The sequence below is a fragment of the Marmota flaviventris genome, chromosome 1 (genome assembly GCF_047511675.1).
Source record: "Marmota flaviventris isolate mMarFla1 chromosome 1, mMarFla1.hap1, whole genome shotgun sequence".
Classification (NCBI taxonomy): domain Eukaryota; kingdom Metazoa; phylum Chordata; class Mammalia; order Rodentia; family Sciuridae; genus Marmota; species Marmota flaviventris.
The window spans coordinates 3,265,105-4,418,537 of record NC_092498.1 but is presented as its reverse complement, the minus strand read 5'-3'; the positions used below and the strand labels follow the sequence as shown (position 1 = coordinate 4,418,537).

Here is a 1,153,433-nt window from a genome sequence, read left to right as displayed (position 1 = left end):
AAAGACAGAAGCTGAACACTGTCACTTAGCCAGATGTCACCTGTAAAATAAACGCAGGTAATATTCAAACTTCAGTCGGCTGAGGCTTCGAGCACCGCTGGAAAAGGAAAAGCATGAGATTCCTCAGTGGCTAGGACACAGCTTCATCCTCCATCCTGGCCTCCTGCCCCGGTGGCCGAGGTGCCACGCCCGAGCCATCGCGTCCTCACCAGCAGTCGTCAAGAAGCAGGCAGACACGCAATCCTTGGCTCTCTGAGGATGATTAAACGACTCCATCTGTAAACTGTTTGAGGATCAAGTATTTTATCACTGTTTTGGAAAAGAGGATAGATATACTGAAAACTTAAGCAACTTCCATCAAATTCCACAGCTCTGCATTGCCAAAGACGGTCACCCAGGATGCCCATGGGACCCCGGGACCATTCACAATGCAGCCTCACTTTGGTAAAAATCCCCTTTCAGTGCTGAGATCTGTTTAAACATGAGGGTTTTAAGTGGATTCACTTTATATAAAAATGGCATTTCAAGGTGTATTCACTAAACGTACAACATTCCACTCCAGCAGGCATTCTGATGGTCCCAGGCACCCAGAAAAAAAAAGACCCCACCACCACAGGGACGGTGATAAACTGGCGCCGTGCCATGCTCTGGGGCAAGGGCCCCCTCAGAGGTCACAGAAGTGGTGGACATGCACAGGAGGGACACTGGGCTCTCCTGAGAACTCTGTCGCACTCCGGAGGCAGTGAGGATCTGTGAAGGATTTCAAACAGGCAGGTGAAGCCACTAGCTGGCGCTCTAGGAAGGCGGTTCGTGGGTTAGAAGGGTCAGACTTGGGGACAAAGAGTGATCTCAGAGGCTTTTCAATCAACCCAGGCAGGAGCTGATTAAGAGTGAGCTGAAGCCGCAGGTGGGAAGGTGGAATCAGGGATTGTAGGGGTGGGACAGGCCAGGCTCTCTGCCCTGTCACTTCTTATTTCCCGAGGGGTCTACTTGTCACCTCCTGAGACTCCTTCCCACAACCCCCTAGGGTCAGCTCTTCACGTCCTGCCAGCTACGCCCCGTCACAATCCCCTGTCCATTATGTTGGTTGACGGGCGGCCTGTGCCGCATGTGATGGCCTGTGCCGCATGTGACGGCCTGTGCCACCCCTGACGGGGGGCGTCCTGGGCGGGCCAGGAAGACAGAGCTCCCCCACGAGTGTGCAGAACACGTTAGGGAGGAGGGAAGCTTCGACAGAGTTAGCATGAAGGGAGTCGCTGAGGGCCTGGACGACAGATTTGACGACAGAGTCGAGTTGGAAATGGGAGAGCAGTGAGTGGTGAGGGGATGACGGAGGGCACATGAAGGGAGTGGACCATGAACCTCCCAGGGCTGCCCGGTGGCCGGAGGTGATGCGAGGCGAGAGGGCTTTTGAAGAGGGAGAGGATAAGCCCTTTCTACTCAACTGAGTTTTAAGACAGCCAGTAGTTACTGGACGCTGACGCTGGCCGACCATTAAACCTCCCACACACCACGTCCTGTCCTCGCGGACTTTACGCCCTCTCTGGGGCAGGGCTGGCGATAAACACACCGAACAGAGAACACTTGAAGTGTTTGGGTGGAGGTGGGTGCCATGGACAGCAGCGCAGAAGGTTTCCATGGCCCCAAAGGCCGCAGGGAGATCCGAGGACATTTCAGGAGGGAGAGAGCAGAACATTCCAGAAGGAGGAAGGACAGGCGTGGTTCAGACACAGCCCCCCAGAGGGGCTGGCGGGAGGCCGGGGTGGAGAGGTCACAGGGCCAGGGCGGGGCTCAGTCCAGGTGGAAGTGCTAGACTTAGTCTGAAGGGGGCGGTGACGTATTTTAACCGGGCACCATGGACCTGTGCTGAGGACAGACTGAAGGGGACGAGGACCTCAGCAGGGAGACCAGTCGGGCCTCAAGCAGGACCTGAGTGGGGCGGAAGGCGAGCTGCCAGGATCCCCAGAGAGCCTGGATGTCACCTCCCATCCCATCGGGTTCCCCAGGAAACAGGCCCTGAGCCCTGAGGGGAGGTGGAGATGGGCGTTGTGGGGCTGGACTGGTCAGAGGGAGCTGCAGCCCCGACAGAGACCTCAGGTGATGAGGAGGGGAGCGCTGGTGCCTGAGGGCCGGCAGAGAGGGGCAGGAGGAGGCCAGGTAGGAGGCCTCACAGCCTGCTCCAGTCGGCTTTGGAGCCACCGCCCCGAGGAGGAGCACCACGGGCAGGCGGCCTTCTGTGGCCACACTCAGGTGCTCAGAGGTCTCTGCCTCTTCACTTCTGGAAAAATACTCCCGGCAGCTGCCTGGGGGCTGGGGTCTGTGCAGCAGCTGCAGCCACGGCGGCCGGGACTGCTCAGGGCTTGTCCTGCGTGGTTGGCGCACTGTGGTTGCTCTATCCCTGACCACCCTGGGCTGGGGACCCTGTCATTAGCTCGCGGGTGAAGAAGCTGACGTGCTGGCAGCGTTAGTAACTGGTTCCAGGTCACAGAGCTGGGAGGGAGGCCCCAGTGCCCACCCCAGGCCTGCCCAGGTCTGCTCTGGGACAGAGTGCAGCGCCTCCCTTTGGCCGGTTATTAAGTCCATCCAGCAAAGCCATTGCACACAACAACTCTGCCACAGAAGGTCCTCCAGGGCTGTCCCCAAGGCCTGGCCTCTGTGCATCCTGCAGCTTCTACCTGGGTGTGCACCTGAGAGTTCACTCCTTGAAAACTTAGGACACTCTCAGTATTGCTAGTTAATCTGAACTATCCGGGCATAAAATTTCCTTTTTGAGAAGATAATTGGTCAATAAAATTATTTTATTGAAACTGTTTTATTGAAATTATTTCGTTAAAACATAATCGATCTTTCAAATTTCGAAATTAGTCATATGTAGAATTGTGGACTTTCCAGACAGTGTAAGAGATGCCAAGCAATTGAACACCCACTAGTAGGACAAAAAACTAAAAGAATGATTAATTCCAAAATAAGACCATGGAACAATTGGAATTCTTAAATATTTCTGGTGAGGATAGGAATGGTGTAGTCATTTTGAAAGATTCAGCAGTTTCTTATGCACTTAAATATATTCCTATTCAACGATACAGAACTTTCATCCTCGTGTTTACCCAAGAACAAGGAAAACGTGTGTCTACTAAAAGACTTGCAGAAGAATGTTCAGTGCACCTGTGTCAAACAGAGTCCTGTCCATTGGCAGGAGAATGGACAAGCAAGTAGAGCCCTGTCACACATGGGATGGTACGCGACAATAAAGAGAAACTGGTGGCAGGTGCACAGAGAGGCCACCGAACCCAGACACCCTGTGCCGAGGACAGGAACCCTGCCTGCAGAGAACACAAGGCAGGGGTTCTCCCCCAGTGGACCAGACTAGTCCATGGTGGGCAAAATAATCAGAGCAGTGGATGCCCTTGGGTTGGCAAGCATCGCCTGGGAAGGGCAAGGTCGTAGCAAGGTTCTGTATTTGTTAGGGGCACTCTATTTCATATGGGCTTGTACTTCTGAAAACAGAGAGTGAATCAATACCAGGTTTATATGCTCACTTTGCCCTAATGGGAAAAATAAACAAATACTGAATTCTACTTAGTAATAAGTAGATCCTTGAGGAGGTTTGCTTATATCTGACATCTATTTTTAAATGCAGCAATAAATTAAGATGAAGGGCTGAATGGACCAGGGAATAACTGAGTGGATAAGGGTCAGACAAGACGACAACATGGGAGTGGTGGCATCTGGGAGGCACAGGAACGGCTGGTCAATGTGGAATTCTGTCGACTTTAGACCTCAGAAACCTTTAAGTAAAATAGAGAGAACACAACTGAAGACACTGATGACTTGGGTACCCACACGCCCAATTTTGAAAGACTTTTCTGTGTAAAGCGTGGTCTTGGCTTCACTTTGTCACCATCTGGATGTGACCACAGAGCCAGCTTGCACTGTTTGTCTCGGGTTCTGACATCAGGCCTGCAGCTCAGGAGGTCACAGGGTGGTGGATGGGTACCGTCCCGGCCTCGGGGGGGCTCACCCTCCTGCATACCATCCACAGCAATGGAAATTCACGGCTGGTCTTACAGATGTGTGGACAGGGTGCCCTGGTAACAGAGGGTGGCGTTGTAACCAAACTCGTCAGTTTACTCTGGACGGAGGCTGGAAGAATGAAGAAACACTCACTGGACAGGAGAGTCAGGGGGAGGTGGGGGGCCAGGAAACATCACCCCAGGGCCACAGAACCGAGGAGCCTGTGCTGTCGGGCCAGGGTACCGTCCAAGTGCAGCCAGACCCAAGACTTCAGGATGGTTCTGAGCAGGGGCTGCAGGCCAGGGGAGGACGATATTGTGAAGGACAGACAGATAAACAATGGCATTGGGACTCGCAGTTGGGTAGACGTGGGGACAGAGCATGTGAAGAAGGTCATTAACCTACGGGTCACCGGTTACTCCCTAGAGCAAGGGGGACGACCTCTTTCTTTGATAGACAGGCAAGGGAACACCTCATCTGTATGGAAAGAGAAAAGAATCACGAAGAAAAAGGAATGCTTCCCCGATGAAGTTCATGGTCTTGGCTTGCAAGGAGAGTTGGTTGTGCTGTAGGCAGAAGACCTCCTTGGATGTAGGCGCGTGGATTCGTAGATGGAGAATCACTGGCTTGGAGAAGCGAGATATTAGCTAAGCAGTGGTCACAGGTGGGGCTGCTTTGCCGAGGTCCCAAAGATCCCAGCCTCCCGTCTGAAAAGCAGGTGTTTGTGGCAGGGTCAGGCAACTAGGATTTACTCGGGTGCACACTCCAGTAATGCATATTGATAATCAGTTTTAAATAAAAATCAGGACCAAGAAAAAGCACTCAACCCTAGGGCTGCAAGGAGATGCTCCCCCTCATCATTCTAGTGTGAACGCCAAGGTTCCTGAGGACGCTGGCCGTGAAATCCAAGTCTCACGTGTGTGTGCTCTGCTTCAATTGCTGCGGGGACTACAGAGCAATAAACTGCCTGCATGTGGCTTCCGTTTCACAGAATGCCCCCTAAAGGAGGGTTTAGCACATTTGGAGAACATGAATAAAACCACAGCAAGCGAGTGCGGTTACAGAACCTAACACTCTTCCATGTTCCTGGAGAGAGTGCAGCAGACTGTGGCACACCGGCCCCTCCCTGCAACGATGCCTTTGCTTCTTTAATGCAAGGATAGAAGACGTCCTGAGAAATGCATGAGCAGACGTGGCGTTCTGCATATTTTAAAAGAAGTTGCTCCATCACCAAGATCCTTTCCCGAGGAGGACAGCTTGGCAGGGACGCCAGCATAGTGCTGGGCCGGGACTCATCTTCTGAGTCACCTCTCAGGAAGGAAGTTTGGAGGGTTCCCTTTGGCGACCTTGAGACTTCCCACCGCAGGGTCCTCTGCCGTTCCCCACACCCAGAGCCTCCACCCCAATCCCTGCTCGTGACCAGGGACATACCCCATCAGTACAGAAGGCTTTGGTGGCCGTCCCTTCCAAATACCGTGTTGGCGCTTTCCAGACTTTTCTCACCTCCACATTGCTGGAATGTCAGCTGTTGAGCCATTGTGACAGTGACGTAGGTGACCTACTGGTAATTTACCTCCCCCCATCTAAATAGAAACCGATTTCCATTTTGAAACAAAACTTTCAAATGAAAACACCAAGGCATTCAGGGCGTTTTCTAAACCTCTAATACTCTTTTATCTGCCACCGTGTGTGGTGTTCCTCCTGAGACGGGAATGGGGGACATGGGTGTCGGCATTGGACTGACTACCAGAAACCCCAGGACGGCTCTGAAGTATCTCAGAAGGGAGGGAAGTGGAGGACAGCAGACAGGAGCTGCGCACAGATGACAGGAGCCACCTTGCAAGAGCCCCTAGTGACCACTCAGGGAACCTGAGAAAGAAAGAAACCAGCTCTCCTGGCAGGCCAAGACCACGACTCATCATGGACACCTTCATTCGCTTTGTGATTCTTTCCTCTTCCCAGACAGACGAGGCCTTCCCTTACCTGTCTACCAAAGAAAGAGGTCGTCCCCCTTGACCGTGCTCCATTGTGACTCCAGGTGTCAATAAACACGGGTGACTCCGCTGTCAAATCCAAGTGACTGAATAAATAAGCGACTGGAGGAGAAAGGAAAAGGCTTCCTTGTAGAATCACAATGAACAAGGAGGGAGTGGCAGGGACACAGAATCCACACTAGAACCCTGGAGTGATAATTGCTGCAAGCAAGGTCCTCTGAGGATGGCTGAACTTAGTGAGCAGAAGATTAAGGTGAAAAGGATATCTGCATAGCTTTGAAGTAACTCCCATAAAATATTCATCAATTGCAGAGGGGAAAATAATACCTCCATAGGAGAGTGACCTTGAAGGTAGCCCCTTAACCAAGAGATGGCTTTGGTCTCTGACTTAGTAATGAGACACCTCAGGATCTTGAATCCCTAATACGATGCACAATTCAAGCACGTGATGTTAATAGTGTATCATCTTGCAACAATTCCTTCCAAGATCTATAACCTCAATATAATCATGAAAAAAAAATCAGAAAAATCCAAATTGAAGGGCGTTCTATAAAACACTTGATGATGATTATTAAAAAGAGTCAAGGACAGGAAGGACCAGGAAAGGTTGAGGAACTGTCCCAGGTTGGAGGAGGCCATGGAGAGGAATGATTGCTACCTAAAACCCCAGAGTCCATTCTAGAAACATTCAGCAGAAAATAGGCAACACCTGAATGAAGCCTGTAGCTGACTTAATGAGGTGAGTGCTGGTTTCCCGTCTAGACAATTGTACCTTAGTGAGGGGGCACTTTGGCAGGGGAGGCTGAGGGAAGCATGTCCAGGACATTTGTACTGCCTTGGAGATTTGTCTGTTTAAAATTATTGCAAGACTTTTAAAAAAAATATATCTTTGTTTTATTTATTTATTTACTTATTTATTTTTATGTGGTGCTGAGAATCAAATCCAGTGCCTCATGCATGTGTGTGTGCTCATTGTGTGCTCAAACACTGAGCCACCAGCCCTATTGCAAGACTTGTTAAAATTTTTTTTAATTTGTTTTAATTAGTTGTACATGAAAGCAGAATGCATTTATACACTTTGATATATCACACATAAATGGGATATAATTTCTCATTTCTCTTAGTGTACATGTTGCAGAATCATATTGGTCATGCAGTCACATATATACATACAGTAATAAAGTCTGTTTCATTCTATTATCTTTCCTATTCTACCTGATCTAAGGTAATGCTATTCTTCTCTGGTGCTCCTGCCTTATTGTGAATTAGCATCTGCATATTAGAGAAAACATTCAGCCTCTGGCGTTTTGGGATTGGCTTATTTCACTTAGCATGATATTCTCCAGCTCCATCCATTTACCAGGAAATGCCATAATTTCACTCTTCTTTAAAGCTGAGTAATATTCCATTGAGTATATACACCACATTTTCTTTATGCATTTATCTATTGAGGGACACCTAGGTTGGTTCCATAATCTAGCTATTGTGAATTGAGCTGCTATAAACATTGATGTGGCTGCATTACTGTAGTACGCTGATTTTAAGTTCTTTGGGTATAAACCTAGGAGTGGGATAGCTGGGTCAAATGGTGGTTCCATTCCATGTTTTCTGAGGAATCTTGATACTGCTTTCCATAGTGGTTGCACCAATTTGCAGTTCCACCAGCAATGTATGAGTGTAGCATTTTCTCCACATCCTCACCAACATTTATTGTTGCCTGTGTTCTTGATGATTGCCATTCTGACTGGAGTGAGAGGATATATTAGTGTAGTTTTGATTTGCATTTCTTTAATTACTAGAGATGTTGAACACTTTTTAAATATATTTGTTGATCAATTGTATTTCTTCTACTGTGAAGTATCTGTTCAGTTTCTTAGCCCATTTATTGATGTGTTATTTGTTTTTTTGGTGTTAAGGATTTTTTTTAGTTCTTTATATATCCTAGAGATTAATGCTTTATCAGAGGTTCATGTGGTAAGTATTTTCTCCCAATCTGTAGGTGCTCTCCTCATGGTATTGATTGTTTCCCTTGCTGAGGAGAACCTTTTTAATTTGAATCCTTCCCATTTGTTGATTCTTGATTTTACTTCTTGCACTTTAGGAGGAGGAAGTCAGATCCTAGGCCAACATGGTGAAGATTTGGGCCTATTTTTTCTTTTGTTAGGTGCAGGGTCTCTGTTCTAGTGCCTGAGTCTTTGATCCACTTTGAGTTGATTTTTGTGCAGAGTGAGAGATAGAAGCTTAATTTCATTTTGCTACATACAGATTTCCAGTTTTGCCAGCACCATTTGTAGAATAGGCTGTCTTTTCTCCAGTGAATGTTTTTGGCACCTTTCTCTAGTATGACATAACTGTATTTATGTAGGTTTGTCTCTGTGTCCTCTATTTTGTACCATTGGTCTACAAGCCTATGTTGGTGCCAATACCATACAATTTTTGTTACTCTAGCTCTGTAGTATAGTTTAAAGTCTGGTATTGTGATGCCTCCTGCTTCACTTTTCTTGCTAAGGACTGCTTTGGCTATTCTAAGTCTCTTATTTTTCCAAATAAATTTCATGATTGCTTTTTCTATTTCTATGAAGAATGTCATTGGGATTTTATTAGGAATTGCATTAAGTCTGTATAATGCTTTTGGTAGTATGGCCATTTTGATAATATTAATTCTACCTATCCAGGAGCATGGGAGATCTTTCCATATTCTGAGGTTTTCTTCAATTTCTTTCTTTAGTGTTCTATAGTCTTCATTGTAGAGAACTTTCACCTCTTCTGTTAGATTGATTCCCAGATATTTTATTTTATTTGAGGCTATTGTGAAGGGGCTAGTTTTCCTAATTCCTCTTTCAGTGGATTCATCACTGATGTATAGGAATGCATTTGAATTATGGGTGTTGATTTTATATCCTGCTACTTTGCTGAATTCATTTATTAGTTCTAGAAATTTTCTGGTGGAGTTTTTTGAATCTTCTAGATATAGAATCATGTCATCAGCAAATACTGATAGCTTGAGTTCTTCTGTACCTATTTTATCCCTTTAATTTCTTTCTTTTGTCTAATTGCTCTGGCTAGAGTTTTAAGGATGATGTTTAATAGAAGTGGTGAAAGAAGACATCTTTATCTTGTTCCAGTTTTTAGCAGGAATTCTTTTAATTTTTCTCCATTTAGAAGGATGCTGGCCTTGGGTTTAGCATGGATAGCTTTTACAATGTTGAGGTATGTTCCTACTATCCCTAGTTTTTCTAGTGTTTTGAATATGAATTTGTGCTGTATTTTGTCAAGTGCTTTTTCTGCATCTATTGATATGATCATATGATTCTTGTTTTAAGTCTATTAATATGATGAATTATGATTATTGATTTCCATGTATTGAACCAATCCTGCATCCCTGGGATGAACCCCATTTGATCATGATGCACTATCTTTTTAATGTTTTTGTATGCGATTTGCCAGAATTTTTTTGAGGATTTTGCATCTATGTTAATCAGGGATATTGTTCTGAAGTTTTCTTTCCTTGATGTATTTTTGTTTGGTTTTGGTATCAGGGTGATACTAGCCTCATAGAATGAGTTTGGAAGGGTTCCCTCCTTTTCTATTTCATGGAATACTTTGAGGAGTGTTAATTCTACTTTGAGAGTGCAAGACTTCGTTGTTTGTTTAATTTAAAGGTCTGCATGAGATCAGAACCCTGTTTCTAACATCCATGTAACATGGCTGGGTCTACTAAGCCCACAGTTAGCCTCAGGAGTCAGGTCTCTGCACAGAAACCAGCCTAATTCTACTTGTCGGCAATTGAACGTATGTGACATAAGTGCAAAAGGTTTCATTGATCACTATTAAAGATCACCTCTGCAGGGAGTGAATAGATGGAGTACACAGGATTTTTAGGCTAATGAAACTTTTCTGTATGATGAAGTGGATACATGTCCTTACATATTTGTCAAAAACACAGGACATTTGACACAGAGAGTGAAGTCCAGGTGAGGGTGATGCACTATGTCGTAGGTGCCCTGCGGGACACCAGCACCTCTATGAGTAGTGCTGAGGTGTGGGAGGCTGTGCACGTGGGGTCAAGATGCAGGTGCTCTCTGCACTCTCCCCCACAACCTGGTCCGAATCTAAAACTACCTTTGAAACCTCTGGCATGACAAACTTTCCTAAAATCACTATTGCTTTAGATTAGTGATTACCAAATAAGCAAAATCATGAAAAGTTCGAATTTCATAAATGAATTTTTATGTTATATAATGTATATTATAATTTTATATCACATTATCTCATAATTATTTAATTAATTTATAACTGATTTCATGTAACAATGCATTACAATTTTATAATTACTTAATTAGAAGTTTATAATTGTTTTGTTACAATCATACAGGGTATAATCTCATAACTTTTATATTGCATGTTGTGTATGTCGTGTTCAGATGTTGAGCTCTGCGCTCTGAGAAGGCGGCTTTAGAAGAGGGACGGAGGGAACCACATGTCCCTGTGCCTGTGAAGGCTTTGTGATTTGCCCCGTGTTCACATAGACTGGGTCCCGTGATTTTCACACCCACAGAAACTGCGGCACCACACTTGAAATACAGAACGAGGACGCTGCCCGGGAAGCCTGATGCGGATGGGTGGCCTTGAGCTTCGCCAGGTCGTTGCCCGCTCTCTGCTCTCAGGGGAGCCTGGCCACTTTTATCAGGCTTAGCCACCCATCCCCACAGCACTCCCGGTTTTGCTTTCCTTTGTTTTCCTTTCTGGGGCGCAGAACAGGGTTGATTCATGTCTGCGTTTGGACGTTAAGAGATGAAGACTGCTATTACTTCCCTCGTTGTCACGAGTTTCTGTGGTAGATTAAATATCTCTAGATTCATCCACCACACCCAGCGTGGTGTGACATCTGGACACACTGGCAGAAGTGCACAGTGCTTCTGGCGGAGGGGGACTGGAAGGGACAATCCCGAGCTCCATCTGCACTCCTGTGAGTCAGGCGTTGCCCCCCGGGCTGCAGAATGTTTGTCTGTGACCATCATGTCGCAGTATTGGGTGAGACTGCACTGGGATTGGCTTTGTCCGCAATGTGAGCTGGGTCTTCTCCCTTTTACACTAGGCAGGTCCCTTTCCCACTTTAATCGGTAAGTCGAAGTCTACTTCCATGAATGCTCACTGGGGAGTCAGTTCCCCGGGTATCACTTGCCCTATAACAAAACTTAGTGGCTTAAAGCCCATTGTGTTTCATTACACTTGTTACCCCAGGTTGGGTGACTCAGGATTGGAGCAGCAGCTCCGCTAGTTTGTGGCTGAGGCTTTTCAGAAATTGTGGTCCAGTTGTTGGCTGGTGTGGGGGAACTGGAGGTCACTCAAAGCAATGAAAAGTCTTTCTTCTAAATCTCTGGCTTCCTGAGTGTTTAAGACTCTCATGCTCTTCTAGAAAAATAGATGAGGATGATGTACACTAAGGGTAATTTGGATTTGCAATGCCCACCTCGAGGAAAGTAACTCAGCTAAATATCAGAGCTGCCCTTGGAAAGGAGGTCCTATAACCTCTCAGAAACACTGGAAGGCATCTCTGGATTGGCAGGCAGGGGCTTCTGAAGGATGGAATGGCCTGAGATGGCTTCTCTGCAGGATTCTGGAAGCCTGCCAGTGAGAGAGCAAAGCTAAACTTCTCAAAGGCCTGGCTTGACCTGACAGGATCAGCCCCTGATAACTGGCGCCCTCTTCTCACTGGCTAACCACCCTGAACCTGAGCCACTGATCCCCTTGATCCTTGGTCCTTTCTTCCTGAACCCCCCTCAACATCAGATTTTCTTTAAGAAAGTATCTTCCAGTGATCCAAGGACCTCGCCTCAGGAACTAAACCTGCATCAAGTTGAGCCACTGTCAAACAGTTTCCAGCCCCCAAAGCCCAAACCAAATCTATAGGAGAATTAAAAAGTCCTCTCGGTGCCTATGATCCTGGACTCCCTGATTTATAACGATTTATACAGCCGGGGCCCCAAATGGTTTTACGTAGTACACTGGGGGACCATGAAAAAGATCTCGAGCTCCAAATACGCCTCAGAGATGGAATGAAACAGAGAATCAGCCAAAGTTGTGCCTAGGGAAGTCAATTAGGCCTGCACAGTCTTGTGAAAAGCAAAAGCATGAAGCGGAGGCAGACCCCGATGTCATTCAGAAGGCAGGCAGACCCCGATGTCATGCAGAAGGCAGGCAGACCCCGATGTCATTCAGAAGGCAGGAAGACCCCCTGATGTCATTCAGAAGGCAGGCAGACCCCGATGTCATTCAGAAGGCAGGCAGACCCCCGATGTCATTCAGAAGGCAGGCAGACCCCCGATGTCATTCAGAAGGCAGGCAGACCCCCGATGTCATTCAGAAGGCAGGCAGACCCCCGATGTCATTCAGAAGGCAGGCAGACCCCCGATGTCATGCAGAAGGCAGGCAGACCCCGATGTCATGCAGAAGGCAGGCAGACCCCGATGTCATTCAGAAGGCAGGAAGACCCCCTGATGTCATTCAGAAGGCAGGCAGACCCCGATGTCATTCAGAAGGCAGGCAGACCCCGATGTCATTCAGAAGGCAGGCAGACCCCCTGATGTCATTCAGAAGGCAGGCAGACCCCCGATGTCATTCAGAAGGCAGGCAGACCCCCGATGTCATTCAGAAGGCAGGCAGACCCCGATGTCATTCAGAAGGCAGGAAGACCCCCTGATGTCATTCAGAAGGCAGGCAGACCCCGATGTCATTCAGAAGGCAGGCAGACCCCCGATGTCATTCAGAAGGCAGGCAGACCCCGATGTCATTCAGAAGGCAGGCAGACCCCGATGTCATTCAGAAGGCAGGCAGACCCCCTGATGTCATTCAGAAGGCAGGCAGACCCCCGATGTCATTCAGAAGGCAGGCAGACCCCCGATGTCATTCAGAAGGCAGGCAGACCCCCGATGTCATTCAGAAGGCAGGCAGACCCCCGATGTCATTCAGAAGGCAGGCAGACCCCCTGATGTCATTCAGAAGGCAGGCAGACCCCGATGTCATTCAGAAGGCAGGCAGACCCCGATGTCATGCAGAAGGCAGGCAGACAGCACGCTGGCCCCACGGATCTGGGAGGCACGTTTCCCTTCTGCCAGTTTTGTTGATGAGCTTCACCCAGAAAACTGACTTACTAAATAAACTATAAATCAGAATGGAAACTCACCCCTCTTCCAGAGTTTCAACATCTCTCTGAACATTTGAACAGAATAATAGAGGAGGAAAAAAACTGTTTAGCAAATAAAGTCCTGGCCCTACAACAGTTACTGGGGCCCATTCTTTATCTTTTTCTTTTTTCTTTTTATTTATTTATTTATTTTTTTGGTATCAGGGATTTTGAACCCAGGGGCACTTAACCACTGAGCCACATCCCTGGCCCCAGCCCTTTTTCATGTTTAATTTTGAGACAGGGTCTCGCTAAGTTTTTTAGGCCTCACTAAGTTGTTGAGGCTGACTTTGAATTCGTGATCCTCCTGCCTCAGCCTCCTGAGTCATTGGAATTACAGGCGTACATCACTGTGCCCAGCTCCAGTTAATCTTTAAAGATCTTTCTTCACTCCAAATTTTACCCCTCATGAGACAGATGACCGTAGAACTCTAAGCAAAGGAGAAATTGGATAAATGACTATTTTCTTTTAAGTCATGGGCCTGTCAAGCCTCTAGTTCCCCTGTAAGAGGAAGGCCTTAGTTCCTGCGTTCCTGTGATGATAGACAACACTGATGGTGCTCAGAGGAATTGCCCAGGAAGCCACCTCCAAACACTCCTTTCAATCAACAAAGAGAAATTAAATTTGAAATAAATGGGGAAATTTGTACTGTTCCGTAGATATCAGAAACCAGAGTAACCGTTTCTACACCAACCCATCATACACCAAAATGTTTCTTAGGCAATAAAAATATCTCAATGTTGTGAGTTTTCAGTCAAGTTCAAAGATTTCCTTATGAGAACCTTAGGAGCTTCAGTCCTCTTGGAAGATAAGGTGGCATGTCATTTGAAGGCTTCTGAGTCATCATGGCTTTGATGAGACCTGGGCACAGTTACGCTCACCAATCTCACAGTTACGCTCACCAGACTCTCCTACTTTGTAAATCCAGACTGGATCTCTGCATTTTCTGATTTACAAAGTCGGAGAGTCTCTGGGCTCACTTCTTGCCCCTAAGAGAGTCCCATAGCTTGGACTTGTCCTCAGAGACAGTGCTAAGTGTGTCCGTTCTAAGAGGTAAAATACACAAAGCCAAACACTGTGTAGACCTGCTGGCCTCTCCCACCCCAGCCCCAGGGGGAGGTCACCTGAGAGTTTAGAGTCTCTTTTCTCATCTGTACTCTTTTGCCAAGTTAGCAGTGCCTGCGCCCACCCACCCCTCTCCACTGCTATCACCAGGTGAAACCAGCAGTCAGTCTGGAAGTGACTGCCCCCTGCACAGCCCCCCACGCAGGCCTCCTGAAGGGTCTCTTGAGTTTCTGCACCTCCAGATCCTACGCTGGGTGACAGCAAAGTGTAAGGCAGCCTGAGAGAGGCCAGTGCCTGTGCAGCTGGAGGAGGGGAGAGTACGTCACGCTTGGTGAGGCCCCTCTGATCCAAGGGGCTCAGCCCACTCACTTCCACTCTGGCTGTCACTGCTTATCACTGGGCAGGTCCCCAGCACATTGCCCCGTAGCTAAAGGCGAGACAGCTCTACAGTACTCTCGGCCCCAGCACAGTGGCTGTTCAGTAAATACTCTGGATGATCGACTGTTTGCACAGTGGTCAGAAACTCATGTTTTAAAGCTGTTTTTGAGATCAGAAATTCCAAGGCTCTGTGAATTCAAAATGCCTACCATACACGGTGACTAGGGTGGGGGAGTGTAGTGCAGAGGCATGGGTCGGTGATCACTAAATGCTCTGTTTCAGATCCTCCTTGTCAGATGCGATGTCACCAGCTGGGGTGTCACCAAAGTGAGGGGCAGTTTAAGCGCAGCAGACCACCGTCCGGTCCACTGCAGATCCTCAGCTGCCCTTCAGCCCAGCAGACCTATAGACTCCTCCCATCCCCTTCCCCCTCTCTATCAGCACCCCACTTCACCAGCCTCTGTCCCCACTGAGTCCTATGCCTGCCTTCCCGGGAGTGTGTTGCCGGTGACTAGGATGCCATCCTTTCAAAGGAAGGTGTGATGGATGGCTCATGAACAGTGCTTTCTGGAAAATGGCTGCACTTTCCTGTGGTCTCTGTCTTGCATTTAGGAGCGAGTGAGGACCTCCCAGTCCTTGACTCACAGCCTCCCTTAAACTTTCCACCAAAGATGTTAGCAGTCAAGTGACGCAGCTCTTGCTGGCAAGAGGAGCTGTGAGCCTGGCCCCTGGGGAGTGACCACAACAAGCCAGGGCGGAGCCCCCCTAAGTGTAACCTGACCTGTTGTCCAAGGAGAACTGTGCTTTGTACCCCGGAGACATGTCTGCCCCTCCAGGGTTTCTTGGCAAGCCATGCCTCAGGAAGCCATAGGCCAGAGCGGGAGGTCATTTCTAACATCAAGTCTGAATTTTCAAAGCTGAACAGAGAATGGACAGGAGCATCCAACTCAATGTCCTTTGGCACCTGGATCTGAGTGTGCCCCAGGTCATCTTTGCCCTACAGATGCAGTTGGAGTGGTCCCCACTTCCTGACGCCCTGTGCCCACATTCCCTGGGCTCAAATCCAGACATGTCTGGAGAGGGACTTCCATGCCCCTCTAGCCCCAGTTTCTTCCCGGAAGAGCACAGGCTCCAGGCCCTTTGGAGAGCAGTGAACAGGAGGAGCAGCCCCTGCCAGGAACGTGCACAATGTCCCAGAGTCCACAGACGACGGAGAGAAGGGGGCCTGGCCAAGGGGCTAGAAACCGGCCACCAGGCCCCATCCAAGGGGAGGCCAGGACTCAGTGCAGCCTCCAGTCACAGCCCACCCCAGCAACGGTGAGGTCGCTTCCCTGGTGCACCCGGGCCACAGACCCCGAGAAGCCCACAGCACCCGGGGGTGGGGGGCAGGCGGGGCTCAGTGGCTCACCTTCTCTGGGCTGCTTTCTTCTGATGTCTTATTTACTCCTATTTTAATTCAGCGGTTTCAGTGCCAGCAGCAGCCGCTGTCCAGCACCCTCCTGCATCAGAGTCGTCCCAAGGCTTCTTCCAACCCGATTTCAGACTCTGCCCACGGAAGCTGTGCTTCTGGGGAGAAGTCCAGGATCTGGCCCCTCAGAGGTCCTCAGGTGTGCCGCAGGCCCCGGGCACCACATTTCACAAACCTTCTTCTATAGTGAGAGTCCCACGTGCGGGCAGGAGGCAGGTGCCGCTGAGTGGGGGAAATGTGAGGCAGATGGGAGACCTGGGCGGGGGAGACGGTCAGTCCCACGGCACTGGCTGGGGCATTCACTCCTTCTCATCTACAGGCCAGGCTGACCCCAGAGCCACGAAGCACCCCAGTGGAAAGCAAGCGATTCCGGGTCCCCCGGGTGCTCATGGAGGGGGTGGCGCTTCGCCCTGGGCAGCCCCTGCCTTCCCTGGGGGTTGGCACAGCAGCCGGGGACCCTGGCTTCCCAGCAGGAGGTGGCCTCGTGCCCGCAGGGTGGAAGCAGGAGCTGTTGAGGGCTTCCCAGGGTCAAAGACTGGGAAGCCCAGGGAGCTGCACACGCTGCTCACTGCTGTCCCTGTCCCCTGGGAAGAGTCCCTGTGGGGGCATTTAAAATGGAACAGCGAGGCTGGAGGACAAGGGCAAGAGGGGAGTGGGCCGGGTGCTGGGCTGTTCCCCCTGTCCTCGCACCGGCACTGAGGGGTCCTCCTCCTGGGGAGGGCGGGGGGCTGCGTCCACCCAGGCCAGCTCCCCAGGCCACCCCTCAGACATCGCCGGAGCCCTGGGCAGGAGGTGGTGCTGGAGCAGGTGGCATTTGAGAAGCTCGTTCTAAAATCGCAGCTCAGAAGCACATGGAGGAGATTGCCCTGTGCTGTACCAAGACGAGGGGGATGATTCAAAGCCCTCAGCCACTTCTGAAGAGCTGAGCACAGCCTTGATTGGTATTCCAAGAAAATTTCAGGAAAGAAAAAGTAATCTGGTGTTGATATCAAAGTGTGTTTTATGGGGGGGGAGGGGGTGTTGATTTTTTATTTTAATTAATCCCTTTAAAAGGTCCTGGAGGGAGAGATGAGAAAGTTTGAGTGAACTGAAACAAACCGTGCACTTTTCCTCCATTCTGATATCGTGAACTTCTAGACTTTGTTAAGATTAAATTTTCACTCACTCATGTCACAGTCTTGGTTGGGGCCTCCAGGTGCTGGGGCTGTGGTAAGGACCCGGGGTGCCGAGTGGAGAAAGGCAGCTCGACCCTGTGTCACGCAGCTCAGGGCCTCTCGGTGGCAAAATTGACTTCTAGGAGAACCCATTTAAAAGTGAAAAATGAGTAAGTAAGTAGAAGAGGTAACGTGTATCTCAAAAGGGGTTTACTCATGACAGAAATTCCAGAGAGCCCACACCGGAGGGACAGAAGACCCGGGACCATCCCGAACGTGCAGGCGAGAATTTGCACAGGTGTTCACGTGAGGTGCTGGTGGAGTGCTCGCGTGTGCATAAGGAATGTTTCAGAGAGGGCACGGCATCAGCACAGGCCATGGTAAAAGAAAGGAGGATCCTGAGGCACAGGAAGGGGGCAGAGGATTTGGCAGGAGAAGACTGGATGCGAGCCCCAGGGTGGGTCTCCGAGCTCTGCAGAAGAGGAAGCCGCTGACCATGTGCTGGTTCTCCATCTCGTCCGCTCTTGAGAGCTGCCAGGATGACGCGTGGCTCGGGCAGAGGTGCGTCCAGACCCCTGCTTCAGGGAGGCCCACGGGGCCAGCGTCACTTCATCAGACACCGATGTCACTGGCTTTCTTTCTTCTCATTGTCGATTTCCGCTCCCACTTTACGGAATTACCACTTTCTTCGTGTTGGTGCTGAGTCAAGGAGGAGTGTTCACAGTTTTCTTAATAAGAGCTTGTTAAACTCCGCTTCCCTCTCTCATTTCACATCTCTGTGAAGCTGCCTCCCTCCCCGGTCGCCGTTAAACCAGGCATTACTGGGGCGAGCACAGAAGCAGAGGTGAGGCCCAGCTGTCTCCTCTTAGTCCAGATGCTGAGAGATTTGAAAAACTGTCAACAACCCCAACCCCTGCACTGTTTTCTTCTGTTTTATAAATATAGCTACTTGTCATAAGATAATTCATCTGTATCAACATGGAATGGCTAATCAGCTTTTATAGTATACAAAGAGCTCAAAAAATTAGACAATAAGAGAACAAACAACCCAATCAACAAATGGGCCAAGGACCTGAACAGACACTTCTCAGAGGAGGACATACAGTCAATCAACAAGTACATGAAAAAATGCTCACCATCTCTAGCAGTCAGAGAAATGCAAATCAAAACCACCCTAAGATACCATCTCACTCCAGTTAGATTGGCAGCCATTATGAAGTCAAACAACAACAAGTGCTGGCGAGGATGTGGGGAAAAGGGTACACTTGTACATTGCTGGTGGGACTGCAAATTGGTGCAGCCAATCTGGAAAGCAGTATGGAGATTTCTTGGAAAGCTGGGAATGGAGCCACCATTTGACCCAGCTATTCCCCTTCTCGGTCTATTCCCTAAAGACCTAAAAAGAGCATGCTACAGGGACACTGCTACATCGATGTTCATAGCAGCACAATTCACAATAGCTAGACTGTGGAACCAACCTAGATGCCCTTCAATGGATGAATGGATAAAAAAAATGTGGCATTTATACACAATGGAGTATTACTCTGCATTAAAAAATGACAAAATCATAGAATTTACAGGGAAATGGATGGCATTAGAGCAGATTATGCTAAGTGAAGCTAGCCAATCCCTAAAAAACAAATGTCAAATGTCTTCTTTGATATAAGGAGAGTAACTAAGAACAGAGTAGGGTCGAAGAGCATGAGAAAAAGATTAACATTAAACAGGGATGAGAGGTGGGAGGGAAAGGGAGAGAGAAGGGAAAATGCATGGAAATGGAAGGAGACCCTCAGAGTTATACAAAAGTACATACAAGAGGAAGTGAGGGGAAGGGGAAAAATAATACAAGGGGGACAAACGAATGTCAGTAAAGGGGGCAGAGAGAGAAGAGGGGAGGGGAGGGGAGGGGAGGGGAGGGGAGGGGGGATAGTAGAGGATAGGAAAGACAGCAGAATACAACAGACACTAGTATGGCAATATGTAAATCAATGGATGTGTAACTGATGTGATTCTGCAATCTGTATATGGGGTAAAAATGGGAGCTCATAACCCACTTGAATCAAATTGTGAAATATGATATATCAAGAACTATGTAATGTTTTGAACAGCCAACAATAAAAAATTAAAAAAAAAAAAAAGAAAAAAATAAAATAAAATAAATACAGCAGAGTTCAAGCCTAAAAAAAAAAAAATAAATGAACTAATAAAGACCTGCTTTTAAATGCACTTATTTTAATTCTGATCTGGTGACTAGCAAACTCTTTTTTGTCCTCAGTCATCTTAATATAAGAGTACAGAGGGGTCATGGGACAAAAAGTTTGAGAATTACTGAAAAAAGAGAATTGCAAAGCAGGCAAGTGTCTGGGCCCAGGGGAGTAGGTACCGAGGTGCTCTGGGGTGTGCAGATGCCCCAGAAGCACACGCACCAGACTCCCTTCAGGAGGGAGTTGTGGTTTTGAACCCCACCTGGATCAGCAGTGTCTGGTGGCAGGCAGACTGGCTCCTTTGTTAGAATCACGTCCTACCGGGTCAGCAACACAGCCCTTCCCCCTCCTCAGCTCTTTGCTTTTCCAGCTCAATGTACATAAATGCATGAATTGTTCCCCCAAATGAAAATCGCCTGTGAATTCCTTGTATAGTGAAGTAGAGGTCCAAGTGGTCTCTCCACAACAATAGTGACGGCTGGAAAGACGAAGGGCAGGACAATGAGCACAGGTGGGGACATCTCGTTGGCCTCTATGCTGCATGTGACCTTGGTGCTTAGAGGGCTCCAGATCACACGTAGAAGGCCCTGAGAAATGTGAATTTTAGACAGATGACAAATATCTTATTTTATGTAACTATGTGACATTGCATGTGCTACACTTATGTTGAAAACACAACTTGTTATTCTTCTGAAATATAGTTTTGACTGAGTGTCCTATATCTTTATTCACTAAATCTGGAAACCCTAATTGTTTAAGAATAGACTTTTGGTAGCACAACAAGCAATTTTTGCTTTGTTCGTTGCTCTTCAAACTGTCACTTCTGCTCAGGGCTTCATACCTTGTACAGAAATGCAGAAACCAGCTCAATTTAAGAAATTGTGCAAAATATTCTGTCACACTGAAATTGGGCAGTATTGGATATGTACTTTCATAAACATGTCATGGAAGAAAAGTTTTTACCTTAGTGAATTTTTCTTCAGGTGACTTGTTTAATACACTGTATGTATATAAGCTCTGCACTTAAGAATATAGTTTGTAGTCTTGCTTGTCCATCTACCTGTTTTTATCTTTCATTTTTTGCAAGTTGCCCCTTTCCTTTGGTTTAATTTAAGCAGACAGCACCATCTTCTAGCTCAACCATTCCATTCAGTGCAGGGCAACCAGTGTGGACCCGGCTGCGACTGGTGCTGTCCAAGGTGCTGGAAAGGCAGCATTAGTGGGTGTAAGAAGCTCTGAGCCCAGGCAACACTGCAGCGTGGGGAGACAGCTGATATGAACATGGGAGACGTGGTGGTGGGAATGCCGCTGAGAACGATGTAACTGGGTGCAGTGTAGGCAGGGCTGAGGTGTACGTGGATTTGGTATTCAGCCATGGTGACTGGGAAGAAGAGGATTCTTTAGCAACACCTAAAGGAAATACAGGAAGGAACAGCAGGAACTTGGGGAAACAGGATGCAGGTGGCAGGCAAAGCAGGTGCTGGGAGCTCAGAGGAGTGTGGCTGGTCTGTGGAGCCCAGGGAGCGGGGAGAGGGCGGAGGAGACAGGTCTGTCTATAGGGAGGGAGAGCGAGGGCAGGCGAAATAGAGTCCTAGGACCCTAAGAAAGACTGCACTCTAGACTGGGGCTGGGGCTCAGTGGCAGAGCACTTGCCTCGCATGTGTGAGGCACTGGGTTGGGTTCTCAGCACCGCATGTAATAAATGAATAAAAATAAAGGTCCATCGGGCTCTTTCTCTGGGCCCAAAAGGAAGCAGCTAGTTGTCCATAAAGGGTCACCTGCAGTTAAGAAGAGAACACCCCTTGGTGCCCCGAGTGGGAACTGGGGAGGCAGAGGAGAAGCTATTTGAACAGGAGCTGAGAAGACCCAACGCAAGGTCAGCATGGGACGCAGCAGTGGAGTGAGAAGCTGCCCGCCGCTGGGGGACACCAGAAGGCTGAACCAGGGTGTGGCACTGGGCTGGACGCAGCTGCGAGCGAGGAGTGAAGGGAGGCTGCCGGCTGTTGGCCTCGTGGCTGGAGGGGCGAGCTGCCCTTCCTGAGCAGTGGGAGCAAGACATGAGCCTTGCAGCCACACGGAGGGCTGGAGCTGTGGGGCTCTCAGCTGTGCCCACAAGCCACAGAGCAAGACAGGCCGGCCGCAGAGAGGCACAGCCGCAGAGGCCACGGGAGAAGCAAGAGAAAGTGGCCCCTCGGCCACCGTGAAGAAGGCATTTCAAGAAAGATGGACAGTCCCACGATACTGTGCCATGTGCTCATTAAACTGAATGACACGAGGAAAGAATTTACTGTTGGGTTTGGCCGTGGGAGACATGATGTCCTTGATGAGAGCAGTTTCAGGCATGGAGAAAGTTCTAGAAGGAAGGGAAGGGAAGGAAGTGGGAAGAGGACCAGTGACATTATGTTTTAAAGGGTTGCCCTCTTAAAGGAGACCACTCTTAAAGGAGACCCTTCTCCCTAAGCCAAGAACATGTGAGAGCCTGTTTACCTGAGGACCAAAAAGTGGGAAACAGATGGCACAGGACGGTGCAATGGCAGCCCTGAAGCTGTGTCCTGAGACACTTAACTCCACTGAGGGCCCAGCAACAAACAAAATGTACTGATCATTCAGAGATCTGGAATCATTTAATCAGATTGAGGAACATTATACATTTACATAATCAGTAAGCCATATTTTTTAGCAAAAGGGCCAAATTAGCAAATTAACAATGTGTGCAAGCTGCTCTTTTCCTTCGAAATAAAAGCAGCTCCATTGAGATCAGAGTGAAAATTACTGCCTAGAACAACTTAGATCAAATATTTTACTGGCTGAAAAAACATCATTGAGAAAATGACATTCTTTTTAACCATTATATTGCTAATATCTGAGGTGCAAACATGTAGAAGCATCATTGTAGTACTTCATACTTGAATGTGAGCACATTTTTGAGCATTGTAGAGCATTGGCCGTGGGTCGGGGCAGAGACTGGGACATGCCACTTGGAGCGTCTGCACACAAGAAGCCCAGCTGCTGCACCCTGAGATCCTTCCCTGAAGCCACGCTTCCTGTGGGCTGCTTCTTATCGTCGGCTGAACACACAGGGATGCCATGGCAAGCGCCTTCCCGGAGACATGGGAGCTCCCCATGGCTGGCTCTCACAAGGCTTGTCGTTGTTGATGTTCTTCTTAAATACACACGACAGCAGACTGTATTTTGACATATCACACATACATGGAGTAGAACTTCCCATCCTTGTGGTTGTACAGGATGTGGAGTTACACTGGTCGTGTATTCATACATGAACATACAAAAGTCATGTCCAGTTCATTCTACTATCTTTCCTATTCCCATACCCCTCCCTCCCTTCATTCCCCTTTGTCTAATCCACTGCACTTCTTATCCCCGCCCCCAATGTGTGTTAGCATCTCATACCAGAGAGAACATTCAGCCTTTGGTTTGGGGGGATTAGCTTATTTCACTTAGCATTATGGTCTCCAGTTCCATCCATGTACTGGCAAATGCCATAATTTCATTCTTCTTTTTGGCAGAGTAGTATTTCATTGTGTATATACAGCACATTCTCTTTATCCATTCATCTGTTAAGGGGCACCTGAGTTGGTTCCATAGCTTAGCTATTGTGAAGTGAGGTGCTGTTAACATCGATGTGGCTGCATCCCTGTAGTGTGCTGATTTTAAGTCCTTTGGGTAGAAACCGAGGAGTGGGATAGCTGGGTTAAATGGAGGTTCCATTCCAAGTTTTGTAGGAATATCCATAATGTTATCCATAGTGGTGGCACCAATTTGCAGTCCCACCAGCAATGTATAAGTGTGCCTTTTTCCCCACATCCTCACCAACACTTACTGTTACTTGTATCCTTGATAGCTGCTATTCTAACTGAAGTGAGATGGAATCTTAGTGTCGTTTTAATTTGCATTTCTCTAATTGCTAGAGATGTTGAACTTTTTTCATAAATTTCTTGACCATTCATATTTCTTCTTTTGTGAACTGCCTGTTCAGTTCCTTTGCCCATTTGTTGATTGGGTTATTATTATTGTTATTATTATTATTTTTTGGGTGTTAAATTTTGGGGTTTGTTATATATCCTGGAGATTAATGCCCTATCTGACGTTCAGGTGGCAAAGATTTTCTCCCATGCTGTAGGTGCTCTCTTCATGTTCTTGGTTGCTTCTGCTGCTGTGAAGAAACTTTTTAGTTTGATACCATCCCATTTAGTGATTCTTGATTTTACTTCCTACGCTTTAGGAGTCTTGTTGAGGAAGTCAGTTCCTAGGCCTGTCTGATGGAGATTTGGGCCTATATTTTCTTCTAGTAGGTGCAGGGTGTCTGGTTTAATGCTTAGCTCCTTGGTCCACTTTGAGTTGAGTTTTGTGCCAGGTGAGAGACGGGGCTTAAAGTTAATTCTGCTACAAATGGATTTCCAGTTTTCCCAGCACCATTTGTGGAAGAGGCTATCTTTTCTCCAACATATGTTTATGGTGCCTTTGTCTAGTATGGGATAAATGTATTTATGTGGGTTTGTCTCTGTGTCTTCTATTCTGTTCTATGGTCTTCATGTCTGTTTTGGTGTCAATACCATGCTGTTTTGTTACTATTGCTCTGTAATATAATTCAAGTTCTGGTATCGTAATGCATCCTGCTTCACTTTTCTCACTAAGGATTGCTTTGGCTATGCTGAGCCTTTTATTTTTCCAAATGAATTTCATGACTGCTTTTTCTAGTTCCATGAAAAAACGTCATTGGAATTTAATGGGAATTGAATTCAATCTGTATAGAACTTTGGATAGTATGGCCATTTTGACAATATTAATTCTGCTTATCCAAGAACACAGGAGATCTTTCCATCTTCAAAGGTTTTCTTCAATAGCTTTCTTTAGTGTTCTATAGTTTTCATTGTAGAGGTCTTTCACCTTTTTTGTTAGATTGATTTCCAAGTATTTTATTTTTTGGAGGCTATTGTGACTGGGGTAGTCCTCCTAATTTCTCTTTTAGTTGATTTGTCATTGGTCTTCGGGAATGCAATTGACTCATGGGTGTTAATTTTATATCCTGCTACTTTGCTGAATTTGTTTCTGAGTTATAGAAGTTTTCTGGTGGATTTTTTTGGGTCTTCTAAATACAAAAACCGTGTCATCTGCAAATAGGGATAGTTTGGGCTCTTCTTTTCCTATTCATATCTCTTTTTTCTCTCTTTCGCCTCATTGTTCTGGCTAGAGTTCCAAGGACTCTGTTGAATACAATGGTGTCTTTTTACAGTTTTTAGAGTAGATGCTATCAGTGCTTCTCCACTGAGGACCAGGGGGCCTGGGGTGGATAGCTTTCACGGGATTTCCTTGAGCTCGGACTTCCCTGCTCCGTGGTCTCCTATGCCACCTCCATCCTCCCTCCCTCTCTTCACCGGGGGCCAGACCTGCCCCGAGTCTGTTGCCCTCCCGCCTCTCGCTGGCTTCTTCCTCTTGTATCCTGGGTGTTTTCTCTCATAAAATATCAGAAGGCTTGTTCCCATTTTTGCATTTGCATCTTGGAGGAGCCCGACTTATGCATGTGGTATCAAGAGTGGCCTGAGATGGTGAGAGAGGGTTGGGGAGGGTGGTGTGGTTCAGATCTGAGGTGTCCCCCAAAAGCTCAAGTGTGAGACAACACGAGGAAGTTCAGAGTGAGATGACTGAGTTAGGAGCCCTGATCTAATCGGTGCATTAATCACGGATAGGGGTTAACTGGATGGCAACCGTGGGCAGCGAGGGTGTGGCTGGAGGAGGTGGGCCCCTCGGTGTGCTTTGACGGTGTGTGTTTTGTCCCCAGTAGCCGAGCTTAGTCTCTCTCTCTCTCTCTCTCTCTCTCTCTCTCTCTCTCTCTCTCCCCTCTCTTTCTAAGTCTCTGTCCTTCCCTCCCTCTCTCTCTCTCTGCTTTCTGGTAGCCATGTCCAGACCCACTTCCCTCCACTACACTCCTCTGCCGTGATGCTCGGCCTCACCTGAGCCCAGAACAACGGAGCTGGCTGTCTATGGGCTGAGACCTCTGAATCCATGAGCACTGCATAAATTTTCCTCCTAAAATCGTTCTTCTCGGGTCTGTGGGTCACGGTGGTGAAAACCTGTGGAGGACAGGAGGCCTCCTCTCTTGGCAAACAGAACATCACCTGGCTTGTGTACATGTCAGGGAGAGTCTCTGGCACAGGTTGCAGACAAAGTTTCTAAACATGTCATTGGCTGTGACCTGGAAAAATGTCCTGGTGGAGGAAAAAGCCCCAGCAGGGCACATGCAATTGAAAACATGCCCACGAGACAGAGGCGTTGGCTGGTCTCGCAGTCATCCTGGCCTGCTGCAGAAGGATGATGAGAGGCTGGGATATTAGCAAGAAGTCAATGGCTCAGTGGAAAGTCATTTAAAAAGAGAGGAAGGAAGGACAAACAGCAGGCCAGAGATCGTAAGAGTTTATGAGTCACAGGTCACATGAACCCATGGCCAGGACCCTGGTAGGGAAAACCCGGAAGCCAGGGGCAGGACCTGTGGATGCACGTGGTAGTGCTGACTCTGCAATTCCCCTGGGCTCCTCTGGGCTTGCAAAGGACCCACCTGTCCCTAGCAAGAGTCGGTCCTCCCACCCCTGAGGGAGTTGGCAGAAGCTCCTCTCCCTCAAGACCACAGGAATCCCAGAGGCTGGCTGCCTGACTCTTCAGGCCGAGGGGACGACAGGCAGGTTAACTCTCAGCATAACTGAGCTGGACAGGGTCATTCCTGATGGAAGAAAAAGAGACTGTGCACTTATGGAACCGCCAACCTTAGGAGGCATTTGTCAGGGGGAGCCAGGGAAACACCCGGGATTGGATCTGACGGTGTTTGCTCTTGATAGCACTTTACCAGGACACAGGACCCAACTCCCCAGCAAGGACCCTGGGAATGGGGCAAGCTTGAAGCCGAAATGACCTTTCAAGGTCAGGGGGACAGTGGTAGGCAACTCTCAGGGAAGTAAAATGACTCTGTCAGGACGAAGGTAGAGGAGAGTGTGAAGAGGTGGGCGGAAGCAGCCAGGCCGGGATCCGAGGATGCGTGAGGGCAGAAGGTGCACCCCAGCCACCAGGAGTGTGCGATGAGAGGGCTCCTAGCTGCACCAAGAAACATGTTGGAGTCTCTCCTTTGAAAGCCAGGAGTGGGTGCAGGGGTGGCAGGCACAGAGCTGGGGACGTGGGGGGTGAAAGCCCTGTACACCATGTCCAGATGGTGTGCTCACCCAGGGCAGCAGGAAGCAGCAAACACGGAAGTGCCCCCAAGGCTGATTCACTGCAGCATCCGGATTTGCAAACCCACAGCTCTGGACTCTGGGCTGTGTGTCCTGGTGCCTGTGGGGCTCAAACATACCAGGGGCCACAGCCAGCGTCCACCTGTGTGGCCGGCGTGGGCTGCCTGGCTGCCTCCAGGGACTCGCCTTCCTGGTGTCCAGCAAACACAGCATGAGGTCACCGAGCTCACAACAGCTGACCCTGAGCCCCAGGAGAAAGCCAGGCGGCTCCACCAAATGCAGGCAGGGAGGGCTACAAGAAGAGCCCGGACAGCCACCTCAGCCCCTGCCCTGTCCCACTACATGAGTGGACTCGTGGGGCATTTCTGGACTGAAGGGTGTGACTCCTAAGTGTCAGGACCCTCAGGACTGAAACTGGATCATAAAAGCCAGGCAGAGCCACCAATGCCTGCTGGAGTGATTTCTGAGGGTGAGGAAGGACAATCAGTAGCACAGACGGCTGAGGGCAGAGATGTCCCTGTGGCTGCAACCTCTGCTCCTGGGGTCCCCTACTAATCTCCTTCTGAGCTCCTCAGGAAGAGAAGGCCTGGGGAGAACCGAGGCCACTCCTGCTTAGCGATGTGGATCTGCTCGGGGCAAGGGCTGGACAGTGGTGGCCATGAGAAGCCAGCTGACCAGGGAGTGGAGGTGCTTGACCTCCTGCAGCACAGGGAAGCAGACACCCCGCACTTGAGGGCTCCCCCAGTGACTGACTGGCTGGCTCGCTGGGCCTGGCTCCTTCATGGGAGACCTAGGAGTCCCAAGGATGAGGTGGCCCATGGACTCCCTAGGGCCTCGCATGGTGATCTAGGGCTCCTCCCTCCACTCCGCCTGCAGTCAGACTTGCCCTGGGGTCTGGCCACTTCCTCTGGTCACCTTCCTGTGAGGTTTCCACGGCAGAAGTGCTTAATTTTAGCCCTTTTCCTCAGAGGACAGCAAGACTGCCCAGTCCAGTCCAAAGGAAGGGGCTGTGCTCCAGGTAGGACCAGAGCCACCAGCTACCGAGAAGGACTGGCCACCGTGGCACTGTGACCCTTAGCTGGAGGGGCTTCACTGTGTCCGGCAGACCGGTCCTATGAGCATCGCAGTTGGGGACACAGCGCTGCAGGGCTGCACCCTTGCCAGGCCCAGCTGTGTCTTCATGGTTCCCGGCAGGCCCCGCCCACCCACAGTGGTGAGGAGTAAGGCCCTGTCCAGCACGAGCTGAGACGCAGGGCAGAGGGGGGCAGGACGTGAGTCCACGCTCCCATCTGCCTTTACAGCACCGTTGTCCTCTGGTCACATCTGCCACCCTTTGGCATCTCTAGGGAAGACCCATCTTTCCCAGAACAAAGAAAACTGAGGACGACGAGGCTCCTTGGAACATGAATGATGCTGGCTCTGTGTTTCAGAGTGTCCTGGCCAGTGGAACCTTATTCTGGTGTCCTCCATTCTGGCCTATGCCTCTGTTGGGGACAAATTGGTGACAACGGCATAACTGTCCTCGTAGAGAAGCAGAAGCTCCATTAAGGGGCACGTCACACTCCCAGGAAGCTTGCAGGAGTCTCCTGAGGCTGCCACAACCAGGCACCATGGATGGTTACCTAGCCACAGAAGTGGACGTCCTCGCAGTCCTGGAGCCAGAGGTCAGGATCGAGGGTTCACACCCCATCTCTTCAGACCTCCTTGGCTTGTGTCCTCACGTGGCTGTCCCTCTGTGTGTACCTGTGTCTTAACCTCTTCCCTTTCAAGGACACCTGTCAGATTGGATTAGGATCCATCCTAAGGACCTCAGTTTAATTCCATGGCTTCTCTGAAGACCCACCTCCAAGGGCAGCTCCATCCTGAGGCCCAGGGTTAGGACTTCAAAACATGCTTTTTGAGAGGGTATGATTCTGTCTATAATTTTTTCACTGACTTTGAGAAGAAGCAAGTCAAATACAAATATATTTATTTTATTTTTAAGTATACATGAACTCTTTAATTTTTAAAACTTTGCATGTTATTGTGTCAAGACAGAATAAACTCAGTACTTGACACTTAGGTAAGGTGCTTCCAAGGGTTGAGAAAAGATAGGGTGGCGTCCTGTAGAGCAGCTTCGGTGAGCTGCAGGGGAGCGAGCTACTGTATCCTGAGGGGAGTGTGTTGAGCCAGATCTCAAATGGAGCAGCTCCTAGAGACCAGGCCAGCTCAAGAGAGGGAGGGGCAGGGCAGACCCCTGCGTCCCAGCCCTGGCAGCCACCAGCTTGCTCTCTAGTATCCTGTTTTGGGAACAAATACCCAGATGTTCTAAATAGCCACCTCTTCCCTTGCTCCCACCCTCCATGCCTGCAAAACACTGAAGACATTAGTTGAGTTATTCTATCAGGAAAAAAAAAATTTAAAACTTCAAAGATCCTTTAACAAAAAAGCTTTTTTTTTCAAGAAGTCAGGAATGCATCAGAGCATTTCAATTCTTATATTAAATCTATATGTCCTTTTCAGTATTCAGCTGAATTCTCTAGAGAACTGTTCCATCCATGAACAATGAGAAGGCAGTAGTATATTAGTCAGCTTTCTGTTACCATAACAAAATATGAGAGATAATCAACTTATAAAGAGAAAAGGTGGATTTGGCTCAGAGTTTGGGAGGTTCCAGTCCATGTGGGTTGGCCCTATTGCTTTGGCCTGTAGTGAGGCTTCACAGGAGATCCAACAGAGCAAAACTGCTCACTGTGTTCAGGAAAAGGAAAGAGCTGGGGTCCCAAATTCCCTTCAAGGGCACGCCCCTTGACCTTAAGGACCTGCCATTGACCCTGCCTCTCAAAGGTTCCGCCACTTCCCTGTAGCACCACACCAGTGAGCAGGCCTTTGGCCTTTGGCCCGTGGGGGACATTCTAGATGAAGACCGGAGCAGACCATCATGTAAGGAAGGGGGGAACAGCCAGGCCACCTTGGAGTGGAAGCCAGTTTTTCCAAGGACAACCTTGCAATGGCTCTAAGAAGTGGACAGTGAGCCTGTCACCTACTGTGGTGGGTAGCATCTGCCACGTCGGCTGTTCTCACCATGGGGCTGAGGATCGGGGAAAGTGGAATCACAGCTACGAAGGGTTCAAAGGCAAACAGGTCACCAGCTGCTCTACCCTCTGATAATCACAACCAAAACTAGAACTGTAGGTATCTTCTCCCAAAGGCAAGTCCAATTAAAAACAGCATCCCGTGACTAATTAAGGGGATTTCCTCAATATGTTTTTTTGTGTATAAATTCATAGTTCATAAATGTTTGTTGAGTCCTTGACAACCATAAGGCCTTGGAACTCTGCAAAATTCAGATAATTTTCATGCCTGACAGAATAGACAATATTAAAAAGTTAAGCTTCTATCTGCACAAACTAACTGATGCTGTTTTTTCCATGTTTACGAATGTCAATTTAGTACTGAAGGAATTGGTTCCATGCTACATATTCTTCTGGCAATTAAGAGTAAGTTGCTGGCAAGTTATCAGATGTCTCATATGCGTAGTTAAACTAAGAGGGGGCACACTTAATGAAGGCCAGCTGGATACAGGTACATTGCTGAGGACCCTTCCCAGAATCCATGACCAAGTATTTGCCATGCACCTTCCACCATGACGGTCACTCTGGCAGACGCCACAGAAGTGTATAAATTGGCTGCTGCGATGTTGTGAGCATCAGTGACAGGAGATGGACAAGTTCTAGAGCCTCTGCAAACAGAGCCTATAGTTAGCTCTAGGTGCACATAGAGCTTAATTAGGTGGATAGATCTGGGGTAAGCATTCTCACTACACAGACATACAAAATCCCAAGAGAGCATGAGGAGACCCCGGGAGGTGCCAGTTAGGTCTGCTGCTTTGATTAGGGTGAAGCTATTACAGGGGTTGGCACATGTCCAAACTCATCAAACCACACATGCTAATACATGCCGTTCTTTGTTTATCAATTGTACATCAAAAAGGATTCTGACAAAGGAAACTTGAAACGTAGTTCACGCGAACACAGGTACTCAGACACAACACACACCATCTTCTGTATAATCTAAGACCTTCACTGGGAAATCATTAATTAAATATGTTGGGGGTTTCAAACGAGGCAGACTGTGACTAGGCAGCCCTGAAATTGACAGCTGTTCTGTCGGAGACAGGATTCCCTGGGATGCATTGCCAGCCAGAATGTTCTCTGCAGGAGGGCTTCAACGGGAGCACTGGGGTGCGGATTTGCCCGTGAGGAGCTGGCTCTCTGCTCTGGGCTCCAGGCTGGGTCTGGCTCCTTCCTTTAGCCTTTCTGCAGGAAACTCTGTGTGCCCAGAGTGGGCTGTCCATCCTGAGGACCAGGCAGAAGTTCCTCGTGCCGATACTTTTAGCCCAGAAGTCCTTAGGCAAAGAAATGCAACCCTTGGCCCACGCCCACATGTGAAAAGGTGGTTTGGATTTGTGGTTAAAAAAGAAAAAAAAGGTCAGAGAAAAGAATCAAGCCAGAGAGGCAGAGGCAGGAGGCAAAGCAGAAAAGAAAACTGAGAGGCACCTCCTTAGGCGCTCCCCTACCTGCTGTCCTCTAAACCCAGGTCAGCCTTGGACGGCTTCCAGAACCAACCGCAACGGCGCCTGTGGTGGACGACTCTGTCCTGGCCCTGTGGGTTCTAGATTTGCCTATCCATCGGTGTCCCTCACAGGGTCCTGTGGTCAAGGCTGGTCCCCACTGTGGTGCTGGTGGAAGGGGCGGAGCCCTCAGGTTGTTGGGGTACACCCTGGGAGGGGTGTCGGCACCCAGGCCCCCTTTCCTCTCTGCTTCCTGGCCACGAGGGGACCGGTGCTGCTCAGCTGAGACGTGCTGCCTGACCACAGGCCCAAGCACAGCGGGGCCAACCAGCTCGGGGAGAAACCTCGAAAACCGTGGGCCAAAGAGCTTTTCTCTTCCTGAGCTGACCGCCTCCGGTGTTTGTAGGAGTGATGGGAACCGGACTCACACGGTGGCCCATAAAGGTTCAGGTTTACATAATAAATGAAAGTCTCGGCAGACTGCAAGTTTCCATGGTGGGCAGTGGGCCAGGCAGGAGGCCCGACCCCTCGGTTCTGCCTTTGACTACAGAACCAAGAACAATGAGGAAGAAAACACACTCATCTTGTCTTTAAAACTTGGACATGAACCTTCTTTGTTTTTATGAGAAGAACATTCAGAGACGTCAGAGCACCTCTTGGTGATGCTGGGCTTCACCCGTCTACCACATGCTTCTTGGCGTTCCTGTACTCTTCCCGAATGTCCAGGGAGCTCACAGACGGACGTTGCACAAACTTGTCCCTCTGCAGGGCCTCAGTCTCTAGGCATCTCTTCCTCCCCCAATCACATCCCTGAGAAGCACAAAGAACACCTGGGCTGGCCTAACTATGGCCACCTTCCTTTCCCCACCCCACTTTATGAAGACTGTTCTTATTCTCAAGAAACAGAAACTTTCCCGAGATAAAAACCTAGCCGTCCCTGAGATGGAGACCGGCCGGTCTCTCTGTTCTCTCCTAGAGAGATAAGAGGCTGTCGGTCTCCATTCTCTCCTTGATTCTCCTTGAGAGATGAGAAGACTTGCCCGTCTCTGTTTCCAAGAACAGAAACTTGCCTTCTGTTAAATCAGGGATGCTGGCTATGCCAGTCACAAGGGCTAGAACCACCCCTCATGGGCAGCCATGGGTCTGGCCTATAAAGATAATGCTCAACGGGGAGCTGCCGCCGCCACCCCTCTCCCGCTGCCCCCCTCACTTGCTTCTCCCCCCGCAACCCCTTCTCTCTCCCCGTCTCTACGCAGAGCAGCCTGTCAGGGTCCTGACGACAAATCTTCTTATGCCTCTGTCCTTGGAGCATGCCTGTGTGATCAGTCCTGCGCCAGTTTTCTTTCAACCTGCTTTTGGTCCAACAGCTAAACAAGGACTTTCAGCAGATTAAAACTTGGAGAGCAGACGGAGTTCATATAGCTGCTACTTACCAAAATACTGAGAAGTTAACAATAAGGTCGATGAGCTTGGGGCTGGGGTTGTGGCTCGGCAGTAGAGCACTCGCCTAGCACATGCGAGGCCCTGGGTTCAATCCTCGGGATCACATATAAATAAAAGTGTGTTTCCAACTATAACTAGGAAATAAAGTATTAAAATAAAAGAATGAGGAATTTACTATGAAGGCTTTATCCCACACCAGGCGCTGTGCTGGTCACCGTCCATACACCATCTTCACAGGCATGAAAGAGTGACCCATGTAGGTACCAGTTTAATTGTTTTACAGATGGAGGAGACCGAGGCACAATTAAATACTGAAGTGGATATTCTGCCTCAGTCAGGTACTTCAAACACATTTCACCAGGGAAATATCTGCTCATTAGAGAAAGCTGGAATCAAGAGCTAAGGGAAGCGATTAAGCACATCTCTCTGGAAGGAAAAGCTGTCCTTTTGTCCCTCATCAAAAGTTTTCTTAGATGACTGGCATGAGCTGTTAAAGCAATTCACAGGGAGATTGCAGTGGAGGACACGGAGTTTGGGAGCAAGTGCTCTCTGGAAAGATAACACTTAAGGCAAGATCTCAAGCAACTATTTCAATATTAGCTATTGGCATGAACTAAGACCCTGGCCAGAGCTAGTTAACACTGTTTTTAAACCCGTTGGTATCAAAACCCAAACCTTGTACCCACCCAGATATTGTTATAGTTAAAGCTTCGTCCCAGGGTTTCATAAACTGACTTCCAGACCACTCACGTATAATCGAATCAAGCCTTTATTGAAGCACACGGGTGGCGGCTGACAAGGACATAAAGCTTGTTCCCTCTCCTGATCAGCCCTGAACAATTGCAAGGGCACTCCTTATAAGCCTGAAAACCGCAAAAGGGATGTTCAGGGGGTCCAGCCAATGCAAGCCAGCCAGGTTACAGAAGTGGGACAGTGCAGTCAAGCAGAGGGAAGCCTAACCCATCACAGTTAGCCCAGTCACCCCAGTTACAGAAACAGAGCCCCGTGACCCTAGTTACAGAAACAATACCCCGTTAGGTAGTTCCGTGTTCTTAAAGGATTCTATAGCAAAAGGAAGAAGAGAACATCTTGCCCCAGTCATGACTCTTCTACTTGGCATGGTTGTTTTACAGGATGAAGTCACAAAACAAAATGGAGTCACATTTGCTCCTACTATCACAATATGACACCCCATGACCTTAGAACCTGCCATTGACCCTGCCTCTCCAAGGTCCCGTTACTTCCCTCACTTTGAAAGTGAGGGCCTGTGTCTTCAGGGAGCCCCGAGGGTGCAAAGGCCAACTTTGTGCCAAAGCCTATCGGGGGATCCGCTCCCTCTCTCACCCACCCACTTAGCGAATGTTCGTATGGGAGGAGCGTTTCTACCCCCTTTCATTAAAACCAAGGTGGTGAAAGCCAGCGGGGAAGGGACCCAGCCTGCTTGTGTGGAGACATGATTCAGATTTTAACAACAGAATGTGACAAGGTCACAGAGAAGCCTGGCTCCAGCAGGAGGGCCGAGAAGAAGGAAGCCAGTGGAGGTCTGCGCGGGAGTTAGCGGGACCCCAGGGGCTTCCTGCCCTTCTGCGTCAGGTGCACAAGAGGAGGCCTGCTGTCCCCAGAGCAGAGCCTGCACAGCAAGCACCTTTGCCTGCACCCTCCTTCAGAGTTGTGCGGCTAAGGGAGACGTGCTCTGGGCGTGCAAGGCTACAACAGGTTCAAAACCTTTGCCACTTGGTTGTCATGGATCTTGGTGGCTCCTTGGCTTCCTCGTGTATCAAGTGAGAATGGTAATAATAATTATGCTAATAGTTGCTGTGAGAATTAAACTAGTTAATACATCTTTGAACAGTGCCTGGCCCATAATGAGTGCTATAGATTTTTAGCAATTATTACAACTTTGTTAATATGTAACATTAATTAATGCACTATAATCAACTTTCTATAATTATATAATGTCATTTTAATTAATCATTGTAATATATTTAATTGTAACTAATATAAAATATATGTGAAATATGTTAAGGCAGTTCTAGCAACTGCTAAATTCTATAGCACTAATTACGTGCCATGTATTTAAGAAACACACACACACACACACAAGCAGAGACTTTTAAAGGGTAAGATAAACTTAATGTAAACAAAATTTACGTTTTCCTCTAGCCCCACAATACATGGCTTGTGAACTCCCTGGGGTGCATGCACTAGTCGGAACATCATCTTTCCGTATCAGGGACCAGCAGCTTTTCCCATAAAGGGTCAGACAGGCAGCATCTTCAGGCTTGGGCCATCACAGCCTCCTTAGCAGATACTCAACACAGAAGTAGCACAGACAATTTTTAAGTGAAGGATGTGCACCAATAATAAGTTTGTTTTGAGTTGTTTTACAAACCCAGGGGGCAGGAAGTCCAGGTCTGCATAAGGGCCACAGTTTTCCCACCCTTTCCCTTGAGAAAAGAACTGGAACAAGCATGGGGTAATGACAAGGAGTGGGACCAGCTCATCCTAGTTGTGAACGTCCCAGCAAGCTGGCTGTCTTGTGAACTTCCCAGCACCGGGGTTAGAAAGCAGACTCCAGAGGAGTCCCTCCATGCACCACTCTGTAGGGATTCTGAGATCCGAGGGTGCGGCTAGACATAGAGTTTCACAGACCTTTCTGAAGCTCAGACTTAATTTCGTAATTAATGCTGAATGTAGATCATCATAGGTATTTTGGGGGTCCAGAAGTGAAATATAAAATGATTGCTATGTCTAAGCAGTTGTAGAAGAAGAAACAAGAGGCAGGTTTAGCCTTCCTTTCCAAAGTTCTGAGGATAGCCAAGTCCTCCCATAATCAGATGTGAGTTTGAAGCAGCATCAAGTGTTCTAAATGCTGCCGTCACAGGGCAGGAGGTGTACCAGGAGGCACGCTCTTTATCCTTTTTGGTGATAGGCACAAGTGGCAGCAGCCTGTCTTTCAAATTGGAAGTCACCAAAATGCCCAGAATCATCCCTGAGGGGGGAGGCCCTGACCTTTCTGGGGGACAGAGAAGCTCTGTCCCCCACTCTCCAGGTTGCATGTGTCACATGAAAGTACCTGCCGCTCATCAGAACTAGGCAGGCTGGTTTGTGGACACAGTGACATTCTGTGGAATGTCAAGACAAAGCCAGTATCAGGAACGACTTCACAACCGTCATAGTCCTGAAGATTGTGAAGTCGAGCTCCCCTGGAAGGTGAGAGCAGACGGCTTCTCATTGCCCTCGAAAAATAACATGGAGGGAAAAGAATCAGCCACGTCCACAGGTGCACACCAGATGCTGGGGAGTGTGCTGACGTCTCCCAGGAAAGGTCTACATCAGGAGCAGCAGGGGGAGTGGAATCACCACGCCATTCCACCGGGATGATCCGGAGATATTCCCAAGGGCCTCCAACCTCCCCACACGTGCACAGGGGAGTAGGGGAGGTGAGACAGGATCAGCCGCTGTGTCTGTGGTGGTGGGACTGCTGGTGGACCAGCGTGGCAGGGAGGGAAGCTTCATGAGGCTGCTCCGTGGCCCTTCCTAGCACAGTGGCCCTCACCCCAGGTCGGAGGTCTAATGTGGGGATTCTGCCAGTTGCTGAGCACATTAATTCCAGATGGACATTCGGGACCTGGGGAAACAGCCACAGATGGAGCTTGGGCTCTGCACCCACCTCACTGATCAGCTCATACTCCACGTGTCCCCTGACCACCATGCCACCCATGCCGGGAGCCCGTGGCTCCTCAAGCCATTCAGAGGCACCTGTGCTTGCTCTCCTGAGGAGAGAGCCCGCCCTGGGAGCAGCTCCCCTGCCTTCTTTACACCCGGAATCCAGACTCAGCACAAAAGCAATGGCAGGAGAGGCTGCACCTTCTTAGTGATCACTGTGTCACCCTTTAACTTTTATTTTTTTTTAAACTTTCCAATTAATTTACTTAAATTCATTGATATTGCAAAAATATTTTACCAAATCAGGACACAAGCCTGCTCCCCTGTGCACGTGTGGGGTGGTTGGAGGCCCTTGGGAATATCTCCGGATCATCCCGGTGGAATGGCGTGGTGATTCCACTCCCCCTGCTGCTCCTGATGTAGACCTTTCCTGGGAGACGCCAGCACACTCCCCAGCATCTGCTGTGCACCTGTGGACGTGGCTGATTCTTTTCCCTCCATGTTATTTTTCGAGGGCAATGAGAAGCAGTCTGCTCTCACCTTCCAGAAAAGACCAGAGACTTCCTTTTGGTCACCTCCCAAATTTTATGTTGTAAGCCCCAGGAGAAAAGATTAGATTCACTTACCCGAAAAAAAAAATGTCCTTTGTCAACCCAGCCCATCTGTAATCCTATTACTGGTCGGTGGAGAAGCAGCATTACAGTGAATGGGACACCAGGGGCCTGCTGGGAGTTTATGATGATTTCCGGAACCCACCCAGTCTTTACTGAGCACTTTATCCTCATCACGCCAGGTGCCTGATGGTCCCTTGGCACAGCAGACCGTGACAGGTATTCTAAATTATCAGAGAGCAGAACCAAGTGCTAACTGCGAGTTTCCCATTTGTCCTGTCCTTCTGACTTGGTGGGTATCTGAGATCACATATTTCAGAAGAGCGGCCAGAGCTTTTTTGCTTCTCCCAAGAGAGAGAGCTTTCCCTAACATGGGGGTCTCAGCGAGTGGCACTTCCCATCTCTGTGCCATCAGATGTCCCCGCACTCTGTCCATAATGTCAGCTTTGGCTGTCTTCCTTCTGTCTTTTCCTTTAGCGTCGACCCTGGGGCCAGAGAACCGACGTTGGGATGTAACTACGAATCGTGGACACTGAGTAGGCAAGTTGCTGCTCTATGATCATGGACATGTTCTTGAGGAAGAGATGACACAGACATCCTTGATGGACACCGACTGCAGACTGCCACTTCACCTCCCCTGACGACATCACTTGCAGTTTACTAATTGATCAAAAGTCTGCCAGACATGCATTGTTTTTTGTCTGCTCTGTAATATTTCAGAAATTGCTTCAGTCCCTGATTTAATGGGGAGGAAATTGAGGTTTAGGAAATCAAATGATTTCTCCAAGGTTACATGGCTGGTAAAGGGCAGAGCTGCAATTTCTACTACGATGCCTAAAAGCACTGTCTTATTAAATCTGTAGTCTGGAGACGAGGAAGCAAGGCAAGAGCCGGGCACGCAGAGGAAATCCATTTTCCGTGGCAGGGAGTGAAGCCAAGGTGTTAGGGCGTGAGACAACTCTCTCCCCTCCCTGGTTCAGCTCCCCTGCTGTGGACCCTGGAGCGCGAAGCCGCCATGACAAACAGTGATACTTGGTTCTGCTCTCTGATAAATCTGACAACTGCGGCTCTGCTGTTACCATTAGGGAAGCAGAGTTTGGAAGAGATGAGGCGTCCCCAATTACAGCACTTCTGAATCCTGGTGTAGGGTTAGAAACTCAAGGTGTAGCCCTAGGCAACCTCAATGGGTCTCCATTGCTTCAACCATGATTCATTAAAGGATCTCTTATGAGCTTATGGACAGAAACCTAAGCCCTGGGAAGATTATGATATGCCGTCCCTCACCAAGATCAATTCAACATGAAAACAGCAATAAATATAGGCAGACCAATAAAGTTGTGACTCTGACACTTTCTTGAGTCATCAAATGTCAAGTTGTTTTAAATACTTTTTGTTCCTTCTTTGCTCTGCTAATCCCTTCTGTTTGGGACACTCACTCATCCATTCCACCCCTGAAATCCTACACCTGGTCACCTGTGCTGCCCACTCTGGGAAGATCCACTGGGGCCAGGTTGGAGAGTCAATCCCATGGACAGTGGCTGACATCTCACTGACACTGACTAGGACCTGCCACAGACTGGCCTTCTGCTCAGAGATGCTGTCTCCACGTGGTGCTGCCCTGTGTGTGTCCCGGTGCTGTGGCCTCTGCTGCCTAAGTGTGTCCAGGTGCCGTGGCCCTGTGGCCTCTGCGTCCCTGTCTTTGGCCCTCATCTTCTTGTCACTTTCTGCCCAATCCCCACCCACCAGGCTGACTCTCCCCAACCCACCTGATCCGCGTCACGCCCTTTGCGGTCTGTGCATAAGGCCTGTTTGTCCTCCCGTCCTCTCTGTCCGCTCTGCATCCTGCAGTCCTCTGCCCCAGGCCCACCGACTCACTACAGCACCACGGATCGCACAGTCCACGGGCAACCCCCTCTGTGCTCTCTGTGCCCGCAGGGCCAGGCCCATGTGGGCCTCCCAGCCCTTTCCAACACTGAGTGCATGACCACACTGCATCTTGCCTGGGCATATTTTTTTTCCAGTTTGTGTAAAGCAATCAATACTGACCATGGCTTGGCAGTGTTTATCGTCCATTGTGTCTGCCTGGTGCCATCTCCTGATCTGCCGAGCATGCAGGCAGGAACCAGTGACAGGTGATGTGAACAGAGAGTTCAGCTCTTCTTTTCAAAATCCCCGTTTTTATAGATGACAGAAATACAAGTGACTTGTTCACACGTATGCACTTGAACACTGACATCCTGCATTTCCATCTCCTATGGTTTGTATAAATAGCACAGCCTGCATGTCCTTGGTGAAGTAGTGATAGGTTTCTTCAGTTCAGTGTCCACCCTTCTTTGCAGCTTTGGAAACAGTTTTAGCTCCCTGTGGCCCCACTTCCTCCAGACCCTGTTCCCAGTCCACGTACCAGGCTACGTTGAAACTGAAAATATGGCAGAACTGTTACTCAGCTGTGGGTTCCAGGATAAGCCGTCGGCCAGCTCCTTTGTTCTCCATTCCAGGAAAATCGTGCCTTGGTGCCCTTCACTGTAGAAATGTCGGCGCCTGAGCCAGGCTGTGAAGACAGATCCTTTGGCAGGGCAGTCCTCCATCCATGATGCATCATCAACTGCACCATCCACCTGTCCCATGAACACAGGTATCTTGTGCATGGGATATGCCCAAATATGCCGCAGGAATGGACAGAAGAGAAACCAGGTGGAGCGTGTCAAACCTTCCTGTCATGCACGGGGGCGCCATGCTGTTCTGACTGGAGACCGTATTAATAAGAACCCGTATTGCTCAGGTCTTCCCGGGTGCTCCACCCACAATTATGAGCATGCCAGGTAAGCCCCCGGGTAAATATACCTCCAAAGAGACCTTGAGGCAATTAACTGAAATAACCCGGGAAAAGAGCAACTTGCCTTTTATTTAGATCCTTTTTGGGGGAAACACTTCTCTTTGGCTCGAGATGGTATAGAGATGAGGGTGGACAGATAAGCTCTACATTTTCTTAGCCTTTATATTGAAGCAGAATTTGGTACGATTTATTAATCAGTCTGTGGAGAGTTGAAAATGAATTCTAGACACTTCAGTGCAATAACCAGTGTGATTTCATGAGGAAAGGGTTATGCTTCACCAGCTTGTTAAGGATTCTCTGAATTTTACTTCACTTAATCAAAGCAACTGCAATGTGCCCACACCACAGCAGTGGGCCATCCATACTGTTTTATCACAAAGTTTCCTTGTGTTGAGTTAAACTTCATTCAGGGGACAGGGCAAGCAATATTAACCAAGAGCAAGAAATTCAGTAATGCTGCCAACGGCACAGAACCAGCCACAGACCCAGAAGCAGGGTGTCCCAGATCTGGAAAGGTCGTCAAGACTACTGGCCACTCCCCAGATTTTACAGTAAAGAGTTCCCCAAAATGTGATTCTCGTCCTCCCAAGGAACAGCCAGACTAGAGAAGACGTCTGCCCCTGGGTGATTTTTCTTCTTTCTCAATAACACAGATTTTCTCACAGTTTCTGCAGGAGTCTGTGCACGATGGCATGCTGTTTTTGTTGATGTTAAGGAGGTGAAGAATGATATGGAAAGCGCAGCTTTTCAGCCCCGTAAATGATACTAACTAGTGTTACGTCAACCAAGAGGTAGCAATCAGGTCCTGATGAGCAAGACTGGAAGGAGATCGAGATACGACTTCAGGGAGCAGACATGATGAAGTACAGCTGTGTGTGCAACGACTCCTTCCTGAACAAGGACAAAAACACAATAAAATAAACTCTTATAGCATTCCCAGAAAAAAAAAATGTCTGATCAAAATCTCTTATTTTATAGATGAAAACTGAGGCCTCAACTGGCTGGGATTTACGCAAAGTCTCATGGTGATTACCGACTGTTTTGGTTTCAATGTGAAGTGTCCCCCAAAAGGTCATGTGTGAGACAATGCAAGAAAGTTCAGAGATGAAATAATTGGGTTATGAGAGCCTCAACCTAGTCAGTGCACTAATCCTCTGATAGGGACTAACCAGGTGGTGACTGTAGACACGTGGGGAGTGGCTAGAAGAGGTAGGTCACTAGGGTATGGCCTTGGGGTTCATATTTTGTCCCTCGTGAGTGGAGCTCTCTCTGCTCTCTGGTGATCACTCTCTGGCATGCTTTTCTCCTCCACACTCTTCTGCCATGATGTCCTGCCTCCTCTAGGGCCCAGAGCAGTGGAGTTGGCTGGCAATGGACTGAGACCTCTGAAACCATAAGCCCCAAATAAATGTTCCTCCTCTAAAATTGATCTTGTTGGGTCTTTGGTCACAGTGACAGAAGAGCAGACTAAAACACCAAGTATGGCTAAGCCGGTGACAATTTCAGATTTGACAAAACTTGGACAAATAGACCCAGAGATGGGCTTTTCTGAGAATCCCCCGCTTCTCTGGGGCTGGTGTTACACCCAGCTCAGACAAACCCAGGTCCTCATCTCACGGGGAATTATCACTACATCACTCAATGGACCACTCTGAATCTCTCAATCCCCCAACACCTCTTCTCAAATCTTCAAACAACCAGTACTGACAGAGCCAGTCTTTCTATAATGTCAAAAAAGCCTTTTCTCCCATTGTTCTGGTAGATACAATGACCACATATGGGAGATTAGCTAAACTGGATCTCAGAAACTCTATCCCTAGTGTGTCTGTAGATAAATACATACATAGATACATAGACAGATACATAGATACACAGGTAGATATGACAGATACATACACAGACAGACAGACAGATAAATAGATAATTAGTGGAATTTGGTTGAAAAGGTAACTGGAACATTTCGTATTTTCTCACCCTCGCCATCCTCATCCCTCTCTGCTTTCTTTGCTGATGGGCACTGACTGTGGCTGTGCAGCCCGTGAGGAAGTCAGACCCCATTCCGTATCGCTCGTCCTCTCCCCCTGTTCCTTGTGGTGCAGGCGAGGTGACCTGCTTTCTTCCTTCTCCCCGCGGTGAGCATTGGCTCCCATGGGTGGCACGCGGCTGACCCACGGCACGCCCAGGGCTGCAGAACAGGGAGACGGCTTCCGGGTGGCTGCTGAAATGGCGAGTGGGAGCACGAGTGTGTTAGATCCCATTGAAGCAAAACTTCAGTCAACAGGAGGGAGCAGGCAGGTTGCACGCCCTCTCCCTCCTTCCAAGGGGTTTCTGGAGAGACTGGTTCTCCTGCCTTAAGAGATGCACTTGCTTTCAGTGGGACCTGCTGCAGAACAACTGGCTGCATCTGCCTCTTCCTGGGCGCTGCAGATGGCGGTGAGCTTGGGGAAGCATCGCATACGTGGCTTCATGTCCTTTCCTGTCTCCCTTTTCTCTCACTCTTGGATTCCATAAAAACAAAGCTTTGCTAGTTAGTTTTGCCTCTGGGTCTGGTTTCTGGGAAAACTATGTTAACGCAATCTGTATCATGCAGTTCAAGTTATGCACCGGGAGAGAAGGGAATAAAAAAATGACTGGGTTTCTCTCAATACTAGTGGCAAATATCTGGTCTTATAAGTAAGATGCAGCTTAATTTCCAAGAGCCACTTCAACCCATTCCTGTGGAAAAAGCATCTCTCTTCTCTAATATAAGAAAACCCAGAATGGCAATCATCAAGAATACAGGTAATAATAAATGTTGACAAGGATGTGGTGAAAAAGGTCCATTCCTACATTGCTGGTGGGACTGCAAATTGGTGCAACCACTACAGAAAACAGTATAGAGATTCCTCAGGAAATTTGGAATGAAACCACCATTTGACCCAGCTATCCCACTCCTTGGTTTATACCCAAAGGATTTAAAATCAGTTCACTATAGTGACACAGCCACATCAATGTTTATAGCAGCTCAATTCACAATAGCTAAACTATGGAACCAACCTAGGTGTCCCTCAATAGATGAATGGATAAAGAAAATGTGGTGTATATACTCAGTGGAATATTAATCAGCTGTAAAGAAGAGTGACACTATGGCATTCACTAGTAAATAGTTGGAGTTGGAGACTATCAAGTGAAATAAGCAAATCAAACAAAACCAAAGGCTGAATGTTTTCTCTAATATGCAGGTGCTAATTCACAATAAGGCAAGGGGGAGCACTAGGGAAGAATAGCGTTACCTTAGATTAGAGAGAGGGAAGTGATGGGAGGGAGGTGAGGGAATGTGGGGATAGGAAAGATAGAGGAATGACACAGACATTGTTACTGTATGTATGTATGTGACTGCAAGACCAATATGATTCTGCAACACGAACACTCATAAAAATGAGAAAAGCTATGTTACCACAATCTGTATCATGCAGTTCAAGTTATGCACTGGAAGAGAAGGGAATAAAAAATGACTGGGTTACTATCAATACCATGGCAAATATCTGGTCTTATAAGTAAGATGCATAAAAATGAGAAGTTGTATGCCATCTATGTATGATATATCAAAGTACATAAATGCATTCCACTGTCATGTATAACTAATTAAAACAAATAAAAATAAATAAAATAAAAATTGCCAAACAAACAAACAAAAAAAGAAAAGCAGTGCACTTGTTGATCCTCCCTTGCGAGGTCCAGAAGGATCACAGTATGGGAAAATCCAAACAGTGTTCTTCCAGGGAGTGGAACTGTTTCTCTTGTTATTTCTTTCTCTTTTCCCTGCTCTATTGACTGTCTGAGCCTCTACCTCCATTCACCCAACAGTAAGCCAGGAGTGACAGGAAGGTGTCCTAACAGCTGATTCCAGAAGAAAGCCTTTGCATTGGGAAGCTCCACTGAGGATCTGCTGGATGTGGCTTTGCACGGCATCCGAAGCCTCACCTTCCCAGTCGGAGCCAATAAGGGTTGGAGAACGGCCGCGGGTTCACCTAGTGTGCGCTGGGCGCGTCATGAGCACTTGGCAGTGCCAGCGTAGCCTGAATCTCTGGGTTTATTCAAACAAATGGCTTTCGTTTACATAGCTCTTGAAAGAAGTCCTATTCCACCTCTGGATGCTAATTGCCTCTTCAGATTAGGAATCTCATTAAGCTCTGTGTATCTTCATTTTCTAGCCTCAGTGGTAATTGAGTGCTCCGTCATTGTTATGTTCACTATCCTGACAACATTTATTAAAATAAAGCAATTAACTATTGTCTTAAATGGAGTTTAGAGGTAAGGCTCATTAGACTCAGGCGCAATACAATTAACTTAAATGATAAATGCAAAATTATTTTATCCAAAGCTTTACCCTGAAAATTAGTTCAACTGGATTTCTCTAGAGCTGTCTTTCCTTCCTCACAGAAGAGCAGAACTGCTTAGGAATGTCTTGGTGAAACACAGTCTTCATTAAAAACATATTATTAGAAATGTAAAGCCCTGAACTGGCTCACAGGGGACCTGCACTGCTAACCCCTGACCCAGAGCACAGCTGGCTTCACGGGCCGCCTTGGAATTGGACTCCCAGGCCTCTTGATTGGAGGCACAGGAGGAAAGAGGCCAGACTAAAATGGCTCAGCCTCGCCCTGAGCTCAGCCTCACGCAGATGTGTGCCCTGTGCTGGGCCATGTGAGGGCGACGGGCAGGGAGGGGTTCTTCTTGCCACCGGTTTGCTCTGGGGAGGCCCTCAGAGCTGAGTGGTTTTCTACGGGGGTAATCAGTAGTGGTGGAAAACTGTGCTTTCCCTGGCTCTCTTGCCAGACTGCATGCATTCAAATTTTATTTTTGTTCCAATAGACTTAAGAAAAGGCAATAGAAGTAGGGGAAATCTTGTCTAGCTGCATCCGATCCCTTCCGTATCATGTCTCAACAGAAAGGAAGTTGCTGGAAAAGCATTGTCTCAGGGCTGTGCCCAAGCATGGGCTCTGGAAAAGGGCAGGGCATAGTCCTCTCCCGAGGGTACCATGAGTCCCCGTTGAAGCCCAGATGCACGTGGCCTCCCCAGATCTCACTTCTGTGGCCTGAAATAACCTTGGATCCTCCAGTTGTGGGACCAGATGAGAAACGAAGGAAAGCCCCTCACAGGGTCTCAGGTGCAAGGAACATGCAAGGGTATGTGCTCTTCCACCCTGGGCTTCTGTGGGCATCCTCACCACTTATTTATTTTTGTTTTTTTTTTAAATAAATGACAGTGGAATGCATGACAATTCTTATTACATGTATACAGCACAATTTTTCATATCTCTGATTGTATATAAAGTGTGTTGACACCAATTCGAGTCTTCATACATGTACTTTGGATAATGATGTCCATCACATTCCACCATCCTTGCTAATCCCCTGCCCCCTCCATTTCCCTCCCACCCCTCTGCCCTATCTAGAATTCATCTATTCCTCCCATGCTCCCCCTCCCTATCCCACTATGAGTCAGCCTCATTACATCAGAGAAAACATTCGGCATTTGTTTTTTCGGGGATTGGCTGACTTCACTTAGCATTATCTTCTCCAATAAATATTGGTGAGGATGTGGGGGAAAAGGCACACTCACACATTGTTGGTGGAACTGCAAATTGGTGCAGCCATTATGGAAAGCGGTATGGAGATTCCTTGAAAATCTGGGAATGGAACCACCATTTGACCCAGCTATCCCTCTCTTTGGTTTATACACCAAAGAATTAAAAACAGCATACTACAGGGACACAGACATACAGCACAATTCACAATAGCTAAACTGTGGAGCCAACCTAGATGCCCTTCAGTGGATGAATGATAAAAGAAATGTGGCATGTATACACAATGGAATTTTACTCAGCAATAAAAGAGAATAAAATCATGGCATTTGCAGGTAAATGAATGGAGTGGGAGAAGATAATGCTAAGTGAAGCCAACCACATGTTTTGATAGAGAGCTTTGATATGGATGTGAAGCTCTCTCCTAGAATGTCCAGCAGATGTTAACTGTGCATAGAGTTCTGAGTTTTCCCCTCTCATGCCAATGATTATTATGTATTCTAGTTTTTGATTCAGAGGATAAGACCTCTTCAATATGATCCTTAGAATCACGAATAATCAGATGACAACTTGAAATATTTAAAACAGTCCTCTCTCAGTGACCATAACTTGATGTGACCTAATGAAAGGAATGTAAGAAAAGGGGGGAAATGCATTGTGACCTCAAAGCTGAACGTGAACAGACTGGGGAGCTGTGGGGCAGGCAGTGATGGGGAAAGATGGGGAAATGAATAAATCAGGTAACAAAAACCAGATACATGGTTGCTTAAATAATCAGATTTTGTACTTTTTTTAACCTTACAAAAATCTAGGAAAGATGTCATCAAGAGGCCAGAACAGGAAGCTGCAGACCTGCCTGCCCCTCATGGACGCAGTAATTAAGCAGCAATACCCAGATGGATCCCCTTTGTAAGAAAGGCAGAAAGTAACTGAGAGGCGTCTGTCCCTGGCAGGTGGGAAGCCAGCCACACTGACACTGATGGGAATTTGGACCCACTGTTTGAATCAACACACACAGTCCTCTGCAGGCTCAGCTGAAGGCCAGCAGTCAAAATCTTCCGCTACCCCTTTCTGGCTGCCATGGGAAAGAGTGAGATCATGCATCCAGTGCTCTGATTTCTCCAGGCTATCCAAGGAATTAGCTCCTGCCTCCTGTCTGGAAGTGCTGACAGGTCCTGGCATACTCTAGGCTCTTGGGAGCCACTGAGAACAAAGATGGTGGTCTGGACTAGCATGAAAGTTTCAAAAACTCTAGAAGCTGCAGCCAGAATAATTAAGGTTTTCTCCTGAATGGGTGAAATGCATGAAGAGGGGGATACGACTTTTTCCTTAGTATATAGATAGATACCCTAGGATCAAAGAAAATGAAGAGATGGGGAAACAATTTAAATGAAGGAACAAGAAAAAACCCTAAAATCGACCACAATGAAACAAAGATGTGAGTTACTGACAGCTAGCCATTGTAAAAGAGGAAATGACCCCAGGATAGTAATGTAACAAAGTGAGAATTCACCATCAGAAAATCTTAAAAATAGAAATCGTAGCATCAAAGAAATACAATCACTGAATTGCAAAATCAATAAAAGGGTTTGAAAGAGACTAGAGAAAACAGAATTAAGAATCAGTAAGCTGGAAGACAGGCCACTGGAAATTATTATAATCAGAGAAGCATAACAACAACCAAAAATTGCAAAGGAGTGAAGAAAATCTAGGGGGTCTAAAGTACACCACCAAGCACAGCAATCCACACATTGTGGGAGTCTGAGAGGGATGAGAGAGAGGACCCCAAAGGTTGTCCAAACCAGAGTGGCAGAAAGCTTCTTAGATCTTGGGGGGAAATGGGCAGCCAGATCCAGGAAGCCTAAAGGATCCTAAATCAGGTGCACTCAAAGAAATCCATCCCAAGGTACATCACAACCAAATTTTCAAAAGTCGATGACAGAAGCATGGTTGGCCAATACTTTGTCCCACTCTGCAGCTGCTACGGTCACTCTGTTGTTGCTTTTACTGTGCAGAACGGTTTTGGTTTGATGTGATCCCATTTGTCAATTTTTGCTTTTGTTCCCCATGGTTTGGGGTCCTATCCAGAAAATCACTGCCTGCATCCATCTCTTGAAGGGTTCCCCCATGTTCTTTTCTACTTGTTTCAGGATTTCGGGTCTTACAATGATTTTTTTTTACACCTCTTGGATTTATTTTATTACAGGGTGAGAAATAGGAGTCAAGTTTCAATCATCCGATAGAGAATTAAGATCCAGAATATATGAGAAACTCAAAAAACCTAACAACAACAACAACAAATGCAATCCAACTAAAACTGGGCAAATGACCTAAATAGATAATTCTCAAAATGAGAAATATAAATGACCAAGAAATATATGGAATATACCTGTCAGGGAAATGCAAATCAAAACTACACTAACATTTTAACAAATGCTGGCCAGGATGTGGAGGTAAGGCAAGTCTCAGTCACTGTTGGTGGCAACATAAATTAGTGTAGTCATTACGGAGAACAGTTGAAGGTTCCAGTCTACCAGATGATCCAGATCTCACACTTCTAGGTATATATCAAAACAAAATGAAATCAACATACCAAATGCAAACCTGTGTACACATATTTATTGCAGCACAATTCACAATAGCCAAAATATGAATTCAGCATAGATACACATCAACAGACAAATGGACCTAGGGCCACTCATTTTTGAATGTTTATTAGTGCAATATAATTATGCATAATAGCCGGGTTATTCTGAATTATTCATAAATGCAGTGTGTTCCATTTCAATCCTCAGTACTTCCTCTTTTCCTCCCCTCCTTCCTTCCCTGGGTTCCCTTCCTCTACTCTTCCTTCTGCTTATGTTTTGAATTGGTGCATATAGTTTTATATGAAGTTGGAATTATGTATAAAATAGAAATGCATTACGACAATCCTTACATGCACAGAGTATATTTTGGTCAACTTAATTCCTTGGATCTACCCATTTCCCTTCTCTCCTCGCGCATTTCGTCCCCCACTTCTGCACTACTGATTTCCCTTCTATTTTCACAAGATCCCATTTTTTAAATTACTTTTCCGTCTCTAACTTCTGCATTAGAAAGAGCAGTCAACTCTCGATTTTCTGAGTCTGTCTTATTTCACTTACCATGATATTCTCTGATCACATCCACTTAACAGCAAAGGATATGGTTTCTTTCTTTTTTATTATTGAGTAGAACTCTGTTGGGTAAATGTCCCACATTTCCTTTATCCATTTATCTATTCAGTGGGCACCTAGGCTGGTTCCCACAACTTGGCTATTGTGAATTATGCTGCTATAAACATTGATATGCATGTATCACGACACATGTATTTGGATAAATACAATGAATGGGATAATTGGGTCATGTGGGGTTCCATTCCTAGTTTTTTGAGGAATCTCCATACTTATTTCCAAAATGATTGTACTAATTTTCAGTCCCACCCACAAAATATGTGTGTACGGTTTTCTCTCCTCATCTTTGCCAGCAATTATTGTTTCTTGTATTCTTGATGATTTGTCATCCTATGGGATGAGATGAACTCTCAGTGTAATTTTGATTAGCATCTTTCTAATTGCTAAAAATGTTGAACGTTCTTCATATATTTGTTAGAATTTTGTATTCCTTCTTTTCAGAAATATCTTTTTAGGTTTTTTGCCTGTAGTGAGTGGGTTGATAATTTTTTGGTGTTATACTTTTGAGTTCTTTATGTAATCTGGTTTTTAATCCCCTGTTGGAAGAGTAGCAGGCAAACATTTTCTTTAATTCTATAGGCTTTCTCATCTTGCACTTAATTGTTTCCCTTTCTGTGTAGAAGCCTTTTAATTTAATGCCATCCCACTTATTGATTCTTGGCTTTATTTTTTAAACTTTTGGAGTCTTATTAAGGAATATGGGGTCTACACCAAAGCATTTTCAGTGTTTCTGGTATAATTCCTAGATCTTTGATCCACTTTGAGTTGATTTTTGTGCAGAGTGAAAGACAGGGATCTAGTTCCAGTTTTCTATATATGCAAATCAAGTTTCCCAGACATCATTTGTCTAAAAGGCTACCTTTTCTCCATTGTGTGCTCTTGGAAACTTTGTGAAGAATCATATGACTGTATTTATGTGAATTTGTCTCTGTGTCTTCTTGTCTATTCTGTTGGTCTTCATATCTATTTTGATGCCAATAACATGCTGCTTTTATTACTATAGCTCTGCAGTTAACTTGAAATCAGATAGTGTGATGTCTCCAGTCACACTCTTGCTGATCAGGATTGCTTTGGCTATTCTGGGTCTTTTATTCTTCCACATAAATTTCATAACTTTTTTCCTAGTTATGTGTAAAATGTCTTTGGTATTTTGATGGGGTTTGCATTGAAACTGTAGATCACTTGGGTATTATGGCCATTTTGACAATATTTATTCTAACTATCCATGAACATGGTACATCTTTTTATTTTCAAAGTTATTCTTCAATTTCTTTCTTCAGTGTTTTATAATTTTCATTTTAGAGGTCTTTCACCTTTCTAATTAAATCTATTCAGACCTTATTTGAAGCTATCATGAATGGAGTAGTTTTCTTGATTTCTTTCTCAGCAGATTTGTTACCAGAGTATAAGAAAGCTATTGATTTTTATATGTTTATCCTGTATCCTGTTACTTTGCTTGGGATTTGTTTATCAGTTTTCAAAGTCTTCTAGTGGAGTACTTGGGTCCTCTAGTATAGAATAATATCTTCATCAAACAGAGGTAGTTGGACTTCTTCTTTTCCTGCATGGATCCCTTTAATTTTATTCTCTTGCTTGATTGCTTTGGTTGAAGTTTCAAGAACTACATTGAATAGAGCAGTGAGAATGGACATACTTGTCTTTTTCCTGATTTTAGGGGGAATGTTTTTTTGTTTATTTTTTCCCAATTCAGTATGATGCTGGTTTGGCTTTGTCACAGGTAGCCTTTCTGATGTTAATTTCCTCAATTCATAGTTCCTTCAGTGTTTTTAACATAAATGGGTGATAAATTTTGTCAAAGACTTTTTCTACATCAATTGAGATGATCATGTGATTTTTGTCCTTGATTTGATTTTGTGATGATTTACATTCATTGCTTTATGTATATCGAACCAATCTCACATCCTGAGTGTGAATCCAACTCGATTATGGTGTACAATTTTCTTAAAGTGCTCTAAAATATGGTTTGCTAATATTTTATAAGTTTTTTCACATCTATGTTCATCAGAGATATCTGTCTGTAGTGTTCATTCCTTGGTGTGTCTTTATATGGTTTTGTATCGAGGTGATAGAGATTCATATTATGAGTTTGTGAGTGTTCCCTCCCTTTCTAGTTCATGAAATAATTTGGGGAGGATTGGCATTAGGTCTTATTTAAAGGTCTGTTACAACTCTGCTGAGAATCCATCTGGTCCTGGGCTTTTCTTTGTTGGAAGCCTTTTTATTACTGCTTCAGTCTCATTGTTTGATATTTGTCTGTTTAGATTTTCTATATCTGTTTGGTTCAAATTTAGAATCATATATGTCTAGCAATTTGTCAATATCATGTAGACTTTCCAATTTATTGCAATGTAAATTTTTGAAATAGTCCCTAATGATCCTCTGGATTTCAGAAATGTCTTGGATAATAACAATAAAATGTTCCAATTATTGAGGTTCTATTAAACAAACATTGCTATACTGGTTGCTGTAAATCTTGTTTTATTAGTTACTACAATGATTCAAATTCTAGGCAGAAGTCATTATCACTTCCACATTCTGCAACAGCCACCAAAACATTAACTAGATTACCAAGGTCAAGGAACAGGTTAGTGGCAGAACTGATTGGTGAGCAGTTGGGTCTGTCTCACACCTGCACACTCTATGAAATATTGAGCATGACACCTACATGGAGCGGTAGAAGTAAAAATGAATGAAGACAAGCTGCAGCTCTCCCGGTTTCCACGTGCCAGCTTCCCCATACTATCAACAACCTGCGGCTGACAGGTTTTGATTTGGCATTTGCTCAGTGGTTGAGGAGGAGCAAGGATATTCCCTGAGAGATAGAGCAAGAGATTGCCCGGTGCAGCCCTGGGTCCCTTGAAGGCCAGATGGTCCTTGCTGTGTGTTTTCTGCTTGTACAACTCAGCAAATAAATTTTCTCTGACTTTAATTGCACTTGACACACAAGGACAAACACATTTGCTTTTGCTTGTAGCAATCCTTCAGTGGTATCTGGAACATACACAAGCATGGCATTTACATGATCTCCTGGCTGCTGCTCTGAAAGTGGCCCCCCAGCTTGACTGCTTTGGCATCTCTTCTCCTCCTCTTTCTCTCTTTGCTGTTACTTCTATTGTTTTATAGATTTAGGTTTTATTCAGGAACATGACACTCTTTGAATTACTGTTATATATGATGTGAAGCACTCAATTCGATTTTTGCATTTGTTTATCCACTTGTTTTAGGCTGATTGTTGAGAATGCAATATATGTAAAAATTTCTTTTCACCTTTGTCAAAAATCAATTCTCCATATATGAGTGGCTCTATTTTTAACTCATTTTTTGTGATTTTTTTCTATTTCTCTGTCTTTAAAATAATTCTAGAGTACAATAGCTTTATAATAAATCTAAAAATAAGGTAGTCTTGGTCTTACAACTGTTCTATTTTGAAGATATGTTAAATATTCTTGGTCATTCGAATTTCCATATGAATTTAAAAACAGCTTGCCAATTTCTGCAGGACTTCTGCTGGAATATCAATTGAGTTTGCAATGGATCCATAGAACAGTTTGAGAAGAATTGTCATCTAAGCCATTGGGTTTTACAAACCACAAACATGGCATAACTCAGTCTATTTAAGTCTCTACTTCCTATCAGTGAGGTTTATGGTTGTCAATGCAGTGTTCTCAGAGAGCCTGAACATCGTTTGGGAGATGTGAGTACCTGCCTGCCTACGTAGTTCATGCTTTTCTGGCATTGTAGGCAGTATTTTTAATATGAGCTTTTTATTTTAGAACAACTTTAGATTTGCAAAAAGACTGAACAGGTAGCATTGGGGGTTCTAATACACTCCTCAGCAGGTACCTATCGGTACCTCACATTGGTAAGGAACCCCCACTAGAACTGGGGTTCTGCTTAAGTTCACACTTCATTTAGATTTCCTTAGATGCCCCCTGTCTTTTTTCTGTTCTAGACTCCCATCCAGGATGACACATGCCATTTAGTGGTCATATCTCCTGGGAGTCCTCTTGGCTGTGACAGCTTCTCACACTTTCCTTGATTGTTGATGCCCTTGGGAGTGTCGAGGTATACTGATTATGTATTTTGTAGAATGTCCCTCTCTTGGGATTTGTCTGACATTTTCCTCATGATTTGACCAAAGCAATGTGTTTGGAGGAGGCACAGAGGTAAAGTGCCCTTCTCTTACTGTCACACCAAGGGTGCTTCTATCATCAGGTCACCATGGATGACGCTGACCTTGGCCACCTGACTTGAGATAGTGCCTATCCATTTTCTCCACTGTAAAGTTACTGGTTTTCCCCCTTTTTCATATTTACACTCTTCAGAAGGAAGTCAGTATGAGCTGTTGGCACCTGAGGTGTGGGAATTCCACCCCTTTTCCTTGAGGGTGAAGTGTCCGTGGGAATCATTTAGAATTCTTCTGCAAGGTAGATTTGTTTCTTTTTCCGTACTTATTTATTTGTGTATTTATTTAAGCATGGGCTCATGCATACTTATTTTTTTTATTTTTTATTGTTGGCTGTTCAAAACATTACATAGTTCTTGATATATCATATTTCACACTTTGATTCAAGTGGGTTATGAGCTCCCATTTTTACCCCATATACAGATTGCAGAATCACATCAGTTACACATCCATTGATTTACATATTGCCATACTAGTGTCTGTTGTATTCTGCTGCCTTTCCTATCCTCTACTATCCCCCCTCCCCTCCCCTCCCCTCCCCTCCCCTCTTCTCTCTCTGCCCCCTCTACTGACATTCGTTTGTCCCCCTTGTATTATTTTCCCCCTTCCCCTCACTTCCTCTTGTATGTACTTTTGTATAACTCTGAGGGTCTCCTTCCATTTATGCATACTTATTTTAAATTTTGAGTTATAATCACATATTACTTTATGCATTGCTTGTTCACAATTGGCCATCTGTTGAGATGTCTTTCAGTTGATTGGTTCCTATGTCCCTGTGACCTACCCCCAAGCCTTGTGGAGTTATTGCTACTGTTTTGTGGTTTTTTGTTTTTTGGGTTTTTTTTTTTTTTTTTTTTTTGGTCCATTTCCTTACTTTCTGGAACTGCAAGATGCTTCAGTATCCTCTTGGATACTTTCTGCCCCGACCTAAACTCAGCATTTCTCCCAGGATCCTGGTTTCTGTTATTGCAGAGGTGTTGGACCTTGAGAGCCAGGCATCAGGGGTACTTACTGCTGCTGGGTGGGGAGACAGTGGTTCTTAGGCTCTTTGGTTTACAGAGCAAGGAGATACTTGTGCATTTTCATACATATGCAGATAAATGTTTCTACGTGTAACAGTCATTCTACAGTAAGCTAAGCAGGAGTTTGTACTGATGTCTCCAATTCTAATACATTTCCACATGGATCACTCTAGCCTGAGGGGGCTTTTCAAATGGGAAATTATTCTCTTGATTACTGTCATGATTAGTCTGTGACACAAATCTGTCAACGTCTGGCATAATATGCTTTTCTCTACATCATAATGGCTTCACTTGGTCAGGGCAGGCTAGGCCTATTGTGAAAGGCTATCCTACAAATCTCCGTAGCTTGACAGATTGTGCGTTGCTTTATTACTCCTGTTACGTGTCCAGTGAGGGCCATGCTCACAGAAGGCTGCATTTCCACCTGTGTCACACAATCAAACAGAGGAACATGGAAATTTAATCACCGACACCTAGAGTTTGCACTGGGAGTGAGTGACACATCACTTCCACTCGGGTGTTACTGGCCAAAAGAATCAACATCAGATGCATCACTTGTCCTTAAAATCCTAACTTTAAAATGCCTAACTCATCATCCAACTATTGGATGAACGAATAAATATATGAATAGATTCATCAACTGAGTAATTAAAAAAAAAAAAAGAATCAACGTTGGCTTGACTGATTGGAAGCAGAGCTGGGAAACTCAATTCTATTGTAAAAATGCCCAGAAAAATCAAAGCCAGAATTTTTATAGACACCTGTAATATTTACCAATAAAAGTCAGGGCTGTGTTTGGCTTTCTGTTCCACATCTGCTCATTCAAGTGTGTTAGTTTTCTTTTTTCTTTTGTTAGTTGAGGTTGACATACAAAAAGTCATACATAATTGAAAATATACAGCTCGATGAATTTGGAGATGAATACACATCCATAAACCCCAAAACAACAATCCATGCATATACGTCACCTCCAAAAGTCTCTTCCCCTCCCTCTCTCCATTCATTATTATTATTGGGATGAGAAAGGTCAACATAAAGTCTACTCTTACCACTTTTAAAATCAGGGTCTTGAGGAGTTTCCTGCCTGCCCATGTTCATTGCCACACCATTCACAGCAGCCAAGACAAGAACAGAGCAAGTGCCACCAGCTGATGAGGGTCAAGTAGAACGGGGTGCCTGCATGTGGTGGAGTGCGATTCAGCCTTTAAAAGAAAAGAGAAAGAAAGCGTTCCCATTTACACCCACACGATGAACCTGGAGAAGGTTATGCTGTCAACGGAGCCAGACGCAGAAGGACCAACCATACATGATCCGCTCATGGGATGAATCTAACAGGAAACTCAGAGGGGGTGTGGTTTCCAGGGGCTGGGGAAGCAGAGATGGGAGGGAGCTGACTTTGAGCACTTTGAGAGACCGCCAGCCCTGTCATGACACTGAACAGCGAGACGTGGGCAGAGAGAGGTTCACCTCACTGACTTGAGTGAGTAAAAAACAAATAAAACAAACGTCCCTTCTTGCTCTCTTGCTGCTTCCTGGACAACATTAAAAATGCAAAGTGAAGTGGCTGGAGGGCTGGCGTCCTCTTAACGGTTCTCACTAAGTGGGCCCAGGATGAGAAGATATGGAGCGTTGATCTCCTGGCAAGTGCTCGAGGCATTTCCCCTCCCACTCTCCCCTTTCCACCCTGTGGTGCGCGTGATGGGAGAGGCCCACTGTCTTCCACGCTGCGCACTCTGGGGGTCCTTCCACAGTAGAGCGCAGCCTCGGGTCCTGACACGGCAGAGCATGAGCAGGGGAAACAGGAAGGAGGCTCCCTGAGGCCTGCTGTGTCCTTGCTGGTGCTCAGGGGCCAAGCTTCCTCTAGTCCACTGTCCCAGGCCTGAGTGATGGCTGTCTGCCCACTCTCGAGTTCCCAGAAGGCTTTGCACATTATAAAGGAGAGCCAAGAGGACTGAGATAAGTGATAGTCATTCCCCAGCAGCCTGATCCGGACCCACGAGGAGGGGCTTGCGTGTACTGTGACGAAGGGCAGCTCTGAGGGGGCTGTGCCCAGGGTCCCACAGGGCAGAGAGGTGGAGCATGATGAGGAGGCTCCAGGAAGAATGTGCCCTAGGGTTTTATGACCCCAATTAAGCTTGATCACGGAATTGTAGGTGACCTCAAAAATCCAAACAAGGTGGATGCAGATAATGCAGAAAAGTATCTTGTTAGGTTACGAGGGGTCAAGCAGAGCTAGCTTTCCACCTGCACTGATCAGGGCCTGTGCCTTGTTGGCAAATCTACACAGGGACCGAGCCCTAACCCTCCCAGAGGAGAAGGGAAATGTGAATGGCTGGCATCATCTCATGAAGGTTGACAAGGACACTCCTCCCCCGAGTGTGCTCAGGGCGCTCAGCCTTCAGCAGTATCTGCATGGGCCCCTAGTGGCTGCTTTGGTGTGTGACACTTTTATATTTGCATTAGTGATTCCTTTAGAAATACAGCTACTAACTAAAGAAAAAGATGTGTCTGTTGCAATTGTGGCAGTAGTAAATAGAGTTTGTGTGTGTTGAGCACTTACTATGTGCTGTGCTAAGTGCTCTACAAATATAAACTCATGGAATCATCACAACCTGTGAGAGAACAGTGTGCAGAGAAACATCTTTCCCACGTCTCAACATGAGCCAGGATTGAAACCCAGGAAGTCTGTCTCCAGAGCCGCCACTCGGGCTCACTCAGATCACAGTTCAAATCTTAGCCAAGGGCTTTCAAGGTGGCCCGGCCTTTTTCTGTTTGATCACAAAACAATTTTCTTGTCCAGCTCCCAGGAGCTGCTCCTAGCCTCCCCATGAGGAGGAATCTACAATTGTCATCGTCCATCCGAGACCTCGTGTGTGGATCTCATCGTCAACAGCTGGTGCTGACCCTGTGGCGTCTTCCTACCTCCAGGCTGGGGCACTTGCTCTCACTTCAGTATCACTCTGTGTCCACCGAGGATCGAGCCCTTCTGGGTCCCCTCCACCTGGCAAAGGCTCCCAGGAACATTCCCAGGGGTCGGAGGCACAACTGGAAGAATAAGCTGGCCCCCACAGGAGCGGGGAGCAGGGCCTGCCGGAGAGTCGGGGCAGATGTGTCTTAAGAGACGACCTGTTTTCAGGGAAGCAGAACCCTGGGCTTCCTCGAGGAAGCTTCATGGCCCTCGGGCCCTGCTTGGTTCACAAGGTTCTCTCTTTTGGAATCTGTGCAGAGGCCTTGTTACCCATGTCGGCTGGAAAAGGGCTGGAAGAAGTCCCGCCTGAGTCTAACTTCTTCCTAGGGCTGCTCCAGGTAGGAGCATTGATGATGGATGATTGGGGACATGGTCTGCCCCACGTGGGATGTCCCCCACACCAGTCCCGGCACGTTTTCTGAATTGTTCCCATTCAATACTGAGTTCTTTACACTTTTTAGGATGATGATTCCCGTGAGTATCTGGTGAAAGTTGCAGATTGTCTCTTTAAAATTTCCGTGTTTGAATGCACACATGAACACCCAGAGCTCCAGGGGCTACCCACAAGGCCAAGACCCCGCGATCAAGCTGTTCCTCTTGGATAAAAACCACGCTGTTCTAGAAGCATACCTTGAGGATGGAGCCCCCTGTAGGGTGTGGTACCCAAACAAAGACTCGGCCTTCCAGACGTGGCTCTAGGCAGAAATCAGCAAACCAGACACGGCTTAATTCCGACAGAGAACGGTTTCCTTAGCAGAGAGAAAAGGCCTTTTAGAAGGAAGAAAAGATCCTTCAAAAGAGGCCTCGATCCAGACGGAGCCCCTGGCTGGGCTTCGGGGATGGTATCAGCAGACACCTCAGGCAGAGGCATCTATTCCAGACTCTCTTGCCCCCCTCCCTCCTTCCCATTCACCATGAAGCCACCAAGGTCAAGCTGTGTGTGGTTCCAAGGACCACAGCCGCCTTCTACACCCCAGACACTAGCTCTGACAGCACTTACACCATTTTACAGATTAATAAACCAAGGCCCCGAAGTTCAAGTGGCTCAGGCAGGTCACCTAAGGAGTGAGTCACAAGCTGCAATTCAACCTTGGTCCTTCTTGGAATCAGCCTGAAGGTGTGTGCTACACATGTGCAAGACTCAAGAACTGTCCACATAACTGAGGTGAGATCGCGAGCAGAACATGCCTAGTACCTGCCCTTTTGAGGGAACTGCACTAATCCTACATGTGAAATAACTAAGAAATAAAACAGGTGGTAGAGTAGCTCTCCTTGAGCTATTTTCCATCTAATTAGGAAAACAAGATTAACCCACATGCACTTAGAATAGTGATTCACATCTGTGGCTTCTGTGATGGGCCTTGGATTTTTCAAAACTGTGCAAATATTATCTGGATTTACCCATGGAAATAAGTAATTCCATACAGTTCCGTTTTTACACAGGACTGAAGAGAATTTTCGTGCATTACCTGGTAAGTGGACCGTGCAGGATTATTAAAGTCAACGTACCTGAGTGCAAGTTCTCACAGTGGTGGGGCTTCCTGAGGCCCTGTGGGCATTCAGTACAGGAGTCTGGTGACAGTGAAATGTTGTCTAGAACCTTGACGCTCCTCGCAAGCGTGCTCACCTGTGGGCAGGAGGACTCCAGTCATGTGACACCAGCCTGGAGTTAAGATTCCGAGTACTGCTATTTATTTTTTCTTTTTACTTTCAAGCCATAAATAGCACTTGATCAACCTAAAATGAGGAGAAGGGAATGTGCACCTTAGGAGTGTTTATGCCTGCAGTTCTACAATAACCAACCCTTATGGGCATCCGAATTGTACCTGAAAACTGATGATAAGTGACCCATGAATCATTCGGGTACAGTGGTATGTCACTGTATTTTCTCACATAAAGTTGGCTCTAGACTTGTTCTTCTGTGAAGTCCTCCTATTCCTGCTAACCATCAACTAGCCGTGAATAAAAGTTGTTTGACAATTTTTGCACTAAAAATATAAGATGACGCACATGAACTCGTGCAATGGTGGCCTTGGATGTCGATGAGATTAAGGAGGATCATCTTCACCTGAGCCAGCTGCACTGAGGGGGTGAAACTGGAGTGCTGTGCGTTTACATATGAACTGATTGATGATTGATTGGTTGACTGGCTTGAACCGGACCTTGCTAGAGGGCCAGAAGTGGCCACAGTCTAGTGGGGAGAGAAGGCACTTTAAGCTAAGGGGCTCAAGCCAGGATTTGGTAGAACAAGTGAGTCCTCTGCAAAGCGGTGAGAGGATGAAAGCCGTTTACCAGGAGCCACAGCCTGCAAGGAGCAGGGTGGGTGGTGCCCAGTGCGCGCGTGCATCGTCCTGGCAACCGTCCATCTGAAGCCATGGGACTCGTTAACTGTCAACTCTACCTCAACAAGGTAATGGGGGGAGGGACTTGTCCACAGGTGACCAGCAGTGGCCTTCTTTCCAGAAGAGTTAAAATAACACACCAACCAGATGTAGCATTTGAGGGACAGTAGCAGGCCAGTCCCCTCCAACTGGAATCTCACACTGTCTCTGGGCTTTTCCCTTTGGGAACGCAGCCCCTGAGCCCCTGGGAGCCGGGCGGGCGCTGAGTGACAGGCACTGAACAATGTGTGAGTTCTCCTCAGGGAGAAGATTCTCAGGGGCAGAGAGCATCTCCCAGCCAAGACAGCACGGGAGAGTGTTTGAGGCTGAGTAGAGAGTGAAAGGGAGGCAGTCTCCACAACTGCCCTTGAGTTTCCATCCCGAGCCCCCCCGCCTCCCTAGAGACTTCTTGGATACTGGAGGGGAGAGGGGAGAAAGACTTGAGACGCTCTGAAGAGGAGTTTGGACTTGGACAGACTCTGAAAGGTTCAAATTAGGGAGTGATAGGACACGGTCTCTGTTTTAGAAGGAAATTCTGATTCTGGCATGTGATAAAACTAAATATCTTAATATTTAAGACCTAATAATCAATTTCAGTAATTTTAGAGATAAGTTCTAAATTTGGTTTTGTTTTGCAGATCAGAATGCTGGTGAAATTCTGTACTTTGCATCTTTTTTGTTCAATACAGTAACCAGCAACTTCATATTCTGGACCACTTCACAAATGGACTACTGTGGGGGCTGTCTCCACGGCCTGCCCCTCTGTCTCTCTCTCTCTCTCTCTCTCTCTCTCTCTCTCTCTCTCTTTCCCCCCACCCCCACCATGTCCTAGTTAGTATCCCTGCATGCCAGACTTTGATGGAAAATTCCAGATGGTCTGAGAGGACTTCCTTCCAGCAGGCATTAATAGCAGGTCTACTTGATCCAATAATGCACTTAGAGTCTCGAGCTTGATTTCCACCTCTGGGGGGATGATTTGTCCTTCCTGCTGGGTCCTCGCCTCCTGGTGTGATGGAGTCTAGGCTGTCTCCAGCACCCTGACTTCAGGGCCCCTCGCCAGAGGTGTAAGCCAGACCCCTAGGAGTCAGCCCTACCTCAGCAACCTCCTCTCTAGCATCGACCCCGAGACCTTGCTGCCGCAACTCATCTCCAACATCTTCAATGGCTGGCTGTTTCTTTTATCTTTAATTGAGAGTTTGTGAATATTCTTGGTCAGAGATTTGGTCTGATATGACCGACTACATCACAGCCAGATACGAGAGTTCCTGGTGCCTCTTCTGCCCCCCTGGGGGTTTCTCTTCAGCTTGTTCCCATTTCATAGGGGCATTGCCCTTCTCTTATAATCCCAGATACATTTAAATTTGCATAACAGTATTTGTGTTTTGTATTGGAAAAGTCTTCTAAGGATAGATGGACAGTGGAAAGCAGTGGAATGTGTCACTTTTATACATTTTTATATGTCATATATTTCATAACTCACAAAATATTTTTATGATGGTGACTAGAGTATCATCAGGCAGTGGAAAAAACCTCAAGCAGAAAGTTTTTGGAATAATGCAGACACCTTAAAGGGAATGAATGAAGGTCATGATCATTAAAATGGAGTGCTTTAAATAATGAAGATTTTCAAAGGAGATCAGTAGAGGAAAGGAACCGGGGGTGGAAGTCAGAGGTGCAGGGGGGAGATATTGGCCAGATTGTACTGTCATATTGTGTGCATGGGTGACTATGTAACAACAAATCCCATCATTATGTATAACTGTAATGCACCAATGGAATATGTAGAAAGAGAAAAGGTAATGAAGAATTTAGAGAGAAATCTTCTCTTAAGGTTAAAGGAATTAACCTTAAGAGGTTAAATTAAATGTGATGGTTGGACTACTTAGGTCTCTAGAGGAAGAAGAGTATGGGTGCTAGTAGCCCACGGGAAATGGAAGGTCTTTTTCCAAGATAAGGGTAGTTCAGGAGGAGTAAACGGCATAGAGGAGGGGTCAGGTGTGGGTTCACACTGCCTTGGAGTCACCTGCGGTGACCTTGCTGGCGTCCAGTGAGTGGTAACACCCCAGGTCTGGATGGTTGACAGAAGCCTGCCTTCTAGTGGTGCTGAGTCAGGTTGCACAGAACCGCAGAAGACAGGCTCGGGCTGTGGGAGTCAGGGGACCTGGGAGGGGAAGAAGAAGGTGGGGACTTCAGCAGCAATTCACCCAAATGGGCAGCCATCCACGTTGGGGTTTTGCAAGATGGTTCCATGTGGTGTGTTAAGACCTCCCGACATCAGAGGAGGAGTTGTGTGTTTGACACTTCTTGGTCATTGCATGTTTGGGGTGACATGTGAACTGAAGGGACGCTAATTCTGGTCTTCTCATCTCCAGTTTCATATGGGCAGTTCCGCCCTTGCCTCCAGGCCAAGTCTTGGCTGTGCCATCACCCACCCTGGGAGCCCGCCACCAGCCACTTCCCACAAGCAGCCATGGCCACGGCCCTCCTGTCCCTGTCTCCTCCCTGTCCTTCAACTTTTCCCTCTTGCCCCCCGCATTGCTGAGTGCTGGACCTCAGTGCTGCCCACATGTCAGCTGCACAATACACGTTTGTTGGACAAATACACGGATTTTAAGCCTGGCTAGGAGTCCTACTGTGAAACGGTCACTGTCCTGGATCCAAGTTGAACTTGTGTGTTTTTACCCAAACATGGAGATCAGAGTGCAGGAAGGAGTGGGAAAGGAGGGCTTCTCTGCCTTCCAGAGAGGTGCGGACCATCACGCCACACTGTACCCGTGCTCAGACGAAGCCCTTGTAAAATTCAGCTCAGTCGGCATCAGGTCCATAAAGAGGACTCTGTTCTCTTCCAGTTACTCGGAAAGAATGTAGATACTAATGGGGACACGAATCAAAGTTGCAAGTAAGTACACAAAATACACTGCCAAGAGGCTCGCGCTGAAGAACATTAGCCATATCATTAGGAAGCCTGCTTAAATATTTATGTAGCTTCTTATTTTTATCTGAGGCAAAAGAATTCACAATAAATAAGACTCTTTTCTTTCTTTCCTATGAAAAAAAATGTGGGTGTCCATATTAGAATAACATAATAAGCCCTTTTATAAATATTTTATTCATGCAACTCTGGTGTTTATCCATATTTGCCTGGATTCTAGATATTATTTGTGCATGTCTTTTGAATTGATGGGTTTTATTAATATTACTAGTTCTGATATGACCCTGCCTGATGCCCAGAGGTGGTCTTTTCCCAGGGCCAGGTCTTCTGAATGAACCAGGGCGGGGACTGCCTATGTCGTCCTACACAGACAATGGCCAGAACATCACTCCACCGGGAAAGACCTTTCCTTGAGCCTTTGCAGTTTGCCGTGGGTGAGACCTGCTGACGGTGGCAGGTAACTTCAGGCTGAAACGATCTACATACCTGGTGTAGGTCAGTAATGCTTAAGGAACGAAAGGAGATGAAACCAGAGAGCTGGGCTGGAGCCGTGCTGGGAATGGCTTTACAAGTTACACCACAGAGCTTGCATTTCACCTTGCAGGTGTTTCAGAAGCCTTGAAGATGTTCGAGAAGCTCAGCTTTGCAGAAACGTGACTCTTTTTGCAATGTGAAGAATAAGAACACAGGGAAGGTCTCCGGAAGGAATGGCGAGGCACTCAGTCAAGTCCGGGAGAGCGGAAACTGGGTGGATGTAATCCACCCAAGACATTCATGAATCCACAGCAGTAGATAAGGGTGAGGAAGCTGTGGAGAAAGACTTGGCACTTCCTAAGGTGACCAGGCAGGTAGGCGGTGGTGTCATAAAAGGAGACGGAGAAGAAGATGGAGAATATCGGAAAGGGGCTCTTGGATTTAGGAGCTCCTGATGGTACCAATATAAGAAAAAAACAATCTTAAGCTCCTTACATTAATCATTTAATGTATGATTCAAAAACATTTAAACAGTTCGGTTGACATATAAGTGACATAATTGTTTTGTGCAGCTCCGCAAATGTTGCTGTAGCTCTGCTCCCGTGACTCTGTGTCCACAAGCCACACAGGAACAGCGCTGCCCTCCCCAGCCCTGCTCCCCTTCCCCTGGCCCACCCCAGCTGCCGAGGTGACCTCCCTCCGCTCTCTGTCATTGCAAGCTAGTGCCTGGCTTCCAGAGCTTCAGGCAGGTGCGAGCACAGGCTGTGCACTCTCCTTTTGCACAGATTTCTTCATTTGTGAGCTTCAAAAGACATTCCCTTCTTTTCCTAGTTCACTGTAATTCTCCTTTCCATCAGGAATAGGCGTTTTTTTTTTTTTAATGTTATCATTAAAACGTCCAGTCGCATCAGTTGGTTTTTGAATGCTGAATCAGCTTTGCCTTCCTGGGCTGAGATGCACTTGGTCACGGCACACTGGCCTGCTGTACACGGTGGGCTCTCTTTGCCGAAGCTCAGGGACAAGGCCTTGCTCTGTGTATGAGGGACGCTGAGCAGGAGTTTTCTTATTTCCCAGTGTCTTTATCTAATTCCGGAACCTGGGAAGTGGATCTTACATCTTCCTTAAATGTTTGCAAAATTTTGAAGCCATCCGTGTCTGGGATTTCCACTGTAGAAGGTTTCCTAAACAGCAGGTGTGATTTCTTGAACAGATCTAGAGCTATTCAGATGGCCTGTTCTTTTGAAGCGACGTTTAATGGATTCATCCATACAGCTGTCCATCATGTGCCCTGGCTCTCCTTTCTAATGACCACAGATCGTCCACGTGACTGTTTCATTCCTGACTTTGGCAATCTGCATTTTCTCCATCTTTTTTTTCTATTCAGTCTAAGTAGAGATTTATCAATTTCACAATCTTCCCAAAGAATGAGCTCTTGATTTCATGGATTGTTTTGTTGATTTCCATTCTATATTTCCTTTTCTACTTTTATCCCGTTGCTAAAGTAATTGAATTAAAGTCTAGTTAACATAGGTGGTTATCACCAACATTTTCTAAGCACCTTTTCCAGTGTAGCCCCCAAATTTGATAGATTATGAAAACACAATAGTTTAATTCGTTTTTGCCAGTACACCTTTCGATTTCTTCTTACACCACTTGTTATTTAGGAGTGTGTTGTTTGCTTTAAAATACTTATGAATTGCCCCAAAGTTTATTCCTTATTAATTTCTAATTTAATTCTATGTGGTCATGGATCTCATTTCAATGGCTTGAATCCTTCAATTCAGATTAAGGATTATTGAATCCTTCAATACAGATTAATAAGACCTATCATGGTCAACATTCTGCGTGACTTGAAGGTAACGTCTATGCTGCGTAATTTCAGTGCTGGCATGACCAACGTCTTCCATACCTCCCTGCTTTAGTGACTACATCTGTTAGCTTTCTGCTCCTGATGGGAAACCTGTAAGGAGAAAAGATTCAACATGGCTCAGGGTTTCAGAGGTTTCTGTCCATACTCCCTTGGCCCCTGGCTTTGGCCTGTGGCACAGGAGAGCATCATATGGGAAGAACAGGGGAGAAAGAGCTGCCGAGCACACAGCAGTTAGGAAGCAAGGAGAGAAGAGGGCTGGGATCCCGGAGTCCCTTCACGGTCCCCAGTGACCTGGCCTCCTCCACCAGACTCATGGCCTGAGGCCTCCACCTTGCCTTTGGCATGTGCCTTCTGGGGGCCACTGCAGGTCCAGGCCACAGCACTCTGTCTCCTTTGTCTTATTTAAAGATGAATGTTTAAATCCTCTTGACCTGTATTTGTGGATAAGGCTTTTAATTCTTGAATTGTTCTAGTTTGTGTTTCATATATATTGAAATTATGTTTTTTTTAATTTTTTTTCAGTTGTTTATTCATTTATTTGTATGTGATGCTAAGAATTGAACCCAGTGCCTCACACAGGCTAGGTCAGCCTTCTACCACTGAGCCACAACCCCAGCCCTGAAATTATGCTCTTTGGTACAGAAAGGCTTAGAATGTCCTCTTGACCCCCTTTATCAATAAGGCATGACTCACTTCCCCTCATCACATTCTTTGATCTGAAATCTATTCCAACGGATATTAATATGGCCACTGCACCTTTCTTTTGATTTCATAATTTCAACCATTGAATATTTTCCATCTTTTTACTTTTAGTCAATTTTTATTTTTATATTTAATGTGGCTTTACAATAAGTAGATTGTAGTTGGGGCTTGCTTATCTCTGCCTTGTAGTGAGGTCATTTAGGACATTTACAGTTAATGAGATGGTTTCTATTGTTAAATTTGAACACATTGTTTTACTTTTTAAAACATTTTTCCCATTTGCTCTTTGTCTCATTTCCCCTCTCTGTTTGCCTTCTTTTGGATTAGGTATATTTCGTAGCTTCACTGATTCTCCGTGGTTGGGTTAGTGTAGTAGTTACCACAAGGTGTATAGCACACATTTGTACCACCACAGTCTGTTTCTTTATTTGTGTTTTGTACCAGGGATTGAACCTGGTGGTGCTCAACCACTGAGCCACATCCCCAGCGCTTTTTACTTTTTTATTTAGAGACAGGGCCTTGCAAAGTTTCTCAGGGCCTCACTTACTTGCTGAGGCTGGCTTTGAACTTGTGATCCTCCTGCCTCAGGCTCCTGAACTGCTTAGATTACAGGTGTGTGCCACTGGGCTGGGCTCTTGGCTTCGTTTTCACTGATAGTGTGCTACTCAGAGCACAGGGCATTTCTATCAGCACATTGCCACTTCCCAACCACGTTGCCGCTCTTGTCCTCTGTTTTACTTCTGCTATGACATAATAAATCCCTACATACATTGAGGCAGGGGAGTGGGGGGGAGGCTGGAGGCAGAGGAAGTGGGGGACACTGGAGGCAGGGGAGGTGGGGGAGGCTGGCCCTGGGTGCTAGGCACAGTTAGAGGAGGGAGGAACTCTGGGGCACGAGCGCACAGCAAACTGGAGCAGACAGCAATGACGGACTAGGTTTCAAAAAGCCAGAAGAAAAGAGTTTGGATGTTTTCCCATGAAGACATAATGAATGAGGAGCAAACATTACATAATATATAAATGTATTAGAATATCACGTGGTCTCTCATACATAGGTCTAATTTTCACATTTTTATATATCAGTTAAGATAAATTTAAATCTAAGGTTTTTAAAGAGTATGAATGCGCCAAAATTATGATTAAGCTAGACGTTTCTAAGGATCCAGATTTTAATTGCCTATGATAAATATCCATTTTTATCGGAATATTTGGACATTGACTTCCAGCTAGGATACACAGAGAAGGAAACACCGTATAATTCTTTAGGGATAACAGGGGAGAATCCATGGGAGACTTGGAAAGCTCTGGCTGACGAGGGAGCCCGTGGCTGTCGGAGCCGAGAGCATCGGAAGGTTCCTCCGGAGGAGCCATGACAGAGAGCTTCCTTCGGACGCTGGCTCCTTCCGGGCAGTCCTGTGCAGCTTAATTAACCCCCGTCCCTGGCTCTGACAGCTGTACAGGAGCCAGACCTCCTCGGCCCCTTTCCAGCTCTGGCACCTCAGCTGCAGGGGGCTCCCTGTGGTGGCAGTGGGTCAGAAGGAGCTGCCCACTCAGGTTCCGGTCTGTACAGGTCGAGTCCCACACCCTGATGGGCCCAGCAGAGAAGGGAACGCAGTGTGCGTCAGGAGGGGCTTGGGGCCACACCTCAGGGTCCACATCAGCCCTGTGGCGAGGGGGTGGGGGTGGTCAGAGGGGAAGGCAGTGTCGCTCTCTTTCCAGAAGGTGCATCCACGTGGGGACCATTATGTAGCTGTTTTAAGTAGACATTCTTTTATATATATATATTATTTTTTTTCCAGTTGTTGGTGGAACTGTATTTCTATCTGTTCATGTGGTGCTGAGAATTAAATCCAGTGCCTCCCTGTGCTAGGCAAGCGCTCCACCACTGAGCTACATCCCCAGCCCCAGGAAACCTTCTGTTTACCTCTAAGGAGCTAACAGTGTGAATGTCCTGAGTTTGTCCACATTTGTCTCTTTGGGCCCCACTTTCCTCCACGGCAGCCTCCCTTAGGCCTGGGCTTTGGGAGGATATGCTCCATATACATTCTGAAAACAGAAGGAGAGACATGAGCTGCAGCCATGAGAAGAGCCGTCACCTAAGGGCCGATGAGCCCCTGCGGTCACCCCGACTGATGCCCAGAGCCAGGTGGGAGGGGAGTGTGCCCAGGGGAGCAGGAATCTGGCCTCGCAGTGGGCTGACCAGTGTCAGCTTATCAGAGGAGAGAGGCTTCAAGGCCACCCTTTGTCTCCCACCCAGAGAGCACTGTTCTGGGGACATGGGGACAGTGTCTGGACTCCCATGCTCCAAGAGGAAACTTGGATACACAATCTGTCTTCGGCATCTCCTCTCGGTATTTTCTTTTGAGGAGTTTGATATGTGTGAACACATGCTGTACTTATTGTTTTTGATATGTCAAAACAAAATACGTTTCCTTTCATCTGAGTTGCTTGTCTTTACTGCAAAATCATTCTAATTTAATGTAGAAAAGAAAAATATCGGAGTGAATACAATCAGGTCGCATTGTCTGCGCCGTTCTGTGTGATGGTTCCTCATGCTGCCTCCTGTTTGGCATCACACATCTCAGCCAAAAAACAACCACTAGTTTTTCTTTGTGACTTCCTGCAGATCACCCTGCTTCCTGGGGGTGTGATGTTTTGAGGTGAAGTGACTGATGACCTCTGGTTGTCTAGGGCCTGAGCTCCCTTCCCCATGGGAGTTGTTCTGGGAGAGTCTGAGACTGAGTGGCCACATTGAGAGGACTGGGCTTTGTGTCAAGGTCAAGTGAAGTCCTGGAGGACAGAGCCCCCATCCAGTGTAGGGCTGGTGGCCCTGGCACTCAGCCTGGCCGAGCATCCTTTCTGGGAGCTGTGGGGCCGGGCTGATTTCAGCACGAAGAGGAGGATGGCACCTCACACAGACTTCATCAGGTGTGTCACGGGCACCACACTGTCCAAACAAACCTCAGAATGCTGTTGTGGATGGGTAGGTGGAAAGATCCACCCTTATGCAAGGGCCAGATAACTAGCAGATATTCTGCAAACCAAATAAATTGATGTGCAAAAGAAAGGAAAGAAGGAAGTAAGAGAGAGAAAGAATATGGTGTTTTCAAGCTTCAGAATATATCAAATGTTCAACGGAAGGCTTGTTAGACACCGATAGCTAGGTCCTGCTCCTGAGTTCTGGCTATGCTGCAGTGGGACTCTTAAGAAGTTAGGCCTCAGCTGGGTGCACTGGTACAAACCTTGAATCCTAATGATTCAGGAGGCTGAGGTAGGAGGATGAAAATTTTGAGGCCCACCTCAGCAACTCAGAGTTCAATCAGCACCCAAAAAATAAAGACAAAAAAGTTAGCTCCAACAAGGTTCAGTGACACTAATACTGCTATCCACACTTTAAGAGCCCAGCCCTGCAGGTTTTAAACAGAAAGGTTTGACTCAGATCACAGGGGACTCCAAGTCTCCAGCTAGGTCAGGTCTGAGGATGTGAAATGACGTCACCTTGGCCCTGGAAGCCCCACTCAGCATTCCCATTTTGCTCTCCCCTGGGTCCTGGTTTTATCCTCAGCCCTCTTCCACCCATGTCACCACCCTGATGACAAAACCAGTGGGAGCTGCAGCCCTCGCGTCTCCTCAGCTTCACCTCCACTAAGAAAGATCAACTTTCTCTCTCCTAACATTAAACTAACATTTATTGGCTTAAACTGGAAAACATATCCATTTTCCCCTAAAAGCCTCCAGAACCAAGGGATGCTGGCTACAACCCACGGGGCCAATCCTTGCTGCTGACGGAGGGAGGTCAGCTTTATTTCATCCCAAGAACAGAGCTGAGGGAAGGACGGTCACTGCGGAAACTCCAGCACAGTGTTTTCCAGGACAAAGTGAAATGGATGGCAGCCACCTGGGCTGAAGGGACCACAACACCTCTCCTCTGGAAGGCTCAGCTGCTTGCAGTAAAAGAGCAAGTGAACCAATGTCAGAACCCGAGAGTTCTGCAAAGACAGCTTGCTGGGTAAGGACGGGAGGAGCAGCGTCTTCCAGTCAGGGCTGGCTCTGGACACTGTGGGGCCCGGCAGATTGGGCTTTCTGGGAATTACTGGGCCTAAAGACTGTGGGTCAGTTGTGGTCCCCAGGCATGAGTTCTGGGCCTTGGCCCTGATAGAGTTGTGCCCAATGCCTTCCCTGCCTTGGGGGAAGAAGAGGCCGTGGTCCGTTAGGATTCTCTAGGATTCTCTATCTGTCACTGACACTGGAGCCACTATTAATATTCACCTAGGAGGTAGATCTCCACCCTCCCAAGCACAAGCGGAGGCTTGCAGTTTTCAAACGCCAAAGCCTTTTGGTGTGGATAACAAAATTCCTGACTCTAGAGGACAAAAACGAGACATTCTGTGGGGGCAGCGGGGTGGGGAGTTGGCTGTCAGGACTTAGGTCCTTCCTGGCACTGGGGGCAGTGTCCCCACGTCCATCTTGCTGTCAGCCCTCCAGATACCCTTCACAGACCCCCGTTTCCCCTAGGTGTGCCTAAGAAGAGAAGGAGTACCATGTGACCCCCATAGTAGAAATTACCTCACCACATACACACAGACACCCACCAAGCCCCATTGTCACCAGAATGCACATCCAAGTGTAAAGCAGGTCTCAAATGAGCACGCGTGGCGTGTTCCTGGCAGCGAGCTGGCTCCTGGGGGCCCTTCTCTCATCCCACAGGATTGCCACAGCCTTCATCTCTGTCTGTCACAGACACGGTGGCTCTGTCAGCCGCAGCCAAGCCACCGTTAGGAAGCGGAAGAGCAGCCTCTTCCACAACCTCCAGCCGGCTCCAGGCACCTCTCCCTCAAAGACCGGGGTGGAGGGGCCGGCTCTGCAAGGCTGCGGGGGTAAAGCCAGGGGTCTCCCCTTCTCTGTTTCCCAGGGAGCTCTCCCTGTGTGAACTCCTGAGTTGGAGCCCTGGGGGAAACAATGGTCACCGAGGATCAGCCGGGAGGGGCCTAGGCATTGTGGGTGCCGGGCATGGAAGAGAACCTGAGATGCCAATGGATGGGAAGCGGGAGGCAGGCAAAGGTGGCCGCAGATGACAGGGCTGAGCAGCCGCGTGGGCAGGAGGGAGATCACAGGCTCTGCAGTGAGGCTGCAGGGCGCTTCTCTGCCGTCAGGTGGAATTTTTTTCTTCACTAAACCGAAAAATACATCTACCCACTGTGGCAATTTTACAGCTGTTAGATTTGAGCCAGGAATTTCTACCTTGCAGAGATGATGCCGTAATAGGGCCAGGAAATAAAAACGGAGAGTGGGAAGATCAGGTCCTATATGGAGCCTAGAATTTCACAAGGGGCTCACATACACGTTAGTATCTGTAGCAGACTACACGCTATTGTCCCAGTAGTGCATGCTAACTGCACACACCCAGGAAACAGAACAGAGAGTGAGGAGGAAAAACATCACTTCTATCACCAAATAATATCTATTTGTTCGTTTGTTCATTCGTTTTTCAATTCTGGGGATAGACTGAGGGCCTCATGCATGCCAGGCAAATTCTCCACCACTGAGCCCATCCCTCAGCCTGATAATTATTATATTTTATTATATTTCCCTCTGGCCCTTATACTATTCAAAAGTTGTTAATTTTTTTGTGGTTGTTTTTCCACATGTTTAAGATCACATTTTTTGAGACCTAGAAAAGCAGGATATGAAATTGCAATTTATCACAATTTATGATTAGTTCAGAGAAGAAAATGTACTTCCTTCACTCTGACGTTAGCCAGCGTCTTGGTTTGTGGTGTTGTGACTTGTCCAGGGGAAAACATCCAGCGGACCCTTCACACTCAAGAAGAGATTGTCTCGATTATTCACTATCCAAATTAGTAAGATACTCACAAATTTTAGCAATTGCTCCATTAGGCATGCTTTAGTCTTAAGATAATTATCACTTAAGCAATCCATTTTGTATTTGCCAAATCTGGGAATAAAATTTAAAAAATTAAGCATTGCTCCTGCCTCACTGAGCCCTGTGCAGTGAAGACCCCTGAGAACTTCAGCGCTGTGAACCTGCAGAGATTCTGTAAGAACCTTCTCAGAAATGAGAACAGCCACCACTCCCAACCCTGGCCTCAAGGTACTCCTCAAAGCCTGTCGCCCCCTGGCTCTGTGTGATCTGCTGCCACGTGGCATATTCGGCTCCTACACCACCGGGTCCTTCCTGGTCACCTCAGTCTGTAGTCCAGCACTGGAAGAGTCTAGCATACAAAATTGCCTCAAAAAATATTTGTTGAATAAAGACTGAATTTTTAAAGGATTTGATCTCCTTCAAGAATATTGCAGAGGTGGGTGGGAAAGGAGACTCAGAATTTTAGTCTAATCTGGTAAATTTACTTGGATGCAATGATTTAAGCAATGTCTTTAGGCAAACTCTGGCTCTTCAGATAAGCTGTTGTGGTCGGGATGTGAGGTGTCCCCCAAAAATCACACAAGAGGGTTCAGAGGAGAAATGATTGGGTGGCGAGAGCCTTAACCCAGTGAATTATCCCCCTGATGAGATTAACTGAGTGATAACTGCAGGAGGCAGGTGGCGTGAGGCTGAAGAAGGTGGGGTATTGGGACGTGGCTTTGGGGTACATATTTGTATCTGGCTAGTAAAGATCTCTCTGTCTGGGCTTCCTGATCATCACGTGAGCTCCCTCCCTCCGCCACACTCTTCTGCCATGATATTTGGCTTCACCTCCAGCCCCGAGGAATGGAGCCTGCTGTCGATGGACTGAGTCCTCTGAAACTGTGAGCCCCCAAATAAACTTCTCCTCCTCTAAAGTTGTTCTGATTGGGTTTGTAAGTCACAGCAGGGAAAAAGCCGACCAAAACATGAGCGAACCTTGCAGCGTACTTCTGTCCCTCTTTTCCTCTGAAATGGCGTCTGAATCAAGGGGGACACGTCAGATATTCTCTTTTTAGTCCCCAAACCAGATCTATCCTCCATCCTTTTCTGGAATGCTCTCCAGGAGGACCCCTGAAGGGCTCTGCTGGGCTCCCCTGCATGCTGGCTTCTGGGTTTGACCAGTGGACGTCGCTGCCAGGGGAAGGAAGACAGGAGAGGTCACGCAAGGGGCACCTTCCTCCCACCCCCTGCTTCTGACAGCGGCTGAGTCACTTCACCCCACCTTGGGCAGGCCTTCCTCGGGGGCTCTCACCTCTGAGGGCCATATCCCCTTCAGCTCTCTGCTGGTTCCCGAAGGCTGCTCACCCATCTGAAGCAGCCACAGCCTCAAGTCCTCTTCAAGTTCCGACTCGCTCTACCTTCTGTTTCCTCCTGGAACCTGAAGGGCACGAGGAGCCAGGGGTCCTCATGGTCACGTTGCCTCCTGCCTTGGTTCCAGTAAACTGAGAAGCAGACACCAAGATGAGACTGGGGGTGCTTGTGGGGAGGGTGCAGAAGGGGGTGCAGAGGAGGTGGGCACGTCTGTGGGGGAGAGGGAAAGAAACACTGGACACTGGGTCTTAGACGGCAGTGCAGCTCCAAGGGCAGCTGTGCCGGGCTGAGGAGTCCTCAAGCCCAGGTCCTCCTCCAGAAGAATCCCACCCTTTGCTAAAACGGGCCTGCCCTTCCTGCCCACATGTGCTCAGCCAATGTCTGGGGCAGCCTATAGAAGACATGGCTTCAGTGCTCAGGGTGATGGACAAGGGCAGCAGCTGAGCCATTGGTCATCTGCCCCACAGCAGAGGTCTGAGGGGCTGGTTTTGCTGCTGTCGCATGGCCCATCAGTGCACCATCTCCACGAGAACGCAGCTTCACCCACGTACCCACCATGTCCCCCACTGTCCCAGTGCATGCCTCCAGAGCCCTTCTCTACACAGAGAGCTGAAAAGTCCTGACCACGCTGGGCTCTATAGAGGCTTTTTTTTTTTTTTAAGTTGGGAAGACAGTTTTTAAAAGTTAAAAGAAGAGAAATAACTTTCAAAGTGATGTTTGTAGCTGTGTGTATAAGGAATTCCCAACTGTGAAATACCAAAGGGCAAACTGGAAGGAAAAGTGTTACATTGTTGGATTTTGCTGTATATTTTCTTACAGGTTACATTTACACTATTAATGTATGTAAAGAGGTGGCAATTTTCTTTTTCACTGGTGAAGATGGGGGCTATCTGAATGGACAGGTGAGAGGAGAAAGCGTTTACTGTTACAAAGGGGTGAAATTCAGCTATGGATATAACCCTTGACTGGGATTTCACTTTGGAATTATCTGATTGCTATAAAGAAATTGCACCGGGGTTATTGAGAAGAATGAATTTGTCAGAATGTGCATCTGTTTATAGAAACCGTAAGTCCATGTTCTTACAGAAGTTGAGAGTTTTAGTTTGGTGAGCAGTTGTGTAATAGAGTCTGGGCTACATAGATTTATTTGTTTTTACTTTCCAAAACATTTTTAAAGGTTACAGTATGATCCAACATTTTATTATAGTAACCTCTTATGAGCATTGGAAACCACAACATGAAGCCTGTTTAGAATATCCAGAACACGTCCACGCTGCCGATTCCCCAGACATATAAGAAGCACAAGTCTCATGGAACCGATTCCACTGTCATTTCCTCCACTCCTGAAGGAGGAGAGTGTTTGGGACCCAGGAAGGTCCTACTCTCAGGGACCCGGGAAGGCCTGTAACAGTGTAGCTCCACATTTTGTGTGTGTGTGCACACGATGATTCACTGAACTCCACAAACCAGCCCTGCACCAGCTCCTAGACAGTCCGGATGTGGGGACCTGGGTCCTGCCTGGTATTGGGAAGGTGGCACCACATTGAGTTGTGTAACAACAACAACAATCCTAACAGTGGGAAACGTCTTCCACACAGATCACTCAAGAAATGGGTCACTCAAGGAATGAGCCTCACACCTCACTTATTTAGGTTCTCTACTTCTATGGGGAAACTCCTAGGAAGTTAAATATGAGCCTGTAGCTAAGGGAGTGAAAATAGCCTCTTTATGTGATTTTCCAGCAGATGGGCCACGAAGTGGTATCCACTTTGTAAACACAACCAATGTGGTGGGGAAACTGGGAATCCTTACCATGCAGGTTATGTGACCGTCATTACAATGACCCAACAGTGTTTCACGAAATATATATTCCATTACCACTGAGTCTACTATCAAAGAACAGCTGTCAGTGAAGCACCTGTTTATCACACTCCATTTATGTTGCACACTGAACTTGCCCATGGCTGTGCCATACATGCAAACCTATGGATTGTTATCAGATTTAGAATTAGTAGAAATTTAACACTAACAGGAAATTCATAAAGAATTTGACCTTCCATTCTTTCCCACCTTGACTTCTGCCTTTGTTTCCCTAAATCTCTGTAGTCAATACTACCCTTCTGGGGAAAGTATTGGTGAGTCACATTTGTCTTTGACTTTGAGTCCAATTTATGTTCCCAAACCTTTGAATATTTTTGTCACTCTCATCTCCCCCACACATGCTCCCCATGGCTCCCAAGGTCCATCCATTTGGCCTCATTCTCCCCCTTTTTAATTAAAATTGATAGTTAGCTCCTGTATCATGCATATCATGCTCCTGATATCATGCATTTCAAAAAAGTATCATCCAACAACTATTGAGCATTTACTATTGGAGCAAATGTCACCCTCCTGGAAGAAACAGAGAAGAACAAATTCATCAGACCATAAAGCACTCTCTCTTTGCTTACTGGATCCAATACAGTCTCCAGAGGCCTCCTGGGACCTCACAAGAGTGAAGGGTCCTAGACCCACCCGTCACCATTTTGAGGAGAAATGCCCAGGAAGATGCTCAGACAGGAAGACTGTCTGATGGGACATCTGCACTGGAATATGCAAGAACAAGAAATTGTTATCAGGGATTGAGCTCAGGGACACTTGACCACTGAGCCACCTCCCCAGCCCTATTTTGTATTTTATTTAGAGACAGGGTCTCACTGAGTTGCTTAGTGCCTCACCATTGATGAGGCTGGCTTTGAACTCCTATCTCAGCCTCCCAAGCCACAGGGATTACAGGCGTGCATCACTGCACCCGGCCAGCCTTTCACTCTTCTAAGCCACTGAGCCTGGGGGCCAGCAGTCCCAGAAATCATGCTATCATGACCAATATAGAAATTAGAACCAGGAGTGGGGTTTGGCAAGAAGAAGGGAGAAAATATCTAAAATATAGGACAATATCTTCATGATTGAGCCCAAGGGGAAACCTGGCATAAGAATTATTGTATAGTAATAAACATTTACTAAAGGTGCTTGCCACAGATCGGGGAGCAGACCGTGTGTCTACTGAGTCAGCAACCTCAGCCGACATGATTGGGAAAGATGAAAGTCCTGGTATGGGGACGTTTATTGGATGCATTTATCAAAGTGTCGTCAGAAAAACTTATTTCAAAAACCTATAACATGAGAAAGAGTTCAGAACACCGAGGCTAAGTGGCTGGCCTGCTCCTGAACTCAGAGAGGAGGGGAGTCTAGGAGCAACACCGGGAGTCAAGCCCCAGCCTTCCCGCAAAGACCATAACCACTTTTCCATCCTTCCCTGATGACCAAACTTGCATGAGGCCCCTTTAGGCCCTGTGAGAACTATGCTCCTATTGCCTCCTTGCATCTGGTTCCCCAGCTGAAGTGGATCCCTGTATGTCAAAGGCAGCCTCTGATGCTCTCCGAATCCCAAGACTGTGTAAGAGTCCGTCTGCCCATGAAGCCCTACCCTGCATGGACGAGCACTTCTAGATAAAACGCTGCTGTGTCTCGCCCCCTCCTTCCTGCACTCTAGCCAATAGGAATGCCTGGAGAGAGCCCTTTTCACTCAGAGAAGGAGCTGATAGACACTGATCCTTTGTGACCGGTGTGAAAGGCACTGCATTTTACATTCTCCCACTTACTGATGGCCAGACACCCACCCTACTGGAGGCCCCTCTGCACATCAGCGATTCTGCAGTTCACCTCTAAATAAGAGCAAAGCATGTGGACAACGTCTGCATTGAGTACTGGGAAACACCCCGTAGAAGGAAATTGCCAGGTCCAGAGCCTAGAATAAGAGTTGCACATGTTATTTGAGCAACTAAGTGATAGTCAATATAAGAGATGCCAAAAGAAGCCACAAAGATGAGGGACAAAGCATTGTCATATCTAGAAATAATTTTCAGTTCAACCTGGGACTCTTCCCCTCACTGGTGGCCCCCCACCCTCCCGTTGAAGGAAGCCGGTCTCTGACCTACCCCTCTCCTCTAGCTTGGTAGCATGGGCTGTGCATATTATGTTACCCCAGAGGATCTGGATGAGAGTTTGTATTTCCAGGCCATAATTTACTATTTCAATATCAAAGTGAATATGTAGGTGTAAAAGTTAATCCTGCTTTGTACCTGGGAGAGGTTCCTCAGAACTTGGAGTGTCTAGTTAGGCATCACCTCCATAGGAGCATGTTCTGCCAGTGGCTGAGATGGGTCAGACCTGGGCTTCCCCCCACTCTATAGCTTTGGCTTACAGTAACTCAACAGTCTGGTTGTCAGACAGAATGTGCAAAAAACAGAGCTTTGTGATTCTGAGTTATCCTCTTTTTCTCTCTCCATATATTCTCACTTTTGAAACTCTTTCTCCACTATGGATTAAACAAGTCAGATTTGAGACTCTAAAATTCCATTCTGCATGCCAAAAGCTTAACAGCATAGATATATAGATATATGGATGATGGCTATATAGATAGATGATAGGTATATAGATAGATGATAGATAGATATTCTGTCTTTGCGTGTAGGTGTGACAATCCTAAAACTGCCAGAGGCAACTGAATTTCTCTAATGGAACAGGAGAGATCACAAACAAGGAAATGCAAAGGGGAATCTCTCAAAGTCATTTAGAGAAATGCTGTTCTTATTAAACTGTGGTAATGTAAAATGCATACAATTTATCTTCTAAAACACATTGAAGATGGTAAAAAGCTACGTGAAAGAGCTTCTCACAAATGAAACAGTAAAACAAAGCCTAGTAGTTTATCACTGAGAAACTTTCAAGAGGAAAAAGCGAGGCCTTCGGAGATAAGAAACTGACCTGGGTTTCCTCTTCCTTCTGATCCTCAGGACTGAGCAAAAGATAGAAAAATTTCCCTGCTCCCCCAAATCCTAATTTAAGCTTTTGTTTGCATTCCTGGTACTGATTTCCTTATGGACTAAAGGGTCACAGGGTCAGGCTGACAACTTCTCAGAGCCGTGTCCCTGGAGTTGGTGGGAAGTGGCAACTTCACCTTCAAGGGTGGTTCTGTTTGCAGCATCTGCTTCTCCATGGCCTGACTGCCCTGGCTCTTCGCCCCCTCCCTTCTGCTCTCTGGGCACAGATCCCGCCCTGCCCCAGGTCACAGGAAGCAAGCACATCGCATGCCATCCTGAGTGTGGTTGAGACTTAGGGAGTTTCAGAAATCATGGTGGAATCTCTTACCCACAAACCAAGCAGCCATAGGGATCAGATGGCAAAAAAAAAGGGGGGGGGGACGATTAAAAAACTGGAACTTACGTATCCAAAGGAGTAATTTTTTAAATTGATGCTATGTTCCTTAACAGCATTGCTTGAGGCTCTGGGCACACTGCAGCATGCCTGGTTTGCCTCCCACTTGGAATCAATAGCAAAATGCAGTAGAGCTGTGGGGACTCTTGCCCAGGAGGCTGGAGCAAGTGACTTTGCTTGACAAAGGGGATCCCTAACGTTGGCGCCCTGGTCCGGCTGCCTCTCTCCCCTTTCCACTTTGCCATGAGACCACAGAGCAAAGACAGGAGGGGGAGGATCCAGGGCTTATCGGATTCTATGCATCATCAGCTCCCACATTCTGAGCCTGACCTCCTCAGCTCTTGTGTGTTGCTGAGTGATGAGAGGAAGAAAAAGAGAGGGAGTGGGGAAGAGAGACGGAAGGAGGGAGAAGGGGGGCAACAGAAGTGGAGAATGGACAGGGGAAGAAAGAGAAAGTTTTCCAAGGAAGTTTTGGGTTTTTTAAGTTTTGATGCACTTAAAGTTGATGAACAAGTTAAAATCTCCCTATTTCCTGTAAAAATTGGCCAGACAATAAAGAAAATCAAAATCTAGATCAAAGCACCAAGAATATATTGAAGTCAACTCAAACGCTATTTGAAATGTAATATTTCCATCCGTGAACCAAAAATATCTTCTTGGGAACAAGAACTGTGACAGGGAAGAGTCTGGCAGCCGACAAGCAGCCAAGGGGACAGTGAGCCCAGAGTGCCCTTGGCTGTGCCACTCCCCTGGATGTGGTGTTAGGGCGCCGAGTCCACAGGGACCCAGGAGACAAAGTGGAAAAAAATAAATGGTTTCCCAAGGACAGGACCATTGTACCCCCTTCTTCCCTGCCCATCAGTTCTAGAAGGTCACACTCCACTCCCACTCCTCACTCCCCTCTCCTCCCGCACTCACCTCAGGCACAGCCCGCATCCCCAGCAGGCAAAGCCCGCTGCACTGTCACCCCACCCCAGACATCTCCGGGAGTCACTAGGAACACTGCTACAGATGTGCCTCCAGGACATGGCGTCCAGCCAGGAAGGTGAGGAAGGAGGCCGAGGCTGTGAGCACTAAGCTGGTGTCTAAGGTTGGGAACACGACCCCACGCTGGCGGCTTGTTCCAGCAACACGTCGACAAATCACAACAGCAAGAACGGCTGCTTGCAGGAGAGAGGAAGGGACTCTGTGCATAGGAAGGGGGGATAAAACAAGACTTCAAAGATACCCAGGTTTGTAGAGATGACTTTGAAACCAAGGATGATCATTTATAAAAACATAAAAACACAATGAAGATTTTGAAAGTTGTGAAATACTTACAAATTAATGGTGAAAAGCAACAAATGAATTCACGTGTGGACCCAACTGACCCATGATCCCAGAGGCTCTCTGCCAGCAACCCTAGATCACAGTAGTTCCCGAGGACGAGATGAAGTGTGGGAAACGCTGAACTCTTTTCTGTCATCATGTTGGTGGCCTGGGTGGTGATGGTGCTGTGGTTCCTGCTGTGGGACAAAACAAAGCATTCCTTTGTTCACGTCACTCGGACTAGGATTTTTCAGTAAGGGAAAAAAGAAGTAAAGATGTAAAATTAATAAAACAAACAGAAAGAAAACCATGTATAGTCCCGAATTTTAACTGGAAATACTAATGTGAACTCATGATGTGTTGTACCTTTGAATGATTCCCTAACTCCATCTGCAGAAAATGTCTGCACGTTTTTAGACACTGGCAAACCCCAGAGCACAGAGCTCCCCTAGTGCCCGGAGTGTGACCTCCAACAATTGCCTACTAAAAACCAGGGCTCTTTGGAGAAAAACAGATTCCATGTTTGTAGCAGAAAATATACCGGGTGAGCCTGCAACTTCTTGAAACACCAGAAAGCGAGGAGGATGACCAAGACCCCCGGGTCCTGGCCAAGGACTCAGGAGCCATCTCACAGGGGCTCCCATGGACCAAAGGTGGAGCAGCTGAGCATCAGCGGATAGCAATGACAATGGCCTGAGACGCACAGTGTTGAGGTCTAAGATTCGTACTGCTGCTAACCAGGCGAAGACGTCATCTGTCACCTGTGGAGGGTGTCACCATCTCCTTCCCACTGTCACTTTCTCTGGTTGATTCTAATTTCCTTCCTCAGGAGGCTTTCTCCCCCCACCCAGGGCTGGTTTGTGCCCTGCATAAGCATATCCTGTGATCACTGAGTCAGTCAGTTTCACAACTGTGACTGAAATACCTGACAAGCAACGAGAGGAGGAAAGGTTTAGGTGGCTCGTGGTGACAGAGGTCTCACTCTGGCTGGCCAACTTCATTGCAGAAACATCATGGCGGAAGGAAGCGCACGTGGAGGAAAGCTGTCAGCTCATGGCAGCTGTGAGGCAGAGAGAGGAGAGGCCGGGACAGAGTAAAAGCCACACCCCAGGGCCCACTTGCTCCAGTAGGCCCGCCGGCAAGTCCTTTCAGCTCTCCACAGCTTCATGCAGCAAGTGGGTTAACGCTCAGTGAGGTCTGAGGCCTGGTCGTTTCTAAAAGCCCCACTTCTGAACCTTGCTGCCTTGGGGATCATGCTCTCAGCACATGAGCTCTGGGGGGACACCTAGATCCAAACCAGACACGCAGGACATGGTGGGTACTTAACAGAGCTCAATTTCAATTAATGACGAAGTGAATTAATTACAGGAAGGAGCAGGGGAGGAGGAAGAAGGGCAGGAAGGAGGGAGGAAAGGCAGGCGCATTCAGGTGTTTAATAATGTGAGACAAACTCTGGTCTGGTAAATCCTGATTATACTAAAAACCAACATAATCCTGAACTACAAATCCTCCAGTAAGGAAATTTACAAATAAATTATGTGTAATTAGCATTAAATAATGTTGCCATATAATCAGGAGAATATTCTTAAAGTGTATCAAAGCTCTATATTCATTATTTCTGGATTATCTTTAAATGAAAAGACCCTCAAAAATCTAAGAACAAACCATGTAATAACGGCTGTACCAAGTTGATGTTTAACTTTACCACTGGAACCGATTTCCTAACCCGTGGTTACTTAATGCATTAGTTTCTCACCAGCAGATATTCTTTATCCTGGTGCTGGCCACAGTAAGCACAGGCAATATATTTCAATCCTAAGGAACAATCCAGACCAAAACCAAACTTGTTTTCTTTTTTATCAGTGTCAGCGGCCTGGCTTTTGCGTCTGCGCTCACTCTGTGTGGTATCCTGCATTGCCAGAGGAAGGTCAGGGATACAGCTGCCCGTTCATCTCCAAATCAGTATCGGCAATAAACAGCTTCAGGCTGCTCCGTTATTGTCCCATGCATGATCAGCAGGAAGAGAGAAATCTTTCTAGTGAGTAAAATGAACAGTATCACAATTATTATTGCCATCGATCCTCACCCACTGTGTGGGCAACAGCGAACCCTAGCCCAGCGAGTCACAAGCACTCAGAGAAACAGACCCCAGCAAGTACCACTTAGGGTGCGAGAGGGGCCCGTGGAGCAAAACTGGGCACTAGTGCTGGGCATCAGGGAGGCAACAAGTGGGGTGAGTGCAGAGTCTGGGCCTGCGGTGTGCAGGTGACAAAAGGACCTGCCTGTGTGGGAGTGAATGGGAGACACAGACACAGGGGAGTCAGTCACAGGAAGCAAGGCTCCTTCCTGGCTGGGGGGGCTGAGGCTCCCTATGAAGGCTTTCCCGGGAGGGCTCTGTGTCTCACCTCCCAGGATGCAAGGGCCCATCCCAAGAGCAGTTTAGCATAGAACCCTGTGACTTAGAGCAGTGATTGTGAGCCCCATTCTGCAGATGAGAAAACTAATAATGAAGGAAGATAAAAGTGACTTTATTTTTTGATGATATTCATAGTCAAGCCTGGAGCCCAGGGATTTGGGCGTCTTCCCTGAGATTTCACAATACAAGGGCGCGAGACTTAGGCATATGCAGAAAGACCCAGTGCTCATCTATAGGGTATCGTTTGAGAGAAATGTAGGAAAGGCTCCATCGCCTACCCCAAAGCACCTCCATCAGTTAAGAACCATTATGTAAAGCTGAGAGGATCGTCGGGTGGAGGGGCCAAACTCCCTCAGTGTGCTTGTCAGCCAGTTGTCTCTTCCTAGGTTTGTTATGGGAGAAGATGGGAACCTTTTCCCCCAGAGTGAGTGGCATAATAGTAGGGAAGGCCCTGCACAGAGAAATATATGTGCCAGGATGCTTGCAATTCAGATAGATGACTGGATCCTGGACAGACAGACAGATATAGATAGACAGACAGACCAGTGCATGGATCAAGGACAGATGGATAGACTGGATGGATGGATGGATGGATGGATAGATAGATAGACAGACAGACAGACAGACAGACAGGTGTAGGGGGACACCCTAAATAGAAAAAGAAAAATAGATGATGGGTAGATGGACAGACTGGATGGTTGAATGGATAGCTAGATGATAGGTTAATAAATAGATAGACAGATAATGTATAAGGATTGAGCTGGGCCCTGGAATAGCTGTTTGTAGCTGAACAAAAGATCATGTTAATCCATAATCAGGGATTGGGTATCTATGGAGACAGGGCTACTGAGGACATTAGCACTTGGAAGTAGCAAAGAGAAAGTAAGGACATTAAAATGACTTGGGCACATTTTTGTAGTGCTTCCCTGTGCTCCTACGGGGCTGAATTATGCTCTAGACCCTTTTCCTCCAGGTGTCTTCATTTTAACAAGATTCCAGGGCAGCTGGGTGTTGATATTGTTCCACATGTCCATAGCTCCTGATGGGTTCATTTATATTTTACTGCAGTGATACCTGTGAAGCATTATTGGGCTGCAGCTAAGAGACATTTTTCTTATTGTTTCTTCCTTCCGTTCATCTAATTGACATCTCGTGTTTTGTTCTGTATTATCTCTTGGTATTTCATGGCAAAATATTCACATTTCTCAAGCAGTTACCCCAAGGTGTTTCTTGCAAGCAAAGATGATTCTTAAGAGACACGGTTTCCCAGTTCCTTCCAATTCTGTGCTTATTTCAATAGCTTGGATTGTTTGACAGAAGAGACTTCAAAGTCGATTGCAACAATAATCTACAAAACTAAATAATGACTTGGGAGGCCTGGGAACAGATCTATTCTTATAAAGTTAGTACTGGTTCTTACCTGGTACAAATGCACAAATACACTATTTTTACATATAACTCAGTGGGTATAATGAAGTTTTAAAAACAGCTATAGAATTAAATTATTCCAAAATCAATTGCAAAATTCACCTTTTTGAAATTCAGATCCTTCATCATAAGATCATTGAATTTCTAAGCTACAAGGATCTAAGAGGTATGATCTAATTCATTTTGGGGTCTCCATCAATCCGAAAGTGAATCAATCAACCACAATTTTTCCCTGTGACTGATGTAAGTGAAGCAACAATGAACCCTGCCCAGCAACTTGGACCCAAGACTTAAGCTGAGGAGTCCAGGAGGAGATCCTAGCACAATGTGTGCCTGTGAGTGGTTTTCAGATTCCACGAAGGGAGAAATCGGAGCCAGACATCCGTATGGAAGAAGTGGAATTTGAAACTGACTTTGAAATCGCACAACACTGAAACTGGAGAGAGGAAGGTGGTGAGGACTGGTGCCTATTGGAGCACGCCAGCACAGTTCTCCGCCCAGGGAGGATGCAGGGTGGCCACACATGGGTGGAGTCTTCAGGACTCTACACATGGGTGCAGCAGACTTCAAGTACTCAAAGATGGGTAAGTCCTGATTACTTTAAGGCAGAGTCCAAGGAGGAAAACCAACTCCAGAGATAGCTTATAAAATGGGAGGATCACCTCAATGGCTCTGTGTGGCTCCCCGACTTCAAGAGCTGAGTTTTCTCTGGCTCCTTCTCTGGACTGCTGCAATTCCACGCCCTGAACACGATCCTCATTATGTTACTCATTTGTGTCCATCAGTGATTTCTGAGACCCTCCTGATATATACCACTCCCAGCAGTGCCTGAAATTGCATTTGGAATGCTGCTTTAGAAATTCAGATACGACCAGGCATGGTGGTGCATGCTTGTAATCCCAGCAGCTAGAAGACTGAAGCAGGAGGATTGCAAGTTCAAAGCCAATTTCAGCAACTTAGCAAGACCATGTCTCAAAATAAAAAAATGAAAAGGGCTGGGGATGTGGCTCAGTGGTTGAATGCTCTTGTTTCAATTCCTGCCCCTCTCAAAAAAGAAAGAAAGAAAGGAATTCAGACCCAAGCCCACCAGTGCCGGGGCTCCCTTTCCAGGCCTACTGTGCCCCTGCAAGAGGTGACCACTCCTACACCAGCCCTGTGACCACAGGAGCAGGGCCTTCCTTTCTCTACCCCAGTTCTGTACTTGCCCCTTCAGAACAGGGAAGACCGCCTGCTTCTCTTCTCTCCATTGCTGTAATCTTCCCGGCGTTTCTTTTCTCGGGGAGACTCTGTTGGGTTTGATGTGCACAGGTAGCTGGTGTACCAGCACCAGAGACTCAGGCCTTGCCTCTCCAGCACCAGTTGTTAGACGCTCTCCATTCAACGGTGGGCCTGTCATTGAACATGTTCTACATGTTCTACATGTTAATGTTACAGAATTAGGTGGCTACATTTAAAATTGCTTATTAGCAAAGCAATCCATCAATGTGTAATTAATTTCATTATTTTAAAAATACTTTCCCCATTATATTTTCTCTATGTTCAGTTTAGCTTATAGCTTACTATGTATTACTATTTCCATAATTTTTCCTAAAAAACAAATCGATATTTGTTTGATGTATATTTTTAAAATATTTCAAATTTTTTCAATTTTTTTGAGGTATAATTGACAAAATGTTTACATCCACAGTGTATAGTTTAAGGTTTTCCCATTCATTGATTCTCAAGTTTCCTGCGTTCTTATGTTTTATGTCTTCAGTTGGAGAAGTCTGGCCAATTCTGTGATTAATAGTTTGTTTGGATTGTTTCTTCCACATATTTTTTTCTTTTCGTTTGTCCTACTTTTTCTGTACTTTTCCATCTTGCTCCCGTTTTTCCTAATTTGAGGTCTATTTTTGTTGTTTACATTTTTCATTTCATTTTCCCTGCACTAGTTTGGATGACATTCTCTTTTTGTGTTGTTGTTGTTCTTTTTAATTATACATATTTTGGCATCCTTAAGGGTTTCAGCAATCCTGATTACCTTTCACCAGTTTAAAGGACAGCCTAGGCTTGGAATGCAAGTGGGTTACATCGCTGTAGCTGGGGCCAGCCTTTCTTGACCACTGAACTATTGTTTCTAACTTCAGGAGGTCAGTTTGTGCGAGCGTATTTCTTGCCATTTTTGTTTATTTCTTTGTAGGCTTCACTCCATATTATTTTTACATCTCAAACTTTTCTGTACTTTTTTTCCCTTGAAGTATGTCACTCTGAACACTGATATCCAATATGTGGTCTGCAGATTGGCATTAGCCTGCAAACTGCTAGTTACTGCTCATCCCACAAGGAGCTTGATCCAGAACACAAATGAACCACGTCATTAGGAACTGCACTTATTTCCCCTGACAGGTTCCTCACAGCAAGCTTTGTTAAAGAACGAAGCGATCTGTCCATTTATATTCTGAAGCAAACTCTTTGCTTGTCCTGGACCTACCTATGCCCTGAAGTACACAGAATTCTGTTAGTGTTAATTCCCTCCGATTTTTTAAGCAAAATGTTATTATTTTGTGTTTATTATGAAAAAACAGTTAATGAGTAATTATCAATTGAGAAATTCTATTTGCTGGTTGCACTGTTGAGAACGTAGTGCTCAGTCTAGTTATCATTCCGTTGCAGCTAAACTTTTTCTAAGAGAGATTTCATCTTTACTGTCATCCCTCTGGGTAGAGATTCCTTCTGATTTCTCCTGCATGGGATTTATTTGCTTCCTATATCTGAAGATGGGGTTTTCACCAACCACAGAGAATTCTTTTCCATTATCTCTTCAGTGACTCTTGTTGGTAGTCTGATGGGATCAATTTCAGACCTTCTTAATTAACCCTCTCTGTCCCTTTAGTTGTCTGGCATTTTGATATAGCTCTCTATGTGCTAACTTAGCACTTTCTCTAGATCTGTCTTCTGGGTCAATAATCTTCTTTCAGCATCATCTAGCATGAATCATGTGAAGTTCAGAGACAGATATGATAGTTGATAGGTAAAAAGGTGATAGGTAGATAAACAATAGATAAATAGGTGAAATTGATAGACAACAGAAAGACTATAGAGAAATAGGTGATAGGTAATAGGTAGATGCTAGACAACAGTCAGCTTTCTGTCACTATAATAAATGCCGGAGTCAATCAACTTATGAAGAGAAAATGTTTATTTTGGCTCAAAGTTATGGAGGCTTGGTCCTCTAAAAACTGAAACAGCTCATTTCAGTCCCTGAGCGGTCCCATTACTCTGGATCTCCGTTTGTGCATCGTGGTGGGAGTGTGGGATGGAGCTAAACCACTCACCTCCTCAAAAGCAAAGGAGGGGAAAAGAGAGGGCTGGGTTCCGTGCTCCTCTGGGGGACACCTCCACAGTGACCTCAAGACCTCCACGAGGCCTCACCTCTTAAGGGTTCCACAGCCTCCTGAGAATCCCAGCCGGAGACCAGATCTCTAACACGTGGCCTTTGGGGGACACCCAAGATCCAAGCCACAACAGATGGAGGATAGAGAGGTGACAGATAGGTGACGGCTGGCTTGCTTCTGACAGAAGACAGGAGGTCTCCGGACCAGAAAGCAACCTTAAATACCCACAGAGCTTCTCAGCCTGGACAGCCAGGGGCAGCGCCATGGAGTCAGGTGTTCACGGCACAGTTTTCAGGTTCTGCCGACCACGTCATCTGTTCCCTGTGCCTCTCTCAGGCACTTCCTGTCCTCCTCCCTGCACAGAGAGCTCCGAGCCTCTGTTCCTGCAGACAGTGCTTCCAGTCCTAGCCCTCCTTGGGCACTGGGTCCTCCAAGAGCCTGCGTGGAGCCCCCCCCGGCCTTCGCACCTGGCCTCACCCTGCGTGGCGCACTCAGGGCGGTTTTCTACCTCGGGGTGTGTCTGTGTGCCACACTCGAAGCCATCAGGAAGCCTGGCGCACCGTAGCTCTCAGTGTCCACGTCTGTCATCAAACAACCATTGCTCTGGGGAGTTCTGTTTCTCATGATATTTTGAAAGTTACCTTAGCATGAAATGTTAGATGTAGGAAAAAAGTCTAGAGAATAACTGTTGCCTCCTATACAATTGTTCTATTTAGAGTGCATTTTGTCTTGGTGCTAAGGATTGATCTCAGTCAGGAAATTCAGTCCCACCTTCTCTTACATCTCATGAACCAGTAAGTTTGTGGGCCTAAAATATCAAATCATGGGCAGAAGGAAAAGTGGGTACCTGCTGCAAGAAAGGAAGAAGAGGGCAGGTCGGGTTGGCGAAGTCCCAGCAACTCGGAAGGCAGAGGGAGGAGGATCAGCAACTTAGTGAGGCCCTGTCTTAAAATATAAATAAAAAACAAAGAGGGCTGGGGAGGTGGCTCAGTGGTTTAGCACCCTGGGTTCCATCCCCAGTACAAAAATAAGAAGCTGAGGAAGTGGCCATTGGGCAGTGAAACACTTCAATAAATGTGTAAATCTATTAGTAATTCCTCTCCCCCAGCAAATAGCTTGGTTTAGAGAAGGAAAGGATCGTAGACATTTCTATCCTTACATTGTAGACATTTTCCCACCTCCACGCTGAGTTCCATCAGCCATGCGTGAGTTGACAGAGCAGTAGCTCTCCCCGAGCTGTTCAGGAGTTCTGAGACCTGCAAAGCTTCAGAACCCTTTGCATCTGCTGATTAGGAATTCTGAGCCTGTGTTTCCCTGCTGATTTTTTCACCGCAGAGGTGGAAAAGCACTAACTGGCAATTTGTCCCTTTAATTTCCCTGTGCAAACAAAGTCAGGGAACAAGGAAAGATGCATAGTGAAATGTCATTATTATTTTATCAAGAATAATAGTACAATGCTCCATTAGTAGAACTTCCTAGTAATAAATGCACACAGAGGCAAGAGAGTGCAGGCAAAAGTGAAATCCCATAATGCTACATCAATTTTTGCATCCCACCAACTATAGCCTCTCATTACTAAGAGATTATTGCAAACCTCACACTCTGTGTCTGACTCACCAGCTTTCTGACCGTTGGCCAGCTATGGCTAAACCATGTGATGGCTACCCAGCCAATGCCATCCATAAGCAGGACCCTCGTCCACCGTACAGGATGCAGGGCTACTTCTGAGGTGTGTGATGTCAGAGGCTAGTGATAGAGATTTCTTTAAAAGGAAAACGATATCTCCCAGGTTCTTGAAAGCCACAGTTTAAAGGGTTCCTCTCTGGGGGGTGATAAAGGTCATGAAGTGAAACTTACCCTACAGTTGAACTGATGAAGGTGAGGTATAATTTAGGTAGAAAGCACCAGATAAATGTAATGCTTGATGTAGAAAAAAGGGAGCCCATGAAAGAATATGGGGAGCATATTACATATTTCATTTAATCACTAAAACGGTGAATATAAACAACAACCCCATTTCATTAGCAAAACCTATGACTCTGTTTCCATCAGAAATAAAAATTTTTTGCTATTACTTTACAGTAGTTACAAACATCTTGAAATGTTTATTCTCAGCATGACTTTGAAATCATAATTGTCCTTATAACTGCCACATTTAGTAAGCACAAGTGTTACATATCAAAATCTGGCTTTTAACAAAGTTTGAATTATGAATTATCGGTAGGATTCATTTCTTCCATCATCCTATGTTCTTCTTTTGCTATATCTTCTTCTCTTTGCCATGAAGAGCTCCTTTCTGAGAAGCATATCCAGACTTTGCCGCTTGGCTCAGGGGTCCAAATCTCAAACAAGGTCAAGTGCCTCTGCCTCAAAGGTCAGAGGAGGAAGGAACAGTCAGGGCTCTGTGAATAAAGATCTCCAACCTCACGTCGTTGCCCTTGGCCAGAAAGCAAGGGTCCCTTATGAATACACTAATGGACAATTCAAAAATCAGTTCCAGGGTGATGACAGCGAGCACAGCTTCCCAACAGAATTCCTGTCAGTGCTGCCAGATGTTCACGCAGACCCAGAACACTAGTGGGGACCCCCTGGGCCTGGAGACTCACCTTTGACTCAGCAACACAAGGGCCCCATTTCCTGAGGGGGAGACTGTTTTGACTGGTGTTAGTTGAGGTTTACTAGCAAGCGAAGAGATTAAGTGGGTGGCAAAAGGACCAGGCAAGGAAACCTCCCTTTTCCCCAAAAAAGAAAAAAGAAAGGGAGAAACCACACACCCCTTTCCTCCTGCAATCATAGCTCATCAGGATCCATTTGTACAAACATTCTTCTGGGTAAATTTGTAGGAATTGGATTCTCTGATTGGGCCATACTGCTAATCAAATGAGACAAAAAAAAAAAAAAAAAATCACCACTTTTGAGGGCTACTTTTGAGCTGGCTTCATTAAATGAATGGATATTTATTGAGCACCTACTACATGCCAGGTACTTTTCTTGTGTTTTTAAAATTTCTCTAGTTGTAGATGGACATAATACCTTTTATTTATTTTCTATGTGGTGCTGAGGGTTGAACCTAGTGCCTCCCATATGCTAGGTAAGAGCTCTGCCACTGAGCCACAACCCCAGCCCCGGCAGGTACTTTTCTATACCAAGGGTTGGCGGCTCTTTCTGTAAAGGACCAGGTCGTAAATACCAAGTGCAGTATGAAAGCTGACATGAACATACCCCGAATGGGGTGACTGTTCCCATGAAACTGTGTCTATAAACAGGAATGGGGCCATATTTATCCCATGGACTGTAGCCTGCTGACATCACAGCAGTGAACAGAAGCTTCAACGCTCCTACTAGGTGGAGCCGACCTCCTAGCCAAGGGGGCTGCAGGGTGAGCACTCACTGCACAGATGGGTCCTGAGGTGCAGCTGGCCCTGGTGAGGAATCCACAGGCTCCCGGGTGGGCAGGGGTCATGAGAGAGGTCACGGCAGTAGCTCTCACTTTAGAAGGAAATGTTGGAGGACGTTTTGGAGAAAACGAGGGACCAAGCCCCGGGCAAGAGTCTCCCAGTTTCCAGACTCATCATGATGACAGTGCAGGAAGGCAGAGCAGCATCCGTCTCTGGGAGAAGGAACACCGGGAATTAATTTGCACGTCAAGACCCCGATAGCAAAGCCCACTCAGACCAGCAACCCTAGAGGCTGGGTGATGTTAATCCATGTAGTCATTGTCATCACTCGGCCTGATGACAATTTATTTTAAAGAAAACCACCTCACTCCAACAGGAACACTTGTCAGACATGCCACAGAGTCTGAGCTACTGTCCTGCTGGGCAGGGTCTTCTGGGAAGCAGACGCCAGCTCAGGAGTGAACATGAGAAGTTCATGGGGGAAATCAGGGGACAGAAAACGGGATAGGACCCTGGGAAGCAAGGAGAGCCAGGAGCCTTGACAGAAGAGTGAATGAACGCCACGGCTCATCCCGCGGTCGGTGACCCTTCCTGGCCGGCCTTGCTAACTGGAAAGGAAGACACTTTCAGGGGGAGGGCTGCGGACAGTGGGGACAGTGCCGCTGCTGCAGCGACCACACCAGGCCCAGCTAGCTCCCCTGGTCCCTGGGAGCCAGCAGCCACTCCCAGCACCTGCCCTGTCTCTGGAGAGGCACCTCTGGAGAGGCCATGGAGAGTTAATGGGAGAACAACAGAGACGCCTTTCCTGGTGTTCCTGGGGTCCCTCATGGTGGGGTAAGCCCTTGCCATCTCTTCTGGGACATGACCCGGCTTGGTTGGTACTTGGTGTCACTGTATTTGTCAGCTTGGTGTCACTCACTGTACTTGGTGTCACTCACTGTATTTGTCAGCTTTTTTGTCACTGTGACCAAAATCACCAAAAGAACAAGTGAGAGGAGGCAAAGGAGATTTGGAGCTCACATGTGCTGAGACCCAGTCCGTCATCAGCCGACTGTGCAGCTCTGGGCGCGAGGTGAGGTGCAGAGGAGTGGCGAGGAAGCTGAGAGGGAGCACGAGGAGCCAGGGACAAACCCCCAGGCCCACCATGGTGACCTACTTCTTCCAGCCAGGTCCCACTGCCCGCAGCCAACACCAGGAGGTCGTTGGAAGTATTAATCCATCAAGTGGATTAACCACTGACGAGGGCGGCGCTGTCATCGCCTACTCGCGTCACCTCTGAACACCTCTGCATTGTCTCACACGTGAGCTTTCAGGGGACACTTACATCCAGATCACAGCACCCTCTGGGACAGTCCCTATCCCTCATACAAGCCCAGAGTGTTCAGGGGCCTGAACGTCAACGTTCTCTAAGGTGTAGAGCCATCCACCCCTGCACTGTGTCCCTTGGTCTCAGGCCTCTTTTTGAGAGTGAGCTTGGCCATGGGCCAACCATGCATCCACTTGCCCCTGGAGCTTTGTACACTAATAACCAGGTCTTCTGTGTGTCCTTCAGCTTTGGGCCCCCTCCCACAGATGAAGACATGAGTCACCATGAAAGCCAGCAGAGGTTCTCTGGCTCCCACCCTTAGTCACTGGCCCTTCCACAGCCCTCAGCCTCTGCTCACCTTGGTGCAGGTGTTTAGACATCTCCCCATGGCCAGCCCACTCCAGTTTTTATCCACCCCCTTCTCTAGATGTAGGAATTCATGAATGCACGACAGCTCTCTTGCTTGCAGAAACCACGGAAACGTCTGTTTCAAACACTTTCAGTGAGCTTCTAAAATCCCTTTCCCACTCAAACTTTGTGATGGCCCAGGATGGCCAAGTTCCAAGTGACCTACCACAGTCCTTGAAGGGCAAGTGGACCACACTCACGCACACTTGTGCCCTGGGTGAGAAAAGAGGGAGCTGGGTCTGGGGATGATCCTTCCCTAGAGAGGGAGTGCCAGCTACGGGTGGGGAGGGACCAACCATCTCAGCCTCAAGTCCCTGCAGTGGCCCCTCTGGTCTCCCGCAGCACTGCAGGCACATGCCTTCTCTTCATGGTCATTTTCAAGGGGCCTGAGGGTCCCTCAGACTGACCAGTGAGTGTATCGAGCCCAGGAATACACAGCCAACCCCACAGAGGGTGGTGAGCGGCACAGAAGCTTGCCAGTGCTCAGGGCAAACCCTGACTAGGTTGAAAGAAATGGCACCACTCAGCTGTGAGCAGAGATCCACCTGATCTGATAACAGGGCTGATCCGGCTACTGATTTCATAAGCTCAGAGAATAAAGCAAAAGCAAGGGATCACCCCATGCAGCTCTGGGCAGATTTCTAGGTCCCCTGGGAAGCACGTCACCCTAGCAAGGAGCATTTTGCTCCCATGGAACACACACAATCTGCAGAGAATTCCAATGTTTGTGGGCTGTGACTTTTGGAGCATTTACATTTCTTTTATCTAGTTCAAATTAATTCTTGGAAAACGATGGGGTGAAACCCAGAAACCTGGATACCACACACCCTGTGAGCAATTGGATTCAAAGTGCGTTTATTTCAATGCCATGTAAGTCAACCCATCAAAGCCGCAGGGCTACTTTCAAACTTGATGCCATGTTCCCAGAAGATGAGCTGTGAAGAAGACACCTGTGTTCTCTGGGGAATGGTTTCATCTCAAAACCCTCCTTTATACTTGATTCTGAAATTTACGTGTTTATCTTTCTAATTATAACTCAGGACCAGGTTGCGAGTGCAGAAGTAGACTAAGATGCCAGTCAGACACACCACCAGTTCTGCAAGCCATCCTTCAGCACGTCACTCTCACTATGAAGGGCACTCCTAAGCAGGGGTGACCCATCCTCTGCCCAATACTCAACTCTCCACATGTCCTCCCAGGCCTGGGTGGGACCGGAACTGCAGCTCCTCATCACAAACCACCAGTTACTTATGGCATATCTGTGCTATACGCCATGTAAACGTGGGAGTGGGGGGTATCAAGTGGGGAGGTATTTAAGGGTCTGTTAAAATTAATTCTCAAGTTTTCAAGCTCAGATTTCTAGGCACCCTACTAACTCTGGGTCTGTGACAAAGGCGTAGAGGAAACCCTGTGCTAGCAAGTCCAGGTTCAGTATATTGCAACTTCCCCTGGCAGAGGTGTGCCTCATTATGCCTGTGGAGTCAGCGGGGATTGCGTATTGTCTCAATTAGTACTAATATGCTGATTGGCAGCTTGCCTCTAAAAAGCATGGACACATAATTTAGAAAATGGCACAAACTGGGCCAGGGCTGTGGCTCAGTGGCAGAGCGCCTGCCTAGCATGTGTGAGGCACTGGGTTCAACCCTTAGCACCACATAAAAATAAGCAAGTAAAATAAGGGCATGATATCCTTCTACAACTGAAAAAAAAATTAAAAAAAGGAAAATGGACAAACTGTAAGTAAAACTGCACTATTTACTATAACCCCAAAGTATTCAGTTCCACATCTGGACATTAGGCTGGTATTTGGTGGTTCCAAGCTTCTCCGAAATAAGACGAGGCCCTGACAGTCCCACTAAGACCAACCCACAAAGGACCAAAGCCACATTATGCACAATCACCAGAGAGGGATCAGAGATCACGGGTGAGAGCCAGATGTGACCCAACCAGACCCAAGTGTGTGTGTCGAGAAGGCAAAGGCTGGAGCTGGGCTTGGGCCACTGACAAAGTCCTGGAACACAGTCAGCAAGCACAACTCTGGTTCCGTGGGACTTGGAAGACAGGCAGGTCAGTCTTGCCTGAGATGAAGAAGCTCTGAGACTTAGAGAGGCAACTTCACGTGTTAGAGGTCAAAGAGGTCAAAGAGAATTCACTCTGTCCCGAGAAAGGACAGTGTTGCTCTATTTCAGGAGTGGTCTCAGGACAATACCCAGCAGGCCTCCACCTCCCACACAGGCTCTGCCACCACCTTTACACACCCAGCCAGTGACACACTCACTGTGCTCTGCGCTCTTCAGCTGTGAGCAGAGATCCACCTGGTCTGTTAACATGGCTCATCTGTTAACCCGTGACTCAACTGAGTGGGCACCTCTGTAAATGGCCTAGCCCTGGGGCAGATGCTCCGCCCCTAACACAGGATAGTCCAGAGGGCCCAGGGTCACACCTGCCATCCCAGTAACTCAGGATGCTGAAGCAGGAGGATCACAAGTTCTATGCCAACCCGACCCTGCTCAAAAAAAAAAAAAAAAAAATTAAAAGGGCTTGGGATGTAGCTAGTGGTAGAGCATCCCTGAGTTCAGAACCCAGTACCACAAAAAATAAAATAAATATTACCCATAATTGCCACAGCTGCCAGACCTGGATACCACTCATGTCATATTAATAAAGACAATAAATATGCCGGCATTATTTTACCTAAGTGTAATTTGATACCAATTTAATTCTAGAGCACGTCTTGCTTCTGGTATTTTATTTTTTAAAATGCTGTTAGATGTCCATAGAAGGTTTAACATAAAGGCATTTCAAATTAAATATTAACTCTGAAGATTTCAAATATTATTTCATTCAAAGCTTTTAAATCACAATAAAAAAGTTATGAAACAGCAATAACTTAGCAGTCTTTCTCCATTAGCTTTAAATTGCAAGGTATTATGCTAAAATACTCCATAAGTCGACTTTCTCTTTACTGACTTTCCTTAATGTCTATGGTACACTTTCATCTCGTGCTCTTCCTGAGATGAACTGCTCTTGCTGACCGAATCCTGACCATTTTAGCTTCTGCATCCTCCATTGTTTGACACTCCTGGTGATAACCTCACATGTTGAAGTATAACTTTGAGGCAAGCATATAAAGCAAGGTTCATTTAAAAAGGGGTAACACAAACTACTTCTGGGAGGGGGAAGTGGGCCAGAGCTGGATCCTGGTATCCCAAGAAGGGAGAGTGTTTTGCCTTTTTATATATCCCAGACTTCCTTTGTTCTCCTGCTCTCTTCCCCTTATCTCTCCTGTCTGCATATGGGACTGGGCCCAGGCCATATGGACCTGGCCACCAGACCAGATGTTTCTGACCCCAGGGTAAATGATGTCACTGAGAAATCCAGTGGTAGCTGATAAGGATTGAAAGGGGAGTCAAAAGTCCCCAAATTTAGTATAAATAATAGAGCAAATGAATAGATATGCAGCCAGCACACAAGCTGGAGAGCCTGATGAAGACCTGGACTGACATCCCACCACTTGTCATCATTTGCTGATCCTGTGCACCTTCCTCACCACTCTCCAACTCTACAGCCACATGTTGACCCTGGTGAGAACTGCAACTTCTCCCTAGGATCACCTCCTCAGCCAGCGTCAGCTCCACCCCAGGAGAAACCTGCCTTGGTTCCGGATCTGATCATTGCGGTCAGAGTGCGTGTGCATCTGCTGGACTTAAAGCTTAAGGCTTGAGACTTTTTGACCTGACACTTGAACTTAGCCACAGAGGGAACCTCTATCATGAGCCTGTCATGATTGTGTTTGCAGTGCTCAGAACTGATTAACCTAGAACTGCTTGCTGTGAATTAATTAATCTAGAATTGTCTGCTGTGAATTAATTAATCTAGAATTGTTTGCTGTGAATTGATTATGTCTATTGCAGTGCCCAGTATTAAGGATTGTCGTTTTCTTGATTAAGAACCTATAGAGTGAAATTTTTTGAGTGATTTGAGTGAATAAAGCATTGAAAAAGGCAGAAGCATGTAGACATCCTTTATTTCTCCCCCTTGACTGCATAAGTCGCACCTTTTGCCCATTGCAATAATGATGAACCCCAGTAGCCCTTATTAGCTTCATTACAATATTTCTTGGATTTTTGTTCTCAATGTGCGCTGTATCGGATTGCACTTCTAGTAGCCACATTAATAAATGTTTTGTGACTGTGTTTCCCAAAGAACTTAAGAAACTGCTGACACAGTGTAGGAGCTTTAGAAATGCTTGTTGATACACAGGAATTTGGGAGAGTGAGTATATTCATTTTCTTTCATTGAGAACACATACATACACACAGTTACACTGTGGTTAAAATTTTAAGCCAAATTGAAATGTTGAATTTAAAACTCTCAAAAAGAGGTATAGCGTCACTGGGATCAGTAGTGCTGGACTCCTGTCCCTGTGGAGAGCACAGGGTCGGGTTTCTGTGGGTCTGGCCTCAGCACACCTTTGCCGAGCAAGCTTGTTCTAGATGTGTTGATATTGACTCACTAACACCCAACTGCCCAGAGCACCGTGGCTCACCCTGAATGAAGCCTGTCTCTGTCAGGCACGTCCCGATGGCCTTTTGGACTCAGACGGCACTTTGCTATAACGCAGCAAAATCACTGGCAAAAAGCACAGCTCTGAAAGATGTGGCACCACACAGGAGGAAAAGGACGCTGGCCTCCAGTGTGAGCTGAAACAGGAAGGCCGGGCTGCTGGGGATGGCTGGGCTAACACCCGGGGACTCCCAGGACACAGGACCGACTCTGGTACCCTGACCCACCAGATCGGAACCACGAAGGTCTAGAAAATCTGAGCAGATCAATAATGGATAATAGGATTGAATCAGTAACAAAAAATGTCCCACCAGGAGAATCTCAGCATTGGATACTTCACTGTTAGATTTTGCCAATTTTTTAAAAGAAATACTAGCACCAATTCTTATACTATTCCAACAAACTGAAAGAGAGGGAAGTCTTCCAAACTCATTCTATGAGGCCACCATTACCCTGATACCAAAGCCAGACAGAGACACAACAACAAAAGAAAACCAGAGACCCTTACCCCTGAAGGACATGGATGCAAAATTTTTAACAAAATTCTAGCAAATTGAATACAAGAGTTAATCAAAAAGTTTACATACCATGAGCAAGTGGGATTTATCCCAAAGATGCAAGGAAGTTTTTAACATGCAAAAATTAATAAATGTCATATATCAATTAATGCAATCAAGGGCCCAAACTGTATGATCATCTCAGTAGTCACAGAAGAAAATTCAATAAAATTCAACAATCTTTATGATAAAAACCTTAGAAAAATTAGGTGTAGAAGGAACGTAGCTCAACACAATACAGGCTGTGTATGTCAACATTCTATAGAGTGGGGAAATGCTGACATCATGCTCACTAAGATCAGGAAGATCAAGGACAAGACAAGGATGTCCATTTTACCACTCTTATTTCACATAGCATCGGAAGTCACAGCAAGAACGATTAGGCAAGAGACCAAAAGGACATCCAAATGGGAAAGGTGGAAGTTGAATTATCCCTTTTTACACATGACATGATTTTATACACAGAATTACCTAAAGAATCCATCAAAAAAAAACATTATAACTGAAAAAAAAACATGTTAGTTAAGTTACAGGATACAGAGTCAACATATAAAAATCAGTAGAAGTTTTATACATCAATAGTGAGCTTTCAGAGAAAGAAATCAAGAAAGCAATCCCATTTACAACACACACACACACACACACACACTACTTAGGAATAAACTGAATCTCATGAAGAGATGTCTCTCCAAGGGGGTTAGGGTTCCAGCAGAGGGCCCCAGCCCTTTGTACCTCCCCTTCACAGGAAGCTGCTGAATCACCTATCACCAGACCCTTCCTTCTCTCCGCAGATGCCCTATTCCATTGCTCACTGGGCACATTTCCACAACAAAACTTATCACGTTGGTGTCTTCTGTTAGGGAGGGAACTAGTTCACAGGTCTACGGGCTTCACAGAAGTTTCTGCATTCTCCAAGGCACATGTAAGTAGGACCATAGGGCTGCTTTAGAGAAAAAAGTCCCGTCTTTGTGGAAAACAGTGGAAATTCCAAGGCTCTTGGGCACAGAGTAATATTGAATATGCAATGTAACTCACACTATGGAGAAAAGTATTCAAGATAGCTCTAACAAAAGGTTCATCTGGAATGAATACAATTCTAACTCTAATTTAATATATATTCAAGAAATTGCATGTTGTATTATAATTCCATTCTTTAAACTCATTTCCCTTTTATTTTAAAATGTATCTGACATACACCACCATGAATCTTTGTTTTTAAGCCTTTTACATCAAATACAGCTTTTAATTCCTTATGATGTAGAGAGAATCTGTAACAACCACATTTGAAAGGGTTGAATATTGTTATAATTCAATAAAATGAATAAAAAGCATTTTTATTAAATTAAAAAGTCCTTCATCTCTTCTTAAATTTTATTCATCAATAAATTATTCTATGTCTTCATTTTCTCTTAAATCAGGAGGAAAATGCAGTCGGTTTTAGTTTTAAAAGCATCATAAATTTAAGAAAAACTTAGGAAAAATTACTTAACCCAACTTTGATTTAATAAAGGAATTAGAAATAAAATGTAAAGTACACTGGTGTTTATCTTGAGTAAGATAATGTAACTGCACGCGGCAGGAGAGCAAGGACTGGTGAAGACCGCTGGGCAAGTCCCAGGAATCACTGCTCAGGTCGCTGGGCGCCTAGGGGCCAGCCCGTGGGCACAGTCAGGGTAGCCAGCCGACACGGAGATGCACCAGACTCCAGGTGCTACCTCCTGACCAGCCTCTCAGCCTTGACCCACCCACTGCAGTCCAGCCTGGCTGCCCCTTGCTCTTCTCGGCCATACCAGGCAGCGCACATGGGGTCAATGGTAATGCATCGACAACACAGACTGAACGATTTGTTTTAAATAGGAACAAGCATCAAGTGGGCACTCTATTGATTGTTGATGACAATACTGACCAGAGGCTCTGGGCAACCTCGCCCTTTGGGAACACTGGTCTATGATGATAAAATTCAGTGTTCACAGGGCTGTATAGAATATACTACCATGGACAGCAAGGATCCACTTGGAGACCTGGCCTTGCCTGCAGTGGGGAGGCGATGCACACAGCGGCCAAGGGATGCGGGGCAGAAGGGGACACACTCAAGTGCACTGGTCTGCTCATGAAAATGTCATTCCTGCATACCGTTCAGCCATCTGGATGGTGAGATAAGGCAGAAGTAGATTCCTTTGCTGCTCACTGAGTGGATGAGACCCTAGCGCTCTATACACATGCTCAATATGGGTTCTGCATTTTAAAACTGGAACATGGTTATTTCTAGCAACCAAGTTGATTAAAAGAACAAAAAGTGAATTATGAACTGCACCTGGACTTAATTTAAGATTAAGTCTCTATGGGACTGATTTTAAAAAATTTAGAGTACATATATCATTTTCAATGTATGTGCCTTGAGCTTACATTTTTTTCTATGCAGCTGCTTAAAAGTATAATTCCTAACTACAGACAACCTCCTGATAGGGTTCAGGATATGCTACTCCCCAAACAGCACCGTGGCCCTGGAGAACGCAGGAGCAGGAAGCTCACTCTCCCCTTCCACCTGCTCCCTGCAGCAGCTCCTGAGACCCGCATTCAAGAGGCACCTCCTCAACAGGGGGAGGAAAGGGACCAGCCAGGAGACTGAGCTGGAGGCCTTGCCGGGTCCCTCCCACCTGGCCACCATCCAGGCACATCCAGCTTCTGTGCACCTGTCCTTCTCCCCAGCCATTGTCTGTCCACCAAACCCAGCATCAAAAATGCACAACTTTTCCTTCTTCTTTGGGACTTTATACCTGAAGGCTCCACATCAGGTAAAACTTATGTTAAATAAATGTGTAGGCTTTTCTCTTGACAATCTGGTTTTTGTTATGGGGCATTGGCCGTGAGCCTAGCTCTGGGTAAGGAAAAGATAAATATCTTCATCTCCTGCATGATTTCTATGGTTTGGATCTTAAATGTTGCCCAAAGTCCATATTCTAGAGGTCGCCAGCCTGTGGTGCTGGTTGGTGGATCTTTAGGAGGTGTGTCCTGTTGGGAGGAAGTCATGACATGTGGGTGTGAACTTGAAGGGGATTCTGGGACCCAAGCTCCTTCCCATCTCTCTCTTTCCTTCCTGGCAGCCATGAGGTCAAGTCTTCTTCACCATGCACTCTTGCCACCATGATGTCCTGTGCGATCACAGGCCCAGATCAACAGGGCTAAGTAACAGAGACTGAAACCTCTGAAACTATGAACCATAATAAACCTTTCCTCCTTGTAGGTTCCTTTTCTCAGGTATTTTGTCATAGTGACAGAAAGCTAACACAATTGCTGTCCTTAGAACCATACTATCCCCTGCTCTTTCAAATGTATTTAAGTTGTATCCCATAAGTATGCTAAGAGCCAAGTATATGATGCATGGCATTTTTGGTCGAAAGGTGACGCCAGCTAGCCATTGAGATGATATGATTATGTTAAGATTTGCATTCATATGGATATTGGACTCCTGCTGTTCACCTAGGCCGGCTATGGGACTCCTGGAGAGTTCCCATTGGTTGGGGAAGTACAGTAGGAGGGAGTTCCGGGGGAGGAGCGCTCTCTGCGGGTCCGGGAGGAGGCCGCGTGGGTGGATCGAAAATCTTCCCGGGCGCGTACCGGACATTGGCGGAAGTTTCAAAAAATAAAGTTTGTTCCTGCTTGAGTGGCTCGTGATTTTGTGCCCAGCCAGACTGTGGCAACTGGCGGCCTGTACGGGGAACGCCTGAAGCTTGGAGGTGAGTAAAATTGCTCGCCCCTGAGGGAAGGCAACAAAATGGGTGACCATTTCAAAAAACAATGTGTTCTCGTTTTGATTTATCTTGTTTTTGTTTCAAGCTGCCTATCCCTAGAATTTTCTCAGGCAAACTGGGAAAAATGGTTGGCTCAAGGTTTGAAGTTGTTCGGCCCTGAGAAAGAAAAAATTGATACAACTATTCTTTGTTCGGTTTTTGTTTCATTCTGTTTCGGTTTTGTTTTATGCTATCTTATTGGGTTGCGTTACCTTTATAGTAGATTAGAAACTAGTAAAAAACAAACCGAAAGACTGTTAAGTAAATTGTTAGAGGTCCAGACTATGGTAGAAAACATGTTAGGTCAAGCGAAAGAGAAGGTCTCTCAAGCTAGTCAGACAGAGGAAGATTTGAAGAAAGAAAGCTTAGAGGAAAAACAACCATCAGGCGGGGAATTACAACAGGAGGCTGCTACTAACCCCGTTCTATCACCAGAGGGCGTAATTCAACCAACAGCTCCATCTACAGCTGAGCGGCCCTCAACTCCCATAGTTGATGGACGGAATCCTGAGGCAGGACCCCAAAGATTAGCATGCCCTGTACTTGAGCAGGCAGGAGGGCAACGAATTCACTGTGCTTTAGATTTCAAAACAGTGAAGCAATTAAAGGAGGCTGTAACAACCTACGGGCCACAAGCACCCTTCACTGTGAGCATGGTCGAATCCATTACCAACTTAGACATGACGCCAGCAGACTGGGCTAACATGTGTCAATCTGTGCTAAATGGAGGACAATATTTGTTATGGAAGGTTGCCAATGAGGAATTTTGCATGGAGACAGCTAGGCGAAATGCAGCAGCCGGTTACCCTCAAAGAAATCTAGATATGTTATTAGGAAAAGGACCTTATGAGGGTCAACGGCAACAAATTGAATATGATCCTGGCGTATACGCACAAATTGCTGTAGATGCAGTTAGGGCATGGAAAACTTTACAGGGGCATGGAGATTTACAAGGACAATTATCTAAGGTAATACAAGGAGCTAATGAACCTTACGCTGAATTTGTAGATAGGCTTATTCAGACAGCTTCTAGAGTATTTGGTGATACAGAATAGGCAATGCCATTTATAAAACAACTGGCTTATGACCAAGCAAATCGTTGCTGCAGAGAGGTCATCAGATCATGGAAACATGAAGATTTAAACACATATATTAAATTATGTAGAGACATTAATGAACAAGAGCAAGTCTTAGCAGCAGTACAACAGGCTTTAGATGCCAGGCCAAAAACATGCTATAATTGTGATCAAACAGGACATTTTAAAAGGAGTTGCCCCATAGGAGGAGGGTTTAACAAAGCTAGGTATCAAAGGAATAGAATACCGGGTATTTGCCCACGATGCTGTAGAGGGAAACATTGGGCTAATGAATGCCGTTCTCAAACCACCATAGAGGGTATTCCGTTATCAAAAAACAGGCAAGGACCAAGTGTTTACCCACGATATCGTGGAGAAAGTCATCAGGCTCCATTGCCAAAAAACGGACTGGAGGGCCCAATGCTCCGGGGCCCAAACCCACAAATATACGGGGCAATGGAGGAACCCAGCAGCACCATCAGGGTAGTGCCCAGGACACATTGTCCATTAAATCCCTCATCAGACAAACTAGAGGGAGCACAGGGTTGGACATCTGCGCCTCTGCCAGAGCAGTACTAACTCCAGAGATGGGAGTTCAAATCATTCCCACAGGAGTAAAAGGACCTATTCCCCAAGGAACAGTAGGCTTATTATTGGGACGCAGTTCTTCAACACTAAAAGGACTTATGATAAGTCCTGGGGTAATTGATCCCGATTATGAGGGTAAAATAAAAATTATAGCTAGTTCTCCAAGAGGTATATCAGTAATTTCACCAGGAGATAAAATAGCACAGTTATTAATAATACCCAGCCTACATGATAAATTTTCCAGTCGTACTGTAGAAAGAGGCTCCAAGGGATTAGGCTCCACAGGTGTAGATTGGGCTATGCTGTCTTTAAATCTAGATTCTCGCCCCATGCTAAAACTAAATATTCAAGGACATGACTTTAATGGGCTACTTGATACAGGTGCAGACCTTAGCATCATATCTCATCAAGAATGGCCGAAACATTGGCCGTTACAACAAGCCACTCAAACACTTCGAGGCCTAGGAATGGCAACTAATCCCCATAGAAGTGCAATGGTATTAGATTGGAAGGATCCTAAAGGATGTGAAGGAACTATACAGCCCTATGTATTGGATCATCTTCCTATAGATTTATGGGGACGAGATGTCCTAGATCAATTAGGTTTGACATTAACAAATAACATCAATCCTAATGCGCCCACTACTAGGGCTAGACAAGGCTTTAGGAAAGAAGAAAGATTAAGAAAACAAGAACAAGGTATGACAGCACCAATTCAAATAGATCAAAAAACAAATAGACATGGATTGGGTTTTCAGAAAGGGCCACTGAGACAATCAAAATTACTTGGAAATCAGAAAGACCAGTGTGGGTTCCTCAGTGGCCCCTGACTAAAGAAAAGATACAAATAGCCCATGACCTGGTCAAACAACAATTAGCGGAGGGACATATACAACCTTCCGTATCTCCCCATAATACTCCCATTTTTGTCATTAAAAAGAAATCTGGTAAATGGAGATTATTGCAAGATTTAAGAGCCATTAATAATGAGATGGTTATTATGGGACCTGCTCAATCAGAGATTCCCCAATTGTCTGCTTTACCAAAAACCTGGTATGTTTTAGCTATAGATATTAAAGATTGTTTTTTTTCAATTCCAATTCATCCCGAGGATAGTCCACATTTTACATTTACTATCCCTACACTAAATCATGAAGGTCCTGATCAGAGATATGAATGGAAAGTACTCCCTCAAGGGATGGCTAATAGTCCAACTATGTGTCAAATTTATGTTAACAAAGCAATCCAGCCACTTAAAAATCAAAATCCTGAACTACAAATATTTCACTATATGGATGATGTGTTATTGGCACATAAAGATAAAAACACATTGCTAGAATGTTATGCCACACTTACAAACTTATTAAAAAATTATAATCTAGAGATAGCAATAGATAAAGTACAATTAAATCTTCCAATTAATTATTTAGGGGTTTTATTATCCTCAACCATGGTCCGTCCACCCAAAATTCAAATACGAGTAGATCAACTCAAATCACTTAACGACTTTCAAAAGTTATTAGGAGACATAAATTGGATAAGGCCTTATCTAGGCATACCAACAGGAGAGTTGGGACCTTTATTTGATATTCTAAAAGGTCCATCAGATCCAAATTCACCCTGCATGTTGACGCCTGAAGCAAGAAAGGCATTAAAAATCATTGAAACATATATATATCAATATATATGTTTCAATATATCAAATATCTATATCTATATCTATATCTATATCTATATAGATATAGATACAGATAGATAGATAGATAGATAGATATAGATATATAAACATATATCAATTTGATCCATAGTATATGGAGTAATAATTTTATTGGGAGAAATCCCAAACACTCCCTTGGCTGCTTTTATTATTATTAGTCAATGAAAAATATAAAAAATAAAATAATTCAAAGCTCCTAATACTGGTGTATAAGACTACAAATGATTTAGTCATTGCTTTGTTTAAAACCTTTTTACTTAATTACAAATTATTTCAAACAAGGGAAGCAGTTTGGGTGTTCCCAGAAGTGTCCCAGGAGACATTTATCCTACATTTTGCCTATAGCTGCAGGTTCTGTTTAGGAAGCTACATCAAAGATCTGAGCTCCGGTCTCTGTCCACTTGCTTCTCCCACCCTCCTCTCCCAGGAGTGTCCTGGAGCTGTAGGTGGCTTCCATATCTTGCTTGGCACACTCACTGCTCCTGTGCAGAATCATGGAACGCAGTCTGGTTCTGGTGTCTCCTCTCCACGTACAAAATATCATCCTTACATTTCCTCTGTACTTCTCATGGTTAGCTGTTTTCCTTCCACTCCGCCAATCTCTTCCTTCTAATCATTAGCCAACCACTTACCTGTAAGGCAGTCATTGATGTATTAGGACTTAAGTCTGCCGTTTTATGATTATTTGATTGATTGTTGTCTGTTTTACTCTTTCATTTTACTCTTGCTTACCTTCCTATGGGTTCTATGAACATGGTTTTAAGGGTCCAGCTTGGTTTTTACAGCATATTTGAGTACATTTCTTCATCTAGTTTTCCAGTGGTTGTTCTAGGTGTTAGAATATACAAATGTCACTTATTGCAGTCCCTAGAGCGGGCGCCTTACCACTTTGAGGCATGTGCAGGAATCTCCCTCTGTCCGATCTCTTGACCCTCCTGTGTTTTTAGATGTCTCAGGTCTCTCCTCCATGGGCTTTGAGCATCGCATCAGATGACATCATAATTTTTGCTTCGACCATTAAATGCGATTTTTAGAGACTCTTGAGAAGTAAGATGGTCTATTGTGTTCAGCAATGTTTTTATCCATCCTAGATTCCTTCTTTCTGAAGTTAGTAGTTTTCCTCTATTATCATGTTATTTTTATTTATAGAACTTTCCTCTCCCATTCATTAAGGGTAGATCTATGCCAGCAATGGATTCCTCTTGCTTCCTTCTATCTGGCAACATCTTCGTTGCTCTCCGGTTCCTGGAGGATAACTTCTGTGGATGTGGAATTGCAGCTGACAGTTACTCTCTTTCAGCACTTGGAAAGGGCTTGCTTCCTTCGGCCTCCGTGGTCTGTGATGAGAACTCCGCTGCCATCTGAATGGGTGTTCCTCTGTGAGCAATGTGTCACTTCTCTGCCTGCTTTAGAGGTCTCCTTTTTCTTGGAAGGCGAGGATACACCTTAGCTCTTTCGTTACCTTGTTCAGACAGGGTAACCTGTATCCATCTGCCCTCAAGTCCACTGATGCCACCCTGGGTCCTCTCCATTCTCCTACTGAGGCCACCCAGAGTTTTACATTTGGTGCTACTAATTCCACTTCATATTTTATTCTAACTTCTTTTTCTTTGTGTGGTTTTCTTGTTTGTTTCAAGAGAATCCATAACTGCTTCCTGAAGCATTTTTATAGTCATTGTTTTAAAATTCTTGTTAGGTTCTTCCAACGTCTGAGCCATCTTGGCATTGGAATCCGTTGTTTTTTCCCACTTATGTTGTAATTTTCTTGGTTCTTGGTATAATGAGTGGTTTTCAGGTCACTTTGGATAATGTACTAAGAGATTCAGACCTTTTTATTGTGGGTGGGCTCTCCCCCTGTGAGAAGTGGCACGAGGACAGGTGGCTTTGTGAGGATGGTTCCTGTTGCTTTCCTCCCAAGGTCTACTATACAAATGAAAAGTCCTGGACGTAGAACAACAGACAGTGTAGAAGACTTTAAGGGAGACGAAGAAGGTAGACCGCCTAGGACACCAGGACCCGGGGGGAGGATGGCAGGACAGTGAGCTCCCTGGATATCTGTTTTGCTGCCCAAGACAGGGCACTGCAGAATGCAACCCGGAGCTCCACAATCCTCCTGCTCATCCCTGGCAAAGAGCCTGGAGTAATGTGGCCTGATAATAGGAACATTCTGCGGTCATACCTGTTCTCTTCCAGCCAAACGACATGGTACTGTCCCTGCCCTGGTTTGGGGAGAGCAAAGCAGGAAGCTGGTATTGCACCCCACCCTCTGCCCCAGGAAAGCAAATGCTGGACTCTGGTGCCAGCAGAACACACTGTGAGCACCACCTGGCATCTGTAGGACAGGGAAAGATTGCATTCAGTGGATTTTCAGCTTCACATATTGTTATGGACAGTTGTTACTGGAGATGATGGTGCACCCTTGCAAATCAAAGTGATGTCTATCCGTCCCTTGGGCCACACGAGAATAGCCTGGGTGGCTCTGGTGCAGGCATTGCCGTCCCCATGCCATGCCCTGACACGCTGCCTTTGCCCTTCTGTGTCTTCCACCCAGGAGCCTCATTAACAGGGAATTGCAGAATTCACTGGGTGGTTAGCGTTACAAAACCCAAGGCAGAAAGACACAGCCAGCCACCTCTAGAGCACTGGCTTCTCAACTTTTAGAACTTAAGAAAATGGTTTTACAGCTGAATCTGCAGTTACAAATGGAGAGTGAAATTTGTCCTGCCAAATCCAAAGAGCACACTCCTTTGCTGTTAAGTACAAGGGGCGATCAAACTCATTCCTGCCTCTTCACCGTGAGAGAGAAAGGCCAGGCTTCACGGCCTGCTTCTCCTTTCCTAGGGCGAGGCTGACCTGCCTGGTTTACCCAGACAGGCTGTGGGAGGTCTTCCCTCCTCTCTGAGCTGACAGGGACAGTCTGGAGGAACATAAACCCTTCTCCTTATCTCCCCAGATCCTCCTGTGTCCTCTGGGTCACCACTGCTCCACAGGGTCATTGGAGCCCCCTGGCCTGCAGCTCCTGCCTCCCTGTCACTAATACCACACGCCTGGGGACACAGAACCTGCAGGCAGCATTAGGAAGCAGGAAGAGCCCAGAGAGGAATCCAAGCTTTCTATGGGGGAGCCCTGGTGTATCGATGATGCTAAGGTCACTTCTAAACTCTTGTCTTTTATTTAAAAACTCTATAGGGTTTTCTTTACTTCACATCCTCCATAAATAACAAGTATTACTTCATTTTAATCTTTTAGCTTCTTAATTCTTTTGCTTGCCTTAGTAACCTGACCAGGATATAAAGTATCATACTTGATAGAAATGACAATAGCCATAAAAGCACCTTCTTTTTTTACACGTTCAGTCCTTTTTTTTTTTTTTTTTTTTTGGTGGTAGGGAGTACCTGAGATTGCACTCAGGGGCACTCAACCTTTGAGCCACATCCCCAGCCCTATTTTGTATTATTTACAGACAGGGTCTCACTGAGTTGCTTAGCACCTCACTGTTGCTGAGGCTGGCTTTGAACTCATGATCCTCCTGCCTCAGCCTCTGGAGCCTCTGGGATTACAGGTGAGCACCACCACATCTGGACTGTTCAGAAGTTTTTATAGCCACTCTATATTACTATTCCTTTCCCCCTTCCACAGACAAATATTTTATCGTGTAAAATGGACTCCTTAAATATATACTAGAAAATCTACATCATTGCTTTGGTGCATATATTTTTAATATTGGTAAGTTATGTTATATGTTACATATTTTTCTTTTTTTCCTAGGGGTTAACAAATTCTGACTCACTGGCTAACTCCAGTCTACCACCTGTTTTCATATAGACTGTGAGATTAGAGTGTTGTTCACATTTTTAATTCATTTTAAAATTATCAAAAGAATATTTCACGATGTGTAAACATGATGAAATTCAAATTTCAATCCATACAAATAAAGTTTTATTGGAACACACCTGCTCCCCTTGTTTTACATAGGGTCAATGCTGTTTTTACACAACAGCAGAGCTGAATTGTTGCAGCAGAAATCATCTGCATAGCCTGAGTACTGAGTGCTGGACCCCCCACAGAAGCTTGCAGACACCTGTCTGGCCAAGTTGCCTGGACGCATTCCATTCCCCTGCATTGGTCGACCTAGCACACAGCACTCCATGGGCATTCTGCACATTTTCCTTTTCTACTCTCCTAGTAAAGAACACAGGAGCTATTACCAGCCCCATCATTGCACACAATGCTGTAATAGGCTTTCAAATAAGGGTCATTACAATTAGAGAGATGGAGTTTGCATTTGGTATGATAAAGAACTCTGGGACTAGTTAATGGGCTGTTTACACAACAGTGTGAGTGTACTTTCATGCCACTGAATCCTACATTTTGAAATGGCTAAAATGGTAAACTTTATGTTGATAGGTAATTGATAGTTTAAATTGTTTAAAGACCATTTTTCCCTTAAGTGGTTGAGATTTATTTACACTATTGATCCACTTAGTCAACCCCTCTTCATAGAGAATATAAAAGCAAAGCAGCAGATTCTCAAATAAATATGGTTCTGTGTAATAAACCTCCCTCCAAATATAGTAATCCACTTAATTTTCCTAAAGTGCATGTATATATATTAAATATATGTAGTACACAATGTAGAATCTTTTCATGTTTCTTCATTAAAATATTCCAGATCTTCCAACTGCATAGTGGCAATGACTTTAAGAGAAGCAGACAATAACTCTGAAGAGTATATTTGACAGAGGTATGTATATTGACCATCAATATCAATTCCAAGGAAGTTAGTCCATGGGAGTTGGTGGAACTGACTCTGCCACAGCATGCAGTTCTCATGGAGGAACTGGACAAGCGACTGAGATTCAGAGGACAGGGGCAGAGTGCAGGTTTGCTGAATGGATGAAGGAGGAGGCCCCATGTGCAGGAAGGAGGTACCTGAGACACAGCCTAGGATGGGAGGGGTGCAGGCCAGGCACAGGAACACCTGAGTGGGTGTAGATTAGGGGCACGGGGGAGGGGGGGCGATGGCAGACAGGACAAATCACGAGGAAAAAGGCTGCAATTCTTCCTGTCACTTGCTGAGTTCTGCCAGGATGATTTTAACATCTAATTAAAATAGGAAGAGAACAAACAGTGGACTTTGCCTTATCAGCATTTGTGGGGTGTGAGAAGTGATAATTCGGCCCACTTCATTGACCTAGAGTGGGTTCAGCAGCACCTGCCTGCTTTCAGGAGTGCCCTGGAATCTGGCTGCTAGGGCTGAAGGCTGAGTGGGATTTTATTAGCTAGGAAAAGGGCAGCAGGGAGGGACCCACCTACTCAGGTGGCATCACTGAGAGGTAGGACAGGTCATTTTCTAGAATTTCTTGATATGATGCTCTTTCTGCAAATATCGAAGCAATTCTCGTAACTTAAGAACGAGAGGGCAACCTTGCAGGCTCTGCTGAGAACGCAGACTGAATTATAGATGTTTGTTAATAAAATGCTACCTCCTGGGCAAGTCTGTCTGCAGCGTGATCACACCCTGAACAGGTTGTGCGCAGGTGAACAAAGGAGCCCAGGGCACCGGCAGGTCCCAGGCGCTGTGCAGGGTTCACACAGCGCTACCGCTGCGGGCGCGGCCTTGGGACCGCTCTGTACTAGTCGTCTGGAGGGAGTTCTGTCAAAATGCAGGTCATCGCAGTGTCACTGTCTTCACCTCAAGTGCGCTGCTCCAGCGGGACCCGGACGAAGAGGCCAGCAGATTGCTTTCTCCTCTCTTATGAGACGTGAGCGCGCCCTGCCACCTCACCACGTGAGACGTGAGCGCGCCGTGCGGCCTCCCCTGTGAGACGTGAGCGCGCCCTGCCACCTCACCCTGTGAGACGTGAGCGCGCCGTGTGCCTCTCCTGTGAGACGTGAGCGCGCCCTGCGCTTCCCCTGTGAGACGTGAGCGCGCTCTGCCACCTCACCCTGGGAGACGTGAGCGCGCCCTGCGCCTCCCCTGTGAGACGTGAGCGCGCCCTGCCCCTCCCCTGTGAGACGTGAGCGCGCCCTGCGCCTCCCCTGTGAGACGTGAGCGCGCCCTGCGCCTCCCCTGTGAGACGTGAGCGCGCCCTGCCACCTCACCCTGTGAGACGTGAGCGCGCCCTGCCACCTCACCCTGTGAGACGTGAGCGCGCCCTGCCACCTCACCCTGTGAGACGTGAGCGCGCCCTGCCACCTCACCCTGTGAGACGTGAGCGTGCCCTAAGCCTCCCCTGTGAGACGTGAGCGCGCCCTGCCACCTCACCCTGTGAGACGTGAGCGTGCCCTGCGCCTCACCTGTGAGACGTGAGCGTGCCCTGCGCCTCCCCTGTGAGACGTGAGCGCGCCCTAAGCCTCCCCTGTGAGACGTGAGCGCGCCCTGCCCCTCCCCTGTGAGACGTGAGCGCGCCCTGCCCCTCCCCTGTGAGACGTGAGCGCGTGTGGGCTCCCCCGTGAGACCACGCGAGCGCGTCCTGTCGCCATCAAGTGAGGCTACGCCGGGGCGGTGGCCGTGAGGCTGTGCCTCCTCACAGGCCTTGGTGGGGGGCTCTCCCCAGAAACGGACTCCAGGTTAAGAATTGTGGCCTAGGGCTGACCAGGAGGCCACTGGACAGCGGGAACGAGGTGCTTGTCTTCCTCCATCGGGAAACAGACGCCACGTGGGATTCATATTAATGGTCAATTGAAAGGAGCGAATAGAGCCCCGTGAGGGAAAAGGGAGCAGCCGCCCGCCAGGAGGTCACGGGCCGAGAAGGAGCCCGAGGAGGAAGGCCGGTCCTGCGGGGCGGGAGGAAGCTCTGCGGAGGGTCAGCGGCCAGCAAGGCCCGCAGCCCCAGGAAAGCCCGGGGCGGCAGGGGCAGGGCGCCAGCGGGCAGCAGCAGGCGAGGTCCCACTGCACAGCTGGCGTCTGGCTCCCTCAGTGACCCCAAGGAAGGAGGCCAAGCCAGGCTGCGGCTCATCAGCTCCTGGCCCGGACGGGGAGCTCAGAAGGACAGTGGGATCGCGCACCTCGAGGAGTCCCCTTCCCTGGTTGGAGGGCTGCGCTTCTTCTGGTCACCATCTACCACAAGGTTCTAATGGCACTTTTTTCTTCATGGGAGGCTTTGAGAAAATTACCTAAAAGTTAAATAGTCGGGTCGTCAATTGAGAAGACTAAACAGACCTGAGGGAAGGACACAGGTGCTGGACGGTCAGCTCCAGAGAGCAGAGCTGCAGTGCAGTGGGGAGCCCAGGGAGGCGAGGAGCACCAGGGCCTGGTGGGGGTGCCACGGCTCGGGGCGGGAAGAACCGATTCTGGAGAAGAGGGTGCTTAGGGCAGCTTCTGACTTCAGGGTCTGTTTGCCAAGGGCAATTTGGACTACTTCACAGTTGGCCTGGAGCAATGTAATCAACTGGGCTCTAACAATGGCAGAGAGTGACAAAGCATCAAAGCCATACACATGCAACAGTCACAGGTCCTGGGAACACAAAGCCTTCAGATTATATGTCTAGCCAGTTGCTAGTAATTTTCTCATGACCTTATTGGATTTAGGAGTATTCCAGAATTTACCTAGATGCCAGTGTGACAGATACATATTGGAAATGAATGTTCTGCAGGAACAGGAGCTCCATGAAGCACCCATCGAATGCTTAGCAGGTGCGGTGCTCAATAAATGTGAACACATTCCAGTGATACATTAATCATGGGAGTGGTAGGTGCTCCTCCTAAGACAACCTTCTCTACCCTGGGTGCATTTCTTTGTCCTCTTCTAGAATGAGGAGCAAGAATGATGGCAACAAATTTGGTTCACTGTTCTCTCAGATTCAGGGCTAAAGGTGAAATGCACAGTATTTTAGTAAGCCCCACCCCCCCAAAAAAAATGTCCATGGTCATTGCTTGTGCCTCTGTCTTCCTCTGCTGCAAAGGCCAGATGTGAGTTTGCAAAGCACATGGTTAAAGTACAACTATCTCACTCTTCTGATCGAGACCAGAAAGAATATAATGTGTGGCACATAACCTCACCTTTTAGTGTTCTGCTACTGCTCAGCCCAGTGTGGAAGGTGGACTACTGAAAGAATGAGAAGTCAACAGACCTTAAACTTACTATCAGAAACATGGAATTGCCCCCCCAAAATTGGATCCAAAAGCTCCCAGCACTGGTGGTATAACGGTGACCACATAGCTTATTCGCTGGAGCAAGCGCTATTCCCAGATATTCATTCTTTCCTCTGATGCTCACTATCAGCACTTGAGCTTGCCTACATTCCTGATGAAATTTTGTGAAATGCAAAGTATACAATTATGAAGCAAGAAAATGGAGCCAAATGAAGCCAATGATATGTGGCTGCATTTTACTTTGAAAAACCAATGTTCGACCTGCTTTAAATCCTGCTTTCTCATTCTTGGTAGGAAAGGGAGCTGGCAGGTAGGTGTAGGGTACTTTCCAGAGCTCAGGATTCCTCTGTCATGCTCATCCTGGGGTGGTCTGTGTGTGCTCTAATTTAAGAGTCATTAAAAGATACTTCGGTGATTTGAAAGACAGGACCTACAGGATGCAGGAACGATTACATAGCTCACCAGTGTCCCAAGAAAGAGCTGTGTGGAGGGGAAGGGAAAGCAGGAGGACGTTTCTGCTCAGCTCCCTCGAATTGGACCCTTCAAATCTGATATAGTGCAACCTATTGTGTGGAGGGTTGAATAGTGGGCCTCTAATGAATATTACCACATGTATAAGTTCCAAATTTTACTATTAAAAAGTACAATTTATCATTGTAGCTGGCCACCCTACTCTGAATGCTTTAACCCTCATTAATTACTAAAATATGTATTGCGGTTAGAGTAGGCTGCTTCTAGAACGGCTCCCAACAACCCCACCAGAAGGGAGATGTTTTTCATGAAATGACAAAATCTTGGTGATAGTGTGGTCTGGAACTGTACTGAAAACAGGGCTACCCAACTGTCTTGGTTCCAGCTGAGCTTCCCTGGAAGTGAGGAAGGTGGCACCTGGGTTTCTCTTGTTGCTGATGGCATAACATGAGACAAGACACTTAAATTGGGGGAGAAAATACTAAACAAAAGTACAACAGGAGAAGCTAAGATCAAAAAAAAAAAAAAAAAAAAAAGACACCAACTGACACTGTTTTAGCTTTGAGAGGATGGCTTGGAAGTCACACCTCCACACCTTCAGGAAAAGCCTGGGTAAGCTGGAAGTCAACAGCATTTGCTGGACAGTCAAGAATTAAGTTTCCAGACAGGCAAAAACAGGAGAATTCAGGAAGTCACAGCTGTGCTCTGCTCATTGGGAGACAAAGCCTTGGAATCACTTCAGAGGCAATGGGGTGACCTGCCTGAGACTGAGTGGAGGGGTGTGAGAGTGGGGCCTCCTGGGTCACATTCTTAGGGCCCGCACACTGTGGATTTCACCTCCAGAGACCACGCCAAGTTCTCACAGCAAGGAGCAAGAAAGACACCACCATGGCCTCTGCAGAGGGTGAGGAAGAGTAATCACTGCAACCTGACCAGAGCATCCTCCAAAGACCAGCTCTCCAGAGGAACACCTGCCATTTTTCACACTCTGACTACACTGCCCTTCCTATCCCTCCTAAGCGGGGGAAATAAAATTAAGAGACACTTGTGAAGACTACATCCAAGGGACACAAGCTCTCTGAAAGACTGAGATGCGATTGTGATGTTCTAGAATGCTTCCCCCCTCCACACCTCACCACCACACCTTCAGGGCTGCCAACTGTAACAGGGTGCTACAGCGTGTTAGGATTGGGATCCGAGGTGTCCCCCAACAAGCTCTGTGGGAGACAACGCGGAGACGGTCAGGGGTGAAATGAGCAGATGTCGAGAGCTGCCATCTATGCAGTGGATTAATCCACCTCATGAATTCCTAATTTGAATGGGACAATGGGTAGAACTGTAGGTGGGGTGTGGCTGGAGGAGATAGGGGTGTGCTCTTGGGGATTATATCTTGCTCTTTCTCTGCTTCCTGGGTCCTTGGAGAAGTGGAGGATTCTAGTGGCAGAAAATGTAAAGATAAGTCTGAAACACTTCATATTGCCACAGAGTCAGGAAGGACCCACCACACACACGTGCACACACATGCTGATGGAAGTAGGACGAAGGTGCCCAGGAGCGACTGAAGGTCACCAATGACCAATGCCAGAATCATTTTTAGCCCCAAACAAAACGGTCATGTTATTATATATCGCAGTGTGAAATATAAACATCCACAAGTCCATGGCCATATTATTAAATTACTGAATAAATGGGTGAGAAGACACAGCCTCCCATGGAGAGGAACACCAAAGACTCATACCTGCCCTCCGGAGGCACACCTCACTCCCCTCTCTTGAAGCCTGGGCTGCACACAAGCTTCCCAGTGCCCACAGAAGACAGCCTGAAAATCAGTAAAGTCAGTAGTAACTCTACTGTGAAGAACCTGAGGAACACACTCAGGCCAGGACTCTCCCCCTGTGCAGGCTGGTTCAGAATTCCCACCTTCCTCCCCCTGAACAGGCATCCCTGCCACTAGTGCCCATGCCCGTCCCACTGCTGTGCTGGATGAATGGGTGGAGAAGCCACCTTACCCCACCCCTTTCAGTACTAGGGATGGAAACCAGGGTTCACCTGTGCCAGTCCAGTGCTCCACCTCTGAGCCACACCTCAGCTGGCCACCTTGCCTCCTTACCTTCACAGGTCTAACAATGGAGAGCGGCTGTGCTCCAAGGGCGCCACCCGGGAACCTCATTCACACCTGGATCTGATCCAGGTATGGAATCTGACTCTGAGCTGCTGATGAGCGGGGTGACTTTGGCGGAACTTGAAAGGGAGTGAACTGACTTCCTGTGGGAAGGGACACAGACCTGTGGGGGCTGGAGGGCAGACTGACAGACTGCTTCTCCCAGGGCTCTCAGTGATCCTTCCTCCTGCTGCTCACACCCTGTGGGTGTGGATGGACCTAATGACTTGCTCCTAATTTAAGGAATGTAGTGCAGGGAAGGCTGTCACACCAAGATGCGGCTATCAGACTGTGACCTCCATCTTGCCTGCACTGTCTCTGGCTCCTCTTGAGTACTTGCCTGATGAAGCCTACCCATGTAGAAAGGGAAAGTAGGGAGCATCACAGAACTGAGGCTCCATGCAAAGTCTTGTTGGAACTGAATCCTGCCCTCAGCCATACTTCCCGGCACAGCCCTCTGATGAGACCACAGTCCCAGCTGCCCACTTCATTGCCACCGAGGGGGAGAGCCTGAAGCAGAAGACAGGGCCAAGCTGTGCCTGGATCCCAGATCCTGAGAGACTCAGAAAGGAAACGTGTTTTGTCTGGAACTTCTTGTTTTCAGATTATTTGCTAAATATTAATAAGTAGTTTAAAATGGTACATTTTGGAAAATGATAATTTCCTTAAAATGCTACACCTGCATCTACCTCAGGATCCCCGATTTCCACTCTTAGATATTAATGAGAAATGAAAGCACATGTTCACAAGCAAAACTTGTACACAAATATTCATTTTGATTCCTAAGAGTCAAAAACTAGGATCAGCACATATACTCATTAGTAAGAGAATAGATAAATAATGGTACATCTATGGAAGGAACTAGTGAAATATGCAAAAACATGATGGAACTCATCAATGCTGTTCAGTGAAGGAGTTCAAATTGTATGATTTAATTTATATGAAATTCTAGAGTAAGCAAAACTGGGTGATAAAATCAGAAGTTACTGCTTGTGAGGCAGCTTTCCAAGTGGCAGGAAGCACCCCTCTGAGGATGGTGAGGTTGAATCCCACAGGGTGAGGGCTAATTAACATATGCATCTGTCCAGACAGACCCAATAAAACACAATAAAAAAGCAGACGGGATTCAAAAATGAAAGAAAAATAGTGAAACCCAAAGTCTTGGAATCTTTTGGAATAAAACTGTTCACGGCATGGAGAAAAAAACCTCGTCTTTCTAAAGCACAATCGACTATGTCAAAGTCAAACATACCTTATGCAAGTGACACAAAATCAATTAGGCATCAATGGCTTTCCTGTCTTTTTCTTTGTAATTTTTCAAGCTTGATTAATAAAATATGTTTTCTATACAAGGTGAACCATCCAGCTTGGAGGTCATAGGAAGTCTCTCTGGACCACTGACAACTGCTCCCTTGAATCATTCTCCAGGACTGGTTTCCTCCACCACATCAGAGCCTGGTCTAGAAGAGGAGTGGGAAATGCACACGTGACCACACGGGTCCTTGCACAGGAGCAGACACGGCCAGAGAGAGAGAGTGGAGTCAAGTGATAGTGTCTGTGGATTAACATGAAGTGGGTGGAATCCAGACGGTGGGCAATAACAATGTCTGCCATTTATGAGCACCTGCTACTATGCCAGCGGCCCTCCATACATCCACATTTCTGAGCCTTGGTTTTCTTACTTGGAAAACACAGCTATAACACCTGCCTCAGAGATGTTAAGAATCATTGAGAGAAATAATTTGCACAAAGATACACATTAGCAGGAGCCAAGCCAGGGTTCTAACCAACATCTGCCCACCCCCAGCAGAAATGTGGAGCTGCTTTTGACTTCAGTAGGCAGAAGCAAGCAAACGCAAAAATGTGTCTCACAAAGTGGGGATTATTCCAACTTGGAAATGGGAACATCAAGAAATGATGAACAGCAGCAAATAACTTAAGAATTAAAATTAATCTCCTCTTATTGTTAAAGAGGCATCCCATGGGGCGCTTATGTTGCCAAGTCAATGTGCCTGAAGCACGGTGAGTGAGTCTGGGGTCCTCATCCAGGAGCCCAACTTCTTCCTGCACTTTTCACATGATAAAATTGAGGAATCAGGTCTGGCAAGTAGACGTTGAATTACATGCCTTGATTTTCCATCCAGAATATTTAAACTCAGCTCTCTCTGCCTGAAAAAAAAATCTAAAAAAAAATAACCTTATGCTCATTAATATGGCTGTATCTTAATGTGCTGCTGATCACCATTCAGACTCATTCTGCAATGTTGCAATGCAGTCTTCATGAAGCGGTTGCTCTTTCCTGATTTTGCTTTCTTCTTCCTCACAGGTCAATATTCCTTCCACCTGTGTCCAAATGCTGCCTGATTAGATCATAACTTCACAGTTGCCAGAAGAAAGACCAGGCAAAACACCAACCCACCAACCGCAGGGCCGGCAGCGGGGGGAGGCAGGGTAAGCCTTGGGGACCAGCAAAGACTTCTCTTGCACAAGGAGGAGATTTACCCTGCTGCCTTCCACTAAATAATAATAAGGCCCGAGTCCAGCAGGTGGGGCCGCCCCAAAGGAGACCTGGTTCCTGGCGCACAGCGTCCGCCCGCGGACAGGGTGCTTATATCCCTCAGCAGTAGCTTGAAGGGACTGTGCCAAGGATCCCGGGTAGGATCCCTGCTCCTCCTCCGCCCCCTCCACTTTCTCGCCTTCGCCTGTGCGGTGGCTCTGGCAGGGCCTCGCGTGCCACCTCCCGACCATCCCGAGAAGGTTTAGCGACTGAAGCCCTGAGCAGGCGCTGCAAGCCAGAGTGGGCGCCCGCGCCTCGGAGTTGCCGGTCTCAATTAACCCCTACGGTGGAGGGGTGTGCCGGGATCCGCTCTGATTACTCTCCGCTGGAGCCTTTGGGGGTGTGGAGGGTTGGCAAAGGTCCGTGCGGGAGCGGAGGGCCAGCCCCGGAGTCCCTCGCAGCGGCGGCGGCGCTGCCCCGCAGCGTGGCGCGAGCGCGTGAGGGCGCGCGGCTCTTTCTGGGCTTTCGCGGGTTACCCCTCCCTTTGCGCAGGGAAGAGCTCAGCCCTACACACCCGGCTCCCGAACACACCTCCTCGCCCCTCCTCTGAGCTCCTTTGGGTTTGCTCGGGCCTCTGGTCTTGAGTCCTGGACTGTTTCCCAGGAAGGCAGTCCTGGGCAGAGCGCCCTTGGAGCCGCTGGCGCCGGCCCGGGCTCCCTCCGGGGTCCAGGCAGCTGCTTCTCCTCCAGCGCGGGGCTGCGGATTTTGTCGTCCCTAGGCGAGGAGCCTAACAGAAACCCGCAGCGTGAAGACTCCCCTCGCCCTCGCCCTCGCCGCGACCACCTGGAGAGGGAGGACTCACCTTGCACCTCACCAGAGGTGCGCACCTGTGCCGCCAGCCCACGAGCCGAGAAGTTCTCAAGGTAGCGAATCCGGAACCCCCAACTTCCTCTGGACATGAATCAAACAGCTGGAGCCTCCAATAACATCAGGTGTCCCCCCGGGAAAGGCCACAAGGTAAGGGATCCGCGACGGAGGGGGCTTGTGCTCGTCTGGAGAGCGGGGCGGGGGTCCAGTTTGCTGGCGAGGAGAGACGCCAGCTAGCCTGCAGGTGAGAGCAGACGCGGGTCTGCCGTTGGGTCCCAGCCGAGTCCCAGCCTAGGCGCGCTCCTTCAGCTCGGCCGCCGGGGTTTGCGAGATGTGAGATGTGTAATGGACCCACAGCCAGCCGCCCTGCTCTGCCTGGGCACCTGCCTGTGGCTAACCTGGGCAGGTCTGGAAGACAGCTGTTTCCCCGTTGAGGAGTTGCGGGGGAGAAGTCTGGTGAGGGTCGCGGATGCAAATCCCTTGGGGGCGAGCTTGCAGAGGAGGCGTACCTGAAGCACGCGCGGGGCTCCCCCCAGGAGGCAGCTCTTTTCCGCACCGCGGACACGTGCTTCATTAACTTTAATGGACCAACTTGTGCATGGAATTATTTCCAGGAAATTATTGAGGTCCAGAGAAAGTAGGACGGGCAATGCCTGAGGAACCCTTGCGGCACCTCCAGTGCCAGAGTGTGCAGGGAACGTGAATACTGGACACGTCTACTTCCAGGCGGGAAAAAAAGAGCTCACGATTCGCCCACGCGCCTTGCGCACCGTGCGCCCAGCCTTCCCGGGCCTTGCCCACCATCCCCCTGTCTTCTAGCTTTTCTCGGCTTTGATTTAGGTCGTAATTGTAAGGAAATTCCTTACCTGGGTTTTTACATAGGAAAGTCACACAGCAATACATGGATCAACGTCCTTTTAAAATATTTTAGAGTGTTTGTATTTTCTTTTTAAATCTGAAAGGCAGAAAGTGGAACCTGAATCTGTGCTCTAGTATTTTGTCTTACATTACACCTATTTCTGCGTATGCATTCTAGTTGCATGTTTATTAGCATATTGAAATGTTCTCATTAATATCTACTTGTTAGGGTTGGGGCTTGTGTGGAGTTGGAGTGATGATGTTGTATCCATTCGAGGGATAAAGGAACTTGTGGTCTGGTACAGTTATGTAAGATGAGGATTTAGGGCTGAATACTTTCAGCTGAGTAATATCCAGCATTTCCTTCTGCTATTAGATTTGGATGAAATATTTGAATCAGGAAGTCATATCTCTGATCTCTGTTCTCATTAACTATGATTCTAGTAGTTACATGTTTCACATTTACTTTATTTAATATCCATAGGAAATGTCTTTTTAATACATAGTAGCTGACATTATCCGATTTTAAATGAAAAATAATAAAGTTTCACACATCAGTGATTATGTAGTGTAGATATCTGTGCAGTTCAGCAGATCATCCAGTAATTTCTTTTAAAAACTGCCTTTGGCTCCTGTGTTAAAGTGGCTTCTTGGCAGAATTGGACTGTAGGGTATTGACACCAATAAACCTTTCTGGAAAGTGTTGGAACACACACCAACAACTGAGAAGGTACTGGAGAACCTGTTCATCAAGAGTCGGTGATTGCCCTGTGCATCCGTGAAGTGTCCAACCAAAACTTGGCCCATGGACTCACGTTAATTCAATATACAGTCACCATTAATATTCATTTAGCAAACAGAAGCCTCTATGAAGTTCCAAGAACTGAGAACCCAAATGAAAAGTTGGTCGTTACTTTCGTTCTAACCCACTTCTAGCCACTGCCCCTTTGCTGTGCTTTAAGATCTATGGTGACTGACCATTGCTGACTGTGAGACCATGGCTGTTTGTTAGCTAAGAGAACAAAGGCCAATTCCTTTTCTCAAAGAAAAATCCACACAATGTGTAGTTAGCTTTCAAAGTTTGTAGTTTGTGTTGAAGGTTATTGTGGTTCATTGGCATTGTTGGAGATGGAAATGATGGGGGACAGACGTCCCTGGGTGCTCTGGGGAATGACGGACACAAAGGCAGCAGCCGGTGGACAATTTACATTGGAGAATACTGGAAAGATCATGTGGGATTTAGGATGCAACATTTTAAATTAAAATATCAACCTCAATAATGCCGGTTTATTTCATTAGGAGTTTGAAACAAGTTTGCTGGGAGCTGGTGTTTGGATTGGAGCCTTCCCTGGGGGAAGGCTGGGACCTCTTGGGAACTTGTGCTGGCTGGGCTCGCTTTGACTTGTCTCATCCTCCGCTGATTACTGCTGAAGCATTTGAAACTGGCCATGTCATTGTGATTTGTTCTTGTGCTGACGTTTCTTGAGAAGCACTTTTTGTCTTTCTCTTTCCACTGGTTACACGATGGTTGACCTTAGCTGCACTTAGATGTGTTACCGCTCAGCCCATCCTTGAACACCGAGCCTCAGAAATGAGAAGCAAAAGGCCTTTGTTGTAGCTTCCTAGTTTCTGCCTGTGGGGCAGTCTGCTAAGGACCACAGAGGGTAACTGCCCACACTGTCACCCTGGTATAGGCAGGAGTCACTGCTCCTGAGAAGAAAACTCCACATGGGGTGGGTAAGTTCAGATAGCCCACGAGATGCGAGCTCTTACCCCAGCTGTGTTTTATGCTGGGCACGGGGGCTGGTGTTCATCACGTCCTGGCCAACCACCAGGGCTGTACTCCAAAGAGCTGAGGCTAGACTGACAGTGGGTACTGCCCACAGCCTGATGGATAACTTTCCTACGTCGTAGTTGGAAACTTAAAAGGGGGCATCCATTTTTGAGCAAAGGATACCAAATTGAGTTTTATGAAAAATGTGAAGTTTGAACATATGACTGGAACTTTAGTGCTGGAAGCCTGCACTTACCTCCCGGACAGAGCAAAGGCACCCAGGTAAAGATAATGGCAGCCCGAGCAGAGGCTCTTCCTTCAGTCTCAGGTTTCAAGAGGAAACTTCTGTGGCAGCTTGTGGTCCGCATTACCTTAGGCAATAAGTCAGGTTGTCTCTCCAGCCTCTGGACACCTAGAGCTAGCTGTCTAGAATTCGGACTTTGGAACCCAACTGACCTGGTGTTGTCGTGGATAAATTAGCCTCAGTGTCCAAGTTTCATGGGGCCTTCACTGTAGACGTATTGTGAAGTTCAGGTAACAATCCACGTGTGGGGCTGACAGCAGGACCTGCCACACAGGGAGAGGCATCATGCTCCTCTGGAACTCCCCAAATCAGGGATGGGAGGACTTCACTTTATCCCTTCCATTTACTGAGGCACATAGTGCACAGGTTTGGATACCAGCTACTTTTTATACCGTCACCCCCTTTCCTAGACAGTCCGCTCCTGAGGAGCAGGTCCCGGAGAACATGGGCAGGGTGGTATGCTCCTTAGAATGTGGGCTTTGTAGAGAGACACATGGTTATAAGCTAGAGATCCTGCAAGGAGCAAGTGACAAAGGACCTGATTTAATTTCTCTTTATAGATCTGGAAGAAGTGACTGGAGTATGGCCTCATCTTACCCAACCCTTGGGAGAACCTATGCAGCACTGCATTATTGTTTAGCAGGCAGAGTCTAGGTCACTATGGGATAGAGCTTGATGCCCAGCATGGACAAGGTTGTCGAGATATGGGAAAAGTTCAATATATATATTTGTAACACAAAAAGGTCTTTACATCACGTATAATCAGAGGCCTCATTTTATCTCAGTTCTTCAAAACTGATATTTTATGCCTGTTTGCTCTTTTCTCTGTCTTTTAAGATCTCCTCCTTCCTTTAGTTTTCCACATTTGACTAGGATGTGCCTAGCCATGGGTTTATTTATTCTGCTGGAGGTAAAATTCTTGAGACCTTAAATTCTTTTGCCATATTTGGAGGTTTGGCATCCTTATTTCTTTAAATATTTTTCTTCCCCATTCTTCATCTCTTGGGAAAACAGTTGCACACATATCACACAATTTTACTGTCTACTGATTTATAAATTTGTAATACCCACTGGTGGATCCCTCATTTAAACCATCCGACAGTGATGGTCACCAGAACAGGTCTCTCAGCACCTTCTCCCTTTTGAGGTTCCTTTGCTGGCCAGCTTTTCAAGCGACAACTCCCTCTGAGCCGGCAAAGACCCTGTCAGTTTAACGCACAGCCAGGCACAGCAGCCTGAGGGTAAAGATCAAAGACTGTTCTTTCTGTTGGTGAAAGCGAATGTTTAACATGGCACCTTTAGTTCTCACCCTAGCCTTCCCCTGTCTCAACAGACCAGTCTGTGCTGGTTTGCCGCGGGGCCTTTGCTGTTGTCACCACCCGTGAGACGGCAAGCTGGGTTTTGTCTTGACTGAGCTGCTGCAGTCCTGGGAGGGTGGAGGAGTCCCCAGGTGCTCCTCTATAAATGGCGAGATTGGTAATCACTGTGTCTTGGTGATCCACGTGGGAGCCTCGCATGGGCAAGGAGGTGGGACAGTGCTCAGCACCTGGCACTGTTTTGGGGACAGCATGACTTTCTGCCCGTGAATTGCCAGAACACTGGCGCTTCACAGGTTCATGTGGTGAAAAAGCCCCCCGGTGTTGGCTTAAAGCTGACCACAACCACCAAGGGCATTTTCCACAGCGCCAGGCTTGGTGCCCAGGCCTGCTGACTCTTGCCAGCTCTGGGGTATTCTTTCCGAGAACTTTCTGAGTCTCTCACTTTGTACTTCTAGAGTGACTTCACCCCAGGACAGGGCAGCAGAGGGGGGCCTGCGGGCCATGTACCTTTCCTGTCTGCCATTTCCCTTGAGGGCATGAAGGGAAAAACTGTACCATTGGAAGTCATTTTGCCAGTAGAAAGGCACTTCATGAAACAGTATGAGCAAGCCCCCCTGCATCCCCCCACCCCCATAACAGTTCGGAGTGGTCAGGATTTTGTTCCTCTTTCCGCCTTCAGGGATGGGGTTCCTTTAGTCTTAGGTGTCAGGTTTTCCTGTGAGAGGGAGGGAAGTGGTTTGCTGTGTCGTTCCCTATCTGCACTGTGCCATTTTTCTCAGTCTGTTTTCAGTACCCTCTCATTGTCTTTGGTTTCCAGTCATTGACTGCTATGTGCCTGGACGTGGTTTTCTTATTATTTATATTGTTAGGAGTTCAGAGATCATCTTGAGTCTTTAAGTGTACCTTATTTGAGGATTTGCAGCCATTGCCTATTTTTTGATCCGATTCTTAATCTGTTGGGATGACAATTATACATCTGTTATAAAGTTCCTATTGTTCTATTGGCCTCCGAGACTCCTCATTTTTTGCAAATTATTTTTCAGTCTTTGGATACAATTTCTGATCCTTAATCTTCACATTCAGTGACCTTCCTGTCTCCTCCATTCTGCTGTTTGCACATTATTGGGTTTATTTCAGATATTGCTTTTTTAATTCTAGAATTTCCACTTTTTATTATACTTTTTGTTTTCCTGCTTGAATTTGCTAGTTTTTATTCATCATGAGATCTTTTAGTATTTTTCGGTATCAGGGATTGAACCCAGGATACTTTACCACTGGCTACATACCCAGCCCTAAAGTATTTAAGCCACAACCCCAGCCCTTTAGGTTTATGTTTTAAAAATTTGAGGCAGGGTCTCCCTAAGTTTCTGAGGATCTCATTAAGAGATCCTGAGATCCTGAGGCTGGCCTTGAATTTTTGATCCTCTTGCCTCAGCCTCCCGAGTCTCTGGATTACAGTTCTTTTTCCTTTAATTAAGGGACCCAATTATGATGCCACTTTAAAATCTTTGCGTGACAATTCTAACATCTGAGTCATCTTGGAGTTGTTCTATGTCAACTGTATTTTCTTTTTCAGTACTGGCCACATTTTAGTATTTCTTTGTGGGCTGGATAATTTTACATATTCTGGACATGATGACTGTGGTTGTGCAAACTCTGGATCCTTTTACTAGTTTTGCTGGTTGCTTGCCTTAGGGAGTAATTGGCAACTCAGATGTCAGTTTGTTCTTTTGCCCCTATTGAGGTGGTTGGAGTCTCCCAGCTCCGTGTGACTCTGGGTGCAACCAGGACCTTGGGAGCCTTGCACATAGACTGGGAGGCTGTCTTGCAGTTTCTCGATTTCAGAGCTCCTGTCCCTTCCTCGCCTTGCTGCTCTTCTCCCCAGAATATGCCACCCTTGGGCTCCTCTCGGGGACTTCCACATGTGTCGCTCGCCTGTGTGAGTGTTCAACAGGAGCTTGACCCAGGCCTCCCTGGCCTGCAGCTCCCTGCTTCCTTCCCTAGTGAGTCCAGCGCCGAGTCAGACCGTTGTGCGGGCTCTCTCCTTGGTCTAGAGGCAGGTGGTGGGGTTTCTAACATAGCTCTGCAGCTGGCTGTTTTGACCCCAAGTGTTTCAGCCAAGAGTACTGCTCTCCTCCGCCTTGTCCCACGTCCAGGAGAGAACGGTTCAGCCGTTTCCCTCCTCCAACATTGCTGTCATCTCCTGTGTTCCCGTCAAGACTTTGTCCTCATGTTGGGGGGCCTTTCTTTCTTTGGATAGAAACTCGGTCTCTGTTTCGTCTCCTCTTCTGCTCCTGCCCCCCTTCATTTTCCTGAGGTGTCATAGTCTCCAAATCACATTTTTCAATCAATTGGATCATCTGATGGTTTTCATTTGTTCCTTTTTTCCCTCTTATTAAAAGCAACATCTGTGCTGGGGCTGGGGCTCAGAGACAGACCACTTGCCTGCGACATGTGAGGCACTGGGTCTGATCCTCAGCACCACATGAAAATAGATAAAATAAAGTGTCCCTCTACAACTAAAAAATACTTTAAAAAAGCAACATCTGATTCACGGTTCTCCCTCTCTCCAGATGGCCTCTGTCACCCTTTTCTACAACCCTGCTCCCTGCTTCCTCCTCACACGCAGCCCTTCGCCTTCCTGGGGCGTTGCGTCCCCGTCCACGCTTTTCCTTGGTCCACACTGGTGGTCAAGCTCCTGTCGATCACTTACACAGGCACCCCTCTGATGTCCACAGTGTCTCAATGTTCAGACATAGCTCGGCACGGGATCCCTTCTGTGGAAGTCCCTCCCACACATGACCAAGTGGGCCACTGGCCCCCAGGCCACCCTGGCCAGGACAAGCTCTCTGAGGCTTCTGACTGTAATGGTGGTGGCATGCCATAGCAGGGCTCCTTTCTGTCTCCTTTCTCACACACGCAGCTCCAGAACCAGTGCCCCTTGGCCACAGGATGTCACGGAGCCAGAGTTCCCTTAGGAGGGTTCCCCCACACCCCAGGGGCACAGGATCGTTCTTGGGGGGGTGGTTGGTTTTAAGTTGAGACCTGCTCTGATGCCTCTGCGCACCGTCTCTGAGCTGCCTTCTCTTCTGAGCGCCAGGATTCCTATTCTGCCCGCCCCACGTCGGTGTCATCTTCTGGGGTAGTGTCCAGTTCCTCCTGTGCTACAGAATCCTCCATCCCTAAAGGCCACATTTAGAACCAGTGTCTAACCTCAGGGGTCATTTCTTTCAACCCCCTCATTTTCTTAAAAACTGGGATCCAAAAAAATGGAGCTGGTTAGTGAGAGAATCCTCATCCTCTGACACCCAGTTCTTGGCCCTTGCTGTTACGCCAGGCTGCTTCCTGGCTCTCTTCTCCATGTGAGCCTGGTGTCAAGGGCCACTTCTGACGTACTCTGGGCTTCGTGCAGGCTGGTGAACCAGCCCGAAGGTCACTGCACCAATTCTTCATACGGGAAGGATGTGTCCAATTCAGTTTTTCTCACCCACTGTTGTTCTGCATAGTAAATGAGAACCTCACTTTTTTGGTTGGTTATTTCCAAAAGAAGTAGGAAAAGGCACCCATATAAATAAAAAATGTAAATTCATTTTACTACCCAGAACTTAAATCATCATGAAGGTTTTTAGAAAGTTTAATGCAATGCATAAAACATAAATTGCTTTAATGACTTCCAGGATATTAGTGAAAATCTATTTATGATATTTTGGCTTTACATTTTATTGGTTTTAAAGTTTTTAATTGTCCTTGTTTTTTGAGTAAAATACATAAAATGAATATAAACTCCTGCATAAGTTAATTTCCAGGAATAGAAAGCAGTAAATGAGTAGTAATTGTTTTTCTGGTTTTATTTCTTGGATTACTTTTTGTAAGTAACAAGCTGTACCTCCAGTGCACCACAGTTGGTCTTCCCTATTCATTGGCCCTATATCCATTTAACTGATTTAACTGACTGTGGATCAAAAATTATTTGGAAAAAAATTGCAGCTAATCTGAACATTTACAGATTTTTTTTTCCTGTCATTGTTCCCTGAACCGAGGACTTCAAAACAACTAATTCCATAGTATTTGCACTATGTTATGTAAGTCATCTAGACACAATTTAAAGTGTGTGAGAGGATGTGTGTAGAATCTATGCAGATACTGTACCACTGTAGTATGGGTACAGAAGGGACATGGCATCTGAGGGTTTTTATATTTGCAGGGCTTCTGCGTCAGATCTCCTGTGGGTTTCAAGGAGTGGTCTCATACCTACTCTGTGGTGGAGATAGACTGTCTGGGATTTTGCAGGACCACCAGATCAGATGCTGTCTGATCCTGGCCCTGGAAATCTGTGGTTAGTCAACAGGCAGAGACAGGAAGTCATGCTACTCCTCCCTCATCTTTGTCCCATCATTTTGAGGCTTTCAAAAGTTTTATCATTTTCATCCCATAGAGATACAGTGTGCAGAATGTGTAGGTTCTGTCTGTATCTGGGTCTTCCTTTTCTAATGAAAGATGTAAATATGGTATTAAGAGATCACAAGGCGTTTAGATATCACAGCACCTTGCAATTACGTCTGACAACACATGCCCGCACCAGAGCAGCTGTGTATTTTTCTTAAGTAAAAGGGTTCAGAAGCCTGGACCCTTGCAAGGCCTCATAACTGTACACGTTCAGATGGGGAAAAGCTCCCCAGGAGGGTTACCCATGGAAGTCAAGACAGGGAAGGAAGAAATAGTGCACTAGACCCAGCGTTCACTGAGCTGGGCCTCCTGATGGCCAGCCATTGCCTCTCTGAGCCTTTGCACACCTGAAAGCTGAGGACATGCACTGGGCTCTACTTCATGGTGCTCTAACCCTAGGAAGAGCCATAAGCAGCGCAGTTGACACCATTAAGGGTGCCAGGGCATAGACAGCAAAGACAGTTAAATGGTAGAATATTCTTCACATAGAGCCAAAGCTGGGGATCCTTCAGAGGTGGTGTAACAGCAGTGACCTTAGGAAACCCTTCAGGAAAGGGTGCATCCAGCAGCTGGGCTATTCTTTTCAGGCACTCTTGCTTACTGTTTTTCACTTCTAATGAGTGAAAAAAACTCATTGCATAATTTTATAAGTTAATCAAACTCATTGCGTAATTTTATAAGTTAATTAAATTCACAATTTGTGGCTTCAAAATGAGACTCCCCCTAAAAGACTCCCCCAGCTTGGCTTATGAAACACATGTTTAAGATACTGGAAAATCATGTGTAAGAACTGCATTGAGTTGTGATTGTGCGTGCAGACTGTATGGTTTGCCACGTCTTTTCACGTGTGTGTGCGTGTGTGTGTGTGTGCGCACTGTGAGTGGTCAGCATGATGAACCTAGGGATCCTTCCCAGCAGCTCCTCCTGCTTCTGCGTGTGGCTCCCCTCTCCATTCCCTGGCTGCTCCTTTCCCAGGCAAAGGCTCCGCTGTTTCCTTATCACTCTATGCTCTTTCCATTTTCTCACAGTTTATGAATGGCAATAGGAAAGAGTGTGTTCATTTTTGTCTGACAGCTTTCACTGTCGTCATCTTGAGACTCACCCACATTGTGACGTGTATCCATAGTTCACTCATTTTGTTGTGAAGTCATCTGTGATCCCGTTCTTCTCCCACCTGGTGTCTAGCTGTTAATGGAGGTTTGGGCACTTCAACCTCTTGGCTGCTGTCAGTAATTCTGTGGTGAGCATCCATGTACGAGTCTTTCATGGACACAGCTTACATCTCACGTAAGGCAGGTAGATACCTAGGAGTGGGATATCTGGGTCATGTGGTAGGTATGGTTAACTTTTTAACATTTAATCTGTCAAACTATTTCCCACGAGGTGTTAGAATTTTCCATGTCGCCCACAGTGTATAAGGCTACTGGTTCCTCCAAGTCCTTGCCAACACTCAAAAGGCTCAGTCTCAAGTAGGGGCCACTTTGGCAGGCTTGGGCTTGCCTGTTGCAGTGTAGCCTTGGACTCTTCTAGTGGCTAATGAGGTTTGCATCTTTGCACCTGCCTCATGCTTTTTGCTGAAGAGTCCATAAAAAAAGTGACAAATTAAGTGGCTTGCTCGTATTCTATGGAGTTGAGGGTTCTGCGTAAATTCCTTTGTCATATTTGTGATTTACAAGAGCTTTCTTCTCATCTGTGGCTTGATCTCTTAGTTCTCTTCATAGTTTCTTTTAGAGAGCAGAATGGTACACTGTGGCTATCTGCATGCAGGAAAAATAAACAAGTTTGCTCCACCCTGGCCACTGGGTGAGAATAGTGTCTCAAGTGGATCATTACTACAAATGTTAAACCAGACTGTAAGAATTCTAGAAGGGGCTGGGCTGTGGCTCAGTGGCAGAGTGCTTGCCTAGCATGGGCTCCATCCTTCGCACCACATAAAAATAAACAAATAGAGGTATTCTATCCATTTACAACTACAAAAAAAAAAAAATTAAAAAAAAAAAAAAAAGACTTCCCGAAGGGAGCCTGGACAGTGCTGGTCTGACCAGAATCAGCAGTTTCATGGGTGTTCTGAGATAATTAACTTGTGACTTCACTCTTCTCTATGCTTCTTTTTCTTCCTATTTTATTGATTTCTGCTCTGATTTTAATGTTTCTGTTACTTTACTTTGAGTTTAATTTACTGCTCTTTCCTACTTTTAAAGTAAGAGCAAAAGTCATTAATTTAAGCTTTTCCTTTCTAATATGGATATTTAGCATGATAAATTCCACAGTAAGTGGGTTGCTTTAGTGATAAATTTTCCTTTTGTGACAAATTCTGCATGTTGTGTTTTCACTTGAAGTCAGTTCAAAATAATTTCTGATTTTCCTTTGTATTACTTTTTTGACCCACAAGTGTGTATTATTTTTTGACCTATGAGTCACATAAAGTATTTAGTGGTTTCCACATCATTGGAAATATCCAGAAATCTTGCTACTTTTTTATGGCTGATTTAATTTCCTTGTAATCAGAAAACAAGCTGAACAACTTGCATATTTTTAAATTTATTAAGACTTGTTTTGTGGCTCAGAATATGGTCTATCTTGGTAAATATTCCACTGCACTTGAAAACCGTGTGTTCTACTGGTGTTCATTAGCATGCCTCAAAATGTTAATCCCATCTAGACGAGCGGTAGCATTGTTCAAGTCTCTTACAGTTATATGAGTTTTCTTCCTATTTATTTGGTAAATTGAAAGAGAACTATTGAAATCTGTAATTGGAATTGTGAATTTGTCTTTCTCCTGCACCTTTATTAGTTTATGTTTTAAGGATTTTTTCTTTTGTTTTTGGTGAGGCCACATCAATATTTGTATAAATGTCTAGAATATTTCTACCTTTTAGTAAATTGATTACTTTGTTATTATAAAATGACTTTATTGTGGTGATATCATTTGCATTGAGACTGAACTTGTGTGATATTAACGTAGACATTCAGCTGTTTTTGATTGATATTAACATGGTAATATCTTTCTATCCTTAGACTTTCAACTCATTTGTATCTGTTTATTTATAGGGCATTTAGTTGTTTTTTTCTCAATCTGACAATCTCTGCCTTTGTTTGGGATTTTAGATCATTTACATTTAATGTTATTATTGATACAGTTCTGTTCTTAAAAAAAATTCTTTTTGTTTTCTGTTGTTCTCATCTGTTATTTAACCCCCTTTCCTTTTTATCTACTGCATGTGTATGAAGAACTTTTTCTGATTTTATTTCCATCATTTGCTTGTTAACTATAATCCTGTTTTTGCTAATTTAGTAGTAGTTTTAGGTGGTGTAGGATACTCTCTCCACATTGTTTGTCTGGAATCTTTCGCTTTCATTTTTGGAAGACATCTTTACTTGCTGTAAAATTCTAGGTCAACAGACTTATCTTTCAGCACTTTAAAGATGTGGTTCCACTGATTTTGCGGCTCGTGTTCTTAATAACAATAAGTGTTCTGCCATCTTTATCTTTCTTTTTTTGTACAAGCAATTTTCTTTTCTCTGGGGGCTTTTGAGATTTTCTCTTTATCACTGGTTTTAGATAATCTGGTTGCTGGGTGCCTTGTGAGTGATTTTCTTTCTTTTTCCTGTGCATGAGCTTTAATGAGATTTTTATAACTAACTGTAGGTCTATCTTTTTCATCAAATTTGGAAATTTGAGGGCACTTCTTCAAATATTTTTCCACATAGTCATCTTCCTCTCCTCCCAGGGCTCCAAGTGCTTATATATTAAGCTGCTGGAATTTCACAAATGTCACCGATGTTTTGTTGTTTTTTTGCAATTCCATTTCCTCTGTTTTGTCTTAAATTATTTATCTTCTTATTTCTTCAAGTTCACTAGCATTTTCCTCTGCAATGACTGATTTGTTGTTGATCCCAGCCAGCGTCTTTTTTTATCTTGCATGTAATTCTTTTTCTGTGTAGAATTTCAATTTGGATCTTAGTATGGTTCATGTTTTCACTTAGTCTGTCTGTATGAAGGACAGCTCTCGTGACTCTTATGTTCATATTTGCTGATTTTAAAAGCTGGGTCAGTTTTGGCTCAGCTTCAATAGATAGTTTCCCCCTTGACTAACTCTGTGCGCCCCTCCTCCTCTCAGGCCTGGTGATGTTTGCTCAGATGCCAGTTTGGTGGTGAATTTTACCTTGCAAATGCTGGATATTTCTCTTCCTCTGCATATTCCAAGGAATGGTTTCTGGAACTCAGTTAAGTCACTTGAAAATACAGGTTGAATGCCCCTAATCTAAAAAAATCTGAAATCTAAAATGTTCCAAAATCTGGAATGTGTTTAGCACAGATATAATAATCAAAATGTTTAGATGTCAGGACATTTAGGGTTCAAATCTACACATTAGGATGCTCAACTGGTAAAGTCTGTGCAAATATTGCACAATCCAAAACCCCAAATCTGAAACACTTGTGGTCCTAAACACTTTAAATCAGGCACACTCGGCCTTCACATCTTACTTTTAATATTTATTACATGGAACCAATAATGTGCTCTCTCTAGGACCCATTGTCCCCCTACAGGACGTAGGCCCCTTCTGTGCACCCCGTGTCTCTGGGTCCTACCGTTGTGTAGACCAGCTGTGTGTGGAAGGCACTGTTCCCTGCCTGCAGGTCAGGGTCCTTGCTCTCTAGTTCCTTCCCTCTCTTCCACAGTTTCCCACAGGTGTGGCTTTGTGAATGGAGCAAAGGGGACCCCTGGCAGGTCTCCAGAGCGCCTGTCCTTCCTGCTGTGTCCCTTCCTGCACCCCCTCGCTGTGAGCTGAGGACTGTAAACTGCATCCTTCTGCCCACACTCCTGCTCCTTCTCTTCAGTTCAGGAATCACCTGGGTCCCTCTGGGTTCCCGTCATTCACGTGGCCTGGAGACTTCACGGCAGCAAGCTGAGGCTGGCTCGGGCCCTGCTCTTTCATTTCCTGTCTGTCAGAAACCCGGAGCCTTCTTTCCTGGAGGCTGTGTCTCGACGTGTTTCCGGATTTGCAGGACACTTTTCAGGAGGGAGAATCAGTCTGTCCCCACTTAGCCATTTTGGCCAGAAATGGAAGTCACTAAGGCAATCTTTTCTATCTCCCTTTCCATTCGGAAGTCCTGATGTAACTCACAGTAGGCATAGGAGAGAAGGTGCGTGGTAAGGAAGCCTGCCCTGCTGAGCGGCCTGGCCCCAGCACGCGGTGCTTGGCGCTGAGATGGGAGGCTGAGGTGGGAGAGGCAGCCTGAGTCCCCTCTCCAGCCTCCAGCCTCCAGCCTCCCACTGTTTGTGACTTTTCTTTAACGTTGTCTTCCTTGGTCCTCACAGTGACCCCTGAGACAGATGAGCTCTTATCTCTCCTGTCCTTTTTCTCTTTGACTAAGGAAATGGGATGATCCTGTGCAGGTCTCTATGGCTCTAACTGAAAATGTGTAAATCATGATCTTTATCAGCAGCTTCTGGGATCGAAGGATCTAAAAAATCATTGCCCAGACCAATGTTAGGTTGAATTCTCTCCTATGTTTTCTCCAAATAGTTTATGTACACCTGCAGCTCTTTGAGTTTTAAGTCTTTAATCCATTTGAGTTGGGCTTTTTGTTCTCTTGCATATGGATGTTCAACAATTACTGACATTGTTTATTGAAGAGACGGTCCTTTTACCATTGTAGAAAATCAGTTGGCTGCAAGTGTGGGGGTTCATTTCTGAGCTCTCTTTTATCTTCCATTGGTGATGTGTCTATTTTTATGTCATTACCATGCTGTTTTAATTACTGTTGCTTTGCAGTATAATTTAAAATTAGGTAGTGTGATGCCTGCAGTGTTCTTCTTTCTGCTCATGATTGCCTTGGCTATTCAGGGTTTTTCCTGGTCCTGTAGGATTGTTTAGCATGGAATGAGAGTCAGGACACAAAATCTGGACACAACACTTTATCAGCAGTACCAAGGCCCAGAGGGATAATCCCCAAAGTCTGAGCCCCGAGGGTAGCAGGCTTTTACTTTAATACCTGAGCCAGTTTGGGGCCCATCAAGGCCAGGGAATTGGTGCAGTTCCGCTGGAGGGTGCATCTTACATTCCTTACACAGGTACAAGCTTGTCAACAGCTGAGGGACTTCCACTGCACCAAGCCGAAAGGGGGCTCTTCTGACCCTGGTGCTTTGTTTCAGCTTCTGCTCCCGTGGTTATCTGTCACAGTGCCCGCGGCTGCTGCAGGACTCTGGGGTGAAGTGTCAGTGAGCAGAGCTGCTGTGTGGTAGCCTGCAGAGCCATGGCCTGTCAGCTCCTGAGTGCCAAGGGTTCCTTTGTTCTGCCACAGTTTTACTGTATCTATGAAAAATAACACTGGGATTTTGATAGGGGTGCCTTGACTCTAGGTTATTTTGAGTAGCACAGACACCTGAACAGTGAATTCTGCCAGTCCTTGAACGCAGGTTGTCTTTCCATCTCCTTGTGTCTTCTTCCGTTTCTTTCATTAGAGTTTTACAGTTTACAGGGCACAGGCCTCACCTCCTGGGTTGAGTGTATTTCTAAGTGGTTTCTTTTTTTCTAGCTGCTGTCAATGGGGTTGTTTTCTTGGTCTTCTTTGCAGAAAGTTCTTAAAAGTGTAGAGAAGTTATCCTGGTTTGTGCAGGTTGACTTTGTATCCTGCAACTCTGTTGAATTTTAAAAATCAATTGTAACTGTTTGGGGGACTCTTTGGGGCTTTGTGTATTTGAGGCCCTGTTGCCATCCAGCAGCAGAAGTTTCATGTCTTCTTTTTTGTTTGTTTCCTTTCCTTTCTTTCTTTTGCTTTCTATCAAGGACCCCCTAACCCTAACCCTAACCCTAACCCTAACCCAGCACTGTGTTAACACACCATCATTTGCGCCAGCGCAGATGGAACTGGGGGTCCTTGAGTTTTGGGAGATAAGCCAGGCACAGAAAGACTGTGCAGTCACACTCACGTGAAACCTGAGAAATCTGATCCTACGGAAGTGGAGAGTAGGAGGGTGGGTATCACAGGCTCCAGAGGGGTGGAGACAGGTCCTTCAGTGAGAGCTGAGTCAGATTAGAGCAAGACGCTCTGCCTGTTGCCCCCGGGAGACTCCAGGCGAGGATTTCGCCCTGTGTGTCTCAGAAAGAAGAAAAGGTGGGAATGTTTGCACCCTAAAAGTGCATATTTGAGTAAATAGATGTGCATAATTTGTCTTAATCTTTACACGGTGTATACATTTTAAAACATCACATGGCAATTTCATGTATTAGTTAAATTTAATTTAGATTTAAGAAATGAGAGTGACATCCTTGTCTTATTACTGATCTCAGAAGAAAGGAGTATAACGTGAGCTGTAGGCTTATTATATGTGATTTTTTTGTTAAGTTACATTCATTTATATGTGATTTTGTTGTATTTTTTCATTAACGGATGTTGATTTGGTCATATGCTTTTTTTGCAGTTGATAAAACATTCGTGGGATTCTTTGTCCATGTCCTGCAGATGCAATGAGTGACGTTTATTGGGATGTGAATGTTGAGCCATCACAGGGTCAGATCCCTTGAGGTGAAGCAGACATTATGGTGGAAGAATGTGCTGAAGGAAGGTGGCTCAAGACATCACATCAGGAAGCAGAGAGCGAGTTCTGCTCATTAGCGACCCCGGGGATGTGACTGTGGGCAGGGAGGGATGGCTGGAGGAGGTGGGTCACGGGGGGGGGGGGGGGGGGGGGGGGGGGGCACGTATCTGAAAGCGGACTCTCGCTGCTTCCTGGGTGCCGCGCCCCCTGCTCGTCCCCAGCTCACTCACCCCCCGTGATGTTCTGCCCACCTTGAGCCCCAAGGAATGGAACCAGCCTTCTGTGGACTGAGAAGTCTGAAACAGCCCCCAAATAAACCTTTTCTCCTCTAATTGTTCTTTTCGGGTCCTTTGGTCAGAGTGGGTTGTCCTGGCTGACTTTTATATGGGGGGAGTGGTGGCCTGATTAAAAGATTTTAAAAGCAGGCCCTCCTGCTTAGTTCTTGGAATAGTGTGTGGAGCATTGGTGCTAGTCCCTCTCGACGTCAGCTGGAGAGCCATCAAGCCCTGGGCTTCCTCCTCACTCGTTCTTGGTTTGTTCCAATTTATGTTTTCCTGATTCAGTCTTTGTAGGTTGTATGTGTCTAAGAATCAATGCTCTTCTTCTAGGTTATGTGGTTTTGTGTGCATTATTTTACACAGTAGTCTCCTGATTTTTTTTGTAATTCCACTGTCTGTTGTGTCAGTTGTAACATGCTACTTAACATTTTATTTTTTGGAATCTTTTTCTTGGTTAGTGTAACTAAAGGCTTTGGTTCTATCGTTTTAAACTCTCAGTTTTGTTAGACTTTTGCATTGTTTTTCTAGTGTCAATTTCCTAATTTCTGACATTGGCCTTAATTTGTTTCTCTTTTTCTGTTGCCTCGAGGGGCATGTTATTTGTGATTTTTCTTCTTTTTTTTGATGCAGGCGTTTATTGCGAAAAGCTTTCCTCTTGGACTGCCTCTTGCTGCAGCCCATAAATTGTGTTGTGCATCTATTTTCATTGGTCTCCACATGTTTTAAATTTCTCTTTTAGTTTTTTTAATATTTATTTTTTAGTTATAGGTGGACACAACATCTTTATATTATATTTATGTGGTGCTGAGGATCGAACCCAGTGCCTCACACATGTTAAGTGAACGCTCTACCACTGAGCCCCAACCCCAGACCCTTCTCTTTTAGTTTTTAATTAGCCAACTAATTGCCCCGAAAACCTGTGCCTTGTAAGTTCTCAGAAGTACCTCCTCTTACTGAATTCTAGTTTCATGCCGTTGCAATGTGCTTGATATGATTTTAGTCTTAAATTTGCTAAGGCTGATCTTGCCTGACATGGGCTCTGTCCTGAGGAATGTTCTGTATGCATTTGAGAACGTGTTGCTGTCAGACTTTTTTTTTTTTTAATGTCTGTGAGGCCTGCTTTGTTCAACGTACTGTTCATATCCAGTGTTCCATGATTGATTATCGTCTCCATGACCTGTGTTAGTGAAGCTGGTGAATAAATTCCCCTCCAGTTGCCTCACTGCAGTCCCTCCTCCTTCAGATCCTGTGTATACTGAGGTTCGTCCCCCATTGCATATGTATTCACAGCTGTCATATCTTCTTGCTGAGTGCACTCCTTTATCATCACACCATAGCATTCTTTGTTGCTTTCTACAGTTTTGACCTAAGTCTATTTTGCCTGGTGAAGTCACAGCTGCCCCCTCTGTTTTGGTCTCCATTTCCATGGAATAACTTTTCCAGCCCTTCACTTTTGCTCTCTGTTTGTCCTGAATGGTAAAGTGAGTCTCTTCCAGGCAACATATAGTTGGATCTTTATTTAAATCCATTGATCTACTTTGTCTTTCATTCAATAATTTAACCCATTTACATTTAATGTAATTTTTAAAATGTTATTGTATTTTTTATATCTTTATTTTGTTTATTTTTATACGGTGCTGAGGATCGAACCCAGGGCCTCACACATGTTAGGCAAGTGTTCCACCACTGAGCTGTAACCACAGCCCGCTAATGTGATTTTTTGACAGGTAAAGACTTCACTACTGCCATTTAAAAAATTTCTCTTTGTAGATTCTTTCTTTCTGTTTTGCTGGATTCCTTCATGGTTAGTGATTTCTTACATTGTTATATTTTGAATCTTTTTGCTGTTGTTTTGTGTATCTACTATAGATTTTTGGTTTTGATCACTATGAGGCTAAAATAGAACATATTATGCTTGTAATATACTTACTGTGGCCTTTTTCAAGATAATAAGAACTTTTTATACAATAACTGGACACTTGACTTTCCCTCCATGTTTTATCTTTGTAATGCCTGAATTGACATCATTTTATGGTATGTCTCTCTTGATGATTTGCTTTAGCTGTAGAGTTCACTAATAATTTTGATTTTTTAACCTCATGCTATGCATAAAACAACATATTACTTTTGTAGTCCTGCAATGTTCTGAATATTGATTGTTATTACTTGTACCATTGTGTTTTGTGCTTTTCTGAGTTTCATGTTTATTAACTAGAAGCCTTTTCTTTTAGTTTAAAGAACTCTCTGGAGCAGTTTCTATAATACAAGTCTAGTGGTGATGAGCTCATGTGGCTTTTGTGTTTCTCCCTCATTTCTGAGACTCAGCTTTGATGGTCAGGTGCATTCGGCAGTGATTTCTTCAGTGCTCTGAATGTATTATTGCGCTGTCTCCCAGTCTGCAGGGTCTCTGCCAAGGAACCTGTTCATGGCTGTAATGGGACTCTATGTGGTATATTTCCTTTCTCATGATGCTCTCAGAAGGTTTTCCTTTGATTTTTGAATATTATGTGTTGTGAAGGATTTGATGGGATTTTGAATTTGATGGGATATTGTCCTGTTCCTAGATAGTACATTTTTTCTTCAGGCCAAGAAAGTTTTCATCCATTATTTCTTTAAATGCTACTTCTGGACCTTTTTTCTGATTTTTTTCTCCTTGAGTTACTGTTATGCATAACATGAGTCTTTTAATGATGTACCTTGATTCCTGTAGATGTCCCTAATTATTAGTCATTCAAATGCTCTATCTTTGATCATAAAAAAGTCACTGAAGCTTTCTATTGCATTTTATCATTTAGTCATTATATTGTTTGCCTCTAGGATTTTGATTGTTTATTTAACTAGTTGTTTATCACACATCTTGTGTGTGTGTGTGTTTTGTGGTTTTATGTGGTACTTAGGATTGAACCAAGGGGCTGTTTACCACTGAGCTACCTCCTTAGCCCTTCTACTTCTTATTGTTGTTATTATTTTGAGGCAAGGTCTCCCTAAGTTGCCCAGCCTGGGCTTAAACTTGTGATCTTCCTGCCTTAGCCTCCCATGTCTCTGAGATTATAGGTGTGTACCATTACACCCAGTTTAAACTTCACAAAAAATTTTTAAGAGGATTGTTCTGAATCATTTTTCTGTCATTTTGTTGGCTTCTCTTTCTTTAGGGTCCACTGTTGGAGACTTCATAGTTTCTTTGATTTCCTGCGTCTTTGCAGTCCCAGGGTCCTTGCACTAGTGTTTGTGTGTGTATGGAAAAGGCCACATTTTTGGCTTTTGCAGGTATTCTTTGGCAGCACACAGTCACTGTTGAGTCTGGCCTGTGATCCTGGACAGGCTAGTAGATATTGACCCTCAGCAGACAGAGCTTATTTTCGGGTTCTATAGATGACTGAGCATTTGTCTGGGCCCTGCTACCCAGTGACACCACTGACCGAGCTCTGCAGCCAGGCTGAGCTCAGGAAAGACTCTGCCATCTCTTGGGACCCAGCTGGCTACAGATGTGTTCCCTGACCACAAGGTACTGCTTGTTGAGTGCAGCAGTTGGACAGGTGCAGGAGCCATTAGATTAAGTGGTTCAAAGTGGACAGCCAGATACTCTCAGGAGGAATGCACGGTTGGGATGTGTCTCCTCTGTGGGTAGGGCCTGAGGGTGTGCTGTGGGGCCACAGGGAGCACTAAATGAATTCCCAGGTAAGGCAGAACCAGCGCCTGATTTTTGTCCAGAAAAACAAGTAAATAAATTACTGAATTATGAATCGCTTTCTAAGCAGGAATGGAGATGACGGTTGCTTTACTGGTTATTATTGCACAGAGCTCACCGAAACTGAAATTATCAGGCAAGTGGAGGGTGTCTGTAGCCTTCATGGCATGACACAACAAAAAGCTGCCGGCACCCTGGAAATGCACTTGGGAGCAGAATAGAAAGGTTGCTGTGTTATAGCTTGTTTTTCAGAAAAGCGTCCGTAGAAATCTTTTGGATTCACTAATGTGGTTTACATCTGGACCTGGGGCTTTTGTGACAAGTAGGTTTGGCAGTTTTCTGTGACATTAAGTAGAGGTCCAGGGTGGGAGTATGGCAAGAGCCTAGACTGCCCAGAGGGGCTCGGAAAATCCAGGTCACCTCCACAATGCGTCTGTCTGGTGTTTGCTTTCTTGCTTGCTTTTTAACTTTCACTTTTTCTTTGAGCTACTTTGTATGGGTATCGATTTTTTTCTTTTGCAATCAAACGAGCTCTAACAAAAGTGATGTATTATGTACAGAGCACCTTGAAGGCTTCAGTAAGCACTGGACACGACCTGCACCCTTCAGCAGATTCATCAGTGTTATACCGACTGCGGTGGCCTCGGGGACAATCATGAAACAACTTGATTTTTCTTTCTCCAGCTCTCTCTTCAAAACAAGCCTTTGACTAGTTTTAGCCAGAACTACCTTGGCTTTTTAAGACATTATAGCGTTTCCTGGTGCTTTTGCATTACAAATTGGTAATGCCCAGTCCCGCCCAGTGCAGTGTCCCTAACTCCAGGTTCTTTCCAGGAGGAGGCTGTGCTGGGCCTGCACCCCTGTCCTGCAGAAGGACAGAGGCTTCTCCTGGGCCTTCCCAGTGCTCGCCTCAGTTCCTCACTTCTCCAAGTCTGCGGTCAGCGGGAGCAGGAGTCCAGGAGCTAGTGTTACGTGACTTACCGTTTACTCTGGTGGTGGGTCTCAGTGGACGGGATGAGTGCTCTCAGCTGACACTTTCCTCATGGGGACCTTGGGGGACTTTTCAGATGCTCAGACCAGACACTGAGATGGCATAGCCGCTGCTCCTGCTGCGTTACCACTGCCACTCGTCCTCTGCTCCCTGTTGTCGCTTCTGCTTGTCGCTGCCTTGGTGGAATGCTTTCCAGAGTGGCCTTGTCCTCTCGGGGTCCGTGAGAACAGCCCGTGTCCCGCCGTCACCAGAGCAACAGACACATCTTGCTCCCAGCTCCCCCTCAGCTCCCCCATGGGCACTTTCCAGGGGTCAAGATGCTGCTGTTCATGCTCGCAAGGCACCCTGTCCCCCAGAGCGCAGGAGGACGCTGCAAGCCCTGTGAGTAGTCCTGTGACACCCGCCTCCTGGCTTGTGCCCAGAGATATGGTGCCTTTCCCTGTCCTGATTGGTTGCCCATCCCCTCCTCTGCCAGAGACGGGGAGGCCAGAGAAGCCCACCCCTCACCCTGCTGGAAGCTCCCTCTCCGGTGGGTGCTGTAATGTGTGCTGACCAATTTGTACCTGTTGGCCGTTTCCCTTATTGATAGTCCTAGAGGCCACTCAGGCTGTAGGACACCTGGCAGCCATTTCTACAGTGCTTCACCGTTGTGCCTTGGCTGAAGCTGAGATAGGAAGATGTGGTGAGCAATGTCAGCCGGTTGTGTGTGCAGAGGGCTAGAGCTAAGTCCAGTGTCTGTGTGTTCAGACTCAAGTGATGGAAAAGGATTCATGGCAGGAGTGGGGCTTCTGCTGGGTGGTGGAGGACCCCGCGTTATACCTGAGACTCACCAGGCTTTACCTGGAAAACACTTGCAGCCCCTCCAAAGTGGAAGCTTTCCATTTTCTTTACACACTGAGGACAGTGGTCCACCCTGACCTGTGGTTTCACCTTCCACAATCCTAGTGACTCACAGTCAACCATGAAACAAAAATATGAAATGGAAAATTCCAGAAATAAACAATTCTTGAGTTTTAGGTTGCCTTCCAGTCTAGTAGCAGGGTGCAGTCTCCTGCAGTTCCACTCCCGCTCGCCCAGGTGTGAGTCATCCCTTAATGAGTGCGGTGCGCTCATTGCCCACCCACTAGTCCTCTGTGCTCCTCTTGGCTGTCACGGTGCTCCTGCCCGAGTGACAGCTGCTTTCCCTCATAGTGTGACTTTATCATGGTCTATTGTTAATCTCTTATTGTTTCTACTCTATAAACAAATTTCATAGGAAAAATGTAACTCATGGGAGTCCCCCCTGCCCTTGGTTCCAGGATGTGCCGCAGCCTTGGAGCTGTCCCGATGGAGAAGGGCTGACTGTGTGCCGTTGCCCCGTGCCCAGGCACGGGGGAAGGGAGCTTCTGGATGGCTGGCTTCCCTGCTGCCGACCCCCCATCTGCTTCCCAGATGTCTTTGTTCACACAAGTCACCTGGGTCTTCTTGTTCAGAGGCGCATGAGTTGGTCCAGCGGGGAGCCCCAGAGTCTGCATTTCTTAAAAAGCTCTCTCATCTGTGGCTGCTGCTGGCCTCTGTCCACTCTTGGAGTGTAGGGTCCCACTGCTTTTCTGAGTACTATACACTGCACTGGGTCATATACGAAGGACAAACTGGTAGAATTTTTTATTTTGTGGAAATGACCCTTGTGTTAGTTTGTTAAGATGGCTTTTATTTCCGTGAACGATCAGGTGGCATTTATGAGGAAAGGAAGACTGAAGTAGGGAGAAGCAGCTTAGGTTTCCCATCAGCTGGGCTGACTACTGGCTTTTGGGCCGTGGACAAGCACCTGCATCCCCCGCCTCTCCCAGTGGACCAAGCGTTTGTGTCCGAGGTGTCTCCAGAGGTCTGCCAACACGAGCATCCTATTTCCAAATACGCTTTCTGCTCATCCGCCCAGCGACATCATTAAAACCTTGGCAGCTAAGTCTGTAGTTTTATGTATATATATTTCTTCCTGGAACAAAAGAGAGAACTTTGCCATTAGAGGCTGCTCATCAGACATTCACGGATGTTGATGCAGAAGAACTTTGAACACTGGAGCCCTGAGAGCAAATCTAGGCAATGAGGAACCCACAGGCTTTTAGAAACTTCTCTTTAGAAATCTTTATTGCTTAATGACGTCAACTTACTAAAATGAAAAGAATAAATCTCATCATGTTCATGTATGGTGAGTTTCTCTTTTCTAAGTTTGACTTGGGTCAATAGAGGCAGCTCCTCCAAAATCTACTAGTAACAGTAGAGTTAAAACAATATCAAAACAATAACTTGTTGAAGGAAAAGACTAAAAAAGCTGTATTTCCTAGCCCACACGTTTCAGTGATTCTTCCTCAGTGAGATCTCTAGCTTTAGAACATGATTCACCAAGACATCATGACAACCACTTAATCTTTCTGGGTGGCTACTATAGCCTAAGACTGTTTTAATGCATCTATTTTGATCCAATCCGCATCAGATTCCACACAATAATTTTAAAAGTCAGTGATGGAGCTATGAACTGTCACTGTGATCTATTGGGTGTGGGATCCATAACTCCAGGAGACTTGAGAGACAGATGGGTGGGGAAGGCCAAATGGCCTGTTGTGGTCTTGGAACCATGTGTTATTACAAATGAGGAGATGTCACTATGACATTTACCAGCTCGGGAAGGAGGAGGAGAAGGGGAGAGGAGCAGGAAATGGGTGATGTTCAGAAGTGCCTACTTGATAAGTCTAAGCGATGCCAAAGAGGTGACTGTTCCCATTTATTGAGCAGAGCAGGAAAAGAACACTCACTTTTCTTCTACCTGTAAAATTATAGCTATTGCTTTAAAGAATAAATTTTGTACTTAATGCACTTTGAAGATAGGGACAGAACATTCAAGTGTTGAACTTACAGATTACCCAACTTCCAGAAACATCAGTTGGCATTTAAATATCTGTATTTGATGTTAGGGAAACTTCAAGATCTTGTTCTGGACAAACATGCCATGAGTTTTTAACTTGAAGTCACTCTAAATCGCAATTCCTTGGCAGCACTGTTGTTTGGAGAGCCCCCCATGTTTGTGTTTGTTGTTCACGTTATGAAGTGAATACTAAACAGGTGCACGGAGGATGCGTGGGAAGGCCACGTTGAGGAGCGTGGGGCTGAGGAGATTGGGACCAACACAGCTCTTTGCACAGCGGCAAACCTACCTCAGTGCCTGAGCAGGAGGCTCGGCATTGGAAGGGTGAGGGTTGTAGGAGGAAAGCGTTACTTGGATGTGTGTCTGGTATTATGGGGAATGAGCTAGAAGCTTAATACAGGATCACTAACGCAGTATTTAGACAATAGGAGAATGGAGTTTAAAATAAATAATGTGTAAGTCTGTGGAAAAGGAATTTTAACTGTCTTTGGTTAAGTGCGATGACCTGGGAGAGGACAATGCAGTCCTTGTCAGTAATCGGGGAAGAAAAGGGCGAGAGAAAGATGGGGCCCTGTGTGCCAGGACACGTGTGCTTTCACTTAGCCTCTGGGTCCCCATGAGACTGTGCTGTGTCAAGAGCACTTGGGGTCCCAAGTCAGTTGCCTGCAGTTAACCGTCTGTGGAGGTGCAGATCCTGGCTTCACGCCCAGATTCTGAGACTAACAGCTTCATCGTAGCACTAGGTGCCTGATAAATGGTAGAAAAAGTAAATCAATTAACACGACAGAGTCGCATGGGTGTTAGTTAAAGTGGCTTCTGTGTGAAAGTTCCTCCCACCCTGTTGGAGCAGCCCTGGCCAGCCTCATGGTCCTGCTAGAAATCCTGGCTCTCCTCTGTTGGCTGAAAAGTCGCTGGTTTTCATTAGCTGATCTTGTACCTTAATCTCATAACTCTCTCATTCGCTCTAGCAATTAATTTTGCTGATTCTGCATAGTTGATCAGACTACCCACAAACTATGATAGTTGCATATCTTAATTCCCATGCCTATCGTTCCCGTTTCTCTTTTCTTAATGTCTTTGTTGTTGTATATATTTAAGTTGCCCTGGGTAAGATATGTAGGCATCAGAATGGTTAAAACAGGCTGATTACTGTATCTCTTGTCCCATGCAGTCTTGGTCAGCCTCTGGTGCTTGTGAAGCAGTAGTGCATCTCGAGAGAGTCGCTCACATTCTGTCATGATCAGAGTCACTGTGGCTTCATTTACTACAGGGAAGACCAGAGAGGACAGTCTAGAGGCAGATATTGTCATCCCTGGATGTGTCCATGGAGACTTGGCCATGGAGGTCTGTCTCTCGCTCTGGAAGGAGGTAATCTTAGGACATTTAGACATCATCAGCTTCCAAGTATTAAGCTGTGAGGTCGCTTTGCAGTTTTTCTCAGGGGATTGAGAGACGGGGAAATCAACATAACCTTATGACAAGGTAGAAAGAGAGAAGAAGTCATAGGTCAGCTAGCTAACCCATCCACAGGCTGACATGGGACATGGACACTTCTGGCAGACCTGACTCATGTATCATCAGACCTTAGCCAGGAAATTTGAGTTGAAAGAGTAGGTGATTGGAGGCGGTCAGGCGCAGGCCCTTGGGCCTGCTTGTGTGGGGGAAGGACAGGGCTCATGTTCTCTGGAAGTCCTGGTCTTTCTGTAATTCCGCCATTCGCAGGAAAGACTGGGAAGAGTGCAGAGGAACTTCCTTGCAGGCTTGAGGGAGGGGAAGGCAGCTGTGGGAGAGGCATGGAATCCCTGAATCCTGCCTGGACTCTTCTCCCTCAGACCTACCAAGGGAACTGCTGCCCTTTGCCCTGCTGCCTGCCTTTGCAACTGGGCATGGGCATGGGAAAGACACCTACTGCAGGGAGTGGACAGGAGTGCATGCAGGGTAGCAAGCTGCAGCTGAGAGGGGAGGAGCACTTACTACTGAGCTGAGAGGGGGTAGCCATACTGCCAGGACCAAAGGACACAGGACCCAGGTCAAGCCATCAAGCTGAGGCAGGTTAGACCAAAGAAGAATATCCTGAACATGCCGTGTTGATGCGTGAATTCGAAGCTGGCAGTTTGATAAAGGTAGAATAGCAACTGAAAAGGCCTAATTAAATTACACTTCTCCTTCCTAATTTCACTGCTCCTTGCTATATAATAAATCTCAAAACCCAGTGCAAGTCCTCACTACCCAAAGGCCTGGGAGAAGGAAAGAAATGCCAATTTCTAAGGAAAACACTAATAACCCAGCTCTGAACAAGGAGAGAGTGTGAGGAACAAGAAGACAAGAGACAGAGCCATGCGAAGAACCAGGCTCAGATAAAATGCACGTAGAGCCATCCAGCAGAGCCTCAGGAACATTACACTGAGGCGTGAGTAGAAAAGGTGACCAGGTCTGGTCACCTGGGTAACTCTCAGTGAAGAAGAGTCAAATGGATGTCCTGAAATTAAACCCAGGTCACCTTCATAGGATGTAGTTGGTTCTCCTCAGTTGCTCATAACCAAGGTAGCCATCACTAGATATGAAGGTAGAATAATAGCAGTTACAAAAAGTGAAACACAAGAGTCAAGAAAAACAAAATAGAGTCAGCATCAGTGAGAAGTGGAGTAGCACAGAGTGGTCTAACACGGGCATTATTGGAACCCTGAACGGGAAAGAGAGAGAGAGAGAGAGGAGAAGAAATGTTGGAAAAAAATGTTAGCTGAGAATCGCCCTCTCCAAGACAGCCCATCCAGGACAAGAACGAATATCTGATAAATGGTACCACCTGTACAAGGGCACAGACAAACCCTCTAGCACCATGTACCAATGCTGGAGACAAGGGAGGAAGGAAGCCCCAGGCATCCAGGGAAAAGAAAGGCACCCGAGGACACAAGTGAGATGACGGCAGACTTCTTGACTTTTTGTGAGAACGTGCAAGGCAGAAGACCACAAGGTATCGTTTTTTTAAATGCTGAAAAAAGTCAACAAACTGGGAATATCATCAGACAAACTAAAAGAGGGAGAAAAATTTTTTGCCAGTTGACCTACATTGAAAGAGTTTTTTTTTTTTTTTTTTTTTTTTTAAGAGGATATTAAAGGGATCTCTTCCGACAGAAGGAAAAAGAAACCTGGTTCAGTGAAATAAGAAATGTTTGAGAAAGAGTAAAATACTTCTTACATTTAATTGCTCAAAAAGATAACTGACCTCTCCAGAGCAAAAATTATTAGCATTTACTAAATATAAAATGGTTTCTACAGAGGACAAAGATGTTCAATTTGGATTAAAATGAAAACCACATTATAACTTTCTTCAAGAAATCCAATTGAAATATAAAGATTCAAATAGGTCAAAAGAAAAATAGTGTAAAACGTGTCATGCAATCATTAACTAAAAGAAAAATGGAGTATCTAGATGAATTTTAAGATAATTTTAATATCAGAGGTGATAAGGGACATTGCACAATGGTACGGGGGAGTTCTCCAGGTTGGCATTGTCCTAGGTATCCATGCACCCGACAACAGAGCCTCATAACACATAAGGCAGAGTGATTGCATAATGAATTTGCTTTCTCACAATAATACACATGCTCACAACATATAGATTTTAAATAATATATATGTGCATATATAGGCATGAAATTAGTAAGAATTTATAGGAACTGAACATTATTCATGCAGTTTAACTAATGACATTTATAGAACATCACACACACTAGAGCAAATTAAACATCATGTTTTAAGGGCACCTGGAACATGTCCTGGACCATAAAATGAACTTTATCAAATTTAAAAGAATAGAAAACATGTAAAATATGATGTCAAACTATTAGGGATTTGAACTAGAAATTAATAACAAGTATTTGGAAAATCCTCAAAGAGTTGTGGAAATTAAATAACACATTTCTAAATTGCCCATGCATCAGTAAGAAAGCTTCAAAGAAATATTTTAAAAATTTGAAATATGTGGTGACACTAGCCTGTAATGCCAGCCTCTCAAGAGGCTGAGGCAGAGGGGACACGACTTGGAGGCCAGCCTTAGCAATTTAGCAAGACCCAGTCTCCAAAAAAGAAAGGGGGAGGAGGTGAGGAGGGTGTAGGTCAGTGGTCTTCAACCCCTTGTACTGAAAAAAATGAAGTAAATGAAAATACAGTATGTGAAAATTTTTGTGTAAAACCATGCTCAGAGTCAAAGGTAATCTATTGAAGGCTTTTGTTGGGAAAAAAAAACCGACAGAAACCAGGCAAAGAAAAGACAGAATGGCAATTATCAAGAATACAAGCAACAATAAATGTTGGCGAGGATGTGGGGAAAAGGGCACACTCATACATTGCTGGTGAGACTGCAAATTAGCACAGCCAACATGGAAAGCAGTTTGGAGATTCCTTGGAAAACTGGGAATGGAACCACCATTTGACCCAGCTATCCCTCTCCTCACTTTATAACCAAAGGACTTAAAATCGGCATACTGCAATGACACAACCACATCAATGTTTGTAGCAGCTCAATTCACAACAGCTAAATTATGGAACCAACCTAGGATGAAGGGATGAATGGATAAAGAAAATGTGGTGTGTATGTATATGTATATATATATATATATATATATATATACACATACACACACACACACACACACACACACACACACACGGTGATATTACTCAGCCTTAAAGAGAAATGAAATTATGGCATTTACTGGTAAATGGATGGAGCTGGAGAATATCATGCTAAGTGAGATAAGCCAATCCCAAAAACCAAAGGCAGAATGTTTTCTCAGATATGTAGATACTAATTCACAAAAAGGGGCGGGGCTAAAGAAGAATACAGGTACTTTGGATTAGGTAGAGGGGAGTGATGGGAGGGGAGGGGTATGGGGGTAAGGAGGATAGTAGAGTGAATCCGACATTACCCTGTGTACATATGTGATTACATGACAGTGTGGTTCTACATTATGTGCAACTAGAAGAATGAGACATTAGACTCCATTTATGTGCAGTGTGTGAAAATGCATTCTATTGTCATGTACAACTAATTAGAACAAATAAAATATTTTAAAAAGATGAAAGGGAACTTATATAAAAAGGAAAGAAATAATAAAGAACAGAAGCAAATAATTACATAGAAACAAATAAATCAAAAATTTTAAAAAAGCAGTGTTATCAGGAACATAAGAAGTAACAAGTTCTAATGAGGATATGGAGAAAGGGGGATATAAGTTAATAAAGCCATTGTGAAGAACCGTATGGAGATTCTCAAAAAATAAGAAATATTCAGAACTCTTTAATATAGCTAAAATTATTTCAAAATAGAGTTAAATGAAAGGATAGTATGTTAATGGCTTACAGCATATAACAAGTTAGTTCATTAGTTCCCCTAATGAACTTGGTGGCATTAGGGGAAGAGCAGAGGAAGGTGCCCTCCTGGAGACAGAGGGAAGGCTCAGGGCAGGAGCAGAGCCCCAGGAGGGGTGTGTCTCATGCACACGGAGGCTAGGATCGCTCGAGGAGCCTTCTTGCAGAGCCTTCTCCTGTTAATGCAGAAATGGGTCCAGGGTCAGCCAGTCTTCTGAGGTCGGCAAACTCCACAGCTCCAGCAGGCCCTAGGATGGGCAGAGTATTGTGACTGAGAGGCAACGGTGGCCTTGGAAAATAACTCTGAGGCTGTGGAGGTAGTAAGGAGCAGTTCTCTCCTCAGCTGCTCTTGAGAAAAATAGAGAGTTCGGGTGAGTTTTTGAGAAAGAGTTGTTGGGGTGGCCAGGACATGATTTTTCTGGTTCAAGTTTCCACCTGGATTAGGAAGCAATGGCTATAGGCTTTGAACAGGTTGTCTTCCTGTGAGGGGGATCAACCCTTGCTGTCTTCTCATAACCCTGGACTTGGAAGAAAGCAAATAAATATCACTTCTAACTGCTAAAGAAGGAATAAAAAAGAAAACTGAAAAATGATTGCCATGATAAATTTCCCTGGCATATTTAGTATCATTCTTTCCTGAAACATTTGTCAAGGAGACGTTGATGAGGACCGGACCATTTCACACACTTAGGTGTGCTCCCTGAATCATTTTAAAAGAGGGAGTTTCAAATGCAGATTAATAAATCACCCATGCAAGTCAGGATAAGGAAGCTCCATGATTTTTTCTGGGTCCATTGCTCATCTTGCCTGGGCACACTGAAGTCTTTCACCGGCTCCCAGTTAGCTGCCCATTGTATTCCTTTCCTGTTGTTTTAGTCCAAGATGAGAAATAGCCCAGCAGTTTGCTTAAATCCCTTATTAATCCTGGATCAGAATCCCTGGGGGCTGCAGGGGAAGCCATTCCTGCAGAGAGGCAGGCTTGGCAGGGAGTGACTGGCAGGGAAGATGTTCTGGAGGGGGCACACTGGCCTTTTATCTGGCTGGGTGCAGTGAGGAAGCATCTCCTGTGGTTCTCCTCGGGGCACGGGGAGCGGTTGGGGGTGTGTGCTGCTCACACACACACCCATATACACACACACTCCTTGCTGCTCGTCAGCCCCCTTGAGGGAAGACAGGCACAGTTTGTCCATGAAAGCCTCTGCGATCTTCCCTGGGAATCTCCTAGGGAAGAGGGAGGAAGGCCGATGGGTTTCTTGTCACTCTGCGTTCCTCACATAAGCCACCCCTCATGACGCTGAGATGCATGGAGGTGTGAAGCAGTTTCCAGGCACCATAAAAGGCCTTGGCGGGGTTAAGTCATTTCCCTGTGAATCTGCCTCAGCATCACAGTCTGTCACTCCTTTATGGAGAGATAGATGACACCTGGCGAAAATAACAAATTCAACCATCGTAAGGATGATTGAAACTTAGCCTATTATGAGATGTTACTGAAGATTTTTTTTTGTATATTGAATCCGTCAAGTCATAAAGCAGTAATCATCAACTCTTTTAATTATTAGAAAACTCCCATAATAATCTGGAGAAAGTTATAGGCCCTTCCCCCAGAGGATGTGCACACCTGTTGGATATGAGCGTCTTACACTTCTCATGACTGTTCCATCTAGAGGGAACAGTTCACCACTGGATACTGCACCTTCTGTATGGGCTCCAGGCTGTTTGGGAGGGTTTCATCCAGTCCCATCTTTGGGCTGGACTCCAGACCAATAACATCTTCCCTTACCCACACCACAGTGACCCATTAGTTCCAGGAAGTTAGGCAGTTAGATCTGACATTCCCCAAGCATGGCTCAGGCAGGGCCAAAGATCTTGAACAGCAGGCTATTTACTGGATATCCAAGGCACAGCCGCTGTCCCTCCCGTGGCTGGTGGGAAGCTGAGAATAACAGAGTTCAGGTGTTTGCTACGGAGGAGGCTCACCCTGGTGCATGGTGATGGAGCCGTCAACCAGAGGCAGGCACAGTGAAGGGGGTCACAGAGGATGAGACTGCAGGCCCCTGGATTGGGAACACAGCCAGTTCCTTATGTGAGCTCACCGCCTTCAGCCTATGGGTGCTTGTGTGTGCTGGTGTCTGTTCCTGGAAACGCAGAGTCCTAAGTGACAGTTACAGAAGTGCTAGTTTGGTAGTGAGGCAGGGTGGGGAACTGAAGGAAGGGCTGGCCGTGGCTCTGTGGCAGGCTGTCCTGGGCGTGCACAGAGCTGTCACACACCCAGAGCCTTGCCATGTTTCTCAGGAAGGCAGCCAGCCCCAGGCCCTGCTCCCCTCTCGTCATCATCCTTAGTGAGTGAGTGCCCAGGATCTGGTCACATCCAGCAGCCCAGGAGAGAGGGACTGGCTGAGTGAGGGACCAGGCCACCTGCAGCCTGGCTGCACCAATACCAGCTGCTGCACCTGAACAGACGTCCAGCTGTCCCCGGCTCTGCGGCATCCCCTGGGAGGTTGACCACTCCTGCAGGGCTGGCAGCCCTGTGAGGCATCACCTGCTTCACTTCATGAAGGAGAAGCGGGGAACCAGCAAACCTTCAGCGCCAGCTTGGAGTGCTGTGCCAGGCACATCCCAGACACATCGCAGGACATGGCCAGGCGTGCAGGCACTGGGTCAGATGTCCCTGACCATCACTGTCACCTCTCATTTGGGGCATGTCCTAAAATCTGTATTAGTTATAAAGATATGGAAGCTGAAAATACATGTGTTTGATACCTTTTCCTCCCAGCTCTCGTAAAATGAGGGAAGGAGCTTGATACCCGGTGCTGGAGAGCATGCCCACACGCTCCTCCCCAGGGCTCCACAGAGTGTTCACAGAACCATTGTCCCAGGAGCCCCCACTGAAAACAACTTCCATGTCCATAAAGGCGGGTGGGATGAATACACTGTGGTATTTTTAATATACTAGAATATGGTTCATCTCACTTTTTTTAGTAATTTTTAAATTTGCTTCAATTAGTTATACATGACAGTAGAATGCATTTATGCACTTTGATATATCATACACAGATGGGGTATAATTTCTCATTTTTATGAGTGTACATGTTGCAGAATCATTAAAAGAGTAATGTCTGCTTCATTCTACTATCTTTCCTATCCCAACTTCCCCTCCCTTCCCTCCCATTCACTTTCCTCTACCTGATCTAAGGTAACACTATTCTTCCCTAGTGCCTCCCACCTTATTATGAATTAGGATCCACATATTAGAGAAAACATTTGGCCTTTGGTTTTGTGGGATTGGCTTATTTCGTTTAGCATGATATTCTCCAACTCTATCCATTTACTGGCAAATGCCATAATTTCACTCTTCTTTAAAGCTGAGTAATATTCCATTGAGTATATATACCACATTTTCTTTATTCATTAAGCTATTGAGGGACACCTAAGTTGGTTCCATCATCTCACATTTTTAAGGGAACAAATTCATAACTTCTATGTAACACCTCCTATGGTGCCCGGAACAACAGTCACTCTATAGATGTAGTTTGTGCTCAGTGCAGTTAATGCTCAGTGAATAAACTAAATGACTCCCTCCTTCTCGCCATGTGGAACGTGGCACATGTAATCAAGGTGCACCAACAAACATGGTGAACCTGTCATCAGCAACTTGGGAGGAACACTGATGTCATTTAGCCCATCTTGTAAATCCTAACTCATCAACCTGGAAGCAAAATATGTGTTTGATGTACTTAGCACAAACTTAATTGTAGCACACAGAGTTTCTGAATTGCAATTATGTGATGGAAAAAATGATAGAGAACATTGTCTGCTGATGGATTCTATCTTGCTTATTAATATTTAGCTGGCATTCAGCCTGTAATAACTTATATCACTGAGAAGAACCAAATTGTTTGAAAGATAGACATTTGATAATCCTGAAGGTTTCAGTTCTTGTTTTTGAAGAATTATCTTTGCAGGATATATTGTGATAAAAACGGCTTCATCTCAGATGAAGGCATGAGTATGACTTCCGTTTTAAATCTTCACCTCCCACAGAGTGAAATTGCAGTGAAGCTCATAAAAATCGTTATCTGTAATTGATGGGACATTGGACTTTTAATGACATACTGTAGGAGTCAGAAAGGACCTAGTGGTCCATTACTAATAGGTCACCAAAATAAGGTCAGTGTTTCTGTTACTTTTTCCCCCAAATCCTAAATTTTATAGGGAACAGGCACGTGGATAAAGTTATGAAGTAGATATCGATTTTATTCGTGTTTACTAGATTTGAATAAAATAATTTAAGGAAACTCTTAAATCCTTAAATATCAGATCAAAATTGAAGACTGAGTAAGCACCTTAATCGTTGCGAGGTAAAATCTTCTGTAGCATCTAACAGATTCCCAGGTAGCCAGGGTACTGGAGGGAAAGGAGGCTGAAACTGCCTCCAGCTCGTGGGTCACCCGTACGCCTGGGTAGTGGGCCCGCCGAGTGGACAGTGGACCGCAGCTTTTCTTGTCGCATCATTCTTGTTTTGTTTGTTGGTTTTAATGTGTGGATAATGACAACTGGGACCCAGACTCAGTTCAGATCCTCAGGGGTGTCAGAGAGAAGCCTGAGAGACAGGAGCTGGCCGCTGTGGACTCTCAGAGACCCACCTGTCCACTCCAGTGTCCTGTTCCTGCACCCTCTGCTCTGCCCCTTCGTGGTGTCCACTCTCCCCAAACAGCAAGCAGTGCTGTCTGCAGACTGAGCTCCCGAGGGAGTCTCCTGCTTTCCTCATGGTGCAGCCAGATTGTCACAAGGCCTGGCAGGTAGGGCTTAGTGCGCGTTTGTTGACTGAATTAATGACACACAGTTTATATTTGGGAGGACCAGTTTTGTCCCCCTCCCACCTTTTCCCTTTATGAATCTCTTCACACATTTCCCAGGTCTCCTCATTTTTTCTTTTCTTTTCAAATTTTAATATGCTCCATTTTTAAATTTGTGAAATGTTTCCTTTTTAATGTTATGGCAGTGTCTTGCAAATTAACTTAAAATTCTAAATAACTTCATTTTGAGTTCTCTCACTGACAAGTGGATGCTGTATTTATTTTTACAAGTGTTCTTTTGTATCTTTAGCTTATCTTCTTCCTATAGGAATGAAAAACAAATGTGTAGAATTCGAGAACTTCAGAGCTTATGCTTTATGAGTGTAAGTTTTATCCATTGGGGACCCTAACTGAATGTATTTTCCAAGACAGCATTGACTTGGTGCATGTATTTTGTACTTGGCCATGTGCTGAACTTGGACCAACAGGTGGCTACTTAGGTCTTGAGTACTCTTGCCAGACATTCACAGCCCTTTCCCTTCTCATTTGCAATATTATACTTCAGTATTCTCATATTAACCCTTTAGTGTTATTAATGATCCATGACTAGAAATATCTGTTCAAAGTAGTGATCTCATTAGCAAATAAGGGATTACATCATCAATATAGGTGTGAGCACAGTGAAAATAGTGTGAACTGTCACACAGCATGTCTCAGATGACAAACACCATAAACATGCTCACAGCCATAATAGTTAAAACAATAGAAATTAAAATGAAAGTGCTACATCGGTCTGTCCACTTGGGCAAATCGTTGCTTTAATCCTCTCCAGTCTGTCAGTGTGGCAAACACTTGCTGGCAGCAGCAAGGGGTGGGCGCAGTCCAGGCCTGCATTGGCACTGGGTGTAAAACTCCGGGGGTGTGGGTGTGGGTGCAAATCTCCTTTAAGAAATAGGTCTTGAAAAAGTAATTGGAAAAATACACAAAAAACATTTGTAGAGAGATATTTATTAGAATAGAGTGCAAAGGAAGTGATGTAATATCCAAACTGAAGAACATCTCTGAAGTCTTGTTTCTTGCACATGCAGCATCACTGAGGAAAGCACTCTTTTTAAAGATCAGGTATTAGTATGTAAAGTTTTAAAAGCAGGAGTGCTGTGGTTGGTTGAGCCCTTGCGTTTGAGTGATTTGCACTTGTTAGCCTTGAACTTATCGGCCTTGTCTGTTGTCTCTCATGAGCTGTGAGCTGGAAGTGCCCTCTTCGTGGGACCCAGCGGTGCATGTTGGGAGCAGGCGTGAGGAAGGAGAAACCTGGGTCCTCCTGTCTTGGTGGCTCAGCACCAGTGCCCTCAGGCTGGCTAGCTGAGGGCACCAGTGCTGAGCCACCCACCTCTACTTGCCCCAGTTTTTCCTCTAATGACAGGGGAAAGGAATTTGAATTCTTTAAGACTTGGAGAAAAATGTATTTGCAGACATTAACTCTGAGAACCTCAAAGCTATCTGAATGCATTAGTTTTGGGTCATGGCTTTGAGGGTATTCTTTTTCTCCCTTACGTTTTGTGACATGCCCAACCACTTGTCAGAACTGTCCCTGGGAGAACCTGTCTGAATCTGGAAGTGTGGATCCACTGGCATTTGTAGCATTTGATGAGCTATAATTTGTGCTGCCAGTTAATGACTTGTTCACGATTAGGTGATCTGAGGAGTTCCTGGGTAAAGGTCTGTAGTCATGCTGAAGCTTCCTGGGAGAAAGAGCCAGATGACATGGTGCCATTAGCTCATTGGTTCTGAGCTCATCAGCTCAGGGCCCACTCTGGCACTGCCATAGCTGACATTTCAGTCCCCGGGAACCACATGTGATTTCCAGTGGATGCGCCACAGTGGGCGCTGGCCAGCATGGCTCAGCTGTCGTTGCCAGCACCTGCGAGCACCAGCTCAGAGTTCCACTATCAACACTGAGTGCTGTGACATTCAGTTCACACCTCCTGTAACACCAAGAAATTGTTAACATCACTGCTGTTCCTTGGGAAAAAAATCCAGGTGTCAATAGCAGCCTGTATGAGAGGCCGTTGCTCAAGGTCTTCATGGCCCACAAGTGAACATGAGGGTTAGGCTATGGTTTAACTGCACTGTGTTTTCTCTAAATTTCTTAATATACAATAGGTTGTGTCTTACAACCGATGAAGTCTTGGAGTCAGTCCAATAAAGAACATAATTGTGATTTGCCCTTTGAACCCGAAATAAAATTCACAAATAGTAAAACTACCTACTTATGTAATTTTTGAGAATCGATGTAATTGCCTCCTTCCACAATACAGATGAATGAAAGGATATCAGTGTGTATTCACCATGAAAAGGACTTGGCAGTGCCATACCTGAATACAGAATGAAGCTGTCAGGTGTCTTATCTACCTGTGGTGAATAGCATCAGATTTAGGAGAAACGAGACAATCAGAAGCTATTCTCAAAGGAGAAGCCCAGGAAAAGGGAAGGCACAGGCACAGACGGATGCCGGAGTGAAAAAGGAAAGCTGTGATAAAGAATGGCAGGTGAGAATTATTTGTATTGATCAGCAAAAGAATAAAATAACCTTAATTGAAGTGAAGATAATACATTTGGAAAATTATAAACTGTTGAAGGGGAAATAATGAAGAAGTGCTTTCACAGAGGAGCTGGGACTCATTTACAAATATAATATCAACATAATTGCCTTTGTTCTGACACGGGATGGGTTAGTGACAAACAGCATGGAAAACATGTTTTTCGATAGGGGGTCCTGATAGAAGTCCAGGTGTGCATTCTGCTCCCGAGACCTTAGACTTCGGAAATAATACGCAGCGTTCTCCAGAGGTCCACCAGGAGCACCGTAAAATCGGAGCGTGCAGAGAATTTGCGTCTACCTCTGGGGATGTTATCTGAGTGCAGAGATGGGCATCACAGTTCACTGCAAGTGAATAAATAATTTCAGCAGCTAACTTTCATAAAATGAAGTTGTATCATTGTGCTATATAATTATTTAAATGTAGGAACTGGCAATAATACGAAATATTTTAAAGAAGCCATCTTTATTAGTGATATTCAAAAAGATCCCTGAGTCTCATGTGGCTGCTCATGTAATTGTGTTTGGTTTGAGTCTCCTAAAAGGAGTCTCCAGTCTCCTCTATCACATCATTGCCGTTGGATCCATATGCTCCTGCAGAGCTTTCGTGATCGCTCGTTTCTGCTGAAAGTGAAATTGGAAGCTTCGTCATACATTGAGTGGATGTATGAAGTGGCCAAATTATTCCATTATTCAAGACAGTATCTTTAATTCATGTGAGCACTCTTCTCCATAACAATATTTTGAAACACTTGTACTTTTATGAAGGTTCTGGTAAGGCATTTCCAGGGTGATTGTGTCCCCATATGTTAGTAAGATAGCTTACCCACCAGGTTTCATCAACTGAGACATTCGAAGCTCATGAAATGAGGGGCAGTTTTGTTCTGCAGCATTGACCTGTTCACTGAAGAATAGTTAAAACACCCCCTGATCTGCAGAGTGCCAGCAGCACCCTGACCAAGAACACTCAAGTTTTTAAAACACTCCCCTCTGGGCTGGTGTTGCGCCCATGAGAGTGGATGCAATCCCTAGCCTTGAAGCTTGGAGTAGAAAGCAAGTAAAAGAAGAAACCTAAGTCCACTCCCCGGGGAACTAGTTGAAAACTACTGTCATACAGGGTGTTACTAACGTACTGTAGTGGGCCAAGAGTTTGTTCCCCAGGTTGGATCCTTCCATAAGTCAGCTCAGGAGATTAGGAAACCAGATTTTAACTTGGGAAATCCCTCACTGCAAATTAGGACCTGATGTTTAGCCAGAGACACAGTTTCTTCACAATGATGAGCAGCTATTCTGCAGAAAGGAGCCCACAGGCTTGTCCACCTGTCCTCATTACTGCACCCCCAACACCTTAAGATGCTCTTCAGCCACCTCCTCCACCATCTTCCTCTACGAAGGATTCCTCCAATAGACTGCAGCTGAGACTTGTCAAATTATCAGAGAAAACAGCCAGCCTCCTGCCTTCCACAGAAATGGACAAACGGGTCGCGTTCTTGGCCTCCCTGGCTCACTCACTCCACATTCTTGAGACTGCCCTCCAACTTCCCTAACGAGGCTCCCAAGTCCCAGGAAGGCTCAGTGCCCATGTTCTGCTTGAACAGAGATGGGAGACAACAGGCCCAAGACACCTGCTGACCTGGGTGACAGGGTGGCAGTCCCCAGCCCTAGCACAGGGTTAGCAGGGAGATGGAAGGCCTTTGTGAGGACCCTGGAAATCCCTGTGCTCCTGGTGACATGCCTGAGACTTGTGCTCTTCATGTGTGTTCACTGTGCCTGGAACGTCACACTTAAAAATATCTATATTAACCCTCGCCAGTTCTAAGTTGGTTTGCAATATTTGTGCTTGAATGTAATTTCACTTCACATTTTATGTTAGCTTAAACTTTTGAAAGAGATCTTCCTGTTTTTGTCCCTGTGCCCTCACAGTGAAAAGTCGGAGGAACCATCAAATGATGACATACCCCGTTTCGGTGACTCTTGGATGCTTGCCTTGCCAAGGCTTATTGGGAGAGAGTCTTTCCCTCACCACGTCACATCCAGCTTCTTCCTCCCTCCAGGTGTGAGCTCTGGGGCCTGGTCAGCGTGCTCCTAGGACTAGGGAAGTGAAGACAGGGTGAGGGTGGTGTGTCTTCAAGAACCTGGCTAGCCACCTTGGGGAAGCTTAAGGGGCATCATGTGATCTTCCATTTGGTGATGCAGCTAAGTGTAGATCTGTTAATTATAGTCATTCTCTTGTTTAAATCTGGGCTAAATTAATTTGATATAAAAGTCTCAGAAACATTTGGAAAAATGTGTTTTACCACCAATTTGGGGGTTTCATCGATATTCTTAACCAAGGGTCCTCATCAGTAAGCTAGACAGGCCTAAGGTGCCTGTGCTATGTTTCAGTGTCCCTGAGGGTGAAGCAGTATCACTTAAACACAGGTTTGTGACAAGGGTACTCAGGATTACAGAATTTGCAGCTCAGTGTACAGGTTCTGCCCACTCATACCTCCAGATGAGTCCAAAAGCCAGTTTTCAAGTAGTCTAAATAATGATCAGGTTCTTACGATGGCAGCAACCTGCCTGAACCCATAACGTAAGTGAGAGCATGATAGAGGGCTGGGGTGTGGCCCATGGTGGAGCACGTGTGGGCCTGGGTTTCACCCCAGTGCCAGGTGGGCACACACCCCACGGCGGACGACGAGGGCTCATGCGCTGCAGGATTGACTGTGCGTCAGGCAGGGTGCTGTTCCATCTCTCCTCAGAGAGGGACTCACCTCGACTTCCTGGTAACGAGTTCCTCCTGTTTGTAAGGCACATTCCCTTTCCTTGTTCATCAGCTTCATTTTGCTGGAATCGTTCAGTGTGAATTCTTTCATTACTTTTCCTTCCCTCTTTGTGAGGTACAAGTGTGCTGATGTATTCTGTTTTCCTATATCCTTTGCATTTTCATTTCTGTATGAATTTTAGAATCAACTTGTGAATATCTACAAACACTATTTTGGGATTTAGATTGAAAGGTTGAATCTGTAGAAATTCGGAGAGAATCAATACCTTATCAGTATCCCGAACCATTCATACTTATATGGCCCATTAATTTCAGAAGAGTCTGGTCTGGGAGACTGTGAAATTGGTAATATTCACTTCTTGAATGCTTGCTAGATTCACCCTAGAGGTCCTTTGGGCCTGTAGTTTTCCTGGTGAAAAGGTGCTCAGGAACAAATTCAGTTCCTCTGGTAGACGTAAGACTGGTTAGACTGCAGATTTCTTCTTGGGTGGATTTTTGTAATGTATGTTCTTTCCAGTAATGAGACCATTTCATTAACTTTGTCACACAGTGTTTCCTGCAGTTACTCTTGATATTCATATGATCCTCACGTATCTACCGTGATGCCACCACTTTCATTTGTTTTGTTTGTAGGTGGTGTCTTTTGTATTTTTTTCCTGATTATTTTGGCTAGAACTTTATTTTTATTGATCTTCTCAAAGAACGAGCTCTGGTCTTATCTATTTTGTGCACTGTTTTCCCAGTTTCTATTTCATTGATTTCTACTCTGAACTTTTATTATTATTCCTGTTCTTCTGTTTCCTTTGATTTTATTTACTTTTCTTTTTCTAGCTTCTTAAGATAGAAACCAAGTTGTTAATTGGAAACATTTGTTCTATTCTAACATAGACTTCTTAAAAATTCTTTGGATCCTTTTATTAAGGGGAGAGAGATAATGGAAACCCCCTCTGTTCTTTCTTTTGAGGCCTTCCTTTCCCAGCAGCAGCGTGTTTTCAGGCATATTTACTACCTAAATGGGAGTCATTTAGATATTTATATCTCAGATGGCATTAACAGTCAATTCTTTCATGATTTCATCATATTTTGAAACAGACTTTGAAGGCAATAACTTTCCTTTTTAAAAATATATGTGTGTGTGTGTGTGTACACACACACACACACACACACACACATTTTAGTTGTGGGTGGACACAGTTCCTTTATTTTATTTTTATGTGGTGCTGAGGATCAAACCCAGTGCCTCACGCATGCCTGGTAAGAACTCTACCACTGAGCCCTAACCCCAGCCCCAATAAATTTCCTTTTAAGAATTTCTCTAAAAGAATAACACAAATATCGTTTTCATTCCTTTCAAAATCATTCATAATTTTTTCACTTCTTTTGTGATTTCTGTATTATTTGAAGAAGTTTAGTTTACTTTCTTTTTTTTTCTTTTTGGTACCGGAGATTGAACTCAGGGGCACTCAACCACTGAGCCACATCCCCAGCCCTATTTTGTACTGTATTTAGAGACAGGGTCTCCCTGAGCTGCTTAGTGCCTCACCACTGCCGTGGCTTTGAACTCATGATCCTCCTGTCTCCACATCCCAAGCTGCTGGGATCACAGGCCTGCGCCACTACACCCAGCATCGGGTTTACTTTCCAAATATCAAGACCTTTCCTGGAGACCTTGCTGTCACTGGGTTCTGATTTATTCCACTGGAGCCAGATCACATGCCTCTGTGATGGACTTCTTTTAAATAAGTTACAAGACTGGTTTGATGGCCCAGAGTAGGGTCTGTCCCGGGGAGTGTTCTAGGTGCAGTTGACCAGGTGGCACATTCTCCTGTGGTGGGGGCTCTTCATGAAGGAGCCGGTGTTGGGTGACGCCGGAGCTCCAGGGCTCCACATCCCCATTTACTTGTTCTCACCATGGTTGAGAGGGAGGTTCTGTAGCTACTGTTACGATTTGCCAGGTTCTCTCTGTGGGCCTAACAGCTCGAGGTATTTGAAACTGTGCTATCAATTGCATAAATGTTTAGGGTTGTGGACTCCTGAAAACTTTGTCATCACAACATGACCTGTTTTGTTTTGTAATCTACTTTATCTGATGTTGGTGCAGCTGCTCCAGCATTTCTTTGACCAATGTTAATGTGGTATTTGGGGAAGCATATGATTTTATCCCAATGGAGGGCTGGCCTTTGTCTCTGGGAACCTCAAGATCCCTGAGATTTCCTGAGTCCTGGAGGATCTTTGTCATTTACACTGGGTCTGGGGGCCACAGCTGATCTTCCATGCTGACTGTGTGAGCTATGCTGAGAATGTCACATGTGGCCTCTGGGTAAGCTGGAGATGATGGCTCAGGGAGCCGGGAGTGAAAGGGGAGTCTCCTGGCCCACACCGTGAAGCCTCATGAAAATCCTGCTGAGCCTCCTGGTTGGCAGGAGCTGCGTGAGCTGCCACATGTCCACACAGGAGGTTACGAGGGGCAGGAAAGAGGGAAGGGAGACTGGTAGAAAGACCACGGAGTGGAAGGGAAAAGACACCGTAGCTGCAGATCTAGAACCCTCATCAGACTTATCTGTGTTTTCCTCCAGGCCCGTCACTTTCAAATTTCTGAGAAAACTACAAATCTTAGGACTTACTCTACCCACCCATCTATGAAAATTCTCTCATTTTGATTAAAGTTTTAGAGAACTGTGAGGATGTATTTTCAGATGAGATAAAGCAAAGATGTGCTTTAAGAAACCTGTAATCGAGGCACATTCCAAAGCCTATCTAGACGGAGGAGGTGGTGTCAACCTGAAGACCCTGGAGGGGACCGGAGCTCCCTCAGTGCCCATGATCAGAGAGCTGGGCTCACCAGGCCGACCTCGTGCCCACGTGCCTTCCCAGTGCCCCCTCACAAAGTTGCCTTTAAAGGAAGATCCTGAGACCCCAGGAGCCCTTCTCCCCCTCCAGATGGCCCCTGTTCTCTGAGGAGGCATTTCGTCACCTCTCATTTTCTAATAAAGCCCTTCCTCTTTGCTAAGACCTGATGCCCTGCTGTTCTTTTCTGTGGCTGGCCTATTGAACCTATCAGTGGACAATGATGGTGCCCTCAGCCAGTGGTTCTTGTGATGCTTTGACAGCTGTTAGTCTTCCTGGTATTCCATTGTCTTCTGACTTCCAAGTGGCTCCTGCAAAGGGTTCTGCTGATCAGATTTTCAGTGCTTGGTTATCTGACTTCTTTCTTCTGGGAGTTTGTTTTTGTCCTTTAATTTTGAATTTCTACAGTTTAGGTGTGAATTGTCACCTGGCTAATTTTTCTTTTGCTGTGACTTGAGTAGAGTTCATATTGCTTCCTGAATATGAGGACTCTTGGCAATAGCCAGTTCCTGAAAAACCCCACCTTCCTGTTCTAATGCTTCTGCACGCCCTCCCCGTTGCCTCCCTCAAGAAGTCTTTTATATCTTCGCAGTCTTCTCCATGTTTCTTCCTCTGCTTTATAACCTACATTTTTTATGGGTCTGAATTTTAGTATTTATATTCTTTTTTAAAACTCACAATCAGTTCTGTTTAATCTATTGGTTTATTTGAATCACTTTTCCATTTCTAGAAGTTGTCTTTGAGCTTTTTCCAAACTGTTCATTTTGGGTCTAATCATATGTTAGAGTCATTTTCATCATTTGAGCTTGTTAGAAAGCTCTGTGTGTGTTCTGTGTCTGCTCGTTCAGACCTGGCCTGCTCGGGGTCTGACTCCTCCTGTTCTGCAGGCGCCTCTTGCCTCCGGTATTCGGAGTCTTGTCAGTTGGTCGCAATCACCTTATGCAATTCTGTGCTCCTTCATTGTCCTTCTGACCTGCTGCAGGCTCCATCAAAGGGAGACCCTCTGTGCTTTGCTCATCTCTGCACACCCCTCTCTACAGTTGGAGCTCAAAGACACTTCTATCTGAATGGATGGCACTGCTCAGGGCTGTCAGGAGGGAGGAACTGACCTGGGGCACCTTTCCCACGAGGGAGAGACTTAGGGGCAAAACCACAGCGTTCAGAATTTTCTTCTTGTCTCATCACACGTTTCTAGGTCAGATGCAGCAGCCATCACTGGCAAAGGCACGGGGTTGTTAAGACTTTTGTGGGGCTGGGTGGAGCCCCTTCCTCTGAGGTCCTTCCTAGGCTGTGAGATATGGAGGGGACCTAAGTAACATTGGGATAGGTGTTGGAAGCTGGCTCTTGTTTTCCATTTTTCTTTGAAGGAACATTTCTTAAGTGTGTATATGTGCTGCACTGGCTTCTGTGCTGGACATAGTGGGCGCAACCTGGCCCTCGGGGCTCACACACGTCCCTATGCAGTACACTGAACATTTCTGTCCCTTCCTGGATTTCCAAGAAGTGATTTTCAGATTCCACATTTTATAGCCCCTAAAATTTCCTCGTGAATCCACTGAAGCCTGTCTTCCATACTCATCTGAGTATGGCAAGCTCCTCCTTGTAGAAATGTTTGAAATTTGCCCATTCCATTAAAAGGACATTTTCTTCAGTGATCATTAATTATATATTAAGATGGATTTGCACCATTGAGACTGGATTAACTGTCTCTATTCTTGTAATGATGGTGCATTTGTAATTTTAGATAAGAAGGGAATTATCAATTCAATTTGACCATAAACTGTATCCCAGAGACTAAAAGTGATAGTAGCAAGTCATCTTGTATGAATACTGTAGAATATTCTTTTTATCGTTAAAGTTGTTTGTGATACTTTGCTTGTGTGGCAAGCAGTTGGTGGTGGGAGGAGAGTGTGCAGCACCTCTGAACTAGAGCCCTGATGCTTCTTCATATCACCTTAATGTCTGGGTGGAAAACTATATTCTTTTAAAGAGCATTTTCTTTTCAAATTGCAAAAACAAAGCATATTTTATTTTTCAGTTTCAACATTAAGAGAGATATCTAGTACTGACAAAGAGCAACCAAGAAAGCCAAGTTTGAAAACTCAGAATGGCTCAAGACAATGCTGGGCATAAGCCACCCATCAAATCTCTTTCTAAGTGCTCTGTCTAGCACTGGTCCCTCCAGTCCCCTCTGGTCACCACACCATACACCAAAGGCAGCAGGCTTGCAGTTGTAGAGGAAAGGAACAGTACTGGGTCATGAGTTCTGTGTCCTGCATGAAGGATTCCTCGGAGTAGGACCAGGGGGAGGGTGGCAGGAAAGGGCTGCAGCACCCGCCGTGCAGGGGCACTGCTGAAGCTGACGCATCCCTGGGCTGTTGAGGGCAGCGCAGGAGCCTGGGGACCCCATGCTGGGAACAAAGAAAGGGAAAGAAAGAAACTGAAAGTGGTCTCATGGCAGAGTTTGGAAACTCTGTTGGAGGACTTAGAAAACTGTGGGAACGCTCCCCAGCAGGTACGTAAACAGAAAACCATGCATTAAAATTCAGAGGTTCCTTGAGGCCCCTTCTGCCCTCTGTCTGGTGGGTGGTGGTTCATTAAGCCTGGCTCTCCTTTTCCACCCTCACTTGGCTCTCTGAAGTCTTCACACATCTAGCATGTCACTGTATTTTCAAACAAGTTCTGTTCAGGAAGAAGGGCAGATATGGATCTTATCTCTACCACAGTGACTCCTCCAGGACCATGGTTAGGGGGCCGCAAGGCTGAGTCCTTGAATTGCTCAGAGTTGGAGCTCGGAAAGCTTCCACCTGCTGCTGGAATTCTGTGCAGCCCTGTTAGCCGGCTTTGGAGAGCGCAGACCTAACTCCAAATGACACTGCCACACCTTCTCTAACCCCAGCTGCTCTGCTTCCTCGCCTGTGACATGGGAACAAAGATCCCCAGCACTGAGGTAGGTTCCTGTGAGGGCTCAGTGAGGTTGAAAGAACAGAAGCTCCAGCCCCAGGTCCAGGGCTCGCCTGTGCCTGCCGGTGGAGAATTGGTCCCATCATGAGTGGCCTCGAGCTTTCCTGAGGGGCTTTTGCTGCTGAAATGTGAAACTCACACTGAGGCTCTGATCCAGTTGGTATTTCCAAACAAAAATTCTACCTGTATTGCAGAAATTTGACAGAAGATAAGAAAGTAAAGACAAAAATATTGGCTTCTTGATGATATCTGAAATTGGCTCATGCACTGCCTGAAGCATGGCATCTGATTACCCCTCTTTCAGTACAAGTTATTACACTCCTTCACTAAATTATTGATGCTTCAAGTGCACTGAATTTTCATCTCTGTGATGGTGCTGCCTCCCATTTCCAGGCCTGTTCAGAAAAATCCATGGGAAAAGGAGATCTTAATTCTTGTTTCTGAAGATAAAACTAGGTTCCAAAGTTATAAAATTGCATTAATCATAGATCAAGCTCCCTTATTCTTATAAATACTCTGGAAAGAAGTGCATCAGGAAGTCCTGCTGGCTCTGCTTCAGGTGTAACAGAATCTGACCATTTGCATTACCCCGCTTATCACAGTTCTGAGCCACCACGGTCCCTTGCCTGGACAGCTGTCAGGGCCTCATCACGGCCTCCTTCCTTCCTCCTTCGCCTCCCCTGAGTGCACAGACACATGGTCGTGGAAAAGCATGCATGGGATCCTGTCACTCCCCTCTCCAAGTCCTACACAGGTACCTCGCACATGGGGGATAAAGCCATCCCCACCCATAGCCTGTCAGCCTCAGGGACCCCCTTGGCCACATCTCCTACCTGTCCCCACCAGCCTGCGTGTTCCACACCCCTGGACTCCTCTCCAATGCTGGACTGCCCAGCCCACAGTGTTTGTTCCCAGCCCAGATAAGACTGATGGTTAACTTAATTTGTCAGCTTAACTGGGCCCTGGAGCACCCAGGTTGAACCCCACGTCTGAGTGTGTTTGAGTGTTTCTAGATGAGATGACCATTTGCATCTCGGGATGCAGTCAAGTGTGAGTGGGCACCCCCAGTCCACCGAGGGCCTAAGTGGAACAAAAGGTAGAGGAAGAGGAACATGGCCCTTCACTGCCTGCTGGCCTCAGCTAGGATGAGTCTTATCTTCTCTGGACCCCAGACTAGGATTTTAACCAATGGCCACCTAGTGCTCAGGTCTTTGAACTTGCACTGAATTACACCTCCAGAGGTTTTAGGTCTTCAGCTTGCAGACAGCAGGTCATGGGACCTGACAGCCTCCGTGATCATACCATCCAGTTCCTCACAACAAATCTCACATGCATAAGTGAAAGATTAATGTGTGTGCACATATGTAGATGAAGATACCTATCTAGAGAGAGAGAAGTACCTCCTTTTCTATATTATACATTACATAAAATAATCTCCTTTCCTATAAATTAATATATATACATAAATATATGTAATTCATGTACAAGCAGATTCTTATAATTAAGAAGATAGTTTATGTATAAACTTATATGAATTTATTAATACATAAACTTATTAATATGTTTATGTATAAACTTATATTAATTTATTATATATTTCATACATAAAGTATATAATTATATATGTATGTAAAAAGAGTTTATATACCTTTAAAAGGCTGTATGTGTATAAAGCATATATGTGAATGTACATTTAATGTATATGTATATATGTATGTAAAGCTATGTCTATACTAATTTAGACATAAACCTATGCACATGTGTGTGATAAAGGGACATATGTGTAACTCCTTTGGCTCTTTTTCTCTCGAGAACCAGGCTGACAGACCCTCCCTTCCTTCAAGAGCCTGCTTGCCTTTTTCCCAGCAAGGTCAGTTCTTTGCTCAGATGTTTTCTCTTAAAGATCTTTCCTGCACCTGCTCACAGTTGCTCCATGCTCCCTAACGCTCTTGAGAACTCTTATCTGTCTCCACTTGTGTTCTTTGTTACAACACCACAGTTCATTAATTGTAATGCAAAGATTTTTTTCCAAATTTTAGTCTCTCTGAAATTGGGATGCATCAGGGGAAGTGGCGACACTGTTGCTGTTGTTGTAGATTTGCATCAACACCTGCAGCATGGGTGTCAGAGGCTGGTGGGAACACCCCACAGCGGTGATGCTGCTGAAGTTGGCGTGTACTCTCCTTGGTCTACAGGGAGGAGTGATTTGGAAGAGGCGGCCCTGAGGGTGAAGGTGTTCTAGACATGCAGCAACAAACCCGTCTTGTTTATGTTTTCCTTTCTAATTATCGACAAGGATGATATGTGACAATAAAATACAGATGTGCTCCTCTAATAAATATTTACATGAATTTAAAGTGTCAAGATGGAGCCTCTTTCCCATGGTGCACAGAGTAGGAGTCTAGCACAACCAGAGGCCTCTGGGACTTGGTAAAATGCAGCATCCAGTGCGCTCAGGTCTTGCCCATGCTATCCATGTCGGAAGCCTCGGGGAGGACCAGCAGCACCACTGCTGTGGGTCACGGGACTCGCCCATTGTGGTCCTGACCGCCCTCCGTCTGGCTGAGGGCAGGCTGACGTTGACATAGAGGAAGGACGGGTGTACATAGAGGCTCACAGTGTGGCTTTCTGTCAGCACACGTTCCTGGTCCATGTTAATGGTGTGGTGCCTCCACATGGGCCCTTCCTGCGCTGTCTCTGTCACCAGGCCAGCAGCCTTCCACACCCTGCTAATCCCCTCCTACCTTCAGGTCGACCCTTTTTACTTTCCACGTGTTCAAGAGCACATGTGGTTCTTGGTCGCGTCTGGCTTGTTCTTCCAGACGTCCAGGCTGCTTTATTCAGTAGTTTCAGAGTTTCCAGTCTTGTATTGAGGTCTTCACCTTAGGTTGATTTTTTTTTTAATAGGGTGAGATGTGGCAGGTTGGACTCTTCTGCACGTGGAGACCCAGTTTTCCCAGCACCACTTGTTGGAAAGGCTTTTTCTGGTGTGTGTGCTGTCCATTGGTCTGTGTGTCACTGTAGCTTGTTAGTGTGTCCGGAAGTCAGGTGCTGCGGTGCTCCAGCTTTGCCCTCCTCTCTCAGGATGGCCTTGGCTGTGGTGCTCCTCCGCGGGTCTTAGGATCGCTTCCTGCAGTTGCCATTCCAGGGGTGCAAGAGTGCTTTAACGAGGCAGCGTGTATATGATCCTAATTTCTCCACGGCTTTTACCATGAAGGCATGATGGACTTCATCACATGCTTTGCGGCATCTGTTACAGTTTAGATATTGTTGTCCCCCAAAAGGTCATGTGAGAGACAGTGAAGAAGTGAAGACAGTTTAGAGGTGACGCTGTTGGGTTATGAGCGCCTTAGCCTAATCAGCACATTAATTCCCTGATGGGGACTAGCTGGGTGGTAACTGTAGGCAGGGAGGGTGTGGCCAGAGGAGGGGGTAGTTGGTGGTGTGCCTTCGGGGTATATGTTTTGTCAGTGGTGATGGAAGTCTCTTTCTGCATCATGGGCCATGTCCTAAACTATTTTCCTTCACCACACTCTTCCACCCTGATGTTCTGCCTCACCTTGGGCCCAGAATGGAAGCCTCTGAAACTGTGAGCCCCAAATAAGCTTTTCCTCTTCTAAAACTGTGCCTCTCAGATCTTTTGGTTGTAGCAATGAAAAAAATGAATAAAACAGATGACCACATTGTTTTTCTCTTTCATTCTGTTGCTTTGTGTCACATTTATTGATTTACGCTTCATGACCCATCCTTTCATCCCTGGAGGTACACCAACTAGATGACAGTGTTTGCTTTGTTTGATGTGCTGTTGAATTTGATTTACTGGAGTTTTATTATTTTTGTACCTGTGTTCATCAGGGATATTAACCTGTAGTTTTCAGTTTTTATTGTGTCCTCCTTGGTGTCACAAGCCACCTGTGGGCTGTGTGTGGATTGTGATGCACATAGTAGCCTTTTGAGGGGACAGGCCTAGCTCTGTGAACTCCCTGTTAGGGATCGAACACATGGTGCAGGTGCGTATTCACCTCTAGCTCTGCCCAAGAGCCTACCCAGCACCTGAGATGGGTGTGACTCACCAAGATGTCAAAGGTCTGTTGACCGGAGACATCACAGAGCAAGACTCCACCCTTGAAAAACCTTATCCCCCCCTGATGCTTCTGCTGTAAAATAAAGGGATTCCGAGCTCATGCTCCCTTTTCCAGTGCTCTTTCCAGCGTGGAAGCCGTAAGGTCACAGAGCCATCCTTCCGTCGCTTTAAAAACTACTCTCTGTGTTGCGTGACTTTTCACCACTTTCTTAGTTCAGTGTTGCAGCTAAGAGCTGTCCAGCTCTTTTAAACCCAGTCTCGTCTACATGGGTCGTGGGCATGACCTTGGGATTTGGTAACCGAGTGATGCTGGTCATGCATAGACTGAGTTTGGAAGGGGTCCCTCTCTTTCAATTTGTGGGAATAGTTGAGAAGCATTGGTGTTAGTTCTGATTTAAAGTTTGGTAAGATTCAGCCGTGGATCCATCCATCCCTGGGCTTTTCTCATTTGGAGACTTTTTATTAATGATTCAATCTCATTACTTGATATTGGTCTGTTCTGACTTTTTATATCTTCTTGGTTCAGTTTTGCTAAGTCATTTGTATCCAGAAATGTTTCCATTTCTTCTAGATTTTCTAATTTGTTAGCATTTAAAACATTTTTTTTAAACTCTCTGTACTCCTTTGTATTTCTGTGGAAGCAGTTGTAACATCTCCGTTTTATCAGTGTGGGTCTTCTCTCTGTTTTCTTGATGGGTGAAGTCAAAGGTTTGTCAAGTTTGTTTATCTGCATTTATTGCTGTTCTGTTCTTCGTTTCTTTCCTTAAACTACTTTGAGTTTGGTTTCTTCTTGCTTCTCTCAGTTTTGGTGAGTATCATCAGTTTGTTTATTTGAAATCTCACCTTCGTCCTTCTGGCCCCCAGCTAGAACCCCGCCCTGGCTCCACTCCTTGCCCACCCGCTTTGCCCTTTTTGATCCTTCAGATTTAAATGTCCCTGGGGAGACCTTCCTGGAAGTGCCCTTCTCAAACCTAATCTCTGTCTTCTCTGAATTCCCAGCCCTTTAAACTCTTGCCACTGAATGTGTAAGTCACTTTTTTCCCTCATCCATTTATTTATTTGACAAATACTGGTTGATATTTACGCATCAGGCACTGTTCGCCACCTGAGAACACAGGTGACTGCAGAGGAGTCTATGGATGTCGCTCGCTTTCCAGCCACAACCTGACCTGAACTCCAAGACAAGGAGGTCACACTTCACCCCTGTGCAGTGCCTTCAGTGACGCCTGTGAGGGTGACGATGGCCCGGTTTTTGTTGCCTGTCTCATCAGGCTCTGTTCTATAGCAAGAATAAAACCCAAGTGCCACTGAATCCCCTTTTTTGCTTATGAAGTGTGATTCCTAATTCTGGCTCGTTTGTGAACTGTCATGCATTTGACCCTTGAGGGCCTTTAGGAATGAGCATTTCTCTTTGTTACCGTAGTGGGGGTGCCAGGTGGATGGAAACTGACCTAGTTCTAGGGAGCAGGGGTAGGAAGAAGCAGGGGAAAACAGAATAGAGAATGGAGAATGTTTCTTATGAATATACGTGAACACTAGCATGGAAATCTGATTCACCAAAACGAACTGGGAATTAGACTTTGGACTATTAAAAATGATTTATCGGGAGACTGCTAGTGCCCTCTCAGTTCCCTCTGTCTTACCAGAAGCCTGTGTCCCAGTGTAAAATCTCTGTCCCCTGTCCTGGCATGTAAATGTCAAGTCATAAGTCAACATTTATAAATTTAAAAAATTATTAGAAATTAGAATGTATGGAAATATCTTGACTTAAAGACGCCAAGTGGGTTCAAAGTCCAGGGGATTTGGCAGGACATGCACTGGCTGTGAGGTAGACAGTGTCCAGGTTAAGATCCTGAAAGCAGCCTGCTTCCTGTGAGCTCGCCACTCTCTCCTCAGGTTCAAAGTGCAGGAAGCATTGTTAGGTGGGGTTTTGGCTGGGTGTGGGTGGAGTTGTGTGATGAATTATTCCTTAAATGCTCTGAGACCCGGTGCGTGCTCTAATCTGGCTGCTGCCAGCTTGGTCGCAGGAGGAAAGGGAAATCCAGATGGAGACTTTGTTGTGCATCAAAGCTAAACACCTTCTGTCCCTGCCCACGTTTCATTTCCAAATACCCATATTGATTCCACCCACGACTCCAGTCCACACTGCGGCTTGGAAGAAGAAGCCTGTGCCTGGAAGCTGTGGGGGAGATGAGAGAGAGCAGAAGGTCAGCTGACCTGCCCAGCAGCAGGGAGGCCTGGAACAGAAACACGGAGCACCTCGGAGTGAGGAATGCCTGCGGGCGCAGCACCTAGGACGCCAGCAGCGGCCCAACAGGCCTCTCCTGCGCTTCCTCCTGCTGCCCGCTGGGTACTTCTTCCAGCGGTATCGAGAAACAGTGGACAAATAAGAACTACCTGTGTTGAGGTGTACCAGGAGATATTTTGATGTGTGTATGCGCTGTCAAGTGTCACCTCAATTGAGCTGAGGTGTATGTCCCTTCCTTGCTGTCATTCTGTGTGTGGGGGTGGGGACAAAATGCTCCGAGGGTCTCTCAGCACATTCAAGCACACCGCGTGTCCTTGGCTGTGGTTCCCTGCTGTGCTTTATTTCTCCAGAGCTTATTTCTCCTGCCTCTTCAAGTTTGTAGCCTCCCACCAAGATTGTATCCTGCCCGTGTCCTGGGCCTCTACTCTGTTCCTAAGAGTTGGGCTTTTATGTTCCACGTACCTGGAAATCTTGATGTGTTCTTCTCTCTGTGTCTGGGTTTCCTTGCATGTCCCCAGGCTTGTGCCTGCTTCCTGCGCACGGGGGCTCCACCTCTCTCTCCAGGCTGAAGCACATTTCATGCCCATGATTGGATACTGACTCATGGGTCAGTGGACACTGACATGGCTTGACTTGTGATTAGTGACCATCAGCACCTCTTCATATGACTGTGGGCCATGCTGATGTCGTCTTTGGAGAGCTTTGTATCCAAGCCCTTCACTTGTTTGCCAATCGGTAGTTTGCAGTTGAGTTGTACAAGTTCCTTATTCCTTTTGGGTGCTCTGTGCTTCCTGGTGGACCCGGTGTCTCTCTGTCCCTCCCCTGCACCTTGCCCTGCACCACGCTCTGCACACTTCAGTTCATCCCTGAGCCCACAAGAAGACGGGTGACTGGAGGGTCAGTCATGGGCCTTGATCCTGCCCCTGGGATGCCCCGAGCTTGCAGGCTCCCTGTGGTGCCACCTTCCTGGAATTCCTGTCCTTTCTCTGCTCTTCTGTGGACCCCACTTAGACTGTCCAGTTGGAAGGGTCTGGCAGCCCCTCACTGAAGGTAGGGGTGGTGACTTGCTTTTCTGCCCAGGAATTACAGTTCCAGAGACAGTGGGAGAAGCCCTATGAATGATGTGCTGCTGGGTGGGAGCAGCTGGGAGGGAGCAGCAGACGGCACCGGAAAACCTGCCCTGTGGTCTGGGGTCTGCTCCCTCCGGGTTGCAGCGGGGCCCACTCACCCCGGCCCTCGACTGGACTGCGTTCTCCTGTCTGACGGAGCGGTGGCTCTTCCTGTCTGCCTCCCCCAGGGCTGTTATAAGGGTCACCAAGTTGCCTGACTTGAAAGCATCCACATGAGCTCTAGCAGTATTCATGTGTCAGGGGTCGTCACTGTTGAGCTCTTCTGTCCCAGGGAACATGTGTGCAGAGATCCCCAGGGCCTTAGTGGGGCTCGCATTAGAAGAGCAGGCACACTACTGAGGAAGACGCTTGGGTGTCCTGCCCAGGCCCCAGGGCACCTGTGTGGTCACCCCAGGCTGATACTTCAGGCAGGTGCTCTGACGAGGTGCTGGGAAAGTGGCTCTGATTCCGCTGGGCAGGTGCTGGGTGGCTTCTCAGAGCTGCGAGGCTTCCGCCCTTGACTGGCTGCACAGTCATCGTTGCATTACAGCAGCTCATTTCTGAGACCAGTGCATGGCTCCTGGGACTTCAGAGTGGCAAGAGAAGTCCGAGGTGGTAAGACTGCAAGAGGGACAGTAAACCAAGCCGCCATGAGCTGGGAAGTTTCCATGTCACATAAGACACATCGGCAGGGATGTGCCTATTGTCCTGCACTTTTATTTCAGTATCAACAGAAATACTGCTACATTCTAGAGAAGAACCCAAACACCTGACCCAAATGCCGGGGCTGAAGGGAAGGCGGTGCCATTGGTGTCAGAGTGACAGGGGGAGGCAGTAGAGAAGGTGAGTCGGGGGAAGGAAGGGCGTTCGTCTCTCTAGAGCTTTTCTCAGAAACAACAGAAATTTAAATGGAACGGCCTGTCTTTTCCACAATATCCCTTTTCTCCCATCTATTTTCTCTCCAAATTAACCCTGATACCTCCCCCTCAACAAACATCAGATGTCCTTGGGCTGCAATGGGCACTTTTTTTGGTACCAGGGATTGAACCCAAGGGCACATAACCACTGAGCCACATCCCAGCCCTTTTTGTATTTTATTTAGAGACAGGGTCTCTCTGAGTTGCTTAGGGCCTTGTTAAGATGCTGAGGCTGGCTTTGAACTCACAATCCTCCTGCCTCAGCCTTTGGAGCCACTGGGATTACAGGCGTGCGCCACCGCACCCAGCTGCACTGGATACTTTTGACGGAAAGTCTGAAAGCTGGAGTTCTAATTCACTCTCTTATCACTTCATTGAGAGCTTAAAAATTATGTTAGTGATAAGGACATCAGGGTAGGAAATAGGCCCTGCAGCCCCAGAACGAAGCCCCGACCTAATGTTCCCACGGCCCCCAAGGTGATCTTTCCTGGAATGCATCTCTGTGTGTGGCTGGGGCCCATCGTCCGCCTGGCTTCCACCAGGCTAGGACTTAACACTCAGCTTGAACAGATATTGTGCTTCCCGTAGTCCAGACTGTTGCCAGGATGTAACAGGCTGCTTCCCCTGCAGAGAGGAAGCACTGACTCAGAGGGAGAGGCCTTCAGGTGCAGGTAGCTCCTGCTGCCGAATCTGGGATGCTGGCTGGATTGTCTTAGCCAGCACCACAGGAAAGTGCCCTGCCAGGGTCCCCTGGCCCAGGACCTTCTTCAAGGTCGGTTGAAGGAGGCTTAGCAGGCTCATCAGCGCATGAGCTTCTGTTCTTCAGTGCCGTCTTGGTGGGTAGACTTCCCTCCAGTACCTGTTTAGAACTCCAGCTCTTCTGGGGTGTGGCACAGGGTGTGAGTTACGGGAAGAGACATTCCTCCATCAATTAGGAAGCCAGGCAGCCCAGAAGGAACTGGTGCCAGGAGAATGCTGAGAGTGCTCCACCCCCCGAAACCTGCCACCTGCTGCATGGTTGTTCATCTGGGGTTTGCCCATCATTTCTTTGGGACCCTCTACTAGTGGAAGGCAGGGTTTCCATCCTCTAGAAGCTGCCCTGAGCCATGGTGGGAGTGTCACCCCCAAGACAGAGAGGCCGAGTCAGGTGAGGCAGCTGTAGATTTCACAGCTGGTCTCTTAAAATCGCACCACGGTCGTGTGCGTGCCCGCGTTCTGCTGAGGAGCGGGACGCATTCTGTTGTGTGTGAGTGCCGTGTCCTGGTGGGTCTTCCTCATCCCAGCCTTGGACTCTGCTGCTGGTGGTATTTTGGCGAGCATGCTACCTATGGAAAGCAGGAGGCAGAGCAGGCCACTGGGGTCAGGGCCAAGTGTCCCTGCACTGCTTCGTGGTTCTCAGCTGTCCCCAGTGCCCTCCTCATCCACAGGCCTCAAACCCGGCCCTCTGGGGCACTGGGTCCTGGGGAAAAGAGGATCCTTCAAACGCGCCACCTGTTTCCACACCTGAGAAAGTTTGAGTGGGCCTTCATAGACCTAAGTATTCCTTTGACACCTTTCCTCACCCAGCCAGGCTCTAGAGTGGGGGGTCTGGGCCTCTGCAGCCCAGGCTGCTGGAGGCTGTTACTGGGAGGGGCTGCTGGGGACATGAGCGCAGCCTGAGGGGTGATGTTAACAGGCTCTGCAGGAGCGAGAAGAGCCACGCAAAGTGTGGTTTTTAGAATAAAAAGAGTCACAGCTCTGTGATTCTTTGCCTCCTGGACCCAAAACCAAGAGGTGTGACTCTCAGAGAGAAGGACTGAAATCAGGGCTTGGAGGCCGGGGGATGGCGATTCCTGCCCTTGACCTGGGCGTCTGGCAGCTTGACTCAGGACCCCTCAGCCATCTTCCCAGCCTGCATGTGTCTCAAGAAAGCCTGGTACCTGTGGAGGGCACAGAATACTGCAGCCAGAACAAAGACCTGCTCCAAGCAGAGAGGGACAGACCCTCCTGTGTGTCACCAAGCATTAATGCTAATGAAGATGAGTCCTGGAGACTCTTAAATGCTGGATTCCAGATCACATGCTGAATGAACACCATTTTAAATCAGAATTACCCCAGCAATACTGCAGCAACAAAGGCTACATAAACCCAGGGAGCTGAGCCTCAGTCAGAGAAGGTGGAACTCTGCTCCTCTCCTGAGGCAGAGCCAGTCAGTGGAGTCTTCTGCGTCAGCCTGCTCATCTCTCATCTCCGCACTGACTTACTTCCCACTTGTAACTCAAGCTGACGTTCATAAACTGGCATCCTCAATTACTGCTCAGTATTCCACATATTTTAATACAAGATGCCTACTGAAAGAAATTAACATGAGTTAAGACAGTATCATAAATTAGAAGACTAAGGAATGGCCAGTATTTTTTGAAAGCCTAGCTAAGTTTTCAGTGTCAGTGTCAATTATTATATAAATTAATATTCTCATAAAATATCATACCCCAAACTTAATTTCAGATATATTTAAGTAAATCAATATAAAATAGAAAAAAAGATACTATAAAGACAAAAACGAAAGTAAATATTATTTCATTTTACTCTCAGAATAAAATGATCACAAACAAAAGTATTCTTAGAATTTTACTAATAGACATGGCCTGTGTTTAAATCATCAAGCAGAAGTTTTTCAAAAATCTAATGAGATATTTTGCAACAAATTCCAAATGTCACCATATTACAAATACCAAATGTCTTCATTGATATAATGAGAGCAACTAAGAACAGAGCAGGGAGGAAGAGCAGGAAGAAAAGATTAACATTAAACAGATAGATGAGGTGGGATGGAAAGGGAGAGAAAAGGGAAATTGCATGGTAATGGAGGGAGACCCTCATTGTTATACAAAATTACATATAAGAGGTTGTGAGGGGAATGGGAAAATAAACAAGGAGAGATATGAATTACAGTGGAAGGGGTAGAGAGAGAAGATGGGAGGGGAGGGAGGGGGGATGGTAGAGGATAGGAAAGGTAGCAGAATACAACAGTTACTAATAGGGCATTATGTAAAAATGTGGATGTGTAACCGATGTGATTCTGCAATCTGTATTTGGGGTAAAATTGGGAGTTCATAACCAACTTGAATCTAATGTATGAAATATGATATGTCTAGAGCTTTATAATGTTTTTAACAACCAATAAAAAAAAAATTAAAAAAAAAAAAAGAGATCAAACATTTATTAGAAAAATCAGGTAAGATAGCAAAGATATTCTAAAAAAATAAAAAGAAACAAATTTGAACTCAATAATTATTATTGCTGCTTATAGCAGTGAAAAATTGTAAATAAACCATTCCCCTAAGGTGAAATATTCACAACAGCATGCAAATTATGATACATTTACATAATATTTAAATTGGAAAATAAAACTTACATTATGAAATCCTGACTCTTCCCAAAGCTATTGAAAGAAGACTAAATAGTTGTGAAAGAGCCTTTGTTTATGAGATACTGAAAAGCAAAAGAGGATGTAGCTGGCCAAGATTTTGACAAGTTTCTGTAAGAAAGGACAGTCGATGGGGTCAATTAACACAGGCATGCTAGTGAAGGAAACCAGGCTCAGTGCAGACAGAGGGGTTCCAACAGGTGAGACCCATTCCCTGGGAGGCTCTCTGTCCCCTAGCCACCCTCCCAGTGGAGCACAGAGAGACCAGGTGAAACTTAGGCCACTGGTTTGGCCTAGATGCAGAACTATGTGTCATGCACACACAGGTGTAGATCACACACTCAGGTTCATCTGTCCAGCTTATCTGAAATATACCTACAATTCCTTGAGTAAAAAAAGAACTAAATAGAAAAACAGATGAGTGACACAATCCAGTAATTCAAAGAGAAAGATGCAAAAGGCTAATGAAGATGGGTATGTGATTCCAGACTTTATTCATAATCAGGAACTTGCCAACTAAGCTGGCCTCAGACATCACTTCACACCATCCTCACGGCAGAAGTAGCTGCCCTGACACCATGACGTGCTGGAGCAAAGGGCTGGGCTGCTGCCCTGCAGGACAGCAGGGAGCTGTGGAGGGAGCAGTTCCAGCCCTGGGTATGAACTCTGCCAGAGCTAATGTCCATCCAGAAACGGGCTGGAGAAGGTTCACAGCATCACTGTGTGAGAGAGGAGGGGCAGCGACTGGAGCATGGGGAGTGGGGAGGGGTGAGTGGAAAGGCTGCTCCCTGGTATTAAAACAGGAGCAAGAAGTTTGGGTGCCGGTGCAGCAGGGCGACAATAGACAACAGCTATGAACTCTGCTGCAAAAACTAGCAGAAAGCATATTGAAGGTTTTTACCAGCAAGAAATGATAGGTGTTTGCAGAGATAGTTTAACCTGATTTAAACATTTCACAATGTATGCAATATGCAAATATTACATCTCAATATGTGCAGCTTTTCAATTAGTACTAAAGGCAATGAAAAATTTGAGAAGATTGTGCATGAAAAGTTGGTAAGAAATGGAGGAAAGAATTGAATTGTGGAAAAAAGTTTTATTCTTCATTTCTAGAGGTGGTAGTCAGTAGATTCTACTTGAGGTTAATGAATCAAGAAGTGGACGTGTGTGTGTTCCCCAGGTGTGTGGAGGGAGTCACCAGAAGAACTTGAGTCGACATCATGTGAAGTGGTTTTCTTTGAGAATGTGAGCTGAGAACAGTGGTCGTGTTGGCTTTGGGGCTCACGAGTGATAATTTACCATTACTTTTTAGTAATGTTTTGAATTTTGACTTTCTTGTGCATGGTTAACTTTTATGATTACTTGATTGATGATAGAAATAGTGATAAATATAAGCTATAAAATTAAATCCAAGAGCAGATCCACTTTGATAATAAGCATCCATACTCAAGGATTGAGAAATGATATTTTTTCATAATTTTATTATTATATTAACAAATCGCACTATTAAGGGGGAGATGTAGGTAGAAATTGTAAATAAATATTTTTACATAAATGTGCATGTAAAAGACTAGGAGGGAACCACTGTTATTTTTCTGTATTTGCTTATAATAGATTATATTGCCATCTTTATTTTTGTTTATATTTTGCTCATATTTTGTCTTGAATTGCTATCTTTATGATAAATTATATTAATATCTATACTTTTGCATCTAGAAAATTGATATCAACTTTGTTGTCAAAAGATGGGCTTTGAGGGGGACCCTAGGGATTGAGGGAAGCAGGACGGAGGTGGTGGGGTGAGGATGTCCAGTGCTGGAATGGTAGGTGGCTAGCTGAGCGCATCGCCCCATCCACGTCACTTTATCAGGTCCTCAGGTTTTTATTTGCCAAGTAACGTTTGTATTTTCATCACCCACCTACAACCTGGACAATTTAATGCGGCTGTAATACACAGCAGATTAAAGATCACAAGGCCCTGCGGTAGGAGAGCACTGTTTCATTCCATCTCAGGTGATAAGAAAGCTTTTGTAATTCAGCAGGAATCTGCTGCCTGTGGCTTTCATCCATGGGCTGTACTCACAGAAAACCAGCCTCTCCGGGGGGAGCACTCCAGCCCAGCTCTTCTCCAGACATTCCAATGTCTCCTCCCTGTGGGACTCCCCATCCTCATTTCATCTCTGAACTGGGGCTTATGGCCCAGTTAGTGCCCTTGAAATGTTCTGTTTTATATGTCCCCCAAACTCTGGTCTTCCCCTTGGTGATTTGTCCAGGTAAGCTGTTTGCAGGAGAAAATTAGAAAAAAAAAAAGTAATGTCTTTTATTTTTTAAAATTAAAAACGATAAAACCCAGGTGGAAGATGCCATAGTGCTCCTTTTCCATGTACAAGCAGGTGACAGTCTCTACATGCCATGGAGATGGTGCGATTTTTAAACATCTAATAATTAGAAAGTATTGCAGAAATAAAATCAGTACATCGATACCCAGCAGCACGAGAATGATTCAGCTTCCTACCATGGAGGACAGAAATGGTAGTCATTTTTGTTTGTATGCGTTTAGCTGATCTAACAAAAATTACATTTGTAGGAGCCCAGCCAGGGATATTTCCAAGTAGTAAAGTATAAATTATAATGCTATGGAGAGACTACATCCTTTTCTCCTCTTAACATTTCAAAGAAATTACCTCTTATGTATCACTTAAATAACATCAGGCTTTCTAAGGACTTTAACACCATCTTAGCAGTACTGACTTAAATATATCTTCAGCATGATATTTTTCCTGGTCTTTAGGGGAGCTTCATTCAAGTGCTTTTTCAAAGGTTTTTCAAAGTGAAATATTCAGAGAGGGCCTCATGTATTATTGCTGAATTTAATAATTCTTAGCAATCAACTGAAATCCATTCCTTTTCCACTCAGCTGCCTTTCCTAATTCTGTCATAACCACTCTCTTCCTCGAAGGCTACTTGCCACCCTTGCAGAAATGACAACTTGTATTTCAGCAAAGAGGTATGCATCAATTTGTAAACTCTGGCTTTTGCCTTGCTCTGCGTGATCCTTGATGAACACCAGAAGCCGGACGGCATCTGTGAATCTTGCCCAGTGAAGAGCTCGATTCCCGTCTCAACCAGCAGCTCTCCCAGCTTCATCCCACCTACACCCTCACAGGGGACTTCTGGCCTGAGTCCAGTCAGTGGGAGCCATGGTGGGAGACCCCAGGGGAGGGGTGAAGAGGCTGGGTCAGGGAGGTGAGCCTGTGGTGACTGCTCTTCTCAGTGCTCCCGTGAGGTGGCCTTTCCTGCAGCAACAGGACAACCAACGCAGGACAAAATCCCCGACCCAGAGCCCACTGATTTGCCTACTGCTCCTCTAGTTCCACCTTTTCCAGGATGACATACAGATGGAATCAGGAGATTCCACTCCGGGGATGGAGTCAGGACTTACAAGGGAACAGGAGGGACCTCCTGGGAGAGATGAGGATGTCCAGGACCTTGACCACATCCTCAAACAGTAGACCAAATAGAGTGGAATTTATTGCATGTGAATTGTACTTCAAGAAAGCCAGCCACGGTGAGAAGAGCGGAAGTGGTGATTGTGTATTTCACTGCAGTCCGTCGACCTCTCCGCAGAGAGAACCCAGGAGCCTGGCTGTGTATCCGGTGTTTCTGTCAGGATACTAGTGTTTCCACAGGTGTCTCCATCCCTCCTTATCTCGATTGTGCAGGGAGAGACTGGACCACATGTGTTCGTGGAGAAGGTCATGCGGTGGCCAGTGTCTTCCAGTTTCCTACTTGACCATATCTAGGGTGGGTGTTGGGGTTTGTGTCTTCCTTGGTAAGTGGGCAGCTTCACTACCAAATTCCTACTTGTGGAGTCTGAAGGCTCAACTATTCAGGATACAGATTTCTTTTTACAGTGAGCCCCCAAAACTTAAGCTAATGTCCCCTCAATTCTAGTGACAGCACCTGCATCTCAAGATTGCCATTCCCTGGCTCTCGGTCACTCTACAGCAGCTGGCCTGAGACAGTCAAGAACAGTGCGGGTGAGGCAGCCCCTTTGGTCAGGCCCATGGCCCAGGGCACACTGCAGACCTCCACGGGTCCTTCCTGGTGAAGCTTTCCGCACTCCAGCTCTCCATGCTTGTGTTCAGGGAGCAGCCAGCTTTTCCTGACCTCCAGGTCCCACTCTGCCCTTCCTGCATCTCATCAGCACACTGTCTTCCTTTCCCCAGGACCCACCTACGTCCTGTTCTGTTTTGTGGTAGGAAAATGGTCCTGCTTTCTCATAGGAGAGGGACCCCTTTGAAGGGGACTGTTCATGGGCAATGTCCAGAAGACTCTGCTATGATCTAAACACCATTTCCTTCCTGCATCCACTTCCTGCTGTCTTCCAGGTCTTCTCTGACTTCTCCAGATGTTCTCGGGAATCTGGAGGAGCCCAGCTGCCAGAGTATTAGCACAGCATTTGTATCACATCCGGTTGATTCTGCTATCCTCCCCTGGTGCCACCACACAATGCCCCTTAGGGACATGCACAGTGTATCTTGCTCATTTTCTTGTCTCCTCTAGTTTACTATTAGGGTCAGAGTAGACCCCCAGTACTTGTTTGCCACATGAAATTGCCTTCATTTAAAAAAAAAAAAAAAGAAAGGAAAACTTGGCCACTGTGTGTGGATTGCTGAGCATGCATGCCTGCTCCTGTGGAGACCTGGGGTGTAACCCTGCACAGTGTTTATTTATAAAGACGTAAGCCCGTGAAGGAGCCAGGACACAGCAGCACACATCTGCCTCACTACGTGCCTCACACAGCCCATCTGAAAACAGTAACTCCTGGGAATCGAGCAGCAGGGTTGTCTTCACTGAAGAACAGAGCTTCAAAGTGTGTGGGGTTTGCATAGATGGGAGCTGGATGCTAGACGTGTCAAACTAGAGGAAAAGTAGAAGAGATGGCTTTAGGAATGAGCCCTGTAGGTTGGGAGATAGTAAAGCAACCTGCCCGCCAAAGTGATCTTACATTCTGGCATGGAATTAGGTTGCCTGAATTGCTGTGGATTTTTCTAGACATGGAAAATAAGGCTACCTTTTCTGTGATTCTGTGTATGCAGCCTCCGGTCTCAGTGAACTACAACCACTCATCTCTGTGTCCTTGGACTTCTTTGGTTTGCTCAGTTGGGTCTCAGACATTTTTAAAGGCTTTCAGTTTCCTTTGCTTACAATAGAGATTCTGAAAAATTGGATTGCTATTAATAGTTAGATATAAAACATTTCTGCTACTATACTTCACCTGCTACAAATTAATTTTTGTATTTTTCTTCAAGGGTCCAAGTATCATCACCCTCATTAAAAATTTGCCTCCAAGCTCTTATGTCCCTATTCTGCATACAAAATATCTATTTGGCTCCCAGGAAGATAAAGAGGTTAAGAAGCCAAGATGTGAACCTGAGGCATGCAATTTGTGATCTGTGTTGACCTTTGCTTAAACATTATTTTCAACATATATAAGCATAACCATATAATATATGCATAAAGATGATGTACAAATATGGATTTTGATAAAAATATAACATTGTTCAAATGTTTAAATGTAATAGAAAGCTAAAAATAAAACTAAAATAAACAACTTTCATGATGTTTACTGGGAAATTTATGACCATCAACTGTTAAAGATTGAGTTTGAAAATAAAAAAAAAATTAGGATTCATAGACAAAAGCATTAAATCATTTAATGATCAAATATTATGAAGACATTTTCATGATAAGTTGATAATATGTAAATATGAAGACTTTCTCATGTTTTAGAAGATAACAACAATGAGGTATAAGTTACATCTAGTTATAATTTTAGCAATCTTCTGAAGAACATTTAATCTGTGGAAATATCCATAAAGAAATCAGAGATGATGTTATGATTGTTATTGTTATTATTAATGTATATTATTCCCTGTTCTTCCTGTCAGTTGGCTCCTCTCCAGCTTCCCTTGGGTGTTTTCTAAGTGTTAGGGTCTGGATATGAGGTGTCCCCAGAAGCTCATATATGAGATAATGCAAAATGTTCAGAGATGAAATGTTCAGATTATGAAAGCTATAACCCAGTCAGTGGATTGATCCACTCATATGTGTATATATGTGTGTGTACTATATATATATATATATGTTGTATAATATATATTATATGTATAATATATAACATATGTCATTATCAATAATAGTATGTATAGATAATGATATATATTATTATTATACATCATTATCAATAATATATATTGTTCTTATATACCATTATCAGTATATATTATTATTTATATATAATTATGATATATTGTATCAAGTAGGAAAGGAATTACATTCAATTTGAGAGTACATTTATGTGCAAAAATGAGTATGAATGGATACTTGCATATGCATGAGAAGCTTCCAAAAGGTTACACAGAGACTCTGGGTACTAGGGTTGACACCTGAGACAAAGCTGGGAATTCACTTTTCATTTCTGCCTTTCTGTGTTATTTGCAAATTTTACTATGAGAATTTATCACTTCCATAATTGAAATGCACTACCTTAAGGCTATAAAGGAAGATGATCTTGAAAACATATAATATTTAAAAGACCTTGTTGGAAATAATATTAAAACTAAATTGAATTTAAACCATAGAAATCTGGATTTGGGATAATTCCAACACAAGGTCCCTGGAACCCTTGAATGTATTTATGTCAAAATTTTACAGTTTCTTTCCAGTCATCCCCGGGGTGAGGTGCAGTTAGAGAGATACATTATGGTGGTGCGTTTGTCTTGTGTCTGTGTTATCTCCATGGCCACATGGCTGGTGAAGCAAAAATGCAGGACTGTGAACAGTAGTGGAAGCAAGAGTTGGCAACTTTGGTGGCAGGGGGTTCCTCACAGCAGAGCATTATAAAAAGCCCTCAGTCTTTTAGAGACCATGTTTTCTCTTGTTTTCCCCTAGTGTATATAATTGCCTGTCCTCCTTTTTATCCCTCTCTCCCTTGCTGACCCCCAGCCTCTTCTCTGATATTTGTTATGTCCGGATTTCTGTCCACACTGTTTCCGCCAATCATGGAGTGAGCATCTTCTCTGTGTCAACCTAAGTTACATCTAGTTATAATTTTAGCAGTTTTCACGTAGAGTACAGCTGTGCAGAAACCAGCATCACTGCTAGCATGGAGCAGAACGGAGCAGCTCGAGGACACTGACAGAGTTCGGGGTGCCTGTCGTGTGCAGGCTTAGACACAGACAGTGAAGCCACCTCTCGGGGTTGAGGAGCACCCTTCCTCCTCCAGTAGAACCAAATGTAAGGGGCACCACTGTGTGCTTCACTGTAGGTATCCAAGGCAGGGAGGCAGATACTTCATCCGAGATGGTGATTCAGGCACAGAGTTGTCTTGGAACTTGGGATTCACTTCATTATGTGTTTATAGGAAACTGAAATAGAATAAGGCAAATAGATTTGGGCTTGACAATAATGCACTCGCCTCCTGGTTATGGCTTCAATCATGTGTTAAATTGTATAAGCCCTTTCCAATTATATGAATTTAGCTCTCCATCAGAGGCAGGGGACTGGTGTGGGGAATTTGGTCGGTTTTAGCAGTTCACCAGGATCCTGCAGTGAAGTAAACAGCTCAGGAAGAAGTTTCTCACTCTTCTCAGATGAGCTTGGAAGGGTTCCAAAATAACATCTTCCATTCAACTTGCTAAAGGAACTTCTCATGCCAAATTGTTTGCTATGATAACATGAATCTGTGTTCATTTTAAGAAATGAAACTGTGATTGGCATGGGCTCACACTGGTCTCTGACGATCTTGAGAATCTCACAAGTCTTCTGGACTTGCTCAGAGCTAGCCTATGTCAGGCAGCCTCTGGTAGACTGTTTTTCTTAGTGTGATAGTCAGCCTTTCATCTCTGTGACCAGCAGACCTCCCAAAACATAACTTAGAGAAGGCAAAGTTTATTTGGCTCCTGTTTCAGAGGTGCCTTTATGACTCCATAGCTCTGGGCCCCAGGGGAGACAGAACATCATGGTGGGAGGGCTTGGTAGAGGAAGGCTGTTCAGGACCTGGTGACCAGGAAGCAGAGAGCTCTGCTCACCAGGGACAAAATACAAACCCCAAAGGTACACCGCGTAGTGAGCACCTCCTCTAGCCACGCCGTACCTGCCTGCCATTACCACACAGCCGATCCATATGAGTGGATGCATCCACTGATTGGGTTACAGCTCTCATAATCTAACCATTTCATCTCTGAACATTTTGCATTCTCATATATGAGCTTCTGGGGACCCTCAAATCCACTCCCTGACACTTAGGAAACACCCAAGGGAAGCTGGCGAGGAGCCAACTGACAGGAGGAGCAGGGAAGAGCAGGCCACACTGAGTGTTGGCAGGGGCTCGCTCTTCTCCCTGTGTCCATTTCACAGTTGGCCACCGGTGGTCATTCTTGTGTTTGTGTTCAGGGGCACCAGCTTGGGGACCTGGAGGATGTCCTATTAAACATCTCCATCATGGCTAGCATTTTAGCTCCTTCCTAGCCTAATGTCCTGACGACTTAAACAGCATCAGGCCTGGAGAGAACAATATTTCAGGATGTATTTCAGGTATTTTGGCCCAAAAGCTTAATTAGGCAAGAGAGAAAATGAAAGTCACTTTATTAAATATCAACTTTCACTTTCAGGAAATAAAAGGTTGATGAGCATTTTGTAAGCAAGCTGTTCGGCATTTGTTTGACTCACCAAGCGTCCATACACATTTTTATTTAGATGTAATATTCTCTTTACATTTTTACAAGTCATATTAGAGAAGAGGAAAATTTTCCAGGAATGAATTAACTTTAAAGTGAGAAACATTAACACAATCAGTATTTATGAACCTTTTGACCAGTGTTCTCACATATTGCCTCCTGTGTATCACGTGACTAATTTCACACACGGGGTGTCCAGCAGATGGCCCTGGAGCCCAGCTACATGCGCAGCACTGCGTGAATTCAAGGCGGACCCCAAACAGTGTCAAACAAGCCCTCCTCCTGGAGATGGCAGAGCCACGCACACGGCTGAGTGGAGGGCGGCTGGCAGAGGCCTCCTGAAGTGGCATGAAGAAGCCGAGGTAGGGCGAGGAACGAGGGGCTGCCAGTTAGGGCAGAGCAGGGTGCACAGGTGTTCTCTGTAAAGGTCAGCACGGGAGAGGTTTTATCTCTGTGACCCACACGTCATGACTTCATCAAGTGGCTTTGTCAAGGCCAGAGTACCCAGAGGCAGCGTGTAAACCAGCAAGTGTGGCCTGTACCAGTAAGACTCTTCCATGGACTTCAGGATGAACATTTCACATACTTTTCATGGGTCACAAAATAGTGTTCTTTGAATTTTTTTTCAACCATTGAAAAATGTAAATACCAATCTTAGCTCAGAGACTATTCAAAGCAGGCAGAGTTCTGGGCTCGGCCCATGTGATGGGTTTTTCCCAACCCTTGGGCCCAAAACTAGAGAGAGACCTGAGGTGGGCAGGAGGAATTTCAGCAGAGGAGGCAGCGTGGGTTGATTCATGGCGTCACAAAGGTCCTCCTGGTTACTGTTTGGCTAAGGGTTACAGTGGGCAATGTGGAAGCAAGAAGGCTAGTTAGGGGGCTGCAGGTGCAGGCTGGTGGGGGTTTTAACTGACTCGAGAGAAGTGCAGGTGTGTGCACAAACACCAGTACATGAAGCTGTGCGGCCTCTGCAGTCTCCAGGTTGCATCTGCCAGCAGCTCAGACTCACAGATGTTCCAGTACAACTAGCCAGCTCTGCTCTCTCCTCTGTTACCCACCCACAAATGCTGACCCTCTACTGGTAACGGAGGAGCAGACAGAAGCACTTGCTCTGTGTTGGGAGGCCTGCACGAGAGGCCTCAGCCTCCCTTGTGACCACATCTGATTTTGATGTGTCATCAGCACGTTAGATGCTTCATGGCCGCTCTCTTTTGCTGTGGAAGTGAATCTGATGGCGAGGGTGTTTGCATTTTGTAAGAACAAACTCCTAGGGACAGTGACCCCTTTTCAGAAGGTGCTCACGTAGGCTAGGTTTCCCTGTGCAGTTTTCCTGATCCTATGCACTTGGTTGTACCACTTGCAATGGGGAGAATTTGAGCAGGGCCTGGGGTTACATAAATACGTCAAGAATCCATGGCCTGAGTGCAATATTAATGTTGGCCAATGAGATGCCATAAAAAGATATGGGGTACACGTAGTTAGATATTGCACAGTTGAATATTTAGAGAGATTGTGCTTTTTCTATATGCATATGGCTATAAACGTAAGTTTCTGAGAATAAGTGACTTGATTTCAGTCTGTTGTCTTTTTGAATGATTTACAGTCTTCACATGACATGGGGCAAGGATGGTGATCCCTGCACTGTTGTCACATCCCAAAGCACCTCCTGACATTCCTGGATGCAGGATGACTTTCGAGGGAGGTATTTGCTCACTTCTCAGTGAGATACAGCTAAGAGGCCTTTCGTCTTCCTCTGTCTGGGACACTTGGGACTTGCCTTTGGCACTTGGTGAAGGCTTTGGGCTGTGTGGTTCCTTTGGCTGAGACGTGGCATCTGTTGGAGTGGGTTAGGGTTGATATCCGGGTCTCCTGAAGTTCTCACAGGTGCTTCAGTGGGAGTGCACCGCATTGCAACAGGGGTTCACAGGAGTTTGCCAGAGCTGTTGATGTGAATAGTCCCCAGTTAGTTCCTGTCTCCAGACCTTTGTCACCTGACTCTACTCCTGTTGCTCTAAATCCCTGTGTAGGCACAAGCACAGGGTGTAGACAGATACTCAGGACTTAGACGTCCAGGAGGAAGGGTGAGCGGCACTTGCTGGCCTGGCTTTGGGTGCTGCCTGCTTGGGGTTCCACTCCTGTCGCCGTGCACACAGTCCCAGATGGTCTCCCTAAGGCTGAAATGCCTGCTCACCGAAGAGTCCACCTGCAGAGTCCACCTCACATCTGGGCTACTGTGTTTCTTGCAGTTGGACCGCGGGGCCCGTTCTTTCCCGTGGCATCCCTAGGACACAGTTGACCCTGCTCGTCGCAGACCTGTGAGCCACTTGTTCTTGGCACAGCTGTTGTACTTTGCCGTGTGCTTCAAACTCCTGACTGTTGGTTAGTAATGGGCGTGTGATCAACCCAGAAAGACTAGAGGTATTCAGGAAATAGCTGTGCCCTCCTTTCCTCTGGGATTATAATGCAGCAGCATCACAGATCTCCACCAACGCACTTAACCCTTCTGGGCTGGGCTTCCCGAGCCCCAGTTCCCTGAGTCATGGTTTATTCACATAGAATTTGAGGATAAGAGCATCTGCTTTGTTTAATGCCCCTAAATAAGAAAACCAAAGGGGAGCCGCGTTTCTCCCGGAATAAGTCGGTGTGGGTGCAGATCACCCTTGGGTTGAGGTGGTGCTTCACCAATACTCTTTCCCTCGAGTCTAGAAACCTTCATGTTTTCACCTTTGTCTCTCAGTTGAGTAAACGGAAGCTCAGCAGGATGAAAACTGTTCATGGGATGACCTGCTAGCGAGCTGCTTGTACTGGAACATCAGGATTTTAATCATACTTCAGCATCTTGCCTATTAAATAATTGTTGAATAAATAGTCAATCGAGACAAGACAAAAGAGTGTATCTGTTCATACCGGGAGACAATGTGGCAAACAAACATAATCCAGGTAGAGTAAGTAAGTACATTGTAATGCTAGATTTCACTTTGGAGGGGCTAGGGCTGTGGCTCAGTGTAGAGCGCTTGCCTACCACGTGTGAGGCACTGGGTTCCATCCTCAGCACCACATAAAAATAAATAGATAAAATAAAGGTATCATGTTCATCTACAACTAAAAATATTTAAAAATTTCCAGGCTTGATTGTTTAGGTAGGTTTGTGTTTCCGTACTGCAGTGACCCCCAGTGAGCACTCTGCAGTGTCCAGGCAGCCGGCCGCAGGGCAGGGCCACACTTGGGCAATGGCATTAGGATTGAGAGAAAAGCAAGCAAAACTGATAAGGCAAGGGTTTGCTTCTCTTGGCCCAGGTGACACAAGGTGCCTTCATTCTTAGGCAGGCAGGAAACAATGTCAGTCAGCATGATGGTCATGAGTCCAGAGGTGACCTAATGCAAGGAAGCCTAATTGATTTTTAACACTGGGATGCTTGTCAGTTTCATTCCTTTGAAATATAATTTTTAAACAAAATGCCTGACAAGTAATTTGGTGACAGGTGTGATTGCTGCTGATATGGCTTCTAAGTAGCGGTGAGCTGTTGGAGGAACACTCTAACGGGCCATGTTCCTGGTGGAGTTAAAATACCTAGAAACTAAAAGACTAAGTTTGCCCTCTGCTGGAGTTCAGAATTACACCACTGGGGTTTCATACGTATGGCGAGGAAAGGATCTGTATAATTTTTCTTCACACATTAAAAATGTCAGGCTCCTTTTACCATATTACTTGTTACACTTTTGTGTTGGTTCTAGACATAGATCAGATTCAAGAACCAAATGCTTCCATGGAAGGTGGCTTTGAGGAGTGAGGGTCAGGTGTTCTCCAATAGAATCATAGCGGGTGATTTGTATCTTCTTGTTCATTTTGCAAAATGTGAGGAATCAACTAATATACTCTTGGGAGCCCTGGTCATTTGGGGTTGTTGTTAGGTACTTAGTCTACCCAGAAACAAAACCATGCCAGAGTGTAGGACACCATCACATAGTGCTCTGAGTGGAGACCTAAGTGACAGAGGGAAGGCGATGGCGAGGCAGAAAGTTGCTCATAACCTTGTATAAACTGTGTTCCCAGTGCCTGGGTTCTGGGCATTCCTGGCACAACTGACTGGGTGGAGGTACTGGGGACACAGCCTCTGGACCAGTGCCAGTGAGGGATGCAGGCTTGGAGACGCTGGGGAAGATAAAAAATGGATCACAAGAACCATCAGCTGCAAAGCACTGTCCCTAAACTTGGCTCTAGGCACAGGGAGCGTAGCCCTGAGTTGTCCTGTCCTTCCAGCTAGACAACTTGCAGGTCCCTCTTCTCTCTCTCTAAAACCACCAGCTAGCTGGAGCCTCATTCTGTCATGGCATGAACATTGGTATGCACACCCTCACTGGTGCAGAGACTCCAGAAACTGGAAACTAGAAAGGAGGCTAATGAAATCATGGCCCATGAAATCATCTGTGCATCTTCCTGGCTACAATCATTTTCACATTTTATTGCATTTGGCCAAAGGTTCAGAGGGAAAATAGAATCAATAATTATCTACCTAATATAGAGTAAGTGTTTGAAGGGGGTGAAGAATAGCATATTCTAGACCTAGTCATCACCATGCTGTGTAGACTTCAGTATCCAAAATAGTAGTTTGCTCCGATTTTGAAACAGAGCAAAGCGGGTTTGAACCATTCACATGTGTTTCCATAAAGAACATTATACAACATGTCTTTCTGGTTTTCTACATTGCTAGAAACCTTTTGCTGTTTGGTACACCAAGGTGGTCCATGGCAAAAGTGGAATAGTAGCTTTTTTCCAAGTTTGCAGAAAAAATAGTGGATCAAATTTTATAAACATTTGAGTTTTTTCTCAATAATTTTTTCATAACTTATGTGTTGGCTATGACTTCAGCACCTGCCAGAACTCAAGGAAATGAGACTATCTGAGGTGTTTTCACTCTGAGTTTAGCGTCTGTCCAGGTCAGTGAGATGGTACACATTTATCTCTAAAAGGAAGTGGGGGATTCTTGTTATTAATCCAGGCTACTCAATGTCTGTCAGTCATTGACCATCAACTGTGTGCCACATGCATTAATTAACTAAGTTAGTGTTGCCACCAACCCCACGGCACATATTATTAACTCAAGGTTTGGTCAAAGAAATAGAGGCTGAGACCACTGAAGTGGCTTTACCAAACTCACTTGGCTCACACACAGCAGTCCCTGGAGTTGGACTCGGGTTTGTCTGGTCTCCAGCTCTCCAGGAAGCCTATTGACTTAAAGCCCCTTGTCTACCCAGAAGGAATACATCTTAGCACTGATGCAGGACCCGTTTTCTGGTACCTTCTTGGGCATAAAATGGTCAGGAATACTCTCTTCAAATAACTATAGCTTTGATAGCTCTGGAGTCCTCTTGAGGTCCTAATACTGTGTCCTGGGGGCTATCATGAAAGCTAGTATTGGGGAAGAAGCTACTCAGGGAAAGAAAGGCTGGAGCCATCATTGGAAGAGAATAAACAGGGTGGTGGCAGTTCCCAAGAGGGTAGGCATGGAGAGGTGTCCCCATGCTGATCTACAGCCCTCATTCTGGGCTTCCAGGGGCTGCTCATAGGTGTTGAGGGTGAACGGGTGAGAAACCCTGACGTCACGACCCAGCGGAACCTCAACTGGAGAGTGGAGCATTTAGGGTGCAGGATCCAGGGTCCAAACTCACCAGACCAGAGAACCTGGCCAACACTGTCACACAGGAAACCTGGTGAGCCGTGACAAGCTTGCCTTGCTGCCTGACTGCTTTTCCGTGTCCCCCGTGGAGGTGACGGACCAAGAGAAAGAGTTGGGTTCTCTCTCTGGTGCCACTGACGAGCGAGAGCAGATAATGTGGATCCCGCAGTCAGGCTGTTGACCTGGCAGGTTGAAGCATAGCGCAGAGCCCTTGTGGGGAGGCCCCTCTCTGAGGGGGGCAGAGTGCACCATCTCCCTCTGTGGAGCCCTGAGCACGCTCACTTGCCAGAGGATCAGCAAGGGAGTGAAGAGGAACGGAACGCAGGGTGTCGGGCTCAGTGGGTGGAGCCTGGGGACCAGCCCCAAGGCGAGCTTGCACCCACCTGCCAGCGCCTCTCCACCGATGGTCCGATCCCGGAGGAGCCCAGCAGTGAGGACACTTCCCGCTGGTGCAGGCTCTTCCTCTCTGTGATCACAGCTGCTCCTGCAGATTTCTGCCCTGCACGCTCCACCCTCCACGGGGTAGAAACCCCACGGCCCCTACAGTGACACAAGTGGAGTCTTTACACTCAGTGGTCGGGAGGGACCAGTGGGTCTCCACCCGCAGCAAGCACCCGAACCCCTTGGAGCAGATTGCGGTGCCCGCTGCCGCCTTCTGATGGGGAGAGAGGCCCAGCACCGGTTCTGGACCTCGTGTTTGCACTTCTGTTTTGCAGCTCAGGTGGTTCCTGCTGGTCCTGCAGTCGTACTGTGAGAACTAAGGGTTTTTATCAAAGATGCATCCAGCCAGGCATGGTGGTGCACGCCTGTAATCCCAGTGGCTCAGGAGGCTGAGGCAGGAGGATGCTAGTTCAAAGGCAGCCTCGGCAACTTAGCAAGGCCCTAAGCAACTCGGTGAGACCCCATCTCTAAATGAAATATACAAAAGGCCTGGGGATGTGGCTCAATGGCTGAGCATCCCTGGTACCAAAACAAAAACAAAAACACAAAAACAATAGCAAAAAAAAAAAGTTTAAAAATTTCCATTGACAAAGTGAAGAGAACTCTGCGGCACCACCGGGGTGTGTGCTTGTCTTGGACCAACGACGACAGCTCTCTTACACAACCATCATGTCCCGAGTCTTCTGGGAAAGCAGTATCATCAAATGCAGAAATGTATACTACTTAAACTCTGTACAAGGACAAAACCTACACGGGATGCCAGTTTCAACGAAGACCAGCTCTAGACCTCAGCATGTATTTCATCCCAGCTTGCTCACTTCTTGCAAAACAGATAGGATTTCAGTAATGTCACTAATCCCAAGTACTAATTGCATAAAAATATCTGAGAAGAGTGTGCTGCCCCGAAAAGCCCAGCTCAGGCAAGAGTGCAGGTGTATACAGCTCTTCCTATCTTGTCAGTTTGTAAGTTCAATCTTAGAAATTAGAGCATCAAATTAAAGGTTTTGAGCCGTCTAGTACAAATTATTATACTTTTCTTAAAACAACTTACATGTTCTGACCTGTGCCAATTGTAACAGTATTTATTCATTAAGTCAGAGTTTTAGCCCTGTCCCTTTGTATAAGGAAGTGGCTTGGAGATGAGCATGCAGAACTGCAGATGGGAGACTCTGAGGCCGTGTAGAGAAACCTGGTGCTGAGAGTTCAGCAGGCTCTGGGAATGGCCGGCGGGAGAACCAGCCCCATCTGTGGCTGTAGAACTTGAATCCTCATACCCAGCTGCTCATGGAAAAAGAGCAGACATTTGTGCCAAGGACTCGGTGCATGATTACCGAAGGCTGGGGTGGGATCATGTTTGCCTCTAGCCATGATGGACCCTGCCCTCCGTTCTTACTTCGTGGGACAGGAAGCTCTGGGCAGCTTTTCTCATAAAACAAGAGGCCAAAGGCTTTCCTGGGGACAGTAAACATGAACAGTGCCGACCATTGGTGAAATAACCATGGAGACAGCAAAACAAGGACTTGTTCTTGGGAGGGAAACCATAGCTCCAGAGAGAGCCAAGAGCCCCACCCTGAGCTTCCTCAGTGGGCTGCAGGCTGAGCCACAAAGAGGGTGGGGGGTCCCTCATGATATAATGAGGTACACGGAGCCGATTGCCTCCTCGCCAATAACATTAACTGTTGCCCTGATGATACATAATGGTGGGAGTGCTTGGGCATGGCACCAGGATTCTGGAGAATGAATTGTCAGTCTTCAGACATATTACATTGCTCTTACACAGAGATGCACTCTGAGAGTCAGGATATCACTTGGTTGAGTAACATGGAGGTCTCTACTCCCCGGAGACTAATAGCGTGAACACCCAGGCCCCCTTCAGCCATCTCGCCTGCTGACAGCCCACTTTTCATCCCATCCCAAGGGCTGCGTTTGGGCTGCTGAAATTCATTTTTCTTGTGCTGAATGAGGCATCGAATTAAATTCTCTAAATACAAATTAAGGGTATCTGCATTACCAGGAAGATTTGTATCTTGTTACACAATAAGATGGTTGGAGTCGAATGAGTTTGCAACAACTACTCAAACCAAATTGTCTTTGCCCATGTTTTAAAATCTTTTCACATTTCACTTATATATTCCACACAAATGCATAAATATTAAAGCAACTAGAGTCAGCTGAAAAAAGAAACATTCTAAGCATTTACCACGAACAAAAGATATTTGAGAAAGTAGGCTGAGGAAGATTGGGGAGAGTACTGAAATGAGTAGCAAGAGCTGATAAGCTGTGCCTCTAACACCTGGAGAAAAGAGCAGGCTGCAATCAGCTGGCACCATACTTTTTCCTCCTGTGCAACACGTTTGTCTTGCCTTATGTATACGCTTCCCAGTACAACTTGTTGGTAGCTACATGATCCTGTATGAGTTTAATATGTATCTGTGTTCCTCTGGGCTTGTCATCGACAACTGATGGACAGGAGGACAATGAGACCCGGATGGAACCAGCTGTAGGACATGGGCAGACTAAACAGGAGCTCCTCACATTAAGTGCGTGGCTCCTGGAGGTGAGAGAGACGTAGAGTCAGCGCCTCTCATCAGTGTGCACATTTGCCCCCAGGAAGGTGCAGAAGTGCCACCAAACCTGACCCCACACGGCCCACTGGGTTCTGCTCTAAGAAGTGCCTCCTGTTGGGTCAGTCTGCATGTGCCTTCATTTTCAGTATGTATTGTCTGGTTATATGTTTTTTCTTCTAATTTACCATTCTTTGTTCTTGCCAATCATTTTGCCTAAGAAAATGGATCAGTAATGAATATGTTACTTTTATGGTTGGATATTCTGGGGTTCATATTCTCATTTTTTACCTGATAGCTTCTCCTTTCCCTCACTCTCGTTCCCCTTCCCTCCCTCCTCCTCTTTTTGAGACACACAGGTCTTTATTTTTCTGTTTTGCATTCATATTTTCCTTTATGGTGTTTGCCTATTAAATCCTGTTTAAAACTACATCAATATTCCCAAATTATGTGTTTACCTTAATTGTCTTATCATCCTTTCATGAATTTTCTCTTTTACATTTAAATCTTTAAATCATCTATTTTATTTTACACTAGTCAGTAAGGAAGGGATAGGCCTTAATTTTCTTTCCAAATAATTAACAAGCTGTCACAAAACCTTTTGAAGTAATGATTTTTTCTCTCTGGTTGACAGGAAATCCACATTTATCATGCAGTAAGTTTTTCTTAATATTTGTAGCTGTGATTGAGAAATGGACCTGAATATTGGAAGAGACTCTGGGGCACAAGAGGCACTCTCACATGGCTCAGATGGCGTCTTGGTCAGAACCACACAGGTCCGCTCACTCTTGCACAACCGTGACAGTGACAGGGAAGAGGACCCCCGCACCCCCCCACCCCCCGTCCCAAGAGACTTTCTGGATGGATGAGATTAGAATCGTGCATGATTTTTCACATGTCAGAAGAATATTCTTTTCCGATTCTTATTTCAACACTTTGAAAATGTAGTAGATACTCTTATCTCACGGATCATACAAGAGATGGACCAAATAGGGCCCACGGGACACAGTTTTCCACCCTTCTGTGTGTGGTAGCACTTCAAATACTTCTCATTAGTAATTTATACACTTTATAATGCTTTGAATTGACATAGGTATATATTATTTGAGGTGAATTTCCATGAAATTATATAAGCAAATATAAACTTGTATGTATGATCAAAACGAAAAAAATAAGAATTTATGTCCCAGATTTAGATGAATTAGCACATCATTAAATTTTGCTATGAAGTTTCTGGAAGTCAAGACATAATTAGCAATATAATGAAGTGTTTAGCTTTCATTTTTGAATTAAAGAAGTAGGCAATTCATCAGAAGAAATACAATTTAGTACCAGGAAATTTTTAAGACAAATTTGGTTCTAGCAGATGGATTCTCTTTAGGAGATATTTATCTATGTAATAGATAATGTATCACAATTTTTTTTTTTAGAGAGAGAGAGAGAATTTAATATTTTAGTTTTGGGTGGGCACAACATCTTTATTTTATTTTTATGTGGTGCTGAGGATCGAATCCAGTGCCCCATGCATGCCAGGTGAGCGCGCTACCACTTGAGCCACATCCCCAGCCCCTATCACAAATTTTTTATTGTACAACTTGGTTTCTTTTTTTTAAAATAAGCTAAATTTGAGACCCTGTATTAGGAATCTATGTAGTTAAACCTCATTTTTCCATAGCGGAAATCCATTCCTTAGTGACTACAGTAGTTTCCTCCATTCTTCTTTTGAGTAATATATTTTAAGTTATGCTATTAGGTTTAAAGAAGTGCATTCCTTTAACCTTTGTGACTTTAATAAGGCTTGTGGTCTTAATGCCTGCCTTGTCTGTTGCTGACACATTGCTGCAGATCTCTGTTGACGTGTGTATCCCATACTTTTGTACCTTCAGTCTCCATCTATCTGGATTGTGGATCTAGCACAAACCAGGACTTTAGTTTTCTGTTTGGCGATCTCACTCTTTCCATTTTAGCCTTAACTCTGATGATAATTATGGATACACTGGAACTCCCCTGTTCTTCTGCTTTCCATTTATCTGCCATACTTGGCTAGGTTGTTCTTAGACTTGCTTTATTTGGAATAAAAAAAAACAAAAAAAAACAAAAAAACATTTTTTTGCTCCAGAATTATGAAAGTGAAACACTGTATTTCTGTTCTTTGGTGGTGTTTGGACATGCACATTCAATATGGAAAGCTGAAACTTAATTTCTTATTCTAAACAAAGACTTTAAGGCAATTTAACTTGAATCTGCCTCTCCTTCCCCATTGCCCTGATTATATTCCTCTTACTGCCCAGGTTTTGTGGTACTTTCTTTTACTCACACCTTTGTTCATTTTAATTGTCTTAATTATTTTGATTGTTTAAATTTTTTATCCAGTGATTTGCTGTTTTCTTTCTCTTGGATAAATATGTAAGAGTAGAATACTTGCACCTATGGTAGTGAATGTCTTACTCTATAATGCCCTGCCAAGCATCTTTCCGCGTTAGTCAACGTTTCACCCCCGTAGCTGTAGCTCAACAATACAAGTTTCCATTGCTCCAGGTCCTCATCAACATTTTTCGTTGTCTGTTTTAATTTGAGCAATTCTATCAGGTTTTAATTTTTTTCCCTGATAACTTACAATGTTGAGCAACTTCTTTTTCTCCTATTCTTATTGGTGTCTCAAATTAATTCTTCTCTGAAGTATGTATTCAAGCCCTTTTATTGTTTTAGCATTGGGTGGTTTGTCTTTTGGCTGTTGATTGGCAGGAACTCTTTACGTGTTCTGGATATATGTCTGATGTCAGATGTAAGCACAGGTATTCTCCCAGTATGGCCCTTGCCTTTGAACGCTGAATGTTGCTCTCGATGAACAAAAGTTTTTCTCATCGATGAAGCTCAGTTTATCAGCTTTTTCCTTTGTGTTTACTTCTGAGAAAGATATTTGAATCTATTTTGTGGTCCAGCCTATGCTTCAACCTAGTGAAAGTTCACGTGCATTCCCTTTTCTGCCGTCCAGTCTCTCTCCTTATGGACTTCCCATTGTCTGCATCATACCACTTGATATTGCCCCAGAGAGCCACATGCCCTGTTCCCTTTCTGTTTTCCAGATTGGACAGTTACTGTTGACCTAGTTTAAGGCCATGTCAAAACTGGTGTTAAGAACATTCTGCAATTCTTTTTTAAATTTCAGATGATTTTCAGTCTTAGAATTTCCAGTTGTTTTTACCTCCTCCCCTGTCATTTTCTCTGACAGCATTACCCATTTTTTCACACACAATAACCCTTTTTCCCTTGAAGCTCCCCACCTTGTTTATAGTTGCTATTGGAACCTTTGCTAATCCTATGTTGATCATCTCAGATGTCTCTGTTGCACCTATATCTGGACTGTGCATGACCTTCCTGTTTCCTTGCTGCGCAGTGGTTTTGGAGGGGATACGCTGTGAACGCTGCAGTGAAGATCCTGGGCCTTTGTTCCGGCAGGAAGTTACATGCAGGCATCTGCTTGGCCGGATGGAGGTTTGGTTCAGTGCTTCATGAGTGTAGGCCTCGGGTATGAATTGTGCCATTTTAATAGACTCTCTGAAGTGTTTGCCGAGCCTCTCTAATTTGGAGGGAGTTGAACTTTGTACTCTGTCTTCCCCCAGAGCAGCGCCTGCACTCCACGCTCCTACAGGGCTCCTCCTTGGTGTCTTTCATGCACACCTGCCATTCACAGTGCAGCCCCTCCTCGCGGAGCTCTTCACGGGTGGGATTTCTCACCTCCGTTTAGCTACTCTGGCGGTCTCACACTGTCACCCAGAGACATGAGCCTGTGGCTGTCAGCTTTCTGGCTGACCCTCCTGGGTGACTGGTGTTGGTGGGACTCCTGGGGGCTACTGACTGCAGTGGGGTCTCACACAGTGCAGTTCTTTCTTGGTTCACCTTATCTACTTTAAGGAACTCTCTAGAACCATCAATTTATCTACTTTGTCACTACTGGATCAGAACTATCCAGGTGGACACTGAGCTCGTGGATCTCTGGAGCTGTTCTGTGTCATCCTACCTTCCCTTAGTCTTGGTTTGCCTTTCATCATTTTACTTCTACCCACCACTCAGTTGTTTTTCTAAAGGGTGTGTCAGTCTTGATTGGTTCTCGCTCTAGTGTCCTTTCAATTGTCTCTTTTCTCTTTAAACACATTTAAATACTCATTTCATTCAATAACCTGTCCTCCTCCTTATCGTAGGAGTAGGTATGTGGGAGGGGAGGTTGTCCCTTCTGGCTTTAATTTACGATGGCTCATTTCCTTATGCTTACTGAGGTATTTTTATCACAAGTTTTCCCTGTAGTATATTAACTGTGGCAATCCATTGAGCATGGACATTAAAATGCATTTCTACAGAGAAGAGTTTGTTTTATTCTCTTCTACCAAAATATGGAGACATAACCACTACCGGATTGCCTTAATGTTTGACTTGATATTTTATAAGCCATATTGTTATACCATTAGTACAGTGAATGGGGGCCCTGAACCCAGAGGTGGTTACAATTATTAGAACACACACACACACACACACACACACACATACACACACACACACAGACATACTCATTTTTTTTTTCTTATTTTCTTCTAACACTCTGTAGAGCATTAAGACTGAGACAGTCATCCCCACAACTGCCCCTGCAGCAGCCGTGTCCCCAGCCCACCACTACACCTGCTCCTGGCTGCGTCTTACGCTCTTGACCTCAATCCAACTTTGCCTATTGCTTGGGCCCAGGACTAGGCTCCTTTCAATGCTCCATAAAACCCTAAAAAGAATTTTCATTTTAACCCCCATTAATCCATGTGATTTTCTTTTTTTTTTTTTTTGAAGAACTGTTTAACATCTTAGCCATCACTTTGGAATGCCATAAAAGCCAATTTCCCCCAAAAAAGTCTTTTTAAAAATTTCATTGGAAGTAGAGATTTTCCTATATTGTATTTCATGTATTTTGGCAATATTGTTAAGTACACTAAGGGTCCTAACTTTTCTTAGGGGTCTTTGAGAATCGGTCCCATCGCCAGCACGAGACGTCCTTTCTTGTGTATGGCGATGCTGTTGGTTTTGTGAATTCTCCTCTGTCTCATGTGAATCTTCCACATCTCCTTTTCTTTGTTGTTAGCATTCATTTTCTTGATAAACCTTAATTTTCATCCCTCATTCAATTTTAAGTATCTTTTTCATTCGCTGAAAAATAAAAATAAATTTGCATTGTTTACAGGACTCCCTCAGGTGCCCAGTGGATAAATTGGGACCCATTAGTCATTCCTGAGAACATTAACAGGACATCCTCGTGCTGTGGTTTGTGCTTTCTTCTTTGTGGCCTTCCAGTTGCTGCCCGCTCCGGCACTGTGGTCTGTTGCTGTGTAACCACAGTACTGTCCCCAGGGTCTCAGGACCTTATGCTGATTGTCAGGGGGCACAGGTGCTGGCACTGCACAGCTGGTCCTTGGCTTGGGACTCTTGCTGCCATCTCCAGGATGTCAGCAGGCCCTGGTCTCACCGGAGGCTCAGCTGGGGGGGTCTGCTTCCAGGACCCCATGGCTGTTGGCAGCATGGCATTCCTGTCTGGAGGTCACGCTGAAGGCTTTTGTGGCCGTCAGCTGGAGGCCACCTTCCTGGCTTATAGGCCTCTCTGGTGACAGCTCAAAGTGTGGCAGATGCTTCCTTAAAACCAACAAGGGAACGAGTCTGTTACCCAGATAGAGGGACACGTCGTGCAGGGTGCCGCAGACATGCAGGTGCAGACACCACAGGCTCCTGCCCATGGGGTGGGTCAGAAGGTGACCTCAGTCCTGTCCCCATCCAGAGAGCGTTCAGAGCACAGGAATACCAGGAGGCCTCAGCTTTTCCCCGTGCTGCCTGGGTTGTCCTCGCTGTCCGTCACCTTCTCTGGCAGCTGGAAGGGTGTCTGCACTGTAGCTTCCCCAGCAGGGCCCATGTGGTCAGCCTGGTACAGGCAATCTTGGGCTTCCTCCCATGCCTCTCGCTGTGGCAGCTCACCTCCTGACCAGCCAGAATTCAACTTGAGATTTAAAAATTACACAAGTATGAATGTTCAGCAGTCATTTAGCTTAGTAGCACACTATTAAAGTAGACAGTGTGGTTGTTTTTGCACACTCTTTCATTATTAAACCATTTCTCCACTTTTCTTTAGGCCCATTTCTTCCTCTGGGGTTTCTGGGACATTTCTAATTATCGTCTTCCTCCCGCTCTTGACTTGCACCTTGGCTCCTCCATGCTTGGTTCAAGGCTGGTTTTCCTCCAGATTGTTCAAGTTGCTGCTTGGTTCTCCCTTTGTCTCCAGTGTTATGAGTGAGACTTCTGGTGTCAATTGGATGTTTGTTTCTCTGTACATAATCAGATTATTTTCCTTTAGTGGCTTTTAAGAGTTTCCTCTTTGTCTTTGGTTTCCTAAATCCTGACAGCAGTGTTATCAATTTTGGTTCACTTGCTCGTATCTTTGTGGCCCTCTCGTTTACGGAGGATGATTCAATGTGATTTTTTCCAGGTCTAAGAAGATTTCTATGGTTATGCTTCATTTGTCTCCTACATTATTTTTATTTCCCTTTTCCGGAAATTCTAGATCCTGTACGCCCCTGAGCCAGCTTCTAGGTCTTTTCTTTCTTTGGCTAAGTTCTTGAAGAATTCCCAAGAGTGAGTTCATGGCTGTGCACTTTACATTTTAGAGAGCTCTGCCAGTATTTGGTGATGTCCCACGTTGTCATTCCAGTGATGCGGTTTCTATTCTGCAGGATTTCTATTTGATTTGCACATGTTGTGTTCTCTCTCACTTTACATTTTCCTCTTCCTTGGCTACCAGTGATTTGGTCTTTGGACTTTGTGTTTCATGGAGGTTTCTCCCTTCTGACAGCAGACTAGTCTTGGTCATGCTCCTGGCCTTCTCTGTTGGATCCACACCTGGGCAGCCTTGTTGGGAGGAGTGGCAGACCTGCTGGAGTGACCACAGCACGCACCAAGACGTGCAGTGTGTGCTGTGCGATGTGGGGAACACACCTGAATGAGTGTGTGTTTGCACATGGAACAACTGGTTCACAAGCCGTTGATGACTGATCTTCCTAGGAAACTTAGTGTTTGTCCTCTTGGAAATGAACTCTGGTGTTGTATGTTCTTAATGCCACTTTTATCACTAGTTGAGCACTTTATTGATTTCAGTGCACCAAAATGCATCTTAGTTATGTTGATGAACACTGTTTTAAGCCATTTTCCATAAAATGATGGATTCTATTAGTATTTTCTAACTTTTAAAAAATTAGTTTTCAGGCTGGGATGTAGCTTAGTAGGTAGAGTGCTTGCCTTATGATCACAAGGCCCTGGATTCAATCCCCAGCACCATTAAAAAAAAAAAAAGAGGTTTCCCTTTTTAAGATGATGGCAACTATTCTGTATTCCTTGCGTTTCCATGAGGACTTTGAGATTGTCCTTTCCGGTTTTCCTTTCTGTTCATGAAAATTGGACATCGGGAATAGTAAAATGCGGCAACTCTGAGTTCAGAACACCCCTTCTTAGTGCTTTGTTGTTGTGATTTTCTTAATTAGTTTTTAAAAGTCTCTGTTTTAGGTATGGACCTCAATAGCTTTGCTCAGGCAGCTTAGTGGTCAGTTAATGATTGGACAGGTAACCCCCCTACCCCTGACATTGGTCTGGAGTCAGTAAGTCTCTAGTCTTGCCCAGTGTGTTTTGTGTATGTGGGGCACACCTAAAGATCCAGCCAGGCATTGGAAAACCCTGCCTTAGTGCTCACTGCCTGTTTAGGTCGTGCCTCAAGGTCAGCCAAGGTGACAGCATCGGCACCGTCTCCTCTGTCCATGCCTGTGTCTGAGGGTATGTGTCTGGCCTTCCATATTCTCAGGAGTGTGTCGAGGCTTTCCTTCCCAGCCTCAGCTCTTGAGCTCTTTGGTTGCCTGCTGTTTCTCCCAGTGGCTGTGTTGTCCCCATGGACACCCGAGAAGGTGAATAATTGATTCAGTCATTTCTATAATTTTCCCAAGATCATAGTTTTCTGGACAGAGCAAGCACCAAGTCTCAACAAATAAAATGGCCTGAGCCACCTTCCAGGGCACCACAGGCAGGGCAGATAATGACAGTTCTCTGGAAATGAGGCCGTGCAGAAGCCTCGAGCCTGCCTTCCTGCAGTGCTGCCAGGCCGCGGTTGCCCTGCAGCTGGGAAGAGCTGGTGAGGAGTGGGCATGGGACAGGAGAAGGGGAAGAGTTCACCATCAGTGGCCACTCTCCATGATAAGTGCTCCCAGATTTATAGGAAGCTCCTTTCTAATTTCTATAGTTCTGAAAAATTGTTCTGGCAATTTTTGTTTGTTTTCTCATTGCTTTAATAGAAAAGAAAATGTTTAGAGGGTCTTATTCTGCAATTTTCATTGATATCCTACTAAATTTTATTTCACTCGCAATATCATATATGAAAAGTATTAGTATCAATCTGAGACTTTGGATATGACCGAGGGAAAGCTAGTCCTAAGCAGGATTATGTCTTAGGTGCAGCCTTTCCTGTAGACTCGAGTTGGACCCTGCACCAGGAGTTGACCATGGTCCTGACGTTTGTTCCCCTCTGCAAACACACATGCCTTGTGTCCCGTTCCCAAGGTCTCTGCTAGCTCATGAGGATAATTAGTGTTAAATGTTAATGACTATAGTGGTGCTTTCTGTGATCATTCAAGTCACATTTTCAAGGTCACCCAGTGCTTTTGTGTTTTCATCCAAGGGAGGAAGCATGTGCACAGTGTCTGCTGTGTGAGAGGGTCAGTCTGTCCTGCACAGAGGAGCTCCAAGCAGGACAACGTTCCCAGACAGGTCAGGTAGTGTGTGTGCAGTTAGATCTTCTTTTATTGAAAATGCCCAAACATAATCTTATTCAAAGCCTATGAACACCACTGCACCTCCTGTTACCTCATTTATTGTCTATTTATATTTGCAAAATATTGATGGAAATTATTAGATACATGATTATGGTTTGGATGTGAGGTGTCCCCCAAGAGCATTGCTTAGAGGTGGAATGATTGGGTCATGAGAGCTTGACCCAGTCAGAGAATTGATCCCCTGACAGGATTAAACGGAGTGTGACTGAGGGCAGGTGGGTATGGCTGGAGGAGGTGGGCATTGGGGATGTGGCCCTGGGGTATATATTGTGCATCTGACAAGTGGAGACTCTTATCTACTCCCTGATGGTCATGTGAGCCACTTCCCTCCACCACACTCTCTGCCAAGATGCTCTGCCTCACCTCCAGCTCTGAGGCATGGAACCCCCTGTCTATGGACTGAGATCTCTGACACTGTGAGCCCCCAAATAAACTTTTCCTCCTCTTAAGTTGCTCTTGTCAGGTCTTTTAGTCACAGCAGTGGAAAAGCTGACTACAACAATGCTCCAAATCAATTCCTTTTTCTGCTACGCAGAAGCCTTAAAAATGGAAATAATTTATTTCTTTACAAGGTCACATTTTTAGTTCACAAAATAAAAGAAAACCTTCATCTAAAAATTTTGAGCATCTCCCATTTCAAATAAGTTGATAAAAATTCTTAGTAGTTATTTAGAAAGTATTGGGTGTAATTCTAATTTATTACTGTTTCCTGAGAACTCAGACACCCTCTGTGTGTGTGTAAAATTGCAGCTGCTGGCTGCTGTAGTCAATATTTAAAGTGCTAAGCTCAACACAAAATCTCAGATTCTGTCAGAAAGGAACTATTTCTACTGCTTGGAAAATGTCCTCTCATCCCAGCCCCTGCACTAGTTTTCTAGCATGAGATTTTGGAACAAAGCCACGATTCTCCTTCCAGCCAGTGCTGGGGATACCCTTTGAATGTTAAACCGTTCAGGATGATTATTCCCCTCCATGCTGCATCCATTGTCCCTGCGGTATTGAGACCTCCCTTCAGCCACACGGATGCTAAACAGACGGCACCTACGCTGCGGGTGGCGCTTGTCTGAGGGCTTACCTTGGCACACTGGCTTCCACAAAGAGGTGGCTGCCGAGATGCCGAGATGTCGAGATGTCAGTAGCATTTGACTTATCTGATGCAATTCACATCAGATTTGCATGGTTATGAAACCTCATTAAGGGCAATGGCACATATTTGGATTTTTTGACAGCTTGACTTGGTTGTGGCCAGGTGACCTTTATATTAGTGAAGATTAGGTTGAAGCAGTGAATTAATTGTACACAAATGTTACAAGTTGGGTTCTCAGTAGACTCCAAAGTTCTCTCTAGCTCCAAAATCGTGCTGTTGGGACTTTCGTCAACACCATTTACCTACTGATGTGCTTGTTACATTTCATTCTAATTAGTCCTTAGCATGTGTCAGGAGCGTGTTAGCCAAACTTAAATTATGTGGTTTTCCCCTTTATTGTTCCTCTTCCCTGTTTACTTGAAAATGACAAGATAATTTCCCTTACAATCAGTTGAAAGAGGCTCAGCTGAGTTAGAATGAGCTGATTAGTTGAACATTTATGGTGAACTGTGGTGAGTCTTTGAGGAAGATGTGTCACTGATGATTTTCCCACCAGAAGTGAGATTTTGCTCCTGCCTTGGGGAAGGTCAGCCCAGGGCACTGGTTTTGCTGCAGTGCAGGTGATGGACAAAAGTTTTCCAGGTGTAAAAGAAAACAGAGCAAAAGTAACAAAGTCAACGTTGTCTTCCTCCAGGGGAAGGGCTGGACCTGCCTCCAGCCTGGACACTGGCCCATAGTTGCCCTGGACCCATAGATTCTGTGATTCCTGGCCCAGTGGTGATGGCGTCCTCCTCCCCCCACCCTGTTGTGTCAGCTCTTCCCAGGAACCCTTGCTCCCTTTGAAAGCTCTGCAGGGTCCCTGTCAGCCAGCTGTGTGGGAAGAAAGCCAGGCCCCTGCACAGGGACTCCACACACGGCTGGGCCTTTCCGGTGTCCCTAGCCAGGGATGTTTATTGAAGGTTAGAGTTCATGTTCTTTTCCATTTTTAGGACTTGCTGAATCGAGGGGCAGAGGGTGGCTGGACACTCTGGTGGAGGCAGCGTTAACGACCACTGTCTGCCAGGATCAGGGTGGCGTCAGGCCTTGTTGTGACAGCGTGCTGTGGTCCACGACATGCCGGGAAGTGGACACACAGCCCACCACTGCGGCACCGTTCAGAACTCTGCCACGACAGGAGCGCGTGTCTCCGCGTGGCCCTGCTGGGCTGCTCTTTAAATTGAGACTGGTCCCCAGTGAGAATGAATCCGAAGATACATCAGAAAGCCAACGTGACGACAGTGAACGGAGCCGTCGCCTGTGCACTTAGTGTCGGGGTCCGTGGGCAAGAGGCCTGAGGCTGGGGGGTGATGGGCCAGAACCCAGAGGCAGGCCCGGCAGAGGCAGAGGTGGACAGGCCCCGGCCCCAGGCTCGAGAGGGCCGTCTGAGGCAGGGATGGAGACCGGGCCGACTGTGCACCCAGAGGCAAGGCTCACACTCCACCTCTGCTCCAGCTGGAGACAGCTGACCCCCGCGGGGGACCAAAGAGCACCGCCCACTGTCCGAGGGCGATGACAGCCAGGGACGGGCACTCCCTCTGGGCAGCCGTCTAGACTTCATCACACGGGACAGCCTGGGTGAGAAGTAAGGACTGAAGTCCGCGTCCGTCCCAGCGACGTCTGTCGTGTGGGGACACGGTGATCCCCACCCACGCTGTGGTTTGAGTGTCCCCTGCAGAGTGTAGGAATTCGACTGCTGTCGTAGCAGTGTTGTGTGTGGTTGAAGAGCGGAAAGTCGTGAGGCCATGGCAGCCTTCTTATACGGCAGGACAGACCCCCCGGCAGGACTGGGTGAGCTGCTGTGAGAGCGTTTTGTTTAACGTGAGGCGCCTCTGACTGCCACCTCCGCCTGTGCCCGCTCCCACCTGGTCTCCACATGCGATGACCCAGCAGGAGGCCCTCACCAGATGTGGCTGTCCAATCTCGAACTTTAGTTTCTAGAACAGTAAGAAATCAATTTCTTTTCCTTATAAGTTATCCAGTCTCAGGTATTGCGTTATAGTAGCAAACGATGGACTAGGATGGACAGGGTTGTTGCCAAAGTTACGTTGGCTACTGTCTGTCAAGTGCTCAGGGTGGCATCCGACACAGTTACCGCTGAAGAAAGGCTGTCCTTATGGTTGTTTTAATGATAAAAATTGGTATTGTTTTTGCAGGACAGATGGTCGTACCATCTATTCTAGTGTATTTACTGTTTCATCCCAAAGTCTACGTTCTGTCACCCGAGGGAATCTCCCTGTGTCTTGTGTGTGTGCAGCACCTCCTTTTGCCTTGGGGGGCCTCTCCCTCCTGCCCATTCCCCCAAGGAGCCTGACTGGCCCTGGCAGAAGAGCGTGAGGTCAGCGGGCTCTTTTCCTGACCCCTGGGTTCCCCAGGCTGGAGACAGGGGTTCATCAGGTGGCCGCACACCCTCTCAGGGTTCTGGCTTCTCTTGCTGCTGTGGCTCCTTTAAGCCCAGGACTGGGCTGGCTGTGCCGTGACCGGTCCACACACTGCGCTGCCTTTGGGTGGTTCTCCCAAATCTTGCTCCTGCCTTAAACCAATGCCCGTCTGCCTAACGGTCCTCCACTTTTCAATGTGAGTGGCCTTTGTCTTCCTGCCACGGGCACACACAGTCACACTGCGCCCTCACAATCACACCCACGTCGTGGCTTCTGTGGCTCCAAAGCTGTTGAGAGCCCACTTCGCCTCCTCTCTGCCGTGCCCACCAACTAATGCGACTCCTGTTACTGCCTCTGTCACAAAGAGCCACAAGCACCGAGTGCGCAAACCTGGCAGAGGAGAGAGGAAGCAGGTCTGGGCCTGCATCCCCCGTTTTAATTATGTAGGATGTGTTAATGTTTAAAGCATCACTGAGATACTTAGGATGGAGCAGGTGTTTTGAAATTGCATTTTTATCACACTTCCCCGTATCAGGCATGGAAATTACGATCTCTCCTGCAATTTCACCATTTGCTAAATGTTCCTAGGTAGTTATCATGGATAATGCTTCTTTTAACATCGTATTTAGACATTTAGAACTTTTAGGTTAATTAATTTTATATATTAGAAGAAAGGCCTTTTATGCCTTTAAGGCAATGAGATTAATATTATTAACAATAATATTTATTGTGAGCTACGGACATATTTAGAATTCATTTGTATTAAAAAAAAAAATAGTCCCTCCTTGCAAAAATACTTGCCTATTATCAACACTATTTGCAGTTCCCAAATGCAATCTTTGTGAGTAGCTGCACTTTCTGAGTAAAACCTATTTGGCCACAGGCTCTGTATAAATAAGTGGTAATCATTTATTCATGCATAACAGGATCTGAACAGACATCTCTCAAAAGAAGACAAACGAATGGCCAGCCGATAAGTGAGCTAGTGCCCAAGATCTCTCCTCAGAGAAATGCAAATTAAAACCAAAATGAGATAGGAGCTCACGTTTGTTAGATCGACTTTATCAAAAACGTGAAAGATAACAAGTGTTGGTGAGGATGTGGAGAGAAGGGGACGTTGCTGATGGGAATGTCAGTCAGTGTGGCCATTTGGAAAACGGTGTGGAGGCGCATCCAGGAACAACAAAAAAGAAAGAATCAGAATTCCCATATAATCCAGCATCCCCGCTCCTGGGGGGCTATCCAGAGGGGTTGGGATCAGCGTGCTGCGAGACTCCTAACAGCCAAGACGTGGAAACAACCCGAGGGCGAACTGGTGATTTGGGGTTCCGCAGCTCAGGCAAGTACTGCACCCGGAGTGTATCACTCACCAAGCAGAAAAGTCAGGTTGGACACGAGGCTCCCCTCCAAAGACTCTACTTTTTGATTACCGAGTCCTCTTCCAGAGCATCTTCTGCCACGTCAGTGATGGTCACCTTCACCCAGAGTGTGGAGGTCCCACCTGTAGCCCAGGTAACCCTCACCCTAAATGCTGGGTTTAGTTTCGTGGTGTGGTTTTTCTTCTGTTTTTATCTTAGGCATCGTATCTAAATAGTTACTAAAACATATTCTCCTAACATGCAGACCTTTTGGTAAGTAAAATGGCAGACACAAATTCACACTGTGCTGACGTTTTCAAAGGGAAAACAAGCTAGGTTTGGTGGCTCCAGTGCTGTTTTCTTATACTTTGTTTTTCTGCATTTGTCAACAACAATCAGTACATTGAGTATTTGGAATACATTTATAAAAATTGTACAATTAAAGAAGTCTAGAGCCAAACAATAAATGAGTAATACATTACTAAAAGTACGCATCATCAAAGGTCAATTTTCTTAATGCAAAAAGAAATCATGCAAATCAATATGCAAAAAGAGAAATAGACCAATGGGGAAAAAACTGGCAAATATCACAAACAGTTTACAGGAAAAAAGATACATAAGAAGATGTAATTATTGTAAGTAATATTAGTTGAGTAATATTCTGTTTTAAATGTTTTATTTCTGCTTAAAGCACATAGATGTGCATTCATTAGGTGTCTTTGGATGTAATTGGCGTCTTGCTTTCTTTGTTATTGAATCTCTCCATCCTGCAGTGCTCAAGTTTCCAGTCTTAGTTTCTTTGAAGCCCAGGACTTTAAACCATCTAACTGCACGGGGCTTCCAGGTTTCCTTCAGTCTATTTTCTAACAGTTTTATTGAGGTAGAATTATCACATCATAGTGTTCACCCATTTAAAATGTGTGACTCAGTGATTTGTAGGATGCTTGCAGAGTTGTGCAGCTGTCAACTGAATCTAATTGTAGAACATGTTGTAAGTCAAAAAGAAAAAAAGATCACCCTCAAACCCATCCCAGGCATCTTCATCCTGATCCCCACTCTTCCCAGTCCTAGGCAGCCACTTCTCTGAGCCTGTCTGGACTTCCCTGTTCTGGGCATTTCATATCCATGGGATCCTATAGTATTTAGTCTCTTGTGACCAACCTCTTTCTCTTAGGGTAAAGCATTTCCACAGTTAATCTGTGTTGTAACATGTATCAGTACTTTATTCCTTTTCGTGGCTGATACTATTCCATTGTAAAATTTACACACTAAACACATTTTGTTAGACACAATTTTATCTCTTGTTAGTCTGTGGAAACTCAACAGTGCTGCCATAGTATTTGCATACAGATTTGTGCGAGGTGTAAGTTTCTATTTCTCTTGGATGTGTGCTCAGGATTGGAATTGCCAGGTCAAATCGGAACCCTGTGGCCAAGGTCTGTGTAACCAACAAGCTGTTCTCCACAGAATCTGTACCATTTTCCTTTCCCACCAGAGATGGATGAGGGCTCAGGTTTCTCTGAATTCTTTGTGGTGCTTATTGTTAGGTGACTGTTTTATCATAGCAATTCTAGGGGGCCGTGAAATGGCAACCCACTGTGTCTTTGAGTTTAAAATTCTTTTTGTAGAAAAGCAAAAGGGTCAAACTTGTGACTTTAACGTTGGGGCATTTTTAATAGGGAAGAAATGACATATGCAGTACATACACTCCCCCTTAGCCCTACAGAGAGCTTGCAACCCCAGAACTTGTAAGATCAGCTCTTCTTCATAACTGAGATGGATAACGGTCGACTGTGCGAGTCCCCAGAACACAGCGCCTGACTCGTGTTCGTGGGGAGGACCTGATGTGTGTGAGAGCACAGAGGCACAGAGGTCCAGCCCTCGGGACGCAGCACACTCTTCACCACGGGCCTGAGAACCTGCACACGCGCCCAGCTGAGGATCGGAATTGCTTTTGCTCCTTCAGGCTTGTGCTCCTTTCTGTGTGTACAGAATCTCAGGATCAGTGGGAAAAAAGTGACCAAGTCGGGAGACCCAGGTAGCTCTGTTGCTCCGCTGGCCCAACCTCGTCTGCAGTGGAGAGGAACTTGTCTCTGGTACTTGATGGGCGTGGTGTGAAGATGAAGCACACTGATGGGAGGCTAGAGCTGTGGCCCACTTGGTGTTCTGATGATGTGATGTGTCCACACCCCCTGCTCCCTCGAGCACCTTGGGCCACTTGCATTGTGCAGAAGGAGCAGGGGAAACCCTTCTCTGCGTCAGTGGCAGACAGTGGGGATGGCAGAGCATCCGGTAAAGCCGGCTGCGTACTCAGAGCCGCACCAGGGCTTGTGCTGCTGCTGCTGAACTTGTTTTTGCTTCTTTTTTAAATCCTGGGGAGGGTGATTGATTTATGGATACCCTCTTTTGTCAGGGAACCCTAAACTAAACCTTCAAAATGTGAAAGGGAGGACTCTTAAGTTATTACCCCTTTTATAATACAGCTGTCACCTAATAACTACAGCCTGGGGGACACCTGGGGGACACCTGGGGGACAGAGGACGTTTTAGAGGATAAAATATGGCTGTAAGTAAGTAATGCGAATCATTGGTACATCTTATTTAACTCACTTTTTTGCTAATAATATGATCAATATGATTTTCACCCAGGAATCTCTCATCTACTACTTCTTGTTCAGTTCTGTGGCCTGTCTTGTCGCAGTGGGCACCTCTTCCCATGGTGGCTGCCCCTGCAGTGGGCATCCCTCAGTGACGCAGTCCTCCTCTTGAGCCTTCTGCGTTTCCCTTCCCTTGTCCACACTAGGAGGCCAGTGCCTGCTGGTCTCCATACACTGTGCTGTTGACCTGCCCAACTCGCCCTTCGCTCTCTTCCCAATAGATCCCATGATGTCTGTCGGGGATGTTTTGCCCTGAAGAACAGTTTTCCTCCCGGGTCTCTGGGAGCCCATTTGCTGAGCCTCAGCCGGGCGCGTGTGCAGGTTCTCAGGCCAGCGGTGAAGAGCCGTGCTGCGTCCCCTGAGCTGGACCTCTGTGCTCTCACACACATCAGGTCCTCCACAGGAACACGAGTCAGGTGCTGTGTTCTGGGGACTCGCACAGGCACGCCACAACAGCTCCAAGCCCAAGCATGGATGCTCTCCACTGTGGCCGCAGAAGCCCACTCCGTCTCCTCCAGACCCACGTTGATGAGGGTGGGAATTGGCACACGTGGTGTTTATTTAGGCCCTTTTAAATTGTTAGTAAAATATACAGTGTTCAAATGTAGCTAGTTCTCCACTGGTGGCCAGATTTAACTAATTCTCACTAATTTAGCAAATCTCATATTTATTTCTAGTTTAAAAACAATAATGTATGTTGAGTGCTTGCTATTAGCCTGGCACTGTTTCCATGAATTAATTCATCTATATGAGTATTTTACAGTTACTCACATGATGAGCCCGGCGGGTACTCCCTTTTGCCATTTTAGATGAGAAAAATGCAGCTTGGTCTCTTGCAGCTGAGGAGAGGCAGAGCTTTGGTGGTGCCGGTGACCCACACTGGAGCCCTGTTCCTGAGCACTTGTTATCTGTAAAGAACAGTTCTTAACAGGAAGAACCCGTTTTTCTTCCACCCTTCATTTGAATAGTGTTTCAAAGACCTGTGAGTGATTAGCTATAACTGAACTTGTATCATGCCTTATCAGAACTCTGTAAATAGATAACTGTGGCATTTAAAACTACATTCATTTAAAACTATATTTGAGGCACACATAATTTTAAATAAAGAATAAAAACACTGATCCCACTCATAAGGTTTAAAATTTAGTTTCAGAGATTTAAAATATCATAATCATAAAATAAACAGATATGCAACTTGGCAAATGATACGAAGTAGGATTGCACAGGATTATGGGAGCCTTTTGGGGGGGCTTATTTCAGATCAAGTATTGAGGAGGGTCTCCCCAGGGTGTGGATGGGAGGACCAGGGACGGCCCTGGCCCTGAAGTGGCAGGTGGGTGGCTGAACAAGCCCCCCTCAAGACCAGTCAGGAGAGGTGGGCATTGCCCGGCTGTCATGGAAGGGAGGCTGTGAGCAGCTAAGTCTAAAAGAAATGGGAGGACAGACTGGGGAGGAAAGCAGGGCTGACACTTGCTGTTTCCTCTTCTGCGGAATCAGGGCTGGCCAGTGAGGAGAGCCCTGGGCTCCACACAGCGTGGAGATGGACACCAGGATCTGGGGTGGGTTGTCCCTCAAGACTGAACCCTGAGCGCAGAACTGAGAACACTGCTCCTGCCTAGCCGCCTGCGGGGGGCAAGGCCAGATGCGCTCGCTCTAGAGGAAGAGAGAGCGTCCGGAGCCCCAGAGTGTCTTCACAAATGGCACTGAAAACCAAACCCCAGTCAGAGATCACCGGGGGAGATCAAAGTTAATGAAAAAGCACACACACGAAGGCTGTGGTACACCAGAAAGAAACCATCAAATGTGGACTTCAGTAAACACATCATTAGCACATTTTAAGAAGTAAATTGTAAGATGGAGATGTAGGCCACACGTTGGAATCTGTTGAGAAACATGAAATGGAAATATTAGAAATGCAAAAAAAGGTAAGGTATGAAATTATGAACTCACTGGATGAGTTTAACAGCAGATTCAACACAGATGGAGAGAATAAGTGAGCAAAAAAAAGTTTGTGGTCAGAGAAAAATATAGAAAAGAGCATAATATACCCGACACATGTTGAAACCTCTAACATGGCTGTAGCTGAAGTTCCAGAAGGAGAGGAGGGAGGAAATAGAAGAGAAACTGGATGATAGATGAGAACATCTCCAGGGCAGCAGAATGAGCCCACAGATCAAGAAGCACTAGGAAATCCAGTTTAATTTATAATTACATAAATAAATTTACAAAGACAAGACAGCCAAGGACATGACGATCAAGTTCCCAGGAGCTGAAGACGAGAGAGGATCTCGAAGCCTGAAGAGATGAAGTGTGCACCCCCCACCCCGGGATGATGGTGCAGTCGGAGGTCAGAGGTGCCTCACTACCACCGGAGTAAGGGAACAGGTGCCAACCTGGGAATCTGTGCACGCTGCACTTCTCTTCAAAAACAGGCAAATTAGGGCAGTTTCTGAAAAATGAAAACCTAGAAAACTTGTCACCAGCAAACTTCCAGTAGAGGGAAAACTAAGGCATTTCTTTGAACCACAGAAACATGATCACAGATAAAAATGGGGAAGCTATAAAAAAAAGAATGGAAAGGATAAATATATAGATAAATCCAAATAAATATTGGGTGTGCAGCAAAATAATTAGAAAAACCCTATGTAAATAATTCATGAAAAAACAGGATTTTGTTAAATGCCATTTGATTATTCATAGTTCCTTATTACTTGGAAAATTGTAAATTTATGTAATTATAAATTAAACAATATTAATCATTTAAATTAATGTAATATTCAATATATTATACTACTTATATTTACTAATAATATATGTTGAACCTCCTGGATAGACATTGAAAGAATGGTGATAATTAGTTTGTAACAAGAGGGAAGGAGAGTCATCAACAAAGATAATTAAGAAAAGGAGAACAAATATAAAACTAATAAGATGATTGATCAAAATGCTAATACATCTGTAATTGTGCCAATGCAAATGGATTGAATGCCCAGATTCAAGGAGAAAATTTGGCAGATTGGATTAGCAAATACATGTAGCTCACAGGAAAAAAAACATAACCTGTGTAAAATATGCAGACAAAAAGTGGCTGAAAATAAAATGAGAGTAAATTAAATTCAGTACAAGTAAACAGTAGGCAAAATAAAGTTGATATATATGGTCTTGCATATAACACTAAAAGGCAAGAAATGATAAATTAGTAAACATAAGTAGGGTTGTTTCATACTGAAGAGACTATCTGACAAGAATGTGTTATTTTAAATCACTATGCACCTAATAAAAAAGCTTCAAAACATATAAAGCAAAAATGGACAGAACTTATTAAAAGGGCAATAGATATATCTATAATCTTAGGTTTTACCATACTACTTTGAGTAACTAAAAGAACATCCAAACCAAAGTTAAAAAGGATATAGAATATTGGAAAAGCAAATGTGAACAACTGTGACCTAGCTGAAATTTACAGATGCTGCATATAATCTCAGAACATATATTGCATTCTCTCTAATATATTCTTTGCCAAATTGAAAATAAGCATGCACACACACAGTTTCTCTCTCAACCACAAATTATTATTATTGAAATTCTTAGCATAATTTTTCTCTTAGTAAAATTAGTTTATTCTTAGCATGAATTTTCTCTTGATAAGATTAAGCTAGAAATCAATACCTAAAATATCCCTAAATGTTTAAAATCACTTCTAACAACATGTTGGCAAAAGAAATTACAAAGGAAATTAAAATATCAATTATGTAACTTAACATCTCAATAATTTAGACAACAGAACAGCAAATAAAAATCCAAAGAAATTAAAATAATAAAATAGTACACATAAACATCTTTATTATTTAAGTGGGAAACAAATGTGTGATACACTTCAGCAAACTAAAAGTTGTTTTCTAAGCAACTAATGAAATTGATAAACTTAACATTGATGGAAATTGATTAGATTTAAGATTGATTTGTTTAGAAATCAAGTCTTACTACATTCTTGATGAAAAAGGAACATCATGTTAATATGATTCAAAGAGTAGTAGAATATATTTCCAATTCTTATTAACTGTCAAATGATTTATATCCTAGGTATATTAAAAGATTTTACAACATAAATTTAAAAAAAAAAAAAGTCTCAGACACTAGAGTTAACAAATGGGTAAAAACACTGACAAGTCCTCCAAAAGGAAAATGGCACACTACAGGGCCACACCACATCAGTGTTCACAGCAGCAGGATTGTGGAAGGAGAGACTTGGACTACAAGTCACAGCATCGTTCCATATCTGAGCAGCTAATGATGACGGGGATTGATGAGGGCATGCTCACAGCAGGGAGCCAGATCACAGTGAAGACTAGCACAGGCCTGAGTCCAACGGCCAGGCTCAAGGGTCTAATCCCCTTTACATGAAGTTCAGACTCACCAGTGTTGGAGGGCAGGACGGCAGTGTTTCAGAGGAGAAGGGGGTGGCCTGGTCAGTGGGGGAGAGCACCGGGAGAGCGGCTGACCCAGCTCGGGTGCCGTGTGCTTGGAGTGGTGCTATGCAGGCCTGTGCTCCCTTCCAGATGGCTCACGCAGATGTGGACTTGGGACTTAACACACATCTCTGAATATGCTGTACTTGGACAAAATGTTTGGTTTGTTTTTATTTTTAAACAGCGGGAGAGCATTTAAGGTAAAGGAAATAGCAAGTAAAGGCCTTGTGCAGCAAGTGAGAGAGCCGGGTTCAAGGACGGAATAGAGCCCCTGTGCCTGGAGTACAGAGATGGAGACATGCAGGGGTGCAGGGGTGCAGGGGTGGGGGAGAGAGAAAGCAGGGGGACAGGAGGAGAGAGTGAGGGCAGGAAGGAGAAAGAGAAGACCAGAAAGAAAAGAGTGGTCAGGCAGGCCGAAGAAGGGCGTCCACTGCCTCTGTCCAGGGTGCTGGAACTTGGGAGCCTTCCCTCACAGCACGGGAAAGCCAGCCAGGGGTTGGCAAGTTTCCAGCTGAATGCAATGGAAAGGAGCAAGTCGGTGAGGGTGGGTGAGCCAAGAGCTGGCAGCCATGGCCAGGAGAGCGAGGATGTGATACCTGGGTGTGAGCTGCACAGTGACTAGGAAAAGGGCCAGCACAGACGGATGCCGGTGAGGACCCGGGGAGCAGAGCTGGGGGACCGGGGTGACACTGTGCTTCAGATCCCAGGCTGAGCTCCCCGACTCCAAAATGCTTAAACATCATGGAAGCATGTATTTCTCTTGTTTCATAACCCTTTTATCTTAATTGCCTGTATCCGGTTATTAAGAGCTTTTGTGTTCTAGCCTAGTAATACTATTTTGTGGATGAACCATTCCAACAGGGGTTTCCTATTCCATCCAGTTTTATTTATAATCTCATTCGAAGCAGAGTTTTATTATATGTTTGATAGTGGTGGGCCTAACAGTCCCTGCCCAATAGCTGGGCATAAGTAATAAATTTTTCAAAATTTACTACCCGCTGTTAATTTCTCATCTTTTTTGGGAAAAAAAAAAAAGACTGAGAATTTTGACATATTTATTAATTATTGTGCCACTTTTTGGAAAATAACAAGGCATATTTATGAATGTGCCTCTCAGCTTCTTTCCTGAAACTATTTATGCCTGAAAATTATAATTTAAGCTGTCTAATTTGATTGTGGCATATAAGTTTTATTATAAGCAAATGAAAACCCCTCCTTTTGAATAAATATATTTTCTCTGCATTAGCTTCAGTTTATAATTGTTTGGCCATTTTTGCCCTATAAAAGATTCCATAGGAACTCTATAATAGAGAGTCTGCCCTGCTGTTTCTGTAAAATAGACATATAATGTGAAGGAATTTCACATTACCTAAAGAGGATTCTCAAACTCTCAACTGCTTCTATTTTCCAAAATGTGCTTATTTACAAAGCTTCTTTATGATGTCTTCTTTCATATAAAAGAACCCATCAATAGTCAGCATTTTCATATTTATCACACTTCCTTGTGAGTATCTAATATTGACATCTTACTGCTTGAGTCGAGAGTCCTTATCCAACCTGTTGGAGTCAGGAGACTGAGTGGCTGAAGTAGCTGTGGCCTTGGGCTGACATGGGGCACCACTAGGGATATGGAGCCCAAACGGCCTGCAATTTGTTCTTCCACTTGAAATGTGGGTATGTAGCAGGACACACTTGTTGATATTCAGAGGTAAGCAAGGGGAGGGAGACAGGGAGCTGGATCCCCATGTATTTTGGTTCACTGAAGCCTCTTACCCAATATAGAAAACCCCTAGGTCCAACCCAGTCCAGAGGATTTGGTCAGAATCATCTCATTCTGAAAGTTTATGATTTCAGTGAACTTAGGAAAAACTGTGTCATGTTAAGCAAGGCCTGAGATGGAGGTTGACTTAAACAATGTCTGTGATGCTTGCTTTACTCTGGCAAAGTGAGATCGGGTCAAGGTGGAAGGTCTTTTAAAAACTGAAACGTTGATGTAAACACTTGTGGTTTCTTCGATCAATTTTTATCAATAGGGCAACATGCCCAGGTTTTAAAAGGATATTTATTTTTAAATATTATAAATGTCGATTAGTGATTGACAGTGTCACAGGAGAGAGATGGTGGCACATGTGCCCCTTCATTCATCGTAGAAACACCAATTGTTCGCTCCCTGCTTGTCGGTCAGATTTTGGAGCTGGAGGGTGCAAATGTGGGACAGTGTGTGTGGTGCTTCTGTGGAAGGTTGGGACACGTGTGCAAATACACGTGAAGTTGATAAGAGTGCTGTGTAGCTCAGGAGATGTGTGGCCTGAGCTGTATGGCCAAGGACATGGCCAGCTCAGCTGTTTTAATGTCATGCTGTCCTGGGGAGACAGGAAGTTTCGTTTCCACCTCTCCATAGGGTCCCCACGTGTGGCTGGACAGGAGGATGGAGAACCATGACAGCGTGGGAGAGGTGGCGCTGCACAGCTGGTTCTGTGGGTGAGACAAGGTTGCCTCCACTCTCGTCCCAGAATCTCCATGGACGTACCCTTCATACTCAGAATTAGTGTAGGAGCTCTCCAGTTGCCCCGCCTGGCTCCTGCCTCTCTGTCCTTGGAGGGGAGATTAGAGGAGAAGCCATTGCATTTCCAGAAGGCTGGCTCTGGCTGCACCACTCTCCACCTAGGAGGCCTTGGCTGCGGCAGTCCAGTTCCCACACGGAACGGCTCACGGAACTCCTTCTGGGGTCCTTTCACCCTCTTTTACATCACTCACCTGGTGTCCCTGTGTGAGTGTTGTGAGCAACCCGAGAAGCTCTGCAGGCACTGCCCTGCTCTGGCTCCACGTCCCTAATGACCGCATTGCTAATGGTCCCACTGATGCATTGTCTGTCACGACTCTCGCCCAAACACCCCACCAGCACTGTCCTCTGTGTTCCTCTGTCACGTTTAGACTATTATTGTTACCATTGTTAACTTTGATGTCTCCCATCAGACACTGTGAAATCCTCAGAGGCTGGGACTGTATTCAGTAAACTAACCCATCACCTATCATTTGTGCCACAACAGATTCTATTTGTCTAATTTCTGAGTGGATTGAGAGAAGGTAAAAATGATTTGTTATGTGCTGCCTCCAAACCATTTTCATCCTACCTTGTGCATTTGGTAAAATAAATGCTGACCAATCTCATTTTTTCCAATAGATCTCTTCCTGAAATTTGATGAGTAAATTAAATTATATAGAGTGAATGATGTTTACAGAGCAGTGGGATTTTAAAGAATGCCAGCAAAGAATGAATCTGGGTCAAAGAGTAATCTGTGATGAGAATAACTGCTCTGTTTTTCTATGCCACCTGGACTTTCATGTTGACAAACTGGGAATTTCACACATTGAGTTTCCTTACCTTGGTGTTCACCTAGGTAGATATCCATGCAGATAAACTTCAAGGACTAAGTAACAAGAAGAGAACAGAGATAAGGGCTGTGAGGAACCTGTTCTTGTGTTGAAAGTATTACCTGATCGCAAACGTGAAACTGAACATTTTGCGGGAAGTCTCAAGTCAAAGCTATGTAATCAAAGAAGAGCTGATGCCAGCAACTCATAAATCAAGTATGGAGCCAAACTTAGGCAAAACCAGTGGCTGCATTACAGCAGGTCTGGAGGGATCCTGCCAGGGTGAGATGGATGCCCATGAGTCAACGAGAAGCCAAGTAAATGGAGGTTGGGGCAGGTCCCCATGCCCCAACCTCCAGAAACACCATCGTGCAAATTATAGTACAAACATACTCTTCTTGTAGATACCTGCCCGTAAATGTCAGAACCACATTTGTGTCTGCTAAGGTTTTTCTTAACTTTTCTATTGATGCATTATAATTTAACAAAATAGTGGGAATTACATATAGTTGTATAACAGTTGTTACATATTTGCACATGCACACAACAGAACAATATAATTTGCTTGTGTCTGCTACAGTCTGAATGTCCCCAGCAAATACTGAAATGCATTCCCCCTTATGAAATATTAAGAGGTAGGGCCAGTTGAGCCTTCAGGAGGTAATCAGGATTAGAGCAGGTCGTGAGGTGAGGCCCCCATTGCTGCGGCAGTGGGTCTGTAAGAAGGGGAAGAGGCCAAGTCAGCATGCTGCTGTGTCTCACCATGTGACATCCTCTGGAGGTCCCAGTCAGACCCAGCTACTCAGTCTTGGACTTCCCAGCCTTTAGAACCATAAGCTGAACAAACCTTGGGCTTTATAAGCTATTCTCTCTGTGCAATTCAGGTTGAGCAATGGAAAATGGACTAGCACAGTGTCCCTATTTATGGAGGCAACAGCTCAGGAGAGTTACTCAGGGTGAGAGGGAGAGAGAGATGCCATTTTCATGTAGTTCCTACTCTAATTTTCTCATAGGATAATTTATTATCCACAGTCAGTATAGAGAAGGAGACTCACCTGTTTTAAGCCTTCCCCCCTTAAATTCCTATTCTCCTCCTTTCTCACAGAGATCTCTTTTCCATCATTCTTGCCTCCCCAGCATTCCACCTGGTGATAGCTAAAGCCAATGAGTTGCAAAGAATGAAAAGGAACATACTTGAATTTCTTTCCTCTTTGAGCTTCTTAGTCCTATCTTTCCTGAGGCTTTTTGCCATCAGGTGGCCATGGGATGGGAGAAGACCCCTTCTTTGAAGATACTTGAAAACTGTGTGCTCTTTGGAGTCTTTTTCCTAATTCTGGGTGGGAAAGAGGAAGACTCCAGATTAATTAATGTTACTTCAAAGAAAGCAGAAAAACCATCATTTTAATGCTGCTTAAACAGACTGTACTGGGTTAGACTGAAATTCAACTGTGCACAGATGATTGGTGCTCCAGAGTTCATTCTAGAGAACAGTGGTGATGAGAAGCCTGTGGTCTGAATGTTTTGTATGCCCCCCACTCATGAACTGAAGTCCTGACACCCCAGGTGACAGTATTTGGAAGTGGGGCCTTTAGGGGGTGGTAAGGTCATGAGGGAGGAAACCTCAAGTATGGGGTCAATATCCTTATAAGAGACCCCCAAAAGAGGCCTCTCCTCCAGTGGTTTGAGGACACAGCCAGAGCTGTAAGTGTGAACCAGCCAGACAGGAAATCTGCTGGTGCCTGCATCTTGGACTTGTAGCCTCCACCACTGTGAGGAATAAGTTTCTGTTGTTTATAAGCCACCCACTGTGAGATTTTGCTACAGCATCCAACAGAAACCAAGATAATCCTAACCAGGGAAGAGCACTTCTAGAACCTAACATATGCCTACTAGGTAGGCAAAACATAATCCCCATTCCTTTAAAAGCTACTTTTCAACCACGGGACTTTGGATTAAAGTCTTCTTTATTAAAGTCTGCTTATTTCTCAAGCCCAAATCATTAGTTTATACCTGTATTGCTTATGTGCTTATATATATTTGTGTATATATAAAATACATATGTAATGTATAATATATGCAGGCTTAATTGACATGTAACTGCTGTTGAAGTTACTTCAAATTTTCTGCTTCTGTGAGTTAAAACTGGCCTGATTCCTTTTTACACAGAAGAATTTTTATGAATGTAAAAAAAAGGAAAGGCTTCTCAAATCTCTACCAGACTGTCACTCCCGCCACTGCCCCTCCCTCCCAGACGCGGGCGTGCTCCCCCGCCCTCCCCTCCCCTCGGGCTGCGAGTTCCAGCCTGAATGCCTGTTGGATTGGAGCGGCCTGGGCGATTCTGCACGGGAATTTGGCCACCATCCGCTTGCGCGCTCTCGAGAGCGCGTGTCAGTGAGGTCCAGGCAACAAAATCGCGTTTGTGAAAGATTTGTCCGAGTGCCCAGGGGTGGCGATAGGGGAACCCAGGGCGTGGCCACTGGGCAACCCGCCTCTTCCGGCAGATAACAGAGAAATGGGCACTGGAGTCTGAGCCCCGGAGGGTGGTTACAGCATCCCGCAGAGCCCTAGGTGCTGGGCTGGGCTGTGGGAAGCGGACCGGATCAGATCTTGCTGGCAGGGGAGAGGGAGCCGAGAAAACGGCGGGGCTTGAGGGGCCTGCAGGGTGGAGGCCCCGAGGGAGGCGCAGCCTGGAAAACTAGGTGCGCGGCGGGGATGCGGCGGTTCCAGGCGGCCGGGAGCGGGTGGCTGTGGCCCCCAGCAAGGTGCTGTGCGCTAGGGAGCGGGCTGCTGCCGGAAGAGTGCAACCGTGGATACCCAACGTGTGTCCTCCAGTAACCTGAAACATTTTTCATAATCCGCCATCCCAGCCTCCCACGTCTTCCCCTGCGCTAAGCTAGACTTGTGACCGGCGCACCACCGCGCCTGGCCTCCCAGGCTCTCCCTCCCCTCGCGGGCGCCGCCGAGAGGTAGTCGCAGCGGATCAATAGTTAACACCGGGCAGCGGGAGGCGGCTCCACCCGCGGCAATCGCCCTAGTGCCTGTTTGTAAAAGCCGCGCGCCTGCGCCGCGGAGGGGGCGTCTACCGAGGAGGGGTGTTTGGGGAGGGGCTCCCATCGCTACCCAAACAATTTGGGCTCCTTAACCTTGCTGCAGCCGGAGGCTTCCTGGTCCTGCTCGGTTCAGGCAGAACACCCGGCGCGCGCGTGCACGCGTGTACACACACACACACACACACACACACACACAGCCGTGGCGTCGCCGCCTGGCTGGCCCCCGCCCTTAGGGACTAGTGCAGCGACCGCTGCGCCCAGCGCTGCCAACCAAGAAGCCCCGCCAGCCGGGGCTGCGCCGCCCAGTGTCCCCGAGTGAGCCCCGCGCGCGTGCCGCGCCGCTGTCGCTCGCTCTGTGTTGACGGCGAGCGCGGCGGACACGCACGCTGTCTGCTCCCTGGGCTCCCAGCCCCTTCCCCGCCTCGGCTCCGGCTTTTTGTTGAAAGCAGCACTTCCACCATCCGGCTTTTTTGATTTTCTCCCTTCGTTGGCGGCTACTGAAAAGAGTTGATTGGTATTGGATCCGCTGGGGAGCGGAGTGAAGGTGGGGAAACGGAAGACCTGGAAGAATCTCGTCTTCAGAAAGGCATCTCCGCCCAGTCGCCAGCCAGCCCAGCCTCTACTTTAATCCTCGCCAGGACAATGGATTAAGTTACTCTTCCTGGGCAGAAGTCGGTTTCAGATTCCGGGCAAAATGAAGGAAAAGGCGATGATCAAGACTGCTAAAATGCAGGGGAACGTGATGGTGAGTGTGGACGGCGGGCGCGCGGGATCTGGGGACCCGCAGTGAGGGGCATGGAGGGGTGTCTCTCCTCGTCGGTCCCTAATTCCACGGAATGACGTCCACCTGGTACCCGTGCAGCAGCGCTTCCACCGCTTGCCTGTGGCGCCCCGGGTGGGTGCCGAGGATCACGCGTTTATTTGCAAATACCAACTTGATGGCTTCGCGATCGCTCTCCTTTGGGCATGTGGCTTTGTGTCTTTGAGCACAGACTGCGATGGAGCCCTTGCTGGCCTCGTGTCTGTCAGAGTTCCAAGCAGATCCCAGGGACTATTCTGGGGGAAACGCAGAGAGAGGAGGTCATTTCAGCCAGGATCAGGGCCACTCGGCTCTTATGCTTGCGCTGGCCTCGGGGTTGAGTCCCCAGAGCTCAAGACCTGTTGGGGTTTGCTGAGGCTTTGGTACTGTCAGGCCAGTCACTGTGCCTGAAGGCTGCCACTGCGCCCAGGGCTGCTTCCCCAGCCAGGCCCGACTCCCCAGGTTTAGGAAAGATGACTCCCAAAAGGTTGATGGTGCCAGAGAGGGTAATAATGGCACATCACTGCCAGCGATGACCTAGCACGAGGGGATCACCCCTTGTCCCGGGGAGGCCCAGGGTTGCAGGCCCAGGGGCCTCTCAGCATGGACAACTTTGCTGACTTGAGGACCTGGAGTCTCACCTTCTCAGCAAGTGAGACACCCCCTGCCTGCTCCCAGCTGGTGCACTTGACCTAAGCACACCTGCTCCCTCATTTCCTGTAGAGAGGGTTGGGGGTGGGGCATGGGACACCTGGGTAGGGTGCTGGAATCACCTGGTGGGGACCAGAAGGTTGCCATCTTGCTCTGGTGTGCCTGCCGTGTGTTTATTTGGGCCATGTTTTAACCTTTCAAGTTGGTGAGAGATGAGGGTCCCTGGTGTTGTATTGCTAGCTGGTACTTTCTGTGTGAGGCTGGGACAAGGAGATAGGATGGCTGTGTTCCTTTGGAAGGTCCAGCAGGAAATGCAAGAATTGTTTCAGCTGCAAGATCTAGAATTGTTTACAAAAGTGGGCATGGGCAGTGGGCCTGGGCAGTGTCCAGAGCAGAAGTGTGGGGAGACGTGTTTGGAAGACCCAGATAGTGGGCCATTTGGAGGTCTTCCTTCAAGCAAAGAGAGGAAGGAAATGAGAGTTGATTTAATTGAACAAATACAGACTGGCTTAACCACACCCACAAGCAGCAAGGCACCTGTTGCCTGGCACAGAGCAGCAGGGTGGGTTGGTCCAGAACTTGACTTTTGATGAAGTATGCCCTGCTCCACTCAAGACCCTAGGGTGTGACACCTGCTCAGAGGCCACCCCATGGCCACAGGCCCTCAGTCAAGGGCTGTCTTCAGCCCGGGTTCTGCTGCTGGCTGGCCTAATTGCTCATTAGTGAAAGCAAACTGTTTTCCTGATTTTTCCACCCTCGTTTTAGTCATTGTGTTATTTGGCATGATTCCTATATAAATAGAGCAGAAACGTGTTGAGTAATATTTTCTAATTAAATGTCCACCCACATCTATAAGTTCTTTTTCATATAAGTTCATTGAGGACTGAGGGTAAAGATAAGGGTACAGATTAGTTACATTGATATTGTGATTACATATCTCTGTCAGTGATTATCACCAAATAAATCATAACTTACATGGAATGTTCTAGTGTAGCATCATCTTAATTGTATCTTCTTTGAAAACTTTTAGAGTGTTCTTTCCCATCCTCCCCTTTCTGCCTTTTACTTCAGAAAATGAAGAATTAGAGGACTGCTAGCCACTTGCTGAGGAAGGCTAGCCCATTCTCACATGTGTTCTCCCAAGCCTGAGGCTAGTAAGTATAATTAGAGCAAGTTACAGTGCTCCTGCAGAATTCTACAGCAACCAGTGTGTTAAGAGCCATCCATTGGACCAAGAGCAAAAGGAGAGGTGAACTGGCTCAACTTTTAAATGTCCTATCCATTCTTTGATTGATAATCATGACTTTGCAGTCTGATTTGTAACTTATTTGAAACTTGCTTTTCCAACTAAATGTGTGTAGCTTCAATCTAGTGATGGTTCCAGGCTTAAATCATAAATTCGGGACTTCATTTTTTATCATTTGCTTTGGAAGTTAATCATAGCCTGTCTTGAATTAGGTGACTGGCACTTGTGTGTACTCCCAACTTGATTGAAATTCGGGTGATATTTAACATTCACAATGTGGATTAGATTATTTACTCCTGTTTCTTGACAGTTGAGTTGCTGCACATTCAACAGCTATAAAAACTGACAGTGTTTTCTGCTGTGCTGTTTACTGTGTCCACGCACATGGCTGTCAGAGCCAAGGCTGGGTTCAGAGTGTGTGGCGCTTCTTGAGGTACCTGGACTCACAGGAGCCTTGACGTTGAAGGAGGGTCGGGACAGAGAGGCAGATGTGGCCTTGGTACTGCCCTTGTGACTGGGGAGATGCTGTGGACGTTCACCCAGTGTCACCTCTGAAGCGTTCACACTGTGTGGTGGTCCTGGGCTTGCAGACTTGCTCTTCATGCCAGCCCTGCTAGGCTGGGGCAGCAACCTCCTGGCTGGCACTGGCTGTGCCATGTTGCTTGGTTGAAATTCATTATAAAGTCTTACTCCGTCTTTTATTCTCCAGACATTGCTTTTGGAAACTTTTTCCTGATTACAATTGGATGATTAAGAGAAGACAAATTATTTGTACACTCCGTGCTCTCGTTTGGTGTTAATCAATGAGTAAAAGAAATACTACCAGTGGATAGTTCACAACTGCTGTTTTAATTCTCAGGATGAGTCTATTTCATAAATATTGTGAGAATTCACAGACTAATCATTCAATCTGCCATTTACTATACTGAAAAAGAAACAGGATTTTCTAATCTCTTGGAACAAAAAATGATTTTGAAAAGTAACTGTATTTTCATGAAATATGTTTGAAAATTCATGGGGTGGGGGCTGTCAGTATGTTAAGATCCTGTGTATTGAATAGAGGCGAAGCCTATTGCAGTCATTCCTGAGATCAGTGGAAAATTTTGTTATCCCAAGGATATCACTTCCTGCTAAATTCCCCTGCTCTGTGCATATGAACTTCTTCCAGAAACTGAATTGGTGAGTAAAGGTTGGTTAAAAATGAAAGTTTTTGGGGACTGCACTATGATCAGTGGTGACTCTCCCTCTCCTGGGGGATTGGTGAGGGTTGGACATGCCTTTCTGACCAGAGTGGTATCAGAGGTACTTAGAAGGATCAGAGGTCTGCAAGCCATTTACCTTGAGAATCCTGTAATTGATGGGTGTTGGATTTAAATGAAGGTTGCAGTCTGGGAATTCCCTGTATAGGAAAAGCAACTTTTTCCTCTTACTGGAATTGACTTAGGCCTTTGGTCATTGATTGGATGTTTCTGTGATACCATGAACCTGGAAACTTTTCAGAATTATAATCTTCCCCATCCTATGTCGGATAAACACCTGGATCTGCACTGTCCACAGTAAGAGTTTTCTTTTCAACCATTTGAACACAGTCTGACATCCGCCATGAAGCTCTCCCTGTAATGACGCAGGTCAGCAGAGGCTCTTTTAGGAAAGTTAGTGGGCTCATGGGGACACGGCCTCCTGTTGGGGAGCCCTTCCTTGGATCATCAGCCTATGCTCATGAGATGATTTTTAGGGGGTAGCCTTTGGTACTGCAGTATTTCCCCTATCTGGGGTACTTGGGACACCATTCTTGCTGCTTCTTACACACTGGTGGTCTGGAGCTGGTTCTAACCGTGGTCATCGCAACGTGGATTTTGAAGAGAATGTGCCTTCTAATAACGGGTTGCAGAAATGACTTCAAGGCCTCGGGTTCTGAGAGTTCTCACCATGTGTCCCAGTGATGGATGCTCAGCATGCATTTTCTCTTTCCTGGTTGTTCAGCATCCCTTCCTGGAATCACCAACCCTGTAACTAGTCTCCTTTGGGAAATATAGATTAACCCTGTTTGTGCAGAGAAAAGGTCTAAGCCTTAGTCCATTTCCCACAACTTTCTAGGTGTGGGAAGACCTTAGCATGTCAGCAGTCTGTAAAAAATCAAATAGCAGGAAAAAAATCCCCAAATGATGAACAGACAGTCAGCTCAGGACGTTTTGTACAATGTCTTAAATAAATAAAACTTGGGTGGAGAGGGCTGTCCTAGTTTTCTGCAGAGCCCCAAGCAGGTCTTCAGGGCCTGTGTCCTCTGGGTCTGGGTGTTTGTTCTCCTCTTTCTATAACCCACCCTGGTTACTGATTGCTTTGGTTTAAACCTGTGCATCATTTGCTCTTTGAACCCTCTGTGTTATTACCAAGAGATGTGGTGCATTTTACATTATTAGCATTGATTAATGACAACAGTTTTGCCTGGTAAGCCCTCAAGTGGATGAATCTGTTAAACGAATGGATGGAGGGTCTTTCCCAGGACTGTGTGACCTGGGCCTGGCCTTTGTGAGAAAGGCCCAAGGCTTCAGTTGTACATTACGATCTTTCATTTCAAGAACACCTTCATGTCTGAATCAGGTAACAGGAGAGAGAATTCCATGCGTACAGTTTTTTTTCCCCCACTTTTGTAATAACATTGAACCATATGCCCAGTTTACTATTAGGTAACTGTTGCCTTCATGCAGTTTTTATTTGGGGAGGTAAATACATTTACTCCAGGCCAATGTTTTTCTTTTCCATTTATTAGTTTAAAGTAAATGCAACCATATGGGAGAATTGTGTGAACTGCTTTGGGAGCCAATTATATCTAACAAGACCATGTGTTAGAACTCAAGAGCATGCCCCCAGACTTCGAAGGTGTTGTGTGCTAAGAACACAGGAGTAGATAGAACCAACCAGAAGTCCCCTTTGGTTGTGTGTGGCTTGCTGGCAGGGTGGGAGAAAGGTTTCCACTGAGTCAGTGGCTCTTAGCAATGACTGGGTGGTTTTGAGAAATGCAGGGGCGTCCACGGTCATAGTGTTGACCAGTGGTTGGGGATGGAGGTCTGCTGCCCTGCCTTGTGCTGTCCACATTCTCCTCTGCCTGGCCTCCCTACTGTCCCCAACCCCACACTCTGGAGATGCCAGTTAGCTGCCCTGGGCTGCCGCTGGGCAGTAACAGGTTTAATGGTGGTTCTGTGGTGCGCCGAGGTCCAGAACCACAGGATGAGACGTGAACTTTCAAACGCTGCCATCAAGGACTCGGGGAGTAATGGAGAGACTGCAGGAGGCCTTTAGAAAGTGCGCAGAGGGGCCTGGTCTCAGCCGTTGTGGAGGAAGCAAGATCCAAGGAGAGACTGGGAGGACAGGCAGTGAGGGGAGTGGGGAGGGAAGCGGCCACTTCAGGAACACACAGAGCCAAGGTGCAGGTCTTCTAAACATCGATCTTAAGTGGACACCTAAAAACATAGAGCACTCGTTGATGGGGTCACAGGAGCATCTCGCTGCTCTTGAACTCTCAGTGAAATCCGTTCCTTAACGAAGACAGATGGGTGGACGCATTGCGTAATATCTACGCCAGGTGAATGTGTCTGTCTCAAACATTCACCAGTTTTTATGGTGAAAACTTTCGAAATCCTTTCTTCTAGCTTGAGTTTTTCCTTTAGGTTTTCTGGGCTCCGTTGTAACCCATGGAGGGGGAAAAGCAAGACTGTTTGAAGAAGCAAAGCTGTGCCTCTTTCTCTCTTTTTCATGCCCTGAAAAGAGTGATTGTTTTCTTTGAAGGATGTCGTTGTTTGTCTGTGATTCACCTGAACATTTATTTCACAAGAAACACAGTGGGAGCAAGGAGGTGACGCCTAGCTGGAGAACGCGGGCCAGCAGAGAGGTTCTGGGATTGGCCAGGATGGGAGCAGCCTCTGGGCAGCTCTGGGGCCTGTTTTTCTCCCCTGGGAAATGTGGGCATTTGAATAGATTGTTCCTGGAGTCCTGTTTGATGTCCCCTCCCTGTCCAGGTAGTCTTATTGCCGTCTCTCAGTCTTACTCCTACAGCATGCTGTGGAAGTCACCTTCCCTGCCACAACAAATAATCTGCTGGCGTTGTGGTCTGTTCTGCACTGACCTACATGGCGTCTCCCAGCTCATCATCAGTCTGTCTCCCACATGTCACCATCTCCCGGTAAAATGAAATAGGTGGCATAAATTTATGAGCCTCTAAGTTGCAAGATCTGGAGTGCTCCCACCACAGCGGCAGAAGACCAGGGCAGAGGTGTGAACAGCGTGTGCGAGAGTGCAGTCAGCACACGGCACACATGCAGGATGCACACACAGGTGTCATAGGAGCGGCTACCCCCTTCCTGGTCACAGCTGCGGATCTGCAGAGAGCAGTCATGGGCACAGCGGCCTTGACTGCTTGACTTTCTTGACTGTTAAATAAAAATCACGGTGCTCTGATAAGGCAGGAGCGAGGGCCTGGTGTCGAGCTCACTGCTGCTCATCTGTGCAGATGGAAGGGAATTGCTGGCTGGCCAGGCTGGCCATAGGGGCTGGCCATAGGGGCGCCTGGAAGAAGCCTGGCGGATCACCCTGTCCTCACTGATTTGTAAGGTCTTCCTTTCTGTCATTTCCCCCTCCTGCTATAGTAGTGACCCTCTGAATGCAGCATTTAATTTTACTTCAACTAATTCTCATTTTATGATTTTGGTTATATATGACTAACATGTAGTCAAACTTCTGCGAATAGGCACCCAACCGTAAACTTGAGCAAAGCAAACTAACAACCTCAGTTGATCTACAAATGGAACATGTAGGATTGGTCCCGCCTCAGATCAACCAGCTCCATTTGCTGTACCTTTGTCTTCCGTATTTTGGGGAAATAAGTATTGATGATCTTCAAGCTGAAAGATCAGAATTATTTGATCATAGGCTGGCTTCTCTCTGCTAAGGCAAAAGAAACACGTTTTAAATATACTAGCTATAATTATCTGTAAGAGACAAAGTTTTATAGTTAAATACTAATTTTTTTCCCCAGATATTTCTGTTCACCAGACCAAATCAAGTCTTGAGTAAACATTTTACAACAGGAATTTTTTTCTTTTGCTGTTCTTCTTCCTGTGACTCAGTAAACTGTGACTGCATTCACAAGGTGCCACCCTTTCATTTCAACATTATTTAATAGCTCACAGCGGCATAGAGCCTTTTATAGCTCACAATATAGTTTTTTGTACACGGTGTCGTTTTCTTAGGGCAGCGCATTGTGTTGGCAGGACAGACAGTGTTTGGGTTTTGTGTTGAAAGGGCGAGACTTGGAGCGATTACATGACCACAGGGAGGAACCCAGGTGCACGCCATGTCCGGCCAGGTCCTTGCAGTCTACAGCATCTCAGTCGGAAGTTCTCCACTCTCCAGTCACTCCTAGAAGGACCAGAGTCTGAGAGATGGGGATGTGGAAGCTTCTAGAGCAATGCCTCTTCTGCTCTGTCTTCATGGCATCTCTAGCCTCTTCTGCAATACATCTGGGCCCTGGAAACTTCACCGTGGCTGAATGTTCCATTTGTTAGGATCTTCTGCAGGGAAGAAAAAGGAACTTGATCAGTTAATGGCAGTATCAGGAAACGAGAACCCCCTGCACTCGTGAGCCACTTCAACCATAGGAGGAAGTTCTCCTGGGAACCCCTACCTCCACATGGTGGAAAACACCTGCATTTCCTGAGAGCCCTGGGCTGGAGTATCCCATGCCCACTGCAGCAGCAGCAGAGTCTCCACCCCGGATTTGTAGAGCAGTATTTCTCTGGGTCAGGGGAATTTTACAGAAATGCATTAGCATAACCAGAAAAACACAACTTAAAATCACAGTGAGAAAACACCCAATGAATGCTAAGACTTTAATATGTTTTCTAGCACTAAATTTTTCACCAATGTGGAGAAATGGAAACCCTGGACATGGGTGGAAGGCACTAAACTTTGAAAACCTTTTCATCCTAACTGCTGAAGTTGTCTATCTACATAGCTTATGACTCAGCCATTTTACTCCTGGGTATTTCCCAAAAGAAATGTTTAGCTGTGTGCCCCCTAGAGACATGTGCAAGAAGGCTTGTTGTGCAGTGTCAAACTGGAGCCAACCCAATCTCCATTGGCAGTGCAATGCACAGATACCTTGGTGTATTTGGACAGTGGGTACAAGTACAGTACCAGGCAACAGTGAGGTCATTCCACTTCACACTCAAAACCGTGAGACTTCCTCAACTGTGACATTGAGTAAAGGACATCAGACCTGGAAGAATGTCTAATGTGATTAGTTACATAAAGTTAAAAAATTAGTCAAAACCAAAATATTGTGCTAATGGATATTGACACGTAGTGCCCTTAACAGAAGTGATAACATTTTCAGAAAAATTAGGGGAATTATGACCGTCTATTTTACAGTAGGCGGGCCATGGTGGAGGGAGGCTGGGGTGTGGGGACTGTGGCTGGGAGGCACATCCAGGGGCTTCTGCAGCGAGGGTGGCGCCTGCCCAGGCTGCTTCCTATGATCTGGTTTTCTGTCTTTGCGCACAAGTTTGGAGAACTGTGTACCTCTGTTGCATTCACAATGTGTAAAGATCTTGAAATGTGTTCATATTTACTGAATGAATGTCCTGTGCCACTCATAGGTGGACATAAGTCCCTCATTCCTGTGGAGGGAGACTGCAAGTGTCGGGGTGGCCGAGGCCATGATGTTCAGTGTGCCTCCATGTCTAAAGGCATGGCTGTGTGCCCACAGGCAGTGGCCATTTAGAAGTTGCTGGGTGGAGCTGTGAGTGGACTCAGAGGACAGCAGTGGGGGGGGGGGTCTCCAAAGGCAGGGGCCATGGAGCACCCAGAGGGGACAATACCAAGGCAGGAACCTGGAGGACACGTCACGGAGGCTGGGACAGGCGGCAAGCTGCCACTGGAGTCTTCGGGCTGAAGGAGGAGGGTGGACAGCTGCTCTCTCCACGCGGGCTCAGTGGCCTTCCAAAGTAAGCTGTGTTGGCGGGAGGACAGGGTGAGAGAAAGCAGAAGTGACGGGAAACCTCCTTACCTCTCTGAGAGCAGGGGTCATGCCCAGCCCTGCCAGGCACGTGCTGAAGCAGGGTCACAGTGAGCCTGCTGGACCGACGGGTGTGGAAACGTGAAGTTTGTCAATCCGTTCAGGTCTGTCGCTCTAATAAAGTAGCTTCCTGCATTCTGAGTAGTTGGTTTTATGAATTATTGCTGATGATTTGCTATTATATAAGAAGGGAGATGGCAGAATGCAGGCTCTGGACATTTATTAGTGTGTAGAATCACAGCTGTGTACGAAATCAAGGACAAATGGAAAGAAATGCCGCTTTTCCCTCCTTCGCTCCCTCCCTCGTGCTCTTCCCTCCCCGGTTCCTCCCTGGAACATCGATGTACCCTAGACTAAACTTACACTGCCGCCCAGCATCGTGGACCGCCCACATCCATTTTCATAATGGGAAATTGCATGCCACAGTTGGGGACAATTTGATCACCTCAGATCTACCATCCAACCATGATCCCAGACTAAGAGAAACAGTGACTTGGCACAAAAGAGCCCAGGAGGTGGCTGGCAAAGAGATAGGTGGGTCTTCTCTCTTACTCGTGTTTCCTTGTTTGTTTGTTTCGTTTTCTTGTGTGACATGTTTGTCCCTGATCAACCTGGCCATGTGGTGACCTAAGTGATTTTTATAGGTAGGTTTCCTTGAGAAACGGACCTATCTTAGTCTTGGATTTTGAATATCATTGAAGTTCTCCTGGTGCCTTGCAAGTCATTTTTCGCAGAACACTTCAGCGTGATCCGGTCTCTTGCTGCTGCTTAGCTCTGGAGAAATGTGTCGCGCTCCGAGTGCCCGAGGCTTTATTAAAGGTGAAGGTGCTGAAACCAGCAGAGCCCAGGGCCTGTGTGTGTCAAGTGTGAACGTGAGTGGACAGGAACGTGCCTGTGTGTGTTCATGTGCTTATTCACGCTCAAGAAGATGGATTTTGCTTCCCTCCTATTATGGTCTGGATGCCAAGGGTCCCCAAAAAGCTCACGTGTGAGACAGTGCAAGAAGGTTCAGAGGAGAAATGATTGGGTTGTACGGGGCTTCATCGATCAGTGAATTAATCCCCTGATAGGGATTAACGGAGTGGTGACTGAAGTGGTGGGTGTGGCTGGAGGGGGCATGGGGGCTTTGGAGTAGACATTCTGTGTCTGGTGAGTGGAGTCTCTCTCTGCTTCCTGATGGTCATGTGAGCTGCTTCCCGCGGCCGCACTCTTCTGCCATGATATTGAGCCTCACCTTGAGCCCTGAGGAATGGAGCTGGCTGTTGATGGATGGAGACCTCTGAAACTGTGAGCCCCAAATAAACTTCTCCTTCTCTAAAATTGTTCTGGTTTGGTCTTGTAATCACAGCAGCAAAAACAAAACAAAAACAAACAACAGCAACAACAACAAAAACTGATTAAAACACCTTCTTACGGTGGTTGAAGACCATCATTATCCAATCTGGGTCAACTTGATGTGGACCCCAGTCTGGTTCTGATGGTAAGTGGAGTCGTGACTTCTCTGCTGTCACTGGAGGTCAGTCTCATCAGCATGCGGTGCTTGGATCAGAAGTGTCAGCATCACCTGACATTGAGGTTTGGGGGAGTGTCCACCAAAGGCCATGTGGTGAAGGCACTGTCCTCCGCCTGGAGCACCCTGGGAGGTGGTGGACCTGTGAGAAGTTGAGTTGTTGGTATGGCCTTGTGGACCAGGGTCTCATCCTCTTCCTCTCTGTTTCCTGGCTGTTGTGAGGTAAGGCCACCTTGCACTCCCACCATGATGTGCCACCTCACAGGCCTGAAAGTAACCAACCTCCAGAACTGTGATCCACAGTGAACCTTTCCTCTTTTTAGGTTGATAATTTCTAGTATTTTGTTATAGTAATGGAAAGCACGTGATACACCTGGGAACATCAAAGACGCACGTTCTTGGGCTCCATCTGGAGCTACTGCAGAAACTCAGAAGCTGGGAGGTTATTCTGAAATGGGCTAAAATTTTGTTCTAAGCTAATCAGTTATCAAACTGTGGTGATAGGGTTGGTTTTTGTTCTTGTTTTTCACATTTTCCCTCTATCATAGATCATAGAATATTATCGGAAAGAAATAATTTTTAAAAAAAAGGTGTACAAAGTACAAACACATGTTCTGTATTGTTAGATCCAGAAATGTAAAATTAGTCTTCAAATTTCTCTAAACTGTTATAAATAACATACTCTTGATTTTCCTATTTGACCCTTAGAGAACCATCCAGTGGCCAGCAGTACGTGGACAGGCTGGTTGCAGGTGATGCTCAGAGCAGCTGTCCCCTGGAGGACCTCTTTAGCCCTTTCTGTTATGTGTCAAAGCTGTTGATGAGGATCTGTCATCAAGAAGGGGGTCCTTCCACCCAGTAAACCTCCCCATGAGAAGAGAAGGCAAGGTTGTGTTGCTCAGCACTACGCGGGCATGCGATGGCCATCCCATCCCTGAGAGGTCACAAGGGCAGATTGAAGTCCCATGCTTCTAAATAGCATGTTGCTCATTCTGCTAGCTGAGTTCTGCAGTTCGGAGTCTGGTGACATGTTAGGCCATCTTCTTCAGGAAACTGGGAGACGGTTGGTCTCCCTTTCCCAAAGATCTGGTGCCACAGTCCTTGATGTGCACATTCGTAAAGGACAGAGAGATGCTTGGAAAGCAGGGTTGTGTGTCTGTGTGTGGTGTCTCTTTCCTTGCTTTAAACTGAGAGGAATCACCTGTTATTTTTAACCCTGAGGGTGCCGTGACTTTGCTTGGCTTTTCAGCCTCATCTTACTTAGCTAATTTTTGGTGGCAGGAAGGCCTGTGAGCCATGACCCCCCAAATTTTATGTTCTCAGTATAACTATTCCATTTTAAATTCAGTTCACTATAAAGTGCTTACATAGTAGAACTAGGGTCAAAGAGATGTCTTTCCTTTCAGAGTCTTGTTGTTAAGGAAGAACTGGGTATTTTCTCTATAAAGTTTATTTTTGGCTATGATTATTTAAACAGGTTCAATTTTTAGACATCTAGGAAATGTTAATTACTGCAGATAAAACTCCCAATTCTAAAGCCAACCACAAAAGCTTTTCTTCTTCTTCTTCTTCAATACATGGAAAGGAGATAATGTTAAGATACTCTTATGCAAATTTTAAAATTCCCTATTACATTAACAATGCTAATGACAGTTAATGCATTCCTAAAGCTTCCGTGAGATCCAGAACATTCAAAGTGCTTAGAAATGTTTCAGGACCACCCTGCAAATATATGGGAATGGGATTTTCCATGGCGATTGGCTCTTTGGAAATGGTGGATATAAGAGATGAGGAAGAGTAGAAGGTCAGTGTGATGCACCCAGAGACTCTTCCAGTCAGGGGTGAGACCTTCCTCCCAGGCCACTGCCAGGGTGGGCACAGCACTGACTGAGCTGGCCTCTGCAGTTTGGTCAGAAGGGGAAGCTGTCCTTCATAAAGCACAGTAGAAGACAGTGAGGAGCAAGGTGTTAGGATGGGTCAGCCGATGGTCCTGAAGAGGGAAGCTCCCTTGCTTCCAGCAGGACCACTGAGCAGCTGCAGGAATGGCATGGTTGTTTAGTATGTGTGTCAGTTTTCTGTTGCTGTGACAAAATACCTGACATAAATGAGGTGAAGGAGGAAAGGTTCATTTTAGCTCATGGTTTCAGTCTATGGTCATTTGGCTGCTTCTTTGGGCAGTTGGTGGTGTAGTGTATCATGGTGGAACCTGTGGAACAGGAAGCTTCTCAGCTCATGGCAGCCTGAAAGCAAACGGGAAGGGGCTGAGTCCCCTCTAAGGGCACGGCCCCAGTGACCTGACTCCTTTCCAGGCTGCCTCATAAAGGTGCCAAAGGCTACAGGTGAACCCTTCAACACGTGGCCTTGGGGGACGTTTAAGATTCAAACTGTAATAGTAGGAGCGTGTCTGTAAATCCAGTATCAGAAGAGAAGTCCTAATGTTTCCATAATGACTCAGGAAGTTCTTCCTGCAGCCAGGTTTTAAGAATAAACAAAATATATATTTTAAGAATAAATATCCTTTGCAGATAAATTTTTTCTCTTTGAGATTAATTTAGGGTTCCCTAGAGTCTTTTGTACTGCCTGTTTTCTAGAAGCTATCTTGACAGCATCAATCTGTACTTTTTTCCTCCCTTCTTCCTTGAATTCCTTAATATTAAGCACAACAAGGGGACTTGTGTAACTTAGATTAGGGTTTCGTTGTAGCAAACAAGGCCATGTGCATGTTTGGGGGAGTTCAAGTTTCCAGGAAGGGTTGGCATTTGAGTGGAATCTGCTGAAACAAACTGGCAATAGATTAACAGGAGTTAAACATGCAAATTTGTTAATGTGCAGGTGCACGGGAGCCGCGCAAAATAGGGAACTTGAAGAAGGTCCAGATGGTTGACAGGAAAATGGGAGCTGTAGACAGTTTTAAAGGGGAAGAACATGATTTTTAAGGAAATGCGTGGCCCCTGGGACAGAGTGCCTTGGAGCCCTAGGTGTGCTTGACTTTCAGGCTCTTCCTTGGTGCTGTGAGTTCAGTCTTCCTTGGTTGACGACCTTCAGGAAGAGGATGAAGGTGACTGTGTTCTCTTTGCTCCTTCCTATCTTTAAGCCTTCTTCTGCCTTTGCTGCTCACAGGGGCTTTCGTCTGAAGTCCAAGGCAGACATGTGGGGATGCTGCTCTCAGCCCCAAAGGTGCCTTCTGGAATGTCCTCCTTGCTAGGGTTTGGACGTGAGGTGTCCCCCATAAGCTCACATGTGAGACAGTGCAAGCAGGTTCAGAGGAGAAGTGACTGGGTTGTAAGAGTCTTAACCCAATCAGTGAAATAATCCTCTGATAGGATTAATGGGTGGTAACTGAAGTGGTGGGGTGTGGTTGGAGGATATGGGAATTGGGGGTGTGGCTTTGGGGCATATATTTGTATCTGGCAAGTGGAGACCTCTCTCTCTGCTTCCTGATCATCATGTGAGCTGTTTCCCTCTACCACACTCTTCCGCCATGATGCCCTGCCTCGCCCTGAGCCTTATGGAAGGAGCTGGCTATGTATGGATTGAGACCTCTGAAACTGTGACCCTCCAAATAAACCTTTCCTCCAGAAATTGTTCTGGTCAGATCTTTTAGTCATAGCAGTGAAAAAGCTGACTGAAACAGAAATTGGTACCAAGAATTAGAGTCGTTGCTGTGGCTAACCTGACCATGTGGTTCAGAAGCTTTTTGAGCTTTCTGGAATAGATGGGAGGAATTTTGAGATGCTTAGCAGTGGCTGCTGCAGATGCTTTAAGTTTTTGTGAGCAAAGCTTACTGACTGATTCTGGAGGGAGCTCAGAAGACCAGAATGCCAGTAGGACCATGGACAATGACGAAAGGGCTCAAGAGAGTTCAGAGGATGACTCTGTTGGAATTTGGAGTAGAGGCTATTCATATTGTGTTCTGGCTGAAAACTTGTCTGCATTTTGCCTGTATCCTGAGACTTTCTGTGAGGCTGATTTTTCAAAGCGATGGACTTCTTAATCTGGTGGAAGAAATGTCTAGGTAGTATAACATTCAGGAAGTGTCATGGGTACTGCTGGTGGCTCTTAGCCAAGTTTACTGTGATATTCAGAAGCAGAAAGCAGAGCAAAAAGATTTGAAAACTTGGACTTGAAAGGCAGGAGTAAAACTGGCTCTAAGGAAGTTGCAGTTGTTAAAGGCATTATTGCCACTAGAGAAATCTTGAAGACTTTGCCCAGAGACAATAAGGCCATCTCGGGAGCTGGCAACCACCCCCATTTCAGACTCAGGCAAGTAAAAGTAAAAATTCTTCTGAGACCAATGGGGCACCCTTGTTGCACATGGGGGCCTAGGAAGGTTTTTCAACATACTCAGCCACCCTGGGACTCAGAGGCTGCTGCAGCCAGGGTTTTTGGAGGTTTGACTACTGCTTGAGACGGTGGCAGACCTTGGCATCAACCACATGGTGCTGGTTCTGTGGGATTGCAGGATCCTGGGGTTAGAGGGTCATGGAGACTTCCACCAAGATTTCAAAGGAAGGCACTGGAGGCCAGGCAAAGTGCCCCAGGGTCAGAGTCCCTGTGGGCAGACCCTGAGAGGGCAGTGCATGGAGATGTGAGGAGGAAGCCAAAGCTACAGTGGAGACCCCCAAGATTAAGAAATGCCAGCAGTGTGGGACATCGTCCTAGGAAAGCGGCAGGAATCGACCAGAGACAACAAGCCAGTAGAAAGGCCACCTGGGCCCAATCTGCTAGGCCACAGGAGTGAAGCTACATAAGCCCTCCGGAGAGGACATGATGCCATGTGCTCCAGAGGCTGACCGCACCTCAGGACTGGTTTGCCCAGCTGGATTCCTGTCTTGTTTTGGTCCCATCCCTTTTTTCTATGCCCCTATTTTTGTGAATGGAAATGTTTATTCTGTACTTTATATATTAGGTATTTGTAAATTGCTTTTAACTTTACAGGAGCTCACAATGCAAGATTGCCTTGAGTCTCAGAGAAGACTTTGGACTTGGAAATTTGAGCAATCTTGGAACTGTTGAGACTACGGGGACTCTTGGAAATGGATGAAATATACTTTGCATTGTGAGCTTTTGGGGGCCAGGGGCAGAATTTTATGGTTTGGATGTGAGGTGTCCCCCTAGAGCTCACATGAGACAATGCAAGAAGGTTCAGAGAAGAAATGACTGGGTTGTGAGAGTCCTACCCCAGTCAGTGAATTCATCCCCTGATAGTGGTTAAATGAGTGGTGACTGAAGTGTTGGGGTATGGCTGGAGGAGGTGGGAATTTGGGGACATGGCTTTCGGGTATATATTTGTATGTGGCAGGTAGAGACCTTTTTCTCTGCTTTCTGATCATCATGTGAACCACTTCCCTCTGCCACACTTTTCCACCATGATGTCCTCCTCCCTCATATCAAACCCCGAGGAATGGAGCCTGCTGTGTATAGACTGAGACCGCCGAAACCGTGAGCTCCTAAATAAAACTTTCAATCGTTCAGGTCAGGTCTTACTTATGAATTGGGCACCCCCTTTCTCCACAGAAACGCCCTCTTCACCATGGCTGATTTTGGGACTGTCAGCAAAAGAGTCTCTGTGAAGGAGTCCAATGTAGATAAACTTCCTATTTTCGTGTTGCCCTGTTTACTTGGCCACTGGCCAAGAAGATTCCAGCACTCCAGGTGCTGGACACCCCTTACTACTTTTTCACAAACGTATCCAGTATAGTACTTTGAAGAAATGTGCAAACAAGGCCTCTGGCCTTGAGCTGGGCTTCACAGAGATGTCTACATTTTAAGATAAGTTACAAATGGGCCCATGGTAACAGCCGGCAGGGGGAGGAAAGAAAGGGGAGAAGAAGCTCTCCCCTTCTCGGGTGTTGTCCTTGAAGAGTTAACTTGCCCAGAACAGTGAGAGAAAAAGCTGCTTTTATGTGAACCTCTGCAGACTGGGAACTTCTGAGCCCCTCCCCTTATACGCTGGGTATAAAACTCTGAAACTCCCTGAACTCGGGGTTCAGGGGATTGATTGATCACAGCAAAAGCTGTGCCCTCTGAACCTGGCTGCAGCCAAATAAAACTGTTTCCTGCTGTCTTCGGTGCCTGGCCTCGTCTGACCCTACAATACTTATAGTCTGAGGCAAAAAAAGCTGACTAAAACACTTATGGAATCTTTTTGGTAGAGGCCTGTTGGGGGAATATAATTAAAAGCAGAATCCATTCCCACACTAGAAATCCTGTCCGTGAAGAGAAAGAAGAGAAAGAACACAGTCATTATTTGAACAGGCACTGGGCGAGGGCGTGCACCCCAGACTGCAGCCGGAAGACTGCAAGGAGAGAGGAAGCTCTTGCCCTTCTCAGCCAGGCAGAGGCAGCCCATTAAATAGGTGTTTTCCAGACAACGCCAACTAGTTCTTCAGGAGGAGGACTGGCGGCATCGTGGGTCACGCACAGTCCATCCTCGGTCTACCTGGTAGTTGGGTGGCAGCTGTGTTAGCTGATCACTGAATTTTTCCAGAGAGACATCTTTTCCCTTACTATTTTTCTTCCTCTTCCTCCTCCTTTTTCTTCTTCTTCTTTTTAGTTGTAGATGGACACAATACCTTTATTTTATTTATTTTATGTACCCAGTGCCCCCACATGCTAAGCCAGTGCTCTACACTGAGCTACAACACTTCTCCCTTATTTTCAATGAGAAAAATTAAGCCTCTTATTTAAATTTGAACTCATTCATATAAGCCACTGTATTCATATGAGTGACCTTTATAGTGGCCAGTGACCCCACAGACACCCAGGCTTGTGGTTGCTGAGGTCTGAGGGGTCCGCAGGGTGCAGCCTAACCCAAGGCTCAGAAGGCAGCTTGCAGCTGTGCCGAAAGGGCCGTTCCCCTCCCACAGGTGCGAGAGCAAGGAGAGCTCAGGGGAGTCCTTGGGGCCCGGGGCCCAGGCTTTCCTGTCCTGGGCTGGAGTGTGAGGTGTCGCGCGGGACAGGGAGGGCAGGCAAAGGGAGCAGGCGCCTCTCTCCCAGCATGGCTGTTTCTTCAGCGCTGTCTGACGTCTGGCAAGCAGGGAGGTGTGCATGTTCCCTGCTGTACCTCCCTAAGTCCCTGCACCCGTGACAGCCCTGCATGCAAGGGGTATTGTCTTCAGTTTTCACATGGAACTCTAACAAGTTCAATCAGCAGGTGGCCCAAGATCACCTTGGTAGCAGGGAGAAGGCCAGTCTCCAACCCATAAGTATAGAACCCAGTCATGTTAAGAGAAGGGATCAAGTGTTGAATGTCCCTGACTAGGGTGACACTCTTCAAGAAAGCAAGCTATATGTTATTAGGAGATGAAGTCATACTTTGGAAGCCCACCCCACACCTTGGGTCCCACTCTCCTGCCAGGGCTTTGAGTTTACTTCGCCATCTACCTTTCCTCCACTGCTGCCTTGGCTGGGTGTTGAAGTCAGGTGCTGGATGGATTAAGCTACTGCCGCATTCGGTATTCTGCTCTTTCTCTCTCATGGAGATCAGCAGCCACGCCAGCCCTCACCATGCAGGGGGAGGACTCTGGGTAGTGGGGCTTCTCGCTGTTTTTTGAAATTTTCAGTCATCCTGTCTGACAGGTGGAGGGTGTCTAGGGTCTCGGCTGCTGGTGCAGGTGTTTTGCTCACTGAAGAGCTAAAATGAGGTTATCCTTGGCTTCTCCTCCATGGTCTTTCAGTTTCTTACACTTGGGTCAGTTTGCTTGTGCTCAGCAGCCTCAACGTGGTATGCTGGGCCCGGGAGAGGTAGAAGCAGGGTTCCTCCAGGGCTGATGATCCATTAACGAGTTTGAGAGATGGCAGAGGGGGGTGGTGGTAACAGTGAGCACTTGAATCTCACTCTGATAATTTCTCGAAAGACTGAGTGAGTTATAGGCGTACGTGTACTGTTTATCAAGGGTTCTGGTGTGGGTCCTGAGATATCTCAGCAATAGACAGCCCTACCCTTCTTGGGGCTAATACTCTAGTGACACAAATAGCATATAACTAATTATGCAACTACTCATTTAATTGCGAGTTCTGATGTATCCATTGCAAAAGTAGATTAAGAGAATTATTATTTCAACATAGACACTTAAATCTACATTTAGATGATCGTACACATAAGAAAAGTGTCTGGAAGCTAATATCTATGAGAAAGACATGATAGACAAGAAGATGTTTCCCCTAAATTATCAATCTAAGGCAAAACAAAACTGTCATGATTAAGACTATTTCTTGAAGAAGATGAAATAACTGTAAATTGGCAATTTATTACTACAGTGAGGATTTTAAAAAGAGACTAATTTAAATGAAATTTAGTGGAACTTGGGTATCTATAATTTTCACTGAGGAGAGGCATGGGATGTGCTGGACCAGCGGGAGACCTGCGTGTCAGATGTGGGAAACAGCCTGTGGGCAGCATCAGGTTTGGAAAGTGGAGAGGAGTTTCTGTTCAGTCCTGCGACAAATCACCAACAACTTAGAAGAGCTGATAAGGACAAAGCAATAGAAAGAGAGGCCACAGAGAGAGGCCCGTGGTAGGATTCGTGGTACAAGAGAGAGGGGCCCATGGTAGGATTTGTGGTACGAGAGAGGGGCCTGTGGTAGGATTCGTGGTACATGACAGCTGGGGAAGAGAAGCTCTTTTAGTCAGTTTTTCCATCATTGTTACCAAAAGACCTGACAAGAATGATTTTTGGAGGAAAAATTTATTTGGGGGCTCACGGTTTCAGAAGTCTCAGTCCACAGATGGCTGCTGAATCTGTTGTTCTGGGTCCAAGGTGAGGAAGAATATGGCAATTTATACCCCAAAGGCATGCCACCAGGGACCCACCTCCTCCAGCCACCCCCCCCCCACCTGCCTACAGTTACCACCCAGCTATTGCCTGTCAGGGAATTAATGGTTAAGGCTCTCAAAACCCAGTCATTTCCCTCTGAACTTCCTTGCATTGTCTCACATGTGAGCTTTGGGGGCCACCTCATATCGCAACCATAACAGAAACTAAGGAGACGAGTGCAGTGTTAGACATGTGTTGTTCCTTACCCAAGGGATGGGATAGCTTAAGGGCACTAAAGGCCCTTTGAACTTAGCTTTTAGGCAGAGATTCATGTCTAGGTAGAGGAAAAAATTTGTAGGCTTCTGTTAAGTTAATATCAAACCCCATTAGCTAAAAGAAAACCTAATAGTCAAGAGCTGAGCATTCTGGTCCTTTGGGTGCTGATCAAATTGCAACTGGATTCATAGATTGGGGTACTGTATATGAAGAGGAACGCACAGATTGGCGTACATCCAGGAGAGAGTCCTCAGAGTCATGAGAGATTGGGAAATGTGTTGTACAGCAAATTTGAAGACAGCAACGAGCCCTCACCTAGGTGTGATGGCTAGTTTTATGTGTCTGGGCCTCTGTGCCAGGGGGCTGTCAGACCCTGTTCTGGGGTTTATGCCAGGGTGTTTGCAGATAAGGCTAATGTTTGAATCAGTGGGTTGTGAGCAAAGCAGAAGGCCCTCCCTAAGGTGGGTGGGGCTTAAGGGTTGAAGGCTGGCATCCCAAGCAGGGGGGGCTCCTGCAGGAGGTAGCTTTGGAGTTGAGCTTCGGTAGGTCTCCAACCTGCCATCCCTCCCGGTGGGTTTTGTACCTGGCATCTCCCGTAGTCTCATGAGTTGACTCCTTAATGTAAATCCCTTTCTGTGCCCACACACATCCTCCTCGTTCTGCTCCTCTCAAGAGCCTAACACACCAGGAAGCAGAGGCACCGCATGGTGTGTGCCCAGCATTTATAAACGTCTGGAAGGCTTTCAAGGAAATAGAATCAGGTGTGATTTCGAGAGCTCTGCATCCCTAGGTTAAAATCAGAGGCTGGCAGCTTTTAGCTTAAGAGGAAAAAGGCAGCAAAGATCCATGCCTTGATAGAAAAATGAAGGATCGACATGTGAGACAGCAAAATTCAAAACAGGGGCCCTTTTTATAAAGTTAGTGGAACACTTGTGCAAAAAGTACTGTCAATAGATAGGCTCAGTGTGTCCATTGGGAGTTGGAATTTGAAAGGATTCTAGAAGGTTCTAATCTAACAGTTCCTGTTTCTGGTAATACAAGCTAAGAAATATTTGTTTATTCCACGGAGGATGAAATCAGATGTAATCCAAAAGAGACAGTTATGGGTTTTAAATGGAAAAATTCAGACCACAGCTGGATAAGAGCAAAACAATTACAGACTCAGAGTCTGGTTGTTATTTTAATACTATTATTTTTGGGGAAATATGGGTAGAAAAATACAGATAATAGGGTATCAATAAATGGCTGACGTATAAAGGAAGTGGTGGTCAGACAGTTTCTACAGGCACACAAAGAACAGAGCTTATTACAGAAAGAGCTCTTTGTCTATAGCTTTCTTACTAAGATTGTGAGGTGTATTTTTCACTTTTTACCTTTTGATTTTTTACTGGGCATCATGATTACATGTAATCAGGATGTAATTGTGAGGAGTTGTACAGGAACTTAACATAGTTGGGTCCATCTCATTCCCAGGCTTTCTCTGTCCCTCCCTGATTCCTTTCCTAACGCTGCTGGCCTCCCTTCTATTTTCATGTGGTTCCTTGTTAAAATTTTCTTCTCTCTGGCCTCTGTGTACCAGAGCGAACACATGACCCTTGACCTTCTGAGGTCAGCTTAGTTTTCCTAGCATGATGTTCCCTGCTTCCACCTATTTTTCTGCAAACGATGTGTTTTCTTTCTTTATTGGCTGAATAGAATTCTGCCACGTGGAGGTGCCACGTTTCTTTATCCATCCGTCCGTCGACACACTCCTCGGCTGATTCCATAGTTCGGCTGTTGTGAACTGTGCTGCTGTAAACATGGTGTGCACGTGTCACTGTAGTAAGATGACTTTAATTGTTCAGGACAATTCAGAGGAGTGGTACAGCTGGTCCTAGACGATGCCCTCCCTAAGGTCTGAGGAACCATGGCTGAGTTCCACGGTGACTGTAACATCATCCACCCAGGGCTCATGCTCTCAGCTCTGAGTGGTCTTTGGTTCCTTTCTTCCCTCCCAGCTCACAGCCACTCAGCCAGCAGCTCCAGCCTCACGTGCCTCCCAAACTGAGCACTTTCCCCTGCCGAGGGTTTCACCCCTGCTGGTGCCATCATCCTCTCCTGCCTGGACCATAAATCGCCTCCCATGCGGCCTCCCTGTCTCTCTCTACTTGGGGTCAGAGAGTGCTTGCCCCTCAGAGCCTCCAGAGTGATCTTTTAGACACACATCAGGCTGCTTCCCTTGGCTTCCCGCGGAGCTGGGATGACACCAGGATGATTCCTGGCAGCTGTGGGGCTGTGGCCTCACCCCCTGCTGTGGTGTGTCTCTGAAACCCATGAGGTCCTCTTCAGCGTTGTCCCTCCCTCATCCTGGATCTCCATCCTGGATCTCCCTTACCCCAGATGTCAGCTACTGCTTTCTGGAATGTTCCTCCTTTAGACCTTCAAGCTCAGACCATTGTCCACACACTGCACTCTTAGCCCAGTATCAGGCACCTCTTAGCCTTTGTTGACCAGAACTGCTGACGTTTTTGTAATGATACTCTCCACTGGCTGGTTAGTTCTCCACAGCTAGGAGGTGAGGCGACTGGTGCAAGGCTCGGGTGTACTTTCTGTGTCCCCATTGTCTGCACACAGCAGATGCTTGCAAAAATCCAGAAGGAATCCAGTTGAGCAGTTGTTCAGATTATGATTTGTTTATTTAGAGAAAGGTTTTGGGGCATGCCCCTCCTTCCATTTGCAGTTGAAAGAGATTTCAAGGCAAGCATAACAAATTGGTAGTGCAGGTGAGCAGTGCACCTTCATCGTGTAAAAAGTCCTGTGCTGATTGCTACCATGTAAACAGAATCATTCCTCTGATGGTCCTGCTCTCAGCAGCAGCAATAGAGCAGGAAGACTCCTACATGGGGGTCAGAAGGAATTCCTTCTGCATGCACAGGACGCACAAAGAGAAACATACGTGGTGTTTCATTATCATCACCATTTCTGTTTCCGTTTCTTTGTGTTTTGCTTTGATGCCTATTTTTAAACTTTTCCTGTCACATCTTCTCCTCTTTCAATAAGATGACACTTTAGGACACTTGGTGAAGCAAGGACCCACTAAGCACTTCTTGGGGTGACAATAGCAGGCTCCATGCTGTATAGCCAGTAGTGCTGCCAGTCCAGACCACCTAGCTGAAAACCTGGCTGGAATTAGGGATTCAGAACTTTTCAGTTTCAAAACTAAGTGCTTTTATTGAATATTAGGTAACTCCTTCAGTGGCATGCGAGGCACCACCCCCAAAGCATAGTTTCTTCTGCAAAAAAATAATAACTATTCTAGATAGAACAGATGTGATTTTTAATGTCTTTATATCAGTTCCTATAAGTTTTACCATCCAAGGAATTAAGGGCATAAATGTTTGGTTGCCAAATATATTACAAGGAGCTTCATGAATCTTGAAATATGGTCTACCTAGGATATAAACGCAGCTTTTCCAGAGCTGCAACACAACTTTGTACATGCTCAGTTAAAAGGAGCAAGTGTCCCTCCGGTATGGGTGCAGGGACAAGCTGGAGAGTCTGGGAGAGGGAGCTGAGCGGGGCTGGCAGTGAGCGCCCTCCTGGCGCAGGTGCATCTGAGAGCCTCTTCAGTTGAAGGCCCCTCTGCCAAGAGCTGAACCCTTCCCAGCCCGGATCCTCATTCTCTTTCCTATTACATTTCAGCTGCCAAAATAGCTCTTTGAATTTGGTGCTTAGAAGGATTTAGAGATACTAAAAATTGCAGCATTTCCTACAGTGCTATTTGTTAGAGGAAAGCAGTGGAGGTAGAGAAGTGGGTTGTTGAGAATAATAGGGCGAAATTGAAAAGAGGGGAACAGGATTAAAATAAGGACTATCTTTCTGCATATTAGTTTCCCAAACTCGGCTTTCTCCCAGAGGTCTTACTCTGATTTTTCTTATAGGGTGGGGATTAGACTTTTCAAAGTTCTCTCTCTTTTCTCTCTCTCTCTCTCTCTCTCTCTCTCATGCACACGCACACACACACGCGCGCGCGCATACACTGTTTGGGGGGGGGTCACTGAGTTGTGAGGACTCCACTCAGGATCTCTGGGCCTCTGCATTAACACCCATCAGCCCCGTGACATCATCTAATTGAAGGAAACAGAAACTCTCTGGAATAGTCTGGGAAAAGTTGCCCAGCTACTTGACCATCATGGTCATCCTGTTAGCTGGTCACAGGGACCAAAGGCTCCCCCTCCCCATGGTGACTGTGCAGACTGTCCTACCTCGACGAGGTTTCTGGATGCACAATCCACTCTCCTCTCCTCCTCCTCTTCTCCGTGTTCCAGTTAAGACACGCTGGTTCTCTCTAGTCCTAACATGTCCCTTCTTTGGTTTGAAGGAGGATATAACAAAATAATTCTTAAGGAAGATTGTTTCTTCTGGTGTCTATCAGCTACAGAAAAGGAGTCTCAAGGTGGCTGCGGCTGCTTCCCCAGACTGTGACGCCATCTCGCAGACCTTGACTCCACCCCCGAGGCTCACTGGTCTGGAGGTGGTCTGCACCAGCACCATGAGCATCTTCTTTTACCTGACACATACTGAGTGTTTGAAGAATTCCATCTCAACCTGGTCAGTGTTTTTTTGAACTGTAAAAGGCTACAAAGTCCAATTTGGGGAAGTATTGTTACCTTTTTCTTTTTTAGACCTTAGAAACATTTTAAAGCTTTGCAAAGGAGCCCTTTGTTCCTGCACGACTGGGTGTGCTCTGGGAATGCTCTGCGTAGGCTCCTGTGAGTAATGATGGGGAGAGTGTCGGCCACTTCTGGAGGGTGCTCTTGCAATGCATTACCCAATTTTCACAGTGGACAGTTGTACACTAGGAACATGTCCCTGGTTCTGAATGTCCAGAAACCACTTGCTTCTCTTACTATGGCCGGAGTGCAAGCATTCCTTGATATTTACTTACCACTCACTTGTTTGCTGAAGTTAGCTCCTGAGCCCAGGAATTCCCTGGTTCCCTTGCAGTACCAACAGGTGAATGTTGATTAGAATCTGCTCTGCAGGGGGCCCTTCTGAACATAGGCACATTTATTTTAACAAATCTATTGGGATATAATTTACCTAGCATATTCAAGTGCACAATTCACTAAATTTAGTATATTTACTAGTTGTACTTCTACCACTACCATCCAATTTTATAACATCTCCCTCTCCTCATCCCATTTTGTAGGCTTATTTTGGAAAAGCCACTTGTTCCTTTCTTTCCAGATGAGGACACTCAGGTTCAGAGATTAACTGTCTTTGTTCCTTATTCCCAGGGTCAGCAAGGTCAAGGCATCCTCTGAGAAACTAATGACATGTGGTCAATGGCTGAGCATCATACAAAGCAGAGGTGCTTGCTATTAGATGATTTTTGTCTTTCTCCTTGGCTTTTCAGTAATTGGGTCTGAACTCATGATTGAACATTTCAAATTGTTTTTTATATGGTTTAGCAAAAGTTACCAATGCTGCTTTTTAGCTTTAATAAAGTGATTGTTCACAGTGATACTTTTTGTTTGGCAAGTGCGTTCTCTTAGAATGAATTTGTTCTTATAACCTGGCTGGTAAATGTGTCAAGGATCAAAGCTTGGGATCAAGCCCTGTAGTTTCAGTTCCAGAGAGGGAAAAATATATTCCCTTCTCCCAGAAAAGTTGTAGGAATCTTCTAAGTATTCTCTAAGCTTGCCCAAAGTGACTACTCTGTAAAGTCTTAGAGAAGGTCATGTTTCTGACTCATGTCCTGGTATCCTGGGGACATCAGGTGCTGGCTGATGACACTTCAGCCCCATCTCTGATTCTGAACCTATTTCTTGCCATCTGTCCCCAAACTGCCTCTTGCCGGGGATCAAGTTCTGGAGGTGCGGCTTGCTCTCTGGGAATTCCTTCCCTTATGAGACTTCCTGCCTGAGTTCAAGTCAAACAAGACCTTCTTTTCAAGAATAGTTTTCTTCCTTCTATCACCAAAGTGAGGTTGGTGGGAACTGGGAGGCTCACAATCAGCGGAGGATGGAGAGGACCCTGAGGAGGGCCATGCCAGGTATCAGGCTCAAGGGTGAGGTGAGGACTAGGCAAAGGTGGCTGTGACCACTGGGGCTGGGGACAGAGCTGCTGGGTGGTGGGATGTGCCAGGGGACATGGGAGGTTGCCCCCGCCCCCTGGGAGCTGATGATCCTGGGCTGTGTGGCAGGAAGGGTTCTAGTCTGCTGCTTGTATTTTTGGTGAAGTGACATTAAAGCTACAAGACAATCATATCTTTAGACATACCTTGGGGGACAAAGACGTTGAAATTTTAGGAAGTAAACCTAGTAAGCACTGAGAGCCCCTCGCCTGTGCCAGTAGCTGAGCCCCTAGGATGAATAGTTCTTTCGCTTGACTTCCAAACAACGTGTTTGGGGACAAGTGGGCCCTTCAGCGGAGTCTTGTTCCCCTCTGTCCCGTCTCCTGCATTTTTGTGCATTGACTGAGAAATAGCTTTCAGTTTATCTGGCTCTTACTAACAGACCTAGAAGAAGGTGATTTTTTTTAACCTTTTACTTTAGAAATATTATTACTTGGCATGTGTGTGTGTGCTAAAGAAAAACTTGTGTTTCTTTTGTTGTGGTTGTTGTTCCAATTAGTTATACATGACAGTAGAATGCACTTGGACATATCATACATAAATGGGGTATAACTTCTCATTCTTCTGTTCTTATTTGTCTCTAAAACCAGTGCCTTGTTCCGACAGGATTGTCATCTCTGAAATACCACCCTTCTGTGTTTATAGGTTCTTCATCCACAGATTCAGGGAGCCAACTTTGCATAAAAGTACTTTTTTAAAAAAAATTTTAGTTTAGATGGATACAATATCTTTATTTTGTTTATTTTTATGTGGTGCTGAGGATCAAACCCAGTGCCTCACATGTGCGAGGAAAGTGCTTTGCCACTGAGCCACAACCCTAGCCCCAACATAGAAAGTACTTTTAAAACGTAGTTACTGACGTGTACTATGTGGTTAGACCCACAAAGACTGCACCTGTGCCGGGTTTGCAGGAATAGTGTCCCTCTTCCCTGAACCGTGCAGCGTGAGAACGACTTCAGCAGCGTTTTCTTCATATTAGATATTCTAAGTAACCCAGAGATGACTTAAGGCATCCTGGATGGTGTGCGTGGGCCCTACGCAGTTACCATACCCTTTGGTATAAGGGTCAGCTGCTCACTGGTACTGGTATCCAAGGGTCCAGGAGCCAGACCCATGGGTGCCAAGAGAGTGCCAATTCACAGGTGCACTGTCAGTGACTGTCACCATCACAGCTGAGCTCCTGGTACTGTGGCTTTGCTTTTCAAACTGGGAATGTGCACATGGGTCCCGGACAATCCTTTTAAAAGTGTAACTGTGCTCAGGGGTCTGCACAGGGCTGGGTTCTGCATTTCTAACAAACCCCAGCGAGGCTGATGGTGCCTCTGGGAGCCACACTTGATGAAGTGAGTTCTCGTAGGGTCTGTAGGTGACCATCCAGGCAGGGCCGAGTCATGCGCTTTCCCCTGGTCTGGCTGCCCTGCACCTCCATCCGCGAGGCTTGGGGCACAGGGCCATGTGAGTTGGATGGGGACCATGTTGTTGAAGGGAAGGCCTGCTGGGGAGAAGGCATCCTCTTTCCTGTGGGTTGGCACATGTGGTCAGCTCTGTGTGTAGTGTGGGCTTCCTGCAGTGGGTGGTCAGGCCCGTGCTGGGGCAGCTGCTCACTTGTGCTGCCCCTTCCTCCTGCCTTGGGTGCCGCGGGCCTGGGCAGGTGTGGAGGTATTCAGGAGTGGACTGCCTCACTTCTCTACCTGCCCAGGCTTGGCTTTCCTTCCCATGACCTAAAGTGACCCAAGGCTCTGGGAAATGGAAAACCTCCATAGAACATGGAATTGCTGACGGAGCGTCCTTCAGGTTCAGGTGCATCTGTGGGTTCCACAGGCTGCTCTGACTCAGTGAGGGAGGAGCCGGTCAGGCCTTCTGCTGACCCATGTTTGTTTTGGCAACATTTCTATCAATTCAGATTGCATCAGGACTAGGTCCTAGCAAAAGCACATCCCTTTGACCTTCTGTTGGGGGGAAAGGGAGAGGAGATGTCTCAAAGACTTCCCTAAAATGGTTTGATCTTCTCAGTATTAAAATCTGTTGCCCCAATATTTAGAAAACCCAAAAATCCTTTAGATGGGTTCACTTGGGATGTGTGCCTCTTGTGTTGACTTAGAGACGGCCTCTGGCACACTCGGGCCTCCTGGCCTGGCCTGGCATGCTGACCACCCTTCACTCCCAAAGCTGTCGCATCAGACGACATTTTCTGGAAAACACTATCATAAATTGTGGTGTCTTCTTGTCTCCACAGCATGACCCGAGAGTTCTTTGCTGTGGGACTGACACTTAAAATTGAGTGAGAAATAATTTAAATTGCCTGTTGAAGATTTCTTCGTCACTCCTTATTAAAGCTGTGGAAATGATGTTCCAGCAAAGACTCCTTCCAGCCGAATCTCTTTTGGTATCTTAAAATGATTGACCACATTAATCCATGTGGCTATTTCTACTAAGGCAGGGGAAGAGGTAAATTTTTAATAAACAGTATTGAGTGATGTCACCTTCTTGCAGCCAGATGGGTGCTACAGGTCTTTGGCCTCTCCGGGAAGTTTGGAGTGAAACCCAGTTTTACCATTCTGTACCTCTCGGCTGCAGCAGAGGGTGAGGGGAGGCAGGTCTCCTGCCATTCTCCATTGCGGACAGCAGTCTGAATTCCTGGGTAGATAATAAGTTCCGAACCACAGGTGGATCTCCTTGGTCTTGCTCCTGAACTGTTTGTACCAGGAAGAACGCCGGGAGCCCGGGAGCCTGGAACGCAGGAGATGCGGACACTGCTCAGTTGCCAGGGGAGCTGGTCTTGCCGCCCCTCCTCCACCAGGGATGCTGGGTTATGCTTTCCTCTTAGCAGCTGCTCACGCAGGCTCCCAAGGCATTCGTTGCCAGGATTCCTGGCTGGGGTGGCAAGACAAGGGGACGTTATAGGAAGCTGGCTCTGTAGGAGCCCCAGGTTCCTTCAGCTGAGCATCTAACATTTTCTATGCCTATAATTCCATGGTAGATTCCAGCTCTGCCTAAGTTGAATAGTTGTCTACAGTGATGGGAAAATGATCTTAACATAAGATTTCCTTATTAGCAAATTATAAGTGATGACTTACAGAGGCTTAGAAATCTGAAATATATTTAGACAAAGAAATACAAACCCTGATGAATGTGTTTCATTTACAAAAGGAAACAGTCATTCTCCAGGGGAGGGGACATGTTTCCCAAGGTTGAGCTCATAAGTGACCCCAATCCAGCGCTCTTCTTACTGTGCTGCATCAAAAGCAAGAGGGAAAAAAAAGAAAAACGTCATTCAGTGCTTACTCAGTGTGACTAAGGACTTGGGGAGTAGGGCCGAGCCTGTTCCCTGGGGCAAGTCTCTGCTTGCTGTGACCTGGCTGTGAAGAAGTGCTGGGGAGACGGGCCACACTGTCACTGTGCTCAGGCTCTCTGGAGCTTCGCGGGCCCCTCCGGAGCCCTCTGCCGCCGGCATCCAAGCACCGTCTCAGTGCACCACAGATAGGCTTCCCTTCCCACCCAGCACTCCCTGGGACCCAGCCGACCAGCGGGCCTGCCAAGTGTGGCACTCCGGGTGTGGCTAGCAGGCCGCTCTGTTGTCACTGATGGTCAGCTTCTCTGAGAGGGCTGAGGGGTGAGCAGCTGAAAAGCTGCCACTGAGTGCCCTGGTTTGGTGGTGAAGTCCCCAGGCCTGGGCGTTGGAGCGCCGCCCCAGGACAGTGCTGTTGGGAGTGGGTGGAGCCCTTAAGGGGCGGGCACTGGTGAGGGGTTTTAGGTGACTGGGGTGTACCCTGGAAATGGGTGGCATTCCCAGTCCCTTCCTCATCTCTCTATGCTTCCTGGCCATGGGGTAAGTAGGTTTGCTCCACCATGTACCCCTGCCATGATGTCCTGTCTTGCCACAGGCCCAAGGCAACAGGGCCAGTTACTCATGGCCTGGAAATTCCATCTGAGTCCAGATGAACCTTCTCTGCTCAGAAGTTTATTATCTCCAGTATTTTGTCATAGTGAAGAAAACTGACTAAAACACTGGTTGACAGTTTTGCTTTTGCTTTTTCCAATTCCTTTGAAGGAGAGCTGCTTTGTATGTCTGGTTGGCCCAGAAGTGGTTGAGAAAACGGGTTTGCAATTCCCAGTGTTAAGAATGTTGTGATGCAACTTGGGAACAATCCTGTCTTGATTTAGTCACTAATAGAACTAATTTAAAATGGAAAAGAGGAGGAAAGAATGAGGGAGAAGGAAGGAGACAAAGGGAGATGAGAGTATCTCCAGTATAGGGACAGAGCTCCTTGCGGTGGGATCTGGTCCGTGGCTCATTTCCTGTTCAGATAGTCAGCCTCTTTATTGTGATTAATATTGTTACAAATGATGCCATTAATTTCACCACCAGCATGTACTAATTAAGTCACTTCATTGAGGAAAAATGCTAAAGCTGAGAAGGCTTCAATCCCGACATCAACCCACGTGATCCTGAGGGCGTGTGGGAGAGCGTGTCTGTCTGTCACACTCACTCAATTTGGCTGTAGGTTTGTATCAGCCAACAAAATGTAGGAAGATGTGGCGGGTGAGTGTTGGGATCTGCTCAAGGCTCCCTGTGTCTCTCTCTCCTGTTAGGAGGTCAGCAGATACCCCAGGTGGAGCTGTGACTCCAGCCGGGGTCAGAGCAAGGAAGACAGCAGAACTCGGTGACATGATGGATGTTTTGCAGGATCAGACGGCTGTCCCTGTGAGCCACTGGGCTCTGGAGCTGTGTTAGCACAACCCAGCCCACCCTGCCCGGTGACAGGCACCTGCAGCGTGTCCATGCGGGGATCCTTTGTTTCTGTTATTTAAAAATTTATGCTGTCACATTGTTCCAGAAAAAGATTGAATCCTGCCTGAAAGATCCACCCCACTCGGTGGAATCAAAGTGCACAAATTACATAACTCGTCCAAGCTGGCCACTAACTGATCCGACGAGCATGAGAGGGGCCTCCCCATGGCAGCCGCGGTGCCATTATAAAGAGAGAACACATTGTTCGCGACTTAAATGGACCAGTTGTTTTCAGGCCCATGACCACTGCACACGTGAGCAACTGAGAGGAACTGAAGTTCACTACTTCATCAGTAGCTGGGCACTGCAGAGCCCCTGAAGTACAGCACCGGGTGAGGGCATGTCCCTGGGGTCTGCAGACACAGTAGGACATCCAGCCTCCCCCTGCTCCTTGTCCACCCCCAGGTCCAAGTCTTCATTCCGGCAGCTTCCATCATATCTGGAGACGGCTGGCCCTGAGGAGCAGGCTCTGGCCAAGCTCACACTCCCTGCTGCATCATGAAGTGCACCAGGCGAAGTCAGGCCTCTGCTGGGCCTGGAGGAAGGGCTGAGCCGGCTCTTGGCCTGTCGGGCCCGGCAGCTCCTGGCTCTGTCAGTCTGGTTCTACTGACCTCTTGGTCCTGAGTGGGCTCAAGACGTAGGAAAGGAATGCAGCCCTCAGAATTAGGGAGGAGCGCTTCCCACTCCACACAATCTGCACACCCAGATGGGTTTACTGGCTTCATTTAATATAAAAGCAATAATCCCAGCCACCCCACACTGGTGTAGCTCTGTATTTCTTCGGATCTAAAAGGCTAATTCTTTCTTTCTTTTTAATATTTTTCATATCATGGCATATCTAAAAATGGCATGTCATATTTTAGTTGGAAGTCATTTTTCCTTCCTAGTGGCCCATAAAGTAATGTTGTATTGGGCAATCAGTGGCCCCTTAGATTTGATGAAATATTATACAAGGACGTTTGCCTTGACAGAAGCATCAGCTTGCCTCAGCATGAATAAAGAGATCAGGCTGGGTTGAGGAGGCCCCTGAGCCAGCCCCTGGTACTCAGGCTGTGGCTGGCATCCAGTCTGTAGTGTACAACCAGGAATGGGAATTCAAAGATGGTACATTTCTGGAGAGGCAGCATAGAAATAGGCAGTCTCTTGGTTAGTTAGCTTTCTGTTGCTACAATAAATACCTGAGGTAGATCAACTTAAAAAGAGGAAAAGTTGATTGTGGCTCAGGGTTTTGAGGTTTCAGTCTATGGTTGGTTGGCTTGTTGATTTTGGACCTGTGGTAAATCGGTTCATCATGGTGGGAGCACATGGTAGAGGAAGCTGGGCACCTCAGACCAGCTGAGAAGCTGAGAGAGAACGGGGCAAGACTCCCAATATCCCCTTGAAGGCACGTCCCCATGACCTAGCTCCCCCTACCCCACCCACCTCCTGAAGATTGCACCTAAACACTGCAGTAGTACCAGGGGCTGGCAACCACGGGGCTTTGATGGACATGCTTCCAAACCACCCCAGTCCTGATAGCAGGGGTTCTGGACAGTCTGCACCTCTTATTCTTTGCTCCTTGCTGAAGGCTCGGAAGTCTAGGGAGGCCGTGCTCCTGCCTAGGGAGCCTGTCACCCGGCTGCAGGAGTGCCAACACAGAATTCTCACCGAGTCATGGGTACATCTCCTTAAATAGTAGAATTGGACTGTGAAAGATTGGAAAATAAGTCCCAGCTTGGATGTGCTATTGTTCAGATTGCAGCAAGCACACAGGACTCAGTGTGGTCTGTTCAGTTTGTAAGTAAAGGCGTACACTGTCAGTCACCAGATGGATAACCTCAGGCTGCCTAGTAACCTCTGTGCCTTGCTTTCCTCCCATGTGCAATGTGGGATAACAATATCTGCCACTTAGGGTGTACAACAAGTTCAAATGAGTACATTCATTGGTGACAGTGACAACAGTTAGTATTAAAGTTGTTAGGAAGCTGTCCCTCCTGGTGATAGCTCACCTTCCTTCTTGGTGATTTTATTAAAACTCTTAGCTCTGGGCTCTTCTCACAGCTTTCTCTGCTCTCTGCAGATCCCAGCATTGGGCATGTGCTCTTATTTCAGGTCAGTGCTTTGAGAAGGGAGAGGAGACTGTAGCCATGACAGGCTGATCTCTGACGCCGATGAGCAACAGACCATCTGCCCAGATTTTTGTCTGAGTCACCAAGGACCAGATTCAAAGATCAGAGGGCTCCTGGGCCAGATGTTCCTGCTGTGGTGGGTGCCCAGAGCCTGACTGGGTGGCAAAGACAGAGCAGTGCTGTGTGCACTCTGCTGGCCAAGGAGCGCCAGGGCCCCTTAGAGCAGCCAGGGATCCGGGCATCGGGCTTGGTGGATGGCTTGTGCTTTGTTCTGGACTTGAGGGACACTGCCTGGCTTAGGTGGTCTAGCCACAAGCCTGCACTTTCATGGCTGTGGGTTTTCTGAAGCCTGGGCTGTTGAAGCTGTGGAGCACAGCTGAGCAGGGGGAGAGACGAGCCCGTAATCGGGACCTCGGGGAGGGCTGGTGTTCCCAGGAAGGCTGGTCCAGGACCCTGCTGAGCGTATCCTAGGCTCTGCTGAGGGATGGAAGGAATAACTCCCCTGGAAGCTCGTCTCAGGCAGGTTCTTGATCTTTCTGAATCTGTTTTCTAACACTCTAAACTGCCCCCCTCAGTAGGGTAACCGGATGTTTACAGTGGCCACATAACCTAAGAGCCTGGCGGGTCTGCAGGCATACTGTAGGTCCTCCTGCATGATGTGAAGATGATGACCTCCTGAGATGGGCAGCTGCCGTCACTGGTTTCTTGGGGACTCACACTCATCCAAAGGAGGACTTTACTACATCCGCCACCACATAGTCTCTCCTGCTAAACTCGGAAGTCTGTTCATTCAACAGAAATTTATGGAGCCCCCGCAGAGTTCCAGCCATTCTTCTAAGGCCTTTGACATTCATAGTCCCAATTCACAGCTGCTCGGCCCTTACGTAATCTGTACCTGTCACCAATCACGTACTTGTTTCTGTCTCCCAGTCTCTAGTGCTTGCATGTACAAATAAATCACATCAGATCAGGAGTCGCCTAATTAATTTGTGGAGTTCTATTACAGATTGCCTGAAATCACATTTCTATCCTCTTTGAAAAGAGAAAGAGAGAGCAGCAGTCCCTAGTCCAGGTGCTATGTGAGATCATTGACATGCCAAGGGGGGAGGGAGCCAGGGGGTCCTTAGGGAGGGAGAACGTCCATTCTTGTGTCTTACACTCAAAGGGTCAGAGTTTTTCCTCTATCTGGTTTGTAGAATATTTTTGGAAGATGGCGTATTTTATTTAGGTGGTTCAGATATTTGAGGCAGGCAGCTTTTATGGAAGTTGATAGGTAATCGTTACTTGGTTGAAGGACAAATGAAGTGTAGAAAAGTTAGCTCTGCATTTTACCTCCAGATCTGCTCCCCGAGGATGCTGCAAGGGACCAAGAAGCTAGTTCCTGGTGGGGTTGAGGAGGGAGGAGATTACTGGTCACTTAGAATTCCTCCTTATTCTTTCCAGGTCCACTGGAAACATGCATATTTTTTTTAAAAAATAGCATTTGTTGCAAAAATGTGTTCTGGGTGTGTGTTTTTATTTTATAGAAAAAAAGATGGTTTATTTTACCTAAACTCTTACTATGAAAAATGAATGCACCCATATATTCATTGTAAGAAATTTCAAAGTAAAAATGTTCCTGAAATTATATCATGCAGAGATGTCGCCTTTAAAACATGGATGGACCTGTTGTTCATCTCTGGTGTACATGTGCCCATGAGGTGTGGAATTTTGCATGCCATGAGTGAGATCCTGAGCTCCATTTCAATTATGTCCATTATAATACCCACAGGAAATGGTGCCATGGAGAGGGGCCAACCAGTTGCTGAGAGTGAGAGCAAGAAGTATCTCATGTGTTGTAAAAGTGGCTGAGTTCTCACACATTTGTGTAATGGATGAGTTAAAAATGTGGAGCATAGAAAGAGAAAATATCCTAACACTGATCTAGACATACTGGAGACAAAGAGAACACAGAAAAACTCCTAACACTGACCCAGCGCCTGGAGGAAGCCTTGCTCCATCTGGGCTGCTATAACGACAGATCTGGTGGCTTGTTAGGCAAGGGAAGTGTATTTCTCATAGTTCTGTAGGCTGCAAGTCCAAGATCAAGGTGCCAGCAGGCTCAGTGTCTGGAAAGCCACTTCCTGGTTCAGAGATGCACCTTTCTCCCTGGTGGGAGGGGTGCTCGAGCCCCCTCAGACCTCTTCATAATGGCACTGATCCATTCTCCAGAGCTTCACCCTCGTGACCTACTCGCCTCCCAGAGGCCCACCTCTAAATTGTCACTTTAGTGAGTTAGCATCTCAATCTGTGAATTTTTCTTACAGGGAACATAAAAACCCAGTCCCTAGCCGACTTGCACAGGCAGTGTTGGGAGGATAGGTCAGAGAGCGACTGAGGGGCCAGCCTGCTGGGGCCCCCTGGCATGGTGAAGATGTGGGCTCTGCCTTCAGGCATGGGTGAGATTGGGAGGTTTTTAGACACAGTCGTGTGGTGATTGCACTGAGCTTTGACAGGACAGGGCTCCTGGCTGGGTTGAGACGCAGGGGATGGCTGACAGGAACCCCACACAGCCAGGAAACAACAGTGGTGGTTGCAGAGCAGGGAGGTGGCGCAGGTGTGGAAGAAAGGATGCCAGGTTGGGTCAGACAGGGACTGGGACAGAGACAGGTGGGGGAGGACCCCGGGAGGGGAGCCTGGGCAACCTGAATGGCGCTGTGTGGTATTTACATGTGGAAAGCTGTGGCTCCTGAGGCAGGCTGGGGCTGAGGTTTTCTGTTGGGTGTACTTTGAGTTTGACGTTGTAGGAGGTCGAATGAGTGAGTCTGGATCTGGACACTGGCTGAGGTTGGGGTGTCCTCTCAGGGGACATCAGCAAACATGTGGCATTTGCAGCCTAATGATGGGTGAGCTGAGAGGGCAGTGGATGTGGATGGAGAAGAGAAGGCCCTGGGGAAAGACGAGCCTGAGAGGCTGTTCATGACTGATTTGCAGATAGATTTGGATAAGGGCTCCGAGGTCCTTCCCGTCATCAAAGGATGGAGTGATCGACTCGCTGAACCTACATCTGTTCTCTGTGTTGTAGCGTTTTAATCATGGACAACATGAAAGAAGGCATACCTACTGTTTGATTTGTAATTTATTTGTCAGGAAGAATGAATTTTCATAAACAATATTGGTCATTTGCATGATTTACAGTGAAGTGAATTTTCTGGTTTTTCCTCATGATTCTAAGTCAGAGGAGGTTCCTCTTGTCACAGTGGAAGCCGTGGAGCATTTCTAAAGAGCACAGCATGATGCTGGTGGTTTTGGGGGATATTAATAGGAAAGCTCCTAAATGTACATCCTCTTTTTAAATCACTGATTCAGTCCTAGAACCTCAGCTTCCTGGAAAGTTTGGAGTAACTGGTCTTGGGTAGCTGCTAGTTAAGTATAATTGAGATAACTGGGTATTACTGGAAGGAAAATACTGCAATTATTACTGGCCTCAGGATGGAGATCCACTTAGGACCCTGTCAACGTGGAGAGCCTTTGGGATCACCTGTCAACATGGAGATTCACTTACGGACACCTGTAAATATGGAGCCAGACCACTTGGGCTCACCTGCCAACATTGAGACCACTTGGAATCACCTGTCACTATGGAGGCTACTTAGGGACACCTGTCAACATGGAGACTACTTGGGTTCACCTGTCACTATGGAGACCATCTGGGCTCACCCATTGGCCTTGAATCAAGATGCAAGATGCAGGAGACAGATTCCCATTCTCTTGTTTGCCCTCTTCCTGAAGCTAACTGCCAGGGCAATCCCCTGCTCCACCCCTCCTTATGGCTAAGTGAAGGGGTTGGTCACTTTTCTGTCCACACTACACAATAGTGTGGACAGAAAACGGTCCCTGGTGGTCATTGTCTTCAGGGTAGGTGACATGACTTCCTGCTTAGCAACCAGTGACCCTGATGGTCCAGGCAGAATGTGGTCCCCAAAGACATTTTATTTTATTTTTTTATGGCAAAAACCTCACATGCATTTATCCTGTACAGCATATTTCAAACTGGGTATATATTGGGGGTAACAGTTCCATCAAGCTGGTTGACATTTTGTATAACATGGTGACTGTAGTTAATAACAAAGTATTGTATACTGAAAATCACTAAATAGATTTTTAATGTTCTCACCAAACATTTTATAAGTGTTTAAAACATCAGGGGTCCTGCTGGCTCTCACCAAACCCCTCTGATGTGGTCACTCAGAATAGCCAGTGGTGGTTGAGGGAGGCAGGGCCCAGGTCTTGGGATTGCCTTCAGAACCTGGGCTATGACCTGGGGGTACCTTCTCTTGAATATCATGAATCTGCAGAACTCAAGGGTCACTCAGTTGTGACAACTGGGGCGAGCTGGACTTGGGGCAGCATTTACTAGGCTTGGCTTGGAGCAAGCTGGTGAATGCCAGCTCTACTCCCTAGGCACTCCTCATTTTGGAACAATGTGACTAAATTTCTTTTTATGGTTCTGAGAACAATTCTCAAAAAGGAATTCCAAAAATATTTTGAATAGCAGCAGCATTATTAGGATTGGCTGTGTTCCACCCCAAGGTGACTCCTGTATGGGAAAGGATGGTCCCTTGCCTGAGTAGTCTTGGTTGGCCTTTAAAAAGCAATCTTGGAAGATGAGTGTCACAGCCCAGTACTTAGCATTCCCACTGAGTTAAAAACACTGACTAATTACTGGAAGGTATCATTTAATATCACCTGGGAAGTCAAGCTAGTGCTCCAGGATCTTTCTTTAGGAAAGTAAATTCAGTGATCACATTCAGAATAAAGGTGCTTAAAAGCTGTGCCATTTTATTTTTTTAAAAGTCTCACACTTACCAGCACATTTGCCCACAGAATGAGGCAGCAACCGTCCTGCAGCTCCAGGCTCAGCCTGACTACCCCACTCTGCAGCTCCAGGCTCAGCCTGACGACCCCACTCTGCAGCTCCAGGCTCAGCCTGACGACCCCACTCTGCAGCTCCAGGCTCAGCCTGACGACCCCACTCTGCAGCTCCAGGCTCAGCCTGACTACCACAGAAAAGGAGACAGGTTTTGCCATCATATCAGGTTCCTTGCTATAAATGTAACTTTTCTTTCTTCAGGTAAATCTCCCAGAAAGAAAAATATTGTTCTTTGCAGGAAAAAAAAAAATTCATTGGAGTTAAACACACACACACACACACACACACACACACACACACGCAGCTATTTGAATTAATTATTTCATCAGCTCAACTGAGGTCCACCGAGGCTGTCAGAAGCAGCCACTCTCTGAGCATTGTTTCTGTTGTGCCCTGAGCACACATTCTTTCCACAAAGGATTTTCCTTAGACAACAATTGAATTCTAATGTTTATTTGGGACTTATATGATGGCTGGCAGCCTAAGCTTTGTGTTTCAATAGCCTCTTAAAAATGTCGATAATGGAAGTGGAGAATCCAGGTGCCATATATCTAGTTGTTTTGAGCTTTTTGTGAGTTAATTTGCATCACCTGATCAGCTGATCAGCTGCTAAATGCGGAAAGCAATCTTCATGTGCCGTTTAATTTATGACATTGCAGAATAGTGCGACTCCAAACCACCTGGAAGAGTCACTGCTTGTTCTTGATCAGAAAAACCCTCCTTCGCTTAGGAATGGCAGACACGGGAGCAAACCTTCTCTTTTACTTTGGGTTTGGCTGCTGGCCTTAGGTGTATCATTTTGTTCACATGGATTCTAGGCCCCGGCACACACAGGGCACACACACGGCTCCCTTTCCTTTTTCAAAAAACAAAGAAATCGCAACAGCCAGAGGACAAGAGGCCCTTTCGGCTTCTCTCAGAGATGACAAGAGCAGGAGATGGGCGAAGCATAGAGAAGAACCTCAGGAGGAAGGCCACCTGCCCCTCGAAGACACGGAGACTCTCAAACCACGGTGGCTTCAGGAAACACACAGGGCGCCTGGAGCCCCGTTTCTCCTCCAAGACTGCCCCCACCATCTTTGTCCTCTGTGTGATTATCCCTGGTTCCATGGACTGTGAGGGAGCCTTTCTTTCTGACCTGGTGACTTCCCCAACCCCAGGCTTCAGTGTTCGACGATCCGTGACAACCGCCACGGTGATCCTTCCTCCGGTTCAGATGCAGCTGTGGTCTGGAGGAACAGAGGAGTGGCCTGTGGGTCCTCCCACCCTCTGCCTGTCCAGCTTAGGTAAACCCTTGTCTATGTCGAAGATACAGCCAACTTCTGACAACTAGGGTCAGTCCAGGAGCGTCCTGTGTCTGTCAGCACTGGGCGCACGACCACCTTCCATTAGTAGTTTCTTCTGATGATTCCCTAGTATCCGGCTCTGTGCAGCCACTCATGGCGCATCTAACAGGCAGGGAGGAAATGAGAGTGTGCTTCTTTGAGATTGCACACACGATGGTTTTGCCCAATCACCTGGTTATTTCTCGTTGGTTAACATGTTTCCAGTGTCCTGTGTTGCTTTGTCTTTCTCACACACAGGTGGGCACACGCACAGTTGCACACCTATGTAGAAATATACGACCCAGAACCAGGCCCTCTGCCGATTGGTTCCTCCCAGGCACACACCTTTGTCCACCTAACCATGCGCTGCATAGCCTGCCAGGGTCAGGCCTGGGTTTCAGATCTCCATGGGGCAGGTGGGCAGACCACAGCCTGGGGCCACGTTAGCCTGCCCGGGTCTGAGCTGGTGCCACTACGGCAGCGCTGAACAGCTGTGACAGAGCACCCCATGCCTCCCTCAGAGCCTGTGCTGGGTACCGTGGGGACCTTTACAGGGGGAAGATTGCTGAGCCAGTCCTGGGGTGGCACATCCACCTCCACACACCTTTGTCACCTCCAGTTCCTGCTCTAAGAGGTGCCATCCCTGGAACCTGTGGAGTTGATTTTCCCTGTGGGCCTGGTGGCCTGCGCTTTGCCCCGCTGGCTGGGCAAGTGAAGAGGGTGAGTGGGGAGCTGGAAGAGCCTGTGGTCCTGCTGCCCCCCTGTTGCCCCGTAGCTCAGGAGCAACACACACCAAGGGTTCGGAGGCTGTGTCCTTCCTTTTTCCCATTAAGGCTATTCTTGGGTTCATTTTGACTAGACTCCATCTGCACTAAAATAATGGTGGGAAGAGAGGATAGTTGAGGTTCCAGGGTCAGCATCTCAGGTTCTTTGCCACATATTTGGGATCCCCCATCAAAATCGAGTGAAGCGTCTCCTGGAAACAGATTGCCCTGAATTTGGCCTGTTTGCTCCAACTCATAGCCGTAGACTAAGGGGAGAGTGTTCTCCAAGGTATGGGGACACGCCCGTGAGCCTCCACTCCCCATCGCCACGCATCTGCATCACGCTCTCAGGCACCCACAGCTACTGACTGGAGCTGGAGACGTTCCAGGACCACACAGTAGTGGGGAGACCTTGGTTTGCTGTGCACCCATTTGTAGGGGGGGAAGCGGAGCACATGCCAGGTGCTTCAGTGAGCCAGGGCAGTAAGGAACCATCTGTGAGCTGGACGCTGCTGGCTCATGGTGCCCTGTGGATGGACACGGGTCAGCTGCTCACTGGAGCCAGGGCTCTCAGCCCCAGGGGTGGGAAGCATGGTGGCAGCGTCTGCCCGCACAGCCAGCCTTTGTGGATGAATGTGAGAACAAGCTCTGGCTCTGAGGTGGCCGCAGCTCGCCATGTCCTCGCACTGTCCTCGCAGGCCAAGGGTGTGAGTGAGTGCCAGGGATGGTGAGCCCCAGCAGACCACTGAGCCAGTCACTCCAGTGGACATGCAGGAACTCGATGGCAGGACTGACCCAGGTGGAGACAGGCAGAGACACTTGTTGTCACTGGCTCTGCAAGCTGGTGACCAGCAGATGGTGAAGGGGGTGCTGGTTAGACATGGAGGGACCAGGTATCCTGGGCCTGGGGAAGGAGGGGCTCTGTCTGGATGAAGGATAGAGGAAGGGGTAAGGACGAAGTGTCCAGAGAGGGACACCATTGCCATGTGGGCTACCCTGACTCTGGCTGTAGTCACGTGATCCTTAAGCTCAGGAATAGACCACTGCCTCTGATGTCACCGTTAACAGCCCAGCATTAAAATCTTTCCTGCACTGGCCTCTCCTCCTGCCCAGCCTTCTCTCCCAGCCCCCTGCACAGAGTTTGTCCTGTACCTGGCTGGGCTGGCCCTGTGCTGGGCATCCAGTGGATGGCACAGCGTGGCACATGGTGCAGGGGCCTCATGCTTGGCACAGATTATCTTGTCCCCTGTTTAGGGCAGCCCTGGGAGTTCTGTGATTTGGGCCCTGCTCTGCAAACCAGGAACTGAGGCCCAGGTGGGAGGGTGCAGGTGGCTCTGGGCTCCCCACCTGGCTCTGGTGCTTAGCCATTGCTTTACCTGGAAGCATCTCACTCCAGGCTTCCTGAGGAGGGCAGCCCCAGGAAGACTTGGGTCCCAGCTCACACCTGCTCCCTCTTGGTTTTGGGCTCATCACCTGCAGCCGTCCTGGAGCTGGATCGTGTGCCACATGCTCAGGGTGCAGCGCTGAGCCTCACTGGTCACCATCAGTGTGCGTGTGAGGACCCGTGGACCAGTGGTCTGAGGGGTTCTTGTTTTCCTTTTATTTCCAGAGATCGGATGTCACATGGAGCCCCTGGTTCAGCCCTGGGCTGGATGCAGTTGTCTTAGGGGAGGGGAGAACCACTCTGCCCGTGCCAGCTTCTGGGCTCTGACTTCTCGACAGCATGTGGGTATTGTAATGAAGTGCGACAGAGGGTCAGTTTGTCTCCCAGGGAGCTTATGAACTGGGCCTTAGAGACAGGTATAGATGTCCAGGTGAGATAAGCAGGGGAACAGGTTAGGAGAAGCCACTCGTAACCTGCAGGCTGCGTGCAGTGGTCCATCAGGTGAACGTGGCTGACAGCATGGCTGCCATGGCCAGGGCAGGCTCAGGGTGGGACCAGGGCAGGTGCTGTTAGGGTGACCAGGGGCTGATCACCCGGCGCCTCCGCCTCCTTAGGTGCATGAACGAGGCGTCCTGTGGCCTGTGGCTAGACAAGAGCCTGGGAGGGAGTGCTGCCCTGGGCTGTGGGGGCCGGGGTGGCCCCTGCTCCGCAGGGCTGTGAGGGCACTCTTCCCTCTGCAGTGACCACTCATGCCACTCTGTGGGCTCTAGAGGACTGATACACTACCAAGGGGTCTGTTTCCTCAGGCGACAGAAATGTGGGGTCAGGACTCGGAAATCTTGAGAAAGGGGCTGACCTGAAATCGGCTCCCATGTGTATGGCCGGGGGGATGTGGAGTTGTGGCAGGGGGCCCGTGGGGCAGCTGGTTGTACCATGGGGCTGGGGACAGGACCCTGACTAAGCATCCTGTGGTCTCAAATTCTCGGGCCTCCCTAGGATAGACAGGGAGGTCTGGAAAGCGCCTGAGCTCTGGCTGCGCGCCCTCAACCCAGGAGACGGGGATATGAGATCCGCGGGCCAACCGCTCTCCAAAAGCGAGGTTGATTACATAAAAGTGGCTCCAGTCCTCCTGTCTCTAGAACAAAGGAGCTGTGCTGCCTGGGGTGCTCAGGGCACCTTGCTCAAGTTCCTTTGTGTTTCGTCCCCCTTCAGAACTGCCTTTGAGTCTGATCCCACCCGTGGGAGAGACTTCCTAGGAGGTCTGTGCCCAGGGCCGGCCTGGGACGGCGGGTTCCTGAGCTGCCCTTCAGAGCTGCCCATGGCAGGCAGCAGGTGGAGTAAGCCCACCCTTGGTTAAAACAAGTCGAATTTCTCGTGCAGGTCTCATTCTGCTCAGAGAGAGGGACACAGGCTCAAAAACAAACAAAAATGCTGGTCTGGCAAGAGCTGTCTTGGTTCCTGTTAATAAGGAGAACCTGGGAGCAAGGGAGACAGTTCTCAGGCCCAGCCTCCAACCAGGGTCCCTTTCCCTCTCAAGCACATGGGAGCTCTTCACAGACTCACCCGAGATGTGTGCTTCTCCTGAGCCTGGCGTCTCACGTCTCTTCCTTTTCTCTCCTACATTCATTCCCTTCATACATTTGCCCCAGACAAGCAGGTCAGCTTTCTGGATCCCAGGGATTAGGGACTTCTCCTTTTGTACTGAAGCCTGCCCTTGGGTCAGCTAACAGATGCAGAAGGATTCAGCCAGACCGGTCATCTGGAAGTCCAGGACAGAATTTCAAATACTTGTAGGATAAATCCATTTCCAGGATGGAGAGCAAACCTCCAATTCTTAGAGCAAAGCAAAGGACATGTGATCTTTCAGGACCTTCGAGGCTTCTCTGCCTGTAGGTGACTAGATGCTAGAGAGAGCCCAGTGGATGAGTGGAGAAAAAGCAGCATTGAAGGAGTCAGCACTGCTAATGTGTGCGCCTCCTGCAGGCCCGCGCCCTGCAGAGCCGGAGTGCTGGTGTTCAGCCCTGAGGCCCCTGCGACTATCACCTCCTCTCCCTGCCCGCCAGCTTCTCTCCTCCTCCCTGTCTCTTGAAGAGCAAAGGCAAAGAATGGAAACCCACAAACACGAAAACAAGTGTCCCTGGGCGAGATCTGAGGGGTCATGGGTTGTCACTCTGCAGAGCACGCAGCAGGCCTGGTGGAACCCCCTCAGTGCAGTGGTGGTTAGTCACACAATGTCCCCAACCAAATTTTCTAATTAAAAATTCTCAGACTGTTGACAAAAAGGCACTTTTTCAATATCCATCAATGCCAACACAAATGTAGATTTTAATCCATTCGTGTGCCCTCAGCATACAAAGGTTTTCTTCCCCCAAATGAAGTGAATTTCTTTCCCAGGCCCTCACTGCAGTTCTCTACAACCAGAATAAAAACACTCAGTGAAAGGTTGAATGATGTCACTTTTGGTCATGTTATTTTTATTTTTCAATGCCTCAAGAATGCGCATCAAGATCATCATCCATTACTTCAGACATACTGCCATTAGTCACGACTTTAAATATAGTACAAACTCGTAATTACCAGCTAGTATCGGCTCAGTGTTCACGGTGTCCTGAAGGCTCTGCAGAGTCCGTGAACTGCAGGCCCTGAGTTACAGCAGTGTGTGATTTTCCTCCTGACTGCCACGAAGTGCTCTTATTTTACTCAACAAATACTTATTAAGTCCCTGCCCTGTGACATGGCCATGAGCAAATTGCACGGGGTCCCGGACTCCCAGAGTGCGTGGCTTCGCAGCCCCACAGCGAGCACAGACAGTGGGCAATCACTGGAAGTAGTCTTCAATTGCAGTTGTGACAGGGACTCAGAGGTGAGTGAGGGACACCGTGAGGAGCCTGGCACAGTGACCTGACTCGTGCTGGGCTCTGACAATGCTTCCCAGAGGCGGGTTTTCTTAAAAGTCCCCAGACACCGACTGGGCAGTTATTTGAGTGCATCAAGCCCTGTGCTGGGTTCAAGGAGGTGAAGAGGGCAGCTTCCTGCTCTCAAGGGACCGCACACCCCTGTGTGGAAGACAGAGATGAAGGTGGAAAGTCGTACAGGCTTCGGTTACATCACTTCCTGCGTTTGCTGGGAAGGATCATGTGCTGATGTGTCTCCCAGAAACAGGACCTGGGTGACAGCTGCTCTGAGGACCAGAAGAACCAGCGGATCCCATGGGACTTTGTGCAGAATTCTCCGTCCACACTGCAGGGAAGAAACACCACTGGCCATCACGTGATGAGCGTCATCAGAGAGCAGAGAGTGAAGAAGGCTGGCTGATACTGTGCATGTGACAGGGACTTAGCCAGGATAAGAGTTGGAATGGTTTCTTCAGATAAAGCCACGCTAATAATGACTTTGGGCCTCCAGCTCCTCCCACCTCTCTGACTCAGTGCCTAGTTCCTGCTCCTGGAACACAGAAAGAAATGGGGATGCCTCTCCATGGCTCCCTTTAAAATCCCCTGCTTAGGCACTCTGTCCTTCCACTGGAGGCTCCAGTCAGTGTGGGCAGGGGACAAGATGTGCAGCTCTCCTCCATGTGGCTTTGGTAGGACTGATGCAGAGTAAATGGCAGTGACTCAGGACTTTGCAGTGCGGTGGTGTGATCTCAGCCACAGACTGGGGACTCACTGGTGATGTGCGCTGGGGCAGCCCTTCTGAGGCTGTGCTAGATGACCCCTAGGCTGTGCGTTTCCTAGTCGGGGACCCAAGGTCTCAGAGGTGTGGCAGTTGGCTCCATGTTTCACTATGTGTTAGAGCAGGGGTGGGGACCACAGCCTGGCCGCTTCAGTATCTGCTACACTAAACAAACCATTCCCTACAGCCCCCTGTGGGCTCTGATGATGACGCGTGCTAAAACCTGGTCAGTGCCACAGGTCACACTTTGTCTAGAGCTCATCTCTCCACCTCTGAGAAGAGAGCCTGCCTGGTGACGGCCAGAGGTTTGTCACCACCCAGGGACAGTCTCCATGGTCTTGCTTTCCAAACCTCAGTGCACATAAGACCTCCCTGTGTTCCCAAAGCAGTGTAGCTTCAGGACACCAGTTTGCTGCTTGTAAATCCAGACTCCCAGGCACTGTGTCAGGTCTGCAGGCAGAGGGGAGTGTGCCCAGGGTACATTCGCTCTCCAGGAATGATGGGATTCCCTCAGGAGCTTTCCCGCTGTGGAGCAGGGAACAAGCTTGGGCAGGTAACTGCAGCAAGGGTTTGGTGTCACCGTGGAGGGGCACACGCTCTGCCAGGGTTTCCTCAGGACTGAATGAGCACCTGCCGCTCAGCACAGAGCACCCGCTCGGTCAGCCCAGAGGCCAGCAATGCTACCTTCCAACCTCTGTGGGGCAGGGTGCCACTCCTGTGACCCATGGCTGTCGCCACGGTGACTTTGGCCTTTTATCTACAGGGAGCATGTCACCCATAGGTTCCCTGACCTTGATGTGGGCTGTGGGGAGCTGCTGGGTGACTTCAGTAGGAGGGGAGGGCTCCACTCCCCAAAGGCTAGGAAGAGTCTCCCATAGCCCAGGCCTGGACCCACTGCCGCAGAGGGTCCTCTCCGAGTGAATCACTGGAAGGTCACAGCTGGACAGAAAGAGCCCCAGGGAAGCCTTCACACGATGACCCAAGGAGAGAGGAAAGGTGAATCTGCTGTCCTGGCTGATGGCTCCCGAGGTCCCTGCCAGCCTCTGGCCTGTACATGCAGCCATGAAGTGAGAGTGAGCGGATCAGATCACCACAGAATTTAAAGGAGGACCACGTCCCAGTGTGGTCAGGGAGGGTGCCTTGATGCTGGAGCTTCCGGGTGAACGATCAGAGAGGTCTCCCGATGGGCTAAACGAGAACCAGGCTCTCTCCATCTCTGCCTCCCTCCCTTTCTCCGCCTCTCTCTTTTCCTTCCTCTTTCCCACTCCTCCCCTCCAGGAAAGCTCCAACTCCACCATTTCACATATGCCTGGGAAGGAGGCTCTCTTCTGAGAGCCTCTGCAGAATGGTTGCAGGGTAGCTTGAAATCTTCTGAGGAAAGATGTTGGACAGAGAGTTGGACCAGTCAGTATCCCTCCAAACTTCCCTTCTTCCCAGGGTTGGGGATTTCATTTTGGGTTTTGCATTTCTTTAAAAGTACACACCTCACCTGTTGGTTGATGCCGGGAATTCTCCCGAGTCAGAGGAATCTTTCTTGTGACGCCATGTATGTTAGCCAGCATTTTGTTGCTGTTACAAAATATCTGAGAAAAACAACTTAAAGGAGAAAAGATTTATTTTAGCTCATGGCTGCAGCCAACTTCATGGCTTTGGGCCTGAGATGAGCAGAACATCATGACACCAGAGTGTGGCAGAGGAAAGCTACGTCCAGAGCCAGAAAGGAGAGGGAGACAGGGAGGGAAGGAGGGAGGGAGGGGAGAAGGGGTCAGGAAGGTCCCCAGTGACCTCCTTCCTCCGACTAAGACCCGCTTCCTGCAGTTTCCACCACCTCCCTGAGTCCATTCAATCATGAGCCCATCGATGGATTAACCCACTGTGGGGGGGTCAGAGGCCTCTTGATCCCCTCGCTTCCCAGAAGCCCAGCCTCTGACCACTGCTGCACTGGGGACCAGCCCTCCACACACTGGGCCATGGCAGATCCACTGTGACACTGTGTTTGAAATTTAGACCTGCTCCCTGAGAGAACCCCTGGGCTGGGCAGTTGACCCCCGGGGCCCCAGCAGCAGTTGTCCCTATTCTGACTGCCGCCTGTTTTAGGAGTGGACTGACAAGTTGCCAGAGGTGGAGAGGAGAGTGACGGGGGACGCTAGGAGTGCGGGAAGGGAGGCCCAGAATCGGTGGCCCTCATGCCACCCGAAGCACAGAGTCAGGAGACACCTGCTCCGGCATCTCTGACCTGCAGCTCTTGAGGGCCGCTGGCCTCCTGTGCTGGGACACCTGGGAGGTGGGCCCCTGGGTGCTCTGGAGACCCCCCCGTGCTCAGCTCAGGTCACCAGCTGCGATTGTCCGTGAGTCTGCCTCTTTCCTGCTGCCGTCCCCGAAGCCTTTCCTGTCAGCCTGGTATTTAGGCTCCTGATCAGTAGCTGTGGCCACCTGATGGACGGGCCCATGCCAACTGTTGAGGGGCCTCTACGCGGAGCTGACCTTTAAATGGTGTCCACAATGGTGTCCACGAGGACTTCACTCAGGCAGGCCCCAAGGCTGAACTGCCGCTGACCTGGTGAGGCGTGGGTTTTGTTTCAACTTCTTTGTTTTTATCTCTTTTCCCCGATATTTGCTCTATCTTGACTTTCAGACTGTTCCAATTTTGGAAGAGCCTGTTCCTCACTAAATATCTACACGTCCCTAATAAAGTTTTATTAAGAAGTGGTTTAAAGGGGACTCTCAGGTTTGGGAGACCTTAAATACAAACCTCTTAAGATCCAAAGGGATGAATCTCTGAAGGCCCATTCACCACGGCCTGGTGGGTGGGGAGCTATCTTGAGGAAAGAGATCCCCTGTTCTCAGAACCCTCAGATGACACCTGCTGATTCTGTCAGCACAGTCTGTCCCAGAGAGGGACTAGTTGTGGAAATTAAGGCATCAGGTGGGTTCAGCACCTGAGGCCCGTGTTGGGGACCTGAGGGACTTTGGTGGGGTCACATCACCTCCGACACCGGGAGGCCACACAGCTGTGTTGGGCTCCGCGGTGGTGGGAAGGAGCAGGCAGCCAGGAGACTTTCACAGATCTTGTCAGAAGCCCTCCGCCGGCGCCAGTGTTGGTGGAGAGCTGCTGTGCTGGGCCGTCGGGCCATGCTTCTTCGGCTGCAGTAGAGACTTCGCGTTTAACATGGAAGCCTCCCTGTGCCCCGGTGAAGGGTCTGAGGCTGCCTTTTCTGATAAAGGGAATTTAAAGCGCGAGGGCTGCAGCCTGGAGTGTAGCCCACTGCAGGGAGCCCACAGGGTGCTCTCTCCTGCCTCCCTCGCTCCTCGGGGGCAGCTCCGCGGCCTCCCTGCTTGGGCACCTGAGCATGTGCTGTGCCCGAGGGGACGGTGCCAGTGAACTGGCAGAGGAGGCTGCTGCTGAGGGGGCCCAGGTTGCTGTGGGCCTGTGCTGCACAGAGGAGCCCGCTCCCGGAGCCCTCCTGCTGTTCCCCAGGCACCTGCAGCTCCACTGCTGGTGTCCCCTGGCCTCTGTGTGCCCTCCCTCTCCACCGCAGGGAGGCCTTTACAGCACTTTGCCTGAACCTGTAGAGGAAGGAGCAGTTCCCGCAGGACAGCCAGCGGGCGGTTCCTGGGGGGAGGGATGGCGGAGGACGAGAGCGTGCTGGGGTCTCTGTGGGGGGAGGTCTCTGAGCAGCTTAGAGGCAAGGCCAGTCTCGCAGGGACAGGGAGGCAGCAGTGGCACTCAAGGCTGAGGGGGGACCCGGCCTCACTCCATCAGGGCATATGGAATGGGAGTGACCCTCAGGTCCTGTTTGTTCCGGATCACTCACCCAGATCCCAGAACAAACCGAGTGGCTCCCGGCCTCAAGCCCTTGGGCCCACTGTGCCCGCTCTCATGCCCTGGGGCACAGCTCCTCGGAAGGTGTCCTCTGTCGCAGTGGCTGAGGGGCCTCCCTGCGGTGGCGGAGGTTCGTTCTGAACCAGCGGCTCTGTCGCCCACCCTGCATGCTCCTCTCAGATGGCGCCCGGCTCATGACCACCTCATCGCTTAATTTGCAATAAGACTCCGAGTCCATCTGTTCCTTCTTTTGTAACTTGATGGGAGCAGAGACCCATCTCCCCAGTCCACCCCAAGCCCAGGACTTGCCCTGGCCCAGAGGCCGATGGTGAGCCTGTGTTGGGTGGAGGGATGGAAGGGGGACTGACGTCCCATGGAGGGCTGCCCAGGGCTCACGGGATGAGGCAGGTGGTGGGGTGCTGGGAGCCATTAGCCAAGTAGGTCTGACAATTTCCTTGCCAGCGTACCCCATGTTGCTGACAATTTGCAGTGACATTGAATGTAGGTGACCTTGCTCAAGGACCAGGGCGGATTAGGGTGTTCCCGGTTTAAGATAATCGGGTTTAGGGCGTTCCCAGTTTAGGTTCCAGGTTTAAGGTTTAAGATTATTCCTGCTGGGAATAGGGCGTATCCTGCTGCCTGAGTTCCCCTTGAGTTCTCACGGGATTCAGACAGTATATTTTGGGAGAGAGAAGCCCAGTGGATGTGGATTTGGGCAGAGAACGTGGATTTCCCCAGAACGTGTTTGAAGACGGCTGGTGTGAGTTCGGGAATAAAGAGTTGCTGTTTGAATCTACAAGCTGTGTGGTGGCTCGTGATTGTGTGCCCAGCCAGACTGCGGCATTTGTGCCCAGCCAGACTGCAGCAGTGGGGCTGGAGTGAGTGGGGGGAACTTGAGAGAAAAGGCTGCAGGTGAAACCAGGAAGTTAGGAAAGTAGAGGAAGGGTCTCTGGAGATCCGAGGACTCAGACGCAGGCCTGATGGTGGGAGCCCAGGGGCCCTTCCTCTCTCTTCTTACCCACTGTGACTCTCTTCTGACCTTTGGCTGAGGGTCTGGTTCATCCCAGTGAAGCTGTCAGATCTTACCTTCCTCCAAAGGTGGCTCTAGGAGTGGCTTCCAGTGACTCTTGGCCCCACGTAGCACTTGTGTTTCTCCATCCCCCGTGCACTGATGACCCAGGGTGGACTTTTCTCCAAATCTTTGTTCTTATGGAAGAAGACGAGTATTGATTTTCAGTCAGTTGATCAAAGTCCTGAATGGAGCCGAGTGAGCAGTTTGAACTTGTAGGGCTTCTTCTGCGGGGTCATGAGAAGGTCAAGACCAGGTGTCTGCCTTCACGGCATCGCAGCCTCTCTGGTGAGGGCATGCTGACCTGGCAGAAGACACAGAAGTCACAGAAGTGGCTGTGCCCAGCGTCACAGGGGTTTAGGTAAGTAGGAAACGGTCGGCATGGGTGCCCGATGGGAGGCTCTCAGAGCGAGTGCAAGTCAAGTGCTTTCAGTCTCTGAATACGACTGGGCAATGCCAAGAAGGGATGGAGAATCCAGGCAGAAAAGAGGAGCAGTTTGGGCACATCTGGGGAGAGACCACCCTGGAGCAGGTCAGTGCTTCCTGGTGTGAAGTCTGTTCCAGATGGACACGACGTTCCTACAGCAGCAGGAGACTCACTGGGTGAAGGTGGTTCCCCTCACAGAAGCAGCTTCTAAAATAAGCTCTCTCGAGCGCTTTCCTCCTCGGGCATCCCTAGAAAGCCATCCTGGGCATCACTAGAAGCCGGGGCTTATGTTGGGCAGATCATGCCTTCCAAGCTGAGACGGCAGGTTTCAGGGTGTGGGGCTGCCGTAACTAAGCACCCCAGGCTGGGCGGCTTAAGCAGCAGGCACTAAAGGTCTCGGGGTTCTCCAGGCTACAAGGCTGAGATCAGGGCATGGGCGGGGTGGGCTTCAGGGGAGCGAGGGCTCTGCCCCGGCCTCTCTGGCTTCTTCCCCTGTGATGGTCCCTCTTGTGGGAGGGATGACCTTTTCATCTTGTCACCTGGTATCTCTGCCAGGACCCTGTAAATTTAGACTGCCAAAGACAAACAAGAGAAGGCAGACGGCTCACCTGATCCATCACAGGACGGGAGAGCCTTCGCGAGGAAACCAACAGTGAGAAGCAGCCGGCCTGAGTGCTCTGGGCTCCGCCGATGGTGGGCAGTCCTGGAGCAGCGAGGCGGACAGAGCTGGGAGCTAGGGGAGGAAAAGCCAGGCCTGACCTCGGCCTTCTCTGAACACTGAGTGGGCAGGAATGGCCGTCCCTGCAGTGCAGGAGGCCCCTCTCACGAGGGTCTCCCAGCTGCCTCGGGAAGGGGAGCGGGGTCCCTCCGTTCCTGTCATGTCTCAGACTTCTTCAGGTCAGGATACCCCTTCCTTACAGTCTTCAGGTGCCCTATTTGGGGTAACATGGCCATAACCCTGTCACCCTTCATTTCTGTCCCTATGCCCAGATTTCCCCTTTGTATAAAGACACACATCATACTGGGTTAGGACCACTCCCGTGACCTCTGTAACCAGATTGCCCCGTAAAGACCCTGCCTCCAAATAAGGTCACGTTCTGAGGTGTAAGGTTGGGATGCAGCCTAGGAGTGCAGCCTAGAGTGTCTGCTATGCTTTAAGCTGCTGTTTACTAAGGAAAAAGAAGATCATTCTAATATTGTGGCCATTCCTTTTCTTGTCACTAGCAGATGGCACTTCTGTAGTCCAGGGAAGGAGCAGCCACCTGGTTGCCTCCTGCTTTATTGTGAAGAGAAGCATTGGTATGTACGGGAACACAGGGGAGACGAGGGGAGGGCACGTTCACTGGGTACCTGCAGGAAGAGGTGGGAAATGAAGGCCCAGTGTGTGCTGAGACTCCGAGACAGCCACATGTTCAGGATGTGTGGTGAGAGCCCAGCATGTCCTAGCAGTTGGTCTGTGTAGGATGGAGGTGAGGACTCACGGTGGACACCAGCCCCGGCTCCCTTGATACTGAGCTGCGTGGCTCTGGGAAGGTCACTCTGAAAACTGTGAATGTTTTGGGGGCGGGCAACTGTGACCTAGGGAGACTTTTTTTTATATATATATTTTTAGTTGTAGATGGACACAATGGCTTATTTATTTTTTATTTAGTTTTATGTGGTGCTGAGAATCGAACCCAAGGCCTCACACATGCTAGGCAAGTGCTCTACCACTGAGCCACAACTCCAGCCCCTAGGGAGACTTTACACTTCATCCTCCAGGCACTTTTTCTAATCAAATGAGGTAAAACATGAACTTATTAACATATTTATTAAGTGCATCACAAACTGAGTGAAGCTCTCATGTCCCTGTCCTCCGTGACGCAGATACCCGCCCTAGAAAGTCACCTGGGGTGGGAGGGAAGGCCATTTTCCCCCCAGCACAGTGGGGCTGTGCACTGTGACAGGTGTTAGGGAACAGGCACAGCAGAGACCACTGGGAGAGTTATGCCTGGGTAGGGGGTGATAGGACGCCCAGCCAAGTTAGGAAACAACACAACATGGTGGTCTGTGATCCTCAAAAGCTCTTGTTTCATTTTTGCCAAGTTTTAAAAGGTAATCACAAAATGCATGCTCAGAAAGGAGAGTAATACTTGATTATGTCACTGACAACACAGTGTGCCTCTGAGGCTGCTCCCCACCACGGAGAGCTATGTGCTGGGCACTTGCTCAGGGTGCATAGAGCATGTCCTGCCAGCTCACGCCCAGCACATGCTGATGGGGATTGGAACACAGCTGTGAGGTGCAGCTGAGGGCACAGACCCTGGCCTCTTACTTCTGAAGATGGGGAGCAGTCCAAATGCCAGGGAGCCTGGACCCTTTGTCCACTGTCCCTGCTGCTTCTAGGACCTCCCTTGTGGCTCCAGCCCCATGTGCCTGCCTTAGCACTCAGTCAGGGAGCTGCTGGCTCTGTGGTTGCCAGCGCCAATTTCAAAAACTGCTTAAGGAAGATGTTTTCCAGATCTTCTGCTAGGTTCTCATGCCTTGTGCATCTTAGTGAAGGTATTTACAGGTAAAAGGAAAAGGATACCAGGGTATACTCTAGTCCACTAAATAATGGAATTGATGTGTGTATCTTTTGAAAAGTGAAAAAACTGATTTTTTGACCCATATAAACCTTGTGATGTAGCTTCTGGTCTGGGGCACTGGGAACTAGGTGTACACCTGATAAGCCTCTTTTCCTCTGGTCATTGGGAAGGGTTCACTTGACTGTGCTACGTGGAGGCCACTCAGGCATCCGTGAATAGAAGGTAAGAAGTCCTCCTTGTGCTGAGTGAAACTAACTGTCGCAGCATGGTGGCCTCCTGGTGAGAGGCCCTGAGTCTCAGTATTTAGACCTTAGGCCGGCTCCCAAGGGTGAGCACCTGCTCTAATGTAGGGGATCCCCAGGGTTAGGGGATCCATCCATCAAGTCAGTGGTCTCTCTGCCCTGGGCCAGCACCGTAATGCTCCTGCTGAGAATGAAGGAAGCTTACCGTCCAGCGTGGGGACAGGTAGAGAAGCAATCGTTACTCTAAAAATGCCACAAAAACTGACAGCAGTGTCCAGGCTCAAGGTAGAATAGGCACCTGCTGGAAATAGCTAAGCTCACCTGAGGACAGGGGAAGCAAGGTCTCAGGGAGGAGGAGCACTCAGGGAATTGTAAATGAACCCCGATACTTGCGGGTTGAACAGGAGTGTCAAGCAGGCATGGTGGGGAGGATTCCAGAAGTCCCGAGGCGCAGAGCTTGGCCTCTGAGACGTGCTGGGTGAGGTCTGGAACTTGGGGAGAGGTGGAGCCTGAGGTCACAGTGCACAGTGACAGTGGAAGCACAGGCACACGGGGGTTCCCTAGGGCAAGTAGAAGGGAAGGAGCTGGAGATGGCTGGCTAAGGAGGCGAGCAGGCCCCTGGGCCCCGCTAGCACGGCTGGGAGCGGGGGCCAGGATGGCGGGAGGGGAAGCGAGGAAAGGGAGATTTTCAAGGAGCAGCGAAAGACCGAAGGTGCCACAGGCTGGTGGAGATGCCATCGCATGCCCTCTGCCCTTTGGTGACCCTGGTGAGAGCCATCTGGGAGCAGTGGGGCCGAGGGCCAGAGCTCCTCAGGTTGGCGAGCCAAGAGCCTGAGATGGTGGGAGGGAGCAGAGTGCTGCCCCAGAAGCAGAACTGCAAACTGAAGGCCGGGCATGGCTGGGCACAGCGAGGAGGGAGGCTGCCGCACCCTGGGGAGGATGGGAGCAGGCTCCTGTGGAAGGCACGTGCTTACGGTGAGGACAGACATCAGACAGGGGATGAGAATCAGATTTTTGCCTGGGAGATTTCAGCAAGAAGGGCTTGGTGTTCCTCAAGCAGACTGTGCTGGGCCATCTCACAGAGAGCTTCCACCCCAGAGCAGGTCAGGACAGAGAACCAGGGGCTTCCAGTGTCTCTGGAGGGCGTTTCGACCCTACCCAGCAGAGAAAGGACTTATCTGAAGATTTGTTTATTCTTTTTTGCCTTCTATTTATTTTATGAATAGTTGATGAGTCTCAGCTAACTCTAGGTCCTAACAAATCGCCTCCTTTGCCATGACGACTTGACGTGGAAACAAGCATTCGGTGGTGACAATTGATTATCAGTGCTTAAAATGAGGAGAGCCACAGTCTTTCAGAGTCGTCTCGGATACAGATGTTGGTCAGCTGCGGTTTTCAAAGGCTTTCAGAGACAGCTCTAAATCTGTGCATAGTCAAGAGTATCTTAACACAGGAGAAAATTTTTAAATCTTTCCTGAAAATTTTTCATGTTCTTTTGTGTAATCTTGCGGTGTGGTTGGGGGCAGCAGAGAGGAAGGGGAATAAAAGCTGTGCTTATCTCCAGCCTGCCTCCATGAAATGAGATGGCCCAGGTGGGCATTGCCGGAAAACCAGGGAACATAAGCATTATCTTTCTCCTGAAAATGTGTTTTTATCTTATTTAAGTTTCAAGGGTACCCTCAGAGATCTATTTCTTATTTTATCTGCAAAACCACAAGAATTAAATGAGGCTCGGTATTATCATTGCCATTTACAGATAAGCTGAAGCCAAAGAGATTTGGAAAATTTGCCCAAGATCACAGAGCTAGTCAGAGGTGGAACTAGAGGGTGACGCAGATCTCCCTGCACTTCCTTTTTCTAAAAAAAAATATATTTCCCCCACTTAACCCTAAAATGTTATACACTGTCCTTGAAACTGTCACAAATTGCTGAGTTTCAGGATAGAGACAGTGTCCAGGAGATAAGGGATAATTCAGGGCAGGGGCCAGCCTTTGGTGACTTATTACACAGACTTTCAGTATTCAGTGTCCTAATTTCCTCTTCAGAAACCTGTGGATGGGTTTTGCTCTTATTTCTTTCTGGGGCTGGGAGTGGAATTCAGGATCTTGAACTTGGTAGATGGGCACTGTTCCCCTGAGCTACACCCTAGCCCAAGCCATGGAGCTGGTCAGAAATGGTAAACGTTATCTGAGCACCACACTAAACCGGGTTTGATACACTATTGTGGAACCAACTGATGTGTGTGTGCATGCACACAAAGAATATGACTCCTGGGAACTGGTCACGTGGTGTTGGGACTGGCAGTGTGGCAGGTTGGAAGCTTAGACGTGAGTTCTGTGTTCCAGACCTGAAAGGCAGAATTCCCTCTGTCCCAGGAATCCTCAGTCTGCCCTTATAAGACCTTCAACAATCATATTCTCGAGAGTAATCTTCTTTAAAAGTCAACTGATTACAGATGTTAATAACTTCTCTGAAGGCCCCTTTGACCAATCATCTGGGCACCGTAGCCTTGCCAGGTTGACCCAGGGAGTTAACTGTCACAGCATGATGGGCCTTGTACTGTGGTCATGTATGCCTCTAACACTAACCACTACAACTGTGACGCGTCTCCCTGGACAAGATGCATTTGTATCTTACCACTGTGGCCAAGCATGCTCAGTCCCATAGGATTTCCTTTCTTGAACAGAGTGCAGAACTGACAAAATTCAAATTTCTAATAAATGTAGCTATGTTTTCCCATATTCATCTGAAAATGCTTCTATGTTAAAGTCCATGGTTCTAAGCTGGATAGAAGATGGATATCGATGGTTTTGAAGAAGGTTGGTACATTATGGAAATGGAATCAGTCTCTGATGCTTAATTTTATGTGTCAATTGGCTGGGCCATGGTGCCCCGATATTTGTTTAATCATTATCTGGGTGCTTCCTTGTATTTTTGGAAGAGATTAACATTTTAACTTTGAGAAGAGCAGATTACCCTCTACAGTGCAAGGGTCTCATGAGTCTCCAACCTTCTGGCCGCCCCTGTTCAGTTTTGCACCATCATAGAAATAGATTCCTTGAAATAAGTGTCTTCTGCAAACACATGTACGCGTGCGCACACACACCCCATTGGTACTGTTCCTTGGGACTGCTCTAATTCTCCAACAAAGTCAGGGGGTCATACAAGTGAGAAACATGAGAGCAAGGGGTTGGCTCTGAGATTCTGCACGCATGCAGCCTGGTGTATAGCCTGGGGCCCTGGCAGCCTGCAGATCCCAGTCCTAATGGAGAAAGTTCTCACAGTCCCAATCTCAGAATCATCAGATTTCGGGGCTGGGGATATGGCTCAAGTGGTGGCTTGTTCGCCTAACATGTGTGAGGCACTGGGTTCGATTCTCAGCACCATGTAAAAGTAAAATAAAGATATTGTGTCCAACTAAAAAATAAATATTAAAGAAAATAAAGTAGATTCCTAAGTATTTTTTAAAAAAAGAATCATCAGATTTCCTCATTTTAAAAGATAAGCTGTAAAAATGGACTTTATGTGAAGTTTTAAAAAATCTGAGTGTTGGCAACTAACACTTAAAAATTGAACTCCAGCTTTCCTGAAGACTTCAGCTTAGAAGCTGCACGAGGGAGACATCTGTGGATTTCAGGGGGCGTTATCAAGTTCTGTCGTAATGTCATATGGACGAGATGGAGAAAAATAAAACAGCAACCTACAGGGAAAGTCCTGCTGGCTTTGAGGGACCCCATCTTCACCCTGTTATAGTGAGTATTTGAATAAATGACTTGGTAGAGAAATAGTCATCCTGGGGGCGAGGTCATCACCATCACCATCACCATCACTGATTCATGTGCCTGGTGACTGGGCCGGTTTTGTACTACCCTGTGTCACTGGACCTTGGTGACGCTATGAGGCAGTATGACCCTCACTATTATTTTAGAGCTAAGAATCTGAGGCGGAGAGGTAAAGTCACATGACAGGGCACATGATGGCAGATGTGGGTGCAGGACTTGAGTGTGACCTCAGAGCCCACATACGTGGCCAGCGTATGCTCTAGACAGTGGTTAAACCTGTGGAGAGCGTGAGAAGGAAGACATAGTGAGTATGTGAAACCCCGCATTTGGCCCTTGTTGGCAGGATGCGTTTGTCCCATCACACCCGTAAAGGGCAGGGAGAGCTCTGCCCTGTAGCACCTGTTCACACCTGTGAAATCTCAGGATGGGGCAGATGTTGGCTGCGAGTGATGTTCCCGAGCCCAGGGCAGAGCCCACGTGATTAGAGAACCCCATGACCCCTCCAGCTGCATCGGTGGAGAAGCAGGACTCGGACCTGGTCTCTGGGCTTAGCCCCTACCTGGTCTCTGAGCTCAGGGTAGAGCCGTGGTTCTGGGGGCCTGGGCCTGCCTGGCCTTGGCTTGGCTGCACTTGCTGGGCTGGCCAGGAGCCCAGGGTTGTGACATGCAAGGCACGTCTGGTTTTTTTCCTGATTTCTTTTTAAATCTAGAATTGCTGGGTGGGGTTTTCATCCTGGGTACAATCACTGTCTCTCTCCTGTATATGCAAAGCTCCTCTCCCTCCCCTTATTCTGCCTCTGTCTCTGGGGGTGGAGGACAGCAGGAGCAGATACTGCAACTAAAATCAGCTCTCCTGGCATGGTTCCCTGAAAGCCTGTTGCCATTTCTCCCTGAACATCTGGCTCATTTCCTGGGGTGTGTGGGGAGAGGCCTCTTTTCCTTCAGGGCCTGGGTTCAGCACCTGTGAACACGGATGTTAGCTGTCCAGTGACTTGGAGCAATCTGCTGGGCTTGCAGGCTGTGCACCCCCTGCCTGTGGTAATAACATTTACCTGCTTGGCAGAGAGGGCCGTCGTGGGGAGCTGGGTTGACCAGCTGCGAGGAGCTGATAGCTTCTCTAACGAGAGGCATTTGTAGGCAGAAATCAATTCCGGCATATTTCAAAGGTGGCCAGGAACTTGGCCCCCTCTCTGTTTTGTTCGTGGGCTGCTCCCATGCTGATGGTCACTAAGGGGATGGCAGTAACAGTAATTCATGACTTTTAGTGTTTTTCTGTGGTAGAATTAGCAGGGTTGGCCTGGGCTCCCGACTTAAGCTCCACAGCCTTTTGTCCTGGTACTTGTGACCCTTGGAGCAACAGACCATGCTTGTTATTAATGGGTCCAGGATGAACCTAGAGTGTCCTGGTGTTCATTGGTGGGTCGAACGGCAGGTGCCCGGTGAGTGTGACCCCCTTAGTGACACCACATTATGGGGGGACTCCAGTTGTTTCCATATTTCACAAGAGCACCCTGAGGAGAAGAGTGATTGATGGAGTGAGCGGGTTACCTGCACTCACCCCACGTGGAGGCCAAACTGTTATGTTTTCTATTAATTAATTCCCGCTATGAAAGAATACAGAGAGTTCATTTTCGGCTCCGTTTTGGTCAGGAGACCTAATTACAATGAGAATTATGCCCACGTCCACCAGAGATCACACTTCTGGGTGTAATTGCCGTGCAATGCCGTGTTTATTCCTTTACCCATCCCTGTTCCGCTTCCCCACCACCCTCCCCCATAAACATGTTAAGGCCTAAGCTGCGGTTTGCTCAGGAACCTGGCACTGTCCATGTTGGCTGAACCTCACAGGGGCCTGCTTGAAGGTTGTCAGGGACCCCAGGCTGCACAGAAGAGCTGGATCCCCCTGAGGGTTGCCAAAGCCCTGTGTGCTGACGAGTGTGTGCTTACGAGTGTGTGCCTGGGTGTCTGTCTGTCTGTGTTGTATGTAGGCACTGAACTTTTTAAATATGACTCATTTATTTTTGGCCCCTCTTTTTTTTTCTCTGAGTAACTTTTCCTAGGAGTGAGCTCTAATAAGCTTGTGAGACAGAGTTCTTTTTATGATGGTATTGAAACTCCTCAGAGCTCTGAGTTCAGATGGTGTAGATTAGAAAGACACTACTGTGCATCCTAACAACTTGTTAATGAATTTCAGTGAAACCCACGTTCAGTCTCAGCGTCGTTGAGCCCGTAGCTGCTGAAGAGCACTGCTCTGGTGTGTAAGCTGCTGTGTGTGTGTTCATGTGTGTACACAGATACACACACGTGTCTGTGTTTGTGCACACAGATATACACATTCGTATACCTGGGAAGATATGTAGAGGCAGATACATTTTATATATGCGTGCATTATGCTCTTTTCTACAAATGACATGCTGAAGTGGTGTTTACCTGTGAGTACGGCTCAACAACGGGATTTGGCATTGCCCACTCATCAACCTACACTTAAACATACCCCCTCACCTCTCATCTGTTCAAACCGCTGCCGGGGTTCTGTGGTGGGGCGTACACAGTGTAAAGCCACACCTCTGTTCTGCGCACGTGCGCCTGTGACTTCTGAGCTCTGCTTTGGCTGCAGCACCGCGGCGACTGACCTAAAGTGCTTCTCCTCGTGCTAGAGTGCTGGTGTTCCTCCAGCAGAGACTCAGGTGGAGTGGCTGTGAGGTAAGCTACGTATTTTTTCTCTTCTTTCTTTTTTGGGGTGTGGGAATTAAACCCAGCGTCTCTGCCACTGGAGCACACCCCAGCTTTTTGTTTTCTTATTTGGAGCCAGGGCTCCCTAAGTTGCTAAGGGTCTGAGTTTCCCAGGCTGGCCTCGAACTCGGGATCCTGCTTCAGTCTCCCTCATCACTGGAATCAAGGCCTGCACCACAGGGCCTGGCAAGTGACACACATTTAGTTGAAATTGAAAGTGACAAGTCATATGCCCAAGTGGTGGCCCCATTTGTAGCCCCGAGAAGTGTCTGCAGAGCCACACCCCCCCCTCACCTGTCCTGTGTGACTTCTCAAGCACCCACGTGTGGAGGTGGAGTCCAGAGCGCATGGCAGCTCTGGGCACGCTCCCTCCAGCGTTCCTTAGGACTTCCTACAGAGACCAACCAACTCCCCTTATGCAAAATGCTTGGGACCGGAAGTGTTTCAGATATTTTTTTTTTTTCTTTGGATTTTGGAATATTTGGACATATACAGCAAGATGTCCCCAGCGATGGCTCAAGTCTAAACACGAAATTCATTTATGCATCACAGACGCCTTAAATAAACAGCCCGAGGGGATTCGCAGCTGTCTTCAGGGACTCTGTGCATGAAGCAGGAGCTCAGGGTGCAGTCTCCACTTGTGGGCTCGGGTCTGCACTGGGAGCCTTCAGATTCTGCAGCATTTCAGAGCTCTGGAGTCGTGGTGCTCAGCCTGTGTCATCCTTCGCAACACACGGGAGGTGGGAATATATAGTAGCACAACCGAAGGCCCCTCCCACAGTGACTACAGAGCATCCGCCTGAGTACTGTCCCTTAGCAGACACCGTCGTCGTGCAGCTCCTGTGGGGGCAGTTTGGTGATCTCCTTTGAAATTCTGTGACAGGCTCTCTCGGATCTCATCAGAAATTGAGGGCAGAGGTTGATCCCTTCAAGATAGGTTTTTTGGATTTTGAAGAGCCGAAGCCATTTGGAGCCAAATTTAGCAAATGGGGCATGTGAGGGACCCTCATTGCTTAGCTTTCCAGTGTCATGGGGAGCAGGGTTGCCTACCTTACGCAGACGTCACTGTGCCAAAAACATGGTTTTCACTTGTCAAAAAACAAAATTAGTCACGTGCTTTATAATCACACTCCACTCGAGCTAGGAAAAATTCTCGTCGGGAAAGCTGTAGAAATTCGCCCTTTCCATCCTCATGACGGATCAGTGGTGCCGGGTAAGGGGGGGCAGCGAAGGCCGAGGGGGTGAGCAGCCCTGGCCTTGACCTCCTCCAGGACATACATGCAGGGTGTTCTTCACGGTGCTCCAGCACTTGTGGGACCACAGCCCAGCTGAGCATTCGTCCCTAGGGACAGGTGTGTGTGCTCTTCAGGTGCCACAGGGGAGACTCGGAGGCTAGGTGCCAGCAGACCCACCTGGGGTGTCTAAGACAGCTCCCCTGCCCAGGCACAGGCTCCTTCAGTGTCACAGAGGGCTGGTGTCACAGAGGGCCCGTGTCCAGAGGACCTGCTCCCTGGACTCCTCCCTGGGCATGGCTAGCACGATAATGAGAGCTGGAAATCGTGCTGTGCTTTGAGTTTCTTGGATGTGATTATTCGTAACACCTCCTTTTATGACTATTTAGTCTTTGAAAATTGCTTTGAGCTATTTTTAAGGAGTCTTGGAATAAAAAGAGATTATCGGGGAAGGTGAGAGAAGCAGATGCCGTGCTCTGTGGAGAACAATGCTGTGTGGTGTTTATCTAGGTCTCTGTGTCCTCAGGGCTGGACACGGCCTCAGCTCCCAGGCCAGGTCGAGTCGGGGATCTGACAGCAGAGAGCTCAGGCCGCATTGCAGCTGCCTGTCCTCCAGGGAGGAGTTGGAGATGGCCGACTCCTGCTTCCTCTCCATTTGCTGGGTCAGGCCTGCCTTCTGGTGGTCAGAGGGCTGAGGCATGGCAGGCTGAGCCATGGGATTCAGGGTTCATGGAGAACGCCCCCTTCCAGGAGTCACCCCACTGGTGTTTGTGCGCAGCTGTGACCATCACGAAGGGCTTTGAATGTGGCTTGCCGGTTGTTCCCAGATTAGACTCTTGTCTCTTTTTCTGCAAGTTTTTAGGATTCTCTTTTTTGTGCTTCTCTACCTCTGCCCAGACTTTGAATATTGCTGTGTCTGCCCTTCCGTCCTGGACATGTTAATTACCTAAGGTCACATGGTCACCATGGGATATTGCCATCAGCACCACCTCATGCCATGTGTTCAGCCAATCCCTTCTGTGAGTTTGATTTTTATTCTGGGACTTGCTAGCAAGTGTTTCTAAATGGAAGCCCCACAGAGACCACAAGCCCAACCCCGGGGAGTAAACACATCATTTTCCCCTCCAAACCTTCTCTGCTTCCCTATTTGCTGTCTTGGTTAATGGTGCTCTCTCATGCCCAGATGGAACAATCTAGAATAACCTTCAAACACCGCATCCCCCGCTGTAGGAACTACCCACAGCTCCTAGAATGCAACACGACCTTCTCGTCCCACGCTGCTGCTCACGTTGCTCCTCGTGGGTGCCCTTCCCTCTTTCCTGTACTCCACACCCTCCCGCACACCCTTCAAGGCCCATCTCAGATGGACTTCTATCTGGGGCACTGTTTGGACTTTCTACCCAGACCGCTCTATCTGCCCCTCCATTTGTTTCCTCTAAAGGGTTGGCACTGTTTTTTTAATCAAGCTCATCAAAGGCCCATGAGCTAGGAAAGTAATTTTGCAAGTGCTGATGTGATGTTTAGGAATACGCCATTTTCAAGGGTGGGAGAAGGGAGCATGACCATAAGAGAGGGAGAGAAGGCGAAGGTCAAGAGCAGAGTGTTGGGGGGGTCATGACCACACCACGGAGGAGCTGGCCCTGGAGCACCCTGTGGGGCCTTGGCGTAGACCCCTGAAGACGTGCTGCTCCAGCAGGAGCAAGCCGCAGCCTGCAGAACACCTGGAGGAGGGGCCGACACCCTCCCTGGGCCAGCTGGAGAAGGCTCCTGTGTCGGGGCTACATGCTGAGAGACGCTGAGTGCTCCCTCACTTACAGCATGCATGGCAGGACCCTGCTGGGCTGGGGGCTGAGGCCCGGGGAGCTCCTGTTGTGAGGCTGCTGCTGCACGGTGGGCTTGTCCAGCCTCCACCGTCCACAGATGCTTGTCTGCCCCAGGGTTGTGGGAATGCAACGGATTCTTCTGGAAAAGGAATTAACGACAGGCCATCTCCTGTGGAGTCTCTGGTACTGCCTCTGTCCTCGAGCAGCACCCACCCTCCTGGGCACACCGGGCTCCGTGATGGTGGCCTTCCATCAGGCGCCAGGGTTCCATCTAGGAGGACTGGCTGCCTCCTGAGTGAACCAGCTTTCCAGAGGTTGGGGCCAGTGGCTGACTAGGTTGGGAGTCCCCAGTTGTGATTTCTTCCTCATCAGAGGGACTCGCGGCTGGCAGGGGCCTGCAGCAGGATGTGAGAGCAGCTCTGCTCTGGTGCTTCAGGTTACTGTTGCTTTTCTGTGTTTTAATGCAGACAGTTAGGGTTTGGTTAATCATGACAAGCTATTAATAATTCCTGCTCTATTAATTTTCTCATGTAATATAACGTTTTAACAGCTAGAATTTCTCCTGTCCCCCTTATCTCATCAAATTTATTTTCTACAGCAGTCTGGGATGACATGCAGTGATTTCCCCGGCTCACATTTTGGGGCAGTTGCCAGTTTGCGGTCTTGATAACATCGTGGTGTCTCAGCATCTGCATCTCAGATACATTCTCTATTTAATATTCGGCCATTTCTCTGGTTTTCCTTCATTGGCCCTTACAGTCCCTCTTTGGGGCACATCCACATGGCCACTAGGAATGAGGTCGAGTCCCCTGCGTAGACGGGACATGACCACGTGTTTTCATACGTGTGTTGGACCTACAGGCACCGATTCTGCAACATCCGTGTGCCATGAGTGGTGGGGGAACTGCGCTGCCCCACAAGCCTGGGGGCTGTTGGGGACTGTGGGTCTCTCGCTGCAGCATCCCACTTCCAGATTGAACTGCTGGCGATTTAATTTTTTTGATCGTACAAACTCGTTGCTGGTTAAATTCCCCATGAAGAAACTCACAGCCGAGCGTCACGTGTTTGGACCCATGGGGTGGGGAGAGCTTTAAAGAAGAGGTGGACAGGGAGGACCTTTCAAAGGGAACCCCTGACTTTGCGACAGATTGGATGCAGAGGGTGAAGGAGCAAAGTCAAAGCCGAATCTGACAGCGTGCGCTCGGGCAGCGGGGCTTCTCCGTGGTGGGGATTGTTGCGTTGTGAGTGGTCAGATTGGAGAGAGCGCACATGGGATTCTGACAGAGGACCGACTGTGTTAGAGAATGGCGTCACACGTGGGCAGGGTGTGGCCAGGTGTGTCGTGACTGGCCTGGTGTTGGGGACGTACATTTGCCACGAGGCTCCTGATAGGAAATGCTCCTGCCTGCCCAGGGCCCTCCTGGTGGGGAGAGTGCTGTCCTCTCCCTGCCCTCAGCCCTCAGCACTCAGCTTCCACCCACACCCATGTCCACCGTGGTCTTCCTGACCTCCTGCCCAGAGAAGGAGCAGAAGGACACGCTGTTGAGCTGGCTTTGTAGGCTTGTGTACCTCGTAATATTATAGGTACCCTCGGCAGAAGAACCAGAGCACATGAACAGAGCGTTGTTTATCACAAAAGAAACCTCTGGGCCAGAAGTGGACTCTGAGGAGACCAGCCTCCAAAGGGAGGCAGCAATGGCAGATAGGGTCATGCCACCTGCCTGGTGCTGCCCCTCTGAGGCTGTGTGTGCACTGGGGGCTTCACACTGTCTCTGGGCTTGTGCTGCAGGGGTGATGGTTCCCATCACCCCTGATAAACTCAGCCTGTTAGGTTATTCAGCTCTTAGCTCTCCTATGGAGATGTCCCCACATCTCCTATGGAGATGCCAGATGTTTCCTGGGAGACACATTGGGATGAGGCCCAGGCATCTGACCCTGGGGAGGTGGGCCAGTGGCCCACTTGAGACTTTCCAGCATGTCTTGCAGTGACTGGTGGTGAGTAGGGACAGTAGTCTTCATTGTCACCTTTTTTCTGTGACGAGTTCCCCTGCTGACCCTGGGGTCTGTTTCCTTGGTGGGTGGGATGCAGGGCTGTCCTCCAGCCATCTGGCCAGGCTCGTGCATTTTAGTGCTCAGTGTCTCTTGGCTTCCTGCTGTGAGCTGTGGGGGGCTGTGATGTGATTTACGGAGTGTGGAGGGTGAGAGGTTTTAACTTTCCCCATTAACAAACCACGGCACAAGTCCAGGGGTCAGAGCTTGGGAACAGGAATCCGGATGAGCCCGTGGTTGGTGGCCCAGGGGATTGAGTCAACTTCTGGTTTTCTCCAGGTCTGTGAAGAGGGGTGTCTGCCTGTGTGCCTGGGCTTACAGACAGTCCCCAGGGTCTTAATAGACACCTGCAGCTGGAACTTGCCTGACTGTGCCCCTGTCTTTTTCCCGGAGCCCCAATAACCTGCACGGTGCTCAGTGCCCAGTGCTGTGTTATTTGGGGCCTGGGACACGCTGCAGAGCAGGGCGCCCATCCTCAGCATGCCCCTGAGGCAGAGTAGAGAGAGGGCAGAGGGCTTCGGGGAGGCACCTGAGTCAGGGCTTCTTGCTTCACATTTCCTAAACACGCGTGCAGAGTTCTGACTCAGAGATGCCTGTGGTACGGCACAGTCTCCCTCTGTCCTCCTCCTTCCCCAGAGCCATCCATCTAACCTTTCCCATGTGTGTTCCTTTATTTAAATAGTTTACTGTAGATGCCACATTATTGTTCTCATGGGTATTAGATTATGTTATGACAGATGTTTTCTTGGAACTTAATTCACAAACTGTAACATTGATATTTTTAAAGTCTCCAGTTCCTTGGCTTGTCATGTACGCACAGGATCATACAACCTACTTCTTCATCTGAGCTTAGAACAGTTTCATCACTTCTAACAGGAAGCCCGGGTCTGCTAGCCTTGGTCCACCATTCCCTCCTGCACCCTGGAAGCCGTGACCGCCTGCTTCTGCGGCTGTGCTCTACGTTTCTGTAAGTGGGCTTCGTGGCGGTTCCTTCCATGTGGCGTGGTGGTCTCAGGGTTCATCGGTGCCATAGCTCGGGTCAGTATTTCCCTGCCTTGTGTGACCCAGTCGTCCCAGGGTGTGGCAATACCTTGTCTGTCCACGCGTCACTGGTGCGCACCCCTGGCGTCAGTTCCCCCAAGGTCTGCTGTCTTGTGCAGTTCTGTGATGAGCACTCGTGTCCAGGTGTTTGCATGGATTGCTTTCATTTCCCTTGGGCGGACACCCAGGAGTGCCATTGCTGGGTCCGAGGGTAACTCTTTTCCCTGCCCAGCTGCAGGAGAGGTTTGGTAATAGGGGCAAGTTATGGCATGAAACCTGTCCTAGCCAGTGTCCACCTGTTTCTCTTGATGGAACTGTCCTCAAATAGTTTTGGTTCACTTCCAGGGTTCTGAAGGAACTGATTCGGTTGTTGTTATTTTCTTCTGAAGCTCTGCTAATGTGCTTGAACTTTGCTTCAAACACATGCATCATGGTGGTCAACCAGCCCATTAGAAAACGCTCTTCTCCCCACACTTTGACAGAAAGACACTCTAAGAAGGGCATGTTGGTGTCTAAGGTCCCCTGCGATAGTTTTCTTACACCACACAGTAGTACATAGGTTGCTACTCTACTTCTCTTTCATTTTCCTTCATCCACTATTTTGATTTCTTTATTGAGCTGCATTTTGCATTCATCAAGTTCTCCAATTGAAGACTGCAGTTTGATGAGCTTTGAAGAACGTACGGTCGTGCAAGCTCCATCACAGTTACGAGGTGACATGTTTCCATCCCTGAGAGCAGTCCCTTCCCCTCTCACAGCCAGTCTCTTCTTGACGTTCTGGCCCCTGGAAATCACAGGTCCACTTTCCGTTGCTACAGTTGAGTCATTTCTAGTACCTGCAGTGTGTGGAGGTGGCTGTGTTGCTTGTGCCCTCTGCGTCTCTCTGGCTTCTTTCTTCTCTCAGTGCAACACTGTCAGGGTTCGTACCCTGTGTCCATCAGCAGGGTCCTGTGTGTGGATGTGATTTAATGTGTTCTCCCATTTGGCAGTCCATGGGCATTTGTGCTGTTTCCTTTTGGACCATTTTTGTATAAAGCTATGAGTGTTCATGTACAGGTAACGCAGTGATCCCAGTTTTCATTTCTTCTATGAAAATGCCCAGGAGAAGGATTACTGCTCCTGTGATCTATTTTAACTTTGGTAAGTTGTAACTAATGGTGTTGAGTATGTTTTTGTGTGCTTATTTGCTGTTTGTAACTTCTTTTGCAAAAAGACTGTGCAGATCCTTTGCAAATTTATTATTAGGCTGTTACCAAATTTCAAATTTCTAAAAAAATAAAATTCAATAAAAATTTTGTACATAGTTGATTCCAACATAGGACTTAGCATAATCTTTTTAACATCCTTAATGGTGTCCTTTGAAGAACACTCTTTTAATCTTGATGAAGTCTAACTTATCAATTTTTTTCCTTTGATAATTTTGCTTTTTATGCCCTATTTAAGAAGTTTTTGTCTCACCCAAAGTCATAATGTTTTCTTCTTTGTTTCTAGAAATTGTATAGTCTTAATTTGTGCATTTAGTTCTGTAATGTACTTCACTTCAATTTCATAAACAGCAAAAAGTGAAGTTCAGGTTCTCTCTTGCTTTGTGGAGACCCAGCTGTCTCAGTGGGAGATGTGGAAAAGTGACCATTTCCACTGAGCTGCCTTGCCACTTCTCTGTCCAGTGAATTGGCTGCTAGCATGTGGCTTTATTCTGGATTCCACTCTGTTCCATCTACCAATTTGACCACCTTTACATTATTATACTGTCTTGATTATTGTCACTTTATAAAAGTTTTAAAATTACGTATTTTGGGTAGATTTTCTTACTCTTTAAAATTGTTTTGGTCACTCTAAGTTTACACACTTTACCAAAAATTTTATAATAAGTTTGCCAAATTCTAGAAAATCTACCTGGGGTATTAATTAGGGTTGCACTAATTCTTTAGATGAAGTTTAGGGGAATTTACATATTAGTAGTGTTGAATGTATTTTTACATATCTCTCTTTGGTCCTTTTAAAATTAGTTTCTACAGTGTTTTATAGCTTTTGCTGTACCAATAGTACACATTTCAAAAAGCTTACCTCTTATTTAATATTTTTAATAGTTTTGTTAAGAAACTTTTAAACTTTCTATTTCCAATTGTTCACTCTCTGTATACACACATATAATTTGTTTGCACATTGACCTTTGTATCCTATGACTTTGCTCACCTGGTTTGTTAATTTTCGTAGTTTTCCATAGATGGTTAGGATTTTCTACAGAGATGATCATTTTACCATTTTACCAATAAAGCCAGCTCAGCTTTGCCCTTTTCATTTTATTTCTTTTTCCTATCTTATTGCACTGTCTACGCTGCCAGAACACCAGTGAACAGACAGGTGGAATCCTACCTGTCTCTTGATCTCATGGGGAAAATGTTCAGTCTTAAACCACTCGGTGTAATCTGACTTGTGAGCTTTTCATGGACACCTGTTTGTGCATTATGGAAGACCCTGGAGTTTTGGAGATGGCCTTACATTTCTTCTTAGCAGCCCACAAGTTTTGATATGTAATGATTTAGTTTTTTTCTGCTCATAAACACGCTTGTGCACAGATACGTCCTCATCTGGAGACTCTGTAGTCATGATGTAGATCTCTAGGGCTCCTCTCCAGCATTCTGCTCTACAGATTTGCTAGCATCATTGACCTCCTTGACCTCTAGACCCTGTCCTTCACCCATGAGGCAGCCAGGTTGTATGTCACATCTTGTCTTCCACCTGGCCTGGGGCCCAGGAAGGCCGAGCTGTTTGTTCCCTTTTCTCAGGGGTCACTCTCTTGTACTGCCTACTTTCCCAAGTCTGAAGACCATCACTTTGTGTGGTTTTCAATGTACATATTGTGGACAGAAAGTAAGTCCAGTCCCTGTTACTCCTTTATGGCCAGGAGCAGAAGTCCACTTTGAACTCCCTTGAAACCTGAACTTGGTCTGTGGCTACGACTTAAGAAGGAAGCACAATGAGATGTAGACTTTCAGAAGCTGACCTCCTCTAAAAGAGGAAAGGTAAGAAATGTCAAACCGTGGTGGGACAGGAGGCCTGGGACAACCACTTTGGTGTTTATGGCTTTTCATCATACATTAGCTTGACCAAGGGAAGATCCAGGAAAGTGGTGATGTTCCGTCCACCTCAGACAAACCAGATTGGAATCTGCACATCAGCATTTTGTACGCACTGTCCTCCTGAGCCTAACGTGCACCTGAGTCACTGTGAGCTCCAGAAGGTGACTCTGGCCTCTTACATGAGGTAGTTCTGTGACAACTACCAGGACTAAAGGATACACAAAGTACGGTGACGCAGGCGACATGATCTGGGAACGTGCAACTCCTAACATCTTCAGACAGGCTGGGATTATTCTGTGGAGCTGAGGAGCAGTAGGGTGTGACCTCTGTCTGTACTACAGTGGCAGCTGGGAAGTCCCCATGAATATTCGCTGCTTGTGTTCAGCTTTGTGATCAGGTATTTGGATGCTTATCCTGGAACCTGCCAATCAATGATGTTTTTGCCATGATGAAAATTGGAACAGACTTCTTACAGGAGGAATTTGATCAAGGCATTTAATATCTCTTGAGTCTCCTTATTGTTTTTAGCATTCTCATGTGTGAAATGGTCAACTTCTGTTATCTTTTAAGATTTAGTGACACTCAAGTAAATTGACCATATGGAAGCATTTAGTAATTTATTAAAAAGATGAAGGGGACTGCAAAAACATTTTGTGTGTAGTATGTCATAGGATAGTGTGATTTATTTCTAAGCCCAAAATGGCTTAGATGTAATGGTGCCTTTATAAATTAGGCTGTATAAATATAAGTATTGCTTTAATTTGAGTTGGCTCATAGAGGAAAGTAGGCTTACTTTTAGAAGAAATTAGAAACACATAAGTTTTCAATAGAAATGATTTTAATGAACAGGCTGGAAAAAAATACAATAGAATAGTTTTTTTTCTCTCTTTTATAATTATTTGCACTTTTTAAATATTTACTCTTTATGTAGAACTGAGTCTCTTTGAATTTCTCTTTCATGCAATAAACAGTGGCATTAGTCACATGCAGAATTGAACTCAGCTGTGGGATTTTAGGGTGTGGCATGAGACATTTGCAACTCCTGGGGGGTCTTAGAAAGATGAAGCCACTGCTCTGGCCTGCATGAGGCAGTACTTTTCCAGAATTCCATACCATTTGGAAAAGGGCTCTGGAGGTGGTATGGGCAGCGTTGGAAAGGACTTCCTTGGGTCTGGGTGCATCTTCTGCTCCTCATTACGTTGTAGAAAACCTATGTCTACTCCAAGGTTATATAAGTGTGTGAGTCCATCCCTACTCATGAGTTGAATGATAGGCCTGGGCATCTGGTGGTGAGGCTGGCATTTGTATTCATGTCCTTGTGGTAGCGCTGACAAGGGTGAAAGATGGCCTTCGTATGGTGCATCATGATTTAGACATGAAGTGTCCCCCAGAAGCTCATGTGTGAGACAATGTAAGAACAGGTAGAGATGAAATGAGTGGATCATGAGCTTTAACCCGATCAGCAGTTAAATCTGCATGGATGGGTTGACTGAGCAGTAACTGTAGGCAGGTAGGATGTGGCTGGAGGAAGCAGGTCCCTGGGGATGTGCCCTTGGGTTTAGTTTGTTCCTGGTGAGTGGAGCCCTCTCTCTGCTTCCTGGTGGCCATGATCTGAGCTGCTTTCCTCTTCGACCATGCCCTTCTGCCCCATGTCCTGCCCCCCGTGGGGCCCAGAGCTCTAGAGTCAGGTGACCATAGATGGAATCTCTGAAGTCATGAGTCAGCATAAACTCTTCTTGTTCTGAGTTGTTCAGGTCTTTTGGTCACAGTGACACAAAGCCGACTGAAACACTGTGCTTCAGTGCTGCTCTCTGGGGCTTGCAGGGAAGCGTGACCCTGGGCTTGGTGTTAGAGACTCGGCTCCCTCACAGGGAGGCATTTTGGACTTCCTGTTTCCTCATCCATGAACAAAATGAAACAAAAACAAAGGGGTTTGGTGGAGATGGTGGGTTTTGGCCCTCCGAGTCTACTTCCCACTTTCCGATGCGTGGACTGTGTGAATGTGGAGAAGGAAGAGGGAGGGGCTCAGAAAAAGCCAGACTCAAGCACACACAGAGAGGCCAGGTCCACATCAGTGACAAGCACCCTCTTCTTCCAGCTGCTGCTGCCTGCAAGCTCTGGATCTTGCTCCTGCCCCGAGGGGCGAGGCAGAGTCTGAACATTCTGTCCCATGTTCTCCATCCAGGCTCATTTCAGGGCCTTTGTTGACACTTGAAACCAAGGACCCTGTGGTCAGAGAGACCCTGGTCCAAGGTGCTCCGTGTGCTGAGACTCCCAGCTCAACCAGCAGAAAATGCACTCAGTACACCAAAGCAGAACGCAGCCCTGCGTGGCTCAGCCAGGTGGCCCCTGAGTGCCAGCTGGCCTTGCTTGGCTTGCTGGCCCTTCTACCACATCCACCTGAGTGTCACATTAGGGTTCGACTTTTGATTACGTTTCAGGGAATTCAGTTCAACTCATTCAGTGTCCCTGGTTCAGTGGATTCAGTGTCCCCTTTATTTAGCAAACATTTAATGTGTACTGGGCACCAGGCTGGGTAGTGGGCACTGGGGTAACCATGCACCACTCAATCTTGGCACACAGTGAGAATCTGGAACTCAGGAGTACCTCCAAATTTAAAAGATGTAGTAAAGAAATGTCAAATACAAAAAAAAAAAAAAAGAATAGAATTCCTAGTTTTACAAAAAATGTATTCACACACGAAAGGAGTTCTCTGTGATACCACCTCTAGGTCCACGTTTTGAGGATAGATCTTTGGAAAGAGGATGCACAGAAAGCCCCACAAGGCATCTGCAAACCTGAGCCTGTAGAGACTTTTAGATTCTCTATTAGAAAAATTCTGCCGAAAGATTATGTTTCAGGAAAATGGGGATCATTCTACCCACAGGCCTTGCAAGTTTCAGAGCTGAGACTTGTTGTTATGGGTCTCTAGAGAATCAAGGCGACTCAAACTAAGAAAGAGAATATGGTACATTTTCTTAACACACACTGCAGTGACAATTCTGTTTCTTTACTTGGCAAAGTACAGCAGACGTCAGACTTCCCTGTCAGGCCTTGGTCAGAACGTTTTCTTATTACTTTGGCTCCATATCAAAATGGCGAAACATGAAGTACTAGTCAAGGTAGTAATTTTCTTTAAATCTTCATTGTTAAGTCTTTTAAAAGGAGAACGTGGTGAGAACACTGTGGCATAGAGGCTGAGATGGGGCTTCTGTAGTGGAAATGCCTGGAATCCAGTGGCAGCTCTGCTCCTCATCGGTGTAGTCTGGGGCTGTTTCTGCAAACCTCTCTTCCCATCTAAAAAACGGGGAGAAGAAAGGTCCCCACAACACAGAGTCGCTATGACCAGTCGGTGGGTAGGTATTTGAGAGCTCTTTAGTAGTGCCCAGCACAGAGAAGATATCTGTGAGCTTCTGCTATGCTCCTCTTGCTCTGTGATTGTGATGATCATCTGAGCACCCAAGACATTGCATACCCTTGGGTGTGGGCGTGCACAGAGTTCTGTGGTCCTAACCGTGAGGTGCCTGGGTCGGCTTCGTAATCTCTTGGGGTGCCTCACTAATGTATGAGGGTGAGGAAACCTGATCCAACTAACAACAAGAGCAACACTGAGAACCAGCTGCATTTGTGCCAGGAGTCCACCAGGGTTTAAAGGAAAGATTCCTGCTCTCATGTTCCTCTGTAACTCCTCCTGGGGACCTTTGCAAGTCCTCCCGGGGACATTCCTGTGACAGAGAACAATGAAGATATCTGGTCCAGCTTGCAACAATGACTGCGTCCAGAACTGACCGCACACTGTCCATCCTCTGCAGACCACACCCAGGGTCTGACGTCAGATTCCTGTGATGGTTCAGTCCCGTCTTCCCTTAGGGACCCGGACGTCATCCTGGAGCTATTTCAATAAAAGAGCACTCTTACGGTTAAGCACTAAAAATGGAAAATGTATTGTATGAAAAAACAACATGAACTTCAACTTCCATTGAAGTGTACTTCGTAAGTAATTTTAACAAAAGTAAAGATGAGCTTTTTTGTAATCAGGTTGGGAAGGCAAGAAACAGTTTTCATTAAAAAGGAAGCAATGTGTGGATTTTAAAAGCTCAGCTGCCTGGGAATCTTGGAACAGCATCACAGAATACGAAGGAAGTGCTCGTCCAGCAAGAGGCTGTCCCCGGAAGAGCTTAATCCAGTAAGAGGCTGTCGGGGGCAGGTGCTGCTGGACGTGGAAGTAGAGGGTCAGGTGAGGCTTGCTCAGAAGCACATGAGGAGGAGGAAGGGATGTTAGAGGCTGCGTGCTGGTGTTGTGTCTGCACAGGAGGCCCCCGGAACCTCCTGCTCCCTGGGACAGTACCTCTGTCCCAGTGCTCACCACACCTGGGCTCCTCAGTTACCCACACTCCTCAGCTGAGGTGGCTTCAGGTTCTTATTCATGTCACCAAAGCACATTAACTGGACTAATTCTGCGTTTCCTTCCTTTTGTACCCTCTGTGTCCTACTGCCCTCCTACCTGAAGCCTGGCAGGGGAGCCCTTGCACGGACCTGACAGTAGGTGTGTGTTTCTCCTGGCTGCAGTCAGCTGTCATCACGAAGGTGTGCACGGCCATGCCTGCAGGCTCAGGTGCTGCTGGGAGGCAGGGGCCTAGGCTTGGAACTGCGCACTCGGGTCAGAGGAGGCCATGCTGTGGCCGACAATGGCTCACCTGCCACAGTTAGCACGGTGCTTCAAGTCTTCCTCCTACCTGTTCTCAGGTCATGAGATGTGAAAGCTCCCTGTGCGCCTGCCTCTGGTCTCCATTCCTCAAGGGGACATCAGGACTAGGACACCTCTACTCCCCAGACCCCAGCAGCATCATCACACCTACCCCTTCCTCTGACAGTCCATCTCCCTTACGCACACACACAACCCACAGGTGAAGTTTCGGGCAGGACGTTAGATCTCCCGGAACACCGTCCTGCAGTGAGTTTGTGCCCATCCAGGGATCAGTAAGCAGGTGTGCTCATTCTCAGATCAGACCTAGGCCTCGTTGTGTCTGTGGGTTCTGCCTGTGTTACAAGTCCATTTAAGAATTAAAGATGTTACATAGTAACATTAAAATTCAAGAAAGCTTCATTGTCAAAGGGCTTCCTGCTGCATTTCATAAGAAAGTTTATGAAAAACTCTTCATGGAAGACTTATGCAGATTAATGCTTCCTGAAACCAGCTCAAGCCCCTATCTGCTGGGCAGAACAAGGCCTGCCCAGCCTACTGAGTCTGCCCCTGGGATCCCGGGGTCCTGGCATGGGCTGCCTCTGAGCAGGGCCCCCGTTGGAACTGCTCCCATCCTCAGGCTGCAGCAGCTGCACGGGACACAGACTCTGTGCCACGGGCTTTGCATAGTTGAGTCAGGACAGGAACCTGTGGGCAAAGGCAGGTCCTGGTGCCACTCACAGTGTCCACTGTGCTCTTTCTTGCATGGGTCCCCATAAAGGTTTTAAAATCGTTCAACCTCTTTTAATATACGCTTTCTAGGTACAGAGCACCCAGCAGGGTGCCTCCTCGTGGCTTCTGTGGCTCTGTGCTCCTGGAAGAGCTGCCTGGGTGGGGTGGATAGGGAGCGGGCAGCCTGGTGGTGTTTCTGTCTCCCAGCCTCCGACTCCACTCTGGAAAGCCAACGTGTCACCTGATAGTATATCACCTGGGTGGCTTTGCCCATGCTGGCTCCCTGTGTCCCACCAGGTAGAAATCCTGCAAGAGACCCCAGGCATTGCAGCGGAACAGGGCAACCAACTGTGAGGACCAGCACTCCGACCATCCACAGCTCCCAGGTCAGCCAGGACAGTTGGCCTTTTCACCCTGGTGCTGTCCATGGTGCTGAGGACAGGAAGGGCCGGAATTACAGAAAATACCTACCATTTGTCACTCTGAAGAAAAGAAAGAAAAATTGTTTTTAAATCATTGGTGTCCTCTAATTTCTTCAATTTGCTTTTGTATCAAGAGGTTCTGTTGAATGCTGTCAACAGAATAGTGGAGAAGGGCTTTCCATCTTCCAGTGAGACCACACAGCCCAGCAGAGTAGCACAGGACAGAAGAGGACCGTATAACACCACAGGGAACAAGTTATTACATTTGGGGTTGAGGGAAAAAATGAACTTTCCTTCTCTAAAACGGTGACAGTGGGATCCTGAAGACATATATGGTATCCTAAGAACCTGTCTGTGAGAAGGGAATCTATTTCAAGTCCATAGTCATCTTTTGAGGAACAAACTGTTGGGAAGGAAAAGTAAAAGACCTTATCAGGAAACCTAGACATTTGAGCAAGCACAAAGGGAATTCACACTTCTCTTTCAAAACAGGAAAAACGGCCAGTACAGGTTGGGGATCCCTTATCTGAAACAACTGGGACCACAAGTGATTCAGAATGAAGGGGATTTTGTTGTCGTTGTTGTTGTTTTTTGGACACTGGAGTGTTTGTATGCATGTAGTGAAGTTCCTTGGCCAAGGGACTCACGTCTACACATGAATTCATTGGTGATTCATATATACCTTATACACATAGCCTAAAGGTATTTTTCTGTACTACTTTAAATAATTTTGTATCTGAAATAAAATTTCATGGTGTGGAAATTTCCACATGGGGCATTATGTCAGTGCTCAAAAGGTCTGAGATTTTTGGAATTTTTCAGTTTTCAAAATTTCAGATTAGGAATGTTCCACCCAGGTGACACAGAGCTCTCCAAAGAGAAAGAAGAGGGGAACGCACCCCTGGATGGGCACTCTGATGTCTCACCTACCTCCTGTCTGCTGAAATGCAAACAAGACCCTTTTCTTTCTCCATTCTCATTGAAAATAGAAAATACCTACCCATTTGTCACTCCTTGAAGAATAGAGTGAAAAATTGCTTTTAAATTCATTCGATGCAAACATGTTTTCCCCAGAAATGCTCAGTGTCTTTTCTCTGTTTGTCTAAATAGAGAAATAAGTTATCTTACTAATTTTTTATGGCTTCCTCTGAACTGCTTCCAAGAACTGTACATTTTTATGTGGTGCTGGGGATCGAACTCAGTGCCTCACATATGCAGGGCAAGCCCTCTGTCACTGAGCCACAATCTAGACCAACACATTCATTTTTAATTAAGATGTGCTCCAGCCAGGCAATTGCCTACATCTTGCAGATCTGAAACAAAAATGCCACAAAGAAAAGATTGAGCAAACAGAACAGATACCAGCTCCTTGACCCAGTCCAAAAGTGACAGGACTTGTGGGTGGGCAGCAGAGCAGGGAGCCGGGAACCCTGAGAACTGTGTGGAATGAAGGGTCATTTTTGTCAAGATCAATGAGATTCCATGACATTGAATTCAGGATGTAGCAGGAACCGTTGGTGAAATTTCCTTGTAAATCCTGCAGATATTTTATTTTTTAGACATAGAGGAATTTATACTAAAGACTTTCTTAGGCAATTTAAATTTCAGCAAGAAATACCACTGCTGGCTAACGAGGAGTGCCCAAAGGGTCCACGTTGAATCATTTCATGTGAATGAAGCTTTGTGGGGAAAAACTACTTATAAAAGGAGTTTGCAGAAAAGTCTCACTATGCCAGAGATGAGGTTTGTTTGGCCAGGCTTGATCTGTTTAATTTTTAGGCAGGTGCAGATTATTTAGAAAACGAACATATGTCTTGATTTGTCGAGATGCTTTTTATTCTTTGCTAGATTTTGATGCACCGAGACGCAGGACCTTGTGCCTCCGAGTTCCACATTACCAACCCTGCTGGTCTCCATGATTAGTCAAGAAAACCCCTGATAAGGAGAAGAAGATGGCAGGATGAGTTCCTGTTGTTTTTAAAGCCCTCTATGAGTACCCCTCCAGCAAGGGCAGGTCCTGGCTGACTGTAGCTTCAGTGTCTCCTCACTGTTCAGTGTCAATGGCTGTCAAGTCCCTTTGTAAATTGAGCAGGTTTTAAAAATCATCCCAACATAACTACTGCCCCCCAGCCTTAGAACAAACTCCTCTTGCCAGCTGACCCCCTCATGGGGAGGGCCTGGGGTCTCCCGTCGTATCTGGGGATGAGCACCTGCCTGGTAAATCCCACATCTGCAACAGACTGGGGAAGGAACAAAGTCAGACCATCCAATTTTTTCTACCCTCAGAAAACTAAACTAAATGCCAGACCCAATCCATTTCCTTAGGACCTCCCTGGTAATCTCCCCAATACGGAAACAGGGGCAGCAGCTTGGGAGGGGGGCAGGTGCTGGCCCTAGCCAGGGGATTCGTCACCCCAGGGCCAGCGGTGAGTGGCGGAGTGCTGTGCTGGGAGGACGTGCAGGGCCTCCTCCATGGCTCCCCTTGCCAGCCCTGATTTGTCGCCTGGTTGAAATGTGGGGTTCAGCGTGCAGGTGTGTGAGCACAGCATAGATAGAGCAGCGCCTCCTTCAGAGCGAAGGGCCTTCATCGGGGCTGTAATTTATGAGGAGCGAGGCAGCAGCAGAAGCACGCGGTGCTGTGTCACCCGCCAACATGGAGCTGGTCAGAGAGGAGCTTGGAGGAGGGGCTGGAGGGAGGGAGGACAAGGTGCCACCAGGACCTGAAGTGGGGCATGAACCGGAAGCCAGTCCCCAAGCACGTGCAGAGGGCTCCACAGACACTTCTATTACTCTCTGTCCCGGGGAGTTCTGGAGAGAGGGGATGGGAGTTTTGGTGAACTTGACCTTAGGTGGGTGGTTCCCCCCTTGGTTTCTCCCCGGGATGGCAGAGGAGGAGGGCATGGAAGGGCCATGCATCACACCCAGAGTGACAGGACACTGGCGCTGGTGCTCCACTTCCCAGCCAGGGAGGCCGACAGTGCTGATGTGGATGAGCCGGGAGAGCCCAGGCTGGACACTGGTGAGGTGTGTGGATGGGGCTGGCCGCCATGACCCTCCTGGTGGCCGCCCATCAGAAGATGGAAAACCACTGTGTCCTCCGGCTTCCCTGCCCTGCTGGTAAGGGCTGTGGGTGCATGTGTGGGCAGGAGGGTGGAATGGTCAGCTTTATTCATTAGGGATGAGATTATTGAGGTTGGCACTGCTTTTGGTCTCCAAGTTCCAGTCACACCCACCCCTTCGTTCAAGCATCAGCCCTACCCAGATTTCTGAGGAAGGATGAAGGAGATTTGGCAGCGGGTCTCCCCAGTCCACCAGGCGAGAAGGGCTGGAGCATGCTCACAGCCAGGAGGCCAGGTGCTGAGTGCAGGGAAGGGGGAGAAGGGCCAGCTGGGTCCGGCTCATGGGCACATGGCGGGGGCATGAGGGGCGTCAGAGCCTCCCAGCCTGGATGGGAAGCTGGGGAATGAGGAGTTGTGGGACTCCAGCCGTACATTGGAGGGATTAAGGAATCCTGGAAATGTGGTTCCTGTGAACTCCAAATTAGCATGGAGACGTGGAACCCAGGAGTCGGCGAAAGGTTCTGGGTGGGGCATGTGGAAGTGAGTCAGGACGTCGCAGAGGTGGGGGACAGGGCCGGATGAGCTCCTCTGGCACTGAACAGGATTTCTGCACGGAAAACCTAAACCGGCGCTTTGCCCGGGTGGAGAATTGATGTGTGTTTCTGAGTGTGTGTGGATGGGAAGGGCCACAGGGCCTCTCCTGGTGGCAGCCATCAGAGAGAGGGCACCTGGGTGTCCTCCGGTCGTTGCCATGCAGGTAAGGGGTGCATGTGGAGGGGCAGAGCAGACAGCTTGACCTTCACAGGTTTGGACTGAGACTCATCGAGGTTTGCACTTGCTCTCTTTAGCCTTCCGAGTTCTCATGATACCAACCCTGTCTTTCCAGTGTGAATCCTACAGATGGGGACATGGCCAACTGGGGCAGAAAGCTGGTGGGGGCGAATAGCTGCAGGGCCAGTGGGTGAGGAGGGCAGCAGGTGTGCAGCCCTGGGTGTGCGTGTGTGTGTGTGTGTGTGTATGTGCACACACTGCTTGTTGGGCCCCAGCAGGTATTTAAGCAGATCCTCTGGGGCTTGCTGCCACTCCATGACCACAGCACCATGCCTGCCTTCCCCTGGTGCAGGTGGGCAGAAGCAGAACTGGGCTGAGGGCCAGTCCGGGAAGGTGTGGCTCATAGCAGGGGGTGGGGGTTCCCAGGAGGAGGCTGAGGAGTGACTCCCCACAGGGTGAGCTCAGGACAGCCTCGAGTCAGAGAACATGGGGACACTTGGTGCAGTGCAGTGGCAGGAGGACGTGGATGCTGGGTGGCCCTGCCCCCAGGAGAGCCTCATTTTGCCACCAGCTTACTTCCCGGTCGTGTCCCTGAGTGACCCCCCTAGACCTGGGTGACTGTCCAGAATGAATCAGAAGAGCAGACAGGAGAATAATTTATTAAAAGCTCATAAAGGGCCACTCTTTTTAGTTATTTTTTCCTTGCCCAAGGAATTGCAATCACTTCTGATATGCAGTTAATAATACAGGTGTCCTTGGTGCAGGACCTGCTACTCTCAGATCTTGTGTTTGGGAAACAGGTGGCTTCCCAGAACAGGCTCCTTGGGTCCTGCCTTTGAGCTGGAACTCCCCCCGGGAAGCTGGCTTGCTTGGCAGGGGAGCAGGAGAGCCCCCTCCAGTGGAGGTTTGCTGTATTGCCTACTGTCCCGCGCTGGCGGGGATCTCAGGGAGGGGGGTGACCTGACCATATTTAACACACATTTAAAGCTCATTGAAGAAAAGGGCTCTGAGGAATGGTTTCAAGTTTATTAAGCTTCAGAGAGACACTGGCTGGGTCCTATTTAGGGATGTTCCCTCATTTGCTGAAAATCAATTCAAATTTTATCTCCCCTCTGCGTTGTTAAACTGTTGATGTTTGAAGGCATTAAGTGTGAGGATACTGCCCCTGAAATGCGCAGTGACACCCCATCTTCACAGTGAGAGCATACAGGGTACCCTGCATGTCTGGAGAAGGAAGGTCAAGGGGTTTTGAAACTAGAAGCAGAGAGCTGGCCGCAGTGTCCCAGGCAGAGTGGATGGATGGGTGGCAGGCGGAGCAGGAGTGCCCATGCGGGTGGAAGAAGGTGACCTGTGGCTTTTGCAAAAGGCATTGTGAAGACACCTGCCTCTTCCCCTAGGGAATCAGCTATTTTAAAATGTCCACCTTCCATTTAGAAAGATCTTTCTGATGTTATTTTTATAAAATGGAAAATAGGGATTTCTTTTTCATTTTCTACTTACATTTTTCTGCATTAAGGGGTTTTATATTCTTAAAAGAAAATAAACATTCAGGCAAAGCTACAGTAATTCCTCTGTTAGATTTTGATAGCTATTCTAATAAAATAGAATATACTTGTGGTTAAAAAGGAGAATGGGGGTTTCCTGTGACAGGGGAGTTAGTGTGCATTTCCCCCAACCCCCAGGCTCTGCCACACCTGCCTGGGCATCCTTACCCCACTCAGTCCTGCATGTGCTCCCTCCCTGCCATCAGGCGCAGCCTGTGAGGGACAAGCCGAGCCCACCAGGAGATGCCCCTGCCAACCCGAAGTGTTTCTCCAGCCCCTCACCCTGGGTCCTGTTACTGTCCTCTCTTCTCCCCTCCCTGTTTCCTCTCCCTCTCTTCCTTCGCTCCCTCTCCCTCACTGGGCTGCTCTCCTCCTCCCCTCCCCTGCCCTCTCAGGCCCTCCCCACCTTCGCTGGCTCCTGGTCTTCCAGGCTGCCCTGGTTTGCACGTCCAGTCCAGTCTTGCCAGAGCTCCCTTCCTGGCGCCCCGACACAGGCCAGTTCCCGTGGTCAGCCTCTGGTTCCCTCACCTGCCCCTTCTCCCTCTGGCTTGCCTGCACCTCCTCAGTGGCCACACCTTGCCATTCTTTCTCCAGCGTGAGGGCGGTGCCCATAACCAGCCCCTTCTCTTCTGGAACCTGGCTGGCACCCCTTCCTGTTTGGGTCCTGGGTGTCCCAGCCTGCTGCTCTCCTCTCCAGGGTCCAGTCCACCTCCCACTGGCGCAGGTGGGTGCACAGGAGCCCAGCCCAGTGCCCACCATGCTCAGCCCAGCTGCACCAAGGTCCACTGTCGTCTTAGCCTCAGAATTTGCCCCTCCTGCTGTACCTCCCTTTTCTTCCTCTCACCAGGGGGTTCCCTGCTGTGCCCCAGAGCTCCCCACCTTCCTGCCCCTTGCTTCTGCAAGGCAGCTTCTTTGCCTGCAAGGTCCCACTCTGTCGTTGAAGTTCTCGTCCCTTGAGTTTGTCTCTTGAGGTGTCATCCGTTATTTTAAATACAGATCACACCCACACACATGCACATGAATGTTTAAAATAATTTTACATAAAATGGATATGACAACATACATGTCTTATGTGATGTGTTACCATATATGTTTTTATGTAAAGTACTTCAGATGTATGTGCCGACATTTTTCTTAGCCCTCTGCTAAATGGGAAGCGCTGTGAGTAGCGGCCACTTCTGCTCCCCTGTCTCGGTCGGTCCCCTGCCTGCCCCAGGCTTTGTGCTCCTCTAGAGTTCAGGCTCTGTTTCGTAGCACCACGTCCGGACCACTGTCAGACCCGTGCCTGGCATGTGGCTGGTGTTTCAGGAGCATTCACCCAGGGAGTGGGTGAAGGGACATTTGCTGAGACCCAGGTCGAGCACCACGCCTGCTCCTATCACCTCCCAGATAGGCGTGTGAGCTGTCCCTCCGTGCCTTCTTCAGGGTTGACACCAATGTCATTTAAACCTTATTTTACTTGAATTATAAAACAATGTTGTGGGGGAATGTATGCTTTTGACCTGGACCTGCAGCCTCAGCAGGACGCCATAGCCAGCCACAGCCAGGTGCTGCTCAGACCCAACATGGTCAGTCTGAAGAGTGCGTGTGTCCCCTGCTCCCCCCACCCCTGCCCATGGCCGTCTTCACCTCCTACACGTGTGGACCACAGGGCAGCTGGGGCTGAGGACAAGAATGGGGGCTTGGTCCTGCGCCACCTCGCCGCAGTGGCTTTGCCTTTTCTCTCTCTGCCTTGCTGGAGCGAGGCTGATGAGTGCCTTACCTTCCCAAGAGCCCCTGGGGCTGGTTCTAAACCAAACTGAAAAGTAGACCCCCAGTGAAGACCCTGTCTTCCAGGCACCCGCTGCCTCTCCTGCCCACACGGGGGGAAGCCCGGCCCGTGTTTGCTGAGTGCTATCTGTGCCTGTTCAGTAGCTGTTGGCTTAGTGTGATGTCCAGCCAGAGAGGTTCTTGACCAACTTGTGTCTGAACCGTTGGGTGAGTGACCTCACACTGGAGAATCGTCCGGGAGACTGGTCCCCTGTCCATGCAGCGCTCACCCGAGGCCCCATGGCGTCCCGGAGGCACTCACAGCACTGAGCCCTAATACACCCTATTTTCTCCTGTACGTGCACCCCTGTGATAGAACTTAGTGTTTAAATCAGGCACAGGAAGAGATCGGCAGCCATAACTCTAAAGCAAGGGGCTCGTGTTTTGAGCTGGGGGTGTTTCTCCTGCCACACCGCCTCTGCCTACCAGGAAATTGCAGCTGTGACCTCCAGGAAGGAGGTGTGGGACAGCCCACTACACCTGAAGTTACCCGGGACTGGTTTTAAAAGTCATTTTTGTGTCCGACATTAAATTCATCACTGGCTACCCTCACTACATGTGAGTCGGGTAGTCTGGAGAGAGCTGCATCTGAGTGGTGGTGGCGGCCAGTGCTGACTTGTGGGCACACGCGGCTCCAGCCACTTGACATCATCTTTAGTGGATCCTGAGCACCTGCCAGGGTTACTCATGCTAAGTCAGAGATTTTGACATTTTTCTGGTGTTCTGTTTCTTTTTGCTAAACAGTCTTCTAAGATTCTGATTTCATGAAAGTTCTGATTAGTTGGAAAGCAAGACTTATTCTAGCTGAAATGCAAGTCAATAGTGATGCTGAGTTCAGCTTTCCTTCTTGTAGCGCCTCTGAAAGACTAAGATTGTCCCATTCACAAATGTTCCCACAGATAGGCCCCACTTAACTGGTTTTAGAAAGAGGGTTAGGAGTGCTTTGGTTTGGTTGGTTGTTTATTTATTTATTTGTTTATTTTTTCCTCACAGTACTTTACCACTGAGCTATGTCCTCAGCCCTTATTTTGAGACAGGGCTAAATAAGTTGCTGAGGCTGTTCTCAAACTTGAGATCCTCCTGCCTCAGCCTCCCCAGTCACTGGGATGATAGGCCTGTACCACTGCACCTGGAGGATTTGGAGCTTTTGATTTGCCCTGCACAGACAGCATCTGGCCTCTCTCAGGTGAAGTTCTGGCGTCGACCACCCTTAGATCCCCATGTTTACTTTGAGTCAGCTTTCTCCATTCGAGATTTTCAGAAGCTTCAAAAGTGTATCATCCTTTAAATTTACAAGTAAATGCCTGAATGGAAGACAGGGATCGGGGGACCACCTTACGGAAGACTGGACAGTGGGGGCCGTATTCCAGTGCAGTGGCCACAGGTGAGCCCCAGCAGGGAGGGAGAGCCATTGAGAAGCCACTAACTGCAGCCACCTGGTCACAGCGAAGCCGCCACTCACTGTCATTTCCTGCTAGTGAGACCCAAGGACAGTCTCTCAGGGGTTCTTTAAAGAAAAGAGGAAGAATGCGGATGCCCTGTGATGTGGGACTCTGCGGGTGATGTGCTGGAGAAGCTCCTCTAACAGAAACGTTTTGTCCAGATGTAGAGGCATACGCTAAAGGGCTCAGGAGCGGTCATTCCTAGGCATAGAGCACAGCCGTCCCACTCACCTTCAAAACCCTCGGGAAGCACCACTTCCTCCCGGAGACCTTGACAGGCTCAGGCCCCAGCCAGGGGCTGCCTCTGACCCTCTGGGACACGGTTCACCCACCTGTCACTTAAGAGTGTGGGGAGCGTCTGCAGGAGCCCTGACTCTCCATGTCTGCATGGACACATCCTGCCAGGGCTGGGGTTGTGTCATGTGCCACTGGAAACCCAATGTCTGGCTTATTTCCTGGCACCCACAGGCCCTTGGACTTGGTGCCATTGTGAATTCACATGAAGCCCTGTTCCATGTGGCATTCGGGACCACAGCCATCGGATCCGGGTTCAGAAGAACCTGTGACTATGTCATGAGGAGAGGAGAATCAACCCCATTGGGAAGTAGCAAGGGTCTCTCTTTATTTCACTTTGTATCGGCTCAAAAAGATCCATGGTTTACTTAAGGGTGAAAAAAATAGTCTCTATGTTTGAGTATTTCTTTTTAAATTACCATTTCTTAAACCATGAGTCACCAGTCCTCCTGCCTAAGCCTGGTGGAGGGTTGGAGTAAGATGCACTTACTCTGGGAACGGTGACGCTTTTAGGGTAGTAACTGCCTCTTGGGTCATTTGCTCTTGAGACTTTTGAATAATTTTTAGGTTCTCAAGTTTTTAAATCACTCCGACAGACATATTTCCTCAAATAATCTTCAATTGATAAAGGTAACTTGGTGCCAAGAGTAATCCATAAAATAGGTATGAAAATGGATAATAAATTATATGAAGTTTGGCTTCCAAAAGATAGTCATCCTAAAGGCAAGCAGCTGGTTGTCCCCCTAGAGTTCATAGAGGCTGAGCTTCTTCTGTGATTACCCACAGAGCGAGCGTGCCCTCTGCCAGGGCAGGGCCACTGAAGTGGACGACAGGTGGCTTCTGGAAAGCAGCGTTCCCTCCCTTTGAGTTGAAAAGCCGTCATCCGCATGCCTCTGTCCTCCTCCTGCCTGTAACCACACCACAGTCTGTTCCGCTCAGGTTTGGATACCACAGCGCTGTCCAGGTGCCGGGCACACCATTTACGTTTTAATAGGAGAAGAGGAACTGGAAACAAGGAAGTGCTTGTCAGGGGGTGAGGGGTGCCTGGGAGAACCATCAGGGAAGGGACAGCGGTGATGAAGACGTCTGTTTCAGAAAGTGAGGCTGCGGAGGCCTCTCTGACAGAGGGACTGAGTGGACAAGGGCTGGCGCCCGGAGGACGACTCAGCAGGGACGGCAGTGTCTGGTGGCCTTCCACCCTCCTGAGCCTCAGCATGTGTGGTCAGGGGGAGCAAGGAGCGTCAGCACCCCTCATCTAGTGTCCTCTGACTCACTGCTTACCAACGTGAGACCAAGAAGCAGTTACAGGCCCCAGTCCAGCCTCTCAAAGGCACCCCTCTCTCTAGGAGGGAGAAAAGGGGAGAGAGAAAGCATTCAAAGTTGACTGCAGAGAATTTGCCAGAAACGTTTAACAAAATGTGCAGGAACTAGCTGAAAGATAAGTCTCTGAACATTCAGCCACATGTTCTATATTTAATTTCATGCTGTATGAATGAAGTAATGTGGTAAATATTTGGTCTCTTAGTAAACAGATACTTTTAAAGTTGATCCACATCAGATTCTTAGATTACAGGAAAGTATTCTAGAAATCCTTACAGGCAGTTAAGCCATTGGCACCAGGACTCAGAGAAATGTCTGAACATGTGCTTTGACCACCTAATTCCAGACCTCTGTGTCAGGGAGATGACTGCAAGCCCTGGGCTTGGGTCTGAGGAAAGGTACTGGAGAGAGTATTGTAGCCAGCTATCAGATCACCGGTGGTAGAGATGGGAAGCAGTTATGTCATTTCTCTTAGTGGTGGTTGGAGTTGGACCCCCACCTCCGTGGATTCTGTGTTCCTGCTGCCCTGGAGCCTCCTCCTAAGGCTGTCATTAGGATTGCTGTTGGCAAAATTGCCTGGCCTTTCTCTTCCTGTTAGCATGAAAACATGGAGGCTACCTTACTTCTCATCACACCTCAGCCTGATCAAGTGTGTAGTACTTTATGATAAATAAGGTTCCATCCATGGGGTCACCTGTGCCTCTGTGTTAGCAAAGGTGATCTTTTGTCCATTAGCTTAGTCACTGCAAGGAGGTGGCAGGGTTGGAGCTGAGGAGCATCTGGGAGATGCTACATTGCCAAAGGAGGTCAATGGTGGACTGCATCCCCAGAGCTCAGCTGCTCCCTACCATGGAAGCTAGGAGAGTGTCCATCTTGTGGTCCAGCACAGTGTGTGCTTCCCATTCCTCCCTGGGAGGAGAACTGGGCCATTGGGTCTTGTTCTCCCAGGGTCTGAGCTGCAGGGATTTGCGGTGTGGGGCCACCTTCTCCTGTGGTATCAGTGCTTTTGTCACGTGGGAAGGATGGCGTCCCTTACCTTGGGCTGTGGCTTGCTGAGTGGTACAACTTCCCTGTAGAGAGCTAGTTCCCCGAGGTTGTCGGCGGGCACCTTGCCATCAGAACAGAAGCCTGCTGTCCCTCACACTGCTGACTACCCACAAAGCTTATTTCTGTATCTCTCTGCTCTGCTCAGGCCTCGCTTGACCTTCGGGGTGCTCACTGACCTCAGGCTTTTCTGAATTTGTGTGGCATTTTCCATTTTAATCTGCAGGTTCCTTCAGCTTACATTCACCGTGTGCAGGCTGCATTCTGTGGGATGGAGAGAAGGTTTTGATGAAGGACAGCTCCAGAGAGGCAGAGGCCACTTTAGGTCTGGTTCTTTCCTACTTCAATAATATTCATGAATTCCAGCAAGGTGGGGAAGCAAGACTAAGACACACTGACAAACCCAGGCCCCTCGAGGGAGAACGTGGACAGGGAATAATGGGGAAAACAAGACTAAGGAAGTCTGCCTTGTGAGGTTTAGAGTCATTGTGCATTTAGGGCTTATAGCTCACCTGGCCTGTGAGGCTGGTTGCTAAAGAAGCTGAACATTGTCCCACAGACACAAAATAGTTTGACATTTTCATTTTGAATGAAGATGCTGAATACAGTTTTATTTCAAAAGCCAGAAAACTTAGAGCAGAGACCAGCAAATAAATGGAGCTGTTTCCTGATCACTCCATGCTGACCCTGAGCCACCTACATCTAGAATGGGGACCACTCCTGGGGCTGCAGGGGAGGGAGGGGTGGCATCAGAGACTGATCCTGTGCTTTTTAATAGGAAAGGTTTGCAGTAACAGGAGAAATACCTAATGTCACCAGCATTTCCCGGGTGCATATTTGGGTCAGTGCTCTTCTACAGGTGTTCCTGCAATGCGAAGACCACTGGCTCCACCTGCCGTCCCCTGTCATGGAGGAGCACCTGAGTGTGTTGCCCCGGGTTGCAGAGGAGAAACCATGTTAGTGGAGGAGGAGCTCAGGCACCGACCCATGCTGCCATATTGTGCTCATGTGACCTGTGACATCAGGGCCCACCCAGAGATCCAACCCGAGGGAGAAGACAGGCAGAGTATGGGGTGGGGGACCTCCAAGCCCTTTTCCATCTCTAGGTAAGGTTTTACTGTCCTTAATTGGTAATGATGACGAGACAGAAACTCCCAAAGATTGGTTCTTATTTGAAATTTCACCTCAGACAATTAATAAGCAGAAGTCCCATGGTTGACATTGCCAGGTGAATGAAGGAGGAGTCCATGCGGTCTCTGTTCACTCTCCTGGTACAGTGACAGTGGACCCTGGGGATGCTGCTGCTTTCAGGTGGCAGTTGGGGACTGTGTGACCCACCGAGCTGCACAGGGGTTTGCACCTTCCTGAACAACATGGGCTGTGGTGTCTCTGCTGCTCTCTAGAACTGAGCCTTTACATGTTTGTACTGTGAATCATTCACAGGCATGTGATTTCAAAGTCGCTGCTGTGCCAACCTTTTTTTATATTTTTTGAGTCTAAAAAACACTTTGAAGTTTCAAAATGCAGTTTATGAAGTTTGATTTTTTAAAAGGAGCAGCAGGTAAATAGATGGTGTGTGGCTTGGATGAAAAGCCATATTTAGTGCCCTACATGATCCGACCTTCTCGAGTCCTGGGTGTTTGTGGATCCTGGCTGCCCTCTCCAGCCTTTGGCCAGCTCACCCCTAAGAGGGGTAAGTAGCTGCCCCTGTGAGGGCATTTGTAGGTCACTAGGCCCAGCCCACATACCTCTTTGTAGAGCTGCTGTGGTACAAGGAAGGTCTGCAGCACCAGCCCTAGGCCTCCGGGCTCAAAGCCCTCCAGCATGCACAGGCTCCCGGGGGTGTGGCCAGGCCTCACAGTTTTGGATGTCCCTCTCTGGCACAGTGCTTAGAAGGTAGTAGGTATCCCCAAAGTATTATCCGACCTCTCAAAGTGGTATGTCATTTTTGAGGGAGCCTCCGGTAGGAGATGGGGTATGGATGGATGTAAGTGAATAGTCAGCTCGTGTGATGAAAAGCACCTCTGGGAGCCGTGTTAGGAAGGATTCTGAAGGAGGAAGGGCTGCAGAATTGTTGGCAGTGTCTGCCCTGGGCGGGACGAGGAGTGACGGGGAGCGACGGGGAGCGATCAGACCTGTGTCTGATTCTCTTCTCTGCTTTGAGTTCAAGTGCAGGAGGTGGGTTGGACCGAAAGAGCTGGTATCTGCTGTGGTTTGACGTTGTTTCCCCCAGGGGCTCACGTACTGGAGACATGGTCCTTGGCATAGCCACGTGATAGGTGGTGGGGTGTGTACGAGGTGGGATCATGTGGGAGGAGATGTGGCATTGAGGGCTCTGCCCTTGGAAAAGACTAAGGTCATTCTCTTGGGACCCCCACCAGCCAAGGTGAGTTGTTATGAAAGTGTAAGCGTTAGCCCTGTATCACTCTTTGGCTTCCTGTGTCATCATGTGACCTCTGTCTCTTTCATATACTCTCTCCATAATGTCATCTGACAAGAAGTAACACAACCATGGGGACCTCCAATGGGCCCCTGATCCATGGAGCTGCCTGATCTTGGATTTTTTCCGCCTCCATAACTGTGAGCTAAATAAACCTCTTTATAAACTACCGAGCCTCAGGAATGTTGTTATAGCCATGGAAAGCAGACTAATACAATAAAGAACCTTCAGAGGGAGAAATATGGCTGACCAGAAAACCCTACTCCTGCCTGTGTCCCAGCTCTTCTGACAGAGAATCCTGGATTCCGTACTGGGTATTTCAGTTAGCTGTTGCTACGTGAGCACCCCAAACTCAGTGGCCTAGCACCACAAGTCCTCCACTAGGAAAATCTCTGAGCCAGACACATCTGGGCTGGCGAAGCTGAGGCAGCCCTGCTCCGTGTGCCTCCCCACCCCTCCCCTCCCTCCTGGGGAGTCTTGGCCCCTCCATGGCAGAAAAGAGAGCAGCTGGGCGTGTGTAAGGTCCCTGGAGACACAGGCTCGGATCAGGCCTGCCCTGCCCTCTCTGTGTGATGTTGGTCCAAGCAAGTCCATGCCAAGGTCTGGGAGATAAGCTCCATCCTTCTGCAGGAGGGATTGCAGGGCTACGTGAACTGTGGTGTTGAGCTCTTATTGATGGCACTGATGATCCTTCTGGGCTCCGGGCCTGCCCAGCTAGGATGGTGACAGTTGGAATCCCATGTGGGTTACCATGGCTGGCTCTCCACTCACTGTCAGTGTTGGTTTTCACAGGCTTGTTGAGGTTAAGATTCTTGGATTGGCAGAGAAGTTTACTTCTTGGAATTTTCTTCTGTCATTGGTTAGTAAATGAATCAACCTTCACTGTGTAGCTACCAGATGAGAAGAACTTGCTACCTCCTGCGCTCATGGGGACGTAGGGCTGAGGAGGAGTCAGTCTCATGTACTGGGCGGCCATCTGGTGTCAGCAAGTGTGCAAAGAACCTGTAAACTCAACGGAGGCAGACAGTGCAGTGGGAGATGCTTCGTGGACTCTGATTGTTAGTTAGTTCCAGCACACATCTAAAGTGTGGAGGGATTTTAGAGCCAGTGGTGATGGAGGAAATGGACCCCATTTTCAAGGTTTGATCTTGAATGCAGAAAATAAAGTTGGTAAGTCGGAGTGTTCTGTGGCTTTGATCATGGCTGTACTTTTGATGTGTAGGAAACAATGATGAATTGTCCTCCTCCAAACTGAATTGTTTTTAAGTAATGTCTGCCAAGGCTTGAAGCCTCAGAGAGCTGGAGCCTTTTATCCATCCTCCGTGACATCACCAGACTCCTGCCCATGGGCTCTGGAGGGACACAGGGAGGACGACTCCTACAGCTTTACACTTGTGCACAAGGTGGTTTGTTCTCTGACACACCCGCCTAGAACGGACGCACCCATGGGTTCATCTCTCTTGCCAGCTGCCCCTGCACACCTGTCTCCCATGATGGCTTTAGTGGCTTTGAAGAGGCTCATGATAGTCTCTTATGCCAGGAAGTGACACTGCCTTCTGCTTTTCCTGTGTGCTTGTGGTTTTGAAAATGAGGATACAGTCAGACCTGAACACAAACACCTTCATTTCATGACCTGCTAAAAGAAGTGTCAGGTGTGATGCAAATTCTTACTCTGAGTGCACACAACTGCAGGCCACTGGAAGAACCGGAGGTTATCAGAAAAGGCCTGTTTTTCAGATTTCATCTTGGAGATCATTAATCCTAACAATCATGATATGATAATTCCTTCCACAAGAAGATAGCTAATTTGGTTAGACTCTGCTGGGATTCTGATCCTTATGGAACAGTCTGGAACAGCTGCCTGGGCCATCTGAGAAGTAGACCAGCTCTGCTCAGGGCTTCGTGCGCTGCCTGCTGCCCCCCCCAGGGTGTGCTCACTTCAGCGGACTCTGCTGGTTCTGATGGGAACACAACAGACAAGGCAGAGTACTTGGAGGTTAGTCTGTGGTCAGACCCCAGGGCCTGATTTGCAAGAGCAGGAAGGCACTACCTGGGAAGGATGCATACAGAGTCGGCTCATCAGGAGGGGTGTCTAGGCTGGCAGAGGGTGGAAAGGTGGAAGAGGGTGCCCAGGAGGAAAGCCGGAGCGGCCCTGGAGAGGGAGCAGGTGGGTGCTGGCATGGAGCTGCTGGCTACCCTTAGTGTGGAGAAGTGGGCGAGGCTTTCCTTGGACTCGCATTTCACTTCTCAGGGGACAGATAGCTGTCCCTGTGTGCTTTGGAGGAGGAGCCAGGTGCCCTCCTTGCCATTCAGATGCTGGCCACAGTTGTCCACACCACGCTCATTCAACCTGCACTTCACAGGCGCCATGTGGAGTGAGAGCCGGCTTTCTGTCCACCTAGTGATGGGTCTGGCAGACAGGATGCTGCTAAGTCTTGGGGCTGGGCTGCTCCTGGGGCCGGGGGTGGGGGTGGGGGGGCATGAGCAGCAGCCTGGACTGGAGGAAGCCAGACTTCGGAGTAGCTTCTAATCAGAGACCTGGCTGAAGGTCAGTGCTTCTGGGTACTGATGGGGTGGCCAGCACCACGGAGATGGAAATGACCCCTCTGCCCTGGGCCCTGTGATGGCTCCAGGGTGACGAGGGCAAAGAAATGGTAGCTGATGGTGGGCTCGCCTTCTGCTACATGCACCCCAGAAAATTAGGGTTAAGGATTCTGTGACACTCAGGGCCAGAGCCGGCCCTGCCTGAGGCCTCAGGATGGCCTCGTATCAGAGGGGGATGAGGTGGCTGGAGGCTGAGCCAGGTCACTCTGGGTTCTGTCATCCAAGGACCTTTCCAGACATTCTTTCTGAATGTCCAGAGGTGAGCTCAAGTGCTAAATTCAGCTGCCTTTGAAATCATAAAACAGGGTCAACAAGCACTGGTGTCTTCCGCCAGCAAAGCAAGCCAAGGCACCATGCAGTCAGTGCCGGGTTCTGAGTCTGCAGCGCCTGAGTTCCACCCCAGCTCCACCCTCACCACTCTGGGCATCTGAAAACCAAGGCTGTGGTTGTGCTGTGCCCTGGGGTTCCTGTGAAAATTGCCTGAGTTACAGCTGTCCCTCAGTATCCCTGGGGGTGTCTCAGGATGTTCAAGTCCCTCCCATAAAATGATGCCACATCTTCCTGTGTACTGGAAGCCATCTGGAGTTCTTCTTCTGCGTGTAATGTGAGTGTTGTCTGCGCAGTTGTTACACTGTGTCATATGTTTAGGGAATAATGTAAAAAGTGGTCTGTACGTATTCAGTGTGGACACAGCATTGTCCCAAGGTTTGGGGTCTGCAGCTGGTTGAATCTGTGGATGTGGCTGATATTTGGCTCAGGTAACAGAAGTGTCGAGTGGCTTGGCTGTTTTCCAAGGGTAGTCACCTCTCCCTTCAGTCTCATGCTTGGAGCTTACTTGACAGGATATTGGGCTCTTTCCGAACTTTGTGCAAAGCCCAGGTATTCCACCTGCAGACCCCTGGACACACCACTCTGGGAGAATGCCCTGAGAAGGATCGTGTGGCACCCCTTGGTGCTGTGAGGTGGGGTTAAGGACTCCCGAGAGACCAGAGGTCTCATTTGTGTACCTGCCCCAGCTCTTCAGCCTTCCACCCCAAGTCATGTCTGCTCAGGTGTGCCACCCCACATGGCCCACTTAGACAGAGTGGGCCTGGGCCAGGTCATCATCCTGTAGGTTCCCAAGAAGTGTCCCAGTTTGCTGAGCACCTCACCTGCCATAGGTTTTGCACTATGAATGACCTTACAACAATAGAAGGTAAGCGGTTCGCTACCGGATCCTGGCTTCTCACTGACGTTCCTTCACAGCAGTGATCTGGTCAGGTAGGTTTTCACCTTCCTGTTTTACAAAGGTGAAAAACTGAGCTTCAGAGACTTTAGGTGACTGGCCCTAGGCCACACTCATTTGTAGAGATATAGGTTCAAGGCCAAATGTGGACAATATGGTCAGCTGCCTCGGCTGCCTGTGGAACTGGAGCTAGGACCAAGCTAGGACCAGGTTTCCTGACTGCTGCTTGCTGTCACTTCTCCTAGTCCAGGCTAGTTCTCTGTCACCAGGCGGAGGTGGGCAGGCTAGAGCAGGCTTTCCAGCCATGGTGCTGGTGGGGAGAACACAATTTTAGTTAAAGTTGCCAGAAGATTTTCCTGTTGCCACATAGAAATATGGAGGTTTTTCGCTTACTGAGATCTGTTCATCCCTCTTCTGAGGGCCTTGTCCCTGAGGGACTCAGAGACCAGCAACTTCAGCAGTTGCAGTGGTCAGGAATAGTATTTGCAGCTTGCGGGGGACTCCTGCACGTTAGCTGCTCCTGGCATCCTCCCCGGCACACACCCGCATGTCTTCAGACAGGTCTCAGCGCCTCTGTAAGTTGACAGGGCTCTGGGGAAGCCCGCGGCTCTGGCAGCATTAGCCTCAGCAGACTGCACTTCTTCTCAAGTTAGCTTCCTCTCTCTAATGGTGCTGTTTACTCCAACTCTGCTGAGTCCAGTTCCTCTGGGACTTGAGAGCCCCCGGCACCCCCAGGGAGCCACCAACTGCCAGCAGCAGATGGCACGGGCCATCTCTGCAGCTCCAGCCTGACCAGCAGGCCGAGGCTTCCAACTGTGAGCTCATCTCCTTGGAAGACAAACAGGGTTTAGCCAACGCTGACCTTGGCCTGTTGACCTTCAAAGACGGCGGCTTCAGGAGGATGTTGTGGGCTTCCAGACCCCACGTGAATCATTCCTGACCCTTTGCCCTGGCTCATGGGAAGGAATCCAGAGTCCTGCCCGGCTGACCTCCTGCTGGTAAGATGGGAAGCAGGGGTCCTGACCAGGACCTGAGATGATGTTGTGTCCCAGCCGTGGCCCACGTTCAAGACTTGCCTGCCAGCTCATTAATTCTCGCTGTCCTTTCAGAAGGAAGAGGACTGTGTCCTCTCTGCTGGGCCCTGAGCCCTTGCCACATGAAGCAACTACCCTCCCTCACCCCAGAATCAGTCGGCACTGTGAGAAGATTTAGGGATGTTATAAAACCAAGCATGCAAACACCTGGGGAACATGAAGCCATGTACCCTGACTCATAGAAAGCTGGAACTTTGGACTAAGCATTGCGTCCTGCTTAGAGCAGGGTTCTCCTGCCTGGAGTCACCTGGGCCATTCACAAGGTTGGGTGGGTATCTGTGGTGGGAGGCGCTGTGGTGGGAGGCGCTGTGCTGCTGTGCCTAGGTTCAGGGGCATTCCCCAAAGAGGGACCACCTCTTCTTTCTTGGGTTTGTTTGGTTTTTGACTTTTCCTGCCCTGCGACAGGCTGGCCTCTGAGGAGGCCGATCCAACTTAGCTTGAACAATGCTGGATTTTTGCCTTCATTCAAAAGCCTCTAAAAAGAATACCAATCAGCTTAACTTCCCCCTCCAAGGTCTGGCTGTGCTTCATACACCTTTCAGTGACAGAATGCAGCAAATCTGTCCCAGCAAACGTGCGTAGGGCTTTGATCTGAGCAGGCAGTTTATGGACAGCTACAGCTGATGCCCAGAGGGGCCCAGCATGTTGCAAAATCAAACACAGCCTAGAAAACAAACTGCCCCAGACTGCCGTTCAGGTGGTATCTGAAGTAGTGGCAGTCAGAGCAAAACTTGTCAGTTAAACCAGAATCATTTTTTCATCATAATACCCACTGCCTGGTGCTTCAGTAATTTCTCACAATATAATGAGCCCATATACTTATATATCAATATTTTATTTTAAACCAGAGAATAAAATACAAGATGATTTTTTTTTTGTATTTACTGTCTACTTTTCTGTTATATCGATTTGATAGCAACTAAAGATTGAGTCACAGAATGGTTGTTTTTTTAATTCATTTTTAAAAATGGCTTTTATTTTAATTGGTGACAAATGAGGAAGGGTGCATGGCTTGGGGAAATTCAGACTGAGGTCATCAAAGTGGCCCAGAATTTGGAAATTTTTATAAAACCCAACTGTTCAATTGGATTGGAACTGTGCTAAGGACAGGTTTTCAAGCCAGACTTGTGCCCAATTCCATTTGGTTCCTGGCAAAAAAAAAAAAAAAAAAGCTTGAAGAATGGTATTTGGTTTTGTTTACTTGGCATTTTGAAAGCTGGTTCATCTGGCTCCCATCCTGGTTCAGGAATAAAGAGACCTGGACATGGGAACAGCAGTGTTGAGGGGGCTGCGGGGGGCTGGTGCTGGGCTTCTAGGTCTCCAGGGTGCCACCAAGGGTGAACAAGGTGCAAGATGACCTTGACCGTAGCACCTGTGCCCCCAAGTTGCTTTGCAGGCTGATCTGACCATCTTCCCTGGGGCCAAAGCACTCTCTTCCTCCCTATCCCAAGGAGGAAGGCCTTCCACATAAGCCCTGGGTCCAGCACTGTTCCTGAGCCCTGCAGCTGCGTCAGGGCGTCTCCTTGGTGGGAGAGAGGCCTGCCCTACTTGCCTGCAGGGAGAAGTGAATGCTGAAGCCTTCACCCCAGTGCTAATGAAAACTTGTCTCATTGGCTGGTGTTCTCATTGGGACACCCACAGCTTGATCTGTGGTGTTTGGGACTAGACTCTGAGCTCTGCCTTTGGATCACTCCATAGCACAGTAGGCAGCCGAAATCTAAGCTTATCTCCATAGGAAGTAAAAATGAGTCGTTTTTAAGTGGGCTAGAAAAATAAACCTCAGTTCATGAAACTTTAAAAACTCAGAAATGATCAGAATTTTGTCTTTTCACTTAAAGTATAATTTCCAAGGTGTGAGATGCCCATTTTATACATTAGTTTTTCCATGCACAGTTTTCTTCCTCACTGAAGGCATTCATTGAAGCAGTGTTAGAACTGGCGACCAGGCCCACCAAGAAAAAAAAACAACAACATGTTTTTAAACAAAACACTATTCCCTAAGGTGAATTTCAAAAATTTGACAAATTCATACTTAGCATCAGTGATGGAAAGTTCAGAATTGGAAGGGACCTGAGTGAAGGTGAAACCCAGCCCTTGCTTCCCAGGAGAGGACATGCAGAAGCAGGAGGTGGAAGAGCTCACTCTCCAACCTGTGCGTGGGGACCCCCACCTTAATGTCCTGATGCGGAAACCATATACAGCGATGGAATGAGAGCTGACCATGCAAGACGGCCATGACCGTACTTCACCTACAGCATCTCTCTAACTCGCAGCAGGACAAAGCAGATGTCTCATTCACATGCAGGTGGAGAAACTCAGGCTCAGGAACATTAAGTAACTTTCCTGGGGTCACAAAAGGAGAGGGTGTTGGAGCCAGGCCAGTACATGGAATGACCTAAAAAGAGACAGTTTTAGTTAGTAGGAAATAAACTTTCAAAATTTTAAGAAAAAAGCAAAGGCATACATCTAATATACAACAGAAACAAATGGAAATTTTAGAATCAAAAAAACACAATATATGAATAGAAAAGAAACAAATCTGACTATGGGTAAGGATATTGTTTCTTACAATGACGACAAAAACACAAAGAACGAGGAAAAGATAGATAAATTGGCTTCATCAAAATCAAAAACTTTTGTGCATCCAAGGATACCACTGAGGAAGTGAGAACACACAGATTGTGAAAAAATTTATGAATTCATATCTGACCATAGACTTGCATTTAGAATATATAAAAATACAATAAATAAAGAATTCAATAACAGAAGAGACAACCCAGATGACAGTGAGAGGTATTGTGTATACCTTTTCATTTAAATCATCAAGCAGTTCGTACAGCTGTTGTGAAGCCCTCGTCTTTGTGGTCTACCCACCCTCTCTGAGTCTAGCTCTCTGGAAGGGTGTTCATCGGGCTACAGTTGGTCTCCTGGTCCTTTGTCTCATAGCTTTGAACGTAGGACATCATAGGTTCTATCTTAATCTGAATTTAAGACGTTCTTTTAAAGAGTTGGAGATTCAGTCTGGGCTGCATTTCATCTGCTGGATGTGGGGCTTGGTCCTCTGTGCTTTCTTTCCTGGCTTTGTCAGAGGGGGTCCACAGCAGAGGTCTGGTCACTGTCCCAGCACATACTGCCGCCTCAGCAGAGTCCGACTTGTGTTTCCTCCACATCCTGACTGCTGCTCCCCGTGTCTCCACGGCCCCGTGCTGCAGTGGGAAGCGGCCCTGGCAGGAAGCTGTGAGTGACATGCTGGTGCTCCCTTCTCCCAAGGGCAGCCTGCAGTGTCTGTAGTCCAGTTCCTGAAGCTCAGCTTCATGTGTACTCCAGCTCTGGAGGCAGGCCCACCACCCATTCCCCTGTCGTGACCAGTCACAAGTCCCTCCTTCTTGATATTTAATCCTTCTCTTTTCAGTATACTTAATTAAGCATTCTGCCATGTTTAAATTCTTTTATGGGGAGAAGTTGAAGATCAATAATAAACCAGCCAAACTTTTAGTCTATGATGTATTATTTAAAGAAGCATCAAGTTTAAAAAAAATCGAGGCTTTGTTTGTTTTATAAGTTAAAATAAGTACAGCCAAGTATGGTTAAAACAGGAAACTGAGTGGACCTTACTTACTCCATGCTACTGGGTCACATGGTAACCCTTAGAAAATTTCGCAGAATCCTCACTTTGCAAGTGTGGACATGCTGCAGTCAGCACTGTACAGGAAGGCTGCACAGCGAGAGGTGGAGGCGTGGTCCATTGCCTGGGTCTGCTTACTTCTGGATCACTGCTCTCTGTTCTCGTCTTGGTCTCCTGCCTTGATTGACATGTAATTTCCCTGTTACCTCCCGCTTCCATTCATTTAGAAAATGCACTGGGACCATAAAAGGTATATAATATGTAAGCTGTCTTCTGGTCCCCTTCAGGTTACCCCGCTATCCTTTGACTTTAGCAAGGGCAGTCTGAGCTTTGATGCTCCCCTAGTCACCAGAGAGGGAGAAGCCAGCAGTCCTGGGGTCCTCTTCCCCACTCCCTTCCAGCATCCCACCACCCCTGGCCCCGGCTCATCTGGCTCTCCCTCCGGCTCCAGCACTGGTACTAACAGGAAGGAGCAGGCTTGGTGTTCTGGAAAGCACAGCGAGGATGCGGGGTCCTAACACACAGGGGCCTTCCCCAGTTCTCCTGAGTCAGAACTCCACCCAAAGTGGGGGCTTCTGAGCCAGCCCAAAAGGCATTGGAGGTTGGAGTGCGTATTTCCCCACTCTGTTTCTGTCATGTCTCAAATTTACCCCATTGTAAGGCTGGCCTGGCTGTGGCCCTGTAGGCACTTGGCCACTTCCTCGTTCTGGGTGTGATAGCAGATGAGCTAGCTGCTCTGCCTGTATTTTCCAATTCCTCTTCTCCTACTTGACATCCCTCAATGTTCTGCAAGTGAAACCTCCCGTCTGGGTCCTAGTGTGCCTCCTAAGGATAATGAAGCAACAGTCTGGTCTGGAAGAACCTGGGTAAAATGGTCATGGAGGATCCCAACAAAGGTCAAGTCTCAGGATACCTGCAGGAGGGTGATGGATTCTTATTAACCTTATTTTTTTTGGGTCTCAGAACTGTGCTTTTAAGAATGGTCCCACTTTTCACTCAGATGCCTGAACTTCATTAAATGAACGGTTGGAAAAGCTATTTTCCATGGACAGACTGTTCCTAGTGGAACAGAACGTTAAGAAGGGCCAGTGTCATCTGGGGGTTGTGGAGGTCCACAGTCTACCCTCGCTGTTTTCTGCCTTCAGCTCGACTCTCTTTGTTTGGGCAGAGCTGGCCCCATCTCACGTGCTCGCTCCCGACTGCCCCTTCTGCTCTGGCCCTCCTGCTCCGTGTCCTTGGCTGATTCTGTGTCCTCTACTTGACCTCTTGGAGCCCAGCCTGGAGCCCTCCCTTCTCTAGCTGTGGCTTCTTCCAGGGTGGGATCACCAGCACCATGGGCTGCATGTGCCATACTTCTCTGCCCTCGTCCCCTGAGTGAGCTACACTCAGTTTTCAAAGTGCCACCGACCACTCCTGAGGTTGGACGTGTCTTCGCTGAGCACTTGGCTGGAAGAGAACTCCTCACCCAGGAGGCCCTGTGAGTGGCCTCTGTCATGGTTTTCCATCTCAGTGAACATCTCCACTGCCCACCCCGTTGCTCAGACAAGAAGCCCTGGTCTCACTCGAGTTCCCTCATGGCCATCTGTCCATCAGTGAGTCCTGTTAACCCCATCATCAAAGTATGACCTCAGGGATTCATTTCACCACAGTCCCCAAACCAGTTGTAGCCTCTGTCCTCTGGGGGATCACTGAAGTCACTCCACAAAGGCCTCTGCTGCCACTCTCCCCGCTGCAAGCCAATCTTCATAAGGAGGCCAGATGAGTGTTAAAATGTGAATCAGACCAGGGCACTGCCTTGCTTGGTTTGGCCTCCCTTCTGGTGTCCTTACGGTGTCCACAGCTGGTCTGATGGGCTGGCCTGGTGAGGACACTTTTCCTCATAGCACATGCGCTGGCCACATTGGCTCCCCGCCTACTCACACCTGTGGGCTCCCCTGCGTTAGGGCCTCGTCCTGGCTGTTTCTACCCAGAGGTTCTGCCCTGGATCTTCCCTGGGCTCTCTCCTTCCTGTCACTGCAGTCGACCCCACGTCAAAGAGGTTCTGCAGCCCCTGCCCAAGTCCCTCCAGGCTCGTCATGCCATCTGCTCATCCAGCTTACCCTAAGCATGCGTTGTGTTAAGACATTGAATGCAGAAATGCTGAGAGGTTAGCATTCCAGTTTTCTCCCAAGAGAAGAGAAGGACCTGGTTTATTGGTTTTGTTACATCCCCAATGTGCTTAATGAATGTTTATGTATTATACAAAAATTTTAAAAATGAAAACATTCGAGTTTGAAAGTAGATTTGTTTCTTTCAGGATGCCAAGTAGGTGGCGTGCACAGTAATGAAACATCTGACTTGGGGGACCTGAAACCTAGCCAGAATTTACCCTTGCATAGGGTGACGCCGAGCTTCCGTTCACTCATTTACAGCAGTTTTGCCACTTTGTCATCTTTATAAGACTAGTGAGGAGACTGGTGAGAGAAGGCCTCAGCCCAGGAGGATCAGGAAGCCTGCCTAAGAATCATTGTTTTGTTTATTTTACATTGAGATAGCCAATGGGATTTTCTTTGGCAGTGTAAAGACGGTGAAATTCACATCAACCAGGCTGTGGTCAGAAGTGCCCGGTCTTCAGGACTGGCTGTGCGTCCAGGGCTGTGTGCGGTAGTCAGAGCAAGGCCATGTCCACATCCCCCAAGGCAACACCACCCAGAGCTTCCCCTGCAGCTATGGAGGACCTGAAAGGCGCTGTCCCCTGGGAGGCTGCTTGCCTTGCGCTGACCCTGGACAACTGTCGAGTTCCTTGCAGGACCCTCGGCACCAGCCCAGTGCCTGGTACAGGCTAGATGCTTAATGAGGCCATTCAGGAGGGAGATGAAGAACAGCTGCTAGTGTAAAAAATAGAAGAAGGATGCAGAAAGGGGATGAAAAGGAGAGTTGGAGAGACCATTTTTTGCTCATTTAGTAGAATTTCATGCACTCTGCAACTGGTTTCACAGTCACAGCTTTATTTTTCTCTTGAATGAGGAAGCCAACTCCTCAAGGAGTCTAGAACAGGCAGCTGTCCCTATGCTGGGACACAGCTTTCTGAGCTCACAGCCCAGCTCGTCTGGCTTTCTAGGAGATGGTTGCCATGACATTACGCAGGAGAACCTTCCCAGCGGTTCCCATGCTGAGGGCGCAGGGTGACTGTGATGTTAAAAGAAGCATTTGTTGCTCTTTGTACTCAGAGGAAATCAAGGTGGACTTAAACTCATTAAAAGCAGGGCTGGGAACACATTTGCATGAGCAGACTGTGAATTCCAGCAGCTTCTCAAAACCTCTCTTCTCCCTTAGAAGAGAGCCAGAACTCCTCCTGAGCCTGTTTGTTCTTAATTAAGAGGAATCCTTTTGGGATAAAAAGGGTCCATAATGGCATTTTTACCCCACAACACAGCTTCTCAAATTTCACTTTCCCCCTAGTCCCCAAAGCTTCAAGGACAGCCCTTAAAGAAAATTTGAAGCGGGAATATGGAAAAACACAAAACAAATACAATAAATAGAGATAACAGTTTTAGAAGACTCTATGCCCAGATGAATAATGTGCAGCTCTGCCATGTGTGCTGTCTATGGTGCAACCATGAATATGAATAATCTGCAAAGCAAAGTGACAGTCACCATTTTCTAGCAAGCCTAGTGCTCTCTTCTCTGTACCTGAAGCCCAGCCATTCCTAACATAGATCTTATTAACAGTTTGTTATCGGTTTTAAAATTCTACTTTGTGAATACTGTTTCTAAGAGGAAAACAGATACGCTGTCCAAAGCCAGGTGCGCCTCGTTCAAAAATCCCCCTGGCTCCAACATTCTCCTTCTTTCTTTGGGCACTTAATTTTCAGCACAGGCTCGGGAGTCGGTGCACATGGCGTAACCGGCTTCGGTAGCTGATCATTCTGTCTCTGGGGAGGTTTTAGTGCAAGGCAAGGAGCACATGCCAAGCAGTCGCCTTGTCTTTCAGATTTCCTCTCAGTGAACACAGTCATTAAAGAATCGTAGCAGAGGAAACACTTTTGTAATGGGGCTCTCTCCAAATTCTGAGGATGGTGGCGTTATTGATTTAGTAATAGCTTCCAAATAATGACACAAAATGAGTTCTTCTACACTCCTGCTCTCCCCCTCCATAAAACCTTTATAGAACAACCGTGGCCAATAATAATAATAGATGATACTCTTTAAATTCAGTCTCCCACAGGTCACATAAAGTCTTTTGTGGGAGCTCATATATGGGTCCTTGAAGCCTTTGTTCTCTTTGCTGTCTGTAGGAACTGCTTTCGTTGTGGAGTCTGGGTGACCATGTGGAATCTCACACCAACAAGGGCACAAATGTCTATCTTAGTCCATCTTGCTGACCATACCCTGGGTGTGTAGCTGACCAGACATCCTAGATTTCAAACTAGACATCATGACATTTCACACACAGATGCACACACACACGCACACACGTACACACGCACCAGCTCTACTCTCTAATATGTCCTAGGTGCAGGGTTTGTTCTTTGGTTTGGTCTGTGTACATTCTGAATTCTGTGTACATACTTTTTAATTTTTTTTCTTCCAATCAAATGTGGTGGAGCTTCTCCATAGAGATCTAGCGTGCAGAACCTGCAGGGCTGACTGTGGTATGGGTGGAGTTGGGAGAAAGGGATGAGGTAAAGGAGGGAGGTGGACAGAAGAGAGAGTAAGTAACCCGGCAGCTAGCCGGTGACCGGAGTCCTTACTATGGCAAGGTTTAAACCTCCCATTTTGCAGGTAGTTTGGAAAACATTGAAGGATCGGCCTGGAGTCTTGGGTAGTCAGAGTTGGGGCCGGGTTCTCCGGTTCGATCCAGAGCCTTTTCTTCCATGTGGCCTTCAGTTCCAGGCCATTCATTTTGTGTTTTAGGCATTTCAGCCGGTGTTCTTTTAATGCTGACTTTTCTCCAGCGTGGTGGAGCCTTTGAACATTGCAAGGGACTTTAAATAGTCTCTGGCCTCAATGAGCTCAAATTCTCACTGTGGAGATGGTTCCAGCCACCAGCGGATCAGCAGTCAGCCACGGAGTGCACTGGGCAAGAGCCAGGCACAGACAGAGGCGTGTGTTAGGACAGAGGAGTCCATGGAGAGGAGTGGCAGGAGGTGAAAGAGAAGGCTCCGAGATGGGGGTACACACGGAGGAGGCAAAGATGGAGCTGGGAAAACAGACAGGGTCACGGTGACTCAAAGGCAGACATGACCCTGCCCTGACGGTGGGGTCTGCAGAGTGACAGAGCCCCCAGTCCCTCCACCCAGTAGCTTATGTCCATCCAGAAGCAGCTGGTATATGTGGAAGGAGCCAGGCACAGAGGAGGAGAGACATCTCTCAGGGAATAGCACCGTTCCACCAACCGAGGAGACAGGAGTCTCCTGGAGCCAACAGATCCGTCAGAGGATGACCCTCCCTACCGCCAGTTGTGCTGACCCCCCTCAGCCACCTCATCACGCAGGGGAAGGGCTCAGCACTCACTACTGGAACTCGATTGCCCACATGCCTGGCCCCATGGCTCTGACATTGATGGGCGGTTGTCATTTTCTCCTCCAGGAGATGGGCCCAAGATCCCAGTGGAGTATTCATTCAGCCATAAGTAAGATTCCCAGGGTTTGCTCCCTCTCAGTCACCACTCATCCCCACAGAATGGAAAACACTAGGGCTCAGGAGCACATTCCTGATACTGGGCTGCTGCAGAGCTGCCCCCACAGGCGGGCATGCTCCCCTGACCCTGGAGCTGTGCGGTGCCCCCCGGAGAGGTCTGTGTGCCCTGCTGTTGAGCAGAAGCACCTTCAGGTCACTGGGAAGAAGCAAGTACTTCCAGATGTCTCCACCCTGCCCCCTTTTTCACATAAAGATGGAGAAAAGTTGAGATAGGAAAAGCCCTGTGTCCCAAACCAGGGCTGGCCATGCTTGTCCCTGTGGGCCAGCGGCTCATGATACCATGCAGGGCTGATGCTCCCTTCCTTCCAGTGTGTGGAAAGAGGCTGGAGGTGACCTGGCTCCATTGGCCTGCTTATTTTTCAGTGGAAGTGATTCAGCTTGGCATGTTCATATATGAAGGGATGGACATTCGGCCCCTGACTCCTCTGCTGCACCAGGCCACGGACCCTAAGCCTCTCTGTTCCATTCACTGAGGCCTCTATGGTGGCCACCCACTTTGAGCGCATGGGTCTCCTTTACGTAGCCTGCCAATCAATGATGTTCTTTCAGAAACTCCTCACAGACACAAACTAGGAAGGTTGTTTTACCAGCTCTCTGGGCGTCCTGTGGCCCAGTCAGGTGCACACACACAACTAACCATCACAGTCACTAAGGTGAGCTCAGGTGTAAGGGGAGCGGGTTGAACTCCACCACTCAATGGGAGAAATCCTAGAGCCACTGGAGTTTCTTCATCTATTTTTACCAAGTGAATAAATCCAGAATGACCTCTGCAGACCGCTGTGGCGGGGCGGGGGGGGGGGGGGCGAGACAGAGCAGGAAGCTCCAGGATGATGCTTAAATCCACTTAGATTATTTGATATGAAAACAAAAAAAAATAATTTATGTCAGTTGCCACCAAAAGGAATTCTCCTTTTCTTGAGAATTTGAAGAGAATCCTCTTTCTTGAGAAAAATGGTTTTGAAAGTTGCTTGAATATGGAAAGTGAGATGCTGAGAACCCAAGTAATAAAACGTTATTTGTGGGAAGGGGGATGTTTGCATTTGGGAGGGCAGGCAAGAGAGTAAGCAGAGAGAGGCGAGGGGAGAGGCTAGAGAACTGGGGAGGCGTGAGCACCACGAGAAAGTGCAGACCAGGGCAGATTTGAGCCATGGCTAGAAGGGAAGATTTTTATCACTTAAAAGAACCATATCCCACTTCCTGCCACGAACCCTTCCTTCTCATGTTCTAAGGCAAGTCCCGTACACTGTCCTGTGCTTTGTGTGTGTGTTGTCTTGTGTATGCACGTGGAGCATAATGTTAGGAAGAAGCTGGACCAAACCGTCAGACTCAGCACGAGTCAGTGTCTCACTGAATATGATGGGAAGGAGGCCGGAGAAGAAAGGAGCTGGCCTGCAGAGGCGGCCAGAGCAGCCTCCCTCTCCGAAGAGTCGAGGAGTCTCTGTGAGCATTCTGGACTTCCCTCCACCAGGACGAGCCACAGGCTACAGCTAATCTCCACCATGCCCCACGGGGCAGAGAGAGCCCTCCTGCCGCCTTGTCTTCGTGTGGATGGTGGCATGGACAGCTTTTCCTTCTCAGCTTCTAGCCCAAGAGTCAGTAAGGACCATTTCCTCTACTTCTCCCAGGGAGGAGCCTCCTAAAGCTCAAGTCTCCATCCCCTCGTCCTCATCGCAAGCTGGGATCACCTCTGGCTCCATGCTCTGCTGACCTCTGTGCTTTGCTTAATGCTCACCAGTGCATGAATGGTCACTGAGTGGAGAATGCAGTGTGGCCTGTCCACGTCTTGCCTGGGAGGAGGCCCAGTTCCGGCTCAGCCTCGGGGTCGCCTGCACTGTACCCAGCATTCCCAAGGACTGGTGGCTCCGGTTCTGGCCTCGGCTAGTGTTTGGTGCGACGCTGGAGTGTGCTAGAGGTGTTTCTGCACATGTGCACCCACACACACGTACACACAGAGCTGTGTTCCCCAAATAGTAATGCACATTCCAAAAGCTTACAGAGTTTTGTAGTTAATTTTAATGGCACTGGTACCTTTGAAATGTTACCTTCATATCTTTAAATAGTAGACTATAGTATTACAAAGGCCTAAGCTCCCCCAAAATATTTTATGAATTTTTAAACTTACTCCAAAATGGAGAAAATAATTACAGAAGGTTTATCTGTCCAGGCAGTAATTAGAAAGGAGGACTATCAAAACACCTTCCTGGATTTTTTTAGGGTGATCACCACTTTTAATGCTCCCCTGTGGCCTTCAGTGTTCTTACCATTTGGGGAACTTCCTGGTACTTATTTCATACCATCTGCCATGAGAGAGAGTTCTGCTTCCAGCTGCATGATTTCCTTCTTGCCTGTAAAATATCTCCTTTAAAAAAGTGTGGGTGAGACGGAATTATGGGAGCAAATATGGTATTTATCACTTGAACTAAAAGACTAAACCTGGCAAATAGTCCAGCTATCAATCCACAAATAGCATCTGTTGTTAGCAGTGTGATTCAAAGAGTCTGGTGAGTAGATATCTTTATATGTGAGCATCATAAGCATCAAAACCACTTTTATGTGTATTATTTTTCTTGTCACCCACAAATCATGCTGCAGGAAGATTGATGGTAATTGAATAAATTGCCATGTGTACTTAAAGACTGGGCTTGTTGCAGGCATAACAGATTTATTAGAGGATCAATTTCATTTTTTCTTTCATGCCAGTGCTCTTGGAACACTTCTTTTCAGACATAGGAAAACCAAGCTCTTTAGGTTTAGAAAAGTGGCTTCTATTTCAAGAATGACTTTGAAAGGTGGAGAACAGTGAACCGGACGTCTGACTCCCAGCACAGATTCCAGTCATTCATGGTCTCTCTGACTGAGATGGTCTGTGAAATCAGTTTGAACTTGAATGTGTCATGATTTCACCATGTAAGGCTCATTTGGGGGGTCACAGGGCTGACTCTTACCTAAGTAATTGCACTGTCATTGATGGAGATGGGCTTCTCTCCCCATGAATGCAGGGTCTTCTTCATGCCGCCATCTTAACCCTCTTGCTCTCCTTTCCAGGCACCAAAGTCTTTGTAAGATACCCTGGACTGATATTCTGTAACCCAGAGTTTTAAACTCTTATTTCTGTGGCATGCACTGAAGCCCTGCGGGGTCATATGAAGTGTTCTTCATAGATTAAGCCACATGGTGGAACTTGAGGAATCTTGAGCATACCATATCTGGCTGGTTTCCAGAAATTGTGATGTTCTGAGAAAGAAGAGGGTGTTAAGCTTTTGACTTCTAGAACTCCTTCCTTAAACCTTAATATGGGGTGCAGTAACTACTGACTTATTGGGAATGAACACTTTGTGCTCACTGTGTTGTCTGATTATTTTCCTCCTTTGTGGTTTCCATCTGAGAAGGGATCAGAACAGGAATTAATATAGCATTGAAGCCACTGTCTTGAGGGAGAAGGCTAGATGAGGGAGTGGGTATGTTGGACTCACGAGAGGAGAAGGGATGAGAGGGTAGCCAGGAGGTCAGAGGGAGCACCCAGAGGAAGAATTTGGAGGGAGATGGAGAGATGGTTGCCTTTGCCTGAAGTTGGACCATTGCCGGCCACGCTCATGTGGCTCAACAAGATCCTCCTCTCTTCCTGGTGCCATTTGTTAGATATACAGCTGTTGTGATGGATGATCCCAGGTCCAACATAGTTACCAATGCAGCTGCCCTTTCTTAAAATAATGGCTTTGAGCTCCTTAGCACTTTAAATGTATCAGCTCTCTTGTGCATTTGGTTTTTTTCGTAATATGGGCTGTGACATGATAGAAGGTCATGAAATTAATTTAGTGGGTCATGATCAGCTTACAAAAATAAAATGCAATAAAAACAGTGCCCCATGGAGAGTCACTAGCAGAATGAGTGATTGCACTTTGGAATCGTGTCTGTTACTTATGTGCAGATAGTTTGTTTACTGAGTTGTTATGTAAAATCAATTTCTTGCAGCAGAATGCGGTCACAATAGTTTGAAAGCCCTTGAATTCTCTCTTAACCGTGGAAGGGAAGTGGACACTTAAGGAAGGCTTCACTCCATAGACCTGGCTGCCCAAACCCACACATTCCCATGGGAGACCTGCGTCAGGACTGGCCCTGGAGTATTAGCTGACACTGGTTGGAATGTCTTGCCCCCTGGGAATGTTCTATCTTATTTGTATGCCCAAGGCCTTGGGCCACATGGATCTAGTTTGATTGTAGTTTACTATAACAGTATGATTTATGGGGAATACCTGCTTTGCTCTGTGGTGGTGTGAGTAGCTGAGGTCATGTGCATGCTACATGACCGCGTGACCCACCTCAATCAGCACCCTTGGCACGGAAGCATGGGTGAGCTTCTTTGGTTGGTACGTAGTTTCTCTGGGCGAATTAATTGTGCCCACGAGATTCCATTAGCATGGAACTCTGGGAGCATACACCAGTTCACGTTTACTCTGCCGACTTTACGCTGTGTCCTTTTACTGTGGTGCACCACAGCTGTGAGGACAACTTGGCCAAGTGAGCTTTCTGAGTCCTCTGGGTGCTGGTGAATCACTGAGCCCTCGGGCATCTCCAGGACCCCAGTGTGGTGCCGAGACTGGACCTGACCTGGAGAAGCTGAGGGACTTGCCGGACACAGACGCAGCCTGAGCCTGGAGTCTGCCTAGGGTATGGGGCTTGGGCTGGAGTAAGGGCCTAACCTGAGTGAGCCCTTTATGGTGAAAGGCCTCATTCTTTTCTCCATCAGGGATGACAGTGATCCTTGGACACTCTTGGGCAAGTGTCATTTGTGAATTTAACTGCATGAGAGCCAAGGAAACAAACATTGTATTTCTTTCTTGGTCCCCATCAAGGGAATTAACAGCAGGAACCTGGTATAAGATGACAAGGTGTGTAGTCCATTTTCCATAACCATAATGGGACTTGTGGTGCTAGGCACTTCATCAAGAAATGAGGTTTATGTAGCTCACAGTTGTGGGGCTCAAGGGCATGGCTCCAGCCCTGGCTTGGCTCTGGTAAAGACCCTATGAGAGTGGCACATGGTGGGGAACCACATGAGACAGAGGGGTCACATGGCAAGGTGGGAAGCCAGAGGGACTCAGGGGTTGGACCTGTTCTTCTAGCACCACTTTGAGAACTAACCAAAGACCCAGAGAATCACGCCCATTTCTTTCAGTGATCAACACGCCTCCTGCAAGGTCCCACCTCTTTAAAGTCCCACCACCTCTCACCTTGAACCCCAAGAACCCGGTGCCCCACACATCAGCCCTTGGTAAACGTAGTCAAACCAGATCCAGACCTGAGCCAAGGCTTCCCGTGAACTTCTCTCCAGAGGCCCTCTGGCCCTTCTGATGTCTGTCTTCTATCTACCGGTCAATGAATCCCAGTGATATTTCATATTCAAGTTTACATTTAATCATGGCATATTGTAAGCCAACGAGCTGCCCCTTCAGAGCCCACAGGACTGTGGATCGGTGGGAGATGAGAATGGAAGGCAGGGGACAGCAGAGGCTGGGCCTCTCTCCTTGGCCCACGGCAGCTTTGTTCTCAGGCCTCCTCGTGTGGCTCGGGAAAGTAACACAAAGGAGATTAGTCACAAAAGCTTTGAAATTTAATTATGACGAGAGAGTTCTAAAGGAAATTAAACATAGCATGTTACTTTTTAAAAACATAAATTCAATAAAGCATCTTAGCAAATAATTCTTCTCATACTGTTAGCTCATACTTTCTACCATCAGGAGGTAGAAAAGAATTTTTGAGAACTCTTATTAACTAATGATGGTGTCTGAATTTTTAGAGCACTTTTACTGTTTCTGAACTTGGTTTTTCTACATATTGTTAAACTTATTGATTCTTTTTTATGACACAGGTCTGATTCATGACACAGTCACTTGCAAATAATGTGTATTCAAATGACTGTACGTCCCCATCTTCTGAGATCTAAGAGCGCTAGGCTTTCCGTGCAAGGTCCGGGACTGTGGTGGGATTGAGGCTGGGAGGAGGAGGAGACATTGCACGGTCAGCACTGAGGCCTCCTCCCTCCTGCCCACCTGGAGTAGCCCTGCAGTTCAGGCAAGAGCGTGGCAAGCTCGGGTGTGCGGAGGGCATCCTGGGTGCCGCGGTGTCAGCTTCCTGGAGTCACTCCTGAAGACTGTCTTGCTCTGGAAAGCCTTTGCCTTTTTCCTGTCCACGTCCCTTTTCTATGCCATCTGGATTTTTCTTTAATCTCCCACTGTGACAAATCCCTCAGAATTCAATCAGTTGATTTTGGCTCTTAACATGGAAGGATCAGAAAAGATGACGTCTCTGGGGCTGGGGATGTGGCTCAGTGGTAGCGCGCTTGCCTAGCATGCGTGAGGCACTGGGTTCAATTCTCAGCACCACGTAAAAATACAGATATAAAGATATAAAACAAAAACGAAAAGATGAGGCCTCTGTCTTTACACAGGACCTCTGTTCCTTCGTGGCCGTACGTCTGGTGGGCTCTCTGGCCTCCCTCCTTCAGACTTGCTTTCGGCACATTGCACTTTTGAGTCTTAACAAGTGTCTCCTAATCCTGCATTTGGTAGACCTTGGTCTCAACACTGGGCTTCACAGTTTACTTTTTACTCATTTCTTAACCCTTCACCTTTTTCTGAAACCCAATTAAATTTCTTCTCCGTCACCATCTTCTTATTGGAAAGGCTCTATGCCTTCTGAACAGTTCTGTCCTTTGCCATTCATTTAGAATACAAATACCTTTTACATGGTGACTTTCGCTCCTCTGACCATGTACCTTTCAATCTGAGGACGCATAGCTTCTGTATTTCTTTTATTAAACACAGATCCTGTCCAGTCCACCATATTGTCCTTTCTAAAGTGTCCTAATCTCAAGCTCTGTCCTTTAGATGGTTTGTCTTCCTGTGCAGCCTGGTCACTTGCTCTGAGGTTAGTCCAGGTCTTGTTTCCACCAGGCTGACCTGCTCAGCCTGGCACCCGTCATGCCGTTCACACCTGGCTTCCAGTGGGCTCGTGCTTTCCCTCCGCAGTGGTGTCCACTCTCCCCAGGGCTGCTTCTGAGTCTCCTACCCTCTCCATCTGGGCTTCCTGTCCTCTCTCCCTTCCTTCTGCCCCGCCTCTCTGCAGTAGGCCTTCCCAGTGGATACGGGCTCCGCCGAGTGCCTTTCCTTCCCACCCTGGCTGCACCAGTTCCTTGGACTGCCCTTGCTGCTTGCCTCGGTCCATTCAGGGTGCTCACGGATCCTTCTCTAAAATAGGCTGTTATCTTAGGCCACAAAGCAACTCAGAAAATATACCCTGCATTCTATCAGATCATAATGGGATTACATTAGAAATCATGATAAAATAAAAAAAATTGAAGCTGCTCTAACACCTGGAGACTAAATAATACACTGCTGAATGAGCAATGGATAGCAGAAGAAATCAGGGATGAAGGAAAAAATCCTTAGGGGTAAATGCGAATAGCCACACAACACATCAAATCTCTGGGGCACTGTGAAGGCAGTGCTAAGAGGAAGTTCGTTGCACTGAACGTATTCTTTAAAAGCATAGAAAGTCACCAAATGAATAAAGAAGAACAAATCAACACTAAAAGCAGTAGAAGACAGGAAATAATTAACCCCGTATTTCCTGGGCTTGGAATCTGTGCGTGCACACACGTGCAAGACCTAAGGATGCCTCTCAGCTTCTCTCTTCACGGAAAGCCTCCTTGGCAAGCCTCCTTCCCTCCCCACAGGGTCACAGTCAGTCTTTGTTCTTTCTTCTTCCTTTTGACTTCGCCTTAAAGAAGGTGAGGAAACCTGGTTCTGCTGCCAGGGCCTCTGCTCCGCCCGACCCCTTCACTCTGTCCCCACCATCCTACAGCTGTCCTCTGCCTTCCTTTGTGAACTCCTCACTGCGAGGCTTGACCATGACACCAGGCAAATGCGTTCCAGAGTGCCACGCCCTGGCCTGGAGCCTCCCTCTGTGGGCCTCCCTCTGTGGGCTCTGAGCTCAGCTCAGCTCCCCCTACCGGCCCCCCGCTCCACACACTGGGACCGGAGGGTGCCCTGTGGCCTGGAGGGTGCCCTTTGGGGGTCTGGCGCTGGGCAGACATCAGGAGGTGGGGCCCTATCTGACCCGGTTTCACTCTGAAACACTCCCAAATACTTCCCAGAAATTCACAGATTAGAAATTTGTTAACAAATACTCACTTTGGCCTCCAGCTGTTTCTCTGCCACCTACACATTTTTCTGAAGATCCTTGGCATCTTCCCAATGGAATCAAACAAGATATCAGAAGTCACCTGTTACTTTTCCTTTGTCCACACTTGTCCTGGTAGATGTGGTGGGATACAGTGTGGGGCAGTGGATGTGTTGTCCTGGGGCCAAGCTGATGCTTCAAGTCATGAAACCGAGGGTCAGTTCAGGAGTCCCTCCCAGAGACAGCTGTCCAGCAATAGGCCACCTGAGGTACACCCAGTCCCGGCCTGGGAGGCGCCAGCACTTCAAAAGATGCTTCTCACCTCAAACACACACCTGGGCCAGGTGGGGCAGGCCTCGACCTCAGTTCTGAGCTTTCTCCTGGATCTGATCCTCTCCTTTTGTGATGCTCTTCATCTGGTACCTGGAAATGCCCCCAGAGTCCCATCCCGCCTCTGACTGCCCTGTAGAAAAACGTCCTCTCCACAAACCCCTGGTGACCCCTCACAGCCTGACCTGTCACTCAGGTTTCCCCCCTGGAAACAGCTGTCCCTGTCGCTGACACCAGCTCTGCAGTGTCCTGGGAATTGACTGTCCCCACAGAGCTAATGCACAACCCCAGCCCCCCGCTGGCCTCCCCGATGTCTGGGGACACCTTATAGTGCACACGTCTAGTCGCTGCTGGAGGCCCGAGTCGGCCGCAGGTCAGAACGGCCCCACGTGCCTTGCTGGTGCTGCTGTCACTGCTGCCCTGTGCGTCCCACCCCCAGGGTGGATGCCATCCCTTCTTCCCCCCAGAGCCATCCCAATGGTGATGTGCGTGTTTAATGGTTTCACCTAAGAAGCTTCAGAGAGGCTAAGTTTAAACCAGAGAATCCTAAATCAAATGCTGGGCTTCTCTGTTCCTGACCCTTCTGGGTCTTACCCGAGGAGGTGCTCTCCAATTCCTCAGGCCCCGTCCTCCTCATCTCTCACGTGAAAGTGAGACTTCTTATCGTGGGCCCTCGGGGTTCACGAACTGGGGTGAAAGCAAAACCGTCGTAGTGGTCTTTGCCAAAGTCTAACCAGAGCTGGCTACTCTTTGGCATGGCTTAGGCAAAACCTGTGACCTGTAGAAGTCACAGGTGTTTTCACATCACAGTGGCATTTGTGATTTCTGAAATGTAGTCAGTCACTGTTGTGAACCTGAGCAGTGTTCAGCCCCACCCATCGGGACCAGGCAGGCACCAGAGAGGCTCCATCTCAGGCAATCCCAGGCCCATGGAACAGCCACTTCCAGCACACCCTCGGACAGGGACCCCACTCAGAGCCTTTGGAAAGTCCAGGGTCTGGTCTTGTGTCTCTGTGGAGCTCTCTTGTGTTTTGTGTATTATATTATGAATCATGAACAAATCAATGTCAATGTATTTTATTTTTGGAGATTTGTGATCATGTTTCAAAATAATACATGACTTAGTTTGTATAATTAAACAACACACGTGATTTCGAGAAAAGAAATGCAGTCTTCACTGGGGGACCCTGGGGATTCGTTTGTTGTGTCATTTTTATCTAAAGAGAAGAAAAAGGTCTAGACTATTTCTCTAAAAATAAATTAAATTGTCTCTAAATTTTAGGGACTCAATTCCTTTTCTCTTCAAAACTCGTCTCTGCCCTTGCCCAAGCACATCTTAGCTCTGTGGGACAGCTGAGCACTTTTAGTCCCGTCTCTGGGGCTTTCCTAACGAGGCAACAGCACTGCTAACCACAGGTGACTTGACAGAGTCCTGTGTGGCAAGTGATTTCTCTGCGTACCCCACGATGTTCAGTCATTCGCCTAAGACCCCACAAGTGGTGGAGATGGGATCCGAATCCAGGGGTTCTGCCTCTGGGGCTCCAGCCTGTGGTGTTAGCCACTGTGCAATACGCTGTGGATTCATTATAATGTCTTTCTACATGAATACTTCTATCCCTGTCACCCGCTTTGTCCCTAGAATGCACACACTTCTGCAGTCAAGCAAATTCATCCCCTCCCCTCATTTTTTCTGTCCCTCTGCTTTGGGATTCGAGTCCAGAAAGAAATCTCTTGCATTCTGTGACTGTGTTCTTGTTTCTGCCTGAGAGAGGCCACACTGAGTCATCTCCACAGCCTCCTGAAGCATCAGTATTTTTATTTAAATTCAGCATATGCTGAGACTCCTGACTACGATGGCCTCATAACCTGGTTGGGGACTGATCATTCTTTATATTGACTGTGGTGTCACAGAATTTGCTGCAAGGCTGTAAATTTTTTCCATGAAGAGGTGACCTTGTGCCTGGAGCCCCTTCATCTCCATGTGTCTTTGGGCAGTTGTGTTTGTCACCTTGAATGTGTTCACACACTAAGCCAACAGTCCCTTAGAACAGAAATGGCTCATTCATGCCCATGGTTCCTTTGTGAAGACTCAGCAGGATTGTGCGTGTATCTGAAGTACTAGGACAGAACACCTCTTCTTACGTGCTCTGGTTCCCATGCAAACAAGAACAAATGGTAGTTCTGACAGTCAACCCCTTTTCAATTCACGTTAGCCTGATGTGGTTTCTAGGCCCTGTTGCAGGGTGAATGGAATTGATAAGTCAGTTCATTTATAGGCACCAAGTGGCGTGTTTATAGGGACACTAGCAGAGTACTTATGCCACGGTGACAGGGGTAGGAAATTCGTTGAGGTGATTTCTGTGAATGATGTGAACTCTGTGATTCTAGTAGCTGTTTCCATTAGGGCCTATGAGATCATTGAAGAGCCCAGGCCTTTCCACTAGCCTGCTGTCAAGCTGAATTGGTTCCTTCCCCCAGATCGCACAATGTATTATTTTTGTCTGAAGCGGGAGATGTACCTGGTCAAATCCTTTCATAACAAGGGGGTTGTTCTGTTGGTGATAAATGTTTCATGAAGCTTAGAGTGTGAAAGAATTTCAAATGCTCTGTTGATCCAATCTGTTGAATTTATTTCTGAGGACATTGCAATCCAAGGAGAGCATGAGACTCTCTCTCTCAAGTTCATTTGGGGAGGGGAAGAAGGATCCAAATGATTGTCACCATGCCTTTGTCCCACCTCTGCTCACCACAGCTGGTGTCATGATACAGCTTTCTGCAGCCATGGTACCCTAAAAATTCATGAACCCTTTTCCTCCTCTCCCTCCCTCCCTCCCTTCCTTTTTACGTGTATTTGTGTGTGCTGCGTTTGGGGGTGCACATGTGTGCGTGTGTGTTTTGCTGTTGATATTAGTGGTTCATCTTGCAGCCAACTCTTGACTTGAATCAAGAAATGGTTTGCTTCAGAGCTCTACCCGCATGGCTCAGCTGTACAACACTCCTGACCTTTATTCTTACTGTTATTTGTGGCAAAATATGCGTAACATAAAATTTACTCTCTTAACCTCCCTTCCCAATTTTATTTGCACAAATTATCAATCTATTCTTACACTGCTCATCAGCACAACCCAACACCATCTTCAAACGGTGTGGAGTCATTACCCAGCCAGGTGTCGTTACTCAGTAAGGTGTCCTTGCATATGTCTGGTACAGAGCCTCCCTTCCCTGCACCTCAGCACACGGAATTCATTTCAATTCTGCTTTGCCTCCATCTCCTTTCCCTTCTGTTACCGACTTCATCAAAGGTTTCTGTCTCATAAAGGATTAACCAGTGGGAAGTTGAGAAAGTTAATCCATCACCTTATTTGGCCAGTTTTAGTCACTGAATTCAGAGATTCACACCATCCATTCCTGATGGATGGAGCCGGGCCTCCACAAAATGGGCAGCAGCCCTGGTTCTCATGGGCTCTGGAACTGGGTATTGACTTCTGCATGTGGAATCCCTCCCATCTGGTTCTGAACCCCACCAAACTCAGCAACCTCTGCACCCTGAGATTTTTCAGACATAGGGCTCTTTCGTGGGGCGTGCTTTCTTTGGGTAGTTTTACCCTTCCTTTGTGGAAAATTTGCTCACTAGCTGATCACTGGGTTCAACAGGCAACATATCCTTTTCTTCCACCTCTGAGTGACAGAGTGAAAGTCCTCATTGGGAAAGGATGATGGCGTGGTCGGGAGTGGATTCACTGCAGGACCTGAAAATAAAGTGAGTAAGTTCCACTCTATAATTCATCACCTTTCATATGTAGCAATAATACTGTATCACAACAATTACTTTAGCTTTCAATGTTAAATTATGGGAAGCATTTCATTCATTACAGATAATGAACCAGTAGTACAGCCGGCGGTAATGTCTTCCTTACACTACGAATTGACTTCATTTCCTTCCTGTCCACATCAGAGTACAGCATTTGGTTGGTTGGTTTTATTTCCTTGCAGGAATCACTTGTAATGGTGGTGGTAGAACCAGGGAATTAAGACTTCCAGATTCTGTTGTGGGAATTCCACCTGGCTGTACTGACAATAATCTAGTATTATGCTTTTACCCAGAGAGACGTTTACCTCTTTACACACACCTGGAGAAACTGCAAGAAAACACAGAAGAGTCCAGAAGCACAGAATTACTGCAGAGACACAGACTGGTAGATTTTAAGTCTTGTCTCTTCCACAGATATCTGCAGAGACTATGTCCGTACCTCATTGCTGTGGACCAAGGGCATCGTCATACCATTTGCCCTTTCTACATCCTGTGTACAATATATTTATTAGCTATAATGAATAAAATAGGAGATCAGTTGTCCTCAATGTTAGAGACCTTGGCAAACCTAAACTATTTTAAAAATAAATTGTCTTATAAATGGGAACTCACTGGCTGAGTCTTATAAAAAAGATAATAATGGCATGGCAGCAGAGACGACCAGTGCGCAGCAGATGTGCCTGAGTGTGCCTGTGTGTGTGTCTGTCTGTGTGTGTCGAAACAAATGACACGTAATGAGTGTGCTTGTTCTTTTTAGCGTCCTCTGAAATACCTTTGTATCTCTCAGTGGGAAAGCCACGGGAGCTGACCTCAGATGACTTCTTACAGCAATTCTGAGGCCCCGAGTGGGGTTTTTACTCTGTCCTTCTTGAAATCGTCCAGTTGGTGCATCTTTTCATGCACAACTGAGATGTAGAAAGAGCCTCAGCTCAGATAGTGCTTGTGCCTATCACACCCTAGCCATCATTTTTACTCTTCTTCAAAAGGAAGACCAGAAATGGACAGCAGATGGCCACTCTATAGAAAGTGTTCTACCATTCAGGGAGGGGAGGTATCTTTCCACTAGAAAATAGTGTTTCTGAACAGAACTCTGTCTCAGTAGTCAGTTGCTACACTTCAGTGCCCAAGGAAGACCTTTGTGTGTGGTAAGACAGCAGGTGATAGACATGTACCAACTCTAACATCAACACTGTACCATCTACCACGAGGTAGGTCCCAGCGGGAGGTAATCCTTGGGATCTGGTGAGTGCTTGGTCATCTGCAGTTCCAGCAGAGGTTATGTACTGAGGCTAAAGGAAACCAAGAAGTGGTTTATTTGTGGATTATATTCAAAATTACATTATCGTTTTGTTGCATCTTTGTTGGCCTTTCTAGTTCAAGGTTGATTTGAGATGCATGAACCTTGATACAGACATTTGAAAATTCCGAGACTCGATGAAACGTGGTGATCCAGAATCAGCAGGAAAGCCCTACAGGAGCAGCTTTGAGCTTGGTAGAAAGAGCCTTCTCAGGAGGCCAAGAGGAGACAGCCAGCTTTGGCCTGGACGACACTTTGAGAGATTTCTGTCTGCTCCTATTCTGTGGATGTGTTGTCTCTGCTGCCCTTTCCAGGTGTCCACCGGAGAAGTCATGGCTTGGAGTCATGTCATAAGTGCCCAGGGACAATGGCAGGCTCACCCCGGGACTAGGGCCTGAGCCACACGTGTTTTTCAGGGTTTCACAGGTGGCTCTTGGAGCAAATATTCATAGAGTAGCTTTTAAAGAATCATGGCTGCTGGGATTAAAAACAATACTTGGTCATTAAAAATGACTAAATAAATGAATAAATAATTAAAACATTTGGTATCGCTAAAGAGGCATCAGCAAAAGAGCCCACTGTGTGCCTGAGTGACACATACAGCATAGTGGGTCTTCCAGATTTTTCTCTGTAATCAAACACTGATCTCATAATGAATTCGACCTACCAGCCACATATACATGTAAATACACATACACATATAAAGGCATGAATGAAATGAGTTAATTACAAACTGTGGGAAAATTACTGGACTGGCTTATCAATGCTATTAAACTATTTGAGGGCATTTTATATCTGTTATACGTGCTGATGAGCAATGGTCTTTTTCTAGGGTACGTTGCTGCTATTAGCCTCTTGGTGATAAATGGCCTTGCCAGTAAAATATTTTTTAAAATCCCCAATTAAAGCCCTTTCCTTTCTCACCCTGTTTGGTTCACGCCAGGTGGAGGATTGGTTCATCCCCGAGAGCTGCTGGAGGCTCGGGGGCCCATGAGCACTGAGTAACTTCCCTGATGAATCGGAGTCCTGTGGCAAGATCCTCCCTTGATAGCACACATACTCAGATGTTTTGCTTGACGGATGTAAAAATGATTTGTCTCTCTATTTTCACCTTGGGAATCCAGGGTGTTAGAATCCACAGATCCCTCCCTGTGTGGAATGCACAGTGACACTTTCAGGGGAAGGACCTTACTCAGCTGCTCAGCTCTGTCATGTGGTGAGACGCGGACTCGCTGGCCACGGGTTTATGGTTGTTGTTACAGCATCATTTGTTCTTTTAAGAAGTGTCTACTGCTCACCTCCAGGGTCCCAGGCACTGTGACCGCAACTGGTCACAAGCACCGAGAGATATGGCAGCAGTCCCTGCTCATGGGGAACTTGTGACTCAGGTTTTTCTTTAAAGAAAATGTGCTTTCCATTTAGAAAAAGATATCTCCCATGCTTGTAGAATTAGATCAAAATGGATTCTGCCATCATATATAACTAAAAATAACCAATAAAAAATGTTAGCTCCAAAAAATAAAAATTCAAATAACTTAAAAAAAAAATATATATATATATTATATATATATATATATATATATATATATATATATATATATATATATATATACACACACACACACACACACACACATTAATTTTGTAACTGACATGGCCTGAGCGGGGGGAAAAAAAAAACCTTAAGAACATTCAGAACCTTGGAGAGCAGCCTCATGGTCACCGCTAGTCTTCTTACAGAACATGCACTTTTGATTCCTGAAAAGCTATTGATTCATTTGGGGAAAAAATACATTTATGATTTGTTTCTGAAAGGCACCATTATTAATAAAATAGCATTTTCATATCACTAGTGTAGTTGCTTGTCCGAGCCGTTCCTATCAACTCTATAGTACTGTCTTCCATCAGATCACCTTATGAAGGCTGCAGATGTTTGGTTTGTAATGAACTTCCTTCCAGTTTGAATTCCTGCTCTATCTGCCACAGAGCTCCTTGCGTGAACCTCAACTGAATACATCTCATTTTCTTGGAACTTAGAAGACATGGCCAGTGTGGTCAAAGATGCGTAATGTGTTTTCCATGGTGAAATGAACAGATAACACAGGGTAGGCAGGTGTGTTTGATAAGACAGGTGCAGTGAAGAGTCACCGAGACTGCTAGGACTCCTAAAATGTTACAATGTGTTGGAGGAGCTCTTGGAGGAAGGAGATTTTGAGCTGGGCTCTGCGGTTAAGGCTGTGATTGAGCCGTTTGGAAATTTAGTTTCACAGCTTCCTGGAATATGCTTCCAGGGAGGGACTTGTCACAATGACAAAAGTGGGTGAGTCAAAGACTTCTGGGATTTTCCTGGTGATGTAGCTTGCAGACAGACCCAGGATATAAACACCATCCCCTACTGCCTGTAACACAGGACCTTTGAAATTATTAAATGGGGTAGTGTGCATAGGTCACATGACTGAAACAAATTTTATTCATCAGTAAAACCCAACATGGGTTGACAGTGTCTACGTATAAATTCAGACTCAATGAAGAGGCAGGCACCGGATGGACCTGTGGAGAGCCTTGCTTCCAGACCACTGCCAGTTTCTAGGAGAGTATGCATTTTTAAAACACATAGCTGAAAACAAATTATCATGTTTTTCCAAATGAATCAATAACTTTTCAGGAATCAGAAAATGTGTATCCTCTAAGACCAGTGCTAATGGACCATGGAGGTCCTGAATTCATTGACTCTTCTCAGAGAGTGTCCTCTGTCACCGCACAGCTCCCCCCCCACCACCGGGGGTTTCTTTTTATTCTGTAAGAAGAGGAAAGTGATAGCTGGAATGAGCCCTTCCAGGCTCAGTGGTGTTTGATTTAGATCCAGGACAGCCACCACCTACAGCAGTGCCTCACTGTCCCTTCCCTTCTTCAGTGCCAGTTCTGTATCCAACACACCAAATCAAGTATTTGTTGTGGACAGAAATAAATAAGATAAAATAATTCTTAAAATGGCTGAAGGCATTCCAGGGTCCCTTCTGAGCCCATCCATTGATATGTCTGTTCTCCATGATGAATGGAAATTACACTCATTATCAGCCCTCCCCTGCCCCCTGAAACATCTGACTCTTCACTAATGAGGAAACAGTTACGGTTCACCTACTGACTTGACTTTACTGTTTCTGAGAGTATTGCAAACATTTGGAGAGCAGCAGTCTTCCTTTTCATAGGAAGCAAAAGTCTTCTAAGGCTGTTTCCTTGCCCCTGGGATGAGCTGAGTACAGAAGCCGTGTGATCAGAATGCAGGACTGTCCTCAGGCAGAGCGGAGGCTGTGCGGAGCGTGACTGCTGAACTCCCACAGCACCCTCCAGCGGCAGCCTCCAGCCCTGAGCTGCTCTCCTGCCGGGGACCTCCGCAGGCTCTGCTGCTGCTGCTGCTGGCTTGTTTGGCCTTGGCTTTTCTGTGCTCTTGTTCTGCAGCTGGCTGAAGTCAGCAGGGGGCCATCAGCGTGCAAAGCTGTAAAGCTGGAGGAACAGGATCTGCACCTCGTTTTGCAGCAATGGGGAGGCTGTTGGTGTGGAGGAGAAGCAGTTAGAAGAAAGAGTAGAAGAGAAATCCCAGAGACTGAGAAATATGTGTTGCTGTCTTGGCCTGATCAAGGCAGAGAACAGACAGCACACCATGTCCAAAGTCAAACAGGCTGCGGGGAGAGGGAGCACACTCTGGGGGCCTTTGCTGCAGGACTTTCCCAATCTCCAGTTCTGCGTAAGAGCTCCTGCACCATGGACTGTCCCTGTTGACTCTGCTTCATGGCCGGCCCCTGCTGGGGTCATGTGAAATATGGGGTGGAACTCATCTTTCACTCAAAGGCCCTAAAGATCGGATTGTGTTCCCTGTGTGCAATTCCAAAGTGAGGCATCATCTTGGGAAATGATGAAAACATGCCCAGTTCTGAAAAGGAGGCTCTTCTCAGAGGGTCTGAGTGCCGAATTCTGCATGTGCTCATCTGGCTGGAGTCTTTCTTATTGCTTTGATCCTGTTCTGAGTAGGAGCCCCAGAAGGCACTCTTGTCCCACCTGCCGCCCACTGGGGAGCCTTTCAAGCCTGCCACCTTGCGGCTCAGGCAGCCTGGTGGAGTGGGCTCTGAGCCTGCTCTTCTGGCAACAGGTCAAGGTCAGCTTCACAGGGCCCTCAAGGGGAACCGGGTTGCATATCTGAAAGCACTTCCTGTATGATGGGTGATGAACGCCAGGATCTTGTTTTTAAATAATGCATTCTCTTCTCCAACCCGCTGGATTCCTCCCCTCTCTGCCCTGTTTGGGGCCAGTACTTCTTTGTGGCTTCTCTGTTCTCATCACCTCTTGTATGTAAGAGACCTTTGAGCCTGAAAAACATTTTCCTCCAAATATTCTAGGTGAAGAAATGTGAAAAGTTAACAACAACAACAAAAATACAGCGGAGTTCCCCCTCCCCCAGAATTAGGGACATTGGCCAACAAAATTCAGGTGTAAAAGCTTAATGATTCATGTTTTAGATTATTAACTACAGGCAGCATAGCATTTTCTAGAGATTAGGAACTCATGAGAAGTTTCTGATTCCCCATGTAACCGTTTATATGAGCCTCTCAGGAGCCCTGTGTTGGGAAAGCCGATAGGATTAGCCTCCCTAACATCCTCATGCCCTCAATGAGAAAACCGAGGCTTAGTGACTTATTTAAAAAGCCAGGCATCTAGCTGTGTAATAGGGGTGCTTTTGTCTTGTAACAATTCCTGAATGAAGAGGGCTGAAGCCGGTCTTAACGGGGTGGCAGGGCTCTGGTTTCAGTTCAACTCCATGCTATTAGGGCTGTAGGTTTGCATCGTTGCCAACACCTGCCCCATTTCCCATGGCCACAGAGAGGCTGCAGTGGCTCTGAGCATCAAGTCCTCACACAACTGTGTTAAAAGACAGGAAACAGAAGAAGATGTTGGGGAGGGAAGAGAGTCCTCACCCCATTACCACTCACTGTCTTTCAATGGGGAAGGAAAAAAAAAACATCTTTACAGTAGTCACCTGGGAAACTTTTCATTTTTTTTTCTTTAGTGGGAGCGATAAAATAAAATAGTTCTTAAATGTCCTTCCCTTGAGGACAGATGTTCTGTATTGGGTGGCAAACAAATGAGAGGGATATGGAGGAGCACCCAGATAGCCCAGGAGCGGGTGGGTCATACCAGCAGTGGTGGGTGCTGAGGGAGGAATGTGTGGACCATGTTTGCAGAGGCCTTTTGCAGAGCTGCCTCTCTCCTCTGCAGAGCCACGCAAACCTTGGGTAATCTTGAAGGCGCTGCTTCAGGGACACCCTGCTTGGTCCCAGCAGGCGGCACAGTGCAGAGTCAGGGTTATTTTTAAATGGATGAGCGGTTGGAGCCATCCCTGTAGAGCACTTCCGTCAAGCCTGAGAAGTTAGGTCCCACCAGACCGTGAAGGGCGATGGAGAGAAGATGTGCTCCCTGAGCTGAGAGTCCCAGAGTCCCTTGGTCTCCATGTCTGAGCTCTTTCCAGGAGCCCAGGGCCTTCTGCAGCCTCTGCTCAAGGAGGACGTTTGAACAAAACTAGAATTGCATTGAACTTGGTGATCTCTTCCTTTCTGCTCAAAGTTCAGTGACATCAGCTGCACATTGAAGAGTGCGAATCACTTCCTTCGAGTCTCCTCAGAGCTGCGGAAATTGGTTTAAGGAATTACATCTTTCCATTTTAATCAGGAATAGAATCTAATGGCTGGGTGTGGCTTGCCCGTGGGATGCTCTGCACCTCGGAGATGTCAGCCAGCATTTCTGATGGCCGTTTTCGTCACATGGACACATCCAAGCAGGCTGCCTTCCAGGAAACCAGTAGCTGTGAGGGGGTTGGATGCCAGACCAGCACCCGTCCGAGTGTCTGTGGAAAAGCCCCTCACAGCGTGAGCAGACACCTGAAGGACTGCGGTGAGCTCGGTAGCTTGCTTGAAGTCTCATGTTTCCTCTTAGAATACTCATGATTTCTGTATTCTATCCCAGAGTCTAATCTGGATTTGATAATTTTATGTTATTTGAGCAAATTGTCTACTCAAGAAAGATGCTTAGGGATTTGAATATCTCAGTGGAGAAGCTCGGCATTCATGGAGGTCACAGTCAGCCATTTGCATCTCATTTTGAATTGAACTCAGGCTGTGGATGAAATCAGCATCCTGAGAGAGAGAAAGGAAGGAATCCTGAAAGGCAGGCATAAATAGGGCCTGTACTACTTCATCTTCTACCCTGAGATGGCTGAGACATCCTTCAAAGTCCTTTGAAAGCATTAATTTATCCAACTTTCCCTGTGAAGATTGAAAAGGCTGTGTGTAAAGGATGTGATTTGGGTATTGTTGGGTTATAAAGAGACGTAATGGCCGTGATTGTGGGTGCAGTGCAGAGGATTGAGCTAATAGGCCCTAACAGGGACTCAAAGCACAATCCAGGGAACAAATGGGACCCACCTCATCCTACTGTAGCTGAGAGTCAATTTTGTTGTTGCTGTGGTTGAGGAGAAAGGCTGTTCAAATTGCAGGCTTATATGACTAATGGATTTATTTAGCCAACAGGCAATTTCTGTTTACCTGTCAAGCAAAATATAAATATAAGTAATTGTTAAGGGAATTACTTTTTTTGAGTTCCAAATTACTATGATTTGAAATGCAATTAGTGGTATAGACAAACCTATTTTCCCCTTTACAAGAAGGAAATTGTTCAGAAATGAGTGGAGTGGAGCTGATAGAGTTGCAGTCCTCGGTGAATTGAATTACCCAGAAGACACAAATGGGTGGCTTCGTTTCAATTTTATTGCTCCTAATATAATCTGTTTCCATCAATGAGAACCTACTGCTTCTCATATCTGATGCACCCACGTACACAGGAGTTGGTCTAGCATTGACGTCTGTATTGGGTCATGAGGAAGTCAACATACAGCACATTTGGTCTACCAAGGTCAGGTCTGATACTCCGTATCGAACTATGATGTGCACATTGATGTACAGCTATAAATAGTAAATATGCACTGTGGTCTAGAGAACATGTTGAAATTCAAGGAAAGCTATCAAGATATCCAAAGTAGTATTGAACCATTGTTAAATTTACAGGAATATTCCATGGAAATTTGGAGACTATCTTAAGGGATGGTGAAAAATTTTAAAAAATGGATTTTGTAATGAGCATTTTAACGTACTTTAAAGAGTAGACTTGGGAAAATTAGGTTCATAAAAGCCAGCTTTCAACTTAAATATGTTTATTAACTTCATTGATTTTTAATTAAGGACAGTTCTTTTTTTTATTGCATGAAGCAATGATTCCAAAGCAGAAGCACTGAGGGTTTTTTAATGAAATCAATTTTTGAAACTAAGCCTTTTTCCCCTTGCAGCTCTGAAGAGCTTTTCTGCCAAATTGCAGACATTCCGGGAAGATGGAAAGGCTCTTTGCTAAGGCACAATATCAGAGTATCTCTGAGATAAGTGCCACGATTGTGATATCTTAGCTCTCACCGTTTCTGTTTCTGCATTGACAGATCCCTTTTGGCCACTGCTGCTTCCTGAGGAGCCTTGAGCAGAACTCGGTGGTGGAGCAGAGACAGCTGCACCCCTCTCTATTGTGGCCTTGAGTGAGCAGCTTCCACAGCCCTATGTCAGTGAGGCAAAGGCAGGGGGACTTCTTTTAGCATTTTTAGAAAGCCGTCCCCCTGAGAAGGAGCCTTGTTAGGTACTCGACTATGTAAGCTGTTTCCTGAGAGGAGCAGGCATCTTCCAGGCGCCAGGAAATGGTGTAGAAAGTTGTTCTAGTGCATTATTCTAGTACAGTGATGTGCCTCAGGATCACCTCAAAGTCTTGTTAAATACAGACCACCTGACCCCAGATGTGGTTCAGTGGGTGTGGGATGGAGCCCTGAAATATGCTAAGTCCCCAGCTGAAGCTTAGGCTGCTGGTCCAGAAACAGCCCTGTGAAAGCCACAGCCTTGGTGGACTGAAAATGCTACCCAGTGCTCCTGCAATAGAAGGCCGGGCGTGTACTGAATGCAGTTGTGATCCAGAGGTTTCTAGTTTTTTGGGTTGTTTTTTTTTTTTTTTTGTAATAAAATTGGCAGTGCTGCAAATGTTCTAAACTGAGTAAGAAATTGAAAAGACTGCATCTGTTCACAAAAGGAAAGCATTATCAGTCAGATCATTTATAACACCATCCTGGCTCACTGTGAGGAGTGCTGACTTTAAGCTGTGTGAATATGAGTTCATTTTAGTCCATCATTTCACCCTTGGAACATAGCACAGTAACTGGCACATTTTTTGGCATTCAGGTATTTACTGAATATGCAAGTGAAGTGCTTATGGTAAACTCTGGCGATACCTATACCATCTTTCATACCTGGATTCGCTTTTGTTCTAGTGAGTAATGCTACCCACACAGAGTAAGACATCAGCCCCAAACACAAACGCCTGTACAATAAACATTTATTCCAAGACTTGTGTCCACTGTGGCTAGCTGGTCTGTACTGGGCTCAGCTAGTTGGCTGTGCTCTGTGTTTCCCAGCTGCAAGAGATGGGTAGGGTCCATGTCTGCTTCAGACATGTTGATTTGTAGGCTGGGCCACAGTGGCAGCAGCCAGCTGGACTTGTTCTCTTTGAATGAATCAGAGATAGCCAGGCTCCACACATATCTGCAAGGCCTCTGCTGGGTCATGTCCATGCATGTGTCATTGGCCAAAGTCAACTACAAGGTCAAGTTCAAAGTCCGTGTGTCAGGTCAGGACTCCTCTGAAGTGGGTGTGGGGTGAGTAAAGATTTGTTGAAAAATTGTCCCATCTGTCGTGGTTTTGAACATGGGAATTATAGCTTGCCTCAGAGATGGATCACAGAACCTAGATGCGTGCAGCTTGGGGGCAGAGTCAGTTGCTGCATCCTGCTCCTGGCAGAGGCCGCTGCCCAGACCCCCTCTTACACACCTGAAGAGGTGGCTTCTGTGTGCCCCAGTCAGCACAGTCACCCCCGCTTGCTTGTTTGGCTTCCCTGAAGGCGGATTGTTGGCCAATCACTGTTCACCCACACTATTCCAGCAGTACCTTAACTCAAAGGAGGGGCCATCCTTCTGACAATTCTTACAAGGGGTGAGAGGGCGGGAAGGCCCTTTTCAAGAGGCCTTTTCAAATGTGGCCAAGTGAATGACCCGGAAGCCGTCTATGCTTCTCCCACCCTGGCAGGCCTCAGAGGTGGCTTCAGATCCTGATGCTATGCCATCTCAGCGTCACTATGAGAGTGTAAAGGAAGCCGGCCTCCTCCACCCTCCTCACACCACACAGCCAGGGAGTTTCTGGGAGGAGACACAAGAACCACCCGGATGGGGGAGGCCGGGCCTCATCTCACTTCATTTTGCTGTTTCTGGCAGGCCTCTCTTAGCAGGGTGGATGACCTCAGGCTCACACTCAGTCCTCCCTGGACCCTTGTCCCCAGGCACACTCTGTGCACACCATATCCCTTCCCTTTCTTGTAACTGGTTTTTAATGAGGCTGGCTTCTCTGCAGGTAAGTGGGGATGAGCTGGCACAGCTGTTTCCTACTGTCCAGAGGACACCTGGCACCCGACCAGGCCCCACTAGTCCACTGCTCCTTCCAAATGAAAACTTGAGAATCCCATGGGTGACATGATGCAGGTGCACCCTGAGGGCTGTCTGGGCCCTCACCGAGCCTCCGCCTCCTTGCCCTTCCTCCTGCCTGCCGCTGACCACGCTCAACCAGGAGTGCTGCCAAGGGTGCCAGAGAGAAGAAACACTCTCTCCTTCTGGGCACAGCCACTGCCTCTGTTGAATAAAAAATTAGAGCCACAAAGTGTAGAGCCTCATTAATATGACTTTAACATCAAAGGAAACATATTTAACTTAATCCACAGAAAGTGCATGGTCCGTAAAGGGCAAGGAGCTCTTGGGGCATCTCAGAGCAGACGTCAGGTCCCTTTGAATGTAATCATGTCAGGGCTGCAAATTAAGACATTCAGAGAATGACAGGGTCACGTGCAGACGGTCCCAGGAACACACAGATATGCGGGCTCTGCTGCACCCGGAGGCCTGCAGCTCCTGAGAGCCCCAGAAGGCACCGTGGGAGCCCTCTTTGTGTACACAGAAAATGGGAAAACACAGAGCTTGCTCCTCCTCCATTATTTGGATCATTTCTGAGGCATCTTGGGTTGTAAAAAGTAGGATTTTATAGTTATTTTGACAGAAGCAAAGAATTTTTAGAGAAAAGAAAATGTCTAGCCTCCTGACACTGATCCCGAGAAAACAGGAAGGAAAAGCAAGAAGGGGAAGAGGAAAGCAAAGCAAGAGGTGGAGGGGGGGGGACGCGGGGTCCCAGGGCAAGAAAAGCACCCTCAGGGGAGTCGACATGGCCACGGGCTGAGGCAGTGGGTGGTCTGACCCACCTGGAATGAGCTTGGACACCTGGGTTGATTTCCCGCCTGTGTCAGTGCACAAGCAGGGAGCACTGCACTAGTAAATGCAGAAAAACACACTCCTGGGAGATGAAAGTTCACTGATTTTGAAGAAAGACTTTTTATTGAGTTAAAAGAAATGTTTTTCCTTAAAACTTATATTTAAGTAGCAAGTTAAAAAGCTCCAAATTAAGTCAGTTCATACTTTGTCTTTTTTTTTTAAAGCCCATAATAATAATAATAATAATAATAATAATAATAATTCTGTGTGCACATGCGTGTGTGCTGGACTCTTCCTGTTTGAACATTTGTAAAGAGGTCACATAACCCAGTCTCAAATTGGCAGTCACAAGATAAAGAACAAAACAAACAACAAACAAAAAACATTTGTTGAGAGTTACAGATTTTCAACATTGAGAATCTGCTTTGAGTATTTTCTCAAGCCACCCCAATACTTGCTTTCTCCCCATTCATACAAGGTCAAGGTGATAATATCTACAAGATTTTGGAGCTGGTGTTTTAGGGAAGACCCTTCTTTGGAGTATGCTGCATTGGCCATTTATTTCTTCAAATATTAGTGTTAGGAAGACTAAAAATCTACACAGTCTGCTCTCTTTCCTCACCACTGAGAGAAAAAGAGAGTGAACTATAGCCGACAGCTCTCCCAGCCACAAGAAAACTCTTACCTAATACAAATCATGCTTGGGTTGCTGAAATCAGCCTTTGGTCCCCTGCATTGCTTAGCCAGCATGCAGGCCCAATGGCTCCCTGTGCTGTCATTTTTAAAATGACTACCTACCACATTTTGCAACATCTGCCTAATTTCGATGACTTATCATATTTGTTTTGTAAATTGGTTCCAGGGAAAGTAAACACAGTCACATCTTTACCTAAGAAACTGGGAACTGAATCAAAAAATGGGTCAGTGGGCCTTGTGTTTTGAACAGTATTGAGGAATTAAAGTCTTGACACGAAGTAGTCCACAAAACAATTTCAAACACACTTTCTTAATACTAGTCCAATAAGCAGGAGTGAAAATCTGCTTCAGTACAGTAAATGATCAGGGACAAGTTGAGAGGTAGGAAATAGCGACTGTTTCCTTCTGGGCCTGCACCCACACTGACAAGGGGCAAGAGTTAAGTGACTTGTGTCTCCTAAACATGAATGGCACACCTTGCCTTTCTCTGCCTCCCTTCCCTCATTCTAAAGCATGAAACACAGTCTCTAAAGATGCTCTGGGATCTGTTTCAGTGTTTGAGACAAATTGGGATGTGCTGCTGCATAAATAGGATGCACATTCTCACACACAATCTAGAACATTCCCTAGAATGGCCCGGGAGCTTTGAGTTCACTGTGCAAGGTGAAAGAAGGTCTCTGAATTCTCAAGTCAGCTCAGGGCCCTGGTCCAGAGTGTACCAAGGACCACCCTCGCCCTCCTGCTGCTCTGCTCTCCCTGGTGCTTTGTCTCTGCACACCTGCCCCGGCCTGCCTCTTGCCCTTCCTGCCCACCTCTCCTGGCCTCCGTTTCTCCTCTTTAATTTTCAGATTCACTCCTCTACACAAATTTTGGTCTCAGCTCTTTCCCCAATTGTTTATGGGTTTTATGGTCTTTTTATTTTATAGATAATTTTAAATAAAAATCACACCTTCAGAATAACTGAATCAGGATTTTTAACTTTGGCCAGACTGTAATTTGCATACCTACAAGCTCAGTTGAGAAAATAATTTTTAAAAGTGAGGCACATGCGCCTTCTTTATCAATTTATTCAATTTGTTATTGCACAAAAGATTCAAACTATATTCTGCACATACCTTTAAAGTGTGTGTACTATATTTACTATATTTGTATAAAACATATTACTATGATGTGTATATGTATATAAATATATACTTCTCATAGTTTGTGTAAAAACATACATGCATATTTTTTTCTATCGTGAGCAAGACCCCAACAGCACCTATATATAGTGAAATGTCAGGATCTGAAGGCTGCAGTCAACAGCATGAACTTTTCTCTTTGAAGTCTGCTAGGAAGGAGCTTCCTCCTATCAAAAGCACAGCTGGTGTGAAAGGGGAATGAGAGCCTGGGTTTCCACTTATTAAATGGGATGACTTTTAAAGTTTAGTTTCGTGGCTCTTGTAATCGTTGCAAGTTTCTTCAAAGTGAAGCAGGAGAGGAAGCTCTCCCTACCCCAGACCCTTCTGGGTGGTGTTTCCCATGCAGTGAGCCACATAGTGATTGAAATATTGGTTTTAATATTTGCTACAAAGGCAAAGTGCTTTTATGTACTTTTAGTGATTGCACTTTTTTTTTTTTTTTTATCCATAGTTCACAGAAACCATAGGAACGCAGGATGGGTGTGTTCTAATTTTGACCAAAACTAAGAGCCACCCACTGGGCTGGCTTGGAGAAGGGCAGCAGGGCAGAGGCATGGAAGGGTGCCGGTCCCAGCATATGCTCACTGGCCAGCAGCCCATGTCTTCCTCCAAGCTGAGGGTACAGGGAGGCCATTGCAGTGCCAGACAGGCCTGGCCCTGGGCTTTCTGGCTGGGGCAGAGATGCAGGAGGTGGCTGGTGGGCTGGGGGCCTGTGGGCCTGCCGCCTGCCTATGGTTTTGAAAACTTGAAACAGGGAAACTGGAGCACCGTTTAGCCCGGGGAGAGGCGAGGATGCCCCGGACTCCCTCCGTGTGTGGAAGGGCGCAGCGGAGTCGCTGGGCCGGGGCTAATACTCCCTACCACTCTCACAAGCTTCGGGTCCTGGCCCAGCTGGAGCCCATGGCAGCCAGGAGGGACCGCAGGAAGAGGTTATGGGGACCAGATGAGAAGCAAGAGCGATAGAACCCTTAAGAAATACCATGGCGAGAGCTCTAGAGAGAAGGCAGGGGGCCAGGTTACAGGAGAGGAAGGTGGCCGGACTGCAGGAGAGGAGGCACAGCGCCGGCTGGAGCTCGCGGGCGGCACACTATGCCGTCTCTCCACACAGGGGCGCTGAAGCACGTTTTAATGCAGCAAAACCGGTTAATGCGAATCCCTGAGTGATGCACATCATTTGGGGTCAATGCGCCCGCCCCTCTCAGTTCCTTACCGTGGGAGGTGGGGTTTCGAGGGGTGGTGGAACAAGCTTTGGAAAAGTTGCTGGATCCCAAATGCTTCAGCCTCTCCCTAGATTTACGGAAAATGAAAATGGAGTTCGTGATACACACAAATAGGCTGGCACACTGGGGAGGAGCGTGCGATGGGACTGCTCCCGGGGCTCCCACTAGGCCTCCACTAGCTCTCCTCCAACAACCTTCGCCTTCTTTCCGAGAGTGAGTGAGGGATATGAAGTTGTTTTCCAAGACTTCGGTTTTGGAAAGAAGGTGGGCTCCTTAGAAGCCCGCATCACCCGACCGCCTTGGGCGCAGGCCTGCCTCCCTCCCTCCCTGCCCGCGCCTCCGCGCCCCCCGTCGACCCAGGCCCTCAGGATCTGTGCTGTTGTTCCGAGTTGGGCAAGAACTGGAAGAGACTAGAGGGGAGCTGCTCCGAGGCGGCCGGGCGCTGCGGTCGGGAGCCCACGGAGCGGTGGCCGCGAAGCCGAGCCACGCGCGTGGACGGGGCACCCCTGGGGGTTGTCCTCTCCGCCAGCCGCCTCGGGAGTCTCCGAGCCTGCCACCTGCCCTGGAGCGCCCGAGCTGCGCCGCACGGGCAGCGCTCGCCCCCAGACCCCTGCTCCGCGCCCTGTGCGTCCCGCCCCGCCCCGCCCTTCGTGCGACCCGCGCTGCCGGCCCCCGGCCCCCGGCCACCCCGGCGCCAATCGCCGCCCAGCGGGCGCGGGCCGGGCTGGGCGGGCCGAGGAGGAGCCGCGGGGCCGGGTGGCGGGGCGCGGAGGCGCCCTGGGTGTGCGCCGGTCTCTAGGTGGTGCCAAATAATGGGGCCTAGGCTTCCCCTCCCTGCGTGTTTGGTTCTTTCCTCCCTCCGATCTGTGATTAGGCCGTACGTGGCCGTGGCAAGGAGTTGAAAAAATAAAAAGCAGCAGAAAAGAAAGCGAGCACACAGCCCGACCCTGCTTCGCGGAGCGCCGGGGGAGGGGGCGGAGGAGGCTGAGCCAGGCAGAGTCGCCAGCGGCGACTTGAGAGTGGCGCGCGGAGGGGCGGCCGCCTGCTCGCCCTCTTCGGGCGATTCTTCCCCGCCGCCGCCTTTCTCTTCCTTTCTTTTCCTTTTCCTTTTTTCTTTTTTGCCTGGAGGGGGTGGGGAGCGGGAGCCGAGAGAGTGAAAGCAAAATATTAAAAAGCACCCAAGACAGCCAGCGAGAGCGCGCGCGGTGACCGATGGCTTCGCTGTACCAGAGGTTCACCGGCAAGATCAACACCTCGCGCTCCTTCCCGGCGCCCCCGGAGGCCAGCCGCCTCCTGGGCGGCCAGGGGGCCGAGGAGGACGGCGGCGCCGGGACGAAGCCCCTCGGCCCGCAGGCGCAGGCGGCGGCGCCCCGGGAGCGCGGCGGCGGCGGCGGCGCGGGTGGCCGGCCCCGGTTCCAGTACCAGGCGCGGAGCGACTGTGACGAGGAGGACGTAAGAGCATCGCGGTGGGTGGGGGGCGGCGGCGGGCTGTGGCCTAGCGCACCTGCGAGGCGCAGAGGCCTGGAGGCTCCGCGGGTCTTAGGGCGCCCTCCTCGCCTCCCCTCCCCCGCTCCCAAGCGCCCAGACACTCTGCTTAGCGCCGGATCTCGGTCACCGAGGTCCGGAGCGGGGCTCTGTCTGCGGTGGCGGCAGCCAGGAGTTGGTGGCTGCGGCCAGCAGGATTTTGGAGCTGCTCCTGCTGGGATCTGGAATAAGCTTGGGGTTCAGTAGATGCACGGATCTGTTTGTAACCGCAGGCTGCTGTAGATCCCAAGGAGGAAATTAGATCTGTCTGTGCCTACAAGTTGATAGTGTTTATCATTTATTTATTTATTTATTTTCCTGCTTTAAGGCTCAGGGAACATCAATTTTGGGCTCTTTCTTCCCCTTCCACCTGTCACGGGAATCTACCCAGGGTGCCTCTCCTCCCTTCCCCTCTCTGCCCCTCCAGGCAAGTGCCATCACATCCCCTTCTTATTTCCCCCAGCCTCTCCCCTCCCTCCCCAGCTGGTGGTGGTAGTGGTGGTGATCTTTTCGAAAAAATGTTGAAGTACTGCCTTGGAGGACACCCCTGTCCCAGGTCCAGCACAATTTTTGCTGATGGATGCCAGGCCCTGTCCATCTCCTGGCTCCTATCCTTGGGCCAACAGCTCTACCTTAGACTGTGTTCCTTCTCTGCAAACTTCTCCCAGACCCTTTCCTACTCTTCTCAGAGCTGGAAGCCTGGGTTTCAAAGGTTGAATTTGCATATCACCTTAGTAACGCTGACTCCTGCAGAGAACCCGGTTCCAGGGGTGGATGGGTGGAACCACCTCCTATTGATCCCTTCCAGATGTTCAGAGCACTGAAGACCCAGAAGAGAGGAAACTGTCCTTTTTCTTTGAGATAAAATCCCAGACTAGCTCCCAGGCAGGCAGGTCTGCCTTGGGTGGTACAGCCCATAAGGACAGAAATCACTGTGTGGGCCTTTTGAGCAAAGTTGAGCAGCACCTGGGGTCCTGCACAAGCTACTCGGGTGGTCTTGCCCACCACTCCCTGCACCGAGTGGCCATTGAATGTGTCCTGTCAGGTCACACTGCTTCAGCTTCAGCATGTTGTATTTCTTTAGCTGTATGTATGTGTGTGGGGGGGTGAGTGCTTCCATAGGGACAGTTCTCAGGTGCCAGTGAGACTGTGCTGTTTTATGATACGGGACAGATGTGACCAAAGTTTGTGGGGGTGTGACTTGTACATAGGTGGGCACACAAATGCATGACGCATGACCCTGCATCATCCTTGCGGGAGATTTTCTTATTCTCTCTTGGGTCATTTCCAGACTCTCCTGGTTAGATAGAGAAATACCAGAGGTCCCTTCACTGCGGTGGGCCAGGTCTTGAGAAAAATGGACAATCTCAATCTCTTGGGAGGGTGAAGAATTCCTACAAAATAGCATATATATAGTTTTAACGAGTCTGACAACACATTTCTAGGGTTATATTGCTGGGGGGGGGGGTCTTGGGAAGGCTGTTAAGCTGCAATGCAAACAGTAAAGATTTGTTTTTTTGCCTCAAAGGTGACTTAACAACTAACTCTCACATTGTGGATGTTTGGAGTGAGAACAGTGGCATTTCTCCTCAATAGGCGCTAGGTGTCGCTAGGGGAAAGGAAAGGCAAAAGCTGAATACTGTGCTGCCTGCCTCCACCCATCCTTTCCAAAAATCTTAGCTTGAAGCATGTATTTCTTTTTAGCATGTACAGAACTGGTTCTCAGATAAAACGAAAGTGTTAAACTGAGGAACAAATCAGAATTTCACAGGTGCAAGTGATTTCCATTGATAGAGCTCTGAACAGCATTTCTTAACAGCACCTCTTAACAGCACCCCTTATGATTTATTAAGTCCTGATCTCAATGTTCGTTTTCTGGAAAATACAGAGTTGTGTTGTGTGTATGTGTGTGTGTATGCCCATGCACATGTATGTTGGTATTGGGTGGGGTGTGCATAGTTAGTATACTATGGTATGTATTTCTGATTTTCTGTATATGTTTGGACATAATCAGTACACTTTGGAAAAGATGCATCACATATATTTTCTACAAATAACAGAGGTGTAGGTTGAACAGGCCTAGAGCTCTAATGTACAGCAGAAAGATTGTAGGTAATAAAATTGTACCATATGTGGAACTCACACTAATGAGAGATTTCAGCTGCTGTGTTGCAACAGCGTGGCTGTGTGAGGTGGTAAATCTGTTCATTTGCTTCACATAGTAACCTACACACACACACACACACACGTGTTCCATAACACCATGTTGAGTACCATATATATATATATATATATATACCATGACATTAATTAGTATTTTTAAGTGTATAGGCAAACCCATGATACTGGGCTAAAGGTAGCATCAGTTTCTTAAAAACTTTAATGAACTTTTCTCAGAAAAATAATCCAAATTGGTATATTTATGTATAAAAACCCTACCAAAAGATGATTGAATATAGCAAACCACTTTTCTTGCAGAAAAAAAAAAATGCATTTGCCTTAGACTCACTAGTTAAGGAAAAGACATTTGATCTGAAAACTTTTAGATGCCAGCTCTTCTCAAGATTGAAGGATCTCAGGTGATCAAACTGAAAGCCAAAGATGTGCAACCAATTGGGAGCACACTGAGCCTCACTGTGTGTGTCTTGGCTTGGCTGAGAAACTGCAGGGCACTGGCGCAGGCTTTTGTTCTCTGTTGACCCCCAGGGAGCTGTCCAGGGTGCTGAAGCGTTCTCTGGGCACTTTCATCTGAGCAGTGCCCATCCAGAGCTGATGTCCTCAAGGCCCCTCTGAGGCTTGTTAGTCTGGGAGAGCTGTTCCAACACACAGAAACAACCTCGCTGTGGTCAGTGAGGTGATGGGAAGTGGAATACCTTTGGGCTTTCTTCATCTTATCCTTCAATCCAAAAAGGGAGAAATAAAATGTAGTTCCTGGCCTCTGAGCATGTGTACGCAGAAGCATGCCTGTGTGTGATTGAGAATAAGGAATTTGACCTAAAAGAGAGTTTAAGCTAGTCTTCTAGGACTCACACAGAAAAGACCTAGCGGTCTACCCAGATCAAATGCAAGTTTGAATGGCCTGCAATTAACTATTAACATACTGCCTGAATGTAAGCACTTCACTTAGGACAGGGCCCTGTCAGCCGGGCAGTTCCATGGAAGACCCTCTTTGGGTGGGTCAGTTCTAAGTGGCAGGCTCTGACTGTGAAATAGAAACAAAGCCCAAGTGTCTTTTCTATCAGTTTCTTTATAAATCAGATTCAGTTAAATATAAAGCCAATTGCTTGGGCAACTCCTCTGAAGGATCCATAACCACTTTGATTTAAAATTCATTGTGTAGGTTTGAAAATAAGTTGACTCCTAAAGAAAATGTCGCTGGAAGTGACTTTCAATGGGATTTAGTGACTTCCAATTGGAATTAACTGACTCATTTTAAAATACTGAGTTTGTCATCCTCTTGAGCATTTCTTTTCAATTTCTTAAAGGGCATTGCAGGCCTTATGTACTGCCTGGGCATAGTTTTGTTAGGGTCATGTATTGTGTCCCTGTAGTCTTTCTTCTTGATGACATATGACTTCCCAACAATATGAATGTGATGACAACAGGATTTTAAAACAGCAAATTGGCCAAAATTGGGATTGGATGACCAATTACTGCCCACGATGTCTGTTGGCATGAGGGGCCATCTTGACATCTGTATGTCTTGGGCAGCAGCCCATCTGCTTTCTCTCTGCCTTGGTCTTTCGCTGGTATGATGTCAACATCCTGTTACTGTGTCCTTGGGATTTATCAGTTTGGCAAATGATTTCATACATAGCCTGCCTGCACAGATGACGTCGATACATGCTGTCACTGTCTTCACAGTTTTATAAAAATGTAGTTTCTCATTATTTTCCTAACATGTGGGGAAAGGACTAAGCCTTCTCTGTTCTCCATCCCCGGCTCCCATCATTAATCAACTCCAGAAGGGGCCTGGGATGTCACAGGGTCCTTGGACCTTTAAACAAGGGGGCTGCAGGTTGCAGTGTCACTGGTTCCTCCTTCCAACAGGAGCGTGGAGCTGTGAAGTGCCAGGGACGTGCTCAGGGAGGATGGTCTGCTGCCATGATGCATGCCTTCCTCTCTCCACCAGCTCTTTCTTCTCTGCCTGCAGGCAGAACAAAGATGGCCTTCCCTGGTCCCTCCCACCATCCGGCCACGCTTCTTCCTTTTATTTTGCAGCTTCTCAGGCAAGTGGGGGACCACTGCTCCACTTCTTCCCCATCAGCAATCCTTTCCTCTTCTGGCTCGGATGTGGCCCTGCGTTCTGCCTTCATTACAGACCTGCCCATGGCATGGTACCAGTGTCCCCTGACTTGGGATAACGGCGCGTCTGACTCCTCCCCCACCTTGATGCGATGGCCGCTCTGCTCTTGGTGGCCACCACTCTGCTCCTCACACTTTTCATCTCGTGCCTTTCATGGTGCTGCCTGGATTCAGGCCCTGCCTCTCTCAGCTCAGCCTTTGAGCTCTTTAGAAAATCATTCCCTTCTCTCCCCTTTAAGGTCTTTATCTCCAGGATCCTGTTCTCCCCTTTTCATGTTTTCTTTGTGAGATAAATTGTCCATCTTTGTCCTTCTTTGTCCAAGGCAGCCCCACACATTGCAGCTTCTGCATTAGAAGGTGGTTAAAATGGCTTGATCACTCTGATATACTTTTACCAATTGTTGTGAAGATAATTTGCTCTTTCATTTTACATAAGTGGAGTATTCTAGCAATGCAGGGCCCTTGGGGGCCTCCACCTTGGTCCATTTTGTAAATTGTACCACATGCCAAGTGTCCTTCCAGGTCATTTCTGTGGTCCTGGCGGGACACACTCCTAGAGTAAGTCCCTGACATCACCTGTCTGAGTTTTCAGCTCAGCCCCTATTTCTGCTGCTGGTTTGGTTGGTCTTTGCAGTTGCCAGCATGGCCCACAGTGTGAGGGTGAACAAATCCCAGTCTCTGTGTCTTGGTTTCTTTCTCACAACATGATTTCATTAGATAAGTGCTAAAGCCCCTTGTGGCCCTAGAACACTACATTGAATGCTGGATGTGATAGTTTAGTAGATTTTGTACTCCAGAGCATACTCAGCACACAGGAAGTGTTTATTACCTACAGTAGCGCCACAGTAAATGCGTAGGTAAAGTGAGTAATCACTTTTTCATAGAATTCTGTAACAACAAAGAGTTTGTGAAGCTATACCATGACAATGTTAAACAAAACTCTGCTTACCATTTCGGCACAGAGAAAGTAATCATAATTAGGAAGTTGTCTCTGTTAGAAGAAGGTAATGTTGAGGTACACAAAGAGGCAGTTTTACTTGAGTGGTGGTTAAAGCCAAAAATAGCACCTGACTTCTGCATTCCAGACCTGTTTAGAGTGTTATTTCATGCATCTCATTTTACCTTCACCGTTACCTTGACTGCAGTGGAAAACTATGACCAAGAGCTTCTCTTTTGGCTTGGAACATTAATCAGGGTGAGCTTAATTGGCTTTCTGTTGGTGGTTCAGTGGTCAGCTGTGGACTATAGTAATCAAATTTCACTGTGTTAACATGATTTTGCTCTCTAAAGCCAGCCCCAAAAGGTGTGTCAGTCATATCTTCCCAGGGGATTCAAGCTCTGCTGGCAGCCAGGGATCTGGAGACAGCATGAAACCCACCTTTGTACGACACGCTTCCTGCTGCCAGTGCACAGGTTTCCAAAATTTATTCATATGTTACCTGAGGAGGTATGAATTATCAAAGGTACATCATATTATAGTTTTGACAATGGAATCAGCTCATTTTCCCACCTTAATATTCTGTCATCACTGGGTAGGCAGGGGTGTTTCTAGATGTTGACTTTGGACACTTTTTCCTTCATCAAATAGAACTTTTTATTTCTTACCCAAAGCTTTTTATCCTTTAGAGTCAGAATGATTAATGAGTTTAATTTTTGCAAGCAGCTGTCAGGAGTTGCTGAGTAAGATGTACATGCTGATTGGATATGACCCTGTTCCTTTTAATTACTCAGATGATAACAATGCATTAATCAAGTGGGTGAGGAAAGCTTCTCCGCAATGTGCAGTATTGATCCTTTCATGGAGCATTGCCTATAAAAACAATAATCACCATAATCCTTTTAAAATTAGATTCGGTAATAAATTTAGTGTTAAGGGCATTGAGGACCTGTGGGCCACGTTCTGATTTGCTTCCATTTCAAGCACATTGATTTGACTTTATATACAGATAAAAGTATATTCATTGTTTCTCATGAACAACTTTGGGAACTCTCTCATTCAAATGATCTAGCATTCTGAACTTATCCTAAGTAGACAATTTTAAAACTTTGGCCTCAACCTGATTTTACATATGAGAGGCCTGCAGATAATTACATGGACGCAGGGCATTGGTGTTCTCTGGGGCTTCTGTTCCTAGTCTCATGTTCTTCTTGGTGTACTCTGCTGTGCCATAATCAAGTTGGGAGCTTAATTATACCACTGAGTTAAAAGTGTACATTATAGGGGGCTGGGGATGTAGCTCAGTTGGTAGAGTGCTTGCCTTGCATGCACAAGACCCTGGGTTCAATTCCCAGCACCACCAAGAAAAGAAAAGAAAAGAAAAAGTGTACATTATAGAACGTAACGGTCTGATATTTTGTTCCAGATTTGTATATTTGCCGAAGGGAGAGAAAACCACACTTGTGCCATAGCCACATAACAGGCTCTGACTTATTTTCTTCACTAGTTGGACCTTTTTCCAGTGGACATCACTTTGTTTTCCAGCTGCTTCCATATCCTTTTCAAGCACAGGGATATCCAGTTCTTCCCCTGCTGGTGATGCACACGTCACAAATATTACAGGAAAATTAGAAGCCCAGAGGCCTGAGTGGCCCAGTGGTGGAGGTCCAGGTGGTGGCAGGCGCCTGGATGTCCACTGCCCAGAGGTGAGTCTAGTGACAGGATAGAGCATGCAGAAGCCTGGGGGGCGGGGAGAGGCAGGTGCAGAGGACCTGGGAGGGATGTGCCAGAGAGGGAGAGCCTGTGTCTGCAACAGAATGGCTGGCAGGTCCTGAAATAGTCTTTGTCTTTAAGAAGAACATCAGCAAACTCACGTTCAGCCAGTCCTGCATGTATATAAACAACTCACAGACACTTAGAATGCATGAAAATCATCCAGGCACAAGCCCAGGGGAAAGGGGAGGAAGCACGCACACACACACACACACACACACACACACACACACTTATTGTAATTCCAAAAAAAACTAACAGTTTTCCAGATCATCAGCATCATTGTAAAAATCAATTTTTTAATTTTTCATAGTGGTCAGATTTTACTTTGGCATCAGATTTCACCTTAGATAATTTGGGGTCAATTCTAACATAATACTTATGTTAAAAACAACAACAACATTGGGATGAAGGATCAAGCATCCACCCCAACTCTGATCTGAGGAACTGATTGATTTTTTCCATCTTCTTTTAGTTTTTACTGCAGGAGGATTTGGTTTAAAGGAAGAACTAGTCAAATTAATGCAGCAGCTTCTGTATAGCAGTGGCCTCTGGGTTATATAACCCATAATATCCGTATGTAATCTTCCCCCCGCCCCAGTTCTGGGGATTGAGCCTGGGGCCTTGCACATGTTAGACCAGCAGTCTACTGCTGAGCTACCTCCCAGCCCGCCATCTGATTTTAGTCACGTCTGTTATGGACATAAGATGTGCACACAGTGTACTTAAAGGTGCCATTAACTGGAAGGAGAGTGGGAGTGGAACTGGGGGCCCTGGGAGAACTAGGAATCTAGGACCTCATCCAGGGGCAGGTTAGAGGAGGGAGCAGAAATTAAAGGTGAAGAAACGCCAGAGAAAAATCAGTGGACTCCAACTCTTGAGTCATTTCCTCCAAAACACTCAGTTTTCTAAATTGTATTCAAACTCTTCTTATGCAATGGAAAATCTTATCTAATGTTTTTTTAACGATTAAAATCAAGAAACTGCTATAAAAGTCTTGAGAGGTGACATTCTCTGTCTTTGAAAGTGTTTGGTATTCAGGGGCTCGTACCCCGTCTGGAGTAGCCCCACCCCAGAGTCCCAGCTCTGATGACTAGAGAGTAGCTAGAGACTTATTCCTATTCTGGGCTTCTCGCTGGCTCCGTCTGTAGGTCCCCACTTCCCTGGCCTCTGAGATGGGCCGTCTGCCCACCCCGCAGATGAGGCTGTCTGGTCTCAGGTCTTCCCTTCCCATTATCTTCAGGCTGCCTTGGGGGTCTGCGGTGACCCTCGCCACCCCTATGGGTCTTCTCAGGAATGTTTGAGGGGGGAATTGATGCCATCTTCTAAGATCCTGGAGCTGAGCTATGGGATGCCTAGCTGCTTCCGTAGTGAGCTTTGGGTCTTCCTCATAGTCCCCCTGTCCTGTCCAGTGCTGCTCTGCAGGTGTTTCCAGGGTGTGCACACCCAGAAGGACTGTGCTCCTCTGTCCACTTGAGTCGACTGATGAGACAGGAGCAGATAGAGGCCATCAGAGCCGATGAATGACCTGCTGTGCTCTCTCCATCTGCTGTGGTGACCAGCAGTATTCCGGTGGCGCTGCACGGTGAGCAGGGCATTCGCTGGATCCGTGAACCAGAGACTGTTGGTGCAGTGTAACCTAGCTGTGCTGGCTGCTGCGTAGGACAGATGACAGGGTGCGCCTGTGGCCCTCCATTGTTGAGCCTCGATTGCATCATCTGGGGGCAGAGTTTACACTCTGCCTAGAGGACGTGCAGCCCTCTCCTGCAGCTCACAGAAAGCTTTCCAGTTCTCAAAGAGACCAAGGGGGAACTGCCCCAGGGAGGACTCAGACTCTGCAGCAGCGCGTGGTCTTACCAGCTCCTCTGGGCAGTTTGTGTTGTGGGTTGTCAGGGCAAGAACAGTTTCCCAAAGGCCAGTGCGTGGGGTGTGGCTGGGTGGGCAGGTGGGTTGTGAGAAGCCAGGAAGAGCCAGCATTTCTGCCTTCAGAACGTCCACGAGTGTCATCTGTGCAAATGAGGCCTCTGGCCTTGGACTGCGGGCCTTGGGGTGGGAGCAGCAGAGGATCTCACAGAAGCTCTCACAGTGGAAGGTTCCCCGTCTGTGTCCCTGGTGTGGGCTGCGCCCTTCCGGTTTACGTGGATTCAGGATGGGGCTGTCTGTGGTCGAGAAGCTGAAGGCTGCAGGTCGTCAGCCAATAGTGGGAAGGGTGGCAGAAGCGTTCAGCTTTAGCAGGACCCTCCCTGTTCCCACTGTCCCCCTGACTAGCATTCCAAATCCGTTTCATACATGGAAAGGGCATCATGGATCTGTCCTTCTCCTTTCCAGGTTTTTAAATCTTTCAAACAGGGGGAAATCTGCCCCTGATGTTTCCTATGACTGGTTATCTGTTGGAAGGAGAGGGGTTGCTGGAGAGGGGAGGCACTGTTTCTATAGAAACAGGAGCTGCTGCGTGACAGCAGGCCTCTGGGTTCCGTGGCAGGCGGCTGGCCTCACTGAACACCAGATCATCACCGATCCGCTTCCTCATCGCTGTCTCGGCTCCAGTGAGATCGGATCAGCAAGCCTTTTGCTTCTCAGCTCCACAACGGCACCTGTGCAGAGACCCCTGATCTGTGCCTCCCTCCCTCTCCAGGCCTGCTGTGATTTCACCACAGCCACCAGAACGGCACAGCCTTCCTCCAAGGGCTGTTATGTGACTGGTGTGATCTTGGCGTCCCTGAAATGGGGAAGGACCTTGCGTGCCAGCCAGCCTCTCTCTGCACCCGCCACCACGTTCCCGACGATCATTTCCCTGCTTGAACAGGGGAAGGGTTTTCATCACGGCTCAGGAAGTGCGTCCTCCTGCGCCAATCCAGTCCAAAGTGCACTTCCTTGGGTCCCGAACTTGCACAAGACACTTGCTCTCTGGGATGCCCCCAGCATGCTCCGTCCCCCTCTGACCTTTCTCAGGTTGGGACCATGGGAGGCCACTCCACTTCACTCAGAGGGAAGAAAGCCAGAGTTCCTCTCATGGCCTGAAGGCCTGGGTGGCCCTTGCTCCTGCGGAACCCCTCCCCCCACACCCACTCACACAGCACCCACCTGCCCAGTCCCCTCCTGCCCCTGCTCAAGTCTTCACTGCAAGGTCACTTTCTCAGGGAAGTCTTGCCACCACCCTATTTAAACCCAAGTTCATGCCACCTCTCACTCTCAGCGCTCCCCCACCCTGCTCTTCCCTCCCCACAGGGTTTACCACTTGCCAGTATGTTGTGTAATGTGATTGTGACGCCTGCTTTGTCTTGGTCGTCCTGTGTCAGAACGTTAGGTGAACTGAAGCTAATAAGGGTCTTGGCTGTCTGATGAGAGCAAGTGCCTTGTACGGTGCCTGGTGGGTGGGATGTCTCAGTAAGTGCTGGATGAATCGATGATGACTGGCACCATATGAAAGCGTCTCTGGTCATCCCTGTATCCATAATCCCAATTCCTTAAATTCACTTTTCTTTTCTTTTTTTTTTTTTTTTTGGTGGTGCTGGGGATGAACCCAGGATCCCTTGTGTGCCAGGCCAAATCTCTACCACGGTGCCACACCCCCAGCAAACATTTGCTTAAATTATATGAGCTCTGAAGTGAGAACTTGGAGCCTTGTAAGTGGCTGCTTCCCAGTGTCCACAGGTGGATTCTCATCTTTTCGGGATTTCACTTTGTTTCACTCTGCACAGGCTTTGCTGACTGTCCAACCTAGGAATACAGTTGAGTAAACACAGTAGTTGTTAGGAAAACAGCAGAATTTTATTTTTTTAGAATTTGCTTCATGAGTAGTATTTAACATCTGGAATATTTTATATTTCTTTGCTGAATTAAAAATGTCTGAGTTAAATTAAAATTATGTATGACTGCCATGAGTGTCTTCTTGATTTGTTTGTGTGTATGTATGTGTGTGTTTGAGAGAGAGAGAGAGAGAGAGAGAGAAATGAAGCAGTAGAAAAGAACTACTTAGGGAGAATGTGAATCATTGCAAAGGAGAGGCACCTGGGATCCAGCAGTGCAAACGGTGCTTTTGATTAGAACTTTACATCACCCAATCCTCAAGTGAACTGGAAGAAAAGGATCGGTCTCTTTTTCTGTGATACTGTGATCATTTCCTTAGTTAGCAGGTAGGAAGTCAAATCAGAGCATTTTGGAACATGTACCATTAGAGGAAAGCTAAAGTTCCCAGACCAAGGTGCTTGATTTCTGCCGGGCGGAAAAAACAATAAAGACGTTCCTGGGTTCTGTGATCTATTTGGAGCTGCCCACGTCTCTCTGGCTGTCTCCAGCCTCCATTTCTGTGATAATGTGATCAAAACAGTCTGGTATCAGTGCGGAGCTGGAGCAGGGAGCTACATCTTGACTTTGACTCTGGCCTCTGCAGTGACCTGGACAGCTGCCTCCTTGGGCGCTGTGGAGGCTGCAGCAGCACTCTGTGGTTCAAGTCTCTGTAAACCAAATGTGCAGAGTAAAATGCACAGTTTTCATTTCCTGTTGTCACATGGGGTAGGAGTGCAGCCTGGGTGGTTGCTTTTCCGTCCACACCAAACCGCACTGAACTGATGAGCAACCCTGAGGGACCAGCCAGACCCTGCCACTGTGAACTTGGGTCTCAGGCAGCATGTGGGTGGGTGAGCAGAGGCCTGCAGGCGGCTCCATCCTCCATCTGAAGACACAGTCATAAGCCCAGTGATCCTGGAGTTATCAAATAGTGCCAAAGTGTGCACAATTAGATAAAGATAAGGTGACAGATAACAGCAGGATGCATAGCCGTCCATGCTGTCCTCTGACCACTGGCTGTAAGTAGCCAAAGGGTCTCAGAACAGCACTATGAGTCAGTAATCAGAGTTCAGAGCTCAACAACCAGTTTCAGTCCAGGCAAGAGAAGGGTCATGGTGCATCTGAAAAGCCACTCATAACACTGACCACATGTTAGGGCCAGCTCTGCACCTGAGAGGACCTGGGAGCCTGTGGGCACCTGCCAGACATCAGCAGAACTGCCCGGCAGGGGCTCCATGGAGTTGGACCTCCGCAGTTCCTCCTCTGTGTCTCCGGGGGAACCCAGGCTTAGCAGCAACTAAGGAAATTGGGGTGTCAGCACATCAGGATCCCCCGAGCCTCTGCCTTCAGCCCTCACTCTGGGTCAAGGCACAAGCAGTGCTGGGAACGGCAGGTGACCTGAAGGGAGGTTTGGATGGGGCTGGGGAGGCCAAGGAGGAAGGAGGAGGGTGGGGGGCATTTGGGACAGGAGCCTAAAGGGGAACCACGGAGGAGATGGCTGGGCAGGGTTCTGAAGCAGGTGGCCTTGGTGGCCTGGGGGAGTCAGTGAATCTTCACGGTTGGAATTCAACCTGGGCTGCAGGGAAGGTCCAGCGTGCCCACGTTGGACAGACCCGCTCAGTGCCGTGTGAGCCGTGAAGGCTGCTGAGCCAGATCCCAGGCTCTGACGTGGCGTCCTGATTTTCACTTCTCAGAGTCGTGGGGTCCTTGCAGGAGCTGCCTAGGAGAGGAAGGGAGACGGAGCTGATGGAACGTTGGCCTCCTTAAAGCAATTGTGCTTCTTAAATATTTTACTTGTATATACAGTTTCAATGAAAAAAAAAAAAAACGGATTTTGGTATTAAATGAGCTCTGCTGGAGTAAGAACCAGATTGTTCAATAAACTCATAGATATCCAACAGGGTCGCGTGATGAGATGTTCTTATTACAGTCCATAAAAGCCCTGCACATAGAATTCAATCAAGCCAGTGCCCAATACCATTATTTTCGTAAGCAAGGCTGGGGCTGCGTAAGCCGTTACCTGGTGGCTGACCCAAGCCCATGGAGAGGTCCACTTTGGAAGACAGGGCAGCCCAGTGTTGGACTGCTGGCCCCAGGTTCAGACCGCCTGAGCTTGAATACTGATCATTCAGTGGTAGATTCAGCAAATCTACCACCTGCTGGTTATTTTACTGTGAAATATCACTTAACTCTTTGGGGGGATTTAGCTTCCTCATTTATAAAATAGGGGAAATGATCGTGGCATTGTTCCTGGTGGTTTATCAGAAGGTTTTATTGACACATGGGAAACACTCAGTGCGCGGGGGCCGCAGGTTGACCTGGTCTTGTCATCAGACCCTTCCAAGCTGACCCAGTTTGCTAGGAACAGCAGAAGACAGATGTGGCTGCAGGGCAGAGCCAGCTTGGGTCTGGAAGCAGGAGGAGAAGGGAGGCTCCTGTGGTCACATGTGCAATTGGGCCATAGTTGTACGTCTTTAGAATCAGCTACGATTCCAGCGTACGGGCTGCTTGAGTGGTTTGGTGATGCAGAAGCTGGTACGAGGCAGTCCAGGTCTCCCTGGGCATGGTCCCATGCCCATGGCCTCTCTGCTGACCACAGTGTCTTTTCTCCCACGTAAGTCACGCCTTGGAGTGCCAGCCCCAGGACTGTGTATTTGGAGGTGCACCGTTGGAGGAAATTAGAACACCAGGTGGAGTTCTCTGGTTGTAGTAGAGCCTTATACAACACCCACCAGAGCTCTCTAGCACTTTCTCTGCCTAAAGGAGGCTGTTATTAGAAGTCAGCAGTCTGAGCTCCAGAGAAGGACCTCACGGGAGCTGACCACATGGCTCCTTGACCTTGGCTTCCAGCCTGCAGAACTCTTGAGTTTCCAAGCCACCTGGGCAGGGCACTTTGTTCCAGCAGCCCAAGCTGACCAAGACACAGAGACTTGAAACAAACCTGAGCCCAGCTGCCCCCATGAGGAGGGAGAAGTGAGGAAGCCCAGCCTGACCCGAGGTCCTCCAGGACCCGCAGGGCAGCTCAAGAGAGGACACAAGCCGCTTGCCAAGTCATTCACCGAAGACCTTCCTGAGCTGGATGCCTTGTCATTGAGCTGGAGAAGGCTGTTGAGAAACTGTCACTTCTCTTGGAGTCCAATGCGTCATTCTCATGATTGAGAATTTGAGATATAGCCTGTAACTGCTCAATAAATAGCATTTCCCTAGCAGTGGCCAGAAGAGCCCAGCTAAAACACACTGGGTATGTCACGGAGGAGCTTGCAGCTGGGCGACGGGGGGCTCCGCTTGAGAACCTGTTCCGGGCCCACCCCAGGCACAGCATTGCAGAACAGAGGGCAGGAAGGTGGAGTCAGTGTGCTATTTAGGAAAACAAAGTGTAAGATTTGACTGCAGATAAGAATTTGACTGCAGGAGTTTAAAAAAAAAAAAGTCACTCTAACTATAAATAATGATCTGGAACCTGCTTCTCATTTTGCTTCTGTCGTGAGTGTGCTATGTCACTAACAGACCAAGCACGCCTGTGTCTCTCCACAATGTCAGAGTTTATTGAATAACAGTCAATTCACAGGCTACCTACCCGACTTTCCGAGCAGTGGGTCACCTGGTGGTCATAAGCCGGCAAACACAGTTTCTTCTTTCTCATCCCTTCATTTCTAATATCTAGACAGTGGAGCCACACACTTCACTCAGTGATCTGTAAATAGGTCACAGAAAGACTAACAAAGGGTCAAAGTGTCCATAGGGTTTTGGGGTGCTAAGCCAGGAGCACAGGAAGAGATGTGAGTGCAAAGAGTCACTGTAAGTGGTCAGACAAGGATTTTTAAGGAACGAGTTCTGCAGAGTGTTAAAACCGAGGACCCGGTCAGCTTGGAACAGGCAGTGGGTGGTCTCTCAGGCAGGAGAATTCACTTGACTGAAGCCCAAGAGGAACAGGAAATCGAAGACTCATTGCTATGGTGATTTTTCTGGACAAGACCTGGGTTGAGTGACCAGGATGGTATGGTCAAGGTGCCACCTCATCCAGCTTTGAGGGGCTCCTCCTTTTATGGGCCTCAAATGAGGAGTCCTTGTCTGGTAAGATTGAGAAGTTCCCGGGTCTGGCGTTCCTGATGTGATTTGGGATGTCCGTGTGTCCAGGTGCCCCTTGGTTTAGTTTGATAAGTTGGCACATATAGGTTATTTATCAACCTGTGCCTTATGGTGGTGCTGGCAGATGGTAGTGGTTTACTTAAAGACAAGGTGTGATGTCGTGCCACTTGGCACATGTACTTAAGATGGAGTAGCTCGTGGCAAACTAGGCTTTGCAGAACGGGGCTCAGGGTCAGGCACAGCCTGAGAACTGCTCTTCTGACTACACATTAGGGGACAGAGCAGGGCATGGCCTGCTCACCACAGCTTCTCTTAAAATGGCACTTTCAGCTACGCCTGCCGTTCAGTGGCCTGCCTGTCATCGATGACGCCAGCAGCTTTTCTTTTGGTTCAGCACATCCCAGAGGTCTCCTCCCTCGGGCTTCAGGACCAGGCAGAGACCTGGGTTTCTCTGGGTGCCCATCGGGAGGCTAACTGGGTGAAGTGCCAGGAACTCTGCAAGGCTGGGGACCCTCCCCAGTGCAGGAGCCAGGGCGCGTGGACTCGGGAGAGGATGCTCCAGGGCTCAGAGCCGCAGCGCGGTGCTGACCTGCCTCGTCAGAGAGATCCAGGTGTCCTGTCACACTCGTCCCATGGAGACACCACATTCACACGCACCACCCATCATACACATGTAGCACGCACATTCACGCCATGTGTAACACATGGACAGACACACGGAAGGCCAGGATTCCAGAGCCCTGGCCAGCTCACAGGTGCAGTGAGGAGCTCAGAGCAGTGTGACGTGCTGCCGGTCACGGGCTCTGCAGGTGTCAGCCAAGGGTCTCTGGGGGGGTGAGGAAGGCTGTCCTCTTCCTGTCCTCCTCCAGAAAGACTGGTCTGGCCCCGGCCATGATCCCAGAGGGCATGGAACCTCCTGGTGGCCCAAGGTGCTACCCAGGGAGTGCAGACAGAGCAGTCGAGTGCCAGGTCGCCTTGGGCCAGCACCCCCGACAGTGTACTGGTGGACGCAGCACTGTTAGGGCAAAAGAAGAGGAGGCCAGCTCAGCCTTCACCAAAGTGAAACAAACAGGACGAGATGGTATGTGAGGAGAGTTTGGAGGGGTTTCTGAGAATTCAGAAATCACCAGGGTCAGAAGCATCCGGTGGATCAGTCAAGCCTTGGAAAGGTGGCCCAAAGTCCAGCCCCCGGGAGCCCAAGGTATGCACCTGGGACTCCCAGTCCACCTCCCAAGTGCGGCCCCCAGAGCCCAGGTGTGGCTGAGGTGACATGGGGAGACACACAGGGGCCCTGTGAAGACTCTGTGGACCCTGCTGGCTGACTCTGGGTATCCCTCAGCCACTCAACACTTAGGAGGGGGGTGTCCCCAAGGAGGCAGTCAAAAGACATCAGGGGAAAGCACGTCCAGGGAGATGGTGAAGAGTAAGCTCCTCAACTGGCCAGCTCAGCCACAAGGCACCACGTGGATTTCAGCTGTGCCAGGCCAGAGTGACCGGGGAGAAGCTGACCACCATGGGAGAAGCTGACCCCCACGGGAGAAGCTGACTGTGGTGGGAGAAGCTGACTGTGGTGGGAGAAGCTGACTGAGGCGGGAGGAGCTGCGGGTAGCTCTGAGTGTCTCATGCTCAGGTCTGGGCATGCCCACCCTCCCTGTGATGCTGAGCTGCCAGCTCCACGTCCAAAAGTCAGAGCACATCTGATTTTTCTGAAACACGAGCAGCCACTGGCCCTCTTCCTAGTCTCTATGGCTCGGGGACTGGCCTGTTCTCACAGCCTGGAGTTCAAATGCATCTGTTGACTAGGAGAATAGAAATTCCACTTACAAATACAGTTATGCAGAACCTGATTTGATGCAGCTCTTGAAACATCAGTGGCACGCGTATGTCCTTAACTGTCGGCTCTTTAGTTCCTTGGAAACAGGCCCCCGTGCTTGTTAACAGAGAGCTTGGAGAAGGCTTCAGGGGCATTTTCCACGCTGTCCTTTGACAACCTCTGTGCAGAGTGGCTTCTGTGGTCAAAAAGTTGGGGAACATCGAATCTTAAAGGTTGTCTTGTTGCCCCTGAGTGAGAGTTCACGATGCAGATCAGAATATTAAGTAGAGCTATTCGTGGCAAGGTTTCTCACTTCTGTCACTTGGGGATGAGGACAGTATTTGGGGGCAAATACTCTGTCTTCCTGCTTTGTCGGGGAGAGGACGTCTTCACGTCCGACCCCCACACCCATTCTGGTTGGATTGCGCCCTCCCTGGTTCACAGTCCCCCTCTGACTCCACTCGTCTCCAGAGCAAATCCCCGCAGCAGGCCGGCCTGGTTCGGCTCTTAGGCCTGGAGTCTGAACCTGGGACAGCTTTTCCTTGTCTCGCCCAGCGGCTGGCAGCCCCAGGCCCTCCTCGGCTGTGTGTGCACCTCTTCAGCCTCAGTCGCCCTCTCCTCATGGCCACGTCTCCCTGTGTCGCTCGCCTTCCTACGAGGACACTCATTATATGGGAGGAAAAGCCCCCAGTACCGCAGACTGGCCTCGTCTAGGCTCCTTACAGCTGCAAGGCCCTGTTGCCAAATGAGGTCACTTTCTCAGGGACTGGGGGTTACAACAGCATAGCTTTTGGGGGGAGAGGGGTCACAGTTCAACTGGGACATTGACATCGTGACATTCTTTCTCAAGGCACGTAACTCTGGTTACCAAGGGTATTCTGGAGGTATTGATTGCCAGTAAGCTGGGCTCATCTGCTCCGCGCAGTGGATCAATTATTCAACCATGCGATCTCCTTTTTGGTTGTTGTTTTGCTGTTTTCAGTTCTTGGTGACCTTTTTTCATGCTTTGAACAAAGTAATTGCAGGAGGAAGAGAAGGAACCGATTTTGATATAATTGGGCTGTTTCACCTGGTGAGACGTTGGCATCACACTTGTGCATTCACAGGTGCAGTCAATCAGGGACACATCTCAGTGAAGGCAGGGAGGGCCAAGGGCAGTGAGTGCCCCCGCGGCCGGAGAACGCAGCAAGTGTTTGCAGACCGGAGGTGCCCTTCTCCTGTGTGGGTGGCTCACTCCACACTGCAGACTCGTGGCAGGTGCTGTGCTCAGGTGATGGGGGCTGTGATCTGGGAAACCAGGGAAACAAGGCATAGCTAAGAACTAAGAGTGTTCTGGAAACCCCAGAACATACACCTGCTTTTATGGCCCAAGAACTGTAAGCCTCTGTCCAGGCAGGAAAGCACGACTTGGCTTGTAGTGCTTATCTTTCTTCCTACCCAAAGCAGGTTGCAGACATAGTGGAGAAGTTAGAAAACAAAGTCTAGGTAGATGGCTGTCAGCTGCACCCAGAACACCCATGTGAATCTTGGCTGCTTTGACATAAAGATGTCTAATCTGGGGCTGTGAAGGTGTCCAAACAGGACCCCGTGGATGCCTGGGCTGGGTGGCATCCTCAGTGAGCCAGCATGGTGGCCTCAGGATTTCTCTGTGCCCCGCAGGAGTGGGGCTGGAACCAGATGGGGTAGAGCAGAGGTGCTCAGGTGTGGGGAGGCTCTGGACAAGCCACAGCTAACCTGCTTGTCCCAAACCTGTGTGTCACATGCCACCTCTAGTCTGGGCTTCCTGTGGCACTGGAGCACAGGAGAACTGAGGTGAGGACCAGCAGAGAGCAGAGGGTCTTAGGGTGTGGGTGGACTCTGAGCTCCCTCCACAGCACCCCCACACCTCCCCAGGGTCCTGGCTGGACACTGGTCTTGTCCTTGAGAGCAGGTGCCAGCCCTCGACTCCGTTGCTGCCAGGTTTCTTTCTTCCATAGTTAAATGCGTGAGACATTTAATGGACACATAACAAGTTGACATATCTGTAGGGCACCGTGTGATATCTGGACACACCCGTGCTCTGAGATGACACACTCAGGTGATGGCGTTTTCGTCTCCTACACGTTTTTCATTTTGGGGGCTGGGAACGTTTGCCGTCCTCTCTCCTAGTGGGAGATCTGTATAAATTGTTCTGTGTTCCCCCTCCTGCTCCGTCGCCCACTCTAACTCTTCCTCCTCTAACGGTTCTGGCTCGCTGTACCTCTTCGCTCTGTCCTGCTCCCCTCTCCCTGGCCACTGACCACTCTTGACCACTGTGACCAGCCTTGTCAGGGAGTCACCTGCATCCGTGTTCACCGCAGCCCCGTTCGCAACGGCCAAGACACAACCTACCAGCCCACCAAGGGGCGTGCGTAGAGAAACGTGGCACACAGGCGTAAGAGCATGAATTCTGTCGTCGGCAGCAGGCTGGGGTTCCTGGAAGACATTCTGCTAAGTGGAATGGGCCAGGCTTTCCCTCCCTGGTGGACCCTCAGTGTGCGAGCGTCACAAGGGAGCGGTGGCACGTGTGGCCTTGCTGAGCAACATTTGCCCTCCCTGTGTGCTGGGCTCAAGCTTTAAGTTAAGCTCTGGTGGAGCTTGGAGAGGAAGGGGTCCCACTTAAGGCCCTTCTTCCTGGACCCCCGAAGCCCCAGTCTGAGTTCAGTGTCACTCTGACACGCCTGGAGCCCCTGTGTTCTGTCACGTTTGCTGGGAACTGCCTTCTCCTCCGCTCTCCTCCACCAGGACCCGAGCTCCTGTGCCTGGTTCCTGGGGTCCCTCTGACCCTAAGCCTGTGCTGACAGCTGCGCTCCCCAAGCTCTTCATCCCTGAGTCCCCTAACACCTGCCTCTCGGCTGGAAGAGAGGGCATCAATAATAAATCCCAGGCCAACGCGGGAGGGCGCCTGGGCCGCGGCATTTCTCCATTATTCATTATTTCCTTCCCGGCTGCTGCGTGTCATGCTGTGTCCGACTTAACAGGAAGGAGGTTATTTTTAAGTGTGTCCTTTCAGAAAGCCACAGCACATCTCTCTTGGGGTTTCTGGCTCCTTCCGAGGCAGGAGATCGCACCTGCGTTTGAGCAACGAGAGGGAAGAGTCTCGCTGGGAGGGAGGGGCACGTGGGCTGTCACAGCAGCGTGGCGGTGGCCGTTCCTGTCCAGCCTGTCACCTGGCTGAGTGCACACCTCCAGGATCTGTGTCTGCACTCACTTGCTTTCCACAGTGACCCATTTCTGCCCTCTGCTGGGCCTCATGGCCAGCATGCAGCACCATGGCTCCAAGGTCCAGGCCCCGCGGCCTCTCTGCAGAGCACCTCCCCACACAGCCCTGGCCTTCCCTCCTGCGCACCGGCTCTTCCCGGCCTCCCCACGTGTGCTCATGCTTCTCCACTGCCCCTTGGCACCTTCCCATTTCCGCAAAACGCCTAATCATCCTTTGAGGCTAGCACAAGGGCCACTTTCTCCATGAGGTACAGTTGGAGATGGGGTGGGACGAACCCCCTCTGCTCCGTGGCCACCAGGTCTGCAGCAAGTGTCACACGAGGACTGTGCTCACTGAGGTGACCCTCACTCGGCCAGAGCTCTGTGGTGTAAGGATGAGTCTGAATGCATTTTTGGAGCCCCTGGTGCTTGAAGGTGAAGCGTATTGGGGTGAGGGCGGAACTGGTGAAAGGCAGGTTCTTGGATTACTCCTTGAATATCTATCTGCATCCTGATTTATGAAGCTGAAAGTCATCAATAAAACCAGCAGGAGCTGGCTGTGGTGGGACAGCCCTGTAATCCAGTGGCTCAGGAGGCTGAGGCAGGAGGGCTGCAAGTTCAAAGCCAGCCGCAGCAACTTAGCAAGGCACTAAGCAACTTAGTGAGACCCTGTCTCAAAATTGAAAATAAAAAGGGCTGGGGATGTGGCTCGGTGGTTAAGTACCCGGATTAAATCCCTAGTACCCCTAACCCCCCAAAAAAGTAAAAACAAAAAAATTAACCCAGCAAGGAGACAGATCAAACCCACTTCTGGAGCTTTGGCTTGGCCTGAGGACTTACCTTCTCTTTATGGGAAGAGCCAAGCAGTGAGTGCATGCTTTGGGCCACACGGGCTGCATGGTCTCTGCCATGACTTTCCCACTGTATTTCCGTAACACTGAAGCCCCCAAGGGAGATGTGGACACATCGGCATGCTGTGGCCCAGGGGAACTTCCTTCATGAAGGCAGGCGGCAGGCTGGAATTAGCCCACGGGACGGAGTCTGCAGTCCCTCGAGTTGAGGACTGAGAACTGGACACGGAGCGTCAGCAGGGACGTGGGGTGAGCTGTCTGCAGGCCAGGTGTGAGTCGGAACCCTGTGGGTGGGGAAGACACACTGACAAGGAAGGGGAGGTCCCCGCTTGGGGCTGAGGCGAAGGATCTCAGGTGGCCGGGCGCAGGTGGAGGCCAGTCAGCCTCGAGCCCGGGTGGCAGGGCAGCTCTGAAGGTCTTTGAAGTTTTCTCTGAGGCTGGGGGAGAAGGAAGTTCATGTGAAACACTGATGGGGTGACAGTGAGGGACAGTCATGCCAGCATGGGACAACAAGTCCAGGTGGCACTTGGGGACAGAGTCTAGAGCCAGAGAGTCCGAGAGCAATGGGGAGAGCCGGAGAGCCAGAGGAGGTGGGGACGGGGGGCTTTGAGAGGAAGGCCCAAGCGCTGTCCCCTGGACCGCAGGGTGGGGAAGGGTGGTTTCAAGAGGGGGTGGCGCCGGGGAGAACACGGCAGTGCACTCGCACTTGACGTCAGTTTGGGGGAGTCAGATCCTGATCTTATTTCTGTCCCTCAAAAGGCGTCCACTGGAGGAGACAGGCAGGGTCTGCCACACGGGGCCTGACTTCGCAGTGGCACGTTAAGTCAGAGCTAATAAGGCAGGCTTGAAGCCCCTCCAAACGGGAACCTCAGACACTCCCATTTGGCCTCATTAGGCGGCTCTGTGAGGACAGACGGGCAGCGTCTTGGCTGGGCAGTGCCGCTGCTGCTGGGCCTCTGCCATGCTGGTAACTAGACGTGGCTTCTGTCCAGCCTGCTTTGAAGTCACACAGGTCTTTCGAGACCAGAGCGCCTTGCTCCCTCACAGACGCCGTCCCCTCTGGCTCCCTCGAGGATGCCTGTCCCCTCTGGCCCTGGGTGAGTCTGTCGGGTGTCCTGCTGTGCTGGGATATGTGAGGCACTGCTGGCCCTTGGCCCTTGGCCTCCCCCTGGGTGCCACCCCCTGCTCTGCTGCAGTCCTCCAGCTCCCGTGGATCTGCACACGGCACGGGGCTGAGCCACTGCTGATGGCAAGTGCACACTCTGGGCTGTGTGGGGCCTGTCTGGGTGGGGACAGCCGTGTGCCCCAGTGCCCCCGTCACCCGCACAGTTCCTCAGGCCTGCCATGCAGCCCCCGCAGCCATCTCCCCTGCACGGCTGCTGTTATTACCTCAGCACCTCCCTGACCTCCCATGACTCTCCAATCCCCTGTCCCCGACGGCAAGTTGTCAGCCTGGCGTTCGTGAACCCCTTGGATGTCGTGGCTCTGGGCCATTTCTGTTGCACTTGGACCCGTTGCTTCTCCTCCGGCTGTCAGTGACAGACATATCCCAAAGTGACTGACAGGGAGCTGTCCACCAGGGGGTGAAGCTCTGTCAGAATATGATGGTCCTCCGGGTCGCACAGAGCCACCTCCAGCTTCCTCCCGAATCCCCCTCGCTTTCGGGTCTTGTCTAGTGCTGTCAACCCATCCCTGCTGCTGTCTAAAGACCGGCTCGCTTTCCTGTCCTGAGGCCTCCTGTGCCGCTGTCCTGCGTTGGGTTCCTGTGGGACGTGGGCTCGCCATTCTTCCCTTCTGCCTTCAGTCCAGCTCCTGTTGTGATGGCCACAGTCAGAGTTCCTGGCCATTAGGAACAAGCTCTGATAAGGCAGAGGAGAAGGAATGAGCTGAGAAGGGGGGACGGTGTGAACACACGGGCAGGCCGGAGCCTCCTCTTGGCCACCAGACAGAAGTCCAGTCTGAGTTCCAGACGCCCTCTGTGATATCCCTGCACGAGGCCCAGGTCCTGCAGTAGCACCGTGGAGCCCCGGCCTCTTCACACCCTCACTGGCTTGGGACACACAGGTGGGCCCCTGCTGTATGCCCCCGAGCATGGTCACACTGTTGGCCGTGGTCCCAGAACAATTTCCATAGGCAAATTAGCACTCGAGGAGGGTTGAGCAAGGGCACACGTAGTGGTCAGGCCGACAGCGCAAGCACACCTGCCTGTCACTCAGCCCGAGCTCTGCAGAGGCCAGTTGGCTGCCTGTGGACTTCAGATGGGCTGAGGCTCTGGGACAGGCAGGTTCGCCTCAGAGGAAGCCTGAGCTGAGGTCCCTTCTGACCCACCGGCATGGTGGCCTCAGACCTGAAACATGAACTGTGCTTCATCCTCCCTGAATGCCTGTGACTTGGGCAGTGCTGGTGTGCCCGTTTGTAGTGTGGGGACACCTGCTTTCCCCCAAATCTTCTTTCATACTTCTGTGTTGAAATAAATATCAGCTAAACTGAGTTGTGGTTCCCTCTACTCACGCCAACAGGCGAGCGTCAGTGGACTGTGGCTTCAGAACAGAGCCCCCGCAGGTCAGCTGTGGGGCCAAGCTGACAGGCTCCTGCTCAGTGCTGAGGGGACGCCAGCAAAGTTTAGGGTGATGTGCTTCTGACCCACCCCTCCACCCAGATGAGGAGCAGCCATTCTGGAGCCAAGAGGCAGGAGAGCTCAGGGTCCTGGGGGGACGTGGAAGAGGGGGCTCTGGAGAGGTGCGGGTAGGAGCAGGGACTGGGGTGTAACCTGCGGGTGGTGGGGACGCCTCCCTGTGAGAGCAGGATCATGCAGGAGAGGAGTTTCCTGCGGGCTCATGCAGCCGCCTCCCCTGAGCACCTGTGGCCCGTGCAGGGGGCTGCCTTGGGCCAGGAAGACGCCTGAGAACCTCAGTCTGGCGGGGAGGCCGACCCCGGAGAACGGTGTGGAATCGGGCCTGTCCCGTGAAGGGACTGGAATCGTGCAGTCCAGCAGAGCGGCTTTGTCCACAGCAATGCGGAGGGTCCACTCCGTCCAGTTCAGTCTCCACAGACCACATGTGGCTGCTGAGCACTTGAAGTGTGGCAGGCGCAATCGAGGAGCTGAACTTCAAATTGCATTTCATGCTCTTCTCCCCCAAGTAGCCACATGCACCAGTGAGTGGTATTGGACAGCACGGGGCTGGGAGCAAGATGAGGAATTCACATTCAAGTCACTGAGAGGAGGCAGGTCGATTCGTTCATTTGCTTGAAGCTCCGGAGAGTCTCTTCAGAAGTGCTTGGGCCCGAGTGCAGGACCCAGGGCCCAGACGGCCCTGCCTCCGGCGAGCCCGAGTCTTGTCTTCTCCCCTGCGGCCTGTCGGGGTGTGCACAGGGCCCTGCGGGAGCAAGAGGAGAGGCTCTCCATGCAGCCTCAAGGGTGCCGGGAGAGTTTCCCGGGAGACAGGAGTGCTCTGATGGCTCTTGAGGGATTAGAGGAGACGGGGAGGAGGAGAAGGACTCGCAGGGCAGGTTTCCGCCCCTTCAGAGGCTCAGGGACACGAGGAGTGTGCCGGCCAAGTGCGTCCCAGGCCTGGGCTGCTGCAGGGTCTCACACCTCAGAGGACCGCTTTCAGAGGGAGGACAGGGCACTGGGAAGCTTGAGGCCGGTGACGAGGTCCGCCGCAGGTCTCCTGTCTGTCTTAACCTTTCTGACCTCAGGCTGAAGGGAGGGCCGGGGTGTTTGGCTGAGGGAGGGGGAGCCTGGGAAGCAGTGGAGCATCTTGCTGTCCAGCCACCTCCCAACAGAGGCCACGCAGAGGCCGGGTGGCTGGAAGGGGTCCCACGTGCCGAGCACACGTGCCCCGGGCTGGCCCTGCTGGCTTCGTGTCTCAGCGTTTCCCAGAGCGCAGTCGTGATGCTGGGGTGGGGGAGTGAGGGGTCTCTGAGGGCTGAATGAGCCTGCTGGACCGGATGTGGAGGGCGCTGGTGGGGAAGGGAGGTTCCAGGCTGAGGGATACAGACGGGTGTGCGGGACAGTGTCATCCTGCGGGGACTGGGTCCAGGACCACCATGCTCAGGTGCTCACCTGTTGGTGTCTTTACTGGTGATTCTGGAAGCTGCAGGACAGTGGGCAGTGTGGCGGAGCGGATGCCTGGGGAACACGGGGAGCACACCTGTGGACAGGGTTCAGGCAGCTGGCGAGCCTGAGACAGAACACAAGGAGCCGTGCTGCTGTGGAACCCATGAAAGAGAGCATGTGTTCACAGTGGACCCCTGCCCCACACGCAGGAGAGCACCCGGGGATTGAGGGCAGCTGGTGTGGACAGCTCAGATGGCCACAGCTGGAGAGAAGAGATGTCCATAGTGGGAAAGTTAAGGAGATTCTTGAGAATCGAGGGCACTGGGCAAATTAAGGCTGCAAACGGTGGTCCAAACTCAGGAGGTCCTCGTGTGCACCGGGAGGGGCCCACAGCAGCCCCCGCTGGAGTGTGCATGTGGGAGTGTAAGTGCCAGGATGAGAAGCCACCGCTAAGTAACAGAAAACGGCCAGTCGGAAGCGTGGTACGGAGCGTGTCCCAGGTCACACCAGGCTTTCTGAGGCTTGGAGGCTCACTGCTGGGGACTTAGTGCTAAGCCACCAGGGGTATCCCCCACTTTACATTCTCTTAGTCAGAAGCTAACCAGTGAGAATTGTGAAATAGCAATGATTTGGGTTCTTTTTTTGGGGGGGGGGTCATCTATCATGCACTGACACAAAGGAACACACACACACACACACACACACACACCTCTCAAGAGACCAAAAAACAAAACAAAACAACCCAAAAAGCTCGGCCACGGAACTGTGTCGCCTCTCCACATCTGCGGGTCCATCCTGGAGGTGAGACGTGCTGCCTCAGGGCCTTGGAGCCGGTCATGAAGTCCTGAGAGGTGGTGGCTGTGTGTAGGGACAGACCCTACAAACAAATTCTAGATCATCTCTAAATTTCTCTTGGCGCACACGTGTAGCTATTGTTCTTTCACTGTCTCAACTCAGAAATAAAACCTTAAGGAGAAAACTCAATGAAGGGGGCTGATTTACCTAGGTTCCCCGTGGCTTATGGGAGTCCCAGAATCTGAGAAAACAGTGCGTTTGGAGATGTTCAAATGACATTTACAAAAGTGGCTCATGTTTTTATGTTTGGTACTTATTCAGGGTTTTATTTTACTTCTCAAAAATTTCAAGCTGCTCAAGGTTGTCGGGGTTCATTGGTTATTTCTGTTTTTCTTTTAGTGATGCTTCATTTAATCATAAATCAGTGTCTTGTGTTTAATAGAGTTAGGGAAGTTAATGTCCTCAAAGTGACATTTTCTTTTTATATTTCTTTTGCAAAATGCAAAACAGTGATTTTCTCAAATGCAAAGCTTTGTATCTGCCTCTGAGTGCTCCAGCTAGCTGGTATCAGGGATGTAGGTGGAGCAGGAAAGTGCCTTCCCCTGCCCGGGTGGTGGGCAAAGGCCCTCTGCCTCTCGGTAGGGTCCTGCTTTCCTCCCCAGAAGGGTGTGGCACAAGAGAGCCCTGCTCGGGCAGGAGGACCCGTCCACATCTGGCTGTCACAGATAATCACTTGGAAGAAAATCTTCACACCTCAGTTCACGTCTCTCCTTTCTAAGATGAAACAAAAGACACATCTATTTCTCGGAAGGCACTTGTAATTATCTATCACTATGAAATTCCTGTTCATTCACTGAAAGGGTCCTAGAAAAACATGAGGTGCTCTGGGATTGGTGGCAGGGCGGGCCAGTGAGGACACGCCGTGGACCCTAGACGTCCTCACCTTTCCTTCACCGTCTCTGTCCGCTTCTCTAGATTTGCTTTTCTAGAGTGACGTAATTAACGAGTGAGGTGATGCTTACAGAAAATTGCCAGATGGGTTTCCTCCAATCAAGTCTACCCCTGCTCAACCCTCGCGTCACAGAAAACTACAGAGAGCACGAGAGCATTCTCCCAGTACATTGATCCATCAAGGGTCTGGGAACCAACCGTAGTGGTCATCCAGACAATTCCCAATAAATAGATGGTCCCTGGACCAAGCTCATCAAAGCGACGAGTGAGCCGTGTTTCTGGAGTAGTGGGGTATCAGCAGTCACCCGCTCTGGATCTTCAGCCTGATGCCTAGGTGCCGTGATCACCAGGGCCGGTCGCCCTGCCCAGAGCCTGCAGCAGCAGCTCATCCCCCTGCCCATGCACACATTCTTACTCTTTCACTAAATGGTTTCAGAGAGGATTTCGCCTTGAGAGGGTGAACGAAGGGAAGCGTCCTGTCGCCAGGGCTTCGGGGTGATCCCTGAGAAGCCGCCTGCTCACACTGCTGCCTGTGAACCCCTGGAGTCTCTCTGAGGGTGTTGGAGGAAGCAGGCAGGACAGCTGTGTCCTTGGCCTCCTGGGCATGGCCTCCCAACCCTTTGTCTCTCTTTATTCCCATGGTTAACCCTGGGCATGGTTTGATTGTCCTCATACCACAAATAAGCAGAGGTGCTAACTGAGGCTGGGAGAGATGAGGCCCCACAGTCAGGGCCAGGAGGAGTCCAAACCCTGCTGAGTTGAAGCCAGGCCTTCCCCTCCTCTGCTTCCTGCACCAGGTGGCTTCCTTGTCCTCTAGCTGTGGCTGCTCCGTCTTTGCCAGATGGCAGGAGCTTCTTTACAGACTTCCAAACACAGGAAGGTGGTGGGGATCTATCCATGAGACGTGGGAGTCCCGTCAGACCATTTCCCTCCCACATCACTCATTTCCTTCCACTAGAAACATTTCTTGATGTTGGCCCGGGTCCTGACTGGGTCTCATGCTATGCAGAGTCTCACACAGGCCACACTCCAGGATGTCTCCAGGTGCGCTGTAAGGGGGTATTCCCTCCTTAACCCAAACCACACGGCTGGGGAAAGGGAAGGGTACAACTCTCTTCCACTCCCTGTGTATGGCCAGGAAAAATCCAGCCAGCCCAATGAGCCCAAGATCTTGAAAAGAGAGGGGTCCGGGCTTGTGCTTCCCGCCTGCTGACAGCAGAGGGCAGAGCGCGCCGGCTGCATCCTGCCTCCTGGCCCCGCCACAGTGCAGTGAGGCGGGAGGAGGAGGAGCAGCTTAGGGGAAATGCTCCTTAGGTCTGCAGAAGGCTGGCCGCCCGCCTTCTATTGGTTCCCTTGGATTCTGTGGCTCGTCCTGGGATTTCCACGGGCGGGGAGCTGTCTTTCGGAGAACTACGGCTTCCCCTGTGATGTTGCTGATGTTCTGTGAAAGGCCTGCCCAGAGGCCTGGCCCCCAGGCCTTGCTAAGTGCCCTGGGCTGCGCTGCACCCTAAAGGCATGCACAGCAGAAGCAGGCGGGACTGGACCCCTTGGGTCAGTGCCCTGGTGTCCCGGCCTCCCCTGCAGGAGGCACACACAGCAGCAGTGGATCCTTAGTCATCCTCCACCCTGACGGTGGTATTGTGGGCCATCAGTGGGCCCCTGCTCACAGCCGCAGCGTTTGCTTTTGTATTGTGCACCCAGGGTTGTCTCACGTGTAAGCATAAACCGCCTGTGGCCAGCGTGTGGACGTGACAGCCTGGTGACCTGTCTGTGCACCCTGGTCATGCTCAGGGCCCGACCTTGACTTCTGGTTTGACCCACACAGCACGGAGAGAACGCCTGTCAGAAGACACGGAGCAGCCCCTGCCCCTGGTCTGTGCATGGTCAGCGGTGCTGTCCCCGTGGGGATGCTTGGCTGGCATAAGAGAGCCATCGGGCCTACTTGCCCACTGGGACAGTGAGGCAGGATGACCAGGGAGGACGCAGGGAGTCTGCCATCGTGAGTCCTTCTGCCCCAGCATTTCTGCAGGTGCAGGGACCTGGAGGCAGCCCCACCTCAGCTTCAGGGCCTCCATTGCCCCTCACTGCCTGAAAGTTAAATGCCGTTCCTCCAGACCTTTCATGGCGTGGCCAGCCTCGACCTCCCCTCTGCTCTTCCACACCCCAGGCTCCTCTTCCCGCATGTCCTGCGTCCCTCCTGTCCCCTGCCCGATGCGTGCCCCTCTGCAGTGCCCGACTAAGTGAGCTCCTCCAGGGGTCACCTTCCCCTGGATTGGTGCCCTGAGCAAGGCTTCCCAGACCCTCCCCAGCTCCCGCTCCTGTGGTCCAGTCCCCAGACTGGCCTCCTAGGTAACAGGTCGTGCTGTGTGCGGTCGCATCTATGCTTGTGTCTTGGCCCTGCCCACCAGACGTGGACAAGGACCCTTACATGTTTCTCTTTGCACAAAATAGGTGCTACTTGGTCATCATCCTTTCAGAGAAAGAATATGTAATATGTAACAGCATCGGGAACACAACCTTTAGTTTTTCTGCTAGAAATTAGATTTAAGTCTTTGGTAGTAAATAAAGATCTGGAGGGGAAACTGGTATTCATGGGGCAGGGGAGGGTCTTGCTATTATTTAATTTATTTAAAAACATGTGGCCATTTTTTAAATACAGCCATTCTATAGAAGTTATGTGATAAAGTTGTTTTATCATTAAAAGGTAACAAACTGGTCCCAGGTAAAGGTAGCCGTCAGGATTGTGTGATGCATTAGAAAGTATCCAGGTGCCCGGGCTTTGATGAGCACACACAGGAGGAGGCCTGGGGGCTTCACAGACCCCAGGGACACACACTGACTGTGGTGGCAGTTAGGGGAGGGGAGGAGGAGGACAGTGTCCTGTGTGAGCTGTGCTGTGTGGATTGTGACGTCATCATGCAGTAATTAACTATTAACTGAGGTAGGCACAAGCTAGGGAAGGCCAGGCCAGCCCTGTCTTCCAGGAGATCAGGCCCGTTGTGAGGCCTGGTCAGCTGGCTGCTGTCCCTTTAGTGGAGAGGACCGGGGAAGCAGACCAAGGACGGTGGAGATGAGGATGCTCAGCCTGGCGCCGGGCTTTCGGGGAGCCAGGCACTGTTTACACAATCTTCAAACACAGATTCCTCCCTGGCACAACCATGAAGAGAACAGAGCTGTTCAACGCTTCAGGGAGCGGGGGGACAGGGCGGACCACCAAACCCAGCTTGGGTCCAAGACATCGGCCCAAGAGACCGTGTTCCCACAGATCAGTGGAGAAACTAGTATTTAGTAAATAGAAACTGCCTACTTAGAAAAATATAAAATTAGTTTTCTCTCTCTTACCTGAAGAAGATTCATAGAGATGAAAGACTAAACCTCTGAAATCGTCAAGAGAAAATATAGGACATTTGTGCAGAGTTGGGGAGTGGCCGAGGTAGGGGATGTTCCCAAACAGTAGGCACATGGTAAAGGGGACCCATAGGCATCTTTCTGTTAGATAGAAGACAGAAGAGAGATCAGTAAGCAACAGAAGCCACCCTGGAGGGCCCCTCGTCCCCTGCCTAGGGTCCCGGCTGCCTCTGCCACCCTCCAGGTAGGACGCCGGCACCCCTGGCCCCCACCTCCAGCCTTCTTGGTTTTTCCAGGTCCAACTCCTTCTCCCCACAAGAGCTCAGACTCTTCATTGGCTCAGGGTTTAATTTTTCCCAGGGCTCCCAGGGTAACCACGTGAGAGCAAGGCCGGCCTGGTGATGCTAACCATCGCTGAGCAGATAACAGGTGCTCCACAAAGCATCTGTGGCTGGCAATCAGGGTGGGTGCACCTTAAGTAGCACCCTGAGAATCCCGAGAAGGTGGCAGTGGTGTCCCATGGAGGGAGGCGGGCACTTTTAACAGGAACAACCCAGTTTCCTTACCTTCAGAGTCTCCTTCAATGTTTTTGAATTTTATAAAAGGAAGAAATTTTTTTTTTTTTTTAGTCTACAATCATTTGGAAGGAAAATGAAATTGGCTTTGTTTTATGAGTCATTTTAGGTGAATTTTTTTCTCCCAAATTAAATTCTAAAACCAGGTGGCTTTCTTTGATTCCAATCCTTTTCATGTTCTTTCGTCATGTGAAAGTACAGTTGCTATGGCAACCACTCATTATTTTTCAGGAGTTGGCTAGATATTTTAATACCACCACCAACAACAAATCCCTAAGTCTTTCTAGCCTCCAGATACTCTTGATTTATGTCTTAGACTGGCTTCTAATTTTTTACAATTCCTTAACTAAGCACTTTGCTACAGCTTTAACAAGCCTAACCAACCCACGTCTCTGCCACTAAATGAGCTCTGGGGAAATCCAGATTAGCGATTTCTCCTCCTATTGCCCCGAATGTGAGAGACTTTCAGAAATTTCTGACATTCTGGAGCCTTGCTGTGTCTTCAGGTGGAAATGCACGTAGGTTTAATGACACTTAAGAATGGTGCACGTGTGTGTGCATGTGTGAGTGTGTGTGCACATACATGCTCAAGAGGAGGAAAGAGATTCTTCTTTCATCATTTGTCTGTAAACTGTCTTGGAGTGTGCAGGCCATGTTCTTAGCACCAGGGGCTAGAATTCCTGCAGGGTTCAAGGAGAGCCCGTGATGTCTGTGGACCTAGCACACTGAGGGTCTGCAGTAATTAATATGCCAGTCAGAGCCATGCTACATAAAGAGAGGAGATGTAAGAAATGATTTCCAAGGGAACGTCGGTAGGCAAACAAGGGAAAGAGTGGAGACGGGAAGGAAGGGGGGCGTCACACCTCCCAAACCACACTGTAGATTTCATCCTCCTGTCGTTCACTCTTTCACAAAACGCTGGCTGTGAAAGCACCCTCCCCAGGCTCAGCTATCTCCATGGCAGACGACTTCTCTGGCAAGTGGGGTGAGGTGCCTCGCCTCTCTGAACCGGCTGCCTGCCCCTGCCCATCCTCAGTGCTCCGGGACCCCTGTGCCACTGTCACACCCTCTGCCCTGCATTTACAGGCCTGCACGGTTCCATGCTCATATGGCAGACCCCTCAGAGTTGGCCATTGAGTTGTAACACAAGAGCTGGGGAAGAGCCCCGTGAGAGACGGTGTCCTGGGGAGACAGACTGCACCCAAATTGGGATAATTTAGGGAAAGTTTTTAAAGGGCTCCACATAGTTGGGAGTTGGGAAGCCAAGGGATCAAACAAGTGTGTGGGACCACTGAAACCTGAAGCCAGAAGCACCGTGTGCCAGGAGAAGGCCCTTTGTAGAGAGGAACATGGGCACCCAGGGTGGCCGTGAGGGGGGAGCAGGTGTGAGCCCCCCTGCGGGCTCTGCTCAGCCTGATCCCTGGTGCGAGGTCTGGCTGAAGCTGACCGTGTGGGGAGCCCTCTTCCCGTGTCCCCATGTCTTCTCAGTGCCTTTGGTTGAGGAACACCATGGACACCCCTGTGCCAGTCTTGGTGGATGAGGCTGACTGGCCCATTGATGTCGTGAGTCCCAGGAATGAGCTGAGGGGTGGCGTGGAAGCTGGCACCGGCCAACCCCCCTCAGGGCTCTGACAGAAAAATGCCTTCCTTCTTTTATACCCTGGTGCTGAGACCAAATTCGGAGTACCACGTGTCTTCAGTGTTTCTCAGACCCGAGCAGAGGCGGACGCGGGGCATCTCAAGGGATTTAGCTTCCGAAGGCTTAACTGGAGGAAGAAGGGAGGTGGCCTCAGCGTCTCACCTGCGCTGCCAGCCCAAGCCTCCTCCTGTCAGAGCCCTGCCGTGGGGCCTGGTGCTGGCCTGCCGTGGGGCCTGGCCAGCGCCAGGCTCCATGCCCCCCTCCAGCTCGCCCGAGACTGGCTCCGTCCGCTGGCCAGGCGGCCTGATCCGTCAGGACTGGCACAGGTATTTCCACAGTGTTCTTCAGTCACAGGTGCCGAGAGGCTGGGATCTGGGGGGAGAGCACCTCACACAGAGTGAGGTGGACCTGAACCTGGTGGTCAGAATCGAGAAGGAGCTGTGTCCTGAGGGGCCCAAGAAATGAGTGTGGAGCCTTGGAGATCCCACTGAGCCTTAGTACCTTGTGTGGATCACATCAGCTGATTCTCCCTTTTGAAGTTGAGGCGACAGAATTTGTCATTCAGCTAAAACACACCAGAGCTGAGACTTTGACCTGGGCCTCAGAACAAAGTTCAGGGCTTTTTCAAGCACCTGAGGATACCCAAAGGAGCAAGCATGTGGGCTGTGCCCTTGGATGAGAATGGAGAGGCATGCTGGTCTCCTTCTAGCAGGAGGAGAGGGTAAGAGGAGCCAAAAAGGCGCCAACTACATGCTACTTAGCTCATTCACGTTGAGGATCGACAAGACTCATCTGAAACCCGTGTCTCCTGGGCCGCCAGCCGTGTCTCCTGTGTTCCTCGTCACCCTGCTCTCAGAAGCGCTCTGTAACCCTGGAGTGAAAGGGAACCTGGGTCTGAACCTCCAGGCTGGCCTCCACTTCCTCCTACCACCTTCCAGCCTCACCGGCCAACACCACCTCCATGAAGGCCCGGCCCCCGCCAGCTGCATGTCTCCCAGCAGTGCTTAGATGCCAGGCTTTTTCCTAAGTGGGGACATGGACAGAGGTGACCTCATCACCACCTTGTTCCCAAATGAGCTAACCTGGAAAAAATACCAGGTGCCATTTTCTATCACCTTAATTTTACCAAAGGGTGGACATTTTAACACCAACAAGAATAAATATCTTCCTTTAATTGAAAGAAAAACTCATCTTCACGAAACACTCAGTGTTTTTCTCTTTCTGTTTTAATTTCACCACGAGCTGAGAGGTGCTCCATTAAGGATGGGCGATCCTGGAGGCACGGAGAGTCACCCATTCGTGCATGCCGGGCTGATTCCGTTCTCTGTCTGGAGGGCCTTCCTCTCTCTATCCAGCGCTCAGCACTGCTTCCCGCCCCGAGGAATGCACCCTCCAGAAGCCTCCCTGGACCCTCCACAGCCTTTGCGGCCTCGTCTAAGTGGGCAGCTCTTCTCGCTGCTCTCCTGGCTGGCCTCTCGTACTCCCTGTCTCCCTACGTCCTCCACGGTGGCTGGTCACTAGTGTCTTGCCAACTAGACAACAAGACGTCATGCGCTCCTTTAGCTCCCAGCGTTTATCAAATGTGTATTTATGGAATCCACAGCACCGTCATCATTGGTATCCGTGTCCCAGGGGACTGGTTGTATGACCCTGGTGGTCCCTGAACTCCCGGATGCTCAAGTCTCTTCTGTGAAGTGGCACAGCGTCCCTATAGAACCTACGTACATCCTCCCGTGTACTTTGAGTCATCTCTGCATTGATACCTAATACAATGTAAAATCTATGTCAATCGTTTAGAGAGAAATGACGAAGAAAACGTCTGGACGTGCTCAGAAAGCTTTGCGATTTCTTCCAGGTATTTTCCACCCGCAGCTGGTTGAATCTGCAGGTGCAGAACCTATAGAGGCAGAGGGCCAGCCATACTTAACAGGTGACCCCTGAGAATTTGCTGAATGAAGAGAGTAGACTCTAGCTGTGCTCCTGGTTTTCATGAACTATGTCTGAACCAGTTTTGAAGCTACAGCTGTGAGAAATTGAGAAACTGCACCCCAAGTATGTCAGAGTTACAAATCAGAAAGTTTAAAAAAAGATTTGGCTTTCTAGTCTAACATTTGAGTTATATTTAGTGTTTCGTTTCTAAGCCAAATCAAAATATGGACCTTTGATGACAGCTTTGAGGGCATGGCATCCGACTAGTTATTTAAAAATAGATGGATTAAGTTCTCCATGATTTCTTCTCCCAAAGAACTTGGGAGCTGGTTGATAGGAGACAGCCGAGGCTGCTGCAGATGTAGACATGGCCCTCACAGCCCATCGGGACTCCACCGACGCAGCAGTGAGCAGGGCGGGACACTGGGGAGGCTTTCTGGACAAAGCAGACATCAGACCCTCACGGAAGAGGGAAGAGCGCGTGGCATGGTGCAGAGGGTAGACAGGTTGGGGCGTGTTTCCTGTCTTTGATCCTGCTCTGGCCCTCACGTAGGATCAACCCCCCACACAGCCAGCACAGGGTGGCCCTTGTGAGCGCCTGTGGATCAACCCGCTAGCCACATTTCCTTTCTCGTTCTGTCGTATCTGCTGCCTCCGGGATTCCCGGAGGGTTCTGGTTCAGGACTCAGTGCTAAGCTGTCAGCCTGCCACTCAGCTGAGCAAAGACACATGGGGCCTGCCTGACACAGGCCAGGCCAGTGAAGGTGGCAGGTGCTACTAAGTAATCAGACAAGTAAAGGTGACCGTCCAGACCAGATGAGGTCCAGAGGCTGTGGGTGGGACCTGGACTACCTGCTCTGGGAAGAGGTGCACGGTTATGTGGCGTCAATTCCCCGGAGAAGGGGACATAGGAGCCAACAGCTACCGCATGAGTCAGTGCCCCCTGGTGTCAGGGCCACCCCCAGCTGTGTGGCCAGGAGTTTGCCTTATTCTAAGAGAGGCAGGAAGGCTCTGCAGAGTTTCAACAGGCAGGTGGTGGGATCTGACCTGTGCCCCTGAAAGACTGGTCCAGCTGCTGTGGAGAGTGGACACGGCAGGGTGGGAGGGAGGCTGGGGAGAGCCACGCGGTGGGAGTGAACATGGAGGGAGGGAGAGGGGAGGCCTTGGGAGCACTGCCCAGCTCGGCACAGGAGCAGGGCGGAGAGCCTTCCTGAAAGGGGGTGACCGTTCTCCGTCCATCCCTAACCCAGACCTGGAGAGACCCAAGGCTCTGCAGTGACCAGTCTCCTTGTCGGCTGCTGTCCTTTAGTGCTCTCTGGTTCTGGTTCTCCGAGAACTGACTGTTGGAATTTGAGTTCGGTGGTCAAGTTTAAATGGGCAGTCCACGGCCCAGAGAGGCTGAGGTTGGGGATTATTAAATCCATTGGCATTGTCACACACGCACACAAGGCACTGGGGTGGCATCCAGACTGGTGCACAGCGAGCTTCTCCTATGAATGCTGAGGGTCTTGCACACCTGGCACAGTGTTCGAAGATCTGGTGGGGCGTCCACTGATGTGTGGACTCACCGTGAAGCTGGCCTCGCCCCTCTTCTTGTCCTCTTGCTTGTTCTAGCGTGGAGGACAGAACCACTTGTCCTCTGTTGGAATCCGCCCCCTCTGCTGGTCTTGTGGCCACTCTGTTGGAGTGATGCAGCCTGCCACTGCCTGGTTGGCTGACCTGGAGCACCACACGGCCCTGGCTGTCCCTTGAGCTGTGCTCTGAGAAGGTGTGTGTGGCCCACCTGCCCAGCACCAGCACTGCTCCAGCCCCTGGAATCCTGGCCTTAGGCTGCCTCTCAGTCTGACCGGTCGCCTAGCGACCCGGGAGACAGTGACTACTGTTCTCCCCGACTCGTCACGCGCTGTGTCTCAGAGAGGACTTGCCTGCCAAGGGCTGCTGCCTGGCAGGCTCCATCCTTCCAGGGCTGTTGGCTTAGGAACAGGCTGAGCTGTGGGGCCGTGCATCCCCCAGGTGGCAAGTTACCTCCTGCAGCCAGGCCCCGGGTGGAAGCCCTGGAGGAGCTTCCTGAGGCATGAGGGGAAATGGGGAGGCAGGACTTCAAGCAGCAGATGTGACAGTCTTAGTTTTAATTGATTCTCAGTGCAGATGAGTCAGCCGGGCCACATGGCCACCAAGGACACTAATGTCATGTGTCTGCCAGTAGGAACATGGTGAGACCTGCCACCTGTGCAGCCACTCAGCTCCCTGAGACATGTTTTCAGAGAAACCTGTGCTTTCCCGGGGAGACCCAGATCTGCACTGATACGAGAGCCATCAGCCACATGTGGGTATTTAAACCTTAAGTAATTAAAAGGTAGTCAAGTTTAAAGCAGATCCTGGCATCGCCGTGTTCCGAGTGTTTGAAGGTCTCATGTGGTCACCAGATGGAGGACTGGGCAGCATGATGCACGGGCCGCTGCTCCAGAGAGAGAGCACGTGCAGGGTGGCTCAGGAGTGGGAAAGGGCGGCTGGCCTGAGCCCAAGTCCAGTGTTTCCGTTGGCATGTGTCGTCTACGGGGATTGTGATTTCTCTTTTATTCAAGGTGTTCAGGTGGAGACTGGTGTGCAGGTACTGGAGAGGTCACGGAGGGGAGAGGCAGGGCAGGCCCTGCACACATGAACTTAGTACCAGAAAAATTTAGCCCAAGATCAAGTTTATTATTTTGTAAATAAGTAACCATTTCAAGTCACCAGAGCCCTCAAGAGTCTGCTCAATAATGGGGGAACGGTGACGAGAATCATCTCATAAAGTGCTTTGGGTCCTAAAGGGACAGAGAGATAGAAAGAATCGAGGGCAGTGTCTGGCTGCTCTGGGCAGCTGATCCCAGGGCAAGCCTCCTGCCCTCCCTAAACCCAGCCCCTCCAGAAACTGAACTGAGGTGCCAGGAAGTGAGAAAGGTGCTATCATAGGGACCAACTTTAGTCCTTTGTGGTTTGTTTTTTCAGTAAGTTATTTACCGGGCAAACCTTCACCATTATTAATAGCAGGTTGCTTTAGCACAGTTATCAAGTGTCAGTGTCACACTTGGGAAGCACCTGCTGGTGAATCCTAAGCCCTACCCAGCTTTGGTTGCTGCTGGACTAGCCTCGAGGTTCAGGACACTGTGCTTTGTTCACATGGAATGTGAGACCAGAGAGGCTGGGGGAAGTCCCACAGGGCAGGCAACACCTGTCCTCCCCTCATTCTAGGCCCAAGGACATGTCACAAGCAAGACTTGGAAGACTCCTCTAGGCTTGGGACCTGGGGCTTAGCATAGGTGGGTGTGTGTGGATTGTGCCACTGGACCGAGGCGTGGGTGGACAGCGGCAGGAGCCCCGTATCCCCCAGTCTTCCCCTGCCAGGACCCTCTGTGGGTGGCAGGGCTGCCTGCCCAGGAGCTGCAGACTCACAGAGTGAACAGCCTGCTGCAGCCCCACAAGACAGAGCCACGTCCTCTGGTCCAGGAAGGGGACTGAAGGATCCAGACAACCTTTAGGATCCAGATGTTAATCGGCTAGAAACATTCCATCCTCTTGCACTTGATTGAATTGTGAAATGTTCCCAGTGAAAAATGTTATGAAATCTGAAGTTTGTGTTCACACCCATGACCTTGGAAGCTTGGGGCACTGAAAAATGTTTCATTTGAAGTATGGATCCCTTGTGTATCAAAGAGTTTATTTTTCCAGTAATTTAAAACAAAATCCACCCCCAGGAGTCCATGAAGGTTCCTTCCCGTGGAGGCTGGACAGGTTGTTTCAGCTTCTCTAGGAAGTAAAGAGATTAAGCAAGCTCCCGAGGCCACCGGAGCCAGATGGAGCCAGCCAGGAGGAAAGCTAAATCCAACACTTGGCTTTTGTTCATCTTCTCTTTAAACTGCAATCCTTAAACTTTTCCCCTATTACTGGGGAGGCTTAAATACTTGGAGCGGTGCTTCTCCAGTTCACTTCTTTGCAATTCCATGATATTTATTGGGAAGCTTGCCAGTGCCCGGGAAAACTGAGGCCAGAGGCTGTCCTGCAGGAAATAAGAAAGAATTGAAAAAAAAGAAAATAATGGAGCAGATGACCAGGGGACCACACCATACCCAATCACACACCACACCCAGTCACACACCACAGCTGCACACACATCACACTTGCACACGCACACCACACTCACACCCTGTCTGTTGGGTCCTCCTCTACAGACTGTGGCACACGCTATCGGTCACTCCCCCTCCCTGTATCACCAATTCTTCATTTCTGCTGGTCATTTTCTCTCCCAAGCTAGTGTGCCCAAAGGTGAGGCAGATGAGAACTTTGTCACCTCAGTGGGACTTTGGGCCAGGCAAAGTGTGAGGCCGGCTGGTGACTGTGCACTGAGGACACAGCATCGCCAGTGTGGTGACAGTCTCCCACGTCCTCCCACCCCTGCGTCCCGTCTGTGTCCTGTGACCTCCCGTTCTGTGCTGATGCACCCTTCTCGTTGGTGTGGATGGTTTCCTCTAATCCTTGTTGGCACAGGTAAGAGGGCTTTCTTCCTAACCCATTTCTGAGCCTGGAGGGCCGATCGGGAATGCGGACAGACGTTAGAATGAGTGCAAAGAACACAACTCTCAGCCCCTGTACCACGCTCCTGGCCTGCACCCCGGACGCCTCCCTGAGCAGCCCATTGGCTCTGTGGGTGCACAGTCGCTCTTGGTGCCCGTTCGCGTGTGGCTTCCTGGGGTGCTTCGGGACACAAACCCACACACTGGTTGGAGGAATGGGGGTTTCAGCTCTGTGGGGCTGTCGAGGGGAAGTGGGGCTGTTGCAGGCAGGCAGGTGCCCTGGCCTGGGAGAGAAGTCAGCCGGGTGGAGCCTCATGCAGCTTGTGGGTGTCTTCTGTGGTCTGTGGGGCTCAGCTCAGCACCTGGAAGAGCTGCCTGTTTCCTCTCCTGCCGGCTGTGCCCAGGGCCTGGGTCTGCCCTAGATCCCGAGCTGAGGATTCACTGTCCACTCTGAAGCTTTCAGGTACCGTCCTAGCAGGGCTGATGGCCACAGGTGCTCTGGAGAAGGTGTCCTGGGGGAAGGCTCACTGATCACCCCTCCAGGAAGTACCTCTGCCGCGTGGGATCACCGCACAGAACACCCTTCTTGTCCTTAAGTAGTAGGTCAGAGTCTGTCCTAATTTAACAGAGTGGAAAGAGTAGGAAGGAGACTGCCACACCCTGTGTTCACTAAAGAGGCAGCCGCTGGGCTCCTGGGCAGCAGTGGGGTTCGGGCCGTGTCCTCACCGGGCCATCTGTGCACACAGGGAGTCGTCCACCGTGAGACCTCTCCAGGGCGTGCATGAATTGTTTATGATTCCTTCCCCCTTTTTACAAGTAAGAATGATCCCTCGGAGAGTTTGAGCGACTTGATCACGTTCTGCACTTGTCAACCCAGTAACCCCAGGTATAGAAAACGATGCCCAGTGGGTGTGCCTACAAGAAAAGTCATGGTTCCGTGGAGCAAGTTGGTGACCTGGAATCACTGACGCGGGTGAGATGCCCTCAGGCTGCCTTCTTGTACCCGGTGCTGGGTCACGTCAAACACTGTGCCTCTTGGAATTTGTGCTTGTGTCTGCTAGTAGACTATCACACCACTAAAATCAGATTTCAGAAGAGTTTTTCTTTATGTTAGAAAATCTATGTTGCAACACTAAGTGAAAACTGTGGGACTCAGTAAAATCTAAAACTAGAAATAAAAACCAAATCTTATAAATAATATATTAACAATACTAGCAACAAACAACGTAGTGATTAAATTCTATCGGTGAGCTCCTGTGTGTGAAATTATGATTAAATAGGGGTTTTCACTTAATTCTTTCTGTTTTTCCAGATATTCTGTAATTAGCATCAACTATATTTATAGCTACAACAGATCAACGGGTTTATATTTTTACAAAGCAGGTGTTAGTCGTCATGGTCATCAGCAGGACTGGCTCTGAAAGCAGGCCAGAGTGTGAGGGGCAAACTGACACTTGGATCTCCTTTTGATGGGTCGCTGCCCTTCCTGGGTCAAGGGGCGGTGGGCTGGAGCTCACTGATCTGTCACAGCAGCGTCCATGTGGCTGGCACATGTGGTGGACTGTAGATGACCCGCACCTTCCTCATGGCCTCTCAGCTGTAGGACCAGGCTTCCCCATTGTGTGACCCCCCACATGGCCTCTCTTGCCTGGCTGCAGGTCAGCTCACCCACACCTGCTCTTCCCTGTAGCCTGCAGTGCCCAGCACCAACCAGCTACTTATCTCCTCAGGGTCAGGAGCTGTGCACTCCCCTGCCGGCCCTCACCAAGCCTCCAGTACTACAGCACCCTCAGGCTGGACTGAGCTTGGCTGCCCCAGGAGGGGACTGTGTCTGACATGGCAGAATCAGCAGCCACCTCACATGTTCAGGGCTCTCTGTGCACAGCCCGGCTCCCCCTCCTGCTGCACTGCAGGCCCCTGGAGGGGCAGGACCCGTGCTGCCCAGCTCGGTAGCTCCTGCGCCCAGCATGGAGCTCCAGGCACAGGACATGCTCACTAAACACCAAATATAAAATCATGATGGACAGATCCATCAAATTCATCTGTACTCTGGATGATTTAAATCATTATATATTTAAAATATAGCATTATCCCTATTTAAGGATAGGATTGGACGTCTATTATATAACAGATTATCCCAACATTTTGTGGCTTGAAAGACAAAACAGTGATTACCACAGTGTTTGGGGAAAGGGACTGGGGCTGCTTAGCTGGGGGTTCTGATGCAGGCAGCAGGCAGGGTCCTGTCTGGAGCACAGGGTCTGTGTATAGTGTCCTCACCTGGCACAGCAGGAGGCCTGAGTGGCTGGCCACCTGGCCCTTCTTCTTACCTGGGACCTGGCTTCTTCCAAATGAGTGATGGGAGAGGGGTGGAGAGGGGAGTGGGCTGAGAAGCTGGAGCAGGTCACAGAGTCCAGCCCACACACTGGGCCCTACCGCCAGAAGTTGGGGAAGCAAGGGATTGTGGTCCTGTCTTCAATCGCCACCAAGTCTCCGGGATTGAATTCAGTGAGGTTCAGGTTTAGGCAGATAACACAGGGGCCTGCAAGAAGCCAACACACGAAGGCCTGTCCACATGCTGTGTTTGGAGCAGGTCTCGGAGGGGACGCTCCTGCCCCCTGCTCAAAGCACCCTCTGTGGAGGGGTTGGCTGAGCCTGCAGCAGTGGGAGCTGCCCTCCCTCCTCAGGGTGCTGAGGATCCAGGTGCAGGGGACAGGAGGAGCCAGGGGACCTCCCTGCTGAGGGGCAGTAGCCCTGCAGACTTACAGAGGTGAAGTGTCCTGACAGCTCCTGTGTGAGACAGGCAGGAATGCCCGGTGAAATGCTCAGATCACGAGAGCTATAACCTGATCAGAGGTTTAATCTACGGGAGTGGATTAGCCGGGTGGTGACTGTAGGCAGGTAGGATGGGCTGGAGGAGGTGGTCACTGGGGGTGTGCCTTTGGGGTTTGGTTTGGGTTCTCGTGGGCAGAGCTCTTTGTTTCCTGGCGGCCATGTCCTGAGCTGCTTCCCTTTACCGCTCGCTTCCGTCGTGAGGTTCTGCGGCACTTGGGCCCCGAGCTCTGGGAGTCAGCCAGCCATGGACTGAACCTCTGAAATCATGAGCCAAAATAACCTCTCCTTCTCTGTGTTGTCCTTGTAGATCTTTAGGTCACAGCAATGTAAAGTTGATTGAACCCGTGAGTGTCCATCCACTTCTGAGTATCTATAAATAAAACAAGCAGCAAGACTTATTCCTGCCCCACGAAACCCCTACACCCTCCCAGTAAGTCACGCTGAGCTGGTTGTCCAGGCAGGAACGGTAAACAGCCTCTAGATTTGTTTTGTGAACAATCATTCGGTGCTTGTTCTAATATACTGATACAGTTGACAGATTTATGAATTTTAGGAGAATGGCAAAGCATAACATACTCTGCACAGGGTAAAAATGTAAATCCAGTGAAATAAAATGGGAGTTAGCTCCATTAGGAACAAAGGCCGTTTAACTTGGGAAGATGGGGGACATCCCTCCATTGCTCTGCCTTCCCACAGAAGCATAGTAACCGCCAGGCATTGTTAGACATAAAATTGAAGATGTTGTTCAACAGCCACTCATTCATCAATAAAAATCAAGTAAGCACCAAATATGTACCAGGTCCCAGATACTAGCTTAAGTACTTTAGATACAGCATTGGACAGTAAAAATCCTTGCCTTCATTCATTTCATGTTCTTATCATAGAAACTGAATATAAATAAATCAGTAAATGGTATCATACCCTATGTGGTGATGGAGGGGAAAGGCAAGGATGAAGATTGAGGTCTTCGGGGATGGCTTAAAATTTTAAAAATTGTGGCCAAGAAGTCACATTGGTACGTTCACATCCACTCAAATAGCTAAAAAAGCAGGAGAGCGACCCAAGGGCTAGCTGGGAAGAGCATCCTAAACAGAGTGGTTGTGCAAAGGTCCTGGGCAGGTGGTGCCCAGATGCCCGGGAGCATACAGGAGGCCACAGTGGCCAGAGAGGGGTTGGGGCAGGAGGAGCAGCCTGACCACGTTGTACCTGTTGACCGTTGTGTGAGGATGCTGCTGTTTTCCAAAGTGAGGAATGTGGCTGCTGGAGGTCGGAAGGAGAGGTGGTGTGCTGCGTGGACTGGCCGCGGCGTCTGCTGCTCGGACCTCTGCACTGTCCTCCTTCAAGCCTGGCTGTCCTCCCATCTTTCCAAGGAACTGCCCCTAGGGCAGACTCTCCACCCGGAAGTGCTCCCCAGCTGCTGGCAGAGTGGCTCCATGCTCCCCTGGCCGGTCTCCCTGTCCAGCCTCATCACAGACCACACCCCGCAGTAACTGAGCATCCTTTGGTGCTCTGCAAATGGTTGGCCCCGCCTCCTGCCCCTCTTGCTGATGGACAGAGAGCCTGCTGGTCTTCAAGTCGCACCTCAGGCCACCTGTGCAGTGCAGCCCCAGAGCCAGCACCCCGAGGTCCCTTCTCCACTCTGCAGCCCCCTCAGAGTGGCCTGGGCATGTCTCACTGTGCGAGGTGGGTTGAGTGCATGCCTGGCCCCTCCTTTGCCACCTGTCTCTGGACCTCGATCTTCTGTTAGCTCACAGCTGTCCTCTGGGAAGCTTCTGTGGCATTTCAAATTTTAACCAGCTGGAAACATGTGCTCTGAGGTGCCTCGGGATTCGGGTGTCCTTTGGAGCTTTCCATCGGGGCTTCCAACACTTCTATTCCTGCTCTTCTCCTGCCACTTGCCTGCCCTGGCCAAACTTGGCTTCCTGTTTCCTGCCTCCCCTGTGTTCTCCTGAGCCCTAGGGCCCCACAGATGAAGTACAGATGTCAGGAATGCAGGGCTCCTAGACCTGGTCCCTCACTCGGGGCACGGTTCCCATAAAGCCTCCTGTTCCCACCTCTTTTCCCAGGAAGCCCTCGTTCAGCCACATTCGACCTCTGATGGCTCTACCTCCCCAGGTGCATGTGCTCCTCTGTCCTTGAGTTCTCTCCTCAGCTAGAGTGTGAAGAATGGTTCACACATTTTAGGATCTTCCTTAGGACAAACCTTAGGTCTATGCACGTTCACACGTACAAAAAATACCCAGAGGATGGAGGCACGGGGGCGGGGTGCTCCTCCTGTCTCTGTCCCGTGTCGGATGCCCTCACTCCCCATCTTTCCTCCAACTTCCTTTTTCCTAGTGTTTTGATCGTTGCTATTCCTCTGTTAATACACACATGCACGGCTTATCTCTAAGATCAACCATCACAGGACATGTACAGAACTGGAGATGTCTTCAATCAGCATGGGACCAAATTACGAGAACAATAAACAGGCGTAGCACACCATTCAGAATCAGAGTCCGGCCCCGAAGGAGCCATTGCTGACCTGATTAGCCTTGTCAGCTGAGTTCTCCAACCAGATGTTTAATTTCAGTCCCCAAGAGGTCACATGCGCAAGATACTATGCTCCAAAGAGACTGAAAATTGCAAAAGGGCCATTCCACCTGTGAGCCCAAGTGACAGTCCCCTAGTACGCTGATTCCAAGAGAGGCGCCACCCACTCAGCTGGCCCTTCCTGTGTCCTGTCCCTTCTGCACTCTTGGTCCTTGCAGTAAACTGCTCCATCACCTCACCCATACGTAGATCTGATGTCCCCACGGTGCGTTTGAATGCGGTGGACCTGACTCAGCCCAGGAGGAAAGGCCAGCGCTTGAAATGTGCACCCTTTCTTGGGTTTGCAGAGCTCCCACGGTGAAGGCTCCTTCCTCTCTGACTTTCAAGGTGTTGCTCTTCAGGTGGACCCTTTATTTGATCCACTTTGCCACCTCCATGCCCACATGGAGTCATGGATTGCGCATTTCCTTACCTTTTGGAATCTCAGTCTCCTCGTCACCCCTAAGCAGGAGACACATCACCTGTAGATCCATCCGAGAATCTTAGAAAATGCCCCTCCCCTGGTCCAGAGGGCAAGGTCTTGACTCCCCTGATTTTTTTTTTTGTTTGTTTTTTGTCTAGACCTTGAGAAATTTTGCTCCTTGGACAATTTAGTCATATTTTATGAAGACCATTTGTCAGTGGCTAGGAAATTGGACGTGTGTGATGTATGGCTGGGCAGGACTAATGAGCTCTTCCTGCTACACTTTGTCAAAGTCAGGTGCGCTGCCCGTGTGGAGCTTGCTCTAGGAACACCAGTGAGTGTGTTCTGATGAGGACGAAGGCACCCCGTTCACAGTTCACAGCTCCTGTGACTTCTCCAAACAGCTCGATATCTTGGATTTATTGGGTGGTGTGGACGTGGGACACATTTGGTATTTTCTCAGAGGTCCTTTGGCTTTCGTAGACACCTCTGGATTGGTGCTGAATGTGTACCTGCTGGCACATGTTGAAGCTCTTAACCTGTGAATAATTCATTCAGAACACAACACAAGAATAGGGATGAGCATTCAAAGTAAGATTGAATTCTGCTCCACCCTCTGTCTCTGTCAGTCAGTCAAAGATGTCAGACGGGTTTGTGGAGGGAAGGCTCATGGAAGGGGCGGGACCTGCCTTGGGGGTGGTGCCCTGTCTCTTTCTTGTTTGATGACATCATTCACAGGGGGAGGGACGGAAGAGAATCCAAAATGGAAGTGCAGCGACGGCGAACTCGTCAAAGCAGGCTTCCAGAGCCTGACCATCTGCTTCCTGCAGCTCTTGAGTCTGAGTCAGTGAGCGCTGAGGCTTAGCTGTGGGGAGCACATGGCCTGTCTGTCTACCTCCCACGGCCAGCCTGAGGCCCTCTGCACCTCTGTCTCCAAGAGTTGCTTGTGAAGCCTGCACTGCTCATAAGGGCTCAGCTGGTGCCCCCACAGGCAGCCCTGACTCCCCTTCCTGCTCTACCTTCTGCCTGTTCCCCACGTGTACCCTGGGCCCAGCCGCGACCCCTGGATCATAAAATCCCCCTGGATATACATAGATTCTGCTCCTTTGCACATTCTGTCTCCACTGCCCCCTGGGGAAGAGAGCACAGGCATCAGACTGCGCTGAGCGCCCCTGTCTCTTCTGCTTCTTTTGCTGTACAAGGGATTGAACCAGGGTGCTGCATCCTTGAGCTACACGTACCCCAGCCCTTCTTAGTTTTCGTTTTGGGACGGGACCTCAATAAGTTGCTGAGGCTGGTCTGGGACTTGCCATCCTCCTGCCTCAGCCTCCTGAGTCGCTGGGATTACGGGTGTGCAGCACCGCACCACACCCAACTGCACCCTTGCGTCTTACTCAGAGACAATTTCATTCAGAAACATGAGGAGCTCCCCAGGATCAGCGGCTTCCTTCTTTGCTCCTTCAGATTGCCACCTTGTGCAGTAGGCCTGTGTGTCTGTTGTCTTCCCCACGGGGCTGTGTTCCCCACCACAGGACCAGAGGGACCACCTGCTCCGTCCGTCTCTCCAGCGGCTCAGGAAACATCGGACCCTTGGTGTGTTACTGAACGTCAGGGTAGACACCGAGCTGTCAGGTGAACCATCCCGATGGGAGTTATGTTCTTGTGAAAGGGCGACACAAGCACGCCATTTGCTGGTGTGTCCCCTGCTCCCGGTGAGTGCTGGACACACTCCTGCAGGGAAGAGGCCCTTGGAGAACAAGCTCGGACAGGAATCAAGGGGTCTGGCTTCGTGGAAGTGGGAGATGGGGAAGAGAGTGGGTGGGACGCTGTCTGCTGGGCCAGGAGGGTGTCCTCTGAGAAGGTGGCACCTGAGCTGAGGCCCCGGGGGTGGGTGGGAGCACCTGCCAAGCCACCTGGGGGGAGGCTGGAGTGCAGGAAGATGGCCGCCTGGACCAGGGTGTGGCCGTGCACAGGCGTCACACTCTGAAGCAGGAGCTCTGGCAGAGGACATCACCTGGCTGTGGGGAGAAGCAGCGCTGGCGAGGATGTGTGGGCAGGGGGCCTTGCACACAGGTAGCGGGAATGCGAGTTAGCGCAGCCACTGTGTAAAGTGGTGTGCAGGCGCCTCACTGAAAACAGAACTCGGGTGACCTGGCACTCCCACGCGGGGTACGTTCCCGAGGGAAACGGAAGCAGCGTTCGCGAAGGTGTCCCTCCATGCTCACCGCAGCACTGTCCGCAGCGGTGGGTGTGGAAGCCACCTTGTGTCCAGCACAGTGAAATGGTAGAAGACATGTGTAGACGAGCCATGGGATGTGATGTCATCTGTCACAGCACGGGTGAACCTGGAGGACAGGGTGTTAAGGGACATAAGCCAGGTCCAGCTGGAACATGCTGCATGACCTCGCCCCTGCCTAGAGACTAAAACAGTTCAACTCTTAGCAGCGGCCATTAGACTGAGAGGCCGGAGGGGTGGGTGCATGGTGGACCGGAAGGCGGCGGTGTTGGTAAAGGTTACAATGTTTCAGCTAGAAGGAGGGCGTTTTAGTGACCTACTGCACAGCCTGGTGACTGCGGTTAATAGTACTGTGTGTTTCAGATGGCTAATGGGGTAGATTTTAAATGTTTGTGCCACACATAAAATGATAAGCATTTGAGCTTGATGAGCTTGATTTAATTATTCCAAATGTCTCCCTATATCAGAACATCATATTATGTTTCCTAAATATGGACATTTATTATTTGTTAATTAAAAATCTTACAAAATGAACGAAGGGCTGAACATGGTGGTGCCCGCTTGTAATCGCAGCTACTCAGCCAGATGAGGCAGGAGGCTTGTGAGTCTGAGGCCAGCTGGGCAGCTCAGTGAGATTCTGACTTAATACAAGTGCTGGATGCAGCTCAGGGGCAGAATGCTCGCCTAGCTGGTGTGAGGGCTGGGTACGATCCCCACCATGGGGAGGAAAAGGGGCTCCATCTCTGGGTGGATCTGGGACAGAGGCCCTGGTGAGGCTGCTGTGCTCCTGGCATGGGGCTCCCTCTGTGGTTCCCTGGGTGGCATAGAGGCTGCTTGGGGATTCTCTGTGCCTGGTGACATCACAGACTCAGTGAAGGCACCCTGGGGCCCTTCACAAAAGTGGGCCGAGTGTTGGGGCCACCAGGGGTCCGTAGTGGTGGTTTTAGTTTCATTGTCTTTGAGATCTCATTCAGTTAATTTAATAACAAATCACTTGTGGGCTCTGGAGAATGAAAGGGAGTGGAAAATAAGGGCATGTGCCCATCGCAATTCACAAAGGAGGCCCTCGGGGCTCAGCCTGTTCCCCACCTCTGAGTCAGCAGGCCCCCTGTTCCCGAGCAGAGTTGCAGCAGCAGAGGACAGTGTGTGGGCCCTTGGGCACTGCAGGTTCTCATCAGGAGATCTCTGGGGCCAAAGTCTGGGCCAGAGCTGGGCAGGACCACCCCTGGCGGCCCAGCCACTTGGCCCCCAGCTCACTAAGTGGCCTAGGCTCATCTCAGGGCCCTGTTTCCTGGCCTGCCAGTGGTCAGTTTGGGAAATGCCCTGCGTGGACATAAGCAGGTCACAGTGTTTCCAGGATGCTAGCTCACCCCTCCAGGGACCACTTCGAGGCTACAAGGGAAGACTGGAAGTGGAGAGTGCCTGCCATTGTCACCTTCAGCTGGCCACCCATCTTCCCATCCCTAACCATGGGACAGCCATTATTCTGTGAAGTGTCGGGCATCACCTGGAATCATGCCAAAATAGCATCAGGAGAGCGTGTCCACGCTCCGAGGTTGAACTTCAGTCTTAGAAAATTCAGGATGTTAGTGGACGCCAGGAAAAAAAAAAAAAAACCCAGACAAATCCCAAAGGTGGGACCTTGGAAGGGACAGCTGGCTCACTCTGTTCAGCAGCCAGCGTTGTGTGGTGGTCCTGAGGCTGCTGGGCAGACATGTCCCAGGTCACACCCAGGGCCCCAGAAGCAGGGCCTGGTGTTGGGCTGATGCTTCTCTGTGCCTGCCGCCTCCACAAGGCTTTTTAATAACTAGGGAAATTACCAGATGATATGAGAAAATCACATTCGTTTTAAGTGTGAAAAACGTTCTTAAATAGGCTAAGAAAATGTCTAGAACTTGGGGTATCCACTCTTAAGAGCTGTCCACCACCCAGGTTTGCTTTTTAAGATACATGATGAATTCTTTAGAGGAAAAACATCATAATGTCTGTATTTATTTGAAACAATTTTAAAATAGATGCAGAGGAAATGTGGAAAATGAGTAACAATCGTTAAGATTCAGATGACCGGTGTGTGGAAACTGACCATGCTCCCCCCTGGGGTCTGCTTTTCACATGGTTGAGAAGGTCCTGTTTAAAGTTGCCCACTAAGATTGTACTGAGAAGCATGCTCTTCACCCCTATTAGCACACCATTCTCCCTGGGAGGAAACTGATAGACAGTCACTGGCCATCCACCAACACCCGTCAGAGGGTCTACACCCCTAAGCAGGGGGCCTGGAGGTACATGCTTTGGGGGACCATACATAATACTGGGGACCACTCTAAACTAATGTCTTTGTGGGGGATGAGAGGTTCCCAGGCCAGTAGCCTCAGACACCTGGGGTTCTCCCCAGCGAGGGTGGGAGAGATTGAGTGAAACTCTGGGGTGCAGGACGAGGCATACCACGAAATATAGACATAGCTCAACACGTGGCTTAAATGGCTGCTGCTACTCTTTAAAAAAAAAAATCAACTGGAGAGTTCCCATGGGGCTAAACACAGGAGGGTGGTCAAGCTGGCCAGGTAGGAGGGACAGAGCCATGGTGTGGCTGGCCTGTCTAATATCCTGCACTTGTCACCTTGGTTTTCAGCTGCAGGGGCAAGCTATATGGGACCAGGGGCCAGGTTTGCATCCTGAGGTCCTGGGAACACGGCTGTAGATGCAGGAACTGTCAGGATGGCGAGTCTGTTCAGTTCTGCCCCCTCGGCTGTTTTTGCTATTGATGCTGCTACATGGGCAAAACGTACCGGGGAGGAGTCAGGGACACACGGCGCCCACACTGGCTTCACCGAGGGTCAAGTGGATCAAAAGAAGCCCCGACTCTCAACCATACTTGGGTCATCAAGGCAGAGTCTCGATTCCCCTCGAATCTCAAGGTGGATGCACAGTAACAGCCAGAGTCTGTAAAATAATCAAGAAGGACAGAAAGCTGGAGAAAAAGGCAGAAAGCATCTCAGACCCCATCACGCAGGTGCACGGAATCCAGCAGGAGAGAGAGCAGGGCCATCGAGCAGGAGGCTGGGAGCAGGAGTGGGTGCAGGCGTTGGCAGTGTTGGGTGGCCGCGCCACACAGCAGCCTGGGCGGTGTGCAGGGCTCCTCAGGAGCCACCCACAGAGAAGAAACGTCGTGAGTCTTGGAGCATGCCCTCCTCGCACCCAGGACGGGTCAGGAAGCTGCTCTTCCATGCCCACAGTCTGGGGCATCAGACTGTCTGGAGACAGAAGAAACCAGAGAAAGTGAGATGGGCGTGGGCTGAGGGCTTGGGGCAAGAGTTCAGGCTAGAGCATAGAGAGGCGTGGACAGGAGTGGAGAGAAGCGTGGCCTCCAGACAGAAAAGATGAAGAGCCAGAGCAGACCTGGGTGTGGGACTGAGCAGGTCCAGCCCACCCAGAATGGGCTCCACTTGAAGGGGGAACACAGATGCCTTTGAAGGGTCACAGAAAGAAGGGCTTGGCCCGTGCCCTGCACTGGGTAATGGGGAGGCAGACAGACGTTCCTTGGTTGCTCTTTTTTATAATCACGGGCTCCATCGCTGGTGGTGGGGAACAGGGTGTTTTGATCACGGTGCTCCCACCTGGCTGCCAGTTCCAGGATCAGAGTGGCCACCGGGAGCAGAGCCAAGTCCAGCTGAGTTGGTAGAACAAGCAGCTGGCTCAGTGGCTCAGCTCTGCTGTGCCCGAGTCTCCTGGTCTGTAGCACAGGGATAGTGATCAAGTCCGTCATAAGAGTGTGTGAGAATCACACGGGAAAGTCGTGTCAAGCACTCCAGCGGTTTCTGGCCATCGATGAGCACTCGGTAAACATTGCCATTATCCTCCTCACAGGTGCGCGCCGTTGGGGTACCTGTCAGAGTGAATCATGATTTATGCCAGAGGGTAATGGAAAATATTTATTTCAGTTATCTTCTTGTCTAGGTGGTGCCGGAGGGGATAATAAAAATAAAAACAGGCAGGCATTTTTTCCCCTTTGTTTGCAAGCATGATTTAGTTGATGAAATTAGATGTCTCTTCTGATCTATTTTCTCTGTCTTCCGACTGGAACACAAAAATCCCATCTAAATACAACCAAGGAAGGAGTCCCCATGGCTCACATGACCAGGCTCTAGATTCCTGTTGTGTTGATGGGAAGATGAGTTCAATGATTTTAAGGGTGAAATTCCCACATTACTAATGAATTTTTAGACATACGACAGGATCCTTACCCTTGGCGGAAACACTAACACATATATTTCTACTTTTTAAAATTTGAAGTGAGCAACATTGAGCAACGTGTACCCAGTGCCTCCTCAGTCCGTGCAGTCACCATTCCACTCTGTCTGAGTGACCACTTGAGGTGCATGCCTCACGTAAGTGGAGTTAGGGAATGTGTGTCCTTTCATGATGGGTTCCAGGTAATGTGTCACGGCGGGCAAGTGCAACCTTGTGATCTGTTTATCCGGTCATCTGCTGATGGGCATTTGGGCTGTCCTCATGGGTATTTGGGCTATTCCTGGGTCTTGGCTATAGTGAAGAAGGCTTCGGGGGACACAGGAGTGCAGTTGTTGACTTCAGTTCTTCTGGATGACCGTAGGCTGTGGGACTGCAGACCCTGCGGCAGTCCTGAGCCAAGGCTTGAGCAGCCTCTGCCTGCTTTCCTGCTGGCTGCACCCACGGGCACATTCCTGCCAACAGTGTAGGAGGCTGCTTTCTGTGTCTCGCCAACCTTTGTCACCTTTTTAAAATAATGACCATCCTAACTAGCTGAGGCGATACCTGCTGTGGATTTAATTTTCACTTCTCTGAACCTGTTGGCCATTTGTCTATCTTTGGAAAAAAGCCTTGGCCCACGTTTCAGTGGAATCATCTGTTCTTTTTTTTATTTTTTATTGTTGGCTGTTCAAAACATTACATAGTTCTTGATATATCATATTTCACAATTTGATTCAAGTGGGTTATGAGCTCCCATTTTTACCCCATATACAGATTGCAGAATCACATCAGTTACACATCCATTGATTTACATATTGCCATACTAGTGTCTGTTGTATTCTGCTGTCTTTCCTATCCTCTACTATCCCCCCTCCCCTCCCCTCCCCTCCCCTCCCCTCCCCTCTTCTCTCTCTGCCCCCTTTACTGACATTCGTTTGTCCCCCTTGTATTATTTTTCCCCTTCCCCTCACTTCCTCTTGTATGTACTTTTGTATACCTCTGAGGGTCTCCTTCCATTTCCATGCATTTTCCCTTCTCTCTCCCTTTCCCTCCCACCTCTCATCCCTGTTTAATGTTAATCTTCTTCTCATGCTCTTCGACCCTACTCTGTTCTTAGCTACTCTCCTTATATCAAAGAAGACATTTGGCATTTGTTTTTTAGGGATTGGCTAGCTTCACTTAGCATAATCTGCTCTAATGCCATCCATTTCCCTGTAAATTCTATGATTTTGTCATTTTTTAATGCAGAGTAATACTCCATTGTGTATAAATGCCACATTTTTTTTATCCATTCATCCATTGAAGGGCATCTAGGTTGGTTCCACAGTCTAGCTATTGTGAATTGTGCTGCTAGAATCATCTGTTCTTTTGCCGACAAGTTGCAGTTCTTCCGTTTCTCGGAGATTAACCCCTTGCCAGACGCATGCTCTGCAATTGCTTTCTCTCATCCAGAGGCTGGTGTTTCGCTGTTGACGTTTCCTCTGTTATACTGAAGTTCTCGCCTGTCCATTTTTGCTTTTGTTGCTTGTGCTTTGGGGGTCACATCCAAGAAACTATTTCCTAGACCAGTGTCATGCACCTCCTAGGAGTTTCACAGTTTCCGTCTTTATCCTAAGTCCCTAATCCATTCTGAGATGTTTTGTGTGTGGTGACGGGAGAGTCCTCTTTCATTATTTTGCATTAGTTTTCCCAACACCATGTTTCGAAGAGACTGTCCTTTCCCCATTGTGAGGCCTTGGCAGCACTCACTGGTAAAAGTTGGAAGATCAGGATGGAGACCAAAGCGGCAGCTCTTGCTGGACTGTGGAGCCTTTGTCAATCCGTCAGCCAAGAGAAGACATGAAAGTCCCCCAGAGGAAGAGAAGTGAAAGCACCTTTATTTGCTGACAGCATCATCTTCTATGCAGAAAACGGAAACTTTCTTATCCCCACATAATATTCTGCAGAGTTGAGCTCAGGGTAGAGGTCATTTGCCCACCAGGTAACAAGGTGGCCCTACCAGAGCTCTGGGTCCCTCCAAAGCCCCATAACTGCCTATTTCTGATTTGATGGTGAATTTTCACTTGTCCACAGCGGAAGCGTCCTTTTCTGGATGCCATCTTACAGTAGCCGAGTTACCTTGAACAAGCTACTTGAACTTTCTGAATCTTGGTTTCGTCATCTCAAAATCAGGATTACAGGACCTGTACCCCAGGGATACTCAAAGGTTAAATGAGATCTTCCAAAGTGGCTTATCCAAGTCCTGAGTCTAACATGGTAACAAAAGCTGAGCCTTATTCAACTGGAGATGGAGGAGGGAAGAGAAAGAGCAAGACTGAGGAAAGAGGTTCTTTCTGGTGAACTACAGGATTTGCTGCGTGTTCTCCTCCTGAGGAGGGCTTTTGACGCATGTCTTCACGGCTTCTCCCTGTGGGAGGTGGGAGCCCGGGCACACCCAGCCCCGTGCTCCACTCCCAGGTGCCCCGCAGCAGGTGCAAAACCTAGGGACTCACTTTCAGTGCCAGTGCCACTGTTAATCTTCCATCTTGGTAACCCCCACCCCAAGCTCTGCCTTTGAGATGTTCCCACCTGTGCCGGGGAGGCTTCTGCAGTTGTCTTTGCTGCCGGGATGTCTGCCTGACTTGCACTGCCCTCCACGACATCTGGGTGTTCAGCTTTGTGCCGCACACTGGCTCTGGCCACGGGTGGAGGTCCAGTATCCTGTGTCCGCCAGCTTGAGGGACAAGGCAGGAATGGCGGGTGGGCAAAGAGGCAGGACCTGCTCGTCACTATGGCTCTGCCTGCTGCCTCTGCAGCCCACGGGTGTCGTATGAGATGCAAACCTGGATACCAGTCCTGGTTCTCCTACAGGTGAGGGTACCGGAGTGCAGAGAAAACCTGAGGACTGGCCAGGGCCATGGCTACACGCAGTGCTTCTGCCGCCATCTGATGGGGCTCCACTCAAGTGCGTCTGTGCTTCAGAGGCCGCTCACCAGCACTGGTGGACACGGGGGCGACTCTGCCCTGCTCACGGAATCTCCCATCCAGAGCCCAGTGCTAGTTCCTCTAGAACCACCATACACCTCAGAGCCAGTCGACAGTGAACTTCAACAAAAAGTAGAGCAGAGTAATTGGAAGAGCAAACCATCAGGATGCATCCGAGGCCCTCGTGAGAATCAAGAGCTCGTCCTCTTCCTCTTGCTCCCCTCTGCCAGAGATGATATGCAGCTCAGAGCCCAGGCAGAGCAGGCCACCTGCTGTCACATCCTGATGGCCAAAGGCAAGGTCTACTCTTGAGGTCTGATGGACAGCTTAACTACCAAGTCAATTTAAAACATCAAATGTGAGTTCCTATGGCAAACGTCTACCTTTTACGAAACATTTAACAATCATACCGTATCACTGCACATACCCACTCCTTCCCTATCGTATTTAAATATGGTGCATATGGTAAGATGTACACAGTGTAATTACTCAAATAGAACATAAAGTTGTTAAGTCTTTGGCTTAACTTAAACTTTCTTATCCAAAGAATTTAATAAAGAACAGTTGAATGAGGGAATGAACATGTATTCCCTGGAATAAAACCTTTGTTTCTGACTTTGTTTTGCAAAATCATCATATATTACCTTTAACTTCCTTACTTACGTCTGTTCTTTAGAACTCTTTTGAACTCACCCCTTGCTGAAGAGTCAGGAAACAGTTGTTCTCTGGCCTTGACTGCTGAACCAGGCTCTCCTGAATTCGCTTTGTTGCGACTCATTGTTGATCAGATTTTCTGATTCTCCAAGAAAACCTTCAGGTAGTCAGGTGACCTGATTAGCACGTGCTTTTCCTAGTCAGGCAGAACCTAAGGTGCTGTTCTGTGGTCACTTCTGAAGTCTTCTCTGTCTGCCCAGGATTCTGGCATCTCTCACCTCTGCCTCCCTTTAAAAACATAGCCAGTCGACGCATGGAACAGCAGCCTGGAAATGGTGACATTTCCATCTCTCTGGACTTGGCATAGTTTTTAATCCAGCTGAACCTCTGTTTAACCAGGTTCTTCAAGTATTACTGTCTTTCCCAGAAGGTGACCTTGGAGGACAACTCTGAGAAAACAAGATAGTCGGGATTGAAAAAGATAAACATAACCCAACTCCAACTCCGACTGGGCCAAGGGCACATTCACTCTCCATTCTCAACCCTCCCCCCGTTCCTGGTCAGGGCAGAGCTCAGTGTGCAGCCCTGGGACTCTCCAAGGTCCTCCAGCTCCAATGGCCCTTCACCACTGGCCTTTACTACCTGTCGCACCAAGGTGAATCCACAGAATCAGTGCAGGGTCAACCAAAAATGTGGATTAAAAGGATTTCTTGCTTGGACTGTCAGAAACCTCACCAGTCCAAGCATTCCCAAACATTTCATTTACTAGATCTATTAAGATATTTTGTTACTGATGCAAGACCACATATTTGTAAATCGTATCACAAATTAGTATTTCAAAGTAATTCCTAGGAGAGGTCTTCACATAAGATCTGCCTTTGCCTTTGAAGTTGTTAGAGATGTCCTTTTATGTTTTCTCCATCAAGGTTGTATTAAATACCAAATACTGAAGTCTCTGTCTTTTTCTCCTGCTATTTTATATTCCTAGTCAACACCTCAGTGTCTCCGTCTGTCCTGTAGGGTGAAGGGATCTGGGTCTGAGACTGGAGGTCAGAAGCCTTGCCATCCCACCTGACTGCATATTTCTGTAAAGAAGCTTCAACGTGTGGGCTGAGACGTGGTTCAGTGGTGGAGCACTTGCTTAGCATGTGCAGGGCCCTGGGTTCAGTCCCCTGTATCACAAAAAATCAAATAAAAAATCAAAAAGTTTATTTCTGTAAGAGAGGCAGATTGCTCTCTTCCTCTACCTTCTCTTGCAAAGCTTTCTTCCCCCATTATTCAGCCTGACTTGAAACCTGCCAGCTCACTAATACATGCTTTTTGCAAAATGTGTGTCAAACGTCTCCATCTTGGAGCCACTCATGTTAGAGACGCCCGCTTCATGAACTTGCGTTAGCAGGCCCTTTGGTGAGTCCAGACTGCCAGTGTGGGGGCTGGGAGCGTGCTGGGTGGATGGAGGAGGTCCAGGTGAGCAGACACGTAGCGGACCACACGCAGGGTTCCGCCGGAGGAAGAGAACCTGGCCAGGATTCTGCCCTGATAGTAGGATTTCCCAGCATGGTGGAGCCCCACCCTGGGTCCTGGGGCTGAGACGTGAAGGTGGCGTAATGTCTCTGGCAGATGGAGTCAGGGGCTAAGGCTGCTGTGATCTCTCCTCTTGAGAAACAGCAGTTTGGTTGAAGTTCAATTGGACAGAGAGGGGACACCCGCGTGCACATGTGGGGGAATCACGTGGAAGCCAGGGGAGGAGGAGACAAAAACCTGCATGGGACAGTAAGGCCAGTGTGTCTAGTGTCACACGTCACAGGTGGCCAGCTCTGCTCAGAACGAGTCACAGGAAGGCAAGGCCTTTGGTCAAGCAGCCAGAGTCCCTCTCTCCATCCTACCTGAGATGGCCGTGGAACAGCCCCCTGGAGGGGATTCCCTAGCTGTGTAAGGAGGTGAGGCTCCTGAAGGTGCTTCCTCAGGGCTCCCATGGAGATCCCTCATGAGGGGAGGAGCCTTCCTGCCACCCAAGTGGGGCACACACTCTGCTTCAGCCTCTGCCCATCTCCTAATGCACCCCCCGAGGCACGCACAGCTGCTTCTGCGTAAAAACTGCCCGCCTGTGGGGATAGTGACAAACTTCACAGCAGACAGTGACAATGAGGCCGGCCCCATGTGACCTGGCGATGGCCTGGTCACCAGGTGATTGTGGTAGAAACTCAGAAGCACCAGGTCTCCAGCTGTGCTGCAGCCTTCTGTCACCAACCTGGGGTGCGTGGGGCCTCAGGATCTCCTTGTAGCTGTGTTCTGGGCTGGAGTTGGCCTAAGTGAGGTCCTGAGAGACTGGGAGGGGCAGTGAGTGGCAGCCGCTCTGCTCTGGAAGTCTCCTCGGTTACAGGTGCAGAGACACACGGTGGGCAGAGGGTCCCTGGACAGCTCCCTTTCCCTATGGCGGTCAGCCCTGCCAACCCACTGTGACCCCAGGGCCACTGATATTCACACTTGTCTCCAAGGCAGAACGGCCCCTCAGCAGACCTTCGCGGCCCACTGAGGAGGGCCCTTCCTGTAACGGGAATGTTCCCTAACACCCAGAGCTTCCCCCAGATCCAGCTCTGTGTAACACCTGAGGGCTCCAGGTGAGAGGTCAACATTGTCCTTCCCCTCAAAGGAGAGGTACTGGATCCCTGCAGGGGCACTGTAAGCCTATAGTGTAAAAACAGTAACACCTCAGATCCACAGCGCTAGAGGGGGAGACACACAAGCAACATGAAAAGACCAGGGGAGAAAGTGCCCCAAACAAACCAAGACACCACATTATTAGGATCCATGGCCAGCACAGCAGAAGGAGTGACAGAGAAGGAGTTCAGGAAGTACACAATTGAAATGTTCTGTGAATTAAAGGACGATATAAGAGAGCAGATACAGGCAGGAAAAGATCATTTTGATGAAGAGCTACATAAGCAAATACAGGAAGCAAAAGATTACTTCAGTAGGGAGCTAGAGGTTCTTAAACAAACAGAAATTCTTGAAATGAAAGAAACAAACAGATTAAAAGTTCAGTTGAAGCCATCACCAACAGATTAGACCTCTTGGAAGACAGGACTTCAGACAATGAAGACAAAATATATAATCTTGAAAAGAATGTGGACCACACAGTGAAAATGGTAACAACCATGAGCAGAACATTCAAGAAATATGGGACAGCCTAAAAAGACCAAATTTAAGAGTTATTGGGGTAGAGGGAGGCATAGAGTTCAACACCAAAGAAATGAATAATCTATTCAGCAAAATAATATCAGAAAATTTTCCAAACATGAAGAACAAATTGGAAAACCAGATTCAAGAGGCTTACAAGACACCAAATGTTCAAAATTACAAAGATCCACACCAAGTCACATTGTAATGAAAACACCTAACATACAGAATAAGGAGAGAATATTAAAAGCCATGAGGGAAGGAATCAGATTACATATAGGGGAAACTAACTAGGTTATGTACAGATTTTTGAACCCAGACTCTGAAAGCTAGAAGATCCTGCAACAACATATACCAGGCTCTGAAAGAAAATGGATGTCAACCAAGAATCTTGTATTCAGCACAACTAAGCTTTAGATTTCATGATGAAATAAAAACCTTCCATGATAAACAAAAGTTAAAAGAATTTGCAGCTAGAAAGCCTGCACTACAGAACATCCTCAGCAAAATATTCTATGAAGAGGAAATGAAAAACAAGAATGAAAATCAGCAGAGGGAGGTATTACACTAAAGGAAAAGCTAATCAAAGGAAAAACCGAGTCAAGTTAAATAACAAAAATAAACAAAAATGGCTGGAAATACAAATCATGTCTCAATAATAATCCTGAATGTTAATGGCCTAAACTCACCAATCAAAAGACAGAGAGTAGCAGATCGGATTAAAAAAAAAAAAAAAAAAGACCTAACAATATGCTGCCTCCAGGAGACTCATCTGATAGGAAAAGACATCCTCAGACTGAAGGTGAAAGGTTGGGAAAAAATCATACTACTCACATGGACTGTGGAAGCAAGCAGGGGTGTCCATCCTTGTATCACATAAAGTAGACTTTAAGCTAAAGTTAATCAAAAGGGACAAAGAAGGACATTTCATACTCCTTAAGGGAACCATTCATCAACAATTATAAATATATATGCCCCAAACAATGGAGCATCTATTTTCATCAAACAAACTCTTCTCAAGTTCAGGAGTTAAATTGACCACAACACAATAATTCTGGGTGACTTTAACACACCTCTTTCACCACTGAATGGATCTTCCAAACAAAAGCTTAACAAAGAAACTATAGAACTCAAAAATACAATCAATAACTTAGACTTAACTGGTATATATAGAGTATTTAATCCATCAACAAGCAGATACACTTTCTTCTTAGCAGCACATGGATCCTTCTCAAAAATAGACCATATATTATGCTACAAAGCAACTCTTAACAAATATAAAAAAGTAGAGATACTAACCTGCATTCTATCAGATCATAATGGAATGAAATTAGAAATCAATGAGAAAATAAAAAACATGAACTACTCCAACACATGGAGACTAAATAATATGCTACTGAATGAACAATGGGTTACAAAAGACATCAGGGAAGAGATTAAAAAATTCTTAGAGGTAAATGAGAACACTGATACAACATATCAAAATCTCTGAGACACTATGAAGGCAGTACTAAGAGGAAAGTTCATTGTATGGAGTTCATTTCTTAAAAGAAAAGGTCAACAAATAAATGACCTAATACCAAATCTGAAAGCCCTAGAAAAAGAAGAACATTAGTAGAAGATAATTAAAACAATTAAATCAGAGCTGAAATCAATGAAATTGAAGCAAAAGAAACAATTGGAAAAAATTGACAAAACAAAAAGTTGGTCCTTTGAAAAAATAAATAAAATGGCAATCCCTTAGCCATGCTAACAAAGAGAAGGAGAGAGAAAACTCAAATCACTAACATACATGGTGAAAAAGGAAATATCACAACAGACACTATAGAAATACAGAAGATAACTAGAAATTATTTTGAAAACTTGTACTCTAATAAAATAGAGAATATCAAAGTCATTGACAAATTTCTAGAGGCATCTGAGTTGCCTAGATTGAATCAGGATGATATACATAATTTAAACAGATCAATTTCAAGCAAGGAAATAGAAGACACCATCAGAAGCCTACCAACCAAGAAAAGCCCAGAATCAGATGGAGACACAGCCGAGTTCTACAAGACCTATAAGGAAGAACTAATACCTATCCTCTACAAATTATTTGATGAAATAGAAAAAGAGGAAGTACTTCCAAACTCATTCTATGAGGCCAATATCACCCTGATTCCAAAACCAGGCAAAGACACATCAAAGAAAGAAAACTTCAGACCAATATCTCTAATGAACATAGATGCAAAAATTTTCGATAAAATTCTGGCAAATTGAATTCAAAACATCAAAAAGATAGTGCACCAGGATCAAACAGGGTTCATTCCAGGGATGCAAGGTTGGTTCAATATACAGAAATCAAAAAATGTAATTCATCACATCAATAGACTTAAAGATAAGAACCCTTTGATCATCTCAACTGATGCAGAAAATGCATTTGACAAAAATACAGCACCCTTTCATGTCCAAAACACTAGAAAAACTAGGGATAACAGGAACATATCTCAATGTCATAAAACCTCTCTATGCTAAACCCCAGGCAAACATTCTAAATGGAGTAAAATTGAAAGCATTCCCTCTAAACACCGGAACTAGACAGGGATGCCCCCTCTCACCACTTCTATTTACCCTAGTTCTTGAAACACTGGCCAGAGCAATTAGACAGACGAAAGAAATTAAACTGGTATGGATAAGAAAACAGGAACTTAAATTAGCACTATTTGCCAATGATATGATTCCATACCTAAAAGATGCAAAAAATTCCACCAGAAAATTTCTAGAACTAGTAAAAAATGAATTCAGCAAAGTAGCAGGATACAAAATCAACACCTATAAATCAAAGGCATTTCTGTGTATCAGTGACAAATCCTCTGAAAGGGAAACAAGGAAAACTACTCTATTTTTAATAGCCTCAAAAAAAATAAATAAAATACTTGGGAATCATCCTAATGAAAGAGGTAAAAGACCTCTACAGTGAAAACTACAGCATGCTAAAGAAAGAAATTAAAGAAGAACTTAGAAGATGGAAAGATCTCTCTTGTTATTGGGTAGGCAGAATTAATATTATCAATATGACCATACTACCAAAGACACTGTATAGATTTAATGTAATTCCAATCAAAATCCCAATGACATTCTTCTTAGAAAAAGTAGTCATGAAATTCATCTGGAAAAATAAGAGACCCAGAACAGCTAAAGCAATCCTTAGCAGGAAGAGTGAAGCAGATGGCATCACTATACCACACCTCAAACTATATTACAGAGCAATAGTAACAAAAACAGCATGGTATTGGCACCAACATGGACTGGTAGACCAATGGTACAGAATAGAAGACACAGAGACTAACCCACATAATTATAGTTATCTTATATTAAAGTGTGCCCAAAACATACATTGGAGAAAAGACAGCCTCTTCAACAAATGGTGCTAGAAAACTGGAACTCCATATACAACAAAATGAAATCAAACCCCTATTTCTTGCCATGCACAAAACTTAAAGTGGATCAAAGACCTGGAAATTAAACCAGAGACACTGTGCCTATTAGAAGAATAAGTAGGCCCGAATATTTATCATGTGGGATTAGGCCCCAACTTCCTTAATAAGACTCCTATAGTACAAGAATTAAAATCAAGAATCAATAAATGGGATGGAATCAAACTAAAAAGCTTCTTCTCACCAAAAGAAACAATCTGTGAGGTGAACAGAGAGCCTACAGAATGGGAGCAAATTTTTACCACACACACATCAGATAGAGAGCTAAACACCAAAAATACAAATAGCCCAATCAATAAATGGGACCTCTCAGAAGATTATATACAATCAGTCAACAAATATATGAAAAAATGCTCAACATCTCTAGCAATTAGAGAAATGCAAATCAAAACTATTCTAAGATTTCATGTCACTCTAGTCAGAATGGCAGTTATTAAGAATATAAACAATAGTAAGTGTTGGTGAGGATGTGGGAAGAAAGGCACACTCATACACTGCTGGTGCAAACACTCTGGAAAGCAGTATGGAGGTTCCTTAAAAAGCTTGGAATGGATCCTCCATTTGACCCAGCTATCCCACTACTCAGTTTATACCAAAACAGCATACTACAGGGACAGCCACATCAATGTTTATAGCAGCACAATTCACAACAGCTAAACTGTGGAACCAACCTAGATGCCCTGCAGTAGATGAATGGATAAAGAAAATGTGAGATATATATATAATGGGATATTACTCAGAAATAAAAGAGAATAAAATCATGGCATTTGTAGGTGAATGGATGGTGTTGGAGAATATTATGCTAAGTGAAGTTAGCCAATCCCCCCAAAACAAATGACGAATGTTTCCTCTGGTATAAGGAGGCTGATTCATAGTGGGGTTGGGAGGGGGAGCATGGGAGGATTAGATGAACTCCAGATAGGGCAAAGGGGAGGGAAGGGAAGGGAGGAGCATGGGGGTAGGAAATACGGTGGAATGAGATGGACACCATTACCCTAAGTACATGTATGAAGACACAAATGGTTTAAATATACTTTAAATACAATGAGAGATATGAAAAATTGTGCTCTCTATGTAATGCGAATTGTCATGCATTCTACTGTCATATATAACAAATTAGAATTAAAAATAAATTTTACAAAAGACTGTGCCTTGAACTAAAAATTAAAGGGTTACTTATAATAGTGGAAGATCATCAGGTATAAAAAATCTCCTGGCTTATAAGTTCAACATACCAATAAAATATGTTTTATGTTATAAATACATCTATAAAATAAATGTTTCATATTGCAAAGTAGCTTTCTGAGCACTGAATACAGTTGGTGGCAGGTGGTGTGTATGAGGAACACTGGGATCCTGGGGACTGCAAGGAAGTCATCCTGGATTCCCGGAAAGCTCCACAGGGGCCATCCAGCAAAGGGCCATCACCTCATTGCTGTCAAGAACCGACTTGGGGTGTTTGGGATTTCTCTGCTAATTCCCTGTTCCCTGTTGCCTTTAGTTTATTTCTTATTGTTTCTTCCCTCTCCTTGGTTGGGGCTCATTGTCGTCCTGCTAGTTGATTAAGGTGATTGGCTCCAGATCTTTCTCCTTTCCTCATAGGAGTGAGCACCTGCGTAGTTCTCCCTCTGGGCTGCGTCCACTGCATCCCGTAGTCTCGGCATTTCTGTTCCCTTGTGTCTTCCTCTGTGCCCTTGGCTGTTTCTAAGGGTGTTTGTTATTTAACATCCGCATCTTCCAGTCTCCATCTGTTACTGACGCCCAGAACCTTCCACAGAAGGTTCTGTGATCACAGAAGATGCGCTGGGTGATTCGACTCTGCTCTACGATGACTGGGATGGGTTTTGTGGCCTGATGTGTGGCGTGTCCTGGGGAGTGGTCCATGAACGGTGGGGGTTGTGCAGTGTGTTGGTGTCTGTCAGGTCCACAGCACACCTGGGTTGTCACTTAGGCGTCCTGGCCAGGGCGGGCTGCCGCTGTGCCAACAGTGACACCAGAAACGCACCTGGTCCTCTTCTGTCCTGACACCACACTGTCGGTTCCCATTTCAGAAACAAGCGCGTAGTACCTGAGCATCCCTTAAAATGGCCGCCACACGGAGACCTTCCACCTGACGCTCTTCTCCCAATTCTGGTAACTGCTGAAAATACACAGGAGGCGCAATGACCATTTCATCTTATTTTCTGTTTAATGTGATCTACACACATGCACCTAGAGCTAAGGAAGGACACAGCTTCAGAACAATGAGCTCCCTTCTCTAGGACCATGTGGATGTGGTCTGAAGGTGATCATCCAGGGCCCAAAGGCTTATGGCATGATTGGGAAAGACTTCCCGTCCCAGGACCCCCATTCACCACCCCTGGGATACTGAGCGTGCACCTGCCTGTGCACGTTGGTGCAGTGATCAGAGGCAGTAGGGGTGGGGGCTGGAGCTGTGAGGTGGAAGATCAAGCACCCCCTGGCCTAGATCCAGAGCTCACGGAGGAGCAAACACAAGAGCCAGACATGATCAGGGAAGAGAAGAGGCGGCTCACAAGCTTGTGGCGGGATCTCAGAACGGCTCATTTTAGCAAATACAACTTCCATCTATTCTATAAAATGAGCACAGGCCATTGGAAGGAGATGGGAATTAAAAGCATGTCACTGACTGGGGGGGTGACCTTGGGCTTGTTTCTCAGCCCCCTTGAACCTGTTTCTCCATCTGTGGATGATAGTGTTCCCTGGAATGTGTTTAATGACTGATTGGCACAGTATCATAAAGCGTCCATTGTGGGACCTGGACCTCTGTGATAACGGCACCCTAGCCCAGTGGAGTCCCCTAACAGTGGGGCCCTATGCTGTGGTTGTGTTTCACCCTACTGTCTATCAGACTCCTCCCTCTGCCCATCAGACCTGCCCTGCTCTCTCGACCATCACTGTCCATCTCTGACCCTCTGGCCCACCTTGATTCCCCCCAGTGCTGCTGAGTGGGCCTGGGGCTAGCACCACAGCAGCAGGCACAGATGCCCCTGCTCTCCTGTCCAGCAATCAGAAGTGTATCAGAGGGTGAAACCTGGACCCAGGGACACCTTGGGGTCATTGGTGATGGAGAATGGAGCTGAGGGAAGCAGAGTGTGGGCTCCAGCTCACAGGTGGCCCTCAAGATCCGTAGACTTGTGCTCAGCCTGTGTCCAGTGAGGACATCAGGACATAACCGTCTGCTCCTGTGCCCTGGTCCCCGAGGCCTGAGTGCTTCTTCCTTGAAGACCAATTTTGGGGCTTCCTTGGAAACAGTCCTATAAATTACCATATTTAGTCTAAATTCGATGAACACTCAGTCTTAAAGCTCCTTTGTAAGCATTTGATTCGCATTTACAGAGAGGTATTTGATCTTAAAATGGCCAGGGACCTAGCTCATTTCCAGTAATAGTGGATGGGGTTTTGTAAGCGGGGATCGTGGCCATTTCCTGTCTAATGGACATTATTCGGCTCCCTGACCGGGCCCTGGTCCTCCACTATGGCTGCTCGGATTGCTCATCAAAATGCGGTGGGTGTGCTGGACGCATGGCAGGGTGAGGGGTGTCCTGCCTTGGAGGGTGCCTCCCTCAGCAAGCAGGGCTGGTGCCCAAGGGGCTCAGGAGCCAGCAGGGGCCAGGGACCAGGACGGTGGTACTGGCCTCCAGGGATGGCCCCGCAGTGAGCTTCTTGCTCCCTCGTCTCCCGTGCCCCACCAGGTTCAGTTTCCTTGTCCTCAGGAGGAGCACGCAGGTGTGAGGTGGAGGGAGGGCCGGGAGACATGCTCTTCCACAGGGTAGCGGAGCTGCCTCCCGCACAGAGGCTCACGCTGGAGTAGAGGATGAGGAACCAGTTTGGGGGCCAGCTGGGAACAGGGGGAGGAGGCAGAGAGGGAGGATGAGAGGGAGGCTGAGTCTTCTGAGAGGACATCGCTAAAGTAGCCAAGGTGGGAGAGTGTGTGGCTCTTCTCGGGATGGTGAGAGGACCTCTGGCCGAGGCAGCAGCTGGAGGCATGAGCCGGTCAGAACTGGAGAGGGACCAACTGCTTTATCCTAATGGCCCTGGGAGACAATGATGTATTTTAAGCCATGAAGGTAGAACACAGTTGTCCCAGAACATATTCAAAGCAAAATGGCAAGTGGCATTTCCCATTGGATTTGGTTAACAAGTTGGGGAAGGATCCTGAGAGCATCAGTGCTGTGGCCTTCCTTCCTTCCTTCCTTCCTTCCTTCCTTCCTTCCTTCCTTCCTTCCTCCCTCCCTCCCTCCCTCCCTTCCCTCCCTCCCTCCCTCCCTCCCTCCCTCCCTCCCTCCCTCCCTCCCTCCCTCCCTCCCTAGGGATTGAACCCAGGGGCACTTTTTAAGTTTTTATTTAGAGACAGGGTCTTGCTGAGTTGCTTAGGGCCTTGCTAACTTGCTGAGGCTGGTTTTGAACTCATGATCCTCCTGCCTCAGCCTCTGGAGCAGTTTGGATAGCAGGTGTGTGCCACGGCTCCCGGCAGTGCTGTGGCTTTTGGAGCATGTTGCTGAATATTGGTTGCGATTTCTGTAACTGAGGCGCTCAGTGAAGAACACAGCTCAAGGTGAGCGCTCGGGCCTGTGGAGCTGGGGTGCCTGGGAAATGCCTAAGTAGCAAAGCCAGCCGCATGGATGTGGAGCACGAGGAAAGACCTAGACGAGAAGTGAAACCGAGAGCGGTTAGCAGGCAAATAAGGTTGGTTGGAGCCAAGTCACGAATAATTAATTACATCAGGAAGGAAATGCAGATCAAGAAGAGGGGGCCCCTAGGCAATCTGGGGAGAAGGCTGAGGGGTGCAGAGAGGCCGGAGGACCTGCAGGGGGGTATGTTATGCCCCAGCAGCAGCTGAAGTGGGGACGCCTCGCTGGTCATGCAACACGGGGTTCAGAGCCATTGCTGGGAGCAGTTCACTAGTCGTGGGCCAGGAAGCCAGTTAGCGTGGACCCCACGGTGCATGGAGTGAGGGAGTGAGGCCCTCAACTGCAGAGTGAGGACTCCTGCTGTGGAGAGAAGCCAGGATCATGGCAGGACGCCCTAAGGGACCAACCAGGGCAGGAAATCCTCACCCTAAAGTCTTCAGATTCTGCTTTCTTCTCTCTGTGGCCTGCCTGCATGGCTGACATTTCCAGTGAATAGCGAACCTTGCGTGCATGTCTGCTAAGTGCGACGTGGTCACACAAAGAACCTCGCTGTGAAACATGAGCACACAGTGAGCAGGGGCTTAGCATGACCGCTGCAGAGCAGCCTTTCCCCGGAAGGCTCTGGGGTACAAATGTCAAATGGACAATCAGTTCCCGTAACAGGGCCACTTCCACTGAGGTCCTGCTTCTGACCCACGGCAGGGGAGCGCACGCGCTGGTCCTTTTACCAGTGGACCGGTGTGGCTTTGTGCTGTCCTGGCTTTCTTCTGTTGGGCGTGCTAGGTGAGGGGGCTCCTTGGGTTTCAGCTGGAAGAAGGAACAGGTCACGGACTTGCTTTACAGAGGAGAACGCGGGGCCTGGAATCGGCGGGACCCCTCAGCAGAGCCACAGGTTGCCAGGGGCGTCTCCCTGCTGGTTCATTTCCACTCTGACACCAGTGTGGCTGGCTTTGTGGGACTCAGCTGTCAGTGTCCGGTTGGTTTTGCTCTAGGAATCCAGTGAACCCTGCCACCGGGAGACCTGAACGGTGGTTCTCACACAGGAACAGCCAGGCTCCCGACTCCAACTTTTATTCCACTCACAGAATGCTCACGGGGAACAGAATTCCCACCTGGAACACCAAACCCGGAGTGTGTTAGAGGAAGGGCTGTTGAGATCAAGACAAGCACTTGGCCCTGGTCATTGAACTTGGTGAAATTTCCAACTTCTTGAGAACCATTTTGGTTTGGAGAGACGTAGCAAACCTGTCTAGAAACCCTCAGTTTACAACCATGTGGGTCAATAGGACTTACCAGACTCACCGAGCAAATGTCCAGCCGTAAAAGGGCTGTATATGATACTAAACTGAGTTAGTGTGAGGAGAAAAGGGCCTGTAAATGGAGTGACCACATAGCTTATCATCCAAATGGGCGAAGGAGAGAGGGAAGGTGGACATTAATATTTATGTCAAACTACAAGCGATCTGTCCAAGCTGTAGCCTAGGTCAGCCCTGGGACAAGCCAGGGTGTACTGTCACCTTATCAGGGTTTCACATTTGCTAGGAACATTTGAGAAATGCTAACCTTCCTTGATGTGACAGGAGGGACCAGGATACTGTCCTCTCGGTAGATCAGTGAAACTCGTCAGGGTTTTGTGTTTAAGGTCAACAGGAGTGTCATGTTCAGGACTGTCCAACACTGTGACATTATACATAAAATTTGGGGAGCTCTCCTGCCTTGTATCACCTTTCTGGTCCAGGTGCTCCTCTTGGAATCCACACATGGAAATGGGCTTGTGTCCTGCTCAGAGCAGAGGGATGGTCTTCCAGCATAGGTGAAGAGCATGCAGGTGTGAAATGGAGAGCGGCCCTGGCTACGAGCCTGACCCAGTTAGCTGCTGAGGTGCTGATGTCACCCACAAAGACCAGTTCACAGGTCCCTGGTTCCCACTCACCTTCACGGACGGTCATCACCTCTCAAGCTAATAAATGATTTTTCCTAAATTCATCTGCTCTTCTCATCCCTCTGCCTTGGAGAATTTGAAGACTTGGGTCCTGGAGTTAGAGTTAAAATCATTACCTCTTCCTCTTTTTCTTTGGAATTTCACTGCTTTCAAAAAATCCTGTGTGTATCGCTGCACACTGATGTGATGCTAATCTCACAGTCACATTAACTATGATTGATGTGATTTGGGCACTTGGTCCTGAGTTATGTTGTTTCAAAGCACTTAGATTAAAACCACAAAGTCAAAAACAAGCTAATTCCAATGACTGCTGTGGATATTTTAGGAAAATACTCACCAAGAGAAAAGTGATGTCAAAACATACCAGGTTTTTCTCCTGCCAGGAAGATATCACATTTATTTTGGGCGCAGAAAAAATAGAGTTAAAGTCTTTGAAGAGGAAATGGAGTTGCCAGAAAGGTTTTGCTCACACTGGAGGAGAGCACGCTTCCACACAAGATGTGGACATGGGTGACCCCTGCTTTGAGGACTCCTGTTGGCCACTGCCTCTGCCCTCCTGGCTGTCCCTGGGTACAAGGACCGTGTCACGAGGAGAGCTCTTGCCAGGTTAGAGAATGGTCCTTCCCATTGACTCACGTGCCTAATGAGGGCCAGATTGTGACCTGTTCCTCTCCAAGTTTGAAGGCGATGCTCCCTCTCTGAAGCTCTTCTTTGTGGGTCCCTCATTTTGTGGTTTCTCTGGCAGCAGGCTGAGCCACATCTGCAGCCCCCTACGGTTTGTTTAAGTGCATGAGTTTGAACTCCAGCAGAGGCTGAAATGAGCCATGGGCACTCTAGACCAAGGATGTTGGCTGTTCAATTGAAAGGAACTCAGCACCTCCGCCAGCAGCTGGCTCTCGGGACTCTGGGCCAAAGGCAACCTCAGCAGGGACCCCACCCTGATTTTTACTGTGGGTCTCCTCCCTGAACCTGGGACGTATAACTCAGAATCCTTCATCAGCATTAAGCAATTAGCCAAGGGAGAATCTCCCACAGTACTTAGCTCAGTTGCTCCTTGGTGACTCACCTGGGGTGTCCACCGTGATCAGCAGGAAAGGGCAAAGCCGAGCCCCTGAGCCATGCCTCTTCTCTGGCTCCTTGAGGACATTGTGTTGCATCGTGACACCCTCACCACCCCCAGACACAGCCAGCAGGGCAGCCCTTTCTGGCAGCGTGCGTCTCAGACTCCTCCCCACACACGGTGGACGCCTTCCCAGCCTGGAAACCGCAAGACCAGGAAGATGATGGAGGCTGGGAGGGGGCCTCATGGCCACCCCTCCAGTCCCTTCCCTGGAGTCAGAGTGTCCCACCTTAACAGGGGACTTCATCAGCGCCCTCCTGCGGCTGGGTTGGAGAGCCCTCCATGGCGCCACTCTCCGGCGGGGCGCCACAGGGCCAGGGTTAGTGCCACAGTTGGCTGATTCACTTCTCCAGACAAAGCTGCTGGGCAGAAAGTGCAGGTGGCCCAGCGGGTCCCTCCTCTTGGAGCTCGCTCCCCCAGGCTTCCCCTCTGAAAGCATAAGCCGTGTTCTAAGAGGACACTGAGGCAGCTGGGGCTGGGGCTGGACACGCCTCCCACTTCCTGAGGTCATTCCACAGCCACCGCCCAAAATGATCCTGATGGAACTTGGGAGGAAACAAGGCTGGGCCTCTCGGGATAGCCATTTCCTCATCTGTAGAGTCTGCTGCAATGTCTACCCCAGGGTCATTACACACGTCACATGAAAGGGGTGCGCGTGTGTCCTGGAAGCGTGTCTGCGGGTCTCCTTTGAAGTCATCTGTGAGCGCTGGATGCCGTGAGGCAAGCTCCGTCCAGGTCGCCCTCGTCTTCTCCTGGAGCTCACCTGGGCGCCGACGGATGCGTCATCTCCTGTGTTGGCCTGAGCTCCAGCTGCAGGTGTGACAGCTGTGTACCCCCGGGTCTCACACCACGGGTGGAGGGTGCAGTGTCCCAGGACTGTCCTCTGGGGTGAGCAGCAGAATGAGCCTCTGTCCCCTGTGCCTGCAAGACTGACCAGTCTGGACACCAAGTCTGAGGGCGGCTTCTCAGCGTGGATGAGGTCAAGCACGGAGGGGCTGTGTGAGAGGGGTGGACAGGACGGGCCAGGTGCCGCAGACGAGGTCGCGCTCAGTGGCTTCGCCCCCTGGAACACGCTGCCTGAAGAGAACTGTTTGTCAGATGTAGCAAGAGTCAGCGTGAGCCTGAAGGGCAGCAAGTGTTGCAGACGGAGCCAGGGTGCTGGCCCCATGAGGGGCCGTCAGGAGTGGGTCGGGGAGACTAGGGGAAGCGTGACGTTCCCAGGTCTCACCTTCAAGGGCGACGGGGCTGCGTGGTGAGATCCGTTTCCCATCAGTTCCACAGAATGTTTGAAGATGCGGCGGGGAAACCGTGATCAAGCAGTGCTGTGAACTCTGGGTTCTGTGCAGGTGGATTCACTTGCTTATCATAAGACTTAGAGGCCATTTCAGGCTGACTTGGACTCTCCAATGGCCCCAGAGGGGATGTGACATGCAAGGTGGCCCAAACTGATGTGGCCATGACATCTCATGTCTGAGGAAGGAAGTTCTGTTCTGACTGGTCACACACAGGACCTGTGCTGACAGCTCAAAGGCCTTTAGCCCTGGACATTCTCTGCATAGGGGACATAGGGGACCTGTCAAAGGTGCTTATTGCTAAATCCCATGCTCAGCATGATTAGGAAGGCCGCTCGGAACAGGTCCTCTCCTCAGCTTCCTCCTACCTTTTGTTCTGTAATGATAATGTGGATCAAAAAAAGTTATCAAAATTCTGTTTGGAGAATACTGGATTAACAGAGTGTTGGATAAAATCAATAATTGGAAGAGTAAGGGACTTTTACTAATGTTGGCTATAGGGATAAAACATGGAGCGCTGTTGCTTATGTAAATGAGGACAGTTTGAAGAACTGTCCTGGGGGCCCTTTGGACTCTGGTTCCTGTGTGTCTAGTGCAAAGTCTAAAGGAAAGTAGGACAGTCTCCTGAAACTTTACTCAAATTCTAATTATGAAAGAAATTAGTTAAATTCATAAATTGTGTACTCCTCTGCAAAGTTAAATATTAGCTTGAAAATATAGAAAGAAATTGGATTTTTTCATTTTTGCATTTTTATATGCACACATTTTTCCTCCCAAGTAAAATTTATTCTTAAATGACAAATTTGGCGGGTGGTGCAGCGTGGGGTCCAGCCGGGCTCCCCTGCCCTGAGTCTCTCCCAGGCAGGAGAAGCGTCTCCGTTGCCCTGTGCTCTGCCCCTCCCAGAGCTCTTGAGACAGGAGCGCTGGGCTGGCCTCCCCACAGCCATCTTTGTCTTTGACCCGCTGTGGACAGTGGCCTGACCCGCTGGGTTGGTGCTGGCTGAACACTGAGTTCTGCGTCCCCTGGGCCTGCTAAATGTACTCTGTGGAATTCGAGTGAAGGTTTTGATGTCTTAAGGGACCCGAGTAACCCACTGAGGTCATTCCCAGCACTCAGCCTGGCTGAGCCCTGGGGACAGCCCGTGACCAGCCCACCACAGGCCCTCCACTCCGCCCTGCCCCGGGCTGCAGCCTGCAGCTGGACTTCCAGCTCCTTCCTGTCCTTCCCGATGCCCCCACTCTCGAAGGCCGCCCCATACCCTGGCCACCCCTCCCGCAGGCCCTCCTTCTGCTTCGAGTCTTGCTGAGCTCCTGTGCCCGCATCTCCTGGTTGGCTTCCCACTCCCCATGCAGGAACAGAGACCCCTCCGCCCGGGGCCCCACCTGGCCTCCCTCCCTCTGCTGCCCACCACTCCACACAGGTGCACAGCAGGCTCTGCCCGCCCCCCCCCAGCGAGTCACTGTGACTTTGTCCTGCGCTGTCACCACTTGCTCTTCCCAGAGGGCCTTTCCCACACTTCTGCGCCCTCCCAGACCTGCCCGTCTTGCCCTCTGCCCCGTCTCCCTGCTCTGTGGGGAGGGATGCTCTTCTGCAGCCACACTGCGCTGTTCACGTCCCTGTGTTGGAACGTGTCTCCCTGGTCTGCAAACTTAGGTGGGACAGGAGGGTCCTCATGATAGTCGTCCTCACTGGGACTGATGTGGACACACAACGAAAGTTAGCTCTGGGCTGGGGTTCTGTTCCTTTCCTTATTTCATCTTTAAGTCTTTTTTATCATTCCTCAGAGAAACAGGTTCAGAGAAGTCCAATACTACCCCCAAGGTCACACAGCCACTCACCAGCAGGGCGGAGACGGTACTTCTCCTTCCTCTTCTCCCCCCAGCTGTCGTGTCCAGTCCTGAGTGACAGCTGAGCAATGTGCAGGGGAGCTCCAGGGGTGTCTCTGGGTAGATCTGAAGGGCTTTCTGCCATGACCAGCATCCTTCATCGGGAGATCTAAAGACACGGCAAGGAAGTGGCCACAGGATGCTCTTCCTCAGGGGCTATGAACCAGGGAGGGGAGACGACGAGAAAGTTCCTTGAAATCCTATACGGGGTGACTGCAGTCAGGCACCATGCCCAGAAGTGCCCGGGGAACACAGGAAGGCCACTCTCCTGCAACTTCCTAACTTCAGAGTGTTTGAACAACCTGGAGTTAATCAAAGAATAGATAAAAATGCCAAGGTGGGGCTGTTCCAAACTGGCAGCAGGCTCCCCACTGCACCTGGGATGGAGGAGGTTATTTTGGGGAGGGCACACTCTCATGAACTCAGTGACTCATTCTCCTGGCACAGACCTGGCATGATCCCAGGGAGGCAGGAGGCCAACACAGTGGCACCACGGGGCCATATGAGTCTCCACAGGCTGCATCAGCCTCCTGTGGCCTCTACTAATTAGGTTCACACCTCTGCCCAGCATCCTGTTACTGCAGTGAGACTCACACACGGGAAGACCTTCCAAGCCGGTTTGTAAAGTCAAGCCCAAAAGTTCAAAAAAGCTAATTCAGTTTGACACTGCCGTGCTGCCACTCAGTGTGCTCTTTGAATTTAGAAACACTTCCTCCCCCAGCAGGCAGTCCACCTGTGAATCAGTGAGACACGCAGCTTTCCCATGTCACTTGGGACACCAAACGTGCAAAGAAAGAACGGCTGCTCCCCCACTGTGTGTCCACCAGACATTCTTTTCTTCTTTGGGCTGAAACTTTCTAGCATAGTCACCGTGAGGAGTCATCATAATCTTAGTCTAGAATTGTCCAGAAGTATGACATCATGGGCACTCCTGGCCCTTCCTTTACCACGTCCTCACATTCATCTGTGGATCCTTGCTCTGGGAGGTAGTGAGTGGGGAGAGCACCAGCCTGTGGTGTGTTGTTGCCCAAGGAGAAAGAGACACTGTGATACAATGCCTGACCCCAGAAGTACTCCTTCCTGCTGGGCCCCTTCACACAGCTAGGTTCTGATCCGTCCTAGCACAGGTTCTGGCTCCGCGGTCCTGATAGCTCCATGAGGTCAAATATGCTGGGAATCCAGTGGTGTGTGGCTCTGATCTCTTCCTCAGGAAGTCTTGACTGTTCTGGCCTCTGCATCAGCCCTGGCTTCCTGTTACATGATTACTATATGCACACACTTCCTGTGCGTGCCACTTACATGAATACTTACATGGGTTCACACTTCCTGTGAGTGGACACTTCCTATAAATGCATGCTTCTATGAGCCCACATTTCCTGTGAGCACACACTTCCTGTAAATCCATGCTTCCCTGTGCCCACACTTCCTGTGAGTGACACTTCCTTTGATCTCACATTTCCTGTGAGTACCCCTTCCTGTGAGTGCCACTTCCTTGAGCCCACACTTCCTGTGATCTCACATTTCCTGTGAGTACCTCTTCCTGTGCGTGCATACTTCCTGTAAATGCATGTGTTCTTGAGTCCACACTTCCTGTGAGTGCATCTACTTCCTGTGGGTGCACACTTCTCTGAGTGCACACTTCCTATAAACGCATACATCAGGAGCCCGCACTTCTGTGAGCTCACATTTCATCTGAGTACTTCTTCCTGTGAGTGCATGCTTCTTGTAAATGCGTGCTTCCCTGAGCCCACACTTCTGTGAGTGCTACTTCTGTGATGGTACAGTCCCTGGGCGTCCTGGTGGTCTGTGAGCACTTCTTCACTTCTTCCTTATTACTCATACACTGCAGACCTAGTGAACTGCTTTTGGAAATCTCCATCATAATTATTCAAAGGCAGTTTTCTGGAGGAAGGTAAAAAACACTAAAATGTTAATACTAGAACTTTGAAACTTTATGAAAAGAAAATCTGCATCAAACCAATAATTTAGGTTAAGAGTCCTGGAAAATTAATCTACAAACATATCCTAATGGTAAGTGACTTGAAAAATAATATTACTCCAATTGGTATGGTCTATAAAAATCCACCCCCCTCAGCATAGTCCACTTGCAAAACTGCTCAGTGAAAATGTGTTGCACCTGTAAACAGAGCTTGAAGAAACGCCGTCTTGGCACAGTGAGAGTCCACTCAGAACCCTGCAAGGACCTGGGAAGAGAACCTTAGGGAGCCATCCTGTGAACCTCAAGTCCCTCCTTACAGCTTCCTGAGAGTATCTTATCATCCCCCACATTGTCTATCAGAATGAGGAGATGACCAGGAAATTGCCTTCATTCCTCCGAGAGGGTCTCCTAGGCCCTCTTATGTGACCCTCTGAACTCCTCAAGTCTGCCTCTGACCTGGAGAATTCTCTGCTGGAAGCCAGCCCTCTTCCCAGCCAGAATCTGTCCCTCTCCACTGCCTGTAAGCACCTTCCTCCCTAAAATGCAGCCAGACCACGTGAGGCCTGCTCCAGGGATGTCATATGGAACCTGGGAACATGAAGGGACCTCGGAGATGGCCAGTCAAGTCAGTGCCCCCCACCCCCACACCTGATGAAAAGTGGCATTTCTGTTCAGGAGTAAAATCAGTGAAGATGGGGTTGCAGTGAGAAGCACACACCACAGAGCTGACATCGTTACTGGGTCAGGAGTTCTTCTATCTGAGCCCAGGGTGTCCCAGAGAAAAAGACCAATATTCTGAACCGCCAGCCTGGCTTCTGCTCCCAGCCAGTGTCTTTGAATCCTTACCTCTTCCTTGCAAATAATTTTTTTTTTTTTTATGAACAGAGAATATGTGGACTTGACTGTTTTCCTTACTCTCTCAGAAGTTCATTAACAGCCTATGCGCACACCAGTCAGAGCTTTTTATGGGACACAGCCAAGATGTTTCACGCATATGGTGCCAATAAACATGCATCTCCAGAAGGGACCAGTGCTATTTATGTAAAGTAGACACTTAGTTCAGCTGAATGGAAATAGCAAATTAGGGATGCTTGATTGTGACTTTGAAGATGCTTTCTAGGGGGAGACATTATTTGGAAAATCTCAGAGTGCTCAAAGTTGAGAAACATTAGCATCACATTGGGCAGGTAACTCTTACATAGATTTGAATGGAAACTATAATTCTATTTGAGTAGAGCTCCACTGGAAACTCAGATCCCCAGGGACAACCCACTCCTTCAACCTGACAACGTGGAGCAAGATTGTCCCTTGAGCTCTGTGCTTGTGAGACTCCATACTGATTGTCTGTGGGAAGAGCTTATTGCATCAATTGTGAAACTGGTACTAGCAAACCCAGACCTGTGACCTCATAGGTAAAACATCAAGACTAGAACAGAGTGCCCCCTGGGCTTGGGGGACTTCTGATCTCAGACAATGAGTTTGAGCAATTTTTCTAAATTGATTTTTTTAATATGAACTGGCCAAGGCACCCATCAAAGTGAACCCCGACAAACACAGAAAGCATTGAGGCTGTCAGATGGCTGACACCAGGTCCCTTGCTCGTGGGAAGTGAGGGAACACCGTCGTTTATCAACATAGGCCTTACAAGGAAACATGCCCGTTATCCTGAACACCTGAGCCCAATTAGAGGCTCCCACATTTATGTGGCTTCCTCTCTTTTCCTCCTCCTGAGAGCAGAGGAAGTTGACGTGGCCAGGCTGCGATGGGCTCTCAGCCCAGACATGTGCCAATCAATCAAGGATCTCCAGAGAAGCAGAACCAGAGGATTGTGTTGACACTGGTATAGGTACAGATAATGGGAGGGGAGTTAATGGGGGAATTGCTTTAGGCAATTAAGGAGGTTGAGAAGTCCCACGACAGGCCGTCTGTAGGCTAAAGGCAGTGGGGTGTTGGCAGTGCGGCTCAGTCCATGACAGAAGGCCTCAGAACCAGGGAGGCTGGTGGTGTAACTTGCAATCTGAGGCCTTCAGCCTCAGAACCTGGTCCACTAAAGTCCTGGAGTCCCAAGGCTGGAGAACCTGGCCTCTGGGGTCCCAGGGCAGGGGAAGAAGGGAGTCCAGCTCCAGGAGGGGAGAGAATTTGCCCTTCCAGGGCCCTTTTGCTCTATCCAGATCCTAAGCTGAATGGGTGGTGCTCTGCCACCCCGAGTGAGGGCAGATTCCTTTACTCAGCCCAAGGATTCAAAAGTGAATCTCTTCCAGAGACCCTCAGAGACACGCCCAGAAGCAAAGCTTCACCAGCCCTCTGTATCCCTTAGTGCACTCAAGTTGGCACCTGCAATTAACCATGGCAGAGGGGCAGGGTGCGAGTGGCTGAGTGCTTTCCTGATGGGGAGGACATCAGCCCTCTTGAGTGACTTCGTGGGCCCCTCCTGGTCTAAGAAGTCCAGCATAAGGAGCTGATGCTGTGGCCATTTCATCCTTGCTGACGTGCAGGCCTCCTTCCTGCAGTGTCCCATGCCCATCATTCCATGAACTCTTTATTTTGGGCCACACCCCTCTGCACCCTGCTTCCCTCACACACCCCTGGCCCCGGCAGCAACTGCAGCTGGTTTGTGTGAGAGGATGGAGGACTGCCCTGGGCGAGGGGATGCAGTGAAGGCACTCCTTTATTCTCACAGCGAGGTGGCCTTCAAGCCCACCTCCCTTCTCAGGGTGTAACACCACCCTGCTGGTTCCCAGGTCCGGCTTCCGCTCAGCTCTTCTTATCCACAGATCCCTTCATGCTTCTGGATCTAGAATGACAAAGAGCCCACAGGGTTTAAAGTGTCGAGGAGTAGCTCATGGGAAGGCGTCCGTCAGCCTTCCAACACGTGGATTGATATGATGGGAGGAGCCCGACGACGGGTCTGGACGTTTTGCAATCTGTCCACCTGGTCTTGCCCTCTACACAACTCTTACAAAATCTTTTTTTTTTTTTTTAATTTTTTATTATTGGCTGTTCAAAACATTACATAGTTCTTGATATATCATATTTCACAATTTGATTCAAGTGGGTTATGAGCTCCCATTTTTACCCCATATACAGATTGCAGAATCACATCAGTTACACATCCATTGATTTACATATTGCCATACTAGTGTCTGTTGTATTCTGCTGCCTTTCCTATCCTCTACTATCACCCCTCCCCTCCCCTCCCCTCCCCTCTTCTCTCTCTGCCCCCTCTACTGACATTCGTTTGTCCCCCTTGTATTATTTTTCCCCTTCCCCTCACTTCCTCTTGTATGTACTTTTGTATAACTCTGAGGGTCTCCTTCCGTTTCCATGCTTTTTCCCTTCTCTCTCCCTTTCCCTCCCACCTCTCATCCCTGTTTAATGTTAATCTTCTTCTCATGCTCTTCGACCCTACTCTGTTCTTAATTACTCTCCTTATATCAAAGAAGACATTTGGCATTTGTTTTTTAGGGATTGGCTAGCTTCACTCAGCATAATCTGCTCTAATGCCATCCATTTCCCTGTAAATTCTATGATTTTGTCATTTTTTAATGCAGAGTAATACTCCATTGTGTATAAATGCCACATTTTTTTTATCCATTCATCCATTGAAGGGCATCTAGGTTGGTTCCACAGTCTAGCTATTGTGAATTGTGCTGCTATGAACATCGATGTAGCAGTGTCCCTGTAGCATGCTCTTTTTAGGTCTTTAGGGAATAGACCGAGAAGGGGAATAGCTGGGTCAAATGGTGGCTCCATTCCCAGCTTTCCAAGAAATCTCCATACTGCTTTCCAAATTGGCTGCACCAATTTGCAGTCCCACCAGCAATGTACAAGTGTACCCTTTTCCCCACATCCTCGCCAGCACTTGTTGTTGTTTGACTTCCTAATGGCTGCCAATCTAACTGGAGTGAGATGGTATCTTAGGGTGGTTTTGATTTGCATTTCTCTGACAGCTAGAGATGGTGAGCATTTTTTCATGTACTTGTTGATTGATTGTATGTCCTCCTCTGAGAAGTGTCTGTTCAGGTCCTTGGCCCATTTGTTGATTGGGTTGTTTGTTCTCTTATTGTCTAATTTTTTGAGTTCTTTGTATACTCTGGATATTAGGGCTCTATCTGAAGTGTGAGGAGTAAAGATTTGTTCCCAGGATGTAGGCTCTCTATTTACCTCTCTTATTGTATCTTTTGCTGAGAAAAAACTTTTTAGTTTGAGTAAGTCCCATTTGTTGATTCTAGTTATTAACTTTTGTGCTATGGGTGTCCTATTGAGGAATTTGGAGCCCGACCCCACAGTATGTAGATCGTAGCCAACTTTTTCTTCTATCAGACGGCGTGTCTCTGATTTGATATCAAGCTCCTTGATCCATTTTGAATTCACTTTTGTGCATGGCGAGAGAAAGGGATTCAGTTTCATTTTGTTGCATATGGATTTCCAGTTTTCCCAGCACCATTTGTTGAAGATGCTATCCTTCCTCCATTGCATGCTTTTAGACCCTTTATCAAATATAAGATAGTTGTAGTTTTGTGGATTGGTTTCTGTGTCCTCTATTCTGTACCATTGGTCCACCCGCCTGTTTTGGTACCAGTACCATGCTGTTTTTGTTACAATTGCTCTGTAATATAGTTTGAAGTCTGGTATCGCTATACCGCCTGATTCACATTTCCTGCTTAGCATTGTTTTTGCTATTCTGGGTCTTTTATTTTTCCATATGAATTTCATGATTGCTTTCTCTATTTCTACAAGAAATGCTGTTGGGATTTTGATTGGCATTGCATTAAACCTATAGAGAACTTTTGGTAATATCGCCATTTTGATGATGTTAGTTCTGCCTATCCATGAACAGGGTATATTTTTCCATCTTCTAAGATCTTCTTCTATTTCTCTCTTTAGGGTTCTGTAGTTTTCATTGTATAAGTCTTTCACCTCTTTTGTTAGGTTGATTCCCAAGTATTTTATTTTTTTTGAAGATATTGTGAATGGAGTGGTTGTCCTCATTTCCATTTCAGAGGATTTGTCGCTGATATACAGGAATGCCTTTGATTTATGCGTGTTGATTTTATATCCTGCCACTTTGCTGAATTCATTTATTAGCTCTAATAGTTTCTTTGTAGAGCCTTTTGGGTCTGCTAGGTATAGAATCATATCATCTGCAAATAGTGATAATTTAAGTTCTTCTTTTCCTATTTTGATGCCTTTAATTTCTTTCGTCTGTCTAATTGCTCTGGCCAGTGTTTCGAGAACTATGTTGAACAGAAGTGGTGAGAGAGGGCATCCCTGTCTTGTTCCAGATTTTAGAGGGAATGCCTTCGATTTTTCTCCATTCAGAATGATGCTAGCCTGAGGCTTAGCATAGATTGCTTTTACAATATTGAGGTATGTTCCTGTTATCCCTAGTTTTTCTAGAGTTTTGAACATAAAGGGATGCTGTACTTTGTCTAATGCTTTTTCCGCATCTATCGAGATGATCATATGGTTCTTATTTTTAAGTCTATTGATGTGGTGAATAACATTTATTGATTTCCGTATATTGAACCAGCCTTGCATCCCAGGGATGAATCCTACTTGATCATGGTGCACAATTTTTTTGATATGTTTTTGTATCCGATTCGCCAGAATTTTATTGAGGATTTTTGCATCTAGGTTCATTAGAGATATTGGTCTGTAGTTTTCTTTCTTTGAAGTGTCTTTGTCTGGTTTAGGTATCAGGGTGATGTTGGCCTCGTAGAATGAATTTGGAAGTTCTCCCTCTTTTTCTATTTCCCGAAGTAGCTTGAAAAGTATTGGTATTAGTTCCTCTTTAAAGGTTTTGTAAAACTCTGCTGTATACCCATCCGGTCCTGGGCTTTTCTTAGTTGGTAGTCTTTTGATGGTTTCTTCTATTTCCTCAATTGATATTGGTCTGTTTAGGTTGTCTATATCCTCCTGACTCAATCTGGGCAGATCATATGACTTAAGAAATTTATCTATGCCTTCACTATCTTCTAATTTATTGGAGTATAAGGATTCAAAATAATTTTTGATTATCTTCTGTATTTCTGAAGTGTCTGTTGTGATATTGCCTCTTTCATCCCGTATGTTAGTGATTTGAGTTCTCTCTCTTCTTCTCTTCGCTAGCATGGCTAAGGGTCTGTCGATTTTGTTTATTTTTTCAAAGAACCAACTTTTAGTTTTGTCAATTTTTTCAATTGTTTCTTTTGTTTCGATTTCATTAATTTCAGCTCTGATTTTAATTATTTCTTGCCTTCTACTTCTTTTGCTGTTGTTTTGCTCTTCTTTTTCTAGGATTTTGAGATGAAGTATGAGATCATTTATTTGTTGGTTTTTTCTTTTTTTAAGGAATGAACTCCAAGCAATGAATTTTCCTCTTAGAACTGCTTTCAATGTGTCCCATAGATTCCGATATGTTGTGTCTGTGTTTTCATTAATCTCTAAGAATTTTTTAATTTCCTCCTTGATGTCTTCTATAACCCATTGATCATTCAGTAACCTATTGTTCATTCTCCAAGTGATGTATTCTTTTTCCTTCCTTCTTTTATCGTTGATTTTCAGTTCCATTCCATTATGATCAGATAGGATGCATGGTATTATCTCTACTCCTTTGTATTGTCTAAGGGTTTCCCTGTGACATAATATATGATCTATTTTTGAGAAGGATCCATGTGCTGCTGAGAAAAAAGTGTAACTGCTTGATGTTGGGTGGTATATTCTATATATGTCAATTAAGTCTAGGTTATTAATTGTGTTATTGAGTTCTATAGTTTCCTTATTCAACTTTTGTTTGGAAGATCTGTCCAGTGGTGATAGAGGTGTGTTGAAGTCTCCCATGATTATTGTATGGTGGTCTATTAGACTCTTGAACTTGAGAAGAGTTTGTTTGATGAACATAGCTGCACCATTGTTTGGGGCATATATATTTATGATTGTTATGTCTTGTTGGTGTATGGTTCCCTTGAGCAGTATGTAGTGTCCCTCTTTATCCCTTTTGATTAACTTTGGCTTAAAATCTATTTTATTTGATATGAGTATGGATACTCCTGCTTGTTTCCGAAGTCCATATGAGTGATATGATTTTTCCCAACCTTTCACCTTCAGCCTATGTATGTCTTTTCCTATCAAATGCGTCTCCTGTAGGCAGCATATTGTTGGGTCTTGTTTTGTGATCCATTCTACTAGCCTGTGTCTCTTGATTGGTGAGTTTAAGCCATTAACATTTAGGGTTATTATTGAGATATGGGTTGTTCTTCCAGCCATATTTGTTTATTTATGTTACTAAACATGGTTTGTTTTCCACTTTGATTATTTTCCCCCCTTTAGTGTCCTACCTCCCACTGTTGGTTTTCATTGTTGTTTTCCATTTCCTCTTCCTGTAATGTTTTGCCAAGGATGTTTTGAAGAGATGGTTTTCTAGCTGCAAATTCTTTTAACTTTTGTTTATCGTGGAAGGTTTTAATTTCATCTTCCATCCTGAAGCTTAATTTCGCTGGAAACACAATTCTTGGTTGGAACCCATTTTCTTTCAGTATTTGAAATATGTTATTCCAGGATCTTCTAGCTTTCAGAGTCTGTGTTGAAAGATCAGCTGTTATCCTGATTGGCTTACCCCTAAATGTGATCTGCTTCCTTTCTCTTGTAGCTTTTAAAATTCTCTCCTTATTCTGTATGTTGGGCATCTTCATTATAATGTGTCTAGGTGTGGGTCTCTTATGATTTTGCACATTCGGCGTCCTGTAGGCTTCTAGGATTTGGGGTTCTGTCTCATTCTTCAAGTCTGGGAAGTTTTCTTGAATTATTTCATTGAATAGATTGCTCATTCCTTTGGTTTGAAACTCTGCCAGGTAGGCGGAACTGTGACCACCGACAGAAAAGGCCCAGTGGCCCGTGGCGGGACAGAGCTTCCAATCACTCCTGCAAGGTAGGCGGGCCTGCGACCCACCGGCAGAAGAGGAGCAGCGGCCTGCTGAGAAGCAGAGCCGCCCACTCCCCCCCGCGCCTGCAAGGTAGTCGGAACTGAGACCACCATCAGAACAGGTCAGACCTGCAACCGAGAGACAGAACAGGCCCAGTGGCCTGAGGAAGGGTAGAGCCGCCCCCCCCCCACGCCTGCAAAGTAGGCGGACCTGCGACCTACTGGCACTACAGCCCCAGAGGCCTGCAGAGGGGCAGTGCCGCTGCCTGCGCCTGCAAAGTAGGCAGAACTGCGACCACCGACAGAACAAGCCTAGCGGCCCGCAGAGGGACAGAGCCGCCGCCCGCGCCTGCAAGGTAGGCGGACCTGCTACCGACTGGCAGAGCAGGCCCAGCGGCCTGCCGGCGTGGTAGGCACATTGCCCCAATTGGAGGAGGGGCAGAGCCGCCGCCCGCGCCTGCGAGGGAGACTTTGCAACTATACAAGACCAATATAAATACATAGGGGGAAAATTCAATAGCACAACAGTTTCACCAAGAAGAAAGGAAAGCGAACAGTATGAAGAGACAAGGAAAGAAAGGACCACAAGCATTGCAGGTCAACTCAACGTTAGAAGAGGTAATAGCTGCAGCAGATGGAATGTCAGATAAAGAATTCAGGATATACATGCTTCAGATGATCTGGAGTCTCAAGCAAGACATCAGACAGCAAAATCAGACAATGAAAGATCACTTCAACAATGAATTACATAAACAAATCCAAGAAGCAAAAGATCAACTATACAGGGAAATAGAGGTTATAAAAAACAAACAAACAGAAATCCTAGAAATGCAGGAAGCAATAAGCCAACTTAAAAACTCAATTGAGAATACTACCAGCAGAGTAGAACACTTAGAAGACAGAACATCAGACAATGAAGATAAAGTATTTCAACTTGAAAAGAACATAGACATCTCAGCAAGACTGTTAAGAAACCATGAGCAGAACATCCAAGAAATATGGGATAACATCAAGAGACCAAATTTAAGAGTCATTGGGATACAGGAAGGAACAGAGTTTCTTACAAGATCTTAAACGTGCCCCCGAGGAACTCTGGAGCTCACGTGTGTACTTAATCCACCCCAACTGAGGAACTCTTCATTATGTGCATTTTTAAGGGCCACATTTGATCCAACACCCATCATTCTGCTTGCAGATACCAATCCATATATTTTAAAAGAGATACCAAGTGCTCCAAAATATTTAGTTTGCTGTGAAGTTTGCTGTGAAGGATTATAGAAAACAGCGATGTGACATGGTAGCCCTCACTCCAGTGTAGGTGGTCCACGCCACTTGTCCTGTAGGAGCCTATGGAGCTGAGCCTGGGGATCCTTGGAAAATCCAGGAGGTTTCGTGTGCTAATGTTTCGTTCAGAATGTCATTATGTGCTTAATAATCTGAATCCTTTGCCTGATATAACCTAAATCCATGGAGTTTTAGAATCTTTCATAGTTTCGAACACAAACTCACTTCTACTAATAGCACAGTGACTGACTACAGTGATTGGAGAATCGCCTCAAAACCTTTTTGGAAGTAGGCAGAGTACAAATAAATCAGTTCATACATGACATTGCTTCAAGCTGTATGACCTTCTGGTCCTCAGGTTTCCGTATCAGGGAAATCAGGGTTTGACCCGCTAAGTCAGTCCTAAAGTCCCCTCCTGTGTAGGAGGCTTTCATCCTGTTTATCCCAGCTGAACCGGAGGCCCTGTGTCTCTGGTCTTGGTTGACCGTCTTTGAGAGAAGTTGAGTCCAGGCACCTGCTGAGTTCACTGAACCGGAGGAGCACACCACATCTGGGTGTCAAAGGGTCATCCTCAGATGGGTGCCCCTGTTTCAGGGAGTGTGGATGTGAGGGTTCTTGCTGGCTGAGGCTTCTGTGTGAAAAGTGCTGAGGTTTAAGGAGCCATGATTAAGGTCATTCCCTCGCCTCCTGAGGGCTCCGCCCATTGCCCTCTGGCCCCCTAGAATCCACTGAGTTGCTGTCCAGATAGCGCTGCTGGTTATAGGAGCCCCTTCTGTGTGTTGGGACTTTCTTCCTTGTCCCTGCCCAGCGTGGGTCCAGTCATCCCACAGGTGGAGACAGCAAGGGCTTCACCTTGCTCACGCTGAGCCACGATGCCAGGGTTCAGTTCTGTTGGTTTATGACTCTAGCCCCTTCACCTCACATGGTGCTTGGCATGAGGTGGCCACTCAGTGGACACTGTTTGGATGCCCACTCCTATGTCCCACTGATCTCTGCATAGGCTTTGCCCTCTTCCCCTTCTTCTGCTTCTCCTCGGGGACCTTTGTCACCTGAGGTAGAGACCCACACAGCCACTGTCAGCCCCACTGCTAACTTGAGGAGCAGCCGGAGCACACCTAACGCATGCTTCAGTGGGAGCCCATTTAGAGTGAACGGCTTATGCTTCTGTCAGGAAGATAAATCCTCGACAGGTTATTTCTCAGAGTCCTCAGCAAAGGGACCCACATTCTTGGCAGTCTTAGAATCAGCACCATCAGGGGCAGAAGTAAGGAGCTAAGGACTAACAAGGAATCAGAGAAGTTAGTAGATATTCTGATCTGAGTCATCAGTCGGCTCATGCTGCAGGTGGATCTGGGGGTTCACTGCCCTGCGGTTCATGCCCAGGGCGTGGCTACATCAGGACTAGGCCAAAGGCTCTAGCCCCAAAGTCCCAGAAGGAGTGTGTGTAATTAATAAAGCACCTCCCGTCCAGAACGCTTCTTATTTGTGGCTTAGAATTGAAAGACAGGACACTCCCAGGAAAGGAGCAAAGATCACCACAAGATAAATTGATAATGACCTCATTGTTAATTCATTGCACAAGCACTGTGTTAAGTGGCCAAGATAAGTGATAGAGGTCATAATTTAAATACGGTGTATTGGTAGAAAAGTATTTGAATTGAAGTGACATCAACACCACATGCTGGATATTGGATAAGGATGGGAGTTTGGCTGGCATTGAATAACTGACGTTGAAATTTGGTTTTAATGACAGATAAACCGTGAACACAAATGTAAATAAAAACAGTCTGTGGTTATTATATAGCCTCCTCCCCAAAATATGTAAGGATGTGGAATGTGGAGGTGATGAGCAGAGACTGTGTCACCTGACGGGGACCAGGGCTGTGACCCACAGGCCCTGTTGGTAATCCTTGTTGCACTTCCTGAGTAAGACGGGGTGTCATCTGCATATCTGCTGTTTATCTGCTGTTCCTACACGTCGCTCACTGGTCCCTTCCTGCCCAGGGGGGCATCAGATGGACCATCAATGTGATCCTTCACTTTAGTGCTCCCTGCTCATGTCATCGACGTGACCTCATGTGACCTCAACCCTTTATCTTTGCAATCACCACCTTCATTTTGTAATTTTCTACTCATTTTAAAAAAATGAACAAAATGCACATAAGCAAAAAATCATCAAACACCCGAGTATGGTGGGTAAACAGACGCTGCTGAGGGTGATCTCTCATTGCCAGCTCTCAGGGAGCGACGTGGGGACTTGGCCATCTTCACAGTCCTCCACGTGCTGCGCAGTGTCCACAGTGTGCATTGATCCCAGGTCAAATGACCCCAAACGCATCTCTCTTTAGTAACCTATGCTAAGCAGCAGGAAGATGCCAGAGGGGGCTAGGAATCTCTGGGGACATTGCCTGGGACTTGGGATTACCCTAGGTGCAACATCTGCAGGTCATGGGTGGGGACAGTTCCAAGACTGCTCCTGTAGGTGCACTCTGAGGAGGCAGAGGAGCAGGCAGCCCCACCCACAGGCACAAAGGTGTGGCCACCACAGTGCTTTATGGGTGGCCAGGCAGGTGCTCCCAGGTCGGCTGTTTGGTTCTGAGTACTGTCTGTCACAGGCTGACCTTGGTACTAAGTGTTGGAGGGAGACGCATCCCAGGGCACATGACCAATTACCCTTCTGTCGGTAGACCTGAAACTCTAGCCATGGACGTGTGGACGTGAGCTTAGCTCTCAAATAAGCTTCAACACAGCCTGACATTGTTTCTTGAATAAGCAAAAGGTATTTGATGAAAAAAAAATGGAAATAGGCAGTGATACATGTCTGCAATCCCAGCAGCTCAGGAGGCTGAGGGGGGAGGATCACAAGTTCAAAGCCAGCCTCAGCAACTTAATGAGACCCTAAGCAACTTAGCGAGGCCCTGTCTCAAAATAAAGATGAATAAATAAAGAGTAAAAAAATCAACTGGAGATATGGCTCATATCACCCCTGGGTTCAATCCCTGGTACAAAAAAAAATAGAAACTTCAGGTTAATTTCAGGTTAAGTAAATTAAATGCAAACAAACCCACGGATACAGAGTTCACCATGAGCCCACCGTCACCCACAGGTGGTCACCCTTAGCAGTTGGCAGACGTCTTCCTTTTCAGGCATCTCTAGTTGTGTTTACGTGCACTCACTCATTCCTTGTCTGTTTATGTCGACAGATACTCTTTCTTTACACAACGGGGTCTCTTTTCCTGCAACTGCCATTCTGTGTAGAAGCCGTGACAAGCCAACTTTCACGGGGCAGCTGTATCTGTCTCCCTCATGGCCGTGTGGCTCAGATCCCGGACCACACCAGGATGATTTCACCCTAGACGTGTCCACTGACGAGCCCCGTGTCACTGCCTCTCACATACATTTCGCACATTCCTTAAATAATTTCCTGAGGATGGGATGTTTTTTCAGAAATAGAATTGATAAGTAGGTCAGAATTATGTTTCTCTAGCATAACTGGACACTGGACGTGTGCTGGAAAGTCGTCCTCTGGGGAGCTGGGGTCCTCTCTCCCTGGCAGGGTGAGCACCCCCAGACACGCCTCACATTGGCCCTGGCAGTGATGCCAGCCTCGGGGTTGGTAGACCCTACTGCTCTGCAGTTTGCTGATTCCTAAGTGAGGCTGCATTTTTAGTGTTTATTGATCAGTTTTTCTTGCCCCTTCACGCTCACTCAGCCCAGCCGCTCGGTGGCATTTCCCCTGCTGCTCTGTATATCGTTTATTCATTTCTTTATTTATATCTCGTGTTTCATGTGCGTGGCACCCACTCCCGGTTTATGGTGTGTGTGTAAACTTGATGCATCACACTCTGTGCCATACGGAAACCTCATTTTATGTGGCCAGTCTTGCCCGTCTTTTCCGCTGTGGTTTCTGCTATTTGGGTCTCTGTGAGTTCAGTTGTTCACCTGCGTACTCGAGCTGAAGTACAGCAGGGGCTTGTACCTGAAGCTACAGTGTCATTTGCAGTGAGTGTCAGTGAAGTGGGTCTAGGGTCTCAGTGTGCACGACAGAGGGTCCAGACAGAAAGCAAGGTAGACCTGCTGTCGGTAGACCTGAAACTCTAGCCACCAGTTGAGCACACACTAGTGGTAGCCCAAATCCTGTCTGCTACCATCCACGGGTTTCAACCCTAACCTCCAATGATGTAGTTGGAGACAGAGCCTTTAGGAGGGTATTAGGGGTTAAATATTGTCACAGGCAATGAATTCTGCTAATGACCAGTGAGTCGGAGGGAGACTCCAAGACCCAGAGAGAAACAGCCTTGCCAGTGCCTGCCTTTCAGCCTCCTGAGCCCCCGAGCCGCGAACCCTTCTGAGCACAGACTTGTGACCCGCAGGAGCTGGGAGAAGAGCAACTTGCTTTGTCTTGTGCTGTTGATTTTGTGGTGATTTTAAACTTGACCTAGGAAGGTGTGCCAGCACCTACACCCCCGCCGAGGGCAGAGAGAGGGTGTCAGGGGACAAGGTCCTGCTTCTCCAGCTGGGGCTCTGTGCCTCCAGGGCTTGGCTAATGGTGCAGCTGTTCTGGGGCAATGACCCCCTGCTCCCAGGTGGAAATTCACTGGATGACATTTGCTAGAACATTCATGAAAAGCAAGTGGCAGGAAAACAGCAGGATTCAGGGTCCTCTGACAAGATCATTGTCTTTCAGCCAAGTCAAGTCTGTGGGTGTTTGGGGGGTGTCCTACTAAGTGATAAGAGGAACCCAGTATAAAGTGCATTCTGTCTTGAGGTTTCAGTGTTGTTGAGCACCCGAGATCTTCAGCCATGGAGCCAGGGGCAGGGGCAGCACCAAGCAGTGTGCACCCGGGCGTTTCTGAGAGGAAGGTTCTGAGCAAGCCACCGCCTCTGGGCACTGCTTTGTCATCCCTCTGCACCAGTCCGTCCTGGTTCCCCGTCCACCCCTCTTTCCTGGTCCACACCTCTTCCCTGTGTACCCCTCTTCCCTGTCCACCCCTTTTCCCTGGTCCACCCCTCTTCCCTGTGTACCCCTCTTCCCTGTCCACCCCTCTCCCCTGTCCACCCCTCTCCCCTGTCCACCCCTCTTCCCTGGCCCACCCCTTTTCCCTTCCTAGCCTTCAGTCTCATGCATCTCCATTTCCTCTGCAGTCGCCATCTTCCAAAGCTGCCATGGGTTTTCTGGCTCTGTGTGTCAGTGGACTTGCTCTCATGGTACCTGGACCAGGCTCATGGCCCAAGGTCTAGCAGCAGTACCACCTACTGCAGGAAGCCACCCACCTGCCCTGGAACCAGACTAAACCCCATCCTATTACCCACCTGTTAACCCACACCTCACAGGGTGTTTGGAACGTCGCAGTGCAGGGTTCTGACACCTGGGCACCCTCCTGAGAGAGAAAAGCCCAGTGGCACTCTTACCCGCACCCCAGCACCTGCCCTGGGGCCTCTCCTGGCTCAAAGGAGTTCTGGGGAACAGGATGGGGGAGGATCCCCTGGCTCAGATTGGGGTTGCCGTAGCTGAACCACCGGTTGGAGAAGTTCACCGGAGCCTGCATTTGGCCTGCGTTCTTCCTGTGGATAATTCAAGGTGGCCCTACAGAGCAGCTGCGCTGGAGAGAGCCTGCTTAACAGGGCAGCCCCTGCCATGAGCGTGACAATCCATGGCCTGGGGTGGGGGAGCAGACCCCACTCTGCAGGCTTCCTCCTCCCCACTCTGAGGCAGTCCCCTCCCCGAGGAGCTGGGCTGGCCGTCTGGTCCAGTGCCCTCTTGGCCTTGTCTTGCTCCCGGTGGCTGCTCCTGTCTCCACACAGCTGAAGCCTCTCAGGTAAGGAAGAGGGGAAACCCTCAGACTGGAGCAGGTGTACTTCCTCGCCCTACCGTCTGCCGTAACTGCCCCTGTGTGGAAAGCTGGGGACCCAGGGACAGCTGCCTGGCTCTCCCCTGCCCCCCTGTCAGCTGCACCCGTCCATCTCTTTGACCAGCAATGGCCTGGAACCAGACCAACAGGCCATTTCCAACCCACTGTACACATTACTGAAGGAAGTTCCAGCCACAGGCCTGCACTAGAGGGAATGGCAGTGGCAAAGGGAGGCAGGATATCCCTAGAAGGACACTGAGGTGTCTGGGGCCAGGCTCTGGGACACAGGCCTGTCCCACACCAGGCTTGCTTCACTTGGAAGAGGAGTAACTACATCAGCAGCCGTGGAAGTCACAGGAGAGAGTCGCTGGGTTTCAGCTGGTGGCCTCCGTGTGCCGGTGCTGTGGTGAGCGCTCTGGGCTGCACTTCACTGGCCACCAGGGATGATGAGCTGCCTTATTTTACTATAAAGTTTCTGATTTCTTTGAAGCAATGATATTTAACTTATTTTGAAATCTCAAATGTCATTAAAGGACATGTGCTATTTTTAGGGTATGAATTTGAAATGCTTCCAAAATGCAACAGACCCATTATCCTTATCAAAAGCATAGTTGTGCCCATGGTGTCTGTAAGAGCCTCCCGGAGGGTCCTCTACTCCGGGGAGCATGCAGAGGGGTCTGCACCGTTATCCCAGCCCCTGTGCTGGTTGGTGTGTGTCGTGCTGCTGTGAGGAACTGGGCCAACACATGGCGGGGGATTTGGGCAGGAGTGAGAGAGTCCAGGTTCCTTCCCTGAGAAAAGTGGCAGAACCCTTCAGGGTGGGACTAGCACAGTGGGGTCCTGTCCATGGACATGTGGCCTCCACCCCTCCTGGCCACTCCCCTGTTGTCTGTCCGTCCCCGTGTGGAGAGAATATACACACACCTTCACTAGCAGGCGCCGTGACCTCCAGAGGTCCCTTTGTCTGGAAGCCACATGTCCCTGCACTCCCTGCTGGCTCCAGCTCCCGTCCAGGGCAGAGTCCTTCAGCCAGGCTCTCTGAAGGCCACTGAAGTCCCCAGCAGAAGCCACCAGGATGCTGCGTGTCCCTGCTGAGGGTTCAAGCCCTAGCCTGCCTTCTGGCTGTCGGGTGGGGAATTGCAGTACGATCCCTTCCTGTGGAGCTCTGTCTGCAGGCCACCTGCAGCTGGCCCCGCATCAAGAGGACGTGTGTGGAGTTATTAATGATCCTCAGGGCTGCGATGTCAGGAGGCCGACCTGTCTACAGACATGCACATCCTAAACAGCTCCGGGGACTCTTTGCTCTTAGAGCCCCACCCCCACTCCCGACCTCGAGAGCTTCCAGGCCCAGTGCATAGCAGGATCAGCCTAAAGATTCATTCACATCTGGATATCGAGGGAATTCTTGGATGAAGAGGAGCCAGAATAGGGTGAAGGTTGCCTCTAGACAGCAGGCCACAGTTATTGATGCCCCCTTCCAGGGCAGCTCAGGCTACCTGGAAATTCCAGTCAGGCACATACCTCTACCTTCTGGCGGAACAAGTTGGAGAAAGACAGGTTAGATCAGTGTTGCTACAATATTAGTGTTGAATTGATTTATAACTAGTAAACATGTCCATAACTAGTAAACATGTTTTAAAGATGTAGGTCTCTTCCTTGCATCTCTTGGATCTGTAGTGAAATTGCAGAGCAGTTGTCGCCATGGAATTCTGATGCCGTATTGAGACATAACCCCCAGCTGGAGGTCTTTGGTTTTGCTTTTCTTTTTCTGTTGTAAGGGGAAGTGTGTTTCTGGTCCTTTGGACATTTCAGTTTAGTTTGGAACTCTAGAAAAGTTTAGTTCATGAACGAGGATCAATGGAATTCCCAAGAACTCCCTCCTGGGTGACAAGACCCACTTCTCTTGCCCTTGGCACACCGGCAACCCCGACCTTGGTTACAGAGGAAACGTGGAAGGAGTGGGATGGGGAAGCCGTCCTTGGAAATGCAGCGCATGCGTGGTCACCTCCAGATCTGACCAGGTCCCAAGGGATCGTTGAGACCTGGCTTTTTCTGGAAGGATATACTGAGAAGAAAGCAAAATGGGAGAGCACTGTGGTGTGAGACTTCGGGGACAGTCCTAGGAGAGGTGACGCCACACTCATTGGCAGAAGCCCTGTAGGACCAGCTATGCTCACATCATTAAATCACAAAGGAATGGAGGCGCACCCAGGTGGAGGCATCCTGTGTTCTCAGCCTGGGAGAGAAGAGGGGTTGCCGAGTCTGAGACGGGGCCGGGTGGCCCACGCCCTCCACTGACACACCATGGACCTCCACAGGCACAGAGCTCCCGCTGGCCTTAGTCTCTTCCCCGGGCTTCCTGCTCATCCGACGTGTCATCTGAAACGGCCTCCGGGGGGCGCCCTGCACTCACGGGGGCCTCCCCCTTCCCTCAACACCCTGATTCCTGGAAGTCTGGCCAAGGCCAGGTCTCCAAGATGCTCATGTCAAGGTTTCCATATAGTCCTGCAGGAGACGGAAACTGGGGGCAAGTGTCAGGAACGTGGTGATGAAGTTGGGAGAATCTGGTGAAGAGCTTTCCCTGCAGATCCCTTCCTGGGACGCCCGCGGTGCTTCCTCTTCTCCCCCACCCCCTCCTGGCCAGAAGAGACCTGGCCAGGCGTGATTAGAGACCCCACTTTCCAGCCAGAACTCCGCCCCCACAGGCCCAGCTTGAGTCAAACGCAGCCTCCTTCCATCCTTCCCAGTGGTGCTGGGGTCTCAGGCTCTGCTCGCCCCCCTAGCCTGGAGCCTGGACACGGCCTGGATCCTGCTGCCTGCTCACCCACACGGGAGCCCCCTCGTCTCTCCCAGACCTCCCCTCCCCGGGCAGCTGCCTGCTGTGGCCCAGGCCCTGGTCAGTTCCTGTGAGGACTTTGCAATAACCACTGGGTGGTCTGGCTTGGGGCTTTCTGGCCCTGGATGACCCTGCTGTGTCCCACAGTGTCCTCAGAACCAGGCTTCCTCTGCCACCACACTCAGTCAGCCGCCATGTCTTTAGGAACAAGTGTTGGTCTTGACACGGCTCACGTTTTCCACGTCCCACCGTGCTCACTTCCCCTTGTGCACAGGTTGTCCTAAACCCCACAGCCTGTCCCTGACGATGCAGGTTCCACGGGAAGCGGCTGGGAAGCGCCCCCTGTGTGAAGAGCTGGCGAGTGCACATCCCTGCCCCCTCCTCTCCTGGAGCACCCAGGTCCCTGCCCCCTCCTCTGTTGGAGCATGCCCCAGGGATCCGGGACCCAGACCTCCACCCAGCCTCTGCTGATGGGGGACCTGGTGGCAGATGAGAGCGACATTTTGTGAGGCTGAGGAAGGAGGAGGGTGGTTTCATAAAGGCATTTCCGCCTGCCCTGAGTCCCTGCCCAGGGGATGAGGCCCAGGCATTCTGGGTGGGCATCGGGTCATCGTGCAGCCTCAGTCTGTACCCCCATATAGTCCTCATGCTTCAGACTCAACTGGGATCCTCCAAAGACACCAGGCCCCTGATTTTCACGCTTTTGTGCATGTGAAATTCCACACACTTCAGTCTCAGGAGTCGTCTCCCTGGTGTACGGGAGAGAGTGAGGGATGCCTGGTTTACAGGGGGCCAGAGAAAGAGGGGGAGGGGCTCCACGGGGAAGGGGGAGGGGAAGAAGGGGTCCTTCATGCACAGGAGTCCACGGCCCCCTGCTCAGCACAGGGAACAGGGCACAGGAAGAGGGAAGATGGTGGGACTGCTGCTCAGGAGCCCAGGGCGTCTTCACAGGGCACGTGCGGCAGCCGGGCAGGGGCGGTGCACACACCATCTCCTTCAGACCTCGGAACACCTCGGGGGCAGGCTGCGCTCGGGCCTTGGTGTTCTGCAAGTGAAGTGTTGTTGGCCGGGGACACCTCCAGGAGTTTAGTGACCAGGGCATGACTTCATGTGTGGCTGACATTTCAGGCCCATCCACTTTGGGGATTAGAAAGTTATTAGGAAGTAGCCTTGGAGTTCATGTAGCTCGGCCTAAACCTCTTAACTTCAGTTCCCTCGAGGATTTGTCTGGGATCACGTAGCTCAGGGTAATCCAGGGCAGAGAGCTGGTGGCCTAAGGCCTAAGGCCAAGCTTCCCAGGAGCGCTGGTCTGTGTGTGTGAGGAGGTCAGCTGGTGGGCTTTGGGAGGGAAGACCAAGGGCACCGCTCAGCCCGAGGCAGGTGCTCCCTTGGCCTGGCACTGGTGATCCTGATGTGGCTGTAAGGACAGGATCAAGCGCAGTCTCCCTCAAAGCCGGAGAGGTCTGAGACCCTGCAGTGCACAGGAACAGAAAGAAGGCCTGGCACACGGAGGCCCTTCATAGACACATTAGGTAGATATGTCTTTGTCACCCGCACCGTGTTCTGTTGCACCTGTCCCTTCTGCCCTAGACAGCACCCTGCCCTTCGCCAGTGTGGAACACGGCCACACATGTGGTCCCGCTCTGCAGTCCCAGTGGGCCCAGGGGTGCCCTCGCCTGAGGTCTGGGGGTAGAAAGCACCACCTTTTCCTCACCCAGTGCAAAGGTCAGGACTTTGTCCTCTACGACAGACAGGTGAATGAGAAGAAAGTGCGGCAAGTCTACCGGGAGGCTTGCCAAACGGAGACCCCAAGAACCAGGGAAACTGTCACTCTCCTAAACCTGGAGCAGGCGAGGGCTGAGGTTGGGCTTGATGGACAAGGGGGCGTGACCTCCGAGTGTTAATGGGGGCTTCAGCCGCCTCCTGCTTCCTGTGTCTTTCCTGTATCTCTCTGTGACTCCCTGGAATGAGACCCTGTGACCTGCTTCCAGGGAGGTGGCTGGAGAACTCCATTAGGACCATGCTCAGGGGAGGAGGGCAGGGAAGGTCAGAGATACCAATTTGCTTCTTCTCCTTTCCCAGGTGCCATATTTTAGGGTGTTGTGTCCTGAGCCCCAGTAGGTCCTCACATGGGCGAAGTCCTCTGGAGGCTGAAATGGGACTGTCCCCCCTCTAAGAGGGGGACATCAAGGGAAAAATGCTACCTGGTACCATGCCTTCTCTTCAGGAGGGTCCAAGAGCCAGGGACCCAAGAAGACAAGCCCAGTATGTGCCCGGGCTTTTGCCGTCACCACTGAACCACCCTTCCTTTCCCATGGGAATGCACCGTGTGCACAGCTGAGTAGCTCTCCCAGCCTGCTTCCTGCTCATGCACACCCAGGAGGTCGCAGGCCTCTTTATTCTAAACTCAGTCTCTTTCAGTCCCAGTTGGGAAATGCTTCTAGTACCTTGTGCACTTCCTATGTATCAAATTGTCTTCTCCAATAGCAAAAGTGCCCCCCACACATCTCTGCAGGGCAGCCTCACCCTTTTTGGTCTGTGAGTAGCTGTGTGGTGGGACACTTCCCTTAGTGGCTAGGCATCCTCTGTCCAGCTAAGAGCATGCAGGAGGAATCACCTTAAACTATCCTAAGTTGTGACAAAGGATCTTGGAGCCACGCTGTTGACTTGCTGCTGACGCTGAGGCCCAGTTTACTGGCAGGGCCTGGGGCTTGGTATCTACCCTGAGATTATTTCTTAATTTGGACTCTTATTGCAGACAGGGCTGAGCATTCAAATCTGCTCCATGTCCAGGCCCTGAAGGTTGTGGTTGGAAATTCTCCTCTGAATTCTTGGGAACTGAATAGGTCTTCTTTAGTCCATCTGTCCCTTCCTCTGTGTCATCACAGACGCAAACAAGCCAGGCAGCCCTGCCCACCGGGCCGAGAGGGCCTGCAGCCAGCCCCTGGCTTCTCGGGCTCAGGTCCTCTCTCCCACTTCCCAGCAGGTGGTCTCGCTCACTGTACCCAGGGCATGTGTGGGACCCTTCTCCAGTTCCCAGAGGGCTTGTCCCCCTGCTCCCCTGGCCTCCAGGCGTCTTTCAGGTCACTGCCTGACACCTGGTTCAGAAGTCAGCGTACGGCGTTCGAGGTTCGTCTAGTGGCTGTCCCCCCGATTGATTTTTGCTGTGTAACAGCCCGTGTCCGAGGTCCCCATCACTCACTGGGTCACAGTTCCGTAGTCCTGACTCCTTCGACAGGTTTGCTGTCCTGATCTGAGTCACTCAGGTGTCTGCCGTGTCGGGAGTCTCCGGGAGGGCAGGCTGTCCTAATATGTCTGCCCTTCAGCAGGGAGGTGCCGTCCAGGCCTCGGCCTCCCCACGAGGTCTCCTCAGGGAGACTCCCTCCCAGCACGACAGCCGGGCTCCAAGAGAGTGCACCATGGAGGGAGGGCACCACCGTGTGGCTGCCCATCCGTCCCCGTGTCACGCTCACTGGTGTTCCATTGCCCACGGCAAGCCACGTGGCCAGGCCCAGAGCTCTGCAAAGGGCCTGCACTGCCGGGAAGGGAGAGCCACGTCAGGGCCGAGCAGGCTCCTCCTGCTGCAGCCTGCACTGTGTAGACGGCTGCCGGCCACCTCTGCCAGGCACCCAAGATGTCACCTCTACCTCCCTTCTTAGGGCCTGTGACTCGGTGGGAGGACTCACGCTGATCTGATCTGAAGAAGAAACTGGCCTACAGATCAGATCCGTAGTGAGTCCTCCCACCGAGTCACCGTCCCCAAACGTCTGGCAGTCGGCCTTTGAGTTGCTGCCTCTAGAGAGCCTGCTGCTTGGCCCCTGCAGATATTCTGTTTAACCACCTCATTTTTAAAGAATATTTATTTTTTAATTGTAGTTGACACAATACCTTTATTTTATTTATGTATTTTATGTGGTGCAGAGGATCGAACCCAGGGCCTCGCACATGCTAGGGGAGTGCTCTACCACTGAGCCCCAGCCCCAGCCCCAGCCCTGGTCACCTCAATTTTCAGGATATTTCCTCTCAGATTTTTGATAAATGTCCTTCAAGCCCCACATTTGATTATTTTAGACTCTCGAATGGGCACACTTTTCCCCCCCTATTTCTCTTGAAAATCAGAGTGCTTCTGGAGTCTGTCAGAAGTTGGGGTTCCTGGAGAACCTGACCCTGGGCAGTGGGTTGGCGTGTAGGAATTTTATTAAGGAGTACCTTGGGCCAGCCCCTCTGGGAAGGGCTGGATGCTGGGCCAGGCAGGACCCACAGAGGCCTGGGAGGACCTGTGGGGAGCCCTGTACCAGCGCTGCAAAGGGCCTCCCAGTTGCCCGGCCTTGAAGCAGGGAGTCCAGTGGTCACCTGCACCCCACACTCTGCCCGCACCCTGCACCTTAGCCTGTGGGAGGTGGGCTGCCGGCAGAGAGAAGCACCATGCTGCACAGCTCCCCCCAGGGGCTGCAAGCTGGCTGAGGGTCATCCGTGCCCAGTGGCCTAGACTGGAGACGGCTAAACAAGCAGAGACCATCTTACTGGACCTGACTGGCCCTCTCTGGGGGGACATGATAAGAGGAAACATCGTGGTGGGACAGACAACCTTCACAGAACATGATTCACATATGTGCTGCACAAACAACCAATAAGCACAGACAGTCTCTTCCTTATTTAGTGAAATTTCTTTCCTGATCAATTCTTTTTAACAAGTTGGCCAAACCAGGTACAGTTTGGCTTCTCGATTGGAATTTACACCTCGAATTCAGTAAGGCTTAGACTCAGCAAGGCTGATAGATTCCATCCGCGTCACACTTAGCCAACGCGGCCAGAGTGAGCTAAGCCCGCTCCCGTGGGGCTGTGCTTTAAGCACACCTTTGCTCCCTGGTGGCCGGGAGGAGCCTGTCGGTGCTCTTCCTTATATAGCCGCAGGTTGTTTCCCTGGTGGGGAAGAGCAGGTTACCTTTGTGATTGTGTGAGAGGAATTTAATTTAAAAGATATAGCCTCACTGGGATAATTAAATCCTGATGCGTGAGGCTCATTCTGTCTCAGGTAGAAGATCCGCTCGCGGTACTCACATTTGGTTATTCTGAACATTCTCCTTCCTACATCACAATTCCCAGTGCTTCGGTGTGCACATATTTCTGCAACTCATATATATGAGTACCTTCATCTAAAATTTTGGAAACAAGAGAAAAGAAAGAATCAGATCATGGTGACTCAGCAAGTTGCCGCTGCATCTCCTGCATCTCCAGCTCGGGCTAGGAAACCTGGGGACTTGAGGTTCTGTTTCTACAGAGTCTCCGAAAAACACAGAGGAGCGACACCCGCTAAGAGTGGGAATTCATCCTGTAGAGGCTCTCTGCTTTGTTTGTTTTTTCAGGTAAAGTAATTTTTATTTTTTTAAATTAAGACACAAATAAACATGGTTGGGTTTAGCGACAGAGCCAGCGGTCCTGCACCTCTCTGTCCCTGACCCAGGGCTGTTCCCCAGTCGCTGAGGTCTCCCAGCAGTCGCTGAGGTCTTCTCCAATCCTCTGGTTCCATTTACTGGTTTCGACTCTGCTCTTTGCTTTCAAACACCCCCTTTCGCCTTCCTGGTACTCCAGGTACCCCAGCCCGTGCGCTTGGGTGACATTGTGCCTAAGCCAGCGTGAGGTGTGTGACTGCTGCACTCCCTGTCACCGACTCGTCTTCCCTGGACCACCAGTACTCACCTACCCCAGGGACCAGCCCCTGCAGCCTCTCCCCGAGTCACTCAGGAGCCTGCACAGCCCCGTGGGGACCGTCCTCTCTGCAGGGTCTGGGCCTCTCTCCTGTGTCTGCAGAATTCCACTCTCGTGTGGTAATATCTTATCTTTGAGGACAGCCGTCCAACCTCGACTCACCCAGAAAAGGTCCAGGATGGTACACTTCAGGGACCTTGAGTATGTGGACTTGTCTTCTTCTGCCTAACACTTGCTCCATCATCTGTCTGGGGAAGGCGTTCTGGGATGGACATGATGGCCCCTGGGCCTCGAGGGCATCCTCACGTTGCCGTCTGGCAACACCATCCTGACTTCCACCTATTATGGCCAGGCCTCTTGCCTCACTGGGAATTTCTGGGATTTTAGTATGATGGGCCTTAGCGGGTGTCACAGAGTAACCCCTCCAGTCTGGAGAAATGATCCTTCAGATCTGAGGGGACCCCTCCTTGCTCCCCATTCAGAGTCCCTGGAGTGGAGCCCTGGTGATGTGCTAATTCAGACAGACTGGGTCTCCTTTCCATATTTAGGAGAGGCTGCGCCTTTATTTTCCAACCCATGGATCATCTCTGCGTTTGGCTCCCGTTCATGCTGGTGCCAAGCCCCTGTCTTTGTTCTCTTTCTTTCCTTTCTATAATATCCACCTCTTAATTGTGAATGTAAGAATAGTTTCTGAATGGGACCATATTTTCTGAAACTCTTAATAAAATACACATAAGATCCATTTGCTCTTTTTGCATTTTTCTGCACCCCCCGCGCCCCCGTATTATGTACCTTCAATGGCTTATTCCCTTGGTCTCTGGCATGTGAATTGACTTCTCTCAAAAGTCTGGAGGTGTCTGTCTGTGTAGTCGGGATCGGAGAGGGTTTGGAACGGGGTGAGCTGGAGATCGGCGGAAGTCCCTGTGCGCGAGGAGGCGCAGCTAGCCTTCAGCCGAGGCTCCCCGACTGAGGGGTTTTCTCTGGAGCCCTGTTGTCACTTCCCTGGGGAGATCCCCCACCCCTTGCCCAGGGAGTGTGAGCCTGCCTGCTGGTGTCAGGGCCGGGGCACTGAGGCCCACTGTGCGTCCAGCATGGGATTCCTCCTCAGCAGCCCCAGCCCACTCTCCACTGGGTCTGAGAGGTGAACTTCATAGGTACCCTTTTCCCAGAGACCCCACCTGCAGCCTTGTACTGTCAGGGTGGGTTTGGGCTGGCTGCATGGCCGAGAAGGGATCAGATGCCCTGAACCAGGCTTTGGACCCCTGTGCTTTGCTCACCTCCTCACCTAACTTGCCCCACCCCCAGATGGGCCCTCCCCCTCCCCGTGCCTGGCCTCTCCTGCACACTCCCCCCCCCCTGCCCCCCTCCCCCACCCCGGGCCTTTCCTAGGCCTTCAGCTCCCTGATGTGCAGGCTCCATGGCTTCAGTTCTTCCAAACCAACATTCCCTGGCTTCCTGTCTTCTGTACGGGTTGAAGTCATTCCCCCTACCACTGGATAGGGGACCAGGGACAGAGAGGACTGCCTGTATTCTAATTTCCAGCTCTTCCAAGAAGGTGGAGTGAGAGAGGTTTGTGCAGCAGGGTCGACTGATAGCTCCGAGGAAGCTCGTGTGGCAGCAGGAAGCTCCCCTCTTGGCCTGGGCCTGCAGCCCAGCCTTCCAGGGGACACTGTGGTCTTGAGCCCAGACTGCACTGCAGATGACCCCACTGGCTTGTGGGCTGGAGTGTCTTGTCAGTGGGCAGCCAGTGAATCCAAGGATGAAGCTCAGCTCCCAGGTTCTTGGGAAATAGATGCCTGCAGTTCCACAACACAATTTTCATCTAAGGCGTAGCTGAGGGAGTTATTTAACTCTTGAATATATAAACCAAAATGTGTATGCTGGTGGCTGCCACAGGGTCCAGGGTTCATCCAGGGTCCACTCTGATTACCAAGTCCACCTCCCACCTCCCTGGCCAGGTGAAGAGCTTCCCCAGGCAGTAGCAGAGTCTGCACCTGACCTCTGACATCAAGCTGGCCAGTTGCAATTACTTCTGATTTTACCATTGCTTGTTTTCAATGTAAAGTTATCCTTTGGCCTGTTCGGTTTTGAGCATTGGCCTACCCAGATAGCCCATAATTACGTGTTAGAGATGCACATCTATTCCAAAATATTTTTGCACTTGAAATCCCCAAACCTAATTCATAAGATTTGTTTGCATTGACTTGACACATACATCCTAAGCATCCCGATTGCCCGGGTGGAGCCAGCTGCGGTGGTATGGTAACGACCTTCCCTGATTCAGTATCACGAATCACCTTCCAATGGGAGTGGCAGGCAGGGGGTGGGGAGGTCCTCTGTCTGAGAACAGCAGAGGCCAGAAGGCCTGTGGACTTCAGAGGTGCTGTGGGGGTACAGGTAGGGAACAGGAGTTGGTGGGCAGGCAGGGCTTGGCCTCTTCTTCCTGCCTCCTCTGGCCCTGCTGGACCCTGTGGACTAGGGCCTCCTTCTTCTTTCCAGCTGTCCTCAGAGGAAAGGGTCTCCCTTGGCTCCAGCTCAGGCCCTTCACCCTCCAAAGGCTGCCGGTGATGCTGCTGAGACCCTGCACTTGGACTTCCCAGTAGAAGTGCCCCAAAGCTCCTCATCACACCCCAGCCCCAGCATCTGTGCTCAGGCCACGCTGGACCTCCTCCTGGCACCTGGCAATATTTTGAAGGAGCTACTACTCCACATCTCCAGCTCTGGCTTGTCAAACCTCAACAGGGTGCCACTTACAGCTGAGAGCCTCTCATCTTGGGTGTAGGGATCTCTTAGGATCATGACTGGCAATATTTTAAAGGAGCTTTATTTCCTAACTGGTGCAGCGTTTCTTCCCCCTTTTAATCACACTTCAAGTCTAGAGCATGTTAAACTCCAGATTGACACTTCCTTTCAGTCCAGGTTTTATATTTGTCAATCAAAGGAGCTCCACAAAGCAGCCACTCTGTGCAGAGTCCCTGCTAGATGCCGAGGGAGCCCTGTGGAGCTCCCTGGGCTTGGAGGGAGGGCTGTGAGAAGACTCACTGTGGAGGGACCACCGGGCTCTCACCACAGGACAGGTCCCGGTCCCCTGTCCGAGGATTGGTCAGTAACTAGGTGGGAGCCAAGAAGTGGAATTGGAACTTAGGAGCCGAGAGGGGGATCTCAGGATCCAGGACGGGAAGGGAAACAAGCAGAGATGGCCCATGGCAGGGAGTTCTGCCACCAGGCCTGGGCCATCTGAATAGTTACGGAGAATGTGGACCAGCTGCTACTCCTGAGCTACTGGGCCCCAGCCCCACTCTGCTTGTCAAACTCAACAGGCTGCCACGAAAACTGGGAGCCTCTCATCCTGGCTGTAGGGATCTCTTAGGATCACGACTGTGAAGTTGGGAATCTGCCACTTGTTCCCAGCCTTGGCACGGTCCCCCCACTAGAGGACAAAGGTGTTTACATGCAAGAGGGCATCAGAGCCTAGACATTCAGTTCTGCAGGAGACTCCAGGGCCGGGCTGCCTGGGGGCCGGGGTCCAGAAGTCCTAGGCTCTGAGCTGGCCCCTGAAGAGCTATTCTCGCTGATGAAGACCCTGGGTATCGTGCTCTTTCTTTCACACCTTCCTTCTTGTGAACTGATTGATCTATTTGCCCAGTAAGCAAACAAATATGGAGCCCTACGTCCTCGGCTGCCACTGTCCCAGGTCCCAGCGATGCTTGATCTTCTAGACTCACAGTCTGACGAGGGCCGTGTGGGAGGTGTCCCAGCTGTCCCTGTGCTTCCCTCCTGGCAGCTTGGGTGCGGATCTCAACAATGGCTAGCGTCCACCCCCCACGCCTCGCCTCTCTGACTTTTCTCTTCATGCCTTGCCCTTCGCGCGTCTGCCTGGCCCGTCAGCTGCTGGGTTCTTTCTGTGGGTCAACTCTTGCACATTGAACTCTGGTCACTAAAGATGGTAAAATGGTTTCTGGTCTCCTGGAAGGAGGATGACCTGCCATTTATCCTCAAGGACACTTCTTCCCCTGCCACCAACCATCTGAGGGTCTGTCTCCCTCCCAACCCCTGACCTGGGCACCACCAGGCTATTGTGCCTCAGGTTCCAACCCAGTGACCTAAAGGGAAGAAGGTGGGGGTCCTAGAAGAAGGTCACTTCCTGCAAGAGCCTGCAGTGTTCCCCAGGACCCACTCCCATGGGGCCAGCAGCCCAACTGCACACAGTCTCCAAATTTGTATAAGATGCAAACCTCTTTATCAAATAATTGAAAGTAAGGGACTCACCTGCTTGTCTTCCAGAGCAGCAAAGCTCCAGCCTGTTCCAGGCGTGTGGCTCCTAGATGTAAAAGAGAAGCCCTTTTCTGTCCAAGAGTTTATAGGTCCTTTGCAGATTAGGGGGAGGAGTGTCCCGGCCCATGCACCCCAAGTCTGCCTACACTTGGAAACGTCTTCAGGTAAACCACCGGCCCCGAGGCCACCCTCTTGCCCACAGCTAGGTGTGCCACACGGTGGTTCAAAGGGACAGGAGTGTATATGATGCAAATATTCCATATAGTCACTGAGGAGAGGCTGGGCAGGTAAATGACAACTGTCCCAAAGAAGCCCTCCCAGACTTGGGGCTGAGCGGCACAGAAATCTAGCGACTGGCTGAGCAGTGGTGTTTTCTGGGAAGCTACTCCGTTTAATGCCAAGTTTCTGCATAACTGCAGAGCTATAAGTGTCCTGGTCTTGAGCAAAGCTGTGTTCAGAATACGTTAAGTCCCGGCTCCCTTTCTGAACACAGCTTGTTTGCTGAGGCAGTGTGTTTTGCCCTAGGCAAATGATTGCTTGAATATGCTTTCCTATTCTAAGCCAGACCTTGAAAGTCAGGAGCTAAACTCTTTGCATAAGCATCTGACAGCTCCAAAGGGCACCCTTGTCGGGGTGCTCGCACCACCTCCTCATGCCTGGTGCTTCCCAGGGGGTCTCTTTTCCGATTGCAGTCTACTCAGTCCAGTCATGTAGGAGACTCCAAGGACCTGCAAGGGCTTGGTGGCTGTTTTCAAGGGGTTTCTGAGCCCCCTGTGCAGGTCCCATAGCATTAGCTGCACGTGGACTTGGCAAGAAGAGCCTAGATTTTCCATTAATTTAGTGACTTTGTTAATTTTAGTTAAGTCTCAGTTAATGGGGTGACTCTGTCATTTGTTAAACCCTGTAAACTGCTCTCCATAAACGATTTCTTTGATCCCCACACAATGCCTGTAAGATCGTTATCATTCTTACTGTTAGAGGAGTAAGCTGGAACCCACCTGGGGATAAGCGTCTGGGATTTGGGAGGTCTGTAGCTAGATGCTCACAGCCGCGCCCACAGCCGCCTTGGGTCGAGGTGCAGTGCAGATCCACCTGGGGCAAGTGCTGCTGTGCCTCACAGGGACAGAGTGGCCTCTCGCACCTGCCGGGCACCTTTCCTCCTGAGCTGTTTGCCAGGCCACACCAGCCTCGCTGGGAGCTCCCTCAGTGAGCAAATCTGTTTCTTTCTGTTACGTCAGGAGAGAAGCAGGTGCTGGGAGCAGGCAGTGGCTGAAGGGAACCCAGGGAGACCAGCCGCCAAGCGAGGAGCAGCCGCTCTAATTAAAACACCCCCACTCCAGAGGTCTCAGTATCCACCAGAATGGTCAGGGCCCAGGACTGAGACCCTGCAGCCCCGGCAGAGGAAGAGAGGAGCCCGGAAGGCCTCATTATTCCTGTCCAGGCAGAGGCTCAGATCAATACAGTAAACGAGCTGTTTCCTCCAGGCCGGCCAGACTAATCCAGGGATGTGGAGGCAGACAGACACATCAACACTTGATCACCCCACGGAGCCTGCTGGCCCGGCCTCCTGGAAAGTGCAGGTGGACACAAGGCAAAGAGGTGGCACTAGATTCATTTCTGGCCACAGTTCTGGCCATAGGCCACCTCTGCCTTCTGTGCAGGGGCAGTGGCACTGGGTCTCTCAAAGCACAGGGAGGCAGAGAGGGTAGCAGGCAGATATGTCACCAGCACACGGCAGGTGGGCGGGGACCTTCCTGCAGAGCTGATTGACATAAGCGTCTGTGAGGAGTCTCTTCTCACTGTATCTAACTGAACCCAGGTCCCCTGTGACCTCAGGATTGGCAACGTGAAGGGTTAATGGCACTGGCCGGAGGCGCGGGAAATGCATTTCTCATGAACAGGACAAGAGCAATCGCCACTGTCACAGAGCTCCCTCCCTGAGCCAGGACCTTTTAAGCACCCGGGTAGGACACGTGTGTGCTCCTGAAGCCGCACCGCTGCCTGGTCACGGAGTTCCTCTTCTGCCAGGAGGAAAAGAGCAAGTGAATATGAACAGGAAAGATCAAGGAGGGGTGGCGTTTTTGAGGCGTGAGATGGCAGACGACTGGCACTGCCAGTGAGCAGCCACTGAGGGTGGGGAAGGGAAGGGACCCGGGAGGGTGTTCTTCCTGCTGCAGCCCATGTGCTGCTACCCACTCTACAGCTGCTCAGGACAGTAGGACCCCAGCCCTCAGGGAGCTCTCGGCTGGAAGAGGTCCTGGACCCGGCCTAGGGAATAGCGAGGGGCGGGCTCCTGCTGCTGTGGTTGGAGGCTTTAATGGAAAACGCCATCTACAGGGTTTCCTCACCAAGAAATCTATTTCGTTTGTTGAACATCTGAACCTGAAAGGAACTTATAGCAAGAGCACACCATTTTACATTTGAAATCCACACGAGCAGCGATTGAGTTTCCGGGTGGGATATGTTAAAGGGGATCTCAGACTGTGACTACCCTCATTTCTTTTGGGGGGATTTTTGTCAAATAGATTTTGTTTCCTGGCCTGATTGAAGTCCCGGTGGTTTTATCCCAATAACAGTAATGGTCCAAGTATTTGTGAGCTCAAGTAGTTTCCGTGCATGCTGGGGTGGACGGGATGGAAGTCGCCATCACTGAATGGAGAGTTAGGAAATTCTGAAGAAAGTATGTGGACAGGGACTTTATTCTGAGTTCTCTTGTGAGAAGCAAAATCAAGGTAGCAGTTTGGGGCATGCGCTGGCTCCCGAGGAGCTGAGGCTAGTGAGCCGCAGGCTGCTGTTGGTCACCCCTCCCAGAAGGCCCCGGTCTCAGGCTGGCACACCCTCGGCCCCTCCTGAGCTCTCCCTGGCTCTCTGCCTGTCTCTCCCCTGGTCCATCCTCCTGGCCCTCTGCTTTCCACGCCCTGCCTGCCTCTTTTTCTTTTGCCACAGACAAGCTGACTCTGAGCAAAGAACTGACCTCTCTCGAGTTCCACAGTTCATCTTTGCAGTTGTGCACTGTTACCGGAAGGAGCCAGGAGAGCATTCCCGTGCCAGTGAACTCTGGCTCCACCTGCCCCTGGGCTCGCCCAGGAAGCGGGAGTGAGCTGTTGGCCATCCAGGACGGGTGGCAGCAGAGGTCAGGGCTCTGCTGCCCACATGTCTGTAAACAGGTGTGCTGTGGACCCGTGCACATCTAGTCCTGACGCTTTCCACGATGGCCCTCTGGGCTGCTTTCCTAGGGATCTCGGCTGGTTGTCTCAGGTGTCTGGTTTCCCACCAGTGCCCGGCGGCAGTCCTTCTGGCCACTTAAGTCTGCCCTGGTTTCCTGTCTGTTTCCATGCTCTCTGGGTGAGAGGAGGGTGAAGCTGTGTGACCAGGCCTTTAATCACATTGTTCTGGATGGATGCCAAACGAGGTGGTGGCTCTGGACGGGTTCCCTACTTTCCCGAGGTTCCGTTTCCCCCACACCAGGAGTGGTGAGAACCCGTGAGGTGGCCGGGAGAAGTAAACACACTGGTCGCTCACAGTGCGCGGCTCATCTTATTTTAATTGTGCTAAAGGACAGGTAGGGTAAGCTGCGCCATCTTGCCTATTTCCAGGCATCCAGTCGACAGGCGCGGCTGGTCTCTGTCCTGGAGAAGCAGGCCTGTGGCTCTGGCAGGCTTATAACAGAGTGGGGAGGTAGTGCTTGGGAGGTCCACCTGCCGAGAAGCAGCCCCTTGCCTCTGGTTATGAACCTGGGAGGCCCAGGCCTGCTGTCCTGGGAGCGAGCTGCCCGCCCACAGCCGGCTTGCACATCTTTTGTATTATTAGAATCTTTTTCTGAGCACCGTTTCTTTACTCTGCAAGCCTGGCTCTTTGCAGGAGGATCAGTATTCCCAAGATGAAGCCACTTATTTTTGCCTGTCTCAATGGAGACACTGGGTCCCTGTACAAAGGCTTTGTTCCCTTCCCACTGCTCAGGTTCCGTCCTCCCAGCCTCCCACCCCGCCTTCTCCTAAGTTCTTCTCCCGTTTCTCTTGTTCTTCCTCCCCTCTCCTCCCCTCTCCTCCAGAGTTGTCAATCCACTGCTTCGTGGTCGATTCAGTGGGTTTGAAGTTGGTGACTGAGCCAGGACGGCGCCTGGGGCAGCGCAGCCACGGGGCTGGGGAGCGAGGGGGTTGACATCGGTGGCTAAGGAGTGCTTTGTTCTCATAATGACATCGCTGCACTTCCTGTTGGCAAAACAACTCTGGAAATGAATTATTCATGAAAGGTTTGGAGGATTCTTCTGGCTCCCAGTTTCTGAAATTTTAACTGAACACCATGTCTGGGTCATTCCCTTGCCTGTAGAAAGACTCTTGGATGAATTGATGTTCAATAGGGCAAAACCTCATTAATTTAATTGCTATTTATTTTTAATATTACATAGCATGGAGTCATTTCCCAGCTACAATGCCTCACTGCTGAATTATTCTTAGCACTTAATATATCCCATCACACAAAGTGACTTCAGTGGCCCATTGTCACAGGCAAAGTTTTGGCTCCTGGGCTCTTTGTCCTCAGTGTTATGCCCATGAGTAGGAATGTCCCCAAGGAGAAGGAGTCAAAGCTAGAAAATAATCTTGAATTATATGGTGGATCCATAATTATAGAAACCTTAAGGGCAAAGAGGAGGTCTTGTACCCTGAAGCAGAGGATACCTCAGTGAAGGAAGGAGAGGCCTGAGAAGGTTCTGGACCCTGCCACCAGATAAGTGGTGAGCAGAAGTACAGCCCTGCTCACACGCTGCCCTCCTCAGACTCTGGACAAGCAATCCAGCCATGCTACGCTGACCGTACTACAGATCAGCACCACGGCAAGTGGTCACTGTCTTCATCAACTGAACTGTGGCCATTCGTCATAGCAACAGGGAAGTAACCCACCAGCCGTTCACTGGTGGGTGGACGGCTGACTGACAGCTGAGGCTGACTTTCCCTACAGGAAGATAGATCCTCTGAACTCACCACAGTTCTTTGCCTCAACTACCGTCTGACCAGCAGGTGCACATGCAGGGTCCCTAGCCGGGTCAGCATGGATTCTGTGTCCATGTACTAGGATGAAGTGATCAGCCTTCCAGAAACAGGGACCAGATTCCATCCCAGAACTCTGCTCCACCAAGTGAACTGAGCGGAAGGGCAGAACATGCTGGCACACCCCACAGTCAGGACGGAGTATCACCTTAGCTGTTTGACAGGGAGAAGAGTTACTCAGGAGGTAAGGAGTGCGCACCCTGAGGTTCGCCGTCAGAGCCAAGGGGAATGTGTGGCCCCAAGTCACAGGCCAGACCCTTTCCTGTCCTGGAGGGGTCCATTCCCATTCACCAGCCCCACCCAGTGCATCAGAAAGTACAGAGCTTCAAACAAACCCAGGGCCAGATCCGTAGTCTCCACCACACTTAGTGCCGGAGGAAGGTGGAATTTCTGTTCAAGGTCGTTGCTACCTTGAAGGTGAAACCTTTATATAGACAACATCCTGCAATTACTACCTAGAGCTCAATTTCCTCCATTTGTCAGGAAGCAGAGAAGTCGTTGACCAGATCTGAAAGAGCCGGGCCTCAAGGACCACCACACCTCTGTTAAAGTGCTGCCACGCTGACCACCTTTTATTTATTTATTTATTTTGGGCTCCCGTCTTCAGTCCCTGACCGCGAAGCCAAAAACCACAGGAAGGCAGGAAAGTACGACAAATGGGCCTTCTCTACCCTGCCCAGCAATCACATCCTCCCTCTAATAAGTCATGCGAAAGGAGAACCTTGCAGAACGCCGGTTCTGGTTGAGGATCTCTACTTAACGGTCTGCACGAGAGGCTGAGGAGGGAGAGGGAGTCCCGGAGCCCAGGACTTTGGACGGGGATGTCTGTCTGAAGGAACTCACAGCTGGGGCGGTGCCCCTGACATGACGGCCTGGGTCACACAGGGCTTCCAGGTGTGAGGGGCTCCCTGCTCGTTGACCCTCCTGCCTTGTCCTGGAACAGACCTTCGCTCGCACCTTAAGTTAGGGATGCACGAGTGGGAAGCAGAGGGGGAGACCCTTTGGAAGCCACCAGAGGAACATCCTGGGAAGAGAGGGGGAGGGGCTGGCCCCAGGGATCTGTGTGCTGCTCCGAGACAGAATCCTAGCATGTGGCAGGCACCCGGGGAAGCTGGGTGGTGACAGAGTTTGGGACCAGCCTTCCAAAGCTTTCTGGGTGTCAGGCTGGCATAGAAGCAGCAGGGCTGACACACTCCTGCAGCCTGTGGCAGGTGACCAGAAGCCTCCTTCCCGGTGTGCTGTCTCTGCACAGACCACAGGACCTCTGAGCAGGCCTGGCACGGATGCCCTCGCAGAGATGAAGTTACTTCCTGCCAGCCTGTTAACAGAGCGCTGGATTCAAGTTCTGTTTGCTCTAAAGGAAAATAAAGGAGAGGGACTTTTCTTGCACCCCTGAGTTTCACATTAAGATGACCAAGAGAGAGGTCCAAGGTGGCAGCGCCCTGTGCTTGCGTGATGGTGGAGTGAGTGGAACCAGGGCACCCGCGGGGAGTCAGGTTCGAAGGCCTCGGTCTTGAAGTGGTGATTTACATTAGAGGACCTGGGGACGTGTCCTGACACTCCAGATCTAAATCCCTGACAACCCAACACTCAGCCCTTGTGCCTACCCAGTGACTGTAATGTTGTCCCTGAAATGCAAACGTTACTCCCGACTGCTCCTCTCCTGGGCCACCAGTGGGCAGCAGCAGTGGCGGTCACTCCCTTCCCCCTGGGTGGAAGCCCGGTTCCCTCAGGCTTGCGGAGTCTCATTCACCCCAGGAGCCCAGGAGCCTAGACTTTCCGTGGGGGGCTGGAGGCTGCATGACTCTTTTTTCTCTTTAAGGTATACAAACTGCCCTGGCGGCCGTCAGCGTGCCGCGAGAGCGCCATCCTACAGTGTCCCTGACACTTCAGGATTGCCTGAGCATGTACACTGACACCGTCCAGCAGAGGCCAGAACAGCATGGGCAGCCTCCACCATTCATTTACAAACCAAAAAGTTACCAATGTTTTAAAAATAATCTAAGCTAAAGATGACATTATGGTCCTTGGGTTTATAATAACCTCTTAAAAAGACGTGGACCCTCACAGGAGGATTTGGGGTTAAAAGGTTGGAAAGGGACATTTTGCCTTGACATATGGGGAGGCACAGGATGTACTAAATTACGGCTCAGTCACAAAACCTTTGAGTTCATGTTTATGTTTTTAAAATTTCAAAAGCTTCCCCTTAAACACTGAGATCCATGAATGTGCCACTTTCTGAGTGACAAGGCTGATAAAACCACAAATGACTTAGAAAAAAGGTGTTATAAAAACACAGAGCTTTTTAAAGGAAAATCTTGCATAATCAAGTGTCAGAAACCTGTGTCTTCTTGCTCACATTTTCGGTGATTAAAAGTTTTCTTCGATGCTAAGTTTATGTTGTTTTCAGGGTTATAAATCTGTGGTGCCTGCCTTCCCCAAATCATATAAATTCAATTTCACTTTATTTTTATCAGCCATCAATTAAATATTTATCAGCTGATCTTGATCTTTAGCCCATGTGTCTTGCTTACAAGACTCTTTCGGGGGAGCTACTAGAAACCTGGCCCGTTCAAATCCCTTGGCCTGGAACAGTTTTGCAGCCGTGCTGATTCCTGTAGCTCTCAGTGTTGCTTAACTTGCGATTCTCTTAAGTGGAAGGCTGAAGAGCCCTGAGAGGATTCGCTTGCTGTTTCCATATTGACGTGATCGATAGGCTACGAACACATCTGATGTGTTTCGATTCCCAAACATGGGCCACGGCCCTGGACACTGCTGTGAATGGCTCTAATTCCAGTAAGCCTGCAACTCGTGAGGTCATCACCATTTCTCCGTCTTGGTTTTCCACTCACAAACTCATGTCTGTCTTTTGGATGAGGAGGGAAGGCTACTGTCCAGGTGGTGGGCAGGGCATCATTTGAGGGGCACAAACCACCTCCCCACCCCACTCCCCACCCTGCAGCTGCCTGCTCTGGAGCCAGAATGTCCCAGAGTTCTATGGGTTTGTGCCAGACCTCCCTGTCTCCAGGGTGAATGGCCTGTCAGTGGGGGCCTGGAATAAAGACCCTGAGTCCCCTGTTTTCATTCAGCTGAGGAGGGGCAGAGCCCACGGAGCCCAGGCTGTTCATTGGTACCAATGGCGGAAAATGAGTGGCTTGTTTCATGGAGACCTGCTCTATGGCAAGTGGGCTAGGGCTGGATCATAAACGCTCTTTGGATCCCCATGTCTCTTTACGGACTTCGATTGCATCTGGGCTGGTGACATGTCTGCCTGGATTTAGGAGGATGAACAGGATCGTCTTCTCACTGAGGAAATCACAGACTGCCATCACGCATGCCAGCCTTCGGGGAACTAGTTATTGATTGCTTATGGAGACCGAAACTTAACATAATTTCACAAACCCTAACCTCCAAGGACAGGAGAAATTCTCTCCCCCTGGCCACATGTCCACGGCTGCTCTACACCTCCCACTGCACAGCCTGGCAGAGAGCACCGGCGCTCTGGAGGGCTTTACACAGGCGATTCTAGGTGCTAAAATCGGGTGGCATGCCACTTCCTGCCAGGGCTCCGGGACCAGAACTGTCACATGGGTCCTTCCAACCATAAGAGGCTGGATGATCTCACCACATGTGCCTGAGGAAGCGAGCCAAAGTGATTGGCAGCTCGTGTGGCTTACACACCCAGGACAACCATGTGATTTCTGTGGAAAGTTAAGCCCACAGTCCCTTCCAAAGGGAGCATCTCCACACTCCATGATCGCCCAGAGGTGCAGGTGGTGTCTGGGGCACTCTGTGACCCAGTGTATCACCAGCACTGTCAACAGACTCTGCTTCCCCATAGAGAAAACTCACAGCCTCGTGCTCAGGTCAGCAGGGTGCAGGGGAAGGCCTGGCTCTCCACCAGCTCAGCATCGCCCCAGAAACAGGTTCTCGGTTCTCATTCTTCTTTGCTCGGGATCCCCTTCCTCCTGTCTCCTTCTTGTGGCCTCGGTGCACCTTTCCTGTGATTCAAAGACAGTGTCTTCCTGGCATTTTCTCTTCCTGAGTTGAGATGAGACCAGTGGAAAGGTGACCCCACCCCCAATTTCTGAACCCATGTCCCAAGCACAGACTCTTAATAGATGTGTGAAGGTGTTGCCATTCGTCCCCTGGGTCTTTGGGCACCCACCTCTTCTGTTCCTCCACCCTTCCTGCCTTGCCCATTTGGATTAATTAAGCCAGTTTTCCCCAAGCCCTCTGGCTGGCTCGTTGTACCCCAGCTCTGCACCACCGTCTGGGTGTATGACCACCAGTGACTATGGTTATGAAGGGCCCAGAAGATGGCTGTCCACTCTGTGCTCCTGTCCCTGCCACCACCCTGCTATGGCTCATTACAGAAAGGAGCAGGCCATGTGTGGGTGAGCCAGGGGCGCGTTTACAGGAGCTCCGGGCCTTGCAGGGAGTGAATGTGAATTCAGTTACCTAAACCTGCCCGATCCCTCCTGCTAAACTTCTGTAAGGCAGAAGCACGTGGGGGCGTGGTCCTTCCAGGGGGTGATGTGAACGCCCTGGGCACAGGTGGCCTCAGCCTCGGTTCTGTCTCCTGCTCCCTTCTCCCCGCATTCCTCATTACTGGGTGCCTGAGTGGCTTCCTCGCTGTGCCAGATGCTGTGTCAGGGACTAAGATCACAGCCTGGCCTCTGCCCCTGAGGGTCTCAGGGCACGTGGGAAGAAGGGCAGTTACTTAAACCTCCACAGCACGGTTCTGGGGCCCCTGTGAGTGCAGAATTGACATGTCTCCATTTCTCACCCAGAACCTGCCACAGGGCCTGGCATAGACTCGGGGCCAACACCTGTGTGTTGGATGGGCCACTGACACTGGGGCTGTCCCAGAAGTGGTGTAAAGAGCGGTGGTCTGTGCTTCCACGCCTAGCTATTGCCTGATGGGACACTGAGCTGGGGGAGGAGGGCATGTGGTGAAACCCTCCCTATCCTAGGTGCCGTCCAGGGTTGCTCTGAAACCCTCTCCAATCTCCTAGCGCAAGGTTAGGGGAGCATGGCCAGAGCCCCTCCTCTGAGCAGCTGAACTCAGCAGTCAGCGTTTAGTCTTTACCAGGAATAACAGAAAGTCCTGTCCCCGGCACACCTGCGGGTAGAAGCAAGAACTAGCCCTGGCGCTCTGGGGACCCTGGGCAGCAGGCTGCTGGTTTTGAGCTGAGACAAACACTAATGTGTGTCTGTCTCAGAGCGGAATATGATCCTCACTCCAGGATATAAAAGACCATCCGAGTAAGAACAGGAAGACGGGCCATTTAGAAAACACCGCCTTTCCCTGAGAGGGTCGGAGCTGAGCTTGCAGTGGGGCACTCGGCTCCCGGATCTCCAGAGGCTGAGGCCGTCCTGTGTGGCTATTGGCTGCTCCCTGCTGCACAGCGAACTCTGTGGTTGTCGGTAAGCAGCATTAGGAGCCAGGCAGGGAGTGTCCCTGCTCTGAGAATCCCGGGGCATCTTGCTGCTTCACCAAGGAGTGCTGGCAGTCACGAAGGCGCACCTCCACCTAGGACTCGGGATGAGCCCTTCCAAGCTGCTCAGGGTGGACAGACTCAAGCAATTTTGGAGGGTGAGTGGAAGGACACAATTTACTGGGTGGGGGGAGATGAGTTTAATTTCTGGGAAAAAAAAAAAATCGCTAACCTGCAGGGTGAGATGCACTGGGATGCTTGAATAATCTTACAAAACTCCCACGGGGAGGTTCAGTCGGGCAGGCTTGATGTGTTGCCAAAGGTTTAGAATTTAATTTTAACTAATCTACAGCAGATGCAATCAGCAGCCAGCTCAGTCTGGGTATTTACTCAGGGCAAAAGTTTTTTGGAAAAGGCAGTTTGGTACACAAGCCACAGAAGGATGTTTCGTCATATTTACAGCCACCGGGTGTCGAGCAGCATATCTGATGGCTATCTCGGGGGACAGATGTAAGTGTTGATGAGTTGGCTAATAGAATCCTGAAAATCAAGGGTATAGGTGTTTTCTTTCAGGTTGGCTCGTCTCTGTCCTCTGCCCTGTCTGACTCGGAGCAGGAAAGCTAAGGAAACCCTAACCCTTGTATTGCGCCCTCAAAGCATTAGAAAGCACTAAGGCAGTTGTAATCGCAGACCATTCAGACGTGGGACACACACTGTGGACCCTTGTGTCAGGATACCCGGCACCAAACTGGTCTGATAGCAGAGCTTCTGGGATCTCTGTTTGCCTTCCTCACAGAGTTTGCAAAACTCGGTGCAAACCACGGCTCGTTTCCAGTTGTCAGGAGCTGGATTCAGAGCAACAAGTAAAGACTTCTTTCTTTTTTTTTTCTTTTTAAATTAATTTATTTACTTTAATTAGGTATCTATGAAAGAATTCTTTCTTGAGTAGTTAGTTACTTGAGACTCAGGGTGGTCGTAAATGTCCCTGACACCTGTCCAAATCAGAGTCAAATTCCACGAGTGGTTAAGGACCTGGGAAGGAAAGGACAGCCTGAGACTGGCTTTCAGAGACCCCTTCACATGTGATGCAGAGCTGGAAGGGAACGGCAGGTGCTTGTCGTTCACTCTAAGGTTATGGGATTCTGTGATTTTTTAGTGCCAGGAATGGCACCCTGCTCATTAGAAATCACCTTGTTGGATGAATAAGTAACCAGCGGTTAGTGCGTTTGATACGTGTCTGACAAGAGGTGAACAGCTTTCTCTCTGAAGTTCAAAGAAGGGCCTGGAGTGATGGAGGTGCTCTGTCAATTGCTTATCGACTGTAACATCTCTTTATTCATATGCATAATGGTGATAGTGTAAGTTTGCCAGTCGTGTTGCCGTGACCTGGGAAGTGGGTTTGCATTCAGCTGGGTAGCACCAAGAGGAGCTCTCCCCAAGGTGCAGAGTATGTGGACTCTATACTCATTTCCTCTCAGCAAACAGGATGCTAAGAACATTTAAATGAAGGTGCCCTTTAGTGGATGCATGGTGCCGATCACAAGACTCTGACCGGAGGTGGGACCGTGATTGTGTGTGGGTCCTGGGATTGTCCTCTTGATCATAGCAGGTGCTTCTCGCCCTTCATTTCCCACCCATCTAAAGTGGGCGGCTCCTCTCAGCTCTGAGATTTAATCTGAACAACATGGAAAACAGATTAGTCTCTGCTCTAAATTGACCAACATCTGTCTAGATAGTGATGGGAAAAGTCTGATTAAATTTCTTGTGTCACTTTCTGGTTGTCAGAGGGCTCTTGCAAAGTCTTGTTGGAGTCATGCTCAGATCTGGCTCTAGGCTTTACAGCGTTCCTCTTTGGTGTCACTAGGTGGGATGGATCAGCCACTGGGAGGTGAACTAGAGGACAGTCTGTGTCTGCGTCCTTCATTTCAGCCATTCCCATCTCCACATGCTCTGAGAGTGGGCTGCATACAGGCAGCATGGCATGTGTCAGAAGGCCCCATGCGCTGCGCCTTGGGCACCCTTGGGGAGATGCACAGAGCATGCAATTGCAAAGATAGGACTCAGGCCTTTGAACTAATGGCCCCCAGGTCTGGCCTTGTGCACTGGGAGGAGGAGTCAGGGATTTCACCAGCCAACTACACAATCCAGATAATGGAGCAGATTCTAAATAAGCTGAGGAATCCCTTAATTATTTAGGGGATGCAAATTGGTGATACAGTTACCCTGTCTCAATTCTGAATTATTCATTCCCTTTTCAATGGTAGTTTTAGGCTGATGACTTCAGCCTATTATTAATATTTTTTTTTAAATCGAAGCTAGATTAGAAAACAATTTCACAGAAGAGATCTAAATGCCTTTCCTGCAGGACTAGCAATGTAGCAGCCCCTTCAGGGGGTGGAAGCAGAGCCTCGAGTGTCCTCCTCAGTAGATCTGTCCACTTCCTGAGCCGGTCCGCACCCCACCTCTGGGCTGCATGGAGCTCCCTGGTACTGGGGATCAGTCAGTGAAACTGCCGCAGGGGCCAAGGGCAGTAGGAGAGAAAGCAGGTCTCTGGGGTCAGCAGCCAGTGGTCCCATCAAGATGTGCAGCAGAACTTTCTCAAGAGGGCTCCGGGTACTGACATGAAATGACCTTTATTACATTGTAATTTGTTCTTGAAAGCAGTGAGAGTCTTCCTGTGATTTTGGTAGCTTCTATCTATTTACATTATTTTTTTATGGATAGCAAGTAGGAAGAGAGCTATGTCTTTTAAGCAAACCCAGAACCATTCTGCCTGCGTGAGTTGGAAACAGGGAGGCTTTGGAATCCCTGCCATCAATGCTTCATGTTCAGATGCTCGTAGGCAATGGTCAAGTCTGAATGACAGATTTCACCAGGAAGTCTGTCATTCCAGCCTGGATCAGACGAGGTCATTGGATTCAGCACACATTTGACAACAGAAATCTGTGGACGGGCAAAGCAGATCCAGATTTATAAGAAGCAGCAAAACAGTCTTTTTTCTCTATTTTGGTTTATGACGAGAGGAAACAACCTAAACTTGGGCATTTAATATGGGCACAGCCCTGAAAGGCGGTGTGACACAACAGAGCCCTGAGCAGGATGCAGGACCCTGGCTCGGCCGTCTTCCCCTCCCTGGATTTCAGTTTTCCCATCTGCACAGCTGGGGAGGAAGGCGCAGATCACAGGGTGTGGCTGTGAGTTAGACTGTGGTAACCTCTTCCCCCTCACTTTTGGTGCCCTGCTTTACGTAAGCCTGACTGCGGGTGGGAGAGGCCTGACACCAATCCCAGCCCCCAGGTCATTCTGATGGGCAGCCGGTGGGGAGCAGGCGTGCCATCTGAAGGTCCCCTCCGCTGTGTGCTAAGGTTCCAGCGCTGTCTAAGCACTCTGCAGACTGTGCTGTGGTTGGGTTGTTCCTCTGACTGTTCTGGTCACCTCAGAAGAGGACAAGAGGACAGTGACAGTGAAGGTATGAAGGACTTAACCCCAAAGTGACTTCTCAGGCTGGAGGCTTGAACGTGGTTGATGTGTACAGAGCGCTGGTGGCTGCCCGGAGTTCCAGTCCCTCGTGGGGTATTTTAGTCACCTTTTTCCCTGCTGGGACTTGAGGATCCGACCAGAACAACTACAGAGGAGGAAGAGTTTATTTGAGGGCTCACGGTTTCAGAGGTCTCAGTCCCCAGAAGGTTGGCTCCATTCCTCGGGGCTCAAGGTGAGGCAGAACAGGAGAGGGTGGCAGAGGGAAGCAGCTCACAGCATCGTGGCCAGGAGGCAGCGAGAAAGACTCCACTCTCCAGATACTAAACATACTCCCCATTCACCCCCAGACTCCACTCTCCAGATCCAAAACATACTCCCCACTTCCCACCTCCTCCAGCCACATCCTGCCCCTTCAAAATTAATCCTGATAGGACTAAAACTCTTACAATCCAATCATTTTTCCTCCTAACCTTCCTGCATTGTCTCACACGTGAGCTTTTGGGGGACACCTCACATCCAAACCCTGACACAGAGTTCTGTTCTTAAGGGTGGTGCACTCTGGCTTCAGGGGCATAAAGCAAGTGAAAACAACCCTTTCCCATATCCAGGTCTGCCTTGGTTGCACTGAGATGTGATCAGATGCCAAGTGGGTGAAGCCTGACAAGACAGTCCTTGGGTGTGATGGATTTGCCATCCAGTGGGGGTGAGAGTCAAGCAGGACCCTGTGCTTTGGGGATGTGTCCATCTGGTTTGTTGTGCTGGGCGACTCTCCAGTCTTAAGGACTTGGCTAATGAATTCCCAGCTGGAAGAAGCCCCCAGCCCACTAAGTGGCCACTCAAAGGCCCCCAGGCTGTGTGGCGTGCCTCCTGTTACACTTTCCACCTTTTTATGAGATATGAGATGTCTAAGAAGCACACCCTCCCACACCTGCACACGTGGACACTCCGACAGTGCAAAGCATTCTTATCTAGCAAGTGTCTGAGTCTTTAAATCTGCAAACCTACATTTACACATTTTGATAAAAGAAGGAAGTGCAGTGGGATATTTCATAAGTAATGGCAGCATCTGCTGCCCCCGGGCGGTTGGAGGCAGTTCCTGTCCCTAAAGTGTTCAATCTCCCTGTCCCAGGTCGGCCTCAGTGCCCCACAAGCCCAGTCCAGCCTTGTCAGGGAGGAGGTGAGCCAGCAGTCTGGACACTGCCTTCTCAGTACTGGGCGGGAGGGGGCGAGTCACCTCCTAAGAACCTTTGTCCCTTCCTTTAAAGTGACGGGTTAGACTGCGGTTCTCTGTCTCCTCCTCATGTGCTCTGATCCTGCCTGAAACCACTTCCTTCAGGTAGGCAGGAGGTAGGAAGCCCATTTTAGAACTTTAATCCACAGAGGAGTAAGGCAGGGAGTGGGTCCTTCTCCTCCAGCCCACCAGCCTGCCTGCGTCCCTCAGCCAAGGGGTTGGTGCTGCAACAGGTCAGATTTGAATTTGGATTCTTTTGGCCTGTTTGAGCCCATATTCCCTCCTGTGTAAGGAGAGGCTGGTGATGCTGCCAGGTGGTGCAGCCTGGCTCTGGGAGTGGACAGCTCTCCCCGGCACACAGCAGGGCTCGGTGGGTGGTGAGAGGCTGTGGCCTGCCAGGACAGGCTGAACACGGGGCTCCAAGCACATTTGCCCCTTTAGCTGAGTCTTTGCCTCTGTCTGATGCTGACAGGTTCTGGGGTTGCAGAGGTGCCTTTGAAGAAGGAGACACTGCCCATCAGCCTTCTGGGACAGCCATTCCCTACGTGCACTCTGACCAGGACTTCCTGCAGGTATCCGGTCGAGCCGAGCCAGGCTGATTGGCAGTGGAGTCTCCTCCTGGTTTGTTTTTTCTCTAGTGTGTATCTTTCCACACCAAGCAGATCAACTGCTTTCAGCTCTGGGAGGAAAATAAAGAAACAAAATATAATACCTTCCAACAGTTTTATTTCCCAAAGCCTCCATGGATCAAGCTGCCAATGACATTTTGCAGTCAGTCATTTTGAGGTCTGATAATCAGTTCTCTATTTGGCCTTGAATACCATCCCTTTGGAGAAAGTTTCTAGTTTCTTTTTAACTGACCCTGAAAAATTATTAATTAGCCTCTTTATTCATGAACATTAAAAGCTGGAGATTAATAAATATTTTATGATTCTAAAGCTGCAATGCATATCTCATTGATACTGAGGGATAAAGAAATGAGGGAAGAGAAGAGCCCTCCTCTTTCCAGAATTTGCAAAATCAATGTCAAGTGGGCTTTTGCTAACCTACCAGGAACAAGGGCTGGGGCAGGCGGCTCTGAGGGCACAGGCTGCGGGATCCTGGAGCTGCTCCAGGGGGCCTCCGGAGCCAGAGCTTGACACCCTTCCCAGGCTTGCAGGGAGGCTGGCTGGGATTCCCGGGAGGACGACGGTGAGGGAGGTAACACCACCAGCTCATTTAGCCAAGTCGAGACTTCAGAGAAATAGGTAGAGTAGCTCTTGAAAGTATTTTTGAAAATCAAAAGTTGGTTTTGGCATAATAAGCAGGCAAGTCCCCGGGCCAGTTAGAGAGGACATGCACACGTTTGGTTCACTCTAATTTCTCCTGCAGATGTGCTTGGGAGCGCAGGTGCCGCAGGATTTTTCGAGAGGATTCTTCTGCCTCCCCTGGTGAGCCAGAACCGCGCACTGGGTTGCTGCTGATCCTGCACTTGCGGGGCCGCTCTCATAGAAGACAGAGCAGGATAAGAAGTGTCCATTTTTTCCGGAAGTCTAAAACCCCATGAATTTACCTTGTCATCCCCGGCAAGAGCTGTCTTTCCTTAAAGAGAAGGCAGCACTGCGACTCTTCACGGGTGGCCTCTAGCAACTCTCTGGCCAACGAGATCTCTCAGAAGCCTGCTTGGCTGGGGGCTCCTGTGAGAACCTCGAAAGTTTCTGTTATCAGACATTTTACAAGAAAAAACGCTACATATTTTATAAAGGGGAAATTAATATGTGTAATATAAGTTCTCAGGTGATTTGCTTGGAAGCTAGTAACCAAAGAGCTATTGATTGCAGAGAAGCTCAGTGAATACGTTTGAGAATCAGGGTCTGTTGACGCTTCATTGTTAGGGAAGTAACTTTCTAGGTTGAGACCTGTAGTTAGTAGATTGCTGGTGCCTTTTTCTGCAAGTGTTGCCTAACCAAGGCTCTAATTAGAAAGGGGTGTGTGTGTGTGTGTGTGTAATACAACACACCTGTGAGATTTTTTAAATATGACAACTTGATTATGATATTTAATTATAATCCCGTGGTTACTGGGATCGTGGTGAGGAAGACTGAGAGCTGCCCTAGAGTCTTGCAGGCAGGCAGACTATTACAGTATCTGGGCGAGTCCTTTAATCTCCCATCTCACTTGCCTTCTCTGTATAGGAGTGACAAGGTGGCTTAGCTTGTCAGGCTTCCTGGGGAATAAATGAGATCACACGTGTCATGTGCAAGTCCAGAGCCTGTTGCTCCTCAGGGAATATTAGAGCCCCCTCTCTCCTCCATGGGCTCTACTTCAGCTACTGCGCGTGGACAGAGAGGGCAGGCAGCTCGTGAACACTGACGAGGGAGGAAGGGGTGGCTGGGTGGAAAGAATGAATGAGAGCTGCTTACGTCCCCTTCATCTCTACAGCCACATTTAGACAGAATCTTGAATCACTGAGGAGCGTTTGAAGTCTAATTTTAGGGAGTCTGCCTCGTGGCTGGGTTGGCGCTGTCTCGTTAGCTGGAGCACCAGAAGGAGAGCCCTGCTCCCCCGTCTCTCTGTTCCTGCCTGGCCCTCTCTGAACATCAGCACTGGGTAGTCCTGGCTGTTAGCCACTGCAGACAGGCAGGACGTGCGCCCTGTGGTCCACCTTTGAATCTATAACCTCTCTTTGACTTAGGAAGTACGGCATTTCTACTCTTCAGTTTATTGACTGAAAAAGGAGGTGTTAAGACCAATCACTTGGCCTAAGCCCTTTAGGTGACCCCTGTTGCTGGACTGCTGTCTCTGTGTTTGGTTCACTCCTTGCTGTCTTCACCTGCGGAGATGCCCACATGGAGGTGGACTGAGTTAGGGGTCCTCCTAGCTCAGGATGCCTTGTCTTGGCAAAGACTTTAAAGGTGAAAGTCTCCAGCTGAACAGTTATCACTGAATTTTATTTACCATCGACTGAGGGGATATAAGCAAGCAGATGGAGGGAGGAGCCCAGACCAGAAGGCCAGGTCTCAGGATGGCAGGGCTCACGCAGAGCAGCACGCTACGCATGGGCAAAGCATGGCCAACAGCGTGAAGAGTGAGCTGTGGCATGAATATAGGATTCTTCAAGACTGGGATCTGCTCACGCATGTGGTGTCTCCCCCAGTGACAGGTGTACTCAGGGCTCTGAAGGAAGGGGGATGGGGGATGTCACTATAGTAACAGTCTCAAGTTCAAACAGCAATATGAAATGAGAGGAAACGCAATGGTTTCTTTCTCCCTGCCAAGTAGGTGTGAGAATTTGGTTGTCTTCCAAGGCCCTGCCCTGTGACCACCACAGAGGGTGGGCGGACCTCAAGGACAAGACAGAGGGTCAGCCCTGGCTTCTGCAGGGTGATTGTCGCCATGCATGTCAAACAGCTTCTCTTTTACAAGGGAAGACATCAAACCCAATTTGAATGAAGTCTAGCAAAACAAAAAGGGTTAACCGTCCGAGGAGCTGCGGCACTTCAGGGAACACGGTCCGTAGCCTCAATACATCTATGATTCTTTCTTCTTAAATGTCGGTCTTAGGACACCCCCGCCCCCATTCCCAGAAGCTATCGCTGTTAGTATCCCATGAAGAATCAGCGTGTCATTTTCTGATGATAAGGACAGCACAGGGATGTTTGTAAGACGAAGAGAAAATTCTAGATGTCAGAAGATACCGCCAGAGGTGAGATAGAAGGGAGCGAGCCTAAGAATGCAGAGAGAGCATCACAGGTCATGGGCACGGGATTATCCTTCCCTCTCTGGAGAGCCTCACTGAGATGTAAGTGGCACACAATAAATGGCTCGGACTTCAGCGTGTGCCGATGGAAAGCCTCTTCCTGTGGGCGTCCGGAGAGCAGGGCCCACTGCACAATGTGCCTCGCAGGGGCTCCTGCCACTCTGGGCTACTCCAGCCTCTCCCAGACAACCAGCAGTCTTTCCACCCTGCCTGTCAGCACTTCCAGAAAGTTCCTCACCTGGAATCATGTGGAACGCACCTGTTTCTATTGGGCTTCTTTCTTTCGTCCCTCTAATGCGGTCTGCAGCGATATTTCATCATGGTTGGGTCTGCACTTCCTTAATGAGAAAGGTTGTGAACGTCCTGTCATGGCCTACCTGTCTTCTTTGTTGAAACGTCTGGTTAGATCTTTTGTTCCTTGTACAACTCAGGTTTTGTTTGGTTTTATGGAGTGATTGAATTTGGAAGGTTCTGTATATATTCTGGTACAAGTCCTGTGACAACCGTGACTGGCACACATTCCCCCCGACTGCAGCTTCTCTTACCAATCCCTTAAACGTGTCTTTTGACAAATGCAAGTCTTTCATTTTGATGACGTCTAATTTATCAAGTGGGTCTCTTATAGACCATCCTTTTGATGACATCTTTCTGATTACATATTTAAGAAATCTTTACCGAAAACAAGATCACAAAGGTTTTCTTCTACCACTTCTAGCAGTCTCATAATTTTAGATTTTACATATAGGTCTATGATTTGTGTTGAATTATTTTTGTATATTTTATGAGGTGTGCTTCAAAATTCTTTTGTGGTGTGTGTGTGTGTGTGTGTGTGTGTGTGTATAGATAGCCAATTGTTCTGAAACGATTTCTTGGAGAAAAAATCTACACTTTCTCCATGAAATATGGCTCTAGTGATAACACGCTTGATGCAAACAGCTTCCAAAATCACACTTCCAATGTCTATTAGGATCATGTAGCTTTTTGAGCGTGCAGACAGCTGCAGTCAGCAGACGGACTGTTGGGCAAACAGTGCCAGCTCTCCGCCAGGGTACCTCCTGCTCCCTGCCAAGCTCTGCTCTTGGGCTTGGAGCATGAGGCCCCACGGGTGCATGTGGGCGGGTCTGGCTAAACTACTAAGTGTGGAGGAAGAGAGCACTGGATACCGGGGATGTCACCACAGGTTCTTCACCCAGGGGCTAGAGCACATTCAGGCGACCTCCCCATCTCTGATCACCACAATTGATTGCCTGCGTTGTTGCTAGGTGATGTTTCTGAAAAAAGAAAAAAAAAAATTCTCTTCTATGGCTCCTCTTATTTACGAGAATCCTACAGCAGGCCCTGCTCCTTCAGGAGTCCAGAGAACAACGCCCCCCACCCCATCTGTGTTCCCTGCCCTGTTCCCACAGGACCCTGAGCTCCCGTCTCCCATCATTCCCTGCACATGCCACATCCTTCCTGCTTTGTGCTGGGGTGAGGCCCTCCTGGTACTGCCCCGCTCTGCTTGGCAGACACCTGTGGCTTTTGCAGAGCCTTCATGTAGGCATCTCAAGTGACCCCAGCAGCATGGGTGCCTCCCCACCGTGTGCACCCTGATCAGCGTCTGCGTCTGAGTATGTTCACCACGCAGTAGGTCAGCTGACTTCCTCCCCGGGCTCCAGTCCCCAGATAGCAGGGACAGAGACCTGTTCCTTCCCAGATCTGCCCTGGCCAGAACCCTGTCTCTGGGAGCAGGAACTCACGAGGGCTCGGTAATGCGTGTGCACACCAGGGTGAATTCTTATCTGCCCTGTTTGTCTGATTGTCACGGAGGCCCCTGACTCCACACTGAGCCTTGTTCTGGGGACCAGGGGAGGAGCCGGCAGGTGTGTCTGCTGGAGAGGACAGCTGTCTGGTCTCAGGCCTGGTTAGCGGCCCAGGCAGCCTGTGGTTGGAAGGCGAGGTCGACCCTTCTCTGCCTCCTCTGCTTCTCTTCTGCCTCCACCACAGAGCCACCCCGGAAGCAGAGCAGATGCCAGCACTGCGCTCCTGGACTCCCAGGACCTGAGCCAAATTAACCCTCCTTCCTTGGTAAATTACCTGCTGTCTCTCAGGTGCTGTGTCACAGTCACAGACAGCAGGAGACTGGGGCCCTGCTGGGCCACCCCCCACTCAGTCTCCCTCTCTGCCGGGACAGCCTCCCTCATTCAGCGTCTCAGAGACAGACGCTGCTTCCTGTTCCAGAGCTCAGGGCTCCGCCTAGGTCACGGTATTCCTGTGACCCCTGGAAAAGCCTCCCGCACTGCCGGATGTGTTCATTGACATGATGAGGCTGTGAGTGAACTTGGGCACCAGGAACGTGTGCACTGAAGGCCAAGCACAGGCTATAACCACAGACCCTGATTATTTATTCAAAGAAGTAAGAGAAGCCCCAGAAGTAAGCAGTCCATAGCTCCCTGTGGGTGCTCCCTGCTCCTCCCTGGGCCCTTCCCAGCCCCAGCTCAGAGTCTTGAACACAGAACATGGTGCCGAGGGAACAGCTGAAGAAAAGCTTCCCTCCCTTCTTGCCCGGGGAAGGGCCTCCTTCCGAACACTGCTCCTCGGAGAACATTCCTGACCGTGCGTTTGCAAAACAGACGCAGCACAGCGTGGGGAAAGGGGCGCGTCCCCTGAAATACGCCCACGTTCCACGTTCAGCTCTTAGATATCATAACAAGGGGCGGCTCTAGGGGACCTGAACCGGTCCAGTCAGCTCTGTCTATTGGCAATGAGCCCCTTGACTTATCAATATTTCCATGCCAAGACGCCCATTTGTTCTGAATCAGAATCAATGATGTTCAATTAATATAGATTATGTCACTGAGCAGTTAATTTAGAATGTCACTGCTCTGCAGTTCACACCTTGACCTGATCGAGTCTCACCACACATGCCGGCACACCACACCATTAGGATAGAGCAAGGCAGAGACCCTGGTGGCCCACAGTGACAGACACCCAGCCGTGGCCTCCATCCCCGGGGCCACTCTCTGATGATGCCTCTGGCTCTGGGGCCAGGCAGCAAGTCCACTGGGGTTTCCTCACCGCGGGCTTAGATCAGAGACCAGGCAGCCGCGGGCGCCTGCCCTGGGCCCTGTGACACAGTGGTGTTCACGTGTGCACCTTGACTGATTTCTTCCAGAGCTCTTTCCGTCCCTTGTGTGTGGGCAGGACTCCTTCCTGCGGGGCACCCTGGCCACTGCTGCTGCTCATATACAGAGGTGGAGAGTGGGCAATGGAGTCCCCGTGCGGTTTTCTTTCACTTCTTGCGTTTTAAATGACCACAGCAGCGTGAGCCTCGGCAGCTGCCGGTGGGAGGGCAAGCGTGAGTGGCCTAGAGTGGCAGATCTTACCGATCAGCTGCTGTGGGAACGTCGGGTGAGTGTGGCCATCGAGGATTACCAGGGCCTTCTCCTCTGTGTTGTCAGTGGACCTTCGGTTCCTGTGCTCAGCAGGGGTCTTGGAATGGACAGAGACCGAGGAGCGTGGGTCAGCTAGTGACCTGGCCACTGGTTTACTTTCCTGTCCTCTGAACCCACAGCCACTTCTCTGGCTTTCCCAGGCATTGGGGCATGTAACAGCCTCGGCTTCTCAGGTCACCATTAGGGTCCTCAGAGACCCTCCTTGGGTACATCCACTCACCTGGGCGTTGGCGCTCCTGGGAGTCTGCGTAGCTGTGCCCAGTCGGGGCCTGATGCAGACAGCAGCGAGGCTCCTGGAGGCTGCTGGGCCTCCTGCCTGAGTCAGGTTCCTCTCACCCCACCTCCCTCGGCCCAGGGTGCAGACGCTCAGCAGGCTCAGGTGTCCAAGAACGTTTACAGGAGGCTTGTCAACTGCGTGTGTCTCTTCAGCCCAAGAGACGGCACTTGGGTGGCATGGAGTTTCACGTGCTGTGACTGTGTAGGGCGGAGTCCCTGCATGCCCTCTGTCCTGGTAGGCGGGAAGTCTCCGTGTGTCCATGTCACGACCTGGATCACCCTCTGCCCTTCGAGGGGCTATTGGTGACGGAGCTGTTACTCAGTCCAGGGGGCAGTCTTCTCCTTGCACAGTGACTTACTGGATCCCTCTGGAGCATCCTGGTGACGGGGCACTTGCTGTTTGGATGAACAGCTGACCCTTCTGAGGGACTTTGACAGAGCTGAGGCCTGGGTTGGAGCCTCCCCTTTACCCCCGGCTCATCCCCCCTTTGGGCACTTATGAAGAATGAGTGTCTGGGTGTTGCACTGAGTGAGTGATGGCGTCCCTGCGCCTGTCACCTCTTGTGAGCAGCTGTCCTGACTCTGCCTGCAGAGGCCCTGTCGTCATGCCTGGCCCTCTGCAGACTGGTGTTCCTGGAAAGTTCTCCCCCACTGGCTGGCACAATTCAACCTCCAGGGCTTCTAATGAAAAAAGCACCTTAACATCTCAGAATCGGAGGAGCACACACACTTGCAGGTCGCACTGTGGGTTCTTGTTTAATCAGCCAGGCTGTGGCCTGTCCTTGGGTTTTAAAAGGCCCAGGTGACCCTGCTGGTCAATCAGGACTGAGAGGCCCTGGGGTTAGACAAGACCTGGACCTTTAATAACCCTGGAGCCTGGGTGTGGAAGGGCCGAGAGGTGCTAAGGTGCTAAGGGGTCGGTACCCCAAACTACCCGGGCTGTTCTGGGGCATCTTTGTCCCCATAAACGGTGGTGCCAGCAGTGCTGCCTGCTGTGGAAGCTCTCAGGAGGCACTGGTTGCTCTCCTGAATTAGGTTGTAAATCACCTGCTTTTTTTTTTTCTCTCCCGAGTTTTCTCTGGAAGAAGACCCAGGGTCCTGTCATTTCAGTACCTGAATGAAAGACGTAGTGTTGTGCGCCCGGAGCACCGGGTCTGCTTTGAGGCCAGCTGTGGAGCTCTGGGTTACCTGAGCAGATGTGGTGGGAGGAAGGCCCCCAACCTTCAGGGGTCCTCAGGGAAAGAGGACTTGGCTTCTAGTTTTAAACATGAGCTGTGAGCGCCCTGTCCCCTAACAATGCCGTGCTTTTGAGAATAAGAAATAAGCCTCAGATGTGGCCCAGCCTCTCTGCAGATCCCCTGGCACGGCCAGACTTCATGATCAGCAGTGAAAAGACACACGTCAACTGCAGTGATGGTGGTGGGGGACAGTTTCCCTCCCAGGGTTAACGGGCAGCTGAAGGCTGGTCCAGGCTCCTGCACCTAAAATGTCCGCGCATCCACGCTGGATTGCCGGTGCTGGAATCTCTTTGAAACCCCAATGGGACAACTCCTTTCTGCAGGAAGGTACTGGGCAGGGCATAATGGTGCGCGCTGAGCTGGCTCCAGACAGCTGTGGCCAGGCACCTCCCTTCCCTGGAGATGAAGCACAGGATGAGACTGGCGGTGGATCAATAGGGAATGGCTGCAGCAGGAATGCAATTAGCAAATCCAGGTGTCACAGTTGTCTTGGAAAGGGAAGTCTAAGTGAGGTGAATGGGGCCGCACACCACCGAGAGAGCTTTTAAAACCAGGAAAATCTAGACTCAAGTCCAGGGTCAGCACTGAGCAACTCTGAATATTGTTATCTCATTAAACTTCCCGGATCTGTTTTCTGCTAAAGCACATCGATAACCCTTGTGTCCCAGCATCACCCGACCATAAAAAAGGCGATGCATAGCAAACTCAGTAAATGCCGTTTTGGTTTTTTTTTTGCTAAATTAGAACATTTTTCATTATTATCGTTAGTGTTATCTGAAAGTGAAGCCTGACTGGTTTTCCTGGAGTGAAGTTGGAGGAGTTTAAGTAAGCTGATAGTTGGATGGAGTGTGGAAATCATGGGACACTTCATACAGAGTCCAAACATTCTTCAGATGTGCACAGTCAGTCCTGTGTGGCAGATGCCCAGCGTGTTCTGGAACTGAGAGGTCAAGGGGCATTGTCCCTGTCCTTGTGATCTGCCTTCAGTTAAGGGCAGCACTGCACAAGCGGACTTACTGAAGTAGCATCATGGGAGAAGCAGGGATGCAGCAATGGCAGGGGACGTGGAGGAAGGAACTGCAGCAGAGTCTCACCGGAATGGTGGTGACGTCCCTGAGCACCTTCGTGGTCCGTGGAGATGTGAGCTCTTCAAGGTCACTGCGGCTTCTGCTAGTCCCACGTTTGGCCAGCCTTCCCCGCCAGCTCCCTGCCACCCCGGCTCCACGCTCACTGAAGTGCGGTGGTGTCTGCACACCGTTCGCAAGTTCCCCCAACACTCCTTTCTGTGCCAGTCCCTCTGGGCAGCCGCTCACTCCAAGTTCTGTACCAGTTGTCACATTTCAGCGTGGGCTGGAGGGACCCAGCCCCTCTGCCACCACAGGCTGTGTGGGCTGAGTCCCATCCGTGAACACCCCCCTGTTCTCCGGAACATTTCTGTGCTCCCACACGCCTCCTACAGGGGGGCAGGACAGGGATCTGGTACAGGCCCCACACCCCCTCCAGCACTGGGCTTCTTGAAAGCAGTTAACTGGACCAATTTGATCCCTGTGTCCCCAGCAGAGCACAGTGACATTTTCCCTACTGGGGACACAAGCCAGCGTTGGATGTAGCAGTAGACAATAAGGCTTGGCTGTAAGGAAAATAAAGTCAGGTAAATCGGGGTTCAAGTTGTGAATTTGCTACTCACTAGGTGGTGGCCTTTGATAAACTTATTAAATCAAGATTTCCTCTCTCACTTGGGAACAAGATCCATTATCACATAATGCATTTTTGAAAGTATTAAATATGGAAATGAGTTAAATCAAGCTTATGCTCAGCCTATGAAATCTGTAGCTAGGCCCAGTGTCGTGTAATCCCAGTGGTTTGGAAGGCTGAGGCAGGAGGATCACAAGTTCAAGGCCAGCCTCAGCAAATTAGCAAGGCCTGGGGATGTGACTCAGTAGTTAGGCACCCCTGGGTTCAATCCCTGGTACCAAAAAGAGAAAAGAAAAGTCTGCAGCTAGTGTTGAGTGTGTGCCTGGTACCTCTGCCTGGTTCTGAAACTGTGTGAATCCAAGCAGACGGTGGGACACAGAGGTCATTGTCAGATACCCTTAGCCTGAAGCTCCATTGCTGAGGGAATGGTTTCCTTGATCTGAATTCTCTGGGGCCTCTCCCTGCCAGGAGCAGAATCTCAGCCAGAGCTGAGGCTGAACAGGGTTGGTGGGCAGCAGCTTCATCGCCAGGGCTCATTCTGGGGCTCCCTGACCCTGCACACCAGTGGGTCAGTGCTTGTGCTCAGTGCTGTGGCCACATGGGCATCACTGCCCTCCTGGTTTGCCGTCAAATTCTGCAGGAGAGAGAGGCCGCATGCAGGATGGACACACCCAGCTGAGGGGACAGTCAGCAGGTCCACATAAGTACGCACAGTGCCTACACAGAGGGGGGACTGGAGTCCAGGGCCACAGAGTGAGGCCTCAGGAGGGCTCCAGCCTCCTGTGCCCTGAGGGCACCTGCAGTGGGAAGCAGCCCCTACCTTGGGCACATGTGGACTGACCTCTTCCAGAGCACAGCCCCACCCTGGCGACCAGGAGGCCACTCATCCAGACTTGCTTTGCCTCAGTTTCTCATAGTGTAAGAAGACAGAGGTACGTGTCGCTCCTTTCATGTGATTTATAAAAAAATGACACCATATTCAGAAGGTGTCCTTTATCTATCTAGAAGTGCTTGGTGAGCCGTTGCTGTTGGGAGCCCTCTGAAGTCAGTGGCGCTGCGGTGTTCAGGGGCAGCCTCCCTCCTGAGCTGGGGTCCCAGGAAACGAGCCCTGGAAGGTGCCCGCTTTCCTCAGACATCTTGTTCCCGCTCCACCCAGCTCTGCTGGCTCTGAGTGCATCTGCCTGCCCCACCACCCCGCAGGGCTGGGCCACCGGGCACTTGTGTGTCACATCCAGGAGCAGCGTCATATCACCAGTGTCCACCCTGGAGGGCTGGCAGCACAGCACTGCCATCTGACCGTGTGATGGTGCTAAATGCGGATTGCTTTGAATGGGCAAGCAGCGTCTCCAGGAACTCACTGCCTCCCGCTCCCGAGTCGCCGTGGTGGGGAGCGGGATGGAGTCCCGGGGCCTGAATCTGGTCTTGACTCCACTGCTCACGGCTCCAGGGACCTGGGGTGTGTGCCCACCATACATATGTGTATTCTCGTCCCCCATCTTTTAACATGTGCAGGGATAACCATCATGAAATCCACACGGAACGTGTGGGAGTCTGTCCTGTGCTGAGCTCCAGTCTGTCTGTCACAGAGCCTGCCTGAGCGGCACATCTTCTCAGCACCCTTTCCCACGGCCACCTGCAGCTATCCCTGTCCTTCCTTGACATCTCAGGTGCTACTTTTCTCTAAATGTTGACTCCTCCCATTTAAAGAACAACCCCAGTGACGTTTCTTCACCTTCTGTATCATCAAGCCTTTTGACATAATTTGAAGACATCCTGCAGAGCTCCCATGTCCCCTTGGCCTGGTTCTCTCTGCGGTAACATCCTGCAGAACTAGAGCTCAGCACCAGGACGTTGACATTGACGCGTCGAGGCACAGGACATCCCGTACCTGCCAGGATCCCCAGGTTGCCCTTGACAGCCACCCCCTCCCCCAGCCCCCAGCCCCCACTCTGGTCTGAACTGTCTCTTCAGGTGGTTATGTGGGTGGGTGGGAGCCTTCCGTTCAGCACATTTCTTAGAACTGGTGGCAGGGACTCTGGTGGCCTCAGTCTTAGAGGACTGAGCCTGGAACCCTAGAGTGAGAAATGTCTCCGGATGATTCTGCCTTTGAGTGATGAGCAGGAGAGGCTTGTGGGGCTCACGGTGCCTGGGGTCCACTCATCCCTGGAGACAGGGCCATGGCTGAGGGGGAGGGCTCCTGTCTGCAGGCCTGGGGCACTGTCCTCCTCATCGAAGTCCATGCAGCTGCAACAATGCAAACCTGTTGTTCGTTTTACTGTCAAGATGCCCTATCCCTGCCAGCCCCACAGGGGGCTTGTGGTCACCCCAGGCTTCCCGGCCACCAGCACAGTGGTGGCACTGTCGTGGGGCATGCAGCAGCCTGTGAATGCGGCCGCCCTGTGGCACCAACCATGCTGTGCCTTCCAGCCTGACCCAGTGCAAGGGTGTAGTGCGGGGGCTGCTTCCCTCAGTGCCTGGTGCATCTGGAATGTAATCTCATCTGCATGCAGGTCCTCAGCCTCCTCTGGCCTCTCTGACACAGTCCCTTCTGGCATCTGCAGGTCCTCAGCCTCCTCTGGCCTCTCTGACACAGTCCCTTCTGGCGTCTGCCCTCTCAGAGGAGACCCCCCTGCCTACGCCCCTGACCCTTTTGGACCAGGATGGCCAGCCTCTTTCTGTTCCTGTTCTCTGAGTGCTACTCTTCCCAACATAAATAGCCACCTCCTCAGGGCCCTCAGCGGTGGCCCTTCCCATCCCTGGTCCAGCAGCACAGGGGATCATCTGCCCACTCATCCTCCAGTACACTTTCCAGTGTGTTCAAAGATCCAGGTCCACTGCCCTGTCCATTCACTCATCAACCCGAGGCCCACGAGTCCAGACAGACACGAAGGGACTCACATGCACAATTAACCACTCCTTCAAGACACTCTCGTCTCCTTTCAACGTATCCAGACCACTGGCACACCCCAGGAAAAAAATGTATGTGGCCTGGATTTACTTTAGATGATGGACATGTTCTAGAACTAGGGAGCAGTGGGGGCTGCACAACCCTGTGAGTGAACAAATGACACAGACCTGTGCCCTTCAGAATGCTCAAGGTCATGCCACGTGACTCAGCCATATTTACTATGTTTTAAGTGCATTTGGAGTCACTTCAAGGTGAAGTACCCAGATTGCTCCAGACAAGAGGTGTAGACGAATGTTCTGGAATGACTTCAAGCAGAGCTTAGATGGGTCACAGAGGAGAGGCAAGCAGGGAGGCACCTGTCTTCCTCCTGCTCCCTGAACTGGCACCGCAAGACTGCAGGGGAGCTCCGGTGTCCAGGTCTGGAGAGCTGTGGGGGTGCTCATGAGGGAACACTCAGGTCTGCTGTGGGCACCTGTGTGGAGGTCACACCCCTCTCGCGCCTGGAGATCCCGGGCTTGACAGGAGCTCAGGTCAATCAACACAAGGGTGAGGAGGCCTCCTGTGCATTTCCTGACATTTAGAATTTGCAGGTGCCTTGTCATTTGTTTCCAAGTTGTGAAACGGTGCACTATCTCGAGGGTTTGCATTTTACCTGTAGATTTTATGTAGTCTGTTTATCAATTTGCATGGTTTACATAGCAACATGTTGCATTAACACCAAATAGCAGTATAGGATGTTGAATTTAATATTGACGCTACTAAGTCAGACCACTTCATCTGCTGGGCTCCCTGAGCCTGTCACACTGTAGGGTGCTGTCAAAGGCACCTGAGGGTGAGGCCATGCCCACTAAGGCTGCAGTGTTGATGTCCTCCTCCCAAGACTGGAACCTCCACACTCAGGATTGCTGTGATTCATAGTTTGCAATAAATCAGTTACGGTTGGAGTTAAGACAACATTCACACTAACCACAAACATGTCTCTTCCCAGGCAATCCCAGTTAGACCCAGAGGAGGCCTTCAAATAACATACTTTCAGTTTAAAAATAAAGACACAGAGCCCAGAGAATTTTTAAGTAGGAATTTAAAACAAAAATACCCTTTTTAAAGTGGCATCTATTTCTAAGAACATTTATTTTCCTGTTTTTTACATGTAAAACTTCCAGTTACAAATCATTTTTATTTTTTATTCCAGTGGCATGACCCAGAAAATAGGCATTGGTTCATGGTGTCTCATTATTTTAAAAAAGAAAAGAAAAAGAATCCATCAACTTCCTAGGTGCTTACTAACATGCTGAAGCAAGCCACAGTTTCTGATTGTCACATCAGGGTGGCGGAAGAGGCCCAAGTACATAGAGCCCCATAACATCTATCAAACACTGTGATACTATGACTGCTCTTGGCATTTACAGGGGTCCTGGAACAAAAGTTCAGCAATTATTCTTTGGTAAGAGTTGGCTAGAGAAATTAAACATTTCCGGTCCAAAAATAGAGCTGACTTCTGCTCCTTATAGGCTCCAGCCTTCCTGGGTTTATTAATCCCCCACCTCCATTTCAAGAGCCCCTGCCTGATAAGCCAAGGTACACAGAGCTTCCAGTGTCCAGCCAGCCTGCTGATTCATCCCATCTGCAATGTGTGATGTGCCATTTATCACTCACCTAGTCATCCTCCTCTCTGCCCAACATAATAAATATTAAGTGAGGGCTATGTACTTACATAATTTGCAGAATTGATCGGCTGACTTAAAAGCTTGATTCTCCAACAAAAGAAAATGCAGTGCCTTGTGCAGAGGTTAAATGCACAGTTGAATTGGCAATTGTGCATCAGGAACCTATTGTAAAACGATCACAGTTTGAGGGGACGCTCCAGAAAGCACAGTCAGGGAAATAAGTTTTCATCTTTGGCCATTAAAAGTCAGGTCCTGAAATTGAAGTGAAGAAATGGGGCAGCCTCGGTCTGGGTTTCTGTCTCACCAGAATGTCATTTTCTTCCTCCTACGCTCTACCTCCTAACTCAGATTTTAGAACATATTAAATATGCAGACTTTAAAGATTCCTTCCTTGCCTAAATAATTTATCCCAATCTAGCCAACTGTTAAATATCAGAGAAGCACATGCACACACACAGCGGAGGATATTTTGGGTATTTACCATTTAAGGTGAAGGATGTGGAAATCCAGCAGTCTAATGAAATTAGTTTCAACTGAATAAGAGCATTTTACACCAGTGATTTCCAAAAATACTCGAGAAAGTGCCTCACAGGGAGTGAAGGTTGTCAAGTCTCCTCCGATGGGAGCTGGGTGAAGGTCCTGCCTTTTGCTTCAGAGAGGACCTGGAGGGGAGGTGGACATCTGACTTCAGGTGCTGGGAAGAGGTTGGAGATCCGTGTGTTCCCCAAAGGAAGCAGGGACTGCAGAGGCCCAGTCCCCTGTGTGCACACGCTGTCTCCGGGTGGAGAAGGCTTGTCCTGTCTGTGTGTCTGTGTGTCCAGGCCTCCTGGACCTCCCCTTCTCTCCTCCTCGGTGCTGCATTTACGGAGGCTGTCCCAGGGTTCCACGTCAGCATCACGTTACTCTACAGATCTCAACCTCAGGGGGTGTGTCTCTGTGGCTTTCCTTTCTGCCTCTGATGTCATCCGAGAGTTTATCAAATGGTTGGTGGTCTCTCTGGTAGAAGATGAAACCCCTAGTAATTCCCAGGTATTGTGAGCAAGTCAAAGTTCAGCAAGGAACCCCTTCTTCAGGGCTGATTGGAAAGGACACAGAGACATAACCTGTACTCCATCCTCATAAAACATCCCTAAGAGTGGAGTGGCCCGGGGCAGGGCACATGAGTGGTGGCCCTCCTCCCTACGGTGAGTTCAGAGGGGCTCTTCAGCTGCTGTGATAGAGCGAGTCTGGAGTCCAGTGGGTGTGGGCACACTTGTGCTGCTGCCGGTTGCCCTGGCCCTAGAACAGGAACACTAAGGCTGCGTTTCTCGCTCCCTCCTGCCACAGAGAGGGCGAGACACTCGAAGGGTGTCGATTCTCGTCCAGTTACTGAGAACAACAACAGAGGTGCATTTCAACCCCAGCAAGTGTGTCTCTAAGGCAGTGGGACTTCCTGGAGGGAGTGGGACACTGCCTGGAATATACCTCCAACTTCAAACCTTGCTCTCTCCGGCTTGGTCAAGAGAAGGTCATAGCAAGAAATATTATTTTCAATCCTGAGCCAGTGTCAGTGAAGAAGAGGTGTTCCTTGCAAGGAGGAGACTCCTAGAGCCAAGGGGATCCAACATTCCTAATGTCCCCACATGTTCCTATTGTTGCCTCTTCTCATTCGAACCAGGGTGTCTTAGGAAAGCAGGACCCCAAAGAAGCCTGCTTCTGCAGAACCAGCCTGCAGTGGAATGAGGCTGTCACCGTGTGACCAAGTGGCTAGTGGGGGGTGGCTGGGGGAGGGAATGCACCACTGAACAGGTCCTGCCTGGGCACAGGTAGGGGAGGAGGAGAACCTGCACTTGTGTTTCATCCTGGAGCAGGGCCTCACTGGGCCTTCCTGCTCAGGGACCCTCAGCCCCCCTCTGTGCGTCTGCTGAGACCCCTTTGCCCAGAAGCGAGGAGAGGGTGGTTCACCACTTGATGTAGTCTGCAGAATATTAGCAGCCGCCACAGTAGAAACTGCCCTCTACCATCTCCTCCCTGAGCTCTGGGGGCTCCTGCAGACTTCCTCCCAGTGCCGGGAGGAGATGGTCAGGGCCCTGTGTTAGGCTGCGTCTCGCAGAGAGTTCCAGGGCTGGTTTATCCTCTTCCTATCTGTATTAGCAAAAGGGAGGCTGGGCTGCTGTGACCCTTCAGCAGGTCATGGCGCTCTCTGAAGGCTGCAGTCACCCTCCACACACTCCCTCCTGTGTTTGCCCAGTGCCAAGAGAACCTGAGCGCCCCACCGCCTCCCCTAGGGTCCAGGCTGGGTGACTAGGCAGACGTGTCCCAGGGCCTTTCAGGCTGGCGCTGACTCCCTCCAATGGTGAAGCCCGTGGGGTCGGCGGGAAGGAGCGCAGCCTCCTGATCTCCTGCAGGGGCTTGGCTCATCGCAACTCCTCCTCAAGGGGCATCTCCCGGGGGTCATTCTGCACCTCAGACAGGAAGGAGCAAGGCACAGCCAGGCCGTGGCTATCACACGGCAGTAACCGGTGGACGTCTGGACACAACGTTGTGCTGCTTCAGCCACAGCCTTTTCTGCACAGAGATGACCTGGCCTCCTGCAGCTGCACGTTCAAGACGCTGACTTCCCAGTCTCAGGATGGTCTCCCTAAGTCTCGTCTTTGTTTCTATCCTCTTTTTTGCACTTGTGCCTTGGAGGAAATGCCAGACCCTTCAGCTGCATCGTTGCAATAGTCCTTCAGAAAATGAAGACACTCAGCTTACAGGAATTCTGGGGAAATCCTTGGAAACTGAACAAATGAACGGGGCTTCAGGAGGCACACAAACAAGGCCTCCATGTGCCTTCAGCCACTGAGGGTGAACTCCCACCTGACCAACTTTGCCTCCATCGTGAAAGCCACTCAGGAAACCAGCCGATGGTTCTAGTGCCTCAGGAACCCTCAGCCCTCGACACACGGCCTGGTTAGGCCGGAGCTGGAGAGAGGTCAAGGCCTCAGAGCTGGGATATCAATCAAGACCTGTTGTGGGGACAGAAGTGAAGGTTCCAGTCCCCCATTTGTTGAAGAGATCGATTACTGAGGACTTACTTTGTAATCACACGCAGGTGGGGTAAAGTTCCAGCAATGAGAAGAGGACCCAGCTGCTACAATGCAGGATGGCAAGCGCTGGGACAGAGGGACAGAGGAAGCTGCAAGAACAAAGTGTTCCCAGTGCAGTGAAGGTTCCGAGGATTCGGAACGCTGGACTTCAAATGTGCCCGTGGCGCTATGTGAGAGACGCCACCCTTGACAGCCGGAAGGGTTATCTGAGGCCCTGTCTTGTGACCCTGCGTACCTTTGCTCAAGCGTGAAATGCTGTCGCTCCCCTCTCTGAAGCCTTCTTATCTCTTCCTCCAGACTGTGAGGCTGGAGGGCAGGAGTGGGCATGGGCACCAAGCCTCCAACCAAGACTCCGAGTCAGACCCGCTGCATTACCGTCAGGACCCACCCACAGGAGATGCCCCTGTGTGCCTTGCCTGCTGGGCGTGCCACAGGACCCCTCAGCTGGGAAGATCTGACACCCTGTGATTGACGTCCACGCCCCTCCTCGGGTCAGACGGCGTTTGTGGAAATCATAGAGGGCAGCTGCTGTGGCCCCCACACACTCTAGGGAGACCATAGGGGCCGTCGTTGATCCAAGAGGACCTGATGCAGGCTGTGGAGGCTCCTCAGGAGGGCAAAGCAGAGCACTGGAGGTTCCCGGGGTCCAGCCTCCGGCTGAGGCTCTAGACAGAAGCCCCCTGCCCCCTCCGCAGGAGCACGGTGGTAGGGGCCAACTGGAAGGAGTCTCAATTCCAGCACTGAACTGTGCCTTTAGTGGCAGTTCTTAGGAAACACAGAGGCCCTGAGGACAGGTGGCTGGAAACCCTGAGCAGGCACAGTCACTAACGAGGGACAGAGTCACGGTTGACTTGTAGTGGTGACACGGCCCTCAGGTGCTCCCGACACACCTACCACATTTCAAATACGTGTTTAGGTGCAAAATGACAGGGATTTCAAGGCCAAAGTCTTCCTGAAAATCCCAGCGACCCAATTTATCCCCAAAGCACGAAGCCAGCGTCCACTCTCCATCAGAGTGTTTGGGACGGACATTGAGACGTGTGCTCGGTGGCAAGTGCCTCCAGAAAGAACACGTTGGTGGCTCCATGACCTCTGGGCACTTTCCAGTCCTAGCCCAGCCAGGCACACCACAGCGAATCGCCGGAGGGGCCACCTGGAATGCTGATGTGATTGAAGGGACAAATGGCCACTTGCATGTGTGGAAGAAAGAGCCAGACACACCTAGGTTCAAACTCCACCTGTCCACTTCTGATTGGCATCATCAGCAAGTTATTTAAACCCCCGAGTCTCCGTTTCTGTAAACTCGGGGTATGTGTGTGTGTGTGTCCTGATGCTGCGTGGCTCAGCGATGTTACCTGGTGTGCAGAGCAGCTGATGAATGTTAGTCCCCCCAAGGACCCCAGCATTTGAAGGGAGACATGGCATCCAGTACCCATGCAGGACTGGGGGAGGTTGGGAACATTCTGGAAGTAAGCAGAACAAAGAGGACTGGCTCCAGAGTTCCTTCTGGGGGTCCATCGAGGTCTGGTCTTCACAGCCAGAGGAAAGAAGCAGACTTGCTCCTATAACGGCTGGTGAGAGATACCCTCCCCATTTAACCCACAGCCTTGCTACTCAAAAGTGTGGTCTGTGGACCAGCCCTGGGGTCACTGGGGGGCCTCTGGTAGCACAGCCTCCCTGCCCACCCCAGGCGCTCAGCCTTGGAATCCATACTCTAAGGAGGTCCCCAGGTGGTTCATTTGCACTCAGAAAAGAAACATCGGTCAGCAGCACCTGCCTGTCTCTGGTCACCCCGTTCACTGACCCGAGCCTGCCCAGCGAGCCAGAGCAGAGCATGGGCGCTGGTGGAGCTTTCCGAATACCGACTGCGTTCTTCAGCCAGCCAGCACGTGACAGCAGGGCTGTCCTAGGACAGGTGACTGCTGCTTCTCAAGGGTTCACCAAGGGAGCAGTCCTGGGTCAACAGATGTGCTTCCTGGCCCTCTCATCCCTCCCTCGGCCAGGAACCACAGTTTTGAGGTTCTGTCAGGACAAGGCCAGTTGGCAGCCAGTTCCACCCTGAGTGTTTGACCAGCAGAAAAAACTCAAAGCAGCCTGACTCCAGGGACCCCACGGGAACCATCAGGCATCCAACCAAGTCCAAGAGAGGGAGGACTCAAAAGGAGGAGCTCTGGGAAGTGGGGGGAAGGACACGCTTCTTGGGATTGGTCCTCCATGGTGGGCCCTCACTGGGCGGCCCACGGCATCCACGGCTGCAGGTCTTTCTGCACCGTGCCCTCAAGGTCCCACTAGAGCAGCACTGGACGGGGTACTTACTGGAGGATGCGTAAGCAGGGCTGCTGCTGTATGAGGGAATGAGGGAGGTCTCAGGACGCCCGAGACGCGCAGGAGGCCCAGGGCCTGCCCCGTCCTGCGGCCAGAGCCTGCAGGAGCTTGCTGCTCGGGGGAGGGCTGAGGAGAGGGGCCAGGGAAGAACAGGGAGATGTCTGCAAGCCCATTTTCATGGATCCGGAGGAGGAAGTGGCCCTCTCTTTAAAAGGGGCACATGCTCACAGTCCAGAGCAGCAGAAATTCTTGTGTTTCCCAGGGAGTCGGGAGAGGCTTGCCCCAGGGGCCAAGGCCAGGAGGGGTGGCTGTCCTGGGTCTCGGGAGCTGTCTCATGCATGGTCGTGACTGTGGGTGAAAACGACTTTGCTGTTTGGCAGAGTTTTTTTGTGTAGTTGTCGTTTCCAAATCACAGAAGGGCTCAAGCCTCACACATGAGCTCGTGACTTTGTGGCAGGAAACAGATGGGTCAAGAAGCAGCAAGCAGCACTCAGAGAGGAGGAGACGTCCACAGTTCACTTTACGCCAGCGGGCCCAGAGGAGACACACTCCAAGTCCTGAGCCCTGAGTCACGGTTTCTCACACATTTCTAGGTTATTTGGCATCATCTTAGACCCATCCTATCATTGGGGATTTTTTTCTCCAAATGAAATACAAAATAGTGCTGGGGATGTGGCTCCGTGGCCAAGTGCACCTGAGCTTAATCCCCGTACCAGAAAAAAAATCCTGATCTATGCATCTGGGCTGAGGGCCTTGGGCAGCGTCTGTCTCTAACACAAAGCGTGCTCACAGGTGCAGGTAAGAAGGAAGGCTCTTTCCGCAGGCGTCTGTTAGATCTCTAGTCTGGCACCGGGTGTTTATATCAAGAGGGAGGGTCAGAGTCCCAGGGCAGTTACTATGATCCAACAGGTAGGGACCCCTGGCTACTCAGGCTGCCTGGGGAAGGCTGGGGGAGGGACTGGCCCCTTCCCCAGGCCTTAGTTTCTGACCATCACATTTTTGTAATTTCATCTCACAGCCAGGTCTGGTTCTGCCCCCACGACCTGCCATCCCTGGACGTGCAGCCGCTCTGCAGGAGGGGAAGGGAAAGGGAAGGATGGGAAATGCAAGTGCCCTCCACACTTAGGCAAGAGCCAGACACAGACCTGTCTCAGGAAGCTGAGATCAAAACACACTGAGCCTCCCACTGGTCAACAGTCCACTTAGATGCCTTTGGGCACTGGCAAAAAGGTGAGCAGAAGGAGGGTGTCTGGCAGTCACCCATGACAGGGAGCGTCCCAGGCCACACTTGTTCTCAGGGCAGGAGCGTCTGGCAGGGTAGCATCCAGCACATATCACTGTGTCCAGCTTCTGGGGAGTAGCAGGGTGAGCCTTGGGACTTCCAAATGCCTGTTTGCATGAAATACACACACACACACACACACACACACACACTGGAATGGGAGGGAACAGAGTCTCAAATTTAAATAAGAAATTCTGTGAACTGTCTCTGAGGTGGTGCTGTGTGCCCTGGACAGCAGGAGTCAGTGCCTGAGTGCTGTTAGACGGTACTCAGTCATTGAGGAAACAGGGAGGGCCTTTTCTTACAACACCACGCTGTTGAAAAGAGTAGAAGCCCATGAGCATTAACGGACACATCCCTTTTTCCTTGTAGATGTGCATCTGTTGCCTGCTTTCTCACCTAGACTCAGGAAAGTAGAAGGCACTCCTAAGGAATAAGAGAGGTGCGGGCGTCCCTGAGGTCACCGCCCACCGCCCCTCCCTCACTGCCACAGGGTGACAACGGAGCCCCTTGTCCTTTCCATTTCCCTCTGCTCAGCACAGGGCAGGCAAGCTGAAGAGGGAAGAAGAAAGAGGAGGGGGTCCGTGGCCTGCACACAGTGCCCTGGAGGGCCCATGGTGGGTGGGGCTGAGGGACAGAATGCACGCGGGCGAGATGGGACTCATTCTGCGTCTCACTCTCCGGGGGAGCCCGCTGGGTAGTTGAGTTTGTTTCCCTTAGCATCCTCAAGTAATTAATATTAAACAAATCCACGTAAATCAAGGGGAGTGAAGCACTTCACATGTAAAATCCAGCCTCCATTTTCTCTGGTCTATCAGTAGTCCCAGCACCGAGCCAGACTTCACTGTAGAGAGCAGGTCGAGTGCTGGGGAACAGCCCCCCGTCTCTCAGAGACAGCAGAACTTGGCTTCCTGTTCCCACACTGGGGGTCCTCACAGTCTTACCACAATTACTGTCACCCTAAACTGCCTAGATGTACAGATTACCTTCAAAGAGATGCAGGAGCACAATTTTATCTTTCAAGATAACTGAAATATCGTATTGGTATTAAATCATATTATTCAGTTAATTTATCAGCTCTCTTCAGAATTAAGTACGCAGCATGTGGACTCACCTTTAGATGGCCTAATATGTGGAAATGTGCATTATTCATGGGCTTTTCTAAAGTTGCAGGAAACCTTAATATAGCCTTTGTTTCCTAGAGTGTCTGATGGGCTCTTTGTGTATGATCACACTATGTGGATATTAGTGGCAGTAAATTTTAAATTATATAGTCTGCAGTTTTGCACAGGAGATGGCAGGAGGTGATTCATCATTTCCCTCATCTTCCTGTTTACATGCGGACATATAATTCATGCTCACAATCCACCTTTCAGCTCATCTGGAAGGGTTCCAGGCACTACCACAAAATCTGTCTCTGCCAGTCCAGAACTGTAAATCATTTTTCTATTAAACAGCAGGGTTAAAAATACAAACATCTGTACTTTAAATATATCTAGACATTTCTCATTTCCAACAGTTTAGCCAGAATTAAAGAAATGTCAGAAAAGCAAGTTTGAGAATTTAATGAATGAATTATTTGACTTAGGTGCATCTTGGCACCTACCGAGGAGATGTGAGCGTATAGATTCCCACAATGGATTCATACTGGGAACTGAGTATTTTGCAGAATTCTTGGTACACTGAGTTTTGACAATCACGAAGGTTGGCTTTATAAAATCATCTGTTCATGCAGAGTATTACGACAGACTTCACCGAGGAGAGATCAAAGGGCTGACTTTAAATTCTCAGTTTCACACAGGGGAAGCCATTGTCTGGTTCCTCCCTGACCTTAGGTCCAGGCCAGCACAGTGGACAGAACCCCTTGCTCAGAACGAGGGCTCCAGGCTCTGCCGTGGCCCTGATCTCCGAGGTGAAACACCCTCACCCAACTTACTTGAAAAGGCAGAGGCAGGATTTAGACTTGGCAGAAAGACGTTCGGTAGTGACCACTTTTTTTTTGCCAGAGAAACAAAGGCCACCCCAGTTCTCCACTCACTGAGCCTGATTTAACTGTGGCGTGTGCACACTCACAACAGGGCTGTGCTCACACGTGTGTGGGAACGCTCCGTGTACCTGGTGTTCTTGGCAGGGAGAGGGCTTCCAGGCCCCTGAAGCTGGGCCATTCTGGGGCTTTCCATTTCACTCTGCGGAGGTGTTACCAGCTCACTTCAAGCCAGATGGCTTACTCCCTTGCTTTCTTCAGCAAGGGTCCCTAATAGTTGGCGTCATTCTTTCAGTCTCTGGGTTATGACTGCATGGGTGTCACATAGACTGTTGGGTGCCTGACTTGGAGGTCAGGCTTCTGTGGCTTCTGTCACATTTCGAGAACTAAGGTCACAGATCCTAAACTCACGTGATAGTTGGGTGTGTATGTCCCTCCAAAATTCATAGGATGGGACTTAAACCCCGATGTGAGAGCATTAAGAGGTAGGGCCTGTGAGGAAGAAGTCAGGAGGGCTCAGCCCTGTGGGGTGAAGGCTTTTACAAGAGAGGCTGCAGAGAGCTCCTGCCTCTGGCTACCCGTCCACCTCCCACCTCAGGAGGATATGCTGAGAAAGCCCCAGCCAGAAAGCAGAGAGCAGCTCTCACCAGACACCAAATCCTCAGGGGCCTAGATCTCGGGCTTCCAGCCTCCAGAAGAGGAAGAACATGTTTCTGTTCTTGATAAATTTCCCAGTGTCAGGTATTTTGTTATAGCAGCACAATGGCTTATATTATAAGTCTAGAGTTGATAAGTCCTACAGAATTCCCTGTGTACCCTTCCTACAGAGTTAAGCATGAGCACAGTTTGAAGTAGCGTTTTTAGAGACCCCAGGGCTCTTCTTGTGGGGCGAGTTTGGGTGCTCTGATCTCCTATAATCTCATGTTTGGTTTTGATCTAGTGATCTCCAGATAAAGAGGGTTTTACTTAGATGTGTGGAGAACATGTAGTGATTTCAAAAGGAGCTCACGTTCAGAAAGCATTTGACAGATTCCCAGCAGGAAAACAGGGTCCCTGCTTGTCTTCATCTATTTTAACTGCTATAATAAAATAATTGAGACTGGATAAAGAGTAGGAATGTATTTCTCACCCTTCTGGAAGTCCAAGATCAAGGCACCAGCAGGTTCAGTGTCTGGTGAGGGCCACTCTCTACTTCAAGATGGCGCCCTGTGGCTGCACCCTTGGGAGGCAAGAAGCTGTGTCCTCACATGGTCGACAGCAGGTGGGCAAGACAGGGCCTAGATATTTCCCTGCAGCACTTTCATAAAGTCAGCGAGCACTTTTTAAAGGCCTCACCTGTGAGTACCATCACAGTGACAGTTAAGTTTCAGCATGGATTTGGGGAAGCAGGCCCCAGAGCTGCCAGCCACACAGGCTCCCTCCTCCACCCATCCTCTTTCTTCCTTTATTACTTTTGTGAAAGTGCAGCCTGGTCGATGACCTTTTCAGTTCTCTGACTCAGTGGCTTAGTTTTTTTTTTTTTTTATAATAAATCATAAGAAGGTGGTTTAACTACAGAAAATTTTATTAAAATGGTGATGGTAATGACTTCATTGCTCCCTGAGGATTCTAGGTCTTGTCTGCATTCCAGGGAAGCCGGCATGTGGCGGCATCTGAGAATTGCTATTAACCTGCGCTGCATCCGAAACAGGGTGGATGAATAATGTTGGAAGGGGGCCAAACCCTTCTCAGAGATAATGGCCACATCATAGCATCCCCAGATTAAATATAACATGTTTGCATCATTAACAAGGCATATTAATTCATGGTAAACTGAGAATTTAATTTTCCCTAGATTAGTTAGGGGAAAAAATGAAGAATTTTTACTACTGCTGAATTGGTGACCACAGGGACAGCAGAGCTCTACAGAAGAGCCTCTGAGACAAGGCCCACGCCCTCTGCATGCGACCTTGAAGCCCAGCTCGGCTCCCACTTGCTCTTCTCTATCATTTGCTGCAAACTTCAGATAACCAGACCCACACAGTCTGCCCACGTTTTCATCTCTTGGCCTCTGCTCCTAGTCTGCCACCCTTCATTCTTCCAGCGATTCCATTGAGTGCATCTTCCAAAGCACACCCCACATCCCCACATTTCCACACCTTCTCTGCCTGCCCAGGCCAATGGGCAGCGTTAGTTGAGTTGGGGGTTAGAGAAATGCCTTGCAATAGAGGTGAGTCTCTCAGTGAGTTCTCCAGGTCAGGATCATCATTCCTGCACTTCTGTACCTGCTTGTAGTCTGTCACATCCCTTAGCTTTGCCTCTGAGCTGACAGGGGTCAGGTCTGTGCTGAGAACCGCACCTGCCGAGTTGGCAGTCTCCGATGATCTGGTGGCGAGGACTGTGAGTGCAGGAGCTCCCAGCTCTGCAGGAGTTTTGGTGGTGATTGCTACGCTTCCCACCATCTAGGATCCGGGTACCCCATCCATAAACACCACACTGGATAATTATTTTAAAAATGATGGTCCTTGAGAAAGTCAAAAGCAACTCAGTGGGATCGTGGAGCTCGGGTTTAAAATTGTTGAGCTAGACTAGATCTCCAGCAGGAAGAGAGGCGTGGCTTCCGTATATGCATCAGGCATATCAGCATATACCTGTCCCCTCCCATGACAAACTCCTGGCCCCAAGATAACCATTAAAGTGATGCTTCTATTAACCAGGACGATAGGACCAAGGACAGCAAGGCACAGGGCACTGTGCTGACCAGCAGACGTGGCTCACTGACTGCAGATGATAAACAGCTGTGCTGACTGCCAGTTCGTCTCTTTGTTCACCATCATAAACATATTTGCCAGTATGTCTTATGAACCCACTATGTGATAGGTACCAGGGGTTCAAAGTGAGCAGATAAAGAACTAGTGATGGTCAGGAGATGGGTAATAATCAGATTCAACCACTAAGCACATGCAACTAGGCCAATGTTCTGAAACCACAAGCAAGGACGGAGATGCTGGAAATGGCCCAAGGTGGGAGAGTAGGCCAGAAAGACCAGTCTTCTCTGAGGATCTGGGTGGAAGCCGAGTCCTGCGGGGTGCGTGAGAGCTGAGTGAGGGTGGTGGGCAGACCGCTGTGGAGCAGAGGCAGAGCCCTGAGGGGCGGGCTGGGGAGCATGTTGCTCCAGGTGGAACAGAAGGGAGAGGGCAGGTTTGTGCCGCCCTGTGAGGCCCGAGGCTTGCACAGGGAAGTTGAGCCATCATGCTCTTGAGGGATGGGGACCCCATTTGCACACAGAACACCCCTCTGTCTCAGAGTGGAGAGCATCTGGGAGGACAGTGAGCGTGGAGGTGATATCCCCAGGTCTCTGCCACCAGAACAGCGCGGAGGGCACCAAGCATATGTGAGTACACAGGTAGCCTGACCCCAGGCAGCACGCAACCTGGGCTGGCAGTGATGGTGAAGTAGAAAGAGACACCATGTTAACATGGTGATGTGGCATCCAGGTGACGGGGTGGCCCACTGGGTAGCACCTTCTGAGGAGGGGTGGATGGAGCACCATCTCCTGGGCTCCAGACGGGAACAGGACTCAACCTGGAGGGAGCTGCACACTTCCTGTACTTGTGAATTTGTTCCCAAGTCCCTGCTGTCAAATGCAAAGCTTTGCCTTTGGTGAAGTGTGACAATGATCAAGATCTGTCCTTTCAAAATTGCCACGTGCATTAAACAACACAAGGAATAATCAGAAAGTGGATACTTCCAAACCCTTCGTTTGCCTGTGGCGGCTTGAAGAGTTTTGTTTTCAAAATGGAAATCACAACTGTCCAGTGTGCAGTTAGATTTCAAACAGAGGAAATGGACATCCGCAGCACAATGGGAAGACAGAAGGGGCCTCCCGCAGCTGTGTTCACTTCCCTAATTAGGAGCATTTCAAAAGCAATGGTTTTGGAGTGAGCATGTCATGGACAAGAAGTCGCCCTATACCTGTAGTCCCTTTTGAGTTTTAGAAAAACGTGTTCAGACAACGTGCAGTTTTGTGATGATGGTCTACAAAGCATTAAGAAAATTGAAGTGCCAGGTGCAGGGGCACACACCTCTAATCCCAGCGGCTCTGGAGGCTAAGGGAGGAGGAGTGTGAGTTCAGAGCCAGCCTCAGCAAAAGTGAAGCGCTAGGCAACTCAGTGAGACCCTGTGTCTAAATAAATACAAAATAGGGCTGGGGATGGGGCTCAGTGGTCCAGGGCCCCTGGGTTCAATCCCCAGTACCAAAAAAGGAAGGGAGGGAGGGAGGGAGGGAGGGGAGTGCTTCTCTTCAGATGACATTATGGATACATATAGATGCACAGACACAGATATCTAGATGGAGATGGAGATACAGACACATGTGTGTGCTTTATGAATTCACATGATTTCTCACCCCCGAGGCACTGAAGTACTGAGGTTGTCTATCTCAGAGAAGCGGATGGGATGGTAGTTGTCAGGGGCTGGGGGAAGTTCTTCCTTTTGCATAACTGAAACCTTACACCTGCTGTGCAGTGGGCATCAGGTTCCAGTTATACGAGTGGAAAATTCTAGAGATCTGCTGTACCACACGTGCTGGTTAAGAATATCCTCCTGGACACTTTAGATCATGTTGGCAGGGGGCACATCCTTGCTATCTGATCCCACCACAGTAATAATAGTAAAAGAAGCTTGAAGCACCATCATGGGTGTACTCGGGAAGTTCTTCCTCCCCGCCAGCTCCTCCTGAGTCCCTCTGCACCTCCTGCACTCTGCCACCCAGGGGGTCTCGGGTGAGGGGGCCCGCGGCCAGGCTCTGTCACTGGGGTCTGTGGCCGAAGCCCCTGCTATGTGCTGGGAGGAAACACGGGCAGAAGTATCGAGGTCCGGGGCTGCTGCGGGCCACAGCACTCTCACTCTCATGGTTACAATTTATTTAAGCTGCTTGGACACTTCAGGGGGAGAATAAGTGGATGCAAAATCAATACTAATGAACAATCTCCCTTTTGGAATCATCATAGTGGTTATTTTTCCTTATTCCACTAGAAACAGGAGATTTAAAAGATACCTTAATAAACTCCTTGGCCCAAGCTTAATAGAATTAATCATCGAATGAGATATTCAGATCAATAATTCTCAAATTGACTTTGTGGTCTGGTAATTCCCAGTGTGTATTCCAGACTGAATCTGACACTTCATTTTTAAAACAACTTGGAGTGACTCTTGTGCCTGTGAAAGATGCCAAGCTGATAGTATAAAGCTAGAGCTTAGAGTCACACCAAAGAGGTGACACACAGCAAGAGCCAGTTCTTCCCTCTGTGAGTCGCTGGGCCGGGCTCATCAAACTACCTTGGCATCTTGATTCAATTGATTCAGGTATTTGTACCTTGTCTCCTCATCTCCACCACAAAGGAGAAGAGTATGTCCTTCATTTTAAGGCAGGACAAGCAATTGACACAAATTCTGTTTCAAGTAAGACATCATTTTGTTTTGATACTTACTTATCGGAGGAGCCTCCTGGTATAAAGAGCTGGAGGAGAGACAGCCTGCCAGGGGTGAGGGTCCAGGAGCATCCATCTCCGTCCACTTAGTGAGACCCCCAAGACACTGCCCTTGCTTCAGATTATGGCCACTGAATTAGCACTGAAGATGAGCCTGGATAACAGCATATGAGGTACGAGTCAGTCGGCCTGTATGTTCTAAACCTGTCTTAGTCTGTAAAGAGCTGAGAGGAACATACTTCTGGTCTGGGAATTGAAGGTCAGAAGGAGGTTGGGGAGCTACCAGGTCTGAACTGGGAACCGGAGGCCCAGCTGTTGACATTCCTGCCTGTGCCCTGTCCCTTTGCATCCAAGCCACAGATTCTGGGCTGATGACCCCCACCAAGACAGGAAAAGTCCCAGGGAAAAGCAAGAGGGCAAGACACCATCCCCACCTTTCCCAAGAAGCAGGTGCAGACCTGCCCTGCCAGATGCCTGTCGGGAGGCTGTTTCTCACTCCCTGTCCAGGTAGAGTGGGTAAGATGGACCTTCTGGATGCAAAGAATGACGTGGGCGTGGGTTCCTGGGCCTTCTCTCTCCCCAGGGCTGTGACCCCCTCATCCTCAAGGGGCCAGCGCAGCCCTACCTGAGGCCAGGGCCTTGGGATCCTGGCCAACAGCTCCTCCCTGGTTGTGAGCCAGGATGCATCCAGCCCAAACCGCCCCACTTTACCTAGAGGGGCTGCAGCTCTGGGCCCAGGTCACCAGCCCCTCCCTGAGCTGGATGCTGGGGCTGGGGACAGCAGGAGCTCTCTGGCCTCTCAGGTACATCTCTGAACTCCTTCATGAAGGTCAGAGGCCATGGTGTACTGAGAAGACCTCACAGATGTTCAGGCTCGTGTCACTTTGTCACTTAGTAACCTTTACTAAGTAGTAAGTGCCACACATTGCACCAACCTGAAGGGCAGAACCAAGGAACGGCTGGTTATAATAAATCAGTCCACACCGTGTGTGGATTAAATAATTACACGCATTTTCACATTAGTGTGAAGGAAGAGCTCACCTTGCCTGCTCAGTTCAGAGCATGATAAGGGGCAACTACTTATTTTTGACATTTGTAAGATGTCTTGAAGGACAGAGTCTGAATACTACGTCCAGCCATCATCGACTCTTCCTGTACCTCGGGCTCTTTCATTATTTTCTACCCTGCTTTAAACTTGAGAGTGGGTAGGAATCGTTTTGGACAGGGTCTTCTGTCCTCTGGTCTCAGCATCTCAGGTTAATGCAGATCACAGGGAACCTACCTTGGGAGCAGCACTGCTGGCACAGTGTCTTATCAGCTTTGTGTCACTGTGACCAAGAGGCCTGACAAGAACAACTTAGAGAAGGAAAAGTGTATTTTGGCTCAGGGTTTTCAAAAGTTCAGTCCACGGCCCATCGACTCCATAGCTCTGGGCCCGAGGGGAGGCAGCACATCATGGCAGAAGGGCATGGTGCAGGGCATGGTAGAGGGCATGGCGGAGGGCATGGTGGAGAGCATGGTGGGGGGCATGGCAGGAGGGCATGGTGGAGGGCATGGTAGAGGGCATGGCAGGATGGCATGGCGGAGGGCATGGTGGGGGGCATGGCAGGAGGGCATGGTGGAGGGCATGATGCAGTGTATGGTGGACGGCATGGTGGAAGGGCATGGTGTAGGGTATGGTGGAGGGCATGGTGGAGGGTATGGCAGAAGGGCATGGTGGGGGGCATGGCAGGAGGGCATGGTGGAGGGCATGATGCAATGTATGGTGGACGGCATGGTGGAAGGGCATGGTGCAGGGTATGGTGGAGGGCATGGTGCAGGGCATGGCAGAAGGGCATGGTGAAGGGCATGGTGCAGGGTATCGTGGAGGGCATGGTGCAGGGCATAGCAGAAGGGCATGGTGGGGGGGCATGGCAGGATGGCATGGCGGAGGGCATGGTGGAGGGTATGGCAGAAGGGCATGGTGAAGGGCATGGCAGAAGGGCATGGTGCAGGGCATGGCAGGAGAGCATGGAGGGGGCATGGTGGAGGGCATGGAGGGGGCAAGGTGCAGGGCATGGTGCAGGGCATGGTGGAGGGTATGGCAGAAGGGCATGGTGGGGGGCATGGCAGAAGGGCATGGTGCAGGGCATGGTGGAGGGTATGGCAGAAGGGCATGGTGGGGGGCATGGCTAAGGGCATGGTGGAGGGCATGGCAGGAGGGCATGGTGGGGGGGCATGGTGGAGGGCATGGCAGGAGGGCATGGTGGGGGGCATGGTGGAGGGTGTGGCAGGAGGGTGTGACAGAATGGCATGGTGCAGGGCATGGCAGAAGGGCATGGTGGAGGCCATGGTGAAGGGCACGGTGCGGGGCATGGCAAGAGGGCATTGTGGAGTGTATGGCAGGAGGGCATGACAGAATGGCATGGTGCAGGGCATGGTGCCGGTCATAGCAGGAGGGCATGGTGGGGGGCATGGTGGAGGGTGTGGCAGAATGTCACGGTGCAGGGCATGGCAGAAGGGCATGTGGAGGAAAGCAGCTCAGACATGGCAGTCAAAAAGCAGAGAGAGCTCTGTTCACCAGGGACAAAATATAAACCCCAAAGTCACATCCCCAGTGACCTACCTCCTCCCGCCACGCCCTGCCTACAGTACTACCCAGTTAAATCCTTATTGGTAGATTAATACACTGATGAGGTCACAGCTCTCCTGATCCAGTAGTTTCCCCTCCGGACGTCCCTGCATTGTATCACACATGCACTTGTGGGGATGCCTCATATCCAGATGATCACACACACACACACACACACACACACACACACAGCTGCCATGATCCTCGTCTGTTGTCTCTGTCCTTCCACGTGGCACAACTCTTGGTCCAGAAACACTGGGCTTGGGCTTGGGAAAGGAGGGTTCTCACAAGATCAGGTTGCAGACCTGCTGAGCCTCACAGTTCGGGGCACTTAGAGTCGTTTCCGTCAGGGGTATCCCTAGGGTGACACGTGCCTCTTTTCTGACAGCAGGTGGGGTGGGTAGCACTAAGATGCACGTGTCAGGACAAAGCTGGACCCAGAATTCCTCTCCATCTGAAGGCACAAAGCAGGAAGGGGTCTCAGCCACTGTAAACACTGGGGTTGTCAACATGAAGTAATAGCACCTGCGCTAGCGATGGGCGTATGCCCTTCCTGGGGAGTCGGAGCCAGCAGCACTCAAATCAGGCAAGTGGCAGTGTCTGAGAGCCTGGGGATAGGACGCAGGGGCCATGATGGCACCCAGCCCTTGCTCCGAAGCTGAGCTGGAGTCGTCATCGGCACAGGGATGCAGGTCGGAGAGCCAGCTGTGATGGCCACTGCCCATCACAGGCAGGACCTGTCTGGGATCTGCTGGGGAGAAGAGGCAAGAAGTGGATGGCTCAAGTGAGCAGGGGCCTCCACAGAGGGTGAATGGCGTAGGGGTGACATCAGCCTGTGGGAAGACGAAGCTCAGCCTGCCCATCCGCCTGTGCGGCGCCTCCTCCCTCTATTCCCGTCCTTGGCGTGGGAATCTGACCCACCTGCTCCGAGCTGTCCGACGGCTCCCTCATCACAGTGCCACCCCTCTGCAGGCCATCCTCATCTCTTTGCATCTCTTACCTTCACCCAGGACCTCCTGAGGTTAGCCGGCCAGCACAGTCCACATGGAGCTGCCCCTGTGTGCCCGTAAAAGCTGGTCAACGCCTTATTTATGAGTCCCAAATACCTGAGCAGATTCGTGGTCTTTGAGGTCAACTGCATCCTTGAATATACCCATGTTCCTACTCCACCCCAGGGCGGGAACTGTCCACGGTCACTGCCCAGCATCAGGCAGCCGCAGGGTTGCTATGTGACGGGACTTCCTTAAAGACCCTAAAGACGTGACTTCTCTGGTCTGCTGACGCTGTGTCTCCGGCTGTATGTCCTAGGCACACGGAGAGGCAGGCAGAAGCCAGAAGTCACAGAGGGAATGCACATGGAGTAGATGGCGTATGAGTGCAGAAGCAAGGAGCGCAGGGTGCTCAAGCCTGTCGGGAGGCGCTCAGCTCGTCTCCTGTGCATGTTGCAGATCACTAGAGTTGCTGCTAGTGGCAAAAACAAAGGCGTTGCAGTTGCTGTTTTGAAGAGAGAAGCTTGGCTCACGTGATCTCACCTAGAAGTCCAAGCGTGAGACTGTTGAATAAGAGGGCATCTGTGGAGAGTGGGTCAGTCCAGCTGTGGACCAAGAAGCCTGGAAGAGTTGAACTCAGAAGTGATCTTTTGAGAAAAGCTAGAGTAGAGAGGCAGCACTTTGGCTGGCAAGCCTGGGAATAGGGTGCGGTTAGAAGTCACACGTAGGTGTGAGGGAAGAGGCTCGTGGCACGTCCCTCATCTGTGTGTCCACCACTCACTGACACAAAACAGTCGGAAACCAGAGCGCCCGTGGCTGAGGGGCTCACACGAGTTTCCACCCAAAGGTCACAGGGTAAAGTCCTGACCCTGGACCTCAGCATGCAGCCTGGTTGGGAGGTAGAGTCACTGCTGAAGTGGTCCGTTCTGGTGAGGTTGTACTCACACAGCATGGGCCCAACACCTTGGACAGCATCCTTACAAACCCGGAAATACACAGCGTGACATAAAGGTAGTGGTAGGATCAGCTCCTACAATCCAACCAGCACCAGGCCACAGAGGATGGGAAAGAAGCTGGCATTGACCGCCTCACCCTCTGCAGGTCCAGCCCGGCTGCCCCTGGATCTGAGACTCACGGTCTTCCAGACTCTGAGATGAGAGCCTCCTGAGAGTCAGGCTGCTGGTTGTGGGGCTGAGCTAAGCCACCCTAGGAAGGACTTTGGAAAAAGTAGAAAGCAAGGCGGAGCAGACGCTTGTGTTCAGAGCAGGTGTTTGATGGTCATAAATACACGGGGTAAGAAAGATTTGGGTACTGGGGGTGTAACTCAGAGGCAGAGCACTCACCTAGCATATGCAAGGGCCCAGGTCCCACCCCAGGAATGCAACATAAATAAATGAACATTATACACTGATTTTTTTTTTTTAAAGAAAGATTTGGGGCTGGAGGTACTCTGGAAATTCCTCATAGGAAAATAAGTGAACTAACCTGGAGGGCGTGTCAGAATGGTCTAGAAAGAGGGGAGAGAAGGGGGATGATTCTTACATTTAGTCAGCTATTCATAGCACCTCTCGGTGGTGGCAGAGTGTGCCAGGAACCCGGCCAGGTAACGAGGCTCTGGTTCTGTTTGACAGTGTGACAGTGGCCTTTCCGCAGGAAGCAGGTTGGGGACAGAGCGAGCCACAGGGTAAAGGTGGCAGTGTGGAGATGGCTCCTCTGGAGGTCTCCTGGAGCCGGGAGCACGGTGCCCTGCCGCTGGCCGGCGGGCGGCCCAGGAGACCTGCTGCAGCCTTGGCTGCGCGGCTGTGGCAGGGTTGGGTTTCAGGGGTGCTGAAGCTGCACCTCTGAGTGGGAGAAGCACAGGAAGCTCCAGAGGCAACTGCTGACCTTTAATATCTCCATTTTTAACTCGGCAGACAGACGTTAGTCTCAGAAATAGCACTTCCTTCTGGATCCCCAGTGGGGCTCTTTCTTGGTCGGTTTTCCTTCAGTTTCTGGGTTGGAGCCACCTTTGGCTTTGAGGCCTTTGTCGGTTTCCCAGTTAAATGGACAAACATTCAGATTTGCCACCTGCCACCATGCACAAAGGACAAAGCCAGTTCCCTGGCATGAGCTCTCCTGGGCGGGGGCCTGTCCGCTTTCTCTCTCGTCGTTCCTGGTGATGAAGTCCGGTAGAGTCAAACTGAATCACTTACCAAATCTAGAGGATTCACCCTGTGGACCCATACAGCCCTTGGGAATGTCTTGTCCATCTCTTGTTCTAGATGAGAAGTTGGAAGCCCTTATGGACCACTGACCTCCCAGGTGGGAGACTACCCTGAGTGGAAGTGCAGTCAGTCTTTGAAGTCAAACTGCCTGAGCGGACATTCTCCCAAGCTACTGCCGAGGTGTGTGACCTGGGCACCCACCAGCTCCTCTCTCACCTCTCTGGGCTTCAAATGCGATCGGTAATACCCAAACTCATAGGGATGTTGTTAAACCGAATGATCCAGCCAGCCGTTAGATCACAAGAGACCGTGTCCGGCACACGGCAAACACCCTTAAAAGTTAATTCTGTGTGTGTTTTCTGCTTTTCATCATAACTAAGTCATGCCACGAGTCATCTCAGCAGGTTCAGGCACTTTTTCCTTACTGATATTTAAGATTTTACTGTATTATGATCAAGTGGCCAGGAAATAATAAATAGTTTCTCTTACAATTTTATGCAGGAAATAATTGAGATTTAAAGCAAGGATCCCAAAGTAGTTTGAATTTTGAGGATAATGTCTCAGTCCTTGATGAAAGACTTACATTCTTCTTTTGAAAGATCAGCGGGTTCCACTGCTACTGCCCTTGACTCCCAGCAACCTCTGTGCCCGCCACTTACTCCCAGCAGGGGCTCAGCCTTGCTCATGTGTTCAGCTGACCGCTGGTGGCCTGTGGGGGAGTCACGAAAGCCCCAGCTTGAACCCAGGCTTCCCGACTTCTCCTCTGCTGGGCAGAAGGGGCAGGCTTTCCTCACGGAGACCCTAGTTTCACTTTGTTATCACTCTCCTCACCCTGGAGGGCCCAGGCAGAGCTGGGGGAAGGCACGCGAGAAGGTGAGGGGACAGGAGGTTCCTCCCTGGAGAGTCCCTCAGCCCCTCCCCAGCTCCATCTGGGTGTCTCTGTCGCTCACCTGAACCCCACCCCAGTGAGTCCCCTCTGCTCCCCCCCCTGCCTGCGCCTGGAAGCTCTCCAGCACTTTCCCATTTGACCCGGGAATCATCAGTCCTGCAGCTGGACATGAGGGGCGGACAGCAGGATGGGACCCCGTGACATTAACCGAATCCCAAGCTGGAGGCGGGGGCAGAGTTTCCTCGCACCACCCTAAGGCCACCCTGTGCTGGTGGCCCTGATACTCCGGGAGGGAGGGTTCCCAGCCATCCCGAGCTCTCCCCGCACCTCGCTGTTCTTGGTGTGTGCACCACGGCACGGCCTCATTGGGAAGCAGAGGGCCGGGGAGTGAACCAGACCACCTTAAGGCGGCCACTGTCAGCTGTGGTGGCCACTGTCAGTTGTTTCCATGGTCATTCACTCCAATCCTAGGGTGTGGGGAGCCTCATTTCTGCCTGAAGTGGTCCCTCTCACCGGGCGTCAGACTCACCCCGAGGCGTGCCTCAGCTCCACTGGGCTGCAAAGGGGCTGAGCTGGTGATGGCAGCCGCTCAGCCAGGGGCCTGCCTGTGACAAAGCCCCGTCCGCCCAGAGCCTCACGGCCTGGAACCTCATGTCCACCCTTTTTCCTTACAGCTCCTGAAGCCCTGCCCACGTAGGCCTGCCCCGTCAACCTGCCGCCCTAAGTGCAGACTCAATGCCCGTGAACGTCATGGCCACCGCAATGGCAGTGTTGGGGGCACAGTGGCGGTCCCTTTATGTACACTGCAAGATCACCTCATTGGGAAGGAGAGGCCACGCCAGCTTAGGAGAACTCAGCTCCTGGGTTCGCTTCAGAGCAAGGACGCTGACCACAGGGACAGCCATTGAGAGGGAGAGAGGTGGGGCGTCTGGGCATCCGGCTGCCGGAGGCTCCTGTCCGAGAAAGAATCCCAGGACCATTCTCATAGACGCCCCTCAGCAGAAGGAAGCCCTCGGATTTCTTGAGGACTGTGCTGATGTCTAAGACCTTTTCCCTCACCAAAGAGATGTGTTATTTGGTATTTTTAATAGGATCGTCTGGCAGGAAGGGAGAAGCTGTGAGTTGCAATATTGATCTTGTCACTTTGGGGAAGGGTTTGCAATTTGGGATTATAAATAGTATTTTCATCTGTCCTGTTATTGTGCTCAAGCTGTGTTTGATGGCTGAGCCCCCAAATATCGTCGTCTTATCAAATATGAAGATGTACACTATTCTTGGGGCCTGAAATTAGGATTTGGAAATAATATTGACACATATTAAAGAGAGAGATTTGCTGTGAACCCTTAAGAATTCAAAAGCAGTGTTAAATTTCTCTCCTTTAAAATGAAATAGAGCACAGGATATTGAAAATAACTGTCACTGGCAAACATTTCTTAAGCCCTGACTGTGATTGGGGCTGGTGTTCTGCACTGAGCCTTGTAACAGTGCAATCAGGAAACACCACCATCACTGCCAAATGAGGTGGCCACCAGCATGTGGCTGGGTAGGAGCAGAGCTGGACGGGAATTTCTGGGATTTCTCCAGTGCCACCAGGGTAATTAACAGCAGATCAGGGCCCAAATACAGATGCTCTTTCAGATTCTCTTATCTCTTTGATTGGAGCAGCAGAAAATTATTACCATTATTGGAAGCAGGTATCTCCACATTCAGAAGACGAGCTAGCCTGCATGTGTCTGGGTGTTGGGCTGGTGCAGGGAATGCCGGCAGGAAGCTCAGCAGCTCTTTACCACAAAGCTCTGGAATGCTTCAGGTGATTCTTGGTGGGGCGGTGGGAGCCTGTCCTTGCCCAGGATTGAGCTTGAGGCCATTCCCTGTAGACCAGTTGTCAGAGTGTCTCATTTTCTGAGGGAGACCACAAGGCTCCCCCGTGGCTCTTTAGGGCCACAGCACCGTATTTTCTCTGTATGTGCTTTGGGGCTGAGGTGAAGAATATCCCAGAATTCCCTCTACCCTCACCTTGCCGTACGTTTTAAGAGGAAGAGCTTTCCCTCTGGAGGTTCCCACTTCTGCACGCGGCTGTTGGTTCCCAGGTGTGTGACTCTAGCGGTGTTTTAAGATGCTGCCTGCACAGATTCCCAGGGTTAGCACCGGTTGCCACTGTCGAGAAGACGTTTGTCCCCCACATCACAGGGTGAGACGAAGCATCTGCCCTTTCCTTCACTGGCCAGTCCTGCCTGCCTGAACATGCTGACTTCCTCTGGACAGGGTCCACAGGCTTTCGCCTTTTCTTCTGTACAAAGAATATGAATAGAAAATGGCCACCAGGATCTGCAGCTCCATCCCGTGCCTCACCAAGGCAAGGTGGCAGAGGGAGGGGTAATTCCCAGTGTGTTAGAAACAACCATCTTCTGCAACATCACGACCATGGAAGCGCATGGTGTGAGGTTTGAGGACCAGTGGTGGATGGTCTTTCCTGTGCACGCTCCCCCAGCATCCCTCATTTAAAGATGGAGCCCAAGCTCAAAGCCTTGCTAACTTGCATGGTGATTATTCTAGTATTCTCTTAGTAGGAAATAAACGATGACAGTTGCTTAATTTCATTCAATATATTTTATGCATGATGAACAGTGGGGTCTGACCCTCCCATTCATTTGAAATGAGCAATATTTAAGCCTTGAAATGATGTCATATTAGGATTTACGTGATGTGTGGGCTTGGCCAAATACACCCTTGGGCTGAGGCTGTGACCTTAAGGAATTCAAACCAAGAACCCCAGGTCAGCTCATTCTCCCTCTGTTGCTGGAACATCGAGAGTGCGTAGAGGAAGATGTCGGTCAAGACCTTCTTTCTCATAGTGAAGCACGTCATTCTGTGCATCAGTTGCAGGCAAGCGATGAACAAAATGCAGAGCAGCAGTGATTCCTACCTTGGGGAAACCGTGAGCTGACTTTGGTGCACTTGGGACGGTGTTCAGACTCGGGAGTGTGCCTTCCTGACTGTCCCTCTTTCCCCCAATCACCGTCGTTCTAGAAGACCCTGCTGCATTCCTGCCACTCCAGGAAGCACCTCAAGGCATCCGTTGATTCAGTGACTCTTTCTTTTTCGTGTGTGTGAGAGAGTGTGTATGTGTGTAAGTGTATGAGTGTGAGTGAGTGTGTGAGAGTGAGTGTGTATGCGCACATGTGAGTATGAGTGTGTGTGAGTGTGTGTGAGTGTGAGTGTGTGTGCACGTGTGAGTGTGAGTGTGAGTGTGTGTGCGTGTGTGAGTGTGTGAGTGAGTGTGTGAGAGTGTGAGTGTGTATGCGCACATATGAGTATGAGTGTGTGTGAGTGTGAGTGTGTGTGCATGTGTGAGTGTGAGTGTGAGTGTGTGAGAGTGTGAGTGTGTATGTGCACATGTGAGTGTGAGTGTGTGTGTGCACACATGTGTGAGTGTGTGCATGTGTGTGAGTGTGTGTGTGTGACAATGTATGTGTGTGTGTGAGAGAGAGAGAGAGTGTGTGTGTGTAAGTGTATGAGTGTGAGTGAGTGTGTGAGAGTGTGAGTGTGTATATGCACATGTGAGTATGAGTGTGTGTGTGAGTGTGAGAGTGTGAGTGTGTGTGCGTGTGTGAGTGTGTGTGTGAGTGTGTGTGAGTGTGTGAGAGTGCGAGTGTGTATGTGCACATGTGAGTGTGAGTGTGTGTGTGCACACATGTGTGAGTGTGTGAGAGTGTGAGTGTGTGCATGTGTGTGAGTGTGTGTGTATGAGAATGTATGTGTGTGTGTGTGTGAGAGAGAGAGAGAGTGTGTGTGTGTGTGTGTGTGTGTGTGTGTGTGGTCCTGGGATTGAACCCGGGCCTTGTGCATGTGAGGCAAGCCCTCTACTGGCTGAGCTATACCCCAGCCCTCGCTGACTCAGACTGCCTCAAGATCTTGCCATATCACTAGATACCATGCTACCCAACACTCGGTTTTCACATATTTCACTGTATTTTCCCCCAAATGGAACGCACATCACAAGTTAGACTGTAAGCTTACAAAAATTATCTGTTGCCTGGAAAAACCAAAGAAAGTGGTCTCTGTGTCCCTTTCCCTGAAATCCTCAGGTCTCCGATGGTGGCCGTGGCTCCTCTCTGCTGCCCCCTCACACTACGTTCTGCTCCGTTGGTAAGCAGCTGAGTTCCTGGTGGGTGTTAGTTGGATTTTTATGTGTGATCACCTGATCTCGCGTGCACAGGGGGCAGGGAAACCAGAATGCACTCTGAAGTTTTTGGCACTTGTGTCCATCCTTGGAATGGACTGCCATGTCCCTCACTGAAAATCCCTCTGAGTGGGCGGAGGGGCCTGCTATTTCTGCATCCCCCCGACTGGCACCTCTGGAGTCTCCTCCAGCCTGGTTCCTCCTGCTTGTGCCTGGCGTGGGCATACCCCAGAGCAGGGAGCCTGGCCTCACGTGGCCTTGGAAGAGCTGCCTGTTCACATGCTGCATGGACAGCCAGGAGTGAGAAGCAGAGGCCAGGTCTGACGGCTGACGTCAGTGCTCTGAACCTGGTGACACTTCAGAGGCAAGGTGTGCGTGCACACACACTCACAGAAGCTGGTCGCGTTAGTCAGCTTTTTGTCATTGTGACCAAAACACCGGATGGATGAGAATAACTCAGAGGAGGAAGTTTATTTTGGGTCACAGGTTCAGAGGTTTCAGTGCGTGGTCGGCCTGAGGCGAGGCAGAGCATGGTGGAAGAACGTGGCAGAGGGCAGCAATTCAGGACATGGCAGGCAGGAAGCAGGGAGGGAGAAGGAAGGGCTGCAGGGGAGGTGCACCCAGTGACCCCTCCGCCAGCCACACCCAGTATGCCAGAGGTACCAGCCAGTCAGTCCATTCAAACTAGGACGGACGGATTAGGTCACAGCTCTCACAATCCTGTCATTTCACCTCTGAACATTCCTGCATTGACACAGGAGTCTGGGGGAGCGCCTCACAGCCAGCCCACAGCACTGGTGGGGCCCGGAAGCACACAGGAACTTCCCTACTGGCTTGCTCGAGTAGGTGGCGCTGTGTATCCCCTCCAGGCACAAACAACATGTAACCAACATCTGACATAATCAACTTATAAAGACGAAGGTTTATTCTGATTCATGGATTAGAGGTTTCAGTCCATCTTCAGCTGGCCTGCTGCTCCTGGGCCTCTGGCAAGGGAGAGAGTGTGGCAGAGGGAACTGCTTCCCTTGTGGCCAAGAGGAAGAGGAAGAGACCAGGGCCCAGCAGTTCCCTTTGAGGACACACTGCCAATGACCTGAAGCCTCCACGTCTCACCTCTTGAAACGTCTACCATCTCCCAACAGCATCCAGCTGGGGACCAAGCCATGACATATGGGCCTTGGGGACATTCTAGATGCAGACTGTAGCACGCCTCTAAAACTGGGGGTGCGTGTGAGACACCAGGTGGTCAGCTCTCTCCCTGTGTGACTACAAGACTGACAAGAACAACTTTAGAGGAGGAAAACTTATTTGAGGGCCCGTGATTTCAGAAGTCTCAGTCCACAGCCAGCCAGCTCCGTTCCCTGGGCTCCAGGTGAGGCTCCGGGTGAGGCAGAAAGTCATTCTGGAAGGGTGTGGCAGAGGGAAGCAGCTCTCATGGTGATCGGAAAGCAGAGACTCCACTAGCTAGAAACAGAGGCTGCCAGAGGTCCTGGGGGGACCCACCGCCGGCTCTGGCTGAAGGCTTCCCACACATGTGGCCACAGACAAGGGCTGGGAGTGCTCACCTGCTCAGGGCTGGGAATGAGCCCCTGGCCATGCACTGCTGGAGATGCTGGGGTTCCCGCAGCCAGGTGGGGAGAGGCAGTCAGCTGAAACCTCGGGAAGTCCACACCTTAGGGGTAAAAGCTGTCCCTCAGGATAAGGGCCTCACCTTCTGCCACAGCTGGACAAAGTCTAACAAAGGAAGAAATCAAATCTTTTTTTAAAATATTTTTTTAGTTGTAGATGAACACAATACCTTTATTTTACTTATATTTATTTTTATGTAGTGCTGATGATCGAACCCAGTGCCTCACATGTGCTAGGCAAACACTCTACCACTGAGCCACCACCCAGCCCTGAAATCAAAACTCGACATGACCAAAAGATCCATTTGTAATTAGAACAAAACTAAAACCCTAAATTTTACAATTACTAGAGTTGCAAATAAACACAAATATGTGACCCAGCTTCAAAAAAAATCAGTTGATAGGAACAAACCCTGAGATGAAGATGGTTTTGATGTTGCGCTTTTCAGACAAGGGTTTAAAGTAACCATCATCAATATGTCCAAGGAATTGTGGCCAAACATGATCATACTGATGAACAGAGGGAGATTCGCAGCAGACAAAACTATAACAAATAAAATTCCAGTACTGAAGATGTATTAAATAAAAATACAGCAGATGGCTTAATAGACTGAGAGTACAGAAAAAATGTCAGTCAGACTAGGAAGATGCAGAGAAGGAAATGGGAAGAGGTGACAGACTGCATTCCATGAACAGTGGGACTGTATCTGAGTGACGAACACTGAATCTCCAAGGGAGGAAGGAGAATGAATCGCAACAACAGGAAGAATGATAAATAGCTTAGACTTTCCAGAATTTGCTGAGTAGTTAAAATTTTGCATTAAGAAGTTCAAGAAACCCCAAGTGGTATATAAACATGGAGAACACCTACTTCTATGATGACCCCATTTCTGAAAATCAGACCTTCCTAGGAGTTAGGGAGAAAAGCCATTTTTTCAAACAAGAGAACAAGGCTTTAGTTCACACTTGATTTCTTGCTAGAAAATAATAGAATACTTTTTTAGGATGCTGAAAAATGGGAAAATATAAGCAAAAATGCCCTTCTTAAATATGGGTAAAATAAAAACTATTTCAAATGAGTGAAAACTGAGAAAATCAAGAGCCAGTGAGCTTACACTACAGGACCTGTTAAGAAAGATTTCAGGTGGAAGAGAAAGACCAGAAAATTTTGTTCCTAGGATAAAATAAAGGACCCAGTAACAGTGAATATATGACTAGATTGAAAATACTACGTTTGTTTGTCTCTTAATTTCCTTGACCTGACTATACAACGTGTGATAATGGTATAGAAAGTATGGAGCTGAATGGAATTAGATTGTTATAAATTTCTTGCATTTATGTGAATTAGCATAGTATTGACTTTTTATCAACCATAAGAGAGTGTGGATGCCCTCTGCAGCTGTTACATGGACAAATAAAAATCCAATACCATATACATAAAAAGCCTATAAAGGAACTGAAAATGGAATGCTAAAAATACTTGACTAGCCCTGTAGAAAGTGGAAAGGAGGAATAGAGAAACAGCCATGGGAGGTACCAGGACACAGGGTTACCCAAAATGTCAAAATCAAGGCTACACTATCCATGATCACACAAAGTAAAGTGGATTGAATGAGCGAAAAGATAAAGAGAAGCAGACTGATGTTTAAAAAACCAAAGGCCTGACTGCATACTGTTCACAAGGACTCACACTAAACGCAGACCAAGACTGGAAAGGAAAGAGTCATTGAAGATACATCGTGAAGCCAGGAAGCGTAAGAGAGCATCCTTGGCTGAATTAGTGTCACATGGGGTGGCCTTCAAGGCAAGGAGTGCTTTCAAAGACAAAGAGAGATAGACTTGTGATTATAAGAAGGTGGCTAATTTATTAGAAATACATAAAATAATGAACATATATGCATACTATTACAGTACTTTGAAATATATGATAACACCAGGCTTGGTGGTACATGTCTGTGATCCCAGAGGCTCAGGAGGCTGGGGCAAGAGGATCACAAGTTCAAAGCCAGCCTCAGCCAAAGCGAGGCACTAAGAAACTCAGCAAAACCCTGTCTCTAAATAAAATACAAAATAGGACTGGGATGTGTCTCAGTGGTTGAGTGCACCTGAGTTCAATCCCCAGTACCTTCCCAAAAAGAAGAAAGAGAGAGAGAGAGAGAGAGAGAGAGAGAGAGAGAGAAAGAGGAAGAAAGAGAGACATGATATGAAAAATTGACAGAACTAGATTCCTCAAATAGTTGGAGATTGTAACATCCTTCATTCAGTAATTAATAGAACAATGAGGTATAATTTCAGTAAGTAAGTATATAGATTTAAAGTGCACATTTAATCATCTTGACCCGATGGACATAAATGATGGAGATAGACACAATAATTTAAGAAAATACATGCTTTTAAAATATGAGTGGAATGCATAATATGCCTTAAAGTTAAGATGATATGCTGACAGTAAGTTCTTTAGCCATAAGACAGTTAAATCACAAACCATCAACAATAGAATGTTTAGAAAAAGCTAACAGTACCCTCAAAATACTCTGTTAACCCATGGATTGAAGAAAGTGCAGGACAAGTTAACGCTTATCTTTAGCTAAATGATGGTACAACCTGGAGTAGTATATCTTTGAGGAGGCAGGTAGTGTAGTGTTTAGTGAGAATTCTGAAGTTTTAAAGTTTACTTAAGGGGAAAGACAGGATAAAATCAATGATCTAAACTTATTTTTTGAGAAGTCAAAAAAAGAAATGCAAAACGAATCCCAAATAAGCAGGAAGAAGAATTGAAGAAAAAGTGAAATATAAAACTAGCAAGCAACAAATGAGAAGAATTCAGGTTGCTAAGACACCATTTCTCTTGAAATTGATGGAAGGGTTTAGTGCAAGCCCAGTGAAATTCCATCAAGACAGTGGAAACTGGCAAATAGATTCTAAAATATGCACAGGATCTCAATGCTCCTAGAATGGCTAAAACAAGCTTGACAAAGAAGCACAAGTTTTAAGGACTTCCAGAGCCTGTTTTCAAGGTTTTCCACAAAGCTGCTATGATGCAGCGTGGTGTCAGCATGAGGGAGACAGGCAGTCAATGGCACCTGTTACTGTGGTGTGGAAATGGGGGGTCAGGACACCACGATCTGGAAGCAAAGCTTTATTCGGGGCACCGTGACCCTGAGGGATAATTTCCAAAGTCTGAGCCCCAAGCACAGCAGGCTTTTACTTTTATACATAAGCAAGTTTGGGATCGAGCAAGGGAGTTGGTGCAGTTCTGTTGAGGGTGCGTTCTACATTCCTTATCTGGGTACACGCTTGTCAACGCCCAGGGACTTTTAGGGCACTAAGCCTAAGGGCGATTCTTCTGTCCCAGCTACTTTGTTTCCTGCTTCTGCTACTGCATGCATTTAGTTACAAGTTCCTGTAGGTGCTGCCAGCCCTGTGGTAAGTGTAAGTGAACAGGGCTGTGTGTCAGCCTGCAGAGCCACCGCCTATCAGCTCTTAAGCTGCCAAAGTTCCCATTTTGCTCTACCACAACTGGAGAATCCGGAGTTAGGCACACATGTGTACATGGTTGATTTGTAAAAGGAGAGGGTCTGGATAAAATTAAGAGAAACTTCAAGTTCTACCTCTTATTATCAATAATTGTTTGTTTTTGATGAATCATATGCCTAAACCTAAAAACTAAAGCTATGAAGCATCTAGAAGAAAATAATGGAAGAAGTTGCAACTACAGACTTCTTAGGTGGCATCCAGAAAGTTCCCACCATAAAAATTAACTAATCAATTATACTTTATCAGAATAAAAATCTGTGCTCATCAAAGGACATTGTTCAGAAAATGAGTTGTCAGGTAATCCAATGGGAAATCATATGTCTGACAGAGAACTTATATCCAAAAGATGTGTGTACACGCCTGCAGACCAATACTTTAAAATGGATAAAAGGCTTGCAGTCCATAAAAGGAGATATATAAATGGTCAACACGCTTGTGAAATGATCCTTGGTTTTATTAGTAGTGAATGCCAGATAAAACTCTATTGAATCCCATAAATACGTAGAATGCTTTTATGTATCAGAGTAAAAATAAATTTATTTTAAATTAAAAATAAGTATACTGGATGGCATTTCACAACCCACTAGAATGGCAATCACCAAAGAGGCCACCAAGCGCTGGTGGGAAGAGGAGGCGATGGGAAGTCCGGCACGCTGCGGGCGTGTCCAGGAGGTGCGAGGACTTGCAGGTCTCTATACAGCTGAGCTGTGCTGCCCGTGACTCTGTGGCACTCCCGAGTGTTACCCAACAGCGATGACAGCCTGCCTCTGTACAAGACAGGTCCCAGCTGCCCTACCCACCATGCCCCAAGCTCCACCGACCCTAGCGCCTTTCAACGAGATGCTGGCTCCATACTCGAGGTGTGTGCATGCAGCAGTCTACTAGTGAGCTTCTCGGCCCACGAGGGCTGCTGTATCAGCACCGTGGACTGGGTCAACACAAGCCCTTTGTTCATGTGTGGAAGTCCTGTCTCTGTGCCAGCGTGGGCATTCTGGTGAGGGCTGCCCTCTTCTGCGTCCTCACAGAGCGTGAAGAGGGTCAGAGAGCCCTCGGGGGTTCCCCCTTATAAGGACACTAACTCTGTTCCTGAGGGCTCTGTCCTTGTGACCCAACCACCTCCTAACTGTCACATTAGGGTTTGGGATTCTAACGTGTGAATGGTGGACCCAAACTTTTAGACCATATAGTGAGCAATAAGAAGACTGTCCTTCTACCATGTGAGGCCCACAGGTGGACTCCAACCATGTCTCTCATGCCTGGTGAATAAAGCCAGACAGAAAAGGGTGTGCGGTTCAACTTTTAACAAGTTCTAGACCAGTGCAAGAATCAAAATAGTGCTGCCTATGGAAAGGCGGGGATGCTGATCCCTGTGGAAGGAAATCGAGGAACTTGGGGGCTGATAGGGTGGTCTCATGTTTCAACTGGTGCATGTACATTTGGGTAGGTGCACCTCGATAACGGCATGTGTCTGCCAGAAACCTCTGAGTTGTTCGCCTGAGATGGCTGTGTTTCACTGTCTCTGAAACAAGGAGGCATGTCTTGGCATGTGCTACACCTGCTAATTCTAAAACTGGGCTACCCAGAGCCCACAGTGTAGCCATAAAGTGGGTGAGACTGGTAGAGAGGAATCTGGGGACCCACGTGTGTAGACCCACTGTGAAGCTGGCCATGATAATAAGCCAGTGCTGTTGCATCTTAGATGGTGACAAAAGTTTTTGGTGTTCATCAAGTAAACCAGGAGTAAGTGGTAAAGAGGAAAAGCAGAGGTGGGGAGAGGGCAGAGCTGGAGAGAAGGCAGACGTGGAGGGAGGCAGAGCCGGGGGAGAAGCAGAGGTGGGGTGGAGGCCGAGGTGGGTGGAGGCAGAGCCAGGGGAGAGGCTGAAGTCGGGCAGAGGCTGAGGTTAGGGGAGGCAGAGCCAGGGGAGAGGCAGCCTCCTCTCTCTGGACATGCTAGCAAGAGGCAGTTTACTGGCTTAATGCATCAATCACAAGCATACAACCCACTTTCAGAAACCAAATCTAACTTTCTCTAGAAAAGAACCTTTAATTTGACAGAGAATGAAACATATCAATTAGCCTATTAATTAGCCCAGAGAAAGTGTGAGCCAGGGAGATAGTCCAATTGCTTTTTGAAGGTTACTTGGCAACAGAGAAACGGCATAGTTACTTCTGCACACACTGGTGTTGCTGCTTTCCCTCTAAGATAAGGCCGGGATTTCCACGTCGGAGGATCTCGACTCTTTCGGGAGTACGCCCTCCAGCTTCCCTGAATACCAGCCCTCAGTCTTTCCGGGGTCTGTCTTGGCAGTGGGGAGCGGGGAGCCTTGGGGATTCCAGCGCTGGCCTGCAGCTCATAACCTGTTGGGTCTTTGTGCCCTGAGCACGTTCAGGACCACCTGCAAACAGAGTCCTGCCTGTGGCCCCTGGGCTCACGACTCCTGGTTTGCCCCAGCCCTTAGCCCTGGCACCAGAAGCCCTAGTTCTCAGCTGTCCTTCAGTTTGCCCACTGGGGGCACAGGCCGCTCTGCAGGCCGACTTGGGCAGAGTGCACTTGGGGGACCAGTGCAGTTGCCCCAGAGCTAGTCTTGGTCAGTGCCTTCAGAAAGCCGCAGCCGGCTTCATTCATTCACTAACTGTGAAACCACCCGGGAGACGGATGAGTTTCCTTCCTTCTTGTGGCTCTGTGTGGGGACTGGAGAAAAGGTGATTCCACCTGGTCAGGAAGAATGCTTTCCCAGAGGTGAACTCGGACAGCTTTATTTAATGGGGAAAAAGTGGCTTTCCTGTCTCTAAATACAGTCTTCCCCAGCGGCATTCACCTGGCAAGAAGAAAAACTAGACTCTCGACTTAAAGAAGCCACATCAGGACCAAGAAGGGAGGGCGGGTGAGAGGGCAGGGCCAGGAGGGGCAGGACGTGAAGCCCTTGTAGGGTGAGGGGACTCATGTCTTAGAGGCACATCAGCCAGCCGCTCAGATTGCGGGCATTTGGAGAACAAGGGCGGGGGAGCGTTCTGTTGGGAGGTGCTGAGAGTCACTTGGAAGTCCAGAGACAGGCCTGGCCAAGTGGGAGGTGGGCAGGAGCTGCGTGGCCAGGCGGAGGCTCAGCTTCCCCATTTTCAGATGGGAATAACTAGACAGGTGCAGGGCAGGTAACAGGTGGTCACAGATCCTGGCTTCCCCAGGGGTGCTGTCACCTGTCTGTTTCTCGACAAGGTGGAAACAGAGCCCAGAGCAGCTTAGGAGGTCGGCCAGTGCCCACTCGGCTTGCAGAGGCCTGCTGCCCAGCACATGAGCTACCCCTGGTTTGGGAGATGATGCTCTGGGAATGTGGGACCAAGGGCGAGTGAGAGACCAGCAAGGGCAAGAGGCCATTAGAGAGCCACCACCTTCCAGAGTCAGTCCAGAGGCTGCAGTTGTGTGGGGAGATTGGACTGAGATGGCGGGGTTCAGGCAAGAACGAGAGGCTGGGAGATAAACTGTGTCTATGTCCCGGGCTCAGATGCACAGCCTGCTGCAGGCCTGAGTGGCAGAGGGATGTGCTCTTGGATAAGATGAAGATGCCCAGTACTGGGTCCTCATGGCCATAGGCTATAACAGGCGGACCACATCTACCTGGAAACAATATTCAGTTAAACTGGAAATCACAGCCCCAGTGTGTGCGTGTGTGTGTGTGTGTGTGTGTGCATGGGTGCGCACACACAGTGGAAATGGAGGAAGCACAATGACATAAGTATGTTACAGCTTCCCTTTCTCTCACTGAATGGTGAACCATGTCTGGGGATGGAGCAGGGCTCTTCCAGGCCCCGGGAGTGCTGATTGCTCACACTGTTCCAATGTCAGGCCCTGGCCTCACAAAGCAGACTGCCCAGCAGACCGCCCCTTGTCAGATCTGTTATCATTTGAAACTCTCTGCAGACAAGGTCCTACCTAGTCACAGCGTTTCCTGCCCCCAGCAGCCTCATTCCTGAGACTCTCCTTTCGACTCCCCACTGTCCCTGTTGAAAGCATCTGAGCAAATTTCATTGAAACTGTTCCTGAGCAAAGCAGAGGTATTGACATTTATGGATTTTGACTGATTAAAAACCAAAAACAAATCCCATGAAAGATCTAGAGTCATGCCTGAAGAATGTCCCAGGTGGTTGGAGACGTAAGAGTCGTCCGTCTGCAATGACTGTGAGTGGTCTTTGCCCGTCTTGCAGCCAGGCAGCCAAGGGAGCTGCTACTGGAATGGCGCTGGAGACCCTCTGCCCCTGATGCGATTCTAAAATATCCACCTCCGAGAAGGGGCCACCTGGGGCTCTCTGGAAGCCCCTCCCTGTTGTTTATAAGGCTTTCGATGGGCTAGGAGTCCTGCGGGTAAAGGGCCGACTGTGAAACAGTCTTAAACAGCGGGTGCCACGTAACCCACAGTGAGCGTGAATTTCAGGGCAGAGGGAGTGAGGAAGCACCACCCTCACCCTCTCTGACGTCCCCTCTGCCAGTTTCTTTGTAGTGAGGGTGATGACAAGGAAAGGGGCAGGGCATGGGGCAGAGAAGACTTGAGACAAGACTCTGGGCCTTGGTGCCCCTGAGCCACGCCACTCCTTGCCCTGCAGTAGCTGGTGGACTGGAGTGGGCAGGCGAGGGCAGGTGTAGGCCAGAGGACCCTCGTCACCTACAGGGGAAGCAAGCAAAGAGAGCCCTGCAGCAGGAGGGGCTGGGTCCCCAGCGCCCACCAGGCAACTAGCACAGGAGCCTCCCATGTGATACTTAACTCTTGCCTGCCCATACTGTGTGAAAGTTACAAACCATTTCACCAGCATTGGCTTGGGGCATTGTTACATTTAAGGAAAACGTGAAGTCTTGTAGGAATATACATGAGTGGATGTATGTGCCGTGAACCGTGGTGATAAAAATATCAATGATGATGATGACGATGTGCTCTCTAGAAACAGGAACAGTGTTCCAGGGGTTCCAATACGTTGTCACGTTTATTCATTACAATTATGCAGTGCAGTGATCCTATGGATGAGGACATGGGGACTCCAAAGGCTAAGCAAATGGCTGCAATGACAGCCTTTGCCATTAGGTCCTCCCGCCCTCCCCGGGTGCCACCAAGGCCATCTCTGTCTGCCCTGACTTCCTCAAGACTTCCTATAAAGCATTCTTTGCTTTTTGCCACCAGGAAGCCAAACCTAAAGAATCCCACAGTAACTGTATGAATTGCAGGTGTAATCAGGGGTCGGTTTATCTTGTTTATTTTAAGTTTAGTTTAGGATTTAAAATCCATGTGGTATTGGCACGTTTCGCATTGCCCAAATTTTGTGGAAAAAAACCCAAAAACTGGCTGAACTGAGCTTCCAGGAGAAAGCTGCAGTGGGGAGGGGTCCTGGGTGAGCATGACGCTCTGCCTCACGCGGCTGCTTCTGTCGGTCATTGTGTGCAGGGGGCAGTAGGCAGGGCAGTAGGCAGGGGATACGTGACTTAGTGATGATGCCTCTAAGGACAGAGGCAGGGCTTCCCTTGATGTGCGTTCCTGTTGAGACGTGGTGAGAGGCTGAGAGCTTCAGGGAGCAGGGTCACGTGTCAAACGGGTCAGGAATTCAGACAAGCCAAAGCTTCAGTGAAGGATCAGAAGTCACGGGGTACAGTGAGTGCAGGGTGTGGGGTGTGAGGTGAGTTTCCACCGGAGACCAGTCTAGAAGACAGGAGGTCGAGAGCTAAGGAGGTCGAGGAGTGAGTGGAGGAGGATTGAGGTACTGAGGAAAGAAACCAGCGATTGCAAATCCAAAGAAAGGGAGAGAGACCGCCTGACCTCTGTGAGCCAGAACATCAGGATCTCGACTGTTCCAGAGGGTGCCGGCCGGTGAGTGAAGCGCTCCTTCAGGAGACTGCTGCTCCGGGCAGGACGCCTCCTCAGAGGGGCCGAGGGGCCAGGAGCAGGAGAGACCCCGGAGAGCTGCCGCCCCCCACCCCGGGTTAGGCAGGAGGCGTTGACGGTCACATCCTAGAAACAGGCATCCATTTTCCTGGGGGCAGTGGGAAATGTTAAAAGGTCTCTGATCCCGCCAGAGCCATGGTTAGACAATTAGAGCCATTCGAAGGTTGACAAGGCAGCGGCTTAGATGCTTTATGCCCCAGCAGAGGAGGGAAGAGCCAGCCAAAAGGTACCTGCAGGGTGCGAGCCGCTCTGGCTGTGCCGGGAGGCCCCTGGTAGGCAGGCCAGGCACATGGAGAGCAGGTGTCCGGCCTGATCCAGGCACTGTGCATGGAAGCCACGAGGTCCCCGTCCTCGCCTCCTTCCTGACAAGAACAGCGTCCCGTCCCCTCCTGCTGTCTTCAGCCCTCCCTGGCTCTCGGTCTAGTCACAGAACACGGTGCTTCCGGAATCTTTGTGCCATGGCTCTTGACTGTCCTTTGGCTTTGTAGTGCTTTTACTCTTTAAAGACAACATGACATGGTAAATACTTAACGTCATGTGAGAGAAGAGTGGGATACTGGAAAGACCTGGTTCTGTGTGCAGGGCTCTTGCTCTACTACTGAATTCGTCCCTCCAACCTTCTCCCTTATCCTAGGAAAGCTTTTCCTGCTAACCAGGGACAGTCGTGTCTGCCCTGTTTACCAATTTTCCCAAGGACCACATGAGATGAATATCTGGAATCACACAGTGGAAACCATGAAATACTGTCCAACCTGCAGGGTTATTTTTGCAAGAATCAAGCAAAACTGTAATTGTGTCTGAAATCTAAGAACTGGTGAAGAAAAGATGTATTCTGCTGTAGACTCCAACATGGTATGATTAAAGTCTGACTCCAAGAAGAAAAATCACTTCCTGATGAATTATGAGACCCAATTTATGGAATAAATTATTGGACTGGCTTTTTAAAAAGTCCAACAGTGGTTATAATTTATCTTGATTAGTAGAAAGGTCTGTGAACTATGGCATACAAAGTATCGACCTGCTTAACCAGAGCAAGCGCAGGACCCTGTGTAGCTCTGGCACCTCTTGCTGCTCAGGGGCAGTACCAGGGTGCCGCCAGTCCTGGTGGTGCTGAGCAGCGCAAGGGCGGGAAGTTATAACGGAAAACCCACCCCTCTGCATGGCTGCTGTGCAGAAAGGGAGCAGGGCATTGGAGAACACATTTCCTCCCAAGGTCTTGAACCATTTTTGAGTGAAAGCTCCTTGGTACATCCATATCCTCCCTACTGCAAGCCGAGTCGTTACAGAATTTTGATTTGTGCCTTTTCTGACTCTTACATACTTTTTCTATCTGCTCAGGCCACAACCAAATAAAAGAGAAAGAAATCATGTTAGTGGAGGTAGTGAGCCCCCTTTTAGAGTGGAAAGAGAGCAGTGAGGATCTGGATCATTCTCAGTGGGTCATTCTTTTTTTTCTTAATTTCTTTTTCTTTTGAGATATACGTGACAATAGAGTGTATTGGGGCACACTACATACATGGAGCGTAACATTCTAATTAGGATCCTATTTGCGGTTGTGCGTGATGTGGAGGTCATTTTTGATGGGCACTTGCTGACCACACACTGGCCAGGCACTCAGCAGTCATTTGGGCTTCTGTGCTTCAGTGTCAGCCTGAGGCTCCAGGGCGGCATGGGGTGTGTTCCGGTCAGGAGTTGCCACTTGCTGCTCAGCCTCGCAGGGAAAGGCCGCTTGCATTTGGAAAAGCCAGGCCTCGGCATGAAGCCTGCTGTATTCCCCGGGTTCTGCTGCAGCAGTTCTTCTCCACTGAGCCCTTCCAGGGAGCACCTTCCCATCCACCCTCAGAGGGCTCACGCCTCCAGGGGCCTTGCTCTGTCCACAGAGGGTGAGTTTCCCACTTGGAATCCTCAAGTTCAATGTCCAGACACATGGGGGAAGGCCACTGAGTGAGACACGGGCAGTGGTCCCAACTGCTTGAGTGCAGGGACCTGCATGGGCCACTGGCTGGTGTAATGTCATGGAGAAGGCTATCGGCAAAGCTGCAATGACCCTGCTCGGCTGCCCGCTGTCAGAGGAGATCCTGACATCAGCCTGGGCCACCTGTCAGCCTGGGCCACTTTGCTGGATCGCGGCTCTTGGCTCTCCTTTGTTCCTGAGAGCCAACATCAAGGGCGAAGCACTTGACCTCATTTCCAGTTGTCCTGTCCTAGTGCAGTGTTTAAAAGCTGAAGAGCCAAAGACGTTGCTGGAAATGACATCTATTATAGGGCAGCAGAAGGAACGTAGAACAAGGGCAAGCTGGGAAGGGTCAGCAGGAGGGGAGATTTCCAGCAGCTGCCCCACCCTTCCACCTGTCCACGTGGCCCCTGGGCTTCCAATACATGCAGACGGAGTTTGAGTGAAATGCATCAGGACAGGAAGTTAGATGTGCCTCTGCTTTAATACATAACTCGTTTTATCCTCCAACAATGTGGTTTCTGCTTTCGTCAAATCCATTTCAGAGATGACTTTCAGTCAGGCAAATGCCACATCCCAAGTCACGAAGCAGATGCCTCCTAGAACCTGAATGGCCATGGACAGCCAGCGGAGGGGGCACAGGTGGGAGGTCAGTGTTGCAGGAATGTGTGCCCCACAGCGACAGGACGGCCTGCTGGGTCCAGAGCAGCAGCAGAATCGTGGACGCAGGGATGGGACAGTGCCATGGAGAGGACCAGGTGCGAGTGCTTCTTGATCTCATCAGCAGATCAGCAGCGAACGCGCCCGATGGCGCTGGGCCCCCGAGCACCTCGGTCAGGGGCACGGAGTCTGAACATGCGCACCCTGAAAAATCAAAGTCACACAAAATTCCTGCGTTTAGAGGGGAATGGGGGTCATGGACAACCAAATACTCTGTCAGTGACACAGAAAGAAAAGACAGGAACCTGGTAAAAAATGCGAGTGAGGTTCCCACATGTTCAATGGCTGAGAAATGCACGGAACTGTGATACGCGTGGCCCTCTGCCTGCAGAAGCCCTGGAGTCTGCTGGGTGGGCTGGCTCTGGGGGCCGGAGTGGGGAGCGTGGGGTGCTGGGGGGCCTGTGTCTGCAGTCAGGTGGACGGTGTGAGCCCCACTGCGGTGCCAGGGCAGCACCTGCTGGGGTCTGTGTGCCTCGGGGGCCTCCATGCGGGCACCAGTGCCCAGCCCCGTGACACTTTCTGCATTTACTTGATGTTTCTCCCAGACAAAAATCACATATTAGAAGCACAGAATTAAAGTCATGCTCAAATTGTTCTCAATATATCAATCACATTGGAGCGAGGCCAGCTCTTCAGAGCAGCATCTAACAGACCCGATAGCAGCCAGCTCCCGCTCCAGAGAGTTCACAGTTGTGTTCGGAGCAGAAGACCAGCAGACACCAAACCCTGGATTGGCAAATGCCCAGGTGAACACACGGGAGGTTTGGAAAAGGAGTGTTGGCTCAGAGAGCAGTTAAGAGGCATTTTCGTAAAGGAGGTGATTCTAGAAGAAATGATGTGGGCCAAGTTAGAGAAGTGAGATCACTGTGCTGGGAAGGAGGAGGAGAGGGTGGGACAGAGGGGACCCGGCCCAGGGTGCGTGAGAAACAGAGGTGAGCAGAAGCCAGGTGACCGTCATGAATACCGAGGGGCCTCACAGCGACAGAGTGACCGTTGTGAACACTGAGGGGCCTCACAGCGACAGGGTGACCATCATGAACACTGAGTGGCCTCACAGTGACAGGGTGACCGTCATGAACACCAAGGGGCCTCACAGTGACAGGATGACCGTCATGAACACTGAGGAGCTCACAGTGACAGGGTGTCTTTTGGGGTCTGGGCCTGAATCCCTCTGCAGCGTGGACGAGGGGAAGAACACCCACAGAACCCGACCCTCCTCTGTCCCCTGCAGCCAGCCTGCTACCTTCTCCCTGAGCAGTGCCTGCTGAGGTCACAGTGGCCGAGACAGCTGTGAGCAGGAGGGCTGGACGCCGCCCCAGGGAGTCCACATCCCAGTAGAGGAGCCAGAGGAAGGCGGGACAGGATGATTCCGAGTAGATCCCAGGACTCAGGGCAGTGGAGCAGCGTAAGGGGAGAGGGAAGGTGGGTTTGTGTGGGAGGCGGCTGTTTCAGAGAGCGTGGCCAGAGAAATCCTCTCTAAGGGCTCCCCTTTGAATACCAAAGGCCAAGCAGGGGTGGGAGCAGGTCTGCCCAAGTGGATCCCAGACAGAGGAAGCAACCAATGGAAAGGTCTCTCCAGAGGCAGCCCATGGATCTGTGTGGGGGGAGAGAAGGGCATAGCGGGAGAGCACACTGGGCCAGCAGGCGCCACGTCCAGGGCGCTAGGTCCATGATAGGGAGTCAGGGCTCCAGCCTGCTTCCTTGGGAAGCCACTGGATCAGCAGCCGAGTGGACAGAGACCTGGCTTAGATGTGCAAACACCTTCCACTTATGCTGAGATGCTGGTTCTGTACCTCAGAATGCCACTGTGTCTGCAAATATGACCTAGAAAGTCAAAGAGCCAGTCGGAGAGCAAACAGGGATAAAGTGGTCTTTGTAGGCGAGGAGTCAGCGTTTTTGATTTGGGATAAAATAGCTTCCGGTGATTTTCTGGGAGCCCAGCTAACCTCGACAGTTATTCCTGAGGTTTAACTTTCACCACGGACACTGGCTAAAGTCAGTGTAGCAAAGAGAAGAATGGTTTCTGCAAGTTTCTGTTTGATCAGGTAACAGTGGGGAAGCATGTCCCTTAGTGTCACCAAGGAGCTGCTCAACATCGAGCAGGAATATCCAGGAAGCACAGCATGTGGCTGCCACAATACTTGAGTTCAAGAAAAGCCTCCATTTCCACCTTGGGGAGAAGCCAGGCAAAGACCTGGAGTTGTCAATGAAGATGGCGCAGAAAGCCTACCCCTGCCTGCTAGCAGTCCCAGGAGCAAGCAGGTCAGAGGGACCACGGGGGCAGTCGACAGAAGCTGTGACGTGTGCAGGGTTCTCTACTGAGGGGAGTGAAGCCCAGCTCAGGAATAAATGGGGTGTTTCCTCTTGTCAGGACAGATTCTTCCTCTTTAAGATCAAGATTAGAAGGCGGATTAGAACAGGGTATATTCTGCTTATGTAGGAGCAGCTTTTAACTCCCTAGCATTTGTGATCATTGCTTACATAGCAGAAGCTAGACCCACCTCCCACGAGCTTGTGGTTTCAGGGTATTTGATGGAAAGAAATAGATACGGAGATGTGAGACCCACCACATTTTGACTAACAGGCTTCCATGATAAGTGGGTGCTTTCTTATCTCCTGTCTGAACATCTGTTCCTTTCAGTTTGGCAACGGTGACAATGGTGACAGTGAAGACGACAATGATGATAATAGAGATGATCATGGTCATGGTGATGAGGGTGATGCTGATGACGATGATGGTGAAGGTGATGGTGATGATGATGATGGTGATAATGAGGAGGGTGGTGATGATAGTGATGGTGATGGTGATGACGATGGTGATGATGGTGGTAGTGATGATGCCGATGATGATGACGGTGATGATGGCGATGACGATGGTAGAGGAGATGTGATGCTAGGATGGCGGTGTGGTTATGGTGATGATGAGAGAGTTGATAGTGATGATGATGATGATGGTGATGATGCCGATGACATTAAACTGAACAAATTCTCAGATATGACCTGTGGTGTTACCCTCTCTGATCACTGTGCAAAAGAAGAACTCTCAGGACATGTTTCTGCTTTAGCTTATGCCACCCAAGTCCTCGGTATTCATTCTAATAAAAAAAAATAGGTTCATTGAAAGTATTTTACAGAAACACACCATTTAATATTCCCTTGTATAATTCAAGATCAGGAAACACAGTGGTAAACTGTTGTGTTATAACCTTCATTAAGTTGGTTCAATCTTAATATTAAGTAAAGTATTACTGTATCATAGCTTGTAGTAGCAAGTATCAGTAAACGCTTAGGTGATAATGTAGCTGACAAAAATACACTTAAAATAACTGTTTTGACCAAGGAGTTTCTTGAATCAGGAGAAGAATGGTAGGGAAGGAAAAAGACGTCGGATTCTATTACAGTGTATCCAATGGGTTTTGCTGGATTTTCCATGCTTGTTCTTCACTGTCTTTGATTATTTGTCTTTTATTTTGGTTGTGTTTTAAACTAACAAGAGATAAGACAAGACAAAGGGAATAAACAAAGACAGATACCTGAAGGTCAGCATGTTCCATGCGCAGTCTAGAAATCACATGCTGGCAACGTGACAGGCAGGTGCCCACAACTGCCGAGTCGTGCTCCTACCCCAGGCTCCCCGGGAGCTGGTGCCTGGCAAGGTTTCAGAGAGGTGGCATGCCACTTCTCCTGCCCACAGGTGGTGCCCATGGGTCAGAGCTGCTCAAGAGCACACTCAGGGCAGGCTGGTGAATACACAGATGTACGCAGAACACATGAAACAATCCCAGCATGCTCCCAGCCTGGAATCTGGCCACTGATCCATCCTGTGGAGGAGCTCAGAAGAATGTCACTCACCAAGACGTGGCTCGGGCTCTGAAAGAAGGCCTGGGAAAGACTTTGTCCTTTCTGGACCATTGGTCAAAGATGTCCGACTCCAAGTTCACTGGTCAACCAACGGTCTTACTGAGTTTTGTTTTTAGAATGGGTCATGCTGAATATGCTCAATAGGTTACTCCACAGCGATGAGCCTGATGATAAATTCACTTAATGAAATGATTCAAGCAGAAGTTTCCAAGTAAGTCTGAAGACCCTGTGGGTAACCACGCCTGCTTAGGAAATGCGGAAAAGTTGAAGCTATTTTCACAATAATACCAAGATGTTATCTGCTTTTGACACTTTCATCCTCTCATGAGGATAAAACATTAATTAATTTGGTTTTAGAGTTCACATTGCAACTAACCTTGTCAAGTTTGGATATAGTGTCAAAGAAGAATGTTTGCCGTTATCTTATGAGGCAATTAAAATATCCCTTCCCCTCCAACAACATGTACATGTGAAGCCAGATTGCTTTTATCTCCTTAAATCAAAAGAACGCCTTGCAACAGCCTGAAGTCAAAGCAGGTGTCAGAATCCAGCTGTCTTCTCCAGTCCTCCTTCTATCAAGCTAGAGGTGAATGAGACTTGCAAAAATGTAAAGAGATGCCACTGAAAGTATTTTGGGGGAGAAATATAGTTATTTTGCATAAATATAGTAGTTATATTAATATATTATTTTAAAAAATAATTCCATGAATAAATACTTTTAGTTTTCTTTTTTCATTTTAATTTTCACTATAGACCAGCTCCCCATATAAGCAAAAGCTTTTGGGATTCCCAGTAACTTCTGAAAGTGTAAAGCATTCCTGAGAGCAAAGTGTTCAAAAGCCACTTGAATACCTTGGCAACTCTCAAATTTGAAAGTTTACAGTTTCTTGAAAATTCACAGCCTTTATTCTGTGAAGAATGCGTGGCTGTCCTTGTCCTCAGCGGATGTCACATCATCCAGGAAGACAAGGCCGATCTACACCAAGATGGCCAATTAACTTTTGTGTTTGGTTTGAGCTGCGACAACAGACTACCACAAAGCAGATGGCTTATAAAGAACAGAAGATTGTTTCTCCTGGTTCTGGAAATCAAGGTGCTAGCAGAGTTGGTGTCTTGGGGAAAGCCTGCTTCCAGGATCAAAGATGGTCCTCTCCTTGCTGTGTCCTCATGTGCTGGGAGGGAGGAGGGCCTTAATCTGGCACCTCTTTGATAAGGGGACCAATCCCATTCATCGCAGACACTCATGAGCTAATGCCCGTGACTTCACATGGGGCTTAGGGATTCGACATAAGAATTCAGGGTAAGACTTGCTCTGATAAGTTGTTTTTTTGGCAAGCAGTCTATATAAGGGACATAGGGTGTGGGTCACTTTAGGCTCATGGGAAAGGGGGATCCCAGCCTGCAGGTGAGAAATGCCCCAAGTTCTGAACTCTGGATAATCCAGAACCACTTAGGGAAGTGCCAGGGTGACAGAGACCGCTTCTGGTATAGAAAGTCAAGCTTGTGTTTGAAATGAGCGGCAGGCAGAGCAGAATCACAGGACTGCACGGCCCGGCTTTCCTGGCACCTAGGCTGGGCCTGGGGTAGGCTGCTCAACCTCTCTGATCGTAAACGTTCTTTTCTATAAACTGTAAGTTTGGGCAAGGCTGCCTTAAGATCCCTTAGATCTTACCCCTGTAGATACTGCTGCTCGAGATAGTTTACAAGCACAGGAGACCCCAGATTCAGAATTTACTTAAATGGTAGTAAAGTTCTGCTTTCCCCAGACCCCGGGGATCGGCACCATGAGACTGCATTGCAATGAAGGAAATGAGAGGTGAGGAAAGAGCAGACCGTCTTGCTGCCACTCTTAGGCACCTGCATGACAGTGTGCTATAGAAGTACCCTAAACAATGAGCGATACTAACCTTCCAGACTAGCCAACGGGAAGAGCATCGCCCACCCACAGACCTCATTGGGGCACCTTTGAGCTGTGGGCCAGCCACAGAGATCTTCGGTTCATGCGTCCTTTCATGGTTAGCTAGGTCTCACGTTAAATTCTAATTAAAGAAAGAAGATTAAACCCAGCCGTGTGGAAAGGGGCTGGGGCTTGGTTCTTCTTTGTGAGTCTTCCATATTCTCTGATATGTGGCCACTGATTGGTCGATAGCACTGTCACTGAGTGAGGACCAGGCATCACAGTGTGTGCTGCAGCCGTCAGTGTGGCCACAGCAGGTCACTGTGCATGAACAGTGCCTTACGTCAGCTTAGGGAATCTGGTCATGACCTTCGTGAACATATTTTATGGGAAACACTTTTAAGTGAATTGGGTGGGGGGGAACCACTTTACTGAAGGAGGAGAAAACAAAATCTAAGTCAGATGTGGAGTGCCAACTTGGCGTCCAAGAATCCTGTTGAGGGCCTTAGAAATCATCAGCCTGGACCCTGCCAAACAGCTGGCCATGAAGCAACATGTGCAGGGGACCCAGTGCCCTGAAGCCACGGTGGACTCAGGCTGAAATGACTACTTCTATCAGGCCAGACACATTGGTGGTGGGGTTCCCTGAGAGCACAAGACGCGAAACCCCAGCTTTCAGGGGCAAGGCTGGCCCTGAGCCCTCCAGAGGGGAGTCTGGGACTGGCGCTCCCCAGAGCATGGCTGACCCTGCCCTAGAAGGCAAAAGGCAGGTATCTGCGCTCCGGGCCTGCCTGAGCGGGAGGGCCATCCTGGCAGCTGGAACTCGGCTGGTACTGAACTTGGATCTGAGCAGGTGTTAAGGGTCAGCGTGGTTTGCTCTTAGCCAGATACAGAACGGCCATCAATGTAGAGGTCAGCATGGGACCAGGAAGGCTGGGAGACGGTCCCAGTGGCCAGAGCCCTCCTCATTATCCACTGGTACCATGGCCTCATCTTATCCTCGGGGCTGCATAACATCAGGCAGAATCTCCACTTGCAAGGAGCGCTCATCCCGAGATGTGACCCTCATCCAGAGAGACCACACCTTCCCCTGCAGTCCTCTGAGTCACAGAGGAAGCAAGAAGGTCAAGGCTAGACACAGGACATCAGGCCGCTGCCTCATACAGTGACACAACATCTTCTCTCAAGCCCGGAGCCTTCAGCGTCTACTCCAGCCTCGGTGTCTCCTACAGAAGGAGCTGGTGTCTCACTGCCCTCACAGGGTGCCTGCCAACCCGTGCTCTTAACTAGGTGGGTATCGTCCAAGCGAAACACAGGCACACCTCGTGCATTACTGCAGACCACCAGAACACACCTCTGTCACCGTGTATGGCCCTTTTGGGACGGCTGTGAATTGAGTTTCATGTAGTTTATTAACGTAATTGAAAAAGACATTAATCCAGAGGGAGGAATTCTGCAGATGCCTGGGTGGAGATGACGGAGGTGGAGCCACCTGCTCTACCGGCTGCCCAGCTTCCACCAGGGTCATTGCCAGATGCATAGGCGGCTCTTCCTTTTCCCATTTGGAATTTGATTTCAAAAACTTGAAGAATCAAATTTTAAAATAATTTTAGGGAAAATTATTTCAAAAGCCATAAGAAGAGTGAAATCATGTCATTTGTGGCAGCATGGATGAGCCCTGGGGACTCTGAGTGAGATAAGCCAGGCACAGCAAGGCAAGTGGAATCCAAAAGAGGACCCGGTGGTGGGTGAGTGGGACAGTGGTCACCAGAGGCTGAGGGGTGGGGCTGGGAGGGGCTGGTCACTGGACACAGTGACAGTCAGGAGAAACATGCTCTGGTGGAGAGTATTAGGTTGAGTACTGCAGCATAGATAGAAGTGAGGATGCTGAATGTTCTCACCAAAGGAAACCAGGTGTCTGAGGAGAGGGACGTGCCCAGCACTCTGACTTGACTTGTCGGGGTGCTGCAGCCAGCCCACTCGGCTCGCGAGCTCCTCACCATGCCGGACCTGAACCCATCCTGCCCTTGGGCTGAGGGGTGTTCCTGTTGCTGGGAAGTCTTTTCCCCAAAAGCAGGATTGCAGGGAGATTCCCGAGCTCTCGAGCAAGCATGCCCAATTCACCTTGTTCTCACCAGACGCTCTGGTACCGTTTCCATCACGACTGACGCGAGGCACCTTGAACCTCGTGTTTTAGAATACAGAGAAGTTCTGTGCAGCACGGTCTTGCTCCCGTTTGTCCCCAGGGTCTTCTGATCTGTTGAGTCTGATCCATTTGAAATTCCCCAAGATCCAGGGACCCATCTCGTTGTCCCAGCCCCTCTTCCACCAGCTGGGTGAAGCCCAGTGATGTGGTCCAGGAAGCAGGAGAGAGGGAGAGCTCTCAAGGCCAGGGAAAGGTCTAGAGGGAGAGTCAGGACCAGAGCCACACAGGCCTCTGAGGACCGTGGACGTTAATGGCAGCATGTGGTTTGTGTCACATGATCTGCATGCCCACACACATGACTTTTGCCACCGTGACGATCATTGGCTTAGAAGTTGTCAAGTGGCAATCGCCAGGTTTTAGACCAGTGCACTTTTCACACTAAAGCAAAGGTGGTCCTGTTGGTGGACAATGACCTCTGTCTCAATGTTCCTCATCATATACAGTGATAGAGAAGGGGAAGCAGCTCGTGTGCTGTGCGTTTCTGATTATGTCTAGTTGTATTAGTAAATGACACGTTTTAAACTATAATTTCTAAGTGCACTTCTGTTGTTTACGTGTAGTTTGGGAAAAAAAAAATTTCATTCCTTAAATTGGGTTTTCTTGAGTTCAGCCAGGATGTGGCAGTCAGACTGGCATAAGCAGAGAGACGTGGGCACAGTGGCTCAGGAAGAGGAAGTCACAAAGCCACGCAGTTCTAGGTACCCCACCGTAAATGCTGTCCACATTTTGCCTCAGACACACACGCAGTGCCAAAGCAGTCATTCACAACAGGCATCCACAGAGCAGACCTGTGCCTCTCCTGCTTCTGCTCATGAAGCTGGGGCCAGATGGCAGTGTCCTATTGAGAGTTAGCTGACCACATGGTGAGACAGAGCCTCACCAGGAGCAGCCGTGTTTGGAGCTGATTTATCACTGATTGGGAGCAGTGCCAAGGACTTGGGCCCTCAGCAGAAGGCGTGCACGTGGCTTTCGTTCTCTCTGCAGAATCCCACAGTCCTGCCCAGTCCCCTTCTCTACCCAGCATTCTCTGGGTGCACTGGAAACCTCATTGCCAGGTTCAAGGTTCAGATCAGCATTGCGATGGGACTCCACAGTTCCCAAGGTGGACGTGGGGCTGAAGTCGCTGTGACACCAGGAGGACGTCTACAAATGCACACACAGCAGCCACTTTCTGTGGAGCCAAGTGTGCAGGAGCCACAGCAGAAGGTGCTTGGTCCATGTGTTTCAGCTGCCCCTCTCACCCTGACCGTCCACTTGGCCTCCGGCAGATTTAGAAGGCTGACAAGGCCAGCGCTTGACCTCTTGGCAACTCGGACTGTCACACCCTAAATTTCAGCACTTGCTGGTTGGGCTACGTCCATACCCTTTAGAAGATTTAATTCTCCAGTAGTTGAGTCCAAACATGCAAATTAAGACTTTTCTTCTTGCCCTTGGGCTCTGGTTACCAGAGTCAGTGAATCTGTCTCTGTGATGTCTCTTCCTGGACAGTGTCTACACGCAGGCTGGGTTCCCAGCTGGCCCTGGGAAAGCAGGAGTAGAATTTTAAACCCTGTGGGTTCACTGCTTCTCTTGTATTTCAAAGCAAAACGTCAGGAATGATTTTTTAAATTACAGCTGAACCTTTCCAAACTACACAGCCCTTCATCCTTCCCCACCATGCAGTAGAGAACTGCCTGGCAATGGGTCCTTCCACAGTCGGGGCCCAAGGCTGCAGTCAACATGAACATGCTCTGCCCACACCCACACCTGACCCAGGGGTGCTCCAGGCCCAAGGCCAGCACCTGGGTCTTCCTTGGAGGGACCCTCCTATGTGACTGTGGCCCCTTGTGTGCGGGACAGATGCTTGAAATCCCTGGGATTGCTCCCACTGGGGCAGCCTGGCCCAGAGCCTGTCAGGTGCGGAGGGACCTCTGAGGGCTGCCCCGAGGGTCCTCTGCAGGGTGGAGGCAGAGCCCCACCTGCCTGACGCCTGCCTTTCCTGCCCCACTTCTTGCGTTTCCTTGGAAATCGTCCTGGGAAGCCACTTCCAAGAGAAAGCCAACTGCAGTCACTTTGGGCACCACAGCCTTTGGGCATTCGCGAGGCCGCAGTGGAGTCATAGACACGTCGTGGCCTCCGGCCAGCGGGCCTTATGACCTCTTCTCTAAGGACACCTTTCCCCAAGCTGAGTTTAAGGATACCCTTGTTCCAAGTTGGGGTGACCAAAGTGAGCTATTTTTCAGATTTTCAAAATCATTTCAGGCCAGATCTACCACGGGTCAGACTCAGGAGGGTACTGAGCCTCTCGGGAGGCCTGGTGCCCTGGTCACCCACCACCCGTGCACCAGTCTCAGAGTCCAACCTTGGGTGCTGTGCTCTGCGAGACTTGGGGGAGGAAAGCAATCTGGAGAGTAGGGCTGCACTTGGAGGAGCTGGGGTGTGAGACCTTGCTGTTCCTCAGAGCTGCCCGCTCCAGTGGAACAGTGGTCACTGCTCGGTCCCTTCAGAGGCCCAAGGAGCTCTGAGCTCCTCCTGCTAGAGGGTGGGTGCCCATGAGGGTGGTTCCACTAAAGCACAAAAACGCCTCATTCCATCTAGGCTCCTATGTCACCCTCAAAATGCGCATGCAGCCCGTGAGTGGTCAGTGGGCCTGCTGCAGAAACAAGGCACGTTGGCTTTGAAGTGCTCACTGATTTTCCCCAGGATCCCCCGGCCAAAAGAGGCAAATCCTACATCAAGATCTGGGTCTGCTGATTGGAGGTCACAGGTGCCTCTCAATAATTAAATGGTTTTCAGGGCCACAGTAGAGATGGCGTAGGTGAGAGTGGGGAGAAAGAGAATTCCCTGTGCCGGCCAGAAGAGCGTCGATTGGGAACTAGCACTGGTAAGGTCGGGGACTGAGGCTGAGGACCTCTCGGGGTGAAGACGGCTGCTGGAGCAGAGCCTCCACTCACCTTGGGGGAGGAGGGCAGCGTCGGGCAAGCCCTGGAGACAGGGTCCATTCCTGCTGTTCTCCATGGTGCGACTGTTCAAGTGGCCATGACCACTGAGTGAGCGGGCACTGAGCCATTGCTCCCAGCAGAGATGCCGTTCCCTGGGACCTCCGGTCACAACACTCCTGTCAACAGATGAGAGCCTCTCTAAGTGTGGGTATGTGATGGAAGAGGCCCTTCCCATGTTCGTTGTTGATTCATTGACCCTGAACCCCCAGAGTCCACTCTGTAACTCACCCTGGCACGAACCTGGTCTGAAATACATGTTTTCTCCACGCCGTGGCCTCTGTGCTGAAGAACACCAGACAGTGCTTCAGCGCTGCAGTCAGGGGCTGCTTCAACTACAGAACCACAAAATGCAAAAAAAAATGTGGCCCTAAATAGACTATGAAAAGGACGCCTGTTTACAGTGTGAGCAGAAATGAGAAGACAGAGCCGCACTTGTACCCTGTGTGTCCTCAGCTGGGACAGGCCTCGGGGTGACTCCGAATGTTTTCCACTCCATGTGTGTCTCTGAGTGACCTCAGAAGCACCCTGAGTACTGACAGTGACCTCAGAAGCACCCTGAGTACTGATTTGGGGTTGCAAACAAGTTTCAGCAGTAGGCAAGTTTTCCAGGGTGGGATCCTTAATGATGAGGGTCACCTGTTTCTGCATTCGTCCTCCACCTTCCCGCCAGTCTTCAGGGTGTTAGGATGCAGCCTGACCATCAGACCAAGGCTAGTGACCTGCAACTACACATTGGTGGGAACAGCCATTAGCTCAGGAAGCTCAACTTGCTCCTCTAGTTAAAATGTTAAAGATACAGAAGAGGAAGGCTGTCATCTCTGTCCTCGCTGGGCAGTTCCGACTCGTCCTGTCCAGGCAGTGTGCTGATATATTTGCTGTCCTTGTGCCTGTGATGGCCTCTCAGCATGTCAGGGTGGAACCCTCATCCACTAGCACTTCAGCATTTTCTGAGCCATGCTGAACAGTGTGTCAGGGGCGATGTCCACCCAGCAACAGGAGGGAGGTGAGAGTGACCCTTCCCAGAGCAGTTCAGCCACCCAGAAGCTAAAAGCCAGGTCTGTGTACCTGTGAATTCAATGGCACTTTGTTTCACTAATGGGAGATTCATGGACTCTGAGTTCTCTGACATGGAGGGGAGGCTCCGTGAGCAGACTTGACCAGCAGCTGAAACTGCAAGATGGACACCAGGAGCCCACTCCAAGCCACTCGAAGCCCAGTGCAGAAGTGCCATGGCCTCTGACCAGCTTGCTGAACTAGGGAAAAGAACGGAGCTTAAAACGCTCTGAGAGAGAGTTCTCACACTTCAGAAAATCCAATTCACTCTCATTTGCTGTTAAATCAGATGTCTTCTTTGAAGAATTTGCTTACAACCTTGTTTTCAAAGACGCTCAAAGAGGGCTCAGGCAGGAATCAGGGCTCCAACGGCTGCTCCAGCCTGTGTCTCCCTGATGCAGATAGATGGGGTTTCTCACTTCCCCACAGGGACAGGCACACACGGAAGAACCTCTGGCTGTAAAGTGGTGTGTCTTCCTAGAAGTCATCACAGCCCATGTCCAGGCACACACTTCTGCCTTTCTCTGTGTCCCCCACGAGGCACATGTGTCTAGAAATGGTTGGACATATTCACCATACAGTTGGAATATGTTTAATAACATTAAGACACAGTCCTTCAAGGAAGGACATGGATGCGCACACTGTGTGTGTGTGTGCATAAGTGTGTATGGACGTGTGCGAGTGTGTGTGTATCTATGTGCATACCCATGCTTGTGAGGCAGCTGTTGGAAGAACACGTCAGTTGAGGCAGGTTACGGTGAATGCCATGGGTGGCCTTGTTTTGTGTATCACTGAAAAAACGAGGTGTGTGATTTTCACGTTCTGTGATTGATTGTGTGTGGTGCAGAGACTCCAGCCAGGGTACCACCTTCTGTGTAGCATCACGGGACAGAGAACACGGCTAAGGCCTCATCTGCCTCACTTCCTAGGAAAACCTGCAAACAGGGCGGTGTGCAGAGCAGCGTGTGGGTAGGGACTCCTTTCAAAGGGCCATGTGGCCAGGTGTCTGTCCTACTGTGACACTGAGCTCAGTGGCATTTAGATCATGGCCTCAGCCTTTTGATTTTTAATCCATGGTAAACCCTTCAGCATGATGGATGTGCCCACTGAGAGTGGAGGACCAGTGGGAGCCAGCTTTGCCTGGCCTTGGTGTTGGGCCGCTGCGTAGAGTGTGCCTGAGTGCTCGCGAGTTCCGGAGACCCTCGGCTCTTTCTACTTTCCGCCTCCTGACTTTGGGCCTTGGTTCCTTTACTGGGGAAACAGGGACAATACTGTGGGCTGCTGCAGGGATGGGGGACAGTGTATCCAGCAGGGTTTGGTGTTGCTGTAGCTCTTGAGTAGACAATGGCCACGATTATGACTATTAACAATTAATCAGCTACGAATTCAGTTTGCACTCGGATTTAATTAACAATAATGAGGAGCTTCCTTACCATTCCAGTCACAGTATGTCTTCAGACTGAAAAAAAAAAGTCATTCCTAGGAAATTCCCAACATTGACATCTTTCTGTCTCCTCCCACGCCTGGTTGCTGGATGCAGTGAGAGTTGACCTTAATGGATGGATCACTCTGTGCAGACACAGAGATACAGATGGCTCCCTGCATAACAGGGTTTCGCTTAAGATTCTGTGACTTCACAGTGGTGCCCAATGATCTGTATTCAGTAGGTGCTGTTCTTGGAACTTGGATACTTTCCTGGGTCATTGATACATAGTATGCTTCTTACTCATCATTGAGCACAGCAGGTAGCACACTGTGGCTTCCAGGCAGCCCATGTCACAGGGTGACACCAGGTATTCTAAGCTAGGATATGCATAGTGCAGTTGTATGAAATGCAGTTCTGACTCCTGATATCCTCCACCGGGGGTGAGTTTATGGGAACCTAACCCCACCGTAAGTCACAGGTCATTGGTGTTAATGGGTGTTGTCCTCATGGCCTTCCCCGGGTAGTTACACTTGCTAACTCACTTGAACAGGTGAGGAAACTTGACTAAACTAGTAAGTGATAGAGACAAATAGCCGCTGATAACAGCAGTACAACTTTGAGTGCCAAGATCTGGGCCTCCGGACAGAGACCTGGGCTCTCCCTGAATTTCTGTCAGCATCGTTTATGAGCCACACTCCTGCCTCCCAGGTGTGGAACCTACTCATGAGAGTAGAACTGAAACCATGTTACATGATTTAACAGCAGTGTGTTCATGGTGAATTTCATAACCTCTGGCTAAGACTTTAGAAATCAAGTGCATCACCAAGTACAAAGAAATATAATGTAAGCAATATGAGACCTTATGATGTTATGCTAAGTGGTTTATTTCAAATGCATTTTGTGCCTCCATATACAATTTCTGCAAACTTAAGTGAGCAATTTGGACAGGCCCTGCTGTTAAGTGGATGGATTCTGACCTCAGAACTTATTTCTGTCAGTGGCGTCTGTTTTATATCCCCACGCCACATTTAGGAATTTGAACTCCTAAGGTACAGGAGGCTGCATCCTGCTACCTGAGAAACCTGCAGACATCCTCGTCCTGCCTGGAAGACCCCTCCTCAGCCTGAGCTAGCACAGGGAGGTCTGTGGGGGTGGGTTTCAGAGTCACAGACTGACTTGAGACATGGGGGACTTCATCTCAGTCACCTGACCTTTTAAGCCTTCACTTCCTCACCTGCCAAATGAAGAGGCTGACCCCACCTGAGAGGGTCCTCAGGCGGATTATGTTTGCTGGTGTTGCTGGGAGCCGGGGCGGGGCGGGCAGAGTGTCTGGCAAATCCTGAGCATTTAGAATATCACTTCTCGTCTCTCTGCATCCCGCTTTGTGGGTGGCCCCATAAAGAAGGTTCAATCTGTGGTTTTCCCTAGGTGGTGGCCACTTTCGCCAGGTAATTGTTCCTCCGTTGTCCAATCCAATAACTGTGCCTTCACTGACATCTTCTCAGGGCTGTCCCCCGCATGCATGTCCTCAGAGGTCTACATAAAGACGTTCTTTAACAGCACTCGGCCACCAGGCAGCACCGCCATGGCTGGGGTATTGATTGGCATCCCTGCATGGTGTTTTAGAAGTCTGTTTCCTCCTTGCTGGGCCTCCCCTTTCCTGTGTTCTGCACAGCCCACGAGAGGTGCAGCCCACTGTGAAAGTGTGGACCTTCCCTTGAGCACACTCTTGCCCTAGACTCGAAAGCAGGACCAAGGCGCAGCCCAGCATCACCCTGCCAGGGCCCTTTCTCAGGAGTGGTGTCTTTTGAGTCTCCAGTTGCAAGCTTGAGTTGCATGCTCGTTTGAAAGAGTTTACACAAAGTGGTTTATTTATGCTAGTTAGGCAGCAAAGAGAAACCAAACAGAAAGCAAGAGCTGGGCAGATAAAAACAGAGTGGTTTCCAGAGGGCTTAGAAGTCATCCACAATGACTGATGGGTAACAAGAGCCTAAATGAGAGATGCCACAAGTTCTCAGTCTCCTAGATTAGGGAACGCATCTGTCCAGGATCAGAACAGGCATGACGTCCCCCTCTGGCCTCAGGCAATGCACACACGGTGCAGGCTCTTGACCTCTCGCATCCTGCCTCCACCTCCAGTATTCAATCACCTTGGTGGATTAGGACCAGGCTCGCCTCTGTGCAGTACACATCAGCCCTAGAGACAGAATGAGCTCACCTGTGCATGGGCCCCTGTTGTCTAACCCTGGATCCTGCCTTTGAGAGGCAGATAGGGGAGAGCATGAAGCAGGAGTTCTGCAGCTGCACCTGTTTCCCACTCAGCTGGGAAACTTAAGTGAGGTATTTCAACTTTCTCTGTCTCAGTTAACCCATATGTAAAATGAGGATTACAGGTACCTACTCAGCAGGATTATTTTAAGAATAAATAAGTTAATACATATATAAATAAGTATTGGTTAATGAGGGTTAGACATCATCACCATCACCATCATCATCACCAGCATCATCACCATCATCACCATCACCATCATCATCATCACCATCACCACCAGCATCATCATTATCACCATCACCACCATCACCATCATCATCATCACCAGCATCATCATATCATCATCACCATCACCAGCACCATCATCATAATCACCATCACCATCACCATCACCATCACCATCATCACTATCACCATCACCATCATCATCACCATCACCATCACCATCACCATCACCATCACCATCATCACCATCACCATCACCTCACCACCATCATCATCATATCATCATCACCATCACCAGCACCATCATCATAATCACCATCATCATCACCATCATCACCATCACCATCAGCATCATCATCACCATCACCATCAGCATCACCATCATCATAATCACCATCATCATCACCATCACCACCATCACCATCACCATCCCATCACCATCAACATCATCATCACCATCACCATCACCATCACCATCATCATATCATCATCACCATCACCAGCACCATCATCATAATCACCAGTATCATCACCATCATCACCATCACCATCACCATCATCATCACCATCACCATCACCATCATCATCATCACCATCACCACCATCACCATCATCACCATCACCATCATCATCACCATCACCATCACCATCACCATCATCACTATCACCATCACCATCACCATCCCATCACCATCCCATCACCATCACCATCCCATCACCATCACCACCACCACCACCATCACCATCATCACTATCACCATCACCATCACCATCATCATCACCATCCCATCACCATCACCATCCCATTACCATCATCATCACCATCTCATCACCATTACCATCACCTCACCATCATCATCATCATATCATCATCACCATCACCAGCACCATCATCACTATCACCATCACCATCATCATCACCATCACCATCATCATCACCATCACCATCACTATCCCATCACCACCACCATCCCATTACCATCATCATCACCATCCCATCACCATTACCATCACCTCACCATCATCATCATCATCACCATCACCATCACCATCACCATCACCATCATCACCATCACCAGCATCATCATATCATCATCACCATCACCAGCATCATCATATCATCATCACCATCACCAGCACCATCCCATCACCATGACCAGCATCATCATTATCACCATCACCATCACCATCACCTCACCATCATCATCATCACCATCACCATCATCACTATTACCATCACCATCACCATCATCATCACCATCACCATCACCATCCCATCACCATCACCAGCATCACCATCATCACCATCACCATCATCATCATCACCATCACCATCACCATCATCATCACCATCACCATCACCATCCCATCACCATCACCAGCATCACCATCATCACCATCACCATCATCACCATCATCACCTCACCATCACCATTATCATCATCAGCACCAGCATCATCATTATCACCATCACCTCACCATCATCATCAGAACAGAATAAATCACTATTATTTTTGGGATTATTTGGGGGCCCCTTTAGCACAAGGTGTGAGAATTCCATAAACAAGTAGGACCTGGGCAGCAGGTCTGTGTGGACAGGACTTGAACATTGTAGATGGTCCTGGTGATGGTGCTGACGTGAGGGTGGGTGGCCAAGTGTCATGGACATTACTCCTGGGCATTTCCTGAGAACAGGACGAGCAGATCTTTGGTCTGTGTAGTGTGTGGACATAACACACCTGTCCCTTACCTGATCTGATCACAGCAGTCTTCTGCAGGTCCACAGCCCAAAATGGCTCTTGCATAATCAAAAGCTCTGCATCTTGCTACCTATGGCTTTGTGCACTAGGGGTTGCTTCCAACCTGGCTTCATTCCACCCTCACCTCCTCTGTGTCGGGTAAGCATGACAAGAACCATCCTCTGTCCTACAGATGAGGAAGCTGGACCAAGAGGAGGCACCTCACCTTGGTTGTTAGACTGTGGAGGGCGAGTCCAGGAACCCACTGGGTCTTTGTCCCTCTGGGCCAGCTCTCAATCCACGGGTTGTGGGCATCAGTGTCGTAGAGTCTTCACTAACACAGAATTCCAAGGCGGGGGGCGGTCATTGTTACTGGATTCTCCTGGAACTTTGGAATAATTTACAGAAGTAGACGAGTCATGGAAATTTCAACTAATTGTATTTCTAAAATTAAAAGTCACTAAAGAATCCAAAAGAATTGAAAACAGAGGCTTTGATAACTACAAGCCAATGTCCATGCAGCATCATTAACTGTCAAAAGGTGTCCATCTGTTGATGATTGGTAAACCAAAAGTGCCACATACATACCAGAGACTGTAACTCAGCTGTGAAAAAGGAAGGAAGTTCTGATAGAGGGTCCAGTGTGGGCGAGCCACGGGAAATAAGCCAGACAGAAAGGGAGAAAGACTACACGGCTCCACCTCTGGGAATCCCTAGGACAGGAGACTCAGGAGGATGCAAGCCGAGCAGAGGCTGCCCGGGGCCCTGGGAGGGACTTGGGGGGACACTGCTTAAGGACTAGGAAGCTCTTTTTTGGGGTGATGACAAAGTTTTGAGATTGTCTAGTTGTTCATGTGTTCACTGGAGCTGAATGACACTGTGAAGTGGGAAATTTTTGTCACATTATCAAGCCAGCCTTGGTTGAGTTTCTGAGAGAAATGGTTAAAAATACATGAGGTCTCAACATGATACTGGAAGGAATATTATAAATTGGAAGAGAAATGATTGGATCTTGTGTTTTCCCTGGAAGAAGTGTTGATACCACAGTGCGGAGGTGATCCTGTTTTAATCTCAGAACGGTTTCCATTGCTGTGCATGTTGGACCGGCAGGTCGTGGTGTGGGTGGACCAGGGGAAGGGCAGACTGTAAAGAGATGACCTTTCACCCTTTTGTAAGATGGCATGCCTTCCCCCAGACAGACTGGTGGTAAGAATGACCAGGGGCCCTTTTGTAACCTGTGTGTCCTTGGATTCTCAAGACCCACGTGGTATCTATTTTTCCTTCGCACTGAAATATACCTCTAAGAAAACAGAGCTGGGTCCAGGTCTAGGTCAGCCTCCTGCTCAGCCACATGAAGTCCTTTGTGAGGCCTGATTCACGGGTGCCACTCACGCACACCGGGGACAGACACTTGGGGTCAGGTGACAAGGATCACGGGCCATGAGGGACCATTCAGAGGGCAGCACTGCTCTGCTCTCTTGTCCCATTCCCGAGTCAGCCATGTGATATTGAGTAGCATGGTGCCAGGAGACAGGGCATCATGGAGAAGACCTGAACTCAAAGGAAAGGCTCCCCATGGCTGAGTGGTGGCCTCTGACCTCAGGCCAGTCCTCTGATGGCTCCATCTCTCCCAGGCCCTGGGCCTTCACTGCAGCCTTGGGGGACTGGCCAGTGGCTCCCACAGTTTTGGGGAGCAGCTCTCCCCTGACCGTTACTCCCCTTGTTGACCACAGCCGAGCCCCACTCCCAGGCTCTCTGACTGCTGGGAAGGGAACGCAGAGTGCTGTCCTCTGAGAGCACCTGAGGCTAACAGCGAGACCCATGTGCAGGTGCTTGAAACGACCACGGAGGGAAGGAGAGCAAAGGCCGCGCCTGCTGACCCTCGGGCAGTTGGTGTTAGGAGCCCCATCCTGCCTGTGCGCGTGCCGGGAGGGCTGCGGAATTCCTGGCTGGGTCGGCTACGGAGGGTCCCATCCTGCTCCGTGCTGAAGGCCACCCCAGTGGATGGCTGCCTTGGGCCCCTCAGGTCACCGCCCATCTCAGCCAGCCCCGCCTCTGCGGGCGTCATCTGTTTCCTGCCCAGGAGCCCAGGGCGGCTAGGAGCTGGAGCAGGGAGGGACAACACGCGGTGTCTGTCTCCCACCATGTCCATCTGCTCTGCTGGCGGAGGCCACGGCTTGGCCATACGAGAGCCGGACTCCCCCGTGGGCCAGCAGGGGGGCGCTTGTCACTTCCCACCTCCCTGATTAGCAGGAGTGACGGCAGGCAGAGTGGGACAGGCAGACCAGCCAGCTCAGGCAGGAGGGTGAGGCCCGCATCCTGTGGGAGGGTCGCCCCAGAAGTCCTGCACTCAGGTCCCATGACATGGAGGCTATTGAAGGTGGCGGGGCCTCTCTGGAGGTCTTGGCCATCACCACAATAGCTTTCCTTCTACAAAAGAGAAGTCTGGACAGATCACCCAGTGACCCTGCTGAGTGGAGCCCAGCCACCCACCAGCAGAGCTGAGAGGCACGTGCTCCTCTGAGCCCCCGCTCTGGAGCCTGGGCAACCCGCCTCCCTCCTCCTCCCTCTTCCTGTCTCCCTCCCTCCTCCTCCCTCTTCCTGTCTCCCTCCCTCTCTCCCTCCCTCCCCCTCCCTCTTCCTGTCTCCCTCCCTCCCTCCTCCTCCCTCTTCCTGTCTCCCTCCCTCCTCCTCCCTCTTCCTGTCTCCCTCCCTCCTCCTCCCTCTTCCTGTCTCCCTACCTCCTCCTCCCTCTTCCTGTCTCCCTCCCTCTTCCTGTCTCCCTCCCTCTCTCCCTCCCTCCTCCTCTCTCTTCCTGTCTCCCTCCCTCTCTCCCTCCCTCCTCCTCCCTCTTCCTGTCTCCCTCCCTCCCTCCTCCTCCCTCTTCCTGTCTCCCTCCCTCTTCCTGTCTCCCTCCCTCTCTCCCTCCCTCCTCCTCCCTCTTCCTGTCTCCCTCCCTCCCTCCTCCTCCCTCTTCCTGTCTCCCTCCCTCTTCCTGTATCCCTCCCTCTCTCCCTCCCTCCTCCTCCCTCTTCCTGTCTCCCTCCCTCCCTCCCTCCTTCCTCCTCCCTCTTCCTTTCTCCCTCCCTCCCTCCTCCTCTCTCTTCCTGTCTCCCTCCCTCCCTCCCTCCTCCTCCTCTCTCTTCCTGTCTCCCTCCCTCTCTCCCTCCCTCCTCCTCTCTCTTCCTGTCTCCCTCCCTCTCTCCCTCCCTCCTCCTCTCTCTTCCTGTCTCCCTCCCTCCCTCCCTCCCTCCTCCTCCCTCTTCCTGTCTCCCTCCCTCCCTCCTCCTCTCTCTTCCTGTCTCCCTTCCTCCCTCCTCCTCTCTCTTCCTCTCTCCCTCCCTCCCTCCCTCCCTCCTCCTCTCTCTTCCTGTCTCCCTTCCTCCCTCCTCCTCTCTCTTCCTGTCTCCCTCCCTCCCTCCTCCTCTCTCTTCCTGTCTCCCTTCCTCCCTCCTCCTCTCTCTTCCTCTCTCCCTCCCTCCCTCCCTCCCTCCTCCTCTCTCTTCCTGTCTCCCTTCCTCCCTCCTCCTCTCTCTTCCTCTCTCCCTCCCTCCCTCCCTCCCTCCTCCTCTCTCTTCCTGTCTCCCTTCCTCCCTCCTCCTCTCTCTTCCTGTCTCCCTCCCTCCCTCCTCCTCTCTCTTCCTCTCTCCCTCCCTCCCTCCCTCCTCCTCTCTCTTCCTGTCTCCCTTCCTCCCTCCTCCTCTCTCTTCCTCTCTCCCTCCCTCCCTCCCTCCCTCCTCCTCTCTCTTCCTGTCTCCCTTCCTCCCTCCTCCTCTCTCTTCCTCTCTTCCTCCCTCCCTCCCTCCTCCTCCTCTCTCTTCCTGTCTCCCTCCCTCCCTCTCCCCTCCCTCCCTCCCTCCTCTCTCTTCCTGTCTCCCTCCCTCCCCCCTCCCTCCCTCCTTCTTTCCTTCCACTGGCCTACTCAGTCATCCATCCTCCTTCTATTCACCAACTCCTGCTCATCCATCCATGTCCCTCTCTCCTCACCAAGTCCCCCTCCTCCCCTGCCCTGCCCCTTACTGTATGGCGGCCATTGTTTGGGGCACTGCAATGTGTTTGTGAAAAAAACAGATGCAAATTCCTGTCCTGGGAGAGGGAGACCCTGGCAGAGACCTAGTTGACAGACAGGGCAAGATGACAGGGAAAGTCACACCCGGGCACTGAAACCAGAGCAAGTGGGTGACACAGTTATCCACTCGGATGGCTTATTTTTGGAATTAGGGTGCACTGGCAGGCTCGGCCACTCTGAGATGGACTCATTGTTGGTTCCTTTGTCCCTGCTAAGTTCAAAGACGTAAAGGAACGGAGAGTGCAGACCCATTTGAAAAGGGAGACCTGCAGAGGGATGGGAAGGGGCGCTCAGGGCTGCTGAACAAAAGCAGCTGGTGGAGGAAGGGACCCGGTGCAGCAGAGGGGGAGCAGAGGAGGGCAGCAGGTGTGGCCTCCGCATGGAGCAGACAGCAGCAAGCCACTGGGCAGGGAGCTGTTTCCTGGACTCGGCAAACCACCCAGGCCTGGCCAGCCCCTCTGTGGGTCGACAGACCTAAGGGGACCCGGGTGGTCATGGAGGTCCTTCCATGGAGCCTACTGTGGCCTGTGACGTGTGGGGCAGGGCAGCCGATCCAGGTGCACCAGGCCAGTTCAGCCCCTCCATCTTCACCCACCACTGCACTGAGAGGGCACCCGTGTGCGCAGGTCAAGGCAGGAAATACAGCAGCCAACAGGGCCCGTGGTCCCTGCCCTGGGGACAATAAAACAAGAGCCAGAGGGTAGAAGTGACAAACCACGAAGGCAGGGAGCAGACCCCACCCCACCTAAAGCTCAGGTGGGCCACCTCGTCCACATCCCCAGAGAGCACCAGTGACCTGGAACTCTTAGGGTTTACTCAGGTTTGCCCAAGCCCCACCCAGGGCCTGATGTGAACGTGGACCCTGAATGTACATGTCTGCTCCTGACCAGGTCCTGGGCGTGGACCTGGCTGACTGGGTTCATCAGAGTAAGGGACCAAGCAGCCCCAGGCTGCAGTGGTCAGGAAACACGCTGGGGGACAGGGTGTGAGGAGGGCGGGGCCTGGTGTGAGGGGCGGGGCCTGGTGTGAGGAGGGCGGGGCCTGGTTGAGGGGCGGGGCCTGGTGTGAGGGGCGGGGCCTGGTGTGAGGAGGGCGGGGCCTGGTTGAGGGGCGGGGCCTGGTGTGAGGGGCGGGGCCTGCCCCCTCAGCCTCGCCCACAGCCTCACCCACGGCACAGCGGGGTGCACACGAAGGCCCAGGCCCAGCCACCTTGTTCTGGGCCTCCAAGTGCTGCTGTAACCAGGGAAAATGCACATTCTTCGCGGGTCACCCTGTTGTCGCAGCTGTCCCCTGACGCGGTTTTGATCTTTTTGTGCCATCCTTACTGTTTTACTTCAGGCACTTATCGTTTCCCCTTTGGGCGACTCTAAAGCTTCCTAAATTGTTCTCCCTCCCCCAGTCTGTCTCCTGCTCTCTGAAAAGAGACGGTGACATTTATTGCCTAAAATTTTCAGTCATCTGCGGGGAAGGGGCTGTCCCTTGAGGGACAAGGGCCTTCTCAGTCAGCCCAGCGCTGTCCCTGCCACTTCACCCGGGGGCATTCCCTGTGGACATTCCTGAGGGCTCCTCCTGTCCACGCCTCTCTTCCTGTGTGAGGTTCCACTTGACAGCCCTTCTCCCCAGGCCAGGCCCTTGTGGTCGCAGCACGACTTCTGACACAGGCCCTTCTAGAAGCCCAGCTCACTGCTCCGCCTCAGGTACCTCGAGGCTGCTGACCACCGGTCTGTCTCCCCACTAACCTGGGAGCCCTTCAAGGCCAGGGGTGCACTGTGTGCGTCTGTGTTTCCCCAGTGTCCAAACATGAACTGGCAGGTAACCGAGACTCACTAAGTGTGAATCAGAAAGAAAAATACAGGATCCAGTAATAACCTCTTCTGTCTGGATGGAGTCAGAGCTCTCGGCAAGTTGGGAAATGACGTTGGCTCGGAACCTGGATGAGTTTGCAGCCCCCACCTCCAACACACACATGCATGAGCTCTGCCTGAGCCCAGTGCGGCTCTCTGAGCTGGAGGGGCCTTGCAGTCCTTAAGCACTGGTTGGCTCTGGGACCTTTCACTTGCCCATCAGTGCCCAGCATTAAACAGGGCCAGTGTGGGTCTGAGAAGGAGGCCTGTAAGCCTGCATCTGCCCCCAAGCACTGGCCAGAGGCAGCTTAGCCAGGTTCTTTTTATTGCAAAAAAGAAAAATGTCTTCAAGTTGTTTGGATAAAACACTGTGTTAAGGATACAGCCCCCTGGAAATGAGAACTGGGAAGCCGCCAGGCCCCAAGGCCCCTGAGTCCAGCTGGCCGCTCACCGTCTCCCTCACAGGCAGAGCTCCCTCCCTTCCTTGCTTCTTCCTCTTACCAGTGGGTTTCATTCACACTTTCTTCTTTCTGAGTCTGTCATGCACATGGCCTCATTGGAGCTGCCTGGGCTTCTCCCAGCCGGGACTCTCCCGTGGTCCTTTTCTTTGTGGCTTCCTTCTGCTCCCCATAGACTCTGGGTTTCCGAAGCTCAAGGTCTTGGAGGAGAGGGAGACTGGCGTGATCTGTGTCTTCAGACTGTCTGCACACTGCCTCAACCACCCGGGGCCTTGCTCTTGTCCTAACAGGGGGTGGTGAAGGTGGGTTACCATCCAGATCAGCCCAGTGATGGACAGGTGAGGCATTTCGGTGGACACCCCAGGGAAGACTCCAATGCTCCAGTGAGGATGAGACTCCAATGCCCCCTTGCGGATGAGACTCCAATGCCCCCTTGCGGATGAGACTCCAATGCCCCAGTGCATTTGAGACTCCAATGCCCCAGTGCGGATGGGACTCCAATGCCCCAGTGCATTTGAGACTCCAATGCCCCAGTGCGGATGGGACTCCAATGCCCCAGTGCAGATGGGACTCCAATGCCCCCTTGAAGATGAGACTCCAATGCCCCAGTGCATTTGAGACTCCAATGCCCCAGTGAGGATGAGACTCCGATGCCCCAGTGCGGATGAGACTCCGATGCCCCAGTGTGGATGAGTGCTTGGCTGCAGGCCTTTCAGAGGAAGAGCAGGGTCCATCCGCATCAGGAGACAGGGCTTCTCCTAAAGGCAGATGAGCAGAGTGCTGAAAGGGAGCAGTCCCGAATCTAGAAAGGGCTTCCTGAAAGGGTCCAGCAAGTGCCCTGGCAGCTCTGCGGATTTGGTCCATTGAGGGATCCGTATGCTGACTGCATTTCTTATCATGGCTTTATGAAGGGCACCAACCACAGATGATAACGACCTAAGTGTTACTTTAAAGCCTCCATGAAGATACTCAACACTGGAGCCTTACTGGCCGCTCACACGTTGTACAATATCGACTGCCCTTCTCTGCCGGTCATCCTACTCAGGGTGGGCTTTCCGGAGTGTCCAAAGGCCCAGGTGTGGAAGATTTGATCCCCAGTGCAGCAGAGTTTAGAGGTGGGGCTGTTGGTCACTGGGTGAGTCATAAGGATCTGACGCCATCGGTGGCCGAATCCATGGGAAGATTCCTAATTTGATGGCGTTACTGGAAGGAGGTGGAAACCACAGGAGGTGGAGCCCAGTTGCAGGAGGTGGGTCACTGGGGGCACACCATGCATATCTACCCTCAGTCCCTTCCCCCTTCTGTCTCTTCTGCTTAGTGGCTACTCAGCTTTCCTCTGCCCAGCCCCTCTGCCATGATGTTCTGCCTCCCCTCAGTCAGTGGAGCTGTAGAGCCACCTAAGAACCCAAACCTCTGAAATTGCCAGCCAAGATAAATCTTTCCTCCAGTAAGCTGTTTTTCTCAGGTGTTTTGTCACAGCAATGAAACCTGACTAACACACTAATTCTCTATGGGCTTCCATCTCACATCTTTCTGAGATGTGGCTCAAGCCAGGCTAGCTCCCCTGCAGTGCCAATTTCAACACAAGTGTGGTCCTTGTTGGCATTTGTCTGAGCCTCTGTATAAAGTGATGTACCTAACTGTGGTACTTATGTTGCTCCTCCATTGCATGAGAACCCTAGGCTGCCTAGGGTTGGTAGCATATTTTATAAATGGATTTGTTCCAAGGGATGTTGGTGAGTGTTGGAACCAGAGGCTATGGAAGGTGTTGTCTCTGATATCAGCTCAAGCTCTGGTGGAGAAGCCGAGGAATTGGAGAACAAAAGGCTTCTTGGGCCTGTGGTCAGGTGCCATGTCTTTTGACTTCCTGGGGAACTTAGCATGGGGCTTCCTAGCGTTTCACTGGTGCACTTGTTTTACAAAAGTTCCACAAAGTGGTGCGTTAGGGAGGGCTATAGAACATCGATATTTGTTATTTTATTTTACTTCCTTAATGCTAAGTGATACAAGTGAAAGGAAAACTTAATTTGCAAGGTAATTCTCATTTTGTTTATTAGAATGGCAGCTCTCCCCGCTGGTTGTGTGTGTCCCCTACTAAGCAGTCATCTTTTCTGGTTCTTGGGGGGCTGGTGGAGGTTCTGCCTTCTCATTCCATATCTCACTCATTATTTCATATAGGATATATTCTTTTTAATCACCAGGCTGGCTCCAGCCATTGGGACTTACACCCCATTCTAATTTTTAGCAAATGAGACTTTTAAAAAGTGTAAGTCGTATGTAACTCACGCCAGCCTGTGGCTGATGGTGTGTCTTCCTGTGGGTTTCACCCGGGCTTTCCAACATGGGAGACGGCTGCCTCTTTTTCTTCTTTTTTACTCTTTCTCCTTTGGAAGTGGCCGTCTTGGTGCCGGCCCTGTGATCCCAGGGGTCTGAGGCTGTGAAGCCCTGGGTTCTAAAGATCCAGAGCTCATGCAAAGGAGAGCAGAGTGGGGGTCGCGGGCTGAGCTGAAACAGGGCTGGGGGATGGAACCCCAGGTTCTTGTGGGGCCGCACCTCCCGACGACTTCACGTTGGCCATAGCAGGGGCCTCTCCCAGCACAGCCTGAGAACACCTGGCTGAGCTGGTCTAGCCAACATCCTCCTTCTGTTGATTTTATTGCTATTCTCCCAGGTGGCTGCATGAGTGTCTCTGGCTCCCCGTGGCCTCTCTCAGTCATTCGTGAACTGTGGCCGTTCGGCGCTGTGCCGCGGGTCTGATTCCCTTCCCTGGTATGTGCTGTCTGGCCTCAGTCCAGCGACCCCGAGTCCCCTCCCGTTGTTGCTGGGTTATTCTCTGTGTGCTGAGCCCTGGGGATGAGGAGATGAAAAGGCGCCCAAGGAGAGCTCCGCGTGGTGGTGAGCAGGGCCAGGCTGGTGCTCGCGACATGTTCCCCGGGAGACCTCATTTCTGTCGTTTAATCCTGACAGCGCTCTCCAGGCTGTCCACTGCCGTGCCCCTTAACGGGGTCTGAAAACCAGACCCCGAAGCTGGCACTAGCCAGCCACTGAGCGGACCTGGGACTTGCCAACAAGAAGTTCCTCTGACTGCCAAGCTCTCTCCTTCCTGGAGGGTCTCACCATGGGTCCAGGAAGCCAGCCAGAGACCCACAGGGCCGAGGGTAGGAGCTGACCTTTGAACTGGGCATTAAACATGGGAAGGAGCTCTCCAGAGAGGAGGGGCTGAGCCTGGAGCTGGAGCTAGTGCCTGGCAGGGAAGACCCGGTCTCTGGGTCACCCTGGTGAAGTGCTTTTGCTTAATGCCTTCTTGAAGAAAACGCTAAGTGCTTTAGATTTCCATTGCTTTTATGTGTCTCCAATTTTAAGTGGCCCATTTGAACATCATTTAAACATTCACTTACACTAATTTCCCAAACCAAATCAGATGCACTTTGCAAAGCTGGACAGCAGGAACTGTTGACTGATTGTTCTCAGAGAATGTCCTGCCCGTGCCCGTTTATTGATTTATTCGGAGGTTTGGAGACGTTGGACGTTCAGTGTTCTCTGTGTGGGGAGTGAACCCCTTCCTGACCCCCACTCCTACTGTCCAAAAATCAGGGGGCTGAGGCCCAGACCAGAGGAGGCTTCAGAGGGCTTCTCTGGAACCTTGTTCCCAAAATGCCGTGGGACCCAGAGAGGCAGTGGGAACCTCTGGGCCTCCCCCATGACATTTGTCCCAGACAAAGTGACAGTCTGTTCTGCAGCTGGCACCAAATAGGGCTGAGCGAACGGTCCCAGAAATCTCAACTGGAGTCATTAAAAATAATAAGCAAGGCACCGTCACGCTACTGTCACCAATGACATCTGGCAGCAGGAGGTGCCGAGGAGGAGCGTGTAGGGCAGCCACGAGCAGGCTGCCTGGGAGCCCGTCGCCCTGGTCTGCCCAGGTGTGCAAGGTTTGATTGTTCGGGGTGGACATGCAAAGCAGGAACGTGAAGGAAGTAGTGCTGTTTTGGGTTAAAACATGAGAATTTTAAAATGTTCAGCTACTCTTCATCCCTCCCGCCATCAGCACAGGTCATGTTATGTTTTCAGGGCACTTTCTGTTTGCATTTTTGTGAAACACATTTTATATGATTATATATTTGTACTTGCCAAGTGGCTGGGTTGATGACGGTATGCATATACCCTTCCCTAGATCCACTTAGCTCCTCCTTGGGTCCTTGAGCTGAGATCCACCAGGATCTGCGTGTGCACATAATCTGTCCCTTCCACCCTCTGCTAGGAGCTGCTTGGGGTGTCGCCAATCTGTCCTCCCGTGACTCCAGTGGGGATGGCACCCGGCAGCCTCACCCCATGTCCCATGGACTACTCCTGGGACTTCCTCAGGCAGGACTGGAAGGCGTCACGGTTCCGTTTCCCTCTCCTGTTAGCTGAGGCTGAGAGCAGGCTCCCCGGCGTGGCTTGCGGAGCTGCTGACGCCCTGCAGTTTCTCAGTAAGGGCAGGGTGACGGGTCTCAGCAGTGGCTGTACCGCCCACACCGAGGCCAGCAGGAGCGCCAGCCCCAGCTGCAGGACCACGAAGACATACTCTGTGGCTTCCAGCCACAGGGGACTCTTTCCCTGTGAAGGCTTGAGGTCAGGAGAGAGAGGCGGCGTGCTGGAGAGTACCTTTGAGGCCTGAAGTCCCCACACATGTACTTGTTGATAGGAACATTTTGAAGCCCTTACTCTCAGCGGTAGGTGTTATGGACTGGCAAACCATCTGAATGCTTCACTATTTTCCCAATCGTTGTTGGTATTCTCCAAATCCACAGGAGATTCCCGCTTCCTAGGCACCAACCCTGTTCCCTGAGACGTCAGGGTGTTTGGAGGGGATGCTGCGGGCTTGCACTTAGCCACGGAAGAAGGCTTATCAATCTGGTTGCAGCCCAACGTAGACACGAGCTGCCTGCTGACAGGCAGTGGTCAAGGGACTGTCTTCGTTAGTATAGATGGTTTCGCACCCGAGGGGCTTGTCTGCTGAGTTGTTAGAAAAATGCCTTAAGTTTTTTTTTGTTTTGTTTTGTTTTGTTTTTGTTTTCTCTGTGGTCTTTCCTTTTGGAGGTCTGAGGGAGAACACTCTGCCTTGATACTGGAAGTTTCTTTTCCTGTTGAATTTGCAGTCCCGAAGGCGCTGACACACTTTAGCTGTAACAGAGCCCCTCTGGCCCAGGATGGGTAACTTTGTCTGCAAGGAGCCAGGTGGTGAATATTTCGCACTCTATGGGCCTCACATCCTTTGTCTCTGTCCCACCTCTGCCTTGGAGTCGTGCAAAAGCAGCCGCGGACGGCAGCTCTGTGAATGGCCATGGCTGCCTTCCAGAACAACGTCAGCTACCAACAGGACCGGGGCTGGTCTGGGCCAAGGCCGTGGTCTAATGATGCACGCCCACTGGCTACGTCGGGAACACAGCATGAATTTGGCAGGTCACATAAGGCAGCCCAGCTCCGTTTCTTCCCAGAATGACCCGCCATCCTTTCAGAACCCCTGAACACGCCTGCTGGGAAAGTGGGGGGAAGGCAAGGAACTGAACTGCAGAGCACCAGCTCCGTCGAGCCTTCCAGGACCTGAAGCAGCAGCCACCTCCACGGGACTCAAGCTTGTGTCTCCTTCCTGTAAATGACATCCAGAGGGGACAGGTCCAGGGATGCTGTGGCTGCGCTTCCTCAAGGTGCTCAGGCGCCTTCTCTTGCCTCCCATGAACCCCAAGCATGCTGGGTGGGGAGGAGAGAGGGGGAGAGGGACGGATTTGGCTACAGACTCCTCTTCCTGCAGCCTGTCATGTTGGTTGTGCATGTCAACCCACCAGGCCATGGTCCCGCGTTTCAGGTCCAGCACCCGTTGAGATGTTGTGTTAAGAGCAAGTATGGTTTAAACCTGTGAATCTTGAGGAGAGTAGATCTTTCCACCGGGGGGTGGAAGTCCTCCATCCAGTTGAAGGACTTCATAGAAGACAGAGGATGCCCAAGGAGGGAGGAATTCTGCAACAGGTGTGTGAGCCGTTGCTTGGCCACCAGCCAACCCATCAGTCCCCTTGTCTCCCTCCCTCTCCTTCTCATATGCGTGTCCTTTGGCTGTTTCTCTGGAGAGCCCTGACCCCCACAGTCCAGTCATCAGAGAGAGCTCCAGTGGGGGCCCCTCCGGGCTCAGGGTGGGGGACAGTGGCATGCCCCTTACTCATAACACGGTCCCATTATGGAGCAGCAAGGATCTGGGTGTTGAGGTCCGCGGCAGGCTGTACAGAGGGGGTGCCCACGAGCTTACTGCCCCTCCATGCTCTGCTTGTTTTTTCTTACAGTGAACAATTTCAAAATGAAGGAAGCCCCCCCATCAACTGGGCGTGGTGCTCTGGCCTTTCCACTTCTAGTTCAAGAGATTCACCACTGGGCGGGCCTGGCTGGGCAGCAGAGGGCTGCCTGGCCTGCAGAGGCCCTGGTTCCTCCCCAGCACCTCAGGAACACAGACAGAGACTTGCCACTGATGCTCTTAAACAGCGAAGCACCACTCCTCCCTCCGCCAGCAAGTGGACTGAGCCCGGACACGGGGGCAGCTCCAGCGACTTCTAGGGCTCCCCAGAAACTCCCAGCAGCCACTCCCCCGGGTCCACCCCCGGCCAAGGCCAGAGCCTGCTGCCTTGTGCTGCTTTCCTGCCCTCCTGTCTCCCAGACTCCGTCCTGGTGCTGCCTCTGTCTGGCGGCCCACGTTCATCACCTGGGTGTGCAGCCCTTAAGTAGGGCTGCCAAGGTCAGGCCAAAGCGGCCTCCACGTGCAAAGGGTAGCTCCTCTGGTAGAGCTCCGGCTTCCAGACAGGTCAGTTTGGGAACCTCAGCCACTTCCCATCCCCCTGGGGAATTTCCAGTGGGCTCTTTTTCCCCAACTTGTTTCTTTGGGCTCTGGCATGACTCCTGGGGTAATCCTGCCTTGCCACCCCACACTTTTTTATTTTCAGGGAATTATAAGTGGGTGTAGCTTCTCTTGCAGATGGTGGGTGCTAAAACTTCAGACTTCAGAGATGGTACCCTACAGACATGCTGATCTCTACCTGATCGTACCCTACAGTTGTGCTGATCTCTACCTTACTGCAGATCCCCTGGCTTGCCTGCTGCTCAGAGGAGTATTGCTGTCTGGACAAAATAGGTGCTCAATGCATGCTTACTGATTAAGTGATGCTTAAGCAAAGTTCTTGCAGCTGATAGGCTGCTTGGGCAGGCGAGGGAATCAGAGGAGACATAGCTTCAAGCAGCAGAGGGACCCCAGTGTGCACGTTTGCCAACAGACCTGATTAGCTGTGCCCGTACCGACAACTCTGGTCAGACACACTGAGTTGGCAGCAGGTGCAGTCTGTGTTGGCCAGCCAATGAGATGGCCTATGCACCTGTGGAGGACTGACTGTGGCCAGTCCCTCTGTAAGGCCCCGCACAGGCGTCCTAGCATCCTGATAGAACTGGTCAGATGTGCTGGTGTGAGCGGGAGGTGAGAGGCCAGTGGAGGGGCTGGTGGAGTCTCCTGTAGGCAGATGGCCAGCCCCAAGCCTGCTGGCTCCAGGTACCCAGGCCAGTGAGCACAGCCATGGGCTGTCAGGGCCACAGGCCCTACGTAGTCCTGGCCACTTGCGCTGTATGTTTCACACTGCTCTGAAAGTCCTTCCCTGAAGAAAGGAAGTGCCTCTATTCACAAACACAGGAGCCTCTCCATCAAGTCGGCCTCCTCCTGGACACAGAGGGGTCCCCTGGGTCTCAACAAGTCCCTCTGGGCCACCTGTTCTTTAGCAGAAGCTGGTCAGTCAGGCTGGGGCCAGGAACCTCACCCTTTCTTTCTTTCTTTTAAACGTTTTTAGTTGTAGTTGAACAAAATACCTTTATTTTATTTATTTTTATGTGGCGCTGCGGATCCGACCCAGGGCCTCCCACGTGAGAGGCAAGCGCTCTGCCACCGAGTCACGGCCAAGCCTGAGTCTCACTCTCATTGAGAACTTGGGAATGAGTCTCCCGCCAGGCACTTGGGAAGTGTTGGCACAAACACAGGAAGAGTGTGTGTGTGTGTGTGCACGCGTGTGCAAAAGGACTTTGATTAAATAACTGGATGTCAACGCCAACTCTGCCACCAACGACTGACATCAGGAGCTCGGAAGAGTTCCTTGCTCATTGCAAGCCTCAGTTTTCCTCACAGTGAAATAGGGCTGGGAACAATTATTATGAGGTTTTGTGACTTCCAAATAGTCACACGTGGAGTTCCAACCCCAGGACCTCAGAATGTGGCTGTATGTGGAGACAGAGCTTCTATAGAGGAAATCAAGTTGAAATGAGGTCGTCGAGTGGTCACTAATCCCTTCTGACTGGTATCCTTAAAGAAAAGGAGGTCAGGACACAGGGGGATGACCACATGAGGACCCAGCAGGAAGAGGCCATCTACAAGCCAGTGGGAGAACTCAATTTCAGGTCCAGCTCCAGAATTTGGAGAGAATAAATTTCTGTAGTCCCAGCTGCCCCATGTGTGGGACTTTGATATGGTATAGCCCAAGGGGATGGACACAAGTACTAAGAGATTTTTTTAAAATTTTTTATTGTTGGCTGTTTAAAACATTACATAGTTCTTGATATATCATATTTCACATTTTGATTCAAGTGGGTTATGAGCTCCCATTTTTACCCCATATACAGATTGCAGAATCACATCAGTTACACATCCATTGATTTACATATTGCCATACTAGTGTCTGTTGTGTTCTGCTGCCTTTCCTATCCTCTACTATCCCCCCTCCCCTCCCCTCCCCTCCCCTCTCTCTGCCCCCTCTACTGACATTCATTTCTCCCCCTTGTATTATTTTTCCCTTTCCCCTCACTTCCTCTTGTATGTACTTTTGTATAACTCTGAGGGTCTCCTTCCATTTTCATGCAATTTCCCTTCTCTCTCCCTTTCCCTCCCACCTCTCATCCCTGTTTAATGTTAATCTTCTTCTCATGCTCTTCCTCCCTACTCTGTTCTTAGTTACTCTCCTTATATCAAAGAAGACATTTGGCATTTGTTTTTTAGGGATTGGCTAGCTTCACTTAGCATAATCTGCTCTAATGCCATCCATTTCCCTGTAAATTCTATGATTTTGTCATTTTTTAATGCAGAGTAATACTCCATTGTGTATAAATGCCACATTTATTTTATCCATTCATCTATTGAAGGGCATCTAGGTTGGTTCCACAGTCTTGCTATTGTGAATTGTGCTGCTATGAATATCGATGTAGCAGTGTCCCTGTAGCATGCTCTTTTTAGGTCTTTAGGGAATAGACCGAGAAGGGGAATAGCTGGGTCAAATGGTGGCTCCATTCCCAGCTTTCCAAGAAATCTCCATACTGCTTTCCAAATTGGCTGCACCAATTTGCAGTCCCACCAGCAATGTACAAGTGTACCCTTTTCCCCACATCCTCGCCAGCACTTGTTGTTGTTTGACTTCATAATGGCTGCCAATCTAACTGGAGTGAGATGGTATCTTAGGGTGGTTTTGATTTGCATTTCTCTGACTGCTAGAGATGGTGAGCATTTTTCATGTACTTGTTGATTGATTGTATGTCCTCCTCTGAGAAGTGTCTGTTCAGGTCCTTGGCCCATTTGTTGATTGGGTTGTTTGTTCTCTTATTGTCTAATTTTTTGAGTTCTTTGTATACTCTGGATATTAGGGCTCTATCTGAAGTGTAAGGAGTAAAGATTTGTTCCCAGGATGTAGGCTCTCTATTTACCTCTGTACTAAGAGATTTTTAAGGATGAGCTAGGGTAAGATACATGACGAGCTCAGGCCATTCTGTGCACAGACTGGGTAAATGCTTGTACTGTTGTATATTCTAGTATTCAGGCATCTTGTGTAGCGCCATATGGTGGTTTAGGGCCTGGACTGCTGAGATTCAAATTTGGGTTCAGCTACATAACTCTGCATGACCTTGGGTTTCAAATCGAATTCTCTAAATATCAACCTCTGTGTAAACTGGGGGAATAGCAGTGGCTGCCTCGTAGAGCTGCTGGGGGCACAAGGTCAGGAGGGGACAGAGTGCCCGGCACTGGCAGATGGCCATTCTTGCTGTTGTCATTGAGAACAGCAAGCACCCACCCCGTCACTAAGCCTGCACATGTCAGGTGCATGTTCTAGGTCCCTCCTCTGCGCAGGGCGCTGGGAAAGGCGTGCTGAGGACGCCTGCTCCTCTGTGCCGCGCTCCTGCACCTACCAGAGAGGCCCTGCGTTGTCCTCCCTGCAGTCCACAGGCACTGCAGACCATGGTATTGCTATGTGCTGCTTTCCACCAGCTCGCCGTAGCTCCTGTCTTTCCCTTTGGTCACACCACCCTGGGGCACGTCCTGGACTGGCCGGTCTTTAACCTTCCTTCTGACTGAGGACTTCGAGGTGATAGTGTTGATAACGCCCAGGAGAAGGTAGTTGTGACCTCCAAGAAGAGGAGGGACCATGCATTCATGGTAATATGCAGACACCTCCAGCTCGAGAGGACAAATCAAGTATGATTCGAGGGATGCTGATTGATTTTAAAACACGAGCAAAAGCAGTCCTTTCGGTCCTGGCGACAAGAGCACTTGCCATGACGTCCACCTCCTGGCAGTTGGACAGCCCGGCAGCAGGGTGTGCTGTCTGTCGCTCAGTGCTGCACACAGACTTCTGGGACTCACTGGCCTTCACAGTGGGCTGTGGGTCCTGAGGGTCAGCAAGTCCCCGTCCCCGCCCAGGCCCAACGGCCCTACACATTCTTCCTTCCCTGGAGGCTGACATTTTAGGAGCCTGCGACAGGTGCAGTATTTGCCCTCGGTGCCTGGCTTATCTCACAGAGTGTGACATCCTCCCGCTTCATCCAGGTGGTCGAGGATGGCAGGCTCCCCTGACCTTTTGCCCTTAAAAGCAAAATCAACCATGTAGAAAAGTTGGCTGCTGGGGACCCGCTGCCAGAAAGTCCAGTGGGAAGGTTCTGAGTGGCCCTTCCTGGCCTGGACGTCCACCACTCACATCTCACACTTTTCCTCCTGATGGCTCTAGATGACAGAATGTGGGGGAGCCGGGGACAGGGTCTGGCCAGGCCAACTTCCATGAGATCTGAGGCCAGGAGGACATTCCTGTGGAATGCCATGTGTAGTTTCACAGATGTCAGTGAACATCCATGTTAGAGGTCAAATATGTTCAGCTCTTCACTGGGAAGTAAAATGGGAAGAGTCTGAAGGGGTTTCATCTGCTCCTCGCTGTACACAGCTGAGGATCCCTGGGGTGCCACCTCTCGGTTTAGCTGGAGGTCCCTGGGAACAGTGGAGGGAGAGGCCACAGGTCCCTTCACATCGGCACCTGTCCAGCCTCTCTCATCCCTGTCCTCAGATGTCACTCCTCATCCTCAGAGGACGACAGAGTTGACTGGGTTGTCCACCCATGGTCGCTCACTATGCCTCCCACCCGGGGGGAAGAGGAATCTCTGGGGACAGAGCGGTGCTGAGCCTGAGACTGTGAAGCTGTGTCATGAGGCAGGGGCTGCTGCTCTCCCTGTGACGGAGGCTGTAGCCACCGCGGAAGCTCAGAGCCCTGCAGGAGAAACCCGAGCCCTCCCTGTGTGGCAAGAGTTTCTGCGGGGATTTCCTCTCCTGCTCCTGGCTGAGCCGTGCAAGCCACCAGCTTCCCCTGGAATCTGTGCCAAGTGAACCCTCAGAGTCGAACAAGTGCAGCCTGCATGGAGACGGCTATCTGCCCTCGACGATTTGGATGCATCTGTCAACTCCAAAGGACACAATGCCTTGGATTTTGCCATGTGGTCTGTTTTTGTAAAAGACTTGGGGTGCACTGGGAAGGAGCTGAACTATGGGAAGGAAAATACAGGGAAACCAATCTATTTGCTGGTCTCTGCAGAGATTCAAAGAGCAGGATGATTCAGGCCCTGGCCAAAGCACTTGATTGTTGTTGAGAGTATGTATTAGTGACCAGTATGGAGATGGGCAGCCTCTTCCCATCACCGACACACCAGGAGCTGGCTGGGTGGATGGAGAGGTGCCTGACCAGGAAGTCCAGTATTAGCAGAGGTCCAGGGCACACCCGAGCACGCCCACAGGGGGAGTGGAGGGCCACAAGATAATCCACCTGCAAACTATTGGCTCTTCATGCATCCCTTAGAGTTCCCCCTCTCTGTGCTTTTCTCCTCTGCTCACTGAAGGTGTCACTCAGGTGTAGGCAGCAGAGTCCAGGTGTGGCAGGAGCCCCTGGTCAGTCCAAGATGGAGGCCCCAGCATCAGCCGGCATGCAGTTCTGTCTCCTGCTCTGAGCTCAGGGCGCAGCCGGGAGCCCAGTGTCCTCCAAGGTCGCTGCACAGACCCGGCCTTTTCCTTTCTTTTCTCTTTTAAGGGCCAGGAGAGACAGCCTGAAGTCTAGGCTAATCTTCTAGGAGAAATAGAGACTCTAAAGATGGAACCTAAGTTTTCTGGATTGTAAGGAAAACACAGGCCAAGGATCACAACAGCCAGCCTTCCTGCAAAACCCACTGGGCCAACAGAGAGGACCCCTCCCTGGTAAACACCCCTTCCTCCTCAAAAGCACCAGCCACTTTGCAGCAGGAAAAAACAAAGCCAGTCCCTCTGTGCCCCACTGTGTCCCCGCCCAGGTGGGAGCTCTCCTGGGCGCTCCTTGGCCCAGGCTCAGCCTGTCGCGCGCGGCGGCCGGACACGCGGGGCTGCAGCGGGGCTCGCGGCGCGTGGGCGCGCGTCCCCCAGCGGTCCCCTCCGTGGTGCCCTCGCAGCCCCCGCCCGGCCAGCCCCGCGGAGCGCGGCCGGAGCATGCGCCGTGCGCGGCCGGGAGGCGGCGGCAGCGCACGCCCGGGCCCTGCCTGCACCCAGCCGCCGGCGGCCGGTTGCTAAGCAGTTATTGTTTCTGTGGCGATTGCAGAGGCTGTTGCTAATTGGAGAAGCCCCGCTAAGCAGCTGCACCTCCCGCTCCCCATCCTCGCCCTGCTCTTTGCATTTAAAGAGCAAACTAGGCTGCGCTCCCGCCTGCCTCCCCCGCCCCGAAAGACCCCGTGATTTGGGAAGTATGGACTAGAATCCCACCCCTCCTCGCCCTACGTTTGGACTCTGGTGGCTCCAAACTCGCTGTCAGCCCCCACTGCCCCGTGGTGGCGAGCGCCCCGGACCATGACCACTGCTAAGGAGCCCGCGGGGAAATCGGCACAGCAGCAGGAGCAGGTAATGCTGGTGCCTCGTGCGTGTGCATGTGTGTGTGCCAGAGGGAGGGAGGTTCCTGGAGGACTTGGTGTGTGCTCATGGCTGTAGCCCTCTGGGCACCCAGCTGCTGAGAGTGCAGGGTCTGCCCTGCGCCTCCACCTGCTTCTATTTTTAAAGGATGCCTGGTGGTGTCAGTCATGGGTAGTCCGGAGAGGCTCTGGCAGGCAAAGTTGACCAGAGACACCTAGGGACCAAGGTCTCTCTCTTCAGAGCTGCCTAATTTCACCTGTGTTAGTTGCAAAGGTTTCCAACTACTTTGTAATTTGGGTGAAGAAGGACATACCACAAAAATAAATACATAAATTTAAAAATAAAGCCTATTCTCACACCCCCAGAGGACTGATTTGGTTCTAAGCCAAGTCACAGGAATGAAGCCCTGTAGAGGACTTTGCTTTCCCCCTTTCTCTGGAGTATTTCTGGAAGGCAGGAAGAGACTGGCGCTGCTCTTCTGGTCAGAGACAGTGCAGACTTGGCCTGCTGAAGGAGGCACACTGAGGACCAGGTGAGCCCGGCTGAGAGGTCTTGGGACTTGCAGGTTGGCTGACAGCCAGAGGTCTGCACAGGGGTCCTGTGTACAGAGGGCAAGGGCCAAGGGCTGTCACCCTGACCTGGGGAGGCCTAGCTTCTGCAGAGGCAGATGCATTTGGGGACAAAGGTGAATCTCCAGGCCCCGGTTTAGCACTCCTGTGATATTGTAATTCCCTTCTTGGAGAAGCCGAAGGGTTCTTGTCTGTTAATCGCTGCTCAGTTCACCTCGGGCGGATCATTAAAATAGATCCTGGGAGACACCGCTAGATTTGCAAAGCCGTTCACTGGAGCTTGGTAAATCAACAGCAGAAGCAGATTTCTCCTGTGTGGTTTAGGATTGTCCTTAGGTTGCTTTTGCTAAGAGTAAGAAGGAGAAAGGAGACCTTGCTATAGTTCAGCACATGGGTGACAGAATCCCACCATCAGCTGTTTAGAGAACACATGGAGACAACTTTGGATCTCTATTTGGTGAGAGCTCCATTTTGGGATCATTTCCCCAGAGCCCATTTTTTCAAATAAAAAGGGACCATCTTATTATCATAGTCTACAGAACTTGAGTTCAATTTTATTTCTTCTGGAAAGAAGATCTCGTAAACATGGAAATCTAAAAATTCAGTGTGAGAGTGTGCAAGGGTTAATGCTTAGTGTAGCTTGACAGGTTCACATAAACCAAACCTTCCTCTTTTTAGAAATTCTACAGAATATTTGCTCAATAGAGAAACCTCCCCACCCTAAATCAGCATCTTGTAACCAATGGGGTCTCCTTTTATTACAGTTCTCTTCCCTCACTAGGTATAAAATAAACACTTGCTGGGCCGCAGGCTTGGACTAGGACTAGGTGGCCGTTCTGACATGGGGCAGAAGTGGTGATTGTAAAAGGAGCACAGTGGTAGTCCTAGGTGAAAACCCAGGAACCAGAGCCTGCAGCCCAACTGTGTTATGTAAAGAAGTTCCCTGGTTTTCTGGCAGTTCCCCTGCTGTTTCTCCTGTTCTCTCAGCACGCAGGGTGTGGGGTTTGGAGGACAAATAAGCTCTTGGTTTGATTTTCTACTTTTGACCATCAACCCCCGCCCCCATCCTTGAATCTGCTTACCCTTTGGAAAATGTAAACTGGTGTCCAGAGGCAGCCTTGGCTCCAGAAACCACGTGGGACCGTCAGAGGTGGCTGTCCTTGTCACCTGCAGCAGGAAAGTCCTTTTCCACCATTCTCAAATGGCCTTTCCCCTGGGAAATTCTCAGCGGTCTCTCAACCAAGTCCATAAATGAAGGGTCAGCAGCAGGCTAGGGCAGGAAAAAATGGGCAGAGGACTAAGGTCTTACATTAGACTGTCCACATATACACACATGCACATGCGTGTGCATACACGTGCACACATGCAGGCTGCTTTAAAGGCCCTGGGCTAAAGTCCAAACTGCCTAGAACACAAAGAGGTAAATAACATACCTGAAGACTCCTCTTATGGCTGCATCATATTTCGCTTCCTAAAGCTACGCTCTTCTGTGCTCAGGCGGCAGAGCTCTCCTAGAGTTCTCCAGGTCCCCGTCTCATTGTTCCCTGTTTCTGTTGGGACTCTGGGGAAAGCCCAAGCCCAGGCTGGTGGGGTTGCAGGGTCCATGAGAAGAGGGAGCTGTGTTTTAAAAGGGTGGGGGAGAGGTTCCTGTTTCTGGTTTGGTTCATGGTTCGGGGATATTGTTCTGACTACAAGGGCCATCTCCAAGTCACCCAACACTCGGGGATGGTGGCACTGGACACCTGGGTATTAGGAGGCATTACTCTGAGGATTTGGATCTCATCAAGTCTAAATCTGTGTCTAACATTCTTTAGAAATTGTGATGACCCCAGTAGACCCCTGTTTCTTCTTAGCAATCCAGGGGCGGGGTGGGGGGGGGCTCACAGCCCCTTCACCTGCTGTGGCTCACCTGCCACGGCTGTTGGGAGCCAGGCTGGTGGGTGGAGGGCAGAAATAACTTCTCTGTGGAGGATTAGCACAGGGTAATGAAAAAATTAAGAAAGCCTATAAAACCAATTGTTTTGCCTGTTAATTAGATATTGCTGTGTTTTCTCAAATTTACTAAAAAAATTTACTAAAAACAGATGAATATCTAGAAAGAGCTTTTTGGGATTTTGTTTTGTTTTGGTAAAGGATATGATGTGAACATTACTGGTATAAAAGGGAGAATAGAATTCTAGAAGGCAATTTTTCTCTCTGGAGATGCTAAAATCTACTTTTAAAGAAAGTGTTATCAGCCCAGAAATGTTGAAAAACAATGTATCTTTTTAGGTGAATGAATTGAGTTCGCCTTTGGCTCAGAAGCCACATTGGCTCCGCCTGACACCCCACCCCCGCCCTGGCAGAGCGAAGCCCATGCAGGAAGCAAACAGAGCTGAGGGGGGTTGGTACAAGTGCAGCATATTCTCAGGCAGAGACTGCCTTAGAAAATCAAGTTCAGGGACTTTTTCACTTAAATTAAAAGGTACAAATTTGTTTTAGCATATGCTATCCCCATTTCAAATGATTTAAAATGGAAAAGCAGTAATTTGTAATGCTATTGAGAAAGACAAGACAAAAATGAATTCTGGGTTTTTCCAATGAGCCCTTAAACATTTCTGCTCAACTGTTGAGCAGAGAGAGGTAAGCTTCTAGAGCATATTCTGAGCATATTGGATGTGTGGGCACACACACACCACATGAGCACACACTTGCGCTCAACACACACGAACACACACGCAGCCCTCACATGTGCGTGATCAGGATGGGAAGGGACAGTTGCGTCCCTGTTCTCACTCACCTACTTGTGCTGGGGAATCTCGCTGTCCGTGAGAGTGTGCCGCCTTTCCTTCTGAGGTGCCAGAGGCCTCTGGTCATGTGGGAATGCCTGCGTTCTGTTTGTTAACCTGGAACTTTGACTGCACCTTCAGTTCTCGTACCTGGAAATCAGCTGTGAGCATCATTCCTTGTTATGTGACAGCTGTTTTTGTTGCTTCCCAGTTTTCTGGAAGCTGCAGGAACCCTAGTTGCCCCTGATATGTCTCTTTAGCTGTTCAGTCCTGGGCCCAGGACCTAGAGCTGAGTGACAGTTGAATTGCCTTCTAAACTTTTTTAATAATGCCATTGCAGAAGAACTTTTTGAAATGGATGAAATTTTTTTAAATAACACATTTGATGGAGAGGTCACTGAAATGGACAGGTTAGGCGACCTCCAGAGGGTCCATGGTGATGAACCCTGCCAGTGTGCCTTGCTGTGGACCTTATTGCTTCTTAGTAGTAAAGTCCAGAGCAGGCTGAGGTCAAGCTGGCCTTGACCTTCATGAGTCAAACTTTCTATGCAACCGTGTCAAAGAAATGTTGGCTGGACATATGCTATCCCCATTTCAAATGATTTAACATGGAATTTTAATGAATTGCCATTCAAAGACAATGTGAGGCATCTAGAGTTGAGGTGACGTGGTGTTAGGGGAAAAAATATTGAAGGAAGCCCTGAAGAACAAGGTTCAGTGACGAGAGGAGCAGGCCGGATGGACTGAGAAGTCATGGTCAACCTCAAGGCTGCTCATAGAAACCAAATTCCATTCCATGCTAACCCGTTTCCCGAGACTCTCAGGGGCTGGGTAAAGAGTGGGACCCCCGATTCTCAGGGGACACAGCTGGGACTCGGGAACTCCCAGCGCCAGGAGGAGGGTGCGCCGTGGTTCGAAGGGAGCTGAAGTGGGAGGGTCTCGGGGAGGACCCCAAGGTGTGGGTGTTCTGGGGGCACAGAACAAGGCTCCGCCTGGGGGCCGAGGGGTGGCCCTGGTGTGGAGGGGTCCCGGGAGAAGAGGGACGGGCGTGGTGCTGTCCTCAGGGGGCGTTTGACTTGTCACAGAGAGAAGAGGCGGTTTCCAGCCTTCTGGGACCATGTCAGGGCACTTACTGAACAAGTCAGTCAGGAGCTGTGGGAATGTAAACGGAAGCCCCGACGGCCTGGGGGGACAGAGCGGCTGTAGGCACAGGCCGAACTCTCAACCTGGGTACTTTTTGCTGACCTGTGGTCGTTTTAAAAGCTAAGCGGGGGCTTCCTGTTGCCATCTCCCCCGCTGACCTTGCCAGGGGAGGCTTAGCCACGACCTTCAAATATGACACAGAAAACCTAAGAGTGGGAGGATGCTTTGCACTGACCTTGACCCAGACTTCTCCAGCCCCCATGTGACGTGGAAGTGTCCAGCTCGCTACCCGCCACTCATCACCATGAGCAGTCACCGGGTGTGGGCCTCATTGGGCACTGCGGCATGAATCTCCACAGCACTGAGCCCTGCCTGTGTGTGACACTAATGGATTGGGCATCAAAGTAGATGCCGTTCCCTCTCCCCCGTTGAGGAAGCCCGAGTGTGCCAAGCTGGAGTTGCAAAAGCCGAGGAAGAGAACACAAGTCGGAGGTGTGACTCTCCCCAAGCCCGCGGAGAGCCGCGCCTGCTGGGCACCCTGCTGTGGACAGACCCGGCCACGGGTGCTGTGTGTTGTGCCGTCTCTGGAGAGAGACGTGAACTCAGATGGCTTCTTCTGAGCTTCAGCTGGGTCACGGGGTCTTGTGCAGGAGATTAGGGGAAGGACGCCCAGCGCCGTGGGAGGCGGCCTGTGGCCAGGACCCCGAGCCTCCTGACTGTGAGATCTGAGTTCCTGGAAGAGGCAGACAGATGGGAAGGGCAGGCAGCAGTCTCAGCGCAGCCCCGGGGAAAGGGTCACTTCGGACACTTTCCTCCCTGTGTTGACTTTTCAGGACTGCTGCCTTGTCCTTGTATCTCCTTGGGCACCTGGAATGGGCCTGACTCTTTCCTTTGGGACTGCCACCTGGCTTTTCCACCTGAGCCTTGCTAAGCGACCGAGGCAAATCCAGCCCTTAAAGAAATGCAGAAGGTGGCGTAGCACGTGACTCCCGAGAGGCCGAGGACCCAGTGGGATTATGGGTGGAGCTAATGAAAGAAAAAAATAGGTGTTTAGTCATAGTCATTAATGAAAAATGACGTTGCGGTCATGGTACGGACAGCCTTGGCACCTCTGGGAGAGCTGACAGATGGTGCATCCTGTCAGTACCTGCTTATTCTGAGTCTGCGGTAGAGCTGGACTTCATCAGGCGAGGACCTCAGAACAGACCTGCTGTGCCTTCTGCGTCTGGACACAGGGGGCCGTTATGGTGACAGAGTTGACCGTCCCTTCGCAGGAGAAACCACCATCTCGCCAATGCTGCGTTGGAGCTGCAGGTCCAGCTGGACACTGCTGTGGATTTTCGTAAGTGGCGGCTGGAGAGCAGTGGTGTCGTGGATGCAGTCCTCCACAGGGGCTTCTCAGAGCACTCGTCACAAGTCAGGTCCAGCTAATCGAATGTATCATTGCCTTGAAGCATCTGATCAATTTTTTAAGACATTTAAGACCCCCTTAAGGAATTTTTAAAAAAAGTGCCTCCCCAACCTGAAGCACTGTGGGACTCTGACCCCCTCACCTTGCGGAGCTCAACCTGAGCACAGGCTCTGAACCCCGCCGTGCCTGCCTGTGTCGTGGGGCTGGGAGGGCCACAGCATAGGTGTCAGTCCCCTGATCAAAACCGAGACTATGTCGGGGGCTCTTTAAAACCCTCTGGAAGGCGAGAGTCTGCTTTCCGACATGCTCACGGGACTGCTCTTGAAGATAATGGGGCTCCTTTCTCTTGAAAGGGCTGATTGAACCCTCTGCACAGGTTTTATGCACAGCAAGGAGGGACATCACAGCCCCACAGCCCAGCTATGTCCCCATTTTATTCTCTTTCAGAAATTCATAGGCAACAGAGATGGCCTTGAATGGGAGTGATGTGGTCTTAGATTTAGTGGGAGAGTTTCCCTTTTCTTCTCTTGGACAGGGGGTTTTTCTTCTTGCTCGAGTGTTTGAAGCTCTCAGAGCGTTCACTCTGGGAATTCTGAAATCCTGACACTGACTACCTACCTCAAACCGGGTCCCTGGGTGGAGAGGGGAGCAAACATTCCAATGGCGTCCCTGATGCCTCCACTCAAGGGAGATGCTGGCTCAGAGGAAGATGTGGTTCTGACAATTGCAAAATATGTGGGGGGGAGGGCGCTGGGGGGGTGCTGGGCAGGAGGAGCAGAGCACCCCCATGCTTCCAGGGATGGGCGCAGACAGAGAGACCTCAGGGAGGGTTCACTGCCGGTGGCAGGGCAAGTTCAGCTGGTAAGCGGCAAAGGTCACACAGTTCTAGAAGGAGGGGAAGCCAGGCCCGGCACCCTTGGTCCACGTGAGGGGACTTGGGGAGAGCGAGTTGGGCATGGAGAGGTCGTTTTGTGAGTGTGCCTCTGGAGTCCAGTCGTGCCCCCGATGGATGAGGACGGACACCGGAAGTTTCTGGCTTTCACAGAGCAAGCCGACTCAAGTACACCTGGAAGCGACCAGGCATCTTGAGGCATTGTGGCACCCGCACACCTGTCATGCACCTGTGTACCTTTCCTGGTACCGAGAGGGGCGTCTGTAGGAAAACTCAAGGCAGTTAGAATTTCTGGCTCTGACTTTGATAAAATAAGTTCTCCAGTCCGCCCACACTGAGTCATGTGATTAAAGAATGAGGCTGACTGCCGAAAGAACTTGGCAGATAAGAACCATTCTATCATTAAAAGAAGCCTTGGCATCTCAAAAGCTCCTGTGATGCATCTCATTGACCCGCCTGGTGCCAGGGTGCGGAGGAGAGACCCTGCCTCTGCCCTACCAGTGGGGGGCAGGAGAAGGGCTGCTGGGTGGCCCGGGTGCTCCTGGCCCCATCTCAGCTCTACCACCTGCTACCGAGGCTCCTTGGTCAACTGGTCGGATTCCGTGTCTGGAAGCCCAGGCCTGGCCTGCTGTGGTCAGAGAAGGACCAGGTGAAGCCCAGGGGCCACTTGTTGAATGGGCATGTAGGACCCCAGCAGGGTGCTTGAGGGGAGCTTCTGTGTTTCATGTGGCAAGGGCCTGCGTGTCCCTTCTAAGGGGACTGTTCTACATATACATCATGGAATGTTTGGCTCTTAAAGCATCTTCTAGACCATCTTGCCCAGTGACTTTTGAACCTTTAATTTCATAACACAAGTTCCCATAGGAAATAAGCCAAGACTGGCCAAGAAAAGGTGAGAAGTATTCCCTGTCATCCCGAGATACATCAGCAGGGCCCCAGAGCAGGTCAGAGCTCAGCTCTCAGACCAGGCATCTAATCCAGCAGTCTAATTTACATTGGAGAAAGGAAAGCTCAGAGAGGTACAGTGAATTACCCAAATCACACAGCTGGCCAATTGTAGTTCAGAACATAACCCCCGCTTTTAGTTTTTGCTTCATATCAAGTAATCCTGAGTGAGAAATGGTAAAAATACCAATACTTGTCTACAAGTGTTCTTTTCTCTTTTGTACCAACCTTCAGTGCAGACTGAGGTTCAGAGTGACTTTTCATATTCCAGTAACTAATGACTTACTGAGTTGCTGTTGAAACAAGGGGAAACAGGGGCTGTGACGGCTGCTCATTTCCCTGATTCTTAAAGTTAAGAGCAATCAACAGAGAGGATGGCTGCCCTGGAATTCTGTGGCTGGTCATTTTCAGTCTCATCATCCTCTTAGGTGGCTTCAGTAGTGTGGGGAGGTGGCAGTGGGGGGCAGGAGAGGAGCTCTGGATACCACCTGCGCAAACCAGGGACTGGGCACAGCAGGGAGGCAGTGCTGGAACATCTGGATGCTACTGGTTCACAAACTTAATCTGAACTAAAAGTGTGTGGGTCATTAGCCCTTGGCTCTCAGATCCCTTGTGAGGACCTGTTCACCAGAACTCTTCCCATATCCGTCTCGGGCCCTCGGTTGTCTGAGGATCCTGGATTGCGGGTCCCTGTGGTCTTCCTGTGGTCTACCTCAGGGCAGCACAGTCATTAGGCGCCTCAGAAGAAATACACTGGGTGCTCAAACTGCACGCGGGTGTTGACCAAGCCGCTGTGGCGCCTGGTGCTGGGCAGCCCTTTTGGGCCCAGCACAGCCAGGGCAGGGCGGGGGGAGTGCTCAGGGAGAAGCAGGCAGCGGGGTGCATGAGGAGCCAGCCCAGTGCCGAAGGGCCACTGGAGGGAGCTGGGTGGCTGAGAAGAGCTGGGTAAGTTCCGGGGTGTCTGCAGCTCACCGTTGAGGGGTGGTTCAACTTTATAAAAGAGATAGGGTTTTAATCTTCATTTATTTTCTGTGTTGCTCTAAAAGGCAAAACTGGGGATCTGTGGATTTGTGTCCCTAACAGCGGCTTTAGCTAAGGGTCAGGACAAACTCTTGGAGCATGGTTAGCTCGCTGGCCCCAGGGGGCTCCAGAGGCACCATGCCAGCCTCCCAGGATGCCACCTGGGCTCTGCCCTGAGTGGAGCTGGGCTAAGGGCCCAGGCAGGGAAGGTCTCAAGATCTTGACGTGGTACCTGTTTTCCTTCTGTTGACACCCAGCTCTGACCCTCTGAAGGACACACAACCGTGATGTCATTTATTGTGTCCCCAACACCAGGCTCAAAGCTCGGTGTCAGACCAGCTAATCTGTGTGCTAAGTGAATCAGTGAATGGACGTCTTCCTCTCTAAACCTCCTGTAGCCGGGGATCCATGAAGTTGAGAGACTGTGATTTTACCCATTTATTTATTCAACAAATGAGTCATTGAACAACTGGATCAAGTTTTTGGAACCCTGGAGGAAAACCAAACCCTCATCTGAGTCACCCCGTCCTGTCTGTCTCCCTGAGGTCCAAAGCATCATGGCGGCCCTTCTTTCCCCAACGCCCTGAAGCCCCTTCCTTCCCCACTGTAGAAGCAGCAGCCGTTCACCCCCAGCACCAGGGCGCTCTGCTCCGCCTGCCGTGGCTCCCGTCCATGACGAACGTGAGGTCCCTCGTTCGCCAGCTGTGTGGATGACAGGAAAGTGAGCTGGAGACAGAACTGTGAGCCAGGGCCTGGCCCCACCGAGTCCTGGATGTCACTGGGAGGCAGAAGCCAAGAGCCTTCCTCAGATGGTGATTAGGTGGGCGGATGCCGCAGTTGCGCCTCCCCCTGGTGCAGAGAGCAGGTGGCTTGGATCTGGAAGGTTTGTGTTGTCCTCTCGCCCACAGGTGGGGAAGCACCAGGCAGGAGGGGGACGGAGGGTCCAGAGGGGGATGAGGCTCTGGAACATTTGCCCCAGAGGCCCTCCACCAGGCCTGGTGGGGTAATCCAGGTTCTAGGGGACTTCAGGTGACAGAGCGAGGGTGTGACAGGATGAAATGTTCTCTTACAAAGAAGAAGGCATTAGGAAACTGGGGTGTGAGACCAAGCAGTGGGGTGTGGCCCGGGAGAACCCGGCTTCGGATCCCACAGGCCTGCGTGCAGAGCAGCTGTGGCACTTGCAGGCCGTGGCCCAGGGCAAGTGGTGCTGCTCCCACACTAGCAGACGCTCCGCTGGTCGCTGGCTGCGGGCACTGCGGGTGGTGCTCACTGCACAGCAGCATGTGGAAGGCAGAGACTGAGGCCGCGGCCTCTCTGGGCAGAGTCCCGAGGGTCCCCACGTCCCACCTGCGGGGCTGGAGAGAAATGCCTGGCTTCTCCTGGACTGCTGCCCTGAAGCCAGGCAGAAGCAGGCTGCAGCTGGAGGGCAGTTCTTGACTGTATCGAGTTCCTTGAGAGAGTGGCCAAGGTCACCCCAGGGCGCTTGCAGCTTGGTTGTAGTGTACTTGTCCCAATGCTTAAGAAGAACCAACAAAAGGGAAAGAAGGGAAAAGTTGTGTTTATGTAGGCTTTTTAAGGACATGGAAAACACTGAGATGCACATGGATTTTAAGGATCTGGTTTCTTTTTTAAATCCTTAATTGTATCTCCTTTTTGGTTCTAATTAGTTACCCACGACTCTGGTGCCTCATCCATAGATGGTGTATAATTTCTCATTCTTCTGGTTGTACATGATGTAGAATCCCTCCGCTCATATAGTTATATATGTACCTAGGGTGATAATGTCTGATTCATTCTACTGTCCTTCCTACTTCCATCTCCCCTTCCCTCCCTTCACTCCTCTCCACCTATCTAAAGTACCTCTAAACTTCCCTAGCCCTGCCCCCCCCCCCTTTTGTGAATTAACATCCACATATCAGAGAGAACATTCAGCCTTTGGTTTTTTGGGACTGGCTTATTTCACTTAGCATGATATTCTCCAGCTCCATCCATTTGCCAGCAAATGCCATAGTTTTATTCTTCTTTATGGCTGAGTAATATTTTATTGTGTATATGTACCACATTTCCTTTATCCATGCATCTGTTGAGGGGATCCTAGGTTGTTTCTATAGTTTAGCTGTTGTGAGTTGAGCTGCTATAAACATTGATGTGGTTGATGCATGTAGGATGTGTTTTTAACTATTTCGAACAATATTTAACAAAGAGACTGGAAGGAAATAAATCAAGATGTCTAAAAAAAAAAAAATCCTTTGCAGCTGAGATGCCAGCATAGGTCTGTACTGATACTGTTATGAACCTGCAGATGGCCAGCAGGTAATGTCTATAGCATTGTATGGAAGGTAAACTCTGAATTGCCAGGGCAGAGATGGCTGAATTTAGATTCTAGAGAATTATGAACTCAGTAGTGAATGTGATCAGAAGTTTTTATTAGTGTATTTTTATTCTGTAATAACTCACTGAAAGTTTCAGATTTATATAATTGTGTGTCTTTGTTTGAATGAGAAAATAATACTTAAGATGACAGATAATAATTGAGCCAAGAAAAACTCTTTAAAAGTAAAGGTAACTGTCCACAGAGCGGCTGTCTGTAGGTGTGTGCACCTGTGGTGGCTTGCATGTTTGTGCATGCACAGGACCTGCCGGAAATGTTCCCAGCCCATGAATACCAAGATTATATTTTTCAGTGAAATCATCATTTCATGAAGGAGACTCAAAATACCTTTCAATTCTGCAGTAGCTTTTGAGCTGATCCAATGTCTTGAATTTTAGGCATATACAGAGAACTCAGATAAATCTCAGATTTAAAATTTTCCAAAAGCTTTATAGAAGCTCTACCCTTTGGGAGCGTCCTTACTTCTGATCTCAAATCACTTTTTGATGGCAGTGAAAATATTCAGAGACTGGGTATTCCACAGGCGCATCCGGAAATGTGGGCGAAAGCTTTTAAGGACCTAGGATTCATAATTCACCTCCTCCTGATGGCTCTTGATGTGTAGGAATGCCAATTACTTTCCCTCTTTATCCTCTCAAGAGGTGGAATCAATTTGAAAACAATGAGAGTGATCTTGGGACAAAACTTATAAGCCACAGGTCAGTTGCTCCTCCGTCAGCGAGCTCCGGGGTGCCCTCACCTACCCTGACCCTCCACTTCTGGGACCCTCCACTTCTGGGACCCTCCACTTCTGGGACCCTCCACTTTTGGGACCGGCAGCCGGCATCACATCCCCAAAGGTGCTCTGCCAAGAATCTGCACCCTGGAAACGTCTCCTGGAAAGAGCGTCCCTTGATGACATTTACTGAGGAGCTGAGGTCTCCCCAGTTCAGTTCTGTTGGGCCTAAGCAGAGGTCAGGGCGGAGGAGAAGTGTCCCTGCAAGGCAGGACCCAGAGCGCACCTCGGGCTCTGTCACTCAGGATGTGTGCTTTCTTAGGTGCAGCAAGCGGAGTGAGTGACCATCCAGTGCCACTCGCTGCATCATGTGCTTGTGTTAGAGGAGAGCGAGCCCCGCTGTGTCTGGTCACTTAGGTGGGGACACTAAGGGGCCGTTCACATTGGCTCACTGAGGACTGCCAAACGGAGGGTGAGCACAGGCAGGGCACGGGACCCTCCTGGCCAGCCCTCCCCCTCCCTCTGCCTTGGTCCTATGTCATTGTGACATTGGTGCTGATCATCATGTGGCTCCCAGGCCAGCAGGGGAGGAGGAGCCTGCCCTGGCTGGAGAGGTGACGAGGTGGGGACACGGAGGATGGGAAGCGCAGTCTCTAGAGTACACGCTGGTGTGAATGTCACCAACAGCCTTACTGGTTTCTTAAAGCAAAAATATACCCGATGATTAACTATTTCATGTAAAAAAAAATAGGCTATTTTGATGTAAGGATGAAAATAGAGCACTTGTCCACCCCTGTCCCCCCCCTATGTTGTTCTGCTCTAACACTGGTGACATTTTGATTTCCAAAGACAAGGTTAAAACTCTTCTTCCTTCTCTTCATCATGTTAACTTCTGGAGTTAGTAGTGATGGAGCCGATGTTCACGTGCCACCTGGCACCAGGCACCAATGAAAACACAAGGTGAGCCACAGAGGAACTCTAAATGACAGGATGTCAGGTGCCACATTAAAAATGAAAAAGAACAGGTGGAGTCAGTTTAAAATATATTTTATTTATCCCATCATATCCAAAATCTTATTCTTATTACATAGAAAATAATCCATGAACGGCTTTGTTCTTTTTCTCCACCTGGTCTTTGAAACTGAGGTGTGTTTTACACCTGTCACCTCTCAGCTGAGACGAGGTGCATTTCAAGTGCTCAGTGCCCCTGAGTGGCCAGCAATTCTGAGGGATCCTCTCATAACCTCCAATGTCTTTAGTTCTACAGTAAAACAGAGGATACACTCCCAGCAGGTAGAAACTCCATCTAAGGTCCACATTATCAGGGAGAAAAATCAGCCAGTGGGATTTTTGTTTGAGCTTAAACTGGCCAGTGTAGGAATTTTCTGGAATTTCAGAAAAGGGAATATTTATTTGTTCTTGATAAATTGTTATGGTTTGGATGTGAGGTTTCCCCCCAAGCTCATGTGTGAGACAGTGCAAGAAGGTTCAGAGGAGAAGTGATTGGGTTGTGAGAGTCTTAACCCAATCAGTGAGTGGATCCTGATGGGATGACTGGGTGGCAGCGGAAGTGGTGGGTGTGGCTGGAGGAGGGGGGCTCTGGGGGCGTGGCTTTGGGGTGTGTGTCTTGTGTCTGGAGAGTGGAGTCTCTGCTTCCTGCTCTCATGTGAGCTGCTTCCCTCTGCCACACTCCTCTGCCTCGCCTTGAGGCCCCAGGAATGGAGCCAGCCTTCTAGGGCTAGCGCCTCTGTACCGTCAGCCCTTACAGAAACTTTCCCTCCTCTGCAGTTTTTTTGGTGGGGTCCCTTAGTCACCGCAGCAAAAAAGCTGACTAAAGCGAAAAATTCACTGAGACCTTCTTGAGCACCAGGCAGCGTCGTTAGTATGATCATCCACTGAGCAGGCTTCTAGACACAGCGGATCTGGGGGAAGCAGGTGTTACTTTCCCCCCACCTATGTAATAAGATGCCTCCACGGGGGCGGCATCTCTGGCCAGCAGACGGACACCTGCATCCGGGGCTGGTGTCCTCCACAGCCCGCTCTCCCCCTTCCTTTCTGCCACCCATCAGGGCATCCTGCTCTGGGCGGGCCAAGCCCCTGGCGTGGGAGCAGCTGGGAGACACACACAGCTATGGTGTCGCCACCCGCCTCCACCTCCTTGTAGCTGTGGCAGGGATTGGAGAAGGCCAGAGGCGGGAGCTGGGCTGGTGGAGGAGCTTCCTCCTGCAGGCAGCTTCAGGAGACAGGCCTGAGGCTGCTCTCCACTGCGATGCAGCAGGCATAGATTTTGTAGAAGGAAATGCATTTGTAGGGTGGAAAGGCAGAGAGAGGGCTTGCTTCCCCTCAGTTCTTATTGGGGCAGAATTAGCCCAATCTGTCTGACCTTTGCCCTCTGTACACTCTGACACTTCAAGAAGCAGACTGAGTGCAGAAGGGTCAACCAGAAAAGGAAGGCAGTTTTCCTTTGGCCTAGAACTTTCTATTGGGTGGTATTCTGTGTCATGAAGAGAATGATGCTCAGTCATTCCTTAGGTGACAGAGAAGATTTCAGACAGTATGCCCCCTGCCCACTGCCTGCAGGCACTGGGGAGTGTCCCTGGAGGGGAAGCAGCACAGGTTGGAACAGGAAGGTCACTGGGCTGTGGCAGGCCCCTCACTCCTGGTGTGTGTGGGAAGACTGTAGCGTGTGCTGGATTTCTGCTCTGAATAGTACCGTGTGCAGGGGGTTTCACAGGGATGAACACAGCAGCCCTGTCTGCAGGGTGCTGGAGGTATAGAACACTCGCACACGGGCTCGACATGCCGACTTCCGACGACACCTGTACTAATGCCACCTGGCTGTGAAGTCACCCACCTGCTCTCAGGAGCCACGGGCCACAGTCAGGTCAGGAAATGCATGTGAGAGCCGGCTGCAGACTGCAAGGCTGTGCAGACCCAGATGCATCACCGTGAACGGACCTTCTGCTTTATAGCTCGTTTCAGAAGCTGGGCTGCTTGTGGAGAAGGATGGGCCCATTAGCCCTGCTCAGGAAAAGTGAATGGAACAATGAAGAAAACTCAAATCCAAATGAGCTGCTGTCCCACGCACATCTCGAAAAAGTTTCTGAAGTAGCTGAGGCATGAAGGGCTAGCGCAAGCTCGGCAGTTAAACTGCAAAGCCGTCGCTTTCTTTCTAAGATCACTGTTCCAAGATGGCTCTGTGCAAGGCTGCTGGAGTTTACATGTAGTTCTTTAAATTGGTACAGTTGGCCTAAAGCTAAAACTGTCATCTGTATTAAAAAAGAGACAAAGAGGAGCTCATGTGCACATCGATGGCAGGATTCGAGGGCTGCATGTAGTGCACCTCTTGGGGTGACGATGTGCGGTGAGACAGCCCTCAGGCTCTGGGCCCTCCCTGGGGCACGGTCCCATCTTGGTGAGAGATGAATTGTCCGGCCTATACTAGTATGTGTCTACACCCCATCAGCTGACTTCATGGACCCCTGTTGCTTTGTCCCCCGGCCGGGAAGTCTTACCACCTGTTTGCCATCTCTCGTGCATGAAGGTGGGACCTCTTTCCCGAGGGGAGAACTCCAAGGGCCACAGTCCCTCTCTGAGCAGTCTGAGCCTGCTGCCTGCCAGACCTCAACACCAGCTCCTTCTTTCTCTCTCTGTCAACCTCAGGCACACCGTCCTCAGTTTTGAAGGATTTCCCTAATAGCCCTGATACCTCCTTTTTAGCTGATACGTGTGACAAAGCCCGTTTGATCTCATGGTCCCCAAGCTCGGCATCAGTGAGGTGACACAGGCGGAGACTTGTGCAACAGCTAGAGGCACAGGAATGTGTGCACACTCTGCTTTTCCACCTGCAGCTAAGAGGCGGGGGACGGGAGGAAATCCCAGTGCTGGGCTCCGCTCCTTCAGGACAGTCTGGAGTGGGGGGCCACCTGGATGAGCCCCACGGTTGTGGTGGGGTCACCTGGATGAGCCCCACGGTTGTCTCCTGATTGGGGATCTCTCACTGATCCACTGAACTGTGCCACTGTGAGGACCCTCGCTTGCAGCCACCTGCTCACAGCCACCTCCCCTGCATGGCAAGGGGCCCCTGGTCTAGCATGCGGTCCAGCATGCCGCAGCTTTGCTTGGCTCAACTGTGCCTCGGATGACTTGGTAGAATCTGTGTGCTGGTGCCCCCTGGCTTGCTCTCCACCCTCGTGCCCCCATACAGGGACATGGTGTGGCTCTGGCAGTTTCCACCCACCCCTGTCCTTCACTGCTCCTTGACTGAATCGGATGAGCACCCCTGGGTCTGTCCAGCGTTACCCGGGGACCCCTTTGCCCTACCTAGTTGAACCTGTCATACCCACACCCTGGGCTGCTGTTCACACCATGTCGAGAGCCATCCTGGTCTGATGGCACATTGTCACTGAGGCGGGAGGGCGTGGCTTTTATGGATGCCCTGGGTTTAGGCATGATCAGGGACCATGAGGCCTGCTGAGGGGCCACACAGCTCCCTGGGCTCAACCTTCCACCCAGGGATGTCTGTTTGTCCATGTACACTCTTGGGATGGGTCCCTAGTCTCCACTGTCCACAGGAGGAAATGTAACCTGGGGAGAGGGCGTCCCTGGGCTCAGTCACCAGTGAGCTGTAGAGTTGGGGCCTCTGCTTGGTCACCTGGCCCCATTCCTGCCATACACCCACAGTCTCACTGGCCAGACTGCTCAGCAGGCGTCTAGGGCCTGGCTAGCAAGAGGCCTCCCCAGGGCACCTTCTTACAGCAAGGCAACCCTGGTGCCTCCCTCCCGCCCACCTGGCCTCCAGAATTTGCTCTGCATCTTGGCCTCGGGCGCAGACAGGACTTTCCCTTCTTTCTTTGCTGTGTTGATCTCTTCTCTCTCAGTCCTCGGAACCACTTTGAAAATCCACAGGAGTTAGTCCGAGTCTCACTTCTGTGATGGAAATTCCATCCCCAAGGGAAAAGAGCAGTGTTTCTTGATTAGGTTTCTGCTCTAATGATCCTGCGAAGTGGTCGGTCCCATTGGCTCTGTGTTCTCTGGGCTCTAAAGATTTGGCTGACCTCTTCCTGATCTATGAGAACTGTACCAAGGCTGTGAGCGTTCAATAACCATTATTCACCATCAGAGGACAGACCCTTGCATTTCCTGCCAGTCAGACATCCCTCAATGTGTGGACCCAGGGACGTGTTTAATGGATTCAAATAACAAATATAAATGGAGCCTCTCTGTTACCTGTTTGGAGGTTTTGTTGTTACAAGTGTGAAATAGCAGTCATGCGCCATTTTAGTTGAACCTTAACCTGATGCTTTTATTGAAAAAAATAAAAGGATTTCCAGTTCCTTTCACACACTGAGGCTGAGTGAGGAGTGTGACAGAGGCAGGTGACCTCGCCTGCATGCCTCAAACTCAGATTCTGATGATTTGGCAAAAATTGATCCATTAACCCTCCAAAGGCCACAATGAAATGGCCAGAGGGAGAGAGGCAGACAGCACTGTGAACAGGTGATTGGCTCCTCAAAGCCTGAGTCTGCCGTACGAGCCCAGGGCTCCTGTCCAGACATGTTGTGGTCAAGTCCTGGCCCTACCTAATTTATGTAGACTGGCCCTTCCCTTTCCCTCCTGTCTGTTTTGAGATGGACTCGCTGTGGTATCCAAACAGGCCTAGAACTCCCGGGCTCTGAGGTCCCCCGTCTCAGCCTCCGGTGGCTGGGACCACAAGCCTGCATGCAGCGCCAGCGCTGTCTTTCCTGTTCCTTGTCATCCCCGGAGGGTGGAAGTCACTCAGAATCTCACTTAAACATTGCAAAATTCAGTTACAACTGTGACAAAACTGAACCTATCTCCTCAGGAAGAGAGCTCAGAAGACTTGAGGACTCCAACCCGAGTGTTAATTGCTTTCTCTTGTTGCCAGGGGAGACCTCCTCTGGATCCAGAGCACTCGCACTGGCCCGTGTTGATGGGAATCAGAGTGCAGCTCTGGTCTGTTTGTGCAGCTCTAATGGGAGACCTGCGACTGCATGACTTAGGCAGGAGAGAGGTGGGTTTTCTGTGTTCTGGAGCCTGGAGGTCCACAGCTAGTCATCCCATGGTGGAAGGCGGAAGGGCAGGGGAGCATGAGGCGGGTGGGAGGTGCCAGGCATCACTCTGTCAGGAACCCACTCCTGAGACAAGGACCCATTTCCACAGAAGGGGTGCAGATCCCCTGCTCCAGGCCCTACCTCTCAACACTCGTGCGTCAGGCCCTGAGTCTCCAGCCCATGAACTTGGGGAGCAGAGTCAACCATAGCCCTGGCAGTCAACCTCACGGCTGATCTCAGCCTGAAAGAGCAGAAACACTAAGGCGTGTGCAGGCTGTGTAACCGTCCTTATGTGACTTATGTCTTCACTGCATTAAAGTAACACCTTTCGTTTCCTATCATGATTTTTATAAGGCATTAGCTGTTCAGCACTAACTCGTATCTTTTATCATGGTTTATGGCAAATTAGACGCTCCCTGAATTCCCCACAAGGAAGGAATGGAAAGGGGAGTGGTCAGCCACCTGGGTCTGTGAGCAGTACTCAGCCAGCCCTGGAGGGTGGGCGTGGCTGGGGACACAGCCAGCCCTGCCCGGGGCCTGCTTCCAGGGGCTCTCAGCCCAGTCAGGAACGGTATCCAGTCAGTCCCAGCACTTGTCTTCATTTCTGGGTCCCACAGGTAATTGTGGGGGTGTATGTGAAGATGGGTGCCTCTGGAAAGTACAATTGTGCTTAGCCTTTTAGGCAATGTTCAGAATTAAGACTAAAGACTTGGGATGAAGGATATTAGAATAAAGTAGAGAAGGCCACAGTTAGCAGAATAGGATGATAAGAAGCAGCAAGCGCTCTGTTGGCAGGGTGGCCGTTCGTCCCGATTTGCTGAGGACAGCCTTGGCTCATGACAACTCTCCTGACTCGGGTTTCAGTAGCATCTCCTCTTCTTCTCAGCAGTGTCCTGTCTGGGGCATTAAGTCATGTGGTCAGCACTTGCGTCAGTGAGGAATTAATATCTAATAGAAACAGAGGGTGACTGAAGATTAAAGCAAGGTCCATTTGACATCCCCTTTCTCCCACCAGAACTTGATATGGGTCTATTTTTGTGCGTAGTATCAACCTCCTTTCTTAGGAGAAAACTGAAGGTAAGAAAATAGCAAACTGCTCAAGCTGTTGTAAAGTGTCTCAAGCTGTTGTAGCCCTGGACCTCAGCACACAGGACTCGGCACACAGGAGCTTCATGCCTGTCCCGGCACCCACCCTAATGGTGGCAGGTGGAAGAGGCCGAGGAACCCTGGGTGGGAGCACATGGCTTCACGTCTGCTCTCTGGAGCTGGTCTCTTCCTGGGTGTGTGATTGGGTTCCCCAGGATAGCAAGAGAATCCACAGGGAGTTTTAGCCCTGATACTCTGCAAAGCAAGCCTCCCCTGCCCACGCACCTCTGTCCTGGGTCGGGGGCAGCTGTGGGCATCAGGGCTCTTACGGCTGGGCTGCTGGTGGGGCTCAGGCATGTCACAGCCTCAGACCTCAGAGCACCAAATGCCAGAGACTGGAGGAAAAGGGGGAAGGACCCTCAGACCCCATGTCCCTCCCTTCTCGCTCCGCGTCCCACATGGTCAGAGTTAGAGGTCTGGGGGCCGGCGCTGCATGGGGTGGGGAGACCTGGGAAAGGTCCCGTCCACAGGACACAGCAGCAGGGAAAGGCTGGTGGAGGGTGAAGCTGAGAGCATCCCAGGGCCCCTGGGGAAGTAGAACGAGGCGTGCAGGGCTCCTTGTCCTGCCAGTGGGACAGACATCGGGCTTCTCAGTGGACAGAATGCAGGCAGAAGCAGAGGCAGGGGGTCGTCAATCAGGTGTAGATGGGGGTCTGAAAACGCTCTGCTGGCCGGCCTGTGTGGTCTGGCTAGCAGGGAGGCCCCGGGAATCCTATTGATTCTGGATGAGCACCAAGGAACCGTAAAATATCAAAGCAGCTGAAGGAGAGTCACGGTCTTTATGTTCATTCTGCAGTGAGGAAAGGGGAACCCCAAGACAGAGGGGTCACTCAGCTCCCAGGGTACCTGCCAGTGGTGGGGGGCACCAGGCTCAGGACACACCTGCTGCCTCCTCTCACCAGCACCCTTTCCGGAAAGGAAGGGACCCCGAGGTCCCCTTGACAGATGCAGTTTGGGCTGGGCGGAGCCCACCCCTCGGGCCGGAAGCTGGGTCTCTGCAGGCACCTGTTGGGTCACTCTCTTCCTAAAGTCCACAGCCAGGGCTGGTCAGGAGTATTGGGAATGGCTGTTTCTAAATGTGGACAGCCCTGTGGGCAGGACCTTCCACGTCCAGGGCTCCCCGCAGGCAGGGGGTTCCTAGAAGGTTCTCATGGGGAGTGGAGACAGTGGCTAATCCCAGGTACCTCAGGGAGTGCCGGCGGGGGACACTGGCATCTTGTTCCGTGGACTTTTGCAGGGCCCCCATTAAAGCCTTGCTCTGTTCCTGATTAACCAAGTTCTCTGTGCAGCACCTGCGTGTTCTCTGGGCGGCGTGGTCCCTGGGAAGGTCAGCTGGGCTGGATGTTCCCGCCTTCACTGACCAGTGAGGTGGCGTCGGGTCAGATGCTGCCAGCGAGCTCCCAAAACGTGCTTGGTTGGAAACCTCACTGGTGCAGGGCCTCAGAAAAGAAATGTGGTGAGGTCGCTGTAGGTGCCCGTCACGGAGAGCCCGCAGAGCAGAGCAGAGCAGAGCGAGCGCTCGAGTAGGAAGCACCGGACAGTTGGTCCTCAGCGAGGTCAGCGCATCCCAGATGCACAAAACAAGGAAGGCATTTTCAGCAGTGGGGAAGCGGGGAGACATTCGTGGTGGGGTACAGAGGAAGTCTGTGCTTCACGCACGCGCCCTGTGGGGCAGCGGCCGAGCAGATCCTGGGGCAGGAGCCCACCCGCGAGGCTCTGCCACGTCGTAGCCCTCGTCTGCCATGATGTGCTGTGGGACCTGAGTCCGGTCAGCCGGCCCCCTGGACTCCGTCTCCTCCTGTGGGAGAGGAGTCATGACTTAGAGCCTGACTCGGGTCACCCAGCCATGGTGATTACAAGCCCTGTCACCTTCCGCCAGGGAGCTCCTGCCTCCCCTGGCCCTGCAGCAGCCTGCCCTCAAGACCATGGACAGTCTTGGATGGCTGTTGATGTGGGGCAGCTCGTGACCAGCGACTCCCAGAGATCCTGTGAAGTCGCCCAGTGGGGGGTGCCGTCCCTGGCTCTGGGTCCTGTCCTGTTTCCGCATAATTCTCTCTGCTTGCAGGTCTCTGGGGCCCCACAAATATAGAGCTGCTGCAGGAGCCCAAGTGGGCACTGAGCAGTGTTGGGGACGTGCAGGCAGAGGTACAGTTTTGGAGAGCCTCCCTCCCTCTCTGGCTTCCTTGACTGGTGGTCCACTCAGAGCACAGGGGCCGCCTCTGTGGCATCTGTAGGAGGAATGTAAGTTTATTTTTTCCAGGTCCCACCTGCTGGCTGGGTACAAAAGGTCTCTGCCAATCCCCTGGGCATCCTGCTGGAGCTCCACTATAGGCAGCTGGGTGGCTGTAGAGCACAAGTGGGCACAGGAAGGAAGAACTCAGCTTAGTCAAAGGACCTCTCAGGATTTCATGTTTTTCCCTCTTGAACTCTCACTTCTTCCAAGATGGTGGTCACACCTTTAGACACTCATTTTTAAGATACAGAACAGAGCAGGAGGGGGTTGCTGCTGGATCAAGAAGGTCCATTTTTGGAAGACACCATGAGAGAGAGCCACCAGGCTGTCACCCACCTGGGCTCTTTGGGTCTGAGGCCCACCGAGGGCTCTTGGTGCCTGTCCTCTCTCAAGGTGTACCTTAATGCAGCAGGAGGGGTCGAATGCAGTGCTTTATGGGGAGCTAATAGCCTGAGGAGGGATGGAGCCGCTTTGTCAAGGTTGTAAACATGTGCTCTGTGTTTCCCAGCAGACCTGCTCTCCCTGGGCCTGGGAAACTCCAGAGTGCTGAGACCATGGTGTGCGTATTTCGGCATCCCTTGGCATGTGCGCGTCTTTGGTAGTGGGCTGGCCTAACGTGGCCTTTCATATGTTCGTTGATTTGAGTGCTGGGGTCTGCCACCAGAGATCACAGGCAGTAACCAAGGAAGGAATTCAAAAACCGTGTACTTTGCCGTGCCTTAACCCAGTGGTTTTTAGGTGTTGGCCCGCATCTGGCCACCTGAGACTGGGGTCCCGGGCAGCAGGTGCGGGGAGAGTCCTGCAGGCGGCACTGCCAGCCATCCCCCAGGTGGTATAGCTACAGTGCCCAGCCACGGGTGCCTTTGGTCAGAGAAGCGCACCTTGTGACCACACGGTGTGTCCCCTGAGGATGTTGTCAAGTGCATGATGAAGGGTTTCAACAGAAGCTCAGGACCAAGGGTGGCTGTTGTTTATCCGTGGTGTGGGCTGTAGGTGTGCAGGCATTTTGGATCCTGGGTTTCATCCATAGAGAAGCAAAATGACGTCTTCTATGTTGAATTCTGTGAATGATTTTTCTCAGCCGTATCTTTGAGAATGTGCCTTTGGTCTGAGCTGAGTCTCCAGCTCAGGCTGCCCCCAGGCATCCCGGCCGACTTGGGCCACACCATAACTGGGAAGATGAACTCTTGCCTCTGAAGCCAGATGCTGTTCAGGGTCCTGGGCCCTGGGAATGGCAGTCTTGGAGGGGGGGCTGCCCGGGCCCCAGGGACAGCCACTCTTCGCTACCGGAGAAGCCTGACCCAGAGAACTGTGCAGATGCCCGTCAGCCAACCCGCCTGGTGAAGCAAGCCGTGTCTCCAAGACGGGTCCCGAACATTCCCTTCAGTGGCTTTCCCAGTGGCACTTCAAGCACATGTGTTCCTTCTTGTTTTCTGTGTCTTGGAGGAGTATCTGTCTGATTCTCTGTCACCCAAGACATGTTGACTCCGTGGGAAGAGACACGCTCCTGGGGTTCTAGAGTGGACTCTTGTTGGATGTGGTGTTGGTTCCTGGGCAGACTTTAAGGTAGGAGGCAGACACATCATCTCCTCTCAGTCCCTGGAAATGCCCTCCATCTGAGCCTCGCGACTGGTCTAGCCAATACGGCAACGACTTCTAGGATTCTGTACTTAAATCATGAACAGCCAGTCACACAGATTAATGCTTCATACAGTCTCAAGCTGAGCTCCCAGGTTGCATTTAGATGGTTTAAGGCATTGATTTCTCTCCCTGACAACTCACAAGATACTGGCTGCCAAAGAAAAAAAAAAAAACATGGGGGAAAGCCGGTTAATCTGCACGGCACCTGGGCAGCCGCCACGGAGAACGCTATGGAATGTAGAATTTGTCCTTATTGTCAGATGCACCAGGGAATATGCAGATTGTTTTAAATCACTGTAGAAACTGGAGTCAGAAAAAACATGACTTTCTCATGAAACTCGAGAATTCAGGATTCAGAACAAGGTTCCGTCTGGTTTTAGGCAATTCCTCCAGTACCTAACTGTGTATCGTTTTAACTATCAGGGTCAGTCATCCTAATGCCCTGATGTTTTGTAGTGATTTCTAGCAGGGCTTTTTTGGCCACTGGTACTCACGGTCAAGAGTGGAACAGAAGAGGAGTACCCAGATTCTCATTCCTTAATGTGGTCTGGCATATCAGAAATTAGATCGTAGTAGACTGTTTCCATAATACATCTCAGAATCATTTTTACAACTCCCTGGGGTAAATACAAAACAATTTTCGTGAGGAGGAGTAATTTCAATTTTTTGTTCTATTGTGTGCTGTGCTAATTTAAATTATTCTGCTCACGAGTATATTATTAGCATCTCATCTTCACAAAGAATTTTAAATATGGGCTGACCGGATATTTGTGGTGTTTGTATTCTGTTGTACATTTTAAAAATAGGGAAAGGGGAGAAAAAACTTTGACAAGATTCTCTCTTGAATGCTGTCTTTTCCTGACTCCGGGGAAGTTTCTCTCATACTGTGTTGATTAGCCTTCTATTACTGTAAGAAAATACCTGAGATAATCAACTTTAAAAGGAGGAAAGGTTTATTTGGGCTCACAGTTTCAGAGGGTTCACTTCATGATCAGTTGGCCCTGATGCCTTTGTTGAGTCACCACATCACGCAGGGAGCATGTGGCAGAGGAAACCTGCTTGTCTTGTGGTGGCTGAGAGGCAAAGAGCGAGAGAGAGAGGAAGGGGCCGGGTCTCAGTGCCCTCTCAGGGTCCACCTCCAGTGACCTGCTTCCTTCCATGAGGCCCGCCTCCCAGGAGGGCTGCAGGCTGGGAGCACACCTTGCCCCAGCACAGCATATACCACATCTTCTAGAACGGAGGCTGGAAGGGAAGGGGTGGGGTGCAAAAGGGGATGGCACCGCTGCCCTGCTCCCTCTGTAGGGTGCTGGGACCCAGGCCCCCGGGGCCTGCCTGCAGCAAATCCCCAAGACCACCCTCACGTCTGCCACCAACAGCACGCCCAGGGGTCCCTGCCGCCAGCCCCAGGCTCAGGAGGACTTGCTAGGAGGACTCACAGCGCTCAGGAAGGCTTGCAGTCAGCGGCCAGTGTGTAAACAGACGGCGCTCACTCCTTCAGTTTCCCTTTGTGTCTCCATTTTTTCCGGATACCTCCCAGCACCTGTGTGTTGGAAGTGGGACGACTAGTGGTGGGTCTCAAGGTCACAGAGACTTTTGATCTGAGGCTTCCCTTGTTTTCCTGAGGACTAAGGACCATTTCTGCGTAACTGAATGTTGCAGAGAGCATCTGGTGAATCTGCAAGGCCTCGGTTGGCATTTTCAGGGGCACAACACGCCCCGCAGTATGTCCTCAGACAGGGGTGGCCTTCTGTCACCATCCAGGGCAAACTCAGAAGACAGACGAACAGTGAGCAAATGTGGACTTGGGTCTTGGGCACGGACACAAGCTGTGTTTCCCAACTGCTGTCAGAGCCAGAGGGCGTCACCCACTGCCATCTGGAGGGGACCTGACCAACTCCAGTGCCCCTGCCCAGCCCCGGTCTGAAGCTGGCGCTTTTTACAATTTTAAATGTGAGGGACCTCAGGATCCGTAGGTAGGAAGGTGGTCCGTCATCAGAGTCCACCGCAGTCGCAGGGCAGCGTGCATCTGCACAGGATGTTAGCAGACCCCACTGGAGAGGTCCCTGTGGGGGGGCGCGGCTTTGCCTGCCCTGTGACCTCAGCCTCCCGCGACCTCACACGCTCCCCTGCCTGGCGCTGGCTGGTTCCCAGGCTCCCTTCTCCTGGGTCTGAAAGTGCAGGGAGGTCGGGGACCCCTTCCCCAAGCCCTGGCTGCTCACAGAGGTGAGCCTGGAGGACCTTGAGCAGGACTGGAGCCGGGGAGCAGCCCGCGCAGACCCAGAGCTCAGAGTCTTCACGTGAAACTGGGAATGTGCAGCGGGTGGGGAGAGGAGGGCGGAGGAGGTGAAGGGGAAAGGAAGCCACAGGCTGGGCTCTGCCCTTCTCCTTAGGGTACAATCAGGAGAGATGATGAGGTTTAGCAGCATGTCACTGAGACCAGCGTGGGTGGAGGCCAGGTGAGTGGGGGCCGTTGGTGACAGTCCCTCTGCAGGAGGGTCTGACTGTGGACGTTTACGTCAACAATACCAATCCGGGCCCTTGGATCCAGGAAAGTAGTCTGACCCCTGTTTGAATATAGAGCTCAACCCAGCATGTCCCGGTGGATGGTGGACTTTAGATCTTGACTTGAATTGAGTCCCAGCTCTGCCACCCACCAGCTGGTGGGAAAGCCAGAAGGACCCTATTGAATAGTGCCTGGAGCGTAGTAGCTGCTCACCAAATACCAGGAGCCGGGCTACGAGCAGAAGCACCCAGCAGAGCGCAGAGGTGGTCCTTGGTGTCCTGGGGTTCGCTCCAGCCTCATTTTGCCTCCGGGTCCCTTTCAGCTTGCCGGGGTTCCTTCCGGTGTCATGGGCCAGCGAATCCCGTTCCTGGGGCTGAAAGGATCAATTCCCTTTTTCACGATTCATGCTAGAACCCACCCAAGCCCTAGTCTATAGTGCATGAGGGACGGGGAGAATCTCGGGGAGAGGCGACGAACAGATTCAGGCTCTGGCCCCGTAACACTGTCTCCTGAGTTCCCTTCATGGGAAGCAAGGGACATTCGCTGTCACAGTTTTGTCATGGCTTATCCCAGTGACTGCAAGATGTCAGAACCAGGCCTCCCCACCCCACCCTGCTGACTCAGCCCAACAACAAGAGAGATCCCTAAACCCCAAACTCCCCGCACGGCACACCTGAGCCGTGAGTGCTTACTTCACCTAACAAATATCGATGTTTTGCCACTTACCGGCTGTATAAATGACCATTAAGATGATTTGTTGGGCACAGTACACACTGTTAACCCATAAATGATGTGCAGTCGTGGGCCATAGACCATGACACTCAGAATCTGAGCGGCGCCACGGTGGGCCGTGTTTCACATCTTCATAAACAATTACTAGAGCAGATTAAGAGTAAAAAATCCATCCAGGAGGCCAGTAAATCAGACTGGAAACCGCAGTCCAGGTGCGGGCAGCTCGCACTGTAGCTTTAGGGAGCTCTGCCCCTGCCTTCCAGGGTCCCCGGGCCACCCGGGAACACAGGCTTCCTGGTCCTGGTTCATACCGTGAATTCTGACTTGAGATTCTGCGGACGATCGTGGGAAGTCGATTCTGCCACACATGTGTGCAGTTGTTGGTGTCGATGGCTGTTAGTTTGGGGCCCTGGGATCTGGAGACAGTAGGGTGTTTTTTGGTCTCAGGTGGCTCAGGGGGACAGCCCACACCCACATGCCCGGACACACAGTCTAGTCCTGCAGATTGAGGGACCCAGGAGGAGCTAGGCACCATCTGAGTGCAGCCCCTTGGCTTGGGATTCGGCCCTACATCAGAAAGAAACGGAGTCTAGCTGAGATGAGGTGGCAGAGCTGGGACGGGCACACGCACGTTCTCCCTGGAGGGCTCTCTGTCCACCTTGCCTCAGTGACACTGGGAGGAGGGGTAAAGGCAAGGGCCACAGGTGCCGGACAGGAGGGAAGGCGGAGGGCGCTTCCGGGAGACAGAAGACAGTCCCGGACAGCGCCCGGCCACCCGCAGGTCTCACAGCTCAGGGCCAGGTTGCTGCGTCACTAGGATCCCCAGACCTGCTGAACACGACACCCACTCCCCACGGGGCCGTGGTCCTCCAGCCCTGTCGGGGAGAACCCACCGAGGGCTGGAGGAGGCAGGGAAGACGGCCGTGCAGGATTCCGGTAGATGCAGGAGTCGGTAGGACCTTGATGCCGGCAGGACACCTGGGGCAGGGACCAGGCTGCCAGGGAGTAGGCGGGCACCTGCAGAGCAGGGCCCCCTGTGCAGAACGGGACAGGCTGTGCCCACCTCACCCCACGGGTGCAAAGACGGTGTCTGTGGGGCCAGAAGTGGTATCTGGAGGTTGGGATGGGCCACCCTGGCTTTCCAGTGGGCGTCCAGTGCTGACCAGGAGCGGGGGTGAGCTACTGGGAAGCACTTAAACATCCCAGGGCCTCCAGTCCTCCTTAGGAACACCTCAGGGAGAGAAAGGTCACTCTTGAGGGTTGGTCCATCAGGTGTCCTCGCAGCTGAACCTAAACTAACTTGTATGGGGGCAGAGGAAGGGGAGTGGCTTCGAGCAATGTCGCATTCCTCTAGATGCCGGGCGTACTGTCTGCCATGAACAGGATCCTGGGTTGTACAGACTAGGGTGGAACTGGCATCACCTGCACCTGACTCCCTGCAGCTCCTCCCCGGGTGTCCCCATTCCTTTTTAAGCCGTCCACTTCAAACAAGCCACACAGAAGTTTTAATCAGAGCATTCAGTAGCTCTCAGCACTGTGACAGGAGGAACAGATGTGCTGATCCTCAAGGAGGGTGGTGCCTGCCCAGAATCTGGATTGTTGTAAACTCTGGAGCTTTGGCAGAGTGGGTGCCCAGTAGATCCCTGCCAGGCTCCATGGCTGACCGTGGAATGGGTGTCCTGTCCATTCTGCACCCTGGCAGAGCTCAGGGACACTCTGCGTGCCTTTTCGCCCTCCCAGACACCCAGACACCCCCGGCGGGTCTCATCCACCCAAGCTCAGGAGAGGAACACAGAACCCCTCCCCACGCAGGGAATGAGGGAGAAGGTCCCCTTCAGCAATACTTGCCTGCCCCAGGTAGGCCCAAGGAGGTGGTGTGTGGAGTATTGAGTGCCAGGTGAAGGTGGCCACTGGCTTCCCTTGGTCCCCTCAAGGACCCACTGCCTGGGGACTCTTCCTGGGTCCCTGAGGTTGCCGCCACATTGAACCTAAGCCTGCTCTTCAGTCAACCCACCTTAGAGGTGACTCCGGGTGGCTCCATTTCTGCCTAAGCATGAATGTGTCCTGTGTCCAGCAGACATTCTCCATTAGGCAATAATTTTGCAGGTTATAGCCTCGATTCAGATTCAGATGGTGAGATTCCTTGCCAAGATGTCACAGGGTAAGGGGGAGGCCAAGTTAGAAGGTGCTTAACGTTTTTCAAGGGGTTCCCTGAGTGGAGTTTTATCTGGTCAGCACTGTCCTTTCAAATTTCCAAACTCCACCTGGCCAGGGGGGACTTTTCTGAGGCTCTTTGTGTGCCAGGGTCCCTCTGCCGTTCCCTGAGAGGAGGAGTCCTGCTGCTAAGAACATCTCCAGTCCCTTAAAGACAGCGAAATAAGGAAGGGTCAGGAAACCCTCCAACCGGCTCATGATTCCGAGAGATCTGAGCCCTGGAGCACAGCACCAGGAAAACGTGGGGGTTTCCATCTGTGAGCGAAGGAAGTCAAAGGAAAACCAGAACCCGCCAAGGCAGGAGGCCGCTCCTCCGACAGGCCCGAGGGTGGGTCCCTGTCCCAGGACACCTTTCTGAGCAGGGGTGCTGGGGCTCCTCCGTTTATTTCCCGCATCAGCACCAGAGTGCGACGCTAACTGTCCTGCCTTCCCAGCCTCTTCAGAGATGGCCGAGCCCTCCGGGGACAGAGCCCCCATTGAGAGGGAAGCAGCCCGCCCAGAGTGGCCTCTTTGGCGCTCATTCAGTGAACTTGCTCCGCCCTCCTTGCCTCTTTGTCCCCTTCCGAGCCTGATCTGAAAGCCGATGTGGGGAGCCCCTCTGTGCCCTGGCACAGCTGCCCTCATCCACGGCAACGCCTGTGGCTTCTTGGGTGCTGGGCAGCCTCACTGTCCACCAAAGCACTGGGGCCGGTCTGTGTCCCTGAGGCTGTTAACATCCAGCGTGGCCATTTAAGCTGCAGATTTCTAAACTTGCGCCAGAATGGATGTGAGCAGGCTGGATTATTTGTTTCCTTTTAAATAAAGTGCTCATTGTTGGTGGTGTGGGGCTGGTCCTCGGCAGTCACGGCCACCTAATCAGCATGCAGGGGCTGTAGGAAAGTGATGGAGGGAAGTCTCCTGCTTTTCCTTCCTGGAGTTGCGGAGCGGCACGTGCCAGGCATTGGAATGAGGCTGACTCGGACTCGGACAGGACGAGAGCGGAGACATGCAGGTGACCGGCGGCTTCGGGATGACTTATTTTGCTTGGTGGTTTGGCTGGTGGGAATGTAGGCTGGGGCGAGGCTGGGGTGAGGTCCACCTGGAGGGCCCACAGAATAGAAGAGCCCCGCTGCCCACACGCTCCTGGGCGTCTTCTCTCTGTTGGTGGACTGGCTCTGTGTGAACGCAGGTCAGAGCTGAGCAGCGACTTGTCTGCAGGCTCATAGGAGTAGATCTCCTGACCCTTCATCTTCGCCCAGTGGACGGTGGCTTCAAGTCACCTCTCTTAATTGCTTTGCCATTATGGGAGGCTAGGAACTTTGTGGGCAGTCTTTGGGGTGAAAGTGGTTTGTCTTAAATTCCCTGTGATGACTTCTCATGCCCTGTCCTTGCTGGGCACAGCCCCATGGGGCATGATAAACTCATCATCAGGTGGCTTTAGAGACATCTTCGTTGATCAAGATTGAAACTAAGAGGCCTGATGCTGTTTGGCAGTTGTAGAAGGATATTCGTAGGTTTCAACTCATCTGTTTGGAATAGAGAGTTGCAAAAGAGTTCTGGTGCTTTAACTGGTTGTGCATGAGCCTCCGTAACTACCAATGTCAGTCATACTCCGTGAGCACGTGGCAGCGTAAGCAGGTTAACAATGAAGTGCATCAGAGTCCCCCAAACACCTCCCAGCTGCCTGCCTGGGTCTCGGGGGCGTTCCTTATGCTCTCCCTCAGCTTTGGTGCACCTCATCACCTGCTGCAGAAACGACCTTGATTCTCCAGAGTGTCCTCAGGTGTCCTGGTTCACGGGCTGTGGCGAATGATCGACCCCTCTGGTTCTAATATCGTCTATTTTAGTGTGTGTGTGTGTGTTTTAAAAAAAGGGAGACACAAATTGCTTTTCCTCTGAAATTTTTGTTTAAAACTGTGCTTAAGAAATGCTTGCACTACCTTTTAACAGATGAATGGGTAAAGAAAATGTGGTGTATTACTCAGCCTTAAAGAAAAATGGACTTATGGCATTTGCTGGTAAATGGATGGAGCTGGAGAATACCAGGCTAAGTGAAATAAGCCAATCCCATAAAACCAAAGGTCGAATGTGCTCTCTGATATGCAGGTGCTAATTCACAATAAGGAAGGGTTAGCTAGGGAAGAGTAGAGGTACTTTGGATTAGATAGAGGGAAGTGAAGGGAGGGGAGTGAGTTTGGGGGTAGGAAAGATAGTAGAATGAATCTGACATTATTACCCTGTGAACATACATGACCACACGACTGGTGGGATTCTACATCATGCAGGACCAGAAGAATGAGAAGTCATGCTCCATTTATGTGTGATGTGTCCAAGTGCATTCTACTGTCATGGGTAAGTGATTAGAACAAATTCACATAAGAAATGCTTGCGTCATTCTCCAGGTGTTGCGTGTTGCAGCATGGGTGATGACAGCTGGGGTGACACTGTTCATCTTGCAGTCAGTGCAGTTAGGGGGAGTGGCCGGCGTGCCTTATTTCCACTAATACGCCCCCATTTCATCATTGTCACTGTCCCCTTCCCCTCAGAGGACAGCGAGTTTGGGCACTGTGAGTCAGTGGCTTCAGTTCTCCAGGCAGGACACAGCATGGAATCCATGTTGGCCCCCAAAATAGTGGCCCTGCTCTTGGTGGCCCTAGGAATGGCATTCCAAGTTGACAAAAAACAAGAAACAGCAAAAAGAAGTGGCCTCTGAAGATGGCCTTTCCTGGTGCCTGGACCTCTTTCAACATGCAGATGGACATGAACTGAGGTTGTGTTACCTGGACGTGCAGGACGCCGTCTCCCGTGACTGAATTCAAGGCTGTTATCTTAGACACCGGTCTCCAAAGCTGCTGTTGTGACGGATCACACTTGAACACACGCACAGTCCAATACCTTTCTCTGTCCCTCCTCTGGTATTTAGAAAACACCAAAAATACTTATAAAAGATGCCACGTAGGGCTCTTCAACAAGGCACTGAGCAGGGACAGTGTCCTGATGCCCAGGGTCCCATGTTCCTACCCCTGCACTTGGGTTTTGGCCTTGGGAACCCTCCGTCCTGTCCCTCGTCCCTCTGAGGCCGGCATGGTCGTCGGGGAGGAGGTAGCTGGGTGGGGCCCACGGAGGTGACCATCCTGAGATTCCTTTTGTTCGGGTTTTGGGAGTGGGACTTACCAAAAGGTGGCTTTCTGACACTCTCTAATCAGAGAAGCCAGAGGGTAGACTGAGAGATGCCCCTCCCTCCAGGGTCAGAGTCCACTTTGCCTTCCCACCCTGTGCCCAAAAACAAGTGCAGACGTGAGACCTCGAGTCTTCCCTGGGAGGGGCATTGCCTTGCTGGAGAGGAAAGTGTGCCCATCTGGGGAGCTGATGGAGCCGAAACTCGAAACCTGTGAGAACGTCTGAGGGCTTTGGTGCCGTCGGACCCTGCACAACTGCTGTCACTCGTGGGGGCTGTGAATGGATTAGGTCACCATTTTCCTTCTAATGCCAAATTTCCAAGTGACAGTAGAATCGCTGCCACTGCCCAGGAGTGAAGGACAGGCTGCCTCCCAGAGGCTGCAGGGAGAGGCTGCAGGCAGATGCTCTACGTGGGGGACCTGGGTCCTTGAAATGATCAGGTGTGACCAACGTGTCATGCTTCTCCTCTTCACAGGAGCTGTGGCGGGGAGGGCGGGCAGGAGGGGCGCTCGGTCCCCTTCTCCTGTAACCCCAGTCATTTGTACCAGGGTGACTTCCCCTTGGCTGTCCCTAGCGTGCCACTCCTGCAACATGCCTCCCCGGCATTGGCCTGCCTCTCCAGCCTTGTTTGGCCATCTGTGAGGCAGGCTGCCGGCCAGCGCGAGGGGCGCGACGCTCGGGGAGGCAACCGTCACCTGCTTTCTCCATGGACATGGCCCACGGAGGTCAGCCACGCCCCACGCTTCCCTCTCAGGGAAGGTTCTAAATCGAGTCCCGCTGCCAGCTCAGGACCAGGGCGTCACTAACGGTGAGCTCCAGCCCCAGCTTCAAGATTCAGCCGCCCGAGTTTCCCGTCTGGAGGTGCTGGGCTCATTGTCTCCACTCAGCAAGGAGCTGGAGAACGGGACGGGAGACGGCAGGGTGACTGCGAGAGCGACAGAGGCAGCCCTCTCTGAGAGGAGGGCCCGGAGCTGGGAGTCCAGTGGGCAGTTTGGCCTGTTCTTTTTATGGCCTCTGGACTCTCCCGCCTTCCCTCCTCCCCGGCCCATGTGCTCCTCGCTCTTACTGACTGGTGCCCCTGTGTCCACGCATCTCTTAGTTTTTCTCTCGTGTCCCTCACTTAGGAGCACAAGTATGGAGGGGTCTGTCTGATTGGGACCCCAGCTTATGTCCATGGGCGCTTTTGTCAGCCGGGAAGTTGACCTCATCAGAAGACCCTCCCCACGCTCCTTGTTCTGACCCTGTCCCCACCTCCTCCCTGGCCATCTTGCCCTGATGATTACACCCTCCCACATCCCCTCCCTAGGAGTTGGCACTAAGTGCCTGACACCTCTGTGTCTCCTTTTCCTCAGGCACAAAAGGCCCATAACCTGAAAGGGTCATCGTAGGGACTAAGTGGTGTTTCCTGGCACCTGAAGAAACGCAAGTGGCCCTCACGGCTGTCTCTGGCACCTTCTCTGAGCCTGGGCTTGTGTAAGCAGCTGCGTGGACCATGTGCTGAGACACCATGCTGGGGAGAGACCCCAGGGCCTCCTTGTGCCAAGTGGAGTCAAGAGGGGGGACTCTGCCAGCATCTCACACTCTCGCTGGAGCCCTGTGTCCTGAAGGACCCCGAGTGGCCTGGCCACAGTCGCCATGTCCTTAGCTCAGGGCAGTTTGAAGATGTTCCTCATGTCCAGCTGTGCCGCAGGGTTGATGCTAAGGTTCCAGCACATTCTGCACCTTGTGTGGTCATTTGTCTTAATGCAACAAAACAAAAGGTCATCGGGGACACAGGGAAACCACGGCTCACTCACTGTCGAACCTGGGGAGAAGGAACTGGAAATCTGTGGTTCTCAGTGAACTCCACCCGCAGTAGACTCTCCCCGGTTCTCTGCCTGGCCACTCTTCTGTGCAGATTGATGCAGGGATAATGCAGTCACCGCCTCACTCCGGGGGCCCATTTAATTAGAGCGCTGTCTGCACACACCCTTCTCTCACTCACAGATCTCCCTGTGCAGTCGCTGCACATTAGATTGTTACCAGTGACCAAACCCGGGGCTTTGGGAGGATCTCTCCTTTGCAAATCCTGTGGAGTACAGAGGACTGCTCCCGAGTTCAGCTTTGTCCACTAGTCCTCACGTGGGTTGAGTTCACACGCAGAGGCTGTGAATTCTCAATCTAGGGTTTAAAAAATCTGAATGGTTGTGAATCAAATAGAAAAGATCAAACCAGCATTTCCTATCCCTGGATGCAACTGTGGGTTTGAAGAGTGATGTTTTAGGCAGAGATTAGTTTTCAGAACCTTCAAAGATTCCAGTGATAATATTTGCAAATCCTTTCATATGCATGAAAAATTAGCAACTAAATCTGGCCATTAAAACATAATCTTTATTTGACCAAAGCATGGTATAAAAATGGAATAAACTGTAATTTATCTTAGCTGACAGCTAATTACCTGCAAGTCTGATTAAAGGGAAAACTAAATTTACTTAATTAGTGTTTTGGTGTTGAGTTTGTGTACATATAAATATGCCTATCTGTTCTTCTACATGAACATCGCTAGAAATAAATCACCATTTTCATTTGGTCCCATTCAAATGCTGCCAAACTGAGGACATCAGAAGAATACTGGGATTCGCTAACAATGGTAACAGGTGTCCGTGGACTGTGAGCCCATTAGAAGGGAAGAGCTGTTGAAGCAAGAACAGGATGTTCATGACCAAGGAGTCCTCTTTTCCCCAGGGGCTCCTCCTCTGTCAGCCGACTTGTGGAGTGGACCAGCCCTGCCAATAAATCCTGGCACAGTTGTGCAGAAACCTGCATATAATTAAGCCCCGGAGGCAAATGGGCTTGGATAGCTGAGGAGCTTGTTTAGAAAACCTCAAAATCACTTGCTCGTTAGGCGTGGTGTGGACAGGGTTCCTCTGTAGGGTCTGCAGAAGTCCACAGTGCTGCAGCCCATGCCAGAGAGGCTCCTGAAACCGTCTCGGCTTCTCCCACAGGCGCCGTCGGACAGCTGCGGCCCACCTCAGGTCCTGTAAGAAGCCCTCTTCCTTGCTCAGCCTCTGCAAGATGGAGAGCTCACATACAATTTTAAAAGTGATCTGAAAGTCGCAGATTTTGACATCTGTTTCTGAACTAGAGAGGATATTCTTACTTATATGGAAGACCTACCCACAGTTGAGTATCACGCTAATAAAAATTGGGCGAAAACACCAGTTTCAGAAAGTATTGGAAGTTTCAATCCAAATTCATAAAGAAATGAAAATCTTAATTAAATCTGAAACCCTGCTTCCCAGGTCTGAGGTTTTGAATCATTTTTAATTCTCACAAAACTCTCTCTTTGACTGAGATAGAACACACGTGGCAAAACAGCCAGTTATTTAAAGGAGAGCATCCAGGATCAGTCCCAAAGCTCATAAAAGTCACTCTAGAGCTGTGGACGTGGATGGAGGGGGCTGCCACGTCCTCACTGCAAGCCAGGGTCCACTCATTTCATTGTCCTCACTCTTCTGAGTGGCTGGATTGTCCCCCATAATTGGCAGTTCTCCAAAATAACCGCATCTCACAGTATTTCTGAAATTGCAGGTGGAAGCTAAGATGGGGAGTGGCACTCATACTAGCCTGGGATCTCCGTCTCCAGGAGATCGTCAGGATGGTCTTTGCCCTTTGCCCAGCCCTGGCCTTCTCTACCTGATGCTGAGTATAGATACTTGGTCACTTTCCGACTCATCCCTGTGTTTGCTCTGCCACTTGACTGAATGGCCCCCAGGCTACACAACACACAGGAATGGGACAGTTGTCACAAGCCATTTGTTCTTTGGAGGCCATGGACAACACCGGATGCCTGTTCTCTTCCGTGTCCTTGTCTGGTAGTGGCCCTTGGTGATGGTGAATGTGGTCTCAGTCACCCATTCAGCTCACCATGAGAACAGGCCTGGTCAGGGCCACCCTCCAAGGGGACCGAGAGCAGAGCATGGAGACATCCCATGAACATCTCCCGCGGGCCAAGAACAAAAGGGAGGGAGGATGTGGTTTTATGGTGTTTTCTTTTTGATGTTGGAGGGGAGCGGGGTTGGAGTTTGCAGCTAAACACGGCCACACTTGACTCAGACGTAATTGCCTTACCGGGCTGGGTGTGCGGTGCTGAGAATTGCCAGGGCCGCTGTGCGAACGGACTGTTTGTGGATCGTCTCCAGGAGATCGCCGGGATGATATGGTTTTTGGAAAATAATAAACTTCCCGTAAGACGCTCCACGTGTGGCTGGCAGCTGCCTGCGCTGGCGCCCGCGCTTCCGAACCTCGCCTTATATGGCGTGACCCATCAGGGTGCTGTGCTCAGATTCTCTGCCCAAAATCCCAGTGCGGAGAAGTCATCACATTAGCAGAGGCCAGATTCAGACTCCAGTCGTTTATACTGAAGTACACTCAAAAACAAGTGTTAGGGCTTTTTTATGTATTTTCCGTGTGGACGATCTTTTGAGTCGGTTCTGGCTGGAGTTGCATGCCGTCCTGGACAGGCAGGTCAGTGCTCACCCCAGAGGATGCTGGGACGGCAGGCCCCACCTCCGCCCTCAGGAGGGGTGACGCGTGTCAGATGCACAGACCCTGTGACACAGCTGCCAGCCAGGGCTGCAGGAGGCAGATGAGTCACTGAAGGATACAGAGGGGCCTTCACCTCGGGCTGCTGGACAGTCAGCCTGGGCTGGAGGTTCCCTGGAGTTTGGGGAGGGGAGAAAGAGGTAGACCCAGACCTAAGACAGAAGTTGAAGGCGGAGGCTTCTCAGTGCCTGGAGTGTGGCAGTGTCTTCTGTTCTTGGACAGGAGCTTGCTCATCCTGTCACGCTGCCATGCTGGGCTGCTCAGAGGAGGAGTCAGTCCTGGGTGTCAATCAGTCCCCAGCCTCCGGAGACCTGTGCTGGGTATGGGAACTGAGTCATTAAGTGGCGACTCCAATACCTGTGTTAATAAATGGCAGCTGAGCACGGTGGAGACGTCAGAGTGGGGGCTCCTGTGGCCTGAGCTGGATGGTCCCCTGGAGACGATCAGAAGTGGAGTTCACTGCTCAGCAATCAGGCCACCCTGAGCCAGGGCACAGAGAGGGAGCCTCAGGCAGAAGCCCTGCAGGGATGGGGCCACACAACTCCAACGATGCTCTCTTTCCTGAGCCTCCACCTGCCATCTCCTGTCCCCTCCCGGTACGTCCAACCAGGAGGGATTGGGGGAGACCTGGGGAAATCGTGAAGAACCCTCTACAGTTAGGACGGAAGAGTAGAGCTTGCACAGGTTTTTCCCCCGTGAGAGGTTCCTGGCAGTCCCTGTCCTACAGGGGGCCTGGCCCAAGTGCCAAACCAGGAGCCAGGCACTGTTCCTGAGGAGGTGAGAAGTGGTGGCCCCCCGCCTCCCCCACCCCAGCCTCTAGCTGGAGGAGACCCTGCCTGCCTGTTCCCAGGGGAAGGACACAGGCTCCCAGCAGGACACAGCCTGCAGGGCAGAGGAGCTGCCACATGACCACAGTAAGAGGGCTGTTTAGGAGGGGGCCGTGGTGAAGAGGCCGACCAGTGTGCCCACACAGACGACAGGGGGCACCCCGGGGGGTACGGCCGGGCAGGACTCCAAGCCTGCATGCCGAGCCGCGGGCTGGGTCCCTGCTGCCTCTGAGCACTGGCTTCTCACCTGAACAGGGTGTCTGAGAGGCCCCTCTCCACCCCGGGCCTGTGGGGCCTGGCCTGGAGGTGTCCAGGCCGGCTGCAAAGTGGGCATGAGGCTGAAGGCATGGGAGACACCCCAGTCCACCCCTGACTGCCCACTCTCCAGGACTGCCCCTCCCCTGCTGCTTCCACAGTGTGACCTGGTCAGGACCCCAGCAGAGGAGAAGCACACACACAGTGTCGCGGCCCTGACTCCATCTCTTGTCCTTAAGCACACGCTGTTTAAGGACTGATCTAGGGATCGACTCCAGGGTCCTTTAGTGTGTAGTTCACTGTGTGAACCAGGCACTGAGCAGCTTCCTTCTGCCTCCGTGCATCTCCGTGTTAGAGATGTCAGCGTGCTCAGCCACACGAGGCCCGGGAAGGGACGTCCAGGCATGCTCGGGGCCTGGCCCTGGCCCAGCAGGAACAGCATTCCCAGACAGCTTCAGACCTGGGGCCTTGCCTCATCACCTCTTGGGTAAAACTTGCGGTAAAGTTCCTGAGTTCTTCCTTGTTCAACGGCTTTATCGTCTTGTAACAAGAGCCTGGACTATCGACAGTTAAGAAGCAGGTCAGATTCAAAGTGCAGTCGTCCCTCAGGATCCACGAGTGACCAGTTCCAGGGTCCCTGCAGACACAGGAATCCGAGGACGCTTGAGTCCTTCTGTAGCATGCTGTGGTATTTGCCTTTACCCTCTGCTCATCCGTCTAACACAAGGCGGATGCTGTGTGAATAATTGCTGTGCTGTGTTGATTAGGAATAATGACAAAAAGGGTCTGTACACGTTCGGTACAGAAAGTACAGTGCAGAGGCAGGTTGGGGGGGGGGGTGGATTTGGTCCAGGAGGACGAGGTGCTGGGGCCTGGAAGGTGAAGCCGGCTGCGGCCGTCGTTCTTGCCCTGCGGCAGTGCAGGAGAGCGCCATTTCCTCCACATCCTTCCTCACCTGCACGCGCAGGGGTTCGGGCTGAGCAGCGTTGTGACGGTGTTGGGCCGTTTGGGTAGAGGTGTGCCAGGGCCTCACTCCCGTTTTAATTCCTGTTTCTCTGGTGGCTGGTGAGCTACAGCACCTTGCCATACGCTGACTGGTGGCTTCTGCAGACAGGCACCTGGACCGGTTTTGATTTGTTTTTGCTTACTGCTGGCTGCTTTGGGATGCCTTTCCTCTCCCCCCACTTGTGGATCTCCATAGGAGACCTTTGTCAGAAGATTGCAAATCTCCTCTCTCTGTGTCACCTGCCTTTTCAGCCAAGAGTTTTCTCACTACAGACTTGATGGCAGAATTTTAAAACACTGGTGAAGTCTAGATTAGTCTTTACTTTTTGTTTAGTTTTTTGTTATCTTTTAATAAAACCTTGCTTTTTTCTCTGTTCTCACCTAGGAGCTTATTGTCTTACCTTCAACATTTAGATCTTTGATGGATCTAGAAGATTGTGACTCATTTATTTTCATATAGATATTGAATTACTCCAGGCCCATGGGTGAAAACACCATCCTTTCCCCTCAGTAAGGGGACAGGATCTGGGCCGAGATCTGCCTGCTCCGCTGGTTGACCTGTATACCCCAGGACTGAAACCCAGGGCAGGAAGCCACACTGCCCAGTTGACTGGCTGTGAGTCTCGTTAGAGGGAGTGTAAGCGCTTCAGATATCATCCTAGGGACTGTCTCACTATTCTTTTATTTTTTTAATATTTATTTTTTAGTTGTAGTTAGACACCATACCTTTATTTTACTTATTTTTATGTGGTGCTGAGGATGGAACCCAGGGCCTCACATGTGCTAGGTGAGCGCTCTAGCACTGAACCACAACCCCAGACCTGTCTCACTATTCTTTACCCCGATATTTTCCTAACAGTTTTAGAATCAGTTTGTCACATCACACACACATACACACAGCATAGGAACTAACACTATGTGCTATCTATCGAAGATAAAATCGGGTTGTGTGTCAATCAATGCAAAAATAAAATGTACCAAAAGAAAATAAAATTGGTAAGAATTGATATATCTACAGCATATAAATCTACAATCCATGAGTGTGACATACAGCTCACTTATTGAAACCTTCAATTTATCTTAAGGAATGTGAAGTTCTCTGAGTAGGTATCCTGCACGCCTTTCAGGAGATTGGCTCCTAAATATTTGGGGATCGGTAATGCTAATACAGATGTTTCCCTGATTTCCACCTCTACATTTCCTATTTGTTTATATTAGTGGGATGGAAATTCAATAACACTAATTTTGTTATTGACTTTGCATTTTCTTAGTCCTTATTTCAAGTCGCATTTAAAATACAGTCTGTAATTTCATTTTCATTATGGGATGGGACATTTGGGGTGTTTTCCCCTGTCCTCGCAGTCCTTGGCACAGCGGCCTGTGGACCTGTTAGCAGTGGTGAGTGTGAGGCGCGTCTCTCTTGTGAAGCCATCCTTTGGTGGTCATACACCTCCACCTGACTTCAGGGAGCTGAAAGGAGCTGGATGTCACAGCGTCTGCTCATCTCTGAAGTCACAGCTTTGGAGAGGAATCCCCTGGTCTGCAGGGGAGCAGTGCCTCTCCAAGACGTTCCCACACCACATCACCCTGTGCTCAGCCACCTCCACGGAACGCTGTGAAGTTCAGAACCATACCATTAAACAGCAAAAGGAAGGGAAGAGGGACAGCAGCATTAACGAGTATGGGGAGATAATTAGCAAGTTTCATTAAGCCTGAGGCCTCACCATCTACACATTTTACATTGTATCTTTAGAGTTTAAAGATACGTAAAACTTTATTGGCCAGAGATGTCACCCAAACCTATCATTTAACAGAGGACTCATTGTTGAAAGGAAAGAAGTCTATTACTGCATTTTATCTTCCTCGTGTTGTGTTTCAAGTGAACAGTGCATAATGAATATGTGACCTTAATATATACGGCAAGAGGTTAAAGAAAAAGGGAATCCGTATAATATTTTTTTTTAAAAAAAAAACACATTAGTTCTCTTTGATCTTAAACCAAACATGTATAGTGCCTCTTTCATTAATGCATTATCTTTAGAAAGTAGCCTGGGTTTGTCGGAATTGAAAGAAGATTCATTCAATCAGCTATCGCAGTTCATCTGTTAAATCACAGCACTTTGCTCTCCGTTTGTAAAATAATCTTCAAGCTAATGAAGTAAGGTCAATTGCATGCGGTTTTATTCTAGCCAAATTGCTGTTAATTGTATCAAAGGCTTTGGTAAGGTCAATACATGTTGGCTGTTTATATCCGCTCTTGAAAAGGGCAGAAAATCAACGTCTCTGCTCCGCAATGCATTCAGGCTTGGGGCCACTCATACCAGGCAGAGCCTTGGCTTTACACTACTGATCAGGAAATGCCCCATTTCTGAAGGGCCGTAGGAGGGATGGTAGTTCCCAGAGCAGACGTAGAACAGGCACTTTATTCCCAAGGGCTCCTCCTTGCCCTTCAGTAGTTCCTGGGTGTCCTTCAAGTGGACCTGGGTGCTAGACACAGGCACCTCTCGACTGGCTTGATGGAGTCCATGGACTTGGGCTTTTGCAGATTTTCATGATAGACTGGACCAAATCATTCCTTATCTTCCTTGCTCCAGACAGCACACGGTCGCAGGTCAGCTCGACACTCTTGGTAGCATGACGTTTACCAGCCGACTGACCTGGGGGGCGTGCAGCTAGGCCTGTGGTAAGGAGCAAGCTGCCTGGACCCCAGGGCACTGGACTTCGCTGTGGCCCTGTGGATGCTGCAGAGCTGACACAGCCCCTAGGGCTTGGCCACATCGTCACAGGCTTCACCCTTTAGGTCGAGTACTCTGCTAACTTCTTAATCTGTGATCAACACGTGTGTGTGTGTGTGTGGAGGTACGTGTGATGCCAGCTATCTGGCAGGAGGAGGCCCGGATAACAGCAGGGGGCCGAGGAGGTGCGTGGGAAGGGGCTGGTGCAGACATGGGCAGTGAATGCAGCGGGTACAGTGCATGTCCCAGCAGGTGGCGGGAAGGTCTGGAAGGTACTTAGGAAACTCCAAAGCCTCTAGGACAGGCCCTTGTGCCGGGCGCCTAGGGGGTCTGGCTCTGTGCAGCATGATGATGTGACCCTGAAGCAAGGCATTCCCGCAGTTAACGCTGCCTGTCTGCTGACCACTGTGGGCACCGTGCTGCCTTCCTGCTCTTGGCCTGAGGGAGCTGCAGCCTGGGCCAAGTGGTGGGCAAGGGAAAGGCCAGGCTGTGGGGTGCTCACCCCATGAAGGTGTCACTTCCAAGGGACCCCAGCCTGGCTACAGTGCCCACTCCCCTCACCCACCTTTGTTTACCCTCAGGAGCCCCCCTAGGTGGGCTACCTCATTCCTAACAGTGCCACAGCCATCTGTCACCTTACCCTGGCTGGCGCCTCCTCCGTCCCCCGCGTCATGCAGGTTCCAAGAGGGCAGGGCTCACTTGTTCCCCCCAAGAGTTTCCAGCATCCAGAGCAGTGTGTGGCATGGGGGTCTCGCCCTGGCAGTGCCTGTGGAGAGCAGGAGTGGACTCATACATCCGTGCCCGTGATGTGGGAGTGGCCAGGTGCGTGTGGGGCTCTGTGGGGTTAGGTCTGCAAGGCCCCCTCCCCAACACCAGGCTATGGCACATTCAGAGAAAGCCTCCTAAAATGGGCAAGGCTACCCAGGGGTTTGATATGCAGAAGAGTAAATTAATATAAAAGTGCCCTTTCCAGCCCTGAGTTCACCACCAGACATATGCACAACCTTTACCTGCATCCCACACAGAATGGGTCCTGAAATCCACCAAAATTATCTATGTACAGACTGTGCTGCTGGGGTGGGTGATTGTGGTAATGCCACGTAGCACTTAGTGAGTAGGAACTGTATTATATTAGAAAGGCTAGACCCAAGCTGGGTGTGTGGTAAATACCAGTAATCCTAATGACTTGGGAGTCTGAGGCAGGAGGATTGCAAATTAGAGGCCATCCTGGGAAATTTAGTGAGACTGTCTCAAAATTTAAAAAAAAAATAAAGAACTGGGGATGTAGTTCAGCAGTAGAGCAACTCTGGTTTCAATTCCCAGTACCACCAAAAGAGAGAGAGAGAGAGAGAGAGAGAGAGAGAGAGAGAGAGAGAGCACCCAGAGGTGTTAAATACCGTAGTTGTCAGTGGCAGAGCCTGAACTTGACCCCGTGAGGCCCAACTCCTTCCTAACCTTGACACTGACAGGTGTGGACACCCATAGTCAGCTCAAGTAAGAAGCCAGTGCCCCAGCACTCACAGTAGCGGCACATTCTGATGGATCCAGGGTGCCTCCCTAGGGGTGTGGCTTTCACCTGGAGACTGGGAGTCCAGGCAGTGCAGTGCGGGCAGGTGTCCAGGGTGGGGTGGTCCTCGGTGGGGAGTGCTGTAGAGGCTGGCTCCTTCTGACTGCCGCTTGGCTTGGGGTCTAGGATGCACATGCTGGACTCCTCCTGACTTGTTTTACGGTGGCCATGAGGATCTTATGTTTTTAAGGATTGAAGCTGGCCTGGGTGTTTTGAAGCTGCCATGCCGTGTGGGATCGTGTGCTAGGTTAACTCTGCTCATTCCCTAGTAGCACCCACAGGCCCGGCAACCCTCTGCACGCTCACTCCTGCATCTCCCAAGGTCCCCACTTGGAGCCACCCCTTCAGTGACGTCCTTTAGATTTCTCTTTCCACAGCCCTAATTGCAGGCCCAGTATGTCGCCCGGTTTGGGGTCATCTGACCAAAACCAGTACCACAGGCTCTCTCAGAGGTGGATTCTCCAGGCAGATTCATAATGACCTAGAGTGAGCCAGAGACCCGAGAAGAACAACTTTAGAGGAGGAAAAGCTTATTTGGAGCTCAAGATATTCAGTCCACGGTCAGCCAGCTCCAACCCTGGGCCCAAGGGGAGGCAGACACCATGACGGAAGGGTGTGCCAGGAAGGCTGCTCAGGATGTGGCAGCCCGAAGCAGAGAGAGTGCCACTCCCCAGGGACAAGTTGTCCACCTTAAAAGCATGTCCCCACTTCTTCCAGCCACACCCTGCCTGCTTGGTCACCACCCGGCTAATCCATGTAGGAGATCAGTTCACTGCTTCTGTGAAGGGTCTCATGACCTGGTCATCTCACCTCTGAACCTTCCTGCATTGTGTCAGCCACGAGCTCCTGGGGCCACCTCACATCGAGACCATGACACCCTGAAAGCCCAGTTTAGCGCTTTTCAGTAAATGGCTTTGCGTGACAACGTTAGTGGGTTGGGTCTGAAAGGATCAAAGCCGGATCTGAAAAAGGGTAGGAAGCACTGTCTTCAGTTAGCCAGGCACAGCCCATGTGACGGATGACCACATCCCTGAAAAAACTCAATTATCTAACACGAATAAGTAGAGTTCATAGGGGTCTTCAAAATAGCAGGAAGCAATGCAGTTATGACCCGACCTGCCTGGAACCCATCACGAGCGCTGCTCCAGGTCCCCTTCTGCAGCGCCGGGGTTTTACTGAGCTGGGGGGTGCGGTCAGACCTCAGTTCCGTGGGCCGGGGGATTCTGGTATTTAGGTTTGCCTCCAGTGCAGCTCTCTGGCCAGTGCGAGTGGTCACGCAGGTTCCGAAGTTTCTTTTCTGTATTGATAACTTGCCAAGTAGCAGCATGTGGCCCAAATTAAGTGTGTTATTCCTCATTTTTTTCCTGGAATGTCTCTGTCTGAAGATCAGGGTGAGATGAGAGGACTTTTAAGTTTTCTTTCTGCCTGAATTTTTAAGAATGTAACAAAGCCTGGGAACCCTGGTCCTGTGTTTGCATTGTAAGGTGGCCAGGCGGACAGCGCAGAATCAGCAGGTGGAGTGCCATCCTGCTCGTGGGCTAGAGAAGGGAGGACCTGAGTGGGGAAATCCTGGCAATACCTGCTAGCAAGAAAAGAAAGAGGACAGACTGGCCTGGGGCCTTAGATGACCTCATACTTGACCTAGGATGACCTTGAGACTGCGCCACAGAGACTGACTGTGACAAATATAAGCAAGTCCCTTAATAATGTTTACATTTCCTGAGGATCCTGTGATAAGCCCTTGCAGACCTGCTCACGTGCTGACTCCCTGGCTCCACACGGCCCAGTGCAGTGCCCTACTATCCCTGCCCTGTAAACAAGGACACTGAGGAAAAGAGAGGGGATTGACTCCCAGAGTCGCAGTTGGTACAGGGCAAGGCTCGGTTCAGAACCCAGGCAGCTTGCCTCGGGGCTGTCCCCTTCCTGCCAGGCCTGGCCCTGCTGCCTCCTGAATGTGTGCTCACTCGAGAAGCCACATTCGTGGTGGGAGATGCTGACAGTCTGGAAGCCACTGGGTCCACAGGCTGGGGACAGGAAGGGTAGAGAAGAGTCTCCGAGGGGGCGTCCAGCCTTACAGGCACTTGTGAAATACCTGGGCGTTATCCTTTCCTGCCTCTGTGGGAAGAACTGGAATAAGTGATATTAATAGGAGATGCACAACAAGCTACCCAGCCCCCCAAACTGCTGGTGCAGCTCAGCTGGGGACGGAGCAGATAGCGTCTCTAAGGACCCCCAGGCAGAGTGCTGCATTCAGGGTCGTGTCAGGAAACATGGAAGTGGTTTCCACTCTAACGTTGTTGGAAGGTAGATGTAGAGAACTACAGCCTCTGTGCCAGCAGAATCCAGGTCCCCCTTGGAGAAGGTGCACGCAGCCTGGGCTTACGCTGGTGAGAAGGCTGGCCAGAGCCGTCCCGGTGGGAGACCTGGCCACTGCAGGGGGAAGGACACTGAGCAGCCACATCAGCATCAGTGGGAGCTTGTCTGAAATGTCTACAAAATCACAGGTGGTCGGTGCGCACACAGTCCCGGGCTGCGGTTGCCGGTCTTCACTGTACATCAGTCACCGGGGAGGGCTTCCTCAAGGCCGAGTCGGGGTCCTTCCTCCCCCCACTGGTCTGGCATGCACCTGGGAAGTGAGGGTCTTCAGAGCTCCCCAGGTGCGGCCAGGTTGAGAACCCAGCGTGAGGCCTGGCAGCCGACCAGAGAAACCCGCCCTCGCCAGGTCAACAGTGACCACCCTTCGTGGCTCTGTTGAACCTGCTGAATTTTCCCCAGATTAAGAGGATGTGTCACAAAAAGGCTTAATGTCAGGGACATGCTTCAGGTTGCCAGGTTAGGCGTTTTGATGGCAGTTTCCTTTTGTGTAGAGCAGGGCAGGACTCTTGTGTTTGGAGGTTGCTGAAGAAAGCAGCTGAGTGGCCCGACCACTTATCATGAGATCCACAGGTGTCCAGCGGCCTGCTGGGGCCAGGTCTCCATGCAGATCCCCAGCGGCTCTGAATGGAAGGCTTGTGAGTTCCCGGCAAGGGGACAGGAGCGAACCTTGTCTGTGTCCCTCTGTTTCCTCACGTGGACAAGTCTTCTGCATATTGACAGCCACTGGTTTGCTTATTTGTTTGTTTTGAAAATAGTTGTCTTTAAGGCTACACTGTAGCTGAATTTCCCTGATATTAATGCTTTCATTTTTTATTCTTGGTCATATTTCTTCAGCTAACATATACTCTATTTGATCTAGTTTATAAGTTGGATTCCTGGGAGTTGCTGCCTCGTGTTTAATTTAGGTTGTTTATCCTGGATGTTAAATTGTTGTCATCTTGTGTTTCAACATTTTTATATGCCTGGCATTAATATTTTGAAATGTCACTAATTGGGTGTTTATTTACTTGTCTTTGAAAAATGATCTCTGCTTTCACAGCTGGGGACAGGAGTTGGGCAGGAGGAGGACAGTGCTGTGGCAGCTGCGTCCCTTACTTGGGAACCAGTGGTCTGTGTGCCTCCATGCACTGGTCTGGGTTCAGAATCACATTCTCGTGCAAAGACCGATGGTGCATGTGAACTCATCAGTCCCTCGATGTGAGTGTAAACATAAATGGAAAATACCAGAGAATCAAACTGATTGTAAGTGTGAGCATAAGTGAAGTTTATTGTCCCAACTTTGAAAATCAAGTGATCCAGCACCTAATTAGAAGTCCCCCTTGTTCTCACCATTGCGTCCCCCTCTGCACCAGCCTCTCTGTCTCATGGAGCAGGTGCACACAGCCCGCTCAGGCCAGGGCCCTCTTAGGCCCGCTGGAGTGGTGTAGTGTAGCCCAAGGCCCCTGGCACTGCCAGCAGCTCACCTCCATGCCCTTGTTTGTGAGCACAGGAGGAAGGTGGTCTGAAGACCCCCGTACCTCTTAAGGCTGCTCGGTGCCCGCTAGGCTTCACGGACAAACCAGGCACTGTATTTATAAAGCTCTTTCCTTTCTGGAAGAGTCTGTGGAGCTCACTCCACCTCCCTTACAGAGCTTGGCCACAGCGGGAGGTCAGGGAGCTGTCACTCTCCCGTCCTGGTGGGCCATCATGCTGTCACCGCAGCCCTCAGAGTACGTGGGAACCATGCACGGCCCAGGTAATGGGCGTGCCCTGTCAGAGAATGACGTGAACCTGACGATACCAACGGTTGGACTGGATGAAATAAGTAGACTGATGGCCTTCATGGTGACAGGAATAGATCAATTATCTCGGAAATAGATCGATTATCTGAGAAATGTCAGGAATGAATCACTCTATAGAGTCCTGCCACCCCCGGGCACTGGAGGGTTTGCCCAGTACTAGATGCTTTGCTGGGTTTGCCCAGTACTAGATGCTTTGCTGGGTTTGCCCAGCCGAACATGCTACCCCCAAAAGGAGCAGAGGAGCAGAGCAAGAACCAGTCTGAAGATCAGGTCCTGGTGGCCAGAGTAGTGGAAAGGGTAAGACCCCAGGGCACAGTGGAGCTGCACGCACTCTGGTTGAGGTGGAAACAGCCCAGTCCGAGAGCACTGGCCCCTGCCCTGTTTCCAGGAGAGGTGAATCACGTCCCTGGTACCTAGGTTTAACCAAACAAGGATGTGTAGCTAAGAGGTCCAGGTCAGACCTGGGCAGAGCACCGTCCATCTGTGCCTAGAGCGGCTGGCCTGCCCAGAATCCACAGCTAGACTCTCTGGGGGAGCCAGTCTCCCTGCTCACATTCGCTGCCCACTTAGAGAGGCAAGGAGCCCTCTCTGCCATGCAGGAGAGCATGGTGCTGCTGCACTTCTGACAGCCTTCACTCCCGGGCTTTCAGGTTCTGTTCTGCATCCCGGGTGCCGTCTAGCCACAGCCCATCACCTGCACAGAGCCTGGCTCTGAGCACATGGCTGCGGCCGAAAGAGGATGCGTTAAGGCAACTGAGTGCCCGTGTCTTCTCACTGAGGGCCGCACCTTCTCCTGGCCCGACCAGGAGTTGGGAGAAGGTGTGAGCGGAGGGAGGACCGTCAGTGAGCTGAGGACCATCAGTGGGCTGAGGACCCTCGGTGAGCTGGCACTCCCAGCAGCACGTGTGCTGGGGTGGGGTGCTGGAAGCTTCCCCACGTGCAGCCCAGAGCCGTCTCCCGTTCCTCCCTGGTGCAGGAAACAGTTCTCAACGCCAGCTTGTCTCTGTGTGTCTGGGGCTAGGGGTGGCATCAGCAGCTGCAGGTGGTTCCCAACTTCAGATGCACAGGAGTTCAGGGGAAGGGCTCTAGAAATGCAGGTGCCTGGTTGGCATCTGGCTCAGTAGGTTGGGGCAGGACATCAGTCGCATAAGAGCTCCCCAGGTGACTGTAATGTGCCCCCAAGGTGGGGCCTCTGATTAGGGTGAATGACATCATCGGAGTTCCCTTAGCGAACAGGTTTGATGAGCATGAGTTGAAGAACAGTTGGGATAGAGTACACTAAAATAGAAAGAGCTTAAGGCGGGGGCTGGGGCTGGGGCTCCGTGGTAGAGTGCTTGCCTAGCACATGCGGGGCCCTGGGCTCCATCCTCAGCACCACAGAAAAATAAATAAATAAAATAAAGGTATTAAAAATGTAAGCATAATATACTAAGAAAAGAAGAACTTAAGGCAGATTAACTATGATCATTAGTACATTTGGTTTTGCCTAAATCTTATTATGATATACTCTCTGTGAAGCCTTGAGAACTTCTCAAAACCATCTTTAGTAACCAAATTGCATAATATCACTGGAAGATTAATTTACAAGAATTTGAACAACATGGAAAAACTTTCTGACTCTATTATTTTGTCTTTAAGACACTCTTCTACCTACTAGAAGAAAATGTGTTATTGATACTACTACCTCTGTGCAAGAGAGAGCTCTCTTCTTTCCTCAGGAAGGACGCAGCACAGACACCAGGCAGGGGCTGCCCAGTGGTCCACTGGAGTTACTGACAGTTGGCTCCCACATGGGAGCCCCTCAGTGGTTTCCTGGGGCTGCTGCCAAGTGGCAGGCAAGAACAGATGTGCACAGGGACCTGGAAGCTCCTATCTGAGTCCCATTGTGTCTCAGGGTCCCATCTTGGGTCACAGGTGATGACACTTCTAGTCTTTGTTGGCATTGAGGCATATCATGAAGAAAAAAAAAAAAAAGTCACATGCATAGTTAGTGTAATTTAGGAGTGTGCAATTTACCAAATTGGAAAAGTCATCAGTTTTTTTAAGTCTATTCGTCTGGCTTTTTAAAGTGATTCTGACAAAACATTTTAGTGATCAAATATCTGGAATTTCTATAGCAATTTGAAAAGCATGAACACATTAAATTCTGCACCAGCATTTGTTGTAGGCTTGCACGCTCCTTAAATATTAATTTTTCATTGAATTTCAAAGTCACAGGTCTTTTCTTAGGATGTAGTATTGTTGTATTGACTTTCTCCCAATAGATTGTGACTTAAATCTGAGAGAAGTATGTCTGGTATTTTCTGGTAATAAAATAGAGTAGGAGGAAAAGAGAGAGAGAGGGAATATCAGTGCACAGCCGGAGTAAGCATTCATCTCAGTTGCGTCTGTGTGACCAGGTTCTAGTGTGGAGTGGATTTTATACCATGAAACATGAATGCAATTCTGAAAGCTACTATATGATAGCATTAGTTGTAATAGCTCGTGGCCCAAACAAACCACAAGCATGAGGTCAGTGAACTCTGCCTTGTCTTCTGATAGGTGCAGGAATCCTAAAAATCGCTGACTCCATGGTTCATAGCTTGACCAGTGTCCTCAAAGTGTCATCTTGGACCAGCCCCGTCAATATCCCTTGGAACTTGCTAGAAATGCAAGTTCACAGGGGATGGGACTCATCAGAGTGAACACATTCTGTCGGCGATTCTCGTCTGATGTGTGGCCACTGAAGAAGACGTGGCCAGCCAGGTCTGAGGAGGCTGCCTCCACTGCTTCTGTAAGACCGGGATCTGCGTGGGGTCAGTCAGCCCTGTAGGCCTTTAAGTCTAGAGGTCAATCTATCAGTGATATGGGTTTTTTCCTTCACTCTTATAGCTAATATTTGTTACCAATTTTGTAGCAACTATTACTTAAATTGATCCTCCACAGAGTTTGGAACTTACTGAATTGTGAAATTGTCCTCTGTCATCCAGGGCCCCAGCAGCGTCTGTGTCCCCAGCTCTGCCCTGAGCCCCTGCGTCCTCCACCTTCCAGTGGCTCCATACTCCAGCCTGACCTTTCTGGTTGAATTTCACCTCACAGCTCCCCTAATTCCTCAAGAACATTCCGGCATGTGTTCATCCAGGTGTCTCATGGTTATCACGCAGGGTGAGATAGGACCAGTGCAGAGGCCGATGTGATTCATCAGGGGCTGTCTGATGTCGGGAGGCAGCTGGCAGTGAGCCTGGACACAGAGCAGGTGAGGGGGGGGCTCTGAGTGTGCTCATCACATCAACCCAGGTGGCTGGCCGCTTGCTCCCCCAGTTTCTGGCTGGGATGGATTTGGGCCGCAGGGAGCCAGCACTCAGATGCTGAATGGAGGAACCACATTGCACTTTTTTGCTCTTTCAAACTCTTCCTTGACCTAAATCTGCACTTTGTAAATATTCTGATAGCCTCCTTCTGTTTGGGAAAACGTCAGTTCTACAACTTTAGCTGATTAATTAAAATTGGGTGATGTCTTACAAAAAGGCATTTGAAATTTTCAATGTGACTCAGAACTATCCTCCTTCATAGAAATATTAGATGCAAATTCTTTCAAATATTCTGCTCAGAGTACTTGCCGGGTTTTTCTGATTGTGTCTTGTCTATTCTTAATGTAGGCGAACATACCCTATTAGAAGTTGGTCTTCAGGAAACTGAGTGCAGGAATCTGATTCCTTGAGCACAACTAGTTCTTATCCTGGCGACTATGGAAATATCTTTCAAACTTGATTAATGAAACACCTTGAGTTTGCTCCCTAGAGCTTCTGAATAGCTCTCCCCACGCAGTTTAGAGTTCTCTGCTTCTTTGATTGGAAGGTCTGCTCTGGCCACAGAAGGCTTTTTCCCCTCCAGTGAAATCCAGGAATGCAGTAGGATCTTCCTCCTGCTGCTCTGGGAAGGGTGTTTCTGTCCATCCCATGAACAGGAGCAAGTTCCTGCAAAGAGAATGTGGGAATGGATTAGTACTTGACGGTCCCTGTGTATGATGCCACCTTGCAGGCTGGCCAGGTGTCCCAAATGTCCAGGACTGTACAGTGAAGGATGACATGCAGAGACATGCAGACAGATCCCTCCCAGGGCCCTGAAACAGGCCTGTGGTCTAGAGCAGGATTTCAGGACAGCCCTGCCTTGGCCCATGGAGGAGCAGGGCAGGAGATGGCCAGGGCACACCTGCCAGACACCTGTGTTCCCATACCGTGGAAGGTCTCTTTCCCAAATGCCAAAAAAGGAGGCAGAAGCCAGCCTCCACACAGAGACCTCTTCCACTGACTGGCCAGGACGCTCCTCCTGCAGCCCTTCAGGGAGAGGTCACCTCCTCTCTGGGAAGCTGGCCTATTGTCCCAGACCTTTCCAGAAAGCTGACTTTGATTGGACGGAGTGTGGGTGTGAGGCCAGAGGACGGGGTACCCCGGAGGGAACAGGTGCTTTCCCTGAAGAGGGAGAGTGGCTGAGGAGGTGGCATCAGGAGGAGGCACAGTCAGAGCCACATCCTTGAGAGGGACTCAGGGCCTGCTCCCTTTCCAGGGTCAGACCTGATTCTTCAGGCAGAAATCATTTCAAGGATTCCTGATCGTTTTTGCTCCCTGGTCACACAGCTTTGTGACATCTTCCTCTGCAGTTTTGAAAGGAACCTTAGGGCGGAAATGAGATGATGGTAGAGATTGGCTTTCTGAAGGGCAAGGCAAGCACGTGGCCGTCTGGCCAGCACCCCATCTGCTCAGCCAGTGCCCAGCACAGAGCTGAGCTGCCCCATGGGCCTGGGGGTGTGGTCACGGTTAGGCATTAATTCTGTGCCTGTCTCCTAGACTGGTGTGATCCGCTGGCCCCTGGACGACAGTATCCATCTTTTGATTTATCTGTTGGGGTGTGGGGCCAAGATGCTAGGTGTGTACAGAGGGACTAAGAATGAACCGACATCGATACATCAGTTGATGTGCTCAGAACTGGGTCCACAAGGAGAAAGCTGGGGAGCCAGCCGCACCCAGAGAGGGACAGCAAAGGCTCCGAGGAGACCCCACTCTGCCGGTGCAGCTTGACTTCCGCACCCCCAGGTGTCCGCCCAGCCCGCCACCCCGGGAGGCCTCTCGTGGAGAGGTGCTGCTCACAGACCAGATCCCTGCCGCCAGGCAGGGCCGCTTGGGGACAGAACTAGGCTGCTCACTGGTCCGGCCCCCTGGGCCTGGGCCTGGGGTGGTCTCCAGCCCTGGCCTTCCTCATCTGTCCCCGTCACTCACAGCAGTCACCAGCCTCTCCTGCACCCGTCTGGCCCTCAACCTGAACCTCCCTCCCTTCCCGTAGTTCCTTTACCTCCTCTTTTTTCCTCCCTCTCGTTCTTCACCTTTGCTCATTCTGAGGAGAAAGACTGATTCAGGGTGAGGGGTGACCCCAGCGCGGTCTCAGCTGAGCTGGACAAGGGGCTGAAGCTGCATGTCCAGGGGCCAGGACCTCAGGTTCTGCCCATCCCTCTTTCTGATGGCCTCCGCTGTTCTCCAAGGGCCTGGTCAACTTGACTTCGCTGTTTCTGATAATCACTAGACGGACCCACGGAGGCCTAGAGAGAGGCCATCTGTTTTCACGGTTCTGCCACATGGTGAGTGGGCGTCTGGCCCGTCAGGTCCATCTCCCTCCTGTCCTCGGCTCGTTGCTGCAGACACACCGTGTCTGTTGCACTCGGACCACGAAGAATTCGCAGGTGGATCACACGGTTTTTGAACAGTTCTCGCACTTGTTCCTGCGTGTGCTCACTTTAGAAAACTCTGCGGTGGTGAAAGGTACGCACTGGAGACTCCACCGGCCGACCTCTTCAGCTGCACAGCTCAGGGCAACAGGCACTCGCTCGCACTGTGATGCAGACACCACCCTCCCATCCCCAGAACCTTCCCGTACCCCAAACTGAAGCTCAGTCCCCACTGGATACAGCTCCCAACCCCTCCCCAGCCTGGCCCCCACCCCCCTCCATGAATGTGACAGCTCTGGGTACCTGGTGTAGATGGACTTTTGTGTATCTGTCCCTTGTGGCTGGGCGACCCCACTGAGCGTGACGTCTCAGGGGTCCAATGGTGTTGCTGTGGGTATTGGAAGTCCCTCCCCTTTGGAGGCCGAGTGTGCTTGTTGTTAACTGATTGGCTTATAAAAGTCATTCTGGAGACCAGCTGCCTTCATGCAGGGGACTTTGCTTCCAGAAACGAGACGCCTCCCCACTGCAGGCTCCTAACGAGGCACATGAAGACACTGTAGGCTTCAGAGAGCAGCAGGCCACTGTGTGACCGTGGGAAAGCTGTGTGACCTCTTCAATTTCATGTTACAAGATTTGGACGACAATAGTAAAGACCTGTAGAGCTGCCCTCTGGACCAAAGGAGTTGGTGGGTAGGTGACAGGTTAGTGTTGGCTAGGGTAGCCGTCACTGTCCCTTCAAAAGCCATTTTAGAAGATGTGTGTTTTTCCTGTCATCTTTCCCGTGGCCACTGTCACATGAGCGCACAGACAGGCGCACCGGGAGGACCTTCCCGCTCCTGTGCTGAGCGGCCTGCCTCGCCGCCTGACGCTCCCCTTCACATTTGGAGAGAAGCGGCCAACATGATAGTGGTGATTAACTCTTCTTACAGGTATTTATCTAGAACTCGTCACACGCCACTTTGAAGACACAGTATTGAACCGCAGGGCATGGGTCCTAAAGGGACGTAGGAAGCAGGTACATTTGGGAAGAGCCCCATCTTCAGGTCCTTAGAGATGCCCAGAAGGAAACGGGCAGTGCTGAGGGTAGGGCAGCAGAGGGGACAGCTCCAGGGGTAGCCAAGTACGCTTCTCTGAGGAGGTGACGTTGGATCAGATTGGCCTGAGACGGGGCAGAGTGAGATAGGGACAGTGCTAGGGACGTTTCAAGTGGAAGAGGAGCGAATCTAGAACCCATGGGTGGCCATCAGCCTGGCACGTCCCCAGGGCTGGAAGAGACTACGGGGCCACAGGGGGGCATCAGGGGCCACCTAGGGGCAACAACAGGTTGGCATGGAAGGGGTAAGTGGATGGGACAGGGGGAGGCAATTGGCCTTGTCACTGCACTTTTAATCTGAGCCTCATGGGTTGGAGTTTGTGTCCCCCTAGGATTCATCGCTGAGGCCCTGACTCTGGTGTGGCAGTACTTGGGAGTGGGTCCTTTGGGAAGTGACTGAGGCAGACGAGGTCAGGAGGGAGGCCCCAGGATGGGATTAGTGTCTGTGAGGAGGGGAGAGGCCCTGGAGCGGTGCCTCCCCAGTGCAGGGACACCTGTGAGGTGGACAGGGACGGCCATCTGCAGGGGCAGATCCAATGGCCTCCTGATCCTGGGCTGTGGGGAGTAAGCGTCTGTCCTGAGTCCCGCCGTCATTGGTACCGTTCCGTGACAGCCTCGGCAGACCAGGGCAGGCCTTTCCTTTTCCAGATGACTCAGCCCCCATCTTCTCCCTGACTCCCAACTTTTAAAACAAGCCCTTCCTTTAATAAGGATGCTGAGAATGAGGAAGTGTCCAACAGCAGCCCATGCCAGGACAGACAGGTGTAGTCAGTCCCAGGAGGCCAAGCATGGCCGGTGCACAGGCCCCGCCTGGCACAGCGCGGCCCGGCCCTCCCAGGCTCCTGGGCACTTGGGCCATGGACTGAGTGTGGGGCAGTGTTTGGGTCTCGGGTACCTTCAGGAGCCCACGGCCTGGGTGACCTGCTGGACGGGCAGCTGAGCTGTGTCGGCAGAGCCCACCGGGGCGGGCCTGGGCAGATGGCCGTCATTACTGGTGCTGGAAGGGTTGAGGCTGCGGATGTTGCGCTGTACTTGGGTCTAACTTAAAAACACTCACAGCGGGAGTACCTGAGTAGGCACGGCCACGTTAGAAAATAAAATAGCAGACTCAATAAGAGCGGCTCCACCACCCTGTGTTTTAACCGCTATTCTAATATTTACAAACACAGTCTCTCATTATTCATCATGTGGGTAAAAAGTCAGAAGGGTTATTTTTCTCAGTGGATCAAGACTAAGTCTTATGGGATTTAAAATTTCACAGCTCTGCTAAAATTGCACATAGCAATGGCCAGGAATATGTGAACTAAATAATAAATACATTCATACATTGTCCTTAGAAGGAATTGAGATTCAGCTCTTTACACACACAATGACCCTCCTGGATAATTGACTTACAATTGGTGGTTTCAGATATCTGCACAGTGGCTCTCGCAGGAGCAGGTCTGTCTACCCACTGGCCCGGAAAACTAATCTCCCTAGTTAATAGTTTGCGGCTTGGGTCTCATTAAGTCAAAGAACTCTGCTAACCACACAATGGGCTGTAATCCTCTGTATTACTGTGCTGTAATTTGGCTCCTAACTAGAGGATTTCTCTCTGCCCATTGTGTGGTACAGTAGAAGTAGTGCAGTTTCCAGAATTTGGCTTTTGGAAAATGTCAGTGATTGGTTCTATATTGTATTGCCTAGGTTGGGAGGGATTCCGGGCTGTCTTTGGTGACTGACATTAAACATTTTTAGAGATAAGTCATAAGATGAGGTGCAGGAGGCAGTAGTCACCCACCGCGTAGTGTGCGAGGAGTCCCCGAGAGCTGGCTCTGTGAGGCTCATGCTCGTCGTGATGCATGGGGTGGGCAGGAGTTCCCATCCGCCTTGTGCATAGGAGGGGACGGAGGCCCAAGGGGTTGGGTCCTCAGCAGTTGCACACTGTGATGGGGTGAAGGCTGAGCATCAGGCTCTCCAGTGTGTCCTCCTTGTACACCAGACCACACGACCCTGTGGGCCTGCCCAGGACTCCAGGGAGCCCAGGACAGCAGACGGCAGCCCCATGGCGGGTTGTGCCAAACTGGGGGTCTCAGGGCGGCTACAGGCCCTGGGCTCCATCTGCAGCACAGCAAAGAAAAAAAAAACACGGAGAAAGAGGAGTCTCACCTCATTGTCAGGATCTTGGGCTGTGGCTCCTGGGTGTGATAGTCAAGGTGGCCTTAAACCACCAAGGTCCCCTGAGGGTAGCACGGTGTTAGGTTCGCGCTCACAGTGGAGGACCACCGAATATGGGCCCTGTCTTGGAGCAAGGGTTGCCGCCTCCTCCGCGTCCACCTCCTGCTGGGCGTTTCTTCCTGTTTTGTTCTGGGTGTGAAAGCGGTGGGTGGGATAAGCTCGGGTGTCATCTCAGTAGAAGCAAAGAAATGGGAGGTGCCCTCATAAAAACAGATGTGGCCCTCACAAAGAAGAGAGACGTAAAGCCTCTTGGAAAACATCGTTTTGTTGCTCAGGCTCTGGGCGAATCACCGTAGGCTAGATGTCTCAGATGCAAAGATAGAGAGGGAAGATTCGTGTCTCAGTCTGCTGTCGGGGAGCCAGATCCAGGTGCCGGCCATCGGGGTCTGGGAGGGGGCTCACTTCCTGGCCCGAGAGGTGGCCTCCTTGGCCTCTCCTCACGTGGCAATAAGAGGGTGAGGCTGGAGACAGGGAGAAGAGGGGCCATTTGCGAGCTCCCCCTCCTGGCCTAATCCCCCTCCCCAACCCCCTGCAACACCCACACAGCAGGGTCGGGACTCACACGTACAGACATCTGGGGACACAAAATTCAGTCCTTAACACATGGGTGATGTGACTACCCAGCTCCAAGGAGTGTCCTCATCAAAGGTCACAGAGACACTGTGAGCCAAGGTGCCACCAGAGTATAGCAGTGAAATTCCTCTAAGAATTCACCCCTCAAACTTAGGCAATTACGATTTGGTAATCCTCAGTATCATAATTGATTCAGCCAGAAATTACCAATGAATACTAGAATCGTTAATGGCAGGTCATTTGGAAGTTCTGATGGAGAGGCCTGGTGGACGAGGCTTCAGGAGGTCCAACTCAGCATTGCCAGTCCCAGGACAAGGTGTGTGCCCCCTTGCAAGAGGCTGAGCCGCGCACAGCTTCCCATGTTAACGTTATCGTCAGAAAGATGTCAGTCCAGGCACGAGAAGGCAATCAGATAGATCAGGTGGTGAAGCCTCCAACAAGACGCTGGCCTGGCAAACAGCGTTCTGGAGAGAATAGGAACCAAGAAAGAGGTGGGTGTGCAAGGAGAATACGTTAGTCCAAAGAGACAAAAGGAACATAAGAGCAGACCCACAACTTCTTGATCAATGCCGTGGCCAGACGGTAGGAACAGAGGACTTACCTGGGTGTGTCCGCCTTGCTGTTTAGCGACAAGCAGAAATGGGGCCTGGAGCCAGGGCCGCTCAGCGTGGTGTTCAGGATCCTGCTGGGGCAGCACCGGGGAACCTCATTAGGACACACATGCTGAGGTGTCTGGGGTGGTGTTTGCTACCCGTTTTTGCACCTACACACCTACGTGTGTGTGCACATCTTTGATATGTGACATGGACGTTCATCAGCGGTCCTGCTGCTCTTGTTTCAACATTTAGGAGTGTTCTACGTTTTCAACAGAAGCTGCTGGTGGGCCTCCCAAAGTGATCTCACGGCCTGTGGTTCGGAAAACATGGTCGAACTAACGAGGATGGCCTGTTGCAGAGCGGGGCTTCGGTTCTCCCTGGCGTGTGTGTGAGGGCCTGTGTTTCTGTGTGTTGGTATGTTTACAGGGACATGTGCCTGAGTGCACGAGTGCGGGAGGTTGGAGCAGCTTCTACCCTCTGCCTCCCTTGCTGCTCCTTTGCAGTCCCTCGGTCCAGGTCCCACAGTGACCCTGGAGTCCAGATTGTCATGGGCACTGAACTTCTGCTTTCTCCACGGGGTCACAGGATGGCACAGAGAGACCCTGTGCTGCGGTGAGTCTGGGAGTGTTTCATATCTTGGTGAAATTATACACTAACTGGGCTTCAGGTCCTCTCACGAGGGCTCTGGGCTCAGGAGCCCACTTTCCTTACGCTGGTGTTGGCTGGGGGTGCAGCCGCAGATGCGTTTTAACAGGGGTGCAGCTGCAGGTGGCTGGCTCACAGGAGCCTATCTGGGCTGGGTGGCATCTATGTTTTGGCACATGCATGGGGCCTGTGGCAGCGTACATCCACCCTGGGTGCTGAGGCTTGGCCTTGTACCCACACCAGAGCCTCGTGTGTCCAGGGGTGCTCACCTGGGAAGCAGGGGCACTAAGGGGGGTGCTGTGTGTGCTCCAGGGCCCCTGGAAAAGTGGAGGTAGAACCCGGTCAGCTGTCCAGGCGGCCTCTTCTGGTAGGACAGGGTGTTCTCCCAAGCTCCAGGATCCCTCTGCACCCCTGGCCACCGGAGGTTGGAAACAGGCATGGCAGCCACCGCCGCCCACAGGTCACCCCAGTGCCGCATGCGCTCTGCATGTTTCTTCTTCATCTTCAACAAGGGGCTCAACAGCTGCCTGCCTCTGCCGGTTTTCCTTCTCTTCCCCGTGTGGTTGGTGCTGAAGTTCAATGTCCCCTGAACACCTCCAACTGCCCCACATGAGGGCGATGGCTTAGCCCCTCCAGTGCAGTGCCCCAGAGGGAGCTGGACAGGCAGGATGCCATTCACAAGGGCTGCGGCCAAGCCCAGGGGATCAGAAAGCTCCCGGCACCTTCTCAGGCCGAGGCTGGAAGGGCAAGCCGAGCCCAGGCCCCCGGGGCTGGCTCTGGCCAATCTCTGGGCAGCCTGGAGACGGTGCCCCTCCGAGCTGACTACTCACAGGACGTGAATCATCCTGATTTCTCATCCCCACCTCGCAACCTTATGCTCCGCATTCTTCTTTGGCTCCTGGTTAATGAGAATACTCACCTTTTCCTTCAGATCTCTGTTCAGACACATTGAATCCCGAAGCAGGTGCGGCGTGTGGCCTTGAAGGGCGTGTTGGTCATTCCTGTGCAAAGCACAGGGAGTGTGGTCAGCTTTAACACCCAGAGGGAGCGTGCACCACCACAGTCACGTGGAGGCAGGGGGAGGCTTTGTCCCCCAACTGGCTTAGGACTCACCAGTTTTTAAAAAATGTGGCAGCGAATTATTCAAACCAGCGCCCTGTCTTAGATCCAGGGGGATTCTTAAAGCCCCCTGGGGGCAGCAGGGTCTGGTGATCGCCTCCACCTCTCTAAGTCTGAGCGGCTGCTTTTCCCTGTGCCCGGGACACTGCACACCTGGTGTCCTCCCTGCTTATGCTTCACTGTGAGGACCTTTTGGTTGAGGCCAAAGAGCTGAGTGACCACGTTGCCAGGTGAGGGCGGATCTTGACCTTCAGGTCTCTGCAAAGTAGAGTGTGTCCCCCATGACAGTGTATCCCCAGGGTAGAGAGTGTGTCCCCCAGGTCAGAGAGTGTGTCCCAAGGACAAAGAGTGTGTCCCCTATGAACAGAGACTGTGCCACCCATGACAGGGAGTGTGACCCCCTGTGACAGTGTGCCCCCCACAGCAGACGGAGAGTGGGCCCTCGTGGCAGAGCGTGGCATCCCCCACCTTCAGAAGACGGCCTTTTACTTCATGAGACGTTCAGGCACACAGGCTCCGTGGCACAGATTTGCCCCCTGGAGAAGGGTGTCACTGGGACGCGGAAGCATTTGGAGAGACTTGCTGGATGTGTAGGTCAGCTGTTTGTGACCGTGACCAAAATACCTGACAAACAGTTGAAAGGTGGAAATGTCTGTTTTAGCTCCTGGTTCCAGAGGTTGCAGTCCATGGTGGATCCATTGCTGGGGCCTGGGCTCAGGAGGAACGTCGTGGTGGAAGAGCCGGGAGAAGATCCGCTCTCCCCGTGGTGTTCAGGAAGCAGAGAGAGGAAGGGGCTGGACATACAGTCCCCATGGCCACACCCAGGTCTCAGTAACTAGGTCTCAGGTCCCCAGTTCCCACCACCACCTCCCAGGAGTTCATACAAATTACAGTCCATCGAATGGACCGTCCCCTGATGAGCGCAGCACCCCTTGGTCTAGTCATTTCCTGAAAGCCCAACTCTGAATGTCACCAAGCTGGGGACCAAGCCTTTAAACTTTGGGGGACATTTCAGATCCAGATGGTGAGATGGAGAATGCTGACCTTGGGCAGATCCTTGAAGGTGTAAGGAGTGGGGAGGGAGGCAGAGAGGGGCTCCACGATGTGCCAGGGAACCCAGGGGCAGAGGGACAGGGGGCAGGGGGACAGCTCAGAGGCCCTCGAGAACGAGACGTGGAGATTCAGTCCACCACCGCATCAGCTCACTCACCTTCTAGATTATCCGTGTGTGTGTGTGTGTGTGTGTGTGTGAGAGAGAGAGAGAGAGAGAGAGAGAGAGAGAGAGAGAGAGAGAGAGAGAGAGAAACACAGGGAGGGCTGAGTAAGTGACTTAATTGCATTTTCTTGCCAGGAAATGGGAAGCTAAGGGGACACCTGACTTGCCATGCTGACTCCCATTTCCACTCTGTCATTTCTTGCATTAGACACTTCTCCTTCAACGCCAGCTTCATACCTCCCCTGAACAGACTTCGCTGCACGGAGGTGTGTGCTTGGGGCCTCTGCCACCCTGTGGGGGTTTATCAGAGTTCTGCAGGCAGGGAGACAGAGCTGCCCGAGCGCGGGACAGATCTGCCACCGCGCTGCTGGGTGTCTGGAGAATTTCTATGAAACAGGAGTCGCTCATCTGTCAGTCAGGAGGCTCACGGGGAGCTGGTGGGTTGTGAGGTTCAGGTGCGTTCTGGCTGGCACAGGGCGCACACCCAGCCTGCCAGCCTGCCTGCCGGAGGTGACCAGTAGCTCAGCTCCCAGTCAGTGGCAGCTGAGTGCAGATGAATTCCTGAGAGCAGTGAAGGCATGGAACACGCAGGCTGGTGCCATCACACATTCCCAGCCCGCCCAGGGAGCAGCCAGAGGGCCGAGCACATCGGCCCAACTGTTCTAAACACCTCTGGCCATTATGACAGTAACGGTGTCACCTCAGCCTTCAGCCTTGGCAGAGATGGGCAGAGGAGTGAGGTGAAGCCCATGCCAACCTGGGAGGGAAGGCAGCTTTCTGAGCAGTGGCACTAGGTGCTCACTGGGTCACTCTGTGGGACACAGAAGAGGTAGGTCACATGGGGATAAAGGATGCAAAGGCCTTGCTAATTAGAGGAAGTGGGGGAGAACCAGAGGAGCCACGGCTGGAGCCCCGGGCCGCCTCTTGTGGCATTGGTGGGGCTCCTGGGGTGCTGATTAGGGCTGCTCCAACCGAAGAGATCTGCCTGAGCTGCAGATAGGCAGGGGCCAGGGCTGGGCTGGGAGGAAGACTCCAGGGTGGAATCTGGGCAGGGAGAGCAGGAGCCAGAAACCGCAGCAGACAGAGCGAGAGAGGTGGGCAGGAAGGCCTGGAGGAGGGAAGGACACGGCCAGCAGAAGTGGACCACAGGGTCCAGCAGCAGCATTGAGTTTGGGAGCCGGGTCACTCTAGGTCTTAGAACCTCAGGCAGGTTCTGAAAGCAACCTGCATCGTTCAGAAGGCCGCAGGGGAAGATGCACGTGGGGGCTCTGAGCTGCGCTGGGTCCAGGCTGAGTCTGGGACTTAGTTACACTCACCCCTCCCCTCTGCGGAGCTGAGAGGGCAGCCGGGGTTGGAAAGCCATCCAGTCCCTACTCATGTGACAGAGGACAGGGCCTCGGGTGGAGTGTGGGCCGGGCTCTCAGGGCCAGTGAAGGCCTGTGACTAGTGTGGGTAATGGAAGTTGGTTCAGGTGAAGAAAGGCTGTTATCTGTCACCGTTGAAGTGACACTAACATGGGAGGACTCAGACGATTTAATGCAGTGTTCCCTTTGTCCAAGGGTCACGTCTTATTTCTTGGTTGCTCATTTCCTTCTTAAAAACCTGGGGTACTGCCACTGACCCCAGGAGCTACTTTTAGCCCCATGCACTTGAATTTTCTCCACCAAGCAAACCTGTGGTACTTGAAGCCTGTTTGGAAAACTGCCCTTCTCGTTCACAGATCTCTGCCTGCAGCGGGGCTCAGAGTCCCCGGGGTTCAGGCACCCCATCCCCGAGCATCTGATTTGTGTAGAAGTGTTGGTAGCTTATTTTGGAGGGCAACTCACTGTGTCAGCAACTCCAGAGCACCTGGGGGGGAGGAGGAGCACTGGGAGGGTCCCACATCACCTGGGACCTCACAAGGCGAGAGATACAGGAGCTCCCTGGCAGCCGTCACCTTCCCTGACGTCCACCATGCCTTGAGGACGAAAACAGTAAGTCAGGAAAAGATGGACCCAGCCGACTCCACCAGCTCAGCATATGCTTGAGATTTCAAGACTCAGTCCTCCACTCCTGCTGCAGAGAAGACTCAAGATCAGTGATCTCATCATTTACTTCGAGGCCTTCAATTATTTCACTATCTCTTCGCATTTGAAAATTGACCTTTTGTGTCTTGGAATTAGTGTCAGACATGAATATATTTTACAGCATCTTGTGGTTTGTTATTTCAGTGCCTAAATGTTTATAAAACTAAGGCAGGCTGTTATGTGCTAGATCAGATCTAGAAGACCTGCAGTGTAGTAGGCTGGTTTTCCTTGTACTCTGACATCCCCTAAAATGTGATTGGTGAGTTTATTCTTAGATGAAAGCTACTTAATCAAAACTCACATGGTAACTTTTATATGTAGCAATTAAATTCTCTCTAAAAGGATTAAATACGTAAGCTTTGAAGTCGGAAGGGTGATTATCACAAAAGCCAAATTAATACAATTTGGCCTCATTTCTAGACAATGACATTGTAAGCAGCCCTGCAAAAATAGCTATTATTGTAAATATGCAAGTTTACAATATATAATCCAAAAACGTTTTCGTACTTCATGCCAAAAGGTACACAGTCACATGCTTGTCTTCTTGGTGGTAAAATGATGTTACTGGGGAAAAGGTTGGTGTTTGGTCACTCACTAACTCATTAATGTACCAGGTGATTTATGGACTGCGTGCCCATTACCTTATCGTTCCCTTTGATCTGGGTAAGGACAAAACAATCCACAAGCCAGTACTTGATGTGTCAGGTAAAGATTCGAAGGAAGTAGGGGGCAAGACAGTGTGCAGCCACTGACTCCACGTGAAGGGAGGTTGGCCACGTGACTCCCTGGGGGCAGCGTGGGCCCGAAGCTCCTGCAGGCCAGACCAAGACTTCGCATTTCATCCTGAGGCTGGAAGGCACTGGTGTTTCAAGCAGGGCAGCAACAAGGTCTGTGTGAGTTTTAGGCAGCTGTCCAGCTGCCCTGTGCCACTCTAAGGCCTGTTGAAGAGGGAACCCTGTTCGGGGGCCAGGCTGCTCCTAGGAAGCCCAGGGAACAAATTGCAGTGGGGTGTGGAACTGCAGCCCTGCCAAGGAGAGCCGCAGGCCCGGAGGCTGGACAGGACCAGGCCTGCTTGGTCCTCAGCCACCAGGTCCTCTGGACTGCCCAGTATGACCAAGTTGCACTTTCCAATAGAAGGCCTTTCTCCACGTTTCTGGACCACCTGCTCTTTAACAAACACGTCACGGACCTTCCCCGGGAGACCCTCCCCGGGACTCCTCTGCTCACCTCTCGTGGGTCACCCACAGGGTCATGATCTTAGGCATGGGACCACCAGTGTCACCTGTAGCCTTGTGCAGGCTGCTTTCCCTCGCTGCCCGGGTCTCCTTGTCTATAAAGTGGCGTCATCAGCTCAGCCACCTCGTGGCGGGAGCTGTCAGAGCTGCTCTGTCTGCGGTGGCATCACTCCTTGCCACCATTGTCCTGCTGCTGCGCCCCGTGCTGTTGGCACCACAGCATCAAGGTCACTGGCCACGAGCTCTCACAGAAGCCTCAGCAGCGGATGCCTGGCTCACCTCCCTGGTGGTTTACACGGTGTCCTGAGCACTGCAGGGACTTCTGGTTTTCACTGGTTGGCAGTTCCGTGTCCTTTAATGCCAACGGTCCCTTCTGTGGCCCCAGCCTCCCCAGTCTGCTGGTTTCACATGTCACCTCATGCATGCCACATCTATGTCCCTAGTGTGGGACTCTCCTGACCCCCGTGCTGTTCCTCATTTTCTGCAGCTCTCCACTCCATGTGTGTCTTCCCAGCCTCAAATTCAGCTCCCTTCACCCGACTCCTCCTAATGCAGACTTCAGGGAGCCCCGCCTCCATCAGGCTGGGCAGCAGGCAGTTCGGCTCTCTGACCGCTGCCTCCCTCCTGATAGCCCAGCCCCTGGGCTCTCCTGGCCCTGTGCCCCAGGTCCGAACCCATTTAGAAGCAGAATTGTTGGTCCCTGGGAACTGTGGAGGTGAGGTGTGGCATCAATGCTGGCAGGAGGGGGACTGGCCTCAGGGGTTCTCTGAGCGAGGCACGATGCTTAGCCTACACCCACCCAGAGGCCACCTCGCCATGACGGGGTCTTGGTGACCAGTGCTCCAAGAGGACTGCCCTCCGCAGCATCTTCTCCTGGTGGGAGGGGCTGCAGCGTCATTCCTCTGGAGGGAGGAATCACAGGCCGTGGAAGAACTTGAGACTTCACATCCTCCAGTAGGTGTTGGGCTAGGAATGAGCATGCGGTGTCACCCAGACTGACAACAGAGTCCCGGGTGGCCTTTCCTGCCTTGACCAACTTCACTTTTTAAAAGAGGCAAGTGACAATGAGCAAGTCCTGGGGTCGTCTCACCCAGATGGGCTGTGGACCCGCGACCTTCCTTCCATCCCCTCTAGCCTCACCCGTGTCCGGGGGGCTGTGCTCCTGGGCTTTGAGGCAGGGAGACGCCAGCCATCCAGGATAGGTTTTGTCTCCTTGGCTTTCCTAAGGGTGGGGGGGAAGATACGTTGTGGGAAGACGTTCAGTAGAGCGTTGAAGCTAAGCAGTGTTTCTTGTTAGTCTTCAGTTAATTAGAAAATTAAATTAACCACAGCCCTCATTCCCAGAGCATTCTGGTTAATTGATGTTTTACTGTGTTTGGCTTAGAGAAGGCCCCATGAGACCCAAGGTTATAATTGTGTAGAATTAGAGAATTGAAGGAGGAAGGAACTGCAGATAATTTGCAAAGTTCCAAGGCAGTGGGCCCTCCCAGAAGTCCAAGGCAGCAGCATGGCTCTGCGAGCGCAGGGGGCAGCCAGTGGCCAAGCTGGCTGGGTCAAGAGCTCTTGAAAGAGAACTGAGGAGTTGGAAGCATCCATCTGCCACTCCACATCAGAAGAAAATAGATCCAAAGGTCAACTGTGGCATGAAAGTGGTTTATTGCTTCTAATTTGCACTTAAAATCTTTTTATGCCCCCATATCTGTCCTTTTCCATGGTCTCCAAGTATTGGACTCGACTGATTTGGTAAAGTTCAGAGCCGGCACAATCTAGTCCCTCGAGGGTCCAAAGAGTAAATGACTGAGGGGTTCATTCAGACGTTGTCAGTCTTAAGATAAACTTTAACTGCCCCAAAGTGGAGAACCAGACTATAATTGGAGTGATCCTGTCCTTACTAAAGTTAGAAGCATTTCAGTGGAAACAACTAGAATCTGTATAAGAGCTAAGCGTGGAATATTCTAGTGCAAACTGAGGCGGCTTTGTGGACCAAGTTTATGCGTCAAAAACAAACAACAAACAAAATGGACACTGATTGGTGACTTGGGATATATTTAGCATAACAGAGTTGGTTATAATTGTCTTTACTCTCGTTTATCTGGGACTTGGAGTCGGTGCCGGGAGGAAGCAGGAAAGCTTTGGAAGAGGCCTGTGCACAGGAGTTGGCTTTCTGTTTTGTGTCCTGTCAGACCCAATAACTTTTGGATTTATACTGATGCCTTTTTTTCCTCCCAACTTTTTTACTGTGGTAAAATACGCATAGTGTAAACCTTTCCATCTTAGCCAATGTTAATTGCACAGTTCCGTGGCGTCAACTACATCCACAGTGTGTGTGATCACTGCCATCCACCTCTCTCAACACTTCTCCTGGTGCAAGACTGACGTCTTCCCTGCAGGACAGCCACTCCCTCCACTCCTCCATCTCTGTGATGGTGACCACGCCCAGATCCTGTGTAACCACCATTACCTGGTGTTTGCATTTGGGGCTGGCTCCTCTCTCTGAGCCTCGTGTCCTCAAAGCTCGTCAGTGTGTCAGAATTCCTTCCTTCTTAAGTGTCATTTCCTGATACATGTGCAGAGCACATTTTGCCCACCCATTCTTCCCTTGATGGACCCCGGGTTTGCATCCATGTTTCAGCTACTGTGAACACGAGCCTCAAGGTGTCAGAGGTCTTACTCCATAGAAGGCCGGCTCCAGTCCTAGGGCTTGTGGTGAGGCTGTATACCACAGCGAAAGAGTGTGGCAGAGGGAAGCGGCTCACATGGCGATCAGGAAGTAGAGAGAGTCTCCACTCTCCAGGTACAAACATATGCCCCGGAGCCATGCCCCCAGTGAACCACTTCCTCTAGCCACACGCCACCTGCTCCCATTTACCACCCGGTTAATCCCATCAGGGATCAATTCACTGATCAGGTTAAGGCTATATCCTAGGAATTTCTCCTCCAAACCTCCTTGTGTTGTCTCCCACGTGAGCTTCTGAGGACACCACATCTAAACCGTAGGTACCTCTTCAAGACTCTGCTCTCAGTTCTCTTGGAAGCATTGCTAGAGGTCAGCTGCTGGACTGTATAGTGATCCTGTTTTTCGATCTGAGGACCCGCTGTTCTGCTTTCCACGGTGACTGCACCCTGTTCTGATCTCAGTGCATGGAAGCCCTGCCTGTCCACGTCTTCCCCGACACTGGCCACGCTCTCCTCTCTCCACGCTCTTCCTCTCCCCTCTGAGTGGGTTGCCGTGCGATCGCTCCGTGGTTGGATCTGCACTTCCCAGTGGTCGGTGATGTTGAGCATCTCCTCATAGGCTATTCCTGGCCATGTGGAGGTCTTCCCTGGAGAAATAGCCATTCAAGTTCTTGGCCCTTTTTTGAATTGGGTTGTTTGCTCTTTGATGCTGATTTTTAAGAATTCTCCATATATTCTGGCTATTAATCCCTTATCTGATTTGCAAATATTTTCCGCAGTCTGTGGGTTTCCTTTTTTTTTTTGGGGGGGGGGGCATGTACCAGGGATTGAACTCAGGGGCACTCGACCACTGAGCCACACCCCCAGCCCTGTTTTGTATTTTTTTAGAGACAGGGTCTCACTGAGTTGTTTAGCACCTCACTGTTACTGAGGCTGGCTTTGAACTCACCATCCTCCTGCCTCAGCCTCCCAAGTGGCTGGGATTACAGGGGTGCACCATTGCACCCAGTTGTATCATAGCCTTTGGATACGGGAGATTCACAGTGTGAAAATCAGGAAGTATGAGTCCCACGGCTTTGTTCTTCTTTTTAAATGTCATGGCAGATATCCGGGTCCCCTTGAGGTCCATGTGGATTATACAATGATGTTTTCTCTTTCTGCAAAAGTGTCTTTGGGATCTAGATTGGGATTGTGTTGATTCTATCCTGGGTAATGGCTCACTCTCTTTAAGTACCTCTAATGAAAAGCCGTCTTCTAGGTGGCTTCTAAACCATGGGGACTTACTTCCCACAGTTGTGGAAGCTGGAAGTTCAGAGTCAAGACGCTGGTGGATTTGCTGCTTGGCGAGGGCCCACTTTCACAGATGGTGCCTTCGTCCTGCGTCCTCACACAGGGAAGGGCCCACAGGCTCCCTTGATCCTCTCCAGTGAGGGCACCAATCTTGTTCATCAGAGGTCGGCTCACGGGCTTATCTTTTCCAGAGGCCCCACCTCTTTATACCGTCACGTCAGGAATCGGGTTTCAATGTATGAATTTGGGAGAGAAACAAGGCTTCAAACCACAACTGGTAATACTGACCTCTCGAGTCTTCCATCCATGAACGTGGGGTGCTACCTTCTGTTTATGTGTTCCTTAATTTCTTTCAGCAGTGTTTTCTAGGTGTAAGCGTTTTACCTCCTTGGTTAATTCCTGAGTATTTCATTCTTTTTGATACTATTGTAAATGGAATTGTCTTTATGATTTCCTTTTTAGTTCATCATTAGCCTGTGATTTTCTGCATTCACTTTCTCTTTGATATTTTTCTGAATTCTTTTATTCTACAAAGAATTTTTAAATGGGATCTTTAGCATTTTCTACATTTAAAATCATATCATATGCCATCCATTTTCCTTTGAATGACCAATTCCATTCTTCTTTATGGCTCTATGGTGTATACATACCACATTTTCTTTACCAGTTCATCTGTTGACAGACACCTAGGCTGGTTCCATGACATGGCTCTTGTGAATTGTGCTACAATTAACATGCATGTGCATAGACCTCTAAAGCATACTGACTTTAATTCTTTTGTATAAACACAATACCAAGAAGTGGTTGCTGGATCATTTGGGAGTTCCACTTTTAAGTTTTTATCAGTTCATTTTGTAAATGTTCCTATAACTTTGGAAAATAACATACTTGTGAATTGATTTTTTTGGTTTGACTTGATTTAACTCTCCAGTCACTGAAATAACAGCAAAAATAAAAGTAGCAGCTATGCTGTGTGCTCACTAACCTTGACATGTGCCCTTCAGGATGTGTTCTCCACCCTTAATGCTCAGGTCAACTCCCAGGGCGCTGTTGTGTGAGCCCCATTCTGCCGGTGGGGCTTCATCTGCCCAGCTCCTCAGCCTGCACACGGGGCTACAGCGCTGTCGGTGTGGCGGGACCCTGGTTCTGACACTGGGGTGTGCAGGAAGGAGAAGAGGGGAGGGAGAGAACAAAATTCTCCCCTGCACCTTCAGAGAGGGTAATCTACACCATAGTGCCTTCCTGAGTCAAAGGATGCTGCCCGGCGCTCTGATTGAAATGAGGCCGCCGTGCTGTCCAGGATGGACTGCAGAGGAGGCCAAAGGAGCCTGGAGCTCTCCTTGACTTGCTCAATTTTTTTCTATGCAAATAGCCACTTGTTAGTAGAGCACACAGGGAAGCTGCTCTTCGTTGCAGATACAGGGCATCGTAATAAATGACCAAATATACATGAAACAGGAACAAATGGGGTCTGCTTTTAGAATCATCTGATTATTGTGGATCAGACCAAAACGTCTTCTGATGATCCTTTTATGACCATTTAGCAATGAGCACCAGCTGCATAATAGTGTAGCAATATGAAAAATTTGCATGATGTTAAGTTTTGGTCTGCTTCTTATGAAAATTATAATGGAAAAGACAATCTGACTGAGGAAGGAATCAAAGAGCCACATTTCAGCTTTAATTTTTCATCCATAAACTTCATTAGAAAAGGAGAGAATTCTAGAATCATCAAATCAAGGGAAAAGAATGTTTTCCCCCCAGAAGTAGTGTCGCTGTTAGGAGGTAGCTCCTGTCCTCCTGAATAAACTATTACCCACATTGCACATGAGATGATTTCAGTGGAAGATATTATGAGCAAATGACCCGTGATAAATCATAGGCCACCACCGCATGCTGTTGATACCAAGGTCATCCCCTGCTGGTGAGACGCTGCCGGGTTCTGACGGAAGGGGCGCAGCTGCAGGTCTTGGTGAGTTGGCCGTGTCTGCAGATGAAGTCCACTAGCAGGTGCTGGGTGCTTTGGATTGCTGGTGCCGCCTTGTGGGGAGGGACAGCGAGGGGATGTCTCTGATGAGCAGCCTCCTTCTTCCCAGCCCCCTGGCCTCCTCGCCCTCGCTGCCTCTGGGCTCTGCGGCCAGTCTTCAACATAGAATAGCTCCAGGACTGAACTCATTTCAACTTAACCTCTCTAGCTGACATCCAGCAACCACAGTGCAATAATTACCTGGTAGTTCTGGGCACGGCACACCCGTGAGTGACAATCACAGCACCGACTGCTGTGTGTGACCCATCGGGGTGTGACACCGAGTGTGTGGGGGCAGTATGTCGAATGTCTGTTTCAGAAACTTAACTCATGGATGTTCCCAGTACCTCCATGAGGTGGACGTTATCAACCCCATCCTAAAAAATGAAACAATTCAGGATCAGATCGTTTTATAAGTTTGCCTGAGAGCTTTCTACTAATTAGCCACAGAGCCCGGATTCAGCCCAAGGTGAATAAACTCTGGGAATGGGCATGGAACCACAGCACTCTGCCCGACATACCTCGCAGATTCACTTATAAGTGTGGGCAATGATGTCATCTCCTTTTTCATTTGCACTTCAAAGACTTCCTGATGGGTCTGAAAGCCCTGGTATTTAGGCATCAAAGTGATCGCAGGAAGAAAAAAATGATCATATGCCCTCTCATCTTTTTACTTTCCATCTTATGATCACAGATTTTCTCCCATTTCAAATGAGTGCGAGACCCTCCCCTCCCCCACCCACCCTTCCTGCTTTCTCACTTGGTTTTGCACCATGAGATGCCCACGAGCAGGAGGTGGGAGCGTGGGATGCCCTGCACACGGCTGGTCCCCCGGGCGTCCCATGCTGATGCTCAGAGGCATGGTCTCCGGGTGCCCTCAGAGGCCTTGTTGACTTGTCCTTCTTGGAAGCAGCGGCACTTGGACACACCACACCTCATTTTGACGCGCACACCTGCTTGCTCGGGAGAGCAGATTTGAGAAGTACTCTATAGAAAGGAAGGTTTTGCTTCTGGGTGAATCTCTCCCCGTCCTTGCGCAGGCTGGACTGTCCCCCAGCCTGCCGTGTGAGAGCTGTTAAAATAGGCCTTTGCTCATTAACAAGTAGCTGCTTTCACAAATTAACAGCGAATGGAATGTTTTACACCAACCCGGTGTTGATCCTGTCAGTGGTGCATTACTAGAGAACAAAGGACGGAGGCGGGCAATCTGGAGATTCTGTGCACCAGGGAGGCCATAGTAGCTCTTTTTTTTTTTTTTTTGGTACCAGGGGTTGAATTCAGGGGTGCTTAACCACTGAACTATATCCCCACTCACCCTCCTTTTAAAAATATTTTATTTAGAGACAGGGTCTCGTTGAGTTGCTTAGATCCTCACTAAGTTGCTGAGGCTGGCTTTGAACTCGCAATCCTCCTGCCTCAGCCTCCATAGCTGCTGGGATCACAGGCGTGAGCCACCTCATCTGGCTAGTAGCTCCTTCTTGGAGGAGGAGGAGCCTCTCAGCAGGAGAGCTTGCTTCCCCGGGGACCCTGACCTCCAAGCCTGTGTCATCCATTCAGTTTATCTGGTCTGAGTGTAGTCTTCTCGATCAGCTGCAACTGTGTGGTCAGAGGGCTCTAGGATCCAGGCACCTGGGCCGTACCTGTGGCACTTCTTACAGTTCACTTACAGTGAACGATCCATGTGCTTTCTCCAAGACTCCATTATCATTCCTGTAACCTGAGTAATATCAGACATTCCCTGTTAACTTCCTAGAATTGTCACAAGGATGAAATGAGGCAGGACCTGTATTATAATTCGGCCCCAAATCAAATGCCAGGTATCTCTTTATTTACACATTTTGCTGCAGTCAACAAATGCCGAGTCACCGTTCTGAGGTTTTATATTGAGGACATACTCTGAGAACTGTGTTTGCGTTGCCATCAAGCACAAGTCCTTGCACCCAGGTCCCCCGGCAGGAAGTGAGAGCTGCTGGGAAAGATGATACCTGGAGAGCCCAGGACAGGAGGAGGGAGCCCTGGGCAGGGTCACCTCCTTCCCATTTCCATCTTCTGCTTCTGGCCTCTCTTTGGTCAAGATGCTTTTGCGAAGCTCAATTTCTTCCTTTCTTTACCCTCCTAAGCATCTCTCTGTTGCAAAGAGCTTTCTGAACTCATTGCTCCTACATACAGATGGAGCTCTGCTGGAAATCAGCCACGTGCACAGGGCCATGTGCTGCAGGATGGGGGCGGGAGTGGAGGAGAACCAGAGTCAGAGTGAACCCACTGCTGCTGCTGCTGCAGCTGGCTCTGCTACTGAACAAGAGTGCTGAGGCACAGTGCAGGGATGGAGGGGTGTGCTCCCCTCAGGAACACCCAAGCCTTGGGCAAGGGAGACCAGGCCAGAGCTGAATCAGTGACGGGGGAATGGGCTTTGTGTTTACTGACTTGGCTGAAGGGCTGTGTGAATATTCATTTTGCCTCCTGTTGACAGTTTTGCAAGAATCAAAGGACAGAGAGACTTCTTTAAAGGCGATCCCTCTGTGCTGGCTGGTCTGTGCACCTTCAAAGAGCATGTGGTTAGGAGAGGCGCTGCCCACTGCCAGATTCCTGGGAGAGAAGGGGCCTCCTCGTGGCAAGGACCTGCAGAAACAGGGCTTGGGACTCGGAGGCTGCCGTGGCTAGAGAGGAAAGAGGAAGCTCCTGGCTCACTTGTCACTCTTCCAAGACCAGGAAGCAAGCACAGAGTGGGAAGTGACACCAGCCTGCCCTTCCAGTCACCTGGACACACACGTGCCAACGCAAGGGCACAGTGCCAGCCAGGAAGGGCAGGCGAGAGGCACAGAGCTGCTGCATGAGCCATGCGGCTCCTGGCATGGTTTTGGAGTCTTAATTTATGTTTTATAATAATCACCTGCAGACACCCCAAGGACACTGTGCCAGCAGCCTGGCAGTGGCTCCCCTGATTCGAGGGCACAGGTGCACGGGACAAAGGGAACGCAGAGGAGGTCAGTGCTGTTGGGAGTCCCAGGCGGAACACTGGCAGGCAGAAGTCACGTGCGGAGCTCACATCTGGACATCGTGAGAGCCTCGTGGTGCCCTTAGCGGGTCTGGCCAGAGGCAGGCAGCTGGCCCCAGTGCACTTGGCGTAGCTCTTGACACCGAAGAGGCACTGTTCCCAGAGAAGAGGATTCTAAATGGGAGGCCTTATCTGGCCAGACTCTGGAAACATTTCCCCCACACATTTACCTACCGCTGCCTGACCTGCTGCCTTGGAGCTTAGAGATGGAAAGGGCAGGCGTGGGCACATGTGTCCTCCATTCCTGAGGCTGGCCAATCAGAGGAGCCCAGCCCTCTCCTGGCACGGGGGGTCAGCTGTGGGCTGGAGCTGGGTGGGCTGTGCCCACTCACCCTGCGGCTATCGACAGGGCCTTCAGCCCTCCACTGGGTGGCCACCTCTACAGCAGGCCAGCAAAGGGCCCCTGTGTCTCGTGACTGTCTGTAAGGGACACACCATCTGTTGAGCATATTCTGTGGGTCACATGCCAGGTATACTCTGGAGAGACCCTCAAGGCTGTGAAGAGCAGACAGGATGGCAGAGCCACTGGAGAAGCTGTCCCCATGTCCCATGACTGGCCACATGAAGCCTCTTGTTTGGAGCCAATCAGAGAATCTTTTTATCCAACTTGAATCTCCCATCAGTACAGGGCATAGGTTTTCATTAGAATAAAAAAATCAACTGTCAGCCCAAAGGGTAAGCAAGGAATCACACATGCACATACAAAATGCATCTGTTTTGCACATACATTTGCAGATAATTATTTGGAAACAAAAATTTTCTGTTCTGTAAACATGAATTTCTCCTGGTGTGACGTGCTATTTCACGGGGAAGAACCGTGAAGGCTCTTGAGGTGATCCTCCTTGTGCTGTCCCTGCCCTTGTTTCCCTGGTTAAGAGTGTTCCTTGGGCATCGACTTTACGGAGGTGGACTGACCAGAGGTGGCCACTTCCCCACTTGAGAACAGCTCTCCTCATCTCACAAGCCTGCTTCGGAGAGAGAACACTTTGAGGATTCCTCAAGGACGAAATGGAGACATTTTAAGAAATGACAGTCCTGCAAACTAACATCCAAGATTGCACAGCTTGAGTCTCTTCACCACAATCCAGAATTGCAGATTCATGAGCCTCTTTGACCCCAAGGAAAGAAGCAGTTTGCAGGAGCCCAGGGGATGCAGAAGAGGGGGCGGGAGGGTTAGTTGTCTGTAAAACCTGGCCCTAAAATGCCAGTCAGTGATAGTGTCTTACCACCACTATCGGGAAGGGTTTGAGGCTGAATACAAGGAATGATCCTTAAATCATTGTAGGAAAAATGGAGATGAGATGTATGAGAGAGGGGGAGACAGCCGAGGACCAGAGTCCTGCTTCAGAAACACTCCAGTTCTTAGGCCCAGAAGGGTGGAGCCTTGGAGGGCACTTACTTCCCTGCTGAGCTGGATTGTGTGTAAGACAAGATGCTGTAGCTAATTATCTGGGCTTTTATAGACCTGAGTCTCAACATACCTGAGATGCCCAACGCTGTCCTTCCTTGAAGTGCCTGCACCTTGTGACGATGCACTTTCCTGGTTGTCCTAACACTGCACTCACAGGTGGATCTCGGGGCTCTTAGCTGGTGGGCATGGTGAGGCTCCAGCATGTGGACCAGTGGGCAGGGCTCTCCTGATGGTGACCAGTGGGCGGGGCTCTCCTGATGGTGGCCAGTGGGTGGGGCTCTCCTGATGGTGGCCAGTGGGCGGGGCTCTCCTGATGGTGGCCTGCACCTCACCCACAAGTTAGGGAGGGCACACGTGCTGCTGAGCATCACCTCCCATAAGCCTCAGGGGGAGGATCCATCGCGCCCACCACAGGGTGAGACTCATTTCCAGGCCACGCTGAGTCTGCGAGTTCAGAGGAAGGGACTCGGGGAGGATAGGGATGGCCCCTGGAAGGTGAGGACTTGGCAGGATTCAACTGCAGGGTGGAGTAGGAAGCCAGAGGGCACCCATGCTGTCCCCAGGTGTTTCCACCGGCCTGGTCCCATCCCACCTGCTGCAGGTGCTCACACCCTGTCAGAACCCGAGCTTGGAAAGCAGAGAGCTATGTGGGAGACGTCTAAATGACATCTCTAGGTGGTGGGGATGAGAAGTGACCCAGGAAACCTTTATGAGGCCCTTGAAGGGGGCTGAAGGGGGCAGGTGTGGGGGAGACAGAGGTGGCAGGTGTGGTTTTGGCCTCAGGGTTTCAGAGGTGACTCCACAGCTCTGGGCCCAAGGTGAGGAAGAATCATGGCAAAGACATGGTAGAGGGAAAGCAGCTCAGGACATGGAAACCAGGAGGCACAGAGAGCACTTCCTCACCAGGGACAAAATATAAACCCTAAAGGCACGCACCCATGACCTACTTCCTCCAGCCAAACCCTACCACTCTACAATTACTACCTTGTTAATCCATATCAGCAGATATGTTAATCCATATCCACAGATCAGGTTACACACCTCATAATCATTTCACTTCTGAACATTCTTGCATTATCTCACACGTGAACTTTTAGGAGCTATGTTAGAGCCAAACCATAAAATTCCACCCCTGTTCCCCCAAGACTCATGCCCATCTCACAATGCAGAATACATTTAGTCCATTTCTGAGATTCTCCATGTCTTTAACAGTTCCAGCATTGTCCAAAAGTCTGTGTTCAAAATCTCATCTGAGGCTCAAGGCAAACTCTTAGCTATAAGAGTAAAGGTCGAAAGCAAGTCACACGTATCCAATATGTAGAGTCACAGAAAAAACATTCCCATTCCACCGGGGAGACATGGTGGCATAGAAAGAAGGGATGGGACCCAAGCAAGAGGGAAACCCAGCTGGGCAAACAGGCCCTGTAGGTCCACATCCAGCATGTGCAGCACAAGGCAACATAACGTCCTCTCCAGTTGGCTGTGACCCTCCACCCCTGTGCCTGGCAGCCCACATGGCCCTTCTCGGCCGCCCTCCTCATCAGATGCTCCACAGTACTGCCGCCTGTTCCTCCCAGGGGTCTGCGGCTTCCTTCTCACATTGCCCCCTCAAGGTCAGCTCAGAGGAACTCTGACCCTGCTTCACTCTACGGAAGCCCCGTGACCCCTACTCCAGCATCCTGCAGAACCAACACCACGCCGTTGCCTCCGAGGTCTGCCTCCATACTGAGCAGTAGCCAAGCCTCTAGGGGCCATGGTTCCTGCAGTCTCTGAGTGCTTGAGTGGCTGAGCATGGCGAAACAACTGCCTAGACCCCTCCCTGTTCAAGCCAGGCACCCCCATAGTCTTGTCTGAAGGAACTTTTACTTGTATGAAATGAGCCTGAAGTGGGTGTGGTCTTGCCGATTCCTGACATGCCTTCAAGTCATCCTTCCTATTTTCTCTGTACGAAGTTCTCAGCATCACTCTAGAAGCTGTAATGTCTTGAACAAACACAACCTTGCAATTCTGAAAAACATCAAGTTTTTCAAATATTTCTCCATTGCATCACAGTAAAGTTGGCTAAAACCCACCACAATATCCATGCCACTGCCTGAAAGCTGCGCAACCTTGAAATTTTCTCTGCCAGATTAATTAGTACATCACCGTTAAATACAGCTTCAGGTCGTGGGGAAAATGTAGACGACTTCTTTGCCAGAAGATAACATAAATTGCCTCTAGTCCAATTTCCAATAAAGCCCTCCACCTCCGAAATCTTACGAGCTCAGTCTTTATATCAGCATTAGGGGTGAGCAGAGCATCATGGGGGAAGGCATGGCAATTAGGAAGGAGAGAAAAAGAGAGAGACAGAGAGAGAACATCAGAGAGAGCTTCTCACCAGGAACAAAGTATAAACCCCCAAGTCACGCCCCCGTGGACCTACTTATCTCACCACAGGCTACCTGCCTCCAGTTACCACCTAGTCAGTCTGCATCAGTGGATCAACTCACTGATATGAATCTATCTTTCATAATCTCATCATTTCACCTCTGAAAATTTTTGCATTGTTCCACCCATGATATTTTGGGGGACACCTCATATCTAAACCATAACAGCCATCAAAACAAGTGCAAGATGAAGGTGAGGATGTAGTATACTTCCTGACGTAGTCTTCTCAGGCTGTGAACATTTATCTGTTCCCTGGAAAAATAAGGGATTGTGCAAACATGGTGCCTGGATGCCCCCCTGATCACCTGCCAGTCACCTCTGACAACCCTGTGGCTCAGCTTTCCCATCAGCTCAGACCTGCCTCTGTTACCCCTGCCTCTCTTTTTGGAATGGATTCGGATCCCGAGCCTGTATTCGTGGTCAGGACTTCACTGCTGCTCCCTGTGTGTGGAACCCTTGGTCCTGTTAGTTTCTCTGTGCACCCGGGAGTTAACACCTCTCTGCACACATACCATCGCAGGCCTCGGCACCCAGGCCTTTGTGTCTGGCCTTCTCCGGCTGGAAATCCTCCTACATTTGAGTTTCCATTTTGACCTTCAGATCCACTGAGAAGGGTCCTTCAAGTCTTCCCTTTTCCAAATAGCTTTTAACTTTTCTTTCCCATGGCATTGGGTCCACTACAACTCATATTTAAGAATCATTTTTTGTCTATTATATCCTGATGACTCCCAGCTCAGCTGAAGAGTTCGGTGAGGAATAGTCCCATCTCTCGTTTCTTGGCTTCCTTGTGGTGCCTGTCTAGGGCTCACTTGGAGGCCCCAGGTGTGATGTCGTGGTCACTACCTTGGTCTGGGCAGGATGGTTTCAATACATTCACCCTTGGTCTCTTTTCTCTTTCTGCTGTTCCTTGGACCTTGGAAGATGTGTTTGGTTTATGTGACCTCAATGGTTGATTTTTCTTTTGAACCTCAAGTTAAAATTTGAGAATTTTTCAAATAAAAAGTAAAACCTATGGCTTCCTTTGAAATAAAACAAGACCTAGGGCCCACATCTCTGTTCCTGAGGGAGTTCATCTGTGCCGTGCCCCCTGGAGGGCCTATGTATGGACTCCGATGCCGCAGTTCCCTGTGCCTGCTGTGCTGACTCCTTCATGGAGGCTGTGTGCCTGTGAATCTCCAGGCACTCTGGATCTTCATGGATTGAAGTTCTGTGTAAGCATGGAAGGTTTTCTGTATGTGCACTGCAACTTTCTAGCCATTTCTAAGCAAGATACATAGTGTCCACCAAGATACATAATGTCCCAAGTTAGGGCTGGTAATGGTACCAAACACCAGAGGTTGTAGGAAGGATTAAGTGAGTTGAAGAAGTACATAAAGCAAGCCCGGCACTCACTGGGTGTGCAGAAGCACTCACTGCTCTTGTTAGAAATGGTAGTTTAAGCTGTGGTAGTCATCTCATTTTTGAATGTTTCTTTTCAGAAACATTCAGAAACTTGAGAAAAATTCAGAAACATTAATTACTTCCCTAAAGATGCCATCTCCAAGCACAGTCACCTCCTGAGTCCTGGGGGCTTCAGCGTGTGAACTTGGGAAGGGGTACAATGCAGTCTGTAACAGTACTGAAGGAAATCGGTGACTCGAGGCCAGGAAAGGATAAAGACAGAGAAACTTTCTCATACAGAGGATGTGAAAGATGGGGGGGGGTGTAGAAAAATGAGATGGAGTAAGAAGATCATATGTTTCAAGAAAAATGGTATGAAACATTTCTTTTTAATACACAGAATTTTCTGGTGTGTTCCATGTGTAAATGCAGTGCTTTGGTGTCTGTGATTCTGTAATTTAAGACATCAGGCTAATTTCACAATTACCTACTTGGGTCTTTGTTAGATTGACGTTGGAAAAGTGGATTGGTTCTTAGTTTCTTTGAGCCACATCCTAATATCTGCTTTGTGTGGTCAATAGAGCTTTTAAATATGTCTCTTTGATAGAGGTTTTTGTTTTGTTTTGCTTTGTTTTGCAATGATTCTAGATTAACAGAGAATTTCAAAGGGAGCAGAGGGAATTGTACATCCCTGGCCCCGTTTTCCCTTATTAATAACATCTTACTTTTCTGTGGTTCTCAGTCAAATCCCAGTTATATGGCAAAGACTCACTTTGCCATATAACTCTTAACACCACGCAGAGTTTGTGGTTCACCGTCTTTTCCTCCAGTGTCCTCTTTGTGCCGCGAGTTCTAGCCCTGAGTACCGCAGGGCCACATCCTGGGTGTGTGAAAGTTTCTCTGTCTTTGTCCTTTCCTGTCCTTGAGCCACCTATTTCCTTTAGTACTGTTACAGACTGCATTGCACCCCTTCCCAAGTTCACACACTGAAGCCCCCAGGACCTCAGGAGGTGACTGTGCTTGGAGATGGCATCTTTAGGGAAGTAACTAAGCTTGGTGAGGGCCACTAGCATGGGCCTTTGTCCAGTAAGACTGTTGAACTTACAAGAGGAGCGGAGGACACGGGGGAAAAGAGAGGATGCCCTCAACAGGCCAAGGAAGCTTCAGAAGACACCTGTTCTGGTTGTCATCGGTCTCCAGTGCCCTGACCTTGGGCTGCCAGTCCCTGAACTTGGGGGAAGTGAGTGTGGATTGGGTGTGCTGCTCAGCTGCTGGTGGTGGTGGTGGTGGAAGCTGTAGACAGTGCAGAGCCTCTTTTGGATTGGACTTGCACAATTGTTCTTGACATTTCATTGCTGTCCAGTTCTGTGTGGTCTGTATTGTTGCTTAGAGGGTCAGCACTGGCCACTGGCTGCCCTTTCAGTGGGTTCCTGGGCCTCTTGTCATGGCCCTGTGCTTGTGACTTCTGAGCACTTCTTTTCTGGTACAACAAGATGTTTCAGGCTCATTTTGCATTTTCCTTGCTGTGGCCCTAGAATTAGCCATTTCTCCAAAGGGTGCTGGTTGCTTTCTTTCCTTTTTTTTTTTTTGCAGGGGGTGGGGTGGGGTGGGGGGCGGTACTGGGGAATGAGCTCAGGGGCACTCAACCACTGAGCCACATCCCCAGCCCTATTTTGTATTTTATTAGATATGAGTTGCTTAGCCCCTCGCTTTTGCTGAGTCTGACTTTGAACTTGCGATCCTCCTGCCTCAGCCTCCTAAGCCACTGGGATTACAAGCGTGCACCACTATGCCAGTCGAGGGTGCTGGTTTATTTTACTGAGGATGGCATTTAGAAACCAAGAGCTATGGCGTGGGTTTCCATCCTTGACCTGTGGCACCTCCTTGACACCAGGTGGCTCTGTAACGGTGCCAGCCAGGACAGTCTTCCAGGCTGGAAACCCGGTTGCTCTCCAAGGTGCTGATCGTGAGAGGGTTTTCTTCCCCTGGGCTGGGAAAGAGAAAAAAACATAGAAGAACATCCCATGTCAGCAGTTAGAGTGTGTTCTGCTCACACTCACTGTGTGACCAAAGGAAGGCACATATGCCACTTTGGTGGAAGGAATCCAGAAACCTCACAATGCAATGAGTAGTACCTGTCCCTTCGCACATCTATCCTTTGAAGGGGACAAGAGAGCCTCTGTAAAAAGAAACCATCCAGAACGTTCAGTCTGAACAGGGATCACACGATTTCAGATTTGCCGAACACTCTGTTCTAGTGGTGACAGCTCAAGAGGAAGTTTGCTGGAGCTGAAGCTTGACAGATCTCCCTCAGATGCGTGCATTTCCTGACGCCCAGGCCGGGTAGTGGATTCTGCAGCAGCAATAATGAGCTGTACGGAAATTTCTTCCAATAAACTTAAGTGCAAACTGGCTTCGACATCTACATGGATTAAGATTCAGATTCAGATTTGAATAACTAATGATGTGAAATGCTACACTTTTTCCCCTGTATCTTTCTAACATGTTGATCTGTGGAAATAGGTAGAAGGGGCAATGCTGGTTGTAATTAAATGATCCAACATTTATTTTCACTTAAGAATCCTTAATCAACAGATGTTGAAAGCAAAAATGGATTCTGCATTATTACTGTAGCAGATTTTTAATTTTAGTGCTAATAACATTAAAGCCCCATAATGTGCAATATTTTGTTTCTTTCCTTTTAAAAAATCAAGTTTGGTGTTTTCCCTTAGAGCCTGATTCATTTGCTAGATTAAAAGCCCTTTAAAATCACTGTTTTAGCACATGGGAAAACATACTGATTGTAGCAATTTTTTAAATAAAGAAATAAGTACATATTTGCATCCCTGAAATAACACAGGGTTTGCAGTTGACGCTTAGGCGTTGGTGGTATCTACGGGGCTCGCCTGCCGTTATTTTGATCAACAGACTGTCCCCTGCCCCAACTTTGTGGGAAAGTCCCATCAAATCAGACCCTTGAGGCCCAGGTGTTCCCTTGGAAGACCCAGAGGACATCCTCTGCCTTCCTCTTCCACCCTCCAAGGCCTTTTTAAGAAGCAGGCTCCCTGGCGTTCGGCAGCAATGCCCCAGAGGAGGACCCTCCACTGCCTTTCGGTTTCTAATGGCTCTGGCTGCGTGTCTGCTCTTGGGTTTGATAATGGCCGTGCTACCTTTCCAGGGTATCTGTGAGGAGTCTTCCTGCGTAAGTCACCGACTCCACCTGTGTGGTAACTAGCCTTCTAGAAGCCAACTGTATACATGAAGACACTGTGATTTGTTTACTTCCACACTGAGTTGGACTCCATGGTGTATTTTAAAATTTCATTTATAGGTCATCCTTAACACCCAAGCGCCTGAGTGCATTGCTTGTTGGGGAGAGATGGGGTCTGACGGTCCACATGGAGTGGTCAGAACTCGGCGACATGGGGGTGGAACACACCAATGAGGTGCTGGGGCAAGATCCCCTGAGGGGGCTGGGCTGCTCTGCTGACCTTCAGGGCAGTGGGAGTCTGACAGCTTCCCACCAGCAGCTTCTAAACCTCACAACTGTGGCTCTCCCCGTTCTGGAGACCAGAATCCAAGACCCAGGTAGGAGCCGTAACTGCTCAGGGCTGCTTGTCTGGCCAGGTAGCCGAGTCTTGTCATCCTGTGCATGGTGACAGCGAGGGCTGGCTCGCGGCCTGTGTTATGAGGGCACTCTCATGAGCGCACCTCCTCCGTGGAGCCCACCCCGAAGCTGACCCTGGGGTGAGGACCTCAGCAGGTGAATTCAGGCAGACAGACATGCAGACCACAGCAGACGGGGCAGCTCCAACAGGAGGAACTTGCTTTCTCCCAGGCAGAGGCTGGCCCCGTGCTGTGCGACCTTCTGAGAAGGACTTTGATCCTGGCTTGCAGAGGGCACCTTCTCAGCACCCTCACGTGGCTTTTCTCCCACTTACTCTCTGTGTCCCTGCCTCGTCTCGTCGTGCCTCAGTCCCGTAGGATCTGGCCCTCCCTCATGACCTCAGGTACCTTGATTACCTGAGAAGTCCATCTCCAAATGCAGTCGCCTTGGGGATAGCACGTCAGCATCTGCCCCTGGGAGAGGCGCTGCGGCCTGTAACTTAAGAACCTGAGGTTCTGCATCCCCCTCTCACTTCCTCACTGAGTCTGATCACAGTGACGTCATTTCCCCTGATGGCTTCACCTGATAATTTCCTGGTCTCTGTCCCCCCCACCCCACGGTGCCTATCCATTCGGTGGGTGCATACATGTGATGCAAGTGTAGCTTTCCTGGTGGTTTGGATGAGATTTTGGCTCTAGAATCCTACCTAACTTGGTCCAGTGTCTCTCACATTCTTCTCACTGTCAACATCTTCCTTAGCTGATTTCTGCAGCTGCCATTTTGGAATATTCAGACTGTATTCTGGAAAAGGTCGGTGTCACCTGGAGTTAGAAATATGACACTAAGGCCCCTCCCCAGCCCCTGCATCAGAACGTGCATCATGTAGGATGCCTGCCTGATCTTCATGCCGAGCAAAGTTTGAGAAACACGGTTTTAGAGGAGTCCTCAATATAAACTCAGAGCAGCTGCCGTCAGCATCACCCAGTCACTTGGGCTACTGCAAGATTCCCTTTCAGTCTCTTCTGAATTTAAATAAGCCCACTCCCGGGCTCCTCCGGGACTCCTTTCCCTGCAACGTCATCAGAATGATGAGCCCACATCTTATGCAGTAATTCAGAGACCACGGGCTGTTTCCACAGAGCGTTTGGTCGTGGCCGGAGCCTCTCTGGTGGTAGGGGAGCAGTGCTAAGTCAGGCGGCTGGAAACGCACAGGAAGTGAGGTTGCACTGTGCCTGGGATTTTTGCTCAGTGACACGGTCTTTTATTGACATGCTATATTGATTTTCTAGAGTTAAACTATGGAATGTTATTTGAATCTATTTGCTTGAAGCCACATTATAAGTATTTTTAGTTTGAGATATTTATTTTATATTAAAGGTACCAAAGTTTTATAAATAAGAGCTTCAAACAGCAGGCTCCCCCCATCATACTTCTTTTTATTATCATTGAGCTTTTAACATGTGAATAAGGTCTGTGAGTCCAATTTCTTCTTTCCAAATGCTTGAAAATTCAATAATTGATTATTTAAAATAATTTAAAATTGCTTGGGAATCCAGAGTCCCAGTGAGTCAGGCAATTTCTTTCTCTTCCCTCAATAGAGCATGCTCGCGAGTCGAGGGGAAGCCACCTGTGTCCTCATGGGAAGAACCGAGGTCATTTTAACAACCACAGATGCTATTCAGAGCATGTTTTCTCGGAGTTTCTGTAGTATTCAAGTTTTAAAATGGATATAATTGAAAATGAATAAAGCATATGACCTGTGAATTGCCGCGGCTTTGAAGCCCTGTGTCTGCCAGTTCTTCATGGTGAGGAAGACGCTCTGATCCCACACTTGGCCCTGCAGACTGGTGTGTTGTGAGCCACAGCTGGTCACAGGCCACTCTGGACATGAGCTCTCTGGGTCGCCGTCACTAGACTGTTGGCTTCCAGTGTTTTAGGTGCAGAATTCAGGCCGATGTGAATTGAGCTCATGAATGAGACTCCCCAGACCAGCAAATTCAAATGCTCTGCAAAAGGGAAGGGAAGGCTTTCTGCCAGAGAGACACAGTCTTCAGCTCTGGAGTGTCCTCCTCTCTCAGTTATGAGGCCAATTCAATTTGGATTGAAGGGAACTTTCCTTTTACGATGTGTGGCTAGACTCATCCTCCTCTGCTTTACTCCCCTTATCATCCCTTAGAGATGCTCGGTTTCCTGTGAGGTACAGTAGAAGTTCTTGATGTGCAAGGCATCCTCAGTTGACCCCCATCCAGCAAAGCTCTTTTCATCCTCTCTACTTGCCTTAAGAAATTCTTGGTCCCAAGTGACCTACACGTTACCCACCAAGCCTTGCCAGTCCTTCTTCAGAGCCTGCCTTGGTTATCTGTTGCTGCAAACAACTCTGACTTCTGCCCAGTTCTGACTTCCTGTCTTGCAGGGTTGCAGTAGGATGTCAGCTGTGGCTGCAGCATCTGAAGGCAGGACTTGGCTGGAGGCTCCCCAGTGGTGGCCAGTTGGTGCTGGATGTTGGCTGGGGCTCTTGGGGTCCCTCCACAACCTGTTTCAAAGATCTCGTGGCTTGGTGGCTGGCTTCTGCCCCAGGACATGATCTGCAATTCCATGGCAGGAGCTGGGATCATGTTTGGTGATCCAGCCTCTGAAGTCAGACACTGTCACTTGTACCATGTTCTGTGAGCTGGGTCTCCAGCCCTGATTTAATTTGTAAGGGGTGAACAGTAAGAGGTTGGACCATGAGAGCCATCTTGGAGGCTGCTCACCACAGGGTCTTTGCTCATGCTATCAAAGTTCACCCTAGCTCGTCTCCTTATGCTCCCCTGCAGCACACGGACACATCTGATTTCCTCTGGGAGTCTTCCTGCCTTCTACAGGATCAAAGTGAGGGGCTCACATCTGAAAGCCTTTAGTGTCTATGTGAAAGGGTTGTGCACCTGTCTTTGCATGTGGAGGATTTATCTCTAGTTGTGCCACATGCTAGCTCAAGTTCCCTCCGTATGCTAGGTACTAAAAAGATCCCCTGATGGTTGTGACTCAGAATTAAGAAGACAAATCTGCTCCCTATGTTGATGGCTCCGACACGGTGTGGCTGTGGCTGAAGTTCACGGGTGTCTCCTCGGCCTGAGAGTGGCAGGTGTGCTTCACCTTGCTTGTGAGTTCGTGGAGAACTGGTCTGAAGCTGGAGGCTGAGTGACCTGAGGCACAGGTGGACCAGGAGACCATGTGGCATCAGTGCCTGTTTAGAAAGCCACGTGCCCGGAGCAGGCTTGAATCCTCCCTGAACAAGCAAAGGAAGATTCAGTGGGGGTCTCTCTGACTCGGTGTTCATTTCAGAATTTTCAGGCTGCCCCTGGTGGTAGGAGGTACAACGCGTATTTCATCTGAACGTCTATTCCTGGCCAGGCCCGGGAGGCATGTGCTCAGTGCTGGAGAGGCTGGACACTCTCCCCAGAGACGTATTTGGTGTTTGGTTGAGTTTGACAGATCCTCCATGACATCCCCACACAGTGGTTACTCTGGGTAAAGCAAGGCCAAGAGCCACGCTGGGTGGATTTGGAGTGGAACCTGTGGCTCTGTCCCTTGTCCTCTGCCTTCACTTTGGGTTGTATGACAGCTCTGGGGGACAGGTCCCCGTGGGTAGTTAGCTGCCAAGTTCCAGCCAGGGAGTAGTCCGTCTTCAACAACATGAACAAGTTCAAGTGAAAGCCCACGGAAGAGTGTTACCCTTGGGTTTCAAGCTCCAACACTGACCTCAGTGGACGGCTCAGGAAGTACTTCCAGATGGAGATTATCCAGTGCCCCACTGGCTGGCTCCTTCCGTGTGCGAACAATAAATATGCAAAACCTCTCAACCAGCTCATTTCTCTGGTGGGTGAAGCATTTCGCCTTGTTTACCAAGGCCCTTTCAGTCGAGATAAGAAGTCGCTTACCACCCAGGGCGAGCAGGGTGCTGTCCAAATCACTGGACCTGGTGGGTGATCATTTTCTGTGTGTCTTTAGAATATGCACACTGTGCCCCAGGATGTGTGAAGTGACGCCAAGGCGCCTGGTGATCCCAGGCCACCTCTCCCCACCTTGCAAGTTGGCTCCGTGACAACCCAGGTCCCTTAATTTGAATGTTTTCTCTCTGTGCACTTACTACCTTGCCAACAGCGGTCTGCTACCGCACACAGTGATCCTTTCAACACGCAGATTGGGTTGTTGGGTGGTGGTAGGTGAACGACAGCCCTCATATTGGCTGTGCACACACAGGTGTGGGGAACTCGGATGCACAACCCCCTGAGAACACCTGGGCCCTTGCCCAAGACAGTGTCCTAAGCACCTGAGGCATGGCATGCCCACCCTGTATGCATGACCCTCTGCCCTCGGTGTGTCCCTCCTCACCTCCACTCCCACACACAAGGACAGCAAGTGCCAGCCTTGCCATCTCCGTCCCTGCCCAGGATGCGGACTTCCAAGCCTCACAGTTCTCTGTGCCCTCTCCTTGCCCCACGCCTCACCTGTCTATCACACTTTCCTGGCTAAGTCACCTGCTGAGGTCCGGTGGCTGATGGTTGTGTGGACGGTCACATGGTTGTGGGCTCGGGATCCCATGGTAGTTCTCAACTGTTTTCCATGGTGGCAGCTGTACCCTTTTGTCCCCACCAACAGCGTACTTGTGGGCATTTATCCAACAGAGTTGACATCGGGATCTAAGAGACAGCGCCACACCCGTGTGCATTCACAGCTGCGTTCACAGCGGCTCACGTGCGGTTCATTGGCAGATGGAGGGTTTTAAAGATGTGGTGTAGACACACAATGGAGCTGTGAGGAGGAGTTCCTGCCAGTCGCCAACAGATGAACCCGAGTGAAATAAGCCAGTCACAAGTCAGATGCGCCACAATCCCCTAACAGGAGGCGTCGGACACGGCCAGCGGTGTGGAAGCCCAGAACAGGATCGTGGCTGCCAGGGCTGGGGGAGGGACGTGGGGAGCTGCTAATCAATGGGAATAGAATTTTTATTACACAAAATGAGCAAATTCTAGAGCTCTGCGTGGCGCCTGCCGTTAACGCTCTCTGCTGAGTTGAACCCGTGAACATCCAAGAGCCTGGTGCTCCCGAGCAGGGTTCTCACCACAGCAAAACTAAAAATCTGAACAAGAAGCGAGACCAAGGTGAGCATTTGAAAGAAAAACAAATGCTGGGCTCCGGCACTGGGCAAAGCAGGGTGATAACCGACTGCCCATCACGGGGTGTCACCCGGCAATGGCCACCGCTCTAGGTGGTCACAGCAGGTCCCGTTTTCACCGTTGTGGCGGTTATGTCTCTGTGCCAGGGTGCAGCCCACAGCAGGAGCCAGGAACCCGCGGGCCCTCCTGTCCCCATGCTCCAGCTCTGCCCTCGCAGCTACTGGGCACCCACAGCTTCATGGCTTTGAGTTTCATGTTCCACCTCTCTGAAAAGAGGGGTTTGGACTTGATGATCTATTCTGGGTAACCCACGTGCCCCGTTGGTGCGGGTGTAGACAAAACAGTGCGTCCAGGGACACCCAAAGCTTTGTGGAGTCCAGTCAGCTGAGTCAAGTCCAGAGGAGATCGAAACTGCTGTTTAATTAATGTTGCTGTGCGTCTTGTTCATTCTGGCGGCCTCAGTGCCTGGCATGAAGCAGGCACAGAGCACATGCTTTAACTGGAACGACTTTGATTGGAACGACTAGTTGTATCAGTCGCAGATGCGAGAATAGGTGGCATATTTAAAACAGGTGTTGAAGAGAGAATGAGGTGTCATTTAGAAGGGAATGCAGGTTAGGAAACAGTAGGGAGCGATGGCGAAGCACTGGGGACAAGAGCCCCAGGAAGCAGCAGCACACTTGACCCAGGAGAGCAGTACTGAGACCCAGGAGAGCAGTACTGAGACCCAGGAGAGCAGTACCGGGACCTAGGACAGCAGTACCAGGACCTGGGAGAGCAGTACTGAGACCCAGGAGAGCAGTACCGAGACCCAGGAGAGCAGTACCGGGACCTAGGAGAGCAGTACCAGGACCTGGGAGAGCAGTACTGAGACCCAGAAGAGCAGTACCACGACCCAGGAGAGCAGTACTGAGACCCAGGAGAGTAGTACCGGGACCCAGAAGAGCAGTACTGGGACCCACGAGAGCAGTACCGGGACCCAGGAGAGCAGTACCAGGACCCAGGAGAGCAGTACCAGGACCCGGGAGAGCAGTACTGAGACCCAGGAGAGCAGTACTGGGACCCAGGAGAGCAGTACCAGGACCCAGAAGAGCAGTACCGAGACCCAGGAGAGCAGTACTGGGACCCAGGAGAGCAGTACCGGGACCCAGGAGAGCAGTACCAGGACCTGGGACCTAGGAGAGCAGTACTGGGACCCAGGAGAGCATTACTGAGACCCAGGAGAGCAGTACTGGGACCCGGGAGAGCAGTACCGGGACCCAGGAGAGCAGTACCAGGACCCGGGAGAGCAGTACTGAGACCCAGGAGAGCAGTACTGGGACCCAGGAGAGCAGTACTGGGACCCAGGAGAGCAGTACCAGGACCCAGAAGAGCAGTACCAGGACCTGGGACCTAGGAGAGCAGTACTGGGACCCAGGACAGCATTACTGAGACCCAGGAGAGCAGTACTGGGACCCAGGAGAGCAGTACCGGGACCCGGGAGAGCAGTACCAGGACCCGGGAGAGCAGTACTGAGACCCAGGAGAGCAGTACTTGGACCCAGGAGAGCAGTACCGGGACCCAGTACCAGGACCCAGGAGAGCAGTACCAGGACCCGAGAGAGCATTACTGAGACCCGGGAGAGCAGTACCGGGACCCAGGAGAGCAGTACCGGGACCTAGGAGAGCAGTACCGGGACCTGGGAGAGCAGTACTGGGACCTAGGAGAGCAGTACCGGGACCTGGGAGAGCAGTCCTGACACCCAGAAGAGCAGTATCGGGACCCACGAGAGCAATACCGGACTGGGAGAGCAGTACTGAGACTCGGGAGAGCAGCCCTGAGACCCAGGAGAGCAGTACTGGAACCTAGAACTCTCTGAGGCAATAGGGAATGTCCTCCCAGGACATGGCGCTGAGCTGCCAGGAGCTGTCAGTGACAGTCAGGTCTGGGTAGCCCAAGGTCCAGGCCTCAGCTGAAAAGGGCTCAGGGGAGCCTGGCCAGGGTTTGGCCCAGGCGTGGGCTCTGTCACCTCACTAGTGAAGCATCACCTAGGCAGAGAACGTAAACAAATGGGTACAGCAGGGTAGGATGTGAAAGAAGAGTTCCATTGGCGAGACGCAGCTCGGTAACGGTTCATGGACTGGAAGATCATAAGACGCCTCCCTTAATCACTTTCACAAATTCATCGTGTTCTGCTGCAGATGAGGATTTCAGCTCATTGTTTAAAGCCGAGTTTGGAAAGAACTGTCGAGTGTGAGTCTATGTCCTTACCAACATTCCAGGGAGCTGAGGAGCCAGGGTGTGCAAAGGTGCAGATGGAATTTTTCCAAAGTGCACACAAATGTGTTCTGTGGCCGGAAAAAGTCCAGACACAGAGTCAAGGAAACATGGGCTCCTTGTGGAGTTGGCGTGACGGTCATTGTTCTCGTGACTCTGTCCCTGGGAAGAAGATACAATGCAGACGCCTCTGTAAAGATTTTTGTGTTCCTCCCACAGAGAATCTAACACGAACACTCTTCTCCACTGTCTCTCCAGCTTCAGGCCCGCGGGAGAGGGAGGTGCAAGTCCATGGCCCAGGAGCACTCCGTGTTAGCTCCCAGGGCACCTCGAGTATCACCTCATGATACTCGAGGTGCACTGGGATGGTCCCTGTGGCATCTCCCACGTGTCACAGAGGCCCGGCTCTGCACCCGCCTGGGCTTGTAGCTGGTCAGTACATGCAGGGGTGCAGTGACCTTAATAACGTACCTCTCTGTCTCCTCCTTTCTTTATAGATTAATTTGAAAAAAAAAAAGCTTCTGTTTTTGAATATCTAAACCGATTGGCGATATGTTTGAAGTTGCAGCACTAAAGGATGATTTGCTGTAAGAAACTTCAGAGCCTCAGTGGATCTGCCTGCTACCATTGAACACCTCGAGTGCAGGATTATTAGGAAAGAGTTGACTTCCCGTGTGTCTTGCCAAGACCGTCCCCAGAGCTGTCCTCTCACTTCAGCTGTGCGTCCAGCAAAACGTTAGCCAGTAGACGGTACTTGAGGCCGGAGTTTGGCACAACACTGTGGCACGATACAGTTTATTACAAATTGAGCATTTTGTCTTTTCCTCGTCTTACTGAGTTGATTACAGGACTCCAGGGCTCTACATTCAAAAGAGCCCTTGTGCACCACAGCCGTGGATGGTTTGAGCACTGAGGCCCGCCGCGCACAGCCACAGTGAGGGGACTGGTGGGCTGCACTGACCAGCGTGGGGGAGCCGGAGCCCCCGGAGCGTGAAGCTCTGAGGAGGAGACCTGTGTTCCCCTTGCACTTGGTGACTGTGTTTTCAAGTGTGGACCGGGGGCTTTGATGGTGTGTCACTGCTCCCAGCAAGGTTGTGGCTGTGGCGTGTGCAGCTGTGTAGGGAAGACGAGGGCATCACAGCGTCCTGCAGCCGTGGACGCATCAGTTTAGACCCGAGAACTTCCAGTTGGGATGGTCACATAAAGTGCATCAGGTACACCATTCTAAACAAATACATTCTGCACAACACACACACACACACACAATTGCACAACAAAACTGCCGTGGACACTAGTCCTCTTGGCTGGGCATGTTAAGGTATTAAAGAAAACTCATTCTAATCAGTCAATAAGCATTCATAGGACGTGCTGTTGTGGCCCGAGGGAAGGAAGTGCCTACCGACCTGCTGGCAGCGTGGCCCTCTTCTGCAGGGACCTCCTGTTTAACTGACAAGAGGCCAGGCTGGTGGTATAGGGCAGGTAGTAAGGGCTGCACCCCTCCCTGCAAGTGCAAGGTCACACCCCAGGGCCCTGCACCCGTCAGGGTCACTCAGGAGAACTGATCCCAACCAGCCCCTCCTGAAAGGCTGTTCACAGAGATGTGGGCAGATTAGGCCAATGAGAGTCATGAGGCCCTGTGGAGTAGGACGACCTGGAACTGAGGCCAGGCCTCGGCTGAGCCTGAGTGGATGGCCATGGCCGTGGCATGACTGTCCTCTGAGCAGGCGGAGGCCATGGAAGTGTGGCCTGCAGGTGCTGTGGTTGTGGGTGGGGCACCCCCTGGCAGAAGACAGGCAGGGCCTGGGGATCCCGGCAAAGAGACCTCTGGACTTCTCTTTTGCCCATCAACTCCCAGTGCTGACCATCTGCCCACTGGAGCCCCGGCTACAGGAATGCAGAGTGTAGAGGTCAGGGCTTGGCCTCCTGGGACGTGGAACGAGGCACAGAAAGAGCAGATGAATTAAGGGAAGGGGTGGGGGGTAAAGGGTGAGCTCCCAGCACAGCTCCCCAGAGAGCCTTTCTCCTGAGAAAACAAAGCCTGGGAGGGACAGGTGTCTGACAAAGGCACAGGTGGCCTTGGACCCCTGATCCTGAGCACCGGTCCCCATCACCCAGCAGCAGCCCTGCTTGGGCATCCGCGGGCATCCCATTGAAGTCAGTCCCGAGGCAGGTGTGGGGTGAGCAGGGCGCTCCTGTGGCGGAGGCTTCGTCCTGCACTTCTTACAGACACCAGCTGGGCACACTGTGGCGCAGGACCGTCCCCCAGCCCCAGAGGCTCCGGTTCAGCAGGTCTCAGAGGGCCCACAGCTCCACCTTCTCCACACGCATCTGGGGATTCCAGGGCTGCCTCCAAAGCACCATTTGGAGAAATACATGAAATTATTTCAGATTGCCTGGTCATGTCAGTGAGCTTCCTCCTCCTACCCTGGGGCCCACAGCAATGTCCCTTGTTTGTCCAGAAGCCTTTGGATTTCATGCAGGACCTAATGGCACGCCGGCTCTGATCATGCTCCAGCCTGGCCCACCTTGACCTCTGCTCAGAGGTCCACCTCTAGAAAACTAGTCTCCGTGTGTCTTCCTGCAGGCTCCTACAATTGCCCGCATGGGATACAGATGTCAGTGTCAAAGATTTCAGTGTTCCCTCCCGTGAAGTACACGCCGTGGTTAAGGCGTGTGCCTCGGGTCCTCAAAACTTCCTAGACTGTGGTTTTTAAAAAATAATATGTTTTACCCACAACAACAAGAAAGGCGTCCTGGAGCTTTTGAAAACTGCAATAACAACATCGAGTCGTAAAATAGCGTAAGCCGGCCACAGTAGGAAAGTAACTGTGTGGATGCCGGTGACCAAGACCCTCCCCCCGGAGCTCCTGACACGCGCAGCTTGCAGCCGTCTCAAAGTTGGCTTCTTGATGTGCGGATGCCTTTTAACAGTCTCACCAGGCAGCATTTGAATGTGAGCCACATCCATTGCTGCGTTAAGGAGGCCACCACCTCCTGCCGGCCCTTCCCACGGCTACGGTCTCCCTTCTGCAGCGGGGTGTGGCGGTCGCAGGGGTTGTCGCAGCTGAGCGTGTGCCCTGGCTGGAAGGCTGGCTGCAGGCCTGTCCCTCTCTTCCTCCAGCCTTCTGGGTGGCCGCTGGCCTTGCTGCTGCGGCCTGCCCTGGCTCGGGTGCGTCCTCCCGGTTCTCTCTGGTGCATGTTAAATCCCCTTCCCCACATTTCTTCATTCCTCCCCCCCGTTGCATCCTGAGCTGCCCACCTGCACTGTGACGGGGTGTTCAGGAGACCATGTGCGTTTTCTAGTCAAAGTGCCCCGTCTTCTGATCTGCCAAGCGACACCCCCTCAGTGACAGAGTTAAATACTCTCTGGATATCCGAGTCTCTTGGCCCGTTTTGACGGGTGCTTGTCTGCGCAGAGACTGCTTCCCCTCGTCTTTTGTGTTCCTGGCCCCAGAGAGGAGGAAGCCTCCTCTGAGTCATGGATTCAGGGGTGTTGACTGCGTGGGAGGAAGAGTCGGAGAGGTGTCGGGAGAGAAGCAGAGGCCGAGGGCAAGAGAGGAGAGAGAGGAGGGAGGGAGAGGGGAGAAATGACCCCAAACCAGCCATGTTTTCCTGGGAATCACCGCCAGGCTCTGCCGGGCCCACCCTTTCCCTCCAGTCCCCCGTCAGGGGTGGTCACCTCAGAGTCCCATCTCCATCTGCATGAGGCGGGACCTGCAGGGCTGGGCATCTCTCTGCTGTGTCCTGAGCTCCTCTGGCTAATTGTGTGTCGTGCAGTGCAGTTAGTCCCCGTGGGAAAGGGGAGAGCTGGGTAAAGAAGAGGAAGTGAGCGAGCTGGCACATCCAGCAGATTCCCAGCATGACTATTGAGGGACACGTGTCAGTGGCTAAACGCTGTTTAGAACTTGTTCTTGCCATCTTTAAGCCATTGGTTGTCCTCCTGAATATGGGAATTCAGTGTGAGGAAGCCGTTTCGCCGTCCTGAGGTAGACGCACCATTGATTTTGTAATTTGTTGCTACCTTCTACTTATAGCAAATGGGCCATGGTACATAAAAGAAATTTATGTCAGAGCTTTTCACGGTGAATAAATATTAGGAAGAAAATACATTTAGACAACAGAATGAAGCCGTGTGAAGGGAGGTCCTGCCGGCAGGTTGCTGTCATTCATTTTCTCCCATCACTTTTACAGTTGTTGTGTGGACGGTTAGACTTTAGGTGTTTGATTCCACCTTGGTCTGAGCTTGGCACATATTAAAGCATGTGGAGAAATCCTGGCCTTTTTCTCTGTTCTTTTCTGATGTCAACAAGCAAAATATGTAACTGATGACTGATTTCTTCTAGAAGTTTCTGAGGCAGTTCACAGAAGGCTTCACTGGCTTCCATTGTGCCTTGGATGTAACACGGGGCAGGTGACATTGTCCCTGAGGCTGCCTGTCGGTGTCTGTTGCTCCAGGCTCATGTCCCAGCACCTCACCTGGCCGTCTTGTCCAGGTGCACCCAGCCCAGGCTCAGCCTGCTCCCTGAGGGGCCTCTGCGTGAGAAACCCGCCCAGCGGTCTCCCTCCAACCCCTGGCTTCCTAGGAGAGCCTTTGACTGCCCCCAGAGAAACTCAGCACGACGTCTTCCTGCTCCCACCGCAAGGCCCCCAGCGTCACCTTCCACTGTCCCCACCATCCATCAGATTGGCACACACGCCTCCCTCCTGAGGGCCGTCAGCACAGGAAGTGTCTCTGCAGGCCACCACTCTGGCCAGTGCTCATGTCACGAGGCTGGTTTGCAGCACCTTGGTTAACCTTGACTATGGAAAGTATTACAGTCAAACACTAAGAGCAGGAAAGCCACGTCACCGATGCCCCTGCCGGAAACCCCCTGCAGCCCCGGCCAGGTAGAGGAGCAGCTGCAGCCACCACCCCAAGCTCCTGCACCTGACACCCCCTTTCCAGAAGCAATGCCTCCCACCCGTCAGCTGTGTAGCTGCCTGGGTTCATGGGAACCTCCAACTCACACTGTAATTTCGCCCATTTCTTCACCCACCTCCTTTCAGCGTTCGACCCAGAACCTGAGATTATGTAAGGTGACAGGTGCGGCCACAGGTTGCAGGTGCAGATGAGGTGCTAAGGGTGCTGATGAGCTGATGCCGTGGCTAATCACTCCTCTGCTTCCTTTGCCTTTCTGTTGAGCTGGAGGATGCTAGACCTGCAGCTCTTTACCATGGACCCACCTAGCGACACTCAGGCTAGGCCAGCTGTCAGCCAAAAATATGGCCAATTTCTCTTTGCATAATTTATTTTCTAAAGCAGCAAATGCCTGGGGAGCAGCTTATCTCCTGGTCATTCTGTCACATCATCGGGGCTTGGACGGCCCCTCCGGTCCCAGAGGTGTGGGCGTCCCACTGGGCTGGTGGACAGAGCAGCAGATTCTTGAGGGTCTAGAAGGTGTTGCTAAGCTCCACTTGGGGGTCCTCTGGAAAGGTAGCTACAAATTGCTGCAGTAGCCAGTCTGTCCAAAGAAAATTACACACCGAATTATAAGTTAGTTTTTTCAGAACTACAAACCAAGGGAGGAGTTGTCATTTTTACCGGATCTTCAAGTGCAGACTTCGTCACGTTCTGCCACACCCTGGGTGAGCCTGGGGCTGGCAGATGCCGGGTGGTGGGCCTCTTTCCTTGCAGTGTATCCAGCTTCTGACTCCCAAGTTTCCAAAATCAACTCAAACCCGTTTGAGTACAGCAGGCAGAGAGTATCTCGTGAGGCTGCAGCAGTGTGCCATGGACCAAGGGAAAGCCGCGCAGCACAGAAGGAAAGGCAGGCAGCAGGGGGGAGAGCCAGAGCGCCCTGCGTCCTTGCTCCTCGCCCACTTCCCCGCTGCGCCTCAGTCCCCTCCCTCCTCTCACGCCTTCAACCTGGGGTTTTTGAGTGTGGAGAGTGATGTGTGGAACTTGTTCCCAGAAACGCCCAGTAGAGAGAGCTGTCCCCATAGCCTGTGGTTCAGGGAATGAGAGGCAGCTGTTGCCCATGGAGGCTGAGACCTCCCAAGCTGACCCGGCAGTGGGGAAGGTGTGGTGCTCGGTCTTTATTTCACCACTCTCCTTGATAGCAGGATTTCGGAGCATCTCCCAGGCATGGTATGTTGTGAGCCTTCTGCGGGGATCGGGTCACAGTGCTATTGCACTGGGGATTGGAGGAACAACCTGATACCTTACAAACTATCAAAAGAGATCCAAGGGAGACGAGGCTCTGCAGCTAGGAGTAGTTATCATCTGGAATGAATTTCCTAAGAGAGCCTCTCAGACCGTCAGTTAAGCAGTGGATCCTAAAATGATTTGAACCCTGCTGTTGGAATCTGGGAGTAAAAATAATTAAGAAGAGATTTTAGCGGATCTTGGAGTCAGGGATTTGCCTGGTTTTGTTTTTTCTGGAATGATTGACAGAGCAGGAGCTCCTTCTCTGAACACAGTCTGGCTAGGCTGCACGTGGAGAGTTGGCAGCGGCCTCAACAGAAGTGCTGGATACGGTTTCAAAGGGTTCTGCCCTCGGGCACCAAGGTAGAGCCAGACACCTCCAACTGTCAACTTTAGAAGTGTCCAAACTTAAAGAGAAAAGAGGAGTGGAGCCCAGATGAACCCATAGGCCTGAACAGAATGGGTGGGGGAGACCAGGGGGAACCTGCTTGGTGGGCTTCACTACAGACAGGGAGGAGGAAGAGCGAGGGGGTCAGGGCAGAGGCACCCCGGAGACACGGTGCAGCTCAGGAGGCGGAGGCAGGAGGATCACAAGTTCAAATCCAGCCTCAGCAACTCAGCATGGCCTTAAGCAACTTGGCGAGACTCTGTCTCAGAAAAATAAAAGGGGCTGTGGATGTGGCTCAGTGACAAAGTGCCCCTGGGTTCAATCCCTGCTATCAAAAAATAAAAATAAAAGAAAAAGAAACAGTGTGACTGTCCCGGTCACAGGAGACTCTTGCAGCGTGGAGACTGTTCCAGATGAGCAGATGTGATGCACGATTGGACATGGAGTCAGCACCTGCCCCCTGCAGCTAGAGGGGCTCCTGCCTTCACGAGCAGCTCCCCTTGCAAAGCCAACCAGCTACTGATGTAGCACATGTGAATTTTAAGAAAAGCATCAATTGCCCAACCTTGCGTCTAGCTGCATCCGAGGAACAGCCGTTTCTCTTTTGGAAGCTCGGGTCAGCCTTCTAGTCTTGTCAAGTCGCCTGACAGAGGTGGGGATTGACTATAAAGATGGATTATTTCAAGAAAAAGACTCTAATGCACTTCCTCCTGCCCCGGTGAGAGGGCCATCTGGTTGACCCTCTGCCTTTAGCTAAGGGAAGTAAAATGTGAAATTGCCAGCTGTCCCCTTGGGGAGGGCAAGGCTGGGCCATGCTGTCACTGCGGCCTGCTGTCCCCCGCTGCCCTCCCGTGTCCACAGCTCCCCCGCTGCACCTTCCACCATGGAGCTGCATTATTCACTGTGAGATGGTCACTCTCACCCCTGCTGGGTGCTGCTCCTTCTGTCCTTGCAGCTGTGTGACACGGTCGTCTCACCACATGAGATGGACATGTCACATACGTGCACTCGGAGCATCTGAGGGGTCCTGTACTGCAGGGACACAGGTGCAGAGTTGAGGCCTGATGAAGTTGACAGCTTGGTGCGTTAGGCAGTGGGCGGAAGGAAAGTGAGCAGTCTGGACCCTTTACCTTCTTTATGAGGGGTGGGAATTTAGTGCACTTTGGGTAGTTCCCGAGTTTTATGTCAAGGACTGCTGCACGTTATCTTGTGATCATGTGATAAACGGTAAAGCGCTCTCTGCTGCCTCTGTGATGTCTGAGTCACCACGTGCTCTCAAGCTTGCTTGTGTCAAACCCTCACGATGGCCCCCCCTGGGGCCTCCCCACCCCACCCTTCGCCCCCTGCAGCCCTCATTTTCTCACTTTTAAGATCATCTGTCTCTACCTGACAGTCCTAAGTGGAATCAGTTCTTCTCATCTTAGAGATGACATGATAAAGGGGGAATTTCAAGACAGAGGTGACCCTGGGGCCAAGAGAGGAGGCACGGGAGGGTGCACGGGCCTGTGCCAGCCGTAAATGCCTGGGCTCCGCGGGCTGGGGCTGTGGAGGAAAGAGCCTCTTGGTCAGCACACGGGGCGCTGTGGTCTGCTTCATTACGAGACTCTGTGCTTCTTCCTCTTCAGATGCACAACCACAGCCACAGCATCAAGCTGCAGTCGCAAATTATAAGACAGCAGCGTTCTCCAAAGATAAATTTTTCCTTTAGAACAAACAACTTGGGAAAATGCCTGGTTTGTTGTTAGTGCCTTGTTTGTTTCCTTTCTGCCTGAGTTAAAGTAAGTGTGAGCAACAGCGACGTCAGGGGACGGGGTTCACTGGGTGTGTCCGTCTGCGCTGTGGTTTTAAGGTCCTGGCTGCTGAGGCAGTTAATGCACCTGGGCTTGTGTTTACTCTTGGTTGTCTGCATCCATCAGTTGCTTTTCCTCCAGACACTCCAGCCAGGAGCTGCCTCTGGTGGAGACCTTCACCCGTTCCTTCATCAGTGCAGCACGCGGTCCCCGCGCACCAGGTGCCAAGCTTCACCGCCTTGGGACCTTGAACACTGGTGCTGCGGCCTGTTTGGAGCGGCCCTGTTGGTTCACTGTTCTGTAACGTGCTGGACCCAGCTGCTCTACCACACACCACTAACCCGGGGACGCATCTCGGCCACTGTCTCCTCGTTGGCCCCAGCTGACCTCCTGGGTCTGGTACAGCAGCGCCCTGCTCCTCTTAGAGATGGGAGCCAGGCTCCCATGCTGCTGTGTGCAGACCTCCACGCAGAGGTGACCAGAGGCCTGCACACGGCCCTCAGGCCTGCCCAGCTGGCCCTGGATACTTGCTGTCCTCCAGCTGAAGCACGGGTCATCTTGGGGACTGGGCACCTGCCGCGCTCTCCACCTGGGTTGTCTGTTCTCCATTGTCAGCCCTGTGTGCGTCCTTCAGTTCTGCTCCCGGCCCACTTCATCAGGAGCTCTTCCTGACCTTACAGGACCCCTCCTCCTGCTTCTCCCAATGGATTTATTCTGTTTGTTGTTTATCCTCAAAGGAATGGAAAAGATGAAAGTCATGTGACTCGGGTTGATAACTGTGTCCTTATCTGTTTTATTCACTTCTGTACCAAAGGTTCACAGAACAGGGCCTGGGAGAGTAAGCCCTAGACAGATGTGTAATGGACAGGTGGATTGGACAGATGAATGATGGAGGTGGATAAGCAAATGTGGATGTACAGACGGGTGGATGGGTGGGTGGATGCAAGATTTGTTCTTCTCTGCACAACTGATTAAGCATAAATATGCTTTTCAATTTTTCTGGACCTCCAATGCAAATGTGGTGCCAAAAAGAAGAGGAAATGTGCTGTGGACTCCTTTCTACCACTGTATAGGCTGAGAAGTAATATGTGTAATTCCCCTGAAAACCGTGCCACCAGAACTTGGTGTGTCGGGGAATAATTTATCAACTCATTTTGTCCCTCACGGGAAGGAGGGTAAGCTCTACTCATCTGTTTGGGAGTTCAACTCTTAAATTAAGATGAGGACGGAATTTTGAGGGACAAATTACATGTTCAGAAAAGTGTTAACCTGAACTCTAACTGCAAGACCACACTGAGTTCTGGTCACAGCCGTGTAGAAATTGAATGTGCACGTAGACCTGTAGTAGAAAGAGCTTGGAGAAGGGGAAGGCTGTCCACCGCCTTTTCTCTCCATTGTTGTTGGCACAGAGTCGTTTGTATAGTAAAGAAAATGACCTGCACTCTGAAAGTAAAATTTGCCAAATGAAAAAGGAATTTAGTGAGAATGTCTTCATCCCCATGGGTAAAATAGCCTCCTAAAAAAATGCAGGAATACTACCTGCAAGAGCATCTAGTGCCTCTGTGCTCAGGAGCCCAGCAGCACAGTGACCCAGAACCCCTCGGTGCCTGCCTGCCAACCTCACGGTGCATCTTGCTGAAAGGTTCTCGGTGCAGAGCCTCTTCCTGGTCCAGTGAGAGGCAGGAAGCAGGCTCTCTGTCCTTGTCCGGGAAGTGTCTGACTCTTATCCTTCCACCACCAGTACCGACTTCCGAGGTGTGGTCTGTCTCCACCCTCTGAGTGTCTGCAGGACTTAGCCCTGGGAGCCTGTTGAGCTCAGCCCCTGCACTTCTCCCTGCAGGACTGCCCTCCAGGACCCTGGGAGAGCTCCGTCCACCCTGTCTGGTTCCTCCGGAAGCAGCCCCTCCTGTTGTTAGGTGGTGCTAATGGTCTGATGTTTCCTTCTGCCTCCGAGAAATTTCCTTTCGGTGCTAACTCTGCCTTCCCTTCGGAGGCTACACAGAATAGTCTTCCTCCTCTTTGTCTTCAGTAGTCCGTGTCTTGGGTTCAGGTGGGCCTTCAATGCATGGTGACCTCTAGTCTTAGTATTCGAGACGGAACCCTTCCTTCAGTCTCTCTTCATGTGACGTATTCTGCAAATATCATTGACTCCTGTCGTCTTTCTAGCCCCACTCTGTGTATTATCACCTGTGACAATTCCAACATTGACCTGTGCATCATATTATGGGGGTGTCTGGGCAAAAGAAGGCCTGTGATTGAGTGAGGATTACCTTTATTTTGATTGGTGTGGTTTAAGATATTCTGATGAGCTTCCAGTCACAAATGAAGATATATTTAAGCTTTGCATCGTCTACTCTTGGAGACTGTCTCCATCCCACTGCCTCTTGGCTTGGTTATTGTGAGTTGTAATTATGGATACGATCAGGGACATATTCTCAGATCTAAACACAGGCCCAAGTGCCATTTGCCATGTGATTCTTTGTCCTGACGTTCCTGTATAATTTGCTCTTTTATAATTAATTATTAATATGTAACTATCACGCTCTTATCATTGATTACCAATATAGCTATCGTGATTAATTCCTAATGATGCTCCCCCTGCCTCTCAAGACTCCTCTTTGGAACTCTGAATTCATGACCACTCACACTTGAAGGTGAAGCCAGCTCTGATCCCTGATGGAGGTCCGAGGTCTGCTCACCCTTTGGTGCCTTTGGCCACGTCTCAGATTCCTCCTCTCCTGCCCTCAGTCCCTGCTGCAGTGCTCATGTGGGTCCATGGGGAGGACTGCAGACTGGAGAGGGGACAGGGAGGCCAGACCAGGGGATCTGAGGCCTGTGTGAGGTGACAGAAGAAAAGGCTTACAGTAATGAGAAATGGGCAGATGTTGATGAAAATCAGCATCAAGGATGTGTTAGCTAAATATTTAAGGTTCACAGAAGTTCACGGCACAGATGGAAAGAAAGGGGAAGAGCAGAGAAGGCTTAGAGCCGGAAAGCTCCGTCCCAGGGGTCGGATTTGGAGGTGGACCGGCTGGTGGTAGTGCCACCTACCCGCAGTCCTTTGCTGGAGGAGCAGCGGGGGGCTTCACAGAGGCTTGGACTGGATCACACCAGATTCTTGTTGAGACCAAGTGTCACCCTGGCGAGAGGAGGGACAGCCCTGGTCTCTTCTGCCACCACAGACAGAGAGGCCCAGAACAGAGCTGGAGCCGCCCGCGGGCGGGAAGCTGCGCCATGCGGTGGCCTCTGGTTGTGGGATTCGGGGAGAGGCTGGTTTGGCTCGTGTACTTCCCATTCTGCTCGCTGAGTCCTTCTCCTTCTGCGGTTGTTTCAGGAGCTGGTGGGGAGTAACCCTCCTCAGAGGAACTGGAAAGGCATCGCCATCGCTCTACTGGTCATTCTGGTCATCTGCTCCCTGATCGTCACCTCGGTCATCCTGCTGACACCAGGTACCTGAACTCCCTCTCGGCACAGGTCACTAGCAAGGGCCGGGAGCGAGGCTTTACCCTGTGGTGCTCTCTACGCGACTACCCATCCTGTCATTAACTCCCCCCAGATTCTGACTGTGCCGTGTGATACTGCGGTGCGGTGACAACGATCCGTGTTATATGCTTTTAATCTGTTTCTACAGTTGACTGGGTAGCGATGCGTGGCATAAATTTAAATGCACAATTGCGTGTTCACTGTCGATGAACCTAAAGACAGAGGCACTGTAAATACAATGATTTTATGTGTGTCTTGTAATTCCTCTGTACTATATCAAGGATGAATTTTAAAAATCGCTAAAACAACATAGACTGAGTGTGAATTAAGGGCAAAGTACTTATTAGGTGCCCCTGACGAGGTAAAAGCCCCAGTCAGAAATCTCTCTGGGAAGAAGACACTGAAATTCGCAGCACCCGTGTCCCCCCCCTATGCTCCACCCAGTGGTGCCAGCAGAGGCCCTGCAGGTGTCAGGACAGAGGTCCTCAGGAGAAGCTTCATGGAGAAAGCAGGACGGGAGGGGGGCCTCATGGGGTGTCCAGAGCTGGTAACCAGAGGGCGGTGGCCGTCTCTAGAGTAGCCTTCGTCTGTGAGATTACCATGCAGGAGCTGTCACAGGAAAACCCATGGTCACAGGTGAACGCGAGTCTGCTTTCTCCGCTCTCAGTCATCATGGCTGCCTGTGTGGAGCAAAAGGCGGAAGCCCCAGTCCTCCATAAACAGACCACACAGATGTCAGACTTCAAGATAGAAAAAGAAAAAGAAATAGACTCTGCAGCGTGAGGAAGATTTTTGATGGATACAAAACACGTAGGCAAATTATGATGCATTCATATTGCATATGATACAACCAATACCCTTGAATTTAAATGAGGAAAGACGACGGGCATGCTGGCACCAAACTAGATCACCACATCACAAGCAAAGGAAACCAGCGACCAGTGTCCTTAGGAGAACAGACAGGAAAATCCTTGTCAAAATAGCAGTGGACAGAACCCAGCAACCCAGAGGAAAGGTTATGCACCACCACCAAGTGGGATGCATCCCAGGAAAGAAAATTTGGGTCAGCACGTGAAAATCAGTCAACGTAAATAAGCCCAGAGGACAGAATAGAGGACAGAACAGACACGGTCATCTCCACAGACATGGGAGGAACATGTGGCGAAGCCCTTTCATGATGAGACGCTCAACGGTGAGGAAAGAAGCAGTCTCACCCTGAAAACCACATCCGTGGACCCACGGGGTCCTTAAGGGTCATAAATCTGAAATCAGTGCCCCTAGGCCAGACAGCAGTGTTCCCTGCCTGACCCATTTCCCATTCCACTGCAGCTTCCAGCCAGGGCGGTCAGGGGAGAGGGCAGAAGACAGGCACCCAGACAGGAAAGAGAGGTGCGGAACTCCGTCCATAGAAGACCTGGACTGTACCTAGGAAAACTGAGGAATCCACCAACCGTGATGCTCCTTGTGAATGATGAACGAGTCCAAGCAGGATGGACGTAGAAGACCAGTGCACCAGATCACTGTAGCTCTGTGCACTCACAATGGCAATCCACAAGGAGATCTCAGACACATTCCACTTGTAATAGTTTCAAAAAGAACAAGAAGAGGAATGGTAGGTTCATTTGTTAGGAATGAGGCTTGTGTAGTGAAAACACCCAAACTGGGAAAAACTGAGAGCCCGAGGAGGTCAAGGGGAGGCTGAGGGTCGGGGAGGCAGGAGTGAAGCTGAGCAAGCTATCCTCTGTCCACATGTGGATACCCTCAGTGATTTTAAAAAATTAAATAAATAGAAGAAAAAGCAGTACAGTAATGGGAAGAGGGGAAGGAAAGAGTAAGTACTGAATTGGAGCAAATTATATTCCATGCTTCTATGGTTGTGCGAAGATGAACCCCGATATTATGTATAACTACCATGTACTGATAAAAATAGGCCATTGAACAAGAGACTTGAGTAAATGGAGGTCATCCCTTGTAAATGGGTTGAAAGATGTGACCTTGTTAACATGGCCATATTCTCTAAATTGATCTGCAGGCTCATTTCAATCCCAACTGCCTTTATTAAAGAAATTGCTAATTAATTGTAAAAGTCTTACAAAATGCGTGGGAATCAGAATAACCAAAAAAAGTTTTAAAAGAATAATTAGAAGACTTGATCTCCTGATTTTAAAACTTCCTATAAAATTACAGTGATTAATAAATATGTCATGCTAGCATCTGAACAGATATATAGACCCATGGACTAGAATTGAGAATTCTTAAGTAGTTCCACACATCCACAGTCAGCTGATTTTTGGCAAAGGTTCCAAGGCCATGCAAGGAGACAGAATAGTCTTCCACAAATTGTGCTGACACAACCGAATTTTCACACACCAAAGAGTAAAGTTGAACACTAACCTCATACCATGCGGATCTGATACCTAAATATAAAAGCTAAATCTATGAATTTCTAAAGGTAAAACATAGTAATAAGTATTTGTGACCTTATACTAGGCAAAGTGCAAGCAACCAAAGAACAAATAGATAAATTAGATTTTGTCTAATTTAATTTTAGTGTGTCAAAGGACATCATCAAGCAAGTGGAAAGACCCTCACAGAATGTGACAAAATATTCACAACCAGCAAAAGTTGTATCTAGAACATATAAAGAAATCATAACTTAAAACAGAAATGCAAATATATAATTCAACTTAAATTCAGGCAAAATGTTGATAAGTCATAAAATATAAGTCTCTCCAAAGAAAGACAAGTGGCCAAGGAGTACTTGAAAAGATTCTCAGCACCATTGAACATTGGGGAAATGACGATCAAGCCACAGTGGAATATCACCTCGCCAACGTGGATATAAAGACAAAAAGCAAAGAACAAAAAGGAAAATAATAAGTGTTGACGAGGATACGGAGAAACTGGGACCTTTTTACATTACTGGTGGGAATAGAGATTGTGGAAATTAGTTTGGAATTAAACTACCGTATCATGCAGTGTTTCTACTTCTAGATAAATACCAAGAAAATCAGAAACGTATTTATACAGAAGCTTGTGTGTGAGCCTCGTAACAGCATGATTCATGGTTGTCATAAGGTGGAATCAACCCAAATGTCCACCACCTGGCAGATGAACAAGTAGGCGTGGTCCATTGTACACCAGACCCTTCCTCAGCCTGGAGAAGAACAGAGGGCGGCACGCTGGGCTTGGAAAACCTTGACAACATTAGGCTCAGTGAAAGACTCCGGGTCCCAAAGGCCACACGGTGGATGATTTGAGCACCGCCAAATGCACACAGAAACAAGGAAGATGGGCAGCTTCCAGGGCCTGGGAAAAGTGCCGTGGAACATGAAATGTCCTTTCTAGGTGATGAAATATGGTGGAATTCAATAGTGGTCATGGACGCACATTTGCTGGTATTTAAAAAAAAAAACAGTTGCACATGGTAAAAGGGCAAAATATATGATATGTAAATTTTATCTCAATTAAGCTTTTAGTTTAAAAATGATGGGAAAGTTGTTAAAAAAAAAAGAAAGAGGAGCAATCTGGGCATTTATATATGAAAGAAGTGCCATAAAAACCTGCCTAACACCGAGAGGTTCCAGCAGCAGTTCTGCAAAACTGAGCATCATGTTGTCCTTTGCGAGTGAGCCCACGAATACGCCAGAGACCTCTGGGACGTGGGGGCTTGGGACACCACACCATGAGCAGGAGAAAATAGGCTCAGTGGTTGGGATCTCAACGGGAGGAATCGGGGGAGGATTCCTCTCACCTGTACCTGTTGGGGTTTGTGGTTGTGCTGCTGCTGATACAACCCAGCAGGGGACTTTGACAACTGCATATTTAAGTTACTGGGAAGGAAATTCAGCTCCCCTGGACCTGGGGACACATTTCTCCCACTGCTCTGCACAGAGTTGTGTTCTATGTTAACTGGAGTGGTTCAGGAGACGTCACTCCCTTTGGGACGTAGCACACAGGGGTGTATGTCACGTGCAGTTTCTACCGCCCTCCCAGAGCACCCACACATGTCCGTGTCACCGGCTGCCCCGAGCTCACACCAGTGTCACTCAGAAGTGGGACGCAGTGGCTGGGGGAGCTCCTGCACAGAGATGGTGTGCGGTGACAGGGAGGTGACTAGAGTAACGCAGGCCCAAGAAGCCGCTCCAGGACCCTCCCTGAGCCCTGGTGTTTCTCTGCTGTGCAGGGAGTGGGCAGCTCCCACCCCCTCTGTGCAGCAGTGCAGCCCCGGTAGCATCTCCACTGTCATAAATAGAGAATAAAATCATTGTGGGCCGCTCTCTCTTTGCAGGCTGACACCAGTGGTCAGGGACAGTGAGGAGCTAGAGGCCAGCACCAGGCTGGGGCTCAGGTGGATCTCCGTATCCCAGCAGGCTTTGAAGGGGGGATTTTCTTTATTCTTCTGTTACACCCACTGCGGAGCCCTGTTTACCCCTTTGGTTCCGCGGCGTCCACGGTGGTCCTCACTACCGCAGACTGCTGTCCAGGAGCGCATGCCCGGGCTCAGGGGGAGCACCGGCTGGTGGTGTCCCTTGGCCTCCTCCCGTCCCAGACTTTGCCTGTCCATCTCCTGCAGTGCTGGTGGCTTCTGGCGTTCAAAATTGTGGCTGGCAGAGAAGGTCTCAGATCCTTTGACCTGCCACCAGCCCCAGAGGGTTCTCAAACTCCCCACTATTCAGAGCATCCTCGGGTAGCCACCAGTACTACCTGTCAGTCCAAGGTCAGTGGCCCCCTGTGGGGGCTGAGGACGCACGCCAAGTCCTGGGAGAAATGTGGAAATGCTGAGTGTTCTCCTGAAGCTTAGATTAGGAGACCACAGCGTTGTGGGCAGGAGGAAAACACGGAAGGCTGGACAGGAAACCTGTAAGGACGCTCACAGCCCCGGGGCAGTGAGGCGGGTGGCTGAGAGACCAAGAGGACGCCCAGAGAGGGGACAGAAGATGCAGCGTTTATTGAAAAATGTTTGTAGGGAAGGTCCAGTGGTGACGGCCTGGACAGATGCTTTGCCGGAAAGCCCAGGGGCATTGGCAGGACAAGTGTGCTTCTGCCACATGCAGTCCTGCCGTGCTCCAGTGCCTGACCAGAAGGTAGCGCCTCCTGTCCCTGGTGACACTGCCCGGGGGCAGCCACCTAGGCGAGCACTCTTCTCCCTGGGGCTCTGATCCCTACCAGCTACCACAGGGAGGGGGTGGATAAGGCAGCGGCGCCACCCGGCATCTTCCTACAACAACACTGCCCTGCTCTGACTCCAGGCACTGGTGACTGAAAGCCAGTGTCCACCAGGATGATGTGCGATGGGCATTCTGGATGGGACTTCTCTCACTGCTTTCTTACCTTGGCAAGAAAGGTGTGGGGGGACAGCAGGGGGCATTCAGGGACATGCTTGACTGTCCCTTTTCCTTTAAGGATGACACCCCTAATGAATTGGGCAGATAACTGGAACATTGACCCGCTGACCAGGACATGATGAAGGGCAGGGCAGCGTCCACCTGAGGAAGCGCTGTGTTCAGTCTCCACATGGGGCGAGTCCCAGGAAGAGCAGTGGCACTTTGGGAACTCTGCACACTGCCTTGGTGACGCCCAGGGCACCTGGCTTCCCACCCAACACTGCCTCCATTTTGGCCGACTTAGAAATTGTCATACGCACTTCAAACAATTGTTTTTTTCCAAACACTCCAGTTCCCAGTCGTGAATTCTGGAAACTCAGGTCTCACTCTCTGCTTTTCCTTGTCCCTTCTGAACTCACTGGACTCAGCCTCTCTGTGGGGCTGTGTCCCAGCCCACATGGGCCTCCTCTTAGCTCAGGGAGAAGGGCCTGGTGAGCGTGCAAGACCCCGTGGGTCCCTCGGGTCTGGAAGGGTCTCGTGGCCATCCTGAGCATCAAGGCTGCTCATTCTGTGTGCAGCCTAATTATCACCCGTTAGGCACAACTGATGTTTCAGAAATCAAATTAAAAGTGTTTAAGGCAATTTTACCTCCAAAGGGAGTCACCAGATGAGAATGTGTCCTTTTCAATTTTGTTATTCATTTCTCCCTTGCTGGTCTATGCTCTTTTCTAAATTTCTCTTTGGAGTAATAGACTCTGAATTTCCTTTTATATTTTCTGATATTAACCATGAGGCTGTGATGGGTCATAGACACAGGTGGCTTTGGGGGCAGCTACGATTCTTGCATTCAGATGAAGAGGACCATGCTATTCTGCACTGGCACAGTCTCTGTCATGGAGTCTAAAAATCTGCAGGGCGTCGTTGCTTTATAACCTCCCTGGCATTTAGTGTTTGGGGATTTCTGAATCAAGATGGTAGCAGTGTGGTGGGCACACTAGACCACAGCCAGGAGGTATGCACAGGGAGAACTGTGGACCCTGGGAAGTCATACTGAAGGCAGAGTTTAGGGTCAGGCCAAGTACAGCTGATCCGAATAGGAAATATGGTAGGTAGTCTTTGGGTGAGAACGTACAGATTGTTTTTGTGGAAATAAAATGGCATTGCTGTTTGATGTGGGTGTAATGTCTGACCACACTGCTCAACCTCAGCTTATCTTTTTAAAATTCTGGAAAACAATATTTTAAAACATTTTATTAGTAACATACATACAAGGATATACATTATATATGACATACAAATAAACCATTTGCATGTCATATATGAGGGTATTTGTGAGTGTTCTATCTCTCCGTGCACAGGGAGAGGGGTGGAATGCAGCCAGAATGCAGCCAGCAGCCCAGACGGCCCCTCGTGCCTCCCTCATGAGGGATCCCTTCCCGGGGAACCTCATGTCTGACGTCTTGGAATCGTTTCTCAAGTTTTAGACTTTTTACCTTTGCATCATAAACTTAATCATAGAAGGTGCTCGCTTTGTGCCTGGTCCTTTGGCTCGCTGTGTGTGTGACAGTCATTGACTGTGAGGTGGCACAGGTGCCCAGCTTCTGCCTGGAATCTGGTTATCTCATCCTAAAGCCCCACACGCTGCCCATGAAAACCGCCAACAGTTCAGTGATGGACGAGCCTTTGTGTGCGCTCTAACAAGTCGCGGGCTCCCCATTACTGCTGGAGTCCTGGAGAACCAGGGGCTTGCCTCTCACCTTCTAGGCCCTTCTCCCTCTTCTCCCTGAACACCCCCCACCCCCACCATCCAGTCCTGTCGCATTTCATCCGTCCCCAACACCTGGCCCAGGCGTCTTATCAGGGGAAGCCCAGGTGACTTGCGTGGGCCTCTGGTGCTGGGCATTTGCACACGGACAGCTGTTCCTGGATTCCTTGGTGCTGTCACACCCATCTGCGGGCAGAGTGATAGGTGGGTTTGGTCTGCTCTCCTCATGGAACAGAGGTCTACTCTGCGGCGGCGGCTGCTGCGGCTAATGCTGTTTCTGCCCAGGGTTCCTCGTTAGTGCTAATTGAGACTGAGGGCTGTGAGTGGGTACTGCAGGTGTCAGTCAGCTCTTCCCCTCTGTGACAAGCACCTGAGGAGGAAAGATCTACTTTGGCTTGTAGCTTCAGAGGTTCAGGCCCTGGCTGACGGCTCCCTTGCTCTGAGTCTGAGGTGGGGCGGAGCACCGGGGTGGAAGTGGGTGTGGAGGAAAACTGCTCAGCTCCTGAAGCCAGGAAGCCGAGAGAGCAGGACCTGGGGACAATAACTGCCCCTCCAGGGCACGCCCCAGTGACCTAGGACTCCTACGGCTCCACCTCCCAGTCCTCCCTTTAGCTACCAGTGGATTAATCCACTGCCGAGGTCAGAGCCCTCATGATCCAGGCACTTCCCAAAGCCCCACCTCTGAACATGCTGCATGGGGACTCCCTTCAACACGGGAGTCCTGGGGGATGCTTCTTATCCAGACCATAGCAGCAGATGACAGTTGTGATAGTCCCGGGTACAAGAGAGACTGGTGAGAACAGGGGCATTCCTGGTGGGCTTCGTGGAAAATGAGCAATTAAAGATGCTGAAAGGTCCACTGGAGGTAGAAGGAACTCCAAGAGGAAGGGCCACCCTGGGCCATCGTAAGTGGTCACTGATGGAACACGCCTGGGCTGGAGGGTGAGGAAGCCATGGGGAGGGTCAGGAGTTCAGGGGCGGGGGGGGGGCACCGGCAGATTGGGAGAGCCTGGGATAGCAGGCTCTGGATTTCAGGCTGGTCTCTAATTGTTCCACTGTCTATGCCAAGTTCCGCATGAAAACCATTTCTGGAATCTAATGAAAACATTATTTTATCCCTAGGGGAGAGAGAAAGGGCACCCGAGAGCAGACAAACATTGGCTGAGTTTCACAAAGTTCCCAGACTGGTCAGCCCGGCCATGGGCCATCTTGGCATGTGCTTGAGCACTCACCCCAAACCCAGATGACCTCAGTGAAGACACATGTGTCTGCAAGTACCAAGACAGCTGCACAAATTGTCAGGTCATAGGTGTCTGCAGTGTCGCACAGAATAGGTCCCAGGGTGATGCTGCGGCTCAGGACACCCAGGGTAGGTTGTCTCCACCCTTCGCTGCTGCCCCTTGGCCCTGAGAGGCTGCAGCAGCCTCACAAGCACATGCTCACGTGGGCAGGAGTGGGGGGAACTTCTCTCTCCACCGTGGAGGAATCAGTTCCCAGGAGAAGCCGGGAGGCAGCTTGTTTGCTGTGGCACTGTTGCCTGGAGACGTGGCTGGAGGGAGCTGGGAAGAGGGCAGACGGCTCTTGAGGAGGCAGCCGGTGTCTGCCACAAGGAAGACCCCTGACTTATGGATTCCTCAGGATGCAATCTGCATTCCGGGAACTTGGACAGCGAGTTTGCATCATGTGACGTTGAAACAAATCTGAGAAGGGGGCATCTGACAGCATCTCGTGGAGGGAAGATGAGTCCCCACCGCAGCTGACCTTCCAGGGAGCTGCAGGCTTCCGAGTACGGAGACGTGGGCCCCGAGAGCGTCTTCACATCTCTCTTCTGACTTTCCATCATTAATTCCAGAGGAGTGTTAGGTGTGCCTTGCTCATTCATTGACTCCTACGCTAAAGGGCCATTTTTCTAAAGGAGGGCAATCGGTGCTTATTATTCATGCTCGCGGGAAGACCGTGAGCCCAGGCAAGTGCCTGCGTGTTTACCCACGAGGGGCACTTTCTAGGCCCGGCTGCACCTGCAGCCCGCTCCAGGGCACAGGTGCTCTCCATGGAAAAGGGCAGATGTCACCTTGGCACCCTGGCCTCCGGGGCGTCCATTGCTGGGTTTGGAGGAGAGTCTCTTGGCAAGTTCCAGATGAGTTTTGAGAATGTTCAGGGCCACGTGCTCCAAGGGCCTGGCTGAGGCACTGATTGCTCTTTAGGGACCTTCATTCAGGCCAGCCAGGTCCAAAGGCAGCGGTTGAGGAGTGTGAGTTGAGTTGCCAGCTCAGGGTCGGGGACACAGATACCCATCACATCAGAAAATCAGAGAACAGGGGAGAAGTGGACCAAAATGAAGCCAGCGGCTGAGGCCTCCGGGGAGTCCAGGCTGAAGTGGCCGGCCTTCTCCTGGAGCAGGCACACTCGACCTTGAGCATGGCTGTTGCTTCTGCAGAAGCCGAGGGCCTGCACCTTCCCACAGGCCTGTGTCGAGTTCCCCAAATCCAGTTGCCTTCAGAATGAACTCTGTGTTCACAAGCAAGGTCCTGCAATCCCCAAAGCCTAGGTTACAGGGGGCACACAGACCCCCAGGTGCTCCGTCTCTTGCGTTTCTCTTGTGCATACACTTCCTGCCTGTTTTCTTTAAATTCAGTGACTGTTGCTTCTGCAGGGGACGACTCCCAAAGCTGTTAGTGGGAAGTGGGAGAGAGGCCACCAGGGATGGGGGTTAACCCACCACACGCCAAAAAGATGTCACGTTCAAATCCCTGGAAGCTGAGTGCTGGGTACCATGGTAAAGGGTGGAGGGTCTGGTGTGGTCACGTTGTCCATCTCAGATGGGGATCATTCTGCATTATCCACTGGGCACCAAGGGCCATGACAGAAGGGGACTCCACATAGACTGAGAGGAGATGACCCTGTGCCCAGTGGACCAGCCGAGGAACACCGACAGCCACCAGGAGCTGGGAGGCACAGGCTTCCCGAGCACCTTGGTGGGCAGCCCGGCTGGCTGATTTGGACCCAATGGGACTGATTTGGACTCGTGCCCCCGGGGCTCCTGTGGAGCTTTGTTGCAGCCAGGACAGGACACTGATGGACACAGGGCCAACAGATGGCTTTGCCCACCCGTCAGCTCCCTGCCTTGCAGGCTGTCCAGGTTGTGGGCTAGAGATGGAACCAGAAGGAGGCGTACAGGCTCCGGTCCCTGCCCTGCTGCCTTATCCTCTCCCCTCCTCCCGACGGTCCACGCGGAAACCATGCCGCGCTCCTCCCTCCTGGTGCTACCGGACAAGACTTGGTTCTGTATCATCTTGCCACGAAGGAGGGAATGGAAGTTGAGTTGACCGTTGATGAGCTTTAAAATCTGGAGGAACACAGCTCACTCAGCACGCTTTATTTTTATTACTCTTTCCTTTTATGCATTCGGCAGACACGAGCTCCCCTCACCCTCTGTACTAAATCAACAGGCACTAGCAAATCAAGGAGAGGTCAGCCCACAGAGCCAACAAAGTCCGAATGGAATGTACCCATCTGTAGGACAGATGAAATAAGCCACCCTCTTAGACTGCGTGTGTCTGGGATTCGCTGCCTGGTGCAGGCGTTCGGGGTCCTTTGAATCTATCTGGGCACTGCAGAATTGGCCACCTGCCCCTTCTCTACCCAAGGGCACTGCGCCCTCTGCTCATGCTGCAAATAGTACAATCACAGGGAAGGTGACCTTGGAGGACCTCAGCCTTGACACGTCATGAAAACGTGTGCTGACTCGGGATCTGAACCTGGGTCTGAGCATCTGCTCACGACTCAAACATGGACTGATTCATCTTTATTGCACAAATCATAAATGTAAATAGTAAAAAATAAACAGTAGAAAACGACATTGGACTGACCGACAAACATCAAAACAGTGATGACCCTTTTCTCTGCCTGTTCTATGACCAGTCCCTGGGTCTCATCGCTTCCGTTTTCCCCTTTGAACAAGTACTTATCTACTCAGGTGTTTCTTCCTATCAAGTCTGCATGTCCGTGTCCACAGACCACCAACTGGAAAAGCCAGACATGAATCCCCATCTGCGCCCCTTTTCTTTCTTTGACCCCAAGTTATAAAACCTGTGAAGTGAGTTGAAGTCCTCCACATATGTATTTCCTGACACTATGTGAGCATGTGTTTATGCAGTGACCTCACGTCCTGTGGCCACTCTGGGAAGCCCCAGGCCTGGGAGACCCCTGCCCACCCCACTGCCACCTCCTCAGCTGAGGGGCAGTTTGCCACCTCTTTTCCCACTCTAATAAGATCCCCTGGCGAACAATAAAAAGTCCGTTTCTTAAGTGGAAACCGTGGTTGACACTCACAATGGTGTACTTAAATATCTCTGTGTAGAGGACAGTCATTCACTGCAGCCCAGGCCCCCAGGAATCCCACCTACTACACACCGACTCCAACTCCAGAAGGTCATTGGCTCAGAGGTCCCAGAGCTCATCAGGTCCTCTGAGAGTGTGGGTGAGGCTTTGGGAAAGCCCCCTCCTGGGCAGGATTCATCCCTGGGGATCTGTGAAGTGAAACAGTAAGACACGGCCATGGGATGGGCTAGGTGACCACCGCAGATGTTCCTGCTCAGAAGGGGAAACGGAAGGAGGATGAGTGTCCCCGGTTCCCAGAGTCTCCAAAGGCACTGGGGACGCTCTGAGGCTGCCCAGCTGCGGTCATGTCCGGGGACTCGCGGGCCGCCCTGGGGCTCGTCCTCTTCTTCAGGGAGGGAGCCTGGGTGTGGCAGGCATCTGGTCAGCCTGCCTCGGCCCAGGGCTCGAAGTCCAGCAGATTCTGTTTCACCATCTCTCTCCCCTCAGTCCAGCATAACAAATCCTCAGGCAGCTGTGGGTCTCCTGCGTGTGTCACGGGTTCCTTTCTTTGACAAAGGCTCCTCCGCGGGGCCTACAGAAATGCCCGGGGTGGAGGGGGGGACACGAGAGTCACACGCTGTGGCTTCCAGAGCCTTTGTGTGGCTGAGCGCTGGCCCACAGTCTTCCAGGGCCCTTAGCCACAGGCTGCTCCGTCACAGCCTCCACTTCTGCCCTCTGCACAGGGAAGACCTTAATTGCCATATGTTTGCAAGCTGGGCAGCCTGAGGTGTTCCTCCAAAGAACACGGACAAGGAGCCTGCGGGCGGCCAGCACGGAGGCCGCGGCGGCACCCAGATGGTCCTGAAGTGCCGAGGTGCTCCACATGCGGCCTGCTGCGGCCACATGACCGTGGTACTGGCCGGCCTTCAGCTACAGGGGTGTCCACAACAGCCAGAGAGGGAGACGGAGGAGAGGCGCAGCGGTGGGAAGAGACAGCTCACGGCTCCCCCCGGGGCAGGGAAAGTGTGATGAACCGAGGTCATGGTCATGTCTGCATGACTCTGACGGTTCCAAAATAATGGAGTTGGGCACATCAAGAGTGTGAATTTTAGGGCACATGAGCTTTATCTTTAAAAATTACCTCAAAAAAGAGAAAAAACTAGGTAGTAAACCCGTGAACCTGTGTGCATGTTGTGCGAAGTCAGAAGTGGCCAGTGGCTGTAACTTGTTAAAGGAAGAGGTTTGTTTCCTATCGCTAAAGGAATGGAGTTAAAGACATGTAGAGGAATGGCTACCTTCCCTGTAGCTGAAGATTTAAAAAAGATTAGATGTTAGAATATTAAAAAAAAAAAAAAAACAACCTAGAGTTCTCAACGTACAGGGTATGTGGATTAAAACTGATAACTCAATTTCCGGCATTTTAGTAAAAGTGAATGTGTCTAATTTTAATATCGTGCTACTTGTTCTCTACATGGTTTTAAAGATCTGTGGACTTATAAGAAAACGCTTTCAATATGAAGCAACATCTGGGACTTTTCATGCACATATGCTTTGGGTATACCATAAGTAGTAAACTTCAGTAACACAAAGACTTTACTATTTAAAAAAGCAAGACTAAAAGCAAAGGTATAGATTGTAAAAACACATGCTTTCTCCATTCATATGAAATCAACCACACCTACAATGTGCCAAACCCCTTAGAAGATGAAGTCATGATTCCTATCTTAAAAAGAAGAGGGGGGAAAAAATCATTCCCAGTAAGTAGACTTAAAAAAAAAAAAAAAAGAGGCCTGGCCAACTCTTCAAGTCAAAAATAAATATATTCCACAGAGGTGTCAATGGTGGATTTTCCTATAGCTCTTCTACTCTTGCTCATATAAGGTGGTTGCTAGTTAGCTTTCCATAGCTGTGACAAAACACTTGAGAAAAGCCAATTTAAGAGAAGAAAGGTTTCTTATGGCTGAGAGCGTGAGAGCTATCAGTCCATGGTCACCTGACTGTTGTTTCTGGGCCTGGGACAGGCATCATGGAGGAACAAAGCTTCATGGTAGCCAGAGGCAGAGAGAAAAAAGAGAGAGGAAAGGGACAAGATAGCACCTGTGAGGCCATGACCCCAAGCACTTGCTTCCTAAACTAGCCCCTCCCACCACAGTTTCCACCGTCTTGCAGTCGTGCATCTAATTATGAACCTACCAGTGGCTTCACCCACTGATGAGGTCAGAACCCCATGATCCAGTCACCTCCCAAGGCCCCACCTCTGGTCATGGCTGCATGGGACCAGCCATCAATACATGAGCCTTTGTAGGATTCTAGATTCAAACCATTGCGGTGGTTTCATGAAGGTCTCATGCAGACTGTGCAATTTAGTCTCCTGCCTTCGAGGTTGGGCTGTTCAAGAGCCGTTTCTCCAGAGGAATGTATTCTGATGTGTCTGGAGTCAGACTGCACAGCGAGGAGCGCTCCCTAGATACACCGCTGTTCCTGCTCAGCTCTATTTCTGGGACTTCTGTCTACATACGAGATGCCACCGCCTCAGGTCTGAACGGGAGTCAGCGGGTGAGCAGTCTGCCACAGCTGGACAGTGGAATTCAGCATTGGGTCAGAAATCCCAGGGCTCTCAGGGTGATTTGCGAGAGGTTGCCTGGTTTTGCATTTCATTGTTCCCTACCTGTTGATAATGCAGCATGTTATAAATCTCGTCTTTCATTAGGATAAGAATCTACCAAGGAAACGGGAGGAGTATCTACGACAGGTATCGACCGCACTTCTTTTACCTAAAAAATAAAGGTCTAATTGGAAGGGCTGGTCCAGCGCCTAGCTGTGCCTGGCCCGGGATGCGCAGCCCGTCTGCACGCTGGAGATGGGCAGAGTGGACGGAGGCTCTCAGGTCTCAGGCAGCCCGTTCCTCCTCACCCAGCCGCACCCACATCAGGCTCATCATTAACGAACAGGCCACAGTGGCTGGGTTTTCTGCAAAGCAACCTCGTTGGACTCGGGAATTTAAACACTGAAAACTGGACAGACTCTTTGATCCCCACCTATTCTTCTGACGTGTTTGTAAGAGAGCAAACAAATATGATCAATATTCCTAGGAATGACAAACATTCAAAATAGAAAAAAATGCTCGGCTCTGAGCCCAGACACAGGGTTCTGTCTCCCCTTGAAGTCTGATCTCTCTAACTCGCCGTTAACCGTCTGTCTCCGTCGGGTTCTGCAGTCCCAGCTCTTGGCGGCTGCCACCTAGCTGCCCACACCTGTGGGAGAGCCATGCGGCCTCCCAGTGCCCAGCTTACCTTCCCTGAGAGCCTTTCCTGCCTCCCCATCCTGGTGGGCCTCTCGAGAGGTAATAAATACCTCGCACTCTGCAGAGTAGAGCGTAGGGTGACAGCTGCTCCGCTTGCTCACAGAAGCAGAAGCTTGCAAGCCGTCTCTGACCTGGGGGGACCCGTTCCCTTGGCAGACTTGCCAGGCGCTCCCCTGCCCTGGTGGAGGTCAGCCTCCAGATTGGACCCATCTTAGGGTGAAGGGATCTATTCCTAGTTTAAAAGTGTCCAGAGAAGAAGTTCCAAAGCGTTCTCTGACGGTTTTTTTTTTATGTTGAGCAGCGTAGCTCTTGGACAGATATCTTAGGAATGAAGGGGAGGCTGAGCAGCTTGCCAGATGCACTGAGCCTAAAGAGACTCCATCCCTGCGGGGGCCAGCATGGCCACACAGCAGTCAGAAGAGCTGAGGGATTGTCTGCAACACAAGGCTGAAAGAAACCTGGCTTTTCTGTGATCCCCAAATTCTATCAGGGCAAAGCCGAGCTATAAAACCTCACCACTTCCTCTGTCTCCAGCTAGCTGCTGACTTCCTGTTCAAGTGGAGGCTTGAACATGCGCGTCTTCTGGGTTTTGGCTTCAAATATGTAGAAGTGTTCTGAAAATAAACAAGAAACACATCGTTGCATTTCACACCAAGAGCAGGGTCTTCACCTGCCTGGTGTGGGAAGAGCAAGGAGAGACCTGCCCAGGAAGCCAGGCTGAATCCCTGGGCCCTCTGGGCACATAGGCCAAAGTCGGGCTCAACAGGAACGCTGGCGTGCTGGTGTCCAGGAGAGGCCAGAGGCTGATCAAGGGACCCTCCCCTAAAACCTGGGCACAGGGCTCTGGCCCAAATGGCCACGTGAGACCTGGTTGAGAGCCACTATCCAGACAGCGTTGCCAGACTGCCCAATGCCATCTCAAGCACATAGCTGAGAGTCTCTCATGACCAGGACACTGTGACATGCTAAGGACCAAGTCCCCACAGAACGCATGTCCTGATGCAGGAGAACAGCTCATGAAAACTGAGCTTCAGAGAACTCAAATCAATAGGGAAAACAGAAAATGGCATCTCAGGTTTTTAAAAGAATTATCGATGTGATTAAGGAGATTGAAACTATAAAATAATTAGAGTAGAGGATCTTGAGAAGAGCTAATTAGGAAATCTAGAAATATAAGTCTTTAAAAACCCAGCCACTGGGTGAGAAGGGTCCAGGCAGGCAGGAGGAGATGCGGGCACCTGGGAGACTGACCCGGAGGGGCCTGCAGAGAACACGGGAGAGATGTCAAGGTCGGCTCCTGCAGGCAGCTGGGACTCTGGAAGCAGGGCCAGGAGGACGGAGCAGCGGCGAGGGATGAGGTCATTGTCGGGAACGTTGCTGACGGGCAGGTGGCCATTCTTGGGCCCAGAATGGCCATAATTAACCTATAACCAGGACTGGAAGGCAAAGTGCAGCAGCCACCTTTTCAGACGGAACCTCAGGACGCCTCAGGTGTGAGAGGCTGCCCTTCCTCCCAGCTCTCCTGCCCAGGGCCCTGGGCGCAGCAGGCCCAGGACTCGGTGAGCACACTGCAGCCCCCGCCCCCTCGCCCGCCATCCTCCCCAATGTCCTCTTATCCCCTTTATCTCGCCATTCGGTTCTTTCCTCCAGGAGGCCTCCCACTTCCTCCGTCCCTGGTCCCCTAAACCGTCAGCCCAGTGGCTCTCCCTGCCCCGAGCTCCATCACTGCTGTGTCCTGGGCTTCCCTGGGCTTTGGTTGCCAGGGCTCCTGAGCCGGTGCAGCAGGCGTGGGGTCTCCACTGGGGGTCTTCAGGGTCACGTGGTCTGTGGAACGTGCATCACTTGTGCCTGCCGTCCCTCGAGGGCCTTGGGGGCTGTGTGGACTGAAGCCAGGGTGTTAGCTGGTAGTGGAACGTGGGCATGAGCCACCCAGGGAGGCCCACAGGGAGCGCCTTCAAGAGGCGGAGCTAATTGCTGACACGTTTCTGTCCTAAATGGAGCACTCTTTAAAAAAATATGCCTTTTTTTTTTTTTAGCTTTAGGTGGACACAATATCTTTATTTTACTTTTATGTGCTGTGAGGATGGAGCCCAGTGCCTCTCACATGTGAGGCGAGCGCTCTACCTCTGAGCCCCAGCCCCCTAAATGGAGCACTTTGAAGAGCACAAACCACTGCGCCTTCGCCACAGACTGCCCCTGCAATGCTCTGTACATTCTCAAAGTGGCTTTAGAAACCAAGAAAGCCTTTTAAACACATCTATGAAAAAACGAAATTTAGCAAGTGGATAAATTCCCCTCCACCTCTCATTCCCACGGTGGGTCTTCAGGGAGCCTCACACCGTGTCTTATTCTGCGTGTGAAGACCTCGGCGTGGAGAGCTACAGTCTTCCTGGGGGCGTGAAGTTTAGGAGGTGACATTCAGGTTTTAGTGGTTATTTGTCTTGTGACCACATGTGGTGTCTGGGAAGTGTCCACAGCTCTTAGTTGCCAGGTCACAGCATAAGAGATTAGATCCCGGGATCCTTAACGTGCTCAGGTCTCACCGTCTTCCCTGAGCAGAGCTCCTGGTTCAGCCGAGCCTTCCCAGGGCTGCTTCAGTGGCACAGGGAAAGCGCTTGGCTGGCTTCCACATCGTGTGCAGCACCTGGACCACCCCACAGGTGCGCCTGTCCCAGTGAGGCCACCTTGAATCACATCATTCTGCACCTTTCAAAAGACTTTGTATCCAATGAGCCTATTTGACAGTCAAGAAATCAATCAAAGCATAAAGGAAAACATGGCTTTTCGGGTAACTTCAATAAACGGTAACATCCAGAGGCCAAAAGAAAGCAATGGGAGGCGATGAAATAGTCTCAGAAACTTGGGGGATTTGCTGAGCAGACGCGTATTCTGAGCTCATTCCACGATTCCAACAGAACTCCCTGCTAGATTCCCGGCCGACATGGCCTTGAAACCCGAGATTAAAGCAGGCAAAGTGTAGTGCCGAGGACCAGCACCCTGGCAGCCCATGTCGCGGAGGATCACAGAGGAGCCAGGAGCGGACGTCACAGGCAGGGACGCAGTGACCCGAGCCCCTGACGGGTCCCACCCTGACAGCACTCACGGGCCCATGGCAGCACTGCAAAGCCGAGGGCACGGGGACCAGGTCTTGAGGAAAGTGCAGTGACGTTCAGTGTCTTCTATTAAGAGGGCAGGGGGCACAAAAGCTCTCTAGAGGACAGCGTCGGTCAGAAATGGTCACACTGAAGGAGTCTCTGTCAGCAGGCTGTGGGTCAGCTCCTGTCCAGACGGGGTGACGGTGCAGATAGCCGACTCCCAGCCTGCCCGGCTCATCTGGATTCCTGTGCTGGGGGGGAGGCCCCTGGGGAGAGCCCGCGAAGGCGGAGGAAGGGAGCTGGTCAGGTGGACTGTCCTCCAGGTCCGTCTCTTAGCTCGGGCTCCCAGATCCTGCATCTTTTCAAAGCAGATAAACGGGATTTTGTGGCTCTTCTGAGGAGGAGCTAAATCCCAGAAACTTCACCCTCTGGAGGTGGGGAAGGGCCGCCAGGTCTTCCAAGCCCCGGCAGCCGGTGCCGTTAGCTGAGGATCCCTCTTGGGCAGGTATTAGAGTAGTTCCTTCGCAGCTTATCCCAGGGGCCGCCTGAGCATGGGAGTCGAGATGGGGCAGGGCAGGGTCTGGGAGTTGGCACGCAGGTATCGGGACGGCTATCCTTCTGGACAGGAGGAACCCCCACCCAGAGACTCCAGGGACTAGGAAGCTCACAGAGAGTAAATACCCAAGGAGCATCTATGTGCCTCCACGTTCTCAGAGAGCGCCATGCCGCCTGTGGTTGATGGTCAGCGAGTGTTTGCCGCACAGGCACTTGCACCTGGCCGAGGGCTCCATTCTGACATCTGTGCCTCCCCCTTGCTCAGCCTGGACACCGTCATTGACTCTACCCCCAAATATGGTCATGTATGTATTCAAGTAGGAGTGAGAAGGGGACTGTTCTGATTCATGATGCCTTACCTCACTTTTGGTTTGTTTTGGTTTTTTAGCTGTAGATGGCTACCATGCCTTGATTTTATTTTTTCAATGTGGTGCTAAGGATCGATCCTAGTGCACCCTCCACGTGAAAGGCGAGTGCTCTCCCACTGAACTACAGCCCAGCCCCTTCACCATAGTTTTTGATAATTTAATTAACAACAACCAGGCCGGCCGTCATTCACCTTCATTTATAGAAACTGTGTTTCACTGTAGATGCTATTTCCGAAAGGCAATCAGGATGTGTTACGGTCCTTTTTTATTGATAAAAAGCAGGTTTGACCCTCTGCCTCCTCTTTTCTAGCGGAAGATAACAGTCTGTCTCAGAAGAAGAAGGTCACGGTGGAAGATCTCTTCAGTGAAGATTTCAAACTCCATGACCCCGAGGCCAAGTGGATAAGCGGTGAGTCTCAAGTCCTCCCTGCTCCGTCCTCCCCCAGTGTCGGGCTCAGGCTGCAGGGCCTGTCCACGGGCAGGGCTTTCCTGTGACAGCAGTGACATCTGAGAACGGTGCCTCTGGAAGGTGGGCTCCTCACGCTGTGCCACCGCCTGTGCTTCATGAGAAACGGGCTGCGAGGCCGCTCCCTCCCTTCTCACAGAGCCGTGGTCTCTCAGGCCGAGATGTGCCGCGTTGCTAGGCAGCAGGGCCTTGGAGAGCAGCTGAGCTGGCCCCGCGGTGGTCCTGACTCTCTGCTGCTCCTGCTGTCCCTTCTCTGAGCAGAGGAACTCGGGAGAGGTGCAGGGAGCCCGGCCCGGTGTGCAGGTGGCACCCATCTGTTTTCCCCTTGAGGTTTAAACCAGATCAAATCTAGTTTTCTTGTTTGAGGGATTTGTTTTTTTCAATAGCAAAACAAAGAATTAGGGATGGAAAGCAATATGTTCATATTTTGCTGGAATTGAACGTGATCTTTGTGCCTTATCTGGGCCTGAAACCAGGCGACTGCATCCGTGAGAGCCAGATGTCGATGCCTGTTCACCCTCCCGGCTGCGCCTCTCCTGTTATCACCAGGGCTGTTGTTAGCATTCAGTGGATGCCCTTGAGAGTTAACCCTCGGGTTGGCACACCTTCCCAGTGTAGTGTTCAATGCCTAGTCCACTTCCTGACTTTCAGAATGAATGAGGTCCAGAGAGGGCAAGTCGCTCGTCCAAGGTCACGCAGCAGGTTAGCAGTGAATCTGTGGCTAGAAGTCCACCTCCTGGACTTGCAGTTTTGCTCTCTTTCCCTGTGCTCTCTGGGAGAGTGACTCGTGTGCTTGTGTGTTGTGCTGTCAAAGTACCTCTAAGACGTTCCTCATGCTCCCAGACTCTGAAAAATTAGTTAGTGATGCCTCTTGGCCTCAGCCTCCCACATAGTTATTGCTCCTCTTTTGTCCTCTACGATGACTCAGTGTCCATTCTGACCCTTGGATGTGCTTATTTAGCTTGAAAGCACAGGTGGCTCTTGGAAGGAATGCATTTTATCAAACCCAGGAGAACTGAGAGCCATGGGTCGTGAATGTGGGTGGAGGCCCCCAGAGAGCCCAACGAGGCGAGAGGAGCCCTGGCTTGGCGCCCACTGTATGCTGTGCTGCCCGTAGCACAGGCACCTTGAGCACCTGGGGCATGCCCTGGGCCACGTCTCAGGGATGAAACGTGGTCACTGTCCTTAAGGAGCCAGAAGTCGCCTTCTGGAGCAGCCATGTGATCTCACGTGCAGGAGGCAGGAGAGCGAGATCTCATTCTTCCTGAGAAGGCATTGCAGGGACGGCGTGAGCTGAAGAGTGGTCAGCCTGGCTGGGGAAGCTGAGAGCAGGCCCCGTAAAGCCAAAGTCTAGACAGCTGGCCCCCGTGACGAGGAGAGCCCAGGGGGGCTGAGAGACGACGCGCAGGGCTGAAAGAGAACAAGGAAACCAAAGTGGGCGGCGAGGCAGACTCTGGGGGAAACCCAGGGCCAGAAATGAGGCCGACAGCCAGGCCCCAGGGTCAGGCGGCAGCAGGAGGCTGGGCAGATCCACAGGGGCCCACACAACCCAGCTCCGTGTTTTTTGTTGGAATCACATGGTTTGAGACTTGACCTGAATCCACCCTCTATATAAAACACAAAACAAAACACAGCACGAACCCCCCAGGCAGAGGTGTGGAGGCCCAGGACAGAGGCGTGCCCTCCCCGGTGGGCACTGAGTCCCTTAACCGTACAAGGGGCTTGCGTTTCATGAGTGAGTGATGGACCTGGCCCAGAGGTGCCCTGGAGGGAGTCGGCAGAATTCCCTTCTACCTCCAGAGTTGGGGGTTAACAGCAGCAATAGTCCGAGCCCCCGTGCCCGCAGGGTGCCCAGCCTGCCTTTCTGGGCAGGTCCGACCCAGGACACAGCCCCCGCACTTCCCCGTGGATAGCCTGCCATGTCCGGGGGCTTCCTCAGGATGGCTCCTCCTTTGTAAAGTGCACAGTGCGGTCAAGTTTGCTGTGAAGGAACCAGAGGCCCGGCCTTCCCAAAGAGCAGCCCCTTTGGAGAGTATCCGAGATAAATGGGTCTCCTTTCCCCACTCCCCGATTTTTCTTTCACTCACTCATCCCTCCTCCTGAGCATTCCATCTCTTCCTCCTTGCCAAGCGTATAGTGGTTTAAGGTAAATGAAGTAACCCTCTTCCCCATCGTCACTGTCACCATCATCTGTACCATCCGCTGTGGGCCGTGCCCCACTGCCGCAGTCTGGCTGGGCACAATCAGAAGCCACTTGTCAAAAGAAACTAACTTTATTTTTAGAACCACACGCCAAACAAAACAGCCTCTCAGGAAAAATCCTCAGAGCCTCAACTGCCACCACCGGCTTTCCACAAGCCTGTCTCTCCCCCCAAGCTTCTTTTTACCTCCCACAATCCTCCTGCTCTTGAGGCCGATTGGCTGGGTCACGTGGGCAGAGCCAAAAAGTCCCCCAATGAGCAGCTCCGTGGTCTGAAAGGGCAGGGAAACAGTCCAATGAGCATCACCGCAGAGGAGCCAATCAGCTAGATGTTGCTGGGGCCGAGGAGCCAATCAGCTAGATGTTGCTGGGGCCGCTGTGAGCCAATCATCAGCCGGCAGCTGGAAGTTTGCTGGGGCCCCTTCAGCTGTGGCTCTCAACACCCCACCTTCCAGGCTCAGCCCTTTGTGTACACAAGGCCATTGAGTTCTCACTACCACGCTTATCCCACGGTACAGGAAGTGGAGGCTGCCGTGCTTCCAGAACTGGGTCAACATCACACAGTTGGAAAGTCACAGAATCGGACTGGAACCCAGTCCCTTCCCCAGCCAATTCCTTCTGCCGCCCCACTAGCTCCCTCGTGTGTGCACCAAGATCATGGGTGTGAGCATCCCAGAACATCGCCACCCAGTACCTCCTTTACTCTCCGTGCCCCCTCTGATGCCCACACCAGCAGCAAATCCCAAGTGGTCAAGGAAGCCCAGCAGTCGTTGCAAGAGGACCATGTCTTCAGTGTGTGTCCGCCACCACCTTGAACAGGGGCAGCCTGGGCTTCGTCTCGGGGTTCACTGGTCCAGAGTCGACCCACTTTGTTCACCAGGGGCCCGTGCGTGTGTTGGGCTGAGTTAAGAGCCCCTCCCTCGTTTTAATATGATGGGCTCATTTGTTAAATCTACATCTTCTGAAACTGATTGGCACAGCAGCCTTGAAATTCTTTAACGACCTAAAACCCTGGAGACTCCCCTCACGCGGTTGCCACAGCCCTGGGGCCTACAGAGGACTGCCAGCACTCCCTGTCCCCCTTTCAGCCTCCTCCCCAGCTGAACCTACCAGAAAAGAGCTCGGGAACCCCCCAGCCCACCCCTCCATCTCTCCCTCCTGCCACCTGCCCAGCCGCAGCCATGGGTGGCCTGATCCCACCTGCTGCAGCTGGGGAACCCCAGGTGAACTGGCTTCACTTCCTGACGAGTAGCTGCAGCCTGCGTCTCTTTTCTCCCCTGAATTCCTAAACGTTTCTATTATTATTTTTTGCTCTGTATTAGATTATTTCCTCCAGTGCTGGGGATTGAACCCAGGGGGGCTCCACTCCTCAGCTACATCCCCAGTCCTTTTATTTGTTTATTTTTTGAGATAGGGTCTCATTAAGTGGATGAGGCTGGCCTTGAACTTGTGAGCCTCCCGCCTCAGCCTCCCAAATCGCTAGGATTACAGGCACCACCTAGATTATCGTGATTTGAAAGAAGCGTGCTCTCATTTCTCTTACCTTAAACACACACCCCAGCTGAGTGTGGTTCCCACCAGGCTCTGCCTGCCCCCTCTGCTCCCTTTGGCAGCTTGAAGCGGTTGTCTGTCCTGGCCTCCCCACTCTCCTCTTCCCTTTAAGCCACTCCAGTCGGGCCTCCCTGAAACCCCCCCTCACCGGGATCCTGGCTATCCCCCAGGTGGCCGGGTTCAGTGGTCATTTCTCAGACCTCCTAGTTGAGCACCAGCAGCACTGGACGAAACGATTCCCCTGTCCCCTTCGCAACCCTTCTCTGGTGGCTTGAGGCCATCACGTCCCAGGTTCCGTCTCTGAGTCCTGGTGGACCCTCGCAGGCCCTGCGGCTGGCTCCCGTTGTCCTGCTCTGCTCACGTTGGTGGCCTGGGCCTGGGCTCCGGTGTCCCCCTTTCTGTCTGCCCTCTGGCTCTCGGTCTCCTGGTCTTGGACGGTCTCCCACTCTGACATCTCACTGTGCGTCTGCAGACCAGGCCGCCCTCCCCAGCTTCCCGACTGACCCACAGACATCACAGCTCAACCTTTCTATCTCCAAATCCGAGTCTCAGCTTTCCCTAAGCAAGAAACTCAGGAAGAACTGCCCTGCCCACAGCCCCCTGTGTCTGCCAGGAGGAAACCCCCCGTTTTCATCGTCAACGTCCATAACCTGACTATTTATACGGCAGAGATCTCTTATTAGCCCTGTCGCAGGCCACAATAGGGAGAAAGCTGTTTCCAGAAAGAGGGAAAGACAGCTTTCCTTCTTCTTTCCGCCGTGAGCCACAGCACCAATCTCCTTCGCGTTAATAGGACCCGTGACTTGCTTAGGTAGCTGCCGCAGCCACCTAGGGAGGCCTCTGGGTGACACCCCAGCAAAGTCTTCTGCTTCTGCCATTAGGAAGGCAGGCTGGGCCCAACCTTGGAGAACCTGATAAGCCCCACGCCCGGGGCTCCCAGCGGGCTGGACCACCTGCATCCTTCAGGAGAAGGCCCTCCCTCTCCCTCAGTATCTCTGGGCTGCCTGGCGGACAGACGCTGATGAGCTTGCCTGCCAGCCCCCAGCAGGGCCCGGCCTCAGTGCCCCTCCCGGCCCACCTCCTCCCTGCAGTCTGTTCAACTGGAGTCCCAACGCGCTGGGAGCCCTGGTGCTGGCCCAGACCCGCCGTCTGTGTGTCCCCTTGTTTCTCACCAGCCCCCACTTGTTAGCACAGAGCCCTCCGAGTCTCGGGATGCAGGACTGGAGAGACTGCAAAATTGGAGAAAATTGCTTCCTTTGAATGTAGGAAAATATCAGCTGGCTGGTTGATACTGGAAAGTGTATGTTTTAGAAGATAAAATTGGAGTTAGTGCACAGGGTTCAAACCAACTTGATTTGCTTTATTCTCTTTTGTTATTTTGAAAAAATAGTATTTTTTTTTTTTTACAAAACCGTGGGGCTCAGTAAAGGGGGAATTTGAGTTTAAAATGTTTGGGTTTTTCTACTGCTATTTTGGAGGCCGCAGTTTTTTATTGGTGCATTGAGCCTTCAAGGGTAGAGTAGAGATGTTCCCTAGAGGCCATCTGGTGCTGTGGTGACCGCAGGTGGTGCCCAGAAAGGGCAGGTTCCACAGGAATAAGTGGCCCTCGGTGGCTCCTGAGCAGATGGAGGTGGTCGGAGGGACCACTTAAGTACTGTCCTGCCTTGGCAAAGCCCTTGAGAGAGAAACCGGAGAAGTTACAGTCTTGTCTGTGCACACTGCCAATTCCTGCTCTCTCTCCTGTTGCCGTCTTCAAGATGCCACGTCTCCTCGGGGAGGGAACATCCCCAGTCTGGCATCGGGAGGCCGATTTCCCCTGCCTGTTGGGGTGCAGTAGAAGCCGCCCACCTTGGCCCCCGAGCTGAGGCTGGTCCCCCGCCTGCACGGCCACCCTGAGCACACCTCCACTGAGCTCCCGCCGCCTTCTGCCTAACCTCCTTCCGGGGTTTCCTACTGGAGTCTCCATAGTACCAACAGGAAATATGCAAAAATAGTGGCACTTGGTGGCCCCAAAGCCAGTCAACAGCTGTGGTGGCAGAAATAACAAAGCTGCGTCACATACCTTGGTGACGTTGATCCAGTCTTTAGCAACACTTGGAGAGGGAGGCTTTTATATTTACTTTATAAATAAGGAAGCCATTGATCCAAGAGGTTGAGTCCCATTTCCTAGGCACCAGCGCTGCAGGAAGCGCCTCCTGTGTCTCCCTGGGTCCTGGCTCTCCCACTGTTTCCCTCAGGACCGGTGGCCTCTGCCTGCGTGTCCCTGGCCAGACCAGGACCCTTGGAAGTTTACTGCGTCTGTCTCCACCCACTTTCTCTGAAAATGCCTGTATTTAACACTTCTGCCTCAGGAACTTGCTTATTCTTCATGGCTTGATCCAAACTAGAACTCTAAAACTCAGGGCATCAGCCCGACCAGGACCAAGGGCCACCAACCCACGGAGGAGGGAGGCATGTCCTCACTCTGGGCAGCGAGGGAGCCTCAGGCAGGGCAGTGCCAGGGGCCCTTCTCCCGCCCCTGCTCCTGCCTGAGGTGTTGCAGGCCTGCCACCTGAGCAGGACTCCCGAGCCCCTGAGTGACGGCATGACGCTGGCCCCGCTACTGGGACTATTGCATTCATGACCCGGGGACTCAGGTCTCTGCAGGCTTAAGCCAGCCTCCCCAGTGATTTCTGTGTGCAGGGGCGGCTTCCGTCTCCGTTGAATCCAGTTCTGAGCTGGCCGACGCTGTTCTGTCATAGAATGACAGACTTGTCCTTTCTTTGCATCCATGCTGATAAGCGTGTGCTGGTATGTTTGCGTGTGTGATACATGTTTTATTTTCTTCAGGAGGAGGATCATAAATGAGATTTCCATGTTGTTTTCCTTCTCAGGGAGGAGACAGGGATTTCCCAGGACATTAAATGGTTGTCTCAAGAGCTCCAAGTCTCCTTAGGGATTTCCCTGTGGACCCCCATGGTACCCACCCCCATTTTTCCTACCTGAAGGGGCAGGTGGGCATGATGGCCTGCAGGCCTGGCATGGGGGGACACCAGGTCTTTCCTCAAGGTGAGATCCAGGCCCCGGGTAGGGGTCCCCTGCCCGCAGATGCTGGCAAGAGGGTTTCTGCCCCAGCAGCCACAGACCCGTCCACAGTTAGCAGCATTTCGGTTTCACCCAAAGTAAAAGAGTCTGAGAACCCAGGTGAGCCCCAGCTTACGGGCCTGTATGGCCTGAGAGAGAGACTTGTGAAGCCTCCCAGGAAGCCCTGCTGACTAGAGCCTCCTGTCCTTCCACACAACGACCCCGCACCCCGCTGCTCTGTCACACTCAGCCAGAGCACCCGAGTGGTCCTTGACCAGGGCGGCCTGCTAGAGCCTGCTTAACTACCATGGACACTCCCAAACACGGGTCCCCTCTTCATGGATAGAGAGAGGCTGGAGCGCTCCATACCCGAGCATTATCCCTGCGGCCGTCACCTTCCACCTGCAGAGCACCTGCCTGGTGTCCCTTGGCCTCTGCCCCCCTGTCGGCAGGCTTCTTGGGGCCACAGCCACATCACAGTGATCATCATCTTCCCTCCTAGGCCAGGGTGCCTGGCACGTCATGAAGTCCTAGGAGCATGAATTGACTGGAGGACTGACTCAGCCAGGGGACGGGCGTGTTTCCAGGGAAGGCGACTCAGGGCACCTGAACTCATGGCTGATGAGGGCTCGCCAGGTTCTTCATTCATCCAACTCTCGACGCTCTCAGAGCTCGCACTGATAAATACACGTCTGAGTTTATTCTCTTGGTTTAACTGGCGTCTTCTGATAGATGGTGAGACCCGCTCCCCAGGGTGAGTCTTACCCTTGTCACTTAATGGCCACATACTGGACGTGGTGCAGGTCTGCAGGGCCTGTTCTCACCTGTGTGTGCAAAGCCACCCTGAGAGGGACGTGAGGACGCGAGGTGTCATCTCCACCCAGCCCACAGCCCTGAATCCTCCAGCAGGGCGTCCACCAGAAACATAAACAGGACTCCACCTGCGAAGGACACTCTGCTGCTCCTCCTCCCCGCCTGTGACCCTCCCTGTCCCTCCTGCACCTACACCCCTTCTTGACACAGTTCTGTCTGGTCTCCACCTTGCTCCTTGAGTGGACGTGGTCACCTCTCTATTCTCCAGAACACTCTACACAACAATGGTGCTAAGGGCAGGCTTTGGTGAAAGGTCACAGGCTGTCAGCACACACCCAGGGGGACGTGGCAGTGGGGGTCAGAGGCCCTGTCCCTCCTGCCTCCCGCTCTTCCTGCCCAGGTCTCCAGACCTGCATGGACTCATTCTGCTGTTGCTCTCAGGAGTTCCACTGCTCCAGCCGATGACCAGCAGCGATGACACCGGCCCAGGGACATGGAACACGTCCAGGTTGCCATCATCGGTGCTGTGACTCGTGTCCACACGTCCAGGGCTTCGGGGCCCTTGCCTGGTCCTGATAGCCATCGCCCTCTGCTCTCTGTGAGCTCAGCAGCTTCTGGGGGTGGCCTTCCCAAGCAGCAGGTGGACCTGGCTGGGCCTGGTGACAGTAGCTGAAGTGGCGTTCATCTTGCCGTTGGGGCAGGAGAGCACAGGACCAGAATTACAGCATCGGGATTTTTTCTTTGGATGCCGGGCAGATCCTATCTGATCTCCCTCCAGGTGAAACGGGGCGTGACACCAGAGCCAGGCCGAGGCAGGTGGGAGCGCCCTCCGTGCTTTCCTGACAGTGAGCGGAAGCTCAAGGAGTCTCCCCAAACCAGCACATACCTGTGACCCCTACCCTCTGTGGGCAAGGAACTTGAGTGAGATACTTCCCCAACTTCTCAGACCATGTTCAGCGAGGGCGTCCATCTGCACCCAAAGCAGGAGAATGGAACAGATGGCAGAAGGTGAGGGGGACAGTGCTTCCTGTTGACACGGGCATCAGGCATGACGGTGCCTAGAGTCAGAAGTGGCAAGACACTTTCCCCAGGTCACACAGCTAGTGGTGGCAGAACTGTCCTGCTGTGGTTTGAAGAAGTGTCCCCGAAGGCCCGTGTGGAGGGGCTTTGTCCCCAGCCCTTGGCACGGTTGGGAGGTGCCTGAACCTTTAAGGGCTGGGGCTCAGCAGGAGGGCAAGCCCTCAGTGTCCTGCTCTGCTGTGCCACACACTTCCACTCTGTCACCCCCACCCACACCCCAGAGGCCACAAGCAACTGGGCGGATTGATCATGGACTGAAACCATGAGCCAAGATGACCCTTTCCTCCTCAAAGTTCATTATCTCACGTGTGTGTCACAACCCCCCGGCTGGCCTCACGCGGGTGTCACAACCCCCTGGCTGGCCTCACGTGTGTGTCACGATCCCCTGGCTGGCACACTCCCTAGGCCTTGCCTCTGCCTCCTCTGAAGGCCGCGGGGAGGTTGAGGGTCCGCCTGAAGCTCAGCGGGAGGCTTTCAATTACTAGACACAGGACCCATCTGGTTGTGGGGGTTGACCTTTAGTGTGCTCCGGGGATCTGGAATTGTCCCTGGAGGATGAGACAAAGGTGGTGTCGCTGGGTGCTGCCCGGGCCAGCCCAGCCCCCTTGCTGTGCATCTCCTCCAGGCCGTGGTGAGGGCAGCTCCTTGGTCCCCGAGGCCCCGAGGGCAGCCAGATGGAGTGTGGTTGGCTTTGCCACCAGATGCTGATGCTTATTTTTGCTGCTTTTGACTTATTTTTATCTCAGCGTCCCAGCCCATCCCAGCACCCCGGGGCCCCAGATGCTGTCCTCAGTGCAGCTGTGTCACAAAGACCAGCCCCGGGAAGTCGGTGGGGTGCCTTCTCGGAGCACTGGGCTGCACCATGATTCAGAGGATTCATTGAGTTCTGGGTTTGATCCACACTTTGCTGGTGGCCTTTCTGCCCGTCCACGAGAGCTGCCTGGGGGGGTGATAATCCTTAGCCTGGAATTCCAGGGGACCAGTGTCTGCAAATGTCTCTCCGCTGGGAGCACAGTTTACAGAGTGCCATCCAGAGGTCGGGGATGAACCTTTCAGAACCCATTCAGGTCCTGGTTATGTGCAAATCGGCTCCCTAATGAGACCCCTGACTGCACCGAGCACCCAGAGGGCCTCTGGGGCGCACAGTGAGCAGAGGGGGCAGGAGGCTGTGCTCCCTGGGACCGGGCCTTGGGCTGCGTCAGGGGTGGAGGGCAGCAAGGTAGAATCCCCGCCCTCCAGAGGATTCTCCTTCCCAGCTTCCTTCTCAACAGTGTCACCCACTGAAATGGGTTCTTCCTGCACCTAAGTTCCCTTTATTCATCTTTAACCAAGTTGCCGGCTTTGGGGAACTTAAGGTTGGGCCACCATCTCTCAAGTACAATTAAATACAAACCAGTCGGAGGAAAGAAAACCACAGCCTGCTCATTCTGCAGCGATGGACACCAGGAGCAGCCCCATTAGCTCCCTGGAGCCCTTCTTAGCAGCTCGCAGCCAGATCCTAAGACTGGTCTAGAAGGAACTGGATGACACCCAAGAAAAGCCACAGCAGAGTAAAAACTAAAAGTTTCCGCTGCACTTTGACTCTCTGTGTCCCTGCTGCTTCCCACCTTCTCTCCGCTCCGAGGGCCTCAGACCTGTCCGCAGGCCTTGCCTCCTCACTCCTGAATGGACTGGGACTGGCGGAAAGAGCAGAGACCCCCCGGGCCCCACCCACCACCCACCACCCACCACGCACACTTGCTGAGTGGGAGACAAGAAGGGGGCAGGGCTTAGGTTTAATACCAGCCCCACCGGCTACAGCCATTTGATATTTCTGCTAAGTGGGGAAGGAGGTCCTGGGCATAGAGGAGGGTTGTCACAGGGGCTCCAAGCAGAATGCTGCCAGCTCCGGTCCTCTGCTTGCTCGTGACCCTGCGGAGCCTGCTCCTGTCTTCACGACTTCCCACCTGGGAGAGGAACGTCATGTGTTGAAGTGGGTTTTGTTGCCCAGTAACTCAAGGATTTCATCGTGGGACCAGATAAGGCTTGCTTCTCCATAGATCTAAAACATAAAGCAACGTAACTAGGTGAAGTGGCGTCCTCCAACCGTCTTTAGCTTGCTTTTTCAATATTGCTAAAGATGCCCTAGAGTTCAGGCCCAGAGCTCTGGTACCCTGCATGCCTTGTGCTCACAAAGATGTGCACAGCACAGTTTGTACCTTGAATGTACAACACAGGGTGTATTTTAAGTGCTAACTAAAAGGCGCCAGTTGGTGTTTATTTGCCCTGTAGTGCCGGGGGCTATGTCTGTAACACCGAGCACAGTGCCATTTTTAGTGAAATGATTACACTCCGTTCCAGAAAGAATTTGGGCCAAGTCACTGCAATCTTCAGATAGCAACATAAAATTCAACAAGTAGGACGAAGAGAAGATAGTAAAACAGATGTCGCCCCGTGCCTCAGGTGTAGGTAGGAGTGTCAGAGGCATGGGAGGTCAGAGGCCTGAAGCTGTCCCAGGAGGCTTCCTCCTCCGGGATCCCCTCTGCCGCCCAGCTCATACCCGCTCCCTCCCCGGCTGGCTACTGCACCGGCCCTTGTACGTGCACTAGCCCATTCTTTGTGGCTGGTGTCTCTCCATCTGCATGAGGAAGCTGGTGCTAAAGAGGATCCCCAGGTCTCCCGGCTGGTTTTCTAAAGAGGCCTGTGACCTCGCACGTGTCTGTCTCCAGACTCACCATGTGGACCCTACCTGCTGCCCCAGAAGTGGTTTCTCCATCTGGGAGGAAGTCCTTGTGTTCCTTTTCCCTTTTCCCTGTGCATCTGAGGATTTAAGAAGAATCAACCTCAGCCGAAGGTCAGCTGCAGAACCTCACCTAAGGACTCAGATCTGTTCTGACTGCCCAGCACGAAACAGCGGCCCAGACAGGAACAGAGCCTGTGGAACCCAGGGAGGCCTCTTCACCAGAGCTCAGTGGCCTGTCCACAGGTCGACCCTGAGGCTCCTTCAGAAGGTGGAGCTTCTCATTGACTGGGACCAAGGGGAGCAGCCTGGAAGTTGGAACAGAGAGTGCCGTGGGGCACTGGGGGGTGGCCCAAGGGGGTGCTCCACCTGGAGGTGACTAGGTCAGTGGCACAGCCAGGTGAGGCAGAGCCCACCCCTCCAGGCTCGCCCTTCAAGGAGTTTCCAAGGCCCTGGGTGCTTTGGGTAAAGCGTGACTTTTGCAAAGAGGGCCATATGATTGGACAAAAGGATGACGTGATCCCGATTCTCTGTCATCCCTAAGCTCAGACCTGCAACTTCCTGGGGTTGGTTCCGTGACCCTGAGGACCTGGCCAGGTGTACCCATGCACCTAGGGAAGGCCACCAGGGACATTTTATTTAAATGGATACAGACGATTGAGGATTGGTACCTGTGGTTAGATGTAAAGATGCGGATGGCTGAATGAAAACATTTGGATTTATTTTGTTCTAAAATAGAATTGTTTTCTCCTTGGAATGCCTAGAGAGGCAAGGTAATTACTGCAAATGACATCTTCTTAGATAAAGAATACAATTTTGATATCCCTGGAAAGGGTGGTATGTACCAAGTTGCTTGTTACTTGGCTTTCTTGAAATGTGTATTGGGCTCTAATTTGTAAAGAATTCGGGACAGAGAGTGCACTTCTGAGATTGCACGTAGGTCATGTGTGATTCCTGAGCCTCATTCACAGGTGTTGGCTTTTTCTAACGTGTGAGCAAGATGGGTCATGAATCCGCCTAAACCGGCCGCTTGATAGGTCTGTGGTAAAATGGACCTGCTGGACACTTCCAGAGACTTGTAGAATATGAGCTAAGCCAAGAAGCATGAGGAGCGTCTGACAGTCAGATGCATTACTCAGCTGGAGAGAGCAGACCCGTGAAAGATGGGGGAACGGTGCCGATTCTTCTTTATTAAAAGACCCGAGTGGGTAAACTTCAGTCCAATATTAGTAAAGCTCACCAAGGCCACTACCCAGATGACCTGGGCCCCCAAGGACCTTAGAATCTGAGATGGCGGTTCTCTGAGCCAGGCGTATTCCTGAACTTGTCTTCCTCCCTACGTTTCAGAAGGAACTCAGATGCCAACTTTCATAATACGTTTCCCTAGGAGATTGGAGAACATTCTCCTCTTGGTTCAAAGGCCACAGTAGTGATTTCATTGGTGCCTCATTAGCTGGACTTGGTGGTAAGAGGAGGGAAGCTGGGCAGCTCATCCAGGTGTCACACCAGGCCCGAGGCGCCCAGCCCAGGCCACTTCCCATCGCCGGCTTCTCCACGTCAGTCAAATCCACCCAGGCTTTTGATCATCAGTCAGTTATTTAAAATGTCCTCACCTTTCGGTTAGGGAGAAGGTCAGGTAAATACTTAAATGCCACAGTGAACCACGAGGGCGTGGAACCACCCAGGACAGAGGGGTGGGCAGATGCAGCACTCATTCTCCTGCGAGCTCCGGGCAGTGGTACTTGAATTAAAGTGACACTGGTGCATAGGACCTTGCCAAGTTAAACTGGTTGGTGGCATCAGGAAGGAGCAGGAATTTTAAAATATATCTTAGAACCTAAAAAGGGCAAGAGCTGAGGCCTCTCAAATAAGCTCCAAATGCTCATTTGGCTTAAGGATGGAACACTGGGGAGGCTGGGAGATGACACCTGGGTGTGGGTTGAGGCTGATGGACTCTTCTGAGCAGCGGGAGCCCGTGGTGGTCTCTGGGTGTTCAACAGGGTTGGGTTCCCCACCCGGAGCAGCCACTAGTACTGGGTGATTTACCAGGCACAGGCTCAGGTACTCATTAGAAGAATCTCTTCCGAGGTGGGGATTTTACAGATATTATATATCTTAATTTTTAATGAGATCCCCATGATTTGTTTTGAAGACTTTTTTCTCTCCGGCATAAACACTGGTGAACTGAACTCATTTCAGGATAAATACAAAGGTAAGTAAGCCTCTTAAATGCACTAAACATAATCCTTCTTCTCAGAATCTGAGCCTGCAAATCTCCAGTCTAAAAGGTGAATTAATTTTTGAAAAGCAGAATGAAGATGCTGTGAACATTTTAGGCCTTAAGAATTCACTTGATATAATTAGCTTGACCCAGAAGGGACGACGTGAGCCCAGAGATGTGAGGATTTGCTGTATGAGAATCTCCCGTCATCAAGGCTCATATATTTAGACCGTCACATCCAGGAGGGTGTCTTCCACAGCCTGAGCTCGGAGGAGGGCAATGTGCACGTGTGGACAGACCCAGCAGGGGGTCGGGCTCCTTTAGGCCCCAACAGGAACAGAGCTGCGTCTCTGCTGGGAGCCTCTCGAGGCAGCCTCTGTATCAAGAGGAAGACTCCCTCCGGCTCTGATCCGTCATCAGCATCCCCAAGAGCAAGCAAGAACGGCCCAGTGCTGTTCCCCACAACTCAAAAAGGGAGCACTGGGAACAGAAGAGAAGTCGTCCTTAACGTCACCTTGAAGTTAAAAATGTAGCTGGCCCCTCTCTGAACGCCTGGGGTTGATCACAGCTCGAGAACATTGGGCATCTGTTATTTAGCCTGCATGATGCTCAGAGATGGGGGGAGAAGCTGGATCCCGTGTACTAGGAGGGCGCCCCCTGGGTCCTTCTCCCGGTGGAGCTGTGGGTGTGCACCAGGAGCCCTCTGGAGTCTGGAGGAGGCAAGCCTGCCACCAAGCGCACCGCGCGCCTAGCCCGGGGACAGCCGGGGAGAACCTTCATGGTCTTGTGGTCCAGCCTCCCGCTTGACAGACGCAAACCTGAGGACCACAGGGTCTCCTCAGCTAGAGCACCGTCCAGCTCCACACCTGGGAAGGACGGGAGCCAAGTGTGGCTCCTCCTCTATCCCAGGACCAGGGCTGCCTAACAAGGTCACCACCTGCAGGAACAGCCACCAACCTCGCAGCATTGGCAGCAGTGAGGGGACTGAAATCCCACATGCTTTTCTCAGAAACAGCCTGCCTGGGCTGGGGCTGGGGCAGCGGTAGAGCGCTCAGCCAGCACGTGTCACCTGCCTGAAGACCACTGAGCCAGGCCCTCTGCCGCCTCAGCCACATGGGACGCTCCTCCTCAGAGGCAGAAAGTAGCAGCTTCGTGTACCAACAGTGACAGGTTAGACCCTCCCTGTCCATCTAGGGCCTGAGCTTGGTGGAGGGACTGCCCTTCTGACCCTGTGGAGGTCAGGGAGGACAGTGTTTTCCTCTGGACCTGCTGAACCCCTTGACAAACTTGGGGCTCTGGAAAAGGAAGAGGGGGCCCATGGGTTGGGCAGGAAGCTGCCACAGGTTGGAGGAGACGGGGTAAAGCAAGGTCTTCCGTAGGTCGCTGAGCCAGCACCCGTGGACACAAGCAGCAGGTCCCAGTCGTGTGGGGTGCTCAATGCCGCATCTCTGCCCTCTGTGCCCACGGTGTCCGTAGGCTGCAGGGGCTGTTCCAGGAGCCTGGGCTCGTGCTTCCTGTTCACTACACTAGCCAACTTCACTGCCGTGAGCAGGATGTGAGCCCGTGTGCAAGTGTGCACAGTGTCTCTAACTGCCCATCCGGCGGGCCACGGGAGCCGCGGCCTGGTGCTGGAGTGCAAGGTGAGCCGAGCGTCACGGAGGCCTCTCCCTGCACCGTTCCAACTTAGTAGCTTATAGCATCTTTTGGATATCCCGTTGGCCTTTCATTTATTTTTACTTTTTAAATAAACAAACTCATTTTTCAAATTAGAGAATGGAGGAATGGACCCCCAGGTAGCCTCACCCCAGCTCTGACAGTGACGGCACCTGGTCATTTGCCCCGTCTGCACCCTCACTGACCTTCCCCCACTCTGTGACTTTTTAATTTATATATATATATATGTATGTATTTAAGATAGGCCCAATATCTTTATTTATTTTATTTATTTTTATGTGGTGCTGAGGATCAAACCCAGTGCCTCACATGGGTGAGGCAAGCACTCTACTCCTGAGCTATAACCCCAGCCCCTAATTAATATATTCTTAATTCTAATTAGTCATACCTGACAATAGAATGCATTTTGACACATTATACATAAATGGAGCATAACTGCTCACTAGTCTGGTTGTACGTGATGTCGAGTTATCCAGGTCATGTAATCATATGTGCACTTAGGTAATGATGTGTGATTCATTCTATCATCCTTCCGACCCTCATACCCCCTCTCCTCCCTTCACTCTCCTGTGTCTAGTCCAAAAATACCTCTATTCTTCTCCCCCCTTATTGTGAATTACATATCAGATCATACATTCAGCCTTTCATTTTGGGGGATTGGCTTATTACACTTCTTAGCATAATACTCTCCAGTTCCATCCATTTATGGCAAATGCCATGACTTCATTCTTCTTTAAGTCTGAGTAATATTCCATAATGTATATACCACATCTTCTTTATATATTAATCTGTTGAAAGGCACCTAGGTTGGTTCCATATTTTAGCTATTGTAAATTGAGCTACTATAAACATTGGTGTGACTGCATTACTGTAGTATGTTGATTTTAAGTCCTTTGGGTATAAACCAAGGAGTGGAATAGCTGGGTCAAATGGTGATTCCATTTCAACTTTTCTGAGGAATCTCCATACTGCTTTCCAAAATGGTTGCACCGATTTTCAGTCCCACCAGCAATGTGTGAGTGTGCCTTTTCCCCACATCCTCACCAATACTAATTGTTGATTGTATGATTGACATTCTGACTGTAGTGAGATGGAATCTCAGAGTAGTTTTTATTTGCCTTTCTCTAATTGATAGAGATGTTGAACATTTTTTCATATATTTTTTGATCAATTATTCTTCCATGAAGTGTCTTCAATTCCTTTGCCCATTTATTGATTGAGTTATTTGGGTTTTTGGTGGTAAATTTTTTGAGTCCTTTATATATCCCAGAGATTAATGCTCTATCTGAGGTACATGTGGTAAAGATTTTCTCCCATTCCGTAGTCTCTCTCGCCACAGTATTGATTGTTTGCTGAGGACAAGCTTTTTAGTTGGATAATCCCATTTAATAATTATTTATTTTACTTCTTGCACTTTAGAAGTCTTGTTAAGGATGTCAGGTCCTAAGCCAACATGGTCGAGATATGGACCTACTTTTTCTTCTTTTTAAAAATAATTAATTATGAATTGAGCTACCATAAACATTGATGTGGCTGCATTACTGTAGTTTGTTGATTTTAAGTTCTTTGGGTATAAATCAAGGAGTGGGATTAGTTCTAATTTGTTATACATGATAGCAGAATGCATATCAGTTCATAGTACACATATAGAGCACATTTTTTATTTCTCTGGTTGTACACAAAGTAGAGTCCCACCATTCGTGTCTTCATACATGTACAAAGGGTAATGATGTCCATCTCATTCCATCATCTTTCCTACCGCATGTCCCCTCCATTCCACTCCCTCCCCTTTGCCCTATCCAAAGTTCCTCAATCCCTCCCATGCTCCCCCACGCACCCCCATATAGATCTGCGTCCACTTATCTGATAAAACATTCAGCCTTTGGTTTTGGGGGGATTAGCTTACATCACTTGGCATGATATTCTCCAACTCTATCCATTTACCTGCAAATACCATGATTTTATTCTCTCTTAATGCTGAGTAATATTCCATTGTGTATATATGCCACAGTTTCTTTATCCATTCATCTATTGAAGGGCATCTAGGATGGTTCCACAATTTAGCTATTATGAATTGTGCTACTATAAACATTGATGTGGCTGTGTCCCTGTAGTATGCTGTTTTTAAGTCCTTTGGATATAAACCAATGAGTGGGATAGCTGGGTCAAATGGTGGCTCCATTTCCAGTTTTCTAAGGAATCTCCATACTGCTTTCCAGATTGTTTGCACCAATTTGCAGTCCCACCAGCAGTGTATGAGTGTGCCTTTTCCCCCACATCCTCGCCAACACTTATAGTTGCTTGTATTCTTGATAACTGCCATACTGACTGGAGTGAGATGAAATCTTAGAGTCATTTTGATTTACATTTCTCTAATTGCTAGAGAGGTTGAACATGTTTTCATATATTTGTTGATCAATTATTATATCATCTTCTGAGAAGATGTTCCTTAGCTCATTATTGATTGAGTTATTTATTTATTTATTTATTTATGTTAAGTTTTTTGAGTTCTTTATACATCCTGGAGATTAGTGCTCTAGCTGATGTGTGTGTGGTAAAGATTTGCTCCCATTCTGTAGGCTCTCTCTTCACCTCACTGATTGTTTCTTTTCTTTTTCTTTCTTTCTTTTTTTTTTGCTGAGAAGAAGCTTTTCAGTTGGAATTCATCCCACTTATTGGTTCTTGATTTTATTTCTTGCACTTTCAGAGTCTTGATAAGGAAGTTGGGGCCTAATCTGACATGAGGGAGATTTGGGCCTACTTTTCCTTCTAGTAGGCACAGGGTCTCTGACTTTCTTTCTTCTAATTGCTCTTGCAAGGTCCTTGATCCACTTTGAGTTGAGTTTTGTGCATGATGAAAGACAGGGCTTAATTTCGTTTTGCTGCATGTGGATTTCCAGTTTTCCCAACACCATTTGTTGAAGAGGCTATCTTTTCTCCAGAGAATGTTTTTGGCACCTTGGTCTACTATGAGATAACTGTATTTATGTGGGTTTGTCTCTGTGTCTTCTATTCGGTACCATTAGTCTACATATCTGTTTTGGTGCCAATACCGTGCCATTTGTGTTATTATTGCTCTGTAGTATAATTTGTGGTCTGGTACTGTGGTGCCTCCTGCTTTACTCTTCTTGCTAAGGATTGCTTTGGCTATTCTGGGTCTCTTATATTTCCAAATGATTTCATGATTGCTTTTTCTAGTTCTATGAAGAATGTCATTGGGATTTTAATAGGAATTGAATTAAATCTGTTTAATAGTTTTGGTAGTATGGCCATTTTAACAATGTTAATTCTGCCTATCCAAGAACATAGGAGATCTTTCCATCTTCTGAGGTCTTCTTCAATTTTTTTTCTTTAGTGTTCTGTAGTTTTCATTGTAGAGGTCTTTCACCTCTTTTGTTAGATTGATTCCCAAATATTTTAATGTTTTTAGGCTATTGTAAATGGGGTAGTTTTCCTAATTTCTCTTCTAGTAGATTCATCACTAATGTATAGGAATGTATTTGATTTATGGGTATTGATTTTATATCCTGCTACTTTGTCAATTTATTAGTTCCAGAATGTTTCTGGTGGAATTTTTTGGATCTTCTAAATATAGAATCATGTCATTGGCTAATAGTAATAGTTTGAGTTCTTCTTTCCCTATTTATATCCCTTCAATTTCTTTCTTCTAATTACTCTGGCTAGAATTTCAAGGAGGATATTAAATAGAAATGGCAAAAGAGGGCATCCTTGTCTTGTTCCAGTTCTTAGAGGAAATGTTTCCCCATTTAGAATGATATTGGTCTTGAGTTTAACATAAATAGCTTTTACAATGTTGAGGTATGTTCCTACTATCCCTAGTTCTGAACATGAAGGGGTGCTGTATTTTGTCAAATGCTTTTTCTTCATCTATTGAGATGATCATATGATTCTTGTCTTCAAGTCTACTGATGTAAATATTACATTTATTATTTTCTGTATATTGAACCAACCCTGCATTCCTGGGATGAATACCACTTGATCGTGGTGCACTATCTTTTTAATATGTTTTTATATGTGATTTGACTGAATTTTATTGAGAATTTTTGCATCTATATCATCAGGGATATTGGTCTGAAATTTTCTTTCCTTAATGTCTTTATTTGGTTTTGGTATCAGAGTGATACTAGCTTCATAGAATGAATTTAGAAGGGTTCCCTCCTTTTCTATTTCATGGTAAAATTTGAGAAGTATTGATGTTAATTCTTCTTTGAAGATCTTGTAGAACTCTGCTGAGAATCTGTCTGGTCCTGGACTTTTTTTTATTGGTAGGTTTTTGATGACATCTTCTATTTCATGGCTTGATCTGTTCAAATTGTGTATGTGCCTCTGGTTCAGTTTGGGTAGATCACATTTCTCTAGAAATCTGTCAATGTCTTCAAGATTTTTTATTTTATTGTAGTATAAATTTTCAAAATAGTTTGTAATTACCTTCTGTATTTCAGTAGTGTCCATTGTGATATTTCCTTTTTCATCATGAATTTTAGTAATTTGAGTTTCTCCCTCTCTTCCTCTTGTTAGCATAGCTAAGGGTTTATCAATTTTATTTATGTTTTCAAAGAACAACTTTTTATTTTGTCAATTTTTGAATTGATTCTTTTGTTTCAATTTCATTGATTTCAGCTCTGATTTTGATTATTTCCTATCTTCTAATGCTTTTGGTGTTGATTTGTTCTTTTTCTAGTGCTTTGAGATATAATGTGGTCTTTTATTCATTGACTTTTTATTCTTTTAATGAATGAGCTCCATGCACTGAACTTTCCGTAACTTAGCACTGCCTTCATGGTGTTCCAGAGATTTTGATATGTTGTATCACTATTTTTATTTACCTCTAAATATTTTTTTATTTTATCCCTGATTTCTTCTGTTATCCCTTCATCATTCAATAGAGTATTATTTATAGAATTGCTTCTATTTTTATTCTATCATAAGTTTCTAATTTCATTCCATTATGATCTGATAGGATGCAGGTATTATCTGTATTTTTTTTTTGTATTTGATATGAGTTGCTTTATGGCATAAGATATGGTCTGTTTTAAAGAAGGATAATGTGCTACTGAGAAGAAAGTGTATTTGCTCGTTGATGGATAGGATATTCTATATATCTGTTAAGTCTAAATTATTGATTGTATTATTTAGTTCTATAGTTTGTTTTTGTTTAGAAGATCTATGCAGTACTGAGAGAGGTGTGTTAAAATAACCCAGTATTAATGTATCATGGTCTAATTGATTCTTGAAGTAGAGAAGGGTTTGTTTGATGTATGTAGATGCTCCATTGTTTGGGGAATATTTATGATTGTTATGTCTTGTCGATGTATAATACATTTATGCAGTATGAATTGTCCTTCTTTGTCCCTTCTGATTAATTTTGGCTTGAAGTCCACCTTATCTGATACAAGGATAGAAACCCCTGCTTGTTTACTCGATCCCACGTGAGTGATATGTTTTTCCCCCGCCCTTTCACCTCCAGTCTGTGGGTGTCTTTACCTGTGAGGTGACTCTCGTGAGGACAGCATATTGTTGAGTCCTGTTTTCTAATCAGATCTGCCAGTCTATGTCTTTCCATTGATGAGTTTAGGCCATTAATGTTCAAGGTTATTATTGAGATACGGTTTGTGTTCCTGGTCATTTTGGTTTATTTCTAGTTTTTAATTTGAATGGCTGACTATTCCTTTAGGGTAGTTCCTCCCTTTACTGGTTTCACTTTTATTTTCATTTCATCTTCATGGAATATTTTGTTGAGAATATTCTGAAGTGCAGGGTTTCTGGTTGTAAATTATTTTAATTTTGTTTATCATGGAAGATCTTTATTTCATCTTCAAATCTGAAGCTTAATCTTGCTGGATGTAGGATTTTTAGTTGGCATCCATTTTATTCTAGAGCTTGGTAAATGTTATTCTAGATCCGTATTGGTTTCCCCCTACATATGATCTGATATTTTTCTGTCTTTAAAATTCTGTCCTTATTCTGTATGCTGGGAATTTCCATTATGATGCATTTTGGTGTGGATCTGTTGTAATTTTGCCCACTTGGAGTCCTGTAAGCCTCCTATATTTGATTTTCTATTTCAATCTTTAGATCTGGGAAATTTTGTGATATTTTGAAAATATTGTGCATTCCTTTGGTCTGTATCTCTGCACCTTCATCTATCCTGTTAAATCTTAAATATGTCTTTTCATGTTATCCCATAATTCCTGGAATTTCTGTTTATGGTTTCTTAATATCTTCTCTCCATGGTCACCTCTATTTTCAAGATTATATATTTTGTCTTCATTTCCTGGGATTCTGTCTTCTGTGTGGTCTAGTCTGTTGGTGATACTTTCTATTGAATTTTTAATTTGGTTTATTGTCTCCTTCATTCCCCCCCCCATCTCTTTCTTTATTGAAGTGACCTTTTGTTTCCTTTATTTTCTCTTTTATACCATCCTCTACGTCACAGATCAGTTTAACTGGGTACATTCTAAGCTCCTCCTCTGACCCGTCTTCCACTGTGATCTTGATGGATACTGTTATTGGAGTCTCTTGGTTTGTTTGGGGCAGTTTGTTCCCCTGCTGTTTCATGTCGTCTGTGTGTCTACCCCTTTAGCAGTGTGGATCGGAGGCAGTAGAGTTTCTACCCCGTGGAGTTATAATGTCTGAAGGGTTCCAGTACCTCACTGTTTAGGGAGAGACAGATAATAATAACAGCCTATGCAAACAGTATACCACCTCAACCAGATAGTTCCTACTGTGATGTCTGCAAGGTTAATTATCACAATAGACTGAAACTATGATCATTTATTGCCTCTGATAAAAACAGCAATTTTGTAAAAGGATTTACATTTTTAAATGGTGGACAGGGATGAGATGTGATGATTATGAGGGAGGAGGAGGAAAGACCAAGTAAAAAGATTAAAGCAAGAGTGAAAGAACAATACGGACTGGCTGTCCTCAGAAGAAAAGAGAGAATCAAGGGAAACAGATAGGTAGGGGAAAATATATATATATAAATGCAATTTTCAAAAAAATTAAAAATAAAAGAATACAAAACAAAATCAAAATATACTAATCAAACATCCTAGTTCACAAAAAACTAACCCATGTAAAATAACTGGCTTCAAAAATGCTAGAGGTGAGAAATCAAAAAAATAGGAAACTGTGTAAATGTCTGTGTACCCTTAAGGTCATAGTTAAACCGTGAAAAATAATTTAAAAAGAATAGAAATGGAAAAAAAAAACACCTTGATGGAAAGTTAAAGAATCTCTTGTTGGAGGAGTTCAAAAGATTTCTCATTTTCTCTTCTCAATGGTTTTAGGAGCTGGTGCCCCACCCTCTGGCTTGCTGGAGGGAGAGAGGTGACCCTGTAGGTGGGATTCCTGAGGCAAGGTTTAGGCTTAGGTGGGCTCCAGGCTCTTTGCTGAATGCCAGTTGGTCTGGAGATTTTAAATCAGTGCCCGGTACTTGCTGGTCCCTGCTGGAAGACTCTACCCCAGGGCTCTTCCCTGGGTTCCACTCGTGTGGTGGAGACCCAGTTCTTAGTCCTCTGTGTCACCTGCAGACCCCACATTTCCTTTTCTCAGGTTCAGTCTGCAAACCATTTCTCCCACCCCTACCCTTCTGAGTTCCTGGCCAGATGATCCAGTTCTCTCCCAGCAGGTCCTGCAGGCAGTTGGATGGGAAGGACAGAGGTCAGTGGAGTGGGTTTCTGCGACCAGTTGTCTCCTATGTAAACCTCTCTCCATGTTTGGTTTCCTCCTGGTCACTTAAGCGCACTCTTCGCCCTGCACCATGTGTTTACTGGCCTATATTTCAGGCCCAACTGTGGTTTGCCAGGAATTGGCTCCCTCGGCTGCTGGTCCCAGCGCAGTGGCTGCCAAATGTTTCCTTTCTTAGTCCCCCGCAGGCCGCAGGCCACCTGGAGAGATGGTGGCTTCTCTCCCCACACACGGATGTTGTGCAGCACATCTTCCAGGTTGGCCAGGCAGTGTCCTTGGTCCCTAAACACTCTGTCTCTGTGTGCTCTGTACCCAGACACTCTGTGCTGTTCCTCTAATTCCCTTATCCCTCCACTCTGGCTCTCAGAGGGAGTGCTCCAGCTGAGCTTCCCGCCTACCTGTGGCAGTGGCTGTGGGACTGGGGATTCCTTTCTTATTATATCCAGCCTCCTGTGTCCCCAGTCTGGTTTGAATGTCCAGTTTTCAATTCCAGTAAAGTCCCCCTGGATTCTTTTGTTCACCCACCTTGCTGAGAAGCTGCCTGTCTGCTTGTCACACCACGGGGCAGCCAGGAACGCGATCTCTATTCCACCGTCTTGGATCTACCCCGACTCTGTGATTTGGAAGAGTCTCTCATGTTCTATTTTTTCATTTGCAAACATTTGAGAATGTGCTTTATCCAGGCTGAGGGTTGGCTGGGAGGATTCACAGGGCTCAGCATCCACACAGCTGAGGTGCCTCATGGCAGGAGTGACCAAGAAAAGTTGCTGGAGGTGCAGGGTGCTGTGGTTCTGATCATCCAGTTGCTCGGCTACCTTGTCCCGGGGGTAGAGACGCAGAATTAACACACAGACTCCGGGAGCTGGTGAGAGAGCTGGCTGGAGACCCACCTCAGGTCGTCATCTGATAGCTCAGTTTATTTTTGGGATGCATACAATTGTTACAGGGTCCGAGTGGGGCGTGCCCATCAATCATTCACAAGCAAGATGGAATCCATGAGCCAATCATCTTCTGCCTAATGTAACCACACTATGAGGATGCTCTGAATATTGTATCATCAAGAAAGGTCTTTGTCCCTAGGGGAGGGGGTTTCTAAGTTAGAAGTTCCATTCCTGAAGCTCCTGGCTATCCGTTTCCTGGCCTGGTGACTTGGCCACGCTGACCACAAGTGCTCGGGATGTGGTTTCACTGACGGCTCCCTAGAGCAGAGCGCCCCATCCTGTTCCCATCAGGAGCAGGCCTTCCTATCAGGCCTGAACGAGTTCAGATTCTTTAAGCACTCCGAGCTGCCCATAGCTGCTAGCTGCTAGCTGTAAACTGAAAGTTATTCCAACAGCAGGGCACGCGGGGAACCCCAAGGGGACTGAGGGCGAGTGTCCAGTGGTTCCCTCAGTGGGGTACACGGGACATGGTGAGATTCCCCAACAGGTTGTACAGCACAGGTGTGTGTGGCATGGCTATCAGGGGCCACATTAGAGACACCACTCCCTTGGTTTGGGGGTGGCAGGTCACCCTCAGCATGTAGGTGAGTCAAAGGGCTGGACTCTCAGAAGGAAGGCACGTTGCAGGAGGAGGTTACCCAGAGGGCTGCAGGAATCAGGAGGAAGGTGTTACGATTGGAGGTGACGCTGGCATGCTGTGTGGACACACTAAAGACATTGGACCATGTGCATTAAAATGCCTCGGATGGTGACATTTTTATGTGAATTTTGTCTAAATTTTCACCATTTCTGTGAAGAAGAATTGTAGAAGATAAAGCTTCTGAGTTGATTTGGAGCCAAATCACATGCACTGAACGTCAGGTAAGGGGTGGTTCTGTGCCGTAGATCACGGGAAGGCGCCCAGGACGCTTTTGTCCTGGGGAAGCTTGTGCTTCAAGGCAATGGCCCTGACAGTGGTGTATCCAGAGCAGCTGGGAGAAGGAGAAGAGTGTGAAGATTAACTATGTCACAGGCTTGGGACGGCTTTATCATAGTTGAAGTTTGAGAATCATCAAGATTTAATGTTCACAATCAGGAAACTTGAACTTGTCCTTCGAGGCTTCTGCCTGGTGGGCAGCAGATGGCTGCCACAGACGCCGCGTGGCTCTGGACCCTGTGAGGGCCAGCCGCCCTTGCTCCCTCTATGTCTTTTCCAGGGGAAAGCACTGGGAATGGGAACTAGGGGTGCCCTCGCTGTGGCAGCACCTCCAGACACCGGCAGCCTTCAGTCTTGGCCCTGGACTCAGCACCAGAGGGCTCCCCGTGAGCCTCCCTCGGTGTCTGTCCTTGTTGGCTTCCCTGCCTACCCAACAAGGGCTCACTGGCACGCAGAGGTCAGACCAGGTGACTTTAGGAAACAGGGGGCAGGTGCTTGAAGTCGGTGGAGACTGCATCCCTGGTCTGTGCCTGCTGCCTGAGCAGCCGCCACCTCCCGGCGCTCGATTCCTCTCCTGCAGGGCACCACACCATGCTCTTCTCATTGCCTGAGGCAGACCAGGTGGCCTGACTGGACGCCCTTGGCAGATGCACAGCCTCGGCCGCGGTAAACAGTGCCAGAAGGGCCCAGCTCTGCTCTGCAGCCTGGTGTTGCCGCCTGACTTCAGCTAAGCATTCAGAAACCAACAGCCAGAGCATCTCGATGAAGGAGCATTTCAAGAAAACTGTGACAGTAATAGGCACAGCATTCAAGATCAGAATCCTATTTGGGAGAAAAAATTCACAAACACACAGGGGTTTTTTTGGTTATTTTTTTTGTAGCGAAACCGAGGTCTGCAGATGTCTGAGACGACAAATTGATGTGTCAGTCTTCACGTGAAGGACTGAGATTAAAACCCACTGTTCTTGACGTATGAATAAGTAATATAGACAGTAAACGATGAGTCCAGCAGAATCGTCCCCGCTAGCTGGCCTGGAGAGATGCAGTTGGCAGATCAGAGCCTCCCGCAGTCTGTGGAACAGTGCCCTCCAGTGGCTGCAGATGCACCTGGAAATGACAACAAGGATGCTATTCTTAGTCTGGCTAGAGAATGAATGGTAAGGCCAGCATTTAAAGAGATTTATGACCTCGCTGTCTATGTACATGTTATATGTGCGTAGCAAATAAGCAGGAAGACAGATACGATCTGGCTTGTTAACTGGGTGTGTGATCTCTTGATCACTGACCTATTAATTCTCTTATTAATATATAATGTTACCCTGGGTGTAAATTTAGCTGCCTGTCATTTATAATAACATTAGCAAGGTGACAGATCATCATTTGAGCAAGAGCACTGCTTTCTGCCAAATCCAAGAGCCTCGATGATTACATTTTAAAATGTGGTTAGGTGTGATTCTGAAGAGACGCAAGCACAGGAAGAGATAAGTCCAGGATCGGCATATGGGGCCTGATTTTATAAAAAAATTACTCTGGTCTCATCCTTCTTTCTTGTCCAACAGGTCATTACAACCCAAAAGCTCAATACTATATTTCCAAAAATGCAAATTAAATACCACCTCTCAAAATAGTCTTTATTAACCAAAAATATCTTAACTAAAATATTAGGGAGCTCTTAGTTAAAAAACCAAAAGATTAAACGGGAAATATCCAGATTCTTTCTCTCTCCCCCCCCCTTTTCCTTTTACTGATGAACACTACTAAAGATAAGGTGTTTTAGAGACCTGCAGTTTCTGGCTTCAAATCCCCGATCTTGTGTGGCCCACCACATGAGGATCTGGGCCCTGCAAAGTGGCGGTGCTGAATGAGACTGGAGTTTGGGGAACTAAGGGCCTCAAATGTTTGGAGATTTTCATTGAGAATAACCCTCCATGTTTTACTTGCAATATGGAAACTAGAGTGTCTCCTGACTGGTGGGAATGTGCCCTTGTCACTGTGTCCTGGTGGCAGCTCTGAAAAGGCTGAGCCCTGGGGCCCAGCAGACTGCCCCTCAGACCACAGGCTTGGCACGGCTCTCTTGCACCTGTTACAGTCCCGCCACGCCTGCTAATCCTTTGCTTGAACTCACCTGGGGGACTTTTTAAAGTAAGCCTTTTATTTGCGAATAGACTCATGCGTACAGAGAAGTTCTGAAGTCATACAGCAGCCCCTGCCCACACCGGGCCCCTGTTGTCATGGTCTCCCAGTATGGCACGCTGGGCATGTGCGTGTTCATGTTTCCCTGGATTTTAGTTGATGTTGCCCCCACCCCTGCCGTCCCCAGGACCATCTAGGACACTGGGTCGCCTCTGTTGTCACCCTTCACACGTGAAGCCCTGGGTTCAATCCTTGCACCACACACGGTTTTTAAAAAGGTTCAGGGTTTTTGCAACTATCTTCATAAGAGGTATTGGTCTGCTGTTTATTTTTAATGTCATTATCTGTGGGTTGTTTTTTTTTTTTTTTTTTTTGGATTAAGATCATTCTCACCTTGTGGAGTAGCAAGGAAGGGTTTCTGACTCTTCCATATTTTAGTTAGGAGAGTAGATTTTGCTTCTAGTTTAGAACATATTTTGCTTGTATGTTTTAGAAGAGTTGGTAAAAACTGGTGCCTTTTCTGTAATTCACAAGTGAAATCCCCAGGGCCAGGCTTTATTTAGGGGAGGCGTCTTATTTACAAATTCATTCTTTTTACCTTCTAGATAAGAGTTGAATCTTCTAATTCTTTTTGAATCAATTTCAATAGGTTGAACCATCCTAGAAATTTTCCATGTTCTTTAGATGATGAGATTTGTTGGCTTATAGTTTTTCAAAGTCTTCCTTTGTAAATAATTTTATTTCTGTAAGCTTAGGAGTAATACTACCTTTTTTATTTCTACACTTAGTAATCTGCATCTTTTTTCTTTTATCTTGGTAGGTACAGCTAAAATTTTGTGAATTTGGTTGGTATTTTTATAGAACAAAATTTTCATTTCAGCATTTTTCTCTATTGTTTTCTTATTCCTTATGTATTTCCACTCTAATCTGTAGTATTTCCTTCCTCCTGCTTGCTTTGAGTTTCATTTGCTCTTATTTTGTTATTTTCATTAGGTATAGAGTTCATTCATTGATTTGAGTTCTTTCTCCTTGAATCTTGGTGTTCATAGCTATAAATTTCCCTCTAAGCCCTGCTTTAGCTGCATCCCATGTGTTTTGATGTGTTCTGATTTTATTTCCATTCTCCTTGCAATTCTGTTTTGACCCATTTGCTAGTTATGAATATGATATTTGATTTCCACACATTTGTGGGATTCCCACAGTCCCCTTATTGATTTCTAATTTTGTTCTGTTGTGGTTAGACATATGTTGATATCACTTTAGTCCTTTTCAATTTTGAGGCTGTTTCGTGACCTAGAAGACCATCCCTCCTAGAGTAGACCCCCTGCACTGGAGAAGAGTGCTTACCTTCCTGTCATTGGGTGGAGTGCACTAAGGACACCTTTAGGTCTGTTGTTTTATAATGTCATTTACATCATCCGTATCCTCTCCATCTTCTAGTTGTTCTATGAATTATTGAAAATAGAATATTGAAGGCTCTGATAAATAGAGCTAGATTTTTTTCTTCCTTTGGTTCTTTTAGTATTTGCTTCATGAATTTTGGAGTCCTGGGTTTATACATATAAGTTTATAACTGTCACATCTTCTTGATGGATTGACCCTGTCACCATGATCAAATGTCTCTTTTTATCTACAGTGACAATCTTTTCATCTACAGTGACAATCTTTTCATCCTAAAGATGATCTCATCTGATATTGCTACAGCCAGTGCAGCTCTTGTGGTTACTATTTGTGAATTCTACCTTATTCTAGTCTATTATTTTTAATCTATTTGTAATGTTATATGTAGAGTTTCATTTATAAATAATGTATAGAAATATCATATACCATTATTCCAATGTCTCTAGTCCATTTTTAAAGCATTATTATCAATTAGATATAATTTATGTCTGACATTTTGCTATTGGTTTTCTATATATCATGTAATTTTTCCTTAGTTCCTCCACTATTGCCTTTTATATGTTAAATAGCTATTTTTAAGGTACCATTTTAATTTCCATGCCATTTTTAACTGTATTGTTTTTAAAGTTGTTTTCTGAGTTATTGCTCAGAGGTCTACATAACATCTTGACTTACAGCATCTAATTCAGATTAATACCAACTCAATTTTAGTAGTATAAAAAGCTTTGTTCTTATATAAGTCTATTCCCTCTCTTGTTTATTCTGTTATTGTCATGCAATTCACTTCTCTATTATAATCTTATCAGTATAATTTCATAATTATTGATTTTTTTGTCTTTTAAATCGTATTGAAAAAAAGTATTGCAAATGTACATTTGTACTATCTTTTGTATTTATGCAGTCATCTTTACTGAAGTGCCTAAATTCTTCACGTGGATTTGAGTTACTGTCTAGTAACCTTTTTATTTCAGAATGAAGAATCCCTTTTATTATTGCTTATAGGGAGCCATGAGTCTTCATGTTTCCTGATAAGAAATCAGCTGTTAATCTTATTGAGGATCCCATGTACATGGGCACTCACTTTAAAGAGTCTCTCTTTGCCTTTGTCTTTTAAGTTTGATCACAATGTAGCTAGGTATGGATGTCGTTTAGTTTATCATATTTGGTATTTGCTGAGTTTCTTCATTGTATAGATTCATGTTTGCATCAAATTTTAGAAGTTCTGTGTCATTATTTCTTCAACTACTATGTCTTCATTTCCCCACCTTTTATTTTAGGATTTCCGCTATGCATATGTTGAGATATGTGATGAAGTTCCATAGGTCTCTGAAGTTCTGTTGATTCTTATCTTGTTCCTTAGACTAAATAATCTTAATTTGTCATCAAATTTATCCTTTCTTTCTTCCTCCAGGTCAAACACTATTTTGCACCCCTCTAGTGAATTTTTCCTTTCAGTCACTGTAATTTTTAACTCCAGGATTTCCATTTGCTTGTTTTACATGATATATACACCTTAATCCTGTTGTCTAATGGGTGAGGCATGTTCCCATGCTTTTCTGTGCTGCTTCAGACATGGTTTTCTCTTGTTCTTTGAACATATTTTTTCTAGTATGTTTTTTTCCTAATCAACTTTTTTTCCTAGTATTCCCAGTGTCTAGATTTCTTCAGGAGTTGTTTTCATTACTAGAAATTTTGCATGGGAGTTTATTCACTGCAGTTCTTTTGTGCCTACGTGGGCCATACTTCTTTGTGCAGGTCACATTTTAGTTAAATAGGAACATTTTAAATAACACAGACTAACAACTCCTTAGGTCTTGTTATTGCTGTTTCTATTGTTCCTATTATTTATTTCACAGTTCTCTAGAACTAACTCAATGAAGGCTGAATTCTTCTCAGGAGTGGCCACTGAAAACTGGTGAACTTAGTGGTCAGACAACAATCAAAGATTCCCTTAAAAACCTGGAATCATGAAGCCTCCCAGCTTTTGCCAACAGTTCTAGTTCTAGATGCATATTAGAGCAATACTCCTCCAGTTTACAACCTGAAGTAGCCCTCTTTTCCCATTTTCGGAGTCTCAAGACCAGCCAGAGGTGAATGATCGGGGCCTTGGCAGAACTTTCTGGAGCAGCCTGCAGCTCTTTGCATGCAAATGGCCTCCTGGATTCGCAGCCACGTCCTCAAGGTTTTCAAAGCTCTCGGTGGAGATTGTGTCTTTGGCTTTGCCTTTTAGTATTTTTGGCAACATCTTATTATGTTAGCTGTGTTTATGACCTTGGGCCACTGTTATGTTAAATGATTGTCACTGATTGTTTGCAACAAACGCTCTAGGGAAAAGGCTGTTTGCAGTGAGTCAGCTCTAACTCAGATGAAGACAGGCTCTGTGGATGTGCATTGCTAAGGGACTGGGCAGGTCTAATGGAGACAGTGATCCAGATATGGGCTTTGGGGGAGCTCTCAAGCCTCAGTTCCCCCTCCAGTAGCTTCTAGGCTAAACGTTTCCATGGCTAGCGTGATTGTGAGGCTGTAGCTCACAGCATCTGGGGAGAGGCAGAAGGAAATAAGGAACTTATAAGGCCAAAGCTCACTCCTATTACTGAGGTTCAGTAATTTAAAACTGTAGAGCTCATATTGTAGAAAATCGCTGGTTTGCCAAGGTCTGGCCAGGTTGACTTGACATTTTGCAATCTCATTGCTTCTGTGGTCAGCAGTTTTCTGCAGGTCCTGCTCTGCCTCCCCCTGTGGAAGTTCTCATGTAGCTCTTTGTCCTCTGTGTTCAAATGGCCCGTTCCTCAACTCCGACTCTTTTGATATCAGGTGAAGCTCAGAGGGTTCTTGTTTCCCAACGATGCTCTCGATGCTCTCATGAGTTTTCAGAGATTTCAGGATGCTCGCCGAAGTCTGTGCTACCAGGAACAGACTGTGTTGGGGTGAGTGTCAAGGACATGGAAACCCATATTTTTGACATTTATGGTGTTTAATAGTCTATTTTATAACAGTATAATATCTAATGAAGAATCATACTGCATATTTATTCTACAGTGTTGAAATGGCAAGTGCTTTGAGAAAGAATTGCCTCTGGATAATGAAGTCGGTGCTGGGTTTTTTTGTTTGTTTGTTTAATTATCAAATTAATGTGATAGTTATTGTTTGGTGAAAATCCTCCACATAACCTATTTGAAAGCAATTTCTCTTTCATTCTTTTCTGTACAGCATGATGAAAGTTTAAAAAGATGATAACTCACAATAGCTGAAAGAGGAAACCGTGACTCTTTCCTTTGTCTCTTGAGGCGAAGGTCCGCATTCAGGAGAACAGAGGTAGCCGGCTCCCTGGACGCCAGGTGTAGGATCAGGAGGAAACACAGGACGTCCACATGCTGTCCTCTGCCACTTCAGCCAGGGGATGGTGGACGCGGACTCCCACACTTTATTTTTCCAGTCGGGACAGATGAACAAGACTGCAGACGGTTTCCCTAGAATGTTCTCTTAGAGTCTGGACATTCCAGGCCTTACCTGTGAGCCCTGGGCCTCTCCATGCTGGTGGGCCCACGTCTCCAGCAGATATGGAAACTGGTTTCCAAGTGAACAGAGCTCGTCAGCCCTCCTCCTGAGGCACCTCCTTGTTTGATGACCTCTCATGTATTGAGCAGAAACTGCACATCTTTGTAATTAAAAGCACTTTAAGTCAAGTGACTGAAGCCTCTTGACTTGTGGAATGACAGAGATGTTTTTTTTTTAAAAAACGAGGCTTTGTGCAGCTAGAGAATATCTAGATAGCAAACTCAAATGGCGAGGCTGGAGAACACATGGTAAGGTCAAGCTCCAGTAAGAAAGGCATGACCAGGCACGGGTCAGCCTCGGAAGCCTTCTTAGAGGGATTTTAAAATCAGATTAGACGGGAAATCATGGGCATAAGTTAGTGAGAGTCTTCAGGAATCCTGACCCAGCCTCTGACGTGGGCGTGAGTGTCCTGTGGACAGACAACAAACAGAAGCAGAGCTGGAGGGGTTGGCTGTCACCCCCGATCACCCACCCACTCGGGCACCTCTGCAGCCCTGAGGACCGTCCACCAACCCTCGAGTGCAGGTGGGGCACAGCCTCCTGTGAGGAAGCCGGTGGTGGTCATTAGGGAGTCCTTTATGGTATTAAAGTAAGTGTGATCCCTAGAACTTTCTACTCTTGGACAGAATTATTTATTTTGGAGCAAATTAGACTCAATTTAGCATTTTTTGTGATATTTATTCAAATCTTACAGGAAGTAGCTGTTATTTGTCTCTCACCCTCATTCTGTTTATAGTCAGGACCAAAGCCAATTTGAAGGCATGTGTCTCACTCCAGAAGCAGTCGGGAAGGCCACCCTGGTGTCCTTTGCTGGTAAAGGACCCAGGTTGTGCACTTAAGGGATGTTTTAAAATTGGTTCTTTTTAATTATACATGACAGTAGAATCCATTTTGATAAAAGTACACAAGCATGAAATATATCCTATCTTAATTAGGATTCCCTTTGGTGGATTTACATGATGGTGGGATTCACTTGGGTATTTTCACATAGGTACATAGGACAGTTGTGTCCGATTCATTCTGAGTCTTTCCTATCCTCATCCCCCGCCATTCCACTGTGTATAGGTACCACAGTTTCTTTATCCATCCATCTGTTGAAGGGCACCTAGGTTGGTTCCATAGTTTAGCTATTGTAAATTGAGCTGTATAAACACTGATGTGGCTACATCACTGTAGTGTGCTGTTTTTAAGTTATTTGAGTCTATACGAGGAGTGGGATAGCTGGGTCAAATAGGAGTTTTATCCTACTTTTCTGAGGAATCTTCATACTGCTTTCCATAATAGTTGCGCCAATTTTCAGTCCCATCCGCCATGTATGAGTGAACCTTTTTCCCCACATCCTCACCAACATTTATTGTTGCTTGTATCCTTGATGATTGTTATTCTGAGTGAGATAGAATCTCAGTGTGGTTTTAATTTCCATTTCTCTAATTGCTCGAGATGTTGACATTTCTTCACATATTTATTGACGATTTGCATTTCTTCTGTGAAGTGCTGTTCAGTTCCTTTGTCAATTTGTTGATTGTGTTATTTGTGTGTGTGTGTGTGTGTGTGTTTTGGTGTTAAGTTCCTAAATTCTTTGTGTATCCTAGAAATTAACGCCCTGTGAAAGTTAACCCCTATCTCTCACCCTGCACAAAAATCAGCTCTAAGTGTATCAAAAACCTAAGAATTGGACCAGAACTAAATATAGGTGCCGACCAGAACTAAATATAGGTCCAGCAGCCCAATGTACCTGCTCAGAAACTGACTTCCTTAACAAGACTCCTAAAGGGCAAGAAGTAAAATCAAGACTCAATCGATGGGATGGCATCAAACCAAAAAGCTTCTTCACAGCAAAGGAAATAAGAGCGTGAAGAGAGCCGACAGAACAGGAGAAGTCTTTGCCACCTGCAGCTCAGAGAGGGATTTGTCAACCAGCCAAATGCTAGTCCTAACTCAGGCCTCCAACCTGCGGGGATATTGCTGGAGCACTGGGCGAAGTCCAGCGGCGGATGAGAAAGGAGCTGAGCACTGGGGAAAAGACCATTGTAGCAACTGCCACAGACGGTGCCCCCTGCAGGCTGGAACTCAGGGTGGCATCCGTGTCAACAGAGCTCACGCGTTTGCCCTGCAGCGCGTGCCGTGCGGTATCCTGAAGCAGCTGATCACAGCTGCACTAATAGTCCGTTTTCTGACTCGTTACAGACTTTTGCCACAGTGTGGCTCTAATAGCCGTATATTTTCAAAGGAAGTTTGTGTTTGAAACATTACTTGGCAACGTGAGTTTTGTCATGCTGCTGATGACCCAGGTGGAGTTGTTAAGACGTCTGAATTATTAATGCAGCACCGTCTTGCGGATGCAGCAGTCTAACATTTGCTGTGAACGGTTCCTTGAGTCTCTGAGGAGCTGCAGTCCACTCGCACCACCTTGGTCCAGCGGCTGGGAACAGGGTTGGCGGTCACTGGGGCTGCTGACAGGTGTCTTCAAAGCCAAGGCCTTGATTCTGGACATCATGCATTTGGCTTCTGATCTGCGTCTCCTTTCAACGTAACTGCTTTAACTTTTCCCCCATCACGAGAAAAGCCCTAAACCTGTGAGTGCGTTTCTGTCTGAGAGCCTCGTGGGACGGCACTGGCTCTTGATACCCCAGCTACAGAGCGATGGCACGTCTGCGTTCCTGGTGACACCACCCGCCCGTGTCCTCTGGTGCCCGGTCTCAGACGGGCTTCACAGGCCGTCACACCGTTCCTGGTGGCATCCTTGTGATTCCGGCAGCTTCTCCTTCACACATGGTCACTTCCAGGCACCGTGACATGTCACCAAAGCTTTAAGCCCCAGAGCTCCTTGCTCTCTGGTGAAGAGAAGGGAATCCCAAGTTCAAAACTGGCTTAGTTCTCACGGTGGACGTCGCAGCCAGCGATCCTGTCGTGGAGCCGCGCGTCTTCAGTGGGAAGCTGGGAGGGACGTGGGCAGTGCCAGGCCTGGAGCACCCAGCCTCTGTCCCTGAAGTGAACCCCAGGTCACACGTCTCACCACAGACACCGTGGGCAACAGAGGAGGGCCACCCGTCATCTCTGGCTATGACAGACTTGTTGGTTCCCGAATGTTCGGCTCCGCTCAGGGGCTATTAGGGAGAGGAAGCGCTTTGCACGTTGGAGCCGTTGGCCATGGGGAGAAGCTTCCAGCCTGGGAGGCTGCCCGGGCTGCGGGAGCATTCCTGCTCAGGGGACAGGAGGGACACAGGAGACCCAGCAGCCAGAAGCCAGTGTAAAAACAAGCAAGAGGAGAAAGGGCCAGAGGGAGCAGGTCCCCGCTGAGCCTCCTGATCTTCAGCATCATTAGTCCCAGCCTCTGCCCTGGGGACAGGCAGCTGGTGAGTGACACACAGGAGACTGTCCCGCCACCCATCCCTGTGTGCTGAGCTGGGTGCCCATCAGCTGAGGGGACAGAGCTCATTACCCACGAGGTTACCCCGCTGCCTCGACGGGGCCACGTGCTGTTGAGATGGAGGCTCCCTCCTGCCACGTCCTCCACAGCAGGGACCGGACGCCATTCCTGGCCGGAGCCCGACGGCGGGACCCTGCAGCCTGGGCTGGGTGTCCAACTCCAGTGCAGACCACGGGTCCTGCTTTGAGAGGGCTGGTTTGTTGCTCCTTAAGTTAGAACCTGGATCGGTGGCTCCAGTGGGGAATCACGGTCAGACTCAGGGTCCTGCCGGGCCAGCCCAGCTGCCCACTTCTGCGAACACCTAAGTGATGCTTACGGCCACTAAGTTAAGATTTTGAGTTTTAAGAACGTGGGGCCCCATGAAGCGTGCTCCTGTCAGTGCCGCTTGGTGATCAGTGAGCACCCTGGCCATGCTGGCTCTGGGAGTGAGCCAGTGACCCGCCAGGTGACACATGTGCCCTGAGGTGAACATTAGCACACCCTGCACTTCAAGTCACGCGGCCTCTCCAGGAGGGCGGGAAGGAGGAGGCTGTGGCTTACTTGAAATCAGGGTCAGAATACAATCATACCTCCTAATCAGGAGCAACAGAGAAACAAAAATGCTGGTTTGAAAAAGATAGAAATCTGCCTGTCAAATTCATTTCTCTCTTACGTAAAAGTCAGGGGTAAGGATCTATGCTGTCTATTTGCATTTGTGTTCCACTTCCAAGTCACCTAAAGGTTCATGGTGGCTGCTGTAGCTCCACCTATCACAACAGTATTCCTTGCTAGTATGTATGAGAAAAGAACAGAGAATAGCCTACTCTATTTCCTCAAAGAGGCTGTTTTGAAAGTTTTACTGTATACTTCTGACATAGCCAGCCTGTGGCAGAACCTAAGATAGAAGTCAAATTTCCAATTCCTAGATGAGGTTTTTCACAACTATCTGTCTCCTACCTGGGGTAGGAGTACCCCGGGGTGGGTAGTGCCCAGGGAACTTTTCACCAAAGTTTTTCTTGATGAAATCTTCCTATTAAGCATATGTCTTTCAGCCCATCTAGTAGTTTTGGCTGGTAGAAGGTGATTTTTTTTTTTTCATGAAACCATGAAGCAAGGTGACTATTTTGATTAGACCTCTAGGTACATTTATTTGCTGATTTGTTTTGTCATTATTTAAAGTGAACAACTTTGGCATAAAACTTGAGTTTATTTTCTGCAAAAATCTGCTGCCTTCTCTGAAGCCTGCTGCCAGTTAGGCTACCCCAGTGGGAAGAAGAGGCTCAGTCCTAGAAGCCCTGCGCGAGGAGTCAGCCCTGACTCGGCCCTGGCTTCTGGATGCGTGATGCTGCTTTTTGGGGAAATGATCACTGATTCACTTACACTATGGCACTGAGATGGCATAGGCCATCTGCCTCCCTGACCAGGGGATTCAGAGATACACTAGTGGGTCATGACTCTTGAAGAATAATTGATTTTAATGACATTTGGCATCCTACAACACAGTATGATCACCTGTAAATCAGTTAAGTTTGAAACAAGCTGGTCACCCAAACCACCTCCCGAGTGGCTCAGAGACTGTTTCCAGGGCCCACCTGGGGAACTCTGCCCATTTCCCACACGTACTGTACTTCTGTCAAGGAAGTGTGCTTAAGGGTAAAGGTCACGAGGCTTGTGGACATAACTAAGCCTGTGTGGACGAGTTTGGTTAGTGATCAGTGCGTTCACATACAGAGAGATTCAAGAACAGGCCTGCAGATGAGCATTTAGAAGGCTTACATGAACTTGCTGCAAAACTGGTCTCTCTGCAGGGGTAGCTGGGGCACGGGTCCCTTGTCTGCACCACACAGACTTCATCGCACCCCTCTGGCCCACACTCTTGCCCTGCTGTCCGTTTTCTGCAAGTTACAGAGTTACAGAGTCACTAAAAAGCTCAGAGACCAAGCCGGGAGTGGAGAGGTAAAGGATCAAAGAGCCCAGCATGCTAGAGGACACAGTAACAGGAACCTATTTTGGTGGAGGGGTACCAAGGATTGAACCTAGGGGCACTCAACCCCTGAGCCACATCCTCAGCCCTATTATACATTTGGAGACAGAGTCTCACTGAGTTGCTTAGCACCTCAATTTTGCTGAGGCTGGCTTTGAACTTGCAATCCTCCTGCCTCAGCCTCCCCAGCTGCTGGGATTACAGGCGTGGGCCACCAGGCTGGGCTGAGAAATTTCAGTAATGCTTGTTACTGGATGGAAATGAGGTTTGCTAGATGACAGAACCATTCTGTTATAATCACTTCACAGGCCCTTCACAGAATCGCGGATTTTTATGAAAAATAATCACGAACTTCCTTAAGAATGTGTCGTCTGCAGCGTGCTCTTTCCTCACTGCGGGAGAGGACTCTGCCGACACACACTTTAGGATGATTATTCTTTGGATGAATGTTTAAGGATATCTAATCCTTGCTGGTCTTCCTTTTTCTTCACCCACATAAACGTTGGAAAGGCTGCTCTCCTGCCTATTTTCTTCCGTGGTAGCTTCGTGCAGAGACTCAATTGCAAACTCAAGTCTTAATTCCGCAAATTGCTGGTTCCTCCTCAGCCACGTGGCTAATAAGGGACACGGAAGGAAACGCTGCACCGGGCTCCATGCCTGGGCTGCTGGAAAGTCGGAACGTGACTTTGTCCAGACATAGAAGAGATTGTGATTCAGACGAGGAATGCAAATTCAGGTTTTCCAAAGCCGTCTGGGCAGCGCATTAATCAGACACAAAATCGGGTCATCTCAGAACTCAGGAAGAAAATCAAGTGAGATTTAGTCATTTGCAACCACAAGCGCTGTTGGGAGGCCCATGCCCGTCGCTGTCCACCGCGTGCCGTTGGCGCTGCACTGTGGCCCTGGCGCTGCCGTCGCAGCTCACTGTTGCAGTGCAAGGGGCGCAGGTCCTGCGCTTACTGAGCTCGGGTCTCCGAGGCCTCTTCAGAGGGGACGCCGCCCCTGGTGCATTCTTGTGAGGCTCTGGGAAGGAGAACATTCCGGGAGATTTTTCTGACTTATTCTCCAACTCTACAGGAAAATAAGTCACAGTGCGCCTCGCAGCCAGGCTGTCCTGTCACCCAGGTTGGTTGCCGACACTAGTTAGACTCCAGGACCTGACCCAGAGGCAGTGGGTGGGCATCCCGAGCCCTGGACTGCACTGCCTCGGCTGAGCACCCAGGGGCTGAGCCAGCGCAGGCCGCTGTCAGGAGTCCAATGAGCAGAGCTGGCTGGGCGGAGGAGGTCGCCATGCCGCTGTCACCACCACTGCCGCCCTCGGACCCCTTGACGAAGTAAACCAGAAAAAAGGAAAACAGAAAAAGGGTGCAAAAAAAAACTGTTAGCCTTCGTCCCCTCTAGACCTAAACACGCCAAACTGCAGCCTGCTCCAGACACCCCTCTGCCACAGTCTGGCTGCAGCAAACTAACCGCGGGGCGAGGAACTTGTGAAGAGTGATACAGCGGGAGCCGCTTTATTGTAGGACAGTAGAGGTATATATACCCAACTAATGACACACAGCTTATCTTAATCAACATAAACTAGGTACAGCAGTCAACCAGTAAGGAATCCTCATCATCTTATGATGACACACAGCTTAACTTAACTGACATAATCTAGACACAGCAGTCAGTCATTAAGGAATCTCCATCATCTTAATGGCTCCCTGGCGTTACTTCTCAAACCACTCCTCTTGGCAAAGTGCCAGGCGCCATCTCGACTTGTTTACGGACCCTAACACCCCTCCCTCTTCAGAGTCACTGTTTCCAGAGGGCTGTGAGGGTGCACGCTGGGCACCCCCAGGGCAGGGGAGCAGCACCTCTGCCCACTGCCCACCTCCACCCAAGTGCCCACCCAAGAACCCGCCCAGAGTGCTCCAAGCCCTCGCCTCCTTCCAGGCAGCAGTGGCTGAGGGTCTCTTCCCAGAGGCCCTGCTCTCCAAGCAGCCTGCACCGGCCACCAGCCCTAGGGTCGCCCCTGGAAGCGGGGGGCTGTGCTCCTTCCTTTCTCCTCTCTGTTAGAGTCAAGCAGCCAGGGAAGCGCATGGGCAAGGCCCAGCCGGACCTCGGCCACTGAGGGGAGGGGTCGGTGCACAGGGCCCAGCGGGCAGTCCCACCACAGCTCTGCCCTGCGCCCTGATTGGAGAACTCTGGGGTACCATCTACGGATTGGCTGGTTTTAAAATCAGGGCGGGCAAAGGGAAGGGCTATAATTAAAATGGCTACAATTGGATCGGATTCCGGGTGGATACCATTATCTGAAAACGGACCACTGGACTTTCTATTTCTCACACTGTTTTATACCAAAAACAAACAAACAAAAAAACAATCCACCACACACTCACACACAACTTTCAGAAGTAGAAAGGGTGGCAGAGTGGACACTGTGCTACCCCCATGGCCAGTTAACATCTGTACTGCCCCTGTCCTCTACAATATGTTTTTGATGAAAATATTTAAATATGAATTATGTTGCCATTTTATTTCATCTCTGAATAATCAAACATGCATCTCTAAAGCGCGTCCTCCCATAGAGCCACGAAGCATGATCCTAGCCGCCCCAGATGCTGTCGTCCCTGACATCACTGGATGCCCGGGCCATCTTCAAAGGCCCTTATTCATTCCCAAAATACCTTCTGTCGCTTTTTTCCCCTCCCAGTTTGGATCAAATTAAGGATCATAATTACGCCTGATTGCGTCTCATGGTTCCTGTGAATGCAGGTTGTGGATCAGGACGGCTGTGTGTAGAAGCCCCACTTTGGGGGTCAGTCTGACCGTCTGCTCATGGACTGATTTAACATATTTACCGGTGATGCCTGGTTGTCCACTGCTGGGGACCCTTAAGGGGGCTAAAGAGGTGATCGCTGAACCTCTCCGTCACAAGGTGTCTTTTTCTACGAGGGCGGCTCTCCTTTCGCAGGTGTCCCCTGGACCCAGACCAGCCTCGCACCAGCATTTCTCCGGGCATGGTGAGCACCCACGGATGACCACGCCTGTCCCGTCAGTCAACAAGGGTTGCCAAATAGTGGTTTTCTAAACTGGTCACTCCTCCTTCACATAGAGTGGTCAGGCTGCGGGGAGCAGGGACTCACCTGTGCACACTGCAGTTGGTGTCCGTGAGCCACAGGGAAAGCAGGTTGCACTGTTACTCATTCATTTTTAATGCTTGTTCTCGGAGTCAGGAGGTGATGTCATGGTCAAGTCCTACTGTGGGAAATGAAGGGTGTTGTTTTTTTTTTTAAATCTTTGATCAGGACCATAATAAACTCATGAAAATGTTTGCCTATTCCACGTGTTTGAATCACGTATAGCATTTTTCTCTCGGTGTTCAACCGTCCTCACTGCAGCTGCCAAGAGCCCATCCGGGGTTCTGTGTCCTCACAGCAGTCACCTGGTGCCACAGTGCGGGGAGAGGAGCCACCAGTCCACCTCAGCAACACGGCGTGCGTATTGCACCCTGGCCGTCGGTGGCGGATGGCCAGGTGACGCTGCTGTCGCAGCAGGTGTGTTTCCATGGCTGGGCACTGTCTGGCTGAGGCTGGTGCAGAGGGGCCTCCTCCTCTCCTGGGTGACCGCCAGGGCAGCTCAGCTCCTCTCCATGTCGTGGGACCAAAACACCAGGCCCGGGCAGAAGGCGAGAGAGGGCAGGCCGTCTGCACCAGTGCTGCGAGGCCCACTTGCCCATATTTACCCAGGCTCCCCTGGACCATCCGGGTGTCTGAGCCCAGAGCAGAGAAGGGCCCTGAGGAGCTGGACTGCACAGATAGAGTGATGGACCCGGGCCAGCTCTGCAGCCTGCGGTGGTCTTCTTGGCCTGTCCCGTTAGCCATCTGTCTTTGCTGCCCAGTAAGATGCTCCAGGTCCAGGGTTTCCTCCGTGTGCCTCGGACCTGGAAATACCATTTCCCCCAGGGACCGTTGGTTCCCTTTAGTGCTCACAAACACAGTCTGGTGTCCAGGAGCACCCACTCCTAGGCCCTTCCTGCATACCAACTAGCAAGCAGGTGATGTTGAAACGTGAAGAAACACTGTTTCGCATTGATAATTCCCTGCACAGTGAACATTGTGGAGCTCTGACTTTTAGCTGAACTTAACAGGATTTTAAATGTGGGTCTCTTCTCTCAGAGAGAAAAATCGTAGCTCCTAACAGCCCAACAGACTTCCTCATTCATCAGAACTGCCTTTTGCGACAGCGTGTTGAGTACGGAGCTTGACTCCAGCAAGCCCGCGTCCCTTTCTTTGTGTCGGGGACCGTGGCTAATTCACGGAGCAGGGGAACGGGCCACAGAGGATCCGCAGCTGGGGATGCTCAGTGAGCGTGTGAGAGCTCTGCTGGGGTTGCAGCCGTGTCCTCTAAGGCCCTCGATTCTCTCCTGGGGACGGCTGCCTTCTCTGGGCCTGTTTGCAGGAAATGCGTCCCTGGGCTGCCTTACACAGAACACACGCGACTTGATAACTACAGGTCGTAGTTATCAAGTTGGCTACTTAAAAAAAAAAATCGTGAGTTTCAACACAGCATAGACACTGGAGTCCCTTTGTCATTTTTGTGACATTCGGGCTCCTGTTTTTCCTTCTTAGTTTTTGGTGGCAGGGCTGGGACTAGAACCCAGGACCTTAGCCTAGTGCTGTGAGCCACCCCCCAGCCTGTGGTCATGATTTTCAATCCACTGGATCTTATGGTGTCCGTAGAGCGAGGAGTCATAGCCTTGGGCTGTTGTGGAGACACCTTTTGACCATTTAAAGACTCTCTGTTTTTTCCTAACTGCTGTCTTCCTTGTCACTAGGAGTGGAGACACCTCATGGGCGCGAGGCACCTGCAGGTCCTCTGACTGCCTCTGAGCGTGTCCTCGGTTTCCTTGTTGGTGGCTGTGGCCTGAGAAGAGTGATGTTTTTAGATTAAAGGAGACAGTGGTGTGGACTAAGACCTCCTGGGGAATAAAGCAGACCCACTTGTTAAGCCTTCTAGATGTGCTGTCCCAAAGAATGTCCCGCAGGGAGGGACTGTCCCATGCCTGTGGCACCCAGCAGTCACCACAGACACACGTGACAACCGAGCTCTAGGGAAGGGTCCAGCGCACATAGGAAACACAGTGTGAACTAGGTTTATCTTTATTTATTAGTTGTGTTCAGTTATACATGACGGTAGAGCCCATTCTGACATGGTGATAAAGGCACAGAATAGACCTTGTTCTAACTGAGTCCCCAGTACCTCTCCTTCCCCTTCCTCCCCCACTCCCTGGTCCCTCCCTCTATTGATCCTTCTGCCACCTGATGGTGAGGTTCACTGTGGTGCGTTCACATATGTGCATAGGAAAGTTAGGTCAGATCCTTTCCACTGTCTTTCCAATTCCCATTCCCCCTCCCTTCCCTTCATTCCCCTTGGTCTAATCCAGTGAACTTCTCTCCCCCCCCCCCTTATTGTGTGTGAACATCTGCATGTCAGGAAAAACATTCGGTCTTTTGTTTGGGGGGATTGACTTATTTTACTTAGCATCGCATTCTCCAGTTCCATCCATTTACCGGCAAAAGTAATAAAGTCATTCTTTTTATGGCTGAGTAATATTCCACTGTGTATATGTATCACATGTTCTTTGTCCATCCATCTGTTGAAGGGCACATAGGTGGGTTCCACAGCTTGGCTATTGGGAGTTGAGCTGCTATAAACATTGATATGGTTGCATCACTGTAGTATGCTGATTTTAAGTCCTTTGGGTATAAACTTAGGAGTGGTATAACTGGGTCAATATGTGGTTCCATTCCAAATTTTCTGAGAAATCTACATACTGCTTTCCAAAGTGGTTGGACAATTTGCAGTCCCACTAGCAATATATGGGTGTGCCTTCTCCCCAGTTCTCACCAACCTGTATGGTTAGTTGTATTCTTGATAATTACCATTCTGACTGGAGTGAGTTGGAAGCTCAGCATGGTTTTTGTTTTGTTCTAGAATTCAGTGTAGTTTTAATTAGCATTTTTCTAACAGCTAGAGAGGTTGAACATTTTTTCATATATTTGTTGGTTGTTGGTATTTCTTCTTCTGTGAAGTGTCTGTTTAGTCCTTTGCTCATTTTTTGATTGGGTTATTTGGGTTTTTTGTTTTTGTTTTTTGGTGTTAAGCTTTTTGAGTTCTTTGTATATCCTGGATATCCATACCCTGAGAGGCAGGTGGCAAAGATTTTCAACCATTCTGTGGGCTCTCTCTTCACACTCTTGATTTTTTTCCTTTGCGGTGAAGAAGCATTTTAGTTTGATGCCATCCTGTATATTGAATTTTGATTTTACTTTTTGAGTCTTGTTCAGGAGGCCAGCTGGAGAGTTGGGCCTACATTTTCTTCTAGTAGGTTCAGGTTTCTGGTCTAATATTTAGGTCTTTGGTCCACTTTGCGATGAGTTTTGTGCAGGGTGAGAGATAGGGGTTAAATTTTGTTCTTGTACATATGGATGCCTAGTTTTCCCAGCACCTTGTGGAAGAGGCTATCTTTTCGACGATGTATTTTCTTGGCACTTTTGTCAGGTTTCAGCAACTGTATTTATGTGTGATTGTCTCTGTGTATTCTGTTGGTCTTCATATCTGTCTTCGTATCTGTTTTGGCACCAGTACCATGCTGTCTTGGCTACTGTAGCTCTGTAGTATAATTTAAGGTCTGGTATTGTGATTCCTCCTGCTTCTCTTTTCTTGCTAAGGATTTCTTTGGCTATTAAGGACCTCTTATTTTTCCATATGAATTTAGTGACTACTTTCTCTATTTCTATGAAGAATTGCCACCTGCCTCTCAGGGTATTGATATTCAGGATATACAAAGAACTCAAAAAGCTTAACACCAAAAAAACAAAATTGGAATTTTGATGGGAATTGCATTGAATCTGTATAGCGCTTTTGGTGGAGTCAACCAAGAATACATTTCGATAACAGTAATTCTGCCTATCCAAGAACATGGGAGGTCTTTCCACTTTCTAAGGCCTTCAATTCCTAATTTTAGTATTCTATATGTTAGTATTCTATAGTTTTCATTGTAAAGGTCTTTTACCTCTTTTGTTGGATTGATTCCCAAGGTTTTCTTTTTTTTCTTTGAGGCTATTGTGAAATTGTGAATGTGATGGTTTTTCTAATTTCTTTTTTTAGCAGATTAATCATTGGAGTGTAATAATGCAATTGATTATGGGTGTTGATTTTGTATTTTGCTACTTTGATGAATTCGTGTATTCTGGAAGTTTTCTGATGGAGTTTTTTGGGTCTTCTAAATATAAGATCATGTCATTGACAAACAGTGATGGTTTGAGCTCTAATATTTCTATTCATAACACTTTAATTTCCTTCTCTTGCCTAAATGATCTGACTAGGATTTCAAGGGCTGTGTTGAACAGGAGGGATAAATGTGGCAGTCCTGTTCTTGTTTTTAGAGGGAACGTTTTCAGTTTTTCTCCATTCAGAATGATGTGGGCCTTAGGATTTTCATATATAGCCTTTAAAATGTTGAGGTATGTTACATCCATCTATCCCTAATTTGTCTAAAGTTTTAAATTGTTCTATGAGGTAAAAGATGATGCAATGAGTGAAATCAGAGAGAAAATTCAAGAAGTAAAAGATCTCTTCAATAAGGAGATAAGAATTCTGAAAAAGAACCAATCAGAGATACTCAAAATGAGGAATCAATAAACCAAGTTAAAAATTCAATGGAAAGCATCACTAATAGACAAGACCACTTGGATGATAGATTTTCAGATCTTAAAAACAAAGTATATAATTTTAAAAACAAAGGTGACCATAGAGAAAAGATGTTAAGAGACCAGGAACCATGAGCAGAATATTCAAGAAATATGGGATAACATTAAAAGGACAAATCTAAGGTTCATTGGGATAGTTAAAGGCTCTAAATACAAACTAAAAAATGCATAATCTTTCCAATGAAATAACATCAGAAAATTTCCCAAACCTTAGGGATGAAATGGAAATTCAAATACAGGAGGCATGAAGGACTCCAAATATACAAAATTATATTTAGGCACAGTATTATAAAAATCCTAACACAGAGAATGAGGAGAGAATTTTAAAAGATGCTAGAGAAAAATGACTGACCACATTTAAAGGGAAATCAATCTGGATCTCAACTGATTTCTCAACCCAGACCCTAAAACCAGGAGGTCTTGGAAAATATACACCAAGCTCTGAAAGAAAATTTATGCCAACCAAGAATACTATACCCAGAAAAATTAAGCTTCAAGATTGAAGGTAAAATGAAAACCTTCATGATAATCAAAAGTTCAAAGAATTCACACCTAGAAATCCTACACAACAAAACATACTCAGTAAAATATTTCATGAAGAATAAATGAAAAATAAAAATGAAAACCAGCAGAGGGAGGAATTGCACTAGAAGAATATTCAATCAAAGGAGAAACTAATTCAAATAAAGTTTCAAAAATAACTCAGACTGACAGGTAATAAAAATCATATCTCAACAATAACATTGAATATAAATGGTCTAAACTCTTCAATCAAAAGACACAGACTGGCAGATTGGATTAAAAAAACAAGACCCAGCAATATGTTGTCTCCAAGAGACTTACCTCATAGGCAAAGACATCCACAGACTGAAGGTGAAAGGATGGGAAAAACATCATTCACATGGATCTCAAAAACAAGCAGGGTTACTATTCTCATATCAGATACATTTATTTTTAGTGTTAATGGAACATGGTGCCGGAGGCCACGTGTTATCAGTGGCCCCCACTGCCCTCTAGGTTGTCAGTGTGGTTTGACTAAACACACTTGCATTTGGCTTCTGCTTCCTGAAATAAACATGATTCCTGACGTCAGCACTCTGGTCATTGCTGAGTCCTGCTGTGACTCACCACACAGAGCTTACTGCACGGAATCAAAGGAAAAGCGAGTCCTGGTCAGCCTACGTCACTGCAAGTTCACACCCCTGGCTCCTGGCTTTGTCGGGAAAGAATTCAGAATTTAAGTTTGTGTCCTAGTGGTTACTGTAGACCACTGGGACACAAACTTAAATTTTTTAACCTCAGGTGTGTCTGGTGGGGTTAAAAACAGAACAACTAGTTGTTCGCAACCAAAATAAACATAAACACCAGTTTCGGCAAAAATCAAGTAAGAGAGAATGAAAGAGCAAGCCACGTTGCTTCATTTCCATTAGAGCTGCATGATTTTCTTTTAAATATAGAAAACTATTGAACTTTAAAATCCATTTTAAGTTTTTACTCTAGAAAATTTAAACTTACAGCAAAGTAGAGAGAAGCGTAAATAAACTCCTACGTGTCCGTACCCAGACGTCAGCAGGTATTTCCTAACTGCCAGTCTAGTTTGTCTGCACTTGGCCATTTCTCCTCCACCACGTCTAGGAGCAGACCCCAGACAAGGTGTCATTTCAGTCTTGCAGGTTCCACCAGATACACTTGGAGAACCCTCCAGGCACACCTGAAGAGCCCAACAGGCACACCTGGGGAGCCCACCGGGCACACCTGGGGAGCCCAACAGGCACACCTGGGGAGCCCACCGGGCACACCTGAAGCGCCCACCCGGCACACCTGGGGAGCCCACCGGGCACACCTGGGGAGCCCACCTGGGGAGTCAGGACTGCCTTCCTGTTGATGGAATAGTGTGGCCACCACACCACCCTGAAGAACCACAGGGAGCCACAGTTTCTTGACAGGGTTGTCCCACGGTCCGTCAGTGTCCTGTGGCCACAGCAGCACCCTCATGGGTGGAAGTGTCTGCCATTTTCCTGGCCATTGTCAGTCTCCTGTTGTATGCGGTGGCCGTGGTTAAGGTTCCTCTGCCCATGCATCTCGCGCTGTCCTAGCTGGGTCTAGCATCAGGTCCACTTCTGCTGTCATTTTCTCCCTTGTTGGGGGGGCACTCCTTCCTGCTGGTGTGGCTGCTGTCCCATGCTGCTTGTCACTTTCTGTGTCACTCGCAGCCGCCGATGACCCATGCCTTATTTCCCTAGGACATCACGCTCATTCCATCGGTGTCTATCAGGCAATATCTAGGGTCCACCTACAGACGAGACTTTGGCCTGTCTTTTGGTCATTCAGTGATACCTGTTGCTAGGAAAGAGGGAAAAGCTTCCTGACTTCACTTTTTCCCACTAGTTTTTAAGTTACACGTGGACCTACAAGCATCTCCATGGTGATCTGCTGAATGGCCTGTTGATTCTGTGAGTATCACCTTAAGCTCATGGTTCAGGGCTGACCACTTCCGCCTGTTGTGATGACTGTTCTCATCGATGCTCCTGGACCTGTCCTGGGCGGTGGGAGCCTCCCCCAGGCTGGCTCCTGGATCCTGTCGCTGGGGCTTTAATAGACTCTGGTAGCTTCCTTGGTTGCATAGATTTCCTATCACAGATCTGGAATCAGCCATTTATAGAAAGAATCCTGCTTCATGGGTGAGAATGATATTGCAAGACTGCAGTGTGGGTGCTAGGGATTACAGACCCATGTTTTATGACCATTATATCGATCTTGACTCTCTTAGGATATCTGTACGCCATACACGACTTATTATCAGAACATAGGTAAATGCAACTAAATTATAGCTGGAAAAGAAAATACAACAGGCAATCAAACATGGTTTCTTTTAGCAATTATAATAAGATATTCATAAAAGTATCACATTTGCTCCATTCACTGTGTACATCATTAAAAATTAAGATCTATTCCTCTGCACGGTTCTTTGTGGTGTTCACCTCCGCAGCACGGACGCGTCACACCTGGAAATGAGAACTTACGTGGCCCTCTTGTTAAGAAACCCGTGGTGCCAAGGGCAGCCGTGGCACTTCACATTTCCACGGTAGGGGTGGCCTCCAGAAGGTGTTTGGAAGAAGGCAGTCTGCCAAGCAAAGGGCAGTGGACAGCCAGCTGACCAGTGATGCTCAGAGTCAGTCACTGTGATCTTATTTGGGGAAGAGTCAGAAAAATTATTTGTTCTGATTGTTACAGGTTTTTATATCATGGTTTGAGGGAACAGATTAGAATGGAAAGTAATGGCCCCCCCTGTGCTGGCCACCAGGGCCACTAACTTCTGCTGTGTAGTGCTTTCAGCTACGACAAGCTCCCCCCGTGCACAGAGCAGTGAGGCCAGCGCACGATTAAAATGCAGACCACTGCATGTGTGGCGGGTGGCGCCTCAGCTTCTCCCGGGAAAGCGTCCCTAGGACCTCGGGCTCTGCGTCCTGACTCCACCCTGCATCCTTCCCTGCCCTGTCCCCGTCCCATGGCATTGCAGTGGTGCCCGCCCTGTGGAACGTCTCACTGCTCTGCAGTTATGGGGAAGAGACAGTGTGGCAGCTTCCCATGACATTCACTAAGGTATAATTTGAATGACCACCGTCCTCCCAGCCCACTCACTCCACCGGGACCCCTCCCTGCCCGGGTGTTGCTCCTGTGACCGGTTCTGCCTGTGGGCTCACGCAGGGTAGAGATCTAGTAAATCAGAATTCCATTGCACTCACTTTCTCAGCTCAGCCTACACGTATTCATCGCCTGGTCTCAGACTGTCACTACACTAGGTGTCCCCAAGGACAGCAGCAGGGTGCTCCTCCCCTCAGAGCCACTCTCTGGTGCAGAGAGGCAGAACAGGCAGAGCGCTAGCCTGCAGGAGTGAGCATGAGCAGAATGAGTGCTGTGCAGAGGGGAGGCAGAGGAGTCACCTTACCAAGGGGGTGACCTTTCCCCGAGCCCGGAAGCTCTCCTCTGCAGGAGAAAAGGGCTTTGCAGGCAGCACCGGCAGCCCAGGGACAGGGGCAGGAAATGCCTGGCCGTGTTCAGGATGCAAAATAAGGATGGCAGAGAGTCGGAATGCAAAGAGGCACCCGGGCTAGAATACGAAGGAGGTGACTGACAGGCCAAGGAAACTGGCCAAGTAGTCTCTGCCAAAGGGAGAAGAAAACGTGTTTTGAAAGAATACAGTCTGTCTGCACAGAAAGGAGATAAAGGATAGTGGTCACTGGAGGCTGGCGGGCTGTCCGGGGTGACACGCTGGTAAGCAGAACAGGGCAGGAGCACTGTAATGAAGGGGTGGGACTCGAGAGGCCCCGGGGGGGGGGCAGGTTTGAGAAGGGGCAGAGAGGGGCCCCATCCCTGCCTCCTGCGCCTCCCCCTGACCTGCATGGAAAAGAATCCGGGCATTTCAACGAAGATGAAGTATCTGAATCAAGTGAAGCTACTACCCTCGCAAAGAAAACCACCTTCTTTAGCAAGGGCAGCAGAGGCCAGGAGGGGTAATGACGAAACCCAGATGTCCCCACCCCCAGGAGATCACCCAAGGTCACCTAACATACAAGGAACCAAGAAAATGAAACACTCTCTAAATGTAAAAGAAAACTAATCACATCTGACCTAAATGAATCCGATTGTTGAGCTGACAGGGGTTTTAAACAGCTGTTAGACCGTCCTCAGTGAGTTAACATAAACATGGGGAATGGAAACTTGGGAATGGAACTTGGCAGAGAAATGGGAAATCTCAGCAGAAAAATAGATTCAATAAAGAAACCAAATGGGAATTTCCAAATATAGAAATAAAAATTAAAATACTTGACGGATTTGATGTTGGAAGGCTGTGACAAAGGACATCAAGTGAGCTGGATGACAGCTCAGTAGATGCCATCCAAGGTAAACAGAGAGAGAATAGTTCACTAAACAGAGCATCGGAGACCTGGGAGATGACATCAGACTCAACACTTGAGTAATCGGAACACCAGAGGAGAGGACACGGGTCAAGGGACAGACAGAAGACACTTGTCAAGTCAATGGCTGGAAATGTGCTAAAACACAGACATTTTCAGATACAAGATGCTCAGTGAACAGCAAATAGAGCCCACAGAAAGCCCAATCCGAAGGACTCCCTATTCCATTGTTGAAAACCCAGAGCAACCAGTAAACCTCAAAAGCAGCAAAACAAAAATGGGATAAAATCCCTGGAAATAACAGTTCCATTGATGCCAACTTCTCCTTAGAAACTGTGGTGGCCAGAAGAGAGTGGAACAAAATTTCAAAAATGCTAAAAGGGAAACAAAAGAAAACCCTGTCAGTCCGGAAATCTGTATTCAGAGAATCCTTCAGGAACGAAGGTTAAATGAAGCCACTTCCAGATGAGTCAGAGATAAACAAGGGCGTTGCTGGAGGGTCCAGACCACAGAACTTCTAAGAGAACCTTCTCAAGAGGCTGATTCCCAAAGCAAAAGCAAAGCTTCTGTTTTTCCTTTTTGACTTTCACCTCAATCCCTTTATAAACCACGATCTGTTACAAACAAAAATGATGATGATAGCTGTCCTGCAGAACATGCAGAGGGTGCTGGCACAGTCTACATAGCAGCTACAACAGCGGGCGGGGGGACTTGACCGCTGGACAGATGTCCATATTTCACGAGAAGGTCAGAGGTATACAGGATGGTCCCCAGCAGGTACGGGGAGACGGCTCAGCTCCACCCACCCGTTACCACTCTTGTTCTGGTTGCCTGCGTCTTCAGGTGTCACCCAAGACACTCACTGCCTCTCCCCATGTCAGGGACCTCCCTGTGTGTTTCCCTAGCAGTTTACAGTTTCAGGGTTTAAATTGAGACTTCAACTCATTGTGAGTTGGGTTTTATATGATTTTATAAGGATCCGGTTTCATTCTTCTGCATCTGATATCCAATATCACTTGTTAAGAGACTGTCCTATCCCTACTGTGTGTTCTTGGCCCCTTTGTGGGAAAGCAGTTGACCTTAAGTGTGTGGGTGTGTTTCTGGGACTTCTTTCCTGGGCCCTGGTTCACATGTCCATTTTATACTGACATCATGGTGTTTTGATTATAATCAATCAACATGTTATGAAATGAGGAAGTGTGATTGCTTTTTGCCCAAGATGATTTTGGCTATTTTGGGTCCCTTGGTTTCACACAAATTTAAAGTTTTGTTTTGTTTTGTTTTGTTTTTTCTATTTCTGTGAAAAATGCCATGGAATTTTGATATAGAGATGACCTAAAATCTGGAGATCACTTTAGGTAGTGTAGACTGAGTAACCACAGAATGCAGCAGATCAGAATTTGTGAGATGGAGATAATGTCATCCATAAGGGAGATTGTTAGCTTCAATAGTTTTACTTAAAAGGACGGAAAATACACAAAAGACCTAGGCCTCCACCTTAACAAGGTAGAAAAAGAAGAGAGTTTAAAGCCAAAGCAAAGAGAAGGGATGAATGGAGAAGAACATAATTCCCTGAAGTAGAATACAGAAAAAATACAAGTGATACCCAAACCTTGTTCTTTGAAATGGTCAACAAAACTGCTAAACATCTGTCTAGTTTGATTAAAAAAGAAGAAGACACAAACTAACACTTCAGGAAAGAAAGTAGGGACACCACTGCGGACCCTGCTCACCTAAAGCCCAACCTGTTACCCACCATAAAGATGACAAAACAGTAGTAAGAACAGAGCGTACAACGTGGAGTGTGAAGACGCCCCAGAACGTGGCACAGAGCGGAAGCAGGGCCTCCAGACCCTCTGCTCTTCTCCTCTGAAGCAGGCCCCGGAAGGACTCTGACTTCCTGTGAACCAGGCGGTGAGGCCCATCCGCAGGTGGCTTCCCCACCCAGAGGAAAGGAAAGGGAACACTTCTGTCCAGAGTCACAGGGACAGGGAGGACTCTGAACAAGGCCTCGCTGTGCTCCCTGGGTGTGACCTGTGGGTCCCACCCCCTTTGTCCAGTCACACGCGCACGAAACCTGGGTGTAAAGACGCACAGTGTGTGAGCCAGCCTTTCCTGCTGTGACCAGAACTCCTGACAAGAACAACCCAGGGAAGGGAAGTTTATTTTGATTCCTGGGTCAGAGGTTCAGTCTTTGGTCAGCCAAGTCCATTGCTCTGGGCCCAAGTGGAGGCAGTACATCATGGGAAGGGCAGGGCAGAGGGAAGTTGCTCAAGACATGGTGGTTGGGGAGCAGAGGGACAGGGAACAGGGCCACAGGGAGGAAGCACCCACTCTTCCCTCCACACCCAGCCGCCTGCGGTTACCACACAGTCCACCAGACTTGGGCTCACTGATTGGGTTGCGGCTCTCATGGTCGAAACAGCTCCCCTCCAAAGGTTCCCGCTGTTGACCAGTGACAGTCCTTGCTTCCCCGAATGCTGAGTATGACACCAGAGGAGCACGCCGAGGCAAGTGTAGGGTGGAAAGCAGAAGCTTTATTAAAGGACAGCAGAAAGCCTTCTCCCCAGAGGACGAAGGGGACCCAAAGGGGGAATCCGTGGAAGGGAGAGGTCTTCCCTCTGTTATAGCTAAGGTCTTCTCTTAGTCTTCCCACACTCCTGACCTTTGTTCCCCTTTATCTTGCAGTGATACAAAGCAGGTGGGAAGGCCCAAAAGGTGGGAGATAGGTGGGCTGGAGGAGTCATCTGGGCAGGAAGGGCCTGGGGTGGCTTTTGATTAGCACTCCCCTGTTTGCTGGGAGCTGCTTCATGAACAGTTCCTTAGGATGGGTTCTGGGCCTTGGGGACATTAACATTTCAATTTCCTCAAGTGCTGCTCTGCTTTCCTGGACTCCATTCTCGATAATGGTCTCCATTTTATTTATCTTACTCGATATTAGACCCGATTTACCTAGCTACACTGACTACCTATCTGTAAATCTGGCTTCATAAACAAGCCTAGGCTGACACAGGGGCTTGGGGGACACCTTATATCTAAACCACAGCACATAGTTTCCCTGTTTCTTTTGGTCTTCATTTCTGAAGGAAGGGTGTCAATGTCACACTGTGTCAATGAAACTTACGTTAAACAAGTACGTGTGCTTTCCCTGTAGTCTGGCCTTTGTCACGGGTGCTCCAGGGCCAGCTTAGCTGTGGGTAGGAAAGAAAACGTCTGTCCTTTAGCTGCTAAAACGTTACGACCTGTAGAGGCAGACAAGTTCCTGGACGGCCTCATGTGATCAAAATAGACTTAAGAATAAATGTGAGACTCAAATAGCTCTGTGCCAACTGAAGCACTTTAGTGTTAATTAAAAACCTCTCCACAAAGAAAACTGCAGGCTCAGTTGGCATCACTAATAAATTCTATCAAATATTTAAGGTGGAAATATGCAAATCCAAAATACATTCTTTCCAAAAATAGAGTAGGATAGAGCACTTCCCAACTCAGTTTATGAAGCCAGTGATATTCCAAGTCCAAAACAGACTTAAAAGAAAGAAAAGAAAAAGAAAATCCTAAGGAAAAGAAGAACTAAGAACTAAGACCAACTCACCTCATCATGGTAGATGCAGAATACAGCAGGTCGGGACCAACACTGCGCTACGCTGCATGGTCCATCCTTATCCTGGGACACAAGGCCAGCCTACCACCTGAAAATCCAGGGTCTTCAGCTCACCATACTAATGGAAGTCCATGTGATGTCTTCAGTTGCTGTGGAAAAATCATTTAAAAATAGTCAGCAACCTTCCATGATAAAAACCCAATAATGTAGCAATGAACAGGAACATGCTCAACTTATTAAGTTCACCTGGGAAGCACTCACAGCTGGTGTCAAGCTCAGGGGTGACTTACTGGGTGACTTACTTACCCAGCACGGGAGTGAATCAGAGGTCCCCTCTGACCCTCTCCTTATCAGTTCTGCACCAATGGCCTGAGGTTTGTGGTCACATTGGTTTTTACTGAGAGAATATTGACCTTCTCAAAGTGTCTTGGGACAAATAGTTACATGCATAAACAGGTGGCATTAGATCCCGGGCTCTCACCACATATGCAAGTCATTTCCCAATGAGCCAAATCCTGGTTTTTGAAAGTAATGATCAAAATTGTTTCAGAAAAAATTCAGAGGAATATCTTTATGATCTTGAAACAGGAAAGGATTTGGTTTCTTAAATAGGGTAGATCAAACACTAACAATAAAAGATCATAAAATTTTGGTATATATTAAAATTTTCTACTGATCCAAATATTTCATAAAGAAAATGAAAACTCCAGCTAAGAAAAGACATTTTTAACACATAAAAGTAATAAAAGTGTCATGTATAATGTATAAAAAAAATCCATAAAAATCAATAAGATAAAAACAGTTCAACAGAAAAAAAATAGACAAATAAACCAGGAATTTCCAAACTAAGAAATAAAAATAGCAAAGAAATATCTGAAAAGTCTCAAAGTCATTCACAATAAGACCATTTTGCACCTACTGTATTGACACAAAGTAAGAAAGCCTTAGAGCTTTCTTAATTTGGAGAGGACGTGAACCACGGGAGCGCTTCACACTGTCCATGCTAGTTCAACTGCCACGGCCACTCTGGAAAGTGACTTGAAAAGCCAGGCGTTCACACTCCCTACGACCTGCCACTGCCCCTCCAGGCACACGTCTAGATAGCCCTGGAAAAGACACACATTTGTACAAAATATGTGAAGAAAAATGTTCATGGCAGAAGCATTAGTCATAATAATAGAACTAGCAGTGATGGACGTCCATTGTAATACAGGAACTCCAACACCGTGCACTGCGAAGACCTAGAGCGCACCCGACAGAAACTAATGGAGATTAATGAGGACTGCTTACAGCAAATACCGCATTACTAAGCTCAAATGCAAGTGAAACGGGCTGGCTGTGGCTCCGAGGCAGAGCACTTGCCCAGCATGCGTGCAGCCCTGGGGTTCCATCCCCAGCACTAAAAGAGATTAAAACCCAAAGGCAAGCAGAACTGAGCAGCTTGCCATGTAGGGACAGGTGAGTGTGTGAAGAGGGTCAGGGAACCATGTGCTTCAGAAGCCCAGAGGGAGAAGACGCACAGAATCTTGTTCTGCTCCTTAGTGGTACCTCTGGTTCCTCTTTGTAACAGTTGTTTCATGCACATCCACGATCACGCAATCTTAAAAGTCACGGCTAATGCAGTGTGGTTGGTGCCAGGAGGGGTGGTGACAGCAGAGAGCTTGGGACTTCTCGAGGACTTGGTGGGAGGACCTCTTCATCGGAAGGCAGGCTTGAGATTTAGAAATGCAGCATGATAGCGCTGGATAAAGTGCTATGCAGATGGAGGAGCAGCCTTCTTAAAAATCTTTCTTTCTTTCCTTTTTTATTTTTTTGCAACTTTCCTGTGAAACTAACCAACTGACTCTTACGGGCCTTCCAAATCAGAAATCAACAAGTTGTTGTATAAGGGTAGCTTCACTGAAATGAGTGAACCGTCCTCTGCAGACAAGAGCATCTCAGTGCATTTTCTCAAGGGGAAAGGGAGCAGGACTCATTAGATTTGTACCTGAAAGTACTAACCAGAAGAATCAGTGGGCACAATTCCACCCGAGCCTCTGCTGAGCCAAACGTGACTTACATAAAGCTCAGGTGGAGCGTCTAGAACCAGGATGGTGCACATACTCCTTTGTGAGCGGGTTTTCCTTTTCCTTCTAAGTGTTCTGGACTCCTAATTGCTGTTCTCTTGGGTTAACCCAGTCTGCTCGGCCTTTCTCCTTGGCAGCTCTCAGTGTGAAAGACCTCTGCCTTCAGCCTGGCCCACAGCTCCCGCTCTGCTCAGGAAGATGTCTTTCCTTCTACCCAGGCTTGCCCTGCCTCTCCCCCCGTCCACTTTCAGAACTCTACCTTCCCATGCACCACAGGTGTTTGCACACACATCCACACGCCACACTATTTACTATGGGTTTATTAATTTTCTAAGGGAATAACTGAAATCTTGGTTAATTATATGAAAAATACTGGATCCACTGACAGGATGATGTGTAGGTTCCAGGTGTTCATGGTAGCAGAACGTTCAGAACCTCCCGGAATTGCAGGAAGAGGCTGTGGCCAGGGGAGATCCAGTCCTGCAGAGCACGGGTGCACGGGCAGGTTCAGTGCAGGTCTCAGCTACAGTAGATGAGTCCCTCCACTTCTGCTTCCACCCTGTGGAACATGAATTCTTCATCTACTCAATGTCCACTGTGCAGTTCTTGCCCAAGAACATTCTAGCACCTTCCACAGAATGTGTGCACGTAGTGCTGGTGCCTTTCTCCTGGAGGGCAGGAAGGGCTCAGAGAGAAGGATCGTAGAGACTATGCTAGCAGAGAGGGACCCACTCTCTGCACTTGAAGGGCCTGTGGATAAAAAGCTGCATATCATCCAGAACCATATCGTTCATTTCATGTAAGTGTCCATCAGAAGCCGAGGCGAGTTGGTTGATGGTTCATGACTCTCTCTTATTTCCTTCCCTGTAGATAAAGAATTCATCTACAGAGAACGGGAAGGCACCGTGATACTGCGGAACGTCGAAACAAATGACTCTACAGTGTTAATAGAAGGCAAAAAAATTGTAAGTACTCTCTCTAATAACCAGGATAATTCCAGAGTTTTTTTCCTGCTGCAAGTCAATAAAGCAGAAAATGACTTTGGGTTTCCCGTTTTAGTATAGCCAAGGAGAAGCAATAAACTTGTAATACTACAGGCTGAGCAACTAAAGATAATGTGAAATTGAAATGACATTAATTTAATAAGATGAAAGCTGTTTCCTCCAGCGTCCGGGACTCTCTCTGCAGGTGTTAGAAGCAAGCACTGCATATCAAATATAATTGGGAGATAAAGCCCTGAGGCTTTTACACGTTTACAGAACAATGCAATAATGCCTACAGAGTATTTCCAGAGAACCTTCATTTAAAGAGAGAGACGTGTCCTCGTGCACAGGGAGCATTAACTGAAGCCCTGTGACTGTACCTGATGATGTTAAGTGAGATCTTTATCTTAAAACAAGTGCCAAGTCAACCAGGGTACCCCTGCCTTAGGGTCTGGGAGAGCTTTTTTCCCCCAGGATTTCAAATGTCATTAAGATTTTGGGTTCATGTGTAAAAACATTAGGACCATTAACTGAAGTTATGTACTAAAGTAGATCAATTTAAAGAAAATCAACTTTTTTTTTTGGCTGTTTATGATATGCTTATACTGAGTATCGGAAGAAGTAAATCTGCTTTTGGGGGTTGACCATTTTCTTGTCTGAGACAATGAGGAATTCACAGGAAGAGACCAAGGTTAAATCTACGTGAAAAGCAGTAAACTGATACAGACCGGGATTCTGAGTCAGAATGATCATAAATTGGCTCTGCTATGAATCAGACACCTAGAGACCTGGGGGGGTCCCCCATCTGGGACTGGAAGACACCACAGGAAGAATCATCCAGGTGTTATGGTGACCTGAGCCCCCGAGGCCAACCGTGATGTTCACTGTGGTTTATAAAACAGCCTGTAGCAAGTGGCAAAGGCGTTGGACGTTCTGGGGTCTGCAGGCTTCTGAAATCTTCCCTGTGGTCCTGCTGATCTCATTCTCCTCCTCAGCTGATACAAACAGGTGGTTCCCACGGTCGATGACTTCATGTCCCCAAGTTCTTGTGTCCCCAGCCCCTTCTAACTCCTTGGCCAGGCAGCTGGGTGGGAGGGATGCAGGGAAGCCCAGCAGAGAGCGGTGGACACCCCAGGACGGTGCAGCAGGGGCCGATGCCGAGCGCTGTGCTGACATGGGTGACCCCTGCCTTCCCTGACCCATGCTTCCGACTGAACCTCTTGACCCAGCTGTCCTCTCCTGCGTCTCAAGGGTGGAAGCATTAAATAGTCGCACAGTCTGAACGGCGAGGCCTGTGCAGGCACCTGTCGCACTCTGCAATCACAACGCACCACTCACGCTTTCCTGGAATGCTTTTGCTTTTTATATTGTTTTCTGGAAGTGGACCCTGTCCCAGCATCCTGGGGCAAGTTCAGACTTTCCCTCTGAAGCCGATACTTGAGTCTGCTGAGATGAACTGGCAGACCAGCAAGTGGGAAATCTGGTGGGTTTACTAACACGCACGGGTGGGGGGCCACACACGATATCACAGCCAGGGAGGCCAGGTGGCTGAGGCTTAAACGCCTTCTCACAGGGAGAGAGAAGCCAGGACTGCAGCGGGGAATAGATGATTTTTAGGGAAACTGGATGAGCCCAAAGAAGAGACAGTGCTGGGGACAAAGTTCCTCTGGGCTCTGGGTGGATGTTATCAGATTTCTAGGAGCATCCACGTGAGAAAGGATTGGAGGCACCATCAGCACAGGTGGTGACCTTCAGCTCTGCTCCACCTCCCGGCTAGAACTGTCCTCTGCTCAGGGACAGCAGAACTTTGGGCAGTTGTGTAAGGTCAGGACACCCCCGTCCTGCCTCTAGGGGTGCTGTAAGACTGATGTGAGGTGTGTGCGCGTGCTGGAAGGCCACCCAGGCCACGGGAGGGTTCAGACGGCTGCACTGGGCGGGCTCAGGACTCCGGCAGCGTGGGTGCTGCGGCTCTACGCAAGACCCAGAGGAGGGCCAGGGCCACAGGCACACACCAAGGGCACTGCTGGCACGGCAGCCCGCAGGTCCAGGCCGCGGTAGCAGGGTAACAGCCCTTCCTGTGGGCTGGGTGAGGCGGCTCTCCAGAGGGAGGGGGTTTGTCAAAGCTGGGACTGATGGCAAGAGGCGGATCTCAACAACCAAATCAGTCAAACCCAACCCAGCTTCCCCTCGAACCCACATTTGATGTCCTAGGAATTCCTGGACATCATGTTTCGTTCTTACTTACAAAGTAATTGAAATGTCCAACTTAAAGTGATCTTATTTTCATACGTCCTGTAGACTCTCTTGTCAACAAATTAGCAATTATAAGCAGGTCTTTGTTATATGACCTTTTGTATTTTTTTGTTGGTTCTGATTAGTTATCCATGACAGTTGAATGCATTTGACACATCTTACATGAATGGAGTATAATTCTCATTCTTCTGGTTGTACATGATGTAGGATCCCACAGGTCATGTACTTGCATATGTACGTAGGGTAATGGTGTCTGATGCATTCTACTATCCTCCCTACCTCATACCCCTCCCCTCCCTTCACTCCCCTCTGCCTAATCCAAAGTACCTCTATTCTTCCCTAGTACCCCTCCTCTTATTGTGAATTAACATCTGCCTATCAGAGAAAACATTCGGCCTTTGGTATTTGGGGAATTGACTTATTTTGCTTAGCACGATATTCTTCAGTTCCATCCACTTACTGGCAAATGCCATCATTCCATTATTCTGTAAGGCTGAGTAATATTCCATTGTGTATATGTACCACGTTTTCTTTTTTTAAGTTTTTTTTAACATTTATTTTATTTGTTTATTTTTATGTGGTGCAGGGGATCGAACCCAGCGCCTCATGCGTGCTAGGCGAGCACTCTACTGCTGAGTCACAGCCCCAGCCCCCCACATTTTCTTTATCCATTCATCCATTCCATGAAGGGAACGTAGGTTGGTTCCATAATTTATTGTGAATTAAGCTGCTGTAAACAGGGATGTGGCTGCATCACTATGATTTGCTGGTTTTAAGCCCTTTGAGTATAAACCTAGGAGTGAGGTAGTTGGGTCAAAGGGTGGTTCCATTCCAACTTTTCTGAGGAATCTCCATACTGCTTTCCATAGTGGTTGCACCAACTTGCAGTCCCACCAGCAGTGTATGAGTGTGCCTTTTCCCCACATCCTCGCCAACATTTATTGTTAGTGTATTCTTGATAATTGCCATTCTGACTAGAGTGAGATGAAATCTTAAAGAGTAGTTTTGATTTGTATTTCTCTAATTGCTAGAGATGGTAGGCATTTTTTCATATATTTGTTGATTGATTGTATTTGTTCTTCTGTGAAGTGTCTGTTCAGTTCCTTTGCCCATTCATTGATTGGGTTATTTGGGTTGGTTTTTTTGTTTCTTTGTTTGTTTGGTGTTAACTTTATTGAGTTCTTTGTATAGATTAGTGCTCCATCTGAGGTGTGTGTGGTGAAGATTTTTTTCCCATTCTGTAGACTCTCTCTTCATGTTCTTGATTGTTTCCTTTGCTGAGAAGAAGCCTTTTAATTTGAATCTATCTCATTAATTGATTCTTAATTTTACTTCTTACACTTTAGGAGTCTTATTAAGGAAGTCAGGTCCTAAGCTGACATAATATAGATTTGGGCTTGCTTTTTCTTCTGTTAGCCACAGGGTCTCTGGTCTAATGCCTAAGCCCTTGATCTACCTTGAGTTGAGTTTTTGTACAGGGTGAGAAATACAGGTTTAATTTCATGATGCTACATATGGATTTCCAGTTTTCCCAGCACCATTTGTTGAAGAGGCTGTCTTTTCTCACTGGATGTTTTTGGCCCCTTTGTCTACTATGAGATAACTGTACTTATGTGGGTTTGTCTCTGTGTCTTCTCAATGGTACCATTGGTCTTCATGTCTATTTTGGTACCAATGCCATGCTGTTTTTGTTACTATGGCTCTGTAGTATAGTTTAAGTTCTGGTGTTGTGATGCCTCCTGCTTTACTCTTCTTGCTAAGGATTGCTTTGGCTATTCTGGTACCTCTGTTCTTCCCCAGCATTTGACCCACAGCCTCCGGATTCCTGAAGGTTCTCGTCCCTCTTTGTTGCTGATTTCTCCTTCTTTCCTTCTTCCCACTCTCTCCAGTAGGAGTGCCCTTAAACTGGGCTGAAGATACTTTGCTGAAGTTAATTAATCGGGTTTCATGGGGACAGCAGTTCTTATAGAACTTAACACTCTCCGATTCTTCTGAAACATCATGGAGCACAACTCCTCAGGAGGATGAAGTGCTCAGCCTTTGCCTGACACTTAGGTATTTGAGTCTGGAGTGGTGTTTGGAGACTGTGTCAGTATTCAGACCCAGCTTTCCTTAGAAAAGGAAACCACACACACTGGGGCTTGAGCCCCACCTTCCATGCTGTTGGTCCACCAGGAATGTTCCAGAACAAATCTCCATCTGGATTGAGGTGCTGAGGCTTCTTGTGCTCGCTTCACTGATAATTCCAGTGGCAACGAGAAGTGGAGAGGTGTATCCTGTGGTTCACGGGATCGTTTAAATCATGCTGGGTGTGTGGAAGGCAGCGTGGCTGTTCATTTCAGGGGCAGTAGAAATATTTATGCATTCCAAGTCACTCCAGGGAAATTTTCACAATAATCTAAAAGGCACAGTGTTGCAGCATTGTGTGTGAAAGTAAAAATGCCTGAGACTCAGCAAACAAGACAAGTAAACAAAAAACAGATAAAATATGGGTCAGCCATTGAAATAGTAGCTAGGAAGAATATTTGTGATTTTATATGGAATAAGGAGAATATAGCGCACAGCTCAGGTGACAAGTGCGAGCATCATCAGTATCTACAGAAAGGCTGGAAGTGAACCCGGAGCCCCCCCTGGGCACACTGGGCAGAGAAAGTCTGTGTGTTATCTCCTAATGTGCTCATTTCCATAATTGCTGGTCCAGTGCCATTCATTCAGCAATTAATCAGGTTCGTAAAATTGAGCCTCATGTTTCAGAGAGATGAGCTTCTTCCAGGGATGACTGTGCGTCAGCTGTAAGATGGTCGTGGAAACCCTGGGCCGGAAAGTAAGTCCATTGGGAAAAAGCATTCCACTGAACTGATGTCAGTGTCCTTGCGTTTTGTGTCTTAATGACTAATTTAGTTGTGTTCATCACTTATTTTAACCACAAAATTAACATTTAAAAAGTGTTCGTTTCTCTGGTTTATATCTGCCGCCGCCGTTGACTTCATATAATCATTAGACACAGAATTTGAATTTTTATCTCAGTCTCTGAAAGCTAATTAGCCTGACTCCTTCCAGAGAGCGACAGGGTTGGGCCACTGTTACCAGGAGAGCTGGGAGTGGGCCGCCTCTCCGGAGGGCTCCGGGTGGAGCAGACAGGAGCCTGAGGTCTCCTGCCCCTTTCCCTGTTTTCTCTCCACCCAGTGACTGCCGTGCTTATTCCACCTCCTTAATTCCATGAATTCCACCCCTTCTGCTTCCTTTAATGGCCACGAAGTGCTCCGTGCTGCTGCTGCTGCTCTCTACCCTGTGAGGTGGCGCTGGCAGAAGGAAGCCCCGGGTCTGCCCCTCCCCGTTCTGTGCGGAGCCTGGTGGCTGCACAGGAAGCTCTGCCTGGCGTCACCCCTGGTGGGGACAGGCAGCCTGCTGCATTTCAGCTCCTGAGGTCCTGAGTTCCCCCGCAGGGACATGCCGGGATCAGGCAGGACAGCCAGCCCCCAGCAGCAGGGAGCACCCCATGGTCTGCAGCTGGGAGGGCCAAGCCTGCAGCCCAGGCTGCCTCGGAATGCTCTGATGGCCCCCGGCACGTGAAGACCCAGCCTTGCCGCAGGCGCGCTGTGCAAAGCCGCAGAGTGACCGACTGAATCTGTGGCTGTTTCTGAGTCCCCGAGGACCCCTTTCTTTCCCCCTTTTTCTTTCTTTTTCTCTTTCTCTCATTTTCTAATTCTCTTACTAAAAGAACAGAAAACACGAGTATTTCTTACATGTAGTTATGCTAATTATCATCTCACAGGCCGTCCTTTAATTTTGGAAGGTGTGCAGACTGCTTTCTACGTCATCTGTAGGAGATCTGAAAGTACAGGTCCTCTTCTTGGCCCCAGCAACAGTCCTTGTCAGCCACAGTGGTGAGCTGTCAGTCCCCTGACCAGCTGCGCGTCACTGGACACCCAGGGAAGCCTCCTCGGAGCCAGGCTCTGGGTGGGTGGAGACGATTGAGACAGAACACAGTTTCTACCTCTGGGCACCTTTCAGCCTGGGTGTGGGAGGAGTAAGCACTGTGGCAATCTTTCTGCGTTAGAGTACACTGTGCCCCGAGACCGACCTGCGTGGGAAGGAAGAGGGCTGCTGACCCCCTGCACAGGCTCACGGTGCAGTGGCTCAGCCGTCCTTGAACTTGAGGGATGAGTGGCCCGTGGCCTTGGGGCAGAGTGTGAGGCTGGGAGGTTCATATCTCGGGCAGGGAGGTACGGGGTGCCGTGTGGAGGTTGGTGGCTCCAAGGCCCAGGACCAGGGCGGGATTCATCTTCAGGGACCTTAGTGGCTACTAGACTTTACTGCAAAGCAAACGGAAGGGACAGCAGCTTTGAGCAGGACAGTTCAGTGGGTTTTAGGAAAATGAAGGAGATTTGAGAGAAGGGAAGGTTGGCAGTTCAGAAGTCCCCCAGGGCTGCTCCAGTGGAGAGAAGGGCCCCGAGTTAAGGCAGTGGTTTGAGGGGACCCAGGGCACGTGGAGCTCTTGGCCCCCTTCTGGAAGGGAGATGGCGCAGTGCTGGGGTCACCTGGGGGCTGAGCCTGTGTTCATGAGGGGTGGTGGCAGATTGTGGAGGGCAAGCCACACTTGGAGGCAGCGTGCACCAGCTGTTCTGGGTGCTCTCGATGGAGCAGCGTGTCCTAAACCCTGCGCATGGTGCTCACTCCGTGGAAGACCTTAGGAATCCCGCGAGCCACGACGCCTGTCATTCTTATTTGACAGATCAGAAAACAAGAGGTCAAAAGAATTTATTTCTAAGTCACATAATTGGCAGCCGAAGCCTGATCACTGAGCTCAGCTTTGTCTCTTCCAAGCCACCGCGGCCCCTGTCCACAGAGGACTCCAGCACCCCCAGAGGGTGCCCGGAACCTCACCTCTCCAAGCCCTCTGTTTAGTGTTGTTTCCATCTTACCTAAGCTCACCAAGGCCAGAATTTAGGCAGCCTGAGTGTAGCAGCAAAACCAGCATGAATTTCAGTGTCTTTTATCACAATTTCATGGATAGAAATTCATTCTTAACAAAGATTCTGCTAAATCCAGCACTGGATTTTTTTCTTTCCTTGCTAAGTCAAGAACTGTCACCTTTTCCCTTCAAGTAAGCCCCTTACAGCTCTGTGCCATATCTACATGGCCAGCACCAGTGCTCTTTGCTTTGGGGCCCTTATTAGTAAAAGAAGGGTCCCCTGAGGACGAGCGCTGCAGTGCCAACACAGTCTGACCACTGAGGCTGCTAAGTGAGCCTTGGGCAGGTGGCATACACACCACGGACGCGCTGGACAGGGGCGATTCACCGCTCGGCGGCGTGGAGCAGGAAGTGAGAGATCTCACAGTACAGTGTCTCAAACATGAATGATTTTTGAAATTTTCCATTCAGCATTTTCAGTCCATGGTTGAATGGGTAACTGCAAGTGCCGGAAGTGAAACCATGGACAAGGGGGGCTACTGGATGTCACCTCTCGATGGCACAAAGGGCCCCTCTGTTATCGTAGGACTGCCGTTGAACTGGGAGAATGCTACAGCTTCCCGTCCCTTGTCCCTGCCTGCGGGTCCCCCACTGCTGTCTCGGGATCACTCCTGGAGCCACCGGCTCACTGCCCTCAGGCTCAAGATGCAAACTGTGGAGTCAGGTTAGCCTCATGCAGAGATGGCAGCTGCAGCTGAGTCCCAAGGAATCCTGCTGTCAGGTTGGCGAGAGCTTGGCAGAAACACCTGGACACCTCCCGGAGCCACAGCAACCCCACTTTCCCATTTTCTACTTTACCAACCAGGAAGCAGTACTGGGAATGGCACCCAGGACTTCTAGATGGTTTTTAGATGAATAAAGGGCCAGAGGCAGGCTGTGGCCACCATCACTGAGAATCTCGCCAGCCCCCACTCCCTTCTTCCTGTTGACCAGGGGCCATGCTATGAATCGATGACAACGTATTTAAACATCAGGAAGTCAATCAACAAACACTGTTACAACCAACAAACAGCAGAACATCCATATGATCTAATGGCTAGTGCTGAAGGGGCATGGGTGAAGCTTGTCAGCAACTTCCAGAAAGTTCCCTGGATGAGGACAGAATCAGTAACCACTTAAATATGATGTACTTTATTTACCAAGAACCAACCATCAGTGAAAACTATCCCAGTGGCAAAACCCAAAGCTGTTTCAGATGCAGCCAGCTATTGGGGGGAACCTCACCCTCACCTCAGGATCTAAGATGTTTCTGCAAATAAGTGGAATAAGAGCTAGAAAAGAAAAGGAAAAAAAAAAAAAAAACATCTTCTTTTCCTATAATTCCATCCCTGGAAAATCCAAAAGACATTAGATTTTTAAAAAACACTTAGTAAATTTGTTAATGTGGCTGAATATAAGATACATACTAACAACAAGAACACCATAAGAACTATAATAAACTATAAAATCTTGTTAAATATTTGAAAAAATGTAAAGATGCAGTATGGTCTTAGATATCAAGATAATATTGAAATGCTAACTCTCTTGAGGTTGATATCAAACCTTAATATAATCCTAATCAGAAATCTGAAAATCCTTTAGTGTCAAACATTTGAAAAAATAATCTTAATTGTTATGTATAAGAATAGTCACCTGCATGTAGCCAGGAGCTCTTTTACCTGGAATGAGAAAATAATCGACGTCCCACTCAGCTCGGTAGCAATGACAGATTTCACTTCCAGGCTGTCACTGTGCCCAGGTGTTACGATCCCTCCTTGGAACTCTCACATCTGCCTTGGTAGGTGCAGAGGCCCCAGGTCACCTCCACTGTACAGAGGCCCCAGAAGTCAGGAAGTCCTCAGAATCTCAGAGTAAGTGCTGTGAACTGGCCTTTCTGGACCCGCAGTCCAGGCTTCCCACTGTCCAACTCTGCATAGAAACAGCACGGAGTGGTGAAAGTCTGAAGAATCCTAAAGTAGGCTCCCCCATGATGGCCATTTGACATACAAAGAGCTTGGGGGAAATGGACACATGGCCGGACAGCCAGGCCAGCACCACAGTTCATCCACAAGGAGCTCACAGTTCATAAAGACAAAAAATTAAATTCCAGTTGTATAAAAGGATCAACTGCTTTGAAAAATCTGTCATTTGGTTTAGTGAAAAATAGAGAACTTTTTAATCAAAATGGGTACTCCAAAAGATAAAAGAGGCTGCTGTATTTCACTTACCTTATAAAATTTCAAATACTAAAAAGGCAGATAATATGTGCAAAAAAAAATCCAGGCAACAAATAAAAAGATAGTGTTGATAATCTATGGAGAGTTCTTCCAAACCAACCAGAAAATGAAAAGTAAGAAGAACTAAACAAAAATATTCCTGGACCATCTCAGGAGACCCCGAAGCTGAGCCCTGGTCACCTGGGAAGTAGATCTTGAGTTCAGAGTCCTGAATGTGTGGGGTGCTTGGTGGAAACGGGGACCTTGAGTCTCGAGTGTCCCTAGCCGTCGGGGGCCTGGAGGCTGGGAAGGCCAGGGTGTGTGGCTGTAGGGCCTCGAGGAGCCCACCAACTCGGGTGGCATGGTCCCAGCCAGCACCACCAACAGGTGGCTTGGCTCTACTCAGAAAGTGGTGCTCCTGCGGGTTCCACTGGAGTCCTCTTGGTGTCAGTCTTGGTGTCCCAGCGTGTTCCACTGAGGTTCTACTCCTTCATTTATTTAGATGGAGATGGAGGTGCAGCATCAGCTCCCACCCAGAGCCATCACTACAGATATGAAAAGGATCTCAGGATATTTGGAAGAGCTTTATATTAGTAAGTTTGTCAATGATAAAGAAATAGAGAAATTCCTGAAAGACAGGCATGACCGCGGCTCTCCAGTGGAGAACTTCTTACGGGCACAGCCCTAGGCTCATGCACTAAGTCACTAGCTGAAGCTCCACACGAGGAGAAGTGGCCCAGGCCGCTTTCCTGACCAGTCCCACCAACCACTAAGGAAGATCAGCCCAGCTCTAAGGGACGTGGAGAACACTGTGGTTTGAATGTGTCCTTTGGGTTCACCAGTAAGAAAAGGCCTACGGGTGGTGATTGGCATCAACCGAGGTCCTGAGAGATGGCCCCAGAGAAAACGAGTGACCTTTTAAGACAAGGAGGACGTTCAAAAGCCAGCACCCTTGCTCTGACTTGCCACATGGTGCCCTCTGCCACGTCACGGTGCAGCAAGAAGCCCACCAGACCCTGAGCAGATGCTGGTGCCATGTTCTTGGACTTCCCAGCCTCCAGAACTGTGAGGCCAACAAAATTATATTCTTTACAAATTATCCAGTCTCAGGTATTTTGTTACAGCCACAGAAAGGGGACTTAGATACAGGACAATTAGAGAAGAGGAGGAAATCCTTCCCAATCCATTTCTGAAGTCAGGAAGTACTCTGAAAGGAAAACCCAACAAAGATATTACCCAAAAAGTACAACCACAGTTTTCCTTCATGCACACAGATGCAGAAATCCTCAAGGGAATGCGAGCAGGTTGAATCCAACCATAGATAAAAGGATGCTACATCATGGCTGGCTACATCCGCTCCAGGAGTGCAAGGTGCATTTAACACTGGAAGATCCAACAGTGTCATTTCTAATGCCTGCAGACTGAAAAGCAGAAAAGCCTGATCGTCTCAAAAATATTAGGAACTGTTTGAGAAAATCCAACACACGTTTATCATAAAAACTCAGAGCACACTGGAAGTGGAGAGGAGCATCTCCAACCTGACCAAAGCATCCACAGGGAAGGTCCACCACTAGTACCATGTGAACCAGTGAGCAGGCGCTCCTCCCCAAGCCCAGATGAGCACAGGGGTCTTCACACCCACCACTGCCCAGATGGAGCCGCCCTCTCTACAGCACGATAGGGTGATCAGAGGTGAAGAGGAGAAAAGCATCCACAGAAATACATTAAGTAGAAAATTCTTAGGAATCTTAAAAAAAAAAAAAAAACCTAATGAAACAGATTTAGCAAAATTTCAGAATATAAAGTCAAGTTTCTAAAATGTTCTATATTCCCGCAGACTAATGATAGAGAATTCACATTGAAATCAAAATATGCATGTGTGTTTTATATGTGCAAAACATCAATCATTAAAAATCTAGAGATAAATTTAATAAAATATGGGCAAGACCTGTATGTTGAAAACCACAAGATTTCGCTGAGATAAAGGTTAAAACAAGTAACTCTCGTCTCGGGGAGCCTGCAATCTAGTGAGGCTGGGTGATATATAAGATGGAGGAGTGAAATGTGTCTTGTCTTAGATGAGGATTGGTCTGGTACATAACCCAGAAAAGGTCATTATAGAAAATTGGTGGCAAAGCTCTCTGTTCTCTGCCTATGGCCGTTGAGCGACAAGGAGGCGTCACTTAGAGGTGGGTTTGAGGAAAATCTAAAAGGATGAGGGCACCAGAACATTCTGGCCAGAGGGAAGGAGGCTCAGGGTGGGGGCCCTGCATGGCCTGGGCAGGTGTGGAGGCTGGCATGAGGGGCGGGCGGAGTGGGCGGAGGTGGACAGGCTGGGAGAGGGCAGCCAGGCCGTGCCTACAGGCCCGCACTTGGCCTTCTCCTCCAGTGGGGTGGGAAGCCGTGGGAGCCGGGCAGTGACTTCCACACCAGGAGATGGCCCTGATGGCTGTGGTGGGACCGGATGCCACTCGGGCAGTGAGGGTCTGGAAAGCCAGAAGTCCACTGCAGCATCTCCAGAGCAGTGCCCAGCCTCGGGGTGGGGGTCGGTTCTGCCTCAACTGGAAACCGGTACAATTTCTGACCCCCCGGACAGGAGGCGTGCAGAGCAGAGTGAGGAAAATAAGGCAGTCAGCCACCAGGGATGGGTGCTCCTCCTGGAGGGGAGGCGGAAGGTACCAGAAGCTGGGTTGGGGAGGAGCTGGGGTATGCATGCTGATGCCCTCTGGACACCAGGGGAGCTTCAGGGAGGCAGGCAGATGCGCAGTCTGGGGTCAAGGCCAAGCCCGCCGCGTGCAGTCGGCCTGGCAGGATTCTCAGCGGAGCCTGGTTTTTAGGGCCTTGAGTCTGGATGCGTCACCTAGGAGGTAGTTCTTACCAGAGAAGTGAGGGGCCCCAGGGTTAGTCCAAGGTCAGGGAGACCAAGGGAAGCAGGGAAGAGCTGGGAGGGAGACCAGGAACCAGGGCACGTGCCCAAGGCCAGGGCAGATGCCGAAGGGGCTTTGAGGAGGGGTGTGGGGGGGTGAGCCCAGGAAGCTGGAGAAGAGCGATTTTGGTTGATTGGCAGGTGAACTGGGAGAGTGGGTTTGAGAGAGAACAGGGGAGAGAAATCGGGGCACGGGAAACAGTTCTCAAGGGGTAGCCGGGGGTGGGGGGGAGTTTCTGAGGACAAAACCCCGTCATCTGCGCCATAGATAGGGAGCCAGCGCCCTGTGAGTGGGGAAATGGGCCCTCGACTGTCAATGCAGCACCCTCTAACACCCTTGGGGCCACACTGAGGTAAAGCACTTGTGCTCCCAAGGACGGAAGCCTCTGGACATCACAGGGGGGTGCGAATGCCTAGCGTGTTTTTGGAAAGCAGTCGGGCAGTAGGTTGAATCAAAAATGAAAACAGCAAAGAAAATCCTTGCTGACCCTCACTCCCAGCCTTAGGTGTCTGTCCTACAAACTCCCAGTCTTGGACGGCTGTCATCCTACAGAGTTTAGACCCCTCCGGGAAAGCCTTTGGCGGGTCCTTCCTCACAGGTTGGTGATTGCTGCTGTCAGGAGGCACCGTCCATCCCTCTGGTGTCCTGAGTCCCAGGTCTGTATCTGCAGATTCGCCTTCGTGACGAAATTTATTTGTATCCCCCGTAGCACACACTCCTGCCGTCCTTCAGCACAGCAGGAAGAAAGAGGGGCCGTCTGGGGCTGGGGCTCCGGCTGAGCCCGCAGGAGGGTCAGCTTCCCCCTCACAGTGCTCTGCTGCCTACGACTGTGCGTGGTGCACTCGTGGGTGTCCTGTGGAGCGCTGGGCTTCTCCACCTTGCTGTGTTCTTTGGCATGTCCACTGTTAAAAAAGCCCCCAGGCAAGGGCTGAAGTGCCTTCCAGCATCCTGGGTAGGAGAAGGAGTGATGCATCTCACAGAAAGCACCAGTGTGGTCAGCCTCGCTGGGCGCCATGGGCCGGGGCCAGTGCCCGGGGCCAACAGCATGCCAGAAGCACACAGAAGGCCAGGCCAGGCCTTGGGCAGTGTCACTGGGCACGGGAAGGCTGGCTGGAACCCAGGCCCATGATTCTCTCCGGGGCGATGGCTCAGTGTCCAGACTGTGTTTCTGGTGACTTCGTGGGGTATAACCACCAAGAGGAACAAGACTGTCACCGTGAGCGAGGACCGAGTGAATGAGTGCACACGTGTCAAGGGTGGTGTTCAACGAGCGCCACTCCAGACAGACCAAATCCCTACGTGTCACCGCCTCCAGGGTCTCGCTGCATCAGGAAACAGCAGTGTGACATCACCTGCCCTGTCTCCCTGCTTCCTGGTGTGATCACCTGCGCACGTACAGAGTGACTCACAGCAGGCCGGCAGCGAGGACGCCTGGCCGAGGCCAGGCAAAGTGACGTGGTTGGTGACCACCTGTTGTGCAGTGAAGACATATGACATAAAAAGTGACACCAAGTCCTCTGTGCTGACTCGTGGGGACGCCCACACAGGGTCAGGAAAGGCGCCGAGGCACGTGTGCCACGTGGTTCTGTTTTAGTGGCAACTCTGCCTGATACATGCCGCGGGGTGTGAGAAGGAAGCAGAGGCTCTCTCGCAGGCCTGCGGCGGGGGTCTGCCAGTGAAGGTGGTTTTTGAGCTTGGGTCTATCAGTCTGTTTTGGTAGACACAGTAACCATTGTTGTGTTGAATTTTGAAAAAAAAATTGAAAAAGCATCAGTGAACTAAATGCTGTTCTGCTAACAAAGAAAGGCTGCGCCCAGTTTGTCTTTTTCCACTGTTTCACTGGTGCCGCGGAGATGTACATATGGTGGGAGGTTCACACATGCACACACGGCCAACGTCATTCCCCAGGATTCCCCCCGCTCCTCCCTCCCGTCCCCTTCCTCTGCCCGCCCCTTTGATCTCAGGAGACCCCCGTCACCCTGTTCTTTTCCTTTTCCCCTCTAGCCTCCGTATGTGAGAGAAGACTATGAGACTTGCCCCTCTGAGTTTAGCTATTTCATGTAACATAAGTTTCCCAAGTTCCCTCCATTTCCCTGCAGATGACGTGATCCCATTCTTCCTCATGGCTGAGTGACCTCATGGTGTGCACACAACTCCACTATTTACCCACCAATGCCGCCATCTTTAGTAGATATCTGCCAGGTGGCTGCTCACCAGTTTCATTAGCTGATTTTGAAAATGGCATCATCAGAGCGTTCTACTACAGGATTCTGAGTTGTTACATACAACACTCTATAAATAATTCTGTTTTTCTTTTTCTTTCAGGAATCATTAAGAGCCATCAGATACGAAATATCTCCAGATAAAAAATACGCACTTTTTTCATATAACGTGGAACAAGTGAGTACCTCCCTTTTCTGTCTACAAAAAAAAATCTGCATCTCTGTTCTGATGCCTCATTAATTATATTTCCTTGAACCTTACTCTTCCTGAGTTTTGAGTCCTGAAATCCTCTGTGGTCCTGGGGTTGTGTCATACTGCCACCTAGGAGAGTCGGAAGGTACAGCAACTTCCTTGGCAGAGGAAGAGACATCACTTAGGAGCCGTCTCTCAGGTCTTCTTGGGGAGACGGCCTCTACCCAGAGGTCCACCTCTCCTTGCTGGGCACCCTTCCTGCATTATCTGAAACCATGCCCTTCACCCTGACAACAGAAGGCACTTCCATCCCCCTACACACCGCGTGCATTGCCTCCTGGTGCCCGTGCTTGATGAGAACGGCGCTGTTGCTCCCGGTTTATAGAAACGCTGTCCTCAGCACTGTATATCGACACCTCGTCAGATTCTGCCAGAATTCTCTGTGAAACTCACCCTGGGCTCGAGAAGCAGCCTAAAGCTCCCCCGAGCCTGGGTCTCTTTTCCTTCTTTCCTCCCTCCTTCCTTCTTCCTCCTCTTTTCTCTCCCAACTTTGTTCCTCCAAATGTAGTTTCTGAATCTGACTTGATGGCTCTGTTACTTATTGGGTGTTTCAGATTTACTCCTCCAAGTGCAGACTTTTTCAGTTCCATGTTCAGTTTGTTTGTTTATTTTTGCTTTCTAGAACGTCTGTTATCTATCTATAAGAGTCTGGATAGAGAAATAAAAACTGGGCATCTTGATCTGTTTGACTGGGTGCAGTTGGTGAACCTGACACCCTCCAGGACCGTGGCTAGCTTTGGGACGCTGCGTCTCCTGTGCTCACCCTCAGCTGGCTCTGGGTGTGGAGTGCCTGGGCATCGCCTCCTGGCATCCCTAGATCGTGCCTGTGTCATGTGCTTCACCTCCCTTGGACACCCCCCAAACCGTCACTGTACACCCGAGTAAGGAACGACTTCAGCAGAAGGACTCTCCTTTGGCTGTCCCAGGAGGGGGCAGTTCTTTGCTCAGAAGGTTTGAGGTTCTATAACTAGACAGTCGCTTGGTCACCAGAGGACCCAACAGTGGGACCCGATACCTTGTGAGGTAATGAACATCCTGCTCCCAGGAGCCTTGGGAATGAAGTCCCAGGCTGGTTCCTTGCACTTTAAGAATTTGGGAAAAACACAGTTGTCAAGTAGGTTTGAGAAAGAGTAAGCCCAAGCACAGATTTCCATTTTCTAGGCTGAGATACTTGCCTGCAGTGTGGAAAAATAATCCAAACCATGTTTTCATTTTTGTGGTCCAGACTTACAGTTGGCAAAGTGTGTTGATGTCCAATGTCTTCTTTCTTCTCAAAAAATCATTGCTGTCCCAAAGAGCTAATGTTTGCTAAGTGAGTTTGTTTTGTTCTCTTGTAGATAAAATGTCTTACCATTTCATAATGTACTGAATCTGGAGGATTCTCTTGAAACTCAGCTAGATGTTGGGGGAACACTAACTTTTATCTTGAAAACCATCCTGACTATTAATAGGTAAAAATTGCCTCGAAATAAACTTATTTAATTAGAACATCATGTTCCTTTATGCTGAGGGATATTTGACAAACACAGTTTTCAAAACTCTTGGGGGGAAGCAAAAAAAAAAAGGAATTTTAAAATGCAATATTTTAGATCATTTTAAAAAATTAATGCATTTGGTGATTTTCTAAAAGGAAAGAGAGATTATATCTGGAAAATATTTTTCCTTTAGAGAATAAGAATAAAAAGCCCCTGAACATTGTGAAGAATCTCCCGCAGAGTTTAAAGGCGTGAATGTGGGTCTGTTCTGTGGCCAGTGGAGCTTTGTTCTGTTCCAAATAGCTTTTCCCCCAAATCTCGTCTAAATCGAAGCCCAGTTGATGGCCTGGTCATTGAGTTGGAGGATGGTCGGCGTGGGACGGGTCTGTTCGGCTCTCTGCTGCTGCACAGCCAACCTGCCACCCACAGTGGCCTGACGCACGCAGCATCAGTAGCGCCTGGTCTCTGTGGGTCAGGATCTGGGTCAGCTTAGCGGCTCCTCTGACTCAGAGGCTTTCACGGGACTGCAGGGGTCCACTGGGTAAGGAGCCGCTTCCAAGCTCCCTGTCCCCTCACGAACAGGACTCAGCTCCTCCTGCACCGTGGGCTCCTGGCCCAGTCCCTGGCCACAGAAGCCTCTTCAGAGGACAGCCCCAGACATGGCCGCATCGGAGCAGCGAGCCAGTGTCAGCAGGTTGGATGTCACAGATTCAATGACCTAATGTCAGATGTGGCATCCCCACGTGTTCTGTGGGTCAGCCCACTCACAAGGCAGCAAGACCAGGGTGGGGGACCCTGAGTCGTCTCAGGTGTGGCCTCTCCCACCACCAGAGTCCTCGCAGGAGGGCCTGTCCTCACGTTTGCCTGGTGCCTAACTGTCCTGCGTCTGCTCGAAGGACGTGCTCTGTGCGTGGAGACTGTGATGAGCCCCTTTCTTTCTCACGCGGCCCTAGAGTTCCAAGAAGCGAGAGAAGCAGGGGGTGAGCACAGCCAGGCCTTGAGAGAGCGCTGGGCAGGAGTCGGGGCACCGGTCCCCTCGCTTCTTGGTGACACTTAGCTGGCCGGGGCCAGACAACCGCAGCCTGTCTATCAGAGAAGTGGAGATAATAGGCCATTCCATCGTGACTCAGGGGTATCGTGAGAGCCAGTGGGGACAATCAACTGTCTGAGTTTTGTACACATTCAGTAGATAACGTGAGAAGATCCCCAGCCCAGATCTTGATAAGCAGTGAGTTCTCCATGCTGTCATCTTATGGCCATTGTACACTCAAGCTGAGCAAAGATCTGACCTAAACCCACAGAATATGCAGTGCTACTAGGATTTTCTTAGGAGCCCACAGAAAAACTTACTTTAAATTTTTTTAAAAGAGAGAGAGAGAATTTTTTTAATATTTATTTTTTAGTTTTCGGTGGACACAACATCTTTGTTTGTATGTGGTGCTGAGGATCGAACCCGGGCCGCACGCATGCCAGGCGAGCGCGCTACCGTTTGAGCCACATCCCCAGCCCCAAGAAAAACTTATTTTATTGAGTGCTAATTACTTTCAGAATCTCAAGTTCAGCCATAAACGTATGTAGATATATTTCCTTTGGTGTACTAGTACATTTTTCAAAGGGTGTTTAGATTGTATATGAAAAGGAAGGTTTCCTAGGGTGTATTCTTATGTTCTGTTTGTCTCCCAGTCACTCAGCGCAACAGCCCCCCACAGCCTCCTCCTGAGAGGGGAGAGGTCCCCAGTGCCGCCTCCTCCTCCTGAGAGGGGAGAGGTCCCCAGTGCAGCCTCCTCCTCCTGAGAGGGGAGAGGTCCCCAGTGCAGCCTCCTCCTCCTGAGAGGGGAGAGGTCCCCAGTGCAGCCTCCTCCTCCTCAGAGGGGAGAGGTCCCCAGTGCAGCCTCCTCCTCCTCAGAGGGGAGAGGTCCCCAGTGCAGCCTCCTCCTCCTGAGAGGGGAGAGGTCCCCAGTGCAGCCTCCTCCTCCTGAGAGGGGAGAGGTCCTCAGTGCAGCCTCCTCCTCCTGAGAGGGGAGAGGTCCCCAGTGCAGCCTCCTCCTTCTCAGAGGGGAGAGGTCCCCAGTGCAGCCTCCTCCTCAGAGGGGAGAGGTCCCCAGTGCAGCCTCCTCCTCCTGAGAGGGGAGAGGTCCCCAGTGCAGCCTCCTCCTCCTGAGAGGGGAGAGGTCCTCAGTGCAGCCTCCTCCTCCTGAGAGGGGAGAGGTCCCCAGTGCAGCCTCCTCCTTCTCAGAGGGGAGAGGTCCCCAGTGCAGCCTCCTCCTCAGAGGGGAGAGGTCCCCAGTGCAGCCTCCTCCTCCTGAGAGGGGAGAGGTCCCCAGTGCAGCCTCCTCCTCCTGAGAGGGGAGAGGTCCTCAGTGCAGCCTCCTCCTCCTGAGAGGGGAGAGGTCCCCAGTGCAGCCTCCTCCTCCTCAGAGGGGAGAGGTCCCCAGTGCAGCCTCCTCCTCCTGAGAGGGGAGAGGTCCTCAGTGCAGCCTCCTCCTCCTGAGAGGGGAGAGGTCCCCAGTGCAGCCTCCTCCTCCTCAGAGGGGAGAGGTCCCCAGTGCAGCCTCCTCCTCCTGAGAGGGGAGAGGTCCCCAGTGCAGCCTCCTCCTCCTGAGAGGGGAGAGGTCCCCAGTGCAGCCTCCTCCTCCTCAGAGGGGAGAGGTCCCCAGTGCAGCCTCCTCCTCAGAGGGCAGCTTCTAGTTGCTCGCCTCTTCCTGGATAGAGCCTCCTGCTCAGTCCTGAGTCAAGATGACAGGACACGAGTTCCCCATGAAGGAGTCTGAAGCTGTCCCCGCGGGACAGCCGGCCACTCTCCCTGCACTTGTGGGGACTGGTGCAGCCGGTTTTTCCAACTAAGGGACTGTCGAATTCATGATTCACGTAGAGCTTGAAATGCCCACAGGACGGTCCTGACGGTGCACGTGTGGCAAAGTAGCCCATCTGGGCATCGCGGTCTCGCGTGCCCCTGCTCCTGGGGTTGCTGTTTATCTGTGAGAGGAGACGTTCAAAGACACTGAGGCTTTACCACCCAACACAAGCTCGGCTGTCAGCTCTGAGCCGGGTGTTTGCACTGACGTGCGACCGTGCCCAGTTAGTGGCCCAGCTCTGCAGACGTGCACTCCTGCGGCGCGGAGGCCGCCCTTGCTGTGATGTGGCTCTCGTGCTGACCGCCTCCCTCCTGGTTGGAACTGCTGAGGTCTTTCCAGGAGTCACCAAGGAAAGCCTTCTTTGTCCTGTACGGTGGGACATGTTCACCTGAGCCCTCTGTGTCCCTTTGCGGGGCCCACCTCTAGTGACCAGCTGACTCTCGTGTTCGTGCTGGATGACCCTGTGGCCCCCCAGCTGCGGCGGCCGTGAAGGGCGGACTCTGAAACAGTGTGTCCGGCCACTCTGCAGCCGCCCTGCTGTCCTGCCCGAGCCTGGCAGCGGCTGTGATGGCGGGAACCGAGGACAGCTGTCAGCAACCCTCCCTCTTCCTCCAGAGGAGATGAATCGCCCACAGGACCAGGAGCTGTCCCAGCCCCGCCTGGAAGTGCACCCGGACCCCGTCAGCACTTCTCAGAAGCCCATTTACGCTGGGATTTGTTTCTGTGTCTGTTTCAAGCAGCTCTCCTTAGCCACGCCTATCCTAAGGGTTCAGATTGCCTTGCGAGCACGCGGCACCTTCCTCTTTAACTATTTGAGGCCACTTGCCCGTGACTCTCACCGTGTGAGGTCACTGAAAATGCTCATTAGCTTTTGGACGTGTATGGTTTTGTGTCACTCAGAGCTAAGCACTGAGCGTGTGTTTCCCAGCACCGTGATGTCAAGGAACGCACGCGAGGCCTCGGGGCACCCTTCCAGGGCTGAGTCCGATCAGAAGGCAGGTGACAAAGGGAATGGGCCTCGCAGACATCGGCAGGAGGAGGAGCCTCCTCCCGGGTCTGAACTCGGCCGCTGGTGGTTGGGCCTTTCTTGTTTTTGAAAGTCTAGGTTTTCGGCTTGCTGTTGTTGTTTTTGTTATTGTGCTATTATTTGAACACAAAACTGCTTCAAAACTCTCTCTCTCTCTCTCACACACACACACACACACACACACACGGAGTTTTTACTCTGGGGGTTCATTTTATGTATAGCTCTATTCAGGTTTTGGAGCTAAATTTAAAAGCACAGATGTAGACATAGAAAAAATGTAGCTCAAGCCATGATTCTTTCCTCAACAGTAGCAAGTGTGGAGATACTTCTGTGTGAGTGTGTGTGTGTGCCTGTGTGTGCATGTGTCTGCATGTGTCTGTGTGTGTGTGCCTCTTTGTGTACTTGTGTATGTATGTGTGTGCCTATGTGCATGTATGTGTGTATGTGCCTGTGTGTGTGCCTGTGTGCATGTGTGTGTGTGTCTGTGTGTGCACCTGTGTGTATGCGTATGTGTGCCTGTGTGTGTGTGTATGTGTGCCTGTGTGCATGTGTGTGTGTCTGTGTGTGCACCTGTGTGTATGTGTATGTGTGCCTATGTGTGTATGTGTGTGTGTGCCTGTGTGTGTCTCTGTGTGTGCCTGTGTGTATGTGTGTGCTTGTGTGTGTGTGCCTGTGTGTATGTCTGCCTGTGTGTGTATGTGTGTATCTGTGTGTACGTCTGTGTGCATGTGTGTGTGTACCTGTGTGCGTGTGTGTGTGTCTGTGTGTGTACCTGTGTGTATGCGTATGTGTGCCTGTGTGCACCTGTGAGTATGCGTATGTGTGCCTGAGTGTGTATGTATGTGTGTGCGCCTGTGTGTCTGTGTGTATGTGTGTGCCTGTGTGTGTGTGTGCCTGGTGGGGGGGCAGCATTCCCAGAAGAGGCTGGAGGCAAAGAAGTGGCTGCTAAGCTGAGGACAGGTACTGGGACATGAGGGACAGTCCCGCAAGTGGCTGCAGAGTGTCTGAAGGCAGCCTGGAGACAGAGAATGGCTGCCGCAGCGTCCCACGGCAGGCAGTGATAATGAATGGCAGTATAGTGATGATTCTTAAAGACCCCAGCTCACGGAGGGGCTCTGGGTAATCAGAATTAACAGTGATGTCTGTGTAATTGGTAGTAAAAGAAATGAAGAAATGTAAATGAGTGGAGCAGTGCGACTGAGTGACACAGGCCGAGAGCACAGAGAGCATTAATGGCTCTTATTATGAATGGCCCTCATTGTAAGGTAGTCAGGGAACAAACGACTCAGATTCCTCCTGAAAGATTTGTTCTTGGGTTCCAATTTAGCAGTCCATGATTGTGGGCGCGCTCGTTAACAGCAATTATAGGCAGAGACTCAAAGCTGATTAATATGGACCAAGCCACCGAGGCCTGCGAGCCAATGATTAGAGCTTAGAGACTCACTGTGCGCCATTATCTCTGCTTTGAGGCTGAGCATTTTTGTGCTACTGAAAACTGTAAAGACGAGTAACTGTGGTGAGTCAGGACCAGCTGCATTTCAGACCTTCAGAACCAGCTCCTGTGGAGAGAGTGACTTAACCGGCGTTGAGTCAAGATGCCTCCTAGGGCATCGCCAGCAATATCGCGTGCGTGCCCATCTTGGTGCCCGTGAATCAGACCACTATTTCCAGAGGCAGGCGAGGAGGTGCTTTGCTTTGCTCCTACCTAACTAAAATGATCTTGGGATTGCAGATGCATGTTCCAAAACGTGGTTTCAGAAGCTAACCAAGTCCCATTCTGTCCTGAGTGTGCTCCATGGGAGGAAGCGGTGTCCCTTGCCCCACCCGTCCCCCTGCGTCCTGGTGGGGCCTTGCAATCCTGCAGTTTTAGCAGACCACATGGCATCTGTGTTGTGGTGGCGTCCTCTCCCCACACCACTGGGTTTTTGTTATGGACTGCCTCTTATGGCTCAGGGCCCACCAGTGGGCACCGGAGCCTCAGCATTGGCCACAGGCTGCACGTGACAAGGCACAGAACCCCATCGCTTGGCAGGTTCTTCTGGTGCAGCTGCTGCAGTGGTATTTTGGGCCAAGTCCATAGCTCTGGGCCTTGAACCTGTAGAAATTAATGAGCATGAGTGATGAGTTGCTAAAGTCCTAAATTGTGTGCCTCCCTGGGCCGGGCAGCGCCCTCTCCCTGCTGGTACCACGGGGTTTGTGCTTGCAGGGCCCCCCACCCCGAGTGTACGTGGTGTGCGCATGTGTGGGGGCAAAGGGACTCTCAACAGTTTCCCTGAGTGGGGACGGCGGGGAGGGGCTTGCAGTGCCCTTCCCCCTGCTCTCTGCAGTCTGCTGCGTCCTGGGGCAGCACATGCTGAAGAGGGGCTCTGGGTAAAGTGGAGGGAGCAAGGCCGGTGGCTTGCTGCCTTCCTAGCCCAGCCTGGCACCTCAGCTGTGGGAGGGTCTGAGTTATTTTGGACTGCCCTGCCAGCTACCGGGGATAACCAGTTACCAGGAGATGAAAAGCCTTTTGGTTTCTTCATATGAGAATGGAGAAGTGCAAAGGTTCTGGGGTTCCCGATTAGAGCTGGCAGAGATCCACCCCACTAACAGCTTCTTAGAGGAGGAAAGAAGAATTGGTGAAACCAGCCAGTACTTCCGTCTGCGTAATGTGACGGCAAGTGGCCTTACTTGCCTGTCCCTCCCCCGAGTTACCGGATTGTTCTGACAACTTCCGAGCCCAGGGGGCGTCCTGAGGAGCCAGGGAGAGCTGCTCTTGGCAGACTCCCCTAGGTTGTCATGACTTGGATGCCAGTGGCACCCTCTTCTGACACTCACCAGGACCCTGGAGTGGTGACAGCGAGCCCCTGAGTGACAGGGAGCAGCGGGGAGGGAGAAGACAGGCTGGCAGGTGCCAACGTATCCCAGGTGTTTAAATGTCACAGTGAAGGTTTGTGATGTGGAACCCAGGAAGGGATAGAAAAATAAGAAGAGCACAGCAGCTGATTGTGAAGCCGGACAAGCCCGTGTGGGGACCAGCGGGCACACTACAGAGGCCAGCGGCCAGCAGGACTCGGGGTGCTGGGGTGCAGGAGGCTCAACACCTGGTCCATGCTGGAGCAAGAGCCTGGACAGACAGAGCACTTTCCACACTGAGCCCTCGTTGGCCTCTGAGTTTCCCAGGTCAGCAGTGGTCCTGCGCATTGAGGGGTGGTCACCGGTGGCCCAGCCTGCCTCTCTGGTGACTTCCCTCGCACGCACACTGAACCCTTCACTCACTGACTGTGGTCAGTTTCCTCCCAGCTGAGGCCGAGGTCTTCTTTCCTGGGGAAGGTAGAGAACCCTGGCAGGGGCAGCTCTGCCTGTGGGGCGCCATGTTGGTGAAGGTTACTTTGTGAGCAGGGGAGTTGCTTGCTGGTGGCTTGCTGGCTATGCCTGGGGACACGGACGTGTGGTCTGTGTCTGCCCTTCTCCTGATGTGGAGCCGCCTGTCCCTGACAGCACCTTTGCCACCTTCATGTCCCCCATCTCATGCATTATGGTCCCAGGGCTCTGTGGAAAGCTGTGTGCTGCACAGCTCCATGAGCTGCCTGGTTGGGAGCATGTCCTGGTTGTTCACGGAGGACAGAGGACGGGGCTTGGGACAGGGAGGGCTAGGAGGAGAAGGCCTGGGACACAGGAGGGTGCAGTGACGGCTGGTGGAGCCCTGGGAACAGAGGGAACCAGGCCACAGGGCCACGGAGACATGGTGAACCTGTCGCCCTTGCTTGTTTACACTGTCCCCTTGAGCAGAGGGTAGGGGGTCAGAAATAAGCTGACTTACAGGACTCCCGTGGCGGGCTGTTCTCCACCTCGGCAGCCTCCACCTCCAGCTTCCAAAATATGCAATCTCACCATCTTGAAAGAAAGCGGGACCCAGAAGCCCTCCCGCCCAGCCCTCCCGCCCAGCCCTCCTGTCCCTTCCTGTTCCCCTCCCCGCTCTCTGCCACGGGCTGAGCTCAGCCTCCCACACGCCCAGGGGAGGCCCCACTGTCCCATTCTACAGATGGAAACCCGGGGCCTGGGACAGCACGGGGCTTAGCCAGCACTTGGGGGGAGGCTGTGGCTCAAGGTGCCGGGTCCGTGAGGCACCTGCTCTTAGCACTGGGTTGCTGCCCAGGTCAGGGGCATCTGGTCTTGGCCCCACCACCATGTCGAAGCCCTCTCTGGTCTCACCAGCAGTCTCTGGCCTCTGCATTCACGGCGCCCACCCTGCTCAAGCTGGCCTCTTGGCAGAACTGAAGCTGCTGGCCACCCGTGTCCTGGTGGGCTGCTCCCCTCCCCTGGTCAGTTAGGGTCCGTCCTGAGCTCAGACTTGGGCGGCTTTCCCAGAGCCCTGTGTGACGTGGCCTTCCCAGGCCACACGCTGTCCCTGGGCACCTTCAGCGCTGCAGTAACAGCACCAGTCGGGGTTGCCCGCGGGTGGTAGCAGAAGCCCACGGAGGCTTTGGGAAGTGCTGACTCGGCTCAGCCTAAATCCCTGCCGTGAGGAGAGCTGGACACGGCACTACATGCTTACAGTTTGAGATGCGGGCATCTGGATGACGGTGAGTCCCCACCATGTCTCTGGTCCAGCTCACTCATCGGGGCCCCAGCCCATGTGTCCCGCTGCCTGCCGAGAGCTGGACGGCCTCACAGTGACTGTACCCTGACTCGTCCCTTGGCCCACACTCCCCCCTTCCTTCGTCTGACAAAAACACATTAAAAACCACCACCACCTCGATTGGCCAGGACTCGGGTGTGGGCCTGTGTCCACCCCACCCAGCCATCCCCACCAGCACCCTGCCCTTCGGAAGTGTCCACTCTCTGCTCCCGTGGCCACCACCCAGTGCTCCCACCCCCACCTGTTGTCTAAGGAGCCACATGCAGCTGTCCGTGGCCACTTTGCCTCAGACACCCTCGCGTCCATGCATCTTCCAAGTTGCCTTCAGGGTGACATTCTGTGTGACAGCCAGATGACACATTCCTCTGCTTGGCTCTCTTCTCATCTTCCTGCCACTGTCCCTCTCACTCGCCTCAGGGAGAGTCCATGTGCTGAGGACACCGTCCACTGCACACCCCACCTCAGTGTCCTTGCTCCTGTGCCCTCTGCCAGGAGACCGTCCTCCACCACCCGACTCCATCCCCAGCCCCCAGCAGGACCCTTCCCTGACGGCAGGTGCCAGTGCGCTGCCCGCCAGCTCCGCAGGGTCCTCTGCAGACAGTTTTCTCGTTGCCACTGATGCATCTCCGTCCCACGACTTTAAGACCCTGAAGGTGCCTCACTTGGACCGACCCATAAGAGGTCCTCCAGAACACAGGCGTCCATGGTGCTGCTGCCCAGGGGCTGCCAGGGGCCCTCTGGGCTGGCAGTGTTTGTAGGGAAGGCAGTGTTTGCCCCAATTGTTCAGGAAGCCTGCAGTGGCCACAGGCTCAGCTCCGTGACTTGAATTTCTTTGATCAAATGCATCTTCATAGCTGCCCCTCGGAGAGATCTGTCCTGTGGGGGGTGTGGTGCCACACTGAGGCTGTTGGCCACTGTTCATGGGCTGTGGTCCCCATCCTACAAGTCCCCTGGACTTGCATGCTTTCATGCCACGGGGTACAGAATTTAATTTTATTCTCCTTTTTTAAGGCCTATCCAATTCTTTGAGTTTTGAGACCTGCATGGACTTGTGTACTGCAGCCACATGTCAGGGGACTGAGCAGGAACCCCTGGTGGCCTCTTCCCAGGCAGGCATTCCTCCACCCGCCCCTGGCACCCCCAGCCTCACTTCCGTCCCTGTATCTGCCTTTTCTAGAATGTCCTAAAAAATGGCATCTTACCTCTCAGACTAGCTGCGCGGTGGACAGTCTTTTGTGTCCAAATCTGGGGAGACTCCCAGGCTCCTCCCACATCTCACTGGCCTCTCAGCTGTGGCTTCCCAAGGCTTGTCCTGAGGGAAGGTCGTTGTTGTCTTGGTGAAACACAGAACACTGGGCGAGACACGAGGTGTTCCGTCCTTGGCTTCAGTGTCAGAACCCGGCTGGCCTCTGAGTGCTGCACCCTCCCCGCAGCCACAGAATGCCTGTCCCCAGAAAAGTCACTCAGGAAGAACCAGAAGGGTGGGTGAAGGGAGCCTCAGCAGGGCAGGGCCCTCTGCACAGCAATCCCAGGTCCAGAAGGTCAGGGTTCAGCACCGCTGACGTGGTTGTCGGTGGGGAGAAGACGACCAGAGACGTCCTGGGCCCAGGAGAGGGGACAGCAGAGACGTCCCGGGCCCAGGACAAGAGAACAAGACACGTCCTGGGCCCAGGAGAGGAGACAGCAGACATGTCCCGGGTGCAGGAGAGGAGACAGCAGAGACTTCCTGGGCCCAGGAGATGAGACAGCAGACATGTCCCGGGTGCAGGAGAGGAGACAGCAGACACGTCCTGGGCCCAGGAGAGGAGACAGCAGACACGTCCTGGGCCCAGGAGAGGAGACAGCAGACATGTCCCGGGTGCAGGAGAGGGGACACAGAGAAGAGCTGGCACAGGCTCTCTGTGCAGGGGAGATGATGGCCTGCCCACGGGGAGGGCGTGAGGCCCCTCCTCACAGCGGTGGCAGCCCCGGGTCCTGGTCCTGGCTCCTGGGTGGAGGAGAGGCTTGATGGAGGAGCTCTGAACGGGGACAGAGCCCTGCTCCTTCCTCCCCCACTCCTTCCTTCAGCACCTGTAACGTCGACCACCAGATGCACACAGGGACAGGACTCCTGGTGAAGATGCGGAAGCAGGACAGAGCCCAGGCCCCGGAGGCTGGCAGCCACTGCCCCCTAGACTTGTGATCTAGGAAAGCCAGCCTTGATTGCCTAAGCCACTGCCACGGGAGTGTGCCCCATGTGACTTGCCGCTGCTGTGGCCTCCTCCTGGAACTGCTCCCAACCCGTCTAGCTGGTGCTGTCCTCAGGACTAAGGTGACCGTGTCTGGCTGACCACTCCCGGAAGCCTGAGCACACACCCTGCAGTCACCTCCTCATTGCTGAGCCCAGGCTCCTCAAGAGCAGCCACTGTTCTCTCTTGGCACCTAATAGGTGATCAGCAAGTAGCTGTTAGGTAACGAGAAGAGCGAGTGAAGGCCCAGGAACGAGACAGGGAAATGGACAGGTGCTAGGAGGGACGTCTCTCAGCAGCTGCGGGTACAAGGCCAGGCTGCCTGCCCGCCGGCCAAGGTGGCCTGCCCCAGGGGCTCACTGGGAGCAGCTGCCAAGACTTGAGGCAGAGTCGGCCCCAGGGCCCTCACTGAAATCTTTCCCCTCATGTTACAGCGAGAAGCAAGCCTCATCCTGGTTTCTCATTACGGAGACCTTTCTCGCCAGGACTTCATCAGCAGGCTGTACTCAGCGCCGCAGACGGCACCAGTTTCAGTAATGCCCAGCGCGTAAGAGTGGCTGTGCTGTAGACGCCAAGATCCACAGGCCTCACGGGGTTGATCACTTATGTGTGCCGGTGGAACGGTTCTATGAATTAAATCAAAGTTTAATTGTGATTTTAAATCTCTCTGCGTGTCTGAGGCTACTACGTGCCCCTTGTCTTTGCTGAGTGTGAATCCAAGGTGCACTCAGTGACCTGGTGGCCTGGGACATCCTCTCCATAGTGAGTGGGGGCTTATTGCACTGTGACAGGGAGTGTGTCCTCTCAGAGCCCTGACCAGGGACACCGGCTGGATGCCACGTGTCCTTGCCCTCCGCTCTCCTTGAGCTGCGCCGGGGCGTGTGGCCCTCGTTCTGTTGGGTTTGTCCTTACTGCTGACGGTTAGTTTGTTGTTTTCATTGGACAGTGGGATGGCGGGTTGGGTGGATTTTTCCTCTTTGGGTCTTGTTTGTGATATCTTCTAAGAGTTCTGCTCCGCCCTGGCTTCCCTCCCGCTTGTTGGGGTCATTGGCTGCGTTGAGGCAGGTGCCTTCAAACGCCCCCTCTCTCCGTCCCTCTGCCGGAAGGTTTCCCCTCACCGTGTGTGGATTTCAACGCAGCCCATGGCTGTAGAATCAGAATTCTGGGACTGAAGGGCAATTGGCAGGTATCTGACTTACGCTCTGCCAGACTTCTCCAGAAGAGCCCCGGGCTGGCCCTCAGGGACACAGCTCATCCTTGCAGACCACCCCATGTGACATGATTCTGCCAAGCTCCTCTTAACTGTCTAAGCCTGCTGTTTGAAAGGTCTCCTCTGCTAGACTCGCTCCACCTTTGCACACAGTGTCCTAGAAGTGTCCTGGGTGATGGGAATGTCCCATAATGGCACTCCTGGAGACGGGGCTGCCACCCCCTCGTGCCTGCAGAGCACCTGCAGTGTGACTGATGTGACGAGGAACTCGATCTGTAGTTTTGTTTCTTTGTAGTTAACTTAGAATCACATGGCCAAGTGCAGGATGGACGGCTCTCGAGCAACATGGACAAGGCGCTCCAGGACCCCCAGGTGCAGAGGATAGCCCTCCCACCTGCACCTCCGGCCGGTCCCCTGCAGCCCAGAACTCGGCTAGAACATGTCTGGATCCACCCCTGAGCAGCTGGGTCACCTGAAGTGACAGGATTTCCTAGCATCTCTTTAGAACCGCCCCCATCACAGCGTTCAGATGTGTTCCGAGCTGAAGGCTCTGGCTGGGCCCACACTAGAAATGGAGAGCTAAGCTTGACGGAGGTACCTTCATCTGCTAACGAGGCAGGCACCACCGGTGACGCATGCCCAAAGAGCTCTTCTGTTAACCTGTTCACCGACTCACGCAGCGTCTCAGGCCAGGCGAGGAAGGAAGGTGGCAGCGTCAGTGCACCCCTTGGACGACACCCAGGACGTGCACGATGGCTCTGCACTGGGCCTCGTGGGATGGCGGAGGAGGCCACCCTGGACCAGGAAGCAGAAAAGCAAGTGTGCTGAGCCTCACCCTCCTGGAGGGCTGCAGCATCCGCCGTTGGCAGTGAGGTCAGAGACCAGAGATGCGGGGACAGTGCCACCAAGACCACTGGGGGAGTGGCAGCCAGTGACTAGGAACTGAGGGGCAGCTGGCTCCCTGTGGCTCCGTCCTGGGCCTGGTGAGTGTTAATGGCAGGAGGTTTGGGACCTGGGAGGTTAGGATCAGCTGAGGGGCGAGCTCTGCCCAGGCCCTGGAGACTGGTGACTGCTGGCAGTGGTGGTGGTGGCTGTCATGAGGACAATGATAACGACCACCACAGTGACAGGGACGCCGATGACAGCCCTGCTGACTGCAGTGCTGACAAGGCCCAGGTGACGTGGAGGCGAAGACGGTGACGAGCAGAGGAGCACTGTCACCCTCCCCGTGAGACCTCTCTGCTGAAAGAGCAAGGTGATCGGGAGTCTGGAAGGAGGCGGACAGGGGACATTGGCACCACCCCGCGGGGCTGGACGAGGTGGTCAGGATGAGGGCTCTGCTCCATCCACAGCATTTCCACCACTCGGACGTGAAGAGCCTGCTGCAGCAGAGGAGCCCCCGGAGCCGGCCACACCCCCTGGCCAACACCCAGGACCTGGCCAACACCCAGGACCTGGCCAACACCCAGGACCTGGGCCGGCATGGAACGCTTCACTCAGGGGGAGTTAGGTGGCCCTGTGTGTCCAGGGTCAGGGAGGGCGCAGGTACCCGTCCCCTGGACTATGCTCTCTGCTGTACCATCGAGACCCTGGTAAGGTCACAGCTGGCAGTGACCGCTGAGCCATGATGAGTGCAGGGAAAGGTCAGGACCCAGTGGGGTGGCAGGTGCCTGGCTCCTGTGGCCCTCTGTCCTGCCCTGAGGAGGGCTCACAGACCCAGTGACATGATCTGTCCTTCCGCCTCTGGATCCCAGGGGGCCCCCATCAGGGGAGCTGACGCCAGTGCCCGTCTTTACAGAGAGATGGGTGCTGAGCCAGGACAGGTGCCAAGACCCTTCTCCTTGGCACACTGTTGCCTGGGGCTGGGGTGAAGGGCTGGACGAAGCAGAGGAGAAGGTGCATCTGCAGCAGGTCACCACGACCAGCACCCTGGAGCCCGAGGTGCCAGCTGTTGCCTCTCCGCTGACCCGTCAGTGCCCCTTCGTTACCTGGCAGCCACTGGGCCCTGTCAGAGACGAGGCACACTGTGGGTCCAGGGCATGCAGCAGCAGGCAGAACAGAGGAAGCCCTGCTCTGGGGGTCCTGCACGCCCCTGGGAAGGGACTTCCCAGAATGGAGTGCAGCCCGTCAGGTGGGATGTGTGCTGGACAGGAAGCTGAACTAACAGGAAGGGCCGAAAGGGGCCACCTGAGAGGACAGTAGGGGTGACCTTTGAGGAGATGGGGAAGAAGTGGGAGGAGGCGAGGATCTCTGGGGCGGAGGGAAGGCACTGCCCAGGCCTGGCACTGTTCTGGGCCTGCTGCCGTCACGGGACAGTGAGCCAGGTGGATGCAGCGCGTGGTCAGCAGAGTGATGTTGAAGTGCCTCACCTTTAGGACCCCCGCCGACAGGCTCACACCAGCTCCCCCCACCCGTCCTCATCCCCACCCACTCAGCTCCCAGACCACCCTAAGAGCGTCACAGAGTGAGTGGACAGCAAGCCCTTCATCACCCAGGGGAGAGGGGGCAGTGTGGTCTTCCCTCGCCAGCATGACGCTCCCTCCGATCCAGACACCCGTGGGCAGGTGCCCCAGAGCCGTGACGTGAGCGTGCAGGGCTGGGGATGTCCCAGCCACACAGGCCAGCAGCCTGCTGTCCCTGGCCAGCTGTGGAGTGTTGGTGTCAGGAGAGGATGCATCAACGGCCCCTGGCAGTGTCACAGACGTCACCAGTGGCTGTGCTCCACAGGTACAAGTGTAGTTTATGCCACAATATTAGAGTTGGGGATCCACAGCTCTGGGCCAGGCAGGAGGAGGGCAGAGCCGCACACAGCCGGGCTGATGGCCAGGACGTTTGCCTTGTTCCAGGCGAATGACAGCTGCCTGCCTAGGACCACAGAGCAGATTTTCTTTTCTGTGATTTTTTTTTTAAAAAAACAGTGAATGGAATTTTGCTTCAGAAATTAGATTGTGCTCAGTCTCTGTGCTGTTCAGATTATGAATTGGTCTGTCTTGAATGTTGAACCAGTTGTCCACCCTAGCAGGCTGTTTATGCAGAATTCTAGTACAATTATATATTTTTTAAAAAAAAGGCCACATTCTCCTTGGACCTTGGGTGCCACTGTGTGTATCTACATAAGGAAGAATACGAACATGTGCCAAAACTGAGCCTCAGCCTTATGCCAGGTCTGGAGGGAAGGGGTCCCTGGCTGCCCCAGGGAGAACCCAGGCACATTCCACATGGCACTCTGTGCTGGGCCCAGAGGCTCAGAATAGCAAAGCCCTGCCCTGCAACCCTGGGCCCAAGTCAGACCTGCAGATGATCCAGCTAGTGAACGAGCACAGCTCACAGCTGAGTTGTGTACAGCAACTGACTGTTGTTGTCCTGAACCCCTGAGCATGCTCTAATAATGAACTCACCCTTGTATATGATGGGATGATCCGCCATCTCAAAAATCCCAAAGCAGCCTGTGTGGAGGCAGAAGGGCCTCCAGGAGCTTTTCAACAAGAAAGTGTGATGTGTATCCCCACACCTAGGAGGAGTCCAGAAACAGCCACGGGGCCCTCACCTCCTGAGGCAGTGACTCCTGATTCTTCTTCACACCGAGGAGTACTCTAGGTGTCTGGTTATTCCTGGGGGCCCCCTCGTCCAGACAGTCTTCATGGATGGAGAAAGCAGGCACCAGTCAAGTGGGGTATGGACAGAGGTGCCAACTGTGAAAGCTTACCTCCAGGAGCCAGCCGGTCCTACAATGCCCAGGTACGATTCTATTTGCAGACTGCAGGCTAGATCACAGTGGGCATGGGGTGGAGTCCAGCCCCCATGCTAGATTCATCTCCTTAAGGTAGGAGTATGCCTTACTGCATCCTGTGTCTCACCCTAAGAACTCATACTGGGTGAATCAAGAAGAAGAAATTAGTTTTCCTTAGGTATTGTTTTATGTTGCTAATAACACAATGCCAAAGGCTAGATACATTATTAAGAAAAGAGGTTTACGTTGGCTCAGGGTTCTAGTCCAATGTCAAATGTGGCACCTGGTGATGTCTTCTCCTGGCAGAGTCCCAAGATGGTGCTGAGTATCATGTAGTGAGAGACCAGGCACGTAGGAGACCTAGCCAAACTGGCTTGTTAAAATTCATGTGTTAATTCATTCATTCATTCAGGGGACTGAACCCAGGGCTTCTACCACTGAGATACACCCCCAGCCCATTTTAAAAATGCTTTCAGAAAAGAAATAACTAAATAAAATAAAATGCTTTCAGACAGGGTCTCACTAAATTGCCCAGGCTGACCTTGAACTTGTAATCCTCCTGCCTCGGCTCCCTGACTAGCTGGGATTGCAGGCTGCACCACTGTGCTGGCACACACTGGCTTTTATAGCATGTGCACTCTGGAGATGACCATGAACCCATCAGCTCATTAATTCATCGACTACATAAATGAATCAATTCATTTATGATGGCAGATCCTAATCACCTCTTAAAGGTCCAATTCTTCATCCCTCTTCACACCTCTAATGGGGATTGAATTTCAGCACAAGTCTCTGGGGAACAGCCATATTGAAATTGTGATAGGAAGCAAGAATTGTCCACCTCACCCTGGTCATCTAAGGCCAGATGCTGTTTGTGACATAGAATTCCTAACAGTGTTTCCTGCCTCTGATTCTTTGACATTGAATCCTATCTACTCATGCCCTTTATATAGCCTCCTTAGGGTGTGTATTTGATGTCACCCAGTATCCCAGGTGGCACTTCACTGTCTTTCTCTCCCCTCCACCCTGGCCCCGTAGCACCCACAACCCTGAACTTACAGTGAACACTCAAAACTACGTTTTCCACCAGTGGAGTTGGATGGGGCAGGTCAGGTCTGTGGGTTACACGTAGGATTTAGGTCTGAGCCAGACCAGATGCAGACCCTGCCAGGCACCCAACCCTCCCGTGCCTGGACGGGCCATGTGCACAGAGACTGAGGTCCTCGGACTGCTCAGATGGGGTGCCCAGATCCAGGGCAGGGCAGTATGTGTGGGTAAGAGCAAAGAGTTGCTGTTTTGATTGACTTTGTATATTTTAACCCCGATTGTACTTGTCATGTTAAGCTTTTATTTGATATTGATGATTTAAAAATTGCTGTGTGGTTCGGGGTGTTACTAAATCTGTTTCATGCAGGATGTCAATCCCACTCAGCCACAGCACCATGTCTGGTGTCCCCTGGCCTGGGCTCTGCCCTGCCCTTCCCTCTTCTCGGCTTCTTCCTGGATCCCCAAACCTAATTGCTCTGTCAGTCAAGAGTCCTGGGCTCGGAGCCAGGAGAACAGGTGCTGATGGCCGCTTGCTGCTTCCTGGCTGGGTCTTGAGAGACCTGCCCCCAGGGAGCTCTCTGGACCTCTGTTTGCCATCTGCTAAGTGAGTGGATTGGACGTCTGTTGAAGGCCTTCTATATGGTGGTCTTGAAAGTGGGCACAGGGCTCCTACGGGCCGAAGGGCTCCGTGTCCATGGCCACTGAACAGACTGGGTCCACTCTCCTCCTAGAGCCGTGCCTCCCGCTTGCCAAGTAAAGGCCCCCACCGTGTCCATGCCCTGGAGGGAGGGCAAGGCCGCTGCCCTGTGTCTGCAGAGGAGCTGCGGTCACTTGTCTGCCTAACGGGCTCTGACAGGAGCATTTCTCTTTGTGTGAAAAAAGGCCTCATCTCACATTTAGAACAAATGGTGCCCAGGTTTTCCGGGATCAGGTGTTCATTTTACTCATGAAAGGAAAAGGGCATTTGACCCAAATTACAAAAACTATTGAAGTAGAACATCCCATTTTTTCCTTGATCCTTCAGTGAGCACCTCCTGCTTGCAGGCAGGGGGCTGGGTGCCCTGAGCAGCCCAGGGAAGAGCTGGTCCTCTCATGCAGAATGGGCTTGCCGTGCAGTCACATCACCCCCCCACATACACACCCACGGCCACTGCAGCTATTAGTCATGAATACAGTCCAGCTCAGTTTGGAGGAACCCTTAGAAGGTGTTCACGATGTCCTCAAGGCCACTGTGCATGAAGGTGTTCAGGAAATGGCAGCAACAAGAAGACTGGCATGGTGCTGATTGACATGGGGAAGCTTCTAGAAAGAAAAGGCACATTGAGTTGAGTCTTGAGGCAAGAGGGCATCACAGCACATGGTAGAGTAAGAGCAAAAGAGTACCCGGCGTTCTGGGATGAGTCCGGAATGACCCAAGAGACCGGGACAGACAGCCCCCCCCACCAGCGTGACCCACTCGGGCCAGCGGGGCCCATCTGAGCAGCGCTCGGGAAATGGCACTTCTGCCACTGCCACGCTGGAGAGTCCCTGACCCCAGCTGAATGCCACGAGTAGTGGCACTTAGTGGCCCATTTGTTTTATTTTAGGAAAGTTTGAAAGATGAGGTAGAGAGAAGGCTATGGGTGAATCACTCCTGAAGTCCTGGGCTTGTGATGGGCTAACGTCACTGTAAGGTGACTGTCTAAGGAGGTGTCTCCAGCTCCAGATTCTGGGAAGGAGAAGAAGCCTCCAAGGGTGCTCAGGACTTTGAGGCCGAGGGAAGGACAAGCAAAGGGACTGGCAGCAGGAAATCAGGGCCAGCTGTCTGTGACGAGCACTGCAAGGGAGTCAGAGACAGCGAGAGAGAGAGAGAGAGAGAGAGAGAGAGAGAGAGAGCGCTGAGAGGGGTGGGGGGAGAAGGAGGGAGTGCAGACAGAGACAGAGGGAGAGAAAAAGGGAACCAAGACAGAGAGGGGAGGGTAAGGGGGGAGAGCTGGAGCCAGCACAGAGAGGCTGGGTTATGGGAGGCCCGGGGCCCAGGATCTCACAGTCCAGCAGCGTGACTCTGCTGAGCTGTCATGGCAGCGTCCCACAGGGTGGGTGAGGTGACACCAGTGCTGCAGTAACTACTCGTGTCATCTCTCAGCCCTGGTGGCCAGAAGTCCCAGGTGGAGGTGTGGCAGGGTGGGCTCCTCTGAGCAGTGGGGAGGTCTGTGCCTGGCTTCACGAGGTTGCTCACCACCCTTGGAGCTGGAAGTGTCACCCATCTCTGCCATTGTCGGCACAGGGTGCCCTCCCTGTGCGTGGCAGGCTGGCTCGATCACCCCTGGAAAGTCTCCAGTTCCGAATGAAACCACAGGCCGAAACCCTGGGTGTGAGCGCCCCCCTGCACCAGGGGAGATGCATTTCTATCCCTAAAAATGGCTAAGGAAAAAGTAGGGAAGTTGGTAAATGCTTTCTGTTTATGCTTCTGTCAAAACACCGTCATGTCTGTTGACCAGAATCAGGGCCAAAGTGTAGGCCAGTGTCATCTGTCAGCATGTGCTTGGATCTCACATGTACACTCAGATTTCAGTCCTGATTTTCATATGTAGCCAAGTCAGCCCTTCATGAGGAAAAACCACTTTATAAAGTAAAAAAGAAAAAAAAATTGAAACAGTCTAGCCCTGAAGTGAGATGTCAGCTCTGCAGTGCACGTTTCTTTTCAGGGAGCGTTACTGGACGTGGGCTCTTGGCCGTGGTGAGACCCCAGGCAGGTGGAATGTCCTCTGCCAGGTCCTGCTCAGTTCCCACCTGCCAGCCAGCATGTGTTGGTGTCACTGATTCCAACAGAGCAACACTGGTGCATGAAATCAGCACCTTGTAAACAGATAGCAGCAGCTCCGCTGGACAAAAGGCTGGTCCCTGGAAACAGCTGCACACGGTTCCAGTACACGTCTTGCCAAGTTCCTTGGTGGCTCAAGAAAGGGCCCTGTCAACAGAGGAGGCGCACAGGCTCCTCCTGGCATCTGGAACTCCCCCTGCCCGCCTCCTGACGCCAGCCTGGCACACCCGTGGGCACCTTCCAAAGGGCTGGGGTCTGCGGGCCACTGTGTTTGCCACGGTTCTTCCCGTCACTGTCCACTTTGACTTGGTAAAGTACTGTTTGATGTGTCCACCTTGGGGAGCTCACCCTGAGACCATCACCTGACGCTGATGACTAGTTCTGCCGTGAGCCCTGGAAGGAAGGGGGCTTCGTGGCTCAGGGACCCTGGGAGCAGCTCACTACCTCCCCAGGAGGCAGAGCTCGACAGAGCTGCACCCTGTTCTCAGGTGACAGATCCCCCCTCGCACATGGGTATTGCTGCCCACTCCTCTGTACAGCAGCTCAGTCTCACAAATGCTACTAGTGACATCAAGGAAAGGGGAATAGAGACACCCTGGGGGGGCCTCAATGGCTGCCCTCCAGTCCAGGGCAAATCAAGGCCCTGCAGTGGGCAAAGAGGGCTGTCCTGTGGGCCAGCCTGAGGGCTGCTGTTCTGTTTTAAAGTTGTCAAGTGCTGTCAAATGGTTTACGTCTTCTTCCTCACAAAATAACTGCATGGAGTTGCCAGGGAGGAAGGTGTCACCTTCATCTTATAAAGGAGGGGAGTGTGGTCCAGGTGGTGGGGGGTCCCCAGCAGCAGAGCTGGGAGAACCATCTCACCGGCCCCCTCCTCTGGAGCAGCCCTCCAGAACCCGCCCCTGTCTCCCAGGTTTGGTGAACACTCACCTCTGCTGTGACAGTGACACTCCTCTTTGGATGTGGGGCAGCCCCAACCAGGGCCACCTGGTGTCCGTGGCCACTCCATTCTGCCAGCTGCTTTGAGAAACACAAACTGTGTGGAATCATATTCTGTTTATGTCATTTTTCATCTTGTCCCCAAGACAGGCTCATGCCACGTGCCAGGCCCTGTGTTGGGAACTGTGCACGTCACCTCGTTTAGTCTGAGAAGAAGCCTGCTGTGGAGGCTCCGCATCCACCCCCTCTGCAGAGGAGGAACCAGGTTCAGGAAAATTCAAGGAAATGTTCGAGTCACTCAGTGATGATTTGGGGAAGCCAAGTTGCAAATCCAGATCTGCCCTTTTTTCAAAGCTTGTGTGTTTTTTAAAAGTAACAGAATATTGTTTGTTTTTCTTGTTTAATCCTGAAATGTTTCCGCGGCATGGAAAAGTGAAGATGTTTTCACGTATAAGCACCCATGTTCGAAACTTGGACTTACACGGGAGCTGTCCCTGAGCACGTGCCTGGGCTCCTGAAGAGGAGGTGCCCACTGCCGCTGGTGGCCTGCAGTCCGTCCGTCAGGGCCCACGAGCTGCCTGCATTCAGGTCTTTGACTTAACTGCTGGGGGGCTTTGTTCCTTTTCCACCTTTCCATTATTGAGAAGCACAGCAGTCTCCAACAGGGGGTGGGCTGTCTGTGGCCTTTCCAAGCCACCTGAGATTGGCTTATGAATGTCGAAGCTCTTGCATGAAGTACTGATGCGCTTGGGATCCTTACGTCTTGCTGCCTAACTGACCCTGCACCCTTAGCAGGCGTCCCTGGTGGCACCTCTTGTCTCTCTCAGGGATCCTTGTTCTGCGTTTGGTATTGATACAGCCTTCGCCGCTTCTCTTGGGTCCCGTTTGCGTGTTACAGCTTCCTCATCTGCTCTAACCTCTCCATATGTTCAGACATGGAACCTGTTCCTTCTGGACGGCATATTGTTGGATCTTGCTATTTTTTTTTTCCAGTTTGACAACCTCTGCCTTTTGAACAGAATATTTAGACCAGGGATGGGCAAACAATGGCCTCTGGAGTCCAGCACACGCACTCCCTGCTTTGTAAATGAAGTTGTGCTGGAAACGTCAGGAGGGTTTGTGAGCCGTGGTAACAGAGCCTCTGCGGCCTGCACAGCTCAGGCCTTGTCTTCTGACCCTCCACTGAGGGCACATCCTGACCCTGGTGAGACCCTGGCATTTGAGCCAGTCACCAACACGGTGGGTTTCAACCTGCCATTCGCTGTTTGTTTCTGTGTGCACCCCTCTGGTTTCAGGGGGGCTGTAGATTCTGTTAGTTTTGTTTTTCAGTGCTGGGCTGGAGCCCAGGGCCTCGGGCAGCCTGGGCCAGTGCTGGACCACTGAGCCACACCCATGCCCTTACATGCCCATCTGAGTTTTGGTTCAGTTTTTCGCGTCTCCTTTTGGTTACTTGAGTGTGTGGTTCTCGCATTTTACCTCAACCATTGGATTATGACCAAGCTCTTGCTCCGTAGCAGTTGCTGGGCTTTTCACATCTTTAACTTATCACAGTTATCTTTACACAATAGAGCACCTTACACAGGGTGTGAAAGGTGTACAGCAGCGTGTATGCCATCCTTTCTGATATCTCGACATGCGTCTTATTTCCACATATGTTTAAATCCCATAATACCTTGGAATTATTTCTAGTTTCAAAAATCAACATCTTTAATATTTTTTAAGTGAGATTTATACTTATCTACTTCTTAATTCTTAATCTTTTTTATGGAAAGAAACTTCCTCTGGCATAATTTTCTTTCTGCCTGAAAAAAATAATTTTTCTTAGTTTATGTTGTTGTTTATTTATTCATTTTGAGACGAAGTCTCTGTGTTGCCCAGGCTGATTCTGAACCAGGCTCAAGCTGTCCTGGGCCTGGGTCTCCCAGTGCGAGGACTGCAGGTGCCCATGGCAGGGCCTTGCCCCAGGGACTTCCTTCAACTCTGTGACACCGCTGTGCTGACGAGGAAGCCTCTCTGTTCTGTTTACCTGAAGGATACTTGACTTCAGTGTTAAGATATTTTTGCTGGGTAAAGAACTCCAAATTGGGCACACCCATAATCCCAGTGGCTTGGGAGGCTGAGACAGGAGGATGGTGAGTTCAAAGCCAGCCTCAGCAACAGTGAGGGGCTAAGAACTCAGTGAGATCCTCTGGAAATAAAATGCAAAACAGGGCTGGGGGTGTGGCTCAGTGGTGAGTGCCCCTGGGTTCAATCCCTGGTACCAAAGGGAAACAAGAAAGAGCTCCACGGGGCAGACCCTTTCCCTTCATCCTGGCCCCTGTCATCTCCTCATCTTCCGGCTGCGGGAGCTCAGTGGCCCGTTGCGTCCTTGCTCCTCTCTGCACAGCTGCTTCACCCTGCCCGCCTCGGGGCCGTTCCTCCACTTCTGCAGGGGTCAGGATGTGCCCCCGCACGGCACTTCCTTGGCCTTTACCTGTTAGGGTTCCTGGACGTCGGTCTGTGCTTAGCTGTCTTCCCCGTGTCCCTGGCCTGGTTCTCTCTCCTCTCTGCTTCCAGACCTTCCTCGCGTGTCAGACCCTGTGTCCTGTGCCTGGCCTCTGCGTGCACTCTTCTACTTATATTTATTTTTCATCTTTTTATCATAAAAAGAGTTAAGGAATAGAAGTCAGACCAACAGAACACAATTCCAATGGCTGCAGGTATGCAAAGTCGGAGAGAGGAGCCTGGGGACAGGCAGGGGTGGAAGACCTCCAGGACCGCGGGGGGCTCCTTGGTGTCTGATGACGTGGTCTCTTGGTTTACGGGGACGTTTCCTGCAAAAACTCACTGAACCGTGCACGTGATCTGTGCGCTTTCTTTGAATGTGTTATTCTTTAATAGAAAAATAAAAAGTAACCCACTCGTGTGTTCTCTAAGGTCCTGGTTTTGTCTGGGCCCATGTCTTCTTGGAGTGGATTTGGTTTCTATTGTGAAGAAAGGACCTAACTTAATTTTCCTCCTACAGTGACGTCCCCTGTCCCTCATGATTCGTTGAGGGATCCATTGACTCCTGGCAGTCATCACTGCCCTGGTGACATTTCCCAGGGCCGGGTGTGAGGTCTATTTCTGGTCTTTGTCTCTGGTTGTGCTCACCTGTCCTCACAACTCCTCTCCTATGGGGACTTTTGGTCCACCTTGTACCTCAGGCCCTTCTCCTAATTCTCTAAAAGTTGCTTGGCTCTCATTTGTCCATTTCTCTTCCACATGAATTAGGAATCAGCTTTCAAACTTGGTGTTTTATTGAAATATTGTTTAATCAAAATAATAATTTGAGAGAATGGGTGGATTCCTGGTGGACTGTCCACCCTGGAATGCCATATGCCTAGACAGGTGGGTCTTCTTTTAAGTCTTCAGTAGCACGTCACTGTTGGGAAAAGTATAAACGGCAGCCATACCCCAGAGAAAAAAACCCAACGTGGCGCCTAAGCACCTCTTCTTCCTACCTTCTTCTTTTCTACAGTGGCGCGAAAAGTTACCGCCCATGTGAACTCTCCCGCCGGCGCCAATTTCAAATCTCGCTGGCGGGGAACCTTAGCCCCAATGAGAACTAATTCCTGGGCTCCGGAGCTGATATCTGAAAGAACTTGCCAATAAACGGGTAGCCTGCCATTTATCTAAGCCCTACCATCTCCCCCTTAGTTCTATATAAGCACACTGCTTTTTGCAATAAAATTGGAATTCTCCCGGCGAAGTGTCTTTGCGTGGGGAATTCTTTCAGTCACCATCCTCACCATCAATGTCTTGAGTGTATTTGAGGACACTGGTTTCTGTGTAATTTTTAAATAGCATGGATTACGTTTAATCACACTTTATCAACTTTCACTATTGCCAGTGCATGGAAGAGCTCACAACTCTTTCATGGGATCCTGTGTAGAGAGGCTGCCAGTTTCATCATCAAGTTCAAATGGCTGGATTCTCCAGAATTTTCCACACAGACATTTGCGAGCAGTGACAGTGTGTGTCTCCCTTACTGGCACGTCCTTTCTTCCTTTGTCTGTTTGTGCCTGACTGCTGGCTGCGACTTCCATTCCGTGTGAGCCTAAGACCACAGCAGCATGTGCTCTCGTCCTCTCCTCTCTGAAATGAGCATCGCAGTCTTTGCTCGCTAACTGCACGGTCTTCAAGGATTCTGTCCTCGAAGCGATTAACAAAGATCTCCTCCATCCCTAGCTTGGATTTCTGAACTTTGAATGGGCACTGTATCCATAAAGTGTTTGATTTTTGTGGAGTTGGAGGTGACTGTTTTTCTCTTTGTTTAATCTATTACTACGGAGTTCGACATAAAGTGTCCCGTGTTGAAACAGCTTTTATTGCATTCCCAAAATAGACTTTATTTGGATGTGATATGTATTTTTTGTTTTTTGGTTTCTCTACCTGAGTCAGCGGGTCTCAGGAAGCTGCCAGTCTGGCTCCATCTCTCAGTCCTCTTGCCCCAGCCTTCCAAGGAGCTGGGACGTGGGTGTCTGTTCTCCCGCGTGCCCCTCTGTGCTGGGGTGCTCTCCATTGCCCCTGGGTTTCACGTGTGGGTTGCAGGGCCGTCAGAGTTTCATTTCAGTGGAGGTTCCCTAAGAGTATTCTGGGTGCGAGGGGCAGGTCCTTCTCAGCTCTGTGTGGTCACCTCCTGTGTGGCTGGTGTCCTGTGGCTTATCATCTCCCACCGCCAGCACCACCCCCCCCCGCCGCCGGAGAGAGTGGCTTTGCTCCATGTTCTGGGAGGGTGACAAGACTGGCTGGTGCCACAACTTCAGCTTTCCACTACGTGCCCCAGGGATCCCACCTGGGCCCTGCTTGGCAGGAAATGTTACTGCTCCTCCAGGGAAGGCAGTCGGGGTCATCTGGTCCGTTCTCAAGGAAGATTAACCCACGTGTGGGTGCTGTCTTTACCAAGAGGTCCCAGTTTCCAGGAGGCCCTGGGTGCCCACCCTACAGATCCGGGGCTCAGTTCCCCGGGGGAGCAGCCTGCAGACTGGAGAATAGTCTCTCAATGGCCCAGGAGCTGGACGTGGGTGCAGTGCCCTGTCTGTTCAGAGCCCCGTCTTGCAGGTCTGTGTGGCTGCGTGTGCTCAGTTCTTCGCATCTCTACCATTTGTGGGTCACATGACCATGCCTGCCCGGAAGCCTGTAGGGGCTCATTCCCCAGGGCGAGGAGGTGGGGCCTGAGGAGGGGTGAGGGCCGAGCCCTGGGGAGGCTTGTGCTGTCATGAGGAGGCTGTGTCTGCCTCCTTCCCACCTGCCAGCCACAAGGCCCTTCCCACCGTGGCCTCTCAGTCTTGGATTCCCAGCCTCTCGCCTCCGTTTTGGCTTATTACAATCACCCGTCTGGGGTTCTCCCTGTGGAAGTACAGTGGACCAAGACCCCCCACGATCAGGATACAGGACAGTTCAGGGACCTGCGTGACTTTCCTGAGGGCCACAGCCCACCTTCCAGGTCTCCCGGCTTCTGGCAACCATGTGCCCCTTGTCGGCCGTCAGACGGCGTCATCTGAGAAGTTGTTCATTAGCGGACTTACGACGGGGGACCCACGGTTGCTGCTTGGGTCAGTAGCTCTCTCCTCTCTTCCCCATCTGTCCCTCTCGTCCATGATGTCTCTGCGGTGGGTGAGTCACTCACTTGTTGGTGGTGTTGGGGTTGCTTATGGTTTGGAGTAACTACACAGAGAGCTTTGTCTTGTCTTGTGTACATGGACGCAGTACCTTTATTTTCGTTATCTATTTGTACGCCGTGCTGAGAATCGCACTCACACGTGTGAGGCAAGCGCTCTACCGCTGAGCCACAACCCCAGCCCTACAAACAGTTCTTATGAGCCTCCTGTACAGGTTTTTATGTGAGTATAAACCATCATTTCTCTGCAATAAATGCCTTTGATAATTGCTGGATCATTTGACAACCAGCTGTTTAGTTTTTTAAGAAAGTGCCACAGCGAGACACCCCTGTGATACCAGCCATGTGGACAGTTTCTCCGCATCCTCACCAGCATCGTGTTGTCGCTGTTTTGTGTTGTGGCTGTTCTGGTGGCCGTGTGAGTCCACTCGACTGCTATAGGCTGGGTGGCTGGAAGTCAGGCAGGGCTCCAGCAGGGTCGGTTCTGGTGACCCGTCTCTCCTGGGTTGCAGACTTCCAACTTCTTCTTGTGTCCCCACAAGGCAGAGCACAGAGAGGGGAGACTCTCTTGTGACAGCCATAAGGGCTCTGCCCTCAGGACCGCATCTGCTCCCGATGCCCCCGTTTTGGAGGGGTGACGGTTTCCCCCAGGCATTCTGGAGGGGGCAGAAACACTCCATTCACCGCAGGCTGAGGCTGTGTCCACATAGTGTTCCAGTGTGTGTGAGTGCTGCCGCGCGTGCTTCCCGTGAAGGGTCAGGCTGGGAACCTTTCTTCATGGATGAAGCCCAGGCTGACACCAGGGCGCACTCGAGGCCGCAGAGCTAGCCCTGGTGGTACTCTGCCCAGCACCCCGTCCTCCACTCCTGTCCCACGTTCTCCTGATTCAATGAAGCTTCTGATTAAGTGCGTTACTCCTAAAGTCGTGAAGATTGGCAGCCCAGCCCCAGACCTGGCCCTTGACTCTCGGCCATCCAACGCATGCAGAGGCCGAGCAGCGGGACCCGGCTGGGTGTTATCCAGCTGCGGGCCAAGGGGCCCTGGCGGAAGACCATTTCTGCTCTCCCCACACCTGTCCTTTGAGGTGGCCCTGCAGAGCCTCCCTCAGCCCCCTCGCCCCCCAGGCCCTTGGCCGCCTGCTCTCCTTCCTGACCCTGCGCTCCGGAGCGTTCCTGGTCTGCTGCTCTCCTCTCCTCCTCCCCTCCCTCTTCCAGTCGTGGGAGGCGGAGGGTGAGCCGGCCCTCTCTCCTTTGAGTGCCTTTGCTCTGCTGTTAATTTCCCGGCTTTTGTCCATTCAGTCCCAGGAGGAGCCGCAGACTGTCTTATTACGTAGTCGTGGGTGGGTGAGGTTGGCAGGGGAGAGGGAGACGCAGGCGCCCGTCCTGCGTGCAGAGCAAGTGCAGCCACTGCTTCTCTCCAGGCAGAACTCAGGTGCGACTGTGGGCCTCCTTGTCTCAGGGGCTTTTTGGTTTATAGCTCTGTTTGTCTCTGACAATGTTGTCTTGCCTCTGCTTGAGGACCCTGCTTTCCGAGTGACGCTCGTCCTGTTGGTTGAGCTTACACTGATGTCACAGCACTGTGAGCAGCAGGGGCTTTGGTTACACTCTCCTGGGAGCTGGCTGAAATGTTCCTGTCTCACTTAAGGGAAGCACCTCCGATATTAGCATTAACCATCTCGAGTGCTTTTATTAGGTAACAGGGAAGACGGGAGGGCGCCCTGAGGACTGTTTCTGAGAGGTTCATTGAGGACTCACCCTTGACAAAGGACTGCAGAGTGGGCGCAGTGTGTCTCTTGTCTCCCACGTCAGTGTGCAAACTAATCATTTGCTTCCCCGGGGGGATTCAGTGAGGCTCATCCAGGCAGATGCCTTTGGCTCCCTGCATGCAGTAGGACCTGGCTTGGGCACTGTGGTCAGCAGGAGGTCGGCTTCAGCTGGAGATGCTTGGAATTTCAAGTGTGCATGTCCTGGGGCTGTGGATGTTCCTGCATGGGAGGGTCCTGCACAGGAGTGAGGTGTGTGGAGCTGGGTGGTCCGGAGGCCTAGGTTCGGCCCGTCTTTATCAATAAGAGCTTCCTCACCTGCAAAATGAGAAGAGTGGGCAACAATCCTTGGTGAGCCTCTTAGCCCTGCGATCCTAGCACTCATTCTTATTCCACAAGTGGCCAATAATAATAAGCAATCACTAACAGCAAGAAAGAAAACAGAAAACCTCGGAGCCCAAGTCACAGCTCATGTTCCTCCTATCAGTAGCCTCTCCTCCTAGGCTCAGTTACCAGAGAAGGCATTTACATTTTCTTTCTCAGTGACTATCACCTTTATGTACATTTCTTTCTAAATGAGTATTAATCACATATTAAATTTAAACCCATTAAAATCCATTTCCCTTCAGTAGCTTTTGGTAATATATACGCCTGCTCTGCGTCAAGTCAACTCTCCATAACTGTGCAACTCAGCGGCACTGAGCACACTCACCACTGTCTACACTGAGCCTTCTCTCATCCCCAGTGGGAGCTCTGCAGGCAGAAGACAGTAACTCGGGCCCCTGCTTCCCACCCAGGGGATAGTCTCAGCTCTGCTCTCGTCCTCTGAGGATGTGCTTGTTCCAGGGCCCTGCATCAGCAGAATGGGGCAGTGTTGATTCCTCTGGCGTTTCCCCTCCAGGGCTGAAGGAGGCATTTTCCTTTCCCTTGGAAAGACCGGTGGGCCGCCAGCTCCCTAGTGACAGGTCCAGCCCGAGTAGAGTCACATGATCACAGGCAGACACCCATGGAGGCCGCGGGCCCTGACCTGGGAGCCTCACACCTTCCACAGGACAGGCAGCTGTTGCCTGACCAGGACCAGCTCCCGGCAGCAGCCTCAGGAATTTATCTCCACCAACCCCCAGAGAGTGAGCCCAGGCATCATGGCTCCAAATGTTTCTGAGCCTGAAGAGCTCCCAGCAGTTGAAGAAGCTAGTGCTCAGCTCCACCCTGGGGACTCTGATGCTGGCCAGTCTCCTAAAAGTCTTAGGAACCCCTTCATTGCTAAGGACAGTGCTCTCAGTCCTTTCAAAGTGGAATATAGTCACCCTGGGCATGCATGGGGCTTGGTGCCAGAATACCAGAATCTAAGGAACTCGGGTTCCTTATGCGAAATGGTGTCGTATTTACCTGTAACCTGGGGACATATTCCTGTGTGTGCGGAACCATCCGTAGATACACAGTGTAAATACTATGTACTATGCAATAGCTGGCTGCTGTCCTGTGTTGTCTAGGGACAATGGCAAAGAGAAGCAAGGTCTCCGTATGCCCAATATAGACGCGAGTTTTCCTAATTATTTATTATCTGCAGTCAGGTGTGGAACCTGCAGGCCTGGAAGTCTCACTCGCCATCTATACAGTTCACAGTCATCCATGAAACTGTGATCCTAAGAAAGTTCTAAAATCCCCTTTATTTTTGAGTTGGAGGAGGGAAGGATCCAAAACAGCATTAGTGGGAGTCTGAAACACAACACAGAGGGTTGCAGGTTTGGGAGGGACAGAGGCTGGCAGGTGAGGACAGGGATGGGGAATCCTGTCCGTGACCCCTGGGTACCAGGCACTCACTCAGTGCACCAGAAAATCACTTCCGCCAAATGTGAGTCGGTTCTCTTTAACTAGAACTGGGTTCAAATAAGTAAAAGGAAGCAGTGTGAGTAGGAGAGGAAATTAGCAGGAACCTGACGTTGAGTCCCTTGCTGCCGGAGGAGCAGCAGCCAATGGCTGCCTTGAAGTAGCCACGGGTCATTCCGGATGTGGAAGAGTCCATCCCATTCAAAGGAAGCAAATGCACAAATTCCCCAATCTTAGTTTCTTAAAATATAATCTCATCAAGTCAAAACCCATAACCTTTTGTTGAGGCAGACCACAGCTGCAAGTTGGAGGTCCTGGAACGGCCTTCCCCAGGGACCTCCACGTGACCACTGACGTGGACGCCATTGGCAGGTGGCCCTCCCCACTTCAACAGCAGTGTTCAAGGTCCTGCTGCACATCAGCCTGTCTTGTGCAGAGGGTGCTGGGTCCAGTCTTCAGAAGGCCCAGCAGCCTAGCCAGGACGTCCAGCACACAGCCAGCCCGGAAGCTTCTGCAGGGCCCAGTGCCTCATGGCCAGAACAGACAGAGGAGGGGCTAGCTGTGGGGATGGCACTGGAGGCCCCTGTCCTCCCACAGGGCCTCTCCCTGCACCCCATGGCCCACACTGGAAGCAGGAGCTTTGGGAATACGGACTGCATGGTGGGTGATTGCGGCCTGGGCAGCAGCGGCGAGGAGACAGGGCACCTGGTTTCTAACCCCACCACCCCTCCATCTGATGAATGAACCCGTGGAGACGTGCATTATGACTGTGGGATGAGATCCTTTGGCCAGACTTCCTGACCGAAGCTGCCGTCGGTGGCCGGGCTGTTTTATCCCTGGCATCTGTGACACACAGCCAGGGACTCCAACCCCACCCCCTACTCCCCCCCATACACACACACCAGCCCTGACTGTTGGTGACTGCTCGATGGACACTTGTAGGGCAGATGGACAGATGTACACGTCAGGGGATGAGTACCTTAATAAATATGCGCGTGTGTAGGTTACGTATTTATCAGCTTATAAATAAGGAAAGAATGGCTCCATGAACTTCCTCCCAGGAAACAGCAAATTATTCTCAGGAGAAATCTAAAGAGAAAACCCAGAGTCCAGGCCAAGGGAAGACAGGTGGGGGAAGAAGGAGGGTTGAGGACGACAAGGGCGCTGTGGGTCACAGGCTGGGCCCCGCTTCCTTCTCGTGAAAAATAACTCTTGACCCAGAGCGGCTTCAGTAGGGAAGGACCCGCCCAGCTGGCCGCCCAGCACTGGCCCAGGACTCCCCTAGTTCAGCCCCCTCTCTGTTCACCGCGAGACTCTTCACATGTGGCTCCCCATGAGAGTCCTGGCCACCTTTCCTAACTCTGTCCCCGCTGTGGTTAGAGAATTGCCAGTCCAGCATGTCACCCTGTGGGGAAAAGCACATCCACTTTCTCTGGACCAAGCAGGCTCTGCCTGAGTTGCCGTGGCCCTCGGAGCTGACATCTGGGGAGGCAGAGGGAGCTGTGTGCACAGAGGCCCAGGGACAGCCTCCTCTGCAGCCAGCCTCATCTGGACCTGCCAGTTCACATGCATCGTGGCCCTGCTCCCAGGGACAGCCTCCTCTGCAGCCAGCCCATCTGGACCTGCCTGTGCACCGCGGCCTTGCTCCTCAGTGGGGCCCCTCGTATAGTAGACACCCATCCTCCAGAAGCCACGGTGCAGAACGGAGCCCCAGACGTCACCGAGTTGGATGCCAGGAAAGCTCGTGTTGTGCCCAGAGCCGTGCTGTCCTGGAAGGCAGACTGCAGCCCCCCTGCACACTCCTGGAGGGTCGGTTTCCATGCGGGCTCCTGTCTGGGTGGAGAGCTCGGCACACACCTGCCCCTAAGGAACGATTCCTCTGCACCTTCTCGTCATGTCATCGTCTCTGACTGCAGCACGTGGACTCCATGCTATTGTCCCCAGTTCACGGATGAGAAAGCAGAGTCCCAGCGTATGTTGGTCACTCTCCCAGGGTTGCACAGCGGCACAGCGGCCCAGTGGCCAGGCTGAGAGGTTATCCATGCCAGTGCTGCCAGTCCTGCCCCCATGTCTCGTCCCTGGGCATTTGTGCTCCATGCTGTGGTCAACAGTGTGAAACCTGCCAGCTGCGCGTATCGCTGTTACCTTCAAGTCCCCCAGGCCTGATACCATTGCCAGTTAGTCGTAAGCAGCAATGCCACTGGGATCTGGGTTCGATGGGCTTCTTGTATCTTTTCCATTATATAGAAAAGCAAATAGTGAGTCATGATAATGAACCGTCACCGGAGATGGCCTCACCTGCCACAGTGACAGACAAGCACACTGGCCTACACCCCGTGCTCACGGAGGGACGTGTTTGTGACTGGGGAGGGATGGAGAAGTTCCCAACACAGGACGGAAACTCCTGAAAAGGCCCGGTGTCCTTCAGTGCTGGGGCTGACAGCAGAGAGACAGCAGTGGCCAAGGTCAAGCATGTTGGTGTGTGTTTACCTGCTGGGATGCAGATTTCTAGGTGTGTGGAGATCAAATAGTGTCTGCTATTCTGAGAAGGGTCGCAGGTGCCAGTGCACATGGACTCCCTTGACAGCAGCCTAGTGAACCAGGCTCTTCAGTGGTGTCACCTGAGCTTTGTGTAAGTCCAGGTAATTCCCAGTGGAGCCAGGGCTGTAACCCAGGACAGGCTCTCCAATGCCGTGTGCCCACCCAGGGGCCCTTCTGCAGTGCCTGCACAGCCTCGTCAAGGCCTCAGACGTTGATGCACAAAGCTGGGCAGACCCAGGAGCCCACCTGCTCGGTTCCAGGGTGAGCCAGGGCCCTGAGGGCTACCCCCTAGAGCTGGGCTGCAGAAGTCGCTCTGGGAAAAGCTGGAGACCGTGGCCAGCTAAGTTCCTCCAGGACCTTCAGCTCTGGGAGAAGCTGAACAGAGCTCAGCAGCCTGGTCCAGATCTGGGAGGATCCTCCTGAGTTATGGTGGAGGGCCCTGAGCACACGTGGCCAGTGCACAGCCAGGGTCCGCTGATCACTTTTTCAATGTCAGTCTCTTCATAACCACATGGTGTCTAAAGTTCCAGCATTCGATGTTGCCCTGTCCCCCATCCCCACTTGACACTCAAAGGCACAGCACGCTGTGATTCCTGAAATGGTTTTGTAATTGTTTACACCGGAAGCTGTATAAAAACCCTTTAGTGTAGCGCACCAAGTTTCCCTGTGAACAGCTTTGTCAAGCAGGATGGGGGGCTCAGAACGACCCAACTGGCCCAGGGCAGCTGCATTCTCCTGCAGCTCATGATTTTTTTCTATTTTGTTGAATACGACAGAAAAATGCATTACAATTTATATTATACATATAGAGTACAGTTTTTCATATCTGGTTGTACAGGAAGTGTATTCACACCATTCATGTCTCATTCATGAACTTAGGGTAATGACGTCCATCCCATTCCACTGTCTTTCCTACCCCCACACCTCCTCCCTTCCCCTTGCTCCCCTTTGCCCTATCTAGAGTTCCTCTATTCCTCCCATGCCCGCCCCCCTGCCCCCCGTTCCCATTATGAATCATCCTCCTTATATCAGAGAAAACATTCAGCATTTGGTTTGGGGGGATTGGCTAACTTCACTTAGCATTGTCTTTTCCAACTCCATCCATTTACCTGTAAATGGCATGATTTTATTATTCTCTTTTAATGTTGAATAGTATTCCATCAAACCCACATAACCACAGTCATTTTATATTAGACAAAGACCCAAAAACATGCATTGGAGAAAAGATAGCCTCTTCAGCAAATGCTGCTGGGAAAGCTGGAAATCCATATGCAACAAAATGAAATTAAACCCCTATCTCTCACCATGCACAAAACTCGACTCAAAGTGGATCAAGGACCTGGGAATTACAGCAGAGACTCTGTGCCTATTAGAAGAGAGAGTAGGCCCTAATGTTCATCATGTTGGATTAGGCCCAGACTTCCTTAACAAGACTCCTTTAGTGCAAGAATTAATATCAAGAATCAATAAACAGAATGGATACAAATTAAAAAGCTTCTTCTCAGCAAAAGAAACAGGTGAATAGAGAGCCTACATTTTGGAAGCAAAGTTTTACCACATGCACACCAGATAGAGCACCAATCTCCAGGATATATAAAGGACTTAAAAATCTTAAACACCAAATAAACAAAAAACCCAATCAATAAATGGGCCAAGGAACTGAACAGACACTTCTCAGAAGGTGTTATACAATTGATCAACAAAATATGAAAAAAATGTTCAACCTCTCTAGCAATTAGAGAAATGCAAATCAGAACTACTCTTAAGATTTCATCTCACTCCAGTCAGAACGGCAGCTATTAAAAATACAAACAATGAGTGTTGGTGAGGATGTGGGGAAAAGGTACCCTCAGACACTGCTGGTGGGACTGCAAATTGGTGCAGCCAATATGGAAAGCAGTATGGAGATTCCTTGGAAATCTGGGAATGGAACCGCCATTTGACCCATCTGTCCCGCTGCATGATTTTAACTGATGGCGCTACTCCTGCGCGGGTGCTGCTGTAGCGTGCTGTCTCAGTGGAAGTTGTGTTGAAGGCAGCAGTTATTTTCCCCGCCACCAATCGGAGTGCTCTTGCATTTTGTGCTCATTTTCAAACCCTTGTTTGCACAGTGCTGACCTCACATACAGGGTCTACCAAACACTCAGATAGTTCATGTCCATGCTATCTGGAGGATCCTTCCCTGTCCATCACGGCAGAGGGCTCACAGGGAGAGCAAAGCTCAGGCCTCTGCATTGAGGCCCGCAGGGTTGCCTCCAGTCTCAGGCTGAAGCCCTCAAGAGCTCTGGGAGCACCTGTCTGGCTTCAGAGTGCCCTACAGTTCACACCTCCTGGGATTCCTTAAGAAATGTACATGGACATTTGTAGATGGAGAGAGGCAACCTACCCTGAGGACTGAGAATGGAGGCCCCGTCTCATTACGGCCCCCACATTCTCCAGAGCTCTCCTCCCAGCGCCAGCCAACTCTGGACCTGGGCTGTAGGGATCCTGCCCCCGGCTCCCTCCCGGGGGTGTGCCTTGTGTCTGATGGTGTCCTAGCTTCCCCTAGTGGCCCTGGCGTGGTTCAGAAGCCTGCTGAGGGTGGGTCTGCGATTCACGTGTGTTACGTAATGTCACATGTGGTTGCTGTATGTCGACTAGTGTCACCAGCGGGCGGGGCTGTTTGAGCCTTGGTTCCATAGGTGCTCTCTGCTGTGCAAGGCTGGGCTCTGCGCCCGGCTCTTCCCCTCTGAAGGGTGAAATGGTCTTCCCTTCCTGCTGGTCTTCTCTTCTTCGCCCTGTGCTCGCTGTTCCTGAGTTCCCTGCCCTCTCTTTCCACCTGCCGCTGACGTTGGGCCCAGGGGGTGTCCAGGGAGGCGGCATGTGCCGTCTGACGCGGGTGGTGCCCTGTGGTTCCCTGAGAGGTGCTCTCGGCACACGCCTGGCTCGGCTTGCTTTGTCTGCGTTTGGCCTCTCTCACTAGGTCCTGGCCGAATTCCGTTTGCCGAGTGCCTTTCCTAGGTAAACTGGGAAACTGTGTGTTGCCCTGCCAGGCAGGGGCCCCTCACAGGACACTGAGGAGACCACGCATCCCGGGGTCTGGAGCCACCTGTTTCCACCCTGATTTTGGCAACAGCACTTCCACTTGACGTCTCTGGGGTGCGTTTGGTGGTGATGGTGGCATTGTACTGGGTGACGTGGAGGCAGGGGAGGAGGTGAGCTTATGGACAGGCTGGGCCGGGCTAGCCGGGGGCTGTGGTCCTGGCTGCCCTGCCTCGCTGCGGGTGCTGCTTCAGCCTGACGGCTACAGAAGGTTCCAGCCATCTGGCATGTGGTGTCCAGTTGGCCAGGACCACGAGGACTTCTGGAATCCCCTCAGAGCTGGGGTGCAGGCCTCCTGTTGCTCACATGGCTGGTTCCTCCAGGAGGGGTGGCCACGGCAGGGAACAAGCCAGATCAGAGCAGGCGGGTCCCTGTCCCCACCCTCGGCCGATGGCCCCAGCAGTGCCCTGCGAGGAGGCTTAGAGGCTGTAGCTGGCTACAGTGACGTTAAGGGAGAGGCCTCTGAGGTCTAAGCCAAGGCAACAGGAGGTCAAGGAGCCGAGTGCTCCAGGTAGCAGGAGCAGCCGGGATGGAGGAGGGAGGGAGCTCAGAAGTGGCTCCCTAAAACCCGTGGGGACACAGGAAGGATGAGCATGCGTGTGGGCCAGCACATGCGGGTCACTCTCAGCTGACTGTTCCTGGTGGATTCTGGACTCTAGTCACTCCTCCTATCAAATTTTCTCTACCTGTGAGGGATTCGTCATGAGAGACTTGGATTAAGCTAAGATGACCTTGGTTGAGAATACCATTTCTGGGGTAGAAGTCGGGTTTCAGCTGCAGGACAGGAATGCACCCCAAGGGCCATCTTGCTCTTTTTCCCAATGCCAGTGCTGTGCTTGGCGGGACTCTGAGCCCCTCCAGCATGCAACATGCATTCCTGGTTGAGAGGCAGTGTTTCCAGTAGGACCCGAGACCTGCCGATAGCCCAGCCCCGGCCTGTGGCCCACCCAGGCTGATGGCTGACATCCCGGGGGCACAACTCACCCCTGCACTGCTAACAATGGCCTCTGCAGAAAACATGCCCAGGGACTATGGTCTGAGGGTCTGCTACGGCACTGCGCTGGAAACAGACCGTCCCCTGGGTAGTGGCAGGCGGCCTCAACGGGGCAGCACATGGCGCTGTGTCCTGATTCCCCATCCCATCAGGACGATTGTACACAGGACGATCGATTTTTCCAACAGTTCTCCAGGTAATGCTGATTTCAGCCGCGGTCACGTTTGGTGGCTTAGGTTCCTCAGACTGCCATGACAAAGAACCCAAACCAGGTGGCTTAGAACAACAGAAATGTACTGTCTTGGAATTCTGGGGCTGGAAGTCCGAAATCAGGTGTGGGCAGGGCGTGGCCCTGGAGCCTGTGGCGATCCTTCCCGTCTCTCCCCATTCATGGCAGTGGCCGCCTGTCCTTGACGTGCCTCGGCTGAGCGTGCGTCCCTGATGCCTCTGTCTCCACCCGTGTTCCCATCTCTTCCCTCAGTGTGGGTCTGTCTCCTTGTCCCAATGTCCCTTTGATAGGCATAGAGGATGGGTGCATGACGACCTCGTTTTAATCTGATCACCTCTGTCTAGACCCAGTTTTCAAAGAAAGTTATGTTTTAAGGTACTGAGAGTAAGGACCTCAACTTATGAGCTTTAGAACACGTTCAACCCAGGGCTCTTGGAGAACCCCTGACAAACAGTAGCTAAAACTTTTTTGATAATGACAGGGAGGCAGACGGTGAGCACATTTTACCACCTCACCTAGAGTGAGTATCAGACGTGCAGAATGAAAGCAGGATTTCACAGAATGTCCTTGACTTATGTCTTATTCACTGATATTTTTCTTGCTTACTATTTTACATTGCTCCCTTGATTCAGAGATTGACCTACACTTTTCACTAGAGTGGTGCCCACGGTAGATGCTCAGGACATTCATCGAGTGCATGAATTCCTGTACTGACCAGTCCACCTTACCAGGAGGCCCTGTGAGCTGGCCTCAGAGTAGGGGAGAGAAGCATTGTTAACAAGAACCTCCAGCACAGTGGACACCTTTGGTGACGCGGCTGTCATAAGGCCACTGCTGCCTACCTCTGTGGCTATGAGGAATGTCCAGTGCCCTCCTCTGGGGCAGCGGGAGGCTCCCTTAAACCTCAAGGTCCAGCCTCACCTGGTGGACAGCAAAGGCTCCCTACACTTGGTGACCTGTGCAGCCACTCAACCCCGCTGAGCGTAGAGCACCTCCAGCCATGCCCGGGAGCCCACAAGACTAAGCCACGCCAAGTCCTGCAGGACCTGTTCTGCGCACCCACGGCTTGTTGCCACGGTGGACTTGTTGGCTTCTTTCAGTGTTCGCTGTGAAGCTGAGTGTCCTCCCCGCCCACAGCTGATCTGGTGGCAAGTGAAGGCAGCGAGGGGCTTGGAGACCCAGCACGGATTGTGGGCAGTGGAGCTCACCCGACTTCAAACACCTGTGGATGCTCGTGGCAGGACACGTGTGCCTACGTGGTTATAATGACAAGTTTGACCGACAGGTGGACAGTACAAAACACGGCTGGGAAGCCGAGGAGGTCAGAACTTCTGGTATCAGGAAAGGCTCACGGAGCAGGAGCATTGGGCCTGGTGGGATCCAAGGGCTTTAAAGGACGGGGGGATCCGGAAGGACGTGGAAAGAGGAAATGCAAGAAGAGAGTGGCCCACCCCAGGCCAAGGGTGGGTCAACAGGGCTGGTGATGGCCTCTGGGGAGCTTCTGAGGGCGGTGGAACAGAGGGAGCCGAACAGCAGCTGCTGAAACTGGGAAGCGCAATCCTGGGAGGGCTGGACGGGGCGGGAGGGCTGGACGGGGCGGGAGGGCTGGACGGGGCGGGAGGGCTGAGGGTGGGCCTGGACAAGCGGTGAAGGGGACGTGCAGAAGGTCACGTGAAGGGCTGGAAGTGTCGGGGAAACACCCAGCATCTTGGGAAGCACTGAGACAAAGCAGGTCTGTCCTGGGTTCTCCAGAGAGGATCAGAAGGAGGGAAAGGGCAAGTTTGGTGGCAGAGGAATAAGTGGCCCTGGGGACAGGAGGTGTCTGGGGTGCCACAAACAGGAAGGCCAGGAGGATCTTGAGAAGACAGCCTCCCCGCCCACAGCCTGGCCATACCAGTGGGCAGAACAGCCAAGCGCAGGGGTAAGCAGGTTGTAAAAAGTGAGCATTGGAAGGATGAACGGACACTGCGTGGCGGGAAGCCAGTTCCATATGGATACAGACACACGAGGGTTCCTTTGTAAGACTACTGCGGGGGAGAGGGAAGGTGGAGGAGAGGAGGAGAGGAGGAGAGGAAGACGCTGAGTCGGCTGGACTTCTCCCCCTGACCCCTGTGAAGACCGGCTCAGGGGCAGCCTGGGCACCATGCACACAGACGTTCCCGTGGCGCATGCAGACGCCTGTATCGTCACAACACGTGCCAGACACCAGGCTCCGTCCCCTCAGTGCCTGTTTACCCAGGAGGAGATGTGGTGTGCCTCCTTTGTCTGTCCTCGGGAGACAGCCCAGTGCCCCTGACCTCCGGCACCAGAGGAGACAGTTGCAGCGGGGGCTGGGCAGGAGCTGGGTGGGGCACAGCAGCCAGCTCCTGTCTGCTGGGTGGGCACGGTGTCCTCCACCCGCCCCTCCCACCGCTGCCCTCAGTCCCTGTTTCCCACACTGTCTCAGCACCTGCTTTGGAGTCTGGGCCATTCTGAGGAGTGATTTCCATGACCAGCAGCTGACCCCTCTCTGTAGGGTAGTAGCCATGGCTTCCGTATGAGTCTCCCCCAGTTCTTTTTCAAATGACAGTCTTGCAAAGGGACCTAACAGTGGAGCATTTCCAGCTGGTAGAGAAGAGGTGGTCTGGGGTGGCAGAAGTTTCCCCCCCAGCATTTTATCCCAGAAATGGTTTCAAACTAATATAACAACAGTGATTCTCTGGTTCCCTTCCTTTGACGTGATGTGACTTTGGATGGATGGATTTTTATCTCTGAGCCTCAGTTTCTTAATTTAAAAGACAAAGCAAGAAAAACTGCTCCAGCAACAAGGGAAGTCTTCCTGAAGGTCAATTTAAGGAATGAAGGAAGATGTTTTGTGAATTCTGAAGGCACAGACAACATAAGGACACCTTGTTCATTTTTATCTTGTCTCTCTGGAAGGCCGATTCTGCAGCCGTCTATGCAGGTGAGAGCAGGAAGTCAATCAAGTTAGGAAAAGAGAAGAAACTGCTGCATCCTGCAGGAAGATTTGGAGTGAGTCCGCAGAAAGGTCTGGCAGACAGCGGACTAGAAACGCAGGGAAGTCGGAGGCCAGCTGCCAGGTCCAGGCAAAGCCGGGCGTCAGTCCTCAGTGTCTGGCCAAGGAGGGGACAAGGATGTGACATACTTGGGAAGGGGGGAGGGCAGGCTGGCGCATGTTCTTGACATCAGATGGGGAGGGAGTCTCCTGGGGCCCTCCATGGGGTGCCTCCTCGCCACTCACTGATTTCACTCGCTCCAGAAGAACCCAGCCCACGATGCAGCTGTCAGAACTGGAACATCCAGGTGGAGGCTGGAACGTCCAGGTGGAGGCTGGAAGACATGACAGAAATCACCCACATACTCCTGGCTGCAGAAGATGCTTTTGAGGTGCATATCTGGAAACATCTCTAGGATCACAACTGAAACTTCTGCTGCTCGTCTCTGAAATAGAAGATTTGGATGCATCCTCACTTCAATCCTTTTGCCGCATATGCAAATGTTCTCTTTGTAGTAACCATGAGTGAAATACTGTGTGTGGAGGAGACAGAGGCTTGGACAAACAGGGATTGGGCGCAAGATAATTGCTGGGCCTCAGAAGAAGACATTGAGGTACCCATTCAAACAGGCTGCAGGTTCAAGAAGGAAGGGACCCCACTTCTACCTTCTTAAATTTAAAAGGGTTTGTGGAAGAGGGGTTATTCCAGGAGGAGAGACGGAGACTGAACCCTAAGGGTTTGCCCATTAGTTTTGCCTTTTGAGTCTGACAACTGTACATCTGTATGCTGATCCTTGCCTACATTGTTGCACTAAACTGTAAGCTGCACCTAGTGGGGAGAAACGCTGTGCAACCATATCTTTCCTGTGATGGTGTGTTGGTTTGTTTTCTGTGGTGAGCCACTTCTGCCGTTTCTGCAGACTATGGTCGCCATTACGAGATGGCGCTGGCTCGGCTGTGGTATGTGACAAACAACTCCTTATCTGAGAGAGTTGGCACATGATTTTTCACCACCCTGTGAGAAAGCTCCACGCGGCAGCTTTGCATTGGGGCTTGGGATGCTTTATTAAGGCTGGGAGGGCATCCGGAAAGGAGAGAAGAAGAAAGAATAAGTAATATCAAGGGACCTGAATAAACTGCTGAGAGAAGATTCCTGAGTTGCGTCTTCCTTGCGGGCAAGGGGTCGCGACAGTTTTCCATTGCTGTAATGAATTACCCAAGGCTGGGGAGTTTATAAAGAAAAGAATCATATTGGGCTGGTAGTTCCCGGCTCTGGAGGTCCAGGAGCGTTGCTGCCTCTGCGTTCAGCTCTGGCAGAGGCCTCGTAGCAGGTGCAGTATGTGGTGTGGGGATGTGTGGGCACTAACAGGGGCGCCACAAGAACTGCATTAATCCCATCTGAGGGTGGTGCCCCAATGACCTGGCCACCTCCAACTGAGTGTAACCTCTTAAAGCTCTGCCACCTCTTAATGCCACCACATCAGGGACCCCACTTCCCACATGCTAACCTTGGAGGATACATCCAAACCGCATCTAAACCAGAGCACAGGAGAAAACCAAGAACTTTGAGCTTGCATCATGTCTTCCCACTGTTGGCCGGTGCGTTCTGAACACTGCACGTTCACTTTTCGCTCTTTCCATCTTTACCTAGTTACCTGGGGTCCTGTAGGAAACGTTTCCTTTTACATCATCACAGGAGGTTTGAGTTTATGAAAATGCTACGGAGCCAACGGGCGGGGTGTGTGGGAACGTGAGCTGAATGTGGCGCTCAGAGCCAGGTGCTTGTGGCCTCCGCCTGAGAAGGAGTAGCCCCTGCACAGGGACTAACTAGCCCACCATCCTTTAGCTTCCACAGCAGGACTTCCAGTTCCCGGACCACCAGCCACGGGGTGGACAGAGACCGGCAGGAACTCCCAAGTGGGGCAAGATGCTGCGTCTTGGGTTAGTGCCCGGGAAAGATGCCGAGGGAACAGGAGATTGAAATCCCAGCTGAGACCAGCTCTGCGAGGGGCCGAGCCTCCTACAGAACCTTGTCAAGGAGAGAGTGTGCATCTGGCATGTAGGAGGGACATCAGTAATCTTTGTCGTAGCCACAGCTTGTCAGATTCGACATGCTAAGGCTTGAGCTCATGGATCCAAGGTCCAAACAGGGTGCATGCACTGAGAGGCAGTTAGACTTGTGCTCTAGCAGGGTGGAGAGGTGAGGGCAGGAGCAGCCATGCTCACCTAGGACTTGAGGAATCTTTGCAACTGAGTGGAAGGAAATTGCAGTGGTCACCTGGCTCAACCTCACCACCCCTGGGCTTTCCTGGTTGCACCAGCAAATGGCTTTTGTGCTTTTGTTAACAGGGTCAATAAGCCTCTATGGCAGTGAATAGTTTTAGTAGATGGTTGCCCTAGCCTGTCTCCTGGATGTGTGCATGTCACCAATCCTGTTTCCCTGAGAGAAAACCGGAACGCTAACTCTCGGTGCCCTCAGACCTTGAAGGTGTCTCCCCTGGTCCCTTGGTCTTCTCTTCTCTGGATGGTCCACCTCCACTGGCTCATTTCCAGACTTCGGTCAATCTGGCCATCTTCTCTAGATGATTTCAGCTTATTGACCTCATTCCTAGAAACAGTGGCACCCCCACTGGGCCCATTCCCCAGATGTGGAGGAGAAGGCTGCTTTCCAGAAGGACCACAGGACCAGGTCAGCGCTGTCTCCAAGGAAGAAACCTCATGGTGGGAGGGCACGTGGAGCACGCTGTCCAGTCACGGCAGCTGGGAAGCAGGGAGAAAAGGATGCCGGAAAGACGCAGCCCCCAAAAGGCCAACCCGCTAGCCCAGCCCCACCTGCCTGACTTACCACCCAGTGGTCCATTCAAAATACTACTCCACCAAATGGATCAACCCACTGGAAAAATGAGATCCCTCACGATACGATCATTTCTTAAAACCCACCTCTAACCCTTGCTGCACTGGGGACCATGCTTCAACACACGGGGCCTGTCCAGATCCGAGTGATAACAGAGTTAGAGAGGAACTAACCAGGAACCGGTGACACGGCAGGCTTTTCAGGCGAAGTGTCGCTGTAATTGAAAGAGACGCTAAAGGGGAGTGTGTCCAAGGATTTTTTTTTAATGATTTGAGTTAATATTCCCCAGATTTGGGAGAGGGAATGGTGGACAGGGTTGGCTGAGGAGTCTTCACAGAGCAGAAGAGGCTGACCTTGAGCAAGAAGCAGAGGGCTGGGACCCAGACTTCAAGGTTCATCTAGGGAAGGGGAAAGGTCTGCTCTTTCTCTGGAGGCCAAGAGGAGGAATTTGAATGAAGGCACCTTTCCCAGGGATGAGGAGCGGCTAATGGATTTGGGAAGGACTCCAGAAGAATTGCACTCTTTGGGGTCAGCTGAATCGGAGTGAGGGAAGGAAGGGGCAGAGAATGGAGTCATGGATAACTGAATCTCCAACTCACTTTACTGAGTGGACAGCGGAGCCACAGCTGAGCTAGGAATTATCACAGGAGATCAAGGCTGGGCCGGGGGGTGCTGTGCAAGTCGATTCTGGAGCATATTGAGTTTCTGGTGCCTGTGAGTCAAGGACCAAGCTGGCCAGAGCCATCGCCCACAGAAACTCCAGCCATACGTGTGTCCTCCTGTCCTGCCAGGTCTCGCCGACTGTGCGTAATGGTCTCTGATGACCACAGTGTCCTTGTTAGTTCTGTGCTGTGTTTAGTTAAACCTGGTGTCTGTGTCCCTGATCTAATCACAAGCCAAGTAGCCACAAGACGCCTGCGAGCTTGCGGCTGTCCTTCAAACCATGCAAGTGATGAAAATAGACAGGATATGCAAATCGGCCTCCAGGTCCATACAAGACCTTACCTCAGGCTACCGGATTAGCTACCTTTGCCCACTAATGTCCCCTAGGATTTGCTGATTTGAAAAATCTGACCGTCCCAGCCTGTGTCTCTGTGCTGATTCTTGCTTTCTGTCTTTCAGATATACCAGCACTCCTACACTGGATATTATGTCCTCAGCAAACTTCCTCACGGGTAAGACGGTGCATTCGTTTTCTTCTACTTAGAGATCTACTCAACCCTGAGAGCAGGAACTGGGCTCCCTGACCTCTGCAGGGAAGGGTCCTTGTGTTGCTGAATCTGGCTCCTTCCTCATTCACGGCTAGAAGGGCACTGGTGTGTGTGGGGGGGGTCACTTGGTTCCAGCTGCTGGCCCATTTGTGAAGCTACTCTGCCCACTTCCTGCTCTGGTTCCTGCAGCCTCAAGGCTCTGAAGAGTGAGATTCCCCCTGCCTCACCATGAGGCACAGCCTGTGGTTGGCTTAGGATGCCCAGGAGGCTCCCGGTCACAGTCACACTAGTGCCTTGAAGCTCCCAGTGCACCCTGTGGCCTCACAGACATGCAGGACAGTCCATGAGGAGTGAGGAGCCCTATGCCTTCAGCTGTGCCTTGTACCAGGCAGCCGTAGCCACAGGTTGGAAGAGCTGGCTGCTCAGCTGCCCCCTGGGCACGTCAGTGCATGCATGGTGGAGGGTCTTTCCGGTATTGCGTTCCCAGAAGTGAGGTCTCAGTGCCCGCTTCTGACTGGGCCACCCGTCTTCATGCTGCTTCTGCCTTGTAAGGCACTGTTTGGCTCCTGGGTGTCTCGAAAATGCATGATTCAGAGCCCCAGAGTATATGTGGGAGGGCAGGATGGGAGGGCAGGACAGGAGGGCAGGATGGGAGGGCAGGATGGGGGGCAAGATGGGAGGGCAGGATGGGAGGGCAGGACAGGGAGGCAAGACCAGAGGGCAAGATGGGGGGCAAGATGGGAGGGCAGAACAGGGAGGCAGGATGGGAGGGCAGGACTGGGAGGCAGGACAGGGAGGCAGGACGAGTCTGCAGGACGGGAGGGCAGGCGTGACGTTTCAGTGTCCAGCCGTGGGCACACAGACCCACACAGCATCTCCAGGCCTGTCTGGTAGCCTTACCCTTGGACCCCGAGGGTGGTGAGGGCTGGCTGGCATCTGGCGAGGCCACGGTGGGGTCAGCGCAGAGGCTCACCAGCAGGCGACGTCTGGAGGTTCTCACACTCTCATTCTCTCCCAGCTCCTCTCCTCTCCCTTCCCGCCCTCCACCTCTCCTCGTCCCTCCTGAGTCTCTTGTCCTCCCTGAACTTCCTGTTCCCCACCCCTTCCCTTCATCTACCCTCCCTGCTCCGTCGTAGCACTTAGAAAAGGCCAGGTGCTCAGGAGGAGCTTAAAGAAAACAGTGGGGTCACCGCCGCGACAGGGGGCTCCTGTGGATACTTAGGTAGCGCCATCCTGATTTTCCCAGAGCTGCGACCACGGCAGGAGCTGCTCTAAAGCATCGTCCCTGAGGGCAGCACCTACCTCAGCTGCATCTGCTTTCCACCCAGCGTAGGTGGCACTGGGCATGTCCTCGGAAGACAAAGGTGGAGAAAAATATTTTGTTTGGACTTCAGACAAAGAAGAGGTGCATGCATGGAGATAGGCAGCAAACTGTGATTGACAGATGCTGTCCAATAATTCAAAAAATTAAGCCAAAGACCGCTGGGGCTGGGGCTGGGGCTCAGTGCTACAGAGCTTGCCTTGCATATGTGAAGCCCCGGGTTTGAGCCTCAGCATCATTATTATAAACTAATAATAATGTATGTATGTTGTTGTTATTATTGTTATTATACCAAAGAAACTGAAGATGGCCTTCCCTCGTAAAAATAGTGTCTCCATAGGAACCTTTCATCAGAAACATATTTCAAGTAGAAACTCGCATGTTCTTCAGTAAAAAGAAATCATTCTATTCCTTTTCAAGCAGATATATGTCTTCAATGGTCATGGCAGGCAGGAATATAATTATGCATTGAGATTTATCTACTGCTGGGAACAATAGAATTTGTTATAGATGATGGATCTTTCATCTCATCTTACATAAATTTGTGAGACACAGAACTCTAAAAGCAGTTTATTTCTAATGCATTGTGTGAGTATTTCACTGCACCAGTCAGAATTTAGCAGGAACAGAGTCTAAGAACTTGGCACAAGAGTTTGCCAAACAAGCTGGCAGGCTCAACAAGTGAAGCTCACTTTGCACTCCCAGAGCCCTGGAGGCTTGCTCAGTCCCCTTCCTAGACGGTGCCAAGGAGTAATGAGCTGCTTTTGGCATCTTAAAAACAACGAGAGTAACAAACCATCATCATTAATGGCTGTGCTTTGTGCACCTTTCCCCTGTGCAACAACCTTCCAAGAAAATTTCTCCTATTGCCATTTTAAGTGAGAATTCAGAGAAATTAAGTCACGTGCCCAGAATCTCACAGCCCACATACAGAAGAGCCAGATCCCGTTGCAGGGCAGGCTGACGCCAAACCCCTGCTATTAAAGTGACCCCTTGGGTTAATTCAAATTAAGATCAGACTTAATGATGTTCAGAATATGCATTATAGCTACAAAGGTCCGGCTTTAGTGAAGCGCTGGTTTATTTCTTCCTGAGCATTCTTGTACGATTGGAAGAGACAGCAGATGGATTGCTCCATTTATACCCTCTGGTGGGCATTGAAGTCAGCGTCCCTTCCTGCCACCACTTTACCCACAAATGTCACCAAAATGGCACTGCTGTGTCTCCCTGCCCTCGTCTTTATCGTAAGACCAGTGATGGGCTATTCATCAACTGATTATTTTGAGTGTTGCCCAACTCCTGTTTGAATCAGAACCGCCCTGTACACTTTCCCAGGTGGCAGAAGAACAACTCTGGGACCTATAGCTTATGCTGTGGGTGGGTTTCAGAGAGAGGAGAGCGCATTTATCTGGTAAAAATCAATATATCACTATTAAAATTTGCAAATTTACATTATTCATATACAAAAGCCTAAGAGTCTTCCTGACAATCCTGAAGACGGACATTGGCACCCCTTCTACCAATGCCCCTGCCTGTCCTTCCATAGCTCCTTCCCCACAGCTAGAACCTCAGACTTCCCACCAGTCACACATATGTGTTAGATAATTCTTCAGCATCCTCTTCCTGTCTTCTTTTTTGCAAGTGATGAAGGAGAATCTGGAGAGGGCGCCCATCTGTCCTACTCCTGTGTTCCTCTGTCACATGCGCTAGCTGCTGTCCTTCTGTGATTTTGACCTTGAGGGTGGGGATAAGTGTGCCCCTGATGGCTGGAGCACTAGGCGCCTGCTCTGTATTTCTTCAAGACCATTTACCTGAAGGCGGATTCACTAGACTTGCACACACCAAGTTTCCAAGAAGTATATTCTTAAAGAACATGCATCTTTTATGCAAATTTGTTTACATAAATGGATTAAAGCTGCTTATTTTTAATCATAGAGCATTTCACTAAGTGTTTATATCGTTGTCTCAACAAAATACATCCATCTTGCACAGTAGAGATTCTAGCCAGCTAAATGTTCTCTGTTATGAGTCTCCTATGTGTTTCAGACAAGATTGTTTTGTAGATTGGCTGCCTTGTGACATTTTTCTGGCACAACATTTTTTTTTAATTAGTTTCGCCTTTGGCTCAAGTACTTTTAAAAAAATGTACGCGTGTGTGCATGTGCTCAAGTTATACAATCTCATATCTATTCTATTGTTCTGAAAATCATAAAGAGTAGAGAAAATCAACGCCTTTTATAACAGAAATCCATTTTTAAGAAAAATTAGACTTGTCCTTTCATTTGGGGGGTCTGGCAAACTCAGAGGAATCACGAGGGGGATTGGCAGGTGTTGTTTTACAGAGGTCCTTCTGCCTGGAGTTGCACCCTTAACTATACAGACTGGGGTGCAGAGGGATCCCCACTGTTTAGGAAGCACATGTACCAGTGCCCAGTGCCTCACGTAGCAGTGTGACGTGGGCATCCAGGACTGTAGCCCTGCAGTCTCAGAGCCCTGAAGGCACATGCCCTCTCCGCCCCCGAATGCAGCTGTGTGCCCTAGAGAGCTGTTCTGCTTCCACAGTTCTTAGTTTCCATACATTTAAAAAGGTGATAGTAGCAGCGCCCACCTCCCAGGCTGCTTGTGACAACTCAGGGGATGATACACGTGAAATGCAGAGAGGAGAGTTTGCTTTTGGTGAGCTCTTCGTTCTTAATATTGTAGTATGTACCTGATATATATTTATAGTCTTGTAATTAAATATTATCAGACTACTTCCTAGCCAGCCCAAATCCCCACTGTACAAGGACAGCTGTAATATGCCTCTATAATAATGAAGTTTCCTCTAATTATTTTTCTAAAGCAGGGCTTGTTCCATGACACTTGAGTAATTCTGCAGCCCATGTAATTTTAATTTTCCTCTTAGAAGAGGTATTTGTAGTCTCATCTATGTACAGTTCTAAATGCTCAATGAATTATTTTTTATCTCATCTTGTTCTGACCTAGTGCAGTTAATTTTTAGCCATTCTTGTTTAGCCCCCACTGGAAGCAGTAAAGTCACTGTGAGCCAGCAAGCTTTACTGAAAGACTGTATCAAGCCGCGGAAACTTGGTTGCTATTGTTAAGAAGTTCGAATTCTTACAAAAAGGAAAGATACAGAATTGCATAGCAACATACAGTAAGGTACACCCAGTGGGTGTTTTAAATCTGTGAAGGAAAAAAGCAAGGGTCTGGGCACCCTGATCTCAGGAACAGCCTCACGAGGGAGGAGCGGGGCCTGGCAACGGGTTGATTCGTTGGTTTGTTCTCGTGGTCAGAGACAGGAAGGAGCAGCTCTAGGCTGGGGAGGGCACACGTGCAGCTTGACCTTCGCGATGCGCCAGTGCTCTGGGATGCAGGAGGTGCTAGGCAGGCTGCAGCTGCTGTGTGCCTGGGACACCACAGCCTAGAGGCGAGGTTGGGGGAGTTTTAGGGTGTGCCTGGAGTGCAGGCAACCTCAGCACCACCCGGTGTGGTTGGCTTTTACAATGAGAACATGGCAAAGGTTTTGAGTAGAAGGGAGGAGACATGGTGGATGGCATGCTGGGTGCTGGCGCAGAGTAGCCTGAAGGGAGGTGAGAGGTCTATATTCAGTGAGGGGGTCTGGGGAGGGATCATGCAGGTGTGGACGGCGTGAGAGCCCAGCCAGTGTGGAAGCCACGTGGAATGTGATTATGGGAGGCTGGAGTTCTCTTAGAAGATGGAGACAGGTTTTGTGTCTGCTTCCGTGCCCCTCTAATTAAACCTGTATCATGTTGTGAGTTGAGTCTGGTGCATGAGAAGACCCCGGGGTGCATTCAGGAGGGCAGCAGTAAAATCCTCAGCTCCAGCACCGTTGTCCCCACAGCTTAGCACGTTGCCTTTCTGAGTTTTCCTATCAGGTGTGCGAGTCCCTGGGCCTGGTGCTGGGCACGTGCAGGCCGGCTTGGCTCTGCAGAGCACCAGCCTTCACAGCTGCCAGGGGTCGCCTGCTTGAGCTGTTTCTGTACCGTGGGACAATTCCACTGTGAGAGGAAGAGGCCATCTTAGCATGGGTCTTGACATTTCTGCTCTAGCCTCAGGGGCCAGAGTCCCACTGCATTTGGCATCCATGGTTTTCAGAACTGTGGACAGCTCCTAGCTCTCTCTAAGACCTGGACTTGCTCTTCTCTGCTTCTCTCTCCCCCTCCGCCGCTGTCTTCCTCCCCTTCTTCCCTCCAGTTGAAATCCAACCTCTTGGCAAGCATTACCAGAAACCATGGCTCTGCAGTCAAATGGACCTGGGTACAAATCCCCGTTAGCCTCTCTGCCTGGGCAGCCACTCACCTCCCTGGACATGATCACTCTGTGTACAAATCCTTGCTGTGTAGGACTCTGTGAAGGTCTTGTGCAGTGTGGCACTACTGAGGTGTGAGTCTGAGCACCTTGTGGGTGCACAGAAAGTCTACAGGCTCCATTCCTGGCGGGCACCAAGACCTTCCACCATGTGGCCCGATCTAATTAATCAGCCCTTGGGATAGAACACAAATTTCAGCCTCACTGCTAACTCTGATCAATCCACAGTGGCTCCCTGGAGCTGGTGTGAGTTGGATGGCGTCTCCGTGGCTCCACGGGAAGGAAGGCCATACCAGGGAGCTGCTTGTGGTGAGTCGGGGGGTGCAGACGTTGCCACCCCCCCCGCCCTCTCAGGGTGCCTCATTTCACACTCCCACACACATCCGCACATCAACGTGTGCCACAAGAATCTCTGGCTCACTGTGCGCCTTGTCCAAGTCCGTCTGATCCTCAGGAACGACTTTGAAAGCTGCTGCTCTTCAGGTCCCCCACCCAGACCTGAGTTCCGAGAGGAGACTTGGCTTCCCACGCCACGCGGTCCTTGCTCCTTGTCTTACCTTGCTGCTGCCCCTCCTGCAGGGAGGTTGTCTCGGGAGGTCCAGGAGTGTGTGCAGTGGCCTTTCCCCGACGGCTCTTCTCCTTCATTCCTTGGACGGTGCCCGCTGTACCCGCGGCTGTGGCACAGGCGGCACCTACGTGGAAGCTGCCCCAGCAGGTCCTGCTCTTTCCTGCTTAAGTCCCAAGTGGAGCCTGTCACTGGTGAGACCCACCAGCTCCCTGCCCGGGGCCTGTTTCCACTGTGCTTTCCAGTGGGGTCGTCCCCTGTGCTTGGGGACTTCCTTAGCCCGTCCGACTGGGGCTGTGAAAACACGCCTGGCTCGTCACCCTTCCAGGCTCTGGGTATCCTTCCCGGTATGTTCATGTCTCCCTTCCCTGGCCCAGAGGGGCCCATAAATGCTGGTTGTCTGTTGGAGGAAGTGAAGCAGGTAGCTAAGCAACATGGATCAGCAGGAGGGGTGAGCCTGGACACACCCCAACTGAGTGAAGAAGACCGAGGAGGCCAGTGTCCTGAGCCACCTGGGGCTGTGGTGTGGACTGGTCAGCGGGGCCACCCCTCCTTGCCTCTGCCTTGCTGAGTGACACCAGGGCTGCAGTTGTCTTTGGAACAGCCACTGCTGAGAATTCTCCTGAAACATTCATTTCCTGGTCATCTCAGCGGGCGCAGAAGTAGTGCTGGATCTAGGATTAACAGAGCTCTGGACTATTTCAGTGATGCCGAGAGGCTGAATTTGGCCCCTGCCTGAATGGGAAATGACTTGCCCGTGCTGAGAGTGGAACCTGAAGGCCTCCCCAAAGCCTGACAGGCCAAAGCAGCTGGGAGGGAGGTCACCCAGACCCCGCCCAGCTCAGCCCACCTACGTCTGCCTCTGTGAACTCCCTGCTTCCCTGGCACCTTGACTCTTCAGGCCACCTGTCACCTGGCTTTCCCTTCTATAAATCTCAGCGCTCCTCAGTCTGGCTGCTTCTCCCAGTTTGATCAGACTGCACGGCTCACTTGCCCTTTCCATCTTTCACCTATTTCTCTGTCGGCGGGTAGCCAATCCAGCCAGGGGGAGCCGGGCAGCGTCCCTGGGCCAGGCTGCCAGTGGCCGTGCTCAGGCCAGGCGCTGCCGTGCCAAGGTCACACTGTGGAGATGAGGCAGCTGCTCCTCGGGGCCTTCGCCTTCCCCATAAAGGGGCGCATCTCCCCCTTTCCCGGGCCTGCCCACATTCACATTTCCCAGGGCTCCACCTAGTGGACGCAGCCATTAGGTGGACCGTTTGGATTCCTGCCTCTTGGGGACCTGTGCTGCCGGCAGACATGCAGGTTCCAAGCCCTCTGTCTAACGCTTCCCGTGCCTTTGCTTTGCTTTGTTGTTCTTTTCCCATCCAGCGGCTGCTTTCCTGCCTGGAGGAATCACAGGCCAATTCTAAGTCATGAAAACTTAGAGGCATATCAGAGACCAGGCAGGAGAGCCGCCAGCTTCCCGGGGGGGTAGCTGCTCTCCCCACAGAGCTCCGTGAGGAGCATGTTCAGCGCTCAGGCTGCACCCTGGACAGCCCAGCCAGGTGAAGATGCTGTGCCCTCGTTCCGGGGACAGAGCAGGTGGCACCCAGAGTGCTCCAGGCACAGGTTGGATGGTGACAAGACCCTCGCTAGCCCTTCCTGTCTGGTGGAGGGCAGGAGGGGGCTGCAAAGACGGAGAAGGGCCGGTCCTCTAGACGGGGGGTGGTAAGCTGGTGAGAGAAGACGTGTGGAGCGTGCGGCTTGCGGTTTACCTACAACAGTCCACACTTTGAAATGTGCAGCTCAGTCGATTTGGGCCCCATCTCCCCCGATGCCACGCCCCTCCACCCCCGAGGCTCTCCTCGTGCCTCTGCCATGTCCCTTTGCCTTTCTAGAATGTGCTATCAATGGAGCATCACAGGGCGGGTTCTGCGTCTGGCTTCTTCATGAGACACTGACTTTCACAGTCACCCTGTTGCCGTGAGGGTCTGGAGTTCTTTTTGTCGCTGTTGAGGAGTGGTCTGTTGCGCGGAGACATAAGGTGTCCCTTCACCCAACACTTGCTTGGCATTTGGGCTGTTCCCCGCCGGGGGCCCTGAAGCATGATCGTGGTGAGTGTCTGCAGTGGACACGTCTTTCCTTCTCCTGGAGAAATGTGGACCTATGTCTTCCCTTCCCTTCTACCTGGAAGTAGAAGTGTTGTCATACAGTAAATGTGCTTAATGACAAATGCTGTCCCACGTAGCTGCACCACTCAGGAACCTCCTTGACCAGTTTCAAACAGTCCATGCCATAGAGTTGTTTCCAGGCCTCTGTCCTCCATGTGGTGACCGCATGGCTGGGGCAGTTTGTGTGCCCTGGGATGGCTTTATCTGCTTCTGGGGGAGATGCCTCGGGATTGTCCCCCAACACCAGCCTATGGCTTCCTTTCTCCACCTGGCCTCTGGGGCCTCAAGGGCGAGTTCCAATCTGCAGACTCCCCTGTCTTTTGTCCCCACAAATGACCTGTGCAGCACACCATGAATGACAGACCGGAGCTGGAGAAGTCAGCAGCGAGGCCACGGGGAAGCAAGAGCCAGGAAGTGGAGGGCCTCCCCGTGGAATGGCTCAGAGCCACTGCTCCCAGTGGCTCAGAGCCACTGCACTTGGATGGGCTAGAGGCCTAGGCAGCAGGAAGCAGTCTTTGGACATCAGGGTCTGCAGCTCAGGCTGGCTACAGTCAGGAAGCAGCCGTTCTTGGAGGGGCATGATAATTTTTTCTTCATCCAACTTTCCTTATATCTTCACCACCATGAAAGAGATGGTAGGTGCTGCTGGGCCTCCCTGGGAGGCCAGTGGCTTGCACAGTGCAGGGTCCCAGCTGCATATTGAACCAACAGGTACCTCTACAGACACCTGCTGTGGAAGCTCAGGAGCGGACAGCTATGCCTGTCCTCATGGAGAAGGCCTACTTCCCGGACAAGGGCAGAAAACCCAGGGCTCCCTTGAGGGGATGATGGCAGAGTTGCCAGAGTGTCAGTCACACAGGAGCAGCATTGGCCTGCAGGTGCCGCCGTGTCCAGAGCCCTTGGATCAGAAGAGGCCAGAGTCTTGTCCAGATGAGGGATGTGTTTAACCTTGTATGTCTTTTCTACATCACAAAAGGAAGCCGGCACACACCTGCCCAGTGGGATGGAGGGGACAGAAGTTCTGGTAGTTAACCTTTTTATAAACGCAGGGTTTAGACAGCCAAGTTCCCATTGACTAATATGAAGGTCAAGTACTTCCTAACTCATGTTCATCACATTGTTGCCCTAGGGCAAACTTTTGTGGACCTTTTAAAATGCTTGTAGGAGCTCTGAGGACCCTGAAGCATACACACTGACAGCTTCCTAAGTACCTGTGCTATACTAGGTACTAGTACTGCACTAATTACTAGTTCTGTACAAGGCACTAATATTACCCTAATTCCCATGCTGTAATAGGTACTAGTATTGCACTACATACTGTCATCACACCAGGTCCTAATACTGGTAGGTATCAGCAGAGCACTAGGTACCTGTACTAATACTACACTAAGTACCAGTATTGCACTGGGTATTAGTACCACACTACATACCAGCATTGCATAGAGCCAGCAATGTATCAAGTACTAGTACTGTACTAGATACCTATACTACATAAGATAATAGTACTGCACTAAACACCAGTATTGCACTAAGTATTAGTAGTGCACTAAGCATCACCATTGCATTAGGTATAAGCAGTATACTAGACACCAGTATTATACAAGGTGTCAAATATTGCACAAGGCACTAATACTGTACTAGATACTAGTATCTCACTAGGTACCAGTATCACACAAGGTACCTTCATTGCACTAGGCTCCATTATTGCACTAGGTGTTAGTACAGTACTAGGCATCAATATTGCATTTGGTATCTATTCTGTACTAAGCACCAGTACTACACTAGTTACCAGTACTGAACTAGGTAATAGCATTGCACAAGATACTAGTATTACACTTAGTATCAGTATTGTAAGAGATCCCAGCATTGCACTTATCATAAGTACTATGCTATGTAATAGTATTGTACTAGGTACAAGTACTGTCCTTGGTAATCATATCTACTAGGTAGTTGTACTACACTAGTTACTTGTACTGCACTAGATACTAATATTACACTAGCTGCCAGTCTTGCATTAGGCTTCATATTACACCAAGTACTTTACTGCATTGGGCACTAGACACCAATATTATACTAGGTACTAGTACTGCACTAGGCCCCATTATTGTACTAGGTGCCAGTTTTGCCTTAGGCTTCGGATTGCAGTAAGTACCTGTATTTCACTAGATTCTGTATTATACTAAGTACCAGTACTACCCTAGGTACTGTGGATCACTGGGAAAAAAAGAAAACCCTTCTGATTCTCCAGGATCCCCAGCCCTTTTTGTGTAGTTTATGTGGTTTGAGCCCCTTCTGAATGGTCTGTGTGGTTGGCGAGACCACACTCACCCTGTTAGATGGGCAGCGCCTTGTCCTGGGGTCACTAGGTGCAGGTTTGAACCTGCGTTGTCAACGCATGTGAGAGTTCTGCTCTTTTTTTCTGGAGTTCGCTCCCCAGTACCACTGTCCCCTCCAACTGGCCACACTTAAGCTGCACGGTGTTGGCTGTTAGTGATTGGAGCATCACCCGGAGCTGGGGCCAAGTGAGTCGGACGCCATCTCCGCCTACCACAGGGGCCTCATTGTGTCAGCGCGCGCCCAAATTGGCACAGCTGCGGAAGGCTCCTGTCTGTAAGGACAGTGACATTAATCATCTCAGCATGATTCCAGGTCCAGCCTTCACAATTTACAGATGGGCTGCTGGAGGAAAGGGACCAGGTGACTGACTCTGGCCATGGAGGAGACCCCGGGCCAGCATTGCCTTCCCAGCTCCCTGCAGCTGCAGCTGCCAGCCCTCAGCCCAGGGCACCCTCATGCACCCTCAGGTAACAAGACCGTCTCAGGCCCTTTTCTTCTAACAAGGTCCCAATTAGGTAAGATCAACAGAAAGGCCTCAGCAGGCCAGAGCCGGAGGAGGAAGAGGCTGTCAGCGAGCAGGACGCCATCTTGAGAGGCAGTGGAATCTTCCAGCACTACGGTTTCTCTGCAGCTGCCAGCACGCCAGCCGGTGCCAGGACCCAGGACAGGATGCGGGGAGGAGGACGTGGTCGCAGAGCAGCCCTGCCCCGGTCCTGCTGGCTGCCTGCTGGCTGGCAGCGTCGCTCTGGGCTCTCTCCTGGGCTGTGAGCTCCGTTCTGGTCTCTGTTTCTTCATCCCCTACCTGAGCTGCAGAGCTCCGGGGCGGACTGGCTTCTCTCTACTTTCCTTCAGTCCCATTCGTCATCCCTGAGTTCAGGCCTTGTTTTTTTATTTTGCACCGATATGCACAGTTAAGTTGAAATTTTTAAAATGATTCCTTGAAGGGCCTCATGATTGTCCTCGGGAAAACAGACGCAGCTCTCGATGAGGTGGGACGTCGTCAGGGCCACGGCCAGAGCCAGGAGCGCCTTCCTGCGCGTGTAGCTGCCCTCAGGTTTGGCCGGGCGAGTGCCCTGCATCCCCAGCTCCTGCTGAGAGCCAGGGCCACCCCTGTGGTCAGAGCACCCCTGAGCCCTAGGGGCTGCTCTTCAGCTGGCCCAGGGTGCAGCCTCGCGTGTTTCCACACTGCTTGTGTTTCCGCACCTGGAGTTCAGGGTGTGAGCACATTCCCCTGGCATCCAGCTGACGTCTGCAGACTGGCCACGGGCAAATTGGTCAAGAGAGTGAAGGGAGGGGCTGAAAGCAGTGACCACTCCCCTGGGAGAGGCAGCCATCCTTCTCAGGGACGGCACCTCCCGCCACACACCACTGCCAGGCTCCAAGCCCTCTGCCCCTGACACACGGGGGGATCCTCTGAGTCCTGGGAGGAGAGGAGCAGACCCACCCATGGCCACTCACCACCAGGACACCTGTGGCACCCTTGCAGAGGAGCCCATCCAGGGCAGGGGTGGACCCCTGTCCATCCACCTGGTTCCTGAGGTGGCAGGTGCCCCAGTGCCTTGAAGGAGGCAGGGCAGGGACAGTGGAGGAGCTAGAACAGCGAATCACACGCACCCACCCCCCACCCCCTGTGCCCATCAGCAGCAGCAGCAGCCGCAAAGCAGTGACACTTGCAGGCTGATTCCAGGATCCAGGTGCTGTGCTGAGCAGTCAGACTCTCATTTAATCCTCGCAAGAGCCGACGAGGAGTGACCCTGCCCCACAGATGCAAACAGAGGTTCAGGGAGGTTAAGTGATTTGTCCAGAGCTTGTGAACGGCCACTGTGGGGACTCAGCCCACGTGAGTCAAGAAGGGCCACAGGACTCCTCTCAGAGAGTCAGAGGGGCACGGGCAGCTCCAGTGCTTTTTTGCCCGTGGGGAGGTTCCACTGCTGGCCGCGCTGACCGGTGTACTCTGAGAAAGCAGGCCTGGGAGGGGGCACCAAGGAGAGAGGGCTGGGAGGCAGGGCCTGACCCTGAGTCCCAGACTTGTGCAGCCCCCTCCCTGGCCCTGCGCCTACCCTTCCTCTCCCTCCTCTCTCACTCCGCCTTCCTCCTCCTGACTCACCGTCCTCCTCACACCATGCAGTGTGTCCACCCCACCACACAGCCTGCAGCCACGGCCTCCGTGTTGGCCTCCTGTCGCCGTGCACCTAGCCCCGAGGATGACCTCTCTTTAACAGAGGAGAGGTTTATTCCAGAGGTCTCAGCCCACCGTTGGGTGGACCCGGTGCCTCTGGGCCTGTGGCGGTCAGCACGCCATGGCAAGGGGGGCCTAGTGGGAGGGGTCACCGAGGCACTTCCAGTGAGGACATCCCAGCTCTACGCCTGCACCCGGGCCGGGCAGGAGGAGGGGAACTCTGGGGCAGCATAGGGTACAGACCGGCCATGGAGTTAGCCGTGTCCGGGGCCTCAGCTGTTGGCCACTTGGGGAAGTATTCATGCCAATGGGCTTCCTGCCCTTAAGGACTTAAATGCATCACTTAAGACGTACCTCAAAAAAGGGTAGCATGGGCCTCTCAGAGCTGCGTGAATTCAGGGGTTACTGACCCTCACCAATCCGTAACTGGAGATTAGACTGGATCCTATTTATGATCCACCCATCTCTCTACTGGTTCCACGAGTATTTATTGAGCACCTATTTTGCGGGGGCACTTGTCTTGGGCTGGACGTGTCTGCCTTCCTCTGTCTCCCACTGTGCTGAGTACACAGGAAAATGAGCACACGCATATTGACATCGCAATGCTGCTTTCTATGCCTTTAGCCATGAAAGCTTAAGAGCCAGAAAAGCAATTTTAAACTTTATTTCCCCCCCAAAGCTGTAGTCTTTAGGAAGCTTTTCAATCCCTCAAAATAGCTTAGAAGATAAATGAGTAGAGTTTGCTGCACTAATTCACTCTCCAGATTTCAACATGATGTATGCCTTGCTTTGTTTATTGCTCAAATAAGCAAAATCAGAATGGAGAGCATGTTTATTCTGGGATATGCCAAGTCCAGATCATTTCACTCTTCCTGAGTCATTTTTCACCAATCCATCTCCACCCACAGGTGATCCCTCACCAGCCTGCTATGGATTCTTTAGAATAAGTGAATAAGTAAAAAGGGAGGGGAGTGGTGGAAGGGCACAGACCAGCCCAGGGCCTCCACAGCCCGAGCTCTGTCTCTCTCTCTGCCTCTCACGCACCACACACGCCGGAGCATGTCAGAACAGCCCAGCGCGTGCTGGACATGGACTGTGGCTTGGACTGCCTGGAGGGCACTGCTGTGGTCCCCGAGGGAGGCTGGCCCGGGCTTGTCGGAGGGAGACTGGGTTCCAAGTCTGGAGACACCAGGGCTGTGTCTCCACAGGAAATCAGCACAGCAGAGGGGTGTCTGCCCGCCAGGGTTTACCGCAGCATTGTCCACAATAACTAAGGTGCAGGGTCAGCCCAGGGACCCGTCAGCAGAGGAATGGATAAAGAAAATGTGTCACATGCGCCCAGTGGAGCATTATTCAGCCATAAAGAAGAATGAAATCCTGTCATTCCAGCACAGTGGCTGGAGGGGGGCTGTTCAGTGGAGCGAGTCAGACACAGGGAGACGAGGACCCTGGGAAGTTCTGTGTCACACGTCACAGAGCAGTGATTGCCGGAGGTTGGAAGGGGCAGGAGGCCGGGTGAGGGAGGCGGACTTGATCAGTGCCACGGTCCAGGTGTGGAGACACCACTCTCAGCCCACTGATATTCACGACCAGCGCGTGGTCACTGGAAACAAGACGCAGATCCGTAAAGCTCACCGCCAACACCTGTGTGCCTTCCTCACAGGGGAGCAGGACGGGCAGCCTGGGGAGGGGCGGCTTCGCGGTACCTGTGCTAACTGCCAGTGGTCGTCGTCGGTGCCGGGGACATTGTTCCTTGTCTCGTACAATGGGGATCCCTGTGGATCCTCCTTCTTCTGTTCTGGGTCGGTTCCCGCGATGTCTACTACGCAGAAGGAACTTAGAAGACTCTATTGGTATAGAGGTTCATCATTTAATAAATCATGTTTCTGAAACAATGTCTGAGTGAGCAGCAGGTGGGCAGGGGCAGGTGGGTGGATGGGGACACTGTGACAGAGGGGTGAGTCATTCTGTTTCTCTGTGTGTGGGTGACAGAATGGCCTCGGGGAAGGGGAGGAGTGAGGAGGCACACGGGCCCAGGTTCCAGGAGCCTGTCCCAGCTGCAGAGGCTGCTCACGGGCCTGGATCGAACCCTTCACGGAGGAAAGCCTCTGGCCAGGCAGGGGGTGGCACTTGTAGGGCAGGCAGGACTGTGGCCCTGTGGGAAGGCCACGTGGGAAGGCCACGTTGGCAGGAGCCAGTGGGCAGGGAGGTCAGGTGGAGCGCGGGGGAGCCCTTTCCACGACGCTGTGCAAACCCAGGGAGGTGCGTGGCGGAGTGCGCCCCAAGGGAACCAGGCACTCCTGAGCGATCCCGTGTCAGACTGGCTCATCATGGTCCCCGGTGCACTGCGGAGGCGCCCGAAGATGACTCAGGAGACCCAGGGTGGGGGGAGGGGAGGCATGGAAACCGTAGTTTGTTCAGAGTTTCTGTAAAAACTGTTTTTAAAAAATAAAGCCTGCTGGGCACGGTGGCACACGCCTGTGATCCCAGTGGCTCGGGAGGCTGAGGCAGGAGGATCCTGAGTTCAAAGCCAGCCTCAGCAAAAGCGAGGCGCTAAGCAACTCAGTGAGACCCTGTCTCTAAATAAAACACAAAACAGGGTTGGGGATGTGGCTCAGTGGTCAAGTGCCCCTGAGTTCTATCCCTGGTACCAAAAATAATAATAATAAATTAAAATTTTTAAAAAGCCTATTAACTTAATAAAGATGTCCCAAGAAGGCTAGTGGAAAGGAAAGGCCACGGTGGCCCACTTGGGGACAGGAAGCCCCAGCTTGGACAGAGAGGGGCCAGGAGGAAGGATGGGCAGCACAGTGTGGGAGAGCGAGCAGAGCAGGGCCTGGCAGCGGGTCCTCGGGAAGCCCGGGCTGGGTGCCTGCAGAGGTTGGCTGAGGTGAGGCCGTGGAGGGGGAAGCTGGGAGGGGGCCCATGTGGCCACCACAAAGGGAAGCGGTGATGGCCCTGAGACCCTCAGGCTCCTGCCGTGGCCCCTGGGGCCACCCGAGGGGCGCAGAGCAGGGCCTGCCTGGGTAGCACCCTCTGGGACAAGCAGAGGACTGGCAGGTGTCCCTCCCACAGGCTTTCCTTCCTGAGACTAAATGCACAGGACGCGATCCGGTGGGGCCCCAGCCCGCCCCCTCTGATCCCCGACACAGGGACTGAAGCCCTGTTTTCACGGCTGAGTTCCACGGGGCGAGCAGCAGCAGGGCTGGGACACCTGCCCACCACAGTGTGAGGCCGGCCCTGCAGGCCCCGAGGCTGTCTGCCACTCAGATGCCAGTTCCCAGGAGGGAGCCTCCGCGGGTCAGGGTGAGTGACCGTGAGCCCCCTGCTTATCGCAGACGCCCAGGAGAACCAGTGTGACAAAGCCGTGGCAGCAGGGTCCAGCCGTGGCCTGCTGCCTCCTCTGCCCTCGGGGCCTGGAAACCCCACGGAAGCCCAGGCCGAGGTGGGCCGGGCTGGCTCTGGACCTTGCTGAGAGCCGCCCTCGCCCCAGGTGGCTCATGTATTCAGAGGCGGGTGTCCAGTGCCCACGCTGTGCCAGAGGTGGAGGGAGCACTTATGTGGTCACTTCTGATGCCAAGATGGTGGGGTGTCGAGAGGGAGGTGACCGACTCTTCACCCCTCTCCATGACAGGCCTTAGAGCCAGCCAGACAGAAGGTGGGGACATTATTCAACTTTTTACTCTGAATAATTCTTTTAGACTTTAAAAAAGGCTGCCCTCAGGGTGTGGAGATGGCTTGTTCCCCCGGGGCGCCCTCCTCACGTCAGAGCAGGGGCCCGAGGGGGAAATCCGCAACCAGGCTCCTCTCCCTGTCCAGGACCCCATGGCCCTCACACCATCTGCCCCCTGGGCCCCAAGCCCCCCCCCCCCCCCCCCCCCCCCCCCCCCCCGTCCTCCTGGTCCTCCAGGACCCCATGACTTTCAGAGAGAACTGGTCAGTCACTTTGAAGAGTGTCCCTCAGTCTGGGTTTTCAGGTGTTTCCCGCGTGTGGAGGGAGGTTGTGTTTGGGTCAGCGACTCTCTGTCCTTCCCAGTGTGTCCCGTGACAGCAGCTCTGGCTCCTGGTGGCTTGCTCGTGGGATCGTTCCTGCCTTGCAGTTGCCAGGGGTCTTGGGGAAGGGCTGAGACGGAGCCAACCTCTGATTCCAGCCTCCACCAGGGCCCGGCCTCTGTGCTGGTAGCGGGAGGGACTGGGTTTCCATCGCCCCTCGCGCTCACTCACATACAGGAGGAGGGTGCTCTCCTGCCCGTGGCTGACGTGGCCACTTGTCCAGGTTGGAGTGAATGCCAGATGCCTGCTCTGAGGTCAGGCCCCTACTGTGAAGGTCACTGTCCTTCCAGGGTTGGACTTGGCTGTTGGGAATCCCTTAGGTCAGCATCGGCATTCTTTCTCCCATCCCTTTGGGAGTGCCTCCTTATTTTCTGACCCACAAGACGCCCAGCGCCTCCTGTACCTCCCCTGCCTCCCATGCACCTGCCCAGACGCCTGCTTCCTCGTACTGGACGATGGTGTTTAGAGACCAAGGTCTGGTCATCCACGGTGCTCGTTGCTCAGTTGTGCCTGCTTCTTGGCCTCTTGGAGGGCGGCACAGGGACAGGTGTGTACCTTAACACAGGGACATGTGTGTGTGGAATCTAGCTGTACGTGCATTAAACACCATCAGTTTACCCGGATACCTCTTACTCGGGCAACCTGCGCCTCCCCTTGGAGTTTCCCTCCCGCGGTCAGAAGGTTCACGGGGCCTCCGCGTTTCCCTGGTGGTTGGATTCTGTGGTTCAGACATTTGGTTTCAGATTTGAAAACCCCACCCCTGTGAGCAGCACGTTCGCTCCCTTGACTGCAGATTTATCCACGGTTCTTCTCATCTGCAGCGTCACGGTGTCCCGTCAAGATCCACCTCCCCGAGTGGCCCGTGGCCGGCCGTTGCTGCCGGGGCCCTTCAGCGTGGTTTTGCAGGAAACCTTCTGTACAGTGTTGGGTCACCCTCTGTCGGACCCACCCTCCTAGCCTCTGCTCTCTGCCATCCTCCTGCCGCCTTAGTACTCCCTAAGAGAGAAGGATGCTGTGTAGTTTATCCAACCACATATTGTTTCCAATGTTTGTAAAGAAAAATGAAGTTGGATGACCATAACTCTCTGTGCTCTTGTGCTGTTGGAGGTGTACCCTCCTGGATGTGTCCTGTGCGAGTGTATTTTACTAACATTGCGAGGTTTCCCTCCAACACGAGCTCACCAACCCTGTGAGCCGCAAGTTATGAGAGAGCCTGTTCCCCTGCAGCCTCGACAGCACCATGTGACATTCTTCTCTGTGCCCCTCTTTCTCTGGCCAGTCTTATAGGGGAGAAATATATGGTTTGATTTCTGCTTCTCTAATTCTATGGGTGCTTCTTCATGTTTGACGGCCATTTTTCTTTCTTTTTTGTGGATTGTGTGTTCCTGTTTTGTTCTCAGATTTTTATCATGTTTGCCTTTTGTGTCCTCCATTTTTAGAGGCCCCCTTGGAGACCTCTAAGTATTTGGGGCATTAGTGACTTTTGGCATGTGCTATGAACATTCCCAGCGCATCAGTCTGCTCTTGTTTAAGATGTTTTTTTCCATGCAAAATTTTCAGTGTTTCATATAGTCAGACCCGTCAGTCCGTCTTGCCTCTAGGTTCTGAATCACCCTTAGAAATAGCTCCTCTACACCAAGCTCCCAGGATGTCCCCCACGTTTATGAAAAAGACATTTGAAGCACAGAAAAGTCAGGGTTTTTAGTAATCTATCTGCAACCTGCAGTGTCCAGCCCCTCTGCCAGGTGCCCCAGGGCCACTTGGCCAGGTGCCTCCCCTTATCTGGGACCCCTCCAAGCCCAGGAACCCAGGGAAAACTGCCCTGGAGCAGCACAGACCCACATTCCCAAGACTTTGCCTCCTGCGTGGTTTTTGTTCACGTGTTTCTTTGTTTTGTTCTGTACGTTGGTCCGCAGTGAGTTCAGAGTTCTCTCCTGATTCCTGCCCCTTCCTTACCTGCTTTGCCTTCCTTCCCCTCTTGCCTCATCCTTTGTTCACACAACCCCTAACACCCAGCATCCTCTTTTCTCAAAGACCATTCCACCATTTTCTCTGGGGATGAATGAGCGCAGTCACAGCCCCAGCTTCGGCTTAGGAAATACGATGTCAAGGTAGAGCGCCCACTGCGCGCCTGCTGGTGCAGCGGGAGCAGGTGCCACTCCTCCCATGTCATCCAGAGCAAGTGCAGAAGTCGTCTTTTCTGCATGTTGAAGGCAGCAGTCGATAGAAAAAGCACCGAGATGCTGAATACCTGCAATGTTATTAGGGATTGTTTGGTTTTTTAAAATTTCCCGTAACCTACATTCATCATGACCTCTAAGGACAGAGAAGACTCTGTTGTCATGGTATTTTGCATATCAGTGAATGAAGAATGAAACATTTTAGTGATGTTTGATAGGGCAAAACCTTCCGGTCCCCCTTCTCTCCCCTGCCTCTGTCCCCCCTCTCCCTCTCTGAGAGTTCCACCCAGAACGCCCCGTCCTGAGACGCTGTTTTGAGACAGTCAGAATGACCTGGAATTGTGCTTAGGAAGGACGGCCATCAGGAGGGCCCGAGGCGACAGTGTGGCTGGGAGCGACACGCGGGGCTGTGTGTGTCCGGGCTGGGCCTTGACGTCCTGGGTATTTTAAAAACTGGTCTGTAGACCTCTCTGCATGTCTTCTCTGGGTGGATATTTAGATTTGGGTTGAAGGAGGGTGACCTGTCACCGCCGTGTGAATGTGTGCAGCTGAAGCTGCCTCGGGGGGGGGGGGGGCAAGACGTGGCATCTGCCACGCGGCGCGGGAGGGGGAGGAGGAGGAGCTGGAGGGTGAAAACCAAGGCATCTTAAACTCCTGGTTCCCACTGTTTGTCTGTGTTTCTGTCTGTCTGTGTCTCCAGAGATCCTCAGAGTCTGGACCCTCCGGAGGTGAGCAACGCGAAGCTTCAGTATGCAGGATGGGGTCCCAAAGGCCAGCAGCTGGTAAGAGTCGCGAGCAGTAGCACGTTTGATCCTGAAGGGGTGTTCCAGGGCGAGCGGATGACTGCACGTGGCTGGCGTGTGAGTGAGTGTGCGAGTCCAGCTGGGCTTGGGGCACAGGCCGTGTCCGAGTGGGAGACAGACACAGAACTGGACTGGCCTCTCTCCTGGTTCCCTGGATCCCTTCAGTGGAGCCCACCTGACCTGAACCTAGAGGCTCCACATGGTGGCGCTCCTGAGGAGGAGGCAGTGAGATATCCGAATCCTGGAGTCTCAGGTGTCCTCTTGTTCTCTTCTCCCGTGGAGGGTTCTGTGTCCACATGCAGAAGCCCCCAGCCCCTCGGCTTCACATCCTGGATTCCCACTCATACTGGCAAGGCTGGTGTTGCAGAGTCTGCAGCTGGTAGCACGGTGTGGTGGAAAGCGCAGCAGTGCTGTGACCAAGGTCCAGGCCTGGACGCTGTCCCCCACGGCCCCTGGGCCACTGGCTGGGCTGCAGCCTACAGTGAGCAGCCTCTGATCAGGCGAGAGATGTGATGGCTGGACCCCCCCCACCGACTCTCACACCAGGGGTGTCTGCAAGCCCTGCCCACTGCACAGAGGGACCCTTGCCCTTCCAGGGGCCCCTCGGCCCGCAGGACAGGCCACTGGGCTGACTCAAGTTGGCAGTATCATTCTTAAAGCTCTTTCATCTCTAAAAATGACATCAGAACACAATGGGTGCTGACTTCTCTGCAGAGCCTCCCCACCCCCCGAGCCCCGCACATGCTGCCAGGCAGCCCACTCTGGGGTCCCTCTCCCCCACTGTTTGTCCCAGACGCTGCCCGTGGTGTGTAGACAGCCCGGTCCTCTGCTGGGCACTGCCCTCTTCACCTTGGTCCTCTGACGTGCCTGGCCTGGTGCCTGTGCTCACTATTTTTTGAGGTAAAGAATGAAAGCATGCACAGACTGGCTCATCACTTAACATCTTGCCTAAACCACGAAGCCTGAAGTAATCCCAGAGAGGTAAGTAGAACTTAGGACGGATGCCAGGACGGCCCTAATGGTGCGGGAAGTCCCCTTCCTTCCCACTCCAAGGAGACCAGTGTCACTGAGTACCAAGTGCTAATGTTTGGACCGAGTACCAAGGTGCTAGTTGGCTGGTGGAGGTTTTGAGTTTTAAACTTACGTGGCCTTTGGGGGTTTTATTAGGCATCCTTATACTGCATTTAAGAGGAGCGGGATGTGTTACAAGAGTGTCCGTGCGCTGAGCAGGGGTCAGAGATTTGCTCTGAGCAGGGGCCTGTGGCCAGGAGTCCAGGCCTTGCAGCCTGAAGGCTCCTCCCACAGCCGTCCCCCTGTGCTGTCCTGACCCACATGCCGACAGGACTGCAGGAGTCAGGGGGCGTGACTGTGCCCACGCAAGGCGGGAGGACCTGGGCGGCTGGTCCACTGGCTGACCCTGGCCTTGGATCTTGTCCTCTGTGGGGCCTCCTCGACTGGGAAGGCCTGATCCCAGGGCCACTGCCCTGATGACAGGGACACTGAGCCTGCTCCGTCTGCAGATGAAACCTGTGATCGAGAGCAGGCCCTGGGCGGTGGGACCTGGCCATGTGTGATGCTCTCCTTTTTAACCAAGACTTTGGGCTTGGGAGGGCACCACAGTCCAGGCTGCCATGAAGCACAGACAGAAGGCTCCAGTGGGCAGCACCACCGCATCTGCACTCAGCCCTGGCAGCCTCTCTGATCAGCAGCCTCCTGTGGCAGCCACCAGGGGGCCGAGAAGCAGGACAAGCCCTGCCCCCTGGGCAGCCTTCCTCGGGGCACCAATGCTCAGACAGATCTGCACTGGGGAGAGCGGGCAGGGAGCGTCATACTAAGGTTGACAAATCTGGCAAGGGGGAGAGAGCTCTGTTTCCAGCAAGAGGAGAGTATTTAGTGAAATGTCCTGTGCCTGCCGAGGACCAGACTCGAGTGACGTCCATTAATGACTTATAAAGGCCTCTGATCAATTTGGGTTAATTTGGTATTCATTGTAAAAACATTCGTCACGGGCACTGAAGTCCATGACAGTAGCCAAGAAATTAATATCCAGGGATGGAAATCGCCCTACGTGTCCCCAGATAATGGATGGAGACAGTTCGGTGAGTGATTTACTAGCCCTACCAAGGGCCCTTCAGAGGCAGCGCGGCGTGTTCTGCCGCAGGGCTCTGCGGGGCTAAATCAGCTTCCCGTCCCTGCACTCAAGTAAATAAGCCGCGTTTTTGGTAGTTAACCTGAAGGATGATCAGTTAAAGAACTGGGAGTCAGGAAATGGCTGCAGAAGCTCCTTCCTGCTGCCAACCATCTCTCTGAAGATGCAGGGATTCAGCAGACAAAAGCTGAGTTGTAACCGTGGTCATGGAAAACGGCATGGAGGTTCATGGGAGTTTGAAAAGACAGCTACCGTACAACCAGCAGGCCCACTCCTGGGCACGTATCCAAGGAGATAAAATCAGTATGTTGAAGACACATCTACACCTCCGTGTTCATTGTAGCACAATACAAAACAGCCAGGAAACGGGATCCCCCTGAGTGTGCACCAGTGGACACGTGGATGAAGAAAACGTGCCCCCCACACACAGTGGAATCCTGTTCATCCGCGAAAAGGAATGACAGCCCATCATTTTGACAACATGATTGGGACCAGAAGACATGATTGTAAGTGAGATCAGCCAGGCACAGAGAGACAAGAACTGCGCAGCCTCACTCCCAGGGAGAAGCGGGATGCAGTCTCCAGAGGCTGGGAGGGAAGGGGAGGGAGGGATGGGGACAAGGTGGTCGGCAGTCTCGTCTTAGTGAGACCCCAGGAGTAAGGCTGGTGTGCACTGAGCGACTGTGAGGCACTGGACACTCCAAGAAGCCAGGAGAAAGGATTCGGCATAGATTCACCACAAGGAAATGACCAGGGCTCCAGGAGACAGATTCGCTCACCCCAATTTGAACACTGTGCTATACACACACATATCAGAACCTCACAAGGTACCCCACATGCAGGTACAGTTGTGTGCATCCATTAAAAATAAATTTCAAGAAATGCCCCTTCAAAAATATGGCTAGGAGGACTAGAAGAACATGGAACGCATGTCATCTGTTAAATGATACGAGGACCCGAGATAAACTGCCTGGTGTGCGTTTGTGTGTGGGAAAGGATTGGATGTCCTGTATTCATCAAAATAATTATTTTGCTGATCAGGCTGTGGGCATTTCCCTGTTTCTGAAAGTTTCTTGGATGCAGCAACATTGTATTTCCATTTAAAATTGAAAGGAGTGGAAAATTTATTGGCAGATATGAGATCTAGGACTTCACTCAGACGGCCCCTGCTCGGGTCGCCTCGTGGGGAAGATGCTCGTGAAGGACCAGCACCCACCTCAGGGTCTTTCATGGCACGGGTCCCAGGCTCTTCCCAGCTCTGCTACAGACCTTTGAGGGCTTTTCTGGAACTCAGTCTTTTCTCATTAATATATATATATATTTTTTTGTACCGGGGATTGAGCTCGGGGCACTCAACTACTGAGCCACATCCCCAGCCCTAGTTTGGATTTTATTTAGACACAGGGTCTCACCAAGTCACTTGGCACCTTGCTGTGGCTGAGGCTGGCTCTGAACTCGCGATCCTCCTGCCTCAGCCTCGCAAGCCTCTGGGATTTCAGGCGTGCTCCACCATGCCCAGCTAATAGAATTTTTAATTAACAAATCCTAGTTGTATGTACTTATGAGGTACAAAGGTGATGTACATTTAAAAATAACTAAGATTTATTTCAAACATCTTAACTCAAAAAAAAAAAAGTGATAATGGAACTCACCATTAAGCCTGAGCAAAATTAAGGAAAATTTTATTTGGGGGCTGGAAACAGAGCCTGCCTGGCTGCCCACCAGGTCTGTGAGGGTCAGTCTCTCCTCTCCCTTGCCAGAGCTCCCTAAATGCGATTGCCACCAAAGCAGAGGATTATTTCTTATGAGGAATCAGATTTAGAAGGGAGCCCGACATCAGCCTCACAATATTGGGTTAGAGAGTTCCAGGATGATCTATCAAAGCGAGTTCATAAGCAGGACCGGGTTCTGCATTAAGGAGGAGTGCATTTACTGATAGGCTCTTGAGCCAGCATAGCAAGGCAGCTATACATTAAAATAGCCCTGCACATGTCTGGGCAGGCAGAGCCAGGGTGGCCTCTGCAGCCACAGAGGAAGCAGGCCTGGACATTAGAAGTTTCCAGGGGTTAGAGGTGGGCAGGAAGCTCTGCTGTCTGCTGCTCTTTCTCCTGGGTGCACATGACTGTCCTTTGTAGATTATGGAATTCTCCCATTTGGGGGGAGGAAACACCTTCAAAATAATTCCTACAAAGTTTCACAATTGGCAGGAATCAGCCTCAAGGTTCTGTCTCCTCTGCTGTGTAGAATGACCGTGCCTTTTTGGTCACAAAATTGCTGAAGTGTTGTCAGCCCCACTTACTGTAGCAGTTAATCTTACGCTTCTTTGTTTTATTATTCAACTCGTTCGCTTTTGAATAACTTTATTTCCCAGACTGAATGTAAGCTGTTCAAGGACAAAGAGTGTTTCTCATTATGTTTTTATCTTCCATGGCCCATTGCTCAGTGTTGAGCAGAGTATAAGATCTCAACAAATACTTGTTAAATGAATGATATCCAGGAGGAAAAGTAAAATTAAATGTCAGATTTATGGATGTAATGTTCAAAATGCATGGAAATTGGAAAAACTTGATGTCCTAACCTAAAAGATTTAAGATGGAACAACTTGTCGGGGGGTTGATTAAGTCAGCTGTTCAGATGGAGCAACTCAAGATTCTTGAGCCAGACATTTTTCCATAAAATGTTTGCTGTGCTACAAAAGGTCTTAAAGATGTGAATTCTCACTCTCGAGACTGTTGAGAGTGGGCTGAGCTGAGCAGAACAATAGGGTCAGAGGCCCCTGGCTTGCCATGGGAGTGCAAGGGTGAAGGGCTTATTTGGTCCCAGGCACCACGGGAGACTTGGTTCTTAATGTCAAGGACGAGCCAGACCTCATGGGCTGCTGTTGCATATGCACCCTCCAGCCTGGAACTGAGACTGACCCTCATTAAGTCCCCTCAGAGGTGAGGTCTGATTCCCTAGGACTGAGGTGGGGCTGGGCACCAGGAGCCCCAGGGACCCTGCTCTGCACTCACATTGGAGTGTCACTGGCATGGGTGTCGGCAGACACCAGGACTCTGTGACCTCTTTAATAAACTTGGGAGCTTCTCAACAACTCCAGTGTTGTGATAAAACAAAGCCCATGTGAGATTGTTTTGAGTAGGAAGGCCTATAACCAAGACGTGTTTTACACAAGAGCACCATCGTTCCAAGCATCCCGGGGAAGCTCCCTTCTCACATCTGCCGGCAGTGTCAGCCGAGCTGCGGTCTGAACAGGTCCTGGCCGATTCATGCATTCTACCCAAAGTTCAGTTCAGGATATTACAAAACTGGTTTGTTTTCTTTTTCTTCTAACCCTGGGTGAGGAGTCAGTGTCTGTATCGATCCATGATTTTGCAATATCAATCATTTTAGTGTAATTTTCTCCCATCAAGCCATAAGCAATCACATATACTGAAGTGACAGCCTGTTGCAGCAGTAGCACTGGATTCCAGACAGAGGGTCCCACTGGGTGGCTGTATAGGTCAGGACAAATAACCAATAACTGCAACCCTTGATTCAGGTCTTGCAGTGTCTAGCCTTCTTGCTGGGAATCTTGTACTGGATATTGCCTCTTTTGCTCATATTATCTCCATTTAGCAGTAAGAAAACACAAGTTCAGTTAATGGTTGGATTTGACCAAGGTCATGTGGTGATGGTATTGTAACTAAAATCCAAGTGCCACTGTCCTGACCCTTCCCTCTGCACCAAACTCTAATCTGAGTTCAGTGTCCAGAATGGCTTATCTCAAGACCAAATGAGTTCATGTCTCTGGGAAAGGTCTTTTAAATGACCTGCAAATTCCAAGTGTTATTATGACAGTGAATGCTGCTGTCTGTATTGAAGACCACCCACAAGAACATTTTCTTTGGCAGTACACAGAGGCAGTGTCTCCTGATGCAGCTTCTGGGATGTTAGCCTAATGCCCTTGTCTTTCTCCATACTGAGCATTCTAAAACTGAGTGGTATTCTAACCTAACCAATACTGTCACCAGAAATCTTTGCAGGGCCCATAAAAGAGCTGCTACAGCCCCCAAGCAGACACTAAACCCCAAATGGAGTGAAGTGTCCCTCCTTGAAGCACTCCTCCTCTGGAAGGCTGGACTGTCAGTCCAGGACAGTCAGTCACGTGCAGGATGAGCTGGATCATTTTAGAGAATGGTTGAACAAATACAGCTGTGTGTCTCCTCCCAGGGAGTGACCTGGACATTTTCCAAAGTTTTCTATGTTTTACTGGGGTTTGTTTATTTTAGATGTATTTTTATATATTAATGAAGTATTTTATAAGTAAAGGTTGTCAAACTGAACCCTCATATGCCCTTTACTCAGCATGAAATATTGAACATTTCCAAGCCCTGCAGAGCTCTGAGCCCCATCCCATCCACATTCCCTCCTCCACATGATGGATTCTCTTTATGCTTCTCTGACAGTTTATAAAAATAGCTTTACCATGTATTTGTGAATCCCTAGGCAATATCGCGTTCATACTTTTAACTTCACAGTAGCTATTACGGCATGGCGTAGGCACTCCCGTCACTCTGTTTTGCACTGAGTCTGTGTGTGGTCTTCATGGGTGCTGTGGTTCGTCATGTTCACACTGCGTGGTGCTCCTGTACACTCATGTGTCAACACCAAGTGGTGGTCCCTTTACCATGTCTCAGAATGCATGTATCCAGTCTCGTGTCTGTGGATATGCAAGTTGTGTCTGGTTTTCATTTTAAATCTTTCTACAGTGTTGCTGTATGCATTTTGCTCCTGTTCCCCAGTGCACCCGAGCAAGAGTCTATGTAGCTTTTACTGGGCATGTAATTGACTGCTAAGGAATTGAATGTCTTTTCATAGATACGGTTCCTCTAGGTGTTACATCTTTGTGTGTGGGTGTGGGGGGGTGCTGGGGACTGAGCTATATCCCCAGCCCCAGGTGTTACATCGTCTGTAAATCACCTGCTCATGTCTTTTAATGTATCTTGGCGTTGGGTGGGTGGGGGGCTGTCATTTTCTTATTGATGTGATCCTTTCTCCAGTTCTTTTTCAGTGATGCCATTTCTAATATTTTTTTCTGATTTTACAGCTTCTTTTTCACTTTAATATGAATATAATTTGGTTGTAAAATATATTAATTTCAATGAAATTTATCATTTATGGTTTGAATTTTTATATCTTCTTAAAGAAACTTCTTCCCACCCTGAGGACTTAAAAATATTATTTTATATTACCTTACAATATTTTTGTAATTTCATCTTTCACAATTATGTCTTTACTCTACCAGAAATTGATTTGGGGATAGGCATGAAGCATATTTAATATTAATTTTCTATAGATATTACCACACATCTCAGAACTAGTTATTGGAAAAGTCTCCCTGTGCTCATCGATCCTTGGAGCTGCTTCTGCCATTTATTAAATGTTTGGGGGGTGAGTTTGGTTCCAGACTCTCCATTGTGTCCCCCTGATCTTTTGTCTGTGGAAGTAATTAAACATTCTTAACCATTGTAGCTGCATGAGAGTCCCCCAAACACACAGTGCTTGAGAGTGCTTTGGCTGTCTTTGGTCGTGTGTGTGTGCGCGCGCGCGTGCTTGCGCAAACAGCTTGGAATAAGTTTGTTTGGTTCTTTTGTAAAACTTTTGGGAAATGAATATAAATTTCATTAGATTTATACACAAATTGAAGGAGAATTTTATAAGTTTTGATATTGAACTGCCCAGTATGTAGCATTATTCTCAATTTGTTTACTTTAAAAAAAAAAAGTCTTTCACTAAGGTTTTGTAAATTTTCTGTGTTGCTTACAAATCTTTTGCTTGAATTTATTTTTAGATATTGTTGTATTCAGCTTTTTGTCACTGTGACCAAAGGCCTGACAAGAAAAATGTAGAAGAGGAAAAGTTTGTTATGGACTATGGTTTCAGAGGTTCAGTCTATGTTTAGCCAACTCCATTGGCCAGGGCCCAAGTGAGGCAGGACATCATGGCAGAAGGGTGTGGTGGAGGAGAGCAGCTCAGGACATGGCACCAGGAAGGAGAGAGAGCTTTGCTTATCAGGGACAAAACATAAACCCCAAAGGCACACTCCTAGTGACCCCCTCTTAGCCACCCCGACCTTCCTGTAGTTACCACCCAGTTAATCCATTCAAGTGGATTAACCCATTGATCAGGTTGCAGCTATAATAATCTAGTATTTTCAGCTCTGAAGATCCTTGCATTGTGTCATAAATGATCTTTGGGGGACACCTCATATTTAAACCCTAACATCCCTCCTGGCTCCAAAAAGCTCAGGCCAACATGCAAAATACATTTCATCCATATCCAAGAGTCCTCAGAGTCTCAACAGTTCCAGCATTATCCAAGAGTTCAACTCCAAAATCCCATCTGAGAGTCAAGGCAAACTAATGAATGTTTTCCCCTATAAAAATCAAAAGCAAGTCCCATATATACAATATATAAAGACACAGTAAACATTTCCATTCCACAAGGGAGAAACAAAGGCATAGAAAGAAGGGATGGGATCAAAGTAAGACAAAATTCAGTTGGTAAACAAGTCCTGGGGCACAGGGTATCATGATGTTCTTTCCCAAGGGCTTGTGTAGCTTTCCCGAGGCCTTGCTAGTCACAGCCCATGGCTCTGTCTTGGCTTGCCTCTGCACAATCCTGCACCTTTCCTTGGGAGTCCAGTTCCACAGAACTGGAAGCTCTCAATCGTGGGGTCTCTACTGCAGCTTCCTACTCGCTTCGCGCATCACCCTCTCAGATGCAGCCCACAGAGACACGGATCCTGCGGCACGCTTCCTGAACTCCCACGCCTTCCTTTGAAATCTTGGTAGAAGCCTCATCACCCCCTAATTCCAGCATGCCGCAATCCTGCAGAACCAGCTCTACCTGGTTGATTCCAAGGTCTGCCACCATCTTGAACAGTAGCCAAGGTTCCTGAGACCCTGGCTGCAGCAGCCTCTGAGTGCCTGGGTGGCTGAGCACCGTGAAACATTCCTAGGCCCCCCTGTACCCCCATGGTCTCTTCTTGAAGGAATTTTTACTTTTGTACCCTTGAGCCTGAGATGAGTGTGGTTGCCAGTTCCGGGAATGATCTCAAGCTCTCTCTCCTATTGGCTATTGATAAAGTATTTGGCATTTCTTTAGTGACTATAATCTCTTTAAAACCACACATTCCTTAGCCCCAGTTTTACTTGCACTTTTCTGATCAAACTCCAAGTTTTCAAATCTTTCTGCTTCTGATTATCACAACAAACTTGGCTAAATGTTGCCAGAAATACCCATGCCACCACCTGAATGTTGTACTGCCTTGACGTTTCCTCTGCCACATTAAATATTCCATCATCTTTAAAATCAGACTCACATGGTGGCTCATGACTGTGATCCCAGTGGCTCTGGAGCCTTAAGTAGGAGGTTCAAAAGTTCAAAGCCAGACACAGCAACAGCAAGACACTAAGCAATTCAGTGAGACCCTGTCTTTAAATAAAATACAAAATAGAGCTGGGGATGTGGCTCAGTGGTGCCCCTGAGTTCAATCCCTGGTATCCGAAAACAAAAACAAACAAACAAAAAAATATCTGTTTATAAAATCAACCTCACAGAAAGTCTCAGGACTTGGAGAAAATATAGACATTGTATATACCAGAACATAACGTTTGGGCTCTGGTCCAATTCCAATAGAGTCCTCCTGTTCTAAAACCTCATGAGCCCAGTCTTTACTGTCCACAGTCCTCTCATCATTCTGGTCTTTTGAGTTCCCACTAGAATTACTCCTCAAGTTCACTTACAAAATTCTGAAGTTTTCCCAGCTTCTGAACCACATGATCAGGTTACTCACAGTAATGGCCCCACGTCTCAGTTCCAATTTCTGTGTTACTCTGCTATTCATCAGTGTAACCAAAGACCTGACAAGAAAAATGTAGAAGGGGGAAAGTTTATTTTGGTCCATTGTCTCAAAGATTCAGTCCATGGTCAGCCAATCCCATAGCTCTAGGCCTGGAGTGAGGCAGAACATCGAGGCAGAGCGCATGGTAGAAGAAATCAGCTCAGGACGAGACAGCAAGGAAGCAGAGAGATCTCCAATCACCAAGGACAGAATGTCAACCCCAAAGGCTCACCCCCAGTGACCTAGTTCCTCCAGCCACAGCCTACCTGCCCACCATCCACTAACCCACTGATTAGGTAGCAACCCTTCTAATCATTTGCCCCCTGAGAATTTTTGCATTGTCTCTCACATGAGCTTTTGGGGACACCTTATATCTAAATCATAACAGGTATTTTGTTTAGATAAATGTGGCACCATTGTATATACTTCATTTTTAAAATATGGCTTTTCTAACTTATGTTCTAGTTAATAGAATTGCATTTGTTATTTTATATTTATTTTGTTCCTAGCAGCCTTGCTAAACTCATTCAATTCCAATAATCTGTGATTTTTTTTGACTAGGTATGTAGACTATCACATCCTCTCCAAATAATGATGAGTTTATTTATTCCTTCTTCATCCTCTGCCCGGGCTGCTTCCTCTTTCCTTCTCCAAGACCAACACTATATCAAATAAAATGGGACAGTAGGATCCAGTCCTCGTGGTGTGTCTGATCATGACAGAAATGCTTTCAGGTGTTTACCACGTACTGTGAAGCAGATTGATTCTTCAGATTCCTCAGTCAGTCCTAGAGAGGATATCTGTATTTCTGATTTTATGAATCTTTGTTTGTTTGGTTCTTCTTATTTTTGTGGCTCTTGTGGTTTCGTTCTATTTTTCTTTATTTTGAATGGATTTTGAATTTTATGAAGTGTGTTTTTACATCTATTTGGATAATCGTGGCTCTTCTCTTTAGTCTGTTAGTGAGGCACACTGTCAACCAAGGCAAAACCAGCCTTACTTACCCAGGACAGAATCCGTCTGGGTGTGATACATTTTCTTTCTTGTATAGATATTTCTAGATTTCAAACTAATATATTCTTTGGGATTTTTGCATCTGTGTTCATAAGTGAAGTCAGTGTACTGTTGTGTTAAATTATGTTATTTCTCTTAAATCACTTTATTGAAATGGCTTTTAAATAGGTATAAACACAAACTAGATATGAACTTGTATAACTAAAAGCCAAGTACAATTTATCAGTTAACTTCAGCAAATCCAGAAAGGCAACAGTAATGTAGTTTATCGTGCTGAGCTCACAGCAGCTCCACTGGGGTCGACCCTGATCTGGGGCCGACTGCTCCTGCTCACTTCCGGTCCTGCCCCACACCCTGGTGGTTTTGCTCCAAGCTCTTCACTCGTGATGATGCTCACAGCCCTCTTCTGCAGGCCAACCCACCCCGTCTTGTGGTCGTTCTGGCCCTGAACACTGCAGGGGGTTTCCTCATGGCCTTGCTCAGAAGGAGGACGGACGTCCTTGGCAACTCGGGCTCCCTTCTGTTATTTCCTCTTTGGCCCACAACAATGAAAGACGTGCCCTTTGGCACCAGGGGCTTGTAAACACCAGCTACAGGCAGATGATAGACTCAGACGACGGGCGGTCACCTGTGATTCAGGATACCTGGTGTAAATTTTAGGCTTCTTGTCAAAGTGCACGTGTGACGCTTTCCCGAGGCCTGCGTCCCCAGGGTCCCACCGTGTTCACGTGGTCTGAGAAACATCGCCCAGAGCTTGTTTTGGTTTTCTTTCCCAGAGGGACCACTAGCCCGAGTCTGCCTTTGAGCACACGCTAGCCTCCCATTTGGAGCGGGAGGTGAGAGTGGAACCGGAGGTGAGGGGTAAGGAGGCTTTCAGGAAAGGCCCTCCCGCCCAGGTGTCATGCAGGAGATGGCTGAGCAGACAGCAGAGTTTGCTCTCTGAGGGTCACTGCTTTCCATCAAGGGCTGGGGAGAGAGGGAGCCATGGCCCTGGGGGTGACCTCTGCCTACTGGAGGGAGGGAGGGGACAGACCCTCCACCACCGTCAGGTGAACATGTGGGCCAGGTCTTTCCCTCCTGCCACCCACACAGGCCCCAGGCATGCCGACAGGAGGCCCCTGTTCATCCCCTTCTAAGGCTGCTTTATTCTCATTGGAGCCAGACTTTGATTAAGTGTTAAGAGAGGGGGAAAAACAAACACCCTGGTGGTTTTGCTCCCAGCTCTTCACCTCGTGATGCCGCTCACAGCCCTCTTCTGCGGGCCAACCCACCCTGCCTTGGGTGCCAACTGCCCTGAGTGTCTGCGGGCTCTCCCCTCCTACCTGGTGGACACTGAATAGTTTAAGCAAAACTAGTAAAACTTAGGACATTATTCAGGGTTTCCTTGGTGGAAAAGGCTTCTTTCTCAGGACCTCCTGTGGTAGTGATTTTCAAGTGTTTCGATGAAACTCAAACTATTTTATGAGATTGTTCTTGTCCACACACTACAAGAGCAGAATTCCTTAATGTTACAGAAGGATGGACATTTGCATGGCCAGTGACGGGATTTTAGGAATTACAGGCCGAGGGTCCCAGAAGACTGAAGCCCAGAGGAAGGAAAGGACTCCGTTTTCAATTCTCTTTCTAACTTTGGATTACAGACAAGGAGAAAGCCCCTGGCATCTCCTGATACTTACTGATTTCGCTTTTCAACAATGAGAAAGTAAACAGACACAGAACCTTAATCATGCTTCAACTGAGTTAGTAATAATGCTTTGGGTTGTTCTGATTTTTTTCATATTTATTTTATGCTTACTGCTGCTAAGAATACTGGTGTTCCCTGCAGTGGTGATACCAAAATTCACTTATCTATAAAACCTCTTTACGTAAAAAGGAAATTGATTGAAAAAAATACTTGCAACAGTGTCACTGAAATATTGCAGCAAGTGGTGCACGTGGCTGTTGGTCAACCCGACTTTGGGGAGGAACACAGCATTTAGGACCAGTTTGGGCTGATTGGAACCCAGCCCTGACTCCCCAGCCTCAGTCTCCTCACCCATAAATGGGCTGCCAAGGCCTGCCCGGGATGCTGTGCAGGTTCTGTGATCACCCACAGGCAGTGTCTCTTGCCACAGCAGATGGAGTGCCCTCTTGGCCGCAGGTGCTGGGGAAGAAATCTAATATTATCTTGGATCTGCACCAAAGACGTAATGATTTTTGCACAAGTGATGAAAAATTTACCAAGTGAAGAAGCATGAACTTCCAAGCAGACCATTAGCCATTTTGACCTTGAACCTTCTGAGACGAAACCCTCATCCATAAAATAAAGATGATTAAGAGAACCATTTTGCATGATTGCCGGGGGCGTGTAAGGTGGTGTGTACGATGAACCCACTCAGTAGTGATCACAGAGGTGCGGAGAAGGCAGTCGGTGATGTGGCTACTTGACAGTCCACGTTGGGGGACTTCTAGGACTTGCCACCCGCAGGTGTCCTCGTGTGCATCAAATAGCTTTCAGCGTCTGGACGGAAACCCTTCAAGAAATGTTTGGGGTCAAGAGACAACAAGACCTTGAGGGGCGTTTCTCCAGAGCTTTGGGAGTTTGGGCTTCTCAATTCTAACTTTGTGATTCAGTGTGGCGCCCAAGTCTCAGTGGAGACACCGTCACTTTGTTAATTAAAAGTTCAGGGCAGCAGAAGCCCTTTCTCCTTGTGATGCTTTTTTAAAAAATGGTTCTTTCTTGGGTTTATTTATCTATTGATAATCACATTCTAGGCCATTATGGGTCTTCTTAAGGATTCTCAAGTGGAGACCTGGCACCCTGCTGGCATGTTTATAAGGCACCAGCCTCTGATGGGTGTGAGCTGAGGTGCGACTGTGGGCTTGTGCTGGCTTCCATGAGGGAGGAGGGCAAGAGCTCGAGTGGCCCTGGAGGGGGACCCTTTGCAGTAAGCATTCCATTAAACTCCTCCAAGTCACATTTTCATAATGCCAAGTGATATTTTGCAGCTTGGATGTCTCCTGATATTTTAAGGAGTTTGAAATTTTGCTTTATTAATTAACATTTTCATTTTGCTTAAATTCTGGAGTGCACTGATTTTCCACAAGTGCTAATTAGCGAGCTCAGAGCTGAAGGCTGGCTGCATATTAAAACATTTCATCACACGCTCCCTGCCGCGCTCAGAGATGTCCTCATTCAGCCTCGCCAGCCTTGCAGATGGTGGGAGGCCCTGGCTGGTTCTGCTCACAGGCTTGGGGCCTGCTCGGACCAGGATGAGTCCCGGTTCCAACAGTCTCCTCATTTTCAAGGAGCTATAACCACATCTGTCTTTAAGCACACTCTATTCCTGGTGCCAACACAGCGTGTGACATGAGACCATCAGAGCACCCAGGACTGTACCTTCTGCCCACAGCCGCGGCACAAGTTCCTGTCGTGTGGCATGTCCAGGCGTGTGACCCTTCTTCATCAATCGAGAAGGCCCTGGAAATATCCATCCAAGCCCTAGCAAAAGCAGGGGGAGTCACCTCCCAGGTGTCACAGGGACAGTGTACATGCACATGGAAGGTCTGTGTACCTGTGTCCATTTGGGCTTCTGTGACAGAATACCATAGACTGAGTGGTTCACAGAGAACAGAAACTTATTTCTATTCAGTCTGGAGGCAGAAAGTCAGAGACCAACGCTCAGAAGATTTGATAGACACCACAGAGGGCCTGAGGACCCTGTTCCTGCCCTTTCCTCGGGTGTCCTCTAAGGGAAAGGGAGGCCAGGAGCTCTCTGGGCCTCCTTCCCACTCTTGAGGACTCACCTGCCTGACCTCATCACCGCCCTGAGGTCCCATCTCCTCACGCCATCACCTTGGGATCCAGGGGCACATTTGGTCCGTAACACCACACACAGGAACACGGGGAATCTGGGATCTATATACATGATTTTCATATTGACCACCCAGGAGTTTTCAATCCATGATAAAGTATGAAGATCAGCTCTGATCTCTCAAGGCCTGGCAGGGCACCCTCTGTCATTTAGACAAGCCACCTCAGCTGACCTGGGGTTGCCAACCCTCCTGGACGGAGGGGTTCCCAGGACGTTCCTATTAATGCCAGCAAGTCCAGGGCAAGCTGATGGCTGTTTGCCCCACTGAGAACTCCCTGGGTGTGGAGGCTCCTCCGCATCAGCCCACCAGAGTCAGCCCCCGCCCCCGCTCTCCAGGTACACGTATGCACACACATGCAGATCGCGCAGGCACACACACGGTCCCTGTGAGTCCATCTGGTGATTCATTCACCTGTTCCCCACTTTCTCCTGGTGTGCATACAAAGTGATATTTGCCACCTTGGACAAAACTTCAAAATAGTCCATGCTTTGTATTTAAAATAGGCCCTGGGTCTGCGGTCAGCCAGAGCATTTGCAGAGGCATTTGAAGGAGGACAGGAGTAGAATGGCTTCACCTGGAGGGAGACCTGGGAGGCTGGGGGGGGGAGCATGTGACTCGGTCCTAGGCCCTCTGTGGGAGTGCGGCAGTGGAGGAGCAGGTGGGCTGGCGGGGCCTCCTGCAGGGCCCAGTGAGCTGAACTCAGGTAGCTGCCCTGGTGGGCGCTGCAGGACGGGGACTGAGAACTCAAAGGAGCCAGACCCGTGCCATGAGCCCCTCCGCTGGCCCAGAGCCCTGCTGGGGCTTACACAAGCTAAAGAAAAGAGTGAAGGCCCCACCGTGGCCCCAAAGAGATGAACACTTGACAAGAGTATGGCTGTGACACAAGCTAAGAGTTCTCACAGAGTTTCAGAAACCAAAGTCCTACGGCCTGTTTAGGAGAAAGAGGAATTGTGCAGTCACCACTGTGGTTCGAGGGGCTAAGAGAGCTCTGCAGCACGCGGTGACCTGGCCTTGGGGGCTTGGGGAACTTGAGAAGCAGGCACTGCAGGGGGTGGCAGGTATGGGCTCTGTAGGTGGCAGGCGTGGGCCTATGGAGATGGCAGGTGTGGGCTCTGTAGGTGGCAGGTATGGGCCTGTGGAGATGGCAGGTGTGGACCTGTGGAGGTGGCAGGCGTGGACATGTGGAGGTGGCAGGCGTGGACCTGTGGAGGTGGCAGGCTTGGGCTCTGTGGGTGGCAGGCGTGGGGCTCTGTAGGTGGCAGGTATGGGCCTGTGGAGGTGGCAGGTGTGGACCTGTGCAGGTGGCAGGCGTGGACATGTGGAGGTGGCAGGCGTGGACCTGTGAAGGTGGCAGGTGTGGACCTGTGGAGGTGGCAGGCGTGGGCTCTGTGGGTGGCAGGCGTGGGGCTCTGTAGGTGGCAGGTATGGGCCTGTGGAGGTGGCAGGTGTGGACCTGTGCAGGTGGCAGGCGTGGGCTCTGTGGGTGGCAGGTGTGGGCCTGTGGAGGTGGCAGGCAGGGGCTCTTCTGGACCCGGCAGGGTGAGCTCTATGGGTGGCAGCTGTCCACACTGTGGACGAAGACGGGGGCTCTGAAGAGTCGAGGGCTGCTGAGGAGGAGGGAGTGTCGGGCCCTCGGGCAGCTGGGTGGACAGACCCCAGGTGCCACAACGCAGCTTTGACCTGTCTCGTATAACTGGTCTGGAATTCAGTGACTCATCTGAAAATGGTTCCAACAGACACAGAAATGGGGAGGCCAGAGACCTGGGCTAGACCGGGGCCACTGTGGGTCATCTGCAGGTTTCTTTACTGAGCAAACTCTCCATTCAGATGCCTTTGAACCCTGGGACTCTGTGACCCTGTGACCTCTCACGGAGGAGCCCAGAAGAAGGCAGGCCCTGGGGTGGTGGCATAGAACGTGACCTTCCATTGTGCCAGCACAGAGCCTCCACACAGGGCACTGAAGCGCCACTCATGATCCAGGCCCAGTCTCGCAGCAGGAGAGCAGGCCACACGGCTTGGCCCTGGGTGTTAGTCAGTTTTTTGACACTGTGACCAAAATACCCAAAAAGAATAACTTGGAGGAGGAGACGTTTGGCTCTTGGCTTCGGAGTCTCCGTCCGTGGTCAGCCGACTCCATGGCTCCGGGCCTGAGGCGAGCCGCACACCATGGTGGATGGTGTGGCAGAGGACAGCAGCTCAGTCCACAGCAGCCTGGAAGCAGGGAGAGAGGAGCTAGTGACAGACGTGATCCCCAAGGGCACACCCCGAGGACCTCTTCCTCCAGCCACACTCACCAGCCTACAGCCATCTCCAGTTGATCCACTCAGATATTAACCCATCAGGTGGATTGATCGCTGAGGCGGTCACAAGTCTCCCAGTCCACTCATTCCACCTCTGGGCATGCCTGCGGTGCCAAGGGGCTGTTCAGGGGCAGCTCATGTCTGCAGCGTGAGGACACCAGGAGTCGTCCTAGCAAGAGGACCTCCTGCTCTGTCCTTGTGGCTCTGGCTCCCGGCTCTGGAATGAGTGGTCTGGGTAGTTGGCACCTTGGGGCTACAGAGGACGGGGGCTGTGACGGGGAGAGGGAAGGGAAGAAGGCTAGGACGCCTAGGACCCCGGGACCAGAGCCTGGACCCCCCGGGCTTGCCTATGCCCATGTTGTGGGAGGTGACTCCCAGGGCTTCCTTTCACATGCCCGTGTACCCCCCACCATGATAAATGTCAGGGTCTCTTTCCAGGGACCTCGACCCTCAGGCAGAGATTTCTTGGGCACCACTGGAGCTGCAGTGCATCACTCAAGGTGGGAGGGCAGCCTGGCCCGAGGCCAAGGGCACATTGTTGGAGCCAGTCTAGAGCCAGCTGGTCCAGACCTGGCCCTGCCACCCTCTGGCTCTGCCTCACCGGGCAAGTTCCTGAGCCTCCCTGTGCCTCTCGTCCCTCGGGTATGGGACCTCCTGGGCTCACCGGAGGACACAACCAAGTTAGTGACAGGGCCGCTTTGAATCCAGTTTGCTGGGCCCAGAACCACCTCCCTTGAGGAGATCCTGAGACAGGCCTCCGTCTCGGGGGGCAGGCCCCAGGCCTTATCTACTCTTGCCCTCCCTGTGCCACTGTCCCCTGGTCAGTGCCTACAGACACCCTCTGTGCCCATCATCCACAGTCAAGGCCTGTGTGTCCAGACCTGGTTCTGGAACACGGATGACGTAATTCTAGAACTTCATCAGAAGGAGAAGCCGCCTGCCGGGCACAGTCCCAGCCCCCGCGGGCGCCCACCTGGCCCCACAGCCTCAGCCCTGGGGCTGGCAGGTGGCCCTCCTGGCCCCAGCTTCCTCCTGGGAGCCAAGCTGGGGAAATTCTGAGGTCCGGCCAGGGGAGGGCACGTGGTCCAACCCTGGGGCCGGAGGTTTGCCTGGGTCTCTGTCTCCCTCTGGAACACACTGCGTTGCTTTTCGTATCCATTGCCCATTGGCCCAGGGACTCCTTGTCAACGAGGCAGGATTGGAAGAAGCTTGCATGGGAAGGGGAGAGGGTGTAGGCAGACCCGGACCTCCACCTGTCCCCAGAAGATTCCTGTGACCCGGATGGAGCCTGCTCCTGGACAGCACCCTGCCGCTCCTCGTGGGCACACGCAGTGCGGGTGACGCTGTGCAGAGGTCTTTTCCCACCACGTGCACCCTCGGGCCTGGCGTGGCGGAGTCCCATCCCAGGTGCTAGCCCTGGCGGCAGGTTCCTTGTAGGGACTTTATCAGTTGTTACCTTTGTTCGTCTTTTCATCCATGTAAACACAGAAAATGAAAAAATACAAAAAACAGGAGCGAAGCTTTCTGATAATAGACCCAGGATCTCTAACGACTACTAACATTTTATTATGTTTTCTTTATCGTCAAGACCAGGAGCATTTTTGTAGCTCCGATTAGTTTTCTGTCCCAACATTTTCACCTACTGTGATATGATTAGCGTTTTACACAATTAAACACTTACTGTAAACATGATTTTAATAGTTACGTAATATGTCATGGAGTAGATTCGAGAAAAGTTAATTACCGTTTCCTCTTGGACAGCTAAGCTGTTTATAATACTCCACATTGTAACTAGTGCTGTAAAACACTTTGGGGCCTCGAATGCCCTGAAGTGGGATTACAAGTAGAAAACAGTGGGTTTGCTCCGGGCTCTAGATGCAGCCTGCACACTGTGTTCTGTGGGCCTTAGACCCGCCCTGATTGCATCCTCCCCAGGGTCAGGTGAGCAGCACTCATTTTAGGGAAATCTGGCTAATTCTATGACTTAAAAAATAAATCTTTGCTAATAGAATTCAATTGCATCGTTCCTTCAATCAGCATATTTTAGTTATATCCCTTACTTGATTAAATTTGCATATATTGAGTAGCAAATGGTTTGTTTTCTATAAATTATTACCAGTGAGCTCTTCCTCATGAACTCTTTGGCTTCATCAGTGGTCAATTTCCCTTTAAGGTCTTGGTATATAAACAACAGAAAGAGAAAGAAGAGTGCCCAGCTGCCTCTGGGTATCTTGCAGTTGAACCAGGAGCTAGTCCCAGTCATGTGGCTGCAGCTCTCAGAGCATTTGTGTCAAAGTTGGGAGGCCTCCAAGCTTGACGGGTTCTTTCCCTACCTGCCCTCAGGGGAGGTGCTGGTGTGCAGGACCCGAGGCTGGGAAGACACAGAGCCAGCGGAAATAGGAGCTTCAACCACCTGGGATGACCTACAAGTGGACACGGAGCCCGCGGGCTACAGGAGTTGGCTGCCCGTCAAGTCACCTTGGAGAGCGGTGCAGCTCTATAGTTAGTCACCTTGGGAACACAAGGCAAGGGCTCCAGGGGGGCAGGGGGGCTCTGCCTGAGAAGCGTGTGGGTGCTCGCACACTCAGGCAGGTCTCTGTCACACCTCCTCACATGCGCGTGACCGGCAGACTCAACCAGGAAACCTGAGTGGCATCCCCTCTGGCCCTGCCACCTGACTGGAGCCAGAGGCCCTTCACACTTGGACATATGCGGAAAAGCCCAGAAGTGCTCCAAGAAATATGGATTTTTCTATTACCTTAGGAAGATATTGAAAATTCATTCGCTCCTTTGGAGTCAGGGGCCAACTTCTGGCAAGCGATGAGTCTTGAATTTAATGCAGTATGTAAAGATCTGTGCAGGAAGCAGAGCTCAGATGGCTTTCCACCAGTCAATGAATCTGGCAGTTGTCACCAGGCGGGCGGGGGCCAGGTCACGGGGCGTCTCCTCCAGGTGCGTCCCATAAACCCTGGGGCTCTGCCCACGGCCGGGGCCGAAGGATTGCTTGTTATTTTCAGCTAGCAGAGGTGGCAAGGCCATGCTGTGTGGGTGGATCACCAAAAGGGGTGGCTGCCCCACACTGCTGGCCCTGCTGGGGTTTGACTCAGTGGTCTGGGCAGGACCCGGGAATCAGAACTCCTAACAAGGTCCCAGCACTGCCCCCTTTGAGAACCACTGTGTCCTCAGTATGATCTCCCAGTTATGCCCCTCGTGACAGTGTGGGCCACAGCTGATCTCTGGAAGGGACATGCCTTCCCTTCTGAGGGACTGGAAGATGTGAATACAGAGCATGAGCTGTCAGCAGATGTGGTCATTTGGGGAGTCGCTGGCACGTGCTCCATGAAGTGTGAGCACCCAGGGCCGGCCAGTCCTGCTGCAGACACACGGGGGCTCAAGGCCAGGGTCCTTGGTCTTAGAGATCAGCTTCCTGGGGAGGCACCCTAAGAAGGTTGCAGTGTCAGGGAGCTTGGGCCGAGGTGCTCCACACAGTTCAGAGAACAGTGGGCAGGCGTCCCTCTCAGGAGAGACCCCCAGGCCAGTGGACCACAGGTGACGGTTTCAGAGAGCTCAGACCCACCTGGCCTTAGAGCTGTATCAGCCAAAGAATTGGAGAGAGGGTGGCCTCAGGGTTTGGTCTCTGTCACTTGAGACCTCCTGCCCTGATTCAGGCTCATTCTAAGGCCACGTTACAAAAGAGGTTTGGGTTACTTAAGCGACGTCTCAGAGAGGTCATCCTTGCGTGGACCCGACTAGCTGCCGTGCAGGACTGGCACACCGCAACCCCAGGACAGGCAAGTGTCCCATGGGAGTCCAAGGTGCAGCCGTTGCCTGTGGCTGTGGTACGTGCTGGTCATTGAGGCCTCTCTGGTCCATCTGTTCTGTCTCTGTCACACCAGTCACCCAGAGATGCAGGGCGGGCTCAGCGGTGGCCAGCCACTCCCCTCACAGCATGATCCTCCTTGATTCCCTGGTGGACGTTCTGCACTGATGGCCAGTGAGGTAGGCATCCTGCTTCTCTGTCCTCTTTGTGGTCCACCCAGCCCTCTCCTGTGTCCCTTGTGCTGCCTGATACACACTGGGCTCAGGGCTGCCCTCAGGTCCGAGCTTCCACCAGCTGTGCCTCCGGTGCAGGTCCTGCGAGAGCCCCAGGCTTTCCCCTGTGCGGGGCACCCGAGAGTCGGAGGGCGGGATGGGCTTCAGTTTGCAGGGAGGGGGCGGCAGAGGCGGCAGATGGTGGGGAGTTGCTGCAGTGGCCCCGACGAACACTGTCATTTCACCTGTGGGACACACACCTGCCCGTGCTGCCTGTGTTTACTGAGGCTCATCTCTGCGGCTGCCCTTGGTGGAAGGCCGTGGACCAAAGCACCGCACCACCTCGAAGCCCTGTTAGACACCTATGTGGCTCTAAGGTGCCCCCACCCTCAGTTTTTGAAAAAGTTGCATTTTTAAAAATGCGACTCAAGGGTTAATGCTGACACCTGGTGGCGAGATCACACATCCTCAAGGGACAAACAACTAGACAGAAGAGCAGGGAACTTGGGGTGTACCCAAGAGCACTGGCCCTGGCTGAGAGGGCCGTGGAGGTGCTGGCTTGGAGGGTCTCAGGCACAGACGGGAAGGAGAAGCAGGAGGGTGGCTTCCAGAGGCTGCTTCACAGATGGGGGTGTTCATCGAAGCCTGAGGAACGAGCACCGGGCACACGGGGTCAGCTCGTCCTCCCCTGGCCTGAGCACCCGCCATGGGCCACTGCCATTCACATGGTCAGCTATGTGTCTAAGGTGACCTCTTGATCTCCCCACCCTACCTGCCTCCAGCCAGATTGCCACCTGTCCCTGACACCTGCCACGCCCTCACCTGTCCCTGACACCTGCCACGCCCTCACCTGTCCCTGACACCCACCACGCCCTCACCTGTCCCTGACACCCACATGCCCTCACCTGTCCCTGACACCCACCACGCCCTCACCTGTCCCTGACACCCGCCCTGCCCTCACCTGTCCCTGACACCTGCCACGCCCTCACCTGTCCCTGACACCTGCCACGCCCTCACCTGTCCCTGACACCCACATGCCCTCACCTGTCCCTGACACCTGCCACGCCCTCACCTGTCCCTGACACCCACATGCCCTCACCTGTCCCTGACACCTGCCACGCCCTCACCTGTCCCTGACACCTGCCACGCCCTCACCTGTCCCTGACACCCGCCACGCCCTCACCTGTCCCTGACACCCGCCACGCCCTCACCTGTCCCTGACACCCACATGCCCTCACCTGTCCCTGACACCCACATGCCCTCACCTGTCCCTGACACCCACCATGCCCTCACCTGTCCCTGACACCCACCACGCCTTCCCCTGTCCCTGACACCCACCACGCCCTCCCCTGTCCCTGACACCCACCACGCCCTGCCCTCACCTGTCCCTGACACCCACATGCCCTCACCTGTCCCTGACACCCACCACACCCTCCCCTGTCCCTGACACCACCACGCCCTCCCCTGTCCCTGACACCACCACGCCCTCACCTGTCCCTGACACCCACATGCCCTCCCCTGTCCCTGACACCCACATGCCCTCCCCTGTCCCTGACACCCACATGCCCTCCCCTGTCCCTGACACCCACCACACCCTCACCTGTCCCTGACACCCACATGCCCTCCCCTGTCCCTGACACCACCACGCCCTCCCCTGTCCCTGACACCACCACGCCCTCACCTGTCCCTGACACCCACATGCCCTCCCCTGTCCCTGACACCCACATGCCCTCCCCTGTCCCTGACACCCACATGCCCTCCCCTGTCCCTGACACCCACCACACCCTCACCTGTCCCTGACACTGCCACGCCCTCACCTGTCCCTGACACTGCCACGCCCTCACCTGTGTCCACAGCAGTGTGGAACCCCAGGGAGCCTACCTGCCACTTCACTGCATCCTCATGGTGACACCTGGCCCAGCCAGCTACCGCCCCTCATCTGGACCACCTTGATGGTGTCCCTCACCCACGCGTCCCCTCTACCTTCTGCTACATGGGGTGGCACAGCCCCCGCCCTCTGTCTCCCTCATAACAACCAGCAGCCATGACAGCGGAGCCCCTCAGAGGCTCTGCATTGCCTCAGGCAGAGCCAGAACCATTGCTGTGGCCTCAGGTCACTGAGGACCAGCCTCCTCGTCACCAGCCTTGTCCCCACACTGCCTGCCTCGGCCCAGCCCCCAGCCCCCAGCCCCCTGCATCCCTCTGCGGAGTTGTCTCTCCCAGGGCTGGTGAGTTCATTTCCCCCGTCCCGGGTCAACCCCTGTTCACCTTCAGATCTCAGCTCCCACGTGGCTGTCAGTGTGGACCTGCCGGCCACCAGCTGAGAGTGCTCAGGGGCCCTGTTGTCAGACTGGGGGACTTTGAACGTCTTCTCCCAGTTCTTACCAACCTGGAGAACTTCAGAACTGCCAGACCACTCAGTGGTCACTCTGGTCCCACTGGTTGGTGGGGAGTCCAAGAAGGAGGGTCCACAGGCCAGTTGCCAGCTGCCCCACTGCTTCAGCCACCTGTCCCTGGGCGCATCAGTGCTGCTCCTGACTTCAGGCCCCAGGTTAAAGCAGACAGCGTCACAGGGACACTGAACACGTGCTGCCATGCTCAGAAGCGCACTTTGAGTTTGAGACGCTGTCTCCGCTTTGAAAGTCTTCGCATTGGAGCCTTCAGATTGCATGTGGCTGAGCACCTGAGAGAAGTCCCTCTGGGTGGGCCACCTTGAAAAGGAGGCATTTCCTCCACGTTTGAAAGCCGCATGGGTGGGAGGGTCTCCTGTGGCATTCGGACTTTTCATCTCTACTTTGTTGCCATTTTGAAAGGGAGAGTGAGGGGAGAGCTCTGGAGAGCAGAGCCCCGTGGACGGTCCAGTAGCCCTGTCTTGGCACCGACTGCAGCCTTGCTATGGAGTCCTGCTGATTTGCTGCAGTGGGGTTGACGGGACGCCTCTCCCCGGTGTGTGAAGGGAGGGCGCAGGGCAGGCGTCACAGCGAGGCAGAGAGGTGGGAGAGAGGTGGGAGCCCTGCCAGGAGGGTGGTGCTGTCCACAAGGACTGGCCGGTTGTACTTAGGAGGCTGATGGTGTGTTTAAACGTGCTGTGTGACCTTCTGGGGTTTCTCCCGTGAACTATCTCCTTTTACCTCCCGGAAACACCAGGAGAAAGCTTGCAGGTGTGATCATCTGCATTTGATGGATGAGAAATTCAAAGGGCAGAGCAGTTAAGGGATTTCTGCCACATCCCACAGCTTGCCTGGGCAAGAGCCATCATTAAAACAAATTTTTCTGAATTTTAGACGGACGGATTGAATGGAAAATGTAAAACATTCACTCAAGATAAACTCGGAATTTTGGCCCTGAGCCCATGGAAGAAGCTCTAACAGTGTCTGTGGTGTTGACGGTGATGCCACCATCGGGTTAAGGATCACTGAGAATCTTGAGACCTCCCCTCCCGAGGCACTTCGGCATCCCTCCCCCGTCCGTTTTGCCACTTCCTGAAATCCAGCACTTTCCCAGGCTGCAGTGGCTGCCCTGTGGGGAACAGCATCAGTGCCCGTCCACGTACACGGGTGTCGCCTTGTACCTGGGAGATACCTGGCTTTCTCCCTCCTGGGTTCCTGCCCACCTGGCCTGCAAAGGCCAGTCCCACTGTGTTTCCTCAGTCCTTCTCTTCTGCTCTCCCCTTCTCCATGATATTTCTTTTTATTTGGCAGAGTGATGTACGTATTTATGGGCAGAGCATGACACTTCTGTGCAGGAACACTTCATGGTGTGTGCCTGAATCAGGATAATTAGTCTATCCTTCACCTCAATCGTCTATCGTTTCTCTGGGTTGGAATCTTCTCTTTTAGCTACTTGGAATACACAGTAAACCGTTCATTGCTGTCACCCTGATGTGAAATGAAGCACCAGAGTCCACTCCTCCCACCTCACTGACTTGGTGGCCATTGGCCAGCTGTCCCCAGCCCTCCTGCCCAGCAGTCTCTGCCCGCATCTTCTCTGCAAGGGAGTCTCTGGGATGTGGTCTGCTGGCTGCTTTCCTGCATATTGTGCTGTGCTCGCCAGCAGGGCCCACGGCACCTCCCGCAGCTGGGGGACCTCCGTGGCTCAGTTGTTAACCAAACCATCCGTCTTATAGATGTCCTTCTGTGAGTTTTCTGGTCCTCTCTGTGGTCCTCTGGTCCACCTGATGGTGTCCTTCACCACACTTCCCATTGCACAATGAACGTGATTCAGAACCCCTACCCTCACCCTGTCTCCTGGGAAGACAGTGCAGTTACACACAGAGCTTCTGCACAAAGGTGCACACAGTCGTGTTTTTATTGTAGTAAAAGGAGAAAGAGTGTGGACCGGCTGCAGGACTTGCAGCGTGTGTGGCAAGGCACCTGCCAGGGTTTGCTATGGGATTGGCACAGCCTCCAGCAAAGCCACCCAGCTGGCTTCCTAACACAGTTGGTTATGAGCCTCGTAAACCAGTAGAGACTGCACTCTAGTGACCACCTTAGGGTTCTGCTGCACCCACAAGTGAAGTCTAATATCCCACACTGCGGTAGCACTCATCTTTATTTACTAGGGAGCCGTCAGGAAAATTGTCCTTGATCAGGAACCAGGGTAACTCAGGAGACACAGTTCAATGGGGAGAAGTGATTAGAAAAGCCACCATCCCCCGGGAGTGCCCTGAGATTAGGGAAATCCCGTAGACGTCAGATCTAGGGCCGTGGGGTACGAGGTCTTTAAGGGTCAGAGGCTGTTTCCTCCCCTGACAGTCCCCGGGTTCACTGCGAGGTGGTTCCCCTGGTGAGGAGGACTCCATTTCAACAGCATACGCTTGGTAGTAGCATAACAAATCCATTTGCAAACTTCCCAACATAAACCTTCTTGAGACATTTGGATTCCGTAAAGCTACAGATGGAAGAGATCCTTAGAGGTGCTCCAGTCAAGCTCTCCCTTGTGGTGAAGGAGGGTGGGTCCAACAAGGAGGCCCATAACCTGCCCAGAGGGGGGACATGGCCTCAGGCCAGAATTCAGGTCCCAACCCCAGCCACGCTCTTCTTTGTTGCCATTCTGTGCCGTCTTTTTGTCAAACACTAAGTATTCAACATGCTTCCCTTTTGGCCTTGATCTTCCAGATCTAAAAGCTAAATTGCGCCCAATTACAGTGATTATCTCATCCCGGTTCCTGTGTAATTAGCTCCCTCTTTAGCCGTGTCTTTTAGTTTCAGGATAATGACCTGGGAGCGCACAGCCTGGGCGTTCATTGTCATCGCTGTGAATCTGTTTAGGAATATTAACAATATGGATTGCCCCTGGATGTGCGCACCCCCACACACCGACTTCTCAGTGCCTTGCCTGAAAGTTCTATTAACTTTTCAGATTCCCAGAGAAGTCAGATAAGCCCATCTCGCTCATGTGCTAAAGGCTGCAAGGTCTTCTGTACCCTCCTTCCATGGAAAGGGGGAATAACATGGTGTGGAAGAAAACAGGTTCACCCATGGATTTGGATTCGATCCTATGTCTTCTACACCTACACTAGTTGTTCTGGGCAATGAAAATGCAGGTCTGTGTGAATGATATTTGGTAATTATTATAGATTGTATACCACATGTATTCAATAAGAAAGTAGAAACTATGGAACTATTTCCCTAATATGAATGAGAATTAAAGAGAAGTCTTCCTTAGTTAGAAAATATACCAAGAAAACCGGATGAAGTTCCTATTCCTCCAGAGAATTCCAGCTAATTGAACTTCACAGAATTTGTTACAACTGTGAATATGTGAACCAAATTTAGTTTAAAAAGTTCATTAAAAATATCAGACTAATGAAAATGTGGCACTTTTTAAAGGCAGCAAGTGTCATCTATTCCCCATTTTCTGTCCGTTTGGTCTGTGTTTCGTGAACTCACTGTTGAGTCAGTGTTTGGTTCTGGGTGCTGAACTTTCTAGAAGCCTGTGCTGTTCCCAGCCTTCCATTGTGAGCACAGCAGGAATCTTTGGGATGCTGGGGAACCAGGGAAAGAAGTGGTCTTGGTGAATCAAGATAAAGGCCCAGCAAAATCTGTAGGAAATAGACTTTTGCAAACTAGCTGTGTTTGGAAGCCAGCGGGTCCCCTTGTTTAGGGAGCTCTGCCAGAGGAACCACCCCATTAAAGCTGCAGAGGAGAAAGGGGGGCCAGGAGCCCTACCCCATGAATCCAGAGCACACAGGGGAGGGACGACACACAGGTGCTGAGGAGCACGCTCCAGATGGCAGCAGAGGTGACAGGTTGGGAAGCGACTCCACCCCTTGCTGGGCAGTACAGGCTGGCCAGGTGCAGAGGAGGGGCACTGGCATACTGGGGGTGGGCACTTGCCCAGGTAGGAGTGAGCAGGGCCTACTTTGGAAATAGCAAGAGATGCAACTGGCAAGAAGGACCTGAAGTGGGGTTCACCTGGGGTGGCAGTGGGGTTTCCACCCCCTGAGCGCCGGCTTCCACACTTGGGTCCTGTTGGCTGAGAAGGAGGAACAATCGCACATGGCTCACAGCTGACGCGTCAGAGCCGACCTTGACATCAGGCAGAGAAGGAAGAATGCGCACATGGTTTCCCAGCCTTCTTACTGGAGCATTTGCTAATGTGATTCGGGCCAAGCGGGACTGCGACGGGCTGTTCTAAGAAATGGAATTGGAAGACAGTTTTGGACTGGGATAGCCCCTTCTAGTAGCACTGGCAGCCTGCCAACTCGAGGGTCTTCAGCGTGGATAAACGGAACCTCGGAGGACCTCTTTCCATTCACGCGGCAAAAACTGGTGTTTCCCCGGCGATCACCTCAGCCCTGCTCTTTGCCCAAGAGCACTTTGTTCCTGGGGAAAGTGGACTTTTGCTTTGTGCTGTGTGGGTGGATCTGAAGCCAGGTCCCTGGGCAGTCTAGACGCAGCCTCCCACTGCCTGTGGGCACCCTCTGGACTCAGAGGCTTCCCACATCCAGCCCATGGACTCCCCCTTCTTCATCCTGTTTCTTGGTGACGCACCTACCAGCTGGTCCCACTGTGCGCCTGACCTCCTTCGTCATGGCCTGCTCTTCCTGCCACCCCCCTGGGTGCCAGTCTCCCCTCTGCCTTGCCTTGGCCACCCCCGTTCTCATCTGTTCCCCCTGGTTCTCACAGCCTCGCGGCTCCAGCTCTGAGTGTCCCGTCTCCCCTGGCCACTGCACACCATGGCGCTGTTCCCCCTGCCCTCGTTTCCAAGTCTCCCCGTCACCCAGAGGATGAGGTCCGGAGTCCTGCGAGATGCCCGTGTCTGAGACTCTCTCCTCCCAGGTCCCCCGCCCCCTGGCGGGTTCTCCCAGGTGACTCTAGAGCCTTCCCTGCTCGCTCCCAGGCCCAGTTCCTTGCTGCTGGGACAGCTGCCGCAGGACCCTAGGACCCAGGCAGCTCCTTCAGTGCCCAGCACAGCAGGGTCAGCAACGGCCAGGCGGGCAGGGCTGGGCAGGGCAGGACACAGAGCTGCTCAGCAGCAGGCTTTTCCCAAATGGCCAGGCTGTTTCCCGGGCAGCCCGTCCATTACAGCTGCTGGCTAACAGGTCCCTGGACTTGCCCGGCACCGCCCAATGGCCTCATACAGCAGCCTGGAAGAATGAGAGATTTCACATCAAATTATTTTGAATGAAATTTCTAAATTAAAATTAATTTTAAAATGTCAGTCCTTGCTGTTGGGTCCCCACCCGCTGGCTACCGCCCCACCTGCCAATGCCACTTGCGGCTTCAGCAGCACGCGAGGTCCTCTCGGGATTTGGGGCTCCCTCTGCATTGCCGTCCCCCGCTCTGCCTTCCAGCCACCTCCAGAGGGTCCTTCATCACCCACCCTCTAGAAACACTCCCCCTGTGCTAACACCTCAGGACACTCTGGGTCAGTCCCACTGATCTTTCAAAAACTCCCGTGGTTCCACCTGCCAAAGGATTCCTTAAAATGTAAGAAACTCAAATTCCAAATCCAGCCAGCTGAGCAGACAGACTTAACAGGAGACATTTGGGGTGCCAGGTGTGTATGGCCTGCGTGTCCCCTGTCTGGGCACAGAGTTCTAGTGACCTACAGCCCAGAGGGCTGAGGACAGTGGACGACAATGTACCGGGCGTTTCATGGAGAACTAGAAGAGAGGGATTTGTAGGCTCCCGGCACGTGGAGGTGATAAACGCTAAGGCAATGGGAAGGCTAGTGACCCTGGGTCAGTTCGCGTGGTACACTTGTGTAGGATCAGCACACCACACACCATAAGCACGAATAATCACAGATGTCAATCAAAAACAAGTAAAAATAAATGTTGGTAAAAGAGGGAACAACTAATGTAAGCAACTGCTGGCACTGTCCCTGTGCCAAGACCTGGCCTCGCTGGTGAGGTCTGAGTACCTCCAACGGGACAAGGCTCCTCATTGTGGGTGCCCAGTGAGCACTGGCCAGGGCCCTGCACAGGGCCAGGCACACAGCTCTCCGCCTCCGCTACCCACAGGTGCTGCTTCTCTTCCAGCTGCCACCGGGGCCCACCTGCTACCTGGAGGAGTTCTGGGCAAACCAGAGATGGACTGTCCATGTCTGTGTGGACTGCGGTCCCTCTGAACAGACCCACTCGATCTCTGCAGGAATGTTGCATGGTCTCTGACTTGGAACCTCGGTCGGTCCGAGGACTGCAGGGCAGGTGGCATCCTGCCCCACTGCCAGTGCCCTTTTCTCTGGGCCTCGGCCTTTTAGGGCTTTCTGGAAGGAAGAGCCAAGGTCAGATGGAGAGTGAGGTGGCCCCCCTCCTGGGACTGGGGTCCCCAGCTGGAGCATGGCAGGTGGTTCCTGCAGTGGGCAGGCCTTGCTGCTCCGGCGGGGCTCTGGCCTGGCCTGGTGTGGCCCTCGCGGGCAGGCTCTGGCTGAGCGCCCCAGGGAAAAGGCCAATGAGGCCGGGCAGCCCCCACCCAGAACACCCGCAGGAGCTGAGCTTGCACACGGCACCCTGGACTGCTGGGTTCTGCTGAGAGAAGGGACTCGAGGCCAGTGTAGGTCAGAGGGCCGTGGGGCCCTGGCCCTGACCAGTGACCCAGGGCAGCAAGAGCCTTGCTGCTGCTGCTGACTGTCATATCTGCGGGGATGTCACAGGACGGGATCCAAGGGGGTCCCCAGAAGGGAAAAGGCCCCTCAACAGAGCCCTGCCTCATCCTCGACTCACACTGCAGAGAGGAGTTTCAGGAATCACCCAAAGAGGCACAAGCAAAGATGCATGCAGGAAAGCAAGCAGTCGAGCAGGATGTGCACTCACGGGGGAGAGCCGTGCTCTGGGCGTCAGGGAACAGTGTGAATGGTGAACGGGGCGTCAGGCCAATGAGCTCGGTGGCGTTGGTGGTGGAGCAGCGGGGGCTGGGCATGTGCTCCTCTCAGACCTCCAGGTTGACGTCACCCAGCTCTAGAGGGCGCTGGACGGTGCGTGTGTCTCTGGTCCCCAACAGTCTCTCCCCAGGCTTCCTCATCAGTCTAAAACCACATGGCAAGGTGCCCAGGCACGGGCTCACTGGGCTTCCTGGGCCTTGTAGGAGTCCAGCTGCAGGAGAACAGGCCCGGCTGGAGGAGGGAGCTCGCCGATGGACGCCACAGCCCCCTCCCTCCCTGTCTCCTTCCTGCCGATTCTTGTTTCTTCCCTCCTGCCTCAGGAAGAGCTGATGGCCTCATTGTGACCCTCCCCTGCCTGTTCCTCTGCGTGTGCCCCACAGGTGTCAGCTCTGGCAGAAGCTCTCTTCCAGATGAGGAAGGGGTGTCGTAGCGTATGTGAGGGTGGAATCGCACCTCACCCAGGTGTGCGTGTTCTCTGGTAATTTATGGTTAAAAAATCACGCCTTCCATTACTAAGAGTCACCGAGCCGTAACATGAGGCTGTGAGCCACCACCCAGGTTCCAGACCCGGCTGGTCCCCTGCCCCCTGCCAGCCAGGCAAGGCCCTCGGCTCTGTGCCCTGCTTGGAGCCCAGCCCCACCGGACAGCTACCTGGGGCAGCTTAACCTCCCTGAGCTCCGTTTCTTCATCTGCGGAGCAGGGAGCGTGGCCCCTCCCCCTGAGTTATTTTAAAGTCATTTTGAAGAGTAATTTTAATGCTGAGTGGGCACTTAGGAAGAGCCTGGCTGGCACCCGCAGGATTTACTCACGGTGGATCGAAGGCCCGACCACAGGAACTCAGACTGTGAAATTCATGGAGGGTTTAAGACCTTTGATTGGACAGTAGATTCTTAGCTGGGACACCAAAAAACACAAGCAAAAAGGGACAGGGAGATAATGAGTCAGTTAAGCCCCATCACAGCTGAAAGCACCACCCTTAAGGTCCGGTTCAGATGGCAGCGCCCACATGGCCTCCGATCACCCTCCAGGGGGTTTGGTTTTGCCAGATTACCAGCTCCTCCCATCCACCCTAGGGTAGGTTCTGTCACCTCCACTGAAGGATGAAGGAACCGAGGCCCACAGAAGCCCAGCAGCTGGCCCAGGGCGTGCAGCACCTCTCCCGTGCTCGCGGCACGGGGTGTGGACTCTGTGGCCTAAAGGACCCTGAGCCGTGGAATCCAGATGCCCGTGTGAGAACCTGAACTTCGTGGCCCAGGGCTGGCCTGGTCCTCTCATCCCCACCTGTGGGGCCTCGGGCACTTCTGTAGGAGTGACAGGGCTCGCTGCCCCAGCAAACGTTGATCAGGGCGGGCCTGGGACTCCAGATAGAAAGTTAAGCTTTCTTCTGATGTGACAAACTTATTCCAGGTTTTCGAGAACAGAAGGACATAAGGAAGATGGTGTCTGAGAAAAGCCTCTCGTGCACTGGGGTCTGCTGGGTTCATTGAGAGGCGGGGACCTGAGCCTTCCATATTGGGTCAGGGAGCACAGGTGGCACAGCCAGGCAAGGACATAAAGAAGGAGGAGGGGACCCAGGTGCGGAAGCCCTGTGGTGCCTCGCAAAACACAGCACCCTCGAAACTCCACACCCTCTGCACCGACACCTCAGCCTGAATGCCACACAGAAATGGGAGATGCCCATCTATCAAATACCAAAACTTTACTTAAGATATTAACTAGCTGTAGCCTGATTCTGTTCAAAAAATCCATTGCAGTCTTAGAACACGTAAAGGGGATTAAAATCTAGGAACTCGTGCTACCCTCAGGCGGACTTACAAGAACAGCTGGGAGATTCAGTTAGGGTGCACACTTGTTCTGGAAGTTTTCCGACTTATTTCTGGTTGCAGGGCATACTTTAAGAACCAGGAAGCCCGAGCAGAAAACTAATAATCAATAGGGCTCTCAGAACCATCCTGCTGAGAACAATCTGGGGAAACTGCCCTTTTCTCTGCTTTCCATATAAAACATTCAATATCTATGTCACTTCTGTATTGTAAAAACGACCTTCTTCTCTCAGTAGAATAACACTGACAATATGTTTCTGAAATTTCCTTTTTAAAAAAAACGCTGGTTTGATTCCTGTTCTTGCTCCGCGTTACTGTTTCTGTAGACACTGGGTGTTTGCAAAGTAGGACCAGAAATATTCTGTGAGTACCCACAGGGAGGTGGGCCGATGCAGGGCAGAGCAGGCCCGTGGCCCAGAGCACACGTACCATGCAGCCCAGCGCCTGCTTCAGGAGCGCCAGGCCATTCCTGGGCACCAGTCCTTAAGTTTGGCTGAACTCTGCAGTCACCTGTGTTTCTTTAAAATGCCGATGCCTGGGTCCCCCACCAGAGATTCTGAGAAGGGGTCGGGCTGGTGGACTGGGCACTGGGTTTTTAAAGTGCTGTTATTAAAAGCCATTATTAAAATCTCTATTATGCACTGAATTCCGAGAACCCCGGCCTGGACCATCCTCGGCCCTCCTCAGTGATAGGCCCGAGGTCAGATTATCATATCCTGTGCCACACTGCGGTCTGCCCTTGGCACGCCATCACCCAGCGGCCCCCAGGAGCAGCCAGAGAGAGGCTGCATCGTCCTGCACACCTCCCCAGACCACAGTCCACTCTGGCAGCCGGTGGATTCCTCTGACATCCCCCCAGCCTGCCACCTCTGTCCCCTCCAGGTGACTGTAGGAGGGTCCCGTCCAGGGCCTGGCTCCCGCCCAGCCCTCGACCCGTCCCAGGAGGCCTGCAGCTGATCACGTCTCCTACTCGGGCCTCCGTCAGGGGCTTCCTGTGGCCGCAGACCCCCAGAGCTGGCTCCTGACCCATCAGGCGCCCAGCCTGGCCCCTCCTCCACGCCTGACGGGAAGGTCCCAGGTCCCCTGCTCCAGATCCTGACACCCAGCCTCTCCGGTCTCTGGTTTTCTCTCAACGCTTCCATCTGGGCCCCCAGCTTCGTAGCTCCCCTCACCACCCCTGTGGCTCAGGTGTGAGGTCCCCAGAGCCCGAGTGTAAAACAGCGCACGGATTTTCAGAGTGAGCGGTCAGACCACGAGAGCCGGGACCTCAGCAGAGGGTCAGTCTCCTGAGGGGGAACTGGGGCTGGGGCCATGGTGCTCTGCCTCCCCTGGACCTGGAGCAATGGAGCTGGCCAACCGTGGAGTACAGACAGGTCCTCACCACACAGTTTTATAGCGAGCACAGAGCACCCAGGACCCAGATCTCCAGGCTCCCCACCCACCAGTCCTAATAACTGGGGAGAGACTGCAACTGCTAAGTGCCCAGTCCAACCTGATGTTGAAGTACCCAGTAGTACCAAGGCCGCCAATCGCCCAGTCGGGTCATTTGGATGTTAAATGGATAAATGGTGATGATGCTGGGTGAACTCTGTGGGGTCTGAGTCTGATTGATCCTCGAATAGAGATCGTGTTGCTGGTGGGGAAACATGAAATGATTCTTTCAAATAAATACAACAGAAAAACGAAAATGGCTTCAGAGCGTGAAGGCCGCCTGTGTGTGCCACCCCCTTGGCTCATGCTGGCTTCCTCCTCTTTCCAATCAGATCTTCATCTTTGAGAACAACATCTACTACTGTGCGCACGTCGGGAAGCAGGCCATCCGCGTGGTCTCCACTGGGAAGGAGGGCGTGATCTACAACGGCCTGAGCGACTGGCTGTACGAAGGTAAGAGGAGGGTGGTGGGCGGCCACGCAGACCCCACGGCTGCTAGGTTGGCTGCTGGTGTCATCTTCTTTGTTCTTTGCCTTTAACCATAAGTTAAACTCCAGCTTCCTGCGGCTCTACTAAGTTGAGATGATCGCATGGGTGTGTTGGGGCACGGGGCCGGGCACCCACAGGTAGCCAAGAGCCCTTTGGCCCAGCCCTGACAGGCAGGAGGCCCTTAGTGGACAACTGACCAAAGATCCTAGGAGGCCTGTGGGAACGTTCAGGAAATGAAATGCATGTGATTCTCCATCCCTCCAGGAAGAAGAGGGCCTTGTTTCTCCTGGGGGAGAGGAGGGCTGGGGAAAAATGTTGAATCTTCCCAAACCAACCAGTGCCCTGCCGTTCCAAGCATGTCTAAATTGCTGGCCATTTTCTATGGCCGGTCTCGTGTTGCTGCCAGAAGTCTTCTGCTGTTTCCATTATTAAATCACCAAAATTCTGAGCAGAAGCTCAGGCCTCCTGGGAGCTCACCATGCTGGGCCAGGTCGGGGCAGGAGGGGTGCTCTGGGTGTTTCACAAGCCCGTGTCACGCTCTCCCAGTGCCGCGTGCGCCCCACGCCAGGCTCCGCACGGCAGCGGCTCCGTGTCTCCAACATCACAACGCAGGTGGACACGTAGTCCAGCACTGCTCCCCGCCATCGCGTCACTGAAGCCTCGGTTCTTCTTTTCCCTAGAGATATAACTGCGCACAACAACACACACATTGGGAAGAGAGTGTGTCTGGCAAATGTTTGTGCCTCTCAGCCCCAATCAGGACATAGAGCATTTCCACATCCCAGAAAGCTTCCCCCACCCAGTTCCAGAGACCACCATGGTCCTGGTCCAGCGGCCTGTTTTCCAACAGAGAAGCTGACCCCACAGAGAAAGGCCACTCTGGGACAAATCTCCTTAAAGAAATCCATAACCAGGAGATTGAAAACATCTTTTTCAGCATCTTCTTAATGAAATAAAAAATGCATTGCTTTGCATTCAAGGTAAGCTTTTGCTTTAGCACATCCATTGAAAGGGATTTTTTCTTCAAGGCATTTATGAGAAATTGTGTAGCTATGACAACAGAGTCCCAGATATTTTACATCAATCTCAGTGATGTGGCAGCTTAATCCACTTAGAGTTGTTCCCTGGAAGGTTCTCTGCTGACGCTCAGACTTCTGAGGTCCAAGCTGGTGCGCTGGGATCATTGCTTCACTGTTCAGTAGGGGAAAGCAAACTTTGAAGATCGCCTTTGCCTAAAGGATGACTTAACTATTTATTTCCAGAAGTATTGGGGGTGGAGGAACGGGGGGGAAGGCAGCCGGAACCCTCGCCAGGGCCAGGCTGGCTTGGAGATGTCAGCTGGGGGAAGAGCGGAGCCACATAAGTGCCGTCTGCAGGCTGTGAGCAGCACAGTGCCGTATTGATTTGTTTTGTTTCCCAAAAACAATCTCAGACATATTGAACGTTGCAGGGGAGACAGGGGGAGAAGAGGTGGAATCCCAGAGCGCCGTCCATCTCCACCCCTGGATCAGGGTGGCCACGTTCAGCGTGGAAGACCCTCCTGCCGTGCACGCCCACACTGCAGATCGCAAGCTGGGGTGGGCTGTGTGCTCAGCACCGCTCCTCGCCGACCCCATGGCTGGTGGTGACCAGGGCATGTGAGCCAGGGGCTAGGTTCCCCATGGTGGCTCTTCATTACCGTAGTTACCGGCAGGTATCTTCCTCGGGCTGCCAGGTCATTCCATCCTATCCTCATACCCACAAGGGACAGTGGTGAAGCTCACTTTGGGCCCCTGGTTTTCTCAACAAGACGTTGAGTTGTTAGTGTGCCGGCTGTTAATGGACCATCCATGCCTCTACTGCCACACAATCCTAAACCAATACGGTGATTTGGGGAATGGTCACACCACGTGGACAGTGGGATGATTTGGGTCATCTGAGAACAACCTCTCTCCTGGATATTTGGAAGGGCACATCTCAGCTCTTCTGAAAGGTCCTTGGAGGGCCTGGGGACAGTGGACCAGACAGCTATTTATAGAGCAGGGCCTGGAACCATTGGTCTGGTGTGTCAGGGAGAGTTGAGAACGTGGCCGGACAGCGTTTGCTTAATTTGCTTAAAAATCTCTCTTCCCACTCCCTGTGGCCTTGCCTGCCCCTCTCAAGTCCCACCTCCTCCCAGGGCCACAGCCTGAATCCTGTCCACGCCCCTAGATGGTCTCATCTCCCTACCCCACAATGCTCACTGCTGTTCACAGGGGAGCAGTGGGCAGCAGGTGGCCACTGAGCTTCTTGAGGTATGTGCAGGTCCTGACTCGGAATGCTGGAGAAGCCTCGCCCAGAGTGTGTTCAGGCCGTGGTAAGAGTGGGCCTGCAGCCTTCACACAGGAGCCCAGGAGCGCCAGGCACCTGCCTGTGCTCTTCACCTGTGTCACTGCTGATGCCCAAAGTCTGGTCCAGAGACTGGCCAGGCCAGCGTGGGCGAGGCCTGCTTCACCGTTCTTCACGGCTTCTCAGAGAGTCCTTGGAGGAGACCGTCTGTTGTGGTGGCAGGCCAGGTGGGCCACAGGGGATGACAGAGCTACTTGCTGACCTTTCGTGGGTGCGAGGCTGCCTTAGGGTTGTGAGTGTTCAGGAAGCAGGGAGTCAGGGCGGATGGCTTTCAGGGGAATGTCACTGGCTCAGCCATAGCATCAATGGGCTGTGAATGATCCTGGACGTGCCTGTCCTCCACAAGGATCTCCAGAGGCAATAGGGACCCCTGCTGGCCCCCTGCTCCCCAGGCCTCCACAGCCACAAAGGCAAAGTGGAACTGCACGTCCGTGGTACGTGTGGCTCGTGCCGTGGCTGCGGTGTAAGTCAGTGGCGTGGTAGTCAGTGTGCCTCACGTGCCACGGTGCACACTGGCGTCCAGTGGAGTGCCCTTCCATACACGTTGTGAACAGAGCAGAGCCGACTTGGACCCTGGCCAATGTGGCCGCCTCCAGCAGTGACCAGCAATGACCAGCATGTTAAAGACAGGAGGGAATGCGAGGCCACCAGGCTGCTGTTTCTTTCTTTTTAATGTTTTTATTTGTTCTTTTTAGAGACACATGACAGTCGAGTGTGTTTTGACATACCGTGCCGTACATGGAGTGGGACTACCCACTCTGGCAGCTGAACATGATGTGGGGTTGCCCTGGTCAGTAGTCTCAAATGAACATAGGAAAGTGACGTCTGATTCATCCCACCGTCTTTCCCATTCCCATCCCCCTCCCTTCCCTTCATTCCCCTTTGTCCCTCCCCCACCCTTACTGGGAGTCAGCATCCACATGTCAGAACAGTCAGCCTTTGGTTTTGGGGAATTGGCCTATTTCACTTAGCATGACAGTCTCCAGTTCCATCCATTTACTAGCAAATGCCATAATTTCCTTCTTCTTTAGGTCTGAGTAATATTCCATTGTGTGTGTATACCACATTTTCTTTGTCCATCAATCTGTTGAAGGACACCTAGGCTGGTCTCATAGTTTAGCTGTTGTGAATTGAGCTGCTATGAACATTGATGTGGCTGTGTCCCTGTAGTACATTGATTTTAAGTCCTTTGAGTATAAACAGAGGAGTGGGGTAGCTGGCCATACTTCTTTTTTCCAGGGAGGCATTGCTAATGCCTCTTACACTGCTTTTAAAACCTCAGACATACATCTAGAGCATGATGTTTGAAACGCTGTGGAGTCTGGCTTCCACCCTGGGGTGAAGATTCTTGGTTGGGGTCTCTGCCTGCCATGGATCTGTGACCAGCCTGGGTTGGGCCCTCCAGTGGCTACTGGACAGCACCCAGGTGGTGGTGAATCAGATGGATGCCCACAGCCACCAGCAGCCTCCTGATGGAGTGATGTTCCTTAAGTCAGTTACAGGCCAGAACAGCGACGGCACTGGGACTGGTGTCCACACATGTACATTACCGCTGAAGCCCTGGAGTGGCTGCTGGGACTTCCGGTTGCTCACATCTCTGGTTCACCTGACGGGAAGTGTTAGGTCACACAGGGAACCACCATCAGCAAATCAAGGGGAACGGGAGCTTCTTTACAAAGCCCCGTCGGGCCGGCTGGGTGAGGCTGGGAGGGGTGGGCGCAGGCCTTGGGGGCCAGCGTGCCTGCGTCAGAGTGGCTTCACCTCTCACAAGCTCTGTGGATTTGGATGAAGGTCTAACATCTTGGTGTCCCTGTTCCCTTGTCTGCAAACAAAGACCACAGCAGTGTCTGTCCCCGAAGGCCATCGTGGGAATTAAGATAAGCTGATACACAGGCACTGGTGACCTCTAAGCACGGCTGCGATTTCACCTTGTGATTTCCACAACAGGGAACGCAGGGGGCGCCTGCTCCACCTTTCCCTGGTCCCGGTGCGGAAACCGGCTCTGTCCACTCACAGGGCGCCGGCCGTGGCATGCTGCGGGGAGGAGCAGGATGAGCCCCACCAGCCCAGAGCCTGCAGAAGCTGTGCCAGACTCTCCCGGGCTCCGTGCCTGGTGAGATCCAGGCTGGTCACCCGTTCTGTGTCACTGACACCCAACAGAGACAGCTGCCTCCTTCACGAGCTCCAGAGTCCTGTGACTCAGTAAAACTGTGCCTCATGATTGTGGAAACCAAACACCCTAAAAGTCATCTGTGCTTCGTCTTTGGCGACTGAAGGAGGCCGTGACGGGAAAGGCCGCGACGAAGGCTCTGAAGGAAACGGGCGTCCGCGAGGCTATCGGGCCTGCCAGGGGGCAGGCGGCGGGCGTGGGAGATGGAGCAGCAGCCTGGTGCACCCAGGGGCTGGCACAGCTAGGCTCAGCGTTTCCTGCCCTGCCCTCTCTCCCACCCCATCGGGTACAGATGGCCTTGGCGTGGACAGTGTGGGAAATCCACTCGTGGAGACAAAGCTGAAGCTGTCAGTTGGGCCTCCTGCCGCTGTGACGGGGAGGCCTGAGCCCACCGCGAGCGCCCCTCCGGTGCTTCCTCTGACCCAGTGACACGCCTCCTGGCTTCCAGCTGTTTGCACAGGGCAGCCTGAGAGTGGTGGGCGAGGCGGGACCCCTGTGGGGTCCCGCCAGGCCAAGCCACACTGGTGGCGGGTCCCTCTCTCCTCCGGCCCAGCCCCGGCCCTGCCGCTGCCTCCTCAAGCCCCTGAGTCCAGGCGGAGCCCCCTCACCCCCACCCTCCTTCTTGGCACTGCCTCAGCCCAGCGCTGACACCGGGGAGGTCTTCGTGCACACCAGCCTCCTGCTGCGGACTCTCCCCAGGCCACAGGTAGACGAGCCCCGAGTCACACGGGGGATGGCACAGCCCTGCCCCCTGCTCAGAGCCCGGCGTGTGCAGCTGGGGTCGGCTGGGCTCTGGATTTCCCCTGTAGATGCCAAGCCACGGCCTCCCTCAGCTGAAGAGCAGGAATAGACCACTTTCCGCCCTCCACGCGGGCTCCGTCCACAGGGGCCCTGCGTGAACCAGCTCACAGAGTCCTCTCAGAGCCAAGGCCTGTTCTGCTCTCATCCTCTGCACAGCGGTGGAGACTTGGGCTCCTGATGTCTGGTGACCCTCCTGTGGCCACACAGCAGGAGGGGGCCTGCCGTCAATAGAAGTCACGTTGGTCATGTGCGCGTGAGCGGAGGCTTGAATCCACACCCGAGGTGTCTGTGGCCCGCCCTCCTGGCATGTCTGCTCAGAGCCAGCCCCCACCCCATCCCTCTCATTTTGTGCAAGGCATTTCAAGGCTCGGAAACAGAGCACATGCCCAGGTCACAGGCCAAGGGCACGGGCTGCAGATGGAAGTGCTGGGTCCCCAACTGGAGCACCCAGCACTCAGGGAAGGACATGCCAAGAGAGAGCGGGGTCTGTACTTCATCCTTGCAAACTCACCTCGTGTTGATGCTTGAGGGGTATGACCCAGGGACAATCACAGTCACGCAGTCATGGCCCCTCCACTGGGAGGGTCACAAAGGCCACGTGGCCTTGCACTACGTCCCCTCCTCTCCAGGCCTGTGATCTGATGGGCGTGTGAACTGAGCCTTGGATTGCCCCGAGAAGCCCAGGTTCCCTGGGGCAGTCAGGGCACATGCTGGATGGCTGTTTTGTGACACTGACACAGGAAAAGTGCGAATGTCTGTCCTCAGAATCAAGCTGGCTGTACTTGGGAACATACAGTGTAGGCTCGGGGCGTGCTTTAGAAAAACTCATTTTATTTCAACTCAGTATGAAGAGGTGGCCTGCTTGGACTTGTGAAAACTCAGGAAAACAGAGAAATCCAGTCTTCTCCAAAGGCACAGGAAGAATTCCCTCTGGTCCTGAGAAATGTCACTTACAATTGATTACGTGGTTCTGAGAGATTTTGATAAACAATGGGTGTTGGTGTCAATAGTTTTAAAACCTTTTAATTATGCATTGATTGTGAGAGGAGAGAAACACACTTTCTTGGTAGGGCCCTGATGAAATGGAAGTATTTGCGGTTGGAATTCTTGATACAGACGCCCTTGGGAACTCCGATTCCCTTTTTCCTTGTCTTCTTAAACCGTGGAAGGACAGCAGGCCACGTTGCTGAGTGTCGTGTTGCTTCCTGCTCGACGCAGGCTGCGGACACAGGAGGCAAAGCTGACCACAGGTGCTTGAGGCCACTCCGTGTGCAGCTCCGGGCCTTGCTGAGCTGCTGTCCCCTCGGTGCCCCGGTTCCTCTCCTATCCTAGACACAGGGCCGGGATGTCTGCACAGTGCTCAGCTCCTCCACTTTCCTACCCATACACTGAGCCATCAGTGCTGATGGCATGAGGGTCCTGCTGCAGCCAGGTGGCCTTGTAGGACCTCTTAAGGATGCCCGCTTCTACTGTGGATGCGCTGGAGCCAGCTCCCCGTCGGGAGTGGGGAGGGTGGAGCCCCTGTGCCCTTGGCCTCTTTGTCCCCTTCCCACACGCCTCCCGGCTCCACACCAGGACGTCTGTGTAGTGGCGCAGGCCTTCACCAGGCAGTTCTGGCAACCTCCCTGTCCCCAGGTGAGACTACCTGCTCGAAGGCATCAGACCTTCCATGGACACCCCGTGTTCAGAGCAAGGCCAACGTCCATTCAGCCAGGGGAAGAGATCACCTGAGCCTCAGAACAACCCAAAGAGGAGGGACCTTCCAGCTCCAGTGGAAAAACTCGTCCACCCAGCACCCTGGGTTCTTTGCAGGCGTAAATACACCTGGCACACGGTTCAATAAAAGACAGCCATCAGCTGTGTGGCACCAGGCCGGCAGCATGCTTCCTGGGGAAGTGCCCAACCTGGACATTTCTGGAGGGGTCACTTGCAGGTCCCGGCTCTGTGCCACTCTCGGGACAGAACGGCCAGGCCTGCGGGGCTGGCTGGGATCAACCACACTCCACTGCACACCCTCCTTGTCACTGGGTCCCCTCCTGGATCTGTCAGACCTTTGAAATCAAGTCTTACCCTTCGTCCCTCCACTCAGCTTCCATTGAGGGTGACACCCTACCCACAACCATGTGGCTTCCCCTTCAGGTGCCTGCCGTCTAGACAGGGAGAGGGGACGAGGAATTGGTGGAAGACGGAACGTTCCCTGAAGATGCTCCAGAGCTGGCAGTGGCCCCGCAGCCCTCCCCACTCAGGAATCTCACGTCAGGTCTCTGCCTGGCACTCCCATCCATCAGCTGCTGTGCAGGGCAGGCCCACGCACAGCGAGTGAAGGACGGGGAGAAGACAGAGGGATGGGAGAGGAGGAGGTGTAGGCCCTTCCCTGAGGAATGGTGGACAGTGTCCTGACCGGGCAGCCAGGGATGGTCTGGGAAGCAGTTTCTGCTGCCCATCTGCTGGGGTGTGTTCTTCTCCAGCACCTTCTACCAGGTCCTTCATGGAAACAGGTGCTGTAAGACCCAGACTGCCTCCTCCGAGAAGTCCACGTAGAGCAAGATGCCCTTTCCTCGCACTGTGACCGGATGGTCTGAATCCACAGCTCATTGAGACACTTGGCAGAATGATGTGTTCGGATTCAAGGCTATAGAAACAAAAATCAGAAAACCCAGCAACTATTAATCCGTTAGTTTAGAAATTAGTTCTTCAGAACAAATGTCCTTCCCTCCAGATGACACCAGAACGTAGTTTCCACTCTCTGGTTTCTGTCTTTCGTTGCAGTTTTAGATTTGAGATCCTGAGAGGTGTGACCCAACTTGAGCTGTGCTTCAGTATCTGCAAGAGGAAATGTGTGATCTCTACCCCATCGTCACAGCCCTGGGGGTGTTCTGGCCCTGCAGCTGCGGTTAATGACACTCCCCTCTCCACCCAGGACCTGCCAGGTGGCCTGGCCAGGCAGCGCCCTCCAGCGGCCGCTCGGGGCTCTGTTCAGATGTCCAGGGGTTCTGGCCCCCACAGCTGTGCTCCCCGGCCTTGGTGTTTGGGAGGCTTTGGCAAGGATATTGGTCATCCCAAAGGCAAGCGTTAGGGGTCACAGGGAAGACCCTAACGCTTGGTCATCTCTGCAAAGCAGTCAGCATGCCAGGACCCCTTGCTCCTCAGCCAAACAAAGGTTTCTTTGGGTGCTCAGGGAGCCGGACAGCCACACAAGCGTGGAGAAGACCAAGCCAGAAATCAAGGAGAAAGCACAGCTCTGGGTCTTTGGCGGGACTCCGCAGAAGTGCCGGGGAAGCCGTGGTCTCTCCAGCCGCGGTTCTGAGACTTCCTCTCAGCTTTGCCATTTTACCTGCAGGCTGGGATGCGGCTCACCGCCTCGTGCCAGGGACTTCCATACTTGACTCTGTTTCATGGTAGCTTTGAACTGAGTCTGGAAGAATCATCACTGGGGGAAAACAAGGCTGAAAGAGAAGTTGGAAACTATGTAAGGGGCCTCAGACTGCCCGGACGCGGCCTCTCCAGTGCCCGGGCCTTCTTGCTCTGAATGAGCTGTGCGTGCTGAGATTTACCAAAGCAGGCCAGTCGGAGACAGAGGGGTGTGTTGGGGAGGGGAAGCATGGATTTCCTGAGCTGCCCTAATGGAGCTCTGCCAGGGGAAGGTCAGCACCTCAGTCACTGCCGCTGTTGGCAATGCTGGACTCTGAAATCACTGTCCTTGTGTAGGAGGATGGCAGGCCCTGTGCCCTGTGCGGGGAGGCAGAGGTGCCCTGTGCAGCAGGTGGATCTGCAGTGAGCTGGCCACCTGTCCTGGATTCTCCCTGGTGACCTGGGCAGTGGAACAGGACGGCAAGCAGGCCTGGACCTCCCACCCCTGAACGTGGCTCCTGGGGGATTTCCAAATGCCTGCGGCCACAGAGAAAAGCCCTGGTGCCCCCCCACCCACACGCCCCTTATGAGGAAAGGAGGTGGGCGCTAAGGCCAGCCCTCGGAGGACTGCCAGAAGCTGGACCTCAACTTCCCTGCTTCCTCCGTGAGGGAGCAGGACAGTGGTGCTGCCACCTGGTGGCCATCCGGGCGAGCTGCACCTCCCAGGCTCCGCGGGCGGAGCTGATCTGCAGATCCCACTGATGATAATGAGTCACTTGCGGTGCAAATGGCACAGCGCTGATTAGCCAGCCAGGCTGCAAGGTGAAGGCTCCATTTGCCTTCTGGCTTGCTGTTCAGTGATTTCTTTTTTAACCCCCATTAAGTTCTGCTCTCAGCACCTTGGATAAAATATGTAGTGGCAGGGAAAAGGCATCAGATGCAAGAAGGAATAAATAAGATTTTCCGTATTTAGAACGGGTCCATTTATTTCCGGAACAGATCTATCCGTCACATTATTTATGCCTTTTGTGAATTTTTAGGACTCAGATTTCTCAGGGGCCTCGGGTTTTGTTTGGCTAACAATGCAGCAGCAGTGGCTTAGCAAGAATGCAAGCCCCGCTCACAGTCAGAATCCTAAGCTACGGCCTCTAGGACAATCCTGAACCCCATCCCACTGCCTGTGCTGTTTGGGTCTGTCTCTTGCCCCATTCAAAGATGACACTGTGCAGTACTGCTGTCACTCGGGCAGATGTCTCCAGATGGCAAGCCGTGGCCAGCTGCCAGACTGCAAGTAGAACAGGAAATTAGCTGGAGTCTGGTTCTCTGGTTTGCTGTCCAGGAGGAATCAAGAGACCAAAGAGCTTCTGCCAGCTCCTGTCCTTTGATTCTGGAGAAACGACTGAGGTTCCTTGCTCTGGGGGGAGCCTTCGTGTGTCCCAGTGGTGGACTGGACTCCACATCGCAGCTGGAGCAAAATCAAGGTACGGGGCTCCTTGGCTTGGAGCAAGCCTCCATGGTCTCTGAGCTTCGGCTTCCTCTTCCTCTAGTCTACCCACAGGTCACTAGAAGGGTCACAAGAGTCACCACAGTGTCTGGCATCTTGTGTTTGCTAACTAGCAGGAAATGGCTGTGCACTGAGTTCCACCAAAGTTCAAAGGACACAGGGTGGGCAGTTAGGGTGACTTTAATATTGTGATTCTCACAGCACCCATCAAGGAAAAAAGAAAAAAGCCAGTGGGGAAAGATGAACTCAAGGCAAACAGGGAGCTGCCAGGAGTCGGAGAACCTTCCAGAGTTTGAGTGTCTGGGGGGTGGCAGGGGGACACGAATGGCTGTCCTGCTCCGTGGGAAGACATGTCATTGGGCCTCTGGGTTCTAGGAGCACTTCTAAGACGTGGGATTCTCCACGTATGCCCCAGTGTCCCCTCTGGTCCCTCGGCTAGGACATAAAGTCCCCCCTCCTTGGCTGCGCGTGAGAAGGAGCTGCAGGTATGGGGTGGACACAGGCCCATGCACTGCCACCTGTGCCTCAGTTTCCTGGAGTCTGGTGAGTCAGTGAGTGCTGGCCAAGCCCTCCTCTGTGGTCCCCAGCACAGCTCGCCGCCGTTCTGCTCTGGAAATCCCCACGTTTCCAAGCTTCTGGAAAGTTCCCTCTGGGATGACATACTCACAGAGCAGGTCCAGCAGCCGGGGTCCCTTCTCTCTGCATCTTCACTTTGGGTCACAACTAGCCAGGAAGCACTGGGAGGAACGAGATCCTAGACTGTTGAGCTTTGGGCACAGGAGAATTCACCACCACCGTTGCTTGTCACTGTAAAAATAAATCGCAGTCGTCTGCCAACTATTTCACAAAGACAAACAGAAGATTCACTGAAAGAACCAGAGAAACATCTGATCCCATGAAACGCAACTGAAACGTTGTCTTTATCTAAGACATGAACTTCCTGAGGGCTGGAACACAAGCCCCTGAGCCCCTCTCCAGCCCAGGGGCGAGTCCCCTGAAAACCGAGTGTCTCTTTGCCCTGGGGTGCCCGGGGCCTGGCAGGACGCACACGGCTGCACCGCTGGGAGCTGACAGTACCAGTTAGAGTCATGCCAGCTTATCAGGAGTGAAGTCACTGGAGGAGGGCCAGGGAAGGGAAGGAAACCCAGCTTGGCGGGGAACAGCAAGACGTCCTGGGCTCCCTGGGTCACCTCCAGCCCCCTCTGCTCCATCTAAGGGGAAGTCCATCTCGTCCCACGTTCCTCACCCACATTACTCAATCTCCACTTGCTCTCCAGGGCATCCGCCCTCAGTGCAGACATTTTCATTTTGCTCCAAAAATCCGATCTAAAACCACAGGCAGTTTGAATATTGCAAACCCACAAGGGCCCGAAGGAGGAAAGTGGGTCTCCAAAAGGAGCGTGGCTTGTGCAAAGCCTCTAGTGAAGTGTGGATCCTGGAATGAGGAGGGTGTTGGACTGCGGCAGCCCTGCGTTCCCCATAATACCTCCACCCCTCACCAGGGTGTGAAACAAGCATATCAACCCTCCTGGACCCCTGGGCCTCCTCCCCCGTAGGACCTGGGCCTCCTCCCCTGTAGGACCTGGGCCTCCTCCCCTATGGGACCTGAGATTCCTCCCTGTGGGACCTGGGCTTCCTGTCTGTAGGGTGGTATCGCGGAAGTAGCTGTGTGGCGTCCCTGTGAACGTTGCCATAGCACGGGTCAGTCTAGTGCTGGGCCATTTCTAAGGCACTCAGCAAACCGTAGCTGTGGGGCCACATGGAAAATACCTGCGTGTTAGAGGAACCTTTTTCTTTTCTGCCTCCGTGTGCCTGAGCCTCTGAAGTGCCTCTGTGTCTACCTGCTGTCACCCGCAGAGTGAGGGGAGCAGAGGTTTTCAGGCCCAAGCGGTTCTGAGACACTGTGTCATTGTCAGAGGACCCTCTGCTGGCCTCGAGGTAATGCTCTGGACACTCATGTCACTCGGGACTAGTGGTCACTGAGGGCGGCCGAGCCTGAGGGCTGACCATGGTCCAGCTCATGGGTACAACAGTGAGACTGAAGGATGAAGGGACAGCCGTTCCCTGAGTGCTGCCCAGCCACTGCAGTTGGCACGCTGACGTGACAGGTCACCTGCAGAGCAGGCCTGGAACCCAACAGCTCTCCCTTCCCTGTGCCCATTTCCACAGGGGGAGGCAGGAGGTGGCCTGGAGAGGCTCCACTCTAGAGGGACACAGAGGAGCAACAGGGCATGGTGGCCTGTACCAGGGCTCAGACAGCCGGGGGCCTCAGGTCAACAGCCCAGCACCTCCTCCTCACAGCGCCAGCTGCTCCCCACACTGCTCCCGTGGGCCAGAGCCCAGCAGAACGGGCTCTGAGGCACTTATCAGCGTCCTCAGAACCAGGCAGCACCAACAAGGCCGGGCCAGTACTCTGAAGTGGAGCCAGCGCCCCTTGACGCGGCACGTGGGAGAGAAAGCCCAAGAGCTCTGGGGTTCGCGGTGGGGAACACGGGCCACGTGTCACCTCCCTTGAGCCCCTCACACACCACAGGAGCGAGGGCCAGGTTGCACTCTTCCATCTCGCAGTGCAGCGTGTGAAGCAGCCTCTGTGCGCCGTGCTGAAGGCCCCCTGGCTAATGCCTCGTGGAGACGTCCAGGTCCATTACCTCGGCGCCCACTGCAGCCTCCTCCCACCCGCAGCCCTGCTGCCGTCCACAGCTCAGCCTAGGGTGGGGACACCAGGCACAGGCGTGCTGCACTGGATTCATTGTTGGAAAGTCCGCACCCTTCAACCTGCAGACCACGACCATGAAGTCAATTCAATGAAATAGGACACGGGGTGGGGGGGACAGAAACCTTAACAGGAATGGATAACGGGAGAGAGGGTCGAAAACGTCAGTGTTCGAGGACTGGTGAGGATGGGAGTGTTCCGTAGGCGATAGGGCCAGGTCTGTATGTGTGTGACAGTGGGACATGGTCCAAAACACCGACGCTGCTGAATCAGTTATTAGGACATGTCTCCGCCCAACAATGGAGAACCTTGTGAGTGCAGAGGAGGGAGCCCTCCAGGGGCGTTGAAATGTGGATGGAACGTCTTCCTCTGGACCCACCGGGTGCATTGCATGAGCAGGGCACTCAGATCTGGCACCATGAGAGCCACCAGTCCCTGTCCTGAGCACTCTGCTGGTCTGTGACACCACATCCCGCCATGCAGTGGTTCCGGAACATGCAGCGAGCAAAGTTAGCCCAGGAGCTAAGCAAAAGAGCACTTCTGGAAGCCCTACCTTGCAAGGGGTGCTGCTTGGCTCCAAGGTGACCCAGGACATGGGGGTGCCCCCTGGGCACTGGTGTGGGGCCAGGACCAATAGATGTGTGTTGGTTTGCCAGTGTCGTCCCCGTGTTGGGATCTTTCACACACCCCCATCGTCATTGCCAAAAGGGATTGATGGGTGGACTTCCAACTTTGCACTTTGGTCATTCTCTCCCTGTCACCATCTCAGCCTATACTTGGAGGGTGTTGTCCAGCTTAGGGACCCTGTCCAGGCTTGGGGAAGAATAAGGCTAAGTGCCTACCTGGAAGAGGTGACCTTGTCCTTAATGGCATTGAGCACCATGCACAGCCCGCAGAGAGGTGTCGGCCTGAGGCTGTGCCATTAACCCCAAGAATCCCAGGAGGCAGCAGGGAGACAGGGCCCAGGAGGGGTTCAGCTGGCCTGGCCTGGCCTGTCTCCATCTGTCTGCTTCTCCATCTGTGTCCTGGGAACTGCGGGAGGACATCCTGTGACTACGAATGACCCTGTATCTGCTACAGTGGTGACGGGAACAGGCCTGAGCCCTCTTTGCTGGCACAGAACCCTCCAGCTGTCACCTGTAGTTAGATACGTCTGAACAAGTGGTAAGGCTGTCGCTTGGTCTTTGAACAATAGAACCAGGAAAATTTAATAATCTGATGCTGTTGGGTGCAAAACTGTTCTGAGCACTATTCATAACTTACAGCTAATTAACCTTCCTCTTAAAAAATCTTGAGACCCAATTTTCTGTCTGACACACCATGTTTTTGATATCCATAATATTTTAAAGGTGTTTTCACTGATATTAGGAAATAATTACGCAGAATCTCTCAGTCTGATTAAGGTGTCTATGGCTTAGTTAGGATTTTCTTTGAAAATGTGCTATAATGAGCTTTTCTAGAGTGCATCATAAAAGGAAATATTATTCTCCTCATATAATTTTAAAACTAAAGCCAAACTATAAAGAAATATTTCATACAACTTTAAGGTTATAAACTTGCTTTGTGGCAAAAACAGAGACTTTCAGAAAAGGACAAAATAAATTCAGCACTTTTTCAGAAATCCTTGATAAATACAAATTGTGATAAGGACCAACAGGTAGTTAAGTTGTTATCCAATCAAAATTCTGATTTCAGAACCTTAGTATTTTTAACTTGCTGCCGTTAAGAGAATGTTCAGCTTTGGCAGAATACCCAGAAGAAAACTGTAACTGCTCGAGGAAATTAAAAATCACTGCAGGGTGATGATCCATTTTACCTAAGAATCTCCACCAATCTCTGCATAGATTATTAAATCAATATCAAATCACAGTAGTGTGGTGGGAAGTTCTTTTCTGCTTTTCTGTATTTCAGGAGCTGAATCGATGAGTTCTGGTCAGTCCCAGGCACAAAGGCAGCCCATCTCCCACAGGTTCCCTCTGGTTGTAGGAGTATTTAAACGTTCCCTCTTAGTTTCCTGCCATGAGAAGCTGGAGGGCGGGCTGTTCTGGGGATAGAATGAGTTAATTGCCTGAGCAACAAGAGCAGCCAGGCTGCTCACTGGTCTCACTGCCGGGGGGACCTCCTCGTCTCAGCTTGTCTTCTGCCAAGCGCCCCCTGAAGCTGCTGGGTCTTGTTGGAAAAGAATAAGAAACCCTAAGAAAAACCGCGCGTGTGTGTGTGTGTGTGTGTGTGTACACACGTATACACATGCACACATGCATGCACACATGTGCACAGTACACTCCCACACATGCACACATACACAAGTGTGCACTTGTGAGCTTTGGTAGGAAGAGTAACAGTGTTGCCCTGACGGGGCTCTGCTGGGGCTGGAGGAAGGGTCAGGGCGGCATGCTTTGTGGACTGGGATGTGCTCTCTTGGTCCCTCTGGGTCAGTCCCGCCTCGCCAGAGTCAGCACCCTCACTGCAGTCTTTCTTCATTATTATAAGAAGGAAAAGTGGTAGACGGGCGTGGGGGTTGCTTGTTGGTCTGTGCTGTTGCAGAGGAAATAGAATTTCCACAGACAATTTGAAAAACGAACCATGAAAACCCTCCCAGTGCTTTAGGCCTGTGTCCCATGGCCCTGGCAGGCCAGCACTCCTGCCCTGGCCCTGGGGGGCAGCGTGAACAACCTGCTCTTACTCACTTCTGCAGAGGGGGCGGTTGGTAATGAGGCTTCCTGTGGTGGAGGGCTTCGTCTGCTCCCAGCAGCTCACCTGACCGTCAGATGGATGGGATCCTGGCACCATCTTTTGGGCACATTCTGCTTGCTGCCTCAGCTGGGCCCCGTCTCTCTCTACACCCCAGGCCAGCATGCAGCCCTGGGTCAGAAGACCCGCCCCAGCATTTGCAGAGGGCAGGCAGCAGCAGAAGCATCCTGCACACCTTGGCTAATGGAACCCTCACTGTTATTATCCTGCTGTACAGAAGAGGACACAGGGGCTGACTCACTGCCGAAGGTGGCACAGACGGCAAGTGGCAGAACCAGATTCAAATCTCCAAAGGCGTGCTCCTGAGCAGGGCCCAGTGGCCACTTCAGGATGGGATGGCCTGACCGCACTCTCCTAACCCTCAGTCCAGGCCCCAGTCCCTCTCCAGGAGCCTCCTGGGACCAGCCCGGCCTGCCTCCCCCTGACCTCCTCTGACTAGGAGCCTGTAGCCATGCCGGACCTAGTTCCACAGTTCTCCTTAAGCAGTGGAGCACAGAAGGGGCATGGTCCCTCCACCGTCAAAACTGTGCTCCCTCCTCTGGCTCATCTCCCTGAGAAGCAGACCCTCCCTTTGCTGTGGAGGTGAGTCCCTTGTAAGCTTTTGCCTGTCTCAGGACACAAAGCCCTGCTCCTCCCTCTCCGTCCAGAGACCATGCAGAACTGAGGCTGGACCAGGAGGTATTCGTCCCTCGGGGTCTCGAGTGATTCTAGAGTTATCCTGCAACAAGAGGGTCTCCTCAAGTGGCTGCCTGCTCTGAGCATCGAGAGGCCGACGGCATTCAGGTCTCCTGTATCTTGGCCACAGTAAGATTCTTGCCCTTGGCTGGTTACCCACTCTCGCTCTCCTCCGCAACAGGCAGCACCGTGCCTGACCAGCGGGTGCCGTGGGCAGCTGTCAGGATGGGAAGACCAGGGTGCCCAAAAAGGGAGCATCCCCGATAATCCTCACTGATGCCAGGATGGCTTTTGCAGGGGCCTGCATGTCCTCCAGGGGTCCCCTCAACTCTAAATGGAGGAAGAAGGTGTACAGACCAGGAAATGGCAGCTCAAGGGACAGGTGGCAGGGCCGGAACCTGAACAGTGTGTCCATCACCACGCGGAACCCAGTGCCCTCTGCGCCCCCTGCCTCCCACGTGCCTGAGCCCTCCCCAGGCTCGCCTCAGACTCCACAGCCCACCCCACCCTCTGGGAGGCAGGTGCGGCCGCTCGCAGACTGGGTGGCTGGAGCTCTGTGGAGGACCTGCAGGTGGTGGTTACTTTAGAAGGTCAGTGAGGAGGGTAACGTTCCATCTGGCGGCAGGAGTTCTAGAATCCACTACTACAAGAAAGCTGAGTCACATTGAAGTCAGGGACCTCGAGAAGCCAGGGTCGGGAGAGAGGCCAGGGAACTGCGTGACCATCCTCAGTGATACGTAGACAAATAAGTGGCCGTCACATTCCATTTGGAGACTCCCGAAGGCACCAGGTGCTGCTGTGTGGAGGGAAAGGTGAATCACCTTAAAGGAGACACTGAGTGCTTCAAGCTGCACTCAAGGGCCACGTCTGCCGTCTTCCCCTAGGAAGGTACTCGAGTCACAAAGGTTGAGAAACCGTGGCCAGTGCCAACCCCCCCCTCATTCACAGCCCAAGAGCTGACCCAGAGAGGGGGACAGAGCTGGCGCCCTATCCTGCAGCCTGTCCAGCCTCCCGTGACGGCACATGTCCTCTGTGCGTAGCAGGTGGGGACCACCTGTCTAACTGAGGCAATTTTACCATGAATTTTTCTCCAAAAGTTATTTTTGTCCCTATTGAAACAGATCCCCACTCGTGAGGCCAAGAGCTTATAAAACTTGTGGGACTCTTCTTTAGGAAAAAAAAAAAAAACATAAAGTGATGGCTGTAAGTAGTCCTGTGAGGGGAGGAGCCCCGAGCCCCGATTCCTCAGCCTCCCCCTCACCCCGGCACCCCTGTCTTACCGCTCCCCCTTCCCCAGCCAGCTCCTTGCTGCTCAGCTGATCTTTGCATATGTTTGATTATCACTTGATCATCTTCCCTGCTGAGGACCCACTTGTACTTTAAATGCCTCCTTCATCAACAGCCATCGAGGGTTCTGGAGGGAGGGGAGTGAATCCCCAGGCTGTTTCTATGTTTAACTCAAGGGCCTTCCCTGCAGGAACAGCTGTCCCTCTCGCCCAGCTCAGGGTGGCCACAGGAGGCAAGGGGGTGACCCATGGGGTGGATTCTTAGGCCAGAGACCAACCCCAGAGGCCAGAGCCACCTCACCAGCTCTCCTCCCTGTCCTCCTCGCCCCCTGCCCTGAGCCTGTGCAAACCTAGCCCTGACCATGGCCTTCAGTCCTGCCTCACCTCATTCCAGCCGCAGCCGGGTTGGCCCCCCTGTTTCAAAGCCAACTCCAGTTCAGACCTCCAGCATTGTTCCAAGAACTCAGTTAGTGAATCCCCGGTCAGCAGATGTTGTTCCCCTGCCCTGGTGACTGCAAGGCTCCTGGCCAGCCTCTGTGTGTCTGGCCAGAGCTCGGGTCCTCTGCTGTGTGAGCATGTCTGCCGACTGGACAAATGGGTGGACAGTGCCCGAGTGAGCACGTGAGCAGTGGAATGAGCTAGCCAGTGGGCAGGACCAAGAAAACATCTCCGACTGGCTGCTGTCTATTTGGACATGAGGCTTGTGAATAGAAGGCAAAGGGCCAGAAGTTCTGGGCGTTTCTCAAGAGCCTGTGGTGGAAATGGAGAGGGAAGACTAGGGAACACCCAAAGAGCAAAATAGAGGAATGGAATGCTAACCAATGGCTCAGTTTCTTCCTTTCCTTGCTGTTTTCAAAATCTTTTAATGTTTTTTTAATTCAAAACCTTTTATGAAGCTGACCTCATTGATATAAACTTCAAGGACTTAAAAGCAGTGACATCTATAAATTAGGAAGAACTCGGCAAACATGGCTCTCTCTGCACCCCTAGGGTTACTGGACGACTGAGCTAGATCTGACCCAGGGCTCCCACACACACGTGTCCTGTGGCTGACACTGGCTGGATCACCTCCAGGTACCTGCTTCATGTGGCCAGGGCTTCCTCACAACATGGCGGATGGTGTCAAGGGTGTAAGCCAAGCTGCCTTTTACATCAGATCGAGAAGTTACACAGCACCAATTTATACCACATTCCGCTGGTTCCAGCTTCTTGAAGGACTGCCATGGTTCAGGGGGAAGCACATCACCTCTTTGCAGAAGTTTCAAGTTCTGGAATTACCACTGTGGCCAATTTCAAAAGATAGAGTCTACCACACCCAGCACATTGTTGGTCTCAATAGAATAATTTATAGTAAGGTGTAAATGGGCACTAACAACCACAGATCAGGTCATGAAGTACTGTTGTGCTTCACTTAACAGCAGGGTCAGTTCTGATAAATGCATCATTAGGTGAGTTCTCCACTGTGCCAACCCCACAGAGTCTATGTCCACAACCCAGAAGGAGCAGGTCAGTCACCTGACAGCCTCCTGATGCCAGCAAGAGAAGCCTAAGCACAGGAGTGTGAGACTGCTGCCACACAGCACATTCACTGCTTTCCTTAGACTCTTATTCCTGCCAGGGTCTACTCTAAAATAGTGACTTTAATACAGTGCAGTAAGCACATAAGCAGCTTTTGGTCACTATCAAGCACGTCACACTGCGTGACTGTGTGGGACTCCTACAACTGGCAGAGCAGCAGGTTAGTTTACGCCAGCACCAGCCCCACCTCTGGCTGGTGTTACACTGGGATATTGTGGCAGTCACAGTGTCACTGGGGGATAGAGGTTCTCAGCTCCTTTGTGACCTTACAGGACCACTGTCAGCTCTGCAGTATAAACAGCAGTTGCTCTGCGGCACGGGACTATGGTTATGGATCTGTGTTCGGAAGATGCTGCTGATGCTCTTTGCTGCTCTGGACAGCTGTGCGCCCAACACCTTCCCCAGACCAGCCTGCCCGCTTGTTAAATCTATGGAGCCAGCATGGCATTGCGGCATCTAGCCTGACGTGCCTGGGCCTCTGCACAGAAATGACCTTGGAAAGACAACAGAATGGTCACCAACCAAGCTCAGGGGGTCTGGAAGCTGGCAGTGAGGGGACGCAAGCATGGGGCTTAGCCATGGATTTCAGGGCCCCTGTCAGGACCGTGCCTCTGGCAAAAATGAGCCTTGGCCTCCCACCTCGCCTTGCCTCACCCAGAAAATGAGGCCAGCAATGTGTTGTGGCTCCCCCTCTCCAGGGCAGACATCAGAACCCTAGAGGACATGCCGCAGGTCTGTTTCCACAAGTCCCCAAGCCACCGCATCACTTTCTCTCCCTGTCTGTGCGGCTCGAGCTGCCCTGGGTTCTCTTTGCTGACTTCAGGGCCAGGCAGTGAACCCCATGCATCCAGCCCCCAAGGAGACTCCAGGGAGGTCACAGCACTGGCCTTACTCACAACCCTGCAGTGCTGTCCCCCCCCTTCCCCAAGCCCTCCCTGGTCTGCACGTGAGGCCTCGGCTCTCACAGAGCGCGTGTCCCTCTCACAGCGCCTTAGAACATGGACGGGAGAAGCACGTCTTTCCTGGGCTCAGCCCTTTGCAGAGCCCTGACCTGTCAGAAGCTCTGTCTTCCACGTGTGAACGTTAACATCCAGCTCCGGCTCCAGGTGTCTGCCAGAAGCTCCTGCTGGTAAGAAGGACTGGAGAACTTTTACCATCCCATGGACCTCTGAGATCCTTGCCAGAGTGTCACCGTCACCTGTATGACAAGGTCCCATCCCAAATCTTCACTCCAGTCAGCAGCAAGGGGGAAGAGAAGCTGTGGTGGCCACACCCTGTCCCCTTAAAGGCAGGCCTAGGCCTGGTCACATGCCACTCCTGCCCTGCAGGGCCTGGGTAGTGCTGTGGGCACTGGAAGGCCACGTGCCCAGCAGGGACTCACTGGCTCTTGTACTAAAAGAGGAAGGAGTGTGGATGTTGGGGCCAAAGACCAGACTCTGCTGTTGCACCTCCCAGTAAGAGCTTTCTCTAATTTTATTTGACTTCCTTCTAACTCCTGTGTGTCCAGCCCCCGTGGTCCTTAAGGTTTCTGTGCTGACCTCTTGCATATGGGGGTTGTGAGTGGCAGCTCATATTTCACTTTTTATAAACTTCTAAGCTTTGCCTCCACCAAAGGCACAGGGTCTAGTACGAGCTGAGTGCTCGGTATTTGTTCCCAAAGTCCATTTCCCTGAGCCTCCAATGCTGCCATTGTGAAGAGGACCTAACCCTGGCTGCAGATGCGGGCCTCCAGTCTCTACCTCCAACATCACCTAACAGTCTCCCCTGTGTATCTCTCCTGTCACTTTTCTCCTTAAGGACATCAAGGACCCACACACTCCAGTGTGACCTGTCCATCCTGATTTATGCCACTATGGCATCTGCAAATACCCTAATTCCAAACAAGGTCACGTTCACAGGCACAAGGGCTTAGAACATCAATGTCTCTCTTGGAGACACAACAAACCTCAGAGAGGACCTGCCATTCACAATCCAACCCTCAACAGACCTCCAAAGGACCTGTCCCTTCTCTCTTTAGGAAGGCACAGTCCCCCAAATAATCCAGAAGCATATCTCATAGATGCCCATGTGGCCACAGGCGTTCCGTCCCCGGGGGCAGCGTCTACTCCATCAGATCGCATGTGCCTCCAGTCGTTGGGGTCTGTTCATGTGTTAGTAAGATTGTGCACATTTGGAGTGCCTGACGCGTGGTTTGAGATCCCCATGCACTACAGGATGGCTGCACCAAGCTTGTGGACATATGCCTCTCTGCCGTGTCTTCCGGGGAAATAACACTTTGACTCTACCTGCCGCGGTTCTCAAGTGCACAGAGAGTAGGTAGTTAGCTGTTACAGCACTGCATGTGGTGGGCCTCGCTTGTCCCTGCAGGCCCCACTCCACCTCCAGCCCCTGGCTGGTGCCCCATCGGCTGCTGCGACTTCCCCTTTCTCAGGCTGCACCTCCCGGGGAAGCCGAGTGGTGCTGGCTCTCTGTCTGCTCATCCACTGGCCTGAGGTCCCCGGCTCCATCCGGTTGCCACCAGGGCAGGGTTTCCTTGCCCTCAGGTGGGTTGTTCTTAACAGGCTGCACCCCAGCCCTGCCGAGCTTCCCACCCCAGCACGTACCGACTCTGCCCAACCCACCAGCCCTGTATCAACAGCACTGTCCACCATGTCCTGGGTGCTGCCCTGCACATTATCAAAGACTGCCTGACGAATGTGAAGGAGCCATACTGGTGGATACTGGTGGCTGTCTCTCAATCTGCATTGGCCAAATAACCTCCAGGTGTGAAGACTCCCCTGTATTGGACTGTTCTTGATCCCCTTGAGCCCAGGGGTTTTGTCCTCTGGTCTGACCCTTAGCACGGTTTGGAGTGAATGAAAATCACTTTAAATAATTGTTTTGATAGGAAGGCAACAGCCCCCTTCTGCTGTGAGCCAAGCCGCCTGGACACAGGGGCATCTTCAAGAGAGAAAGGTGGTCATTGACTAGCAAATGTCCCCAAGTGTATCTTCCTTTTTGATACTTAAATAGTCCCCCAGCAGATCAGGGAAGGTGAGGGAAAGACACATCCTCTCATTGGCCTGAGTTAATTGTACTTGCTCAGAAAGGCAAGCTATTGATTCTGTTCCCAGGCAAGTTTCAAGCAATTAATTTAGTTGATGAAATAGGGAATTTTCCCCTCTGTCTTCAAATCTCTGTTCCTAAACTACATTATTTGGTGTGCGGCATTTAAGCAACTGCCTCATTAAGCTAGTGTTCCTGAGGAAAATGTTGCAGAATAGGGACATTCATAATTAATGCTGTGATGTCAGGATTTCATCCGCCCAGGCCTTCCCCACTAGTTTCTTATACTTAATTATCTCTGTAATGAGCGACCACCACACAGAAAAATGAACACACCAAGGAGTGATGTGGTAAAGCACATGTAGGGAAATACAGTTATAAGCTTTGGGGGCCACCTTTGGCGTCAGAACACCTGTCCATATGCCACTGTCGCATTGTGGCTGGATTAAAGGAACAGGCAGTCTTCCCCGGGTGGGCAGCAGACATGTGTCGTTCCCCAGGGAGGTGGGCTCAAGGTCTGCCCCACACCTACCTTGTGTAATCTGCACCCAGATGCTCTGAACAGTGAATTGAGCTCAGAGGAAATACCCTGCGTGTGTCGGTGGAATTGACAGAAATCATTCTGCACCCAGCTCAGGCCTCCCCACCCCTCTTCTCGGCCTCCTGGGTCCATGTGTGGCCCTCCCTGTCTATTGCTGGTCAGGCTCGAGCAGATGAACCTCCCTCTGGTCCAAGGGCAGGTCTAGAAGCGAGGTGTTCACAAAGGTGGTGGAGAGGAGGCGGGGCCTCCCTTGCCTGGCCCCCTGTGAGCGGGCATGTTAGACGGGACAAGAGTGGCCTAGTCATGCCCAGGGCTGCTCGGGTTCAAGGACAAGGAATGGACGGGCAGCGTCCTGGGGTGCCTGGCCGTCAGGGCTGTGTCTGGCCGGCCTTTCCTCCTTCACGAAGCCTGGGTTGCCACCAGCCCTGCTTCTCCGCTCAGCCTTCCCTGAGCTGGATTTGCTCCACCGCTGACCGCAGAAAGCTGGGCTCCCTTCTGCCCTGTCCCTCCGACTCTGCTCACTCACCGTGATTGCTGATCACCCCTTCCTCCCAGCCTGCAGGGCAGGAGTGACTGAGCAGAATCACCACAAATTGCATTCACAGGTGCCGATTTTTCCAGCAGACCAAGTGCTGGAGTCTGTCACTTATGGTGCCAGGTAACTCCACGCACAGTCACTTCTGACCCTCTCCTCCAGCTGCCAAAGGCTCTGGCAGATCCTGTAAGAGGCCTGAGACTCCTACAGACCTGAGACTCAGCCACCCTGCTCCTTGCTGCTCCTTCCCAGCCCTGTCCCCACAGGCAGTGGCAACACTTCTGAGGAGCTGGGAAGATGCCCAAGGTCACAGCACTGCAGGTGGAAGGGACCTTAGTGTCACAGATGGGGCCTTGTGAAGAGACAGCTGAAGGGGTTCAAGCACAGGACTCAGGGCCCTGTGTCCACTCTCCCTTAGCTCTGTGCTGCAGCCTGGGGCACCTCTGGTGGCAGTGGGGGGCAGTGTCCTCTCCACGGGCTCCGTGCACCCTGAGGCTCTGCTGTCTGGTGCTGGGGTTGTCCCATGCCCACGTCACATTCTGCAGGAGTCCCCCTGGGCTGCCTGCAGGAGGGGGCTCTAGAAGACAGGGAGGAGCTGTCTGAAAGGAGATCAGCACATAATGAAGCTCATAATTCCTCCACCCGAAGGTGCCAGGAACATCGGGAGGGTAGGGGGTGGGAAGAACAAACCCCCTACCGCGCGGCCTCTGGGCTCCGACACCCAGCAGTGAGACCCACTGCGTGCCTGATGGGGGTGGGCGACTGGGAGGGCCTGCGTCCTCCTGGAGCGTCTTCACCCCCATCTGCTCTCAGTCCCCCAGACCCCGAGGCTGGCACCAGCTCCCCGTCTCCCTGCTGGGTCCCCACCAACAACCATGTCCTCCCTTGGCGGTCACCCCAGCTTCCCTCCAGCCTGTCCCCAGTGAGGACATGCGCACGTTCTTTCTCATGTGTCCTTGGGTCCAGCAGGCTCGTGATACCCCTGCCCAGTGCAGCCAGACTCCTGTGTGCTATGATGTGGATGATCATTCTAGAAGAAAACCTAGAAAGAGCTGGCTCACACGACAAGGTTCCCTTTCTCACAGGAGAGCCCCCTGACCTGCAAGCGGTCAGCACCGTGATGGCCGCTCTGACTCCAGGCGTTCTGACTTGGAGCATTGGAGGTGTCTGCCCTTCGCATGTTAAAAACACTGCAGTAGAATTCTCTTTCTGGATTGGATTTCAGACACTAGGAGGCCCGTCTATAGGTGACACTGATCAGTCACATCCCTGTGGGATGGGGCTGAATGATGGGTGCTTCCCGCTGAGCCTCAGGTCACTTTCCCCCCTGAGTCCTTTCTGAGATGCCCCTGTGGCATTTTTCTGCCAAACAGTGAAGCCACGCCCTCTGTTAAGGTGAGGCACACCTGGCTTAACACATTCCGTCTCCTCAGGGCCGAGTCTTAGGGGGCTGTGTGTCTGTGCGGGTCCCCGGGTCCCCCCAGGTGGGCCTGTCTTTCTGTGATGGGACCTTTGGAGGGCCGTCCTTCCTCACTGGGTTCTGTCCAGATGTGCCACGCCACGGTGTGAGCTGACTTCCTCTAGTTCTGTTATTAAAATAACCATCTCCAACATAGAATAGTAGTTCCACTCAAAGGCACTCATTAGCAGAGAAAGGGTTTATAAAAGTGTAACAGTTATAATAATGGGAATATGACATTGAAGGAGATAATTAAAATATAATGATGACCAGCTTTTTCTAAAAAGCATTCCTTAGGCTCATAGTTCTCAAATGCAGACACTTCCTGGGCCGCCATGGAACGCCGGCGTGGGGACACTGCAGGGTCCCTGCACAGATGTGCAGCCCCGCGGGTCCAGCCACCCGAGCTGACCCTGGCTCCGCCCCCTGGCTGCCTGCTCACCACGCTCTCCTTTGTTTCCCTCAGAGGAGATTCTGAAGACCCACATCGCGCACTGGTGGTCTCCCGATGGCACGAGGCTGGCCTATGCCACCATCAACGACTCCCGTGTCCCCCTCATGGAGCTGCCCACCTACACGGGCTCCGCCTACCCCACCGTGAAGCCCTACCACTATCCCAAGGTGAGCCGAGCGCCAGGAGCCGGGCCCTGAATCGCTCATGAGCCCCGGGCGCCCAGGAGCGAGGCGGTGGGTAATCAGGCGTGTGGGTGAGCAGTGCCGTAGACACAGGCAAGATCAATTACTTCTCATTACCTTGCATTAAGTTCCCATCTTTGTTGAGTGGAATTCGTTGGCAGGTTTACTTTATTTTAAATAATTGAGTGACTGTTCATCATTCGCCTGAGCTTCCCTGGAACCAAAATAAATACATTGCCCTCACCGTGACACTGGGTGACAAAAACCGTGGTACCACACTTCCTCTTCATGAGCCTTCGAGGACATGACTTCTGAGAAGTCCGAACAACTTCTGGCTGTCCCTGGGAGGGGCTGGCCAGTGTACCTTGCGCTTGGTACACAAGGTACAGAGTGAGATCCTTGCCCCAGGGTGAAGACATTAGGAGGTAGACCTCCTGGGTGAGGTCACCTCCCGGTGACCACCTAGGAGGTGACCAGGCCATGAGGGGCCTTCACAACTGGGAATAGTGCCTCATAAAGGAGGCTCTGGAGAGGTGACCAGGAGAGGACCCAGTGACAAGGCTCATTGGTGTGGACAGGGCCCTCACCGACCCCCAGTCTGCCAGCACCTTGATCCTGCACCTGCAACCTCCAGAACTGTGAGAGACACATCGCGGCTGCCTAAGGGCTTCCCAGTTTGGGGTGTTTTGTTATAGCAGCCTGAATGGACGAAGACCGTCAATTTCTGACCCAAAGAGCAGCAGAACATCCAGGGTTCTCTGCAGGGCACGGGCATCCAAACTCACTTCATTACCGAACACAGCCGTAACACTCAAGGGGAGGGCCTGGTGCTAAAAAGTCAGCCCACTCACCTGTGGGAGGCTGAGGCCAGGAGTGGGATGCAGCTCCTGTCCACTGGCTTCAGCAGCCACTGGCCACACTGAAGGGAGCCCCTCCCTGCTGGGCCTCACTCCACCTCTGAGAGCCAGCAGTGCCTGCCCCTCCCCTGAGAACTCCCTGGACCTACCAGCCTATGGTTCGCTGCCAGAGGAGCCATACTGTCGGTGGACGTTCTCCACCGACCGCTCACCCCCTGGCTGGGCTGCGTGCACCTTCCCCCTCTAGTCTTTCCCTTCCCGTGACGGTTTGCCAAGGCCAGCAGAACTCGCTTGACCTCAGCAGAATGAGCCTGTTGGACGGAATGGGAAGGGGCAGGTGTTCTGGGAAGGGAAAGAACTGTCCTGGGTTTCTCCTTTCTCACTTTAAAGTTCTACAGGTGGCTGGCCTGTCCTCCACACGGTGAACGCCATGCCTCGTGCTGAGTTCCGCCCTCCTGCAGTCCCACATGTGCCTCTTCTGGGAAGGCTCTGCAAGGCTGGGGCGCTCTGCAGGCCAGAGGTCACTCACTCACGTCTCCGCCCCTTGGCTTCACAGGCTGGCAGTGAGAACCCCAGCATTTCCCTGCACGTCATCGGCTTGAATGGACCCACCCACGACCTGGAGATGATGCCCCCTGACGACCCACGGATGAGGTCTGTTTTCCTCCCTCTCGTAGGTTAGAGGAGAATTGAGATGAAAGGTATTGTGTGGTCTCCTCGGGACCAGACTTGTCTCACTAGTAAGATAAATATCCAAGAACGAGGTGCATTTTCTAGTGTTCCTTACTGCTTTATGATTGGGTTTCCTGAGGGGAAAAAAACAATGAATCCCGGTCAGCAGGTGCTGCAGCTCAGCCGACATCAGGAGTGCTGACCCCCGGGAGGCTGGGCTTTTCCCAGAGGGCCATGTCTCGGGTGGGTGGCACTGATTGCACGTGGCACACTAGATGGCATTCACTGGGAGACCTGGTGCAACCTCCCCAGAAAGTCCTTGGAGGCAGAATGTTTTCAAAGGGTCCCCGTGTCTGGAGCAGCCCTAGAGGGAATCTGTAACTGACCAGCTCCTGCTGGGGGCTGGTGATTCCCACTGTTCTCAGGCCAGATCTCCCACTGGGAACAACCACGGAGCACATCAGCAATGTGCTCACTGACGTGTTATTATCAGTATCTGGTTTAGTAGGTTTTTTTTGTTAAGTCAAAACAACTGAGTAGGATCTGCCAAAGAGGAGCCTCCTCAGTATCAGTTCAGCTTTGCCCCCAAATTCAAGCAGCCGGGGGCTGATGACACCACCAGTGTCCAGTTACGTCCCAGGTGGACCTTCCTCTGTTGAGACTATGGGTGGAGACTCGAGCAGGGAGCAGCGCGGGGTGCTGGGGGTCCGCACGTCCACAGGTCCCCACGGCACTGCAGAGGGGCCTGTTTATGCCCCAAATCATTCATTCGCGGCTCGGCAAATATCCAGCGCCAACTCTGTGTGCCTCTAGCCTGGCTCTTCGTCATCGTCAGAACCTTCTGGCAACTTCTAAAACAAGAGGCCGGGCCCTCTGCTCTGGCTCCCGACAGGTCTAGCTCAGTGGTGGATGCCCAGCACCCTCTGAATGGCCTTCACGCTGTCCTCATCCAACCAGGAACCCGCACAGAGCCGGAGCTCCCCGCTCTTCGCCCTTAATGGGACCTGATGCCGTGGTCCTCGGGAGGGCAGAGCGGACACGGGGCTGCTGTCCATCAGGGCTGTCGCTGCCCTCTCCCTGCCCTGGATTGTTCCTCCCCCTCCCACAGGAGGACCAAAGTCTCCCCAGGGAGGAGGTGGACCTGGCCCCCGGCAGCTGCCCCAGGGCCTGGCTCTGCCGATCTGTCTTTGGCAGGCTGCCCTCGGTGTGCGCTGCTCAGAGGAATCAAATCAGCTTGGCTGCTGGTGTTTTTCTGGGATAAAACAAAGTTCAGATTATTACTTTGGCTCCTCTCCTGAAGACCCACAGATCTCACTGTTCCCATCCCCGCCAGCCTCCTGGGGCCTGGTCCAGCCAACTCGCTGAATTAATAGGGAAAGTCACCTGGAAAATCTCAGCCATCTGTTGGAGTTAATTGAAAGTCTCATTTAGTCAATTTGGTGATGCTGTTTCCGCAGGCATGATTAGCTTCAAGGACAATGAAAAATTAGCCTCAGTCAGAACTCGACGTTTGGATGCTGGCTGTTGGGCTTTCTGCTCGCTCTGGTTTCCTCAGCTAAATGAGATGACGCGTTCCACGAGCATTATGGATGTGTAATGAGCAGATGCTACTTCTCTTACTGCTCCTCTGTCACACATCCTGAGACCTTAAAGGCGAGGCGAGCAGGGGTAGGTCAGAAAGCAGAGACCAAAGGCAAGCAGCTATCGCCCCTGAAGAACACGGTGCCCAAGAGCTTGGATGAGCCCCCAAGCCTCCCCTGTGCTCTGTGCCATCCCCCCAGTCCCCACAACCACGATGACAGGAAACGCTCTTCTGTTTTGCTTTTTAGTGAGGCTGAGGATAAATCCAGGGCCTTGCGTGGGCTACTGGTAGGCAAGGGTTCTGCCACTGAGCTATCCCCAGGCCTGGGCAACTGGCCCGAGACCACAGAACTACAGCTTGAACCCTGGTGGTCGGCTGGAGATCATCCCCCTAAGCCAGGGGTCATCGTCGGGAAGCTTTAGCGATGAGTGGAGACTCTATAGTGCGTAGGGCAGGCCCCCAGCAAGGACTCCTCAGGGCCCAAACGCAGCAGTGCTGAGGCTGGGACATCTGGCTTAACTGTGACACTGTCATCTCTAGGGGGGTGGCCTCCTCTTCAGACATGCCCTGCATCCTGGCTCTTCTCACACCTGCGATCATTTACTTACTGGTGACGGTTCTTCAAGTCTGCACCCCTTCTCCCCTGCAAGCTCCAGTTTCATTGGAGGCAGGGACAGGGCTGTGCGGCCGTCCGCCCTTCCGCACTCCAGCTTCCCCGGGGGCCTGCTCGCACCTGGCTCCCTCGGACACCGCGGAAGTCAGGCCAGTGCTCTGGAAGCCCTCTGCTGCCACGCACTGTGTCTCTGTGCCACACGCTGTATTAGGACTTGGGACAAAGATTTGGTGGCCTCCCCACGGGGAGCTCATAGTGCAGAGAACTGCGACGGCTCTCAGCCACTGGCCATGAAGAATCATGGCAGAAGCCACCCGTGGGAGCAGACGACCCCCCACGGCGGGCCGTGGAAGTGCTGGGTGGCCCCACGGTGCACAGGGTCCAGGCACCGAGGAAGCCGGCCAGGGACGTCTGTTTAAAGACAACTAAGCGCAGCAACCCCAGAGCCGCTGGGCACCCCCAGAGCCGCCCGGCACAGCATGGGCAGGCGACCGCCGCCCAGAACGCCTGGTTGCCCTGGGAGGAGCCACCCGACCTGTCCAGGAAGCATAAGGCATCTCTCCTGGGGGCAGAGAGGAGCAGAGGCAGGTCATCACGCATGCACCGGCAGGCTTCTGCGGGCCCACACGGCAGCTGCGCTGATAAAACACATGGTCATTTTTGCTGGTTTCCTCGGGCTCTTCTGCAGCCATTGAGCGGGGTGTTGAATTAAGATGTGGCAGATACTGGCAGTATGGTGCCAAAGACGAGTTGAACTGTGCTGTGGCAACAGGCGATGACAGACACTGACCCAGAGAGCAGCTAGAGGTGTAGACCTCTGCTCTCACCCTGTCCCCTGCCCCAGCTATGTAGTGACCTTAAACATCATTGTATGAATGTCCAGTGCTGAGCTTCTAATTATGCAGTGATGCTTGATTGCTGGCATTCTTAAGGGAGCTGCTATTCCTGTGGTCTTCTCTGACCCTAGGCTCTTCCTTCACACGCAATGCCCATGACACAGCCCACACCGACTTAGATATAAAACAACCTTTTTTCTTTACAATTTATGTAAATCACGATATGTTGACTACTTTTTACTAAGAATTCGGGAAGGAAGTCAAAGATCACTGGAGCAATAGAAATACCACAGGATGACAGAGTCCACATTCTTCAGGGCCTGAGCCACCTCCACTAGCATCACCTCCACTTCCATCACCACTGTCTCTACTATCATTATCACTGTCTTCACCACCTCTATCACTTACACCATCAGCTCTACCAATACCACGTCTACCACAACCACCCATCCCCACCATCACCCACCTCCACCATCACCACCACCTCTACCACATCACCTCTACCGTTACCACCCCACCTGCATCACCCCACCTCAACCATCTCTATCGTTATCTCCACCATTACCACCCATACCTCATCACCTCCACCTCTACCATCTCTACCATCTTTACCACTATCTTCACCACCACCACCTCCACTGTCTCCACCACATCACCTCCACCATCATCATCATCACCACCACCTCCACCATCATCATCATCACCACCTCCACCATATCACCTCCACCATTGCCACCCCCACTCCACCATTTCCACCACTATCTCCACCTTAACACCACCTCCACCACCACGACCACCTCCATCATATCACCTCCACCATTACCACCCACACCTGCATCAACCCCACCTCCACCATCTACACCCCCACCTCTGCCACCTCAATCACCCCCATCATCACCTCTATCAGCACCACCTCCACCATCTCCACCACACCACCTCTACTATCACCATAATCACCACCGCCTCCAGCACATCAATATCTCGACCATCACCACGATCACTGCCACCTCCACCATTATCACCTCCACCATCACTACCACCTCCACCACATCATCACTTCTACCATCACCACTATCATTACTACCATTATTATCACTCCACCATCACTACCATCTCTGCTACCTCAACCACTTCCACCATCACCTCTATCAGCACCAACTTCACATCATCACTCCCGTCCCCACCATCACCACCATCTCCACCACATCACCAAACCCCCTCTCCTGGTCTCTGCTACTGTCCATCCTGAGGAACACTCTGCCTCTTTCCCTGACATGAGCAGGGCCTACTGCCTGAAATGTGAAATCCTGTTTTGCCCACGCAGCTGGGCTTCAGGGATTGGCCTGGCATCCTCTAGTTGCATATTTGGTTATTGATAGAAGCAGGACCTGAACAGAGACCCCTGACACTGAAGCTGCTGCTCATCCCTGTTCAGAGCTGTCACATTTACCTCATGTCCCTCTGTACCAAGCTCCAGCTGGCGTGAAGCTAGATGGGGGGTGTCACTGGCAATACCTCTCTCCTTCCTGCTTTCCTCCATCCGCATGGGGACTCCCTGGACGTCTGAGCCCTCCTCAGCACGGTGGTTTTCACCTGCAACGGAAGATGAGCCCCCTGCTTCCATCCCCGAATCTGCCACCTACCTTAGCATCGTCCTGGTCTCTCTTTTGTGTTATCTCAGCAGTTCTGGGTATATGGACTTCCAGGTTTCTTTGAAAGTCATCTAGATATGAACTACAATTGCAGAATACTCTGCTGCCCTCACAGGGACTTCATTCCATTTCTGCCTCATACATTAGAATAATCTTCTGGGTTCCTAGAGATCAAATGAGCTCATCTTAGCAACATCAATTCAGGGACATCAGCTCAGCCAGACAGCCCTGTATTCATAGTTCAGATCTGAGCAGGTCTTCGTTATTCACTGGGGGGAAGCTATAGGGAGAGACTTGAGTAATGCAGAAGTTCCAGGCTTTGGAATAAGAGACTCCACCACCACCACCATCAGCACCACCACTATCTCCACCATCACCACCAACTCCACCATCGCCACCACCTCCACCATCACCGCCACCTCCACTATCATCATAATCACCACTACTTTATTCTGTTGATGCACTGAAAAGAAAATTCATAGAGTTGCTGCTGATCGTGGGATTCTATGCTCTCATTAATAAGATTTCCCAGCACTTTATAGTATCTGGGAATCAATCTCAGATGTCTAGTGTATTAGTCAGCTTTTCTTCACTGTGACAAAATACCTGAGAAAAACAACTTAGAGGAGGGAAGTTTTATGGTGGCTCACCATCTCAGAGAAGGGCACAGCAGAGGAAAGCTGTTTGGTAGCTGGGCAAGGAGGGCTGGGCACATCCCCAAGGATCCACCCCCTTCAATGAGGTCCTACCTCCTATAGTTTCTACCACCTCCCAATAACCCACCAATCATGAACCCATCAATGGATTAATCCACTGCTGAGGTCAGAGCTCTCATGATCAGCTATTTTCCCAGCTCTGGACATCGCTGCATTGGGGACCAGCCTTCGACACTTGAGTGTGGAAGGAGATGCTTCATATCCAAACCACAGCATCTGCATAAGAGGGTTCTGGTGAAGAAATGGAGGCAGGTGACTGTCCTAGCCAGTGTGTGAAAGGGCAGCCGATCGATCGTTGTGAAGGGGCTGGAGCCATCCACAGGCCTATGGATGGAGGAGACATCAGAAAATAGCACAGCATTCTGCTGCCCCACCCTCGTAGATAAGGCACCTCTGGTGGCCCGCAAACTCTTTCAGCACAGGACAGCCTTGGCCTATGGAGGTGTCGGTGACACACCAACTAGGTTTCCCAAGCCCCAGCCACAGGGCCACGAGTCGATGGCGGTGAGCACGGAGGGTGAGGACAGCTCAGCTTCCTCCCACAGCCACAGCAGGAAGTTCAGTGCATGGATCTGGTGGCACCTGGGACCTGGCAAAATTCCCGTGCCTGTAGAGTTTCAGAAACGCAGGAGGCGGGGGCGATGCGGCCACACCTCTGCCACCCACAGGTCAGTGAGGGGCCCTGCAACCCTCTCCCGATGGCTTCTCTTCCTGAGGCTCACGAGGGTCCATTCCTTCCACTTCCTCCACAATGAACTGAGGAGGAGAGGGAGGCCCACGGAGGGCGGCCGACGGAGCAGGGTCGCCCTGAGGTCATCTCGGGGCCAGGCCTGCCATCCAGGTTTCCAAACCCAGTGACCCCGCGATGTCGTTCACCTCTCCTCTGCCCACTCAAACTCCTGTGTGGCTCTCAGAAGCCTCTGGAAGCACTCTCCCAGCTCCCAGCTGCCCCTGGTATTCTCGTGGTGAGAGAGACTTTCCAGAACCTGCTCAGTGCTGCCAATGAGGGTTTAGGACAGGTCCCTGCCCTCCAGACAGTCTGGATGCCACATTGGGCTGATTACCCCCATCCCTACTTCTGGCCATGGGAATGATCTCTTCCGTCTCCCCAGGACCTGATTGCCAAGTCGGAGAAGGGTTGCAGCACAGTGTCTTGAGCTGAGGACAGTCGATCCCCACCGACCCTCCCCTCCCCACGGCACCTCCTGCCAGAGAGCCGCCAACACCCTCTTGCCCCTCACTGGACTCGCTGCCTGTGGGTCATGCTCACAGGAGTCCCTAAACCTGGAAGAAGCAGGTGCCGTCCCTGGAGGTGCTCAAGGGCAAGGGCCTCTCGTGCTGCTTAGCGTATCAGCTGCTAGAATGGCTTACGGACCGGGCCAGCCCCAGTCCAGCGCCCTGCTGGGTGGACACAGCAACTCAGCAAATCTGGATTTAGACAGGGAGAGACTTTAATTGAAAAGAAAGACCCTTGCAAAAGGAGAGCACTCCAACCGCAGAAACCTGCAACAGCTCAACATCGAACTTCTAGAGGGAACCCGGGGCAAGCCGAGGGCAGAGGAGCCCTCAAGGGGGGCTGGACAAGCAGGGGATGGCCAGGGGAGCAGCTTGCCTTGTTTGAAGCAGACCTGGTGGAGGGTAGCTGGCAGCACCCAGGAGCACGTGGCAACCACAGAATACAGTTCCACTCGAGATCCACCATCCAAGACGCGTTTCGAAGTAGGAACAAGGACTGTCCCAGTGGCCGGTAGACAGGTGGACAGGGCAGGATGGGAATGCTGGAAGATGAGGCAGAAACTAGAACCAAAGCCCCGAGGGAGATGGCTGAGAAGGGAGGGAGGAAGAAGCCTCGTGTCACCCTGGCCCTCAGCTGCAGAGAGACCCCCGAGTGGTCTTGACGCTGAGCCAGAGGCTGCAGGCCTGTCGGAGCCCAGAGTGGCCAAAGCAATCAGGACATTTCCTTGTCAGTGTGAGGCCTGGCCCTGGGTGGCCAGGGACAGAGAGCGGCTTCCTGGAGATGGCACCCGGCGCATCCACAAGGTGCTCGCTGTCTTTGATCCGCCCGAGCCCAGGAGTCACTCTCCGGGGACCCCCTGTAAAAGGAGGCCCCAGGTCCTTTGCTGCCTCCTGCCTTTCTGGTCGAGTCCCTCAGGGCTCAGCACTTTTCTCTGGTGTTTTAAGGGCCCAATCCCCCTACTTCACAGGCCGCCATCTCCGTGACAGAGACACTCTGAAAGGGACAGCTGTGCCCAGGAGCTCGGGGCCTTCTCTGTGTCCGCTGATGCTCAGCAGGACAGAGGGCACACTCCATTCCTTCCCCACAGCATTTAACAAAGGCACCCTTACCAATAAGTGGGTAGGGGAGGGCCGTGCGCAGGGCCTGCGGCAGCTGGGTCTAACACCACCTCAGCTCTGGGGGGCAGGGGCAGAGCCAAGCGCAGCAAGCCACAGTGGCCTGGGGCTGGTCGGTGGAAGGACTGTGAGGAGGAAGTGAGTGCCCACCATCGTCTCCCCTTGCTTCACTCTCCTGCCAGTGCTCCCAGGGCAGCCAGAGCCTCTTGATGGCATTGGCACAGGCAAGCCTGGCCCCTGTCACACAGCAGGATGGGGACCTGCAGGGACACGTGGAAAATTCCCGACATATCCTCATATGACACCAGGTTTAACCAGGAAATGCCTCATCCATATTGCAGGACCGTGAGCAGGTCACGTGTGTGGGTGCCTGGAGGGTAGATGAGGGGTGGGTGGTGGCTGGCTGGAGGGGTGGGTGGATGATGGATGGGTGGGGGTGGGTGGGCGGGTAGAAGATGGCTATGTGGGGGGATAATGGATGGAAAGGTGAGTGGAGGGTGGTGGATGAGGATGCCTGTGAGTGGTCATAGGTGACAGGTAGGGGGGGCATGGGTGGATGGGTGGATGGGTGGCAGACTGATGGGCATGAAAACAGAGACCTGGAGAAGGGACATGAGGAGACTCGCTCCCACCAATGGATCCTTTCTTGTAAGGCCCTAGAACTGCTGAATGAGGACCCAGGGTCCCTAAGATGTGTTCTCGCGACACTCCTCCCCTCCCTCCCCTGGCAGCCTACCCTGTGCTCTGGCCAGCCCCCAAGGTGGAAGGAAAGTAGCCTGGTCTGTTTCTGGCCTGTTCCTGAGTTGAAAGTGAGGTCACAGCATGTGCAGCAGCCACACTCCGTCCTGAAGTCCTCCTTCCTCGGCTTCGTGGGGTGCGCTCCGCCTGCAGACATTTCGCACCAATGTTCCTCGACTGGAGGGCAGGCCCGGGCGGGGGCTGTGGGCTTTGGCATCCAGGGCACTGTGCTCCGTGTCTTTTCAGTTGCCTCTATTCAAGCTCATCCTTTTAAAAAAAAACTTTCTGTGGCGATGTTTCCCATCCCAGCTTGATCCGAGGGACAGACGCTGCTTAAGGAAATGCCAGGTTAACTGCAGGCTCTTGGTGCCCCTAGGTAATGGGGCGCTTCCTCCCTCGCCCTCTCTGGCCACACCACTGTCAGAACCTTGGCCAGCACTTGGAATGCCAAAAAGTGACATGGCACATGAGTCCCTGTGAGAGCAGCGCTCTGTTAATATTTTACAACAAACAAATGGGCCAATTAAAAATGCATGGCCCCTGTGGGCTCTGTGTGAAGGCGCCTGGCTGGGGTTCAGGGAGCTCTGCCACCTTCGCAGCCAAGCTGTGCTCCTGCAAGCGCCCCTCCCTCCCACGTGCTCCGTGCCTGGGCGCGCCCTTCTATTAGAGCAGCTCCCTGCCCTGACATAAATGGCTTCCTCCCCTGTCTCCTTCCAAACGGGGAGCTCCCCTGCAACCGCGTCTGCCCATCTCCCAGGGCTCAGGCAGAGCCTGTGGACAGCGCACTAAGCCACTAAATGCTCTCTGTGGGAGGCGGTGCATTCAGGAGCAGATCCAGTGCTTTAGAATAAAAACCGCGTCGGCAGCACTGCTCCCAGGCACGTGGCCTTCTGTTAACATCTCAGTACTTTGCTCTCTTTAAAATGCAATTTCAATGATCATCAAAACGCGATTACCTGTTTTCTGTGTTCACGAAGTCCCTCGCTGTCCATCTCCACGCTGCATTGATCCTCACATTTCTTCCCGTAACCAGTCCCGTCTTTTCTTCTGCCTCATGTCCAGCTTTCTCCTCTCCTTTAATTGTGGCCAAGTCCCCCTTTGTCCTAAAGCACTCCTGCCTGGTCACAGCGATTCATTCAAAGCAAGCGCAGGAAGGGCAGAGAGGGGAGTAGAGACCCGGGAGGTGCTTGGAGTTGTCCTCTGCCCCCTGCTTGCAGACTGCCCCTCATCTCAACCCACTGGTCCTCAAACGGAATCCAGAGGGAGCCCTATTACACCGCCGCTGCTGACCCTGCCCAAGTTTCAGGTGGAGTCTGCGGGGAGACCAGAGACTTTGGTTTAATGCCCTCCTGGTGCCGCTGGCCAGCCTCAGCTTGAGAACTGCTGACTTGGATCAGTAAGACGGCGTGGGGACTGTCCCCGCTACCTCTTTCTCCTCTGGTGACGAGCCTCAGCTGATTCTGCCCCAGGCCTTTGGTCCCATTGCTGTTCTGCCCTCTCTGGGTAGGCCAAGCTCCCGGAGTGAGGCTCCCGACAGGGGTCACTGCCTCTGATTGCTGCAACCTGGGCCAGGCGACACAGGACGGGGGGATGGCCTTCTCTCGCCCATCTTCGCCTCCTTGCAGGACACACAAGGGCAACAATCTGGGTCCTGTTGCTACAGGACCATGTGGCTTCTCCTTACGTGGACCTGAGCAGGGGTGGGGGGTGGAGGACGGGGAGGTGGGCTCAGCACCTGCGTGTATGTGGCGCCCACTGCCACCGCGTGCCAGCCTCGCTCTTCCTCTGCCCGGTCCAGATGCAGCTGGGGGCAGACACCACTGCCAGATGCCAGCAAGGCTGGCCGTCGGGGTCACTGCAGGACTTCCATGACTCCATGCATTTATTTCGTCATCGTTGATTTTTCTATAGTTTTGATTTTATTTCTTATTTGTATCAAAGTAGCACATATAATGCTTAAAGGTAAAATAATATGGAAACTAAGGCTCTTCCCTGAGCTTTTCTTCTCCCTCCACCACCGGGAGGTGACTTTCAGCTCCCTGTGGCTTCCCGGGCTAGTTACCAGCCTGTCACCAGATAATATGTCCAGTTCCCTGGTTCTATTAATGTATGTATTTTATTGTATTTCTCATATGATAAAAAAGAATTCCACACATTTACTTCTGTACCTATTCCACCTTCTCTGTGTATATGTGCATGTTTTCTCTATTGGCTACGTTTATAACCAAAATAACATCCTCACGAGTTTTTGCATATCACATCTTAACTCCCGAGTTTGTAGAGTGAGCATATCAGCCCTGCCCTTCCCGCCCCCCCGCCCCTGCAGGCCTCTCCTGTCCCTCCCCCCTCCTGTGTCCTCCTTGTCCCCAGTCAGGCCGCATGGAGGCTGGCATCTTCACCCTCTGCCCTGTAGCCGTAACTCAGCTTCCTTGCTTTCCTGCAGGTGGATTCTAGAAGACTAAAGTCCGTGGGCAGCATTCCCATCATCGTAGTTAAGTAACTGCTTTTCGTGGTAGAGCCCCGTGATCATATTCCTCTTGTTCTCTTTATTTTTCCTGGATCTTACATTGTTTCTGGGGTTTCTTGAACACTTAATTTTATTACATCCTCTCTTCCCCCAAGTTCTATCAGGCTCTCTTTCTCGCTTCTTTCCCCAACTCCAGCTCTCCGTGCGCCCGGCCTGCTGCAGGGTGGCCTGGCTGCTCTCCACAGCGGTGCCCGAGGCCGTCCTGCCCCGCCCCCCAGGCTGGCGCCGTGGCCTTGGGCCTGCACCACCTTCTTGCCCATCTGCAGCACACCTCCAGGTGCCTGTCCAGGGAAGGGCCGCTGGAAGCAAACTCTCTGATTCTCAAATATAGAAGTGTCTCCTTTTTCTCACATTTTTTTTTAAAACTTTACCTGTATTAAAATGAGGGTTTCAAAGGGTCATCATCCCTCCAAGTCATGGGTCGCGCTCCGCGGGCCCAGCATTCAGTGCTGCTGCTGCGCCTGGTGCTGGTCCCACACTGGTCCCTAGTGTCCTTCCAAGAGCTTCTGGATCGTGGAACAAGGATCCAAGTGAGTTCTGCCTTCCTTCTCGCCTCTTGGACCCAAGACTTGGGACACTCCTGTCTCCTCTGCATCTCCTGCACACGGCGTTCTTCCTGTGCTGCAAGTCCCAGGCCACCTCCTGGCCTCCGCTCACAGTGTGTCGACCCTTCCCCCAGCAGGGCACCCTGTGGCTCTGGTCCCTCTGTCTGGAGGAAGGTCCTGGGGTCTGCGGCCTCCTGCTGTCCTCTGTCCTTGTGGGTGTGTGGGTGTCACTCCTTCCCTGTCCCCGCCCCTAAGTCTCTGGAGTGAGAAGAAATACGTGGGTGTGAGCTATCCACAGCCCTGTCAGAGTCCCCAGCTTCTCACCTCAAAGTGACCGCGGTACAGAGTAGAATGACCTCAGGTAATGGCTGTGGGCAGGCGGCGAGTTTTGCCTTGTGATTGTCTTCCTTCTTGTTTTTAATGCTTAAGCCATTTCTCGGGCCCTGTTGGCGGCCGAAATCTTCGTTTCCCCAGGACTTGGAATGACATCTTTTTAAAGTATTAAATTCATTCTCGTGTAAACCATTGTGTTATAAGGCTGCCCAGAACTTTGGAGGGACAGATGGGACTATGGGGGACCGTGGTGCGCCTGGGGAGTGCACCTGGGCAGCTGGGGCCTGGCTTCTCTGTGCTGCCCTGAGAGAGCCCCAGCACTACAGTCAGCGGCACCGTGACTTCCCACGTTGTCTTCTCGTCTTTGTGGCCATGATAACGCAGGTTGGTAGAGGCCGCCTTGGACTTGCTAGCCAGCCCCACGGCACGCTAGAACGCTGATGTGGCCGTGCCGTGTAAGCCAGCTCAGCCTCGAGGTCACAGCCAACGCCTTTTCTTCTGTCTGTGACTGTTTGTCCCGACAGCTTTGAAACGGAGCCGAACACAGTGCGCAGTAGGCACCGGGGAGCACCTCGCTGCCGGGCCTTCCGTGTGCAGAGGTTCTCCTTTCTGTTAGCAGGTACCGCCGTTGCCAAAGCTCCGTCCCTGTCCCCGGTGCCAATCCCATAACAAGGACACAGTTTTGAGAAAAAGGAAAAGGAAGGTTTATTTCTTTACTAGCAAAGGAGAAGCACAGGGCACTCCTTTCCTGGAGTTTGGGATGCTGCTCATCAGGGAGAGCAGGGGGCTTTTAAAGAGTGACTCAAAGGCTAGTCGTGTTCTCTGTTGGAGTGGTAATCCACTTGTTAATTGGAGAGGGTCATTTCTGAGACCCTCTGGTGCCATCCAAGTTGAATCACTTCCTTCCTGTGGTGGGTGTGTGCTCAGGGACAGGTGACTCCCTGGGACGGGGAGGAAGGTGACCCTGTGTCCCCTGAGATTAGAGAGGGGGAGAGATTAGGGAGGAGCAGGGAGAGAGGAAGAGAAAAAACATGTCCTTTTAAAAATAGTCACGGTGGCAGAGCAGCCAGGGCCACCTTCAGAGCACCACGCAGGCCCTGTCCACTGCTGCAAACCTCACACAGCAGGAGCAGGCCCTCCGTCCGAGGTCACCCTGGGGAGGCACTGAGCCTGCCGCATGGCCCAGGTGCCGCGGCCTCCTCTGAAGGCCTGGTGGTGAAGCTTCCTTGTGGCAACTGCACTTGGTTTTCTTTAAAAATAACCAGAATTCACGCTGGGGTTGAGGCTTAGTGATAGAGCACTTGCCTAGCATGTGTGAGGCACGAGGTTCAATTCTCGGCACCACATATGAATAAATAAATAAAAACAAAGGTCCTCAATCACTAAAAAAAATTAAAAAAAAAATTTTTTTTTAAATGACCAGAGCTCACTTGGCACTGAGTCAGATGACAGAGTGCGGTTCTTAGGGTCAGGAAATGATGGGACATCTCTGCACACTGATGAAATCAATGTAAAGCCCCCCCCCAGGGTGAGGCAGGCGAAGGGTCCCAGGGCATTTGGACAAGGATGGGTGGGAGGAGGGGCAGATGCCCACAGGACACCCCCCTGTGCTCAGTGGGGGAGACAGAGGGCTGACTGAAGAGCTTCCCTTTTAAAGAACTCTTACTACATAATCCTTACAGAGACTCTTGGTTTTTATCATTTCAGGGTTTTAAAATAGGTCTCATATTTCACCACCATAAAACTCTCTAAAGTGCCACAGTTTATCTTTAATTTCACATGAATGAAGAAAGTGAGCAATGGAGTCCCCTGTAAAGTTAGTTGTAGATGCAAAGCTTCCTCAGACCTGGGGAGGAGCTACCCCACCCCAGCCAGGGGGTCACCACACCAGCCAAAGTCACCCCCCAGCCAGGAGGTCACCACACCAGCCAAGGTCACACCCCAGCCAGGAGGTCACCACACCAGCCAAGGTCACACCCCAGCCAGGAGGTCACCACACCAGCCAAGGTCACACCCCAGCCAGGAGGACTCCACACCAGCCAAGGTCACACCCCAGCCAGGAGGTCACCACACCAGCCAGCTCACCAGCCAGGAGGTCACCACACCAGCCAGCTCACCAGCCAGGAGGTCACCACACCAGCCAGGTCACCAGCCAGGAGGTCACCACACCAGCCAGCTCACACCGCAGCCAGGAGGTCACCACACCAGCCAGCTCACACCCCAGCCAGGAGGTCACCACACCAGCCAGCTCACACCCCAGCCAGGAGGTCACCACACCAGCCAGCTCACACCCCAGCCAGGAGGTCACCACACCAGCCAAGGTCACATCCCAGCCAGGAGGTCACCACACCAGCCAAGGTCACACCCCAGCCAGGAGGTCACCACACCAGCCAGGTCACACCAGCCAGGAGGTCACCACACCAGCCAGCTCACACCGCAGCCAGGAGGTCACCACACCAGCCAAGGTCACCCCCAGCCAGGAGGTCACCACACCAGCCAGGTCACCAGCCAGGAGGTCACCACACCAGCCAAGGTCACACCCCAGCCAGGAGGTCACCACACCAGCCAAGGTCACACCCCAGCCAGGAGGTCACCACACCAGCCAAGGTCACACCCCAGCCAGGAGGTCACCACACCAGCCAAGGTCACACCCCAGCCAGGAGGTCACCACACCAGCCAGCTCACCAGCCAGGAGGTCACCACACCAGCCAGCTCACCAGCCAGGAGGTCACCACACCAGCGAAGGCCCCCTGGGAACTGGGCAGGCTGGAGCCTCATTCTTAGTACAGTGACCTCCCCCCCCCACTCAGCTACCTTCCTCCCAACTAGAGAAGTGAAAACAGAAGAGGAGGTAGCACCCCATTCAGTAGCAGGTGTTTCACAACATTCAGAGAAAGAAACGGTGTGGCTGCCACTTCTGGAGGTGGCCTCTCCAGGGCGGTGTCCTCGCCTTGCCCTGGCTCCATGCAGGAAGCTTGTGCTGCCTTAGGCGTTTGGTGACCGAGGACTTCAAGTGTGAGCCGGAGAACAGCTAGGTTGGCCTCGGAGTTGCTACCGCTGCCCCAGGACCCGGCTGCAGCCCAAGCTCCCCACGGGACATTCTTGACGACTTGTCCCAACAGTATTGCTAGGGATTTGGTTACCAAAAGGAGGTTTGCATCCACCCATGAATTTCAATTTATGATGTTTCATATGCAAAATTAGGACATAGAAAGTTGACAATAACACACAGGCCTATTTGACCCCTATGAAGAAGACTTGTGCAGAACACCACCCTAAAAAACAGGAAGACACACAGGATGTTTCCAACAAATGGAAGTAAAACTAGGCTTGTCCCTACTCAGTATGAGGGTCTTGGGGAAAATCCGTCACCCTGGGGCTCTTCCCTTTCCTTCTTGATTTCATGCCCACGCAACGTGTGCTGGCAGAGTGAACACGGTGCCTGTGGGGCTTCACAGGCAGCCTGGGTGCAGACTTCCTGGACAGGGAAGCAGCTCCCAGGCCATCAGTCACTCCTGTCCGTTGTTCCCAGAGCCCTTTAATCCCATGCAGACTGGAAGACCGGCTGTGGTACCGCGAAAGATAGAACTTGTTCCATGTGAAGCAAGTCCCGAGCTCAGATCTTGAAATATTTTTAAGGATCAAAGTGAAGTAAAATGTTTATGGCTACAGATGTTCAGAGAGATAACAAATTCCATCTTCATAAACGCTGCTCCAGCCCTAGAGCAGTGAAACTGCTGGGACCTTGGGAAATGAGGCCCAAAGAGCACATTGTCTGTTGGAGCAGAAGCCAGGGCAGAGGACAGAGGGAGGTCACAGACCTGGTAAACACCCAGCCCGTTTACGGGGAGCAGGGCCTACAGGCTGGGGAGCAGGTGGTGTGAACACAACTGGCTGCGTCTTGAAAATCATGAATTGAGCCACGCATTGTAAACTATGCCCAAGTGCCAGGCTCTTTGTGCACGTATCTGGGGTGCTACTCACCACCATGTCCTCTGCAAATTCCCAGCATGGGCAGGTCCAGAGCCCCTCCTGGCCCCATGCTGGGGACCACCAGGGTCAGACTCCTTCTGCTTGGAGACTCCTCATTGTCATGTACCCTTGATTTAGGGCGTTATTGAAAACTCGGTTATTAGCAGGTAGATCTGGGCAATGCGAGGCCCTCAGCGATTTGATTTCCTGGTTGACGAGGGCTGGCTCTAAGCGTCTGGCTGTTTAGACCTTTCTGTTAGGATTACTATTCTGTGCAGTGAGGCCGCTCCCCTGTTGCCTGAGATGCACCACAGCTTTTAGTGATAAAAGGTCTTGTAAGACCACAAAGTAGTGGTTCTAAACAGTAGATCTCATTATTGATACGTTGGTGTAGGTGATTGAACAGTGTTAGCTGGCTTCTAGAACATTCTTGGCATTCACCCGCAACTCCTTTTGGGCACTTAGTTTCCTGACATCTTCTTCTTCTTAAATGTAAGATTGGGGAGAGGGGTCACACTTTTTTAGAAAGCTCTGGGTGAAAGAGTGACCCAAAGCCCCAGTTTCCCTCCCATGTAACACTTAGGAGATCAAACCAAGTTCACCTGAAGCAAGAGCCAGCATCCCCAGTCCGACAGAGAACGCCACTGGGTATTTTGACTTTAAGGAAGAGGAGGGCACAGCAGAGCCGTGGCAGCCCTCATTAGCTGGGAGCTGGGGTCTCCAGGAAGCCCCTCTCTGGCCCCTCTCTCTCCCCTGCCTGGCTCTTTCTCCACCCTGCCTCTCATCCCACCCCATCACTGCCTCTGGAGTTGGGCATTTACCTGTGGATGAAGCCCAGATCAGCAGTACACCATGTCCAGTGGGTGACCTCAGGGCTGGGACATCCCCACCTGGGTGGTGCAGGCAGTGGCTGTCTCAGAGTGCCTGGCTGCCCACACGATTCTGTGTCCTCCTGCATTCTTGACAAACCCATTCTAGAACTGCAGCGGCCTCTGTCACCCACACATTATGGTCATGGACCCTGTACCCAGGGCTGTGGTGTGACAGGCTCCTGGTCTCCTGTGCTCCCACAAGGCTGCTCACTCTGTGCCTTTCCGTGTTTGCAGGGAGTACTACATCACCATGGTGAAGTGGGCGACCAGCACCAAGGTGGCTGTGACCTGGCTGAACCGCGCGCAGAACGTGTCCATCCTGACCCTGTGCGATGCCACCACAGGGGTGTGCACAAAGGTAGGCGGAGGCTCCGGAGGAGTTCACAGGTGGCCCCTGGCTGGGCTGGCCCTGGTGCCACCTGGTGGGCTACTCTGGGACTGCTGCGAAAGCCCAGGATCCCTGCGACCTGGCCACCGGATCCCTCCTTGCAGCGCCTGCAGACCCTGGTCTCTACCACTGAGTTGCGGAGGAGCCCAGCTTTCCAGTTGATGCTCCAGGAGGGGAAAGGACAGGCTTGGGCGGGAGCCCCGGTGCAGTGTCCCTCAGCCTGGAGGGCCCTTTTCTGCTGCCGTCTCCTCCACTCAACCCAGAGGCAGGCTCCTCCCTCCCCAGTACACGCAGCCCCAGCCAGATGTCCAAGAGCCTGGGTGACAGCGTGTGGTAGAGTCAAGAAAGGCAGGCCGCCCCTCCAGGCTGGACACTGCAGCCACAGGGCTGGTCAGCCCGGAGCGCAGGTCCCTGGCCTCAAGTTCTGAGCCCCATGAACACACTCAGCCAGGCCTTTCAGAGACTCTGGGAATGGAAAGTGACCTTAGGGCTGGGACATCCCCACCTGGGTGGTGCAGGCAGTGGCTGGGCTACCCCAGTGACTTGTTTCCAGTTGGTCAGGGATTTCCTTGCCTCTTATCTCATTTGGAGGTTCTGGTTTGTTCTGAGGGGCTTCTCCGGGAGCCGGAGGCTGGACGCATCTTCTCTGTGCCCAATCAGCATGTGTCACCTACAGCGCTCCTCCCACCCAGAATCCCCAGGCTGAAAAGCAGCCACCAAGGAGCCCGTGGGCAGGCCTGTGCCAGCCCCTGGTGCCCTAGGATGGCATCAAGTGTGCCCAACAGCTTCTCCCTGTGTTTGGGGCTTTGTTTTTATTGGTGCATCTTTCTGTGCAATCCTGTGAGATCTTTTCTCATATTTTGACACTTTCAAAGGGTTTCAACCCACCAGTATTGCTCCTTAGAGCGTCAGATTAGATTATGACAGTGTTCCCCTGTACACACCAGAACCCTAGAGCAGCGCAGCACCCGAGCTTTGCCTGTAAGCGGGCACACGCCTGGTCAGCAGTGACCACCAGAGGGACACACCGCTGGCCAGTGTGACACCAAGTGGAGTAAGTGCCACCGTCTTCCGTGGGATTCCTCTCTGGCGGGGATTGCACTTGTCGTCAGGGACAGTGGCTCTCTTCTTGTTCAAGGACACTTGTGTTTGGCACTGAGCCACAGGAGGAGAGGGGGCGCCTCCTCTGCCTCTGCCGCGCTGCCCGTGCTGGCGAAGCCGCCGTGCAGGAGAACAGATTGCTTTCTGCACTGTTGACCACGCAGCGCAAACAACACCAAACCCTCTCTAATGCTCTTATTTCCTTTCAGAAACACGAGGATGAAAGTGAAGCTTGGCTGCACAGACAGGTAACTGTCCCTGAGGAGTGCTGTCATCCCTCCCGAGCCCTCTGCAGGCCCGAGTCTGTCCCTTCCCACGGCTTCTCCCGCCCAGGCACACGGGGCTCCCCAGCCAGGAGCACAGAAGTGTGCAAGGCTCCCGGGATGGGAGGGCAGTGAGGCTCTTCCCCGTCTCACTGGAAGCCCCCAGGGCAGGACTGTAGAAGCTGAGTTCCCTGGAGACAGTAGAAAATCGCTGCTCTTTGGGACAGAGTGTTGGAGAGACGGAGGTTCTCTAATGCGGTCCCTGGGTGAACCCAGAATGATGAGTCCATGAAGATTGCCAACGTGAGCCACGCTGCTCATGAGAAGGGCAGCCTGGTCAAGACTCCTGCTTATTCCTGGGGTGGTCTTGTCGATGTCTGACCCAAAGGGGACACCGTTGAGGTCACCAGGCCCCTCCTCACAGCCTCCAGGAGCTCTTTAACCTTCAGATAAAGTCAGGTCGTTAGAACAGGCTGTGGGAGCTCGAGCCTAGAAAGACCAGGACTGGGGCGTGGCGAGTGCACGCACACACACACACACACACACACACTCACACACCAATCAAGAGAGGTTGGGAGAAGCTGGGGTAAGTCAGCCTGTGATGACAGTACTTTAAAAATAAACAATAAACTCACACACAAGAAACCCTCAGCACTACTGTGTCCATTTTCGTAGCAAAATGCCTGAGCGCACCAGTGTGTAAGGAGGAAAGGTCTATTTTGGCTCGTGGTTTCAGAGTTCACAGTCCCTGGTGGCGGGGCCCACTGCTGTGGCCCCAGGTGAGACGGTGCCATGTATCCAGGAGCTCGTGATGAGTACAGCTGCTGGCCTCCTGGTGCCCGCGAAGCAGAGAGAGCTTGCTTTGGTAACGAAGGCCCTCCCCGCAAGCCCGTGGAGCCTGAATCCACCAATGGATCACCCCACTGCTGAGGTCAGAGCCCTCAAGATCCAGTCACCCCCAACCCACCTCCGAACACTGCTGCACCAGCGACTGGGCCTTCCACAGGGAGCTCAGGAGGGACATCAAGATCCAAACCGTAACAACTGGTGTTTTCTTTCTTCAGCTCTTTTTGTCTCATTCCAAGCTCTTGCTTTAGAAGGAACAGGCAGGAAAATTTTTAGATCTGTTCTTTCTTCTTATCCCAACTAAGGAATAAAATTGTCTTAAAATCCTCAAGGATTATTGTGGAATAGTACAAACACACTTTTCTATTGAAACAGTACCTTCTACTTATGAAAAATAACTAAAGTTGGACAATAAAACTATCATCAGAGGCCCTCCAAGAACATTCTAGCGCTCAGACTGCTATGTGCTTCGTTAATTGTGGAGCTAGCGATCAGTCACGGATTCTGTTAATTATCACAGGGGGAGAGACCTCACAAATGGACATGGCTACTTTAAACACATCTTTTTTCTGATACGAAAGAGGAAAGGTTCAGTGGGACCACTTTTGTTTCCCTGGGACCAAATTTGGGTGCCAAGTCCAAGCCAAGAAGTTATCAAGAATGAGAGAAAACTCAGGAACCCTAAGACTGAGCAACTGAAAGTTGTTGAATGCCACCTGGACCAAGCACCTGCTATCAAAAGTGATGTTTTCATGTTATCAGTTGAAACGTCATTTTTAAATATCAGTTGAAAGAATCATTTTTAAGTATCCATTATCTATATAGTTATATGTTTAATAAGTATTTAGAAATCAATTATTAAAACCATCAGTGATAGTTTTCTTAAAAATAGAAAAAACAACCTTAAAATTTACATGAAGTCACAAAAGACCCTGAATTGTCAAAGCAATCCTGAGTGAAGATAACAAGCTGGAGAGACCACACCGTCTGACTCCAAAACACACCTGGAAGCCGTAGTGGCAAAACGTGACCGTCGTGACCAAACGGCATGGCGGTGGTGGAACAGACTCTCCATCAGTGGAACAAAACGGCGTGGGGGAGGGGAGGCAGGAGTGGGGAGAAGACCTCCTCCAAGGGCATTGCAAACTCCAACGTAAGACCTGAGGCCACCCAACCACTAGCAGAGAACACAGGGAAGCTCCATGACCACTGGGCTGGGCGATAGTGTTCTGGATTCAAACCTAAGAGCCCAGGCAATGAGAGCCACAGTAGAGAAATGGGATTGCATCCAACTGAAAGCCCTGCATGGCCCAGGAGACCTCAGGGGGAAGAGATGACCTGCCCGACAGGAGGAAAGCCTGCAGCCCGACGCAGGGTTCAGCCCCACCACCTAAGGATCCCAGACAACTCAGTAGGGAGAGACCAAGAAGCTCCGTCCAAAGATGGGCAAGTGATCTGAACAGACGTTCCTCAAAGGGAGACACAGGTATGTTTAAAAGATCGCCAACAGGTGTGTTTAAAAGGCTCAAAGTCATTGTCATCAGAAAATGCAAATTGAAATCTCAAGGAGCTGTGCCTCGGGTCTGGTGGAATGGCACTTGTCAGGAACTGGAGAGGGTGTGGAGGAAGGGAACAGGAGTGGAAGTTATCAAAGGCCTTAGGGAAGCAGCATGGAGCCTTCTGGAATAACTAAAATGGACCTGCGTGTGATCCAGAAATCCCATTCTGGGCGAGAGCCAAAGGGCATGGAGTGAAAACGCTGAAGAGACTTCGGAGCTCCTGTGTTCATGGCGGCGTTATTCGCCGCAGGCAAGGTAAGGAGTCAACCGTCCATCAAGAGACAAAGGAAAGGTGGGCATTTGGGGTGGTTTCCACCTTCTGGCTGTGACCGGGAAAGGAGCCAGACACAAACGCCACCTGTGATATGATTCCATTCCCACAAAGTGTCCAGGGTCAGCAAGTTCCTTAACTCAGAAGACTGCGGGGTCACCAGGTGCTGGGGGAGTGGGGACTAACAGCAGTGGTCACTGGTGGAGGGCAGGAGAGGCTGATGGAAGACAGGAGAGAGGCTCCCACTCCTGCTTCCCTGTCCATCTCCCAGAGTGCTCCTGGGGAGCCCAGCCTCCTGGCCGACACCAGGGATTCACTCCTGGATGGACAGCAGTGCATGGTCCTCAGGGGCTGGGGACCGACCATCCATCTGTCCTCTGCTCCTCTTTTCCTCAGTGCTGCAGAGAGGCCTTGGAGCCAAGATCACCAGCTGGACTTTTCTGGTTTTATTGACTGCATTTCTCATGGACACCAACCCAGGCACAGGGTGGACATCCTGAATGGGATTCAGAAACCAGGTCCTTCCCAGCCAAGCAACTCAACACTTGAAAGTTGCATAGATAAAAATAATCACTCTTTTGGTTTTAAAAGGTAAACTTTAAGGCATTTAGTAGCAAACAGCTAACATTATAATAAACAAAAGCTTAAACTATACAAGTAGCCCTTAGTTTAAAGCCTCACGTTCTGTTAGAGAAACATTCTCCCAGATGCTGTGCTGGGGCCACAGCAAGAGGAGAGGGGACATGTCTGAACATCCTAAGACCATGCATCTGTGTGGACCATGGCTCCCTGATGAGATCCAGATGCAAACAGCTTCTCGTTGCCCCCTTCTTCCCTAAAGGAAAGAATTTGTGCACCCTGCTTTTCAAAGATAATCTGTCCTGTTTCTGCATCCTGCAAGGTGCCGTGATGTGCTGGAGGGTGACTTAGGAACTAAGTCTGGACTTGCCGTCTACTGCCACCAAGCTGGTGGCTGCTTCTTCAGGCTCAGGGGCACATAGCAGAGGTCTGCAGGAACCATCAAGGGAGACCCACGCTGAGGCCACAGTCCCTCAAACATCATCTCCAATGGGTCACCGGAGCTTGCTCAGACAGTGTAGGAGAGACGAGGTAGGAAGTCCTGCAGGCCTGAGACCGCCTGTCTGCCCAGAGGAGCCAGTGTCCAGGCCCCTGTTGCAGCACCTCTGGGTGAACCACAGCAGCACCGCCAGCCCTCTCTGGGCCTCGTCTCCTGCACTTCTCAGAGTGCAGCAAAACCCACAGAGGGGAGCCAGAAAGAAGAGGCGAAGACCTGTGTGGATGCCAGCAAGTTCCCTGGACTCCAAGAACACCCAGAGCAATGGCCAGTGCCCTCCGTCCACCACCGAGGTCTCCACAGCCCAGCACCTGAGCCTGTCATTCTGCTTGAAGTTAGTCCTGTGGGTCTGTTTCCTTAACCAGATTTAGGGTTTGTGGTTTCAAGATTCGGGCCGGGAGCTTGGACAAGACAAATATATGTGAATCATGGAAAGAATTGGCAGAAATGCTCCAAAGAGCCCAGAGAAGGTGTCCCGCCGATACAAGGACTCCTTCTAAATGGACCTGCTGTGAATGGAGTCCTGGGAGCCAGGAGCCATACCAGAGAGACTTCGAAGGTTCCCCCAGATCGAAGGAGAAGCAGAGCCAGGACTGAAATCCAGACCCTGGTGAGGAAGCCCTGGGCTTCGCACTAGCCACATTCCCCACACGGGAGTGGAGTCCGAGAGCAGCCCTCGGGGCAGGGGCCTTTGCTGGTGTACCACGGAGGGTTTCGGTGGAGCCCGAAAGGTCGCGTCCCAATGCCGAGGCTTTCTCGTTGTAAACACAATGCCTCTCCCAGAATTAATTATACCACATTTAATCTCTGCCAAAAGTACAAACATTTCCCCCCAGAAAACGAGGGCAGAATACCGCCTCGTCCGTCCTGCTGTTGGCAAACAGAAGTCCATGGAGAAAGGCCAGTTAATGGCTGGTCTTTCCACTCCCTGTGCTTTTAAATACCCCACTTCCAGCTCTAAATAGAAAAATCAATATTTGCAGATTAAAGGTTTCATTTTATTGCAAATATTCATGAAGATTAAATGTCATTTTAATCACGTTAGTTGATTTCTCTGGGCACATCATATTTGCATATGTTCATTCACTGCGGGGAAATGAGTTCCCGTGCCAGCTGGGTGTGTTGACCATTTGTCCTCATCCCTGCATCCGCATGGAGCTCCTGGAGTCAGGAAATAGATAGGTAGCCAACTAATTGGTGTTCACGGATGGAAACTCTCAACCGTGAGCCTCAGAGAGACGGAGATGCTGCTGTTGCGAAATCCCCTTTCACCCATCAAAGTGACAGCCACCCTGCTGGGGCCGGCTGGGGCTGAGCGACTGGCAGCTCAGTGCTAGGGGGCCTAAGGACGGAGACGAGGTGACAATACACCCCTCTGGTCTGGAATCCAGGGGCCAGCCCAGGGGAGACGGGAGATGCTGGTTGTTTCCAGGAAAAAGTGACAGTCTTTCCAGGCTCACTTGCTGACACGGTTATGCCTTGTGCTGAACTTCCCTGGAGAGGGGAGCCCTGGTGAGCCTTCCTCCAGCCTACATTTTGGAATATATAGAATTTGTCCTGTTTTTGTTTTTTTTTCCTTCTTCTTGATGGGCTATTCAGTATGTGGTGGATTTTTTTTTTCTTTCTATTTTTTTTTTTTTTGATACCAGGATTGAACCCAGGGGTGCTTAACCACTGAGCCCCATCCCCAGCCCTTGTCTACATTTTATTAAGAGACAGGGACTCACTGAGTTACTTAGGCCCTTGCTAAGTTGCTGAGGCTGGCTTTGAACTGGCCGTCTTCCTGCCTCAGCCTCCTGAGCCCCTGGGATTGCAGACACGGGCCACCATGCCCTGCGTGGGCTGGTTTTTATTAGGGAAAAGAATTAAAGGATTGAAAGGCAGAGGGAGGTTGTGATTGCTCAGAATCGTGCTCCTCCTGGTGTGTGAGAGAAGCCACTGCAGGAACTGCAGTCCCCGGGGTCTGCAGCGTGTGTTTGGGGGGCGCAGCACAGAGTTCTCCGGAGCTCAGTCTAAGCTCTCAGGTGAGCTTCTCACGTGCACACGGCCGTCTCTTGGCCCATGCTTTAGAAACTAGGGCTGCCTTTTTATCTGCCTCTTAACTTCCCCTTGTGTCTCTTCTAGAAAATCCCCGTTTGGCTCATGATCCCCAAGGAAAGGAGAGGCCCCACACAGCACTTGTTTTCCCAACTGCATCTCTTTAGAAATCACCTAGAAAATGTACCTCAGGGTGCGTCTTATCCCAGTCCACCCTCTTCAAAATCAGACAGAGCTCTGTGTTGACTTGGTCTGTTGACTCTGTGTGCAGAATGAAGAGCCGGTGTTCTCCAAGGATGGCCGAAAGTTTTTCTTTGTCAGAGCGATCCCACAGGGGGGACGAGGAAAGTTCTACCACATCACTGTGTCCTCATCCCAGGTAAGTCCTGCTGGTTTCCATAGCTGCATGTGCTGTTGGTACTCGCTTCTCGTGGCCAAACTCACAGGTCCTTTCCAAGGGCCCCAGGGGACCCCAGGCTGCTGACACTCAGGCTGGGCTCCCGAGGCGGGGGCAGAAGGCTGCACTTGTCCTGGGTAGAGGTTCTGAGCAGGGCAGCGGGTGGAGCTTTGCTCTTGGCATTAATGCTCCAGGGCACAAGTGTGAGTGTATGACACATCTGGCAATGGCAGAGGGGACTCTGTTCAAACACCTGACTCTGGGCTTCAGTGGTTGGGTAGGAGCGCCCCTGAGCAGTGACCTCAGAAATTAATAGACGTGAATTTTGACTCCAAAGTGTGCATCCTGGCAAATACAGTCCCCTGCTCAGAGGTGACCCTAAGAGGCGCTGCCTCACGCGGAACCTTAGGAACTCTTCCCTGAAACTGGAGATGCAGGAGTGGCATGTCCCTGATCACAGACCCCGTCCTCTGTGTGTGGGTCCCATTTGGGGAACCATCTAAAGTTATGAAGGGTCAGGGCAGGTAAATAGGAACTTAGGGAAAGCGTTAATAAGAAACATTCTGCAAATAGGAGCTTGTGAAATCAGTTTCAAACGGAAACTCCGGGAAGGAGCACCGCCCCCAGGGGCCCTGGGGTGCTGAGGGAGACACCTGCACCTCCCTGGGTACAAATCACGTCTACTGCAGGGGTCAGGCGCTGGCATCTGGGCTTCAGACCACTTAATCACGTGACTTGAAGAATCTCCGTAAAACCTTGTCATCCACTCACTTCTGTGGTCTTGGTTCTATAGCCCCAGATGCCTTTGTTTTCTCCTGTGGGGACATTGCAAACAAGGTCAAGAATTTTAGATGTGTTCCTTCCACCCTGGCCTCTGCGTTTGCTGGGGACCCTGTTGACATTCAGCAGGAAGAAGGTTTCCCCTCACCCAGGTGCCCACGCCCTGCCTGCCCCTTTGCTTTGGAGCTCAGCATCCCTGGACCTCCCAGGGCCTTCCATCTCCCAGCTCCCATGTCTGTGTCCTGGGGTTGGCCCCAGGCCTGTCACCTGAGTGATCTCCACTGTGGCATCCCTGTCGTGGTATCCGCCTCTCATGGCACCAGCAGCCCAAAACAGCTGCCCAGCTGCACCTCACACCCAAGTCACCATGGAGACATCTCCTGCCACTCCCCTGGTGACCCACTGTTGCCATGATGGTGCTGGGCACTGAGGCACTGGGGTGGGGCACATGGGATCATCAGTTACTCTCCTCTACCCTGTCCTTGGCAAGGGCACAGAGAGTGACCAAGCCACGCTGCCCCTCCTTCCCTCCAGTTTTTCTTTTTTTGACTTTTTAAAAATTTGTTCTAATTAGTTAACATGACAGCAGAACGCATTTTGATTCCTTGTGCACAAATAGAGCACAGCTTTCCATTCTCTGGCTGTACACAATGTAGCGTCGCACCACATGGTCAGTCAGCCACACGTGTACCTAGGTAACGATGTCCACCTCATCCCCCATTCTTCCCGTCTCCACGCACGCTTCCCTTCCCTGCCTCCCCTTTGCCCAATCAATTTCTCCCCACAGCCCCCCATTATGGGTCAGCACCCATAATAGGGAGAACATTCGGTCTTTGGATTTGGGGATTGGCTAACTTCACTTAGCATGATATTGTCCAACTCCATCCATTTACCTGCAAACGCCATGATTTTATTCTCTTTTAATATTCCGCTGTGTATATACCACAGTTTCTTTATCCACTCATCCACTGAAGGGCATCTAGGTTGGCTTCACAGTTTAGCTATTGTGAATTGAGCTGCTGTAAACCTTGATGTGGCTGTGCCCCTGTAATATGCTGTTTTTAAGTCCTTTGGGTATAAACCAAGGAGAGGGATAGCTGGGTCAAATGGTGGTTCCATTCCACGTTTTCTAAGGAATCTCCATACTGCTTTCCATATTGGCTGCACCAATTTGCAGTCCTACCAGCAATGCATGAGTGTGCCTTTTCCCCCACATCCTCGCCAACACTTACTATTGCTTGTATTCTTGATAATTGACATTCTGCATGGAGTGAGATGAAATCTTAGAGTCGTTTTGATTTGCATCTCTTGAATTACTAGAGGAGTTTGTTTTGGGTGCTTTGTTTTGGTACTGGGGATTGAACCCAGGAGCACTTAATCACTGAACCACATCCCCAGCACTTTTTTACTTTTTTTTTTAATTTTGAGACAGGGCCTCACGAAGTTGCTGAGGCTGACCTTGAACTTGCTGTCCTCCTGCCTCAGCCTCCCAAGCCACTGGGGTTACAGGCGTGTACCATGGGGCCTGGCTTCCTCCCTCCTTTGCCTATCTCCTTTCTCTTGCCTGGTCTCATCCATTTCCGCACATTCCCCCCTTTCCTCCCTCCGCGGCCCTTGGAGGAAGAACTCTGCTCAGTAGGTTCACAGATGTCAGAGATACAACATCAGCAGCACACAAACCTGCCTCAACAGGAGATGCTGGTCGGAGGAACTGGGATGCTGGTACCCGGGAGGGTGGGACGGGGAGGCCTCTTCCAGCCAGGCCTTGCGGAGGCCAGCAGTGGCGGGGCAGGCACTGCCTTCCTCTGTGTGGCTCGAGCCTGGGGCCCAGCCCCTCTCTCCTGATGCCTGTCTGTGTTTCAGCCCAACAGCAGCAACGACAACATCCAGTCCATCACCTCCGGGGACTGGGACGTGACCAAGATCCTGTCCTATGATGAGAAGCGGAATAAGATGTGAGTGAGCGCGGCTGCTGGGCCCTCCCTGCTGGCCGGGGCCTCTGCTGTCTCTAGTCCCATCCTGTTGGTGGTGCAGGGAAAGGCACCGAGCCCCTTCTGTCCTAGACGGTGGCACTCACTCCAGCCTCCCCTGACAGGCGTCCTGGACGTCCAAGGTGCAAGGCTCCCTGCCATGGTGACGCTTTCCCCACAGCCCTGCGGTGCTGCTGGCGGGGGCTACAGTCCTGGGAGTGGCCCAGGGTGTGCTGCATTATCTCCCTGACGCAGTGACGGCCGGAGGGGCTCGCTGCTCTCCCACCTCCAAGAGGGAGGGGGCTGGGGAAACCAAGGGATTTACTGCAGTCACCCGGCTGGTGGGGAAGACCCCAGAGGCCCGGCCCACGCTTACCCACGCTGCTCCCCTCCCTGCTCAAGCCGTCAAAGCTTGCGGGGTCGTGGGTGAGACCTTGTAAAAGGTGTCCTCGGCCCTTGCCCCCTAGAGGGTCACAAGACATCCCCACATCCGAATCTGGGGGCACCTCCCCGCACCCTCACCGGCTGCAGCAGGACCCTGCACTGAGGAGAAGGCGGTGCAGGAGACACCTCGGGCCCCAAGCCCCCCCACTGTTGTGTCCCATGGCCCCCAGGTCCCGGGGGCTGTGTGAGGGCAGACGCCCTGCGGCACACTAACCTGTGGCCTTGCCCTCTTCACAGCTACTTCCTGAGCACGGAGGACCTGCCGCGGAGACGACAGCTCTACAGGTAGCCCCGGCTCCTCCCGCCTGCAGAACCCCCCTTGCACATGGGAGCAGGGAGGCAGGGAAGGAGTCTAGCCGCAAGGAGAGACCTGATGAGAAACACCCAGGCCTGGTCACGTTCTCTTGGGAGGAAACTTGGGGCTCTGAAGTGGCCCCAGGTGCTTCCTGCCAGGGTGGCACAGGTGAAGAGGGACAGTTGGCACCCCCTGGGCACCTCCCAACCAGAAGGAGGCCACAACAGGCTGCTGGAGAGGGCACCCCCCAGTGTAGACCAGAGGGCTGGAGCCACGGCCTGTGGCCCCCCGCTCTGTGCTGAGAGTCGAACCCTGGCAGAGGGTGGCAAGCACCCGCCATCGCAGGCTGCTTCTCTCCATAGACCCGACATCACCGCTCCTCTGCTAGGGTCACTGAAATCAGGCAGTTCCCAAATTCATAAATGGAGGGGAGGCAGCCGCCAGCGGCATCCAGTAAGGTGTGTGGTTGAAGCTGCCTCCTCTCTCCCCTGAAGTACCTCCAGGCTTGCCCGGACAGGCTCCGTTCTGGAATCTGGGGTCAGAGTGGACCCTGCCCAGGCGGTGTGCTGAGGAGCGCTTCCTCCAGGGACCGGGCATCTCTGCATCTTTCCATTTGGGGATACACGTTAGGCCTTCTGGACCCGAAGTTGTACTTGACCAGGGTGGGCCTGGGTGCTATCTTCAAATCGGTCCCCACTCACCTAGCTCCACTGGGTGGGCACCACCAAGGCCACCGTGTCCCACCTTAGGGAGCTTTGGGCTTTGGAAACAGCCGGAGCTGGGTTTGGCTGGTGTCTACGAGTTCCTGCTTCTCACACGCTGGTGTTTGGCACTCAGAGGAGCGGCTGGTGTGTCAACATCTCTGCTGTCCCCACATGGCCAAATTGTCCACTCAGAGAGTAGCACATGCGGTTGTGGAGCACGGGTACTGGACCATGGCTGTCCTCATACCAGGCCACACAGAGCCATAGGTGACCAAGTACACCCAGTCCCAGGAGCCAAGGTGTGGGCAAGACGTGGGGGGGGGGTCTCCCAGGGCCCAGGCAGGGGACTGACAGGACAAGGCCCAGAAGGTCAGCAGCAGGGACCACAGCTGCCCTCGCAGGAGCCATCTGGCAGGTTGCGGCCGTGTGCCGGGCTCTGGTTCACAGCGTCTCTGCTCTCGCAGCGCCAACACGGTGGGCAGCTTCAACAGGCAGTGTCTGTCCTGCGACCTGGTTGAGAACTGCACCTACTTCAGCGCCTCCTTCAGCCACAACTCGGACTTCTTCCTGCTCAAGTGTGAAGGTGAGTGTGCCCCGGAGCCCAGGCCGGGGGTGCTGCGTCTGCAGGGCACAGCTGCAGGCAGGGGCCGTGGGGTAGGAGCATCCTGTGTTGCAGGACAGGGACGGGTCCTGCCGAGGGCCACGGTGCTCACGGTCTCATGACGGTCTTGGCTCCTCAGGGCAAAGCCAGTGCGTCCCACAGTTTACCTCCTGATGTCCATAACGAGCCCCTGAGCTGGCTGCGGTCTCTTACATGTTGGTGAAACTGGGCCATCTATAAAGATGTAGAACAATTTCAGCGATGAACATTTGGGGCCTATGAAGGCTTGAGATTATACACAGAGTGTCAGAAACATGTACCCTATGACCCAACTTATTGTTGATTGATCCCGAACATGCGAGTGCTTTACCACACCGGTCAGAGCACCAGATAGGCCACGTGCCCGGGAAGGTACAGGGAAGTCTGCGCATCTGTTCTCACATCTTGTGCAGCTGAGAGGTGAACCCACGAGAAGGCAAGAATAAAACAGGTGGTCCCAGGAAAAGAGCTCTCAAAGAGGAGCGTGGTCCGCCCAGAGCACACCTGGGCGCCAACACGCCTGTAGGAGAGGCCTGGCGGAGACGGGGCCAGTTCACCGGGAGCTCACTCGAGTTTCAGACGTCACGGTCAGGGTGCCGAGCAGCACCTGGACAGCCTGTTGGCAGAGGCACCTGTGACTGCACCCCCCTCTCACCAGGTCATTAGAACTCTGAGAAGCTGCCGATGCCCCTGCTCCCCAGCCCACCCCGCCCTCTGCCAAGATGAGGGCAGGTCCCAGGGGCTGGGATTCTGAAACGCATGACTGCCCCAGCCCCGGGCCCTGAGCTAGCCAGGTCCTGGAGGAACAGAACCAACAGGGTACGTGTCCTGTGGGGCTGGCGTGCCACGTGACTGTCGCAGTCTGGGGAGCTGGAGGGACCAGGAGCTGCTCAGTCAGGAAGCTGGGCCTCAGCACAAGAGGGACCCGGACAGAGACTGAAGGTGTGGAGGTCCACCCTGAGGACCACTGGACAAGGGCCACGAGCATGGGTGGCGGCAGCAAGGGACGCGCCTGCTCAAGAAGAATGCAGCTCACCTTCCGGCAAGATGTCCTCCTTTGCTTTCCACCTGGGCCCCGGCCGGGTGGACAGCACTGCCCACGTTCCAGGCAGGTCCTCCCCCTCAGTCTGCTGTCCCAATTGTCTCTGGAAACACCCTCAGAGACACACGCAGAAGTCTCTCAATCCCAGTGTCTCCTAGGTGTCCTTTAATCCAGTCCAGCTGACAGTCCCACTTAACCATCGCAGTCCCCTTTCCTGTGCCCCCTGGGAAGCAGACCCCGGAGCATCACCCAGGGGATGCTCTAGGAGGAAAGAACTCGAGGTGTAGCTGACCCCTCATTTGTCAGATGGCAAGCCTGAGGCCAGAGGTTAAGAGGGGTCCCCGACTCCAGGTGAGTCGGTGACCCAGGGAGGACCAGGATCTGGGTCTCTCGGTCCCACAACATCATCTGCCTGAAATAGCAAATCGTGGCAACTCAGAGGGTTATAAGGCACAGAGACGGGAAACGTGACAGACTGGTCCCCTGGAGCCACAAGGCCAGGCTTCACTCCCAGCCCTGAAGAAACAAACTGAAGTCTCCATTGATCTTAGAGTTACTGCCTCAGAATTTTCTGGACCATTTAGAAATCTATTTAAATATTTGACCTGTCGCTTTAACTTAAACACAAACGTAAACCAGCCCTCTTCTCTACAAAATCACTCTTTAAATTGAGTGTACATCTGTGTGTGTGTGAGTGAGTGTGTGTGTGTGTGAGTGTGTGAGTGTGTGTGTGTGTGTGTGTGTGTGTCACGGGGAATTGGACTCTGGGCCTCGTGCAGTCTTCACTCCTAGCTCCTAGTTAAGTCGAATTTTATAGATCAGTTTACTTTTTGGCTGAAGTAACTTGAATGACCACATAATATAACCCCCCAAACTGAATGAAAACCCACTTTTAAAAGAGAGTTTCTAAAAAGGCATAAGTTTACAGACGTGCAAACAGAAGGAGGGGACATAGGCCAGCTCTGAGCAGGCCTGAGGCCGAGCCCCGACCCCTGGTAAGGGAGTGGCCACGAGGGGCAAGACCCACTGCGGTGGACTTCCCAGGAGAAGGCCATCTAGCCAGCGGGCTCCCGTGGGACCGTGGCTGGGGAGCGGGATGGAGGGGAGCTTCCTGGGGAGGCAGCACTTGGAGTGGTGGGCAGCTGGAGTGGGGCCGCGTGGGGTGCAGTCCAGGAGGCACAGGCTGAGGACAGGCCATGGGGAAACATTTGAGAAGCCCAACCCAGAGCCAAAGACAATCTAAGTGACTTACTTTTCCCCACATCTCCCAGCCCTGCAGCCCAAGCAGGAACTGGGGAATTCCCTTTCCTCTCCCGTTTATCTCCGTCACACCCAGAGCTACTCTGAGAGACCCTGGAAACCCTGGACAGGACTGGCTTGTCCACTGCTGGCCCTGGAGGCAGCTGTCGCCCCCTCTGCCCGCTGACTCGGCAGCATTCCCAGGCTTCCTGGCTTCCCAGGTGCAAGGAGGACTGAGAACCTCCCCTCCTGCGGGGAAGGACGCGGGCAAGGTCAGCCAGTTAAGGGATGTGCGAATGCGCCACATCCGAGGCCATCCCACCACCATGCGGCAGCCAGCTCAGTCTCCTGAGCACAGGCAGAGTGACAGAGGACTGAGCAGCTAGATGGAGACCAACAAGCCCAACCAGGAGGCCAGATGGAGTGGACACGTGCAGCTGTCCCACCACATTAGGACTCCAGGGCTGGGCGTCCTGTTAGGTGTACAAATCAGGAAACCAGGACAGCCCAGGGGAAAACAAATAAATTAAAACAAACTTCTTCCAGACGGACGCCTCCTGCCTTTCCGCAGCCTCCCACAGGCGGGCTTGCCCCTAGCTCCACTGCAGTCCTCAGTACAGAAACTCCATCACCCTGGTGTGTGTCATCTCAGGTGGCTGTCACTGGGCACCAGGAACTGCATGCCTTATAAACAGCAGGAGCTTATTTCTTGCAGTTCTGGAGGCTGGAAGTCCAAGCTCAGGGTGTGGCGCAGTGGGGCTCTGGTGGGGGCCTCCTTCTTGTGTCAGACTTCCAGCTTGACACCCAGGGAACCCCATGTGGCAGGGGAGGGTCCGAGGGCTCTCTGGGCCCTTGAATGAGGGCTCCATCCCCTTGACCTTGTCCTGTCTCCTGACACCATAACTGGGAGGTAGGAGCTCAGCATGTGAATTTGGGGGAGGAACATTGAGTCCATTGCAGTTGGAGCTGATAATAGCTCGTCCCCTGTTTGCAGTCAGCGCTCCTGGACTTCATTAGTCCCTGGCACAGTGACCTCTGATGTGCAGTTATTCTATAGCATTTCCTGCCCCTCTCCCCACTGAGCCTCCTCTCGTGACCTTCTCTAGTTTTCATTGGTATTTCTTCTATAGTTTCTCAAGGTTTGACATGTTTTTGTTTCTTTATAATTCATAATTTTTAATTTTTAAGTGTCAGTACAAACTTAAAAAAACAAAAAATTATTTTTATATTTGGCACAGTTACATTAAAATAGATTATAATAGGAGTGATAAGTCTCAGAAACGCTTGTCACACCTGAACCTGCTGACCACCGGGCAGATCCCACCGGCCAGCGCCCGTATTCATCTCTAAAAGTCCTGGTTTAGGTGATCACTGGATGTCGGTATGAGGGTCCCCTCGTAAACCAGACCTGGAACCTTCTGGAAACTTTCCTGTGTGATGTTGGTCCGTTCGTCATCCCTGGGACAGAATACCTGGGAGACTGGGCCAGGGGAGCAAAGGTCTGTGTTGACCATGGTTTCGGGGCCAAGGTTGGCTGGCTTCACTCTCTAGGCCTGAGGTGAGGCAGAGCAGGAGTGTGGGAGAGGACAGCTGCTCAGCCAGGCAGCCGGAAGCAGAGAGGAGGGAAGGAAGGGGAAAGGACAAGGCCAGGGACACGCCATACCCTTTAGGGACACGCCCTGTCCTCCACGTGGCCCCACCCCCTGGAGTTTCCACCATTCCCAGGAATGCCATCAGCTGGGCAGCCACCAGGGGTGAATCCTCTGCTGAGGTCAGGGTCCAATCACTTCCCAGAGCCCCTGAACCTTGCTGCACTGGGGACAGGCCTTCAACACATGAGCCTTCAGTGGCCATTCCAGGTCCAAACATGACTCAGGTCTCCATTGTGGGGGGATCCAGGGTTCCTCCCTGCTCCCTGTTGTCTGGCAGCGAAGCCCGCTGCACCCAGAATACTGCACCTGAGGGTTTTATAATGGCTTTCCTGGCTGTGCCTGGTGGCTTTGGTGCATGTGCACGATGGGTCTTGTCAATGTCCCTGTGAGGTGGCAGTAACAGAGACACCTTCTCTGAGTCCCTCTCCTCCGGCTGAAGAGTACCTTTCCAGCTGTCCAATGGCTGGCCTCTGAACTCCTGCTGCGATCCTTCCGGTTCACACTCCACCGCAAACAGACTCCTCAGCGTTCCCTGACTTAGCCGAGCCCTCCCCACTCCCACACCTGGGCTGCCTGGTCCACTCCTGGGCACTCTTCAGAGGCTTTCCAGGGCTCAGATGCTTTATCCCTTCCCAGGAGGGAGGAGTTAACCGTGGGGAGATGCCCGGGCAGCCTGGGAACGCCTGTGGGTTCTCCCCAAATGGACGCTGTGGGGAACTCAGTAACCCAGCTATCTTAGATGACTAGGGGACACCCAGAGTGGGAGAGGCCTGAGCTGTCTCCCACATGCTGGGACATCACCTCCGGTCCTGGAGAAGTCCAGTTCTGTCCTTAAAGGACAAGTTCCCATCTGAATCCATCTCCTGGGTCTACCCTAAGAAGTCGCCATAACTGGGTGGCTTAAAGCCACAGAAGGTCCTCCCAGTTCTGGTGGGTGGGAATCTGAAAGCAGTTCTGAGCAGGGTGGCCCCTGAGGGAAAACCCACCCTGTGCCCTCTCCAGCTCCTGGGGTCACTGGCCCTCCAAGGCGGTCCTTGACTTACAGAGGGTCACACGGACCTCTGCCTGTCCTCACATGGCCTCGCTGCCGTGTCTATGTCCACAACTGCATGTTCTTAAAAGGGCCCCGGTCACTGGATTAGGGCCCCTGATCCAGCACAACCTCCACTTAACCTGGTCACGTCTGCAAGACCTCCACACAAGGTCAGTTCAAGGAGACCAGAGTTTAGACATATCTTTTGGGGGGTATAATCAAACTCCTTCAAGACTCATTAAGAGAGAGACAGGGGAGAGCTGTACTTGCTGTTTTCTAGGATGGTAGGTAAAGGGGGTGTCTTTACTGCTTCACCTTCACACCCTGGAAGGAGTGAGGGGCTCCAGGAAGACACCACCCAAGCCATGGCTTACGGCGGTAACAGGACATCTTAGAGGAAAAGGGGCACCTGCAATATCGATTTTCTCCAGAAAGTCTTCTTTATGTCACAAAGCAAAATTAATACCCAAGTTATGTGGCCCTGTGAAAGTCAGCGAGGGTTTGTGCCACCCCAGCCTCTAGACAAACAGAACCAAAGTGCCCAGCTGACGTGACTCCACGATTGTAGCTTTTGTTTAGAAAATCAGATTTCTGCTTTCAAACCGAAGTCCAAGTCCATGATTCGTTTTCCTTCAAGTTTGTCAAAAGGACTCAGCCTGTCTTATTCCTAAAACGTCTCAATGGGACTCACGTTTGGGTCAGGAATTTGCTTCTCTGTGATAAAACATTTCCATATTTTCAAGGAGGGTCTTTCCCAGGAGCCCAGGACAGACCGGTGCGTTTCCTTCCTGCTGTGGGTGGGGATGCCCCTGCTGGGCCTCTGGGCTTTCACACCACCACTCTCAGTGTTAAATTGTCACTTAGGAGCCATTTCCCCTTCTTAAGGTGCTTGACCATGGATCTAGCAGCCTAGTGTATTAAGATAAGCTTCTCCATTTTTTAGTTGGATTGGAACAAAGTATTTCCCAGCTTAAAATAAAGCAGGTCTGTCCTGATTGCTGTCCCTCCTAGTATGGAATATTCCAAGACCCTCTATCACCATGATGCCGTCCACAAATTTGAGAGAGGCAGAAGTCACAATGCTGGACCTGGCTAGAAACTGGGCTCTGCTTTTTGCCATCTTTGTGACCTTGGTTGACCTTGCTGAGTACGCATTCTGAAACCCAAGGGAATGGCACTGCTATTCCCTGAGGCTCCTGGGAGGATGTGTGAGATAGAGCTTTAAGGTGCTCACCAAGTGTCTGCTGGGTGGGTGCTTGGGAGTGTGGACTCACTGTTGTGACACTGATGTCATTGTCACCTTAGTGATCAGCGGAGAACTTCTGGGACATGCGCTGGCTGCTGACTTGGTATGCAGAGGTGGGGCTGAGGCTGGAGGAGCTAACTTCCATGGGGAGCTAAGTGCCGACACTTCATGGCGTTCCTAATGTGAATGGGTGCTCTGTGCCTCACGGAGCTCATGCAGAATCCCTGGGTCTCGTGCACACAGCAGCAGCCCAGAAGGTTCCAGAGGGACCAGAGCTGCCAGAGCCTCAGGACACTGAATCAGCCCTCTGCTAGGTGTGGACAGGAGAGCTGTGGCTTTGGGAGTGTGCACATCAGGTGCCCCTGCAGCTGGTTCTCTGCCGAAGCCTCCTCCTCTTCACACCGGCCTGTGCTCCTCCTCTGCCCTTCCCCCCAGGCCTCTGCTCCCTGGGGTCCAGGCTCTGGGCGCCATGCGCATCCCGTCCAGAGGGAACATAACGTATTGGGGGAAAGTGGACATTAAGGAGCTGTCACGTCACCCCTGCGCTGAGTGGAGGTCAGAACCGTGAGGCCGGCAGGTGGAAAACAGCCAGGACATCAAGCCCAGTGGTCCAGGGTCAACGGCTGTGCTGCCATGGTCAGAGCGTTCCGAGGCCAAGTCCAGGCTCAGCGAGAACCAAGGTCACTAGAGGTTGAGTGATGTTGTCATGGAGGTCAAAGGTATCCACTAGTGATGGTGGTGAAGGCCACAGAGGTAGAGTGGGGATGTCATGAGAGATCAGGCAGTGATGTCATGAGGGGTCAAGTGGTGATTCCGTGGAGGTCATGAGGTATCCTTGGCAGTGTCATGAAGGTCACAGGGGTTGAGTGGTGGTGTTGTGGGGGTCAGGTTGTGATGTGGTGAGGGGTTGAGTGATGATGTCATGAAGGTCATAGGGGTCGAGTGGTGATGTTACAAGGTGTCGGGTAGTGATGTCATGAGGGGTTGAGGGGTGATGTCGTGGAAGCCGTGAGGCATCTCTTGGTGATGTTGTGAAGATCACAGGGATCAGGTGGTGATGGCTTCCACACAGCAAGGGGGAGGAGAGCAGCCACCTGCCGTGCGTCTCCTGCCTCCCGTGCAGCCCTGAGAACCCCGAGTCTCCTCCATGAAGGTGCTTCACACCCGTGCTGCTTCAGATAGAATACACAAGGGGGTTAGGTGCACCTGCCACTCACCCCACTCCACTGAGAGGCAGAGTGTTTTCTGAGGGGCTGAAGTCCTAAGGCGCTGTGGTCAGCTGAGAATGGCCACATGCCATGAAGACACAGGCGCTGAGACGGAATGGAGGGCCACTCCAGAAGTTCTCCCAGGAAAGGCTGCTGCCCAGGGCTCCCCATCAATGGGCTCCCCGTCTGTCACAGAGCTTCCAGGTCAGGCGGAAGAAGCCTCCGCATTCCTGCAGAGGGGCCCTGTCCAGGCGCAGCTCCTTGCCGAGTCAACAGGGCAAGCAGGTGTGCACTCTTCTGTCCTGAGCCAAGGGTCACTTACAGAGCCTGCTACTAACTCGTACCCAGCTGTGAGGAGCAGCCCAGGGCTAGAAAATGAAAGTAGCCTGCGTCCTCTGGTAAAACTGTCACTGGCTTCCGACAGAGAGGATGCTCCGATTCCCAGCAGCAACTGGAGCTTGATTGGTTTGGCTCTATAAGCCACCTAATCCTCTAGACGCTCTCAGCCAGGTTTCCTAGGTCTGACCTCAGCTGCCCTTTTAATATTGGGTTTGTCCGGGTGACTGCTCAGAACCCGGCTGAGGCTCCTTGTTAGCCTTGCTAACATGCTCGTAAGAACATCTGCTCACTCTCTCAGAAACCTGGAGTGATTCCCTTTGAGGCTGCATGTACCAAAATCAAGGAGGGGATTTTCAAAGCAGGTTACATCACTGGAGTAAGTTTTGTCAATGTTTTGGAAGATGTCACACACTTGGGTAAATGCAGCCAGGCCCTGGGCAACCAGTAGGAGTCACGCTGCTTCTCAGTAACGACCAAGCAGATGTCTTCTAAGAAAAAGGAATTTCTCACCTCCCCCAGGGCACCTTCCCATCACTATGCAAGTGTGGGCATGTTGGTACTTGGTGATCGCATGCCTTCCTGCAAGAGGAGAGGCCATGTCCTTGAAATGTCCATTAACAATAAATAATGGCACTCAATGCAATCCACAATGCCTCCAGAGTCTCCCACCCCCTTCATTCCTGCTCACTCGGGTGATAAAGCCCTCCCATCATTGCCCACCTTGCCCTGAAGGTCTCCCAGCTAATGACTCCCTGTACTCCTGGCTGAGATGTGACAGGTCATGCTTCCTAAAGCATAGTTCTGCTCAAAACGGCTTCCCAAACAGTTACTACCCTCTTTTCTAAGTCAAATGATAGAAAAAATATATAGAAATAAAAACAAATGGCACCACTGGACCAGGTTAAGGAGGCACCAGCAAACCAGACCTTTGAAGAATTTTGAAAAGTAAATACAAATCATCACAGAGAAAGTGAAAGCCAAAGGTGAGGGTGCCTAAGAAAATTGGCAGAAGTGTCTGTCTTCTCAGAATCGTGAATTCTGGAACACCCTGCAGAGCAGAGCCGCCAAGGCGGGAGCTGGAGCGGATTGGAGCTGGGGCAGGTGCTGATGCGAGGTGCTGTGCAGAGTGACACCCCCTGCTGTTTCCCGCACGCCCCAGACTTGGTATGGGGACTTCTAGAGGGGACAGTGGGCCACAGTGGAAGGGGAGCTCGTCTCAGGTGGCCACAGCCCCATGGCATCTCCACCTGGGATCCTGGTGTCAGGATCTGCAGGAAGCTGGGCCTTCCTCCCCTAGAGCCCCTCTTCAGCATGGGGATGGCCAGCCAAGAGCTGCTGATGCAAGTGAGAAATGTGACCAGAGGCCTCAGACTGAATGTCGACAAAAGGAATCTGGACAGACTTTTATCTGTTCAATGTTGGGGATTGAACCCAGTGTCTTGCACGTGCTAGGCAAGTACTCTACCACTGAACTACATCCCCAGCGATTTTTATTTTGAGGCAGGATCTTACTGAATTGTCCAGACTGGCTTGAACTTGGGTGATCCTCCTGCCTCAGCCTCTTGAGTCTTTGGGATTATTCTGCACACAGTGCACACAGCCTAGAGAAACATTTTAAAGGTCATTCTACCTACTGCAGGAAGTCTGACTGCAAATATCCTCAGAGAGATTCTGGAAAGTATCACCTTCATGAAACAAGAGCAGGTTGCTGTGAAAAAAAAGAAGTGAATTGACTGCTCTGGACATAAAATATTTCCCAAAGTTTTTTTTTTTTTTTTAACGTCATAAGAACTGAATACATATTGTGGTCATAGGCCCCAGTTTCCCCAGAAACATCCTGGATATTGCCTAAAGAGTAACCCAGGAAATACAGCCCATAAGACCACGAAATTAGACAAAGATAAAAATTCAAAGAAAACTTGGGAGTGTGGATGATAGAACACAAACATGCAGTCTGCTTGGAGAGGCTCTGGAAAGAGCTTGTGAGAACAAAGGGGGAAAATAAACCGAGCTATAATGGCAAATGCTCTCCTAAGCTTTAAGTTCATCAGAAAGAAAAGGCCTGCTGAACACAATTATAAGAATTTTGCAAAAGACCAAAGTTAATATTTCCTAATGAAATTTAATAATTGTAAGGTTAAAATTTGCATAAGATTACAGGGAGAAAATTAAAACAAGATCTCTTTTCCTTTCCTTGTTTCCTTTTCTATTTTAAATATTCAAATTTGTGTTAGACTTCTCAGGTCCAAAGCAGCAGCCCAGAAAATAATGGAGCAAGGTTCATTAAATGCTTTTGACTTTCAGTCCTGTACCTGCTGAACTCTTGTTTTAGAGTGGACAGAAAAAGAATTGGGATCCATTGCAATAGGTAAAACTTAACATTCACACACCTTTCCTACATCCATACACCTGGAGAAAAAACTGCACACATGTGCACTTCAAGTGGCTGCTCACAGACAAGGAGCACAGAGCAGTGGCGAGCAGAGGAGCAGGCACTCTTCTAAAACTGCAAACCATCACCGTCCTTGCTGAGACCTCTAAACAGAGTGTTTAAAACAAAGCTGGAAAATATCAACGTCATCTCCACAGATTCGGGCAGGTGCAGACGGGCTGCGGGGTGGAGGCATGTGTGAAGGTCTCTGGGCTCTGAGGAGGCCACGTGCAGGTGCCTGTGGGTCCCAGGTGCTGCCACGACCTCGTCTGCATGTGCCGTAGAGCAGAACGGCAGCTGGGCAGAGGAGGACATTTCCATCCATTCCATTCTTACCGAACAGGTTTAGTGCTGGTGCTGGGACACCTCTCCGCACACTTGAAGATGTCCTCTGGAGGGTCACAGGGAATTTCTCTTGGGCCTCCACAGCAGCAGTGTGTGTGTCCGCTGTGAGGTGCCCATTTGTGTCTATCCCCACCTTGTGGTGCTGCTGGAGCCCCAGGAGAGCCCACGGCACAGGTGGGATCGTCCTGACAGCACAGTGCCTGGTTGGTCTTTTTCCTGGTCTCTTTTCTCATTGTTCCGATATTCTCATCTACTTGTTTTAAGCTTATTTTGTCGTCTATGGTTTGTGCCTCTCTTATCTGCCTTGAATCCTTTTGCCACGAGCTCTGCATTAGAGGTAGAGTGGCTGATGACCTTCAAGCCCCGTGCCTGGGAGTCAGGCTGCCCAGCCTGGCCCCTCCACTCCCCAGCTTGTCCTCTCTCCTCAGAGCACTCCAGAGCTCTGGGAGGCACAGCCAGCTCTCAAGTGAAATGCTAAAGCAGTTTCAATGTATAAAACAGATCACCTGTAGGCATTAAATAATTTGTTAGTTCAAAAGAATGGCATTTGCTCTTCAGTGCAGCCAAAGGGGAAACAAGACCGTGGGGGTGAGTGCAAAATGTGTGAATTAGAAATCAGGGGCTGGAGGTCGAAGTTACAGCCTCTTATGAACCAGCTTCAACCTCCAGGATTCAAAGCAGACCTCTGCCGAGCCCAGGAGCACTGCTGTGTGCAGCTGTTCTGGAGTAAACATCTCCGGTCTCCCTGATGTTTCCCTGAGCTGTAAACCCCGTAGGGACCCCTCCTAGGATTGTCTGCCCCAGCTCCAAGACGCAGCCTGACCCTGCCCTCTCTTTGCCTTCTGCGGGCTTGGAGGAGGCCCGCTGCCTCTCCCCCTCCAGGTATGGAGCTCCCCAAAGCCAGGACCTGTCTGTGGCAGTCGCGCAGTAGCCCTAGGAAGGACGGTCTCTTCTGCTTGGGCTCTTGTAACACAATACAAGCTTCTACACCACAGAGCTCTGGAGGCTGCAAGTCCCGAATCAAAGCGGGCTCCAGGTCTGGTGAGAATCTGCTCCCTGGTTCCTGGAGGTGCCTCGCACTGTGTCCTCCCACGTCGGAAGGCACAGGAGCTCTCTGGGTCCCTTTCATAAGGGCACTAACCCCATTCAGAGGGGACTCTCATGGCCTAATTGCTCCTGAGGGCCACTCTTGATGCCCTCACTAGGGGTGAGGATCTAGCAGGTGCACTCGGGGTCACGCCTTCGATCACAGCGGAGCCTGAGTGTTGGTGGTGTTGAACAAGAACCTCCGCAGGCTCCAGCCTCATGCCTGACACTGTCCCCTTCCCCCTTGGACCTTGGGACTGGCCCAAAGCATTAGGGACCTTAAGGAGCACCGCCAGCCACAACGTCCCTCCCTTCTGGCCTCTGCTCACAGGGCACAGCTATTGCCCTCCATCCCTCACCCTCCTGTTTCCCCAGCATGGACTACGTGTGTGTTTGACACTCAGATAGGTTCTATAGCCCCCTAAAAATGGCAGAGCCCTAGCTTCTTCCCTAGGGCATGATCATAACTGAAAACCTGCGACTGAGGGTGCACCGTGTGCTGGGCGCTTGGAGGCTGTACGGCTCCCGCAGCGCCCACTGACCTGTGAGTGGGAGGAGGACGGATGTTCTTGCTCACAGGAGTCTCTTTCACTTTTCTAATAGATTCTATCTGGATGTATTTAGCACCTGCCTCCTGACTCACAGTGGAGTCACAGCTGATAAACCCATTGTAAGTTGAAGATATTATAAGTCAAAACTTCACTTGACACCCTAGCCCTCAGAACACAGGCACTTTTCCACAAAGCACTCTGCAGAGGGTCGCTGTACCCTCATGGGCACACGGCTGGGCATGGCCCCTTGCTGCTGCCCAGTGTGGCAAGAGAGGACCTTACCACATGTGTCTAGCCAGAAAAGGAATAAAATCCAAATTCAAATTATGGCTTCTTCTGAATGCACGTCACCTCTGCACCATCAGTCAGTAGGCCCTAACTCAGACCATGGCAAGTCAAGGACTGGCTTACTTATTTTAAGAAGATAATTATGCTAAACATCATAATTGCAATTTACGGAGAAAACCTAAAAATGTTTCTCCTAGGCTCTTTGATGCGTGCAGAGGTCTGGATATCTCCAGCACTGCTCCCAATAGATACGTTACCAATACCTGTTTTAAAATGGTCATAAATCTTCAGATTGTGGCACGCTGACATCTCAAATCCAACTCAGTAGCCTGTGCGTCTCAGAATTTTCTTGAAATTCTCCACCTTTCTTTCCATTATTTGAATTGCCCTGAACATAGAATACAATCTCTTCACTTTGTGAGCCACCTGCCATCAGTAACTCAGAAGATCATATTTGTAAGGGCCTAATCATGACATGTTCATTATCTTGCTAAGACACCCAGGACTCACCCTGCCAATGCAGAAGACACACAAAGATAGCAGGAAGGACTGGCTGCCTGCAGAGGGAGTCCAGAGCTGCCCCTGCTGACAAACACCTGGCCACTTGAGGCAGCGGTGAGCTGGGCTGACAGCAGACGGGTCTTGGTCCAGCCGGATACCACAGATTGGGCAACTTGCAGTGAACAGAAAGCTACTTGGCTCACAGTTCTGGAGGCTGGGAAGCCCCAGATCAAGGGGCCACATCTGTGAGGACCTCCTGCAGCGTCCTTCTGAGGCAGAAGCACCATGTGCGAGGAGGGAAGAGAGGCCCAGCTCAATTTTATAGCAGCCCACTCCTGCAATAGGGCACGGATCACCCGGGGGTGGAGCCTGGGGCCCCTCACTGCCTCAGGCCACCTCCACCATGGGGACCAGGTTCTGGACCGTGGACTGTGGGGCAGTCATCCCACAGCAACGCAGAGGAGCCTTGAGCACCGCCGGCGCTGTCTCCTGGTGTAGCTTAGCAGTCCTGAGCCCTCACGGTCCTCCTTGGCCCTCGCTGTGTCCCTCAGAGGAGGCCTAATTATAGGCTCCCTAAGCCCTGTTCCGGGTGCTGTGAGGGAACTCTCTGGAGGATCTTCTAGGAATGGCTGCAACCTGTGGCTCAGCCCTGCAGGGCCAGGGCCCCAGCTCAGAGGCCAGGGGGCAGTGAGGGGTGAGGCCGAAGGAGGGCACCGCGCTCCTCCTTGCATGGGCACTGGCTTCTCCCACCTGCTGTGAGGACGCCTGGCACACCGTGTCCCCGCCGAGCAGCTGCGCTCTGTTCTTGCTCTTTGTGCCCACTGTGAATGCCCTTGGCCCCTTGTCACCTATTTAGTCGTAGGACAGTGGTGACCCTTGCCATTTGCCCAACTCCCCCACTCCTGCTGACTTTGGAGTCTCTCCAGGGAGTCCCTGCAGCAGAGGGCAGTGGTGTGGTGGGCTGTGGCAGAGGAGCGCCTGCTGCTCTCAGAGGGCCTTGCGCCTGGCAAGACACTCCGGGGACCGCAGCGGGCCACCTGGCTGCACTGGCCAGGGAGAAGTCCCTCAGGCCTCTGGAGGCTCTCCCAGCCACTGGGACCTGCCGAAGATATCCCGTGGCCTTCCCCGGCCCTTCCCTTCCCCCTGCCCTTCCCTTCCCCCTGCCCTTCCCCTGGGGATGTGGCCTGGGTGTGCCTCACCTCTCAGGAGCCCACAGGCCCTCCCCCACGATAGGAGGGAGGCAGCGTCTCTGTAGTCAGGGCCTTCCGGTGGGCCAGCCGTGTGTGGGAGGACCCCAGTGCTGAGCACATTTGTATGAGGCTTGGGACCTTCTAAGGAAAGATCCTCACAAGAGGGTGCCAGACTCTCCTCCCCATGGCAGGGACACAGGAGTGGCCAGCTTCTATGACCAGGTGTCATTTGGATCCAGTCACTCTAATGGAATCACGTGGCTCAGCCAAGACTCAGCCCGGGAGCTGCCAGCAAAGCCTGTGGAGGATCTGTCAGTCGGAAACACGCCGTGCAGGAGCCCCGCCTGGCTAGCGTCCAGCCACAGCACAGTGCAAGGAGAGGTGGAGTCTCTTGATTTGGGGAGAAAGAAGTGAAAATTCTCTCATTGTGGAGGGTCCACTCTGATAGGGGCATCCTAGGCATTACCAGCTCTGACCCAGCCAAGTGCCACTGGAGCAGCAGCATGTCCCGGCAAGTGGAGTTGTGGTCAGCTACGAGAGGAGCAGAAGTGTCCACAGCAACTCACCTCAGCGCAGACATCAAATGCTCTAGCAGCAAGCTCAAGCAGGCCGCTCAGGCACATGGGAGGAATATGGGGTGGACCCAGAGAGAAGGGGAAAGGTGCTCTCCAACCTGGAAGTCTAGGACAAAGGCATTCATCCTTCTGACGGGGCCCACTTGCCTCTCAGCGCTCACTGCCATCAGGAGATGTCCTGGGAGCTGGCCACTGGCTACTCTTGCATTAAGCAGCATCTGCATTCCCCCATCCTGAGCCAGCTGACCCCGGGCTAGTGCTTGGCAGCTCACTGCAGCACTCAGAGCACCCAGGAAACTTGGAAGAACCTCTGCCCGCTGAAGCCCGGGGCTGACCCACAGTGAGCACCGCACCAGCAGCCGGGGCTCACTCGCGTGCCCAAAGACCAAACACCGTCTTTTCTCTGTTCCACGTTAAGCATGTTGCTTCTCAGTGAAAGAGAGAGACGAGCACTGTCCAGACTGACCCTGACTCCCCAGCAGCTCTGAAATTCTCCGCTGCCAACTAGGGATTGAAGACAAGAGTCTGAAGCCTCCTAAGTGTGTGCGTCTGACTCCAGAAGAATCCAGCCACAGATTTCTGCTCATGCCTCACGTTCTGTCTTAGTGTGGGCCAATGCCAAGTCACTGCTCACACCCGTTTCCACACTTTAACCTCACACACACACCACAGAACACCCGGGAGAACTTGCGAGCTCTTCCATCCACCAGCCAAGAGAACCGAGCATTCTGGTGCCTGGGGCGTGTCTCAGGAAGGACTCCTCTGTCTGCAGTCAGTCCTAACATGCTTTTGGGAGCCGAGATGGTTGATCTCTGTGTGATTGTTCAGGGGTCACCGTCCCAAACCCTGGGCTGCAGTTCCAAACCCCTCCAGGATTCCAGCTACACACTCCGTTGCTGCCTCTCACCTTCCATGCTCAGGTCACCTTGTCCTCCCCACCGTGAGCAGGTGCTCTCTGTCCCCAGGAGCTGTTCTCCCCCCATCCTCAGCTCTTCCTTAGGAGAAATACCACAGAACCCCCCTCCTACAAAGGAAGGCCTGACACAGGACAATTCGGGGCTAATCCAGGACCAGTCACTGCAGAGAGTCCTCCTGACCACCTTCTCTCAGGGCCTTTCAAACAAACCAAGAAGCACATACTTGGTAGGTATCTGGATGCCATCTGCCATCTCCAGTGGCCACTCATGCTGCCATGCTGTGGTGTAGAATCTCTTGAATCCACACCTCTGACACAAATTGAAGAAGAGCTGGTGAAGGGACATTCAGCTCTTGCGGGAAGCTCTCTGCACCCCTCTGTGTCTGCCCATGTCTAATGGGACCTGCGTTCTCGTTGCAGGGGAGCAGTTTCAGCTGGTCGTCCTTAAACCGTTGTTTTCTTTTTGTTTAAATCTCCTAAAATTGGACTTCTCACAAACCCAGCCGTGTCTTCCTCGTCGTGTGAGTGGGGACATTCTCTCCGTCTTCTTCCGTTGTCCCTCTGAGAGACAAGGAAGCCCACCAGTACCTGGAGGCCCTTGATCCCGCCACCCTTCCCTGAGGCTCATCTGACAGCAGAATCAGGTCTCCTGGGTCTCCTCCAGTCCTATCTGGCACCAGCTGACCTGTCCCCTCAGTTCGGAGAGCACATGGGCCCATAGCTCCGTAGCCTGTGCTTGAGGAGTTGGCATTTCCTACAGCAATTCCAACACATCTGTGTCTCCTGTCGTCACAAGTTAAATCAACACGAAATAAGTTATCATGAAATTTTGCAAAGTGAGATGCAATCCCTCTTACTGAAAAAGCAAGAACCTGCCTGGGGTGTCTTCAGCAGAATTATTACGAATCTCCTTCAAAAAGGTAGTGACTTTCCCTCACATACCATCCAGCTCATTATTGAGCAGCTACTGTATACCAGGCAGTGCCCTGGGAGCTGGAGGTCAAAGGATGAGGTTGAGTCACTGCCTTGGAGGGACTCATGGTGGATGGGGAGGACCCTTAAAGGAACAGCCATTCTGCTCAGTAGGGCAGTGACAGACACACGCAGGGGCTGGAGGGCCTGGGGAGTCTCCCACTAGGTGCCAGGAGCCCCAGGAACTTGACTGGAGCTACGGCGTGTGCGCACGTGGACATCCTGCTGGAGCCCAGGAAGCTCACAGCACATGCAGCCTCACCTGGCACATGCTCCTGGGGTCATGGCGCTGGGGTCTGGAAGCGTCTCCGAGTCCACAGTTGGCCCTCCGCTTCCCCAGCAGCAAGCCACCTCCCACTATATAGATGAGAACGTGACACATGGCACACAGCAAGCGGGGGCAGGGCTGGCTCTAGCATCAGTGCTCTTTCCCGCACACGCTGCCTTTGCTCTCTCCTGTGCAGTGAGGATTGACACTAGATGGCTCTTGCTCCCCTTCCCCAGCCTGGCCCGAGTGTGTGGAGGCCTGGACACCAGGGGGCGCTGCAGCCCACACGTTTGCCTCTTAGGCCCTAGCTAGGGTGGCAGTCGCTGATGGGTTGCCTGGTGCCTGGGGCTTCGCGGATGTATAGATCCTGCCACCTGATCTGAATGTGTCAGACCCAGGGAAACACAAAGGATGTGAGCCCTCTGTGGAGGAGTCTTTCTGTGATACCTACTTTGGCAGACACCAGGCTGGGTGCTGGGTACCCAGAGATGAGAGAGCCCGCCCAGGTGGCCCAAAGTCTAGGAGACTCGCAGAGCTGGGAAGCCCTGAAGCAGACTGACATGGGGTCACTGGCATTTGCCAAGAGTCTCTGCCAGGCATGGGCTGTGTCACCGTGTGGGGCTGGTTGCTCCTGAGGCCACCTGAACAGCCTGCAGGGACCTATGCCCTGGAAGTTAAAAATGGCTATTAAGTTTCAGACTGAAGTGACCAAAGTTTCTCATGGATCAAGGGAATTTTTGAACAAAGGAAATCTATGTGGACAAGGAGTTTTGTTGTTTTTTTTCTTGGTAGCCTTCATAGCCTGTGGATCTGGCTGTTGAGGAACTGGGCTGGGCTGGACCATCCAGGGCAGCCCAGGACATAGAGAGCAATGGGAAGATCTGCCTTCAGAGTGCTCAAGGTCGAGTCAGACGATCAGCACAGTTTAAAAATGGAAACAGGAAGGAGCCACTGGGTGAGGAGCATTATCAGCCCGGGCAGCCAGACCCCAAGACTCCCCCAGGCCTTAAGCATGGCATCAATCTGTTTCCCTAGAACTCCCAGCCAGAGCTAAGGAATATTTACCCTATTAATATCAGCTTCTGTTTTTCTTTTCTCTTACAATAGCCAAGAACTACAAAGAAAGTCCACTTGGTTTGGTCCTTGGGATCAGCACTGCTGTTCAGGCTGTACACACAAGGGGTGAGGCATGGAGACCAGGCTGCCCACCTGGACGTGCCAAAGACTAAGGCCCATCTATCCTGCTGTTCTGGGATCCTGATGTTCAGGGCCAGGAAGGGAAATCTAGTTTATTCACTGCAGAAATGGTCGTGATCTAGCTTTCTTGATGCGGCATAGAGCCAGGTGTCTGCAGTAAAGTGAGATCCTAGCAGGGCACAGCCACCCAGGATAGCCTGCTGGGATCCTGACTGCCACTGTGACCGCCACTGTGCTGTACCTCACTGACCTGACGGGGTGTGTTGACATTCAGCCCAGCATGATGCATACAGGGAGGTTTGGGGGGAGGAGAGCATGCAGACAGGGCCATGTGTGCCACCTGTGGCTCTTCAGAGGACAAAGTAAGACCAACCCCACTGAGGGTAGAATTTCACCTCCAAAACTATGTCGAGGGCAAGGCCCTCAGTACTCAGAATGCGGCCTTTGTGGAAAAAGGACGGCTGCAGACGTGACTCCTTAATAGGAGGAGGTGCCAGCGTCGGGCAGTGTGACTGTGTCCTTACAGGACAAGAGCAGACGGTGGGGGAAGAGGCCCTCTGATGCCAGAGGCAGAAATGGGGGCCGTGCGTGTGTGTGTCCAGGAAAGCAGCCCCACCAGGGCTGGGGGGGGGCTTCCCGCCAGGCTCAGGGAGCAGGGCCCCCCAGGCCTTGCTGGTGGATTCCGTCCTGGACGTCTGCCTTCCAGATTGACAGACAGTAATTTCCACTGTCCAAGACACACAGTCTGCGGGACTCTGTGAGGAGGCCGTCCCCAAGTGCACCTCTGAAAGCCTCCCCTGAGCACCAGGCTGCTGTCACCTTGGAGCCGCGCATCCCCCTGAGCTGTGCTTGGGCTCTGTTAGGTGGACCCTGAGGCCCCTCTCAAACCCTCTGAATCAGAAACACGGGCGGCGCCCACGGCCTTGGCTTCACCCAGCCCCCAACTGCGGCCAGTGTTGTTATGGAGCCGCTTCCAAAAACACTAAGTCTGAATTCAGATCAAAGAGAGCTTTCTTTACCTGGCCAGGGACGGTCACCCACCCGTAGGGACTGAAGCTCTGTGGGAGAACAGCAGCTTCCTGGCCTGTGTCCTGGGAACTTAAAGACCAAAACCCCAGCTCAGGGGCTTCCCCTAGCATCATGCAAGTCAGCCGATCACAGAGACTGAAACAATAATAAGCGGGGCCTGCGAGCCCTAAGCAGAACAGGAATTCTCCAGTTAGCAAGCAAGCAAGCACAGAAGGTAGAAAACAGGCAATCAGCTTTGCAGTTCAGTTAACCACATTTCCAGGTTCAAGCAGGTGCTAGACAACCGTAGCCTGAGTTTGAGCAGGGGTCGGCGGGCCAAGAATCTATTGCACAGTCAAATATAGCCACAAGTGCACTCAAACCCAGAATGTAGCTCCCCACGACCACCGCTGCATCCTGAGTAGGGTACAGTTTGTGGAGTACAAAGTACAGAAAAACAATTTTTATAAGAAAACAGCTTTCATTTCAGCTCCTCAGAAACAGCTCTTATAACAGTTTTTTTATAGAAGGCAGCAAAATGGGGTCTTAGGCCTGCCTATGACAGTTCTTACTTTATAACTGCCTTATCTCACTTACCATATCTGTAATCTATATTATTTTACTAATCTATAACCTATAACTGACACTCTGACTGATTTTATTGATTACTTTACACCACCACAGTGTGAGAGCCGCTGCCCTCGAGGGTGCACAAAGCACTATCTCTGCCTCCAAGACCCGTTCTTTTTATTTAATTGTTCTGAAATCAGAGTGGCTGTTGCCGTCTCTGCAAACGTGTTTGGAGTCAGAGCTTCACCTTACAGTTGATGAGCTCACCAGCCGTCCCCATGCCTGAGCAGCGGCAGGAGGACAGGCCTCCGTGGCTGTGAGGGAGTGTGTCCAGCAGGCAGAGCTGTGAGCCGCGGGCACACTGCGGCCCTCAGGACCGTTCTTCCTGTGGCTCCTCAGCCTTCCACTCACCACTGAGGCACCAAAGCTGGCCAGGACCCTGTCTGGGGCCATCTCCAATCACGGCCACACGTCTACCTCTGCGCCTGCACCGGCCCACGCAGCCGCTCTCCTGCGGCACCGCTCACTCGACAGGAGCCCCTGGCAGGGAAGACCTGTGTCTGGCTGACTGGCTCCTCTCTCTGGAAGACCCCCTCCTGACACACGCAGTCTGTCCCACCGTGTCCCACCCAGGAAGAGCTGGGCCTCAGAGAACAGTCGTGTCTGTGAGGACACTGGCATCTAAGAGGGAATGTCTGTCCTGTCACACTTAACATGGTTATTAGAGTGGGAGGGAATTAATTAAAATTGTCACTCTTTCGGCTGTTCACATGGTATTTCTGCTTCCTCTCCACAGAGCATTCACAAACGTGTTGTAAAATATTTCATTGTGGCGTTATACATCATTAGTTTTGTTTAAATTATTCTTAGTTGCTCACTGACATGTAAAAAATGAGGAGGAAATAGAGAGGAAGAGATTTTAACAACAAAAATATTTGAAGAATGAATTTAAGGAAGGAGCCCTGGGCACATCTGTATACAATGTGCACTCACAGCCACACACAGCCACACACGTGTGTACCCCACACATGCATCATGCACGCACGCATATTCACACACATGCATTCATGTGCTCACACCCACACACAGGCACATATTCACATACACATGCACACACATGCATGTACACACACATTCACACACTTGTACACACACGTAATCTACTCTGTTTTATAGGAGTATCGTGGCTCATTTTTTCCTTCTCTGCTCAGTACTGGCGATTATTACCCATGACCCAACCTCTGTATGGTTTCTTTTCCCCTCACTTCTTTATCTACCACTCCATCCCAAAGCAAAGAAAATAAGACTTCTTTTATTGCATTCCCTCAAGAGAGCTAAGACTTTTTAAAAAATTGTTCATTTATTTCTAAAATATGTGGCTATGTATGCAGGGGACTCTGGATTCTATTTGCAGCAGGCACATTAGGATAGTCCTCAAAGGTCTTGGGGGTTGAGTTGCCCACATGACACAGGGTCTCAGGGACAGTGACTCAGAGGAAGCTGAAAGGCTTGACGAGCAGCAAACCAGTTATTGACAATCTCCAGCCAGAGAAGTTGGGAATGATTTTTGATTCATGGAAGGTGAGGGCAGAAAGAAGTGTAAAGATCCTCCAATCCAAACACTCTCAGTCTTGTGTTAAGTCACGGAGCCCTACTTCAAAAGGAAACTCCTGAGAATCCTGATCTGGAAAGAGTGGTGCCTCCGGGGACTTTCAGGGCTCCCTTTGGAGACCTCTAATCTGGACCAGTGCTTCACTTGCAGATTAAGGAACCGTAAGGGCAAAAGCTTAAGGAATCAGACAGTCTCCCGAAGGAAATAGAAATCAACTGCGGCAGGACCCGCGTGACAGTGCAGAGAGGGTTTGGCTTACTTAATTGCAGATTTGGGGGCAAGATGCCCACTACAGTGTCCCTGCCTCGAATGCCCAGTAATTTCACTATAGAGATAAGACAGAGGGGCAGCAAGTAGAAGGAAGCCAGGCAGCTGCCCGGGGGCTGGGGAGCAGACCGAATGGGGCCATCCCTGCCTGATGGGGAGGTCCAGGCAGCTCCGTGAGGGCAGCTTGCCCTGGGCCCACAAGGACAGGCAGGACTAAACAACTGGGAGCTCTGCATGTCCCTTGTAGATGACCTTCCTGGGATGGGGGACCATGCCAATCTCAAAGGTCTCACGAACTGTGGTGCCAGCCCTGAGGATTGCAGCCAGGTCCCTGGGATGGAGGATCAGCACTGCAGGGACGCTGGCCACACACACGGACTGAGGAGCCAGGCATCCTGCACGAGTTCTCACTCAGTGCTCGGCACGCTCTGAGCATTGGTGGTGTTCCCACTCACAGAGGAGGAAACCAAGGGCCGGCCAGCCCAATAACTGGCTCGGGTCACTGAGCCAGCTGGTGCAGCTGGGGTGAGCCCTGAGGTTGCTTGCTTCTTATCATTTAAGTAAGTGTGACTAGTGGCAAAGGGAGGGGCAGTGGACCTTACAGGTGGGGACGGCGTCTGCCCATGTGCTCGGGTTAAATGCCAGCACTGCCACACACTTCTGTGTCGTGGTTTATTCAGTTTGCAATTTGAGGGTGGATGTAGTGCCTGTTACGTGGGGTCATTTTAAGGAATGAGTGAGCGGATACACACAAAGCACGTGGAACAGAGTGGGCCGTGGTATCGTGGTGTGATCAGCACCCACAGCTGTGTGGCTGTGGCTGAGGTTGCAGACAAGGAGGGAAAGGTCAGAACCGCCCTGCAGGGAAGGCGTTGCAGCATCTTGAGGACTCAGCAGAGGATGCGCAGGAGAACTGGCAGGGAAGGGCAGGTGCCAACGTATGCGGTAGCTCAGCCCGTCACGGAGGAGCCAGGCCATCGCTGGGGCCCAGGAGCCGCATGTCAGAGGGTGATGGGTCAGGTGATGAGACCAGCTCTTGGATCTTGCTGGGATCCAAACCTCACCGTGGACAGTGGGAACAACCCAGGCCCTGATCTGAAGAGGACCACGGTGAGGTGCAGGAGAGACCTGTGCTGAGGGCACTGCCATGGAGGGGGGAGAGGACCTACTGAGGAGCCACGTGGGGCTGAGGATGGAGGTGATTTGCCTATTATGTTGCCTGGTATCTAGGGAAAAGAGCGGGTGACTCTGAATCTCAGCAGCTCCTGCCAGTGCAAGGGACTGTGGGCCAGGGTGCCCAGTCCACCCTGTGAGAGGCAGTGCCCGGTGGCTGAAGACCGTGTTCATGAGGGAGCTGCCCGGCAGGCCCAGGGGAAGACCAGCACATAGCCGCAGACATGGTCAAGGCCAAGGTCAACAAGGTCAAGCAAGGACCAGCTCTGTGGGTCTGGGTAGCCTCCTCCTTGTGGAAACAGCCTTCCTGTGTCAAGATCAGATCAGCCTTGACAGCAAAGCACTCAATGTGATGACTGAAAGGGGTCTGATTTCCTCACCGGTCAGAATCTGCAATGCAATGAGCCCATCCTTCTCAGGAAGCTGAGCGCTTACCCGTGATGAGGACATTGCTCAGAGGTTCCTGGGATTCTTCTTATAAAGTAATCTTTGTGTTGGAGACTCGAGGAGCATTCACTGTGGACAGTAATGCGGATGCTGTGCACCAAACTCGCAGCATCCGCATTACAAACCCTGACTTGGTGATCCTCTAAAAGATGTGCTTATTAAAAGGGGAGACTAACCTCCAAAACTGGCAGCTTTGAGGCCATTCAGGAGCTTGTGCCAAAGCCTCTGAGCTGACTTCACCATGTGCACAATTTCCCGAGACTGTACTGTAGATGAGTTATTTATCTATTCATTTAATCAGCAACTACCAGTTGGCAACTTACTATTAATAAGTCACTGAACATTTTTCCATATGGGACACAAAGTTGTATGAAATACAGTCGGTTCCTAAGTTCCAAGAAAGTTTGAAGACATGAGACATGGATGCCATTTGAAATCTAGAATCTAGTCTTTTGACTGACAACCAGGGCAGAACTTCTGGAATCCCACCGTGGAAAACTGATAAGGGCTATTACACTGTGACGGTCAGAATGATGTGAGGAGCCTAGAGAAATGGACAGAAGAGCCTGAAATAGGAGCACGAGGTCCCAGTCCAAACGCTGGCTTGGCCTTGTGCGAGACAAAGCAAGCAGCCAGTGCCCAGCACGGCATTCCCTGCAGGTGTCCTTGTCCCTCGGGACCAAGAACACTAATCCGTCCCTCATACTTGGAACTCTGCAAATTATGTGAAACACCTAAAAGTGTCACCCGGGTCATGTGACATCTCCTGGGTGCAGGAGGATGCTATGACCTTGATGCAGACAGTTTCTAAAACCAGATGCTTCCATGAATCCACGACCAAAAAAGGTGAGCTGAGTTTCAAGAGCGTGCAGAGAAGCCCTCGAAAGAGCCTGCTGTCTGTTAGATGATCTGGAAGGCTTCCCTTCCTAAAACGCCCGTCAGGAGCCCCCGGCGTCTCCCGCAGTCTGGAGCAAGCTGCCGGAGACCGCGGAGTCAGTCGGCGGCGTGCCTTCGCTTCCCCATCATCTGAGAGCCTGCAGAACAACCCACCCACTCCCGGGCCCCCGCTGAGCAATGCCACTCAGCTGCTGCATGGGAAACAGAATCGCTTTCAAGTTCCCTGGACATGAAATCGGATTGAAGCAAAACTAACTGCCTTGGGGCACGGTGGGGAGGGGCTAAATCCCAGGTTTGATGTCAGCGATAACAAGGTTTCAAAATCAAACAGCAACAAAACCTGCCCTCGGTGTTGACGAGGAAATGCTGTCTCTGGAACAAATATTTTAATTATCTGCACTAGTGCTGGTACCTGGGCCCTCCCTGTTTATCAGTATGATAATACCCCTCCATGTATACACTTCTCGCATCAGGCATCCATTATTCATGGGCTGGTAAATAAAGAGATCTGGAGTCTGCGCAGCGGGGCCGCTGCCAATTATCTCGCCCGGCCAGAGCCACCCTCTCCGCCTGCGCACAGCTGCCCTCCATACCATTCATCAGCTGGAGCCATAGGAGGGGCTGCGGGGGCCCTCGGAGTCTCCATTGTTTACATACTAGGAGGTTGGCTGCTGGTGGAAATTATCTGTCATATAAGCGTCCTCGAGGACAGACATGGGAGCACAGGAGGCCCACATCCTCCATGAATTTTTCTATTTATTCTGAGGACTTTTTTCCTTTATGGTTTTGTGTCCTGTTCAGTCACTTTATTCTCATCTGTAATCGTCACGTTGCTCCTTCAGGTCAGGCAGGTGCAAACTCAGGGTCTAAAAGGGAAGGGAGGGAAAACAGACGCACAGCACACATTCTCCACTGGCAGCTTGTTGTTTACTTGACTCTGCTTTGAACGTCATGAGAAGGTTTGCCCCTCTGTCCTCGAGGGCTTTGGTTGTAAAAATCTGCTGCATGTGCTGGTTATAAAGTTACTGTCTTTACTTTGCTTATTTTCTTCTTCAGGAACAATACAATTTAGATATTAGATATTTAGCTTGAGCCAAAATAGTGCGTCAATAATCAACCTTTTAAAGGCCAAACATTGGTTGGTTGGTTTGTTGTTTGGTAGGTACTGGGGGTTGAACCCAGGGATGCTTATCCACTGAGTCACATGGCCCAGTGCCTGTTTTAAATATTTTTTTTTTTTTAGAGATAGGATCTCACTAAGTTGCTTAGTGCTTCACTAAGTTGCTTAGTGTTTCGCTAAGTTGCTGAGGCTGGCTTTGAACTCATGATCCTCCTGCCTCAGCCTCCTGAGATGCTGGGATTATAGGCATGAGCCACTGCACCCAGCCAAAAGTTGTTTCTATTGCAGTTCTCTCCTCCTTAGCAAAGGGTGAACAAATATAATTAGCTGTCTGCTGTCAGCGGGCCGCACATTTGTTTGAGCACTTGTGTTCTTCCTGCAAGCCTCCAGGTGCCCACCTCTGAGACAGGCCGACTTACTGAGGACCTAAGAAACACTAGGACAGAGCTGAGAATCATGGTAAAACGTCCACGTCCCCCACATGTGTTGGCAGAGGCTCACGGGACTCTGGTAGTGCACTCAAGTGTACTCACACGTACCTGGATAGTGAGCGTGGGCCCTGACGGGCAGAGGCATCTGCAGTGAATAGGGCAGTCCTCCATGCCCTAGGACTAGACAAAAGCGTGAAGTACGGGAAGGGTGGGCTGGGAGGAGCAGGCCGGCGGCATGTGTTCTCACCGCTTCCCTCCTCCGTGCTCCCACTGCAGGCAGGGAGCACTCGGCTGCTCAGGCTTTCCCTGCCATGGCCAGGGCTTCACCTGGGAGAGTCCATCACAGTCTCGTCTCCAGCGGCACATGCTGCTGCCGTCCAGCGAGGTTGAGAGGCTGTCTCCAAAGCACCCAGCACAGGGCCAGGCACAGTCAGGGAAAGTTGGCTGCAGTGGCTTTGTGGTGGCCACCACTGCTCTGACCCAGGTGGACCCCAGACTCCTGCCCTGATGTCTGCACTCCAGGCCCCAGGGCCCTGGGCAGGAAGGCGGTCGCCTAGAACCACAGGGCCACGCGCATAGACCTCCTGACCACTTCCTTGCTCATGCCCACCAATGTATGGACCTCAGATGACTGTGCGGACCAGGAGCCAGCATCAAGGTGACCCTTTGTGTGTCTGTCACCCCTGTGGACTCTGAGTTCTCTGGTGGCAAATATTCCGTTCATTTCTGTTTCCCTTGGATCAAGCTCTGTGTCTTACACCTGGGAGAGCTGCAGCATGTAGTTGCTGAATTTAATTGTTTGCCAACAAAAAGAAACTAGGAGTATGAGTTGTCGGAAGAACAGCAGCTAAGCAGGGTCCTCTAAGGCTCTGGCCACCTGTGAGGCTAAAAGCAACAGTGTCCAGGTTTCCCCACAGTAACGGTGTGTGTAGCACTGGAGTGGCAGGCACAGGACACTGGAAAAGCTTTCTTCTGTACAAACCCTAACTTAAAAAAAGTTAGTTTGGGGCCAGATGTTCATAAGATCATGGCCTTAATGGAACAGAAGTGAAGGCCGACTTAAAACTTCAGGGTAAAACCCCACGGCCTCATTGGTAACAGCATCCCTGGCTATTCGAAAGGGATTTAAAGTTCCCCCCTTTTATGTAAAAGTCCCCACAATTCCTGAGCACACTACTCATGCGTTTTGTGTGTTCCTTTGTTTCTCAGGGAAATCTCAGCCAAGCTCCAGCACAGGTCTGCACAAAGTTTCACAAATCTCAAGTATCTGATTTCAATTTAGAATTTTCCTGCAGTTCTTTATTCCTTAGGAGAAAATCCATTTTGATTGAGGTGTTTTCCTAAATCGTCTGCCAATTTGCAGAAGCCTAACCACCGTAGAAATCTCGAAGCCAGTGGGAGGTGTTGTGACTCACAGGGACTGAGCAGTGGGTCTACACCGCTGAGCCAGGGGGGAGGTGGTGGCACCTTCAGGAGAGAACAGGGCAGCTGCGTCACAGACCTGGGCACCTGTCAGGACCTCTGAGTAGGGGCAGGAACCTGGGCGGTCTGGAAGGGGCTTGGTTATAATCAATAGACACAGAGTGACAGGAGCCTGGCTGCCTTTTTCCTTGAGTGTGGTGTTTCTGTATATTGCACCAAGTCTAGAGAAGTGTGCTGTATTAAAACAACACGGGAGGTGGCTAGGCTGTGATGTGGCTCTGAGAACACAGAGCACCGCTTAAGCTCTGTAAACGGAGAGACGCTAGTGGAAATGTCAAGGGGCACCATAAGTATTGACAGAGAAACAGCAACCTGAATTATTAAAAACAGGACACAGAATGGTCTCAAGAGAGCTTTCCTTAGCCTGATTTAAATTTGTTACCTCGGTATGTCATACCATGTATGTGACTAGAAGGTCATTCACTCATTAGCCGTTAATCCGTAACACACACATTGGTGCCCAGCACTCACTCTGGGATAGAGGGTGGGCAGTGGGGGAGACCGACCCCGCCCTCCGCCTGTGTACCCTCCTGTCTGTGGAGTGGAAGTGGTTACACTTTTTAAAGTTGCAATTCAGCATAATAAATGCTCTAATTTGTGCTGTTGGGCCTTAAAAGGAAGCAGGAGAATTATCTGCAGCAGCATGGTAAGGACCCAAGACCCCAAACTGGTAAGAATGAGCCACAGTGTGATTGAAATGGGACTGGAGCTGGGACACTCAAGAGACGCAAATGCCCAGCACGTGTGGGAAGACATCCTGCCCCACTCAGGGGCTTGACAATGTTCAAAAATATTTGCCCATTAGGTAAAAAAAAAGTCTTCAAAAACGATAACCGGCACCTCTATGCACTATTTGCACAAGGGCAGGTGGACGATATTTGCTTCAACGTGCATTGCTCTGCCTTTGGTGGGAGGCCGTGGGTCCCCCGTGTTCACCCCCTGCCTGGAAGGCATCACCCCCACTGCCATGGGATCACAGTCTCCTTAGGAGATGGGGACTCGGCACGCTCCACTGCCATCAGACTGGGCCAGGTGATGTGCGCTGGCCGAGGTCACGAGAGGGACGTGAGTGACCCCTGCCTGGAGGTTGTGAGAGCCGCCGTACTTCTCCACCCCCCACCCCTCCCTCTGCCACTAGCACAGCTCTGCATTGTCACACAGCCTAGTGCTCTGCACCTTCATAAACGTGTGTGTTCACGTGGCGGTGATCACAGTGCCCACTCCTCTTCCCCTGAGGTCTTCACTGGCCTTTGTTTCCCATCTGTCCTTGTCAGCGGTAAATGGCCTCTCATCCACCCTGCCCGCTCTGTGGCCCTCCGCATGGGGGTCACTGGGCCTTCATCAGCCATCCTGCTAATCAGTAGCCCAGGAACCTTTTGTTTACTTCTTGCACTAGCTGTCACATGAACGTGCCACTCCCTGCGCCTGCAGGTCCCCCTGAGTCTGTTCCCGCTGCGGACCTGTGAGGCCCCAGCACAGGGAGCCTTCAGATCTCACAGGAGTGCTCAGCTCTGCTCCAAAGTCTCTGTTCCACCCACTCCTGCACACTGGGCCTCATCTTCCTGCAGCTGTCAGCCTCGATACCAAGACGATACGAAGTATGTCGCCTTGAGACACGGTGTATTATGCTACAGGTGGCTTACTTTTTCTTTACATTTTCAAGAATACCGGGTCGCCGTGTTGCACAACAGGTCTCTTCAACTCTTCCCTCCTAGCTGAGATTTTCACCCTCTGGCCAGTGGCTCCCCAACATTCCCCCTTCCCCACAGGCCCTGGTAATCACCGTCTTGCTCTCCATCTCTCAGTTCTAGGGTCTTATATTCTGTAAGTGAAATGATGCAACATGGGGCTTTCTGCACCTGACTCACATCACATGTCATCACATCCTCCAATTTCATCCATGGTCTCACAAAGAACAGACTTTCCTTCTTTTGAAGGCTGAATAGTGTCCCATTGTGTGTCCACCACATGGTGTTAATCCATCCATCCACTGGTGGACACGGGCTGTTTCCCTGTCTTGGCTGTTGTGGGTAATGCTGCAATGAACGAGGGGTGCAGCTGTCTCTTTAAAACTGATTCATTTTCTTTGGATCTGTACCCAGGAATGAGAGGGCTGGATCATATGGTGGCTCTATTTTAAATTTGTTGGGGAGCCTAACAGCTGTACTCACTGACGTTCCCGCCAGCGTGAGCAAGGCCCCCTTCTTCCACGTTCTCTCCAACACCTATCCCTCGTCTCTTGATAAAAGCCATTCTACCAGGTGTGAGGTGAAGCCAAGTGTGGTTTTGAGGTGCACGTCCATGATTCATGGCGTCGAGCAGGTTTCCAAGTGCTCTGGGCCATGTGTATATCTCCTTTCAAGAAATGTCTATTCAGTCCTTTGCCGTTTTCTAACAGGGTTGTCTTCCTAAAATGGAGTTGTCTGATTTCTCACCCATTCTGCACAGGACCCTCGTCAGATGTGTGCTTTCCAGTGTTTTGTCCCCTCTGCGTGCCTCTCCCTGTCGGTGACTCCCAGGCTCTGGCTGTGGGAGCTGCTGCGGGATGCTATCCCACTCTCCATTTCTGCTTCTGTCACCCGTGCTTTTATGTTCATGTCAAACCTGGCCACCCAGCCCCGTGTCAGGCGGTGCGCCCCTGTGCTTTCTCTACAGCTCTACAGAGGTCAGAGAAAGATGGCACAGGTGATCGCAAATCTATCCCTTACGTTTTATTTTTAAAAAATAAATAAATAAATAACTAGGGCAAGTACAGGTCAAGATTAATGTTTGGTAAAGTTTACGGATGGGCATGAGACACTTTTATGTTATTTTTTCTCTGTGTTAAAATATCTGCTTATGTGTAACTATGACCACCTGTATGCAGATAAACATTTCAGAACATTCCAGAAACACTGAGGTTGCTTCTGGAAGAGCAATGAGGTGGGCCTTCCACCTGTCATTTATCCCTTTTTTCAGTATTTGAATTTTGGGGAAATGTATTAAGTTTGTGAATCAGAAAGTGAGCAGGGACTTACCCAAGCCCAGAAACTTCCTTACTGTGTGGATGAGACAGAAGACTTAAAGCCATAAACCTGTGTTTCTCGTCTGTAAATCAGGTTAGAAACATCTACTTTGCAGAACTGTTGTGAAGATTGGGCTAGAAATCATTCGTATGAAACATCTAGCAATGGGCTTTGACATGGGAGGCACTAAATAAATAATAGCTGTTTACATTATTAATAAGAGCACAGGATATGCTCTGTTTGCAAATTTACTCACCCTGAAATGTGCAGAGGAAATAGATGTAGGCTCTTTGTTTCTCCATAACTGGTCTGCTCGTCCATTGTTGGCTCCCCATGGGGAAAGGGATCCTCCTGCTGAAGAACTTAGTTTGCCTCAATAATTTAAACCCACTGTTAGCACTTGACCCCCTTCAGTGATCGCCATCTCAGAAGCTCAGCCATCGTCCCTCCTAGCTAGTGGGGCTGGAATCAGCCAGTTAAAAAACAGGATGCCCAATTACTTTTGGATTTTAGATAAACAACAAATATTTTTAGAAATATGTCCTAAATACTGCAAGGACATATTAATACAAAGAAAATATTTGTTATTTACCAGAGAGCCATGTGTAGTCAGGCACCCTGCATTTTACCTGGCCACCCACCCTGCTGCTGGGTGAATGGGGAGGGGCCCAGTGTAGGGAAAGGCCCCTGACCCCCTAGACTCTGAAGTGCACTGAATGGGGTCTGCGTCCAGTTCCTGGGCAATCAGGCATCTGCTGTGATGTCCAGAGCTGGTATGGCCACAGTCCATGTCTCTCAGCAGTTGGGACCTGCCCGTCAGTGTGCCCCAGCCTGACCTACCCCACCTTGCCTGTCGATGTGAAGGACGCTTTGCTTTTCCATAGCGTCCTCTCCAGGTCTGGACTAGGAGGTCCACTCTTAGCCTCTGCAGGAGGCCTCTAAGTCACAGAGGCCACAGCAGACCCATGGCTCTCAGCTCCGGCGTGTGGCCTTAGAAGTATGGGGGGGCTCCCAGAACTCCAGCCAATTCTCTACCCAAACATCACGAGTTCTGCTGAGCCCCCGGGAGCTCCAAGCACCCAGAGCCCCAGCCTGAAGCCGCACGCAGGCAGCCGCCTGGCCATGGTGCCCACACAGCCCAGTCTCCTCCTGCCCTCAGCCCCCCCTCCCTCCCCAGCCAGAGGGCAGCCTTCCCTGCCTCCCGCGTGCTCTGTGTGGCCCACTCAGCATCATCCAGCCACCTTCCAGGAGGCTGAAAGCCACAGCAGTGAACAGGACGAGTCCCTGACAGCTGTGGAGCCCGGGTCCTGGCACGGTCAGGGGGAAGGGCAGTGAACAGCAGTGCGACAGTCAGACTTCTAGGCTACCCTGTGACAGCGTGTGGCATCAAGCTCCAGGAAGGGAAGGGGAGTGAGCCAGGGCCGAGGCTGGCCACATCCTGGCTGCCGCTCTGGACGGGGTGTCAGAGAGGGCTGTAGATCAGAGACTGACAGGCTGTGCCAGTGTGGGGGGCGGGGCTCGTCAGGCCACAGGACAGTCAGCCCCATGGGGACCAGCGGGCATAGCTGGCCCTGCAAGAGGAGGAAAGGGCGGAGGAGAGTGGCAGAGGGGGTTAGAAAGGGCACCTGGCCTGCTGTCTGTGTGTGACAAAACTTCAGAAACCCCCCTCTTTTTCTCTGGACTCTCCTTTTGCTGAAGAGAATACAGAAATCACCTGCAGAGGAAGGTGCCCAGGGGCCACCATGTCCTGAACTGGCCTTTCTGCTTCCCCCAAGAGTGCGACAGACCTGGAGCTGGGAAGCTGCAAATGAAAGGGATCAAGGGGCCATCGAAGCGTGACACTGTCCCTGCAGCCTGCACCCAGCACCTCCGTGCACAGTGCCCGAGGGGCCCAGGGCCTGGAGCAGCTGCCTCCGGGGTCCAGCAGAGACAGACACCTTCTTCAGAAGGTCTTGAGAATGTGTGAGGACTCCAGGAAGCCACCACAGCGCTCTGTGCCTGGATAGCATGAATGAGGTCACACGTACAAAAACCCGTCAAGATGCTGCATGAAATGTCATGACAACAATCTAAACATTTACACAGATGCTCCTGGATGCACGATGAGATCATGTCCCTGTAAACTAATCCTAATTTAGAAATCTTAAAAGTGCAGGATTCATCGACTACCCCTCACCTAGCACCCATCCTAGCCCAGCACCTTGGTACTCTGCAGACTCATCTCCCCTTGTGACCACAGGAGCGATGAGGGGGCTCTGGCTCCGTACCACCTCCCAGCATCGCGAGGGAGGACCATGAGGTACACTGCAGCACTGGAAGAGATCCAGATTCAAAGCGTAACTCCTGCCGCATGCTTGTGGCTCTGCACCACCATAAATTGAAAACCTTCAGTAGAGCCACACGGGCCTTCTGCGGCCACTGCTGCGCGGAGCTGGGCTCTCCAGACTCGATAGTCTGCACATAGTAGGGAACGTCTGCTTGCTCCCCGTGCTCAGCTGAACTAATGATTTCTGTTCTGTCTCTCTCTGGCTCCCCGCCCTTCCCCATGCAGGTCCTGGAGTGCCCACTGTGACCGTGCACAACGCTACAGACAGGAAAAGTAAGTGCCTGTGTCTTACCGTCTCCCTGAGATTCTGCAGAAAGGAAGCAAGAAAGCCAGAGAGTCCAACCCCCAGTGTTCTCACCAGAGACAGCCCAGCCAGGTCCCGAAGTTCAGAACAGACCTTGCTGATCCAATATGATGAAGGTGGAGTTGACCCTAGGAGGGCTGGGCCTGGAGGTCTGAGAGAGTCAGGAGGGAGGCCAAGGCTGCATGGATTTGAACAGCCAGCCTCCAGGGACTTCTGACCGTCCTCCCCTGAGGCCCTGCCCTGGGACCAGGCTTGTGGGTGCCTGGAGGCTGCCTGTCCTTGTGGGACTCTTGCTGAGGATGGGCCAAGGACTCAGACCTCAGATGGCAAAGGGTGATCGGACCTCAGGGGCGTGAGGCTCAGGCTGAACTGACTCAGCAGGGCACTTGCTAAAACTGGGCGGTGCAGGCTACTGGCAGGGCAGAGGCCAAGGTCAAGGTCCATGGAGAGGACTCAGAGGAGCATCAGGAGTGCCACCAAGCAGGGTGTCTCTGCCAATTCATGGAGCTTCCAGGGTCTGGGAGGAGCTCCTGGCAGTAGAGGAAACTGGCCCTGTCCTGCTCTTGACCCCACTTTTCCTGACCCCAAGAAGGCCCTGCCTTTCTCCCCACCTTCCTCCTTCCCACGGGGCCCTCAGACGATACCCAGCAGAAAGTCAGGCCAATAGCCAGTTTCTGGTTAAAACATCCAAAAGTGAGTAAAAGATGTGGGTAAAGAGAGCACTTAGAAAGCCATCTCAGAGAGGGTGACAATCTGCCAAGTCAGTAAATAACCTTGAGAAATTCAAGCATCCATGATGATAATACTGGAAATAAATTAATAGGTTATGATGCCATTTAGATGAAACAGAAAGTCAAAAGGGGCATCAGGATGGAAGGGAGCAAGTGGAAGAAGGTGCTGCAAGGCCTTTGTCAGCCCAGAGGGCGTGGGCTTGGGGTGAAGGTGCACCTGCTTCCAGGCCTTTCCTCCAGCCTTCTGGAGGACACTCGGGGGGCCTGGGAGGTTTGGGGATCTGGGACATACCTCTAAGGGGTCGATGTCCCCAGAAGGACTCCAGAGGGATTTTCTGGGCTTCCCCACCCAGCCCACCTTCTCCCTCTGGTGGTGCAGGGCAGAGCCAGGGGAGCCCTCCCGGAGGCTGGCTGCAGAGTGGGACTGCAGCTGCACCCCAAAACCTGTCATCTGTGGCTCCACCAGACACGCCCCTGTGACAGTGCTCTTAAAAATGCTCATTTGTAGATCTAGCTGTGATTTTCACTTTAAAAATCCAATCGTCGTCCACAGTGCCCGCTGTGCATCTTGTCTCAGAATGCGCGCGCCGTGCATTTTCAATATCTGTTAGTCATTTCCTGACATTCTGTGGGTCTTTTCCTTTCTTAACAATTGATGGTCTGGTGAGATTTGAGCACGGTGGTGGGTACCCCAACATACCTACCTTGCAGTTTCCTAGCTTTGCGGGACGCTACCCTGGGACCAGGGAGGACACGGAACCCTATGAACTGATTTGTAACCCCCTGTGGCCCATTAATCATGTCAACTTTAAATGTTCCTTCTAAAACCTGTGGCCTGGTAAAAGACACCCACACTCTCTAGGCTTTGGAACCCATGGCATCGCTCCTCCTGCAAGGGCCACTCACTGAAATGCTTTTACCTACTTCTTTCAGGGGCGGGGGATCCTCTTATTAATGTACGCAGGTCAAGGGTTGCCATAGCACCTACTTTTTGAGGCGGTATTTTGACTTTTGAGCCACTTTCCAGCCAGCTGTGATTACTCCTTCAGGAGTCCTGAAGCCCAGGGAGCGTATCTGGGGAGTGGCCCTGGGGGTCAAGCCAGCCTAGTTTCCAAGGTCAGGTGTGAATGACAGTGAAGCCGACCTGTACCTGGGATATGTGTTGCCCTCACTTAGAAGCATTTATTTATTTCGTTTATATAAGTAAAGTTATATGTGCAGGGTGGGGTGCAGTGCTCTGGAAGGGGGTTCACGTAAAAACTTACCAGCTGCCCAGCGAGGGCAGTATAGGAATGCTCTTGAAATCCTTGTACATTTTATTAACCGGGAAACCAAACAATGGCTCCTTTTCACTTGTTGGGCTGCCGGGCTGCATGAACCAGTCCATCTAACCAGTACCCTCAGAAGAGAGCCTGGCTCTCAGCGGAGTTCCACAGTGGCACTCCATAAATAGAGAGACATCTTCACGGAGCAGTGACTGTATGCAGTTGAGCTGTCACTTTTACGACTGTGACTCTCGGAGGCAGAGAAAGGACCTGATGGGATGAGAAGTAAGAAGCCCTGTGTGCACAGACAAGGTTGGTGGGACACGCCAGCCTTCGTTCTTCTTGGTTTCGCAGACAGAAGAGAAAGAAGAATAGAATTCCCTCCAAACTTAACAGTGGCACAGCTGGGCTCTGTCTCAGCAAAGCACTGATGAGCAAAGCCCTGGCGGCAGGGATGCCACACTGCAGTGTGCAGAGCCCTCTGAGCACGAGTGGGGGGCAGGCCCAGGCCCACGGCCACCCTGCACTCGTCTCCTAAGCCTGTTGCCAGCTCTGCGGTGCCTTCATGCTGCCCTTGGCCTCCTCCGTGCCGGGGAGAATTCAGGCTCCTCAAGGATCAGCCCCAGAGTGATCAGGTGTGGCTGCCCTGGTGGCAGCATCTCCCTCAGGAGGAGAATAGGGGCTCAGTCTCCACCACATCAGACTCTGCAGTTTAGGGCCAGGAAGACACCCCAGCACCCGCTCTTCCCACCTTGTGCAGTAGCTGAGCCCCACCCTCCGCCTTCCTCCTGCAGGCTGGCACAGTGCAGCTGCAAGAAGGCTTCTCATAAGACACAAACACCCCTCTGGTGCTGAGCATTGCACTTGGCAGTGTCACCAGGAGACCCAGAACAGCCATGGCTTATCGGCTTATCTTCTGAGTGATACTCAGAGGCTGTGGGGCCCTGGGCAGTTGCCGGCGCATATGTGGCTGGCAGCCCTCATCCAAAGGCTCCAGACTGGATGGGGGCCAAGGGTAAGGACAGGTGGGAGCTTCTGTGCCGCCATCGTCCCGTTAGGCTGACCTCCTGCAGTGCCCCAGGGCTTCCCGCCTCATCCTATTGCCCACAGCTTGGTATGGGCCAGGCCTGTCTGCAGAGAATGCTGGGCAGCATCTCTTACCTGGGTCCCTTCCATCTCAGGATTTTTTGCTAAGTGAGAGCAGCCACAGGAATCGCTGCTGCCATACCAGCAGCCTAGGGTGCAAGGTCCCCAGGGGGCTGTCACAGAGTGCCACACACTGGGCATCATAAACCACAGACGTTCATTGTCTCCAATCCTGGCCGCTGGAGTCTGCCATCCTGGGCAGCAGGGCTAGTCCCTACTGACCCTGGGGGGGACTGTTCCAGGCCCTCTCCCCTCTGGTGACTTTCTGGCAGTCTTTGGTGCTCCTTGGCTGGTCCTTGTCTGTCCTCAGTTTGCGCTTTCCCTTCACGTCCGTCCTGTGTCTCTGCCCAGCTTTCCTTACTGTAAGAGCGGTCACACTGGATCGGACCCTCCCTGGTGACCTCATCTTAACCTGATCGTCTGCAAGGCCCTGTTGGCAAGTCAGGGCACAGTCACAGGCTCCAGGAGCTAGGACTCCAACGTCGTTGGGGGGACACAATTCAACCCACGACTCATGACAACACAGGGCTTCTACTCCACGCCCGCCACGGCCAGTTCCCACGCTGGGCTCTCCTGGACGAGCCTGGGTGCAAGCCTGCCTCCCTCCCTTTGTGTGGAAGTGTGGAGGTGGACTTCGTCACTTCCGCCAGAACCCCATCACACGGGTGCCCTGGACACAGGAGAAGCTGCGCGCCCAGGAATAAGGACACCAGAGGCCCAGGGGTGGGGAGGAGAGGGAGGACAGAGAACAGCGGGGCCCTGGCCGCCTCGCCGGGCCTGAGGGGTGTGCCCAGAGTCTCCCCCGTTTGTCTGGCTCCCTGTGGTCTGAGGTTCTCTCCTGGTCCTTCTCTCCTGCAGGCCAGGCAGGCTTTCTCCAAAAGGACCAGGAGGAGCAGACAGGAAGGTCCAGTGTGGCCCACGGAGAGGGACACACACTCAAGGAGGGCTCTCCAACTGAAGCTCGAGGGCCCGAGGGTGGAGCAGGAGGAAGCGGGGCTTCGAAGGCAGAGACGTGGTTCCTACACTGCGGAGTGTAGGGTCTGCTCCAGGCAGAAAAGCAAGAGACAAAGCGGCGCATGGCAAAGCGTCTCACCCCCACGGCCCTCCTTGCCCCTGTGATAAGCCACGGCGGGCGGGCGGGTGGGACAAGCTGAGCAGCTCCGCCTACGTACGGATGAGCAATGGAGGTCTGAGCGGCAAGACGGTGGGGACCCTGTTCCTCCCGGAACTCCAACTGCTCAAGGCGAGGAAGGAGAGAGAGTTGCAGAGAGGAGAGGAGCGAAGGAAGGAAGGAAGAGACAGCAAGAGGCCACCTCGCAGATGCTCCAGGGGCTGAGACTTTGAGAAGACCATTTCGGTGTTAGCTCCCGTCCCTCAGTTCCCCTCCACTGCAGGTGCAGGGCCGGTCCCAGTGCGGCCCTGGGAGATGGCGGGACCTGTAGGTGGTCACTGGAGCAGGACACTAACCCTGGGGCCCCAGGTTTGCCCCCCACTTCCTTCTGCCTCACCTCAGGATCCCCACCTGCAGGAGCAGACCTGGGGCCACCTGGAAGTGAGAACCCAGGGCTGCAGCCCCCGTGAAGCGCCAAACCCAGCACTCTGAGTTCCGGCCCCAGGTACTCTCTGGGTGAGGTGACTCCCATCTTGCCCAGCTGTGACGCCTGGTGGACAAATGCCCTGTTTTCATTTTGTCCGTCAAACTGGTCCCGGCGAGGAGGCCGGAGGCTGATGTGCTGGGCCCTGCTCTCAGCAGCAGCCTCTTATCTGTGGGGTGGCTGGGCTGCAGCAGGACCTCGTCACAGCCTCTGTGGCGGGTGAGGGGCCCACAGCGGGGTTGGCGTCCACCTCAGACGGGCCAGTGCTTCACAGACCAGCCGCGGGCCTCAGGAGGTCAGGTCAGTCACACTCCTTCATGACTGCAAAGCCACTGCAGGGACTCCAGGAGCAACGGGGAGGCGGACAGTGGGCAGCCAGCCGCTCGCCCCCGTGGCTCTGCACCATTGTCTGCACTCTCTGTCCCCGTGAATATCCAGTGAATGCTCCCCGTGGAGGGCCGAGACAGGGGAGGTCCCAGGGAGGGTGGCACGAGCTGCCACCAGTGTCTGCAAGCACGCGATCTGGCCTGGGGCTGTCTTCAGCTGGGCCACCTCAGCACATTCGTCCTCACCATGGAACGCGGGTGAGGGTCCAAGTGCCCACAGTGAGCAAGCTGTGGAGTCCTTTCCAACCCAGGCGGTGTGGCTCCAGCAGAGCCCGTCCTTCCAGTCGCAGGTGGAGCCCCTCTAATCCCCAAATCCAAAATCGCCCAATGCTCCAGAGACATGAAGGTTTTGAGCACCAACAGGAAGACACACCCGGAGAATTCCGTGCTGACCTTGGTGCGGGGTCTCAGTCAGAGCACACGCCATCTGACGCAAACACCCTTGAAGGTCACCTGCCGGACGCCTGCACCAGGCCACTGGGAAACCCGAATGGATCTGGTGTTCAGCCTTGGGTGCCACACCGAGACATCTCAGCACGGCCACACATTTCAGGGAGGGATGCTCAACCTAGAGCCACCATCTGCTCAGCTGCCCAGACCTCAAGCCCCCAGGAGCCCTGGCTTCCCGTCATTGTCACCAGGTAGCACAGGCACAGTGAACGCCACTGCTCCAAAACCGCTCCCAGTTCAGCCCAGCCCTGGTGAGGGTGCTGGGGCCACGTGGCATGTGCCCTCACCAATTGGGATCAGGACATGCAGAGCAGCAGGGCTCTGTCCCGCGTTGGGAAGGCACCTCTGACCACCCTGAGGGGCTGAGCTGCAGAGAGCAGGGTCCAGGTGGCTACAGCTGGACAGTGTGACAATGAGCAAGCTCCTGGACTGCAGAAGAAGCCACAACAGGGACAGCGAAGAGGACAGACACCATCAGGACCCACGTGCCTGACACCAGGGAGGCCCTGGAAGGCTGGGCTGTGCGCACCATCGGGGCAGGTGGCTCTCGCCCCAGGCCTGCTGTGGAGGGGAAATCACTGCTGCAGAATGTCTGTCCTTTCTCCCTCTCCCACCCTGACCCTGAACCTCCCTGGGAATACTTGACTTTTTCCCCTTTAGAAAATCTTATCTACAAACAGAGCCTGCGGTGTTCACAGATGTGACTCTGAATTATTTAAAAGCTGTTTCCTTAAGGATGTAATTATGGCTGGGCAAAGCACGTTCAGTTGGTGCCTGCGTATGCAAACAACCTGGGCGTGGGGTAGAAAATCCTCACAAGCACGTCCAACAAGGGCGTGTGACAGCTGGATCCTGGTGGCTCACGGTGCAGGACTTTTGCAGACACACAGAGGGATTCCTGGGTCGGTTCCACAGCTTCCGTGAGAAAGGTGCAGGGCCTGGGGTGATGTTAGGATGGTCCACGACAAGACCCACGGTGTCTAAACTCTAGGCCGCCTGGCCACCGCGCCCTGTGGCATGGAAGACAGGTTCCTCTCTCCGTCTCCTCTGGTTTTTACAGCAGCAAACCCAGCTCCCACTGCAGATGGCACCAGGCAGCTCTGTGAACCTCCTCGGGTGCTGAGTGCCCCGTGCCTCTCTCCCTCAACCTTCCGGCCTCCTGCGTGCTTCCTGAGTGACGCCCACCAGGCTGTCAGGACTCTGCTCATGCCACCTCCTCTCTCAAGATGAGGGGACATGCACCCAGCATGCAATTATGAAGGGCCCACGAGTGTTGCTCAGCAGCCCGGCTGCTGCCTGTAGGACCCGGATGACAGTCAGGTCTGGGCACCATGTGTGGGTGGGTAGGAGGGCTGGGCACTGCCGCGAGGAAGGGCTGCCAGGCCACTGCCCAGGGGAGAGATGAGGGCATGACCCCCAGGTCAGCTGGTGGTGAACTGCTCTTTTCTGACCCTAGAGAAAGAGGGGAAAGGAGACTTAAGAGCTACCTTGTCCCTGCTCTCCAGGGAGAGGGTGACCTCTGCTGACCATGCAAAGTGTCTTGGAGTCTTCCTATGGTCTCTGCCATCAAAACATGGCCCTTCCCTGGTCTGAGCAGAGAGGAATGGACAGGTCTTCCTGGTATCGCAGCAGCAGGCCAGCTGGATGCCTCCTACTGCCAGGCCTGTCCCCAAGAGAGGGGCCAAGGGCTTTCCAGCTTGTGGGCCAGCAGGGTGGAGTCCTGACTCAGAAGAGTGGCCCGCCTAACCAGCCACAGCCACGGTGCTGTTCCTGAGGACAGGGGCAAACGCTCACAGGGTTTCCAAATGCAGAGCAAGGAACCGACTCCAAGCCTGTGGCTCTAAATGCAGCCCAGATGCCGGATTGAAGCTGGGGTCCAGGTGCATCTGTTAAGCTCCATCTGAGAACTGGAGTGTTCCAATGCTTTAAGAAGCGGTGAGGTGGCCAAAGAAGCCTTACTGCAAAGGGGCATTCATGCGAGGACCCTTGCCAACACTCACCTCATGCAGAGGTGGACTGAGTCGAGAGTCCACAGACACCTTGCCCATGAGTGCCCTCACACAATGCCCATGAGTCCCCTCACACACTGCCCATGAGTCCCCTCACACAGTGCCCATGGGTCCCCTCACACAATGCCCATGAGTCCCCTCACACCTTGTCCATGAGTCCCCTCACACAATGCCCATGAGTCCCCTCACACCTTGCCCATGAGTCCCCTCACACACTGCCCATGAGTCCCCTCACACCTTGCCCATGAGTCCCCTCACACAATGCCCATGAGTCCCCTCACACAATGCCCATGAGTCCCTTCACACAGTGCCCATGAGTCCCCTCACACAGTGCCCATGAGTCCCCTCACACAATGCCCATGAGTCCCCTCACACAATGCCATGAGTCCCCTCACACCTTGCCCATGAGTCCCCTCACACAATGCCCATGAGTCCCCTCACACAATGCCCATGAGTCCCCTCACACAGTGCCCATGGGTCCCCTCACACAGTGCCCATGGGTCCCCTCACACAGTGCCCATGGGTCCCCTCACACAATGCCCATGAGTCCCCTCACACAATGCCCATGGGTCCCCTCACACAATGCCCATGAGTCCCCTCACACAATGCCCATGAGTCCCCTCACACACTGTCCATGAGTCCCCTCACACAATGCCCATGAGTCCCCTCACACAGTGCCCATGGGTCCCCTCACACAATGCCCATGGGTCCCCTCACACAATGCCCATGAGTCCCCTCACACCTTGCCCATGAGTGCCCTCACACAATGCCCATGAGTGCCCTCACACCTTGTCCATGAGTCCCCTCACACAATGCCCATGAGTCCCCTCACACACTGTCCATGAGTCCCCTCACACAATGCCCATGAGTCCCCTCACACAATGCCCATGAGTCCCCTCACACAGTGCCCATGGGTCCCCTCACACAATGCCCATGAGTCCCCTCACACAATGCCCATGAGTCCCCTCACACAATGCCCATGAGTCCCCTCACACCTTGTCCATGAGTCCCCTCACACAATGCCCATGAGTCCCCTCACACAATGCCCATGAGTCCCCTCACACAATGCCCATGAGTCCCCTCACACCTTGCCCATGAGTCCCCTCACACCTTGTCCATGAGTCCCCTCACACAATGCCCATGAGTCCCCTCACACCTTGCCCATGAGTCCCCTCACACAATGCCCATGAGTCCCCTCACACCTTGCCCGTGAGTCCCCTCACACCTTGCCCATGAGTCCCCTCACACACTGTCCATGAGTCCCCTCACACACTGTCCATGAGTCCCCTCACACAATGCCCATGAGTCCCCTCACACAACTCTGTGTTGTCACCCATAGTTCTTCCTCAGTGAAGAGCTTCATTTTCAGCATCTAGCAGAGACATTTTCATTTTTTGTCTATGTAGACGGACACAATATCTTTATTTATTTATTTTTATGTGGTGCCGAGGATCCAACCAGTTGCCTCTCACGTGCGAGGCAGGCGCTCTACCCCTGAGCTGCTGCCCCAGCCCCAAGACATTTTCACTTGAAAACAAAACCATTGCATGGTCCTGTGGCGTGTCAGTGTCCTCAGGTGGCGTTTCCTGAAGCTCTTCTTTACCAGTCAAACGTTGAACATCCTTCCTTTGACTCCTCATGCTGACACTTCCTTCCCACTGCTGGTCCCCAGAATTCCGTCCTGATGTCACATAGGCTTGAAGGTCTTTTAAACGTTTTTTAATTTTCCATGACCACGAGACCAATTATTTCAATCACCGGTGGTTCACATCAAAACCACGGAGCACGCTGCACCTCGGTGGTTGTTAGGTATGAAGGGCAATGGTCGCTTTCACGTGTGGCTCTTCTTTGTCCCCTGCTGGCTCATGCACAATCGGGAGATTTTCCTAATTTCTAGAATAAGCATCAGAAACAACACGCTCCTATTCTCCGGCTTCTTTGCCAGTTGCTTCCTCAGAACAGGTGAGAGGCTGTGAGCAGGAGACGGGGAGCCCTGTATGGCTGTGCTCCTCTCCTGGAGCCCTCTCCTGGCCACGTGCAGGAACAGGCAGGCCATCACCCTGAAGGCTTATTCTTGGTGATCTACGGGCATTTGGCCCAGTTAGATGCCCTGGCACTTTTATTAAAGTCGACTGTGTTGCCAGAGGGTGCCTGCCCATCACTGGGGCTTCTCTGCCAGCCTCAGTGGTCCAAGTCCTTTGTATGGAGCTCACCTGCCCACAAAAGGCACAGGGACAGGTGAGTGGCTCAGAGGCCTGCCTGTCCACCTGAGGCACGTGAGGCCAGGATGAAGGGACATGGGACGAGGCGGTCCTGGAGCTCACCCAGCCCCGTTCCTTCTCAGCACATTTGCTGACAGACACGTGGCTGCGGAGGCCTGGGAACCAACCCAGGAACCCCTCTGTGTGTCTGCAAAAGTCCTGCTGACCCCTGGGTGCACACACACAGGCTTCCAGCAGGGAGAGTGACAATCAGGCCTGCGTGTGGCTGCATTCAAGACCTCAGCTCAGCATCTTTGGCGGGCGACCTGGCATTTGGCCAATCACAGGTAGGGATCAAGCAAGCACTCGAGGGGGCCACACCCCCCAGAGGCACCTGCAGGGCCTCTTTCTCCACTCCAGGGCACACCAGAGGGGGCTGCAAGCCTTGCTGCTTGCGGGCAGCTCTCAGGAGCACTGCAGGTTGGTCAGTGTGACAACCGCTGCACCACCCCCAGTGGGCACTCTGTTGTCCAGGTGTGGGGCACGTGCACACAGTCACTTCAGTGCACATGCCTCACATGCCTAGCATGAAGCTGGAGGACCACAGGTAAAGTTTACTTCCCTGGACCCTGCCCTTGGGGTCTCAAATCAGGCCAGGGGAAGAAAGGGACAAGAAATTTGGAAAATGACAGCTAGCACTCAAATTGTCACTCTGAGTCCAGCAGCTAACCCTTCAGAGTCTAGAGCAAGGAGGCATCCCACTGAGGTGGCAAGTCTGAAAACCCCTCGCTAGTGCCGGCCCAGATCTGGACTTTGGGTACAACAGACGGTGCAGCCTGGGGTGGGCGGACCACTGTGTGGGAAGAGCAAGCCCAGGAGGGGCAGCACACCAGGAAGCAAGCATCAGGAAAATGGCAGGAGACCTGCCCAGAGAGCGGCAGGCGAGGTCACACCAGCGCACGGGGAGTGGGGCATGAATCCCTGCACGACCCGCTTCCCGCAGTCCCTGGGGGAGAGAAGGAACGGGCCTCACCCCGTTAGGGCAACTGTCTGTTGGTTTCCTTAGGATCTGGTCACCTCTTTTCCAGAATTGAGCACAGAGCCCAGGGCCATTTGGAAGTGTCTCGGAGCAGGCCAGGGCCGCGTGGGGGGGAAGCAGCCCTCGTGAGCAGGCATTTGTCTCTGCGGGCTCACTGTGTCCAGATCTGATAATAGCTAATTCCACCAAATATTAGAGGGGCTCACATTTAATTAAGGAGTGGCCATTTGTATGCTCCAGACTGGAGGTCCCCACTGCCCGGAGTCAAAGGAAGAGTCCTTCAGGGAATATGCCAATCTTTTCTCATTTCTCTGCAGGGCTCCTGCCCTCTTTGAATGCAATTATGGGAACAAATAAAATGGCTTAACTCAACTCCCCTGTGACACAGTCAGCTCTCTGCTGATAAAACCAGTTGTGTGGGCAATCATTAAATGAGAAATCTAATATTTAACTAAATTTAATAGTCTGTTGCTTTGGTGCTCTTCTGTGAAGGGTGGGATTTAATAGAGAGGAGCGAGCTATTCACATGCAGCTGTGCTGTCAGTGAGCGGTGAGAGCACCGAGTGCCCCACGTGAAGCCAGAACTCCCAGGCCTCAGAGACCAGTGACAGGCACTTGGCAGGTCCCCAGTAGCCCTGGGCAGGCCTCACTCAGGCCTCAAACATTACACACTGAGTAGGAAACTTCTGCTTCTGACCGGCCTGGGAGGTGGCTGAGTGATGCCAGGAACATCTCGCCCAAAGGCATCAGTGAGGAAGAAGAGTGTACTTCCATGAACTGGGAGAGGGTCTGGCCCTGCTCATTTTGCCATGTAGTGACCCAGAGCAGGCCTGGCCACCAGGACACCTCTCCAGCCCAGGCCCTGCAGGTGCCCAGCTGCAAAAACTGGCTGAAAGCAACTGACTCACCTTCTAATTTGCTAATTGCACTAATCTTCATGAGCTCACATTTTTACAGTGGGCCCCACATTTGTACACCCCATGTCCCTCACCTGCTGCCCATCTGAGCCACTCCTGTAGGCAGGCAGAGTGGCAAAGAGATAAAGGTTCTCCCAAGGTCCTAGTGGACCTCCAGTGACCTGGACCTTTGAGATGACCTGGTAAGATCCAAGCACTGGTCTGCAAATTGCCTGGGTCTGGTCACATCAGAGAGCCACAGCACTGATTGGGTAGTTAGTCTCTCAAGCACAGGAAGCCGTCTGTGAGCCCAGTGAACATTTGCTTTGCTTAGTGTTGTTGGAGTTAGGCGTGGAGCAGGGGTCAACCATCCAGCCTCAGTTTCCTTGACTCTTGCCACTCGACAGTCTGAACACCAGGTACCCCTGAGGACCTTGGGCTTTCTGGACACCAGGAGGACCTCTCAGTGTGTTTGGTGTCCCATTGCAAAGCGTTGCCTATGGAGCGTTACTGTCCGTGTGTAGAGTCATCCAATCTAGGGTCTCAAAGTCCAGATAGCTTTTTTTAATCTTTATTTTATTTTTATATGGTACTGAGAATTGAACCCCGTGCCTCATGCGTGCCAGGCGAGTGCACTACCACTTGAGCCACAACCCCAGCCCCCAGATAGCTTTGTACTTAAGAAATCTGAAGTGATTTTGCAGGGAGAAAATATAATGAAGACCACGTTTCAGTGTCCACTGTCTTTCTTTCCCTGGCTACTTGGGCTACTGGGTTTCAACCATCTGTCCTAACAGATACATAATGCCCGTTTTCCAAGAGCTAACAGTCCTGAGATGAGTCAGACCAACTCTGCATGAGTAACAAATGCTCTGAGCACAGAATTCCAGGGGTGGAGGCAGCCTGCACAGTGGAGGGACCTGGCATCTGCCTAAGCTCCTGACTTCGGACCGAACTTCCGGACTTGAGCAAGTTATTTAATGTCTGTCTTTCTTGGGCCATCCCATAGAAATAATAACTGTCACTCCAGCACTGGCTAGGGAGCAGGGGGACGAGGAGAGAGCCCATGTGCACACAGGTGTGCAGATGTGCGGTGGAGGTCACCTGTCCCATTGCATGGTTGCCTTCTCTCTTGCAGAACTCTTTGACCTGGAAACGAATGAGCATGTACAGAAGGCCATCAGTGACCGGCAGATGCCCAAAATCGAATACAGGAAGATCGAAATTGATGATTATAGTAAGTGCTCCTCTTTTCCCCTTTAAAAAGGAGAGCTGGGGGGCTGCTGTAGAACCACCCACCGTAGCAGTTGCTGCTGAGCACAGGAACCCGGGAGCCGTGCAGAGGCTGCATGCCTCGCCACCCACCCCACCCTCAGCTCACCGTGTCCATACCAAGGTGCTCACTGTGGTGACCAGCCCAAAACCAGGCAGAGCACACGACTCCTCTCCTTGGGAGCCAGCAGTTGAGGTGAAAACTCAAATGCTGCCTTGGCAGGCCTCCCAGGAAACAGCCTCCTCTGGAAGTCCCGCCTCCAGCTGTCTGAGGTCTTTGTGACTTTGGCCTCTTGCCTCTGGGGTCGACAGTGAGTTGACAAAGGGCTTCCCTGCCTCTGGAGGAATACAGATGAGAGGTGTGGGAGGGGGGTACTACCTGAGGAGCCCCTGTCACCTGCCCATTGAGGACATTATCAGGAGCACTCCTCTGCACGAGGCACAGGGACCCCAGCGGAGGCTGGATGAGCCTGCAGCCCAAGGGGAGGCAAAGTTCTCATAGTGTCCTCTCACCTGCACGCAGCTGGCTCCCAAATCAACCCACCAGCCTTGAAGAACCCAGTGTAAACTGCCCACCCCAAGCCTCCCTGTCTCCCCGGACTCTTCCCTCCCGGCCTCCGACGCCAGCACCCTGTGGCTTGTCGACTGTGCTCAATCACTGAGACCTCAGACCTGCAGGTTGCCTTCAAGTCCTTCCCCAGCTCCCACTTTCGCAGCGTCTCTGAGTTGTCCCTAGGGCTCCCCTTTGGGTGAACAGTGACGTGACGGCCAGCCACTGTCAGAGCAAAGCCTGGAGAGGAAGAGCAGGTGACGGGCTCCTCAGAGGGTGCTGGGCTGTGCTGAGGGGCAGGGAGGAGGTGAAGGCACCTGGCCTCGTAGCAGGTGCTCTGGGTCCACCCTGTCCCATTCAGTAGGTAGGACAGCAGCTTGTGACCTGGCTCGGGGGACCCTGAAGTGCGAGCAGATACCCTTGTGCTCCATGACCTAGAGAAGACCCAGCTACCTGGCAGACTGTGCCTCTCAGGGCAGGGGCCAAGGCCCACCCAGGGAAGCAATCAGATGGACCCCGCTGCCAGCTACAGCTCACCGTGGGGAGCAGGAAGCAAAGGCCATGCCTGTTCAGAGGAGGTGTGAGAAAGGACCCCGATGGTCATGGGACGACTCTCCGGGACATCAGACTGGATGGCCCCTGCAGGGGGTGTTCAGTTGTATAAGAAGCTTGGAGTGCCACTCAGAGGAGTGCCACTTCAGTGGGAAGGAATGCAGTGTGGGGAGGCTGCTGTGACGCCCAGCACACAGGAGGGCTGCAGAGTGGGGCCTGCCTGGCCAAGCCACCCCACAGTGCATCCCCAGCTCACTCAGCCAAACACCCGGGGCCTCTGTGTCCCAGTCACAGCTCACAGTGTGTGCAGAGTCTATTGAGATCACCTAAATGTGGCTAGAAGGCATGTGGGCCACTGTCCTGCAGGAAGCCACGCCCACCTTCCAAAGTCCAAGAAGTCTGTAAGTGTGATGTGCTGCAAGTCCCCCGCCACCTCAGAATCCAGAGTTACCTCTTGAATTGCCCCTCTGTGACTGCTCTGAGGAAGGACCCAAGAGAGAGGGCCTCAGGGACAGAGAATTGAACACAGGAACACCGTGAGCAGAGGCTGGGACAGTCAGCTTTGGCCAAGAAATGTGTTCATGCTGTGGGGCATCGTGCCCAGCGTGTGGGCTCCCGGCCCCAGTGTCCCTGCCGCGCAGCCTAGCTCTCTCCCCTCCACTGCTGTCCCCAAGCTTCCAATCCTGATGCCTGGAGCACCAGCATCACCCTCCTCTCAAGAAGTGCAGAGCCGGCCTTGAGGAGCCAATGCCAGCTCCCGCCTGCTGCCAGCGCCCCTGGCACAGCTTTACTTGAAAGCGGGCACCATGCAGGGAGGGGGCACAGCTGGGTGTTCGGGGACTGACGCCGCCCCTTAGGAGCAAGCACGTCCTCGGTGCTGGCCCTCCTGGCCTCTGTTTTGTGCTCCACTTCTGCTGGAGCGCAGGCGCCTTGGGAAGCCAGGCAGGCTGCAGGAAGGACTCCCCTGATGGAGCCCAGCTAACCCCTTCCCCAGGTATGCCCGCGGGTGCTGGGTGGCAGACAGCAGCCCACACCACGTTCTAGGGACATGTAAATGACAAAGTCAGTGCCTGCCTCTCTGCCAGTCCCTGGATCACCGATCCAATTTGCAAGCCATTAACATTCAGCCGGGATCAGTAATGAGAAGCTGTGTCAGAGCCAGGCTGCCCGGGCCGGGTGTGTCTGGTTAGTAATTGTATTGAAAAGCCACTAATTCCAATTTAATTGCTGTGCCTTCGGTAATCTGGGTTGTAGTTAATGTCAACAAACAAATTCTAACTTGGGCAAGGAGGCTTGTTGGGGAGAGGTGGACAGAGGAAACCAGTGGGCCAGTTTGCTTGAGGCTCTGTTCTCACCCCCCACACACTGCCGAGGACCAAACCCAATGACCACGGTGGCTGCGGGACCAGCTCTTTTCCCAGGGTCCTCTTCCTGTGGCTCCAGCAGACAGTCAGACCTGCCCAGCATGAACCTGAAGACAGGGACTGGCAAAGCCCCCAAGGGCTGTGTCCCTCTCCCCCACCTCAGCCCCGTCCCTCAGTCTTCCTTTCCCCAAACACCTGTCCCCAAAATGTGGCAGATGTGGCAGTGGCTGCCCTGACTGGGCCTCATACTCCCGTGGGGCTTTTCTGCTGGCAGGTACCACAGGAACCTGTCCTTCCTGGTTTCAGTGTACACTCCTAGGAGGTGGACCTTAAGCTCCAGCCAGAAACGGAGCCTCCAGGCACACAGCAGGCCAGAGCCACTGAGAGGAAGGCCAGACGGCTCTCTAGATTTCCACCGACACCTCCCCAGAGCGCCCACAGGCCCCCACAACCCTGCAGACACAGATACAAGGGGTGCCCTGCCATCCACACTGCTGGCCCATCCTCCCCCTGACCACCGCTGTGTTCCATTTCTCCACAGACTTGCCGATGCAGATCCTAAAGCCAGCGACCTTCACGGACACGGCCCACTACCCCTTGCTCCTAGTGGTGTGAGTACAGCTGCCTCTTTCCTTTTGTGTTGGGGCTCAAGACACCAGGAGAGGTGAACCTGAGCCTGGGGACAGATGAGCAGGGGAGACTAGAGTGCAAGCACAGCACCCAGCCAGTGAAGACAGCCAGCAAAGGCCAGGTTCCTTCCATGGCTCCCAGAGACCCCGAGAGCCTGCAGGAGGGTGGAGGCCCCTCCCAGGCTACTCCAAGGCAGGCCGCCTCAAAGACAGCAAGTGCTTAGTCAGACACCAGGGATGGCTGATTGGCCGGCACCATGTTGAGCAACAGCAAAGATAGCTCACGGAGGGCAGCAGGGGACCTTCCTGAAGATAGCTCATGGAGGGCAGGGGGGACCTTCCTGAAGATAGCTCATGGAGGGCAGGGGGGACCTTCCTGAAGACAGCTCATGGAGGGCAGGGGGGACCTTCCTGAGGATAGCTCATGGAGGACAGGGGGGACCTTCCTGAAGATAGCTCATGGAGGACAGGGGGGACCTTCCTGAAGATAGCTCATGGAGGGCAGGGGGGACCTTCCTGAGGATAGCTCATGGAGGGCAGAGGGGACCTTCCTGAAGATAGCTCATGGAGGGCAGGGGGGAGCTTCCTGAAGATAGCTCATGGAGGATGGAGGGGACCTTCCTGAGGATAGCTCATGGAGGGCAGGGGGGACCTTCCTGAAGATAGCTCATGGAGGGCAGGGGGGACCTTCCTGAAGATAGATCATGGAGGATGGAGGGGACCTTCCTGAAGATAGCTCATGGAGGGCAGGGGGGACCTTCCTGAAGATAGCTCATGGAGGATGGAGGGGACCTTCCTGAAGATAGCTCATGGAGGGCAGGGGGGACCTTCCTGAAGATAGCTCATGGAGGACAGGGGGGACCTTCCTGAAGATAGCTCATGGAGGGCAGGAGGGGACCTTCCTGAAGACAGCTCATGGAGGGCAGGGGGGACCTTCCTGAAGACAGCTCATGGAGGGCAGCAGGGGACCTTCCTGAAGACAGCTCATGGAGGGCAGGGGGGACCTTCCTGAAGATAGCTCATGGAGGGCAGGGGGGACCTTCCTGAAGACAGCTCATGGAGGGCAGGGGGGACCTTCCTGAAGATAGCTCATGGAGGGCAGGGGGGACCTTCCTGAAGATAGCTCATGGAGGGCAGCAGGGGACCTTCCTGAGGATAGCTCATGGAGGGCAGGGGGGACCTTCCTGAAGATAGCTCATGGAGGATGGAGGGGACCTTCGTGAAGACAGCTCATGGAGGACAGGGGGGACCTTCCTGAAGATAGCTCATGGAGGATGGAGGGGACCTTCCTGAAGATAGCTCATGGAGGATGGAGGGGACCTTCCTGAAGATAGCTCATGGAGGGCAGGGGGGACCTTCCTGAAGATAGCTCATGGAGGATGGAGGGGACCTTCGTGAAGACAGCTCATGGAGGACAGGGGGGACCTTCCTGAAGATAGCTCATGGAGGATGGAGGGGACCTTCCTGAAGATAGCTCATGGAGAATGGAGGGGACCTTCCTGAAGACAGCTCATGGAGGGCAGGAGGGGTCCTTCCTGAAGATAGCTCATGGAGGATGGAGGGGACCTTCCTGAAGATAGCTCATGGAGGGCAGGGGGGACCTTCCTGAAGATAGCTCATGGAGGGCAGGGGGGACCTTCCTGAAGACAGCTCATGGAGGATGGAGGGGACCTTCCTGAAGATAGCTCATGGAGGGCAGGGGGGACCTTCCTGAAGATAGCTCATGGAGGATGGAGGGGACCTTCCTGAAGATAGCTCATGGAGGGCAGGGGGGACCTTCCTGAAGACAGCTCATGGAGGGCAGGGGGGACCTTCCTGAAGATAGCTCATGGAGGGCAGGGGGGACCTTCCTGAAGATAGCTCATGGAGGGCAGCAGGGGACCTTCCTGAGGATAGCTCATGGAGGGCAGGGGGGACCTTCCTGAAGATAACTCATGGAGGATGGAGGGGACCTTCGTGAAGACAGCTCATGGAGGACAGGGGGGACCTTCCTGAAGATAGCTCATGGAGGATGGAGGGGACCTTCCTGAAGATAGCTCATGGAGGATGGAGGGGCCCTTCCTGAAGATAGCTCATGGAGGGCAGGGGGGACCTTCCTGAAGATAGCTCATGGAGGATGGAGGGGACCTTCGTGAAGACAGCTCATGGAGGACAGGGGGGACCTTCCTGAAGATAGCTCATGGAGGGCAGGAGGGGTCCTTCCTGAAGATAGCTCATGGAGGATGGAGGGGCCCTTCCTGAAGATAGCTCATGGAGGGCAGGGGGGACCTTCCTGAAGATAGCTCATGGAGGGCAGGGGGGACCTTCCTGAAGATAGCTCATGGAGGATGGAGGGGACCTTCCTGAAGATAGCTCATGGAGGGCAGGGGGGACCTTCCTGAAGATAGCTCATGGAGGGCAGGGGGGACCTTCCTGAAGATAGCTCATGGAGGGCAGGGGGGACCTTCCTGAAGATAGCTCATGGAGGATGGAGGGGACCTTCCTGAAGATAGCTCATGGAGGGCAGGGGGGACCTTCCTGAAGATAGCTCATGGAGGATGGAGGGGACCTTCCTGAAGATAGCTCATGTAGGGCAGGGGGGACCTTCCTGAAGATAGCTCATGGAGGGCAGGGGGGACCTTCCTGAAGATAGCTCATGGAGGATGGAGGGGACCTTCCTGAAGATAGCTCATGGAGGGCAGGGGGGACCTTCCTGAAGATAGCTCATGGAGGGCAGGGGGGACCTTCCTGAAGATAGCTCATGGAGGGCAGGGGGGACCTTCCTGAAGACAGCTCATGGAGGGCAGGGGGGACCTTCCTGAAGATAGCTCATGGAGGGCAGGGGGGACCTTCCTGAAGATAGCTCATGGAGGGCAGCAGGGGACCTTCCTGAGGATAGCTCATGGAGGGCAGGGGGGACCTTCCTGAAGATAGCTCATGGAGGATGGAGGGGACCTTCCTGAAGATAGCTCATGGAGGATGGAGGGGACCTTCCTGAAGATAGCTCATGGAGGGCAGGGGGGACCTTCCTGAAGATAGCTCATGGAGGATGGAGGGGACCTTCGTGAAGACAGCTCATGGAGGACAGGGGGGACCTTCCTGAAGATAGCTCATGGAGGGCAGGAGGGGTCCTTCCTGAAGATAGCTCATGGAGGATGGAGGGGCCCTTCCTGAAGATAGCTCATGGAGGGCAGGGGGGACCTTCCTGAAGATAGCTCATGGAGGGCAGGGGGGACCTTCCTGAAGATAGCTCATGGAGGATGGAGGGGACCTTCCTGAAGATAGCTCATGGAGGGCAGGGGGGACCTTCCTGAAGATAGCTCATGGAGGGCAGGGGGGACCTTCCTGAAGATAGCTCATGGAGGATGGAGGGGACCTTCCTGAAGATAGCTCATGGAGGGCAGGGGGGACCTTCCTGAAGATAGCTCATGGAGGATGGAGGGGACCTTCCTGAAGGTAGCTCATGGAGGGCAGGAGGGGACCTTCCAGGTTAGGCTGTCCCTGAGCACAGACGGGGAGGCCTAAGCCTTGGACCCTGCCTGCTACTTGCATTCTGATAGCTGGACCAGCTCACCTCTCACTGCCAGGAGCCAAGCATCATCCATAGATGGCCCTGAATGTGTAGTTTTCCTCCAGCTGGCCAGCAGACCCTTGCTTTAGACACCAAGATCCTTTCACATGCTCTGTAAGCACCTCAGAAGAGGCTGGGTCTGCCTGGGGCTCTTTGCAGGCTGGGTTCCTATCCTTGGTGTGCATGTTAACAGGGCCCCTACGCTAACAGCAAGGTGGATGGGTTACCTGCACTCACGCAAGAAGCTCTGGGATTGTTGCAGGGGACAGATGAGGCAAGACACCAAATAGGAACTAGAAGCAGGTTTATTGGGCTGCAGCCAGGTTCAGAGGGGAAAGCTTTTGCTGTAATCAATCAATCCCCCTGAACCCTGAGTTCAGGCATTTTCAGAAGTTTATACCCAGCCTGTGAGGGGAGGGGCTCAGAAGTTCCCAGTCTGTGGGAGTTCACATAAAGCAGCTTTTTGTTTTCACTGTTCTGGGAAAGTTAACCCTTCAAGGATGACACCTGAGAAGGGGGGAGCTTCTCTCCCCTTTCTTTCCTCCCCCTGCCAGCTGTTAGCGTATCTTAGAAATGTAGATGTCTCTGTGAAGCCCAGCTCAAGGCCAGAGGCCTTGTTAAAAGATCTGTCTTTTTTAAATCACACTTTGCATTTGTAAACACACTTCTACAAACCACTATACTGATAAATTTTTGTGAAAAACTGGTAAAGGGGCGTCCAGCACCTGGGGTGCTGTCTTTCAGGCCAAGTAAGGTAGAGCGACAGGAAATAAGAAGTTTAACTAATTGAACTCTTTTGTAGAGATTCTTGTGCTGATAGTCCTAAGGTCAGTTATGGTGAAGATTCTGGAGAAGCTTAATTAAGATTTTCTGTGGAGGAGACGGTGCCACTACAGAAGGACTCCAGGGTCTAACACTGCCCTTGTCTATTTCTCTCCTGTCCTTCCCAGACCCAGGGGGCAGGAGGAGCTGTGGAGCTCTCTTGCCTCTGGAGGCTGAGAAGGATGAGTCCCAGCAGGGGCCTGCGCTGGGTGGCTGTAGGGAGCATAGGACATTGCCCACCTGGTGAACACCTGATGGAGCTCCAGGGACCCTGCTGGCCTCGCCCAGCTGCCATCCTGGGCTTAGCCCCTAAGTTACACAAAGGCTTTGTTATGAGTATAACATACAGACACCAACCTGAACTGTGGTATAGACGCCAACCTGAACTCACATCCCTTGATGTTTGGACTGGTTTAACACAGTTTTGCCAACAACACACACACACACACACACACACACACACAAAACGCATGCACACTGCACATGTACCTACACACACCCCCACCACCCACACACCACCTGCACATAAACCATACACACCCCCACACACACCTCTACGCACACCCATGCACACCTCCACCCATGTGTGTGAACAGTTCAGCTCGCCCACGCTGGCAGGGAACCTGGGACTAAGGGGTCAGCATGTGGGTCAAGGGCAGGGTCCTTTAGGAAAGAACCTGCAGACACGCGGGCCCACCCTGTAGCACGCTGAGCTGTGACCGTCTTCCAGGGACGGCACTCCCGGGAGCCAGAGTGTGACGGAGAAGTTTGAGGTGACTTGGGAGACGGTGATGGTGAGCAGCCACGGGGCGGTGGTGGTCAAATGTGACGGCCGAGGCAGCGGCTTCCAAGGCACCAAGCTCCTGCATGAAGTGAGGAGGCGGCTGGGCGCCCTGGAGGAGAAGGACCAAATGGAGGCCGTGAGGTGAGCACCTGTCCGCGGGACGAGGGGCACGTCCTCCAGTGGGGCTCTGCCCAGGGCCATGGGATGGGCACTTGTGGTCAGTGCTCGCATCCTGCCTGCCGCCCGCTCTCACTTAGAAAGCTCTGTGTGCAAGTCCAGAGCAGACCCCAGGGAGACCTGCCTGTGGTGTCCCCACAGCTGTGTGGCTCCTGGGTTGAGTGGTCACAACACGTGCTGGAGGCAGAGACTGGCAGTGGGGCTGCCTCGCTTCTCCGTGTGGCCAGTGTTGCCCGTGTCCACACTCATCTTTGCCATTCGTCACTAGGGAAGAGAAGGTAGGGCAGGAAGGACAGAAAGAGAATCCGAGTGGGGTCATGCAGAGGGTCACCCTCATGACGGAGGAGACAGCCCCGGGCAGGTGCAGGTGGGGGGTCAGAAACGTCCTCCTCGATTCTAGGGACTGGTGCATCTTCGTCCTATCCGTCCCCTTCCATCCTTGTCACTGGGCCAATGAGACCAACCAGGTGCTACCCAGGTCAGGCAGTGCCCAGCACCAAGGGGCGGGGCTCAGTCATTTACTGAATGTCATCTGCCCTGGAAATAAAGAGACATGAGGAAGCTGTGCAGACCAGACGCTGGCTGCCCTCAGGCTCGCTCTGGAGACAGTTCCCCGTCTTGTGGCACAACATGGTGAGCCGCTGACCGGGGCTCCCTGACAGGTGTCCCTGAACCATCAGTGGACTGTGCAGACGCACACTTGGGAGGGCAGGGAAGACGGGGAAGAGAAAGCATGACCAGGCCCATGACGAAGCAGTGTCTCCAACCCGAGAGGGGCGCCTGCACCACCCTCATGCCAATAAGGTGCACGTGCTGGGCCCGGGCGTGTGAGGGGGACACACAGCACAGAGCCACAGCTGACTGCCCCTCTGTGCCAGTTATCATTCCAATTTACTTTGCAGCTTTTGAAGGGGTCACATCACTGGCTTGGCAGAACATTTTCTCTTGTTTTGTTTTTTTTTTTTTTAATGGATAGCATGTGGTTTCACACGATAAAGGACTTTAAACCCATGAAGCAGTGAGGGGGACAAGTGGCTTCTCCAGGGTGTCAGGAGCCAGGTGAACGTGGAGAAGGCAATACCTTCCCCTGCGTGTGTTACAGACAAGACACAGGGAGACATCGAGGACCTGGTAGTCAGGAAGGTGCACCGCAAGGTCGTGTTTGCCTGAAGTCAACGTGTGCATGTCCACACACACACACACACACACACACACACCTCAACAAGGAACTGTGCTGGCTCTGAAAGTCCACAGGGACAGCAGATCCCGGGGTAAGAGATCCAGAGACCAACAGTCCCACTGAAGACCCAGCCCTCTCCATCTGTTTATCCACCACATGACCTTGTCCTGAGCTAACTCCTCACTTGATCCCAGGATGGCCATCAGAGGCACCTGCTCCGTGCCGCTTCATGCACCTCCAGCAGGTTCAGGCAGGTGGAGGCCACTTCCAGAAACCTCCATGAAGGAAGGGGGAGCTCCCCAAGACTCAGCTCACAACCCTCTCCTTCCACGGCCCTGCCCTGCCCTGGCTGAGCAAGAGAGGTGCAGGCAGTCACCCTGAGACCACGTGGGCCACTTTCTCCTGCTGGGGCCCCCTCCTGGCAGAGGAAGGACGAGGGACGAGAACCCCTGGTTTCTGTGTTGAAGGAGGAGGAGCTGTGGCTGCAGGCCAGCAGCCGGCCATGTGTACTGCAGAAGGTTCCCAAGAGGAGGAAGAGGAGGCCAGAGGGCTGGAGGCGGGCTGCCCTCCTCCCGGGGCCTTTCCCCTGCCCCCTCGCACTCTATCCTCTCCCTACCCAGCTCAGGCTCCTCTCCCACTGAGGACCAGGTGGGAGGTCAGGTGGCCTTCAGGCTCAGCTGCAGCACTTGGTATGCCCTGCTGCCCCCCAGAGAACAGGGGGACAGAGCAGTTCCACACTCACATTCTTTTCCAAAAATAAGGAATGGGCCAGCCATGTGTTCAAAAACGAGATAGAACCTGTTCGAGAAAAACCGTCAGCAACGTCGAATCTCAACCACCGGAGCTCACAGGACAAGAGCACAGAAACAACTGCAAAACTTAGAGCCACCAGGAGGCCGCAGGGTGCCCCTGTGTCCAGCCACACAACTTTGGCTCTTGCGGAGTGGGGTCTGTGGTCCCATTACTCAGAATGGCCAGTTTGGGCAGGACAAACATCACGAGGCCCACCCAGCTGACTCCCAAGGCTCCCCACTCTCACAAGCCATCCCATTCCCCATCTCCCTGCAGCTGGTCCTTTTCTGCTGGAGCCCGTTGGACCTCATGTCCCATCAGCAGCTAAGGGAGAGAAGTCCCCTGTGTGAGGAGGGATGGTCACGTCGACACCTGATGTGGGCCCCGGCAGAGCCACACTAGCTCTGGGAGCACAGTGCTACAGAAGCAAGTGACCCAGCCCAGAAGGGCTTCAGTGAGAGGTGCCCATGGCCTAGACCTTGAGGGGTGAATAGGCGACAGCCAGATGGCAACAGGAGACGCATGTTCCAAAGGCCAGGGTAATGCAAGGCTCAGCCCAGGGCGCCTGTTACCCACTGCGCGGGTGGACCATGGAAGAGCAAGGGCGAGTAGAGGGGTGGATGGATCCTAGTGCGGAGCCCGTGGAGGGCTGGGACGGACCTGGCTGGTGAGGGTCGAGCGGCCCCTGCTTGCCTACGCACCCCTCGAGGTCTTGACTTGTCTCCTGACATCCTTTCCTTCCAGCTAAAATCTCACCTCCTGCCCCGCTCCCTCTGGGCTCTGCGGGCCCCCAAGGGCAGAACCAGCGCATGGTGAGGGGGTGCAGGGCAGGGCAGGAGGCACAGCAGGGCACCTGCAGACAGCAGCTCTGTCTAGGTCCCCGCAAAGCCCACAGGCTCTCTGTGTCACTGAGGCTCACGTTGCCACCCATGAGGGCTCCTTGGCCTCCCGTGGCACAGTGCCCGCTCCCAGCCGAGGGCAAGGCGTCTGTTCTGTCTGCCTGCCGAGCTCAGAGCTGCCGACTGCGCAGCACGTCCCAGCCATTGTCACTGTCACTGCACTTCAGGCCTGCTCCCCGATCACACCTCTTGAGGGTGCGAGTTTTGGGGTCCTCTGGACCCCTCCACCCAGACCTGCAACTGAGCGCAGTACCAGCTGGATCAAGAAAGATGCCTGACTGGCTCTGTCAGCTCCTGGCAGTGTGTCCGCATCCCCCAGCAGTAAGCAGCCCACCACTCGCAGGACCTGCCTCCCATACAGCAGGGTCCATGTCCACAAGCAAATCTTCCTGCGGCAGCTGCCCAGCTGGTTAGTGGGAACATTGCTACAAGATAACAAGAGTACTTGGTCCTGGGAAGAACACGGTCATTTCCAGGTGGGCATCGTTAGCGGGATCTACCACCCGGCCATTAGAGGAGAGGCCAACCAAAGACCCAAGGTAGTCATGGACAACGATAAAACAAGGAAAGTTTCACAAATCAGAAAGGAACCAAGACCCTGGCCATGTCCTCCAGAGGGCCTGGGCCCACTCAGGTTCATCACATGCTCCACAGGCTGCACACGGATCCCCAGCCACGTGGCCTGGACGGACACGTGGCCCTGGGGAGAAGTCTCATGGGCCAGGTTGACCCTTCTTGAACTAGCTGGTCATGCCAGACTCTTCGAGATTACCCAGATAGACTTCTGTAGAGTGTATAGACTTCAGGGCCTTGAAGGGAAATTCAGGAATTCGGAGAATAAGGCCCTCCTCCCCGGGGCATTTCCCCTGCAGTAATGGTGTCCACACACGCAGTGCAGTGGTGGTGACCTGGCATGTGAGCTCGAGTGTGTGTGAGTGAGAGAGACGAGTGTGTGTGTGTGTAAGTGAGAGTGAGTGTGTATAAGAGAATGTGCGTGAGTGAGAGAGGAGGGTGTGTGCGTGTGCATGAGCATGTATTGTGTGTGTGTGCACACAAGTCTCAAGTCCCAAATCTGGAGGACACTACTTTTAAAAAGAAAAAGCACTGATTCTCCAAGGCCAGGCCCCCGTAGCCATGTGTGGAAGGGACCACGCCTCTGAAACCGGCAGCAGGGTCCTTCCTGCCTCTGCCAGCCTCTCGGAGCTCAGGCGTCCAGGTCCTGTGGCTGGTGGGTGCATCACCCTGTGTCCCACCATCACATCACATGGCTTTCCCCGGTGTCTCTCCTCTTGGAAGGGCTCTAGTCACATTGTATTAGGGCCCCACCCTACTCCAGGGAGATCTCATCCCAAATTAAGTACATCTACCATTGATCCTGTTTCCAAATATAGCCTCCTGCTGAAGTCTGGGGATTAGGGTCTCAGTGCGTCTTTGCAGGGACACAGTGCAGCCCTCACAGATGCCCAGCACCATGGCCATCCTGCCTCCCTGCTCCTGCCCCACCATCACCTGCCCTCCCCCAGAGAGGCAGCCACTCCCAGCCCGCCAGTCATCCTGCAAGTGTCTGCCTCTGGATTCCTTAACCCAGTGGCCACTGCTCCATTCCCCACTGCCCACTGCCCACGAGCAGCTGAGGGGCGGGTAATGACATCAGCTCTCTGGGTGCAGCTAAGCCAGCCGTCAGAGGGAGAGGGAGGGGCGCTTTGTAAATGCTCACCACAGAGCAGGTCATGGGCAGCTCTGGGTTCCTGTCCTCCAGCCCTCCCTCGACTCTGGAAGGCTGGGGCAGCACCATTTGGAACGCAGACTACACTTAATTGGCTTGTCTGTTCCCGCCTCCACTGAGCCCCTGTCTCAACATTGGGAGCCTGTTGAGTTTATCCTGAGGACTGAGACCCTGAAGTCTAAGGACCTGCCTGAAGGTCCCAAACTCCTGTGGCTGAGTCACAGTGGGAGGCAGGGGTCCTGACTCTGAGAGCAGAAGCTTCTGGAAGTCGAGACCCGTATGTTATTTGACATTTGTCCCCAAGACTGACCCAGGGCCTTATGAATGGCAGGTACTCAGTAAGCAGGAGAGGAAGGAGGAGGAGGCGGCAGCACCCTGTTCTGTGCTCAGCTAGTACTCAAACCGAGGCATGGAGGGAAGCGGCCTTGGTCCCCAGTGTTCTAGAAGTAACCTGGGGAAACCCATTACACTAAAACAATGACATGACAACCAAAAATCACCCCAGTTTTGCTGAAGCCAAGGAAGTCACCTCCTGTGGCCCTTGCCACTCCAAGCAGAGGCACACCCTGCCCCCCAGAACTTGTCCTGTCTTCTGTCATCAGCAGCAGAACGCTGTTCCACCCAGGGGCGGCTGCCACATCCTGGGGTCCGGGGTCCTTGGCAAGTTGGCAGGCCTGGGAGGGGGCCCCTGGGACCCAGCACCTAGAGCTTCACACCTCTTCTGGCCGAGGAGGGCGTAAATGAGTGCAGGTGGCACCATCCAGCAGAATGGAACAAACAGGAGCCAGAACACACCAAGAAGTAGAGAGAAACTGGAGAGCAGCAGCTGCGGGCAGGTGGCAGGTGCCCCCAGGGAAACCCGCACCATTTCAGAACGCAGCCAGCTATCCCGGGAACCCCCAGCAGGTGGCAGGACGGATGCAGACGTAGGGTCCGGAAACCAGAAAGACTGCAGTCACTTGGAGGACACAGGAGGACACAGCGAGGAGGGTGGGAAGATTCTGGTGAGGAGGCAGCAGGCCCTGGGACATCCGACTGGACACCAGCTGGTTGCTCCCCAGCAGGGCCATGGCAGGGAACTTAAGGAAGGAGTGTATCTGGTCATCTAGGGAAACAGGGGCCTTCTCCAAGAACTGGGGACAAGGGCACCACAGTGGGATGAGCTCAGAGGTCCACTCTAAGCCCTGCAGCTCACAACCAGGGCTCCTTGGACCCCTGCTGGCCCCAGAGGACCACTCCTCAAAGAGGGGTGTTCATGCTTGAGAAGATGGTGGGAAGTGTCTGTGGGCCACTGGGCACAAAGCACAGCCCCGGGGCCACTGAGTCCCCTCCCTCCTCCTTGACCTTGCAGGACCATGCTGAAGGAGCAGTACATCGACAGAACGCGGGTGGCTGTGTTCGGGAAGGTGAGTGTGCCGTCTCCTGTCCAGGCCCCTCTGCTGCGTCTTGAGCAGGCTCCCCTGACCCGTGGGGTTGTCTGGGGTCTGGGGAGTGAGTGCTTATTTTTGAAGAGCAGGAGGTTGGCAGCGTTGTGTTTGCAGCAGAGGGAGCCGTCATTCATCAGCCATGACCAGTGCTTCTCATCACAGTACCTGAAAGCCGAGAGCGAGCGGCTGGGTCCTTGCTGGAGGGCTCTGTGTGTCCTCAGTATCTTCTTCCGGAGCCTGTGGCTGCTTTTGTTGTGGGACCCAGGAAAGGAGGGCAGGGGAGTCTGTTTCTGGGTGTCCTTCTATCTCCACCTTTGCTTAGTGGAGGGGGAGGAGGCTCAGTGTCAGACCAGAGGAGTGTCCACCTGGGGGCCCAGGTCAGGGCCGTGGCGGGTATAGGCAGGCCACAGTAGAGGCCCAGGGTTGGGAGCTGGGTGCCTGGAGAGCCACACTATGGTTCTGATGTGTCCACCGCCCTGTGCCTGGACCGAGGCCTCTTGATCTCCAGAAGGCAAGACCACGGGGCTGTGCACAGAGGCCCCCACCATAAGCCCACTGCAGGGGGAGGCGCCAGCAGGTCATCTGGGAAGCAGCTCCAAAATTATGGCGCCCAGCACTGGGGAGGGAGCATGCGACCTTCCTGGTTGTGGGACAGACCAGAGCCTGGGACTATCCCAGAGGCTCTCTAGGCATATGGAGGCCACTCCCTGCCTGAGAGGCCCCAGAGCCAGCTGGATGGCTGATGAGTATATCCCAGGGGTCACCTCTTATCACGCACATGCCTCTGGAAGTCACTTCCTAACAGACTGGTGGCCAAAGCTGGGGCGCTGGTCAGTCTCCATGGTCCTCACTCTCCCTCCTCGGCCTCCATCCTTGCCTAGACATCCCACCCATGAGACCTTTGCTCTGGACACAGCAGGTGCAAGGGTCACCTGGTGGTCACTGGGCTCTCCCAGTGATGGCTGGCCCAGCCTGCGGGAACCAAGGGCACTGCGGGGAAGGGACCGTGCACCCTGTAGATGTGGCCCACTCGCCCAGCCCACAGCAGGAGTCCGGCCCAGACGTGCGCGGCCCCCGCCGGCCTTTCTTGAGCCTCTGCCCTCCTGGAGGCTCACGCTCCTTCCAGGGGCAGAGTTTGTTGGGGCTGTTTTGACCTAAGACATAGGTTTCGAGAGCCTGTGAAGGAAGCATCCTGCGGTCCCAGAAGGTTGGCCTTCGGGGACCTTCTGGGACCCTGTTTCCTCTGTGTCCACTCAGGTGAGCCCAGGAGCAGCTGGGCTCTGTGTCCCTCATCATGCCACACAGCCCCGAGCAGACGGTCTGCTCCACACAGGGAGGGACGCCTGTGCTCCCCGAGACAGGGAGAGGGCGGGAGTCTCTCCATCCAGCCTGCGGTGCCCCCACTCGCCACGGCCCCAAGCCCAGCACAGGCCCACACACTCACACACTCACACACACACACACTGACAGACCAGTCACGCAGACTTACACACATGCTTGCTCACCCGTTCCCATGTACACGTGCACACACTCACATGCAAGCTGAGGCCTGCTCACACACGCTGGCAGCCCTGCACCCTCCCCTGGCTCTCTGGGGCCTTTCTCCTCAGAGCTCGCATCTGTGTCCTGGGCTCTGCTCTTCTTCACCAGGCGGCAGCTGCTTGAGCCAACCAGCTCTGAGGGTGCTATGTGGGCGCTGATGTAAATCTTTCCCTGGGGAGCTGCCCTTCAGGACAGCCCAAGGTCAACTGAGGGCTCGACCCACCCACAGGACACGTGTCTGTCGGGTGCAGTCCTGGTCCCTCCGTCCTCCCCCTGGCCTGGCCTGGCCTGCACTGGGGCGGTGGAGGAGAGCAGCCTGCTCCAGCCCCTCGTGCCAGCGCCGCCTGGTCAGCAGCGGCATCTCCGCTGCACCTGCACACAGCTGTGCCACTCGGCTCGGAGCCCAGAGAGGGCAGACCACCTCGCTGGAAAGGGCCTTACTGCGCCTCTCCTCCTGCCCTCAAAGAAATCTTCAAGTCATTTATTAGAAAGAGAAAGTCCAAGGGCTGGGGCTGGGGCTCAGAGGTGGAGCGCTTGCCTACCTAATACCTGCAGTTATGTGAGGCCCTGGATTCGATCCCCAGCACCACATAAATAAACAAAATAAAGGCATTGTGTCCATTGACAACTAAAACTATTTTAAAAAAAGAAAAGAAAGAAAGAGAAAGTACGTGAAAATGTTCCTTCCTCCTGTGTCGGAGGCGGTTCCACGGTGCGGGGTGGACGCGAGCTCTTCTTTCTGTCTTCTCTCTCTGACATGCTCTCCCAGGACTACGGTGGATACCTGAGCACTTACATCCTCCCGGCCAAGGGTGAAAATCAAGGCCAGACCTTCACCTGTGGCTCTGCTCTGGCACCAATAACGGACTTCAAGCTGTACGGTAATGCCTGGAGAGGACCTGGCACTGGGCCCCTTTGTGTGGCCCTGACGCCGTCCCCCACAGCACCTCTGCACCCCAACCACAGGCAGGCACCCTCAGTCCATACCAAACCTGGGAGCGGGGAGAGTCAGGCACTGCTTTTGAATGGAAGTGTCCAGCCCCCAATACCAGCAGATCTCATCCGCAGCACACAAGACCAGGAGCCAGAACTGGTGGCCAGCTCTCAGGAGTGCAGTCAGGACAGAAGGCGAGGAGGCCTCCAGGACCCCCTGGGCTGCCCTTCTCCTTGCTGCCAGAGTCCAGGCAGGACCCTGCACTGAGCTTGGGCACCTGGGGCGTTTGGCAGGCATGTGCTCACTGAGAGGGGCCGGGTGGCTGCAAGGCGCAGCTGCTCCTGGATGATAATAATTCAGGGAGGTCAAGAGTTCTGCTCCACCCGAGTGCTCTCCCTGGCTGGGCAGGCAGCAGAGAGTGGCTTTCCGGGGACGGGTGGTTAGGGTGACTGGCTGTGGGAGACTGGTGGAGGTGAGACCCCCAGGTCAGCGTGGGAGCAGCCCTCTGCCCAGGCACAGATGTGGCCCCTTTGCAGCACGGTTTTGGGATTTAAGCTCCCTGCATTGTCCTCTGATCACCCAGCCTTTTTCTGACTGTGAGGGGCTTTGTGACCTTCACCCATCTTAAGACGTGCAGAGGGGTGATTTATGTGGCTCTGAGAACTTGCTCTTGGGTCAGGGCTGAAGGCAGCCAGGCAACCCCAAGCAGTACTGGCTTGTGGGGGGAGAGCCCAGGGCACCTATTGGCCAGAGCCCTGCGGGAAGCCGCCAATCCCCACGCCTTCTCAGCCCACACGCCCTATCTCAAAACAGTGGACCCCAGGCAGCAATCCAGGGGCCACTGTGGTCCAGCAGCCTCTGGGCGCCCACAGCTGACACCCCATCTTGGCATGCACGCTCCATGATCTTTCCAATGTAGATTTCAAGTCAGAATTCTACAAGAAACTCTCCTGGTTCTAATTTTGAGTAAGAGTCAGTTTGCCCTAGGTATCTGTGTGGCATATTTTTGATTTTTAAATTCAGTGAGATTTTTTTCTTAATTTCTTAATCATGCTGCTTCACATTTATCTGATTCAAATGCATGCACATGTGGCCCTCTGTGTCATGTGTGTGTGTGTGTGCGTGTGCGTGTGCGTGTGTGTGTGTGTGTGTGTGGTGCTGGCCACGGTACCCAGGACCTCGTGCATGCTAGGGCTGCACTTAGCCATGGCCACAGTGCTGAGATGGGGAGTCCATCCTCTGTCTCCGCCACTCATGAAGGACTCCCCAGAACCCCGTGATGGGGGGAGAATTCCTCCTGGCATAGGCACTGACCAATCTGGCCAATGCCAGGTCCCTGTAGGTCCTGGACCTGGAACTAGGATCAGGCAGGGACGGGCCTAGATGTTTCAACAACATAAGTGAATGCTGATAGGAATGTGCTCTCGTGCCATGTGTTTCTGTTCCTGTGTGTGGACAGGAAGTGGGGCTACTCCTGATTATCTAAGATCTAGCTTAATTAGGTTTGCTAATTCCCGTTTTGCAACACTCCTGCGTTTGAACACACCACTGCACTCTCTTGCCGCCCACCCAACAAACCAAGATGCCCAGATGATGTTGTTTAAAAACAAACATTTTGCCATGAAGTACGGTGGGTTGGTCCCTGCACCCAGCCCATCCCTAGGGTCTGGGCTCAGCACGATGGGGCCTTGAGGTCAGGAGCTGACCCCTCCTCTGCCCCATGCAGCATCTGCGTTTTCTGAGCGGTACCTGGGCCTCCACGGACTGGACAACAGGGCATACGAGGTAGGTTGAAGCACAATTGCCATGGGAGATGGGGTGGGGGGGCAGGTGGAATGGGGCAACCTCTTCTCCCCCACTCTCTGCTCCCCTCTAGTCTGGCCCCATCTTCAGCCTGCCCCCTCTCTCTGGGCCAGGGCCTTTGCCCCTCAAAGCCCAGGCTGAGCTGGGCATGGTGGCAGAATGCCTATAATCCCAACTACCCAGGAGGCTGAAGCAGGAGGATCCAAGTTCAAGTCCAGCCTCAGCAACTCAGTGAGACCTGTCTCAGAATAAAAAAAATGAAGAGGACTGGGGATATAGTCCAGGGATAAAGCTCTCTGGATTCAATCCCGAGTGCCAGAAATAAAAAGACCCTCAGGCTGAGAACCCCAGCTCATCCTACCACACTCTGTACCGGGTAAATGTGGCCTCTCCCAGTGCCGTCTGTTCCCACCACAGGGTTTGAGGGATGAGGGAGAGAGTACCGGGTTGACCCACTGGGACACAGGCTGTGGCTGGCTCCTGCTCCCTGCACCTGAGCTGTTCTCCTCTGGGAAGACAGGCTGTGGACAGGCACAGGAAGTGCTTCTGGTACCACGGGGCACCCAGTGGACTTGGTGTGGCTCTCAGACAGGACACCATTCCGCTCTGCCTGGGGGCAGGGCCTCTCCAGGGGCTCCAGATGGAACGATGGCCCTCCGAGGCCATCTGCCATTGAAGAAACTCCTTGTTCTCTCTCCCTTCCTCTCCTCAACTGCCTTCTCTCCCTAAAGACTGAGCAGAGGACGGGAGCTGGGCTCCAGGGGCGGCACTGTGAATAGAGCATCCCAGTCCCCTAGTGTTCCCGGACTCCTTCCCATCCCAGCCCGCTCTCCCTGCAGCCCCTCACCTGTCCCCTTCCCATGTGTGCAGATGACCAAGGTGGCCCACCGGGTGTCGGCGCTGGAGGAACAGCAGTTCCTGCTCATCCATGCCACGGCGGACGGTGAGGACCAGCGCCCTCGGCCCAGCTGGTGGAGACGCCCGGATGGTGTTACGGTGTTGGCAAATGCTTTGCTCTTCCTTTTTCTTTTTCTTTCAGAAAAAATCCACTTCCAGCACACAGCAGAGCTCATTACACAGCTCATTAAGGGAAAGGCTAATTACAGCTTACAGGTACAGTATGCACATCTGCTGTGCTTCATGCTCGGAGCAAGACGTCCTCTTCCTGGGGAGAGAACTGAGGGGCGCACAGCACTCGTGTGTGCTGGGCACATCGGCGGTGGGCTGGGCACAGCCTCTCAGACACTTGCACACGGTTTCTTTTTCTCCTCGCTACGGTAGCTCAGCCCCACATTCAGGCCATAGCGAGATCCCTTAGGAACACAGGCCAGCACACTACGCCGTCCCTGGGCAGTGAGCAGGGCCAGCCAGCACGCGCCCCACCCAGCAGTGTGGCCGGTGGGGTGTTCCTGCATGGGGACATGGGTTGGCCTAGCTCTTGCCAGCCTCCCTCTGGACAGTGCCACACATGGCCCCAACACTTGTCACGCAGTCCCAGCACCGTCTGCGGCTGTTACCAAGTGCTGCCCCTCCCAGGGACCAAACCCACTGTCCGTCCTCACTGGCTCTGAATACCAACCCAGCAGCACCAAGCCTGGGCTCCCTCCAGCAACACACGGGGTTGCCTCTGGACACTTCTCCCATTTCCTTCTTGCCCTCTGGTTCCTTTGGTAAAACAGGTAGGACCCGATGGTCTCTGGGGCTTCAGAGATCCATGGGGACTCTTCCTCAGCATGTGCTTGCCTGGCTCTGACTACCACGTGTGGGAGAGAAGGAAGAGGAGGCAGACCTCCTCCTCCATTCCCTTTTGTGAGCTCCCTATTTTAACATAAGTATGCGAGCCTAATGAAATAATAAGGTCAAGGTGAACGCCACCCTCAGCGACATAAGAGAATTCAAAACACAGAGCCGTCTGGGGTCCCTGAGAACCCACTGCTGGCAGACGGCTTTGGAACCCCTCGTGTGGGGAACGGCACAGTGCCCCCAGGGGCAGGCGGTGTCATTGCACGGGGTGGCGGGGGGGGGGGGGGGGTGGGGGGGGGGTGGTGGAGCGTAGAATAATGGGCTCTGACCCAGCAGGACCAGCCCGCGGGCCAGGCCTCCCACATCCCAGATCGACTTCTCACACACCATGTCACAGAGTCTGTCACGATCATCCTCCCACCTGCACACCTGGAAGGCCAGGCCCAGGCAGGGTGCACGTGTAGCCAGCCAGAAACGGGGCTCTGCACCTCTGGGACCCTCCCCCACTCAGAGGGTGGCTGGCGTGGGCAGCGTTCTTATGGAAATCCTGGCACCCCCATTCGGGTTACAGCCTCTGAAGACCCCAAGCATGTGTCCAGGTCGCAAATTCAGAAAACAGGCCTAGAGGGCTGAGTCTGTTGAATGTGGTGCTTTCTAGCACACGGACTCCCGCTGCGCGACGCGGGCCCTTGGCCAGGGCGGGGAGCAGTGCGGGGGAGAGGGCCGGCTTCGTCCCCCTGCTCAGGAACAAGCCTGCTCACAGAGGCAGCAGGCGTCCCAGGAGGGGATGGCCCTTGCCATTGAAACCCGCCAGAACTGATGGTGCCGACTGAATTCAGTAGGAGGCCTGGGGGCTTCTGGGTGTGTTTCCTCAGGCGGGTCCCTGTGTCCCCGGGGAGGGTGGGCCAGGGTGGTAACTCCTCCTGGGCTTCCTTGCAGATATACCCCGACGAGGGCCACTACTTCCACAGCGCTGCGCTCCAGCAGCACCTCTACAGGTCCATCATCAACTTCTTGGTGGAATGCTTCAGGGTCCAGGACAAGCTACCAGCCGCTACCGCGAAAGAGGACGAGGAGGAGGACTGACCGCGGGCCAGCCCTCAGCACAGATGTGGCTCTTTCTACCACAATATGCAACTGAGGAATCCCCCTGCCGCCCTCCTCCCCCCCGGGGGGCCGGGCGGAGGTGTTGAGGTCCCACAGCATGCCTCTCGGGTACCTAAGGCAGTTTGGCTTGGGAAACAAGCTCCCTCCCCGGTGGAGATGTGTCCCCTCGCAGCCTGGAACCCCCAGCTCGGCAGCATCGCCTCCACCTGGCCCCACAGTGACTGGCACATCCCATGGCCCCTCCCCCAGGGGACACAGCAATGGACAGATGGCAGTGAGGGCCACTTTGAGCCCACAGGAAACCGGCCCCTAAGTCCAAGCTTTCAGTCGTAGCATTAAGACCACCCCCCACCCCACCCCCACCCCACCCCCCGCGCTAGCGTGCTGCAGCTGGCAGCAGGAGTGCACCCTGTGTGACTCCGCCATGCCGGGGAGTGAGGACGGCGGCCAGGACAGCCCCTTGTCTCGGCTGGAGGTGTCCACACTGGCCTGTTCGTTTCTATAACCAGGAGTTGGCATCACTCGGGACTGCACCAAGGAAACAGACCCTTTTCTGTACAAAGTCTTACTGTAGCTGCGCTAATGGTCAACCTGATAGAATTGACTCATATTTTTCTATGGTTTTCACCTGACGCTCCCTTGTCTGAGCTTGTGGGGTTGTTTTCCTGTGCTTTTTCTTCCTTCTCTGATGAAGAAACCGTTCGGAAGTAACCGCTCTGTCCTCAGCGTGGTCTTCAGACTTTGTGGAGGCATTTCCAACCCTGAGGGAGGAAATCGCCCAGTAGTGTTCACCAAAAGGAAACATAGACAGACCCCCCCCTTCCACTGAGCCATGTTAGGATCCGGCTGTAGGTCCACATTGTCCATGCACACCTGTCCTTAAGCCCATCTCCTCCTCTTTGATAAGTTGTCAAGTCTTTCCAGATGACATTTGGCTAAAAATCATGCAAAGTGTTGATCCCACCCACAGGTCTGTTGAGCAAGCTCCAGCAGCCCTGATGGGCAGCCCTGCCTCCGACCCGGGATGGCTTGTTCCCCTCCCCCGCAGACAGTGAGGTCCACGCTGTTCTCTGCCAGCCTCCTGAGATCCACTCTGGCCGGACATGCGGCTGCTGTTCCCAGTGTGCATTTCATTTTGTTGTATATAAAGAAAGGACTGCGTGTCCGTCCGGCGTTTGTGCAGACTCCCCCGCAGCACTGACCTTGTGTTGAGCTTGCATGCAGACCTCTTGGCTGGTCTGGACTCCCTAGAAGTCTTAGTTTGAAATCTATCAATCACCATCATTTCCTTCTGAGCTTGCTGACAGCCCAAATGTCAGTGCTGATTTCCAGCTTCCGGTTCTGCTGGGTGCCCTAGACGTCCTGTCCTCAGAGGAGATGTGTCCATGTTGCTTTTTGGTGTTGGGGGTCCTGGTTCCATCCACAAGAGCTTTGAAGGTCAGTCCTTGTGAGGTCCCTGGAAGGTCTGCATAGATGACCACCGTGCCAACCAGGACCAATCCAAAGTCTCATGGTGTGTGGTGCTCTCAGCAGGCGTGACTGGCTGCAGAGCCAAGGAGGTCCTAAGGGGAAGCCAGCATGGCCGCAGATCTGGCCGGAGGGAGGGACGTGGGGATGTGGCATGGTAGCGTCTGTTCATCATGGAATAAAACATTATTTTACCACTTGGATTGCTCTTTTCTTGCTTCTCTGCCACCATGTCACCTTAGAAAGTGGGCAAGAATTCCAGATGCCTTTAAATACTCATTGGCTCCCAAGACTGACCGTGAGAGCCCGGCGTGCGGCAAGTGAGAACTGCACCAGCCGTCGTAGCGGAGCCACAGAGGACAGGGTCAACCATTTTCACGCCCCAAGTCAGCCAGAAAAAGTGGGTTTCGGTTGTGTCTGCACAGGTGCAGACACACAGCTGTCCCCAAACGCCAAGTCACACGGGTTCTCAGCTGACTCCACAGCATGGCATGCTACAAAGCTCAAGAATGGCTCCATGTTGGAAATTCACCATTGGTCTTGTGGTTAATTCAAGTGTCTGGTGTAAACAGGGCCCAGCCTGGAAGCAGAGGGTTGGTGACATGGACACCATGCATCACTCAGAGACTCAGGTCCGTCGGTCACCCCCGCCAGTTTAGCTGACTCTGGCAGGCTCTCCTGATTAATCCTCAGGAGCCCAGGGGCATTTAGAAAACCAGACTAACGGGGGCATGGAGGTCTAGTGGCTCACCTGGGGCTACCCTGACCAGTCCACCTTTCTGTCCATCTTCCTCGGTGGGGACTTCCCTCAGGAAAGGAGACGAAGTTTCACATCAGAAGGTGAATTTTCCCACTTTGGAAAACTTTGGGACCAGAATGAGGAGACAGGCAGGACCTTGAGAGCCCACCCTGTCCACAACCGACCCCCTGTCTTCCCAGCTCTAGGATGGCTTTGGGAGGTGCCAGGTGTCCTTGCTGGGACCCACAGCTGCGGCCACTGTGCCTCCTCACCTGGGACCTGACACCCCCCAGGCAGGCCCTCTCTGGGGGTTCAAGCTGGATATGGGTCCCACTGTTGAACGCTGTCTTTTGTTTATTTTAAATTAGTCATAAAATATTTTTTATGAAGTGGGGTTTATTTAAAAGGGGGTAACAGACTTCTCCCGCAAGGGAGAAGGGGGCCATAGCTGGTGTCATGGAATCCCAAGAGGCGAGGTGTTCTGCCCTTTTATATGTCCTGGGAGCCCTTTGTTCTGCTGCCTTTCCCCCATAAAATATTGTTATATTAAAAGTTCCACCAGGCTGCTGAGGGGGCCCCGGAGCACCCCAGGCTCCTCAGTGCCCAGTGCAGGGACCCCATCCTGACTCCTGCATTCCCGGGACTTGGGCCAGCATGTTCACAAAGGTGTGCTGGGGGCCTCTGTCCCCACTGGCCTGAGACGTGCCCTCCCCCTCCTGCCTGGCCCAGAAGCTCCAGGAGCCATGACTTTGTTAAGGGACAGTTTTGCCTTCAGCAAGGCCCTAATTTAAAACTCCAGTGCCCAAGAGAGCCCAGGAGGACACTCTCGGACAGACCCCCCAGCCTTCCTCCTCAGCATGTGGCATGGGTCCTCTGGTCATCACAAAAGGAGAGACGGGAGCCTGGCCAGGGACTGGACATACAATGGACAACGGCTAGACCACGATGCTCAATGGAGCTCTACCTGCCCTGGCCTGGACCCAGCCAGAGCCTGCAGCAATCAGCCCGCCACAGCCAGGACTTGGTAGGAAACTGACAGCCTCCCGGGCTCTGGGGCCTGCTCTCAATGTAGGACAACTAGACCCAAATACAGACCCCCAGCCAACCTCCCAACAGGCCCTGCCCCCAGCCTCCCGGCCACCTCCATCAGGGCACGCCAGGGCCCTGCTCCCACCCCGAGGCTGGCCCACTCCTCTGCCCGCCTAGAGGCTCTGCCCAGTGCTGGACAGTGGTGCTGGTGGCTCCCTTGCTGTAGCAGGCCCTGCACAAGTGGCTTTCCTGCACTCCCTGTGCTGGTGTCCCCAGTTCTGCTGCCTTAGAATAGCTCACACGGTGCTTCCACAGGAATCCATTCCTTACAGTTCTGAGATGGTCACTCCCTGGTGAGGGTTCTGCTCCAGGTTTGCAGATGGGTGACAGCTGTTATGTCCTTGGGTGACAGGGAGAGAGGGCAGGGGCAGGGGAGAGTACACACAGCTCAGCCTCTCTTCTCGAGGACACTTCTCCCCATGGGGACCCTCCACCTGTAATATATAATGCTTCTGTCAATACTTGATCCCATTCTTACTCTTCTCCTTCTTGGGTGCAAGCTGGAAACAGGATCCATCTTTGTGTATGTTTCCTATATGCTCTTCTGTATGTTTATTCTTGCACACATCTGTTCTTCATTTTGGATATTTTCTTCTGACCTAACTTCTGATTTACAAATTATCTCTTTCACAGTGTCTAATTGTTAAATTGTTAAATTTATCACTAAATTCTTAATTCTTAATTTCACTTTTAAGTTCTAGATTTTTTAAATTCTTTTATATATTCTCCAACTCTTATCGTTTGTTGTTCTTGAACACAGTTTAGATTTTTAACCAGTTGATTTAGAGCAGGGGGCAATGCTAAGATCAAACCCATGGCCTTGTGCATGCTAGGCAAGCACTCTACCACTGAGCAACACATCCCAGGGTAAGTTTTTATCATCATCATCATCATCATCATCATCATCATCTTAATTGTAAATGGACACAGGACCTTTATTTTGTTCATTTATTTTTATGTGGTGCTGAGAATCAAACCCACTGCCTCACACATGCTAGGCAAGCATTTAATCCCTGAGCTATAGCCCCAGCCTCCCAGCCTAGGTTTTTAATGTTTAAATTCTCATAATTGAGCCTTCTGTGGGTATAGAGAACATTATTTTTTTGCTTTTGGCAGAGAGTAAGGAGAGGGACACAGTCACCTTTAACTAATGCAGGGTGGGACTGGGAGCTGCCTGTCAGGCACCTGAGATGCAGGCCTTTGGCCCCAGCAGGACTCTGTGGTGTTGGAGTCCCAGGAGTGGCTGAGCGCTGGGGTCTGCAGGTGTGCAGGCCATAGGGTCGCGCCTGGGTTTGAGCCCCGGCTCCTCAGGCTCTGTGCTGCTCATCCTCACGGTAGTGTCAGATTCTGCAGCTATACAGCAGGAGCAGTGCTCACCTGTAGGTCATCCTGAGAAGGGATGTGAAGGTCCTTTCGTGGTGCTGGTGCATAGTGGGTACCCGAATGTGTACCCAAGAGAGATGAAACCTTGTGTCCACAAGAAACCTAGAATGAATGTTCATAGCAGCAGTCTTCTTAATTGCCTTAAGTGGAAATAGCCTGAATGCCCCTCCACACATAAAGGGGTACACAAAAAGTGTGATGTCCATGCAATGGAATATTACTTGTCCATAAAAAGGAATGAAGTACTGACACGTGGTTCAGTGTTCATGAACTGTGCAAAAAGGCAGACCCAAGCAGCAAGTGTTGTATGGCTCCGTGATGCAAAGTGCATGGGACAGGAGACTCCAGCGAGGCAGGAAATGTGTTGTGTCTGTGGGTGGCAGCCAGGAATGAGGCAGGGTTGTTGCTGCACAGGGTTTCTTGGGAAGTGAGTTGTTCTAAGGTTAGTGGGATGGCCACATGGTTCTGAATAATCTAGAAGTGTGTGCAGTGTTGGTGACTGTAAAGAATGGGTGTTATGGGGGGCTGGGGCTGGGGCTCAGTGGTAGAGTGCTTGCCTAGCACGTGTGAGGCTCCAAGTTCGATTCTCAGCACTGCATAGAATAAAGTGAAGGTCCATTGAAAACTAAAAAATATTTGGAAAAAAAAAAGGATGAATGTTACAGTGTGAATTACATGGCTTTTATTTTTTAAAACTGTTTACTAGTTAATGTGATTCACTGATTCTGACCAATTGCTCTTTTCTTCCTCCATTATTCAGGAAGAAAGGCGAAGATTAAAAAATGCAATAATTATTCAGTCATTTATTCGAGGCTACAGAGACAGAAAACAGCAAGTAAGTTTATTTGTAAAACACAAATATTAGAAGGATCTGCAAGAGCTTATTTTAAATATTGCCTTATTATAAGTATCATTTTTTATGTATTTTTTTTCTACCTGAAAGTTAACGTTCATGGTAGTAGTATTTTTTCTTAATAAATAGTTGTATTAGTTATATTTATACAAAGATTTATAGACAAGTGAATTTTTAGGTGATTTTTAAGTAGTAAAATACAAACCACAACTAATAATCACAATAGAATAAAGGTACTTGTAGTGGGCATCCAGGGTCTTGATGCGAGTCCGAGGTCTTGATGCTTTGTCGCACCTTTTACACAGCCTTCTGACAGCGACTCGGTCGTCTGAGGGTTTCCACCAACCCGTGAGCACATCTGCCTAGGTGTGGAGAGTTCTGCTTCTGAATTCATGCTTACGTGTTGCTCCTTCCTTTCAGTACTCCCTCCAGAGAAGTGCATTCGATCGCTGCGCACACTTGGCACAGTCTGGTGGCACTTTCTCCGTCACTAGTGCCCCCAATCTTACCCTCCTGGTAAGGCAGCTTCTGTTTTTTTACAAACAAAGCGAAGATGCAAAGCGATTGGTGAGTGTTTGCTATATTTTCGCTTGTCTTGGTGTATGTATTTGGGGGCTTTGTGTTTTTTTTTTTTTTTCCTTAACATGTACATGGTGAGTATCTGATCAAGAATCAGGTCTTGTCAGGATCTGGTGACTCAGGCCTGGAATCCTAGCAACTTAGGAGGCTGGAGCAGTAGGACCTCAAGTTCAAAGCCAGCTCAGCAACTTAGCAGGACCCTGTATTTAAGTAAATAAATAAATTAAAAGGCCTGGAAATGTGGCTCAGTGGTAAAGTGCCCCTGAGTTCAATCCCTGTACTACAAAAAAAAAAAAAAAAAAAAGGTAGAACTAGCCAGATCCCCTCCAGGGTACCTGAGCCCTCATGGACTTTCCTCAGCCAATTCTAGTAGGTCACCTGTGGTGATGTATTTTACTTCTTAAAATCTAGTATACATCTTAATAGGCTTCTCATTTTTTTTGTTTTTGTTGTTATAGAAAATTTCAAATATTAAAAAAAGTATAGGGGCTGGGGTTGTGGCTTAGCGGTGCAGTGCTCGCCTAGCATGTGCAAGGCCCTCAGTTCAATCCTCAGCACCATATATAAATAAATAAAATAAAGGTATTGTGTCCAACTACAATTGAAAAATTTTTTTTAAAAAGTATATCATGTGGACTCCCTCCAGTGTGCCCCACCTACTGCACAGTCAGCAGCAAGCTCTTCAGACATAGCCCTCCACACCTCTGCCTCAGCTCACTGTGACCATCTCTCTATCACATCATGTTCATCTGTATTTACAATAGCAACCTCCAGAATATATGGTCTCTAATTTATTTACCCAGGGCCTCCCACATCCAGGCAAGCACTGTGCCACTGAGCTACACCCTCAGCCCTGGACTCTTTTTTTTTTTTAAATATCTGAAACACAAATGTATTTCTCTAAAAAATTTCATGGGCTTTTGCTATGGTTAGGAGAACCAGTATGCATTAATTGTGGAAAATACATATAAATCCATTGATGAATAATCTTTTAAAAGGGGGGGGGGCGGATTTTAATCATTCATTTTCTAGCACATATAAAAACATTTGTATGTGATTGTTAAGTCAAGTGTATGTTTATGCTTAGAGATTATTATTTGTCTGTGCCATGCAGGGTGGTGCGCAACTGTAATGTGTGCACCTTGGCAACTTAGGAGGCTGAGCAGAAGGATCGCAAGTTCAAAGCTAGCCTCACCAGTTTAGTGAGACCTTGCTCAGTGGCTGAGCACCCCTAGGTTCAATCCCTGGTACCAACCAACAAACAAATTATTATCTGTCTATAATAGAAATTCCAAGTTATATTAAAAGGTGGGTCCGCAGTGTACAGAAAAAACATTTTCTGCACTACAAACTGTGCATGCTAGAAAGATCCCCATGTGAAATAAACATAGACGGCTACAGAGGTCTGGGATAGAGCTTGGCCTGAAGCCCACCCTGCTGCCTGAGCTGAGCAGGTGGGACTGGGCATGGAAAGAGCTCTCTGTGACAGGAGCCCATCTGCAGCAGCCCAGCCGCAGTTCATTCACCTTAGACGTTGTTAGTAGCAAGCTTTTCAAAGGCTTCCTTCCTGTCTGCAGTTTGTGAGACAAGGGAGGGGACTGAGGGCAGGCAGTCTGACTCTCCAGACAGGGCTGACCTAGGAGCAGACACCCAGGTGCTAGGTGTGACTTGAGGTTCTCTCCAGAGCACTGTTTCTTTGTGTGTGTAAGATCTAGTCTGCAGTCCCCATGTGGTTTCTAAATGTGAGCCGGCACAGACCTGCAGCCAGAGAAAACTTGGAAGTAAATGTGCACCTTAACACCAGGCTTCAGGCACGTATGCACAAACCTGTAGCTCATATGCAGATCCTGTAATGCTAAGTGCAGTGTCACCAAACCTGGTTCATACAGTAAAAGTAAACTTGAGTGTTTTCTATTTAATTTGCTAACAAAAACGCAAGAGCTTCCATCAGGAAAACGTCCCCTGTCCCTTTTAGTTCCCTAATTCCCACTCCTAAGATCAAGTGTGGGGCCTCCTTTGATAGTTTTTCAAAGCTACTTGATGCAAAAAAGTAAATAGGCTCCCCATTCTCACCTCCTCTCTTAATTTATTTTTTTTAGAATCATGACTTAAAGTAGTTCTGTTGAGTTAGTGTGCTGTAATCCTGCATTTTTTGGTGTACAGTTCACCTGCTTCTCGGTTGCTTGGTTCTGATTCCCTTGGTCCAGCCTTTCTCCACCTCCAGAAGTTGCATCTCCAGGGCACCAGCACTGGGCCTGTCGTGTGCTCTGCCTGCCTGGCATCATCCTGGGAGAGCCTTTGCTTTGCCTCCGTTTTATACCATCTTTGCCTGGCTCCTCCACATCTTTGGGCCTCCTTGGTTCACTTCTTTAGAGCCTTACGATGGAGAGCCTTAGTTGAGTAGCTGGGGACATAGCCCATTGGTAGTGTTGCCCCGCACGCAAGGCCCTGAGTTTAACCCCCAGTGTGTGCGCACACAAAAGAGAGCCTCAGTTGACCCTTGAGACAGGATGCGGAGGAGACGGTTTTTAAAACTTTGCCCATTTGCCTTTACTACATGAAAACAACAAAATGTCAAACAATTCAGTTTGCCATGGTGTGACTTTCTGGATAATAACAGTATGTCTGTCAAGATGGTGAAATTCACACAAAACTTTTCTAGAAACTGGTCAAGTGTAGTGTAGTATAGTATCACTATTGCTTTGGGGTTTTTTTCTTTCTTTCTTTCTTTTTTAGTTGTCAATGGACATTTTTTCATTTTTATATGTGGTGCTTGAGAATTGAACCCAGTGCCTCACACATGGCTAGGCAAATGCTCCACCACTGAGCCATGACCCCAGCCCCACTTTGGGTGTTGTTGTTGTTTTGTTTTGTTTTGTTTTTTTTACCCCCTCAATGTCAGACATGACTAGCTGATTAACAGATGAGATACCTGATTCCTACAGTTTCTATGATTGTCCATCTGTCATTTTTATGATGTTATACTTTCTGTATATCTTTTTAAAAAAATTTTTTTAGTTGTAGATGGACAGTATCTTTGTTTATTTATTTTTATGTGGTGCTGATGATCGAACCCAGGGCCTCATGCATGTGAGCACTCCACTGAGCTACAACCCCAGCCTCTTGCTGTACATCTTATTTTAACTTGTTAATAGGTATTGCAAAATTTAAGATGAACTATGTGGGGATATGTGGGAAGTATTTGGATCTTGTTGGCACTTCAGGGTTATACATGTTTAGTCAACTCACACAGATGCAGAGCAGGTCAGTTATTTCCCTCCAACTTAGGACAGGCTCTAATTTGTTTTGCATAGTGTTCTTCTGTTATTTATAGTGTCTAATTGCATTTTATTTCAAACAAGCATTAACGTGAAAGTAGAAACTATTTGTGACACATTCATAACTAGCCACATTTAGGAAGCCGTCTTTTAATTCCAGCTGGTTGTAAATGGATCTTAGGAATAGAAAAAAATAGAATAGCTCACTTCACAAGAGTATCCTAGAGGAAGTAGAGGGGATTCTTCCTAAGTATTGTGCTTTCAGATCACTTACAGCAGCTTTGTGCAAACTGGGTGCAAGGGACAGAATCCAGTTCCCCTGCTGAACTCATCCACCAGTCACATTCCATTCCTGTCATATACCTGGTCTTTTGTTGGGAAGCATGGAGCCGTATGCTTGTCTTCTGCTAAGGAACAGAAGCATTCAGAAGAACCAGGGTGCTGAGGCAACTGCACATGCACACGCACACATGCAGGTGTGTGCCAAAGGGAAGAGGTAAAAAAGACAGATGTGTGGCTGGGGTCATGGCTCAGCGGTAGTGAACTTGCTTGGCACGTGTGAAGCACTGGGTTCAATTCTCAGCACCACATAAAAATAAATAAAATAAAGGTCTATCAACAACTAAAAAAATATTTGAAAACAAAAGAAACAACTGTCTCTTGTAACTTCAGGGTCTGCTGTATTTCTCTTGTATTTTTCAATGATGCTTGCTGATTTTTGCAAATGAACTGATTTGACATGGACATGAGCTTTAAGTGCACTTTTTTTGAGTAACACTTTTATTAATTTAGCCTTACCATGGATGTATTATTTAAAGGTGGAAAGTGCAAGTACCAAAAGCAAAGCCAGACTCAGGAACCTTACTTATCAGGTTTTGATTAGGTCTAAGTGTGTATTGCTACTATGTAAATTGGCAAACATTTAAATTTTATGGATTGAGAATTACGTTTTGTGTATTTTATTATTCTAGATATGGCTGTATCAGAACTTAATTAAACACAGCTCCCTGTTTGTCAAGCAACTGGACGGATCTGAGAGACCGACATGCTTATTTCAGATAAAGAGGCTCATGAGCCTCTGTTGCAGGTAAACTGTCCCTGTCAGCAACCTGACCAGCGCTGGGCACCTTAAATTTGATTTTCATTTTCTAAGACAGTGGCTTTTCCATGTTTTTGTTTTATTTTGGATGGAAGGACTTTGGAATAGTCTATGTATTGCTCTAGGTAATTCTGGCCTGTAAGACTTAGAAGTTAAAACACAGATACAACTATCTTCCAGAAAGTATTTCTTGCAAAAATTCCCTGGGATTATCTTGTGAAGTGCTAAGCCTTTGAGTTGCCAGTGAATGGACTGGCCAACTCAGAGGATTCCTGGTAGGAGGTGATTCCTTTCTGTAAGGGTTTCTACCACATTCAGTTTGGAAGCCACCTCTTGAGAAATGGGCTTCATCAGGCTCTCTCATTTATGAATGAACTCAGTAGGTTTGGGGATTACCAGACAAAGGTGTGGACCTGCCTTTTCTCTTTGAAGAGCTGGAAAATGAGAAAGAAGTAGAGCTACTGATTTACGAGATCACTCGTCTCCTTGTCTATAAAAGTGAGTGACTTATGGGTTGAGTGTATGGCTCAGTGGTAGCATATACTCAGTGGGCACAGGCCCTGGGCTGGACCCCAGGGTCAGTACAGTGCTGAAGGTCAGAGGACCTGGACTTGGTACTGCCCTGTGACTGTCTTGCTTGGCATTGGAGTCACTGGATCCACTGTTAATTGTAAACTGACGAGGTCGGGGGTGGGGCCTGCCTCCTGGGACTTCCGTCTCCACTGCATGGCCAGATGATGGGAGTGCTCTCTTCGTGGCCCGTTCTTGGTCTCCTCCAGCCTCAGAAGATACTTCACACACTCATGTTCCAGATGTCACCATGGGCTGTTAGTATCTCTAGATTGGCATCTTGTACAAATTCTAAAAATGCAGGTTTTCTGTGTCAATTTCATGTGATACTAACATTCAGCTTGTAAGTAGCTACTTATCCACTTAAATTAGTAAATTTATTTTGAAAACAAAAATTGATTTTTCAAAGCTAATGAATATTTTACCTTATTTATATTTCTTTTTACATCAGTCTCTACTGGGAACAACATTAGGGTTGGCTGTCAGTCCTGTATTAAAAAGAATTTAGGAGGGCATTGGTGGCACATGCCTGTTAGCACTGCAGTTTGGGAGGCTGAAGAAGGAGGATTGCAAGTTCAAGGCCAGCCTCAGCAACTTAGACCCTTAGCCACTTAGTGAGATCCTGCCTCAAATAAGAAAAAGGGGGACTGGGGATGTGGCTCAGTGGTGAGGTGCCCTGGTTTATTCCCTGGTGCCCAAAAAAAGGACTGATGGAGTTTCTGCAACGTGGCAGGCAGGGTTTTTAGCACTGAAGGTCCAGCTGTGGCAAGCTGGGGGTTCTTGCTCTTCTTGGTTTTATCTAATCTATAAATAAGTAAAATAGAGGTGTTTTTATACAAAAAGATAGATGAGTTGTGGGAGGCTAAGGAGGAGGAGAGGAGCTGTGAACTTTGGGGTGGCCTTTCTGGACGGTCTGGGAGAAAGGGGCCTTGGAGGCCACGGTGGCTGGGGCCGTGCATGTCCCTGCTCTGGGGCGGGAGCCAGCACAGAGCCTGCGGGTCTCGGGTGTTCTGGAGGACGTGGGCTGTATGCTGGAGCACAGAGGAGCCGGGAGCTAGAGCAAGGTGAGGTAACTCATTCTGTCTCCTTGAAGGTTTTTATTAGGGTAAAGAATGGCACACTAAGCACTCGCTGCCGCCTCCCAGCCCTGCCTTGCCGACACTCCTGCAGACCACAGTGTCATGATTGACGGGTGAAAGTGATGCGAGAGGCCAGGAGTCTGGTCTGGCAGTTCTGGCAGTCCCACGCCTCCACCCAGGATGGGCACCCAGCCTGTTGGGTCACCATCACAATGTGCTTTCCCTCTCTTTTAAAAATAATCTAGGTGAGCACACAGTACCCGTGTTGTCTCCTGAACACCCCCTCCCCAGCCTCCAGTGCGCTTCGCCGGAAACATCGCTGTTGTTGGAGTGAGTGCAGCAGAGGGAGGGCACAGGCAGACCACCAGGAGGCGACTGCCAAGGGTGACCCAGCCCGGTGCCGGCAGAACAGACTAGGGCTCAGTTAAGTAGAGCCTGGGTGGATGCAAGGCCTCCGTTTCAGCAACTAGAAGGCTGTGATGGTTTTGAAGGTGAGGGAGTTATAAAGCTGCACAGGACTGAGCGGACCGTTTAGAAGAGAAAAAGAGGCCTCTGAGCACGCCCCACCATAGGAAGCTTGAGAGGAGGGGGACCCAGCCAGGTAGGAGGCTGCTGGTCAGAGTTGATGGCTGAGCCTAGACTGTCAGGTGATACCAGTTTCCCCAAGAAGAAATCAGATTCTCCAACGAATGTGTCCTTCCTCAGTGAGGGGACCAGTGACATTGCAGCTGATTGAACGAGCATTCATCTCAGGGGCATTTGTATCTCTATCTGACCGAGGCCTTTGCTGTGTATAGCTCTGAGTGGGGGCATGGGCTCAACTGTGTTTCCTGTTGAGTCCCCTTCTGTCTTGGGGTTGAGGAGCACCCTGGGATGAGCTGGGCAGGACACTCTGTGGCTTGCTTTTGGCCTGCAGTCTTCGCCTCCCCTCATAGTGCCGCTGGCCTGGAGAGCAGTGAAGGGCTGGGGTGGGGCTGGTGCGGGGAGGCAGTGGAGTTAGTAAGGCTTTGCAGGGTCCAGTGTGCAGTTCATAGAGAGCAATAGCATTGGCAGCGTGTTTGTTGAGGAGGGAACCTTGACGGTACAGAGGGAAAGATGCTGGGACAGTGCCTCTGAGCAGGAGAGGACAGGGCATGGCTCCAGAGTCGCAGAGTGTGGCTTTGGAAAGGGGAAAAAGACAGTTTACCTTATTGTCAAGAGGCAGACAAACCCCATTTTAAAAACAGCAAGATGCAAGCAGACACTTGGCTAATATTTTATGTGCCATTTCATGGCACATGAAAATGCCATGATCGGTGTTCAGGGAGGTAGGTCTCAGTGACGTACAAATGCACACGAGGACGGCCTGCAGTACCAGGGGTTCAGATGCAGAGCAGTGGGGACCTGCATTGCATCTGTAGAGGTTCAGTGGTTTCTTTCAAAGTTAAGTGTATAGCTTCTCTGAGCCCTGGATTACCAAGAGAGGTGAGGCCCAGTCCCTCGGGTGTGCCCCAAGTGTTAACAGCAGCTTCCCTTGGGAGACAGGTGTCCATCCTGTGAGTGTCCTCCACCATGCTCTTCCCATCAGTAGACCAGTGCGTGGCGGGTGCAAGGACCAGCTCAGGAGGTGCCACTGGGAGGTGCGGCTCTTTCCATGGGGAATAGCAGGAAGTGCAGGCTCATTTGTAGGCACAGAGAAAAGCTGGAGGGAGGGTGTTCTGGAGGCACTGAAAGCACCTTTTGGAGGCTGTGTGTGCAGTCTGTCCAGTGCAAGGTGCGGCCCCCTTAGATGGGTGCAGAGTAGTGTGGATAAATCATGTCTCCATAAAGTTGTGGTTTTTTTTTTTTTTTTTTAAGGCATTAAATCTTTTTTCAAATAAGACTCACTTTTGTGACAGCAGAACTTGTCCTTCTGCCTGTAACTCTTCTCCTCATAAGAAGGAAGGTAGGGGTAGGTGGCACAGGGCCAGAAAGTGCTCTCTGGGCCACAGGGGTCCCACAGGCACCTTTGCAGGAGAAGCCGTGCTCTCAGAAAGAGGCCCTCCCCCAGTCTCTGGAGACAGCTCCTGTTGGCCCAGTCAGTGGGTTGTGATGCTTCTCCTGCTGTGTTGCATTCTGTCCACTTGCTCTCATCTGAACAAGAGTATGGCAAGTTGGAGGTCAGCCTGGGCAACTTAGCCAGACCCTTTCTCAAAAACCTCAATATGTTGGGGTGTGGCTCAGTAGTAATGTGCTCCAGTTTCAATCCGCAGCACCAAAAACAAAGTCTGAATGTTTGCTTACTTTTTGTCTGAGTCTTGCTGTCTTCAGAGATCTCTGGCACTCAACAGAGTGTCCCAGCTGCTCACTCACAGCCAATGAGAGGAATTGGGGAGAACTCTGGTGACATTAGCCACCCCGTAAGTATGTGAATGCTTTTTTCATTTTCACAGGTTGCTGCAGAGCTGTAATGATGACAGTTTGAATGTTGCACTTCCAATGCGAATGCTTGAGGTCTTTTCCTCTGAGAATACTTACTTGCCTGTTTTACAAGATGCTAGCTATGTGGTGTCCGTAATTGAACAGATCTTGCACTACATGATCCACAGTGGTAAGCAGCGGGGTCAGGCCTGGGGGTGGTGTACATGACCTGCCTGCTTCTGGGGGCACGTGCTTTTGCAGGAGGGCTGCAGCCGCCACCACTCCAGAACCCATGCTCAGCCCCACTCTGAAAACGTGGGGCCATGCTGGCTCTCTGTGCTGACATTTTTTGGCTTAGAAATGAGGAAGGGCAGCATCTGCTTTCAGAAATTGCCCCAGGCCCCTGAACCCAGGGTCTGTGTCCTCACTGGGAGCCGCTATTCCTCAGAACTGAGCAGGCGCCCTGTTGCTCCCCTCATCCTGAGCGGTGGGAGCCCAGGGCAGCTGGCTGAGGGCCTGCGGCACTGAGGAGATGGCCTGCCCAGGCTGTCCTTGTCAGGGGATGCTGCGCTCTCACACGGCTGGTAGAAGGGAGTGGGGCAGTTCGTCTGAATTTTCTCTGACTCGGTGTTAACACTGATAACTGTTCTTAAAGTGCATTACATAAAGTAGAATAACTGTCTATGAAATTCCTCCAAGGACATTATTAACAACACGGTTTTGGAGAAAACTATGATAATAAATAATATTCTAAATACTTGTGAATTAAGCCATAGTCTGAAATTAAGAAAACCTCAACCCACTGTCCTCACAGGTAGAAAGCCCAGCACATTAGGACTCCTGGGCTTAGAAGCCTGAGTCGGCACTAAAGTAGACTGCATTAGTCAGCAGAGGAGCTCAGGAGGTGCTGGTGAGCCACGCCATGATGGAGGCTGACAGCTCTGCGTCTCTTCTCCTGAAGTGCTGCGATCCTCTGGTGAACCACGGGGAAGGCTGAATTGTATTCTGATGTCCAGCCTCACCGTTTGGCTTGGGTTCCCCCACACACACACACATTAAAAACGTAGAGAAGCTACTGAGTTAATTAAAGATAAATTGGAATTTGTGGAATTTGATTTTTTAAAAATTGTTAGAAGTGGTGCTTGTATGAATTGATATATTGTTGTATATGTCAACTAAAGGATAAGCATTCAGTGAGCATTTTAGTTTTCCTGTTTTCTGAAAGTATAGGGGAGATAACCTAGAAATATATACTATTTGAAATGTGTCTAAAAATAGGAAATGCTTGAACATCTTCTACTGCGACTGCCACCTCTGGCGTCGTCTTGGGTGGCTGCTGTGTTACTTTTAACAAGGTGCTTCCTGGCTGACCTCTCTGTGCAGCTTGAGCCTCCCACTTAGTAACCACAGCTGGTGTTCTGATGTATGTCGTGTGCTTCTGTGCACTGAGAGCTTTGCACTCTGGTCGTGCCGTAGGTCATCTGATCAGAACACACCTGGCAGTGTTAAAGTCCTGCTGTGTTTTCTTTAAAAGAAATTCTTATGTATTTGTGTCTTTTAAGTTTTACAGCAAATGAGCTTTTAGGCTTCCCTTTGATGTCACTAGTAGTCAGCCGCCAGGTTAGAGTCAGGATGGTCATGCCGCAGGTCTGAGTTCAGCACCGAGTTCAGTAGTCGGAGCTCAGTGTGAGGCTGTGTAAGACTCCTGCTGAAAAGTGGCCAGGCGGGCGCGTGGCGTGCCTTTCCTCTGTGCTGTCAGACAGGCCTGGGCAGCCAGGAGGTGCTCACAGCCATGCCAGCACGTTGCCCTTGGTGTTGGACAAGAACAGGGCAGCTCTTTCTTAAAGGCGATGTGGCTAGAACCCTGGTTTTCGCGCACAACCAGAAATACGTCAGGTGCGTAGGAAGGCAAATTTGGGAGTCATCCCGACAGTTACTTGTGCTTAAGTGTAAGTGGCCTGTAAATCGGCTCACTTCCTTGGTACCTGGTTTGTGGTCTCCATAAGTATCATTTCCTCTAAAAAAATCTTACTAGGCCCTGGAGATGAGGTAGATTGCTGGTCTCCCATGGGGTGAGGGAAGTGGGATGGGGGCATCCTGTCCATTACAGAGCAGGGTGCTCCTGATGGCCACAGGACAGTTGGAGGGTCCCTGAGGGTAACAACTATAGTAGGTTGAGGCATAGCAATACATCTAAACCCAGGAGCTCAGCATGACGCTAAGGACCCTAACTAACTAGGCACCAGGGCGCTTAGGAGACAGTTCAGAGCATCAGCCTTATTAGGACCTAGATTCAAGAAACTAGTTAAGCAAAATGCATCACATGAGACAGTGGGAGACTAGATCACTAGCTAGGTGATTGCAGTATCAAGGGGGCTGCAACGATGGGGGCACGTGCGGGGCGGGCCGCGGGCGCACCTGCCAGGCAACGCGGCGTTGGAGAATCAATTTTGTTTTTTGCCCTTCTCAATGCATCTGTAATTTGTGTAATTTGGAAAACCCCTGAAGCACTGAATCCCCTGCACGGGGGGGGTCGTCCGGCAGGCTGGAGCCCCCCGCGCACGCAGAGCACTGGGTTAGAACTGCGGGGCCAGGCAGGCGGGGCGGGGCCGGGGGCGCACCTGCCAGGCAACGCGGCGGCGTTGGAGGCGCCTGCGGCTGTGACGTGTCTGGACTCCCGTCTCACTCTGTGTTTACCTGGAGACGAAGGTGGCGGTGGCGACCGCTGGACTCGTGTGGACGAGGACGATTCGCCAGTGATCGCAGCGACTGACTGTTTTTGTTCGGGGGGGAGGCAGCTCCCGGCCGGGCCCTGCGGCCTGGGTCGCGGAGCTAGCCGTCCCACCTGGGTGTGAACCGATTTTTCCTTCCTACCCCCGACCCCCTCCCCGTTCTTTCCCTGCCTACCCCGCAGAAGCCATGGAGGACGAAGAAAGAAGGAGAAAGAAGGTAGGAGAGCCGGGGACCCCCGGGCCAGAGGTGGGAGGCGGTGGCCGGAAAGGGTGGGAGGAGGCCTGGGGAGCGAGTCTGCTGCAGCCGGGTGCGCTGCCCTCGGAGGGAGGTGCTGCAGGGTCGGGGTTTCCTCCCCTCCCTCCTGTCCCTTTTCCTAGGACGTGTAAAGCCCGGTGCTGCCACCTAGCTGACGAGACTTCGGTGGTGATTGAATGGTGCGGCTCTTTTCTCACGGCTGCCCCAATAAAACACCTCTCTCTCTCTTTTTTTTTTCTTTAAACCGTATTGATAATGAGGTGGTAATTAATAGCCTTTAAACCTTCAGCCCTTCACTTTTAAAGGGAGTTTTATGGGTGGTGCAGGCATTGTGTTTTCCAGGGCGGGGATTTAGAGCTTTCCTTTTATGCAGTGGGGAATTTGTGCGCTGATCATCAGCTGGTCTTCCTTAGGTGGCACGCTGGCACTCGAGGACGTGTGTGAGATTGGCCTGTGACAGCTGCCTCAGCAGTGGCCTGAGTGTGCCACAAGTGCCTGCTGTGAACTTGGCTTTAGGGGCGTTTTTAAAAGCGTGTCTTTGTACGTTCCTGTTTGGAGGTCTTTGTCATGGCAGTTGGTTTTGTATCCTGTGGATTGGAAGTTCTGAAGACGGAAAGATTCCACAGAACAAAGCTTTAGAATTCCTGCTTTAATTAATTTGTTTTACGTGTGTGTGTGTGTGTGTGTAGTGAAGTTCTGATTTTATGTGTGTGTGCGTGTGTGTATGTATGGAAACTGTAACGCAAACATTACAAAATTGTATTATGCATAGATATCCTTCTTGGGGCATCATGAAAAATTTAACGTAGACAAAATATAAATTGAATAGCATTTAAAAAAAATTACATATTTGAGCAGCTCTTTAGGCTTGCCTGAAAGGCCCCCTTCCTCCCTACAATGAGTTACTTTTTATAGGTGATATTCTTTTTAGAGCTAATGGATAACTATCATACTTGAAACACAATTAACTATTTTTCCTCTCTTCCTTTCTTTCTTCATTCTTCCATATAAACAAAGGAAACCAGGTCAATGGTTTCAGTAATCAATGAAAGAAAGGCCTTACTGCAGAGATGCAATAGTAGATGTTCATCAGAAGTGTGTTAAAGGAATGTGTATGTTAACCAGCTTCATATTTCTAAAATATAATTGACTTTTTTATAATCTCCCCCCTTTAATGTTAAGACTTAAATGCTTGTATGTAAACAGGTAGATTTTTTTTTTTACTCTAGAATATATAAATGAAGGAACATTGGCATTTTCAGAAGCCCAAAATTGCTTACAGTTGTGCAACCCAAGGGACTAAGCAAACACTCTGCATCTAAGGAATTGAAAGTAATTTTGTGTACCTTTTCAAAAGCATGGAACTTCTGGTTAGATTTCTTATTTGTTACCTAAGAATGTTTACTGCCTTCTACCAAATGTATCTTTCTTAAATGTATGTAAAGCAGTTCTACTAAACATAGTTAACTTTGAACAGTCACATTTCATGATAATTAAATTTCTTGCTGTAAGTAGATTTTGCAAAGTAGAATTTTGATTTCTTTATGTATATATTTCTTTATCTTTCAAAAGTCTACCTATGGGGTAAAAATCTTTTAAAGTTAATTTTTATTATAGTTTATTTTCCTCTAGAAATGAGCCCAGTTTCCAGTAAGAGATCCTTGAGGCCTTTAAGGCAACATATGTTTGCTGCAACATTAGCTATCTGGTATAAAATACTTTACTGAGGTCATGATTCCTCAGCCATGTAAGTGCAATGGAATATTATACAATCATTAAAAGGATTAAGGCTGAGAGGGACATGGTAAATAGAGTGAAAACAACATTATCAGAAATAGTTTAGATGTTGCAGTGGTATACACCTGTAATCCCAGCTACTCAGGAGGCTGAGGCAAGATCCTGTCTGAGGGAAAAAAAAAAAAGGGGGGGGGGGAGCTTAGATTATAGCTCAAAGGTAGAGCACTACTGCCCTTTATCTCCACTACTGCAAAAACAAAACTAAACAAAGTATGTACATTATTTCATTTGTATAAACATGTGCTTTTAGAATGGGATTGAAAAACTATTATAAATATAGTTATTCATGGGCTAGGGGTATAGCTCAATGGTAGAGCACAAGTTCCTAGGTTTAGTCCCCAACACCAAACAAAATTTATGAAGCAGTTCTACTAAACATAGTTAACTATGAACAGACACATAATCAGCAAACTTAGATCAAGAGGTAGAAATAGAGAAATGGCAACAGTCTCTGCTTTCCAAAGTAGGAGAGACAGATGCTCCTGGGTAATAAGTACAGTGAGAGGTTAGATACAGTAGGATTTTGGATGTTACCCCTCACCCCAACATTTTGTTAAAATATTTAAAATGCTACTGACTCATTTTCTAGAATATTTTATAAGGAAAACTCTCAATATCAATTAAATGCAACCTAGCATAGTGCTTTTCAAATAGCAAGTATTCAATATGTGTTTGCTTCTCTCCAGCTGTGTATGCTGGTAAGATGAGCTGGTCAAAAGAGCTGGCTGCAACATGAAAGTAAGGAAACAGCGAAGAATCATGCAACCTGCAGACATGAGTTTCTCAGGTGGAGGGTGGGCCTGCTCTGCCACCTCAAGGGTCCTCTTCCACGCTGGAAGGCAAGAGGGCAAGAGAGCGAGTGCACTTGGAACCCCTCTGTTTATTAGGGAAAAGACATTTGATAGAATGTTCCACCCCAATAAGGCAGGGGATACTGTTTCAGCAGGGGTTGCCCAATCCTGTTGGGTACAGCTCAAGCCCAGAGATGAGGCTCTTCCTTGATGAGTGGGGGTAAAGGCCACTTGCTTGGTATAACACATGGTGTGGCGTATGTTGCCAGTCCAATATCTCCTTTACTCAAGGCTTTTGGAGGGGCTTAGCTCATGCACAGGGCGGTCCCTGACATTTGCTTCTTGAATGAAGGAGCAGAATGACTGAATAAGTTCTTAATGAGTGCAGTGTTACCCGCTAGGTTGGAATTTAATAAGAGTAATCCAGAATTTTCTTAATCAGAAGTCTCTTATTGCTGGTATCAGAAACCACCTAAAATGATCATTTCCCAAAATTTATTCAGAGACTTGGTTCTCCAAGTATCTCATTTATTCATAAGACTTAAGTGTTAACATTTGATAACAGTTTTACAATGTACAACTTTTTAATCTTTTTCTTGGTAATTGGTCTTCTGTTCCTTTCTCTCTAGATTTCTCTAAATTTCCTTTCTCAAGACCTTATAAGAAATGATCATTTTAAAATTCTCATGTATACAGTATAGTATAATTTTAAAAAAATTTTTTAGTTATAAATGGACACAGTACCTTTATTTTATTTATTTATTTTTATGTGGTGCTGAGGATTGAAACCAGGACCACTGCACATGTTGCTAGACAAGTGCTCCACCATTGAGCCACAACCCCAACCCCTACAGTATAGAAGTGTACTTTGTAAAGTATTTCATATTAACCAAAATCTGCAGTAATAGGAGAATGAATTATTTTATGTAGCCATTAAAATAATTCTACAAACACTTTTCAAGTTGGGAAAATGCCCACAGATAATGTCAGGTTAAAAAAAAAAAAAAAGGTACGTGTAAGTATTTATATATGAAGACATCTGAAAAAACATGCACCAAGATGTCAGTTGTGGTTATCTCTGGGTAGTGGGTTATAGGCTATTTTAATTTTTTTATACTTTATTTTACAAATTCTCTACAACATTATTCTTTTATGATCAGGCACGATGTTCAGGTATCATTTTTAAAAAAAAGACATTACATGCAGTATGATAAACAGGTTAATGTTGTATGACTCTCATACAGAACAAGAACATGAAATGCAAAATAACTAGAGCTCCTACATTAGTGTAGTTCTGGAACTCTAATTCTTACTCCAGTACTGCTTGTATTATGTAGTCAGAATTCTATATTATTGGACATTTATGGATAGCCTTTGTGTTTTTGTCATTCTTATCCATTTTCCTTGCTGTCAGTTTTTGGTTTTTCCTATGAACTTGCTTGTCCAGCTTTGTATTTTCTCATTTGCCTCTTTCCCTAACTTGCTGCTTTAGATTTGTTGTAACAAAAGAATCCAGAAACTGAGGTTAATGGAATGATTTATAAGAATCAAGGGCTAATGGAACTTAGTAGAAAGGACTTCGCGGCAATTCAGTTTTTCTGATGCTTGGTAGTTCTTTGGTTTGCTGTTGGGTCCTCAGCTATCTCCTCAGTATTGATGTTGGAAGAAGCCCAATACTTGGAGATGTTAACTACATTATTAAATATTTTCAGAGCTGGGCTTGACCTCATTTACAAGTTACTGACAGAGATGGCACCACATAGGCTATCCTTGTAGTGAATCAACCAAACTATTTCAACTCCATTTTAAATGACTTCATTTTTTCCAAGTAAAATTATTTATGATTATATAAACAAAGTAGTCAATTATTAGTGAACAAAATTAAATAAAGGACAGTTGTGTATTTAGAATGAAATTAGTCCTATAAATCACTTTTGCTATATTTTTAAAAAGTTCTTCAAATGTACTAGAATTCAGCAAAACCTCTATATACCTCTATATACCTCTATATACCTCTATAGCGTTTTATATAATTGTCATTATTTATTGAATAATTAAAATTCTTACTACATTCAATAACTTGGAATTATATGAGTTTTTTTTGTTTGTTTGTTTAACAAGCATTTTTAGTTTGTAGAGTAATGCCAGTGTTGTGTACAATGTTCTGTGTACGCTCTCTTATTAGGTTATTGATAGGATTTTTCAATTACTGTGCTGCTGTGATAGGCAAGCTAGTTATGGTATAAAATTGTTCCTTGCATTTTCAGATATTCTGCTCCACAGTAAAGAAAGCTATTCTCCCTCTCTGATTTCTTTTAAACTTTCTAGTTTTTTATACTTGTGACAGATCTTACTTAATTTTCAAAGTTACATTTGATAACAGTTTTACAATGTACCATTTTTTAAGCTTTTTCTGGATATAGCAATTTGATGCCTCCATCAGAGACTGGTGTGTTCCTGTGATTTAAAACTAATTCATGACTTTTGGGCTTTGCTGAAATAAAAGAAAACATGGTGTTGAGAGGAAAGAATAGACATGATAGGCTTCTTGAAATGTATGTTAAAGAAATTTCTCTAAGGCAGGAAAACAGAGCATCAGTAAAATCCAATGAAGAGATAATTTTAAGAACAATTTTTATCCCACTCCTGTTCTCATCTAGTCCCTTGGATGTGTCTTTTATTTTACTTCCTCTTTTCACTTTTCAGTTTTATTGACAGAACACCACAGACATCCTTACTGAATGATAACACACAGCAACGAGGAAACAAAAAAGATAGGATTCATCCAAAGGATTGGACTATGACAAGAGTGGGACAAAAATTTTTTCAAACAAAAACATTTCTTATTTTCGTTAAATAAAAAGGTTTGTGGAAAGAGCTAAACTATGACTATTAAACATTTAATTTAGGCTGCTGCTGATTGAAATGTGAATTAATTTCTTCTAATATGACAAATAGAAAAAAGTTCTGGTAAATTGTGAAACTTTAGTGATAAGGGACATTATTTTTATTTCTTAGTAAGATTTTTCTAAAATTAAAATTAGGCATTCTATTTAATTGGTTAGCATCCTTTTAATTGGGAGCCAGGCATGGTGATGCATGCCTGTAATCCAGTGATTCAGGAGTCTGAGGAAGGAAGATCACAAGTTCTAGGCCAGTCTCAGCGATTTAGTGAGACCCTGTCTCAAAATAATAAATAAAAAGGGCCAGGTGCAGTGGTGTTTACATGTTTGGCTGTTTTCACTTAGTGTAATGTTTTGAGGTTCAGCCATGGTGTAGCATGTGTCCATGCCTCATTCCCTTTTATGACTGAATAATATTCCAGTGTGTGTATATACAGCAATGTGTTCACACTTTAATCCATTGATAGGCATTTAGATTGTTTCTATGTATTGTCTATTTTGAATAGTGCTGCTTTGAACATTTGTATACAAGCATTTGAATACCTGTTTTCATTTCTCTTGGGAGTATATTTAGGATTAAGAATTCTGGGTCTTATAGTAATTCTGTTTAACATTTTGAAGAATCTCCAAATTGCTTACCATAGTAGCTTTACCATTTTACTGTACCATTTCATTTTACATACCCACTGACAATGCATGATGATTCTAGTTTCTCTGTATCTCAACAAATTTGTTTTCTTGTTTTAAAATCATAGCCATTCTAGTGGGCATAGATATCTCACTGTGGTTTTAATTCTTGTTTTCTTGATGACTAATGACACTGAGTATCTTTTTTGTATGCTTTTTGGCCATTTGTAGATCTTCAGACTATTCAAGTCCTTTACCCATCTTGTAATTTGCTTGTTACGAACTTGTTTTACATATTATTATTAATGTGTATATATAATATATATATATATGCATCGAGGGAGAGAGCATGTATGATCATGTACAAGAGAGGAGCAGACAGAAATACACATTTCCAGTGGGATTATCTTCCATCTCGTTTTTTTTTAAAGCTTGTTTGGCTCACCAAAATTTAAACTGGTGCTTCCTTTGAATAAGTTGTTGGTGAGTTGATTACAGCGTGATGGTGAAGTTTGAGTTTTTTTGTGGTGCAGTGAGTCATTCCATTCCTTGACCAGCTGTTCGATAAGTACAAACAGCTGGTCAAATGGGCACCTGTTGGCCTTTTGGCTTGATCATTACCAATACATATCAGTTATGGGGGAAAAATGACTTAGTCTTCCATAACAAAAAGCCCTGTCATTTTTCTGTGTGAACACGATAGACCTGTGTATGTATTCTACTAGTACAAAGGATTTTTATTGTCATATCAACTCCTCTTTTACTTTTTGTGGTAGTTTTCACCAAAATAGAACTTAGGATATTTAATGCCCATTTAGGTACACCTCCTAAAGCTTGGTTAATTTGCTCATGGGTTTTACACTGTTCAAAAGTGCTAAACGTTAAGACTGTTCAAAAATTTAGCATTGTTCCAGGAGTAGTTTTGCCTAGGTTATTTATTTAAATCTATATTCTTTTGTTCTATGTAAAATTCCTTTTTCTTACACGAACAATGTAATGCTTGTTTGCAGTTGCTGTCCTCTTTTGGGTTACTGTTTGCTCTGATTTTTATGTAATCTAAATTTTTTGTGTAATTCTAAGATTTTTTTGTGTGTGTTGGTGTGTTTCCCCTTTTAGAGATCATTTTTTAGAGCCTCAAGTTATTTTGACGATTCAGAACTACTCTATATATTATACAAAGTCCTATTTAAAAATTTGACTTTATAAATTGTATTGATTGATTAGATTTTCTGACTTACAGATTTCTGAAAAACTAACAAGATCTACAGTTTCTTTCTCTAGCCACTCCCTAGCTCCTCAGCAACCCTGGGATTGAGCCCAGGGGCTCATGCATGCTAGGCCTTCTATTTCTTGATATTGCATATACTATAAAATTCCTTGTTGTTTACTAAGGATTGTTCATTGTGGGGGCTCAGTAATTAGGTTTTATTTATTCCTCAGAGGTCTCAGTTTTATTCAAGTTGGTGTTTCTTTACTAGTTGTTTTCCCCAGGGAAGATAGAAAAAGGAACCAATTATAAATAAAATACTAGTTCAAGAATCAAATTTAATGTGTGAAAAGTGTGTGAGGGAGATGTGGGGGGCTGTTGCCATAGGTGTGGTCAATGATCTCAGTTAACTTCCCGCATCATTGATATTTTACTGAGTGCATGTGTATATGTTGATTCCTTGAAAGTTGAATAAATTAGTAGATGCTCTAAAGATCAAGGTATTAGAAAAGGTGTAAAAACTGCATTAACAAATGTGCACTAGGAGGACATTTTTTAAATGAAATAATGGGTTTTAGCTAAAAGTCACAGAAATTCTATTTTCTACTAATAGATAAATATTTTTGGTGTGAAATCTTTTATATTTGTCAAACTAATGTTTACTTTTGACTTGCATAAATTCCTTTTATAGTGAACTACATGTCTGAGTATTTCTAATGACTTTCATTTTTCTGCTTCAAACAACCAATATCAATTTTTAAAATAAAGTTTGACAGAAAAAGTTTAATTTGAGATTTATTTTTGTATATGATATTTATTTTTTATAAATTAAAAGGATGAAATAATATTTTAAATAGGTCTCAAGATTTTAATTTTATGAAAGAAGAATCTATATTTATTTTTTTCCTAGGATATGAACTTAAATTGTTTTAATGTTCTAAGTTTTCTCTATCTCATGCACCATCATATTTTCTATGCAGAGTAGTATCTATTTTGGGACGCATCTTGGTTGAAAAATCCTTTGAACATTATGGGATTATTTTTTTATACTCATAGCCAAATCCCAAACCTAATTTTTTTTTAATTCAAAATCTGCCTCATTCTATTCCTATCTCACACCCTAAGAAAATCAGGCCTAACTCACCTTTTATGTGCTTTTTTTTTTTTTTTGACTCTCTTAATTTTCTCAAGTTGATTCTGTACATTGTCACTGTCATGGTCTTAAAATGTTCCTTTCATTTTGTTACTCAGGTATTTTCAGTCTTATTAATCTGTTTAATATTTATTTGACCTCCATGCAAGTCGGTGTAGATTCAGAGATAAAAAACCCACAGGCCTTTCCCTAATGTTTTCACATTCTAATAGAGTAGAAAGTCAACCACAATACAGTAAGTGAAGTGCAGAGAATCATTTATTTACTCATTTGATAAATACATTTGTGCACTTATTGCTTGTTATATCTTGTGCTAGACTGTAGAATGTGAAAGACATGGAATCTGCTAAATGCAAGCTTCATTTAGTTAGTAGGCAGAAACATAAACAGATATTTATAAACTTAGGAGTGTAATATAATTCTGGCTCTATGAAAAACACAAGGGAGGAATATCTGATTCCATTTGGCAGTTAGAGAAGGCTTCTTGCATGGATAAACTCTGAATGAAGCCTTGAAGTTTTGAGAAAAACTAGGTGAAAAAGGAGAGAGGTGTGGGTAGAAACTTCAGAAAAATGAGACAGGAAGAGTAAAGCACTGAGGTATGGAACAGTTTGACTTCCTTGGGGGAAGGTGTACAAGAGCTTGGTATTATTGGAGTATAAAGGTATAAGCAAGATATGGCAAGAGATGAAGCTAAATAAGGTAGGTCTGGGCTCTATCCTGAGGGTCTTGAATTTCATGTTAAGGAGATTTTTATCCTGAAGGTTGTGGGATATGTTGATGGGTTTTAAGACAAGGAGTAATATGGTTATAAATACATTCATTCATTCATTTAAATTCTTACATTTAAAAAATTATTTTTAACTGATACTTAAAAAGATTGAGTTTCAGATTGATCCATTTTGCAGCTGAAAAAGATTGAGTTTCAGATTGATCCATTTTGCAGCTGTATGGAGGATAGAGTTGAGGGTAAAACTATTTAGAAATAGTTTAGGCTGTTGAACTACAATTGAGAGACAGTGAAATAGGAGTCAAAGTGTGGGGATAATCAAGAAATACAGAGAGGATAAAATCAGAATGTGATTGGTTGGTAAAGGAGAGAACATGGATAGAAGGTTGGTGTTATCACTAAGAGAAAAAGAAGAAGAGTTTCAGTTGTTGACTTCAGGCAAGATTGGGAAATCAGTTTTGGATATTTTGTATTAGAAGTTCCTTATGAGGCATCTGAGTGGAATTTTTCAAAAATTTTGTTGAGAAAAGTATGACCTATAGTGGCTAACCCAGATTGTCTGGCATTAAGTGTGACTTTGTCATTTAGTGGCTATATGTCTTTATGAAGTTATACTTAACCTCTCTGTAACTCAGTAACTCATCTGTAAATGTTGGTACTGGGGTTGATGTGAAGATTTAGCCTTTTAGTATAAAATACTTTAGAATATTGTCAGGCTGTAAAAAGTCTTAAAGAATTATTAGCCATTCTTAAAATCATTGTCATGTTGGAATTTAGAAGATTAAAGCTATATACCAGAAAACTAGAGTAGAGAAATATTCTGGGATCAGATAACGAGGGGCTGTATGTATCACTTAAAAGTAGTATGAATTTTAACCTAAATATAGCAGAAAACTTTTTTTTTTTTTTTTTTTTTTTTACGTGTGTTATATCTTAACCTCTGAAAGGGTTCTTTCCAAATAGTTTATTATTTTTAGGTAGGTATGCTGCCACCAGGTGGTAGGTATGTGTTACTGTTGTACAAATGAAGCAATAAAACTATCATTTTTTTAAAATGAAGTATTGATTTGATTAAGATCGCTGAATATAAACAGTCTAATTCTGGTAGGACTTCTTTGTTTCAAAACAAAAATTAAGATTAGTTAAGATGAGGTAAGAGAGGATTGTTGTAAAAATGCAGAGATTTCAGAGGAAGGACGGAGAAGTGTAGTAGGGCCTCAGAGAATCTGAAAAGCCATGGGAAATCGATGCCATTCTTGCCACCATTTCTTATCTCATTTCCATATTTTTGTATATTAACTTCCTTTATTTACACATCAGTTTGTGTAGGAACAAAAATTATAGGATGAATTTCCAAACCTATGCTATATAGTGGAGTGGTTTCCCATTAAATACATTTTTAAAAATTTTTTTAAAAGGCCAAAAGAAAAAAAAATATATAAACAGTGGAAGCAAATCTCATAAAATAAACCACTATCCAGTGGTTCCCAAATTTTGCTGTACACTCGAAGCTCCTGGTAAGCTTTTTAAAAATTCTTTTTACTGTTTAGAGCACGCCCCATGCCAAAATCAGAAAAATGATGGAAACCAAGTCTCACTATTTTAAAAAGATTTTCAAAGAGCAGAAAAGTTTAAAACCCATTGATAGAGCCAGTTTGCATGATTTTGCAATACTTGAGTGATTATATATTATGACTTCTTATAAGCCAGGTACTTTACTTGGGTGCTTCTGTAAGGATTATTTAATGCCAGAAGGAAAACTGGCTGTATTGGATATAGAGAAAAGTGTCTTGGGCTGCAATTTATCTTGTAGGATGATCATGTGTACTGTAATTTAGAGGTCATTTTAGTGGTGTGGTTGTAATTACATGAGGATCAAATTATGCACTAATTTTAGAATCCTTCATACAAGATATCTCTTCTCTATAACCTTTCTGGACAGCTCTGCTACTTTCTTGTTCCCTACTTTCAAGATAAGAATCTAATTGATTCACTCCTCTTATCAAAAGAGGGTGAAAACAGATGTCATGGATGGTAGGAGTTGTAAGTACTGGCCAGTTCCCTCAGAAGGAAGTTCTACATACATTAAAAGTACTTCAGTGTTTCACCTACAGAAGAATGCATGGTAAATATATATATATATGAATGATTAAAACAAGTGAAAAAAAGACCTCTACACCTATCACTTAGATTAAAAACATTCATGTACCAATGCATTAAAATCTTTATCTAATTCCACCCCTAGCACCTGAGCTAACTATAGTTCTGAATTTATCATCACCTTGCTTTTTATACCACATATGTGTACAAAAACTAACTATACTTAGTTTTCTGTTTTTGAACTTTTTTTTTATTGGTTGTTCAAAACATTACAAAGCTCATGATATATCATCTTTCATACATTTGACTCAATTGGGTTATGAACTCCCATTTTTACCCCAAATACAAATTGCAGAATCACATCGGTTACACACTCACATTTTTACATAATGGCATATTAGTGACTGTTGTATTCTGCTACCTTTCCTTTCCCCTACTATCCCCCCTCCCCTCCCCTCCCATCATCCCTCTCTACCTCATCTGCTGTTGTTCAATTCTCTCCCTTGTTCCCCCCCCTTTCCCCTCACATCCTCTTCTATGAAATTTTGTGTAACATTGAGGGTCTCCTACCATTTCCATATGCTTTCCCTTCTCTCTCCCTTTCTCTCCCCCCACTCGTCTTTGTTTAATGTTAATCTTTTCCTCATGCTCTTCCTCCCTGTTCTGTTCTTAGTTGCTCTCTTTATATCAAAGAAGACATTTGGCATTTGTTTTTTAAGGATTGGCTAGCTTCGCTTAGCATAATCTGCTCTAATGCCATCCATTTCCCTGCAAATTCTATGATTTTGTCATTTTGAACTTAATGGTGTCATTATGTAAAGTCTTCAGTGATTTTCCTTTTGTTCAATATCATTAGAGCATTTTCACTCCTGCAATAGTATTCCATTATAGAAATTTATTTCAGTGTCCATTCTCATCAGTGAGCATTTAGGTCATTTCCAGTTTTGTTACTGTTATAAATACTACTACTGTGTTAGGTTTTGTCTACAAGTGCCAAGGGTTTAGAGTTGTATAGAAATCATGAATCCTGTGTTCCCTTAGTCCTTGAGTACTAGAGAGTGTCTTTGAAAATGAGGTAGAAAGAGGGAGTGAAATCAAAAGCAACCTGGTGAGGCTGGGGTTGTAGCTCAGTAGTACAGCACTTGGCTAGCAGGTATGAGGCACTGGGTTTAGTCCTCAGCACCATACAAAAATAACTTAATAAAATGGGAATTGTGTTTATCTACAACTAAAAAATGAAAAAAGCAAAACTTGTATTTGTTAATATTATCTACATAGTTTCAATATATAAATCATCAAACAGACATCCCTGGGAACTATTGATGAACACTGGATACCCATTGACCATTAACATGAATCACTGAACTGAACAGAGGTAGCAGTTCTTTTTTTTTTCTATTTTTTTTTTTTTTAGTTGTAGATGAACACAATATCTTTATTCATTTCCTGTGGTGCTGAGGATTAAACCCAGTGCCTCACACGTGCAAGGCAAGTGCTCTACCACTGAGCCAACCCCAGCCTAGTTCTTGTATTTTTGAGTTGATATTTCCTGCCAAAACTATATGCTTACTGCTTACCAGAAGGAATCATTTATAATCTAGACTTAAAAATTAATAAATAATAAAATAGCCTGGATGACAGTGAAATGAAGCAGAGGTAGGTGGTATCTGAATAATACTCTTTTGGATGTGATTTCTAGTAGGTATATAGTTTTATTATTCTTTAAAAAAATAGTTATTATTGAAGGTGAAATGGCAGTGGTGGGAGAAGACAGCCTGAGACATAAGCATACAAAGACTGAGTACACTATCCCAAGCAGCAATTGTAAATGATATTCTTGCTAGACATTTTCTATCAAGCATCTGAAATGAAACTCTCACATTGATTTGGATTGCCCTAGAGCCAGGAGTACTGGATTTAGTTGACTTCAGGCTAAAAAGAAAACACTCTTGGTTTTCATCATAAACATAGGAACCAATGTGATAGTAAAATGAAATGAGACTCCAATATGAAACTGTAGCCACTGCTTTAGCATTTATCATTTTGTTCCTCACTCTGTCTTGGTATTCTAGTGCTAATATCATTGTATTGATTCATGGAAGAAACTGAAAAGATTGTTTCATGACCTAAATTTTTTGTTGTGTATGTTTATATGTGCATATTAGATACAGAGATCTCTCTGTGTGTGCATATATACTTACATGCATCTATATGTATAAAATAAGCAGATGTAAATGGAAAACATAGGCACCATAAAAAATAGTTATAGTAACACATGGAACCATGATAATATTATCAGTGAATATTCCTTAAAGATATGTTGGGGTAGAAGGCAGTAAAGATCTTTCAAAGAAGAAAAAAATTACCTGTAGTCTCATAATCTACAAGTAATTATTTTTAATAATTTGTTTTAATTTTTAATAGTTTGTTTATTTTAAAACTCCACTTGATTCATTCTATGCAGTTTTGTGCTCTTATTTTACCCAGCTTTATACTGAGAACATTTTCCCACATTAGAATTTTTTGAAAATATTTTTTGACAGCTGCATAACATTGCATTGCATTAAGTAATATAGCCATGTGTAGCCATGGACCTGAATGTATCATCTTTGGGTTTTTTTTTGTTGTTGTTTGTTTTTGGTTAAAGAAACTATGTAGGAGTTCTGAAGTTCTGAGAAATAATGCCTAGAGGTGCCTCTTCCACAAAAAATCAGTTTTTAAAAATTCAGCAATTATTCAGAGCTTATATGCAGTCACTGTTCTAGACTTGGAGTGTATAATGATTGATTTTTATTAAAAATCCCCACCTTTCTGGAACTTTCTAGTAATTTGTTCTGAATGATACTTAATAACATGAGAATAAAATAATGTTTTGGTAATTTTATGTACTTAGATGTGATTCGTTGTGAACACTGAATCATTCCACTTTTTCTGTATCCTATACCATTTTTCAGTTGGGATTATTTAGTAATAGCTATATACTGTTTGTTGACTTGTATTTTCAAGCAACAGTTTACAAATTTTCATAAGTAAAATGCTGGTTTCCTTAGAATTGCAGGTAAATAAAGGAGAAATGAAAGGAAATAATTGAAAAATTTTCTCAAAAAACCCCAAGACCTGGAGGAAGTTTTAAATGATCCTTCTAATGTATCTCTTCATTATACAGTTGAAGAAACTGAATTCTCCTCATGTTAAGTGGCTTGTCCACTGTCACATAGCTAGTACTATATGACAGCCCAGCACTATATTATATGTAGTCCATATTGTTTTGAAATTCAAGAAATATTTGGGTTGTCTGTATACCCAGGCCATGAAGTACACAAAATTAAGATGATTCCTTAAGCTACAGAATCTGTTTTCTTTTTAAACATGAAGGTGATCGCATTGAATGAGATTATAGGCTATGAATAGGTTTGGTCGCTCAATGATTTAAAGTCTTGTGGTCTTTTCCATTCTTGATTTCCTTAGTTTTATTTAGCACTATTTTTTTCTTACAGTTTTTTTTTTTTTTTTTTTTTTGAGCGGGGGGTGTGTCTTGCTGATTCTGAGGCTGACCCCAAACTCCTGCATTCAAGAGGTCCTTCTGCCTTATCCTCTCAAATAGCTGGGACTACAGGCATTCTACTAGGCCTGGTTTGTACCTTTTTGTTATTTTGGAAAATATGATTCAGAGCATCCTAAAATGTTGCTTTTGTCTTTGCTCTCATTTGCCCTTCTTCAGCTGGTTTTTAGGTTAGTTGTTATAATCTTTTTGTTTCCATGGTTAGGCCACCAAAGTTTTTCTGTGATAGTTTATATAGCTTCTTGTTTTTCATCCATAAAGGAATATTAAAAAGGCTTAGTGACAGCCCTGAAAAGAACAGATAGTCACCATAATTAGAATTATTTGGGATTTCTTTCATTTTCTACAGGAAAAACATAAAAATCACTTTTTATAGTTATTTTTAAATACTATAGAGATCAGCAGATTACATATTTTTGTAGCATTCTCTTTGAGGTATGTGCATTTTCACGTTTGTGTTTCCTCTCGTCAAAAACACTTGTCAGTTTGTGATTTCATTTGTTCATGTCTTTAAAATTAATGTTCTAGGATTGTGAAATACAATGAAAAAGGACCTAAAAATACATAGAAAGCAAATTAGTATAATGAAAGGTTGGATTTGGAGTCAGATACTCTAGTTCTGTTTTGTTTTGCCACTGGTTATGATATTGATCAGGTAACATTGATTTTTTAAAATATTTTTTATTTCTACACAATACATTTATTTTGTTTATTTACTTTTATGTGGTGCTGAGGGCCTCGCATGTGCTAGGCGAGTGCTCTACCGCTGAACCACAACCCCAGCCCCTAACAAATTGATTTCTATATATCAGCTTCTACATTTTTGTCTTAGTAAGATGTTTTCTGACCTCTCCCCACAGTCCCACAAATTGAATTTCCATTGTATGCTGTCTTTAATGCATATACTTTCTCTTCAAAGCACTTTTTATAACTTGAATGTACATATTTCTTTATTTGTTTAATATTATCTTTCTTACTGGATTACAATTCATGAGAGTTCATATGTGTTATTTATCACTACATGCCCTGTCATAGCTCATGATAGGCAGTCAATAAGTATTTGTTAAATAACTGAACTATATACTTACAACCTGATATAAATCCAATTTTTATGCTTTCCAGGCATAAAACTACAACACATCTCTTTCGGAAGGCCCTTTTAAAGAAAATCAGGACAATACAGTTTCCTATAACACAACACACTTCTTCTCTCTCTTCTCGCTGTCCATATATGTATATATGAACGATTGTCAGGCTTAAGAAATTGTGCTCTAACCCTTATTTCTCACTCCATTTAATAATAGAGTTTGGCATTACACTGTGAAGCTCTACTTTTGGGACCATGTGTTTCACTGATGTCTAGCACAGTGCCTAGCATGTAGTAAATAGTCAGTGGACACACAAAAACCTAAACAGACTTCAATTAGTCATTTATTTTTGAAGGAACATTATAAAAACTTGGCATGTTTTTATATATAACATTTTGAAAATGTATTGTTTTATTGAGAATGATCATTTATAAAATTATAAATATTGAGTTTAAGGAACTCAATATATTTATATTCAGTTGTTTATTCATGTTCTGGTCAAGATAAGACATTTACTTGTGATCTGGTCTACTTTTGAAAGGTAAATATGTGAACATAATATCTTTCCAGTAAATCTTGCAACTATTTCTGTGACTACATATGTTAACACTTTTATAATTGGCTTCCAAATGACAAACACAGATGGCTGTAGTCTGAATTTTCAGCATGTTTTAGAATAAATGTTTTCTCAGTAATTTAAAGTGCATCATTTCAGTATCAGATGGTTATCTAATTGATTCAGATTTTTTTGCTCATCTGCTAGCTTGCCATTTTTCAAATTTAAAATAAAATTAAATAGCTATAAATAATTGAATACATGATATGATATTATTCCTTTCAAATTTTTATAAAACAGTAGTCTTGCCAGAAAGCTATTGTGGATATTATTTTTATGAGAAACTTTTTGTTCTGTTTTAGTTTTCTTGGTGGAGGAGGGAGGTTATAGTGAGAAGGATTCTTTTTATGTTCTTATTCATTTATTAGCCATTTTCGTAGTTGGTCTATTTAATAGTTACAGTAATTCCAATCATATATTTCGTCTTTTTAAGGAACAAAGAAATTTATTTAGTCTCATTCTTTTATCTTTCACCTCTTAAGAGTGATTCAAGTAATTTGAAAATTGTTCATTTTAATTTTGAAACCATGGAACATTTTAATAAAGTAGAATTAGATATGCCTTTTATATGATCTTGCTTAGTGTGGTGACTTTTCAATAAAAGATAAATTATCCTTTTAAAAAATTCAGCATAGGGACTGGGGATGTGGCTCAAGCGGTAGCGCGCTCGCCTGGCATGCGTGCGGCCCGGGTTCGATCCTCAGCACCACATACAAACAAAGATGTTGTGTCTGCCGATAACTAAAAAATAAATATTAAAATTCTCTCTCTCTCTCTCTCTCTCTCTCTCTCTCTCTCTCTTTCTTTTAAAAAAATAGATTAAAATTCAACATATTTATTTAATATTGCTCTAGGCTTTTAATATATAGAAGTAGGGAGGAAAAAAAGTCCTTGCCCTCATGGGGTTTACCTTCTGGTTAATTTTTCTGAAAAAATAATATGACTCATATAATGAGTAACATAGGCCTAGAACAGTATCTTTTTAATTATTCTATAGAAGTGATTCATTCTAAATACTATAATGGAACTATTTCTACTTTTTATTCCATATCTTCTTATTTTGGAGGGTTTTTTTGTTATTCTGTTATTGTTGTTGTTGTTTAAATCAAACTTTCCATTCTTTATTTATTTATCTTTCATTTTGTGCTGACGGTTGAACCTGGGCCCTGTGTGCATCCTAGGCAAGCACTCTACCACTGAGCCACATCCCCAGACCTAAGTCATTCTTTCTATAATGCAAAGTTAATAATTTTTTCCTTTGTTATATATTTGACATTTGAATAAATATTAGATATAAATTATTGATATAATCTAACACTTGGAATTTTAAGCAAAATCTTCATCTTTGCCTTGATAAATTTTGCTGACTAAATATATTCTAATGCAGAAACATGATATTTCAATAAGTTTCTGAGTATAAATATTATAAATGTCATTATTAGTATTTATTTTTTGGCATTGCATTCTCTCTAAGGGATGTTTTTAAATAATGCTCCTGGATTTCTGATTCTATTTATAGATAAAGTATTTGCCAATATTCTAGTTAGTTTATTTTTAAGAATGATCTGCTATGCTCCAAGTAGTTCAAGTACATTCCAGCAGCTTAATAATGTGCAAATAGAGGCAACTGGTCTTGCACCTATTCCTCAACACACTGTGTAGTTACTAAATAACTGGGGAAAATGTTAAATGTGATATATTTTTATACTCTGTAAGTATAATCATGAGCTATTTCTGACTTATGAATTAAATATCTTTATTAAGGGAATAGGACATGTTTATATGATTTTCTTCATCTATAGCAGATAATTTAAGTATAAAATGTTATTTATAAATAATGTATTTGCCACATATTTTGATAGTAACATTAGCAAGATTGCTTTAATACTTTAGATAATAAGAAACTTATTTGCTGTCTTTGTAATTGGTTTGGTTAATAGTCATGGTAATTCTAGGCAGATATTTCCTCTTTTTAAGGCAGAAAGGAACTTACATGTGGTCTTCTTTTTTCTCCTCTTAAGAGTGAATCAGGAGCTCAAATTAAATTTAAGAAGTCTTTGTCAGTAGTTGCTTTATATAAAAATCAGAAAACTTACTGTATTTTAAAAAATACAGTAATAGCTCAGCAATAGATCCTTTGCCTAGCACGTACAAGGCTGTGGGTTTGATCCTCAGTACTACATAAAAATAAATAAAATAAAGGTATTGTGTCCATCAAAAAAAATTCTTAAGAATAAATAAATAAAATGTAAGTGAGCAATAGGAAAAATACCTGTAATCTGAACTCCAAATGTCAACAAAAGTTGTTAAGGTTGTAGTTTTCCAGAATTTACCTATGCCTATGAATATAATGATGTTTAAATTCATACTGGATATAATCATTGAAAGCTATGAGCCTGAGACTTGCCTTATCTTTTTAAAAATGAAGTGTAATTTTCCTTTCATGAAAAGAAATAGATATGCTACAATACTAGTTTATACCTGCTATTATATCACAAAGTCTTTAATAGCAATTGCTTGCATTGGTATTTTTAATATAAGTTCACCATAATTAGTCTAGTGTTACCTGGTATATAATGTGTACTTCTGATTTTAGGTGGTAAGAAAATATTTTAGGTCTTAAAAAACTTTGGATAGTATAGTAAGAAAGTTTTTACCTTTTTCAGTTTTCTTTCTGCTTATGATAACGAAAATCTGTTTGATGCTTGTCTGCCTTTAACAGTCTTTTATTTTGTCCATTTTTTTTCATAGCCTTCAGCAACCTCTAACTAAAATTTCAATAATAGATTTATCATTTCTTTTATTTTCAACTTATCTCTTAAAAGAAATAACAAGTGATATTAACTTTCAATTTATGCCAGAGATTCCATCTCCTTTTGAAATAAACTTAAAGAAAATACACTGTTTAAAATATATTAAGTAAATGATAATGTAACGATGACTAGGGTTTGGTACAAATTCTGATGATGACAGACAAATGATAAAGGGTAGAAAACACTGCTGTTTAAAATTTTAAGTTACTTGTAAGTTTTTCCAACTATCAATATGGCTGCAGTGAGCATTTGTATAGCTAATAGGCTAATTATCTTTTTTGTATAAAAGATAATTATAGACGATATCTTTTGTATAAAGTAGTAGAACAGAACAAGTGTGTTCGGAGCTCCTTGTTTTTGTGTATATTTTCATATAATCTTAAATCCAGAGATTATACTGTGAATGAGAGTCCCTCTATTCCCCTAATCTAGTTATAGAATAGTTATTCCCCTAACTCAGCTAATTTCCTCTTCTTTAGACTTGACATGTTCATTTCTTACCCCTCAATATTTAATAAGTTCATTCACAAGTACCTAGTTTTACAACCTTTACAACCCGAATATTCAATCCAATAGTTATTCTGAAACTGTGAAGTCATCTATATTATTATCATCATTTTAACTTGGTGATAGTTTGATCTTTTAAAGAAAGTGATCCCAAAGAAAAATTATCATTGATGTTAATGATACTTTTTTCCTGTAGCTTGCCCAGTTTCGACAAAGAAGAGCTCGATTGGATGGACAAAACCCTCATAAGAAGCCAAAAAAGAAGAAAACCTCAAGCAGTAAAAATGATGTTCATGGCTTGAATATTGATCAACCAAAGAGTGAGGAGATGTTGATAAATAGTTCTCAGGGTGTTGGATCAGCCGTGATGCCTGAATCCACAATAATGAGAACTCTAAACAATGAAGAAATGCTTAAGCATGAGCAGGTCTTTTCTTTTGATGTAAGTATTCATCCAGATTTTAAAACATTCTACCTCTAACTAGAAAGTAGTGGCAGTGAAAAGTCATTAGCATCCACCTGAGGGAAGCTTGACAAAGTCATTGACTTTTTAGCATCAAGAACTGATGATTCTTTTAAAGAACTTGAACTTTTCTGATGGCATGTTAAGGATTTAGTTTTATTTAAAAGAGTTACATGAATTAAAGGAATGGTGTCTTTGATGCTTTTGGCTTACAGATGACATCTACTATATATGTAAAAGTTCTTGGTACTTTTGTATTTATAACAATGCCTTGTGATAAATTTTATATGCATTATTATAAGTCATAATTCATAATGAAATGAAATTTTTAAAGGTTTGGATAATTTTTACTAGTTTTTTAATAGTATTTTTGTGAATTTTCTATCATTGTTACTAACAGCAACGTCTTAGTAAAGCAGGATTTTTTTTTTTTTGTAAAGTATGATATTTAGCAGGGGAAAAATGTCATAATTGTAATCATGTTTTACTCTTGTTTTAGCCGGAAAGTGAGATTTCAACCACAGCAGATGATTACACTTCGGAGGTAAGACTAACATATCCCAATTAAAAATGTCATAGATAAAATTGATATTTTTTTGAAATTATTGATTGTTGGTACTTTATTTCTTATAAATTTATATGCTTCTATATATATTTAATATAATTTAAGTTAACATAATGTAATATAAATGGATTGAAAAAATTAAAATTATATTTTACTGCTGTATCTTTTTCCAGTGGTTAGCTAAAGTCTTAACTGTTTGAATTGCTTAATCCTTAATTATATAGCAGCCCTATTTTGGTTTTTAGGAAAGTTGAGTCTGCATTTCTAGGATCCATGACCATTTTAAGATAGCCATTTAGCACAGTAAAAATTTTATAATTAGTATGATTTTTATAGTAATGCTTTTTACAAATCTTTGAATACTAGTGTGTGTGTGTGTGTGTGTGTGTATAAATGTTTATTGGAATTAATGTTGCTGTAGTGTTGTGTGTGCGTGTGTGTACGTGTGTGTTACTGGGCATTGAACTCAGGGCCTTGTACATGCTAGGAAAGCACTTTGTCACCAAGCTACATTCCCAGCCCTTTTTCAGTTTTATTTTAAGATAGATTCTCACTAAGTTGCCCAGGCTATCTTATAACTTGTGATCCTCCTGTCTCAGCTTCCTGAGAAGGGATTAACGGTGTGCATCACCATGCCTGACAATGATGATTTTTATTTTAGGTGATAAACTATAAAATAGGCATTGGTCTCTTAAGAAATACCTGCCTTCTTTATATGTTTGCAATAAGTATCATTTTGTTATCTTATTCTTTTTAGATATGATTGTCATTTCTTTGCTCCTAAATTTAGAGTACATGGAAAGTTATTCTTTACTCTGAATGTTTAAGCAACTTAGTATATTTCATAAGTCTGAATTTATTGTAGGCTTCTAATAGAAAAACTATGTCCTTTTTTTGAGAGAGAGAGAGAGAGAGAGAGAGAGAGAGAGAGAGAGAGAGAGAATGAATATGAATCTTTTTTGTAGATGGACACAACATGATGCCTTTATTTTATTTTTTTTTTTAATGTGGTGCTGAGAATCGAACCCAGGTCCTGCCCATGCTAGGCGAGCACTCTACTGCTGAGACACAATCCCAGCTCGAAAAACTATATTCTTAAATTAACATATTACAGTTTTTATTTTTGTTGTTTGGGTGTGGGTGTGTGTATGTTACTGGGGATTAAACCCAGGGGCGCTCTACCACTGAGCTACATTCCCAGCTGTTTTTATTTGAAACTGACTTTCTAAGTTGCTCAGGCTAGCCTTGTACTTGCAAACCAGAATTATCTCAACGTTATCCATGGTGTGGTTGACTCTGAGGACCTGCCTCTGAACATCTCCCAAGAAAATGCTCCAGCAGAGCAAAATCTTGAAAGTCATTCACAAAGACATTGTTAAAATTTGCCTTGAGCTTTTTTCTGAGCTGGCACAAAATAAAGAAAACTACAGGGAAAAAAATGTCAGAGGCATTCTCTTAAACTCTCTAAAACCTGGAAGCTCTGAGGACTCCCAATAACTGCTGATGCCTTTCTGAGCTGCTTGACTATCATACCTCCCAGTCTGGAGGTAAGATCACTTTTCTGTCAAAAATGTCTGTTGCCTGAAGGAGACTCAGGTCTCATCATGATGAGAGCAAAGATCAGATAGCAACTCTGCTTTTGTGGAGTGGAGAAACAGGGCTTTCAGGTTGTGTATTGATGAGTATGGCATGCTGTAGCTTGGGGAATTTGGTGGGAAGGCCTGCAACTAACTAAAGATGAGGATGAGAAGAATGAAATGGAGAGTGAGGTGAAGTTTGAGAACTCTTCTGCAAACTTATGAAAGAAATCTTAGATAAGAAGTTGAGAATATTAGTTATGAAGGTTGTGACAATCCTCCAGTAGGCTGTCTTCAACCTGCTGCATTGTGACTAGCACTCAGGGCTGAACAGCGAACTCAGCAGATCATAACAGTCCAGGCACTTCAAGACAACTCTACAATGGGCAACATGATGGCCAGAAAGTACTTGGAGATAGATCCTAACCGACTCATTGTGGGGCATTATAAATATGTTTAAACTGAATTAAAGGAGAACTAACTGAATATCTGCTATAGAGGTATTAGATATAACTATTATACTGGATAAATAATTTATGTAATACCGATAACATGATATTTGACATGATCTTTGATGATATTTACAAATATTCATTTTATTACACTGTTACTTCAAAATAGAAATTTTAGTGTGTACTAAAATCAGAATGTGTCATTTCTGAGTCATGAAAAACTAATTGAAATTTAGAAGTATTATAATTTGAAAATTATCACAAGTGACTTTTATCTAGAATTAGTATTCCTACATTCTTGTGGTTTTTCACCAATTACAATAATGTGTTAACAAAAGTTGTTTTTTTGCCTTCCCTTTAGCTTTATTTCTCAGAGATTATTCTTAGAATAAAAGTAGAGCAATCAAACTGATTTTTAAAAAGTCTCTTAGTTAGGACCCTCTCCCCCTTTTATTTGGCAGTTGTGGGTATTGGGCCTTGCACATGCTAGGCAGATGCTCTACAACTGGGCTACATCTTCAGTCCTAGGATTTTTACTTTTTAATGTGTCATGGCTCATACAGACTTAATCCTAACTCTAGACATTCTGACTAGTCTGTCCTACATATTTCAATGTTAACAGTTTCATTCTCCTGGGTTCTATTAACATAGAATTGTGAAGGCTTAAGATATGGGCAGGAATGTGGGCAGGAATGAAGTTGGTTTTTGTACTCTTAGTGGTAAAAAGGCAATTAAATGATTAATTGATAAGAAATTAATTTCCCACTCCATAAACCCTATATACATAGTCTATCATCCTCCTTTCTCTTACTACAAAATATCTGTGCTACAGACAAGTGGTGATATGTTAAAGAAAGCCCCCACATCTGTCTGGATTGGCATGACTTGCAGTAGTACTATCCCCACAGGAAAGTTCTTAGGGGAGTGTTCTTTACCTCTTTATTTCCCTTGGCTTACTTACTAGCCTTTAATAAAATTTATACCAGTAAATGGTTTTATTTGAAAATAAATAGGGCTTAATTTTAAAAATATATTTAGCTAATTTTAAGGAAGCATTTTGTAAAAGAAGATCTAGTAACTTGAAGCTTTTAGTTATCTTTCTGAAGACTAAATAGGAACTGCACTTAGAATTTCAGTTACTTAAATGAAAGTGTCTTTTGCAGTGTAAGAACTTAGATGTTTGAGGAATGATTGACATTTGATATGCCTCTTAGATACTTCAGTTAAATATAATCACCATATTTGTTTTGCTATTAAGGCATTTTCCCTAGATGCAAAAGGTACACAGTAGAAATATTATTGTTAGGTAAATAAAATTTGGTCTATCATAATATATCAGGAAATTGTTTTTATACAGGTAAATGATTGCTGTAATGTGGTGAAAACAGGAAAGCCTACCAATTTATTGATGGTACAGTATATAAAACTACTCATGATACTAATGTTTTTTATTATTTAAAACCATTTGACTTACTAACCAAGATTTCTCCTGTATGTAATTCTTTCTGTATGTGATTTCTAAAAGTTATTAGATCTTCTTTACTGCTTAACAAAACAAAGTTACCTCATTTTCATTATAACATGGAATTGGAAGAAAATTTGCAGATATGCTGTTTAGGTGCTTTTAAGGAAATATCACATTAATAGCAAACCAGATTGCCATAGAAGTGAACTTCAAAGTGATGTTTTAAAGTGGATTTTGCTATGGAATTCAATATTCGAATTCCTCTCTCAGGAATGTTGCTAGTACTGAATTATTAAAAATATTGGATTGATTTAGGAAGAAGAACTTGGTGTCGTTGATTCTTATTCTGAACAAGGCGCACACTATAGTGAGACGCGCCTAGAGTCGATAGAAAGCGAATCAGTTGGGAGACCTGAACATGAGCCTGAAGACCTGAACAGAGAACTGGAAGAAATGAGGGCCACTTCTGGGACTGAAGGATGGCATCAGGTGCATTGACCTTCTGTGGCTTTTGTTTGCTACTCACAAAAACAAAAACAGGAATTTTTTTTTTTAAATATTTATTTTTTCATTTTTTTTAGGTGGACACAATATCTTTATTTTACATTTATGTGGTGCTGAGAATCAAACCCAGTGCCTCACGCATGCTAGGCGATTGCACTACCACTTGAGCCACATCCCCAGCCCTCCAGGAAATTTTAATAATAGTTTATGTATTTAATGAGAATTACAGGTGTTAACTTAAGATTATCTCATTCACGAGAAAAATGGGGTTCTTGCACATAGTATTAAGAATCCCATTTTACACCTAGAATTCAACTAATAGGGGTAACATGTATGTTACTTTGTTTATTTAACTTAATAAGATAGAGTAGAATAACTTTAGTGATTTCAGGACAGATGTTTTTCTAATGAGCCTGAAAGAAAATTGTGGTATAAATCACATTTTTTTAAAAATGATGACTTAAACCCATTAAGAATGTCAGCAAGTCCCTGTAAATATTCTCTGCAGTTAGAGTGACATCTCTTGTATTAAGTCATCAGTTATGAACTCAAGATGAAAATGGGACATTAATGAGGATGACAGAATAGATTTCAGTTTCATCCTCTCCAAAAACAAGTTGGTGGTGTTGCCTGGTAACAGATTGGGGGAGCTCCCCAATATAAAGGCATTTGCTTCTAGAATTAGATATATAGAAAAGCCAGAACAAGTGAAAATTTTTTCCATGTGCACATTAATTTCTTTCAGATTGATTTGGAAGTAAAACAAATTTCTTAAAGCTCATAGCTTTCAAATGTGGGAGATATCATACAAATTGTAAGAATTCCACTAATGTGTTTTGAATCTCATATTTTTTGCAGAAATTAACCTGCAGTTACACCCTACTTTTTCCAACCCTGGTATGGTTTTATGTTAATTAGGTTCTCAATTATAACTAGACTGACAACTGGATATATTCCATTTATCTTTAGTTGGAACTATAATCTAATTGCATTAAACAAAAGGGAGGAATTTAAGGTAAGAATACAGGCTTGTTTATAGAACTTAAGGGCAGAAATACAATCAGAACTCTAAGAGAAATTGGAACTAGAGTTTGAAAAGTCATCAGGAATCCAGGAAGAACTTTCAGTCTGCATTTTTCTCTGCCTGTCTGCCTGTCTTATTTCTCCTATTTTCTCAGCTTTATAATGTGAAAGGTAAATTCTTTGGCTCATTACCCAAAGTGCACATGACCTATCAGCATGTTGACAGCATGGAAACATGTTGACTGAGATCGTAAGCCTATGAAGTGAGCATAGTTTCCAGAGAACCCCTGTGGGCTGAGGGTACGATAAAGTGTCACTTCAAAATTTAATATTTTGAGGTTTCTTTCTATTTTCAAGTTACAGGCTAGTGAAACTCTACGAAACAGCACTCACAGTAACACAGCTGCAGATTTACTGCAAGCCAAACAACAGATTCTCACTCATCAACAACAGCTTGAAGAAAAAGACCATCTATTAGAAGATTATCAAAAAAAGAAAGAAGACTTCAAAATGCAAATTAATTTCTTACAGGAGAAAATTAAAGTATATGAAATGGTATGTGTATCTTAAGGAAGTCAACCTACTTGTAGCAGCTTTGTAATTAACTTTAAAGTTTTTAATGGAGGTGTTTATCTTTTTTTATGCATATGCACCACAAAATTTCATAATTGAGACAAACTCTTTGAGTACATAAAATAATATATTTCAAAAGCATTGAGAATTTCGTAGTAATAGTTTTAAAGATGATACTACTCATTACTCTGCTCCTTTTTTTAAATTGGTTGTTCAAAACATTACAAAACTCTTGACATATCATATTTCATACATTAGATTCAAGTGGGTTATGAACTCCCATTTTTACCCCAAATACAGATTGCAGAATCACATCGGTCACACATCCACATTTTTACATAATGCCATATTAGTAACTGTTGTATTCTACTACCTTTCCTATCCTCTACTATCCCCCCTTCCCTCCCCTCCCCTCCCATCTTCTCTCTCTACCCCATCTACTGTAATTCATTTCTCTCCTTGTTTTTTTTTTCCCATTCCCCTCATAACCTCTTATATGTAATTTTGTATAACAATGAGGGTCTCCTTCCATTTCCATGCAATTTCCCTTCTCTGTACCTTTCCCTCCCACCTCATGTCTCTGTTTAATGTTAATCTTTTCCTCCTGCTCTTCCTCCCTGCTCTGTTCTTAGTTGCTCTCATTATATCAAAGAAGACATTTGGCATTTGTTTTTTAGGGATTGGCTAGCTTCACTTAGCATAATCTGCTCTAGTGCCATCCATTTCCCTGCAAATTCCATGATTTTGTCATTTTTTAGTGCTGCGTAATACTCCATGCTGTATAAATGCCACATTTTTTTTATCCATTCGTCTACTGAAGGGCATCTGGGCTGGTTCCACAGTCTAGCTATTGTGAATTGTGCTGCTATGAACATAGATGTGGCAGTATCCCTGTAGTATGCTCTTTTAAGGTCTTCAGGGAATAGTCCGAGAAGGGCAATAGTCCTTAAAAGTGATCTGCCTATGTTAAACTGAAGTCTCAGGAGAATCTATTTTTATAACTAGAATTTCTATCCTTCTTCCCCCAACTAAATGTATTTCTTCTTATTTTAGCTATGATTATAAAATTCTGAAAAAGAAATTTTGTAAATTTAAACTAGAAAAAAATGTGGTTGATTCTTTTTATTCACTTGAGTTATATTCCAGTTTGGGGGAATTATTTAGTCAATAAGTGCTCCTGGTAGGAAATGTATCACATGGATTGTAATCTTTAATCTTAAAAACAATTCATGCTAGTAGATTCCATTTTTTTTTTTTTTGTTTTTTTGAGAAGTTGAAGTTTAGATGTGATTTGCCTGAAGCTGCCCCATTAACAGGTGCCAGAGTTGAAATTCTGAGCTCCTTGCACTACACTGCACTCTGATCCTTGCCATCTCTGTCCTCTTTTTTGCTCTATGAGAGCTGAAACAAGGCAGTGTGATCACCATGTTTGAATGTAGCTGAACATCATTTTACAGTAACTCAAATTTCTTGCCATCACTCTGTGTGTGTCTACAAATGTCTATGAAAGCACCATTGGTATGGATTTGTGGGTTTCAAATAAATTTGAGCAAGTAGGCAAATACAGAATTTGTGAATAATGAAGATGGAAAATACATATAATACAGCATATTTTATAAACTTAGAAGATTCTACAGGAAGTTGAGAAATTACCAAGACAAGAGTATTGTTTGGATAACAAAAGCGTTAACTAGCACTTATTAAGTACTTACTCTACAACAGGCAGAATTCAAAGCCTCTTATGCATATTAATGCATTGAATCATCACTACTACCCTATGAGATAAGGGTACCTTTATCATTTACATTTTACAAATGATGGTACCAAGACAACTCAAGATGAAGGAAATAATCCAGGTGCAGAAGTGATGTATTGATAGAGCCAGATTTCAAAGCTCAGTTATCTGACTCCAGAGACTCCTCTTTGAAAAATAGGAAATGTACAAATTAAAATTATGAGAAGGGCATGCTTTTCAACTAAGGTAATTTAAAGATTATGCAAGTGTTTACAGAATACCTATTCTGTAGTAACCCTTGCAAAACATATATGATGAACCTTAAGATGTCCCCTTTCTTCACTGAACCCATGGAGAGGTGTGGCATGTACACAAGTTACCACAAAATAAAAAGTAAGTGCAGGTAACAAGTGTTATGAATGTTTTGACGAGGTCTGCTTTATGAGGAAAAGATTCAGGGTAGACATCAGCAGAGAGGTAATATTTGAGTTAGATCTATAAATTGGAATAATGTGTTATTTATATTTTGTTTACCCATAAATTGGTATAACATATGGAACATAATATATGGAACAGCTCAGCTATTCAATACCTATTTGGTAATCAAGAGAATTGTTTATGAATTCATGACAAATAGAGATAGGCAGGATATTCTTTGTGGGGTGTGGAGTGGGCATAAAGACCCAGGCTAAAATGTTGAAAATGTATAGGGAGCAAAAAATAATTTACTTCGAAAGCAATAGGCTTTGGAAGTATCTTTCTGGAGAGTAAGAGTAGAAAGACAATCGAGGCCTAGGTTGAAAGTGCCCGGATCTAGGATTTTATTATTTCTTATTGTCACTAGGCAGTATAATTTCAGATTATCTAAAATTTATGTAATTCATTTTAGTAATGAAAATAAACTGTTTATTTGAATGTTAGCAATAATACTTTTATTGTTCTTATTATTATATTTTAATTTCTCAGTTTTCAAAAAATTTAATCCCTTTGAGAAGTAGTTCTGTCAGAGCAGCTGAAGTAACTATACTGATAGTCAAAGGCTCATTATCCTAATCCTCCAAACCTCCTGTGTTATAGTAGTCACAAACAGGAAGTATATTATTCCCCACTCTTTCAGGTGTAGTTCTAAAAATAGAAGATTACATCCTTGTCTGAAGGGCTGTCAGTTTTGTAACATAGAACAAGTGGTTTAAAACCGTGTAATTTGAAAAAAGCTAAACAAAGAAAACTGTGAATTTGTGGTGTTTAATAGTTGAATGAAGAATTATGGTTAGTTATTTATTAATCATATTAGGTGTTGGACAGTGTTGAATTAAGTTATTTTCTTTTATGAGGAGTGTTCCTTTCATCTTATAGAAAATCAGGAAATAAAATTATAACAGATTTTTATATCAATGTTAACATTTTTCAAAACTAGTTATTATTTAACAGTTTAGCTAAAATTGACCATCATGAACTGATTTTACTTTTTAAAAAATTTTTTTAGTTGTAGATGGACACGATATCTTTATGGATTCATTTATTTTTTTTTTTTATTTTTTTATTTTTTATTGTTGGCTGTTCAAAACATTACATAGTTCTTGATATATCATATTTCACAATTTGATTCAAGTGGGTTATGAGCTCCCATTTTTACCCCATATACAGATTGCAGAATCACATCAGTTACACATCCATTGATTTACATATTGCCATACTAGTGTCTGTTGTATTCTGCTGTCTTTCCTATCCTCTACTATCCCCCCTCCCCTCCCCTCCCCTCTTCTCTCTCTGCCCCCTTTACTGACATTCGTTTGTCCCCCTTGTATTATTTTTCCCCTTCCCCTCACTTCCTCTTGTATGTACTTTTGTATACCTCTGAGGGTCTCCTTCCATTTCCAGGATTCATTTATTTTTATGTGGTGCTGAGAATTGAACCCAGTGCCTCATTCGTCTCGTGAGGCAAACACTCTCCCTCTGAGACCCAGCCCCAGTCCTGATTTTACATTTTATATAGGTTCCAAATGATTTATAAATTTCTTTCTAGTATATGAATATATTTGTATAAAGCTCAGTAAAAATAAAATACCTTAATTATTTTATTTTAGCCTCAAACACGTTCTGGGAGATAGAGAAAATTTATCTTTATTGTACAGACAGAAATACCAGGATTAACAGATTAAACTAATTTACTATTGTTGCATTCTAGTGTAGAAATTAAGAAGGCTCAGCACTTGGTAATAACATATGATGTAATTGGAAAAGGAATATGTGATACTAAGACAACAGCTCATAGTCTCACTCAAGAGGCTGCCAAGATAACCTTGGTTTATGTAGTGCAAAATTTGGCCTTTATTTGTTAGGCTCAGAAGTCATATTTTTTTTTTTCTTGAGCTATATCAGAGGTGAATTAGTTCAAGAGGTTAATGTTTAAGTCTAAATATAAGACTGTGAATTTACAATGAGAAATAATTATCACAAATTTCAGATTTTAAGCTCATTGGATTTTATTTTCTTTCTATGGACAGATGAATTTTAAAAGCCAGGTAATAATTTAAAAAATTGTTTATTAAGTATTAGATGAAAAGGGTGTTGGAGGAATCAGATGTTCAGTGGCATGAGGTTGAGATAACCTGTTACATCCATCTCAGAGTAGTAATGTTCATGTCTGTAGACTAAACTTCTTAAATGCTCCTCGCTGTAACTCCCAACATTGTTTTCTGCATTAAGTATGGTTTTTCGAGAGGGATCAGACTTCTCAAAGGTTGACGGTGCGTTGGTCTTCTTCCAAGAACTATACTCAATTGATCAATGCCTACATTTTCTTAGTACATTCATTCAAGGTGCCTAGAAGTCCTGTTTGGCAAGGACTCCTGTCTCCTTAAGATAACTTTACTTCCTTACCCATATTTTCATCAGTTATATGGATTTCACTTATTTCCTTGGCTTTGGGACTACAGCTCTTAACTGTTTAATGAATATGCGTTAATATGTCTTGTCTTAGCCTAATCTCCAGTTCCAAAATTGAGTCTCCAGATAGGAACTGGGGAAAATTATCTGATGGTCTTTTATATTTCTGTTTGAACTGTGGGTCTAAGCCCAAGTTGGTATGCCGTAAATATACAGTAGTGTTCTTAGGTGTCACTCAATGTTCAGTCACTTAAGCATTGCATATCCCTAAATTTCTGATTCCCTTAAAACCCCAGGAATGAAGTTAAGGAAGACTTAAAGGAATCCACTTTAGTTCTTGTTGTTTTTCTCATTTTATAGCACTTGTCCATGAAATACCTTCAAATCACTAGAATCCAGGGGAGGACCGGTATTTATTTTTTTTGTTTCTTCTGAGAATCCAGGGGAGGACTGGTTTTTATATTTTTGTGTCTTCTGAGAGTGTCTAGAGAGTATGTAGTATTATAACGAGCCATCAGAAATACTTAATATTTAGAATGTTGACCAGTTAATAAGAAAAATGAAAATGTGATAGTTTATATAGATATTTTAGTCAGACTGGTTTTTGTTTTGTTTTGCTTTTTTGGTGGTGCTAGAGATCAAACCCAAGGCCTCACACATGCTAGGCAAATTAGATTGCATTTTTAAATTTAAATATTTAATCACAGCACAATGTAAGAGAAATTTCTTTCCAAGAAGGATAAAACTGTTATATTGTTTGCTCATATGTACTGTCAGGTAGATAAGTCCTAGTCTCCTTGTACTGGGAAAAACGGGGGGCAGGCCCAACAGTTGCTTTTTATAGAATTATATAAAAAGGAGACACCCATAAGAAGTTGCCAGAAGCTAAAAATGTCATTCTTATATTTTTTCATTTTCTTTTCTTTCTAAAGGAACAAGATGAAGTAGAAAAGTCAAATAAAAAAGAATTACAGGAAAAGGAGGCAATCATCCAGGCATTAAATATAAGAATAATAGAAGAAAAAAAGAATCTTGAGCTAAAAGATCAAGTCACAGCCACTGAAAAATTAATGAGAGAATTACAAGAACAAATTGCAAGTATGAAATTAGAGCTGGCTAATTCTAAGCAAAAAGAAAAACAATGTTCTGAAGAAATAAAACAGTTTATGGGTAAAGTTGAAGACCTTCAGAAAAGACATCATTACACAGATAGCCAGTTTGAATCTGATGCGGTACAGAGAATGGTGGAACAAGAAATGCAGAAAAGATTAAAGCAACTCCGAGAAGAGATGGATGAAATGTATGGGCAACAGATAGTACAGATGAAACAAGAGTTAATAAAGCAACACATGTCACAGATAGAGGAACTTAAAGCACAACATAAGGAAGAAATTGAGAGTGTTTTAAAATCACATTTAAATATTAGAATTAATGAAGATCAAATAAAGTTAATGAACATGGCAATAAATGAACTGAATATGAAATTACAAGATACTAACGCTCAAAAGGAAAAACTCCAAGAAGAACTAGGAATAGTTTCAGGAGAAAAATCTACTCTGCAGAGACAACTTGATGACCTTTTTGAAGAATTGAACTTTTTAAGGGACCAAATTCAGAGAACTAGAATGATAATAGCTGAACAAGAAAGTCAACTGAATGAAGCACATAAGTCCCTTAGTACAGTGGAAGCTTTAAAAGCTGAGATTGTTCTGGCATCTGAATCTAGGAAAGAACTAGAGTTAAAACATGAAGCAGAAGTTACAAATTGCAAGCTAAAACTTGAAATGTTGGAAAAAGAAAAAAATGCTGTATTAGACAGAATGGCTGAATCACAAGAAGCTGAATTAGAGAGGCTGAGAACACAGCTTCTATTTAGTCATGAAGAAGAACTTTCGAAACTAAAAGAAGATTTAGAAGTTGAACATCGAATAAATATTGAAGAACTTAAAGATAGCTTAGGCATTCACTATAAACAGCAGATAGATGGCTTACAAAATGAAATGAGTCAAAAGATAGAAACAATGCAATTTGAAAAAGACAATTTGATAACTAAGCAGAATCAGTTGGTTTTGGAAATTTCAAAACTAAAAGATTTACAGAAGTCCATCATGGATTCAAAATCAGAAGAAATGACCCTTCAGATGCATGAACTCCAAGAGGAAATCGAAATATTAAGACAAGAAAAAAAAGAAAAAGGTACGCTTGAACAAGAAGTTCAGGAATTACAACTTAAAATTGAATTATTGGAGAAAGAAATAAAGGAAAAAGAGGATGACCTTAAAGAAAAGTTTTCACAACTTGAAGCAGAAAATAACATTCTTAAAAATGAGAAAAAAGCTATTGAGGACATGTTGAAAATTTATGTTCCTGCTGAACAAGAAGAAAAATTGATTTTCATTGACTCCAGCAAGTCCATATCCAAAGATTGTAGCTGGCAAAAAGAAATGGAAATGCTTACAAAAGAGAATGAGGCCCTCAAGCAACAGTGTATTCAGCTAAATGAAGAAATTGAAAAGCAAAGAAGTACATTTTCATTTGCTGAAAAAAATTTTAAAGTTAACTATCAAGAGTTACAGGAGGAGTATACTTGCCTTCTCAAGGTAAAAGATGATTTAGAAGACAGTAAAAACAAACAAGAATTAGAGTATAAAAGTAAACTTAAAGCACTTAATGAAGAGCTTCATTTACAAAGAATAAATCCAGCTACAATCAAAGTGAAAAGTGCCATGCTTGATACTGACAAAGCTTTTGTCGCAGAGCCATTAGAAATCTGTGAAGTTGTTGAGAAAGATACAACAGAACTTATGGAAAAACTTGAGGTAACCAAGCGAGAAAAGCTAGAATTGTCAGAGAAACTGTCTGATCTCTCTGAACAATTAAAACAGAAACATGGTGAGGTTAATTTTCTCAGTGAAGAAGTCAAATCTTTAAAGCAAGAAAAAGAGAAAATTCTATTGAGATGTCAAGAGCTAGAACTCCTAATTAACCATCATAGAGCAGAAAATATAAACATGTGTGATGTTCATTTAAGCTCTTTACAAGATGGAATAGTAACTATTATAAGCAAGGATTCTCAAGGATCATTATCTAATGTAGGTGAAGATTTTGGAGAAGAATCAAAAACAGTAGTGGAAGAGAAAATTTCTTTTGAAAATGTGGCTATTAGAAGAGAAAGCAAGCAAGAACAGTTATTTTCACCATCAGTAACAAATGAATCCTCACCTGGGACAGATCAATCAAGTGAAAATGATAAACTCCATCAGGAACTTTATGTACTTAAATCAGAACAGGTATGTTTACTTATTTACATATGGTATAGCATAGTGAAAATGTACATTTCATGCTAAAAAGAGTTTTCACCTTCTTAAAACAAATTCATAAAAGAGAATGAAAGTGAATCATGTAATTCTCATTTGGATCTATCATTTATCATTTAATTTTCCTATTTTTTCTTAAACACTGTTTTTCTTTTAGCTAATCTATTATATATTCTGCTCAGGAAATAAAGCAATATTTTCTTTGTAAAGACAATAGTTTAAATAATATTGTTTAGAATCTCAACTTTACAAAAGTTATTGATTTTATAACTTAGTATTTTGTTGCAATTTCAAAGACTTTTAAGAGTTTTTATTTCCTACTGGTCTTTTTCAAGGTTCCACAATTGTAAACAAACTCTTGAGTGTTTTAGAACCTTATGCAGTTGTTCAATAGTTATAAATTCTTTTTCCTTTGTGCAAGAAAAACACTTAAGTCCTAGAGTTTTTTGAGTCTTATACCTGAGGAGGAAAAAATAGGATTAATTCTCTGTACAGCTAAAGAAATAAAACACATAAAATAATAGGTTGTTTCCTTTTATGTCAGCTATTGATATTAGAAATAACAGAAAAGTCTGATGTGTATCTTCAGTATGATAATGTTGAAATATTTGTTCTTTGATTGGTCTTCAGACATGACACCCAGAATTTTCTCCAGGTATTCTTTTCTGTTTGGAAACAAACTAAACCTTTTTTTCTGTGATAGAATATGAATTATACCTTGAAAAGACTCTTGAGATACCACATATTGTAAGGGGAATTCACTAACTAGTCAGGGAAATTCATTATAATGTATTTCCTGTTATGTGGCTCAGTGGTAGAGCACTTGCCCAGTATATGCAAGGCTCTAAGTTCTATCCCCAGCACTGGGGGAAAGGATGGGGAATAAATAGTTAGATAAATAAAATAGTTAGATAAATAAAATAGTTAGATATCTTCTGGTTTGCACCTTGATTGGCCAAACTAAAGCAAACATATGCCTTATGTAGTTCCCAAAAATGTTTTCATAGATTAATTCTGAGGCCTGTAGTTAAATAGCAGATGAAATTTCTAACCTTGGGCAATTCTTGTTTCTCTAGAGCTTTCTTTTGTAGCATGTACAGAATGATTAAAGCTTCTATTTCAGTAACTCAAAAATTTACTTGAGCATCACAGAGAACCAAAGACATATAATATTCTTGAAAGCTCCAATGCTTGTTATTTGCCAAGAGTAGGGAAAATGATTTAAATTTTTTAAAAAAAAAATCAGTGGTGGTCCTATATTCAAAGTTCTGAAGAGTTATTTTATTTTTCATTATCAACATCCTAAGTGCTTCTAAGGAAATGAAATGGTACCCATAAAATTCAGCTTCATTTGTATTATTAAGACATTAATTTTACACTCTTGGATCAGAGAATTTTCTAGTCACCTTTCCTTTAGCCCAAAGTTGAGCAGACTATTTAAACTCAAACATTGACATTGTAAATGTTGTGTTGAAATGTGAAATTCCATAGTTAACATTAAAAAATACACATTTTTACCAAGATTTTACTACATTTTTAGTCTTTTATAATTAGCCTAAGTCCTACATTCTCTCTCTTTTAGAATGCTTATCCATAAACCACTTCTAGAGTATGCGGGTCCACTGAGTCAGCTGAGTCAGTACTTAAAGCTTGAGTGCATATGCATCTTAATTATCCCTTTTATTCTATGAAAGTTGTATAGTATAGATAATTCTATATTAAATTCTTCTTTTTGTTTTGTTTATGCTTATTTCAGTCATATTAGTGTTTATATTCTATGATTTATAGTTTTTCTACCAGGGAAACAACTGGTAATACTTTTTCTTTCTTTCTTTTTTTAATAACCTTATTTATTTATTTATTTTTTAATGTGGTGCTGAGGATGGAACCCAGTGCCTCACACACGCTAGGCAAATGTTCTACCACTGAGCTACAATTGCAGCCCTACTTTTTCTTTCTTGATCCTTATAACATACTTTTGACCTGGAACTTGACCACTGTTGATAGTGTTGCTACTCTTCAATGCCACTATAAATTATGCACATTATGGTTAATGTACTATAGTATTTATCTTTTGATAATCACCATGGAAAATGACAAATAAATGACAAGTGAACAGTGGTTTCTACAGATTATTTGCTCTTACAGACAACTAGAGAAAACTTCGCCAAAGTCATTAAAACTGCCATCAGTCAACAGTTAAGTGTGTTTGATCTTCCTGAAACACTCAGTTCCCTAGGTCAAGTCCATAACACATGACAACTCTCTGTTTATGTGACTAGCTAGTGAGGTGCAGTAAGAGCCTGGTCACGGTATTTTCCAAATGAGTCTCAGTTTGTTAAGTGCTAAAGTAAGGGACTAGGAGCTTTGTGACAGTTTTTAAAACTAACTGCAGAACAATTATTAATCTTAACCATGGATAATATTTAAATCCAATGACTTCTTCAGAATATTGTTAATAACTAAAATATTATGAACCAAATGAATACATTTAATCGTTAAATTGACACAAAATAAAGTGTAGCATCTTTGTGAAATAACTAGTATCCCATTTTCCTCTTTAATATATTATCATTTGCTTCTTCTTCCTTTAACCTTGGTTTATTTTCTTCATTTTTATAACAAAATGGCACTGCTGTGATATCTTTGTGCTTTCAGTTAAATACAGGCAAATAGCTCTGCACAGGATACTCTGAATAGCATCTGACAGTTTGGGGTAAGGTGCAGGCCGTAAAGCTTTGATTTGATGTTTGAGATAAGTCATTCATTCATTCATTCATTCAACGAAGTTTTGAGCGCCTACTATATAACAATTATTGTTCTAGATATTAGAGATACAGTGATAAGGGAAATGGACAAAATCCCTGCTCGCAGGAGCTCATAATTTAATGGTGGAGGCCAATAATAAATAGATGCATAGATGGTAATAACTGCTGTGAAAAAGAATAAAGGGAAGTAGAGCATAATGGAGGAAGAGAGTATTTTATCGAGGAAAATTAGTAAAGGCCTCTCTGATAAAGTGATATGAATTCATATTCCTTAAAGAAGAGTGGGAGGCTAATACACAGGTAAATGGGAAAGAATGTTTAGGCAGGGGAATAGCAATTACAAAAGCCAGGGGGTGTGCTTGACAGAGGACAGGGCAGCTGGAGCAAGGAGAGTGGAGAGAGGCATGGGAGAGAAGGTCAGAGTGTATCTGAAAAACCAGATTATACTCTGACCTCTTCTCTCCTTAACTCTTCATAAGATTTGGAGTCATAGGGGACAGTTTTTAACTTTTCATTCTAAAATAACTTTAAGCTTACAGAAAATTCTAAAACTATGAGAGTTTCCATGTACCAACCACTCATTCAGCTTTCCCTAACATCAACATAGTGCATAACTATAATTATAAAACTAAGAAATTAAAATTGCTGCAGTATAAAAGTATAAACTATTTAGATTTCATTGGTTTTTCCTATAATGACGTTTTTTCTGTTCCAAGATTCATTCCCAGATCCTACATTGTACTTAGTTGTCATGTCATCTTTGGTTTCACCAGTCTCTGACAATACTTTAGTCTTTTGGTCAGTTATTTTTTAGAATGTTCCTCAGTTTGGATTTGTTTGATGTTTGTTGTGATTACATGAAGCCTGTATATTTTTGATACTACCACAAAAATGCTGTGCCCATCTTGTGCTTCATGCCTGGTTACGTGAGTCAATATGTCATTATTACAGGTAATGTTAATCTTCATTGCTTGTGATATCTGCTGGGTTTCTCAACTGTAATGTTTTCCCCTTTGTAATGAATAACTATCTTGGAGGAGGTACTTTGATACTATGCAAATAACCTTTTCTCCTTAACTTTCTTTCATCTAATATTCTTACATCCATTGTTGGATCTTGCATGCAGTAATTATTACTATGGTGTTCCAATGGTAATTTTATACTTTCCTCATTGTTTTATTTATTTATTTAGCTGTATGAGCTATATCTTCACTTCTAATCAATATCAGTATAGACTCATGACTAATTTATCCTTTTAGTTGTAACCTAATACTTTGTTTTGTTTCAGCTTTGGCATTAAGAACTTTTTGAGGTACATCCTTTTGAAGTGTACTTGCTTTTTTGAGTATTGGTACTACAAGAAGCTTCAAACCCATCTTGTATTTTTCCTACCCTAACTTTAGAATCAATCACTTCTTCATGAAATTCATATTTCTTTTATTGGAAAATACTATCTAGAAACCAAGATCTAGGTACTAGATATTCTCATTGTTACTAGGATGTCATTACTTCTAAGCCCTGTTAGTGGATAGTTTAAAAATATATCTTTGTATGCTAATCCTTCTATCTATATCTGAATCTCTCTGTATACATGTATAATTTAAAAATCCATAAATTCATTCTGAGCCCTCCAGTTCTGGTACCACAGCATTTGTTTTGCCCTGCCCTTTTTTTCTTAGTAACTTTGTTCTCCAACAGTGAAAAAGGGAGAGTCTCATGTTCAATTGCATTTTTATTTGTTTGCTCAACCATAATATACACATATATAATTTCAGAATTGCTATCCTACACCCCTGTGAAAAACAAATTCTCTAACTAGACTACATTATTTGTGTGTAGTACCTAAATTTGTATAAAACATTTTTTTGAAAGTTCATTAGACTATGTAGAAATGTGGGATGAATAAAAAGAAGAAAACAGCTTCTTATAGGAGAAGGAAATATTGTGGAGACAATAGTTATTTGGAGAAAAGGATTCCTTCAGTAAGTTTTAGCTCTCTGTAGAACTAATGAGCTCTAGTTTACAGATAGCAATAGTAAATAATAGTTAACTTTGCTGAGGGCTGAGGGCTAGAAAGTATATTAAATGCCTTGTCCCATTAACCCTTAACAGTCTTCCTGGGAATAGGTTCTGTTCTAAAATCTCCTAATTTGCCAATGTGTGACCTGATCCTTAAGAGAGGTTAGTACTTAGTACAGACAGAAAGAACTGATTCTGGAACCCTATGATACTATACTGCCAGAACACTGAATATATTTTGCTTGTTAGTGAAAAATGTTAAAGACTGTCATTCAACATTTATTATTAAGCTGTTTCTGCATGTAGAGCACTTTTGTTCAGTCGTGAAATCAACATCAGACTTCAAGGAATATGCTATCTAATTAGTGGAACATATATAAGTTTTTTTAACATTTTTTTAAGTTGTTGATGGACCTTTATTTTATTTTTTGATTATATGTGGTGCTGAGAATCTAACGCAGTGGCTCACACATGCCAGGCAAACGCTCTACCACTGAGCCACAACCCCAGCCCCTATACTTTTTTTTTAAGAGAAAAAAACACTTAAAAAATAAAATAAAATAAAACTCAAATAGGTACAAATCAGTGCCATCCAAATAGTCTAGATATCAATTGGTAGATAAGTAAAACAAGTTTAAACCTTTCTAATGTTCTTCTGGTTTGGGTGTTGTTATAAGACAGCCTGAAACTAGAGTCTGCTTGAATAACAAGAATGTTCCATAGTGTCATTTGGAGAAATTAAAGTCTGATGTGATGTCTCAAGTTCAGCTACTTAAAATAAAAATGTTAGTACTTTAAACCAGTCCTTCTCTGCACATGAATCAGCTGGGGACCTTGTTAAAGTACAGGTCTTTTTTTTTTTATCTCTTTTTTTTTTTTAATTTTTAGTTGTAGAGAAACTAAATACCTTTTTTTTTTTTTTTAATGTGGTGCTGAAGATCAAACCCTGTGCCTCACGCATGCTAGGCAAGCGCTCTACCACTGAGCCACAACCTAGCTCCCAAAATGCAGATCTTGAGTGCAGCACAAGATTCTGTGCATCAAACGTACTCTCACATGATGCCTATTCTGCTGCTCCAGAGACTACACTTTGAGTAGCAGAGCTTTTAAGACATAGAGCTAAGAATTAGACTATTAAGTGATGTCACAAGGAAAAAAAAAAGTTTTTTTTCTTTACTTTTCATAATTTTGATATTAAAGATAACAAACTTAGAAGAACAACTAGAGCAATTTAGAGATGAGCTTGAAAATAAAAATGAAGAAGTTCAGCAACTACATATGCAATTGGAAATACAAAAAAAGGAATCCACTATCCGTCTACAGGAACTTGAACAAGAAAATAAGTTATTCAAGGTAACTATTTTAGAAAATTCTTTTTTCTATAAAGAGATAATAAGTTTTGCTCCTATGTAGTTATAATAAACATTTACTAAGTCCAGATCTAAATAATACTCACTCGAAGAACACTAGCAAGCAAATAGATTTGCATGGAACTTATTTTCTGCTCATAATTAAATTTTTGAGATCTTTTATGAAAATATTTCAAGAATTATTGACCTACATTATGTCTAATTTTTTTTACTTGTACATTGTAGGAAATGTATTTTTTATAAGACTTAATTGAAACAATGTTGTGAAAAATGCTATGTCATGAATACATCCAACTATGATGGTTATTTTTGTCACTAGGATGAAATGGAGAAATTGAGATTTGCCATAAAGGATCCTGAGGCTATCTCTACTCATGACCAGCATATGCTATTTGGGAAATTTGCTCAAATAATACAGGAAAAAGAGGTAGAAATTGATCGATTAAATGAGCAAATTAGAGACTTTCATCAACAACTTAGACTTACAACAGATAACAAGGTATACTCATTTAAAATTGGTTATTATCTGAAATCTAATATAGTTAAATAGAGTAATTAGCTTTGGATGCCATCTGTTATAGACTTAATTCAGTATTTTATCTTTTCCAATAAAATGTACTAGTGTTGACATTTTCCTAATAGAGAATCAAATACTAAAAGCATAAGCCACTTATGTTTAATAGAACTTCCAGAATGATGTTCTAAATAAGATCTTTGTTTGATGTGATAAGGGAGGTGTTGGTCTATATTGAAAGTAACATAATGTGTCTGACAAGCATACAGCTTTTGTGCCTGATCATCTTTAAGTTTTTACCCTAAAATAAAACAAAATTTTAAAATATGAATACATATTTTTCTGTTTCCCTTTTTCATTAACTAATAGGATTTTGAAGAAAAAAATGAACTGATAAGGGATCTTGAAGCCCAAATAGAATGTCTGAAGAGTGATCAAGAACGTTTGAAGAAAAATAGAGAAGAAGAAACAGACAAGCTCAATGAAGTGATTGAAAAACTTCAGGAGGAATTGTCATATATTGAACAGAATAGGTTGGTGGATACCAGTTCCCACTCAGAACAAGAGGACAGCTTGAAATATCAGTTGGAAAAGGTTATAGCTGAAAAGCTGGCTTTGGAACAGCAAGTAGAAATGACTAATGAAGAAATGGCCTTCACAAAAAATATACTTAAAGAAACCAATTTTAAAATGGATCAGCTAACACAAGAATTAGTCAACTTGAAGAGAGAACATGACCATAAGGAAAAAATCCAAAGTATACCAGATGAAAGTGTTAGCATGACTATAGATGATCTCAGCAAAGACCAACCCGAACTGGAAGTAATCCATATTGAAGATGTTCTTAAACCCCCTGAGAACAAGATGTATCTCAGATCTTTTGAAGAAAGCACCAAAGTTTCCAGAAATTTGGAAACAAAACTGCTACAGCTTGAGAGCTCTGTTAGCGCAAAGGACTTAGAACTTATCCAGTGTTATAAACAAATAGAAGACATAAAAGAACAAGGCCAATCTGAAACAGAAATGCTTCAGAAGAAGATCGTAAACCTACAGAAAGTACTTGAGGAGAAAGTAGCTGCTGCTCTTGTAAGTCAAGTCCAACTTGAGGCAGTTCAGGAATATGTGAAATTCTATCAAGATAAAGGAGTAGCTTCATCAGAACTTGAAAAGGAAAATATGCAGAATTTAAATCAAATAACAGAAAACAAGATGGAGTCAGATATGTCTGCATTAACCTTGAGAATATCAGACTTAGAAAGACAAGTGATTGAAATGCATACTACTTTGATTTCAGAAAAAGAACAAGTAGAAACTGCAGAGAAAAATGCTTTGGAAAAAGAAAAGAAGCTGATAGAACTGCAGAAGTTATTGGAGGACAGTAAGAAAAAACTAGAAGGAAAAGAAAGGAAAAGAAGCCCTCGTGGAGATTTTGTTCTCAAGGTTAGTTTTATATTTGAGTTTTTCACATAAATACCCTAAGAAACTCTTTTTTTTTTTCCTTTGCTTATTAAGCTGATTGGTAATTTACTAAGTCAAACAGTTCTGCTGACACCTACCAATTTATACATAATGGGATTTTATTAAAAAAAAAAATCATATTGTTCTTAAAGAACTTTAGACAAACTAAAGAGTTTGTTTGAGCAAAAAGTGCTACATGCATTGTGCAACACTCAGAACCAGAAGAGATTCAAACAGTTTCACTGTGCAACAGTGGGTGGTATTTAGAGGCAGAACTCACAAATAAAATTCAGAAATTGCTTGATTGGTCATGGCTAGACCTTGTTTGGATGTGATTTGATTGGTTGATTGCCTATGATTGGCTGAAACATAGTTGCCTACTATCATTGGCTGAGACTTAGTAGTTGATTATACTCTGTTCATTTGTTTTCCTACCAAGTTATATTGCAGTTTCTTACACAGAAACTCAAGGTATAGAGACCAGATTAAATTTAACACTATAGGGTCATTTTATTATCACTAGAATAATGGGCCCAAATTATATTTTGTGATATTCAAACATCTTTATTCAATCAGGGTTGTCATTAATTAGAACAGTTCAAATAAATATGGAAACATTAAATTTAGCAAATGTCCTCTAGAATTTCTGTGAATATTTTCTCCCTTAATGTACCTCTACTAAGTATGTTATGTCATCATCTCTTTTAAGTATCATAGTGCACCCCATAATCATCACCACCACAGTAATGTATATTCATAAGTATTCTATACATTCTAATCTTGCACCAAAGACAGTTTATTAATAGTAATAGATGATTTTTAATTAATTCCAGCACAATTTTTTTTTGGTTGGGGGAGAGCTTCATAAAATGGTCATACCACACTTTTGCAAAAATAATTTTGGCATAAAATCTGTGAAAGTTATGTAGGTGAAATACAATTATAAAAATATCAAAACATATTCAGATTAAATTAACATATGAGTAACAAGTTATTAGCTTGGCAAATTTTATGCCTCATAATAGATTTTATTCTTCTTAGGAAAAATTTGTAACTGACCTAAGTCTACTTACATAAAGATCAGAAATTGCAGTTATTTCTTAGTGTATGACAGACATGACAAAGACTTTTTTCCTTCAAGTTCCCTCACTTAATAAACTTACAATTTCAAGTACCAGAAGTTCAGTCTTATCTGCCCCAGAAAATTAATTGATACATTGGGATTTTATGTCTACTTAATTTATATTGGCAAAGGATAATAATTTCATTCACTATACTTTTTCTTCCTAGCTCATTGGAATTGCATATTTCTGTAGGTAATAATTATTAAAATATTAATATAACTTTTTAGGTATAACTTATAATAATTATCTTTGAGCTCATATCTTTTGAGGAAAGTAATATAAATATGAAACTTTTGAGTGGCACAAAGAATATTTTTATCAATAATTTATAAATGTTATATATATTAATGGTATGATTTGTCTTTCATTCCCAGAAAATCTTTCTTATTTCCTTAAGAATACAAAATGATGGTTCTTAAAATGTTTCACTGTTTGTTGAAAGAGCATTTATCACTAAAACCCCTAGGCAGTCAGTCTTGGAAAAGCTTCATTAGAATGTGTAAATGCTTTGAACTTAGCTTTTTTTTTTTTTAAATGATGTATTTCTTATGTTTTCTACTGTATCCAGACAACTACTGAGTTAATAAATGCCAGTGGAGAAAGTGGATTTTTTGAAGAACTTGAGACTCTTAGAATCGAGTTAGTGGCTACCAAAGAAGAACTTGCCACTTTCAAAGAAAGGACAGAAAAACTTCAAAAAGAGCTTTTGGTAAGACAAGTAACATAACTCCTAATTCATTCATTTCTACCCATCTTAATTCCCTTTCAAAATGTCTTATAGAAACAAGTCCAGAGCCATAACTTAAAAACTAAATTTATAAGTCTTTTTGAAAAATTCCATTGTTATAAATCTATTCACCATCTCCTTGCTTGTTTTGCTAGGAATCTTTATATTAGAAGAATGCTTTTAATCTCTAGTCTTTTAGCAAAGGAAGTGAAAAACTGCTGTTAAAGAGAACTTAAATCCCCTGAGAAACAAAAGTAAAGGCTAATAAAATTATTTCAATTTTGTAGTAACCTGTGACCATACATACATGCGAAAGTATATATGTATTACAATTTCCAAAGTGTTTTTCCTATTATTCTGAGGCAAGTGAACATATAAATGAAATTATACTCTTTCCCTCTCCTCTGTAAGTTCTTAATTTGATGTGCAAGATTTTCAACTTAATTCATCTGTGTTTTAGGTAAAAGAGACAAATATGGCATCTCTTCAGGGAGATTTAAGCCAAGTTAAGAATCAACTTGGTGAGGAAAAAAAGAAATTATCCCACTTCTTAATAAAAGAGGATAAGTCTGAAGTACTAACAAACAGAAACATCTGCTTAGAGCCACTTCCTATTGAAGTAGGTAAAAACACTGCATCCCAAACGGACCAAATACTCAAGGTCAACATGAGCAACCAGACTCCACAAATTCTTGTTAAAAATGCAGGAATTCAAATTGATGTACAGACTAGCTGTTCCTCAGAAAAAGTCTCTGAAATAATTAGGCAATTTACTGAAAGAATTGAACGCATACAAGAACTTCATGCCGCTGAAATTTTGGATATGGAATCCAGACATATTTCAGAAACTGAAACTTTAAAGAGGGAACATTATGTTGCTGTTGAGTTACTGACAGAGGAGTGTGGTACATTGAAGGCAGTGATACAGTGTCTGAGACCTTTTAAAGAGGTATTTATTTTGTTGTTGTCATGTGGGGGGAGTTTCCACTGTTGTCAACAATCTGTTTTTAAGCAAAAATTTTAAAAGAAATTTGGGAAATATCTCTTCTTTATACTATTAGAATTTAAGTCTCCCATTGTATTAGATAATAGAGTTCTTATGTAAATTTGCAACTTGTTATGGTTCCTTAAATAATAACTATCTCTTCTTACTATGGTAATATCCATAAGGAAAAAATTGTTATAAATCATAAGATAGTTTCATTTCAAGTATGCTTAGATTGAGTTTTTTCTTTTTCTTTCCTTTTTCTTTTTACAGCATTATAAAAGCAAAATAGTTCATTGGGTTCTGTTTTTATTAAAACAAAAATATTTATGTATGTTGTTTCTTTTTTCTAATTAGGGATCCTTGATTCCTGAAATAACGTATTCTAATGCTTACCAAACTAGAGGAATATATTCTAGTGGTAAGTTATATAAAATTCTGGAATGTTTATAGTATTTGATTAAAACATGTTATTTTTGTTTGGAGAGGGTATGTTTTTTATTTTTGTTTGTTTGTTTAACAACAAATGATTGTTTTCTTTATTTTAGATTCTGGATCAGACTGGAGTCAGGGAGTTTATCTTACGCAAAATCAGGGATTTGACAGAGCATCAGAAGGACGAGGAGAAGAAGGTGAAAATTTAACAGAATCATTTCCAAAGAAAATAAAGGTACTAAAAGATAAATGTTACTGAAACATAATATATTTTAGTAAACTTAGCCAGTATAATTTCTATGTTGAACATAGTAGTTTATTTAAAGTTATATACTGGATCTCTGAAAAAACTGTATAGCAAGAAAGATCGAAGGAAGGGGGAGAGAGAGGGAGAAAATATTCTGCCCTCCACTCCCTCCTTTCTTCCAGGATTAGTGACCAGATCTTTTTGTCAATTCTCTGTTAACTAGATACTGAGGAAAAAGGATGTTGGAAGTACCATCCCTGGTTGCTCAAACAATGTCTAGTACAGTCCACCCCATCAAATAGAAGCAAAGGGTAGCACTCACCTCATGCTTCAAATGAAAACAGGCTAAAATAAATGACTTAAAAGAAAAAAAAAATCCATGAGAATCTATTTCATTTTATTTCCATATTCCACAAATAATAAAATACAATATATTAAATAATTATGTTATGAAGATTTAAAAAAATAATTTTTATTACTGGTGTTTTTGTTTGCCAAAATTATAAAAGCAGTCTCAAGGAATGGAAGTTTTTCCCACAGTATTTCTTTTGGTCAAATCAATGGCTAATCATTAAATCTAGGAAGAGTACATTAGCTAAACTGAAGGAACTTAGAGATGAAAGCTATGGAAATCATAGACCATCTATTGCAATTGACTTAGCTCTCCACAGGAAGAAGGCATTTAGTAAAGGTGCCTGGAATTTCTTTTCTGCGGTTGCTTTTCTAAATCTATTTTGCTTCATAACGCTATATTGCTTAATATTTATTTGTCTTTGTAGCTCTCATTTTTTCAGTATTTGGAGAAGTTGTCATAACTTTGGCTTTTGGATTTGGGTTTCTAGGGATTACTGAGAGCTGTTCATAATGAGGGCATGCAGGTGCTTTCTCTCACTGAGTCACCATGTGGTGATAGAGAAGATCATTCTATTCAACAGGTTTCAGAATTTTGGCTAAAAGAGAGAAGAGCTTACCTTAATATCATCTCATCTCTTAAGGATTTAATTACCAAAATACAAGTGCAAAGGGAATCTGAGGTACCCAAAGAATATTATATTCTATGTAGCATTGTTATTTTTAATGACAATAATGAACTTTGTAAATTAAATTCTTTTTTATATGAATTTTCACATAAATTATTGTATGTATTTTCAGACTCAAAAATACATACGTTCTTTTAAATACCTATTTTGGTTAGTAGAATGTTTTTAAAACATGCTTATTTGAAACCTAACTTTTGTTATTCGTACTCTGCTAGGTTTATGATAATTCTCAATCTCATGAGAGCCTCCCGGACTGGCGAGGGGAATTTCTACTTGCTCTCCAACATGTTTTCTTAAAGGAGCACAATGTTTTGCTAGCTGCATTTCAGACTGAACTGACAGCTCTAGGCACTAAAGATGCAGTTGGATTATTAAAGTGTTTGGAACAGCGAATACAAGAACAGGTATCAAAACAAAATTTTATTTTAAAGAATACTATTTTTAATAGTAATAAGAAAATCAGTTGCTGATTTGTTTTAGAGTCTTAATTTAAGTATGAAGATTAGCATTTTTAACAGGGGTCACTAAGAGTATTTAGGAGAAGAACATTACCTTTTGTCTTATATTAGAAAGTAAGAAAAACTTAAAATTAATGAGATAGTCCTCAAACTTGGAAAGTTAGAAAGAGGAGTAAAACCTAAAGAAAAGAGAAGGAATAAGATACAGTCACTTCTCATTATTTGCAGTAGTTATATTTCCCACAGTAAATACAGGAATAGGTTACTGCAAGCCTCAATCACAATATTTTCATCAACCAGTCAATACATGATCTTATTTTCTGTGTGGTTCTGTTTAAAGAAATCTTATATGGGGAGGGGAGAAGAGATGTATCTCAGTGGTAGAATGCTTGCGTAGCATACTCTTGGCCCTGGGCTCAGTACTCAGTGCCATTAAAAAAAGAAAAAAGATACCTTCTGTGTTGTATATTATTCATTAATGTTTAATGCGGCCAAGAGCAATCATACAGAAGCTTATCTAACACACTTTTCTCCTTAAAGCATGTCACAGATTTCTTGCACTTAGGAACACCAAGCCCTTCACTTGTGGGCCATTTAAAACCACGAAATCACAAATAAAAAGCACAATATGGAAAAACAAGTTACTAAACAGGACATTTGTGTACAATATGAGAGCTAAAATACAAACGTAGAGTATGCCCTTGTTTAACTCAGCCAGGAACATGTGCATGAGGAAATTTAAATTTTTTACTACTCTAACTATGTCTGACAAAGCAATACAAGTATTGATTTGAGGGTTACAAAAACTTTTTATCAAGTAGAAAAATCTGAAAACACAGGATCCATTAATAATGAGGATTAACTACAATAAAGTAAAAAACATTAATGAAATGTATAACCAGTACAATATAGAGGATAAAACATTAAAAATTGGTTCCTTGAAAATGCTAAATAAGAAAATCTTTTCTGGACAATTCATTATGATTTTTAAATGTTATAAATGAAGATGAGATCATAATTAAACATGTAACAAATAAAATAACAAAATATTATAAATTATTTTATTTATACAAATAAAAAAATTGAGGTGAAATTTTTTTAAAAAATCACTTATCAAAATTCATGCTGGAAGAAATAGAATACCTGAAAAGACCTACAACAGAATCAAATCAGTAGGGCTGGGGTTGCAACTCAGTGTACAGTGCTGGGTTAGATCCTTAGCACCACATATAAATAAATTAATTAATTAAAGGTTTTGTGTCCAACTACAACTAAAACAAAAAAAATTTTTTTAATCTTCTCACAATACTTAGTACCCAGGACTTGGTTTTTTAAATACGTTATCCATTAAAAAGAATTAGGAATCCTTTTGAATCTGATGATTCCAAGAATAGAGTAGGAAGACAATAAGGTAAACCTGGAATCCCTCATTTTGCCAGCATGTAAAGAATTATTCAAAGAAATAAGGGAATATGTCAGAAGGTCACAGAAGCCTGTTGAAGGTTCCCTCACTGGCCAAAGTTAGAAAATTAAAAGATCAAACAAAATGAAAGTGACAGATTTTAAAGTTAAGAGTAAAATAAGAATTCATGAGCTCATGTAGATGGATATATATTATCACAGTTGAATGCCAGCTATTAAATGTAGAAGGAACGAAGGAATTATAAGATCATACTTTATTCAACAATATAGTAATGATCAATTCAGCAATAATCAACAGTGGATGCTAAAACTAATGTGAAAAAGTTGATAAGAAAAGTAAAATCCCTAAAAGATCATTTTTAACTACAAAAGGAAAAACAGTAACTTTACACTGGAGAAACCTTGCAAACCCCACCCAAATGATCAGAATCAATATTACCAGTAATGGGGAAAAAAAGACATCGAGTACTTCCTAATACAAAGGAATTAATTTGTTGTACTTCTATGAAATGCATAATCAGAATCCACTTGGGAAAATATGAGACCAAAACCAACTGAGGCCACCATGCATCTATTAGACTGGGCAAAATAAAAAATAGTGACACCACCAAATGCTGGTAAAGAGGGAGAGAAACTTCATGTCACATACATTGCTGGTAGGCAGTGTAAAGCAGGACTGCTACTCTGGAAACTAAATCTGGCAGTGTCTTGTAAAGGTAAACGTACATCTGTTACACAGCCTAGCAGTCACACGTGTAGATATTTAATCAACAGAAATGAAAACTGGTGTCTATTTATGAACCTATTTATGAGTGTTCACAGTAATTTTCTTTGTAATAACCAAATACTTGAAACAACCCAGATGTCCTCCAGTAAGTGAATAGATGGAGAAACTGTGATATATTCATACAATGAAATACTATTCAACAATTAAAAAAGGAACAATCAATACCCTAAACTTCCTGTGTGTTATGTAACTTCTAAAAATGACAAAATTATAGTGATAGAGAACACATCAGTAGTTGCCAGAGGTTAGAGTTAGGGAGAAGAGGGTAGGACTACAGAGTAGTCTCTGTGGTGATTGAAATAATTTTTACCCTTATTTTGGTACATATATATGAACCTGTTCAAGTGATGAAATTTCATAGTACTGTATGCCAAGAGAAAAAATGAGTACATGTAAACAAATGAAATTTTATTAAAGCCTGTAGTTTAAATAGAATTTTATCCATGTCAGTTTCTTAGTTTTGATAATGTGCTCTGATTATATAAGCTATTATTGGGGAAAGCTGGCTGAACCCCTCAAGTACTTTGACTTACATTAGTCCAAAAAAGTTTTTTTAAATTAATGTACATGCAACAAAATAACCTGTCTGTACTCTTCAAAAAATTTCAGATCACGAAAGACAAAGGAATACTTATGAATCACTTTTTTTTTCTTAAAGAACTTTTGGCAAAATTTGAAAAAACTCTCTATACCAGATAATATTATGATAAGTTAATTACTCTTTTGATCATTATACTGCAGTTATGTAAAAGAATGCTCTTATTTTTAGGAAGTACACTACAGTATTTAGAGGTAAAGAAGCATCTATCTGCAAGAAATCCTCCCACATTTTAGACAAAAATAATGAAATTTTTAAAAGAAAAAAACTTTAGCATGTGTAGTTCATTTATTCTTCAGACTTCTGGTTGTTAATTTTATTATCTTTACAACTCTCTTCACTTGATTTTTTCTTTTCCTTTGTTACAAAAAGGGTATTGAATATCGAGCAGCTATGGAATATCTCCAAAAAATAGACAGAAGAAGCTTATTATCTGAAATTGAAGTACTACGTGCTCAAATTAATGACAAGAAAATGACCTTGAAAAGAGAACAAGAAAATGATAAACCAAACCTAGGTATGTTACAAAACAGACTCATATAATTACACAAATGGGTGAAAATATTTCACTTTACATTATTATTACTCAGTTAAAACATTTCCTTTTAGTGGTATTGATTTCTCATTTTCATAACATTAATTATATTAATTACTGTAGTGGCTAGAGGATTGTCAAATTGATTTTAAACAACTGTATCTAATTTTAAATACAGTAGCCTTACCTTGACCAAGTTAAACAAATTAATTTCATGGTCTCTTTTTTTGTTTGTTTGTTTTGATTAGTTATACATGACAGTAGAATGCATTTACGCACTTTGATATATCATGAATAGATGGGATATAATGTCTCATTTTTCTGAGTATACATGTTGAAGAATCATATTGGTCATGTAGTCACATATATACATACAGTAATAATATCTGTTTCATTCTACTATCTTTCCTATCCCTACATTCCCTCCCCTCTTCTCCCATCACTTCCCTCTACCTAATCTAAGGTAACCCTATTCTTCCCTACTACCCCCCACCTTATTGTGAATTAGCATTCACAAATTAGAGAAAACATTTGGCCTTTAGTTTTATGGGATTGGCTTATTTTGCTTACCATGATATTCTCCTACTCCAATCATTTTCTGGCAAATGCCGTAATTTCACTCTCCTTTAAAGCTCTGAGTAATATTCCATTGAGTATATATACCACATTTTCTTTATCCATTCATCTGTTGATTGACACCTACGTTGGTTCCATTGATAAGCTATTGTGAATTGAACTGCTATAAACATTGATACAGCTGCATCACTATAGTATGCTGATTTTAAGTCCTTTGGGTATATAAACCAAGGAATGGGATAGCTGGGTCAAAGGGTGGTTCCATTCCCAGTTTTCTGAGGAAATCTCCAAACTGCTTTCCATAGTGGTTGCACCAATTTGCAGTCCCTCCAGCAATGTATGAGTATGCCTTTTCCACCACATCCTCACCAACATTTGTTGTTGCCTATTCTTGATGATTGATTGCCATTCTGACAGGAGTGAGATGAAATCTTAGAATAGTTTTGATTTGCATTTCTCTAATTGCTAGAGATGTTGAACTCTCTTAAAGCTGTACATTAAGAAAGGTGTTTTACATACTAGAGGATAACTACCTAAAGGAAAAGGAAATCCATAATGAAAGTAGCCATTTCTTTTTTAATCCCTCTTTTTAAAAATTTAACAACATACAGAAAAGTGAACAGTTCAACTCTTCAGTATGACATTTTTTTTAAATTTTTTTAATATTTATTTTTTAGTTGTTGTTGGACTTAATACCTTTTTTTAAAAAAATTTATTTATTTTTATGTGGTGCTGAGGATTGAACCCAGGGCCTCACACATGATAGGCGAGCACTCTACTGCTGAGACATAACTCCAGCCCCAGTATGACATTATTATATGAATGTCTATGGAGGAGACATTGCTTGTGTTAAGAAGTAGAACATTCTGAAGCCCCCTCTTTAGCAACTTAGAGGTTATCCTGATTTTTCTTTAGTTTTATTACTAATTTATATATTCCAAAATCATATATGTTTAAAGTTTTTCTATTTTTGAACTTTATCTGTATATTTTATGTCTTGCTTCTGTCACCTTCCTGAATTATCCCAACTTACTGCATTTATCTATAGTTCATTTTTGTTACCATGCAGAATTCTCTTGTTTGGATATTCTACAACTTATATTTCATTCTGTGGTTGATTAGATTTGGATTGTTTCTGCTTTTTAGCTATTAGAGTCATTGCTGTTGTGGACACTGTTGCAAAGTGTTTCTGATGCAATTGTACTTATGTCTTTCTAGGAGTGAAATTGCTGGGTCATAGAATTCATATCTTTAAATTTATTAGAGAACACCAAACGATTTTAAAAGAGTAGTTTTGTTAGGGGCTGCGGTTGTGGCTCACAGGTAGAGTACTCACCTAGCACATTGGAGGCCCTGGGTTTGATCCTCAGCACCACATAAAAATAAATAAAATAAAGATATTGTGTCCAACTACAACTAAAAAATAAATCTTTTTAAAAAAATGTAGTTTTGTCAATTTGTGCATGCACTAGCAGTATATGAGAGTTGTGTTATATACAACTTTGCCAACTTTCCAGTATTGTTAGACCTTTGCTGCCAATCCGTTTGGCGTGCAGTACATAATTGTAGTTTTAATTGATTTTAATTATTCAAGTGGCTTAGTGCTTTTTCATGTGATTATCAACTATTTGGATTATTGTTTTTGTGATATGCTTGCTTGGATCTTTTCCCCACTTTCTGATAAAAGTCTATTTAATTTAACTGTAAATGGAAATCATTATTAAATTCTCATCTATTGAGGACACATGCATCTTTAGTAACTGTTTCATGTAGTGATGATAGAAACACCTGTGCTTTTGCAGACTTTAAAATCACCACACAAGCTCAAAATTTGTCATTGAAAAGCTGAATCATGTTAAAATTCTTCAGAGAAAACAGGTATAATAAGTTAAACATATCCCTGTAGACAAAGGCTTAATTGAAAAGTTTTAGAGGTAATTAATATTGTTTATATAGAATGCTATTGAAGTCTTAATGAGTATCTCTGTAGATTCATGTTTATATGTGTAAATTATTAACCTCTACCCCTAAGAAATAGTTTTAAAAGCTAAATTAACATGATTATCATCTAAAGTCAATGTTATGTCCTTCTTGTAATATCATTCTTACTAATTGTAATGTCTGTTGATGAACTTTGCTAGAATTTTAAGTAAAAACTTTTCTTATTAAATATGTAATGTTACATATTTATGGTGGAATAGAAAAAACAAGAGAGTAAAAATCACATCTTGAGTCTCATAAATCCTAAAATAATGACTATTTAACACCCAAGTAAATATGTCTACAGACCTTTTCAATGTCCATATGTACATAAGTATATTTTCTGTCATAAAAACAGGATCCTGATGCATATTTTGTAACCTGTTTTTACTTAACATGTATAAGATTTTAGTTCGGGGACGGAACTCAACCACTGAGCCCTCTTTTATATTTTATGTAAAGACAGAGTCTCACTGAGTTGCTTAGCACCTCACCATTCCTGAGGCTGGCTTTGAACTCATGATCCTCCTGCGCCACTAGGATTACAGGCTTGACCACCACACCTGGCCGAGATTTAAATTCTTGAGTTTGTTTTCATTGTAACAAATGTGTATTATGGAGGGTTTGGTTCGTTTTTATTGAAAAAAACAAGATCTCAACTGGAGTTTGGACTTCTATTTCTGGAACAATTATAAAAGTAAAGTTCCTAAGGACTGTCTGCAAAGAGAGGTTGAACAAAAGAAGCAAACAGTGCCAACCATTATAGTCATAAATACATGAATAACTCCTACAAGTACTATGTGTGATTTTCAAAAGTTCTTGGAGGGCTGGAGTTGTGGCTAACTGTGTGAGGCACTGGGTTCAATCCCCAGCACCACATAAAAATAAATAAATAAATGTATTGTGTCCATCTACAACTAAAATTAATAAATAAAGAATTTTTTTTATTTTTTTTATATTTTTTAGTTTTAGGTGGACACATTATCTTTGTTTTTACATTTATGTGAAGCTGAGGATAAAACCCAGTGCCTCATGCATGCTAGGCAAGCGCTCTACCACTGAGCCACAACCCCAGCCCCTGTTGTTAAACTTTTATCATTTTCATAAATACTTCTGAAATCTTGGCCACTACCACTATGAGGAAAACATGCATAAAGTTTATTTGTATTAAACTTTGGGGACTGTAATCCTTTCATGATTGCTTTGCAGTTATCTCCTATGTTACAAATCAGTTCTTATCAATAAAATATTTATAAACCAAATAGGAGTTACTAGGTTAAATTATAAATATTGATCATTTTTTCTTTAGAACTTTTGGAATATACTATGCAGCAGAAGCAGTCTCAAATTCTGGAGATGCAAGTGGAGCTCAGCAGTATGAAAGACAAAGCAAGTGAACTTCAAGAACACCTGAGTTCAGAAAAAATGGTAGTTGCTGAACTAAAAAATGAAATTGCACAAACGGAATTGGAACTTGAAACAACACTCAAGGCACAGCATAAGCATCTAAAGGAACTAGAAGCATTCAGGTATACCACACTTCCTAATTATAAATGTGTATTAGTGAAGGAATTGGAGTACTTTTGTCATAAATATTATGCAGATATTATAAAAATAAAATACATGTTGTTTAAGTAGCATGTGATTTTGTTATTTATGGGAAAAAACTACAGTAGAGGGTGAAAATCCCCAATTTTTCCAAATTATAAGTTTAAGATTGTTTTGGCCCAATCTGTATTGTGGCCCTCAGTTCTATTTGAGACTTGTATAAGATATACTTGTGATCTTTGTTTTACCTCCAGCCAATATGAACTTAACCTTTATGATCTCAATGTGTTTCAGAATTTAGTTAGCTAAAATACACAGTATTTGAAGATATAACGCTTATGAAAAGGATATATTTGTTGGTATAAATACTAAGGTATTTCGTTTGTAAAAATGCATGACAATTCCCATGTTCAGTAAAAGACAAGGGAAATGTTTTGTTAATATTCTTTTCTAGAAACAGATTGGATAATTGTTACAGTGGTAAATAATGGTAGTTGTACTACTAGGAACAGGTAATTTGAAATAAACCACAGTTAATCCTTAATCTCTAAATAGTTTATATTTTTCTATTAGGTAGTTTATAATGTGCCTCAGCCCTTTAGTGAAAATGTTGCCTGTTTCTTTCAATACATAGAATAGTTTTATGAAAGTTCATTTAATCATTTTATTTAGATTCAAAGTAAAAGACAAGACAGATGAACTACATTTGCTTAATGATACACTAGCAAGTGAACAGAAAAAATCAAGAGAGCTCCAGTGGGCCTTAGAGAAGGAAAAAGCCAAATTGGGACGCAGTGAAGAGAGAGATAAAGAACAACTTGAGGTATTCTCTTTGCCCTTCTATTTTTTGAAAATCTAAACTCTTGAGATTTTTCTCTAAAATGTCAACCTTAATCGCTGGGATTGTGGCTCAGTGGTAGAGCGCTTGCCTAGCACGTGTGGGGCACTGGGTTCAAACCTCAGCACCACGTAAAAATAAATAAATAAAATAAAGGTATTGTGTCCCTCTACAACTAAAAAAATGTTTTTTAAAAAATGACAACCTTAGACTCTTGTATGTGTTGAATATTGTTGTAGTGTTATCTAAACTGAATTATGAGGAAATGTTAATGGTACGATAAATTTTTGTTACATCCAAGGAATCAGACAGATTGCTCTGCTGCACCATATTTTGGGGATATGAACACATTTTGATAAATAGGGCAGTTGTGTCGGTTTAATACTAAAGTAGTTTTTTGGTTCCTGTTTCCTCTTAAAGAAGGATAAAAAGAATACTTTCCTGGTACCAGGAGCCCTTCTGTTACACTTCAAGAATATTTAAAATGAACATTGGGGGCTGGAGCTGGGGCTGGGGCTCATGTGGTAGAGTGCTCACCTAGCATGCGTGAGGCACTGGATTCGATCATCAGCACCACATAAAAAAAAATAAAACAAAGGTATTGTGTCCACCTATAAATATATATAAATATATTTTTAAAAAACTAAAAAAAGAACATTAGGCTTTCTCAGAAACTTATTCATACAGAAGTACTTAACAATAAAAAAACACTATTAATATAGTGAAACTGTGAAGCAAAAACACATTTGGAGAAATGTTCCCTGCTTCATATTTAACTATGTAAGATTAATATTTAAGATTAAAAGTGTTATTATTTTACCAAGTTTTTTTGGGGGGAAGGAGGGGTGCATTGTAACAACAATAGTGAGATTCATTATGCCACATTTATACATGAACATAACATAATTTGATCAGTCTTATTCCCCAGGAGCTCCCCTTTCATCCGCCTCTTCTCCTCTGATTCCCTTCCTCTACTGGTCTGCCTTCTTTTATTTATTTTTTATTTAGTACATTATAATTGCATGTAAAAGTGAGATTCATTGTGTTATATATATACATGAACAGAGCATAATTGATTAGATTTCATTCCCCAGTACTTCTCTATGGCCTCCCTTTCTCTCTCTATCTTGATGCCTTTCTTCTACTGGTCTTCTTTCTGTTTTCATGAGATTCCTTCCCCCCTGCCCCCTCTCCTCCTGTCTCTCTAGCTTCCACAAATGAGAGAAAATTTAATAAACTGAACAAAAGTTGTATTTTCTGTTACCAAATACTACCAATTTAATATTAATAAAGGTGTAATCATGTATTTACAAAGCTTTTTTTGGGGGGGAGTGGGGGATGCTGGGGATCGAACCCTGAGCCTTGTATATGCAAGGCAAGTATTCCACAACTGAGCTACATTCCCAGCCACTACAAAACATTTTTAATGAAGTTATTTGATTTTTAAGTTTTTAAGTTATTTGATTTTTCTCTCACAAGGACTTGAAATTTTCACTTGAGGATCAAAAACAGAGAAATATTCAACTAAACCTATTTTTGGAAGAACAGAGACAACTACTAAATGAATCACAGCAGAAAACAGAATCACAGAGAATGCTATATGATGCCCAATTATCAGAAGTACAAGGCCGAAACTTGGAGCTTCAAGTACTTCTTGAGTCTGAAAAACTTCGTATTCAAGAAATGAGTAGTATTCTAGATAAGGAACGGCAGTTCCATGCACAGCTACATAGCAGTGACAGTAGTGGGCAGCTTCGGTCATCATTACCCTCAGATGACCTACTTATAGAGCTACAGAAACAGCTGGAGGAAAAACACCGTCGTATAGTAGAGTTGTTAAATGAAACTGAAAAATACAAACTGGATTCTTTGCAAATGAGACAGCAAATGGAAAAAGATAGACAGGTTCACAGGAAGACGTTGCAGACAGAACAGGAGGCCAATACTGAGGGGCAGAAAAAAATGCGTGAGCTCCAGTCCAAAGTTGAAGATCTTCAGCGCCAGCTGGAGGAGAAGAGGCAACAAGTTTATAAGTTAGACCTTGAAGGAAAGCGATTGCAGGGAATTATGCTGGAATTCCAGACACAAGAACTAGAACGAGAAGAAAAACGAAGTAGACGAATTCTATATCAGAATCTTAATGAGGTAAATTGACACTTTGTTTCTTTTTAAATATATTTTAAGTTATTTGAGCAAGTTACTTGCCCCTTGAGCACAAACGTTTGATATTGATTAAAGTATTTAAATAGTTAAGTGAAAATTATTCAAAATTAATTCTATAAACCTTATTTGGAATATAAACAATAATTGTGCTCCCTCTTAAGAAAGAATATGAAGGGGGGAGGGGGGAGGACGGGAAAGGCAGCAGAGCACAACAGACACTAGTATGGCAATTTGTAAATCAATGGATGTGTAACTGATGTGATTCTGCAATCTGGGTATGGGGTAAAGGTGGGAGTTCATAACCCACTTGAATCAAAGTGTGGAATATGATATGTCAAGAAATTTGTAATGTTTTGAACAACCCACAATAAAAAATTAAAAAAAAAAAAAAGAAAGAATATGAAACGCTATATGTTTATAATTATTGTTTTGTTTTATCCAAAATCACCAGTCAACCACCTGGAGCTTAACTAATGATCAAACAAGGAATTGGGTTCTTCAACAGAAAATAGAAGGAGAGACAAAAGAATCAAATTACCTTGAAATGAATGGAGGAGAAACTGGTTATAACCATGAAATAGAAATGCTCAGACAAAAGCTTCAACTTGTGGCTTCAAAACTGCACCATCTAGCCCAGAAAGCCTCTAATAGGTTAGACTTTTCTGTCTTATTTTCAGAAATGGCATTCTTAGACAGGCTAGGTAGACTCTGTCCCTTATGAATAGGTAGCCAAGAGTAGAGAATTAAAATTTTAAAGATGATGCATATTTACATTAGGAAACATCATTCTTTAAAAATAGCCCATGTGTCTGAAAATACCTTAACACTTAACCCAGAAAAAGAGAACACTTAGCCTAAGGAACAAGTGATAAGCAAAGCAGTGTGTCCCCTAATCTGTGGTGTTTGTGTTAGTAAGCATCCCTGAGGAGGTCTGTATTGACTTTGTCTTTTCTTTGAAGACTACAGTTTGAAACAGCAGATGATGAAGCTTTCATTTGGGCACAGGAAACTATTGATGAAATTACTTTACAATTACAGAAATTAACTCACCAACCAGGTGAAGAGGTAAGACTTTTAATTAAAACTCTTTGTAAAATATAAAGAGCAAAGATTTAATAGAAATTATGAATTATGGGCCTGAAGTTGTGGCTCAGTGGTAGAGAGCTTGCCTAGCATATGTAAGGCACTGGGTTCGATTCTCAGCACAGCATGTAAATGAATGAATAAAATAAACGTCCATCAACATCTTAAAAAAATATATATGAATCATTTGAAACTGGCAGTATATGCTATATAAGCATTTTGATCTTTTATTAAATTTTAAATATAACATTTGCCAAGTTACATTGGCCTCTTTTAAAGAGACCAGGCTTTTTGAAAGAGCAGTCTGAGATGTACCCTCACCACTCCATAAAACCACCTGCAGAATCCTACCAGTGTCTTCACAAGTGACTAATCTGATAAATCTCCTCACTCCCTTTCTTTCTTGACTTTGTAGAATTTGACATTTTCAGTGTCTTCCACCTTCTTGAACCCTTCTCTTTCCTTGCCTTTTATGTCAGTATTCTTTCATCTGCTTCTTTATCGGTTTCTTTCATATGTTCCTCTTCTATCATTTTTCATGTTTTTATCTATTCATATTTTTACCATTCCCATAGCCTGAGTGCTCACTAGACTTAGCAAGTGATAATATATTTTATATTGAGCACCTACTATATGCCATGTACTATACTAAGTCCTAGGGATACAATGAACAAATTTGACAGAAATCTTACCCTCATGAAGATTATTGTCAAGTAGACAGTAGCTCCATTATAGACCTTTGACCTGGACTCCAAATTCATTTAATGATTAACACCTTTTCTTTAAGAAGTGTACCCCAGGGCTGGGGTTGTGGCTCAGTAGAGGAGCACTCGCCTAGCGCTGTGCAAGGCCCTGTGTTCCATCCTCAGCACCACATAAAAATAGTAAAACAAAGGTATTGTGTCCAACTACAACTAAAAAATAAATATTAAAAAAAAGAAGAAGAAATATACCCCATAGTGTCTTAGGAAATTCCCAGGCACCTTCCAAATTGAACATCATCTTCCCTTTCTCCCTCATGCCCTAGACCCCCTTTCTGGTCATTGGCATCACCCAGTATAAAACCCAAGTCACCATGCACTGTTTTCCTTCACCCTTGACCTGTACATCTAAGCAGTCACTAAGTTCTATGTCTTCTACCTCCTTAAATATGTGGCTCAAGCGGTAACGCGCTTCCCTGGCATGCGCGGGGTGCTGGGTTCAATCCTCAGCACCACATAAAAATAAAATAAAGATGTTGTGTCCACTGAAAACTAAAAAAATAAATATTAAAAACTTCTCTCCCCCCTCCCCTTCCCCCTCCCCCTCCCTCTCCCCCCCTCCCTTCCCCTCCTCCTCCTCCTCCTCCTCCTCCTTCTTCTTCTTTTCTCTCTCTCTCTCTCTCTCTCTCTCTCTCTCTCTCTCTCTCTCTGTCTCTCGAGGAGTTTGCCTAACACTTGGACATTGTATCTACCCTAATTTACTTTACTGTGAACATGGCTACCAAAGGAACTTTGTTTGTGGCAAGCTCCTGCTGAAAGCCTTTCATGGCTCACAAAGACTCTCCATTGCCCTCTTTGATGTCTGTTATTCATAAGTGAAGCAGCTTTTACTCTCTAGCCTTACCAAGCAATTTACAGCTCCCTAAAAGCAATATACTCTTGCATAAACCTTTGAGCTTTTATATGTGCCTTTCCTTCTGTTTACTAGATTTTTTTCTTGCTTGCTAAATTTCTATGATTTAACCAAGCAACAGTTTGTGAAATCTATTGCTCTCCGTGCCTCGTCACACTTTCACATATATTTGTGCTTGTGTGATCTTACATCCATTTTATTTTTTCAGCCTACCTTAGTATTACCAGGTACTTCTGGGTGTTCATTGACTGAAAGGCTACTCAGACAAAATACTGAACTGACAGGATATATCAGCCAACTGACTGAAGAAAAGAATAATTTGAGGAATGTGGTTGTGAAGATGGAAGAGCAGTTGAGGCGCTGTCAACAGACAGGAACTGGTGGAGATTATGTACGTCATTTTCAGAAGTAGTGCCAAATTACAGTTTCTGCTATCTAATTTTGGTTCTTAACCCTGAATGTAAAAGCATCAGGTCAGTTGTGTAGGAGGATCTGTGGAAATTTTTATAGGGATGACTGTAATATTAATAGCTATTATTTTGTTGAGGGAGCCGTCTCTGTACCAGACTCTGAGAAAACTGACCTGAAGTCATAATCCAATCTACGTCTGTGAATCTCCAAAGACAGATACAGTATTGACTGTCAGCAGACATGTGTAGAGAAATGTTCAACGTGAATCCTCACTGTTGTCTTCATTATTTACCACTTACTGTGTTTATGACTCAAGTGGAAGATGCTTTGAAATTATATATTTCAGTTTGATAAACCACTCTGAGAATTTAAATATTTCCATTTTTTTTTTAAACCTACAGAATAAATTGCTGGTTTCTATAATTACCCAGTATAAAAATAGGAAGAAACGGTAAGACAAGCATGCAGTCAAATGGATGATAACATCTTTTCATGCCTTCCATAGGAAACCACTTCCCTTCTTTGTACTGGGTTATTATTTTTTTTTTCTTTTTTATCTCCATTTCTCTAGTAAGGGCTCCACATTTGGACCCCCATGTCCATCTCTTAAGTCTCTCAACATTTTTAGTAAAAGCTCTGCTAGATCTGATAAACCTTTTCTGTGGCTAGGCTTTTACCAAGGACTTTTAGGGGTAAAGCTAATCTACTCAGCAAAATGACCATATACTTGGAGTGAGTAGATATTTTTTAATACCAGCTGAGATTGACTTTGAGGATGGAAACTAAGACTAGATATCCATGATAGGGATACTTTTAATATCTTTAATTCAGCTTTTTCTTCAGAGATACGTTCTTTATGTAAGTAGTTGGGCACTGTGGCACACACCTATGATGCTAGTAATTCAGAGACTGAGGCAAGAGGATTACAAGTTTGAGGCCAACCTCAGCATCTTAGACCCTGTCTCAAAACAAAATATAAAGGGCTAGGGACATGATTAAAGTGGTAGAGTGCCTCTGGGTTCAAGCCCTGGTACCACCAACAAGGGCAGGAAATTATATAAGTGGGCTGTTGTCTCTTCAGTCTTCCAGGTTTTTATTCTGTGGTGATGCCAACCCTGAAGCCATTATTGCTTCTGAAGGAGAAATATGGATCATGGAAAAATCAGCTCTTCAGAAAACCTTAAAAAAAACGGAAGCTGAAGTATATAAACTGAAAGCTGAACTGAGAAATGACACTTTACTTCAGAATCTGAACTCTGATTCTGAAAATACCTCACTAAAGGTAGGTGACATCTTCCTTCTAATGATAGTCCTCCATTTTTTGCCTTTTTTCATCTCTCTGCCCTTACTCAAACAGACTAAAGAAATGTGGGTGGCGCTCAGGTTGTCTCCGGAGGCCATTCAGTGTGTTGTGATTGCAAGGTCTCTAGCATGTCACAGAAGGTTTGTGAAGAGGCATGCCTCTTCTGGGAGGACTGGTAACAGGTTAAGCTCAATCACGGTGTCAACACCCAGAGCTGGTTGTCCTTCTGCCCACAGTTTCTATCTCAATAGACAAACAGTACTGTTGTCTTTTCAATTCCTTACAAACATACTGCTACTGTCAGTGTAAGAACATTGTGCCCTAAGATGGGAAGCCCTTGGAGTAGCCTCTCTAATGTGTAGAGATTAATATTGTAGTAAAACTACCATAATCACTTAATGTAAACTCCAAAATAAAGAGAAAGAAAAGTATTGGGAATATTTATTCTGATTATGGAATAAACATAAATTTATGACTCATACAGTAACAGAATAATTGGCTTATTTAAAAAGCTAAATAGATGCGTGACCATAATAATAAAATAGCTCCATGAAATTTTAAAAATTCTCAGATGAAAAAGATAGCTCTATACATAAGAAAACACAAATGATAATAGGAAGACAAAAATATTTACAATAATATCATGAACAGGGGCTAAAAAACTCAAACTAAAACCATAACTATAATATTTACATACCATTGACTACAAAGTGGCAAAGTTATAATGGTTAAAGTTACATTAACCTTCAACTTGGCTGATGAAGCTAAAAACAGTACCTGCCATCCTACAACTGCTTTTTTTTTTTTTTTAATCTAGGTAATAATCATCCCCTAGAGAACAATTTGAATGACTTCTTAATAATGACTTTATGTTCTTCCCTTCTTTAAATGTAGAGGACTTATGGTAAATACTTGAGGGCAGAAAGTTTTCGTAAAGCTCTCATTTATCATAAGAAATACCTGCTGCAATTATTGGGCGAATTCCAAGAATGTGAGGATGCCACCATAACGCTCCTTGCCTGGATGCGGGGTCAGCCAGCCTTCACCAATCTGGAGTTCATCAGCCGCCCAAAGGGCTTAGCCAGATTTCGTTCAGCTGTCAGAGTGTCCATTGCAATTTCACGGTAAAGTTCTTGAAAGAAAATTGATTTTATTCAGAGACCCTCTAAAGGGGTGTTTGTCCTGTAATTCTAGCTACTCAGAAGGCTAAGGCAGGAGCATTGCAAGTTTGAGGCCAGTCTCAGCAACCTATTGAGACACTATGTCAAAATAAAAAGCAAAAAAGGGTTGGGGATATGGCTCAGTGGTAGAGCAGTTCTGGACTTAATCTCCAGTACCATAGGGAGGGAAGAAAAGTTTGTATAGTATTTCTTTGCCATCCCTAAAATATAACTTTCTCTCTGGGTTTTCATCCTTTTAGCAGGGATTCTTTATTCTGTACTGTGTAAATATACCCTTTGGAAAGGGCCTTCTTAGGTACATGCAGCTGGTGACTCAAGCTGGCACATCCAGTCCAATTGTCATTTTTAAATTTGAATAGACCTATGAACTAGCTTATACATACATAGACATAAGAGATATCATAAAAAGGAAAAGTTTTTTTGAAAAATCACACCTTAGGCTGGCACACATCTGTCTTCCTTTCCTACTAAAATAACCTGTTTTTGTACCCAGCTCTGGAAAGCCCTGGTCTACCTCTGCATTCAGGTCCAAGGTTGGCCTTCAGGGATTCTGCTAGTGCTTTTGTCACTCTTTTCCTAGTAGTTCCAAGCTAGGAACTTTGGCATTCATTCCGTATGTGGTTGAAACTACCTTGTAGTCCTGAACCACTACTGTCCTCTAATCTAACTAGTAGATAAGATAATCAGGGGCTGGGGCTGAGGCTCAGTGGTAGGGCGCTTGGCTAGCATGTGTGAGGCACTGGGTTTGATCCCCAGCACCACATAAAAATAAAGGTTTGTGTCCATCTACAACTAAAAAAATAAAATAAATTTTTAAAAGATCACTCAGACACTTAGGCTTCTCCATGTGTACCCTCCTTTTTATTTCTCTGAAACTCAGCAGAGTCCCAAAGGAATTTTGTTTCTTAAAGTAGTTCTTGTCAGGTCACATTTGATGCTTCTTCAAAGGATTTTGCTTTTTTTTTTTTTTTTCTTCTGAAAAATATGAGTTTTGCTTTTGTTTCTGTGTTTTTAAACTGGAAACTTGAGTTTCCTTAGTTCCAAATGTCAGTTCACAAATGAGAAAAAGGGGACAAGGAGGGGTTATAAACCCAGTAGGCACAATTAGCCTGGTCTCTCTATTGCAGCCATGCAGGCTCTCTAAAAGCAGCTCAGGTCTAACGTGTTTGCCTTCCACCGTGCCTGCCTCTTCTCCTTATTGTAGTCTCACACTCCAGTTTCTCCTTTCCCACTTCTCATTCCCAACATCACCTTGTGTCTGGCAAACAAAGGATAAGCACTGGCAGATACATGGATGAAAAAGATGTAATACCTGCCTAAAATCCAAAGACAGCTCACTTTCTGTTGAGGAAGGGCCATATGCACAGAACTTAGGAGACACTCATGCGAAGTCTCAGGAGTTAGCCAGTCATTTTGATTAGAGGAATTTGGGGAGACTTATATTTTGACTCTCTTAAAATTGAGTCTTGAAACAGACTGGTTCCACAGCATGCTCTCACCTTCAGAATTATGATCCTGACAGAGCCCTGGCACTCCAGAAAGCTCTCTAAGCCAAGATGGGCCATGCAGCAAACCTAATGCAGCTATATGATGACATTAATGCCCCCATTCATTTAAAGCCAGCATTGTTTTTTTGTTCCTGGTCACATGGCCTCACCCATCCTCCAGCTCCCTCTTATGGGTCCTTCTATTCTTTTTTCCTCTCATCTGCCTTTCATCCACTGTTCTGTTTCCTGCGGCTCCTTTCTTTCTGTGTAGTTTTGCCCTCCATCTCTTCCTGTCTCATTAATCCGTAAAGCTAGAACCTGATTCTGGTAACACCAAAGACCTCTGCTTCCCCTTGGAAATGAAGTGAGGGGAGCTTACAACTGTGTTCTTCTGTTCCAGTTAATTTTGCCATCAACCCAGGCACATGTACATAGTTTTGGATTAGGAAATTGTGATTATGTTGAAATCTTATTCTGTGTTCATATTTAAATAATTTTTGTAGAAGGTGTATTTTATGATCTTTATAGATATGCTGTGATGTCTTATCTTGGAATCTTTTTTTTAGAATGAAAATTTTGGTTCAACGGTGGCAGCAAGTCACAGCTTCTAGTTCCACCAATGTTAACAGGGATGGCTTTGAACTGAATCCAGGTAAAGTCAAAATAGCATTTTTCTACATTGAAAATGTAATATCTTCCAAATAGCAAATTCTGGAGCCAGTGTTTTCCAAAGATAAAGGAGCTTATAACTAACAAGGTTAGGGACTTCATTGTTTTAAAGAGAGTAAGAATTGCTGATTTTTATGGAGCACTGGTCTACACTAAGCCCTGCTTTTTTCATATATTCTGCCAATTTGATGTAATCACAATTACTATTATTCTCACTTTACAGATGAAAAATTTAGCACTGGAAAACACATGGTATTTGTCCCAGATTACCCAGTAGGGGCACTTAAGGCTCTCGGTTCAAGAGAGAATAGCTATTAGTCATGTAAAACGGTTATGGTTTGAAGTTTTCATGATCTAATAATACTCAAATCATTTGAGTTTACTACTACATTGTATAAAAATAAGAACAGTTAAAATTCCTTCTCTCTACACCTAGAATGAAGTAGAAAGAACATTAGGGCTTGAACATTTGGGATATAAGGATGAGGTCAAAAGCGGGAGAGCACAGAGTACAGAGAATCTACCTGGAGATATTCTACCAACAGTTTAGCAGCAGAGAAAAGGGAAATTTCCATGAAAGTATTTTGAAATATAAATGCTTGCACTGAGAAATTTTTATCTGTGTCATACCAAAAATTAGCAAATCTTGATTGCAATTTTTTTTCCTATAAAAGGAGAGTGGAGTCATAAAGGATCTGGTTACATTAGTCTAATTTTTCTTTTCCACATTATCTTTTCCCCCAAATGATAACACATTCAGAAACCCTAAGATTGAGGTCTTTTAAGTAAGACAGCATGGTATAGTACACTATATTCACATGGTATAAACATGGTATAATACTGTTTTGTAGAAATGTTCAAGGGCTTGGTTTTTAGTTTTTGTTGTGTTTTGCTTTGTTTCTTAACATCTTGCATTACATTAAGGTGCTGAAAAGACTGACCCATTTTATCATTCTTCTGGTGAACTAGAGCTAGATGGAGAACCAAGACATACAACATACCGCTCAAGATCAGATCTGAATTCTCCTAGGTGCCTTTTACCGTTTCAAAATAGGTAAGAATTAAATGTATTAATATTTAACAGAGAAAGATGGACACTGATAGGACTCTGGCAGATGGACATGTTTAGTTGTAATTTGTTTAACCTATGGCCCAGAATCAAAGCTAGTTTTTAAATTTGTAAATGGTTTCTAAGGTTAAAGGAAACAGAGCTGATCAAATGTTGCTTACTATATGCAAGAGTTAGACATTGGAAAAAGTGTTGATTAAAATTGATAAGTCCCTGGCCGTTAGAGAAAATGTTAGTCTGCATGACAGATGCATTTTTATATATCCAACACTTACTGACAAACTGACAGGTTTTATACTTGGCATTTTCATGAAGCCCTAGCTTCTTTGAATTTATTGAAGACCAATTTCTTTCCCATCCCAAACTTAGAAGCATGGGGCATATAGATCATATAATATGTACATGGCCTGCCTTTCGGGGGTGGGGGAGGAGGCAGGTGTGTAATGTGATTGCATTGTTTCTGGGTAATTTGGTTCATGTACATTGCTTTTAATCCTTAGGTCCCCAGGCACCCTAGCTGATTTAAATCCTGGTTCCACAGCGTGCTCTCACCTTCAGAATTATGATCCTGATAGAGCCCTGGCAGATTATATCACTCGGCTAGAGGCACTACAAAGAAGACTTGGAACTGTACAGACAGGAGCTTAAGTTTAACCACTTATTGGTAGTGCCATAGTGCTAGACCCACAGCTCTCCTCATTTTGAAAGCTTAAACTGTGTAACCAGCAGCACAACTAACTTTAGAGTATTCAAGACATGATTTATCACCTCAAATCCTGCCCACCCCCAAATAATTCCCCTACTATCTCTTCATTCAGTAGATTGCTCATAGAAAACACATGATTGAAGACTAATGTGGGAAGGTGCTCTGAGGTAATGCATGGTAGAAAGTGGTGAGGCCTACAGATACTGGTGAGGAAGAGGATTGAGCACTTAGTACAACCATTATCCCTACTACTGCATGGTGCTTTTAAGAGTGATCCAAAAAAAAAATCCTAACAATGATCTTTTACTTTTCTTTCCTCAAAAATATCAATATCATACTTGATAACAGAAGTGGATTCTCTATTCATTATGAGAAAACTTCTTTTCCCTGTCTTCCTTTAGTTCACTTCTGATCCAGAGATTTTGAATCATTTTAGTTTAACTGATTGTATTCAGTCTACTTTTACAGTTTTTTTTTAAACTTTTATTAATGATTCTCTTTTCCTACTAGTCCCACAAACTGGACTAATATCAGATTATTTTGAGTTAGTAGTTATCTCTTCATTCATTCAAAAAATTCACTGTTTAACACAAGCAACTTGTAGTACTAGGAAACTCTCATTATTATAGTTGAAGTCTGTTTGTTGGTTAAAGGTTTGTTTTGTTTTAAGCATCCAAATTTCACAAGACCCAGAATCTGAAGACCAAAATATTTTTTAGGATATACTAAAAATATATAGAACTTCAACCTTTAGAACATTTTATATTAGCATGAGTCTCGCTTCCTTGCTTTAGAACCACTCTTGATGACTTGTAAATATAGTTGAAATCTCTTTAAAAATCAGTTGAACTATGAATAAGATGTTTAAGGAACAAAGGGCATTTTTTCTGATGGAGAGTTAAGAGTAATCTTTTTGTTATCTATACCAGCTAATTTATATAGAACAATCTAATTTAAAATCATGCAAAATGTCTTGTTTTTCTCTTACAGGTTCAACTACTACATTTCATAGTGGTATGAGAAGATAATACTTTAAAAACATCAAAAGTTGAAGTGATTTTAAACAAATTCTCTTTTGTAAATCGAAGATTCTTTTGTGCTTTTATATTGTGAATATTTAATGGGACCAAAACAAACACAGCTTATGATTGTATCAGATCTCTTGCACATGAAAACAAACTGGAATTTGTACATACAAGCATTGTGTATGTATTCATGCACAGTGATCACTAAATTACATGTATATTTGCAGAATGTTAATTTAAATGATTAAATTATAAACCTTGTGTATTTATCAAATGGGTGAAAAGATTAAACTTTTGCCGATATGATACTGCTGAATGTGTAGTTTGCAGTGTCCTGCACTTTTCATTTAAGGCTACTGAAATTACATGTTTCTGCCTAATATATTTGCTACTGGTGATGAAGACAGAAGATATCACTTGTAGACACCTATTTTTGTATAATGGTAGAAGTTTTGAATTTTATGGGGTATTTTGTCAAAGCACTGAAAATAAAAATGACTTCACCATTTTCACCACACTGTATTTGAAACTTCTTCATTTTTAACTGAGCCATATAGTTCCTGGTGCATATCCTCGTAAATTACTTATCTTAAATATGCAAGACCTTAGGATTCAAACAGAAAGTTGTCCTCATATAATTGGATATTAGGGTTTTTTATGAAGGTTTTCCCTCTGCCTTTCCATCAACTTATATCTAAGTATAATGTTTCTTAAAAGCCATATTTATTCAATTACATTTGGTGTTACATGTATCTAACGGTATGTCTTTACAATCTGTGGTCCACTATGACACAAAAATCATTTAGCTCAAATAATCTAAATTTATTTATTAGATTTCAGCAGAATCAAACAGAATTCCTGCTGTCCAACACAATTCAGACTGGGAAGCTGTCACGGATGTTGTTTCTTTATCTAGAGTGTTCCCCAATAACATGGCAACTCACTAAAACAGCTGATGTCTGGAAGATTTTGATGTCCTATGATTTAGATCAACACAAATAAGCATGGTAACGAATTGTACATTCTTGGAAGTTTCAATATTAGCAGCTGGGCTTCAGTATGAGGATTTCTAAATGTAGCAAAAGTATCCTAAAACAGCTAGTGGAAAGGGGAGAGTTGTGGGTAAGAACCAGAAGCTAATATGATTGCCATTCAGGACTATTTTGTTGTAGACACATGACAAAAGCAGATGGATATAAGGGGAGGGAGGGGGAAAGAGAGGAGGGAGCAAGAGGGATAGGAATGATGGTGGAATGAGTTAGACATCATTACCCTGAGTACATATATAAGACATGAATGGTGTGAAAATACTTTGTGTATAACCAGTGTCTTGAAAAATTGTGTTCTACATGCGTAATATAAAATGAATTGCATTCTGCCATCATGTATAACAAATCAGAATAAATTTTTAAAAATTTAAAAAAGAGCAGATGGACAAGTACTTAGCAACAGCAGTTCTCTCCAACTGTTGACCATTAAGCCTCCTTATATTAGGCCACTGCAGTCACACTACTCATGATTCTCAATAGTCTGTAGTTTAAAAACTAAATCTGTAGTGCTCCCCTAGCATACACAAGGCCCTAGTTTCAAGCCATAACACCATAAAGCAAAACTGAAATCAAACTTCACTAACAGAGCAGCTTTGTCTAGGGTTCTTAACTTTTTTCTTTTTTAAGTTGTCAATGGACCTTTATTTTACATATTTATATGTGGTGCTAAGAATCAAACCCAGTGCCTCACACATGCTAGGCAAGTGCTCTACCACTGAGCTCTACCCTGACTCACCAACTCATGCTTATCACGTAGTTAATCCCAGCTCCTGACCACTGACAGGAGCACTGACATGGATCTCTTTAGCCGTCTGCGGAAGCTATCCTGATTTTCAGAATGCTTTTAAAGACAATATAGATATATAAACATATGATTCCAAAGAAAACCAATTATACACAGATAATTACTAAACTTTTCAAGTTGTGATATATTTTTACATACTAGAACATTAAAGTGTACTGTAAGCCACCTGTAATCCCAGCTGCCCAGATCCACCCACTCCAACCTACCCGGGATCCCTGCTCTCAGTAGTCCTGATTCACTCCTCCACAAGCAGGTCAGACACCACCAAAGTCTAGCCTTTGGTGCAGGACTTCCCCTTCCAACCAGCAGACTACCACAGGAGGTCAAGCCCAGCGGCCCAGACCCACCCATTCCAACTTAAGCAGGACCCAAATCCAGGATGTAGTAGCATTTATTGAGGGACACCAGCAGGGTCTGGAAGCCCAACATCAAGGTGAGGTGAACACATTCTGCACAGGTACCACAAAAATATAGGAAAGAAACTGTAACATCTCGGATCCACACTGCAAGAAAGGCAGACACATAGACAACATAAAAAAAAAAAAAAAACAAGGGAGGAAAGTGCCCTCAAACAAACCAGGACACTGTAATATCAGAACCCATAATATCAATGAAGTTGATGAAATGTCAGAGAAGCAGTTCAGAGATTCATAATTAAAATAATCTTGGGCTGGGGATGTGGCTCAAGTGGTAGCGCGCTCACCTGGCATGCGTGCGGCCCGGATTTGATCCTCAGCACCACATACAAAGAAAGATGTTGTGTCTGCCGAAAAATAAAAAATAAATATTAAAATTCTCTCTCTCTCTCAAAAAATAAATAATAAATAAAATAATCTTTGAATTAAAGAATGACCTAAATTAGCAAATACAAGCAAAAATTGATCCTTCCAAAAATGAGATAAGAGCAAATACAAGTAGCAAAAGATTAGTCCGAGAGAGAGAGAGAGAGAGAGAGAGACACTCTGGGGAAAAAAAAAAAAAGACAGAAATCCTTCCAATGAAGGATACAATAAATCAAAAAACTCAATAGAAAGCATAACCAACAGACTAGATCACTTGGAAGAAACATCAGATAATGAAGACAAAGTATACAATCTGGAAAATAAAATTGATCACACAGTGAAGAAAGTTAGAAACCATGAATAGAATATCTAAGAATTATGGGACAGCATCTAAAGGCCAAATCTAAGAGTCATTGGGATAAAGGAAGGCACAGAGTTTCAAGCCAAAGGAATGCACAATCTCTACAATGAGATAATATCAGAAAATTTCCCAATCATGAAGAACAAATTGGAAAACCAAATAGAAGAGGTTACAGGACACCAAATGTACAAAATTACAACAGTTCTACACCAAGGCATATTATAATAAAAATGCCTAGCATACAGAATAAGGATAGAATCTTAAAAGCTGCAAGAGAGGGGAATCAGATCACAGATAGGGGGAGACCAACCCATATCTCAGATTTTTCAACCCAGACCCCCAAAGCCAGGAGATTGTACAACATATACCAAGCTCTGAAAGAAAATGGATGCCAACCAAGAATCTTATATCCAGCAACCTAAGCTTTAGATTTGATGATAAAATAAAAACCTTCCATGATACACAAAAGTTAAAAGAATTTACAACTAGAAAACCTGCACTACAGAACATCCTCAGCAAAATATTCCAAGAAGAGGAAATTAAAAACAATGATGAAAATTAGCAGAGGGAGGGATTACAGTAAAGGAAAATCTAATCAGAGGAGAAACCACAAGTCACATTAAATACCAAAAATAAACAAAAATGGCTGGGAATACAAATCATGTCTCAATAATAACCCTGAATGTTACTGGCCTAAATTCAACAATCAAAAGACATAGACTGGCAGATTGGATTAAAAAAAAAGACCCAACAATATGCTCTTGTGTCCAAGAGCCTTGTCTCAGAAAAAGACTGAAGGTGAAGGGTTGGGAAAATCATACCACTCACATGGACTGCAGAAACAAGAAGGGGTTTCCATCCTTATATCAAATAAAGTAGACTTCAAGCTAAAGTCAATCAAAAGGAATAAAGAAGGACACTACATACTGTTAAAGAAAACCATACACCAACAAGACTTAACAATTATAAATATATATGCCTCAAACAATGGAGACTCTACATTCATCAAACAAACTCTTCTCAAATTCAAGAGTCAAATAGACCATAATGCAATAATTTGGGGTGACTTTAACATACCTCTTTCATCACTAGATAGATCTTTCAAACAAAAGCTGAACAAAGAAACTACAGAACTCAATAATACAATCAATAATTTAGACTTAACTCACATATATAGAATATTCCAACCTTCAATGAGAGAATATACTTTCTTCTCAGCAGCAGGTGGATTCCTTCTCTAAAATAGACCATATACTATGCCATAAAGTAACTCTTAGCAAATATAAAAAAAAATAGAGATACTACTCTGCATTAGATCATAATGGAATGAAATTAGAAATCAATGATAAAATAAGAAATAAAATCCACTCCAACACCTGGAGACTAAATAATATGCTACTGAATGAACAATGGGTTACAGAAGACATCAAGGAGGAGATTAAACGAATTTTACAGGTTAATGAGAACACAATACAACATATCAAAATCTCTGCGACACTAAGAAACCAGTTCTAATGGGAAAGTTCATTGCATGGAGTTCATTAAAAGAAGAAAAAGTCAACAAATAAATGACTTAACACTACATCTCAAAGCCCTAGAAAAAGAACATATCAACACCAAAAGCAGCAGAAGACATGAAATAATTAAAAGCAGAGATGAAATCAATGAAACTGAAACAAAAAACAATAAAACAAAACAACATGCTAAACGAGAGAAAACTCAAATCACTAACATACATGATGAAAAAGGAAATATCACAACAGACACTACAAAAATACAGAGGATAATTAGAAATTATTTTGAAAAGTTGTACTCCCATACAATAGAAAACATCGGAGGCATCTACAAATTTCTAGAGTGATAAAATTTGCCCAAATTGAATCAGGATGATATACACAATTTAAACAGATCAACTTCAAGTGACGAAATAGCAGATGCCCTCAAAAGTCTACCAACGAAGAAAAGCCCAGAACCGGATGGATTCAAAACCGAGTTCTACAAGACCTTTAAAGAAGAACTAATACCAATACTCTTCAATTTATTTCAAGAAAGAGAAAAAGAAGCAGCACTTCCAAAATCATTCTATGAGGCCAATATCACTCTGATTCCAAAACCAGGCAAAGACACATCAAAGAAAGCTAACTACAGACTAATATCTCTAATGAACATAAATGCAAAAATTCTCAATAAAATTCTGGCAATTCCAATACAAAAACCTATCAAAAAGATCGTGCATCATGATCAAGTGGGATTCACCCAGGGATGCAAGGTTGGTTCAACATACGGAAATCAATAAATGTAATTCATCACTGTTGAGAGCCACAGCCGAAGGGGCCCCAGCAAACTTCCAGCTGCCAGCAAACTTCCAGCTGCCAGCTGATGATTGGCTCACAGCGGCCCCAGCAACATCTAGCTGATTGGCTCCTCTGTGGTGATGCTCATTGGGCTGTTTCCCTGCCCTTTCAGACCACGGAGCTGCTCATTGGGGGACTTTTTTGGCTCCGCCCACGTGATCCAGCCAATCGGCCTCAAGAGCAGGAGGATTGTGGGAGGTGGAGAGAGGCTTGTGTTGGAGAGAGAGGCTTGTGGGAAGCCGGTGGTGGCAGTTGGGGCTCTGAGGGTTTTTCCTGAGAGGCTGTTTTGTTTGGCGTGTGTGGTTCTAAAAATAATGTTTCTTTTGACAAGTGGCTCCTGATTGTGCCCAGCCAGACTGCAGCACCAGGGAATGTGGCTCGCTGGATTTCACTACCATTTGAGAGAGTGGTACTTTTTAAGTAAATATGTAAATATAGCAAATTCATTGACTGGGAGAGAAATGAGGCCAATAATTTCCCCAAATTATGTTTTGAACACATCAAGACTGGGGCACTTTATGGCTCCGAGTGTGTTGGCAGATGTGTCCTTGTCCCGGGGGCCATGTTGATGGAAGGCATAGCACTGGCTGGAGGTGAGAATGATCACCTCCTGGAAGGGAGCTCCCATGCTGGCAGGAGGAGACAGACCCAGCCAATGCCCAGCGCTGTCACCGCAGCAGCCTGTGCTGACGTGGACTGAGGACTGCTCAGGGTGTGCCGGCAAACTGCCATCTAAAAGAAGAAACGAGGACACGGGGAGAGAAAGAAAGGAGCCCGGCCTGTGGTTTGTAAACGCTCCCTCCAAGGCCAGTGGCCGCCTGGCATCCCAGCATCCCAGCAGGCAGGGCCGGGAAGCACGGTGCAGGCTCCCCTCTGGAGCACAGTCGGTCACAGCAGTGGGGACTCAGGCCGTGCACAGTGCACCTGGGGCTAACACGGGGTAGTCGGTGAGTGGGCTTCTAGAAGGCTGGGGCCGAATGTCTAGGGCAGCTAAACCACTGGTTTCCAAGCCCTGGAGCCCGCCCTGAAGCCTACCCTCAAGGAGCCTGGCCAGGGAAGGAGGGAATGAGCACTTGCGGGGGCTGCAGCCAGGTGAGGTGCCCTGAGCTCCATGCCAGGCGGCCGGCCGACTGGGCAGCACAACCCAAGTCAGAGTGGAGGGGAGAGCCAAGTCTCCTGGCGCCGGGCAGGGGTCTCCCGCGGTGCCCGCCGCTGGCTCATGCATAATCCATCAGGCTTCATAAACATCAGCACACACCCCAGCTGCTAGCTCTTCCTGAAAAGCCTGCAAATATGTCTTCAATTATTTACTCCCTGTGCTCAGGGAGCTAGTCAGCTGCCTCCGAGTTACATTTTATTAAGTATCAATTACAGCACAGTCGCAGGGCCAGCTCCTCTGCCTGGAAGGGAAAGGGCTCTCCTCCTGCTCTCTTTTTATTGCTGTCTCTCTCTTTCTTATCCACCCTCTCCCCCTCCCTCCCTTCTCCCCACTCCCCTGTCTACAGAGGCATCGCATTGGTCCAGGGTGGCTGTGAGCTGAGAGGAAGCCACCTGGATGGGTCCTCAACAACAGAGGATGAGTCAGACATGGAAGAGGAGGCTGGGAGAGGGGGTGGAAGGTGCTCTGCGGTCAACGTCCTGCACGTGGGTGTGGACTGGTGGCACCAAGTGCTGGCTGTGTGGCCCTGGTGAGGCATTTCATCTCCGCAGACGTCCACTGCATTATCTGTAACAACAAGCACAGCCACCCTAGCAAAGAGCCACCAAGTGGGCAGCTGCGGGACCAAAGCTCGTGGTCTTGGATGTTTAGAGGCTGGAAGCCCAAGGTCCAGGTGTCAGCAGGGCGGTGCTCCCTCCAAGGGAGCAGGGAAGGCTTTGCCTGGGCCTCTCTCCAGTTTCTGGTGGCGGCCCAAGCCGAGTCCACGCCATGTCAGTCTTCCCATGGTGCTGCCCTGTGTGGGCGTCTGTGTCCATGTTTCCTGGGTCACAAGCACACCAGTCACACTGGATTAGCGCCCGCCCTAGAGGGCCTCACCTCACTACCTCTGCACAGACCTGTCTCCACACAAGGTCGTGTCCTAAGGTACCAGGGGCCAGGACTTATCAGATCTTTGGGGGACACAACTCAGCCACCAGAGCATGGCTTCTCACCAGGGGTTATGTCTGGGTGGCAGGGAGGGTGGATAAACTGTGGGGCTGGCAGGACCGTCCTGAAGAAAAGAGCCTGCCCAGTAGGGCTGGAGGCCCATGGTCATCCAGGACCCCCTCACTCCTGTCCAGCTGACAGCAGCCAGGTAGCTCCGTCTGGTAGCAGGCAGGTGGCCTGTGTGACTGTGAGCAGGGGCCTCACAGTGAGTCTGAGCTCCTGACCAGGGACACAGCCCTGCACTTCTGGACTCTGCAGAGCTCTGCCCCTGCCCATGGATGGCATTGATGCTGTAGGCCATGTGCCACCCTTATCCTCGTGGTGTCCGCCGAGCTCGAGCCCTGCAGGCAGCCCGAGCTCACTACTTCCCTCCAATGATCAGCTTCGGAGAAAAAGCAGAGATAATGCCCCTGGACGGTCACCATTAGGGTTATGATGAAGGACCCCAAGAAGGCTGAGCTGCTTCCCGGTGTCTCGCAGGTCCAGGACAACAGGCCAAGGAGCTCACCCAGGAAAGATGGGCAGGGGAGAGCCCAGCAGGGCTGGGGGCAGCTGGCTGGTGTCAGAGCTGCCTGCCACACTGCCAGAGAGGAGCCAGGGTCCTGGGGTGGGTGGGCCTGCAGTGGGGTTAGACAGGAAGCAACAGGCCTGAGACCTCGACAGAGGTGACTGATACTCTGCAGATCAGGAGGCCTGACCACTGCGCTGCCCCAGCCCTTCCCTTGGGTGCCCCACCACACAGCACCACCCAGAGCCTGGAGCCCCATGGGACCTCGTGTCCCTTGACCCTGCCAGCTCTCCATGGTCAGGGCTCTCTTTCCTGTGCTCCACTCCTTCTGGCCTTAAATGCTGCCCACCTCAGTGACCACCAGCAGCTCTGACCCCTCACCTCAAGCACTTGTTCAGGGCTGTGACATCAGCTGGTGACTGCTCACTTGTGTGCAGAGGGGACAGATGGCAATTCAGAACACACGAGCAGGCACTGTGAAGGGCCACCTATATGTCCACTAGGCTCAGCCTTAGAACCCAGGTATTTGGTCAGGATGACTCTAGATGCTTCGGTGGAGGTGTCTGGGGAGGGAAGAGCAGGGCAGACAGTGTCCCCAAGCCCTTAAGTTCAGTCACAGCCTGTTGAGCTGAAAGGAGCCTCAGACCTCTCTTGCCTCTGGAGCAGAGCGCAGTGTGGGTGGAATTCGTGGGTGTCTGCTCCAAGTGCTGAGGACGACAGTCACTTCTGCCTGCAGGTGGAAGCTCGGGGACAGGCACCTCACCTCATACCCGGGCAGTTCATCTGTGTCCTGTGAAATGCTGACAGCATCCCTCGCCTCTACCGCCTGATGCCGGTAACCCTGTCACCCACCCCAAATCATGACAGTCAAAAACATCTCCAGATACTGCGAAATGTCTTCTAGGTGCACATGGCTGCTAGACTTCACAAATTAAATGTGAAATCCAGGTAAACTGCAAATAGTTTTAACATAATTATGTCTCATGTAATATACGAGACATGCTAAAAAAGTAATTTGTGTTTATCTGATATTCTGAAATAACTGTGTGTCCTGTATTTCATCTGGAACTACTACCTGTGGGAGAAAATGCACCCCATGCAGACCCACTGATGAGGGGGCTGCAAGAGGAAACAGGTGAGGAGGGCTGGAGAAACAATGGCCCTCCTGCGGCATGCTCCTCGCAGCTCAGGGAGAGGGCTCCGGCCAACACCGCTCTCCACGTGGGAGCAGAAGTCAGGGCTGCGGATGGGGGGCTGGCCCAGGTCAGCAGGGCAGTGGGGTGGACTCCAGACGAGGCCTGGGCCAGGGCACCCGTCACCTTCCCAGACCCCTTCCTCTGTAGGAACGGTTAAAATCACACTCCATAACTGCATTGGCAGAACTGCGGATACTGCTACTGATGTTGCTAGTAATAGGATGTTATTACGTGTTATACATATGGTTCTGTTAGATGCATTACTGTTAAAACATATTCTTTGGCTTAAACTTTAATTGTTTCTTACTATGGATTTTAGTAGAAATTAAACTATGTCCCTAAGTCCTAAAAGTGACTGTCGCCCCGGACCCTGAGCCCCATGCCCAGTGGACCACTCGGCCTCCACGTCTGCCTGCTCAGCTACCAGCTTTCTCCTGCTTGGCGCTCCCCCTGGTGACCAACCTCAGCTACGACAACGGTGGGCTGGACCTGCCCCACAGCTCAGGTCTGGCCAGGGCAGGGGAACCAGCTCCCAGCAGCGCGGCCAGGACCCAGCAGGTGCTGGTGAGTACAACAGTCCTTGTTGTTGTTACTGCCATTAGGCACAGGCACAAAGTTGTGCGGCCAATCCCTGGAATGTGTTCCTTTGCGTGACTGAAGCTCTGCGCCTACTGAACACAGCCCCCACTTCCCCACCTCCCAGCGCCTGGGAACCCCCATCCTACTCTCTGCTTCCATAAGGTATGCCTCGTACATATTTCTGTTTTAGTCAGTTTTTTCACCACTGTGACCAAAAGACCTGACAAGAACAATTAGAGGAGGAAACGTTTATCTGGCTCACAGTTAGCAGACTCCACGGCTTTGGACATGAGGTGAGGCAGGACATCATGGTGGAAGAGTGTGGTGGGGGAAAGCAGCTCAGGACTGGCCACCAGGAAGCCAACCAAGTTCTGTTCACCCTATATAAACCCCAAAGGCACGCCCCCTGAGATCTACCTCACTTCCTGGGGCCCTCCTGTCTTTTGTGGTCATCACAGGTCCCCCTGCGTCTTGGAGCTGTGCCCCCTCTGCCCTGTCCCACTCCCCCAGGGCAATCTCTGGCCAGTTCTTCCCTTGATCTCTCCCAGCTGGTCTGACAGCCTTCCCTGCCCTCGCTCTCTGGCCCAGCCTTCAGCCAGTGGCAACCTGCTCCCCACTGGGGCTGGGCACCCCTGCAGCCTCGGTGGCTCTGGTCATCAGGTCCTCTGGGCACTGCACCCTGCTGCCTCCCTCACTCCTTCCCTCTCTCTCCGTGTCCCCCGGTCCCCAGATACTTGACCCTGGGGCCCTCCAGAGGCAGCCTGCCCCTGCCTGTCCCCACCACTACTCCAGGCATTGAGTTCCCCCTGGGCTTGGAATGAGGGAGACCCCTGCCCCGCCCAGCGTGCTCTCTGCCCCAGGGCAGGCTTGCTCTTCCCTGCAGCATCCAGGGTGGACCTGTGGGGAGGGTCATGGAGCACTGCTCAGGGGACACGCGTCTCTACTTTCTAACTCGAAAAGCCAGGAACCCAAACTCAGCCCTTCGGTTTGTAGTGTGGGAAACGAACTCGAGCCCATCTCCAGCCCGACGGATTCCCACGCCACTGCGACGCCACTCCTCCCCTTGGCCACCACTCAGGACTGTGCTGCCGTGAGCCATCTTGAGAAATGAGCTTGTGCCTCCCTTAGGGACAAAGAGTCACTGGGTTCTGGTTTCTACAAAGTGGTGGCCCTGGGTGGTGCTGTCCTGTGATGGCACCCCTGAGTGGGCAGCAGTGGGGCTTGGGGTCAGAGTGATGGACAGTGAACAGAGCAGCCATACTTCCTCCAGCGCCTCCAGGTCGCAGCACGAGCCTGTGAGTAAGTGAGATCAGTCCCAGGCCCCCAGAGCGCCCGCTGAAGCAGGGCCCAGGGGTCATCAGGGATGTGTGCCGGGAGCTGAGCAGCAGCAGGGACAGTGCCTGGGGTGTGACAGCCACGGGGGCTGGACGCCAGTGCTTCCGTGTCTGCTCCCTGCAGGCATGGAGGTCGGAGGCACCTCCTGGGCCCTGGGGGTGGAGGACGTGCTGCCGGAGCTGGAGCTGGGCAGTGGACACTCCTGAGCAGAGCCCCAGGTCAGGGTCTGCTCTCTGCCACAAGTGTCCACACAGCACTTCATGTGTCCATCTTTCCCAGAAGGAAAGGGCACAGGGCAGGCGGCACAGTGAGAGACCGGCTCCCATCTCAGTACATCTGAGGCACAAGGTCTTTTCTCCCTGAGGCTCGGCCGAAGCTCTCCTGGCCGCCAAGGGCATCAGGACGGATGCTGGAAACTTAAACAGCCACTGGCAGCAGTCGGATCCCAGGGACTTCGAGGGTGAGCAGTTTCCAGGCGGCCTGTGGGTTCAGCAAGTCCCCTTGCCTGGCACGAAGGGCACCACAGAGCTCCTCTGCTCAGTGTGCAGGACTAGGGTCCTCACAGCTCTGCAGCCGAACCCTGGTCTTCCACCGCAGGAAGGGCTTCACTGTCCACCCGCTCCTCCTGCATTCTGCTGGTGCATCTGACTCAGATGTTAACTTGATTTAAACGGGTGAAGACCTGTTATTTGCAGACCTTATATGGGCCCTCCGTGTGCTGTGTGTGTTCACGGTGTGCTGCAGGGCTTGCGAGGTGTCTCTGATTGTTCAGAAATTGAGAAAGAAGTGGATTGGTGACTTTCCTGTCCCTGTGTGTTCTGAGATTGCAGAGGCATGCGGGTGCCCCCTTTGCTGCGCTTGGGAGGGCCACGCCTTGCGGGGGGGGCTGGCCTCTGCAGAAAGGCTACATTCCAAGCTGGCGCCTTTTCTCCAGACCCCTGGACACGGGGTTTGTGGTACTCTTTCAAATGTTGCTTCCTCGGTGCGCTGGCTTTAGTTACTCACCCATCAGGCTGCAACCATGTTGCAAAGGTTTAAAAATAAAAGCAAGACCCCACCAGTTATGCTTGGGGGTCCAGGTGCTTCCCTCTGAACCCCACAGTGTCACACAGGTCCCCAGAGAAGCTGCCCTATCTGCTTATGTGATTCACTGACACAGAATAGAAGAGGGTATCAACCCAGAAAGCTCCACCCAAGAGACCCCAGACCCACCTCATATGCTCCTCATGGGCCCAGCCTGGTCTCTCTCCATGAGTCTCTGATTCTGGGCCAGAGGTCCCGCCGGTCATTCTCACAGAGACCCTGGGAACTCACGTGAGCCCCACCGTCTGCCAACCTGCCCTCTGGCCCCACTCTCCCTGCAGCCCCGCATCCTCCTGGGGCAGCAGGGGTCACACGTGCCAGCAAAGGCCTTGGCTTTTAGTCTTGGGAAATGGCAAGCCGGACAGCGGCTCGCTATCCGATAATGGGATCTGAGCAACTGGCTGATGCTGATCTGGCTGCTCTTCGCAGCCCAGGCGGAGCCAGGCAAACAGGGCTGGCCGGGGCCTCTTGTCTGCAGTGTGGAGCAAAGGCCTTGATCTTATTGTCAGGCCATGTTTTCTGAACGTCACCCACCGGCACTTCATAGGTCAGCATGTAATGACATCTCTGTGCCCCAGGATCAGCGTCCTGCATGATTCTCTCGCAGGGACTGGCCGCAGCAGGCCATCAGCTCCGTTCTGCTTCTTGTCCATTACCAGCCATAGGCAAAAAGCATGATGACCACCAGTAACTGGCCCCTCCAGTGATGGCAAGTCACTGAATTCACTGGCCACTTGTCAGTCACTCACACCTGCCTTCACTTAGGGGAGATCTCCGGCCGCCGGATATTTACCTCCACTGTGCAAAGATCTTCCCAAGAGCATGGGGTGGGGGGGCGACCCGCGAGATGGACTCCTGAGCAGAGTGAGGTTAACTGGCCTGCGGGTGTGCCAGCATCACACTCAGGGCGGGAGGGCCCGGGCCTCGAGGTGGGCCTTCCTAGGCCGCAAGAGAACAGAAGGTAGAGAAAAGGTTAAACCCTCAGCTGCAGAAAAGTGTATTTGCCAAGAAGAATCCCTCCCAAACGCCTGTGCCTCCAACACGAGCCCTGGCCTCCAGGAGCAGAGACGTCACCGTGGCTTCCCTCAGCAAACGGGACACTCTAGGTCCCCGCACCAGATAAATGAGCAGGGAAGTGGGGGCGAGTCCCAGGGAGCTGGCCTGGCGTGCATTCTAGTTCTGAGGACACGGAAGACACCGCTTTTGAATTTGTCAGCTGGTTCAGACTCACTTTTGGCGGAAAAACAAATACTTTATATACAAACAGAGATATGAAAAATGTGGTATATACGTAATAAGAATCATAATGCATTCCGCTGTCATTTATTTATTTTTTAAAATTAATTTTTAAAAAAAGCAGGACAAGCTCCGACAGTCATGGAAACAGTCTCCGACCGGCAGGATGAGGCAGAGAAGTTTGGGCAATGGTTATGAGCCGCAGACCACTGGAGTGCTTTTCCTACCCAGGCTGTGCCGTCCCTTTGGGAGGCCTGTCTTAGTGACTCCCTGCCCACCAGGGGGCTTCATGTCAGGAGAGGGAGGCCAGCAGAGTGCAGGGAGACCGGGCTGTAGGGAGGCGTGCTGGGCAGGGGTGCAGGGCTCTACCAACCCTATCTTTGGTCCCTGCCACATGTCTGAGTGACCCTGGGTCACACTTTTCACAGTAAAACAGGGTAACGCCTTCTGCCTCTGTGTCTGCAGGGCTAGTGTGAAGTTTCAGTGAAAATCAATACCTGGGAACCTTGGGAGGCCCCAAAGCTGTGTGGGAAGGAGTGGAGACAGGAGAGAGCCCGAGACCTGCCCCTCAGAACCAGGAACTGGCCGAGGTCCCTCCTACCTGTCCTGGCCACTCGTGCCTTCCTTGCAAGGGGCCTGACACCTGAAGATGTGCAAGGCCCTGGACACCCAAGAAGCCCAGCTCCCGCCCAGCCCAGCTCCATCCACAGTCAGCTCTACCGACTCCCAGACTCACCGAGGTGGGGTGATAGTCCCCAGAATGGCATGTTCCCAAATAGCCATCACACCTTGCTCCCTCTTTCCTTGGATTGACAAAGGTTTTGTGAAGATCCAATCCCTCTTCATGCAGACCAGCAGAAAGTACTCCCAGACGAGGGAAGGACACTTCTAGTGACCTGGGGACCCCTGGGGCAGGGTTGTGCAGTAGCCAACAAGGCTGCAAGTCAGGGAGTCAGTGCAACTCTGCTAAATCTACATTCTGGCCACCAAAAGCAGCTCTTCGCCAAGCACCCAAGCCCACACGCCTGCCTTGGGAGGTCACAGTGAACACCAGCAGTCAAGCACGGCACTAGTCCTCGTGGCCTCGGAGTTGTGCTCCGTAAAACTGAGCTTGGGACACCAGAGCTCTGGTGCTTGCTAGCCCAGGATGCACCCTGCCATGGGGCCATCGGCAGTGGTTGATACAGATTTCCTCCCTGAAGTGTGTTTCCTGGGATTGGCCTACTCCCCCTCTAAGCCCAGCACTTGCTTCATCTGGAGTAGGTGGAAGAAAGCGGAAGGTTCCATGGGCCTCATGAGGTAAATGGCTGTGAACCGATTCTAGGCTGTGGCTGACGTCCTAAGTAGCCATCAGATCCACGGTGACTCTGGGCCCAACACCTGGAGCCAGCAGGTGTGTGGAACCCACCCTGCAGCCGGGCAGGTCAGGACTCAGTGCTAAGGGGCGCTAGGGTGCAATTCAGTGCCTCTCTGCCCATGCCCACGTGCCTGCCTCTGCTGTGGGCCTTAGTCTGGGCTAGCTGGGGACCTGGAAACCTGGGCACAGGTGAAAGACAGTGACCTCTAGGGCCCTGAACGTGGGAGGAAAAAAATCAGCCTGACTTTACCATCTTAGACAGGTCACTGGAACCTTTCTGGGGCTTCAGATGTCAGAAAATGAGAAGATTCGAGGACCCTGGAGAGGCTGATTCTGTGACTCCTGAGCAGTCACAGATGGCCAAAAGACAGGAACACTCAGAGGGCCTCCTCATCAGGGTAGAGCTCTGTGGAAGTGCATTGCAGTCAGCAGCCGGCTCCCCAGGAGGCTGGTCTGGAAGGCAGGTGCTGGGGGAGCTGTCCAGCACAGATCCTGGGAAAGCGCTCACAGCCTGTCATCTGACAGACTCCAGCAGGTGGCAGCAAAGGCCACACTCTGGCCTAGGGGCTCCTGCAGACCACTGGGCACTGTGGGCAGGCTGGGTCCCGGAGCAAGGCAGGCAGAGCCTGAGCCTGTAGGAGCCCACAGGAGCCCTCCCGTGATGGCCAAAGAGCCTCAAGGAGTCCTCAGGAGGGTAACACACTTTCTGCAGGGCATACAGGGACCAGGAACCCACCCTCAGGAACAGGAGAGGTGGCGCAGGGGTGTCAGGCCAGAGAGCAGGAGCATGGGCTATGAAGGACTGGTCTGCCCTCCAGGGAGTCCTAAGCAGTGCCTCTGGGGCAGGGGTGGGTGCAGTGCTAGGAAACTGGGGCACCTTCCTGAGGCGGGCTCCCAGCCTTCCCATCTCTCCCTGTAGAACCCAGCAGGGGGCAACTTTGGCTGATCAGTCATTGATATATTCCCAGACACAGAATCAGCACTCGAGAATTCCATAATGACACATAGGAAGGATTTTGTCCGACACACCCAGGTACAAGGTGAGTCTGCTCACAGCCCGTGGCACTCCCCCAGGGTTGGAGCCCTTTCTGGCACCAGAGGTAAAACTGTGGCAGGAAACCAAAGAGATGAAGGCCTCTCTGGGGCACAAGGACCTGCAGGATACCATGAGCTGTGGGCCAGGCGGCCAGCAGCCAGGCCAATGAGGCCACATGTCCACTGGCCTCTTCTTGTTGTGGCCACAGCAAAGAGCCACACCCGGGCGGGCATTGTGGAGTGTGCCCTGTCCTGCAGGCCGGTTGCTCCTGAGCGCACCTCCTTGGCTTACCCATGGTGCCTTCCCTGTGCCCACATGGTCATCCCTCTGTGGCTGCCAGTCAGCCTGGATTCGGACCCTCCCATGTGACCATCTTCTACCTTCAAAACCTCAAAACTCTGAATAAGCCATACGCTGGGTGCTGGGTGGGGTCAACACGCATTTGGGGACACAGTCTCACTGTTTAGCAGACCTAGGGTTTGCCCGGGCACCATTGGCTGACTTTGAGATGCTTACAACCAGTGCAGGGTGTTACCAGGCAGGTAAGACTCAGGGACCGGGGGCTTGGGGATGGCCCAGGCACCACTGAGAGGTGGCACTGCTGAGCAGCTGATGCAGGGTGGGCTCAGAGCCTCCTGGGGCCTGACCTGGGTCTTGGTGCCAACCACTCCCCAGGCTCCTTGTGTCCAGAGAGGATTCAGGGATCAGGCTGCGCTGATTTCATCCACACCTTACCACAGGCCTATTAGGGGGCAAGAAACAAGATACAGAGTTAAGAGAATGTCCAGATCACACGAAAAGCAAATTTACCAATCAAGCCCAGAGCCTCTGTTCTTAAATGTGCACCTCTATTCCATCTCTAGACCAAGTCCTGGGGCTCCTGGGCATTTCCAGAGGCAAGTCGGCCTTGGGTGGACAGAACGCCTGACACCCACACAGTCTCGCAGCACTAACTGCCAAGGCACAGTGTCCACCAGGGCTGCCCACCTCCAGCTGGAGCGTGCCCTCCAGGCCTTCCACTGTGCAGGTGGGGACACTTTTGCTGCTGGGTGAAGGACAGGGTTTTGGTGCAGCAGCTGTACTGAGGAGAGTCCAGGGCAGCAGATACTACAAACTTGCATGGAGAAGCTTCAGTATTTTTTCTACAAGTAAAATGAACTGTTCCTGCTGGCTGGACAAAGCTGCAGGACTTGCTGCAATGAGGCACATGCTAGAGGGACCCTGGAGCCCTGCTTCCCAGATCATGAAGCTGTGGACAGGGGTCCAGTGAAGGCCTGGGTCACAGCTAGAGTAGGGAGAAGGGACAGTGCAGCCTGAGTCTCCTCCCCTCCCACCCTCTTTTCCAGGAAGGGGTGCTCCCCAGCCCACAGCCTCCTCTGACCCTCTCCCAGTGGTCCAACATACTGGTCATCATTCTAAATAGCCAAGTGCCTGAGTTCAACAGGCCACTGCATACCTGAACGGTTCTGTCTGTAAAGGTGCTTCCTGTGCCCAGCAGATGGCTGGGAGGCTAGCAGCAGGGCCTGTGGACAGAGGGCAGGTCAGGGCTGGCGTGGAAGGCAGTCGGGCAACCCAGGCCTCTCCTCAGCCTGCAGTTAGCTGGCAGGGAGGCTGGGAAGGGCGTCACCCCTCACCTTCTGCTCAATCCCTTTCCACAGGCCAAAGCACGGTGAGGCCCTCACACCTGCCGCAGGTACAGTGGCTCAGGGCCCTGTCTGCAGCCCTTCAGCACTCCCCATTTCAGATTCTGGTCATGCCTTAGACTCCTGTGCTCCAATGCCCTCTCTGCAGGAGTGGGGGAGCGTCAGCACCTATCTCCAGCTGTCACTGGGAGGGCACAGCAGGGTGTGTGAAAGGCTGGGCTCCAGCCAGGCACACAGTGCCCGTGCCGTGACGTGGGGTTCCAGATCCTTACTGTTACAGTGCACCTCCTCGGGGACCGTCGTGGAGGCTGGAGCATGGATGAGAATCGTGGGTAACAACAGGCCACTCTATCCAAACTGCATCTGACCATGAATGGGTGCTCCTGAGATGGCACCCCTGGCTGGAGCAGCTGTGTGCTAACTAGTCTCCGGATGACCAGCAACTAGTCTCGAAGATGGCACCCGTGCTGCTGTGTGTCCAGCATCACGCCCCCATGCTGAGCAGAGCTGGCCTGTTCGCCTCGCACCTTACCCATAACCCCCTGCTCTGCAGAGACCGGACACTGCAGGGGCCCACTGCCTGGCTGCCTGACAGGAGCACGACCACGTTTTAAAGATTTTCTGACTTTTTTTGGGGGGTGGGGGGGGGTAACAGGGATAGAACTCAGGGGTACTTAACCACTGAGCCACATCCCCAGCCCTTTTTTGTAACTTTTTAGAGACAGGGTCTCACTGAGTTGCTTAGCACCTCACGACTCATGATCCTCCTGTCTCGGTCTCTGAACTTTATCTAACTTTGATTCATTTGGATGTGAACAGCCACATGGCACTGCCTGGCATGTGGGCAAGGCAGCAGGGCTTCAAGCTGGGGAGCAGCACTTCAGACCTCTGAAGCAACAGCCCCTGGGGCTGCAGGCTGCCTCTGTGCTTCTCTCCAGGACAGCGGTCGGTGCTTCTGACTGGGCTTTTCACGGAGGAGGGTTCCTCTTGTCTGAAACTTCCTCCACCTGCCGGAGACTCTGGGACAAAACTGTCTGTGATGCGTGTCCATGCCACTCCATCTCCCAGGGCTTTCCAAGGAGGCTGCCCTTGTCCCCAAAGCAACAGTGGTACTGATTTTTACAGCCGTCAGAAGGACAAATTGTACAACTCTGTGGGTCACTGAGGTTCAGCTAGGAATGGTGCAATCTTGTAACCAGTTCTTAAGCTCAGACACTTTGTGTCAAACTCAGATGATAACTCCATTTCTTAGTATACACAGGCCAGACTGAAAAGTCCAGATGCTCTTCTGTGTGTGGAGGTGACAATGGAATGAACCTACAGACAGTGGTCCAGGGACGTGAAGAATCACTGCACACCACCCCAAAGCCGAGCTCTGCACTAGGGCACCCAAAGAGTCCCAGACAATGACAGCCACGATGACAATGACAGCAATCACACACCAGTTCTCTATGAGGACGTAGTGAGGAGAGTAGAAAACTGAAATAAAATCCAAATACTTCACATGTGCCTACACAGCACGGTTCACAGGGCTGGCAGTGCAGAGCACTGGCCTAGCGTGTGGGGGCCTGGGTTTCATCCCCAGCACCACAAAACAGAGTTCATCAATGATAGGGACACGGTGACAGAAAAACATTCAGGACAGCTGGGACTACTCAAAAATGCGGGGGAAGGAGCAACTAAGTACAGCCACACCAAGTTATGGGACATATATGAGTTTACATATATAATTTAAAACAGTATGGTGGGCCCTTTAAAAAGCAGGGAGAGGCCAGGCACATTGCGCATGCCTGTGATCCCAGCAGCTCAGGAGGCCGAGGAAGGAGGATCGCAAGTTCAAAACCAGCCTCAGCAATGGCGAGGCACTAAGCAACTCAGTGAGACCCTATATCTCTAAATAAAATACAAAATGAGGCTGGGGATGTGGATCAGTGTCCTGAGTGTCCTGTTTAATCCTTGGTACCAAAACAACAAAAAAACTAGGGAGGGAACCACCATATGACCAGGCCACTCCCTGGTATCCCACTCCCTGGTATTTTCCCCAAAGATTTAAAACGAGCATATATGGCGACACAGCCACCTCAATGTTCACAGCAGCACGATTCACAATAGCTGAGTTGTGGAATCAACCCAGGTGCCCTCAATAGGTGAAATGGACAGATGAAGAAATCGTGGTGTATGTACACAAAGGAGTTCTATTGGGCCATAAAAAGGAAAGAAATCATGGCATTTGCTGGTAAATGATGGAAATGGAGAACATTAAGCTAAGTAAATAAGCCAAACTCAGAAACTCCAAGATCAGATGTCTTCTCTCGCGTGCGGAAGCTAGAGGAGAATAAAGGAGAGGGGAGGGGGCAGTGGCACCTGAAGATAAGGGGGATCAGGAGGAGGAGGAGGTGGACGGGGGAGGGGAATGGATTCTAGAAAACCACGTAATGCACATGCGTAAGCCACAGGGACTGCCTTTATGCACAGGTAGAGAGCGCCAGTCAAATACAAATAAATAGATGGCAGAAGGAAGTCCAGAGAGGGAGGAAGGAACACGGGGAGGAGAGGGAGGCCGGAGGGGAACCGACACCGAGTTCCCTGGGTGAGAGAGCAGCCGACACGTACCCCCACCACTGTGTACAGAAAGCTCTAACAGAAGTCCTATTCCCTCTCTCTCCTCCATCCTAGTCCTAAAACAGGCTTTTGGTATACATAGAGCAGAGGGGGGAGGCAGGATGGTGCTAACTTGAAAAACACAAAATAAAGCAAACCCGCGAAATCCCCACCTTTATTATTCTCAATACGTGGATTGGACCAACAGGAACTAGTTCTAAAGTTGGTTTGCATTGAATCTTTTGACATGAAAAAAAATCTGTAAGTCACAACTGTCCAATTTTCATTTCTTCTTTTCAACACGAACACTCCCCACTATTTTTGCTTCTCTGTGTGTTGGAGAAAACACTCGAATTTTTAACGAATTGGTTGGCTCTGTGCTGCACCCAGCCTCAGGGCCCTGTGGCCACCTTAGGGCAGCAGGAACAAGGCCCACCAAGCCCAGAGCTACAGACGCAAGGGCTGGGCTGACCCTGGGGACCTCACGGCCCAGCGCAGGAGGGAGTGCACTGGGAAGCGGACAGGAATCGCCCACTCTAGAGCACTCGCCTCTTGCCCCTCGGATGGATGTGTGGTTGTGATGTTAACGGTTGCTGAGTTACTCCTGGGGACCTGAAGGCCAATTTTGCTGAGAATGCCGGTTCTTCCCTTGGGCCTGCAGAGTCCCCTGGGTGACAGGAAGGGTGGGGAGGCTGGCTTCTCTGTCTTCATGCTCTGCCCCTTTGCTGCCTACCTCTGGGTCGGGCTCTACTCAGCTCTGCGTGTAACGTGTGGATAGTCGGAGAAACATTTTGCCTGGACTGTGATACAGGTTTTGACTTGACCTTCTCTTGCCTCTCTCTCCTCCTTCAAAGCTAAAGACACACCTACTAACGGTTGTGACTGGAAACACCGTCACCTGTAAAGGGTGAAGAGGTGGCACGGAAGTCCCTGGAAGACCTCCATCTACTCCCAGGAAGACAGGGATACCGCTCCCCTTGTTAGCACCTCTCTCCCTCACTGCTCCCGCCCCAAGTCGGCAGCCCCTCCGCCTCGGGGGGGAGAAGCCCGTGTGCCAGCAGACCTCTCTTCTCCACTCTGGCCGCTGAGAGCCTTTATTTCTCCCCAGCAGGATGCAAGCCTCCCCCTGGGCCTGAGGCTCTCGTCTCACCCCTCCGGCTGGTCCACTGCCATCTTCCACCACCTGCTGAAGGGGGCCCAAGGCCCATACAACAGCTCCTGAAGGACGACCTTAGCAGAAGCACTTCACCGTCACCACCAAGCTCCCCGCTGCACTTACCAGGCTCCTTTGAAAATGTCCTCTCTCTCTCCACAGCTCCATCCTAACCCCAGTTCTTCCTGCTCCTTACAAAGGGGACTATCGTGTTGTTCACCTACCTTCCTCCCCCCACTGCCTGCTTCCAAACGAACCCTGGAATTATCATCTTGCTCCCTCCAAAAACTTGCAAAGGCTCTTCACTTTGCCATGCAACTTCAGCTCAGTGGACTGTGGGCAGACATGTACCGAGACCAAGCTTTGCACGAGGATCTGGGGCACCGCGTCAGTTTTCTACTGTTGTTATAACAAAATGCCAGATTTGGGGGCTGAATCCAAAGGACACATATCCATCACTGACAGCTGAGTCCAGGAGCATGGTGGGGTCTCAGCCCATGGAAACCAGGTGGCCACTGGCTGCATTCCTTTCTGGAGGCCCCAGGGGAGAATCCACTGCCCACGCACTCTGGTTGTGGTCATCGGCAGAAGCCAGTCACTTGCATTTGTAGGGAGAAGACCCCCACATCTGGCTGGCTGGACCCAGGGCTGTCCTCTGCCCCTGGAGGTGGAGGCACTCTCAGCCTGCAGGCAGCAGCAGAGGTGGGGTCCTCTCACATCTCCATGCCCCACTTCTCTACCCTCCCTGTTCACTTTTAAGGGCTAATGTGATTGGCTTGGGCTCCCTTGAATAATCCAGGCTAATGTCCCCATCTTGGGGTCCTTAACCCTACTTACATCTGCAGAGGTAACATGGTACCCACGGGTTCTGTGGAGTGGCACGGACATTTTGGGGGATTAATTCTGCCTGCCTATCACAGATAGAAAGGTGAGGAGGGTCTAATCCTGCCTCTGGGGCTTTATCAGTGCAGGGAAGGAACAGACCGCCAGCAAATGACCACAGGCCTCCAAGGCATCCGCTACACTGTATCAGAGAGGGCTCAGGATGGAGAGAGGGCGGCAGGAGTGTTTCAAGCTCAGGAAGGGTTTCCCTAGGGGAGTGCCCAGGAACGCTGCTGGAGGAAGGAAGTCACTCTGAAGAGGCCAGCAGATGACGTCAGGAGGTCATGATGTGTCTGGGGGCTTGCATAGCAGCAAGTACTTCCAAGTGAGTGGCAGGAATGAGGAGTGGATGGGGCGTCACAAGGGATTAAGATTCCAAACACAAGAGTTTGGGTTTTTAGCATGGCTGTGACAAGCAGAATCTTGTCGGGAAAACTGCTTTGTAACAGGACAGAGAGCAACTTGGCAAGGACACTATCAAAACCTTGCTAACACTGAGGAGGGAGGAGCCCGCATGTGCAACGGATTCCGCCTATGGGACAGGAGAGGCCAGTTCTGGGTAAGTCGCTCCAAGCACTTAGATACCACATGGGTACTCAGGAGCTGACACGGGGATGCCCCAGCAGGCTGCTACGAGGTCACGCTGGAACGGCTCAGGTGGTGTCTCTGCTGACGGTGACAAACACCAGTCATACTTAAAACCTGAGGGTGCCCCAGGTTAATCAGGCCACCACAAAACCACCGCAGGTCAAGGGACAGACGGGAAGCTGGCACTGTCAATGTTGCTCCTTACTTTAGAATGTGAGGCATGTGATCATGTCCCCAGAGCTCTCTCCTTTCCATCTACAGAAATGACGCCACACAGGCCCCGTGGGAGTGGAGAGGCACCTGAGGAGCACCAGCATCACAGCCTGTGGGAGCCTGCGGAGGGCCAGAGGGTGCAGCTCCCTCTGTGCTGATGCTTTTTAAAGTGTGTGCTCCCTCTGACCTGTGCTCAGGAGCTAAACTGGAGCCACTGTGTGACTGGAGAACAACACTCAAGCCCATCACGAATCCTCGGTATTGTCACAGAAGCAAACTCAGGGTTTCAGGAGCACATCTGACGAGCAAACACAGGAGAGCAGCTCTGTACATCTGCATGGGACAGTCATCTTGATCTGAATAATGCCAGCAGCCACGCCAGCAACCACTGCTCGTCCTGCCCTGCACTCAGAGCCCAGCCGGGCAGGCGGGCAGGCGCTGTAGTCCAGTCGGAGCAGAAATAGGGTGGTGTGCCCTGGAGTATCTGGCTCTGAGCTCGGTGCTGTGTCTGGTGACTGCTGGGTGACCCACGGCCTGGTGTGGACGCACAGCCTAACAGAATGACTGCTGCAGGAGAAAACTTCTCACCAACACTTTGCCTTGGAATGACTTCAAATGCCACCCAGTGGGATGCAACTTGCATAAGTTATGCAAAAAATGTGGATAACAAGGGGTCACTCGATTCTAAGTGAAGTTCAAAAGTACATTTATTTAAAATGTTGGCAAGATATCAATATAAAAGAAAAGAGTATAAGAAATAAAAATAATCGCAGTACAAAACATTTCAAATCTTTAACATCCATAATTTAGATAGCAAGGTCTTCATTTACATCACTTTATTTGTAGCTGAAGTTCCATATGGTTTTGTGAAAACATTTAAAAACCTGGTAAATGAATCATAAAACCTAATGTGGGCTCATAAAGTCATATAGTACAAAACATAATTTATGTTTCCTCAGAATAAAATCACACATCTTAAAAAGATGCAGTATAAGCAATACATGTGTTCTCCTGCGTCTGCGTCTTGTCCCTAAGGGAGCAGCTGGAAAACAAGCACATCTGAAGGAAGCCCTGGTGTCGCCATGATTGGTGGCCAGCCGTGGGCCTTGGATCCGGGCTGCAGCACGCAAGGCCATCAGTTGAATTTATACGTGGGCTTGTTGAGGAAAAGGGCTTCAAAGGCAAGGCAAAAGAGAAGCATAAACAGACCTCTACAGCTTTAGGTGTCTTAGAGAGTGCTGCAGCACTCTCCTTACCTGTCCCTACCACAAGGGACTTCAGACCCTGATGCACATGAAGGGGGCCACTCAGCTGGAGCCAGCCCTGGAGCCTGTCCGGCCTGCCTGATGCCAACCCAAGCCACACCTGAGCTCAGCAGCTGGAGTCTCCTCCTAACTAACACGACCAGTGCGCATCCTTGGGGGTCCACATCCCCAAGCCCCAGCACGAAAACTGACCCCCCATGTCCCCAAGAGCTCCTGCAGTCCTACACACACTCTGGCAAGATTTTTCAGGCAACTTTCAGGCTATGGTATCAAAAAAGGTCCTAAAATAATATCCACAAATCGCTCGTGTAAGTTTTTAAAGACACAAGAGGACATTCATAAAGCTCAGTGCTCAGGGCATACCTACAGAGACTGAGCAGGTCTTCCGTCACCTCCCTCAGAACTCCTGCCTTGCTTCTAACACCCTGCTCTGTGCCAAAGAGGAGGGGCTCTGAGCCAAGCAGCATCCCCACCACGCAGGCTCCCACTGCTGAGATGACCTTGGTTTCTGCAACAATCCCTCTTAAAGTGCCTTTACCACGGCACCCAGGGGGTCTTCTGCACAACGCTCTGGTGTTAAAGCTCTGTAACACTGCGTTCCTATCATCTCTTAGGGCCAGAGGAAACGTGCAATCAACTGAACAATGGACAAAGGAGGAGCACACCAAGGACTCAGATGGACTCCCTCCTGACCTCTATGGCTATGTACTCCCCACCTGAAACACAGATCCCCATGTCACGAATGGCCCGTCAATGCTGGCCTCTGCTGGAGGTTGTGGGCACCACTGCACTCAGAGAGCAGACCCCGAGCCCACAACCCTGCCCACGGGGAAGGTTCAAGAAACATGACCCCGGCACAGGTATAAACTGGGGTGGAAACACATTTTTGGTAAGGATTGTAAACTACACTTTGCTTCACTTAAGGCTGTTCACACATTAGAACAATATTTCATATTGTTAATAAGGACTTAAAAAAAACAAGGCTTATTGTTTATCTGATTGCCTGAAATATAAAAATGTTACAATCATTCTAAAAGCCTACTCTTGCTGCCATCACAGGGTGCTAGGAAGTCACTCGCTGCGAGACTTCTGTGCTGCTGTGCTCTGCCCCATCTCAAAGCTCCAGGGGCAGAGTGCACACCATCTGCACCTCACTTTGAAAACTACGACCTCAGAAACAAGTGGCTAAAAAGAAAATAATACTTAAGACTTGGTTTATTTTTACAGTATTTCTCTTTTATCCAACTGCCAGCTACTCGAGCTCCTACATCAACCAGACAGCGCGTCCTTTCTAGTGAGCAGTTTTCCGGAAACCAACCCTAGGTCTGTGACGTCATGCACCCCGAAAGCACCCAGGGCCAGGTGCCAGCGCCGAGACCCTCACTTCTCTTTCAAAAAGGATATGATTCATAGTCCAGCGTCTGTGTGAGCACCCCAGTGAGGACAAACTCCGCGTTGTGCACCTCTGGGGGAAGCAGAGCCACACACAGCGTTAGGGCCAACCCATGCCAGGCCGCGCCCGCAGGCCCAGGACACGCCACAGGACAGACCGCGCCTACCTATTCCTCGGGCAAAGTACTCTCCACACAGGTGCAGGTCGTTTTCACAGGATATCAAGATGATCTCCGACAGGCTCTGAGGAAAAGAAGAGGAGCACCTCGGTGACAAGAGCCTCGCCCGGGACTACCCGGGACGACCAGGGACAGCACAGTCCTCCTCGCTCACCTTGTTCTGCTTGTGTTCCATGAGCTTCCGGAAGGATGGCTGCTTGGCCAGGACTTTTCCTCCAGCACATTCCACAATCGCTTTCATAGTTGAAAGGCTTGGGCAGATTCCAGGGGTGATATAAAAATATTTTGCCTTAAAGTAAAATTAAAATATACATACTATTTCTTGAATGCTCTGATTTTTAGAATTTATACATTTTCATACTCTACCCTGAGATTTTAACAAAAGGTGGAACTTCCTGAAATTTTGAAATTGAATTCCCCCACTAATTAGGCCTAGAAAAACCCCAGAATGTCAGTTTGAGAATAGCTAAGCACTTTTCCATATGAAACATGACCTGTGATAATCAAAAGTGACCAGATCCCTAAGTTCCTAAAAGAAATGGGGTCGGGGCTGGGGCTGGGGCTCAGTGGCAGAGCACTTGCCTAGCATGTGTGAGGCACTGGGTTCAATCCTCAGCACCACATAAAAATAAATAAAGGCATTCTGTCCATCTACAACTACAAAAGAAAAAAAAAAAAGAAATGAAATAAAAAGAAAAGAATGGAGTACTCTGTGAATAGGCAAGACTGTTGTAAGCATTTTTCACAATGTCCTGGGGAATGACTGAACCCACACCTGCATCCCCAGCCCTCTTTACTTTTTGAGACAAGACCTCATTAAGTTGTTGGGATGGGCTTGAACTTCATCCTCCTGCCTCAGCCTCCCACGTGGCTGGGAAGACAGGAGGCACCACCACACCTAGCTCACAATTTCTATAAAGTTGTAAATCCATATTCCCTTTCACCACACTTCCTGCCGAGCAACAGACTGACAGCACCACTTCTGGCCCGCAGTCTTCCTTGTCTTTATTTTCTACTATCTGGACTCAACCACAGTCAGAATAACACTGACGCCTAAAGACTTAACTTTGTGGCAAGCTTACTCCTATGTATGTCAGGAAATACTACTCTGTTTTCAACTGCTCTTAAAAAAAAAGCCAAATAAATATGTAGACAAGTTCGATTACTTTAGGTAGAGTGCAGGAATGCATCCTAACTCCGTATTCCAAATCACTTCTAATTCCTAAGCTGGCTCCTTAAGAAGTTCAAAGAGCAGATTATCTTTATTGATTTGTTTAGCTCTTTGATTAAAAAAAAAAAAATTCCCAACTGTTTTAAATCTCTTATCTAACAAATATTTTAAAATCTTTAGTTCTGAATTATTTATGCAACTTTCAATTAATATCTTTTCAAGTACCTTCTCCAGCTGGATACATATTTATTGAGAAGAATATAAGCAATGTCCTTGAAAGATTTGTTAAAAGCAGAAAAATGAACTTCAACGTCTGTTAACAACTGGATTATTTATGACCATCTCCTCTGAACATCGTATCTCTAATAAATCTAAATCTCTAATAAATCTATCAGTTTGATTTTTGTACCAATTTTTTTTTAATTTTTTTGTTGTTATAGATGGACACATACCTTTATTTTATTTATTTGTCTTTATGTGATACTGAGGATTGAACCCAGGGCTTCACACGTGCTAGGCAAGCACTCTACCTCTGAGCTACAGCCCCAGCACCATTTTGTACCAATTTTTAAGAAGCTATTGTAAAGAGCAATTCTCCAGGGGTGCTCTGCATTTCCCCACAAGGTGACCGCATGTGGCAGTGTCCTGGGAGGAAAGGCCACTAGACGGCCAGGTGATCACCCAGTCACCAGCACATGCAGCTGGACACCACTATGTGTACCCTGGCTGATGTGGGTTTTCCTCCCAGTGTACCTTAAAGAGCGGAGAAACGTGTGCTCGTTTTAGGGACTCTTCCAAACTGAAAGAGAAAAGGACTTCGGCCTCAGCATCTCGAAGGATGTAGTTCTGCTCATCTGGAAAACAGAAGTGCACACACTCAGAACACGCAGGGGCCTGCAGCGCTGGGGCAGCACAGGTCACTGGTGGCTCCTCTGCCTCTGCAGCCTGGATACTCACAGCTCCCCCTCGTGCTTCATCTACCTCCCTGAAGACAGCCAGACAGAAAAAGGCACATGTTCTTTCTCTGAACAAGCGACCGTCAACTCCTTAAAGAAAACCGCCCAACCAGGGGCCCTCCTGGGCGCTGCCCCTGCCTGCCTGGCGCTCACTGCAGTCCTACACTGTTCTGGGAGCTGGCCAGCTCTCCCCGTCCAGCCCACGGTGAAGAATGCCAGGCCTTGAGGGCCAGCCTCAGTGGCCTCCACATCCAGGTGTGAACAAGGCCAACCCAGCAGAGCCTTGAAGGATATGAGCGTCTATCAGTGAGTGTCAATTAGGTGGGTTGGTCACACCTCACTGGCTTGCCAACACACATTCCCTTTAAGGGTGTAGAAGTGTACAGTGCTCAATCTTCTCTCTCTCTCTCTCTCTCACACACACACACACACACACACAATGGGCCTCCATCAACTTTTAAAGACTTCTGAGGATTTTTAATAGCCTGGCTTTCAGTGTTTACTGGCCTTCAGTTTTAACACCTTCCCAAGGTGCCAAAGTTAAAGTACACAAAACGTCCATCTTCTTATGCCGTGTCTGTGTTCAGAGAAGCCTGCTCCTGCACTGCCTACCCACACAGCACGACGGACAGCTGGACTCGGCCAGACATTCCCAAGGGCAGTGAGGGGTGGAGAGCTGGGCCAGGTGACACGTGTTCCAGGATTTGTGGGCCAAATCCTCTTCCTTTTCTCAAACACTGCCAGTAATGACAGTGGCACCACCGTGATCCCAGTGACTCCAAAGGCTGAGCAGGAAAAGGGGGTGGCCAGTGTGAGGTCAGCCTCAGCCACTCAGCTACAGCCTACCTCACAGATAAAAATAGAGAGGGCTGGGGACGCAGCTCAGTGGGGAAGCATCCCTGGGCACAATCTCCAGTATAGAAAAAAAGAAATCAATGCTTTACAAATGTGAAAAGCTTTCTTTACTCATGGACAGTCTGCCGACCCTCTGGCAGTCCCGTCACTACATAAACTCAACATCCAGCGCAAAAAACGAGTTTGGACACAGACCTTATACTCTATAAAAATTAACTCAAGGTAGAAGATAATATAGGAGAAAATCTACGTGACCTTGGGTTCAATGATGACTTTTCGATACTACATCAAAGGCATGATCAGTGGAAGAAAAGAATTCCTAAGCTGGACTTCACCTACAATTAATAACATCTATTCTGTAAAATACGTTGTCAAGAGAAGGAGAAGGTAAGCCACAGACTGGTAGAAAATGTTCGTAAGAGACTTACTGACAGAACTATTACTAAACATCTAGAGAACTCTTTAAAACTCAACGGGAAGAAAACACACATACTGATGAGAAAATGGGCAAAGGTTGTGACCTCACCAAGGAAGACGAATGGCAAATGGGTAGGTGAAAAGACAGTCAGCATCAAAAGTCAACCAAGTCATGCCTACACACACCTGGCACAACCACCAGCATCCAGAACACAGCACCACACGCTAAAAAGCACGTGGAGCAACCCGGACTCTCAGCCATTACTAGCAGGAGTACAAAATGGTACAGTGGAAGACAGTTTGGCAATTTCTTACAAAACTAAACACACTCTGACCACGGGATCCAGGAACAATGCTCCTGGTGTTTACCCAAACGAGCGGAAAGCATGTCCACAAAAAAGCCTGTGCAAATGTTTACAGCAGCTTTAGCGGAAAATGCCAACATTTAGAAGCAGCCACATCCTCTTTCATAGGTGAAGGGATAGCAAGAGGACTGTGCTCAGTGTTGAAAAGAAGCTCAAGCCATAGGCAGACATGGAGGAATCTCACAAGCACACTGCTGAGGGAAAGAAGCTATATAATTGCAACTACAGGACTTTCTGGACAAGGCAGAACCACAGACACAATAATAAAACGATCAGTGGTGGCCAAGGGCTGGTGAGGGGGACACGAACAGGCAGAGCACAAGATTGTTCCGCAGGACCCTGTAACTGTGGCTGTCCGTCACTATACATCTGTCGAAGCCCAACAAATGTGCAATGCCAGGAGAACAAGAGGGAATATTATGAACCACAGGCGACCACAGCCCAAAGGTCCACACAGGTCCACTGTAACTACTGTGCCACCCTGGCGTGGAATGCTGGTCATGGGTGTGAGCATGTGTGCATGCAGAGAATCTCTGCCCTTTCTGCAATTTTGCTGGGAATCTCAACTACCCTAAAAAAAAAAAAAAAAGGTTCCTTTTAAACAGAATCATTACTAAGTTGGAAAAATTCTCTTAGAAACTCTAGAATTTGAAGGGTACAATATAAATTTTCTCAATATTAAATGCCTATAACTGAACTACTTGATAAGTCTCAAAGATCAATACAGCAAACATCTATTCACAATGCAATAATGAAATAAAAGTCAACCAGAATTTTCCACCAAATATGAAATGTGAATTTTTTAAACAGATAAGAGAGTCTGTTCTCACAGGCTGGGGCCACCAAGCAGCTCCGAGAGTCCCAGAGACCCACGCTGCAGGGCTGCCATGCTGTGTGTGGTGACAGCCCCCTGGGGCCCACCGCCCCCTACACAGCAGAACCCGAGGAATCACAGCATTTCAACTGAAAACAGCGTGTCACACTCCACACAGCATGGCTCTTCATGTTACAGAAAACTGGGGGCCACAACACATCTGTAGTAATTGTATCTACAACTATTTCTTCTGTCTTGTCCTCTGTTTCATTAGTATCTTATCACTTAAAATTTCCAAAATTTCAGGATACTACTTAACATGTGAGCCGTGTTATTCATGGATTCCATACTTGCAAATCTGCCTGCTCTAAAACGCGTCTGTAACCCCAAAACCAATGCGGGGGAAGCTTGTCTTGCCCTTGGTGCCTGTGCCCCTACCTACCAGACCGGGGCCCCTGGGATCCAGGACGCACATGGAGAAGCTTGCAGTTCCTGCTGGGGTAGGGTATAGGCAGACACGATGACCAACGGAACTCAAGATGTAAAGGCACACGCTCATCTGGGCTCTACTGTCTCCAAGGAGAAGAGCACAGGACACGGGCCTGCTGTGCACGTGGCAAGGACCTAAACACATGCGGGGGCCCTCCATGATCCACAAGGGTCCTCCCCACATCCAGCCCCAAACACAAGCACTCTGATCCACAGCAGCTCAACTGAAAGCAGGTCACAACTTGTCCCTCCAATAGGAACCAATGCTCAAAACTGTACCTGGACATCTGCGTGCACCTGTTCTCCCTCCAAAAAGAGGAGAACTTGCACTTCATAGACAGTGAGACTGTCACTTGCGGCCACATTTCCAATAGAATACACGAAGCAGAGAACAGAGGGGGATGTGGAGCTTATGTGTCCCTGACATCATTCAGATGACCAAGACTTTCATATTTCACCGTAAAACGTAGAGATACCAATCAGATGAATCACTGGCACATGAAATAAATTCATAAGCTTAAATGAATAATTAGCAAACACTTAAACAACACTCTAGTTGTATATTTGGATAAAAACGCAGATCAATCTGGTAAAGAGACCGAAGCCCCTGGCGCAGCACAGCAAGCCGCCACTCACCAAGGAACTTCTGACACTTGAAGCACTCTTCCAGCCACTCCGGCGTCACGATGTGCTTTACCACAGAGATGGCCGTCAGGAACTTCACAGTACGCGTCACCTTGCTGGCGATGAGGTGGGTGCACTTCTGCGCAGACTCAGCAACCTCCCCGCCAAGGATGTAGAGCTTCTGGAGCCAGCAACGGAGGGGAGGGGAAGTGCCAGTGAGCAGAAGGGCCAGGCAGGACCCCCTGGGGCCGGGAGCAGGTCGCCCACCTGGCCCAGAGCAAGCACACAGGGCACTTCTGTAGCCATCTCTGCAGAATCAGTCGCCCAGCAGCAGCAACTGCCCTCAAAGAACTAGCAGAAGTGCCCAGGAATGGCAGCTCGCTTCCAAGTAAAAAGTGGACATGCCCAGACCTTCCAAAGGAAAAGAGGGGTCACTGCTGCCCCACTATTTCCACTTTAAAAGTGATGGCACAGGGCTGGGGCTGCGGCTCAGGGGTAGAGCGCTCGCCTGGCATGCGTGGGCCCTGGGTGTGATCCTTAGCACCACATAAAAATAAAATAAAGGTATTGTGTCCACCTACTTAACTAAAATATAAATATTTAGAAAATAAAAGTGATGGCATGAGACTGGACCAAGAAGCAGAGTGTAAGGAGACCTCCAGTCACACTCACATCTTAAAAGAAGAAAGAGTAAATTAGATTTATAATAATAGCATTTATAATTTCTTTTCCTTAAAAGAAATTAGGAGTATGATGTATGAATCCAGCCTTATGTAAGCCAGTTATTTTTTAAAAGTGTTTTATCAGTATATAACACCCACACAGAATAGCGGGTCTCACTGTGGCACACACACAGGCACAGGATTTGATCAACTTCAGTCCCCAGTATATATCCCCAGAGGTCCACTAATGACACCACCCTCCCCACCAAAACCAAACAGGATCTCATCATCTCTCATACTGCTGTTTCAAAAACTGTATTTTTGATTCTGTTCCCACTTATCATTTAACATATACAACCTCCCCCACATCCTGAGTTAACCTCCTTTTTCCCAGAAAACTAATCCTGATAAACTGTGTTTCAATCAGAGAACCCATAGAGTTCAACGGGCCCCTGGAAGCCAGAGACTTTATGGAAATGACATTCAAGTGGCACACATACACAATGGAATATTAGCCATGAAGAAGAAGGGAATTATGGCATTTCCTGCCAAATGGATGGAACTGGAGACTCTCATGCTAAGTGAAATAAGCCAATCCCCCAAACCAACAGTCGAATGTTCTCTCTGATATGCAGATGCTAGCACACAACGGCAGGTGGTGGTGGGACAGAAACTCATTGGACTGGATAAAAGGGAATGAAGGGAGGGGGAGGGGAAGAGGAAAGACAGTGGAATAAAGTGGACCTAACTTTCCCATGTTCATATATGAATACAGGAACAGTGAAACTCCACATCACATACATCCACAAGAACGGGAAGCTGCACTCCACGTATGGATGTTAAAATATATTCTAGCGTCATATATAACTAAAAAGAACAAATTTTTTAAAAATAAAAAAAAAAAATGATATTCAAGAATTGTAAATGTCACACAGTGATAAAAATGGCTCCTGGGTCCCACGTCTGAATAAAAAACCAAGCACTGAAATGTGACGTTGACGTATGACGTGACCTTCAGAACTAGGCAGGAAGTGACTTGATGGCTAGATGTTAACCAGACAGACTCCTACAGCACTTCGTAAGAGAAGACCACCATGACCAGATAGCCGGGTTCCACACTGGCTTCATGAGCAGCTAGCCGGAGACACACACACACACACACACACACACGCACACACAGTGCTGACGGGCCCGCGGGGCAGAGCAGGTCACCTTGATGTACTGCTGAACCTGGCCAGGCTCGAATCCCGTGAAGAGCACAAACGGGGTCAGCTCTGGAGTCAGCTTTTTAGTAGGAGGCGGTAAATCCTCAATCCTACAAGACACAGGCACCAAACAGTGAGGAGCTCAATGTTTCCTGATAATCTGAGTGTTCCTAGTAAGCAAGGGAGTCATCAGTCCAGCAGCTACGAGAGTGTGTGTGGCACTGTCCTCCCTTTCCCACTGACATCAAGTCACCCCAAGAGAGACCATGTCAGAACCGCCAGGAGAGGCACCAGCTAACTTCTGGTTACCATCAACGTGCCCTTCCTCATTGAGCGAGTCCCCCCAGTTCACTTTTTAAATGCACTTTGAATGGAGGCAAATATTAAAGCTGGTTTTCCCACTTTGCTGACTTTGCTAGCTTCACTATTTTAACACTGCTCTCCACTTCCTGCAAGTTTTAAAACTAACTGTGTGTGACTGGGGTGGACCCCCACTGTCATAGGCACACAAATCGTAGCTGGCCAAGGAAGAGCGCCCGGTAGCCTGCTGTCCTAACTCCAGCCTGTCGTCCGCCCTAAGTACCCAACGAGCTGCCCCACTGCGGCACGCAGCCTAACCAGGCCTCCAGGTGCTCACATCTGCCTGGCACCTCAGCACATCCTATCTCAGTTTATATTTGAAGGAGATGGTCAAGCCAATCTCGTAGTTAGGATCTCATTCGGTTTGTGAGCTGGACCTGGGAGGGCAGGAGAGGACAATGGGGACAACTCCGGCTGCTTTTCATCCACAGGCTCGGAACCAAGGTTGCTCTAGAACCGAGAAAGAGGTGGCTTGGCACCTGCCGTGCCCTGCTCCCTGACCAGACTGGCCAGCGTGTCTGCACCAGACGAGTCTAAGGTCTGCACGTGAATCTGCCACACAGGCCACCCCACCACAGCCAGCCGCCTGAGGCACGCCTCGCCCCAGCTGCCCAGCTGCCGCGGTCCTCTTGCCCGCCCCGGCCTGCACTGCCCGCCCCGCCCCGCCCCAGCCTCCCTCCACTCTGGCCTGCTGCGGGTCACACACCTCCACCCAGGAACCGCAGCTCCGGGCGGCCAAGAGGCCCAGTGCGTGCTCTGGGGGGGTGCACCCACAGCAGCCTGGCCTGGGCTGGCCCAGGGCTCCAGCTGCTGCCCCACAGCAGCTTCTGTTTTAATGCTGGGGCTGTGGTAAGCTTTTCCTTAAATAAAAACTTTTTTTGTTGCTTTTTTAGTAAAAAAGCAAAAATGTGTCTTTATTCACTCTCTGCAGCAATAAAATGAGGCGCGCTGTGACACATCATGAAGGAGAGAACTGGACTTTCAGGTCCAGCTCGTGGGAAGTACCCCGAGGCCCGCGCCGACCACCCGACTCTGGGAAGGGACCTGTGAAGGACGGCCAGATCATACCTGGCCCTTTTGGAAGAAGGCTGGACGCTGGCGACTTCGTTCTGCTTCAGTTTGGGAGGTAACCTTCCACCCTGTAATGCAAACACCGTCCATCAGCTCAGTCTCCACGCGACACAGAAGCCTCGGGGCGCGTGTCGAGGGACCCAGTCACCACTGGCAGCCAGAACCCACTCGCCACCCTCAGGACAGAGCTCACCTGGGGAACTGGCACGGGCAGGTCGGAGGGGAGGCCATGCTCCAGAGACCCCCAAGTCACTTTGGCTTTCTCCCACGACCCACCAAGTCCTCCAGCTCCCGGGAAAGCCTCTGCCAGCTTCTGTCCTCACCTCGTGTCATATATCCAGTCCTCAACCCAAACTCCTCAGAACTGTTTTTATTTCAAGTATTTTATCCTGTGCCCCAACTTGGAATGTGAAAACTATAATCCCTGCAGTCACATCTCCCTAAAGAGACTTCTAAAACAGGAACATCATCCACAGTATCATGAAAGACACATGACCATCAGATTAACAGTGCTACCAAAGGCAAGACAAGGTACTGAACTTCCTGACTTCATCTCAGGAAGGAGCCGAGATCCTCTAGAACCAGCTCAAGCATCTGGACGGGGGCAGAAGAGAGCCCCAGCTCCCTGTGGGGTCTTGACAAAGCCAGCCCCTCAATCCTGCCCTATCCTTGTCCACTCCTCCTCCACATTTTATTTCGGGGGGGGTACTGGGGATTGAACTCAGGGACACTCGACCACTGAGCCACATCCCCAGCCCCATTTTGTATTTCATTTACAGACAGAGTCTCACTGAGCTGCTTAGCACCTCGTTCTTGCTGAGACTGGCTTTGAACTCACCATCCTCCTGCCTCAGCCTCCTGAGCTGCTGGGATGACAGGCGTGACGTGCACCACCGCACCTGGCCCTCCTCCACATTTTGAACTCAGAGGTTCTCTCTGTGTCCCACCACGTGAACCGCACTGCTTTCACAGCTACCTCCAGACCACGTCAGTCGCCCCAACTCCCAGTCCCCGACCACCACTGCTGCCGTGTCCAGATGTGCAGATCTGCACGGCACCGGAGACCACCCGGCCTCTCGGACCCGCAGGACCAGCTCCTCCTAAGCCGCAGAGGGGCATCTTTGCCATGTTACCCAGGCTTCCTGGAGCTGCTGGGCTCAAGCCATCCTGCCTCGGCCTCCCAAGCAGCCAGGACCACAGGTGTGCACCCAGGGGGCTCTGGGACTCTGCATTTTAAAGATACAGGTTGCCATATGTGACAAGGTGTACGTGGTCCTAGGTCTTAGGCCACAAAGCACTGACTAACGGGGAGGACACTGCTGTCCTCACAGTGCCAACATACCTCAGGCAACTGCGGCAACAGAGGTTCCAAGTGAAATGACCGAAATGTAACTGGACAGACACTCAATGTGGAGAATCAGCCAGTCAGAAAGCAAGGTTCCACCTGTCCACCTCGCGGGGGGGACAGGACCCTCCACATCCACAGCCACGTGCCTGGAGCGAGCCACGCCCACACTCCAGCTTCCCAACGGAGCCAGCCTGGCCTCCCAGAGGCCTCCCCGGCACAGCAGCCTTTGGCCTCCTGCACTCTGGCCTGCGGTGGGCCCCACACCTACTCTACTAGCAGCCTCCACCTCGGGCCTCTCCCCATGGAAAGCAGGACTAGCTTCCCACTTTATTCTGTTCTCCAGGTCCAGACACAGTCCTCTGCTCCTCGAGGCAACAAGGCTCCCCGCCACACATGAGGACGGACAGGAGTCACCAACCATCAGAGACACAGGCCCGGGGCACGGGACCTCCCATGACAAGGAGGACACAGCCTTCACCTGTGATCACGCTGGCAGATGATGGGAACGTTTTCACTCCCAAACACGACCTTGAAACACACCCCACCGCACTGCAAGGCACAGCAGTACCAGGGGACGTTTCGTCTGACGTACCATCAACAGCTCTGCCGACACCTTCAGGGGGACTCGCCAAGCATCTAGAGAGAGAGAGAGAAGGTACGTCCCACCATGACACTCTGCTGTGCAGGCCTCTCCTGGGCTGCTGCTCATGCCGACCCAGGGAGACAGGGAGAACTGCACCACATGTAGGAGACAGGTGAGGGCCAGCTGTGAGCACCGAGGCTTCCAGGTCCTGCGTGGCACCTCTGTGAAGTGGCGCACACAACTGGCAGCAAACACGGAGACCAACTGAAGGCACTTGCCACCTCTCTCCTGCCGTGTGGCTAGACACTTGTAAAAGAGGGAGTCCGGGTCTGGGTGTCACAGTCTGGCCACTAACACATGAGTGACGATGAGATGTGACAGGAAGGACACACCCGACAGGGAGAGGCTCACCAATGGGACCAGCACGCTCACACTGTGGGCAAGAGTCCCTGCAGAATGGCTTCAGAGTTGAGGTCAAGCCAGCAGGTGCGTTACAGGGACACAAAACAGGGCTCAGGGACAAGAAGAGCTTTCCCATGATTAAAGCCACCCTGGTAACATCAGGATGGGCTTCCTTAAGAGAAGGTCCAAGCACCCCTTGAATGACCTTTGTGAACCCTGTTCGACTCTGCAGGGCAGAGGAAGCACTCAGGGTGCCCTGTCTGCAGGGGGTGGGGAGCCTCCCGGGTCTTATCTCTCAGACCAACAAAAGCCTGGGCAGCACAGAGGAGTGTGGAAAGGGAACAGGAAGAATAAGACCTGGCAGAGGCCCCCACCGCCCAGCCCAGCGTGTGAGCCCAGGTGGCAGGCGGCTCCCAGCACTCCGAGAAGCCAGCCGGGGCGGGGGCTCCACTCACCCAGCAGATTCAGAACCAAGTGCTGAGTGGGCGCGAAGGGGTCCTGCAGGTTGAAGGCTGTGTAGCGGCTGTACTGGATCTGCCGCAGGGCCTCGAAGTTCCCCAGCAGGATGTCCCCCAGCCACTGGGCGTTCACACACGGGATCCTCCACTCTTTGGCTTTTTCATACTTTAAACCAGTTGGTCTTTTTTGTTTTTGAGGAGAAAGCACATTTATTAAATGTTAGCACTATCTACTGTAAATTGGTATTTATTTTCACAAAAAACAAAAACATGACTCCAAACAGCAGTGGCGGGCACACTCTGGGGTCCCTGGTGCAGGTACAGGCATGCGGGGCCTGACTGGGCCACAGCCGCCCGCACACCTCATTCCTTTACCGAAACCCGCCAGTCGCCCTTCCACTAATCCCTTCCAAGTCACAGCTCAAGTGACTCGCAGGTGATCCTGCCATGCTCCCACGAACATCACTGCTGAGCTTTTCACAGACCTCAGTCTACCCAAGCACAGCACGTTAGAAACAGCGGTCCCAACAGCCGCTCTGCGGGGTGTGACCTCCGACTAAACGCGGTTTCCAACCCAGCTTACTCTTTACAGATGAGCACTGTGTTGCTCCGGCACAGGTACCCTGTGTATTTGGCACCTGCCAAATACGCCATTAGCTTCAGGTCGTCCCTGTCACTGTCAACAAATCCAGTCACGGAGATAATCTACGGAAGAAAGAACAAGTAAGGTTAGACCCAAAACACAAGGACGACTTCTTCAACTTCTTGGTTGCTTTCCTTCTTTTGCATTATGGGGCATACAAGGTAATGCCAGTCTTAAGCAGTGACGGGCAGACCTTCATCACCAGTGACCTTGCTGCAGTGAGACCTCCTGGAGCGGAACACTGTGGCCCGCCGGGACTGTGCACATGCGCCCAAACTAAGGAGGCGGGCACACTCCAAGCATGCACACTCTGCCACAATGCTGTTGTGCACAACCGGGACACTGTTGCAACTGTCACAATTACCTAGCAAATGACTACCTCGCAAAGGATAACCAATCAAAATATGCCTCACATAATCCTAGCACCTCCGGAGGTTGAGGCTGGAGGATGGCGAGTTCAAAGCCAGCCTCAGCAACAGTGAGGTGCTAAGCAACTCAGTGAGACCCTGTCTCTAAATAAAATACAAAATAGGGCTGGGGATGAGACTCAGTGGTTGAGTGCCCTTGGGTTCAATCCCCAGTACTAAAAAAAGAAAAACAATGTACCTCACCATAGAAAGGAAGACAGAGGGGACAATGTGTGACAGGGCTGACCGGGGGTGAGCTGGGACAGGTCTCTGCCAGGCCAGGCGGCACTAACATGCAGCCCTGTCTCTGCCCCTTTGTGCCAGGGCCACAAGAGCGCTGCACACGACCCCTTATGGAGGGAAGGCACACGAGATACCAAGTCCAGGAAGAAGTCGGTGCGAAGACGAAGGGACAGGGCTGAATGCAGAGTGGTAAGACCGCGGGAGCCACGGCCAACAGGGTTCCGTCAGGGATGCGAAGGAGTCAGTCCTTCACTTCCCTCGACAACCCCAGTGCCAAGAGCTTTAGACGGGCAAACCCACAACTGATAGTGTTCTCCAGCAGTGGCTGCTGCTAAGGCCAAATGCTTAATGTGTGTTAGGATTTCACACCAAAAGCGCCAGAGACTGGAGAATCTGTTAAATATCTACTACGTGCAGGAAACTGACTGAAATGGGAAAGAGAGGAAACAAAGAATCCCCACACCAGGCACTTCTCAGCGGGGCCAGAGAACACTGAAGAAGGAACGGACCTTCCATGCTGGACAGGCACCCATTTCCCCGAGAAAAGTGGCCAGAAACCACACAGAGGCTCCTTACGTGCTGTGAGCAGGGCTTTCCCCCCGGCGGGAAGGCCACTGGGAAGTGAAGGGCCCGGTGAGGCGGCACCATCTTCCTCCTCTTCAGCACCGTGTTCAGCCAGTGCGCAGTGACACACCGCTTTCTTTCTCTGATCGCCTATGGAACACAAGACCACAGGTAGTTGTTTGGGAATTTTTCCTACAATGGGACTGAACTCAGAATGGTGAGACTGGATGAGTACAATGTCCCACTAGCAGATTTCATGACATTCAGCACACAATCTGCTAACCCAGCAAACTGCAACGGTGTGGCTGATTACTCCCAATGAAGCAACCTGAAGATGTCTCCAGGGACAAGAGCCTGCAACGAGTGGTAAGAGCAGCAAATTTCAGGACAACCTTTAGGAGTAACTTGAATCACGAACGACACTGAGGATGGTCAAATTAGAACGCCTCCATAAGAACAAAAAGGGTCCCAGGTAAATCAAAGTATAAAAGTGTAACCATCCATCCAGAATTAACCTCAGGGAAAAAGCTCACCAGTGTTTCTACATTTTTAACAGCAAAGCGGATCCAGGAAGAGCTACCTCTCTAAGGGAGCTTTGTCCTTCCTCTGTGGTGCTGGTGGGAACCCAGGCCCTGCATGCGCTGGCAGTGCTTGCGCTAAGACCACCCTTGGCCCAGGAGGGCTTTCTAAAGGCTCTCTGTCACGTTGACATCTACAAATAAGAACTGTTATGAAGAGACAAAGACGGAATTTCCGGGCTAGAGAAGGAAGCAGCTGCCCAGCGGTCTGGAGGTGCCTGCCTCCGGGACCCCTGCCTGCAAAGCGCTCATGGTTCCAAATCCTTTCTGCAGGTGGCTTGATAATGACTGGAAGGAGGGCTTATCCCTCCTAATGCTACCTGCAATTTCCTTTCTTCACTGTTCAAAGAGTGTCCACAAAAGCATCTAGGCCACCAAAAACTCCATGAACATTAATAAGAAGCAACTTTTCTACTTCTAGAGGTAGAAAAAAAGTTCTTCCCCAAAAGTACCCAGCACTAGAAGCTGAGAGCTACACACAGGAAGGGCAGCTGGCACCAGGCATGGGTGAGGGGCTTCCTTACCTGCGCATACATGCTGCTGACCTGGCTCTCACAGAGGAGGTGTGTGCAGCGGCTGGTGAACGTGGGGTCCACAGTGCCACCGTGTGCCTGGATTATCTGCACCAAAGAGCCAAAGTTGTCATCAACTATCAGGAGAACTCTAAGTCCCAACAGGAGGGCTATTAAGAGGACCACCACACACCCACACGGCACAGAGAGAGGTGACATTTATCACTCCCCCACACGGCACAGAAGGAGAGGTGACATTTGTGCCTGCCACACCCAGCACTAGAAAGCGAAGTGAGCCCCAGCGCCCATTCCATCCCAATTCCCAGGGAGGACACCCTGACATTATCATTGAGCCACGGAGCTCAACTTGCCCCAGCTCCATCCCCAGCACCCCCCATCCCACCCCCTCCACCTGCTTCTCTTGAATCCATTTACAGTTTACTTTTTTTTTTTTAAATGCTTTCCTCTTAAAGCATGGTTTTCCATCTTGGCACTACTGACATTTTGCAACTTGGACCAGTGCTGGGGCCACCCTGAGCAGCAGACGGTGTGCGGCAGCCTCCCTGACCTCAACCCCTACCCTCCAGCAGTGGCTCCCCTGGCCGAGAGCTAAGCATGCCTGTGAACACTGCCAACTGTCCCCGAGGACAGATGTGCCCCTCAAGAACCATTACTCTAAAAGGAAAGGAAAAGACAGGAAATCAGAATGACATCAGTAAATACCAAACACTGATTTTTAGACTCAGGTTTAGGGGTGAAGGGACCATTCTGCTCCTTGACAGCAACGATACATGGCACCGGGGATGTGTCAAAGCTCCAAACGCTGCCCAGAAGGAGCGTCTGCACGTTAGCTGAAACACTCAAAAAGGCCCACAAGAAAAGCTGTCTCCCTCCCTCCTCACTGTGGTGAGCGGGAACTTGTTTCCTCAGTGACACTCCCAACGGCCTCAGGAGGTACGAGGCCCTGCCTCTGTACAAGCTCCTGCCTCTGCCAGCAGCTGCCACCAACTCGTCCTCTGCCATCCATGCCCAGCTCAGGCTTGGTGCAGCTTCTGAGCACCCTGGGTGCCATCTGTGGGCCTGCTCCTCCTCTGAAGGCCTCCCCTCCCATGGACAGGATCCTGCTGGCCTCGATTCCGTCCCACCGCCACTTAGCTCAGCCATGTGGTTCAATGCTGGGTGCACCTTTGCTTCCTCGAGCCAGCAATTACCCTGGCCCCCTGCTCTCTTCCCTTTTCTATGCAACTCGCACCCTTTCACGATTTTATTCCTGACATCACAGAAATCTGTGTGCAGGGGTTTAAATGCGGCCACAAAGGATCTGACGCTCTGAGAGTCGGAGTTCCACTCCTGCAGCATGGAGCTCGGGCTAGACTTAGACACCAGCTGGCTCCCTCCTTCCGTCTCAGCCACCCTCTTGGGAAGGAAGTCAGGCCATTCTGCAGCCATCCAAGTAGCCCGGAGAGCCTATGTGGTGAGGAAGTGGGCCTCTGAGTGGCCCCTCAGCAGCTCCAACGGCTGCACAAGCCAGCCTGGGTCACAGCTACCCTAGCCACTTTAGGATTCCTGACCCAAGGGGCAACTGAGATCATGAAAGCTTCTTGTCTGAAGCGTCTAAGCTCTGGAGTAATTTGTTACACAGCAAACAAATGCCGACCGCACATCCTGCTCCATCTATCAGCCACAGTCCGACTCGCTCCAGCTCCTACTCCCTCATCTTCCCTCTCACCCTAGGCCTCCCTTCCCCATTCAGGAGCAGTGGCTCCCTGAGAAAGGGTGAGGGCTCTGACTGCAGGAGCCTCCATACACCTCACCACGCTTGGCGGACTGGTGGCTGCACGTTACTCTAGACTGGAAATCACTGTCACTTAGAGTTTTAAAGATGCTCATGGAAACGGCTCCATGTGCCACATATCAGGTGCAACACCCTATGCAGACCCTCAGCTTTTAACATTCTCCCTCCACTGAGCTTTGAAGTCCTTCCTCCAGTGTTCGGAACATTCAGAGTTGCCCAAACACTGTTCTCTCGTTCCTTTTGGCTGGAGACACGTGTCATTACGTTGTAAGCTGTTTTCTGAATGCTTTTCCCCCTTCATTTTCTCTATTCCCAAACTCCTACTACCGATGGAGGATTTCTTATATAACCCTTTAACATAAAACAAAATGAAATAAAACAACAAGAAAAAACGACTACCTTTCATACTTGAGTTTTGTTCTATTTTAGGAAAGTTTCTGAATGTCACTTTCTTAACTTCTGGCACTTTTCTAACTGCTCTCTCAGCAATGCCTCCTGTTCCTCCCACCCTGCCCTGGCTCAGCTGTCATCACCCCTCAGCTGGCCAGGCGGTCACCCTCCTGGCTGGTTTCAAAGTCAGCAGTTTACCAACTTCACTGACAACTTCACTCACCCTTTTCTATTAAGGTTCCAAGAGGGAGAAGTCAAATTCACTGTAACACAGCAAGTAAGTAGGGTCTTAGAAGACAGGCAGCCTTTGCCCCTGCCCTGTCCTGGCTCCAGGGCCCCGGCCTGCAGCCTGGACCTTCCATCCACTTCTGCCTATGGCTTCTGCAGACTCCTGCCTTGGCTAAAGCTGCTCCAGCTGGACAGTCCTCCTGCTTACCCTGTAAGACTGAGCCCAGAAATCACCTCTTCCAGAGCTCTTAACACCCAGCACCCTAAGAAGTCAATGTTCTCTCTTAGGCTCCCAGAACACCCTGTGCCATCCCTGTCTGCCAGACCTCGGACTGCCTGTGTTTACCTGTGTCCCTGTCAGCCTGCCCAGGTCCTGAAGCAGGCCTGGCCATGTCAAGGGTCTAAACACAGAGAATGTCAGAGAGAAGCAGAGTCAAGGTGTGCTTGAAACTCATTCTCACTCACTTTTGAAGGCCACTGTGCAAAATAACAACAGACTGCCCTTCCACAATTACACGAGAAGCCTGAGTCCCTCTGACCTGAAGAGGCTGGGATTCTCTAGTACATGTCTTTGAAGAAGTATGTTGAAGACATACACTTTGGTGTCCTCATCCTAGGTCACCAAACACCTGATCTTATCCCACATCCTGATTACAGACAAATAATTAGTTCCCCTTAGAATTTCAGAGCCTAAATATTGTAAGAATGATCAAATACAACATCCTCACCCAACCGCTGGAAATCGACAGCCTAGGAAAGGGATATGCTCAAGGTCACAGAGAATGCTAACAATAGAACACCAGAACTTTCTCGAACACACACAAATGCATCTCAGAGAAAGCGCTGAATGAACAGGAAGTCTACATTCAGAAGGATCAGCGTGGAATTCAGAGTCGCCTTCCTCCAAATGCAGCTCACCCTTTTCCAGGTAGCCAACAGCTGCTTATCAGACATCTGCTCTGGATAATCCGCGATTGCAAACACACATCCTAGTAAGAAGCCTTCTTCTGGAACTAGAACAGAATTATATAAGAAAAAGAAAGGACTTCATGAATATGTATGTTGCCAAGTTCATGTGAACATATTACACTAACAAGGCTTAAACATGAGGTAAATACACAGCAATCTGGACACATTTGGAACATTGCCACAAATATTCTAATTTAATAACCCATATAAAATAATCATTAAAACTAAAATTAATGAGGCATGATGGCACATGTCTGTAATCCAAGCAACTCAGGAAGCTGAGGCAGGAGTACCCAAGTTGCAGGCCAACCTCAGCAACTTAGTGATACCCTGTCTCAAAATAAAGAACAAAAGGGCTGGGGATGTAGCTCAGTGGTAGAGCACCCCTACGTTCAATCCCTAGAACCAAAAATAATAAAAACTAACATATTTTATGTGTGACCACTAAAAATTCTTGAGTTAGTCCTTGTGGCAGTCTGGCTGCTCTATGGGACCCCAACATCTCTTCGGTATGTGATGGCTGACCCAAAGAACAGAAGACAGCCTAATGATCCCATGATGACTCTGTCAGGCATGAGATCTGCATTCTCCGCCTTGGGGACTATCAGAGGTGAATCTTCACCCACACCCTCAAACACTCGAGAAGCATCTATGCAAGTATGAGGCCTGCAGTACAAAGAAAGCAAAGCCCCGTTACTAACTCTCCACTGCTGGGTCGTGTCCAAAAAGCTGCTGCTGCTGCTGCTGCTGGGGTGGGGGTGGCGGGGGCTGCGGAGGCTGCTGGGGTGGAACCTGGTGCTGGAGCGCCTGGGAGGCCTGGCTCAAGTGTTGTGCTGTTTGATTCTGCATCTGCTGCTGCTGCTGCTGCTGCTGCTGCAGGCGCTGTAGCTGCTGCTGCTGTAGCAGGCTGTGCTGCTGCTGCTGCAGCTGTGCTAACTGCTGCTGTTGCAGTTGGTGCTGCTGCAGCTGGTGTAACTGTTGCTGCAGGGCATGCTGTTGCTGAAACGGCTGCAGCTGCTGCTGAGGGCGATGCAGCTGCTGCTGAGGATGCAACTGTTGCTGTGGAAACGGTAGTTGTTGCTGAGGAAACTGGTGCTGATGCACTTGCTGCTGCTGTTGCTGCTGTGAGAAGGGATGTGGCGGCTGCTGGGGGTAGGGATGCTGGGACATCTGCTGCTGCTGCTGTAGCTGCATGATCTGCTGGGGCTGGAGGTGCAGAACTGGGTGCTGCTGCTGCTGCGGCTGGGGCGGCTGCAGCATGTGTGTCTCTGGAGCGCCCTTCACCTGGCTAAACAGCACAGCACTGGCGTTGGCGTTGGCATGTCCTGGCTGGCTGTGATTCACCTGCTGCTCTAGATTTTTTGTGGGTGCTGAAAGGGACTGTAATATCTAGAAGACAAAAGTGGGTGCAAGTCATTATACAGAGTTCCTGAAAGGTACTATGGTCTCTCCATCAAAGAAAAACAGGACAGTCTATGTGGTTAACATTCAATAAAACAGGAACATCGAATCACTGCAAACTTCAAAAACAATATCTCATTTTTCTTATGTATTGATTTTGTGTCACCAACATCAATAAAGTGAATAAATTCCTATTTTTGAGAAAACCATTCTCAAAAAATATTTTAAAAACATCAAAATTTTAAACTACACAATGCAATAAGCTGATGAATTAAAGCTGACAATAAAGACTCACGTGGCTGCTGTGTTTCAGAGAACAGAGTGACAGGGCAGTGAGACAGACAAACTGGTAATGCTGTCCTGTCCTCGTGGATCCTTGGACACTGAGCCCAGGGGTCCTTGCGTAACCGGCAGCACCTCTGCATTGCCCATCTCCCTCCCACAGGACTGTGGCCTTCAGGGACCAGGATGCACTGGGGAATGACAGGTGCTGAAGGGATCTAGTAGCCAGACTCAGCTTCACCCAAACCTTCCACAGCTGCCATGTTCCATTTCCCCCCGCTTTGTGGTCCAGAGTCCAGTGAAGACCCACAAAGCCACCTTCCAGATGACAGCAGGTGTTCAGATGGCAGCAGCGGGGCTCAAGCTTAACACCAGGAATGGTTCAGGCAGCAGTGAGGCTCAGCATGGCCTCCACCTTCCCCACTGCACACGGCCGTGCAGTGCGTGTGAGAAAAAGAGGGGCAGACAAGGTCCCAACAGCAGGTCTGTTTAAGTGGTACATGTTCCCCGACTAAGACATCACATCACAGCTGGCCAACAATCCTTCCTCTAAGAAGACTCTGAGCTTTTTAGATGGACAAAAATTTCAAGCTAGAGAAAACCATTTGCTCCAGACCATTTCCCTTCTAGGTCATCCCACTTCAAAAGGAGCAAGCTGAGAGCTGGATCTATGCTGAGGGCGTGGAGGGGAAAGGAGAGGGATCCAGAGATGTCCACCAAGCAGAGAATCACACTGCGAGTTTTTTTCCTTATATCCTGCTCAGTACAGAATAAAACAAAACCAAAGCAACCTGTCACGGCATAAGCTGTGTTCAACATGCTCAAATGACAAGTCTGACCAACTTCTTATGGCCCTGCAACCAGCACGAGAACTGTTTCTTCTCTCTAGTTAAAGACTTCAAAAATACCCAGTCAAGGACAATGGGAAATGAGCCCCCATCTCTGGCCACCCCAGGGGCTGAGCAGCCTGTGATGTGCACAGGTCCTCAGAAGGCGGATGGAGACACCGGCTTGCACACATGTGCATTCTGAGTGTGCAGCCGGCTAGGAGGCCACCTCCCAGGGAAACATAGCCGGGCTGGGAGGGAGTGTGCATGCTTGCTACCATGTGGTACCCTTGGGGGGTTTTATTTTGCACATATATTATTTTCAGCTACCGCAGAAATCACACATGGGAACTTCATGGATCATAGGAAATAAATGCTGCGGCCACAATGAGCAGGGATGACCCAGCTGTCTGCCACCTGCTGCCCTGAGAAGGAAGACCCCACACAAATGTGGCAGCACGTCCTGGGACCAGGGCATAGGGGAGCATCTGGAGGCTGCACTGGCCCTCCTAGCACTCCTACTTCCCTCAGAGTGGCACAAAAACTCAGCTGGCTTGGGTGACTGCGTGGGGAAGCATGGTGAGAGGTCGGAGGAGGCCAGAGTGTGCAGCAGGCAGCTGGAGCAGAATCTGTGCTGGGCTGGGGAAGCCAAGGTCACAAAGGCCATCTGACCCGGAGCCAGAACCCGTTGCCCTTCACAGGGTCCCACCACTCTTCTCATTTCTAAGGTCAAAACCTGAAGAGCTCTCCTGGCCTCTGGCTTGTTGTTCATCATGCCCACTTACGCCTGCTGCAAAGTCCCCTGGCTTTCCAGGGTACAGCTCTAAACATGTGTCCTGCTGCTGTGACTGTGGCTGCTGCGCCTGGTGAGGAATGGGTAGACCTTTCCTTTGCAGTCTATCTGTCCTTCCTTAGGCAATTCCAGAATTCAGTGGGCACCTGCTGGACAAGTCCTAGCCTAGCAGTCCCGTGACCACCTCCCCACCGTGGTCTTCCCATTCTCTCGACCACTCACTCCCAATCACTCTGTAAACCCGTGGTCAGTCACAGGCATGTGACATAAAGTGGAAGGGACAGAGGAATCAAACAAGGAGTCGAGGGGCCAAAAGACTGTGGGGCAGGGCAGCAGGTGCTCAGCCTCTGCCATTCAGGACCCTAGAAAGGCATTTCAAGGGACCATCCCTCTCAAGACAGGCTGCACCCGGGACCGCTCGCTAGTCCCCGTGTCCATGCTCAGACCATACCTACATGCCTTTCTGCTGCCAGGGAGACCCTGCACCAGCCCCAGCCCCAGGGGGCCTTTAGCCCATGACTTGTGGTCTCACTCTTATCCTCGCAGGATGCCCTCGCCCATCCTTCCTCCTGTCCCTCCTATGCACGTACTTAACATCGGGAGCTGCGGCTGCAAACTCCACGGGGCCCTGACCATATTCAGCAATGCTGCCCTCCCGCCCCCTAGACCTGACAGCTATCCTCTCTCCGCGGGACCAGGCCTTCCAATCCCCTCCAGCTCCCACCTCACTAAGCTCGCCACCTTACCGTCCTGCAGCCAACAAATTCTTGCGTACCCTCAGGTCTTGGAAGCTGTTCTCCTCTCACCTGGCACTCTGCCCCCAGTCCTCCCGGGACTGCCCTGTCACTCAACCCTGAATTATGCCACTTCAGCCACAAGGCCCTCCCAGACCACCTGGTCCAAAGCAGCTTTCCTTCTCCCAGTTGCTGTGCTGTGACACTTTCTTCACAACATCTAAGCCACCAAAACCTTGCTCCCACATGCTGGCCTGCTGTGTTCTCCACCTAAGTGGGGGCTCGTCCTCATTGGCCATTTTATCTCCAGTGCTCAATGGGCACCACCACCAGTGCCCTTCAAACACTACCTTACACCTACTTAGAACTTTAAGAACACTCTGTACCAACAAGCTCCAGCCACAAACTAAACTGAAATCAAGGCTTCTGCAGTGAATGAGTTCGATTTATACTATTCATTTGCCATGGAGTTCTTGATGGTAGTCAGGGACGACCAGTAAACAGCACTCCAGCCTTTGCTGTCACTGCCCATTTTAACCGTGTGAGAGCAGACCCTTCTCTAGGGGAGAGCGCTCCACCACTGCGTCCTGATTCTGCTCATCCATGCTGGCTCTACACCTAAATACACACCGTTCCCCTCTTACAATAGCGTTTAGGACCCTAAAATATGCAGCACATGCTTGAATATGAGTCAGACCCGCAAAACCCACTGCCAATCTTAGAGGACATCCTGAGAAATGCATTCTGAGGCGACTTCACTGCTGTGGGAACATGATAGAGTGCATTTACACAAATCAAGACCACTAGACACCACCAGATGACATGACCACATGGGACCACCACACTGGTCAACTGTCAGCCCAAATGGTGTTACTGGGCACATGACTGTATCTGTGCATACATGACTGTAAAAGTTGTTCTTACACAAATAAACACAGCTTGTGAGTTACCTGGTCTGAATCAGCAGAAACAATACACTATACTGAGAGAAACATGAAATCCAATTCTTATATCCAATATTTAAATTTCTTTTAAAGAGAGACTTACATGTGCTACATTTGATGGCCGGTTAACCTGCTGAATGTCAGCATTATTAGTAATATTTCTCAATGTCCGCACAGCTGGACTCCAAGTAGCTATCATTTCTGATCTTTCAGAACTTTGGAGATTCTGTCCAGAAGCCATTAAGTTACCCCGGACATCAGGAGGCAGAATGTTACCTGGGACGGGCGGGACATTGGCACACAAGTTAATGAGCCCAGGTTCCTTTCCCTGAGGCAGCCTGCGCTTCGCCGCAGCCAGCGGAGGGACCTCCGCCGGGGTCCAGTTCAAGTTCCGCTCTTGCTTTTCAGGTGACGAATCTGAAGAGTCATCAAACATCAGTTCCCCTTTGGATGCCTCGGTGCTAGGTTTGGGTGAAAACTGCTGGTCCCCGGAAGGAGAGCCCTCCTGGGAGCTGGCCGGGCTGGACTTCTCTGTGCTGCCCTCATTTTGTGAGTCCTGCTCCTCGTTCTCCACCTCCTCCTCCTCCTCCTCTTCCTCCTCCTCCTCCTCCTCCTCATAGATGATCAGGCGAGGGTGGTAGAAGGCCTCATCCTTCCGGGTCTTTCCAGATACGCAGTCCAGGACCCAGTCGGGAGTCACGACCTTGATGCCGGCTCGCTTCACAGCACACTCGTACTTCTCCTGTGAGCAAAGCACAAACACACCACACAGCCATGAGTGCCGCCGGGCCCGGGCACCCTTCCAGAGGTGCTCCACCTGCAGCACCTCTCCTGTTGGGCAAAGGGTGGGAGCCGGGTCAGGAGGTGCCACGCGGCCGTGCCACAGGAAGTTCTCCTGCCCACACAGCAGTCTTAGATTTTGTTTAAGTTAACTTACTGTTTCTCTAGGCAGAATGCTGAAGGTGCCAACTGGTTTCTTTCTTTTATTTTTAAATGGGTGCATCATAATTATACACAAAAGTGGGATTCATCCTGTTGTATTCATATGTATACATACACAATTTGTTCAATCTCCTTCCTTATTATTAACTTCACTTTTAAAGTGATACTTTAAATACACAAGTAGCGCTAGGAATGGACTTCTTCATCAGATGGAAGAAATTTCTAGGCAGCATAGTATTCAGGCAGTTGCATGCATATTACTGGCAGCTTTTAGCCAAGTTTATTGTGATAATCAGGAACAGAACACAAAGCAGAAACAGTTGAAAAACCTGCAGTTTGACCAGAAAACTGCAAGTAAAACTTGGCCTGAAGAAGTGTATTGTTAAAGGGATCAAAGCACTAAAGAAATGCTGATGACTTCATCCACAACTATAAGGGGGTTGGCTTGAGGGCATCTCAGGAATTTTCGAAACCATACCCATCTCAGGCACAAGTGCAGGAAAAGTCAAGATTCCTAAAAGCAGAGACCAGTGGGGCACCCTAATTGCAGGGAGGAGAAGGGCAATGAGGAAGCTGTTTCACGGTGCTCAGCAGCCCAGGCACTCAGAGGCTGCTGAGCCAGGGTCCCAGGTTTGGCTACTGCTCAAGATGGCGACAGACCTTTGCGTCAACCATGTGGTGCTAGTGTTGCAGGAATGCAGGATGCTGGAGTTAGAGGTTCATGGAGGCTTCCTTCCCCTGCAACCAGCAAGATCACCAGGGCAGAGTTACACCAGCCTTGGGCAAGAACCTCATGATGCATGTGGCCCAGGTGCTGGACAGGGAGCAACAGGACTGGTTTGCCCGGCTGGATTTCGGTCTCTTCCTTTGGTCCCATCCCTTCTTTCTAAGCTCCTATTTCTCCCCTGTGGAATGGAAATGTTTTTCTGTGCCTTTAAGGATTGGATGGGTCTATGTGACTGACTTTTGATTTGTATAGGGCTCATGATGAGAGTTTGCCTCAGAAGAGACTTTGAACTTGGATTTTTGAATAACCCTGGAACTGTTGAAACCGTGGGTCCTCTTGAAAACGGACTAAATGTATTTTGTGTTGTGAGATGGGGATGAGGCTTTAGGGGCCAGGGATAGAATACTATGGTTTAGACATGAGGTATTCCTCCAAAAGCTCATGGGTATAACAATGCAACAAAGTTTAGAGGTGAAATGATTAGTATGAGCCTAACCTAATCAGCACATTAGTCCTCTGACAGGTAACCCTCTGGGTGATGATTGTAGAGTATGACTGCAGGAGGTGGGGCACTGGGGGCACGCCTTGGAGATTCATATTTTGTCCCTGATGAGAGTTCTCTTTCTCTCTCTGCTTCTAGGTGACAATGTCCTGACCTACTTTCCTCCACCACACTCTCCTGCCATGATGTCCTGCCTCACATTCGGTCCAGAGGAGTGGAGCTGGCTGTCTATGGATTGAGACCTCCGAAACTGTGAGCACCAAATAAGCTTTTTCTCCTCTAAATCTGTTCTCGTCAGGTGTTTTGGTCCGAGCAGTGAAAGAGACGGCTGCTTTCTCTTAGGTCCTTTGGTGTACATGTGGGCATCATGGTTTCTTAACACTATTTTGGTACAGAAGGGCTGTTTATTACAGACAGGAATAGCAGGTGCCCGAGTCTAGTTTTTCTCATGGTGACTGATGGACATCTGCCGGGTATGCTGTGAGCACTACTGCCCATTGTTGTTATTTTTACTATTGACAAACAAAAAACCTGCTTTTAACAACCTTTACCATTGCAGAGGAAATGCAGTAAGCACTAAAATAAAAGCTCCTTTTTCTCATATTAAATTAGTTCTTTTAAAACTGGGAAATCAAAATCGGAAAGGTAAAAATGATTTTTCTTTCTTTTCCCATTTGTAGATAAAAATCAAGGATGAAGAGTAAATAAATTGCATGAAACAATATTATAATTCCATTACAGACTTTAATAAGATAATCCCTAAATACATGCATAGTGCATGTGTACATATGATATCTTAGGTATTAATCAATCCTTTAAAATACAGAGTATTTGCTTTCTCTAAAAATAATTACGGTAGCACATTTGTTGTTTTATTCACAAGCACACTTAAGTCAAATAAAAAGATCTGTTTAAAGTGCCTCTTTGCTGAGATGAATAAAACCCCACACTACACACACACACAAGATCTTAGATATGGCTTTCCTCCAAATAAATTTTTTTTTTAAATTTCAGTTTTAGTTATACTTTAAAAAATTAAAGTCAATAAGTACTTTAAAATATAGATTACATCCAGGGCTGGGGTGTAGCTCAGTGGTAGTGTTTGCCTAGCATGCTCTAGGCCTTGGGTTCAATCCCTAGCACTGCAAAAAATACATAAGAATTATTAATTAAAAATATACATTACATCTGGAAACTTAAGGAGTTTATAAGGATCTACAACAATACATTTTCAAAACATGTTGGAAGGAAAAACAATTAAGTGATTTAAGGCTCTGAAATTAAAAGTCAAACTATAAACAGCTTTGACAAACCTACTCTTCATACATTTCCTCTTACATCATAACTGACTCCTCAGACGTATTCATTCAGTTACAAAAGTTATAAAGAGCTCATTTCTCCTCCAAACTATTTAAATTCAAGTGATTTTTCTGTAGCTGTACATCAATATTGATGTAAGAAGAACATCTACAATAATTACTTAAACAAAGCACATTATCAGATTATTACACAAAATGTGAATTTTGACTTAAATGATCCTTAAGAGCCCCACCCCAGGTTTCAGAGAGGGCTTCTTCTTGGTTAGAGGCTTACTAATAACGCTGAGCTCCAACTAGTCTCGCCACCTCAAGGCCACCTGCGTCAGGAAGCTGGCATGATGCACAGCACACACCTACGACTCCTGGGCTCGCTTTCAGATTCTGTGGCCGGAGTGCTTGGCAGGACACGGGCCTCACCTCAGCCCTCTGCCACACGATTCCTTTCTACACTGAGGACTCTGCGCACACAGATAAAATAATAATGACGACAGTGTCAATTCAGAATGAAAGCAATTTAAGAAGGTGGAGCCAGTGACTGATGTATGGAGACAGGAAACTACACAGACTCACTAACCTCTACTCTCAACACTGCAAAGAACTCGGGAGAGAGCTGCTTTTCCCTTTCTTGCCTCAGCAACCCCAGTGCTTCTTCAAGCATCAACCCTGGGGCTGAGCTAGTCTGGGAAGGGGCGGGGTAGCCTGCATTTCTGAGGAGGCCCAAGGATCCCACCTGAGGAACCCATACCTCGCTGCCCGCCAGTGCTTCAGTGCATGACTAGCATGCCTGGGACCCAGCACTTCCGGGCGTGGTGGCACGTGGGCACACCTGTGTTCCCAGTGGCTCAAGAGGCTGAGACAGGTGGATCACGAGTTCAAAGCCAGCCTCAGCAAAAGCAAGGCACTAAGCAACTCAGTGAGACCCTGTTTCTAAATAAAACATACAAAAAAGCTGGAGATCTTGCTCCACAACTGAGTACCCCTGAATTCAATCCCTGGTATCAAAAAACCAAATAAATGAATAAATAAATCCCCAGGGGCTACAGTTATAGCTCAGTGGTGGAGCACTTGCCTAGCACGTGAGGCCCTGGGTTCCATCCTCAGCATCACATAAACTTAAATAAATACAATAAAGGTATTGTGTGTCCATCTACAACTAAAATAATAAATTTTTAAAAATCCCCAGCACCAAAAAAAACACAACTTAAAAATTTAAAAAAATAACATTGTTGAGGGGTGATCTAAAATTTTTTCATAAAAATAAACTGAACTGGGTGCAGTGGCTCACACCTGTAATCCCAGTGGCTAGGGAGGCTGAGACAGGAGGATTTCGAGTTCAAAACCAGCCTTAGCAAAAGCAAGGCGCTAAGCAACTCAGTGAGACCCTATCTCTAAATAAAATACAATAGGGCTAGGGATGTGGCTCATCGGTTGAGAGCCCTGAGTTCAATCCCTGGTACCAAAAAAAAGAAAAAACAAAACAAAACTGAAATCTTATGAAATTGGAAGGGATTTTCTTAAGATTAAAAAAACTACATTCCCTATAAAATAAACCCAAATTTCTTTGTAACTGAAAGTCATATTTGGCTCAGATCTTCTATGAAATGAATCTGGATGTAAATAATATAAGCCAATAAAACCAGCTCTTGTAAATGGTATGCAGTAATGTTAAAGAAGCTCAAAAAAGACGTGGTTACTGCAAGTACTTAAATGACACACAGAAGGACAACGCCTAGGACACACTTACCCCCTTTGGCTCTGGCACGACCAAGTGTGTGCATTTCCTGTTGAGGTTCAGCTGGCAGCTCCCGCCATGGAACGTGAGCAAAGCCCACAGGGTGCTTCTGTCTTCAGATGACACCTGGCACAATTAGAAAGGAGGCTTTTACCAGACATGCAACCCAATGATGCTCTGTTTTCACTTGATTATTAGAACTGTACTGCCATAACAATGGTGTCTACTTTTCTGCTTTAGTAAATGAAACGTAACGTAAGGATATCAATGGAAAAAGTCAGAGAAGCCCTTAATTTTAGTCCTATCATAATAGTTTTATGGCTCTAAATCATTTTTTTTTGCCTTGTCACCAAATCAACAAAATATATTTACATCCACATTCCAAAGCTGGAATGGAAGATTATCTCAGTCTACAAAGAAATGATGGGGCAAGATCTAGTCCACATTTCCAACTTCAACTCGGGTCATTTTTTAAAATGTTTAAGTGCAATTTCAACATCAAAACCACATTTACAAGAACTCCTTAAATCTAATGAATAACAAATACTAATTATGAGTGGAAAAAAATAAAAAAGTAAAAGTACAGTAAGCTCAGGGAAAACATAAATGTCATTTAACACAAAAAACAAATACGGCAAGTATTAGAGGAGTCACAGGAAAACAGACACAACGGCTGTGTTGTGACCAGGCCTTAGTGGTCACATTCACTGCCTGCCTACTGTGTGCCAGGAACTGTGCCAAGTGCTCTCCACACCCTGACCCTGAGCACTGCCACCCTGTGAAGGAGGGGAAGCAGCCACACTGCCCCAGGCACCTGGAAAGGCCTAGCTGTGAAAGCCGAGGCCTGGGCGCACAGGTCCGACCCCGACCGCCCACTGTCCTGGAGTGCTTCGCAAAGCAGTGACCCGTGGGAAAGCCAAAAGCAGTACAGACTTTTTTTTTGCCCCTAACAGTACAAACTGTTTTTTTTCTGAAAAGTGAAAGAAACAGTTAAGAAACAGTATGGCCATTAATTCTGAGATAATCACATAAATAGGTATTGGCTTATATGATTGGGGGGATGAATTTATTTTCAATTGAGGATTGTGGGTACTGCAGATTCCTGAACTTGTCTCAAGTTGATTTTTTTAAAATACTGATCAACAGCACATTGATTCATGTTTAATTGTCGGTACGTAGCTTGCCACTAACCTAGTACTCAACATCCACATCCACCTCATCCATTTATAAGTATTTTTAGAAGCTATTGTGTATTCCACACTACTCTGTGCATGACAAAAACACACTAACTTACTTTCCTTTTCTTTTTTGATATTGGGATTGAACTCAGGGACACTCAACCACTGAGCCACATCCTCAGCCCTATTTTGCATTTTACTTTAGAGACAGGGTCTCACTGAATTGCTTAGTGCCTTGCTTTTGCTGAAACTGGCTCTGAACTCACGATCCTCCTGTCTCAGCCTCCCGAGCCACTGAAATTGCAGGCGTGCACCACCACACCCAGCAAAAAACACACTAACTTTCTAAAGTCACCTTTAAAGTCATTCCTTTCTATTTCTTTAATTGCATAATTATCCAATGTCACATTTCAGAAGAAGAGACCAGATTACTTTCAGGAGAGGCTTTCATAGAAACATTTATTTCCTACAGCATTTAGGGCTAAGACTTAATTATAGGACAGGACAAAGTAATCTACTAAAATGAAACTGAAAACGTAACCTAGGTATGCCTTCATCACCAAGGCTTGGCCATGCTGGTGGGGCATTAGCTGTATTCACCACTGCTGCAGCTCCAGCCCGGTGTGAATTGCATGTGGCCTGCACCCCAGATGTGCCCCTTGCCAGGGTGCCCTATATTCTTGTGGAAAGAACACCAGAGTGACAGAGGTGAGCTGGAGTGCCCAAACTGACTCCAATAACCAGCTCCTGTTAGCCTAGAAATGTCCATGACTCAGGCTCTCCACCAGTGCATTAAATAACCTGCAATGGCCACACCAACTAATTTCATGCCTCTGCACAGCATAATTAGGAATGCTCTTCCCACACCAAAACATCAAGAACAGTTCCATCGTGGTGATAGTATTATGGGGACAGTTTTATTTTCATCTTTATAGTTTTCTGTATTTTCCAAATTTTCAAAAGCATTAATTGAATTTTATAACTGGGAAAAGTGGTTTTCTTTTTTAAAAGCCATTTTCTACGAAGAGCTATCTTGACGTGCCGGCTCCAAGGTCCTGCCGCCTCTTCGATGTGTTTAGCTAACATCTGAGAACTCCAACATGGCCTCAAGGCCCTCCTGGCCTGCGTGGCTTCTGCCAGGCAGTGCTACTCCCACATGGACCTTAAACACCAACTGCATTTAAATAACATCCTCAAACATGGAAGCCTTCCCTGTGCCCAGGCCCTCCCCACCCGCTGGCTCCTTCTCCTCTAAGATCCAGCTCAGATATCACTCCACTGTACCCCAGCAGGCTGCAGAAATCTGAACACTCCCCACACTCTCCACGGGTCTGCGGTTTTGTCCCCCACCCGACACTGCTCCAAGCTTCAAGGGGCAGAGGATTAGAACCTCACCTCTTCCCCAGGAATAAATGCTTCCCTACAACTAATCAAAAGTACCCTCTCTTCTACTTTAGGTCTCACCACCCGCCAAAAGATAGTCCAGTCTGAGTGATGAGCTAAAGACTAAAGACTAGGATCTTACTAAAGATGAGGGTCTTACCTAAGATTCTGTCCTACACATATTTGAACTTGGTACAGTGCAAGGCACATGGGTAGGCAGTCAAGAAATATTGAAATACAGAATGCAAAGGACATTCATCTTAAGACTTCCAGATTCAAGTTATGACCTGGGCAGGCTCTCCATTAGACTCTGAACCTACTCCCCGACACCTACCCCACAATTACAACAGAGGCCTCAGCCTGCATCAACACCGACTCAGAAGAAGGCAGATGATCTCTGTGCTTCCCAACTCCTGGTGGCACAAGCTCCCTTCCCTACCTCTCTCTGGGAGAGTTCTGGAAGACTCCAACAAAGAGCTCCAGCTTGTATCAACACCCTGACGGGAAAAGACAGAAGGTCACTGAGAACCACCAAAGCAAACAGTCCTTGGGTGAGGTGGGTCTTGCCTGGGGTGTGCATGTGTGCATGGTGTGCTGGGCACCAAGGAAAGGCAGATTCCTTGGTGGTTTCCAACCGGAGCAGAGACTGACCGCCCCAATCACCCCCTCTTGCTACTTCTGTAGCTGGTGTGTCCACCAGCGTTTCTATGTACTTGTTCATGTCTGGCCCGTCTAGACGGTGGTTAACACGTGCCTCTTTGCTCTCTACAGGCTGCGAAGGAGGCACTCTTCAAGGACATGTTGGGCCTGAGCCCTCACTGCACACTGCACATGCCTGCTCATGTATCTTAGGACCAAATTAACATTTTCTAGCAACCACATTATATTAGTGCTCCCAGTGTACTTTTCTTAAACTAAAATCTCCAGGGCTTCTTCACATAAATATGATCAAAGTCTTCCCCATGCATACTTAAATCACTTTCTAACTCAAGTGCTTTTTATTCTACCTTATGACATACTAGGAATTTCAGTTCAGCACAGTAAGTTACAAATTATAATAAGTATAGGGAGGGACCCATGAAGATCTACTGATTCTGAATTCTGACTTCTCACCTAATGAATTTGCTGAGAGGGTACAGAATATCAAAGACCTTGCTAAGTTCCCCTCTCTGCCTTTCATCCAAAAGCTGTGAGCAGAGCTCTGCTCAGCTGGCCATAGGAGGGCCCTCTCCTGCCCCACATCTTAGGATCAGACATTCAGCCATCTGGCCACAGCTGGGAATCCAGCTCTGAGGCTGTGCTGACTACACTGGTGTCCCACAGCCTAGAAACCAAGATCCACCAGCCCGAGCTGAGTGGCGCTGACGGAGCCAACCAAGACGCATGCTTCACTAGCCTGCACCCTTTCTCTCGTCTGCTCCTGGGCCACAAACAGGACTGAGGGAACACACAAGGCCCTGGGCAACTGTCTGCCACAAATCCATGCTCTACATCCTCATCTGGCACACTGCTATTTCTTAGCAATAAAAACAATTAAGTCTGACTTCATTTTTGACTTCTAAAAACAATATCTTATTCCTCCAAGGTCTTCTTCATTCATTTTACAAATTCTTTCTGTGAGAAGGCCTCCTCCCTGTGTGTGCCACCAGCGGTTCCACCCTGGGCATCTGCTCCACGCTGCACGATGCTATGGGAATTCCCTTCATGCCACACCATCTCCAAGTCCTAGGTTTGGATAGCCCACCTACCCCCAGCTCCACCTTTCAAACCCACATCACCGTCTTCTCTCACAAACCAGGCTCCTCTCTCTTCCATCAGCAATGCACAGCAGAGCTCCAGCTCCTAATTTCCATGGGAAGGAATCCACCAGAGACCTGGCACAGATCCGATCTAAAGTCATGGCTTCTGTCTTTGCCCCACAGGATTCCCAACTCAGTGGGACCTGCCAAGGCCCTTCTGTTGCTAGGTTCCGTGTTGTATGTGCTAATCAAGATCCAAATCTTTGTCTTACATCTGTAAGACTTTCTTACCCAGTCACAACTAATCTTCACCCAGACCTCTATGACAGCTCAGGTTCAGAGCCTCAGAGCCTCCTCTCCAGAAAGTGTCTGACTCAGTGGAAAAGGGAGCAGGAAGTGGACCATGCTGGCTTGGGGTGGGGCAGGGAGCCCTGGGCGCCTTTTTCAGAGATGTAGGTTAGTGACGTGGGTTCAGCAGAGTAGACGTGGGGAAATAAAACCAGATCATGTGCCTATAAGACGACTGCAGTGTTTTACATTCGGTATGAGATATTATTAAATGTTAACTGAGTCTAGCACTACAGAACATTTTTAGTCTGGTAACCCTTAATGTTATGACACACACAAGTGGGGATACAATGTATATGACACACTCCTATGGTATGCTGGATGAGGTGGCGTGGTGTGCGTGCATATGTTTAGAAAGGAGCGTGTCAGCAGGCCTTGATAAGAAGTGTGATCTGGGCAGAACTGGAGTAAAGAGGTAAGAAGGATTTCCAAATAGAGCAAGATCAAAGGAGGAAGCTGGCCAACAACCCAACATGAGTACCCCCACCACCAAGGCACGCAGAGAGACTGCAGTCAGACTCCCTTCCTCCCTCAGCACCCCTGATTTGCCCTTCCTAGAGTGTGCCAGGGAAGGAAGCAACAGATGCCCCTTAGAACATCACCCGAGAGCAGCCAGCGGCCAGCAAGGGCTGCCAGAGAAGTGACGTGGGAGGACTTCCACTTCATCTTCACCAGGATGATGACCATTAAGTCTAAATACACTGTTCCATGTCATTTGAAAGTGAGTTTAAGTAATACCAACTTGAATTTTTAACAATAGCTTTTATTATAGCTTAACGGATTTTCATAGCTGGGAACTAGGACAAACTCCAATAAAGAAGCATAAATATCCAATTCTCTTGCTCTCCAGAATAACCACCAAGAACATTTTCATCCCTCCTTCAGGTATTTCTTCTCAATGTTACTTGGTTGTTTAAAACTGTACATACCTGTGATATCTGCTGCTTTTTTCCATTTAAAACATTTTCTGTATCTTCTAATGTTTTCATAAGATTTTATTTAAAAATTGCTAAATATCTAAACTACTGTGTAAGTACTATACAGTAGGTTTCTTAATCATTTCCAAATGGTGATCTGAGTGTTTCCAATTTTACCCTCTTATAAATAAGCAATGAACGTCTTTATGCACTATCTGTCCAGACCTCAGACTGCCAAAGGGAAGAAGAGCGAGGAGAGGGAGCAATGCCTCAAGGCTCCGGACACCACCTGGCTTCTCCAGACAGTGTCCCTGGGACCTACACCCTGCCAGCAGGGAGCCACAGAATCTGTCCTCAGCGTCCCCACCAGAACTAAGCACATTGTTACAACCTCGATAAGCAAAACTTCTTATCTCACTGCTATGAAAATGTTCACATCTTTAATCAGAAACTGTATCAAGTACTTGGTTATTACTTGTGATTCCTCTCTATAAAGTTGTATATCACTTCTCTGACTCATCTGCTAAATCTTTGTTATTTTTGTTTTGTTTTCATGGCATGAAGCACCTGATGATGTTGCTGTTTATTTTGTAATAATCTCCTTTCTGATAGGCTATTATTTTTTTTATTATATATGAAAATACAGATTATTTAAATTCTTCAACTATAGTCCTGACTGAATTTCTCTTGTCATTTTTTAATTTCATTTTAAATATTTTTCACATTCAAGTTTTAAATCTTTGTATTTCTTTAAATTAGAAAAGTTTTACTCAATTTAAAAAACTTTGAATCTTTACAGGCAAGATATTTAAATAATTTAAGTGTGTCAGAAGTTTATACTGACACACAGTTAATTTAGTACAAGGATTCTCTAAAGCTGGTTAACAAGTCGTAAATCTAATCATGTAAACATTCAGAACTATCATATGTAAAGAACACAAGACTAACTGTAACCAAGCTTACCTGAGAAAGGCAGGCAGTGATTCCAAAAAAAATCTGACATGACTCTGGAGAAAATCCATTGACTCTGTTGTATAGTTATTAAGATTAAAATGCAGTAGGAAGAGCATAGGCCGGGCCTCCCTAGCACGCATCCCTCATTCGCCCGCTCCCCCCTCCATTGACACCACTCAGAAGACACAGGCCTGAGCTGACCACAAGAGAGTGCAGAGCAATCTGGAATAAGTAGAAGTAGGTAAAACACAAGGAAGTGACCCATTTTCAGTACAGTTCATTTTAAACTCCAATCTCTCCACTTACATCATAAATAAAATGGGCACAACACATTCATGGGGAAAACATTTTCACCTCCAATAGCCAGTTATCTACACATCCACAAGTGAAAACACACACACACACACACACACACACACACAGCACTGCAATTATTTCAAAAGCAGAGTAAGAAACCCTGATGTGAATGCTCCCACTCCATGGTAGAAATCTCCTTCCTAGGACAGCCTGCGCTTTATCACCACCATCTCGTGAACTCTGGCAAGACAGCCAAGTCCCCTTTCTCAGGAGAAGTCTGAAATCCCCAGACCCTTCCTAGTTCTACAGCTGATCTTAAACTTCCTTCAACTCAGCTACCGAACGTCACTAGTCACCAACCCTGAGATCAGGCTACACGTGAGGCACATGGGACTCTAGGAGCCTGCACTTTACCTGACTCAACAGAAGGACGGTCTCTGAATGTGGGAGCGTCCAGAATTCAAAACGGGCTAACAGAGTACTTCTTCCCAGAGGAGCGAAGCTTCCCCTGAGAGCGGTGCAGGAGAGCAAGGACTCAAAACCACGCTGTTCCTGACGTCTCCTCCACGGGCCCATCTCACAGTGCTGAGTCTCCCTGGCCGTCGAGGACCTGCAGTGCGGGGAGGGATTCAGCCCCACCCCACCCCACGTCAACCGCACGCCCCAGCTCCAAGACGGGGACCACAGGAACCTCAGAGCACACTGTCAACCAGAAGCCAGTTCCCTTCTCCAGTCCTTCAGGCTTCTTAAGGACAGGCAAGAGCTCAGAAAGGTGTGGAGGGCATCTGCAAACTCCAGGGAGTCAGGTGTGCAGAGGAAACAGTCCCCTCAGGGAAACTGGCTGACCTTCAAAGACTCCCGCCAGGCCTGCAGTCCCCTTTTTTTTTAACCTGTGCTTTAAAAAAACAAAACAAAACAAAATAACACACACACACACACACACACACACACACGAGAAAAAAGGGAAAAAAAAACAGGAACTTATTTCCTTCAACTCTAGACTGGGTGAAAAATCTTGGAAGAACTGCTTTTAAAGGGATATTTTCCATTTCTTTTAGGCCCTCTCTAAATCCTCATTGTATGATACCTTCTAAGTGCATTGATTTACTAGGTAACAAAGGCAAAGTCAAGCAGGGTTCATGACAAACTCCTGTCCAAGCCCAATCTCAACACTAACAGCCTGAGATCAGGACTTCTTCAAAGAAGTGACTTCCACAATCAGGCTCTGCTTATAGCCAATCTCCAGGGAAGCTTCCTGCTTTCAGAGTGAAACAGAAGCCACCATGCATGGGAGTAAAGGGCGGATAAGCAGATGCCCCATTCCTGACACCTGACAGTGCCTGGAGCAGTTGCATGCAAGAACGGCTGCGGGGGAGCACATGCATGCAAGGGTGCACCGAGGGATCACCTCACTCCACTCTCAGCAGCCAACGCGCAGCAGGTGCTGAAATGGTGCACGAATGAACAACCCTTCCGGTGACTAGAAAGACCAACAACGCATGCTTTAAAACAGAACCTGCCTCTCCTGCTGTCCCCAAGCACTCTGAACCACTCACAACCTGGTTTACGTAGGCTTTGGATTCTAGAAATACTCGGCCTAGGCTTCACAAAAGTTGAAAAGAACTACAACTCCTGCTTCCCAGTCCTAGCTAGAGCTGCTTGCCACAGCTGGTCCCCTTTTGACATGGATAATGACAAGGATCAAGTACATAACATTTGATTCAGGATGGAAAACAGCAGGGATAGGGTACAAACGAACAGTTGGTCCCAAGCAACGAGTCCACATTTCACTCAGTAATTGTCGTTTCAGTCTTAAAACCAGAGCAACCCTTTCCCGCCCCTCAAAAAAGGATACGGCAGAAGAGCTCCACACTGTACGGACAAAGTCACCCAAGAAGGCTGAAAAAGAAAAGATTAAATCAAAAACTGTTTTCAATATGTAATCAAAATGACATCATTTCACCAGAAATTAAAAGAACATTGTAACTGATTATAAAACATCCAGAAATAACATTGAGAAATAACTATGGGCACTCAAGTGACTGACTGAGCAACCTCACAAGGATTATACCCAAACCCGAACCTCAAATCCAGATGAAGCACCATCATACTTTTTAAAAGTATCATGCAGAGACATTTAAATTTTAGGTCCACAAACTTATGAAAACAGACTTAAGAACCAAAGGGATGGGATTGCTACCTACCCCTCCCTCGCCTCAGTCTCATGCGAGGTACTGTCAGGGCCTCATACATCCCTTTTTGAATCTGGGCTCAATCAAGTCCAAATTCAAATTTTTAAAAAATATTTTCTTAGTTGTGGATGGACACAATACCTTTATTTTATTTATTTATTTTTTTATATGGTGCCAGGGATTGAACCCAGTGCCTCGCACATGCTAGGTAAGCACTCACCACGGAGCCACAACCCCAGTGACATTTCTATTTTTTAAATAAAGCCAAGATATAATGTTTATAAGCCATAAAAATTATTTCTAGCTGCATGGTAATCTTATGAATTTCAAAACAGACACTAAACATAAAATAGATGAATTATTATCTTTTTAGGTATTTTATATTCTTAGAAAATTATTTCATCTCATATCTCTATATTTAATTTTTAAAGTTATATTAATCATTATCCTCATAGCTCTATTTTAAAAAGTCACAAGCTAAAAATATACTGATGCCCCCATTTAGGCAGATGACTTCCAGAAACTTCAGCTGAGTGGGACACTTATAGACTCATCACTCATCCATCAATGCAGTCATCAGATATGTATTTCACATCTATTTTGTGCTGAGGTGGTGCAAGGCACTAAGGGGACAACAATGAACAAGAGAAATGCAGTCTCTGCCCCATTCATACAACCTGTATTTCAAGCTAATGATTCTGGAACTATTTTCTTCTTGATACTGGGGATTGAACCAGGGATGCTCTACCACTGAACTTCATCCCTAGGCCTTTTTACTTTCTATTTTGAGTCAGGGGTGGCTCTAAGTTGCCCAAGTTGGCCTACAACTTATGATGCTCTTGCCTCACCCTCCCAGGTAGCTGGGATTACAGGTCTGTGCCATCACACTGGCTCTTCAAGCTACTTTTACCAAGTTAACCTTAATGAGTTTCAGACCACAGAGAGCCCCCACAGCATTATTTAGGTGACATCTATAATTCTTCTAAAAGTTTAAGCCTATTTTCTGTAAAAAGACAAAAATATAAAACACTTTACAAAATATTGGTTGTACTTGCACTAATTATTTCATAATGATTTGATAATTTCACCAAAATTTTTAACTTATTGGATAAAATGCACTATATTAGAAAGACAGCCCTTAATGTTTCTGTCCAGGTGCTTATCTAAGAAAACACCTTTCCTGTTTTGATAATCCTAGGGAAGTCCAGCTGAAGTCCAGTGCTGGGCTGGCATCAACAGCCTGCGTTCATATTCATTCTCAGCAGTGACACCAGAAGCCCCTGGAGCTAGGAGCCATGACTGGGCCCCACAGGAGAGTTCCGTGGATCCACATTGCCAGCTGCCCTCGTCTGGCACCCAGGAAGGTTTCCAGAGCCTGAACAATGCACTGTGTGAAGGTTAGGATGAGTGAAGGACGATCCTTCCTGCCAAGGGCAGAGGAGCTCTGTGACCACAGGCAAGCTCTCAGGCAGCTCTAGGAAGGACCGGTGTGGAAACACAGCCTTACGGCCATCCCTGCATCACACACCCTGAAATGCCTCCCCAGGGAACAGGCCAGGCTTTCCCAGTTTGAAGACTGCAGGTGTAGCCAGCATGAAGTCTAGTCCAGGCAGACGGAAGAGAATCACCTGGGGCCTGCAGCTCAGGTTATCTATGTAGAATAATGCAAAGTTAAAAAGCAGGACACTATGTTACAGCAGAAATGGAGAACTATAACAGCAAAGTAGTAAGGAGAATTTATCCCAAGAGCAAATAACAATATACAAAAATAAGCCCACTACAAGTCAGCATAATCAACATTTCCAGTGATGTTTCAAGGCCACTGAGAAAAACACTGTTACTTAGAAAATCATTTCAGAAGTTCTTGTGCTTAAAATATTGAACTTTAAACATCTATAAAATTCAACAATGATAGATAAATTGTTACTGTGCACAAGGATGCTGTATTTGTAAAGTGCACCATCTAACTGAATATCCAGGTAAAGGCCAAGGGTATGCCCCTTAAGAGCCAGGCCTATCTTTGGTAGCTGATTTTAGACTCAACCATCAGGAGCAGAAGCCACTAAGAAAGACCTGGTCGGACTAGGAACACAAAGTCTCCCACACTGCCCTGAAGGGCAACAACTGGGGACCCACCCTGAAAAGTCCTCTCAGGGTGCATGCAATGCAATATGACAGGCCCTGGACAGTGCAGGTGCTACCACAGACGACAAGTGGGCTGGAAGGCTAACCAGGTGCAGATGGAAGAGCATTCGTCTTAAAGGACTATGGCCACTGGGCAGCGGAGCAGGGACATGACACACTGCACTAGCACACGGCAGTAACTGCAGAAGCCGACTTAACACTGCGGAGGTCCTGGGTATTTGATGCAGCCTCATTATCTACTGACTTTCCCAGGAATACAACTACTGTATGAAATGGAAACAGACTGCTTGGCTTAGCCTGCAACTTTACCAAGGACTGACCACCATTCTGAAATGTCACCTCACAGCTGCAAATTCGGCTTGCAGGCTAGGAGGCTGGTTCTGCACGGGCAAAAGTCACATGCTGTGATCCTACAGACATCAGATCTGACAGCTTCACTGCATCCTCCCACGTGGTTGTGCACAAGTGTTTACAAGTGGAAATGCACGCTTGTCAATCATTCTCCTTTGACTTCTCCTTTCCATTTCAGCTTGTGCATTTTATGTTTGGTTTTGGTGCTGGGACTACACATGGGACCCAGGCATGCTGTGCATGGCTCTATCACTGAGTTACACTGTCCGCCATATGTTATCTTACATGTAAATTTCATTTCTGGATAATAAAAGGGATGCCATAAAGTATTTATGCCAAAAATGGGTTAGGGATCAGACAGGTCTAACAACACTGATGTTGCTGGTCTACCAACAGTGACTCAACCCCAAAAATGTGTTAATAAGATTAACCTTTCATATGAAATCTGCATTAAGGTATGCAAAGTACAAATCTTTAGAAACAGTACAAGGCCTCTGAGAAAGTTAGCAGGAAGGGGAAATGAAGTACAGAAGGGAACGAAGAGGTTGCCCTGTTCACAGCCTAGTCCCTGGAGACAAAGTGGCATCAGGTGAAAGGACCAGGAAACCTGGTGACCATTAGTCTTCAGAGTGGGCCAAGCAGACATAATAAGACATGCGTGCTATGCGAATATGACCACTGCATTTATCACTGCCAATCCACAATCACTCTGACTGAGCAGCTTGACAGTGTGGTTCATGAAAACCTCTTCTTGAGATAAACCCACTTTCAGGTTTATTTTCAAAAGTCAAGTCTTTAGTCGGCACAGCAGTTTCAGACCCTGGATACAGTGATGTCACCACTTCCCAGCAGCCAGACAGCATCTCTGTGGCCATCTTTCCTAACTCCTAATTCTAGCATTATTAAACCACAATAACTTCAATATTGACTGTTTTTTTTTTTTATTAAAGCAAAGTAAGTGCATGCAGAGGAAAAACATGACGGTGTAGAACTATTTTAAAACAAACATAATAGAGAAGATTATTACGAAATTAACAAATTTAAGAACACATTTAATTGCAGTCACTTGTTGGCTAAAGCAGACAGCACAGTATGTAGATCAACGGAATCTGAACAACTTATCCACCAAAGTCCCACTTTTTATAATAAACTACCCACAGGTCAAGTTGACAGCAGTCCAGATGGCCACCAAGTGCACAGTATAACTAATGGCCATTGTAACCACTGTCACACTAGTTAAATGGCACAACCAATGGGTCAGCTGGAAATCAGGACCATTTGCCACCCCAAGGAAGGAGATTAGCCCTGTTCCAGGCTACCTCCTCCCGAGATTCGCCTGCTTTGGGAATCAAATACACTTTCCTACAATAATGCAAATACCCACCTGATTCCCGACAACAGATCCAACTGCTAGGACAAATTTCTTTGGCTGGCAGTGTCCAGCCAGTGGTAGCACAGGAACTGTGACAGACCTAGAATTACTCATACAGAACCCTGCTATATCATGAGAGAACTAAAAGGCACAAAACTAAGGCAGGTTACTGAGCTGTTAAGGGCTTTACTAATCTGGCAACTTCCCATCTTCAGCAGAACTTCAGGGAACTCTATAAAAAGAGCTACACTGAAATGCCAACCTACTGCTTTCAAGTCACATGAGGAAAAGACATAAAATCAGATTTCTACTCACCTTTACAACAGGTAAGTCAAAGACTTCTCGAGCTTCTCCAACCTCGGGATTGTCCCCGTCCTCTGAAATTATGTGTGAGGCTAGGGCATTGTAAGAGACCTCCTTGGCTTTTCCAGCCTTAAGAAGCTGAATAACCTAGCAAAACAAAAACACAAATTAAAATGGAAACACTATATATACTCCTGATTTGTGTAAATAATTACTGGAAATTTTTAATAAAAGTATACTACCTATCCTACATAGTTAGTAGCTTTATTCTAATATGCCAAGGAAATGTTTGGGAACAATAAAAAGCAGCAAATCATGATCCACTAAGTGACACAAGACATTGCAAGCCAGCTATTAGGCATGGCGTATCCTCAAGACAGGACACAGAAGTCGCTGCTGAGATGGGGCCATGGAGAACACTCCTCCCAAGTCCCCAGCCTAGAAGTCTGGGATGGACATTTGCACCACAATTAGGAAAGTTTCTGGAGGAGACCCAGGAGAATTCTTATGAATTTACAGGTGCCAGCCAGGCAAACATACATGCTGGGGAGGGCACTATGTTCAAAGCATTGGTCAGGTGAACTCAGATCAGACTTTAAAGGGTCTCTTACTAAGCGTTATGCACAGTCTTGTCTCTCATTCACTGAAGGACAAGCAGGAAAGCAACACACTCAGATCTTAAGATGAGTCTCGGCCTGAGAAGAGATTGGGGCTGGCTGCATAACCAGACAGGAGTCCAATTAAGACAACTGCACTAACCCAGGTGAAGAGGCAGGCAACTTCATTAAAGGATGCCATTAGCAATAGGAAGCAGGAAGATATGAGAGAATTACCCAGTGACTGGAAGGGCTGCAAGCATAAGGGAAAGGCAAGATAGAAATGCTGGGGAGCGCTGGCACCGCTCCCTGAGGAATGCATCAGAAACACAGGAGTAAGGAGTTACAGCATGGCCTTCAATTTGGGGGCAGTGACACTGTTCTTTGGTGCCACGTGAGACACTTGGCAAGATGCTTCCAGTTACATCTAGAAAGAGATTTGATCTCCCAGGACAGAGTACAGCATGTTAAACACATGGCAGTCAAAGCTCTGAGAATGAGATCCCCCAGAATGCAAAGTGTGGGCAGTGAACTGGAGGTCAACTGCTGATGACACTTCAGGATCAGTGGCAATAACAACAGTATCAAAGGAGAGCAGCATCAACAGAGCCAGGAATGGTGAGGGTCAAGGAGATCACGAACTGAGAGTGTGCACCAAATACGAAATGACATGGTATTGACAGCTATATTAACCCACAAGGGGAACCCTTCTTAGTTACTGGCCACCAATAGATCTTTAATATCACATCCCCTGCACCTGCCATACTTACATGAAATACTCATGCCTGCAACAGACCCCTCTCGGGCCCCTTCTCTGCTTCCTTTTCCTGAAAAATTTTCTGTGTTCACTTCTTACTTCCTATTCATTCAACTCCCTGCAGACCTGGTGCTTCTACCAAGACTCTACTGAAAACTGTTTTCATGAGCTTTTTGGACACCGAATCTAGTAGCTTCTTCCCAAAATCCACATTATTAACCTCCACATGACAAGAATTATCTTTTTTTGCTCTTTTCTAGACAGTGGTCATCTTGATGTATTGCATGTACATAAATGCCTTCAATCCCTAGCACTTATATTCCCCATGAAAGTCATCTCTAGCCCTCTTAATTTCCATTTATCTCAAGACTCTACTTAGCCACATTTCAGCGATATCCTCTCCCAAACGCCCAGTGGAGAAATGTGTTCACCTTTCAGCAGTGCACCACTGTGCTGCGGCTTATTCCTCCCCATGGTGATCCTAACTGACCCGACACCTATGTGTGGCTCACAGATATTCATCACTTATGCACTTTTTGCATCTACACTTACAACATTCAGAGAATGGATGTTGGGCTCTAAACTTTTTTATACATATATATACTGTTAAAGTGGTTTGCCAAAGAAATTTTTAAGTATTTAGATTTAATTCATAGTTGAACACATACTCCCATTCAGCTTGTTCCTGGCTTCAAGAAACATTTGGGTCAAGCCCCCTGTAAGAGGCAAAGTCCTTGAGGAGCAGGAGGGAGAGCAAAGAACAGTGGGTAGTGGAGGGGAAAAGGCGGAAATTACAAATACGAGAAGAAAAAGGCACCCTGTTCAAGAACTCACTTTGACCACTGAGACCTGTTTGAGACCTGTTTAAGTCTTTAAACACAAAGCTAGAAGTCTCTGCACCCTGAAGTCACAATGGAAAAGAGTTTGTTTACTAAGATACAAGTCTCTGGAAGGCCAAGATGATCAGCCTTCCACAATTCCTTCTACAATACCCAAATTTATCTGTTGCAGGTCAGTATCCACCTCCTGTGCCTGTGTTCTGATCGCCCAGGAATTCCCAATCCTTCAAGCTCAGAGCTGAGATGTGACACCCAAGGCAGCACAACTGTACAGTTTTAGGAAAGGAAATGTTTTGAAGATTTGACCTGAGGAGTCCAAACTAAGGTGCATTCCTCCCGCGGAGGGTGGTTAAACTGATGAACCGCTTAGGAAAACCCACACCATCCCTAGGCGTGGGAAAATTAAATGCTTATGTAGTATTACCAGGGCATTTCCCAGGTTTACTGTGCAATTCACCCAGTTAGGAAAATCGGAGAACAGGAAGGCCAGCCCCTGCAGGGAGCGCTCCCAGCCCGCGCAGGACCCGCGGTCACCCGGGAGGCGGCCTGTCCCCGCGGCGCCCGGGCCCGCGCGAGCTACCGGCGGGGCTCGGGGCCCGTGCCTCCCCGGCGCGCAGGCCGGCTCTCCGCGGCCCCGCCGGCCCGGCTGCGCGTGCGAGGAGCGGCGGGCGGGGGCGGGGCCGGGCCGGACGGGACCGTGGTGGCGCACCCCGCGCGCCCTCCCGCGCGGCCCGGCACCGGCGGCTGCTCCCGCGTCCAGGAGCGCGCCCGCGAGGGAGCCAGACCGGCCGGGCCGGACGCACCGGGCCGCGGGGCGGTACCTGCGGGTCGATGTCGCCCACCGCGTAGTACTTGACCTCTCGGAACATCTCCTCGGGAACTTCGGGCGCCCGGTCCGACATGGTGGCGGCGGCGCGGACGGCTGCGGAGGCGCCCGCCCCGCCCCCGGCCCCCGCCCACCGCCCGGCCCGCGCGGCCCCGGCCGGCCCGGCCCTGCGAATCGGGGCTTGCTCCCCCGCCCGCTGCGCCCCCGCCCGCGCCGAGCGCCCGAAGCGCGGGAGCCGCGCGCGTCTGCGGGACGCACCACCGCGCCCATCGCAGAGGGGGAGCACTCGGGATTTGGCCCGGAGGTCCGCATCGCCGGCACCTTCGCCACGGCCTCGCGACCCCAGAGGTGCTGACGTAGGCCCAGCCGCTTCGCACACCGGTGGCACGAGCTCGCCGCCGTCCCGCGAGGTGGCCTGGAACGCGGGACAGCGGGCCACTCCCCCGCGGGGCCGCAGTGAGCCGGTCCGGACCTCGGCGCGGCCCCTCCCGTCACCCCGCGCGGCCGCGGGCGGCGCATGCGCGGGGCGGGGCCTCGCTCTGGCGCGGGGCCTCGCGGGCGGCGGCCTTGGCGACCCACCCGGCGCGGATCTCCGGGCCCGGGCTGCGGGCGTGTGCCAGGGGAGCTCCGGCGGCCCTTGGGGATCAGGCCTAGCGGGGCGGGAAGGCCCACAAGCAGCGCGCCCGGGAGAGCCGGTGAGACGACGGCGCGCGGCCGGCTACGCGGGGCGGGGGGCCGGGGCGGACGGAGGGCCCGGCGCGCGGCCGAAGGTGCTTGGCGCTTGGTCGTCGCCGCATTGTCGTCTCGCGGTTGTCCCCCTGAACAGCCCGAGGCCACTAGGCTGAGCCTGGCAGACCTTTACAGATGCCGAGAACGGCGCCCACCTGCAGGATGACGCGCAGTTTGCCCGGCGCCGGATTTCGTGGCGGCGCGCGGCACCGGAGCCTCCAGGGCCCAGGGAAGGGTTGAGTGGAGACGCCGTCGGCGCGACCGTCGTGGGTCCCCAGACCGCATGCCTTTGTGTTGGCCTGCGTGAGCGAAGGGTCACTTAGCCCTCGGTGCGCTCGGTTATGCTCGGTTAGCAGAAAGGGGTGCGTGGTTTCAGGCTGAGGCTGGAGGTGGACCTCAGCCGGGGGTTTTCAGGTTAAAGCAATTTATGACCTTCGGCAAGGCCAGGTTGGGAGTCCTCGTGGACGATCCCATCGACCTTCCCGAATGTGCACGGGGTCTCACTGCGCGCCCCGGACAGGCCTGGAGGCATTCAGAATCGTCATGCAGAGCACTCATTTCCCTGGGTCTCACCCACGAGTATTGAAAAATAAAATTGTTACTTGAAAAAAATTAATTTGTATAATAGATAAACTGACATCTTTTAAAAACTGACATCCTGTAGTCATGAAGAATGGAAATTGAAGTTTCAATGATAAACAGTAAATCTCATAAAAACACCATCTTAAGACAGGGTCCACATCTATAATATGGAATGTCCAACTGCAAAGTTACAGGAAAAATGCCCCATGGAGGCTTCCATTTTATATTCTGGATAGCTAGATCTTATCACTGATTTTTGTAACACTTAAAAGATGACCCACTTTAGGGTAATATTTCATTTCTGGAAGCTTCACATCTTTTGTGATTTGGAGGCATATACCACCCCAAATATAATAACCCTAGTGTAGATGAATTTTGAGTTTTTCCAAATAAATTCCAAGCATGATCATTTTGCTTGATAACCTTAAGTGAATAAACAGCCTGCTTACTGCTAATTTGGTAAATATAGTGATATGTTTTTCGTTTCCTCTTAGAAATTTAGATAACTAAGGAAAAGTCAAAGTAGGATTGAGAATATTTAGAATAGTACCTACTGAGATAAACCTGAGACCATTATTTAGATAAGAATTTCCAAATGGCTTTTTTAAAATGAATTTTTATATTGAATACCACAGTCTCTTAGTTTCATGGTCTGTTCAGTTTAGCTAGACACAGACCCCCTAAAGTTAGATATTAATGTTTAATAACTCTTTAGCCTGGATTTATAGGTCACCACACTCAGTCTTACATGAGAAGGACAGACCACTTAAGTTAGAGACATAGGCCAGAGTTTCATCACAGGAAAGGTCAGAAACCCAAAGGGCATCCTTTGTGGGGAGGTTTCAACAAATTGGTTCTGAGAGCTCAGTGCTACCACTAGTTGTGCAGTGTAGGAAAACTGAAAAAGCACAAGTTACCCCAAATTCCTGTTGAGATCCTTCTAGACTGTTCGATATAGATGTATTCTTCCTTTAAAAAAAGGTCACACACCATGCATTTCTTCTGCCCTTCAAGAGAAAGAAAATGTCAAGAATGGCCTTCCTTGTCTGTAAATAATAGATCACTTAATAGATACATGATACTCCATTGTTTGACTTGCTAATGGAAAATAACAATTCTGCTTTGAGGAAATAAAAATAATTGTTTATTCTGAGCTAAATATGAATGACCATGCCCTAGGTAGTCGAACTCCAGTTACCTGGAGAGATGCAGCTCCCCATGGAGAAGATTGCGCAAGCTCTTATAGACCACAGGAAATAGGTGGAGTCATCAGTAAGCAGACTGTCAAGGAGCTGGGAAACCTGCAAGATTTGGATGTGTTCCAGGGAATTCAGGGGCTGTCTCCTGTCTCATTTCCCAGCCTTAAGGTTGGGAGAGGCCACAGGTTCCTCAAGCTTAGCATACATTTATGCTGTGGCCACAAAGATGCGAAGTCAGACACCAAGGCCAACAAAAAGTGTGTTAAAAGGGTCCCAAGGTAGTCCAGTATAGTCTTGGCTTCTTAATGAACTCTGTGCTCCAAGAAGCTCCCAAATAAAAGTGCAGCCCCTACAGAGAACTTCAGTTCACAGCCTTCCATAATTTAATTCTGTGTTGCACACTCACCACTTCCAGTTTAACAATTACAAACGATGCTTTGATGAAGCAAATCCTCTCAAGATAGGAGTACATATAGGATGTTAGTAAAGATAATTTTAAAATCTTTAATTACTTAATAGATATTTATTGGATTTGGGGTTACTTGCTTTATATGACAAAAATGAATAATGTGATACCATCCCGTGCTTTCAGATCAGAAACTCCCATCCCTGAGCACAGTGCCTGAGCTCAGAGCGCATTGGTCAAGAGGATTTGAATCACTGGTTCTGAACCAGGCAGGCACTTTTGAAACCCCTGAAAGATAACACGTTTTCATCTCCAGCCACTTGCATTGGCCAGAACCTAGGCTCATGACCCCAACCTCAACTGCAGGGGAGCTGGGTCTTCCTGTGTGTCTAAGAAATGGCATTGCCAATTTCTGTAATTTATGGTTTTTAAAGAAAAAAATCTACAAAATAAGATTTGAGAATACAAAATAAAATGAAAGTTTTTGAAGATAACTTTTTTAAAAAATCCTTAATTACTCAGTATTTATTGAATTGGGGTTATTTGTTTTATATGACAAAGATTCATAGTCTTTTTACAAAGTAAACCTCTAGGTTCATTTTTGCAATCGGTGTTTATCACAGGCCTGTAACCAATGTTGGGTATCTTTCATTTGACTGCCCACCCTCAGATCTAAACTATCCTTTACTGATTTCTACCCTAGTAGCTGACTCAAATAAATTACACAAATGGTCTCCCTGGTACTCGGGCTTGAATTGAATCTGACCCATGGGGACTTCCAGCAGGAACTTGAGAACTGAGGGGTGGGAGGGAGGTCATAGTGTGTTGATCTCCCACCTACCTTGGGAGGTCACCTTGAACTGGCAAAAGACCCTGTTCTACATGATCCCTCTTCCCTGCCTGGACATCCTTACCTCTGGACCTAAGGGGGGTGAGGTCTCCTTGATTCTTTCCCCAGGTTCCTTCCCCATTGTTCACTCTGCCTACACCTTCGTGAGTAGTCCCTTCATAAACTCTCAGGTAATTCTGAGTACAGGTGTCCTTATTATGGCCCTGTTATAATGGACATTAAACCTCAAAGGGATAGCAAGGTTTCTTACTTTAAAATATTGTCTGTTGGGGCTGGGGATATGGCTCAGCGGTAGAGCACTCACCTTGCATGTTCAAGGCCCTGGGTTCGATCCTCAGCACCACATATAAATAAATAAAATAAAGTTATTGTGTACAACTACAAAAAATAAATATTAAAAAAAATATTGTCTGTCCTGGAAAAACTAACAAACATGTGGACACATGAGCCAAACACTGATGGATTAATCGTGCGAGAGGTCCCTGTGCACTGCTGAGGATGCTTGGATAGGTGGGCAGAGGGGAGTCACAGATGGGAGGAAGAGGCCAGAATGCTGGTACTGATGGAATAAAACTTTGCACATTTTAGATAGTACATCATCAATGATTTGATGTAAGGTTAAAAACTAGGGAATAATGAAAGACTTGTGTCGTGTGTGTGAAGATCGTGGAGTCCCATCACCAGAAGAGGTTGTTGCATTGAGACCTAATAATCCCATAGTTTACTAGCCGTGTGAAGTTAAGAACCTCATGACAGCCTGGCTGTAGGATTCACTGCTTACTCTTGGGGATTAAACTATGTTTTCCCAACAGATATTGTTAAGTCTTAACTAAGATTCTACCCCTGCCTGTAAATGTAGACTTATTTGGAAATAAGGTCTTTGCACAAGTTAAAATGAGGTTATACCAGATTAGGGTGGGCCCTAAATCTGATCACTCGTGTCCTTATAAGAAACATTAAATTTGAATACTTAGGGAAGATGCCAAGCAGTGATAGAAATGGAGTAGGAGTGATTCTTCCCTCAAGCCTTGAGAGAGCAAGGCCCTGCCATTTCCTTCATTTCTTACCTCCAGAACTGAGAGTAAGTTTCTGTTGTTTCAAGCTAACCAGTGTGTGATTTTTGCTACAGCAGCCCTAAGAAACCAATAACTGGGCATCCCTAAAGGACAGTCCCCAAACAAAAATTTTCACTCTTGAGTTATAGGAATGTGCATGCAAGCATTCCATTTGCCCATAGCTTTCAGATGTTAACAGGTAGGAAGAGTGAGAGAGACACCTGAAAAACACATTTTGCTGTGATGGGAGGGACAGAAGTCAAAAATGAAGCTAAAAGATTAAAATATTGGACCATGTTTAGAATTTATAAGTCAAACAGCATACCAAACCACAGGACTTGTAACTGTTACAGAACTGCGTGATTATTCTGCCAAGATAGTTAGTTCCGTTCTTTATTTTTTAGGACGTGCTTAGTGTTTGTTCGCTTTTTTTCCTGTCAGCATCACACAAGTCCAGTGGTCATCTGGACCAGGGTGGGTCATCTGACAGCTTCACTAGGCTGTGTGGTGGGCAGCTCCCAGGTTTCAGTGGTTCCCTGCAAAGGTCACTTCCCACTCCTTGTTGGTTGCAAGACGAGCACAGCTCTGTCCCTGAGTCGTCTTCCCTGTGCTCAGCAGAGATGAGCACAGCTTTGGCAGCTGAGGAAGAAGCATAACAAAGGGTCATGGGGTAGTTCTACATAGTCTGTTCGGAACTCACCTGCATCCCACTGCCTATCCTCATTGCCAGGGCTGACATCAGTGTGGCAGCCACTCTTACTCCCTCTGGGAGGCACTGCAAGTCATGATGCAGTGAGCAGAAGATTCTGCCCAAGTGGCAGCAAGTAACTGAGGGCAACCATGAAATCTGCTAATCGTCCTTCTTGACACAAAAGTGAACCTGGGCTCACACTGTATAGTCATTCGCTCCCCAGAGAAGTCAGTCATAACCTGGGGCGATAATCCAGGAACTCGCTGGACCTCTACAGCAACTCCAGGTGTGGCCCCTCTGGGGCTTAGCTGAGCCCCTGTCCTCCCAGCATACCACTGGAACCCGGAGAGGATAACTGCCATGGGTGCCCATGTAGCTGGGGAGAAATGTGAGGCATGCAGCAGTTTGTGGATCAGAGCATCAGGGAGATGCCTCGGGGCAGGACTCCTTCCCTGTTCCTCTGTTCAGCTTTGATCACCAGCTAACTTCTGAGTTACCATGTACCAGCAGAACATGGTCCTGAGTCCCTGCTTTAAGTCAGGTGCAGAGGTGCTGGCCACCTAAATGGTAGGCAGAAAGCCTGGGTGAAAGCTTCTCTCCACCAGGCCTTGGAGACGCCTTTCACTGGGTTCTCAGAAGGTCCTATTGGGACCATGGCCCATCATGTGGCCAGTTTGGGTTTATGTCCCTCCCACCCTGATTCAACCACTGGACAGGAGTCAGTCTCACTTCTAAAACACACTAAGGATGAGAAAAATGAGGCCCATAGAATTTAAGTGACTTGCTCATGGCCACAGTTACTAGCTGAGTTTAAGCTAAACCCATCCATCTTTTTTGGACTTATTCTATAAAAAATTTAAAAGGAGGGGCTGGAGATATAGCTCAGTTGGTAGAGTGCTTGCCTCACATGCACAAGGCCCTTTTGAAGTTGGTTGAATTGAAAGAGACGATTGTTAGATCTAAATTCAGAACTTCCAAATCTTAATGTCTTGTGTCAGTTTTAATTTTCTGATTTAATTAGTTTCCTAATTAGAAGGGTTAAATTAATTAACCTCATTATTTACTATATATTTAATGATTTCTCCTCTATAGGGAGTTACTTAATTTTCAATAATTGGAAAGCTTATGACAAGAGGGAATACCACCAAGTTCTACACTTATTGTGTTATGGTCAGCAGCTGGCATAGGACAGATTAATGGAAGTTTAAGTGAGATTTCACCCACTTTCTTCCCACTTGTTTTGAAACAGAAATCTTGTAAAAACTTGGATTGGGATTGAATTAGTGGAATGTCCTTTATAAAAGGTATCCTGTAATAGAATTTTATATTGTAAGAAATAGCTTTATTACATATTGGACAATGAAATCATCATCAAGCATTAAATAATACTAAGTTTAATGAAAAGGACGATTTCTGAAATAGTCATCTAGTTATCTAAGATTTATCATGCAAATATCACACAATACAGTATTGTGTTTCTCCTCAGACTTGTCAGTGGTGGGTGACATTTGGGAAGACACAGTAAAATAATCAGCCTAATGGATAAATGGCTTATGGGAATCAAATGTCCTGTTACTTCGTGTTTATGTATGTAAACATGTACACATTCCCATCTGGAAGAGCAGCCGAACAGGCCTGGGATGCAGCTGGGCGGCAGGACCAGGAATGCACTCCTGGCTGACTGGAGGAAGGTGATGCAGGGTGGGGTGTGCAGACGCCTAGAGAAGGGGGTCGGAGGCCTTCGGGAAAGAGCTGTGAGATGATGACTGTCCGTGTTTCTCAAAGGTCAGAATCCATGTGTCTCGATTTCCTACCAAAAAATTTTATGGGCTGAAATTGAGAGAGTAGAAATTGGTCTTTCACTTCATTCCACTCAGAGACTGTTTACCCCGTTCCATTCATGGTGAGCAAAGCAGTCCCCCTGGTTCCCTGACACTAGCCCAACAGTGTCCCCATGGCTGTGACCTCCGAATTCCATGGCCCTCATTGAAGTCTGATCCACTGAGCCCGCTGCTGGACAACCCCCTCTCTCCACCTCCAGCCTGGAGGCCCCTCTGCCACTGCCAGTGTTCATGGCCTCTTCTCACCACGCTGCAGTGCTGCCTTTCTCCAAACACGCCGACTTCCCACCTCGACCATGGCTCTGGCCCATGGGAAGGAGCCCCTGCTCAGACCTGTCCTCCAGCTTGGCTCAAGTGCTCCATTTCATGACACATCTCTGAAGCCTGGAGAGGGAATTTCTTTGGTCCCTTCTACTAGTGATCATACACAAGTATAAACCAAGAACGAAACCGGAGTCCTTTGGCATGGGTCACGGATGACTAACCTAACCAAGTATGAGAGTGTCTTAACTGACTTTGTGGCTGGTGAGATTCTTCTCTGAACTATTTTCAGAGCAAGGAGTATAATCGGAACCAAAAGGACCCTCAAATGTGAGAGAGAACTTCATTTAAAATATCAAAAAGCCTTTGAGGTACTTCATCTCACCACCCTCACCTCACCCTCTCCCCTACCCTACTCACATAGGTCTTTCCTCGCATGTCTCCCCCGCCACCAATATTTAGTATAGTGTCTGATGCCAAGTGGCGGATAAATAAATGTTTAATAGGATTTTTCACCCTAATTTTTAAGGCACCATCACAGATAATCAGGATTTTACAAATTTAAAATTCATCTCTTCTAGTGAAGTTCCTTTGCTGTGTTTTACTTTTCAGATGGAAAAAGAAGCCCACAGACATTAGGTTGGGAGCTTGCAAAGTCTTTTTTTCCATTAGAAGAAAATATTTTAAGCTCTGTGGTCCACACAATTGGCACTGCGACTTCTCGGCTCTGCCGCTGCAGCGTAATACTGGCCACAGACAGTGTGTGTGCTAAGGAGCTGTGTCCAACACACCTTTTATGCACAGGCCAGAAGGGGCTGGACAGACCTTGGCTTTGGATCCATGACTGGTTGAGCGTCTGAGGTCGGAGACCAACACCCAACAGACATTAGCTGGCTAACCAGCCGTGGGGCCCCAGCACGGCACCCTGCTTCCCCGCGATGGCTCTCTGACTCAGGAGGGGTGTCTGAAAGCTTGACCATCAGGGAAACAAGGGAATTAGGGCTAATTAATTAGTCAAGTCTTTGAAATCCACAGAGAAAAGAGCCTCAGAATAAGTGCAAACTGTCATCCTCAGTAATATATTTGTGGCACTTTCATTAAATTTTCTCTCAGATCTTGAAAACTGTATCTCCTGGCTGCAGAGATTTTCATTGCAGTATAATTATGAAGCCTCCCCAAATAATCACTTTTTAGTTTGTGATACTCGGTGGGGCACCATGCCAGCTGCCAAGGCCTGATGGAGCTGTTCAACTGGAGACTCATTAGCACAGCACAGGTGAAAATGAAGAGTGGTGGTGAAACTTGTTCCCAGAGTATAAAATGTAAATGCCCATTGTTCAGGGAGCTTCATGGAAAAAAAGAAAGAAAGAAAAGAACAGCAGTAATACAAAGAAAGTTAAAATACCCCGGCATCTATCATGATGAGATATTAGGTCCGCTTTCCACAGATACTAATGGAAGCCATCTTTACCACAAAGAGCGTGGATGTTTCAACACGTGATAGCCATTTTTATGAATGACATTCACAAAGACAAAGGGTCACTGGTTTGGTATGTGACTTGTTAAATGAGTTCATTATTGTTCATTTTAGTCTTTTTTAAAAAAATTTTTAGATGTTGATGAACCTTTATTTTATTCACTTATTTATATGCAATGCTGAGAATCAAACCCAGTGCCTCACACATGCTAGGCAAATGCTCTACCACTGAGCCCCAGCCCCAGCCCTGTTTAACATAAGCAAGTGTTTGAGCTTTAACTGAGAACAAGTTTAGAGACTGCAAATCTAAAAGGGTATCTATGAGCTACTCTTTGTTCATGAACATTCTAATCCCAGTTAATTCTCAGGACACACTTTCAAAGATATTAAAAATCTAACTCCATGGAAGCTCTGTTACTAAACTGTATTTCATGAACATGTGTCATAAGGAATTCTCTTCTCAGTTGTAAATCGGTTCAATTTTCATCACTTAAAAACTTAGTATTCTTGGGCTGGGGATGTGGCTCAAGCGGTAGCGCGCTCGCCTGGCATGCCTGCGGCCCGGGTTCAATCTTCAGCACCACATACAAACAAAGATGTTGTGTCCGCCGAAAAACTAAAAATAAATATTAAAATTCTCTCTCTCTCTCTCTCTCTCTCTCTCTCTTTCTCTTTAAAAAAAAAAAAACTTAGTATTCCTTAGAAAGACAAAGACAGTAGTATTATTTTTATTTATTTTTTATTTATAGTAGGTTATTTTATTATAGTAGGTTATTACTGATCAAGAGTATGGGTAAGATGAATCAAAACACAGGTCACATCAAAGACTTAAGTGCCGCCCCCGACCAGCGCATGCAGCTGAATTTAAGGTCGCTCGTGTGAATTTCCTGGGATATTAAATAAAACACAGACACACATTTTATCTTTAAATCAAGCTTCAGGGCAGCTCCTCTGTTCTCTCAGCCTCAAGCTCCCCAAATGGGAGAGCGAGGAGAGTCAAAAGAGGCTAGCGAGAGAGCGAGCACATTCAGAAGTGAACTTTTATTGGGGGGACCCTCATTCTTAGAAAGTTCCATCCAAAAAAGGTCAGGAGGGACAAGGTTACAAGGACAGGTGAGTAATTCCACTCCTGGGGCTGCAGGAAGGCACGCCTACATCTGAAGACACATTCTGCTACTTTGAGGATCAGGGCAATATCCAGTCACTACGAAAGTGACCAGCAGAACCTCTCTGATCACAGGAAGGAGATGCCAGTCATTCAGTGAGACAGCCTCCCACACTTAAGAGTGAGACCCAAAACTTGAAAATGTGGAAAACACTTCAGGACATCAATTTGGATAAAGATTTCTTGATATGGCCCCCAAAACACAGGCAACAAAAGCAAAAATGAACAAATAGGATCACATCAAATTAGAGAACTTCTGTACAACAAAGGAAACCATCAACAGTGAGATGACTTGAAAAATGGGAGAAAATATTGACCAGCTATTCATCTGACAAAAGTGGGCATACAGAACATATAAGCACTTAACAACAAAAACAAAATTAAAGATGGGCACAGGATCTAAATAGACATTTAGACATCTCTGAAAAGAAGAAACACAGATGGCCAACACATATGAAAAAAACACCAGCCCTAATCATCAGGGAAATGCAAATCAGAACCACAGTGAGAAGTCACCTCATTCCAGCTAATCGGCTACTATCAGACAAAAGGTGTGCAGTGAAGGTGTGGAAAATTGGGAACTCTTATCCATTGTTGGTTGGAATGTAAATTAGCTCAGCCATTATAGAAAAAAATGTGGAGACTCCTCAGAAACACAGGTACTATAGGATCCAGAGATCCTTCTGTGGGGGTCTGTATCCAAAGGAACTGAAATCTGTGTAAAGGACATCTGTTCTCCCATGTACATTGCAGTACCACCTAAAGTTGCCAAGTTATGGAATCAACCTAGGTGCCCATCAACATATGGATGGCTATGGAGATACGGTCTATGTATAAAATGAAATATTATTCAACCATGTAAAAGAATAAAATTCTGTCATTTGCAGTTACATGGATGGAACTGCAGGTCATTGTGTTAAGTGGAATTAGACACCACATGTTCTCACTTAGTATGGGAAGCTAAAACACTGGCCTGAAATAAGTAGAGAATGATGGTTACCAATGCCTGGGAAGGGTGTTGGGGAGGGCAGATGGAAAGAGAATGGTTACAGGGTACAGGGTGCGGTGGATAGGAGGCACAGCTGAGGTGTCGTAGATAGCATAGTCGTGTACAGCAATCAATTGAGTAATCCAAAATGGCCACTATTAGAATATTCCTAATACAAAGAAGCAACAAAGATATGAGGTGATAATACAATTACCCTGATCTGATCAAATGTATACAATTGCAACGTGTCCATTCAAAATATTTTTTTAAAAATATCTCCTCTGTGGCCTGGCGCGGTGGCACACGCCTGTAATCCCAGCAGCTTGGGAGGCTGAGACAGGAGGATCACGAGTTCAAAGCCAACTTCAGCAACAACAAAGCACTAAGCAACTTTGTGAGATTGTCTCTAAATAAATAGGGCTGGGGATGTGGCTCAGTGGTCGAGTGCCCCTGAGCTCAATTCTTGGTACCAAACAAAAAACCCTCATGTGTTAAAAAAATAACAGAAAAGGAAAGGGATCATAGAAAGAGACAGGGCAGGCCTGACTGGATGGCTAATAGAGTTCTGGACAACTCTAGTGTCTTCCTGAGAGAGGGCACTCGCTGAGTGTGAAGTGAGCTGGGAGAACTCTCACAGAGGCACCAAAGCCAGGGGAGTCGGCAACCTTGTGTGCTCCATGTTCTATTCCTGTGAGGTGCAAGTACCGTTCCTTCCAGCTTCTCAGGCCAGTAAGGGAAGATGGACCAGCAGCAGCAAAATGTATGAGCTGACCCTGACCCAGGGGCCTTGGCGAGGAAATGAAGACACAAAGTGGTTCAACCTGCGCTTTTTATTCTGCATTCAAAGAAGAGTGGGATTGTGGGAAAATATGATAGGGCAAAGACTGGGAGCCAGGGCTGACACGCTGGGGGAACACAGTAGGAGCTCTTCCCAGCCCTCGCTTGAAGGTCTTAGGCCTGCTTCAGGGCAGGGCCTTCCTGCCACTTTCCAAATTCCTTCAGCTTGAAAGGTCAGTGTGCCAAGGAGACTGCGGCAGCACCTCCCAGACCCCATCAAGTGTGGGACCAGCACAAAACTGGACTTGTACGTTCTGTTAGGCTTTGTGACGTACGGATTTCATTCTGCACACCCACGACATTCAGTAGAATCAGAGACAGAAGCTTCCTCCCCACTGCTTTTTGCAGTGGTACCTGCATAAAGATTGACCAGAGATTGGCAGGCTTGAAACCCTGTCCCTGGATATCTGCCCAGTGGCCATTCCTGGTGTTTTAGTCAGCTCTTTCGCTGCTGTGACTAAAAGATCTGACCAGAACAATTTTCGGGAAGAAAAGTTTATTTGAGGGCTCAAGGTTTCAGAGGTCTCAGTCCACAGAAGGCCGGCTCCATTCCTCAGGGCGAGGAGAGGCAGGACATCATGGCAGAGGAATGTGGTGGAGGGAAGCAGCTCACAGGGTGGTCAGAAAGCAGAGAGTGACTCCACTCTCCAGCACAAATGTATGTCCCCAAGCCACACCCCTTCCCACCTCCTCCAGCCTCACCCCAGCACCTCAGTCACCTCTCATTTATCCCCATCAGGGGATTAATAAGTTAGGACCCTTACAACCCAATCGTTTCTCCTCTGAGCCTTCTTGCACTGTCTCACATGTGAGCTTTTGGGGAACTTCTCACATCCAAACCATAACACCTGGAATCTATAGTAGGACAGTGGCTTTATTTCCCATCAAGGGTTGTTTTCAATTATAAAATGCTGAATTCCAGCTCTCTTACTGCTAAATAAAGACCCAGAACTGCAGAGAAAGGGCAGAGGCCTCACCAGGGCCCTGGGGTCCCACCCAGCTGTCCTTTTCTCCCCCACTCCACACTGGCCCATTGTTTACTTGGCTCCCTTTTTCCAATCCTCTTCCATCTTGTTTGATTGATATTTTGCTTCCTTTCCATTCTCTACTGCCAAGAGAGCAGCTTTTATCAATAAAGTAAGACAAGCTACAGGAAGTTAAATCGGGTCAATTTAATGTGGAAACATGCTGTTCTCACCTTGAATCTTACAAAACCAATTTGGCTCATGAAAGTTAAGCATTTTGTTAGAGGATTTTCATCCTTAATGGCAAAAGCAGTCTTGCCTCTGTGTGCGTTCATACGTGTGCATGAGGGCTCTGCTGTCTCTGGGAGCTTGCTCCGATTCCCTCCAGGAACAGCCTTAGGCTTCCGGGTAGCTGATGCACACATCCACTTTACCAATCCAGGGGCCCTGTGACGAAGGCCCATGGAAAACCACATCCACCCACGGCCAACCTGGGTGTTGCCAAGGCAAAGGAATACAGAATGAGAAGAAGAAGAAAGCAGAAGTGTGATCTACCGTCTGTATCCGGAAATTAAGCATGGTTCAAGGCAATGTCCGCTGCACAAAGGATGGCGTGGGCATGGCTACGTTGTGTCCACTCTGCTGGGAGTGCACTTCTCAGCATTCGCTTCCAGGCATGGTTGGGGTAGGCACGGTCCTGAAAGGCATTTGCCCATGGTTCGCAAGGCAGACGTGGGTCAACAACCATGTTTTTCTTATGCTCCAGAGGCTGGTGCAGGGCATGGGACACTGGTGCAGCCCATGCACATTGTCACCTTTCTGCTGGTCCGTGGAACTGGTGGCAGCAGCTGCATCTGCAGCACTTCCTGCTCCTGCTAGGTCCTCCTTCAGCTCTCCCACCTCCAGGGCCAGAGTGTTTAAGTCCTGCAGCATCTCCTGGCCACCCACTCACTGAAGCTGGAGGATTAAGCTTAGTGAGAGACTAGTGAGGGCTCCAGCTGAACCCCACCCAGTGCGGTGCAGAGTGGCTCCCTCCTCTGGCTTCCTTCCCGCCATGCCCCGGGCACAGCCCTGCAGCCCCACTCAGTGGCTGTGGTCACGGCTCAGTCTCTGAGGCGGATCCCTTGAGCCCTCCTTGCTGCTCTGCTTCTGGGTGAAGGCCAGATTCAGGGTAGGCGCTAGACAGATTTGCCCTCCTTTCCCTCCCTCTAAAGCTTCAAATCTGATTCCATGTGCCTGTGTCCTTAGGAACCTACCCATTATTTCCTCTTCCTTTTATTTCTTCAGCCTCTCCTTATGGGGTCCTCAAGGAAGCCTTTAAGTAAGCTCACACTTTTGCAAACTCCCCCAACTCCAGTCTCCTCTAACTTCTCCTTGTTTCCTCCTTCCTCTGGAAGGAGTTGTGTTTAATGTTTCTCTCTTCACGTCCCAGCTCCTCAGCCCATCTGAACTGACTTCCCCTGACAATTCTCCAGGTACCAGTGACCACCATATTATTAAATCCACTAGCAGTGTTAGCCCATGTCCAGTTGACCCCTGGCAGCCAGTGATGCTGTTGACCTCTGTCCTTCATGAAACACTCTTCCTGCTGGGCCTCCAGGCTGGTACACAGGGGCTCGCTCTCTGCATGGCCCAGCTTATTTTCTCAGAGGCTATCCCAGTGCCTGTGGGGTCCATTCTCCCTATTGCAGGTTGAAGATTGTGTGTCCCAATTCCCATGTAAAAATCCTTACCCTAATGACATGGCCCTAGGAGGTGATTAGGTCATGAGGGTGGAGCTCTCTTCATGGGATTATTGCCCTTATAAGTGACCCAGAGAGCTCTCTTGCCCTTTTCCCTTTATGAGGACACAGTGAAAAGCTCCCTCTGTGAACCAGGAAGTGGCAATCCAGCTGATAGCAATGCACTGGGGACTCACAGCCTCTAGAATTGGGAGAGATGAGGGTTTCTTGCTGAACTGCCTGATCTGTGCATTTGTGTTGTGCAGCCCACATGGTCTGAGACCACCCCACACTGAGGACTCACCTCAACCTCCAGCTCCACCGCCTTCAGACCTGCAGTCCTATTTAATATCTCAAAGTACCACAAACTCAACACTCCAAAAATCAAACTCACATTTTACACTAAAGTGTGGTTCTTTCTCTTTTCCACATCATGAAAGAGCCATTCATCCAATTATGCAGGTCAGAAGCCTAGACCTTCACACCTCCATCTCTCCCACCCTCTCAGCTCACGCAGCATGTATCCCCCAGACGTGACCCCTACATTTCTCGTGAATGATCTTCATGTTTCCATCTTCATCCCACCCATGCACCAGAGTCCACGTGACCATCATCATGAGTCAACACTACTCTAGTGACCTCCTTGCATCCCACCTGAGCTTCCCCCTTTTTCCTCTATACAGTCCCCAAGCATATCTTCAAAACACAAATCTAATCGTATTATCTCCTGTTTTTTAATATACTCCAACAATTTCCCCTGTTGCATGGTCCAAAATGCCATGTCTGACTGCCTGTCTCACCTTTCCAGTATCAAGCAGTTCACATACATGTAATTGGAGTTTCAGAAAAAGAGGCAAGGGATGGAAGGAAAATATTTGAAGAAATAATGAATGATATTTTTCTTTTCTGATATAAAATGTAAACCCTCTATTAACTAAGAACACCCCAAACTGAATAGCTCAAAGAAAACAACACCAAGGCATATAATCATCAAATCATGGAAACCACCATCTGGGAGAAAACATTTGCAATTCATGCATCTGGCAAAAGACTTGTAGTTAGAAAATATGAAGAATTCCCATAACTTGACAATAAGATGACAAAAAAAATCCTAAAAACTGTAAAGATGGGCAAAAGATCAGAACCACTATCTTACAAGAAAGGGAGCATAGCGGTCAGTGAGCACCTTGGGTCAGCACCTTGAGCCATTCAGGAAACACAAGTCAGAGTGACAAGATCCTATGTCCTGTCCAGGTGTCCAGTGAGACAGCTCACATGGGGAAGACTGGCAGCACCAGGTGTGGCTAAGCATGGGGCAGCTACAAATCCTGCGCATTGCCAGTGTTAGTGGGGAGTGGTGCAGCCATTTGGAGAATGGCCCGGGAGTTTCACATAAGGGAAACGTTTACCACATGACCCAGCAATTCCACGCCTTGGCAGATTTACTCAAAAGAAATAAAAATGTACAACCACAAATTGCTTATACACAAATATTCCCAGTCTTGTTAGTCCTAAAACTGCAAGCCGGACACCATATGAGGTGCTTTGATTGCCGAATTACAAACACAGTGTGGTATATCCATTCAATGGGATACACATAAATGAACCTTAGAAGTACTCTGCTGACGCATGGTTAGAAACGGATTACATTTATGAGATGTTTTGGAATAGGCAAAAATGTAGCCACAGAAATAAGATAAGAAATTGCCTGATTTCAGAGGAATCTTTCTGGAATAACAGAAATATTCCATACCACACTTGGCATGGCCATTACATGATAGTGACTTGTCAAAACTTATTGAACTGTGCACTTAAAATGGGTATATTTTGCTGTATTAAATCATACCTTGATAAAATTGATTTCTAAAGTGATAGGAAATTAACTATACTGATAACCAATTATCTCCAAAATAAGACTATTTTTTCTAATCTCCATATGTTAATTTTTACTAATAATTGTCTATGTTTTAATAAGTGATGGTATGATTTAGATTCTTTGGAAGTTATTGAGCAGGGGAATAATATGGTCTGATTTGTATTTTTCTTTATAGACTTTATTTTTTTTAAGCAGTTCTAGTTTCATAGCAAAATTTAGTGGAAAATCACACCAAACCCTGTAAAGATGTACAATTACTGTATATATATTAAAAACAGGGACCAGGGGTGTAATTTAGTGGTTAAGCATGTGCTTAGCAGTCACAAGCCCGGGGTTTAAGCTTAGAATCAAAATTAAATAAAAATAAATATTTTTAAAAAGAATAAATTCAAGTGGAGAGTGTACTGTTCACATGAGCCCCCAACCCCCCAGGTGCACAGCCTCGCCATCATCAACGTCCTCCACTGGAGTGTCCATTTCTTAGGATGAACCTTCACTGAAATGGCATTCCCACTTGGAGTACACAGCCTACATTAGGTTTCATTCCTGATGAACATTCTGTGAGTTTGGATGGATATATCATGTGCATTTTTTTTTTTTAAAGAGAGAGTGAGAGAGAGAAAGAGAGAATTTTTTTTTTAATATTTATTTTTTAGTTATCAGCGGACACAACATCTTTATTTGTATGTGGTGCTCAGGATCGAACCCGGGCCGCACACATGCCAGGCGAGCGTGCTACTGCTTGAGCCACATCCCCAGCCCCATTATGTGCATTTTTTAATGGTCCCTATTGATGATGGATGCATGTGATTTAGGTTCCCAGATGCGCCAAGCACTACCTACCTCCAGCTTATAGCGTCCACCCTCGACCTGGTCCACTCCTTCATGCTACCTGATTATGGTTGAACCACGAAGCAACTCCAATTTTAAATCAAATTAAAGCAAGCTTATATTTTCTTTGTTTACACAAAGAAAGCTGGCCAGGACTGTCTCTCCCTAAGCTAGGTAGAGGTCACCATCCCAGCTCTCCAGGAAGGGGGGGTGTCTGGAGAACTTATAGCTAACAGGATTTTGACAAGCGTAAGACAAATGCAGAAGGTCAATGATCTACATGGCTTAACATTTCAAGGTGGGGAATAAACTCAGATCCCAACATCAGAATTTATGAGGTGCCGCTAAGTTTTCAGAGAGGGTTGTTATCTGGTCCGGGAAAGCCAGGCATGGGTGAGGTCAAGGCACGGGCAGGAATTCCAAATAAGTTTAGAAATTGCAGTAATTTATAGTAAAACAGAAATTAACTTTTCATGACTTTGTGACGAGATGGCTGCCAATCTTAAGATAGAACTAGGCTGGGTTCAACAATTAAACCCAAGCACTTTTGAGTTTTAGTGACTCCAGGAATTTTACAGGCCCAACCCAGGGCCTTGGTCCAATGGGCAGCAGGATGAAGCTTATGCCCCTGAGAGTGATATGCAAGATGGCAGGGTGTGTGTGTGTGGGGAGCTTAGTCGGCTTTTCTTGCTGCGGTGACTAAAGACCTAATCAGAACAATTGTAGAGGAGGAAAAATTTATTTAGGAGCGAACAGTTTTCGAGGTCTCCATCCATAGACAGTGTCGCAATGGGCAAAAGTTGCGACTTATGCAGCTGAGGGGAAATATAAAGAATGACCAGGCGCTTCTGCCCTTTTCAGTGCTTTGTTCACTCAAATCACTGAATACAATCTCACTCTATAGGTTCTTAATCAAGAAAATGATGAACTTTAATGCTGGGCACTGCAATAGACACAATCAATTCACAGCAAACAATTCTACATTAACTCTAAGCACTGCAAACACACTTAATCATGACAGGCTCATGACAGACATTCCCTCTGCGTGCTAAGCTCAAGTGTCAGATCAGAAATCTCAAGGCTTAGGCTCTAAGACCAGCAGATGCACACTCACTCAGACCATGGTCATCAGGTCAGGAACCAAGGCAGGCTTCACCTGGGGTGGAGCTGACAGCAGCCTAAGAAGGTCGTAAGGAGAAGTCCTGGCTCTCACGGAGTCAAGATGTGGCTGTAAGAGTTTGAGAGTGGTGAGGAGGATGCAGAGGATCAGGTAAATGAGGAGAAGAATTGGGATGTCAGTCCAGGTCCTCATCAGGTTCTCCAGCGTGAGGATATCAGTGTCAGCTGGTTGAATGTCTGCTCATTTGCTCCATTATTTATACTAAATTTGGGGGCTTCTGACCATCTTTTCAATCCCTATCAGCTGTTACTGGATTTCTCAGTGATGTCATTTGTCCTGAGGTTAAAGCATCTGGTCAGGTGGTCCCCACCCTGAGATTCTCTTATCAGGGTGAGAGCAACATGCCAGAGGCTTTACTCTGAGTCTGTCAGGGTGAGGAGAAGTGACTTGTTTGTGCCTGAGGGCCACGCTGGAGGGCTCCATTAGCCTTGCCTGGTGAGACTGCAGGTTTCAAACTGGAGTTTTAAAATGGAGTTGCTTAGGCTAAGGGCCAACCTTACAGACAACAGGCTCCATTCCTCAGGGCTCAAGGTGAGGCAGGACATCATGGCGGAAGAGTGTGGCAGAGTGAAGCAGCTCATGTGGTGATCAGAAAGCAGAGAGAGGTCCCCACTCACTAGATACAAATATATACCCCATAGCCACGCCCCAGTGAGCCACTTCCTCCAGCCACACCCTACCTGCCTCTAGTTATCACTCAGTTAATGCCAGCAGGGACTAATTCACTGATTAGGTCAAGGCTATGTCCAATCATTTCTCTTCCAAACCTTCTTGCATTGCTCCCATGTGCCATTTGAGGGGTCACCCCATCTAAACCACAACAGGAAGACAGATCCTAGGTGGAGCTGGCAGGACGGGAGATGATGTGGTAGTAAACCATTCAGACCTGGGATCAAGGACCAGAGAGGAATAGCTGTCGCTGCCCACCCTGCCCGACCTGCCCCCTGCCTTGATCCTCCTATGATGCTGGAGACTATGGCCCAGAAGGCGGATCTTACCTTTCTATGGCAGAAACTTAAGAGAAAAAAGAAAAAGGGCACTCAAAATTTATTACAGGCCTGAGGCCTGGGAGTACAGACTCCTGAGTCTTTCATTTCACAAGCACCTGCATTTGTAGGTTGACGACCCTCCCCACCATATCGGTGTTTCTGAAGGAGTGGTGACACCAGCCCCAAACCCACCTACGCAGAGCTGCCCCCTGGGGGGTAGGAAAGTGAAAGCCACCTGTTCTGCTCACGCCAGTTGCAGCAGGGCTGCAGCCCAGGGTTTTCACTGCTCCATAGGCTGAAATTGTGGCTTGGCTCTTCAATCTTTAACATAGCCAGATCTTGTGCTGGTGCCTAAGCCTCGCGCTGCAGCTGTGCACACAGAAGCAAACCTGGGCGTGACGTGGCTCTGTGCCTGCTTGCTTCCAGGTGTCGCTGGCAATCCAGGCTTTTGAGTTGTTTTTATCAAAGTTGGATTAGAGCTTGCAAGGTTCTCCCCAGTGTACTGCTGGTGGTCTGCCCTTTCTGAAAGATAGTACTTCCAAAAAAAATTGTTACAGCTAGTTCTTTTGGCATTTACTTGTTTTTAAATAATGGGCTTGTGCTGTATTTCTGAACTTTTCACTTTTAACCATGACGTGTTGATGCCTGATTGTGGGAAATGGAGATGGCTGCACCTCTCCACTTACACTCTCTCCTGTGTAAAAGCTCTCAGTGAGCCGCGTGGGTACTGTCCTCAAACAGTTGGCTCTCGGGGCACTTTGATCACACCCCCTCACCCAACGCTGTCTACCTGCAATATTCCTCAGCTCTGTCTTTCCATTAGGTCAGCCTGACAAGCCCCTGTAACTGGTGTCTTTGCTGAGGTGTCTCTACTGGGGCCCTGAGCGTCTGGTCCCATTCTGCACCAGCTGATGCCTGAGGTCCTGCAGCCTCCCTCTCCACCTCTCCTTCTCCTGACTGGACGGATCCCTTTTCTTCTGCTGCCAACATCTCCCTCTTCCTTCCTAGGGTACCTAGGGTCTCCTATGAAAACATGCATGGCAGGTAACAATTTTAAAGTCCTCTCTGATAACTAAGGAATTGATTTCTGTTCTACACCCAACCTTGGCTAATTTGCTAGGATACAGAATTCCACACTGAACATAACTTCTCAGTTTTAAGGACGTGGCTTCATGGTCCACAGCCTCCAGCATCATTTGTGAGACACCTGGTGTCATCCCAGGCCTGGCTTGTGTGAGACGCTGCTTTTGACTCCCTCTCTGCAGATGTGGAGAAGTGTTCACTGCCCCCACCACCCAGTTGCCATGGAAACGTGCCTTGATTTTTGGACTGGGCATTCTTGGAACTTGTGGAACCCTTCCAGTTTGGGAGCTTGAGTTCTCTGGCTCTGACAGAGCAGCCCCTGCCACACGTGCCACGGGGCCTTGAAACTAGCACTCCCGTGGAAATGGAAATACTTCAAGTATATTGGGTTAAAGAAAATGAAATATATTATCAAAATTAGCTTCATTTCTTTTTTCTTATATTTTTAAAAATGGAAGTAGAGGGCTGGGGCTGGGGCTCAGTGATGGAGCATTTGCCTGGCATGTGTGAGGCACTGGGTTCGATTCTCAGTGTCATGTAAAATAAATAAAGGTCTATCAACACTTAAAAAAAAAAAATGCAAGTGGAGACTCACACTTACAGCTCTGTTCTAGAGAAGTCATCAGGAACCATGTCTTTGAAAATTTCTTGCCCTTTTTCTTTTCCTTAAGTCCACACTCCTCTATCAATAGCCTTTGTTTGTTTGTTTGTTGCTGTCCTGGGGATGGAACCCAGGGGCCCTCTACCACTGAGCTACATCAACAGTCCTTTTTATTTTATTTTATTTTAAATCTTGAGACAAGGTCTCCCTAAATTGCCCAGGCTGGCCTTGAACTTGCCACCCTCAGCCTCCCAAGTGACTGGATCACAGGCGTGCACCACTGCACCCTGCTCCACGGCTTTTTCTTTTTTTAAAGTCCTTTGAATTTTCATGTAGCTTTTACTGAGAGCTTTTTCTTTTATTTTCTGATTTTGTTGCATTTTTCTACTTTCTTGAAGAATTTTGAAAAACTTGTCTTGTACTGAGTTTTTTTTTTTTAAATTATCATGGAAATTTGTAGACTTATGCAAAATAGAGTGTCGCTAGGGGGCAAAATTGCAATGTATGCAGTCGAGGGGAGAAATAAAGAATGTCCACACGCTTCTGCCCCTTTCAATGCTTTATTCACTCAAACTGCTCCATACAATTTTACTCTATACGTTCTTAATCAAGACACTCCTTAATGCTGGGCTGCAATAGACATAATCAGTTCCCAGCAGACAATTCTAGGTTAATTCTAAGCACTGCAAAACACACTTAATCATGACAGGCTAATGACAGTCATTCCCTCTGCATGCTAAGTTCAAAAGTCTCAAGCCTTAGGCTTTATGTCCAGCAGATGCCCACTCACTCAGACTGCGGTGACCAGGTCTGGAACCAAGGCAGGCTTCTCCTGGGGTGGAGTGGACGACCCATTGAGGAGAGGGTCATAGGAAGAAGCTGTGGCTCTCACCAGGGTCCAGACGAGGCGGTAGGGTTTGAGAGTGGTGAGGATCACGCAGAGGATCAGGAACGATGACAATGATGGGATGTCAGGTCCTCATCAGGCCTCCAGCCCGAGTGCACCCTTGTTTTGGCTGGCTGAATCCCTGTTCATCTGCTCTATCATTTATACTAAATTTTGGGGCTTTTTGACCTCCCTTTCAATCCTTATCAGCTACCACTGGATTTCTCAGTGACATCATTTACCCTGGGGTCAGAAACATCTGGTCTGGTGGTCTCCACCCCATCAGGCAAGGACAGCCTGCCAGGGGCTTCCTCTGTTTATCAGGGTAAGGGGAAGGGACTTGTCTGAGGCCACACTGGAGGGCTCTGTGGGTGTGCCTGGTGAGACTGCAGGTTTCAAATGGAGTTTTGAAACCTGCAGTCTCAGCCGAAACAAGGATGCACTTGAGTGGGAGGCCAGATGAGGACCTGACATCCCATCACTTGTCATCGTTCCTGATCCTCTGGGTGATCCTCACCGCTCTCAAACTCTACTGCCTCATCTGGACCTTGGTGAGAGCTGCAACTGTCAGATCAGGCGAGGCGGGCAGCGACCAAAGGAGGCAGATTTAAAAGGGCCGCTGAACGAGGCTTTATTGAGACATCACTCCCGGGCGGAACTCGATCAGACCCACAGAGGGGACAGGAGAAGGGTCTGAGGAGAAGCTCCTCTGGACTTTTATGGGGCTTACAGCAGGAAGAGAAGGGCTTGGGACAGGAAAAGGTGTTTCTAGGGTCCCTTGCCCCCTTGGAGTTGGTCAGGGGAGTTGGCTGAACTCCAGGATTGGCCAGGGGGTCCTGCTGATTGACAGGCGTTAGTCAGGAGATCTGGCTGATTGACAGGCTTTTCCGCTGGCATCTGATTGATGTTCTTTTCCTTCCGGCCCGGGCTGCTTTGTTCTAAGTCGCCACCAAGTCACCACCACCGACCTAACAGCAACTTCCCCATACGACCCTCTCCTCAATGGTTCATCCACTCCACCCCAGGAGAAGCCTGCTTTGGTTCCAGACCTGGTCACTGCGGTCTGAGTGAGTGGACATCTGCTGGACATAAAGCCTAAGGCTTGAGACTTTTGAACTTAGCATGCAGAGGGAATGTCTGTCATTAGCCTGTCATGATTAGAATTAATCCGGAATTGTTTTTAGTAAATTGATTAATCTAGAATTGTTTGCTGTGAATTGATTTTGCCTACTGCAGTGCCCAACATTAAGGATTGACGTTTTCTTGATTAAGAACCTACGGAGTGAAATTGTATTGAGTGATTTGAGTGAATAAAGCATTGAGCGGTGGTAGCTGTGACATTCATTATTTCTCCCCCTCGACTGTATACATTGCAACTTTACCCCCTCGTGACAACAGGGCA

General features: G+C 49.3%; 6 protein-coding genes, 3 long non-coding RNA genes and 1 other non-coding gene across 12 annotated transcripts; 9 read left to right on the top strand and 1 right to left on the bottom strand.

Moving 5' to 3' along the window:
- The first annotated feature begins 351,039 nt into the window (after positions 1 to 351,039).
- Positions 351,040 to 975,100, top strand: Dpp6 (dipeptidyl peptidase like 6). Of its 2 annotated transcripts, none has more exons than XM_027943387.2 (26): positions 351,040 to 351,279; positions 659,549 to 659,663; positions 678,742 to 678,840; positions 735,490 to 735,584; positions 750,278 to 750,352; positions 795,409 to 795,461; positions 815,315 to 815,396; positions 849,569 to 849,689; positions 874,968 to 875,122; positions 876,551 to 876,648; positions 893,639 to 893,762; positions 895,103 to 895,141; positions 901,216 to 901,323; positions 903,985 to 904,076; positions 904,773 to 904,820; positions 905,999 to 906,117; positions 938,817 to 938,864; positions 951,752 to 951,850; positions 954,893 to 954,962; positions 960,083 to 960,277; positions 966,262 to 966,316; positions 968,649 to 968,760; positions 970,540 to 970,598; positions 971,487 to 971,559; positions 971,656 to 971,729; positions 973,299 to 975,100. In XM_027943387.2, the coding sequence occupies exons 1-26, from the start codon at positions 351,040 to 351,042 to the stop codon at positions 973,443 to 973,445; spliced, it is 2,595 nt and encodes an 864-aa protein (XP_027799188.1). In that variant the 3' UTR covers positions 973,446 to 975,100. The 2 variants fall into 2 exon arrangements, with proteins under 2 accessions (XP_027799188.1, XP_071466795.1); XM_071610694.1 differs by lacking the exon at positions 351,040 to 351,279 and adding an exon at positions 559,117 to 559,411.
- On the top strand, positions 357,884 to 357,956 carry Trnaa-ugc (transfer RNA alanine (anticodon UGC)). Its single transcript has one exon. It is a non-coding gene; the product is annotated as a tRNA-Ala (tRNA).
- LOC139702873 (ubiquitin-protein ligase E3C-like) lies at positions 973,891 to 989,044 on the top strand. Its single transcript, XM_071605386.1, has 7 exons — positions 973,891 to 973,957; positions 978,025 to 978,140; positions 978,905 to 978,979; positions 979,418 to 979,564; positions 983,826 to 983,941; positions 988,014 to 988,171; positions 988,796 to 989,044. Exons 1-7 carry the CDS (start codon positions 973,891 to 973,893, stop codon positions 988,837 to 988,839), a joined length of 723 nt encoding a protein of 240 aa, XP_071461487.1. The 3' UTR covers positions 988,840 to 989,044.
- Positions 989,045 to 1,011,063: 22,019 nt separating this feature from the next.
- On the top strand, positions 1,011,064 to 1,015,357 carry LOC139705352 (uncharacterized). The gene is made up of 3 exons (XR_011707226.1): positions 1,011,064 to 1,011,305; positions 1,011,826 to 1,011,870; positions 1,015,278 to 1,015,357. It is a non-coding gene; the product is annotated as an uncharacterized lncRNA (long non-coding RNA).
- Positions 1,015,358 to 1,017,170: 1,813 nt separating this feature from the next.
- LOC114084426 (A-kinase anchor protein 9-like) lies at positions 1,017,171 to 1,025,456 on the top strand. The gene is made up of 3 exons (XM_071605377.1): positions 1,017,171 to 1,017,175; positions 1,017,224 to 1,017,467; positions 1,023,042 to 1,025,456. Exons 1-3 carry the CDS (start codon positions 1,017,171 to 1,017,173, stop codon positions 1,025,454 to 1,025,456), a joined length of 2,664 nt encoding a protein of 887 aa, XP_071461478.1.
- Positions 1,025,457 to 1,031,218: 5,762 nt separating this feature from the next.
- LOC139702871 (A-kinase anchor protein 9-like) lies at positions 1,031,219 to 1,049,009 on the top strand. Its single transcript, XM_071605372.1, has 14 exons — positions 1,031,219 to 1,031,259; positions 1,031,377 to 1,031,566; positions 1,031,903 to 1,032,082; positions 1,032,467 to 1,033,537; positions 1,035,248 to 1,035,388; positions 1,035,867 to 1,036,355; positions 1,036,749 to 1,036,812; positions 1,036,940 to 1,037,061; positions 1,037,916 to 1,038,107; positions 1,038,329 to 1,038,517; positions 1,041,751 to 1,041,895; positions 1,045,779 to 1,045,998; positions 1,046,690 to 1,046,840; positions 1,048,335 to 1,049,009. Exons 1-14 carry the CDS (start codon positions 1,031,219 to 1,031,221, stop codon positions 1,049,007 to 1,049,009), a joined length of 3,870 nt encoding a protein of 1,289 aa, XP_071461473.1.
- Positions 1,049,010 to 1,049,565: 556 nt separating this feature from the next.
- On the top strand, positions 1,049,566 to 1,052,035 carry LOC139705350 (uncharacterized). The gene is made up of 3 exons (XR_011707225.1): positions 1,049,566 to 1,049,669; positions 1,049,978 to 1,050,083; positions 1,051,924 to 1,052,035. It is a non-coding gene; the product is annotated as an uncharacterized lncRNA (long non-coding RNA).
- An 806-nt stretch (positions 1,052,036 to 1,052,841) lies between these two features.
- Positions 1,052,842 to 1,058,483, top strand: LOC139702870 (A-kinase anchor protein 9-like). The gene is made up of 6 exons (XM_071605364.1): positions 1,052,842 to 1,052,858; positions 1,053,216 to 1,053,408; positions 1,054,324 to 1,054,553; positions 1,056,664 to 1,056,749; positions 1,057,691 to 1,057,820; positions 1,058,336 to 1,058,483. The coding sequence occupies exons 1-6, from the start codon at positions 1,052,842 to 1,052,844 to the stop codon at positions 1,058,481 to 1,058,483; spliced, it is 804 nt and encodes a 267-aa protein (XP_071461465.1).
- A 24,679-nt stretch (positions 1,058,484 to 1,083,162) lies between these two features.
- Positions 1,083,163 to 1,129,926, bottom strand: Paxip1 (PAX interacting protein 1). 2 transcript variants are annotated; one of them, XM_071610690.1, is made up of 21 exons: positions 1,129,814 to 1,129,926; positions 1,126,813 to 1,126,947; positions 1,122,293 to 1,122,336; positions 1,120,150 to 1,120,213; positions 1,113,634 to 1,113,747; positions 1,108,503 to 1,109,141; positions 1,104,120 to 1,104,807; positions 1,103,368 to 1,103,462; positions 1,100,049 to 1,100,144; positions 1,098,959 to 1,099,096; positions 1,097,673 to 1,097,794; positions 1,097,087 to 1,097,271; positions 1,096,239 to 1,096,282; positions 1,094,296 to 1,094,366; positions 1,092,875 to 1,092,977; positions 1,091,013 to 1,091,181; positions 1,087,234 to 1,087,334; positions 1,085,464 to 1,085,598; positions 1,085,298 to 1,085,373; positions 1,085,144 to 1,085,203; positions 1,083,163 to 1,083,625 (listed from the first exon to the last, which is right to left on the bottom strand). In XM_071610690.1, exons 1-21 carry the CDS (start codon positions 1,129,892 to 1,129,894, stop codon positions 1,083,609 to 1,083,611), a joined length of 3,177 nt encoding a protein of 1,058 aa, XP_071466791.1. In that variant the 5' UTR covers positions 1,129,895 to 1,129,926; the 3' UTR covers positions 1,083,163 to 1,083,608. The 2 variants fall into 2 exon arrangements, with proteins under 2 accessions (XP_071466791.1, XP_071466792.1); XM_071610691.1 differs by lacking the exons at positions 1,120,150 to 1,120,213; positions 1,122,293 to 1,122,336; positions 1,126,813 to 1,126,947; positions 1,129,814 to 1,129,926 and adding an exon at positions 1,120,852 to 1,121,286.
- A 443-nt stretch (positions 1,129,927 to 1,130,369) lies between these two features.
- LOC139705347 (uncharacterized) lies at positions 1,130,370 to 1,133,082 on the top strand. The gene is made up of 2 exons (XR_011707221.1): positions 1,130,370 to 1,130,513; positions 1,130,645 to 1,133,082. It is a non-coding gene; the product is annotated as an uncharacterized lncRNA (long non-coding RNA).
- Positions 1,133,083 to 1,153,433: the final 20,351 nt, after the last annotated feature.

Coding starts and splice junctions, on each gene's coding strand:
- Dpp6 (XM_027943387.2), top strand. CDS start 351,040: ATGGCTTCGCTGTACCAGAGGTTCACCGGCAAGATCAACACCTCGCGC. Junction 678,841..735,489: donor CGAGGCCAAGTGGATAAGCG/GTGAGTCTCAAG, acceptor CCTTCCCTGTAG/ATAAAGAATTCATCTACAGA. Junction 970,599..971,486: donor TGGACAACAGGGCATACGAG/GTAGGTTGAAGC, acceptor CCATGTGTGCAG/ATGACCAAGGTGGCCCACCG.
- LOC139702873 (XM_071605386.1), top strand. CDS start 973,891: ATGCCGGGGAGTGAGGACGGCGGCCAGGACAGCCCCTTGTCTCGGCTG. Junction 973,958..978,024: donor GGAGGTGTCCACACTGGCCT/GTTCGTTTCTAT, acceptor TGGGGTCTGCAG/GTGTGCAGGCCATAGGGTCG. Junction 978,141..978,904: donor AGCAGGAGCAGTGCTCACCT/GTAGGTCATCCT, acceptor TCCATTATTCAG/GAAGAAAGGCGAAGATTAAA.
- LOC114084426 (XM_071605377.1), top strand. Junction 1,017,468..1,023,041: donor AAATTAAAGTATATGAAATG/GTATGTGTATCT, acceptor TTCTTTCTAAAG/GAACAAGATGAAGTAGAAAA.
- LOC139702871 (XM_071605372.1), top strand. CDS start 1,031,219: ATGCAGATCTTGAGTGCAGCACAAGATTCTGTGCATCAAAC. Junction 1,038,108..1,038,328: donor AAGTGCAAAGGGAATCTGAG/GTACCCAAAGAA, acceptor GTACTCTGCTAG/GTTTATGATAATTCTCAATC. Junction 1,038,518..1,041,750: donor AACAGCGAATACAAGAACAG/GTATCAAAACAA, acceptor TGTTACAAAAAG/GGTATTGAATATCGAGCAGC.
- LOC139702870 (XM_071605364.1), top strand. Junction 1,053,409..1,054,323: donor CTGAAAATACCTCACTAAAG/GTAGGTGACATC, acceptor CTTTAAATGTAG/AGGACTTATGGTAAATACTT. Junction 1,056,750..1,057,690: donor TGGCTTTGAACTGAATCCAG/GTAAAGTCAAAA, acceptor CATTACATTAAG/GTGCTGAAAAGACTGACCCA.
- Paxip1 (XM_071610690.1), bottom strand. CDS start 1,129,894: ATGTCGGACCGGGCGCCCGAAGTTCCCGAGGAGATGTTCCGAGAGGTC. Junction 1,096,283..1,097,086: donor CTTGGTTCTGAATCTGCTGG/GTGAGTGGAGCC, acceptor CTCTCTCTCTAG/ATGCTTGGCGAGTCCCCCTG. Junction 1,092,978..1,094,295: donor CCTTCTTCCAAAAGGGCCAG/GTATGATCTGGC, acceptor TGTGTCTTGTAG/GATTGAGGATTTACCGCCTC.